Source organism: Rhinoderma darwinii, chromosome 7, assembly GCF_050947455.1.
Source record: "Rhinoderma darwinii isolate aRhiDar2 chromosome 7, aRhiDar2.hap1, whole genome shotgun sequence".
In the NCBI taxonomy this organism is placed as follows: domain Eukaryota; kingdom Metazoa; phylum Chordata; class Amphibia; order Anura; family Rhinodermatidae; genus Rhinoderma; species Rhinoderma darwinii.
Genome location: NC_134693.1, coordinates 98,994,692 through 100,022,787, shown reverse-complemented (window position 1 = coordinate 100,022,787; position 1,028,096 = coordinate 98,994,692). Strand labels below are relative to the sequence as shown.

Below are 1,028,096 nucleotides of genomic sequence, written 5' to 3'. Positions count from 1 at the left end.
TATACGTGTGTTTGTGTGTGTGTGTGTGTGTGTGTGTGTGTGTGTATATATATTGTGGCAGTGCAGCTACTGGACAGTGCAGAAACTGTAAGGTTTTAACCCCTTCACTCTTTGTCCACTTTTGACCTTCCTGACAGAGCTTCATTTTTCAAATCTGACATGTTTCACTTTATGTGCTAATAACTCCGGAATGCTTTCACCTATCCAAGCGATTCTGAATTTTTTTTCTTGTGACACATTGGCCTTTAAGTTACTGGCAAAATTTGCTCGATACATTCAGTATTTAATTGTGAAAAATGCCAAAATTTCGTGAAAAACAGCAAAAATTTGCATTTTTCTAAATTTAAATGTATCTGCTTGTAAGACAGGCAGTTATAACACACAAAATTGTTGCTAATTAACATCCCCCATATGTCTACTTTAGATTGCCATCGTTTTTTGAATATCATTTTATTTTTCTAGGACGTTACAAGGCTTAGAACTTTAGCTGCAATTTCTCACATTTTCAAGAAAATTTCAAAAGGCTATTTTTACGGGGGGCAGTTCAGATGTGAAGTGGCTTTGAGGGCTTTATATATTAGAAACTCAATATTTATTGCCCAGAGTCTGCAGTTTTTCTAAATATCACGCATGTGGCCCTAGTGTGGTAATGGACTGAAGCACCGGCCTCAGAAGTAAAGGAGTACCTAGTGAGTCTTGGGGCCTCCTTTTTATTAGAAAATATTTTAGGCACCATTTCAGGTTTGAAGGGCTCTTGCGGTGCCAAAACAGTGGAAACCCACCCAAAAGTGACCCAATTTAGGAAACTAGACCCCTCAAGGAAATTATCTACGTGTATAGTGAACATTTTGACACTACAGGTTTATTGCAGAAATTATTGGAAGTAGGCCGTGAAAATTAAAATCTACATTCTTTCAAAGAAAATGTAGGTTTAGCTAATTTTTTCTCATTTCCAAAAGGACTAAAGGAGAAAAAGCACAACCACATTTGTAAAGCAATTTCTCCCAATTAAAACAACATGCCACAAGTAGTCCTAAATGGCTGTTTGGACACACGGCAGGGCTTAGAACCCGCCATTTGGCTTTTGGATCTCAAATTTAGCAGGAATGGTTTGCGGAGGACATGTCGCCTTTGCAAAGCCCCCGAAGGGACAAAACAGTAGAAACCTCCCACAAGTGACCCTATTTTGCAAACTACACCCCTTGAGGAATTAATCTACGGTGTAGTGAGCATTTTGACCCCACAGGGGTTTTATAGATTTTATTAGGATTGGGCAGTGAAAATAAAAAAAATCCTTTTTCTTCAATAAGACGTAGGTTTAGCTAAAAAAATTTCATTTTCTCAATAAATAAAGGAAAAAAAGAACCATAACGTTTGTAAAGCAATTTCTCCTGAGTACGGCAATACCCGATATGAGGTCATAAACTGCTGTTTGGGCACACAGTAGGGCTCAGAAAGGAAGGAGCGCCATTTGGCTTTTGCAGTACAGATTTTGCTGGATTGTTTCTGGTTGCTATGTCGCATTTGCAAAGCCCCTGTGGGACCAAAACAGTGGAAACCCCTCACAAGTGACCCCATTTTGGAAACTACACCCTTCAAAGTATTCACCTAGGGGTGTAGCGAGCATTTTAACCCCGCAGGTGTTTTGCAGAAATTAGCGTGCACTCGATTCTGCACAGTGAAAATTTTATTTTTTCCATAGATATGCCAATATTTGGTGCCCAGCTTTTGCCACCATAACAAGACAGCTCTCTAATTATTATGGGTTTTAGAAACACCCTACATGTGGCCCTAATATTGTGCCTGGACTATCGACAGGGCTCAGGAGTGAGTGAGTACCATGCGAAATTGAGGCCTAATTTGGCAACTTACACAGTATTGGTTCACAATTGCAGAGGCTCCGATGTGAAATAATAAAAGAAACTCCTGAGAAGTGATCCCATTTTGGAAACTACACCCCTCAAGGCATTTATTACGGGATGTAGTGAGCATTTTCACTCCACAGGTCTTTTCCCTAAATGATTGCGCTGCTGATGGTGCAACGTAAAAATTTTAATTTTTCCCTAGATATGCCATTTCAGTGGGAAATATGTCGTGCCCAGCTTATGCCACTGGAGACACACACCCCAAAAATTGTTAAAAGGGTTCTCCCAGGTATGGCGATGTCATATATGTGGAAGTAAACAACTGTCTGGGCACGCTGAAGGGCTCAGAAGGGAAGGAGCGCCATTTAGCTTTTGGTGCGTGGATTTTGATTGGTAGTAGTTTTGTTTGGAGTTTTACTAGTGTTTCAGTTTATAATGTGGGGCATATGTAAGCTGGGCAGAGTACATCAGGGGCATAGTCAGGTGGTATAATAATGGGGTAAACAATAAAATGATCCATAGATGTGTATTACGCTGTGACACAATCCTTTCTGCACAGGCTGGTGTCGCACTGATAAATGGTGTCCTTACTTATCTCCCATTTGGTCCACACTCCGCACCTTTGCAGTTTGAGGAATTTTGCTGCGAAGTGTTGACCTGGTATAATACGGGCACCCTCTCTTCCAGCAGATATGCTTGGGCCCTCCCCTTCCTGTTTCCCTAATTTTAGTGCCTTGATAATTTGTCTCTTAAAACAGAAGAAATGTTCCCCTCGGGCCGGCACAACTTCATATTTTTCTTTCCTGACTTATTGGAGCCTTAACTTATTTTATTTTTTCATAGATGTAGTGGTATGAGCGCTGTTTTTTGCGGGACGAGGTAGTTATTATTGGTACTATTATGAGGTACATGCAACTATATTTGATCACTTGTTATCCTTTTTTTTGGGAGGCAAGGTAATAAAAATATAGCAATTCTGCCGTAGTTTTTTTTAGGTTTTTTTTATACAGCGTTCACCATGCGTTATAAATTACATGTTACCTTCATTCTGCGGGTCAGTACGGTTCTGGCGATACCTAATTTATAGAACTTTTTGCACAATAAAATTACTTTTGTAAAAATAATGTCACCAAGTTGTAAGAGCGATAACTTTTAAATTTTTAATAACTTTTTAATTTTTTCATCGATGGAACTGTCTTAAGGCTTGTTTTTTGCGAGATGAGTAATAGTTTTTATAGATACCATTTTTGGATACATGCGACTTTTTGATCACTTTTTATTAACATTTTTGTAAGACAAAGTGACAGAAAAAAGCAATTCTGGCATTATTTTGTAGGTTGTTTTTTACGGCGTTCCTTGCGAGGGACAACTAACATAATATTTTTATAGTTCAGGTCGTTACAGACGCGGCGATGCCAAATATGTATGTTTTTTTTATGTTTTTTACAATAATAAATTACTTTATAAGGGAAATAGGGCGATCGTGTTTTATGTTATTACTTGAAACTTTTATTTTATTTTTTACAACTTTTATTTTAACTTTTTTTTTTTTACTACCTATGTAGTGCAATCTATTAGAACTGTCAGTTATTCACTGACAGCAAGCCGATCAAGCTCCGGCTCCGGTCGGTGCCTAATCGGCTTCCGTAATGGCAGACAGGAGGCCATTGTTAGGCCTCCTGTTGCCATAGTAGCAGTCACCAGCTTTGCCAGGCTGCCGATTTGCTACAAACCACTTTGATGCAGCGATCGCATTGGATCGCTGCATCGATGGGGTTAATGGCAGGAATCAGAGCTAGCTCCGGTTCCTGCCGTTACAGTGGGATGTCCGCTGTAACATACAGCGGACACCCACTGCTGATGACGCCGGAGCAGCTTCTGAGCTGGAAGCTGAGCCGTCGCCATCTTGCTGATAGTACCGGAAGCCTTTTAGCCCCGCCGCCGAGAGGGGCATAGGAGGCTTCCATTGCTGGCAAAATGGGAGGTAAGTATTAGGCCTCCGATCGCCTTTGCAGCCACCGGCAACCCAGCGATCACGTTGCTGGCGTGCCGGTGGCTAAAAACTCCTGACATGCGGCATCTGAGGGGTTAATTGGCTGGATCGGATTCTAGCTTCGGTTCTGGCCGATACCTCAGGGTGCCAGCTGTAACATACAGGTGTCACCCGGCAGTGATGGTGCGGGCTCAGCTCCTGAGCCCGGACTATCACCGCGACGTAATGGTACTGCTCTTTACGGGAAGCCCTTCCCGATTGCGCAGTATATATACGGAGCATGTCGGGAAGGGGTTCAGCAACCAGTGAACATGTACAGCAAAGAGGGTTTTCGCTGTTGTTGCTTGGGTGTAAAACCCAGAATAGGGCCTGGTTTGCTGGAGTGTGAAGGAGAAGGGCGGCTTCCACTCCATACAGACAGTCCGTGTCTTGGGTTGTCTGATGAGCCTAGTTAGGCTTCACCTGAGATGGCTCTTTAATTCAGGTGTGTGCTGTTCACACAGGGCTCTCAGTCTGGGGAAGACAGGCATGCTAGCCTGTGAGAGTCACCACTGTGTAAGGCCTCATGCACACGAACATATTTTTTTCCTCCCGTAAATACTGGCGTAAATACTGGCGTAAATACGGGTCCTTTGTCACACGTATTCAACCCATATTTCACCAGTATTTACAGACCCGTGCCCATAAATACGGGTCCGTTGTAACCAGTATTCCACCTGTATTTATGGACCCGTTTTCTCTGCACTAAACGGCAGCCCCTTCTCTCTATCAGTGATGGATAGAGGGAAGGGGCAGCCCTTTCGGGCAGAGTTTCCGCAGCGATTGAATTAAAAGAAGTTCATACGTACCGTTGTCTTGGTGACGCGTCCCTCTTTTGACATCCAGTCCGACTTACCTAGGTAAGCTATGATTAAGGACCCCAGCAGTCTGAAACGCGTAAGCGTGGTCCCGGGATTTTTGTTTTATCCTTGGTTTTAAAAATGACCTAAATAAAATTGGAATTGTAATATTCGAGTGCTGGATCTGCCTTTACACCATTTTTTGCTTCAATTGTCTGCAGTCGACACAGGATTAGTTCAGGAGTATCTACAAGCACCCACAGCGTTTGGATTAATTACATATTCTCTGCATCAGTCAAGCATCATGAAAAACGCATTGGAAAACGCAACCATAGCGTGGTGGTTATGAGGTGAGCGAAACTTTTAGTAAAATATTTTTTATTGATGACGCGGCAGTCCATGTGACCGCTGCAGCCTGTGATTGGCCTGTGATTGGCTGCAGCGGTCACATTTGATGAAACGTCATCCCGGAAGGCCAGACTGGAGGAAGAAGCAGGGAGTTCTGGGTAAGTTAACTTTTAATACTATTAACTCCACCGTTAGTCACTGTCCCGGGTGCTGAAAGAGTTACTGCCGATCAGTTAACTCTTTCAGCACCCTGGACAGTGACTATCCCTTGACATCGCCTAGCAACGCTCCGTAATTACTGGTGCACACACAAAGCCACCCGTAATTACGGGAGCCCCATAGTCTTCTATGGGCCTGCCCGTGCCGTAATTACGGCCTGAAATAGGACATGTTCCATATTTTTCAACGGCCCGGGCACCTTACCGTAAGCAAACGGGAAGGTACCCAGGGCCAATAGAAGTCTATGTTTACGGTCTGTAATTACTGACATTTTTACGTTCGTGTGCATGGGGCCTAAGGTAAAGCTGTGAAAGTTTTGAGGTACTGGGCACAAGGCTCAGGGTCTCTTAGTGAGGGACACTTAATGTTTAGTTAGAGGCTGGACGGCCTAGGGTTTACTTTGTATGGTTTTTGTTGTAACACTGCTTGCTGTGTTGAAGACAATAAAGCTAGTTGCGGCTGGTTTAAACCTTTTTTCAATGAGTTGGAGTGAACTTTCTATGTGTGACCACCATCTCAACCCTGGAGATGTTGATCAAGTGAGCTAAGGTTTCACAATATATATGAGTGTGTGTGTGATATATATATATAATATATATATATATATATATATATATATATATATACATGTGTGTGTGTGTGTGTGTGTGTGTGTGTACTTATGTGTGTGTGTGTACTTATGTGTGTGTGTGTTTATATATCTGTATGTGTGTGTGTGTGTGTGTGTGTGTGTGTGTGTGTGTGTGTGTGTGTGTGTGTGTGTGTGTATACATATATATATAATATTTAAAAAGCAGCCAGGGCGTTTTTATAACAAGGAAAATGTTTCCCTGTTCAAGGGCTTTATGTAAAACCTGTAAAAAGTGCCATACTTTTGGAGTAGGGAGAGTTGGGTAGGTTCCCACTCCATTTAGCCACTCCGGGTGTTTCAGATGATTGTGGCTAAATAACTGCAAAGCCTGAGATGTGCTTTAAAAAGGCAGAGAGTTCACATGCTGATCTCTCTCTCTGCTCCTCTGACAAAAACTGCTATGAGCAGTGACGTAGCTATAGTGGTCGCAGCGGTCGTAGTTGCAACCGGGCCCCAAAGCCAGGGGGCCCACACCCCCCCCCGCACCACATCAATAAAAAGTTACTATAGTAACTCGGGCCGCGGGCCCCTGTTACTATAGTAACTGACAGTACTTACCTTCCTGGTTCCGGGAATCACATCAGAGGTCCTGACGTCACAGCGATGTGCGCAGCGCATGACGTCACAACGTGATGGATGGAGTTAGGACAGAACTTCCGCCGCGGCTGAAGAGGAGGGTAAGATTAATATCCCTGTCTGCTGTCAGCTGTTTTGAAGGGGCCACAGCACTCGTACGAGAGCTGCTTCCCCTTCATTCCAGTCACTTCATTCCGGTCACACTGTGAATCCGTGTCGGCGATTCACATTGTGAGCGAGTTAGGGAAATGAAGAGGAAGCAGCTCTCGTACGAGTGCTGCGGCCCCTTCAAAACAGCTGATTGGCGGCTCCCGGGTGACAGACCCCGACACATAAGCTATTGATGGCCTATACTGAGGATAGGCCATCAATTTAGGGACTGGACAAGTCCTTTAAGCCTACGATGTAGCAGTCTTAGAAGGCCCATAAGACAGGATCACAGATTGTTTCATGCTGTCTGCCGGGCCCTGTATCTAAGCCAATCACATGGTAGGCTTAGATACATGGCCCATGTGTGATCCTGTCTGATGGGCCCTGTAGTACTGTATGAGATTACTGTCTGCTGGACCCTGTATCTAAGCCTACCTTGTGGTAGGCTTAGATACAGGGTCCCACAGATAGTATCACACATGGTGTAAAGGATCTGCCAGACACAGCTTCTGTGTCGAAGCCCGTGGGTAATCAGTCTGCACCTGCTCCTAAGTCTGAGAGAGTGACAAGATCTTCTAACAGTCAGGCTGGGAGGCTGAGGAGTGGGAGAGCCTATCACAGCCTGGCCAGACAGAGCTAGCTCCTGCCCTCTGTCTATTTATACCTGCATTTCCTGCTCCTCCTTTGCCTGTGATTATTTTCTGTTTCCTGGCTCTGCTGCGCCTGCTATTATTATTGAACTTGCTTCATTTTTGACCCTGGCTTTACTGACTTCGCTCCTGCTCTGCGATTTGTACCTCGTGCACTCCTGGTTAGGGGTAGGATATTTAATCTCTCTTGTCCCGAACGTGAAGCCATGAGAGAGTATATCCAGGAATGCCTGGCCAAGGGTTACATTCGCCCCTCTACTTCTCCGGTAGGTCCTGGCTTCTTCTTCGTAGGGAAGAAGGATGGTGGTCTTAGGCCGTGCATTGACTAAGGTCACTGTAAGGAACCAGTATCCCCTTCCTTTGATTCCTGATCTCTTCAATCAGGTTCAGGGGGCCCAATGGTTCTCTAAGTTTGATCTACGGGGGGCTTATAACCTTATCCGCATCAAAGAGGGGGATGAGTGGAAGACTGCGTTTAACACGCCCGAAGGTCATTTAGAATACCTCGTCATGCCCTTTGGGTTGTGTAATGCTCCCGCGGTCTTCGAGAATAAAAGAGATTTTAAGAGACTACCTGGGGGTATTTCTTGTAGTGTACCTTGATGACATACTTGTGTTTTCCAAGGACTGGTCCTCCCACATTGAGAATGTCAGGAAGGTGCTCCAGGCCCTTTGGGAAAACAAACTGTTTGCTAAAACCGAAAAATGTGTGTTTGGGGTGCAGGAGATACCATTTTTGGGTCAAATCCTCACTCCTCATGAATTCCGCATGGACCCTGCCAAGGTTCAGGCTGTGGCTGAATGGGTCCAACCTGCCTCCCTGAAGGCGTTACAGTGCTTCCTAACTTCTCGGTCATCGCTAAGCATCTTACGGATCTTACTCGCAAAGTGCTGATCTCCTCCACTGGCCTCCAGAGGCAGTCCAGGCTTTTGAGGTCCTTAAGAAGTGCTTTATCTCGGCCCCAGTGCTGATTCAGCCTAACCAAATGGAGCCATTTATCATGGAGGTTGACGCCTCCGAGGTGGGAGTGGGTGCTGTCTTGTCCCAGGGTACCAGGTCCCTCACCCATCTCCGTCCCTGTGCCTACTTCCCCAGGAAGTTCTCGCCCACAGAGAGTAACTATGACGTTAGCAACCACGAACTCTTAGCCATTAAATGGGCATTTGAAGAGTGGCGCCACTTCCTGGAGGGGGCTAGGCACCAGGTAACGGTCCTTACCGACCACAAGAATCTGGTTTTCTTAGAATCTGCCCGGAGGCTAAACCCGAGACAAGCTCGATGGGCGTTATTTTTTACTAGATTCAACTTTTTGGTCACCTATACGACTGGGTCTAAAAATATTAAGGCTGATGCACTGTCGCGTAGCTTCATGGCCAGTCCTCCTTCGGAGGAAGATCCTGCATGTGTTTTGCCTCCAGGTATAATCATTTCCTCTGTTGATTCTTACTTAGTCTCCGAAATTGCAGCTGATCAAGGATCAGCTCCCGGGAACCTTCCTGAGAACAAGCTGTTTGTTCCCCTGCAATTCCGGCTAAGGGTACTCAGAGAAAATCATGACTCTGCACTATCTGGCCATCCAGGCATCCTGGGTACCAAGCATCTCATTGCCAGAAACTATTGGTGGCCTGGGTTGCTTAAAGACGTTAAGGCCTATGTGAAATTTGTGCTAGGTCCAAGACTCCCAGGTCCCGACCAGCGGGCTTACTATGTTCTTTGCCCATTCCCCAGAGACCTTGGACCCATATCTCCATGGATTTTATCACCGATCTGCCTCCATCTCAAGGCAAGTCGGTGGTGTGGGTTGCAGTAGACCGCTTCAGTAAGATGTGCCACTTTGTGCCCCTTAAGAAACTACCCAATGCTAAGACGTTAGCTACCTTGTTTGTCAAACACATCCTGCGTCTCCATGGGGTTCCTGTCAATATAGTTTCTGACAGAGGGGTACAATTTGTTTCATTGTTTTGGAGAGCTTTCTGTAAAAAGTTGGAGATTGATCTGTCCTTCTACTCGGCCTTCCATCCTGAAACTAATGGCCAAACCAAGAGAACTAATCAGTCTCTAGAACAGGGGTCTCAAGCACGCGGCCCGCGGGCCGCATGCGGCCCCTGGGGCTGTCATCTGCTGCCCGCGGGATACAGAGCCGCTAGTATCGGCTCTGCTCCGAGACTCTGGAATTCCCTGACATCGCTGTCCACATATGAACAGCAATGTCTGGGGCTTCCCCAGAGCCGGAGTCCCGGGCAGAGCGCTAGTACAGGCTCTGCTCCGGGACTCTGTGGAATTCCATGACATCGCTGCCCATATATGGACAGTGTGTCAGGGTCTTGCCCAGAGCGGAGCAGAGCGCTGGTGTCGGCTATTCTCCTGGACTCTGTGGAATTCCCTGATATCGCTGTCCACATATGAACAGCGATGTCTGTGGCTTCCCCAGAGCCGGAGTCCCGGGCAGAGCGCTAGTACAGGCTCTGCTCCGGGACTCTGTGGAATTCCCTGACATCGCTGCCCATATATGGACAGTGTGTCAGGGTCTTGCCCAGAGCGGAGCTGAGCGCTGGTGTCGGCTCTGCTCCTGGACTCTGTGGAATTCCCTGATATCGCTGTCCACATATGAACAGCGATGTCTGTGGCTTCCCCAGAGCCGGAGTCCCGGGCAGAGCGCTAGTACAGGTTTTGCTCCGGGACTCTGTGGTATTCCCTGACATCGCTGCCCATATATGGACAGTGTGTCAGGGTCTTGCCCAGAGCAGAGCAGAGCGCTGGTGTCGGCTCTGCTCCTGGACTCTGTGGAATTCCCTGACATCGCTGTCCACATGTGAACAGCAATGTCTGGGGCTTCCTCAGAGCGGAGTCCCGGGGAGAGCGCTAGTATAGGCTCTGCTCCGGGATGCTGCGGAATTCCCTGACATATCTGCCCATATATGGACAGTGTGTCAGGGTCTTCCCCAGAGCGGAGTCCCGGGCAGAGCGCTAGTATCGGCTCTGCTCCGGGACTCTGTGGAATTCCCTGACATCGCTGCCCATATATGGACAGTATGTCAGGGTCTTGCCCAGAGCGGAGCAGAGCGCTGGTGTCGGCTCTGCTCCTGGACTCTGTGGAATTCCCTGACATCGCTGTCCACATATGAACAGCGATGTCTGGGGCTTCCCCAGGGCCGGAGTCCTGAGCAGAGCGCTAGTATAGGCTCTGCTCCGGGACGCTGCGGAATTCCCTGACATATCTGCCCATATATGGACAGTGTGTCAGGGTCTTCCCCAGAGCGGAGTCCCGGGCAGAGCGCTAGTATCAGCTCTGCTCCAGGACTCTGTGGAATTCCCTGACATCACTGCCCATATATGGACAGTGTGTCAGGGTCTTCCCCAGAGCGGAGTCCCGGGCAGAGTGCTATTATCGGCTTTGCTCCGGGACTCTGTGGAATTTCCTGACATCGCTGCCCATATATGGACAATGTGACAGGGTCTTCCCCAGAGCGGAGTCCCGGACAGAGCGCTATTATCGGCTCTGCTCCGGGACTCTGGGGAAGCCCCTGACATCACTGTGGCAGCATCTGCAGAGGGCACTGTGGCAGCATCTGCGGAGGGCACTGTGGCAGCATCTACGGAGGGCACTGTGGCAACATCTACAGAGGGCACTGTGGCAGCATCTACAGAGGGCACTGTGGCAGCATCTACAGAGGGCACTGTGGCAGAATCTACAGAGGGCACTGTGGCAGAATCTACAGAGGGCACTGTGGCAGCATCTACAGAGGGCACTGTGGCAGCATCTACAGAGGGCACTGTGGCAGAATGTACAGAGGGCACTGTGGCAGCATCTACAGAGGGCACTCTGGCAGAATGTACAGAGGGCACTGTGGCAGCCTCTACAGAGGGCACTGTGGCAGCCTCTACAGAGGGCACTGCGGCAGCCTCCACAGAGGGCAATGCGGCAGCATCCACAGAGGGCACTGCGGCAGCATCCACAGAGGGCACTGCGGCAGCATCCACAGAGGGCACTGCGGCACTATCTAAAAAGGGGCTGCCCAATCTTGACATGAACCGCCGGACTGCATATAGCGACACTTAAACTGGAAAGCTGGATTGTTGAAATAAGCACGTGGAGAAATATCTGAAATTTTAAACCTAGCGCTATTATTATAGTAATGTAGTATTATTATTATTATAGTAATATAGTGTTATAGTCGTTCAAATAACTAATTGATTAACAATAAATTTGTATTGTATCAAATTTGAAAGTAATGCGGCCCGTCAACTTCCAATTTTTTCTATATGCGGCTTACTTACCCGGCCGAGTTTGAGACCCCTGCTCTAGAACAATTTTTAAGGTGTTTTATCTCTGACTGTCAATATGATTGGGTCTCCATCATTCCCCTCGCCGAATTTTCCCTTAATAACCGGGTCAGTAACTCATCAGGGGTCTCCCCCTTTTTCTGTAATTTTGGGTTTAATCCATGGTTCTCCTCCGTTTCACCTGGTAGTTCAAACAATCCCGAGGTAGATGTCGTTCATCAGGAACTGTGCACAGTCTGGGCCCAGGTTCAGAAGAACCTTGAGGCGTCCCAGAGCATACAATAGACTCAGGCAGATAGAAGACGTTCTGCTAACCCCTTGTTTGTGGTTGGGGATCTGTTGTGGCTATCTTCTAAAAATTTGCGCCTTAAAGTCCCGTCCAAAAAATTTGCTCCCCGATATATAGGGCCGTACAAGGTGATTGAAGTCCTTAAACCTGTCTCGTTCCAACTGGAGTTACCCCTGTCTTTTCGAGTACACGACGTGTTTCATGCCTCCCTCCTTAAACGCTGCTCCCCGTCCTTGGCTCCCTCGAGGAAACCTCCGGTCCCTGTTCTCACCCCTGAAGGGGTAGAATTCGAGGTGGCCAAGATTGTGGACAGCAGGATGGTTCAAGGCTCCCTCCAGTACCTGGTCCATTGGAGAGGATACGGGCCTGAGGAGAGGACTTGGGTACCCGCCCGGGATGTTCACGCTGGGGTATTGCTCAGGAGGTTCCATATTCGCTTCCCCAATAAGCCAGGTCCACCTAGAAAGGGTCCAGTGGCCCCTCTTAAAAGGGGGGGTACTGTAAAGGAACTGCCAGACACAGCTTTTGTGTCGACGCCCGTGGTTAATCAGTCTGCACCTGCTCCTAAGTCTGAGAGAGTGACACGAGCTGAGGAGTGGGAGAGCCTATCACAGCCTGGCCAGACGGAGGTAGCTCCCGTCCTCTGTCTATTTTTACCTGCATTTCCTGCTCCTCCTTTGCCTGTGATTCTTTTCTGTTTCCTGGCTCTGCTGCTCCTGCTATTATTATTGACTTTGCTTCATTTTTGACCCTGGCTTTACTGACTACGCTCCTGCTCTGCGATTTGTACCTCGTGCACTCCTGCTTTGACTCGGCTCATTCACTACTCTTGTTGCTCACTGTGTTGCCGTGGGCAACTGCCCCATTTCCCTTAGCTTCTGTGTACCCTTGTCTGTTTGTCTGTCGTGCACTTATTGAGCGTGGGGACCGTCGCCCAGTTGTACGCTGTCGCCTAGGACGGGCCGTTGCAAGTAGGCAGGGACTGAGAGGCAGGTAGATTAGGGCTCACCTGTCTGTCTCCCTACCCCGTCATTACACATGGGCCCTGAATCTAAGCCTAACACATGTGTTACTAATCGTTTTGTGTGTGTTTTCTTACAGGTTCGGTCGTTGGACTACGCTGGATTCCAGGACTACTTAGATGACAGCTTTTTTTATTATCAATAAAATGGTTAATAAGGGTCATGTGTTTTTTTTATTTCAATAAAAGATTTTTTCTATGTCTTTGTGTTTTTTTCTAAACTTTATTACTACCGCCTTACTAATGGCCGCCGGCTGATTGACAGCATTCATTGTTAAGGCGGGGCTTAGTGTTAGCCGGTGCAGAGGCTAACACTAACCCCCTTTATTACCCCGGTACTCACTGCCACCAGGGGTGCTGGGAAGAGCCGGGTACGATCCAATACTTGACCATCTGTAGTGATGGTTGGGCAATGGGGCGGCCGCAGGCTGGTATTAATAGGCTGGGAAAGGCCAGAAACAGTGGCCCTTCCCACCCTGGTAATGCTAGGCTGCTGCTGCTTTATTGTATCTGACTGGTTATGAAAAATTGGGGGGACCCCACGTCATTTAAAAAAAATAAAATAAAAAATAATTGGAAAGAACGATGTGGCGTCCCCCCCAATTTTCATAACCAGCCATATGCAACACAGCAGCAGCAGGCAGCATTACCAGGGTGGGAAGGGCCACTGTTTTTGGCCTTCCCCAGCCTGATACTACCAGCCTGCGGCCACCCCGGTGCCTGACCGTCACTACAGATGGTTGGGTACTGGTTCGTACCTGGCACCCCTGGTGGCGGTGGGTACCGGGGTAATAATGGGGGTTAGTGTTAGCCTTTGCACCTGCTAACATTAAGCCCCGCCTTAGTAATGGAGTTTGTCAATCAGTCAGCGGCCATTACTAAGGCGGTAATAATAAAGTTTAAAAAAGTACAAGCACATAGAAAAAATATTTTATTGAAATAAAAAAACACAACCCCCATTAACCATTTTATTGAGAATAAAAAAACGCTGTCATTGAAGTCCTCAAGTAGTCCAACAACCGAACTTGTAAAAAAACACAAACACACAAAAATAATTAGTAACACATAAAAAAAGCAAAACTATTATTATACTTACCTTTCCTGGGTCCAGCGCTGTAACCGCAATGTCAGCGAGCTGGTCCCTCTATCTAATCCTATCATGTGTGATACTGTCTGCTGGGCCACTGTATCTAATCCTATCATGTGTGATACTGTCTGCTGAGCCAATGTATCTAATCCTATCAATAGTTTATAGGGTCGTAGTGCTATAGATATGCTATGCTGTCTCCTTAGGAGACCCAGCGATGCAGCTGAAAGCTGCGGAAAGTCGGCCATGAGAAGTATGTGGGGGGGAGGGGCCCAATAAGAACTTTTGCATCGGGGCCCATGAGCCTTTAGCAGGGGCGTAACTAGGAAAGACTGGGCCCCATAGCAAACTTTTGACTGGGGCCCCCCCTCTGCTGGGAATCACACAACCCCCCCCCCCTTGTAGATAGTGCCTCCCTATAGATTCCACCACACAGCGCGCCCCTATAGATAGCACCATACACAGCCCCCTGCAGATAACGCCATACAGCCCCCCTGTAGATAACGCCATACAGACCCCCTCTGTAGATAACGCCATACAGCCCCCCCTGTAGATAACGCCATACAGCCCCCCCTGTAGATAACGCCATACAGAACCCCTCTGTAGATAACGCCATATAGCCCCCCCCCCCCCCCAAAAAAAAACGGCCTATAGTTTGTCCTACAAAAGACATGCATCCCCTATCCACAGGACAGGGGATACATGTGTGATCGCTGGCAGCGATAAGGAGAACGGGGGACCGAAAGTCCCCCGAAGTTCTCCATGACTAACCTCGGACTTCCGGCGTCTGCGCAGTTCAATAAAAATGAAAGGAGCGCTAGTCACGCATGCGCACAAGCGCGACCGGCACTCCATTCATTTCTACGGAGCTGCCGACACAGACCCCGGAAGTCTGAGGTTTGTCATGGAGAACTTAGGGGGGACTTTTGGTCCCCTGTTCTCCTCATCCCTGCCAGCGATCACACATGTATCCCCTATCCTGTGGATAGGGGATACATGTCTTATGTAGGAACAACCCCTTCAGTGGCGTCGCGCTGTAGCAGCTATAGCGGCTGCTAGCGGAGCCTGCGGCCATGGGAGGGGGCCGTGCCGGCGGGTGGCACGGGCCCCCTCATGCTGCAGGCTCTGTAGAAGTCGCTACGGCTGCTATAGCGGTAGTTACGCCACTGCGTATAGGTTTGTACGGCGTAAAACTACAGCTCCCAGCATGGCCTGAACAATGGTAAGGATATGCTGGGAGATGCGGTTTCACAAAAAAAATCCTATCACCATCATCTCGCTGCAGATCATACAGTGACTACAATACTGATTAGAGGCAGAATAAACATTTACATTAAGTGACTCACCGGTGACGTCTCAGATTCTAGTTCTTTTCTTCTCCCTCCGGTTCAGACATCTATGATGGATTTCTCCCGGCCATGACCCATTTCTGCAGTTTTCCGTTCAGATGTCTTCAGCTTCTCACTTTTAAAACATTTCTGCTCCTATAAACAAAGTTAAAATTCTCAACACATCTAAATATAACTGTCACAAACACACAACATGCCCCCTGTAGATAGTGACCTACATAGAAGCCCCTATAGATAGTGCCCACATATGGACTCCAGAGCTGCAAGGCAATAGTGCTAACCACTGAGCCACCGTGCTGCCCTACATATAGCTTCCCCTATAGTTAGTGCTCCACGTATAGCCCACCTCTGTATATAGTGTCTCACATATAGCTCCCCCTGTAGACTGTGCACTACATATAGCCACCCTGTTGCTAGTGCCCCACAGGTAACCCACCCCTGTATATAGTGTCCCACATATAGACCCCCCTGTATATAGTGCCCCACAGGTAACCCACCCCTGTATATAGTGTCCCACATATAGACCCCCCTGTATATAGTGGCCCACATATAGACCCCCCTGTATATAGTGGCCCACATATAGACCCCCACCTGTATATAGTGGCCCACATATAGAGCCCCCTGTATATAATGGCCCACATATAGAGCCCCCTGTATATAGTGGCCCCCACCCCCACATATAGACCCCCCTGTATATAATGGCCCACATATAGAGCCCCCTGTATATAATGGCCCACACAACCACATATAGACCCCCCTGTAGCTACTACCCCACATATAGACCCCCCTGTAGCTACTGCCCCACATATAGACCCCCCTGTAGCTACTGCCCCACATATAGACCCCCTATATATAATAGCCCACATAAAGATGATCCCCCCCCCACTATAGATAATGCCATTCACATTTTTATGAGGGGAAAAAAAAAAACTTGACATACTCACATTCGCCGGTTCCCACGCTGTTCACTGGCGATGCAGACATGCTCTCTTCTGAGCATGTCTGCAGGAGCTGAACGAGCGTCCTCCAATGACGCCGATTGGCGGGGCAGAATGACTTGCCCCGCCAATCAGCACCTTCCAAGCATGGAAGCGGCGCGATGATGTCATCGCGCCGCTAGCCAATCAGTGTCATTGTAAGGCACTGGATGGTCAGGCACGGAACATGCCCGGCCATTCAGTGCTAATACATGTATTTGGCTGCCGCTAGCACTGGGGCCCCCTCCGGTGCTAGCGACACCTACAGGCATGAGAGGGCCTGTGTAAGGCTCGGCGTCGCGGGCCCCACAGTAGCGGCGCTACCGCTGTAGTAGCCATAACGGCTGCTAGCGGCGCCACCGGGCCCCCTCAAGCCCCGGGCCCCGTAGCAGCCGCTACTGCTGCTACCGCGGTAGTTACGCCACTGGCCTTTAGCTACGCCCCTGGCTATGAGTAAAACAACTAGTGTGTTTTGTTAGGGAATCTGAGCACTAGGCTCAGCTCTCTTGACCTCTTATGTGTAGTTAGTGGCCAGACGGCCTAGGATTTACTTTTGTACCTCTTTATGTTGTTTCTTTAACTGCCTGAAGAACAAATAAAAGTGGTTATGGCCAGTTGCACCTCATTTCCCTGGTCTGGACTGTGTTCTTGTTGTGCCTGAAGTGCCCGTCTAACCCAGGAGACGGCGAAAACATTCACACACTGTTTCTCCGACAATACACAATAATGAGCTTTTTTTCACTGTACTAATATTCTAAATTGGAGAGCAGTTCATACACATGACACTAGCTGTCACTGTGGTATACATTTGGGGATTGCTGAATCTCTAAACCTGTATTGTAAGCTAAGTCTGTGTGAAGCAAACTTTAACTCTCTCCATTGTTCTGTAGTATGTTATATCTTTGTTCGATAATTGTAGTTATTTTGTATTATGCTGCTACCCATTTTGTACCACATTGCACTGCACCGCAAAAGATGATAAAGAAATAGCACTGAAAAGCCACACCTTAAAAGATCAAACAATTTTGAGCCTGTCTTCACATAGGCAGTTTTTGATGCAGTTTTTTTTTATTATTCTAAGCCAGAAGAGGATCCAAAAGAAAGGAAAAAGTATCAAGGCAGGACTTATACTTCTCTCTTTTTTTTTTTTTTATACAAGTCCGTGCAGGTAAAAAAAACTTCATCAAAAACTGCATATGTCAATCTTGCCTTACGGTGTTCTCCTACCATTTTAGGTATGGTTATTTTTTGATTGGCGATCCTCAGAATGAAAGAACTGCCACCCTAGTTCAGTACTGCAGCTGCTCCGCAGATTCACTGCACAGAAATGCTGCAATCCATTTGATCTGCAGGGAACTCCAATACAACCTGATTCACTTAAATGAAGCTGTGTTGCAGGTCACTGCAAAAAAATTTGAAAAGTTCTTCTTTCCTTGGGATTGGCAGGGGTCCCAGAGGATATTCTAGTGACATGCAATGATATTACAAGAAAATAATATTCCTTTACTTCTTTACCAACAGCCCCAAGGAACTAAAAAAAAATCTAAATAATAGTCCAGACAAGGTCTTCCTCTGGCAGTAATTTTATATATATATATATTGTACCTGCATCTATAGCACGCAGGTACAAATACATGCATTAGTGCTGAATGGCCGTAACATGCCCGACCATTCAACGCCTTACAATGACGCTGATTGGCGGGGCAAAAAGCCCCGCCAATCAGCGACTTTCAACAACGCTAGCGTCGCGATGATGTCATTGCGCCGCTTCAGTGTTTTAAAGGCTCTGATTGACGGGGCACGTTATTCTGCACCGCCAATCAGCGCCTTTGAACGATGCGTCGTTCAGCTACAGCAGACCTACTCAGAAGAGAGCAGAACTGCATTGCCATTGGACGGGATCATGTGATTATGTAAAGTTTTATTTTTTTCTCTACTAAAACTGTGAGTGGCATTATCTACAGTGGGGGCTCTATCTACAGGGGGGGTCATCTATATGTGAGAATGTGGGCCTCTGTATACAGGGTGGTCGGGTCTATATGTGCGGATGTGGGCCACTATATACAGGGGGATCTATATGGGGATCTGGGCCACTATATACAGGGGGGTCTATATGGGGATGTGGGGCACTATGTACAGGGGGTATATATGTTTGGATGTGGGCCACTATATACAGGGGGGTCTATATGTGGGGCACTATATACAGGGGGGTCTATATGTGGGGATGTAGGATACTATCTACAGGGGGTCTATATATGGGGATGTGGGGCACTATATACAGGGGGAGCTATATGTGGGGATGTGGGGCACTATATACAGGGGGAGCTATATGTGGGACACTATATACAGGGGGAGCTATATGTCAGGTACTATCTACAGACACAGTGTATAGTACTATTATAATCAGGGACACAGAGTATAACGCTATTATATTTAGAAGTTTTGAGAATTTTAACTTTGTTTATAGTTGCAGAAATGTTTTAAAAGTGAGAAGCTGAAGACATCTGAGCCTAAAACTGCAGAAATGGGTCATGGCCGGGAGAAATCCATCATAGAGGTCTGGACCGGAGGGAGAAGAAAAGAACTAGAATCTGAGATGTCACCGGTGAGTCACTATGTAAATGTGTATTCTGCCTCTAATTAGTAATGTAGTCACTGTGTGATCTGCAGCGAGATGATGGGTGGTATGATTTTCTTTTGTTAAACCGCATCTCCCAGCATATCCTTACCATTGTTCGGTCCATGCTGGGAGCTGTAGTTTTACGCCGTACAAATCTATACAGCAGGGGTTGCACTAAATTGAGCTGTATTTGTTCTGGTGCTGCATATATGTACTGAGCTATGTTCTGGTGCTGTATGTAAGTATTGAGCTTTGTTCTGGTGCTGTATATATGTACTGATCTTGGTTCTGATGTTTTATATATGTACTGAGGTTTGTTCTAGTGCTGTATATATATGTACTGAGCTTGGTTCTGGTGTTGTATTTATGTATGAGCTTGGATCTAGTGCTGTGTATATATATGTATGAACTCTGTTCTGGTGCTGTCTATATGTCAGAGCTTGGTTCTAGTACTGTATTTATGTACAGAGTTTGGTTGTGGTACTGTGTATATATATATATATATATATATATAGTTACATAGTTAGTACGGCTGAAAAAAGACACATGTCCATCAAGTTCAACCAAGGGACGGGAAAAGGGAAAGGAAAAATTTCTACACATAGGAGCTAATACTTTTTTGTTCTAGGAAATTATCTAACCCTTTTTTAAAGCCATCTCCTGTCCCTGCTGTGAAAAGCTCCTGCGGTAGGCTATTGCATAGATTTACAGTTCTCACAGTAAAGAAGGCTTGTCGCCTCTGCAGGTTGAACCTTTTTTTCTCCAGACGGAGGGAGTGCCCTCTTGTTTATTGAGGGGGTTTTACATGGAACAGGATTTCACCATATTTTTTGTATGTGCCATTAATATATTTATATAAATTAATCATGTCCCCCCTTAGTCGTCTTTTTTCAAGGCTAAATAGGTTTAATTCTTTTAATCTTTCCTCATAACTTAGATTCTCCATGCCCCTTATTAGCTTCGTTGCTCTTCTTTGTATTTTTTCCAACTCCAGGGCATCCTTTCTATGAACTGGAGCCCAGAACTGAACTGCATATTCTAGATGAGGCCTCACTAATGCTTTGTAAAGTGGCAATATTACATCCCTGTCCAGCGAGTCTATGCCTCTTTTAATACACGACAATATCCTGCTGGCCTTTGAAACAGCTGATTGACATTGCATGCTGTTATTTAGTTTATGATTTACAAGTACACCCAGATCCTTCTCAACAAGTGAGTCCCCCAGTGTAGCTCCCCTAGGACATATGATGCATGCAGGTTGCTGGTACCCAGATGTATAACTTTACATTTATCTACATTAAACTTCATTTGCCAACTGGATGCCCAAACACTTAGTTTGTTTAAATCCGCTTGCAATTCATCTTGCATAGACTGAACTATATTACATAGCTTGGTGTCATCTGCAAAAATAGAAATAGTACTATTAATCCCATCCTCTATATCATTAATAAATAAGTTGAATAATAGTGGTCCCGGAACTGAACCCTGTGGTACACCACTTATTACTGGGGACCATTCAGAGTAGGAATCATTTACCACAACTTTCTGGATACGGTCCTTGAGCCAATTCTCAATCCAATTACAAACTATATTGTAATGGCAGGGGGTAGGGAGACGGACAAGTGAGCCCTAATCTACCCGCCACTCTGTCCCTGCCTACTTGCAACGACCCGCCCTAGGCGACGGGGTACAACTGGGCGGCGGTCCCTGCGCTCAGTAAGTGCACGACAAACACGACAAACATACAAGGAACACAAGCAAGGAAAAGGGGCCGTTGCCCACGGCAACACCGTGAGCAACCAGAGTAGTGAACGAGCCGAGTCAAGCCAGGAGTGTGCGAGGTACAAAACGAAAAGCAGAAGAGTAGTCGGTAAGCCAGGGTCTGTAAGGAGCAGGATCAAAAAATAGCAGGAGCTGTAGCTGGGCCAGGAAACCACAAGGAGGGAAACACAAGCAATAACAAGCACTGAGGGACAGGAAGTGCAGGCTTAAATAGACCGAGGGCGGGAGCTAGCTGAGTCTGGCCAGGTTACGATAGGCTCTCCCACTCCTAAGCCTGCCAGCCTGAATGGTGGAAGCAGGAGTCAGTCTCAGGGATGTATTCTCAGGTGCTGACTGATTAGTTCTGGGAGTTAACCCCGCTGTGCCTGGCAGATCCTTTACAGTACCCCCCCTTTTATGAGGGGCCACCGGACCCTTTCTAAGTGGACCTGGCTTACTGGGGAAACGCAGGTGGAACCTCCTGACCAATACCCCAGCGTGAACATCCCGGGCGGGTACCCCAGTCCTCTCCTCGGGCCCGTATCCTCTCCAATGGACCAGGTACTGGAGGGAGCCTTGGACCATCTTGCTGTCCACAATCCTGGCCACCTCGAATTCCACCCCCTCCGGGGTGAGGATGGGAACAGGAGGTCTCCTCGAGGGAGCCAAGGACGGGGAGCAGCGTTTGAGGAGGGAGGCATGAAACACGTCGTGTATCCGAAAAGACGGGGGTAACTCCAGCCGGAAGGAGACAGGATTGAGGACCTCAATGACCTTATACGGCCCATTAAACCGGGGAGCAAACTTCTTGGACGGAACCTTGAGACGCAAGATCCTAGACGACAACCACACCAGATCCCCGACCATAAACAAGGGGTTAGCAGAACGTTTTTTATCAGCCTGAGTTTTTTGTACGCTCTGGGACACCTCTAGGTTTTTCTGAACCTGGGCCCAGACTGTGCACAGTTCCCGATGAACGACCTCTACCTCAGGATTGTTGGAACTACCAGGTGAAACGGAGGAGAACCGTGGATTAAACCCAAAATTACAAAAAAAAGGAGAGACCCCTGACGAGTTACTGACCCGGTTATTAAGGGAAAATTCGGCGAGGGGAATGAAAGAGACCCAATCAAATTGACAGTCAGAGACAAAACACCTTAAGTATTGTTCTAGAGATTGATTAGTCCTCTCCGTTTGGCCATTGGTTTCAGGATGGAAGGCAGAGGAGAAGGACAGATCAATCCCCAACTTCATACAGAAGGCTCTCCAAAACAATGAAACAAATTGTACCCCTCTGTCAGAAACAATATTGACAGGGACCCCATGGAGACGCAGGATGTGTTTGACAAATAAGGTAGCCAACGTTTTGGCGTTGGGTAGTTTCTTGAGGGGCACAAAGTGGCACATCTTACTGAAGCGGTCCACCACCACCCACACCACCGACTTGCCTTGGGATGGAGGCAAATCGGTGATAAAATCCATGGAGATATGTGTCCAAGGTCTCTGGGGAATGGGCAACGAACGCAGTAAGCCTGCTGGTCGGGACCTGGGAGTCTTGGACCTAGCACAAACCTCACAAGCGGCGACGTAGGCCTTAACGTCTTTAGGCAACCCAGGCCACCAATAATTTCTGGTAATGAGGTGTTTGGTACCCAGGATGCCTGGATGGCCAGATAGTGCGGAGTCATGATTTTCCCTAAGTACCCTTAGCCGGAATTGCAGGGGAACAAACAGCTTGTTCTCAGGAAGGTTCCCGGGAGCTGCACCTTGATCAGCAGCAATTTCAGAGACTAAATCAGAATCGATCGAGGAAATGATTATACCTGGAGGCAAAATACAAGCAGGATCTTCCTCCGAAGGAGGGCTGGCCATGAAGCAACGCGACAGTGCATCAGCCTTAATATTTTTAGACCCAGCCCTATAGGTAACCAAAAAATTTAATCTGGTAAAAAATAACGCCCATCGAGCTTGTCTCGGGTTTAGCCTCCGGGCAGATTCTAGGAAAACCAGATTCTTGTGGTCGGTAAGGACCGTTACCTGGTGCCTAGCCCCCTCCAGGAAGTGGCGCCACTCTTCAAATGCCCATTTAATGGCTAAGAGTTCGCGGTTGCCAATATCATAGTTACTTTCAGTTGGCGAAAACTTCCTGGAGAAGTAGGCACAGGGGCGGAGATGGGTGAGGGAGCTGGTACCCTGGGACAAGACAGCCCCCACTCCCACCTCGGATGCGTCAACTTCCACGATAAATGGCTCCATTTGGTTGGGCTGAACCAGCACCGGGGCCGAGACAAAGCACTTCTTAAGGACCTCAAAAGCCTGGACAGCCTCAGGAGGCCAGTGGAGGAGATCAGCACCTTTGCGAGTGAGGTCCGTAAGGGGCTTAGCGATGACCGAGAAGTTAGCAATAAATCTCCTGTAATAATTAGCGAACCCCAAAAAACACTGTAACGCCTTCAGGGAGGCAGGTTGGACCCATTCCGCCACAGCCTGAACCTTGGCGGGGTCCATGCGGAATTCATGAGGAGTGAGGATTTGACCCAAAAATGGAATCTCCTGTACCCCAAACACACATTTTTCGGTTTTGGCAAACAGTTTATTTTCCCGAAGGACCTGGAGCACCTTCCTGACATGCTCCACGTGGGAGGACCAGTCCTTGGAAAACACCAGTATGTCATCAAGGTACACTACCAGAAAAATCCCCAGGTAATTTCTCAAAATCTCATTTATGAAATTCTGGAAGACCGCAGGGGCATTACACAACCCAAAGGGCATGACGAGGTATTCGAAATGGCCTTCGGGCGTGTTAAACGCAGTCTTCCACTCATCCCCCTCTTTGATGCGAATAAGGTTATACGCCCCCCGTAGATCCAATTTAGAAAACCATTGGGCCCCCTGAACCTGATTAAAGAGATCAGGAATCAAAGGAAGGGGATACTGGTTCCTTACCATGACCTTATTCAGGCCACGGTAGTCAATGCATGGCCTAAGACCACCATCCTTCTTCCCCACGAAGAAGAAGCCAGCACCTACCGGAGAAGAAGAGGGACGAATGTAACCCTTGGCCAGGGATTCCTGGATATACACTCTCATAGCTTCACGTTCGGGACAAGAAAGATTAAATATCCTACCCTTAGGAAGCTTAGCTCCTGGTACCAATTCGATAGCGCAATCGTATTCTCTATGAGGAGGTAACACTTCGGAGGCCTCCCTAGAGAAAACATCAGCGAAGTCCTGAACAAACTCGGGTAGCGTATTCGCCTCCTTAGGGGGAGAAATAGAATTAACAGAAAAACATGACGTACAACATTCATTACCCCATTTGGTTAGCTCCCCAGTATTCCAGTCAAACGTAGGATTATGCAACTGCAACCAGGGAAGACCTAGAACCAAATCGTACGATAATCCCTGCATCAACGGTACAGAGCATTGCTCCAAATGCATGGAGCCAACAAGGAGTTCAAAAACAGGGGTATGCTGTGTAAAATAACCATTAGCAAGAGGAGTGGCGTCGATACCCACTACCGGGACAGGTTTAGGCAAATCAATAAGAGGCATAGCAAGGGACATAGCAAATTCCACAGACATGATATTAGTAGAGGACCCTGAATCCACGAAGGCACTGCCGGTAGCAGACCTACCACCAAAAGAGACCTGAAAGGGAAGCAAGATCTTAGTACGTTTCATATTTACTGGAAATACCTGTGCTCCCAAGTGACCTCCCCGATGATCACTTAGACGCGGAAGTTCTCTGGCTGCAACCTTACGCTTAGGACAGTTGTTCACTTGATGCTTGTCGTCCCCACAGTAGAAGCAGAGACCATTCTTCCTGCGGAATTCTCTACGTTGTTGGGGGGACACGGAGGCCCCGAGTTGCATAGGTATCTCTGAATCTTTCGGGGAGGAACGAAGCAACGGAGCTTCGGGAGGCATCATGGGGGAGTCGGAGGAGAAAACACATAAACGTTCACGTTGTCGTTCCCTGAGACGTCGGTCAAGTCGTATCGCTAAAGCCATAACCTGGTCTAGGGAGTCGGAAGAGGGATAGCTAACTAGCAGGTCTTTCAGGGCATTCGACAGACCCAACCTAAACTGGCACCTTAAGGCAGGGTCATTCCACCGAGAAGCTACGCACCACTTCCGAAAGTCAGAGCAATACTCCTCAACAGGTCTCTTACCCTGACTTAAGGTCACCAGCTGACTCTCGGCAAAGGCATTCCTGTCAGTCTCGTCATAAATAAGTCCGAGAGCAGAAAAGAAACAATCAACGGAGGAAAGTTCAGGGGCGTCAGGAGCCAAGGAGAAGGCCCACTCTTGGGGCCCTTCCTGGAGCCGGGACATAATTATACCCACCCGCTGGCTCTCAGAACCTGAGGAATGAGGCTTTAAACGAAAGTAAAGCCTACAACTCTCCCGAAAGGAGAGAAAAGCCCTCCGGTCCCCTGAGAACCGGTCGGGCAACTTGAGGTGGGGTTCAAGAGGTGCGGTGAGGGGAACTACCAGGGTAGCATCAGGCTGGTTGACCCTCTGAGCCAGGGCCTGGACCTGTAGGGAGAGACCCTGCATTTGCTGAGCCAGGGTCTCACGGGGATCCATAGTGGTGTCAGGGACCAGGGGTAGACTAGGTATGGGCTTGTTATTATGTAATGGCAGGGGGTAGGAAGACGGACAAGTGAGCCCTAATCTACCCGCCACTCTGTCCCTGCCTACTTGCAACGACCCGCCCTAGGCGACGGGGTATAACTGGGCGGCGGTCCCTGCGCTCAGTAAGTGCACGACAAAAACGACAAACATACAAGGAACACAAGCAAGGAAAAGGGGCCGTTGCCCACGGCAACACCGTGAGCAACCAGAGTAGTGAACGAGCCGAGTCAAGCCAGGAGTGTGCGAGGTACAAAACGAAAAGCAGAAGAGTAGTCGGTAAGCCAGGGTCTGTAAGGAGCAGGATCAAAAAATAGCAGGAGCTGTAGCTGGGCCAGGAAACCACAAGGAGGGAAACACAAGCAATAACAAGCACCGAGGGACAGGAAGTGCAGGCTTAAATAGACCGAGGGCGGGAGCTAGCTGAGTCTGGCCAGGTTACGATAGGCTCTCCCACTCCTAAGCCTGCCAGCCTGAATGGTGGAAGCAGGAGTCAGTCTCAGGGATGTATTCTCAGGTGCTGACTGATTAGTTCTGGGAGTTAACCCCGCTGTGCCTGGCAGATCCTTTACATATATTTTCTAAACCTATAGTCCTTAATTTACCCATTGGACGTCTGTGAAGGACAGTGTCAAATGCCTTTGCAAAGTCCAAAAACACTATATCCACAGCGGCCCCTCTGTCTAGGCTTCTGCTCACCTCTTCATAAAAGAAGATCAGGTTAGTTTGACAACTTCTGTCCTTAGTAAAACCGTGCTGGCTGTCACTTATAATACTATTTTTTTACCACATAATTCTGTATATAGTCCCTCAATAGCCCCTCAAACATTTTCCCCACGATGGATGTTAAGCTTACTGGTCTATAATTACCAGGGGAAGACCTAGAGCCCTTTTTGAAAATAGGCATCACATTTGCCCTGCGCCAGTCCCTTGGCACTATACCAGTCACTAGAGAATCTCTGAATATTATGAAAAGGGGGACAGAAATAACTGAACTAAGCTCTTTAAGAATTCTAGGGTGTATCCCATCTGGTCCCGGGTCCTTGTGCACATTTATTTTATTTAATTTAGCTTGGAACATATCTACATTCATCCAATTCAGTATATCAACTGATATATTAACAGCACTGGCACCAGCTACATCAGCTGCTCTTTCTTCTGTTGTATATACAGAGCTGAAGAACCCATTTAGTAACTCATATATATATATATATATATATATATATATATATATATATATATATATATATATATATATATATATGAGCTTGGTTGTGGTACTGTATATATGTATAAGCTTGTTCCTGGAGCTGTAATTATATAAGGTATATCTATAATAACAAAATTGCAGGGCAGATGGAATTGTTCTCAATTCATTGTATATTTCATGGGAACCTGTCTGGTAGTTTTAACCCCTTGAACCGCCACCATGCGGTAATACATGACCTGACAATATTTCCCCTGTATCTTTTTTCTCAGATGCAGCAAAATCTTTAAAATCCACTTTTAAAACGGTGCACACTATATGCTAGTTACTCATTAAAGGGTCATAGGGTGGTGCCGCTATCCTGACTAGTCACATAGTCCTGCCTCCAAACCCAACTTTCCATGTTTGATTGACATCCCCTCTGTAATGGCAGGAAGGAGGTGAAGGGAAAGTGAGCCCTAATCTACCCACCGCCCTGTCCCTGCCTACTTGCAACGACCCGCCCTAGGCGACGAGGTACAACTGGGCGGCGGTCCCTACGCTGGCTAAGTGCACAGGAAGACAAACAGGGAACACGCAAGGGAAGGGGCAGTAGCCACGGAACGCCACGAGGAAACGGGGCGGCGAACGAACAGTCAGGACCAGGACGAAGTGAGTACACCCGAGCGGACACGGAGACAGAAGCAAGCCAGGGCAAGCAAAGCAGGTCAAGCAGAACTGCAGCAAGGCAGAAGCACGGCAGAAGCAGGCTGGAGCAAGCAGCAGTGGGGCCAGGAATCCAAAAGAATTACAAGCACTGAGGGAGAGCACAGGGCAGGTAATAAAGGGCAGGGGGCGGAGCTAACTCCGAGAGACCAGGCCGCGATAGGCTCTCCCACTCCTGAGCCTGCCACCCTGGTTGGTGGGAGAAGGTGTCAGTCGAACAGGTCTGGCCTCAGGTGTGGATTGATTAATCCCAGGAGTGTAGCTAGATGAAGTACCTGGCAGATCCCTAACAGTACTCCCCCTTTTATGAGGGGCCACCGGACCCTTACTAAGGGGACCCGGCTTAGTGGGGAAGAGGAGGTGGAACCTCCTGATCAATACCCCAGCGTGAACATCACGGGCAGGTACCCAAGTCCTCTCCTCCGGCCCGTATCCTCTCCAATGGACCAGGTACTGGAGGGAGCCCTGGACCATCCTACTGTCCATAATCTTGGCCACCTCGAATTCCACCCCCTCAGGGGTGAGAACGGGAACAGGAGGTATCCTCGAGGGGGACCAGGACGGGGAGCAGCGTTTAAGGAGGGAGGCATGGAAGACGTCATGTATGCGAAAGGATGGGGGGAGCTCCAGACGGAAGGATACAGGGTTGAGGACTTCAATGATCTTATAAGGTCCAATAAATCGGGGAGCAAACTTCCTGGACGGGACCTTAAGGCGCAAGTTCCTGGACGACAACCAGACCAAATCCCCGACGACAAACCGGGGGTTAGCAGAACGTCTACTATCCGCCTGAATCTTTTGTGCGCTCTGGGACGCCTCTAGGTTCTTCTGAACCTGGGCCCAGACAGTGCACAGTTCCCGATGAACCTCCTCTACCTCAGGATTATTGGAACAACCAGGGGAGACGGAGGAGAACCTAGGGTTAAACCCGAAATTACAGAAAAACGGGGAGACCCCTGACGAGTTACTGACCCGGTTATTCAGGGAAAATTCAGCAAGGGGAAGGAATGAGACCCAATCGAATTGACAGTCAGAGATGAAACACCTTAAATATTGTTCCAGGGATTGGTTGGTCCTTTCCGTTTGGCCATTGGTTTCGGGATGGAAGGCGGAGGAGAAGGACAGATCAATCTCCAACTTTTTACAAAAGGCTCTCCAAAATAAGGAAACAAATTGTACCCCTCTGTCAGAAACGATATTGACTGGGGCCCCATGGAGACGCAGGATGTGTTTCACAAACAAAGAAGCTAACGTCTTGGCGTTAGGTAGCTTCTTAAGGGGCACAAAGTGGCACATCTTGCTGAAGCGGTCGACTACCACCCACACCACCGACTTGCCCTGAGATGGAGGCAAATCGGTGATAAAATCCATGGAGATATGGGTCCAAGGTCTCTGGGGAATGGGCAAGGAACGTAGTAGGCCCGCAGGTCGGGACCTAGGGGTTTTGGACCTAGCGCAAACCTCACAAGCGGCGACGTAAGCCCTAACATCTTTAGGCAACCCAGGCCACCAATAGTTTCTGGTAATGAGGTGTTTGGTGCCCAAGATGCCAGGATGACCGGATAGAGCGGAGTCATGGTTTTCCCTGAGTACCCTCAGCCGGTATTGCAGGGGAACAAACAGTTTGTCCCCAGGGACGTTCCCGGGAGCTGCACCCTGATCAGCCGCGATATCAGAAGCTAAATCAGAATCCGTGGCAGAGACGATTATACCAGGGGGTAAAATACAAGCGGGATCCTTCTCGGAAGGAGGATTGGCCATGAAACTACGTGACAGAGCGTCAGCCTTAATATTCTTGGACCCAGCCCTATAGGTAACCAAGAAATTAAATCTGGTAAAGAATAGTGCCCACCGAGCTTGTCTAGGATTAAGCCTCCGGGCCGATTCTAGGAAAACCAGATTCTTGTGATCCGTAAGGACCGTTACCTGGTGTCTGGCCCCCTCCAGGAAGTGCCGCCACTCCTCAAAAGCCCATTTAATGGCTAGAAGTTCGCGGTTGCCAATATCATAGTTACTCTCCGTGGGCGAAAACTTCCTAGAGAAGTAAGCACAGGGGCGGAGATGGGTGAGGGAGCTGGTACCCTGGGACAGGACGGCCCCCACTCCCACCTCGGAAGCGTCAACCTCCACAATAAATGGCTCCTCTTGGTTGGGCTGAATCAGCACGGGGGCCGAGATAAAGCACTTCTTGAGAGTCTCAAAGGCCTGGACGGCCTCAGGGGGCCAATGGAGGACATCGGCACCCTTGCGGGTAAGGTCCGTAAGAGGCTTAGCGACGACCGAGAAGTTGGCAATAAATCTCCTGTAATAGTTGGCGAACCCTAAAAAACACTGTAACGCCTTAAGGGAGGCAGGTTGGACCCATTCCGCCACAGCTTGAACCTTGGCAGGGTCCATGCGGAATTCATGAGGAGTGAGGATTTGCCCTAAAAATGGTATCTCCTGTACCCCAAAGACACATTTTTCAGTCTTAGCAAACAGATTATTCTCCCGAAGGACCTGGAGCACCTTCCTGACATGCTCCACGTGGGAGGACCAGTCCTTGGAAAACACCAGTATGTCATCAAGGTACACAACAAGAAAATTACCCAGGTACTCTCTCAGGATTTCATTAATAAAATTCTGGAAGATAGCAGGGGCATTACACAACCCAAAGGGCATGACCAGGTATTCGAAATGACCCTCGGGTGTGTTGAACGCAGTTTTCCACTCATCCCCCTCTTTGATGCGGATAAGGTTATATGCCCCCCGTAGATCGAACTTAGAAAACCATTGGGCTCCCTGAACCTGATTAAAAAGATCCGGAATCAAAGGAAGTGGGTACTGGTTCCTTACGGTGACCTTATTCAGGTTACGATAATCAATGCACGGCCTAAGACCACCATCCTTCTTCCCCACGAAGAAGAAGCCAGCACCTACAGGAGAAGTCGAGGGGCGAATGAAACCCTTGGCCAGGCATTCTTGGATATACACCCTCATCGCTTCACGTTCAGGACATGAAAGATTAAATATCCTACCCTTAGGAAGCTTGGCACCAGGCACCAAATCGATAGCGCAATCGTAATCTCTATGGGGGGGCAACACCTCGGAGGCCTCCTTAGAAAACACATCGGCGAAGTCCTGAACAAACTCAGGAAGTGTGTTTACCTCCTCCCGGGGAGAAATAGAGTTAACAGAAAGACATGACATCAGACATTCATTACCCCATTTGGTGAGATCCCCAGTATTCCAATCAAATGTGGGATTATGCAACTGCAACCAGGGAAGGCCTAAAACCAGATCAGACGATAATCCCTGCATCACCAGTACAGAGCACTGCTCCAAATGCATGGAGCCAACCAGGAGTTCAAAAACAGGAGTATGCTGAGTAAAATAACCATTAGCAAGGGGTGTTGAGTCGATTCCTACTACAGGGATAGGATAAGGTAAATCAATACAAGGCATCTTTAGAGACATAGCAAATTCCACAGACATGATATTAGCAGATGAGCCAGAATCCACGAAAGCACTGCCCGTGGCAGACCGGCCAGCAAACGAGACCTGAAAGGGAAGCAAAATTTTATTGCGTTTCACATTAACGGGAAATACCTGTGCGCCCAAGTGACCTCCCCGATGATCACTTAGGCGCGGAAGTTTTCCGGCTTCTTATTCTTGCGCCTGGGACAGGTGTTCAGTAGATGCTTGTCGTCCCCACAGTAGAAGCAGAGACCATTCATTCTGCGAAACTCCCTACGTTGTCGAGGGGACATGGAGGCCCCGAGTTGCATAGGTACCTCCGAGTCCTCCGTGGAGGGGCGAGGAGACGGGACCTCGGGGGGAATCGCAGAAAAGTCAGAGGGGAGCACACTGAAGCGTTCTAGCTGACGTTCCCTGAGACGTCGGTCAAGTCGTACTGCTAGGGCCATAACCTGGTCAAGGGAGTCAGGCGAGGGGTAGCTAACCAGCAGATCCTTCAGGGCGTCAGATAATCCTAACCTAAACTGGCACCTTAGGGCCGGATCGTTCCACTGAGAAGCTACGCACCACTTCCTAAAATCAGAACAGTATTCCTCAACCGGTCTTCTACCCTGACGTAAGGTCACCAGCTGACTCTCGGCTAAAGCAGTCCTGTCAGTCTCGTCGTAAATGAGTCCGAGGGCAGAGAAAAAACGATCAACAGAGGAAAGTTCAGGGGCGTCAGGAGCCAAGGAGAAGGCCCACTCTTGGGGCCCTTCCTGGAGTCGGGATATGATGATACCCACCCGCTGGTTCTCGGAACCTGAGGAGTGGGGCTTTAGGCGGAAATACAGTCTGCAACTCTCCCGGAAGGAGAGAAACGTCTTACGGTCCCCTGAAAACCGGTCAGGTAACTTGAGGTCGGGTTCTAGAGGTGAGGTGAGGGGTACTACTAAAGCAGCGTCACCCTGATTGACCCTTTGGGCCAGGGCCTGGACCTGTAGGGAGAGGCCCTGCATCTGCTGGGTCAGGGTCTCAAGGGGGTCCATGATAGCGTCAGCGTAGGAGAAATGGTAGACTAGGTAAGGGCTTGTAATTATGTAATGGCAGGAAGGAGGTGAAGGGAAAGTGAGCCCTAATCTACCCACCGCCCTGTCCCTGCCTACTTGCAACGACCCGCCCTAGGCGACGAGGTACAACTGGGCGGCGGTCCCTACGCTGGCTAAGTGCACAGGAAGACAAACAGGGAACACGCAAGGGAAGGGGCAGTAGCCACGGAACGCCACGAGGAAACGGGGCGGCGAACGAACAGTCAGGACCAGGACGAAGTGAGTACACCCGAGCGGACACGGAGACAGAAGCAAGCCAGGGCAAGCAAAGCAGGTCAAGCAGAACTGCAGCAAGGCAGAAGCACGGCAGAAGCAGGCTGGAGCAAGCAGCAGTGGGGCCAGGAATCCAAAAGAATTACAAGCACTGAGGGAGAGCACAGGGCAGGTAATAAAGGGCAGGGGGCGGAGCTAACTCCGAGAGACCAGGCCGCGATAGGCTCTCCCACTCCTGAGCCTGCCACCCTGGTTGGTGGGAGAAGGTGTCAGTCGAACAGGTCTGGCCTCAGGTGTGGATTGATTAATCCCAGGAGTGTAGTTAGATGAAGTACCTGGCAGATCCCTAACACCCTCGCTGATACAACTTTCTCGGATGCGCCATTGCCTTGTCGCACTATAGACAAATGGGGGCTGCGTGGCACTATATACAAGGGGAGCTGTGTGGCACAGTACACATGGGGAGCTGTGTGGCACTATATACAAGGGGCCATGTGGCACTACTAAGGTGGGGCTGTGTGGCACTATTTACAAGGTGGAGAGCTGTGGCTCTATATACAGGGGGCTGTGTGTGGCGCAAACTACAGGGGTCTGTGTGTGGCACTATCTACTAAGGGGGGGCTGTGCAGCACTATATACAAGGGAGAGGGGCTGTGTGGCAATATATACAGTGGGAGCTGTATATCGCTATATACCAGGGGGGCTTTATGTTTATAGGTGGGGCTGTATAGTACTGTCTACAGGTGGGCTCTATGGCACTATCTATGAGGGGGGGCTGCTTGTGGCACCTGGGGGCCCCAGTCAAGTTTTTGTCTGCCTGCTATGCGGCCCAGTCTTTCCTAGTTATGCCCCTGGGCGGTATTTTGAACCAGGGACGGACCGGGGGGAGGGGGCATGCAATATTTTACTTACCTGATGTGTCGCATGATGTTGCCCATCTGTAAGAACCCTCCTCCTCCTCTCTGACGCTGCACGCAGCACGCGCCGCCAGAGAGGTGCAGGTCTGCAGAAGGAGCGGTCGACTGCTCTCTGCTCAAGAAGAGGAGTAACGAGATGCATGAGGTGAGCGGTGGCCTGTATTAAAGACTGAGCGCCACTTACAGCGCTCACGCTCCTGCCTTCACTACTTTAAAAGGTGTCGGTCGGCAGTAGCTGGGGGACCGGGACCCGGGAATATACTGCAAGGGAGGTCTGGGCATTTTACTGACAGCCAAGGGCTCTATGAGGGGGGAATAATCCACCCCATAGAGCCCTCACGTTACTATAATGGAAGGATAGGGAGATGCAGGGGAGGGACGATCTGAGTGTCTGACTTACTGCATAGGGCTCTATAGGGGGGGGAATTCTGCCCCCCCTTTAGAGCAGTCAGTCGGATGCTCAGACACCCCTAACCTTTCATTATAGTAACTAGTGAGGGCTCTATGGGGGGATTATTCCCCCCTATAGAGCCCTCTGCTGTCAGTTAAACGCCCAGACCCCCCTTGCAGAATACTCCCGGCCCCCGAGCGTCGACCGACCCCTTTTAAATTAGTAGGGGCAGGATCGAGCTCTTACCGATCAGATCTAAGTTCATAACTTAGATGTGATCGATAATAGGTGACCTAATGGATTCAGGTCTCAGCGCTAGATACAGCTGCTCTGTATACAGGATGCAAAGCAGCTGTATCTCAAAAAGTAAAAATAATTTTTAATAAAAAGTAATTAAAACTTGCACCAATCACATTGATAGATATATTCATATATGGTGCTGGTGGGTAGCAGGGTAATAATAGGGGTTAGTGATAGCCTTTTTATCGGCTAATGCTAAGCCCCAGCCTTAGTAATTGAACGCTGTCAATCAGACAGCAGCCCTAAGGCCATAATAAAGTATTACAAAAAACAGACATAAGAATTTTTTTTTTATTGAAATCAAAACTCCCCCATGCAACCCTCTTTCACAATCTTTTTTTTTAAAGTACATCATTGAAGTAGTCCTATGAATATACGACGTAGTCCATACGGTCCAGCGGAACCTACCAAAAAAAAGTTAGCAGTATAACATTTTTTTTTTTTTAAATTTGCCACAATAGAAACCCCTGCTCTGCTGTTTGCTCTTGTAGGCCACTGCCTGGTTTAGGCCTGATGCCTGCAAGAGATCGGGAGCACGCTGATGACGTCAACTGCCCGGCACGATGACGTCACTGCATCATGCCATCCACGCCGGGCCACTGAACTCAGTTAAAAATCATAAGTCAATTAGGTAATAAAAAGGGGGCGTGGAAGATGTGTTAAACCATTTTCAGTGATAATGCTGCGTTGCTGATCTATGATACTAAAGTAACACAGTAAGTAGAATTCTTTAAATCGTTTCTATACCTCAAACAGCACTTTAGCAAATTAACAACAAATGTTTTCCTATTTACAAAAATGTATATATTGCGTGTTTGTTGTGTAAAGCTAGTAATAAGAAAACTCGGATAGATTGGGGGGGGGGCGTCTTTTTATAGTTCGCCTAAGGCAGCAGAGGGGCTAGGTTCACCCCTGTCTCCCAACATCATAAGGTCAGGCTGCATCTAACAAAAATAATAAGCATGATAAATATGAGGTAGTAGTTAATATTTTGGCCAAAATACGTAAGCTCGCAACCAGTGTCAAGCGTCAGAATCTGGTTAAAACACGTACAACTACACCTGAAGAAAAGTGCATCCCTTCTCAAAGTCACCATTGTATATACATTATATGTCCATATTTAATGCAATCCTTCTAGTCCTACCCCTAGATGGGTTCAGGACTGTTTTATGTATTGTTTATTAGAGAAACATGTCATTATAGTCTTCAACAGCACAAGAGTCTACTAAAGGGAACATATAACTTTATTACTATTTATAATATTTTCCTTCCATATTTGTTCTCCATTTTTATTTCAATGTTTCCTGGTAGTTCCCTTGAGTTAACCTAGCAGTTTGTTTGATTTTGACTTGCTGTCTTGATTTATTTAAAATACATATATATATTATGTATGTGACTAGTGCTGATCCTTCTGTATGACACAATTGCTTTGCATCTAAAATCTCTCTTTGTCAGCAATACAAACTCAATTCTTTACAGTGACAGTGTTGGATGAAAGTAATTTGGAAGGAAAGGATGCATGCAGATCTCTAATGCTTAGCTTATTTATAAGCACGTTGTATAAAATTCATGTAAATGCTTGGTGGCCCGAAAGCAAATGTTTTCTCTTCATGCCGCAGAAAGGTAATTTACTATGTGCATACACAGCTAGGTTATAGGAAGGGCTAAAAAGGCAAATACCCCAAGACCACCTTTGCCTCAGGATCTCCCTCACCCCATGGGACAATTTACAAGAGGTCCTAACTATAAATCTTGCGCGTGCGCTTTACAGGCTGTACAACAGAACAGCCCATACACAGCACGTTACAAGTGACGTGTTGTATACCCGGAAGGGAATTGAAGATCAACACAGCAGCCAGAGAGTGACGACACCCGTCAAGTACCCCACGGCAGCATCTGGAAATGGGGCCAATTTGGAAAATGTAAGTATATTACAAATGTATTTACATGAATAAATTACAAACGTTAACACATAGTCATTTTATCTTGGAAAACCCCTTTAACGTTGTCACTTGGGCAGTGTATATTGGTATTATTAGCAAACACTACACCCTTCGCTAGAAATCAGCACATCCGTATAGATACTCTTCTCTGAGCTAGACACATGAATTGTAGAAATATCTCTCTTAGGCCTGATTCACACGAATGTGTTAAACGTCCGTGGGACGGCCGTTGAAACAGCGGCTGTCCCACGGACCTATGTAATTCAATGTGGCCGTTCACACAGCCGTTGTTTCAATGGACCGTGTGAAGGGTCCGTTCAAAAATAGGACATGTCCTATCTTTTCACGCATCACACATCCCTCCATAGATTCTCAACTATGGTGGATCCGTGACATCGCGTCCCACAGCGCTGAGCACGGATGCACCTCGGACGTGAAAAACTGCAGTTTTTCGCGTCCGAGATGCGCAGCGCTCGTGTGAATCAGGCCTTAAGACTGACCGCTTTTATGTTCACTGGCTGATACATTGTTAGCAAGACAACTGTGAGCAGGACTAGGTTTGAATAATTCTCAGACTTCAAATGTAAACAATATTTTTTGACAACAAGCAGAGTTAGGCTGTGTTCACATCTGCATCGTTGCTTCACTTTATAATAGAAGCAATGAAGCAGTGCCAGATGCAAAGTAGAGAAGAGACAACTGCATCATTCCAAATAGCTCCATAATATATGAGATCGATTTGGATAGGTGAAATAGTCAAATATATATTGATAAGTTGTTGCTCTGTATGACTCCCTGTCCTAATATAGGACAAGGAGATGTACATGGGTTGTCAACTTCTAAATTGCTAGAAAGTCTATGCATGGTGTATTGGACCATATACACATATTAAAATTATACCAGCATTAAAGACTGCGCCTAGTAGCGATAGTTTGTATAATACCACTAAGGCTTAATGTAATTTGTAATTCCCTTGCCCCTGAGGTATAACCCAACTGTAAAAATTAGATTAGTAGATCACATAACTGTACAAATTTTCGGTTTCACTGTACTGCAGACATGACTAGATCCCATTATAGAGATAGTAATATAAAAAGTCCTAGTTTTCTTTCTGCTGTATTGATGATGCAGCTGTCAGTTGACTCTAAACGCAATATGAAAAAGTTTTCGTTTTGTCCGTATTGTATTGCAGAAGTAATTGCTAGTTGACCCTAAATACAATATACACTTAAATAAGTTAAGATATCAAGATAGTTGGATAGTTCATAATTACGGATGACTCTCGGCTTCAATACTGACGCATGCGCCTAGGATTCAGTCTGTGTGTTGTTATTTTCCTCTTGGCGTCCAAGGTTGCTAATAGATCCTGAGGAAGGTGAAAGCTCAGCCGAAAACTACACACTTGCTCATGATCTCAAGGGAGCTGGGACCACAGTCACAAAGAAAACCATTGGTGACATATTACGCCGTAATGGATTAAAATCCTGCAGTGCCCGCAAGGTCCCCCTGCTCAAGAAGGCACATGTACAGGCCCGTTTGAAGTTTGCAAATGAACATCTGGATGATTCTGAGAGTGATTGGGAGAAGGTGCTGTGGTCAGATGAGACTAAAATCGAGCTCTTTGGCATTAACTCAACTTGCCGTGTTTGGAGGAAGAGAAATGCTGCCTATGACCCAAAGAACACCGTCCCCACTGTCAAGCATGGAGGTGTAAACATTATGTTTTGGGGGTGTTTCTCTGCTAAGGGCACAGGACTACTTCACCGCATTAATGGGAGAATGGATGGAGCCATGTACCGTCAAATCCTGAGTGACAACCTCCTTCCCTCCACCAGGACATTAAAAATGGCTCGTGGCTGGGTCTTCCAGCACGACAATGACCCGAAACATACAGCCAAGGCAACAAAGGAGTGGCTCAAAAAGAAGCACATTAAGGTCGTGGAGTGGCCTAGCCAGTCTCCAGACCTTAATCCCATCGAAAACTTATCGAGGGAGCTGAAGATCCGAGTTGCCAAGCGACAGCCTCGAAATCTTAATGATTTACAGATGATCTGCGAAGAGGAGTGGGCCAAAATTCCATCTAACATGTGTGCAAACCTCATCATCAACTACAAAAAATGTCTGACTGCTGTGATTGCCAACAAGGGTTTTGCCACCAAGTATTAAGTCTGGTTTGCCAAATGGATCAAATACTTATTTCTCTGTGCACAATGCAAATAAATATATATAATTTTGACAATGTGATTTTCTTTTTTTCTATATATAATCTATCTCTCACTGGTAAAATTAACCTAGCCTAAAAATTCTAGACTGTTCATGTCTTTGACAGTGGGCAAACCTACAAAATCAGCAAGGGATCAAATACTTATTTCCTTCTCTGTAACTACAGATCCAGAACCAAGCTCTGACATATATATACAGCACCAGAACAAAGCTCAGTACATATATACAGTACTACAACAAAGCTCAGTACATAAATACAGCCCCAGAACCAAACTCTAACATATATACAGTACCACAACCGAACTCAATACATAAATACAGTACCACAACCAAGATAAGTACATAAATACAGCACTAGAACCAAGCTAAGTACATATAGACAGCACCAGAACAAAGCTCAGTACATAAATACAGAACTAGAACCAAGCTATGACATATATACAGCACCAGAACCAACCTCAGTGCATAAATACAGCACTAGAACCAAACTCAGTACATATATGCAGCACCAGAACAACCTCAGTACATAAATACAGCACCAGAACAAACCTCAGTACATAAATACATCCCCAGAACCAAGCTCAGTACATATATACAGCACCAGAACAAACCTCAGTACATAAATATAGCACCAGAACCAACCTCAGTACATAAATACAGCACCAGAACCAACCTCAGTACATAAATACATCCCCAGAACCAAGCTCAGTACATATATAGAGCACCAGAACCAAACTCATTACATATATACACAGCACAAAAACCAATCTCATACGTATATACAGCATCAGAACAAAGATCAGTACATATATACAACACCAGAACAAATACAGCTCAATTTCGTGCAACCCCTGCCGTATAGGTTTGTATGGCGTAAAACTACAGCTCCCTGCATGGCCCGAACAATGGTGAGGATATGCTGGGAGATGCTGTTTCACAAAAAAAAATCATATCATAATCATCTCGCTGCAGATCATACAGTGACTACAGTGCTGATTAGAGACAGAATAAGCATTTACATTAAGTGACTCACTGGTGACGTCTCAGATTCTAGTTCTTTTCTTCTCCCACCGGTCCAGACATCTATGATGGATTTCTACTGGCCATGACCCATTTTTGCAGTTTTCAGCTCAGATGTCTTCAGCTTCTCACTTTTAAAACATTTCTGAACCTATAAACAAAGTTAAAATTCTCAACATCTCTTGCACCTCTAACTATAATAGCGCCATACACTGTGTCCCTGATTATAATAGTACCATACACTGTCACACACACACACACACACACACACACCCATACACACCGTGCCCCCATAGCCCCCTCTAGATAGTGACCCCCATAGAGCCCCTGTAGATAGTGACCTACATAGAAGTTCCTGTAGATAGTGTCCCACATACAGCCCCTGTAGATAGTGCTCACATATGCACACCAGAGCTGCAAGGCAATAGTGCTAACCACTGGGCCACTGTGCTGCTCTACATATAGCTTCCCCTATGGATAGTGCTCCATGTATAGCCCACCTCTGTAGACAGTGCCCTAGATATAGCCACCCTGTTGCTAGTGCCCCACAGGTAACCCACCCCATGTATATATAGTCCCACATATAGCCACCCCTATAGAAAGTGCCCTAAAAAATAGCTCCCCTATAGATAGTGCTCTACATAAAGCCCACCCCTGTATAGTGTCTCACATATAGCTCCCCCTGTATATAGTGACCCACATATAGACAACCCTGTAGATAGTGCCCCACATCCCCACATATAGACCCCCCTGTATATAGTGGCTCACATCCCCAAATATAGACCCCCCTGTAGGTTGTGCCCCACATCCCCACATACAGACCACCCCTGTAGCTAGTGCCCCACATCCCCACATATAGACCCCCCTGTAAATAGTGGCCCACATATAGACGACCCCCCTGTAGATAGAGCCCCCGCTATAGATAATGCCATTAACAGTTTTATGAGATAAAAAAATAAAAAAACGTTACATACTCACTTGATCCCGTTCCCACGCTGTTCGCTGGCAATGCAGACATGCTCTCTTCTGAGCGGGTCTGCAGGAGCTGAACGAGCGTCGCCCAATGACGCTGATTGGCGGGGCAGAATGACTTGTCCATTCAATCAGCGCCTTTCAGCGCTAATGCATGTATTTGGCTGTTGCTAGCACTGGGGCCCCCTCTGGTGCTAGCGATGCCTATAGGCATGAGAGGGCTTGTGTCGCCCGGCCCATACTTGTTGGAGGCTCGGCGGCGCGGGCCCCATAGTAGCAGCGCTACCGCTGTAGCAGCCATAACGGCTGCTAGCAGCGCCACCGAGCATATGGGGGCATGGGCCCCCTCAAGCCAGCGGGCCCCGTAGCAGCCCTCTGGCTGCTACCGTGGTAGTTACGCCACTGCTTATAAGAGCGCTGTGTTTGTCACTGTTATGATGGAGCTGGAGCTGTCATGGTTATTAGATCACTGTGCCTATCACTGTTATGACACTGTGGCTGGCTTTCTTGTGGAGGCAAATAAGGGCAGTGTATCTTTGACTGTTTTGAGGATCTATTCTAAGGGCACTGTCACTGTTATGGGGCACCGTGACTGGCTCTCTTGTGAATATGGAGGTGCTGTGGTTCTTATGATGGCATTGTGTTTTGCTGGAGCTGTCATGCTTATTAGATCACTTTGCTTGTCACTGTCAAGGGGTACTGTGTTTGCACTCTTATCGAGGCAAATATGAGCAGTGTGTCTCCCAATGTTATGACATCACGGTGATGGTCGCTGTTGTGATGGGCATTGTGGTTGGCTCCCTTATGGAGGCACTGTGGCTATTATTAGGGCAGAGTCTATAACTGTTATGAGGGTGCCCTGGCTGGAAATTTTATGGGTGCACTAAGCCTGTCACTATGGGTCCTTTATCTAGAAATGTTGGGAATGTGGTCAAAGTGTAATGACAAGGCTTATGCCTGAAAAATGTGTCATGTTTTATTTTTGATGCATCTACTTTTATCTTTCATATTAAAGCTTAAGGCCTTATTCACACGACAGTGAAAAACAGGCGTACGACGGCCGTTCTTTTAACGGCCATCACACGGCCGTTTTCAGAACAATGATGTTCTATGGGTGTCTGGGTTGCCAACTGTTCGTAAATTTACGGACAGTCCGCAAAAATGGGTGTTTTTTTCTTCCGTCCATAGCGTCCGGCAGAAAAAGCACCGTCCGGGGTTTTCGTCAGTCTCCTGGAGCTCTGCGCATGGGCCAAAATTCACACGCGCAGTGCAAAGGAATAGTAGGCCGCGGCCAGGCATATTTTTAGATTCTGTGGAATCTGAAAATATGCAGGCCGGCTGCTGGCAAGTGAGGTCGGTGCTGGGAGTGGACCAATCCGCCGACCCCATTCAAAGTGATCCTCCGTCGCTCTGCTTCGCTACATGACCACCTCCTTCTCCTGACGGTGAGTGGTGTCAGGCAGAGCAGAGAGTGGTAGCATTAGGCTACCACTCTCCGCTCTGTTTGCACTAAGTACAGGGGAAGGGGTGCTGTGTGTGCCTACAAGGGGGCTGCTGTGTGTGGCTACAAGGGGGGGTGCTGTGTGGCTATCTACAAGGTGGGCACTGTGAGTGGCTACAAAGGTGAGCAGTGTGGCTATCTACAAGGTGGGCGCTGTGTGTGGCTACAAGGGGGAGCAGTGTGGTTATCTACACGGGGGAGCTGTGTGGCTATCTACTTTGGGGGAACTGTGTGGCTATCTACATTGGGGGAGCTGTGTGGCTATCTACAAGGAGGAGCTGTGTGGCATTATATACAAGGGGGCTGTGTATGCCACTATATACAGGGGGCTGTGTGTGGCACTATATACAGGGGGGCTGTGTGTGGCGCTATATAGAGGGGGGGCTGTGTGTGGCGCTATATACAAGGGGGGTGCGGTGTGTGGCGTTATTTACAAGGGGGAGCTGTGTGGCTATCTACAAGAGGGACTGTGTGTGGTGTTATGTGCAGGGGGCACGGTTACTGATGAGGCACTTTTATTGTGTCGAGCACTGAGGGATCATTATTACCATCTGGGGCACTGTGGATTAGGAGTTTGTTTAAAGGATGGGGTATAGGTGGGAGGTGCTGGAAAAGCGAGAAACCAACATGTCTTGTGTTGTGTTGTCTGACGGCCCCCATAGAAGTCAATGGATCCGTTTTTAATGGCTGTCAATAAATGCAACAACCGTTAAAAATGGAACAGTGACATGGGTATTGGCAATGGACATACTAGTTCCCTTGCTGGCTATCGGCGGCACGATGACACTCACCGATGCAGCGCCAACCTATTTAGGTGTGGTCTCTCGTCTTCACGGGTTCTGTGAAGCCGACACGATGACATAATCGCGCCACGTTCGCAGATGGTGTGAAGACGAGAGACCACGCTTGAAGACGAGCTGCATTGGTGAGTGTTATAGCATCGCTGCAGAGCCTGTAAAGACGTTACCTGAAGAAGACAGCGCTGCATCGGTGAGTATATAGGGCATTCATGTTGGGCTGTGTGGCATCATCTACATCGGGGCTGTGTGGCATATACAGGGAGGCTGTGTGGCATATACAGGGAGGTGTGTAGCATATACAGGGAGGCTGTGTGGAATCATATACTGGGAGGTGTGTGGCATCATATTCAGGGAGGTTTGTGGCATCATATACAGGGAGGTGTGTGGCATCATATACAGGGAGGTGTGTGGCATCATATACAGGGAGGTGTGTGACATCATAGACAGGGAGGTGTGTGGCATCATAGACAGGGAGGTGTGTGGCATCATATGCAGAGAGGCTGTAAATAGTGTTTAGGTGAACATGTGACCTTCCTTTGGGTGTTTTCAGGGGGCTGGGACAAAAAAAGCCTGACCAATGAAATTCATCTTTTTTTTTTAACGTCCATGAAAAACTGATGCAAAACGGATGCCAAACGGCCATTAAAAACGGACAGACGGACTGGGAATGGATGAAAATTTAGAGACACACTGATGCAAAATGGCCACGAAAAACTGACAGTTGGTCAGTTTTTAATGGACATTTTTTTTCACTGTTGTGTGAATATAGCCTTAAGTAGATATGTAACCTAAATATGCGGCCTTGGGTAAGAACAGCATATTAATGGGACAGGTCCATTCTCCTATTAGCCAAAGCAGCACAAAAAATATTGTGCCGTTTGGCCTAATAGGAGCGATCAAAGAATTTACCGGACTCATAGTTATGAGTCCAGGGTATTAATGAGAACCCCCCTTCTCGGGAAATGCACATCAGCCAGCCGTCAATTTCTGCGAGGAGGACGGGGAGCATGTTGAGGTGAAAGATCTGCTTTAACATTAAATCGTAAATTAAAAATCAAGACATAAATAATGGTAAGAAAACTATGGAATTCTTATTTACCTGGGTCATGAACGTTTTTCTTTGCCTTATTCTACAAGATGCAAAAAATAAAAAAGAGTGAGAGGCCTCATAAGATTAAATCTGATAAAAAAGCAAACTAGGGTAGACAAGACAGGTTCGCTCACCTCATCTGAAGCCTTTTTTGGCATTCATCCCAAAGGTCCATAAATGAAGATAAGACGTCCTGCTTAGCGGCTCAAAATCAAAGTTGTCCACCGATATAGTCTCCGATAAACCCAATTTTGAGAAACGCAAAAAAAAAAAGGAGGACACTACTTAGGACGTTGTGCTCCACAACAGGCACAATATCTCTTGATAGTTTCCAGAAGTGATGAGTAATTAATTTCTCTTTCTCACACCTTACATTATTCTACAAGATGACTATTATCTTTCCACCATTCTCTACTTAGGCAGCGATCTGTGTGTCTGCTATATTGTTCTATCCTCCGAAAACTGATTTCTGCAGAAAATGTTTCCTACTTAGTGTAGAAGACGTTAGCAGCTGATTACAGTGTGCATCTAGTAGTAAAATGACATATTCAGGAGTCGTTATCTCAATGGTTTGCAACTTAACTGAAGAGGTGTGATAGTGATCATTTAAGACGCTCACCAAATTTGGCAATTTTACGCTGACACGCCTAAGATTTGAATTATGAGCTTAATTTTCTAGAACATTTTATATTAACAGAACTGTGTTCATTCAATAGGTTACATCTATGTGTGTGAGCATTTCTCGTATGTGTCTGACTAATTACAATTCTTTTTATGCATATTATTGCATACAGTATATATAGGAACACACATTTTGATCTGCACTTAGTAACTAATATACAGTATTCGACCTACCTAATTCATCCCACTGCCAATTCAAATCAGAATATTCCATGGCTATTAATCCAGGGCATGCTCACTAATATCACAAAAGAGACATTTTCTGTGGGGAAGGTAGCACATACCCTAGTGACTTCTATGGAGTCCCTTAGAAATGGAGATTGTAGCTTAGGTTCACAGTAATGTGTGGCTTTGCAGGGCTCGCTTACTGTACAGCCAACTCATTTATAGACAGGAGGATGGACTTTGGGTCGCATGACCTTTCTTTCGTCTAAGGGAAGCGGGGTTACTTAATGACTTCCTCGGAGGAAGTGGTGTCATGTGTGATTCAGCATTAGTAGAGGGTCCCATCTTGGTTTTTGATGGGGAGTCCTACTTTCTTGTATGTATTACCCTCTTTGTGAAATGTGTACTTTTCCTGTTTGTACATAGCTAAACAAATTTTATGTAATTAACAGTGAAGATTTTAGATGATTTTAAAAACCTTGGGCCACAATTCTAGCTAAAATGTCACCAAAAAATTACGTACATGCCGTGCTCCATATTTATTATGTGTTTTTAGCACTTTTTACACCTCACTTTACAGTTTTGAAAAGCATCTAAAAAAGGGACTTGGCTAGGAATAAAATGTGCCGGATTTATTACTGGCAGGTGCAAAATATTGGTGTAAAGTATGTCAGCCATGAGTTGGCAGGAGGCAGAGAAAAGTGTTTAATGTGTCTAGCAAAATGCTCAGAATTTATGGTACAGTGTGCACCACTGTTATTAATTTGGTGCAGTTTATCAAGACAGTATTAACAAATCGCCCCCAGTGTCTGACAAACATGTTCCAGTTAGAATATTATCTTTTTTGTCTTTGAACCAATAATTAATGCTCTTTAGTTTAACCAGGCTGCTGAGTTACAGAAAATTGCCCTTTGGAAGTGTCTCCTGACTGATTCTTAAAGGAGTTGAAAACAGTAGAATCATAAATGCAATAATGGGATGCAGAATGCTGTCAGCAGTTTAGCAGATGGAAAGCTTCAGATTTTGTTCCATATGAATACATTTCTTATAGCAGAGAATGCGAAGCTCCCAAACCTGTCAATCACAGCATAACTTCCCCTGAGCCGACACCTCAGCAGTGTGTGGGAGGAGTCTGAGGGTGTTTGCCTTTGTGGATTGTCCACGAGTTCCCTGGGGAAAAAAATGGAGACCTCCTGAGCTCCAGGAAGGGCAGACAAATGTTCTGCAAGGTTGAAGATCTGTTAATCAAGGTTAGCCAGTCACTGACTGCTCAGCCTAATGGAAAGCGTCTCCAGTGGTGAAGCTGGAGTGAGGAGTAGGTGGGTATATTTTATTTAAACTTGTTGGCTGGCACAATTTATGAAGGTACTCTCTGGCCAGCACTGTTTGTGTGGCACAGTTTAGGGGAATTTATGGAGGCACAAGTTGTTTTTTTATTGACACTATGCCATAAGGCTCAGAGCCCATTTTTCAAATCTGACATATTTCACTTTATGTGATAATAACGTCGGAATGCTTAAACCTATCCAAGCGATTCTGAGAATGTTTTCTCGTGACATATTGGGCTTCATGTTCGTGGTAAAATTTGGTCGATATATATTCAGTGTTTGTTGGTGAAAAATTGCAAAATTTAGAGTAAATGTTGAAAAAATAGAATTTTTCAGAATTTAAGTGCATCTGCTTGTAAAACAGACGGTTATACCACCCAAAATAGTTACTACTTCACATCCCCCATAGGTCTACTTTAGATTGGCATCGTTTTTTGAACATTCTTTTCTTTTTCTTGGACGTTACAAGGCTTAGAACATAAACAGCAATTTCTCATATTTTTAAGAAAATTTCAAAAGCCTTTTTTTTAAGGTACCTGTTCAGTTCTGAAGTGGCTTTGAGGGGCTTATATATTAGAAACCCTGATAAAACACCCCATTTTAAAAACTAGACCCCCTCAACGTATTCAAAACAGCATTTAGAAAGTTTTTTAACCCTTCAGGCATTTCACAAGAATTAAAGCAAAGTGGAGGTGACATTTGCAAATTTCATTTTTCTTGCTGAATTTAAATTTTATTAATTTTTTTTTCTGTAACACAGAAGGTTTTACCAGAGAAAAACTTCTAAATATGTATTGTCCAGATTCTGCAGTTTTTAGAAATGTCCCACATGTGGCTCTAGTGTTCTCGTGGACTAAAACACAAGCCCCAGAAGCAAAGAAGCACCTAGTACATTTTGAGGCCTCTTTTTTATTAGAATATATTTTAGGCAGCATGCCAGCTTTGAAGAGGTGTTGTTGAGGTATCAAAGCAATGGAAACCCACCAGAAGTGACCCATTTTGGAAACTACACCCCTCAAGGAATTCATTCATGGTTGTTGTTATCATTTTGACCGCACAGTTTTTTCACAGCACCTATTTGAATTGGGCTGTGAAATTAAAAAAATGATATTTTTTCCAATAAGATGTAATTTTTTATCAAAATTTCTTATTTTCACAGGGAACAAAATGCCCCATTTTGTTGCCCAATTTGTCCTTAGTGCGGCAATACCCCATTTATGGTGATAAACTGCCGTTTGGGCCCATGGGAGGGCTCAGAAGGAAAGGAGCGCTATGTATTTGTTGGATTCCAGATTTTGCTGGATTGGTTTTCAGGTGCCATGTCGCATTTGCAGAGACCCAGAGGTATCAAAGCAATGGAAACCCACCAGAAGTGACCCCATTTTGGAAACTACTCCCCTCAAGGAATTCATTCATGGTTGTTGTTATCATTTTTACCACACAGTTTTTTCACAGCACCTATTTGAATTGGGCTAAGAAATTAAATAAAATGATATTTTTTCCATTAAGATGTAATTTTTGATCCAAATTTTTTATTTTCACAGGGAACAAAATACCCCATTTTGTTGCCCAATTTGTCCTTAGTGCAGCAATACCCCATTTGTGGTGATAAACTGCCGTTTGGGCCCATGGGATGGCTCAGAATGAAAAGAGCGCTATGTGTTTGTTGGAGTCCAGATTTTGCTGGATTGGTTTTCGGGTGCCATGACGCATTTGCAGAGCCCCAGAGGTATCAGAGCAATGGAAACCCACTGGAAGTGACCCCATTTTGGAAATTACACCCCTCAAGGAATTAATTTATGGTTGTTGTTATCATTTTGACTGCACAGTTTTTTCACAGCACCTATTTGAATTGAGCTGTGAAATTAAAAAAATGATATTTTTTCCAATAAGATATAATTTTTTATCAAAATTTCTTATTTTCACAGGGAACAAAATACCCCATTTTGTTGCCCAATTTGTTCTTAGTGCGGCAATACCCCATTTGTGGTGATAAACTGCCGTTTGGGCCCATGGCAGGGCTCAGAAGGAAAGGACCACCATTTGGCCTACTGAAGCTTTTCTGGTGCTAAGTCATGTATGCAGAAGCCCCTGAGGTACCAGTACAGTTGAAACCCCCAAGAAGTGACCCCATTTTAAAAACTACACCCCTTAAAACATTCATCTAGAGGTGTAGTGAGCATTTTGACCCCACAGGTACTGTGTAAAAGATAATGCGCAGCAGATGGTGCAGTGTGAGATTTGCAATTTTATATATATATATATGCCATTTCAGTGTCCAATATATTGTGCCCAGCATGCGCCACCGGAGATATACACCTCTTAAATTGTAATGTGGGTTCTCCTGGGTACGGCAATACCCTACATGTGGCTGTTATCAGCTGCCTGGGCACACGGCAGGGCTTAGAAGGGAAGGACCACCATTTGGCCTACTGGAGCTTTTCTGGTGCTATCATGTATGCAGAAGCCCCTGAGATACCAGTACAGTTGAAACCCCTGAGAAGTGACCCCATTTAAAAAACTACACCCCTTAAGACATTCATCTAGAGGTGTAGTGAGCATTTTGACCCCACAGGTACTGTATAAAAGATAATGCGCAGCAGATGGTGCAGCGTGAGATTTGCAATTATATATATATATATATATATATATATATATATATATATATGCCATGTCAGTGTCCAATATATTGTGCCCAGCATGCGCCACCGGAGATATACACCCCTTAAATTGTAATGTGGGTTCTCCTGGGTATGGCAATACCCTACATGTGGCTGTTATCAGCTGCCTGGGCACATGGCAGGGCTTAGAAGGGAAGGACCACCATTTGGCCTACTGAAGCTTTTCTGGTGCTAAGTCATGTATGCAGAAGCCCCTGAGGTACCAGTACAGTTGAAACCCCTGAGAAGTGACCCCATTTTAAAAACTACACCCCTTAAAACATTCATCCAGAGGTGTAGTGAGCATTTTGACCCCACAGGTACTGTGTAAAAGATAATACGCAGCAGATGGTGCAGCGTGAGATTTGCAATTTTATATATATATATGCCATTTCAGTGTCCAATATATTGTGCCAAGCATGCGCCACCGGAGATATACACCCCTTAAATTGTAATGTGGGTTCTCCTGGGTACGGCAATACCCTACATGTGGCTGTTATCAGCTGCCTGGGCACACGGCAGGGCTTAGAAGGGAAGGACCACCATTTGGCCTACTGGAGCTTTTCTGGTGCTGTCATGTATGCAGAAGCCCCTGAGATACCAGTACAGTTGAAACCCCCGAGAAGTGACCCCATTTAAAAAACTACACCCCTTAAGACATTCATCTAGAGGTGTAGTGAGCATTTTGACCCCACAGGTACTGTGTAAAAGATAATGCGCAGCAGATTGTGCAGCGTGAGATTCGCAATTTTATATATATATATGCCATGTCAGTGTCCAATATATTGTGCCCAGCATGCGCCACCGGAGATATACACCCCTTAAATTGTAATGTGGGTTCTCCTGGGTATGGCAATACCCTACATGTGGCTGTTATCAGCTGCCTGTGCACATGGCAGGGCTTAGAAGGGAAGGACCACCATTTGGCCTACTGAAGCTTTTCTGGTGCTAAGTCATGTATGCAGAAGCCCCTGAGATACCAGTACAGTTGAAACCCCTGAGAAGTGACCCCATTTAAAAAACTACACCCCTTAAGACATTCATCTAGAGGTGTAGTGAGCATTTTGACCACACAGGTACTGTGTAAAAGATAATGCGCAGCAGATGGTGCAGCGTGAGATTTGCAATTTTATATATATATATATATATATATATATATATGCCAATTCAGTGTCCAATATATTGTGCCCAGCATGCGCCACCGGAGATATACACCCCTTAAATTGTAATGTGGGTTCTCCTGGGTACAGCAATACCCTACATGTGGCTGTTATCAGCTGCCTGGGCACATGGCAGGGCTCAGAAGGGAAAGATGAGGGGGATAAGCTGTGCAGAGTGCATCAGGGTAAATTAAAAATTAAGGGATGTATGATAAATTCTAAAACAATCTTTCATACAGAGCCCTGGTTTTTCGGGACACGTGTCACATTGGTATGTTGTGTCCTTCCTGATCCCCCTCTTATAGCAGACTTTGCACCTCTTTTGACTTTTTCCCTTCTTGCCAGTTTGGGGAACTTCTCCTGGAAAGTGTTGCCCTGGTACGATGCGTGTGGCCTCGCTTCCAGAAGTACTGGCTGCTCCCTCTTCTTGGTCCCTAAAGATTAGGTTCTTGATAACCACCTCTTGAAATTCCAGGAAAGTTCCCCTCCGGCCTGCACATCGACGTAGCACGTACGCATTGTACAATGCCATCTGTATGATGTGCACGGCCAGCTTCTTATACCACACCTTCGATTTCCGCATGGCATTGTAGGGCTTCAGGACTTGATCTGACAAGTCCACCCCTCCCATGTACCTATTGTAGTCCAGGATGCAGTCTGGTTTGGGGGTCTCTGTACTGGTACCTCGTACTGGTACAAGGGGGCTGGTGTGGCCATGTATTGTTGTCAATACAAGGACATCAATCTTGTTCTTGTACTTAACACACAATATGTTGCTGCTAGAATGTGCCCTGCTCTCACCCCTTCTGAGTGTTTGCCCAAGCAGTGTTTTAGGGAGGCCTCTCATATTTTTTCTAGCAGTGCCACATGCCACAGTATTTCTGGAAGCGAGGCACTTGAAGAGTGGGATGCTGGTATAAAAATTATCCAGGTAGGGGTGGTAACCCTGGTCCAGCAGTGGGTGCACCAAATCCCACACAATTTTTGCATTAATTCCCAGTAAGGGGGGGCATTCTGGGGGCTGAATACTGCTGTCCTTCCCTTCATATATCCTAATTTGTAGGTATACCCTGATGCACTCTTGCACAGCTTACACAGTTTCACGCCATACCTTGCCCTCTTACTCGGCAGGTACTGGCGGAATTGAAGCCTCCCTTTAAAATGTACCAGGGACTCATCAATAGAAATACACTTCTCGGGGGTGTATGCTTGGGCAAACCGGGCACTGAAATGGTCTAATAGGGGTCTCAGTTTGTACAAACGGTCAAAACTGGGGTCATCTCTGGGTGGGCACTGCTCATTATCCGTATAATGTAAGAAGCGAAGTATTGCCTCATAACGCATCCTGGACATGGCCATACGGTACATCGTGGTGTGGTATAAGATGTCCGTGCTCCAGTAGGTCCTAATGGACGGCTTTTTCAGAAGCCCCATATTCAACTGAAGTCCCCAGAACTTGCCCAACTCTGCTGCATCTACTGTGGGATTGGGCATAAAATGATGTGGGGTTCTTAGTAATATACTGTTGGGCATATAAATTAGTCTGGGAGACCATAAGATCTATAAAGTCATCAGTGAAGACGAACTTGAAAGTCCATCTCACTGAGCCCTGCCGTGTTAAATTTTATCCCTGAGCTGCCCGTGTACTCTGGAATTTGGGGTTCATAAATGTCTGGTGTGGGGGTCCAAATGGGGTCACTTCGCTCTGGGGTTTCAACTGCTGCGGGGTCATTTCGCTCGGGGGTTTCAGCTGTAGTGGTGATCCTGGGGCGTCTCCTAGGAGGTTCCTCTTCTTTATCACTGGATGAGGAGGTTGATAAGTAAAATAGAGTCTCACCATCCGACGACTCTGTGTCGGAGGCAAGAAATGAATATGCCTCTTCGGCACTAAATGTCCGTTGGGACATGATTGTTTGCTTCCCTAACTAGGAGCGATAGGCTGCTACCTAAACCAGCCAAAAAAATCGGTGTTTCTATAGAATGAGTGGGCTTCCCTGAGACTAAACCTAACTAGGGCGAGGGTTCCTAACACTAAACCTAACTAGATTTTATTTGAACTTCCCTGAGACTAAATCTAACTACGGCGACTTTTCCCTGACACTAAACTTAACTAGATTATTCCGAGCCTCCCTAACACTAAACCTAACTACGGTGACGGGTGACTGACTCTAAACCTATCTAGATTATTCTGAGCTTCCCTGATGCTAAACCTAACTACGGTGATGGATCCCTAACGCTATATCTAACTAACCCTAATGCTAAACTAACCAGTTAAATTGTCTAAATGAACTGGGGTTTTTTTTGTTGTTTTTTAAAAAATTTTTTTTTTTGTTTTATATATTTTATAAGAAAAAAAAACAAAAAAATAATCCCCAGGGACCAAGAAATTGGTCCTGAAGACTAAGAAGTGGTCAGTGATAGGAGATCACTGACCAAAAATGTGGGGGGAACACAAAAAAGAAGGGTACAGGAGTGGGTAGTGGATGGGAGAGGTGGGATACAGAAAAAAGTTGTTTTTTGAGTCTTTTTTTTACTTTTTATGACTTTCTCTCTCTCTCTCTCTTCTTCACACAACCGCTCTGAACGCCTCGCTATCACCAACAGAGGCGTTTAGGGTGGATGCAGCAGGAAGTGAAGTCAGAGAGAGGAAGTTTATACATCGATCGCCGCTATTGGACAGTTACTCACTGACTGTCCAATAGCAGCGATCGTGGAGGCGGGACCATCACGGCAGGTCCCGGCGTATTGAGCTGTGATAGCCTGCTGTCCGAAACAGCAGCTGTCACAGCTCGTGCGCGCGCCGACGGAAAATGGCGATGCATTTTCCCTGTGACGTACTATTCCGTCAAATAGTACGTCACTGAGCGTTAAGGGGTTAAAGTATTTAAGCACCAACCTAGTTTTGGCCTTCAGGACTGCACCAATTCTTAATTATTTTTTTTTTAACTGCACTAAGCAAAATACACTGCATAAATGTTCCCGTAATTTCCCTTTGAGACAACCCCTGTCCATATGACCTATTACGGCATACCCATGTCACAGAGAGAGGTCCCCCGCTTTGAACTCTTCTTCTATGAGCCAGAATGAAAAGCCGCTAACAGGACGAACCATCCATGTATAACATGGTCAGTCATTCTTTGAATATTACATTTTCCCTGTTGCGTCCTCTACAAGGCAAATCTGTAGCCGACAGCAAATTCCCTATCTTAAAAACAGCTCTTTGCCAGGGGTACGAAAATCAGTACCCGCAAGTATTCAATCTGAAAACAGCTAATCCAGGAGGCCCTATAGATTGCAGCCAATGATACAGCATGGACTACTGATGGGATATATGATGGGATAAATATAATGTTTTTGTCCCCCATCCCAGAATCTATGTACTGCTCAAACACTTTATGGTGGGATCCATAGTTAGATGATCCTAATCCTCCCTGAACAGATATCTGGACCTATAGTGAAAAGAGGAAGAGTGAAATATATTCTGTCTACCGTTCAGCTCCCTCCTGGTTCAAAGTCTGGAGAGAAGCCTCCTACAAATATGTTACTCAGTATTTTGTGTTTTTAATGCTTCACTAGAATGCCCATTTTGCATATTTGTCTCCCCTACATACATTTTATCCTCTTACTTGGATTTATAAGCTCCCATTTATAATTAAACTGTAAGACCCATTTTGTGCTTGACCTTCTTATGCACCTGATTCTCTTCACAGCGCACATGTCGTTCTCTGCGTTTTTTCCCTCCGCTTGATCTGTGGCTGAAATAAAACAATATATATGATATGAACCGTCTAGAAATCATCCTGACATTATTATATGATCATTTTAGCGTATCCCTAAGATGTCACATGTCTGCGCTTCTGCCTAATTATAATGCTAGGTAAATTGAAAGCCTTTGATGTTAATACAGTTTTTTTCCAGAATGAATAATATGTTAAACTAGTGCTATATGTTAAACTAGTGCTATACATCGTTCCAGTAATCAATACGGAGAGGGGGTGGTAGTGAAATAATACTCTACATTGACATCCATGCTCAGATCAAGCTTTGAGGCAGCACACAAACATCAGTATAACAAACCGTTAATTCCTATTACAATGATGTATACAGGACATAGAAGATTTCTCCAAACCTCTGCAGCAGCTAGTCTATACAAACCGGTATTACTGCACTGGCAGATTAATGACCCTCCCCCCTTCTCTCTGTATACACAGCATACACTTGCCTATTCTACATATGACATAATTAAGACAGTAACCCCCATCATTATGCAACCATTTTTTACCTTCTCTGCAAGTGACTGTCAACATTGTATAATTATAAAACATATCAAGCGGAATTAAATGCAATTTATAGAATACTGCAAAATATTTATATCTTCGAATATGGCGAAGTGGAGATTTTAAGATGTAGCAGGACTGATATTATACATTTTTGTTTTCTGTGATTTTAAATAAAACTGCAGGTGAATCAATTGCATTATTCAGAGTTTTCACTATGCTCATATGATGCAGCCCTATAGTGTTAGGTGATGAATTCAACTCTGCTACTTCTATAATACTACTATATGTCCATATAATATACACATTACTATTAGTAGTATAATATACGAGTATAGTCTTTTATAGTATTATTATAATATACTGGTATTAGTATGTTTATAGCAGCAACATATTCTGCAGTGCTGTGTGGAAAATGCACTCACATGGACCCCTGTCCCCACTGGGGCTCATAATCATATTTCCCCATCTGAAGTGGCTACACTCACACTCCAAGATCAATTTTATATGATGGCAGATAATACCTGGGTATGTTTTTGAAATGTAGGAGGAAGGCGGTGTACCAGGAACACAGGGAGAACATGCAAACTCCATGCATATATACATGTATTTCATTTGGAGGATCTAAATAAGTCAGCCTGGAAAAACAACAACTTTACAGCTCAGTCAATGTAGAACTTTTAGAGAAGTATTAATTATTCAAATACAATAAATGTCCTGTAGAAAGGTGACTCCCCTCCTCCTCTGCATGCTAATGGACCAGCGAGGAATCCGATTGACTCTTCTTTGTGAAGGGAAGCTTGCAATAGAATCCCCTTCCACTCATCTTTAAAGAGATATTGCACATGCAGAACAGGTGCCACTAGTGTAAGAAGTAGACTGTTGCAGAAGAAGAGCAGCTCGGGATGGAGTAAGTTATCCATTGTGCATGAGCCCTTCCAGAAGACATTACAACAGGCGTGCTATAAACAGATGTCTAATTTAACTTGCTGCCCAATCTCCATGTCCTGTGAGCATACAGAAACCAACAAGCAGACATTTACTCCAGACAAGCACATGCGATGATCCTTCGTGTTCCTGCTTGTATTCCTGAAAATGTAGCACTTCCCTGCAGACATCTGGTGTCACTGTTGTCTCTGGCTATTCATCTGTCCTTCTCCCTCTCTCATCCTCCGCTTTCTCATTCTCTCTGTCCTCCACACCAAATAAATCCTGAGATCGCATGTGAGAGGCAGAGGGAGAGATACCCAGGGAAGAAGCAACACATCTCACCTCTGTTTTATTTCCTCATTGGATATCGCGTATTGGTTTGGAGCAGAAATAAATTTCTACTTCGTTATTCTCCCACTGAAGAGCCTGGAAAGAAAACACTGAGAGATATCAGTGTGTGCAGATTAAGACATCTTAATTCCTTATTCCCAGGAGAACAATCTGTGTATCTAACCAAAAACAAAGAGAGAATGATCAAGGATGGGGTGTTTGGCTGCAATTGAAATGTCTGGCTGATATTCACCATCTACATAAAGCAAATATCACCCTCCAGGAGAAATTTACTGCAAGGATTCTTGTCCATGCAAAGGTAAGTAAGAGATTGTCCGTTTACCTGCCTTGTGTGGAAAGATCAAACTTTCATGTATTCACTTTTAGCATCACCTGAGGATTTGTGGTTGTGGAGTTGATGTTTTGGGATGTTAGTGAACCCCGAAGTATAACTCCCCTGCGTCACCACATTCAAGGGAAATATTCTGCGTACAAGATAGATTATAAATTGGGTTAAAAAAACACATATATCCATCCAGTTCAACCTTTCATATTTACAAAACCCAGTTAATATATCTCCCATATTTACTCATATGCTCCAGTTTACTCTGCATCTCCTAGGAGGGTTCTGTGACGACATAGGCTGTCCTTTTCTAGGAGACATAGAAGCTACAGTGGGCTTTCTACTCAATTGATCCACTTGACCTGCAATAGACACATGGTTCTGTTTTCATTGATATACAGTGGTAGATAATCTTCTTAGGATTCTGTTGCCTTTGATGTGGACAGCGTACGACACAGCTGGGCTTAGACTGGCTTTGATCAGTCGTAGATATAAATCAACCAAGAAGTCTTCTACCTTTGAACAATCTGTTTACTGGCAGTGATAACCTCACCCTTAGAGCACCTTGACAGGGGGGCATGTACACATCAGTTATCATCAGGGATACCGAGAATGTCAAAATATACATGAATATACTGGTTTGTCTTGATCATCAGTGGTGGACATGTTGCTGATAAGTTTAACTGTAGGAACAAATACAACGTAAGTGAAATAGAGCATAATCATCAGTCTTATCCTTGGATTAATAGCTATTTGTTCTCGGGAACAAGAAATGACCCTTTGAATAAAACATGAAATAGTTGATGCAGAAGAACAAGCTGCTCACTTATGTGTCACTTTTGTGGCTAAATGTAGTGGATTAAATGGGAACAGGTACTACAGGTTGAAAAGGAATCGAAGGGTTAAAGAACATGTTACATTATGAAAGAAGCCTCCTTAGGTCTGTTATAAGGGTAAATAATGCCTAAAAGAAATGTCTTTAAATGAGACCATAGTGCAAATTATATCACTGACTTTATCCTACTAATGAGACTTTAGGGACTAGTGGTGAAGATTAGGCGATAATGAGTTTGTAATGGGGAAATCTAAGGGTCAGCAGTACATTGCTGCTTAACTGCAATTTGCAATATCTTAATAACATTGGCATTGATAGAGTTAACAAAGAACAACTTAACCAAAGCTATAATAATAGAACCTGTAATGTGTTTCCTATTCTGGCTCTACTTGTGCTTCTCGTCAAATTCAGTTTCCTAGCTTTGTCTAGTATTTTGCTATTTGTTGCTCGCGCTGTACAACTCAAGGTCAAACAGAACACATTATCCGTATTCTAGAGAGTTGAGAATCTTACGGTGTCTTAGACTTGCAAACCATAGAATAAACTTGCATTATAAAGGGTTACCAGACAAGACGTTGCATTGTACAATTACCTGTAAAGATTGTATTGACCTATTTGGTGCTGCAGAGCTTCTGAGCAATAATGTAAGTTCACAGTATAAAAAAATAAAATTTGCCAATTTGTGGCAATTAAAAGCAACCAAGCGAGAGTCTAATGAGCACACTAGAGGTGCTTATTGGCTGCGGATATCTTCTTGTTCACCTTGCTCTGGCATCCATTAGATGGATAGAAAAAAAAACCAATATTAATAAATATTGTGATATGTTACGAATGCAATTGACATTCATAGAGGTCAAAAAGGCATTTCCAAATGCAGAAAGTGACTATATATATATATATATATATATATATACGTATATATATATATATATATATATATATATATATAGTGACTTCATACATTATCTATTGTATATTGGAAACTATAGGGTGTCAATAACAGAGAAGCTTTAGACACGACATATTTTAGAGAAAGAAGTCAAGTTGAATCATGTAACATTTTTCAACCACAAAGGTTTATGTGTTAAATAAAGTTATTGTGAGATGCCCTTATACACCATATAAGAAATAGATGACTGAATGAACTACAGTCTCAAATCCACGATCATACTCCTATAATTTGTTTTCCTAGCATTCAATATAGCCTTAATAATTAATCTTATTAAATGTGACAAGTTTGTGATGCCATATGAAGAGATGTCTCTCAGGTATCTCCTCCTCCTTTTCTCTTGTGTCTGTGTAACCAACAAATGTCTGTAGAAGCAGATGGTGGAAAATCATAGCAAAACAAAGAGAACCTGGATGTGCCTCTTCTGATGTCTACGTAATGGGGATTTATTGGTGATGACCTTTACATGAACACAAATTTAGGTTTAAAAAAAGAGATCATGAGATATTCAGATGTACAGGAGAATAAATAGACAATGTGTGGAAGGAAATCCTACAGATATTCAAAATTAGTAACCTAGGGAGAAGACTAGTGTGGATTGATGGATCCTAGAGGTGCAAACATACAGGTAAACTGGAATACACTCCTATATCCAAGTGTATAGTAAGATATACTAGTACAGCGTGATAACAATAATAATAGATAGATAGATAGACAGATACATTTATGAAAGGCAAATATCAATAGTTTATATAGATCAATACGTGAATATCAAGATTGGTATAATATCCTTCCTATTATGCTCCATAGGTTTTAAGTAAAGTTGTATAATTATTGACTTGAGTTTAGAGAAAAACAACTCAACCGCTAAAATAGCAACCACGTCAGTAAATACCTTCTCGCATTATTAACAACCCCATAATAAAACGTCTGATATATATATATATATATATATATATATATATATGAAACATGCTTTATACTTATGAAGTTGTTCAGCCATTGAGATGAATTACAACAATTGCACATTATATGGACCGCTAAAAATAAAGAAAGATCAATGGCCGCAATCTGGCAGGAACATACTTTGCAGAACATTTGACACCTTTTTGTCTCTCCAATGGGCTGTGAAGCTGTTAACATCTTATTAACACAGTGTTACACAATACACAAGCAATGAGTGCTTCATTAACAAGATATTATCAGTGTTCCAGCACGTTTATTTACAAAAATGGTGTGAATTTGGGAAGTGGACAGAGACGGAGGTAATAAAAAATAAATCGGTGTTCACAAAATAGCATTTATCTGAGGCACAAACTGCTGCCAGTTGTAACTTGGCTCTAGGGCCTGTGGCTAATATTCTACATTAAATGCTGAATGCAGGTTAAAAATAAATATATATTTTTGGCAAACAGAAATTCTAAGTGACATGTCCATCATCATGGCCCCTTTGTATATAGAGAAACATTCGATGGTCTAGAATACCCCAACTCAAACAGATTAACTCAAAGTACCCCAAAACTATGATCAAACAATGTGCGGCATTTATGAAAACACCACATAGGTCAGAGTGAGAGTACCCCTTTAATTACAACTTCTGGAAGCTCAATCTAGAAACAAAGTGTTCCCATTTATTGAATGTGTCACTATTTAGAGGGCATTTTTACTCTGAATTGCCCTGAAAAGTTATTCAACTTTCTAATTTATTTAGTCTTTCACAAGGGTTGGACACAGGCAACAGAGGGCCCCTGTGCAAGAACAGTCTATGGGCCCCTTGCTATCCAATAGCTTATAGCAAGTAGTTGCTTTTATTTTCTAGGCTTCTCTCTGTCTTTCACAATTTCCATGATCTGTTTGATGTCATTAAAAAAACATTCTTGTTTATATCTAGAACCTGAAAAGCCATAGAGACCTAGAACTTCTCACACCTTGTGCACTATAGTTGTATCCGGCTGTGTCCTCTTTGAGCTCTATGAGGGCTATTTATTAAGACTTGCATTTCATACGCCGGTCTTAATAGAGATCTTCACATTAGTGTGGTAATAGGTCCTAAAGTATATTACGTCATAGATTTTCATTATACAAGTGTAAACTTTATTACAACAAAACAAGGAACCCCCTTAAATATTGCACAACCTTTACCACTTAACTAAAGTAGGGGAGTCTCCTAGGACAACGACCCTGGGACTCATCTGGTCCTTTCAGATCAGTGAGAACAACGTATAATAATGGGCTGATGCATTCTGAGTAATAGCTATTACAGAATTCTATTCCTGCACCCAATATATAGAGTATGGAGGAATCAGAAAATGCTATATTTATACTTTTTACTTTAGTTTTGTTACTCAACAAATTCTTCTTTTAATGATTGCTAGATGAAAAGCTCCAGTCACAAGAACATCCCTCTTCCTTCAGTAAAGCTTCTTGTAACATTGCAATATTCTCTTTATTACTAAAATATTGGTAGAAATATCTTGTTCATGTGTTTGAGGTTTGCATTAGCCAATGTTTTTTCAGCAAGTGGGAGGAAAACTGTGGACAGAACAAAAAGAAAGTAGTTGAGCGACAAGGATGAAAGAGCAGAGAGCAGCCATTGGAAAAAAGATAACATCACTATCCATTTAATAACAAAGAGGGAGTTGTGACAACCTCAGTCATTTCATGAACAGAGGAGTGGTTGTCACAGCAGCCATTATGGTAATAGATGTGGGGGAATTCTTATGAATGCCTGATAGGAATGTGAACTTACAGGCACATCCATAAAGTGCATAGAGTGCAACGTTTCGGCAGATACAACTGCCTATGTCAAGCATGTCTATCCTTATTATTATCATCAATCTATCTATTCCCGTGGGTTTGAAATGGACTATTAAACCAGAATTCTTAAAGAAGAAATTAAGAACAAAGCAATCCACAACCATGCACACAATGCCACAAACACATAGGATAGATTACACAATGTTAGGACTATGTGTGTTCTCTAACATCACTGTCCCCAGTCAGAGGTTTGGGCTTGGAGATATGTCAAAATATAACTTTTTTTAGTCATGTGCAGTGAGAAGCCATTTTGACAGTTCACAGATGTAGGTGGAATGTAAAGACTGGGAAATGTGAGATGAGGGGAATTTAAAGTCCTGCCATTGACGAAAGGGAATGAGTGAGCTCAGCATCTCCAAAATTCACTTTACATTTAAGAGCAGGGAGTGCAAGGTAGGGGTGATGTAAGTTTAGGAAATTCATGATTATTTAATATAAATCAGTCTCTTTGCTATTTTAAATTCCAACCATGTAAATCTATAATTTAGAAGTAGTAAAGTGAACAGAAGCCTTTCCCTCTGGAGCAAAGACATGTCTGAACTTTTCATTTAAATTCACTTGTAATTTACTGTTTATCTCAGTATGTGATGGGGACTCAGAAAAATGTTTCTAGAAAAACTATTCAGAGAAGATGCATTCCTGGGAGCTTTTGCTACCTATTGCCTTTTGTCTTTTTATCAAAGTACGGTATATAACAGGCAAGCAATTGGTAAATAGTGTAAAAGTGTAAATGTACCAGTGTATTGCAAACTATGTACAATATCTATTGAACAAAAACAAAAGGCTATATCTACATTTGCATCCATTTGTTTGCTCCCATGCAGCTGAGCAGAAAAATACAGCAACTTAGCCAATCATTTTTATTAAAAACATCCTATGTGTTTTCATGGTCATAAACTGCAAACAAACCCTGTGTATTCAAATGCCAGAATCATCTTTCACATGTTCCCTATTTCTTCCTAGTGTACATTCCTTAAAGGGTAACTAAACTTTTAAAAAACTTTTGGCATGTCATAGCACTGAGACCCCCACCGATCGCTAAACCGAAGCTGCAGAAGTGCTCGAGTGATCACTGTGCCGCTTCATTTCTAGTTGGCCTTTCTCAGAAAGCCAGGCAAGCGCTGTACGGATTTGTAGACTTTTTATTGAGTCCATACACAACTCACTTGGCTTTCTGATGAAAGCCAATCAGAAACAACCGCATGGACCCCCACTGATCAAAACTTCTGACATGTTACTGTGATTTATGGAAGAGAGTATCACTGTAGTATCAGACTACACAGGGTTTATTTGTAGTTTGTAACCATAGAGACACATAGATTTGCTTAGGAACTGGAAACACAAAACAGTAAGATATATTCAAGACTATTTCTAAAGTTACTTCAATTGTTAGTTTAGTTTCAAATATTTTTTTGTAAGATGACATGAACAGAAGACAAATATCAAGCAATAATCCCTATGCGGTGGTGTATATATAACATGACAATAATGCAACATACGAAAAATGTGCAGTAGCCAATAAATCCCCAATAAACAATGATTTAGGATATGCAAAACCAGGATAAAGTGCACGTGGGGGGTGCCCAACGAAGGTAAATATGCAACAGGAAGAGTGAAAACGATAAAGTAAAAAATTCAATGGCCCCTATGTGGATGAGAACTATCTGGTGGAGTCCTGGAGTGTCCAAATTGGCACGCCAAGGTTCCCATGTAAGCATAAATGTTTCTACAGTGTCGGTTCTGGTAACATATATTTCTTCAAAATTCATCATGAAGGTAATCCAGAGAACGTCAAGAATGGTGCTATTCACTGTGCTACAAATGAATTCTAGCAGCCATACAAATATATTGGGACATTTTGTATATCTGGTTATTTAGGCCCGGTAATAAATCAGAGAAAATGTGGTACTGAAACCTCGGATTGTAAACTTGCAATCTGGTACTAAAATGTAAACACTATAGGACATAACTAGCAGATGTGGAGGTGGGAGCCAATCTTGAGACAGCCTATAAAACAAAATGGGTAGTTAATAGGATAGATATGATGCAGACGTTAAAAGACTAGGTGGATTTGGTGAAATATTTTGGTGGCTGATTCGGTACAACAGTGATGCTGTCTGGGGAGAATTATTGTTAGATGCAAATTCTCAATGGCGGATAAAGCCAAGATTGCTCTCCAATAAAGGTTAAATATAGTGGCTTTGTAGAGGATTTATGAGGCAAATCTGTTTAAAGACTGTAGGTGTGGGCAAAGAGCAACTGTTGACCTTGGTTATAAGAAATGATTTCATTTTCTATTTTAGACACTCTGGAGCAATATGAAGGTGCACATTACCTTTAAATGGTCACAAAATGTTAAACAAACTTTGCATAAATCAATATAAAATGAAATATAAGAAACTTTGTAATATATATTTTTAGGGACAGTGGAATCTTGTTTCCACTTATCAGACTCCTTTCCTTGCCCCTCTTCTAACTGTTCACTCTCTTTAAATTTACTGCTTTGTCCATCTCCTCAAGACGGACTATCAGCTCACTGAGTGATTAGGTTAGAGCTGTCCATAGAGGTTTATGTAGAGGGAAGGCAGGGGGAGGGAGCAGGAGAAGTGAGAGAGAGTCACGTTTCTAGTAAGTGCAATATCTCACCCCAGTGCTGGATTCTCAGCTACACTGCTCATTACTTCTGTATAATGCTGCTGCGTCTATATACTGTATATGATAGAGATAGTAGAGCAGGATTCTCATCTTCTATATGTGCAGTGTATAGAAGACATGATAGCAGTTAGGCTCCACCCACTAGCTCAGAGAATACTGAGAATTAGAGATAGAGCCTGCAGAGGGCAAAACTGCTAAAAATGACATATAAAAGCCATATAATGGCCAGAAATAGTGTTATGCTTCATGTACACAGATATGACAGCTTATTCTGAAAGTAACCTTAGAGGTTAGGTACACTTTAAATAGTACACTTAAAAATATTGTAGCAGTTTAGACCATTTTACCTTAAGAGGTGCCCCAATGCATTTTGTCTTTAATTCTTCAAGATGTCTTAAACGTGCTGCAAATTTGATGTGCCATGGGTTTCATAAATCTGTTTCATAGAAGTGTGGGTGCAGCTAATTGAATTAGTATAATAATTCTGTGTGCAGCTGGTTTGACATCATCCTAAATATACATTCAGATCTTGATTGACATTCCCCTAGTTGTTCTACATCACTAGCAGCCTACTCCAACTCTTGTGGCTGCACCGTTTCCTTGTACTACACTGGAATGCGCAGTGAAGTGATGAAGCCAGGCAGAGTACACCTTGCTGCCCGGTGCGTGCCCATGGAGTACAAGGCAATGGCGCATCCAAGAAAGTTGGAGGAGACTGGTAGTGATGTAAAACAGCCAGGGAGATGTCAATCAATCATGGAAAGGTGGGTTTGGAGGCAGGACTATGTGACTCTTCAGGATAGCGGCACCGCCCCATGACACTTTAATGAGTAGCATATAGCGTGCACCGTTTTAAAAGTGGATTTGATAGATTTTGCTGCATCTGAAAAAACCTACAGGGGAATGTTTGGAAATATTGTCAGGTCATGTATTAAAACATGGTGGCGGTTCGAGGATTTAAAACTATGTGACAGGTTCCCATTAAATAGATAATGAATTGCAACAATTCCATCTGCTTTGCAATTTTGTTATTATAAATATATTCTATATAATTACAGAACCAGAACCATACTCATACATATATACAGTACCAGAAGCAAGCTCAGTACATATATACAACTCCAGAATCAAGCTTCATACATAAATGCAACACGAGAACCAAGCTCAGTGCATAAATACAGCACCAGAACAAAGCTCAGTACATATATATATATATATACCACTAGAACTAAGCACATTACATAAATACAGCACCAGAACTAAGCTCAGTACATAAATACAGCACCAAAACAAAGCTCAATATATAAATACAGCACTAGAACAAGCTCATTACATAAATACAGTACCAGAACAAAGATCAGTACATAAATACAGCACCAGAACAAAGCTCAGTACATATATACAGCACCATGATAAATCTCGGTACATAAATACAGCACCAGAACAATGCTCAGTACAAAAATACAGCACCAGAACAAATGCAACTCAGTACAGAGATCAATCTGAACACAAAACACAATCGGGTATGTATATATGGCGAGAAAAAATATAAGTTTTTATTAGAAGTAATAACACCACATGAAAAAATTGAAAACATTTAAAATAGCATCAACATGCTATAAGAAATCTCTAAGGGGGTAGCCACCCTGATAAGTGGCGAACAATTCAAAACCCCCACAATACCACCTAATCCCCTAGATATGCAGTTTAAATATATGCACAATGTTGCATCAAACCAACATAATTACGTGATGTATGAAGAGGGGGGAAGGGGACTGAATGCCCCACGCTTATCGCCACAATGTGGCTTCCTCAGGGGTTATTTTTGTGAAGGAGTGTAACCTTACTTATATAGATCTTTAATAACAAACAGTAATTAGCATGATAATATGCACCTTTTGGCTCATTTTACCTCTCTCCGGTGGACACCATGTGGATCCCAGGTCGGCGTCCGCCTGGGCGCACTTAGATCAGTACAGAGATCATTTACAAACTTAGTGCAACCCCTGCCGTATAGGTTTTTACGGAACTCCCTAGGAAGTAAATGCAAGTTACGTAGACAGCATAGCACTGTCATTGTGTCTGAGCTACAAAGTCTGAATTAAAGTTTACTATAAACTGTCTCAAGAAACTTTCCACACATTTATTAAACAATTGGGACACCTTTGTGTTTTGGAAGGGGCATTACAGGGTTGGGGTGGAGATGTGACTAGTTAGTGTCAATAATGAAACATATCCATCAGTTTCTGTAGACAGAATTTTGTGGAGCACAGTTAAGGCTATGTTCACATCTGCTTTTGGTATTTTCGTTGCTTTTGCTTCATCATAAGAGCAGAGCAACAAAAATACCGGAAACAGCGGTTCCGTTGCACCACAGACACCACCAGCGACCGCTGGAACCCAATGACTTTAATGAGTTCTGTTGGCTTTCCATTGGGGTGTCCGTGGTTTTACCGGAACCATGCTGCGCTATTGCTTCCAGTAATTTCTGCCAGATCTGCGACGGAGGCCCCTAACGAAGCCTCCAATGCATATGTGAATGAGGCCTTAACAACTCAGGCCTGGTGCAGAGCTTGCAGGTTATTCCGAATACAAAATATTGGAATTTGTGACATTTTTAACAACAAGTAAATAAGGACCATTTTGCATAGTGCCAGAACATGTCCCTGCTACAATATTGGTAAATGTGCCCCATGTGTATTCAAATGTATACCTAAAACACCACATAATTTCTCTGGAAGCTTCAATTGGTAGAAAGGCCCTGGTATACACATGAGAGATGTGATTTCTGTATGCAAGTCCTAAATGTATGAAAAGCACAACATGATTCTGATAGTAATTGCTGCTTCAATTACTCCTATATATTGTGATAATTCATGCGTATATTCTCTGCAGAATAATGTAATAAACACAAAAAGCAATGTTGTAACTTGCAAATATAACACAAACCTGTGTGGACAATTCCAGACACCACTGCCATTATTAGTTCCTTGTATTTCCATCAACACACATTACATTTCTTTATCCTAACTATGGACTCTGAAAAAATTATTAAAAAACAGATGTGACAGCTCTCTGTTGTTAACCCTCATCGGTGTCAATAATAATTAACAGGGATAAACTACCAGCTGAGACTGAAAGAAAGAATAACATAACAGGCAGAAGTCAGCAACTGTGAATTGAAATTACCTAGGGGCGGAATTGGCATGATATATTAGGGGCAAGTATATGAGCGCTCTCGTTTAGCTACACTATCATTAAAATATTGGACATTTTATTTTCCATTCCTTTAGTCCATCTTTATAAGTCTCGTGGGGTATGCATAAAAAATATATAACAAGACATGTTTCACCTCAGTGTTCTCGTAGATTATTTTACATGGTTGATAATGTCAAAACTAGATAATTTCTAGGTCTGCAGTTGTCTAAGCTGAACTAGCACTCATAGCAAACTTAATAAAGCTGCAAGACTCAGGTTTTGTTTACATGTAGGAATTTTTCTCTAGAAATTCCTGCAAAAAAACCCTAAACTCTAAGCTTATTTGCCAAATTAAGATGATATCCTGTAGACCTTAATTCCAGCCTGTAATATTGATAATTTTTTATGTATTTATCCCATTATATTGGAGAGAAATCTTATTGCCTAGAGGTTTAGGCAGTGTTCACATCTCCGCCAGGGCATTCCATTGTTCTGCTCGGTCAAAAGAGCAGACCAAGAAAACGCTGGACGCAATGATTCCGTTACAACACGGACACCACTGGCGGCTGACAGAACCCATTGACTTTAATGGGTTTGGTCGGCTTTGCGTCGGTTTGTCCGTGGTATTACTGGAAACAATAGTGCAGCATGCTGCGATATTGTTTCCGGTTATTTCTGTGGGATCTGCGACAGAGGCCACTAACGGAGCCTCCAACACAAATGTGAACAGCCCCTTACTTATACTTTAATCTTTAACTAGATACACTTGCTCCCCGGCACTTCCTAAAACAGGGTCTAATTACCCAATGATATCCGATTTGTTTTGAAAATTTCATCTAGTATACTAAATTTTAAAATGTAATTTAATTTGGTCGAATTCTTAGTTCTGTTTTTAATGAGTACAGTATGTAAAGTTTTTCCTGACCGTTTCTGACAATAACCTTTATAAGGCCTTTGAGTAGTGCCTGCCTTGGTAAACAGTCATGTCATAAAATGGAGCAAGCACTAAGAGGTTTGGAGTATAACTTTCTACCAGTGAATCTTTAGACAAATAGGCATCTTTAGACAAATATTTTTTAAAGACAACCAGACTTTGACTCCAGGAGGAAACTGAGGAGGAATTCTTCTTTTCCTATCAGCATATTTTTTTTCATGCAATCCACTGCCTACAAGATCACAGACTTAGTTTGCTGCCAAACCTGAAGAAAGCTTCCCAAAGAATAATTGGCAGCAGGCACTTGAGATGTAGCCGATACACAGAGAGGAACACTTGGATGTTGGTTGTACACAATGGAGAATGGAGAAGAGGCAGTAGACTCACTCGTTTGATTATTAATGGCAGAAGATGTACCCAATTGTCATGTTGACCAGATACAAAATGACGAAGAAAATTCTCTAGCACTTGTTTAATGCTCTCAACCTGACTGTTAGATTGCGGGTGATAAGCAGAGGAAAAGTACAATTTCACATCCAAAAGTTTACACAGGGCTCTCCAGAATTTATACGTAAATTGTACACCCCGATCAGAAACGATATGGAGGGGTAGTCCGTGCAGACAAAAGATAATGCTGAACAAACAAATTCACCAGGAGAGGAGCTAAGGGAAGGCCAGACAGAGGGACGAAATGTGCCATTTTAGAAAAGCGATCCACCACTACCCAGACCGTGGTACATCCAGCAGAAGGAGGAAGGTCTGTAACAAAAATCCATGGCAATGTGTTGCCAGGGACCATCAGGAATAGGCAGAGGATGGAGCAGACCTGTAGGCTTGGAATGGGTAGACTTGTTATGGGTACAAGAAGAGACATAATCCACAACATCTTTAGGCAGCTTGGGCCACCAGTAGTGATGAGACATAAAGTCCCATGTCTTACGGACACCAGAGTGCTCAGCCAGCTTGGAATTATGTTCCCAGATGAGAATTTTTTTTCTGTCAGCAGGATGAACAAAAATTTTTCCGGGAAGAATGTCTCTAATCTGCAGGGGTTAACAGCAATAATCCTGGAAGGATCAATGATATGTTGAGGGTCTTACTCAAAGTCATCAGTTTCAAATGTCCGGGACAGGGCATTGGCCTTTACGTTTTTATCTGCAGGATGGAAGTGAACCAGGAACTGGAATCTGGCAAAAAACAGCGACAATCTGGCTTGACGAGGGTTTGGTAGTTGTGCAGACTGTAAGTAAGTGAGATTCTTTTGATCGCTATAGATGATGATAAGATGAATAGCCCCCGCTAGCAGGTGTCTCCACTCTTCTAAAGCCATTTTGATGGCCAGTAACTCACGGTCCCCAATGGAGTAGTTGCAGGAGAGAAAAGTTTATAGAAGAAGCTGCAGGCTACTGCCTTACCTTTGGAGTTTCTTTGAAACAGGATTGCTCCAGCACCAATGGAAAAAGCGTCAACCTCCAGCGAGAACTGCCAGAGGCTGAAGTGAAGGCGCTCTTGAGATTGATGAATGACGACTCTGCCTCAGGGGTCCAAACCTTAACGTTCACTCCCTTCTTGGTGAGGGCAGAGATTGGAGCAGTAAGAGATGAGAAGTTTGGGTAGAATTGCAGGTGGAAATTTGCGAACCCAAGAAATTTCTGTATGGCCCGGAGACTTTGTGGACGTGGCCACCCTAAGATGGAGTTCGCCTTCTCTGGATCCATCTTGAGTCCACGATCAGAGACAATAGAGCCCAGGAAGGGCAAGGACTTCTTTTCGAACACGCACTTCTCGAGTTTGGCGTATAGGCTATTCCCCCTTAACTGCGAAAGGACTTGGTGAAAATGCTTCCGGTGAGTCATCAGATCTGGAGTGTAAATCAGGATGTCGTCCAAATATACCACCACACAGACATACAGTAGTTCCCAGAAGATGTCATTGACAAATTCCTGAAAAACTGCTGGAGCGTTACACAGTCCAAAATGCATCACAAGTTATTTGTAGTGACCGTCTTGGGTGTTTAATGCGGTCTTCCATTCATCACCAACGGATACAGATCAGGTTATAAACCCCGCATAGATCCAGCTTCATGAAAATCTTGGCCCCACGAATTCTATCAAAGAGCTCGGAGATTAGCGGCAAGTGGTACTTGTTTTTGACCGTGATTTGGTTTAAACCACGGTAATCGATACATGGTTGGAGTGATCCATCCTTCTTTTCAACTAATCTCCCCGGATGGAGAAGTAGACTTTCTGATGAATCCCCTCTCGAGGTTCTCCTTGACATAAGCCGACACGGCCTGGGTTTCAGGTAAGGAGAGAGGATAAACCCATCTATGAGGGAGTAAAGCTTCAGGGAGCAATTCTATGGACAATCGTAGGGACGATGAGGAGGAAGGACCTCTGCCTCCTTCTTGCTAAAAACATCCGCGAAACAGGCATACTGTGTGGGCAGTCCAGAGAGCCTGAGGCAGGCAGCGGTGAAGACATCGGCATCCCCATTGGAGGACTACCTCAGAATTCCAGTCAAGGATAGGAGTGTGTTGGCGAAGCCATGACAGTCCCAGTAGGATGGGGTTAATGACCTTTAAGAGGACATACAAAACTATTTGTTCCAAGTGAAGAACTCCTACTTGTAGCCTCAGAGGTTTGATGATGAAAAGAATAAGGTCTGGCAGAGGTTGACCATTTACAGAAGTGACTGCCTGAGGTTTCCCCAGAGGAACTATAGCCAAGTGGAGATGGTCTACTAAGGCCTGTTGAATGAAATTTGCAGGCCCCTCACGTTCCCAGATAGGGTTCGCCCATGCCAGGGCTTTGCCAGAGAGGATAAAAGTAACCTTTGTCAAATCAGAGTGGAAAAGATGAGCGTGTAACTTAAAGTGGATCTGGCACTGGTTGATGAAACCTCTACAGGCTTTTGCATCCCCATCGTAATGAGGTGGTAGAGACAACGAAATTCCGGGCCCAGAACTGACAGGTGGGATAACAGGTGGTGGAGTAGTGGAAGCAGTCACAGAAGGAAGATCCAAACGAGTAATAATTGAGTTAACAGCCTGTAGAAGCTGATCATGTCGTGCGCGTCCGCTTGCATCAACTGGACCGCTGTCTTGGGTTGAGCAGTGGAATCCTTGGCTTGAGCAAACTGTAACAACTTGCAGGTATGTGGACCCACTGAGCCACTGCGCCGTAACGGAGCAGCTGCTGATCAACAGAGTCTGTGAGTGTCAGTAAAAATAAAGTACCTGGAAGGTCAGAAGTGGGTATATGCCAGACAGTTAGGCGGAAGCAGGCCTGTGCAGGATAATGAAGTTCAGTTAGGACACCGGACTGGAGTAGTGCAGTCCTCTTGGACACTGGACTTGTCTAGGACACCGGACTGGAGTAGTGCAGTCGTCTCAGATGCTGGACTTGACTAGGACACGGACTGGAGTAGTGCAGTCGTCTCGGATGCTGGACTTGGCTAGGACACCGGACTGGAGTAGTGCAGTCGTCTCGGACACTGGACTTGGCTAGGACACCGGACTCAGATGGTGAAGACGTCTCGCACACTCGGTTTGGCATGGGCACCGGACATAGATGGTGAAGTTGTCTCGGACACTCGACTTAGGCACTAGAACTAGACACCAATACTGGATACGGGAAACAGGATTCAGGATATGGGATGCAGCTAAGGAACCATTTGCAAGACAAACGTATTAAAGACACAACATTGCTCAGGCAAGGAAGGAGTGGGCAGAGTTCCTTTTGAAGTTCTGGAAGTGCTGGGATAGGCTAGGGAAGGTTTACCTGGTGCGCGCTGACCCTTTAAGAGTGGGGGCAAGGGCGCGCACGCACACTATGGGCATCAGCCGAAGAGGAGTGCAGTGTGTGCCGGTGCCTGAGGGAGGAGACGCTGGCAAATCTGCAGAGGTCTGCGGTCGCGGCTGCCGGTAAGTGGAAGATACAGGCGGTCAGCGACAGCGGCCATAACAGGTTCACAGATTTTAAAGAAGTCCTGACAGCTCTACTGACCTAAACAATTGTATACTCCACAAAATAACAATTCTGGGGCATCTTTTCTTAGAACTCTGCATTTTTCTATTCCTCTGATATTTTTCCTGTATATGTATGAATACATTGACAACTGGGTGTTATCATTCCTCCTGTATAGGGTGTGATCCTACACAGTCTGACACTGTCCAATCAGTGCTGACAGTATCTCACTATATATGGACACATTTTGTACATATAGAGCCATGTGCACGGAGGCCGTACTTTGAAGCCATAATCACCATATGGTGCTTACATACAGTGCCAAATTATGGAGATATTCCATAAAACCTTCATAAAACTGCATCAGATAACATATAGAACAATTGTTTTCTCTGAAATTGGAGCCATATGAAAGTATAGTGGAGGTAGAAGTCTATGGGTGCCGTATTATGGCACTGCATGGACCCTTATTGTGATAAACCCCACTCGCAGAACATTAAGCTTTATGTACCTGTAAAACTGTCCAAAGCTAATATTCCATCCTATACTAAATACCTAAAGCTGTCATTTCTGCTCATATCTTAAATTTTTCTATTACGACACTTTCTGCAACATAATTCAGCCTTATTATGTCTCCAGTGTGTGCATTAGTGTGCAGTGTCTCCAGTGTGTGTCATTATACATAGATTCCAAGGAGTCTCCCACAATATATCTTCGGCACATGTTTTCTGCCAATTCCCAGAAAAGGATGCATTTGCTGCCCACATCATAACAATTTGTTTATAATTTTGAAAAAAAGCTGATTTTGTATGCAAATAATCCAATTTGAACTTAAAAAATGGAAGACTGAGATGAGCTGTGATGAGTATTGTACTGTTAGACTGTTTTTCGAAAAGGACTGAAAGATTATTTTTAGGCTTTGACTGCGTGGGAAAAAGTTTAATAAAAGAATAGATGTTATATGAAACTAAATGTTTTGGCTAGAGTAAAAACCGGAGAGGCTACACTTGGAGATGCTTATGGACACATGGATGAGAACCAGCTTAGTTTGGTGCCATCCCTTTTGGCACCACAACATAAGAAAACATAGAATTTGGGAACTGGTATGATAAGAGTATGCCCAGTGGCTTAACAAAGATCCTAAGCCCCAATGCAAAATTTCTTACAGGGCCCCCCATCTACCATGTGCCATTTATAATAGTGGTGTCTTCTTTGGGTCCCTTAAGGCATCAATGTTACCTCTACACCCCTTATAGCTACGCCCCCATATGGGCTCTATCTCCATTATGTATGCCAATGATAGGTAATTTCATAACGTTTATTTGTGGTTTATGATACATTTTACAGATAATATTTGGTTCAGTAAAAGGAAGCTGCACTAACTAATGTAGGTAATAAGGTATAGTAATAAAGTAGAACAACATGTACAACAACCATGAACCAAACAACTGGTGTCATCTATTTGTTAGTGCCATATTTTATAGAGTTTAAAGTATTTAAAATAGTGTTTCCCTGCCATCTAGGAGATGACATGAAATCACATAGACATCACTTGTCAACATGGGTGTGCATATCATTATTTAAGCTGAGGCAGCTGTCGCTTGCAGAACCTTTACAGTGAGTTCAATATAGTATAGCATATTGAAACCATTGTTGCAAAAATAAAATGACACATTTATGATTTTCCTCTGAGTTATTCATAATTAATTTGTGTGCAGAACTTTTTTACAGTATCTGTATAAATTGTTGATTTTTTTCATGGGGCTTGGAAATGCAAAGGAACTGGTGGTGTGGTGTTTTGATGGCGTGCCAATAATTCATTACAAAAATCACATTTAGGCCTCATGCACACGACTATAGTGATGTGCACGGGCCGTGATTTGCGGCTCAGACGGCCGTGGAGTGTCACCCATGGCTGCCCGCAAATCACAGGCCGTGTACATTGCCGTGTGCATTCAGTTCAACGAGCCTGGACAGCAAAATGTGTCCGTAATAAGACATGTCCTATCTTTTTGCGGTCCAGGCTCCCGGGCAATGCACGGACCGTGGAAACCATGGTCGTGTGCATGGGCCCATTGAAATAAATGGGGCCGCAATTCCCCCGCAGATTTGCGGGTGCATTGCGGCTGCAAAAATACGTTCGCCTTAGGGTATGAACACACAGCGTAAACACTGCGGATTTTCCGCAATGGATTCATTGCGGAAAATAAGCGGTTTATTACAGTAGCAGCAGAGTGGGTGAAATTTCAACAAATCTCGTCCCACACTGCAGAAAATTGCAGCCGAATAAAACGCACATAAATTGACCTGCGGTGCGGTTTCCTCAACTTCAGCATGTCAATTAATGCTGCGGGCTCGCAGCTCTTCTGTTGCGGGTTTTCCCATTCAATTCAATAGGGTGCGTAAACCTGCAAAAAAGTGGTGTGTCTTGCGAAATCGCAAGTAAGAAAAAAAAAATTAAGTTATACTTAGGCTTATTTACACGAACGTGTGCGTTTTGCGCGCGTGTAAAACGCAGCGTTTTGCGCGCGTTGCATTTCCGTGTGTCATCAGTGTTTGGTGCGTGTCTGCGTTATTTTCGCGCATATGCCATCCTTATGTCACGCGGTTTTGACGTTTACAAAATGAAATGAAGGAGGTGGTTTTCTTTTTCCCATAATATCTTGAGCAACTGTTGCGCGAATCACGCACAGCACACGGATGAGTTTCACACGCGTATCATGGACGTAAAATACGCTTGTGTAAATAAGGACTTACCCAGAGTTCCCTGCTTTTCCAGTCAGGCCTCCCTGGATGACGCAGCAACCTATGTGACCGCTGCAGCCAATCACAGCCTGCAGCGGTCATATGGCCTGCAACGTCATCCAGAGATGCCAGAGCGGACGTCAGAGGAGGGACTGGGTAAGTATGTGGGATAATTTACGCAGCGGAATTTACGCCGGAGAAAACGTACCAAAATGTGGTGCGGGTTTTCAGACGGCATTCCCTGCAGTGTTCATGGCGGATACGTTGCGCAGCTTGACGCAGCATATCCGCCCTGAATACGCTGTGTGTGTTTGTACCCTAAAAGCAGGCAGATTCAACCTCCTGTCAAATGCAATGTCTGCTTAAGGGTATGTTCACACGACAGCGTCCGTAACGGCTGAAATTACGGGGATGTTTCCGCCTGAAATCATCCCCGTAATTTCAGCCGTAACGGCATGTGCAGGCGCTTGAACGCCGCGTCCATTACGGACGTAATTGGCGCTGCTATTCATTGGAGTCAATGAATAACAGCTCCAATTACGCCCAAAGAAGTGACAGGTCACTTCTTTGACGCGGGCGTCTATTTACGCGCCGTCATTTGACAGCGGCTCGTAAATATACGCCTCGTGTGAACAGACAAACGTCTGCCCATTGCTTTCAATGGGCAGATGTTTGTCAACGCTATTGAGGCGCTATTTTCGGACGTAATACGGGGCAAAAACGCCCGAATTAAGTCTGTAAGTAGTGCGTGTGAACATACCCTAAGGCTTCGTTCACACGCTATTGCTTCAGTCAAAAAAAAAAAAGAAACCTCATGGAAAGGGGCATTACTGAGCACAACTGATACTAAAGCAAAACACATTGAAATCAATGGGTAGTTTGACAGAAAAGTTTATTTAAGTTTTTCTGTTCCTCTGACGGAGCAGAAAACCGGAAATGTGTAATGCAGATGTGAACGAAGCCTAAGGCCTTGCCTTCACTGAGACTTATTTTAGCGCTATTGATTAATTTTAAATATCAAATGACAGCTGCGGTCCACAAGATGGCATACAACTCAATGGATTCCTTTGGACTACAGCTGTAGCTCCACAGTAAAAATCAATCAGTTGCGCTATGTAAAGTCTCAGTGTAGCCGACGCCTAAAGGGGTACCAGAAAACTGGCGCAGATCTCCCTTCACGTTAGCTTGAAAGGATACAGTATTTATGTGCTTTTATAAATAAAGGTATTAGAAAGTAGCACAAGACCTGCTCCCCTAGACTGGAACTAATGGGCAGGATTTTTATAGAATGGAATTTCCCATATTCCAGTTCCTGCAAAGGTCCCATGAATTCTCTTATTTTTTTTGTAGACAGATACAGTGAACATGACAGTGTGACTTCTTTAACCCCTTGAGGGCCGAATCAATTTGGTATTTTAATAACTGTTTTATTTTAAAAGAATACGTAGCTATTTCAGTTTTTTTTCTTTTCTTCTGCAGAATGCGTTGTAGATTTATGGTATCATTTTGGGATACAAGGATGTAGCCATCTTTATCTTGACTCTGATAACTTGCTGCAGCGTGATATCACACAACAAAAGCCATTAAAAAGTCATTGAAAAAGGATCTTTCCACTGTGTATTTAATGCATTAAAAGTCAAGAAAAAGACGGCTACATCTGTACATAAGTTAATGCACAATTTAAATGATTTTTTTTGTTATGGCAAAATCCATAAAAACAATTTTTATTATTATTATTTTTTTTACATCTTACACTATTTACCATAACAGATATGATAACTTTATTCTAATTTATTTTTTTATTTATTTTGAATTTTTTAAATGTAATTATTTGTTTAGTATTACTTTTTTGGTCCCACTAGGGGACTTCTATACGAAGCATTTTTTAAACTTTAATGTAAATATGTTTATATGGTTATTGCGCACTTAAAATGCACAGGCATCTGTTGGGGCATACCTAAGGCCAGTACAAAATACCGTCAGCCTTGTAAGCAATTTCGATGTCAGGTCTGGAGCGTTCAGTGGCACATGGCTTGTGCCGCTTTAGGGGTTTTCTCCAATCCCGACTTTTAGTACAGGACGATGTGCCCTCCCACAATCACTCGAATATACAGTAAATGTACTTCAGAATTAAAGGAATTAACTCCCGTTTATAAAGTACATGCGTATAAGTGTAAGGGGGGATTCACACGAGCGTGTATTCGGTCCGTGCGGGCCGCGTGGTTTTCACGCGCCACGCATCGACCAATACAAGTCTATGGGGCAGTACAGACAGTCCGTGCTTTTTGCGCAGCGTTTGTTCGCTGCGTACAAAACGCGACAGGTTCAATAACTCTGCGTATTTCGTGCATCACGCACCCATTGAAGTCAATGGGTGCGTGAAAACCACGCAGGTTGCACGGAAGCACTTCCGTGCGAACCGACTGAAACAGCGCACCAGCTGTCAAAAGGATGAATGTAAACAGAAAAGCACCACGTGCTTTTCTGTTTCCGAACATCCAAACGGAGTGTCTTTGAGATGAGCGAACACGGACAAGCGAACCAAACTTCAACGAGTTCGGCCGAACTCGTTTTGGCCGAACCTGGCAAAAAAATGTCCGGTACGCGACGTCAGGACATAGTCACTGTCCAGGGTGCTGAAAGAGTTAAACTGTTTCAGCACCATGGACAGTGACTACCGATCCCAATAAACATGAACCTGTAAAAAAACAAGACGTTCGAACTTACCGATAACTCCCGGCTTCTTCCTCCAGTCTGACCTCCCGGGATGACAATTCAGTCCAAGTGACAGCTGCAGCCAATCACAGGCCAAGCACTGGCTGCAGCGGTCACATGGACTGCCGCGTCATCCAGGGAGGTGGGGCCCGATGTCAAGAGAGGCGCGTCACCAAGGACGCGTCACCAAGGCAACGGCCGGGAGGGCAGATCTCGGTAAGTACAAACTTTTTCTTTTTTTTTAACAGGTTGCTGTATATTGTGTTCGGCATTCACTGTCGAGGGTGCTGAAAGAGTTACTGCCGATCAGTTAGCTCTTTCAGCACCTTGGACAGTGACGGCCGTCGACTAGCCTCATCTCTATGATGGCGGCTGCGCGAAAATTACGCAGCCGCGCATCATACACGGATGACACACGCAGCTGTCAAATGGTTTTTGCGCGCGCAAAACGCTGCGTTGTTTGCGCGCGCAAAAACGCAACGTCCGTCTGTATCTGCCCTAAAGTAAATGGTTATACCTTAGAACAACATTTCTGTTTTCATTTGAAAATGTACTGAATCTTTATAAGGGTTGCGGCACCTCCGTCCTGACACAGAGCTCCAAAATAATAAAATGCTGTCTGTCTGCTTCGGCCACTAGGGGAAGCCTACAGTATATGGATTTATATAGCTCCCATTGATCTCAATAAATCTTTTCGAGGGGCTGACTGTAATCTGAAAAAGGGGTTTACTTGATGAATAAAAAACCTTTAATGGAAGGTCCCCATTTTTGACTCTTCCCTCATAACAGCATAAGACAGCTCTATGGATTTACTATTGGCTAATTTTTATGCTCAGTTTTACTTGCAGTAATATGGCCTGCAGTAAGACTATCGATACAGAGGCAGTATTTTGCCCATTTACGTGGTTGGTATATTCCCAGCAGTTGTAATATTCTAGGAGAAGTAATAGAACAGTTTCCATCATAAATTGGCCAGTTATCGCCAGTAGTACTAATATGCTAATCAATATATTGGTCAGTAGAAAAGAGGCTAGTAACGTATCCATTAATAATTTTGCAAACCATGTTTTCAGCAGCAAGTACATGGCTATAAGTATGACATATTCAACAGTAAAATCAAACAGTACAAAACATATATGAAAACACGTATTTCCATAGTTTCCAGTACAAAATTAGATGTACAAGGTACACAGAATTGTATAGTAAAAAAAAAAAAAAACTGAATTTTTTTTTTTAAAGATTTTCAAACATGCTCATGTTCCCATGGGGTGGATTTGTTGAAAAACAATCAATAACGGAAATCCTTTTTGTGTTAATTTCACACTTTGCAATGGCAAGGGTGAAATATGCCACCTATCCCCAGCAGAAAACAGCATATAGGGTATTTTGAAAATCCCCAGCAGCTCCTAAAATATGTGCAGATTTTCTTTGCATAGTGTAAATGGGTTTTTGAACCCTATTTACTTGCATTGCACTGTAGTTTTCTGTAGATTTTTAATATAGATACGGCACTGAACATCTGCAGCAACCCTTCCCAATGTGAATATATCCTTATGCTCATCTGTCAGCAAGTACAGTACCATAGAGTACTGTAGACATAGTAAAAATATGCCTTGTAATAGACGATGCCCTTTTTATCACCAGCTGTAGGAGAGCTATTTTGCATGCTTTTCCCAGGAAGCATTGCCCTAAAGACCCCCCACCATTTGGTTTTCCGCAAGAAGAATTAGCACCTTCCAAGAATATGTACAGAAATAATAGTGACATGCTCTGGATTATGGATGTGATTGGCACTTTGTGAAACAGAGCTTTGTTATGCTACGCTATTTTAATATGGCACCAGTGGATATTTGGAAATGTACAGACAATGTGCGTCACAATTGACAGCATGCTTGCTGACATGAATGTGTAACACATCTGTATACGCAGTAATCTCCTCACAATTATTATATAATCCTGCGAAACACTAGTGTATTTTCTATAGTCCTGGGTATGTAACCCTATATATGTCATGTGTCCGTGTATAGGTACAACGAGCCTGGTTTAGATTACATAAGCCACAAAACACAAAATTATAAATGAATTATTTATTTATAGCAGAGTTGTGTTTGCTCACTACTAAACAGACACGAGAGACTGAAGTTAGAGACAATAGTTTCAATGACAGCTGCAGCTTTCAGCAGCAAATGAAATCTTTTGTGAAAAAATGTCTCCCATACAAAACACAAATTACTCTCTAATGTTATATGAATTATAAATAACAATTTGACTCCATTTTAAAGTGTCAGTTACTTTGTATTGTTGACTATTAACTATTAAATGTAAAATAGGCCCATCTAATTTGTATGGCAAGGAAGGCCACTAATAAATAGAGCAATGTTAGTGTATGTGTTTTTTTTTTTAGAATTAAAGTTATTGGGCAGATGTATTCAAATGTATGGCTTAAGCTGTGTTCACACAGAGGTTTTTTTGCAGGAGGAATCTTCCTCCTGCAAAAACTTCTCCAGAAGTTTTTTGCATAGTGGTTTGATAAAAACTCGTCAAAACACTCGTCGAGGTGTTTTTTTACCCTTTCGGACTGATTGAAATGGGGTTTTGGAGGCGGAAACCGCCTCAAGATGGGTCATGACGCTTCTTTTTATCGCGACGCGTTTTTTTTGCTCGCGGTAAAAAAACTCGTCCAAGTCCCATTGAAATCAATGAGAGGCATTTTTGGGCGGTTTTTGACGAGTTTTGCGGAGCGGTTTCCGCGCCAAAAAACTCATCAAAAAACTCTGTGTGAACAGGGCCTATAGTTTTTTGTGAAGGAAAAAAACCTCAACTCTATACCAGGAAAGCGATTGGAATGGAGGCCAGGGTGCTTGTTCTTCTAAACTTCCACTCCAGGGGTGTCATGGTGGCCAGGGTGCCTGTTCTTCTAAACTAACTTCCACTCCAGGGGTGTCATGGTGGCCAGGGTGCTTGTTCTTCTAAACTTCCACTCCAGGGGTGTCATGGTGGCCAGGGTGCCTGTTCTTCTAAACTTCCACTCCAGGGGTGTCATGGTGGCCAGGGTGCCTGTTCTTCTAAACTTCCACTCCAGGGGTGTCATGGTGGCCAGGGTGCCTGTTCTTCTAAACTTCCACTCCAGGGGTGTCATGGTGGCCAGGGTGCCTGTTTTTCTAAACTTCCACTCCAGGGGTGTCATGGTGGCCAGGGTGACTTTTTTCACTGCTATGGCATGACACAGTGCAGTTATATAACTAACCCAAGCCGCCTGTCAACGTACACGACCCCCTCTGAGGCCGTGCTATGAAATGTTTCTCATTTGTTTTAATTGACATGGGGCATAGACATGTGGACTATGGCTGCAGGGGAGGGCAGTGGGCACTGACATTCTAGTAATCATGGTGATCTTCAGGGTCATATGACCACGAAAATGATATGACACTAGACATATCTATGCCACTCCAGTGCCCTACTGTGTAGTGTTAAATGACAATAAGTAGTATTAATAACTACATCTAGGGCTCAGTGCAGAAGGACAAATTTTATTCTTTAAAAAAGAGACTTGAGAGTCCAGAGTCCAGTATATTAATAATTATTAAATCACTATTACTTATCAGTCATTTTCTCTGTCTTATTTTGCCCAGCTATTTTGAATATTGTAGTAAATGAAAGATCATTATTTTTTTTGTGAGTAGAAACTTCTCACTAACTGCGATTGTCTAAAACTTAACATTTATTTTTTCACATAGATAAGAACGTTTTAATTATTTTTTGTGCCCACACAAACATAAAAAGTTTAGAAGGGTTTTGCGGGTGGAGAAAGTGTATGAAAAAATCCCGCAATCAGAGTAGTTATCTCTGCAAATTCATTATGATTGGACCAAGTGTAGAAAAACATATGTAGAAAGTTAAAATATATTTAGTCAGTATATATTAGTACAGATAGAACAACCTAAACAAACCTCACACCAAACAAATGGCGTATATTGGGGTCCCTTATTGCAAGTAAACAACCTAAAAGCGAACCAAAAAGGTACATAACCCTTAAAGAAATAGTATACTAAATAATATACAAGAGTAAAAAAATCTTTATTAAATATAATCAACAGTAACATAATGTGGAATAAAAAGGATACACCATACACGGAGATATATACAACAAGGTCAGATGGAGCAGACCATCGACAAACAGAGTCAACCATCCAAGGATAACCAAACCACGCTCAAGTAGCCCACAGGAAAAAGAGTAAACCGTGGGCATAAAGTAATCAGACCCGCATACAATGCAGTGCTGCCTACCTAGTATACAAATTGACCAAAATAGACTAAGAAAGTCCTAAGGAGACATAAAGGCTCAAGTGGCCAAAAGGATAAGGCTGAAAATAGCTAGACACAATAGGAAGATCATACCAGGACTAGAGGCCAGCACATACCCTGGGACATGGTGAGGAGCGATATTGGAGATCAACAACGGATGGATGGGTGAACACCTCGACGCGCGTTTCGCCCTGTAGACCGGCTTCGTCAGGAGGCTACATTTAATAAAACTCTAAGGGTTTATATAGTAATGAAATGAAGTTAGACTCACCTGTGATGGATGCAAATCGGCGCTCGACACGCCCGCCGGGCGACGCACACATCACAGGACGTGCCGCGCGTCAGATGACTCGGCTCCGCATGATGACAACATCACCATGACAACGCCAGACGCTAAGCGGCACTCCCGGATGTGGGCCCCACCACGCACGCGCGATCGTGCGTCTGTACACACACCGCAGGAAAGGCAACAGAGATGGCAGAGACAAGGACAAGACTGAAAAGATGAAAATAACAGAGGTGGGAGCTACTATGAAGTCAAGAGAGGTAGGAAATTATTTACAAGAGCAATGATGAAGCAAACAAATATAAAATATAATATTATTACCGGCGGCACATATATTAAAATGCATGAACTGTGCAAAGCAGAGTGAAAAAAGTGCGATGAAAAAAATAAAGGTGAGAAAACAGAAAAAACGTGCACCGTAATTATTGATCAAACATTTAATGGTGATAAAATAAATATATAGTGAAGTAGCAAATATTTACACAAAAAGTAGGTGTACATATATACATAACTTATACAAAAAAGGATAAAGAAAAAATGTGAGACACTAAAAAAATATTTTTGTTAAATAAAATTAAGCAGGGCCACCGAAATAAGATATAAAAATTATGAATTTAATAATACTCATGAAAACTAATAGACCTCAAATAAAAGCAAAAGATAAATAATATATGAAGCTAAATAAATAGAATAGAGATATGATATTGTATAATACAATTTAGATATATAAGGCTCCAACATTACAATGCCCAACAAGTGAAAAAAAAATTATTAATCAAATAGTACAAATATACAATAAATACAATCACGAGCAGCAATATGAAGGTCTTAATACATCGGAAAACCTTGAATTCTAGACATCTTTATCTTCTCCACTCCTGGATTTAAATTGAGGCCATGTGTTGGAGGGTGTTGGAGCATGTTAACAAAATAAAGTGAGCTTCTAGTGTACTAGATTTGGATAAACTCCAGCCTATTGCTCGTCATTTTCGTGAGTTTCACTCCTGTAATCCCAAGGGTTTTGAGGTACGTGGAATTGATAGAATTTCCCTAGAATGTAGCCTTTATGTCTCCTTAGGACTTTCTTAGTCTATTTTGGTAAATTGGTATACTAGGTAGGCAGCACTGCATTGTATGCGGGTCTGATTACTTTATGCCCACGGTTTACTCTTTTTCCTGTGGGCTACTTGAGCGTGGTTTGGTTATCCTTGGATGGTTGACTCTGTTTGTCGATGGTCTGCTCCATCTGACCTTGTTGTATATATCTCCGTGTATGGTGTATCCTTTTTATTCCACATTATGTTACTGTTGATTATATTTAATAAAGATTTTTTACTCTAGTATATTATTTAGTATACTATTTCTTTAAGGGTTATGTCCCTTTTTGGTTCGCTTTTAGGTTGTTTAATTGTATATTAGTACAGATTTCTAAATCAAGGGGGCGTATTGAGAGGATCTATCCCTCGTGTTGTATCTCAGGTCTCTGATACACCCTCTCAACAAGCGCCCTTGATTCAGAGGCATTTTTACAGTGCAGCATTCGCAGCTGAACTATTAGAATAGGGAATTCCCCTGCCTGCCTATTGGCCTAATGACGTTGACCACGGGGTCTATAAGAGATGACGCTACTATGGGTGATGAAACATGAAGGGAAGCTAGTGGTGCATTATTTTTTTTATTTTTTTAAAGAAATTATGATGAGTAGGAGATCAGTATGGATAGAACAATATTTAGTTAAGAAATAGAGAGAAACATATCAGATATAGGCCCGGGCAAAAACTCCGCCCATTTCCCCTCCCTAGACTAATCTATCAACGTAGGACAGTGTTTAAAGGGTCATGTATGACATCAGAAATACAGTGCTAAAGTGTGTTTATTTTGTTTATATTAGCACGTATGGTTATATACCAAATAAAGTCTGCGGGTAAACACTGACTACATCTATACTGATATACGTATACTGACTAAATATATTTCAATTATACAGTTAGGTCCAGAATTATTTGAACAGTGACACAAGTTTTTGCATTTTAGCAGTTTACCAAAACATATTGAATTTACAGTTATATAATCAAAATGGGCTTAACCCCTTAGTGACCAGCCTATTTTAGGTCTTAATGACCAAGCTATTTTTTACATTTTTCCATCGTCTCATTAAGGGTATGCCCAGACGTGGCGGAGTTCTGCATACACTGTCCGCATCAATGGCGCACAGAATCTGCGTTGCAGATTCTGTTGCGGCTTTGCCTAAAATGGGCATTAAATTGATGCGGACTAGCCGTTGCGTATTGAGGTGAAAGTACTTCCCTTCTCTCTATCAGTGCAGGATAGAGAGAAGGGACAGCCCTTTCACTAGTAAAAGTAACAGAAATTCATACTTACCTGGCCGTTGTCTTGGTGATGCGTCCCTCTCTTGACATCCAGCCCGACCTCCCTGGATGACGCGGCAGTCCATGTGACCGCTGCAGCCTGTCATCCTGGGAGGCCGGACTGTAGGAAGAAGCAGGGAGTTCTCGGTAAGTAGGAACTTCTATTTTTTTTACAGGTTGATGTATATTTTGATCGTAAGTCACTGTCCAGGGTGCTGAAACAGTTACTGCCGATCGTTTAACTCTTTCAGCACCCTGGACAGTGACTATTTACTAGCAACGCTCCCGTAATTACGGGTGCACACACGTAGTCACCCGTAATTACGGGAGCCCCATTGACTTCCTCAATCTGGCTGTAGACCTAAGACATAGGTCCAGCCAGAATGAAGAAATGTCATGTTCGTAAAACCAATACGCTCCGCAGCACACATAACATCTGCGGACTTCATTGCAGAATTTTGACTCTCCATTGAAGTAAATGGAGAAATTCCGCAATGAGTCCGCAACAAGTCTGCTACACGTCCGCAACAGTCAGTGTATGCTGCGGACACCAAATTCCGCACCGCAGCCTATGCTCCGCTGCGGTATTGTCCGCAATGTGTAAACAAACTCAACTAAAAAGCTGTGGAAGGCAATGGAGAAACGTGTATGCTGCGGATTTCCGCTGCGGACTGTCCGCAGCGGAATTCCAGAGCAATTCCGCCACGTCTGGTCATGCCCTAAAAGAGCTATAACTTTTTTATTTTTGTGTCGACATAGCTGTATAAGGTCTTGTTTTTTGCGGGACAAGTTGTATTTTTTTAATAGCACCATTTTGGGGTACATAGAATTTATTGATTATCTTTTATTATTTTTTTTTTTTTATGGGAATAGAAAAAAAAACAGCAATTTCCCCACAAGTTTTTGCGTCCTAAATTGACGCCATTTCACGTGTGGTATAAATAACACAATAACTTTATTCAGCGGGTTGTTGCGATTGCAACTATACCAAATTGATATCGTTTTCTTATGTTTTACTATTCCACAGTAAAAGCATTTGTTTTTGTGTCTCCATATTTGAAGAGCCATAACTTTTTTATTTTTCCGCCGATGCAGCTGTATGAGGGCTTTTTTTTTTGCGTGACGGCTTTTGTACCATTTTGCAGTAAATGCAACTTTTTGATCACAATTTTTTTAAAGCAGGATTAACAAAAAACAGTAATTTTTGCATTGTTTTTTATTTTATTTTTTATGCCGTTTGCCAAGCGGCTTAAATAATGTAATAACTTTATAGTTGGGGTCGTTAAGGATGCGGCGATACGTGTAACTTTTAACTTTTTTTTTTTTTAATAATAATAATAATAAAGCAGTTTGTAAGGAGAAAATGTGGGTTTTTAATTTTTTTTTCACTTATTTGTTTATTGTAAACTTTTTTTAACTTTTTTACTAGTCCCATTATGGGACATCACTATGCGATCGTCCGATCGCTTTTATAATACACTGCAATACTTCTGTATTGCAGTGTATTACTGGCTGTCTGTTTAAAACAGGCAGTCATCTGCTAGGCCATACCTCTGTCATGGCCTAGCAGGCATTAACTAGAGGCAGACCTAGGGGCATTTATTAGGCCCCCGTCTGCCATAGAAAACATCGGTACCCTGCGATCACACAGTGGGTGCCGGTGGGCTGAGTGATTGATCTCCCTCCCTCTCTCCAAAACTATGTCTCGTTGGTCGGCGCTCGCTGCACCTGCTGATTATTGGCCGGTGTAAAAGGGCCTAAAGAGCTGGAGACCCCAAGAAAGAGATTTCCTTATATGATGTCCTAATAGGACAACCCCTTTAAGGGGTGTTCCAGAAGATATATTGTACAATATCATACAACTGTATTGTGAGTGAAATTACAAAGCATTTTTATAGAGACATTTCCAAAAAACAGAACACAATATTTATTGGATCTCAGGTTAGCAGATGAAATGCTTGAATGCTTGACCAAAGGAATTTCCCAGATATAGGAAAATTATATATTTACGTACAGCAGTTTTTGAAACATAAGTATTGCATTAGTTGAATCTTCTATTAACATGATATTAATTGGAAAATACAACCCTAAGGCTGGATTCACACGAGCACATTACGTCCGTAATGGATGGACGTATTTCGGCTGGAAGTCCCGGACCGAACACAATGCAGGGAGCCGGGCTCCTAGCATCATAGTTATGCACGATGCTAGGAGTCCCTGCCTCGTTGCCAGACAACTGTCCCGTACTGTAATAATGTTTTCAGTACGGGACCAGGGGCGTAGCTAGGAAAGACTGGGCCCCATAGCAAACTTTTGACTGGGGCCCCCCTCCCCTGGGTGTCACACAACCCCCCCTTGTAGATAGTGCCTTTTTTACAGCCCCCCCTGTAGATAACGCCATACAGTCCCCCCTGTAGATAACGCCATACAGCGCCCCCCCTGTAGATAACGCCATACAGCCCCCCCTGTAGATAACGCCATACAGCCCCCCCTGTAGACTGTATGGCGTTATCTACAGAGGGGGACTGTATGGTGTTATCTACAGAGGGGGACTGTGTGGCGTTATCTACAGGGGGGACTGTATGGCGTTATCTACAGGGGGACTGTATGGCGCTATCTACAGGGAGACTGTATGGTGTTATCTACAGAGGGGGCTGTATGGCGCTAACGCCATACAGCCCCCACTGTAGAGAACGCCATACAGCCCCCCCTGTAGGGAACGCCATACAGCCCCCCCTGTAGGGAACGCCATACAGCGCCCCCCTGTAGGGAACGCCATACAGCGCCCCCCCTGTAGGGAACGCCATACAGCGCCCCCCCTGCAGGGAATGCCATACAGCGCCCCCCCTGCAGGGAACGACAGACAGCGCCTCCGCCTGCAGGGAACGTCATACAGCGCCCCCCCTGTAGGGAACGCCATACAGCCCCCCCCCCAAAAAAAATGTGACCTATAGTGTGTCCTACAAATAAAATGCATCCCCTATCCACAGGATAGGGGATACATGTGTGATCGCTGGCATTGATAGGGAGAACGGGGGACTGAAAGTCCCCTGAAGTTCTCCATGACTAACCTCTGACTTCCGGTGTCTGTGTCGGCAGCTCAATAAAAATGAAAGGAGCGCTGGTCACGCATGCACACAAGTGCGACCGGCGCTCCATTCATTTCTACGGAGCTGCCGACACAGACCCCGGAAGTCCGAGGTTTGTGATGGAGAACTTCAGGGGATACATGTCTTTTGTTTAATGGCAGAGCGGGGAGATACCTCCCTGCTCTGCCATAGTGTTCAGTGGCGTCCCGCTGTAGCAGCCATAGCGGCTGTTAGCGGAGCCTGCGGCCATGGTGGGGGTCCGTGCCGGCGGGCGACACGGGCCCCCTCATGCCGCGGGCCCCGTAGCAGTCGCTACGGCTGCTACGGCGGTAGTTACGACACTGTACGGGACAGTAGTTCCATGGAGAGGCAGGGACTCCTAGGGTCGTACATAAGTATGATGCTAGGAGCCCGGCTCCCTGCAGTGTGTTCGGTCCGGGACTTGCGGCCAAAATACGTCCGTCCATTTCGGACGTAATGTGCTCGTGTGAATCCAGCCTAACTCTGAAAAAGCCATCTGACATTTCGGAGGTATGCTGAAGCCATCAATAACTCCATTGTTTGGAAATGTGACACATAAATGACCTAATGACCCACATTTATTAATGCTGCTTAATAGTTAGACAGCGTCAACTTAGACCAGGCAAGCACAAAATGAGGCATATTTATCACAGTGATGCACGCTGCATTATAATTTTGGTGCATTTTGCATGAACTCTTAGAGACTATTTTTTTCCTTATGCCACTTTTGATTTGGCGTATTTTGTGCTAGAATTTTATGCCATTTTTTTGGGAGCATTTTTGGATCACATTGGCGCATTTTAGGCCACACCCCTTTCATGAAGTCATGCCCGGTCCCCTTTTTGGAAAACATAAAACTGCCCAGCTGCACCAATTTAAGCCAAAAATGGACACATTTTTTAAACATCTTCTTGACAGTGGTAAATCTGCCCTAATGTATTTGGTTTCATACAATAGATCAGGGGTCAACAAACCTTTGGCACTCCAGCTGTTGTGAAACTACAACTCCCAGCATGCCCTTACAGCCATGTGCTTTATTTTCTAGCCAAATTCTGTCAGGGCATGCTGGTAATTCTAGTTTCACAACAGCTGGAGTGCCGAAGGATGGTGACCCCCTGCAATAGATGTTACTTCACGCAATTTATTTTGTTGTGCTCTCATGTGTACTCTATTCATAAATATTTAGAGGGTTTCTCTTATATTTAGCTATGTGATTATGTGCAGTTAAGTAGCAGGGAATGAACATGTTAAACTACAGCCCTGTGCCAGCCTTATCAGATGAATCTATTATTTAGGATATGACCAAAGGGGCAGTGTACAAAGTGCTCACAGAGCATTTCATCGTGACTTTTCTTGCGACGTTTGTACGTTTTAGTGCAATTTTTAAGGAGCTAAATGACTATATTTTTAAGGTATTTTAAACTATATTTCAAGAAGTCTTTTATTCTTTCAGTGAACTGTGCAGGTAAATAGTTGTACTTGCTTTACTCTGCAGATGTTTTTAGTATTTGCAGTTGTCCTCCTCATTATGGAAATCCCGCTGTAGGGTTACTACTCATCTATCAACCTAGTAGGACAGTTCCTACTGTCTTTGTATAAATGTACTAGAAATCTTGACCAAATCAAAGCCCAAGAGTAAAAGTGCCTGCAGGTAAATTTAACTCTACAGGAGAAAAACGGACGTGAAAAAATTATTGAACTATCAACCTAAACATTTAGTCGTTTCAGTGGAAGTGAAATTGTGGCTACATTATCAGAAATGTTCCTTTATTTTCAACTGTGTATTTTGGGATTTCCACTACATCATTACTGTTGGATGTACTAGTCTCTACGTGCCTTGAATGGTACAGGAATGGGCCTATATACTCTACCATTGACAATATTACCTATTGGCTCAAGAGACAGCCTAAGGGTATATTCACATGCGGCAGATCTGTTGCACAAATATATGCTACTGCCCCATTCATCTGAAAGAAGTTTGCAAAAATCCATGCAAATGCAACAGAAACAACTCTATTCAATGTATGGAATAGATTTTCAATCGCAAAAAATTCTGCAACAAGTCAGCGGCGTAGTCTCTGCAATGGTCCATTGTATGAGGTCAAGGGCACTCTGTGTGCTGCCTCCATATGGCATGTGATGGAGCACGGCAACTTTATGTGCCTACATATGAAATCAGAGGCATACAGATATACAGTGAAGCCCCATACACCTCATATGAGACACAGTAATCTTTTGTTAAATCTCATTTATCTTTTATAACATTTGTTTTTACCTTAATATTATGTATTGGCCCCTATGATGTATTCATTTAGCTTTCTAAAGCTCAACATACCTAAGGCAGTTATTTAAATTCAACTCTCTTCATTTTCTATGTGATTATGAGTGTCAGCTTTTAGAGAATACAGATGAGATTTAAAAAAAAAAACTAAAAGAGAGATCCATAGATAGACAAGTACTGCTTATCTGGTTCTCACAAAAATGATTTAAAGCGTACCTTCAATTATCAGATGCCTCTTTACATGCTTCTTATTGACAAAATACTGCAATCATACACAATAGCTTGTTAGACTTTTTTGCAGGATCCGGGGGATGGAATAGCTTTGTCTACTATGCTATACCATAGTTCAAAAAAAAGATACCATCTTGACGGAGGCCAAAGGGATACACTTTTGGCCTCCAGTAACCTAATAGAGCCCTGTGGACATGTTTAACATGTACGTTAGGAGCTTTCTCGACGTACACACTAAACGTAGGTCAAATACGTGATGTGAACAGAGCCTAAGGGACGAAAAGGTAAATTGAGGGGGAAAAGAGGGAGGCTGTCTTGATACACATTCATAGGTGTCTTTTGGAGGAGAGCCAATTCGGCTGAAAAAAATTTCCGCTAAATAATCTTAAAATATTATTCTTAATATAATGATCTAAAATATAGTTTACAGCATTGAAAGTATAGTGGATAACATGTTAATATGTGGTCAATATTAGCTTGTATATCCTGTTGTTTTAATGTCAGAACTTTCTATGGTGATTTACATTCTGAAAAGTATGTAAGCTGTTAGTGTTGTCTGTTGACGAGCTAGTAACTGGTTCCAACAGCAACTATCAGAATTGTGAATACAGCTCTGGACTAAATTAAATGCTTTAACAAATCAGTACTAAATAGGCAATTTGCAACTTTGCATAATCACATTTCTGATAATGAAAGTGAAAAACTGAAAGGCAAGTTAAAGTGTATGTTGACTAATGCCAGAAGTCTAGCAAGTAAAATGGGGGAGCTGGAGGCCTTGATACTGGAAGAAAATATAGATATAGTTGGTGTTGCTGAAACATGGCTACACTTCTCTCATGACTGGGCTGTAAATCTACAGGGTTTTACACTTTTTCGGAAAGACAGGACAAATAGGAAAGGTGGTTGTGTATGTCTATGTGAGAAGAGATATGAAGGCGAGTGTGAATGAGACATTAGAGGGTGAAGATTGTGAGGAGGTTGAAACCTTGTGGGTGGAACTAGAAAGAGAGGTAATCACTGAAAAAAATACTTTTGGTGTAATCTATAGACCCCGCAATATAACTGAGGAGATGGAAGTTCAGCTATATAAACAGATGGAGCGGGCTGCACAGGCTGGTATGGTACTGATAATATGAGTTCTTAATTACCGGGATATTAATTGGTGTCATGGTTCGACTTCAACTACAAAGGGGAGACATTTCCTCAACCTGTTGCATGAAAATGTTATGGGCCAGTTTGTGGAAGACCCGACTAGAGGTGAAGCTCTGTTGGATCTGGTCATTTCTAAGAATGCAGAGCTTGTTGGGAATGTCAATGTTCGTGAAAACCTCGGTAACAGTGATCACAATATAGTTATATTTTACCTATACTGTAAAAAACAAACACTGGCTGGGCGGGCAAAAACACTTAATTTTAATTATAGTGCAAAATGTATTCATAGGTAACAAGTATAAACGACTAAAATTAAACCCCACATGGCTTACACCTTCTGTAAAAAGGGCAATATATGACAAAATAGGCATTTGAAAAATACAAATCTGAGGGTACAGCTGTAGTCTTTTTAAATTATAAAGAGCTTAAATAAAATAAAATCTGTAAAAAGGTAATAAAATCAGCAAAAATACAAAGTGAAAGGCAGGTGGCCAAGGATAGTAAAACAAATCCCAAAAAATTATTCAAGTATATAAATGCAAAAAAGCCAAGGTCTGAACATGTAGGACCCCTAGATAATGGTAATGGGGAGTTGATCACAGGGGATCAAGAGAAGGCAGAGTTACTAAATTTGTTCTTTAGCTCTGTATATACAACAGAAGAAAGAGCAGCTGATGTAGCCGATGCCAGTGCTGTAAATATATCAGTTGATATACTGAATTGGATGAATGTAGATATGGTCCAAGCTAAATAAAATAAAATAAATGTGCACAAGGCCCCGGGACCAGATGGGTTACACCCTAGAATTCATAAAGAGCTTAGTTCAGTTATTTCTGTCCCCCTTTTCATAATATTCAGAGAATCTCTAGTGACTGGAATAGTACCAAGGGACTGACAAATGTGGTGCCTATTTTCAAAAAGGGCTCTAGGTCTTCCCTGGGTAATTATAGACCAGTAAGCTTAACATCCATCGTGGGGAAAATGTTTGAGGGGCTATTGAGGGACTATATACAGGATTATGTGACAAAAAAATTGTATTACAATTGACAGACAGCAGGTTTTACTAAGGACAGAAGTTGTCAAACTAACCTGATATGTTTTTATGAAGAGGGGAGCAGAAAACTAGACAGAGGGGCCGCTGTGGATATAGTGTTTTTGGACTTTGCAAAGGCATTTGACACTGTCCCTCATAGACATCTAATGCGTAAATTAAGGACTATAGGTTTAGAAAGTATCGTTTGTAATTGGATTGAGAATTGGCTCAAGGACCATATCCAGAGAGTTGTGGTAAATGATTCCTACACTGAATGGTCCCCGGTAATAAGTGGCGTACCCCAGGGTTCAGTGCTGGGACCACTATTATTCAACTTATTTATTAATGATATAGAGGATGGGATTAATAGCACTATTTCTATTTTTGCAGAGGACACCAAGCTATGTAATATAGTTCAGTCTATGGAAGATGTTTGTGAATTGCAAGCGGATTTAAACAAACTAAGTGTTTGAGCGTCCAGTTGGCAAATTAAGTTTAATGTAGATAAATGTAAAGTTATACATCTGGGTACCAACAACCTGCAGGCATCATAGGTCCTAGGGGGAGCTACACTGGGGGAGTCACTTGTTGAGAAGGATCTGGATGTACAGCAGCCCCAGTTACAGGGGAAATCAGCCCTCTCATAGTGACGATTGTCACTAATAGGGCTGTGTTGGGTCTAGTTAGACCCAGCAGCAGTCTGTCAGTAACGGCACCCGGCGATCATGTGACCAGTCACATGAACACCGGGAGGAATAGAGACAGCGGCGCGGCCGCTGACTCTATTTCTATACACAGCGTTCATTGAGCGCTGTGTACAAGTGATCAGAGAAGACAGAAGCAGCGAAAGCTGCTTCTATCTTCTCCTCAGGGTCCCCGGCAGTCACTGACAGCAGGAGACCCGACATTCAGCTGCCTGATCGCTTGGGCAGCAAGTTAAAACCTGAGCCGTAAAAAGTATATTACTCGGGTTCTAAGGACCTGGACCGCTGGCCGTAGAAACACAGCCAGCGGTCGGGAACCAGTTAAACCTATTTAGCCTTAAAAAAAGACAACTAAGGGGGGACATGATTCATTTATATAAATATATTAATGGCACATACAAAAAATATGGTGAAATCCTGTTCCATGTCAAACCCCCTCAAAAAACAAGGGGGCACTCCCTCCGTTTGGAGGAAAAAGGGTTCAACCTGCAGAGGTGACAAGCCTTCTTTACTGTGAGAACTGTGAATCTATGGAATAGCCTACGGCAGGAGCTGGTCACAGCAGGGACAGTAGATGGCTTTAAAAAAGGGTTAGATAATTTCCTAGAACAAAAAAATATTAGCTCCTATGTGCTCCTATTTTTAGCTTCCCTTTTCCCATTCCTTGGTTGAACTTGATGGACATGTGTCTTTTTTTAACCGTTCTATCTATCTTTCTATCTATCTATCTATCTATCTATCTATCTATCTCTCTCTCTCTCTCTCTCTCTCTCTCTCTCTCTCTCTCTCTCTCTCTCTCTCTCTCTCTCTCTCTATCTATCTATCTATCTATCTATCTATCTATCCATCCATCCATTTATACATCCATCCATCCATCCATACATGTAACCCATAAAGGGATATTGAAAGGTGAGCATGCACTTTCAGTGTTATATTTCTAACCTCTAATAAAATACAAGACTTATTTTGAATATGCCTAACCCCTTCAGGACACAGTCTGTTTTGGCCTTAAAGACTAAGCCGATTTTTTTCAAATCTGACATGTCACTTTATGTGGTAATAATTTTGTAATGCTTTTACCTATCCAAACAATTCTGAGATAGTTTTCTCGTGACATATTGTACTATGTTCATGAAAAAATTTGGTAGATAAATTCAATATTTGTGAAAAACACCAAAATTTTGAGAAAATGTGCAAAAATTTGCGCTTTTCTAAATTGTAATGTATCTGCTTGGAAAACAGATAGTAATACCACACAAAATAGTTAGTATTTCACATATCCCAAATGTCTACTTTATGTTGGCATTGTATTTTTTAACGTTCTATTCTTTTTCTAGGACGTTACAAGGCTTAGAACTTTAGTAGCAATTTCTCACATTTTCAAGAAAATTTCAAAAGGCTATTTTTTCAGGGACCAGTTCAGTTGTGAAGTGGCTTTGAGGGGTCCATACAATAGAAGCCCCCATAAATCACCCCATTTTAAAAACTGCACCCCTCAAAGTATTCCAAACAGCATTAAAAAAGTTTCTTAACCCTTTAGGCGTTTCACAAGAATGAAAGCAAGTAGAGGTGAAATTTCCAAATCTCATTTTTTTTTGCAGAAATTCATATTAAATCCTTTTTTTTTTCTGTAACACAGAGGGTTTTACTAGAGAAACGCAACTCAATATTTATTATTAGATACTGCAGTTTTTAGAAATATCCCACATGTGGCCCCAGTGTGCTAATGGACTGAAACACAGGCCTCAGAATCAAAGGAGCAACTAGAGGATTTTGGGGCCTTCTGTTTATTAGAATATATTTTAGGCACCATGTCAGGTTTGGAGAGGTCTTATGGCACCAAAACAGTGGAAAAACTTCCAAAGAGACACCATTTAGCAAACTACACCCCTCAAGAAATGTATCAAGGAGTATAGTGAGCATTTTGACCCCAAAAGTTTTTTGCTGAATTTAGTGGAATGAGGCCAGGAAAATGAAAATCTAAATTTTTTCCAATAAAAGATAGACATTTTTAATTTTTACAAGGCATAAAGGACAGAAAACACCCCAACATTTGAAAAGCAATTTCTCATGATTACGGCAATATATGTAGTAATAAACTGCTGATTGGACACACAGCAGGGCTCAGAAGGGAAGGGGTACAATTTGGCTTTTGGAGCTCAAGTTTTGCTGGAATGGTTTGCGGTGTCATATCACATTTGCAAAGCCCCATGTGGGACCAAATCAATGGAAACCCTCAAAAGTGGCCCCATTTGGGAAACTACACCCCTGAAGGAATTTATCTAGGGGTATAGCGGGCATTATGACCCCACAGGTTGTCTGCAGAATTTAGTGGAATTAGGCCATGAAATTGGAAAAGCTACATTTTCTCAGATAAAACGTGGACATTTTCAATTTTTACAAGGAATAAAGGAGGAAAAAGCACCATAACATTTGAAAAGCAATTTCTCCCGATTTATGGAAATACCACATAAGTTGACGTAAACTGCTGTTTGGACATACTGCTGGGCTTAAAATGCAAGGAGCACCATTCAGAGTTCAAATTTAGCTGGAATGGTTTTCTGGTGCCATATCACATGTCAAAACCACCTGCGGGGCCAAAACAGTAGAAGCCCCCAAAAGTGACCCCATTTGGGAAACTACACACTTTAAGAAATATATCTAGTGGTATATTGAGCACTTAGACCCAACAGGTCTTTTGCAGAATTTATTAGAATTAGGCTGTAAAAATTAATATAAATTTCTTTCCACTAAAAAGTTGCAGTTTTTCATTTTCACAAGGGTTAAAGGAGAAAAAGCCGCCCAACATTTCTAACGCAATTTCTCCCCAGTACATTAATACTCCACATGTGGTCATAAACTGCTATTTGGACACACAGCAAAGCTCAAAAGGGAGGGATCACAATTTGGTTTTTGGAGTGGAGATTTTACTAAATTAGTTTTCTGACACCATGTTGCATTGAGCTGTGCCAGTGCAGTGGAAAGCCCCGAAAAATTACCCCATTTTGGAAAATACATCATCCCTGAAAGAAATTTATCTAGAGGTGATGTGAGCATTTTGACCCCACAAGTGTTTTGCAGAAATTAGTGCACATTGGATGTTGCAGATTGAAAATTGCAATTTTTCCACTGATATGCCATTTCAGTGACTAATATGTTGTGCCCAGCGTGTACCAATGCAGACACACACACACACACACACACACACACACACACACACACACACACACCATAAATTGTTAAGTGGATTCTCCAGAGTACAGTAATTAATACCCCATACGTGGTCATAACTGCTGTTTGGGCACACAGCCAGGCTCAGAAGGACCACCATTTGTCTTTTGGAGCGTAGATTTTGCTTGGTAGTAGTTTTGTTTGGGGTTATACTGGTATTTCAACTTATAATGTGGGGGCATATGTAAGCTGTGCGGAGTACATCAGGGTATATGTAAGCTGGACAAAGTACATCAGGGTATATGTAAGCTGTGAGGAGTACATCAGGGTATATGTAAGCTGTGCGGAGTGCATCAGGATATATGTTAGCTGGGGGGAGAACATGAGTGTATATGTAAGCTGGGCGGAGTACATCAGGGTATATGTAAGCTGGGCGGAGTATATCAGGGTATATGTAAGCTGGGCGGAGTACATCAAGGTATTTGTAAGCTGGGCGGAGTACATCAGGGTATATGTAAACTGTGTGGAGTACATCAGGGTATATGTAAACTGTGTGGAGTACATCAGTGTATATGTAATCTGTGTGGAGTACATCAGGGTATATGTAAGCTGTGCGCAGTACATCAGGGTATATGTAAGCCTGGTGGAGTTCATCAGGGTATATGTAAGCTGGGAAGAGTACATCAGTGTATATGTAAGCAATGCGGAGTACATCAGGTTATATGTAAGCTGTGCGGAGTACATCAGGGTATATGTAAGCTAGACGGAGTACATCAAGGTATATGTAAGCTGTGCGGAGTACACCAGGGTACATGTAAGCTGGGAGTACATCAGGGTATATGTAAGCTGGGCGGAGTACATCAGGGTATATGTAAGCTGGGCAGAGTATATCAGGGTATATGTAATCTGTGTGGAGTATATCAGGGTATATGTCAGCTGTGCGGAGTACATCAGGGTATATGTAAGCTGTGTGGAGTACATCAGGGTATAGCTAAACTGGGTGGAGTACATCAGGGCATAATGGGATGATGTAATAATGGGGTGAATGAATAATAAAATCAAAAATTTGTAGATTGGTGTGGTACACTTTGAACCAATCCTTAATGCACAGGCCGTGTTTTTTGGGTAGTGTACAAAATATCTGCGCTCCAGTTTTGCCTAATCTTTGACTTCTTCACTAGCCCTATAAGCTATAAGCAGCACAAGGCCCTAAAGTTTCCTCTTCTCTGCTGCATTTACGCATCCACCTGTGGGGTCTAGCAAATGACGATGAGGGGTTTTTAGTGAAAAACTACTGGACCTAAAAAATTTGTCTGTGCCGTCATTTTGCATAAGTTTGCATCATTGCATTTTGGGAGTCATAAAGTGTTATTTTTCAGTTGACGGAGCTGTGTGTTTTTTGTGGAACAAGCTGTAATTTTTATTGGTTCAGTTTTGGGGTACATACTATTTATTCTATTTTTTGGGAGACGAGGAAACCAAAAAACAGCAATTCTAGCACTGTTTTGTTTCTTCTTTTTTACAGTGTTCACCGTGCACATGTTAACTTTATTCTGCGGGTCGATACGATTACAGCGACACCAAATTTGTATTGTTTTTTTTACGTTTTACTACTTTCCCACAATAAAAATACTTTTTTCTAAAAAAAATCATGTTTTACTGTCGCCATTTTCTGACAGCCATAACTTTTTTATTTTTCAGTTGATATCGCATTGTGATGGCTTGTTTTTTGCATGACAAACTGTTTTTGTGGGTACCATTTTGAAGTACTTGCGACTTTTTGATCACTTTTTATTAATTTTTTTTCTGAGACAAGGTGACCAAAAAAAAAAAATTGTCATTGTTTGTTATTATTACGTTTTTTTATGGTGTTCACTGTGCGGTAAAAATAATGTAATATTTTTATAGTTCAGGCCGTTCTGAACGCAGCGATACCTATTATGTATAGTTTTTTTTAATTTGTTTAATTTTTTTTCATTTATAAAGGACTTGATCAGGGAAACAGGGGGCTTATAGTTTTTATTACCTAAAACGTAAACATTTTTTTAAACTTTTTTTCACTTTTATTTTTTTACACTTACCTGGGGACTTGAAGATCTGTTCTTTTTATCCCCTGTACAATACACTGCACTACTTATGTAGTGCAGTGTATCGTAACTGTCATTTTACAAATGACAGTTAAGCCTATTAGGTCCTGCCTTGGGCAGGTCCTAATACGCTTCCGTACCTGGCCAACCAGGAAGCCGTTGCTAAATTTCCTGATTGCCATAGCAACGATCAGCGCTCGCGATCTCTCGCGCGGAAGGGCCGGGGGGCGGTGGGGTACTGAGGGAGCCCCCTTCCTCTGTCAACCACTTAAACGCGGCAGACGCCATTGACCGCCGCATTGAAGGGGTTAAACGGTGGCGATCGGCAGTAAGTGCCATCGGCGGTAACTGCCATCGCCGCCGTTGCAGCGAGATGTCAGCTGTATATTACAGCTGACACCCGCTGAAGATGAAGCGAGCACAGCTCTTGTGCCTGCTTCATCTTCATGACTGGTCTTGTACGTCGGATTGAGGTAAGTTACTTGTTATGCCGACGTACCAGACCGATCATTTTGCGGGAAGGGGCTAATTTAAGATAACAGATTCTAATAACTAACTTCTACTAAAGTTTATCAAGCGATTTCACTGCACTGCTTTTTGTCTTTAGAATATGTCTTCTATGGTCCATCACTAATATCAGAGAGTGTGAAAGACTCAAATGTAGCCAGACATTACAACCTTGTTAACTTACTGGTTTCCTGTATGATTTTGATCACTTCAGAAAAGTGCTACTTGGACTATATAGTTTGATGCAAAGGAACATAAATTTATGTCCTAGCGGGAGGATAGACGTATGGAACAAGCTCAGGAGCTGAGCCCTCTCCATATGCAGTGGGTGTCAGCTGAATATATATCAGCTGACACCCAGCTCCAACAGCCAAAATTGAAGATAGCTCCGATCTCGGCTGTGTAACCACTTTGATGCTGCGGTCAATAGCTAAGCCATTAGACATCCCCTTCCATCGTGCCCCACTGCTCCAACACGATTATTGGGTGCTGTTGTCATGGCAGCTGGGGTCCTAATGAAGGCTACAAGTCTCCCATCTTGGTCCCCCAGGGGCAGACCATTAAAAGTACCATACATTGCAATGCATAAGTATTGCAATGTATTGTACCAGTGATCAAGCGATTGCATGTTAATGTCCTCTAGTGGGACTAAGAGAAAAAAAAGGAAAAGTTATTTTAATTACATTTTTCACATACAAACTAGTAAATATTAAAAGTAAAAGAAAAACTTTTTCCATTTTTTAAATAAATAATGTAAAAACGAAAAAAATAAACATAAGTGGTATCGCTGCATCTGTAAATGTCACAAATATTAAAGTATAACGTTATTTCCCAGTGAAAGCCGTGGAAAAATTATTATTAAAAATGCAAGAATTTCTATTTTTTGGTCACCTTGCCTCCCGCAAAAAAATGAATAAAAATGTATGAAAATGTCAGATGTACCCCAAAATTGTACCAATAAAAACTACAGCTGGTCCCGCCATTATACGGCTGTGCTAACAATTTTTTTTTAAAAAATGTATGACTCTTGGAAGGCAGGGATTAGAAAATGAAAAAGAAAGACTCCCCTGGTCCTGAAAGGGTTAAGTCCTCATTAAATAGCCATCGTTTCACAATAAAATATTCTTTGCCCTCAGTTAGTAAATCAACATTCACTGCATAAAAATATTCCTCCATGTTATTTGTTATCTATTAGGATACATATCAACTCTAATCACTTATCACTTTCTTTTATTTAGGTGTTTCCTTATAGTATGGAAGAGTCGTTATCAGGTCCTTCCTCGCCTTCTACGGCTTGGCAACCAGCCACACAATCTCCGAGTTCTAGGATACAAAGGGGTGACACTGGTGACCTTGGAGTTACAGAACAACATTCATCATTTTCCCAGGATGCTCCTGTTGCAGAAGAAGGGGGCTCACAAACTGACTTGGATGTGCCATACCCAGATTTGGCACCTGTGGTATTCTTCTGCCTCAAACAGACCACCATACTGAGATATTGGTGCATCAAAGTGGTTTGTAATCCATATCCTCTTTGCAGTATTGAATTTGACAAACAATCTGATAAGTGGAGTGCCTCTGATATGAAGCTTTGGGTAAAGTTATTGGAGTTTAGGCTTTAGGGGATAATTTGAATGTTTTTGGAGCGTGTGAACCAATGTTATTACACTAAGTTAAGTGTCATTGTATATTGTGACTCTGATATGGTCTTAAATGAACTCTTAGCAGCTTTTTAATTTCTCTGTTAGTCATAAAGAAAACCAAAATCATTGCAAAAGTACTATAAAGCAAAAAATTGGTGAGTATAAGTGTATTCACGAGGCATTTTCAAGAAAATCACATTGAGCTTAAGGGTATGTTCACACGCACTAATTACGGACGTAATTCGGGCGTTTTTGCCCCGAATTACATCCGAAAAATGCGCCTCGATAGCGTTGACAAACATCTGCCCATTGAAAGCAATGGGCTGACGTTTGTCTGTTCACATGAGGCGTATATTTACGTGCCGCTGTCAAATGACGGCGCGTAAATAGACGCCCGCGTCAAAGAAGTGACCTGTCACTTCTTTGGGCGTAAGTGGAGCCGTTATTCATTGACTCCAATGAAAAGCAGCGCCAATTACGTCCGTAATGGACGCGGCGTTCAAGCGCCTGCGCATGCCGTTACGGCTGAAATTACGGGGATGTTTCCTCCTGAAAACATCCCCGTAATTTCAGCCGTTACGGACGCTGTTGTGTGAACATACCCTAAGTATCCTGTTGTAGTTTTTTTTTCAGTTACGTTAGAAACTGTTAACTAGCAGGTCTTCTCCTCTTGAGAGAGTTGCTCTTCGTCTTCTATGTATGCCTAATGTGTCTACATGTGTCTGAAACTTCACGTCATGGCGGAGCTGTAGCATTGAAAACTCCAGCTGAGATAAAATTCAAACTTTTTCCACTCAGCACTTCACTTGACTGATGTTAAAAGATTTATTAACAATTTCCAAGTTAGGATTGGATTGGTCTAATGTTCAAGATGATCCCCAGAGGTAGCTGTCACTATCTAATGACCGAGCTATATAAAGTAGAGTAATCTATTTTAAAAGGTCCAGGCTTTGTTGATAATTATAATATTAAAAGAGGACTTGTCACTAGGTCATATAAGTTGAACTGGTTTACTGACTTGAATAGCGCTGTCTTCCTGATTCCACTGCTGTTTTTTTTTTCCTAGACACCTCTGTTGAAGAGATATGTCTCACTGTTGTGTTGACTCCCGCTATGCTATTTTGCTGTAGTTAGCCATCAGGGTGTGAACTCATGATGCTTGATTGATCAGCATCAGAGGCAGGGAAGCTAGCTCTACCCCTTTGGCTAACTACAGCAAACCAGCATATATGGAGCCAACACAACAGTGGGCCATATCTCTGGTACGGGAAGTCTAGGAAAAATAGAAAAACAGCACTGGAATCAGGGAAACAGTGCTGTTCAAGTCAGTTAACTAGTTCAACTAATATGACTTTGTTACAGATCCTCTTTAAAATACTGTATCTGTGGAAGAAGACTATTAGCCTGTGCCTCCATGGTTCAGGCATAAGATCAGGTAGGAAGATATGTAGAAGGTGCCCAACTTTTAAGGAATATGACAAAGAAACTAAGCAACACCAGGCTGTACCTAAATGTTGCTATAATTACATTGTTAAACCTCCTTGCAGGGATTTGAGTAAAACTAGAGGATAAATGAAAAATACTCAGTTATTTGCGTAACTGGGTACCTTTAGTTGACGGTAGTTCAGTCTGTTATATGCAGTTAATAGCTTTTATCAGAGATTAGTACACTGGGACCAGTATACTATAACTGGAAAAGTAATCTGTTCAAATAGCTTTTGCATTGATTGATTTTTCTATAGATTTTATGCTTTGAGACTATTAATGATTGTAGTAGCAGTGGGAACATATTTTTTGGCAAGTGTTTTGTTCTGAATTGCAGTAAAATGTAATTGTATTGGATATGTTGTTTTTATTACAGCCATGATGTTTGTGCGTGCTTGAAAGGTGACTAGAAATTAATCAGGGGCGTAACTAGGAAAGACTACGCCCCATAGCAAACTTTTGACTGACCCCTCTCCTCGGTGTCACACACAACCTCCATTGTAGATAGTGCCCCCTGTAGATAGTGCCCTCCTGTAGATTGTGCCATACAGCCCTTCCTGTAGACAGTGCTATACAGCCCCCCTGTAGACAGTGTCACACCCCATTTTAAGTAGCGCCCCCACCTCCCCCTTGTAGACAGTGCCATACAGTCACCCCTGTAGATAGCGCCATACAGCCCCCCAGTAAATAGAGCCATATGGCCCCCCTGTAGTTAGCGCCATAAGGGCCCCCCGCTGTGAATAGCGCCATACACCCCCCTCTGTCGATACCACCATATGACCCCCTCTGTAGATAAAGCAATACAGCCCCTCCTGTAGTTAGCGCCATATAGCAACCCCAAAACAATTTTTTTTTTAAAACGTCATACTTAACTAGGCCCCGTTCCCGCGACTAACGGAGTGAATCAACGCCGACGGGATCCTCGCGTAGGCCGGCATGATAAAGTGACGTCATCAAGCCGGCCCGCACAGGATTCCCCACCATGTTCCTGATAGGCAGCAGGCCGAACGTTTTCTGTAGCCTAGTAAATGGCAGAGTAGAGAGATACCGCCCTGCTTTGCCATAATGTTCAATAGTATCTGCGTCCTAAGGACGCAGATACTATTGAATGTGACATCGCTATAGCTGTAGCAGCCATGGTGACCATACCTCCCAACTTTTGAATTCGGAAAAGAGGGACAATTTAAGCCACGCCCTAACCACGCCCAATATCCCGCATCAACACATCAAATCACGGCCAGGTCCTTCTGCAAATAACACGCGCAAATTCTCACTGTGGATGTTTAGACTGTCTGGATATCACAGATATTCTGGATCCGGTTATATCGTCTTTATGTTACTTTTCTTATCTTGGGTATAACATTTGCACATCACGACAGCAGCTGCAGGACAAAGCAAAAAGGCTGAGAACAATGAAAGTCAAGAGGGAGACCCTGTGGTGGATGACTTTTCAATTGGCAGGTAGCAGAGTTACATGATGGGGATTTTTTTTTTCCAGTTGTGTAACTCTGCTACCGGTCAATGGGAAAATCATCCACCAGAGCCCCCCTGTAAATCTTTCCACACACAGCCCGCCTGTGCATAGCGCCAGACACAGCCCCCTGTAGATAGCTCCACACACAGCCCCCTGTAGATAGCTCCACACACAGCCCCCCTGTAGATAGCTCCACACACAGCCCCCCTGTACATAGCACCAGATACAGCCCCCTGTAGATAGCTCCACACACAGCCCCCTATAGATAGCTCCACACACAGCCCCCCTGTAGATAGCGCCAGACACAGCCCCCCTGTAGATAGCGCCAGACACAGCCCCCCTGAATTGCAGTAAAATGTAATTGTATTGGATATGTTGTTTTTATTACAGCCATGATGTTTGTGCGTGCTTGAAAGGTGACTAGAAATTAATCAGGGGCGTAACTAGGAAAGACTACGCCCCATAGCAAACTTTTGACTGACCCCTCTCCTCGGTGTCACACACAACCTCCATTGTAGATAGTGCCCCCTGTAGATAGTGCCCTCCTGTAGATTGTGCCATACAGCCCTTCCTGTAGACAGTGCTATACAGCCCCCCTGTAGACAGTGTCACACCCCATTTTAAGTAGCGCCCCCACCTCCCCCTTGTAGACAGTGCCATACAGTCACCCCTGTAGATAGCGCCATACAGCCCCCCAGTAAATAGAGCCATATGGCCCCCCTGTAGTTAGCGCCATAAGGGCCCCCCGCTGTGAATAGCGCCATACACCCCCCTCTGTCGATACCACCATATGACCCCCTCTGTAGATAAAGCAATACAGCCCCTCCTGTAGTTAGCGCCATATAGCAACCCCAAAACAATTTTTTTTTTAAAACGTCATACTTAACTAGGCCCCGTTCCCGCGACTAACGGAGTGAATCAACGCCGACGGGATCCTCGCGTAGGCCGGCATGATAAAGTGACGTCATCAAGCCGGCCCGCACAGGATTCCCCACCATGTTCCTGATAGGCAGCAGGCCGAACGTTTTCTGTAGCCTAGTAAATGGCAGAGTAGAGAGATACCGCCCTGCTTTGCCATAATGTTCAATAGTATCTGCGTCCTAAGGACGCAGATACTATTGAATGTGACATCGCTATAGCTGTAGCAGCCATGGTGACCATACCTCCCAACTTTTGAATTCGGAAAAGAGGGACAATTTAAGCCACGCCCTAACCACGCCCAATATCCCGCATCAACACATCAAATCACGGCCAGGTCCTTCTGCAAATAACACGCGCAAATTCTCACTGTGGATGTTTAGACTGTCTGGATATCACAGATATTCTGGATCCGGTTATATCGTCTTTATGTTACTTTTCTTATCTTGGGTATAACATTTGCACATCACGACAGCAGCTGCAGGACAAAGCAAAAAGGCTGAGAACAATGAAAGTCAAGAGGGAGACCCTGTGGTGGATGACTTTTCAATTGGCAGGTAGCAGAGTTACATGATGGGGATTTTTTTTTTCCAGTTGTGTAACTCTGCTACCGGTCAATGGGAAAATCATCCACCAGAGCCCCCCTGTAAATCTTTCCACACACAGCCCGCCTGTGCATAGCGCCAGACACAGCCCCCTGTAGATAGCTCCACACACAGCCCCCTGTAGATAGCTCCACACACAGCCCCCCTGTAGATAGCTCCACACACAGCCCCCCTGTACATAGCACCAGATACAGCCCCCTGTAGATAGCTCCACACACAGCCCCCTATAGATAGCTCCACACACAGCCCCCCTGTAGATAGCGCCAGACACAGCCCCCCTGTAGATAGCGCCAGACACAGCCCCCCTGTAGCTAGTGCCAGACACAGCCCCCTGTAGATAGCGCCAGACACAGCCCCCCTGTACATAGCGCCACACACAGCCCCCTGTAGATAGCGCCAGATACAGCCCCCCTGTAGATAGCGCCAGACACAGCCCCCCTGTAGATAGTGCCAGACACAGCCCCCCTGTAGATAGTGCCAGATACAGCCCCCATGTAAATATCTCCACACACAGTCCCGCTGAAGTTGCCACATTGCCGCCAGAGCGGAGAGCGGTAGAGGTAGCCGGCCCTACTGCTGCCACTCTCCGCTCTGCTTTTGACGTCACTCATCATCAGGAGTCTTGCAGCGGCGTTCTTACTGGTGTAGATGCCGGCTCGGGAGTGAACCAGTCTAGTCACCTGACCGGTGAGGTCAGATGACAGGTCAGGTGACTGGACTGGTCCACTCCCTTGCCGGCATCGATCGCAGTGAGAACACCGCCGCAAGACTCCTGCCGTCTATTGATCGCTGCTGCAGTCAGCAGCGATCAGCTGTTTGGATGCAGCGACCAGCGGGACATTTTGCAGACCGCCGGGACGGCGGGACAGCGGTGAGAAACCGGGACTGTCCTGCCGGATCCAAGACGGTTGGGAGGTATGATGGTGACTGCTAGTGGAACGACCGGGCATGGCTGCTACAGCGGTAGTTACACCACTGTTAATGTAATGTTTATTTCATATTTATTCAGTTTTGCCTCTGTAGTCAGCTGTTTTTTTGCATCTGTTGCTTTGTTCTTGGTGCTTACTGGTGATCTGATGGTGGTTACTTTTGTCAATAACGTTTAAACCTCCAGAAACAATATGTTGTTTCCAGAGAAGGCCTGACAAGATTGTGACACACAATGCCATGCAAACTGTACAGGGCTTGGTTTGTGAGTCCACAAGCAATGGTATACTGTATCAGACCACTCATAGTACTTGAAGTAAACTTTGTCAATATATAGTATTTTCAAGGTACAAGATCACAACTTAAAGGGGTTATCCTACAAAGACAGCACATTTTTTAAAGGAAGAACAGTATGGTAATGAAGCAAATACTTCTGGCTAGGTATGTTCTTCAGTATACACTATAATAGTCCTGAGCTATATATATATATATATATATATATATATATATATATATATATATATATATTTATATATATATATATATATATATAATCTTGTAGCAACCATGTGTAGTCAACCCTGAACCACTCTTCCTTTATCATATGCAGAAGGGTTTTCTGTGACTGCTAGTGAAGTATTCATGACAAGATGATGCCCTTATGTAATCCTTGTTCATTATTCCAATGCAACCATATTCACGCTTAGTCTGGTATATATATGAGGTTTAATGATCCTAAAGCACGTTATTATCTCATAACCACTGTTATTGTCCTCTTTGTACATTGCGATATGTTTGACATTCCAAATTCACCATTCATCTTGTTTAGCACGTTGGCAAGAGCTGCATATATTTTAACTATGATGTATATACAATAGTAAAGATGGTCTCATTTAAAAAATAATGGTTTATATCTATTTATATAAGGTTTATAACCGGTAGCCGGCTGTGGACAAGTATGCTTGTCATGAGCAGCAAGTATGCTCAGGAGTGGGACTACAACTGTAATGCACAGCTGCAGCCCAGCTCTAATGGCGGAGATTGTAAGAACCTCTGATCTCTGCCGTTAACCCGTTGAATGCCGCGATCAACGCTAACCTTGGCATTCAAAGGGAAAGGGTGAGGGAGGACCCCCCTTTGATCGCAACACTGGGAATTCCTGTGATACAATCGTGGGACAAACCTTATATTGACAGGCAGCCCAGGGTCCATTGAAGTACCCCAGGTCTGTCTGACCCTATTTTGGGCTGTAAGGGCATACTAAGGTATTATGCCCTAACAACTGCCTGCGTACTATCAGTACACAGGCTAATTTACTGGCATATAGATATATGCCAGTACATTATAGTTAAAAAATAAAGATCAAAATTAAAAATCCTCTAATGGGATACAAAAAACTATAATGTATAAAAAATTGCATTTGTTACAATAAATAAACTTTATTGAACATCAGTGTCAAAACATAAAATATATTAAAATTATAACATATTTAGCATTGTTAAGTCCATAACAACCTGCACAATAAATTTACAGCATCATTTATGATCTGTGTATGACATAAAAACAAAAACTGCATCGGAATTACTTTTTTTCAGAAATTTTGCAAAAATAAAAAATTCTAGAAATAAGAAGCTAATGTATATGAAAAAAAAGTTATGTCTTTCTGCAAAGAAGACAAATAAAAAAAAAATTATGGTCCACAAGTCCAAAATTGGTCCGGTCCTTAAGAGGATATCATACAGTATAAAGTATCATATTATACTACACACTGATCAGCCATGATATTAAAACCATCTGTCTAATATTGTGTAGGCCCCCCCTCATACATCCAAAACAGCTCTGACCCATCGAGGAATGGACTTCACAAGACCTCTGAAGGTGTCCTGTTGTTTCTGGCACCGAGATGTTAGCAGCAGCTTCTGTAAGTTGCCAGGTGAGTCCTCCATGGGTTCCAGCACATCACACAGATGCTTCATCAGATTGAGACCATTACCAAACAATTTTTGCAGTGTGGCAAGGCCCATTATCTTGCTAAGCGAGGCCATTGCCAAAAGGGAAATGCCGTTGCTGTAAAGGGGTGTACTTGGTCTGCAACAATGTTTAGGTAGGTGGTACATTAAAGTAACCACAACGTGAATGTCAGGACCCAAGGTTTCACAGCAGAACATTGCCCACAGCATCACACTGCCTCCGCTGGCTTGCCTTCTTCCCATAGTGCATCCTGGTGCCACCCTTTCCCCTGGTTTTACGTCCCACACGCACCTGGACATCCACATGATGTAAAATAAAACGTGATTCATCAGACCCAGCCTCCTTCTTCCATTGCTTTATGGTCCAGTTCTGATGCTCATTTTCCTATTATAGTTGCTTATGGTGGTTGACAGGGGTCAGCATGAGTACTGTGACCGGTCTGTGGCTAAGAAGCCCATACGCAGCAAGCTGTGATGCACTGTGCGTTCTGACAATTTCGATCATAGCCAGCATTATAACTTTTACAGCAATTTGTGCTACAATAGCTGCTCTGTAGGATTAGACCAGATGCCTCTGCTCACCAGGCGCATCAATGAGCCTAAGGTGCCCATGACCCTGGCCCCACTTTACTGGCTTTTCTTCCTTGGACCCCTTTCGGTAGGTACAAACCCCTGCTGACCAGGACACACCACACAAGACCTGCTGCTTTGGAGATGCTCTCACCGAGTTATTAAGCCATCTCAATTTGGCCCTTGTTAAAGTCACTTTGAGCCTTGACGATTTTTCTTCTTCTTACACATCAACTTCAAGAACTGACAGTTAATTTCGAAAAATAAAATTTTATTGCTAACTATGACAAACACAGAATAAAACATCCGCAATTTACACATTGGAAAATGTAAAAGCACAAGCGGTCAGAATATATTGGAAAAGAAACACATTAGGCCAGCACTTGTGATACATTCACATTTGCCTATTTAGAAACCATACTGCAGTAGTAAAGAAACAATCCCTAAACCTGCTTGCTTGTGCTCTAATAACACGTCTTCCAGATAATAGCAATGCAAACAGGCTATTACACGGGTGTGAACTGTCCCCTAAGATTTTAGCTGCTCTACTCACAAACCACATAAACACCCGATAATTGCAAAGCGTTACAGCTAATAATGGCTCCAGCAGTTTTTGCCATCCTTCAGAGCAAACACTTTTCTTTCATCGTTGCCATAACAAACCAGACTGTAATGCCATAAGTCAAAACATGGTTGCCCGATACATTTTTTGTAAAACTTAAACACTCAAACCAGTTTTCTACTAAACTTTTAAAAAGTACATACGCTGTTGAACCTTCTTCACCCCATTACCACCCATGCTAATACACAAATGTTCCTGTCCCGTTTCTTAAAATCAATGATCATCTCCAAAGTACATTGTTCTAACCGCAGAATCTTAGACCAGTAAGATTTGCTGCCTAATATCCCCCCGCTTGACAAGATAATCAATGTTATTCGCTTTACATGTCAGTGGTTTTAATGTTATGACTGATCGATATAGCTCCTGGAGGTTGTGTCAGACGTGAACAAGTGATTACAGGAGTCTAATCTGGGGACTATTAACTATTTATGTAGATGAACGTCAGACCCATAAAGATGAATGCAGTCGTGGCTGAGCATGCGCACTACCATTTTCTATGGGGCTACCAGGAAGGGTACGGTAAGCCCGTTCTTCTGATCGATGGGATTCCCACCAGCAAGACACCCACTGAACAGATATTTATCACCTATCCTGTGGATAAGTGATAAATATTGATTATGGGAAAATCCCTTTAAGGCCTCTTACAACCTATGAATATAGTGCCATTTAAGGGTGCACCCATAAACTTAAAGTTTATGGGGCCCTACTGTACCTCCATATGAATCCAACAGAACACAAGTTTGGACGTGCTCCATCAAATGTTGTATTCCGGAACTATTCTTCCCTAGGAGCATTTCTTTTAGGTGAGAATAACCTTGTAGTACAGAGCTTCATGGAGCACCATGCACACAAAGTGTGTATGTATGGAGCCTAAGGGATTCTGTGGGCCTCGTTACAGCATACTGCAAACTGCTCTGAAATATAGATGATTGTTTTATGTGACAAAATCACATCTCAATATCAAACATAATATATAACATACTTAAGAACATAGAAGGCAGAAAAAGACCACGTGGTCCATCTAGTTTGTCGCTATATTTCCTTTTTATGCTTTTAGCTTAAAGGCTATGTACACCTTTGAAATCGTTGTTTTTTTTCTTTTTAATAAAAATAATTTTTACTTTTTGAGATACAGCTGCTTTGTATTATATATAAAGAGCAGCTGTATGTAGCACTGAAACCTCTATCCAACAGGTAAGCGTCACTGACGTGGTCAGTGTCAGTGGGTCAGACACGCAGGATCCACATGTAATCGATCACATGTAAGTTATGAACTTAGATGTGATCGGTAACAGCTCGATCCTACATGTCAGAGACATGCAGGACCTGACGTATACAGGTTTCACCGCTGGATACAGCTACACTCTATACAGGATACAAAGCAGCTGTATCTCAAAAAGTAATAATCATTTTTAATAAAAAAGTATTTAGAAAGTTGCACCAAACACACTGATAGACATTTTTATAAAAAAAACAAAACACGATTTCAAAGGTGTACATAGCTTTTAAAATAGATATATGTATATCCCAGGCATGTTTAAATTCACTTACTGTTGATTTTCAAACAACCTATGCTGGACTCATTTTGAAGCTTTCCAAAATCAGTATCCCTACATACTTCACTTCTGAAATCTTGGCTAACACAGAACTGCCACTATAACCCTCAGATAGAAGATTCTTTCTTCCCAAGTGCATTATTTTACATTTGGACACTTTAAACGATTTGGAGACCATTTTTTTCAGTAAAGCGAAATAATTTTCTATGTTACAGACACCTCCAGGAATGTCAAACCTATTACACACTTTTCTGTCATCGGCAACAAGCCATCGCCAAAACCTCCTCCTATGTCATTTAGAAACATATTAAAAAGAATAGGACCCAGGAAAAGTACCTTGTGGTTCACCACTTGAAACTAGTCTCTCTTCAGAATGCACACCATTACCAACAACACCAACAAGATACCTATATTTTAGCCAACTGCAGATCCACTGAACTATCCAGGGATTAAGTCCAATTTTCAATAACTTGAGCTGTTTATGAGAAACTGTACCAAAGGCTTTGCTGAAATCCAGATAAGCAATATCCACGGCACCACCTTTACCCAACGTGTACTTAATTTTGATTGGATGAATACCTAGTATAGGGGATATTGCAATAAAAACAACTTGTCAGAATGACTGGGACTATTCCAATAAGTAATACTAGCATTACAATCTTACTATGTCACCTGCTCTGGTCTCAAGAAATCAGAATGATGTGATGACATCATATGTGATGTCATTTCCATTTGGCATATCTGCTAAAGTGTTAGTTTCATGAAACCTAACAGCACTGTGGCTTGCTTTTATAAAAAAGAACCTTTGTTCTATCCGATTCAAAAGGATGCTTCATTCTTCCTCTGATTTTTATGATCAAAAGAGTGTCATCAAAGACTGCAACGTTTACACCTCCTGCTCAGGCATTGACTCAATATATTATATTTCCCTCAGGAAGAGGCGCTCACAATTATTTCTTCATCTTTTATTTTCCTTGGGGTTATGCAAATAGTCATGAAGAGGTTTTAAGTGCATATCCCAATCCAATTTTAAGGTGCTAGGTGCTCTGTATTTAGATAACACATTGTGGGAAAGGCTTAACAGTGTTGTCCAGGGTTAAAAAGAAGAGTCTGCATTTTATTTTCCAGAAACATTACCACCGTGTCCATGGGCTGCATCTGATGTTGCAGCTCATCCCTATTCAATTAATTGAGATTGTACAGTAATACCAGTCACAATCTATTGACAAGAGTTGCACTTTTTCTGAGGGAAAAAAATCTAACCCTTTAACCAAGTTTTCCACCTAAACTAAAAAGTTTGGAAGAAAAAACAATTCAAACAACCAGATTGCTGGTTACTAAGGACATGTTGTCTGACAACCCCATTTTAAAGGCTTTAGTTGCTAAAAAGTGTGTCCATAGCAACAAATCTGTCTGGAATGGATTGGCTGTTAGGCTGCAAGCTAGATTGATATTGACAGCATAAAAGGGGTACAGAGCTTGAATATCCATCTTTCCCATACTGTTTCTGATTTCAGCCAGCATTATTAATCAGGTCTTTCCAAATATAAATTTAGGTGGAAAACATTTTTTAAAAATATGTTTAAACATAATTTTACAATTTATTTATATATGGTATGCATTTGCAAAAAAAGTTAAGTAATTATCTGTCTTATTTTAATCCAGAGCTCTATTCACTATTCTGCAGGTTTTAGAACTGAAAATTCCCAACATTCCTTGCTGGCTCAATTTTTACTTACCCCAGTGACTTGCATGCTGGGATCTGTAGTCTTTACATCATTCAGTACAGTAATGTGGTTAAAATGCATAATGCATAATAGGAGCTCAGTTACGATGCTATGGGGAAAGTTAAATTGTCAATTTATCTTACGTAAACTTGGAGCATTTCGGCACAAAATTCCAGATGTAAATACCACAGCTTTTGTAAAAAAATAGAAACCTGACAGAATCCCGATCCATTAGAAGTCAACGAGATCCATCAGGATTCTTTGGGATCCATTTGAAAATGCATCCGTCATAGTTCATGGCTCCGTTAAGAACAGAAGCTACACCACTAATGTAAACAGAGCCTTACCTGTACACTTTTATACATTGTTTACAGAATGTATTTGTATATTCTATGTGTATATGATATATAAACCATATTATTAGATATCATTGAGACGTGATACCGTTGGAGGATTGACATGCGATTGCTTATGAGTCAAGCAAAACATGGTTTACTGCTCTGTAAGAGGTCGCACTGACACCATCTTTGAAATAGAATACTATAATGTGATGAAATCTAGAAGTATTTTAGCATAAGCCAGCAATGATTGACAACACAGGATAGTCATGAGTCTGACTATGATCATCACCTCACCATGCAGGGAAAAGATGATCATTTACAACGAGGGGAATGCCATCAACTTTGACTGCTGGTCCTCATCTATAAATTATATAATAACCATGGAGCAACTACCCATCTAGGCTTAACCCTTTCTTGTAATTATTTCAAGTATGGAGGGTTGGTGGGTTCAGGCTTTCTTGATTGTAGTGAATACATTATTTAACAAGAGACATTTACAAAGGTACAATGCATTATCACATTATTAAACGAATAACAAAGATCTGTTTGTTATTCATGTACACTTGAATCGAACGATCAATTCTAAAACAAATGTTCATACAACTTCCTTGCACATTTGTATTATCATATGATTTAGCAGTTCAATGTTTATTGGATGTATTTCACTTTTAAGATATTAGATTTTCTGTTTCAAATGAAAAACAAGTATGTGTGTGTGTGTGTGTGTGTGTGTGTGTGTGTGTATATATATATATATATATATATATATATGTGTGTGTGTGTATATGTATATATATATATGTGTATATATATATATATATATATATATATATGTATATATATATATAAATATATATGTGTGTGTGTATATATGTGTCTGTGTGTGTGTGCGTATGTATATGTGTATGTGCATACATATATATATATGTGTGTATATATAGAGATATATATGTGTGTGTATATATATACAGTGAAGGAAATAAGTATTTGATCCCTTGCTGATTTTGTAAGTTTGCCCACTGTCAAAGACATGAACAGTCTAGAATTTTTAGGCTAGGTTAATTTTACCAGTGAGAGGTAGATTATGTAAAAAAAAAAAAAAAAAATCACATTGTCAAAATTATATATATTTATTTGCATTGTGCACAGAGAAATAAGTATTTGATCCCTTTGGCAAACAAGACTTAATACTTGGTGGCAAAACCCTTGTTGGCAAGTACAGCAGTCAGACGTTTTTTGTAGTTGATGATGAGGTTTGCATACATGTTAGATGGAATTTTGGCCCACTCCTCTTTGCAGATCATCTGTAAATCATTAAGATTTCGAGGCTGTCGCTTGGCAACTCGGATCTTCAGCTCCCTCCATAAGTTTTCGATGGGATTAAGGTCTGGAGACTGGCTAGGCCACTCCATGACCTTAATGTGCTTCTTTTTGAGCCACTCCTTTGTTGCCTTGGCTGTATGTTTCGGGTAATTGTCGTGCTGGAAGACCCAGCCACGAGCCATTTTTAATGTCCTGGTGGAGGGAAGGAGGTTGTCACTCAGGATTTGACGGTACATGGCAACATCCATTCTCCCATTGATGCGGTGAAGTAGTCCTGTGCCCGTAGCAGAGAAACACCCCCAAAACATAATGTTTCCACCTCCATGCTTGACAGTGGGGACGGTGTTCTTTGGGTCATAGGCAGCATTTCTCTTCCTCCAAAAACGGCGAGTTGAGTTAATGCCAAAGAGCTCAATTTTAGTCTCATCTGACCACAGCACCTTCTCCCAATCACTCTCAGAATCATCCAGATGTTCATTTGCAAACTTCAGACGGGCCTGTACATGTGCCTTCTTGAGCAGGGGGACCTTGCGGGCACTGCAGGATTTTAATCCTTTACGGCGTAATGTGTTACCAATGGTTTTCTTGGTGACTGTGGTCCCAGCTGCCTTGAGATAATTAACAAGTTCCCCCCGTGTAGTTTTCGGCTGAGCTCTCACCTTCCTCAGGATCAAGGATACTCCACGAGGTGAGATTTTACATGGAGCCCCAGATCGATGTCGATTGACAGTCATTTTGTATGTCTTCCATTTTCTTACTATTGCACCAACAGTTGTCTCCTTCTCACTCAGCATCTTACTTATGGTTTTGTAGCCCATTCCAGCCTTGTGCAGGTCTATGATCTTGTTCCTGACATCCTTAGAAAGCTCTTTGGTCTTGCCCATGTTGTAGAGGTTAGAGTCAGACTGATTAATTGAGTCTGTGGACAGGAGTCTTTTATACAGGTGACCATGTAAGACAGCTGTCTTTAATGCAGGCACCAAGTTGATTTGGAGCGTGTAACTGGTCTGGAGGAGGCGGAACTCTTAATGGTTGGTAGGGGATCAAATACTTATTTCTCAGTGCACAATGCAAATAAATATATATAATTTTGACAATGTGATTTTCTTTTTTTTTTTTAATATAATCTATCTCTCACTGGCAAAATTAACCTAGCCTAAAAATTCTAGACTGTTCATGACTTTGACAGTGGGCAAACTTACAAAATCAGCAAGGGATCAAATACTTATTTCCTCCACTGTATAAATATGTGTGCGTGTAAATATATATATATGTGTGTGTGTGTGTGTGTGTGTGTGTGTGTGTGTGTATATATATATATATATATATATATATATATACACACACACACACACACACACAACAACTGTGTAGCGTTCTGTAATAATTGGCCACTTTGTCTGACATAATGCAGACATTTGTTAGGACTGTAAGTCCAAAATGGAGCCGGCTCCTATTTGTAACTCTCCTGAGATATTTGGATAGGATAGGCATTGTAGGCATTGTAGGTATACAAGGGAAGATGAGTCACCACAAAAATGGACTTCAGCGAGAAACAGTTTCCATGGAAACCAGTTTTCAGTAAAATGTGACAGGGCAAATATTTTGTAAATGCCAACTGTAACCCTTTCATTGCCAAAAGGGCAATAGCATATTGTGTATGATCACATAGTGTCAAGCATGCCACAAAAAACATACTTATATGTAAACATAAATGAGAGGAACGCAGTATCACACTCACAGCCGTATTAACAAGTCTAAAGTCATACAAAGACACCGCAGTATAAAAACTAACACTGCCAAGTAATGCTGTTTCGGTCACCCAATTAAATAGTCCTACTGACAAGTAACAATAGGCCCAGACATAGGCAGTCTGCTATTGTAATTGACACTGTTAATATAATAAAGCCGTATAGTTGTGAAGGGCATGCTTTTCAGGATAAAATTTCAGTGTACTGTTTTTACTAGTGCCTGGAATTTTTAATCAGAAGATTTACCTCTAGGACTTGACAGCTTTATTGGAACAGGGGTAGTGAGAAACTCAGTAGCAACTATTGATTTTCTAGTCCAAAACAAGAAAAGAGTGGGCTAATACTGGATGGAAGCCAGTGCTGTGTTAATAGCATGAATTCATATGTCTCAATCAAATGCATAGAAGATAGAGTTCTTGTGAAGGTCTGAAGGGTTCTACTTTTCTACTGTTTTGCTCGGACAAAGTTATATGCTGCTTGTTCTTACAGAATTTTCTTTTCATTCTCCTTGTGTTATTTATTATCGTATGCTAAAATTGTAAAGATATAGACATCGGCAGCCATACACTATCGTCCATTCTCATGCTAGTGACCATCAGTATATTGGTTTTATTGCTCTCAGACTATCTTGCAAAGTAATTTCAATGATGACAATTATGCATAAAAAAAATCCTTTACAGTCACACGTGGACAATTAAAATGGTTTGATAGTGCCAATCAGAGCCCATAAAATGCTGCACATTTCTTAGATATACAGTGCTGTGCGGTGAGCAGAAGAATGCCTACATAATGCCACAGAGTGCCCATATAAATAGTGTCTGACAGCATCCTGAGAAATAGTATAGCCTACTGTTTTCCTGACAAAATAAGTAATGCCCTACAGCAACCAGATAATTACTGTCACACATTACCCAGATAAATAGTGCCATACAGTGCCCATATAAACTGTTTCATACATGCCCCTTTACTGCCATACCGTGCCCCCACTAGTGCTATACAGTGTTCCCTTAGTGCCATACAGGTACCCATTTCTGCTATAAAGTGCTCCTCAGTACCAATTGTTATGCAGTGATCCTTTTAATATCACAAAGTGTCCAAAGGTGTCATTTCGAAACCTACCTATGGATGTAAAAGTACTCATCTCTGTTGACAATCAGGTAATCTATACAGTACATAAAGAAGAGATAAAAAGCTCACCCCAACCATAATTGTGATCGAGAGATTGGCATATACTGTTTATTAAGAATTGCACAAATTTTCCCTTTTTTGCCTAGGCTATAATATTTCCTAGCTATTTTTTTATGTCTCTAAAAAATTTTATTTTTTGCTCATTCTAGACTTTGTGTTCTTTTATAGTCAAACATAGTTTCAAAATATAGGAAAATTAGGTGTTAACCTCCAAATTAAAATATTAAGAATTCTCAAAAAGAATCTGGTGCGCTGATGACTTCTACTGAATTTGTTTTTATGCGACACTAAATCTCATATTAAATGATCAGAATCAATAGAATACGGAATTAGCTCTTGGAATGAGTAATGTAGTTTTTCTTTGAATTCAAGTTGGCTTCAACTGTGATAATTTGAAGGACAGCAATTATTTAAATTTTATTGGTATTCTGAAGATCACTTTATTTAGTTGACTTTCCCAGCTATCTGTTCAGTAATTATCAACTAACAATTGCAAAGGAGGATAAAGACTTTTTACTTCAGTACCTAGTTTCATGGTTGGAAATCTCTTTTGCCCCCTATATTTTCCTTTAAATCCAATTCCAGTTGAGCCCTAAAAGCTTATTCCCATCAACAAACTTTGGTTAAATTAATAGTATAAACAAATCTATAAACGTCTTCACATCACGTTTATGACCTATGTTTATCGTGTACATCGGGAAAGCTCCTGACGTACACGATAAGCATGTTCATAGGGCTCCATTTGTCTGACAGAGGCCAAAAGTATGTCCTTTAGGTCTCTTTTGGACTGGTATATATGTTAGTTTACCTTTTTTTCGAAAAATTGGAAGGAACTTGCAAAAAACATATACCTCGTGGGATACGCTTTTTTAACACGGAAACCTATGGGTGACAGATGCCAATGTTAGGCATCTGTCACAGGTATACTTTAAACGCATACTTTGGGAAGCTCTAGTGATGTAACTGTTCATTTATGGTGAGTTATATAGCTGGAGTTTTCTGCATAGACGCTCTGCTCAGAGACTCCAGCCCTGGAGAAGCTCCTGACTTCTCTGTCTAAATATGGACAGCGACATCAGGAGCTTCCCCAGGGCCAGAGTTCCTGGGCAAAATGATTATTGGTGCTTCTTCTGCCCGGAGACTTTGGCCCTGGGGAAGCTCCTATAGTCACTGTCCATATATGGACAATGACATCAGAAGGTTCCCCATGGGTGGGGCTCAGGCCCTGCGGAACCTCCTAAAGTAACCATATAGGGACAGTGACATCACGAGCATTCTAAGGGCTGGAGTCCTCAGGCAGAGTGATACTTAATGCTTCCACTACCTAGGGACTCCGTCCCTGAGGAAGCTGCTAGTCCCCAAGCAACATATCTCACTGTATGCCATATAGTGAGATACAATGCAATCTTCCTTCAAAGGTATGCATTGGGAGTTCTCCTGACATATACCTCTGACATAAGGCCAAACACATTTTGACCTAATCTACCTCTTTTTTCCCACTTCTTCAGGCTTCTCCCTTACACCCTAAACTGACTGCTCCCTCTGATTTTACTGCTAGATGGACTAACAACTTACTGAAGGGTTAGGTTGCAGCTGCGCATAGAATTATATGGAGAGGGAAGGTGGGAGGAGAGAGCAGGAATAGAGTGAGAGAGAAAAAGAGAAATACATAGATGCTGTGTCACCGTCTGGTTAGTGCTATATCTCACCCCAGTGCTGGATTCACAGCTACAATGCTCATTACTGCATTGTTATGTCATCCATGTTGCTTACATATGTGTGTTAAAAGAGACAGAATTATCCTCTGTTCTGTATGCAGTGTATAGAAAACATAATAGCAGTTGGACTCCACCAACTAGCACAGGCAAAACTAAAAATTAAAGATATAGTCGGGAAAGAGAGAAGAAGTGCCAAAATGTGCAGGATACAAGTCATATAATGGCTAGAAATAGTGTTATTCCTCCTGTACCCACGTAGACAGTTTCTTCTGAAAAGATACCTGAAAGGTTAGGTACTCTTTAAGAAGTGATGGCATACTAATCCATCCTCCGGCATCCATCCTTATCCCAAAAACAAAAAGCCACTTTGGTAGTTTGCCAAATAGCTCACTTTCAGTAAATAGCGCTGTGTGGCATATTTTTGTACAGCGGATGAAACCCACACTGTGCACGGAGAGATTTTTTTGATTCTGAGGTATTGGAGGAGTCCCGATAGCAGGGTAGTCATATCCTGACCAAACAGGAGTGGCATACTGTAGCGATGTTCCATCAGTTCTTCTGGTAGGAATAGCTATATAAATTATTCTTTGTGACATGAATAGAATTGTCAATGTGTGCTGAGATAAATGTGTTACAACATTTACTTAGTGTTTTACTAAGTAGCAGATAGTCTGTAGCAGACTTTTTGGGAGTTTGGACATATTGGAATATCAATGTACATATGTGATAATGTCCCCTACTATAAATTGTCGACATACTAGAAGTCATCGTGGAATGTTGTTGTTATATAGTACAGTATAAAAGAACAGGACGACAGTCCGGGTGCTTTTATCCAGGTGACGGAACTCTTGAGGTTTTGATCCTCAAGTGAACTTGCTTTCTTAGAAACCTAACTTAGACCTAACTTTTTTTTTCTCTTCAATGTATTTCACAGTAGTTTCAAAACATCAAAGAATATATTTTTACCTTAGACAAGCTTAACCTTTTAATTGATATATATAATAATATTCTTCCACTCATTTTCCCTACAAAATATTTTCTCCACCTTTTTAATGGTTACCTTACTTCTAACTTCCTCCCTTCTGACTTTAGTCCTCCACTCCCTCCAATCTCACTTTGGCTTCTGCTACCCTACTGTCTCTCCCCATCTCTGCTGACATTTCAGGCTCACTCTCTGCCTTAGAGGGAGGATAGAATATAATAGATCCAGCGGGAAGAGAAAAGAAAGACTATAAAGGGAACAGCTGATCTTTCCTCTGCACTGAGTTCAGGTTCATGCATTCTGTTTAGTCCATAAACACTGATACAATAGATACCTTTCAGAGGCATTATCACAATCCCCACGGGGGAGAGCATTGAGCGGGGGCCTTAGGCTTTCTTATACCTGAAATTCTCTTATTTTTATGGGAGAATTGTTTATAAACCAGGAGTAGAGCCATTTTGCTGGCCAACGGCATTTTTAACTGTTTAGGTGGCTTTTTTTTCTTAACAAACACAGAGTAAGCTCAGTAGTACGAAAATGTACAATACTAGAATACAATGTAATATGTGTAGAGTATACTAGAAAAGTACATAGTCTAGCTACCAGTTTATCCGGATAGCAAATATTGTGAATCATTACAATGCATATGTACAGTATAGTGTGCTGAGGAGCAACAACCAATCCTAAGCTATAGATAAATATATAGTATGTCTCACTGTATCTGCAGACATCATCTCTTCTTAATCTATCAAACCTGTACCATACTATAGAGTATGTGATTATTTGCAGTGCTACGTTAATGTTAGATGTGTGCTGTAACAGGCTGCTTTCTGCTCTGCAGAATTATATGCAACATTTAATTGAGCCACAATCATACAAAATCGAAGGCAATGCAATGAAATGGTCTAATTTTTGCATGACTCAAAAACAGGTCTATTCCTACCCTAATAGCGGTAGAAGCAATCAGACTTTGATATGTGTAATTATATGTATGACTTTCTAGAAATAGAGGGATTACTGATGAATCCTCTTTGGAGGCATGACTGCATGTTGTTACCGTGCACAAGGAATAATCTAGGTGAATGGAGGAATTTATTCCAACACGATTCTACATATTATAGATATTTAAGGGGTAATGTTTTATTGTAGCGCAAGTACTGACATTATGCATAAGAATTGATACAAACAGGGCTCATACGCTTCACTGATATGTTTAAGGGTGAATTATGGCATTGGCTTATAGAAAACTGGCCATGCTGCACATATTCAATTGATGACCTCCGACTGTTTAGACTAGCTCGGGTATCTGCTCTCAGGAGAACATCTGTGATCGAACCTAGCAGAACTTTGTTCCGCAGCTGATCAGATGTTAGGGCTGTAAATAAGAAATTCCCTGTCTGTATCATGGAATCCTGTATTGGGATAACTCGGATGTCCCCCAATGTCTCCCATAGGGGAAAACAAGGATCCTTTGTTTGCTGGGAAGATAAGCAGCAACAGAAGTATTTGGCAATCCATCAGGGTAAAATGTTTGAAGGTTTCCTAAGAGATGCTATCCTGGATTATCTCAATGAAAATAAATGTATAACACTATATAAGAATGAGTTTATAAGGGATCGGTCCTGTCAAACTAATCTGATAAGCTTCTATGAGGAAGTAGCTAAAAGAAAAGAAAAAAAAAAACGAAAACACAGAGCACGCACAGTGCATCAAACGGTAAAATGGAGAGGTAGACGAGAGTTTGATCAGTTCTGCTAACCTGATCAAGTTGTGCTAAGAGCACAACATCCAATAGTGCATATGTCCAAATGATGCTGCAGCCTGGGTTCCAGTCTGGATCGCGATCGTCCAGATGCAATAGCAGAAAATAAACGGATATCCCCCTGGCGCTACTAGGAGTTCTTTAAGGAGTTTTAAGGTTGTTCAACGAGTCAAAATGTCAAGGATCCTCCAAGTCTTATTTCAATATGTTTTATTTGTATAAGATACTACGCTTTTTGAGGCCAGACCGGCCTCTTCCTCAGGTAAAATACAAATGGTAAAAGGAGCCCCTTGCAAGGGGTTATATACATACAGAATTATAAAAGAAGTGGGAAAAACCTGCCAAAATGTCATGATGCCTTGTCATAAGGTTAATGCAATCACTAAGATTGTTCAAGTCTGTTGCAACATCGTAGGAAGTCAGACACTAAGGATTGTGTCATTTAAGGTAAAATCAAAATACAAGACAATCAAAGTTATGTGAATGGAACAGGCAGAATGTATGTCCACAAGAGGATTACAATATGTGTAAAAGCAAACCTATAAATGTAAAAAGGATAATAGATATGAGTAAGGTATTGGAGACCAAATGATAAAATAGTATGATCATAGTTAAAACATAGTAAAATAACTGCAGTAATCCTCATAGGTAAAGATATGCACAGTTTTAAACAAATGTGGACAACACATCAAACACTTGCAATACAGGATCCAAAGTCAAAAGTCGGCAAACGATCATAGTGATACTTTTCTCCTGCTGAGAAGAGACCTGAATGGTAGATGTTCGGGAAAAATACGGTGGCTCAGAGCAGTGAAGCTAGTTACTGCGTAAAACACATTGCTGAAATCAAGGTTAACAGACGTTCCTCCAAAGAGGACTATGGAGGTTGGGATGAGCGAGTGGGATAATGGGGTAATAAAAGTCAACTGGTTGCCATGATGAATGAAGCCCTCCAAATTTTTCAGAAGGGAAGTGTTTAAAATGTCTGGAATGGAGATGTGTTGGTGGTGATAATGGTTCATCGCCACCAACATAAAAGCTCAGAGAATATTCTAACAGGCAATTTTGGGTTCACTTCTAATGGTCTGTTACAAACTGATTTTTGGACTAAGTTGGCGCGCTGAGAGAAGGTGGAGCAGTGAAACACAACGTGGATCTGCTGAGTGGAACGGATAAATAGTGATAATAATCCAAGAAGGGTTAACAGGTAAAAGGTAAAAGGTGGTGGTTTGAATGGATAAATGAGTAGTAGCAAGGGGTGGCATCAGTGAAAGGGTCTGGTGCTTTGCAATAGCTGTGGTTTCAAATAATGGTTTCAGTTATGTGTTAAAGACAAATAAAGACAAATAAAGGCAGCAAAGGTTGAAACAGAGGGACTTGTTGCCAAAGAATATAGAAAAAACCCAAGAATATTTCTCAAATACATAAATAATAAGAAACTCAAAACTGAAAGTGTTGGCCCTCTAAAAAATAATCTGGGTATAATGGTGGAGGAGGATGAGGAAAAGTCCAATCTATTACACGCCTTATTCCCTACTGTATTTACACATGAAAATCCAATTTCAGACAACATGATTAAGGATAAAGTCAAATCTCCATTAAATGTCACCTGCTTAACCCAGCAAGAAGTGCGGCGCCACTTTAAAAACACTAAAATAGACAAATCACCGGGTCCAGATGGTACACACCCCCACATTCTGCAGCAATTAAGTACCTTGATAGACAGACCCCTATTTCAGATTTTTAAGGATTCTATCATGACTGGGTCTGTTCCACAGGACTGGCGCATAGCAAATGTGGTGCCAATATTTAAAAAGGGGTCAAAAGTGAGCCCGGAAACTACAGACCTGTAAGTTTAACTTCCATACAAATAAACTGTTAACGCAGCATCAGCATGGGTTTATGAGGGATCGGTCTTGTCAAACTAATCTGATCAGCTTCTATGATGAGGTAAGTTCTAGACTGGACCTCGGTAAGGCTGTGGATGTGGTGTATCTAGACTTTTCAAAGGCGTTTGATACTGTGCCGCATAAAAGGTTGGTACATAAAATGAAAATGCTGGGCTGGGGGAAAATATGTGTAATTGGGTCAACAACTGGGTCAGTGACAGAAAGCAGGGGGTTTTATTAATGGTACATCCTCAGATTGGGTCACTGTTACCAGTGGAGTTCCACAGGGGTCAGTATTGGGCCCTCTTCTTTTTAATATGTTTATAAATGAACTTGTAGAGGGTTTAAAGAGTATAATTTCAGTATTTCCAGATGAAACTAATACCTGTAAAGTAATCAACACAAAGGAGGATAATGTAATACTACAGAGGATTTTGGGGAAGCTGGAGGTTAGGGCAGAGAAATGGCAAATTAAGTTTAATGTGGATAAAAGTAAGGTTATGCACTTGGGCCGAGGAAACAGATTTTACAATTATGCATTAAATGGTAAAACACTGGGTAAAATTACCACTGAAAAAGATTTGGGGATATTGGTGGACAGTACATTTACCTTTAGCAACCAGTGACAGGCAGCTGCTGCCAAGGCAAATAAAAGCATGGGATGCATCAAAAGAGGCATACATGCTCGTGAGAAGAACAAAGTTTTGCCTCTATTCAAATCACTAGTCAGACCACATATGGAATATTGTGTACAATTTTTGGCACCTGTGTATAAGAAGGACATGGCTGAACTAGAACGGGTACAAAGAAGAGCGACCAAAGTAGTCAAGGGAATGGGTGGCTTGAAGTACCAAGAAAGGTTATCAAACTTGGGGCTATTCAGTTTAGAAAAAATACAGCTTAGGGGCGATCTAATTACAATGTACAAATATATAATTGGACAGTACAGAGATCTTTCTAATGATCTTTTTACACCTAGGCCTGTTACAAGGACAAGGGGGCATCCTTTACTTCTAGAGGAGAAAATGTTTCCCCACCGTCACAGATGGGGATTCTTTGCTGTGAGAGCAGTGCGACTATGGAACTCTGGCACAGCATGTTGTGGTGGTTGATTCTTTGAACAAGTTCAAGAAGGACCTTGATGCCTTTCTTGAAAAATATAATATTACAGGTTATGAGTACTAGATTCTGGAGGTGGGATGTTGATTTATTCTGATTTCCATATTTGGAGTCAGGGAGGAATTTTTACCCCAATGAGGCAATTGGTATCAACATCATGGGGGCTTTGCCTTCCTCTGGATTAACACTGTAGGATTATGGGTTGGACTTGATTGACCTTTGTCTTTTTTCAACCTTATCAACTATGTAACTATGTAATTTAAGATTATGGGATACATCAAAAGGGGCATAGATGCACATGACTAGACATAGTAGAGCTTGAGCGAGGGAAACAAAAAACTAAAGTAATAAATAAAATTTGTGAATTACAGTACCCAGAAAGATTATCAAAATTAGGGTTATTTTGGTTAGAAAAAAATACATCTAATGGGGGGGGCGTGACCTAATAACCATGTATAAATTTATTAAAGGTCAATACTGAGATCTGTCATCTATTTATACCCAGGACTGTAACTATAACAAGGGGGTATACTCTATACGTCTATTGGAAAGAAGGTTTCTACACAAACATAGAAGGGGATTCTTTACTGTGAGAGCAGTGACACGATGGAACTCCTGTTATGGTGAATTTAATAAAAGAGTTCAAAAGGGACCTGGATGTCTTTGTTGAGCGTAATAAAATAGCAAATTATGGTTACTAGATTATAATAGATGGGTCACTGAACCAGGGATTTATTCTGACTGCCATATTAAAGTCGGGACAGATTTTCTTTCCTACTAAAATTAGGTAAATTGGCTTTTGCCTCGTTGGGGTTTTGCATTTCTTTGGATCAACATTGCAGGATAATAAGCTGAACTGGATGGACTTATGTCCTTTTTCAGCCTTACAAATCATGTTACTCAAATCCTTGATTTTGATAACATTTCCTACCAGCTGAACAGAGCAGACATTTTAAAAATGTCAGGAAGAGAGATGTACGTAATAGGGTTAAAAGTTTGGATTTGATAATTTCATAGTATATCTGTATGGAGATAGGAGCAATGTCGATTTCAAAATCCCTAGCTTCACTTCACATAGCCATAGAGCTGAGAGACAAAATTCCGCCTGTAGCCATCACTGGGAATGTTTAGGAGATTACTGAGGACAGATTTGATATTGAGTTCAATGAGAGCTGCATAACTCTGTCTTTGGCATGCTCCCCCTAGTTACGGCTGCAGGCAGCCAGATTTTTATTTAGTGGCTGTTAAACTCTTAAGGACAGTTTTGGCCCAAAGGACACGGCGTTTTTTTTTTTGTTTTTCATCTCTGCAATTTCAAAAGCCATAATGTTTTTCTTTTTCCATCTACAAATCCATATGAGGGCTTATTTTTTTGTGGAATGATTTGTATTTTTTTAATGGCACAATTTTGGGGTACATATAATGATATAACTTTTATTTAAAAAAAAATCCTGGTGGGTAGAAAAAGAACAGCATTTCCGCCATTGTTTTTGAGGATATATTTTTGCAACATTCACCCTGTAGTATAAATTACATGTTAACTTTATTTTATGAGTCAGTATGATTACTACCATACCAAATTGATATATTTTTTTTATGTTTTACTACTTTTGCACAATAAAAACACTTTCAAAATAAATACATTTTTTAGTGTTTCTGCTGTCCAAGACCCATAGGGCTTGTTTTTTCATGGGAGAACTTGTAGATTTTATTGGTACCATTTTGGGGTACCTACGAATTCCTGGATTGCTTTTATTATATTATCATTTCCTTTATCACTTTTATTATTATATATTTTTTGAGAGACAGGATGGCAAAAAAACAGCAAATCCGGCATTGTTTTTCTTTTTTTTTACAGCATTCACCATGCGACATAAATAACATGATCATATTATCGCTCCGGCTGTTTACGAATGGGCCAATACCAAATATGTGTCGTTTTTTTTATACTTTTGTTATTTTTAATTATTTAAGGCATTTTGTACATGAAAAAAAGTGTTTTTTTACTTCCCTAAAAAATTAATTAATCCTTTTTTTTAGTCCCACCATGCAATAATTTCTTTGCTTCTATATACTGCAATACTTCTATATTGCAGTGCATTATTCCTGTCAGTGGAATAAGAGTACAAAGATGGCAGACCCAGGGACAATTAATAGGCCACCGGCTGTCATGGAAACCCACCTACACCCCGCGATTGCAGTGCTGATGGGCTGAGAGAGAGCCCTCTCCCTCTGTTTAATTGCTTAAATGCTGCAGTCGCTATTGATTAGCTAGCTTCGATCCATTTGTAGAAAGGGTATTAGTTGTGTGTTACAGGTGGCACCCACTGCAGATGGTACTGACTCAGCTCCTGAGCCCTTATCCTACATGTCCGATACTTCGCATTAAGGCCTAGCCACCAGGGCGGGAACGGATTAAAGGCAAATGTTTATTACGTAATGATAACTAATGTACACAGTCTTTTTATGGCCGCATTTTGTACCTAACAGGATACCCATGGAGGTGCATGGTTCCTAACTGGACCTCCATAGGCAATTGATTTCATCCAAACGCTTTTTTCTGTAAAATTTGAACTCCCACATACTTCATTGTAGTATGTTTGTTTCATGTTCATGAGGCCTAAATCAGTAGATTGCAATTTATAGAGACTGTCACCAGGTTTATGCTGCTCTATCTGAGAGCAGCCTAAGGTAGTGCCAGAGACCCTGATTCCAGTTGTGTGTCACGTTCAGTCGTTTTCATAAAATCCCTATTGATCTCCTGCAGGGCGAGCATTGAGTCTTCTCAATGACATGCTCGCGTTCAGAAGTTCTTGATATTCATAAGCTGAGGCTCCCCCACCCACTGATTGACAGCGTACTCTCTGTGCACATTATGGGTAGAAAGAGATGTCAATAAGCGGCAGGAGGTCGGGAGGAGCGCGGGCCCATTAATACGCTCATCTCGAGCTGCAGGAGATAAACAGAGACTGCATATTACAAAGTAAGTGACACACCGCTGGAATCAGGGTTTCCGACACTACTTTATGCTGCCCTCAAATACGGCAGCATAAGAATCTGGAGACCCTATAAGCAGTTCCATATTTAGGTAGGTATACTAAAAGTTTCCTTGAGTACAATTCAGTTCTGTTCCCCTATTTACACCTAAAAAGTGGACTGAAAGAATTATGTGTGGGAGACATTTTTGGTTTTAATGAATAAAAAATACATATTGTCTGCTTATAATCTTTTGCATCTGAGTAATAGTCACTTTGTCTGAACTGGTTGTGAACATTCCTATGCTAGCTGTACCTGTTTAAAACCCAAAATCAGGTCTCCCCTTCCCCCCTCCTATCACTTTTTGCTTCTGCTTTCTTCCCTTTGTATGTTACACCCAGAACTACTAAATATTTAATCACTAGTTTACATATTTATAAAGTGTCTTTATTGTAAATTGAACGTCTTAGTTATATTCCCAAAGGCTAGAAAGTCATTGTTTAACCCTGAAGAATCCAGCATGCATGCTTACATAAGCATTTGATATGGTTGATTTTAATGGCAATTGAAGCTATATGGTGGATGCATTCCTATAGGATTCATTCTATAATTTCTTCATAGATCTGTAATAAACAGACTTGTTTATTGTGTCCTAAATGCTCTTGTCTTTGTCTCTTGTCTACTTTCCAAGAACCTTAGAGTTGCAGAAGTAGATATCATTTAAAGGCATACATTCAGTAGAACTGTTATATGGGGTATGCTGGCAGAGGTGTAGCTAGGCTTTTCTTCCCCTTATGCACATACTCATTATAATGCTCTAGCCATGTATCTACATATGGTGTCAGTGGCTAGTTTGCACCCCTCCAGCAACCAACACCTGGGGCACATGCCACGCCTGCTTTCACCAAGGACTATATCCCTGTAAGGAGGTTGTCCTCTATGGAAAGCTTTTTTTTCCATATGCAGGAGTGATTCTAGCCTTCTGACGACCTCCCCTACCCAAAGTGGAAGAAGTAACTCCAGGGAAAGACTTTATTTGGCAAACTATTTCAACCACAACCCCCCCCCCTCCCACACACACACGCACACCCTTGCAGTTGGAGAAACATACTAAGGGAATTTTTCACCCCTGCTATTAGGGTCCATGGCAAGTAACAAAGGGGAGTGTGAAGCCCCTCTAGTAGTTATAGTAGAAAGCCACATGCTGAAGAGAACTTATGGTCATGCATAAAATTTACAACCATTAATGTCAATCCACATAAAAATGTACTTAACCACTCAGACGTCCTCTAAATCCAAGGCACTGCTGAGCCCATACTCATACGGGAAAGCTCCGAACTAGATGCAGCAGGTGAAAAGAATGTAGGTGTCAGCAATCTCCGCAAGGTGGGACCAGTAGTCCTCCCTCCATCTGCATTCAGCGGTAAGGTGGATTTAACCTATTCCAGGCCAATAAAGTGTGATAGTGTAATATTGCAACACACTTTTAAGAAATTAAAAGGTGATTTGTACTCACAATAGGTACAATAAAAACACGCATCAATAAAATCTCATGCACAGCATGCCAAAGTAGTAGCCGACCCTGGGTTTCCCCCTATTTCGGCTTCTTATGGGGCATACTAGGCGTGTCTCCCCAATATCTTAAAAAGTCGAATTCCATTGAACATTCCTTAGAATATTCATTTAAAAAAAACATCAAGAATGAGAACCCTTTCTACATATGTAAAAAACATACAACAGTTTATAATATTGCTAAAAATGTTGCTAATAAGTGCCCCATGCAAAATAAACAGACACATTGCAGCACACTCGTTCGTCCTCAGCCGTGGTAAGCAGAGAGTAACTAATGTAATGAATACACAAGTAAATAAATAAGAATGTAAAGTATATGGACAACAAACACTTTCTTTTTCCTCCTCCTATTAGTCCCATCTATCAGTGCATATAGGAATATACAGCAAGAGAATCCTTGTTAAAAAATTACCTCTGAACTTCTTTCCTATGGGAGTTTTGACAAAGTAGCTTTAGCAATCAAAATGGAGGTAGAGTTTTAAGTTTCAGGTATTATATTAAACCTGGGAAGGTTTTTAAAAAAAAAAAAATGACAAACCATATACAAGCAAGAGACCATAAAGAGAACCTCGCTTTTTTCTTCCCATTAATATCAAGTAATACTGCAGTCGAACAGTGTATTCAGCAACTGATTCCCTGGTGATTTCAGCTGGCCATGGGACTCCCAAAATCATCAGTTATATTTGGGTGGACCGCCACAATAGCTGGGGTTCGCCAATCTGGTTTTCTTCTATGCAGATCTCTCATTTTGCATTTTATCACATTAGAGATGTCGAATCTCTGTCAGTGTCTTCTTTGGCCTTGTACTTAGATTAATTACCGGTTGTTTTTCCGGTCAGTTCCAAGAGCCTAAGGGATCAATTCTACTAATAACATTACATCAGGGATTTACGATTTATGCAAATTTGAAATATTTTTTTAATAGGGTTCAAAAGGCAGAGCTTCCTGTTAAGTGCTAACACTGTCTTTTTAACATTTGCATAAACTACAGAGCACAGTGCTATAATATATACATGGAGTTTGACACAACCAAATTCACTATATATATATATATATATATAATATATATATAAGTATCTGGCCACCATTTTTGTGTGCTTTCCTTATGGCAAACAATCTTCAGTTGCGGTTTAATTTGTGTAACGTGTCAGGTCAGTCCATTGCATAATTTAAAGTTTTTGTAAGCATCTTCCAAAATACAGTATATTCATTTTGTGAATGTAACCCATGTCTGGTAAGTTTTATGTGAAAACGTCTAGCAATATTTTTTATAAATGTGATCCTGTTTAAAATGATATTGTTTAGTAAGGATTCATGTTATTTGTTGGATACAATAAATATCTGAGTAGTCCTCCACCTCAACCTGTGCCCTTCCATAAATTGAAAAAAACACAAAATTATTTATTTTGCTTTTACACAATGCTTTCTAACTTTGTTTAATCAGTCACCAGACTCCCTTGCTTGCTTCCCTTGAGCCCTGTCACCTGTCCTTTCCGTAGCCTGTCACTTGTCTGTTCCTTTCATCCTCTATCTATGTCATGTGTCACAGGGCCACAGCTTAGCACAATGCTCCTGTATTGCTGCCATCTGTTCAGCCGGCGCATCTTTCTGCCTGTTATTTTTTTCCCTAGTTATTGTTTTCCAGAGATTAAGGCACAATGTTCATTTACCCAGCAAATTTGTTTCAGTAGCTATTCTGTAGAGAGCTGGACATTTTAAGTGGAATGTCATGTTGCCACAATGTTCAATGAGATGCATTGCTGCGTCAATTCGAATAGATAACTTTAAGTTCTATTTATTATAAATTAAAATATTGAGAGAGAAAAATAAAGTACAACTCATTTTCTTATGTAAATCACTACATGCACTTATGTAAAACACTACAATCTTGCTAAAATTTCTAAAAATCTTCTGTCCAATTGTAAAAAAATACAATTTAACCGTTATTTAGATTATCCATTGCTACCATTTTTGGCTAATGACCTCGACTACTGCTCCCACAGGGGCTTTCACACAGCTCTGCCAAGTTCCCGAATGGAAAATGTACCTAGTAATGCATTAAGGCAGTGGTAATGTATCAATGCATATAGTAAATAGGCACATTTGCCATTTGGGGGTCGGGCAAAGCTTGGTAACAGCCCCTGTGGGAACTGTCCAAAAGCCAACCAGTGAAAAAGTAGATATAACTAATACATGAGTGTATCTTAGAATTTCTATTCCACTTTTACTGCAAATTTTGAGCCTAGTGAATTGTTTCTTCAACCTTCCAAGAAATGGGATTATTAAAAAGGTTTTTGTATGTTACATACTTAGCTACCTAGTTACAAAGGGATGAAAAAAGACACCAGTCTATCAAGTTCAACCTTCCTCAATCAATTAAATGTCATTCATTGCTAGATTATTTATAACCCCCAATGTGCGTTGCTAGGGTCTTAAAAGATTAGGGGCACAAGCCCCGAGACGTATATTTACCCCCCCCCCCAAGAAAAAAATTCACTTTTACATACATATCGGAGATAGCATATCTACAGGTCCTTCTCAATTAATTAGAATATCATCAAAAACTTAATTTATTTCAGTAATTCTATTGTCAAACTCATATATTATATAGATTCATTACACACAGAGTGATCTATTTCCTGTATTTTTTTCTTTTAATGTTGAAGATTATGGCTAACAGTTAATGAAAACCCCAAATTTAGTCTCTCAGAAAATTTCGAATATTATATAAGCCCAATTTCAAAAATGATTTTTAAAACCAAAATGTATGCCTACTGAAAAGTATATACAGTATATGCACTCAATACTTGGTCGGGGCTCCTTTTGCATGAATTACTGCATCAATGCGGCGTGGCATGGAGGCGATCAGCCTGTAACACTGCTGAGGTGTTATGGATGCCCAGGTTGCTTTGATAGCGACCTTCAGCTCGCCTGCATTGTTGGGTCTGGTGTTTCTCATCTTCCTCTTGACAATACCCTATAGATTCTCTATGGGGTTTAGGTCAGGTGAGTTTGCTGGCCAATCAAACACAGTGATACTGTGGTTATTAAACCAGGTATTGGTACTTTTGGCAGTGTGGACAGGTGCCAAGTCCTGCTGCAAAATGAAATCAGCATCTCCATAAAGCTTTTTAGCAGAGGGAAGCATGAAGTGCTCGAAAATTTCCTGGTAGACTGCTGTGTTGACTCTGGACTTGATATAACACAGTGAACCAACACCAACAGATGACATGGCTCCCCAAACCATCTCTGACTGTGGAAACTTCACACTGGATGACAAGCAACTTGGATTGATGCCTCTCCACTCTTCCTCCAGACTCTGGGACCTTGATTTCCAAATGAAATGTAAAATTTACTTTAATTTGGACCACTGTCCTTTTTCTCCTTAGCCCAGGTAAGACGCTTCTGACGTTGTCTCAAGGAATGCGACAGTTGTAGCCCATGTCCTGGATACCTCTGTGTGCTATGTTGCATCTGGCTAGTTATAAAAAATGTGGGGACCGGTCGTTTTTTTCTATTTAAAAAAAATAAAAATGACGTGGGGTCCCCCCATTTTTCATAAACAGCCAGATACAACACAGCAGCAGCCTAGGATTACCAGGGTGGGAAGGGCCACTGTTTTTGGGCTTTCCCAGCTTAATAATACCAGCTTGCATCCGCCCAAGTACCCGGCCATCACTACAGATGGTTGGGTACTGGGTCGTACCCGTCTTTTCCCGGTATCCCTGGTGGTGGTGGGTAACACCATCCAGCATCGTGACATCATGCGCAGCGCGCCACATCGTGACGTCATGACACGAGAAGACATCAGGTCTTCTGCTGTGCTAAAGAAGGAGGGTAAGTATAGTGTTATCACTATAGTAACAGGGGCACGTGTATCTTATAACACAGGCCCCAGTTACTATAGTAAATTTTTATAGATGCGGTGCAAGGGGCCGCGGCCCGGTTGCAACTGTGACTGCTGCGACCCCTTTAGCTACACCACTGAATGTGGCAATCGCCCGGATATTCGGGGCACCGGGCCAAAGATCTGGGGCTTGGGTCCCAGAGGCCCGGTGCTAGCGACGCCCCTGCCTCAATGTAATTCCACATTAGATAAACATCTAGTCATTTTTTAAATGCTGACAAAGTATCTGCCATTACTACCTTTGGCAATGTTAATTCTCCAAGATACTGTATGAATCAGCCCCATACTGATTGATACTGACCTTGTTCTATGCATAAGTGCATGCATACTGTATACTTTATGTATTCATTCCAAGATATAGCACTCAGATTGAGACTGATTCACTGTTGGATTCATTATAGGGCTTAAATGTGCTGTAGTCAAGAGGTGTTGAGCACACGTCCATCACTTATAAGATGAATGATGAGCTGGCTGACATTGATTTCTATTGTGTTCCTTCTCTGTCTTGGTATCAAAGTACACTTATGACAACAGGGCTGGAAATTCTTTTGAAAACCATTTGAGAAATATTTGGTTTACGGATTAATTGTATGTGGATTACACATTTCTTTACCAACATCAGTCTTATAGGTAATACCTACTGACCACCTGTTATAAAGTATCAGTTTGAGAGTGGCTATAACACTGGTTTTAATTGCTATGTTTTTTCAATATCCTATAAGCCCTGATGTTTCTAACACTCTAAGTAGTCTGCACAAGGAATTTTGGATGGCTGGACTGCCAAGCTAGAGGTATAGCCAGGCTATCCTTCACGAGGTGCCGGGTAACCCCGCTCTAACTTTACCCCTGTGTCATAGGGGTCATACACAGTGCACTCTGCCTTAATCAGGAGATAGCCCGCATAATCTTAACTTGTTACTGGCGCCTGTTTGAAGCCACTTATAGAGGTTTCTGCCCGGTATCTAGTGCTTTATCCTAGCTGCTGACTTTAGATTTAATGCCCTTTTACACCGGCCAATGATCAGGCAAACGAGCATTCATATAAACGCTCTTTCCTGATCATTGCCCTGTGTAAATAGGGCAACAATCAGCCAATGAACGAGCGTGCTCTTTCAACGGCTAATTGTAACTTTTATTTAACAAAAATATTATCTTTGTCGGAAGCACATCTCCCTGTATAAACAAGGAGATGTGCTGCCAACATCATGGAAATTAATGGGGACGAGTGATCGTAGTAAGATCGCTCGTCCCCATACATAACAACTTGTGAAAGGAGCAAACGAGCACCGATCAACGAGCTGTCTCATTAGTCTGGGCTTGTTTTTATGGCCAATATTGGCTGGTGTAAAAGAACCCTTGGACTTTGATCGGTCTGACACTGATTTCTTGTGTGCCCACCTTGGTATTATGTTTAGTATTTCTGCTTCTGTATTATCCACCTCAACCTGTCTGACCATGATACCTTTCTCTGATTCTGCTTGACCCTAAATGACTGTATAGACCTTGTCTAGATAACTATGAGTTTTTCTTTTGCCACCACAAACCACTTGATCCACTGAGTTTTTGTCCCAACTACATATATCCAGAGTACTAAGCCCCGGACAACCACCTCACACTGAAGTCTTGAGTCCAGGTTAGTACCAATATATATACAAAAACTGCTACCAGCAGACATTAATAACTAAATAAATGGATAAACTTTATTGCGCTTATATTCAAGCAAATAGACTAACTACACTTATAGGTTAAAATTAGTAACATCTCCTCCGTTTGAAAGGTATCAATAGGCAGTGCACATAGGACCATGTGTGTATTGTAGTCAGTGTTGCTCGGCGGCTGCAGACCGGCGAGTCAAACAGACAACGTAGGCAGAGACCAACGGAGGTACATATTAAATTAAAATTGTGAGTGTCAGAGCCCCCCCCGACATGTTTCTCTGTGCTAGACAGCGTCCTCAGGGGTTCAGGGGCTTATTGATAGCGCGCCAAAAACACACTGCTGTATTATGCTGCCCGGAAGGAACAGCTGGCAATCAGGTTGACCAATCCTGTCCCGTCACTGGGGCCAAGCCTCCCTTCAGGCGTGATCGACATTCCGGCGGACCAATCAATGGGTCACACCAGAAGCCAATCAGAAAGCATACCGGCACAGTCCAGTGGTATATGGAGGAGAGGGATAGAAACTCCCATCTCCTCTGACGGACGTAAGAGGCAGCCAATAGAGGAGGGATCATGACGAGGCATTGATATGTATCCGCCCCTTGTGTGTGATCACACACAGAAGTCCCTTGGTTGGCCATATAGTAAATGTATAATACAACAGTATTTTGAAAGATGTGCAACAGTATTCCAAAGGACCAGTATAAGCCGATAATTAGGTGCAATTAGACCGGCACCGTCAGATGATGCATATAGGAGAGGGATAATACCTCCCATCTCCCGCAACGAACATCAAAAGTAGCCAATAAGAGAGAGACCAGGGCGAGGCATCAACGTGTATTCGCCCACTGTGTATGTAAGGCTCATTGAGTCTCTCCTATGGCCAGATCTAGATAGATGAATATGTGTAACGGCACTCTGAGGGACAGGTAGGCAGATGATTATGGTACAAGCCAGTGGTTAAGCATTAGTGCAATACATCAACGTAAGGCGCGCTAATATTTATGACACTTTAAAAACAAGGTAGCCAGAACTACTAAATTACTATGTATGTAGAAATATGTGGAAATATGTAAATCAAGGTAAGTATTCAGTCGGGAACATACGTACTACACTACAGCGCGGCCCAAAAGAATTAGTGCATAAATCAATAGACCCAACCAAAAGACACATACACATCTGTGTACACGTTTATTTTGGTTTTCATTTCAATTTAAATTCGCAAGAGATGCCTTCATTAAATGAAAGCTGCAAAGTTAAAACCCTCATTGAGACCAGCAGGACTCAAGGTATTGAGGCGATAGATCCATCTGGCCTCCTCCTGCAACAGTTTACGGTCAAGATTGCCCGAACGAGAGCCCATCTTGACCAGAGATATACCCCAGAATTTCAGCACCCGGGTATCACCACCATGAAGGGCTCGAACATGTCTCGATAGTGGTGTGTCCTCTTTTCCATTAATGGAGAAGCAATGTCGGGAAATTCTCCTGAGTTCTTGTATCGTCTTCCATACATACAATTTAGGGCAAGGGCATTGTGCTACATATACTAAACCAATACTCTGGTAGTTCATAAATTGTTTGATCCGATATGTCCTGCCGTCCGAAACATTGCAAAAGCTTTTAGTGACGGGCATATAGGGGCAGAATGAACATCTCCCACATGGATGTGAGCCCGTAATTGTTGTTCTGAGCCAACATGTAGAGGTAGGTGACGACTTCGAATAGTGGCTATGGACGAGGTATTCACGTAGATTCTTCCCTCTTCTATACGTTATACTGGGAATGGGAGAGATCCGATCACATAGGTCGGGATCCGCCCGTAGAATGGGCCAGTATTTCTCCAAAATCTTCCTAACCTGGGAGGAGCATGCATCGTAAGTACCGATGCATCTGATAACGGGGGTAGACCCTGTGGGGCCGATATTTCTGGTGGTCATACGTGTGGACTCACAGAGAAGATCTTGCCTTTTTGTCGCCCTGGCCCTGGCATAGGCCCTATGTAGATGTAACATTAGGAAGGCCTCATGCACAAGACCATGCTTTTGAGTCACCTTTTTGGGGATAAATTGCGGACCTATTAATTTCTATAGTCCCATTCACACGACCGTGGTTTTCACGGTTCAGTGTGGGGGCTGCAAATTTGGACCGCAATAACAAGTCAGGACAAGTCATTTTACGGTTCAGATTTGCGGCTACACAAACTGGAAACATCAGTTTTTTGTTTTTTTGCAGATCCGAGGGCACACGTAAATAATACAGTTATTCATAAATAGGAAGAAGGGGAAAAGGCTGGCACTGTTGAACCACAATCGCTAGTGTAATCGGAGTATAACAAATGGTTTTCGTATCTTTGCTGATTATAGCAGCTGAGTTGCCCCGGAGGTGCTCATCGACCAGTATAGCACAATGTGACCTGAATGAGACATAATAGAAAATGTTGAGACACTCACCGGATTGTCAACAAAACTTCTTTATTGCAAGATCTCGGTCAAGATGTGGAATTAGCCTACGGCCGTTTCACGTGCGTACACGCTTCCTCAAGGCCCTGGCGTCACTTCCTTTACCTGCCTTTTTATCCACATGTCAATACAAACTATTATGCAACAAAATACTAAAGGCTAATTCCACATCTTGACCGAGATCTTGGAATAAAGAAGTTTTGTTGACAATCTGGTGAGTGCCTCGACATTTTCTATTTTGTCTAAATAATACAGTGGTGAGAGCAGTATTTTCATTATAAGAGCAATTACCACTTTTTTCTTTATGATAGCGTACATGTGAACTAAATCATAGGTTCTCAACCTGTGGTATGTGTACCCAAGGTGATCCATTTCAAGGCTCCAATGGGTACTTTCACTGGCCTCATGTTGTACTTTTAAGTGCTTTAGCACAGTGTATGACAATAGCCTTGGGGGTATTTATATGTAATTTATTTCATTATGGTGTTCTTGCCCTAGGAACGTTGGAAAAACCTGCACTAAACAATGCTAGGGGTTGCCTCTGTGCATTTTATTAAAACTATTACTGTAAAGGTTAGATTGGAGCCGTGATTTTTTTTCCCTGCTGCCAATAGGCCCAAGAAAGACCTACTCTACTTGTTATGTGTATATTTTCATCCAATCCCATTATAAATACATAACCCTGCTCATCATGTGATTAGATTGGGACCTCTAACTGCTTGAGACTCTGCAAGCATTATTTCCATTGACAGCAGGAAAACAATTTGGCGCTATGATCTTTCTTTATAGGGGTATTCAAGACATTTACAATTATCACCTTTCTATGGGATAGGTGACAAATGTTAGATCAGTGAGGATCCACAACTCCATACAACTCCTCCTCAATGCAAATGCTCTAGCAATTGTTATGAGTCCTGGCGGTCTGACCGCCACAAATTTAAAATGTATCACCTATCCTATGGACAGTTAACGGCTTGAATACTGTTTTAGGTGCAATATAATAAAGAAAAATAATTCTAACATTCCTTTAAATACATGTACATTATGGGGGAAATGTATTGACCTTTCAATGCTGGTTTTCTGGCGTAGAAAAGTCTAAAAAGGCACCAAAGTCGCAAGTTGAGGCAAAATTGTGACTTTTGTGCAGTTTATGCCACTTACGGCATAGAAATGGGCTCGGCAAATGAACTATAATGTACATCAGAAACTTGTGAAAATGATAGTGGAAATCTACGCCAGCTCCTAACTGGCGTGGATTTCACTCTGTGGCGTACCAAGGTAAAGAAATGTGCCAGGCTCGGGACCCTCCACAACCCAATCAGACGAAGACCGGCCAATAGAAAAAAAACAAATGCACTTAACCTAACTGCTCTGCTTCTTACCCCTGGATCTCACGGCAGACCGTGACGTATACAAGATACTGATGCTGAGTAGTTGAGTGCTACATCGCATATAAGGCACTGACACTGCTTTGCGTTAGGACCTTGTATGCTCCACGGTCTGCTGTGAGAGCCTGAGGGGGCAGGGGCAGGATCAAAGGAGTGAGGTGAGTACATATTTAAATAATTTTATTGTCCGATCAGGGGAGGCAAAGAGGAATGGGACATGGTTAGCCGAATTATGTGACACATTTTTTAAGAAGCGTTCATCTATTAATTAATGTGTTGCATCTTACTTCAGCGAGCTGTTTATTAGGACTGACGTATGAAACGCCAGTCTTCATAATTTCCCCTCTATGTTTATTTATAAGGTTAAAAGAGGTGACAAGGTCTCTTTAAATTACAGGATTCTTCCAATTTAATTTTAATAATGTTTTTATGTTGTTGTAAGTTAATAATTGGCACCTTTGTTATGCTATCAGGCTATAAGTTTTGTCTCACAAACTTAAATGTATGATCTAAATTTCTTGGTGACAAGTATTCACAATAACTGACAAATGTGTTTTATTTCAAAATCAATGAGTCATATAAACCTTGTGTAGAAAGTGTCATACCTCTCAGCATTACAGAAAGAAAGTAAGAAACACAACTAGGATTAAACTGAAGCCTGCTTTTGGTCTCCGCCGGGCTGGTATACAATGATATATCTTTATTTTGGAGTTTGGAATAACGTAGTAGACTACACTATTCCATCATGAAGGATCCCACAAAAAAAGGATGTTTTTTTTTTAACATGGGAGCCTATGTATGACGGATGCCACTGTATGCCATCCGTGAGAGGTATATGTTAAACATATGCCTCAGGGAGCTTTCCCAGGACTCAAATATGTCTCAAAAATTCTCCAAGTTTGGCTCATAGCAATGGTTCACAGAGGGTTTCTAAGACTATGTATGCTTTACCAAACCAAGACTGAACTAAATGTTTTATTCTGATTGTTCTACATCGATAAATTACCGTAGTCTTCGTTCCAGGATGTGATATGGCAAGTTGCTCTGCAGGATCCCCATACTGATCTGTTGTTCTGTTTTAGCTGAACCGGTGGACTTTCCCTAGATCATATTTTATGATCTATGTGACTATGACTAGGTTTTGACTTGGCCTAGACTAAATATACAGTGATGGAGATATATTAAGACTGGTGCAAAGCAAAAGTTGAGTAGCTGCCCATGGCAACCAATCAGGTTGCTGTTTTCATTTTCCAAGGGGCCTCTGTAGAGATCAGAACTGGAATCTGATTGGTTGGCATGGGCTACTACTCCACTTTTTCTTTGCACCAGTTTTGATATATCCCCTTAAGTATGTTTATTTTAGTCACTTTTACTATATTATGCACCATAGTACATGTGCGAGCAAGGTTTTCGTTTTATTTTTCATGGAAAGCAATAAAACAATTACAGATGTGTTCATCCTTACCACTCCTCTTATCTTAATATATCCTGAGATGTGGTGCGAGATGACCAGCTTTGAAAAAAAAAAAAAAACATGCACTCTCACAAAATGTCTATGCTATATTTGTTACCACCCAGTGCTTGTGATGTGAGTTAGTCTTTCAAGGGTTTTGCCAGCATGTCGTGATATTGTATTGAATTGGTTTTATGAGAAACTGAACTACTCAACCAAATTCAAGCAAAGATAAGGGTGGACACATCTGTACATCAATAAATACTACGTTACAAATATTTCTTAAATATATGGTATTGTAGAAATGTACTAATATTAAGCAACTCAATATATTCTAGCAAATATACAGTGTGCCTAAATTTACATCACTCCTTTGTAGGGTATTTACCTCATTGTTGAGATGACTGTTATTGTAATATTAAGATTTTGTGTTTGGGCTGTTCTTGTGAGACTTTGTGAAGTCACTATAGACATTAGTCCCAATATCTGAAAATTTAATTTGCTGAACTTGGGTATGTAAATGCCATAGGCACTATACAGAGGCAGAGCTCCATATTATCATTACATTTAACGAAATGCTATGATAAATATTTTTAAGGATTTTAGCTATTCCTTCTCTATAAATAAAGTAGAATAAAATTCCTGACAATTACTAATTAAAAGCAGAACATACAGAAAAAGAGGTATGCTTGTCTGTGGTCAAAAAGTACTAAGAAACCAGGTTGGGCCATGACTTGAAGATATGAGGACAGAATATTTTTTGGAATAAAAAGGAGAAGTCAAAAAATTCTAGATACTCTTATACAAATATTAAAACCTTCGCCAACAGATCAGAGGTCATACCAAAATCTATTTATTTTACTGCACCATACAAAACAATAATAACAGAACAGTAATAACTGCAGATTTCTTGACATATTTTTGCAATTCTCTTCACTGTGGATTATTCCTGCACAGCACAAATAATTTTACTCTGCCTTCTTCTCTAGGGAGAATATGCAGCTTCTGTTGCTCACGTATAAAACTGAAGTGTGGGATTACAGTTGTCAGTCTGTGAAACTGACAATATTTTACAATGTATAACAGGAGATATGTCCATTTTTCTAGCAAGGCCTGTCACATCAGTGGCACAGTGTTCTTTCCTCGGCATAATACATATGTGTTTTTTTCACACTTTCCTAAATTTTCGGCTTTTGTGCTTCTTCCCCAAATAACATCTATAAATGATACATTTGCAGATGTCATACCCCAGATGAACTATTATAAACCTCATTCTCAATATAAAACTGCCAAACACATCATGTTTCAGGGCAGTGACAAGAAGTCTATTTATTTATCTTCTTTTCATAATTGGATGTAGGTTTTCAAAAGCAAAATTTGCACAATGTAAGACAGCTATGTTTTTTTATAGAGCCACTCACTTAGTGGAAATCAAGATACATTGAAGAAAATTCGGAAGCAATCAGTTACTAAAAGATAAGAAAAAATACATTTATCATCCATAATACACAAAATGTCTACATTAACAAACCACATTTATTTTTTTATTTTTTTATTATTTCAAATGATTTGAAGAAAATGCAAATAACGTCTTCGTGGGAGCGTGGCCGGATGCCTAACTGAGCGGACGCACATCCTTGTAACTCTGTGGCCTGTGCTCTAAAAATAACATCTCACAGCAGAAATAAAACTGCCAATTTCGGCATCTCTACTTAGTCCAAGGTGCCTGGACGTTCCCACACCAGTCAATGCTGCCGGTGGAGAATTGAACGTGTGAGGTAGGGAGAAACTGGCCCAGTCAAACGTACGGTATTCTTCGCGGTGAATGAGCAAGATGATGGTGGCTCTCCCTCTCACAGCACAGCTACCATAGAGGAAAGAAAGGAACAGAGGTCTGCATCTGACCACACATTTCCCCTATATCTGGGCCCATGCTCACCAGTCTCGGACCATGATGAAAAGATCAGGCAGCATGCTTCGGGACAGATTACTCCATGTGCTAAGGTACACATGTCTAACAAAATGGACGCCAGCCCGTTCCTTCTCACATAACACCATTAGGTCTTTACTGGCTGATTTGTCCACATCACCACTGCTCTAGATTCCCTACAAATAGAAATGTTACAAATTAGAGACAAAACTTCTCATCTTGAAGAGAAAGTGGAGGAGTTTACAGATGCACATAACCTCCTTGTTTATCCACATAATGCAACTGAAGTTGACATCACGGTTATTAACTTGCTTGGAACTCGCAGACCTGGAAGACAGGTCTAGGAGGCATAACCTTAGGTTAAGAGGAGTCCCAGAAACTATCAATTCTGATCAATTAAAGGAGTTCGTAACAGACTTTGTGGTACTACTCCCTAAGGCTGAACAGAAAGGTCTACTGATTGACAGGGCATGTAGAATATCTAAGCCTAAGTTGTACCAACTACAGCACCAAGAGATGTAATAGCCAGGATCCACTACTTGCATCTGAAAGAAGCAATCGCCAAAGCTGCAATCTCTGCAAAAAAAAAATTGATAGTTTTCAGAACATTATGGTATTTACAGATCTCTCAGCAGTAACTTTAAAGATAAGAAGAGAATTCACTCCAGCTATCAAAATCCTCAGAGAGCAATCATTCTTTACAAGTGGAGATACCCAGTCAAGCTATTAAAAACTAGAAACGGGGTCTCTCATACTCTATCGTCACCAAAGGACGCTTTGAACCTAATCCAAAAATGACCAGTTCTTACAACAGATAAAGATGCTGCATCGCCACTGAAGAAAACTAAACCGCTACACTACAATGGGAGTGGACAACCGTTGGATCCTCAATGAAGTAACTATAAACATTGATGTTTATGTGTGGTTAGAATTTGAAATATACCAATATAGCATATGTTTTTCTAGTAGCTGTTTATTTCCATGTTTTAGTAAAATACAGGCAATGGGAGCTTCTAGGTATACTATTTTTTCTTTATCTGTTCATCTCTCACTTTTCGGGATTGTTCTAAACCTTGCAGTTGGTTCACATATAACTGGACTTGCTGCCTCATGTTTTCCTCACAGACTGAGCGCGCTCCACACTTAGCGTGTGATACTGTGTAATACAGCCGACACCTCACTGCAATGGGCGGAATCAAAGATAATTTTGATTCCGCCCGTTTAACCCCTTAAATACCGCAGTCAATCGTGGCCACGGCATTTAAATTGTTAGAATCAGGGGCTTGCCCCTTCCGACATGCCAATGGCCCCCCACGATGTGATTGGTTGCCGATGGTTGTCATGGCAGCCTGGGGGGCCTAATAAATGCCCCCAGGTCTGCCATCAATCCACTTATTTGCCTCTATCAGGGATTCAAAAGAGAATGTCAGTATAGCGATATACTGCAATACATTAATATTGCAGTATATAACGATTGCTAGTTCAAGTCCCCTAGGGGGACTAATAAAAGATGTAAGAAACTGTTAACGTTTTTTTTAATGTTCCAAAAGAAATAAAATATCAAAAGTTAAAAAAAGCAGCCTTTTCCCTTTTTTCCCCTAAAGCAAGTTAAAAAAAAAACAAAAAAAAAACGTCAACATAACTTGTATCGCCGCATCCATATAAGTCCGAACTATCACAATATAGCGTTGTTTAACCCGCTCGGTGAACGCTATAAAAAATATATAAAACCCGCAAATTTCTGTTTTTTTAGCTCTCCAAAAAATGGAATAAATAGTGATCAAAAAGTCGCATATACCCCAAAATGGTATGAGTAAAAACCACAGCTTGCCCCGCAAAAAATAAGCCCTCACATCGCTCAATTAATGGAGAAATTAAAAAGTGATGGCTCTCAGAATATGGCAACACAAAACAATTTTTTTTAGCAAATTGTTGTTTTTTTTCTAAAAGTGGTAAAACATAAAAAAAATTATCAATTTGGTATTGCCATAATCGTATAAACTTGTCAAATAAGGTGAACATTTAGTTTTTAGCTACTGATGGATGCCGTAAAAACAAACCCCCACACACAAAAAATGGTGTAATCGCTGTTTTTTCCCAATTCACCCCAGAAATAATTTTCCAGTACATTACGTGGTACAATAAATGGTGGCATAAAAAAAATACTAATTGTACCGCATAAAACAAGCCCTCAATGGCTATGTCGACGAAAAAATAAAAAGTTATGGCTTTTGGAAGGAAAAAACGAAAATGAATATTGGCCGTGTCCTTGAGGCTGGGTTCACACGACCTATTTTCAGACGTAAACGAGGCGTATTATGCCTCGTTTTACATCTGAAAATAGGGCTACAATACGTCAGCAAACATCTGCCCATTCATTTGAATGGGTTTGCCGACGTACTGTGCAGACGACCTGTCATTTACGCGTCGTCGTTTGACAGCTGTCAAACGACGACGCGTAAAAATACAGCCTCGTCAAAAGAAGTGCAGGTCACTTCTTTGGACGTTTTTGGAGCTGTTTTCTCAGACTCCAATGAAAACAGCTAAAAAAACGGACGTAAAAAACGCCACGAAAACGGCGCGAAAAACGCGAGTTGCACAAAAAATGTCTGAATATCAGGGGCTGTTTTCCCTTGAAAACAGCTCTGTATTTTCAGACGTTTTTGGTCACTACGTGTGCACATACCCTAAGGGGTTAAACATCACGCACAATGATTTACTGTTATTTTTCATGCTCTGTTACGTGTTTTATCTAGTTCTTATGGGTAAAACAAGGTATATTAATGTATGATTTAAAGGCATATAGCCTATAATATCAAAGGATACTTACTATTACATAGCTACTCATTTACAATATGGTAATTATGTTAAGCCGCGGGTGCTGGGCAGAAGGTGCTCTGGTTCTGGTTCTACTGGCGGTCCCTGTCGGCAGTATACTTACAGTGGCTCCGCCCCACTCCAGAGCTCGTCCACCATCTGCACTGTAATATTCTATAGTGTGAGTGCACCCAGCTCTTTCTGTTTCTTAAAGGGCCAGCGCATGCGCTCAACTATGTTCCTTAGCCAACCCCTATATCTTCCTGCTCTGCCTATTCCCCTCTGCCTGAACAATAAAGGTTCCCTCAAAGATGTACCATATCCTGTATTTTGCCAGTTCACTTTGTATTGATCCCGGCTTGTCCAAGACCTCTGAATCCATGATGCCTGTTCTGACCTGTTGACTGTTTTCCAGCGTTGAACGAACTCCGCCAGTTCTGGCCTCGGCCCATACCTGACCTTTCACTTTCCTGACCCTTGGTGCTTCGCACCAGTACATCTTGGCCTTTGGCCAGCCGTGACCTACACCGGGACCACTCCGAGAGGTAGTGACCTGGTAGTCCCTCTGCGGTGAAGTCCAGATTCCTGTATAAGGGAAAAAGGGTGATGACCAGAAGGACTACTTAGATAACACCCAAAGTCAATGTTATACAGTGGGATCACTATCCGCCGCCCGTTACATGGTTGGGTATTCCCAACCTAGACATTTATGGCATATCTACATGATATGACATAAATGTCTGAAAGAGGTCCGAGCTCTTGAATCCACACCTATATCGAGAATGAGGGTCATCCCACCCCTATTTCATCTAGTGAGGTGGCCGTTGACTGCAGATACCAGACGGGGACTAGTAGATAGGGGGCCATACTTGCACTTGGCTCTCTCTTTTCTACTCTATGGGAGTTACAGAAACAGCTGAGCAGGTAGCTGCCTCACCAGGTGAACTGGGGGTTGTGTGACCTCCGTACTTGATATAGGTGCAGGTCCCAGAGCAGGGAAATGTATCTATCAGACATTTATGACAAATCCTGTGGCTATGCCATAAATATTAGAAGATTTTAGAACATGGCACGCGGAGCTGTTAAGTGCCTTTTGCGCGCGCAAAATGCCGCATTTTTGTGCGCGCAAAACACACACACGTTCGTGTAAATCCGGCCTAAAGCATATATAAGATGTATTTTTCTTCAACTAGTGTGTATAAATATAAAGCTAGAATGATATAAACGTAATCTCTTACCTCTAAAATTACTTCTTTGGAAAAACAACATAAAGATAAACCCATTCAACTAATTTACAACCAGCTTAATGATCTTAGAAAGCCAATATATCAACTATGTCAGCATAAAATAGAAACATAATATGAGAAGAGTGGAAGAAAAATTATATTGGTAGGGTAATTGATCAAGTGCTTTATTAGCCAGTAGATTCAAAACTAAAACAGAAAAACAAAAAAATCTAATTGATCTACATTGCCTCAATGTCAAAATTCAAAACCCTAAAGAAATTGTAAACACCTTTGTTGATTATTATGCTTCACTGTATAATCTACACAGCGACAAGGATTCTCCGCAACCTATGCCTGAAGTAATTATTATTATTTTTTTTAAATAAATTGGCTCGATAGTTTAATACTATAGAGCAAGTATTTTCGATCAACTTCAATATTTATGGATTAATGACACTACCAGATATTGGGTCTCAATGGACTTGCATTTAGTTAAAGCATCTTATATCCCTTTATATATTCTACCACTATTCTTGACAAAAGGGAGATTAAAACGTCCTGTAAAATCAAAGCTGTTTTTGAGCTGTGGAAACTACTAACCACAAAAAAAACAACAATTATCAATTATTTACTTTCAGACATTCCTCTTCAAATCTTTGAAATAGGTATCACGAATGTAGAGCTATCTTCCTGGGAATCATTAGGGATAAAGAATGTTAATGATTTGTTTGACAATTCTAGTCTGCTACCCAATGTGTTTCTAAGACATAAATAATATTATACTGAGTAATCATTTATTTAAATACTTTCAAATCAGATATGCCGTTTCTAAATGAAAGGTTCCATTAAGTGCTCCAACTACCCAATTATTTAACTTACTGTATTAAAAAATAACTGTCTAAAAATTAAAGGTTTTTCTTCCAGCTATCTAATATTATTCGATCCTTAGCACATGGCCGGGTCCATTATTTGCTATAAGCCTGGACTGCAGAACACGGCCGTAATAAAACTTGCCCGTTCTTTCTGGGGTCTGGGCTCCTGGGCCATGCACGGACCGTGGAAACCACGGTCGTGTGCCTGGCCCCATAGGAATGAATGGGGCCCCAATTTTCCCGAGGATTTTCAGGGGAATTGCGGCCGCAAAAGCACGTTCATGTGCATGGGGCCTAAAAAGACAGGCAATCCCTGCTGTCACTCCTATATGCAGCACAAACTTGTTTTGGTTTTTTCTCTTTGCAACCACAGAAACGTAATCCTGCAAAATGTAAGGACATATTTTATTTTGCAACTTCCAGGAAGGCTATAATGCTAAAAAAAAATTGTATTGAGAATATTAGAGATGGAGATGAGGGAAATTTAGTCTCTGGACTGGAGTGCCAGATTAAAGTGGGTGGGAAGGGTCACACTGGCAGCATCGGGTTGGTACAGAAATGCTACAATAAGGAAGCTAAACTTAAATATTAAAGTATATGGCCCATTTTATTCTCATACAGATCATGGAAAAGAATAGGCCCTAAATGTTTAAGAAATTCCCCATCTGGAGAATTTCTATAGTAGTAAGCTCATGTTTAAAGGGGTTTGCCCATCGGGGTCATTTATGGCATATCCACAGGATATGCCATAAATGTCAGAAAGATGTGGGTCCCACCTCTGGGACCCACACCTATCTCTAGAACGGGGCCCCTTAAACCCCCTTATACCTTTCTCGTTTCCCACTGCCACTTCCTAATTTCCGACCATGTAATTAGAAAACAGCTTAGCTTGCTGATTACATGGTCGGAAATAACAAAGTTGCAGCGGGAACCAAGAAAGGTAGAACAGGGTTTAGGAGGCCCCGTCCTAGAGATATGTGCGGGTCCCAGAGGTGGGACTCACATCTATCTAACTTTTATGGCATTCCCTGTGGATATATATATATATATATATATATATATATATAAAAAAGCACGAGCAAAAAATTAATTCGTTGTTTTTATTTTTAGCAAAGTATATCTCATTCATAAGAAAAAAATGGTGTCAGAATCCACTCTAGATCCGATATATGTAAAAAAGTGATACCAACCAATCTGCATTAGTTCAATAGAGGATCCAGTTGTTTTTTTTTTTTTTATCTCTCTGTTCCGGGACTAGCAGCAGAGACTACACATGGAGGGTTGGTGGGCAACTCACAACGCCCGCGGTGATGTTTCAGGGATACGCCCTGTTTCTCAAGCATGCGTGATCTATTGTGATCTTTCTGATCTATACCCTCCTCAACGCTTTTGATAGTTTTTATTCTCACTTTGTACATTTAATAATAACAAATGTTAATACTCACATTTTTTGTAGCAGTAATCTGCATCACACTAAAACTATTTAAGCTAATGTCGGGTGTAACCACGCATGCTTGAGAAATGTGGCGTATCCCCCGAAACATCGCACTGGGCGTTGTGAGACGCCAACAAACCCTCCACGTAGTCTCTGCTGCTGGTCCCGTAACAGAGAGACAGAAAAAATCAACCAGATCCTCTAATGGACTATGGCACATTGGGTGATATCAATTTTTTTTATATATATTTGATCAAGAGTGTATTCTAGTCACAAAATTTAACCCAGCACACACACATAGAGAGAGAGAAGGAGAATTATTTTGATGCAATGATTTTTTTATTTGTCGTATTTTCATTAATTCATGTATATATGGATCATAGATATATAGGCGACTAAAATCCGAGACGTTTTAACCTATTCCAGGCCTTTGTCACTGTTGCTGTGGTACACTGAGCATCTGGCAGATGCCTTATATTCCTACAAGCTCACCCTTCTCTGTGCACAGCGACAGTGACAAAGGCCTGGGATAGGCCGAAACATCTCGGATTTTAGTCATCTATATACCTTTGATCCATATATATAGGAATTAATGAAAATACGGCAAATATAAAATCATTGCATCAAAATAATTCTCCTTCTCGCTCTGTGTATGCTGGGTTAAATTTTGTGACTATATTACGGGAATCTTCCCGAACCCCATAGCACCACGTCACAGATCCAGGAGCGCTGCCCATCTGTTCTACTACAAGAGTGTATTCTGCCACTATTCTTTCTTATCAATGAAATATACTTTGCTAAAAAGAAAAACGAATGATTAATTTTTTGCTCGTGCCTTTCTATATATACTATGTTTATTATAGACATTGGACGTGTTATATAGCATATACTGTGGATATGCCATAAATGTCCATGATGGGCAAACCCCTTGTCCCTATATTGTATATGTGGTATAATTTTTTTTTTATTTTTTTTATAAGGAATAAGTCTCCAGGGAATTGAAAAAAGATGCATGTATTCATCATCTTTCCACATGTCCCTGCAGTAAGTCAAGTCACATAATATATAGATTTTGTTCTGAGAGTTGTGTTATCACTTCATCTTGGTCAGCAGTTCATATGTATAAGGGTATGTTCACACGTGCACGTCCGTTACGGCTGAAATTACACAGCTGTTTTCAGGCGAAAACAGCTCCTGAATTCCAGACGTAATGGCATGTGCAGGCGTTTTTCGCAGCGTCCATTACGGACGTAATTGGAGCTGTTTTTCTATGGAGTCAATGGAAAACGGCTCCAATTACGTCCCAAGAAGTGACATGCACTTCTTTGACGCGGGCATCTTTTTTACGCGCTGTCTTTTGACAGCGGCACGTAAAAAAATTACTGTCTGCACTGTACATCGTAAAACCCATTCAAATGAATGGGCAGATGTTTGCCAACACTTTCAAGCAGTATTTTTAAGGCAGGCTACTGGGTTTTCTGGCTATTTAAACTTAGGCGCTGGGATGTACAGCCCAGGCACCATTTTGTCTGACTGTTGCTCTGTAACCAAGTGATGACGCACGAGCTTGAAAAAGGCTCAGAGACTAAATGTTGCTGGTGTTTGTACTATGGGACAATAAAAAGATTTGCTTTTTTAGAATGCTAACATCACCGCTTCTTCTTCCTGTGAGTACTTGAGTGGGCTCAATTGGCCCATAAAGACAGTCTCTTGCATTCTTATATCCTCATTTAAAGTGGTGGCGTTCCTATCCCTATTTTTACAATACAGATGCACTCACCCACGTGATGTGGTGGGCTTAGTGCATTAAAGTGAGTGAGAAGGTGAGAGGCTGCTCGGGAGCACTGATCATTGTGCCTGTATGGCAGAGGTCCTAAAAAGCGACCGATGGGAGAGGTAGAGACCTTCCCATTGTCAAGAGTGTCCGATCGTGTGAGCAGCAGGTGGGAGCAGGAAGTAGCGGCCCACCTTCAGCTAGTGGTAAGAGCAGCCATTTTGTGGCCTACGAGGCCTCACCAGCCCAGCAAGAATTAAAAGCTATTTTGTGGATTACTTGTCCCTAATTGCCAGACTAGCTTCTGTATCAAGGAGCGGTGTTGGCTACATAATATATATAAAGCCAGCCATCTTGACCTGCCTGAAAGACACCTAATTATTTTACCTTAAAATACTGGGTAGACTTGTATGTTCCTGTGGCCGTGTGTACCATTGATACTGAACTAAAGTTGAAGTTTGAAAACAACTCCTATCTTTATCCTATTTTTCTCCACAACATCCCTGCAAAGTTATCCACCATCTTGCCCGGTGTGTGTGTGTGTGTGTGTGTGTGTGTGTGCGTGCATGTGTGTGTGTGTGTGTGTGTGTGCGCGGTATTATAGCATGTTTGCTCTCTGACTTTGAACAGAAATATATTCGTAGATTAAACACAAATAACGCTTCAATCATGATGAAGTAAAGTGGTTAAAGATACTGAAAGGTAAAGACTGCAGCAGTGATCCTGAAAATATATTCCTGGAAATTCTCAGCTACTGGATCTACATGGCTCCACAACTGACTAAAGAAGCTTTTGTTTAACAAACGTAGCAGTGAATAGTGGATTGTCCTAGTCTTTGTGGAGTCACCACCTTTCAGCACTTGGGACAGCGCACCTGGAGGAGCAGATATAACACTTAACCCATAAGGATTAGCTTTTGTCAGTCTTGCTGGTTGTCATGGAGGCATGATAAAAACCCACTGTTACAGGATGAATACAAGAAGATTAGGACTGAAATTTTGGGGCACTGTAGAGCAGAAAACGTAAAATAAGACAAATAATGAGTACTAAGTAGAAAATGAGAACAACAGTAGCAAAAGAGAGAACATATTTAAGCGTTATTTAAAGAAAATATTCAAATTGTGCCAGAATTGTAAAAAATAGGGATAAACTACACGAAGCTGAGAAAGCTATTTCACATATTCTGTAGAAAAAAAAACCTAATAGATTCAAACATACTGTAAGGTTTAGCACTATTGCTAAGCACAAACCAATTTGTATTGTCCAGAGAAGCCTTCAGGTGTCTTCAGAAAACAATAAGATAGGAATGTTCGAGATGTGATTGACAGGTTTGTACTACACTGAATGACAACCTGAGATACACATCGGTTAATCAGCTGTAGCCTATGGTTTATATGGGAATAATGATCTACATCAACAGTCAGTAGCTGTATGCCCTTTTGGAGTGATTGTCAAACCAACCCTCAGGGAACCTAAGACGAATGAAACTTGGATGGCTTTGTAGATGCAATAGTAGTTACAGAGAAAAATATCTCATATAGATTTACTTCGTTCATTCCAAAACTGCTATGTTTATCTTGAGCCTACTAAGAATTTACTTCGAATGACATGTATTGGTAATGTAACCTGTAATGTAATGCCACTTCACATATCAACACATATAAGTGCATCCATAGTATATATTAACTTGTAATTTGAACTGTAAACTAATTTTTATTTGCATCTATACGCAATTTAATATATATCATTGAATTAGTCTTCTGATAAATTGTTTAAAATTCTATTTAGTCTTTTGTTAGTTATATCTGTTTCTGAGAAAACTGGGTAACAATTAATATGGCTGCCAGTAGAGCACCCACAGAAGTTGCCAGATGTCTCTGAGCAGCAAATCTGCCTAGTTAAGCATTAATAGGAAGCAGGGGATGTAACATCGCACCTCTAGACTCTGTAGTCTAGACAAGCTTGTTGACAGCTCCTATGGACTCCATAATGGCGGCCATATGAGTTGCTCCCTAGACATAAGTTAAATAGAAATGGAACTTGACTGAAAAGGACATTTCAAGGGCTTGTATTTACTGGTAATTTTTTGGGAAATATGAACTCTTATGTATTTTCTGCTTGCTCCTTCTTCTTTTTGACATATGGTTTTCATCACCATGGATGGTCAGGCTGAGACGGACCGACACAATATAAGGACCCCAACCTGTTTTTTACAGAAGTTTTTAATAAAAGTTTATATACTTTCTATTTGCAGTTATTATTGAAAGAGCAGTCATAGTGACTGGCAGGATCTTGGCTGTTTTAAGATGCATTTCCTTTTTACATCTTTTGTGTCATTATGATTTGAGTACAAAAGTAATTATGACTTTTTAGATGATGATGACCCTGTTTAGTGATTGAATGGACTAAGATGTTGCTTTGTTTTTCAGTCTGGATTTTGTAGCTAAACACTGAGTATTACTCATGCAAATTCATGTGTACATAAATAAGTGCGCAATTGCTGCACAATTTTCCTGCGTGACTCTATCATGGGTTAGCACTTCTCCACAAGAGGCTGTTTATATCCTGCCGAAAATTAATGTCTGTGTGTATCCAGTCTAATTTTCTATGATTTTCATATGGAGCCATGAGATAGGAGTAATATAGAGAGTAATGTAGACAGGTGTTAATGACACACATGCTTATTCCAAATACATTTACATCTGTGTTTATACATATTTTGGTGCATAGAAATAAATATGAGTAAATACAGAAATATGATAGTCATGTACTACAAGTAAATAAACCGTGTGTAATCACTTACTAATCCTTTCTGAGACATTACTAATCCACGTCTGTTGTTCTTAGTGCTTAAAACTGTTTAAGTCTTTATAGTTAACTTGGTAAATATTGATCAAATATATAATGCTACTAAAAATACCCAGCGCCGTATAAAGTGTTGGTCTGTTTGTTTGTGTGTTCATTGGATTTGTCCGAAGGGTACCCAGGTGGCCAATCCATGCTGTTGCTTTTTCGTTTACTGGGAAATCGCTAGTAGCCCTATATACCCCGGAAGTTAAAGTTTATTTCTTTTTTTAACCTCCTAAATACCTAACAGCTTAACTGGCAGGAGATGGAATCATAATACTCTATGGCAGAGCCAGTTAATAAACAACATTGGCAGTTTTATTGCCAGGTGAATAGACATAAAGATTTTTACCTGATCCAACTCTGGAGCAAGCAAAGTACAATTGTTCATGTGAGAAACATGCTGAACAACATTATGTACTCTATCAGCTTGCTTTTTGGCCTGGGTTTGGGCAGGAGTTTTCACACTTCTGAGAGCTATCTGTCTGATCTGTTGCTGAAAAAGTCAGGTCCGAGTTTGCTGAGGAGTTTCATCAGCTCAAGCAGCAGTATGATGCATTTGATCAGCTTGCAGTCGGTCAAGAGTTTACTGAGGAGTCTCTGCAGCTCGTGGTGCCGCTTTCTTCCTGGCCACTTTCTGCCAATTGAGGGAGTTCTCTTTGGCGTCATATTGCAAATTGAAGGTAACTGTTAGTTGACTTCAAATTTGCTAAGTTTAGATCCTGAATGTATAATGGCTGGCTTAGAAGCCAAGTGCAATACACTTTAGAAATGTGAAAACAAAATCTCCTATCTAGTGTGGCTATAAGCCTCCACTGGACATGATTTTATTTTTCATGACTTCTTAGTGGGTCCAAATGATACCACTGAAGTCAGGAAGATCAACTGGCAGTTGCTCCTGCCCCCTTCAAGAGATATGCCTGAAAACTTTAATATGTGCCCAAAAAAGCATAAGGTGTAATGAGATTTATCTAATCTGGTGTATAAGAAAAATGAGGTAATTGCCCATAGCAACCAACCAGATTCCAGCTCTCATTTTTTTAAGGCCCCTTTGAAAATGAAAGTCGGAATCTGATTGGTTGCTATGGACTGCTCCACTGTACCTTCCCATCTAGGATTATGTAATAAAGTGCATTTCCTGCTACTGCCCGATAAAAACATGTTTCTGCTTTTATAGATTTGCATCGTGATCCTGTGATAATGGTTGATGACAGAGAACAACAGTAAGGTTGGGACCTTTAAGAAAACCTTCCCGGACACTCAATGTAATTATGTGCCAAAATTTAGGGTCAAATGTTTCAAGCGTTTGGATGTCTATAGAGGACAGACAAAAATACATTCGCTTCTATAGTATACATTAGGCTTCTTGATACTTTGAACTTTATTCTGTGGGTCATCTTCTGTATATAAAAACAGAAATAAATAGTTTTCTCCTTAGAGACTGGGACATTTTAAGAGGATGTCTCATCTCAGCAACCACCTTCCATATGCTTGGGACCGCCTCTATGTGCCAGAGCGGAGAGCTGTTAACAAGCAGCAGCTCTCAATTTGGCAAGCCCAGTCCACCCACGTATTACATGGATGGCCATTATTTTGAATGGTCACATGTAATACTACACTTCCCCTTAAGAAGCCACTGCAAGGAAAATGCGAAGCTGATAGCAACATCCCCCTGTAAAATCTTTGCTGGTGGACTCGGGAGCAGGGGTTTCAATAGTAGCATTTATATTAAAAGGGTTGTCTATGATAAGACAACCCTATTAATACTATTATTTGTAATATGGACAGTCTTAAAGGGAGATTAAAACTAGAAATGTATGAAACTTACCTACAGCATTTGTCAGTTTCATAAAGTGCCTAAAGCAAAATGTCTTGTAGAAATTTGCCAGAGAAAAACAGGTGTCCTTTTTATCTTAATCCTGTCCATTTCAGATAGAGGCCAATTGAGGAATGGCTCCTGGATGAAGGGGACGTGGCTTTGCCTGCCTGGTAGTCAGAGCTGTGGGGGAGGGTTGTTGTTGAAGCAAATTGCCAGAGATTGGTCTAATCATAACTCTGTGTGAAAAACCAGTGGGAAATGAGGGTTAACAAGGATGCATCCTACAACATACATAGGCATATTTTTTTGTTTTTATATATATTTTTTCTCCCCATTGTGATGGGGAATGAGAATAGAAATGGAATAGAAAAGAAATAAAGAAAATGAATTATTCTGTTCAGCAAAGAAAATTAGTTTTTTATCCCATATTCCCAGCACCCCATACTTATTTAGTTCCTGTGTAAGGGTTAAATACATACATTTACGCAGATTTACTGCCATAGCAAGTGATGGCATATTGCTAACTAATGCCATCACTTACTGATCGCCACTGGGACTCCTATCAATTCCTAGAATGAAGAATGCACATCATCACAAAATGCCAGCAATGTTAAAACCTAGATTTTCAAACACAGACATTGGGAGGTTATTGTGCATATAATAGCCTGAAACTATATTATAGACAGCAAAACATCAATGACATGGAACAAAAAAAATAAAAAATAATATAGTAGCTGTTTCCAATTTATTAGGTTTGCACATTATATGTCTACCAAAGTAACAAGAAATAAGTGGCTTGTTCTAATTGTAAGACCTAATTTTCGTTTTTGTTAATCACATTATGATTGACCTGCCATTAGTATACAATTTGCTTAGTTGTTGCTCATTGGTCAGGGAATGCACAACCCTTTACTGGCCGATTACTTTGCGTAGTTATAGGTTTGTTGCAATTTTTATCTTTTTCAATGGAACCCTTTAAGGGGAATTCAACAATTTTTCTGCTCCAGTTTTCTGGCATTGAAAATTGCTATTGAGTCAAAAGTCAATTTTTTTTTGTTATTTACACCTCTTTCTGTATTTTTCTAGAAAGTGGGTGTAGCGTAGCAGAAAGGGGCGCATTTACTATAGCTTATACCAGAAACCAGCGTAAATTACAGTGGATATCTATGACCGCTTCTGGCTGGCGTAGATGTTACACAGTTGCGCACGGACAGCCAAAAAAGCAACATATTTATTAAAAAGTGTGTGCCTCTTAAAACATTTGTGGCATCTTGCACCAGTTGTTTCCTATTAAGACTGGTGTGTGAATCTGTCTTAATAAATTTCCTCCATTGTCTTTTACTACTGGTAATGGTGTCTTTTTGTTTTAAGATCATTCCGTACTGTTCTTCTTTAGTTGAGATTTATGTTAATTAAAGCAGAATGTGTAGATTTCTGGGCATGAATTGTCTGCAACAATATATTATTGAGAAAATGCATCTTTTTGTTATGCTATGTAATTTAAGTTGCTGCAAAACATGGCACATTCATCGAGCAGAATCCACAGTGGCATTGTGATACATAAATAGCAGTTTCCCCCATAGTCTTCACATAACATTTATATACAGATTATGTTAAATAAAGTGAAACAGATGGAGCAATGTTGCAGGTGCTGTTCAACATTTGGATGATCTTTCCTTTGCGGCGAACAACATTTAAATCAATATCGCTTCTTTCAAAAGAATTTCGCTAAAGCCTTATCTTGTAGTTCAGGAGAGCAGGGTACATGTTCCTATCTGATTGTAAGACATAATGTTTGGAAGCAGAAGATGGGTATTATCGTTGAGAAAAATGTTTTCTACAGGAAAAAACGGCTTTATAAGCGATGAATACTAGAAGTTTTTTTTTAAAATGGAATGCTTCTCTTATTGCTTACCTGCCTATGTAATTGACATTTTTATCTTTAAAAAAAAAAATGTTGGCATAGCACCTATCTCCTTCAAAGAGTATCTGCCATAGGCTGTTTTCTATATTTCATTTGCTTGTTTATAGGGCATTAAAAGTTCAGTACAAAGCAAAAATGTGGGTTCCTATAGTGCCCTATTCTCCAAGGAGTGACATGGGTTTCAATATTTCTTTCTAGCGGGCAGGCAGACATACAGGGAAGCAACTGCCCAAGATCAAACATCACTGTTAAGTGATTGGCCAAATGAATTGAGCCAAAACAGGAAATCTGGTTCTGGACAGACATTTAGTGCTTGTTATAGTTTGATCCCAGACAATCACTTTCCTGCCATTCTCTGCAACAGAAGCAGCTGCCAATCTGTTAAAGATCAATATATCGAACACATATTAATCACTCCTGGTTGAATATAGCTCTTTTTAATGAAACAGAATTTAATCATTCAAATTTATGGTTTATCCAACAACATGCCATATATCATGATTGCAGTCATTTTCCTGTATGATTCCCTATTCTGCTCCAAATTACGTTCTGCTGTCTGCGTCTGTCAATCAAATGACATCACTTTCTGTCTCAGTGACCACAGTGTCTAGTCTACTTACAGACAATTATTCAAATAGTGACCTAGGGAAGAACAGGGCTGGGTGGCTCTATAATGTAAGCCCGGGTGGTGCAGGTAGGTTCGGAAAGATGGAATGACGGTACACAAAGTCTTTACACAGGCCGGTGTTGAACTAACACATGGCCACAGCAACAAAAATGTAATGCCTCTCAGCAGGGCTCAGTCTCTCAATATATGTGTAATTTGTGGTTCCGGTAGACAATAACTGTCTCACCACTTAGTAAGACAGAGTCTTGGGAACTCTTCTCTGATACAGGGGTATCCTCTCCTGATGTCAGGCTTTTTTCTAGGCTTCTAAGGAATGCTCGATCCACTGGTACGCGTGGAGGCTCCTGCACCTTCACCAGCCAATACACGAGGTACCCTTGCACACATGGACCCACAGAACTTAAGGCCCTCGCATTTACCACTCAGCACCAACACCAGCACCAGCAGTTCACAGCACGGCACCTTGTTCTCTATGCCCATTAGGCGGGAACTGCTGTCTTTTATCACCGCCCCATGCGTGAGGATGCAGCGTAGCCACGCAGGAATGCCCTTACCCTCTCGCTATCATGGCGCAGCAAATATACAAACTAAGATGCTGTGTTGGATGTTTTTCTCGCACCAAGCAACTTAAAGGCACAGGAGCCAGTAATCATTGCCTCAATCTGCCAACATAACATAAGATATACATATGTCGCACAAAGCCGATCTTCCTCTTGGATAAACACTCATGGGGAGGGAGAAGCCCTTTATCACATGGCATTTTTTTTAAATAGACAATGCAAAACAAAATACATTGTATGCCCGCTAGAATTGCCCGCTATGGATTGTAATCTGGCACAATGTTCAAATATAAATACTTGTGATGCTTTAAGGATGGGGTCACTCCATTCTTACGCCTCCCCCATGAAGGCAGAAGCAAGCTGGCTGCCATTCCTGAGCTAAGTTGGGAGGCCTTGTGCTTAAACTAGGATATGAAATACAGATAAGTAGAAAAAATACATTAAAGTGCAAAGAGCAAGGGTTCTTGTTAGGGTATGTGCACATGAGAACTGGCTTTTACGTCTGAAAAGACAGACTGTTTTTAGGAGAAAACAGCTGCGTCGTTTCAGACGTAAAAGCTCCTCCTCGCATTATGCGAGGCGTCTTTGACGCTCGTAAGTCTTGAGCTGCTCTTCATTGACTTCAATGAAGTACGGCTCAAATTACGTTGCAAAGAAGTGTCCTGCACTTCTTTGCCGAGGCAGTCATTTTACGCGTCGTCGTTTGACAGCTGTCAAACGACGACACGTAAATGACTGGTCGTCTGCACAGTACGTCGGCAAACCCATTCAAATGAATGGGCAGATGTTTGCCGACGTATTGTAGCCCTATTTTCAGACGTAAAACGAGGCATAATACGCCTTGTTTACGTCTGAAAATAGGTTGTGTGAACCCAGCCTTAGATTGGTTTGGGCAGTTTTTGTGGTAACATTAGGACTATTATAGATGGCCATAACATGACTGCATTTTATGGTCCGTATTATGGCCACAACACCAGGATATCAAACATTTCTTCACCACTGAACTTACATCACTGTAGAACCCTTTGGTGATCTTACTTCTGTTTAGTAGAAATGTGGAATAGAGTATGTGTGGGATTTGCAGCCATAATATGAACCCTTAAATGTGTCTGTTATATCCATCAAAAATGGACCTTAGGCTTTAAGTAATCAGTGACAGAAAATTAGTGATGGGGAAAATCTTAATATAACTGGTAAAAGTCTGGAGATATTAAATTTTCTCAGCACATTCCCTGCAAACCATACAATAGATACGATAGATTATAGCCTGAATGTTGGGTCAAGCCATGCAGTGATTACCTTTATATGACACCAATACTCAATGGGATTGATTATTTTTGTCTTTGTGGCTTTGAAACGTTGTAGTCCATAAATGGTCTAAAATATTGGTTCATTTTCTTTTTATTAAATAGTGTCATTATCAACAATTCCTCATGACATCCCTCAGTGGTGTAGCCCCTAGTTGTTTCCAGGGCACATGCATTAAGTGCAGATGGCAGCAGCGCTGTTCATATCAATGGGTAATAAGTTCAGCTCATTGGAGTTTGAGCCTAAGTGGAGATCTGGGATTTTCCTTAAAACCTTTTATTTTCCCCTTTTGAAGGGGTTAACGGTAAACTGTAGCATGCTGTAGGATCTCCGGCTTTCTTCTTAAGGTGCGGTCAGATCGCGATTTATTTGTACTTGATTTATTATAAATGGCATGGTTATGCCATAAAATAACCATAACCGCTGTATTTTGCAGAAAATACACAGTAATCGCGACAATAACCTGAAATAATAATTTGTCTGCACCATGTGAATAGACTAAGTAAAACTGCAGTGCATTCGAAAAATGGGAAGTCAGCTCACCCAAACTATTGCCTATGACGGCTAAAATGGAGGGTGCACGGAAGGTTTTGGTGGACTCATGCCATGAAAATGTGTAGCAGCTAAACAGTCCACATCAAAAACACATTTTTTATTTCATCCTTTAAAAACCTGGTCAGTATTTTTATGTAATGCTTACATGTTTCGAGCCATTCAGGCTCCTAATCATAGCAATGCTACATGGGTAATACAACACTTAAAAAAAAAAAGACCAATCCTTGTGACTGAATGTGGTCAAATGACATGTAACAACGGTTACAATGTGGAACAACAAACAAATGGACACATTGTGCGAAATTGTTTCAATATTGTTACATTAGGTCAATTTTGTCGTTTAGGCCAGAAGGGAATCTACTTCTTAGCTGGAAAATCCTGTATGCTGTAATAGGCATCGGTGCCAGTCCCTGCCTCTAGTATGTTTATTGACCCTTTCAATACCATAAAAAAACTACTGTGTTTATATTCCCATGAAAAGTGTTTTGCAACAGGTTGGAGCAGGCTGATCACCCCATAGAGTGCCCTAAAAGGATAGCGTCACAAGTCTATAGATAATATCTTGAATTGTTATTCAAAAAATGTAGAAATTCATCTTTGTGTGAATAAATGAGAAAAAAATACCTGCATATTTTTTATCAGAATAGGTCATTTGTTCTTGATCATGAATATAATTAAATAATATTCTATGTATAAGCAGGAAGAGTACACTTAAAGGAAATCCAGCAATGGCTTTTTATATAACATGTAATTGCCCTGCAGCAATGTTACTAGAGAGGGGGTTAAATACTGAGCAGGTCAAGTACTGTAGTTTTTCTATTCTATTGAGATCTGAACTTTCAGCTTGTGTTGTTATGCTGACAGGGGCTTTGAGTCAATACCAAGTATGAAATATTGAAGAGATGTGGAGGACTGTCACCGAGTTGAGTTTGCAATCCGGGAATACAGAGTTGTAGGGGGGAACCAAAATGTAAAAATTTAATAGAGGTGTTAGGAGATACAACATTTATCTGTTTCTCTTGGCTTTAGATTTATGGTCTTCAAAATGCTGGGATGACAATGGAGCAGCACAGGCGACCGAAAATAAAATTTTGAGAACTTACTGTTTTTTTCTACTTATATTTAGTATTATCTTTTTCTTTTAAATGAATCCGGTAAAGGGAGAGACTCACTGATAAAGCATTGCATACAGACAAGCATTATTGTGGGGTAAACAAGCTGTAGAAATTTGTGGGCATGGGGTAAATAGAAAAGATCTCATTTTGATTCTTACTGTTTTTAGCTCCTGTTGCTGGTTTACGTCACTACACATCTACATATCAGGGCAAAACAGCCTTTTTGAACGCTTGGTACTGCTATCAAATCCCATTAGAGACCACGAAGCCCTATGCATGTCCATGGGGAAGTTTACTGGCCAACTTGAACTAGGAAGCAAAAACATCACTCAGAACTTACCCTTGGCTGAGTCCGAAAGACCCATAGACATCGTCAACACACAGAAATCTGATTTCTACGGTCAGCTTCCAAAGGAAATTCTCTACCAGAATTTAAAAAATACTAATAAGTAGAATAATGATAGAAAGAATGAAAATATACTGATTTATACTTCATAATTTTTAAAAAAAAATTATATAATTTTCTAAATGTAACATTTCTGAGAAACTTACCTATTTTATTTTACACTGCTCTGGCATTAACAGTCCCAGGGATCGCCCACAGCGTCCTCCTGTCATCACTAAGTGAATGACTCCTTTATAAAATATGTCCTAGTCGAATATTGGGTCTATCAGTCCTATTCTAACAACCTAAAGAGATTCCTGTTTTGATGCAGCAATCCCCACAATTGGGCCAGTCTGACAGCATAAAATGTTATAATGTTTGATTAATTTTTAATTACCATGGCAGCAATTATCATCTGTAATCGTCAACTGAAAATTATTCCTTAAGGTCTTTTACACAAAGTGATAACCACTAGATGTGGTCTTAATGTATCAAATGACACACAAACTCATAGAGTGTAAACCAGGGGTCTCAAGCACGCGGCCCGCGGGACACAGAGCCGCTAGTATCGTCCCTGCTCCGAGACTTTGGAATTCCCTGACATCGCTGTCCACATATGAACAGCGATGTCTGGGGCTTCCCCAGAGCGGAGTCCCGTGCAGAGCGCTAGTACAGGCTCTGCTCCGGGACTCTGTGGAATTCCCTGACATCGCTGTCCATATATGGACAGTGTGTCAGGGTCTTCCCCAGAGCGGAGTAACGGGCAGAGCGCTAGTATCGGCTCTGCTCCGGGACTCTGCCGAATTCCCTGACATCGGTGTCGATGTTTGGACACACGATGTCTGGGGCTTCCCCAGAGCCGGAGTTCCATGCAGAGCGCTAGTACAGGCTCTGCTCCGGGACTCTGTGGAATTCCCTGACATCGCTGTCCATATATGGACAGTGTGTCAGGGTCTTCCCCAGAGCGGAGTCCTGGGCAGAGCACTAGTACAGGCTCTGCTCCGGGACCCTGTCGAATTCCCTGACATTGATGTCGATGTTTGGACACACGATGTCTGGGGCTTCCCCAGAGCGGAGTCCTGGGTAGAGCGCTAGTATCGGCTCTGCTCCGGGACTCTGTGGAATTCCCTGACATCGCTGTCCATATATGGACAGTGTGTCAGGGTCTTCCCCAGAGCGGAGTCCCAGGCAGAGCGCTAGTACAGGCTCTGCTCCGGGACTCTGGAATTCCCTGACATCGCTGTCCACATATGAACAGCGATGTCTGGGGCTTCCCCAGAGCCGGAGTCCCATGCAGAGCGCTAGTATCGGCTCTGCTCCAGGACTCTGTGGAATTCCCTGACATCGCTGTCCATATATGGACAGTGTGTCAGGGTCTTCCCCAGAGCGGAGTCCCAGGCAGAGCGCTAGTACAGGCTCTGCTCCGGGACTCTGGAATTCCCTGACATCGCTGTCCACATATGAACAGCGATGTCTTGGGCTTCCCCAGAGCCGGAGTCCCGTGCAGAGCGCTAGTATCGGCTCTGCTCCGGGACTCTGTGGAATTCCCTGACATCGCTGTCCATGTTTGGACACACGATGTCTGGGGCTTTCCCAGAGCCGGAGTCCCCGGCAGAGCGCTAGTATTGGCTCTGCTCTGGTACTCTGGAGAAGCCTCTGACATCGCTGTCCATACATCGACAATGATGTCAGTGGCTTTCCCAGAGCAGGAGTCCCAGTGATGTCAGGAGCACAGCTGGAGTCCCAGGAAGATACTACTAGTGCTCTGCCCGGGACTCCAGCTCTGGGGTTACCCCTGACATCAATGTCCATATATGGACAGTGATGTCAGGAGCAGAGCTGGAATCCCAGACAGATTGCTAGAAGCGGCTCTGCTCTGGGACTCCAGCTCTGGGCAAGCCCCTGACATCACTGTTGCAGCATCTGTGGAGGAGACTGTGGCAGCATCTGCAGAGGGCACTGTGGCAGTGTCTTCGAGGGCACTGTGGCAGCATCTTCGAGGGCACTGTGGCAGCATCTTCGAGGGCACTGTGGCAGTATCTACAGAGGGCACTGTGGCAGCATCTACAGAGGGCACTGTGGCAGCATCTACAGAGGAAACTGTGGCAGCATCTACAGAGGGAACTGTGGCAGCATCTACAGAGGGCACTGTGGCAGTATGTACAGAGGACACTGTGGCATTATTTAGGGGTGTGTTGCATTGTCTACAGAGAGCACTGTGGCAGCATCTACAGAGGACTCTGTGGCAGCATCTACAGAGGACTCGGTGGCAGCATCTACAGAGGACTTTGTGGCAGCATCTACGGAGGGCACTGCGGCAGCATCCACAGAGATCACTGCGGCAGCATCCACGGAGGGCACAGCTGCAGCATCCACAGAGGGCACAGCGGCAGCATCCACAGAGGGCACAGCGGCAGCATCCACAGAGGGCACTGCGGCAGCATCCACAGAGGGCACTGCGGCAGCATCCACCGAGGACACCGTGGCACTATCTAAAAAGGGGCTGCCCAATCTTGACATGTGTGTCTGCCAAACGCTGCCAACTGAGCAGCCGGACTGCATTTAGCGACATTTAAACTGGAAAACTGGATTGTTGAAATAAGCACGTGAAGAATTCTCTCAAATTTGAAACCTAGTGGTATTATTATAGTAATGTAGTGTTATAGTAGTTCAAATAACTAATTGATTAACAATAATTTTGTATTGTATCAAATTTGAAAGTAATGTGGCCCGTCAACTTCCCATTTTTTCTATATGCGGCCCACTTACCCGGCCGAGTTTGAGATCCCTGGCGTAAACCCACCCTTATTTGGACACCATTTTAGTGGATACTGCTTCTGTTGTCTGAAGGAAGATATTAACCATACTTCTAGTATCTTTTATACTTCTGGTATCTATGAAAAGATTTCTTCCTACTTGGTTATATTTGGCATATCACTGCAGTCATGCTGTCATAATGCTTACTCAAAACAGATGTTTGGTCATCCTCATAAAGGAAAAATAGATATATGAGGGTTTAGGGTGGGAATAAAATGCTGCCCCGGGAACAGTGGCAACTTAAAGGGATTGTATAAGAGTTGAAAAATATGACATTTTATTTTGCAAGAACAGCACCACTCTTGTCTATGGGCTGTATCTGGTATTACAGTTCAGCCCCATTCACCTGTAAGACTGTTTCTGGTAGAAAGCAGCATTGTTTTTCTAATATCACAAAACCCCTTTAACCCGTGGCTATAACTGTTGTCATATCAATTCTGAAAAAGCACAAACTATACTATGGGAATTATGTTTTCATTCTTTCTTATGTGGTTCCCAACTTTTTGGATTTGCTAAATTTGAATGATCTCTATAGAGATTACATGTGACACATTCATTATTACTTAACCGCTGCTGAGTTTCTAGAAAAAATGTCTGTCAAAGGGTCCAATGATGATTGACCGCACACCATGGCTAGAAATCACTTGTAGTTAAGATACTGAATATCTTATTAATGGTTGAAATTGTTAAAATAATGAAACAAAATCCCCAAAAATTCCAGTTGCCCAATTTTATAGGAACATTTTCAGTTAATTCCAAATCCTATATTACTAGTAAAGCAAAAAGATATTCCTATGTAATTTCATGAATATAGTGCCTTTATAGATGCCAGCTGCCAAGTTACTCTATGTAACCACTGCTAAATGATGTAGAGATGGATTGGGTTGATATTAAAAGGTCCATTTAAGAAAAAATTCTTAATACCTACAGGTTCATGACCAGTAGAGTCTATAAATTGGTTGGTGTTTGGGTAACCAAATTAACTGGCACTAATCTGCCCTGTAATTGTTGCCAAATTAAAAAGTGATCCATGTGTTTTTAGCAGAAGTCAGAGCTGTGGGAGGCTGTTTATCATTTAGGAAACCATATGAAATGTTCTTTCTTAACACACTTTACAGTCTTGTTCTCCTTGGCTCATAGAAAAACGTGTTAAACAAAAATAGTTGTTTTAACCCCTCATTGTTGTATCGGTTGTGTTATTGGTTATTCTATTTTTCTATGTTCTGTGGTATTTAGCCAGGCTGCCTGGAACTGAACGGGTTAAGGCAATAACTGATAATCTATTTAATTACATCTCGTCAACATGTAGGCAATTGTGAAAGTCTGTGAGGAATCAATAGCTGTGTTTGCTATGATTGATTACATTGCTGGGCCCTTTTGTTTTTAGAGTCATTATAGCAATAGGTGTGTTTGGACGCTAATTGATTAGTCCACAGAGTGAAATTTTCTGTGATTGATTATAGAAAGAGGTGTATTTTTAACTTTAGGCAAATGGCAAAATAATTACAGAAAGTGGACACAGACAACGCTGGGCTTTCAGAACAGATTGAAATAGATGTACAACACGCTTATACAGTTATAACCGTCATATGTAAAAGAAAAAAAAACAGTCAGAAAGATAGTAGACTGAAAATTATTGTTATATCTTCAGACATTGTTCTATTGTTTTTTTTTACCTTAAATGTGCTGGGTGTAGACTTTTGCTATGTTTTTTATGTATAGCTATATTAACTGGTACATACCTTGATTTCAACGTACAGACCGCATAGGTCACATCAAGTGGGGACGGGCAGAGCTGAATCAGCTTCTTTACGGATGTTGTTTCATCAAAGACTTTTTCTGGGCGACCCTGCGGACCACTATTTAAGGGAAAGGCAGTCCATGGGGCCACTGGGAAAAGGCTGAGCAGAACCAACAGCAGATGAAGAACCATGCCAATCGGACATTGATGGCATATCCTAGCAATGTGTCTATAAGAGACATAAGGTCTTCGATGTAACAACCCCTTTAAAGTGTAGCTAAACGTTTGACAAACTTCTGACATGTCACAGAGACATGTCAGAAGTTTGGATTTGTGGGGTCCAAGAACTGAGACCCCCACCAATCTCTAGAACGAAGCAGCTGAAATACTCGTGTGAGCCTCAGCTGCATCGTGTTGGTTTGTCTTTTTCCGGAAAGCCGATGTATCAGAGTACGGGCTGACTTTCTATTGAGTCCGTACACAGATACATTTATTTCCGGAAATAGCCGAACAGATACAAAGCGGCTAAGCGCTCACACAAGCGCTTCAGCTGCTTCGTTCTAGAGATTGGTAGGGGTCTCAGTGCTCGGACCCCCACCAATCAAAACTTCTGACATGTCACTATGACATGTCAGAAGTTTGTCAAACGTTTAGCTGCACTTTAAATATCGGCATGATAAAAAAGATTTTTACCTGTGCCAGTCCCGACTTCTGCACCTGTCGAAAGATTTGTATGCTGGTAATCTCAGCTGGGAAAGGTGTAACAAGAATGATGGGCTACATTCGGTCGCTGATAGGGACCCCCAATTTTTATCATGTATTCTGGGTAACTATATAGACATGCATGTCTATACATCATCCTTCTGGAACCACATTTTGCCATAATATGTATATTACAATTTTAGGGCTTTGTTAATCGTTACTCTATTTTCCTACGCATAGCTAGCTGTACATTGCAGCAATGTACCAAACACTAAGGCTGGGTTCACACGGCCTATTTTCAGACGTAAACGAGGCGTATTATGCCTCGTTTTACGTCTGAAAATAGGGCTACAATACGTCGGCAAACATCTGCCCATTCATTTGAATGGGTTTGCCGACGTACTGTGCAGACAACCTGTCATTTACGCGTCGTCGTTTGACAGCTGTCAAACGACGACGCGTAAAAATACAGCCTCGTCAAAAGAAGTGCAGGACACTTCTTTGGACGTTTTTGGAGCCATTTTCTCATAGACTCCAATGAAAACAGCTCCAAAAACGGACGTAAAAAAAACGCCGCGAAAAAAGCGAGTTGCTCAAAAAACTTCTGAAAATCAGGGGCTGTTTTCCCTTGAAAGCAGCTCCGTATTTTCAGACGTTTTTGGCTCAGCGTGTGAACATACCCTTAGGTTGTTAGTGGACATCATCGACTTATGATTATTTTCACCACCACCATCATCATCATCAAAATCATCATATACCATTTTTTACAGTGCAATTATTTACATTCTTAGAATTCAGAATAAGGACTGTCTTAAAGCCAGTGCTAAAAATGTGTTGCTTCTTACCTACTCCTTACCTAGTCCTTACCCAGCCCTGTGCACTTGTGCCTTGTCTTTCTGTATAAGTATCTCAATTTACTTGGCTTGTTTTACTAGGAGTGAAAAACCGAGGATGTTTAGGAAAGCTACTTTTCACAGAGCGAGAGTATAAACGGCAGAAATAATTTGCCACTGTGCCACTAAACTTAATGGCATTGTGTAACTGATGGGATTTGAGCATAATTTGTGAGCAAAGCAAAAAACACATGATTTTCGCAACTCAGTCATCAACCTCCTACAGCAAAATATAGAAGCCGTTCTGTCAACATAAATTTAATATAAAGCAGTGTTTGCTGCTGGTTTGGGATCAGTAAATCTGCAAAAGAAATCACCCCAACTCTTGTGTTCCTTGGAGATAAGCTGGTAATGCTGAGGCACAAGGAACACAAAGACGGGAAATGTTAGGAAATCTTTTAATACCAGCGCTGGATAAGAAAATATTTTTCCATCTCTTTTATTTATGGCTGGGTGCACTGCTGGCTTCTGATTTTCATTTTGATGAATTTCTGTGTGTGATTAAAGTTTGGCGGGATTGTAGCACAGTCATTAGTTTCCCTTTAACTTAACAGGCCTATCTAGATGATCTGTAGGCTCAGAAATACATTACACGAGTGGAAGGAACTAGCAAGTGATGCCATTTACTTCCATCATGTAGTTTATTTCCCTTTTCCTTAGAGTTAAAAAGTACAGCCACTCTAGTTTGTAGGTGCTTAACCTAAACGGGTTATGTGGGGACCGAAAAGTATTAGCAGTGTACGCACTGCAGTATGTGAATACACTCGCTAATATACATTCCGGTTTCCCGTCGCGCTAATTATGGGATTTTAATAGATTTTACAGCGCTGCCGGGGGACTGGAAGTCTAGTGGCACAGTCTAACTTCATGACAATACGACCCTTCGTCATGTGACCGGCCCCAATGTACTCTATGTAATCGATGTACTAATGCTACTGTCATTGCGTTACTAGCGCCGGAATGCCGACGTCCTCCCAACCTCTAGTAGGCCACAGGCCTTAAACAGCCTGTGGCCTACAAGGTCAAGCAGTGGGCCAATGAACCTCTGGTCTACCAGTGGGCCAGTCCTACGCTGTTTCTCGCTCTCGCAACCTGATGTAGCTGACCGTTCACTTACTTCCACGGATAAACAGGCGGTGGTAGCACTGAAGGCATGGGGCAATTGCCCAGTTTGCCCCCTGCATAACGCTGGCCTTGCATATATATACACCTATATATATACACATTAACATACACACATACATACACATGTGTATGTGTATATATATATATATATATATATATACACACACACATATACATAACTCACACAATGGCCACTTACCATGTTATTGTTTGGAAGATTCAGGAGAGGAGTAGTGTGGAGGCAGCGTAAGGCATGGGGAAATAAGGGGGATGGAAGGCAGACTACGGGGCTCTTTACAGTACCTTACATGTTGAACCTGTTCCTCACTAGCTCTGTGTACCTGCTGACGTTTATTAATACCGCCAGCAGTCTCGGTCCTGCACTAGTAGAGCGCTTTGGAGTTCCCCTCACAAACTCTTTAACTCTTGGCGCAGCAGAACTTTGGATTTTGGTGAAGGCCCCTATGTCTACCTTTATAATGCAGCCATGTCTTTAGTTAAAATTAGTATGTACCACCTTCTTCTTACTAAGCATCCTCTTCTTTTTTGCGGCAGTAAAGGGGATGCTTAGTGACAAAGTGGGGGCATCACCGGGTGGTGTATATCACCAATGCAGGTTGTTCATAAGCTGCCCAGCAACACCTCCACCTCTGCATCTTTACTAAGCAGCGGCCAGCCCCTTTTCTGTCCTCATAAACACAGAACCAGCCCAGAACGTGCCCCCCTTAGCTTTCTTGAAATGTGGCATGTCCTGGGTATGTTATTTCACAGTATGTTAATGCTGGCACTGTCCTCCTTCTCACTAATCTGATATTGCAGCTGAACTCCATTCAAGTGTATGAGACAGTCCCAAAAAAAAGGTACATGGAAAAGCGTTGCACGTTTGGTGGATAAAAAACCCAACCCTTTTTTCTAATCACATACAACCCCTTTAAATTATGGCATGTATGACACCTGCACCTGTTGGTGTAGTAGTGCCATATGAACAGGCCCATGAAGTCAGGATAAAGAGAGAGAAAGAAAGTGAACTGTGTGCAAATACCACATACCTCTTAGCTGATTGACCTGTAACAGTGTGGGAGTGACCACCACTCCATATTCTACAAGTGGTAATCAGTGATATTGTATTGATATTATATTTATTGTGCCTGAGTTTTGTGTATTTAAGTTATGTGCTGGGTCATTACATGCAATGTGCCTGCTGCTAATCTGCCTTTCTCCCCAGAATTTAGAGATGCTGGAAAGAGATACGCTGTTGCGTCACTTGTGTTCTTGTCTTTTATTGTCATTTGTATCTTATTGTACTTTGGTTCTTTTGACAGGCAATAGTGGCTACTGCTACTTTAATTTTAGTCGCCAGGAGAAACGGTCTGGACACCATTTTATTTAGAATGTGTTTGCTGAGCCATAGCAGTGATGAGGACATGACAAGATTAGGTATTCTGCGTGCCTCATGCTTGGGGTGGCGCAAAGCTGTTAAAATGTGGCTGTTCTACTTAACGGGTTTCAGTGCGTGGGCTACGGCCCTTATTGGGAGAAGACTTTCTTTGGTGCCTATGTTGCAATGTGTTGCAATGGTGCCGGAAGGCAAAAATGAGGGCCCTCAGAGTCAGAGTGGGTCTGGAGTATCGGCAGGTGACTGGCAGGGGCTGCCCTACATGTGTTGCTATGTCGGGTTAAAGTGACAGGAGCCTCCCCCTGACAGATAGCGTGTGATTGCCAGGTCGACATGCAGGGGCCTCCCTGCAAACAGATTTGTAAAGCCTGAACCAGAGGTCAACTGAGGACCTGTGTTTCAAGAGGACGTACCCCTGTATGATGAGGGTGGAGTGCCAAGACTCTGTCCTACAACTGAGTGGTGAGCAGCCATTATTGCCAGAACCAAGTCGTACCAAGTTGAACCGGAGTTAAACCAGAGACTGTGCTTCTCATTTTATCTAAGAAGTGTTGTGCTACTGGTTGTTTTGTGGCCGTGTGTGAGCGTAATGGCTTGTGGCCGTGTGTGAGTGCAATGGCAGCCTAGTAAAGTGATGTTCTTTTGCCATAAATCCTGGTTTCTGTTCCATTTTTCCATGACTAGCCCTGTGCATTGGCCTTACCCCACCTTGGCCTACATTACAGACCAAAAAGGATTAAATGGCCTTTTCTATAATCCCCACCCCTCTGGGGCAATCAGCCGAGAGTGTGAGAGTGCTTTGCATGCTTTCTTTTATCCCCTGCCCTTTATCGCTAGATAGGAGGCAGTCAGGCGGTGCCACCAGGCTGGAGTCCATATATCACTTCAAGTCTGTTTTATTGCAAACTATGTGTTTTTATATTATTTTATTTCAACCCTAAATTAAAGCAATAATTTATCTGCTAAAATTTTGACCCTAAATCTTGACTCTTTGCCTTTTCTCACTTATACAAGTTTTATAAACTGCTCTGGTAATGTTTGCTAAATTATACATGGTTTTAAATTAATTAATAGTAATACATGAGCCTCAGGGCTTTCCTTTAATTTTAAGACAGGGAAATGTATATGTGAGGACAGTGAATAGAGAATAGTTTAAGAAGAAAATGATAAACAATACATAGCTTTAAGTTTGTGTCACGTTTGATCTCCAGCATATTCCTATCTACATTTTCATTATGTTAATGCAATAACTCTGTAGTGATAAATTAATCAGAACCTGTCATACCATCTCTACAGTGCATTTCTGCCCAAATAATAAGACTTACACATGTCCACGAATGTTACTGTTCACTTAGAAGTAGTTTATGCATAGTCATTTTTTCTACCGCATCCTGGGGACAGGAAGTTATGATCACAACCGGGAAGTTCTGACCATTTTAAAGGTTATGTAGAACTGTCTTTGGTCACCCGGACACCTAATCTGCTGTTAAATATACTAAAACACTGCTCTCAGCCTGTTGTCTCTTCACTCCTGTCCTTTAATCTATGACCATGTGTATTTAACTCCAATAGACATGCCTAGTTGTCTTGTCTATTGGAAAAAAATACTAAAATACAATACAAAGAAATGCAATGATTATCAGTAAAAAAAAAATAGGCAATAAGATATACTGTGCCCCTTTGCAAAATGACTTCCACGTGACACTAAAATCAGTAGAAAACTTCATCTCAGGAACATTGTATTGCCTATTGTGTAGATTAGTGTTTGAGCATTGTGTATTATTGCACACAGATTTTATATTACTGATGAGTTTCTGAAAATTTACAAAGAACATGCATTTGGAAAAACGGGGGCTAAAGGCTTGTTCAAAGTGAGGAAAATGCTACTTTCCCCTAAAAACACATATTTAAAAGTTCATTATCAACATCTACTACTGATATTACACCACAACTTCACTCGAAAGGAGAAATACTGTGGCATGCAAGACCACATGTTCGAACTTCATGTTGTTTACAAGCAGTAGCATGATGCAATTTGCCTTGCTGTGAATGTGTGCGGTGCCCCCATTATTACCACAAACATGCCAGTCTTCTTTCTTTGTGCTTCTCTGCATGATAGGCGGTTGCTTTTGCCCACTTCCGTGCAGACATCCTGTCTGTGGCTACAGCATATGTCTGGCGAGACCGGAAGTTGTGTTTATCTAGTAGTGGTTCTCATGGGGGGCCAATGCTAGAAGAAGGAGTACATGTGTACATCTGCTATACATATGGCTGTTATTCTGCCGGAAATTAACTGCAACAAGACTCCATCATCAAAACTTAACATCGGATAGCTAGCATTGTCCAGCTGATACTTTGTTTGGAGGTTTTACATGGGGATTACATGTATTTACTATACAGTGGTATTAAACTATATAATGATATTATTTGAATACTATATAGATGTATTACTAAAGCACAGTATGTCAGTGCTATTTGAGCCTTGTATGGTTGAATTATAAGATTCAACAGTGTCCTTGATACAGCCCTGACAGTATATGTGGAGGTACCATCAGAGGGCAATGAGACCTGTGTAGTGGTATGGTACGTTTTTTCAAGGTTCTTTCGACACCTAAGGCCATTTTGTCTTTTGGCAATTTTGTCAGTGTGTAAATTTGATGAATTTCCGTTTTATCTAAAAAGAGTGGACCATATGCATGACAGATCAGACCTGTGCAGAAATTGTGACTATTTTATAACAAACTGGAGAGCTAAAGACATTTAGCTTGAACCTTGAAAATTTTTAAAGAAGATGTCACTCTATTACTGACATTTTTTTACATAGCTACAAAACTATGAAACATTATTGATAAATCTCCCCTTTTATGATTAATACTAAAAACAGAATTTCATCATGGCTTATTCACACAGCCTGATGCTTTAAATGTCAGGACCATCAAGATTATCCTCTGGTCGAGATTTTATCATTATCCAATAGCCATCCTTCTTGAACCATATGTGTATAATTTTTAAGTCAATGAAAATATTGTCTTTAACTTTTCATGATTATGGACATTGGAGCTTTGTTTGTCAGTACAAAATGTCACCTTTTGCAAATACACAGATGAATATCTTATTTCATATTGTACCAAATTCATACAAATTTTATGTTTTACCAAACTGAAATAAATATCTTTATACAAATACAATTAAAACTAGAAATACCTACCCAAAAATAATTAGTTAAAGTGGTTCTCCATGCTATACCATATATACACTACCGTTCAAAAGTTTAGGGTCACTTAGAAATTTCCTTATTTTTTAAAGAAAAGCACAGTTTTTTTCAATGAAGATAACATTAAATTAATCAGAAATACACTCTATACATTGATAATGTGCTAAATGACTATTCTAGCTGCAAATGTCTGGTTATTAATGCACTTTCTGCATAGGTGTATAGAGGTCCATTTCCAGCAACCATCACTCCAGTGTTCTAATGGCACATTGTGTTTGCTAACTGTGTTAGAAGGCTAATGGATGATTAGAAAACACTTGAAAACCCTTGTGCAATTATGTTAGCACCGCTGTAAACAGTTTTGCTGTTTAGAGGAGATATAAAACTGACCTTCCTTTGAGCTAGTTGAGAATCTGGAGCATTACATTTGTGGGTTCGATTAAACTCTCAAAATGGCTAGAAAAAGAGAGCTTTCATGTGAAACTCGACAGTCTATTCTTGTTCTTAGAAATGAAGGCTATTCCATGCGAGAAATTGCCAAGAAACTGAATATTTCCTACAACAGTGTGTACGACTCCCTTCAGAGGACAGCACACACAGAGTAGAAAGAGAAGTGGGAGGCCCCGCTGCACAACTGAGCAACAAGACAAGTACATTAGAGTCTCTAGTTTGAGAAATAGACGCCTCACAGGTCCTCAACTGGCAGCTTCATTAAATAGTACCCGCAGAACGCCAGTGTCAACGTCTACAGTAAAGAGGTGACTCCGGGATGCTGGTCTTCAGGGCAGAGTGGCAAAGAAAAAGCCATATCTGAGACTGGCTAATAAAAGGAAAAGATTAATATGGGCAAATGTACACAGGCAATGGACAGAGGAAGATTGGAAAAAAGTGTTATGGACAGACGAATCGAAGTTTGAGGTGTTTGGATCACACAGAAGAACATTTGTGAGACGCAGAACAACTGAAAAGATGCTGGAAGAGTGCCTGACGCCATCTGTCAAGCATGGTGGAGGTAATGTGATGGTCTGGGGATGCTTTGGTGCTGGTAAAGTGGGAGATTTGTACAAGGTAAAAGGGATTCTGAATAAGGAAGGCTATCACTCCATTTTGCTACGCCATGCCATACCCTGTGGACAGCGCTTGATTGGAGCCAATTTTATCCTACAACAGGACAATGACCCAAAGCACACCTCCAAATTATGCAAGAACTATTTAGGGAAGAAGCAGGCAGCTGGTATTCTATCTGTAATGGAGTGGCCAGTGCAGTCACCAGATCTCAAACCCATAGAGCTGTTGTGGGAGCAGCTTGACCGTATGGTACGCAAGAAGTGCCCATCAAGCCAATCCAACTTGTGGGAGGGGCTTCTGGAAGCATGGGGTGAAATTTCTCCTGATTACCTCAGCAAATTAACAGCTAGAATGCCAAAGGTCTGCAATGCTGTAATTGCTGCAAATGGAGCATTCTTTGACAAAAGCAAAGTTTGAAGGAGAAAAATCATTATTTCTAACCTTGTCAATATCTTGACTATATTTTCTAGTCATTTTGCAACTCATTTGATAAATATAAGTGTGAGTTTTCATGGAAAACACAAAATTGTCTGGGTGACCCAAAACTTTTGAACTGTAGTGTATATATTTTATTTAGCCCTCTTATTCTTGAAAAATAAAAGGGCTTTTCAATTTCATATGTAAAAAAATGTACTTCCCTCACTCCCTACAGTGCCCACTAACAATGTATTCATGCAGCGGTGCTCAGTTCAATGGGTGCTGTAGGGAGTGAATTTATTTACGAATATGAAATTGAAAAGCCCTCTTAATATTTAAGAACACACGGGACTCAATTCTCCTAAGAATAACATTGTCCAGAGGATCACTCTACCTCCGGTGGCATGCCTTTTTATATTGCATCTTAGCGCCATCTCTTCCCCCAGTAAGCGACGCACTCCACCGTTCACATGATGTAAAAGATAACGTGATTTATCAGAAAAGTAGACTCTTCCATTGCTCTATGGTCCAGTTCTACGCAGCCTTAAACCCAGCAAGCTGCGATGCACTGTGTGTTCTGACACCTTCCTATCATAGCCACAATTAACTTTTTCAACAATTTGTGTTACAGTAGCTTTTCTGGGCGATTGGACCAGACGAGTTTGCCTTCGCTGCCCACTTGCATCAATGAGCCTTGGGTGCCCATGACCAGGTAGTCCTTCCTTGTACTTTTGGTAGGTACTAACCACTGCATACCGGGAACAACCCACAAGACCTGCCATGTTGGAGATGCTCTGACCCAATCATGTAGCCATTACAATTTGGCCCTTGTCAAAGCTGCTCAAATTGTTCCCTTGCTGCTTAATATATCCCACCCCTTGATAGGTGACATTTTAACCAGATAATCCATGTTATTCACAGGCACCTGGCGGTGATTTTAATGCCATGGCTGAATACATGTAGAAATGGCGAGTTATTATGAAAATTCGGTGATGGTAAAAGCTCACTGAATAGTTCACATTGTAACATAATAAAAACCTCAAATTAAAAAGCATCAAATGAATACTTCAGAATAAATCCACTCATTAGTGTGATAAAAAGTCTAAATTCATAAAATATTAGTAGTTATTTAAAAATAGTGACTTTCTACAGCCTGTTGGATGGGTCAGGCTGCTGAATGGCCGTCATTATATTATTTCCATGGTACTTAACGTTATTAGGTACTTTTCCGTTTTGTTGGTTTATTGTTATGGTGTCCACATATGGGTCTCATCATAAATGATCTATTTCAGTAAGTGGTCCATCTATTCTTTTTTTTCTCGATAATTGCAAGATCCAGCGGTTTGTTGATATGTTTTTATGACAATCACATACAGGGTATCGTGTATGTTGACTTTTTGTCATAGCGACCTGCCTATGGAAGCAAACAAGGTTCAAGAGCAGTAATTAGAATTTGATTGTGCAGTGAAAGAAGCTGGGCTGGAACAATGAGAAGTATATGACACTGATTGGTCGCTGATTGGTCAGAGTCATACACTCCTCTGTACAACGCCCAGGTGGTAAAAAGTAAAAACACGCCCAGTTGGTCATTAAGAAAGTAATTAGCATAACTCTAAAATTGCTCATAACTTGCTCAAAAATTATTGTTTTTCAAAATAAAAAACACTGTTGTTATCTACGTTGCAGCACTGATCACATTATGTAGGAGATAGGGCACTTATAATCTGCTGACAGAGCCCCTTTAATGACGAGCAATTTTTTAGGTTTTTCCTTCGTCGCATTCAAAGAGCTATAACTTTTTCATTTTCCCATCGACATAGCTGTATAAGGACTTTTTTTTGCAGGAGAAGTTGGATTTTTATAATAGCACCATTTTGGGGTACAAATAATTTATTGATTAACTTTTTATTAACTTTTTTTAGTGGGGTACTGGAAAAAAACTGAAATGTTGCCATTTTCTTTGCGTCTTTATTTTACGCCGTTTACCGTGTGGTATATATAACATAATAACTTTATTCAGTGGGTCATTATGATTGCGGCGATACCAAATTTTTATAGTTTTTTTTATGTTTTCCTACTTTTACACAGTAAAAACACTTTCTTTCAAATATATTTGTTTTTGTGTCGCCATATCTTAAGAGCCATAACTTTTTTATCTTTTGACCCATGCAGCTGCATGAGGGTTTTTGTTTTTGCAGGACGACTTGTAGTTTTTATTGGTACCATTTTGGAGTAGATGCGACTGTTTGATCACTCTTTATAAAAAAAGTTTTTAAGGTAGAATGAACAGAAGACAGCAATTCTGGCGTTTTCTATTTTATTTTTATGGCGTTCACCGTGCGGGTTAGATAATATAACCGTTTTATAGTTGGGTTCGTTACGGGCGGGGTGATACCAAACATGAGTAACTTTTTACTTCTTTCATAATAAAGTATTTTGTAAGGGGAAACAATGGATTGTTCATTTTTTTTTAATTGGGACATTTTATTTATTTATTTATTTCAAACTTTATTTAACGTTTTTTTAGTCCCACTTTACTGTACTGTACGATCTTTTGATCACTCTTATAATACACTGCAATACTTCTGTATTGCAGTGTATTATTGCCTGTTAGTGTAAAACTGACAGGCACCTGTTAGGTCATGCCTCTGACATGGCCTAACAGGCAATCACTAAAGGCAGACCTAGGGGCTTTTGTTAGGCCCCCAGTCTGCCATAGAAACCATTGGCACTCGGGATGCCAGTGGGATGAGAGAGGGAGCTACCTCCCTCTAAAATCACTCCGATGCGGCGCTCTCTATTTATCACCACATCTGAGGGGTTAAAGAGGCTCTGTCACCAGATTTTCAAACCCCTATCTCGTATTGCAGCAGATCGGCGCTGCAATGTAGATAACAGTAAAGTTTTGTTTTTTTTCAAAAACTAGCATTTTTGGCCAAGTTATGACCATTTTTATATTTATGCAAATGAGCCTTTCTTAAGTACAACTGGCACTGTTTACAGCGGTGCTAACATAATTGCACAAGGGTTTTCAAGTGTTTTCTAATCATCCATTAGTCTTCTAACACAGTTAGCAAACACAATGTGCCATTAGAACACTGGAGTGATGGTTGCTGGAAATGGGCCTCTATGCACCTATGTAGATAGTGCATTAATAACCAGACATTTGCAGCTAGAATAGTCATTTAGCAAATTAACAATGTATAGAGTGTATTTCTGATTAATTTAATGTTATCATCATTGAAAAAAACTGTGCTTTTCTTTCAAAAATAAGGAAATTTCTAAGTGACCCTAAACTTTTGAACGGTAGTGTATATATATATATATATATATATATATATATATATACTGTGTATATATATACAGTGGATATGAAAAGTCTACACACACCTGTTAAAATGCCAGTTTTTGTCATTTTACAAAATCAGTACAAGATGAATCATTTCAGAACTTTTTCCACCTTTCATGTGACCCATAATCTGTACAATTCCATTGAAAAACAAACTGAAATCTTTTAGGGTGGAAAATTAAAAATAAAAAACAAAAATAATGTGATTGCATAAATATGCACAACCTTAAACTAATACTTTGTTGAATTACCCTTTGACTTTATGACAGTACTCATTCTTTTTGGGTAAAAGTCTATCTGCATGGCACATCTTGACTTGGCAATTGTTGGCCACTCTTCTTTGCAAAAGCGCTCCAAATCGGTTAGATTGCTAGGGCATCTCCTGTGTACAGCCCTCTTCATGTCATCCCACAGATTTTCAATGGGATTCAGGTCTGGGCTCTGGCTGGGCCATTCCAAAACTTTGATCTTCTTCAGGTGAAGCCATTTTTTGTTGATTTGGAGATATGCTTTGGGTCGTTGTGCCGAAAGGTGAAATTCCTCTTCATCTTCAGCTTTTTAGCAGAGGCCTGCAGGTTTTGTGCCAATATTGACTGATATTTGGAAATGTTCATAATTCCCTTCACCTTGAGTAAAGCCCCAGTTCCAGCTGAAGAAAAGCATCCCCAAAGCATAATGCTGCCTCCACCATGCTTCACTGTGGGTATCACAAAGTCAGGACCCACTATGCTTGCTGTCAGTGAGTTTCTGGCAGCTCTAATGCACTGCTGATCTATTGGACCACCTATTAACCCCTAAACTTCATGAAGACAAAAAATGAATATATTCAACAGGAGAAGGTATGCACGCTAAGGGTATGTGCACACGATGAGAGGCTTTTACATCTGAAAAGACAGACTGTTTTCAGGTGAAAACAGCTGCCTCGTTTCAGACGTAAATGCTCCTCCTCGCATTATGCGAGGCATCTGTGACGCTCGTAAATCTTGAGCTGCTCTTCATTGACTTCAATGAAGAACGGCTCAAATTACGTTGCAAAGAAGTGCCCTGCACTTCTTTGCCGAGGCAGTCAACTTACGCGTCGTCGTTTGACAGCTGTCAAACGACGACGCGTAAATGACAGGTCGTCTGCACAGTACGTCGGCAAACCCATTCAGATGAATGGGCAGATGTTTGCCGACGTATTTTAGCCCTATTTTCAGGCGTAAATCGAGGCATAATACGCCTCGTTTACGCCTGAAAATAGGTCGTGTGAACCCAGCCTTACCGGCAACTTAATGATTCCCTCCTGGATCCCATCAGATGGCACTCTCTGGGTCAGCCCTTTCTGACTTACCATTGTAAAGGATCTGCCAGGCACTACGTCTGTGGATACTCCCAGGGTTAATCAGTCGACACCTGAGGCCAGACCTCTTAGACTGACACCGGCTCCCACCAATCAGGGTGGCAGGCTTAGAATCTGCCCGGAGGCTTAATCCTAGACAAGCTCGATGGGCGCTATTCTTTACCAGATTTAACTTCTTGGTTACCTATAGGGCTGGGTCCAAAAATATTAAGGCTGATGCACTGTCACGTAGTTTCATGGCCAATCCTCCTTCTGAGGAGGATCCTGCTTGTATTTTACCCCCTGGTATAATCGTTTCTGCCACTGATTCTGATTTAGCCTCTGACATTGCGGCTGATCAAGGTTCAGCTCCCGGGAACCTCCCTGGGGACAAGCTGTTTGTCCCCCTGCAATACCGGCTAAGGGTACTCAGGGAAAACCATGACTCCGCACTATCTGGTCATCCTGGCATCTTGGGTACCAAACACCTCATTACCAGAAACTATTGGTGGCCTGGGTTGCCTAAAGACGTTAGGGCTTACGTCGCCGCTTGTGAGGTTTGTGCTAGGTCCAAGACCCCTAGGTCCCGACCTGCGGGCTTACTACGTTCTTTTCCCATTCCCCAGAGACCTTGGACCCATATCTCCATGGATTTTATCACCGATTTGCCTCCATCTCAGGGCAAGTCGGTGGTGTGGGTGGTAGTAGACCGCTTCAGCAAGATGTGCCACTTTGTGCCCCTTAAGAAACTACCTAACGCCAAGACGTTAGCTTCTTTGTTTGTTAAACACATTTTGCGTCTCCATGGGGCCCCAGTCAATATCGTTTCTGACAGAGGGGTACAATTTGTTTCCTTATTTTGGAGAGCTTTTTGTAAAAAGTTGGAGATTGATCTGTCCTTCTCCTCCGCCTTCCATCCCGAAACTAATGGCCAAACGGAAAGGACTAATCAATCCATGGAACAATATTTAAGGTGTTTCATCTCTGACTGTCAATTTGATTGGGTCTCATTCCTTCCCCTCGCCGAATTTTCCCTGAATAACCGGGTCAGTAACTCGTCAGGGGTCTCCCCGTTTTTCTGTAATTTCGGGTTTAATCCAAGGTTCTCCTCCGTTTCTCCTGGTTGTTCCAATAATCCTGAGGTAGAGGACGTTCATCGGGAACTGTGCACAGTCTGGGCCCAGGTTCAGAAGAACCTAGAGGCGTCCCAGAGCGTACAAAAGATTCAGGCTGATAGAAGACGTTCTGCTAACCCCCGGTTTGTCGTCGGGGATCTGGTGTGGTTGTCGTCTAGGAACTTGCGCCTTAAGGTCCCGTCCAGGAAGTTTGCTCCCCGATTTATTGGGCCTGATAAGGTCATTGAAGTCCTCAACCCTGTATCCTTCCGTCTGGAGCTGCCCCCATCCTTTCGCATACACGACGTCTTTCATGCCTCCCTCCTTAAACGCTGCTCCCGGTCCTGGTCCCCCTCGAGGAAACCTCCTGTTCCCGTTCTCACCCCTGAGGGGGTGGAATTCGAGGTGGCCAAGATTGTGGACAGTAGGATGATCCAGGGCTCCCTCCAGTACCTGGTCCATTGGAGAGGATACGGGCCGGAGGAGAGGACTTGGGTACCTGCTCGAGATGTTCACGCTGGGGTATTGGTCAGGAGGTTCCACCTTCTCTTCCCCACTAAACCGGGTCCTCTTAGTAAGGGTCCGGTGGCCCCTCATAAAAGGGGGAGTACTGTAAAGGATCTGCCAGGCACTACGTCTGTGGATACTCCCAGGGTTAATCAGTCGACACCTGAGGCCAGACCTCTTAGACTGACACCGGCTCCCACCAATCAGGGTGGCAGGCTCAGGAGTGGGAGAGCCTATCGCGGCCTGGTCAGTCGGAGTTAGCTCCGCCCCCTGTCCATTTATACCTGCCGTTTTCTCTTCCTCATTGCTTGTTATTCTTCTTGGATTCCTGGCCCCACTGCTGCCTTGCTCCAGCCTGCTTATCCTGCTTCGCTCTGCCCCTGGCTTGCTTCCTGCTCCGTGCTCTGCGTTCGTATACTCCACTACATCCTGATCCTGACTGGCTCGTTCACCACTCCGTTTCCTCATGGTGTACCGTAGGCTACTGCCCCTTCCCTTGCTTGTTCCCTGTTTGTATCCCCTTGCACTTAGTCAGCGTAGGGACCGCCGCCAAGTTGTACCCCGTCGCCTAGGGCGGGTCGTTGCAAGTAGGCAGGGACAGGGCGGTGGGTAGATTAGGGCTCACTTGTTCCCTTCACCTCCTTCCTGCCATAACAACCATGCTCTGTAATGGTCTTTATTGGCACTGTTTCATTTTATCCAGGGAAAATTGCAGGAAAGCCTTCGGCCTTGTTCAGACGATACATTTTTCCAGTAGAAAAATCTGTGTGTATTCTGCTGATATATTCTGCCAATATGACCCTTGGATTTTAGCGCGGTTTGGCAATTTACAACTGAGTTTTCTGCACAGGAATTATCCCCATTGAATGGGGTTAATCTGCTTGCGTCTTCTGGCACTTTTTACGGAAAATGCGTCAAGAAGTGACATCTCACTTCTTTTTTGTTTCAGCGAGGCAGTTTGCTATTCCGCCTGATTAAAATTCTGCCCTGTCTGAACAACGGAGCAGTTTCCTATTGATATAAATGGGAGCTTTGTCACTGACAGAACTTCTTCGGATTCTGATGCAGAAAAAACGCTTTGGTATCAGCGTGAGAATTCAGTCACGTGAACTGGACCTTAATGGGGTATTTGAGCTTCAGCAAATACATGTTTTTCCTTGCATAATGAAAGTTAAAAATTTTTACTAAATACTTTCTGTAACAATACTACTCCTCAATTAATTAGAATACCATCAAAAGTTAATATATTTCAGTAATTCAATTCAAAAAGTTGAACTCATATTATATAGATTCATTACACACAGTGTGATCTATTTCCAGCATTTTTTCTTTTAATGTTGAAGATCATGGTAACAATTAATTAAAACCCCAAATTTAGTCTCTCAGAAAATTAGAATCGTATATAAGTATCTAATACCGAAATGTTGGTCTAGTGAAAAGTATGTACAGTATATGCCCTCAATACTTGGTGGGGGCTCCTTTTTGCATGAATTACTGCATCAATGCAGAGTGGCATGGAGACTATCAGCCTGTGGCACTGCTGAGGTGTTATGGAAGCCCAGGTTGCTTTCAGCTCGTCTGCATTGTTGAGTCTGGTGTCTCATCTTCCTCTTGACAATACCCCATAGATTCTCTATGAGCTTTAGGTCAGACGAGTTTGCTGGCCAATCAAGCACAGTGATACTGTGGTTATTAAACCAGGTATTGGTAGTTTTGGCAGTGTGGGAAGGTGCCAACTCCTGCTGGAAAATGAAATCAGCATCTCCATAAAGCTTTTCAGCAGATGGAAGCCTGAAGTGCTCTAAAATCTCCTGGTAGACGGCTGCATTTACTCTGGATGTGATATAACACAGTGGACCAACACCAGCAGATGACATGGCCCCCAAACCATCTCTGACTGTGGAAACTTCACACTGGACCGCAAGCAACTTAGATTGAGTGCCTCTCCGCTCTTCCTCCAGACTCTGGGACCTGGATTTTCAAAAGAAATGCAAAATTTACTTTCATCTGAAAACAGGACTATGGACCACTGAGAAACAGACCAGTCCTTTTAACCCCTTAAGGACGCAGCCTAGTTTTGGCCTTAAGGCTCAGAGCCCATTTTTCAAATCTGACATATTTCACTTTATGTGGTAATAACGTCGGAATGCTTAAACCTACCCAAGCGATTCTGAGATTGTTTTCTCGTGACACATTGGGCTTCATGTTAGTGGTAAAATTTGGTCGATATATTCAGTGTTTATTGGTGAAAAATTGCAAAATGTAGAGAAAATTTTGAAAAAATTGCATTTTTCAGAATTTAACTGCATCTGCTTGTAAAACAGACGGTTATACCACCCAAAATAGTTACTAGTTCACATTTCCCATATGTCTACTTTAGATTGGCATCGTTTTTTGAACATTTTTTTATTTTTCTTGGACGTTACAAGGCTTAGAACATAAACAGCAATTTCTCATATTTTTAAGAAAATTTCAAAAGCCTTTTTTTTAAGGTACCTCTTGAGTTCTGAAGTGGCTTTGTGGGGCCTATGTATTAGAAACCCTGATAAAACACCCCATTTTAAAAACTAGACCCCTCAAAGTATTCAAAACAGCAGTTAGAAAGTTTTTTAACCCTTCAGGCATTTCACAGGAATTAAAGCAAAGTGGAGGTGAAATTTGCAAATTTCATTTTTCTTGCTGAATTTCAATTTTATTCATTTTTTTTTCTGTAACACAGAAGGTTTTACCAGAGAAACACTACTAAATATGTATTGTCCAGATTCTGCAGTTTTTAGAAATGTCCCACATGTGGCCCTACTGCGCTCGTGGACTAAAACACAAGCCCTAGAAGCAAAGAAGCACCTAGTGGATTTTGAGTCCTCTTTTTTATTAGAATATATTTTAGGCAGCATGCCAGGTTTGAAGAGGTGTTGAGGTGTCAAAACAGTAGGAATCCCCCAATAGTGACCCCATTTTGGAAACTACACCCCTCAAGGAATTCATTTAGGGTTGTTGTTACCATTTTGACTGCACAGTTTTTTCACAGCACGTATTTGAATTGGGCTCTGAAATGAAAAAAATTTCATTTTTTCCAATAAAATGTCATTTGTGATCAAAATTTCTTATTTTCACAAGGAACAAAATACCCCATTTTGTTGCCCAATTTGTCCTTAGTGTGGCAATACCCCATTTGTGGTGATAAACTGCCGTTTGGGCCCATGGGATGGCTCAGAAGGAAAGGAGCGCTATATGTTTGTTGGAGTCCAGATTTTGTTGGATTGGTTTTCGGGTGCCATGTCGCATTTGCAGAGCCTCAGAGGTATCAAAGCAATGGAAACCCACCAAAAGTGACCCCATTTTGGAAACTACACCCCTCAAGGAATTCATTTATGGTTGTTGTTAGCATTTTGACCACACAGTTTTTTCACAGCACCTATTTCAATTGGGCTGTGACATTAAAAAAATGACATTTTTTCCAATAAGATGTAATTTTTTACCAAAATTTCTTATTTTCACAGGGAACAAAATACTCAATTTTGTTGCCCAATTTCTCCTGAGTGCATCAATACCCCATTTGTGGCAATAAACTGCCGTTTGGGCCCATGGGAGGCCTCAGAAGGGAAGGAGCGCTGTGTGTTCTTTGGAGTACAGATTTTGCTGGTTTGGTTTTCGGGTGCCATGTCGCATTTGCAGAGCCCCAGAGGTATCAAAGCAATGGAAACCCACCAGACGTTACCCCATTTTGGAAACTACACCCCTCAAGGAATTCATTTATGGGTAATGTGACCATTTAGACTCCATAGTTTCTTCACAGAACTAATTTGAATTGGGCTGGGAATTAAAAAAATATATATTTTTTCCAATAATATGTCATTTTAGCTCAAAAATTCTTATTTTCACAAGAAATAAAATACTCCATTCTGTTGCCCAATTTGTCCTGAGTGCGGCAATACCCCATTTGTGGTGATAAACTGCCGTTTGGGCCCATGGGAGGGCTCAGAAGGAAAGGAGCCCTGTGTGTTCTTTGGAGTCCAGATTTTGCTGGATTGGTTTTCGGGTGCCATGTCGCATTTGCAGAGCCCCAGAGGTATCAAAGCAATAGAAACCAACCACAAATGACCCCATTTTGGAAACTACACCCCTCAAGGACTTCATTTATGGGTGTTGTGACCATTTTGACCCCATAGTTTTTTCACAGAACTTATTTGAATTGGGCTGGGAATGAAAACAAAATTATTTTTTTCAAATAATATGTAGTTTTGGCTGAAAATTTCTTATTTTCACAAGAAACAAAATACCCCATTCTGTTGCGCAATTTGTTCTGAGGGCCGCAATACCCCATTTGTTGTGATAAACTGCCATTTGGGCCCATGGGAGGGCTCAGAAGGAAAGGACCACCATTTGGCCTACTGGGGATTTTCTAGTGCGAAGTCATGTATGCAGAAGCCCCTGAGGTACCAGAACAGTTGAAACCCCCAAGAAGTGACCCCGTTTTAAAAACTACACCCTTAAGGCATTCATCTACATGTGTAGTGAGCATTTTGACCGGAGACCTACACCCCATAAACTGTAATGTGGGTTCTCCCGGATATGGCAATACCCTACATGTGGCTGTTATCAGCTGCCTGGACACACAGCAGGGCCCAGAGGGGAAAGACGAGGGGGGATAAGCTGTGTGGAGTGCATCAGGGTAAGTAAAATTGGGGTAAATTATAAACCAAGGGATGTATGATAAATTTTAAAACACTTTCATACAGAGCTCTGGTTATTCGGGACACGTGTCACATTGATATATTGTGTCCTCCCTTACCCCCTCTTATAGCAGACTTTGCACCTCTTTTGACTTTTTCCCTTCTTGCCAGTTTGGGGAACTTCTCCTGGAAAGTGTTGCCCTGGTACGATGCGTGTGGGCTCGCTTCCAGAAGTACTGGGTGCCCCCCCTTCTTGGTCCCTAAAGATTAGGTTCTTGATAATCACCTCTTGAAATTCCAGGAAAGTTCCCGTCTGGCCTGCACATCGACGTAGCATGTACGCATTGTACAATGCCATCTGTATGATGTGCCCGGCCAGCTTCTTATACCACACCGCATGGCGCTGTAGGGCTTCAGGGCTTGATCTTACAAGTCCATCCCTCCCATGTACCTATTGTAGTCCAGGATGCAGTCTGGTTTGGGGGTGGCCTTTCTTTCATATATCCTAAACCTGTAGGTATACCCTGATGCACTCTCACAGCTTATACATCTTCACGCCATACCTTGCCCTCTTACCCGGCAGGTACTGGCGGAATTGAACCCTCCCTTTAAAATGTACCAGGGACTCATCAATAGAAATACACTTCTCAGGGGTGTATGCTGGGGAAAACCGGGCACTGGAACGGTCTAATAGGGGTCTCCGTTTATACAAACGGTCAAAACTGGGGTCATCTCGGGGTGGGCACGGCTCATTATCAGTATAATGTAAGAAGCGAAGTATTGCCTCATTTATTTATTTTTTTAGGTTCCAGTTCAGTTCTGAAGTTGCTTTGAGGGGCCCATATATTAGAAACCCCTATCAAACACCCCATTTTAGAAACTAGACCCCTCAAAGTATCCACAACAGCATTTAGAAAGTTTATGAACCCTTTAGGTGTTTCACGGGAATTTAGAGCAAAGTAGAGGTGAAATTTACATTTTTTTTTTTTGTCAGAAAATCCTCTTTATACCATTTTTTTTATAACACAAAAGGATTTATCAGAGAAACGCAACTTAATACGTATTGCCCAGATTCTGCAGTTTTGAGAAATATCCCACATGTGGCCCTAGTGCGGTAATGGACTGAAGCACCGGCCTCCGAAGCAAAGGAGCACCCAGTGGATTTTGAGGCCTCTTTTTTATTAGGCACCATGTCCGGTTTGAAGAGGTCTTGTGGTGCCAAAACATTGGGAACCCCCCAAAAGTGACCCCAATTTGGAAACTAGACCCCTTGAGGAATCCATTGTAGTTTTCTTGGGGTGCATGCGGCTTTTTGATCAGTTTTTATTCTATGTTTAGGTGGCGTGGTGACTAAAAAACAGCAATTGTACGATTGTTTTTTTTTTCGTTTTTTTTTACAGCGTTCACCGTGCGCTAGAAAAGACATATTCACTTTATTCTGCGGGGCGATACGATTACGGCGATACCAGATGTTTATAGTTTTTTTTTATGTCTTATGGCGTTTGCACAATAAAATACGTTTTGTAAACAATCATTCACTTTTTGTGTTACCTTATTCTAAGAGCCATAACGTTTTTATTTTTCAATCAATGAAGCCGTGCGAGGACTTATTTTTTGCGTAACGAACTGTAGTTTCGATCAGTACCATTTTTCGGTACATGCGACTTTTTGATCTCTTTTTATTCCATTTTTTGGGAGGTGAAGTGACCAAACAATTGTGATTGTGGTTCGGTTTATTATTTATTTTTTTTACGGCGTTCACCGTGCGGGATAAATAATGAAATAATTTTGTAGTTCAGGCCGTTACGGACGCGGCGATACCAATTATGTATAGTTTATTTGTTTGTTTATATATTTTTATTAATAATAAAGGACTGATAAGGGAAAAGGGGGGATTTTTACTTTTAATACTTTTAAATCTTTTATTTTCTTATTTTTACACAACTTTTTTTAACTTTTTTTTTACTTTATTACTTTGTCCCACTAGGGGACATGAGGGCAGGAGGTCCTGATCGCTATTCTAATACACTGCACTACATGCGTAGTGCAGTGTATTAGAACTGTCAGCTACTCACTGACAGCAAGCATAGTGGGTCCTGACGTTGTCAGGACCCACTAGGCTTCCGTCTATGGCATCGCCGGACGCCATTGTTTGGTGTCCGGTTGCCATAGTCACCATCGCCGGCCGCTATCGCGTAGCAGGCCGGCGATGGCAGCTTAACCCCTAAAAAGCCGCGATCTCTATAGAACGCGGCTTTTAAGGGGTTAATCAGCGGGGACACAGCGATCGGTCCCCGCTGTAGGAGCTGTGACAGCTGCTGAACAAGACAGCAGCGTCACAGCTCCTGTATGTGTCGGGAGGACGGCCGAAACGGCCGTTACTCCCGAGACGTACTATTACGGCATGGAGCGCGAACGATACAGCTGCCATGACGTAATAGTACGTCAAGGAGCGGGAAGGGGTTAAAGACTTAGGAAACCTTTGCAGTGGTTTGATGTTGATTAGCTGGTTAGAGTGTGACACCATGAGTCTACAATCTTGAACTTTTACTCAATATTCCAATTTTCTGAGAGACTAAATTTTGGGTTTTCATTAACTGTTCGCCATAATCATCAACATTAAATGAAAAAAAAAAAGCTGGAAATAGATCACTCTGTGTGTAATTTTTTTTATTTAATATATGAGTTTCACTTTTTTAATTGAATTACTGAAATAGAATATCATCAAAAGTTAATTAAATTAATTGAGAAGGACTCGTATATCTCTGTTTGCTGACATTCAAGAGTAATTCCATCAAAATTCTGTCCATGGTCATGTGATGGACACACAGGTGCACAGCTCATTAGAAGATATAGCTCTGATCAGGGCCAGCCTTAGGATAGATGGCGCCCCGTGCAAAATGATCTTTCGGCGCCCAACCCCCATCATTAAAAAGAAAAATACCCCATAAAAAAATTATAATGCCCCTTTAGTGTATACAGTTTATACAGTATAATAATAATATAATATATTACAACCCCTTCAAGGACACAGTATTTTGTCCTCTAATTGTGCCCACAGTATTATGTCCCCTGTAGTACCCCTACATAGTATAATGTCCGCTTAGTGGCCCCCACACATTGTAGTGCCCCCCTGCAAATTTTGCCATACAGCCTCCCTGTAGACAGTGCCATAATCCCCCTCCTCCTCCTTGTAAATCGTGCCATACAGCCCTCAACTCCCCCTTGTAGACAGTGCCATACAGTTCCCTACATCCCCCTTGTAGACAGTGCCCCGAAACAAAAACAAAAATTGTACTCACTTAGGGCTGCTCCATGACGAGATCCTTGCGTAGGCCGGCGTGATCCTGTAGCCTAGTACAGAGTTTCCCAACCTTTTCGGACTCGAGGCAGCACTGGAAAAATAAAATTTCCTCAGCGCACCCCTACCAAAAAATGTTTTGAGAAAGACAGAAAACGGATAAAAACAAGCACTACACTCGTAGCGTGTGTTTTGTAAGGCAAAAAAAAATCTGCCTCAAAATTCCTTCAGGAATTTTGAAGCAGATTTTGTATTGACAGCGTTATTTTTTTTTTTTGCGTTTTTTCTTAAGCCGTTGAAGCTAATACAAAAGACGAAGGCAAAAAAGCTCCAAACGGGCGCCGCAGGTATTTTCTGCCTCCTATTAATTTCAATTGGAGGTCAGAGGCGGAAACCACTTGAAGACCATCAGCCCCCACTCACAGTAAAATGACCATCAGCCTCCCACTGACAGTAAAATGACCATCAGCCCACCACTCACAGATTCCCCCTGTAAGTAGCACCACACAGCCCATTGTAGGTAGTGCCACACAGCCCCTTGTAGGTAGCGCCACACAGCCCCCTTGTAGGTAGCGCCACATAGCCTCCTTGTAGGTAGCACCACACAGCCCCCTTGTAGATAGCGCCACGCAGCCCCTTTGTAGATAACACCACACAGCCCCCTTGTAGATAGCGCCACACAGCCCCCTTGTAGATAGCGCCACACAGCCCCCTTGTAGAGAGCGCCACACAGCCCCCAGTAGAGAGCGCCACACAACCCCCAGTAGATAGCACCACACAGCCCCCTGTAGAGAGCACCATACAGCCCCTGTATGGAGTGCCACACAGCCCACTGGTAGGTAGTGCCACACAGCCCCCTGGTAGGGAGTGCCACACAGCCATCTGGTAGGGAGTGCCACACAGCTCCCTGATAGGGAGTGCCACACAGCCCCCTTGGTAGGTAGTGCCACACAGCCCACCTGCCCTTGTTGGTAGTGCGACACAGCCCACCTCCCCTTGTTGGTAGTGCCACACAGCCCACGGCCCCCTAGTAGGTAGTGCCACACAGCCCACGGCCCCCTTGTAGGTAGTGCCACATAGCCCACAGTCCCCCTAGGAGATACTTGCCTGCTCTGATATAGTGCCGTCGCTACCATTGTAGCAGCCGCAGCCACTGCTAGCGGCACCACCGCCCTCATGCTCGATGTCGCTGCTAGCAACCGCTATGGCTGCTACAGCGTTAGCGACAGCACTGAGTGAAGAAGTGCCCGGGCGGAAAGGCGACTGCTGAGTCACCGGGCCCGGGCGTTTCTGAAACAAGCAGGGGAAGGGAGCCAGCGCAGCGCCCCCTTCCACCTGCTGGAGTGATGTGCCCTGTGCGATGACACAGGTCGCACTTCCCTAAGGCCGGACCTGGCTCTTATACACATACAGTACAGGCAACGAGCTGTGCACCTGTGTGTACATTGCATGACCAAGAAAAAATTTGATCCACTGGAAGTAAATAATGAAGTTTCTTTTTAAATGACAGCAAGTAGATATCTCAAAAACTGGGAATTGACAAAGAAAGTATATTGGAAAGTTGTATAATGTTTTGTTATACAAAGAATATATATATTTTTTACCTGAAAATGTAACACCCGAAATACATCTTCTATGACCATGAAGCTCAAGGTTTGTATCAGCAGCAGATATGGAACCTAAATGAAAATCAAAATTTTGTATTTGCATGATGCAATAAATTTGGCAATTGTGTTTTTTTTTAATTCTTTTTAATTGTAGATCATTTTTTTTAAATATGTTAAACATACAGATATTAGAATAATCTCTACTGAAGACACAGGCGAGGTATACTGTAGTCCTCTACATATGACAGTGAATCAAGGCAACTTCTCAGCCAGGAAGATATTTAATGTGATAACCGAGAATTTAAGCCAGCTGAAATCCGGAGTCCCAAGAATTTAGTAGTTTAATTCATAATAAGATATGCAGGTTGTATTTCCGTTTATAAATCTGTCTAGAATCACTACAAACTAAACCAAGTGCTTTACGAGTTGAATTCTTTCCCAGGGCACTGTGCTGCTACGGCTAGGACAGAGATTAATCAGATGTAAGTTGGGATGATCTACTTAGAGGGGTTCTTTACTAATTTAGAGTTCTCCAACACAGCTGATTAGTGGGTCTTCCTACGCCACATTCTGAATAGCATGATGACGCAGACATTCAGATCCACTCCCTGCGCTGTTGTAGGTGTACATGCATTGAACGGGATTTATAATTATCTACATTAGCCATGTGGCATAAAGACGCACTAGTAAACAAAAATATATATTGTTGAGCCATAACATTTAGAAAACAACAATATTTTTTCCTGTTTTAAGGTTTTCTTAAGGCGGGATTCACAACAGGACCGGGTCCCGCCCGAGCCCGAGTTTCGGCCAGTAAAATCGGCCATTTTGCCCGGCCGGTTTGCATAAAGTTTTGCATCCGTTCCGGGCCGGGCAGATCTGGACAGTGACATCAGCGGCAACTCCTGAAGGGGAATCCCCATGTGTTCGGGGATTCCGCTTCAGGAGTTTCCCCTGATGTCACTGCCCAGATATGGACAGAGACATCAAGCGCTCTGTCCAGGAGCGGAATCCCCGAACACACGGGGATTGCGCTCCTTCAGGGAGCAAAAGTGGGGCTAGCACATAGCAGAGCGGGGAGATACCTCCCTGCTCTGCTATAGTGGCGTCGCTACAGTAGTAGCAGCCACAGCAGCAGCAGCTGCTGCTGCTAGTGGCGCCATGGAAGGTGTCGCCTGGCCAGGGCGCTTTTAACAAGCAGGGGAAGGGAGCCAGCACAGCGCTCCCTCCACCTGCTGTACACCCCGGCCCTGCCACACAGTTTACAGCGTAGCCATTCGTCCGAATGGCATCAACTCCTCCTCCTCACATGCACTCTGCGTTGTGAGGAGGAGGAAATAGAGCGCAAGCCACGGAAAACCCGGCCATCACTCGGGACACATTCCGGTGATGGCCGTGTATTACCCGGCCCCATAGACTTCTATGGGAGTCGGGCGGCCGGGCACCCGGCCGAAAATAGAGCATGTCCTATTTTTTGACAGCCGGTTTTCCCGGCCGTCAAAAAATCGGTCGTGTGAATAGCCCCATTAGGGGTCTATTATTCCTAATGCAGCCGGGTGCCGGCCGATTTATGAACGGCCGGCACCCGGACGGGAAACCCTGTCGTGTGAATGAGGCCTTAAGGTTATGTGCACTTTTGCAACACAGTTTGTTAGAGTAATACATATATACCTACAATAAAAAATGGAGCAACAAAAAATGCTACAGTTCATATGCAAAACTATGTGTCTCCATGGTTACAGATTACAAACTTTAGTCTGATTATGCTGTCACGTTTTACTCCATTCCTTCTGCACTATCTACTTGCTAACCTTCTAAAAGTAGGAGATTAGACAGATGGAAGGGAGTAAAACAAATAATTGCTAAATTTTTCTTATTTTGCATTGAATTAGGCAATAAAAATATTTACATAGCCTATAAACAGGCTAAACGCAAAGTGATGTTACCGAGTTGCTACAGTACTGATCACTGTCTGAATATGGTCAGCTAGTAGAAGTACACAATATCATAAAAATACATTGAAAGACACTTTTGGAATTTTTCTTCTGATTATGTTGTCCTTAAATTTTGTAAAAAATAGAGTTGCTGAGGTGTTGGTAAGACATCTGAGAATGTATATACTGCTTTAGATGATTCTTAATAAATCTATGCCTTTGAAAACTACTAATTTGAAAATTAGGTCATCTAATGTATTTTATGTCTATATTCTATTTTGCCAAATCGAAATGTCTTTATTTAGCCCAGCTAAATACCTAAATGCCGTGGTGGATAGGCCCTAGGCAGTTCCCCAAACTTGGGCCCCCATTTTCCACCATCGCTCTGCAGTGCCTATAGTGAACACCACCTTTCTGTGCGAGCATTGACAAATGGGTGTTACAATTCCCTTTGTCAAAGGGTCTGTGTCCCTACATACTGACAGTTTCCAACCATCGCTGACAGTATCACACTGTATAGGGACAGATCATCTTGACAATGGGAAAGGTAACACCCATTTGTCTATTAGTCCTGAGCTACACAAAGACTTTATGCGGATTACAAGGATTTCCTATAACAGACATGTCAGCAGAGGTGACAGCTCCTCTATAAATACAGTGACTCACAAGTGGTGTCTTCTCTGATGGGAGTATTTCCCTTTTCTTTTCTTCTCCATCTGACACAGACCGTTAGGGTATGTTCACATCGCAAACTAAAAACATCCATAAAATATGGAGCTGTTTTCAAAGGAAATCAGCCTCTTATTTTCAGCCGTTTTTGAAACCACAATGTTTTTCGGGGCGGTTTTTGCGGCCATTTTTGGAGCTGTTTTTATATTGACACATTGAAAAATGGCTCCAAAAGTGGCTCAAGAAGTGACATGCACTTCTTTTTACAGGGCGTTTTTTTACTCGCCGTTTTTTTAAACGGCAGTGTAAAAAACTCCCCGTCGACACGAAATGCTGTTTTACCCATTAAAATCAATGGGCGGATATTTGGAGGTGTTCAGCGTCTATTTTTTCAGCCATTTTTCAGGGCGTTTACGGCCCAAAAAATGGCTGAAATAAGCCGTGTGAACATACCCTTATGACCACTGCCCCTTGCTTCTGCAGGCATTTCCAGCCTCAATATAAACACAAAAATTCAGACACCTAGGCCGAGGCCCATAGATTTAAAGGGTTATCCGGGCACTGACCAATTTTTCATACTAATGACCTCTCCACAGGATAGTTTATCAGTATATTATCGGTGCGGGTCCGACACTCGGACCCCGCACTGATCAACTGTTGTGACTGCCACTGGGCACAGGATGTTATGCAGCGTTCAGTGCCCGTAGTGCCAGAAGCAGATGGCTCCATATACTGCATTGCTGCTGTGCTGCAGAACTTCAATTCTGCTGCTATTCACTTGGATAGGTGCAGAGCTGCAGTATTACAGCACACCCACTATACTGCCTCTGGCATGGACATCTGGTGGCCGGAGGTCTCCAGAGCAGCTGATCAGTGCGGGGTCCAGATGTCAGAACAGCACTGATCATACACTGATGAACTATCCTGTGGCAAGCTTATCAGTATGAAAAAACAATCCATGCCTGGACAACCCCTTTTAATCAAACTAATAAATATGGACCCCAGACCAGATCCTAGAATACATACAGATCCCAGACCTTCTAAATTATTGCAGTCCCCAGACCCCCTAAACAAATACAGACCCCCAGACCAGACCCCTAAATACAGGCCCCAGAACAGACACCCTAGATATAGACCCCAGAACAGACACCCTAGATATAGACCCCCAGACCAGACACCCTAAATACAGGCCCCAGAACAGACACCCTAGATATAGACCCCTTAAAATTATCCATCTCCTTATACTTACATAGCACCTCACAGTCTTCTCTCTGGAGTCTTATTGCTGCCTAGGACCTGCCTAGGACCTGCTTGCAAATTTCACCCAAAAAATATGCTGCTTGGTCTTCTAGAGATTGTGACTTTCTTTTGATTTTGATTGTCAAGTTATTCATGTCAACAACAACGTAGCTGGAGTAGTGCCGCACCTGTTCACAATTACTTCAATGGAGTTAAGCTACATTTCCAGACACAAAACGGGCGCAGAGAGGTGGGGGTAGCAAGCACACATGCCCCAGGCACAGTGACATAGAGCTGGAAATCCTGCTCCACCCTCATCTGTCATCTGTACTGCAGAAAGCAGACAGCCAGAGCTTATTACTGTTATGCCCGCGGTCGCTGATCGCCGGCACATCCTACTTACTGGCAGCCGCAACCACAGGATACTCTCTTTATGCCGGTGTCTCCTTCCCATCAGATGGCTGCACACGCAGCTGCTTCTTCCCCACTGAATCCTGTAGGGTACATGCACTCGTTCCCGGCCTTAAAGGGCCAGCGCGCACCATGCAAATGTTCCCTAGCCAATCCCTATACATCCTGGTCCTTAAAAAGTGCTCTGCCCTTCCTCTCCTTGCCTGAGCATTGTTGTGTCTGCCCATGTTAGTTGAAAATGGTCCCTTAGTTGCATCCTGTATCCAGTGTTCATGTTTACTGCATCCCATATCCAATAATTGTTTGTTCCAGTGCATAAATCTAGTGTCGGAGTCGAGAGTGTCATCTGTGGCGAGTGTCACCATGGCGAGTGTCATCCATGGCGAGTGACATCTGTGGCAAGTGTCTGCTATGCCGCATGTTGCTAAGCCACGTGTCTAATACGCCTAGTGTCTGCTACGCCGAGTGTTTGCCAAACCATCTATCTAAGTACTCTTGTCCTAGAGACTGTTGTTGAATTTTGTTTGACCAGCTGCTACTCTGCTACGGCGGAGCGGACTAATGGGTCCACATACTCCACAGCCGTGACACTTACCAACTATTGTAACTTGATCCAGGTAGCTCTTTTAAGACAGACAGGGCAGGGAAGTGGAGGGAGTGCAGAGAGGATCATAGGCAGTAAGCTGGCTCTGTCCTCTACTCACTAGGCTCCCTCTCCATTGCTGTGATGTGACAGCTAACTGTAGAAGAAGTCAGTATGTGTAATGTGTGTAACTGATGTGACAGCTTACTGTAGAAGAAGTCAGTATGTGTAATGTGTGTAACTGCCCTCTGCTCACCAGGCTCCCTCTCCACTGCTGGGATATGACAGCTGACTGTAGAATAAGTCAGTATGTGTAGTGTGTAACTATGTGTGTAAGCCATCTGCTTATATGTGTATAATGTGTATGTATGTGTGTGTAATGTGTGTAACTACTGTATATCTGTGTGTTATGTACTGTAAGGGAATTAGGTAGCGGGACAGTCGTCTCCTGGGGTAGACGGCACTCGGTATCAAACACGCCAGTAAATTTCTTTTTTTTTTTTATCACATTTGTTTTTATTGAGTTTTTCAAGTCGAACATACAAGTAAGCAGGAACTAAGCTTACTTACACAACTTAACATAGTAAAAATAGAAATAAATTTACATAACTTAACATAACAAAGGTATCAGTACCATATCATAGCTTTGTGTACAATAAATCATTATGAACAATAAAACAGTATGTAAGGGAATACATCAGGGAGTCTCAATGGTATTTTTGCACAATAATATATGGTTTGTATGTGTGAATATCCATAAATCTAGTGTATCGCATTACAATACTGGCTGGAGGTCCAAACATCCCACATGTTGTCAAATGAGCTTTTTTTATTTAAGGAAGAGGCGATCATAGATTCAAACCAGCAGTTGTTGTTTATTCCCTGAATAATTTCTGACAAGGATGGGATTTTATTGGTTTTCCAGTATTTTGCTATTTTGAATCTAGTCACTATAATAGTGTGTAGGATAACTGCTCTGTGAGTGCGATCATACTTGTCGGCACCAATTGCCAACAAGCATAATGGGGCATCTAGGATAATTGGATAACCACATATATTTGACAGAAAACGACCCATTTTTCTCCACACTTCCAGGATATGTGGACACTTCCACCAGATGTGCAACATAGTGCCTGTATTGCTACATCTCCAACACTCTTTTGATTCTTCGTAAAATTTATGAAGTTTCTCCGGGGTGAGGTACCATCTATACAAGAGTTTTCTGGCTGTTTCAATATGGTTAGTACATCTGGAGATCGATGAGACAGCATAGAAGGCCGAGTTCCATTGATCTTCAGATATAGTGACCTCAAGATCATGTTCCCACTTTTGTTTGTATATATGCAAGTCATTTGGGAAGGAGTTTAGTAAAAATTTATAACATTGGGAGATATTACCTCTGGAGGATGAGTTATTTGCTAACCATTTGCTTAATTTGGATTCTGATGTTGGGAGAGGTTTGGGTATGGATGTCAGTGCATGCCTAATTTGTAGATATTTATAAAAGTAGTAAATTTCAGTCCGCACAGCAAAGATGTGGTACTACTGGCCTCAGCCAGTTATATTTACAGGTTGTACATGAATAAAAAAGAAAACAAATAAAAGAAAACTCTATGCCTGTCCGGCACTAACTATACAGTCAGGTATCCTAACTAACACAGTGCAGGCCTAATGCCTGGCACCATAAACCATGCAGACCATACAACCAGTGGCGTAACTACCGCCGTAGCAGCCGTAGGGGCCCGCGGCATGAGGGGGCCCGTGTCACCCGCCGGCACGGGCCCCCACCATGGCCGGAGGCTCCGCTAGCAGCTGCTATAGCTGCTACAGCGCGACGCCACTGAACACTACGTCAGAGCAGGGAGGTATCTCCCCGCTCTGCCATTAAACAAAAGACATGTATCCCCTATCCACAGGATAGGGGATACATGTGTGATCGGTGGCATTGATAGGGAGAACGGGGGACTGAAAGTTCCCTGAAGTTCTCCATCACAAACCTCGGACTTCCGGGGTCTGTGCCGGCAGCTCCGTAGAAATGAATGGAGCGCCGGTCGCGCTTGTGCGCATGTGTGACAAGCGCTCCTTTCATTTTTATTGAGCTGCGCAGATGCCGGAAGTCAGAGGTTAGTCATGGAGAACTTAGGGGTACTTTCGGTCCCCCGTTCTCCCTATCACTGCCAGCGATCACACATGTATCCCGGGGGGGGGCTGTATGGCGTTACCTACAGGGGGGGCTGTATGGCGTTACCTACAGGGAGGGCTGTATAGCGTTACCTACAGGGGAGGCTGTATGGCGTTATCTACAGGGGGGACTCTGTATGGCGTTATCTACAGGGGGGACTCTGTATGGTGTTATCTACAGGGGGGTTCTGTATGGCGTTATCTACAGGGGGGACTCTGTATGGCGTTATCTACAGGGGGGTTCTGTATGGCGTTACCTACAGGGGAGGCTGTATGGCGTTATCTACAGGGGGGACTCTGTATGGCGTTATCTACAGAGGGGACTCTGTATGGTGTTATCTACAGGGGGGGTTCTGTATGGCGTTATCTACAGGGGGGATGTATGGCTTTATCTACAGGGGGGACTCTGTATGGCGTTCTCTAGAGGGGGGGCTGTATGGCGTTCTCTACAGGGGGCTGTATGGCGTTATCTACAGGGGGCTGTATGGCGTTATCTTCAGGGGGGCTGCATGGCGTTATCTACAGAGGGGGCTGTATGGCGTTATCTACAGAGGGGGCTGTATGGCATTATCGACAGAGGGGGCTGTATGGCGTTATCTACAGGGGGCTGTATGGCGTTATCTACAGGAGGGGCTGTATGGCGTTATCTACAGGGGGGCTGTATGGCGTTATCTACAGGGGGGGCTGTATGGCGTTATCTACAAGGGGGGGTTGTGTGACACCCAGGGGAGGGGGGGCCCCAGTCAAAAGTTTGCTATGGGGCCCAGTCTTTCCTAGTTACGCCCCTGCATATAACATGTTATGAATGCAATCGGTTTGCTCTCACAAGCTCCTCTCCCAAGGCTGAGAGAGAGTGTGACTGAACTGCAGACTTTTTAAAGGGCTATCACACCTAACCCCTGATTAATAGCTAGACAGCCCAAGACCAGGACTGTGTGGATGGAGTGGGGACCCACCCATCTCTCCCCACTCCAACAACCAGGCGCTTTTCCAGGTTATAGATAAAACCTATTGCAGAGGGAAAACCACATTCTCTGCTGAATTTAGTTCCTGATTGTTTTCAGATAGCAGAAGACAGAAATCTTGGGGAAATATGGACCCCATCCACAACCTCTCCACATGGTCTGTCACAGTACATATAAATATGTGTGTATGTATTGTAAGGAAGTGACTGGTAAGGTGGTAGATGGTGTCTATATTCCACCAAAAGTTCTCTTCCATACACGGTGAGGGGCTTCAAGTATCATGCAAAGCAGGAGGAAAAGCACATTGGTAGTTTTTCTCCATGTTGTGTGAAAGGTATGGAACTTGGAGGTTTTGTAGTGTTCCTGGTGGGTTAAAGCCTCCATTATCAGTCCAGTACCTATTTTCCTCTGCATTGGCCTCATTAGTAAATGCAGCTGTACTGAGCCCTAGTTAAACTCGGGCTGCACTGTGTAAGGTCTCTCTGTGCGGACCAGTGTTACTGCTCACAAGCTGCGTATAAACTGTAGGTATAGGTTGATGCTATATTGTCTGTAAGACAGAGAGGGAACTTATACTGTTTAGTCGGTGCTTGGATAAGCGGAATAACAAAATGATCTTTTGTTTTACTTTGTGCAACCTATATATTTTTTGAAAGCACCTACGCTGCCAGTAAAAGCTGGAAAGGACCCGAAATTTGGACACTTAAAACCTGTCTGTGTCTTTGTAAAGTCTGACTTCGCTCTGGCCAGTAAGTTAGATCCCCACAAATGGTGTTTTGGATGCGGGCAGAATCCTCAAAGGGACCATTCAGTTATATGGCAAACACGGAGGAACTTATAAAGCAGCTAGTGTAGGCTAATGTCAGCCTTCAACAGGCTCATGCCGCACAGCAACAAGCTAATGCACTAGAGCGACAGGTGCATGATGAAGCATCTATGGACAGTGAAGTGAGGCACTTCTCCTGGATCGGAATCGGTGGGGATTCCACTTCAGAAGCCCCTGACGTCAATGTGTCCATATATGGAAAGTGAAGGCAAGGACTTCTCCTATAGCATAATCCCCAATTGCCGGCCACAGTGTTGCTGAAGCTATGGCTGGGGATTGGGGATTCTGCTCCTACAGGGAGCAACAAAATACCCTCCTCCTCCTCACATGCACTTCGCACTGTGAGGAGGAGAGAGAGCGAGCGATGGAAGACGCGGCCGTGACTCGGAACTCATTCAAATGATTGCCATGTATTACCCAACCCCATAGACTCTATTGGGGCCGGGAGAATGGCCGAAAATACGGCATGTCCCATTTTTTGACGGGCCATCCAAAAACTGGTTGTGTGAATAGCCCCATTTGGGGTCTATTGTTCCTACTGCGGCCGTGTGACGGAAGGCTCAATTTACACAGAGTTTTTTGGTGCTGATTTTGACGTGGAAATTGCTTCGGAATCAGCACCAATATACAGCCGAAATTGTTTCCCGGGCGACTGGGAGGCAGAAAAAGCACTTTATGCCCGCGTTCCCCAATGGCCTCAGGCGAAAAACACGGCGAAATAGTGCAGGCAGGTCAAAATCTGACTCAAAATTCCTTCAGGAATTTTGAGGCAGATTTTTTCTGCCTGAAAAATACTCCATGTACAGGTTGTCCGACCAAAGATTGCTATGTCCCATAGCCTACACCGCAAGTAATGAAAGTCAATGTGGTCGCGTTGTGATCTGCAAGTAACTGCGACACGACAGTTTGGATTTTTTGCAACTGTCATGTCGTGGCAACTTGCGCTTTGCGACATAACCACATTGACTTTTATTACATGCAATGTAGGCTACGGGACATAGCGATCTTTGGCTGGTCGACCTGTGTCATGTGTGGCCAAAGTCTCCGTGTAGCAGATAGACAAATTTATTTATAGAGTAAAATTTTATTGAAAAAAAAAAAGTGAGTGTGTTTTTTTTTTACATTACATTACTCTTCTCCCTCTCTGGCAGTCTGCCAGAGAGTGGAAAGATGCAACTGGTGATCACTGTGACAGGCTGTGACCAATCCTCGGTGATACAGCTGTCTAGACAGTTGTATGTAATGAGGGGGTAAGGAGACAGACAGGTGAGCCCTAATCTACCCGCAACTCAGTCCCTGCCTACTTGCACGACCCGTCCTAGGTGACGGCGTACAACTGGGCGACGGTCAATATGCTCAATACGTGCACGAGAGACAAACAGACAAGGGTACAAAGAAGCTACGGGAAATGGGGCAGTTGCCGACGGCAACACTGCGAGCAACAAGAGTAGTGAACGAGCCGAGTCAAACCAGGAGTGTACGAGGTACCAAACGCAGAGCAGGAGAGTAGTCAGTAAAGCCAGGGTCAATTTGAAGCAGAGGTAAGTAGTACAAACAGGAACAGCAGAGCCAGGAAACCAGACAGAATCACAGGCAAGGAAAAGCAGGAAATGAAGGTATAAATAGACAGAGGGCGGGAGCTAGCTCCGTCTGGCCAGGCTGTGATAGGTTCTCCCACTCCTCAGCCTACACGCCTGAGTGGTAGCAGATGGAGTCACTCTACCAGCCCTAGGAGCAGATGCAGACTGATTAACCACGGGCGTCGACACAGAAGCTGTGTCTGGCAGATCCTTTATATTGTATCATGGAGCTCCTTACCGTCGGCATGGATGTGATCGCTGTGACAAGCTGTCGCATCGTTCACATAGCTGAGCGCCTTACCGTCGGCGCACAAGCGCTGCTGGGAGGAGCAATGTGATCACGCTGGTGACCACGCTGAGTGGTCTCCGGGTAAAATCTCAATGAAATCAGCTGTCTCTGGACGGCTGTATCACAGAGCTCCTCACAGTTGGCACGTAAGCGCTGCTGTTCGGAGCAATATGATCATTGTTACAGGTTCTCACAATGATCACATGACCGGAGACCACGCTGAGTGGTCTCTGGTTAAAGTTTCATGATACAGCTGTCTAGAGACAGCTGTATCACAGAGCTAAAGGCCGCCGGGGAGCGGCAAACCTGCTAACTCTGCAGGACGTTCTGGAACGGCCATGCAGAGTTAATTGCGGACCGCCCGGACGTTTAAAAGATTTTTATTAAGTACAAAATACAACATCAAAATGTTTCGAAACCGAACTGGTCTCTTCCTCAGGTAGTGTACAAATCTGTCACGAATGGTCTGAGGACCCACTGGACTGTACCACCTCGGTGGTAAGGCAGCTGGCCAACAGGGAGCAGGTGAGAGTCTATAGTTCTATAGGTACCTGTGGCAGCTCAGACCGCAGCAGGGCAGGCTCGGCTGGGACTAGGCAGCAGGCGGACATCAGGCGAGGTGAAGCAGGTCAGAGGTGGATGCAGCACGGCACGATTTTGGCACAGCTCGGTGCTAGACCAGGACGGTATGGAATGTTAGGAACTGGAACAGGAACAGGGACTGGAACAGGGAACACACTAGGAGGCCATCACAAAGACAAACTAGGGAACACAACAACGCTCAGGCATCGAACTAGCGGGCTGGACCCCTCTTATAGTCCAGGGTATTCATGGGTCAAAGTTTGTCCACAATGTCCAGTGCGCACGCTGCCCCTTTAAGAGTGGGCACGAGCGTGCGCTCACACCCTACGGGATCCGGCTGAGGTGAGTGGACGCGAGCGCTGGCGCCTCCTGAGGAGGAGGCTGGGGCCAGCGTTTTACGACTCGTGGCTGCGGCTGTCAGGTGGGGAACGGAGCTGACAGCCCGCAGCCGCGGACATTGCAAAATTATCAGAGTATACGGGATACATGTTATATAACCGGGAATGGGGTCGGCTGGAATAACGATTATAGTTCATGTTGACGGGTGAACACATACAAAACAATGAACTAGAAAATATGTATACATTTACAACACATTTTGTAGTATCCCAAATGTTAAAAACGAAATTAATATATTATGATTTGATAAAATACAATCTATATTAACATAAAAAAATATTTGATATATATATATATATATATATATATATATATATATATATATATATATACACACGTAATTGTATGTCTGTTTATCTTAAATCTATAAACACATATATATAATTAAAACATATATATAATTAAAACAAGGATAAAATTTGAGGACAATTAGGATGATATAGCTGCAAATTTTTTACTTTCACTGCAAAGCGTCGCTAGTTGTCATAGTGATATAACGCTATGTTCCTGAAGGGGTTTTCTTCAAGTCCCATTTAAAATTATTATCACAATGGAATAAAACAATGATAGAAATAAAAATGAGGATAAAAATATACTTGCTGTATAGGTCATTATTTTGGTAGTTTAAATATTAATACTTGCCATAAATTATAAGTACAGATTTTTAACAACACTATGTGAAAAACACGATCTTCTAAAATATTAATTTTGTCAGTATAAGTTAGCCTTTGGTATAGGTTTTAGGCATATCAGAAAAATTACACCTTAGTGCAAATCATAGCAGAATAGAATTTTAATTATCATAATTTTTGTTTGTTGCGGGTTTTTTTCTCCTTATTCAATTATATTGATAACGAAATTTTATTTTTTGAACCAACAAATTTTTTCAAACTGGATTTATTTCTTAGATCAAATAATTGTCTCCATTATTTCATTTAATCCCTCAGGTATTAGCGGTTTTAGTTTGTATATCCAGTATATCTCTCGTTTGCAGAGTGAGCCGAACCGATCTGCTCGAAATTCATCAATTCGTTTGATTGGTATAATGGTGAAACAATCAAAATTATTGTTGTGTACATAAGTACAGTGTTTTGAAACACTGTGTAACGAAAATTTATTTTTACAGTTTGATCGGTGTTTGTTCACACGACAGAGTAGGGGTTGTATTGTTCTTCCCACATATTGGAGACCAGACTGACAATTGATTAAATAAATTACATATTTTGATTGACAATTCAATTTTGTCTCGATTTTATATTTATTTTCAGTTTGGTGTGATTGGAAGGAGTCAGTGTTAGTGATCATACAGCAACAAAGACACTTCGTTTTTCCACATTTGGAACTGCCCTTTTTATATGATTTTGAATTTACACAAATAGTTTGTTTAATAGTATTTTCCTTACTAGAAAAATTTACACGGCAAGGTGCTAAAATGTTTTTAATAGTTCTTGCTCTTTTGAAGGTCATTACCGACTTTAGTGGTAAACTGGTACTTAAATAAGGATCAATTTGCAGGACATGCCAGCGTTTGTTCATAATGTCTCTGATATTTTTGTGTGCAGAGTTGTATTTTGTAACAAAGTTGAAAGAAAACTTGTTGTTATGTTTTATTTCTGAAGAACTTTGTTCTTTAATTTTATTTGTGCTCTTGTTCTGGATTTTTTCCTTTGCATTATTGATTGGTAGACAATCCAATTGTTTCAAACCTCCAGTTCTTTTATAGGCATCTAATAAGAGTGCCTGTGGATAGTTTTTTCTCTCTAAAACGTTTATAGAGAATGCAGCTTTGTTTGTTAAAATCTGTATTTAATGTGCAATTTTTTCTTATTCTCTTGTATTGGCTATACGGTATATTTTTCAACCATTTCGAATAATGTCCGCTATTATAGTCTAAATAGCTGTTGCTATCCACATTTTTAGAGTGCGTTTGTGTGATAATTTCTTGTTCTGTCCGTACAATGGCGAGATCTAAAAAATTAATCTCACTTTTTTGAATATTAAAAGTAAAGTTTATTCCCCAGGTATTTTTATTTAATGATTGACAAAAGGATGTGGCAGTTGATACATCCCCTTCCCAGATAAAAAATAGATAGTCTATAAATCTTCTAAAAAGTACAACGTGGCTGATTGCCCATGGGTGCTGCCAAATGTATTGTTCTTCAAACATACCCATAAAAATGTTTGCGTAACTGGGTGCCACTCTGGTCCCCATTGCTGTACCCTTCACTTGGTGATAGATATTATGATCAAAGGTAAATACATTATTTTTTAAAATCAACTCTATGCTTTTGCATAGAAAATCAATTTGTACAGGTGGTAGGTCTAGATCTCTATCTAACATCAATTTTAAGTTTTTTAGGCCAATTTCATGTTCAATGTTACTGTACAATGAGCTCACATCTAAAGTAATAAATAATCAATTTTCTTTGACAGTTATTAGGTTTAGATCTTTGATCAATTGAGTCTTTTACATAGCTGGGAAGCTCCACTACATATTTTTGAAAAATTATATCTAGATAATGTGAGAGGTCGCATGTGGGCAATTGTATGCCCGATATAATAGGTCTACCTGGAGGATTTTTTAAATCTTTGTGTATCTTTGGTAGATGGTAAAAAAGGCATATTTATGTTTCTTGGAATAAGGTAATTTTTTTCATTTTTGTTCAGGATATGGTCAGAAAATGACTGATTTACCATCAATTTTAGTTTTTCTGTAATTGTTGGTAATGGATTGTGTGTTAAACTGATATAATAATTTGTATCTGATAAAATTTTGATTGCTTCAGAGTGATAAGCTATGATAGTTTGTACTATTGTCCCTCTACCTATATCTGCTGATCTAATAACGATTTTATCATTGGTTTTCAGGCTTTTTAAGGCTAGTTTTTCGTTATATGTAGATTGTTTTTTTTCCAGGGATTTTATAAGTTTCAAGACTTTCCAAGTCTCTGGAGACCAATTGGTGAAATGTATTGATAAAATTCCCTTGGTTTGCTATAAGGTAAAATTTTGATACAAGTTTTAAGTCTGTATGTCTAAAAGGATCTGTTCGATCCATTTCTAAACAGTGTCTTTATTTAAAAAAGTATCTTCGTTTATAGGGTAGGTCTTTTTAGCTGTGATCTGAAAGTATCTATGCAGTGTCAGTTTCCTCATAAATCTATGTAGATCTAAAAATAGATCAAATCCGTTAGTGCCAGTGGTGGGGCAAAAAGATAATCCTTTATTTAGGAGTGAAATCTCTGAGTTGTTTAAAATATGGTTGGATAGGTTAAAAATAGCTGTTTGCTGTACAGTGGTGGTTAGTTTTATTCTCTTTTTATTTTTGTCTCCCCTAGTTCCTCTGAACCGTTTTTCCTTTTCTTGGGGTGGAAAAAGTGGGTGATAGTTAATGTTTGGGGGTTTAGTGGATGAGTGACTCCTAAAAAAGGAGAGGATTGGGAGGTTGAGGGAAGGGTCTCCTCTAAACTAATAATTGGAAATGCTGAGGTCAAAAAGGGGACAGACATATTCAAAGCAGCTTTGGTGTGGTCGATAATGGTAGCTACAGGGGATAGAGAATCAGGTGGATAGTTGGTATCAGTCTGGAGGGATGTGGGGATCGTTGGTGTGCTAGGTGTTTGAAAGGTATTTGATGTATTGAAAACTTTTTTCATAGTGGAAGATGTATCTGGTGAATTATGAATAGTAAGGATAGACAACTCTAGTAAGTTGTCTCCTGGAGATACAACCTGTGATTCAGGAGGGACGAGAGTATTGGAGTTAGAATTAACTGGATTTCCACAGATTCTGCTATTTTCTGTTGGTTTAGTAGTATTGGTTTGTTTGATATCTTGTTTTATTTGATTGCATTTGCTGTTAAGAAACAATCTCCGGGATCTAATAATTTCCAATCTTTGATCCTGGAGTCTTTTACTGTTTCCCTGATAGAAGGGTTTTTTTTGTGTGTTATTTCGCTCAGAACGCATGTATAGAGGGGGATGTTTGTTCCACGATCTAATCTGGTTTGTTAGGTAATCTAGTCTATCCCTTGCAAGTTTTATTGGCCTTTTTCTCAATTAGTTCTTGTTCTAATTTGAATATTCTGCTGTTGATATTATGATTAATATAATGAAAATCCTAGTGTTTAGAGTATAATTGTAATTGCTCAATAATTATTTCAATTTTATTTGTGAGTGTGACACAAAATTTTCCTTTTAGATAGTAATCTAGTAATCATTCCTCTCGTGTACTCTTCTATGTAATCCTCCCAATCTAAGGAAAAAAAATCACATGATCTTTAAAAGTGGACAGAAAGGGCATTCTTAAACCTCAGTGAGATTTTCTCTTTCAAATAGATAGATAAAAACATTACATCAATATGGTGTTGCATTTCAATTTTACATAAATCTTCTAAATCATTAAATAAGTCAATCATTTTCTTCGAATCCTCACTGCTAAATGTTTGAATATCAGATTCTATTTGTGGTATATCAGAGAAAGTACTTGCAGTGAGTTGTTGGATAAGTCGATCCCTTGATTATTTTCGATGTTTAAAATGCTCCATTTTTCGTGGATTCAAAGGTTGGATGAGGAATAACACTATTACTGGCCATTATATGACATGTATATGATATTATTTAATTTTCAATTGTATCAAAGCTAGTGGGTGTATTATAACTCCTATCATGTCTTCTGTGCACTGCACACATAGTAGGGGAAAATCCTGCTCTCCTATCTCTATTTTTTACATATATAAAAGCTGCAGCAATATGGAGGAGATTATACAGCAGTAATAAGCAGTGTAGCTGAGAATCCATCACCGATATGACATAGAAAGATTACTGTCGTGTCTGTGTGTTTCTCTCTGCTCGTGCTACCTTCCCCTGCTCACCCCTCTATAGACTTACATGCAGCGTGTGTTGCTGAGTCACACTTTCTCTGTTCCCTCCTACTGCTCCCCCTCCCTGCTCCATAGACTGTTATAGGCAGGCAGTGATGAGACACACCCCACCTTTTGTAGTCCATCATTACTGTTGGATTTCACTTGTCAACAGGGGATGGGCAGCATATTACAGGTAGGGAGACACCTACATTCACACAGAATTTGCATGGATAAAACAATATTTTAACAGTAAGTAAATTGCAAAGTTGTATACTATTAGATAAGCATAAGTTGTTTTAAAAGTTAGTGTCCATTTAAAGCGGCTCTGAAGGTGGAGCTTCCCTTTAACTAAACTCCCTACTTTTATTATTGAATACCTCAAGATAATCCTCAGCCACGACGCTTTGTTAATTAATAAACTATTCCATTTGTAATGAATAACTCTAGAGAGCCTTGTTACACATGGGTAAAGTACAGTATTTTCAAATTGTTCATTTTAATTCATATTGCTTATACGATTTGCAGAAATGTTTATTAATTATTCTGTTTGATTATTTTACAAAATACAGCTTAAAATCATTTGATATTCTGCAAAGCTAGGAATTAACTATATATTCTCCATTGTTACAGGAGTAACAAATGTTTGGAATTTATTAACTTTTTTTACACCAGGAAGTGCCGTTTCCGCAGCTCACGTTAATTTTCTTTAAATGTGGTTGGAGCTTAGTGGAAGGGGACAGGTTCACTCGCGGGCCGACACATTTACGATACTTTTCTCCAAGAAGTGGGGTAAACTAGAGGGCAAATTTGCTCCAGCTCATAGCTGAAGTATATTTGACACTGATGTTGGACGACGGTCTGGCTTGCAATCAGCATTTCAAATTATCACAAAAGTGTTTGATGGGCTTGAGGTCAGGGCTGTGTGTGGGCTCGTCAAGTTCTTCTACACCAAACTCACCCAACCATGCATTTATGGACCTTGCTTTATGCACTGGGGCACAGTCATGCTGGAACAGAAAATGCTGTACCCCACTCTGTTCCCACAAAGTTGGAAGCAAACAATTGTCTAAATGTCTTGGTATGCTGAAGCCTTAAGATTTCCTTTCACTGGAACGAAGGGGCCTAGGCCAAAACCTGAAAAACAACCACATATTATCCCTCCTCCACCATACTTTACAGTTGGCACAATGCAGTCAGGCAGGTCACGTTTTCTGACTGAGTAGGAGGGCATGCTGAGTCAGCACATTTTCCAGCTCTTGCCTGCTTCTCCCTTCTTTAAGTTGTTTTTCATTGGATAGGTTGGTTTTGGCATGGCTAGAGCATAATGATGTTGGGGTAGTATTACAGCTGGGGGTATTGCTCTGTTTGGTAACATTTTTGTCTGGCGGAGCTGATGACTAGCCCCCTGTTTGTGGACACATCAAAAGTCTTGTGGTTTTGTAAACGTTTTTAGTTATCTTAAGTTTAAGTGAAATGCACTTTGTCACTATGTAATGTCTGATATTGTTTGTTTCATGTCCCCTCTAAATTCTAAAGTGCTGCGTAATATGTTGGCGCTATATAAATAAAGATTATTATTATTAAGTGTTAAAAGTTAAGCAGAGTATACCTTAAAATTTGATATATGAAAGCAATCTGCTAATTTTTCAATAAAAGCTGTGGCCGACCTTAGCATCACTCCATTCTAAAGGCGCTATTACACATGCCAATGATCGGGCAAACAAGCGTTCATATGAACGCACGTTCCTGATCATTGCCCTCTGTAATAAGGGCAACAATCAGCCGATAAATGAGCAAACACTCGTTCATTGGCTGATCTGTTCTTTTATGCAGAATTAAAAATCATAATCTTTGGCAGCACATCAGGAAGATGCACTGCCGACAAGATGGAAATGTATGGAGTCGAGCGATCGTAGTAACAAACGCTCATCCCTATACATTTACAATCATTGCTCCGTGTGATTTGAGCAAACCAATCAACAAGCTGTCTCGTTGATCGGCGCGCGTTTGCAAAGCCCATGTCGGCCATGTAATAGTACATTAAAGGCTATGTAAACCTTTGATATTAATTTTTTTTTCTAATAAGCTGGTCAGTCACTGTGTTTGGTGTAACTTTATAATTAGTCTTTATTAAAAATTAATTTTAGTTGTTTAGATACAGCTGCTCTATATTCTCTATACAGAGCAGCTGTATTTTGCGCTAAATCCTGTTCCCATCAGGTCTGCGGGACTGACGGGTTCAGTAACAGCAGGTCCTGAGTGATCCACCTGTAATGTAACATATAGATTACAGGTGGAATCTGCGTGTCAGAGACATACAGGACCCGCTGACACTGAACCAGTCAGGTCCGCGGGACTGACGGATTTAGGTAATAGCGAACGATACATGTATAGAGAATACAGAGCAGCTGTATCTCAAAAAGTAAAAATAATTTTTCATAAAGCCTATATTCACTGGAAACTTAAGGATGTCTGTTAGAAATAAAGGGGTTAAAACTCACTTTTAATTTTATGAGTCTATTTGCCAATATTGAGTCGGTAGGGGAAGTGTTTAGGGTCTGCAGTTAGCATTGCCTTATGTCTCTGAACACAGTGAGGGCTATTATACAGGCGGATTGCTAGCAATGCCCCTAGAAGCATTAATTCTTTACTAGAGATATCCCTAGAGCGGCTCACAGGTTGGCAAATTCTCATTAATAACACAGCCGGGACTATAGCTTTTTAAACAATACAATTAAAAGTGAATTTTAACCTCTTTATTTCTAACAGGTGTCGTTCAGTTTTCAGCGAATATATGCAATAATAGTGGACATTGAACCTAGGTATCAGTATATCAGTGAAGCCTCTAGGGCTAGACTTAATTGAATGTATCAGGTACAGGGAATTGTATCAATAACATAAAGATGAAGCCAAGTTTATCTTCACTCACACAGCGAAGTAATTGAAAAAGTCAAGTTAAAATTTCTTGCCACTGTATTTAATGCATTAAGAGTCAAGATAAAGATGGCCTCATCTGTATATTGTGTGGGTTAAATCCAGTCTTAGCAGCTGCACAGAAATGTGAAAATTGCTAGGACCTACAGAGGTCCAATTTTGGAACAGACTCCTTGCAGCGAATGAAATAACTTTTTGGACAGTTCAGTAGCATTTTATACAATGTAGCTGTAGTTTGAATTGATGACTTGTCACCTAAAACCCACAGCTGACAAGTAGATCATTTTCAAAGCTAATATTTCTAGTCAGCAGAAAAATAAATAAGAATATTACTATTACAAATTGGGGCAAGAAGTAGTGTGACATTTTCTTTTAGGATTAGTAAAAGAGGTCTAGACTAGATGATAATGTTTGCCTTCTGTACAGTATTGTATGAGACTTCAGGTATTCCCTTCACAATATAGAGGAACTTTGGATGGGGCCACACAGTGCTGTTTCTCTCATAAAATATATTAAAGTGTGTCCTAGATTTCTGGAACAACTTGCTGGAACTCATATATATATATATATATATATATATATATATACATACACACAGTATAGACTTTAATATTCTATTGTTTCTCTTTGTTATATTTTTATGCAGCATTTTGCGACAGTAATAACTTCATATTACCGGTAAAATTTAGAAAATTCTAAAGTCTTACAGTTATTGAGATTTTCGGTTGCATTTAAAGTGCTAACATATTCTACAGCATCACTTAAGCCAGTCTTTTCCCACAATGGGGCTCAAAATATAATTTTACTATCTCATACCGGAGCCAATTAACCTAATAGTAAGTTTTTGGAAGGAAACCAACAAAAGCACAAATACTCGCAAATGTTGCCCTTGATTGAATTTGAAACCAAAGCTGCAAGGACACAGTGCTAACCACAGAGCCACCATACTGATGGGACAATTTTTACATTTAAGTGTACCCAAAAGTTTAAAATTCTGATTTAAATGCAGTAATTCTCAATTCTCCCACCCAATCATACCCTGGAATGGGGTGCAGGATCTAAGATCTATGGTGCTATTGGCAAGGCCCTCATACTTTCCATTACTAAGAAAATAGTCTAGAACATAAAAGGAACATTGTCCCTGAAGAGCCACCTTATTATTTAAGGATTAAAAACCACTGGTGACTATCCAATTGCTTCCATATTAATGCTGCAGACACAAAAATATCTGCTAAGCAAAGCTATAGATTGATTGGTGTTAACTGTAGCCAAGCTTGAATGTTCAGGTTTTGGATCGAGTAAGCATTTATGAATAAAGATTGGACTCAAAATCTGTTAAATCTGCAAAACTTATTTTACCAGAAAGTCTGCCATGTATTATTGGTTTGGTCTTGACTCAGCTTAAAGGGTAACTAAACTTTAAAAAAAACTTTTGACAGGTCCTAGCACTGAGACCCCTACCTAATGCTAAAATTAAGTTGCAGAAGCGCTCAGGTGATCAATGTGCCGCTTAGTTTCTGATTTTTTCTCGGAAAGCCGAGCGAGCGGTGTACAGACTCAATAAAAATTATACGAGCCTGTACACTACTCGTTCGGCTTTCCGAGGGAAGCCGATCAGTTATGAAGTAGCACAGCGCTCAACGCTTCGTTTTAGTAATTATGGAGGTCTTCGTGCTCGGACCCCCCCCCCCCAGTTGAAATCTTCTGACATGTCACTATGACATGTTAAAAAAAAGTTTAGTTACCCTTTAATCTTAGTAGACCTTCTATTTTTACTTTGCGTTTGCAGATAGGTGTTCTGCCCCAAATTCTTCAGAAGTTTTGAGGTTGTGGTAATAAACATGTATATAATAGATACGGAAGTGCTTTACATGTCAGGTATGTCCCAGATATCTGTGTCCCCCCCCCCCCATTAACTGCAGGACTGTGACAAAAAGTATTCTGACTTTGTTTAATGCATTTTAGTTTTATTGATCCCACGTTTGTTTCTGTGTAAAACTTTCAAAGATCATCCTTGTCTGTTATATTGATGTACAATTTATGGAACCCATGAACGGAGTCCTAACGCAGATGTGAATGAAGCCTACATTGGTTTATTTACAGGGCTTATATCTGAGTAGTGATAACAGCATCTACATAATTAAACTAAGGCCCCATGCATGGAGCCTGTGCGACGGTACATGGGCTCCCTATAAGTCTTTATTATGATGTATTCTAGTCTAGAAGAGATGCTTTTAGTGTAGAATACATCTATAAGGCTAAGTTCACACTGAGTTTTTTTGCAGGCAGAATTTCTGCCTCAAAATTCCGTTTGGAAGTTTGAGGCAGAATTTCCTCTCCCTGCACGCCGATTTTCGTGGCATTTTTCACCCGCGGCCATTGACCGTCGTGGGCATAAAACGCAGCGAAATACGCTTTCTCTGCCTCCCATTGACGTCAATTGGAGGTCAGAGGCATAAACACCCGAAGATTAGGGCATGTCCCTTCTTTCTCCCGCGAGCAGTAAAGCCATTGAAATCAATGGGAAGCATTTTAGGGCTGTTTTTGACGAGTTTTGCGGCACGGTTTCCGCGTCAAAAAACTCGTCAAAAAAACTTTGTGTGAACATAGCCTTAACAGACTTTCTATGGATACCATATTATGGATCCGTGTAGCACTGATAGCTTAAATTACAGAAACATTTTCAAAAATATTTACTCTTTATAGCAACACTAAAAAAGGGACACTCGATTAAAACAAGATTGCAGACTTCCCCATGAGTGATTTATGCAAACAATGCCTAATAATAGACAGAATTAACAACATTCCCCAATAGCGGAGAAGGGCCACGTCATCAAAACTTTTGCCCCTGCATATATATGCATATAAATGGGTATCACATATTTTTTAATGTCTCAATTTGTTTGAAGAGACAGTTGGGGTAGCATCAGGAGAGACAACACGGTTTTAATACTGTAACATGGTAAGATGTATGTTAAAGAGGATTTATAAGCTCTCCTGACGTCTGTTTTTGTAAATAACTGTATTCTACATGAAATAACAATTCTGGAACATCTTTTCTTGGAACTCTACATTGTGCTGTCCCTCTGTTATTCTTCCAAGAAATTTATGAATAAAATGACAACTCGGTGTTACCATTTGGGGTTTGTCCCTACACAAACTGACAATGTCCAATCAGCACTGACAGAGTGTGACGAGTAGGGACACACCACTTAGATAAGAGAAATGGTAACACCCAGTTGTCAATATATTCATACATTTCTAGAAGGAATAACAGAATTCTAAGAAGATATGTTCCAGAATTGTTATTTCATGGGTAATACAAATATTGACTAAATCAGACAAGTAAAAGCAACAGGTCCTCTTTAAGAGAAATCAGTGTTTTGGAAGTTTTGGTTGAAAATTATGAAAAGGTTTGCACATAGTTTAGTCAGGTAACAATATGATAACGATACTGCAAACTCCATAGCAAAGTAATTCACCTGAAAACCAAGGGCTGACTCCGTGTCTACGTAAAAGTTTAATCTTGAAGTCCAAAATCTATTATGTCACAAATCGCCATATCCTGAGAGCCATAACTTTTTTTTTTTTTCTCCCACGGAGCAAAGTGAGGGCTTGGTTTTTGCGTGACAAACTGTCGTTTTTATTGGTACCATTTTGGGTTACTTGCGACTATTTGATCACTTTTTATTCCATTTTTTTGGAAACAACCTGACCAAAAAAGGAATTTCTGCCATTGTTTTTATTTTATTTTTTTACGGTGTTCACCATGCGGGATAAATATGATATTTTTATAGATCAGGCTGATATGAACGTGGCGCTACCTATTATGTAAAGTCTTTTATTTTTTTTTCCTAAATATAAAGGACTTTATCAAGGAAATAGGGCGCTTATTATTTTTATTAGATAAAACTTTCATTTTTATTTTTTTTACACTTACTAGGGGACTTGAAGATCTGATCTGCTAGTCCCTTGTATAATACACTGCACTACCTATGCAGTGCAGTGTATTGTATTGTCATTTTATAACAGACAGTCAGACTATTAGGTCCTGCCTTTGGCATCATAGACATCTGTGCTTGGTCAGTCTCTGAAGACTGACCAATCGCAGCAATCGTCATGCCATTGCTGTGCTATCACTATGTGATTTCACATAGGGACCGTTTATTCCTGTTCCGCAATAGTACGGCACAGGTCTGCTTCAATAAGCGGCGTGTGCCGTACTATTGTGGAGCTGGTCCGCAACAGGTTAATCAACTGATGTAAATACATAATTTTGTTTATTTCCATTTTCCAGTCTTAACTTTGCAAGACATTACTAGTATCACATGCAGTGCGTAGCTGGGTTTATCATGCAATAAGAGCACGCCGCAGATGAATCTTCCTGTCAGTACCAAATTTACCGAACCATCGCTGCACATGTTGTCATTACTTCAGGACCATATATACAGTACATGGCTATACTGGCTGTATCAACAACATGTGGTCTAAATATTGTGGTCTTATAAAGTGATGGCATGACAAACTTGGGCTTCCAGAGTTACTTTAACCTCTTAATGACCGGGCCTGTTTGGACCTTAATGACCAAGCCAGATTTGTCAAATCTGGTATGTCTGACTTTATCAGAGAATAACTCTGTGAAAGTTTTGAATATCCAAGTAATTCTGACATTGTTTTTTTGTCACATGTTGCACTTTATTTTAGTGGTAAAAGTAGACTGATACAATTTGCGGAAATTAATAAAAAAAAATTCTAAAAATTAAACATTTTTCCCACATAGTGTACAATTTTTTTAATTAAATATATATTTCCATCTCTTTACTCTACTTTGGCAGCACTTTTGAAAAAATAAAATACATTTTCAGCAATTTAGAGGATTTACAAATTGAATAATAATTTTATAAATTTTGAAGTACATTTTGTTTTCCTGCACCAAGCCGGGTTTTCAGAGGCTCATAGGTCTCAGAATGATGGAAACCCCCACAAATTACCCCATTCAGAAAACTAGACCCCTTAAGGTATTTATCTAGGGGTATAGTAAGTATTTTGACCCCACAGTTTTTTGCTAAATTTAATACATAGCAGGTGAAAAAAATAATAATTTCACTTTTTTTCTTTTTATCTTAAAAGTATCAGTTTGAAGACCGATTTCTTTGTAAAGCGAACATGAAAATGAAAAAACACACCACAAAATCTATCACCCTGTTTCTCCTGTTTTCAAAAATACCCACATTGTGGCCCTAATGCGTTGTTTGGACACACTGCAGGGCCCCAAAGGAAGTGAGCACCCGGAGGCTTTCAGGACTCATATTTTGCATGAAAATGTTTTAGGCCCCACTGTACATTTGGAGAAGCTTTGAGCTGCCAGAACGATAGAAACTCCCCAATACCCAATATGTGGTAATAAACTGCTGTTTGGACCCACAGCAGGGCTCAGAAGGGAAGGAGCGCCATTTGGATTTTTGATTTTGCTGGAATGGTTTTCGGTGCAATGTCGCATTTGCAATGCACTGGAGGGACCAAAACAGTGGAAACCCACCAAAAGTGACCCCATTTTGGAAAAACCTTCAAGGGATTTTTCTAGGGGTATAGTGAGCATTTAGACCCCACGGGTCTTTTGCAGAGTTTATTAGAATTAGGGCGCGAAAATTAATATAACATTTTTTTCCACTAAAATGTTGCATTTTCTCATTTTCACAAAGTATAAAGGAGGAAAAAAACAACCATTTTTTATAAAGCAATTTCTCCCGAGTACGGAAATACCCCACATGTGGTCATATGGTTTTTCATTAGAAATTAATTACCCCTTTCAGGACTGATCCCTTTTTTGCTTTCTTATTTTAGATTTTCACTCCCCGCCTTCCAAGAGCCATAACTTTTTTATTTTTCCATCAATAGAGTGGTGTGAGGGCTTATTTCTTGCGGGAGGAGCTGCAGTTTTTATTGGTACCATTTTTTGGTACATAAAAAGTTGTATTACATTTTTTTTTTAGAGCTAAGGTGACAATTATTAAATTTTTTTAAGGTTTTCACTGTGCGAATTAAATAATGGTACATTGTAATAGTTCGGACTTTTACAGACATAGCGATAACAATTTTGTTAAAAAAATGGGAAAAGGTGTTTTTTTTTTACTTTAAAAAAAGAATTCTTGCTACTAATAACTTTAATTCTTCTACACATATTATTAGTCCCCTTAGGGGACTTGATCCGGCGATCATTGGATCGCTGGTACAATACACTGCAATACTAGTGTATTGCAGTATATTGTTATTCTTACACGCTTCTGTAACAGAGCGATCGCTGTACTTGTCCGTTAGTCCCGGGTGTCAGCTGTAATACACAGCTGACACCCGCAGCGTATGGAGCCGGCTCAGCATGTGAGCCGGCTCCATACATCAACCCCCGCACCATGACGGGCAATTAAGTCATAGTGCGCAAAGGGGTTAGTGCACAGCGGATGCTTCAAAGTGAAAATTTCAATTTTCCACTGATATGCCATTTTAGTGCATAATATGTTGTGCCCAGTTTGTGCCACAGAAGACAAATACCTCATAAAACGTTAAGCGGGTTCTCTCGGGTATGACAATGCCATATATGTGGGCGCAAACTACTGCTTGAGCACGATGTAGACCTCAGAAGGGAGGGACGCCATTTTGCTTTTGGAGTGCGGATTTTGCTTGGTAGTTTTTCTGTTTGGGGTTTTGCTGGTATTTCAGTTTATAATGTGGGGGTATGTGTAATCTGTGCAGAGTACATCAGGGCATAATAAGAGGGTATAATCATGCGGTAAATAAATAATAATTCATAGATACGTGGCCGGTGTCGCACTGATAAATGGTGTCGGATGTTACCCGCTTTTGGAACACTCTGCACATTTTGTATCGCCATATTCAGAAAGCCAGAACTTTTTTATTTTTTCACCACCAGAGCCGTGTGAGGGCTTATTTGTTGCGGGACAATCTGTAGTTTTCATTGGTACCATTTTGGGGTACATGCGATATTTTTTTAATCACTTTTTATTCCATTTTTTTGCAATCCTGACCAAAAAACAGGAATTTTGACACAGTTTTTTAGGTGTTTTTTTTGCGGCGTTCACTGTGCACTATAAATGACATTTTTACTTTATTCTGTGAGTTGGTGCGATTACGGCGATACCATATGTATATAGGTTTTTTTCCTTTTAAATCACTTATTTATAAAAAAAAAAATTTTTGTGTCACCACCATTCTGAGAGCCATCATTTTTTTATTTTTTAGTCAAAAAAGCTGTGTAGTGGCTTGTTTTTTTGCGGGACGGATTGAAGTTTTTATTGGTACTATTTTTGATCACTCTTTATTCTTTATTTTGGGAGGTGTGGTGACCAAAATAATTGTGATTCTGTCGTAGTTTTTTATTGATTTTTTTTTTGGGGTGTTCATCGTGCAGGAAAAATAACATTATAGTTTTATAGTTGGGTTCGTTACGAACGCGGTGACACCAAATATGTGCACTTTTTTAACGTGTTCATTTTTTTCTATAATAAAGGTCTTATTATAGGAAAAAAAAGCATTTTGTGTTTATAGAACTTATAACTTTTATTTTTACACTTTTTTTGAAAACATATTTATTACTTTTTTTTACTTTTTTTACTTGTCCCACTAGGGGACATTTAGACTTGCAGCTTTGATCGCTGCTGGAGTACATTACACCACACACGTAGTGTAATGTACTCTAACTGTCATTCTGACGTAACTGTCACTCTGACAGGAAGCCGAGGAGGACCGGCCGGAAGCTGCTCCTCCGAGGCTTCCGTACATGGCAACCCGAAGGCTATTGTCTAGCCTCCGATTGCCACAACAAGCATCAGCAGGCCCCACAATCACTTCGTGGGGGCTGCCGATGTGCTTCAAACCACTTAAATGCGGCAACGGCAATCCGTCTCCGCACTTAAGGGGTTAATTGCCGAAAGCAGCGGCGATGGTCCGCTGACCGACAAGACTGATGTGACAGCTGTCTAGGACAGCTGTCAGCGTGGGCTTGTCACTCTGTGTTTACACAGAGCGACAGTTTGAAATACTGACGAAAATGAACGTCATGGTGTGCGATCTAGCAGCCGACCATGACGTTCATTTTCGTCATTGGTCGGGAAAGGGTTAATGTGCAAATTATATCTGAAGTAGTAAAGTGGATTTGTTGTCAGACTAATATTTATTAAATATGAAAATAACTGTTCTATTTAAAGAGGCTCTGTCACCACATTATAAGTGCCCTATCACCTACATAAGGAGATGGGCGCTATAATGTAGGTGACAGCAGTGCTTTTTATAAAAAAAAAACGATCTATTTTTACCACTTTATTAGCGATTTTAGATTTATGCTAATGAGTTGCTTATTGCCCAAGTGGGCATGTGTTTACTTTAGACCAAGTGGGCGTTGTACAGGAGAGTGTATGATGCTGACCAATCAGCCTCATGCACTCCTCTCCATTCATTTAGGCAGCACATAGGGATCCTTTTAGATCACTATGTGCTGTCTTATACTAACACATTAACGATACTGAAGTGTTTAAACAGTGAATAGACATTCCACGGGATGTCTATTCACAATCTCGGCACTTCGTTACTCTGTCTGTGGTAGTTACAGCAGAGGAAGCGTGATCTCGCGAGATCTCGCTGTAAATGACAGGTTACAACGAGATCACGCTTCCTCTGCTGTAACTACCATAGAAACAGTAACGAAGTGCAGAGATTTTGAATAGACATTCCGTGGAATGTCTATTCAACTGTCTAAACACTTCAGTATTGTTAATGTGTTAGTATAAGACAGCACATAAGGATCTAGCAGGATCCCTATGCGCTGAGTAAATGAATGGAGAGGAGTGCATGAGGCTGATTGGTCAGTGTCATACACTCCCCTGTACAACGCCCACTTGTTCTCAAGTAAAAATACGCCCAGTTGGGCATTAAGCAACTCATTAGCATAAATCTAAAATCGCTAATAAAGTGGTAAAAATAGATAGTTTTTTTTAAATAAAAAGCAATGCTGTCACCTACATTATAGCAAGATCTCCTTATGTAGGAGACAGGGCACTTATAATGTGGTGACAGATCCTCTTTAAGCTTGATCCGGATTACTTCAACCACCTTATGAACTCAATATTTTCCTATAGAAACACTAAGGAAAAATCTGAATTCTTTTGATTTGTTGCATGACTTTTTCACTCCAGAGGAAAAGATTGAGGTCGTAAGATAGTCATGGTCATTATGGCCATCACATGCACTCGTCTGTCCTTCCACAACATTTCTGATCTAGGCTGTCAAAAGCCTGTAACAACATTCCTTGGTTATGCTTGACTTATATATACCAGATACCTTGGTATAACAGATTACAGTACATCAACAGGTACATTTTGAATTTGACTCTCGAAAATAGTACAGATGAAGCAGACTGGGTTTGTGTTATCTGTGATTTTTGTCAAGGCAGTAAACCCACTAGGCTATCTTAACTCAGTAAGATATTATGCACAAAAGAAAGAGTTAAAAGACTTGTCCTCTGTGAAGCATTTTTTATTTTTTTTTAAAAAGAAGGGTTCCCTGGCGATAAACTATTAACAGGATGCCTTGCCAGCAATTATCTGTAAACTGTGAGGGAACCCAGCATCAAGTGTTTATTTCCCCTACAGCATCCCTGCTAGGGAAACTAAGCATTACATAATTCCTATTAAAATCAATAAACTGTCCATGTTATGCATGGATGTTCTTGGTCCTCTAAAGCAATATACGCTCTTTGTAGCTGTTCTTTAATCTGGTTAACAGATGAGGGTCCAGGATGGGGCCCCCTCTATTTACACAGAATTCCTTAATAATTTGAAATCCCTTTAATTGACAAATGTTGTTCTATCTGTAGCCATACCAGGGAAGAAAAAGATTAGATTATATTCTCATATTTTTATTTTTTTTATATTATTCATGAACCTTACAGTTGTGAATATTGTTTTGTGCCATAAAACGATAATTTCCACAATGTGTAGAAGACAGGTGCCCTTTAGTAGGTGTTGGGTTGTGGGTATTCTTGCCGTTGTAAATAGTCCTCACTCAGGATTTGACAAGCAACGCTCCTATTTATTTGTGCAAATACAAAACAAAAGTAAAATAACCACAAAAAGCAGGTACATTAGGGGTTAAATTGCAGCTACCTTCATATCAAGCAGCACCCCAATCCTCCACTCATATGCTCTGAACTAAATCTGTCCCACCCTCCTCTGGGTGCACTTAAATACACAATATTCTATTTCCCAGATTTCTACAGTCTTAAAGGGACACACACATTTGTGCATAAATGTCAAAAACATACATATTATACATAAACCATATATTATACATATCCCATACTGCCTGTCTCCTTTTAAAATGAAAAGGAGCTTACAATCTCCATACATATAATCAAATAATACAAAAGAAAGATACATATACTTTGTGTGGCTGCAGCTCTGCCTCACATGCCATTAATCAAGTGCCTCCTATATAAACCCAGCACACCCTCCATTCAGGTTTGGTCACATGTAGTTAAGGTGCAGGTAAAGCTGTGTGCTAGTGGGATATGCTGAATAATTTTGCTGGACAGAGACAAAGGGTTTGCTGGTCAGCAGGTAAAAAAGAGCAGAGAGAGATACAAAGACAAACAAATTCACTATTCACCCCTCAACAGCAACGCCTGAAAAAATGCCTCTAATACGCCTAAAAACATCTGCCCATTGCTTGCAATGGGAATTACGATGTTCTGTTCCCACGAGCCTTTATATTACGTATCGCTGTTAAAATACGGCGCATAAAATGATGGCTCGTCAAAAGAAGTGCAGGACGCTTCTTGGGACGTTTTTGGAGGTGTTTTTCAGTGACTCCATTGAGAAAAGCTCCAGAAACGGCAGCGAAAATCGCGAGTGGCTTAAAAAACTTCTGAAAATCAGGAGCTGTTTTCCCTTGAAAACAGCTCCGTATTGTCAGACGTTTTTAGTCTAGTGTGTGAACATACGCTTACCATTGAGTTCAAAGGTAATTATTTTGTTTCAGTTGTTCTCCATTTGTCTACATTAGCTTGGTTTTTCGTTGTTTTTTTTTTACCGAAGCAAGAGTGCAGTCTGCAGAACTTTTGTTTCAGTGAAAAAAAACGGAAACCTAGTGAACGGAGACAAACGGAAAGCAACTGAAACATAATAAACTGAAAAATAATTACCTCTAAGCTCAATGGTAATTCTAACGGAACCGTTGCTTTTCGTTTAACCTTTCGATCCACTCTTCCTCTGACGGCAGTCTGAAAGATGTCTAATGCTTTTATTTTGCCTATTAGGCCCCATGCACACGACCGTGCCCGCAATCACGGCCCGCGATTGCGGGCACGGCCGGTCGCTGACTGACAGCCGCATTTTCGGGCCGTGCTCTCATACAAAGTATGGGAGCACGGCCCGCAAAATGCGAAAAAACGGACATGTTCCATAATTCCCGGAACATTTCCACGGCACTGATACCCTTCCGTAGTGCTACGGAAAGGTGTCAGTGTTCAATGAAAGTGAATGGCTCCGTTTTTGCGGACCGCAATTTCGGTCCGCAAAAACTGAGGTTTTTTACGATCGTGTGCATGGGGCCTTAAAATGGACACAATCTCCTCTCTCTCTCTTTTCTCTCTTTCTCTAAATTTCTGCTCTTCTAAAGCTCTTCAGCACATAAAAGAAACTAGCAATTACTAGTGGTGTCGCACAAAAAAGATTAATTCAAACATCAAGAAGCAAATCGCATAGATGGCAAGCAATATTTGAAACACGCTTTTGTTGTGTCCTAAAATAATTGAACACTTGGCTTATATTTTCTTTTTGCTTTTAGATACCCACACATAGATGTATTAAACAGACAGCACACTTAAATCACATTTAATCCTGTGGTGGAGGGAATTCTGCAAAACTAATGCAGCCAAGATCTCTCTATAATTTAACTAAGAATAGATAAACTCGAAATAAACTCAACACCTCTTCCACTGGTGAATACATTTTCCATTTTCAAAACAATCTTTTATTTTGTACCTATTTGTGGTCGCTTCTTTACTTCTGAACCTACTTATTATTAGAGCGTTTCAAATCCCTTAGTTTGTCTTTCATGAGGCATGACCATTGCAGCTGTCGTATTTCAAGCCACCAAAATATAACAACTTGAAGCATATTTATAGTTTCTGTTAAAAACTTCTCGTAGAGACATGCTTCAGGGTATGGTAACAAAGGGCTATTTTAATGCTGAAATTGCAAGTCTTGCCATTTATTTATATTTGTTTTTGTTCAATTTGTAACCCCCATTTAAATTAATAGAAACCATTAAAATTTTGTAGCTTAAACCTCCTTGACCCCAATGCAAAATCTGTAATCGTGCCTCGCTTACCATGTGGCATTTACAATACTAGTGTTTTTTTATGTGTGTCAGACAGACCTTTGGGCCCCATCAGGCGCTAGGATCCAGGTGCCACTCTTTATTGGTATGCCCCTTTTGCATGGTGGCAATGCTCCCAGGGTGCATGTGGGTAGTTGCAAAGGTTATCGTAGCTTAGTGCTCAATTTACTTAAAAGGTGACAGCCTTCTTTATTTAATTTTTGACAACTTCATGGACAGACCAAATTTTTTACCATTTATTAAAATTATGGACAGAACAATTTAACAGGCAAATTCAAAATCATGATAATTGCCCCAACTACAAAAAAAAAAAGCACAGGAACTTTAGTTGGGAACAAATAGTTGGAGCCCTGTTATTTGCATTGTGTACTGACATATGTACAGCAAAGCAATAGGGGCTGAGGATGTGTTTTGTATACTCATATACCAGTTTGGTAGACAACGGGATGAATTGATAGTACCTTTGGAGCATGTACTCCTGCTCTGAGAAATGAAATACTGCAACCAACAAGAAAAAAGTTCTGGAACATATGAACAATCCCTTACAATATGCCCTATTAGGGCCTATGATTGATGAGATAGAGGGAGGCCCCACTCAAGTACCTTTTCTATCAGCCAGATAGGAGAGCTGCTACACAGACAATTTCACGTTCTGGAGACCTTGGCCCATACATTTGTTACATGTTCAACCATTCACTTGAGTAGGCACCATGTACTGCTATATTCCCTCTACAATTTCCCCTGCCTACATCTGATCTTCTAGGTGTTGTCTGAAGGTTTGCCTGCAGCACCTGTAGCGATCAGCTGATCCCCAGCGGGTCTGTATTTAGAAGAGAGGTGTCCTAATGATGAAAACAAACACTAGTCATAGGCCTTTTAAAGGGGTTTCAACATTCATGTTTTTATTTGTGTTCTCTATCATGCAGCCTGGTTTTGTGTGGTAGCCAGTCCCAAAATCTAAAAGTTTTACAGAGGGAGATGAGTGTGCTAATCTTGTTGGAGGCAGTGACTTGTCTGCTCATGATTATGTTATTTAGGATAGAGGTGCATGTGATCAGGACAATTTCAGAGTATAATGTGAAAACTAGAATGAGCACTGAGATTGCAGACCAATTATAGTAACAACCCATTGAACTGAGTCATTATGAGTGGATATGCTGTGACAAACAAGTCCTATGGGTAAACCTGGATGGAAAGATAGATACATGTTTATTTCTGTGGTGTAACAGCACTTTACTTCATATTGTAGACTTGTTTACTGAAGGGGTTCAAGATCTGAAATACATATTATTTCAGTTTGATCTACCATATCATCAATACAACTAACATTGTTTACCCTTTCACCTATGACAGCACCCCTGGAGAGACATCTCACTCGTTGGACAGGAAGCCTGATGATATAAAAAACGACACCACTCTCCACACACCTAGTCAGGTTTCCTGTGCTCCGAATGGGATTGTCCTGTGGATCAAGACACACTCTCCAGGATTGCAGACCCTCCAGCAGATACTCACCTGTGTTCCTGGAGGTATTCTAAAGGTGTAAGTCCCTAAGAGAGCAACCTTAAAGGAACAGTGTCATCACAAATTATTTTTTTATATGTTAAAGATGTTAGTGCTTTATTAAAAACGTTTATATTTATTTGTGTGTTTGTGTTTTACTTTTTCTTATTTTTACACTTTTTCTTCCCTATGGGGGCTGCCATTTTTTGTTCCATTTCTGTATGTGTCGATTAACGACACATACAGACATGGAATACGGCAGCCACAGTCCCATAGGGACTGCGAACAGCTCCCGTCCCATTCACTTGTGTGTACGGCGTCTGTGTGGGAACTGCGCATGCGCCGCTCCCACACAGTCCAATTTGAAATTGGCGCCGTCCGGCGCCATTTTCCTGTGGACCGGAAGTCGCGGCCGGACAGTAATATTACTACTTCCGGTCGCGGCTTCCGGACTTGTGCACTTGGACCAGCGGCAGCAGACGGAGCGGACGGGCCGGAGGGAGCCGCGGCGGCAGGAGCAGGTAAGAGATTTCAATGTATGTTCGTGTTTGTGTGTGTTTACTACTGTATGTAAACATACTACACTGTGTGTTTGCTCAAAAAATGGCGACACACAGTGTAGGAGGTTACACCGTTCAAACCCCTCGTTTATCCCGGCACTAGCCAGGATAAAGGAGGGGGGGATGCTGAGAGCTCACTAGAGCGAGGGCTTTTTACCCAATTTTGCAATGCTGCAATTTTGGGAATAGCTCCATCTAGTGACCAGAAATGGGTAATATTATAAATTAGAATTAATTTATAATATTTCCTGACTCGTGAAAAAAATGAAAAAAATTTGAACAATGTTTAATCACCCACACACTAAATGTTTAATTAAAAAAAAAACAACATGTTTTTCTGGCAACACATTCCCTTTAAGTCTGGGGCTGGTATCCCCCTCCTCTCCCCGTCACCGCTTCACTCTACAGAGGTGGTAAGCTTCTGCTGCTGGTGGGTTCTCCTCTGGGGGGAGAAGCTTCTCCTGAGGTCAGGCCTGGCTCCTGTTTACAGACAGGGTACCAGGACTCATGGTCTAGTGTTCGGCTGCTTCTGGCTCAATGCAGTGACCACTTCCGGCTCACTGCAGTGACCACTTCTGGTCGCAGCGCACGTCACTTCCGGCGGGGGTGATGCACATACGTCCCAGGAAGTGGTGTTCTGGCGGCCCAGTTGGGGAGGAGGGACTACAGCGCGTTATAGCCTGGGAGCCTCCCTCTGACGAAGATGGAGGGGGAAAAACAGCTGAGAACGTGGACCAACTTCTTAAAGCAGTCCGGGCCACTATGAATATTGATGACCCCAAGGAACCCCGGTCCATCCAGGACATTATGTTTGAGGGCCAGGGTCCTAGGAAACAGAGGACTTTTCCTATTCACAAAAATGTGGCCAGCCTCATTAGAAAGGGAATGGAAGAACCCTGACAAAGTTAGGCATTCCAAACATTTTGAAAAGAAAATATCCCTTGGAGGATGAATTTAGTAAGAACTTGGATAGTTTTCCCAGACTGGATGCACCAGTAGCTAAGATATCTAGGAAATCTCTTACCTTTTGAACATCTGGCTTCCCTCCCCGATCCAATGGATATGTAGGTGGACTATTACTTAAAGAGTGCAAAATTAAAAAGAGAAAAATATACAGGGACTATTGGAGGCACTGCTACACATGAGAGACAAGTAAAGTGTAGATAAAGGTAATTTAATGAAATATAGTCAGGCTACGCGTTTCAACGCTGGACCAGCGTCTTCCTCAGGCCTTACAAAAGTATAACAGAAAAACACACACTTAAATGCTGAAGTGTTTAAAAAAACAAACAAAATAGGGGTCAAAAGGCTGTGACATCATAGCATAATTAGCATAACAAAAAAATAAAAATAAACTTATTACTTAAAGAGGACCTGGGAAGCCTCTGCAGGGGCCTTTAAACTTGGTATCGCGGCCACATGTGTAGCCAGGTCATTTAAAATCTGGATAGCTCAACTGGAGCTTCATCTCTGAGACAAAACTCCTAGGGATCAGATACTGGCTTCCCTCCCTGTTTTGTCTAAAGTTGCAGACTTTTTGGCTGATGCCTCAGTGGACTCAGTCTGTCTGTCAGCTAGATCTGCAGCCCTATCCAAATCAGCCAGAACAGCTGTATGGTTGAAGACATGGAAGGGAGATGCAGGCTCAAAAGGGAAACTCTGTTCTATCACTTGTTCAGGAGACTGTTTATTTGGTCCTCCACTTGATGATCTCCTGGAAAAAGCATCTGACCGGAGGAAAGGGTTTCCTACTCAAAACAAACCAGACTCCTTTCGTCCCAGGGAGTTTAATATAAAACCCAATCCCAAGTACAGGAATTTAGATCCTCTAAATTCCCTAAGAAGAACAGGGGCTTCTTGTTTAGGCCTCAGAACGTTCCCAAGAATAAGGATCACCAACGATGATGCCAGAAAGAGTGGGGTCGGAGGTCCCTTATCCCTATTCTTCCAAGATTGGGAAAAGATCTCGTCAAACCAGTGGATTCTGGATATTATAAAGACAGGATACAAACTAGAATTCATGACCCACAACCCCAGACATATTTCTCCCCACAAAGAGATAGATCTGGGATGGAATATAAACAAGTAAAAGAAGTCGAATGTAACATCGTCCAACAGATGCATTTTTTTGGGAATCCTTTTAGACTCATCCAAACAAATGTCTTTTCTCCATCAGGGAAAGATCCAGCCTTTGATAGAGAGTGTCTCGGGCCACTTTTTGGATCACTTAACTTCTTTCAGAAGGGCTATGTCCATCCTGGGTCTTCTAACCTCCTGTATCCCGGCCATAATGTGGGCTGTGGGCGCAGTTCAGGTCCAGACCTCTACAGAAGGACATATTGGAGAAGTGGGACAAGAGCAAATTCTCCCTAGATCACTCCCTACACCTTTCCTCTGTAGCCAGACTCTCTCTCATGTGGTGGATGAAGATAGAAATTCTCAGAAAGGGTGTTTCATAGGAAATGTATCCAACCCTGAACATTGCAACAGATGCCAGTCCTTGGGGGTGGTTAGCCCATGGTGAATCCTTCTGCCTTCAGGGTCAGTCAAATCCTCAAACCTTCATAAAATCTTCCAACTGCAGGGAGCTGGAGGCAGTACTTCAGGCTATATAAGGCACCATTCCTATACTTTCAGGAAAGAGGGTAAAAATTATTTCAGACAACACGACTACAGTGGCATACATAAATCATCAGAGAAATACAAGATCAGGACTTCTGATGTATTTAGCAACAGAGATTTTTTTCCCTAGCCGAGCTGCATCTATTGTCCCTTTCAGCTGTCCATATAAGGGGAAGGGACAATCAGGTAGCAGACTTTTTGAGCAGATGACATTTGCTACAATCAGAATGGTCCCTAAACCAGGAAGTCTTCCGGATGATTGTGGCCAGGTGGGGGGATCCTTCCATAGATCTGTTCGCTACCAGGGAGAATAGGAAAGGGCCCAGATTCTTCTCCCTAGACCCCAGAGAATATCTGGTAGCAGTAGAAGCTCTCTCCCAGTGTTGAAGCCAGGAACAGGGTTATGCCCCCCCCCCCTTTGTCTACTTCCGAGAGTTTTAAAAAAAGATCAGGGAATACAGGGCCGTGGTAATCTTAATTGCTCCGTTTTGGCCAAAAACACCATGGTTCACATGGTTGAGGAAGCTGTCTTTAGTCCAACCATGGATTCTTCCAGACAGGCCAGATCTCCTGTCCCAGGGCCCAGTAGTTCATTACGACATCACCAGACTGCATCTTACAGTATGGAGACTGAGAGGATGATTCTCAGAAAAAGGGGTATTTCAGAATCTGTCATCTCTACTTTATTGGCAAGTAGAAAACAGGTTACCTCTAAAATATATTTAAGGGTCTGTAAAGCCTTTCTTACCTTTACAGAAATTGAGATAGGTCCATTAACAGATCTAGATATACCCCTGATATTAGACTTTCTCCAGGCAGGGCTCGACAAGAACCTCAAGCCTAATACATTAAAGGTACAGATTTCTGCCCTAAACTCCTTCTATGATTCCAGGTTAGCAGAACACCACTGGATTAGAAGGTTCCTGATTGCGGCCTCCAGGATAAGACCTCGAATAAAATCAGATTAAACTTAGTCCTTACTGCCATGATGGGTTCATCCTTTGAACCGTTAGACTCCTTGTTCATAAAATTTCTCACACTAAAGATGACCTTTTTACTAGCTGTTACTACTGCCCGGAGAGTAAGCGAAATTCAAGCCCTCTCGGCCTTCCCTCCTTACACTTTGGTTTTGGAGGATAGGATAATTATGAAGACCTTACCAGGTTTCTTGCCAAAGGTAATTTCCCCATTTCATCAAGACCAGGAAAGCATTCTTCCCTCCTTTTGTGACTCCCCAAAAAATCTAAAGGAGCAGGAGTTTAATTGTTTAGATGTGAGGAGGTGTTTCGTGACCTCTGGGTAGTGAACTAAGGACTGGAGGTCTTCAGAGAATCTCATTATTCAGTTCCAGGGTCCAAATAGAGGTTCGGCAGCTAGCAGACCGACAATAGCACGGTGGATTAAACAGGCAATACACTTAGCCTATGTGGGCCAGAAGATTAATCCCCCAGAATTCTTTTGAACTCATTCCACCAGAGCTGTATCTACTTATCTACTTCTTGGGCAGAAAGAGCCAACGCATCTCTAGACCAGGTTTGCAGGGCGGCTACATGGAGTTCACCCCATACCTTTATTAAACACTATAGGTTACAGTTGCATTCAGTCACTGACCTTGCTTTTGGTAGAAAAGTTCTACAAGGTGTCGTCCCACCCTAAAAACTGGGGTTCTATTTTACATCTCCAGGGGTGCTTTCATAGGTGAATGGGTAAAAGCTTGATTACTTACCGGTAATTGTTTTTTTCATCAACCTATGACAGCACACCCCTAGTTTCCCCCCTTCAGTAAACTTCCTTAGAATCTCTTGTATATAGCATGCATATGACTATAAATATATATTTATGGTGTGGGGTAGCTTTTCACTAATGTGGCGCAAAAAAAAAAAAGTGTGTGTGTATATATAGATAAAAGATAACTAATTCTCATCCTGAGTTCATTCTAAAGACTGGGTGTGTGGAGGGGTGTGTCCTTTTTTATTTCATCAGGCTTCCTGTCCAGCGAATGGGATGTCTCTCCAGGGGTGCTGTCATAGGTTCATGACAAACCAATTACCGGTAAGTAATCAATCTTTTCTTACATTTCCCTTCTGTTTCCTATATAACATTGATTTTATAAAAGACATACAGTGAAAACTCTTCAAAAGACCACCTCCTTGAGAAGACCACATCTTTATCTAGACCAGATTTTCATTGACAGATTTTCAGTTTCATCAATTACTTTGCATACTGGCCATCTTCTTTGATAGGACCTTCCATCTAGAAGACAATTTTTCAATGCAATTTTAAGTTGTCATCTCAAAAATGTTTCACTGTATAAATTTAATATACCAAACTTTCCCCAGTGCTTATAATACATTATAATCCTTCAGTGAGATATTGTGTGCCTTGGCTCTGTTCACATCAGTATCTTCTTTCTGTTAGTTGGGGTTGTGGTGCTTTTGGCTGTAAGAATATTGTAGTCTGAAGTTATTCATGCTGTTAAAGACCATCTGAACACAGACGGACACCGGGCAAACCACATTTTGATCTGTCAGTATTCATTGGGATTTATTTGAGAATGGATAATGGATCTGCCAAGAACAGAAGCCATGACGGTGGTGTGAATTGTGCTTAAAGAGGCTCTGTCACCAGATTTTGCAACCCCTATCTGCTTATTGCAGATAGGCGCTGCAATGTAGATTACAGTAACGTTTTTATTTTTAAAAAACGAGCATTTTTGGCCAAGTTATGACCATTTTTGTAGTTATGCAAATGAGGCTTGCAAAAGTCCAAGTGGGTGTGTTTAAAAGTAAAAGTCCAAGTGGACGTGTATTATGTGCGTACATCGGGGCGTTTTTAATACTTTTACTAGCTGGGCGTTCTGATGAGAAGTATCATCCACTTCTCTTCAGAACGCCCAGGTTCTGTCAGATCACGCTGTGACGTCACTCACAGGTCCTGCATCGTGTCAGACGAGCGAGGACACATCGGCACCAGAGGCTACAGTTGATTCTGCAGCAGCATCGGCGTTTGCAGGTAAGTAGCTACATCGACTTACCTGCTAACGCCGATGCTGCTGCAGAATCAACTGAAGCCTCTGGTGCCGATGTGTCCTCGCTCGTCTGACACGATGCAGGACCTGTGAGTGACGTCACAGCGGGATCTGGCAGAAGCTGGGCGTTCTGAAGAGAAGTGGATGATACTTCTCGTCAGAGCGCCCAGCTAGTAAAAGTATTAAAAACGCCCCGATGTACGCACATAATACACGCCCACTTGGACTTTTACTTTTAAACACACCCACTTGGACTTTTGCAAGCCTCATTTGCATAACTACAAAAATGGTCATAACTTGGCCAAAAATGCTCGTTTTAAAAAAAATAAAAACGTTACTGTAATCTACATTGCAGCGCCTATCTGCTGCAATAGCAGATAGGGGTTGCAAAATCTGGTGACAGAGCCTCTTTAAGTTGTTTCTAACTGTCATTGAAAGGCCACAAAAAATCAACTATTTTCATTCCTGAGAAATACACCTGTATGAAATAAACTCAGAGATTGGATTAAGGTATCATGAATATGAAATAGCTGTGAAAATTGCATGCTATTGAAGGGATTTGCTACATGCAATTCAACATTGCTTTTAAACTTCATTAATAAATTGTAAGGACCATTTTATCCCCCTACATTTTCTATCATAACCATCTATTAATATAATTTCCCTTTTAAATATTATCAGGTTGACAGTTGTTTGAGATAGTAGGGGGGTATTCATTAAATCTTCTTTGTCAAATATTCCTGCTAATAAATCACTTGGTATGACCAACATAAAATTAGTAAAGTGCTCGTGGTCAAGTTCCTGGAACTGATCGGAAATTACTGGCATGGTCCATTGTTTCTCATGGGTTTTAAATTCATGTCTTATAGAAAGTCCACAAGTGTTTCTTAAATAGAAAATATATTGATATCTTCTATTAACCATATAATCAGAGATTTCTTCATGCGGTATTTACCATTGCCATCTAAAAATCACACGTTTTATGAACGTTAGATGGATATTTCCTAATATATCAGGTACGGTATATCGGGTAAACCCCTTAGTTTGCGTGCTATATAATACATTGCTGCTGCTTCCTGTTTAACCCATATCACTAGCAATTTCCCCTACAAGGATTTGAAGTGCAAATGATTTGGGCCATTTTCTCTGTGGCTTATATTTGCAGAAACAGTGATTTGCTAAAATAACATTAACATTATACTCCATTGAACTGAAGTAGAGATAAGCATAGCTGAAAAGTAGTTAATCTATGAATATTTGAATGTTATATGAAGGCTAAGAACAGACATTATTTCACATTTTGGTAGCGGTATATTTAGTATTAGCGTAAGGAACAGACTAATATTCCTAAAAGTTAACTATATAAAGTGCTATAAAATGACACTTAGAAATATAAAGTACATGTACATATTATTCATATATGCCATAATAGAAATAAAATTAAGGTCAGTCAAAAGGAAATATGCTGCTTAGCATGGGTTTCCTATTCTGCATTGCACAATTCAGTAAAAAAAAAAGTGAAACCTCCAAAAAGGGTTTGAAAATATAGTACAAAGATTGTATGTTCACTGGAAATATTGAAAATTTTGGGTTTGCCCAACTGAACAATGCCTGTCCATATGCCCTATTAGGTAGGGAGCCTCTTCTACAAGCCAGAATGGGGAGCTGCTCTATAAGAATGGCTTCCCCTATAGCATTACATGGTTGGCCATTCATTTCTGCATGGCTAGATGTGGCTTTCCCTGGTGATAACAGCTGATCGCAAGGGGTTAGAGAAGCTAAATACACACCTATAAGCTGATTTCCGAAGTGGCTGCTATTTAAAAAGGGGTAATCTTCGTGAGACAACCCCTTTAAGTGTATCAGAGCTATAAGCCATAGTTAGTTGAACCTTCAAAGTAGATTTGTCAGCTTAATAAGCTGTCCTATGTAAAAACAGCATATTAAAGCTACAGGTCCGTACTTGTATACCATTTGGCTAAAATAAGCGCTGATCTGAACAAATACACCGTCCATGAGGCGAGATGAGCTTCTCGCCTCTGGCCTCGGCTTGCTCCGCCGCTGCAGTATAATTGTACCTGCGTCTATAGGATGCAGATACAATTACATGCATAAGCGCTGAATGGTAGGCCCCTTTTCATGCCCTGTCATTCAGTGCCTTTCAATGATGCAAGCGTCACAATGACGTCATCGAGCCGCTTGCGTCATTAAATAGCAGGGTAAGGCACCCTGCCAATCAGTGCCTTTCAAGGACGCAAGCGGTGGAATGATGTCATTGCATCGCTTGCGTTGTTGAAAGGAGCTGATTGGCAGGGCAGAATGACTTGCCCTGCCATTTAGCGCATTCTAACAATGCAATCAGCACAATGACATCATCACGCCGCATGCGTCGTTCAGCCCCAGGAGACCTGCTCAGAAGAGAGCACGCCTGTGTTGAAAGAGGACGGTGCGGGAACGGGTTCAGGTGAGTATTTTTTCTCTTAAAATTGTGAGTGGCATTATCTACAGGGGGCACTATCTACAGGGGGGCTATATGTGGGACACTATTGACAGGGGGGGCTATATGTGGGGCACTATCTACAGGTGCTATACGTGGGGCACTATCTACAGGGGGCTATTTTTGGGGCACTATCTACAGGAGCTACTATCTACAGGAGAAACTATGGGGTTACTATCTACAGGGGGATCTATTTAGGGCACTTTCTAGAGGTGGCTCTATATGGGGCACTATCTACAGTGGGCTCTATGGGGGCACTATGTACAGAAGGCCCTATGGGGTGGCCCTATCTACATAGGGCTCTATGGGGGCACTATCTACATGGGGCTCTATGGGGCACTGTGTATGTGGGGCACTGTCTACAGGGGGCTCTATGTAGGGCACTGTCTATAGGGGGCTCTATGTAGGGCACTGTCTACAGGGGGCTCTATGGGGGGGGCACTATATACAGGGAACTCTATGGGGGGCACTATCTACAGGGGGCACAGTGTGTGAGTGTGTGCGTGGAACACAGTGTATGGTGCTACTATAATTAGAGGTGCAGTGTATGGCGCTATTATATTTGGGGGCATAGTGTGTGGCACCATGCGATTTTTATCTTGGTTTATAGGTGCAGAAATGTTTGAAAAGTGAGAAGCTGAAGACATCTGAGCGGCAAACTGCAGAAATGGACTGTGGCTGGGAGAAGTCATCATAGAGGTCTGGACCGGATGGAGAAGAAAAGAGAAAAATAACAACTAGAAGACGGCACCTGTGAGTCAATTAATGTAAATGTTTATTCTGCTTCTAATTAGTACTGTAGTCACTGTATGATCTGCACCGACTTGATGGGTGGTATAATTTTTTTGTGTGAAACAGCGACTCCCAGCATATCCTTACCATTGTTTGGGCCATGTTGCGAGCTGTAGTTTTACACCGTACAAATCTATATGGCAGGTGTTGCACTAAATTGGGCTGTATTTGTGTACTGCGCTTTGTTCTGATGCTGTATATATGTACTGAGCTTCGTTCTGGTACTGCACATATGTATTATGCTTTGTTCTTGTGTTGTGTTTATGTACTGAGCTTGGTTCTAGTACTGTGTATGTGTGTGTGTGTATGTATATATATATATATATATATGTGTGTATGTATATATATATATATATATATATATATATATATATACACACCGTGTTCCAAATTATTATGCACATTGGATTTATGTGTCATAAACATTTAATTATTAGTTTTTCAATTAAACTCATGGATGGTATTGTGTCTAATGCTGGGTTCACATGACCTCTTTTCAGACGTAAACGAGGCGTATTATGCCTCGTTTTACGTCTGAAAATACGGCTCCAATACGTCGGCAAACATCTGCCCATTCATTTGAATGGGTTTGCCGAAGTACTGTGCAGATGACCTGTAATTTACGCGTCGTCGATTGACAGCTGTCAAACGACGACGCGTAAAAATACAGCCTCGTCAAAAGAAGTGCAGGACACTTCTTTCAGACGTAATTTGAGCCGTTCTTCATTGAACTCAATGAAGCACAGCTCAAAATTTACGGCTGTCAGAGAAGCCTCGCAAAATGCGAGGAGGAGCTTTTACGTCTGAAACGAGGCAGCTGTTTTCTCCTGAAAACAGTCTGTCTCTTCAGACGTAAAAGCCACTCATTGTGTGCACATACCCTAAGGGCTCTTTGGATCATTGTAATCAATCTCAGACACCTGTGATAATTAGTTTTCCAGGTGTGCCCAATCAAAGTAAAACTACTTAAGAAGGACATTCCACATTATTAAGCAGGCCACAGGTTTCAAGCAATATGGGAAAGAAAAAGGATCTCTCTGCTGCCGAAAAGCGTGAAATTGAATATTTCAAGAAAACGTAAGCGTGATCATCGTACTGTGAAAAGATTTGTGGCTGATTCAAAGCACAGATGGGTTCGTTCAGATAAAGGCATAATGAGGAAGGTTTCTGTCAGACAAATTAATAGGATTAGGAGAGCAGCTGCTAAAATGCCATTGCAAAACAGAAAACCGGTATTTGAAGCCGCTGGTGCCTCTGGAGTCCCGCCAACCTCAAGGTGTAGGATCCTCCAGAGGTTTGCAAGTGTGCATAAAGCTATTATTCGGCCACCCCTAAACAATGCTCACAAGCAGAAATGGTTGCAGTGGGTTCAGAAATACATGAAGACTAAATTTCAAACCGTGTTATTTACTGATGAGTGTCGTGCAACCCTGGATGGTCCAGATGGATGGAGTAGTGGATGGTTGGTGAATGGGCACCATGTCCCAACAAGGCAGCGATGTCAGCAAGGAGGTGGCGGAGTCATGTTTTGGGCTGGAATCATGGGGAGAGAGCTGGTAGGCCGCTTTAGTGTCCCTGATGGTGTAAAAATGACCTCTGCAAAGTACGTAGAATTTATGACTGACCACTTTCTTCCGCGGTACAAAAAGAAGAACCGTGCCTTTCGTAGCAAAATTATCTTCATGCATGACAATGCACCATCTCATGCTGCAAAGAATACCTCTGTGTCATTGGCTGCTATGGGCATAAAAGGAGAGAAACTCATGAAGTGGCCCCCATGTTCTCCTGACCTCAACCCTATTGAGAACCTTTGGAGCATCCTCAAGCAAAATATCTGAGGGTGGGAGGCAGTTCACATCAAAACAGAAGCTCTGGGAGGCTATTCTGACATCCTGCAAAGATATTCAAGCAGAAACTGTCCAAATACTCACAAATTCAATGGATGCAAGAATTGTGAAGGTGATATCAAAGAAGGCGTCCTATGTTAACATTTAACCTGGCCTGTTAAGTATTTTTTGATTGAAAAAGCTTTTGATTTCTGTAAATATGCAAATTCAACAAATGACCATTTTAGTTCTCTTTACAAACTTTAAAATGTTTTGATCTCTGTTGTGCATAATAATTTGAAACAGTGCAATTTGAGTTTTTTACTTCTAAAAAAAATCTGTTATCATTAGGAGATTTGTTCAATAAAATTTGCATTATACTCCAACGGTTGATGGCTTGAAGATTATACTGACTGTCATTTGCATCGACTATTTAGGAAAATCAGCTAAAAATAACATTTGCATAATAATTTGGAATGCGGTGTGTGTGTATATATATATGTGTGTGTGTGTATATATGAGTACTGATTTTTGTTCTGGTGCTGTATTTATGTAGTGAGCATGGTTCTGGTGCTGTATATGTGTAGTGAGCTCTGTTCTGGTGCTGTATATGTGTAGTGAGCTCTGTTCTGGTGCTGTATATATGTAGTGGGCTTAGTTCTAGTGCTGTATATATGTAGTGAGCTTGGTTCCGGTGCTGTATATATGTACTGAGCTTCGTTCCAGTGCTATATATATATATATTTACTGAGCTTGGTTCTGGTGTTTGTATTTATGTACTGAGCTTGGTTCTAGTGCTGTATTTATGTACTGAGCTTAGTTCTGCTGCTGTATATATGTACTGAGCTTGGTTCTTGTGCCGTATATATGTATAAGCTTGGTTCTGGAGCTGTATATATAGAGGATATATTTATAATAACAAAATTGCAGGGCAGATGAAATTGTTTTCAATTCATTGTATATTTAATGGACCTGCCAGGTAGTTCTGACCCCTTCATCCACCACCAGTCGTTAATACATGACCTGACAATATTTCAAAACATTCCCTTGTATGTTTTTTTCAGATGCAGCATAATTTATAAAATCAACTTTTAAAATGGTGCTCACTGTATGCTAATTACTCATTAAAGCTTCAGGGGGTGGTGCCATTTTCCTGAAGAGTCACATAGTCCTGCATCCAAACCCACCTTTCCAAGCTTGATTACATCCCCCTGGTTGTTATACATTACTACCAGTCATCCCCAACTTTCTCGGATGCGCCATTGCCTTGTATTAATTGGGCACGCACCTTGCAGCGAGGTGTACTCTGCCCGACTTTATTGCTGCACTGCGCATGCCAGGGGAGTACAAGGCAATGGCGCATCCGCAAGATTTGGAGGAGGCTGGCAGTGATGTAGAACAGACAGGGTGATGTCAATCAAGATCTGGCGGCACCATTTCAATTTTCGCCTAAAGGCAGCAGAAAAGCTAGAATTGGCCCTACCCCCACCTTCCACCACCCTTCAGGCTGCTGATTGACAGGCTGTTGTGTGAACACATATGCATACTGTAGCAGCCTGTCAGTCATCGCAGGGAGACTTATAACTGTATTCTTTCAGCGCTTCTATTAGCCAAATGGCACAACATTTTTTTTGTTAGTTCTAGTACTAGGAGTACAGACCTGTAGCTGTAATATGCTGTTCTTACATAGGGCAGAATATTAAGCTGACAGATCCACTTAAAAAAATTTGTGCATTCTTGATTTTTGTTTTCTTTAAGTAGCTAACTGATTTATAAAAGCAAAAAATAAATTATGTAAATAGGTGGCTGTTATGGCCTAGTGTTATAGGAAACCTGTCATGTTGAACATGCTGTCCTATCTCAAGGCAGCATGGTATAGAGCAGGAGGAGCCGAGCAGATTAATATACAGGGTGGGCCATTTATATGGATACACCTAAATAAAATGGGAATGGTTGGTGATATTGACTTCCTGTTTGTGGCACATTAGTATATGGGAGGGGGGAAACTTTTCAAGCTCGGTGTTGACCATGGTGGCCATTTTGAAGTCGGCCATTTTGTATCCAACTTTAGTTTTTTCAATGGGAAGAGGGTCATGTGACACATCAAACTTATCGAGAATTTCACAAGAAAAAGAATGGTGTGCTTGGTTTTAACGTTACTTTATTCTTTTATGAGTTATTTACAAGTTTCTGACCACTTATAAAATGTGTTCAAAGTGCTGCCCATTGTGTTGGATTGTCAATGCAACCCTCTTCTCCCACTCTTCACACACTGATAGCAACACCGCAGAAGAAATGCTAGCACAGGCTTCCAGTATCCGTAGTTTCAGTTGCTGCACATCTCGTATCTTCACAGCATAGACAATTGCCTTCAGATGACCCCAAAGATAAAAGTCTAAGGGGGTCAGATCGGGAGGCATTTCTTCTGCGGTGTTGCTATCAGTGTGTGAAGAGTGGGAGAAGAGGGTGAATATCTTCACTTATATAGTACACTAAAGAGCTAGCACCAACCAGGAACCAATAACATGCTACACAAACTTAAAGAATATTAAATGTAGAAATGTCATAAAAAAGTTCAAATAAAAAATCCTAAGTTCCGGAATGTCCTACCTTTCTTTGATTCTATCCTGTTTTTTTATATTGTAATCAAAACAGTAAACAATATCTAAATAATTCTATGTCCCAGGAGATAAGCCTTTTCGTCCTTCTCACAATTCTGTGTCGGGCTGTAACACAATTGCAATAGGAGACCAGAAACACTTAGACCCACCCCATTGGCTAACCCCCAACCTTTCACATATCTATAAAACTGAAATGGATTGGGGGAAAATCAGGATTTCTACAAGACTTTTTGATTCAGAAACAAACAGAAAATTCTGCAGTCTGGCAGACACTGTGCTAACGTTTTTATCCTGTTTACTTTTGTAATATATTTCTAGGTTCTAAAAATGCTAAAATTCTAGGTTCTAAAAATTAAAATGTGCTTGGCTGTGTGTCAGGTTTATTTCTCATTTCAGTTCACCTTAGGGCATCAATTCACCTTAGTTTACCTTAAAACAGTGATCTCAAACCTGTGGCTCTCCAGCTGTTGTAAAACCACAATTCCCAGCATGCTGTTGGAGTTATAATTTTGCATCAGCTGGAGAGTGGCAGGTTGGAGATCACTGTATCAGTGCACGAGACTAGAGCTAAATCGTCACTTGTGCCATGCAGTGCCTAAAGCAAGAGTGTTATAAGTCTTGAGTTGCATGATGTGATTTTAATAGGATTTGAGCCTCGCAACTTTTTTTCTCTCTATAGAAGTTGAGAATTTAAATTTATTCGAATAGAGTATATCTATTGAGTGACAGTGGCAACTGCCACCTCTTATGAATGACACATCACAGACACATTTTTCCACTCAATGAATTCCTACAAAGTGGCTTCACACAACTGCTCCTGCAAGATGAAGAAATACATCTATAAATCGTTGACCTATGCACCGTGCAGCACAGCAATATGACTAAATAGTTACTGAGGACTAATCAATCTGTAAACTCATCATACATCTTCTATGGTTCTACAATAATGATTAAAAAAAAGCCAGCGAAAAATTTGCGTATAACAGAAATGATACATAGCCTAGAAATCCATATCTTAACATGTTCAATGATCCTAAAAACAAGTGGGCTTGAAAATAAGCAAGACAACATTTTAAAATAGATTATGGAGATGTGCCTACACATCTGAGGCTGTACCTAGAAAGATGGATGGACCTGGACAAATAGAAAACAAATCACCATTTCTGCTTGGTCTCCACTCAGCTCCTGGGTACTGTCATTTCTTCTGCTCATGTTTCACTGATTCTTAGCAGATCCAACCTCCCCCCGGCTGCACCTCATGTGTTTATCATATTGCTAAATCAGATTTGAGATCGTAGGACATGTCCTCTCTTTGTTGCTTGCTGACTTGGTGTTATTGCTCCTGTCTTACTGGCTTTAATAGAAAAATGTGCATCCAGGACTGACCTCAAAAGCAGAAGAAATGTCCTCCTTTTTTTTATTTTTGTTTAGGCTAATCTCACCTAAAAATGATGGCCCCCCATCTGTGTACCTGTGATAGCAGATAGTTTCATCTGTACTGGCGATCAGTGGTCTACAACCAGTGGCTCTCTAGCTGTTGCAAACTACAACTCCCATGCATAACATGAGTTGTAGTTTTGCAACAGCTGGAAAACCCCACAAAGAAAATCCTGTTTTTTTACTATATTGTGTGACAAAAGTCTTTTTTAAGAGATTGGATTATTATGTTCTTGTAAATGTCTAATCAAAGAATATCTTCATTTTTGATGTTTTTCGACCAGTTTTTATTATTTGATAGCTGGTTGAAGCCTTTAGAATCAACCAAAGTAAACAACTGAACCAAATCAACCAAGAATCCCATATTTGAGCAGTCTGACTGAATCTTGACTTTCACGCGCTGTTTTTGGCTCAGATTTTTAGACACATCCAGAAGTGGATCCAAAAGGAAGGAAATCTATAAAGTCTGTGTGTGCTCCTGGCATAATAGCGTAGGTCAATGCGTGTGCTACTACAAAGAAGGAAATAATAATCGTTGTAAATTATCTAAAAGTGCAAAACAATCACAAACTAGTGATATATTGTTAATTGTTGGTGTAAGAAAATTGCAACATGTAAATAGTCCAGAAGTGTGGTGCAAACTGTGAACAGCAGCAGATGTCTGTAGGAAATATACCGAGATGTTCCAGCCAGACTTGGATTGCAGAAAAAGATGTCACAATAGGTACAATGTGTCAGACCCATCAATGAAAGAGAAGTAAAGCCTAATGTAATAGAAATATAAATAACTATTTGTTGGACAGTTACAATTCAATTCGTGTAATACCTAGAATTCATGCATTAGGCTGAACTGTGTGCACGGACAATGTATTGAGGAACACAGAGTCCTTTCAGATCCATACTATGGAGTCATATGCACTTCTTGTACTGCCGTATGGTGCCTTGACACAGCCCCACATTTTACATATATATACACTACCGTTCAAAAGTTTAGGGTCACTTAGAAATTTCCTTATTTTTGAAAGAAAAGCACAGTTTTTTTCAATGAAGATAACATTAAATTAATCAGAAATACACTCTATACATTGTTAATGTGCTAAATGACTATTCTAGCTGCAAACGTCTGGTTTTTAATGCAATATCTACATAGGTGTATAGAGGCCCATTTCCAGCAACCATTACTCCAGTGTTCTAATGGTACATTGTGTTTGCTAACTGTGTTAGAAGGCTAATGGATGATTAGAAAACACTTGAAAACCCTTGTGCAATTATGTTAGCACCGCTGTGAACAGTTTTGCTGTTTAGAGGAGCTATAAAACTGACCTTCCTTTGAGCTAGTTGAGAATCTGGAGCATTACATTTGTGGGTTCGATTAAACTGTCAAAATGGCTAGAAAAAGAGAGCTTTCATGTGAAACTCGACAGTCTATTCTTGTTCTTAGAAATGAAGGCTATTCCATGCGAGAAATTGCCAAGAAACTGAAGATTTCCTACAACGGTGTGTACTACTCCCTTCAGAGGACAGCACACACAGGCTCTAACCGGAGTAGAAAGAGAAGTGGGAGGCCCCGCTGCACAACTGAGCAACAAGACAAGTACATTAAAGTCTCTAGTTTGAGAAATAGACACCTCACAGGTCCTCAACTGGCAGCTTCATTAAATAGTACCCACAAAACGCCAGTGTCAATGTCTACAGTGAAGAGGCGACTCTGGGATGCTGGCCTTCAGGGCAGAGTGGCAAAGAAAAAGCCATATCTGAGACTGGCTAATAAAAGGAAAAGATTAATATGGGCAAATGTACACAGACATTGGACAGAGGGAGATTTGGAAAAAAGTGTTATGGACAGACGAATCGAAGTTTGAGGTTGAGTTGGATCACACAGAAGAATATTTGTGAGACGCAGAACAACTGAAAAGATGCTGGAAGAGTGCCTGACACCATCTGTCAAGCATGGTGGAGGTAATGTGATGGTCTGGGGTTGCTTTGGTGCTGGTAAAGTGGGAGATTTGTACAAGGTAAAAGGGATTTTGAATAAGGAAGGCTATCACTCCATTTTGCAATGCCATGCCATACCCTGTGGACAGCGCTTGATTGGAGCCAATTTCATCCTACAACAGGACAATGACCCAAAGCACACCTCCAAATTATGCAAGAACTATTTAGGGAAGAAGCAGGCAGCTGGAATAATATCTGTAATGGAGTGGCCAGCGCAGTCACCAGATCTCAACCCCATAGAGCTGTTGTGGGAGCAGCTTGACCGTATGGTATGCAAGAAGTGCCCATCAAGCCAATCAAACTTGTGGGAGGGGCTTCTGGAAGCATGGGGTGAAATTTCTCCCGATTACCTCAGCAAATTAACAGCTAGAATGCCAAAGGTCTGCAATGCTGTAATTGCTGCAAATGGAGCATTCTTTGACGAAAGCAAAGTTTGAAGGAGAAAATTATGATTTCAAATAAAAATCATTATATCTAACCTTGTCAATGTCTTGACTATATTTTCTAGTCATTTTGCAACTCATTTGATAAATATAAGTGTGAGTTTTCATGGAAAACACAAAATTGTCTGGGTGACCCCAAACTTTTGACCGGCAGAGTGTATATATATATATATATATATATATATATATATATATATATATATATATATATATATAATACATACATACTGCTAGGAGAGAATAATTTCACAATGTGGCATCTGATGGAACATGGCGTGATTTTCAACAGCAGTTCGCTATTGTATACTTGTTACACGGATCGCCCCATTTAAAAATGCCATTCACGGGCCACTGTGACTTGTGATTTTAGGACACAAGAAGGCCACTACAAACTCTAATTTCCTTTGATTTCTCTGCTTTGTATCTAAAATGTTTCTTGATACATTCTCATAAGATTGGCATATACACTCCTCAACATTGAAATTGCAACACCAAGAAGTGCAAGCCGTAAGGTTATGAAAATTGAGTAAGTAGCAGGTGTTGTCAAGATCTGCAATTTTCAAGCACCTCGCTCCAATCTGTGGCATGGGGGAGAGGCATAAAAGCCAGATTGAAAGCAAAGTTTTTTAGCCACATGAAACTTCAAAAATTGGATCAAGTAGTGTGGGATGATCGTGTGATTCTTTCTGTTTGTCAACGTGCCAGTTATTGCCGCTTGTCGCAAACTGAATGGGACAGAATCCCTGAACTGAGGGACCTTGGTTTATCACTCCGGCAGATCGCTACGCACCTAGGCTGAGATGTCAGCAGTGTTCAACGTTGCGTGTCCCGGAGCTTGGGAGAACAACAATGAGCGGGCATGACAGCAAGAGGTGCGTGGTGGCGAAGCTCTGCAAGGACGGATCGTCTGATTGGAACAATGGTGCATAGTGATCTATTCTGTACTGCAATTGAAATTGGACATCACATCCCAAGTCTAGGGCAGCAACTAGTGTCAACACAAACCATCAGAATGCGTTTGCATGACATTGGGCTACGAGCCAGACGTCCAGCTACAGGTGTTCAATTAACCACACACCACCGCTCCCAAAGGCTATCATGGTGCACAGCAGGACAGCAATGGAGGCTAAAATGGAGGTCTGTCCCGCTTTTGTCTCAAATGCAATGATAGCCGGATATTGGTCTAGAGACCACGGGGGCAACACCAGGGAGAGGCCTTCAAAAGGGAACGTCACACTTGTCCTATCCCGGGATTATGGTGTGAGGTGGCATAATGTACGGTAGCCGGACCCCTCTAGTCTTCATTTCAGGTACATTAACAGCTCGGCGTCACATTGATTTGGTCGTTAAACCAGTGTTACGGCCATTTATCCAAAGTGTCCCAGAAGCCGTTTTCCAACAGGACAACGCCAGGCTGCATGTTGCTTGTGCTACTGTGAGCAGCCTGCGTGGCCTAAACACGCTACCATGGCCAAGCAGTGTCTCATGACTTGTCTACCATCTGGGATGTCATTGGTCGGCAATTGGAAAGGGAGCTGCCAGCAGCCAATCTTGAATTTGCGTGTCCAAGTGCATTCAGCGTGGCATAACATTCCTCAGACAACCATTAATTAACCTCATTGATAGCACGCCAAGGTGTGTAAGTGCGTGCATTTACGTGCGTGGAGCTCATACTCTATTCTGAATAGATCCAGATGTTTGGAACATTTTCTTTCCATAGTTCTATCAATTGCACATCACTAACATGTCTATCGATCCTGTGATTTCCACTACTCAAATGTTTCCTTCTTCGTGTTGCAATTTCAATATTGAGGAGTGTATTATGGAACTGCTAGTTTTGCCCACACTGCCAAAAGTACCAATACCTGGTTTAATAACCACAGTATCACTGTGCTTGATTGGCCAGCAAACTAATCTGACCTAAACCCCATAGAGAATCTATGGGGTATTGTCAAGAGGAAGATGTGAGACACCAGACTCAACAATGCAGACAAGCTAAAGGCTGCTATCAAAGCAACCTGGGCTTCCATAACACCTCAGTGCTGATCGCCTCCATGCCACGCCACATTGATGCAGTAATTCATGCAAAAGGCACCCCCACCAAGTATTGAGTGCATATACTGTACATACTTTCACTAGGCCTACATTTCGGTTTTAAAAATAATTTTTTAAATTGGGCTTATATAATATTCACATTTTCTGAGACACTACATGTTGGGTTTTCATTAACTGTTACAATAATCATCAACTGTAGAAGAAAAAATGCTGGAAATAGATCACTCTGTGTGTAATGAATCTATATAATATATGAGTCTCACTTTTTGACTTGAATTACTGAAATAAACTAACTTTTTGATGATATTCTGATTCATTGAGAAGGACTAGTGTGTGTGTGTGTATATATGTATATATATATATATATATATATATATATATACACACACACACACACACACTGTATACATAGCACATACATAGAAGAGAGGGGCCCCACTTCAAAGATCACAATGAACCCCACAATATGGTGCCGGATTTTGCTAGCTTGGACAGAAGGTCCTAGTGATTATTTGTCCCTCTGTGCCCTTTTTCTTTTTATGACTTGGGCCAATTTGCCCCCTTGTTTGACAACAAAGCAGTTCGTGCATGTTTGCCTCAATGGTATGTTCTCTCTTTTATATATTCTTTATATATAAATTCTACGATCTGATATTGTGTGACTAGATAGATAGATAGATAGATAGATAGATAGATAGATAGATAGATAGATAGATAGATAGATAGATAGATAGATAGAGTTCTGTAAAAATATTACAGTAACTTAGTAAGGGTATGTTCACACTTAGTAGATTTGTTGCAAAAATATCTGTGACTGCTCCTACTTATCTGAAGAGGGCTTGCAGAAGTCAATGCACATGCAGCAGAAACAACCCTATTCAGATATATGGAACGGAATTTAAGTTACAGACATTTCTGCATTTAATTTGCCACATGGGAACATACTCTTAATATGTAACTGATTTTTACAAATAGTTGCCCTTTAATGGCTTCCACCAGGAGAACCTGTCATAACATGAGAAATCAGAACACAGGCTCGTGCTGTGACAGCAATGAATAATTCCTTAATACAAATGGAACGCATAGCAAGGGGGTGTCTGTCTTGTATATACTGTATAATGATGTGTTAACTTAGAGAAATCCTAACTCAACCCACTTTATGAATAACCTTATGTGTTAAGTCTTGATCAATACCTACTGAGTATGTCTGTCACTTAGCTTCAAAGGGATATCTCCAGTGTGCGCAAACATATCTTTCTCGTGGTCTAAAGCTAAATGGAAAATTACAGTTTTATACATATTAGCCTAGATTAGCTGCTGCTTTGCTGCTTGCTCACTGCAGGTAGCACACAAAGGCTAATAACTGAAAACACAGTGCCATGTTTTTTGGGAAAATGAAAAATATCAAACAACAATATACTGTGTATATATATATATATATATATATATATATATATACATATATATATATATATATATATATATATATATATATATATATATATGATATTAGAATCTTATATATAAATATATATATACATAATATATATATAAGATTCTAATATCCTTCATGTGCAACCAAATAAAAAATAAAAAACTCCCAAAGGCTGTACTGAAGAAATTGTCACTGCTATGAATTGGCAAATCAAACCCCCTGCTATGTAAAAATGTAAATATCTTTCTGTTCTTCTTGGTAAAATAAAATTATCACATCTTCACCTAATACATACACCGTAGCATGAAAACTGATGTCAATGTAGCAGAGCTGAGTGTCATTAACTATCTGGGGCTGTCTTTACTTGTGAATTGTGATAACTGTGTGAGTTGACATAGCATTGTGTGTTCAACTGTGTTAGTTCTAAGTAAATCCATAGACATCACAAAGTTTTACATTGAATAAATACAATAACCTCTTCGCAGCAGACGCAGAAACCGGTGAGCTGGAGGCTTTCTCCCTTCTCTATACTATTCAGTATTACGGCATTTCCTCCGTGCCCACTGTGTGGAATAAATATACTTTGCTTTCACATTGGAAGATTTCCCGTCTTGTCAACTTTCCCAATCGAAGACAAGAAGCATAAATGAATATTACCATATGATACGGGCTTCACCTTGTGAACTAGTAAATGCAAATTCCACCATTCCTTGTCTCGGAGCACACATATATTGCATGCAATTCGTTGACTTGTACAACAATATATATTTTTTCATGCTGGTTTTATTCAAAGATCTAAAGAATATTTTTATTATTGTTTTTCATTGTTTATCATATATCTGAAGGTATCTACCAATAAATTCACCTAAATTACACTATGTCTGTTTCCCATATGCCTCAACGCTCACGAGCAGAAATGGCAGCTATGGTTTTCGCTGATTCTAACCACTCGGAAGTGGTTCATTCCTCCTTGCACTATCAATTCAAGGAATTGGAAAAACTATCTATCAATGAAACCAGAGTGTGGTGGGATTTGACTACCTTACAAAATTATATCTCCAAGAAAATGATCCCTAGAGGTCTTAGACTCAGAAAAGTTCCAACTCATAATTATTCTGAAGAATTTTCGCTGGACTGGAACAACATTCTCACCGAATGCTCAATGAACTTGATGCGTTTAATTACTAAACATGAAGATATAAAATTATCACAATTGCATGAAGACATAAGCAAATTAAGGGATGAAATCAACTTATCCTCCAGTTCACCGGACTTTACTCTTTTACAAAAACGTACTAACGATCATCTGGAGCAATTAGAGAAATCTATTGCAGAGACCAAGAAAACGAAATTTCAGAGAGACAACCAGGACTATAGCAATAATCAAGTTTACACATGGCAAAAAGGCAATCACTACAAATATAAAACCAAATCTATTCTGAGAAACAAAAGATCCTCTCACAAACAACATTCCAACCAACACAGGGTTAGTTTCAGCTCAACCGAGCTTGAAACTACAGATGGAGCTGAAGAGGACTCAGATTCAGATCTGTCAAGAAATAGCCAAAGATCTAAATCCAAGTACAGTACTAAACGAGATCCACCAAAAAACGGGGGAAGAGGGGGGGCAGAAAACACAAACCCGGTCGATGCCATACTTCCGCGGAAATTGAGGAACCAGAGGTACTGAAAAATCTAGACGTGGTCAACCTTTCCTCTATGCCCCTGACCGAATTACAAATTAAAGTTCTCTCATTTGGACTCAACTTCGTGCCTAATCAGGATTTTGATTTATTCAATACCCTCTTGGACATTAACAAATTTGTCCGTAATCTCACTGTTAAAAGGCATTTCCTGACACCCGAAGAATTTCCTATGACCCCATCTACAAGAACATCCTTACAGCCATCACCGGATAATATCTACAGGACCTTACTGTTCCAGGAACAAACAACCCTGTTAAACTTGGAAGAGCTTGCTGGACAATATGATAGTTTATCCTCTCACACTATACCTAAATTTGTAACAAAAAACCCAGGATACTATCCCATACAATCCCGTACGGAATCGATGGATAAATTCCAGCAGATTATGGAAAGAGAGTTGTATAAAATCCGGGAATCCATCAAAACCCACAAACCAGTACATAATCTCACACTCCTGGAGAAACAAGCTTTGAAATCATTACGTGACAACTCTGACATAGTCATACGCATGGCCGACAAGGGAGGTAGCATCACTGTTATGGACAAGGACATTTATATCAGTCAAATCATGACGTTACTAGATGACACCGACACATATACCCGATTGTCCCGTAATCCTACTCTTGATTTTTGTAATGCCATACATGAAATATTGGATAAGGGTTTAAATCTAGGTTTAATGTCGAGTAAAGAACACAAGTATATGTTAATAGAATGTCCCGCAGTCCCTATCTTACATGCACTTCCGAAAACACATAAGGGAATTAATCCTCCTCCCATGCGACCCATTGTTTCAGGCATAGGATCTTTAACCGAGAGAACATCAGAATGGCTAGATACATTCCTACAACCACTTGTTACCAGAGTACCAGGGTATCTCAAGGATACTCAAGATGTTCTTGCAGCTTTCCACAACAAGATCTGGCACCACAATTTTTCGTGGCTCAGTTGTGATGTAGTTTCCTTATACACGAGCATTCCACACAATGTTGCCCTTGAAGCTCTGAATCACCACCTTTCGAAATACAGTGGCTATGACCAGGCCATGCAATCTTTTTTGGTAGAAATCACTCATTTTCTCATGACACACAATTATTTTAATTTTGCAGGAAAGTTTTATTTGCAAACAAGAGGAGTTTCTATGGGGGCAAAATTTTCTCCCTCCATAGCCAATCTCACCATGGCATGGTGGGAGGAACACTACATTTTCTCCCCCACTAACCCATGTGCCCACCTTATACACTGGTATGGCAGATACATTGATGATCTCTTGTTCATTTGGGAGGGAGATGTGTCTGCCATACCGCTGTTCTTGTCATTTTTGAACGGCAATTTTTCAAATTTAAAATTTACCCATAACTGTCATCCAACATCTACCAATTTTCTTGATTTGAAATTAACTTGCACCGTGGGGAGTTCCATTGATTTGTGTACTTATCACAAGCCTATATCAGGCAACACTATTTTACATGCAGCAAGCAGCCACCCCACACATACGATCTCTGCCATTCCCGTAGGTGAATTAACGCGTGCCAAACGCAACTGCAGTTCTCAAACAGGATACCTGAGGGAAGAATCTGCCATTTGCCAAAGACTCAAGATTAGGGGGTACAAAGAATGGACATTAACTAGAGCAAAAACTATTGTTAAACAAAAGACTAGAGAGTCTCTCATCTCCATTGACAATATTAACAAACACCCTGATTATTCTACAGTTAGAGATAGTACTCCCACTCTTGTACTTCAGTTTAGCAACCAGTTTGATACCATCAGAAAAATGGTGCTTAAATATATCCCTCTCCTTTGTGATGACTCCAAATTAGAGAAGGTACTCGAGAATGGATGCAAGGTAGTGTCCCGCAGGGCTCAAACTTTGGGTAACTTATTGTCTCCATCTCTTCTCACCACCAACAACCCCAAGCCCACATGGTTGACACACAAAGGGTTCTTTAAATGTGGTGCTACTCCCTGTAAAGTGTGTACCCTCTCCACAATTACTCAACATTTTTCTAACTCATCAGAAACTACCAGGTTTGCGATTAAATCTTATATTAATTGCAATAGCGACCATGTCGTCTACCTTATTGAATGCTCTATTTGCAATTTAAAGTACGTAGGCTGTACAACCAGAAAGTTTAAAACACGTATTCTAGAGCATCTCGGTTATATCAGAAATACAAATATTACTAATATATCAAATGCAGCTAGACATTTCATCAGTTGTCATAATAGAAACATCAGTTCATTTCGCACTTATGCTATTGAAAAAGTTAGGGGGACAATCAGAGGAGGCGACTTAAAACATCTTTTACTTACCAGAGAAGCTTTTTGGATTTTTAATCTAGAAACCCGTTTTCCGCATGGCTTAAATCTTAAAAAAGAACTTATGTTCCATTACTAAGATCAAGATCATATTTAACATGACTCCTTTCCATTTAAGGTGACATTATACATATTTATAAAAAATTCTTTTCCACCATATTTACTAAATATCCTTATTTATCTATCAGATGTCTAGGACTTTATAAAACATCAAAAATATGATACCCGAGCGAAAAATTGGTGAAACAATTATATCGATTGTCAGCACGAACTTTTAATCAACACATCAAATATGAGATTATAGTCACTCAAATTTTTCGTACTTAGTCATTTATCAAACTGTATAGGAACGTTTGCTTACCTGGGACGATTGGTTTTCAATAAATTATTGTCATACACCGAGTATCTCTCGGTTATCCTCCGACTACTCAAATATCAAATTATACCTACTATATACGCAACATCTTCCATTTTACCAATAACATAAATAATTTGATGTAATACATTATAGTAATGTCCGTATATTGGCATAATTTGTTTGTTTTTTATGTAAATTGTTCCTAGCATGATGCCTGGTACATTCTACAACGTTTACATTTACAAGTACTATGCGCAATTGTTTCCAGCAATGTGATTCTGTTCAAATGTGCCATTATCTTTCAAACCCCATTCACACTCTCTGCGTTAGTTACTACTCTTGCCACATTAGCTTTTTCTCCTCGAAACACAAATTGCCTCTTTTCTTTTTTGAATTACATCATGTTACTTTATTACATAGTGTATTAGTTTCTCTACTTCTTTTCCGATTACTCATTACATGACACAATGTTTAGCATGTATCGATGCAACACATTACAGTAATGTCCGTATATTGGCATAATCTGGTTGTTTTTTATGTAAACTGTTCCTAGCATGATGCCTGGCACATTCCACAACATTTACATTTACAAGTACTATGTGCAATTGTTTTCAGCAATGTGATTCTGTTCAAATTTGCTATTATCCTTCAAACCCTATTCACACTCTCTGCGTTAGCTACTACTCTTGCCATAATAGCTTTTTCTCCCTGAGACGCAAATTGCCTCTTTTTCTTTTTTGAATTACAGCATGTTACTTTATTACATAGTGTATTAGTTTTTCTACTTCTTTTCTAAATTACTCATTACATGACACAATGTTTAGCAATGCTTTCCAAATAAATTAATTGATTTATTTTCAATATTCTATTTACCTTCACCACATATATGTTTTTCTTCGATCTATTTTTAATCAATTGTTTTTAAACATACTTGTTTGTATTTGTTTTTGATATATTTGTTTGCTATATATGTAGGAGTACAGTTGAGATCGTGTGCGTCTTTTTTTTTTTTCCCCTCTATCTTGTCAATCATATATTCCAAACTTTTGGCTAAATAGCATATTTATAATGATAGAAGTATGCTTTCCCCTTGGTTTATAGATTAAACTTTTTTCATTTTCATGCAGGCTTCACTCACCTGTAGCCGTTTGTTAGTTTTTTTCTCATTAGTTTCTTTCAACCAATTGCCGACACCCACTGAACATTCCTAACACCTGACAATATCATATATAGACGGGGTAGAGTCACACGGTCTCAACTTCTTCTGCCATGATTAAGAACGCAGTGTGCGTTCGAAACGCGTAGGCTTTGGTACACTACCTGCTTACTCTTGCTCCGAGACCGCGTCTTGCATTCAAGATTTTACTATTTTTCCACAATAAACATGGGAATTGCCTTTCCCTTTTAATACCATCACTGGCGCTGGATCATTCTTCTCTTCTTTTCGTGCTACATACCGCGGGCCGTCGCGGGGATCCGAGCGACATCGCAGCAGACGCAGAAACCGGTGAGCTGGAGGCTTTCTCCCTTCTCTATACTCTTCTCTATTACATTTGTGTATTTTCTTCCAAGTGCATAAAACACAGGAAATTTCATATACTGTAGAGGAAAATGTGTCTCCCCTCCGGATACTTACAGCCACTTGCAGAAGACCTGATACTTACATAGTTACATAGTTACATAGTTAGTACGGCTGAAAAAAGACACATGTCTATCAAGTTCAACCAAGGGAAGGGAAAAGGGAAGGAAAAATTTCTACACATAGGAGCTAATATTTTTTTGTTCTAGGAAATTATCTAACCCTTTTTTAAAGCCATCTACTGTCCCTGCTGTGACCAGCTCCTGCGGTAGGCTATTCCATAGATTCACAGTTCTCACTGTAAAGAAGGCTTGTCGCCCCTGAAGCTTGAACCTTTTTTTCTCCAGACGGAGGGAGTGCCCCCTTGTTTTTTGAGGGGGTTTTACAAGGAACAGGATTTCACCATATTTTTTGTATGTGCCATTAATATATTTATATAAGTTAATCATGTCCCCCCTTAGTCGTCTTTTTTCAAGGCTAAATAGGTTTAATTCTTTAAATCTTTCCTCATAACTTAAATTCTCCATGCCCCTAATTAGCTTCGTTGCTCTTCTTTGTATTTTTTCCAACTCCAGGGCATCCTTTCTATGAACTGGAGCCCAGAACTGAACTGCATATTCTAGATGAGGCCTCACTAATGCTTTGTAAAGGGGCAATATTACATCCCTGTCCCGCGAGTCCATGCCTCTTTTAATACACGACAATATCCTGCTGGCCTTTGAAGCAGCTGATTGACACTGCATGCTGTTATTGAGTTTATGATTTACAAGTACACCCAGATCCTTCTCAACAAGTGAATCCGCCAGTGTAGCTCCCCCTAGGACATATGATGCATGCAGGTTGTTGGTACCCAGATGCATAACTTTACATTTATCTACATTAAACTTCATCTGCCAAGTGGACGCCCAAACACTTAGTTTGTTTAAATCTGCCTGCAATTCATGAACATCTTCCATAGACTGAACTGTATTACATAGCTTGGTGTCATCTGCAAAAATAGAAATAGTGCTATTAATCCCATCCTCTATATCATTAATAAATAAGTTGAATAATAGTGGTCCCAGCACTGAACCCTGGGGTACACCACTTATAACCGGTGACCATTCAGAGAAGGAATCATTGACCACAACTCTCTGGATACGGTCCTTGAGCCAATTCTCAATCCAAATACAAACTATATTTTCTAAACCTATAGTCCTTAATTTACCCATTAGGCGTCTATGGGGGACAGTGTCAAATGCCTTTGCAAAGTCCAAAAACACTAAATCCACAGCGGCCCCTCTGTCTAGGCTTCTGCTCACCTCTTCATAAAAACAGATTAGGTTAGTTTGACAACTTCTGTCCTTAGTAAAACCGTGCTGGCTGTCACTTATAATGCTATTTATTGTCACATAATCCTGTATATAGTCCCACAATAGCCCCTCAAACATTTTCCCCACGATGGATGTTAAGCTTACTGGTCTATAATTACCTGGGGAAGACCTAGAGCCCTTTTTGAAAATAGGCACCACATTTGCGCTGTGCCAGTCCCTTGGCACTATACCAGTCACTAGAGATTCTCTGAATATTATGAAAAGGGGGACAGAAATAACGGAACTAAGCTCTTTAAGAATTCTAGGGTGTAACCCATCTGGTCCCGGGGCCTTGTGCACATTTATTTTATTTTATTTAGCTTGGACCATCTCTATATTCATCCAATTCAGTATATCAACTGATATATTAACAGCACTGGCAGCGGCTACATCAGCTGCTCTTTCTTCAGTTGTATATACAGAGCTAAAGAACCCATTTAGTAACTCTGCCTTCTCTTGATCCCCTGTGATCAACTCCCCATTACCATTATCTAGGGGTCCTACATTTTCAGACCTTGGCTTTTTAGCATTTATATACTTGAAGAATTTTTGGGGATTTGTTTTACTATCCTTGGCCACCTGCCTTTCATTTTGTATTTTTGCTAATTTTATTACATTTTTACAGATTTTATTAAGCTCTTTATATTTTACAAAGGCTACAGCTGTACCCTCAGATTTGTATTTTTTAAATGCCCTTTTTTTGTCATGTATTGCCCCTTTCACAGAAGGTGTAAGCCATGTGGGGTTTAATTTGAGTCGTTTATACTTGTTACCTATAGGAATAAATTTTGCACTATAATAACTCAAAGTAGATTTGAAAATCTCCCATTTATCATTTGTTCCATTATTCGACATTGGTTCTTCCCAGTCCATATCCTGAATTGCAGCCCTCATCCTGGGGAAATTGGCTTTCTTAAAATTAAATGTTTTTGCCCTCCCAGCCTGCGTTTGTTTTTTACAGTATAGGTAAAATGTAACTATATTATGATCACTGTTACCGAGGTTTTCACGAACATTGACATTCCCAACAAGATCTGCATTATTAGAAATGACCAGATCCAACAGAGCTTCACCTCTAGTCGGGTCTTCCACAAACTGGCCCATAAAATTTTCCTGCAACAGGTTGAGGAAATGTCTCCCCTTTGCAGTTGAAGCTGAACCATGACACCAATTAATATCCCGGAAATTAAAATCTCCCATTATCACTACAGTACCCACCTGTGCAGCCCGCTCCATCTGTTTATATAGCTGAACATCCATCTCCTCAGTTATATTGGGGGGTCTATAGATTACACCAAATTAATTTTTTCAGTGTTTACCTCCCTTTGTAATTCCACCCACAAGGTTTCAACCTCCTCACAATCTTCACCCACTATTGTCTCTTTCACACTCGCCTTCATATCATTTCTCACATACAGACATACACCACCGCCTTTCCTATTTGTCCTGTTTGTCCGAAAAAGTGTAAAACCCTGTAGATTTACAGCCCAGTCATGTGAAGAGTCCAGCCATGTTTCAGCAACACCAACTATATCTATATTTTCTTCCAGTATCAAGGCATCCAGCTCCCCCATTTTGCTTGCTAGACTACTGGCATTTGTGAACATACACTTTGACTTGCCTGTCAGTTTTTCACTTTTATTATCAGAAATGTGATTTGACATTAATCGGGCCTTTTTATTTACACTGATGTTTTGTAACGAAAGGATCTCCTTATCTTGTTGTCTAGTCCTCTCCCCACATTCTGTTTCTCCCCCCACCAATATAGTCTGACCCCTCTCTAACCTGGCTACCCCTTTATTTTCTACATTGACCTCCCTCCTCAGCCCTAGTTTAAATACTCCGCCAAAACTCTTCATTTGGTTTCCTATCCATTGCTGCTAGCATCTTGGTGTGTGTTAAAAGAGTCCTGTGCAGGTTGGCACTGCCAGCAAAGAAGTATGAGGGCGCTAAGCAGTGGCGTAGCTATAGGGGTCAAAGCGGTCTGGGCCCCTAAGCCTGTGGGGCCTCCGTTGCCACACAGTGCACTAATACAAATTCTTTATGTGCTGTGATGCCGGCACTTCTTGGTTACGGGCAGGGCTCCTTTAGACGTCACAGTCACATGGTACGCTCAGTATACCATGTGACCGTGACGTCACATGAGGGGCGTTCCAGCCACTGTGGAAGAGCCGGTGCGGATGAGCATGGAAGACTGCATGTGAGCTGCAGAGGGGGCCCGTAATGTATGTGTGTTATATTGTGCTGTCTGTGTTTGCGGTGGAGAGAGGAGAGGGGGGCTTTAAATTACAGGCCCCCCGCTCCACCTCAAACAGAAACTGAACTATACAATATATTACAAACAGTGAGTCGCCCCCCCCCCATGGGGAGTTGTGTGAAGACCTCCGGGGGGTCGCGAGCCACTCACCCAGGTCCCGGTTCCAACTGTATTTGCGTCCTCAGGACGCAGATACAGTTGAATTTAATGCACGAGCAAGGAGCTGACGGCTCCTTCCTCCAGCATTCACTGTGCCGTAAGCCATTAGCGGCTTGGCGAAGACCGGCGCGATTTAGTGATGTCATCGTGCCTGTCTGCGCTGAGTCACTCATAACACAGGGCAAAGCAGGAGAAGGATCTCCTCCTCCACCCGTCGTTGGAACAGGGATAGGTAAGTAATTTTATTATTTTTCTATTATGCACATATGGGGGAATTAAACTGTAAAAACGGGGGGCTGATATGGTGGCAGCTATGAGGGACATTATACTGTATGGGGTCTGCTATGGGGGCATTATACTATATGGTGGGCGATATGGTGGCAGCTATGGGGGCATTATACTGTGTGGGGGCAGCTCAGGTGGGCATTATACTGTGTGGGGGGCAGCTATGATGGGCATTATACAGTATGGGACTGCTATGGGGGCATTATGCTGTATGGGCATTATACTGTATGGGGCTGCTATGGGGGCATTATACAGTATGGGGGCATTATACTGTGTGGGAGAACTATGAGGAGCATTATACTGTGTGGGGCAGCTATGGGGGCATTACACTGTGGGGGGCATTATAATATGCGGGGTCAGCTATGTGGGGCTTTATACTGTGTGGGGCTGCTATGGGGGGTATTATACTGTTTGGGTCTGCTATGGGGGCATTATACTGTATGGGGGCATTTATGAGGGGCATCATACTGTATTGGGCAGCAATGAGAGGTATTATACTGTATGGGGCTGCTAAGGGGGAATTATACTGAATGAGGCTTTTATGGGGAAATTAAACTTTATGGGGTCTGCTATGAGGGGCATTATACCATACGGGGTCTGCTATGCAGGCATAATACTGTGTGGGGCAGCTATGGGGGGCATTATACTGTGTGGGGGGCAGCTACGGGGAGCATTATACTGTGTAGGGGGCATCTATGGGGAGCATTATACTGTATGGGGGCAGCTATGAGGAGCATTATAGCTATGGGGAGCATTATACTGTGTGGGGCGGGCGGCAATGGGGGGCATTATACTGTGGGGGCTTTTGGGCAAGGCGGCTGGGCATAGGTGCGGCAGGGGTCTTGCGGTGTTGGGGAGGGGTAGGGGGGCCCAAGCTGAATTCTTGCACCAGGGTCCATGAGACTTTAGCTACGCCCCTGGCGCTAAGCTTACCTATTCAACCTACCAATGGTGCAATACTAGCCTCAGGGATTGCCTCTGCTATGAAAGGTCGATCAGGGTCATCAGTAGAAGTATAGCTTGAAGCTCCAGGAGCCCAATCCTAAATGTTTGCCAGGGTCTCCCAAAGATCACATGCCATTTATAGTATGGTTTTATATGGATGTAGCAGAAGAGCCATCAGGACCTCCCAGGTACCAGTAATGGGTTGCGACTCCAACCTCTGCACCCCTTCAGCTACACCCCTGCATCATTGTACAATCTTTGTATGTGAAATAAAAAATGTCTTAAAAAGATGAAACTGCCTAACACACTAGTTATGCCCACGGCAATATGTCAAATTCCTGGCTTTCTTTCCAAGAGCTAATTTTCCAACATGTATCCTATCTTTAGATTTTGCCATCTGGGATAACTTTACCAAAGGTCATGGTTAAATTACGTGTTAATGGGTGGTTACTCATGCAGCAATTATTGTTGTCCCTCAGACCTTAAACCGATCTCTTTCTGTATTACACAGAGAGAACAAGCTTGTCCTTGAAAGATTAAGGTTCCGTCATTCCCTTGTTCTACTCCTCTGATTGAGCAGAACAATGGAACACAGCAGCCTTACAAAATAGATGGGTTACAGTTACCTGTAGTGTATATAATCTATATCTAAAGATAGAGGCGTAGCTAGGTTCTCCTGCACCCGGGGCAAAGATTCAGATTGGTGCCCCCCCAACTTCTTTCCCAACATTTACTTCCCCCTCGCCGTGTTTGCTTTCTCTACCAATAAATGAGATGTAATTTATTTTCGCTTTTTTGTAATGTAACTGGAGCATAAAACCATTTGTACATTTTACAAGCAATATAGTTATATAAGGGAGTCACCATGACAATAAATTAAAAGAAAATCAATTAAAAACACACACACATTCCCCTTGTAGATAAACCCACACACAGACCCCTTGTAGATATCTCCACTCACAACCCCCCCTTGTAGATAGCACCTCACACAGCCCCCATATGGATAGCTCCAAACATAGCCCCCGTGTAGATAGCTCCACACACACAGCCCCCTTGTAGAAAGCTCCACACACACAGCCCCTTTGTAGATAGCTCCACACACATCCCCCCTTGCAGATAGCTCCTCACACAGCCCCCTTGCAGATAGCTCCTCACACAGCCCCATGTGGATATCTCCACACACAGCCCCCATGTGGATATCTCCATACACAGCCTCCCGTTGAAATCCATGGGAGGCATTTTCGTCAGTTTTTTTTTTTTTGTGCGTTTTCCGACGTGGTTTTTGCATCAAAAAACATGTCAAAGAACTCCTTGTGAACTGACCCTTACAGGGGAATGTATTCAACATATTTTTTAAAAGGGACTGGTTGTACAATGCCTCTTTAGCACCATCAATCACTATATGAGAGACAGACGTGCCAACTGATGTCGGCATACCATAACAGGTCCCTGCCTGGCACCTGCAGAATATATAAGGGGCAGTGTCCAACAGCGTATCTATGGATAGTAAAGGACCACCGATCCTAAAAAAAAATTCAGCTTTACTAGAAGTTATGTCGGTATTAAGAGGTCAGTGAAAAAACAGAAAAAAAACCATCTAGAGTCCATACTGTATTGATCATGAACAGCCTGATATCCTCAAAAAAAAAAAGCCAGATGCCCATATCACCAGTCATGAGAATAAATATAACTGCTAAATATGGCAGAACATGGTCATAATAACAGGCAAACACAAGCAAAAATATAAAAAACTTAGTTTATCAAGGGATATGATAATTAGTCAGATCTAAAGGTATTCATCTAGGGATGTAATGAGAATTTTTTAAGCAAACGGGGTTGGCAGAAATTTTTGAGGTTGTAGAGAATAACCATTGTTTTTTTTTTTCAGATTTATCAGTTTGTTACATTTTTTGCATTAGGTAACAATAGAGAAACATACGTCAGTTACGCTTTTTTCTGTAGTTTTATTCATCTAGGAGTATAATGAGAATTTGTAGTTTTGTTTAGTTATTTTGGGTTCCAGTTTGTAATATTGTAATGGGGCAATAAAGCAAGTGGTATAAGGATAAATTAATGAAATTAATAGGGGAAAAAGTGGCAGTGAATAGATGTGAAAGATTGAATAAATGAACAAAATTATTAATCTAAAAAGGAGTGAAAGGTTTTAAAGCAATCTTTAATATAAAGGACGGGTTTGGAGGGGCATGTTTCGCGTTGATAACGATAATCTTTACGGATTCCTCGTTTGTAGCACATGCATCTTTTTTTTGCGCCCGTATTTTTTTTGGTGTCGGAGGCACCTCTGAACGAAAATGTTGCCATCGTATTATCCTTGAGGCCTCACTGGCTGTTTCTGAAGTTTCTCATTCTTCCTCATTGCCTTGAAAAATGTATTTTCTGATTATGTTTTCTCACTGAGCACTTAATCTTTAGGGACATATTATTGTTACAACGTAACCATGAATAATGAATATTTGATACATTTAGCACATTAGCATAGCTGAATTATGATACAAATGTATCAGTCATATTTTGTACTAGTTCTTTCACACTTTACATTGACACTTTTTGAAGTAGTTAGGTAGACCAATAAGAACGGTTATACTACCATTTATATTGCTAATCTGAGTTATTTATTCTTAGTGCAGTTTTTTATTTCTTTATTTTTTAATTGTTTTTAAATATTTCTGTTACATAGTTACATGGTTTGTACGGTTGAAAAAAGACACATGTCCATCAAGTTCAATTAAGGGATGGGAAAGGGGAAGTAAAAAATTTCTACACATAGGAGCTAATATTTTTTTGTTCTAGGAAATTATCTAAGCCTTTTTTTAAAGCCATCTACTGTCCCTGCTGTGACCAGCTCCTGCGGTAGACTATTCCATAAATTCACTGTTCTCACAGTAAAGAAGGCTTGTCGCCTCTGCAGGTTGAACCTTTCTTTTTCCAGACGGAGGGAGTTCCCCCTTGTTTTTTGAGGGGGTTTTACATGGAACAGGATTTCACCATATTTTTTGTATGTGCCATTCATATATTTATATAAGTTAATCATGTCCCCCCTTAGTCGTCTTTTTCAAGGCTAAATAGGTTTAGTTCTTTTAATCTTTCCTCATAACTTCGATTCTCCATGATCCTCTTATTAGCTTCGTTGCTCTTCTTTGTATTTTGTCCAACTCCAGGGCATCCTTTCTATGAACTGGAGCCCAGAACTGGACTGCATATTCTAGATGAGGCCTCACTAATGATTTGTAAAGTGGTAATATTACATCCCTGTCCCGCGAGTCCATGCCTCTTTTAATACACGACAATATCTTGCTGGCCTTTGAAGCGGCTGATTGACATTGCATGCTGTTATTTCGTTTATGATTTACAAGTACACCCAGATCCTTCTCAACAAGTGACTCCCCCGGTGTAGCTCCCCCTAGTACATATGATGCATGCAGTTTGTTCGTACCCAGGTGCATAACTTTACATTTATCTACATTAAATTTCATCTGCCAAGTGGATGCCCAAACACTCAGTTTGTTTAAATCCGCTTGCAATTCACGAACATCTTCCATAGTCTGAACTATATTACATAGCTTGGTGTCATCTGCAAAAATAGAAATAGTGCTATTAATCCCATCCTATATATCATTAATAAATAAGTTGAATAATAGTGGTCCCAGCATGGAAACCTGTGGTACACCACTTATAACCGGTGACCATTTAGAGTAGGAATCATTGACCACAACTCTCTGAATACGGTCCTTGAGCCAATTCTCAATCCAATTACAAACTATACTTTCTAAACCTATAGTCCTTAATTTACCCATTAGACGTCTTAGACAGTGTCAAATGCCTTTGCAAAGTCCAAAAACACTATATCCACAGCGGCCCCTTGGTTTGACAGCTTCTGTCCTTAGTAAAACCGTGCTGGCTGCCACTTATAATACTATTTTTTGTCACATATTCCTGTATATAGTCCCTCAATAGCCCCTCAAACATTTTCCCCACAATGGATGTTAAGCTTACTGGTCTATAATTACCCGGCGAAGACCTAGAGCCCTTTTTGAAAATAGGCACCACATTTTCCCTGCGCCAGTCCCTTGGCACTATACCAGTCACGAAAGAATCTCTAAATATTATAAAGAGGGGGACAGAAATAACTGAACTAAGCTCCTTAAGAACTCTAGGGTGTAACCCATCTGGTCCCGGGGCCTTGTGTACGTTTATTTTATTTTATTTAATTTAGCTTGCACCATATCTACATTCATCCTATTCAGTATATCAACTGATATATTAACAGCACTGGCAGTGGCTACATCAGCTGCTCTTTCTTCTGTTGTATATACAGAGCGGAAGAACCCATTAAGTAACTCTGCCTTCTCTTGATCCCCTGTGACCAACTCCCCATTACCACTATCTAGGGGTCCTACATGTTCAGACCTTGGCTTTTTTGCATTTATATGCTTGAAGAATTTTCGGGATTTGTTTTACTATCCTTGGCCACCTGCCTTCCATTTTGTATTTTTGCTGATTTTATTACCTTTTTACAGATTTTATTAAGCTCTTTATATTTTACAAAGACTACAGCTGTACCCTCAGATTTGTATTTTTCAAATGCCCTTTTTTTGTCATGTATTGCCCTTTATACAGAAGGTGTAAGCCATGTGGGGTTTAATTTTAGTCGTTTATACTTGTTACCTATAGGAATACATTTTGCAGTATAATTTATTATTTTATATATATTTTTTTTCTATCAAAGCTTTTTGTATTTTAATATAATTTCTCTTCTCATATTAGATAATATTAGCCAAAGTGAGGACCGGTCACCGCACTTGTAAAGCATTTGCACTGGGCTATCCCTATATATGATACTTTCTTGATCCCATACATCAATGGTAAAGTAGTGTAGGTACAAATGGTATAGCACCTGTGCAATAGGAACACACTCTCAGTTAAGATACAAACTACTAGCCCTATGCGTTTCTTTACTACAACGTTTCTCTGTAGTAAATCATCAGGGGTCAGTGAATTAGATCTTCTAGCATTCTAGAAGTCTAAGTGTACAATGTACTAAGCATGAAGCCATGCATGGCGTGGATATAGATGCTAGCCTCCATCTGATTATGTTTTCCTGGTATTCCATAAAGGTGGTCGGAGTTGGGGGTCACTTGGGGGTGGGGACTGCAGGTTATTGTTATAGTGCAAAAATTTTATTATTGCATCAAACCTTCCCCTGAACATTGTATTGTGGTACATGGGTGTATGGTGCAACACAACTGTGGACCAATATGATCTCACTGAGGTTTTTTTTTGAAACCCATATTTAACAGCAACCCCCAGAATTTATGCATTTCCGCTGCATTAACAGGGTGCCACCAGTTTGGTTTGGCATAAAACGACTGTGGATTAGCTGCGATAAATCGCTCCGCATATAATTTTGTTTGTGTAACAATTAAATTAACAAACGCATTTGAAAAAAAAGTTAAAAAAAACGTAATCAAGACCCACTGTGTCAACGTGAATCCCTGATGTAGTATTCTGGAACTTGGGGGGGGGGGGTATAGTTAATGGGGGGGGCACAGAAATGTTCACTAGGATCAGGAAGGGATTGACTTCGTTGCTCTGAGGAATTTCCTCATCATTGATGGAAGATGAAAAAAGAACAAATCCGGATCCCTCACTAGCTGATTCAGTATCAGAGCAAAAATGACATTTTTTACATTTTTTTTTTTTATATATTTTTTTATTTTTATAAAACGTCCCTAACTATTTCTAGTCAGCTTTGCTCTGATACTGAATCAGCTAGTGCGGGATCCGAATTTGTTCTTTCCTCATCTTCCAGCGATGATGAGGAAATTCCTCGGAGTCATGGAGTGGGCCACCATCAAGCCCTTCCTGATCATAGTGAACATTTCTGGGTTCCCCCCATTAATTATACCCCCCAAGATTCAGAATTCACGTTGATACAGCCTATATAATTATACCTAACTAATCCCTAATAATCTAATCCTGTATGTTATCCCTAAATTCACTATCAGTAAAATCTCTCTCTCTTTCTCTCTCGCTCTCTTTCTATCTCGCTCTATCTATCTATCTATCTATCTATCTATCTATCTATCTATCTATCTATCTATCTATCTATCTATCTATCTATCTATCTATCTTATCTATCTATCTATCTATCTATCTATCTATCTATCTATCTATCTATCTATCTATCTATCTATCTATCTATCTATCTATCTATCTATCTATCTTATCTATCTATTTATCTATCTAGCTCTCAATTGCGGTCTCTCTCTCTTTATCTGTCTCTCTATCTATTTTGTCCCTCTCTCTCTATTATTTAATTTTTTTAGGAAAAAAAAGACGCTCCCACAATCTAATGGAAGCAGGGAAGGCAGATTTGGGGTACTGGGTAGCAGTGGAGGGGTTAATTGGGGTAAGTGGCAGGTGAATGCTGTGTACTGTTGCTGGGCACACTGTTACACGTGTGATCTCCTCACTTTCACTCACAGACTAAGGAGATCAGACGCTATAACACTGTTTACAGCCCATTTCTTGTTGTCATGAGCTGTGATTTGTCAGTCTGCTGTGACTGACCAATCATAGTGATCGCCGACAGTGGACTGCTGTGATTGGTCCCTTGTTGTGTTACTGTGCCGATTAACTGTCATAAACAGTTGATGGCACAGTTATGTTACCATGTCCTTTGAGTTATTTGCTAGGATGTACAGTTACGTCCCAGTGCCTTAAAGCACTACAATACAGGACGTACTGGTGCGTCCTGGTGTATTAAAGGGTTAAAAAGTACAAATGTGTTTATTACTCCACAACAAATCCCTTCCAAAATTGAAGAACAGGTGAATCAACTTGGGGTAACAGGTTTTGGCGGCTCTTTCATGTAAAGGAGTAATTGGACTGATCTTCTAAAATACAATGGTTACCTCAGACTATTTTCAGCAAAAAAATTAAATTAAAATAAATAATAAATGTGAAATAAAGATTATTAGTAAAAATTACAGTAAAAAAATAAATAAAACCATTTTTTTCCATAAAAAGTGGTTTTATTTAGTAAAAGTGTAAAAAATAAATAAAAGTACACATATATGGTATCGCCGCGACTGTAATGACTCCATTAATAAAGTTAATATGTAATTTAAACCGCAAGGTGAACACCGTAAAACAAAACGCAAAAAACAATGGCGAAATTGCAATTTTTTTCCATTGCCCCCCAAAAAAGCCATAATAAAAATGAATCAATAAGTACCATGCACCCCAAAACAGTACCAATCAAAACTACGTCTCGTCCCGCAGAAAACAAGCCCAAAAAATCACTACATTGATGGAAAAATAAAAAAGTTACGGCTCTTGGAAAGCGACGATGCAAAAACAAATAATTTTAGTTCAAAATGTTTTTATTGTGCAAAAGTCGTAAAACATAAAAAACCTCTGCATATGTGGTATCGCCGTAATCGTTCTGACCCATAGAATAAAGGTAACATGTTGTTTACGCCACACAGTGAACGGCGTCAATTTAAAAACGCATAGAACAATGGTGGAATTTCAGTTTTTTTGTATAATCCCCCTAAAAAAAGTTAATAAAAGTTAATAAAAAAATTATATGTACCCTAAAATGGTGCTATTAAAAAGTAAAACTAATCCCGCAAAAAACAAGTCCTCATACAGCTATGTAGACGAAAAAATAAAAAAGTTATAGCTCTTTGAATGCGACTAAATAAAATAGCTTGGTCATTAGGGCCTAACATGGGTTGGTCACTAAGGGGTTAAACTGTAAAATTCTTCTTCTTCTTCTTCTTCTTCTTCTTCTTCTTCTTCTTCTTATTATTATTATTATTATTATATTTACAGTTAGGTCCAGAATTATTTGGACAGTGATACAATCTTCATGATTTGGGCTCTGCATGCCACCACATTTGATTTGAAATGAGACAACTGGGATGCAATTGAAGTGTAGACTTTCAGGTTTAATTCAAGGGGTTGAACAAAACTATCCTGTGAAACGTTTAGGAATTGCAACCATTTTTCAACACAGCCTCCTCATTTCAGGGGCTCAAATGTAATTGGACAAATTAACATTACCATAAATAAAATGTTTGTTTGTTTTTTAATACTTTTGTAGAGAATCCTTTGTGGGTTTCCTCCTTTGTGATGCTTTGCCAGGCCTTTACTGCAGCTATCTTCAGTTGTTGCTTGTTTGTGGGTCTTTCTGCCTTAAGTTTTGTCTTAAGCAAGTGAAATGCATGCTCGATCGGGTTGAGATCTGGTGATCTGGTGATTAACTTGCAGAACATTCCACTTCTTTGCCTTAAAAAAACTGTGTTGCTTTCGCAGTATGTTTTGGGTCATTGTCCATCTGTACTGTGAAGTGATGTCCAATTAACCTTGCTGCATTTGGTTGAATCTGAGCAGAAAGTATATCCCTGAACACTTCAGAATTCATCCGGCTGCTTCTGTCTTCAGTCACATCATCAATAAACACAAGTGACCCAGTGCCTTTGGCAGCCATGCATGCCCATGCCATCACACTGCCTCCACCATGTTTTACAGAGGATGTGGTGGGCTTTGGATCATGAGCCGTTCCAACCCTTCTCCATACTTTCTTTCTCCCATCATTCTTGTACTGGTTGATCTTCGTTTCATCTGTCCAAAGAATGCTGTTCCAGAACTCGGCTGGCTTCTTTAGATGTTGTTTGGCAAAGTCTAATCTGGCCTTTCTATTTTTGAGGCTGATTAATAGTTTGCACCTTGTGGTGAACCCTCTTGCTCTTATGAAGTCTTCTCTTTATGGTAGACTTAGATAATGATACACCTACTTCCAGGAGAGTGTTCTTCACTAGGGTAGATGTTGTGAAGGGGTTTTTCTTCACCATGGAAAGTATTCTGTCATGATCCACCACTGTTGTCTTCCGTGGACATCCAGGCCTTTTGGAGTTCACAAGATCACCAGTGCGCTCCTTTTTTTTTTTTCAAGAATGTACCAAACTGTTGATTTGGGCACTCCTAACATTTGTGCTATCTCTCTGATGGATTTCTTCATTTTTTTCAGCCTAACGATGGTCTGTTTCACTTGCATTGAGAGCTCCTTTGACCTGATGTTGTGGGTTCACAGCAACAGCTTCCAAATTCAAATGCCACACCTGGAATCAACTCTAGACCTTTTACCTTCTTAATTGATGATGGATTAACGAGGGAATAGCCCATGCAGCCCATTAAATAGCTTTTGAGATAATTGTGCAATTACCTTTGGTCACTTGAAGAAGAGGCAGCTACATATTAAAGAACTGTAATTCCTAAACCCTTCCTCAAATTAGGACGTGAATACCCTCAAATTAAAGCTTAGAGTCTGCACTTTAAGCTCATATTGATTATATAACTGTATATGTAATATAGTTACATAGTTACATAGTTTGTACGGTTGAAAAAAGACACATGTCCATCAAGTTCAACCAAGGGATGGGAAAGGGGAAGTAAAAAATTTCTACACATAGCAGTTAATATTTTTTTGTTCTAGGAAATTATCTAAGCCTTTTTTAAAGCCATCTACTGTCCCTGCTGTGACCAGCTCCTGCGGTAGGCTATTCCATAGATTCACAGTTCTCACAGTAAAGAAGGCTTGTCGCCTCTGCAGGTTGAACCTTTTTTTCTCCAGACGGAGGGAGTGCCCCCTTGTTTTTTGAGGGGGTTTTACATTGAACAGGATTTCACCATATTTTTTGTATGCGCCATTCATATATTTATATAAGTTAATCATGTCCCCCCTTAGTCGTCTTTTCTCAAGGCTAAATAGGTTTAGTTCTTTTAATCTTTCCTCATAACTTAGATTCTCCATGCCCCTTATTAGCTTCGTTGCTCTTCTTTGTATTTTTTCCAACTCCAGGGCATCCTTTCTATGAACTGGAGCCCAGAACTGGACTGCATATTCTAGATGAGGCCTCACTAATGCTTTGTAAAGTGGTAGTATTACCTCCCTGTCCCGCGAGTCCATGCCTCTTTTGATACACGACAATATTTTGCTGGCCTTTGAAGCAGCTGATTGACACTGCATGCTGAAATTTAGTTTATGATTTACAAGTACACCCATACGTATGTATTCAATATGTTTTGGTAAACAGCTAACATGCCAAAACGTATGTCACTGTCAAAATACTTCTGGACCTAACTGCACCTATTATTTAAACGGTATACCTACTTATGCATCCCCTGTATATCCCAGTGGACTGGGAGCAAATTGGCCTTGACATTTTAAGAAATAAAATGTTGCTCTACATTACTTTAATAGAACTTCTTCACAATTGACACATGCTACACATATACTCGATGTGCCAGCATTGTGTATTTAGCTGGTATTACATTGCGTGTGACACAACACCTGCTGATTACAATAGATAGTTACAGTAACTTACAAGTGACAGTGATGTCACTGACTGCCGGCTGGAGTGGTGTAAAGTATGCCATCACTGGACTCTGGAACAGTGAAAATGTTTTCGCTGGAGTGATGAATCACGTTTTACTATCCCACAGTTTGATGGATAAATCTGGTTCTGGCGGATCCAAGACAACGCTATTTACCGGAATGAATAGCGCCTACTGTCAAATTTGGTGGAGGAGAGAGAATGGTTTGGGGATGTTCTTCAATGTTTTGTCTAGACCCCTTATTTCCAATGAGGGGTAATGTTAATGATACAGTAAACAAAGACATTTGAGACAATTGTATGCTTTCAACTTTGTGGCAACAGTTTGCAGAATGCCCTTTCCCGTTTCAGCATGGCTGTGCCCCTGTGCACAAAGTGAGGTACATAAAGAAATGGTTTTAGGAATTTGATTTGAAGGAACGCGAGTGGCTGCAGAGAGCCCCGACCTCAAAACTGTTGGAATAAATTTGAGTGAGGATTGCGAGCCAGGCCTTCTTTTCAAAAATAACTACCGGATCTCACAAGTGCTCTTTTGGCTAAATAAGCACAAATTCCCACAGACATTCCAAAATCTTGTAAAAAGCCTTCTGAGAAGAGTGGAGGTTATTATAGCCACAAAACGGGGCTCTACTCTCTATTAACTTGGACAATAAGACAAAAAAAATGCACTGGAATGAAGTATCAGAATCTTGAAAGACACATCTGGCTGTGGGTCCGCATCAATCCGGTAAGTTGATAATGTTAACTGAACTCCCAAAAAAGAGTAAGAGAGACCTGTGCCTGATAGTGTAGTACTTAGCGTATAGCGTATAGTATGCACGTTAACTTACAGAGTTGGCGTAAAGAGTCAGCTTATGATATTGGCAGATATCCCGGGTTCCTCATCGCCTTTTAAAGAGAACGTGTCACCTGCCGAAAAAACTGCAGCTTAAATCTCAGTTAGATTGCAAGCGCCTCAAAGATTCTGATTTTGGTGCCCGATATGCAACTGAGGCCTTTAACTGTCAAGTGGGCGGGTAACACCTGTCACTTGATAAGGGGTAAACCGCCCACTGTACAGTCAAAGGCTTCATTTACTTATCAGACACCAGAACTAACGGCCTCGAAATCTCAGGTACCGTGGGGGCTAGAAGACAAAGATAAACGGCAGAATCTGTGAGGCGCCTGCAAACAATATTAACACTCATGGTTTTGGAATGGCATATCCAACAAGCTCCAATAGGTGTGATGGTTAGGTGTCCACATCATTTTGGCCCAATAGCGTATCATTAATAGTAAATGGCCAAGGCCTGTATTGCACTACAGTGAAGTCCTAATAGGCATAAGAACGATTCTCTGGACTGACATCTCGCACTTTCAAACTGGTTTTACAATATTCTTATCGGATTCATGCTTACTGCAGCTTCGCTGGTAATGGATGTCATCATCTCTTGTCAGATCTCATTTCCGCTATTCAGTGTGTAGACTTGCCGATATACTGTTTATTTGTCACACAGCACTTCTTTGCAGTTTCTTTATTCCAAGGGCCATTTCTACTGGTGACATAGAACATGATATAAGCAGCGAGGACAACTTCTTCACCCTCACTAGTGACGTCATATCGAAAATGTTCATTCAGGCATTAATCCTGATGCACACGGATCTAAGGGTCTGGTGGTGTGATTATGACAACTACTCAGCTCTTCAAGGCTGATGCTGAGTGATTGTCTGAAGATTGTGTGCCATTTTGTGATGTTAGTAGTATTGGAAAATGTTTATTTTAAGGGTACGTCTGCACACAGCGTAAACACTGCAGATTTTTCGTTCCATACGTTTTCGCTATGAAAGTTGACATTGCTGCAGCTTGAGAATGTGTACCGCAGGTCTATTTTCAGACGTGTTTTTTCTGCGGGTTTTTCCCGCAGCATGTGGATGAGATTTTTATCAAATCTCATCCACTTTGCTGCTACTGCCATGTGCTGTGGAACTTCTACACAGAAAATCCGGACAGAAATTCTGCAGTATTTATGATGTGTGAGGATGTTGCACGTACTGACAATGCAGCATTAATTGGCAGCACATCACATAGAGTCAGTTACAGTGGCAGTGAAATGGCTCATGTCGGACCCATAGACTACTTAAGTGCCTCCATTGTACTCATGCGTTAATGCATTTCTATTATTTTTCCATCTCCTCATTGCTCCGCTTGTTGTTCCCTCATATTATATCCTCACTTTTCTCCTCGGTTTTATATTGTTATACTGTGCTGAAGTTCATTGTGAAGGACTCTATTCAGATTACAGCAGTATTGTCTCCACATCCAGCGACAGCGCTAAGATGGGAAAGAGGCCAGGGTTGTTTTTTTTTTTTTTTCTCCACTAATGAAATGGGTATAAGTGCTTCTGATGAGAAGGAAGGAGGGTGGTGGAGAGACAGAAACAAAAAAGGAGGAGAGAAATGTAAGACAAAATAACAAGGAAGGATTTATAAGAAGCACATATGTATTAAGGCTCCACATACCTGCAACAGTTAAACCTAAAGAAAGAGCTCCAGAATATGGACTCACGCTGTGAGGCTGCAGGATGGATGGTTTAATGGGAAAGCCGGTATTTCCATGAGGTTTTATACATCAAATGTATCAAAATCAGTGGAGTTTTAAAGAAATATTGCAAATACACCAATGCAGAAAATACAATATAAACACAAAAAAGGGACAGAACTGAAAGAAACTGACTAAAGAACATTATTTATTGCTAAAAATTGCCATTTATTGTCATCTTGACTGCTTAACATCAACCATTTGCTTATATGTAAAAATATATCTAAGATGAAAGCCCATAGTGCGAAAGCAAGGGGATGCAGAAGATGAAATCACAACAAGGCTCCTACTCCTGGGGAGCACATAAATACTACATAGTTGTGGAACAAAGACATATTTTGCTAATTGTATATTAATGTTATTAACCTGAATTAAGAGAATACCGAATGTTTATAGTGTAAATAGATTTTATTTAGTGATATATGGGGAAATGAGTAATCATTGGTAGGATGGCGATGTGATATGTGATGGTGTTTCTGAGAGTGAACATTTTCTCTTTCCATGCCTGCTGAGTAGATGGCTCCTTTTAGTGTATATATGTCAGAGCTGTGCTGTGTGCTTTAAAACATTTAAATACATTTACAGAGAGGGAAAGGCGAGCTGCAGGGATGAGACAGATATCTGTAATAGCATTTAAAAAAAGAAATAAATCTATATCTATCTATCTATCTATCTATCTATCTATCTATCTATCTATCTATCTATCTATCTATCTATCTATCTATCTATCTCATATCTATCTATCTATCTATCTATCTATCTATCTATCTATCTATCTATCTATCTATCTATCTATCTATCTATCTATCTATCTATCTATCTATCTATCTATCCATCTATCATCTACACACTATAGTGAATGTAGAGCAATATTTGTAATTTGCAAATTGATCAGTTGCAGCCAAATATCAGTGCATCGATTTGCCCATTTTCAGATATTAATTTTCAACTTCTTGCAAAGTCATTGGCAAATTGGTTTGCTTATGTGAGTAATGGCTACAGATATGCACATCAATCCACAAACTTCAAATTGCAAGTTTGCCAAATGGATATGCTCATCTCTAGCTGGGACATTTAGTTCTGTCTCTGCTGGCAAGCCAGAATTTGACTAACAGAATCTGGAGGCAGTCTGACGGTTTTAGAACAGCCAGGTGAAAGGCTATCCACTGTTTCATGCAAAGTGGTTTTTAGCTATCCAAGAATAAAGAGTAATCTGGCAATCATTCCAAAGTGAGAGAAGGAAAGAGAGGAATAAAGAGACAGAGGAGAATGTAGAGTATGTAGAAAATGAATGGAAGAAGAAGTATGAGGGGAATGCTGGAAAATCAGGTTAATTAAATGTATTGAGGGCAAAATTTGTTAAACTCTCTGTGTGTCTATGTGTGGGGCTGGTGATTTAAATAAAATGTACATAATCCACTATCTATTGCACTAATAATGTGTTCAAAGAGCATTGCGTTCTAAGAGCAGCCTCCTGCTATAGTATTATGTCTCATGGAGTTTATTTCTGGTGCTGCATCGTGTCTCCTTTTTAGAATTCTCCGCCCCATGGCGTCTTTTCATATTTTATAAGAATGAGTGTACCTAAAAGTGTTACTGTAGCGTAACATATTTTGTGCTCATAATTCTTAACGTTAATAATTCAGATTGCAGAAAACACAAACTCAGGATTTTTTAGGGGAAACTGTGCAGGAAAAAGCTTTGGAACCATGGACAGCGACCTTGCAGAGATCCAGTGGGAAGTAGGACAAGTTTTTGGATAAAATATTTTTCATCTTTCCTCATGTAGAGCTGTTAATCTGTTCATTGCCAGGCAGGCCCCTTAACATGACAAGGCGAGCTTTCATCACATAATTTGACCTGCTGATGTATTAGGTAGCATCCTGTGATTCTAATTAATCTGTATTATCCGTCGCTGTTAATCAGAGTATTTGGAATAGAGACTTTGGTGTAAGAGGGCTGAATGGCAAGTTACAAGCAAAAAATTGTTTAATCCTAGTCATATTCCCAGATTTCTATATTGAAAGACACCTGCTTATGTATAAAATATAAACCATAATACTTATTAATTGTGTATAATATAGATAGTGAGACGTAACACCTCATTTACGTGGCCAGAATGCGTCTGTCTTTTCCACACCACTACTACAGATACAAGTTCCGGCCCGAGCACTGGTCTAATAACAAAAAATTAACGTCATAATATGATTATATTATGGGGCTGCGTTATGGCCATCTGAATGAGATCTAAATATGATGATAGCCCAGCTGATTGGAACGATAATAATTTACAGTACGTGTCTATGGTTAGGAAGTGGTCAGTTCCAACTGATGGACAGCTATTCAATTAAATTATATTATGCAATACAATGTTTTTTTAAGATTGGGGGTTTAACACTTGTTCATTCTCCCATTGTTAAACATTGCAGTGGAAATGAGAGGCAAGATGACTTATCTCGTACATGCCTCCCTTCATTTGCTAGCATTGCGATGCACATACAACTAGACTGACCTGAGTATCTGCATGGTCGGTGTCACAATCTGGGGGTATGTGCACCCACTAGGCCGTAATGGATTAGCAGTAAAAATAACAGTCTATAAAGTCTATGCAAAGTCCTTAGCACAAGAGTACCTGTAAGAGTTCAGACAGTAGCAGAGGATTTGGATGGAACGTGATGTGGCAGGATGGTGCCAGACGTGGCGGATGATACCAGACGTGGTATATGACAGCAGGCGTGGCAGATGAAACCAGACGTGGCGAATGATACCAAATGTGGTCTATGACAGCAGACATAGCAGATGACACAATACAACTGCAACACTAGATAAGGCACAGGAACAAACACAGCACGGGATACAGGATGCAGGAAACAGGATACGGGAACACTGGGAACAGGATACAACTAAGGGACCATTTGCTAAGACTAACATGGGAATACAACAACAACAACAACAACCCTTTTTATAGCCCTTTTTATAGTCCAGGGTGATCTGGGGATAATTGGGTAATTTAATGCATGTGCCCACGCTGGTCCTTTAAGTCCAGGGACGAGCGCGCACCTTAGAGGAAACAACAGAGTTGTGCGGCCACGTGTGCTGGCGTCTCCTGGGAGGTAGAAACTGGCAAGAAGATAGAGGTCTGCGTCCACAGCCGTAAGGTAAGGAAAGGAGGCGGTCCGCGACTGCGGTCGTTACAGTTGGCCTCTATGATTTTGATTCCTTTCTTATGCATATGTTTTAACACCTTGGTCATATACAACATATTACATTGTTGTTGCCAAGGTCTTAAGGCAACACAACGTAACTGTACATTGTGTTACTGGTGCGGGCTCAGAAGCTGAGCCCGCACCATCGCCAGCGGGTGTCTGCTGTATCACCGCGTCCGTAACGACCCAAACTGTAAAACTATAATCGTATTTTTCCTGCACCGTGAACACCCCAAAAAAATATAAAAATAACTTTGCCAGAATCGCTATTTTTTGGTCACCACCCTTCACAAAATATAGAATAAAAAGTCACATGCACCCCAAAATAGTATCAATAAAAACTACAACCCGCCCCGCAATAAACAAACTCTTACACAGTTTTTTTGATGAAAAATAATAAAGTTATGGCTCTCATCATATCGTGACACAAAAAATAAAATATTTAAAAAAAACTGTGATTTTATTGTGCAAACTCGGCAAAACATAAAAAAAACTATATACATATAGTATCGCCGTAATCGTATTGACCCGCAGAATATAGTAAAATGTCATTTATAGCCCACGGTGAAAACTGTAAAAAAAAAACAATAACTTTTTTTTCACAATTGCTTGGTTTTGGACTCACCTTGCTTGACAAGAAATAGAATAAAAAGTGATCAAAAAGTCGCAAGTACCGATTGTACAGATTGTTCCGCAACAAATAAGCCCTCACACAGCTCCGGTGAAGAAAAAATAAAGGAGTTCTGGCTCTCAGAATATGGCGATGCAAAATGTGCAGAGAGTTCCAAAAGCGGATAAGATTGGGCACTATTTATCAGTGCGATACTGGCCACATATCTATGAATTATTATTTAATTACTGCATTATTATGCCATATTATTATACCCTGATGTACGCTACACAGCTTACATATGCCCCCACGTTATAAATTGAAATAAGAGCAAAACTCCAAACAGAAAAGCTGCCAAGCAAAATCTGTGCTCCAAAAGCCAAATGGCGCTCCCTTATTTCTGAGCCCCACAGCGTGCCCAAACAGCGGTTTACATCCACATATATGGCATCGCCATACCCGGAGAACCTGCTTAACATTTTATGAGGTATTTGTCTTGAATGGCACAACATATTGTGCACTAAAATGGCATATCAGTGGAAAATTGCAATTTTTACTCTGCAACATCCACTGTGCATTAATTTCTAATGAAAAGACACGTGGGGTAAAAATGCTCACTACACCCCTTAATATGATCGACGGGGTGTGGTTTCCAAGATAGGGTTCACTACTTGGGGGTTTGTTTTACTATTTGACCTCAGAGCCCTGCAATTCTGAGCCAATGCTGTGAAAATTCCAAAATAGTCCTCAAATTCGCATGGTGCTCTTCAATTCTGAGTCCTGTCATATGTCCAGGCGAATGATAAATGCCGTGAGGTGTGTAGTTTCTAAAAAGGGGTAACTTCTTGGGGGCTTCCACTGTACTCTGGTACCTCAGGGTTTTGCAAATACATGACGATCCAAAAATTTGGATCCGCATGCCAAATAGCGCTCCTGCTTTTCTGAGCCCTGCCGTGTGTCCAAACAGCAGTTTATTACCACATATGGGATGTTGCCGTAATCGAGAGAAATTGCTTTACAAATGTTGGGTGCATTTTCTCCCTCATCCCTTTTGGAAATTAAAAAATTCAACATTTTAATGTAAAAAATGTTAATGTTAATTCCACTAAATTCAGCAAAAAACCTGTGGGGTCTAAATGCTCACTATACCCCTCAATAAATTCTTTGACTGTTTTTGACCCTCAGGGGCTTTGCAAATGCGACATGACACCCAAAAACTATTCCAGAAAAACTTGAGCTTCAAAAGCCAAATGGCGCTCCTTCCCTCCTGAGCCCTGCCGTGTGACCAAACAGCCGTTTATTACCGCATATCGGGTATTGCCGTAATCGGGAGAAATTGCTTTTCAAATGTTGGACTGCAATTTCTCCTTTATTCCTTGTAAAAATTGAAAATTTCCAAGTTTTATCTGAAGAAATGCAATTTTAAATTTCACAACATAATTACACTAAATTCTAAATAAAATCAGTGGGGTCAAAATGCTCACTATACCTCTCAATAAATTCTTTCAGGGGTGTAGTTTCCCAAAAGGGGTCACTTTTGGGGGCTTTCCATTTATTTGGTCCTGCAGGAGCTTTGCAAGTGTGACATGGCGCCGGAAACCATTCCAGGAAAATTTGAGCTCCAAAAGCCAAATAACGCTCCTTCTCTTCTAAGCCTGGTTGTGGGTACAAAAGGGCAATTTAGGCCAAAAATCGGATATTGCCGTGCTCAGTAGAAATTGATTTACAAATATTGGGGTGCTTTTTCTCTTTTAGCCCTTGTGAAAATTAAAAAATCTAAGCTAAAATGACATTTTATGAGAAAAAAATTTGATTTTCATTTTCACGGCCTACATCCAATTAATTCTCAAAAAAAAATCTGCAGGGTCAAAATGCTCACTATAAACCTAGATAAATTACATAAGGGGTGTAGTTTCCAAAATGGGGTCACTTTTGGGGGGTTTCCACTGTTTTTGTCCCTCAGGGGCTTTGCAAATGCGAAATGGCACCAAAAAAACATTCCAGCAAAATTTGAGCTCCAGAAGCCAAATGGAGCTCCTTCCCTTCTGAGGGTTGCCATTTGCAAGGGCGGATTGATCATTGTAATTACCGGGAAGATTCCGGTGGGCCGCTGGGCTGCCGGGACACCCATCCCTCCTCCTCTGTGGTTACATTTATTTTAAGTATGTTTTCTCCGCAGCCGCCCGGCTACTGGCCAGTATGAGAGAATTAAGAGCGGCGGGGGGCCATGGCGCTGCAGCACACAGAACGTCCCGACGCTGCCGTCACCTTCAATACTTGTCTCCGCCTCCCCCTCTCTGAACAGCTGTTGGCATGCGGCGGTGGCGCCATCATCACTGTCTTCTGGATCCTGAGCTGAGCCGACTTACATTTAAGAAGAGTGGCCACCAGCCAGTCACAGCCCGGAAATTTTACTTGTGTGAGTGACAATTTGTGAGTGTGTCTGTGTTGTTTTGGCTGATATGATCTCTGTACTAGGGGCTGATAATAAGCCCCACCCCTAAGGCTACATACGTGACAAGTCACCATAGTACAGAAATCATGTCAGCCCACACAGAAATAATCAGCTCCTGGACTAGAGGCTGATTCACTGGCGTAGCTATAGGGGTTGCAGCGGTCGCAATTGCGACCGGGCCCCGAAGCCAGGGGGGCCCACGGCCCCCCGCACCACATCAATAAAAAGTTACTATAGTAACTCGGGCCGCGGGCCCCTGTTACTATAGTAACATACTTTACTTACCTTCCTGGTTCCGGATGGCAGCGGAGGTCCTGACGTCAGGCGCTGTGCGCAGCGCATGACGTCACAGCGCTATGCGCCGCGCACAGCATCGAGACGACAGAACTCCCGCCGCGGCCGAAGAGGAAGGTAAGGTTAGCCCTGACTGGCGGGGACCGACTCCCGGGACCCGCCAATCAGCTGTTTTGAAGGGGCCGCAGCACTCGTACGAGAGCTGCTCCCCTTCATTCCTGTCACTTCATTCCGGTCACACTGTGAATCCGTGTCGGCGAATCACAGTGTGAGCGAGTAGTGAAATGAAGGGGAAGCAGCTCTCGTACGAGTGCTGCGGCCCCTTCAAAACAGCTGATTTGCAGGTCCCGGGCGACACATCAGCTATTGATGGCCTATCCTGTGGATAGGCCATCAATGTTTAGGGACTGCACAACCCCTAAGCCTATGATGTAGCAGGCTTAGGGGGCCCATGAGACAGGATCACAGATTGTGTGATCCTGTCTGCTGGGCCCTGTATCTAAGCCAATCACATGGTAGGCTTAGATACATGGCCCATGCGTGATCCTGTCTGCTGGGCCCTGTATATAAGCCTACCACACTGTAGGTCTAGATACAGGGCCCCAGTACACAGTAATCTTATACTGTATAAGATTACTGTCTGCTGGACCCTGTATCTAAGCCTACGTTGTGGTAGGCTTAGATACAGGGTCCCACAGACAGTATCACACATGGGCCCTGTATCTAAGCCTAATACATGTGTTACTAATCATTTTTTGTGTGTTTTCTTACAGGTTCGGTCGTTGGACTACGGCGGATTCCAGGACTACTTCGATGACGGCTTATTTTTTATTATCAATAAAATGGTTAATGAGGGCTGTGTGGGTTTTTTTTTTATTTCAATAAAATATTTTTTCTATGTCTTTGTGTTTTTTTTTTAAACTATATTACTACCGCCTTAGTAATGGCCGCCGGCTGATTGACGACGTCCATTGCTAAGGCGGGGCTTAGTGTTAGCCGGTGCAGCGGCTAACACTAACACCCTTTATTACCCTGGTACCCACCACCACCAGGGGTGCTGGGAAGAGCCGGGTACGATCCAGTACCTGACCATCTGTAGTGATGGTCGGCTACCGGGGTGGCCGCAGGCTGGTATTATCAGGAGGGGAAAGGCCAAAAACAGTGGCCCTTCCTACCCTGGTGATGCTAGGCTGCTGCTGCTTTATTGTATCTGGCTGGTTATGAAAAATGGGGGGGACCCCACGTCATTTAAAAAAAAATAAAAAATTGGAAAGAATGATGTGGGGTCCCCCCCAATTTTCATAACCAGCCAGATGCAACACAGCAGCAGCAGGCAGCATTACCAGGGTGCAACGACCCTACGATTAGTGACACCTGCCCATGTGACCCCTCGCGAGGGGTCACATGGGCAGGTGTCACTAATCGTGAGGGTGCGGGGATTGGTCAGTTCATGTTTGCCGCTAGAATACGAGGGGTGGAGTTTAGCGCTTATAGTAACGTAGCGCCTGCAATGAAGTATGCCGTTGACATCGATACGCGCATCTTTGCCGTGACTTACAGCAGAATACCTGCTGTTCAAAGGATTCTATCGCTGGTGTGAAGGCCAGAGTTACCATTATACGGACCCCTGAGGATGAGTACCTGAAACGCGTAGGGTCGTTGCATTGTTTATGGAATGTTTGCATTGGGGATAGTCATATTGAGTTACACCCAGCACTAGGAGAACCGATTATTTCGGACACCTGTGCTTCATTTGGGGAGTGTACTATTGATGTGCCCTGGATATATGCTGGTTTCAGACAAAATATCTAAAAAAAACACCGAGTTAGATGTATTACAATGACTCAGTGTTTTCTGTTTAATACGTTTTTTAACAATCACGGTGGGGCTTATGTTTACAGTGGTGTGTTACCCCTGTTTTTAACTAGTTACTAAATAAAAGGTATTTTTTACTTTATTGTTACTTCAGTGAACCATATAATATAATTTACTCATATTGTGGGAGCACAATTTAATTTTCTATCTAACTAGACAGTGAAATTACAGGGTGGGATGGGCCACTGTTTTTGGCCTTCCCCAGCCTAATACTACCAGCCTGCGGCCACCCCCGGTGCCTGCCCGTCACTACAGATGGTCGGGTACTGGTTCGTACCCGGCTCTTCCCAGTACCCCTGGTGGCGGTGGGTACCAGGGTAATAATGAGGGTTAGTGTAGCCTCTGCACCGGCTAACATTAAGCCTCGCCTTAGTAATGGAGGTTGTCAATCAGCCAGCGGCCATTACTAAGGCGGTGATAATAAAGTTTAAAAAGATACAGAACATAGAAAAAATATTTTATTGAAATAAAAAAACACAACCCTCATTAACCATTTTATTGAGAATAAAAAAAAACGCCGTCATTGAAGTCCTCGAATCCGAAGTCCAACAACTGAACCTGTAAAAAAACACAAACACACAAAAATAATCAGTAACACATAAAGAAGCAAAATTATTATTCTTATCTGTCCTGGGTCCAGCGCTGGAGCCGCAATGTCAGCGAGCTGGGCCCTGTATCTAATCCAATCATGTATGATACTGTCTGCTGAGCTGTGTATCTAATCCAATCATGTGTGATACTGTCTGCTGAGCTGTGTATCTAATCCAATCATGTGTGATACTGTCTGCTGAACCACTGTATCTAATCCTATCATGTGTGGTACTGTCTGCTGAGCCACTGTATCTAATCCTATCGTGTGATACTGTCTGCTGAGCTGTGTATCTAATCCTATCATGTGTGATACTGTCTGCTCAGCCACTGTATCTAATCCTATCATGTGTGATACTGTCTGCTGGGCCACTGTATCTAATCCTATCATGTGTGATACTGCCTTCTGAGCCACTGTATCTAATCCTATCATGTGTGATACTGTCTGCTGAGCCCTATATCTAATCCTATCCTGTGTGATACTGTCTGCTGAGGCACTGTATCTAATCCTATCCATAGTTTATAGGGTTGTAGTGCTATAGATATGCTATGCTTATACACACACTTTTTTTTGGGCGGACACATATGTATTGGGGCTATTTCCCTGACATTTTAAGCCCTCAGGGTATGTTCACACGGCAGCGTCTGTTACGGCTGAAATTACGGTGCTGTTTTCAGGAGAAAACAGCACCGTAATTTCAGCCGTAATGGCATGTGCAGGCGTCTTTCGCTGCGTCCATTACGGACGTAATTGGAGCTGTTTTTCTATGGAGTCCATGGAAAACGGCTCCATTTACGTCTGAAGAAGTGACAGGCACTTCTTTGACGCGGGCGTCTTTTTTACGCGCCGCCTTTTGACAGCGGCGCGTAAAAAAAATGAACGTCGGCACAGAACATCGTAAGACCCATTCAAATGAATGGGCAGATGTTTGCCAACGCTTTTGAGCCGCATTTTCGGATGTAATTCAATGCTAAAACGCCCGAATCACGTCCGTAAATAGGGTGTGTGAACCCAGCCATAGTGACGCCCCCGGCTGCTACTGCTGCATTGTTGGGTCACTTAGGAGACCCAGCGATGCAGCTGAAAGCTGCGGACCGTCGGCCATGAGAAGTTTGCGGGGGGGGGCCCAGTAAGAATTCTTGCATCGGGGCCCATGAGCCTTTAGCTACGCCCCTGGGCTGATTACATATGTATGGACTGACATGATTTCTGTACCAGGGGCTGATATAAGTTATGGAGCCTAGGGGCTGATTATGGGCCCCTAATACAGAAATCATGTCAGCCCAGGATAGGGGATACATGTGTGACCGTTGGGACCCCCAGCGATGAGTAGAATGGGGGAACCAAAATTCCTCTTAAACGCTCGTTGAGAATGGAGCAGTGCTCCATTGATTTCTATGGGACAGCTAAGACCGCTGTCTCCGGCAGCTCTATAGAAATGTATGGAGCGCATGTCGGTAATGCATACCAGCGCTGCATTCTCATTGAGCACTTCACGGGAATTTCAGTCCTCTGTTATCCTTTTTGCTGGGTGTCCCAATGCTCGGACCCCCAGCTATCCCACATGTATTCCATGTTTGTTAAAATAGCCACCCCCTTCACCAAAAATTTGAAAAAAGTTAATCAATACGCCCCATTTACCCCAAAATGATACTAATCAATACTACATCCCATCCCGCAAATATCAAGCCTGCATATGGTTACATCGACAGAAAAAATAAAAAGTTATGGCTCCTTGAACACAACAATGCAAAAACAAATTATTTCATATTAAGTGTCTTTATTATGCAAAAGTAGCAGAACATGAAAAAACCTAAACATATTTGCTATCGCCGTAATCATATAGAACCATAGAATTGAGGTAACATGTTATTTGCTCCGCGCAGTAAACAGAGTTTATTTAAAATGCAAAAAATAATTGTGGAATTGCTGTCTTTTTTTCTCTATTCCACCCCCAGATGTTAATAAAAGTTAATCAATAAACTACATGCAAGTCAAAATAGTTACATTAAAATATATCTCGTCCTGCAAAAAACAAGCCCTCATAGAGCTATGTTGACAGAAATATAAAAACGTTCTGGCTCTTTAAATGTGACGAGGAAAAAATTGCTGGGTCGTTAAAGTGTCCCTCCAAAGTTATCCTTCCGCCCGTTCTGACATAGGGCATGGAGAGCCGTAACTGCACGATGGGCAATCCAGTTACCAAGACAACCATACGACGCCCCGCGAGTATCATGCACGGGTCCTATTTTAATTATTAGGATCTGTACACGATACTCACAGGGTGACATACGATTGCCTCGGCAACTGTGCCGCCCAGCGTGCAGTTACAGACTCTCCACGCTCTATGTCAGATCGGGTGGGAGAGTAACTTTGGAGTGGGGCTGGACAATTAATAAAAAAATGACCAAAACTGAAATGTTGCACAATTAATCGACGTCATCTTGGCTTTTTCAATTATTTTTATTTTTCCCAGGCTTTATACTGTGTGGAGGGCAGCTATAGGGGGCATTATTCTGTGTGGAAGGCAGCTATAGGGGGCATTATTCTGTGTGGAAGGCAGCTATAGGGGGCATTATTCTGTGTGGAGGGCAGCTATAAGGGGCATTATTCAGTGTGGAGGGAAGTTGTAGGGGGCATTATACTGTGTGGAGGGCAGCTATAGGAGCATCATAATGTGTATAGGTCAGTTATAGGGGAATTATACTGTGTGGGGGCAGCGATGGGGGCATTGTACTGTCTAGAGGGCAGTTATGGGGGCATTATACTATAAAGGGCAGTTATGGGGAGCATTACACTGTGTGGAGGGCAGCTACAGGGGCATTATACTGTGTTGGGGCAGCTATGGGGCATTATAATGTGTGGTGAGCACTATGGGGCAGTGTCAGGGGGTATGTAGTATACAGCAGGCTCGGGCGATAAATATAAATTCAATGGTGTAGCATGCAAATAAGGGGCGTGGTATGAAAAAAGGGGTGTGACTTAAATAGTTCATTAATCGTAATCGAGGTAACATGTTCAATTAATCGTGATTTTGATTAAAGTCATAATCGCCCAGCCCTACTTTGGAGGTACACTTCTAAGGCCAAAACAGGCTCTTTACTCAAGATTAAAAGGGCCTTAGGCTACAGCACTACATTTTTACAGTGCTCTAGTCTAAGTTCCCTAAGAGGATGCCTGTCAGCTTTACACCGCTGTCAAACGATGGCATCTTCAAGTCCCTAACCAAATGCCTTTTTTTATGGAAAAAAAATAACTACACATAATTGGTATTACCGTGTATGTGTTTGTTTTTTTCATCCTGCCTACCAAAAAACAGAAGAAAATCTGATCAAATCGATTATGACTGATTTTCGTCTCATATATTTCACAGTCACAGAGGCCACTGCAGAACGGTACTCCTAGATGGGACATGGTTATATTACGCCTCTGATTCGCAGGAAAGTTCCCAATAGTAAGGACAACTGAGGGGTGGAACTGTGGAGACATAATGAATATAAAAAATAACTTTGATTTCTTAAAAACAAGAGAGGTAGAGCAGGAATGAACCATTGTAGTAGGCAAGGACCACCTACTACAGTGGTGTGTTCGCACCTTGTCTTTGCCTCTCTCTGCCGTGCACTATACTGGCTGGCTACCAGCTACTAGCTCAGTAATGTCTCAGAGGACTCCCACCCATTTTAGGTAAATCATATCATTAAAGGGGTTTCCCCACAATCATCGATAATCACCTATCAACAGCATAGTTGATAATTTTCTGATCAATGGTGGACCACTGGGACCACCACCGATTGTGAGAACTGGGGTTAGCCCCACATGCTGCCAATTTGGACTCACCCACGACATGGGGCCACTTTTAAATTTTTTCTCAGGGCATCTAAGTTCCCAATCCGCCCCTGGCCAAGTGTTCAAACGTAAGTTATTGCTGTAATCGGGAGAAATTGCTTTATAAATGTTAGGGTGTTTTTTCTCCATTATTGCTTGTAAAAATTTTATTTTTTATTTGAAAAAATTTAGATTTTCATTTTTATGGCTTAATTCGAAGTTTAATTCTTTGGGGGTTGAAGTTTCCAAATTAGTGTATTTTTGAGGGTTTTTCCTATGTTTTGGCACCACAAGACCTTTTCAAACATAACATGGTGCCTAAAATATTTTCTAATAGAAAGGAGGCCAGAAAATCCACTAGGTGCTCTTTTGCTTCGGTGGCCGGTGCTTCAGTACATTACCACACTAGAGCCACATGTGGGATATTTCTAAAAACCTCAGAATCGGGGAAATAAATATTGAGTTGCGTTTCTCTGGTAAAACCTTCTGTGTTACAGGAAAAAATGTATTACAAATTAATTTCAGCAAAAATAATGAAATTAGTAAATTTCACCTCCACTTTGCTTTAATTCCTGTGAAACACTTACATGGTTAAGACACCTTCTGAATGCTGTTTTAAATATGTTGAGGGGTGCATTTTTTTTTACAGTGGGGTGATTTATGGGGACATTCTCATATATAAGGCCCTTAAAGCCACTTCAGAACTGAACTGGTCCCTGAAAAAATAGCCTTTTGAAATTTTCTTGGAAATGCGAGAAATTGCTGCTAAAGTTCTAAGCCTTGTAACGTCCTAGAAAAATAAAAGGTCGTTCAAAAAACGATGTCAATATAAAGTACACATATAGGAAATGTAAACTAGTAACTATTTTTGGTGATATTACTATCTGTCTTACAAGCAGATACATTTAAATTAAGAAAAATGCAAATTTTTTCAAAATTTCTCAATATGTTGTTTTTCACAAATATATTCAATTTATCGACCAGATTTTTTCACTAACATGAAGTACAATATGTCACGAGAAAACAATCTCAGAATCGCTTGAATAAGTAAAAGAATTCCAAAATTATTACCACGTAAATTGACACGTCAGATTTGAAAAAATAGGTCTGCGTCCACAAGTCCAAAACTCTGGTTAAAGACTAACATTCGAATACAGTGTATGTCTGATCATTGCAAAATGTTGATGTCTATGGCCACCGTAACACATTGGCTCCTATGTATCAAACCTGTCTAAGAGAAACAAATGGTCCTGTTGCCCATAGCCACCAGCATTTATTTTCCAGACTGGGATATGTTTAGTTGCTATGGGCAACATGTTAAATTTTTAATACCATTCACTTGACAGGCTAATAAATCTTCCTGTCTTCATCCATACCATTTCCATGGGACTGAAATACAAATGCAAAGAATGAATGTATTCAAACCAACTCCAACTGTGATGCAGCACACTATTCTTTGCTTCAAGCATTTCTATTTTTGATATGATATCCTGCATGCCAAATGAAAAGAATGTATGTTTGGGACTAGCATATGTGTAGAGCACATACACAATGATGCACATCTATGACACTTGAACAGCACAGAGACAGACCACACATAGTGTACAGCATGTGGCACCATTTCTTCTTTCCAGACATGATTTATTCAATCTATGTTAGTAACCATCAGGATTCCGTCTTTGGCTCTTTTCCTTTCCTTTCTGTGTTACTTGAAACTTGGCAAACATGTTAATTTGTTGGCTTACACTAACATTGCTGTGCCAGTGACATAGAAATGTACTTTTCCTCTTCTGACATCTGTAAGTGACAGCTCTACATTTTCCTATTTACTTTTTTCTAAACCTTAATATATGGTCGATATTACCTCTCCTACTCTCCTTTCTGCCAATATCCAGGGCTGCTTTTATTGTTATTACTGTATTAGAAGCAATATTGATTTGTGCTGGATGTTTTCATCTGTAGACTGAATTATACCATATTTTATGTCTTTTATATGTTAAAAAATGTGAACATTTAATAGTAATGTCTAAAAATATGATTTTAAATATTTAGCTCATATTTTGTGGCACAAAATGCATAAGTTCCTTTAACTATAATTTTGTGTTTCATCATATTGTATATTAGGTGAGTTGGTGCTCTGCCTTTTTATATTAGCAGATTTAGTAGTAGCTTTTAGTAGTGCATCACTTTCAATCTACCGTAATAGCCATAATACAATATATCTAAATACATTTCTGATTTACTACAATAAATTGCACTGCTGTTTTTATCTTCTTTCAGTGAGATCTGTTGAAACAAAGTGCCTTAATATGGACCCATAGGCACTCTTTGTGCTGCTTTATGTTGCCTCTATGAGGCACTGTATTTTCCCCAGACGCAATGAATCTAGAGGAGAATATTTCTGATGCTGCATGCCATCATTTTTATTCTCATAGATCCGCAGGGGAAAAAAACTCCATGTAATTCTATGCAAAATTGGAGGAACATATAGGTACAATAGATTTTTTTTTATGTGACATGGATCCCAAATATGGCAGTGTTTAAGATTCCTTAAAGTGAGTGTCCACCTTTTAACGCTATGTCGTTATAAAGATATTAAGAAATGAATCAACCTAGACCTTACAGCAATCAGAGCTCTGTCTTTCTGATACAGAACTCTAAATTCCCTGCATAGACATAGATTTTTTTTTCTAAATCTAACAAGAAGCAAAGACAATCAAACTTCTAAACAGGAGAAAATCATATACACAATATTACAACATGTCAAAGATCCGTGACAGTCCTGCATTTTGATCAACCTACTAAAAAAAACAACATCATTTTCATTTTATTTTATATAGATATGACAGCCGGGAATATAGATATTATTAGACAGCCAAGCATCCGCTCCAACATGCACAGGACACCCGTGCAGGGCTTAGACTAGGCTGCCGTGAAAAGGCAGCGGCCTAGCGTAAGGTCCCTTAGTGACCGCTGTGAAAAGGCGTATTGGGGGTCACTAAGGGGTTAAGGCCTAAAATAGGCTGGTCACTAAGGGGTTAAACTTGACTGTGCTCCAAAATATTTATGTGCAATAACGTTGTGCAGTGTTGTAATCTCAGCTATTTTTGCTCTAGATTTCTCCTGCCTCACAGGTTAATTTCCCTGTCACCCGCTCACCCACAGAGTTGTCAAGCAAAAAAGGGCTCCACTAGTAGTGTATTTTGGATAGAGGTTGAATAAACATTGGTTAAATCAAGGCTTTCTCTGTGTGGAATTATTAGCTCACTCTTTTATGTTCTGCTATAAAGTAAAAACCTTACTGAAGCATTTTAAGGAGATTTTTCCTTGAACGCTGCTGCTCACACCACCAATTGGAATAACTGTCATCAATAGATTATGGGGAATACAGAGCAGCCTCCACTAGGTGGAACATAGAAGCTCACTGCATACTGTTTAAACATTGAACTCAATAATAAACCAGTATGAGGTAAACTCTTAAGCTCCCCCTAGTGGTGCCTGCAGGCAGCCAGAATGTTGATTGTAGCACAGTATCAGAGAGGTAGAAGCAATGCTTCTGGTGAAGAATTCCTCCATAATACGGCATCCAATGAAGCATGACGGAGGATGTGCGGAGCCATAATATAATGTGTGCATGAAATACATTTGCTACAATTGTGTGTTAAAAATAATTGTCAGAACAATCAATTAGTTATGGATCATTAAATAGTTTCATTTATTTATGCGCTAGGGAACCCGTGTAAGGTGCAAGCGTTCAGTATGTAAACCTCTGTAGTTATATTTTGAAAAAACAAATGTAGCCTCAAAAACTTTTAGAATGTTCTTTATGTGTCTAGGTCTTGACTTATTGTTAAAAATTTTTATTACCTACATGAATCATCATATCTACCTAATGAATTATTGATAGCATTTTCCCTGTGTCTATTAGCCATTCAACAAATGGGAAGACTATAATGCATTGCTATGCATTTACATATTTCAATATTACCTTGACTAAATTGAGATAGAACACAGCACTGTCATAGTGCTAGAAATTTTCCAGTAACTTGAATGAGAAGTGTTTTTCCATTACTTAGATGATGTGCCTCAATAGTTCTCATTGTGGAGGAACTTGCACAAATTTACACACTGACAGATGCTTCAATATTTCTGTCATTAGTGAGACTGTACATTCCTGGAGCAGTACTGCAGAGTTATAGCATCGCTAATGGAAGTGTGCAAGGAAGATATATATACAGAGTATATACATATATATATATATATGTATACATATATATATATATATATATATATATATATATATATAAATATGTGTCTGTGTGTGTGTATATATACACTGCCGTTCAAAAGTTTGGGGTCACCCAGACAATTTTGTGTTTGTGTTGAAAACTCACACTTATATTTATCGAATGAGTTGCAAAATGACTAGAAAATATAGTCAAGACATTGACAAGGTTAGAAATAATGATTTTTATTTGAAATAATAATTTTCTCCTTCAAACTTTGCTTTCGTCAAAGAATGCTCCATTCGCAGCAATTACAGCATTGCAAGCTGCTCCCACAACAGCTCTATGCGGTTGAGATCTGGTGACTGCGCTGGCCACTCCATTACAGATAGAATACCAGCTGCCTGCTTCTTCCCTAAATAGTTCTTGCATAATTTCGAGGTGTGCTTTGGGTCATTGTCCTGTTGTAGGATGAAATTGGCTCTAATCAAGCGCTGTCCACAGGGTATGGCATGGCGTTGCAAAATAGAGTGATAGCCTTCCTTATTCAAAATCCCTTTTACAAATCTCCCACTTTACCAGCACCAAAGCAACCCCAGACCATCACATTACCTCCACCATGCTTGACAGATGGCGTCAGGCACTCTTCCAGCATCATTTCAGTTGTTCTGCGTCTCACAAATGTTCTTCTGTGTGATCCAAACACCTCAAACTTCGATTTGTCTGTCCATAACACTTTTTTCCAATCTTCCTCTGTCCAATGTCTGTGTGCTTTTGCACATATTAATCTTTTCCTTTTATTAGCCAGTCTCAGATATGGCTTTTTCTTTGCCACTCTGCCCTGAAGGCCAGCATCCCGGAGTCGCCTCTTCACTGTAGACGTTGACACTGGCGTTTTGCGGGTACTATTTAATGAAGCTGCCAGTTGAGGACCTGTGAGGCGTCTATTTCTCAAACTAGAGACTCTAATGTACTTGTCTTGTTGCTCAGTTGTGCAGCGGGGCCTCCCACTTCTCTTTCTACTCTGGTTAGAGTAGTACACACCGTTGTAGGAAATCTTCAGTTTATTGGCAATTTCTCGCATGGAATAGCCTTCATTTCTAAGAACAAGAATAGACTGTCGAGTTTCACATGAAAGCTCTCTTTTTCTAGGCATTTTGAGAGTTTAATCGAACCCACAAATGTAATGCTCCAGATTCTCAACTAGCTCAAAGGAAGGTCAGTTTTATAGCTCCTCTAAACAGCAAAATTGTTTACAGCGGTGCTAACATAATTGCACAAGGGTTTTCAAGTGTTTTCTAATCATCCGTTAGCCTTCTAACACAGTTAGCAAACACAATGTGCCATTAGAACACTGGAGTGATGGTTGCTGGAAATGGGCCTCTATACACCTATGTAGATATTACATTAAAAACTAGACGTTTGCAGCTAGAATAGTCATTTAGCACATTAACAATGTATAGAGTGTATTTCTGATTAATTTAATGTTATCTTCATTGAAAAAAACTGTGCTTTTCTTGCAAAAATAAGGAAATTCCTAAGTGACCCTAAACTTTTGAACGGTAATTGACAGATGTGCAAGATAAATGTAACACTGTAGAATTAAAAATTCTAGTGCATTTTATATTGTCACATGGGTGCATAGATTGCTACCATATTAGAGTGGATATAGTTTGCTTAAAAAGTGATTATGAATGCAACTAATCTTGAAAACATGCAAAAATTAACTTGTATGTAATAAAATATGTCTCTATATTCATTACTAACATACAACATTATATAACATTTGTGACACGGGCAAGCAAGAGGCATGAACTCTGAGGGTATGTTCTCACACACGGATACGCTGCAGATTTTCTGCAACAGAAAATCTGCAGCAGAATCTCTAGAAAAACGCTGGTAAATCTGTCACAGAAATCCGCACCAAATAGTGTGTTTTTTCTGCTCATATTGCTGTGGTTTTACCTGCGGATTTAGTGTTAAACATTGGTTATAGCAAAGTATATGTGCACCTGTGGATTTCAGAGGTTTTTTTACTGCGTTTCCGCTGTAAAAACCACAACAACATAAATCTGTTGCAGAATTTCTGCTCCCCATTGAAGTCTATGGGCCAAACACGGCGCATCTTAGCGCAGAACACGCAGCATAAATTGACATGCTGCGGAATTGAAAAACGCACCGCAGGACACTTTCTGCACGACTTTTGTGTATTTTTTTCTGCAGCGTAGGCATGAGATATTCTAAATCTCATTCACTTTGCTGCTACCGTAAATGCTGCAGAATTTCCACACAGAATTCTGTTGCGGAAATTCCACAGCCTTTACGCTACGTGGGAACCCAGGGAAAGGCTATGTTCACACCTTCAGGATTTGATGAGGACTTAGGTGAGAATCTCACGCCTAAATCCTCATCAAATGCAATGACCTTCCACATCCAACGTAAGTAAATGGGATTTTTGTAACCCCGTTCATATTCAGCAGAAACAATACACATGGAATAATGAACGCTATGCGGATTTAAAAAATTCACAACATGTTAATTATTTGCGTAGATTCAGCATGAACATTTTGCAGCAGAAATCAGAGTTTCAGCCTCTGGCATATCCGTCACGTGTGAATATAGCCTAAGAATCAGTTATGTTGTTTTATCCATTGTTGCATGATTATATGTGATGTGATGTCTTATGTGGTGTTTTGTGCGATTATACCCTGGACTCTGCTTAAATAGGCCATATTCTGTAGATATAAGATTTCTTATACAGTATGTAGTGGTCATGTTCTGAGACGTGATTAATTAGAAGATAGATAGATAGATAGATAGATAGATAGATAGATAGATAGATAGATAGATAGATAGATAGATAGATAGATAGATAGATAGATAGATAGATAGATAGATAGATAGATAGATAGATAGATAGATGATATATATGTGATAGATAGATAGATATGTGATAGACAGATAGATAGACAGATAGATAGATAGATAGATAGATAGATAGATAGATAGATAGATAGATAGATAGATAGATAGATAGATAGATAGATAGATAGATAGATAGATAGACAGAATTCGTCAGCTCTCCTGACATGTTCGTTTTAGTGATTATTTGTATTCCTCATAAAATCATGAATCTGAAGCATCTTTTCTTAGAACACTCCATTTTGTTGTTCCTCTGTTATTCCTCCTCGAAATGTATGAATAAATTGAAAATTGGGTGTTACTATTCCCCTTGTCATAGGGCATATTCCTCCACTGCCTAAGACTGCGAACGCTGATTGGACAGTGTCAGACTGTGTATGGACACACCTCCAATTAGTAACACTCGGTTGTCAATATCAATACCTATACCAGACTGTGAAGACTACTAGTATATCCAGAAAATGAAACACACATAGCACAAGTCATGTACCATGACAATATAAAATAAACTTTATTGAAATATACATAACACATTGGCCATCAAAATATAAAAACAATATAGCACACAGTTAAAAAGGAGAGTATGGAGGATATGCGTGAATAATCCAATATATATGCTACCATACTATAAACATCCTGTGATGTGGTAACAAATGCAGATATCTATAGAAAAGATAATCATATAGATCAAGTATTTGGACAACAGAAGCACATAAATATATTTAGTACCTGACAGAAGAGCACACGATTGTGCATGCATATAAAAGTATACAGCTAAAGCTCCAAGTTGCACCCAAAACAAAGACCATGCTTCATAAATAAAGGATATTGCACAAACCCATGGACTGCATGATAGGAAGCACGCAGGAACACTCCACACTGACCGCCCCCGACGCACGTTTCGCCGTCAGCTTTCTCAAGGGGTACTCAGTTGTCAATGTATTCATATTTTTTTTAGAAGGAATAACAGAGGAATGATACAAGTTCTAAGAAAGGGAGACCCGGAATTTTTATTTTATGAGCAATATAGGTATTTATTAAAACAGACATGTCAGGAAAGCTAACAAATCCTCTTTAATAGGGCATGGTCTCACGAGAGAGTAGACCACCTATTATAAGTATGCTGAATGCAGGGCATCTTTCCTTGCAGATTGCTACGGTTGCATTGAGCTATCGATACAGTATCATAATCTTTGTTGTTATCATGGTACACATGGGACATATCATCAATAAGATCTAATAGATTGTTTGAGAATTAACCCATAAGGAATAGACCATAGTGACTGGCTCCATAGTCAGCTCCAAATTGTGTGAGAACCTGGGCAAATTGGAGAATGCTCTGGTACTCTGGGTGGCCAGTCCGACCCTGTCTCAATACTATTGAGAAGCTGGAAATCCCAAGTAAAAAAATAAATAATAATAATGTTATATAAATCAAGTATAATATTGTTTGACCTTTTTCTGTAACCACAGGGCATTACAATTCAATGGAGCTTTTATAATGTTGGTATTAAGGGTAAATGTCTTCTCTGCTCTTCCTTTTCAGAACTGACCCTGCTTGGCATTGTATTCAATTTATTTATGAGATGTTATAAAATAAATTAATGAACCAGTTTCTGAGCAGCATTGATACGCATAATAAAGTTTCAAAACTCCCTAACATTATGAAGGCTTTCAGAATATTAACCCAGGCCGGAAAGCAAATGGGAACGATCTAATAGATATTGCAGGTAGGCAAAGAAATAATGGCGTTTAGAAAACTCAAATGTATTTCTCAAGGCCAATGATAAAATATATTTACTTTTAGACATTTTAAAACTGAGTTAAATTGTGCCTCACATCATTGATGTGTATTGGAGCATTTTAACAAATGGCTCATAAAACAATGCATGACTTAACACAAAGCGATTGCAATGGAAGTTCCAAATAAATCTAGAAATATTTTGTCAAAATCAAATGTAGATAGTGACTGCGTTCAGGTTCTTGAAATCTGTCCAAACAAAAGTCCATCTCTCACCAAACAAAATCTTATTTGTCATCCTTTGATGTGGAGATCTGATGGGCTCTCCAGGCCATGACAACTGAGAAGCAGGAATAGAAAGGTGTTGACACCTGCATGATATACTATCTAGGCATAATACATTATGGGTTATCATGATATCAGTGCATGCTCCATCATGCTCCATAGGAGCATGGCAGAAAAACCCAATATGACTTGAGGTAAGATTTGAAAAGGTGAGAGATAGACCACAGATGATATATCAAGTTTTATGCTTTTGCTCAGTGTTTTATCTTAGCGCTGCTTTCACTCACTTTGCACGATACGTTATAACTATTTACATTTTAAAGTGAAAATCCACCCAAAAGTGATCTTCTTAAACATCAAAAAGACATGTTAGAAGATCACATAAATGGAGTCTAGGAACTCAAATTTATAGAACCATGGAGCACTTAAAGGGGTTGTCCACAATCAGACAACTGATGACCTGTCCATAGGATAAGTCATCAGTATATGAACGGTACGGGTCACACACCGGGGCCCCGTATCCGATCAGCTGGTCCGGCTGCCTCCCGGAACACCGGATGTTTTGAACGTTATGCAGTAGTTGGAGCCGGAAGCAGATGGCTCCAACAACTGCATAGCGGCCGTTCTCAAGAACTGCAGATCTGCTCCTATTCTGGTGAATGGTGAATAGGTCAACAGTTGTCCGGTCTTGGACAACCCCTTTTAGCCACTTTGGCTCTGCTCAGATTTCTCTAACACAACATTATCTCCTGTTGAGTAAGAGATTTCCATTAATGAATTGGTTTTGGTGATTACCAGAGTGCCTGCAGCCCTTTCATACCGGAAATCGGTGGTGGCCCATTTTTGTGGGCTACACTAATGTAGCGCTTTAGCTATGTACTTTTGACATAGAATTATAATACAGAATTTTGGGCAGGATTTCACTTTTAAGCATTTATTTCTGCCTGATCTGTATTTTCAAAGCACCAAGATGGTGAGAATAAGGGTATGTTCACACGCACTGTTTTCTGACGTAAATCGGGCGTTTTACGCCTCGAATTACGCCTGAAAAAACGGTTCCATTACGCCTACAAACATCTGCTTTCAATGGGTTTTACGGTGTTCTGTTCCCACGAGACGTAATTTTACGCGTCGCTGTCAAAATAAGGCGCGTAAAAAGACGCCCATGAAAAAGAAGTGCATGTCACTTCTTGGGATATTTTTGTAGCCGTTTTTCATTGACTCCATTGAAAAACAGCTCCCATAAAGTCCGTAAAATACGGCGCAAAAAAACGCGAGTTGCTACAAAAACTTCTGAAAATCAGGAGCTGTTTTCGCCTGAAAACAGCTCCGTATTTTCAGACGTTTTTGGTCACTGCGTGTGATCATACCCTAAGAGTAAGGCAGCAGAAGCAATTGATTTGGATGTAGGAAAACGGATGGGTTTAGTTTAAACAAAGAACACTCCACCATTATTGTACTACAGATAATCTGTGCTTTCATGTCTTCTATACATTTTGGCTTTGTTGTCATCTGAATTGATAGCAGACAATTTTACAAAATGGCGGCCTTAGAGCTATATAGCCATATAGGGTTAAGGTAAATATGTTAATGGAAGCTCTCAATATGTCCAACTCAATGGCAGAGTATATATTAGTACAGTATTTTAAATAAGCTATAGGATTAGATTGCATAACGTTAGCATTGTAGTTTATTGATGGCTTTCCATGGTTTCTTTTCTTCTTGGTTTTATTGGCATGTACCCAGAAAGCTTTGTGACATTAATTGTCCTTTCAGGGGGTCCACCTGTCCTCATTAATATTGGTTTAATATATAAGCTATAGTTTTTAATCCATGTTTTGTTCATTCACCCTAACTGAAATTTGTGAAACAATTATATTATTGGGTGAGTTAAATTAAATTGAAGCAGCTGATTCCATTACTGAAAAGAATTGCATTACCCATATAGCTGTTCACAGGTCACCATAAGTGAATTAAGGGATCGGAGATAGATAAGAGCGAGGAAGACTTTCATTACTGAGTCAATTAATATCCCTTAGCTTCAGGTCAGAGTCTTTCTTAGATTAGCAGCAGGATTTCAAGGTCAAGATTCAGGTGCGTTTTTGGAAAGAAAAAACTATGCGTCATATTTATATAAAGTGCCACACACAGTTTAAGTAGATTTGGACTTGAAAATGGCACAAGCCGGTGCGTCATATTTATAAAGCATCCAACCACCATTTTTTAAAGGTCAGTTTATTAGAAAACTCAGAACATACTGTACATAATAATGTCAAAGCAAAGTTTAAAAAAAAAAAAAGAATGGATGCATCTTATATCATGAAAGAGTAAAACAATACAAGACCAATAATGAGAAACATCAGAAAAACGAAAAAAGAAAGCAAAACATCATTCACTCCAGACTCAAGGCCCTTTTACACGGGTCAATGATCGGGTGAACAAGCGTTTATATGAACGTTGGTTCCCGACCATTGCCCTGTGTAAACAGTGCAAAGATCAGCCAATGAAAGAGCAAATGCTAGTTCATCGGCTGATCGCATCTTTTATACGGTCAAAAAAATGTTCGCTAATGGGCAGCAGTTTTTCTGTGTAAACAGGGATATGTGCTGCCGACATGATGTAAATACATGGGGACGAACCGATCGCTTGTCCCCATACTAAACGATCATTGCTCAGTTTAAAGGGAGCAAACAAGTGCTGATTGACTTGCTGAATTGTCAATCAGCGCTCATTTTAAAAGTGGTAAACACGGGCGATATCTGCTCATGTAAAACCACCTTTAGTCTGTTTTGTTTTTATTTCCCAGAACCACAAGGCTTGGCAGTTTCTGTTACTTCCATAGTGCATATATTTGACCACAGCCCTATTCAAACTCCTTTCAGCTTGTGCGGATGGGGGGGATCGTGGTTCTAATATTTTCACCTATTCAGTGGATAGGTGATATATGTTTTTGCTGGAATACCCATTTAATGTTTCAGGATTATTAAACAAAGGGGTGAATAAAAAACTTCACATACATATTTACATATCAAGGGATACAGTTGTACTTCCTAATCTTGTCTCACAGATCAGAAGCCCTCAATAGTCCCTCATGCATGGTACAATGGTCTAACTTATTGTTGCATTGTCTAAAATAACACATGGTCGTCTCAGGAATGCCGTGCAGTATCAATTTTGTTTCTCTATACTATTTGAAGAATGCAGAATCATAAGCCTATCTAATACATTATCGATTTGCGACATGCTCAGTCAGGGGCGTAACTAGGAAAGACTGGGCTCCACAGCAAACTCCTGACTGGTCTTCCCCCCGGGTGCCACAAGTGCCCCCTGTAGAATGTGCCATACGGCCCCCTGTAGACAGTGCTATATAGCCCCGCCTATAGACAGTGTCACAACCCATTTGTAGATAGCACCATAGAGCCCCCCTGTAGATATTGCCATAAAGCCCCCACTGTATATGACGCTATACAGCTCCCACTGTATATAGTGCCACGCAGCCCCCCTCCTTTGTATATAGTGCCACACAGCCCCCCTTAGTAGAAAGTGCAGCACAGCCCCCCCTTAATAGATAGTGCCACACACAGACCCCTATAGATTGCACCACACTCAGACCCTTGTAAATAGTGCCATACAGTTCTCCCATGTGTATAGTGCCACACAGCTCCCCCTTGTGTATAGTGCCACACAGCTCCCCCTTGTGTATAGTGCCACACATTCCCCTTTGTGTATAGTGCCACAAAGCCCCCTTCCTTGTGTATAGTGCCACAATGCAATGGCGCATCCGAGAAAGTTATATCAGCCAGGGAGATATCACTCAAACATGGAAAGGTGGATTTGGAAGCAGGACTATGTGATTCTTCAGGATAGCGGCACCGCCCCATAACCCTCTAATGAGTAATTAGCATATAGTGTGCATCGTTTTAAAATTGGATTTTAAGGATTTTGCTGCATCTGAAAAAAACATACAAGGGAAAGTTTGGAAATATTGACAGGTCATGTATTACAGCATGGTGGCGGTTCAAGGGGTTAAAACTACCAAACAGGTTCCCATGAAATAAACAATGAATTGAGAACAATTCCATCTGCCCTGCAATTTTTTTATTATAAATATATCCTATATAATTACAGATCCAGAACCAAGCTCTGACATATATACAGTACCACAACCAAGCTCAGTACATAAATGCAGCACTAGAACCAAGCTCTGACATATATACAGCACCAGAACCAAGCTCAGTCATACATACAGTACCACAACCAAGATCAGTACATAAATACAGCACTAGAACCAAGCCCATACATATATACAGCACTACAACCAAGCCCATACATATATACAGCCCCAGAACCAACCTCAGTACATAAATACAGCACCAGAACCAACCTCAGTACACATATACATCCCCAGAACCAAACTCATTCCATATATACAGCACCAGAACCTGGATCAGTAAATATATACAACACCAGAACAAATACAGCTGAATTTAGTGCAACCCCTGGCGTATATGTTTGTACGGCGTAAAACTACAGCTCCCAGCATGGCCCGAACAATGATGAGGATATGCTGGGAGATGCTGTTTCACAAAATAAATCATATCCTAATCATACCACCATCATCTCGCTGCAGATCATACATTGACTACAGTGCTGATTAGAGGCAGAATAAACATTTACATTAAGTGACTCACCGGTGACGTCTCAGATTCTAGTTATTTTCTTCTCCCTCCGGTCCAGACATCTATGATAGATTTCTACCGGCCATGACCCATTTCTGCAGTTTTCCGCTCAGATATCTTCAGCTTCTCACTTTTAAAACATTTCTGCACCTGTAAACGAAGTTAAAATTCTCAACACCTCTAAATATAATAAAGCGCCATACACTGTGTCCCTGATTATAATAGTACCATACACTGTCACACACACACACACACACACACACACACACACACACACACACACACACACACACCCCGTGCCCCCTGTAGATAGTGCCCCCATAGCCCACTGTAGATAGTGACCCCCATAGAGCCTCTGTAGATAGTGTCCCACATACAGCCCTCTATAGATAGTGCCCACATATGGACTCCAGAACTGCAAGGCAATAGTGCTAACCACTGAGCAACCGTGCTGCCCTACATATAGCTTCCCTTATAGTGTTCCACGTATAGCCCACCTCTGTATATAGTCTCACATATAGCTCCCCTGTATATAGTGTCCCACATATTGCCCACCCCTGTAGACAGTGCCCTACATGTAGACACCCTGTAGTTAGTGTCCCACATATAGCCCACCCCTATAGAAAGTTCCCTAAAAAATAGCTGCCCTATAGATAGTGCTCTACATATAGCCCACCCCTGTATAGTGTCTCACATATAGCTCCCCCTGTATATAGTGCCCCACATATATACTCCCCTGTATATAGTGGCCCACATCCCCACATATAGACGCCCCCCTGTAGATAGTGGCCCACATCCCCACATATGGACCCCCATGTAGATAGTGGCCCACATATAGACCCCCCCCTGTATATAGTGGCCCACATCCCCACATATAGACCCCCCTGTAGATAGTGGCCCACATCCCCACATATAGACCCCCCTGTATATAGTGGCCCACATATAGACCACCCCTGTATATAGTGGCCCAAATATAGACCCCCCTGTATATGGTGGCCCACATATAGATCCCCCTGTAGATTGTGCCCCACATACAGACCACCCCTGTAGCTAGTGCCCCATATCCCCACATATAGACCCCCCTATATAGTGGCCCACATATAGACAACCCCCTTGTAGATAGAGTCCCCACTATAGATAATGCCACTCACAGTTTTATGAGGAAAAAAAAAACTTTACATGCTCACATGATCCAGTTCCCACGCTGTGGCAGGTCTGCTGGAGCTGAATGACGCGTCGTTCAATGACACTGAATGACTTGCCCCGTCAATCAGCGCTTTTCAAGCTCGGAAGCGGCACAGTGACGTCATCGCGCCGCTAGCCAATCAGCATCATTGTAAGATGCTGAAAGTTCGGGTCCCCCTCCGGTGCTAGCGACGCCTACGGGCATGAGAGGGCCTGTGTCGCCTGCCCATACTTGTTGGAGGCTCTGCGGCGCGAGCCCCATGGTAGCGGCGCTACCGCTGTAGCAGCCATAACGGCTGCTAGCTGCACCACCGGGCATATGGGGGGGGCGTGTCGGCTGGCGGCACGGGCCTCCTCAAGCCGCGGGCCCCGTAGCGGCCGCTATGGCTGCTACCGCGGTAGTTGCGCCACTGTGCTCAGTATGAGTGGAGCAAGACACGGTGGTTTTAACTACTCTTGCACTGTGTAAAAACTACAGCTATTACTGACCATCATTTCTTTTAGTTATATGGAAATGGCTGCTTGCTGTATTTTGACATTGCAATTAAAGAATACAGCATAATGAAATGCAAGCAAACTAGAGAGAAGAGAATAGAAATTTTATAGATGTGGCAATAATCCTTATTCATTGACATTGTTTTATGTTAAAGATTATGTCTTTAATGTATTTGTACTGGGGAATGGCAAAACACATCCTGATACTGATATAGACACTTCTTGTATTATTTATAGGTCCTGTACTTAAACAGTATTAGTACCGTATTGCATATAATTGTATATATTAGCCAGTGCACCTATTAGTGCAGATATCACAGTAAAACTACACAGGAACTTAAAGCAGTTGTCTTAGTAAAGCCGTTGATGGCAGATTGTTAGGATATGCCATCAATGTCTGATCGGTGGTGGTTCAACTGCTTAGACCGAAAAAAGTGGCATTAGTGCTATTAAAATGCATGCTTCTTCATTTTCTGTAGGTTTCCCTCTGCTTTTTTCGGAGGCTGCATGATTGCTCATTGACTGTAATGGGCTCATCAGACCTCCAAAAAGATCAGATGTAAGTTCTTTGGCCCTGATGCAAATAATGTAGAAAATCTGAATAATGTAGAAAATTATGTAACGGGAATAAAAAACACAGTGGTGTGTTATTGCACACAGTGATGTGACAGTATAAGTATAATTCGCCTAGTGATGTCACAAGACAGGGATAATATACATAATGATGTCACAGTGGAAGGCTAAGGAACACAGTACAGGGATAATAGCACAGCATCTTAATACAATGATAATGCACAAAGTGATGTCACAGAATAGGGACAATGTCAAAGAATTGGGGTAATATACATAGTGATGTCACAGCTAATAGCTAAGAACCACAGTGATGTTAAATCACAGGGAAAAGTACTGCAATGAAGTCATAGAACATTGGGAATAAACACAGTAATAAAGTGGAAAGATAATGCATACAGTAACATCACAGTAGTGCTCAGGTGGGGCTGCAACCTCTGCACACCCTTTAGTTACGCCCTTTGATGCATCCTCACCGATTAGACATTAATAGCGTATCCTAGTGATATGACATTAATGTTGTTACTGAGACAACCTCTTTAACTCGCTGAATTGCTGAGACCGAATATAGTTTAGTTCCAGCAGCTGAGAGAACTGCTTTGTACCCCCTAAGTGGAGGATACTGTACGTATCACATTATATAGTTTACTCTTTGATAGCTGCTGTCTGACGAATATTCTGCATGTCTTTTCTTCCTTCCTGTCCGATCCCACATAAACCAATCCAGGTATACTTGAAGGCTCCTCAAGAAACAGCTGTGTGTATAATAATATAACACATTAAAGAAGCACTAAACCTCAAGTAGAAATCTTATAAGGGCACGTTCAGACGTGGCAGTATTTTTCCGCTGCAAATAATGGTGCAGATTTGGGGCAATTTCGCAACAAATCTGCACCAACATTTGCATATTTGACAGGTAATTCAGACGTTGCAGATATCACAGCGGACTTGCCACAGATTTTAGTTTTTGCATTGCAAAGGCTGAAATCCGCAGTGAAATTCCGCTGCTTCTCATGAGCATGCTGCGGAGGGAACATTCTGCACCACAGCCTGATTTCCGCAGTTATTTGCTGCAACGTCTGAACTAACTTTCCTAAAAATTGATAGAAACAAATGTAAAAAACGGCTGCTGCAGAATTCCACTGCGGACTGTCCGCAGCGGAATTCAACAGCAATTCCGCCACGTCTGAACGTGCCCTAAAGGTGATTGTTATGAAAAGAAACATCTAATATCAATTACAAATGTGTCATTTTGGAGGCTTTCAGTACTGGAGATATTTGAAATAAAGTAGTGATGATGGGGCCAAACATTTTTGTGGACATTATTTTATTTATCAATCCAGACAATCTCATTATGATGTCCCCAGATTTTCAGGGAAACACTGAGTGTTTTACAGCATGTAACTCATCAAATATTATTTTAGGACTATAGGTTCCCAAAAGTGGTCTGAAAAATCTATTCTGTGACGTTAATACTGGATGATCTTCTAATATGTAAATGCAAAAAAAATACAATACTATGCATATCTTTGTGAAGGAATACAGCTACAGTATTGTTGTATTGTTCAACTAGTGTTCTATTGTAAACATTGTGATAAAAGTCACCATGTATAGCTGGCCAGGTTATAATCCAACACATCATCGCTGATCGTGGATTTACAGGTCATCTACAGTAGGTGTACCATTCTGTCCACATTATACTAAGCTCAAAATATAATATATAATGTTTGTATTATTTACTGAAGTTTGTAAAACAATTACAACGTAGGGCTTATTCACACGAATGGCATAATCGGTTGTGTGAATAATGTAAAATCAATTTACTTCTATGGGGCTATTCACACAGCCGTTTTTTTTTAAAGGACCATGTGAACTGCCCGTGAAAAAATAGGACCTATTTTGCCCTTTTTCACGGATCCCTCAATAGACAAGTCTTTGAGGAATCTGTGAAAACGAGATTCAATAAAAACGGCGATTTGACACACGTTCGTGTGAATAAGGCCTAATATATTTAACCAATTGTCATTAATGATAACATTACCCAAAAAAAGCTGGGTAATGCTAATACCAACTGCTAGGTTAATATATTCATTAGGCTCTGTTCACATAACGTCAGGGCCAGAGTGGGACTTAATATCAGCCCTGGCATTTTTAAGCACACAGGCCCACCGCAGGCCATAAACAGCCGCCAGTGTTGGGCTGGAGTACATGGGACCACCTTTAAGCTATACAAGGCATGGGGAGATTTATTAAAACAGGTGTAAATGAAAGAGGAATAGTCCTGATAGCTCCAACTCCAACGAATCCACTGCTCTTCCACAAGAATAATGAACATGCTCATTATTCTAGAGGATTTTTATTTGCGGAGCGGAAATAAATTCAAGCAGACTTATTTTCTGCTGCATAAAAAATAGCCAATTCACTTGTAATGGATGTAGAATGTTAGTGAATTTGAAAGGGATTTAGGTGTGGAATCAGGGACTTAGTCCTAATCAAATCATGGCCTACTACTATCATAAAAAGATACAATGATAAAATATCACCATACTGTAACTAAATAGTATGATTTATATTTTATATTCAGCCATATACACACACACTCACATGCTGGACACATGACGCAAAGATGCAAGCCAGAAGCTGGACACATGCTGCATTTGTGCCACTCACATCTAGGACACATGCGCACGCACATCACTCACACCTAGGATACATGCGCACACACACCACTCATACCTAGGACACATGCGCACGCACACCACTCACACCTAGGATATATCCTCCACTCTCGCCACTCACACCTAAGACATATGCAGCGCGTCGTCTACCCACACCAACGACTCATGTTGAACACGCACTACTCACACCTGGCACAGATACTGCACACACCACTCACATACTAGACACATACCACTCACACACTAGACACGTACCAGACACTAGACACATACCGCACGCATTACTGATTTGTACATGCAGACTAGGCAGATACTGATTCTCCTTTTCCTCTGCGGCGCCAGAGATGTGCGCTAATGAGCGAGGCATCAGTGCAGAAAACAAGTCTAGGGCTGATTAGCTGTTGCTCAGCCAACAAGCACTATACTTAATTTCTGCAGTGCTCCTTCCCATCACTGCAGAGTACACAGCAATAAATCTCGGAAAGATGTGGTTTTAAACACCAGAGGGCAGCAGTTATTGTTATGTTGGCGCTTGTGTTCACCACTGTACGCAGGGCCGATTCTAGCTTTTCTGCTGCCTGAGGCGAAATGGCGCCCCACAGATTTTGATTGACATCCCCCTGGCTGTTCTACATCACTAGCAGCCTCCTCCAACACTTGTGGATGCGCCGCTGCCTTGAATTGGCATGCGTGGTGCAGCCAGGCAGAGTACACCTCGCTGCACGGTGTGCGCCCAAAGTAGTACAAGGCAATGGCGCATCCGAGAAAGTTGGAGGACACTGGTAGTGATGTATAACAGCTAAAGGGATGTCAATCAAGCACGAAAAATTGGGTTTGAAGGCAGAACTTTGACTCTTCAGGATAGCGGCACCGCCCCATGACCCTTTAATGAGTAATTAGCATATAGTGTGCGCCGGTTTAAAAGTAGATTTTTTAGTAGATTTTTCTGCATCTGAAAACAGCCTTAGTACATAAATACAGTACCAGAACCAAGCTCAGTACATATATACAGCCCTAGTACCAAGCTCAGCACATAAATACAGCACCAGAACCAAGTTCAGTACATATATACAGCTCCAGAACATAGCTCTGTACATAAATACAGCACCAGCACAAATATAGCTCAATTTAGTGCAACCCCTGCCGTATAGGTTTGTACGGCGTAAAACTATAGCTCCCAGCATGGATCGAACAATGGTAAGGATATGCTGGGAGTTGCTGTTTCACAAAACAAATATCATACCACCCATTATCTCGCTGCAGATCATACAGTGACTACAGTATGGATTAGAGGCAGAATAAACCTTTACATTAAGTGACTCACAGGTGACCTCTCAGATTCTAGTTGTTCTTTTTCTCTTTTCTTCTCCATCCGGTCCAGACCTCTACGAAGACTTCTCCCGGCCACAGCCCATTTGTGCAGTTTGCAGCTCGGATGTCTTCAGCTTCTCACTATTCATAAATTTCTGCACCTATAACCGAAGATAAAATTTTCATGTGACACACACTATAAATGTGACACACACCCCAAAATATAATAGTTCCATATATTGCACCTCTAATGATAATAGCATCATACACTGTGTCCCCGATTATAATAGCCCCATACACTGTGTCCCTGATTATAATAGCACCATACACTGTGTCCCACACACACACACACACACACACACACACACACACACACACACACAGTGTTCCCCGTAGATAGTGCCCCCATAGAGCCCCCTGTAGATAGTGTCCCCCCATAGCTCCACCTTTAGATATAGCCCCCCCATAGATGGAGCCCTACATACAGCTCCCCCTGTAGATAGTGACCCACATTTAGCCTCCCCTGTAGATTGTGCCCCACATATAGCACACCCTTAATATAGTGCCCCACATATAGCCCCCCTGTAGATAGTGTCCCACATATAGCCTCCCCTGTATATAGTACCCCACATATAGCCCCCTGTAGATTGTACCCCACATTTAGCCTCCCCTGTAGATAGTGTCCCACATATAGCCTCCCCTGTCTATAGTGTCCCACATATAGCCTCCCATGTAGATAGTGTCCCACATATAGCCTCCCCTGTGGATAGTGCCCCGCATATAGCCCCCTGTATATGGTGTCCCACATATAGCTCACCGGATATGGTGTCCCACATATAGCTCCCCCTGTATATAGTGCCCCAAATATAGCCCCCCTTAGTGTCCCACATATAGCCTCCCCTGTAGACGTTGCTCCACATATAGCCTCCCCTGTAGATAAGGTCCCACATAAAGCCCCCCCCCTGTATGCTGTGCCCCACATATAGCTCCCCCTATATATGGTGCCCCACATATAGCCCCCCTTAGTGTCCCACATATATTCTCCCCTGTAGACTCTGCCCCACACATAGCTTCCCCTGTAGATAGTGTCCCACATATAGCTCCCCCTGTAGACAATGCCACTCACACTTTTAAGTGGAAAAAAAAACACTTTACATACTCACCTTGATCCCGTTCCCACGCTGTCCTGTGTCAATGCAGGCATGCCCTCTTCTGAACAGGATCAAGGTGAGTATGTAAAGTTGTTGTTTTTTACACTTAAAAGTGTGAGTGACATTATCTACAGGGGGAGCTATATGTGGGACACTATCTACAGGGGAGGCTATGTGTGGGGCAGAGTCTACAGGGGAGGCTATATGCAGGTCACTAAGGGAGGTCTATATGTGGGGCACTATATACAGGGGATCTATATGTGTGGCACAACCTACAGGGGGCTTTATGTGGGGCCTTATCTACAGAGGAGGCTATATGTGGGGCACTAAGGGGGGCTACATGTGGGCACTATATACAGGGGGATCTTTATGTGGGGCACATTCTATAGGGGAGGCTGTATGTGGGTCACTATCTACACTGGGGGCTATATGTGGGACACCATATACAGGGGGGCTATTTGTGGGACAACATATATAGGCTGCTATATGTGGGGCACTATCTACAGGGGAGCTATACGTGGGAAACTATCTACAGGTGAGGCTATATGTGAGGCACAATCTACCGGGGAAACAATATGTGGGACACCATCTACAGGGGGCTATATGTGGGGCACTATATACAGGGGAGGCTATATGTGAGACACTATCTACAGGGGGGGCTTTATACGGGGCACCATATACAGGGGGTGCTATATGTGGGGCACAGTCTACAGGGGAGACTATATGTGGGTCACTATCTACATATGTATGGTGCTATTATAATCGGGGACACAGTGTATGGTGCTATTATAATTAGTGGTGCAATGTATGGAACTATTATATTTAGGGAGGTGTGTCACATTTAGAGTGTGTGTCACCATGAGAATTTTATCTTCGTTTATAGGTGTAGAAATGTTTGAAAAGTGAGAAGCTGAAGACATCTGAGTGGCAAACTGCAGAAATAAGCCTTGGCCGGGAAAAGTCATCATAGAGGTCTGGACTGGATGGAGAAGAAAAGAGACAAAGAACAGCTAGAATCTGAGACGTCACCGGTGAGTCACTTAATGTAAATGTTTATTCTGCCTCTAATCCATACTGTAGTCACTGTATGATCTGCAGCGAGATTATGGGTGGTATGATATGTTTTTTTGTGAAACAGCAACTCCCATCATCATACCATTGTTTTACGCCATACAAAGCTATATGACAGGGGTTGCACTAAATTGAGCTATATTTGTGCTGGTTCTGTATTTATGTACTGAGCTTTGTTCTGGAGCTGCATATATGTACTGAGCTTTGTTCTGTTGTTGTTGTATATATATATACTGAGCTTGGTACTGTATTTATTTACTCTGGTGTTGTATATATGTGCTGAGCTTAGTTCTGGAGCTGTATATATGTACTGAGCTTGGTTCTGAAGCTGCATATATGTACTGAGCTTTGTTCTGGTGTTGTATTTATGTACTGAGCTTGGTTCTGGCACTGTATGTACTGTGCTCGGTTCAGGTGCTGTATATATCTACTGAGCTTGGTTCTGGTGTTGTTTATATGTGCTTAGCTTTGTTCTGGTGTTGTAATTATGTACTGAGCTAGGTTCTGGTACTGTATATATGTACTGAGCTTGGTTCTGGTACTGTGTTTATGTAATGAACTTTGTTCTGGAGCTGTATATATGTACTGCGCTTGGTACTGTATTTACATAATGAGCTTGGTTCTTGAGCTGTATATATGTAGTGAGCTTGGTTCTGGTGTTGTATATGTGTACTGAGCTCGGTTCTGGTGCTATATATATGTACAGAGCTTGGTACTGTATTTATGTAATGAGCTTGGTTCTGGAGCTGTATTTATGTACTAACCTTTGTTCTGGAGCTGTATATATGTACTGAGTTTGTTCTAGCGATGTATATACGTACTGAGCTTTGTTCTAGTGTTGCATATATGTACTGAGCTTTGTTCTGGTGCTGTATTTATGTACTGAGCTCTGTTCTGGTACTGTATATATTTACTGTGCTTGGTTCTGGTACTGTGTTTATGTAATGAGCTTTGTTCTGGTGTTGTAATTATGTACTGAGCTCGGTTCTGGTACTGTATATATGTACTGAGCTTTGTTCTGGTACTGTGCTTATGTAATGAGCTTTGTTCTGGAGCTGTATATATGTACTGCGCTTGGTACTGTATTTATATAATGAGCTTGGTTCTGGAGTTGTATATATGTAGTGAGCTCTGTTATGGTGCTGTATATATGTACAGAGCTTGGTACTGTATTTATGTAATGAGCTTGGTTCTGGAGCTGTATATATGTAGTGAGCTTGGTTCTGGTGTTCTATATGTGTACTGAGCTCAGTTCTGGGGCTGTATATATGTACAGAGCTTGGTATTGTATTTATGTAATGAGCTTGGTTCTGGAGCTGTATTTATATACTATCCTTTGTTCTGGAGCTGTATATATATACTGAGCTTGGTTCTGGTGTTGCATATATGTACTGAGCTTTGTTCTGGTACTGTATTTATGTAATGAGCTTGGTTTTGGTGCTGTATATATGTAGTGAGCTTTGTTCTGGTGTTGCATATATATACTGAGCTTGATTCTGGTACTGTATGTACTGAGCTTTGTTCTGGTGTTGCACATATGTACTGAGCTTGGTTCTGGTGTTGCATATATATAGAGCCGTATATGTCAGTGCTCGGTTCTGATGCTGTAATTATATCGAATATATTTATAATAACAAAATTACAGGGCAGTTGGAATTGTTTTCAATTCATTGTATGTTTAATGGGAAACTGCCTGGTAGTTTTAACCCCTTGAACCACCACCATGCGGTAATATATGACCTGACTATATTTCCAAACATTCCTCTGTATGTTGTTTTCAGATGCAGAAAAATCTATAAAATCAACTTTTAAACCGGCGCACACTATATGCTAATTACTCATTATAGGGTCATGGGGCGGTGCAGCTATCCTGAAGAATCAAAGTCCTGCCTCCAAACCCAATTTTCCATGCTTGAATGACATCCCTCTAGCTGTTATACATCACTACCAGTCTCCTCCAACTTTCTCGGATGCGCCATTGACTTGTTCTACTTGGGCACACACTGTGCAGCGAGGTGTATTCTGCCAGGCTGCACCACGCATGCCAGTACAAGGCAATGGTGCATCCGCAAGAGTTAGAGGAGGCTGCTAGTGATGTAAAACAGCGAGGGGGATGTCAATCAAAATCTAGGGGGCGCCATTTAAATTTTCGCCTCAGACAGCAGAAAAGCAAGAATTGGCTCTTCAGACAGTGGTGAACACAAGTGCCAACATTACAATAACTGCTGCCTCCTGGTGTTTAAAACCACATCTTTCCAAGATTTATTGCTGTGTACTCTGAAATGATGGGAAGGAGCACTGCAGAAATGAAGTACTGTGCATGTTGGCTGAGCCACAGCTAATCAGCTCTAAACTTGTTTTCTGCACTAATGCTTCGCTCATTAGCGCACATCTCTGGCGCCGCAGAGGAAAAGGAGAATCAGTACCAGCCCAGTCTGCATGTACAAATCAAACCAAACTCTGGTTGGCTGAGCATCGGCCCATCAGTGATGGGCTTTCTCTTTCTACTGCCCCCTAAGCACAAATATGCATTTGTGTGAGTTTTGTGTCTTCTTCTAATGTATTAGTGGCATTTGTGTGTGTGTGTGTGTGTGTTGTTTTCAGTGTGAGTGATATGTGTGGTATAGGTCTAGTGTGTAAGTGTTATGTGAGGTATGTGTTTAGCATTTGCGTGGTGTGTGCAGTATGTGTCCAGTGTAAGTAGTTCGTGCAGTATGTATCTAGTGTGTGAGTGGTATGTGTCTAGTATGTGAGTGGTGTGTGCAGCATCTGTGCCAGGTGTGAGTAGTGCATATCCAACATGTCTCCTTGGTGTGGGTAGACAACGTGCGGCATATGTCTTAGGTGTGAGTGGTGTGCGTGTGCATGTGTCCTAGGTGTGAGTGGTGCATGTGTGGCACATGTCCTGTGTGTGAGTGGGATATGTGTTTTAGGTGTAAGAGGTGTGCATGCGCATGTGTCCTTAGGTGTGCATGCGCATGTGTCCTAGGTGTGAGTGGTGTGCGAGCTCATGTGTCCAAGATGTGAGTGGTCTGCGTGCGCATGTGTTCTTGGTGTGAGTGGTGTGTGTGCGCATGTGTCCTAGGTGTGAGTGGTGTGCATGCGCATGTGTGCTAGGTGTGAGTGGCACGAATGCAGCATGTGTCCAGCTCTGGTTTGCATCTGTGCGTCATGTGTCCAGCATGTGAGTGTGTGTGTATATGGCTGAATATAAAATATAAATCATACTATTTAGTTACAGTATGGTAATATTTTAGCATTGTATAATGGTATAATATGCAATCTTTATATGTCAGTATTAGGCCATGATCATGCAATCAGGATATAATTAGGAGTAAGTCCCTGATTCCACACCTAAATCCCTTTCAAATTCACTAACATTCTACATCCATTACAAGTGAATGGGCTATTTTATATCCCATTCACATGCAGCGGAAAGAAGTGTGCTTGAATTTTTTTACGCTCCGCAAAAAAAAATCCTCTAGAATAATGAGCATGTTCATTATTCTTGTGGAAGAGCAGTGGATTAGTTGGAGTTGGAGCTATCAGAATAATAAATCTCCCCATGTCTTGTATAGCTGAATGGTGGTCCCATGTACTCCAGCCCAAAAGTGGTGGCTGTTTATGGCCTGCGTTGGGCCTGTGTGCTTAAAATTGCCAGGGCTGATTTTAAAGGGAAACTGTCACCAGCATTTCACCTATTGAACTTTACTTATCCCTCACTGGCCGCTGCTATCAAAAGTTCATTGCCGTTATCCCCGCTCCTAAACTCCTCCTCCAACTGTAAATAACGCCCTGCAAACATTTTGCGCCTTTTATCATAATTATCCGGTGTCCCTTTGTGCGCACACACCAGAAGAGGACATCAATGCACAAGCACGGGATATTGTGTGCTGGGGGAAGGGGAGGAGCTGTCAATCGAAAGTAAGGAGGCGGGGTAAACTCTGAAAGACTTGAGGAATGAAGATAGGACTCTTTTCAAACAAAAATTTGACTCTTTTCAAACGAAGATCTGACTCTTTTATGCTCATTAGCATACGGTGTGTGAACACTAAAAAACGGAATACTAAAGCTACAGCCGACTAAGAAGATAATTATAGGTTATATAGAAATGATTTTTCACCCACTACCACCTGGTATTACTAGTTTAATAGGTGAAATGCTGGTGACAGGTTCCCTTTAAGTTCCAGTCCTGCCCTGCTTTACACTGTGTAGTAACTTGAGAAAGGTTCTGTGGTGAACCGAAACGTCACTCACTTGAGGTGAATAAAACAACTGTTTTCACCTTTATTGAAGTCCTGGTGCTGTTTATTTTCCTATGGTTTAGTCTACATTGAAGTTGGGGAATTGATTCATCCTCTGGTAACTTGCACATGGCCTGATATTCGTTTTTGTTGGAGTGCTATGTTCATTAGTTTCTGGACTGTATATATAATGTATGTATATATGGGACACTTCCCTTTACAATAACCTAACTGCACTCCGAAATTTATAATACAGCCGCAGTTAATATTAATAAACCACTTTCCCCAAAGTCATACATTTGAAGGTGCAGGATGTTGAGATCTGGGGGCTGTTTGAAGGCTGCTTTAGCAGTGACATGGCAGGAATATAATGGTCACCAGTGATTTTTGTCCCTTAAATAACAAAGACGTGGTCTACAGGGTCAAATATTATATCAACCACAATTTTTTTTTTCTTTTATTGACCACAGTGCTCCTATGTGACAGACACAAGACCAGCTAAAGTAACTGTACAGTGTAAAGACTCCATCAAACAACCCCCATATCTCAGCTTCATTGTCCCACATGAAGTATATATTGGAGAGTGACATAGTGGAATTAATGTGGGTTTCTGACATAGACCTGACAGTACACTGTTTCTGGCTGCTAACGATTTATGGCTGACATCTGCTATTGGCTCTCTCTGCTCTCCACCACTTCTCTCAGTGTAAGAAAAACTAGCAGAAAAAGCTGTGTTAGTGGATGGAGAGATGACACAAGCTGTAGATAGGAAGGAGTGAACTCACGCAGATGTGCATTGGGGAATCACACAGGATGTTCTGTATGACGGTGTAGATAGGGAGTAGAGCACACACCACAGAATTCATAGGTGGGGCAGACTACCCACACAGACAGCCTCAATGTACATTGGGAGGAGAGCACACATAGCAGAATATGAGGGGGGGGACAACATGTTAGAGGGTGCATGGGTGGGGGGACCGCAGCCGCACGTGGCTAACTTATCAAGTCTGGTTTGCAACTAAATAGTCCACACCAGGAGAAATTGCAGGCCCCCTTTATACAGGTACAATAATGTCGCAGGCACAGTTGATTAAATGTTCAAACTTTACTGGAGATGAACTCTCTTTGAGAGGAAGAATTCTCGAACGTTACAAATGCAATAACACAGTCTCGTAATAAATGCAACTATATACTTTGGCTGATGGTGATTATGACAACCTAGTTATTACCAGCCCTTGACAGCTTGTGCTCCTCATGGCAATCCCGCACTTATGTCTATTCAGCGGCTCCCGTCCCGCTTGGCAATCCAGGTGTTTACAGCCCTTGACGGCTTCCACCCCGCCTGGCAATCCAGCACTTAGGCCTATTCAGCGGCTCCAACCCCGCTTGGCAATACAGCTGTTTACAGCCCTTAACGGCAGTTCGAGCAGTACTCCGCTGCTTATTCCCCGCTTAGCAATCCGAGTATTTACAGTCGTTGGCGGCTCCCACCCCACCTGGCATATCTAAGCACTGCACACACACACTTATCTGTGATCCGGGTGGCCATCTATTGCTGTCACTTACTTCACTCGTGTCCTCAGGAGAACAGTCCTTGGCTATCAAAAGGGGAGGACAAGTCTTTACTGCTCACCGCTCCATATGTTCCATAAACTGGCTTGAATCTCCATGTCATTACTCGGAGCTAGTTGTACAGCACCGCTCAGTACACAGGGTTTTCAGGTCCCTCACTCGAGCCCTTGCCACGTGTGTCTATTACAGCTCACTCGCTTACTCCATGGTGTCAGTGTTTGGGCCTCCTTGCTCACACACCATGAGCAGTCCCTCTCAGTCTTTCTCCAGGCACACTGCACGTCACTTCCTCCTTCCTCCTTTCTATCTCTTCCTGCCAGTATGGAGCCATCTAATGGCCAAAGTAAAATATTACAGCAGATATACATGCAAAACATACAAGGCAAAACAAATAGACAATGGAACAGACTTAATAAAAAGCATACACTCAGTTCTTTTTTACATAAGGGGAAGTACAGTATTTGACCTCCTTACATATTCCCCGGGTTTAATGAGTGCAGTCCCCTGCACTCACAGTTCTTGTCCACAAGGCATTCAGTCCTGCCACGGAGGCTGGGACAACCATCTCCCATCACTGTGTACCTGACTCCACTTCAGCGTCCCTCATGGGCTCCACCAACTGAGAAGCAATTGGTAAAGGCCGGGCATGACCTTCTCTGGGCTTTAGACAGAAGCCAAGACCAGAGCCCTGGAGTTGATGGCACTGCACCACCTTGCCACGCACAGGACCATCTTTCAGTCCTGACGTTGGTACCTGACAGGAAGGTCTTCTGCTGGCCCCCGCCAGACTGGGCTTGTCAAATTCTGGCTGTACTTGTAAAGGAAGTTCTGAGTGAGTCATCTGTTGACTGGACTTGCCGACTACTGCATAACTTTTGGCTCTCAAACTCTCTTTAGTGGCCACTTTCTTCGGCTTATTGGAACACAGACGTGGCTGTTTCTGGTGAGGGTAAAACCCGTTCACTGTAACTGGGGCCCTTCCTGGAACAGTAACTTCAATAGCAAAGTCACCCTTTTCTCCTTCTACTAGCACAAACTCTACCATCTCTCCCTCTACGAGACTGCCAGGGCACTTGGTCATAGCGTTTGCTTCAGAGCCGTTCGGTGGACAAATACATCTTTATCAGTGATGCTCCGGCTTATGAATCGATATCCACTGTGTGCGTTGAACCACTATACTGCCCCTTGCACATGGAGAACTTGCACCTCTCCCAATGCCTGACTGTCCTTTGAGATTGCCTGCAGACCAGTTCGTCCCATCAAGCAGTGCCTGGCAGGTGGCCTTGTAACTGTCACGGAGCCTTGAGCAAAAGTTTGTGCTGCTAGCCCCACATCAAGTTATTTTTGTTCAATGGGAGCAACATGTTTTCTGTGGCCTTTTAGAGACTGACACCTTCTGGCAAAATGTCCAAGCTGGCCACTCTTCTAGCCACTACGAGGGCTGACTGTTTCATCTCTGGGGTCATGGACACAACCGCCACTGCTTTTACTTGCCTCTTTTAGCTGGGCAATCTCTGCTGCAAGTTCCTCTAGCCAGCCCACAACATCTTCAGAAAATTTTAGGAACACTGTCACAGGGACTGTGGGTACACTCGTGGATGATGCAGAGGTTGACCCATGGAGACTCATCCTGCCGACTACGCCAAGTGTTAGAGGGTGCATGGGGTGGGACCGCAGCTGCACGTGGCTAACTTATCAAGTCTGGTTTGCTACTAAATAGTCCACACCAGGAGAAATTGCAGGCCCCCTTTATACAGGTACAATAATGTTGCAGGCACAGCTGATTAAATGTTCAAACTTTACTGGAGATGGACTCTCTTTGAGAGGAAGAATTCTTGAACGTTACAAATGCAATAACACAGTCTCTTAATAACTGCAACTATATACGTTGGCTGATGGTGATTATGACAACCTAGTTATTACCAGCCCTTGACAGCTTGTGCTCCTCATGGCAATCCAGCACTTTTGTCTATTCAGCGGCTCCTGCCCCGCTTGGCAATGCGGGTGTTTACAGCCCTTTATGGCTTCCGCTCTGCCTTGCAATCCAGCACTTAGGCCTATTCAGCGGCTCCCGCCCCGCTTGGCGATCCAGCTGTTTACAGCCCTTAACGGCTCCCGCCTCGTCTTGCATACAGTTCGAGCAGTACTCCGCTGCTTATTCTCCGCTTAGCAATCCGAGTATTTACAGTCCTTGGCGGCTCCCACCTCACTTGGCATATCTAGGCACTGCACACACACACTTATCTGTGATCCGGGTGGCCATCTATTGTGGTCACTTACTTCACTCGTGTCCTCAGGAGAACAGTCCTTGGCTATCAAAAGGGGAGGACAAGTCTTTACTGCTCAACGCTCCATATGTTCCATAAACTGGCTTGAATCTCCATGTCATTATTCGGAACTAGTTGTACAGCACCACTCAGTACTCAGGGATTTCAGGTCCCTCACTCAAGCCCTTGCCACATGTGTTTATTACAGCTCACCGCTTACTCCATGGTGTCAGTGTTTTGGCCTCCACGCTCACACATTCAGAGCAAGCCCCTCTCAGTCTTTCTCCAGTCATACTGCGCTCCACGTCACTTCCTCCTTTCTATCTCTTCCTGCCAGTATGAAGCCATCTAGTGGCCAAAGTAAATTATTACAGCAGATACACATGCAATACATATAAGGCAAAGCAAATAGACAATGGAACAGACTTTGTCCGCACAAGAGAGGATATAACTCATAGGCTGTATAAGAAGATGGAAGCAGTACAGGTTTGAAGCTACACGAGTACTTAAAGGAACAGTGTCATCACAAATTATTTTTTTATATGTTAAAGATGTTAGTGCTTTATTAAAAACGTTTATATTCATTTGTGTGTTTGTGTTTTACTTTTTCTTATTTTTACACTTTTTCTTCCCTATGGGGGCTGCCATTTTTTGTTCCATTTCTGTGTGTGTCGATTAACGACACATACAGACATGGAATACGGCAGCCACAGTCCCATAGGGACTGCGAACAACTCCCGTCCCATTGACTGCAGTGTACGGCGTCTGTGTGGGAACTGCGCATGCGCCGCTCCCACACAGTCCTATTCGAAATTGGCGCCGTCCGGCGCCATTTTCCTGTGGACCGGAAGTCGCGGCCGGACAGTAATATTACTACTTCCGGTCGCGGCTTCCGGATTTGTGCACTTGCACCAGCGGCAGCAAACAGAGCGGACGGGCCGGAGGGAGCCGCGGCGGCAGGAGCAGGTAAGAGATCTCAATGTATGTTCGTGTTTGTGTGTGTTTACCACTGTATGTTAACCTACTACACTGTGGGTTAGCTCAAAAAATGGCGACACACAGTGTAGGAGGTTACACCGTTCAAACCCCTCGTTTATCCCGGCACTAGCCAGGATAAAGGAGGGGGGAATGCTGAAAGCTCACTAGAGCGAGGGCTTTTAACCCAATGTTGCAATGCTCCATCTAGTGGCCAAAAATGGGTAGTATTATAAATTAGAAATAATTTATAATATTTCCAGACTCGTGCAAAAAAAATAAAAAAAATTTGAACAATGTTTAATCACCCACACACTAAATGTTTAATTTTTTTTAAAAAAACATGTTTTTCTGGCAACACATTCCCTTTAAGAGCTAGTGAAGGCAGATGCATTCTGGATTTACAGAACTCACACCCAGCATTACTGGGAGTAAAATGCAAACAGGAGAAAAGTCTAAAACTATATATAGGTTGCAAACTGCATAAAAGACGGGCTGAAAATGAATGAATGAAGGAACTAAAACTGCAGCCTGAAACTTTGGTCAACGTTTTTTGAACTTCAGATAACCACTAGCATATGTAAAAATCATTTCTTCATGTCGAAGTTGTCCATAGCTTTTTTTTTTTTAACTAAGAGTACCATCTTTGATCAATTTATACATCAATATATATTGTTAGAGGGTTTTGTGTTCGTGAATAGGTAATTTAACAGAATAGCGGATGAAACCAGAACAGTGTAAGTGGAAATGATTTGCTGTCCTTACTGGACTTATAAGATTGGACACATTGGAACATGGAGTCCGTGTGTCCCTGTGAAGCCTTCTGCCTAGGATTAGACTGTGTGCTTCATATCTGCTTTCATTCTGTTAAGGTTTATTAAAGCTGGGTTATAAATAATTGCACAGTACTATTTATTATGGTTACGCCCAGTTCTACTATCACAATAAAAGTGAAGTATGTAACTATACTGTATATTTACCCAAAGAATGTCAACTATGTCTTTCAGGGAAGCATTTACACAGTAATAATATCCCTGGAATTTTATGCAAATACTAAAATTATAGTGCTGGAACTGACATCAGAAACAACTGCGCTGTATTTAGGGTCCAATCATTTAAACAAATGTAGTAGCAGCAGAAGCAAATGCACTAGTACTCAGGAGCCTACTCAGACCCCAATATGCTACCAAAACTGTAGATTGTTTTATTTTTTTGTAACAGGGAATCACAAATGCTGTCTCAAGGTTTGTAGAGGCCTTTGCATAAAGTTTGATACAAAGCACTTTTTTTTAGGACTTAAGGCGTAATTATGGATGAAATTGTGGACCCTTTCATTTCTACTGGCCACAGACACCTTTCTTTATATTTACAGATATGTGTCCGTGCCGTAGATATGATCCGCAAAATATAGAACATGTCCTATTCTGGATGGCTACGGATGTGTATACGCAACCGTCGGATCCGTATTTGCAGACAGTAAAAACCCTTAGGTCCTATGCACACGAACGTGCTTTTGCGGCCGCAATTCCCCCGAAAATCCACAGGAGAATTGCGGCCCCATTCATTCCTATGGGGCCATTCATTGCCCAGGAGCCCGGACCGCAGAAAGAATGGGCATGTCTTATTACGGCCGTGTTCTGCGGTCCAGGCTCACAGGAAATAATGGACGCGGCCATGTGCACGGCCCACGATTTGCAGGCGGCACGCGGGTGACACTCCGCTGCCGGCCAACCCGAAAATCACGGCCGTGGACATGGCTACGGTTGTGTGCATGAGGCCATAGGGTCATGTGCATAAGGCCTAAACCTGGAAAGTCTCTTGATACAAGCCACCTAATTGAATTTGGATCTACTGTTCCTGGTAGGTTCTTCATTAATATCTTGGTAGGCTCTTCCTCATTTACTAAAATGGCAGATGTTTTGTTGTTGTTCTTATTGTTGCATTTTTAGCACCCAGATGCTGGACCAAGACTATCCTTTTTTCTTAGAAAGATCCCCCAACAATAAGCTGATCACAGGGTGGCCCAATACTTAGACCATTAGCAATCAGTGGTGATTTCTGGGAGAACTCAGCAAGCGTTCAATTCCCCTGCAGTGCCACCACAGTAGAAATTAAGCATTACACAGTGCCCTCAATCAATGGACCATAACACATTAAACACATTATATTCATAGATTTCTTAGTCATTCTGTATCTGTTTCTTGAAAGATGACAATCAATATGACCAGTTTTAGAGCTATTAGGGAATTCCAGATGACAAATCTATCTAGTTAAAGAGGCTCTGTCACCAGATTTTCAAACCCCTATCTCCTATTGCAGCAGATCGGCGCTGCAATGTAGATAACTGCAACGTCACGCTGTGACGTCACTCACTTCCTCCCACAGGAACTTCATCGGGTCGGATGAGCGAGGACACGCTGTGTGCACTGCCAGAAGCTGGGTGGTAACGAAGAGAAGTGGATGATGCTGATTCGTCAGCATCATACACTTCTATTCACAACGCCCAACTAGTAAAACAAGTAAAAACGCCCAGATGTACACACACAATACACGCCCAGTTGGACATAACTTTAAACACGCCCAGTTGTACATAAGAAAGGCTCATTTGCATAAATATAAAAATGGTTACTGTTATCTACATTGCAGCGCCGATCTGCTGCAATAGGAGATAGGGGTTTGAAAATCTGGTGACAGAGCCTCTTTAAGTAGTGATGCATCCTCTCAACTGTATGTGCCTTTAAGGTGAGCTAGATGACAACCCCTGTGGTGGTCATAGCGGTTATCACCCAGTTTTCCCGGAGAAAGAAAACGTAGAAATTAACTAATAAAATATGGGACTACATAAGGACAGTTTTAGCATGTAGATTTTCAGGTATTGCTTTTTTAAAGTTCTTTAAAGGCTATGTACACTTTAGAAGGATTGTTTTTTCTTTATTAAATCAATGTGTTTTTAAGCAATTTTGTAAGTAACTTTTATTGAATTTTAAGATACAGCTTCTATGTTTCCTGTATACATAGTGTAATGACGGGGGTGGGGAGACAGACAAGTGAGCCCTAATCTACCCGCCACTCAGTCCCTGCCTACTTGCAACGACCCGCCCTAGGCGACGGGGTACAACTGGGCGACGGTCCCTACGCTCAATAAGTGCACGACAGACAAACAGACAAGGGTACACAGAGCTAGGGGGAGAAAGGGGCAGTTGCCCACGGCAACACCGTGAGGAACAAGAGAAGTGAACAAGCCGAGTAAAACCAGGAGAGTACGAGGTGCCAAACGCAGAGCAGAAGAGTACTAAACAAGCCGAGTCAAACCAGGAGTGTACGAGGTACCAAACGCAGAGCAGGAGAGTAGTCAGCAATCCGGGGTCAATATGAAGCAAGGACAATGGTACAAGAAGCTGCAGCAGGGCCAGGAAACCAAACGAGAAGAATCACAAGCAAAGGAGGAACAGGAAAGGCAGGTATAAATAGACAGAGGGCGGGAGCTAGCTCCGTCTGGCCAGGCTGTGATAAGTTCTCCAACTCCTAAGCCTGCCACCCTGAATGGTGGAAGATGGAGTCAGTCTCACAGACATAGAATCAGGTGCAGACTGATTATCTATGGGCGTTAACCCCGAAGCTGTGCCTGGCAGATCCTTTACACATAGAAGCTGTATTGTTCTCTTTCAGCCATTTCCGTCAGTTCGGCTTCAGTTTGTGTCAGTCAGAGCTCCATTCAGACGGAACAGAGCCCTCACGCAGATGTGAACATAGCCTAAGTTCACAGCTCAGATGTGATTCTTATTAGGTGGCTCCTGTGTGTCAGAGTCATGCAGGACACGGTTTCAATCAAGCCATCAGTTCAGCAAAACTAACGGAGTCGACTGAGAGAAAATGATACAGCCTGAATGTATACAGGATACATAGAAGCTGTATCTTAAAAATAAATTTTAACCCCTTCCCGACCAGCCCACGTAGATTAATGGGCTGCAGCGCTGGTCCTTTTGCCTGCAGCCCGTTAATCTACGTGTGCTCCTAATAAATTGAATATGTCACTTATAGTGAATGGTGAACGCCATAAAAAAATAGCATAAAATACAATAGAAGTTTTGATGGCCTGATTCCTCTAAATTCAGCAAAAAACCCGTGGGATCAAAATGCTCACTTTCCTAAATGGGGTCACTTTTGCGGGGTTTCTACTGTTTTGGTACCTCAGGGGCTTTGCAAATTCGACATAGCACGCGAAAATCTTTCCAAATGACGCTCCTTCCTTTCCGAGCCCTGCTGTGTGTCCAAACAGCCGTTTATTACCACATATGGGGTATTGCTGTAATCAGGAGAAATTGCTTTTTCTTCTTTATGCCTATTAAAAATTTATAATTTCTAAGTTTTATCTGAAAAAATGTAGATTTTCATTTTCACGGTCTAATTCCACGACGTTCAGCAAAAAACCTGTGGGCTGTAGTTTGCCAAATTGTGTCTTTCTGGTGGTGTTTCCACTGCTTTTGGCCCCACAAGACCTCTTCAAGCCTGACATCGTGCCTAAAATATATTCTAATAAAAAGGAGACCCCAAAATCCACTAGGTGTTCCTTTGCTTTGGAGGCCGATGCTTCAGTCCATTACCACACGAGGGCCACATGTGGAATATTTCTAAAAACTGCAGAATCTGGGCAATAAATATTGAGTAGCATTTCTCTGGTAAAACCTTCAGTGTTACAGAAAAAAATGGATTAAAATGGATTTTCCTAAAAAATTATTTAAAAAAATTATTAATTTTACCTCCACTTTGCTTTAATTCCTGTGGAAAAGGTTAATAAACTTTCTAAATGATGTTTTTAAAGTGGTGACTTATGGGGGATTCTAATATATAAGGCCCTTAAAGCCACGTCAGAACTGAACCGGTCCACGACACAATAGGTTTTGGAAATTTTCTTGAAAATGTGAGAAATTGCTGCTAATGTTTTAAGCCTTGTAACATCCCGTAAAAATAAAAGGATGTTAAAAAATGATGCCAACATAAAGTAGACATATGGGAAATGTTAACTAGTAACTATTTTGTGTGGTATTATTATCCGTTTTACAGGCAGATACATTTAAATTTAGAAAAATGCTAAGTTTTGCAAATTTTCTCTAAATTTTGGTGTTTTCACGAGTAAATACTGATTTTATCGACCAAATTTTTCCACTAACTTAAAGTACAATATGTCACGCGAAAACAAACTCAGAATCGCTTGGATAGGTAAAGGCGTTCCCAAGTTATTACCACATAAAGTAACACGTCAGATTTGAAAAATTGGCTGTGTTCTGAAGGGGTTAATAAAAGTCAACTACAAAATTGCTTAAAAACACATAACATTGATTTAATAATAATAATTTAAAAAAATTCTTTCAAAGGTGCACATTTTAGATGCCTTTAAGACCGAGGTTTTCCAGCATTTTCTCTAATCTCTGGAAAAAAACAAATACAGAGCCTATTGGGACTTTATTGGTGGACTGCAAACAAAATGGAGTTTTGACTACTCTTCAAGCTTTCACTCTCCTTGGCTCATTTCCTATCACAACTAACTGACAGGCTTCTAATTGTCTAACCTAGATGGCAGTATCCTGCTTCCTCTTTTCTGCCTAAATCCTGAAACCTCCGTGATAAGTGAATTGTGCCAGCACAGCTGTTTTCCACACTGAGCTATTTCAACATAACATAAAATGCATTAGGCGAAGATAAAACCGATTCTCATCGTCTTTTATGAGGGTTAATTTTATATAAAACACAACTAGAATCTACTTGATGGACAACATACTTTGGCCGTTTACACCCAGCACAGCCTATAAAATTTAACATTTGGCTTGAGACCCTAATATAACTGCTCTATGAATTATACTTCTGTTATACCATTTCTGGTGTGCTTCTTTTTATAAAGGAGTAATATTTCTGTGATAAACTACTTGCTCACATATAGACACTTTTATCCATCAATGTGCCCTAGTTGGATCAGTATACGTCAAGTGGCAAAACCATCAGTGGTGGATCATCATAAAACCTCACATAGTTCTAAAAATTAATGGAAAAACTATGCAGCGCTGCTAGCGACCACTGCTGGCACGGCCCCCTCACGCATTGTGGCATCGCTAGCATTGTAGGGGGCCCTGGTGCTAGGGACAACAACACTCATTTGTATCTACATCCTGAGGACGCAGATCCAAATGAATACTATAGGCTGCAGGCCTAACGTGGCCTGCAGCCTGTAGTATTCAACCTATAAGGCGCTGGGAAGATTCCCTGCACAGGCGTGATGATGTCACTGCATCCGTCCGATGCGGGAATGGGCAAGGTAAGTACAATATATTTTTTTTTTTGCTGGGCGGGGGCTGTGTGGCAATATACAGGGCGGATTGCTGTGTAGCACTATATACAAGGGGGGGCTGTGTGGCACTATATACAAGGGAGGGTGCTTTGTGCCACTATATATAAGGGGGCTCTGTGACATTATATACAGGGGGGCTTTGGGCCACTATATACAAGGGGGCTGTGTGGCACTATATACAAGGGGGGCAGTTTGACACTATATACAAGGGGGGCTGTGTGGCATTATATACAAGGGGAACTGTGTGGCACTATATACAAGGGGATATATGGCAAGGGGACGTGTCTCTGCTGCGGACTGTGCAAGAGCTGGAGAGAGGAGAGCGCACATGTGCGTGCACACGCTCTCACTCTTCAGCTGTTGGCAGACAAGGACAGGACTGTGATCTCTCGCAAAAAATCACAGTCTTGTCGTTGTCTGCCGACAGCTAAAGAGTGAGAACGTGCGCGGTCTCCTCTCTCCAGCTCTTACCCAATCTGCAGCGGTGACACACCCCCTTGTCATTACACGCCGCCTTACGAGTTCGGCAGACAAGTACAAGACTGTGTGATCTCTCGCGAGAGATCAGTCTTGTCCTTGTCTGCCGGGAGCTGAAGAGTGAGAGCGTGCGCGCGCCTACACTCTCCTCGCTCCAGCTCTTGCTGTGATACTGTCTGTAGCTGATTGGACAGTGTCACAACCATGTTATATACTCCCTTGCCATTACACGCCCCATTGACAGTTCAGGGGGTTATTTAAATATCAGGAGCCAAATATAACAGCACCGATATCTAAATAACGGAGGAGGGTAGAATTTTTTTTTTAAGTGCCCCAGGGTTTGTGCTCAGCTGCACATGTATAGGCAGGTGAAAGGTTCTCTTTAAGAACTTAACAGAAGAGGACAACTTAAAGAAACACACAAGAACAAAAATGATATACTGTGGTTTACATTGTGCAGGACCTGAAGGAGCTGTGCGTAATGGACGAACGTATTTCGGCCGGAAGTCCCGGACCGAACTCAGTGCAGGGAGCCGGGCTCCTAGCATCATAGTTATGTACGATGCTAGAAGTCCCCGCCTCGCTGCAGGACAACTGTCCCGTACTGTAATCATGTTTTCAGTACGGGACAGTAGTTCCACGGAGAGGCAGGGACTCCTAGCATCGTACATAACTATGATGCTAGGAGCCCGGCTCCCTGCACTGAGTTCGGTCCGGGACTTCCGGCCAAAATACGTCCGTCCATTACGGACGTTAATGTGGTCGTGTGAACCCAGCCTTACTATAGTAAAACAGTTCTGTCGCCGGCCACTATATTAGAAATTCTATATTCTATAATAATGACTGCATGCTCCGATAGTTCCATCACATTGTTATTATCAGATGTGTGGTTGGCAGAGCCTCTGAGTAATTTGTACACTGGAAATTGTGAGAACCATAATTCTTAGACCTGTGCACATTCTATAATTGTGTGATAATGTGGTTTCTAGCAAATCATGGGTTAAAAAAGGCGTATATCAGCTTTTGACATGCAGAGATGGGCTGGTTAGAGAGGAAAAGTTGGATGTAAATGGAGAGAGATAATCCCTATTTCTCTAAACCCGCTGAGGATTAAGAGTCGGTTAACAGCAGCTTTTATAAAATGAAAACCTTTTACTGGAGTGGAATAGAAATGCAGTGTTGGCTTTAGACATTCTCTTCTCCTGATGATGTCAGACAGGGTCATCCGATCCCAAATATTTCTACTCTTCTCTCTAGATTTTACATTTTTGGAGAATGCTCTGAATTAAGAGAAAGGTACATATTTGAATTACTGACTATTATATATAAAAAAAAAAACGTATTTCAGAATGAGTTATAATGCATCAGTAGTAAGTAATGAGCCATAAAATATCCCAAACTCTGCTTATCACTTTATTTCTAGGATAAAGGCCCCGAGCACTTTTCTGGTTTTGATGTTTTCAGCTGGTGAAAGTGCAAAAGTTTCCCAAAGGAAATGTGTTAAAAATTAAAACTTTAACAGTAAAATATTTTCTATGATGTAATTAATTCGTTTTGCAAAATTATATGAAATAAGTAATCTGCAAGTGTAGTTTTTTTTTAAAGATGAGGCAGCTCCCCATGGGCAGGTCAGGCTCTCTGTGTCTAGAGTTGGGGTTTCAGAATGAGCCCCCCACCCCTGTTCCTGATGTTCAGAATGACAGCTGCCAGAGGAACAATTACTCATTTAATGGCTCCATCACCCACCTGTCATATATATACCACCACCCAACGCTTGCTTTCTGCAATGATCATTAAAAGCCTGTCGCACAGTAAAAGTCTATTCTTGTGTGACAAGCACTATTTTCTCTCCAATGCTCTAAAGGGAATCACTCATCATATCCCAGCATGTACAGCATTATCAGCATCCATTTGCTTGCCAAAAAACATTAAAGACAGATAATATTTTTTTATTTCTTTTTAAAAGATCCATAAGTTGCACCCCATTTAAAATGGTGTACTAGGCAGCCACCTACCCCTTGCCCCAGATTGGGCAGCTTCTTCAAAATCGCTATACAGTAGACAGAAAGTAAAGACGGTGTAAAACCTCTGCCACAAGGAGATGCTGTTATTTTTAGCCCAGGTGGCAGCATCAACGATGACTAACAATCTCGGTTGTCTTCGGCAGCCAACTGCAGCTTGACTTCCAACCATATTGTGTGACACTATATTCAAACTTCAATGAGGAAAATTGTGGCATAGAGAACAGCATTTATCCATATTATCAGATAAATTAACTGCTTTTGTAAGAAAATAGACATCATAACAATTGCTGAAAACCTGGCACAAACTTGTGTATATTTAGCCTTAAAGGGGATGTACATTCTTACGTAAATAAAGACTAATCACTGTGTAATGAAAAATTATGCAAAATTCTCAACTATTTTCAAGATCTTTGATTACTTTTATGCAGTATACATTAACCCCTTTAGGACACAGCCTGTTTTGGCCTTGTGGACACAGATGATTTTTTCAAATCTGACATGTGTCACTTTATGTGGTAATAACTCCGGAACGCTTTTACCTATCCAAGCGATTCTGAGATTGTTTTCTCGTGACATATTATACTTTATGTTAGTGAAAAAATGTGGTTGATAAATTCAATATTTATTTGTGAAAAACTTCAAATTTTAGCAAAAATTTGCAAAAATTTGCATTTTTCTAAATTTAAATGTATTTGCTTGTGAAACAGATAGTAATACCACATAAAATAGTTACTAGCTAACATCCCCCATATGTCTACTTTGTGTTTGCATCATTTTTTTTCACGTACTTTTATTTTTCTAGGACGTTACGAGGCTTAGAACTTTAGCAGCAATTTCTCATATTTTCAATAAAATTTCAAAAGGCTATTTTTTCAGGGACCAGTTCAGTTCTGAAGTGGCTTTGAGGGCCTTATATATTAGAAAGTCCCCATAAATCACCCCATTTTGAAAACTGTACCCCTCAAGGTATTCAAAACCACATTGAGAAAATATTTTAACCCTTTAGTCGTTTCACAGGAATTAAGGCAAAGTAGAGGTGAAATTTACGAAATTCATTTGTAATAAAAAAAAATCTGTAACACAGAAGGTTTTACCAGAGAAACGCAACTCAATATTTATTGTAATACAAGGGGGAGGAAACCTCCAGCTCACCAGCTCGCCTCCTGACAGTCCTGCTTCGCCCGGATCTCCGCAAAGGTCCACGGTAGGCAATGGTACAAAAAGGAAGGATTTGATCCAGCGCTGCAGTGATGTGCTTTAAAAAGGAACTTATTCCCAATTTTATTGGTATCAAAAAACTTGTTTAAAATTTCGATAACAGGCTTGGCGTCAAGGCAGTATTAGGTAGGTGTAATGGGCCTACGCGTTTCGAGCACGGCTGGTGCTCTTAGTCATGGCATTCATTCACTTGCTGGGACACGAGAGTATGGGTTTATATAGTTGGTTTTAGATAGGTGGAGCTGAAAAGCCTTACCAGGTGGTTAATCAAGGTCACCCTATGTGTGTGTTCTGGTGGTTAGATACAGCAGTTAACCCTTCCAGGTATATAAATAAACACTATGCAAAGACCCTAGGGTCATTACAATACTCATGTATTTATTATCTATTTTTCAATTTTTAATTCTTTTTGGGATTTTGTATGATGTTTATACATGTGAATCCCTGTTTTGAGTAATTTATTAACCCACGGCTTGTTGCAGTGTAGAACATAGAAATATTTATTGCCCAGATTCTGCAGATTTTAGAAATATCCAACATGTGGCCCTAGTGCGGTAATGGACTGAAATACCGGCCTCAGCAGCAAAGGAGCACCTAGTGGATTTTGGGGCCTCCTTTTTTTAGGAAGATATTTTAGGCACCATGTCAGGTTTGAGGAGGTCTTGTGGTACCTAAACAGTCGAAACCCCCCCAAAGTGACCCCATTTTGGAAACTACACCCCTCAAGGCATTTTTCTAGGGGTATAGTTAGCATATTGACCCCACAGTTTTTTTGCAGAATTTAGTGGAATTAGTCTGTGAAGATGAAAATCACCTATTTTTCTGTGGAAACATAGAATTTTTTCATTTTTACAAGGAATAAAGGAGAAAAAGCACCCCAAAATTTGTAAAGCAATTTCTCCCGATTACGGCAATACCCCATATGTGGTCGTAAACTGATGTTTGGACCCACAGCAAGGCTCAGAAGGGAGGGAGCGCCTTTTGGATTTTGGAGCGCAGATTTTGCTGGATTGGTTTTCAGTGCCATGTCGGGTTTGCAACGCCCCGGAGGGACCAAAACAGTGGAAACCCCCAAAAGTGACCCCATTTTGGAATCTACACCCCTCAAGGAATTTTTCTAGGGGTATAGTGAGCATTTTGGCCCCTCAGGATCTTTTTTAGAGCTAAGGTGACCAAAAAACAGCGATTTTGGCGCTTTAAATTCTTTATTTATTACAGCGTTCACCGTGCGCAATAAATTACGTTTTAATTTATTCTGCCGGTCGGTACGATTATGGCGATACCATATGTGTATAGATTTTTTTACGTTTTGCAGCGTTTGCACAATAAAATTAAGTTTCTATAAAATAATTTATTTTCTGGGACACGCTATTTTGAGCCGTAACGTTTTTATTTTTTCGGCAAAAAAGCTGTGGGAGGTCTTGTTTTTTGCGGGACGGGTTGTAGTTTTTATTGGTACCATTTTGGGGTAAATGCGACTTTTTGATCACTTTTTATTCTCTATCTTGGGAGGGGTGGTGACCAAAAAATAGCGACGCTGACAGTTTTCCGTTTATTTTGTTTGCGGCGTTCACCGTGCGGAAAAATTAACATTATAGTTTCATAGATTGGGTCGTTACGAACGCGGCGATACCAAATATGTGTACTTTTTTTTAACGTTTTCATTTTTTCCCTATAATAAATGACTTATTATAGGAAAACAAAACCTTTTATTTTTACACTTTTATAAAACATTTTTATTAACTTTTTTTTACTTTTTACACTTTATATTTTTGTTTATTAACTTTTTTTTTTACTTTTTACACTTGACCTGCAGCTCTGATCGCTGCTAGAATACATTACACTACCTAGGTAGTGTAATGTATTCCAACTGTCAGTGTGACGTCACAGTCACTCTGACAGTTGGTCTACGAGGATCAGCAGAAGCTGATCCTCATAGCCTGACATACATGGCAGACTTGGGGGCCGTTGTCTGGCCCCCGGGTGCCATCACAAGCATCAGAAGCCCCCATGATTGCATGGGGGCTGCTGATGCGCTACAAACCCGCTACATGCGGAGATCGCAATCGAGCCCCGCATGTAACGGGTTAATTGCCAAAATCAGCGGCGATGAGCCGCTGATCGGCAACACTGGAGAGTGTCAGCTGTCGGGGACAGCTGATCTCCAAGTTCCCGATGCACACTGTCGCCGACAGTGTGCATCGGTAACGGCACAGTGACTTTCTGTCACTCTGACAGGAAGCCTATCAGGACCAGCCGAAGGTTGGTCCTGATGGGCTTCCATCCATGGCAGACCCGGAAGCCATTGTTTGGCTTCCGTTTGCCATACTAACTATCGGCAGACCCCGCGATTTCGGACGGGGGTCTGCCGATATGTTAGAAACCCCTAAAATTCGGCGATTGCACCCGATCGACGAATTTAAGGGGTTAATGCGCGGAAATCAGCGGCAAAGGACCGCTGGCCGGCAAGAGGGGAGTGTCAGCTGTCGGCGACAGCTGACCTCCCGATTCCCGGTGCACACTGTCGCCGACAGTGTGCACCGGGATTAACTCAGTAAGGGCATGACCACACATGGCGGATTTCCTCCGCAACTGTCCGCATCAATGCCGCACAGAATCTGCGTTGCAGATTCTGCTGCGGATCTGCACAAAATGTGCAGTAAATTGATGCGGACTAGCTGCTGCGGACTGCGGGAAAAGTGCTTCCCTTCTCCCTATTCAGTGCAGGATAGAGAGAAGGGACAGCACTTTCCCTTGTGAAAGTCAAAGAAATTCATACTTACCGCCCGTTGTCTTGGTGACGCGTCCCTCTTTCGGCATCCAGCCCGACCTCCCTGGATGACGCGCCAGTCCATGTGACCGCTGCAGCCTGTGCTTGGCCTGTGATTGGCTGCAGCCGTCACTTAGACTGAAACGTCATCCTGGGAGGCCGGACTGGAGACAGAAGCAGGGAGTTCTCGGTAAGTATGAACTTATATTTTTTGACAGGTTGCTGTATATTGGGATCGGTAGTCACTGTCCCGGGTGCAGAAACAGTTACTGCCGATCGCTTAACTCTTTCAGCACCCTGGACAGTGACTATTTACAGACGTCTCCTAGCAACGCTCCCGTCATTACGGGAGCCCCATTGACTTCCTCAGTCTGGCTGTAGACCTAGAAATACATAGGTCCAGCCAGAATGAAGAAATGTCATGGCAAAAAAGCAAGACGTATCCGCAGCACACATAACATGTGCATGACAGCTGCGGACTTCATTGCGGAACTTAGAATCTCCATTGAAGTCAATGGAGAAATTCCGCCATGAGTCCGCCACTGCTCCGCAACAGACAGAGCATGCTGCGGACACCAAATTCCGCTCCGCAGCCTATGCTCCGCAGCGGAATGTTACGCATCGTCTAAACGAACACTTCTAAATAGAAGTGGAAGTCAATGCAGAAACGGCTCCGCTGCGGATTAACGCTGCGGAGTGTCCGCAGCGGAATTTAAGTGAAATTCCGCCACGTGTGAACCCAGCCTAACTGTACGTCCTCGTGCGGGAAGTAACCTCCCGCAACGACGGACAGTTACGTCCTGGTGCGGATAGGGGTTAAAGAGCTTGACCTATACAAAATGCAATAACCAGAAAAGGTCCTCTTTTTGCTGATATTATGATCGAAGATTGAGTCACAATGTGATGTAATTTGACAATGCTCCAAATGAAAGAATTTACCACCCTGTGCGGTTTTTCCATCCCCCCTCCTCCATTCACTGTGTGAAGAAGTGACAACCCTTACAGGTCTCTCTATCACTGGGAGCGTTTGTCCCTCTTTAGACCCAAACAATTTCAACACTCTGCACTGATTCTTAAAATGTTGATAAATACCAAAACCTAAGATGGCATTGATTGACTGCTGTGAAGCTATTTTCTGCCTTCTTAGCTGTCAGAACAGTGGAAATTTAGCTTTTAGTCAAGTACTATTGTCTTGTTACTACATTACCTAAAAACACAGTATGTTCAAATAGGTTATCGGGCACCACTAGGACGTCTCAGATCACTCACATATTCAACTTGGGGCAGAATTTACAGTGATCTGAGGAAAGTAAAGAGGTAAGGAGGACTGGCGAGACTTAAATCAAGACTTTCTCTATTTAGGGTATGTACACCCTGCAAACCATGTATTTTATTGCTCCAATGCATCTAAAATAAATGTAAAAATATATCAACTTTGCAAATATTCTTGAACCTCCAACCGTTTTGTGTCTACAGCTACTATGCGGACTTACATGGTTACAGACAATGCTGCACTTTTATCCCCTTCCATATGCCCCTTAGTTATTGTTTACGTACTCATTGTAAAGGATCTGCCAGGCACTGCTTCAGGGTTAACTCCCAGAATTAATCAGTCAACACCTGAGTGTACATCCCTGAGACAGACACCAGCTTCCTCCACTCAGGCTGGCAGGCTTAGGAGTGGGAGAGCCTATCGCAACCTGGCCAGACTCAGCTAGCTCCCGCCCTCGGTCTATTTAAGCCTGCTCTTCCTGTCCATCTGTGCTTGTGAATTCTTTCCTTGAGGTTTCCTGGCCCAGCTACAGCTCCTGCTACTTTTTGATCCTGCTCCATACAGACCCCGGCTTACCGACTACTCTTCTGCTTTTCGCTTTGTACCTCGCACTCTCCTGGCTTGACTCGGCTCGTTCACTACTCTGTTGCTCACGGTGTTTCCGCGAGCAACTGCCCATTTCCCTTGCTTGTATTCCCTTGTTTGTTTGTCGTGTTTGTCATGCACTTACTGAGCGCAGGGACCGCCGCCCAGTTGTACCCCGTCGTCTAGGGCGGGTCGTTGCAAGTAGGCAGGGACAGAGTGGCGGGTAGATTAGGGCTCACTTGTCCGTTTCCCTACCCCCCCCCACCATTACAAATTCACAAGCCCTATACCTAGTCTACCCTGGTCCCTGACACCATTATGGAACCCCGTGAAACCCTGGCTCAGCAAATGCAGGGTCTCTCCCTACAGGTCCAGGCCCTGGCTCAGAGGGTCAACCAGCCTGATGCTACCTTGGTAGTTCCCCTCACCGCACCCCTTGAACCCCACCTCAAGTTGCCCGACCGGTTCTCAGGTGACCGGAGGGCTTTTCTCTCCTTTCGGGAGAGTTGTAAGCTTTACTTTCGCTTAAAGCCTCACTCCTCAGGTTCTGAGAGCCAGCGGGTGGGTATAATTATGTCCCGGCTCCAGGAAGGGCCCCAAGAGTGGGCCTTCTCCTTGGCTCCTGGCGCCCCTGAACTTTCCTCCGTTGATTGTTTCTTTTCTGCCCTCGGACTTATTTATGACGAGACTGACAGAACTGCCTTTGCCGAGAGTCAGCTGGTGACCTTACGTCAGGGTAAGAGACCTGTTGAGGAGTATTGCTCTGACTTTCGGAAGTGGTGCGTAGCTTCTCGGTGGAATGACCCTGCCTTAAGGTGCCAGTTTAGGTTGGGTCTGTCGAACGCCCTGAAAGACCTGCTAGTTAGTTATCCCTCTTCTGACTCCTTAGACCAGGTTATGGCTTTAGTGGTACGACTTGACCGACGTCTCAGGGAACGACAACGTGAACGTTTATGTGTTTTTTCCTCCGACTCCCCCATGATGCCTCCCGAAGTCCCGTTGCTTCGTTTCTCCCCTAAAGACTCAGAAATACCTATGCAACTCGGGGCCTCCGTGTCCCCTCAACAACGTAGAGAATTCCGCAGGAAGAATGGTCTCTGCTTCTACTGTGGGGATGTCAAGCATCAAGTAAACAACTGTCCCAAGCGTAAGAATGATGCCAGAGAGCTCCCGCGTCTAAGTGATCATCGGGGAGGTCACTTGGGCGCACAGGTATTTCCCGTAAATATGAAACGTACTAAGATATTGCTTCCCTTTCAGGTCTCTTTTGGTGGTAGGTCTGCTACCGGCAGTGCCTTCGTGGATTCAGGGTCCTCTACTAATATCATGTCTGTGGAATTTGCTATGTCTCTCGCTATGCCTCTGATTGATTTGCCTAAACCTGTTCCGGTAGTGGGTATCGACTCCACTCCTCTTGCTAATGGTTATTTTACACAGCATACCCCTGTTTTTGAACTCCTTGTTGGCTCCATGCATTTGGAGCAATGCTCTGTACTATTGATGCAGGGATTATCGTACGATTTGGTTCTAGGTCTTCCCTGGTTGCAGTTGCATAATCCTACGTTTGACTGGAATACTGGGGAGCTAACCAAATGGGGTAATGAATGTTGTACGTCATGTTTTTCTGTTAATTCTATTTCTCCCCCTAAGGAGGTGAATACGCTACCCGAGTTTGTTCAGGACTTCGCTGATGTTTTCTCTAAAGAGGCCTCCGAAGTATTACCGCCTCATAGAGAATACGATTGCGCTATCGAATTGGTACCAGGAGCTAAGCTTCCTAAGGGTAGGATATTTAACCTTTCTTGTCCCGAACGTGAAGCCATGAGGGAGTATATCCAGGAATCCCTGGCCAAGGGTTACATTCGTCCCTCTTCTTCTCCGGTAGGTGCTGGCTTCTTCTTCGTAGGGAAGAAGGATGGGGGTCTTAGGCCATGCATTGACTACCGTGGCCTGAATAAGGTCACGGTAAGGAACCAGTATCCCCTTCCTTTGATTCCTGATCTCTTTAATCAGGTTCAGGGGGCCCAATGGTTCTCTAAATTGGATCTACGGGGGGCGTATAACCTTATTCGCATCAAAGAGGGGGATGAGTGGAAGACTGCGTTTAACACGCCCGAAGGCCATTTCGAATACCTCGTCATGCCCTTTGGGTTGTGCAATGCCCCTGCGGTCTTCCAGAACTTCATAAATGAGATTTTGAGAAATTACCTGGGGATATTTCTTGTAGTGTACCTTGATGACATATTGGTGTTTTCCAGGGACTGGTCCTCCCACATAGAGCATGTCAGGAAAGTGCTCCAGGTCCTTCGAGAAAACAAACTGTTTGCCAAAATCGAAAAATGTGTATTTGGGGTACAGGAGATACCATTTTTAGGTCAAATCCTCACTCCTCATGAATTCCGCATGGACCCTGCCAAGGTTCAGGCTGTGGCTGAATGGGTCCAACCTGCCTCCCTGAAAGCGCTACAGTGTTTTTTGGGGTTCGCTAACTATTACAGGAGATTTATTGCTAACTTCTCGGTCGTCGCTAAGCCTCTTACGGACCTCACTCGCAAGGGTGCTGATGTCCTCCATTGGCCCCCTGAGGCCGTCCAGGCTTTTGAGACCCTCAAGAAGTGCTTTATCTCGGCCCCCGTGCTGGTTCAGCCCAACCAAAGGGAGCCATTTATTGTGGAGGTTGACGCGTCCGAGGTGGGAGTGGGGGCCGTCTTGTCCCAGGGTACCAGCTCCCTCACCCATCTCCGCCCCTGTGCTTACTTTTCTAGGAAGTTTTCGCCCACGGAGTGTAACTATGATATTGGCAACCGCGAACTTTTAGCCATTAAATGGGCATTTGAAGAGTGGCGCCACTTCCTGGAGGGGGCTAGGCACCAGGTAACGGTCCTTACCGACCACAAGAATCTGGTTTTCCTAGAATCTGCCCGGAGGCTAAACCCGAGACAAGCTCGATGGGCGTTGTTTTTTACCAGATTCAATTTTTTGGTTACCTATAGGGCCGGGTCTAAAAATATTAAGGCGGATGCACTGTCGCGTAGCTTCATGGCCAGCCCTCCTTCGGAGGAAGATCCTGTTTGTATTTTGCCTCCAGGTATAGTCATTTCCTCTATCGAGTCCGATTTAGTCTCTGAAATTGCTGCTGATCAAGGTTCAGCTCCTGGGAACCTTCCTGAGAACAAGCTGTTTGTTCCCCTGCAATTCCGGCTAAGGGTACTTAGGGAAAATCACGACTCTGCACTATCTGGCCATCCAGGCATCCTGGGTACCAAACACCTCATTACCAGAAATTATTGGTGGCCTGGTTTGCCTAAAGACGTTAAGGCCTACGTCGCCGCCTGTGAGGTTTGTGCCAGGTCCAAGACTCCCAGGTCCCGACCAGCGGGCTTACTGCGTTCGTTGCCCATTCCCCAGAGACCTTGGACACATATCTCCATGGATTTTATCACCGATTTGCCTCCATCCCAAGGCAAGTCGGTGGTGTGGGTGGTGGTAGACCGCTTCAGTAAAATGTGCCACTTTGTGCCCCTCAAGAAACTACCCAACGCCAAGACGTTGGCTACCTTGTTTATCAAACACATCCTGCGTCTCCATGGGGTCCCCGTCAATATTGTTTCTGACAGAGGGGTACAATTTGTTTCATTGTTTTGGAGAGCCTTCTGTAATAAGTTGGGGATTGATCTGTCCTTCTCCTCTGCCTTCCATCCTGAAACCAATGGCCAAACGGAGAGGACTAATCAGTCTCTAGAACAATACTTAAGATGTTTTGTCTCTGACTGTCAATTTGATTGGGTTTCTTTCATTCCCCTCGCCGAATTTTCCCTTAATAACCGGGTCAGTAACTCGTCAGGGGTCTCTCCCTTTTTCTGTAATTTTGGGTTTAATCCACGGTTCTCCTCCGTTTCACCTGGTTGTTCCAACAATCCCGAGGTGGAGGTCGTTCATCGGGATCTGTGCACAGTCTGGGCCCAGGTTCAGAAGAACCTAGAGGCGTCCCAGAGCATACAGAAGGCTCAGGCCGATAGAAGACGTTCTGCTAACCCCCTGTTTGTGGTCGGGGATCTGGTGTGGTTGTCATCCAGGAACTTGCGTCTCAAGGTTCCGTCCAAAAAGTTTGCTCCCCGGTTTATTGGGCCGTATAAGGTCATTGAGGTCCTCAGTCCTGTCTCTTTCCGGCTGGAGTTACCCCCGTCTTTTCGTATACACAACGTGTTTCATGCCTCCCTCCTGAAACGCTGCTCCCCGTCCTTGGCCCCCTCGAGGAAACCTCCTGTTCCCGTCCTCACCCCTGAGGGGGTGGAATTTGAGGTGGCCAGGATCGTGGACAGCAAGATGGTCCAAGGCTCCCTCCAGTACCTGGTCCATTGGAGAGGATACGGGCCCGAGGAGAGGACTTGGGTACCCGCCCGGGATGTTCACGCTGGGGTATTGGTCAGGAGGTTCCACCTGCGTTTCCCCAGTAAGCCAGGTCCACTTAGAAAGGGTCCGGTGGCCCCTCATAAAAGGGGGGGTACTGTAAAGGATCTGCCAGGCACTGCTTCAGGGTTAACTCCCAGAATTAATCAGTCAACACCTGAGTGTACATCCCTGAGACAGACACCAGCTTCCTCCACTCAGGCTGGCAGGCTTAGGAGTGGGAGAGCCTATCGCAACCTGGCCAGACTCAGCTAGCTCCCGCCCTCGGTCTATTTAAGCCTGCTCTTCCTGTCCATCTGTGCTTGTGAATTCTTTCCTTGAGGTTTCCTGGCCCAGCTACAGCTCCTGCTACTTTTTGATCCTGCTCCATACAGACCCCGGCTTACCGACTACTCTTCTGCTTTTCGCTTTGTACCTCGCACTCTCCTGGCTTGACTCGGCTCGTTCACTACTCTGTTGCTCACGGTGTTTCCGCGAGCAACTGCCCATTTCCCTTGCTTGTATTCCCTTGTTTGTTTGTCGTGTTTGTCATGCACTTACTGAGCGCAGGGACCGCCGCCCAGTTGTACCCCGTCGTCTAGGGCGGGTCGTTGCAAGTAGGCAGGGACAGAGTGGCGGGTAGATTAGGGCTCACTTGTCCGTTTCCCTACCCCCCCCCACCATTACACTCATTGTATATAACAGCCTTTAACTCCTTCCCGACATCCGCCGTATATTTATATATATATATATATATATATATATATATATATATATACAGCGCTGTCGGGCAGGGTTTCCTGCAAAGCGCAGTACCATTACGTCGCTAAGCTCCAGAGCCCGCACTATCACCACCGGATGCCAGCTGTACATTACAGATGATACTGATGTAATGGCCTGGACCGGAGCTAGCCTAATACTGGCCTCCAGGTCTGCCAGCAACAGAAGCCTGCTATGCCCCGCTCGAAGGCGGGGCCTAAAAGACTTTGTTACAATGGCAAGATGGCGCCGGCTTAGCTTCCGGCTCAGAAGCTGAGCCGGCATCATCAACAGTGGGTGTCCGCTGTATGTTACAGCGGACTCCTCGCTGTAATGACAGGAACTGGAGCTAGCTCCGATCCCTGCCATTAACCCCTTAGATGCAGCGATGAAAAGCGATCGCTGCATCTTAGTGGTTTGTAGCAAATCGGCAGCCTTGCTATGTGATGGCAGGGCTGCCGACTGCTTCTATGGCACTATGCTACTATGGCAACAGGTGGCCTAACAATGGCCTCCTGGGCTGCCATTACGGAAGCCGATTAGGTCCCACCCGGAGGCCGAGCCTGATCGGCTTGCTGTCAGTGAACAACTGACAGTTCTAGTACATTACACTAAATAGGTGCAATGTATTAGAACAACAATCAAACAGTTGGACCGTCAAGTCCCCTAGTGGGACTAAAAAAAGTGTAAAAAAAAAAAAAGGTAAAAAATAAAATACAAGTTTCAAGTAATAAAAGAAAACAATAGAGACTTTTCCCTTATTAAGTCATTTACTATTGAAAAAAAATAGTAAACCATAAATATTAGGTATCGCCGAGTTCGTAACGACCTGAACTATAAACATATTGTTATTTATCCCATGCAGTGAATGCCGTAAAAAAAAACAAACTAAAAAATACTACAATAATTGCTGTTTTTTGGTAACTTTGTCTTCCAAAAATTGAAATGAAAAGTGATCAAAAAGTCGCATGTATCCAAAAATGGTGCCTATAAAAACTATAGCTCGTCTTTTACAAAATAAGCCCTCAAATAGCTCCGTCTACGAAAAAATTAAAACGTTATGGCTTTTACAACATGAAGACAGAAAAAATACATTCCTCTTACAAAAGTAATTTTATTGTGCAAAATGTTGTAAAACATAAAAAAGTGCTAGAAATTTGGTATTGCCGTAATCATACTGCCCCGCAGAATACAGTTAACATGTATTTACGACGCATGATGAACGCTATATAAAAAAAAAACTAAAAAAAGGATAACATAATTGCTGTTTTTTGGTCAACTTGCCTCCCAAAAAAGGATAAAAAGTGATCAAAAATTTGCATGTACCCCAAAATATTACCAATAATAACTACAAATCGTCCCGCAAAAAAAACAGCCCTTATACCACTATGTCTATAAAAAAATAAAATAAGTTAAGGCTCCAATAAGTCAGGAAAGAAAAATATTCAGTTGTGCAGGCCCGAGGGGAACATTTCTTCTGTTTCAAGAGGCAATTTATCAAGGCACTAAAATTAGGGAACAAGGAAGGGGAGGACTCAAACATATCTGCTGGAAGCGAGGGCCTCTGTATTATACCAGGACAACACTTTCCCAGCAAAATTCCCCAAACTGCAAAGGTTGCCGAGTGTGGACCAAAAGAGGGATAAGAAGGGACAGTATTTATCAGTGGCCAGTGGAGAAAGGATTGCATCACAGCGTAACACACATCTATGAATTATTTTACCCCATTATTATACCACCTGACTATGCCCTGATGTAATCTGCCCAGCTTACATATGCCCCCATATTATAAACTAAAATACCAGTAAAACTCCAAACAAAACTACTACCAAGCAAATCCACGCTCCAAAAGCCAAATGGCGCTCCCTCCCTTCTGAACCCTACCGCGTGCCCAAACAGCAGTTTACTTTCACATATATGGCATCTCTAAACCAGGGAGAAACCTTTTAACAATTTTTGGGGTGTGTGTCTCCAGTGGCACAAGCTGAGCAAGAAATTTTTTCTGCTGAAATGGCATATTTGGGAAAAATTGCTATTTTTACTTTGCACCATCCGTAGTGCAATCATATATGGAAAAGACCTGTGGGGTGAAAATGCCCAATACACCCCTTAATAAATGCCTTGAGGGGTGTAGTTTCAAAAATGGGGTCACTTCTCAGGTTTCTTTTATTATTTCACATCAGAGCCTCTGCAATTGTGAAACAATACCTTGTAAGTCGCCAAATTAGGCCTCAATTTCGCATGGTACTCTTTCACTCCTGAGCCCTGTTGATCATCCAGGCAAAAGATTAGGGCCACATGTAGGGTGTTTCTAAAATTGGGAACACAGCATAATATTTAGAGAGTTGTCTTTTCATGGTGGCACAAACTGGGCACCACATATTGGCATACCCATGGAAAAATTCCCATTTTCACTCTGCAACATCGAGTGCACACTAATTTCTGGAAAACACCTGCGGGGTTAACATGCTCACTACACCCCTAGGTGAATACGTTGAGGGGTGTAGTTTTTAAAATGGCGTCACCTTGGGGGGTTTCCACTGTTTTGGTCCCACAAGGGCCTTTGCAAATGTGACATAGTGCCCAGAAACCAATCCAGCAAATTCTGCACTCCAAATGCCAAATGGCGCTCCTTACCTTCTGAGCCCTACTGTGTTCCCAAACAGCAGTTTATGACCACAAATGGGATATTGCCGTACTTGGGAGACATTGCTTTAGAAATATTGGGGCGCTTTTTTCTCCTTTTATTTGTTGAGAAAATGAAAAATTTGAAGCTTAATCTATGTCTTATTGGAAAAAATTATTCTTTTTTTTCACTGCCCAATTCTAATAAAATCTATGAATTACCTGTGGGGTCAACATGCTCATTACACCCCTAGATTAATTCCTCAGGGAGTGCAGTTTCTTTAATGGATTCACTTTTGGGTAGTTTCTACTGTACTGGTACCCCAGTGGCTTTGCAAATGCGACATGGTGCCGAAAAATCAATCCAGCAAAATCTGCGCACCAAAAGCCAAATGGCGCTCCTTCACTTCTAAGCATTACCGTGTGCCCAAACAGCCGTTTATGACCACATATGTGGTATTTATATACTCTGGAGAAGTTGCTTTACAATTGTTGGGGGTGCTTTTTCTTCTTTATTCCTTGTGGAAATTGATTTTTTTCTAGCTAAAACTTCATCTTATTGGAAAAATGTAAAATAATTTATTTACATGTCCAAATTCTAATGAAATCTATGAAACACCTGTGGGTTCAAAATACTCACTACACCCCTAGATGAATTCCTTGTGAGTGTAGTTTCCAAAATGGTGTCTTTTTTGGTGTGTTTCCTTTGTTTTGGCATCACGAGACTTCTTCAAAACCGACGTGGTGCCTAAAATATAATCTAATAAAAAGAAGGACCTAAAATCCACTAGGTGGTCCTTTGCTTCTAAGGCCAATGTTTCAGTCCATTAGCACACTAGGGCCACATATGGGATATTTTTTTTTAAAAATACAGAATCTGGGAAATAAATATTGAGTTGCGTTTCTCTTGTAAAACCTTCTGTGTTACAGAAAAAAATGAATTAAAAATGAATTTCTGCAAAAAAAATTTAATTTGTAAATTTCACCTCTACTTGCTTTAATTCTTGTGAAACGCCTAAAGGATTAAACTTTCTAAATGCGGTTTTTAATACTTTAAGGGGTGCAGTTTTTAAATTGGGATGATTTTTGGGGGATTTGTAATATATAGGGCCCTCAAAACCACTTCAGAACTGAACTGGTCCATAAAAAAATAGCCTTTTTAAATTTTCTTGAAAATGTGAGAAATTGCTAAACTAGTGACAGATCCTCTTTAACCTTATTTCTGTAAATATAAAACCAGGTGGAGAACACTTCACTATACTAATTCTGCATTGCTTGCACCTATAGATGGCGAACATATGAGTGGTTTTGGGTCCCCCAACCAGGACAAGTGCTCAGCATTTGTTTTCATAGTAACACATCTGGCTTTACACTGTATACAGTTGTGCTTTACTTCACTCCTATACATAGTAGTTCCTGGGAAATTAAAACTCAATTTCCGGAAATCAAATGGGACTGTGTCAATTAGATGCTGATCCGGCGTACCACATAACCTATTACTGTGAAAAATATGATTACATAGCTATTTAAAAACAAAAGGATTGAGAAAGCCGTCAAACTCGACTGTCACAGGTAAAGATCAAAGATGAACAGTTGTTTTATTTATCTGACTGACAGTTCATGCAATTATCCAAGTAGATTGGATCTTCCCTGATCATTAAATATATCTTGGCTCAGAAGAGAAAGAATCGTAACGTCACACCTCGAGTAATTATTCTAGAGGCTGGATATGTGTGTACTCCGATGCACTTCAAGGTAAATAATCTCAGGGAAGGAGTTTGCCTGGGATTTAACTGATAGCAGAAGAACAGAAGATGTTCAGCAGAAATCATTGATGTGTGTTCTCTGACATGGAGTATACAGCAATTCTATCTAATCTAATAAGTAATGGACTTCTATAGACTTGTCATCTGGTCATTTACCAATTTCCCTCTGGAAGACCAACAGTTGGACATCTCTTGTCTATGAAATTACACATCACTATTACTTTTGTAAATATTTGATGATTTTTTAATACTATAAATCTATTCTGGTTTTACCATTAGGCTGGATTCACACGAGGTCATTACGTCCGTAATTGGCGGACGTATTTCGGCCGCAAGTCCCGGACCGAACACAGTGCAGGGAGCCGGGCTCCTAGCATCATACTTATGTACGATGCTAGGAGTCCCTGCCTCGCTGCCGGACAACTGTCCCATACAGAAAACATGATTACAGTACGGGACAGTTGTCCGGCAGCGAGGCAGGGACTCCTAGCATCGTACATAAGTATGATGCTAGGAGCCCGGCTCCCTGCACTGTGTTCGGTCCGGGACTTGCGGCCGAAATACGTCCGTCAATTACGGACATAATGACCTCGTGTGAATCCAGCCTTAGCATAGGTTATCAATATGTGATCAGTGGAGGTCCCACCCCCAGGATCCCTACTGATAAGCAGAATGTAGGGCAGCAGTACATACTGGAGCATTATGGCCCTTCATTGCAGTACCTGACACAGTGATGTTCATGTGCGTGTATCTGGCACTGCAGCTTTGCCCATTCAAGTAAACGGGAAAGAGCTGCAGTAACAGACACAGAATGCCGTATCAGTACTGCGCTACTCAAAAGAGTGCCTCTGCCCCTTTGTTCTGCTTATCAGTGGAGGTCCTGGGGGTGGATAGGTCCACTACCAATCACACATTGATGGATTATCCTAAGGAATGGCCATCATTGCAAAATGCTGGAAAACCCCTTTAACATATTTTAACGTTTTCCATAGGACTGCAGGTAATCTTGCTTATTTCAGATCAATGAGTTATACATTTACACAAAGAAATAACAACGTCATTTCAGTCAGTATATATTATGTTACTATGATTCTCTGAGAACTATGTGCTCCATCCAGCAGGTGCCATATTTCTAAGGTCAGTGCTCACGTGTCATCCAAACAGCAATCCAATCCTTTGTCACTTCACAATAACCTCACCAGACGTTATTTCAAGATCTAAGAATAAAAGGAGCAATTCACCATGGTCTTACATAAATACGTTTCTTATTTATTAAAATGTCTTAAAATTGGTTATATGTTCCCAAAACATCTGGCATTCTACATGGCAAAGACGTTGTGAAGGACTATCTAAATATTGGTCATTTGGAAGAAAATTAAAATACATCATGTAGTGATTCAGTGACTCATTTATAAAAAGAACCTTCATTTTGGTGCAGCCATTCACTGGTATCACTGTACAATTCAGGAACAAGCCGCCACTGCATTGTGGTCTCTGTTATAAACGCCAACCATGACACAGGTGTGAACATGTGTAACAGCTGGAAGTTTACTACAATTATATCTAGTCTAGACTTCAGACTGATACCTAGTACGTACAGAATTACACTGCATACAATTGTATCAAACACTCAGTTGTCAGATGTATTATGTCTTTCTATTCAGCGCTCTCTATCTTTCCATCCATGTGTATACATAGACATATTTAGACTGCCTCTCATCTCATTTTCTCAAAAATATCCATAACTTTTCATTAGAAGATCATGTAGATGTAGATCATGTTTGTAGCTGATTTCTGGGAAACGATGGTTAATGATATTAATGCTCTGGCAGAACTGATGCACTGTGTGTTATCTACTGCGGGGCCAGAAAACTCAGAACACAGGGATTTTTTTCTTAGGTGTTCATGAATCCATTTGTCGTGTTCTGCCGTGCACTTGACATAACACAATGTACCTTCTCCCAGAGTGTTCCTTTAATAGGCCTATAACAAGGCAGACTATGGAAACTGTTAATCAGTGTATTTTTGGAGAATTAGAATGCAAAAAGTAAATAAAAATTTTTTTTTCATGATAGTTTCAATATTGGCAAAAGACATTACACTATATAATTTATTTGGTAGTAAATAGCAAAGTAATGTGTACTTAGTAATGTCTTGTACACTTTCATGAATCTGATCAGGCTGGAATATGGAGGTGAATGGGCCTCAAAGCAAGAACAATATTGACTCACTGAGTGCTGGTTCTTGCCACGTTGGTAACAGGGTTGTTCACCCTCTCACCCATTGCTTATTAGAGAGAAGGGACTTGTGGCCCTTGAGCTGCTTCTCCATTATCTTATTTGCTCCTGTTCTCCACTAAGAGCCCTACACAAGTTTACACAAGCCATATGGAAGGGGGGTGGCGTAACCCGATATTGGCATCCCTCTCCATAAACCCCATTGCAGAAGTAAATACTGTATATCATTACCTCTTGATATTCCTATTTACTACACATTACCTTTTAGAGCACCAATATTCATGTGGTTTATATGATGTGCCATCAAACTAAACTAGAATGCACATAAATTATTAAAAAGAGAAAAATACCATGCTGCTTTTTTTATATGCATTTTGAGCATTATAGCTAGTAGAATTGTACCCAATGCAGAAAAGGTGCCCTACATGGCAGCACCTGCTTGGAGACTGTGACTGGCAATGTGAATCCATTTTATTTGGCAGTGATCCATGACAAAACACGGCAACACAATATGCCCCAGATGACAGTATGTACCAGTTATACTATAAGCTTGGCACATCCTGCAATTTTATGACCTTGACAAGGGAGCTCCAGGAGATGCGGCTTCTGTATATTATGTGATAAATATGGGCATGTCTGTTCTTAATGTATTTCAGAATATAAAATAATACATTACCTGTGTGAAATGAAGTTTACTGTAAATATGTCGAATAGGGGCCAAATTTTAAGTGTGGCTCAGTGCCAGTAGTAGTTTCAAACTTTCCTACTATTTCTGCTTTGAATGATAGAATGGTTAACACACGTATTTTCCTTACACATCAATATTTAAGCCATAATTAGATTAGTGTTTTGAAGATGTGTCTAATACTTAATACCTTTCACACAAACATTGTAAACAGGGAATAGAGGAATAAGTACATATTACATTGGTATAGCATTTGCCCTTTTAAAGGAAATGTGATATTACATCTTTTGTAATTTGTGTAAAAAAGAAATAATAATTAGTTGCAAATTACAAAATACATTAACCTATGTTGTAAGCAAAAGTATAAGCAAAAAAACCTAAAAAGTAATAGTTTAAATCTATTTTTCTACCAGTTGGAGATTGTAGCCTTTAGATTTAACCTTTACATATTTTTTATTATTAGAAATCTAACAAGACAAGAAAAAATAATTGATATGCAGATATATATAAATACATACAGGTATAAAACAAAAGTAAGAACAGAAAAAAAAAGTTCTACTTTTATACTCAACTATCAGATAAAGAATAATGATAATAATAATAAAAAACAAACAAACAAAAAACATAGATAGAAAGATACCATATGTGAAAAGGGACTTGACTTCTAAGGAGACCACCTGTATTGTGTCTTACTCAATGAATGAATATTATCAGTCATGATAAAATCATATTGCATATGGGTGTGGCTGCTGCCAAGCGAAGGAGAACAGGCATCATGGTTGGTTGTGTATCACCACAAACAAGAAGACAGCCCAGTATAATGTTAACTTATTACAACAACAACAAAAACTAAAATTTGCCATCAAGCACATTATTATAACCTAGGTTCCAAATAAAACATGTCCTCAGAAAATAAACCTGCCCTCAAATAGCAAAGGTAGAGGAAGGAATACTATATCTGACTTTTTAGGTGTGGTCTCAGGGCTGCTATTTGGAATATGTGGGCCCCATATAGTCAAACGGTTAGGACTTCTTGGCCTTCTTCATTCCTCCCATCCTCCATCAAATAGGGGAGGAGATTTTTGTAATATGTGGGCCCTTTTGGTGGGAAACTTAAGGGTCATAATTTTATCTCTATATATAATATACAGTATTTATGAAACGGAGCATTGAATAGTGTGCACAGGAGAGTGTAGGCCCATTTTTTATACTCTTTTTTTCTGGGCCCCTGGCAGCAGTACCACCCATGGTGTCTTGATGACAGCTCTATTTGCTCTTATGTTGGACACAGATATGGTTGTGCCCAGATGAAATTCATGATAAGCATTTATTTGTACCTAGGAGCTTCTAAATATATACAGAATAATTGCCCATTTGTGCACTAGATAAACAGATCATGTGATTAACTTTTCTAAATAAAGAGCAGATAACTTTGTTTATCATTTGCAAAATTATTCTACTGGAGTGTATTCATCAGACCCGTACAGTTCCCAGAGGAGATATAAATTCAGAGCATAACCCACAGCTGTTTATGATGGTTACAGATTTTTGACTTATGCTTCACTCCATACATTGCACCTTTTCCACTTTTGACATGCATCCATTTTACATCCATATACATCACAAACAGGAAAAATGAAGATATTGTACAAATATTGCTCATAATTTGCCACTTTAAGAATAGTAGTACAACATAACGTAATCGCTTGTAGTTGCGCTATAAAAGTCAGCTCATGATATAAACTGACTTTGTTGTGCCGTTCTGCAGAGGATAATGGTGTGTGCAGCATAACAGCATAATCGAATTTTCCAATTTCCTTAGGCAGTTACAGAGGAGTTCTCATCAACATATAAATAGCACTCGTCTCTTGCTTCCTAAAGTTTTCCTTTGTACTTTATTTAACAAAAGCATCTACAGATAACAGCAATTTAAGGACAAACTTGTTCACAGTAATTATATATGTGTATGAATCCACCGATCGGGTGGCAGATCATGTCCCTGAAATGTCAAATATGACTACCAGTTTTTGACATTGATATCTCTAATTAAAGGGGTTATCCAGTTTGGATAAACCTCCTACAGAACTCTGGTCCCCTTGTGGCTAAAATATATATATATGGGGTCTTACCGGAGCCAGATCACGGTTGGTGGAAGTCTTTGGGTAAAAACTTTGTGAGGTACCACTCCCCAGTAGCAACATCATTGTGCAAGGGTTAAAGTATGGGCTGAGCCTGCTCCATACGCTGCGGGTGTCAGCTGTGTATTAAAGCTGACACCTCGCACTAACTGCCAGGAACAGAGAGAACACTGATCCTCACTCTTTAACCACTTAGATGCCATGGTCAATAGCGACCGTGGCCCCCAGGTCTGCCATCTTTCAGCTCCTGAAATCGGCATCCCTAGGGGGATTATTAAATTTTTTTAAAAATAAATGACGTTTTTAGTAGTGTGCAAAAAATAAAAATAAATATTAAAAGTTCAAAAATACCCCTTTTTCTAATTTTTACTCTGAAGCAAAGTAAAAAATTAAAAAAACAACAAAATTGGTATTGCTGTGTTCGTAAAAGATCAAACCATTACAATCTAACATTATTTACCTTGTACAATGAATGCTGTAAAAAAAAAAAAATGTAAACGCCAAAATCATAATTTTCTGGTCACCTTAGCTCGAAAAAAAAAAAAGTCATAAAAAGTGATCAAAAATCATATGTACCAAAAAAGTGTACCAATAAAAACTAAAGCGCTTCCTGCAAAAAATAAGCTCTCACACCGCTCAAACAATAAAAAAAAATTAAAAAGTTATGGTTCTCAGAACATGGCGACTGAAAAAATACATTATTTTTTACAAAAAAAATGATTTTATCGTGCAAAATGTGTAAAACATTAAAAAAACTATATAAATAACGGAATCCTTACGTAACAGAAACAAACGAAAACCATTTGCAATGGAAGCATTACCATTGAAACCTATGGTTTCCATTTGGCTTTCCGTTCATGGTTTCCTCTGACGGAAAGGTCTAACGGAACCCATGAACGGAAGCCCAACACTGATGTGAACAGGCCCAGACATGTCATTTATGGCTCTCAAAATATGCCGACAAAAATCTTTTTTGTTAACAAACAGTTTTTTCTTTGTAAAAGTAGTAAAACATTAAAAAATATATATACATTTGGTATCGCTGTAATTGTTTCGACCAACAGAATAAAATTACATTGTCATTTTTACCACATGACGAAAGCCGGGAAAAACGAAACCCAACAAAAAAATTGAGAAATCACAGTTTTTTACAATTCCAGATTTTTTTTCAGTTTTCCAAAAATGAAAAAATGAAAAATGGCTTCGACCTCAAGGGGTTAAGGAGTATCTGTCAGGTCTCCTATGCTACATTTTAGATGGCAGCATAGGATAGAGGGGGAGATGTTGAGCTTGGGAAATATAGTTTTGTATGGCATATCCAGAATAGATAAAATCTTTAAGCTAGCCTGAAACTCTCTTGTATATGAAGATAAAAACAGTACTGTTGCTGCCATGTTAACAATAGGCATAACTTTGCCATTTTATTTGGAATTATACAAATTTCTCATTTAGTCCATGTTTACTCATTTTGTATGCCATTTTCCATTTATAGTGATCATTATGTTTTTTTCATGAGCAAATGCCGTTCTGCTAAATTAAACATGCAGCTGTAGTCTGAAAATGACTAAACTCCTGCACACGAAAATAAAATAACAGCCCTAGAATATTACATGCACTAGTTCATACTCCTGTTTTTAACAGTATTGATCTGTCAATGATGGACATATTTACTAACACATGTCTACTCCAAGTTGTTAGGTCTACAGTGTAATAGAAGATATACAACCCTACTACTATAATTGAATTAAATTACATTTCCGTCTGCGCTCTATTATTGTCTGTGTGGAGCTACAGAATGTTAGCGCTAATAATTGCTTTCCTTATGGAAACCAATACCTAATGCATCCTTAGCCATGGAGAAACTACTGCATTGCTCATAGCCAGGCTGTACAGTTCTACTCTTCTGACTGTATGCTTTTTCTCAAAATCATAAGCCAAAATTGCTCATTAAAACATTATTTTCTTTGCCTAAGTCGGTCAAAGGCAGGCCAAGAAGGTTACATTTGTCTGGGGATTGAAAATAGGGCTCTTTTCTTTTGCCGAAACAGCGCCACTCTTGTAAGTGGGCAGAATTTGGTATTGAATCTCATCCCCATTCACTTGAATAGGGTTGAGCGGCAATACCAGACACAGTTGATTTACAAAAATGGAACTGTTTTTTGAAAAAAAAACTTTGTACAACCCCTTTAAAGTAAGGGTCCTCTTACACGGCTTGTTTGCTCCTTTCACAAGGAGCTATGTATGGGGACAAGCGTTCATCCCTACCATCGCTCGTCCTCATACTTTTCTATCATGACGGCAGGACGTCTACATGTTTACACAAGAAGATGGGCTGCAGACAACGATAATATTTGCTGTAAACACTCATTTGCCCAATAATTGGCCCGTGTAAAATGTCTCCACAAAGTAACAGCCCCATAGTTCTGCTTCCTGGACACCTGTCTATTTGTGCCTTTTTATTTGACATGGTGAGTTACAGAAAAGTCACCTTCAGTCAGTCACTACAGGTTTTGTTAGATACAGTATGGCCAATAATAAAAGTATGCCCTATATTGGATTTCAGCAGATAAAAGAGCAACTTTTATTTTCTGCCTGCGGAAGAATTAAGGGCAGCAAACAACAAAGGGACGGATGGAGAGACCATGTGTGTTTGTGAACATGTGCCCAGGGGATGCGCTCTGTGTACATGATTAGACATTGTATTGCCCAAAGGATTGAGATAAGAAAACAAGGAATACTGCCTTGGAGGTAGAAGGCTTTTAATGTAATTTATTAAACAAATCCATGTGGCAATTCTGTTCTATGAAGATGCTTGCAGAAACAATTTAATTAGACGTCTCTATATAATGTACCATAAAAATGATAAACTTTGATCTTGCAAGTGAAGCTATAGTGAATGAAACCTTGGTATTGCTTATGTTACAAATGTTCAGTAATTGAGGTAACCATATGATATATGAGAGATAGATAGATAGATAGATAGATAGATAGATAGATAGATAGATAGATAGATAGATAGATGGATGGATGGATGGATGGATGGATGGATGGATGGATGGATGGATGGATGGATGGATGGCTGGATGGATGGATGGATGGCTGGATGGATAGATAGATAGATAGATAGATAGATAGATAGATAGATAGATAGATAGATAGATAGATAGATAGATAGATAGATAGATAGATAGATAGATAGATAGATAGATACAGAGGTCGCCTTGTCGTGGCAGGTGGGCTAACACTTTTTGATCAAAATGTGCACTAAGAACCTCCCTATTTGTAAGTAGATTTAGCTTTAGTGCATATTTATTTATATTTAGTGGTTTAGGTGGCATTAGTGTCGCAGGGTGCTGTCGCCATTTTTTGTCTGATAGATAGATAGATAGATAGATAGATAGATAGATAGATAGATAGATAGATAGATAGATAGATAGATAGATAGATAGATAGATAGATAGATAGATAGATAGATATTAGATAGATAGATAGATAGATAGATAGATAGATAGATAGATAGATAGATAGATAGATAGATAGATAAATATTAGATAGATAGATAGATAGATAGATAGATAGATAGATAGATAGATAGATAGATAGATAGATAGATAGATAGGATAGATAGATAGATAGATATGAGATAGATAGATAGATAGATAGATAGATAGATAGATAGATAGATAGATAGATAGATAGATAGATGATAGATAGATAGATAGATAGATAGATAGATAGATAGATAGATAGATAGATAGATAGATAGATAGATAGATGATAGATAGATAGATAGATAGATAGATAGATAGATAGATAGATAGATAGATATGAGATAGATGGATAGATAGATAGATAGATAGATAGATAGATAGATAGATAGATAGATAGATAGATAGATAGATAGATAGATAGATAGATAGAGAGATGGATAGATAGATAGATAGATAGATAGATAGATAGATAGATAGATAGATAGATAGATAGATATGAGATAGATAGATAGATAGATATGAGATAGATAGATAGATAGATAGATAGATAGATAGATAGATAGATAGATAGATAGATATTAGATAGATAGATAGATATTAGATAGATAGATAGATAGATAGATAGATAGATAGATAGATAGATAGATAGATAGATAGATAGATATGAGATAGATAGATAGATAGATATGAGATAGATAGATAGATAGATAGATAGATAGATAGATAGATAGATAGATAGATAGATAGATAGATAGATGGATGGATGGATGGATGGATGGATAGATAGATAGATAGATATGAGATAGATAGATAGATATGAGATAGATAGATAGATAGATATTTTAAATGTAGCTTATTTCACATTTCTACTACACGTGCTGCAGTGATCGAACTTGTGTTTTAAAATGGCGACGTGTAGACGATTGTTGTATTGCTGAAAATGTATTCACATACTTATAATGATTTTTCACACCCTATTTGTGATTTTAAACTTTCCCCAGGAACTCTGGTTATAGTAAAAATGACTATACATTAGTGATTTCGAACGGCCGAAACATCTTTAAAAGTTGTTGTTTTGGACAACAACTCCATAAGTTAAAACAATGAATTGCTGATTTAACTCTGCCTTGATCTGTGACTTGTTCTGGGATTCTGGTAATGGGATGTAGATCAGTCGTTTGGCATTATGACTTTCCAAGAACTGACAACGATTCAAAAAAGTCGAACACTTTTCCACAGATATCTGTCTTCGGACAGCGTCTGTCATGTTCATTCGTGTTAAAAAAAGATGGCAACAGTCGGCAGAAAATGGCCTTTTTGGCTGTCTAAAATGTCTAGTGTATGGCCAGCTTAAAGGAAATAAGACAGAAAAAACAGTAAAATATAAAATAAAAACCAATCAAAATAAAAACAAAAATGTAATTGACCAATAATTATCCCTGATCCAAAATAAACAGCAATAGTTACATTTCTACACTTTTATATAGATGTGAAGACAATAATACAAGTATATTGATAATACCAGTATTAGGTCATGTCTATTTTGCTGTCTTATTCGTTTCCACTGGGTACAGGATGAAGTTAAAAACAAAGACAAATAGAATGAATTACATGATATTGGTCTTTTAGAAAACATGTTTAGAGCTGCACAGACAAAGAAAATCCCTGTACTGTATGTCGTTTTCTTGGAACTTTAAGTCCTTTTAAACACGAGCTGCAGACAATGTAAGGTGGAGTTCATACCACATTTGTCTTTTGTTGTTGGCGTATACACCCACATGCCCATAGACTGTAATGGGCAAACATATGCCAAAAGGTTGCCCTTTTAGCATACTTTTGGCTGTGAAACATCAGGATCCAGCAGCAAAAACTGTATTGAACAACATAGTCAACTGCACTTTTCAAATACAGCTGCATTAAAAAAATATATATATACCACACGGCATCAATTTTTCCAATGGCGGTTAATAAAAGATGTATGCGACTCTATAAGCATACAGTTGCATAGGTCTATCCAGTACATAGAGGAAGATTTCAACACTGAACGTGGTGTGAATTTAGCCTTAGAGGTATAAGTTTCAGATACACTAACGGTTGTACGTTGGTGGCACAATAGAGTTGGCTGCGTTGTATATGTATAGACAATTTTTATGTTTTTTCATCACTGCAGGAGTTTGGCAGTAACTAGCTCTTCATCCCTCCATAGATATATCAAGCATCTTCGGCTGAGCCAAACACTCATGCTATTGAGGGCATTAGGGCACATCACTGGTGCCAACCAATCTTAGGCTATGTTCACATATGTTTTTTTGGCCTACGTAAAGCTCCCAATGTATATGTTTAATGTAGACTGTGACGCAGTGAATATTGTTAAGAATCCATCCCCCCTGGGCTTAAATGGTATCCGTTTAACGGATGTGTCATGTACTCTCATGACGCTTTTCATAATGTTTCTGTTAACTGGATACTAATTACAGCCATTGTTAGACATCCATTTTAAGGCATTCATCATAAAGGGTTATTGAAAAGCTCATGGAGTATCCGTCTAATAGACGCCTGTGATGGATGCTAAATATAGTGAAATCCGTCACCCATCGGCTACCATGTTAAAAAAAATAAGTATACGTTTTAAGGTTTACATTTTTTTACTGGAATAATCTGCAGGATGGAATAGCGTCGTTTATGACGCTATTCCATAACTTTTTTCCCACTTTACTGATGTATTCCGGCCAGATGAATGTCAAAAGGGCACTTTTGGCCCCCACCTGACAATAGAGCCCTATGAACAAGTGTAGCGGGTACAACAGCAGCTTTCCCAATGTATACATTGAATATTAACAAATAACGTTATGTGAACAGGGCCTAATGAATATATTAACCTAGATATTGGTATTAGCATTACCCAGCTAATGTTATCATTAATGACAATTGGTTAAATATATTAGGCCTTATTCATACAAACGTGTGTCAAATCGACAGTTTTTCACAGCTAATTTGCACCCGTGCGGGACTCATTTTCACAGATCCCTCATAGACTTGAGTCTATTGAGGGATCCATGAAAAAGGGCAAAAATAGGACATGTCCTATATTTTCCCAGGCTGTTCACACGGTCTGTTAATAAAAACGGCCGTGTGAATAGTCCCATAGAAATACATTGATTTTAATGCAGCTGTGTGACAGTTGTGACAGTTGTTAAACATAATGTTTGTGTGAATAAGGCCTTAATCAATAATGCTGTCAAATAGATTCATGCCCACATAGTCTATAACTGTCTCCAATATCAATGACTGCTTTAGATTTGTGTAAAGAAAATTCCAGTGACCCTCCACATTATCCTCGGGGTACGTGTTCTGTGAGGGCAGCCCCAAAAAACAGAGGAACAAAAAAACGACACTCACGTGGTCATTGCAAAATCTCAGTAATTTATTTTAGCATAGACACAAATCACAGTGTAACGCGTTTCGGCTCTAGATGAGCCTTTCTGCACATTGTGATCTATACCTTTGTTAAAATAAATTACTTGAGATTTCACAATTACCATGTGAGTGCCGGTCTTTTGTTCTGCTGCTTTAGGTTTGTGACTTAGGATTCTGACATCTTCTTACTTGTAATACTATTTAAACAGAATATTTCAGAAGGGTAAAGGTCACTGTAGTGGCAGCAATCTCTGTAGATACCAAGGGACCAAAGGGACTAGTTGAGACTCAAGGGTGCCGTACAGACTATACTTTCCTTGTTATTATTAAGTTATAAGACAATTTCGAAAGGCAAGTAGCATATGTGATACGAGTACATAAAATACAGTCACAGTACAACATCTTTATTTCTGACCCTTCAATAAAATGCTCCAGAATTCTCCACACTTTCTGTGCCACTGGAACTGGGTTTTATCCATGAACACATGATTGTCAAAGCCAATTGGTTGACATATCAACATTGCATCCAGCAATTGGCTACTACAGTCAGGTGTCCATGGTTGAAGATGCGCTTGGGGTCTCTGATACTAGCACGGGGGGATAAATCCAAATATAAATGGCAAATGGTATATTATACGTTATTTTTACCATTTATGAAGTGTTTGTCCCCTATTTCAATAATGAAAATGAGTAAATATCACCGCTACTTAAATTATTTGTAGGTGAATTCTACAAATGATCAAAAAGACTTAGAAAAAAAATAACAAACTTAAAGAATTCCAGTGAATATATCTTATACTTGCATTCAAATTTTTTTTTCGTCTCATAGCCCCGGTATATTTAGCACAACGGTCTCATTTGAGCAAGGCATGTCTAAGCAGGTACACTATGTATAACACGTGCCCTCGTGAGGCTTCTTTTACTTCCCTTAGGCCTTATTAACAGGCAGACATGAGAATGGACCACAAGACTATCCCAGGTGGATGGACCTTTATGACTGAAAACTGTTTATTGATCCTTATGTAGAAAGCTAGCAGCATCTGTCTATTTAGAAGGAGATTACAAAGAAGAGCCGAATATGCGTGACCCCTGAATGGTGACGTTTAATAGGGGTCATAGGTCATGCCTTAGCGCTTTTCATGCACATATCTGGTCATTGCTCCATCATTTCATCTTTGGTTGTGCGATGTGCAATACATTTAATACATTGCTTAACATGGATAGACAAATGAATTCTTGTTGCTGCGTCTCCTCGCTTACAACAATGGGTATAATGGTATTCTGATTAAATTATGTGTGAATAAAGGCTGTGAGGATAACCACTTCACCATTTAGAAGGATGGATAGTATTGTCATTTGGATCTCTTCAAATATAATTCATGTCTCTTAAAGGAAAAGTGTCGCTAGAAAAAAATTTTTTTTTTTTTTTAGTTAAACAATTAGTGTATAGGTGATTAAACAGTGTTCTAATTTTTTTCATTTTTTTCACGAGCCAGGAAATATTATAAATTAGATTCTAATTTATAATATTTCCCAGCGCTGGTCACTAGATGGAGCAATTCCCAAAATTGCAGCATTGCATGTGGTAAAGCAACCACATTGCTTTATGCTGCAAAATTTGAGAAAACTCACTCGCTCTAGTGAGCTCTCAGAATCCCCCCTCCTTTATCCTGGCTAGTGCCGGGAGAAACGAGGGGATTGAACGGTCAAACCTCCTACACTGTGTGTTGCCATTTTTTGAGCTAACACACAGTGTAGTAGGTTTACATACAGTAGTAAACACACAGTAAAACACGAACATACATAGAAATAACTTACCTGCTCCTGCCGCCGCCGCTCCCTCCGGTCCGTCCGTTCCGTCTGCTACCGCCCCTCCAAGTGCACAAGTCCGGAAGCCGCGACCGGAAGTAGTAATCTTACTGTCCGGCCGCGACTTCCGGTCCACAGGAAAATGGCGCCGGATGTCGCACAGTTCAACTTGGACTGTGTGGGAGCGGCGCATGCGCCGTTCCCACACAGACGGCGTACAGCATAGTGGATGGAACGGGCCCCGTTCGCATTCACTATGGGACTGTATGTGCCGTACTCCATGTCTGTATGTGTCGTTAATCGACACATACAGAAATGGAAAAAAAAATGGCAGCCCCCATAGGGAAGAAAAAGTGAAAAAATAAAAAAAAGTAAAACACAAACACTCAAATAAATAAATAAATGTTTAATAACACACTAAAGTCAAATTGATCTAAAAAAATTTTTTTTCGTGACACTGGTCCTTTAATATCAATGGTTAGTGACTCATCAGGAAGATGATGATGGCATTTGATTTGTATTTATATGCTGTTCATAGTCCACCATAAAATAATTGTAACTTTGCCTCCGCATTGCTCCTCCTGATTACAACCAGACAGGTCAATACTCATAGAGATGCTGGGTGGCTCTGCATTATTGCCTGTAACAAGGTGATATAACCTTCAATTGTGTTTGCACTAAAGCCGCTCCCAAAGACACCAGCGCTGATGAGAACAATTAGGTGCCCATCTGCGTCCTTGGTAAATTCAAAATAAGGAGTTATCTTTATATGTCCTTGTCATATAAGAAACCTAGTACAGCACATTGATTCTGAAATAAATTGAAGCCCCCATTTATTATTGCTGACTGTTTACATTATGTAAAAGTAGATGTCATCACTATGGAAGGCTGCATTATATTCCTAAATAATTGGTTACTTGTGCGTGTAGAGATGACATGTTTGTGGAGGTCTATAGGATCTAAGCAGCTATACACCTATATACAGTGTATATATTTAGACACTGCATGCTTCTTCGCCAGTGCATCTACCACATTCTTAGGAATCCATTTGTTTTTCTTCTATCTATCTATCTATCTATCTATCTATCTATCTATCTATCTATCTATCTATCTATCTATCTATCTATCTATCTATCTATCTATCTATCTATCTATCTATCATATGAATATAAGAGGTGACTAATTTGTATTTAATTTTGATTTGTAATGGAAACAGAAGATGAGGAAGGAATAGAGAGAAGGGAGCAAAGGTTGGATTAAGCTTCTGCCCGTTGAACAGAATAATTGCAACCTGCAGAGAAATCTCCACATGGGGCTTGCAGAAACTTCCTTCATGCAGAATAAGGGCTGCGTGTCTTTCAATGTAGGGTATTATTCATCTCATCCTAGGTTCTAATGCTCCTTAGTTCCCTGTGGATAAAGTATAGGTGCAGCACAGGATTGGGTGATCCAATCTGCGATATGTAAATGCTAATTGAGATTTCTACAGATAAGACAGATTATGACTGATGCTACATGATAATGACATATTGTATATTTCATAGATAAACTGCTACATTCATATCTATGCTTTGGAATTATTAATGTACTGATGTGAGATATTGCAAGATGTTGCATCAAAGGGATTTTCCAGCTTCAGAAAAAATGATGGTATAAAAATAACAAAAATACCCATATACACTATTTAAATCCCCTGACGCTCCAGAACTGACTGCTCCATAGCCCTTTGCTTGTCTCTGTTTACATTACTGCAGTAATGATGTGCCTTTCCGACATGTGACCTCTGCGGCTAGTGACATTGATTGAAGAAGCCACGTGTTGGTACGGCGCGTCATTGCTGCAGCAATGTGAACACAGACCAGCGGGGGACCTTGGGAACGTTGGTGTCGGAGCAACGGGGCATTTAAAAGATGTCTATGAGTATATTTGTTATTTTGTACCATAAGTAGCTGCTATAAGATTCTTTTGTAGAGTTTTAAAAACCTTTAAAACCTTAGACTGTGCAATGGTTGTAGCAGAACGTCTGGACATGTTATGCCTGAGTATTTCAATAATTGACTGATCTAATAAGACAATGGCCCTGCATGTATTATGATTTGTTCTTATTTGAAATCAATGACAAAATCTATTTTTGCCCATGTCAATAAAATTTTACTTTCCTATTTCCGCCCCTACAGATTTGTAACTTGAAGCTCCTGGGTCCCAATTGAAAATCTGAAACAATAATGCTGCAGAATATACCACGCGGAAATTTTTTCTGCTTGTAGGAATTAAATGTGGTGATGATAAAACCTACAATTATTCCTGATATCTCATAGACTGTAATACTATACTTCTGCAGCAGATATTTTATACTTCAAATATTCCAAATATTTAAGAAAGATTTCCGCAAAAACCAAGTTATATTTTACGTGGATGCTGTTGAGGACTAGTTCACCTGAGCTGTGACCCAAGTTTACCCAGATTACGCAGATGCAGCAGAGCTCATATAGTGCTAATTTAAACTAGTAGATTAGAATGAGTAGAGTAAGCAAGCAACAGTTACCCTTACTGACTTCCCTCCTCCACATGAGCCTTCTTGGCACTGCCCATTTACGTGGAGAGCAATTACTTATTTGTAACTTAACTTTCAAACTGCAATTTTTGCTTATTGTTAAATTTTATCAAATTATATTAATCAAAATTTCAGCTTTAGGCAAAAAATTGTAATGTTTAGTAGTAGTTTTGGCAACCTTCTCCTGAGGGCTTATTCAGACGAATGAGTGCAAACTCGGACGTAAAAAACGGGTAATTTTTCACATCTGAGTTTCACCCGTGTGGGACCCGTTTTCACGGATCCCCTAGACTTTAGTCTATCGAGGGATCTTTGAAAATGGAAAAAAATAGATTGAAAATAGCTCCATTGTAGTTTTTAAGGATACGTGGCAACAGTTATGCGGTGCCCGCTGGTGCATTTTTGTCAATGGAAGAAAATAGGACATGTTCCATTTTTCAACAGACCCTTCACGTGGTCCGTTAAAACAATGGCCATGTGAACGGCCCCATTGAAATACGTGTCTGTGAGATGGCTGTAGTTTTAACAGCCATCACATGGACGTATTCTACAGTCATGTGAATAAGCCCTCATTATCAGTGTATATGCATATTTTTAATGGATGCGGGTCCTCAAGAGGCCCCCAGAGTGCTAGCTGTGGCTTTCAGCTCTAGCTAACAGGGCTCCTCATCTTTCAAATTTAACATGTGCCAATAAGGTGAATAAGAAGGGAATCTATGGCTGACAACCTCTGTTATATAAAGTTTTAGTCTTCTTCTAATTTCGTTTTTTTTTAATCTATTGATTGATTGCTATATATCAAATACTTTTTCTATTATAAAATGTTGTAGCATGTTATGTAAATGGTAATAGGTGTAGTCACGTGGAAATATTTACTAACTAAGCAACTGTGTCATGAAATCTAGGTCAGAGTGGGGCAACTACAATTGTTTGTGAACCAGAAGTGCAAAATAATGCATCTGGGTCACAAAGCTCCAAAGCAGACTATAGGATTGATAGATCTACAATGTTTATCATTAAAGAGATATAGATCAAATAGCAGTAAAATATGGACATAGGATGGTTAGAACACATCCATCTTACTCGTTCTGTATTTTGTCACGTATCCTCTTTTTCCACATTATAGAATTGATTAGCGTTTTGTTTTATTTTGCTGTTCCCACTAGATAGTGATGTAACAAATGGTTTGTTTTCTCTGTATGATGTAATTAGGACCATGTTTTGCTCTTGTCGGTTTAAATTTAGCTTTAGTGTACATCGAATGCATTTAGTCTAATGTATATACAAGTCATAATTTTTTCATGAATACATTCAATCAATCAATCAATCAATCATTTAAATACAACAAATCAATAAAAATCCTAACACCTATAAAAACACACAAGCAGTGGTTCTGCTATAGGGGTTTCAACGGTCGTAACTGTGACGGGCCCCCTAGCCTGGGGGGCCCGCGCTGGTCCCGCTTCCAACTAAATTTGCGTCTGCAGGACACACATTCAGTTGGGTTCAATGCTGGAGCCTCACTCCATCATTCACTGTGCCACGAGCGCCGAGTCACTCACAGCACAGTCAGAGGAGGAGAAGGATCTCCTCCACCCGTCGTGGGAACGGGGATAGTTAAGTAATTATCTTATTATTTTTCTATTAGGTACATACATATGGGGGCATTATACTGGGTATGGGAGGGGGGCTCATATGGTAGCTGCTGTGGGGGCATTATATTGTATGGAAGGCATTATGGGGCATTATGCTATACTGTATGGGGTAGCTATGGGGAATTATACTGTATGGGAGCAGCTATGGGGGCATTATACTGTATGGGGGAATTTGTATGGGCATTATACTCTATGGTGCATTATACTGTATAGGGCAGCTATCCGGCTATCGGGCATTATACTGTATCGGGGCATCTGTGTGGGCATTATACTGTACATTGGCAGCTATAGAGGCATTATACTGTAGCAGGGCAGCTATGGGGGCATTATGCTGCATGGTGGCAGCTATGGGGCATTATACTGTATGGGGGAATTTGTGTGGGCATTATACTGTATGGGGGCATTATACTGTATGGGGCAGCTATCGGGCTATCGGGCATTATACTGTATGGGGCATCTGTGTGGGCATTATACTATATATTGGCAGCTATGGAGGCATTATACTATAGCAGGGTAGCTATGGGGGCATTATGCTGCATGGTGGCAGCTATGGGGCATTATACTGTATGGGGGAATTTGTGTGGGCTTTATACTGTATGGGGGCATCTGTGTTGGCTTTATACTGTTTGGGTGCAGCTATGGGGGCATTATACTGTGTGGGGGCAGCTATTTGGCATTATACTGTGTGGGGGGCAGCTATATGGGTATTATACTGTGTGGGGGCATCTGTGTTGGGTTTATACTGTATGGGTGCAGCTATGGGGGCATTATACTGTGTGGGGGCAGCTATTTGGTATTATACTGTGTGGGGGCAGCTATATGGGTATTATACTGTGTGAGGGCATCTGTGTTGGCTTTATACTGTATGGGTGCAGCTATGGGGGCATTATACTGTGTGGGGGCAGCTATTTGGCATTATACTGTGTGGGGGGCAGCTATATGGGTATTATACTGTGTGGGGGCATCTGTGTTGGGTTTATACTGTATGGGTGCAGCTATGGGGGCATTATACTGTGTGGGGGCAGCTATTTGGTATTATACTGTGTGGGGGGCAGCTATATGGGTATTATACTGTGGGTGGGGTTATATGCGGGCATTTTACTGTGGGGTGCATTATACTGCATGGGCTGAACCGGGTGTGTATAAGCGGGGATTGGGCGGGATAAGAGGTGAGTTTTACCAGGGAAAACATTTGCTGTGCCACACTATGAGCACCACATCAGTTGTCCCTTTTTAAAGTTGGGAGGTATGAGACTGTGTAGATAGGGTGGAGAGCACACACGGCAGAATATGCAAGGGAAGGGGGAGAGATCACACATGCAGGCAGCATTAGTTCTGTGTTAGCACAGGAGAGAAAATTACTCATAGACTGTATTAGAAGATGAAAGCAGTTCAAGAAATAAGCTGTGCTGATACATGAGAGCTAGTGAAGGCCGCAGCTTCCTGGAGTCACAGACCACACATGCAGCATATATTACTGGGAGGGAGATGCCAATATGAGAAAAGTCTTAAACTAGGAGCTGGTTGTCAACTAAATATCAGGGTGTCTGAAAATGAATTTAGATATTTTCTTCAGTTAAACAATGTCAATTAGTATGTATATATCTGAAAGCAACAGACACAGAGTGTGGGAGATTTACCAAAACAGATACAAAGGAAAAGTGGAAAACTTGCCTACAGCAACCAGATTTTAGCTTTTATATTTTTGTCCATACCTGTGTGTGGCTAAAAAAACAACTAGGACAGATCCTGCACCAAAACTGCATGTGTGATCCTGGCCTTATCCTGATCTTGGCCTTATGGAGTTGAAATGCAGCATAGTGGTGACAGCACAGAAGAGAATTTGAGAATCTGTGAATTAGAAGCATATAATAGAAAGATGTTAATGATCAAATAGTCCTTCATGTCAAATGTTTTGAAGCCAGTTGTGAAGATAACAGGATACATAATCCCCAGTGTTTTATTGTCAATTGTCTTGTTGCTGCTCTCATTTACAGCATGGCCAGTGATACAGTTTAAGCAGCTTATAATTCCAGAGAGCAGTGCCAGCACTCCTGCAGTGCCCAGTGTGTGCCAGCCTGGATGATAACCAATCCAAAAGCAAAGGAACATTTCACTGAAGATACTGCAAAGTAACCAGGGAACGTTCTAGCTAATGGAAATTGAAATGCAAATGTTTCCAAAGAGTGAGGAAAGACCTGATAAATCAGGACTGACAGGGAACACCGAGAAACTCATCAGGGTCTATTTACACAATCAGAAACTATAGCATCTACCACAGGAGAATACATGTACTCCCAAAACTAAACAGAATTTGCTCATCTAATCCGTTTGACCCTTTCAGAGACTTTCCTCTCTGGGAAATCTTTTTACAGAGGTAATATATTTGCCCAAATAAGTGTAAACATGATGAAGTTCTAGCTCTGATGTGCCCTGTGCCGACTTGCTACTCCCTGGTTGTTTTAACCATCTGAGATGCCATCTGCTCACAGCCCTGGGCTGGTTAAAACAAAAAATGAACCGTGAATGATCTCTGGCTCTTTTCCTTGTCTGGTCACAAGGTGATGATCTGTGATATTTCTGGCATAACTCATGGGTACCCAGTGCTAAAGAATAAGATACTCTTTGATTTTGGCTGGCTATGGCAGACTGTGTTTGATAGATCAGTAGAGAACATTAGCAGTGTATATTGCATTTGATCCTATAAAGTCAGCTCTGCCAGTTCAACATTTTAGCATTTTATTTAAAGGCGATGTCCATTTTTGCAATCATTTTTTCTTTTATTTAATGCAACTGAAATAAAAAATGAAGTAACTTTGCAAATAGTCTCCATTAAAAATATCCTTCCATTTTGTGTCTACAACTACAATGCAGACCTATGTATTTCCATGGTAACAGACAATGAACAGACCCAGTATTGTCTGATCCTCCAGTTATACTTTCTTAGGCTTCGTTCACATCTGCGTTGGGGTCCCGTTCTGACATTCTGTCGGAGGTTTCCATCAGAACGGGACCCTGAACAGACACAAACTGACACGAACGGAAACCAGAGGTTTCCGTTTCCATCACCATTGGTTTCAATTGTGAAGGATCTGGTGCCCATGGTTTCCGCTTGTGTCTGTTGTGCACCGGACCTGTCGTTCCGGTGTACAACAGACGGAACGTCAGAACGGTACCCCAACGCAGATGTGAACGAAGCCTTACATCTGTCCCCTACTTCTTGGTAACATACTTTTGGTAGATTAGCAGATGGAAGGAGTATGACTGCAGGATCCGACTACACAGGGCCTGTTTGTATGTTTGTTTGTGTCATTTGTTTTCTATTATCATGGAAACATATAGATCTGCATAGGAGACAAAAAAATGATAAACTAAAGATGCATTTGTAGTCATATTAAATAGACAGCAATGACCATTCCAAAAATATGCCTGATAAAAGATAATGTTTTAAAACAATAAATGGACCTCTCGGTTATTAAGTTGTAAAACTGTAAAACATGCATACATCAGCTGAGCTATGAATACCTCGTGGTAGGAAAAAATTATGTTAATAGTACACTGATTTCATACCGAGTTTATGCCAGTCAATGTCATATCTGCAGGGATAGCTGAGCTGAGTTTGTCAATGTAGCAGAATTTAAGGGTAACTATCACTACAAATATAAAAGAAAATCACAATTGTTCCTCAAGCAGCTGTAAATGTGTATTCGATACAGAGAAGACAGAAATGTTGGGTTTTACGTGCACATTTTCCTCCACTCTTTTTGAAAATGCACATTTTCTCTCTCCAATTTTGCTAAGTTCACAGACTCTTCCTAGTGTGATGTCAGGGCTGTGCTGTGTGCTTTCAGCCATGGGAGCCTATGGGTGACATAGGTATATGTTTAACATACAATGCATTCGGAAAGCCTTCAGACCCTTTAAAATTTTGAGGCCTTGTGCAAAAATAAAAATAAAATAAAAGTTTTTCCTCATCATTCTGCACTTAATAGCCCATAATGACAAAGTAAAACCAGAATGTTAGTAATCTTTGCCAGTTTATTGAAAAAAGGAAAAACTAAAATATTGTATTGACGTAAGTATTCAGACCCTTTACTCAATACTTAGTTGAAGCACTTTTGGCAGTGATAACAGCTGCCAGTCTTTTTTTGTATGATGCCACAAGGTTTGCACAATTGGATTTGGGGATTTTCTGCCATTTCTCTCTGCAGATCCTCTCAAGGTCTGTCAGGTTGGATGGGGACCGTCGGTGGACAGCCATTTTCAGGTTTCTCTAGAAAAGTTTGATTGGGTTCACAGAGTTATCCCTAGGCCACTCCTGCGTTGTCTTGGCTGTGTGCTTAGGGTCATTGTGTTGTTAGAAGGTGAATCATTAGCCCAGTCTGAGGTTTAAAGCACTCTGGATCAGGTTTTCATTAAGAATGTGTCTGTATTTTGCTACAGTCATCTTTCCCACAACTCTGACCAGTCTCCTTGTCCCAGCATTGAAAAACACCCCCACAGCATGATGCTGCCACCACCATGCTTCACTGTAGGGATGGTACTGGGCAAGTGATGAGCAGTGCCTGGTGTCCTCCAGATATTATTTTTAGAATTGAGGCCAAAAACATTCAATCTTGGTTTCATAAGACCACAGAATCTTGTTTCTCAGTCTGAGAGTCCTTTAGATGCTTTTTTGCAAACTCCAGGCAGGTTTTATGTGTCTTTTACTGAGGAAACGCTTCTTTCTGGCCACTCTGAAATAAAAGCCCAGATTGGTGGAGTGCTGCATGTAATCTGCCATGGACCATCGTGCTTACCTGCTCCCCGACGGCCACGGCCATGGACAAGTGAGTGCCGTGGGCATCTCCCTCCTGAGAGACGCCGGCACTCACTTCCGCACCATAGAGTGCGCACGCCCGGTCTTAAAGGGCCAGTGCACACACATGAGTAAAATCTGTAATTAGCCCATGATCACCCTGGACTATAAAAGGGCTCTGCCCTTTCATTCATTGCCTGAGCGTTGTTGTGTTTACCCGTGTTAGTCCTGCAAATGGTCCCTTAGTGTTATCCTTTTCCCAGTGTTCCTCTGTCCTGCTGCCTGTATCCCGTGCCACCTTTTGTTCCTGTGCCTTAGAAAGTTGGAGTCATTTTGTGCCCCCGGTTACCCCTGCTGTGTTACACCATGCCTGGTGTCTGCTGCCAAGGTTCCCTCTGTACCAAGCCTCCATTACTGTCTGAACGACTACAGATACCCTTGTGCTTGGACTATATCTATACATTGACTTGGTACACCGTTTGGCCAGCTGCTATCCCGCTACGTCAGTATGGCCCAGTGGGTCCACATACCCACAGATCATGACAGTCTGCTCAGGCCATCTACCCCGCTGGTCAACCCAAGACCTTGACGAGATTACAAGCAATGCAGGCGGATATGCTAGTCTGCCAATTACGACAGGACCAACTCCTCCAGGCGGTGAACGCCATTACACATCGGCTGGATGCGCAAGCTTCAGTTATCACGCCACCCGTTCCTGTTGTTATGGCTGTTTCCCCTGCTACACCTCCTTTCAATACCAGTGCTGAATCCCGATTCTCTCTGCCACTACCTCCTTGCTACGACGGAGACGCGAGTACCTGCAGTGGATTTCTGAACCAGTGCCAGATCCACTTCAGACTACATGCTAGAGCATTTCCTAGTGATGGCACAAGGATCACATTTATAGTATTGTACCCTAGCATGGGCGAAACCTATCTGGGAACGTCAGGGACCGGGGACCCGTGACTCCCAGTGTTTCCTACAGACTTTTTGCACGGTCTTTGATGAACCTGGATGAGTCCCTTCAGCAGCTGCATCACTTCTGATCCTTTGCCAGGAGGACAGCTCTGTGGGCGAGTATGCCATTCAGTTCCACACCCTGGTGGCAGAGCTGTCCTGGAACAACGAGGCCTTGGTGGTATTCTGACAGGGACTGTCTTCTAAAATTAAAGACAAGCTTGCCGGTCATGATTTGCCAACTATCCTGGATGACCTCATTCTTCTAGCCACCCGAATTGACATGAGGATCTGGGAGCGATCCCAAGAGGTTCGTTGGGAGAGAAGATTCCCTAGGCTGGCTCCTACCTTCCAGCAATCCCTGCTGCCCTCACCAGTTGTTCCACCAGAGGAGCCTATGCAGGTGGACCAGCGCAAACTATTTGCCCAGGAGAAACACTGCAGATACACTTTGGGACTTTGTCTGTATGGCAGCCTGGGAGGCCATGTTGTGTATTTGTGCCCTCAGGAGCCAAAAAAACTCCAGTGCCTCGAATTGGTTGGAGAGACAAGCTTAAGTGGAACAGCGCTAGATAGAAAGTTCTCCTCAATACTGTCCATTCCCGTGACCATAGTGTCTGGTGAAAAGACGCATCAGGTCTCTGCCTATCTGGTCTCTGGGTCCGCAGCAAACTTCATCTTAAAAGACCTAGTGGATCTTCTCCAGTTGCCCACAGTTCCTCTGGAAACGTCTTTGGCTGTTGACTCGGTGAATGGACTGCATGAGCCCGACCCAATCGTATCTGAAACAAAGCCTCTGTAGTTCCAATTTGGAGTCCTTCATTCTGAGCTAATTAAGTTTCTCATTTTGCCTAAAGTCGTCAATCCTGTCCTACTGGGTCTGCCAGTCCTGAACTGGAATTCCAGAGAGGTTCTCCAATGGGGCTCCAAATATCGCAGCCACTGTCTGTTACAGATCCATCCTGCCAAGCCTCCTCTGCCTCAGTCATTGGCAGGATTACGTCCTCATTTCTCTCAGATTGCAGATGTCTTCAGCAAGAAGCAAGCTGAGATGCTTCCTCCACACTGGTCTTATGACTGCCCCATTGAACTGGTTCCAAACGTGTCCCCTCCCTGTAGACGAGTATACCGTCTCTCCTTGCCAGAGACTCAGTCTATGTCGGCCTATATCAAGGAGAATTTGGAGAGGGGTTTCATACAAAAACCCTCCTCCCCGGCTAGGGCCGGGTTCTTCTTTGTCAAGAAAAAAGACGGATCTCTTCAGCCTTGCATTGACTACCATGGTCATACGAGGAGCCAGGATTTTTTCTAAATTAGACTTGCGTGCGGCTTACAATTTGATCCGAATCTGCCAAGGTGACGAGTGGAAGACTGCGTTTAACACTCGAGACGGGCACTACAAATACTTAGTGATGCCCTGTGTAACGCAACCGCGGTCTTCCAGGAATTCATCAATGATAACTTTCGAGATCTTCTCTATGTCTGTGTTGTGGTCTATCTCGATGATATGCTGATTTTCTCTCCAGATCCGACAACTCATCGGAGGCATGTTCTTCAAGTTCTGCGGCGTTTAAGGGAGAATCGTCTGTATGCCAAGATGGAGAAGTGCGTCTTTGAAAAAAACTCTCTGCTCTTCCTGGGCTACATCATCTCGGATGAAGGTCTCAAGATGGATCCTGATAAAGTAAAGTCCGTCCCGGAATGGCCATGTCCTCAGGGCCTGCAGTCCATACAGCGTTTTTTGGGATTTGCAAACTTCTACCGGCAGTTTATCCCAAACTTTTCATCATTGACGGCTCCCATCTCTACCCTTACCAAGAAGGGTGTGAACTCCAGAGACAGAATCTGCATTTAATAGCCTCAAAAATGCCGTTACCTCAGCCTCAATCCTCCTTCATCCTGACATCTCTCGACAATCCTCATTGGAGGTGACACTTCCTCCGTTGGTGCAGGCGCACTTCTGTTCCAGAGAGACATCAAAGGAAAGGCAATAGTATGTGGCTATTTTTCAAGACTTTTCCTCCACAGAGCGCAATTAATCTATTGGAGATCGGGAGTTACTGGCCATTAAATTGGCTCTGGAGGAGTGGAAACATCTGCTAGAGGGCGCAGCCCACCCATCCTGATATACACCGACCACAAGAACCTTACATCTCTCCAGTCGGCTCAACGGCTGAATCCCCGTCAAGCCAGGTGGTCGCTGTTCTTCACCCAGTTCCAATTTGTGCTCCACTACCGTCCCGCTGACAAAAATTTGAGGGCCAATACCCTGTCTAGGTCATTTGAAACAGAGGACACTGTGGAGTCCCCTCAATGTATCATAGACCCGTCCTGCCTTATTTCTGCTAACCCTCTGCAAGTTAGAGACATCCCTCCGGGGAGGATGTTTGTGCGGTTGGCAGACAGGAGGAGAATCCTTCGCTGGGGACACAGCTCCAAACTTGCCGGACACGCGGGGGTTCGTAAGACGCAAGATCTGATTGCTCATCATTTCTGGTGGCCCATGCTGCGTTCTCGAAGATGGCACATTTTATCCTGTTGACCGGCCTACGTTCTGCTCCTCAACTGGTGAAGTATCGTGTCTGATTGGGGGGTTCAGTTCACCTCGAAATTCTGGAGAGCCCTCTGTAAACTCCTAGACGTGAAGTTGGACTTTTCTTCAGCCTACTATTGCTAGTCCAATGGCCAAGTCGAGAGGATTAACCAAATCATGGGGAATTATCTTTGCCACTTCATATTCACGTGGCATGATGACTTGGTACAGCTTCTTCCTTGGGCCGAGTTCTCATACAACAAACACACAAGTGAGTCCACTGCTTCTACACCTTTCTACATTGTGTACGGTCAACATCCACGAATCCCTCTTCCTGTTCTGGCTAGTTCCCAGGTACCTGCAGCTGAATCTGCATTTGGAGACTTTCTATAGGTCTGACAGCAAACCCGGTCTTCTATTCTGCAGGCAGTCGATCGCATGAAGCGAAAGGCGGATACTAGGAGAAGAGAGCCGCCTCAGTATCTGCCAGGTTCCAAAATCCAGCTATCCTCTAGGAATATCCGTCTAAAGGTGTCTTCCTACATGTTTGCTCCCAGGTTCCTTGGCCCCTTTGAGATAATACAACAAATAAACCCTGTCTCCTATAAGATTCGGCTGCCTCCTACCCTCAGAATCCCCAACTCCTTTCATATGCCCCTCCTGAAGCCTGTGGTCCTGAATCAGTGTATTAAAACTTGTGGTCCCGCAGTGGCCCCCAGCAGTTCATTTGACATGATCGAGGTTAAGGAGATCCTGTACTTCAAAAAAGTAGGAGGAATAACTTTTTATTTAGTGGATTGGAAGGGGTTTGGTCCAGAGAAGAGGCCCTGGGAGCCAGAAGAGAACCTCAATGCTTCTACCCTCATTAAGAAGTTCCTCTCTCGGGGGCGTGGCCAGGCACGGATGTGAGCGGTCGCACTGAACCTTAGCTCCGTGTGCTGAACCCTGTATTTCATCCTGTGGAGAAAGTATTTCAGCCAAAATTCCTTACCTGTTGAGAAAGAAGGGTAGGAAACGCACTCGGCACAATATGGGACCCTCCAAGACTTCGGGAGCGGTGGAAAAACTGAAAGAGTTCGCCAGGAACTCGGGACAAGATGGCGCCCGGGGGGAGCAGTCCTCGTCGGCACATGATCAGGAGAGACGGCCTGCTGCACTCGCTGAGGCAGGGGAAGCGGTGCCCCCCGAGTTAACGCTGAAGCAGGTGACGGAGACGCTCCTGGCGGCGATTCTGGAGACACGTACCTCGGTAACAACGAAAGTGGAGGAGGTGAAGGTGGATGTCGGTCTGATGCGGCAGGACCTCCATAATCTGAGGGACCGGGTAACTCAGGTTGAGACAAGGGTTTCGGACCTGGAAGATGTAACGGCAGCAGTACCGCGCACGCTGAGGGACCTGTCGGGAAAAGTGGAGCTGTGGCGCCAAAAAGCAGATGATCTCGAGAATCGACTGAGAAGAAATAATCTGAGGATAATAGGCCTCCCTGAAAGGTCGGAGGGACCCAGACCAGATGAATTTGTGGAGAAGTGGCTGAAAGACCTATTCCCGGATACAGTATTTTCAATGGCCTTTGCAGTGGAAAGGGCGCACAGAGTGCCAGCGAAACCACCACCACCCGGGGTGAATCCCAGACCATTGCTGGCGAGATTGCTAAATTGCAAGGACCGAGATATGGTGCTGCAGGCGGCGAGGCGCAAAGGAGAGATCAGAGTGGAAAACACGACGGTGTCCATTTTCCCGGATTTTTCCCCAGAGCTACAACGACAGAGGGCCTCGTACATGCACGTCAAGAGATGACTTCGGGAGCGTCAGATCCCATATTCTATGGCGTACCCTGCGCGACTGAGAGTTGTGGATGGAGAGAGATCCGTGTTTTTCACTACCCCTGAGGCGGCAGATGAGTGGCTCACCAGACATGGACGATCTCCTCGACGCTGACTTGAGGACCATGTTTTATATGAAGGGGACAGTGAGTTTACATGATTGCAATATGTATTTTATGAGGGGTCCCTATGCAGTGGATGTTTGATCTCGCACACACATGGGTTATATACATGGAAGTGTTCTTGATGTACTGAGTATATGTGTGTACTAAACCTTGAAGAAGATAAGGGGAGAGGGGCAGATATATTGAGGCGGCATAGGAGTAAAATTTTATAGTTTAAATAACTGGATTAATTACCCTCACGTTTATCTAAGATATAAGGAAGGAAACATGGAATCTTATATGGCTGAAATACAGCTTAACAAAGGGTGAAGCCATTGAAAAGGTACTATTGCTTATCTTGATTCCTCTGTGTTACTAACCTAAGCAGTGGAAACTTCCCCCGTTTTTATGCACTTTGCATTTTTTATGCCTTGTAGGCTTAAGCAGCTCCTGATGAGCTTAATTGTTCAAAGTTATTGGTTTAAGGTTCAATACGGTTTTGCATGCCTGCTACATGATGACATGGGAACAGGGTCCCATTGTCACTGCTCGCTGATGGTGGGGGGATGGTGCCTTCACATAGAGATATGGTATAGAGAGGAATATGGCGACACTTAAATTTATGTCCTGGAATGTGAGGGGAATGGGAACGCCGGGTAAGAGAAATGTGATCTTTTCTGTACTACGGAGGCACATGCCTCATATTATATGCCTTCAGGAAACGAATCTTACGGCAGATAAGGTGCATATGCTGAGTAAATCTTGGATTCAATGGGGGCGGCATGCTACTAGATCCTCAGCATCACGGGGAGTATCACTGCTAGTACATAGGAATTTACGCTGGGAGGCGTTACATACAAGAATAGATACTGATGGTAGATATGTGCTGGTTCATGCTAATGTAAACTCTGTCCCTTATGTCATAATTGGTATCTACAACCCGCCACAGGGCTCAATGAGTATACTCAGAGAGGCCATCACATTCGCATCCACTTATCAGGAGGCGCGAGTTATACTAATGGGGGACCTGAACCTCACCATAGACCCTCTGTTGGATCGCTTTACTGTTAGGTCGGGTCCCCGGGACCCCATGAGTCCCACTCCGCTAGCATCTATGATAGAGGAGATAGGATGGTTGGATCTATGGAGAGTGAGCCACCCGGGAATAAGGGAATACACGTGCCATACTCCTCAGTTTAACGCTCTGTCTCGCATTAACTACGTGTTGGGATCTCCCACCATTTTCTCAAGCATGGCTTCTATAGAGCACTTGCCCAGAGGGGTGTCGGATCATAGCCCGATTCTTTTACAGTTACATCAACGGGCGGAGGGAAGGAGGGGAGCTCTTAAGATACACCCATTTTGGTTGCAATTGTTTACGGGAAGTGACAGAATACCTGACCAACTAGATGTCTTTTTAGGAGTGCATTCACAAGAACAAAATAGTGCACTGGTGTGGGATACATTAAAGGCGTATCTGAGAGGGTGCTTGAGATCCTCTATTTCCTATGTTAAACGCTCCTCAGCCAGACAAGAAATGGATTTAGCACAACAATGCAGGGGTTTAGAGGATACTTTCGTACGGGACCCATCCCAGGTTAACAGAGAAGCGTGGCTGGCAGCGGGCAGACAGTACTTGCTTCTAGTCAAGGAAAAGGCAGCAAGAAGGATATTCTTCTCTAAACAATCCTTTTTTGAGCACGGTAATCAGTCGAGTAAGCTGCTTGCACAATTAGCGAAACAGAATACCATGTCCCCTCCAGTGCTACGTATATCCCAACCAAACCAGGGTACGGCTACTACGCCATTAGACATACTGAATAGATTTGCAGATTTTTATGGGGAGCTCTACACTTCGCAGGCACAGTATTCGATGGAGGAATTTAACTCCTATTTAGATGGGGCAAACTTCCCAGGGTTGTCAGAGGAGAATAGAATAAAGTTAGAGGCCCCTTTCTCGGTACAGGAGATTGAAGAATGCTTAGCCTCCATGACAAAAGGGAAGGCGTCAGGTCCGGATGGTCTCCCTCTAGAGGTGTATATTAAATATGCAGATACTCTAAATCCCCAGTTATTAACTGTATTTGAGGACGCCTTTCAGAAGGGTGAATTACCAGTCTCGATGAAAGATGCCACTATAGTTGTCATTTTGAAACCAGGAAAAAATTCAGAGGAATGTGAGTCGTACCGCCCGATATCCCTACTCAATGTGGATTATAAAATCCTAACCAAACTTTTAGCTAATAGACTTAGTGGCGCTATCACAGATATTATTCATCCGGACCAATCCGGTTTTATCCCAGGCAAATCAACATCGGATAATATCCGCAGAGCTCAGGTGGTGACCCAGATAGGGTGGTGGGAGCAGCAGGACTGGGCATTGGCCTCGTTGGACGCGGCTAAGGCCTTTGATTCAGTAGAGTGGCCTTATTTGTTTGAGGTCCTTCGCAGATTTGGTTTCGGCGAGAGATTCCTTAAATGGATTAAAATCCTATAGAAAGATCCGAAAGCATCGGTGTTGGTCAATGGGATATTGTCTCCCTCCTTTTGTCTCCATAGAGGCACGAGGCAGGGATGCCCCCTGTCCCCTCTTCTGTTTGCAGTGGCCATTGAGCCCCTGGCTATCCACATCCGTCTAGATGCGGCTTTTCAGGGTATCCGTATAGGACCACGGGAGGATCGGATCGGTCTTTATGCCGATGACATGATTTTGTATATGGCTAATCCAAACGCCTCCTTACCAAGAGCAATGACAATACTGGAAGAGTTTGGACGGTTCTCAGGCCTATATATCAATTGGAGTAAGTCATTCCTTATGCCCCTTAGACCCGATAACTGTGGGTGGGATACGGAATTCCAGGGCCTGCAGGTGGTTTCCTGTTTTAAATACTTAGGGGTCCATATAGTTAGGGATAGTGGCGCTTCATATGATCTAAATATATATCCCCTGTTGACATATCTGAGAGATAAATTTGCTGTCTGGAAGGCGCTCCCTATATCGACAGCAGGAAGAATAAATTTAATTAAGATGATAGTGCTGCCCAAAATGTTATATCTCCTAGAACATGCGGACACCCTGATCCCTAAACGATTTTTCAATCTGGTAAGCTCCTTATTTTCCTCCTTTGTATGGGGGGAGAGTCGACCCAAGCTTAAACTTAGCACGCTCCAATGGCCCAAGGAACAGGCGGGGGCCGCTCTACCTGATGTGTTCTTGTATTACTTGGCAGGCCAATTAAGATATATTAAGGCATGGGTGGCTGAGGAACCAATGCCTAATGCAGAACTCCACTTGACCCACTTTCTTAGGATCCCCTCTTTGTGGCCCATACTTGAGCCACATGGATATAGCCCTAGGCATTCCTTGCCAATAATTAAACTAGCCAGGCAGGTCTGGTCACATGTTAAGAAAGTTCTGGAATGGGAGGACATAGTTGCAGAGCTGCCACTTTGGTCTCATCAGGGTCTGTCTCATTTTAGGGGGATGCAGGATTCTGATTTTTGGATTGAAGTAGGTATAACGCAGGTGCAAAACCTGATAGATGACGAGGGGCATATGATATCAGCCAGAGAGATACAGGATACATTCCGGGTTCCTGAGAGAGATGCATTCCGTTGTGTACAGATTAGGCATGCTTTACAATCCCAGTTCAGGGAAGATCAGAGATCCATTTCTTCACTTCCACTCATTGGTATTCTGAGAACACAGGGACCAAGGGGGATGGTATCTGCCCTTTATACTTACCTTCTGTCGCAGAGGGTCGCTCACGCTGAGATGTCGGTTGAGGTTGGATGGAGGGGTCTTATTCCCACACTATCCAGTGAGGACTGGGGGGAGGCCATGGGATCACATCTCTTGGTCTCGCCTGCAGCGAACAATAAATTGACGCAATTGTACATCATACACAGATGTTATATTACCCCTATCAGATTATATCGGATGGGAAGGGCACCCAGCACACGATGCCCTAGATGCTCTCAAGATCAGGCTGGCTTTGATCACATGATGTGGTTATGCCCAGTCATAGCCAACTTCTGGAAAGAAGTGACGCAAATACTGTCCTCAATTATGACTAACCCGATTCCATGTGAACCAGGTCTCTGCTTATTGGGGCTATTGGGAGAGAGGACCCGGACACACTATGAGGGTATCTTCCTGCGAGAAGCCCTGTTCTTAGCAAGAAAAGCGATAGCCATCCGATGGATGGGGGACACTTTTCCGGATACATCACAATGGAAAAGCCTGGTCAATGCTATTCTCCCATATGAAAATATAGTATATAAACATAGAGGATGTCAATATAAATTCTTGAAAATCTGGGGAGAGTGGTGCTCCTCACCTCTTGCATCTTTCAGCGTGGGCGACCTTAGAGAATCCTTACCACTTCAAGTAGGAGGGATCTGAGATCTACTTGACCAGGTATTTAATACCCTAGGTGTGAGAATGGAGCTTGGATCTGGTAAATAACTGCGACCTGTATGTCTGCGGAATCACAAATAAGTGGGACACTGACCTGCCTGCGTGCAGTGAATATTTGGAGTCTCCTGTGACTCGCCTTCATGTATAAAAGTAAATTGCAAACTCTTGTTTCTAATGTGTATTCATGGTATGCAGGAACGTTAATGTTAATGTCACTATTTTGTTTCCATTTGCTGATGATTTTTGTATGTACTTTTACAATAAACCGAGTTAAAAAAAAAAAGAAGTTCCTCTCTCGCTTTGGTCCCTAGAAGAGGGGGCGTAAGAGGGGGATACTGTAATGTCCACAGCCATGGACCATCAAGCTTTCCTGCGCCCTGACGGCTGCAGCCATGGACAATTGAGTGCCGGGCGGCATCTCCCTCCTAAAAGACGCCGGCACTCTCTTCTGCATCGCTGCACTGTTCCCATAGGGTGCGTACACGCGCTCGCTCCCAGCCTTAAAGGGCCAGTGCACACACTTGAGTAAAATCTGTAGTTTCACCCAGGACTGTAAAAAGGGCTCTGCCCTTTCATTCATTGCCTGAGCTTTGTTGTGTTTACCTGTGTTAGTCTGCAATCGGTCCCTTAGTGTTATCCTGTTCCCAGTGTTCCCCTGTCCTGCTACCTTTATCCTGTATCCCGGGCTACCTTTGTTTCTGTGCCTTAGAAAGTTGTAGTGTTGTGCCCCCGGTCACGACTGCTTTATTACACCACGCCTGGTGTCTGCTTTTATGGTCCCATCTGTGCCGAGCCTCCATTACTGTTTGAACAACTACAGGTACACTTGTGCTTGGATTCAGGGGCGTAGCTAAAGGCTCATGGGCCCGGGTGCAAGAATTCAGCTTGGGCCCCACTACCCCTCCCCAGCACCACCATCATCATCAGACCCCTGCGCGCTCCTATGCCCAGACGCCTTGCCCAACAGCCCCCATAGTATAATGCCCCCACACAGTTAATGCTCCCATAGCTGCCCCCACACAGTATAATGCCCCATAACGTATACTGCCCCCCCATAATAGCCCCATACCGTATAATGCTCCCCATATCAGCCCCCCCATACAGTATAATGCCCCCCCCGCAATATCAGCCCCCCCATACAGTATAATGCTCCCATATGTGCATAATTACTTACCTATCCCCGTTCCCACGTCGAGTGGAGGATCCTTCGCCTCCTCCGGTGTGTACTATGAGTGACTCGGCGCAGGAAGGCGCGATGATGTCGCTACATCCCGCCTGCCTGCGTCGAGCCGCTCACGGCACAGGGAATGCTGGATCAAGGAGATGCCAGGGGGACGCGACCCACAGTGTAGGGATGTCACAATACCAAAATTTGGACTTCGATACCGATACTTCGTTTACTTTGCCAACAGTAATAAAAATGTAAAAAAAGTTCTTCCATTTTATGATGTGAGGCACGAGGTGTGATGATGAATTTTGAATGTGCCTCACATTAATAGTAATGAACCCCATCATGTTTCTCAGTCATAATGGGTTAATGTGTGAGGTACATGATGGGGTTAACTACTATTAATGTGAGGCACATGGAGGTTAAATTCATCATCGCACCTCGTGCCCCACAATTAGGCCCCATGCACACGACCGTAAATAACCTCCATTCACTTTCATTGAGCGCGGACACATTTCCGTAGCGCTACGGATGGGTGTCCGTGCCGTAGAAATGTTCCGAAAATTATGGAACATGTCCGTCCTTTTGCATTTTGCGGGCCGTTCTCCCATACTTTGTATGGGAGCACAGCCCGAAAATGCGGGTGGCAGTCGGCGGCCGGCCGTGCCCGCAATCGCGGGCCGTGATTGCGGGCACGGTCGTGTGAATGGGGCCTAAGTGATAGAAAGCAATTTTTATTTTTTTACAGAGTACACATCATAAATGATGCAAAAAAATTGTTGTGCAGGTTATTACGGCCGCGCCAATACCGATTATGTGTATGTTTTATGTATTGAGACTTATTTTAATGTTTATTATAAAAAAGGTGAATGTGTAATTTTTTTATTTAACATTACTTTGTTTTTATTTTATTTTTAAACTTCAATGTACTGGCCTATAGCTATATGCCAGTACATTAGCCTGTGTACGTATAGTACACAGGCAGTTGTTAAGACATACCTCAGTATGCCCTAACAGGAAATATAGTAGGACAGCCCTGGGGTCCTTCAACAGACCCTGGGCTGTCTGCCCATATATGGTATGTCCCTTAATCGCGTCACAGGAATTCCCCGTGACGCGATCCAGGGGCATCCCCCCTTCTCATTTTCCCCTGAATGCTGCAGTCAGCTTTGATCAGAGCATTCAGGAGAATAGCGGCGGAGATGAGAGGTTTCTCTGATCTCCGCCGTTATAGAGCAGGGCTGCGGCTGTGTAATACAGCCATTGCCCCGCTCCTGATATAAGTGCGTGCGCGGTCAGCATGAGGAGATGCGGCCGGCGCTGCACTAATGAGCGGCGGTTCAGGCCCTGGGGACAGAACATGGGGGTGTTTTGTAGCGCGCTCACCATGTTCTGTCTTCAGTGCCGACGCTCATTAGTGCAGCGCCGGCCGCATCACATCATCCTGACGGCGCGCACATGTCAGGACTCAGGAGCGGGGCAGTGACTGTATTACACAGCCGCAGCCCCGCTCTCATACACTCGTGTACTATACTGTATTGTGCAGTTTGCGGTGGAGGAGGGGGGGCTGTGATTTAACGCTCCCCCCCTCTCCACCGCATACAACACAATACATTACAAGGCATCACACACATTACATTACATTACATTACAATACATAACGTTACAACACAATACATTACATTACACTGCAGCTTACCTGGAGTCCTCAGCACCGACTCTTCTGCTCTGTCTGGAAGCCGTGTCACGTGACAACACGGTCACATGGTACACTAAGTGTACCATGTGACCGTAACCCGGAAGTGCCGGCTTCACGGCACAGAAGATTTAGTTAGAAAACATGCTATATGGCAACGGGGGCCCGTGGGCCCCCCAGGCTTATGGGCCCGGTCGCAACTGCGACCGTTGCGACCCCTATAGCTACGCCACTGCTTGGATTATATCTATACTTTGACTTTGTACAGTGTTTGGCCAGCTGCTATCCCGCTACGGTGGTATGGCCCAGTGGGTCCACATACCCACAGACGGTGACACTGCAGTGATGATTGACCTTCTGGAAGTTTCTCCCATCTGCACACAGGATCTTTTGATCTCAGCCAGAGTGACCATTCTCGCCCGATTACTTAGTTTGGTGGGTCGGCCAGCTCTAGGAAGATTCCTGGTTGTTCCAAACTTCCTCCATTTAAAAATTATGGAGGCCACTGTGCTCTTGGAAACTTTCAGTGCAGCAGAATTTTTTTTTTACACTTTGCAAGATCTGTGCCTCAACACAATCCTGTCTCTGAGCTCTACAGGCATTTCTTTCCTCCTCATGGCTTTGTATTTGCTCTTACATGTTGTAATGACGGGGGGTAGGGAAACGGACAAGTGAGCCCTAGTCTACCCGCCACTCTGTCCCTGCCTACTTGCAACGACCCGCCCTAGGCGACGGGGTACAACTGGGCGGCGGTCCCTGCGCTCAGTAAGTGCACGACAAACACGACAAACATACAAGGGAATACAAGCAAGGGAAAGGGGCAGTTGCCCACGGCAACACCGTGAGCAACCAGAGTGGTGAACGAGACGAGTCAAGCCAGGAGTGTGCGAGGTACCAAACGAAGAGCAGAAGAGTAGTCAGTAAGCCAGGGTCTGTATGGAGCAGGATCAAAATAGAAGGAGCTGTAGCTGGGCCTGGAAACCACACGAACATAATCACAAGCACGGAGGGACAGGAAGGGCAGGCTTAAATAGACCAAGGGCGGGAGCTAGCTGAGTCTGGCCAGGTTGCGATAGGCTCTTCCACTCCTAAGCCTGCCAGCCTGAGTGGTGGAAGCTGGAGTCAGTCTCAGGGATGTAGATTCAGGTGCTGACTGATTAATTATGGGAGTTAACCCCCGAAGCTGTGCCTGGCAGATCCTTTACACATGTATTGTCAGCTGTGAGACCTTATATAGACAGGGGTGTGTTTTTCCAAATTATGTCCAATCAAATGAATTTACAACAGATGGATGCCAATGAAGGTGTAGAAACATTTCAAAGATGATCTAGAGAAATGGCAGGCCCCCAGAGCTAAATTTCAAGTGTCATAGCAAAGGGTCTGAATACTTATGTCCATGTGAAATTTGAGTTTCTAATTTGTAATAAATTGGCAAAAATTTCTAAAATTCTCTTTTAACTTTGTCATTATGGAGTATTGAGTGCAGAATTATGGGGAAAATGTTTCATTTTTATTTTTATTTTAGCACAAGGCCTCAAAATAACAAAATGTGAAAAAAGTAAAAGGGTCCCAAGACTTTCTGAATAAACTGTATACATCTTGGGCTTTTCAATAGCCTTTCATGGTGTATATGCTAAACATTTGCCATTATATTCTGTAGGCAATGGATACATTAAACAGAAGCCTAATAGTGGAATCCGTCATTCTCATGAACCCAGTTCGCGACATATCGATTTAACGGATACCTTTAAAGTCTATTGTCATGGATGCCACTGTTAGACTAAAATCTCCCGGGGTATACATTATTCGTAGGGTATGATGGATGCCTACGTTTGTTAAAAGTATAGGAATAGATTAAAACCCTTACAAACAGTTAACATCATGGTAAATTAATCAAATATCAGAGCATATTTTTTTTTAACATAATGATGTTTGAAGTTTTAAAGGGAATGTGTTGCTAGAATTTATTTTTTTCAGTTAAACAATTAGGCCTCATGCACACGACCGTAGCCATGTGCACGGCCGTGATTTTCGGGTCGGCCGGCTGTGGACTGTCAGCCGCAGGCAGCCCGCAAATCGCGGGACATGCACATGGCCGCCACCATTGTTTTCAATGAACCCGGACCGCAGAACAGGGCCGTAATAAGACATGCCCGTTCTTTCTTCGGTCCGGGCTCCCGGGCCGTGTAAGGACCGCAAAAACTACGGTCGTGTGCATGGCCCCATAGAAAAGAATGGGGCCGCAATTCTCCCATGGATTTTCGGGGGAATTGCGGCCGAAAAAACACGGTCGTGTGCATGGGGCCTTAGTATTTGAGTGATTACACATTGTTTTAATTTTTTTTATTTTTTCACAAGTCAGGAAATATTATAAATTAGATTCTAATTTATAACATTTCCATGTGCTGGTCACTAGAGGGAGCAGTTCCCAAAATTGCAGCATGGTCACTGTGGTAAAGTAACCTCATTGATTTATGCTTCAAATTGGGGTTTACACACTCTCCTCTAGTGTCCTCACACTATCCCCCTCCCTTCTTCTGGCTAGTGCCAGGAGAAGAAGGGGTTTGAAGGTCTTCAAACCTCCTACACTGTTTGCCGCCATTTTCTGAGCGACTGCACAGTGTAGGAGGATTAGATACAGGGCTCAGCAGGCAGTATCACACGAACATACACAAACATAAAACACACATCACATACATGGACATAAATTACCTGCTCCTGCCGCCTCCGCTGGTCTACGCTCCTTGCGCCTTCGCTTCCTTGAACATATGGCCGGAAGCCGAGGTCCGAAAGTCGTCATCTTACTGTCTGGCAGCGGCTTCCGATCCACATGAAAATGGAGCCGGATTTCGCTCTACGAACGAGCTTCGTTTTGGTCTGTGTGAGAGCGGCGCATGCGCCGTTCCCACACAAACGGCGTATGCTTCTGAGAATGGAACGGCTCCCATTCACATTCTCTATGGGGTTGTATGTGCCGTATTCCATCTCTGTATGTGTCGTTAATCGACACATACAGAGATGGAAAAGAAAATGTCAGCCCCCATAGAGAAGTAATAGCAAGAACACAGTAAAAAGTTTAAAGTCACAACACTAATAAATACAATTTTTGTTTATATTTTATTAAAAGCAATATAATAATTAAAAAAAATCATGACACCTTCCCTTTAAGACTCTGCTGATTCATTGCTTAATATATTTTTTATAGTGGTTGGTGTTCTCTCTTTCTGATCTAGAGCTTCAAATCCTTTGTACAGTCATATCGTTAGAAAGGTTGTCCGCTGTTTTTCTTTATTACTTTATGCATAGAACAGTAAATCATACAGTTTTCTAATATACATGTATGTAAAATTCTGTTCTTATATTGTCTTATATTAGTCTAGTTGCCTCTGTCTGAAAAAAAATAAAAAATAACATAAGCCACAGATTAGTTCATAGTAATGCATCCATAGGTTAACTGAATTCACTAAAGATGGTGCCAGTCATGTGACCCACCACCCACACACCATGTGACTCCTGGCATTCAGGTAACACTGTCCAGGTAGTCTGAATGGCCACCGGTTATAAGTGGTGTACCCCAGGGTTCAGTGCTGGGACCACTATTATTCAACTTATTTATTAATGATATAGAGGATGGGATTAATAGCACTATTTCTATTTTTGCAGAGGGCACCAAGATATGTTGTATAGTTCAGTCTATGGAAGATGTTCATAAATGACAAGCTGATTTGGACACACTAAGGCCCCATGCACACAAACGTGTTTTTGCGTCCGCAATTCCCCCGAAAATCCACGGGAGAATTGCGGACCCATTCATTTCTATGGGTCCATACACACTATCCGTGTTTTCACGGGTCCCCGCATGTCCGCAAATCCGTGCCGCACAAACTCAGGACATGTCTTATTACGGCCCGCAAATTCGATGCGGACATGCCCATAGAAGTCAATGCGCCCGTGGAAAATGCGGGTACACCTCCGTGTGTCAACCGCAGTTTGCGGATTTGCGGAAGTGTTGCTAGGCGACGACCGGGAATGAGTTCTGTCGTCATCCTGTTTTACCTAGGCTTTTTTATTTTATCCGCAGTTTGCGGATTACATACGGATGAACTGCGGATTACATACGGATGAACTGCGGAGGACTTTTCACGGAACACGGTCCTGGAATTTGCGGACCAGAAAAACACTACGGTCATGTGCATGAGGCCTAAGTGTTTGGGCATCCACTTGGCAAATTAAGTTTAATCTAGATAAATGTAAAGTTATGCATCTGGGTACCAACAATCTGCATGCATCGTATGTCCTAGAAGGAGCTACACTGGGAGAGTCACTTGTTGAGAAGGATCTGGTTGTACTTGTAAATCATAAACGAAATAACAGCATGCAATGTCAATCAGCTGTTTCAAAGGCCAGAAAGATATTGTCGTGTATTAAAAGAGGCATGGACAGGGATATAATATTACCACTTTACAAAGCATTAGTGTGGCCTCATCTAGAATATGCATAGTGATCCTGTGTTCACTCCTGAGAAGCCAATATAAATACCAGAGACTTATGATAGATCCTCTGTCCATTGATGAGTAGCCAATAGAAATATCAGAGACTTATTACTGTAATCCTCTATTCACTCTTGAGAAGCCAATAGAAATACCAGAGACTTATCAGAGTGATCCTCTGTTCATTGCTTAGCAGCCAATATAAATACCTGAGCGTTATCATGATGTACAGGAAAAGACCAGAGCCTCTGCAGTAGCATGACAGTATAGCTAAGGAGACTCCTTCTTCCCTTATTAAGCTTATTAAAGGGGTTTTTCAGAATCTTTAAACTACTTTCTATTTCACAACACTTCCAAAAATAATCTAATTTGTAATATACTTACGTTTGGATTTCCTTCTCTAACACCCAATTCCAGCGCCGGTAATGTGATGCGTCTCCAGTCTTGAAATCTTTACTTCCGGCGCTGCCGTACATATCCTTTTTCCGGCCGGCTCAATGTATGGTGATGTCACTGTATACTGAGGGAAGGGGTAGACCGGATCTTCTTCCACCGACGTATCTGAGCATCCGTAGTTTCTACACTAACAGTGCTTACTACTGTATGCCCACTCCTGCGCTATCACAGCACCTGCAGTTAATTTTCTAGCAAGGTCAACGATGTCAACAAAGTGAAGGTTGTAAACAGACGTTTACAGCACAGGAAGAAAAGGATAACTAACAAAAGGTATTTTGGGGGGTTGATTTATGGCTAAAAAAGCATCCGACTATTAATAAAAATGTTTTTTAACCTGTTAATGACCGCCAATATGCCTTTTCACGGCGGCCACTAATGGGCTTTATTTTGATGCATACGCCTTTTCACGGCGCTGCATCAGAATAAATAAACAAACAGAGCAGGGAACCGTTATATCTCCCTGTTCCCAGCTACCGGAGGTAGCTGAGGGCTGGGGGCATACCTGCTCTAACGGGTGAGATCAATATCAGTATCGATCTCATATATTTAACCCCTCAGATGCGGCGCTCAATAGCGATCACCGCATCTGAGTGGTTTTGGAGAGAGGAAGGGAGCTCCCTCTCTCATCGCACCGGCACCCGGCAATAATATCGCCGGATGACGTGTCTTCTATGGCAGCCAGGGGCCTGATAAAGGCCCCCAAGTCTTCCTGTAGTGAATGCCTGCTAGGTCATGCCAGAGGCATGGCCTAGTAGATGCCTGTCCGTTTTAAACGGACAGGCAGTAATACACTGCAATACAGAAGTATTGCAGTGTATTATAAAAGCAATCGGATGATCGCATAGTAAAGTCCCCTATTGGGACTAGTAAAAAAGTAAAAAAAAAGTTTAATAAAGTTAATTAAAAAAAGTGTTTGTTTTTTTTTAAAACCTACTTTTCCCCTTACAAAATGCTTTATTATTAAAAAAACTAAATAAAGTAAAATAGATACACATATTTAGTATCGCCGCGTCCATAACAACCCCAAATATAAAGCTATTACATTATTTAACCCGCTCAGTGAATGCCGTAAAAAATTAAATAAAAAACAATGCAAAAATTGCTGTTTTCTGTGAATCCTGCCATAAAAAAATTTGATAAAAAGTGATCAAAAAGTCGCATCTACTCCAAAATGGTACAATAAAAACTACAAGTAGTCCTGCAAAAAAAAAAGCCCTCATACAGCTGGATCAGCGGAAAAATAAAAACGTTATGGCTCTTCAAATATGGAGACACAAAAACAAATAATTTTGAAAAAAAAAAGTGTTTTTACTGTGTAAAACATAAAAAAATCGATACCAAAAATTTGGTAAGGTTGCAATTGTAACAACCCGCTGAATAAAGTTATTGTGTTATTTATACCACACGGTAAACGTCGTAGATTTAGGATGCAAAAAAGAGTGGCAAAATATCAGGTTTTTTTCTATTCCCCCCAAAAAAAAGTTAATAAAATGTAATCAATAAATTATATGTACCCCAAAATGGTACTATTAAAAAATACAACTTGTCCCTGAAAAAACAAGACCTTATACAGCTATGTTGATGCAAAAATAAAAAAGTTATAGCTCTTGGAATGCGACTATGGAAAAACTTAAAAAATAGCTTGGTCGTTAAGGTTCAAAATAGGCTGGTCATTAAGAGGTTAAACCTCAGAAAATCCCTTTAAGATAGTAAAGCTCTGCATCCTGAGATCAGACATTAACCCTACACATGCCTGCAGCCTTTATTGTTGTTTTTTCTTTATTCAATACATTTTTCTTTCTTTTTTTTTGCGTTTTCAAAGAAAATAAGAGAAGCAACAAGGACCAAAAGGTCCACAAATCTCATAACATATAGAGATCACAACAAACCTTTCCAGAAATGCAAAAAACAAGGTAAAAAACAAAACAAAAGAAAAAGCATTACCTCTGGACATGAAGAGCACATAGCAAAAGTTTAATCTCATTCACAAAAAATATTTAGACTGAATCTAAGCATTCCAGGAATTCAAAGTACGATAATGCATTTTGACATCAGACAATAAAGACATTTCATGATGACATTGACTATTAACCCTGCAGATGATTTCAGAAAGCGAAGGAGAAATAGGAGACTTCCATGATTGTGTGATAGCCATTATAATAGCAATAGGTATGTGGTGTATAGTTACTCTCTTATTGGAGATATATAATCTAGCACAATATCTAAAATTGCTAAAGCAGGATTCTTGGGAATATCTGAAATTTCTGAAATCAAGTTGAATACCTCTGTCCATAAGGAGGTTATGGTACGGCAAGACCACCACATATGTAATGGGGTGCCGGTAAGCCCACAACCCCTCCAACATGTTCTGCATGACCCGTCTGTCTAGAAGGAGTTAAGTACCATCGCAGGTGAATCTTCATCATTAATTCTTTATGGTTCACACATTTAGAATGTTTAGATGGCCACTTAGATGCCTTAAGCCATTGCTCAACCGAAAAGGAAGCTCCCAACTCTCCCTCCCATTTTGCCATATACACTGCTTTACCCTGACCACCAACATTTAGCATGAGATCATAACTACATATGAGACCTTTCGCATGACTTTGCCAATTAAGTAGAAATTTATGATATGTACTGAGAGTGATCGGTGACGACGGATATTTTAGATTCTGAAGTAGATGTCTCATCTGCAAATATTGAAAGAAAAGGCCAGAGGAAATGTTATAAGAACATGTTAGGTTCTCGAATTATTGAATTTTAGCATCTTCGAAAAAATCAGAGATCCCGTGTAGTCCCGCATTAAGCCATGGTTTAGTTGAAATATGTGTAATAAAAATTTCAATGATTTGAATTGGAATTTGGTTTAGGGGAATGTAAATCCAGTTGTGTTTACAGACATACATTTTCCATACCTTTAAGGAATCACACATCGACCGCAGAGGCATAAGGGGTTTCGCAGCGCCAAGATATCCAGCTGCTAAAAAATGGTTCATTAAAAACGTAGGAAAGACAGCATTTTCTATTTGGGATCATAAATTGGAAGCCTGGGAGTTCCAACATGAGTGCATCTGATCTATAATAGCTGCAACATTATAGGCTTTTAAATTCGGGGCCCCGATTCCTCCGTATTTAACCCTGCACTATAAAAGGTGTTTAGCTACTCTCGCTCCTTTATTGTTCCATATAAATTTTAGGAGCAAAGTTTGAAGTTGTGATAATAGTGAGGCGTAGATTAGATACGGTATTGTTCTACAATAATATAGGTATTTAGGCAGTAATAACGTTCCTAACTAAATTGATTCTAGCCATCCAAGATAACTGGAATTTATCTAGCCTGTTACAATCTCGTTTCAGGGTAGAGATGAATTCCAGGTAATTTGTGGTCATAACTTGCGAAGTATGAGGGGTTATCAATATTCCCAGATAAGGCAGACCCTTAGCCAACCAAGTAAAATTTAAGCTGGAAAGGATAGATTTTAATACGTAAGGAACATTAATAGGCATTATCAGGGATTTAGACACATTCAATTTGTAATGTGACATTTCAGAAAATTTTGCTATAATATTAGTAATTTCCGTCAAGGAAGACATTGGAGAAGTACAAATAAGAACCACATAATCTGCATAGAGGACTATTTTATGTTCCTTCCCTCCTACAGTAATTCCAGAAATTCTATGGGACATTCTCATCATCTCTGCAAACGGTTCCATTCAGAGGTAAAAAAATTAGGGGAGAACGGACACCCTTAGAGTGTTCCATTACTGATTGAGAAAGGTTTAGACAAAAACCCAGAGGTATACACTACAGCCGAGGGATTCAAGTAAAGGGAAAGAACTGCATGTTTTATAAAGGAGTGAAAACCAAATTAATCTTGGACTGTTTCTAAAAAGTGCCAATTGACCCTGTCAAATGCTTTTTCGGTATCTAAGGATAGTACAATGGTTGGTTACAAAGAATAGTTTGCTATTAGTTTGCTATTAATAGTTTGGCTCAAGGCAAGTAATCTCCTAGTTTCATCTCTGGCCTGGTGCCCCTTTACAAAACCTACTTGATCCCGGGATAACAAGGAGGACAAACAATCATTAATTCTCAACGCCAAGAATTTAGAAAAGATCTTTATATCACTATTTAGTAAGGAAATGGGAGAGTTAGATGTTTGCCTGGTTTTGGGAAGAGTCACTGTGATTGCCTGAAACATTTCCTGCGGAGGAGCCTGTTTGGTTATTATGCCATTAAATGTATTCTTCATGTAATGGAGAAGGACCTCTGCAAACAATTTATGATATTCGTTGGGGAGTCCATCCGGACCCAGAGATTTATTCTGCATTAGGCCCTTGATGAGCTGTCGTAATTCTAACTCTGTTATAGGGTCATTAAGACTATTTAATTGGGAATACGATAATTGTGGAAGATCAATCCCAGACAAGGATTCCGTAATTAATCTTGGCGAGATATTTGGCAAAAAGGGGTCCTCTTTCAAATTATATAATCGGTTATAATAGTCAGCAAAAGAGTCTACAATCATTTGAGGATCATATACTTTATGTCTGTTTGGAGATGACAAATATGGGATTTTAGATTTTGCAATGTGTTGTTTAATTCCTTTCACCAGAAGCTTACCAGGTCTATTCCCTTGTGCGTAAAAATTCAATTTAAGACGTTTTAAACATTTTGCATATTGGAATAAATTAAAAGGTTAAAGTTTGTCCCTCAAATCTTTAAGCTTTTCTTTTAAAACGTTGGTAGGATTCGCTTCCATCAAAGACTCATTAATACAAATTTCTGATAAGATCAAGTCCATTTATTTAGTTTTCTCCCTCTTTGCTCCAGCAGCAAGTTGGATAAAACGACCCCTTACATAAGTTTTATGGGTACACCATAGTAGTTCCGGGGAGGAGGAGGGTGAGTTTATATCAAAGAATTCTCTTAGCACTACATTTATAGAAGCCTGATTGATAGATAGAAATTTAATACCCATCAGTATCAATAAGGGATTAACTCAAAATTGTTAGAGATCTCTTTTGGACAGAGGCAATAGCCTTTATTGTTTTAATTCATTATATTTCATTGGTTTAGAAGTGGGTGCATACTGTGGATGTTACACATTATATATATTTACTACTCTGGTGCCCATGTTACCTATCTGCAGAGGAATTAAGAAGGAACTATATTATCTGCTACCAGAGGGAGAAGGGGATTGATTCTGTTCAAAGCCCTTACCCCAGAAGCACAGATCAGCAGCAGCACCAAGGAGGACTTAGGGAAGCAAAAATAGATAAGAAAGGTCTTTTTATTTTCTAGAAACACTACAATTTACTTAAAGTCAGCTATTACCAGCATTTCTGAACTTTTGGTATGCAAATTATTCCTGGGATGAACCCTTTAACGCTATGTCTATTCAATGATTTGGAGCTCTGAAACAGCCTCTAAAAATAGATATTAAAAAATGAATCAGCATAGAATTTTAATTTTTTTTTAGATAAAATGGTACTCAAGGGTAAACATTCACTTTCAGAAAAGTTTAAGCGTCAGTATGTAATGGTATGAAGTATTGTACACCTTCCTAAGATATTATTTAATTATGACACACCCAGTACATTAATATAGACAAAACTAGAAATTGTATCATCATAAATAAAATAATCAAATCTTGGACAACAGGTAGCTATTCTTTGTATGTGATTTTACTAAACGGAGGTTGGCAATGTACAATTTTAAATTTCTAATCTGTAGTGATGGCAAAGACTATAATAGACTGATGTAAAAGTCAAGTGTCCTACTTAGTGGTTAATGCATGGTCTTTCAGGGACACAGTTTAGTGTGTGGAGCTATCCGTGGTGCTGAAAAATTCACACTGCATACTGTGTTTTCTGTCCCACTGAGGACCAGCAAAGTGTGATGGAGCAGAAACATGCTGTGATCACAATAGTAAAAATGAGATTACTGAAAGCTGACTATTTATTGGTAGCTATTTGCTGCAATTCAAATGCTTCAGCTTTTCATCTTCTCACATGTTTATTTAATTGCAAGTCATTTAGTGACAACATCTGAGATAACAGTACACTGTAATAACATGCCAGAGGCGAATGTGCTTTCCAGTCTCACTTTAAATAAGAAAAGTTTGTGTATTGTACAAACGGCATAATGTAGATACTGTATAGAGATGAATGTTAAGTGTCTTAATGTAGCACGGCTATGTTATTATTTTCCGATCACCCTGTATTTCAAGGTTAGATTTTGTTTTTGCCTCATTTACAATACTATATTGAGAAATTGCATAACTATCAATTTCTTTATATATACTATACGTATATAGTATTAAAATTGTCCCTTTTAAAAGTGGGAGGGGTATAATAATAAACTAGGGAAATGCTGTGTATGTCACAAAATATCTATAGGACTAGATATAGGTAAAATGTAACTTTCATAGGAAAGACCTGGTTCTGAGTTACTGTGCCGAGATAAAAATAATAAACTAGACTGCATGGTTCACTTATAGTAAAGCACTCTCTTTACTTAAATTCAACTATGGTCTTGGTACTTTGTTGGCCCAAGGATTTTAGTATGTTGCTTGTCCAGTAGTTTATTTTCTTAATAGCGTGTAGGAAATGAGTCAGAGCTGATAGTTTCTGGTATTATAGGACAGTCATTAAAAAGGATAAAAACCATACAGACAAAGAGAAAAAAAATCATATTCACAATGCTAGCTGAGATCAAGTCACACACTTAAAAGGGCTTTCACAGTATCATAAATTATCACCTATCCACAGGATACTGGGACCCACACCAGTGCACAACAGATCCTCCTCACTGCACCCCCAACAGGGAGGAGAATGTAAAATGGAGCGGTCGTCGAGCTTACGCCTGCCGCACCATTCAATGTCAATGACAATGATGGAAAAAGCTGAGCACTGTACTTGGCTGTTTTCGGCATTACCATAGACTTTGGATGGAACGGCAGCGTGCATACTCAACCGCCGCTTTATTCAATGTCCGCGGTGAGGAGGAACGGTGGGGTCCCAGTAATAAGAAAATGATCAGCAATTCTGTGGATAGGGGATAATTTGTGATTTTGGGAAAACAACTTAAAGGGGGCACAAACTTATGTGCAGTCATAAAACTTGCCATAGCCGATAACGGTAGAAGTGGTACAGAGGGGCTAAACAGGTACCATAATCGGTCAAAACCAATGGTCAAACATTAGTATTGCAAACACAGTAAAATCAGGATAAAGAGCTTGGTACAGGGTATATACCACTATATCTGGCAACTAGTTGTCACGGCTTTGGGAAATGTGGACCCACTGGGCCACTCTGCCGTAACGGAGTAGCAGCTGGTCAAGCAAAATGTCAATGACAGTCACTAGGGTGCGAGTACCTGGATAGCTGACTTGTGCTGGATAATCAGAAGCTGACTTGTGCTGGACTATCGGAAGCTGGCTGGTGCCAGAGTATCGGAAGCTGGCCGGTGCCGGACTATCAGAAGCTGGCTTGTGCCGGACTATCGGAAGTTGGCTTGTGATGGATAATCGGACCTGTCTCAGATACAGGACATGAAAACTGTAGTCATCACGAATACTGGACTTGGCATGGACACTGGACACGGATACTGAAGTCGTCACGGACACTGAATTTGGCACAACACAGGACACAGATACTGAAGTAGTCACAGACACTGGACTTGACATGGACACCGGACACGGATACTGAAGTCATCACAGACACTGCACTTGACACGGACACCGGACACTGTCCTTGACACCAAACACGGCTACTGAATACAGGATACAGGATAACACTAGGGAACCTTTGCAGACTAACACAGGGTTAGACACAACATTGCTCAGGCAATAAGGAAGGGAGTAGAGTTACTTTAAAAGTCCAGGGTGTGCTGGGATTGGTTAGGAGCAATATTCCTGGTGCACGTGCTGGCCCTTTAGGAACGGAGACGAGCACGCCCGTGCACCCTATGCGCACAGGGCGGTAGAGTGAACAGAGCATGCCGGAATCCCAGAGCATGAAGATGCCGGCGCATAGGACAAGGAGGCTGGCGGCCGTTGGGATGAGTGAGCCCCACGGCTGCCAGAGCTACACTAGTTAAGAAACGTGCTGGGTGAGCTGGAAAAAAGAGTCTGCAAGGGCGCTGCTGCACACGGATGAGACCGAAGTGACAACTTCGGAATGATGATGATAAATCAATGATAGAATGATGATAATTGAATAAATTTATTGGTATTATGACTACGCGTTTCAATGCCGTACCGGCATCTTCATCAGGTCATGAAAGAGAGCACAAAAATCACTGTTTAAATAGAATCTTAAAGTTCGAAAAAACCCGCCAATGTGAACGAGGGCAGGGCGTTCTAATGACGTCAGAGTTCAAAGGTTAAAACATGACAGATGAACAACACATAATAAACATAATCAAAATGATAAAAAAAGAAAGATAAAATCCATATACTGGGAAACGATATAAGAACAATGAAACTAGTGGCACAGAATGAATCGCAAGGAATGCAGAACTAAATGAGGGGCTGTCCGTGAAATAAACGGATAAAAATAGGTGCTGGTGTAAATGCAAGATATAAAACAATTATAAACAGTATAAGAATATAATAAAATATGTAAAATATATAAATGGTCAGCATATTGGCACAATAATCAGGAATGTCAGAGAGACAAATAAAAATTTATCCTTATAAACTCTAAAGAACGGAGTCGGCAAAAGCCGGTAAAACATAAATAACGGCTCAACGAATTTAGAAGAAAGAGATGTCATATGTATAAATTTAGAATGCAAAAACATAAATGTGAGCATTACTGAGAGAATAAGAGTAACAATAATGTATATGAATAATGTATATGAAATTGGTGAACAAATGAATCTGGTATGGTATAATGATACGCTATAAAGCCGATATTCAAGTCGGCAGCCGGTAAATGGTAATAAGTAAAGAACGAAATAATAAAGATGAAAAATGATGAAGAGACAAGAGGCTAAATGATGAAATGTACAATTGTAAAGGACGGTAAGTGGTAATTAACAGTATGTACTATTAATACTAATGGTGGCCAAGGACATATGTCATGAATATATTCCAAAGAAAACATGAATGTGCCTATAACGGAAAAAACACTGATGATGCGAGAGAAACTTAAAATAAGCAAAGTTGAAGATAAAACACTAATGATACATAACACAAAATACAAAATTGCACAAATATATTAAACCAACAATACGGGTCAGAAAACAGTATAGCCATGATATAATATAATGTAATGTCATATAATGAACTGAAACATAAATCAATAAATGAAAAGAATAAGAATATACTGTATTAGTAATTGAGACATTTATTAATCCAAAGTGGACTCAGAGACATCATTGAAGCCATCAGGTTGGAGAGTTTTCATTTTAAAAATCCAGTAGTTTTCACGTTGTTTAAGTTTGCTGAATCGATTAGTGATATTGAGCGGAATTTGTTCTATAGGTGTAATGAGCAAACTACTAAACTGACTATTATGTGTAGTGGAGAAGTGTCGAGAGACACTATGTTTTAAAAAACCAGTATTTATGTTGAATCTATGGTTGTTGATCCTGGTCCGCAAGCATTGCGTAGTACGGCCAATGTATTGGAGATGACACGGACATTCCAACAAATATATAACGAAAGAGCTTCCACAGTTCAGAAAGCTATTGATCTTAAAAGATTCTTTAGTCGTTGTGGATGTGTAAGTGGAGGCCTTGTGAGTGATATTGGTGCAGCACATACATCGCTGTCGGCCACATTTGTAAGAGCCTAAAATTCTAGGAAGCAAAATGGAAACAGGTACCATGGGATTTTTCAGTTTGCTAGGTGCTAAAATATTTTTAAGAGATTTTGATCGTCGATAGGTAATGGTGGGTCTATCCGGTAATTCAGTTTTTAAAAAAGGATCATTTCTCAAAATGTGCCAATGTTTATCAAAGACCTCTCGGATTTTTTTGTTTCCACTATTAAAAGTTGTAATAAAATTATTGCTAAATTTCTGTTTATTATCAATTGCTCTATCTTGCTTAATGCACGAAACTTGTGATAATAGAGAAGCTTTCTGACGTGCCCCTTTGATCAAGTGCAATTTTGTATTTTGTGTTATGTATCATTAGTGTTTTATCTTCAACTTTGCTTATTTTAAGTTTCTCTCGCATCATCAGTGTTTTTTCCGTTATAGGCACATTCATGTTTTCTTTGGAATATATTCATGACATATGTCCTTGGCCACCATTAGTATTAATAGTACATACTGTTAATTACCACTTACCGTCCTTTACAATTGTACATTTCATCATTTAGCCTCTTGTCTCTTCATCATTTTTCATCTTTATTATTTCGTTCTTTACTTATTACCATTTACCGGCTGCCGACTTGAATATCGGCTTTATAGCGTATCATTATACCATACCAGATTCATTTGTTCACCAATTTCATATACATTATTCATATACATTATTGTTACTCTTATTCTCTCAGTAATGCTCACATTTATGTTTTTGCATTCTAAATTTATACATATGACATCTCTTTCTTCTAAATTCGTTGAGCCGTTATTTATGTTTTACCGGCTTTTGCCGACTCCGTTCTTTAGAGTGTATAAGGATAAATTTTTATTTGTCTCTCTGACATTCCTGATTATTGTGCCAATATGCTGACCATTTATATATTTTACATATTTTATTATATTCTTATACTGTTTATAATTGTTTTATATCTTGCATTTACACCAGCACCTATTTTTATCCGTTTATTTCACGGACAGCCCCTCATTTAGTTCTGCATTCCTTGCAATTCATTCTGTGCCACTAGTTTCATTGTTCTTATATCGTTTCCCAGTATATGGATTTTATCTTTCTTTTTTTATCATTTTGATTATGTTTATTATGTGTTGTTCATCTGTCATGTTTTAACCTTTGAACTCTGACGTCATTAGAACGCCCTGCCCTCGTTCACATTGGCGGGTTTTTTCGAACTTTAAGATTCTATTTAAACAGTGATTTTTGTGCTCTCTTTCATGACCTGATGAAGATGCCGGTACGGCATTGAAACGCGTAGTCATAATACCAATAAATTTATTCAATTATCATCATTCTATCATTGATTTATCATCATCATTCCGAAGTTGTCACTTCGGTCTCATCCGTGTGCAGCAGCGCCCTTGCAGACTCTTTTTTCCAGCTCACCCAGCATAGCATCTGCGGTCGTTCATCTTGAATCACCGGCCTCGAGTCCCGGCAGCAGCAGCACCTTTCTCTCCATCGCTTATTTTTCATTGCTTCAAGGTAAGCATCACTCTTCTCAATTATCCATTCTTACTTGGGTAACCTGCACCATGTGGCGCTGTGTTTCGTTTTCTCTCACTAGTTAAGAAACGAAATGCATTAAAATTGTGTGACTTCTAGTGTGACTGGCAAAGGGACTGTGTGTAGTATGCATGTACTGTTCTGCGTCCCAGCCAGACTCGCCACGGAAGCCAAGTGGCAGTGGCTGCTGGGACAAAAAAATGTCACTTGAGCATTGCAAAGAAAGTAAAACCATATATTTGTTGCTGTGAAGCAGCAGCACTAAAGGATATCTATATTATCCTTAATAGTGTACCTACTCATTTCGTGATATACAACTTCAGATGTCGGGGAGTTGCTAGTTATGCACTTCCCAGAATTATCTTTTTAGTGGATACTACTGTTTCTTATATTCCTTCCATCTCAAGTTTGGATGGTATAATTGTAACTGAAAATATTCCTCAATATTGGTTAAGTAGCAAAAAAATAATATACTAGTATACATGGAATCGAACTCTGTAAACTTTCTCGGTCATATTTCAGAAGCAGGTGGGTTCAAGTTATATCCCATTTATATTCTGTAATGACATTTCCCTAACAAGAGCATATTTTTTCAATTAACTGCTTTGAGAAATCTGTCATATGTTGGATACATGTTATTTAATACAATATTATTTGGCAATGCATTCATGCTCGTACAGTAAGCTAGAGTGAATTTGGGTCAAACAAGGCTAATGCTGTATTGAGGTGTTATGTATTTAAAGAGGCAAGAAGCCCTGGCAAGATTTAAGAGAGTCTGACAGATTTCACACAATGGAGATGGGATAGATACCAACTACAGAAGCCTTGCTTGCCCTTCTGATCACAGCATTCACATTAAATCTTCATAAGCAAGCTATAGTACATGAGCCTTGAGGAGAAGACCCCGAAGATTTGCAATTAGCACATTACGCTATCCTCAGTGCAATAAAATTCCACTATAGGTCCGTTAAAAATGTCGGCAGTTCCTGATTGTTAAAGCAACTACGTACCATGTACAATTTATGTTGGTATCTATGTGGCAGTGGGGCCTTTGGGACCCCTAAGTCAACAGGGCCTAGGTGCAACTGCTACTTCTGCACCCCTATAGCTATGCCGCTGTCTACAAGAGAAATTATCTGGTTGTAGTCAGACCCAGGAGACATCTTCACTATACTTAATCAGGGACTGTGCTACATACTGGAAGAGACTAGTGAAATATTCACAGTGCCCAATGTTATTAGAATGAATTAAGGCCCTACAGTGAGTCTGCCCATATTGAAGAAATTAACTTAAAAGGGGTATTCCAGGCTTATGTAAAACACAGAAAAGTACCAACTGTATATGTGTGTGAATGGTCACTAGCTGATGCTACCATAGCTCAAATGTAGTTATTTTTCATTTTCATTATGTTTCCCAGCTCTGTGCAGCACTGTTGTTTTAATTCTACTAGGAATTGCTGTGGACAGAATTCCGAATTAACTCCTTAATGACCGCCCACCGTCTTTTGACGGAAGGCGGTGCAGGTGCTTAGTCTACAGCGACGTCTTTTGGCGTCGCTGTAGAAGAGGCTGATAGGCGCTCGTGTGAGCACTCATCCTCTAAGCAGGAGCTGTAACTAACAGCTCCTGATCTCATAGCAGCCTGCTGAATACAGCTGGGGTCGGAAAACATTGTTTAACCCTTTGATCGCCGCGGTCCGTGACCACGGCAGGATTAAAGGTAACTCCCCGCTTTGATCTCATCATCAGAAACCCGGTGACGTGATCAAACACCGGAGAATCCCTCTGCAGTAAGCCTTGGGGACCTACAAAGGACCACAGGGCTGTCTGTTTAGTAAGCCTGCTGTTCAAGCACACTATTTTCTGCCCTAACAGCAGCCTGTGTCAAAGTGACACAGGGTAATGTATTAGCATACAAGAGTATGCTAATACATTACAAGTAAGAAATAAAGTTATAAATAAAGTTATCCCTTAATGGAATTTAAAAAAAATAAATAAGAATAATAAAAAAGTCCCAAAAAAAGTCATTCATTTACATAAAATACATTTTATTGCCCCTACACTAAATAAAAACAAAAAACCTACACGTATTAGGTATCTAAACGACCATAATAATCTGAAGAACTAATATAACAGGTTATTTAGCGTGAAACGTGAACGGGATAAAAAATAAACAAGAAAAACTATGCCGAGAATCACTTTTTCTTATATTCATGCCGTAAAAATAATTTTTTTCTACCTCCAAACTATTACAAAAAATAATACAATTTCTCCCGCATAAAACAAGGCCTCATACGGCCACGTCAATGAAAAAATAAAAAAGTTATGGCTGCTGAAATGCAGAGAGGTAAAAACTGAAAAATGTAGCTGGTCATTAAGACCTTTTCAGGCCCGGTCATTAACCCCTTCCCGACATTTGACATATGGCTACGTCATAGCCAGGTAGGGGAAGTATGGAACGGGCTCATGGAGTGAACCCGATCCATATGATGCAGTGTTACAGCCGACACTTCACAGTAATGAGCAGGATCGCGCTCGAGCGTGATCCCGCTCCTTTCTCTCGTAAAATGGGCCTTATAGAGGCATTTCAGCTACAGACAGTACATTAGTAAGTGATAAGTCTTACTGCAGTTACATTATTTGCACATCATTTTTAAAGAATGGCAAACTTTAAATGAAGGGAAAAGGTTGTTTAAAAATGCTAATCCTATTACAAAAGGAAAGAAAAAGATGTCAGGTTCAAAAGGACTGTACATAGATGTTTTAGTTTTGGTTGTAAAAATAAAAGTGTGGATGTGCCCATGTTTATAAGTGTCTGCATCAATTCCCAATAATTATATTAAAAAATAAATAAATACAGTAAAGTAAAGCAGCTTTGACATTGATGGTTTAGTGTCTTTTAAAACAAGAGAAAACATAAAGGGGGGAAGGATATAGCAGAAAGCAAGGAGGATCCCTACTCATGATGGTTGGTTTATACCATCACATACCGTATCCAGAGTTTTTTTTTATCTGGAGTCCCCTTGTTGGAGAGTATGGTGGCACGAAACATGGCTATGTGTTCATTGACTGCATGTTTGCTTATCAAATAGGAAAAGGGAATGTGGCCAATTTGAGCTGGGCACCCTCCCTTCTCTTGTGCCCTATAGCAGTTGCATGATGTGTATGCTGTTTTATTAAATGGATGTCTTACCACTAGTAAAAAGATGTAATACAAAATCATTTGCAGGTTGTATGCAGTGGCGTGGCTATAGGAGTCGTAGCGGTCGCAGTTGCTACCGGGCCCCTAAGCCTAGGGGGGCCACGGGCCCCGCTGAAATACAGCATGCTTCCTAAATAAATCTTCTGTGCCGTGAAGCCGGCACTTCCTGGTTACGGTCACATGGTACACTTAGTGTACCATGTGACCATGTTGTTACGTGATACGTCTTCCAGACAGTGCACTGGAAGAGTCGGTGCGGAGGACTCCAGGTAAGCTGCAGTCTGTAATATAATGTATTGTGTTGTGTTGTAATGTATTGTAATGTAATGTATTGTGTTGTGATGCCTTGTAATGTATTGTGTTGTATTGTGCTGTTTGCAGTGGAGAGTGGGGGCCCGTTAAATTACAGCCCCCCCTCCTCTCCACCGCAAACTGTACAATACAACACAATACAGTATAGTAACACATGACTGTATGAGAGCGGGGCTGCGGCTGTGTAATACAGTCACTGCCCCTCTCCTGAGTCCTGACATGTGCGCTCCGTCTTGATGATTCGATGCGGCCGGCGCTGCACTAATGATCTGCGGCACTGAAGACAGAACATGGCGGGTGCACTACAAAACACCCCCATGTTCTGTTTTCAGTGCCTAAACCGTCGCTCATTAGTGCAGCGCCGTCCGCATCACCTCATGCTGACCGCGCGCACACTTCCTGTCAGGAGCGGGACAATGGTTGTATTACACAGCCGCAGCCCCGCTCTATAACGGCGGAGATCAGGGAAACCTCTCATCTCCGCCGCTATTCTCCTGAATGCTGCGATCAAAGCGGACTGCAGCATTCAGGGGAAAATTAGAAGGGGGGATGCCCCTGGATCGCATCACAGGAGTCCCTGTGACGCGATTGAAGGACGTACCATATATGGGCAGACAGTCCGGGGTCCATTGAAGGACCCCAGGGCTGTCTTACCATATTTCCTGTTGCTAGGGCATACTTAGGTATGTCCTAACAACTGCCTGTGTACTATCAGTACACAGGCTAATGTACTGGCATATAGATATATGCCAGTACATTAAAGTTTAAAAATACGGTAAAAACAAAGTAATGTTAAATAGAAAAAAATACACATACACCTTTTTTACAATAAACATTAAAATAAGTCTCAATACATAAAATATACACATAATCGGTATTGGCGCGGCCGTAATAACCTGCACGACAATTTTTTTGCATCAATCATGATGTGTACGCTGTAAAAAAATAAAATAAAAACTGCTTTCTATCACTTATTGTGGGGTACGAGGTGCGATGATGAATTTAACCTCCATGTGCCTCACATTAATAGTAATTAACCCCATCATGTACCTCACAAATTAACCCATTATGACTTAGAAACATGATGGGGTTAATTACTATTAATGTGAGGCACATTTAAAATTCATCACACCTCGTGCCTTACATTAGAAAACGAAAGAATTTTAGTTTTTTTATTACTGTTGGCAAAGTATTGTTTTGGTATCGAAACCGCAATACTAAACGAAGTATCGGTATCGAAGTCCAAATTTTGGTATCGTGACATACCTACACCGTGGGTCGCGTCCATCTGGGGGTTCGTGTGAAGACCTGCGGGGGGTCGCGAATCACTCACCGAGGTCCCGGTTCCATTCAATCCTGGAGCAAGGAGCTGACATCTCCTTGATACAGCATTCACTGTGCCCTGAGCAGCTCGACGCAGGCAGGCGGGATGTAGCGACATCATCGCGCTTGCCTGCGCTGAGTCACTCATAGCACACACCGGAGGAGGCGAAGGAACCTCCACCCGACGTGGGAACAGGGATAGGTAAGTAATTATACTATTTTTCTATTATGCACATATGGGGGCATTATACTGTATGGGGGCTGATATTGCTTGGGGGGCATTATACTGCATGGGGGCTGATATGGCAAGGGGGCTGATAAGATGGGGGGCATTATACTGCATGGGGGCTGATATGGGGGAATTATACTGTATGGGGAGCTGATATGGGGAGCATTATACGGTATGGGGCTGTTATGGGGGCATTATACGCTATGGGGCATTATACTGTGTGGGGGCAGCTATGGGAGCATTATACTGTGTGGGGGCATTATACTATGGGGGCTGTTGGGCAAGGCGTCTGGGCATAGGCGCGCTCAGGGGTCTGATGATGATGGTGGTGTTGGGGAGTGGTAGGGGGGCCCAAGCTGAATTCTTGCACCCGGGCCCATGAGCCTTTAGCTACGCCCCTGGTTGTATGTAACCAATAGTTGCAGTAAGATTTGATTGAAGATCTTGCATTGCAGACCCTGTCTTTCAATTTGCAAGCAAATGTTTTCAACAAGGGTTTTCCACCTATAGAAGTGACAACAGACAGTCGGGTAGTGGGGGTTTGCTCAACGGCTGACATTGATTTCTAGGATGAAGTGGTCACAGAAGGCCATGGCTCCTTCAGACTTATTTTCTACACAGACTTATTTTCACCAACCTCGTCCAGGTGCTGTGCAGGTGCTGAGATTTAGCTCTATTCACTTGAATGAGAGGTAAGTAATGCTGTGCTAAGCAAAGTACATCATTGGTGGACGTCAGACCCCCACTATCCAGAAAGTAATGGCGTACTATAGAGATATGCCATCACTTCCTAGGATGGGAAAAATCTCTTTATCATACTACTGTACATAAAATATAATGGGCTGGGTCCGTGGCATAGGGAGGGAAGGAGGCTACTCAATAGCATGGTAAATATGTGCTGTGATGTCACTGTTTGGTATATAATGAGGGGTACTTATGTTATTTGGTGTTGTGAGCTCTTCACAATGCTTGAATTTACAGGTGGGCTTACTTCACTAAAGCATCCAAAAATATTTTCTTGCAATAAATATGTTGGTTTTCATTAGATTTGTTTTCCCTATAACTGAAAATGGCAAATGACATATAAAATATTTAATCTTTAACTTAGATCTTTAATTTCATGATGTTAATTTCATACATTTAAAAATGAATAGAAACCACAACTGTCAACTCTGCTGCGGATTTGTTGTTGAATATCATAACACTCTTTGCAATGCAGATTTGTTGCAGATTTACGGTGAAAAAGTTTGCAACGCATGGAATCTATAAGACAACGCCCCATACCTGTCATAAATATATGAACATTTTTGGCCAAAGTGAGAGGTGTAATGTTTTAAAGGATACAACACTACAACTGGCCAGCTGCTCCATCATATAGTCACTGTCAGTATTTGGGAAAAAGGGCTCAATCCTTATTTTCTGATCTGTACAAATTATTGTTGCACATAGAGTGACGTGTTATCCCCAATATGGTAAAAGGGAGGCCGTAGAAATGTCCTGATCTTTGCGCATGGCCCGCAAATGCGGGTGGCTGTCCAGGGCCATCAGCGGCCAGCCATGCCCGTAATCATGCACCATGATTACGGGCACGTTTGTGTGCATGGGGCCTTAAACTGTCGAAACAGAGGCCTCTGATATTATTCAACCCTTTCAGGACGAAGCCATTTTTTGTGTTTTTGTGTTTTTGTCTTTCACTCCTCGCTTTCCAAGAGCCATAATTTTTACATTTTTACACCAATGGAGCGGTGTGAGGGCTTATTTTTTTGTGGGAGGAGTTGAACTTTCTATTGGCACTATTTAAAGTATCATATAATGTACTGGGAAACTGAAAACCAATTCTTTGTGGGGTGGAATTGGAGAAAACTGTGATTTCTCCATTGTTTTTTAGGTTTAGTTTTTACGCCTTTCATCCTGCGGTAAAATCAACTTAACTTTATTCTTTGGCTCAATATGATTACGGCGATACCTAATTTATATAGTTTTTTTTAATATATTTTACTCCTCCGGTGGGCCCAGGCAGCGAACTGCTTTTATCCGGCTTCGGAGCAGAGAGACATTGTCTCACTGCCCGCTGCTTACTCGTGTAGGCAGAGCCGGCGTTAGGGCCCCCTGCCGACTATAGCAGCCATGATATGTGCCGGGCAGCACAGCCCCCCTCATGCCCGGTGGCGTCGCTAGCACCAGAGGGGGCCCTGGTGCTAGCGACTGCCACATTCTCTTGTATCTGCGCCTTCAGGACGCAGATACAATTGAATAGTATAGGCTGCAGGCCATGTTAGGTCTGCAGCCTATAAGACGCTGGGACGGAGTCCATGTGCAGGACGGCGTGATGACGTCATTGCATCACGCTGGCCTACGCCATCTGATACGGTGGAGCACACTGTCGTAGTGGGAACGGGGCTATGTAAATACAATTTTTATGGGGGGGGGCTGGTTTGTGGTGCTATATACAAGGGGGTGTGTGGCACTATCTACTTGGGGGGCTGTGTGGTGCTATATACAAGGGGGGTATGGCACTATCTACTAGGGGAGACTATGTGGCTCTATATACAAAGGGGGTGTGGCAATATCTACTGGGGGGCTGTGTGGCACTATCTAGTATGGGGGGCTGTGTGGCACTATGTACTAGGGGGGCTGTGTGGCACTATCTACTGGGGGGCTGTGTGGCGCTATCTACTAGGGGGCTATGTGGCACTATACAGGGGGTAGGGCTGTGTGGCACTATCTACTAGGGGGGTGTGGCACTGTACGAGGGGACTGTGTGGCACTATCTACTAGAGGGGGGCTGGGTGTGGCACTATCTACAGGATGCTGTGTGTGGCATTATTATCATTGTGGGGCCTAAAGGGGGTACTATTATACTGTGTGGCACCGAGGGGGCATTATTTCCATCTGGGGCACTATAAATAGGGAGGTTTTTGTAGTGGGTGGGGAGGTGCTAGTAAAGCGAGAAGCCAAAGATCTTTGTATTTCAAATTCTACAGAGGTGATTCGTAGTCGGGAGAAGGTGTCAGGGCAATCTGGGCTGGATGAAGAAAAGAAAAAGTTAACGACTCCAATCTGAAAAGACGTCACTGGTAAGTCACTAGATTTCACTCTATTGTATTAAAGGAGTATTCCCATCTTAGACATTTATGGCACATCCACAGGAAATGCCAAAAATGGCTGATAGATGTAGGTCCCAGCTGTGGGACCGGTACCTATATCTAGAACTGACCACAGAATCCAGGCAGAGACCAGTGGAGAGATGGTCACGCGTGCACGGGTCTCGCTGAGCTTCGCTGTTTTCGTAAGCTCCATAGAACTGATTGGTGGTTATGGAAACAGCATAGCATGCATGCTACGCTGCTTTCGTAACTGCTATTTACTACTATGGGAGTTACGGAAACAGCGTAGCTCAGCGGGCTGTGTTGTTTTCATAACTCCCGACCATAAAGTCAGGAAGCGGCCACGAGTCAGTGATAGCAGACAAAAGTAGAACGGGGTTTAGGAGCCCCCGTTCCAGAGATAGGTGCGCGTTCCAGAAGTGGGACCCGCATCTATCTTACATTTCTGACACATTCTGTGGATATGCCATAAATGGCCCTCGTTGGAAATTCCCTTTAAGAGTGGTCACATTATTTCTATATAGTTGACAGGTGGGCACCAAGACTTATTTTCTCTGGTGGACCCAAGGTACTCCTATCCGACACTGCCTTCAGAGGTCTTCTAGAGTCGATGCATCAAAGTTGACCTACACAGTGTTAGTCAGGTGGTTTTAATGTTATGGCTGATAAGTTTATGTACCACAAAATTTTATATTTAAAACTCCACATACAGCTACGTTGACGAAAAAATGTAAAAGTTCTTGTGTTTTCAGAATATGGAGATTTTCGGAATCACTGCATTCTTAATGCCCAAAATAGCGGCTTCCTTAAAGGGTTAAATTGTCTTCTTAGATGTATGTATAATGCAATAAGATAACATAAATGTTAAGAATAAACTATTTACTCTCTTTATAAGACCGTTTTCCCACTGCGTTTGCAACGTCCATCAGAGGTATATGCCGGGAGAATTTCCCGACATATTCCTCCAAAAGCTGCCTCTGGCAAACATCCATAGGCACTTATGCTAAAAAAAAAGTATACCGCCCTATATAAGTTTTTTTACTGTATGTCTTTGTATGGTATAGCGCAGTCAACTGCACTATTACTTACGTTGAACAAAAAGTATGCCCACGAATACCAGCCCAATCAAGACTAAAATGGACACTATTTTGCCATCCATCGGGGGAAAGAGGTCCTATGTATACGTTTGATGTATGCCCTGTGGAAACAGCTTTGATATACTGAATATAGTGAATCACTGACTATATTTACGTTTTAATTTATCTCACTTACATTTTACATTTCCAGTGGCAGAAAAATAAAAGAACATTTTTTTTATATAGCAAACAAAAGAAAAATATGCATTTTGGACCCAAAATATGCAGTGAGTCATAAAATAAATATTGCTGCCAGGAAAAATACAGTCATGGGTAAAAAAATTTAATATGGAAATGTGGATTCATTTAATAGCTTAGTGTATTAACCAGTGTACGATCGTTAATGTTCCCGACTGTATACAGTATAGTAGATTTAATTATAATTAAGTTATGAAGAGACTGAAATGCAGGAATGGATCAGGGATGTGAAAAAGTGGAGGAAAAGGCAGAGCGGAGACATATGAAAGGTAGTGGTTACAAACAGCATGCCTTACATTCCCTCTTGTGGAGAAGCAGCTGTGACTGATCTGAACATTGAGGTCAATGGTAGGAGATCCAGGAAATATAGAACCTTGAAATGACGGTGTGTTTGATTACCCAGTATGACACAAAAATGTATCTGCGAGCAGGGATACAATAATGTGATTTTTTTTCCCCAAAGCTTTCCATCTGCAGCTAGACTTGCAAACAGCCAGAACTTTTTGGGCTTTGACTATTGGAATTTAGTGTCAACCAGACATTGTCAAGTATCAAACAATGACATTCAAAGGACTAATCGATGCCACTCCTTCTTGAGCAGTATACTTGAAATATCCCATGAAGATCCTATCCCTTCATCTGTAATCAGTTGTTAAAAGTAAAAGTTTAAATGGGTTTGTTCAGGATTAGAAAAACATTGCTGCTTTCTTCCAAAAACAGTGGCACATCTGTCCATTGGTTGTGTCTGCTATTGCTGCTCAACTAGTTAATGGGTCTGATCTATAACACCACACACAACCTGTGGAGATTTGTGGTGCTGTTTTTGGACAACCGCAGCCATATTTTTCAAATATAAGTAAATTGGGATACGGAATCCACTGCTGATACACACAGTCCACTCCATGTTCAGTGACAGAAAAACATATGACTTACAGTATGTAATCAATACAACATGTTACATGATTGTAATTATTTTCCTGTGCAATGACACCTACTACGCAAATTATGTTTTTACTTCTGTATCTGTCAATCAAATTACATCACTTCCGGTGAGTCGCCACAGAGTCAAGTCTACTAACAAGCCTAACTGTTGAGGTCACTGACAGTAATTTACATAGAGGCCTAGAAGAGAACACAGCAGGAAGTCTCCCCCATAAAGCCAGGAACATTTAAGGCTTCCAGACATGGGATAAATTGGGAGGATACATGCTTGAACAAGGTGATGGAATGTAGTTCAGAAGAAAAAAATGTGGCAATGTGCATAGAATTGGGATTTTTGTTATATTAATAAAGGGGATTATTTGTGGGGAAATGAGGCTTTATGTTGCTTATCATTTTCTCACTAAAGTTAAAAGAAAATTATTGAGTCATTTATGACATCATGATATTATATTATCTTGGTTTACTCTATGGGTAACAGATACTGGATAACTACCACTAGAAACAACCAATATAGTGCACAAAGAGTTAATCCCCTACACACCGTAAGTTTCAATGTTCACTGCTGACTGTTATTCTTCCTTTTCAATCATGAACCCGGTAGATCGTCTTTCTACCAAAATAGGAGTGTTTGAAACTATGTTACAGTGAATAGCATTGTTGGAAGACAGACACATGTTTTTATGATAGTCATAGGATGATAAGTGAACAATGCTTCATCTATGGCTGCAACATTTTAGGTTCTGTTTAATAACCTGATCTGTCAATCACGATGAGCAGGGCGAGAGAGCCGAGAGGAGTCATCCATTGGAAACATTTGGCCGCGCGCTGGCGAATTATGCAGCGGTTACTTATCTTAGGGCTCAATGTCCCTGTCTTTAATTCATGCTGTCCTCAGAAAGGACAACATGAACGTAGTGACAGGTTCTCTTTAACTCAGCCACAATGATGACACTCAAGAAAACAGATGTAGAAAGCAGGAGAAAGCACTGGGTAATCTTTGCTTAGGTCTTTAAACCGGCCAAAGATTCTACATTAATCATTGCTTTGTAAAGATGATCAAACTTTTGTTCCACTGAGTCAACTGCTTAGGAATGAGTAATAAGCAGAGCTTATTGTTGCCTTTTTTTGAATAAATTTCATATTCTTTCATATTTCTTTGTTGGAATCAGGGGGAATTGGCATCCGTCCTATAATGCAGTCTTCTTAAAAAGTAGAAACTAGAGAACACTCTCACAGCATTAGAAGTAGTGTATTCAATATTAAACACATGATACATCTTGGCTTTGTCAGTGCTTTGTTAGGTTGACAGAATGACAGAAATACTTAACTGTAATATATACCTTCAACAACATTTTAGATGAATATAAACCTAAAATTAAAAAAACGCAACCAACAATTATTGGCTTAATTTTTTTTTACACAAGACTGTCATATTAGTGTTCAGCTAAATTCACTAACTCCTCTGTCTGATTACCTTTCATCAAGTGTCTAACTATATAAAATGTTTGTGTTTTTAGAATTTAGTGATTTACATCCATATGCACATGGGACAAGAAAATACATTTTACAATTATATATTAAATAGTAAAACATTGGCTAAAATTAACACCAAAACGGAATTGGGTTATTAATGACATTGGACAATAAACTTGGACAACCAAGGCCAGGCAGCTGCTGCAAAGGCAAATAAAACCATAAAAGGGGGCCATCAACTACATTTAGAGGGAAATCAGCATAGATGGGGTTTCTTAAAAGCAGTAAGACTATGGAACTCTCCGCCAGTGGAAGTTGTTATAGGATGACGGTCCTGAAAATCATAACATTATAAATTATTGATTCAGGGACTTATTCTGGGGATGGAATTGTTTTCCATTCAGATGAGTACAAATGGCTTCTTTCTTATAGAGGTTGTTTTGCTTTCCTCTGGATCAGCACTACAGGATAACAGATTGAACTAGATTGACTTATGTATATGTATTCAGAATGCTATTAAGAATGTGATTCAATGTTTTTCTACCATAATGACAATTCCTAATTAGTTTGATTTTTATTGAAAACATTGTTAATAAAATTGGTCATAGAATTATTATTTCATAAACAGAGCAACCGTCCATTCTTTAGTATATATAGGTGATACTTAACTGTTATTTTGTTTCCTTAGTTCTTACTGCTTGGCTGCTTTTCTGCTCAGATTAGATCTCATCTGTAATCTGTGTCAACAGTTTAGCTACTGTGCTAACAGGGAGTCTGATGTAGTCTATAATCCACCTCCTGTCTCATCATTGGTCCAGGCTGCTGCTCCCTCCCCAATGCAGCTCTGCCTCTCCAGATTAGCTTTTGTGTATGAACACAAGTCTATCCCAAGCTCACCAGGCAATCAGTGCAAAGAGTGGGGATTTCCAGTATGACAAGGGTAGAATAAAGCAAATACTACTAAACCACCAGTAAAGAAGAGATGAACATTGGGTAATTTTTATTTTATTTTATAGCATACGGAGGCTAGACTAATGAGTCTTAGTAAGAGGGTTCCTGGAGAGTTGCTTTAAATTGCCCGGATACCTATGAGGTGAAAAGGTAGTTCATATCTGTGTTAATTTAGTTCTTTATTGGCAGAGATCTGCTGAAAATAAAATGGCATGTTAAAAACACTGTGGAAAATATTAGCAGCCAGGGCAAAGACTTAAAAGGCCCCCAATTATTTACTTTTTATATTTTAAAGCAGAAACATTACATGTAAGCGAGCAACACAGCAAAATAAATTCAGTCTGAACCAATTAACTTTGTAATTGCATAAGCTCTGACACTATGAGAGGCTATCATTAGCTAAAACTGATATTTGTTAACAGCATAATATCATAGTCTAAAAATCTAAAATTTGTGTAAGAAAAGTTGAATTTTAATAATTACATTGATTAAAAATTATACATTTAAAAGTCTGTATAGATAACAACATATTATAACCTATATAAATATATTTCCTACTAGTTCATTATACTCAAGATACCACAATATTCACATATTAAACCAAAAAAGGAAATCTTGAAATCATACAATTATATTCGTCAAAATACAATTTTATTAAACAATTTTTACAATTTATTATACATTAGTACAAAGTACAAAAAATAACCCCCCTCCCAAGTATATAATATAGACATTTAAAAATATATTAAAAGAAAGCCAGGTGATTCCTGATATAATATCGTAGGTCATAAGTCGTAATGAATCCTCACAAAATATATCTACACCCCTCAGGTAGAGTTCAAATTAAATACCATGTGTGTTACTATGTACACACGATCAATCAGAGCAATGCTATGTGTGTTACTGTGTACATAAAATACCAAACACGATCAATTAGAGCAATGCTATATAACTGTCAAAATGTATGATCATTGAAAATAGTGTGACCATTCTAGTAATCCTATTTCAAAGCAGTGTAGGAGAAAGGATAACAGTACAATTAGTAACACACACTGGTAGAAAGTTACTGGTGGTGATAGATCAGCATACCTGAGGACATGATGAGAGTATGGTAAGGCACCTGGACACCGAGCACCTCATAACAACATACAGAATTAGAGGAGCAGAGAATTTTTAATATGCATACAACACTAAAAATAACAAAGTTTTGTATTTAGACTATATAAAAGGTCACTACTCATGTCATAATTATAAATTGGTGAATACTTATTCCATCAGCAGGTGCATAGAGTGTAATCATAAGGCCCCATAGCAGAACTTAATGTAGGCCCCACTTTCTACTAAGAGCTTCAACAAATGTACTACACCTTCATTAAAGTTAATGTCCACGACTACATATTTAGGTCAAAAATTGTGTGCTAATTTATTTTATAAAATATCTTTAATGATTCATATTAGACAGTAAGCCTATGAGCATACATGGATGCCAGTGTAGTCGGAACTTGGATGATGTCTGAAATCGGTGAATCAGAATATCACAGCATAGCGGAATGTATCAGGGACTGTAAAGCAGTGTAGCACAGCGTAGGTGAAGGTTTGCAGCTGTCAGGAATGACTGGGACATTACTGAGTTGGAGCAGGCTAACCTAAGGTGCAGAGTCTAAGGAATTCCCCGTTATTTACCCTTAACACCCTCAAGTCGGTATAGGCTTTGCTGGTATGATTCCTAGTTCACGGTCCCCAGGATAGGGCACAATAGACGGTTAGGCCACCGATGCTGGGTGTGAAATGTTTTGTGCTCAGACAGATCTAGGTTCAGCAACAGGTGGACAACATCCAGTCCAGGGTCAGGCCAGAGCTCGATAAGCTATGTCAAAACGAAAGTCGAGTCAAACACAAGAAAACAGAGAACAGGAAAATATGTCAGGAAACCACCAAGGCTGGGATTCAAATTTTTAACAACAGGTTCTCTGTTTTGCTGACAAAAACATACGCGCTGGTGGGGAAGGGGGGGTCGTGGTGTTTGGTTGTATATCACGCCATGGAAAATTATGCTAATAATCAAATAAAACAATTACAATATTCCAAATACACCCTATATTAAAGTGGACTCAATAAAGAAATTCAATGTCCAGAATGTTTAACTGGATTGCCACACTATGTATATAATTACATAAGCGTGCATACCTATCTACCCACACTCATTGTATTAAACTCACCCATAACATATAGACCTACATGTGCACATTCAATATCCTAAACAAGCTCAGCCCATTTAGGGTATGTTCACACGCCCTATTTACGGACGTAATTCGGGCATTTTAACCTCGTAAAAAAGACGCCCGCATCAAAGAAGTGCCTGTCACTTCTTGAGATGTAATTGGAGCCGTTTTCCATTGACACCATGGAAAAACAGCTCCAATTACATCCGTAATGGACGCAGCGAAAAGCGCCTGCACTTGCCATTACGTCTGAAATTGCGGAGCTGTTTTCTCCTGAAAACAGCTGCGTGATTTCAGCCATTACGGACGTGTACGTGTGAACATACCCTTAGGTAGGCTATGCACTGTGAGAAAGGTGGAGAGCCCTCTGTAGATAGTGCCCCAAGAGAGGCCCCGGTAGATAGTCTCCCCCCCGTAGAGTTCCATGTAGATAGTGGCCCCTATAGTGGCCCCTGTTTATAGCGCCCCCTGTAGGCTATAGGCTGTAAATAGGGCCCCCTGTAGATAGGGCCCCCCATAGTCCCCTGTAGATAGTGCCCCCTGTAGCATCCTCTGCAGCTAGTGCCCCCTGTAGCGTCCCCTGTATATAGGGCCCCATGTATAGTCCCCTGTAGCTAGGGTCCCCTGTAGCAAGGACTCCTTATATAATCCCCTGTAGATAGGGACCCCAACACTGCCCACTGTAAGAAAAAAAAATAATGTTATTCTTACCTGTCCCTGTTCCCACGCTATCCTCCAGTGACAATTGAGTGCACGGGACCGGTTCCAGATTCCCGCTTCCCCCTGTTTTGTGACTCGTCTGTAATTTTAACAACCGGTTCAGGAGAACCCGGGCGAACCGGCCGGATCCCACCCCTGCTGATAACCAAGCACTGCAACAATGCAGCAGTTCCCCTTTAAAATCCAAGAGGAGTGATGTCATGAGTCTCTCAGAGTCCCAATCTTGCGGCTGCAGCTGCGCAGCACAAGCAGAGGAGAGTCGTGTCGTTACCATGGCAACGGGACACCACGGCTATTCTGTTTGTGCTGCATAACTCCAGATGCAATATAGGGATCATAAGCGGTGCAGAGAGCCATAGATCCCACCGCTGATAATATCCGTTTTGAGGAATCTGTTGATTAGTGATATCATTATGGCTGCAAACAGCCTCGACTACAGCTAACTGTATATGGATTTATGCAGTTAGTATTAAACTCAATAGAAGCTGTACAAATGTGTATGCATTAAACTTCTAGTGGTGGCTGCAGGTAGCAACTAGGACAGTGTCACAACAAACAGGGGAACCAGTACAGTGTGGGCACTCTCCCGCCATGGCCCCATAACAGTCATGTGCCTTCATGGAATGTAAGCCACTAATAATCAGCTATCAGTAATTGGTAGTATAAGTAATATTGATCCACGGTCACATTATCATTTCAGTTAACATACCACCAACCTGATTAAAATCCTGCTATTACATTTTTAGGACCAATCTAAAAGTCATATTTATGAGCATGTGGTGAACAAATATCCTGTATAAGCTATATTCTTACTAAAACGTCATGCTTTTGTTATAAACTGGACTAATTCACTGCAGGGTAAATTGAAGGCAAAACAATGAAATGAATGGATGGGATAAAATGAAGCAAATATTGTGTTTAGATTTCTGTATTGTCATTATTTTCAATGGTATGACATAAAAATGAATTGCTATGATAGCCTCTTAATTTTCCTTAACAATCCACCTTTCACGTGGTTCGAGTGTTTGAGCATGATGGTAATTCTCCTGAACTGTGTGACTTTGGGAATGTTCCAGCCCTGTGAAGATGTTGACTGTTCCTCTGATCGGTGCCAAATCCTTCAAGTAAGTTCTTATCATTTTAAAACTTAAAATGCACATATTGAATTGTCAAGAGTCAATCTTGAACTGCACATCATCTAGAGCAGAGTTTTCCAAACGTTTGTAGCCACATTTAGAAGTAAAATGTTTCACCATACTCAAATTACTGAGACTTTTATTACCAAATTCACTACCAATTACTCCTAAATAGAAAGTGTCAATCATATTGTGCTTGTCTAGTCTTAAAGTGCAGGTTATATCAGTGGTATTGAACTTAGGCTGCTAATATGGTTCTAATGCTGTGGCCATGTTCAATGCGGTCAATAGACCGTGGCATTTAAAGAGAAACTATCACTAGTTTATTAATTCCCTATCTCCTAACTAATCTTATAGGCACTGCCAAGCTGATAACTACAGTGTGATTTCTTTTTCAAAAACGTTTATTATTTGCAAAGTTTTGACAATTTTTCTAAATATGCAAATTTGGCTATAATAGCCAAATAGGAGGTGACTCTTTCTTTTCACTCTGGGTGGTGTCGTGTTTTCTATATGACGCTGTCCGATCCCCTTCCCTGCCCAGCAACACCGCGTAATCTTATAGTATACAGATTCCATTCCCGACTGGGTATTCAAATGGTGATACCTCTGGTTGTGTCACAGCTAGAACTGCGATCCTGGTGTCATATGAAAGATTAGAATCTCCTCTTTAGTATGACACCAATTCTAGGTGGTCATTTTTCTAGGTGGTCCACAGCTGGAGATATGGCTGTTTTAAGTGATCCCCTTCCCTGTAGCTTTAGTTTCACACTGTGTGATGCAGCTTGATGCTGATAGGACAGGTCAGGGGTTGTGATGCAGCTCCACCTCAGGAGAATCGCTGCGGTTACCTCCCACTTATTAAGTATAGGCTCATTTGCATATTTAGAAAAAAAGCTCATAACTTTTAAAATAATAGACATTTTGGGACACAAATTTCACTAGCATTATCAGTCTGACAGCACCTATTAGATTAGCTAGGAGATAGGGCATTACTAAACTAGTGACAGCTTCTTTAAATATGATGTTCTGTATCGTATTGTTCTGAAACCTCCATATAATATTAACCCCTTAATACCGAAAGTATTTTAAACCTTAATGACCGAGTTTTATGTTTTTCCATTGTCGCATTCAAAAAGCTATAACTTTTTTATTTTTCCATCGACATAGCTGTATAAGGACTTTGTTTTTGCGGGACAAGTTGTATTTTTTAATAGCATCATTTTGGGGTACATATAATTTATTGATAAACTGTTTACCATTTGGTATAAATAACATAATAACCTTATTCTGCGGGTCCTTATGATTGCGGCGATACCAAATTCATATAGGTTTTTTTTATGTTTTACTACCTTTACACTGCAAAAACACATTTTTTTCAAAAATCGCCATATTTTAAGAGCCATAACTTTTTTATTTTTCCACCGATGCAGCTGTATGAGGGCTTTTGTTTTTGCAGGATGACTTGAAGTTTTTATTGGTACCATTTTGGAGTACATGCGACTTTCTGATCACTTTTTATCAAATTCTTTTGAAGTTAGAATGAACAGAAAGCAATTCTGGCATTGTTTTTTTATTTTACTTTTTACGGCGTTCCCTGTGCGGGTTAAATAATGTAATACTTTTATAGTTGGGGTCGTTACGGACGTGGCGATACCAAATATGAATAACTTTTTACTTTTTTTTTTTTATAATAAAGTGTTTTGTAAGGGGAGCAAGTGGGTTTTTAATTTATTTTTACTTGGAACTTTTATTTCTTTCAAACCTTATCTTACTTTTTTTTAACTTTTTTTAGTCTCACTAGTGGACTTTACTGTGCGATGTTTTGATCGCTTTTATAATACACTGCAATACTTCTGTGTTGCAGTGTATTATTGCCTGTCAGTGTAAAACTGACAGGCATCTGATAGGCCATGCCCCTGGCCTAACATCACAAAATGCAGACCTGTTAGGCCCCAGGCTGCCATAGAAACCATTGGCACCCTGCAATGCACGAGGGGTGCCAGTGGGGTGAGAGAGGGAGCCCCCACCCTCTAAAAACACTCAGATGCGGCGGTCACTATTGAGTGCCGCGTCTGAGGGATTAAATAGTCTGCTAATAGTCTCCGATCGTTGCCCTGAACCCCGAGGCAGTTAGCAACAGACCGGGCTTCAGGAGCACTCCACCCAATGCAGGAAAACTGTTTCTGAAGTGCCGATGTGAAAAGGCGGCACTTCAAAAGAACTACCCTGAACGGCCGTTGCACAAAGACTATACGCCGGTCGTTAAGGGGTTAATATGCATAAATGATGTTTTATACATTTCTTTGACTGCACAGGGGTTCTAAATTTCAAGCAGACTCAGACAGTCCCTACTAGGGTTTCTCTATGTATTGTCCACTACAGTTACTTACAGATGTAGCCATCTTTATCTTGACTTTTAACGCATTAAATACACAGTGGAAAGAAACTTTAACTTGACTTTTTCAATTACTTTTTAATGGCTTTTGTTGTGGGATATCACGCTGCAGCAAGTTATCAGAGTCAAGATAAATTTGGCTGCATCTGTATGGCTGCTTTTAAGGGCAACACAAGGAATCCACAATACTGACAGCGTAGTCAGCGGTGGAATACCAAGTGTGTACCATATGTTGCCTACTTTTGTTATTGTTTTGATGTTTTAAATTGATCACATGATTCATTGTTTATTAAAGTTAATCATATGATAAATGGACAGTAATATTTCATGATTGAATCCTAACCATTTTCTTCTCACATTTACATCAGGTATTTGATGACTTCATCTTTATCTTCTTTGCAATGGAGATGGTAGTTAAGATGGTGGCCTTAGGAATTTTTGGGAAGAAGTGTTACCTTGGAGACACATGGAATAGATTGGATTTCTTCATTGTAATGGCGGGGTAGGTAAATACTTTAGCACCTCAAATTGAATCTATTGTGAAGATATGTTCCTCCTTAAGGAAAAATTATTAAGGCATGATCGTTGTGAAGATGACTTCTAAAACACAGCGAATCGCGCAACATACATAAAAGAACGAATGCAGAACTTCCTTGAGCAAATATAAACTCATAAGTAGGAAAGCGAAAAAGTCTTCATCATAACAAATTGCACAGATGTGTCCACTGTTGATTTTTCTATAATTGTGTTAAGTCAGACAATTTGTCATGATACTAATTCAATACAATCTCACGCCATCCAGTAGAAAAAATTATGCGTTAAGAGTATATGTTTTTTTAACATGGGAATCTATGGGCGATGGATAGCATTCATCATAGGCATCCATCAAAGCCATCCAGTTTAAAAGCGTATATGTTAAGCATAGACTTTATTTAAAATGGGAGTTTATAGACGATCAATGGCCGACGAATACCTCTGATGGATGACATCTGTCGGCTATCTGTTGCCAATAGACTACCATGTTAAAAAAACGGTTTTATTAACATAGGGCGACGGGTGGCTGACAGGTGGTATCCACAAGGAAAATAGAAAGTTTTTCTCCAGCTCACCAATCTTGGCGTTTTGATCCCAGATTGCGCACGGATCCTCGAGATGGCATTCGGTTAAATCCTGATGCAAAGGATAACAATTTTTGATCCAGCGCTGAGTTTAAAAGGAAAAATCTTCCACTTTATTGAAAAAACGTTTAAAACTTACACAAGCACAGAGGGGTGGATGCACAGAGCCTACGCGTTTCAACCTATTCACTCAGTCTTAATCATGGCATGTCATACAACCTTACTGTTCCACCCTTGTATGCGCAATCGCAGGTAGGGGGACTCCCATTACCACCTTTTGCCCAATCCCTGTTTACATAGGGTGGAGATAGCTCAAGGGAAATCCAGTCAAATAACCATATGTTGCCAAAACAAAAGGTATTTAAATATACACCTAAGTTTGTATAGGACATGTTATACCCATTCCAATGTTTTACACATAACTTGAAATAGGTGGCCTAAAAGGATGTATAGTATCAGGTAAATATTTATAATGAATAAAATATTCTTGAAATATGTGTTTTTGTAGGGCTCTGTTCACATGGAGCTTTCTGCCTGCAGAATCAAAAATCAATCAACTCAGTTTTTTTTGGGGGGATAGTTATGCACCACAGGTGTCCTTCAACTCCTTTTTTTGTGCGTATTTTGCAGCGTGTTAAAAACGCGGCAAAAAAAACTAACAAAATAACCTCAGTGTGAACAGTGCCTAATTTGGTCAATATTAAATAGATATCATTATTACCGATATAGTTTTGCTGGAATTTTTAGGCCAGAGACTGGATTGGTCAGCACATACGAATGCATTAGGTCTACAGAAATTTTGTTTAAAAATTTTAATAAAATAATGAATAAAGTTTAATGTTGAACATGAGATATTAGATTTTACATTTTAAAGTTACCAACAATAATTTTGTTTTAGCAAATTAAGAGAAGCAAGCGATCTAGATCTCCATTCAGTAATGTCAAAACAAACATTATGATGTGAAGAGAAAAAGGGAATCTATGTCAATATCAGTAATGAAACTTTTTTCTCAAATTCAAGCCCTTTGGAACCTTTGTATTTAAATTATATATCCAAAAGGCCTCCCTATCCAAAAGGGTGTGTTTTTGTTTTCTCCCTCTAAGGCCTCATTTACACGAACGTGATATACGTCCGTGAGACTCGCGTGCTTTTCACGCGGGTCGCACGGACCTATACAAGTCTATGGGGGCATGCAGACGGTCCGTGAGTTTTGCTCAGTGTGAGTGCGCTGAAAAAAACTCACGACATGTTCTATAATTCTGCGTTTTTCGCGCATCACGCACCCATTGAAGTCAATGGGTGCGTGAAAACCACGAAGGTCGCACGGAAGCACTTCCGTGCGAACTGCGTGATTCGCGCAAGAGCTGTCAAACTGAATGTAAACAGAAAAGCACCACGTGCTTTTCTGTTTACAAACATCCGAATGGAGTGTCTTAGACATGAGCGAACCGAACTTTACCGGGTTCGGCTGAACTCGTTTTGACCGAACCCGGCAGGAGACAGTCACTGTGCAGGGTGCTGAAAGAGTTAAACTGGTTCAGCACCCTGGACGGTGACTTCCGATTCCAATATACGTGAACGTGTAAAAAAAAAAAAGTTCTGACTTACCGATAACTCCCGGCTTCTTCCTCCAGTCTGACCTCCCGGGATGACAATTCAGTCCAAGTGACAGCTGCAGCCAATCACAAGCCAAGCACAGGCTGCAGCGGTCACATGGACTGCCGCGTTATCCAGGGAGGTGGGGCCAGATGTCAAGAGAGGCGCGTCACCAAGGACGCGTCACCAAGGACGCGTCACCAAGGCAACGGCCGGGAAGTTCTCGGTAAGTACGAACCTCTTTTTTTTTAAACAGGTTACTCGATATGGTGATCGGAATGCACTGTCAAGGGTGCTGAAAGAGTTACTGCCGATCAGTTAACTCTTTCAGCACCATGGACAGTGACTGACGTCGACTAGCCTCATCTCTATGATGGTGGCTGTGCGAAAATCACGCAGCCGCGCATCATACACGGATGACACACGGAGCTGTCAAGTGCCTTTTGCGCACGCAAAACGCTGCATTTTTTTGCGCGCGCAAAACGCACACGCTCGTGTAAATGAGGCCTAACTGTGGTTTTGATTTTTTTCTATTGCATATGTGCAGAAAGTTTTGGCAGATCCGTTATGGCAAAAATTGAAATGTTTTGTTGCATTGGAAATACTAGATCGGGTCGGATTTCTGATGTATCCCAAATGCTCCAGAATCAGAGTTTTGAACTTACGGGTAGTGCATCCTATATACATGAGTTTACATTCTTTGCATTCAATGACATATACTACCAGTTCACTATTACAATTAATGTACTCTTTTACGGGAAAAATTCTCTCTCCACTGGAATTCTGAATTTTTTTAGGCCTGAGGCCTCATTTACACGAACGTGTTAAACGTCCGTGGGACGGCCGTTGAAACAGCGGCCATCCCATGGACCTATGTAATTCAATGTGGCCGTTCACACAGCCGTTGTTTCAACGGACCGTGTGAAGGGTCCGTGCGAAAATATGTCCGTTCTTTTCGCGCATCACGCATCCCTCCATAGACTCTCAACTATGGGGGATGCGTGACATCGCATCCCGCAGCGCTGAGCACGGATGCACCTCGGACGTGAAAAACGGCAGTTTTTTACCCGAGATGCGCAGCGGTCGTGTAAATAAGGCCTTATTCACACGAACGTGTCAGTTTCACGCACGTAAAAAACGCAGTGGTTTTTTTGCGTTGCAGTTCCGTATGACATCCTTGTGTCTGCGTTTTTTATGTGCGTATGTCATCTGTATGTCACGCGTTTTTTTACATCAGCAAAATAAACTGAAAGAGGTGTTTTTCTTTTTCTCATCATTTCTTTAGCAATTGGTGCGTGAATCACTCACAGCACACGTATGGCGTCTGTGCGCTGTCCGTGATTTTCACGCACCCATTGACTTCAATGGGTGCGCGATGCTCAAAAAACGTACAAGTATAGGACATGCAGTGTTTCACGCAGCGTGAAAAACTGAATGTCTGAATGGCCCCATTGAATTGCATAGGTTCGTGTGACGTCCGTTGTTGTAACATGCATAACACGGATGTGAAATACGCTCGTGTGAATAAGGCCTAACTAGGATGAACATAAGCGCATACTTTTCAGGGATGTGAACCGCGCCTGAAGAAACCATGTTGTTGTAGCCATGTAGGTTTGCTTCTTTCTGATGAATATAAAGATGGAGATAAAGTATTTCCCGGTGTGGGGGCTCTTCTAGACACAATCCTATATCCCTGTTCAAGTATGCCATCCAATTCTATATCCTCTCTCAGAATGGGGAGACATTTGTGTACAATATTTTTGATTTTGGTGAAATGGTTGTTATACTGTAAAACAAGAGTGGGAATATGTTTTTTAGTGGTCATGTTATGCTTTTTTGTGTCAAATAGTAATTGATGTCATGTTTTTGTGCTCACAACAGATTTGGCTCTATTTAGGGTCCATTTCTTGTAACCCCTTCTATCCAATCTTTGAAAAATTTGTTGTTGTTCATAGGAAAAATGTTCCGCATTAGTACAGATTCTTTCGCTCGTATTAATTCCCCTACTGGTATTGACGTAATTGTGAGTTTTGGATGGCTACTGGACGCATGTAATATTGTGTTACCTGTAATTTTTTTACGATATGTACTGCTATTGATTAATTTGCCCGCTTTAGATTCCAGTTTTAAATCCAAAAACGAAATGGATTCTTTATTGAAAGAAGAATGTGTCAATTTTAAATGACAGTCGTTAGTGTTGATGTATTCCATGAACATTGGTATGGCAGACATATCTCCCTCCCAGATGAATAGGAGATCATCAATATATCTGCCATACCAATGCGCATGCTCTCTAAATGGATTATCTGGGCGAAAAACTCATAAATTCCTCCCACCAAGCCATGACCGAATTGGCCACAGACGGAGAGAACTTTGCTCCCATAGAAATACATGTGAGTTGTAAGTAATACCTGCTATTAAATTGAAAATAATTATGGGTGATTAGAAATTGCAAAACATCAATAATGGAACCACATAGATCATGACTGTAATTACTATATTTCAATAAATGGTGATTTATGGCCGTAAGGGCTATTTCATGTGGTATGCTTGTATATAAGTACACCACATCGCAACTCATCCATGTGAAATTCTTGGTATCCGCCAATGCATCTGTTGGAGGCATCAATTTTTTTTACATGTATGATTCACATCTCGCGCCGTACAGCTCGGGTTATGTCAGATTTAGAGAGCAAGTAAGGGAGGATACATCTGTACTTGATTTCTCCTGCTCTGGACATTACATCACAAGTAAGTGGACAGAGGAAGGAAAAATAAGTATTTATATATATATATATATATATATATACAGTGAAGGAAATAAGTATTTGATCCCTTGCTGATTTTGTAAGTTTGCCCACTGTCAAAGACATGAACAGTCTAGAATTTTTTAGGCTAGGTTAATTTTACCAGTGAGAGATAGATTATATAAAAAAAATAAAAGAAAATCACATTGTCAAAATTATATATATTTATTTGCATTGTGCACAGAGAAATAAGTATTTGATCCCTTTGGCAAACAATACTTAATACTTGGTGGCAAAAACCTTGTTGGCAAGCACAGCAGTCAGACGTTTTTTTGTAGTTAATGATGAGGTTTGCACACATGCTAGATGGAATTTTGGCCCACTCCTCTTTGCAGATCATCTGTAAATCATTAAGATTTCGAGGCTGTCGCTTGGCAACTCGGATTTTCAGCTCCCTCCATAAGTTTTCGATGGGATTAAGGTCTGGAGACTGGCTAGGCCACACCATGACCTTAATGTGCTTCTTTTTGAGCCACTCCTTTGTTGACTTGTCTGTATGTTTCGGGTCATTGTCGTGCTGGAAGACCCAGCCACGAGCCATTTTTAATGTCCTGATGGAGGGAAGGAGGTTGTCACTCAGGATTTGACGGTACATGGCTCCATCCATTCTCCCATTGATGCGGTGAAGTAGTCCTGTGCCCTTAGCAGAGAAACACCCCCAAAACATAATGTTTCCACCTCCATGCTTGACAGTGGGGACGGTGTTATTTGGGTCATAGGCAGCATTTCTCTTCCTCCAAACACGGCGAGTAGAGTTAATGCCAAAGAGCTCAATTTTAGTCTCATCTGACCACAGCACCTTCTCCCAATCACTCTCAGAATCATCCAGATGTTAATTTGCTAACTTCAGACGGGCCTGTACATGTGTCTTCTTGAGCAGGGGGACCTTGCGGGCACTGCAGGATTTTAATCCATTACGGCGTAATGTGTTACCAATGGTTTTCTTGGTGACTGTGGTCCCAGCTACCTTGAGATCATTAACAAGTTCCCCCCGTGTAGTTTTCAGCTGAGCTCTCACCTTCCTCAGGATCAAGGATACCCCACGAGGTGAGATTTTGCATGGAGCCCCAGATCGATGTCGGTTGACAGTCATTTTGTATGTCTTCCATTTTCTTACTATTGCACCAACAGTTGCCTCCTTCTCACCCAGCGTCTTACTTATGGTTTTGTAGCCCATTCCAGCCTTGTGCAGGTCTATGATCTTGTCCCTGACATCCTTAGAAAGCTCTTTGGTCTTGCCCATGTTGTAGAGGTTAGAGTCAGACTGATTAATTGAGTCTGTGGACAGGAGTCTTTTATACAGGTGACCATGTAAGACAGCTGTCTTTAATGCAGGCACCAAGTTGATTTGGAGCGTGTAACTGGTCTGGAGGAGGCTGAACTCTTAATGGTTGGTAGGGGATCAAATACTTATTTCTCTGTGCACAATGCAAATAAATATATATAATTTTGACTATGTGATTTTCTTTATTTTTTTTTATATAATCTATCTCTCACTGGTAAAATTAACCTAGCCTAAAAATTCTAGACTTTTCATGACTTTGACAGTGGGCAAACTTACAAAATCAGCAAGGGATCAAATACTTATTTCCTCCACTGTATATATATATATATATATATATATATGTATATATATATATATATATATACAGTCCAGATACAGATGAACACAGCACTCCAACATACCTATATATCAGGCAATGTGCTCGTTATCAGGGGATTAATCAATTCCACAACTTGAGATAGAAAGCAACCATAGAACGAAGTAACGGCACCAGGACTCCAGGATAGATGAAACAGGGTGGATTTATTCACCTCAAGTGAGCAACGTTTCGGTTCAACAAAGAACCTTTCTCAAGCTATCACATACTACACACAGTGTCAAGTATAAATAGGAAGTACATACAGTAATTCACAGAAAGCCTATTAGGTGTACAGTTTACATAAAATACATATATAAATATGATACCCAACCTATCTCAAAGGCTCGTATTTAAAGTGCACACATTTCTTTATGAATTCATATAAAGAATAAATTATGCATCGTAGTAAAGTGTATAAAAATTGTGAACAGTGGTGAAACTAGCAGTTAAGCTGATTTGGAGAGATGCAGAGGCCAATTAAAAGTTTATATATATGCAAAACTTACAGTTAGTAGTATCAAATCGGTATCCGACTTCACCAGCATGTAGCTTCCGCGCATATCTACTGCGCATGCTCAATGATGGCGTCCAAACCGGAAGTTTAATCCAGTGGAACGCATAGAGCAAAGAGATCACTATTGCGCATGCGCAAAGATGGAGCTTGCGTTCCAGTCATTCTGCGCATGCATCAACATTGACGATAGTGTCAATAGAGAGTATGTATAATGAAAAAGGAATTACTGGAAGTAGAGACAGTCTGTAAATATAGATTCATGCACAGTACAGCATCCATATGGATGCACCAAAAAGGCATGAATCAAAAAAAGTAAAAAAAGGGGGAGGGGAGCAGACGACCAACAATAATGTGACCCCAGCTGAAGACCTATCATACATCAAAGCATGATATATCCTAATAAATTGTCCATGTGACTGTAGTCACCATTCAGACATAATGAGCTCCTCTCACACTTAACAGGGATAATATCATCCCAAACAGGGATATGAAATATATCCAAACCCAAAATATCAAGGGAAGGACCCATATTACAAGTATAGTCAACATGCGTTTTTATTTAGAAATAGGGAGCTCACTTTATTTATATGGAACATAGTGCAAAACGTGAGGGGGGGTGGGGTACTCTACAGTATAGTTCACTACAGCTTCATTATCCAAAGTGTAAATACATACAAAACACTACATCGCTATATTCTGGGAGAAAACATTTTTTTTTGAAGAGCCAATGTATATTTTTCTGTTCGAGATATTACAATCCCAGAGAATAGGCATCTGCTGTTTCCAGCAGCTCTCATATTGCTTCACATAGAGCTATGTGTCTGAAAAATGTAGAAAAGAAGAAAGATTAATACACAGTATTCATAAACACAAATACAGTAGAATCCATTAAAAATATGTACAGGAGAAGTCCAAATTAGACTCTAATTTGTACATATACACAAGGCAAACTATACTTTCGAGTAAGCCCACCGATAATAAACCTCAGGTATCATGGCAAATTCCCCCCCCCCCCTCTCTAAATATGTGGGCCACAAGGGTACTCAATATTTAGCCACTTGGGAGACATGGTTTCCAACCTATAAATCCACTCCAACTTCTTTCTTTTAAGGGCCAGACCTCTATCACCACCACGTCTCTTTTGAGTTACTGAATCTATGATTCTAAATTTTAATTGTGACACACCATGTTTTTCTTCATAGAAGTGGTAAATCCTGTCTCTTTGTGTTAATATTGGATTTATCATTTCTCATCCTGAAACGTACTTCTGTTGTGGTCTCACCCACAACTCAACATATAAATAACAAATGATAATTGACATGTGAAGAAACCCTTGATATTCATTAATCTACCAGATTGTGGATGACTAAAGGAGCTGCCTTTAATCATATTATTACAGATGTTACATCCTAGGCATGGGTAATATCCATGTTTCGGAGGGGCCAAAAAAGTTTGTCGCTTTCGTTTTGACCCAATATCAGCCTTGACCATACTATTTGTGATTGTTTTACCCCTTCTATAGGCCATCATAGGTTTCTCCTGGAATTCAACTATTTACGGAAAAGCTCTACTTAGTACATTCCAGTCTTTCCTCAGAATGTCTCCAATTTGTGAACTTATTATAGAGAAGGTAGAAACAAAAGGTAAGCGAATCTTCCTTTCTTTAGTTAGCTTCCCACTCAAGAGGTCCTGTCTGTCCAACAACTCAACCCTTCGTCTATTCTCTCTAAAATGTTATTGGGATAACCCCTATCAAAAAATGTTTTGCACATTTGATCAAGCCATGAGGATAGTTTGTCTTCTTGACTCACTACCCTCTTGACCCTGATCAACTGGCTCTAGGGCAATGATTTTAACATTGTCCTCGGATCTCCACTGGTATAGTGTAAAAGATTATTTCTGTCTGTTCTTTTGAAAAAAGATCAGAAATTTAATTATTACCAGATATTGAGATCCGTGTATCAAGAAATTCAATAGCTACAGTAGAATAGGACATAGTAAATTTAATTGTAGGATTCAAACCATTCAGAAATGTTACAAAGTCTTTTAGTTGACTTATTGAGCCGGTCCACGTGGTATGCGTTCACATCTGAGACCCAATCTGATACCTGAGGTTTATTATTGGTGGGTTTACTCGAAGGTATAATTTGCCTTGTGTAAATGTACAATTTAGAGTCTAATTTGGACTTCTTCTTGTGTACATATTTTTAATGGATTCTACTGTATTTGTGTTTATGAATACTGTATATTAACCCCTTCCCGCTTTGGCCACTTTTGTCCTTCCTGACAGAGCCTCATTTTTCAAATCTGACATGTTTCACTTTATGTGGTAATAACGTCGGAATGCTTTAACCTATCCAAGCGATTCTGAGACTGTTTTCTCGTGACACATTGGACTTTATGTTACTGGCAAAATTTGCTCGATATGTTCAGTATTTAGTTGTGAAAAACACCAAAATGTAGCGAAAAATTGCAAAAATGTGCATTTTTCTCAATTTAAATGTATCTGCTTATAAAACAGTCAGTTATACCACACAAAATTGTTGCTAATTAACATCCCCCATATGTCTACTTTAGATTGGCATCATTTTTTGAACATCCTTTTATTTTTCTAGGACGTTACACGGCTTAGAACTTTAGAGGCAATTTCTCACATTTTCAAGAAAATGTCAAAAGTATATTTTTACAGGGGCCAGTTCAGTTGTGAAGTGGTTTTGAGGGCCTTATATATTAGAAACCCCCAAAAAGTCACCCCATTTTAAAAACTTCACCCCTCAAAGTATTCAAAACAGCATTTAGAACATTTAACCCTTTAGACGTTTCACAGGAATTAAAGCAAAGTAGAGGTGAAATGTACAAATTTCATTTTTTTTTGCAGAAATTCATTTTTAATCTATTTTTTTTGTAACACAGAAGGTTTTACCAGATAAATGCAACTAAATATTTATTGCCCATATTCTGCAGTTTTAGGAAATATCCCACATGTGACCCTAGTGTGCTTATGGACTGAAGCACAGGCCTCAGGAGCAAAGGAGCACCTAGTGGATTTTGGGGCCTCCTTTTTATTAGAAAATATTTTAGGCACCATGTCAAGTTTGCTGGGCTTTTGCGGTGCCAAAACAGTGGAAACCCCCCACAAGTGGCACTATTTTGGAAACTACACCCCTTGAGGAAATTATCTAGGGGTTTAGTGAGAATTTTGACCCCACAGTTTTTTTGCAGAAATTATTGGAAGTAGGCCATGAAAATGAAAATTGACATTTTTTTCAAAGAAAATGTAGGTTTAGCTAATTTTTTCTCATTTCCACGAGGACTAAAGAAGTAAAAGCTCCTTAACAATTGTAAAGCAATTTCTTCTGAGTAAAACAATACCCCACATGTGGTCATAAACGGCTGTTTGGACACACGGCAGGGCTTAGAAGGGAAAGAGCGCCATTTGGCTTTTGGAGCTCATATTTAGCAGGAATAGTTTGTGGAGGCCATGTCGCATTTGCAAAGCTCCTGGGGTGCCAAAACAGTGGAAACCCGCACAAGTGACCCCATTTTGGATACTACACCCCTTGAGGAAATTATCTAGGTGTATAGTGAGCATTTTTACCCCTCAGGTTTTTTGCAGAAATTATTGGAAGTAGGCTGTGAACTTGAAAATCTAAATTTTTTCAAAGAAAATGTAGGTTTAGCTTATTTTTTCTCATTTCCACGAGGACTAAAGGAGAAAAATCTCCACAAAATTTGTAAAACAATTTCTCCCGAGAAAAACAGTAACCCACATGTGGTCATAAACGCTGTTTGGACACACGACAGAGCTCAGAAGGGAAAGAGCGCCATTTGGCTTTTGGAGCTCAAATTTAGCAGGAATAGTTTGCAGAGACCATGTCACATTTGCAAAGCCCCTGAGGGGCCAAAACAGTGGAAACCACCCACAAGTGACCACATTTTGGAAACTACACCCCTTGAGGAAATTATCTAGGGGTATAGTGAGCATTTTGATCCCACAGATTTTTTGCAGAAATTTTTGGAACTAGGCAGTGAAAATGAAAATCTACATTTTTTCAAAGAAAAGGTAGGTTTAGCTAATTTTTTCTCATTTCCACGAGGACTAAAGGAGAAAAAGCTCCACAACATTTGTAAAGCAATTTCTCCTGAGTAAAACAGTACCCTACAAGTGGTCATAAACGGCTGTTTGGACACACGGCAGGGCTCAGAAGCTCCATTTGACTTTTGGAACTAGGATGTAGCTGAATATGTGTGTGGACGCAATGTTGCTTTGAAGGGGTTAATGAAGCATGAAATAACTAATTTATGCATGTATGGTACACTTTGAAGCAATCCTTGATACACAGGCCTGGTTTTTCGGGGCAGGTTTCACAGTGGTAAATAGTGTATTTTCTTATTCCCCTTTTGGAACACACTGCACCTTTTTTGTGTCGTTCCCTTCTTTGCCATTTGGGGCACTTCATTGGGGAAATGTTGCCCTGGTACAATACGTGGACCATCGCTACCATCAGATGTGCTTGGGCCCTCCCCTGCCTGGTTCCCAAATAGAAGTGCCTTGATCACCACCTCTTGAAAGTTAAGGAATGTCCCTGTCCGGCCTGCACACCGTGATAGTATGTAGGCATTATACAATGCCATCTGTATAATGTGCACGGCCAGCTTTTTGTACTATGTCTTTGTTTTCCGTAGGGCAATGGCTTCTGGGTCACTGTGGTGGTACCTCATTCAGGGACAGGTGTGCTGCCGCTGCCATCAATTGTGGTCAATATAAGGACATCCCTCTTGTCCTTACATTTGATGAACAGCATGTTCTCGCTGCATAGTTCCCTGCTCTCACCCCTTCTGAGGCTTTGGCTAAGCAGTGTTTTAGGGAGGCCTCTCTGATTTTTGCGCACAGTACCGCATGCTACATTACTTCTGGCAGAAAGCCACCTAAATAGTGGGATGCTGGTATAGAAGTTATCTACATAAAGGTGATAACCCTTGTCCAGCAATGGGTATATTAAATCCCACACTATTTTCCCACTAACTCACAGGACAAGGGGGGGGGGGGGGGGCATTTTTGGGCTTCAATAATACAGTCCTTCCCTTCGTAAACCCTAAACCTGTGTGTATACCCAGATGTACTCTCACACAGTTTGTACAATTTAATTCCATACCTTGACCTCTTATTGGGCAGGTATTGGCAGAATTTAAGCCTCCCCTTAAAATGAACAAGGGACTCATCTATGGAAATATATTTATTGTGGGTGTACACTTGTGAAAATTTGGTGCAGAAATGATCAATTTGTGGCCTGATTTTAAATAGACGGTCAAATGTGGTGTCGTCCTGGGGCGGGCACTGTGCATTATCATTATAATGCAAGAATTTTAAAATCGCTTCAAAGCGAGTCCGGGACACGGCCATTTGGTAAATTGGGGTGTTGTACAAAATATCCGCACTCCAGTAATGCTGTAATGACCAGGGGGTAGGGAAACGGACAAGTGAGCCCTAATCTACCCGCCACTCTGTCCCTGCCTACTTGCAACGACCCGCCCTAGGCGACGGGGTACAACTGGGCGGCGGTCCCTGCACTCAGTAAGTGCACGACAAACACGACAAACATACAAGGGAATACAAGCAAGGGAAAGGGGCAGTTGCCCACGGCAACACCGTGAGCAACCAGAGTGGTGAACGAGCCGAGTCAAGCCAGGAGTGTGCGAGGTACCAAACGAAGAGCAGAAGAGTAGTCAGTAAGTAATAATAGCAAGGAAAGAGGGGAATGGGAGGAAACCTCCAGCTCACCAGCTTCACACTCCTGTGTCTGATATCGCCCGGATCAGCCGCGACGGCCCACGGCAGGAAACTGTAGCAAAAAGAAGGAATGATCCAGCGATGTGTGATAAAGGTGGATCATTCCTTCTTTTTGCTACAGTAGTCAGTAAGCCAGGGTCTGTATGGAGCAGGAACAAAATATAAGGAGCTGTAGCTGGGCCAGGAAACCACACGAAAAAGAATAACAAGCAAGGAGGAACAGGAAATGCAGGTATAAATAGACAGAGGGCGGGAGCTAGCTGAGTCTGGCCAGGCTGCGATAGGCTCTCCCACTCCTAAGCCTGCCAGCCTGAGTGGTGGAAGCTGGAGTCAGTCTCAGGGATGTAGATTCAGGTGCTGACTGATTAATTAAGGGAGTTAACCCCGAAGCTGTGCCTGGCAGATCCTTTACAGTACCCCCCCTTTTATGAGGGGCCACCGGACCCTTTCTAAGTGGACCTGGCTTACTGGGGAAACGCAGGTGGAACCTCCTGACCAATACCCCAGCGTGAACATCCCGGGCGGGTACCCAAGTCCTCTCCTCGGGCCCGTAACCTCTCCAATGGACCAGGTACTGGAGGGAGCCTTGGACCATCTTGCTGTCCACAATCCTGGCCACCTCGAATTCCACCCCCTCAGGGGTGAGGACGGGAACAGGAGGTCTCCTCGAGGGAGCCAAGGATGGGGAGCAGCGTTTAAGGAGGGAGGCATGAAACACGTCGTGTATACGAAAAGACGGGGGTAACTCCAGCCGGAAGGAGACAGGATTGAGGACCTCAATGACCTTATACGGCCCAATAAACCGGGGAGCAAACTTCTTGGACGGAACCTTGAGACGCAAGTTCCTAGACGACAACCACACCAGATCCCCGACCATAAACAGGGGGTTAGCAGAACGTTTTCTATCAGCCTGAGTTTTTTGTACGCTCTGGGACGCCTCTAGGTTCTTCTGAACCTGGGCCCAGACTGTGCACAGTTCCCGATGAACGACCTCTACCTCGGGATTGTTGGAACTACCAGGTGAAACGGAGGAGAACCGTGGATTAAACCCAAAATTACAGAAAAAGGGAGAGACCCCTGACGAGTTACTGACCCGGTTATTAAGGGAAAATTCGGCGAGGGGAATGAATGAGACCCAATCATATTGACAGTCAGAGACAAAACACCTTAAGTATTGTTCTAGAGATTGATTAGTCCTCTCCGTTTGACCATTGGTTTCAGGATGAAAGGCAGAGGAGAAGGACAGATCAATCCCCAACTTCATACAGAAGGCTCTCCAAAACAATGAAACAAATTGTACCCCTCTGTCCGAAACAATATTGACAGGGACCCCATGGAGACGCAGGATGTGTTTGACAAACAAGGTAGCCAACGTCTTGGCGTTGGGTAGTTTCTTGAGGGGCACAAAGTGGCACATCTTACTGAAGCAGTCTACCACCACCCACACCACCGACTTGCCTTGGGATGGAGGCAAATCGGTGATAAAATCCATGGAGATATGTGTCCAAGGTCTCTGGGGAATGGGCAACGAACGCAGTAAGCCCGCTGGTCGGGACCTGGGAGTCTTGGACCTAGCACAAACCTCACAAGCGGCGACGTAGGCCTTAACGTCTTTAGGCAACCCAGGCCACCAATAATTTCTGGTAATGAGGTGTTTGGTACCCAGGATGCCTGGATGACCAGATAGTGCGGAGTCATGATTTTCCCTAAGTACCCTTAGCCAGAATTGCAGGGGAACAAACAGCTTGTTCTCAGGAAGGTTCCCGGGAGCTGAACCTTGAGCAGCAGCAATTTCAGAGACTAAATCAGAATCGATCGAGGAAATGATTATACCTGGAGGCAAAATACAAGCAGGATCTTCCTCCGAAGGAGGGCTGGCCATGAAGCTACGCGACAGTGCATCAGCCTTAATATTTTTAGACCCAGCCCTATAGGTAACCAAAAAATTGAATCTGGTAAAAAATAACGCCCATCGAGCTTGTCTCAGGTTTAGCCTCCGGGCAGATTCTAGGAAAACCAGATTCTTGTGGTCGGTAAGGACCGTTACCTGGTGACTAGCCCCCTCCAGGAAGTGGCGCCACTCTTCAAATGCCCATTTAATGGCTAAGAGTTCGCGGTTGCCAATATCATAGTTACTCTCAGTTGGCGAAAACTTCCTGGAGAAGTAGGCACAGGGGCGGAGATGGGTGAGGGACCTGGTACAAGACAGCCCCCACTCCCACCTCAGATGCGTCAACTTCCACGATAAATGGCTCCATTTGGTTGGGCTGAACCAGCACCGGGGCCGAGATAAAGCACTTCTTAAGGACCTCAAAAGCCTGGACAGCCTCAGGAGGCCAGTGGAGGAGAGCAGCACCTTTGCGAGTGAGGTCCGTAAGAGGCTTAGCGATGACCGAGAAGTTAGCAATAAATCTCCTGTAATAATTAGAGAAACCCCAAAAAACACTGTAACGCCTTCAGGGAGGCAGGTTGGACCCATTCCGCCACAGCCTGAACCTTGGCGGGGTCCATGCGGAATTCATGAGGAGTGAGGATTTGACCCAAAAATGGTATCTCCTGTACTCCAAACACACATTTTTCGGTTTTGGCAAACAGTTTGTTTTCCCGAAGGACCTGGAGCACCTTCCTGACATGCTCAATGTGGGAGGACCAGTCCTTGGAAAACACCAGTATGTCATCAAGGTACACTACAAGAAATATCCCCAGGTAATTTCTCAAAATCTCATTTATGAAATTCTGGAAGACCGCAGGGGCATTACACAACCCAAAGGGCATGACGAGGTATTCGAAATGGCCTTCGGGCGTGTTAAACGCAGTCTTCCACTCATCCCCCTCTTTGATGCGAATAAGGTTATACGCCCCCCGTAGATCCAATTTAGAGAACCATTGGGCCCCCTGAACCTGATTAAAGAGATCAGGAATCAAAGGAAGGGGATACTGGTTCCTTACCGTGACCTTATTCAGGCTACGGTAGTCAATGCATGGCCTAAGACCACCATCCTTCTTCCCCACGAAGAAGAAGCCAGCACCTACCGGAGAAGAAGAGGGACGAATGTAACCCTTGGCCAGGGATTCCTGGATATACTCTCTCATGGCTTCACGTTCGGGACAAGAAAGATTAAATATCCTACCCTTAGGAAGCTTAGCTCCTGGTACCAATTCGATAGCGCAATCGTATTCTCTATGAGGAGGTAACACTTCGGAGGCCTCCCTAGAGAAAACATCAGCGAAGTCCTGAACAAACTCGGGTAGCGTATTCGCCTCCTCAGGGGGAGAAATAGAATTAACAGAAAAACATGACGTACAACATTCATTACCCCATTTGGTTAGCTCCCCAGTATTCCAGTCAAACGTGGGATTATGCAACTGCAACCAGGGAAGGCCTAGAACCAAATCGTACGATAATCCCTGCATCAACAGTACAGAGCATTGCTCCAAATGCATGGAGCCAACAAGGAGTTCAAAAACAGGGGTATGCTGTGTAAAATAACCATTAACAAGAGGAGTGGAGTCGATACCCACTACCGGGACAAGTTTAGGCAAATTAATCAGAGGCATAGCAAGAGACATAGCAAATTCCACAGACATAATATTAGTAGAGGACCCTGAATCCACGAAGGCACTGCCGGTAGCAGACCTACCACCAAAAGAGACCTGAAAGGGAAGCAAGATCTTAGTACGTTTCCTATTTACTGGAAATACCTGTGCGCCCAAGTGACCTCCCCGATGATCACTTAGGCGCGGAAGTTCTCTGGCTGCATTCTTACGCTTAGGACAGTTGTTCACTTGATGCTTGTCATCCCCACAGTAGAAGCAGAGACCATTCTTCCTGCGGAATTCTCTACGTTGTTGGGGGGACACGGAGGCCCCGAGTTGCATAGGTATCTCTGAGTCTTTCCTGGAGGAACGAAGCAACGGAACTTCGGGAGGCATCATGGGGGAGTCGGAGGAGAAAACACATAAACGTTCATGTTGTCGTTCCCTGAGACGTCGGTCAAGTTGTACCGCTAAAGCCATAGCCTGGTCTAGGGAGTCAGAAGAGGGATAGCTAACTAGCAGGTCTTTCAGGGCATTCGACAGACCCAACCTAAACTGGCACCTTAAGGCAGGGTCATTCCACCGAGAAGCTACGCACCACTTCCTAAAGTCAGAGCAATACTCCTCAACAGGTCTCTTACCCTGACGTAAGGTCACCAGCTGACTCTCGGCAAAGGCAGTCCTGTCAGTCTCGTCATAAATAAGTCCGAGAGCAGAAAAGAAACAATCAACGGAGGAAAGTTCAGGGGCGTCAGGAGCCAAGGAGAAGGCCCACTCTTGGGGCCCTTCCTGGAGCCGGGACATAATTATACCCACCCGCTGGCTCTCAGAACCTGAGGAATGAGGCTTTAAACTAAAGTAAAGCCTACAACTCTCCCGAAAGGAGAGAAAAGCCCTCCGGTCCCCTGAGAACCGGTCGGGCAACTTGAGGTGGGGTTCAAGAGGTGCGGTGAGGGGAACTACCAAGGTAGCATCAGGCTGGTTGACCCTCTGAGCCAGGGCCTGGACCTGTAGGGAGAGACCCTGCATTTGCTGAGCCAGGGTCTCACGGGGGTCCATAGTGGTGTCAGGGACCAGGGTAGACTAGGTATGGGCTTGTTATTATGTAATGACCGGGGGGTAGGGAAACGGACAAGTGAGCCCTAATCTACCCGCCACTCTGTCCCTGCCTACTTGCAACGACCCGCCCTAGGCGACGGGGTACAACTGGGCGGCGGTCCCTGCACTCAGTAAGTGCACGACAAACACGACAAACATACAAGGGAATACAAGCAAGGGAAAGGGGCAGTTGCCCACGGCAACACCGTGAGCAACCAGAGTGGTGAACGAGCCGAGTCAAGCCAGGAGTGTGCGAGGTACCAAACGAAAAGCAGAAGAGTAGTCAGTAAGCCAGGGTCTATATGGAGCAGGAACAAAATATAAGGAGCTGTAGCTGGGCCAGGAAACCACACGAAAAAGAATAACAAGCAAGGAGGAACAGGAAATGCAGGTATAAATAGACAGAGGGCGGGAGCTAGCTGAGTCTGGCCAGGCTGCAATAGGCTCTCCCACTCCTAAGCCTGCCAGCCTGAGTGGTGGAAGCTGGAGTCAGTCTCAGGGATGTAGATTCAGGTGCTGACTGATTAATTAAGGGAGTTAACCCCGAAGCTGTGCCTGGCAGATCCTTTACAAATGCCTAACCTCTGGCTTCCTCACTAGTCCCATATGCAGCACAAGGCCCCAAAATGTCATCATCTCCGCTGCATCTACTGGGGTCCACCTAACAAAAGATGAAGTGGGGTTTTGGGTTAAAAATTGTTGGGCGTACAGATTTGTCTGGGCCACCATTAAATTAACAAACTCCTCAGAGAAAAAAACCTTGAAAAAGTCAATTTCTGTGAGGCCTTCAGTCTCAAACTGAATTCCTGAGCTGCCTACAAAATCAGGAATTTGAGGCTCATAATTTTCGGGGAGTGGAGTCCACATGGGATCAATCATTGGGGTTGCCTCAGCTGCTCTCCTGGATCACCTTTGGGGGGGGTTCCTCAACACTGGAGGAGGAGGAAGAGGAGGAAACTAAAAGGAGTGGGGCATATTCTTCGTCTCTCTCGCTGGCCGAATCAGTGTCAGAGGCAATGATGGTGTATGCCTCCTCGACTGAATACATCCTTCTGGACGATTGAGACATTTTGATTTATTACGGGGGTTGTGTGGTGTTTTTACACGTGTAATCAACTTTTATTTTTACACAGGGGGTGTGTGTGTGTGTAGTGTTTTTACACTTGTATAGTGAACACAAATTAGAAGATAAGATTTTTTTTTTTTTAAAAAAGAGAAGAGAAGAAAAGGAAAAAAAAAAAAGAATAGAATTTACTGTACGATCGTCAGTTAGAAAAAACAACTGAACGTCCGTCAGTAACTGACGCTATCTATTACTAAAAAAAACCTGTAGTCGAACTAATGTGCTACAGTAAAACTAGGCTCTAAAAATTTACTGGACGAACGTCAGTAAAAAAACAACTGAACGTCTGTCAGTAACTGACGCTATCTATTACTAAAAAAACTGTAGTCTAACTGAACTACGGTAAATTTCTACAAAAAAAAAGTTGCTAGATATATCTATCTAGATCTAAAACTAAATGAACGTTTCTAACGCTGGCGTATGCTACCATAACTCTCTACCTACTAGCTACACCTAACTACTATTATATTTTAAATTTTAGGTGAAAAAAAGACCTAAAAAAACCTGCGTCAACAAATTACCACAGATGCTGATAACTAATCAGCAGTCTGTGGCCGCAGGGTGCACACAGGTAGATGGTGCAAATTTATAATTGGAAAAAAATGACAAAAAAAAATAATTCCTGGACCAAAAGTTGAGCACAAATGCCGATCAGTGATGGCGGTCACTAACTAGCACTTTGTGGCCGCAGGGCGCACACAGGGAGATGGTGCAAATTAAAAAAAAAATCCTGCGCCAAAAATTGAGCACAGATGCTGATCAGTGATGGTGGTCACTGATCAGCGCTCAGTGGGCACAGGACTCGAACAGGGAGGGGGTGGGGTGGGAAAGGGGGGGATAGATTGGGACAGGGAGGGGGTGGATTGGGACAGGGACAAGGACAGGCCCAAGGACAGGGAAAGGGCCAAAAAAATCTGTCTGATCACAAAAAAAGAAGACTGATGATCAGACAGAAGTAGCAAGATAGGGCACTTTTTATACAAAGTAGCGCAGATCACAATACAAATCCCAGCAAAGCCACAGCAGACAGTCTCTCAACCGCTCTGCACGCTGCCTCAAACTGGAATGGTGGCGTGCAGAGCCGTCTCGATGTTCAAAACACCCCCGGTGATCTGATTGGTCGGTCATTACAGACCGACCAATCAGAGCGCTCCTATAAATGGCATCACTGCCTCCTCCCTAGGTGACGTTGGTGGCGATGTGTTGTCTTAGACAGCACCAATCGCCACTGTTTAACAAAAATGCCTGCTATTGGCCTTTCAGTATTAACTGACCAATAGCAGCGATCGCCGATGCGGAGGGGGCCGAAACGGCACCCATGGCTAGTAGTAGAGATGGTCTGCTGTCAGGGTGCAATTAGCACCGATGACCGTTTCCCGTTGCGCAGTACCTATACGGCGCTTAGCGGGAAGCACCTCCCGACAGCGCTGTATATATATGGCAGATGTCGGGAAGGGGTTAATCTTTTTTTGTTTCTACATTTTTCAGACACATAGCTCTACGTGAAGCAATATGAGAGCTGTTGGAAAGCAGCAGAGGCCTATTCTCTGGGATTGTAATATCTCGAACAGAAAAATATTGGCTCTTCAAAAAAAAAAATGTTCTCCCAGAATATTGTGATGTAGTGTTTTGTATGTATTTACACTTTGGATTATAAAGCTGTAGCAAATGAAGCTGTAGAGTACCCCCCCCCGTTTTGTACTATGTTCCATATAAATAAAGTGAGCTCCCTATTTCTAAATAAAACCGCATGTTGACTATACTTGTAATATGCGTCCTTCCCTTGATATTTGGGTTTGGGTATATTTGATATCCCTGGTTGGGATGATATTATCCCTGTTAAGGCCTGATTCAGACGAACGTGGCGTTTTTGCGCACACAAAACACGCAGTGTTTTGCCTGCGCAAAAGCCACTTGACAGCTCCGTGTGGCAGCAGCATATGATGCGCGGCTGCGTGGTTTTCGCGCAGCCGCCATTATTATGACACGCCATTTGGATGTTTGTAAACAGAAAAGCACGTGGTGCTTTTCTGTTTACATTCATCCTTTTGACAGCTGTTGCGCGAAACAGCCAGTTCGCACGGAAGTGCTTCCGTGTGGCATGCGTGGTTTTCACGCACCCATTGACTTCAATGGGTGCGTGATGAGCGAAAAACGCCGAGATATTGAACATGTTGCGCTTTTTACGCAGCGGGCAAACGCTGCGCAAAAAGCACGGACTGTCTGTACTGCTCCATATACTTCTATTGGTCCATGCGAGCCGCGTGAAAACCACGCGGCCTGCACGGACAATTCACGTTCGTGTGAATCCGCCCTAAGTGTGAGAGCTCATTATGTCTGAATGGTGACTATAGTCACATGGACAATTTATTAGGATATAGGTCTTCAGCTGGGGTCACATTATTGTTGGTCGTCTGCTCCACCCTCCCTTTTTTTACTTTTTTTGATTCATGCCTTTTTGGTGCATCCATATGGATGCTGTACTGTGCATGAATCTATATTTACAGACTGTCTCTACTTACAGTAATCCCTTTTTCATTATACATACTCTCTATTGACACTACCGTCGCTGTTGACGCATGCGCAGAATGACTGGAACGCAAGCTCCGTCTTTGTGCATACGCAATAGTGATCTCCTTGCTCTATGCATTCCACTGGATTAAACTTCCGGTTTGGACGCCATCTTTGAGCATGCGCAGTAGATACGCGCGGACGCTACATGCTGGTGAGGTCGGATACCGATGTAAGTTTTGCATATATATAAACTTTTAATTGGCCTCTTCATCTAACCAAATCAGCTTAACTGCTAGTTTCACCACTGTTCACAATTTTTATACACTTTCCTCCCATGCATAATTTATTCTATATATGAATTCATAAAGAAATGTGTGCACTTTAAATACCAGCCTTTGAGATAGGTTGGGTATCATATTTATATATGTATTTTATGTAAACTGTACACCTAATAGGCTTTCTGTGAATTACTGTATGTACTTCCTATTTATACTTGACACTGTGTGTAGTATGTGATAGCTTGAGAAAGGTTCTTTGTTGAACCGAAACGTCGCTCACTTGAGGTGAATAAATCCACCGTTTCATCTATCCTGAAGTCCTGGTGCCGTTACTTCATTCTATGGTTGCTATATATATCTATATATATCTATATATACCAAAAATAAATTCAGCAGCACTCCAATGTGAACAAAAATAAAGTGATTTATTCAATCAAATGCAGAGATGCGACGTTTCTGTCCAGCCTTAGGACCTTTCTCAAGCATAGTGATACCATTAACATAGGTGATATGTAAAGGGAAGGTGTCATAATTTTTTTTTTTATCATATTGCTTTTAAAATGATAATAACATAAATTTTATTTATTTACATTCTCGTGTTCTACTTTTTACTTTATTCTTATTTTTACTTCTCTATGGGGGCTGCCATTTTTTTTTCATCTCTGTATGTGTCGATTAACGACACATACAGATATGGAATACTGCACATACAACCCAATAGAGAATGCGAACAGGAGCCGTTCCATCTGCAGCGTACGGCGTCTGTGTGGGAACGGCGCATGCCCCGCTCCCACACAGATCAAAACGAAGCTCATTCGCAGAGCGAAATCTGGCGCCATTTTCATGTGGACCAGAAGCCGCTGCCGAAGAGTAAGATGACGACTTCCGGCCGCGGCTTCCGGCCATATGTTCAAGGAAGCGAAGGTGCAAGGAATAGGAGCGGAGGCGGCAGCGGCGACAGGAGCAGGTAATTTATGTTCGTGTATGTGATGTGTGTATTATGTTCGTGTATGTTCATGTTTTACTCTCTGCTGAGCACTGTATCTAATCCTCCTACACTGTGCAGTCGCTCAGAAAATGGCGGCACACTGTGTAGGAGGTTTGAAGATTCAAACCTCTCCTTCTCCTGGCACTAGCCAGGAGAAGGGAGGGGGGATTGTGCGAGGACACTAGAGAGAGTGTGTCTACCCCAAATTTGCAGCATAAAGCAATGAGGTTGCTTTACCACATTGACCATGCTGCAATTTGGGAAACTGCTTCCTCTAGTGGCCAGAACATGGAAATTTTATAAATTAGAATCTAATTTATAATATTTCCTGACTTGTGAAAAAATTAAAAAAATTAAAACAATGTGTAATCACTTAAATAATAATTGTTTAACTAAATGAGTAATCATTAGTGTCTGTAATTACGGCCCGCTGACGGCCACCGTTTTCGGGCCCTGCTCCCATACAAAGTATGGGAGCGCGGCCCGTAAAATATGAAAAATACGACATGCTCCATAATTCCCGGCACAGTTCTATGGCACGGACACCCATCCGTAGCAATACGGAAAGGTGTCCGCAGCCAATAGAACTGAATGGGGCCGTAAAACCGCGGACCGTGTTACGGTCCGCGGTTTTACAATTGTGTGCATGGGGTCTTATACCAAACCGAGCATATTTCACATCATCCACAACAACTTCATCATGAGCCTTACTCATATCATAACGCTATCATGACAGACTTCATAAAGTTACACGCAGAGACCCCTAGAAAATTTTATGATTCACTGTTGATGTCACTTTAAAAAAAAATGGAAAAACAAAATAAAGGTGCCTACTGCTTAATCCTAGTTAGAGAAAAGAAGGAAGGTTAATGTTTTTTCCACCTTCTCAAAAAGTTAATGTTTAGCCCTGGTCATGAATTTAATTCTATACCATTCCCACCTCTATGTTGACCTATTATCTATTTTCTTCAATGTTTGCGGCTTGTCTTCTTTTTCGTTTTTTTGCACAGCTATTATTAACCCCTTTAATGACCAGATATATCCGTAACGGACGGGTGCTTTTTCCCGCATCGTGACGGATATATCCGTCATTTGGACCTTGTGCCCAGTCTACTTACAAAATTGTGGCGGAAGTGCAGCTGTAATACAAGATAACTTTGATCCCAGCAGTTTAACCCCTTAGATGTCGTGGTCATTAGCAGCTGCAGCATTTAAGGTTTTTGACAGAGAGATAGGGCACCCTCTGTCAGCCCATCAGTTACCATGGTGACCGGGAGCCTAACAAAGGCTCCCAGGAATGCCATTGGTATCTGTCAGAGGCATGGCCTAATAGGTTGCCTGTTAGTGTAACATTGGCAGACAATAATGCTTTAGAATACTCTACTTCCAAAGCATTATATAAGTGTTCAAAGCATCACTGCTTCAAGTCCCTAGAGGGACATTAAAAAAAAAAAAACTATGCTTGAGAAAATTTTATAAAAATAGATAAACCCCTTTTCTAATAATGTAACTTTTTAAAAATGGTTCACCGTAACAAAAAAACAACATATTAGTTACATGATTTAAAAGTACGACAAAGTAAAAAAATATATATGTAAAGGATCTGCCAGACACAGCTTCTGTGTCGACGCCCGTGGTTAATCAGTCTGCATCTGCTCCTAGGTCTGATAGAGTGACTCGATCTACTACCACTCACTGCTGGTAGGCTGAGGAGTGGGAGAACCTATCACAGCCTGGCCAGACGGAGCTAGCTCCCGCCCTCGGTCTATTTATACCTTAATTTCCTGCTCTTCCTTTGCCTGTGATTCTGTCTAGTTTCCTGGCTGTGCTGTTCCTGCTAGTACTATTGACCTCTGCTTCAAATTGACCCTGGCTTTACGGACTACTCTCCTGCTCTGCATTTGGTACCTCGTACACTGCTGGTTTGACTCGGCTCGTTCACTACTCTTGTTGCTCACGGTGTTGCCGTGGCCAACTGCCCCATTTCCCTTAGCTTCTGTGTACCCTTGTCTGTTTATCTGTCGTTCACTTATTGAGCATAGGGACCGTCGCCTAGGACGGGCCGTGCAAGTAGGCAGGGACTGAGTGGCGGGTAGATTAGGGCTCCCCTGTCTGTCTCCCTACCCCAACATTACAATATACTTATTTGCCATTTCCGCATTCATACCAACCCGTAGAACAAACTCCACACACAAAAAAAATGGCAAAATTGCTGTTTATTGCTATTTTTTTGCATTCCCTTCCAAAAATTTAAAATTAGAACTCTTATACAGTTACATGGATGGAAAAATAAAAGAGTTATGGCTCTTTGAATGTGAAGATGACAAAAAGAAAACAAAATGCTTTGATCATTAAGGGCCAAACAGGTCAGTTCATTAAGGGGTTAATAACTGTATTGTTTAATTGGATTCTGAGCAGGGGCATAACATTATAGATCCAGGCACCCATGACAGGCCCCAACACCCTAAGTTTTTCCAAAATCTAGCTCCTACCTCATCTATAACTCAGACCAGTAGCGTAACCACCGCGGTAGCAGCTGTAGCGGCTTCTACGGGGCCCGTGGCTTGAGGGGGCCCGTGCCACCAGCCAACAAGCCCCCCCCATATGCCCGGTGGCACCACTAGCAGCCGTTATGACTGATACAGCGGTGGTGCCGCTACTACGGGGCCTGTGCCGAGCATCCAACATGTATGGGCCGGGCTTGAAAGGCACTGTCATCGCGCCGCTTCCGTGCTTGAAAGGCACTGATTGACAGGGCAAGTAATTCTGCCCTGCCAATCAGCGCCTTTGAACGACACATTGTTCAGCTCCAGCAGACCTGCTCAGAAGAGAGCAGGTCTGCATTTGCAGTATCCCAGAACTGGGAGTAAGGAGTGATGATCAGCCGACACTTGTCACGGTGATGGGCTGGCGGGTGTACCTACCCCTAAACGGTGGCCACTTCTGGTGCAGGGTAAGGAGGTCAAAGGGAAATAGAACTTGGATAGATTTGTTGTGACGCCAGTTATATATATGTAACCTGGGAATGAGCTCCTGTGTGGATGCAGGGCTGTGGTGATAACCCAGGGCCGAATATAACAAAGTCCACAGATATGGAGAGGTGCAAGGGTGCATGCACTGAAGCTGATATCTTCCCTCCCCAGTAAATGAATCCAGAGAAACAGGGGGGTAACTTAGAAAATCCAACTTACTTTACTTAGATCAACTTGCAGTGAAAGTATTGTACAGGCAGGCTGGATGTAGCATGGGATACAGGCAGGCTCATTAGATTCCCTTCTTCTTTGCTCAGATTAGTGTTCAGCCAACAGGTCTTTGCTTCTCTAGAAGTTCAGCTGTAACTCTTTGTCTCTGTACACAGGGTTCTTTAGGAATTAAATACATCACCCACCCAGCCCGATCCCACGTCTCATGTCCTCCTCACGTCCACGTAGTCCAGAATCGGGCTGGGCACACCCCCAGGCCCCCCACCCCACCTATCTACTGCCCATCTTACCTATACATTCACACAAACCCATGCATACACCTATACACCATATAATATATATATATATATATATATATATATATATATATATATTTTTTTTCAAGAAAACATATATGTCTATTTTCCTGAAGAGGCCTCTATATAAAAATGGCAACGTCCAATCTCCGTCAGGAGTACTTTTCACATTGGGAGATGGGTGAACAGCTGAGAACCCATTACATCTTCTGTGCTTGGTCCCTGGGTGCAGTCCAGGGCACATAGACCATATATCAGTAATGCACCAGGCTGTTTTTGTAGTAACAAACACAAATAAAGGACAAGGCTCTCAGAAGGCCATGGAGTCTCTTATCACATACGGGCAAAATGTTCCATTCTGGTATCGAGTGGGCAACTGTCCTCTGGTGGCTCGCTCGGATCTCCGAAGAACAAAGTTTTCCTCACCTCCTGTTACAAGAGGCTCCTCTTCCGACCTTGGCGCAGGCTCCTCTAGCTGGCAAGCCAGTGGAGTAACAAGAAACTGTAGCCGCTTGTGAGATCAAGGGTTGAGAAATAAGCGGACTTCATCACTGTCAGGGCTTCTTCAATTCTGGAAAGAGGATAGGCATGCTTGTGAGTGATGTGATTGAGCTTTCTAATGCTCCCATCTTTCTTTCTGACAAGAACAATTGTTGCGGCCCAAGGACTGTGACTGTCCTTAATTACGTTGGTGTCTTTCATTTCTTGCAACATTTTCTTGATTGGTTGGTACATGGATGGTGGAATAGGCCTGTACTTCTCCTTGATTGGAGGAAGGGATCCCGTTGGAATGAAGTGTTCTATCATGCTTACTCTTCCAAAGTCTAGAAGGAATTGCTAAATATTTGTTGATATTCTTGGGCAACTCTCAGAGCTACTTCTTTTTGGCTGATGGGAATATCTTCTGTCCCTATATCAAGTTCTTGCCACTACTCTTTCTTGGTGTCTGCGTTAGGGTGGACTTCAAGTTGGAGAATTGCAAAAGCTTTTGTGGAAGGAAATTTTGATAGCAGAGTCTGCTCAACCTGGCGACAACAGTGTACATAGGTAGGGTCACAGCATAGTCACTACAGTTCAGTAGTCACACTGGGACACTGCCATGGGTCACAGTAGCTATGCTTCTTGCTGCAACAACAACAACAACTGTATCTTCCTTAAATGGATTAGGCTCCACAAGGACGTCGTAGTCTTGACCCTGAAGTCCCATCTTTGCTTTGCACCATATCATCATTTCTGTACGGGGTTGCAGGATCACAGGTCTGTCATTAATAATCCTGGCTGGGCCTATCTCCCCTCTTGAGTTGGTGAGTCTCTGGTGACCCACTAACAAGCGTAGCGTTTTCTGGATAGGTAGTTTCTGGGCGGGTGGCGCTGCTTTGAGGGCATAGTTCATGACGTCTATGGCTTCCTGAAAAAAATTCTGTAGAATGTTCATTCCCAGAACTACAGGAGGGAAATCATGTTCTTTCACATCTATTACAATGATACCTTGCCGGGGTAATTCAGTTTTGCCTACTTTAACAATAGCCTCCCAGAGACCTACATGTGGGACGGGTTGACCATTACTGGCAATAATGTTCAGCTTGGAGGAAGGACGGTTGATCAACTGATCAGATTTCTAATAGCGTTCAAACTGGGGCAGCTGTATGGTGTTAATTTGCGATCCGGTATCAAGTAAAGCAGCTAACGGGATGCCATCTATGGTGATGGGGATGATGGGGCGATGTCCAACATATTTCAGGCCCCAGTTGGACTGATCTGAACCTATGCATTCTTTTCCTGAGGGTTGGTCCTTGGCCCCAGGAAATTCCTGTTTAACGGAGGGCATGCTCTCTCAACATGACCACCTCTGTTGCATATCCTGCAGATTGGTAGACCTAGAGAATCAAATTGATCGATGGGTCTCCTACCTGATCTGTAGTAGTTGTCGTCCCATTGGTGTTAGGATGGGATATCTCTGACAAACCAAGGATGATCGTCTTGTTTTGGCTGCTGCTTCAACTCCTTGAGTTCTTTGCACAGGAAAGCAAGGCCTTTGGTAAGCTCTGCAACTTGACCACGAATCTCTTCTGTAGATTCTTGCAGCTTCTGTAGCTGGGCACACTGAGCAACAACGGGTTTAGCACAAGCAATTGCAAGATTTTCAGGGGCACTCATGCCTTTATACACATCTCCTAGGCTTCTATACCGATCAGCATGTCCAGTGTGGACTGACACGGGTCTGGGTGGCTCAGTACTTGGATGGCAGTTTCTCTAAAATCTAGGAAGGTACTATCAGGATGTTGTAAAGAGAGCATTCCTAACTGTAACTTGGTACTTTCAGATATAACACCCTCAATAAATTGTTCTCTCAAGGTTTTATCAGCACTATTAGCTTCAGTGGGATCAGCTTGTCTAAGGGCATGCAAAGCTTCTTGTAGACTAAGGGCAAAGTTTCTCAAAGATTCATGAGGCTGTTGTTTTCTCCCAAAGAACCGCATTTAAAGTTCTGATAGAGTTCTGGTATTAAATATGGCATTTAATCTTTCAAGTATTTGCTCAACAGTTTTCTTTTCCCTCTGAGGCCAGGACTTGACTTCTCTTAGAGCTGCACCCCCTAACTGACCCATTAGTATCTCCACCTTTTGTTCCAGGGGGACTGAACATAGACAGTATTTTCTCTTTAAAGTCCCTTAACCCCTACCCGCACAAGTAAGTAACTGTACGTCGTTGCAGGAGGTTACTTCCCGCACGAGGACGTACAGTTACTGAGTTTTTTCCGGTGCACACTGTCGGCGACAGTGTGCACCGGGAACCGGGAGGTCTGCTGTCGCCGATGGCTGACACTCCACTCTTGCCGGCCAGCGGTCCTTTGCCGCTGAATTTGGCGAATTAACCCCTTAAATTCGGCGATCGGTTGCAATCGCCGAATTTTAGGGGTTTCTAGCATATCGGCAGACCCCGGTCCGAAATTGCAGGGTTTGCCAATAGTTAGCATGGCAAACAATGGCTTCCGTGTCTGCCATGGACGGAAGCCCATCAGGAACAACCTTCGGCTGGTCCTGATAGGCTTCCTGTCAGAGTGACAGGAAGTCACTGTGTCGTTCCCGATGCAAACTGTCGGCGACAAGGTGTGCATCGGGAACTCGGAGATCAGCTGTCCCCGACAGCTGACACTCCAGTGTTGCTGATCAGCGGCTCATCGCGGCCGATTTTGGCAATTAACCCGATTGCGATCACCACATTTAGGGGGTTTGTAGCACATCAGCAGCCCCCATACAATTGTGGGGGCTGCTGATGCTTGTGATGGCATCCGGAGGCCAGGCAACGGCCTCCGGGTCTGCCATATATGGAAGCCTATGAGGACCAGCCTCTGGCTGGTCCTCGTAGACTTACTGTCAGAGTGACTGTGACGTGACACTGACAGTTGGAATACATTACACTACCTAGGTAGTGTAATGTATTTTAGCAGCGATCAGAGCTGCAAGTAAAAAAAATAAAGTGTGAAAAGTAAAAAAAATTAATAAAAATGTTTTATAAAAGTGTAAAAATACGTTTTTGTTTTCCTATAATAAGTCATTTATTATAGGAAAAATATTATAACGTTAAAAAAAGTACACATATTTGGTATTACCGTGTTCACAACGACCCAAACTATGAAACTATAATTTTATTTTTTCCGCACGGTGAACACCGCAAACAAAATAAACGGAAAACTATGTCAGCATCGCTATTTTTTGGTAACCGCCCCTCCCAAGATATAGAATAAAAAGTAACCAAAAAGTCACATTTACCCCAAAATAGTACCAATAAAAACTACAACCCGTCCCGCAAAAAACAAGACCTCCCACAGCTTTTTTGACGAAAAAATGAAAACGTTTTGGCTCAGAATAGGGTGTCTTAGAAAATAAATTATTTTATAGAAACTTAATTGTATTGTGTAAACGCTGCAAAACTTAACCCTTTCAAGACCGAGCTCATTTTGGCCTTTAGGACTCAGCCCCATTTTTTCAAATCTGACATGTGTTACTTTATGTGGTAATAACTCCGGAATGCTTTTGCCTATCCAAGCGATTCTGAGATTGTTTTCTCGTGACATATTGTACTTTATATTAGTGGAAAAATTTGGTCAATAAATTCATTGCTTATTTGTGAAAAACACCAAAATGTAGAGAAAATGTGCAAAAATTATGATTTTTCTCATTTTAAATGTATCTACTAGATACAGATGTATCTGCTAGAAACAGATAGTAATACCACACAAAATAGTTACTATTTCACATATTCCATATGTCTACTTTATATTTGCATAGTTTTTTGAACATTATTTTATTTTTCTAGGACGTTACAAGGCTTAGTACTTTAACAGCAATTTCTCACATTTTCAAGAAAATTTCAAAAGGCGATTTTTACAGGGACCAGTTCAGTTCTAAAGCGGCTTTGAGGGCCTTATGTACTAGATAGACCACATAAATCACCCCATATTAAAAACTGTACCCCTCAAAGTATTCAAAACAGTATTCAGAAAGTTTCTTAACCCTTTAGGCGTTTCACAGGAATTAAAGCAATGTAGAGGGGAAATTGACAAATTTTATTTTTTTTGCTGCAATTCATTTGTAATACATTTTTTTCTGTAACACAGAAGATTTTACCAGAGAAACGCAACACAATATTTATTGCCCAGATTCTGCAGTTTTTAGAAATATCCCACATGTGGCCTTAGTGTGAAAATGGACTGAAATACCGGCCTCAGAAGCAAAGGAGCACCTAGTGGATTTTGTGGCCTCCTTTTTTTAGAATATATTTTAGGCACCATGTCGGGTTTAAAGAGGTCTTGTGGTGCCAAAACAGTGGAAATCCCCCAAAAGTGACACGGTTTTGGAAACTGCACCCCTCAAGGAATTTTTCTAGGGGTATAGTTTGCATCTTGACCCCACAGGTCTTCTGCTATATTTATTGGAGTTTGCGTGTGAAAGTGAAAATCTACTTTTTTTCTGAAAAAATATAAAAAAAAAGATATTTGCAAGCAATAAAGAATAAAAAGCACCCCAAAACTTGTAAAGCTACTTCTCCCGATTACAGCAATACCCCATATGTGGTACTAAACTGCTGTTTGGACCCACGGCAGAGCTCAGAAGGGAGGGAGCGCCATTTGGATTTTGAAGCGCAGATTTTGCTGGATTGGTTTTCAGTGCCATGTCGCGTTTGCAACGCCCTGGAGGGAGCAAAACGGTGGAAACCCCCCAAAAGTAACCCCATTTTGTAGACTACACCCCTCAAGGAATGTTTCTAGGGGTATAGTTAGCATTTTGACCCCACAGTTGTTTTGCTGAATTTAGTGGAATTAGGCCATGAAAATGAAAATCTACTTTTTTCTGAAAAAACATAGAAATGTTTAATTTTTACAATGAATAAAGGAGAAAAATCACCCCAAAATTTGTAAAGCAATTTGTCCTGATTACAGCAATACACCATATGTGGTAATAAATTGCTGTTTGGACCCACGGCAAGACTCAAAAGGGAAGGAACAATATTTGGCTGTTGGAGCTCAAATTTAGCTGGAATGGTTTTCGGGTGTCATGTCGCATTTGCAAAGCCCCTGAGGTACCAAAACAGTGGAAACCTCCCAAAAGTCCCTTTAGGGGACTGGAACGAGCGATCATTAGGTCGCTGATACAATACACTGCAGTACTAATGTATTGCAGTATAATATTATTTTTACAGGCTCCTGTAACAGCGCGATCGCTGTTCCTGTCCATTAGTCCCGGGTGTCAGCTGTAATACACAGCGGACACCTGCAGAATATAACCCCCCGCACCACGGCATGCTATTAAGTCGTGGTGCGCGAAGGCGTTAATGCGCAGCGGATGGTGCAAAGTGAAAATTAAAATTTTCCACTGATATGCCATTTTAACGCACAATATGTTGTGCCCAGTTTGTGCCACTGAAGACAAATACCTCATACAATGTTGAGCGGGTTCTCCCGGATATAAAATATCATATATGTGGACGTAAGCTGGTGTTTGGGCACGCTGTGGGGCTCAGAAGGGAGGGAGCACCATTTGGCTTTTGGAGCGCAGATTTTGCTTGGTAACTGTTCTGCTTGGGGTTTTGCTGGTATTTCAGTTTATAATGTGGGGGTATGTGTAAACTGGACAGAGTACATCAGTACATAATAAGAGGGTATAATAATTCGGTAAATAAATAATAATCCGCAGATATGTGGCCAATGTCGCACTTATAAATGGCGCCCGATCTTATCAGCTTTTGGACACTGCACAATTTCTGTCGCTATATTCTGAGAGCCAGAACTTTTTTTCTTTTTTCTTCACCGGAGCCGTGCGAGGACTTATTTGTTGCGGGACAATCTGTAGTTTTCATTGGTACCATTTTAGGGTACATGTGATTTTTTTATCACTTTTTATTAGATTTTTTTGGCAAGCAAAGTGACAAAAAAACAAATTCTGACAATGTTTTTTGTCTTTTTTTTTTTTTACACTTTTCACCGTGCGCTATAAATGACATTTTACTTTATTCTGCGGGTCGATGCGATTACGGCGATACCAGATGTATATAGGTTTTTTATGTTTTGTGGCATTTGCGCAAATAAAATCACTTTTCAATAAAATTATTTATTTTTTGTGTCACCATATTCTTAGAGCCATAACTTTTTTATTTTTCAGTCGAAAAAGCTGTGTAAGGGCTTGTTTTTTGCAGGACGGGTTGTCGTTTTTATTGGTACTATTTTAGGGTACATGCGACTTTTTGATCACTTTTTATTCTATATTTTTGGAGGGTTGATGACCAAAAAAATAGTGATTCTGACATTGTTTTTTAATTATTTTTTTTGCGCTGTTCACCGTGCGGAAAAAATAATACTATAGTTTTATAGTTTGGGTCGTTACGAACGCGGTGATACCAAATATGTGTACTTTTTTTAACATTTTCATTGACGCTGAGAGTCACACTGACAGGAAGCTTATGAGGACCGGCCTCCGGCTGGTTCTCATAGGCTGCTGTGCACGGCAGACCCGGGGGCCATTGTATGGCCTCCGGTTCTGCCTTATAACCGACTGCAGCACACGCAATCGGTCCCCGGGAAAGTTTGTTGTAGCAACAAACTTTCCAGTTTGTTGTAGTAACAAACTTTCCAGTTCGTTGCTACAACAAGCTTTCCCTGCGATCACATGATCGGGACCTGAACCAATTAGGTCCCGGTCATGTCTCCGGGACCAGAGGCAGGGGTTAACAGCGCGATCCGGGTGTCAGCGCTACTCTGAGACACCCGGATTGCGCTTTTAACACCCACCGTGAATTCACGTCGGTACTGCCCAGAGCCCAGCAAATGCCGACGTGAATATACAGTGGGCGGTCGGGAAGCGGTTAAAAAAAACAATACCAATATGGTATCGCCGTAATCGTACTGACACGCACCTTAGCTCTAAAAAAGATCCTGTGGGGTTAAAATGCTCCCTATACCCCTAGAAAAATTCCTTGAGGGGTGTAGTTTCCAAAATAGGGTCACTTTTGTGGGGTTTCCACTGTTTTGGTTGTTTGTGGTACTGTATATATGTCAGAGCTTGATTCTGGATCTGTAATTATATGGGATATATTTATAATAACAAAATTGCAGGGCAGATGGAATTGTAATCAATTGATTGTGTATTTCATGGGAACCTGTCTGGTAGTTTTAACCCCTTGAACCGCCATCTTGCGGTAATACATGACCTGACAATATTTCCCTTGTGTGTTTTTTTCAGATGAAGCTAAATCTTTAAAATCCACTTTTAAAATGGCGTACACTATATGCTAATTACTCATTAAAGGGTCATGGAATGGTGCTGCTATCCTGAAGAGTCCCACAGTCCTGCCTCCAAACCCACCTTTCCATGTTTGAGTGACATCTCCCTGGCAGATACAACTTTCTCGGATGCGCCATTGCCTTGTGGCACTATACACAAGGGGGGGGGGGCTGTGTGTCACTATACACAAGGGGGAGCTGGGTGGCACTATACACATGGGGGAACTGTATGACACTATTTACAAGGGGGAGGGCTGTGGCTCTATCTACAGGGGGCTGACTGTGGTGCAATCTACAGGGGTCTGTGTGTGGCGCTATCTACTAAGGGGGGCTGTGCTGAACTATCTACTAAGGGGGGCTGTGTGGCACTATATACAAGGGAGGGGGGCTGTGTGGCACTATATATACAGTGGAAGCTGTATAGCGCTATATGCAGTGGGGGCTTTATGGCGATATCTACAGGGAGGCTGTAGACAAGGGGGAGGTGGGTTATGCTATCTACAAATGGGGTGTGACACTGTCTATAGGCGGGGCTATATAGCACTGTCTACAGGGGGCCTGTATGGCACATTCTACAGGTGGCACTATTTATAAGGGGGGCTGCTTGTGGCACCCTGGGGGGGACCCGGGTCAAGAGTTTGCTATGGGGCCCAGTCTTTCTTAGTTATGCCCCTGACTCAGACTGCTGCTTCGTCCCTCCTGTCATGGTTTATACTGCGGCTCGACCGCTTTAGATTTGCTTTCTATACACATCCAAGCTCCCCCCAAACTCACCAAGATGCCAGTATATAGAGAACCAATTTCCATTACAGCACGGTAAAAAATATTATAAACTACAAGCAACTAAACCACCAGTGAGAAAAGATCAAAAGCAAATCTTTAAATTTATTCTATTTTTCATTTATTCTCCAAAATGCAAATCACTCTGATTCACTGCAAATCCAAGTCTGGCTAATCAATTCTACAATCTCTATAGATGAGAAAAATGTTAAAAACCTGCCCCCATTGATTCTCCAAAATGTGCCTTACTGCAATTTTCTGTAAATCTGGAACCCGATTAATTTAATTTTTACCATCTCGAATTATAAGATAACTTTTACACATACACTTCTTTGATCGCTTATACAGCCCCGTGTATGAAATAGATGCAGCGGCAGCGTTACTGCGTCTATTGCTCCCAGTGATCATGTGACTGGTCACATGATCGCCGGGATGCCATTAGTGACAGGCTGCTGCTGAGTCTAACTAGACCCAGTACAGCCCTATTAGTGACAATAGTTACTATAAGTGGGCTGATTTCCCCTGTAATTGGGGCTGCTTTTCAGCTCCAGTTACAGTGGAAAAACATGGTGTAACAGAAAAATAAATGAATAAAGTCCACCAAAGGTCTTTTCTGACCTTTGAGGGACAGAGCATAATAATAAAAAATTAAAAGTAAAATAAAGTAAAAATAAACGAAATAATAATTACACATAAAATACCCACCCAAAACCCAAAAAATGTTCTCCACACCAATCATTGTCGTAACGCTAGCCCTGACCCAATTACCCTAAAATAGACATCTAATATATAAAAAAGCATATTTTTTTCACTATTATTTTCAAACTAAGCCTGAAAATTCTAAAATAGCAAAAAAGATGTGTATAAAAATGATTAAAAAAAAGAAACCTGCATTGTCTACAAAAAAATATTGCAAAAATCACGTCACTAGCCGAACAAATAAAAAAGTTATAGCTGTTTAACTAACGCGTGCTAAAAATGGCTAAACGGTGTCTGGTCCTGAAGACTCAAAATTGTCCGGTCCTGAACCGGTTAAATACTCATAGGTAGATGGGAAAAGGCTAGCACTGTTGAATACAAGACACAGAAGTACACATGTATGGAGTTTCTTATCTCTGCAATTCCACCTAATAGCAGACTCCGCTAAAAACATTTGCCCACGGGATGCTCAGCGACCAGGACAGCACAAGAGCTTATAAATATTTTCAATAGTAAAGTAAACGGCGTGGCACTCACCAGCTTATGCAAACAATTTCTTAATTCAGTGATCGTGGCCAGTAAGATGTCAAAAAAGCCTACGGCCGTTTCGCGTAGGCTTTTTCCACATCTTATTGACCATGATCGCTGAATAAAGAAATTGTTTGCATAAGACGGTGAGTGCCACAATGTTTGTTCTACTATTGAAGACATTTTTAAATACCCTGTGAGGGAATTATAGGTTGGTAGAGTAGAGGAAAATAGCTACAAAGAGTGTCTTTGTCTCTCTCTCTCTAAAAGAAAAGGCACAGACGTGCATTACACAGAGGACCGGCCTTTGTGGTGTGCGACCTATGCCATCGCACAGGGCGCATCACTCCAGCAGGTGGTAGGGGGCACTGCGCTGGCTCTCTTCCCCTGCTTGTGTTTCTGAAGCGCCCGGGCCCACCGACTCTGCAGCTGCCTTTCCACGCGTGCGCTCTCGTCAGTGGCGTAACTACCACTGTAGCAGCCATAGTGACTGCTAGATGCACCACTGGGCATGAGCGTGCCCATGACACCCAACGGGACAGGCCCCCCCCATGCCCGGTGGTGCCGCTAGCAGCCACTATGACTGCTAAAGTCGTATCGACGCTAAATCCAATGTTATCTGCATCCTTAGGACGCAGATACTATTGAACACTATGGCAGAGCAGGGAGGTATCTCCTTGCTCTGCCATTTACTAAGCTAGAGGCCGTTCGGCCTGCAGCCTATAAGGCGCAGGGAGGGGATCCCTGCGCAGGCCTGCGTGGTGATGTCACTAGATCACGCCAGCCTACAAAAGGATCCCGTTGATGTTGTGGAGCAGCTCCATTTGTTGCGGGAACAGGGCCTAGGTGAGTATAATTTTTGTGTTTTATTTGCTTGGGGGGCAATGTCTACAAGGAGGAGATGGGGGCTGTATGGCACTGTCTACAAGGGAGAGGTGGGGGACTTTATGGCATTATCTACAAGTGGGGTTGGGTATGTGTATGGCATGGTCTACAAGGGGGAGGTGGGGGTCTGTATGGCACTATCTACAAGGGGGAGGTGGGGGTACTGTCTACAAGGGGGAGGTGGGGGGCACTGTCTGGCACTATGTACAAGGGGAGGTGGGTTTCAGTATGGCAGTATCTACAGGGGGAAGTAGGGGGCTGTATGGCACTATCTACAGGGGGCAGTGTGGCAGTGTGACAGAATCTACAGGGGGCTGTATGGCACAATCTACAGGGGGCACTATCTACAAGGAGGGGCTGTGTGTGGCACCGAGGGGAGGGGAACATTATACTGTGGTGGGGACACTAAGGGGGCATTATACTGTGTGGGGGCCACTAAGGTGACATTTTACTGTGTAGGGGCACTACATGTGGCATTATAATGTGTGAGCACAAAGGGACAAAATACTGTGTCCTTAAATATTATTGTACTTTATGGGACAACTATGGGGGCATTATACTGTATGGGGGCACGAAAGGGGCATTATACTGTGTAAGGGCAATATACTGTGTTGTGGAACTTAGGGGACATACTGTGTAGGGGGGACTAAAGGGGGCATTATACTGTGGGGGGCACTAAAAAGGGCATTATACTGTGGGGGACGTTACACTTTTTTTTAGGCATTATTTTTATGAAGTGGTGGGGCACCGAAAGAAAATTTTGCACGGGGCACCATCTATCTTAAGGCCTGCCACGATTACACGACATCCCATGGAATTCAATGGACACTGTGTAATACTACATTCAATTAATTTCCTTTTGCAGAGGAACTGAACACTTTCTGCCGACACAGTATCCCCACAGATTTCAGGTTGATCACTGGGGGTCTCAGCAGTGGATCTTATAATAATTCAGTTCGTTATTTCTGTGCAATAAAGAAACAGTTTCATGTCAAATACAGCTCAGGTGTATCTGTACATCTATCTCACTTTCTACCATTTTAAAGCACAGAATTTTACTGAATTTGTACTCATTTGTAGAAACAATACACCATAACAGTAATTAGAAGAAACATATTCAGAAAATATAATGGTCTGAGCAGATAGATCTGATCATCATGAACAACCATTCTCATGACATTTTCATAGTGATTTTCACTAGAATTCTTCTTCATTTTTATTTGAATCATACTGAAAAATTGATGTGTGTAAATTCACCCTGCTCTAATTCTTATTAGATTTTATTTTGCTTTTAGTGCCTAGGATGTAAAAGAAATGCTGCATGTTCAACCCCTGTTTCCCAGTGGCCCACAGCTGCCAATATCAGTAATTTTCATTCTGCCTTTAGTACGGTTTAATTTTATTATATGATCATTGGCCCATATACTGTATGTATCTCATGAGCCAAATTGGCACATTAACTGGACATACATAGTGCAAGCTTCATCTAGGGAAAACTGAGCAATGTGAAATGACTACTTAGAAAACAACAATTTGTTTTACAAAATTTAATATGTCCTAGTAATGGAATCTTGATGTAAAGGTGAGATGACAAGTTATTCTGCAATTAGAAAAAAACAGAAGGTGACAGTATCTTAACAGCCTCGTCTAAGCACAATACAATAGGTAGGGTGCATCTCAGCAAACATATATGCAAAAACGGAAAGTAGGAGAAGAGGAAAAGTCTGGGAAAAATTGGGTCTCAGCTCCTGGGTAAAAATATATGACATTTTAGCAAAAATATTATGTTAAAATATGAGTAAATGGCATCATTGGTGATCCTGCATCACATCAGAGATACGTCACATACCCGGCCGGGTAGAGGTACAGCAGTCACAACGAATATAAAATAACAAAGACACTAAAGAAATAGTGCATAATAAATAATGCATAAAGTAATGACAGATACAATACATATATGTACATCAATAAGTGCTATGCACATTCAGTAAATCAAATACAAGCAGATGAATGAAGCCAGGCGCCTGACTGGTGAATCAGGTGTGCACAACCATTCCTGAACCGCATGGAGCAGGAGAAAACAATAAGTGAATCACCACAAACAATTCACTGCCTAGATGAAAAAGCAAGATTGCTGGCTGAAGGACTGGCCACAATTGTGCAGCAGGACACAAAATCAAGGCCAAATTGAGCAATATGAGGTTTGTAGGTAAATTCCTGGTTTAGCAAAATCAGGCCTCGATGGATATGTCCAGCAGATAACGGACCAAGCAGGCCACCATACACAAATGGTAATAGGTGTATAATTGCTGGGCTAAATTGGGGTGGGATGTTGCACCACCAGACACTGATATAAACCAGGAAGGAAGAGTAAGAAAACCCAGATACTCATGTGCCATTAATGTGTGTGGTCCAGGACACGCTGTTGTAGGTCACGTGCATCAGGACATCGAGGGACTTGGATGTGTCCTAGTCCGATCATAGTAGCATCCTTTCAAAGTTGGGGGCAAGCAAGCCAAGGCAGCACTGGGACACTGAGGTGCAGGTGTGCAGCCAGTCAAGCGGGATCCCGCCGTGTGACGTCAAGATGTAAGCCACATGCGCTAATACATTTAGTCACCATGTGACTTGTTCAGAGCGTGCATAGCTAGGTTAGAATAGAGTACTTATTTAAATGTGGGTGCAGTCAGTACAAGACAGGCTTCGCCACTAAATCATTTAACCCTTATATAGGCAAATTGTCAAAAAATACAACATCACGCTTTTTCTCAGTCCTGGGTCAGGTACCGGGTTCCAGGAGAAAGAGATAGGTAAGAAAGCAAAAAAAATCTGTGAAAAAGAAATTAGAAAATGAATGAGTGATAGTAGTAGCATCCTTTCATAGTAGCATCCTTTCAAAGTTGGGGGCAAGCAAGCCAAGGCAGCACTGGGACACTGAGGTGCAGGTGTGCAGCCAGTCAAGCGGGATCCCGCCGTGTGACGTCAAGATGTAAGCCACATGCGCTAATACATTTAGTCACCATGTGACTTGTTCAGAGCGTGCATAGCTAGGTTAGAATAGAGTACTTATTTAAATGTGGGTGCAGTCAGTACAAGACAGGCTTCGCCACTAAATCATTTAACCCTTATATAGGCAAATTGTCAAAAAATACAACATCACGCTTTTTCTCAGTCCTGGGTCAGGTACCGGGTTCCAGGAGAAAGAGATAGGTAAGAAAGCAAAAAAAATCTGTGAAAAAGAAATTAGAAAATGAATGAGTGATAAATAGATAGATAGCAGACAGAAAGAATAAGTTGGACCACGCACTGGGAGCCAGTCGCGCTGGCCAAGTTTCGGGACATAGGCCACACCTAATGAAACATGTTAAGATTTAGCTCATTGTTCGGTCCAGAAGGATAGGGAGATTTCAAAGTATTTATCCACATGCTTTCCTTTTGAAGCAGCAATCGATTGTGATTACCCCCTCTACTATCCTTGGAAAGTTAACATATAGCCATAAACGAAAGGCCCTTGGGTGACTGCCTATGAAATTTCTTAAAATGCATGGCGAGGGGGCTTCTCTCATCCTGATTCCTAATGTCACGGATATGCTCAGAGATGCGTAATTGCAGTTCCCTTATGGTTTTCCCTACAATAAATTTATTGCAGGGACAAAAAATATAATAAATCACCATAGAGGAATGGCAATTTAAAAAGTTACGTACAGAAAATGTCTTCATAGCAGTAGAGTAAGGAAAATACATTAAATTTCTTGACGGATTTGCATTCAGAACATGTACCGCCTCTAATCTTTTCTTTAAGTTGATGTGTGGGCCAGGTCTTTGTTTCTATTCTCCCAAATTCAGATTTAACTAGTAGATCATGTAAATTTGGGGCACATCTAGAAGTCATACTTGGGAAGTCACCTATCCTATTTTTCCGCAAAGGGTCAAGTGTGGCCAATTAAACCCCTCTTATTGTCTCCAAAATGGGAGGTGAGCCTGATTTTGTTTTGAGTATCAGAGGGTTCACTTATAGATCTTTTTTAAAGTACAGTTTTCTGATTGGTATGCAGGGCTTTATTATACGCCCGCTTAAATAGGATCTGTCACTAGTTAAGTAATGCCCTATCTCCTAGCTAATCTAATAGGTACTGTCAGACTGATAATGCTAGTGAAAATTCTGTCCCAAAAAGTTTATTATTTTAAAAGTTATGAGCTTTTATCTAAATATGCAAATGCAGCTATACTAGACAAGTGGGTGTCAACACCAGCGACTCTCCTGAGGTGGAGCTCCTCACAGCCTCTGACGCTGTCCTATCAGCATGAAGCTGCATCACACAGTGTAAGAGACTGAGGCTGGAGGGAAGGGGGATCACTTCAAATAGCCATATCTCCGGCTGTGGACCACCTAGAATTCTGGTAGCATATGAAAGATGAGATTCTAATCTTTAATATGGCACCAGGATATAGCTGTGAAACAACCGGAAATATCACCAGTTGAAAACACAGTCGGGAATATAAGCTGTATACTGTATGATCACACTGTGTTGCTGGGCTGGCAAAAGGTGAACTTCATGACTCGACAGCAGCATACAGAAAACATTACACCACCCAGAGTGAAAAGAAAGAGTTACCTCCCATTTGGCAAGTATAGCCAAATTAGCATATTTAGAAATATGCACATAACTGCAAATAATAAACGTCTATGAAAACAATTACACTGTAGTTATCAGCATCACAGTGCCTATTAGATTAGTTAGGAGATAGGGCATTAATAAACTAGTGACAGATCCTCTTTAATACACCTACAACAGTGTAAAGTTGTTCAAGCGTACCTCTCAAAACCATAAATATATTCTCAATGTAAGGGAGCCAACATGAGGCAAATATCTGGAACAATTCACAAAAATAGATAGCCACCAATTCCCAGTATCCCAGGTGGAGGCAATGATAGATGCTCCACAAGATGCTCCTAAAGCCGTGCCCTCCACCTGCAGATAGAATTTGTCATCAAAAGAAAAACAAGTGTGGGTTAATAGAACTTTGAGCATGTCAACAATTCATTTTGATGAGTAAAGTCAGAAACGTACATATCTAGAGAGGTGGTCACAGCTCTTTATCCAATCCGTTGAAGGATGGAGGTATAGAGGGACTTATGTCCATTACAACAAGCAGTCAGTTGGTGGGATAACATATAAATTGGATAAAACATCTCCTGTATCGAGTACAAATGAAGGCAACGAGTACATCAAAGTCTTGAGTGGGACCATCTGCTCCAGAAATAATGGGACAGCCAGGTGGTGACTGTTTATCCTTGTGAACCCTGGGCAAAACTTAGATTGTTGTCATCCTAAGCTCCTTGAGTTTAAAGTAGTAAAATTCATCTTTACTAATCAGGCCGAAGGCAAATTGTAGTTATTGGTTTAATTTACGTATGATATCTGATACACTGTAGTAGATACATATATAAATTGTATCTTTCATTACTTTATGCATTATTTATTATGCTCTTTCATGTACTATATATTTAGTGTCTACGTTATTTTATATTCATTGTGACTTCTGTATCTCTACAAAATATGTGACGTTTCGCTGATGTGATGAGGATGACCTATGATGCCATGTACTCATATTTTAATACAATATTTTTCTATAAAATGTCATATTTTTACCGACAAGTCGAGCGCCAATCTTTTCCAGCCCTTTCCCTTTCTCCTACTTTTCTTATTTTGCAAATAATTAAAAGCAAGGCTTCATGCACTACATTTATTTTTTCCTCTATGCACCTTTGTTTCAAATTTAATGCAGGCTGAAGTACAGTATGGGCCCATAACAGACTATGGGCACCGTATTACAGGTCCAAGCAACGCGGATCTGTAATTCGGTGCCCGTTGTCTGCTATGAGCCCATACTGTACTTCAACATGCCTCCAATTGTATACATAGGCATACAGAGAAAAAAAATAGGGCATGCCCCATCACATGCCATATTACGCAGGTATTCTCTCCAAGCAGCACTGCACCATATGGCTGCACATAAGTCCCTAATATAGACTTTATGTCGAACTATAGCATAACTTTTGACTGACACCAGTTACAATATGTAAATTCAAGCATCTTTTTACTACTTGTGGAAATATCCACTTGTTATCTAAAAATCTCCAGAAAGCTGCTGTTGATGGATCTTTTATTGTATCCCTATTTAGTACAACCTGTTAATGATTTCCAGATAGCAACAGTTTTACTTCAACATAGTTTATATTAAAACGTGATATATATATATATATATATATATATATATATATATATATATATATATATATATATATATATATATATCAAAGGTTAACCAATGCTTTAAATATACTGCCAAGGGGTCTACATGTTATTCTTTAGCAAAAAGTCAAAGGAAACATAATATTCTTTTTTCTCAATAGAACTCAACCAGTGGAGATTATGAAGTATTTTTTATGCAAATTCAAACAGCAGTTTTGCCATATACAGATATGTCCATCCTTACCTGTGCTTGAATTTTGTTAAGGACTCCAATTTCTCATAAAAATCAATTCAATACAATATCGCGATATGCTAGTAAAACCATTGACAGACTGCAATTCACATCACAACTACTAGGTGGCCACACAAACACATATAACATAGACATCGTGACAGAGTAACATGAAATCATGTTTTTTTTTTTACAGCTGGCCATCTTGCGCCACACATTTTAAGATATGTTGAGATACGAGGAAAAGTAAGGAAGGACGCATCTGTATGTCATACTAACCAATGTATGCTCCTTGTGCACATAGGATGCTGTAGCTCACTCCTTGTCATTGTCAACTATGATAGGGCTGGAGTACATAAAGGGTTATTATATTCTACAGTATCGCTTGAACGATATTTTTTTTATCCAATTCACATAAGCCGCTGTGAATCGAGCAGGATACAAAGACTTTGCTCTATCTGTGTCTCTCTGCTCTAGTCCTCCGTATCTCTTGCCTCACCTGCATAATTTCTTTCTGTTAAGACAGCATTTCATACCAAGAGAAGAATATGCACAAAGAAGCAATGATTGTGATAAACAGAAATTTCCAGATGTGAGTAAAAGGAGTACAGAGAAAAATAAATCACAGTATGAGCAAACATATCACATGTGAGCTACCAATCATATGCCCAGATATATACTGGTAGCCTTTTACAGACATGGCATTGCATAGAAAACACTATATAAAGCAGCATTTATTAATATATGAAGTCAATACAAGTAAACTGTTTGTATTGTTGACTGATTTATACGGTTAAGGGCCCCTAATCCACCACCCAATGTTCTGATCTTTGCACAGGCATCACAATTAAACATGATCAAACAAGGGAGTAAGGATCCGAGCTTAGGGACTATCCTTCACGCCTACAAGAGATGGCAACGACTGGAATAACAAATGTAAAAGGGGTTGCCTATTAGCAGCCCCTCTATGAGTTACAACAGAGAACCACTAAGAGAGTGGCTCCCACTCAAGTGTGCTGTAAATGGCTGATAGGTGCAGGACCCACATATGGGACTCTCACCTTCCAGGAGAATGGCGGTCTCTATTGAAATCTGTTGGAGTTATGCAAAGAGATGATCATTGAATCTGGTTGCCTAAACCATATTTAGAGAGGTGCTTATTTTTTTATATGGCACTGATCATTTTGTTAAATTGAATTTTTATTGATTTTACAAAAACATACAATAAAAGGTTTTGTATTCAATTACTTCTATATAAACCATCTGCAAATTACATAAAAAGAAAGAAAAAAGGAAGAAAGCAAAAAAGCAAAAAAATAAATAAAATGAGAAACAGAAATAAAAAGAGAGAAATACCTGTGTACATATATGGAGATAGGAGTCAAACATCATTTTCAATTCACTAAGCAGAAAGCTATTGGTACATTTATTTAAAAGACAATTAGAATCTTCATGAAGCCAGCCGTCCAGTCATATTATATATTATCACTAAGTTACAGGGTAGCAAAAAGGGACTACATGGGAATAGTAGCCTGATATAGGGACCACGGCAGCCAAAATGCTGTGTGTTACCGACCTCCAGGGTATCTGGCAGAGTACAACTGTTCCATCTTACAGGAATGAGTCACTTCATTAATCACTTCCCGTTTTGAGGGGGTAATAGGCAGTTTCCAATGCCGGGCGATGATTAATCTCGTGGCAAGAATAATATGGCCAACAACCACTACCAGATTCCTTGGGATATATTCCATTCCCAGAAAACACAAAGACAAGGATGGCTCCGGAGGAATCACATGGGAGGTGACCATATGTATCAACATAAAAATGGAATCCCATAGCGGTTTAATTACCGGGCATGACCACCACATATGAAAATAAATCCCCTTAAGCCCACATTGCCTCCAACAAGACTCCGGATAAGATTTATCCAGTTGAGCTAGACTAACAGGAGTGAAGTACCAACAAAGGAACAGTTTCTGTGCCATCTCCCAGTGATTAATACCGTGTGAAACCCTCCTTACCCAAGAAAGAGCATGCTTCCAATCAGGCAAAGAGAATTGGACTTCAAAATCTCTTTCCCAAATAAGCATATGGGAAGATTTATCTAAGAAAGAGGTTCAAAAAAAGAATTATAGAATGTAGATAATCCCCCAGCACTCCTAGATGACAATAAAAAAAAACAAAAGCAACCTTAGGAAAAGTAAGAGCAGCAATATCTACAGACCGCAGAGCATGTCTGATCCTAAGAAATTTGTAAAAATCTTTAGCTGGAAAACTAAATTTGTTCTTGAGCACTTCAAATGTAGCCAGCTTCCCATCCTTATACAGATCCCCAATTTTCCGAACACCCAAAGTTTCCCTGTGTAGTCTAACTGTGTAATAAGTGTAATACCGTAATGGAAGGACCAATATCGACACAACCCCCGGAGAATCAGATGACCATACAGAGTCGAGATAGGACCATGCGCGAACTGCCGCTTTTATGCCAGCTACTTGAGGCAGCGGGCAACTCGGGGAAACCGTTTGGCGATGCAAGAGGGAAATCAAAGGAGCCCCTAATAGCGCCGCCTCTATAGAGGCCCAACACTTCTGTGGGTTATACACCGATGAGATACCAACAGAGAAGGACACAAATACAGAGTAATGTTCAATGTAAGGCAACGTTGCTGAACTATATAGAATCTACTGTATTAAGTCCTAGAATAACCAAGATAACCTTGGTGCATCGATCAAAAATTGACATAAGATGAATCCAAGAAAATATGATCGACTCAAGCACATGAAATTTATGGAAAAAGATACAAAATTTTATTGACATGAAAACATAACAAGATAAAATTGGAACAGGGAATGAGTCACTCAATAAAAAGACATCAAATCGATCACGCACCGAATGTAAATATCAAGTGATTATGTGAGCACTAAACATGTGGTTAAAACAGCAAGGATGATGTAAGTATATATGCAGATCTACGTCTAATGGAGCCGAGGTAAGTTATGACAAGAGGGACAGTTCAATGAGATCCAACAAAAATGTATGTATGTACTAGCCCGCCTATGTGAGGGCATACAACAACAGTTACATGTACATACAAATACGCAAATGCAGTGATTGTCTGAGTAAATCTGAAGGGCTAACAAGAACCCTAATGTGAATGCTGGAGGATCAACAATGAAAAGTCAGGTGTACAATGCACATGGGCTCACAAAAGATGACAGAGGAATGACATAAAAACCTCAATGACAGCTGTCTAACAAGGAGAGTTTGTAAAACATACCGGTGGACATGGAAGAAGCGTGAAAGAGATGTCTGTACCCGAAACGCGCGTCGGGTACAGACATCTCTTTCACGCTTCTTCCATGTCCACCGGTATGTTTTACAAACTCTCCTTGTTAGACAGCTGTCATTGAGCTTTTTATGTCATTCCTCTGTCATCTTTTGTGAGCCCATGTGCATTGTACACCTGACTTTTCATTGTTGATCCTCCAGCATTCACATTAGGGTTCTTGTTAGCCCTTCAGATTTACTCAGACAATCAGTGCATTTGCGTATTTGTATGTACATGTAACTGTTGTTGTATGCCCTCACATAGGCGGGCTAGTACATACATACATTTTTGTTGGATCTCATTGAACTGTCCCTCTTGTCATAACTTACCTCGGCTCCATTAGACGTAGATCTGCATATATACTTACATCATCCTTGCTGTTTTAACCACATGTTTAGTGCTCACATAATCACTTGATATTTACATTCGGTGCGTGATCGATTTGATGTCTTTTTATTGAGTGACTCATTCCCTGTTCCAATTTTATCTTGTTATGTTTTCATGTCAATAAAATTTTGTATCTTTTTCCATAAATTTCATGTGCTTGAGTCGATCATATTTTCTTGGATTCAACTTCTGTGGGTTAGAAGACCTCCAAAATTTAAGTTGATCCAACACATTATTTTTTAACATCAGGAGCGCCCATGCCCCCCAGATCAGTTGGTTTTGATAGAGTTGAAAAATTTATTCGAGCGCACAACCCGTTCCAGATATATTTATTCAGTATAAATTGTAATTTATTAAGAAAAGACACCGGGACAGGGATTGGTAAAGTCCTAAACAGATATAAAACACGCGGAAGGATCATCATTTTAAGTACTGCTATACGACCAGCCCAGGAGATAAAAGGTTTACGGAAGCCAGACAATATCTTAAGGATTGAAGACAATAGAGGGGTGTAATTAGGTGCAAATGTAGCGGAACTAGGGCTAGCCAGGGATATGCCCAAATATGGGATACTGAAAAGGGAAAGAAGCTGCTATAGAGGACTTAGTAATAGCATCTAATCCAATATAAAGAAGTAGGGATTTTGACCTATTAATCTTATGAAGCCCGCCCGAAGGCATTTAAGAGATCCAGGACACATGGTAAAGTGACAACCGGATTTGTCACTGTCAGGATCACATCGTTGGCATAGAGGCCAATCCTATGTTCCTACTGACCCACCTTGATTCCCCAAATCCCAGTAGAGGTTCTAACTCGTTCCGCCAGGGGTTCCATGATGAGTGCAAAGATAAGAGGGGACAGGGGGCACCCCTGTCTAGTCCCATTAGTAATACGAAAGGGTCCCGAGAGACGTCCAGATATAAACACCCTCGTGGAGGGAGACGAATATAAAGCCAACACGGCAGATTTATTGAACACTGTGAAGCCAAATTTAGTCAAAGTTGCCTTCAAGAAATCCCAATGAATGCGGTCAAATTCCTTCTCCGCGTCCAAGTCTAGAAGCAGAGAAGGGGTCCGAGCGAGTTCAGCAGCTCTAATAAGATTTAAAAATTGTCTCTTGCCATCCGGAGCCTGTCTATGAGAAACAAAACCCACCTGGTCAGCATGAATCAGGTCAGGCAAAAATGCAACCAGACGGGCATCCAAGATCTTAGCATATGGCTTGGCGTCTGTGTTCAGCAAGGAAATCGACTGGAAATTTGCAGAGATAGTCGGCTCCTTGTCAGATTTAGGCAAAGTAATTATGAGAGCTTCCAGCATTTCCGAAAGGAAGGAACCCTTATCCATCGCCAAATTGAACACAGACGTCAAGTGCGGGGCCAATATCGGGGCATATTTCCTATAGTACCCATTGGAGAACCCATCTGGACCAGGGGATTTAAAGGCCTTTAAGGACACAATGGCATACATAACCTCTTCCACAGAGATGGGAAATGAAAGGGAGGCAGCCTGATCTTTGGACAGATGGGGAAGGGAGACTGTATCTAGAAATGCAGAAATGTTGGCTTCTTTCAGTATATAAGTATCCTGATCCTGCTGAAGGTTATGGAGAGAGTCATAGTAAGATGTAAACTGATCCACAATCTTTTGAGGATGTGAAATTTTTTCACCTTGCGAGTTTAATAAAAAGCTAATTTTTTGTTTAGATCTAGTAGCTTTTAGTTGTTTAGCCAATAAAGCTCCCGACCGGTTGTCATGGGCATAGAAATTCATTTGGGTCTTTTTAAACGCATAAGGATACATAAATCAGAGTGAAGTATAGGCAATTCCGAAGTTAACCGAGGAGAAGGGGACATTTTATTTTGAGTCTCTAACATCCGAATTTTACAAATTAAAGAATTAAATTCTTTATCCCGTTTCCGTTTAGCTAAGGCACTCGCTTTAAGGAGCACACCTCTCATAACGGCTTTATGTGCATTCCAGACCATAAAATCGTCTGAATTGATATCAAAGTATTGTTCCAGTTCCGTTTTTACACGTGTTGATGGTCTGGGTGCGACAAAATATATTCGTTTAACCTCCACACATAAGTAGGCGAGTACGAAACGGTTTCATTAATAGAGAGTGTTGGTGCATGATCCGACCAGGTTATCGTACCGATCTCGGTCCCCACTACAGCTCGCAGACCCTGATACTCCAGGAAGAACATGTCAATCCTGGAATATGAGGAATGCACATGTGAAAAAAAAAAATGTACATCTGATCTTTGATGACATATGCCTGTCTATGAGAAACAAAACCCACCTGGTCAGCATGAATCAGGTCAGGCAAAAATGCAACCAGACGGGCGTCCAAGATCTTAGCATATGGCTTGGCGTCTGTGTTCAGCAAGGAAATCGACTGGAAATTTGCAGAGATAGTCGGCTCCTTGCCAGATTTAGGCAAAGTAATTATGAGAGCTTCCAGCATTTCCGAAAGGAAGGAACCCTTATCCATCGCCAAATTGAACACAGACGTCAAGTGCGGGGCCAATATCGGGGCATATTTCCTATAGTACCCATTGGAGAACCCATCTGGACCAGGGGATTTAAAGGCCTTTAAGGACACAATGGCATACATAACCTCTTCCACAGAGATGGGAAATGAAAGGGAGGCAGCCTGATCTTTGGACAGATGGGGAAGGGAGACTGTATCTAGAAATGCAGAAATGTTGGCTTCTTTCAGTATATAAGTATCCTGATCCTGCTGAAGGTTATGGAGAGAGTCATAGTAAGATGTAAACTGATCCACAATCTTTTGAGGATGTGAAATTTTTTCACCTTGCGAGTTTAATAAAAAGCTAATTTTTTGTTTAGATCTAGTAGCTTTTAGTTGTTTAGCCAATAAAGCTCCCGACCGGTTGTCATGGGCATAGAAATTCATTTGGGTCTTTTTAAACGCATAAGGATACATAAATCAGAGTGAAGTATAGGCAATTCCGAAGTTAACCGAGGAGAAGGGGACATTTTATTTTGAGTCTCTAACATCCGAATTTTACAAATTAAAGAATTAAATTCTTTATCCCGTTTCCGTTTAGCTAAGGCACTCGCTTTAAGGAGCACACCTCTCATAACGGCTTTATGTGCATTCCAGACCATAAAATCGTCTGAATTGATATCAAAGTATTGTTCCAGTTCCGTTTTTACACGTGTTGATGGTCTGGGTGCGACAAAATATATTCGTTTAACCTCCACACATAAGTAGGCGAGTACGAAACGGTTTCATTAATAGAGAGTGTTGGTGCATGATCCGACCAGGTTATCGTACCGATCTCGGTCCCCACTACAGCTCGCAGACCCTGATACTCCAGGAAGAACATGTCAATCCTGGAATATGAGGAATGCACATGTGAAAAAAAAAAAAAATGTACATCTGATCTGTGATGACACCTCCAGACATCATACAATACCCGATCCCTTGACAAAAAAACTATAGCAGATGGAGATCTATGTGACTTTTCCAAAGTATCCAATGAAGGATCAATAACAGAGTTAAAATTCCCTCCCATGACCAGAATACCGCATCTGACAGTATCCATCTTTTCAAGAAGAGATGAAAAGAACCTTCGCTGGCCAGTATGTGGAAAATACATATTCACTAGGGTATAAGAAACTTTGTTAATTTCACAAACAACAATAATAAATCTCCCCAAAGGGTCAGATATGATAGTATGCAAAGAAGGTCGCCGAGTCCCCAAATGCCATCAAAAGCCCACGTTTTTTCTTTGTACCATCAGAAGCAAAAAAAAAGATTGGGGAATTTAATATGCATACATTTAGGGTGTTTAACTTGAATGAAATGAGTTTCCTGAGCAAAAATGACATCACAATGGGATGTAGTGGCTTCCTTCCAGAACATACTGTCACAGAGCGGGTAGTGGACCCACTAGGCCGTACCGCCGTAGCGGGAAGGCAGCTGGCAAAACAACAGGAAACCCAAGTAATACAATATCCCGCACAAGGGTACCTGGATAGTCCAGACAGGTGCCGCAGGTTGCGCCAGACGTGGTGGATTCCTCCGTACGTGGCAGATGACACAGGACGTGGCGGATTCCTCTGGATGTGGCAGATGACACAGGACATGGCAGATGACACAGGACGTGGTGGATTCCTCTGGATGTGGCAGATGACACAGGACGTGGCACGACTCAATACTAAAGGCACAGCACGGGAAACAGGAACAGGTAACAAGGCACGGGTAACAACTGGAACAGAAAACACTAAGGGACCATTTGCAAGACACACTGGGAAAACTAACAACGCTCAGGCAAGGATCAGAAGGCCTGGGGCCTTCTTATAGACCAGGAAATCATGGCAGTTGATGATGATGATGACGATTCCCTTTGTGAGCGCGCTGGCCCTTTTTGGCCGGGCATGAGCGTGCTCGTGCACCCTATGGGACACAGCAGACTGGAGCGGAAGTGAGCGCTGGCGTCTCCTAGGAAGGAGATGGGGGCCAGCGCTCACGGATCCATGGCTGCGGGCGTTGGGAGGTGAGTAAACTCGACAGCCCGCGGCCATGGACGCTACTCATATTATGTTTAATTGGGCTGTTCAGGCCCTTCACATTAAGAGATATTATGGTAATTGGCATGATTTACAACAGAAATGCCCAAGCACCAACACGGCTGCAACCGCCCCCCAAACATTGCCATAGAGAAACCAATTGCCTTTGTATGATATACAAAAAATATATGTTGTAGTCAAGTACAATACAAAAGAAAAAAATAACATTACAACAAGAAAAGAAAAAAAATAATTATCACCAGGCAAAAGCACACTACCGGTGAGAAGTGGGGGGATAGGACAATATCCAGAGCTCAGAAACGGGCTTAATGAAAAATAATAATAACTGGACTAGGACACCTCCCAAGTAAAACTAAATCAGGAGTGGTGGCCATTTCTGCTCACGACAGTCCAGTCTTCTTGCATACGGGCCGGAGACCTTAGACGTTGAGAAGGGAATGATAAATCGACCGGAATGTTCCATTTCTTTAAAAGATTTATACTCTCCTCTACAGACAAGACCGTATGAGGGACCCCATTCTTAGGGATGAAAAGCTTCGTAGGAAAACCCCACTTATACTTAATATTTGCAGCACGAAGAGAGGAATTAACCGGGTAAAAGCCACGTCTTTTCTGTAAGGTGGCAGCTGAAAAATCTGGAAATATGGATAGCTCAGCATACGGAGCTGGAAAAACACCCCTCTTTCGGCATTCCGCCATCAATTTCTCCTTAACCCAATAGAAATGTAAACGAACTCGAACATCTCGGGGTGCAGACTCAGGAGCAGACCTCGCCTTAGGAATTCTATGCACCCTACCAATAGTGAAGTCCAGCGTAGAGCAGGACGGTAGTAATATCTGGAAGATTTGCAAAAAATACTTAGCAAGGTCAGGCTGCAAAACCTCCTCTGGGACACCCCGAACTTTAAGATTGTTCCGTCTTGATCTGTCCTCCAGATCTGTGACGTTATCCCGCAGCCTATTCACCTCCGCCTCAAGCGCAGAGTGAGCATCAACAAGCTCATTATGTGCAATAGAGAAATGGACCATTTTCTGTTCAAGATGCTCTGTACGAGAGCCAAGACCATCAATATTTGCTTGTAATTGATGAACGACAGAGTTAAAATCTTTAGCAATATCCTTACGTAAGGAGAGTAGCATAACTTTCAGGGTATCAGCAGTCAAAGGCCCTTCCGGACTTTCATAGGCACATAATCCTGATGGCGTCTCCGGTTCTGCAGGCATTCCAGCTGATTTCAGGCGGGCGTCCTTTTTGCGAACCATGCCTTCCCCGCATAGGGATTCTATATGCGAAATCCAGGCGTCTCGCTTATACAGGTCCAGGGGGCTCCTGTCAGACGGGCCGGAGATACAGCGTGGTTGTGGACATCCGGCTGCTGGGCGGCGCTAGGACCCGCTTCGTGTGCCGCGGCCGGTGATAGAGATGCAGCTTCCTGGAACAACTGGTCTGCGACGTCTTGCTCCAGACCCGGATTCGGATCAAAGAACTCGGTCAGCTTCCGAGGGACTGCCGTTTTGAGTCTCTTCTTCACCATCTCCTTGAGGTAAATATCGGGGTAAGTATTTACTCACAATAGAGCACAAAATTTTTCCGGTCCGGTATCCTGGTTTGAGCCGCTTTAGCCATAATACCTGTAGGAGCTCACTACAACGTGGCCATCTTGACCATCCACCGAGCTCCGCCCCCAGCACTGTTCATTTTATGTAATATGTTTGTATAATTATACATTTAAAATGTCCATGTTTATTAAAGTTTACTACCTTCAGTTCCAGTAGTCTTTGCTGTATTGATACATGATGTAGGTCTGCTTTTCTCTTCTCTTTATATTGTATGCAGGGTCAGAATTTGGACATTCTCTATATACAGTTGACGTTAAAAGACTTTTCTTGGTTATGTACCATCAATCTGATCTTGACTAGTGAATAGTGTTTTGCTATCTTCTTTTCGGGTATTCAAGCTACTAAATAGCATGTCCATGATTCCTGTGATTGTTATCAAACCATCTTGTTGCTGGACATCCATTATCTCTCCGGAGCATAATTTTTTAAAATACTAAATGAACTTCTCATAAGCATCCAAAACAACATGGCCTCATACTGGTGTGAGGTTTGTGTTGAGTAGTCAAAGTGTGAAATAATGAGTAGAAAATATGCTGAAAACAAATGTCTCTAAAAAATATTGTGCATGGATCTATTTCTTTTTTTTATGCCACTGTAAAAAGAAATTTGCACTGCAGTCCTCAGCTCTAGCAAAGCACAGTGACATTAAAGCATTAAAGCGGAGACAATTCAGACTACCTCAGTTTTTCTTTCCATAGTATTCCTAACTCCAGACAACAAGAGCAACACCAAGCAAATATAATCTTATAAGTGAAACATTCTACAAAATAAAGATGATCCTTGCTCTTTAATCTTGTGTAGCTTTTTGGCACACAGGAGTCATGGAGAGGTCTCTTCATAATTTATTGAATCTAGAGACTTCTGCAGTCCTTAAAGTCCAGCACCAGAATACTTTATTGGCTGCTGCAAGCTGTTACATCCAACTGAGAGCAGAAAACGTATGCTGTCTTGTACCCAATACAGATATATACACATTAATAAATAACAATGAAGTGAAAACAGCAGGAGGCAAAACTAGGGAAAATCCTGTCGAAAGTGACAGCGGAAGCTGAAACAATGCAGTTGTTGCATGAGATATAGCAAATCAGAGTTATTATTCCTCCAAGTGACAACTATGTAGACAAGTCAATGGGATCAAAACACACAGATGCTAATTCTCAGAAGGAGTAATACAAGAGATTAGGCTAATGATGGCGCAAAACTGGCCTACAGCTAAAAGGACAGCAATTTGCCAGTACAGCTTCATATATTTGGATTTCGAAACATTTCAGCTTTAGCTTTTTATAGACTTCGGGAACCATTTTCTCGCTTGAGGCACCTGCAAAGAGTACATTCAGAGAAACAAGTATAAATTAGCATAATGAAGTATTGAACTAGGAGGGCTAAGCTGTTTTATAGAGTGTTGAGCGTAGATTTATCTGCACAGCATGTTACAGAGGAAAAATTCTCCTGGTGATCAGAGAGTTAAATATACTGGTTACCCCAACAAAACCATACAAACCTTCAAGTCTCCGTTCTTTGCCGCATAGTGTATCAGCTGGAGGATTATTTAGGATTAATTAACTGCAACCTTTATTTTCTGATCATTCCATCTGTTTTTTTTTACAAAGAACGATTGACTACCTGTCTACTTGATTATTTTGGGTCAACAGTGCACCAGGATCAGAATCAGATTGTTAGGCTATTTCTTTTTTTTTTTTTCATAATTTGGATTTTTATTGTAAAGTTTACAAACACACAGGAACAAGAATAAAGTGCGTGAATACTTTCGTAATCGATCAGAACAGAACATATCAAATCAAAACATATCCTATCATATAGATAGAAGCAAACGCTTATGTACATCAATATCCTTGTTACTCCGGGGCGGTTGTCACCTGCATTTAGAAAAATATACAGTCAGGCACATGGCATATGAGGTAGAGAATGCCTCTCTATATTTGGAAGGCACATATACCCTGACTTGACACATATTATGAAAAGTGACCCCCCCCCCCCGAACAGGTACGATGAGAAAAGATTGAGACAAATCAAAAGAAGACAAAAAGAAAGGGAAGAGAAGACGGACAAAAGAAGAGCAAGGGAAAGAAGATGAGGAATCTTAATGAGTGCTGGGAGCAGAGACATTACCACAAGAGGAATATTGTAACGCCTCCATTTCTGATTAAGCCCAATCAGGACCTAGCTATATAGACCACCATATGGAATACTCTAGCTCAACCAGTCTGCGAAATGAGGACCAGATTTGAAGGAAGACCATGCGTTCCACAGAGAAAGAACCGCGTCATAGCTGCCTCTGTCTTCTGCAAGAAGAGACTCCATTCTACACAGTAGGTCCATTTCCACAACCCATTCACCAATCGTAGGCACCGCAGAAGTCTTCCAGTGTCTAGGAATTACTGTCCGTGCTGCTGTCAGGAAATGTCTGAGTAGGCCCTTTTTTATGCCTGACAGAGGACCCGGAATCAAGGATAACAGAGCCATCTGAGGAGTGGGTATGATAGGAGCACACTCCATCAATGCATAGATGTCGAACACCGCTTTCCAAAAAGTCTGCAACACTGGGCATGACCACCAAATGTGCAACATCGTGCCAGTCTCGTTGCTACATCGCCAACAGACATCTGATACTTCTGGGTACATTTTATGTAGAATCTGTGGGCAACGGTACCATCTGGTCAGTATTTTAAAAAAAAATTCCTGAGCGTGGCAAGCCATTGGCATTTTATGGGTCAGGAGGAAAACCCTGTCCCACTCAAGCAGAGATATGGAGAAGCCTAGATCCTCTTCCCATGCGCCAACATATGCAGGGGCTGATTGACAGAAGTCTCCAATAGGATGGCATACATCTTGGAGATCACACGAGTAGGTGGCTCTTGTAAGAGCAACAACGATTCAAAGGACGTGGTCACTGAGATGCAGATACCATCCGGCAGGGCCGAGTGTAAAAAGGTAGACAATTGTGCATATTCCAGCCATGAAAGAGTCCTCTCCGGGCAGGTCTCTCTCAACATATGTAGCGGAGGGAGGCGACTCCCATCCGACATCACCTGACACAGCCTAGTATCCTCTAAAGCGGTCCAACTCAAAAATGTAGCTTTGTGAACAGCTGGTGGAAACTCAGAGTTATCAAACAGAGGGCTAAGAAGTCCTGGTCTATGGGAAAGCCCCTTTCGAACCATCAATCTGTCCCAGAGAGTGAGAAAATGATGGGTGAGCATAGGAAGGGTCGAGAATGCTGGTCGATGATCCGGCAGAATCCACGGCAGCGATCTCAGAGAGAGCGCCACCATGGACCTCTCAATCCCCACCCATTGTTTATTGGTGTCATTATGAAACCAATCTATCGCTCTAGAAAGCACTAGAGCTTGGTGGTACAACCCCAAATCTGGGAGTCCCGCTCCCCCTTTCATTTTAGGGCGAGACAGTGAGCTCATACTGATGCGAGGCCTCAGAGTGCCCCAGACGAACTTACGAAACGCTGCCTCCAATGTCTTAAAATACGCCCTAGGAACCATAACCGGGATTGCCTGAAATAGATACAAGAACCTAGGGAGGATATCCATTTTGATGGCATTAATACGTCCAAACCATGACAATTGTGCTCTGTCATAGGATTGGAGATCCTTCAGCGTACGTTGCATTAAGTGAGGATAATTAAGGGAGTACAGATCCGTTAAAGTGCCAGAAATCTGAACCCCCAGGTATTTGATAGATGTCGCTTGCCATTTGAAAGAGAAGGATGATCTTAGAAGATCAACCGACTCCTGTGGAAGCGATACATTTAGTGCTTCCGTCTTTGTGTAATTGACCTTGAAATTACTGACCCTTCCGAACCCTTCAAATTCTCGAATAAGCACCGGGAAGGAAATAACAGGATTAGTAATGAATAATAAGAGGTCGTCTGCATATAACGCCAGCTTATGGTATTCACTACCTACCCGTATCCCAGAAATATCTGGAGATGTACGGATCGCCACTGCCAGATGTTCCATTGTGATCACATATAGCAATGGGGACAGCGGGCACCCCTGTCTGGTTCCGTTAGCAATCTGTAGAGCTGCGGAGTACATGCCATTGGCCCTGACTCTAGCCGTGGGTTTCTGATATAGAGAAAAGATCCTTTCTATCATTACCGGGCCAATTCCCATTTGTTGTAAGGCCGATCTCAAGAAAACCCAGTGGACTCGGTCGAAAGCTTTTTCTGCATCAACTGAGATCAGACAAGTGGGTATGGACTTTTTCTTCGCGTGGGACATCAGGAGAAGAGTTTTATTGGTATTTTCCCTCGCTTCTCTCCGAAGGACAAACCCCGCTTGATCAGTATGGATGATTCTCGGGAGCAGAGGTGCCAATCTATTTGCAATTGCCTTAGAATAGTGCTTAACATCAACATTTATAAGCGAAATCGGGCGGTAATTGGCACAAATAGAATGGTCTTTCCCTGGTTTAGGAATAACCGTAATGGTAGCTTCTAACGTTTGCAGCGTGAAGGGCATTGATGACGTGACCGAATTGAATACCCTAGTCATAAAAGGAAGGAGCTGCGGAAGAAAAGCCTTGTAGAAGGACGTCGGGAAACCATCCGGGCCCAGACTTTTACCCGACGGAGCGGACTTGATAACGCCCTGGATTTCTACGTCAGAAAAATCAGCGCTCAACTCCTCGGTCTCAGCCCTTTCCAGCTCTGGCAGTGCTGTTTTAGCCACATACTGGTCAATTTTCGTTTGCAGAGCAGCAGAGGACATATCTTGTAAAGGTCCCCTGAGATTATACAAGGAGTGGTAATACTCCCGAAAGGTTTGCACTATCTCTTCTGGCTTATGTTTAATGTCACCCGAGCATGACTTAATCGTTGGGGACCCGTGGCTTGAGTGCTCTGGCTAGTGCTCTGCCACACTTATTAGAGTGTTGGTAAAAGAAACCCCTAGCACGGTCTCTGAAAGAGGCCTGAGCCTGATCCAGCAACTCTCTCAAGGAATTCCTAGCCTCTGAACATGTCTATCCTGCTGTACATGTCATGGACCGCAGAATAGAAGGTATAATCCCTTGTTTGAGGGTTAAGTATCCTCCAAACGTCCACCAGCTGCATTGCAAAAAGTTTAGCCTTAAGAGCAGATAGCTGTGTTGCTGCTACCGAGGACCTGCCCGAAGACGAGTCCATAACTCGGTCTAGGACAAAGTTAAAGTCACCAGCAGTGATCAAGAGGCCCTCTGTGAAGTTGGCAAGTTCTGTCAAGTAGCTCCTGCAAGTGCGCACCTGATCATGATTAGGGAGGTACAGATTAGCCACTGTGAACATTTTCCCACAGATCTGAAGTTTCACAAACAAAAAGCGCCCATGAGCATCAGATCGGGTTTCTACAACAGACACAGGCAGAGATCTATGTATCGCAATACTCACTCCTCTTGACTTAGCTTCCGGGTTGGTACTATGGAACCACTGTGTATAGTACCTATGAGTCAAAGTAGGCACATGTTCACTCCTAAAATGCGTCTCCTGTAGAAACAAAATCTGGACACGCTGCTTGTGCATATTATACAAAATCTGAGAGCGTTTCTGCGGCGTGTTGAATCCACGCACATTTAGCGAGCAGCAATTGAGAGACTCCATCAGGAATGAGGACTGCGACAAGTGGGGAAGGGAATGGGATGGAGAGGGAGAAAAGAAGAGCAAACAATTAACAAAGAAAGACAGAAAACAATTATGACACTATGGAAAACACCACAGACGGTGTTCCAGCCCCAAAACCACTAAGTTGAGGGGAAAGAGGTATATGTAAAGTGTTCAATGCGTAGCAGAACACTACCTACGTACGGAGTTGACTGAACTATGGAAGAAGGATGATCCCAACCAACTTCCGTTAACCCGATATCATTGATATAAACAACCGCCATATTAAAAGAAAACAGAGAAACTGTGGCGGGACAACGATATGTTTAGCCCTTAAAGGGCACCTGTAAAAGAACCACACAAATGCATGACATCATCACGTTCAAGGGAAGGAACCAGAACATAAAGCAATACAATATATACTATAATATAATATATCGGGCCCCGCTAGAAAGGTGGAGGGAACAGCTATGAATAGACATTCCCCAGAAAGCATCAGAGGGATTAAGAAATTCGAGGCTTATGAGCCATTACAACCCGGGCTTCTCCCACCTACTGTTTCATCTTAGGGCCTGGCTACCAATAAGAGCAAGTTATGCTCGCGCCCCAGCTATACCTTCCTGCTCCCTCTCAGGGCCTGTAAAACCATACTGTAACATGACAAGTAACATTTTTGTAACTCAAAATCTGGGGAAAAGTAGGAAAGCAGCAACATAATAAATCCCATGTTTAGGACAGGACCATGTCCGCACATTACCCCTAGCCTCAAAAAACAGCATCACGTTCAAGGAAGTACTGCGAGGCTATGGGAGCAGCTAATGTCACATCATGGTTCCAACCGATTTGATTCCGGGACCATCGGCGCCTGAAGTCGTCTACGACGAGGCGGAGCTGAGTAATTTTCCACCCTGGAGTTACGCCGTGGTGGGCGCTGTGGTAATGGCGGGAAGAGCGGCCAATCAGAAATAACAATAGCAGGCAAGTCCAGAGCCGCTGTGAACTCGGGGATGTCATCTGGGGAGTACACCGAGTAGGTAGCCGAACCTCGTCGAACTTGCAATTGAAACGGGTATCCCCATGAATACGGAATATCTTTCTCCCGAAGTACCATTAGTAGCGGCCTCAAGGCTCTCCACTTTGCCAGCGTAGAGCGGGAAAGATCTGCCAGCAATTGCACCGGAGCACCGTCAAAGTCCAAAACACCCTCGTTATGCGCTTGACGCATAATGGACTCTTTAATTTGGAAGAAATGTATCCTGCACACTACATCACGTGGTCTCGCCAGATCTGTGCTTTTCGGACCCAGGGTACGATGCGCTCTATCTATTTCCAAACGGGAGTCAACCGGTTTTTCCAATAGCGTGTTAAAAATCCCAATCAGTGTAGGAATGAGATCTTGGGGTCCTGTAGCTTCAGGGATACCTCTAACTCTGATGTTATTCCTTCTATTTAGATTTTCAGCGTCATCAGCCATATCAAATAATAATTGAATGTGGGCAGAATGCTGATCTAATAAACTTTGTTGGGAAACCTGTTGCTGTTGGAGTGTCTGCGTGGTTACTTCAATGACCGCCACAGCAGTATTACTATGGTAAATGTCCCCTTTCAGAGAACGTATCTCTGTTTTACACACCGCTTCAAGGCGGGAGATATATCCCTCCATGTCTGTTTTAGTGGGAATGGCCGCCATCTGTGACGTGAGTGCCTGCATATCGGGACCCCGCTCAGTGCCCTGTGATGGGACCGTGGAAGACTCACCCCGGACCAGGAGAGCTGGAAAGTCCTGTGTCAGCTCCGAGGACGACCTCGCTCCTGAAGGCGCTGCAGATGCGGCCGCACCCCGACCCGCCATGTTGGTTTGCTGAGGCGAGGAAGCAGGCGACCCAGGTTCTGTAAAGTAGTGAGGAATGCCGCTTCTCATTCTCCCTTGATCTCTTCTTGCCGGTGTGGTAGCTTTACCGCGTGTTCCCCTTCGCATTAGTGCGGTGTAAGGTGTTGTCAGACGCTGGAAGTCAGTCGGGACGCCGGAGCTCTCACACCACACGTCTTACCAGCGCCATGTCCTGGCCACGCCTCGTTAGGCTATTTCTTTATTCTATCTGTCTGACGTACTAAGTTCGACAGATTTAAACCAATGCCTCTGTTTTCTGAATTCTCAGCATTAGGCCGGGATCCGTTCTCAATGTGGATTATATTTCAAAATATCCTTTCCTAACAGTTAGTCCCTATATGACTTTAACTCCTAGGCGCACCACGACACAACTGTACATCCATGTGGCCAGTGTCTTAGCGCACGGGTACATACAGTTACTGCGCAGTTCCCGGTGCACACTGTCGGCGACAGTGTACACCGGGAATCGGGAGGACAGCTGTCCCTGACAGCTGACACTCCACTGTATGCCGATCCGCGGCTTATTTCCGCTGATTTCAGCAATTAACCCCTTAATTGCGGTGATCGATTGCAATCACCGCATTTTAAGGGTTTCTAGTACATCGGCAGACCTCACAATGAAAGCGTGAGGTTTGCAGATGGCTAGCATGGCGACCGGAGGACAAGTAATGGCCTCCGTGTCTGCCATGTACGGACCAGCCTCCTGTTAGACTTCCTGTCAGAGTGACAGGACGTTACTGCCGTTCGCGATGCACACTGTCGATGACAGTGTCGGTGACCGTGTGCATCGGGAACTGGGAGGTCAGCTGTCCCTGACAGCTGACACTCCACTGTTGCCAATCAGTGGCTCATTGCCGCTGATTTTGCCAATTAATTTGTTAAATGCGGAACTCGATTAAGATCTCCTCATGTAGGGGTTTTATAGCACATCAGCAGCCCCCATGCAATTATGGGGGCTGCTGATGCTTGTGATGGCACCCGGGGGCCAGACAACGGCCTCCGGGTATGCCATGTATGCAAGCCTATGAGGACCAGCCTCATAGGCTGTGACGTCACACTGACAGTTTGAATACGTTACACTACCTAGGTAGCGTAATGTATTCTAGCATTGATCAGAGCTGCAGGTAAAAAAAAGAAAGTGTAAAAAGTAAAGAAAAAAGTAAAAAAAGTTAATAAAAATGTTTTACAAAAGTGTAAAAATAAAATATTTTTTTTCCCTATAATAAGTCTCTTATTATAGGAAAAAAATGAAACCGTTAAAAAACACATACACATATTTGGTATCACCACGTTCGTAACGACCCAATCTATAAAACTATAATGTTATTTTTACCGCACGGTGAACGCTGCAAAAAAAACACACTAAAAACATGCCAGAATCACTATTTTTTGGTCACCACCCCTCCCAAAATATAGAATAAAAAGTGATCAAAAAGTTGAATGTTCCCGAAAATAGTACCATTAAAAACTACAACCGGTCCCGCAAAAACAAGACCTCCCAAAGCCTTTTTGACTGAAAAATAAAAAAGTTACGGCTCTCAGAATATGGTGACACAAAATAAATAATTTTATAAAGAAGTGATTTTATTGTGCAAACGCTGCAAAACATAAAAAAACTATATACATATGGTATCACCGTAATCGTACCGACCCGCAGAATAAAGTAAAATTGTCATTTATAGCGTATTATGAACGCCGTAAGAAATAAAGAATTTAAAACGCCAAAATCACTGTATTTTTGGTCACCAAAGTTCTAAATAAAATGTAATAAAAAGTGATCAAAAAGTTGTATGTAACAAAAAATGGTATCAATAAAAACGACAGCTCATCCTGACAAAAATAAGCCCTCACACTGCTCAATTCATGGAAAAATAAAAAAGTTATGGCGTTTGGAAGGCGTGGAGTGAAAAACTAAAATGGAAAAGCAAAAAAGGATCTGTCCTGCAAAAGTTAATTAATTTCTATTAAAAAAATAAATTATTACCACATGTGGGGTATTGACATACTCGGGAGAGATTGCGTTACAAATTTAGGGCGACTTTTTCTACTTTATCCCTTGTGAAAATGAAAAAATGCAACATTTTAGCGGACAAAAATGTTTATATTCATTTTCACGGCCTAATTCTACTAAATTCTGCAAAAAAAACCTGTGTGGTATAAATGCTTACTAAACCCCTAGAAAAATTCCTTGAGGGGTCTAGTTTCCAAAATGGGGTCACTTTTGGTGTGTTTCCACTGTTTTGTTCCCTCCAGGGCGTTTCAATCGCGACATGGCGCTAAAAACCAATCCAGCAAAATCTGCGCTCCAAAATGCAAATGGCACTCCTTCCCTTCTGAGCCCTGCTGTGGGTCCAAACAGCAGTTTATTACCACATATCGGGTATTTCCGTAATCGGGAGAAGATGCTTTACAAATGTTGGGGTGCATTTTCTTCTTTATTCCTTGTAAATATTACAAATTTCTATGTTTTTTCAGAAAAAAAGTAGATTTTCATTTTCACAGACTAACTCCAATAAATATAGCAAAATACCTGTGGGGTCAAAGTGCTAACTATACCCCTAGATAAATTCCTTGAGGGATTTTTCACTGTTTTGGTACCACAAGACCTCTTCAAACCCGACATGGTGCCTAAAATATAATCTAAAAATAAGCAGGCCACAAAATCTTGTAGGTGCTCCTTTGCTTCTGAGGCCAGTGTTTTGGTCCATTAGGGCACTAGGGCCACATGTGGGATATTCCTAAAAACTGCAGGACCTGGGCAATAAATATTGAGTTGCGTTTCTCTGTTAAAACCTTCTGTGTTACACAATTTTTTTTATTACAAATGAATTTCGGCAAAAAAAAAAATGTGCAATGTTAAATACTTTTGTGTCAAAAAAGACAAAAGTATAGAAGGTATGATACCTTTATTGGCTAACCATAAAAGTTCTATATGCAAGATTTCAGAGCACAGAGGCTCCTTCTTGAGGCAGTTTACAAATGAATGACTTAGAAAAAAAGCACAACACTTAGATGTTACACAAAGACAATTAGTACATGAGGTGATACATCATCAAGACAAGCCTAGGCAATAAAACTAACTAAGGAAGAGAGCGGGTCTCAAAATACCAGAAGGAAAGCAAAATCCACATAACCATTTGGATATACCATCCTCTGTTGTAAAACTCTCTCAGTATGAACCAAGCAAAATGGAAATGAATGTTCTATCTAAAGGATTTACATTTTGTCCCGCTAAACCACTTGACAGAGCCCAGCTTTGCAGTGACGTGGAGGAATACTTCCAAAGATTGCGGCTGAGAGAATTATTTTCTGACAAAACAGATATGATATCACAAGCTGGGATGGGAAAAGAAACATCAAGAAAGAAGAAGACGACAAACTGGACCCCTCAACCTGGATACAATCCAACTCTGGATTACTACATAGATTGCTTCAGAAAAAAAGTGAAATCTGAGATCTTGGACCAACAGCACAAAGTAACACACAATCTGAACATGGAGGAAAGGAATGCCCCAAAATCACTAAAATCCAACAAAGACATCATCATCATCAAACCTGCTGATAAAGGAGGCGCTGTAGTAATTCTGAATACATCTGACTACATCCAGGAGGGACATAGACAACTCTCAGACAAAAAATACTACACCCTGCTTAATGAAGACCCCACCAAACAATACACAGACAAACTTGTCCATATTATCAAAAGGTTCAATGCTGTGTCAGACAGTTTACTGGACCTTATACCAGACAATCCCAGAATGGAAACATTCTACATGTTACCTAAAATACATAAAGAAGGAAATCCAGGGAGATCAATCATTTCAGGTGTTGGGACTTTAACTGAGAGTATTTCTGGCTGGGTGGAAGATCTTCTAAAGCCCTTGGTGAGGTGCACACCCAGTTATCTCCAGGACACCACAGACGTCCTCTGCAAACTCTCAGCCCTTGGTCCACTACCAGAGGGAACAATATTGGCAAGTATGGATGTGGAGTCTCTGTATTCCAACATCCCCCATGAGGATGGCATAGCCGCATGCCAACACTTTCTTCAAAAGAACAATGTAACGACAGAGCCAGCCCTACAACTCATCAGGTTCGTACTCCATCACAATTATTTTTTATTTGACAAAGACATATATCTCCAGTGTATGGGAAGTGCTATGGGTAGCAGAATGTCACCACAATATGCTAACCTGTTCATGTCCAAACTAGAGGAGGAGTTTTTATCAACCTGCACAACTAAACCTCTAGCATATTTCCGGTACATTGATGACCTGTTGATAATCTGGACAGGCTCTAAACATGAACTGCTTTCTTTCCATAAAAACTTCAACAAGTTCCATCCTACCATCAAACTCACTCTCAACTACTCAACATCTCAAATACATTTCCTGCACATGACCATATACATGAGAAACAATACCATACAAACCACAATCTACCATAAACCTACAGGCCGTCCAGCATATCAGAGATGGAACAGCTTTCATCTGAGACACATAAAGAAATCCATCATCTACAGCCGGGCTCTGCGGTACATACGGATCTGTTCAGACAGTGAAGAATAACAACTGCTATCACTGAGGAATACATTCTTACAACAGGGGTACCATCCACGGATTATAGATGATCAGATCTATAGAGCAACAAAAACTCCAAGGAGCAATCTCCTGGAGTACAAAAAGAAGGAATACAACACAAGGGTGCCCCTAGTGGTCATATACAACCCACAAATGAACATCTTGAGGAAAATTGCTGCTGATCTCCAACCTATATTTAACAAAGACAATAAACTGAAGGAAATATTCCTGGATTTACCTCTCCTTGCATACAAACAGCCACCAAACCTAAGGAATCTCCTGGTCAGAAGTCCCTCTCTTCACCATCAGAGACTGGCACCTTTCCTTGCAACATTAGAAAAGGCAAGACCTGTACCAATGTCTTGTCATCAGACACCATCCACATACCAAACACGCAGCAGGACTATAAAATCACTGGCACATTCTCCTGTACATCCTCCAATGTATTGTACATGATCCTGTGTGTCTGTAAAGGAATCTACATTGGTGAAACCATACAAAAACTACAAACCAGGATGAATCTTCACAGACATACAATAAAACAGGCGGTGGATACACCCGTGGGAAAACACTTCTCTAGACCTGATCACAGTTTGGCAGATTTAAAGGTCCTAATTCTGAAGTGTCATTTTAAAAACAACAGGGAGAGAAAAATTTGGGAATTCAAGCTGATGATAAAATTCCAGTCATTAACACAAGGCCTCAATCTAACACCTGGATTTATGAGCCACTACATGGACACACGTCACATCCCCCATCAGACTGACTCCAGATGCCTTAACTCCTAAGTCATCACCCCTATAACCTCAGTTTTATTGCCCCGGCTTAACTTGATGATGTATCACCTCATGTACTAATTGTCTTTGTGTAACATCTAAATGTTGTGCTTTTTTCTGTCATTCACTTGTAAACTACATGAAGAAGGAGCCTGTGTGTTCTGAAATCTTGCATATAGAACTTTTATGGTTAGCCAATAAAGGTATCATACCTTCTATACACTTGTCTTTATTGACACAAAAGTATTTAACATTGCATCTTGTTTCTGGCTAACACGGTACTACACTATTTTTTATTGTACTTGGCAAAAAAAAAAAAGACATTTGTAAATTTCCCCTCTACTTTGCTTTATTTCCTGTGAAACGCCTAAAGGGTTAAGAAACTTTCTGAATGCTGTTTTGAATACTTTGAGGGGTGCAGTTTTTAAAATAGGGTGATTTATTGGGGGATTCTAATATATAAGGCCCTCAAAACCACTTCAGAACTGAACTGTCCCCTGTAAAAATAGCCTTTTGTCATTTTCTTGAAAATGTGAGAAATTGCGGCTAAAGTTCTAAGAAAAATAAACGGATGTTCAAAAAATGGTGCAAATATAAAGTACACATATGGGAAATGGTAACGAGTGACTATTTTGTGTGGTATTACGATCTGTTTTACAAGCAGATACATTTACATTTAGAAAAATGCCCATTTTTGCAAATTTTCTCTACATTTTAGTGTTTTTCACAAATAAATATTGAATTTATTGACCACATTTTTCCACTATCATAAAGTACAATATGTCACGAGAAAACAATCTCAGAATCGCTTCGATAGGTAAAAGCATTCCCAAGTTATCACCACATAAAGTGACACATGTCAGATTTGAAAAAATCGGCTGTGCCACAAGGCCAAAACAGGCTGCGTCCTAATGGGGTTAATAATTTTGACAAACCAAATGGTCTTCATTCCTGCTTGCCAAAGGACAACATACGCCTTGGAGTTTATGTATCGATCATGCTTTATCTAACGATCAAGAAATAATGCTGTTGAGTTTAGACTTAGAGAAAGCTTTTGATTCTGTGAAATGGAATTTTTTTGCATTGGTTTTAGAATGGACTAGTATTTAGTGCTCCAATCTCTCTCCTCAGGCCAGAGTTAAGTTCCAGGGTTAATTATCCAGCAAATTTTTTATAGAATATGGAACATGACAGGGATGTGCCTCGTCCCCTCTCCTATTTGCCATCGCCATGAAGCCTTTAGTCTTTGCAATCCGTTGAAATGTAGATATCTCGGATATAATCTGGGATCAGTTTCTTTCAAGCTTAATATGTAAGGGGTGACATTCTTTAATTCCTTAGAAGTCCTCCGATCTCTTTCTCAAATCTGTGCCAGTTTTTAACTCATGTTGAGACGTATTCATGACTTCAAAATAACTCTGCCAAGTCCGAAGCTATGGGCCTAAATATGTCCCCGGATCTGATAAGTTTGATTTTCCAGAACATTTGCTTTAAATGGGAACAGGTCAATGTGTCATATCTAGAAGTCACCATTCCTCAAAACCCTGCCTTCCTTTACTTTTGCAATTTCCATAAATTGTTCTCAGGTATCAGAAAAAATTTATATATTTATATATCTATTAAGATCTTTACCAATTCCTGTCCCTAGACGTGCCCTTATGTGGTCCCCTCATCTGGGCACATACTTGGTTAGTAGTAAAGTAGTTGCGCACTCCTCTGGTATTCTTATAAACATAACCTTAATCTAATGTCCAACCCCTCCTCTTCGCAAAACGTTTTCAATAATCCGGATTTCTCCTGGGTCAAACACCTGCTGTCTTTCAATGGTGGCTAGGTCAACCCCTTACTGCCATCTTCCACCTCGCCCGAAATGGTAGTTAAATATTTTAAAGAATTGAGAAATTAATTTAACATCCCTTTAACCCCTTAGTGACCAATAATACGCGTTTTCACGTTCGTCACTAAGGGGCCTTAGGCTAGGCTGACGCCTTTTTGACGTTCGCCTAGTCTAAGTCCTGCACGGGTCTCCCGTGCAGGCTGGAGCCGGGGCTTAGATGTCTGATGACATCTGAGCTCCTGCTCCAACGGCCGCGATCGAAGTTTACTTCGATCGAGGAAGTTTAACCCGTTAAATGCCGCCGTCAATAGCAACCACAGCATTTAACTTTGTTTACAGAGGGAGTGCGCTCCATCTGTCACCCATCGGCGGCCCGCGAATGCAATCGCGGGTCTCCGATGGGTTGTCATGGCAGCCGGGGGCTTGATAAAAGCCCTCAGGTCTGCCCTGGACATATATATATGTTAGGACGCGCCGGAGGCACGTCCTAACAGATTGCCTGTCAGATTTACACTGACAGGCAATAATTCTCTGGTATACGAAGTATACCAAAGCATTATAGCAGCGATCTGAAGATCGCACCGTAAAGTCCCCTAGTGGGACTAATAAAATAAATAATCAAAGTGAAATAAAGATTACAGTAAAAAAAAAAAAAAAAACATTTTTTCCATAAAAACTGGTTTTATTTAGTAAAAGTGTAAAAAATAAAAATAAAAGTACACATATATGGTATCGCCGCGACCGTAATGACTCCATTAACAAAGTTAATATGTAATTTCAACCGCAAGGTGAACACCGTAAAAAAAAACACAAAAAACAATGGCGAAATTGCAATTTTTTTCCATTGCCCCCCAAAAAAGTCATAATAAAAATGAATCAATAAGTCCCATGCACCCCAAAACAGTACCAATCAAAACTACGTTTCGTCCCGCAGAAAACAAGCCGAAAAAATCACTACATTGATGGAAAAATAAAAAAGTTACGGCTCTTGAATTGCAACGATGCAAAAACAAATAATTTTAGTTCAAAAGTGTTTTTATTGTGCAAAAGTCGTAAAACATATGTGGTATCGCCGTAATCGTACCGACCCATGGAATAAAGGTAACATGTTATTTACGCCGCACAGTGAACGGCGTCAATTTAAAAACGCATAGAACAATGGTGGAATTTCAGGTTTTTTTTATAATCCCCCCAAAAAAGTTAATAAAAGTTAATAAAAAAATTATATGTACCCTAAAATGGTGCTATTTAAAAGTACAACTAATCCCGCAAAAAACAAGTCCTTATACAGCTTTGTAGATGAAAAAATAAAAAAGTTATAGCTCTTTGAATGCGACTATAGAAAAACGAATAAAATAGCTTGGTCATTAGGGCCTAAAATGGGCTGGTCACTAAGGGTTTAAGGGAGCATTCAGGATATACACAAATACATCACTTCATTTAAACATTCTTTAAAATCAGACCTGTGACGCTCAGTTCCACATTTAAATATTTGCAGACTGACCCCTAAAAGTAAAGGGATGATTACTCAACTCTATTCTCAATTTAGGAACCTGAGCTCTACAGAATCCCCCTCCTATGTAGCGGCATGGGAAAAGGAAATTGGCCCTATCCCTGATGACTTTATTTAGCATGGATATGGGATAATGTTTACATCTGCTTCCACTCATATAACATTAAGAAAACATTTTACAAACTCTTAACTAGATGGTACATAACTCCTGTCCGACTGGCAAAAATGTTTCCTTCTCAATCTTACCTATGATTTTGCAGCTGCAGAGAGGTGAACTCATTATGTCACATTTGTTGGGCTGGCCCAGTAGCTAAAATTTATTGGAAATGTGGGCGAAGATGGATCTGGGCTTAAATGAATCTCCATGTTAGCGTGTCCTCTTGGACGGTATGACTTTACGCCCTGAATTTGAATGTTTCTTAAAAACAACATAGTCTACCAATCCTAGGCAATGGGGTATATCTGGCCTCTCGGGACACAGACGCACAATATGGTCTCCAAGGCCGCAATACAAACAAAGTCCAGAAGTGCGTCTACGTTGTTTCTCCTGGATAGACAATTTGACATGGTTCATCTGCATAGGATCCTCTGGTGGGATGTTTGAGGAGGATAGTAAGGATTGCTGGAAAGTAGAATCCAGCCTAGGAAGTTCTCTCTCCCGGAGAACCTCTTGGGAACGCTACCGGATCCTCATGTCAACCCGGGTGGCGAGTAAGACAAGATCGTCCAGGGTAGATAGCAGATCGTGAGCGGCCAGCTCGTCCTTAATTCCTGAAGACAGTCCCTGCCAGAATGTGACCACCAAAGCCTCATTGTTTCAGGTTAACACAGCAGCCAGGATACGGAACTGAATGGACATACTCGCCCACGGAGAGGTCTCCCTGGTGTAGGATCAGCAGAGATGCAGCAGCCAAAGAAACTCTCCCAGGTTCCTCAAAGATCGAGCGGAAGGTCCGTAAGAAACACTGCAAGTCACGGGTCTCTGGTCCCCGATGTTCCCACCGAGGAAATGCCCATGCCAGGGCTTTGCCAGTAAGGAGAGAGATGATGAAGGCGATCCGGACGTCAACCGAAGAGAAGGACCTGGCATGTAGTCTGAAGTGGATCTGGCACTGATTCAAAAATCCCCTGCAGGTCCTCGGGTCTACGTCATAGCGTGGAAGTAGCGGCAAGAAGCACAGGGGGTCGGCACTGGTACAGACAGGAAGTGTAGCAGGAGGAACAGCAGGAATAGGTGTGGTGACGACTGTGGTTGGCGCAAGCAGCCGATGGGCACTGGGGTTCACCGACAGGAGGAGTTGGTCTTGCCGTGACTCAAGGTCACGTGTCGTCAAGGTCTCAGGTTGACCAGCGGGGTCCATGACCTGAGCGTTCTGTCACGGTTTGAGAGTATGTGGACCCACTAGGCAGCACCGCCGTAGCAGAGAAGCAGCTGGCCAAACAACAGGGTACCCCAGCAAGGCAAAGTCCCGCACAAGGGTACCTGGATAGTCAAGACAGTGGCCGCATCTCTGGCACGGATGGAGGTGGGTGCAGCAGGTAACGCCAGACGTGGCGCATGAAAGCAGGTGCCACAGGTTGCGCCAGATGTGGTGAATCCCTCTTTACGTGGCAGATGACACAGGATGTGGCGGATGACACATGACGTGGCAAACAACAGCAGGTGCAGTAGACACGACTCCAACTAGTAGGCAAAGGAACAAGAACACAGCACGGGATACAGGAACAGGTAACAGGGCACGGGTAACAACTGGAATGGGAAACACTAAGGGACCATTTGGAAGACAGACTTGGTATATACTAACAACGCTCAGGCAAGGATCAGAAGGGCTGGGGCCTTATTATAGACCAGGAAATAATGTGAGTTGATAATTATAATTTCCTTCATGTGGGCGCGCTGGCAGGGGCGTAGCTAAAGGCTCATGGGCCCCGATGCAAAAGTCCTTCATGGACCCCCCACCCCCCAATTCTCTTCATGGCTGACGGCCCACAGATTTCAGCTCAATCGCTGGGTCTCAGGGGCGTAGTTAAGGGCTTAAAACATCAGGGGCAATAGCCTCAATATATATTCCCCCCACAAAAAATGTATGTGTGTGTGTATATATATATAGATATATATATACACAAATATATAATTCTATATCGGAGACAGCATTTCTGTAGCACTATGACCCTGTAGCTATCGATAGGATTAGATACAGTGGCTCAGCAGACAGTATCACACATGATAGGATTAGATACAATGACTCAGCAGACAGTATCACACATGATAGGGTTAGATACAGCAGCTCAGCAGACACTATCACACATGATAGGATTAGATACAGCAGCTCAGCAGACCGTATCACACATGATAGGATTAGCTACAGTGGCTCAGCAGACAGTATCACACATGATAGGATTAGATACATCAGCTCAGCAGACAGTATCACACAAGATAGGATTAGATATCGGTTGTTGGACTACATCGGATTCGAGGACTACTTCGATGACGGCAGTTTTTTACTCTGAATAAAATGGTTAAAGAGGCTCTGTCACCAGATTATCAAATCCCTATCTCCTATTGCATGCGCTGCAATGTAGATAACAGTAACGTTTTTGTTTTTTTTAAACGATCATTTTTGGCCAAGTTATGAGCAATTTTATATTTATGCAAATGAGCCTTTCTAATGGACAACTGGGCGCGTTTTCTCTTATTTCCAACTGGGCGTGTATTGTGTTTTTAACTGGGCGTGTTTACTTGTTTTACTAGCTGGGCGTTGTGAGTAGAAGTGTATGATGCTGACGAATCAGTGACCAATCAGCATCATGCACTCCTCTCCATTCATTTACAAAGCAGCATCACGTTCTTACTAGAACGATGTGCAGCCACATACACAAGTGTCCTGATAATGAATACACATGACCTCCAGCCTGGACGTCATGTGTATTCAGAATCCTGACACTTCTGAATCTTTTCTGTGAGATTCCAGCAAGCCACGCGTAATCTCGCGAGATTACGAGGTAAACGAGATTTCGTTTCCCTTGCTGGAAATCTCACAGAAAAGATTCAGAAGTGTCAGGATTCTGAATACACGACGTCCAGGCTGGAGGTCATGTGTATTCATTATCAGGACACTTGTATATGTGGCTGCACATCGTTCTAGTAAGAACACTATGTGCTGTGTAAATGAATGGAGAAGAGTGCATGATGCTGATTGGTCACTGATTTGTCAGCATCATACACTTCTACTCACAACGCCCAGCTAGTAAAACAAGTAAACACGCCCAGTTGCTAAAAACACAATACATGCCCAGTTGGAAATAAGAGAAAACACGCCCAGTTGTCCATTAGAAAGGCTTCATTTGCATATAAATATAAAATTGCTCATAACTTGGCCAAAAATGGTCGTTTTTAAAAAAACAAACAAAAAAAAACTTTACTGTTATCTACATTGCAGCGCCGATCACATGCAATAGGAGATAGAGATTTGATAATCTGGTGACAGAGCCTCTTTAACAAGGGTTTCAATAAAATAATTTTTCTGTCTTTGTATTTTTTTAAACTTTATCACCGCCTAAGGCCTCATGCACACGACCGTAAAAGCTCCCGTTATTACGGGTCGTAATTACGACCCGTAATAACGGGCCCATAGACTTATATTGGCCACGGGTACCTTCCCGTTTTCTTACGGGACGGTGCCCGTGCCATTGAAAAAGATAGAACATGTCCTATTTCAGGCCGTAATAACGGCACGGGCAGCCCATAGAAGTCTATGGAGCTCCCGTAATGACGGGTGGCTACATGTGTGCACCCGTCATTACGGCAGTGTTGCTAGGCGACGTCAGTAAATAGTCACTGTCCAGGGTGCTGAAAGAGTTAACTGATCGGCAGTAACTGTTTCAGCACCCTGGACAGTGAATTCCGATCACAATATAGAGCAACCTGTAAAAAAAAAAAAGACGTTCATACTTACCGAGAACTTCCTGCTTCCTCCAGTCCGGTCTCCCGGCCGTTGCCTTGGTGACGCGTCCCTCTCGACATCCGGCCCGACATCCCTGGATGACGTTTCAGCCCATGTGACCGCTGCAGCCAATCACAGGCCAATCACATGCTGCAGCGGTCATATGGACTGCCGCGTTATCCAGGGATGTCGGGCTGGATGTCAAGAGAGGGACGCGTCACCGAGACAACGGCCGGTAAGTATGAATTTCTTTTAGAAAAAATGTTTGGGAGGGTTCCTCCAGCTCACCTTATCACATCAATGGACTTGCGCACGGGTCCTCGTGTCGGCACACGTATGGAGTAGAAGGAAGATAAAGAAAATGGATCCAGCGCTGAGTCCTCTGAAGTCTTTTTGTTAAAAGGAAACTATTTCCAAGTTTTATTGTAGAATTATCAAAAAATTAAAAACAATAGCATGATAGGAAAATATTCTCAGATAGAATGAGGATTTATGGCAGTGTAAGCGGTGCCTACGCGTTTCTGACGCTTGCAGCGTCCTTAGTCATGGCTTTTACAAAATCGCTTAGTCAGTCTAGGATTTTATAGCCAGTCTATTTTTAGCAATGGTTAATTGCGGGTCAAAGTAGGGAACTCCCTGGTATACCTTGGAACGCAAATCACTTCCTGACAGGAAGGAATGGAATAAAGCTAAACATGAAAAAAACGATAAATTACTTATCGAGTGTTTTCCATATTATTCCACAATTACAACAAGAATTTATGAAAGATTAGCTGTTTGTAAGGTATGACTATATGTACTGGTTTTTATGAAAAGATATATAGTGTACTTTCCTTGCGGGGTTTTCCTACGAGAGATTTTTTATTTTTTAACTATAAACAAACTGACTGAGAATATGTTGGTATGAGAATAAAGAGTAAAAAGGTTAAAAGATGTTAATCAAAATTGAAGGAGACTTATTTGAAGACTGAAAAATATTAATCAGATTGATTATTAAAAAACGTAATTAGAATTAATTAGTATGTGAGAAATCTATGTGATATGATTCGTTATGTCACAAAGAGTAAGTATTAAATAAGTTTGGTTGGGCATATTATTGTATGTAGAGAGATTCGTTATGTTTCGTAATTATAACGGCTATCTCATTGGCCGGAGAAATACAATGCTCCGCTTTGACTCAAACTAGCTAGTGTACTTGAAACGTAAATCTGATGATTTTATTTGGATTATTGTAAAAAGTCAAGGTGTTTTTGTCATTGGTCCTAAGAGAATGGGACATTTGAACTAGATGATGTATTTATTGCCGATATGAATAAATATCTTGGGAATGGGAACACGGATTATCACCAAAAAGATTAACATTTTGTATACATAAATGGAGTCTCAAATTAATATTATATGTAGATTATTGAGTGTGTGGTGAAACCACTACGTCATAGGTCCATTTAATATGTTAAATTAATAGGGAGGAGGGCTGTCAGATACCTCAAAACATTATCACGTTTCACGAAAAGAAGCTAAAATGACATGATGTATGTGTGACCGGCATCAGGCCACCCAGAAATATGTCTTAGTCCCCTAAATCAACAGGACCAAAACCATGTCCTTCAAAGAGAAAAACCCAGGGACAGCTCTCTAAGACAACTCTCGCAATATAAGTATAGATTAATTTTGTATTATATTGAGCAAAGAAAGATATACTGTACTGATTATTTATTGAAATTATATCGGCTGTCTCTTTGTCCGAAGAAATACAAGATTCTGCCATGACTAAAACTAATTGGTCGAGGTATTTTTATCAATAGCCCTAAAAGAATTGGGTATTTGATCTAAGTGATGTATGTATTTACGGTGTGAGTAAATATCTTAGGAATGAAAACGTGTATTGTCACTAGTGATATTAAAAATACTACGTACATAAATGGGGTCTCATATTGATATTCTTTATAGATTATTATATATATCGATGTTAATTTGTCCGTGGTAAAACCACTACGTAATAGGTCCAATTTAATTTTATTGTATTAGTGGGGGGGGGAAGATTTATCAGAATATCCCAGATCATTGTCACTCTACACAGAGAGAAGCTAAAGTGACATCACACGTATGTAACCCGCTACTAGGCCAATCGGAAATATGTCATGTTCCCCTGAATCAACAAGTCCATGTCAGAGTTCCTCCCAGAAAAACCCGGGGATGGCTATCGGGAACCAATCGCGCGATGTAAATATAAATAATTTTTTAATATTTGGGCGAAGGGAAATATACTATACTGGTTATTAATTTTGTATGAAGGGAGCTTGATATTGGAGAATATTTATACTTTGTTGAAAATATAAACTAGAGGTTTAAATATAAAGTTTGAAGTTTATAGTGAAGTTCCCGTTTGTTACTACTTGTTTAATTACTGATTGGTGGATAATTATTTCGTCAGTATGTATTTGTAGCAAAAATTTGCAAAGACTAATATCTTTTATTTTAAAAGAGAAAGTTGTTGACTTACTATAATTTGGGTCAGAAAATAAGTGTTTTTGGATTGGTCAATAGTGAAACATCAAATCTCTCCTTAGATTAAGACCATTAGGTGTCCGCGTTTGTAACCTGTATATCCAGAAGGCCTCTCTAGTATGTGTCTTGTATTTAATGTCCCCTCCTCTTTTAGGTGTGTGAATTTTCTCAATACCATAACATATAAAGTAGTTAATTGATCTGTTATGATGTTCCACAAAATGCTTCGCTGCATTCGATATATTTAATATATTTGGGTTGCGGATATAGCCTAAATGTTCGAGTATTCTAGTTTTAAGTTTTCGATTGGTACATCCAATGTATTTAAGATTGCATTGTGTGCATTCTACGATGTAGATGACTGATTCCGAATTGCAATTTATATAATTTTTGATGGTGAAAGTGTTAGAGTTTGTGGAGTTCCTAAATACTTTGGTCGGAAATGCATACTGACAAACTTTGCAAATTTTTTGACCACATTTATAAAACCCTTTTTGTTCAAGCCACGTGGACCTGGGTGAGTTGGAACTGAAAAATGAAGGGGATAAAGAACTGCTGAGGGAGGGGGCTTTGCGTGCCACCACTCTGTAACCCTCTCTTAGAATATCTGCCAGTATCTCATCCTCCATTAACATAGGGAGACGTTTAGTAACTATCTTCTTAATGTCATTGAATTGGTTACTTTGGCCCAGGACCAGGGTCGGTTTGTTTGGTTCTGGAATGGAATATGCTTGTTTGTGTGATAGAAGAACTTCTCTAGTTTTTTTGGAGGTAATGTTGGTTGCTCTCTCAAGTGACCACTGTGGGTAACCTCTTCTATGCAATCTACTGATGATTTGTTGCTGTTCCAATTTGAATTGGGTGTCAGAACTGCAATTGCGTTTTGCTCTATGAAATTCTCCTACTGGAATGGAAGTGATGGTTGATTTAGCGTGATTACTGTGAGCATGTAAGATTGTATTACCCGCTGTGGGTTTCCTAAAAGTTTTGGATTGTATTGGTGCATGATTGATGCCTGTTAATTTTAGGTCTAGAAAAGTTATGGGCTATTGATAAAAATACCTCGACCAATTAGTTTTAGTCATGGCAGAATCTTGTATTTCTTCGGACAAAGAGACAGCCGATATAATTTCAATAAATAATCAGTACAGTATATCTTTCTTTGCTCAATATAATACAAAATTAATCTATACTTATATTGCGAGAGTTGTCTTAGAGAGCTGTCCCTGGGTTTTTCTCTTTGAAGGACATGGTTTTGGTCCTGTTGATTTAGGGGACTAAGACATATTTCTGGGTGGCCTGATGCCGGTCACACATACATCATGTCATTTTAGCTTCTTTTCGTGAAACGTGATAATGTTTTGAGGTATCTGACAGCCCTCCTCCCTATTAATTTAACATATTAAATGGACCTATGACGTAGTGGTTTCACCACACACTCAATAATCTACATATAATATTAATTTGAGACTCCATTTATGTATACAAAATGTTAATCTTTTTGGTGATAATCCGTGTTCCCATTCCCAAGATATTTATTCATATCGGCAATAAATACATCATCTAGTTCAAATGTCCCATTCTCTTAGGACCAATGACAAAAACACCTTGACTTTTTACAATAATCCAAATAAAATCATCAGATTTACGTTTCAAGTACACTAGCTAGTTTGAGTCAAAGCGGAGCATTGTATTTCTCCGGCCAATGAGATAGCCGTTATAATTACGAAACATAACGAATCTCTCTACATACAATAATATGCCCAACCAAACTTATTTAATACTTACTCTTTGTGACATAACGAATCATATCACATAGATTTCTCACATACTAATTAATTCTAATTACGTTTTTTAATAATCAATCTGATTAATATTTTTCAGTCTTCAAATAAGTCTCCTTCAATTTTGATTAACATCTTTTAACCTTTTTACTCTTTATTCTCATACCAACATATTCTCAGTCAGTTTGTTTATAGTTAAAAAATAAAAAATCTCTCGTAGGAAAACCCCGCAAGGAAAGTACACTATATATCTTTTCATAAAAACCAGTACATATAGTCATACCTTACAAACAGCTAATCTTTCATAAATTCTTGTTGTAATTGTGGAATAATATGGAAAACACTCGATAAGTAATTTATCGTTTTTTTCATGTTTAGCTTTATTCCATTCCTTCCTGTCAGGAAGTGATTTGCGTTCCAAGGTATACCAGGGAGTTCCCTACTTTGACCCGCAATTAACCATTGCTAAAAATAGACTGGCTATAAAATCCTAGACTGACTAAGCGATTTTGTAAAAGCCATGACTAAGGACGCTGCAAGCGTCAGAAACGCGTAGGCACCGCTTACACTGCCATAAATCCTCATTCTATCTGAGAATATTTTCCTATCATGCTATTGTTTTTAATTTTTTGATAATTCTACAATAAAACTTGGAAATAGTTTCCTATGAATTTCTTTTACTTTTACCTCGGAAAGGGCTGCCCCTTCTCTCTATCCTGCACTGATAGAGAGAAGGGGCTGCCGATTAGTGCAGTGCAATTTTGCATCGAAAACGTGCCCGTAAATATGGGTGGAATACTGGTGACATCGGACCCGTATTTATGGGCACGGGTCCGTAAATACTGGTGCAAAACGGGTCGAATACGTGTGACACCGGACCCGTATTTACGCCAGTATTTACGGGAGGGAAAAAATACGTTCGTGTGCATGAGGCCTTAGTAATGGCCGCTGGCTGATTGACAACCTCCATTACTAAGGCGGGGCTTAATGTTTGCCTGTGAAAAGGTCAACACTAACCCCAATTATTACCCCGGTATCCTTCGTCAACTGGCTTCAGGGCCCAGTCTCAATTGCGACCGCTGCCACCTCAATAGCTATGCCACTGCCCAAATCGTAATATCACAAGAAGAAGAAAAGAAGAAAACACAGGTATGATGCGCGCTACAGGAGGAAGCCAGTAGTTTGTGGATTCATTTAAATAATTACTTTGTTAAATACTAAGGCCTAGTTCACACAGAGTTTTTTGCAGGCAAAAAAATCTGCCTCAAAATTCCTTCAGGAATTTTGAGGCAGATCTTGACTTGCCGGCAGAACACTTGCCGTATTTTCTGGCCGCAGCCATTGAGCGCTGCAGGCAAAAACCGCCACGGAAAACACTTTCTCTGACTCCCATTGAGGTCAATAGGAGGTCAGAGACTATGACGCCTGAAGAAAGGACACAACACTTTTTTTCCGCCCGCGGGGAAAAAAAAACACCTTTGCCCCCCATTGAAATCAATGGGAGGCGACTTTGAACGTTTTTTGGCCCAATTTCCAAGGCAGTTTCCGTGTCAAAAACAGCGCCAAAAGACTGTGAACTTCCCCTAAGCATTAAAGCACCGAACCGTAATCATGTAATTGATAGAGGCACCACTTGATAGTTATTAATCAAGTAATCATTTAAAGAACTTCTGGCTCCATCCTGCAGTGCTCATCATACCTATGTTTTCTTGCTACTTGTGATATTAGGATGTACCGTGTTCACAGTGCGGTCAAATAGCATTTTTTGCAACGGTTTTCACAAAATCGCAGCATATGATGTGATTTGACAGCACTGTGTCAATTAAGGCCGGATTCAGACAAGCGTGTGCGTTTTGCGAGCGCAAAAAACGCAGCGCTTTGTGCGCGCAAAAGGCACTTAACAGCTCGGTGTGTCAGCGTCGTATGATGCGTGGCGGCGTTCTTTTCGCGCAGCCGCCATCATGATAACACTCTGTTTGGATGTTTGTAAACAGAAAAGCATGTGGTGCTTTTCTGTTTACATTCATAGTTTGACAGCTGTTGCGCGAATCACGCGCGTCCCACGGAAGTGCTTCCGTGTGGTGCGCGTGATTTTCACGCACCCATTGAACGGACATGTGAGTTTTTCGCAGCGGACTCACGCTGCGTAAAAATCAGGCACCTGTCTGCACGGCCCCATAGACTAATATAGGTACGTGCGACGCGCATGAAAATCACGCGTGTTGCATGGACGTATATCCCGTTCGTCTGAATAAGCCCTAAGCCTAATGTTTTTATGCATCTTGTACTACTTTTAAGCAATCTTCGAATTTGTGATATGAATGGTGTGGTTTGCTGCAAGTTTCATAATCGCGGTAAAACCGCGCCATTTTTGCCGTGATTACGAAAATCGCGGCAAAACGCAGGGTGAGTGAAAAAACGTAACCAACCCTACAGGAGTTGGGGTCAGGAGAGACAAGTAAATAAGAGATAATGGGGGATGCAGGGAGAGAGGGGGTTAAGGAAGCGCTCACCAGGACCTGAGAGGTGGACGTGCCTTCTCTTCTGCCGACTCTGCTGCTATACTGTAGTAGAAGGACCTGATCAGTGGGCGTGGCTTCTGTTCCTCAAAGGCGAATCAGGTCACATGGGCATGACGTCATTAAAGGTCCTTTAGCAAACGGCATCTGTCCAACTTTAATGCTGCTTATGCAGCGTTTTTACATAAGTAACCTCACGAAAATGTGGTGGGGGGGCCATGGGCCCCCCAGGCTTCGGGGCCCGGTCGCAATTGCGACCGCTGCGACCCCTATAGCTACGCCACTGCGCGCTGGACCTTTAAGAGCGGGCACGAGCGTGCGCGCGCACCCTATCGGACACAGTGGAAGTGAGTGCTGGTGTCTCCTAGGAAGGAGATGGGGACCAGCACTCTCAGATCCATGGCTGTGGGCGTCAGGAGGTGAGTAGACCCGACGGCCCTCGGCCATGGACGCTACATTGACACTGACTGACTCCTATGTCTTTTTAAAAATCTTTCTTTTAAATTATTGTAAATATAACTATTTTCTACTCCATACTATAAAAACACCCTCATTGACATTAATCCACTATCTGCAGCAGCATTTCCTGGTTGTGCTGTTTATAGTGACTGTGACTCATACGACTATCATCTGCTGAGTCATCATTGACTCAAACCAATGCCCCTTATCATTGACTGTGGTAGAGGGAGGGCTGCCTGCAAGGCATTTTAGGAAGCCCACTGAGGCTGCCCGAGGCCATGTGGTCCTCCTTCTCTTACTTCTTGTCTTGCTCTGATTTGTAAAATGGTGACCGCCATGTCGAGTGATTCGTGTGGGACGAATCCCAAAAGGTTCAGATTCACTCAAATGCGAAACTTTTGTGAAATTCTTAATAAATGTGGTTTGTGTAGAATCAATTCCCTCAATTCTAATTAGCACAATACTCAGAAACCTATGGTGAATTATATTTTCACTCACTAACTAGGAGGCCACTCCAGCAAAGTGTCTGCTTCACCCTTTACTAAAACTCTTACAAAGCAAAGTCTGTACACACTCCAGTAAACATATTTATATGATTTTTATGTTTTAATAGAAGTAATTGGTATATATGGTTTGTTGATTTAAGTTACCCATTTTTCTCCCTAAATGTTTGTAGTAAAGGAGATGTTCTAGAAGCATTTCTTCTAGGGGAAAATACAGTGCCACATGGAGGCATGATACAGTGCCTAATGGTCTGTAATACGTGACTTTGCTGTGTGCATGGAACTTAAGACGATCAGACAGACAGTTATTCAAGTCATCTGTTGATACATTTTTCAAGATCAACTATCATTTCCAATAGAGCACAGGTAAATGCACAGTTTTGCAATAGGATATGTTTCCAGCCATGAAGAGCATGTCCATCTTTAACTGCTTTCTAAACTCTGCGGCACATACACGTCATATAATCACTTAGGAATAATAGGTGATTTAAGCCCAAAAAATTATAGATTTTTTTTGTCCCCTTCTGAAGCACCAACGTCAAACTCAGAAGGGGTTGCCTCCTAATTGACCTCGTGGACCTTGTTATGGTAGGAAATGTTATTGTGTCATGATGATGAGAGACTAGTGATTTTTTTAAACAATTATCTACGATCACTAGTCATGTTTTAGTTCTTGGTGGGCGATGGCAAAGAAGAGATCAAATTGGTTCCAATTATGGTGCCGGCTTATGTCAACCTAATGGAAGGTCCTGTTTTTTGTTTCCTCCTCCGTGCCCATGACACCTGGGTGTATATCACACCTCCTTTCTTGCTAACAATGCAGCTTCTCTGGACAATGTACAAGTTCTCACCACCCAAAAGCAAAAAGAGATAGAAGGTTTTGCCTTTGCTCTCCAATGGCCCCATAGCAGCTGCATGGTCTGTGTCATGTAGAGTATGTCCATGGCAGGGAAATCTTGGAAATTCACACAAACATATTAAGAATCCATCAATATGAACTACATTCTGTTTTTCATAGGTGGAGCCTTATGCAGTTACAACCTCCTCTACATTGTTAATGCATGTAATGTGTTTCTTTATGCACTTGGATGTACTGATTCATTATGTGGTGTAGTTCCAATCTTTCTTAATGGGTGTCATTGCAGGTTCAAAACAATGCACATAAACATAATCATCAGATCATGGTATCACGTTCATAGCGTATGAAAATACATTAATGAAATGTAACAAGTGCGCCATTTAATTGCACCCCTATGTACAAGCCTTAAAAATTGTAGGCCTTTGTTACATTTTCACCAAATGCACTAAAATATATTACTAATGTAGATAAGATTTCTGATTCATTTTCAGCTTCTGCAGTTTCCCCATCATTATATAACACAGCTTAAATATATGAGATTTCCAAGCCACATTTTTATCATGGGTGAATGCTTTCAAGTTGGCGCATTAACTCCTTTGATGCCAGGAGTCAACAACTCTCCCAGAGCTCAGTAGTTATTTCAGCACTGTGAAGTAAGCTTATACACACTCATGTGGAATAGCATTAAAATGTGAAAGGCAGAGTGAACACATAGCTCCAGACATGTTCATATGTATTTAAGCGGTAAGGGACATGAAACATTTTAACAGCTGCTACCATGCAAACCGAAACGCAGTTGAACAAAGATGTCTGTGGTATAGGGAAGCTCCTTTCCTCTTTCCACCCCACGCATTTCAACGGTTCTCATTTTTTGTCACTAAAAATATTTGGTTGCTATGGAAACATCTCTGCCAGCATCATCACCTAGTACCAGCGAGCAGAGAAAGAATCCGAAGTCTGAATTAATTAATGATTTTATATATATATATATATATATATATATATATATATCTACATATATATATATATATATATATATATATACATATAAATAAATATATATACTGTGTGTGTATATATATATATATATATATATATATGTATGTGTATATATATATATATATATATATGTACATATATATATATATATATATATATATATATATATATGTGTGTGTGTGTGTGTATATAAACACATTGCCTCCACATTGCCTTCTCACTCATTAGAGAGTCTGAGAACATGGATATTGGTTTGGAACGTACTTAATGCCTCAGCAATTCCTTATAATGCTGGGCTGAAACCATAGCTATAAGAAGGTGTGTAACCACTTGTACTACTACAACATATGCCATGCTGGTTGTGCTGGTCTGAAAAATGTCAAGGGTTATGATGTAACAAGGATGAGGTCAGCGCATATAATGGTGTCAAATATATTTAAAGGATTGCATCAAATTGACCTTTTTGTAACAGTGTCACTCTAATTGGTGCCTTGCAATAACTGAGCGAGTATATACAATTTGCTAATGATTTTTAGCATCATTAGAGGATGTCCTTAGATTTATTTGTCATGGAAATGTTGAGTTTCCATTTAGGATCAATATCTTCTTAATGATGTTGCTGCTTAACAAAAAGTCAACAGTTACAGATGTAAAGTTGCCGAAGCCTTTGTAATAGATTATGTATAACAAAAGGATTTTCTTTGTTTTATGTAAATAAACCTATAGTGAATTTCACCTATTGCACAATTTCACCACTTAAATCTGAACAAACAGTTGAGTAAGACTCAGTTCACATATTCATCGTGGTTTCCGTGTATAACTGAAACGCAGTGCCAGATCCATCGTACATCGGATACCTTATAATGTTATTATGAGGCACCATTCGCAGTGAACGTTAGAGCTATATGTCAGGAGGATTACAGTGGCATATGTCACTTATAGGCTTCAATGTTAAAAAAATGTCTACCATACAGTATATGTTTTGTTTACTGGATGCCTCTTTAGTTAACTACAGTATTCCATACAGTTTAAAAAAAATGTATACCTCCCTGACGGATGCCAAAAGAAAATTATTTTTTGCATCTTCCAGGTGAATGGGGGTCTACGGATACGTTCGGTGTATATGCCAGGAGCTTTCCCAGTGAATATGACGAACGTGCATTGCGAATGCAGTGCGAATAGATCCGTACTGCCGTATTTCCCCACAGATACTGTATAGCTGATTGTTGGAGGTTCCAACAGAGGGACAATTTATGATCAGCTTAATGTCAAGGTACCCTTCTAACCAATAGGGATTGTCCAAAGTTGACAATGTGAACCAAATGTGTCCTTTATAACCTAGACATTTAATCTAGGCGTTTCATAGATTTCAGATTTAACTACTCACGTATGAGTGTTGTGAGACAGTGACAGACAAAGTCATTGAAGGAAGATATTTTCCCCCTAGAATCCTGTCATATATTTCTAAGGCTCCAGGGAATGTTTTAGTGCGTAGGTGGAGAGCTCAGACTTTCCAAGGTTAACTTTCAGAAAAGCTGGAAAAGGGCCTGAAATTTAATTGGGGAAGCGTATAGTGGGTACTCCAATTCCTTGTTCATCTCAGGAATTAGGTCTAGGCTGCTACTAAATTATCTGCTCCTACAACCTGTATTAAAAAAGTGCATTGTCAGTATTCAGTGTCTGTGTCAGATCTTTGCTGATACTATACTAGTATGTATTCAAGAAGACAGAATTATGGTCCTCTTAGATGGCCTGACATGGGGCGTGTAAATAAGCACCGATCAACGAGACAGCTTGTTGATCGGTGCTCGTTTACTCCTTTCATAAGAAGCTATGTTTGGGAACAAGCGATCGTTACTACAATCGCACGTCCTAATACATATTTATCATATAGGCAGCACATCTCCCTGTTTACACAGGGAGATGTGTTGCCGACAACGATAATATTTTTTGCTGCATAAACTATACAATCAGCCGATAAAACAGCGTTTGCCCGATAATTGGCCCATATAAAAGGGCCTTTACTGACTAGTTAGAGCAGGGGTAGGCAACCTTTTATGTATGGCGTGCCGATATATAAAAAAAAAAAAAAATCAAAGATGAAGTACTCCGTGTGCCATGCAAACATGAAAGTCATATGAGACAAAACTATTCCCACGTATGTGACATAAATCAATTAATCAGTTAGTTAAACTTACGTTTCAATGTGACACTTTTCCCTGACTTTCTTCGCAAAGATGATTAATCTGTGGCACATACAAGGCTACTCAACACCACCTTTGGGGGGTGCATGTAGGAGAGACCGCAGCTGCCGAACACCAGCTTAAGGGCACTGCACACAGGAGAGAGAGAGCGACTACTGAACACCAGCTTGGGGGGGGGGGCACAAAGGAGAGACCGTGGCTACTGAGCACCAGCTTTGGGGCACGCATAGGAGAGACCGTGGCTACTGAGCACCAGCTTGGGGGGGCACATAGGAGAGACCGTGGCTACTGAGCACCAGCTTGGGGGTGGGGTGCACATAAGAGAGACTACGGCAACTGAACACCAGTTTTCGGGGGTGCCCACAGGAGTGAAAGTTGCCAACTCTTGCTAACTCTTCTTTTCAGAGTAGTTACGGAACTCCTTGTGGCACTGGTCACCAAGAGAGAGAGCAGTGCTGCATTGTGTGCTTGCCAGGTGTTCAGAAGTGACAAAGACAGTGAAGCACTGCTCTCTTTCCTGGTGACCAGTGCCGCCAAGTGCATAATGAAGGGCCGCTCCCTTTCCCTGTGTTCAGTGCCGCCAAGCACACAGCAGCATTGCACACTGGGAGTGGGAAGTGTGCCAGAAAACCATGTTCTGCGTGCTGACTGCGGTAACAGAGCCATAGGTTGCGGACTCCTGAGTTAAAGCAACATCACTTTGTGTCCAGAGCCATTGAGAGAGGTCCTCCGGTATAGTTAGGACCATTGTTTTGTGTAGTTAGAGCTCAGCCGGGCAGGATTTAATTTTGTGTAGCCCAATCTTTTTCTTTTTTTTTGTACGTTAAATAAACACAGGTAATTTCTGTTTTGTGGACTGTATATGTTGTGTGAATGTCACTATCTGTTCTGAGCCTTATGTGCCTACTTCTCTTGGTGCTAATCACCCACAGGGGACGTTGTGTTCCCCCACTGGAGATTTTCTATTAAAGTCCACCAAAGAAATATAAGTTGACAATTGTGGTCCTTTAGTGTAGTAAGAACTTACATTTTCAAGAATGTTGCATCAAAAAGGTAATGTATCAAAAGGACAGACCTTTTTTAAAGTAGGGTAACTGTTCAATGCCTGATGTAGTAGGTAAAATTGGGCATATTAAATAGCTTCATTGGTGCCAAACTATGACCAAAACATGTGAACCCCACCCCCTCAACCCCTCTGCAATGCCTTAAACAAGACTTCAGGAAAGTTAGCCATGTGACCCTGAATGATAAATGGTGTCTACAGGTCATAGACCGGAAGGTAGTAACTCTTTTCCAGCCCTCTGACGGGCTCTTTGAGGGGCTGTTAAATGGGCTCTTTAGTGGCATGTCCTGTGATAGGTTAGCTTTAATGGATATTGCTCTGCTACAATTTTCAAAAAAAGAAACCTTACAAGTTCCTCCAAGTTCACCTTTCATACAAATATATTCATCTCAGTCAAGAACTGTATAATTAAATTCTGCCGTTCCAAGTACTTTATCCAGTGGATGCCTGACAGCTATTGACCTATGAAATAAATGGAATAAAGTAGCTTATGATAAGAAAGGATTAGCTGGATATTTATAATAAATTACTATTATTGTAAAAGGGATTGTATAAGATTACAGAAAAAGGATCTTCTGCTTTTTATTTATTTAGAAATAGTGCCACTCTGGTCTATGGACTGTTTCAAGTATTGCAGCTCCAATACAGAAATGCCATTTGAAGACTCAAGGCACCACAACTTCTTAGTGTAAATCTACAGCCCTCCATCGAACACCCATGTTATTCTTATGGGTGATCAACATGAGTAGGAGGGAGAGTGAATATCATAAGTTGGCTTTACGGCGGGTTAGTCCCCTGCATGCAAGTGGTAAGCCTAGATTTTGTACATTATTCATATCTAGTAAAAAACAAACAAACGTATATATCACTATGTCAAATAAACTTATATTTACCTCAATTTGAAGGCATAATATCTTTACACACATAAACCAAAGCCGAGCTGGTAATTTGTACTGTATGTACATTTAGAATCATATCATACTGTCAGAAAACATTACATGTAAAGTGTGTTTTGTTTGTATGGAAATGTATTTACTTTTTTTCCTAATATCAAAAAATATGATGAATTATCAATGCCAAGAATGTCATTTTGGAATTATCCAGAGCAGATCTGACCCACTAAAAGCTTAAAGGGGAATGGGGCTCAAAAGTAGAAATCAATTACTGTACCTTTTAAATGTGTTGTTGGCATCAGGTTTTCATCAGAAATGTAATTTTTATGAAACAAATAAAAAAGGTGACTTCTCAGGCTAAGGATTTAATTTGAATAGCTAAAAACTGCTATTAATTCCCTATGTGTTCTTATAGTCATCATAACGCCATAGTCAAGTTGTTATATCTTTATGGTATAAAACGGACCTCCATGCCTTGTCCCTAATTATTATATTCATTAGCAGCCTCTTATTTGTGTACGTTATAAGGCTGTGGTGAGATGTGAAGTAAGTGGCTTTGACGTGAACTGCTGAGTTAGACCCTCCAGTTGTCAGATTAGATTCTGCATGCATTGCCGTTAGAACAATACTAATTATTTTGAGCTTAGGACACGTTGTGTTTTGGATTTCTAAGAATTGCTTCTTTGCAAGGATCTGAAAATAACTGTATAAAAAGAAAATGATTGTCCTGGTTATAATTATATTTCTGTAGTGATGTCAATGTTGTTATTCTTATCCATTCTACCCTTGAAAAGAAAGATTTAATTTCTCTACTAGTTAAGGAGGAATTGCTGACCTTTTCCTGGAGATTGGTGGCATCCTGTGTCAGGAGTACGACAACTAGAAATTGCCGGCTCCTTCACTCTGTGGGCCAAGTATAAAAAAGGAGTTTATCTATCATAATGGACATGGACTGATATCAGGTGGGAAAGATGGGCACTGTAGATGAATTGTGCCATCCGGTTGGTTCTTTCTTTGAGTATCGGGGGAACCAGACTGGGTACAAGTGGAACCAAATTAAAAATAATAGTGTTTCATCAGCTGTCAGATATCTCAATGGAAATCTACCGCTTCTGGAACCCTGGTAATCTAGTTTGAAACCCAAGAGGGAGCAAAAAGTATATGTCGATTAGTACCATACTGTAGTTAGTATGTTGACAAAAGACACAAGTCCATTAAGTTCAACCTATTATCCTTCAGTGTTGATCAAGAGGTAGGCAAAAAAAAAACCTCCCATGAGGTAGTTGCCAAATGCTTCATATTATGGCCGGGTAATACATTTATTTTAACTCCAAACAAAGGACGTACATATCATAGAGGCAGACCATACAGAGGTAATGGGGCTTCTGAAGAGAGGGGACCCAGACCAGGTTGGCTGCATCCATTATTTGAATGGATGATGAACCTGTGCAGTGTTCTCTTCACAGATCTTAAAAGGCCTATCTGAAGATGTATATGTGATGGTCTGTCCTCAGGATAGGCCATTTATATCTGATTGGTGGGGGTCCAACTCTCGGCACCCCCACCAATCATCTTTTTGAAGGACCCACGGTAATCTGGAAAGCTCTGCTTCACTTTTAATGCATACACAGCTTTGCACTGCACAACACAGTCACGTTCATAGTGGCTGTGCACAATATTACAGTTTTCTCCCATTTATGTGAATGGAGGAAGCTGTAATATTGTGCACAGCCACTACGAATGTGACAATGCGTAGTTCTCGTAGTGTAGGCAATAAATGGGAAGCAGTGCTCGCAGGTGCGTCATGGCCCCTTGAAACAGCTGATCGGCAGGGGTGCTGAGAGTCGGATCCCAACGATCCGATACTGATGGCCTATCCTGGGGTAGACCATCAATTTTATGTCACCGGATAACGCCTTGAAATGTTATCAAACATGTGTAAAGAAGTAACCCAAGGATTATGTAAAGTACGTAGATAAAGGCAAACAAGCACCAAGTCTTCATATCCCAGGTGGTTAAGGGTCTGGTAGTGTTAACCAGCAACAGATGGAAGGGGTCATTTTAATCTTTACTCTAGGGCACCCTTACCTCTATGTACACCTCTGTCCTGAATCAACGACCCATAGTTAACATTTTTATGTAGTCGAAAGAAGAGGTCCTAGCAACTCAGAAAACCCAATATAGTAGGGTTGTCATGTATGGCAAGACAAAAGCGGACTAAAAATGACTTTCAAGCAAAGGTTTACTACATTTTCTTGTACATGAATCCCCAACACCTGCAACTACACCGCATTCCAAATTATTATGCAAATGTTATTTTTCGCTGATTTTCCTAAATAGTCGATGCAAATGACAGTCAGTATAATCTTCAAGCCATCAACCGTTGGAGTATAATGCAAATTTTATTGAACAAATCTCCTAATGATAACAGATTTTTTTTTAGAAGTAAAAATCTCAAAATGCACTGTTTCAAATTATTATGCACAACAGAGATCAAAACATTTTAAAGGTTGTAAAGAGAACTAAAATGGTAATTTGTTGAATTTGCAGTATCAGGAGGTCATATTTACAGAAATCAAAAGCTCTTTCAATAAAAAAAAAACTTAACTGGCCAAGTTACATGTTAACATAGGAGCCCTTCTTTGATATCACCTTCACAATTCTTGCATCCATTGAATTTGTGAGTATTTGGACAGTTTCTGCTTGAATATTTTTGCAGGATGTCAGAATAGCCTCCCAGAGCTTCTGTTTTGATGTGAACTGCCTCCCACCCTCATAGATATTTTTCTTGAGGATGCTCCAAACGTTCTCAATAGGGTTGAGGTCAGGGGAACATGGGGGCCACACCATGAGTTGCTCTCCTTTTATGCCCATAGCAGCCAATGACACAGAAGTATTCTTTGCAGCATGAGATGGTGCATTGTCATGCATGAAGATAATTTTGCTACGGAAGGCTCGGTTCTTTTTGTACCACGGAAGAAAGTGGTCAGTCATAAACTCTACGTACTTTGCAGTGGTCATTTTCACACCGTCAGGGACCCTAAAGGGGCCTACCAGCTCTCTCCCCATGATTCCAGCCAAAAACATGACTCCGCCACCTCCTTGCTTACGTCACAGCCTTGTTGGGACATGGTGGCCATTCACCAACCATCCACTACTCCATCCATCTGGACCATCCAGGGTTGCACGCCACTCATCAGTAAACAACACTGTTTGAAAATTAGTCTTCATGCATTTCTGAACCCACTGCAACCGTTTCTGCTTGTGAGCATTGTTTAGGGGTGGGCGAATAACAGCTTTATGCACACTTGCAAACCTCTGGAGGATCCTACACCTTGAGGTTCGCGGGACTCCAGAGACATCAGCGGCTTCAAATACCTGCTTGCTGCTTTGCAATGGCATTTTAGCAGCTGCTCTCCTAATCCTATTAATTTGTCTGGCAGAAACCTTCCTCATTATGCCTTTATCTGAACGAACCCGTCTGTGCTCTGAATTAGTCACAAATCTTTTCACAGTACGATGATCACGCTTAAGTTTTCTTGAAATATCCAATGTTTTCATACCTTGTCCAAGGTATTGTACTATTTCACGCTTTTCGGCAGCAGCAGAGAGATCCTTTTTCTTTCCCATATTGCTTGAAACCTGTGGCCTGCTTAATAATGTGGAACGTCCTTCATAAGTAGTTTTCCTTTGATTGGGCACACCTGGCAAACAAATTATCACAGGTGTCCGAGATTGATTACAATGATCCAAAGAGACCTAAGACACAATACCATCTATGAGTTTAATTGAAAAAACTAATATTTAAATGTTTATGACACTTAAATCCAATGTGCATAATAATTTGGAACACGGTGTAGATAGGACCACTGTTTGATGGAGTGGCTGCTGTAAGGTCAATGTTTTAAACTCACAGAAAGGAGTATCATATTTTCATCTGATTAAATTACATTGTTTTAGTCTAAATCAGGGGTCTCAAACTCGGCCGTGTAAGTGGCCCACATATAGAAAAAATGGGAAGTTGGCGGGCCGCATTACTTTCTAATTTGATACAATACAAAATGATTGTTAATCAATTAGTTATTCGAACTACTATAAACCTATATTACTATAATAATAATACTACATTGCTATAATAATACTGCTAGGTTTAAAATTTGAGATATTTCTCCACACGCTTATTTCAACAATCCAGTTTCCCAGTTTAAGTGTCGCTAAATGCAGTCCAGCGGCTCAGTTAGCAGTGTTTGGCAGACACACATGTCAAGATTGGGCAGCCTCTTTTTAGATAGTGCTGCCACAGTGCCCTCTGTGAATGCTGCCACAGTGCCCTCTGTAGATGCTGTCACAGTGCCCTCTGTAGATGCTGCAACAGTGCCCTCTGTAGATGCTGCCACAGTGCCCTCTGTAGATGCTGCCACAGAGTCATCTGTAGATGCTGCCACAGTGCCCTCTGTAGATAATGCCACAGTGCGCTCTGTAGATAATGCCACAGTGCCCTCTGTAGATAATGCCACAGTGCCCTCTGTAGATAATGCCACAGTGCCCTCTGTAGATAATGCCATAGTGCCCTCTGTACGTAATGCCACAGTGTCTCTGTAGATAATGCCATAGTGCCCTCTGTAGATAATTCCACAGTGCGCTCTGTAGATAATGCAACACACCCCTAGATAATGCCACAGTGTCCTCTGTACACACTGACACAGTGCCGTCTGTAGATGCTGCCACAGTGCCCTCTGTAGATGCTGTATGGGAAAAAAGTGGTTTTATTTTAGTTTTTACTGTAATCTTTTTTTTTTTTTTTTATCAACTTTATTTAACTGTTTTTTTATTTTTTTATTAGTCCCAATAGGGGACTTTACTATGCGATCTTCTGATCGCTAATATATAATGCTTTGGTGTACTCAGTATACCAAAGAATTATTGCTTGTCAATGTAAAACTGACAGCCTGATAGGCATACAGCCAGGGCAGGCCTGGGGGCCCTTGTTAGGCCCCCGGCTACCATGGCAATCCATCGGCGGTCGGCGATTGTATTCGCGAGCTGCTGATCGGTGACAGAGGGAACTCCCTTCCTCTGTCAAACAACTTAAATGTCGCGGTTGCTATTGACCGCGGCATTTAAGGTGTTAAACTACCCGGATTTTTGGTTTCTCCAAGCCTAGCTGTTGCAGCGGGAGCTCGGCTGTCAGTCACAGCCGGGCTCCCGCGGCGATCGTGTGGGCATAGCTTCTGTGCCCGCACAATCTCGTACATGCATGGCGAAATGCGCTAACGATTGGATTCTATGCCGTGCATGTACGTGATTCTGCGGCAAGGAGTTAAATGCAGTTCAGAAGTGCCAATCAAGGAGTCCGGAACAAACATGCTGCTTATTGACACCTTAGAATGGAGGTTCCTAACTTTATTACTTTGGGGAACCCCTGAATAATGTTAAAACTTCTAGGAAACAGCTACTCCCTTTCCTATCTCAAATAAGCTTGGTGTAGGGGCAGTTAAAGGCTATTTTCACCTTTTTTGTTTTTATTGCTTTTTTAAAAAATATAATAGCGCCATACACTTCACCTCTAATTATAATAGCACCATACACCATGTCCCACACACACACTGTGCCCCCTGTAGATAGTGCCTGCCATAGAGTTCCCTGTAGATAGTACCCCCATATAGCCCACCCCTGTATATAGTGTCCCACAAATAACTCCCCCTATAGTGCTCTACAGATAGCCCACCCCTGTATATAGCCCCCTGTAGATATAGCCAATACCTGTATATAGTGCTCCACGTATAGCCCAACCCTGTATATAGCCCCCTGTAGATATAGCCCACCCCTGTATATAGTGCTCCACAGATAGCACACCCCTGTATATAGCCCCCATGTAGATATAGACCATCCCTGTATATAGCCCCCCTGTAGATATAGCCTACCCCTGTATATAGTGCTCTACAGATAGCCCACCCCTGTATATAGCCCCCTGTAGATATAGCCCAGCCCTGTATATAGTGCTCCACATACAGCCCAACCCTGTATATAGCCCCCTGTAGATATAGCCCACCCCTGTATATAGTGCTCCACAGATAGCCCACCCCTGTATATAGCCCCCATGTAGATATAGACCATCCCTGTATATAGCCCCCCTGTAGATATAGCCTACCCCTGTATATAGTGCTACACAGATAGCCCAACCCTGTATGTAGCCCCCCTGTAGATATAGCCCACCCCTGTATATAGTGCTCTACATATAGTCCACCCCTGTATATAGTGTTTCACAGATAGCCCACCCCTGTATATAGCCCCCCTGTACATATAGTCCACCCCTGTATATAGTGCTCCACTATATAGTCCACCCCTGTATATAGTGCTCCACAGATAGCCCACCCCTGTATATACTATATACAGGGGTGGGCTATCTGTGGAGCACTATATACAGGGGTGGTGTAAAGGATCTGCCAGGCACAGCTTCGGGGTTAACTCCCTTAATTAATCAGTCTGCACCTGAATCTACATCCCTGAGACTGACTCCAGCTTCCACCACTCAGGCTGGCAGGCTTAGGAGTGGGAGAGCCTATCGCAACCTGGCCAGACTCAGCTAGCTCCCGCCCTCGGTCTATTTAAGCCTGCCTTTCCTGTTCCTCCAGTGCTTGTGATTCTTTTTCGTGTGGTTTCCTGGCCCAGCTACAGCTCCTTTTTTGTTCCTGCTCCATACAGACCCTGGCTTACTGACTACTCTTCTGCTCTTCGTTTGGTACCTCGCACACTCCTGGCTTGACTCGGCTCGTTCACCACTCTGGTTGCTCACGGTGTTGCCGTGGGCAACTGCCCCTTTCCCTTGCTTGTATTCCCTTGTATGTTTGTCGTGTACTTACTGAGTGCAGGGACCGCCCCCCAGTTGTACCCCGTCGCCTAGGGCGGGTCGTTGCAAGTAGGCAGGGACAGAGTGGCGGGTAGATTAGGGCTCACTTGTCCGTTTCCCTACCCCCCGGTCATTACATAATCACAAGCCCTGGAGGAACAGGAAAGGCAGGCTTAAATAGACCGAGGGCGGGAGCTAGCTGAGTCTGGCCAGGTTGCGATAGGCTCTCCCACTCCTAAGCCTGCCAGCCTTAGTGGTGGAAGCTGGAGTCAGTCTCAGGGATGTAGATTCAGGTACAGACTGATTAATTAAGGGAGTTAACCCCGAAGCTGTGCCTGGCAGATCCTTTACAGGTGGACTATATGTACAGGGTGGCTATATATAGGGGTGGGCTTTCTGTGGAGCACTATAGGGGGAGCTATTTGTGGGATACTATATACAGGCGTGGGTTATATCTACAGGGGGACTATATACAGGGGTGGGCTATATCTACAGGGGGACTATATACAGGGGTGGGCTATATCTACAGGGGGACTATATCTACAGGGGGACTATATCTACAGGGGTGGGCTATATCTACAGGGGTGGGCTATATCTACAGGGGGGCTATATACAGGGGTGGGCTATATCTACAGGGGGTCTATATACTATATACCCCTGTATATGGTGCTCCATAGATAGCCCATCCCAGTATATAGCCCCCCCTGTAGATAGACACCCCCCCCCGTAGATAAAGTCCCCCCGTAGATAAAGCCCCTCCCGTGTAGACAAAGTCCCCCCTCCGTAGATAAAGCCCCCCCCCGTGTAGACAAAGTCCCCCCCGTAGATAAAGTCCCCCCGTAGATAAAGTCCCCCAAAGTAGATAAAGCCCCCTTCCCGTGTAGACAAAGTCCCCCCGTAGATAAAGTCCTCCCTGTAGATACAGCCATGCACTTTTATTACAATTAAAAAAATATTCAAACTCACCTTAATCCCGCTCCCACGCCGTCCGGCAGCCATGGAGACCTGCTCTCTTCCACGCAGGTCTCCTGTGGTTGAACGCAGCATCTATGAAAGGCGCTGAATGGCTGGGCAGGATGACTTTCCCTGTCAATCAGCACCTTTCATCAGCGAAAGCTTCACTGGTACAAAAGGTACCAGTCGCTTCACTCGTGGAAAGGCGCTGAATGGCCGGGCATGGAATGTGCCCAGTCATTCATTGCTTCTAATTGTACCTGTGTCCTTGCGACACAGGTACAATTATAGTGCAGGTGGCGCTGGTGCCCCCTCTAAGTTGCACCCGGGGCACATGCTCCGCCTGCCCCCCCCTCTAGCTACGCCCCTGCACCTGTTAACATCTAAGTTATGAGTTTAGATGTGATCGGTAAAAGCTCAATCCTTCGTGTCAGAGACATGCAGGACCCACTGACTCTGAACCCATCAGTGCCGCTGACCTGACGGATACAGGTTTCAGTGCTAGATATAGCTGCTCTGTATACAGGATACAAAGCAGCTGTGTTTCAAAAATAAAAATTAATTTTTAATGAAAAGTATGTAGAAAGTTGTACCAAACACATTGACACTGATATTTTGTTTTAAAAAATAAATAAATATTTCAGAGGTGTACATAGCCTTTAAGCTTTTCCCGCTGCGGCCACTTTTGACCTTCCTGAACAGAGCCTTATTTTCCAAATCTGACATATCTCACTTTATGTGATAATAACTTTGGAATGCTTTTACCTAACCAAGCGATTCTGAGATTTTCTCGTGACATATTGAACCTTATGTTACTGGTAAAATTTGGTCGATACATTCAGTACTAATTGTGAAAAACACAGTACAGTGGAAACTCCCAAAAAGTGACTCCATTTAGGGAACTACACCCCATTGAGGAATTAATCTAGGGTAGTAGTGAGCATTTTGATCCCACAGGTGTTTCATAGTTTTTATTAGAATTGGGCAGTGAAAATAAAAAAACTATTTTTTTCAATAAGATGTAGCTTTAGCTCTAAATTTTCTATATAAATAAAGGAAAAAAAGAACCCAAACATTTCTAAAGCAAATACCTCATATGTGGTCATAAACTGCTGTTTGGGCACACGGCAGGGCTACGAATGGAAGGAGCGCCATTTGACTTTTGAAGTACTGATTTTGCTGGATTGGTTTCTGGGCGCCATGTTGCATTTGCTAAGCCCCTGTGGGACCAAAACAGTGGAAACCCCCCAGAAGTGAACTCAATTGGGAAACTACACACCTCAAGGTATTCACCTAGGAGTGTAGTGAGCATGTTAACCCTGCATGTGTTTTCCAGAAATTAGTGTACACTCGATGTTGCAGAGTGAAAATGGGAATTTTACCATAGATATGCCAATATGAGGTGCGCAGCTTGTGCCACCATGACCAGACAGCTCTCTAATTATTATGCTGTGTTTCCCGGTTTTAGAAACACCATACATGTGCCCATAATCGTTTGCTTGGACAGGGCTTAGGAGTGGTAGAGTACCATGCAAAATTGAGGCCTAATTTGGTGACTTACAAAGTATTGGTTCTCTGATGTGAAATAATAAAATAAATCCCTGAGAAGTGACACCATTTTGGAAAATACACCCCTGAAGGCACTTATTAAGGGGTCCAGACCAAAAAGCGAACAAAGATGCCATGACGCATAAGTATTGTATCAAAATTTAAAATATATTTTTATTAAACACATTAAAATAGAACATATAAAAAGGTCCACAGACACACTAACAGAAAGACAACCATCATATGAACTCCTGCTAAGAAGTGATACATACTATATATATATATATATATATATATATATATATATATGTGGGTCAGAGGGTAAAGTACGGCATATACAAACAGACCAAAGTACGAACAAGGCCCAATGCAAAATATTGTGTAAATACCTGTACAACACTAGTCTGTATGAAAAGAAAAGTGATGAAGAAAATATCACCGTACTGAACCATAAACTGCTGGAGTGATGGACGTCCAAACCGACGTGCGTTTTGGCGCACTTGCCTTAGTCTGGGGGTCACCTGTTACAGCAGGGTGTCAGGTGTAACAAACAGCTGACACCCACCACTGATGACTCCATCTTGCCGTCGACCACGGAAGTCTTTTAGGCTTCCATAGCCGACAGACCCGAAGTCCAGTATTAGGCCTCCGGTTGCCATTGCAGCCATCAGCACCACAGCGATCGCATTGCTGGGGTGCCAGTGGCTAAAAACCCCTCAGATGCTGCTATCTCTTTTGAACGCAGCATCTGAGGGGGTTAATTGGCCGGATTGGAGACTAGTACCTTAAGATGGCTCACAAAGTGCGAGGGATATATGTAGCAAGCAGTCGTATTAATGCATCTGGTAAGTTTCATCTTCTAGGCCAGCTTTGACTGCTACTTGAGCACTATATGTATTTTTTAAGTAGTCTTTATAAGTGTGAATGGCCAGCAGGGGCGATGATCAATGCATCGTCCAGTGTTTGTTTTCAGCGTAGTAATAATAATAATAATAATAATCTTTATTTATATAGCGCCACATATTCTGCAGCACTTTACAATTCAGAAGGAATGTACAAAACTAAATCAGACATTGCAGAGTAACAAACTAGTTACCAATTTAAACAAGAGGAGTGAGGACCCTGTTCGCAAGAGCTTACAATCTGTGAGGAAATAGGGGTGGCACAACAGGTAAAAGTGCTTGTTTATTACAAGGTCCTGCCATCTTTTATAAACATAGGGCAGTAGACATAAAGCTGTATGAGCCAGTCACTCAGACAGTATCTGTGTATGCACAGTTATAAATTGCCTTAGGGTGCAAGTGGTGTGTTAGATACTGTTAACTGAAAAGGTCATCAATTTAGGAATAATGGTCAGTAAAGGACAGGAGTCATTCTATTGAATGCTGTTAGCTTGCCTAAAAAGATGTGCTTTTTGGGCACACTTAAACTGTGGATGTTAGGAATTAATCTGATTGTCTGGGGTAGCACATTCCATAGGACTGGTGCAGCACAAGAAAAGTCTTGGAGAAGGGAGTGGGAGGTTCAGAATATGGAGGATGTTAATCTAACATCATTGGCAGAACGTAGGGCATGGATAGCGTGGTAGATAGAAATGAGGGAGGAGATGTATGGAGGTGCAGCACTGTGGAGGGCTTTGTGGGTGAGAGTAAAAAATTTAAATTGCATTCTAAAGTAAATGGCAATCATTGAAGTGACTGGCACAGGCAGGGCTGGCCTTAGGATAGATGGTGCTCTGTGCAAAATTATCTTTCATTGCCCCACCCCATAAAAAAAAATGCCTCATGGAAAAGTATAATACACCCCCCCCACACACAATGTAATGCCCTATATAGTGCCCCACACAGTATAATGTCCCTTTATTGCCCCTCATACAGTATAATAATAATATTTAATAATATAATGTGTTATAACACCTTGAAGGACACAGTATTTGCTCCTCTAATTGTGCCCTCAAAGTATATTGCCCCCCTGTAGTGCCCCATCACAGAATAATGTCCGCTTAGTGGCCTCCACACAGTATAATGCTCCCCTCCCCTGGCTGCCACACACAGCCCCCTTGTAGATAGTGCCCCCCTGTAGATTGTGCCATACAGCCTCTCTGTAGACAGTGCCATACATCCCCCCACCTCACCCATGTAAACATTGCCATACAGGTCCCCACCTCCCCCTTGTATACAGTGCCCTCAAACAAAAAAAATTGTACTCATCTAGGGCCCGTTTCCACATCGAACTAAACTGCTCCACGACGCGATCCTTTCATAGGCCGGCATGATCCTGTAGCCTAGTACAGAGTTTCCCAGCCTTTTCGGATTCGAGGCACCCCTGGAAAAACAAAAGTTTCCTCAGGGGACCCCTACCAAAAATTGTTTCCAGAAAGACAAAAAACAGCTAAAAACGAGTACTACACTCTTAGGCCCCATGCACACGACAATATTTTTCATCAGTAATTACGGACAGTAATTACGAACCCATTCATTTCTATTGGCCACGGACACCTTTCAGTATTTTTACTGATGGGTGTCCGTACTGAAAAAATTATAGAACCTGTCCTATTCTTGTCAGTAATTACGGCAAGGACTGTCCCATAGAAGCCTATGGGCGCTTTCTAAAATACTGACGGCTACTGATGTGCATCACAGTAAAATAACTATAAGCCCCCCACTCACAGTAAAATGACCATCAGTCTGCCACTTAAAGTGAAATTACCATCAGCCCCCACTCACAGTAAAATGACAATCAGCCCGCCACTTACAAGAAAAATGACCATCAGCCCGACACTTACAGTAAAATGACCATCAGCCTGACAATTACAATAAAATGACCATCAGCCCCCCACTCACAGTAAAATGACCATCAGCATGCCACTCTCACTAAAATGACCATCAGACCGCCACTCACAGATTGCCCCTTGTAGGTAGTCGCATACAGCCCCTTGTAGGTAATGCCACACAGCCCCCTTGTAGGTAGTGCCACACAGCCCCCTTGTAGGTAGTGCCACACAGCCCCCTTGTAGGTAATGCCAGATACCCCTTTGTAGGTGGTGGGTGCCACACAGCCCCTTTGTAGATTTCACCCCCCCCCCTTCCTGTAGATAGCACCACTGTAGCTCCCTGAAGCAGCGGAATACCCGTGGTCAAGAATTCTGCTCCTGGACGGAGAGCTTGATGTCTCTCTCCATATATGGACACAGTGACATCAGGGGCAAATCCTGAAGCGGAATTCCCGTCCACAGCGTTGCCGACACTGTGACTGGGGATTCCACTCCAGCAGAAGCCCTTGACGTCACTGTCTATAAATGAACAGAGACGTCATGGGCTTCTCCTGGAGTGGAATCCCTGGTCACAGCGTCAGCAACGCACTGTGACCGGGGATTCCACTCCAGGAGAAGCCCCTGAAGTCTCTGTCCATTTATGGACAGTGACCTCAAGGGTTTCTCCTGAAGTTGAACCCCTGGTCACAGTGCGTTGCTGACGGTGTCATCCATGGATTCCACTCCAGGAGAAGCCCCTGACGTCTCTGTTCATTTATGGACGGGGATTCCACTTCAGGATTTGCTCCTGATGTCACTGTCCTTATATGAACAGAGACATCAAGCGCTCTGTCCAGGAGCGGAATCCCCAGCCACGTGGGGATTCCGCTCCTTCAGGGAGCTACAGTGGTGCTAGTAGATAGAAGAGCTTGGAGTTAACTCCTTGCTTTGCTATAGTATTCAATAGTATCTGCGTCCTAAGGATTCAGATACTATCGAATGTGCCGTTGCTACCGCCCTCATGCCCGATGTTGTTGCTGCTATACAGAGGTAGCGACGCCACTGAGAGAAGAAGCACCAAGGCGGAAAGGCAGCTGCTGAGTCGCCGGGCCCGGGCGCTACTGAAACAAGCAGGGGAAAGGAGCCAGCACAGCGCCCCATTCCACCTGCTGGAGTGATGCACTCTGTGCAGTGGCACAGGTCGCACACCCCTAAGGCCGGCCCTGGGCACAGGGTAGAGGCATTTGTCAGAAAGATGAGCCTGGCTGCTGTATTCAGGACAGGTTGGAGAGAGGAACGTTTAGTGAGAGGAATACTGATTCATAATGAGTTACAGCAGTCATGACGAAAGTGAATCAAAGCGACAATAGGAGTTTTTGCAGTTCCCACAGTAAGAACAAGGTGGATTCTAGAGATGTTTTTGAAGTGAAGATGACATGAACGTGCGCACCCTGAGATGGAGACATCAGTTTTAGATAGGTTAGTAGATGGTGGAAACACAAGGAGCTCAGTTTTTGAAAGATTTAGATTCAGATAGGGAGAGGACATGATGTTATGGACAGCGGACAGACAATCACTGGTGTTTTGTTTTGGAGCAGGAGTGATGTCACAGGAAGAGTTATATAATTGGGTTTCATTAGTGTATGGATGGTGCTGGAAGCCAAATCTGGGGATAGTTTGTTTAACTGGCCATTATTTAAACTATTTCAACATGTAAATACAGTATTTTTATTGTATACACTGCATACACTGCAATACCCATTACATAGGCTTTAACAGTATGCAGAAATGCAGAGAATGATTAAATTCCTATATTATTCGTTAAAATTTTCCATTATGTACATAATTAAGGCATTTACATGTTCATTTCACCTTGCAGGCAGCCATGAGCATAAGGGCTCATTCAGATGAGCGTAATACTCGTCCGTGTGCAGTGCATTATCACTCACAGCACTCGGAGCCATTCAATTCAATGGGGCCATTTACACATTCGCTGTTTTTCACGCAGTTTGTGTACGTTGCATGAAACTTACTGCATGTCCTATATTGGAGCGTTTTCATCTAGTCATCCATTGAAGTCTATGAGTGCGTGAAAACCACGGACAGCAGTGCTGTCCGTGTTTCACGCATTGTATACATTGAAGAGCAGAGACATATATATATTTTTTAAATTAAGTGCTTGTACGGACGTGAAAAATGCATGCCACACGCAAAGCACACTGATGCCAATACACAACGCACATGGACAAGAAATTTAGGAAAAACGCTGTGTTTTTTACGCGTGCAAATCTGACACGCTCGTCTGAATTTAGCCAAAATAACATACGAGTGCAGTAAGCGCCATAGAGTGTAGAGCCCACAATATTAGCAAACAATGGAAGGGAACCAGATAGGGGTCATGTCCCTCGTTTGTTCTACAAGGGGGTGGAATTGGGGTGATCAGATTTTGGGACCTTTTTTACCAGATTGGGGAGATGATGTGGCAGCAAGAACCAACTTCAGGTAAAGGGATCTGTTTGGAATTTAGTTATGAAGACCCTTATCATCTGTGTATGCCCCTGCAAAAACTACTGTTTTGCAATTCAAGTTATGGGCTCAATCCTTTACTTTGTTCCTCTTTTCTTCAGAATAATTCTGTGGAAATCTAGATAGATACATACTCTGAGACAAATTAAAATTAAAACTACATGCACAAAATAATATTGTACCCTGTTATTTTTATTCCATAAGTTTGCTCCCTTCGTATGGTTAATGTTGCTGCTCAATTATCCCTTTCTACAGGATGGATGCTTACAGATATAAGATAAAAATAACTCTCTGCGGGAGTTAAATGCAAGTGCACATGTATTTCTGCTTAAGCACAGCACCCACACGATACAGTCTGATGACTAATTTTAATGGATTTTCTTTGTCTAGTAAAGAGTTAAATTGAACTGACTACAAGATGTATTGTAAGCAACAGGGACCCTATTAACCTACTTCAGTGATAAGAACAATAGCTCTAGACTATGTCTCTCTCACTAATAAGTGGTAGGACTGGACACTTTATAATTTATGGACATTATCAAATTCATGTTGTACTCCAGAGTTCAAATGTGGAAAATAAAGATTTGGTTTTCGGTTTTTCTTTTTTTTTTTTTTTTTAAACAAATTTTATCTATTTTTGGGCTGTTAGAATCTCGACAAGAAAATCTGTATTTCAGTACTCTGCACCTGACCAATTCAGATGTTGAGAGATAATATGTTCACATTAGCCCTGTCCACTTCACTCAGTCCAGCCATAATTGGAAGTTACGGAAGATTTTCCAGAAAGCAGGAAAGATTTACGAAAAGGAAATAAGCAGGCGGCATGAATGATGATGATCCAAGATTACTCTCGGAAAAAGATCTCATTTTATCTTATCTCCTTCTGTTATCTTTTATTGGATTGACTTCTAATTTCTATCGAGCTGCACTGCTAAATAAATGTGTATGTCTGCAATTCATCAGAAAATGTACACGGTGCAACTTCCCAGCAGAAGATTTCTAGATGACATATAGATGTATTTATTAATGTAAAGAAATGCCAGTGATGGTGATGAGCTAGGAAGCAGCATAGCTAAATAATATCCACAAGGGAGAGAAGAAAAGCTGGACTGCACATCCACTTTGCTATCTATTGCAGCTCAAAATGTACGAACATAAGGTTCTTAGTTTACATTTTGATCAAATTGTATAAGCCCACGTGCCACTTCACGGTGACCTCATTTAAGTGGGCCCCTAATGTATCAAGTGCACAATAGAACAATTATAGCAAGTGGATGTGCAGTCCAGGTTTTCGTCTCTAACTTTTGGATAACTAAATAATATGACTATAATATGACTATACACACTTACTGCATAGGGTATCTGCAGGGGTGGGATTCACATTTTTAACAACAAATTCCCTGTTTTTTGGACAAAGACATACGCGCCGCAGGGGGGGGGGGTGTTGGAGTTTTGCGGTGTATCGCGCCATTGAAAATTAATAATAAAATAAAACAATTACGATATTCCAAATACCCCCTACATTATAGTGGACTCTAAATAAAGAAATTCCCTGTCCAGAATGTTTTAGTATGGATCTCCACACTATGTACGTAATAACATAAGCGCACATACCTAGCCACGCATTATATTAAACTCACCAATTACGTATAGACCTATATGCGCGCATTCAATATTCTAAGCCTGCTCAGCCCATTTAGTTAGGCTGTGCACATGAGAAGGGTGGAGGACAGTGCGGTGTGCACAGTAAGCCACGACAGATCAGGCAGCTAATGCAGATAAAGTGCCAGGACCAAGCTTTGTTCTGATGCTGTATATATGTACTGAGCGTTGTTCTGGTGCTGTATATATGTACTGATTAGACAGAAAGGTCTCACGGTACACAGAAATGTCAGGGTGGGAATGAAATAGTCAATAAAGTGTTTCTTTTGTTTTCATTATGTCTATACCTAGATTTGGATATTTTCCCTAAAACTTGATATTTCTGTTTGGCTTCCATGAATACATATCTGCGTTACCAACATCGACTCATGGATGAGTCAGAAAAGAACTAGGCGATGAATTGATTGTATTCCCTCACTTTTTAACGTTTTTACTATGTAATTTATATATTTCTATTTCTATTTATGTGTTGGTGGATACATGTAATTCATATTAGTGGCTATAATTTATTATTGTGATGACCATTTCATATTTTTCATAACTTTTTCACTATTATATTAATATTTATCTGTATATTTATTCATTTCTTATTTTTTCTTTTTTCTTTAACACTTTTTGTGACTCTTTTTTCTTTTGGCACCGTAATTTCTTGCGTACTGTGTATCACCCTAACTCACGTTTGAAGCATTATTTATTGGGTATATGGATTACTCCGTTCTGAGGAATCTTGGGAGATATCATTTCACCTGTAAACTAGAGGTATTGGTGGACGAACACTCAGCCACGAGACCTGTAGTCCTGGACTGCTGGCCCTATTTGGGGAGTTTCCTATATAGCTCTCTGGTGTATAATGAATAACATACATATATATTTGAAAGGAACATTGATGCAGCTATATTCGCCCAAAATATATTTTTGCCTTTTCAATTTGGCATATATCTGTATGCCCTGCAAACCTTCATTTATATCTGGACAAAACTATCTAACAGCTTTATACATCTACATATAGGAATGTGCATTCTTTTTGTCTTAGACTTCAAATCTCATGGATCTCTGTACCTTGTAGCTTTTTTATGTAAATGATTATGTTATATGTTTTATAACTCCTTTTTCTAAAAATTTAATATTTACAAATATTGGTACTAATCACTTAACCCAGAGTGTGCTGGTTTTGTCCAAATTCTTTTTTGTTTTGTTTTTGTCATATATTTCAATTTTGGACGGCACCGTGCATTTTTTTTGTGTGCATTTTTTGGGTTTAATAGGATAACCCTTTTTTCTTTAAAATAAACATTTACATTTAGTGGCGGTCCCTGTAGATAGGGCCCCATGTGGCATTCCCTGTAGATGGGGCCCTATCTACAGGGAATGCCACATGGGGCCCTATCTACAGGGAATGCCACATAGGGCCCTATCTACAGGGAACGCCACAGGGGGCCCTATCTACAGGGAACGCCACATGGGGCTCTATGTGGCGTTACTCTGTAGATAGGGCCTCCTGTGGCATTCCCTGTAAATAATAATGGCCCCTATATAGTCTCCTGTAGTTAGTGTTCCCTATATAGTCCCATGTAGTTAGTGTTCCCTATATAGTCCCATGTAGTTAGTTTTCACTATATAGTCCCATGTAGTTAGTGTTCCCTATATAGTCCCATGTAGTTAGTGTTCCCTATATAGCCCTCTGTAGTTACTGTCCCCTATATAGTCCCCTGTAGTTACTGTTCTCTATATAGTCCCCTTAGTTACTGTTCCATATAGTCCCTTGTAGTTACTGTCCTCTATATAGTCCCTTGTAATTACTGTTCCCTATAGTCCCCTGTAGTTACTGTCACCTATATAGTCCCCTGTAATTACTGTTCCCTATAGTCCCCTGTAGTTACTGTCCCCTGTAGTTACTGTTCCATATATATAGTCCCCTGTAGTTTATGTTTCCTATATAGTCCCCGGTAACTAGTCCCCTATATAGTCCCCTGTAGTCACTGTTCCCTATATAGTCCCCTGTAGTTAGTTCCCTACAGACCCCTGTAGTTAGTTCCCTATATAGTCTTCTGTAGTTCTTGTTCCCTGTATAGTCCCCTATGTAGTGCCCTATAGTGCCCACAGTAGAAGAATAAAAACACATTTTCTTAAATGTCCCGTTCCCGCTCCGTCCTCCAGCAACGTCAGTCCTCCTCCATCGGATCGATGCAGCCGCGCGATGATGTCATCGTCGTTGCACTGACTGCATCATCACTAAAGCGCCAAATGGCGAGGCTTAATGTGCCTCGCCAGGGCAGCGCTAGTCAACTCAATTGTATCTGTGTCCTAAGGACGTAGATACAATTGAGTGCAGGGGACCGACTCCGGCTTCCCGCTTCACCCGGTTCTGAGAACCGGCTGTCATTTTTGCAACCGGTTCGGGAGAACCGGGGCGAACCGGCCAGATCCCACCCCTGGGTATATGCCAACAAAATGCATTTGAGCATACTCAGGCACAGGCAGTGCTGTGAAGAAATAACCCCTACCCCACAGGGTATCCTGTATTATTGTAATATGCAAATTGAACTTGAGTAAACACATGACACTGACTATGAAATATTACTGTATTAGTTATTCAATATCCATCCATGTAAAACAGTATTTGCCCCATTAAGCTGGTGCTACAATAAGTATAACAACCAAAAACAATTATTCTTTTACATTGCTGTTGATCCCCTTCTTTCTAGATATGCTAATCATATGAAGTCCAGCCACCAAATCTTTACTGGGTTTAAGTTAGGAACCACCCCAAAATTTAAGTTTCTCCTCAGTCAGTTTAGTTGTAGACACAATGCGCAAGACAATAAGACGTCAGTTAAAGGACAGTAGACTTTAGATTTTCCTAAAGAATTACCGTTCATTTTCTTCACTAATAGCAATTCACCCAATTCACAAAGCGTCCTAACAATCACATCATCTCTATAAAATTTGACTGTTGAGACGTGTATTAGGGCACACGCAAACTCAAAAACGTCTGAAAATACGGAGCTGTTTTCAAGGGAAATCATGTTTTTTAAGCCACTTGCGTTTTTCCCAGCATTCTTTACAGACTTTTTGGAGCTGTTTTTCTATAGAATCAATGAAAAATGGCTCCAAAAACGTCTCAAGAAGTGACATGCACTTCCTTTTCCTGGGCATTTTTTTTACGCGGCGGTTTTTCAAAATAGCTGTGTAAAAGAAAACGCCCTGTCGGAACAGAACGCTGTGTTTCCCATTGAAATCAATGGGCAGATGTTTGAGCCGTTCTGCTTCCGATTTTTCAGCCATTTTTTGCCCATTTACAGCCTGTAAAACGGCCGAAAATAAGCCGTGTGAACATACGCTTACTCTTTTAATTAATCCATAGAACATTATCCAAAATGACCAGCTGTTTTTCTTTTACAAACGTGAGACAAGCTTTGCTTCTATTTCTGGATATCAGGAGTTCTGTATTGCTACTCTACAATGAAACCATTTTTTGCTCAGTCTCTTTCCTTTTGCGAAGTCATGAACAATAACCTTTGCTAGAGGCTAAAGAGGATTGCATTTCTTAAGAAGTTCTTCTGGGATATTTTGTAACTTCTTGAATGGATTGTTGCTGCACACTTGTAGAAATTTGTCAAGCAGACTGAAACTAGAAAGATTCACCACTGCTCCAAGTATTTAATACGTGAAGTCCCAGAGAATTGAAAATGGCTTCACAACACTTTTCAGAAATGTTTGCTGAAATTCCACGCAGGCTGCCAGTATGGATATTCTTAAATTAGGTTGAGGGACTATGGAAAAGAGTCCATATACAGTACCAGTAAAAAGTTTGGACACACCTGGCTGAATTTTGGTTTCTCTTGATTCAGAGACATTTTGATCTAAAGGCTTACGACAAATGCTTGTAATATTTTTTTTTCATTTTTTTTTTGCACAAATACAAGTATTGTAGTTGATACCGATGTATAAATAAATTGTAAGTTTTGTAAGGAAAATGTTAAAACATTTTCAGTGGAAATTTACCCATTTCATTTTGTACTTCAGTGACATTTAAAGATGGAAAATGTTGAACCTCAATTATTCAGTCATCATTTATAACGCATACATAATATGTGCGCACGTGCCTTTTAAAGTTAATTTGTGTAATGTCTTTCCTTGTTCAAGACTAATGCCAATTCGCAGCGTGAACAAGGTAGGTGGGTCGTAAATAGCCGTATTTGTAGTCCACTATATGGCTAGAAAAACTCAACTAACCAAAGAAAAAAGACAAGCCATCATTATTATAAAAAATGCAGGTCAGTCAATAAAGAAAATTGCAAGAGCTTTGAAAATGTAGTGGCAAAAAAGATTCTTATGAGGATCACCACAGGAAAGGCAGACCAAGAGTTACCTCTACTGCACAGGACGAGTATATTCGAATAACCAGCCTCAGAAAATGTACGTTAAAAGCCCCTCAGATTGGAATCAAATTGAATGCTTCAATGAGTTCAAGCAGCAGACAAATCTCAACATAAACTGTTCAGAGGAATTCAACGTGAATTAGGCCTCAATGGTAGAACTGCTGTTATAAAACCACTACTAAGGGAGACAGATAAGAGTAAGATCCCTGCTTGTGCCAAGGAACACAGACATTAGACAAGTGGAAATCTGTCCTTCGGTCTGATAAATCCAAATTTTAGATTTTTAGCTCTTCTGGATGTGTAGCTAGTCTCTTATGATTTCTGGATGTGTGGTTCCCACTGTGAAATATCGGGGTGGGGAAGGTGTGGGGGTGCTTTGCTGGTGACACTGTTGGCAATTTCTACAGAATCGAAGGCTCACTTAACCTGCATGGTAACAGGTTACGCTATTGATTCCGTCGTTAAAACGGAAACCTGACGGAATGGTGACGAACGGAAACCATTAGCAATGTTTCCGTCACCATTGACATCAATGGTGACGGAAACGGAAGCTGTGGTTTCAGTTTGACTTTCCGTTGCGGGGTTCACGCGACGGAAACCTCCGGTGGAACCCCGGAACGGAAAGCCAAAGCTGATGTGAACAGGCCCTAATATAGTATTACATCTTATTTGACAAAAATAATCAAATATCATTCAAATACAAATATGTAATAATATGGGATATCCAAAAGGATATATCATTTCTCTACTTTAACCCCTTAATGACCTGGCCATTTTGCGCATTAATGACCAAGGATTATTTTTTGTTTTCTCATGGTTGCATTCCAAGAGTCGTAACTTTTTTTTAATTCCATCTACGTAGCCGTATAAGAGCTTGTTCTTTGTGGGATGAGTTGTATTTTTCAATTGCACCATTTTTGGATGCATATAATATATTGATTACATTTTCTTAACTTTATTTTAGGAGAGAATTGAAAATAAGCAACTATTTCAGCATTGATTTTTACGTTATAAATTTACGCTATTGACAGCGGCATCTACTGGGTTAAACTGACGGATTCGGAGCGCTTTTCGATTCCGGCAGTTGCAGCAGGAGCCAGGCTGTGTATAATAGCCATGCTCCTGCCGCTGATCGTGCGGGTACACTGGCAGTACCCACGCGATCAGAGGACGGATATATCTGTCCTTATGCTGGAACCAGCTCCTGCATAGGGCGGATATATCCGTCCTTCATTGTAAAGGGGCTAATCAACATTAACAGGTTATTCCCATCTTATAAAGTGACGGCATATCACTGGGATTTGCCATCATTTTATGACCTTTGGGATCCCCACCAATCCTGGGAATGAAGGGACTACAGCGCTGATTTAGAGTTTCATCCCCTTCTAACTTTTCTGCACATCGGCGCCTCAAAGGGCACCCGGCTGTGCAGGAGACCACAGCAAGTAACATTCACTTGAATCGAGGCCTGCTACAGCTCCCTGCAAAGTGGGTAGCTGGGGTGCCACTATGCAAGGAAAAACAGTGAAGGAGCCGCAGCACTAAAGCAGCACTAAGACAGTGCCAAAGCATTGTTGCGGTCCCTTCATTCTCAGGATGGGTGGATGTCTTAGATCATATAATTGATCTAAGAAACTAGCAATATGCCTCCATTTTATAAGATTAGAATAACCCTTTAATTGGATTGAGGGAAATTCCCAATCAACGCAGGTAGCCCCCACAATCTCCATGGTCAGCCGTCTAAAAAGCTACTGCTTATACTATTGAGCCACTTTTCTTGCATGAAATTTCGATGGGGATTCCCAACTAAAACGTCACCTTTATATCTAGGTTACCTCTGTTGCTACCTCTGATCCTAGACATTTAATCACTTAGATGTCACTGTCTATAGCAGCGCCGGCATCTAAGAAGCTTGATAAAGGGTGGGCTTCCTCTGTCAGCCCATCGGCACCCCACAATGCAATTTCAGTTTGCCAATAAGTTACCATGGCAGGCGGGGGCCTAACAAAGTCCACCAGGTCCGCCATAGGTATCTTTCTATTAGGCCTAATAAATTGACTAATAGATTGCCTGTCAGTTATATACTGACAGATAAAAATGCTTTGCTTGACTGTGGATAGGTGATTATTTATGATTCTGGGAAAACCCCTTTAGGTATTTCAAAGCGTTATATAAGCAGTGAAATGCACTGCTAAAAAACTAAAAAAAAACTAAACTTCATAAAAATATAAATATTTTATTTTTTTAAAATAGTAAACAAAAAATATATATGTATTGTATCACCAAAATAGTGGTGAGGTGTCCATGAATGAGCATGTACAAGGATCTTTGTTCCACAGAGGAAGACTTTGGGCCTTCTATGCAACCCAGCCCTGGTTGATCCCATCTTCTTTGTTATTGGGTGGCGGAATGTGGGAATGTGGGGAATTAGCTCACAGGTCATGAAAATGATGTAGAGGCAGAACCAGACACTAGAACCTTCTGTCTTAGGTGGCAAACCCAGCTCTATTTTGATCTTTGCTATTTTATGTAAGCCATTGACTATGTAGTATACGTAAACATTTTATGTTTCCTTTGAAAGTCAGTAGTCTGTTTTGGGCGCAAAAGATGAATTGATTTGAGATTTAATGCTTTTTAAAACTTACATCCTTATCTGAAATGCACTATAATTTAGTTTTTCTGGGTTATGACAATAAATAATTAGGAGTCAGATTGGTCTAATTGTATTTGTTATTCCTCCACAGGTTGTCCGGTGTGGTATAGGTCATTGAGACTGAATAAACAGCAAAATATGTTGTATATACTGTATGTAATAGAGGCCTTGATGAGGTACTAAGGGCATTACTGGTTTCCACTGTTTTCTGAGTCACAGCTCATAAAATACCTGATTTCCCACTGTGATTGTGATGGTATAGCAAGATCTAGAGTTACTATTTATAAGGTATCTCCAGCTAAAATACATAATTTATATAGTACATGTTATCAGTGGTTTATCTTTATTTATATCAGGTGTCCATGTGAGTCTTATACCTTATTATACAGAAAAAGCTGTTCCATTTATTATTGATAAATCCCATCCTTTTTTGCATGAAAATTAAAGGGGTTTTCAAGAACTTTGATATTGATGGCCTATCCAAGGGCCCACATAAACCTGGAGCCGGCCCTGGGCACCGCCATCTGTACAGGCAAGCCACTCTGCCTGCCCATTGTTTGTCTTGCAATTCATTTTTAGTGTTCACCATACGCTATAAATGAAATGTTAACTTCGGTTTGCAAGCTGTTGAAAATACGGTAATACCAAATACATTTTTATTGTTTTACTCATTTTGCACAGCAAGTTTTTTCAAGAACCATAATTTTTTTGCAAAAAGAGTTGCAGTTTTCATTGGTTCCATTATTGGGTACATAATGATGTTTTTTTGCTTTTCTTTTTGGGAGACAAGATGACCAAGACAATGGCAATTCTGCCATTTTTTTTTTATTTTTTTTTTGTTACGGAGTTAACAATGCAGGATAAATAATGATTTAATTCTATAGGGTGGGTCACAACGGATGTTTACATTTGTTTACATTTTTTCCATAATAGAGCATTTTGTGTGGGGGTAAAAAGGTTTTTCTTTTTGCTTTGGATTTTTTGTTTATTCTTCTATAAACTTTATTTTTAAAAAAAATTTAAACTTCGTTTCCTAGTCCCTCTATGGGACTTGACCATGCAGTTCCTTGATCACTTCTATAATGCATTGCAATACTCCTGTATTACAATGTATTATGCATTCAGACTCTAGTACATGGCAGACCTTATAGTCATTGTTTGCATTGTTAGACTCCTGGGTGCTATATCAACCCAACGTCACCCCACAATCATGTCACGGATTCCCATGGGCTTACAGAGGAAGCCAACGGCATCTAAGGGGTGAAACAGCTAAGTTTGGAGTTATTTCCGATCCTGGACATTAGAGTGGGGTATCGGCTGTATAATTTATCTATGACAGTGCAGGGCGGGAATAGGCTAAACACATGGCGACCCAGTTGCTTATATTCTATGCTGTTCAGTGGATCTGTCAGTTATACTCCCTATGTAAGGGCAGCATATTACAGCTATAGATCCTAGCAGAAAAATTGGACATAGATAACCTCAAAACCACAAAAAAGGCCATACTTACTAAGTGGGTGGGTGAAACCCCGTTCCCAGCAGGATGCAGACAGGTCAAAAAATGCTGCAGAAGGAGGGTGCATTAAATAGTGATAGCCACTCCCACTAGTCTTGGGGGGAGTGGCGAATTAAGTGTTCACAAGTGTGTGATAAATGAATGTCAGTGTTAGTGTAGTGCTAGGGTGTGAATTGTATGGTAAAAAAGAAAAGTGTATGTATGGAAGTGTCAGAACTGTGTGATAATGTAATAGGAAATAAATGTGTGATGAATGGGGGTCAGTGCTGTGAATAGTACATGGGGTGTCAGTACTAAGTGTAATACGTGGAGAGACAATGTGCTGGTCGTCAGGCACAGCATATCTTGCCGAATCACAGCCTATTTGTGACGCCGCTACTGTTAGCTAAGGCAGGCTGCTCTGCATGCCAAACCAAACGCCAGCACATCATGCCCTCCCAGCATATAAGACCTGGCTGCGTCCTGAAAAAAAGTATACATAGTAAACATATCCAAGAAACATGGGGTAATAGTTGTTATTTTGGCCAAAATACGCAAAGCTCGCAACCCAACGTCAAGGGTCCCCAGTGCCTTGTGAGTCCCTAACTAGAACTTTTCGTTCCTAATTTAAAAACACCAGCTATAGATCCTAGTAGTTAAAACAGCACAAAAATGTTTTTCAGTCCCGAAAAACGGATCCTGTGGACCAGAGTTTGAGGTGTATTAAGTGCTTGGTTACATATCCTTGGTGCTTATGGACAGATCCTATGTCTACAGCATTAACATTCTGTACAAATGGGTATAAACAATTCCTTCTCGAAGCAGCGGTCATAGAGATCAGTACTCCTAGACCACGTTTTAGCACACAGTATATTAACAATTTAGATCAATACATATTCTCTGTTACATTTATAGAAAATCACAGAACCCCATGTAAGAACGAATATATTACTGTTCTGTAGACGACAACAGAAACCTCAATTTCCTTATGTTACCCTGCCTAGTGCTCACTAAGAAACATTGATAATATACATACATAAAATGGATTATTCTAAAACCGACAGGAACAATAGGAACAATATTCCCCTGGCTGAATTCACTAGAAAATATAGTTGTGCAGTCTATGTTGTTGTTTTCTGTCTAATAAAAGAAGATAGCATATAGTGATTTTGTACTGAGGCAAGAAGGGGGGTGTAAATTCTCTAGAGTAGCTGCTAGGTTGCTGGAAGCTGTGTCAGAGGGCTTCTGCCTGCTGGAGCCGCTCTCGTCCAGATGTAATGAGCTGTCTGCTTAGGTCAGTTATCAGCGCTACCTGCTTCTGCCTGACTTCCCAGGTATGCTTCACTATAGCGTAGGAACATACAGTCAGCTTGAAGAATATAACAAGACACTTGGAACATCATGGGCGGTAATTGCAGACTAAGTTCCTCTCTAGCCCTTGAGGATACCCTACATGTGATAAAGAAGTCAGAGATTTATCAAGCAGCTTGTGAGAGGTGTCACAGGCATTTTAAAAATGCATTACCATCCTTTATAAAGGTGAAAAGAAACATAGAGCTTTCTGTCGGAGTGTGCGTAGGGAATTCATATTAACGTAGCATTTCCCGCATATAGAACACTGTACACATAGTAATGTCTTCACTTATTTATGAAACTCTTTCTTTCAATGTAATTCAATTCAATTCTCATTTAAAATAATGCACATATGGCTTGTTCCACCTGGCTTTATTATAAATGTATTAACAATGTAAATACTTGGAGCAGATCTAATACCCAAACTTCATAAAATGCACAATTTAAAAGTTTGGTCCCACTGCTGACTACCACTGCAGGTGACTGTATGGAATAAATAGGATTGATACATTGCCTTCTATTCAATTTCCTAAAGTCTATAAGGATAAGCCAAATGTACATATACTGTAAATGCCCCACACTGTGTGCAAAGCAATTTGCACTCTGTTACTTAACCTTGCCAATGGCATAAACCCCCATTGATCAGCTGCTATTTCCAGGGAACGTGGTGGCAGCCAGTCTCACATGGAAAACATACAAAGGATTAGCGACCATCTAATACATACATGGTTGTACTGAGCCCTTCAAGCGTAGGCAGTCTTTATAGCGACTCTCCACTGTAACTAATGGAAGGGGCAAACCCAAGTAGGGGTATCCTCTCTAATATGTCCATATGTCAAAACAGTGCAAATGGACAGGCATTGTCCTAGTGGGTCAGCCCCATTACAGCTATAGTCCCTTTATTCCTGAAAGCAGGACGTTAGATTAGTCCCTGGAGTAGTCTTCTGTCAAAATTACACAATAAATAAACCACAATCTGATGTAAGATCAGGCGGAGATCAGGCAGAGCTAATAGCAAATGAGAATGTTTAGGGGATGATAAAGTCCTCCAGCTGCCAGTGCAAGGAGAATGGTTGGCACAGTGTTTCTCTACTAGAAAGCTTACACAACTGTTATGTGCCTGCCACTTTTGTAGAAGACCATTAAAGTCTATCTCTACCGCCTCTGGGCCTCGCTTGGTACTGCTAACTTATCACGTCTTCTTCTATCTATAGATCATGAAAATTTATGCAAAATCTGGTGAACTAGAGGCACAGAGACACAAATGATGGAGATTGCCAAAGGGGCAATATAGTCTGCATGTACATGAGTGCTCTCAAAGTAGACTCTGTTTAGTGTTTTATTTGTCATGAACATCCATAGTTCCCAAATATAATTGCCATTAAATATAATTATTGGTATTGACTGGAACTTACTCCAATTTAATATGTATAATGAATTGTGTCCATCAATAGAAAAGAAGATATGTGTGATAAAATAGTGATCATAGAGGTATATGTTTTTCTGTCAGTAAAAAACTGACCCATTCACTTCCATTGAACGCGGACACCTTTCTGTATCGCTACGGATGGGTGTCCATGCCGTAGAAATGTTCAGAAAATTATGGAACATGTCCGTTGTTTTGCATTTTGCGGGCCATGCTCCCATACTTTGTATGGGAGCATGGCCCGAAAATGCGGGTGGCAGTCGGCAGCCGGCCGTGCCCGCAATCGCGGGCCGTGACTACGGGCACGGCCATGTGCATGGGGCCTAAATCTAGGGCCTCTGTCAGCAGACAGGTAGACAGGCTCACTCTGACCCTGACTGCACACATACAGTAAGCCTGTGAAACACAGAAGTAGCTAGATGGTGGCTAGTGGGGCATGTGTCCCAGGTGCTGAATGCCAATTAGCCTCTCTGCATTGACCAGGATATTAAGATACAGGCCTACAGCAGCAAACTGAATCTTATGTTTGGGTGAATGAAGGTCTAGTTATGACTTGAAAAACACTTAGGCTGGGTTCCCACGGGTCGGATACGCTGAATAAAGGTACACAGCGTATCTGACCTAGAACCCGCAAGGAATTCCACCTGAAGAACTGCACCATATTGTGGTGAAGTTTCTCAGGCGGAATCTCCGTTGTGGAAACCAGTGCTTGAAAATAAAAATGAAAAAAGCAAATACTTATCCTTGCCATTGTCATACTTCCCTCTGTTCCCCTTGCAGCCCAGCCTTCTGAAATGACGCTGCAGCCCATGTGACCGCTGCATCCTGGGATTGGCTGCAGCAATTACATGGGATGGAATATCATCCTAGGAGGCCGGGCTGCACTCAGAACAGAGGACTATACTGTGGAATTTCCACATTGAATTCGGTTGCGGAAATTCCGCTACGTTTATGCTACATGGGAACTTGAATTCAGCTTGACATTAACCAGACTGTGCCGAGAGGCTTATTTGATCTATACATCAACCATTATGCTTATTATACTGTTTGTGCATTTTGTATTAATCCCAATTAATTAAATGTTAAGCCTTGGTATTTGTATTCTGTAGATGTTTTCTTGTAACTTTCTAATGCAGCAAGGCTTTGAGAAGCTTGCACTGTCCTTGAATAAAAACTACCATTAGTCATTACCCCCTTTCACCTTCACAATGGCTGTCATGCCCTCTTTTATCACATAAACGGACACAGTACCGTATTATAGAAGTGAAAGAGTACAGATAAAAATAGCAGTATGTTAAATGAAAAACATTAAAAGAATCAAAAGCAACACTGTACCTAAGTGAGATAACCAATCATATTGCCACTTTCTTAAGCTTTTCCCTAAAGACTCCTTGGTTTTCCTGGAAAAACTTAAAATCCTGATTTAAATACATTGAAATCTAGCAGCGACATGTGATTGAAAGCCGTTAGAACAACAGCATTCAATTATAGCTGCATTCTCCTTGTTTGGAAACTGCTCTGACCATGGCAGCGGTTTACAGCCTGACTGTAGGTTCTCCCTTTGTATATTTGTCCCTTGAAATGTGAGCAGGTTTTGCCTGATGCTGCAAATGGCAGGTTGCCCCTTATACAAAAAGAACATTCATGTTTAAATTTACAGCTATTTAACCATTCCTATTGTGATGCATTGAATGCCCAGCACAAGCCATTCTTCAACATCTGATTAACTGGCACCACCTGCTATTGTGGCTTTTGGACTTATTCTGTGGTCACATCTTTCTAATTCATATGCTCCTTCATTTCCTATTTTAGGAAATCTTGCACTTTGTCATAAAATGCAATACATTAAAAACTATGTATACCTTTGAAATTGTTTTTTTTTAATATATTAAAAATGTATATCAGTGTGATTTATGCAACTTTCAAAATAGTTTTTATCAAAAATTATTTGTACTTTGAGATACAGCTGCTTTGTATACTGTATACAGAGCAGAAGTATCTAATGCTGAAACCTTTATCTGTCGGGACTAACTGGTTCAGTGACAGCGGGTCCTGCATGTCTCTGACACGCAGGATCTAGCTGCTATCGATCACATCTAAGTTAATAACGTAGATGTGATCGATGACAGGTGGATCCTGCTGATGGGTTCAGTGTAAAACGAGTGATACAGCTGTTCTGTATAGAGAATATAGAACAGCTGTATCTCCAAAAGTAAAACGATATTTTAATAAAGACTAATTACAAAGTTACACTAAACACACCGACTAATCTATTTATTAAACATACAGGATCCGCTTTCAGAGAGCCCGTCAATGTTAGCGCATGGATTCAGATCTAAGTGCACGATACAGCTGCTCTGTTTACAGGATACAAAGCAGCTTTATCTAAAAAATTACAAATAATTTTTAATACAAAAGTTCTTCGAAAGTTGCACCAATCACACTGATACGCGCATGCACATATATATATATATATATATATATATATATATATATAAATACATATATATATATATATATATATATATATATATATATATATACACACACTACCGTTCAAAAGTTTGGGGTCACCCAGACAATTTTGTGTTTTCCATGAAAACTCACACTTATATTTATCAAATGAGTTGCAAAATGACTAGAAAATATAGTCAAGACATTGACAAGGTTAGAAATAATGATTTTTATTTCAAATAATAATTTTCTCCTTCAAACTTTGCTTTCGTCAAAGAATGCTCCATTTGCAGCAATTACAGCATTGCAGACCTTTGGCATTCTAGCTGAGGTAATCAGGAGAAATTTCACCCCATGCTTCCAGAAGCCCCTCCCACCAGTTGGATTGGCTTTATGGGCACTTCTTGCGTACCATACGGTCAAGCTGCTCCCACAACAGCTCTATGGGGTTGAGATCTGGTGACTGCGCTGGCCACTCCATTACAGATAGAATACCAGCTGCCTGCTTCTTCCCTAAATAGTTCTAGCAAAATTTGGAGGTGTGCTTTGGGTCATTGTCCTGTTGTAGGATAAAATTGGCTCCAATCAAGCGCTGTCCAAAGGGTATGGCATGGCGTTGCAAAATGAAGTGATAGCCTTATTCAAAATCCCTTTTACCTTGTACAAATCTCCCACTTTACCAGCACCAAAGCAACCCCAGACCATCAGATTACCTCCACCATGCTTGACAGATGGCGTCAGGCACTCTTGCAGCATCTTTTCAGTTGCTCTGCGTCTCACAAATGTTCTTCTGTGTGATCCAAACACCTCAAACTTCGATTCGTCTGTCCATAACACTTTTTTCCAGTGTTCCTCTGTCCAATGTATGTGTGCTTTTGCCCATATTAATCTTTTCCTTTTATTAGCCAGTCTCAGATATGGCTTTTTCTTTGCCACTCTGCCCTGAAGGCCAGCATCCCGGAGTCGTCTCTTCACTGTAGACGTTGACACTGGCATTTTGCGGGTACTATTTAATGAAGCTGCCAGTTGAGGACCTGTGAGGCGTCTATTTCTCAAACTAGAGACTCTAATGTACTTGTCTTGTTGCTCAGTTGTGCAGCGGGGCCTCCCACTTCTCTTTCTACTCTGGTTAGAGCCTGTGTGTGCTGTCCTCTGAAGGGAGTAGTACACACCAATGTAGGAAATCTTCAGTTTCTTGGCAATTTCTCGCATGGAATAGCCTTCATTTCTAAGAACAAGAATAGACTGTCGAGTTTCACATGAAAGCTCTCTTTTTCTAGCCATTTTGAGAGTTTAATCGAACCCACAAATGTAATGCTCCAGATTCTCAACTAGCTCAAAGGAAGATCAGTTTTATAGCTCCTCTAAATAGCAAAACTGTTTACAGCGGTGCTAACATAATTGCACAAGGGTTTTCAAGTGTTTTCTAATCATCCATTAGCCTTCTAACACAGTTAGCAAACACAATGTACCATTAGAACACTGGAGTGATGGTTGCTGGAAATGGGCCTCTATACACCTATGTAGATATTGCATTAAAAACCAGACGTGTGCAGCTGGAATAGTCATTTAGCACATTAACAATGTATAGAGTGTATTTCTGATTAATTTAATGTTATCTTCATTGAAAAAAACTGTGCTTTTCTTGCAAAAATAAGGAAATTTCTGAGTGACCCTAAACTTTTGAACGGTAGTATATATATATATATATATATATATATATATATATATACATATATATATACATATACATATATATATATATATATATATATATATAGTTTTAAAGGTGCATATAGCCTTTAGGGCAGTATTTAACATATTTGATAAGAAAAAATTTGCAGGAGACAATGTGGGAAGTCTGCTTATCTATATTGATGTACTTTTCACTAATGAAGTGAAGCCGTAGAGAATTTGCTTACTGATACCTATACCTGCAGCTGTATTTTCATATTTTCCTCCGATCTCATGTAATACTTTTTTGTCAGACACATACAATGTCTTCTGAAATATGCATACTCAGATTTTCTATTTTGACAGAAATATTTTTTTATGACATATAGCTACTGAGGTACATACTGTACTCTGTAATATATTGACTTCTATACCAACTAAGATATTTAATAGTTATAAGATTTGCAGTGTTTTTAAATGCTACCTGTTATTTAAATTACTTCCATGATTTCTTGCCCGGGTTTTACATCAGTTTAATATTGATGGCCTATCCATAGGATAGGCCATCATTATCAGATTGGTGGGGATCCGACTCCCCCATGATCAGCTGATTTGAGAGGCTGTGGTGCTTTGGCAAGTGCTGTGTCCCCTTAATTTTTTACAAATGTGATTCAGTTTATTTGGTAGTGGTTGTGCCTGGTATTGCAGCTCAGTCCTTTTTACTTGAATGGGACTGAACAGCTGTGAGCTGCAATACCAGGTACAGCCACTGCCAAATGTATGGAGCTATTTCTAGTAAACAATGAAGGGAAAAGATGCTCGCCATAGCCTCTACAATCAATCAGCTGATCGGTGGAGGTGCCGGGAGTTGGACCCCACTGATCTGATATTGATGGCCCATCCTAAAGATAGGTAATCAATATTAAAATCCCAGAAAATCCCTGGATCAGAAAACAATACAATCCTAATGGTGAGTTGGATGAGTTATATACCAAATTTTACTGAGAAAGGGAATATATATATATATATCGTTTTTTTAATATATATAATAATCCATGTGTACCTTAATAGTTTTGCCTTCATCGTGTTCTTCAAAGGCTGAGAGCAACAGCCCACGTGATAGCAAAGTGACCAACGTGTCTGCGTTTAGGTTTCTGTTGCCACCATATTGCTGAGATGTTCTCTATTAGAAACATTGCTTCTACAAGAGAATAGCTCCATGATACGCCATCCAATGAAACATGCCATTATTTTATTTTTATTTCAGATTCATATGGATCTGATCCAGAGATGAATAATGCTGCTGATAGACTCAACCCTAAAATTAAACTTTCTTTAAATGGTCACTGCACTTTGAGAGAACTATTTTTATTTTGATAGCCCATCTGGTGTATAGCATGTTTGGAATTAACATTCATTCAACAAATAACTATTCCACTTCTAAAACGCATCGAAATAATTTTGTAGACTCTATATTAAGTTTATGCAAAAGGTTCGAAGGTTACAAAGCATGTTTTTTTTGTTTTTTTTAAAAAGAAGCATAATGGAAAATAGAGGAAATAAGGAAAATCTTTGGTACATGAGTTAAACCATACAGTTTGGTAACTACATATACATAATGTATAAAGGTATGACTAATAGAGACTAATGATTGATGATCTTTTGGTAGTGAACCATAGACATTAAAAAATAAATTCAACAGATTGAAAAAGGATTTTACACAGCAATGAAAGTTAGCAGTTACAGTCTGTAGTGTATAGTCCATTGTGGTCGATCATATCCCGTAGCATAGAACCTCCACCTGCACATTGTTCCAACTATAAAAAGAGTGTTCGTTAGTGAGGTCATTAGGGATTGAGAAATGCAGCAATTTGAAGGTCTGCTCACACAATTATTATACATTGTCAATCTAAAAATAAAAACATTATATTGAACTTTTCATGGGCCGTTATGAAGCACCTTGAAGTAGTTGCTAGTTAGAGAGCTAAAATCTCAGGCAGAGTGGAGAACACCGATTTTGGTTCCTTTTTTTCATACCAGCCATTTTTCTTCAAACCCAAGATTCTTCTGGGAGAAACAAGTTAGACCATTCACATTATTAGGATAATTATATAATTTGTTTTCTTTGTTTACTATATGATTTACTGTTACTATAGCCCCTTTTGTCATGTTAGGAAAAAGTTACAACTAATTATGGTAAAATGTGCACTTTGAAAATACCATATTTATCTATATGTATGTTTTCTATGCATTGCAGGATGGTGGAGTACTCCTTGGATCTCCAGAATATAAATTTATCCGCTATTCGTACTGTGCGTGTCCTCAGACCTCTGAAGGCCATCAACAGAGTACCCAGTAAGTGTCCTTTTCTGTACTAGGTATGGTATCCTGTGCCTCTTTGGTGGCTACTTAAATACAGTTCTCAACATATTGTAGCATTTTACTTTGTTGGGGCATGCTGGGAATTGTAGCTTAACAACTGGAAAGTCATGTATTTCCTTAGTCTGTTCTTCCTAGATTTCTCTGACCGTTTCATTGTTTCTTGTTGTGGGTAAGAGGTTGGTGGAATATGGGGATGTGTTATCTGTGTGTGGGACCCCCTTTAGCTGTATGTCTGCATACTTACAAAGTATTCTTTAGCATAACATTGAAGCTTGTTTTAATAGATACCTTGTGTAATTCTTTGACAGTCATTTAAGCTTTGTGTATTAACTAGGCTGTTCAGACCTGGAGCTAAGGGAATCCACTACATGTTCCGCCCCCTCTATCTGTATTATTGTACTGTCTGTCTGTCCATACTGTACTTCTTCTCTCAGGGCCAATTCCGCCTTTAGCTCTCCATCTCATCGCCTGTCTTTCTCCGGCCAATCAGCGGCTTGCCTTTGTTACTAAGCCCCGCCCATTCCATGCGTCCTCGTCCAATTGTGTCACGTAAGTGCTTGATTCTTTTTTGTACCTTAATGTTTCTCTTGGCTGGTTGTTTTCACTGCTTCAAAACATTGTGCCTTCCATTTTCTTTCAGTTCTTTTTTTAATTTAAGAATTTTACAAAGCCTAAAGAATGTATAAAACAAAATTGAGACAATATAATTAGAAGTCATTAACAATTACAAACGAAACAATACATTTAAAATGCTATATAAATCAATGTTAGTGCACCATAGTCATATATCCACAAGAACAGTAAAGTCATTATAATGTTAAACCACAAATATCTGATGAGTTGTCATGTACAGAGACCACTAAATAGATTCATGTTAGATCATCAAAGCCAAATATTCTTATTGGTAGGGTTAAAGAACACATGGCAATCATTAGACAGGTCTTGAACAGGTCCAAATAGGTCTGTTACTTTTGTTATTGGTCATAAAAGTGGGCTAAGACCTATTTAGGGATTTAGTGCAATGAAGCTACTTTAGTAGATAGGTTGCTCTGTATTTTAGTGGCTACAAGTTCTGGTGTTTAAATGAGGAATTGAATAAGGGAATATATTTTATTTGCCTACTCAGTAGGTACATTTACATGTGGTTGTACATCAATAATATCCCTGAATTTGGCTAAAGTATTAGGGCAGAAGATATGTAAAGCCTATGTGCACCTTTAACTTCATTTTTTTTTTTTTAATACAACAATGTTTTAGGTGATTTTAAGTAGCAAAATTGTTTTTTTTTTTATTTTGTTTTTTCTTACTTTTTGAGATACAGCTTCTATGTATCCTCTACACATAGAAGCTGTATGCTGCCGTCAAAGCCAATTCTGTCAGGTCAGCTGCACTGATGGCTCCGGTGAAAGCTGTTCCTGTATGTCTCTGAAACTCAGAATCCAGCTAGCAACGATTACATCTAGGTTCATGAACTTAGATATCATTATTATTAGCTTGATCCTGCGTGTTAGAGACCATGTTCAGTCGAGTCGTCAGTCCAGTTGACCTGATGGAATTGGCTTTGATGGCAAAATACAGCTTTTATTTGTATCTCAAAAAGTAAATAAATTTTTCAATAAAAAACAATTTATATGTTGTTTAAAATCACCTAAAATATTTTTTTATATAAAAAATTAAGTCTTTGAAAATTAGACAATGATCAAAATTCTTTAGAAAGTTGCAGAAGTGAAGGAACAGTTTTTGGAGATTGGCTACAATTACCAACTGATCATTGTTGAAGGCGGCCGTGTTATGGGTAAAATTACCTACCTTCAGGTCTGTTAGGAATGACTCTTGCTGAAGAAGTTGTGTTAGTCTCCATTGTAACAATAATGAAGTGGAGCTAGTGGGCACCCTTTCCTTGTACGATTATGTGGAAAGGTTGAGAAGGGAACCATTGGCTTGTATTGTTATAGTAAGTGCCTTCCATTTTCATGACATTTACTTACTAAGAACTATTTTTTTATACAGTTTTACAGATTTAGCGTGTGGGATATTAAACTGCTTTGCAACTGTTGGTGTGGAAAAGTATTTCTGATAATGTTCAAGCAGCCAGCCGCTGGATTGTCAAATGTTTTCCATTTCTGATTTAGTCGGGTCAGGATAAAAAGTTAACTTTACTTGTAAAGTTACCAGATCACTTGCATTGCTATAGAGGCTTTTATATCCTGCACTGAATAGTTACAAGCATAATGCAGTCTATTACAGAGATACTCTCATCACGGTAAGGATGGAACTCCAGTCACTACAGAATGATCAGCACACAATGGAGCTCTAATGAGACCTGCACATGTCTCCAGGCACATTACATCTTATGTGACACGGACGGAAACTGTTAACCTGAGAGAATGATTGTTTAGGCCCTTGAGTGAATAAAAAATTAGAGACAAAGCCTTATCCCAAGAGATTAGAAACTCTTCAGCTGCCAGTAGAAAGGTTTTGGCACGGCATGAGCAGAATTTAATCTACAATTTTGTCTAGTTTTGTTTCTATTCCATTTAAATGAAGTCTACTGATCTTCTCTGAAACTGCTCGGCTTTACTTGTTTTTAAGATGCAATGCTAGGCTACCCAGAAACAAAAACATGATAGATCTTATTTGAAGGGGTTGTCCCAATATGACATCCCCTGTCCACATCCTCCACTCGAGACCCTCCTCTATGAGCCAGCAACAGCTCTCCCTCTGGTGAACTCAAGGGCTATTCATCTGACCGACCGCCATATAATACTATATTTCCAGTCCACTGGATGCTGCGAGGTAAAGGTCTGATTGTCCACTGCTTCCACTGGAAAAATCAGTATCTCGCGGCAGTAGCAGCTTCCATATTATAGGGGTTGTCTTTAGTGAGGACATCCCTATAAAATCAATGGGATCCGTTAGGATCTATTATGCTTCCATTATGTTATTGTAATGGTATGGGGTGGGGAGACGACAGGTGAGCCCTAATCTACCCGCAACTCAGTCCCTGCCTACTTGAACGGCCCGTCCTAAATGACGGCGTACAACTGGGCGACATTCCCTATGCTCAGCAAGTGCAAAGACAGACAACACAAGACAAGGGCACACAGAAGCAAAGGGGAGTAAGGGCAGTTGCCCATGGAAAACCGTGAGCAACAGGCAGTGGTGAACGAGCGAAATCAAACCTTGAGAGTACGTAGTAGCAAAACAGAGCAGGAGAATAGTCAGGCAATCCAGGGTCAAAAAGTAACAGCGGTCAATGGTAAATAGCAGGAATAGCAGAGCCAGGAAAACAAGAGAATCACAGGCAAGGAACATGATGCAAGTGAGGGTATAAATAGACCAAGGGCGGGAGCTAGAGCCGTCAGGCCAGGCTGTGATAGGTTCTCCCTCTCCTCAGCCTGCAAGCCTGAGTGGTAACAGATTGCGTCACTCTAGCAGACCTTCGAGCTGATGAAGGGTGATTAACCCCGGGTGTCGACACAGAACCTGTGTCAGGCTAACCCTTTACAGTACCCCCCTTTTATGAGGGGCCACTGAACCCTTCCTAGGTGGGCCTGGCTTGTTGGGGAACCGAAGTTGGAACTTCCTGAGCAATATACTGGCGTGAACATCCCGGGCGGGTACCCAAGTCCTCACCTCAGGCCCGTATCCTCTCCAATGGACCAGGTACTGGAGGGAGCCTTGGATCATCCTGCTGTCCACAATCTTGGCTACATCGAATTCTACCCCATCAGGAGTGAGAACAGGGACCAGAGGTTGCCTCTGTGTAGCCAAGGACGGGGAGCAGCATTTCAAGAGGGAGGCATGGAACACGTTGTGTATCTGAAAAGACGGGGGTAACTCCAGCCGGAAGGAGACAGAGTTAAGGACCTCAATGATCTTGTATGGCCCTATATACCGGGGAGCAAATTGTTTGGACGGATTTTAAGGCGCAAATTTTTAGAAGACAGCCACACCAGATCCCCGACCACAAATAGAGGGTTAGTTGAACATCTTTTATCTGCCTGAGTCTTTTGAATGCTCTGGGACGCCTCAAGGTTCTTCTGAATCTGGGCCCAGACTGTGCACAGTTCCCGATGAACGACATCTACCTCGAGATTGTTGGAACTACCAGTTGAAATGGAGGAGAACCGTGGATTAAACCCAAAATTGCAGAAGAAGGGGGAGACAAACAAGGTAGCTAACGTCTTGGCATTGGGTATTTTCTTGAGGGGTACAAAGTGGCACATCTTACTGAAGCGGTCTACTACAACCCACACCACCGACTTGCCTTGGGATGGAGGCAGATAGGTGATAAAATCCATGGAGATATGGGTCCAGGGTCTCTGAGGAATGAGCAAAGAACATAGTAAGTCCACAGGTCGGGAGCTAGGAGTCTTGGACCTAGCAAAAATTTCACAAGCGGCGACGTAGGCCTTAACGTCTTTAAGCAACCCAGGCCACCAATAGGTTCTGGAAATGAAGTGCTTGGTACCCAGGATGCCTGGATGGCCAGATAGTGTGGAGTCATGATTCTCCCTGAGCAACCTTAGCCGGAATTGCAGGGGAACAAACAGCTTGTTCTCAGGAAGATTCTCGGGAGCAGAACCTTGATCAGCCGCAATTTCGGAGGCTAAGTCTGAATCCACAGAGGATATGATTATACCTGGGGACAAAATACAAGCGGGATCTTCCTCAGGAGGAGGGCTGGCCAAGAAGCTATGCGACAGAGCATCAGCTTTGATATTTTTTGACCCAGCCCTATAGGTAACCACAAAGTTGACTCGTAAAAAACAATGCCCATCGAGCTTGTCTCGGGTTTAGCCTCCGGGCATATTCTAGGAACACCAGATTCTTGTGGTCAGTAAGAACCGTTACCTGGTGCCTAGCCCCCTCCAGGAAGTGGCACCACTCTTCAAATGCCCATTTAATGGCTAAGAGTTTGCGGTTGCCAACGTCATAGTTTCTCTCAGTGGAGGAGAACTTCCTCGAGAAGTAGGCACAGGGACGGAGATGGGTGAGAGACCTAGTACCCTGGAACAAGACAGCACACACTCCCACCTCGGAAGCGTCAACCTCCACGATGAATGGCTCCATTTGGTTAGGCTGAATCAGCACTGGGGCAGAGACAAAGCACCTCTTAAGGATCTCAAAAGCCTGAACCGCCTCCGGAGGCCAGAGGAGGAGATCAGCACCTTTACGAGTGAGGTCCGTAAGAGGCTTAGCGATGACCGAGAAGTTAGCAATAAATCTCCTGTAATGATTAGCAAACCCCAGGAAGCACTGTAAGGCCTTCAGGGAGGCAGGGCGGACCCATTCTGCCACATCCTGAACCTTGGCGGGGTCTATGCGGAATTCGTTAGGAGTGAGGATCTGACCCATAAATTGTATCTCCTGCACCCCAAACACACATTTTTCATTTTTTTGCAAAGAGTTTGTTTTTCCGAAGGGCCTGGAGCACCTTCCTGACATGCTCAATGTGGGAGGACCAGTCCTTGGAAAACACAAGTATATCATCAAGATGCACTACAAGAAATACCCCCAGATAGTCTCTTAAAATCTCATTTATGAAATTCTGAACGATAGTGGGAGCATAACACAACCCAAAGGGCATGACCTTCGGGTGTATTAAACACAGTCTTCCACTCATCCCCCTCTCTGATCCGGATAAGGTTATAAGCCCCCCGAAGATCGAACTTAGAGAACCTTTGGGCCCCCTGAACCTGATTGAAGAGATCAGGAATCAAAGGAAGGGGATATTGGTTCCTTACAGTGATTTTATTTAAACTTCGGTAATCGATGCACGGCCTAAGACTACCATCCTTCTTCCCCACGAAGAAGAAGCCAGCACCTACCGGAGAAGTAGAGGGGCGAATGTAACCCTTGGCCAGGCTTCCCTGGATATATTCTCTCATGGCTTCACGTTCAGGACAAGGAAGATTAAATATCCTACCTTTAGGGAACTTAGCTCCTGGTACCAAGTCGATAGCGCAATCGTACTCTCTTTGAGGAGGTAACTCTTAAGAGGCTTTTTTAGAAAAGACATCCGCGAAGTCCTGAATAAACTCAGGTAGAGTGATCACCTCCTCAGCGAGAGAAACCAAGTTAATAGAAAAACATGACGTCATACATTCATTACCCCATTTAGTAAGGTCACCAGTATTCCAGTTAAAAGTGGGATTATGCGTCTGTAACCAAGGGAGGCCTAAAATCAAATCGGACGATAACCCCTGCATCACTAACACAGAACACTGCTCCAAATGAATGGAGCCAACAATGAGTTCAAAAACAGGGGTATGCTGCATAAAATAACCTTTAGCAAGCGGAGTGGAGTCAATGCCCACTACTGGGACAGGTTTAGGCAAATCAATTATTGGTATAGCTAGAGACATAGCAAATTCCACAGACATAATATTAGCAGCAGACCCTGAATCCACGAAGGCACTGCCGGTGGTAGACCTTCCATCAAAATAGACCCAAAAGGGAAGCAAGATTTTATTAGGTTTCATGTTAACGGGAAATACCTGTGCGCCCAAGCGACCTCCCCGATGGTCATTTAGAAGCGGAAGGTCTTCCGGCTGATTATTCTTGCGCCTGGGACAGGAGTTCAATTGGTGCTTGTCATCCCCACAGTAGAAGCAGAGACCATTCTTCCTGCGGAAATCTCTACGTTGTTGGGGAGACACGGAGACGAGTTGCATCTGTTCATCCGAGTTCTCCGTGGAAGAACGAAGCCGCGGAACCTCTGGCGCCATCATAGGGGAGCCAGAGGTGAAGGCACCAGAACGTTCAAGTCATTGTTCCCTCAGACATCGGTCAAGACGTACCGCTAAAGCCATAGCCTGATCTGGAGAGTCAGAGGTGGGATAGCTAACTAACTGGTCTTTAAGGGTTTTCGACAGACCCAATCTAAACTGGCACCTTAAGGCAGGGTCATTCCACCGAGAAGCTACACACCACTTCCTAAAGTCAGAACAGTACTCCTCAACGGGTCTCTTAACCTGACGTAAGGTCACCAGCTTACTCTCGGCAAAGGCAGTCTTGTCAGTCTCGTCATAGATGAGCCCGAGAGCAGAAAAAAAAAGGTCAACAGAAGAAAGTTCAGGGGCGTCAGGAGCCAAGGAGAAGGCCCATTCCTGGGGGCCGTCCTGGAGCCGGGACCTAATTATACCCACTCGCTGACTCTCAGAACCTGAGGAGTGGGGTCTTAATCGGAAATAGAGTCTACAACTCTCCCGAAAAGAGAAAAAATTCCTCACGTCCCCTGAGAACCGGTCAGGCAACTTGAGGTGTGGTTCAAGAGGTGAGGTGAAGGGTACTACCTGGGTAGCATCACGCTGGTTGAACCTCTGAGCCAGGACTTGGACCTGTAGGGAGAGACCCTGCATTTGCTGAGCCAGGGCCTCAAGGGGATCCATAGTAGAGTCAGGGACCAGGGTACGAAAAGGTATGGGGCCTGTGATTATGTAATGGTACAGGGTGGCGAGACGACAGGTGAGCCCTAATCTACCCGCAACTCAGTCCCTGCCTTCTTGCACGGCCCGTCCTAAATGACAGCGTACAACTGGGCGATGGTCCCTACGCTCAGTAAGTGCAAAGACAGACAACACAAGACAAGGGCACACAGAAGCAAATGGGAGTAAGGACAGTTGCCCACGGAAAACCGTGAGGAACAGGCAGTGGTGAACGAGCCAAATCAAACCAGTAGAGTACATAGTAGCAAAACAGAGCAGGAGAATAGTCAGGCAAGCCAGGGTCAAAAAGTAACAGCGGTCAATGGTAAATAGCAGAGCCAGGAAAACAAGAGAATCACAGGCAAGGAACATGCTGCAAATGAGGGTATAAATAGACCAAGGGCGGGAGCTAGAGCCGTCGGCCAGGCTGTGATAGGTTCTCCATCTCCTCAGCCTGCAAGCCTAAGTGGTAACAGATCGCGTCACTCTAGCAGACCTTGGAGCAGATGAAGGCTGATTAACCCCGGGCGTCGACACAGAACCTGTGTCAGGCAAACCCTTTACAGTTATGTCACTTATTATTCATTCTGTTAAAAACAGAGCCTTAGAAACGTAAAACAGGCACCTGGCTCGGGAGTGAGGATCAGATAACAGCCACTTGACACTACTGTATGCATATTATACCAGCACAATACCATTTCTCCTATGAATTTTTCATTATATATATATTGTGACAACTTAGCTCACAGGATCGCCATCTCAAGGGTGAGATTGTTGGTACACATAGAAAGTTCACTGCAACACGTTGAATAAGGGTTTAAACCAGCTGCAGCTAGCTTTATTGTCTTCAACACAGCAAGCAGTGTTACAACAAAACCACACAAAGTAAATCCTAGGCCGTCCAGACTCTAACTAAATATTAAGTGTCCCTCACTAAGAGACCCTGAGCCTTGTGCCCAGTACCTCAAAACCTTCACAGCTTTAACTTACACAGTGGTGACTCTCACAGGCTAGCATGCCTGTCTTCCCAAGACTGTGTGAATAGCACACACCTGAATTAAAGAGCCATCTCAGGTGAATCCTAACTAGGCTCATCAGACAGCAGACACAGACTCATGCCTCACAACTTTCAACTATCACAAAGAGGGACAATTTTTTTATTTTAAGCCATGCCTCTAATCCCACCCAATCCCCGCCCATACACACCCGATTCAACTCACGCAGTATCATGCTCCCATAGTGCCTCCCACACAGTATAATACCAAATAGCTGCCCCTACACAGTTTAATGCCGACTAGCTGCCACCATACAGTATAATGCCCACACATATTCTCCGATACAGTATAATGCCCATACAGATTCCCCCATGCAGTATAATGCTCAAACAAATTTCCCCATACAGCATAACGGCCCCATAGCTTCCTCCATACAGCATAACGCCCCCATAGCTTCCCCCATACAGCATAATGCCCCCATAGCTTCCCCCATACAGCATAACGCCCCCATAGCTGCCCCCATACAGTATAATGCCCCATTAGCTGGCCATAGTTCCAATTCCCCTGTAGATAGTGACACAGTGCCCATGTAGGTAGTGCCACAGTATATTGCCCTCTTGCTGCCACCATACAGTATAATGCCCCCATACAGTATAATGCCCACATAGATTATCCCATGCTGTATAATGCCCACAAAGATGCCCCCATGCAGTATAATGCCCAAACAAATTCCCCCATACAACATAATGCCCCATAGCTGCCCCATGCAGCTTAATGCCCCCATAGCTGCCCCATACAGTAAAATGCCCATACAGATGCCCCCATACAGTATAATGCCCCCATAGCTGTCCCTTACAGTATAATGCCCCATAACTGCCCCATACAGTATAAAGCCCCATAGCTGCCCCCATACAACTTAAAGCCCCCCTACAGCATAATGCCTCAATATCCTCCCCATACAGTATAATGACCCCATAGCTGCTCCATACAGTATAATGCCCCCCTAGCTTCCCTTACACAGTATAATACCCCCAAAGCTGCCCCTAGGGCCAGTGCCCATATATAAAGTGCCAGTGCCCTCTGGATAGTGCCACAGTGCCCATTTAGATAGTGCCCCTATATAGTGCCACAGTTCCCATGTTGATAGTGCCACCCCCCTGTAGATAGTGCTACCCCCACCCGGTAGACAGCGCCATTGAGACTCCCTCTAGAAGCGGAATCCCCAGTCAGAGCATATGCCGGGGATTCCGCTCCTAGAGGGAAGCCCTGATGTTACTGTCCATATATGGACAGTGACGTCAGTGGATACTCCTTGACGTCAATCTCCAGATCATCGACAACGGGGATTCTGCTGAAGGAGTAGCCACTAATTCTGAAGCACCCTGCTTTAGAATTAGTTCAGAGCGGAGGGAGCTCCTCCGCTCGCCGAAGACTCCCCAGCATCGTTGCCAACCTCCACTTGAGAAATTTCTAGACAACTGAGCTAAAAATCACGGACAGAACAAAAGTTTTACGAACACATTACAAAATCAAGAGTAAGGCCCCGTGCACACGACCGTAGATTTCGTCCGTAATTACGGACCCATTCATTTCTGTGGCCGTAGAAACCCTCCGTAAAAAAATAGGACATTTTTTTATTTTATGGGCCATGGTCCTATACTTTATAATGGGAACACAGTCCGCAAATGCGGATGACTGTCCGCAGCCGGCCGCGGCCGGCCGTGCCCGCAATGACAGATTGTAATTATAGGCACGGTCGTGTGCACGGTGCCTCAGTGATAATAAAGAGCATAACTAACACCTTTTATAAGTGATCACACGAGTGGGATAGTTAAAAGAAGAGTCCCGGCTCAACTGAAGTTGAATTAAAAACCGATTAAAGTAAGGCTTCTGTCACACTAGCGTTTCTATACGTTTACCTCTCTTCCATCAGAAGAAGAGAGGATCAATACATTAAACAAAAAAGCAACGGTTCCGTTAGAATTACCATTGCTTTCAATGGTAATTCTTTTGTATCAGTTACTTTCCGTTTTGTCTTCGTTCGCTAGATATCAGTTTTTTTTAAACGGAAACAAAAGTGCAGTCTGCAGAACTTTTATTTCCGTTCAAAAGAACGGAAACCTAGCGAACGGAGACAAACGAAAAGCAACTGATACAAAAGAATTACCATTACATTCAATGGTAATTCTAATGGAATCGTTGCTTTCTGTGTAACGTATTGATCCTCTCTTCCTCTGACGGAAGAGAGACTTAGCCTAATACGATTAAGATATTAATAATTTAAAAAAAAAAAAACAAAAAAACCCTGCTGGGCTTTGAACCAGCGACCTTCCACATGTAAGGCAGACAAGCTGACCACTACACTATAGAAACTGTCATATCTATTGCATGCAAAACAGTAGTAATTGAGGGCCCAGTCAATAACGACAGGCACTATCTTCGTCTATCCTGCCGGCAACATCTGTCTGCTGCGTGTGGGTGGTGACTGGTCAGAGACTCACAGTCAGACTGGCTGCTGCTGCTGCCGCATGCAGTGTGCACTGGGAGTGACTGTGAGACTCACCAGTCACAGCCCCGCTTGTAGCTTTCCCACGATAGTTAAGCACAGGGAAGCTACAAGCGCAGCTGTGACGAGTGAGTCGGACACCCAATCCACCCGCACCCCGCTGCCTGGTCTCTGGACATGAGGTCAGGACCAGGTGACTGACACGTTACTGGTCCCGGCACCGACCCAATGACGGTCTGTGTGTCTCTGACTGAGGTCACCCCAGTCAGAGACAGTTGGCAACCCTGCTCCCCGGACACAACGCTACTTTAAGCACTGTGCTCGGGGAAGCCATTGACAGTATTGTCCATATATGGACAGTGACGTCAGTGGCTAATCCTTCAGCGGAATCCCCGTTGGCCGGGGATTCCGCTCATAAATGGACAGTACCGTCAAGGGCTTCCCCGAGCACAGCGCTTAAAGTAGCACTGTGCCCGGGCAGCCCTCGGCGAGCGGAGGAGCTGCCTCTGCTCCTCCGCTATGAACTAATTCTGAAGCAGGGAGCTGATGGTTCCCTGCCTCAGAATTAGTTTGACAGCGGGACATACCCCCGGCCACCCGGGACAGCGGGATACCGCCCGTAATCCGGGACTGTCCCGCTGAATGGAGTGGAAGCCGCCCTTCTCCTTCACACTCCAGCAAACAGGCCCTATTCCGGGTTTTACACCCAAGCAACAGCAGAGAAAATTCTCTCTGCTGTACATGTTCCCTGGTTGCTTAAAACCTGACAATGTCTGCATGGTCGAGTAGCTGCACTGCTACATATCCCCCCCCCCCCTCTTTGATAAAAGCCGTAGGACTTATTACTTTGGAACCTCCCTCCAGGGTCAAAGCTCCTACGTTGGGACATAATTACACTTAGGGTTTGTTCATACCCAGTGGTTTCAGAGATAATTCGGGCCGTTTACGCCTCCAAACATCTGCCCATTGCTTGCAATGGGATTTACAGTGTTCTGTTCCCACGAGGCTTAATTTTACGTGTCGCTGTCAAAATACGGCGCGTAAAAAGACGCTCGCGAAAAAGAAGTGCAGGACACTTCTTGGGACGTTTTTGGAGGTGTTTTTCATTGACTTCATTGAAAAACAGCTCCAATAATAGCCGTAAAATACGCCGCGAAAAACGCGAGTTGTTACAAAAATTTCTGAAAATCAGGAGCTGTTTTCGCTTGAAAACAGCTCTGGTTTTTCAGTCGTATTTTGCTAAGCGTGGATACATACCCTTAGAGTCACCCCTACGGTAACAGACATTTGATAATCACCCCTTGGTTCAGACACTGGCTTATAGTGTTCAGTAACACTCATCTCATGAGTTGTGGTATACACCGTACCATCTACCAAACCACTTTCAGACGCTATACTCCCCTCCATCTTGGAGTTGTGTGTCTCAGCATTTAAATGCTCCGACTGTCTGTCCAGAGACAATTTTTCACCGCACTGACTAGACATCTCCTGGTTAATTCTATCAAACACGGTAGTGGTTATCTCTGCAGCAGTGTTAGAGTCCTCATCCTGTTTAGTGGTATAGCACTGCTTGTTGCCCTTAGCAACCTGTCTGGTGTCACATGCAACTTCCATGGCTAAAGCACACACTGTATCAGTATCCATTGAACAAACCTGGAAGACCACCTCTAAGGCTCCCCTCATCTCCTGGGAAAGTGTGAGCGTTACATGGGTCTCAACGTCTACATGAGAAAAACCTGCAGGGGGCAGAACTTCTAAGGTTGAAGCAGTAACCCTTCCCACACTATACATGGCAGTAGTGTCCTCATTGGTACCATTCACAGCCCCAACCTCTGCTCAGGCTGTGTGACATACTCATTGGTTAAAGGTATGTTAGGCACATACATTATGTGCGTAATTTTTAGCAGGCATTTCATGAATCACATTTTTATCATTTGACCTCATTACTACTGGTGCATTTTCCCTTTTTGACAGTAGAGCAGCACACCCTGCAGAGGACTTTTCCCTGTAATAGCTACAATTCTTATCGGAGATATTGCCTTTCTCCCACAACTGCCAAAAATCAGGAAAGTCCCTTATCAGCACAAACTCCTCACCAAGTCCCTCACATTTTATAAGTCTGTGCTCCGCAGTCCCAAACTCAGTTTCAAAGTCAATCAGAATGGTCTCTCCCAACTCAGGATCCTTCTTCACGTACAGCAAAATGTCCGAATGAACCCTCGAGACCTCTTGGCGAAGATCCAGACTGACCAGTAGTGGAATCCCACCAACCAACACTTCACGTGTTTTCCCATGCGCTTTCTCTGGCCTCCTGACCAGAGAACAATCAGAAGCTTGATGGCACCTCCAACAGTGCTCCTTCTGCTGAACAACAGCTGCCACATGCTGTGGAGGTTGGTTGTTCCTAGCAACCACATCTGGGCAATTCAGCACACTTGGCTTTTTAACAGCTGCCCAACATTGCTTGGGAACACATTTTCCATTCACATAATAATCCGCTCGTAAACATTCCTACCATGAGTCCGGGTGGTTACCCTTAGCAATGGTACTCAAAGTTTGTATCACAGGTATGCATCCTCCGTGCTCTTCTCTGCAAGCTGTCTGTAACACCTCAGGAGTACCCGGCATCAATGCGGCTGGCATTAAAAAGCATCACTTGGCCTGGAAGGCTGTGTATCCCTGGACAGCACTTTCTTGGGTTTGCTCTGGGCAACAGTCTTAGAGGAGGCCTGTTGGACAGTCCCAGGTAGTTGAAATGCTGCCAGTTGCTGCATGAGCAGGTTATTGGTTTGATGTAGGGCCCGCATGGCATCAGTATGAGCCTGATGTTGCTGCACATTGGTCTGTACCAGCTGCTGGATTAACTCTTCCACTGAAAACTCCATGAGAACCTGAAAAACAGTCTCTTCCAGAGATAAGTCTCCTTAATTGGACTGCTGAACCTTTAAATTTCACTGCACACTTCTTGTGCCATTTTATGCCTGCAGCATACCTCCACCATATATGACAACTTGGGGTAAGTTACCTCACAGGATCGCCATCTCCAAGGTATCACATGTGACACTCTTGACATTCTCAACTCCGGCCTCCAGCGGTGCACTTGAGCTGATCTCTTCTGTCTCGGCTGCTATTTCTTTACCAGCCCATTCACACGCTGCCTTTACATGTTCAGACTGTGTGAACTGTTCATGTGTTACAGACATGTTAAGTGCAAAATTGGATATTTCCTTAGTGTCATCACATACCTGCTGTGTGTCATTTTCTACAAATATTACTACAGGAAACACATTTTTATCATCAGACACAGTTACTATAGCTGCATGGCCCCCATTAGAATTAGCAGTAGCATACTCTGAAGAAGGCTTCTCCCAGGAACAGCCACCATGGTTATTTAGGATACTGTCTTTCTCCTATACCTGCCAAAAATTAGGAAAGTCTCTGCCAAGCACAAATTCCACACCAAGTTCCTTACATTTCATAAGTCTGTGCTGCACAGTCCAAAAATCGGTTTCAAAAGTAAGAAAAACAGTCTCACCACTCTCAGGATTCTTCTTAACAAATAACAAAATGTCCGGATGCACCCTCGACACTGCCTGGGTAGGATCAAAATCAACAAGTAGTGGGACTCCATCCACCACCAACTCCAAGGTCTTGATCTGCCATTCCTCTGGCATCTTGACCAAAGGACAACTAAGTGCACATTTCTCCGCTTGATGGCACTTCCCGCACAGCTCCTTCGGCTGAGCAACAGCCACCTGCTGTTGAACTTTGTTGACATCCGACCATGCAGCAATTTTCTCTCAGACATCTCCAGCCTGGCTCCGATTGGTTGTCCTTAGCAATGGCACTCACAGCTTGTATCTTTGGCATCCAAGCTCTTTGCTCTTGCTTGCAAACCTTTTACAAAATCTTAGGGGTCACCGACATCAAGGCACCTTGTGTTGTGGAGCATCCACCTTGTGCAGAGGTCCGTTTATCCAGTGACATATGCTGTTGCGCCCACACAGACTCTCGCTCTGCTTCAAACTGGACACTTTGGGTATGACCATTTTGTTTAGCAAGGTCTCCCTGCCGCTGTATCTGCCACATTTGTTTGACAAATTCCTCCATAAGACCCATTGCAACGGTCTCCGAACTTTCATAACTCAGCATAAACAGCCTCTCTCTTCAAAATTCCAGCTTCTGGCCTTAAATTCCAGGTGCCGTTTTTGTGACCAAAGCAATTCTCCACCATATGTGGTAGTCCAGGATCTCCTTGACCTCAAAGACATAAGAAGAACCGCTGGGAGCAATTGCAGAGCCACGAGATTTACTGTACCAGTCGAGGACCACAGGCTTCAGTAGGGACACATGAAGGAATTGTGAATCTTGAGCAAAGGAGGTAGACGTAGCTTGTATGACACAGGGTTGATCTGTGGCAGGACTTCAAATGGACCAAGAAATCTGGGAGCGAATTTGTAGGAGGGAATATTCAGATGAATATTTTTTTAGAAGATAACAAGACTTTAACTCCAGGAAGAAACTGAGGAGGAAGCCTTCTCTTCCTATCGACATACTTCATGCGATTCACTGCCTGCATGATCGGAGACTTGATTTGCTGCCAGACCTGAACAAAACTTGCAAAAGAAGAATTAGCTGCAGGCACTTGAGTTGTAGCCCGTACAGGAAGAGGGACACGTGGATGTTGGCTGTAAACAGTAAGAAATGGAGATGTGGTAGTAGACTCACTCGTGTGATTATTGTAAGAGATTTAGGCCCATGGAAGAAGATGCACCCAGTTGTCGTGTTGAAGAGATACAAAATTAAGATAATTTTCAAGCACTTGATTAATCCTTTCAACTTGACCGTTGGATTGTGGGTGATATGCAGAAGAAAAGTCAAATTTCACATATAAAGCTTACACAGGGCCCTCCAGAACTTGAATTGTACACCCCGATCAGACAAGACATGGAGGGGCAACACGTGCAGACAAAAAATATGTTGAACAAATAAATTTGCCAGACGAACAAAATGTGACATCTTGGAGAAACGATCCACCACGACCCAGACAGTGGTACATCCTGCAGGAGGAGGTAGATCTGTAATAAAATCCATGGCAATATGTTGCCAGGTACCAGCAGGAACAGGTAGAGGTTGGAGTAGACCCGCAGGCTTGGAATGAGTAGCTTTGTTTTGGGCACAGTTGCTACACGAAGAGACATAGTCTACAATATCGTTGGGCAGCGTGGCCCACCAGTAGTGATGAGAAATAAAATCCAGAGTCTTACGAATACCAGAATGCCCTGCTAACTTAGAATTATGACCCCAGATAAGATTTTTCTTCCTGTCAGTAAGACCAACAAAAATGTTCCCACAAGGAATGTTTTTAATCTACAGAGGGTTAACAGGAATAATCCCAGAAGGGTCAATGATATGCTGAGGATCCTCTTCAGAGTCATCTGTCTCAAAAGACCGAGACAGTGAATCGGCCTTTGTATTCTTATCAGCAGGATGGAAATGGAGTAGGAATTGGAATCTGGCAAAGAATAGCGACCATTTGGCTTGATGAGGTTTAAGGCACTGTGCAGACTGTAAATAAGTGAGGTTCTTGTGATCAGTGTAGATGAAAATAGGGTGAACAGCCCCCTCTAGCAAATGCCTCCACTCTTCTAAGGCCAATTTGACGGCAAGTAACTAATGATCCTCAATGGAGTAGTTTCGTTCTACAGCAGAGAAGAATTTTGAGAAGAAGTCACAGGAAACCCCCTAACCCTTGGAGTTTCCTTGAAAGATATGTGCTCCAGCACTAATGGATGAAGCGTCAACCTCTAACGAGAATTGCCGATAAACATCAGGATGGTGAAGAACGGAGGCAGTAGTGAAGGCTCTCTTGAGGTTGGTGAATGCCGACTCTGCCTCAGAGGTACAGACTTTAGCGTTCACTCCCTTCTTTGTGAGAGCAGAGATAGGAGCGATAAGTGAAGAGAAGTTAGGGATGAACTGGCGAAAGAAATGTGCGAAGCCAAGAAATCTTTGTATGGCACGGAAACCTTGAGGACGTGGCCACTCTAAGACGGACTTCACTTTCTCCGGATCCATCTGGAGTCCAAGATCATAAACTATATAGCCCAGAAAGGGCAAGGATTTCCTTTCAAATACGCACCTTTCAAGTTTGGCGTATAGGTTATTCCCCCTTAACTGCTACAGGACTTGACAGACATGCTTCCGGTAAGTCGTCAGATCTGGTGAGATAATTTAAGTTATCATTCAGATATACCACCACACAGAGATAAAGTAAATCCCGGAAAATGTTGTTCACGAATTCCTGGAACTCAGCGTTACACAATCCAAAGGGCATCAGAAGATATTCGTAGTGACTGTCTCTGGTGTTGAATGTGTTTTTCCACTCATCACCTTTGGCGATATGGATCAAGTTATAAGCCCCGCGTAGATCCAGCTTTGAGAATATCTTGGCCCCACATGTTCTGTCGAAGAGCTCTGAGATCAGCGGTAAGGGGTACTTGTTCTTGACAGTAATTTGTTTTAAACCATGATAGTCGATACAATGTCAGAGAGATACATCTTTTTTTTCCACAAAGAAGAATCCGGCTCCGGATGGAGAAGTAGACTTCCTGATGAATCCCCTCTCGAGGTTCTCCTTGACGTATGCCGACATGGCTTGGGTTTCAGGCAAGGAGAGCTTATCCACAAGGAGGTGAAGCATAGGGGAGCAATTAAATCGGACAATCGTAAGGACGATGGGGAGGCAGGACTGTGGGGGCAGACCAGAGAGTGACTGAGGTACCAGGGACTGGATAGGACGAACCTGAGGCAGGCAGCAGGATAGACATCGGGACCCCCACTGGAGAACCTCCCTGGAATTCCAGTCGAGGACAGGAGCGTATTGACAAAGCCATGGTAGACCCAGCAGGCTAGGGTTAATAGCTTTAGGCAGAACATAAAAGGCTATTAGTTCTGAATGTAGGACACCCACTTACAACTTCAAAGGTTCTGTGATGGACAGAATTGTGTCTGGCAGAGGTTGACCATTCACTGTAGCAGCTGCTAGAGGTTACTCCACAGGAGTTGTGGGCAAGTGGACACTGTCTACTAAGGCCTGATGGACAAAATTTTCAGCCGCTCCAGAATCCAGATAAGCAGAAACTGAGTGTGATTCTTCACCAGAGGACATTGTCACAGGGATCGATAATTTGGGAGAGAAGTTTGCAGAAGGCGTCGATCCACCTAGGGTAGTCTTTCCTATCAACCCTAGATGCTGGAGTTTCCTGGCTTCTGGGGACATTGATGCACCCTTCTGGCCACAGTACAAGCAGAGGTTAGCAGAGCGTCTGCACTGCTGCTCCTGTTCAGACAGTGTGATTCTGTCAACCTGCACTGGCTCTTCAAGGGCGACAACCGGAAAGGGTAGCATGGTCTCTGAAACTTATGTGCCAGTCTGCAGGACCTTCTTTCATGAAGCACCTCCTGAGCGTGCTCTTGGAACCTCTTGTTGATATGTATAGTCAAAAGGATTAGAGCATCTAAGGGAGATCACGACATGCCAGTTCATCTTTAATTTTACACCCTAATCCCTGCCAGAAGATTGCCACCGAGGCCTCATTGTTCCAGGAGAGTTTGGCTGATGAGGTGCGGTATTGTATGGCATACTCCCTTACCGTCAACTCTCATTGACGGAAGGGAAGAATCGGCAGAAGACGTACGGCCTGGTTCTTCAAATACGAAAGTCTCTAGGAACCGCTGCAAGTTGTAAGACTCTGGCCCCTCAAGTCCCTAGATAGGGTTTACCCATTCCAGAGAGTAAGGAGACAATGAAAGCAACTTTGGTCAGATCAGAAGGAAAAAGATGTGCATGCAGCTGGAAGTGGATCTTGCACCGATTGAGGAAGCCTCGACAGGCTCTTGCATCTTCATCGTAACGAAGTGGAAGTGGCAATGAAATTCCAGCCCCAGAACCAACTGGAGTGATGGCGGGTAGTGGGGTAGGTGGAGCAGCAACTGGAGCAGGATCCAAGCTTGTGGCAATAGGGTTGACCACTTGCAGAAGCTGATCCTGGCATGCTCGGAGATCTCACATGTCCGCTTGCATTACTTGGATTGACCAGCGGGATCCATGGCCTAAGCAAACTGTCATGGCTGTGGGCAATGTGGACCCACTGGGCCACTCCACCATAACAGAGTAGCAGCTGGTCAAATGAATGTCAATAACAGTCACTAGGATGAGAGTATCTGGATAGCTGGCTTGTGCTGGATAATCAAAAGCTGACTTGTGTTGGACTATCAGATGCTGGCTTGTGTAGGACGATGAAACTTGTCTCGGGCACCGGACACAGATACTGAAATCGTCACGGACACTGGACTTGACACGGACACGGATACTGAAGTCGTCACGGACACTGGACCTGACACGGACACCAGACAGGGATACTGAAGTCGTCACGGATATAGGACTTGACACGGACACTGGACACAGATACTAAAGTCGTCACAGACACTGGACTTTACACGGACACCGGACATGTATACTGAACTTGTCACGGACACTGGACTTGACACAGAAATCGGACACTGGACTTGACACCGAACACAGATACTGGATACTGGGTACAGGATACTAGATAACACTAGGGAACCTTTGAAGATTAACACAAGGTTAGACACAATATTGCTCAGGTAATGATGAAGTGGGCAGAGTTCTTCTTAAAGTCCCAGGTGTGCAGGGATAGGCCAGGGGTGATGTTTCTGGTGCACGCGTTGGTCCTTTAAGTCTGGGGACAAGCGCGCACTCACCCTACGGGCATTGGCCAGAGGAGAGAGCAGTGTGCGCCGGTGTCTCTGGGGAAGGAGAAGCCAGCAGGTACTCAAAATCCTGCGGTCGCGGCCGCCGGTAAGTGGAGAATGCCGGCGGTCAGCGTCCGCAGTCATCACAGTTCCATAGTCATAAGAACTTAGCAGGATTAATAACTCAATTGTTTTGTTAGTCAAGCTAACAATGAGTTCTTCTCTCAATCCGCTAGTTAACTAATAACATCATATATGTGACCAAATAGTGATGCCACACCATGCCCAAAAATCAACATTATACAATTCTTAGATAATACAGCCATTCAGCTTCCTAATAATAGTGCCATACAGAACAATATGGCCAAACAGTGCCAAGAAACATTGCCATATAGTCCAAATGATACCGCCATCCATTGCTCATATAACAATGCATACCAATGCCTATAGGATAATCTAGCCTGGAACACAATTATATAATCTCCATAACATTGCTGAAATAATGCTGCCATACATCGACCAAATATGCAACAAATAATTCCATATAATCAGTGGCGGATTAACTAGACCATAGGCCCTGGGCTGTCCCCGAAACATGGGCACCCCTTCTCCACCCCCGCCATGCTGTGCTGTGTCTATAGTCAAACGCACCCTTCGGCGTGAGTATTGACAAATGTGTGTTATGATTCCCCTACTCAAAGGGCTGTGTCTCTACATACTGACAGTCTCCAACCACCGCTGACAGTTTCATACTGTGCAGGGACACATCCTACTGACAATGGGAATGACAATTTGTTCATTAGTCCTGGACTACACAAAGACTTTTTGTGGAATAGTGCCACAACCCCCTGTAGATAGTGACACACACCTCCTAAAGATAATTCCACACATCCCTGTAGATAATGTCACACATTTCCCTGTAGATAGTGCCACACACTCTGCTATAGATAGCACCACACACCCCCTGTAGATAGCACTACACCCCCCCTGTAGATAGCACCATACAGCACCTTGTAGATAGTGCCACACCTCCTGTAGATAGTGCCATACACACCACAGTAGATAGCGCCACAAAGCACCATGTAGATAGTGCCATACTTAACTGTGCCCATTTCCGCGCCGTACTCTCCTCCAGTGCTGCAGATCTGGTCTCTTCTGACTGGGCCTCATCCAGCGAAATGACAATGACGTCATCACGCCACCTGCATCTCAAAAAAGGGCTGAATAATGAAGATGGCAACCGATGGTTCGTTTGCCTCGCAGGAGCTGTCAATTGTATCCGCGTCTAAAATTGCGGCTACAATTGAGTCCTGTTGTGGCTTTATACTTTGGGTGACCATGGGCCCCCATGGTAGCCTCGGCCCCTGGGCAGCCACCCTAAATGGTCCTATGGGGATCATATAATACGCAAAATAACACTGTCAGATACTGCTATATAATACTGTTGTTTCCAAATAACAGCGCACAGATTATATACTAGCCTTACTTATGCAAGTTGTAACGTTCTGGCTTACTACACAACCAGACCACAGGAGGGTTGGAGAGTAAACCACTGCATACTGGGAACGGAAATAACGTTACTTTTTTTTATTAACAAATAACATCATAACATTAAGTAGTACAGGATTAAATAATTCAGCCGAGTCAAGAATTTGGTAAAACATAAACAGGAGCAGCATATCAACAGCGACCAAGCATGTAACATCACCGAGGTTAGCTAGAGCCGATTCTTGCTTTTTTGCTGCCCGAGGTGAAAATTGAAATGGAACCCCTCAGATTTTGATTGACATCGCCCTGTCTGTTCTACATCACTACCAGCCTCCTCTAACTCTTGTGGATATACACCATACACTGTGTCACACACACACACACACACACACACACACACACACACACACGCACACACACACACACACACACACACACACACACACACGCGCACACATTCAGTGCCCCCTGTATAGTGCCCCCTATAGAGCCCCCTGTAGATAGTGCCTCCATAGAGCCTCCTGTAGACAGTACCCCACATAGAGCCACCTGTAGACAGTGACCCACACAGAGCACCCTGTAGTCAGTGCCCCACATAGAGCCCCCTGTAGACTGTGCACCACATAGAGCCCCCTGTAGACAGTGCCCCACATACATAGTGCCCCTATAAAGCCTCCTGTAGATACTGCCCCACATAGTGCGCCCTGTAGACAGTGCCCAATAGAGCCCCTATAGATAGTGCCCCCGATAGAACCCCTGTAGACAGTGAACTTATAGAGCCCTTTGTAGACAGTGCCCCCAATAGAGCCCTCTGTAGAAAGTGGCTTCTATACAGCCCCCTGGAGATAGTGCCCTACATAGATCCACCTGTAGATAGTGTCCCCTATAGATCCCCCTGTAGTTAGTGGCCCCTGTAGGTAGTGCCCCACATACAGCCCCCTGTAGATAGTGCCCCACATACAGCCCCCTGTAGATAGTGCCCCACATATAACCCCTATAGATAGTGCCCCACATATAGCCCCCTATAGATAGTGCCCGACACATAACCCCCTGTAGATAGTGGACCCTGTATATAGTGCCCCACATACAGCCCCCTGTAGATAGTGCCCCACATATAGCCCCCTGTAGATAGTGCCCCACATTCAACCCCCTGTAGATTGTGCCCCACATATAACCCCCTGTAGATAGTGCCCCACATATAGCCCCCTGTAAATAGGGCCCCACATTTAAGCCACTGCAGATAGTGCCCCAGATATAGCCCCCTGCAGATAGTGCCCCACATATAGCCCCCTATAGATAGTACCCGACACATAACCCCCTGTAGATAGTGGACCCTGTATATAGTGCCCCACATACAGCCCCCTGTAGATAGTGCCCCACATATAGCCCCCTGTAGATAGTGCCCCACATTCAACCCCCTGTAGATTGTGCCCCACATATAACCCCCTGTAGATAGTGCCCCACATATAGCCCCCTGTAAATAGGGCCCCACATTTAAGCCCCTGCAGATAGTGCCCCAGATATAGGCCCCTGCAGATACTGCCCCACATATAGCCCCCTATAGATAGTGCCCGACACATAACCCCCTGTAGATAGTGGACCCTGTATATAGTGCCCCACATACAGCCCCCTGTAGATAGTGCCCCACATATAGCCCCCTGTAGATAGTGCCCCACATTCAACCCCCTGTAGATTGTGCCCCACATATAACCCCCTGTAGATAGTGCCCCACATATAGCCCCCTGTAAATAGGGTCCCACATTTAAGCCCCTGCAGATAGTGCCCCAGATATAGGCCCCTGCAGATAGTGCCCCACATATAGCGACCTGTAGATAGAGTCCCCCTGCAGATAGAGCCACTCACACTTTTAACTAAAAAAACAAAAACTTTACATACTCAACTGATCCTGTTCCCGCGCCATACTCTAACAATTCTGGTCTTCTCCTTTTTGAGCAGGTCTGCTGGGGCTGAACGACACAAGCTGCGTAATGATGTAATCACACAGCTTGTGTCATTAAAAGACACTGAATGGCAGGGTGCCTTGCCCTGCCATTCAACTACACAAGATCACAATGACATCATTGTGCCGCTCTCGTCATTGAAAGGCGCTGAATGGCAGGTCACGGAACGTCTTAAAGACGCAGATTCAATTATAGTGCAGGACGAAGTGGCGGTGGCTGCTTTCAGTGGCGCCCCTGCCCCCCATGGAAGCAGTAGGCCACCGCATGAGGCTAGAAGATCATCTCGCCTCATGGATGTTGCGGCCCTGTGCTTGGTGAGGCAGTGCTAGTTCATTACACAAGCATAGCATTTTGATGAGTGAGAGGAATCCAGTGGGTTCTGGATGAAGTTGATACCATTCTGCTATTCTTCTTGACAAAAGAGAAGTTTGAGGGCAGAAACCTTTCGGTTCCAGGTTTTCTCTGCTGCCTACATGTGCCTGTTCCACACACACCTAATACCCTAAAGTTCTGCATCTGAACAGTTGGCAGTCTAAAAAAATATGCTCATTCTTGTGGCTAGGGAAATGGGGCTGGTGCTAGACCCATCAAGCACCCACTGGATGTTCCCTTGATCCCACATGCTTGTTGCTTGTTGACCGTCACTTTTTACACTTTGCATAACCTTTTTGGATACATTTTTTATTTTATACATAAATGCCTATGAAAGGTTTGATATCTAGGACTACAATTTGTATCGAGCCTTTAAATGATCTCTGGCAAGTATAAAAGAGTGAATTGATTTGACAAGAGTAAAATTTGTTACGAATTTCCCAAAGGCTTCCGATTTTAGCGAATCTGAAACTTTTGGGATTCGTCCCACGCAAATTTCTCAAAATGGTGGCCTCCATTTTTCTGACTCAATAAATGACAGTCATGAGTCATAGCTACTATAAACGGCCCTACCAGGAAATGCTGCTTCTTCATGGGGATACATATGTTAGGAAACACCTGTTCCGTTAAGATCACCATGACTACTGTTCTAGCTTCTGGGCGGTTCTGGTTTTACTTTGAGCCTATCTCCTTTCACTATCCTTCTGCCTATCAGGTGTAGGGTTAGTATTTATACCTGGCTTCCTCCACATGTCTTTTGCTTGTAATTTTCCTGTCTGCATGTGTTTTGATCAATCTACTTACCTACACCCTTTACCTCTGTCTTCTGGACTTCTTGGAAATTTACCTCCGCGTGTATTTGGATAACCCTTTGTTTACCAATTTTGATTATCTGCTCCTGGCTTGTTCTGACCTCTGCTTTACCTGATATCTACTTGCTTACCGTTTTGGAATGTCTGTTTACCCTCTGGCTGTCTGGTTCCGTTCAAGTTTGCCTGCATTGCACCTCTTATCCAACACTGAACTCTGCTAAGACCACCTGGGTTCTATGCAGCAAAAACCATCCTGCCTTTCGGTCGGCTCTGGCGAAAACTTTGGGGTAGCCTTAGACTTTGTCGATCAGAGTTGTGACGGATTTGAGGTTGCGGAATTATTTGCACGCTTTCTCCCGGCAGTCTCCAGCAGCCTTTGGGCAATTGCTCAACTTGCAATTCTATAACAACAAATAGGAGAGCGAGGATGAAAGACAGAGAGTGAGAGATAGTAAAAATACAGAATACAGATAGATAGTGGATCAGTGTCAGTGAGTGTGTTTCGCAGTGTAGAGAAGAGCATATAGAGATTTACAATAATTTGATAGGGAGATTGATTTCTAGATAAAGACAATTGTCACTTGCCTGTGTCTGCGTGTTAGTTAAGCAGGCACAGGCAGATATTGCTTTGAGCGAGTGCTGCTGTAGCTATACAATTTTTACATTATTTGTAAAATCACCAATATTCATCACATCATTCACAAATGTTCTTCAATAATATTAGTTAAGTTATACACTAGGGCACTTTTGATTCGCAAAAAAAAGTATTTGAACCTAATCTAATCTGACGTCTGGAAATTTGCTCATGTCTATTGGCAAGAGTAGGAAGCATTGTCCTCTATATTTGCAATATGCCTCCTCTGTAAAATAAATGAAACAATTAATCTTATGATAAGCATTGTTTTGTTTTTCTTCAATTAGAACCAGGCAGTTTTTTTCTGAAATATGTCATAACCTTTTTTTGACACATTATCTTTATGAGACATGAAACATGCAGATTGTCTTCTCATCAAATCCCATTATAAAAGCTGCATAAATTACTTATCCTATATTGGTTATATCGATCCATGGGGTTGATTTACTCTTCCACCTATTTTCACTGTTCTGTGCTGTCATATGTAAAGGTTACATTTGCAGTAAAAGAGCTTGATCAACACTGTTCCGGACACAGGATGTAAAATCCTAGTTCCAGTAATGTAATCAATTGCTCTGCAAACGTCTATGCTGTGTTTGAACTTTCTATATATAGGACATAAGACGATGAACATCAGGAATCTTAATTGGACTTTGCATAGCATAATGGACTGTATTAACACAGCATTGCGCACAGCTAAAAATGTATCAGACAACGTGAGGTAGATGATATAAATTTATATTAATCAACAGAAAGAAAGGGAGCTGTTTTGGTATTAGATGTTAAAGCATAAGCTAGTGCAGTCCATTGATAATATTCTGACTTGTGCAAGCTTTGAAAGTCCTCACCCACAACAGTTTCATTTGCAATTTCCAGTATTACTTTGTAAATGTGTTTCAGAAATATCTCCAGAGAAAAAAGATGGATAGCTCAGGCTTCTGCCTACCTGGAATTTTGTACAACCTTTGAATATTCATTGGCTTCCAGCAATGTGTTACAGTCTCTATAGCTGTTTTTTTATGTGGACATGACCTTTGCTTGACATAAATCATTTAAACATTCTGACACACCAGGGAGGTCTGTGTTTTATTCTATGTTCTGTGTATACTTAGTAGGTCTTCTATTGACTATTGCTTCTGAAATATCAGAGCATTAAGATGAGAAAAATGTGCCATCCATCTGGTTTTCCTCTATAATCTTTAGTGATTGACACAAAGAATTGCAGCAGTGCTTGAACATTGTTTCAAACCATAGTCTACCTCCATTGACATCATAGAGACATAGAAATGTTAAATCTAGCATGTAAGATCTTACTACAAAATGAACACGAAACTTCCAGAGGCAGAGATTATAAATACACCAAGAAACCGATTGTTGAGGGCTTATCATTTAATTTAAAGGCTATGTAAACCTTTGAAGCCTTTTTTTTTTTTTACTAAAAAATGTATTATTGTGATTAATGCAACTTTGTAGTTGGTTTTAATTTTTTGTTTTAAAAAAAGCAACATTTGAGATAGAGCTTCTATGCATCCTGGATACATGGAAGCTGTATCTTGTGCTGAAACCAAAATCCATAAGGTCATCGGGACTGGCAGCATTGCACTGAATTTTTTTATTATTCATTTGCTTCTTAAATACAAAATTAAGCATCTTGTTACATTGTATTCATTAAAAATGTCCTACCATTTTTCTGTTGTAGAGTCTGTGCAGCTTCTTCACCTAGCTGGTTCTCCTGCTGTGTAGGCTGCACTACCCTTCTCTTCTCTCAGTGTTAGGTCTTATGCAGTAGACTGTGCAGTATTTACGGACAGTGCTCACAGTAATAAGTATAGGAGCATGGTCAGTAAATGTGAAAAATAGGATATGTCCTATTTTTTGTGGGTAATTTCTACGGTCCAGCACACGCCAGAAAATATATGGGAACGTGCCTGTGGCCGATATAAATGGGTCAGTATTTTATCCTCCATTACGGATCCTTAATTGCAGATAAAAATTACGGTCGTGTGCATGAGGCCTTAGAGGTAGCAGTGTGGAGGGGAAGAAGATTGTACACAGCAGATCATAGTGTGGAGAGCAGAGAAAGCATCTTCAGGGAGGGCAGATCACACAAGCTGTACTGAATCAGAGTGGAGATAGGGAGTAAAGCACACAGGAGGAGGGATGAATCACATAGGCTGTCTATCTGTGTAAAGAGAGAGTAGAGCATCCAAGACAGGCTGTATGGTGGAGGGGGAATCACATACTCCTTAGCATCAGTCTCTGTCAGCACAAGATAAAAAATATCCCTCATGGGCTGTAGAAGAGGGAGCAGAACAGGAATGAAGCTGTGCTGATACATAAGAGCTAGCGCAGGTAGTAGCATCCTGAACACACATAACTCATATCCACCATGTATTACTGGGAGGGAAACACCCACAGGAGAAAAGTCTAAAACTAAGAGCAGGTTGCAAACTGTTTATCAAAGGGTCTGAAAATTAACGAAGTAATTAAAATTGAAGCATTAAAGTTAGTGCAACATTTTTTTTATCTCAATGTAACCACTAATATATGTAAAAATATCAAATCATGTCAAATCAAAAGACTGAAAGCAATCGATAAACGCAGTGCTCTGTTATTTTTTCTTATATATTTTAATTTAAAACAGTACGACAGTAAAAGAGAAACAAAAACTAGTTTAAAAAAACATATCCTTTTAAAACTTTACTTTTATTCAAATTATTAAAATACTGTAATATATATTAGCCACTGTGAGTAGTATATCGTATGCATACGGAGATTATACAAACGGCAGCCTACCAACAAGGCTAATCATAACCATGAATCACTCACCACTACCACGTAGAGATCATTAGTCCCAAATAGCGAGTCCAGAAGACTTAGTATTCTTGCTGTAGTATTTTCGATATCACTACCACGTGGCTGAATTTACAAATGGTGAATCCGGGCGACTGGGTATGCATACTGTTGGGAGTTTTTGATCCTTTAGATGTTTTTAAGTATATGGGATATAAATAATCTCTTCCTAGCAATATCACCCTACACTGTCCCTCATAGAGCTACTGCACAAAAATCGGCGACCCTATACATTTGTGCCCTATTTCACATCAAGCATGAACCTAATTAAATATCCTAGCAGAATGTGGACCTCCCACAAACACTTGCACCTATAACAGCTGAGGTGAGGCCACTTGACCCCACCCCAGCAATGTGTGTGGTTGTTTCTCTCCCCTGGATTACAATGTTGCTCCCATCCTATAAAGTGATGGCATATCAGTAGGATGTTCCATCACCCTGTGGTTGGTGAGGGTCCAACCGTTGGACCCTCACTAATCTTGAGAATAAATGGGCTACTGCACTAAATTAGCACTGTGTCCCCTTTTAATTTTCTTGCACATCAGTGCTCCCTTCACTTGAAGGGGTTCATGCTGCAGTTCAGTGCACAGTGGGTAGCCGGGAGCGCTGATCTGTGAAGGGGACGATGTGCTAAATCCCATCATTCTCTGGATCAATGGCGGCCCAGAATATGCACTACCACCAGCCATAAACTAATGGCATATCTTAGCGATATTCCATCCCTTTAAGTGCCTTATATAGCCTCATTTGAATCATTTTAGATTGGCTGCTCTACACTTGCCAATTCAAACCCGATTGGCTGAGAACAAGTACTCAACAGGAGATAATGAAACATTTATTTTATTAAAACTGCTTATGATTTCACACAAGTAGCTTCCAATATGTTGTAAGATCCCTTTATTTCAAGCTACTTAAATCATGCACTAACTCAAAGATCAAGTAAACTTGTATTTTCACATAATGATAAAATATTTTAAGCATGTTTTATTTTAATGCTTAACCCCTTAATGACCAGCCTATTTTAAACCTTAATGACCAAGCCATTTTTTAAGTTTTTCCATCGTCGCATTCCAAGAGCTATAACCTTTTTATTTTTGCGTCGACATAGCTGTATAAGGTCTTGTTTTTTGCGGGACAAGTTGTATTTTTTAATAGCACCATTTTGGGGGACATATTATTTATTGATTAACTTTTATTAACTTTTATTTGGGGGGAAATAGAAAAAAACCTGAAATTTCGCCACACTTTTTCGCGTCTTAAATCTACGCTGTTTACTGTGTGATATAAATAACACAATAACTTTATTCAGTGGGTTGTTACGATGGCAACGATACCAAATTTGTATAGTTTTTGTATGTTTTACTACTTTTACACAGTAAAAACGCTTTTTTTTCAAAATTATTTGTTTTTGTGTCTCCATATTTGAAGAGCTGTAACGTTTTTATTTTTTCGCCGATGCGGTTGTATGAGGGCTTTTTTTTTGTGGGAAGACTTGTAGATTTTATTGGTACCATTTTGGAGTAGATGCGACTTTTCGATCACTTTTTATCACATTTTTTTAAAGTCAGTATTCAGAGAAAACAGCAATTTTTCCATTGTTTTTTATTACATTTTTTACGGCGTTCACCGTGTGTGTTAAATAATGTAATAGATTTATAGTCGGGGTCGTTACGGACGCGGAGATTCCAAATATGTGTAACTTTTTAACTTTATTTTGTTTTTTTAATAGTAAAGCATTTTGTAAGGGGGAAAGCTGGGTTTTTCATTTTTTTTCACCCTTTTTTTTAAATTAACTTTATTAAACTTTTTTTACACTTTTTTACTAGTCCCACTAGGGGACTATAATATGCGATTCTGTGATCGCATTTACAATACACTGCAATACTTTTGTTTAACACGGACAGGCATCTGCTAGGTCATGCCTGCGGCATGATCTAGCAGGCATTCACTCCAGGCAGACCTGGGGGCCTTTATTAGACCCCCGGCTGCCATTGGAGACACAGACACTCGGCGATCATATCGCCGGGTGTCGGTGGGAGAGAGAGGGAGCTCCCTCCCTCTCTCCAAAACCACTCAGATGCGGTGCACCCTATTGTGCACCGCATCTGAGGGGTTAAACGGGTGAGATCGATACTAATATCGATCTCAGCCGGCAGAGCAGGGACGCTCCCAGCCCTCAGCTGCCTCTGGCAGCTGAGAGCAGGGAGATTTGACAGCTCCCTGCTCTGTTTACTTATTCCGATGCCGCGACGTAAAAAGTCTATGGCATCGGAATAAGGCCCGTTAGTGACCGACGTAGAAACACGATGTGTCGGTCACTAACGGGTTAACAGAATAAGTTGACAGTATATATCAAAGATGGCTACAATGTGACTTTAGGGACATGCAGCTTGGAGGTCTGTTTTATGTGATTTAGGGGTAACTTAGGGGTAATTCTATGTGGTGGGCTCAATGGTATGGGCAAATCTGTGTTGTTGTTATTGCTGTGCTGAGACTATTTGGCTTACACTTCTTCATGAGCAAAACAGTGGGATAGCACTACTGTGCAGGTGTCATAAAAGGTACTTTAAAAGGTAAAAGGGCTGGGGCATATATTTAAAAAAATTTGTTGTGGCATGTGTCCTTAAGCATCTATGATTGACACTACTAAATGGCACCTAGCCATTGCTTTGGCTCCCACAAGGTAGTTATCCAGTCACCTCTGGTATACAACGATCAGTCATAACATTAAAACCACCTGCTTAACCTTGTGCCGCCAAAACAGCTCTGACCCATCGAGGCAGGGACTCCACAAGACTTCTAAAGGTGTCCTCTGATATCTGGCACCAAGACATTAGCAGAAGATCCTTTAAGCCCTATAAGTTGCGAGTTGGGTCTTGTTTTTCCAGCACGTACCACAGATGATTGGTTGGATTGAGATCTGTGGAATTTGGAGGCCAGATCACCTTGGACTCTGTGTCTTATTCCTCATATTATTCCTGAACAAGTTTTGCAGTGTGGCAGGGCGCAATATCCTTCTGAAGGAGGCCACTGCCATTAGGTATTACCATTGCCATGAAGGGGTGTACTTGGTCTGCAACAATGTTTAGGTAGGTGGTATATGTCAAAGTAACATCCACATAAAATTGTATTGGTTACCAAGTAACTGATAGATACAAGTTCAATTACATATATCCCCTGCTGGGTCAAAAAATAGGAATTACTAATGGCAGGGAAAACCTCTCTTAAAATGTAACTTTTATTAAAATCTAAATAAAATGTGAAAAAAACGTGGGAAAAAAACAAAAACACCCCGATGTTGGTGTTCTGTTGAATACTGTTAAGTAAATCAGGACGTACTAAAGACTCAAAAAATAAGTAAATAGTTGAAACAAGTATGCCCTATCATTCAGTTAACTCTCAGGCAGAATGGTATTTATCCTCCTAAGTGTCCGCCCTATGGATGTTAGGCTATTGGAGACTCACTCACACCTGTATAAGCACTGTCCCTGATAGTAACCAACCAAAGGCTATTCAGGCGCTCTGAAAAGAGCGACCCCAGGTTGATTTGAGTCTGAGTCCTGTATTCTATATATCCCAATAATCTAGCTTCAACGTGTTTCGCCAGTAATTTTAGCTGGCTCATCAGGAAGCAAACTGATATAATGACGGGATGCATTCAAGATTGGCAGTGGCCACGATCTTTCAGTGTTTCCGTTGTTAAATACCCTAACTCAGGCCCACACATGACTCACACACTTCTCCGTGTCCAATCAGCAGCAGCAGGGCGGGCAAGGCTTGTGCCCTGACGTGGCTCAGCTGCCTTGGACAGGGGCGGGGTTATAGTGGTGACGTAATGTCGCTATGGAAACCAGACAGTGAGTTCCCTGGCTTAGAAACAATACAAGCTGGCTGTCAGATCAAAGAACGGAGGTGTAATAGTATTCAGTGCTAGAGTAAGGTCGTATTAATATAACTACAAATGGTTTGGCATAAAAGGGATAGGAAACAAAGTATTGCAGATATAAAAAAATATATATTTATTTTATTTATTGAGCACAAATAGTCTGGGGCTAGACAGTGGCATATCACTGATGGATTGTCCACAGTACACAAACTCCACCCTCTGCTCCAGTTAAAGTTCACGAACATATGTTAACCTTTAGGGTCAATGCACATGATGCTTACCACGCGCGGTTTCGGCAAATTCGCAGCGCAACACAGCACCAGCACAATCAACGAGACCCCAGGAAATCCCATATAGATGCCACAGTATTTTTCAGGGCTGAAATTTACCTGTGGTGATCACTTCCGCTCCGGTCCGCTGTGTCCCGTAGGGTGCACACGCACGAAAGGCCCTGCCCCTTGCTCATTGCCTGAGCGTTGTTAGTATTCCCATGTCAGTCTTGCAAATGGTCTCTTAGTGTTATCCTGTTCCCGTTGTTTCCTGTGCCCTGCTACCTATATCCTGTATCCCGTGCTGTGTCCTTGTTTCTGAGGCTGGGTTCACACGACCACATTAACGTCCGTAATGAAAGGACGTATTTCGGGCGGAAGTCCCGGACCGAACTCAGTGCAGAGAGCCCGGGCTCCTAGCATCATAGTTATGTACGATGCTAGGAGTCCCTGCCTCTCTGCAGGACAACTGTCCCATACTGTAATCATGTTTTCTGTACGGGACAGTAGTTCCACGGAGAGGCAGGGACTCCTAGCATCGTACATAACTATGATGCTAGGAGCCCGGCTCCCTGCACTGAATTCGGTCCGGGACTTCCGCCCGAAATACGTCCGTCCATTACGGACGTTAATGTGGTCGTGTGAACCCAGCCTCAGCCTGTTAGTGTTGGAGTCGTGTCCTACTGCACCTGCTGCCTTCTGCCATGTCCAGTATCATCAGCCACATCCAGTGTCATCAGCCACGTCCAGTGTCATCTACCACATCCAGTGTCATCCGCCACGTCTGGCGCAACCTGCTGCACCCACCTCCATCCATGCTAAAGCCTCGGCCACTGTCTGGACTATTTAGGTACCATAGTGCGGGACTTTGTAATTGATTGGGTGCTCTGTTGCTTTGCCAGCTGCCTCCCCACTATGGCGGTGCGGCCTAGTGGGTCCACATACCCACAGACAGTGACAGTATGCTCAGGCCATGGAGCCCGCTGGTTGACCCGAGACCTTGACGACACAAGCCATGCTGGCCGAGATGCAATACCTTCAGTCACGGCAAGACCAACTCCTCCTGTCAGTAAACGCCATTGCACATCGGTTGTTTGCTTAAGCCACCTATTCCTGCTGTTCCTCCTGCTACACCTCCTGTCTGTACCAGTGCCGATCCCCTATGCTTCCTGCCACTACCTCCTCGCTATGACGGAGACACGAGGGCCTGCAGGGGATTTCTGAATCAGTGCCAGATCCACCTCAGACTACATGCCAGGGCCTTCTCTTCTGATGACACCAGGATCGCCTTCATAATCTCTCCCCTTACTGGCAAAGCCCTGGCATGGGCAAATCCATAGACCCGTAACTTGCAGTGCTTTTTACAGACTTTTCTTTCGATATTTGAGGAACCGGGGAGTGTTTCTTCTGTTGCTGCATCCCTGCTGACCCTACACCAGGGAGACCTCTCCGTGAGCGAGTATTCCATTCAGTTTTGTACACTGGCTTCTGAACTAATGTGGAACAATGAGGCCTTGGTGGCCAAATTCTGGCAGGGGCTGTCTTCTGGGATTAAAGCTGAGCGGGCCGCTTGCAATCTGCCACCTACCCTGGACTATCTCATTCTACTAGCCACCTGGGTTGACATGAGAATCCAGGAGCATACCCAAGAGATTCTCCAGGAGAGAGGATTTCCTAGGCTGGCTTCTACTTTCCAGCAATCCCTACTGTCCTCTTCAGTCATCCCACCAGAGGAGCCTATGCAGATGGACCGGGCCAAATTGTATACCCAGGAGAGACGACGCAGATGCACTTCAGGACTTTGTCTGTATTGCGGCCTCGGAGGCCATGTTGTGCGTTTGTGTCCCCAGAGGCCAGAGAGACCCCAGTGCCTAGGATTGGTTGGAGAGACAACCATAGACGGAACAGTACCGTATAAAAAATGTAATTCCAAGCTGACCATCCCTGTGGCGAGACGACACACTGGGTATCTCCCTATCTGGACTCCGGGTCCGCAGCACACTTCATCCAAAAGGATCTAGTGCATCATCTCCAGTTGCCCACAGTTCCCCTGGAGACATCTTTGGCTATTGCCTCGGTGAATGGACTGCCTCTGCCCAATCCGATTGTATCTAAGACCAAGCTGCTGAGGCTCCAAGTTGGAGCTCTTCATTCGGAAATTCATTCTTGTTTTGCCCAAAGCCATCAATCCTGTTCTGCTGGGCCTTCCTTGGCTCTGACTACATTCCCCAGTCCCGGACTGGAATTCAGGAGAGGTTCTCCAATGGGGCTCCAAAAGTCTCGGTCACTTTCTTTAGGTAGTGGTGGACCGGTTCTCGAAAATGGCACATTTTATCCTGCTGACCGGCCTACGTTCTGCTCCCCGACTGGCGAGTCTCTTCATTCAGCACATCTTCCGCTTGCATGGCTTCACATCGTGTCCGATCGGGGGTTCAATTTACCTCAAAATTCTGGAGAGCCCTCTGTAAACTCCTGGATGTGAGATTGGACTTTTCCTCAGCCTATTACCCCCAGTCTGAAGGGCAAGTCGAGAGGATTAACCAGATCATGGAAAGTTATCTCCGCCACTTCATCTCCTTGCAGCATGATAACTAGGTACAGCTTCTTCCATGGGCCAAGTTCTTGTATAACAACCACACAAGTGAGTCCACCAATTCCACACCATTCTACATTGTGTACAGTCAACATTCTAGAGTCCCTTTTCCTGTGTCGGCTACATCTCAGGTACCCGCTGCTGACTCTGCATTTGGGGACTTTCTGCAAATCTGGCAACAGACCTGGTCCTCTATTTTGCTAGCAGTCGATCGCATGAAGCGAAAAGTGGATATAAAAAGAAGAGAGCCGCCTCAGTATCTTCCAGGTACCAAAGTAGAGCTGTCCTCACGGAACATTCCTTTAAAGGTGCCTTCATACATGTTTGCTCCCAGGTTCCTAGTACCTTTTGAGGTATTACAACAGATAAACCCTGTCTCCTATAAGCATCGGCTGCCTCCTACCCTCAGAATCCCCAACTCCTTTCATGTGTCCCTCCTGAAACCAGTGGTCCTGAACCACTACAGTAAGACTGCCAGTCCCACAGTTGCTCCTAGCGGTTCATCTAAAGTGTTTAAGGTGACGGAGATCTTGGACTGCAAAAGGGTAGGAGGAAGTACTTTCTATTTGGTCGACTGGAGAGGGTTTGGTCCTGAGGAGAGGTCCTGGTAGCCGGAGGAGAACCTCAGGTTTCCCTGCCCTCATTAAAATGTTCCTCTCTCGCTCTGGCCCAAAAAAGAGGGGGCGTAAGAGCCTGGATACTGTAACGTCCATGGCCGCATACCGCCGGGATTACTTACCCCCGACGGCCGCAGCCATGCATCTGAGAGCGCTGTCTCTTCCGCTCCAGGCTGCTGTGTCATGTAGGGTGCCCATGCACGCTCGTGCTGGCTTTAAAGGGCCAGCGCGCGCACATGGGAATCATCATCAATTAGCCCATAATTCCCCTGGACTATAAGAAGGGCCCTGCCCCTTTGCTCACTGCCTGAGCGTTGTTAGAATTCCCATGTCAGTCTTGTAAATGGTTCCTTAGTGTTATCCTGCTCCCATTGTTTCCCGTGCCCTGCTACCTGTATCCTGTGTTGTGTCCATGTTCCTGAGCCTGTTAGTGTTGGAGTCGTGTCCTACTTCATCTGCTGCCTTCTGTCACGTCCAGTGTTATCAACCACGTCCAGTGTCATCAGCCACGTCCAGTGTCATCAGCCACGCCCAGTGTCATCCACCACGTCTGGCTCAATCTGCTGCACCACCTCCATCCGTGCTAAAGCCTCGGCGACTGTCTGGACTATTGTACCCTAGTGCGGGACATCGTATTTGATTGGGTGCTCTGTTGCTTGGCCAGCTGCCTCTCCGCTACAGCGGTACGGCCTAGTAGGTCTACATACCCACAGACCGTGACAGCTTCTTTCTGCAGAATTCTCTTACCCAAATTTCGACCTCTCGCTGATGGTCTAATTTGCTAAATTCCTGAAATTTGAGGATCATTGCATTCCCCTTATGACATTCCCACACATGACGTAACACCGGGGTGTCGTCTTTTCTCCTGATGTCTGCTACATGGTCCCTAATTCTTCTCCTGAATTCCCTACTTGTCTTTCCAATATATTGTAGCTAACATCCGCATGTAATCAAGTACGCAATACCCTTCATTTTGCAGTTGATATATGACCTGTTATCAAAAGTCTCACCAATCAGTGAACTCTTAAAGTTTTTATTACATAAAATTGAGTCACAGGCTCTACAGGAGCCGCATCTAAAAGTTCCTTTAAATTCACTATTTAACCAAGTGGTAGGTTTGACCTGTGGATTAAGGTGGCTATGTACCAAACGATCCATTATATTACGTCCCCTCCTATTTGTAATCAGAAGAGATTTCCCTACAAGACCATCTACATCGGGATCAGCTCTTAGTATACCCCAGTATCGTTGTATGATTTTCCTGATCTCCCTATTTGCTGAGTCATAGGTCCCTATGACCCGGATACATTCATCATCGGGTTTCTTTGAATTGGGATTAAGTAGTTCATTTCTATTAAATCCAAGGGCATTTTGGTACGCCATCTTCAAAATCCCATGAGGATATCCCCTCCGCTTGAAACTATCTCTAAGTTCCCGTGCGGAGGTCTTATAGTCGGAAATAGTGGAGCAGTTTCGATGTACCCTGAGGTATTGACCCTTGGGTATACACTACCGTGCAAAAGATTGTGGTCACCCAGACAATCTTGTGTTTTCCATGAAAACTCACACTTATATTTATCAAATGAGTTGCAAAATGACTAGAAAATATAGTCAAGAAATTGACAAGGTTAGAAATAATGATTTTTATTTCAAATAATAATTTTATTTTTCAAACTTTGCTTTCGTCAAAGAATGCTCCATTTGCCGCAATTACAGCATTGCAGACGTTTGGCATTCTAGCTGTTAATTTGCTGAGGTAATCTGGAGAAATTTCACCCCATGCTTCCAGGAGGGCCCCACAATTTGGATTGGCTTCATGGGCACTTCTTGCGTACCATACGGTCAAGCTGCTCCCACAACAGCTCTATGGGGTTGAGATCTGGTGACTGCGCTGGCCACTCCATTACAGATAGAATACCAGCTGCCTGCTTCTTCCCTAAATAGTTCTTGCATAATTTGGAGGTGTGCTTTGGGTCATTGTTCTGTTGTAGGATGAAATTGGCTCCAATCAAGCGCTGTCCACAGGGTATGGCATGGCATTGCAAAATGGAGTGATAGCCTTCCTTATTCAAAATCCCTTTTACATTGTACAAATCTCCCACTTTACCAGCACCCCAGACCATCACATTTCCTCCAATCTTTCTACTCTGGTTAGAGCCTGTGTGTGCTGTCCTCTGAAGGGAGTAGTACACACCGTTGTAGGAAATCTTCAGTTTCTTGGCAATTTCTCGCATAGAATAGCCTTCGTTTCTAAGAACAAGAATAGACTGTCGAGTTTCACATGAAAGCTCTCTTTTTCTAGCCATTTTGAGAGTTTAATCAAACCCACATATGTAATGCTCCAGATTCTCAACTAGCTCAAAGGAAGGTCAGTTTTATAGCTCCTCTAAACAGCAAAACTGTTTACAGCTGTGCTAACATAATTGCACAAGGGTTTTCAAGTGTTTTCTAATCATCCATTAGCCTTCTAACACAGTTAGCAAACGTAATGTACCATTAGAACACTGGAGTGATGGTTGCTGGAAATGGGCCTCTATACACCTATGTAGATATTGCATTAAAAACCAGACGCTTGCAGCTAGAATAGTCACTTAGCAAATTAACAATGTATAGAGTGTATTTCTGATTAATTTAATGTTAGCTTCATTGAAAAAAACTGTGCTTTTCTTTCAAAAATAAGGAAATTTCTAAGTGACCCTAAACTTTTGAACGGTAGTGTACCTCGTATCAGAGCCATCGGATTCCAACTTTCCCACCGTAACAGACTGTTGGTCGCTGTATTTTTGCGGTATACATTTGTTTGGATAGCTCCTGTATCAGTCTTAGAAATACTCATATCCAGGAATGTTATACGATTTTCGTGGATTTCTGACGTGAAAAAAAGCCCCATCTCGTTAACATTGAGAATGCCCATATACTCATCAAATTCCCCCTTTGTTCCTTTCCAGAGGATCAGAACATCTTCATTGAATCTGATCCGCAGGAGGATACAAGATGTCAATTTTTCCATCATTTCATTGATGAAAATCTTCTGATCAAACAAGAAGAAGTTGTGCTCCAAAACAAACTTCAGTAAGTTGATCATAAACTCATTATGGGCCCGATATTGTGTTCCTCTCCCATTCAGAAAATATTCAACGGCTCTACACCCCTGATCATGGGAGATGGAGCTATACAATGCCTCAACATCCAGTAAAGCCAATAGTACATCTGACTCACATCATATATCCTCAAGTTTCCTCAGACCGTCCATAGTTTCCCTCACATACAATGGGAATGAAACTACAAACGGTCTAAGATTTTCCACTAGCTCAGGGGAGTGGTGATGGGGAGTTCTTGTGCTCCTACTTATGCCAATTTGTACCTGGGCTGGTGAGAAAAAGAAGTTGTCTTTAGTGAAATGATGGAAAAAATTACATTTTGTATCCTACTGTGGATCAGATTCATTGATGATGTTCTGATCTTATGGACAGGAACAAAGGGAGAATTTGATTAGTTTATGGGCATTCTCAATGTCAATAAGATGGGGCTTTTCCTCACGTCCGAAATCCATGAAAATCTTATAAAATTCCTGGATATGAGTATCTCTAAGACTGATACAGGAGCTATCCACACAAATGTATACCGCAAAAATACAGCGACCAACAGTCTGTTACTGTGGGAAAGTTGGCATCCGATGCCTCTGAGACGAGGTATACCCAAGGGTCAATACCTCAGGGCTCGTCGAAACTGCTCCACTATTTCCGAATATAAGACCTCCGCACGGGAACTCCTCATGGGATTTTGAAGATGGAGTACCAAAATGCGCTTGGATGTAATAGAAATGAACTACTTAATCCCAAATCAAAGAAATCCGATGATGAATGTATCCGGGTCATAGGGAACTATGACTCGGCAATTAGGGAGATCAGGGAAATCCTACAACGATACTGGGGTATAATAAGAGCTGATTCTGATGTAGGTGGTCTTGTAGGTTTATTTTAAGAGGGGCTTTCCCTGCCATTAGTTAATCCTATTTTTTGACCCAGCAGGGGATATATGTAATTGAACTTATATCTATCAGTTACTTGGTAACCAATACAATTTTGTGTACACTTTAAGTGAGCAAGTATGTCTAGCTTCCCAGCAGGTGTGCCAGATCTGGACAGGTGGAGCACAGTAGCCAGAGATGTGTTCTCCGAAAAGGAGTACGCGCAACCCTTGGCAACAACGAATATGAAAATGGCATTTAAAGAACTGACGAAGGTCTATAAAAATTACATTATCACATGGTGGGAGATACAATCCTTGGAAAACTATGGATCACACTAACACTTGCAGAAAGGGCTAGAATTCTAAGCCTCATGAAAAATGGGAAAAAGAGGCTACTGCTAGCTCCCTCAGATTCATGCATATTCTGTTGAAGGAATAAAAAGCCTCTTGGGAAATTAAATCCAAAAAACTTAATGACCTGAGGGAACAAATATCAAAACTAAAACATGATGTTCAATTTGAGAAGAAAGAAGCCATCTTGCAGGGTGTTATTGAGAGTTTCCATCAATCCATTAGTGATAGAGCACATCAGCAATTTAAAAGGGATCTACAGTAGTTTAAGGAGAACAGAGCCTATTCATTTTTGACAAAAAATAATACAAGAGAGGCGGAATATGATATTTCCTCCTCGGAGACTGATCTTTCTGATACAGACAGAGATTATCCACTAGAATCCTGAATGAAACTAAAACTGATATCCTCAAGAAGGGCCTTTCATTTATACCCACAGAAAAATTTGACCCCTTTGTATGGATCAAAGATGATTCTCTTTTCATTAGAAAACTCCAGTGACACAAGTTCTTTGTCGCACTGGATAAACGCACTTACCTTGAATACAACCTAGAGGCCAGTGATTTATCTGCAGTTCAGTCCCTAGCGGAATTTATGGAGACTAATGAAAGGGTTAGATCTTTAGGGCCATTCACAACACTCAAATCAAAAAGTGCACGTATGACACCACAGGCTGATAATCCCAATTTAGAGATCTTCTCGAAGCTGGTCATCCAAGATCTAGAAAAATTAGATAAGGAGCACAGTGGATTTAGTAATCTGACTAGAACAGAAAAGGAGGCACTTAAGAATCTGGAGCATGATAAAACCATAAATATAAAACCCTCAGACAAAGGGGGAAAAGTGGTGATCTTGGACTCTGATAAATATGGGTCTTTTTGTCTGGAACTGTTGTCTGATGAAACTTTCTATAGAAAAATAGAAAATAATCCCACCTGTGTCTTCCAATGAGAGCTAAATGAGCTCCTACTAAGAGCATTGTCCTTCAAAATAATCAGTAAAGACAAATATGATTTCCTATATCCTACATCGCTGATTTTAGCAACCTTTTATCACTTCCGAAGATACACAAGGGTCTGGACCCTTTAAAAGGGAGATCAATTGTGTCAGGGATGGACATCATCAATCAGAATTTGGGGATCTATGTTGACACTATATTACGTCCCTTTGTTGAGTCTTTACATCATACATCAGAGACACATCTGGTTTATTACTAAAGCTGGAAGGGATTGAAATGAACAATACTATGCTTTTGGGTACAATTGACATAGAGGCTCTTCATTGCTCAATTCACCATCATCTTGATTTGAAAATGACCAAGTTCTTTCTTGACACCAGAGAAGTTCATCTATGACCACACAATGAATTCAATCTTACCAAAAATGTCTTTGTTTTTGATGGCCGCTACTACCACCAGCTCAGGAGTACTGCTATGGGCAGCCCATGTGCGCCTACATATGCCAATTTACTCCTGGGCTGGTGGGAAGCCACTGTAATTTTTTCGGAGGATCTCAGTCATTGGCAGGAGAATATCTGCCTCTGGCTGAGATTCATTGATGACATTTTCATTCTGTGGAAGGACACAAAGGAGACATTCATAGAGTTTGTTAACTGTATCAACTGTAATCATGTTGGGTTGACATTCACTCCTGTAATAGAGGAACATTCTCTGGCATTTTTGTACGTCTTAATTGAGTGTGACCATAATGGCTTTATCAAAACAGAGGTGTCTCGCAAGGCAACTGCAACAGACAGCCTCCTGAGATAGGAGACCGCTCATCCTTATTCCCTCAAAAAGAGAATTCCTAGAGGGCAATACTTCCGTCTCAGGAGAAACTGTACAAAAACGTCAACATTTATAAAACAGGCTCGCGATCTTCGCACACGTTTTTGGAACCAATGTGTAGCCATCAGAAAGAGAGGAAGACCCTATTGACCTCTAAAGTTAATACTGATGAAGTTAAACAATTTAGAGTCATAGGTGAATATGATGAGGCACACACTGAGGTGAGAAAGATTTTAGGGAAATATTGGGGGATCCTTTTACAGGATAATGACCTCGGGAAGGTCCTGACCTCACGACCACAGATTACTTTCCAGAAGGGGAAAAATCTAAAAGATAGACTAGTCAATAGTCAGTTCATTACTAAAAACATAACGGTCTCACACGAAGATCCTTGGGCATGTTTAAATGTGGTACGTGTGTCGCAAGTGACCAAATCCAACCCACCCAATCTTTCTCTAGCTCATCTACTGGGGAGCAGTTTGAAATTAAGGACTTCATAAATTGTAAAACTAAAGGAGTGGTGTATCTTGCCAAATGTGGGTGCCCCCTGGACTACGTAGGGAAAATGAAACGTGAGTTTCGCCATTGAATTAGGGACCACTTGAATGATATAATTAATAAAAGAGATACATCAGTATCAAGACATGTACATTTGATGCATAAGGAAGATCTCAAATCAATGAGTTTCATTGGTATTCAATCTGTTCCCCAACACTGTAGGGGAGGTGACTGGAACAGATTGAAAGTCGGTGGATACATAGAATTAAATCAGTTAACTCGGCTGGGTTGGACGAAAATTTAAGTTTTGGTTGCTTTATTTGAACATGAACGTTTGATTTATTGTCTCTTCTCACTAATAATTGAGTCTGCTTATGGTGTGATATGATCATGTGTTGATAACTACAGTAGTGCCTCAAACTGGCATATTGGGTTAAACCTGGGGCTGACGACTGGGGCAGATTATGGTGCCAGTTTATTGTGCACAATACATCAGTAAATGCTATCTTTCTGCCCCAGATTATTTGTGCCCAACTAACTGGAAATACATTCAGAATCTTAGTCCTGTGTATATGACTACAGTTGGCTCTGACCCAATGAAAATCTGCATCAAAACCGCAGGTATCGCACGTAATTCCACAGCTAATTCCGCACCTAATGGGCGCACGTTTGATGAGTTTTTTGGTGCGTTTTCATGCTGCAAATTTTGGTGCGATTTTCCTTTGCACTGGGCAGGTAGAATTCGCAGGCGGAGATGCAAGATAAATTGACATGCTGCAGATTCTAAAACACGCACCACAGGTAACTTTCAGCACCGAAAAATATTGCAGCATCTATATGGGATTTCCTGGGATCTCGTTGACTGTGCTGGTGCTGTGTTGCAATGCGGATTTGCCGAAACCGCGCGTGGTACACATCGTGTGCATTGACCCTAAAGGTTAACATATGTTCGTGAACTTTGACTGGAGCAGAGGGAGGCGTTTGTGTACTGTGGACGATTCATCAGTGATATGCCACTGTCTAGCCCCAGACTATTTACGCTCAATAAATAAAATATATATATTTTTTTATATCTGCAATACTTTGTTTCCTATCCCTTTTATGCCAAACCATTTGTAGTTATATTAATACGACCTTACTCTAGCACTGAATGCTATTACACCTCCGTTCTTTGATCTGACAGCCAGCTTGTTTTGTTTCTAAGCCAGGGAACTCGCTGTCTGGTGCCCGCCGTCCAATGCAGCTGAGCCACGTCAGGGCACAAGCCTCGCCCGCCCTGCTGCTGCTGATTGAACACGAAGGGGAGATGTGTGAGTCATGTGTGGGTGTGATTTAGGCTATGTAACAGTGGAAACGCTGAGAGATCGTGGCCACTGCCAATCTTGAATGCATCCCGTCATATCAGTTTGCTTCCTGATGAGCCAGCTAAAATAACTGGCGAAACATGTTGAAGCTAGATTATATGGATATAAGGAATACTGGCAGGGATGTAGCTGAAGGCTCATGGGCCCTGGTGCAAGAATTCAACTTGGATCCTCTACCCTTCCCCAACACCACCAGACCCCCGCACACGCCTATGCCCAGCTTCCTTGCCCGACAGACCCCATGAATGCCCCCACAGTATAGTGAAGGCTCCAGCATTCAACACAACTGAATGTGCGTCCTGTGGATGCAGATTCAGTTAGAAGCCTGGACCAGCGCGGTCAGCGTTGTGTGGCAACGGGGGCCCTAAGGGCCCCCCAGGCTTAGGGGCCTGGTCGCAGTTGCGACCGTTGCGACTCCTACAGATATGCCACTAAATACAGGACTCAGACTCAAATCAACCAGGAGTCACAATTTTCAGAGTGCCTGAATAGCCTTTGGTTGGTCACTATCAGGGACAGTGCTTATACAGGTGTGAGTGAGTCTCCAATAGCCTAACATCCATAGGCCAGACACTTAGAAGGATAAATACCATTCTGCCTGAGAGCTAACTGAATGATAGGGCATACTTGTTTCAAAGATTTAGTATCAAGTATTGCAATACTTATTTTTTGAGTCTTTGGTACGTTCTGATTTACCTAACAGTATTCAACAGAACACCAACATCTATGTGTTTTTGTTTTTTTCACGTTTTTTTCACATTTTATTTAGAATTTAATAAAAGTTACATTTTAAGAGGGGCTTTCCCTGCCATTAGTAAATCCTAACATCCACTTAAATGCCAGGACCGAAGGTTTTCATGTGCATCCTGGGCTATCTCTTGTTAAGGTAAGCATAACACAAGAACCCGTACACGCCCACATAAATGTAAAAGAACACAAGATTCATCAAACCAGGACACCTTTGTCCATTACTCCATTGTCCAGACATGCCAATTGTAGGTGCTTTTTGCTGTGGGAAGGGTTAAGCATGGGCACCCTGACTGATCTGCGGCTACTCAGTTCGAAACGCAGCAAGATATAATGCATGGTGTGTTCTGACACCTTTTATTCATAGTCAGCATTAACTTTTTCAGCAACTTTGTGCTACAGTATCTTTTGCGTGATCGGACCAGATGGGCTAGCCTTCGCTTCCCAAGCGCATCAATGAGCCTTGGGTGCCCATAACCCTGTTACTATTTAACCGATTCTCGTTTCTTGGACCACTTTTGGTAGTTACTAACCACTGCATACCAGTGATTAGCAACACCACGAGACCTGACGTTTCGGAGATGTTCTGACACATAATTTGGTCTTTGTCAGAGTTGCTCAGGTCCTTACCCATGATCCTTATTCTCTTACCCATCTTTCCTGCCTCCAAAACGTCAAAGAACTCACTGTTCACTTGCTACCTCATATATTCCACCCCTTGACAGGCACAATTGTAACTAGATAATCAATGTTATTAATTTCACATGTCAGTGGTTTTAATGTTATGGCTGACCGATGTATATGATAAAAGACTTTCTCTAAGTACAATAGCTAATTGTTTTGTTTTTTTACAAACATTACTGAAATGTATTTGATGCATACACAGTGACAAAATCAACTCATGACTATGAAAAAAATACAAGGGGTCTTTATCAGAAATCTTTAGTTTTGTGGCTTAGCGCTCATTTAAATTTGGAACATCAAGTTATACCTACAGATTTATAGCTTTTTTTCTCTTGTCTATTATCTGATTACATTTCCTTCTCACACCCACTGGTTTCCTGTATTACTCGGGCACCTCGCTCCTGATAATTCACTACGAAATATGCTTACTCTGTTAGTTCATGGCCTTTCAGGTGTTTCCCGCACTATCTGCTCTCACAACATATGTTCATATCTTTTATCCTTTAATTAAATAATTTTAGCTATAATTAAACCTAAACAGCAATGTCTTACGCTTTGAAGGAATTTGTTAGCTCAACCCTAACCATGTGAAGTGAATTTTCGATCCTGTCTTATATATTTAATTAGCAGAATGTAAAGTTATCATCTGGAGTTTGATTGCTTACTTGTGGTTTCTTGCTAACATAAATAACCCCTCTTGACTAGTTGATTCTGTAGATTAGTCACTAGAATTTGTCGCCCTGAAGAATATTATATTTTTTAATATAGTGCATCCATCTTGTATATTGATAGCTTTCTTCAACTAATGCTTTGTATGGCTTACATTTTATTTTTTTTCTACGTACCATAAAAAGATATACAGTCTTTTGCTACTTATTTAGGCCCCATGCACACGACCGTAGTTTTTCCCTCCCGTAAATACTGGCCGTAAATAAAGGTCCTTTGTCACACGTTTTTAACCCGTATTTACGGACCCGTGCCCGTAAATACGGGTCCATTGTCACCCGTATTCCACCCATATTTACGGACCCGTAAAAAAAGGGCGCTGGAAATTATGTCACATGATGCCATTTTCTCTGCTTCTCTTTATTCAAAAATTTAAATCCCCTGACGTCGCCTAGCAACGCTGCCGTAATTACGGGTGCACACACGTAGCCACCTGTAATTACACCAGTCCTACACAAGTGCTCTGCAGACCATATAACTTAACCCCTTAGTGACCAGCCCATTTTAGGCCCTAATGACCAAGCTAATTTATTCGTTTTTCTATAGTCGCATTCAAAGAGCTATAACCTTTTTATTTTTTCGTCTACATAGCTGTATGAGGACTTGTTTTTTGCGGGATTAGTTGTGCTTTTTAATAGCACCATTTTTGGGTACCTATAATTTTTATATTAACTTTTATTAACCTTTTTGGGGGGGATTATAAAAAAAAACTGAAATTCCGCCATTGTTCTATGCGTTTTTAAATTGACGCCGTTCACTGTGCGACGTAAATAACATGTTAACTTTATTCTATGGGTCGGTACGATTACGGCGATACCACATATGTAGAGGTTTTTTTATGTTTTACGACTTTTGCACAATAAAAACACTTTTGAACTAAAATTATTTGCTTTTGCATCGTCGCTTTCCAAGAGCCGTAATTTTTTTATTTTTCCATCAATGTAGTGAGTTTTTGGGCTTGTTTTCTGCGGGACAAGACGTAGTTTTGAATGGTACTGTTTTGGGGTGCATGGAACTTATTGATTCATTTTTATTATGACTTTTTTGGGGGGCAATGGAAAAAAATTGCAATTTCTCCATGGTTTTTTGCGTTTTTTTTTTACGGTGTTCACTTTGCGGTTTAAATTACATATTAACTTTATTAATGGAGTCATTACGGTCGCGGCGATACCACATATGTGTACTTTTTTTTTTTTTTACACTTTTACTAAATAAAACCACTTTTTATGGAATAAAATGGTTTTATTTATTTTTTTACTGTACTTTTTATTAATAATCTTTATTTTACTTTGATGACTTATTTTATTATTCCCACTAGGGGACTTTACTGTGCGATATTCCGATCGCTGCTATAATGCTTTGGTATACTTTGTATACCAGAGCGTTATTGCCTGTCAGTGTAAATCTGACAGGCAATCTGTTAGGACGTGCCTCCGGCGCGTCCTAACAGGCATATGTCCAGGGCAGACCTGGAGGCTTTTATCAAGCCCCCGGCTGCCATGACACCCCATCGGAGACCCGCGATTGCATTCGCGGGCCGTCGATGGGTGACAGAGGGAGCTCACTCCCTTTGTAAACAAAGTTAAATGCCGCGGTCGCTATTGACGGCGGCATTTAACGGGTTAAACGGCCGCGATCTAAGTAAACTTCGATCGCGGGCGTTGGAGCAGGAGCTCAGCTGTCATCAGACAGCAGAGCCCCGGCTCCTGCCTGCACGGGAGACCCGTGCAGGACTTAGACTAGGCTGACGTGAAAAGGCGTCAGCCTAGCCTAAAGCCCATTAGTGACCGACGTAAAAAGGCGTATTAGTGGTCACTAAGGGGTTAAAGGAGTTTTCCCATCTTAAACATTTATGGCATATCCACAGGAAATGCCAAAAATGTCTGATTGATGCGGGTCCCAGCTCTGGGACCCACACCTATATCTAGAACTGGCCGCAGAATCCAGGCAGAGATCAGTGGAAGGGGGTCACACGTGCACGCAGCTCTCTCCATTCTGTTCAATGGGAGTTACGGAAATAGCCAAGCAAGAGCTGCTCGGCTGTTTCCATAACAACCATACAACAAAATAGAGAGAGCTGCGTGCACGCGTGGCCCTCTCTCCACTGGTAGATAGTGCCACACACAGCCCCCTCTGTTAGATAGTGTTACACAAAACCCCCTCTGGTAGATAGTGCCACACAAAGCCCCCTCTGGTAGATAGTGCCACACAGCCCCCTCTTTAACATAGTGCCACACAGCCCCCCTCTTGCAGATAGTGCCACACAGCCGCACTCTTGTACATAGTGCCACACAGTATCCAATGTAGATAGAGCCACCCAGCCCCTCCCCCACTGTAGGTAGTGCCACACAGTCCCCAACTGTAGATAGTTCCACACAGCCCCCCTGTAGAAAGTGCCACACAGCCCCCCTGTAGTCAGTGCCGCTCAGTCCCCCCTTTTACATAGTTCCACACAGCCCCGCTTGTACATAGTGCTGCACAGCACCCCACTGTATATAGTGCCACACAGCCCCCCACTGTAGACAGTGACACACAGCCCCCTCTGGTAGATAGTGCCACACAGCCCCTTCTTGTAGATAGTGCCACACAGCACCCCCTCTTGTAGATAGTGACACACAGGGCCCCACTGTAGATAGTGCCACACAGTATCCACTGTAGATAGTGCCACACAGCCCCAACTATAGATAGTGCCACACAGCCCCCCTGTAGACAGTGCCACACAGCTCCCCCTGTAGAGAGTGCCACTCAGTTCCCCCTTGTACATAGTACCACACAGCGCCCCTTGTACATAGTGCTACACAGCCCCCCACTGTATGTAGTGAAACACAGCCCCTTCTGTAGACAATGCCACACTGCCCCACTTGTACATAGTGCTACACTGCCCCCCAGTAGACAGTGCGACTCAGCCCCCCTTATACATAGTGCTATACAGCCCCCCACTGTATATAGTGCCACACAGCCCCGCAGTCCGACGCTGTTTGTCTATCAACTCATCAGTAATTGTAAGCCATAAAATTAATCAGCTCGGGCAGTTGCTTTAAGGTAAGAGAGGGCCACTGTACCTACTGGGCGGGCCACTGTGCAGCTGCACAGGTTGCGCCATTGGTATGTCCACCCCTGAGATCAGCCTCCCAGATCATCCTTCCAGGCCTACATTAGTCCTGTCCTTACACATGTGCTGAACCGAGGATATTCTACATGTGTATGGACAATTATAACCATACAGTGGTATCCATATATTGGTTAGAAGGGTAAATCAGATGAGACATAGACAGAAAACTGAGCAGCTAAAACTGACAATAGCCCCTACCTTACTTTTACTGAACTATTGATGTAGATGTCACATGGTGCAGCCTAGGACATTATCCTCTCCAGACTTGGCTGCATTGTTCATAACTGTCTGTAAAGTGCACCTGCAGTTTTAAATGTGTGACTGTATGTTCACATGGCTTCTGTATGAAGCAGAAAAATACGAGACTGTTTACAAAAGAAAGCAGACTCTGAAAACTCAGCAGCATAAAAATGTGCCTCATATGAACAACACAGTGTATTTCCCATTGAAATCAATGGTAAACTGTTTGCAAGTGTATTTTGGAGTGTAATACAAGCGTTTTACGCTTCAAAATATGCCTGAAAATAAGCCGTGTGAACATACTCTTTTGTCAACTAGATTATTAGCATTCTACATTTTTTTCCGACTCAAAATTAGCACAGCAAATCAAATAAAGTGTGTTCCGAAAGTTTTCACACCTAACCACTTTCTCTACATTTTGATGCCTTATTCTAAAATGGATAATATTCATTTTATTTTTCTTATCAATCTACACACAAAACCCCATAATGAAGTGAAATCAGGTTTGTCGAAATTTGTGCACATTTAATAAACATAAAAAACTCAAATATCACATTTACATATGTATTCAGAACCTTTTCTATGACACTCAGAATTGAGTTCAGGTGCATCTTGTTTCCATTGCACTGTACTTAACCTGGTGCAGGTCTCAATTATTGACCTTTGTCCACAAACAAATGTAATTTCCAAGGGTTTCAATATTAGTACTCTGTACTTGTATTGTTGAAAATACAACTTGATAAATTAATATTCATGAGAAAAACATAAGAGGGAATTTATTAACCTTTCTACGCTAATTTTCTGGCATAGAAAAGTTGCAAAAGAGCCAAAGGTTGCAATTTGCGCCGCCCTCACAACTTTTGTGGAAAGGGACATGGCTTTGCAAAAGGGACAGGGCCACAATGACTTGGTAAATGTATTATAATTTACACCTGAAAGCTGTACCTCGTACCTTGCCCCTTAGAACAGGTTACCCCCCCCCCCCAACCCTCCCGTCGGACAATTAAATGAATAAAAAAATGTAAACAAAAACTAAATGAATAAATACATGCTCACCTCACCGCTCTTCTTCTCCCCTCCGCGGAGCTCAGCTCATACAACATACTGACACCGGGCAGTGTCAGGACATTGTATGTCATGCAGAACCGATGACGTTCTGCTTCATATTTAAGACCCTGATGCTATTAGGTGTGAAGACCTTGAATGCGCCGTGCTGGAATGGTGAGGGGAGAGGAGGAGTAGTGGGGTATGCGTTTTTATTTTATTTTATGACTGATGGATGGCACATGGCAGGCCAAAAGATGCGACACATTTATTAACAGGCGCTAGCCTCTTAAAAAATATGTTGCATTGTACGCCAACTTTCTTTCTATTAAGACTGGCGTATTAAATGCCAGTCTTAATACATTCCCTACTCTATTACCATATAGAATGAGCAATGGCATTCTATATTGTAATATTCATAAAAATAGTACTATCCACTATTTCAGCTATCATCAGTATAATAGTGAGTATTCATGAGAATTATGGCACCTACCATTATGTTAAGGGTATTTGCATCCTCGTTTTAGTTTGTAGGGCCCCTTTACATGGTAGTGTAAACCATCCTAGAAATTTCCTGGATACTAGAGTAAAATATCTGTGTTATCAATTACTCCTCACGTTTACATAATGAAGCACATTTTCTGTTTTGGTTAGGTCTAAAATTGGATTTTAGAATATTACATTATATTTTATTAATGTGAGATTTCAACCTATAAAAGATAATAGGTTAAACGTTGTGCTGCAATATTTTCTGATTTATTTTATTAGGATAACATTTTGTTTGGCAGATTTTGCGTAAGCAATGAGGTGGCTCTGTAGTGTAAGGCAATATACACTGATAATTATTTGTACCTCATTTTAACCTTGTTAGAAAAAATTTACATTAAAACTGATACCATGACAAAGTAGAACATTTATGAGTCAAACTGTTATAACCAAACCTAAAGAAAATGTTGTCTACACTGTACAGCTGAATGACAGTGGCTTCTTTTAGCAGGATAATGCGCTCTGCCACACTTCAAAAATTGTTCAAGAATTGTTTGAGGAACATGACAAAGAGTTCAAGGTTTTGAATTGGCCTCTAAATTCCCCAGATCTCAATCTGAACGAACATCTGTGGAATGTGCCGGAAAAACAAGTTTGATCCATGGGAAACCCACCTCACAACTTACAGGACTTATAGGATCTGCTGCTAACATCTTGGTGCCAGATACCACAGGACACTTTGTGGAGTCTGGTCCTCATCGGGTCAGAGTAGTTTTGGTGGCACAAGAGGTGGGAACACAATATTAGGCAGGTGGATTAAATGTTATAGCTGAATGGTGCACAGTATGTACACCATATGGACAAAACTATTGGGACATCTACATATTACACCTACAGGAGCTTTTATCACAACCCATTCTAAATCCATAGGAATTAAAATGGAGTTGGTCCCCCCTTTGCAGTTAAAACAGCTTCCACTCTTCTGGGAAAACTTTCTACAATCTCTGTTTTAGTTCATCCCAAAGATGTTCGATGATGTTGAGGTAAGGGCTCTGTGCGGACCAGTCAAGTTCTTCCTCACCAAACTCACTAAACCATGCTTTTATGGACCTTGCTTTGTGCACAGTCATGCTGGAACAAAAAAGGGTCTTTCCTATACTGTTCCCAGAAACTTGGAAGCATATAATTGTCCAAAATGTCTTGATATGCAGAAGCTTTAAGATGTCCCTCCACTTGAACTAAGTGGCCCAGACCAACCCTTAAAAACAACCACATAGCATTATCCCTCCTCCACCAAACTTTACAGTTGGCACAATGCAGTCAGGCAGGTAAAGTTCTCCTGCATTTGCCAAACCCAGACTCGACAATCAGACTGCCAGATAGAGAAGTGTGATTCATCACTCCACAGTACATGTTTCCATCCAACGCTTGGCATGGTGCTTGGTGATGCAAGACTTGCATGCAGCTGCTCAGCCATGGAAATCCATGCCATGATGCTCCCAGCGCACAGTTTTTGTGCAGGTGTTAATGCTAAGGGCAGTTTGGAACTCTGCAGTTATTTATTTTTTGGGTTTAGTTTTGACGACATCCACTATGCACTCAAAACGACATGTTAACCTTATTCTGCGGGTCAATACAATTAGGGCGATACCAAACTTCTATAGATTTTTTTTATGTTTTCTACTTTTTACAACGAAAAAACGAATTGTTAAAAATTATATTGGTTTTGTGTCACCACATTTTAGAAATCGTAACTTCTTTTTTTTTGTTGATATAGTTGTATAAGAGCCTGTTTTTTTGACGGACGAGTTGTAGTTTTTCACGGCACCATTTATTGTATCATATAATGTACTGAAAAACTGGGAAAAAAATATTTCTGGGGAGAAATAGGAAAAAATAACGATTCCTCGATTGTTTTTTCAGTTTTGTTTTTACGGCATCCACCTTGTGGTAAAAATAACATGTTAACGAGATATAGTCTTTTTGGTACCATTTTGGGGAACATAAGACTTTTTGATCACTTATTTAATTTTTTTGTGGGAGATGAGGTGACTAGTCCTTCTTAATGAATTATAATATCATCAAAAAGTTAATTTATTTCAGTAAATAAATTCAAAAAGTGAAACTCATATATTATATAGATTCATTACGGTCAGAGTGATCTATTTCCATCATTTTTTTTCTTTAATTTTTAACGTTAATGATTATGGCTAACAGTTAATGAAAACCCAAAATTTAGTCTCTCAGAAAATTAGAATATTTAATAAGCCTAATTTAAAAAACGATTTTTAATACTGAAATGTTGGCCTACTGAAAAGTATGTACAGTATTTGCACTTTTGCATGTATTACTGCATCAATGCGGCGTGGCATGGAGACTATCAGCCTGCGGCACTGCTGAGGTGTTATGGAAGCCCAGGTTGCTTTGATAGTGGCCTTCAGCTCGTCTGCATTGTTGGGTCTGGTGTCTCATTTTCCTCTTGACAATACCCGATAGATTCTCTATGGGGTTTAGGTCAGGTGAGTTTGCTGGCCAATCAAGTACAGTGATACTGTGGTTATTAAACCAGGTATCAAGTCCTGCTGGAAAATGAAATCATCTTCTCCATAAAGGTTGTCAGCAGGGGGAAGCATGAAGTGCTCTAGAATTTCCTGGTAGACTGCTGCATTAACTCTGAACTTGATATAACACAGTGGACCAACACCAGCAGATGACGTGGCTCCCCAAACCATCACTGACTGTGGAAACTTCACACTGGACCCCAAGCAACTTGGATTGAGTGCCTCTCCACTCTTCCTCCAGACTCTCGGACCTTGATTTCCAAATGAAATGCAAAATTTTCTTTCATCTGAAAACAGGACTTTGGACCACTGAGCAACACACCAGTCATTTTTCTCCTTAGCCCAGGTAAGACGCTTCTGGCATTGTCTCAAGAAATGCGACAGTTGTAGCCCATGTCCTGGATACCTTTGTCTTTGGTGGCTCTTGAAGCACGGACTCTTGAAGCACTGACTCCAGCTGCAGTCCACTCCTTGTGAATTTTCACCAGATTCTTGAATGGCCTTTTCTTGACAATCCTTTAAATGCTGTAGTTATCCCTGTTGCTTGTGCACCTTTTTCTACCATGCTTTTTCCTTCCTCACAACTTTCCATTAATATGATTGGATAAAGCACTCTGTGAACAGCCAGTTTCTTTAGCAATGTTCTTTTGTAGATTACCCTCCTTGTGGAAGGTGTCAATGACTGTCTTCTGTGAGCAGCCTTCCCCATGATTGTGTAGCCTACTGAAGCAGACTGTTGGACCATTTAAATGCTTAGGAAACCTTTGCAGGCATTTGGTGTTGATTAGCTGATTCGAGTGTGACACCATTAGTCTACAATCTTGAACTTTTACCCAATAATCTAATTTTCTGAGAGACTAAATGTTGGGTTTTCATTAAGGGTATGTTCACACGCAGTGAATAAAAACGTCTGAAAATACAGAGCTGTTTTCAGGCGAAAACAGCTCCTGATTTTCAGACGTTTTTGTAGCAACTCGCGTTTGTCACGGCTTATTTTACGGCCGTTTTTGGAGCTGTTTTTCAATGGAGTCAATAAAAAACGCCTCCAAAAACGTCCCAAGAAGTGTCCGGCACTTCTTTTGACGAGACGTCATTTTACGCGCCGTATTTTAACAGCGACGCGCAAAATTAAGGCTCGTGGCAACAGAACACCGTAAAACCCATTGCAAGCAGTGGGCAGATGTTTGCAGGCGTAATGGAGCCATTTTTCCAGCCGTAATTCGAGGCGTAAAACGCCCGGATTACGTCGTAAGCCACTGCATGTGAACATACCCTAACTGTCGGCCATAATCATCAACATTGAAAGCAAACAATGCTGGAAATAGATCACTCTGTGTGTAATGAATCTATATAATATATGAGCTTCACTTTTTGATTATAATTACTGAAGTAAATTAACTTTTTGATGATATTCTAATTTATTGAGAAGGACCAGTATATATATATATATATATATATATATATATATATATATACATATATATATTTATTTATTATTATAATTTTTTATTATTTTTATTTGTTTATTTATTTATTTTTAAATAATTTATTAATGTTAAATTGTTCAAACATTTACGGATGTGGTGAAACCAGTTTTTTTTTAACATTAATCGGAGTACAAAGATGGCAGACCTGGGGGTCTTCATTACCACCAGACTGCCATGACCACCATCTGCACCCCGCAATCGCTCCTGTTTTTAATGGCTTAAATGCCACAGTCGAAATTAAGGTGTTAAATGAGTGGGATCCCAAGCATTCTTTTACATTTTATCATCGTCACATTTCAAGAGTTATAACTTTTTCATTCTTCCGTCGATGTAGCTGTATGAGTACTTACTTTTTGCGGAACAAACTGTATTTTGTAATGACACAATTTTTACATAAATATTATATTTTTTGGGGAGCATTGAAAAACTATTTCGCCGTTGTTCTTTTGTGTTTTAAATGTACGTCGCTTACTGTGTGGCATAAATAATGTGTGAACTTAATAGATGTGTGTGTTTTTTTAAGCTGTGTTAAAAAAATATGTAAAACCATTCTTTGACAAAAAATTAAGGATGTGGTGACCACATTGAATGAAAAAAAAACTTGGGATTTGTCTCCCAGATATACTTCAGTATGTTATTTCATCAGATAAACAAGTCAATCTTACAAGCACATACCTTCTGCCAAGTCAATGTTGAAAATGATAACATGTTCATAGTTTTTATCTATAAGAATGAACATGAAGAACACAATCTTCATAATATTTAGCTAAGAGTTATACATTCGCTATCATTATATGAATGTTAGAAAACTACAAAATGGTTCATTGGCTTTTAGGACAATTTTCTTATTGTTGGTGTATGCATCTGCTGTGAAGAACCTGGCTTTTAGCTCCAGTGGGGCAAGAACATATAAAGAGATGTGTAATTTGTTTAGTGCTAAATTCAGGATAATAATTGTTTTTGGATAACACCCTCTAACACTATTGACTAGGCAATACTACACTCATTCAGGTATCAAGATTAAGCTCTTAATACATTTAGATCCTTCACTAGGATGTACAAGTAACTCCGACAAACTCTGATATTCTTCTGTAAACACTGGTGGGTGCTCATCAAAGCATTATTCCCTCCTAGTTTTTGATCTAAGTGTTTGCTGGAAATCCCTGAGGGGAAGATCAGAGAGAACCATTTCAAAGGTTTTGTACTTCCTCTAAACTTGTTACCATTAGAAAAAGAGGCCAAGTTTACTATTCCGAAAATAAACAGGAAAAAAAAGGATAAACCTGACACAGCTTGGGACGCTGCAGGAGGTTTGTCAACATGAGTGAATACTATTGCTGTCAGACGCTAATGAAAAGGGCTTGTGGCAATGGCAATGCAAGGAACTGACTGATAGGATATCTTTATAATTCTTGTCAGAATCCCTCAACTGATGCTCTTTATGTTCCTTCCTTTGGTCAATTATAAGCACTAAAGAAAACACTTTAAACACACATCAATACATAGCTTTTCTGTCATATCTCCCTTTTGTCCATGTTATACACTATCATGCATGTGACATTATGGGCTTTATAGAAGTGAATATGCTGGCTCTTTATTTGTTAAAGAAGGTTAGGATTGTGCCTATAGGTGGTTGAAGATGTCACGAACAGTATCTTCTATGTCAGATCCATCTATTGGTTTTAAGGAAGTAATAATAGAGTACAGTTAAAATGTCAAGAACAGTCATAAACAATATACTTTAAGTATCTTCAAAAATAGTGCAAGCAAATTCTTAATTCCGTTTAGTCATTATTCTGTACAATTATATTGAGTTAATTAAAGCTTTCACTATTAAACTAATCATTATTGGTGGTGAAAAACCAACACAGCAGGACCTATAAAACTCTATGATTAACCTATGAAAGACAACAGGCCATGGGACCTCCAAAGGAACCAACAAGACTATATAGAAAACTTACCACATCCCTTATACATCCAAAATAACAATGTACACAGACAATATACCCAAGTGGATCATGTATAAACATATATAAATATAATACATCACTACAGAAAAAAGACAATTTAAAAATACCTATTAAAAACATAGATGGACAATGTCAAGTGCAGGTTCCGGCGTTTGAGCAATAAATTTTTTCGCAACTGCGCTATTGTTTCAGCCAAAAAAACTGAAACCTTATGGAACGGAGACAAATGGAAACCATTTGCAATGGAAGCATTACAATTGCAATTAATGGTAATGCAAATGGAAGATATGGTTTCCATTTGCCTTTCCGTTCATGGGAAAGGCAAATGGAAAGGTCTAGCAGAACCCATGAACGGAAGGGTGATGCTGATGTAAGCAGGCCCTAAGAAGTAACACCAACATGAGCTACTTTTCAAAATACTACCCATTAGGCTAAACAATGTTAAAGAGTCACAGTGATTTTGAGTTATCAACCCCAACACTATAAAAATCTGCTATAACTTGGAAGGTGTACACAAGATCTATGCACCTCTCAATAAGACATGGCCTCCTTAATATACAAGAGTATAAAAAGAAGACGAGACTGTTTGGATTTCAATTGCTGAGGGTCGTCTGAAAAAAGTTTTCCCTTGTCAAGAGTGCCCTCCCCTGTCAAAATGTTTTAGATTGTGATCGGAACTTAAAACATTCTCTTAGTATGGAGAGTGCCCCATACTGATGTTGACAAGGAGTTTATATTGGTTCCCAAAGCAAATTTGACAAAAGGCAACACCATATGATACTGTATTTTACTAGACATGAAATTATAAAAACAAATCCTGGTAGGTGACTTTATTGAGTTTTTAGGATGTTATTTCAGGATAAGTTTTCTCTTTTGGTTTGTTGAACATGATTCAATTCCCCAGAGTGAAAGTTTATGGAATTGCTATACTAGCAATTCCCCAAAGGCAGCTGGATACTGTCTGGAACAAGCATACTAGTAAATCAGCTACCTCAATTCCGTCACCACTTTGGTCAGCAGAGTCTAAGGCTACTCTATGGTCTTCACCAGAGCCTGCCGCAAGGCATGTTGGATTTGGTCGCATAGAACCCAGGTTGCTTTTACTGAATAATGTGTTGGACAGGAGGTGGACAGGACTTGCAGGCAATACTGCAATGGATAACCAGAAAGCCGGAGGGGTGATCAACAAGCAGAGTTCAAACCAGGAGAGACTAAAAGTCCAAATCCCAAAGCAGAAGAATACCAGGAGTTGCAGAGGTCGAAACCAGCTGTGAGTAGAATATCCAAATCAGTGAGCAGAGGGGTAAATCCAAAGACAAAGGTGAAGTCAAGTTCAAAGAGTTCAAGTAGTCAAGGTGATTCAGGTTGTAACCAGGAGCTTGATCAGACACATGCATTCACAAGAAAATCACAAGCAACAATGAAAAAACTGAACAGACTCAAATACTCCACCCTTAAATAATAATGGCTCTGCATCTCAAACCAGGGCCACCCAGAAACTTGGCTAGTAAACATAGCAAACATAGCAAAGTAATTTATGTTACAGCCTGGTCAACATTGACCAATGTTAATAATTAGAGATGAGCGAACAGATTTGGCACAAATCAAACTTAGTCCAAAATTCCAGACGCACTGAAATTTGAAACTTTTATGGTTCGCTGTGCACGAATCGTCAAAAAGCCGAGCGCCGGCTGACATTTTGCAGATTATAGATAAAAAGGGGGGAGACGAAGAGGGGGAAAAAAATACCACCTTTTCTGGTCTCCCATAGCTATGCATTCCTGCTGTCAGATGAGATGACGTAGCTGTCCCATGTGATCGCTGCAACCAAAAACAGGCTGCAGCGGTCACATTGGATAAAACTACGTTATAATGCAGCTGTTCCATTGGACTGCTGCATCCAATCACAGGCTGCAACGGTCGCATGATACAGCTACGGCATGACGTAGTTTTATCCCATGTCACCACTGCAGCCTGTGATTGGATGCAGCGATCACATGGGACAGCTACGTCATCTCACAAGTCGGCAGGGACACACTGCTACGAGAGACCAGGGGAGGTGGTAAGTATGTATTTTTATATTGTAGAATCACAAGTGCCCCGGTTGCCGTGTTTGACTCTCTGATGTCTTCTAGGACTGCATCCCACTTGGATACAGTCTTAGAAAACATCAGAGAGTCCATTGTGATGCGCTGCAAATTTATTCGGACCAAAACTAATTTCAAGAAATTTGTTTTCATTGGGATGGAAAGTAGATAACCAATTCAAAAAAATATTGTACTGACCCCTTCATCACTATAGCTGTAGTGTATAAAGGTGGTAATAAAGACCATGTTATGTGGAATAGCAATGTTTTATTTAACTGTAATGGAAAAAATGTTTTCACTCTCAAATACCTTGCCCTTCTTGCTAAACACCCCTTATGTTAAACTCAGATAATCATCCTTCTTGATAGTGATAAATTATCGAATTAAAATTTTTAATGTGCAAACCCAGCCTTAATAATTCCAATGTACTAGATAAAATTAACCAAACTTTGGGTGCTACAATACCATTAAGAAATGTAAGAATGAGTGCAACATCATTTAACTTTCCTGCTCGAAGGAGTACCACAAAATTATGATTGGTGCCTAAACTTTGGGGAAACATATTGCCTGCTACATACTCCCCTAGGTGGCACTAACATTAACGACAGGCAAGTGATCTTTGTAAATTAGCTGTGGTGGCCCTTAAAAGACTAGATATATGTTTATATCAGTACAGTTAGTAATTCAAAATAACTAGATTACATTATATAATTTATAGACTTAGTAGCAGGTAAGCACTGCCTAAAAGGTAGTATTTGACTACATTATAATTTGAGAACCCAACTGGATAACCACTTTAGATGAAATTAAATGATATCTAAGGGAGTTAGATAACACACAATAATATTCTAAGGCATATGAATCAATAAGTATAGGTCACACCCGTATTTAATTGTAATGCATTTTCAAATCAAACATTTTCATGCTGACATTTTTCCAGTTTATTCTTGCCCTTTGTTTTCTAGCCCTTTATATTCATTATGTTTAACTAGTATTTTATGGATTGTTGCACATAGAATAAGCATTTATTTTTCAAAATGTCAAGAACTGATGTATATAATATTTGTGATAACCAGATTCAGCACTTTAGGTGTTTATGTATTTTATAATGCATACAAATAGAGATGTTGGAAAAGATTTAACAGGTTTGAGACTTAAAGTAAATCAAGAGACTCTTCAGAGAATGAGATAATTTTTGAAGATTTGCTCATTTATGCTTACAATTTTAATTTTACTTAGTAATGAACAGTTTTTATATTTCTTTAAAAAAAAAGTATAAAAAAATCCCATAAGTACTGTTACACTAAAGATGTGCTGGAGGACGACAGCAACTCCAAATAGCCTCACAGTATAGCCATGGTATAAAGGCACTTCACATTGACCTACAACAGGAGAAGATTAAACCAGGTTCCACTTCAGTTCTCTAAGAATAGAAAGACTAGAGTGGGCAAAGGTTCACCAAAACTGGGTGTTTGAAGATCGAAAAACATTGCATGGTCTGAAGATTTACTGCACGATGCAGATGTTTAAGCCAGAATTTGATATAAACCACATGAATCCATGGAATGGACTTGCCTTATTTTGCCAGTTCAGGCCAATTGTCATGGTATAATGGTGTGGGGAATGTTTGGCATGATGTTCATGAAAGGAATGTTTGTTCTTGACCCATTTTCTTCTTCTCACTGGTGATTAAGTACTTTATATCATTCTGCCCTTGCTGTAATGGAAATGAGCTTTCAATACAATGACTTCACGGTGAGCTTGTGCTGGACTTGTGTTTATAAACAGCAGCCAATCAGAAGAGGCAGAGCTGCAGTGGGGAGGGAAAGAGCAGCAGCCTAAACCAATGATGAGAGAGGAGGTGGATTTCAGATTACTTTAGACTCCTTGTAGACTATGAACAGTAGCTAAGATGTATTCACAAGTTACAGCAAGCACTGAGACAAAAAAATATCAAGTGAAATAATGTACTGTATAAGTACTGACATATAATGTTTAAGGCCACAACCAGGGCAGGCCTTAGGTTCCTTGATGCCCTGTGAAGTACCTTCTATTTAATCTCCCCTTTTGGTTAACCATTTAGTGTTGAAACAATAGAATCATACAGTGCAAAAACACCATAGTAGTAAGGTGGTCAAGTAATACTTCTCAATCTATAAACTAGGGAAGCTCCATGTGTCCAGGCCATCTGGGCCAGTAGTGCCCCCTTCAGTAGTGACAGGTGATGACATTGGCTTTAACTGTCACACACATATAAAATAAAGAGTTTCCACTTTTTTCACAAATATCTATTTTCTTTGGTTGCACATTGTCATGGCTATGGGTTAAGTGGACCCACTGTGCCGCTCCACCATAGCGGAGTATCAGCTGAACAAACAAAATGTCAATCACAGTCACTAGGGAAAAAGTACCCGGGTTTCAACCGTACTAACTATGTAATCAAAAGCAGACTGGTCCCGGACTAATGGAAGCTAGCTTGTTCCGGACTATCGGAACTTGTCTCGGATACTCGACTTGAACACAGAAGTCGTCTTGGACAATGGATTTTTAACACAGAAGTCAACTCGGATAATGGACTCGAACACAGAAGTCGTCTCGGACAGCTAAGGAACCATTTGCATGACAAATACTGGGAAAACACAACATTGTGCTGGCAAAGGGGAAGTGGGCAGGGTTCCTTTTAAAGTCCCCGGTATGCTGGGATTGGCTCGGAGTGAATTTCTTGTTGCCTATAGGCAACAGCGGGAGGAGAGAGCAGTGTGTGCCGGCGTCTCAGTGGGAGGAGATGCCGGCCAGGATCCAGAGGCTTGCGATCGCGGCTGCTGGTAGGTGGGATACATGCTTGCACTAAATAAAGTGTACCATAATTGGTCACTATGGTTAATTCTAGCAACTTGCCAGCTTATTTATTCCTCAAAAACAGCAGCAACAGTCACATTACACTGAATATAATGTACTATTATTAGGTTTCAAATATGAACGAGTCCAATAGTAGAAGCTATCTTCTTTGATAGCACTAGCCTCTGGAGTACTGCTGCTTTTTCCTTCTTTGATCTATCTTGATAGTTCGTCTTTATTTCTCCTGATTATGTTTCTTTTCCTGATAAGCCATGATTTCACTATCTGTGTTTTTGTCTCACTTATGTTTCCCAAACCTTTCCTCTACTCTTGTTCCTTCCTGGCTATCATTCTTGTCTTGTCTTTCTTTTTTCTGTCCATCTCTATCAGTTTCAATTTAATCCTTCAGTCTCTGCTGATTTGCTTGTTATCTCAGAAGAAAAGGATTTGCTCTGGCAGCCAAGAGTTTAGCAGGAAGACTGACTGCAGGATAACAGGAGAGCCATGCAGACAGACTCATGATTCAGGGTTATATGGCAAAGCCGCTACATTTCTGAACTTCTGATCTTTTATAAAACATATTGACCATTCCTGAACAGGAGTACAGGGATGTATTTTATGTAAATGAGGCTTGTCATATATACAGTATTGCAGTAATGCTTGATAAAAAATAATCCTGACATTGGCCTTTCTGAAATGTTATCAAATATGGAGGGGCAGGCAAAGTTTTGAAACAATAATATATTATAGAATAGAAATTGCTGCAGTATAGGTTGTAGATTTTGACTACTAGGGTTCATCACCGCACCATTTTTGCTTGATAGATAGTTTAGTATAAAATATATTAGAAATAGTTAAGTAATTTCACTAAAAGTAAAGCACTGTATTGAGATTGTTAAAGGATCAACAATGAAGATGGTCTTAGGGGTAAGGGTAAAGCATATCTCTAATAAAAAAAAAAAAATTTTGATTGTACTCCTAAATCCTTGTAGTAATTTTGTGTATTACCGTCTTCAGTTTCTGACACATCTTTGAGGATTTGGTTTTTAACCCCTTAAGGACGCAGCCTTGTTTTGGCCTTAAGGCTCAGAGCCCATTTTTCAAATCTGACATATTTCACTTTATGTGGTAATAACGTCGGAATGCTTAAACCTATCCCAGCGATTCTGAGATTGTTTTCTCGTGACACATTGGGCTTTATGCTAGTGGTAAAATTTGGACAATATATTGAGTGTTTATTGGTGAAAAATTGCAAAATGTATAAAAAATAGAATTTTTCAGAATTGAAATGCATCTGCTTTTAAAACAGACAGTTATACCACCCAAAATAGTTACTAGTTCACATTTCCCATATGTCTACTTTAGATTGGCATAGTTTTTTGAACATTCTTTTATTTTTCTTGGACGTTACAAGGCTTAGAACATAAACAGCAATTTCTCATATTTTTAAGAAAATTTCAAAAGCCTTTTTTTAAGGTACCTGTTCAGTTTCGAAGTGGCTTTGAGGGGCCTATGTATTAGAAACCCCCATAAAGCACCCCATTTTTAAAACTAGACCCCTCAAAGTATTCAAAACAGCATTTAGAAAGTTTATTTAACCCTTCAGGCATTTCACAGAAATTAAAGCAAAGTAGAGGTGAAATTTGCAAATTTAATTTTTCTTGCTGAATTTCAATTGTATTACATTTTTTTTCTGTAACACAGAAGGTTTTACCAGAGAAACACTACTAAATATGTATTGTCCAGATTCTGCAGTTTTTAGAAATGTCCCACATGTGTCTCTAGTGCGCTCGTGGACTAAAACACAAGCCCCAGAATCAAAGAAGCACCTAGTACATTTTGAGGCCTCTTTTTTATTAGAATATATTTTAGGCAGCATGCCAGGTTTGAAGAGGTGTTGAGGTGCCAAAGCAGTAGAAATCCCACAAAAGTGACCCCATTTCAGAAACTACACCCCTCTAGGAATTAATTTATGGTTGTTGTTACCATTTTGACCCCACAGTTTTTACACAGCACGTATTTGAATTGGGCTGTGAAATTAAAAAAATGACATTTTTTCAAATAAGATGTCATTTTTGATAAAAATTTCTTATTTTCACAGGGAACAAAATACCACATTTTGTTGCCCAATTTGTCCTGAGTGCAGCAATACCCCATTTGTGGCGATAAACTGCCGTTTGGGCCCATGGGTGGCCTCAGAAGTGAAGGATCACTGTGTGTTCTTTGGAGTGCAGATTTAGCTGGATTGGTTTTCGGGTACCATGTCGCATTTGCAGAGCCCCAGAGGTATCAAAGCAATGGAAACACACCAGAAGTGACCCCATTCTTGAAACTACACCCCTCAAGGAATTCATTTATGGTTGTTGTTACCATTTTTACCGCACAGTTTTTTCACAGCACCTATTTGAATTGGGCTGTGAAATTAAAAAAATATTTTTTTTTTTCCAATAAGATGTCATTTTTTATCAAAATTTCTTATTTTCACAGGGAACAAAATACCCCATTTTGTTGCCCAATTTCTCCTGAGTGCAGCAATACCCCATTTGTGGCGATAAACGGTCGTTTAAGCCCATTGGAGGCCTCAGAAGGGAAGGAGCGCTGTGTGTTCTTTGGAGTGCAGATTTTGCTGGATTGGTTTTCGGGTGCCATGTCGCATTTGCAAAGCCCCAGAGATATCAAAGCAATGGAAACCCACCAGAAGTGACCCCATTTTGGAAACTACACCCCTCAAGGAATTCATTTATTGGTGTTGTGACCATTTTGATCCCATAGTTTTTTCACATAACTTATTTGAATTGGGCTGGGAATTCAAACAAAATAATTTTTTTTCAATAATATGTCGTTTTAGCTCAAAATTTCTTATTTTTACAAGAAATAAAATATTCCATTTTGTTGCCCAATTTGTCCTGAGTGCGGCAATGCCCAATTTGTGGTGATAAACTGATGTTTGGGCCCATGGGAGGGCTCAGAAGGAAAGGACCACCATTTGGCCTACTGGGGATTTTCTGGTGCTAAGTCATGTATGCAGAAGCCCCTGAGGTACCGGTACAGTTGAAACCCCCAAGAAGTGACCCCAATTTAAAAACTACACCCCTTAAGGCATTCATCTAGAGGTGTAGTGAGCATTTTTACCGGAGACATACACCCCATAAACTGTAATGTGGGTTCTCACGGGTATGGAAATACCCTCAATGTGGCTGTTATCAGATGCCTGGGCACACGGCAGGGCTAAGAAGGGAAAGATGAGGGGGATAAGATGTGCGGAGTGCATCAGGGTAAGTAAAACTGGGGTAGATTAAAAATCAAGGGACGTATGATACATTTTGAAGCACTCTTTCATACGGAGCCTTCGTTTTTCGGGACACATGTCACATTGATATATTGTGTCCTCCCTTATCCCCCTCTTATAGCAGACTTTGTACCTCTTTTGACTTTTTCCTTTCTTGCCAGCTTGGGGAACTTCTTCTGGAAAGTGTTGCCCTGGTACGATGTGTGTGGCCCCACTTCCAGAAGTACTGGGTGCCCCCCCTTCTTGGTCCCTAAAAATTTGTTTCTTGAAAACCAGCTCTTGAAATTCCAGGAAAGTTCCCATCTGGCCTGTACATCGACGTAGCACGTACACATTGTACAATGCCATCTGTATGATGTGCACGGCCAGCTTCTTATACCACACCGCATGGCGCTGTAGGGCTTCAGGGCTTGATCTGACAAGTCCACCCCTCCCATGTACCTATTGTAGTCTAGTCTGGTTTGGGGGTGTCTGTACTGGTATATGGGTACTGGTGTGGCCATGTATTGTTGTCAATACAAGGACATCTCTCTTGTCTTGTACTTGACACACAATATGTTGCTGCTAGATTGTGCCCTGCTCTCAACCCTTCTGAGTGTTTGCCCAAGCAGAGTCTTAGAGAGGCCTCTCAGATTTCTTCTAGCAGTGCCGCATGACTTCTGGAAGCGAGGCAATTGAAGAGTGGGAAGCTGGTATAAAAATTATCCAGGTAGAGTTGGTAACCCTGGTCCAGCAGTGGGTGCACCAAATCCCACACAATTTCTGCATTAACTCCCAGTAAGGGGGTGCATTCTGGGGGCTGAGCACTGGTGTTCTTCCCTTCATATATCCTAAATTTGTAGGTATACCCTGATGCACTCTCGCACAGCTTATAGATCTTCACGCCATTTCTTGCCCTCTTACTCGGCAGGTACTGGCGGAATTGAAGCCTCCCTTTAAAATGTACCAAGGACTCATCAATAGAAATACACGTCTCGGTGGTGTATGCTTGGGAAAACCGGGCACTGCAACGGTCTAATAGGGGTCTCCGTTTATACAAACGGTCAAAACTGGGGTCATCTTGGAGTAGGCAATGCTCATTAGGAGAAGCGAAAGTATTGCCTCATTTTTATTTATTTTTTAGGTTCCAGTTCAGTTCTGAAGTTGCTTTGAGGGGTCTATATATTAGACACCCCCATCAAACACCCCATTTTAGAAACTAGACCCCTCAAAGTATTCACAACAGCATTTAGAAAGTTTATGAACTCTTTAGGTGTTTCACAGGAATTTAGAGCAAAGTAGAGGTGAAATTTACATATTTATTTTTGTCAGAAAATCCTTTTTATACCATTTATTTCTAAAACACAAAAGGTTTTACCAGAGAAACGCAACTCAATACTTATTGCCCAGATTCTGCAGTTTAGAGAAATATCCCACATCTGGCCCTAGTGCGGTAATGGACTGAAGCACCGGCCTCCGAATCAAAGGCGCACCTAGTGGATTTTGAGGCCTCTTTTTTATTAGGCACCATGTCCGGTTTGAAGAGGTCTTGTGGTGCCAAAACAGTGGAAACCCCCCAAAGTGACCCTATTTTGGAAACTAGACACCTTAAGGAATCCATTGTAGTTTTTTTGGGGTGCATGCGGCTTTTTGTTCAGTTTTTATTCTATTTTTAGGTGGCGTGGTGACTAAAAAACAGCAATTCTACTATTGTTTTTTTATTCTATTTTTTTTACAGCGTTCACCGTGCGCTATAAATGACATATTCACTTTAATCTGCGGGGCGATACGATTACGGCGATACCATATGTTTATAGTTTTTTTATGTCTTATGGCGTTTGCACAATAAAATACGTTTTGTAAAAAATGATTCACTTTTTGTGTTACCTTATTCTAAGAGCCAGAACTTTTTTATTTTTCCATCAATAAAGCTGTGCGCGGGCTTATTTTTTGCATAACGAACTGTAGTTTCAATCATTACCATTTTTAGGTACATGCGACTTTTTGATCTCTTTTTATTCCATTTTTTGGGAGGTGAAGTGACCAAACAATTGTGATTCTGGTACGGTTTACTATTATTTTCTTTTACAGCGTTCAGCGTGCTGGATAAATAACAAAATAATTTTGTAGTCCAGGCCGTTACGGACGCGGCGATACCAATTATGTATAGTTTATTTGTTTATCTATTTTTATTAATAATAAAGGACTGATAGGGGAAAAAGGGGGATTTTTACTTTTATTACTTTTAAAACTTTTATTTTCTTATTTTTACACATCTTTTTTTTAACTTTTTTTAAACTTTATTACTTTGTCCCACTAGGGGACTTGAGGGCAGGAGGCCATGATCGCTATTCTAATACACTGCACTACATGCGTAGTGCAGTGTATCAGAGCTGTCAGCTACTCACTGACAGCAAGCATAGTGGGTCCTGACTTTGTCAGGACCCACTAGGCTTCCGTCGATGGCATAGCCGGACGCCATTGTTTGGTGTCCGGTAGCCATAGTAACCATCGCCGGCCGCTATCGTGTAGCAGGCCGGTGATGGTAGCTTAACCCCTAAAAAGCAGCGATCTCTATTGAACGCGGCTTTTAAGGGGTTAATCAGCGGGGACACAGCGATCGGTCCCTGCTGAAGGAGCTGCGGCAGCTGCTCTACGAGACAGCAGCTGTCACAGCTCCTGTATGTGTCGGGAGGACGGCCGAAATGGCCGTTACTCCCGAGACGTACTATTAGGTCATGGAGCGCGAACCATTCAGCTACCATGACCTAATAGTACGTCCAGGAGCGGGAAGGGGTTAAGAAGTTAAAAGGGGCATTAAGATGCAGACAACGGCATAGCTAATGACTCGACGATATAAGTTTATTTACTGACTGGCTGTGTTGCAGGATTATGCAGGGACAGAAAAATTTACATTCCGGGAACAGTCCTGGGACATTGTTTTAGGACCCTTATTCTAAATAAATATTAAACATATTCAATTTGTTTTATATGCCCAATGCAATGTTTATTATTAATAATTATAATAATATTAATAATACTAATCACAGTCAGCTAATAATGCAGCCTATATGCAGCCTGGTGTACTTGAAAAAGGGGAGACATGGGATCCCTGAATGTTTTTGGTCACATCACTAGAAATGCCTTATGAACACACATAGCCTGATTTCTCTGCTTAATCTGTTATGCTAATGAACATTTGAAAAGTGGTTGTCCCATCAGAACAACCTCTTGTATTAATGTAGGACCCCTATCGACAAGCTGATCATCATGGGTCAGCAGCTATATCCCTTGACAATCAGCTTTTATTGACAGGGAAAGCTGCAGAGGAAATGCAGTGTTGCATGGCCCCTATTCAAATAAATGAACAACCAGGTAGTACTATAACTATTAAAAAACAACCAAGCCCCTTTAGGACACAGCCTGTTTTGGCCTTGTGGACACAGATGATTTTTTCAAATCTGACATGTGTCACTTTATGTGGTAAAAACTCCGGAACGCTTTTACCTATCCAAGCGATTCTGAGATTGTTTTCTCGTGACATATTGTACTTTATGTTAGTGAAAAAATTTGGTCGATAAATTCAATATTTATTTGTGAAAAACTTCAAATTTTAGCAAAAATTTGCAAAAATTAGCATTATTCTAAATTTAAATGTATTTGCTTGTGAAACATATAGTAATACCACACAAAATAGTTACTAGCTAACATCCCCCATATGTCTACTTTATGTTTGCATCATTTTTTTTCACGTACTTTTATTTTTCTAGGACGTTACGAGGCTTAGAACTTTAGCAGCAATTTCTCATATTTTCAATAAAATTTCAAAAGGCTATTTTTTCAGGGACCAGTTCAGTTCTGAAGTGGCTTTGAGGGCCTTATATATTAGAAAGTCCCCATAAATCACCCCATTTTGAAAACTGTACCCCTCAAAGTATTCAAAACCATATTCAGAAAGTATTTTAACACTTTAGGCGTTTCACAGGAATTAAGGCAAAGTAGAGGTGAAATTTACAAATTTCATTTTTTTTGACGAAATTCATTTGTAATAAAAAAAATCTGTACCACAGAAAGTTTTACCAGAGAAACGCAACTCAATATTTATTGCCCAGATTCTGCAGATTTTAGAAATATCCAACATGTGGCCCTAGTGTCCTAATGGACTGAAACACAGGCCTCAGAAGCAAAGGAGCACCCAGTGGATTTTGGGGCCTCCTTTTTTTAGGAATATATTTTAGGCACCATGTCTGGTTTGAGGAGGACTTGTGGTACCTAAACAGTCGAAACCCCCAAAAAGTTACCCCATTTTGGAAACTACACCCCTCAAGGCATGTTTCTAGGGGTATAGTTAGCATTTTGACCCCACAGTTTTTTTGCAGAATTTATTGGAATTAGTCTGTGAAGAAGAAAAGCACCTATTTTTCTGTGGAAACATAGAATTTTTTCATTTTTACAAGGAATAAAGGAGAAAAAGCTGCCCAACATTTGTAAAGCAATTTCTCCCGATTACGGCAATACCCCATATGTGGTCGTAAACTGATGTTTGGACCCACAGCAAGGCTCAGGAGGGAGGGAGCGCCTTTTGGATTTTGGAGCGCAGATTTTGCTGGATTGGTTTTCAGTGCCATGTCGGGTTTGCAACGCCCCGGAGGGACCAAAACAGTGGAAACCCCCCAAAAGTCACCCTATTTTGGAATCTACACCCCTCAAGGAATTTTTCTAGGGGTATAGTGAGCATTTTGGCCCCTCAGGATCTTTTTAGAGCTAAGGTGACTAAAAAACAGCAATTTTGGCGCTTTAAATTCTTTATTTATTACAGCGTTCACCGTGCGCAATAAATTACGTTTTAATTTATTCTGCCGGTCAGTACGATTACGCCGATACCATATGTGTATAGTTTTTTTTTACGTTTTGCTGCGTTTGCACAATAAAATGAAGTTTCTATAAAATAATTTATTTTCTGAGACACCCTATTCTGAGCCGTAACTTTTTTATTTTTTCGTCAAAAAAGCTGTGGGAGGTCTTGTTTTTTGCGAGACGGGTTGTAGTTTTTATCTGTACCATTTTGGGGTAAATGCGACTTTTTGATCACTTTTTATTCTATATCTTCGGAGGGGTGGTGACCAAAAAATAGCGATGCTGACAGTTTTCCGTTTATTTTGTTTGCTGCGTTCACCGTGCGGAAAAATTTACATTATAGTTTCATCGTTTGGGCCGTTACGAACTCGGCGATACCAAATATGTGTACTTTTTTTTTAACGTTTTCATTTTTTCCCTATAATAAATGACTTATTATAGGAAAACAAAACCTTTTATTTTTACACTTTTATAAAACATTTTTATTAACTTTTTTTAACTTTTTACACTTTATATTTTTGTTTATTTACTTTTTTTTAACTTTTTACACTTTCTTTTTTTTTACCTGCAGCTCTGATCGCTGCTAGAATACATTACACTACCTAGGTAGTGTAACGTATTCCAACTGTCAGTGTGATGTCACAGTCACTCTGACAGTTGGTCTACGAGGATCAGCAGAGGCTGATCCTCATAGGCTGACATACATGGCAGACCTGGGGGCCGTTGTCTGGCCCCCGGGTGCCATCACAAGCATCAGAAGCCCCCACGATTGCATGGGGGCTGCTGATGCGCTACAAACCCGCTACATGCGGAGATCGCAATCGAGCCCCACATGTAATGGGTTAATTGCCAAAATCAGCGGCGATGATACGCTGATCGGCAACACTGGAGAGTGTCAGCTGTCGGGGACAGCTGATCTCGAAGTTCCTGATGCACACTGTCGCCGACAGTGTGCATCGGTAATAACTCAGTAACTATACGTCCTCGTGCGGGAAGTGACCTCCCGCAACGACGGACAGTTACATCCTGGTGCGGGTAGGGGTTAAACACATGCATTGCTTTTTTTTTTTGGACATTATGCCGCACTAATACCTATGCTGCAACTACTACTAATTCTACTACTACTACTACTACTACTACTACTACTACTACTACTACTACTACTACTACTACTACTACTACTACTACTACTACTACTTTGGCAGACCATACAGCTGTTATGGGGCCCTTCAAAGAGAGGATGTGCGGCCCAGATTGGCCTCATTGCCTTTGCTAATGGTTGGTAAGAACCTGGGCAAGACTCCAATCTTCAGAGAAACTGCTCTGTTAGCAATCAAGGAAGTGGGGTATTGGCACAGGTGGCATGTAAAGGGTGTGGAGGGAAAAACAAATGCAACACTTTTTTTTAACAGCATGACCAACACGATAATGGGGGTCCATTTTGATCTTTGCAATGGGGTACCCTCTCTTCTATGTACACCAATGCTGCTAGTACTTTTACTATTATAGCTTGTGCTACTGTCACTAGAAATTGTTATTACTACTTACAGCAGTAGTATCAATATAAAAGTAAGGATAATAATTAACAATAATAATTTTGTATCACAGTAAAAAAAAAAAAGTATAAACTAATTTATATATTTCCAGGTTGAATTTGACATAAAGCTATGCATTATGAGCGCAGAAAAGCTTATTAAAAGATTTAATCCACATTAAATTGTATATTTAAAAAGTGAGTGGGTAGAACTGTGGCTCCAAACCAGCTATTATATCATTAATTTCTTGTTACATATACAGCTTTATTGAACATATGCTGGGAACCAAATTCTGCTTAAACAGATCATCTAGCACTATGTATGGAAAGTGTGGAATGTACATAAAATATATCAGCTTCTGTTTTCATTCTGTAATAAATGTATTTGCCTTTGTAAATTTAAAGCATACAGTTGGTTCAGCTTTTCCCAGATACAGCGACGCTGTTGTCCAATTGTCACATTCATTATTATAAAAATCTACATATACACTAATAAAAGGTAGTATAAGAAATGTAGGTGCAAACCATCAATCTGTGCACTTTTGGTTTGTAAAAGTGCCAGGAAATCTTTGTGAACTTCGAAAACTTGTTTTAACGGAGCTGTCTGCTTTCAGCAATCCCTTTTTGTTATATAAATATGCTTGTTACAGGGAGTCCCGCTGTTTAACCCCCCCCACCCCCCGCAGGGAGCTACACTGGAGGAGTCACTTGTTGAGAAGGGTCTGGGTGTACTTGTAAATCATAAAATAAATAACAGCATGCAATGTCAATCAGCTGCTTCAAAGGCCAGCAAGATATTGTCGTGTATTAAAAAAGGCATGGACTCGCGGGACAGGGATATAATATTACCACTTTACAAAGCATTAGTGAGGCCTCATCTAGAATATGCAGTTCAGTTCTGGGCTCCAGTTCATAGAAAGGATTCCCTGGAGTTGGAAAAAATACAAAGAAGAGCAACAAAGCTAATAAGGGACATGGAGAATCGAAGTTATGAGGAAAGATTAAAATAATTAAACCTATTTAGCCTTGAAAAAATACGTCTAAGGGGGGACATGATTAACTTATATAAATATATGAATGGCACATACAAAAAATATGGTGAAATCCTGTTCCATGTAAAACCCCCTCAAAAAACAAGGGGGCACTCCCTCCGTCTGGAAAAAGAAAGGTTCAACCTGCAGAGGCGACAAGCCTTCTTTACTGTGAGAACTGTGAATCTATGGAATAGCCTACCGCAGGAGCTGGTCACAGCAGGGACAGTAGATGGCTTTAAAAAAGGGTTAGATAATTTCCTAGAACAAAAAAGTATTAGCTCCTATGTGTAGAAATTTTTACCTTCCCTTTTCCCGTCCCTTGGTTGACCTTAATGGACATATGTATTTTTTCAGCCGTAATAACTATGTAACTATGTAAATTAGTAAACAGATGTAATCTGTGGTGAACCTTGCATCTAATGTTCATTTCCCCAGCAGCTCCACCACAGCAGAAGTGTAACATTACACAGTTCACATTGAAATCACTGCAATGTCATGTAGTCAGAGACATAACTCCTGGGATCCAGTGAAAAATCTGTAATAGGACTCCCCACCTACCATGTCCCATTTAGGCTGGGTTCACACGACCTATTTCCAGACGTAAACGAGGCGTATTATGCCTCGTTTTACGTCTGAAAATAGGGCTACAATACGTCGGCAAACATCTGCCCATTCATTTGAATGGGTTTGCCGACGTATTGTGCAGACGACCTGTAATTTACGCGTCGTCGTTTGACAGCTGTCAAACGACGACGCGTAAATTGACTGCCTCGGCAAAGAAGTGCAGGGCACTTCTTTGCAACGTAATTTGAGCTGTTCTTCATTGAACTCAATGAAGAGCAGCTCAAGATATACGAGCGTCACAGACGCCTCGTATATTACGAGGAGGAGCATTTACGGCTGAAACGACGCAGCTGTTTTCTTCTGAAAACATGCTGTAATTTCAGCCGTAAATGACAGCTAGCGTGTGAACATACCCTAAAAGTAACTTTTACATGGGCCAATTATCGAGCGAACGAGCGTTAACAGAACGCTCGTTCCCAATCATTGCCCTGTGTAAATAGGGCAAAGATCAGGCAATGAATGAGCAAACGCTCGTTCATCGGCTAATTGTATTGCATATGCAGCCTAAAATATTATCGCTGCCGACAGCACATCTCCCTGTGTAAACAGAGAGACGTGCTGCCCACATGATAGAAATGTAGGGGGACAGGCGATCGGCCACTGGATTTCTTCTATTTAGCAGTGCAGGTATTGGAGCTCCATGTAAGGACATATGGATCTCCTACCCTTAGTAAAGGCAAAATACTTTAGGGTATGCACAATTAAAAACGCATAAATAAAAACGGCTGAAAATCACCCAACTGTTTTCAAGGGAAAACAGCCTCAAATTTTCAACCGTTTTTGAAGCAGAAAACATTTTTGAGGCTCTTTTTAAGTCGTTTTAGGAGCTGTTTTTCAATTGACCCTATGAAAAACAGTTACAAAAACGTCTGCAGAAGTGACATGCTCCTTTTTTTACGCGCCGTTTTTTTGAAACAGCAGCGTAAAAAAATGCCCCGTCTGAACCAAACGCCGGTATTTCCATTGATTTTAATAGGAAGCTGTTTGTCAGCATTTTCACTAGCGTTTTTCAAGGTGTATTTCGAGGTGTTTATGCCCCGAAATACGGCTGAGAACGCTGCGTGTGAACATACCCTAAGGCCGGTTTTCCACGGGTCGGATACTCTGCGTAAAAACCACGCAGCGTGTCCGATCTCGAACATCGTGGTGCGGTTTTTCAAATGGAATTGCCGCTGCGGAAGAAAGCGCTCATACTTATAGTCTCCGTTTTCTCTGCGCGTAGTCTGACCTCCTTCGATGACGTTGCAGGCCAGGTGACGCTGCAGCCTGTGGCCGGACTTCAGGAAGAAGGAGGGCATTCTGGGTAAGTATGATTTTTTTTCCGGAGTTGAGATTACGCTGCAAAATTCGCAACACTTGGCTTTCTGTTGCTGGTTTTGCATCCCCATTGACCTCAATGGGGAAAACCCGCAACAGAAAATCAACCAAAACGCAGCATAAATTGACATTTTTCTGCAGCATGGGCATGAGATTTTCTAAATCTCATCCACTTTTCTGCTACTATAAATTCTGCGGAATTTACTCACACAATTCCGTTGCGGAAATTCCACAGCGTTTACGCTATGTGGGAACCCGGCTTTAGTCTTGTTAAACTTTCCAGAAGTGTCTGGACAGCAATTAAACCCTTAACCCCTTCCAGCTCAGCCTCAGTACTGTTACGTTGGGGGTGAGCGCATCGTTCGCACTCAGCTCACTAATAGTACTGACCTGATTTAACACAGCGGCATTTTTCCCCGGCGCATGTTTCCGACGGCAGGCTATTACAGCTCAGTGTGCAGGGACTGATCGCGGTGGACCCACTATGTTTGCTGTCATTGAGTAACTGACAGCTCTAATACACTGCACTACGCATTAGAGTTGTGATCAGGACGTCCTGCCTTCAAGTCCCCTAGTGGGACAAAAAAAAAAATTGTTGTATAAAAGTTTAGAAGTAATAAAAGTAAAAATCCCCCTTTTTCCCATATCAGTCCTTTATTATTAAAAATATAAATAAATATACTTAACATAATTGGTATTGCCGCATCTGTAACGGCCTGAACTACAATAATATTTCATTATTTATTCTGCGCGGTGAACTCCATAAAAGAAAATAATAATAAACCGTACCAGAATCATAATTTTTTGGTCACTTCACCTCCCAAAAAATGGAATAAAAAGAGATCAAAAAGTCGCATGTACCCAAAAATGGTACTTTTCGAAACTACACTTCCTCACACAGTACAAGTCCTAACACGGCTTTCTTTATGGAAAAATAAAAGTTATGGCTCTTAGAATATGGCAACACAAAAAGTAAATGATTTTTTATAAAAAGTATTTTATTTTGCAAACGCCATGAGACATAAAAAAAACAATAAACATATGGTATTGCCGTAAGCGTATCGCCATGCAGAATAAAGTAAATATGTCATTCATAGCGCAAGGTGAACGCTGTAAAAAAAAAAGGAATAAAAAACAATAGTAGAATTGCTGTTTTTTTTAGTCACAACACCTCTTAAAATGTGGAATGCACCCCATGAAAACTACAATGGTTTCCTCAAGGGGTCTAGTTTCCAAAATGGGGTCACTTTTAAGGGGTTTCCCCTGTACTGGTACCTCAGAAGCTCTGCAAATGTGACATGGTGCCCAGTAACCAATTCAGCAAAATCTACATGCCAAATAGCGCTCCTGCCATTCTGAGTCCTGCCGTTTGTCCAACCAGTAGTTAATGACCACATATGGGGTATTGCCGTAATCGGGAGAAATTGCTTTTCAAATGTTGGGGTGCTTTGTCTCCTTTATTCCTTGTAAAAATTAAAAATGTGTACCTTTTGTCGGAAAAAAATATGTGATTTTCAATTGCACAGCCTAATTCCACAAAATGCACCAAAATATCTGTGCGTTCTAAATGCTCATTATACCCCTCGATAAATTCCTTGAGGGTGTAGTTTGCCAAATGGGGTAACTTTTGGGGGGTATCCACAGTTTTGGCACCACAAAACCTCTGTAAACCTGACATGATGCCTAAAACATTTTCTAATAGAAAGGAGGCCTGAAAATCCACTAGGTGCTCCTTTGCTTCTGAGGCCCATGCTTCAGTCCATTACCACACTAGGGCCACATGTGGGATATTTCTAAAAACTGCAGAATCTGGGCAATAAAAATGTATTACCAATGAATTTTGTAAAAAAAAATGAAAATTGAATAAAATGGATTTTCTGCCAAAAATAAATAAATTGTACATTTCACCTCTACTTTGCTTCAAATTCCTGTAAAACGCCTAAAGGGTTAAGAAACTTTCTGAATGCTGTTTTGAATACTTTGAGGGGACTAGTTTTTAGAATGGGGTGTTTTATGGTGGTTTCTAATATATAAGGCGCCAAAGCCACTTCAGTACTGAACTGCTACATAAAAAAAGGCTTTTGAAATTTTATTCAAAATATGAGAAATTGTTGTGAAAGTTCTAAGCCTTCTAACGTCCTAAAAAAATAAAATAATGTTCAAAAAACAATGCCAACATAAAGTAGACATATGGGAAATTTAAACTAGTAACTATTTTGTGTGGTATTACTATCTGTCTTACAAGCAGAAACTTTTGAATTCAAATTTTCTCTATATTTTGCTATTCTTCACAAATAAACTCTGACTATATCAACCAAATTTTACCACTATCATAAAGTCCAATGTGTCACGAGAAAACAATCTCAGAATCGATTAGATAGGTAAAAGCATTTTTACCACATTAAGTGACACGTCAGATCTGAAAAATGGACACTGAGCCTTAAGGTCCAAACTAGGCCGTGTCATTAAGGGGTTAATCACCATGCTTGCTTGGACCTTAATAACCAAGCAAAATTTTCCAAAACTCAAATGTCTGATTTTATCAGAGAATAAGGGTATGCTCACAGGCAGTTTTATTTTATTATTTTCAGCTAACACTGACCCTACATAACCTTACACCACATACAAGCTAATCTGATACTATCCCTAACTAGTTAATTTACTAGTCACTAACTAACTTTAAAAAAATATATATATATATATTTTTTATATTTTTTTACAAGAATAACAAAAAAATAACACCGAAAAATCTACCAAAGGGGTTTCACACACACAGTTTGGCTCACTGGACGGATCCAGTGCTGTCTGTCTCTAGGCAGTGACAGAGGGCCCTGATGGGGCTCTAAAGTGGCACACCAGGGTGTTGATGTAGCACAGGGGGGTGCTAATGTAGCACAGGGTGGTCCTGATTTGGCACAGAGGGGTCTTGATGGGGCACAGGAGGGTCCTGATGGGGCACAGGAGAACACTGATGGGGCACAGAGATGGGCTGATCAGCCCAGGAGGGTACTGATCGGGCACTTGGGGGGGTATTTTTATAACTTTTTATAGAATTTTATAGAATTTCTCTTCAGTCACTGACTGTGATTGGTCTGTCTGCACTGCCAGAACAATCACAGCAATCACCGACAGGGGACCACTGTGATTTGTCCCCTGTCGGCTTGCTGGGTTGCTATACTGTCAGGGACAGCAGTTTGCATTGAACGGTCACCGCGTCTCACGGCGCGGTGACAGTTTATCTGCATCACGTACTAACCAGCCGCATTTCCCCACATACATGTCTGTGAAAATGCGGGAGGGGTTGAAGGGAATCTGTCACCAGTGTTATGCTGCCTATCTGAGGGCAGCATAAAGTATTGTCAGAGATCCCGATTCCAACGTTGTATTACTCACTTTTCAGCGTTCAGTCGTTTTTCTAAAAATCTCTTTTTCTCCAGCAGATTGTGTTCATGATCTGTTCTAACCCCACCCACTGGCAGATGATTGACAGGTTTCTCCCCATGTCAATAAGCAGCGAGTGGGCAGGACTAGCCGCAGCTCATGAATATCGAGGACTCCTGACTGCAAGCACATCATTGAGAGGACTCCTTGCTCAGCCCACGCTTCAGTAGATTAACAGGGATAGTAGGAAAACAACTGAACATTACAAAGTAAAAGTTATACACTGCTGAAATCAGAGCCTCTTGCACCACTCTATGCTGCCCTCAGATAGGGCAGCATAAACATAGTGACAGATTATCTTTAAGGAAACTGGTTGGGGGAGGCCCCTTGGCAAGTGCTCCCCCCCTATAGCTGGCTCTGACTGCAGTTGTCACCTCTGGTGTTGTGAGTCTAGGGTAATACACATTTTGGTTTGGTCACTGATTGGTCAGCATCATACACTTCTCTTCACAACGCCCAGTTGGTAAAAAGTAAAAACACGCCCAGTTGTCTATTAAGAAACTAATAAGCAGAAATCTAAAATTGTTTATAACTTCGTAAAAAATGATAGTTTTTCAAAATAAAAACCACTGTTGTTATCTACATTACAGCTCCGATCCGATTATGTAGGATATATAGCCTCTTTAACCTCTTCCCGCGCTGCGCCGCAATAGTACGTCCTGCAGCGGGGTTAGTTCCCGCATCCAGACGTACTATTGCGGAGTAGTTCCCGGCGCACACTGTCCCAACGGACAGTGTCCGGGAACCGGGAGGTCAGCTGTCCCTGACAGCTGACACTCCAGCCTTGCCGGTCAGCGGACCATCGCCGCTGATTTTGGCAATTAACCCCATAAATGCGGCGACGGATTGCCGTCGCCGCATTTAAGGGGTTTGAAGCACATCGGCAGCCCCCACGAAGTGATCGTGGGGGCTACCGATGCTTGTCACGGCAATCGGAGGTCAGACAATGACCTCCGGGTTGCCATGTACGGAAGCCTCGGAGGAGCAGCCTTCACCGGTCCCCCGAGGCTTCCTGTCAGTGTGACTGTCACGTCACAATGACAGTTAGAACACATTACACTATGTGTGTAGTGTAATGTACTCTAGCAGCGATCAAAGCTGCAAGTCTCAATGTCCCCTAGTGGGACAAGTAAAAAAAAGAATAAAAATGTTTTAAAAAAAGTGTAAAAATAAAAGTTATAAGTGATATAAACAAACACTGCATTTTTTTCCTATAATAAGAATTTCATTATAGGAAAAAAATGAACACGTTAAAAAAAGTACACATATTTGGTATCCCCGCGTTCGTAACGACCCCAACTATAAAACTATAATGTTTTTTTTCCCGCACGATAAACACCCCAAAAAAAATCAATAAAAAACGACACCAGAATCGCTATTTTTTGGTTACCACCCCTCACAAAATAGAGAATAAAAAGTGATCAAAAAGTCGCATGTACCCGAAAATAATACCGATAAAAACACAGCTTTTTTGACTGAAAAATAAAAAAGTTACGGCTTTCAGAATACGGTGACACAGAAAATAAATAATTTTATAAAAAAGTGAAACGCTGCAAAACATAAAAAACCTATATACATATGGTATCGCCGTAATCGTACCGACCCGCAGAATAACATATAATGGTCATTTATAGTGCACGGAGAACGCCGTAAAAAAATAAACTAAAAAAACATTTTTTAGAATTGCTTGTTTTTTGTTACCCGGCTTGCAAAACAATGTAATAAAAAGTGATCAAAAAAATCGCATGTACCCCAAAATGGTACCAATGAAAAGTATAGATTGTCCCGCAACAAATAAGCCCTCACGCAGCTCCGGTGAAAAAATAAAGAAGTTCTGGCTCCCAGGAATATGGCGATGCAAAATGTGCAGTGTTTTCTAAAAGCGGGTAACATCCGACACCATTTATCAGTGTGACACCGGCCACACATCTATGAATTATTATTTATTTACCCCATTATTATACCCTCTTATTATGCCCTGATGTTCTCCGCACAGATTACATATGCCCCCACAGTATAAACTGAAATACCAGCAAAACCCCAAACAGAAAAACTACCAAGCAAAATCTGCGCTCCAAAGGCAAAATGGCGTCCCTCCCTTCTGAGCCCTGCAGCGTGCCCAAACAGCTGTTTGCGTCCACATATATGGCATCGCCATACCCGGGAGAACCCGCTTAAAGCTTTATGAGGTATTTGTCTTCAGTGGCACAAACTGGGCACGACATATGCACTAAAATGGCATATCAGTGGAAAATTGCAATATTCACACCATCCGCTGTGCATTAACCCCTTTGAGCACTATGACTTAATAGCACGTCATGGTGCGGGGGTTGATGCATGGAGCGGGCTCACGTGCTGAGCCCGCTCCATACACTGCGGGTGTCGGCTGTGTATTACAGCTGACACCCGGGACTAACGGACAGGAACAGCGATCGCGCTGTTACAGGAGTTTGTAAATATAACAATATACTGCAATACATTAGTATCGCAGCATATTGTACCCGCGATCCAATGATCGCTGGTACAAGTCCCCTAAGGGGACTAATAAAATGTGTAGAAGAATTAAAGTTATTAGTAGTGAGAAAGAAAAAAAAGTTACAAAAAAAAACCTTTTCCCATTTTTCTTCAAAAGTAATGTAAAAAAATAAACAGATTTGATATCGCTACGTCCGTAAAAGGCCGAACTATTACAATATACCATTATTTAACTCGCACGGTGAACACCGTAAAAAACGTAAATAATTGAAACCATCAAAATCGCTGTAGTTTTCGTTTTTACCGCACGGCGAAAGCTGTAAAAACGAAAACCCCAAAAAATGGAATTAGATTTTCTTCCTATATTTTCCTATTTTTTTTTCAGTTTCCCAGTACTTTTTATGGCACTTTAAATGGTGTCAATAGAAACTACAATTCCTCCCGCAAGAAATAAGCTCTCACATCACTCTACTGATGGAAAAAGAAAAAAGTTATGGCTCTTGGAAGGCGGGTAGTGAAAAATGAAAATAAGAAAGCAAAAAATGGATCAGTCCTGAAAGGGTTAATTCATTTCTAATGAAAAAAATGTATGACCCCATGTGGGGTATTTCCGTACCAGGGAGAAATAGCTTTACGAAAATTGGTTGTTTATTTCTCCTTTATCCCTTGTGAAAATGAGAAAATTCAACATTTTAGTGGAATAAAATTGTGATATTAATTCTCTCCGCCTAATTCTAATAAATTCTGCAAAAGACCCGTGGAGTCTAAATGCTGACTATACCCCTAGAAAAATTCCTTGAGGGGTGTTTCCAAAATGGGGAAACTTGGGGGGCTTCCACTGTTTTGGTCCCTCCAGGGTGTTGCAAAGCCGGCATGGCACCGAAAAACAATCCATCAAAATCCGTGCTCCAAAATCCAAATGGCGCTACTTCCCTTCTGAGCGCTGCCATGGGTCCAATCAGCAGTTTATTACCACATATGGGGTATTGCCGCAATCAGGAGAAAATGCTTTACAAATGTTGTGGTTCTTTTTTCCTTTATTCCTTGTAAAAATTTAACATTTCTATGCTTTTTCAGAAAAAAAGTTGATTTTCATTTTCACTGCCTAATTCCACTAAATTCTGCAAAAAACCTGTGTGGTCAAAATGCTAACTATACCCCTAGATAAATTCCTTGAGAGGTGTAGTTTCCAAAATGGGGTCACTTTTGGGGGGTTCCCCCTGTTTTGGTCTCTCCAGGGCGTTGCAAACGCGACATGGCACTGAAAACCAATCCAGCAAAATCCGTGCTCCAAAATCTGGGTCTAATCTGGGTCTAATCAGCAGTTTATTACCACGTATGGGATATTGCTGTAATCAGGAGACATTGCTTTACAAATGTTGGGGTGATTTTCTTCATTATTCCTCGTAAATATTCCGATTTTCATTTTTACAGACTAATTCCAATATATTTACCCCTCTACATCTGAGAGTGAAACAACAGACTCTGAAAGAGTGGGCCCTTTCTTTGGGACTGGTGGTGGTAGACAGAAATATAGGGGAGGTGCCAGAGGTAGGAATAGAGGCCGGGCTAGAGCTTCTTCCAACAGTGGCAGTAATAATTTTTTATCCAACAATCCCCCCATTTCCCGCTACATGCTGAGGGTACAAAAGGATTAAGAAAGGGAAGAGGAACGGATAAATTACAAATTATTAATTTATCTGAATACAATCTGAGTGCATCTGAGATCATGCTTTTAGAGAAGGGGCTTTCATTTGTCCCCACAGTGAAGTTTGATTCATTTACCTGGATCAAGGATTTAAATTTATTTGCTCGTAAATTAAAATGGATTAAGTTTTTCAAACATCACAACCGTAAAAAATTTATGGAAATGGGTTTAGAGGTATCTGATTTGGAAGGCCTAGAAGCCTTGGAAGGGTTGCTTGAGGAAGCAAGTAGAGCCCCAGGACTAGGCCCTTTTACCAATCTAAAAACTAAAAGTAGGAAGTTGCCACCACTGGGATATTTTACAAATGTGGATTTGTTTGTTGACATGGTGGGAGATGAGATTAAGGCTTTGAGTCAGGATATGAGGGGCATTGACAACAATCTGTCTTGGTCTGAACGAGTAGCTCTTACCACTTTAGAAAAAAGACAAAATATCGTTTTAAAAGCATCCGATAAGGGTGGGAACATCGTGGTCATGAGCAGAGAAGACTATAAGAGAATGTGTGAGGACATTTTACTCAATCCTGACTGTTATACCATTTTAAAAGTTAATCCCACAGCACTGTTCAAAAAGGAGCTTTTGGGTATTTTGCGCGATGCAAAGAGCAGGTCTCTGATCAGTGCCAGTGAATTTGACTTTTTGTTTCCACAATTTCCCATCATGGCATGTTTTTATAGCCTGCCCAAAATCCACAAAGGGTATCCTCCCTTACGTGGCAGACCTATTGTGTCAGGCATCAACAATCTAACCCAGAATGTGAGCACATACATAGACCAAGTGTTGCGTCCGTTTGTATTGGGCCTTACATTATATGTACGTGATACGATGGATGTTTTAAAACAAATTGAGGGTATCACACTGGAACATAATACATTTTTGGCCAGCCTGGACGTAGAGGCTTTGTATTCTTCTATTCCACATAGACTTGGTTGTGAAGCAGTGGAATATTTCTTAAAATCTAGAGGCACTCAATATGTGGCTCATAACCAGCTTGTTTTGCAATTGCTACATTTTGTGTTAGAAAGAAATGTATTTATCTTTGAAGACTGCATTTTTCACCAGCAACGTGGTACAGCAATGGGGAGTCCGACTGCTCCCACCTATGCAAATTTATTTCTTGGTTGGTGGGAAGAGACAGTAGTATTTGGGGAGAGATTTGCTAAGTGGACTTCATCAATAGGGATCTGGATTAGATATATTGATGACGTGTTGCTGTTTTGGAATTCAACAGTGGAGGAATTCAATACCTTTGTGGCAGCCCTCAATGTAAACGATCTAGGGCTAAGGTTTACGTGTGAAATCAGTGATCAGGAATTATCTTTCTTAGATCTTAAGATCATCAAAACTAAGGAAGGCACAATACGTACTAAAGTACATCGTAAGGAAACAGCATCCAACAGCTTCCTTCAATGGAATAGTTGCCACCCTTATCCCCTCAAACGAGGGATCCCGAGAGGCCAGTTCATGAGAGTACGCCGGAACTGTAGCTCGATGGATGATTTTGAGATACAGGCGCAGGACCTTACAAATAGATTGAGGGAGAGAGGCTTCCCTAAGGGGGTAATCAGAAAGGCCTATGAGGGAGCGAGGGATGCAGACAGGCAGAGTCTTCTTGTCCCTAGACAACGTAAAGAGGAAAGAGTCACGAGACTCATAGGTACTTATGACTCCAAACAATCTGAAATTATGCAAATTTTAAAAAGGTACTGGCGTATCCTAAGTGCTGATATGGACTTGGCGGATCAGATCACACAATGGCCCTCAGTAACGTTCCGTAGAGGTAAAAACATTAGGGACAGGGTGATGCAGAGTTGCTTTGACCCCATTACACAAAAAGGAACTTGGCTGGACAGGCAGGTACCGGGCACACATAGATGTGGCAGTTGCAAAGCTTGTGATTATATCCAGAGTGGGAAAAAATTCAAAAGTGTTACCACAAAGGTGGAGTATGATATCCGAGACTTTGTGAATTGTAAGACAGCAGGAGTGGTCTACTTAATAACATGTCCATGCCCCCTGAATTATGTGGGTAAAACGGTGCGGCAGTATCGGCGCCGGATTAGAGAACATGTTGGTGATGTTGTTAACTCAAGAGATACTCCTATATCCAAACATGTACATGATAAACATCAGGACAGAGCAGAATGTTTAAAATTTCAGGCAATTGAACTAATACGTCCTCCTAAGCGGGGAGGGGATTGGGACAAACTTATTCTGCGTAAAGAAGCCCAATGGATTTATAGATTGGAATGTGTACAGCCTGAAGGGCTAAACGAGCAGACAAATTATGCCTGTTTTATCTAAATATGCATCCTTATCGGTTGTATATCATGAGGGTTTTCTAGGCAGATATATGGCCACTGTGCCAAGTCCTTGTACAGCAGCTTGCATTATGCCATTTAATGCTAAGAGGCATGGTTCTTCAGTTCAGTAAGTGATTCAAAATTCCAAAGCGTGGTAGACATTGTATCGCTCAATCATTCAGATAATATGTATTTACAGGGATGGTGCTTTATCTATGGTAGTCCAGTTGCGGTTTTGAGCTGATCCGCAATATCTATCCAAACTTATTATTATCGTTATACTCCATCCTCGATTACAATGAGCTCCTGTGCGGCAATGAGGGGTTCCTACAGCCTCCACTGCGCCTGCGCGTTCGTTCTGATGTTGTCGATGTTGCTTCCGGGTATGTCAGATGACAGCCGGGAGTCACATGGTCAGGCGTCACGAATCTGGTGGGTGAGTGTGATTGGCTGGTTCGGAGTGCGCCGCCGAGGCTTGGGGGAGGAGTTATGTGTTTTAGTAACTCAGAGTCCCGTAGTGAAGCATGCCGCTGATATCTATGCGAGCATGCTTCCGTGGTGTACAGCAGAATATCTGCTGTTGAAGTAATATCGCTGGCATTCTGGCCAGAGTGACCAAGCTACAGACCCCTGATGATAAGTATAGAAACGCGTAGGGTTGGTTTCAAGTGAGGAATTTTAGCGTAGGGGACAGTGGCATTGTTGTGTACCTGAGCATTAGGAGTTTTTGGTGCGGTTATCGCGGGCTCCGGTGTGTTCGAGGGTCTAAACCACTGTTACACCAATGTTTAAACGCTGATTCCAGATTGGTATCTTTGTAGTACACCCAGTCATAAAGGGTTCACAACTGAATCAGGACTTGGAGGAATTGTTTAATACGTTTTTAATACACACGGTGGGGCTTTTCACAGTGGTGATTGTACCCCTGTTTTTAGAGAGTTATGAAATAAACTTATATATTTTACTCATATATCACTTCAGTGAATTTACAATTTTTTCATATTTGTGGGAGCGCAAATCATATGTATCGTTCAATACAGTGAATTAACACATATGGGATATTGCTGTATTCAGGAGACATTGCTTTACAAATGTTGGGGTGATTTTCTTCATTATTCCTCGTAAATATTACAAATTTCTATGTTTTTTCAGAAAAAAAGTAGATTTTCATTTTTACAGACTAATTCCAATATATTTAGCGAAAAACCTGTGTGGTCAAAATGCTAACTATACCCCTAGATAAATTCCTTGATAGGTGTAGTTTCCAAAATGGGGTCACTTTTGGAGGGTTTCCCCTGTTTTGGTCCCTCCAGGGGGTTGCAAACGCGACATGGAACCGAAAACCAATCCAGCAAAATCCGTGCTCCAAAATCCAAATGGCGCTCCTTCCCTTCTGAGCCTTGCTGTGGGTCCAATCAGCAGTTTATTACCACATATGGGATATTGCCGTAATCGGGAGACATTGCTTTACATATGTTGGGGTGCATTTTCTATATTATCTCTTGTAAATATTAAAAATTTCTATGTTTCTTCAGAAAAAAGTAGATTTTCATTTTTACAGACTAATTCTGATAAATTTAGCGAAAAACCTGTGCGGTCAAAATGCTAACTATACACCTAGATAAATTCCTTGAGGGGTGTAGTTTCCAAAATGGGGTAACTTTTGGGGTGTTTCCACTGTTTTGGCACCACAAGAACTCTTAAAACCTGAAAAGCTGCCTAAAATATATTCTAAAAAAAAGGAGGCCCAAAATCCACTAGGTGCTCCTTTGCTTCTGAGGCCGGTGCTTCAGTCCATTATCACACTAAGGCCACATGTGGGATATTTCTAAAAACTGCAGAATCTGGGCAATAAAATATTGAGTTGCATTTCTCTGGTAAAACCTTCTGTGTTACAAAAAAAAATGTATTAGAAATGAATTTCGGCAAAAAAAAATTAATTTGTAAATTTCACCTCTACTTTGCTTTAATTCCTGTGAAACGCCTAAAGGGTTAAAACACTTTGTGAATGCTGACTCGAATACCTTGAGGGGTGCAGTTTTCAAAATGGGGTGACTTCTGGCGATTTTCTAATATATAAGGCCCTCAAAGCCACCTCAGAACTGAACTGGTCCCTGAAAAAATAGCCTTTTGAAATTTTCTTGAAAATATGAGAAATTGCTGCTAAAGTTCTAAGCCTTGTAACGTCCTACAAAAATAAAAGGATGTTCAAAAAACGATGCAAACATAAAGTAGACATATGGGAAATGTAACTAGTAACTATTTTGTGTGGTATTACTATCTGTTTTACAAGCAGATACGTTTAAATTTAGAAAAATGCTAATTTTTGCAATTTTTTTCTAAATTGTGGTGTTTTTCAGAAATAAATACCAAAATTATCGGCAAAATTTTTTCACTTACATAAAGTACAACATGTCACGAGAAAACAATCTCAGAATCGCTTGGATAGGTAAAAGCATTCCAACGTTATTACCACATAAATTAACACATGTCAGATTTGAAAAAATTGGCTGGGTCCTGAAGGCCAAAACAGGCTGAGTCTTGAAGGGGTTAAATTACTATTCTAGAGGCAGTAATCACATTTTCTGTTACTTAATTCTGACCTTGATTAGACAGAATTCCTTCCCATGCATGAGGCGTATTATGCCTCGATTTACGCCTGAAAATACGGCTACAATACGTCGGCAAACATCTGCCTATTCATTTGAATGGGTTTGCCGACGTACTGTGCCGACGACCAGTAATTTACGCGTCGTCGTTTGACAGCTGTCAAACGACGAGGCGTAAAATGACTGCCTCGTCAAAGAAGTGCAGGACACTTCTTTGAAACGTAATTTGAGCCGTTCTTCATTGAATTCAATGAAGAACAGCTCAAATGTTCGGCCGTCAAAGATGCCTCGCATAATGCGAAGAGTAGCTTTTACGTCTGAAACAACGCAGATGTTTTCTCCTGAAAAAAGTCTGTAATTTCAGACGTAAAAGCCAGCTAGCTTGTGCACATACCCTAACTTCTTGGAATGACTAGCCCTCTTTCTGTCAGACTCACACTGAATGACAGAAACTTCACAGACCTCGAGTAAGTTCTTAAAAAGTCTTTATGTGATAATACTGATGATTTAGGCAATGAGATGACGATTTGCCAGCACTCCATGATTGTTATTCATGAATGCCAATTAATCTTCTTCTGCTCCCTGTATTTTAAGTTGTAACTGTGCAATAAGAAAAGTCAACTGGTACTGCTGCAAGTCCTAGAGGATATAGTGCAGGTTGTGCTACCTATTAATACATTGTAATTGTATACTGGGATGCAGGAAAAGAGAGAGTCTCCAAGGGCGCTGCTGCACTGAATATGAGGTTTCAATACATGAACTGAATAAAATCACGTAAGAGTAAGAGTAATAAAAGGTTAATTTATTGATAATAAGGCTACGCGTTTTAATGCCGCACCGGCATCTTCATCAGGCCATGAAAAAGTATAAAAACTTCACTGCTTAAATAACCATACTATGAGGAAAAAAACCTGCCAATGTGACCAGGGTCAAAGAACTTCAATGACGTCATAGGTCAAAGTTTAAACTTAGAATATCGATGTTAGTAAAAACAATAAGCGGTTATACATGTGAGGGCAAGAAAAAACAGTGACTAACAATGCTAAGAAACAAAAACATAAGATATTAGTAAAAAATGACATAATAGTGTAATAAAACTCACTTACAATTGTAGCGCGGCATGCTAAACATCCAAAAGGATGTTAAAATCAAGAACATCCATTTGGATGCCAGAGTAACATCCAATGGGATGCTAAGAGATCCATGCATCCATTTGGATGCATAAATTAAATATAAGACATCCGTTTGGATGCCAAAGTAACATCCATTTGGATGTTAAAACCAAACCATCCATTCACCATCCATCAGCCGACATGCCGCCGAATAGATTTACCTGATTGCGTTAGTGGTGACCCTGTGTGAACCACGTCCTATAAGGTTTTTCTTTCACACTGGCTGCCGCTGAATTCCTTTTTAAAGCAAGTTTCATTTGCATATCGCTTTTGTGACATCAAGGACCGTTATCTTTGGAGGATCCTGCTACTAACATGACTGATTTCATCAATGACAGGAGACATTTCCGTGAACAATGGATTCTACAATCACTGGGTATTCTTGATACCACAGACCCAGTCGAAACAGTGAGTAATCTCTACACTCCTGAACTCACTAAAGTTATGACTGACCTTTTCTTGGCATTAGAAGATTGCCTTAAAAATGAAGCAAAACAGAATATTGACTTCCTGTATTTACAATCGTATATTTCTGAAAAAATCACCGCAAGGGGGTTGAGAATTTTGCTTAATAATCCGTATCCCACAGATTCATGTTTCAATACACTTCTTCCCATTGGTCCAAAAAATATAGACCAAAAGAAAGCTAGATATAGAGGAAGAAGAGGAGGTCGCAAGCGTAACAAAACGACCCCTTTCAACAAATCTAAAGAAATATCGGACCAACCAGTAACGACCAAATTGTTTAATTTATCTTCACAAAGTTTAATATACATGAGATTAGTCTGCTCAGTAAGGGTCTCTCTTTTTGTCCTGTTACACCTCCTAATACTTTTGACCTTTTCATGGACCTAAACAGGTTTGTCCGCAAGCTAACCCTAACCAGGCATTTTTCTCTCTCTAAAATAGTCCCAACTCTCCCAGCATTAGCCCTTATCCCAGAGCCAACCACACTAAATTTATCCTCTGCATTAATTGCCACGGATTTAAAGCCCAAATCGTGTTTTTACCCTTTGCATCATCAAGGTTCCTTTTTGGAAACTTTCTCCACCCTATTAGGGAAAGAATTCAGATCCTTGTAGAGACCCATTAATAAACCGGACAACCTTACCTATCAGGAGAGAAACTCCCTCAAACTACTAGCAAAGGATGATACTATCGTGATACGTTCTGCCAGCAAAGGCGGAGGAATTGTAATCATGGATAGGGACAAATATCTGGGAGAGACATTTAGGATCCTTGGTGACAGCAACTTTTATCTCAAATTAGCAGAAAATCCTCTACCTGCACATACACTCAAATATGTCAATCTCATTGATACAGCATTTCAAGAGGGTTTGATCTCCAAAAAAGAAAAGGGCTTTCTTAATGTACCTTTTCCAAATATGCCATTCATGTATCACCTTCCTAAGGTGCACAAATCGATTACAAATCCTCCTGGACGCCCAATAATCTCTGGAATTGGGTCCTTGACCAGCAAACTTTCACATTTTATTGATCTTCACCTTCAACCTTTAGTGGTTAGCCTACCCTCATACCTAAAAGATTCGACACAAGTGATAAGGGAGCTTCACGCAATTAATATTACCAATTCAATGTACCCCATTAATTTTTTAACTGCAGATGTAACAGCACTATATAGCAATATTCCCCATTCTAAAGGTCTTGAGGTTATTGAGTCTGCACTATCTACTAAAACCCGTATGCCCGACAGTCAAATTAAATTTTTAACAAAATGTGTTGATTTTATTCTTAACCATAATTCTTTTAGTTTTGATAACAAATACTTTAACCAAATCAAAGGATGTGCTATGGGTTCGAGGTTTGCGCCCTCTTATTCCAATCTCTATATGGGATCCTTTGAAGATCTGTATATCTATTGTGATCACCCTTTTAAAAATAATATTTTATTTTACAAACGTTATATTGACGACCTTCTCTTTATTTGGAAGGGTAATGAGGCAGAGGCTGCGTCCTTTATTGAATTTTTAAATCAGAATATTTTAGGATTATCTTTTACCCATACTTTCTCTGCTACGTCCATTGACTTTTTAGATTTGACCATCACTTTTGACACTACTACCAATAGGTTCGCAACAAAGACACACTTTAAATCTGTGGATGTTAACAGTTATATTAATTTTAACAGTGCCCACTATCCTCCATGGATAATAAAATGTCCCCTTCGGACAGTTCAGAAGGATCAGAAAAAACTGCACTACTGATATGGACTTCAACGAAGAATGTAATTTATTAGAAAAGAGATTTAAAGAAAAAAATGTCCCTTCGAATCTTATTAAAGGAGCACACTCTAAGGCTGCCCAATTATCTCAAGTATCCTGCATTGAGCAAAAAGTTGATAAAAAGAGAGCCGTAGTTTTAGTAACAATTTTATTACTTCATATAACAGTGGAAACAAAAACATTAGGGAGATTTTGGACAAGCACTGGCATATCCTGAAGAGTGACCCCTATTTAAAAGCAGAATTACCAGACAGACCAATTATTACTTCCAGACGTTCCAAGTCCCTGAAAAATATTCTAGCACCCAGCAGATTAAGGACCCCTGTGATTCCTTGTTCTACCATGCTCCCTAAGACAATTGGTTCCTATAAATGTGGTCGACATCGTTGCATGTGTTGCAATGATATGGCTCACAAAACAACCACTTATATATCAACAGTAACCAAGGAATCTTTTACTATTAAGAGCTTCCTTAATTGTGGAAGCTCCTATGTAATCTATATGTTGGAATGTCCCTGCCACTTGGTCGCACAACGCAATGCCTACGCACTAGGATTAATAACCATAGATTCAATATCAATGCAGACTTTATGAAGCACAGTGTTTCCCGTCACTTTGCCTACGTACATAACAGCCTTTTTAGCGAAATACTTATTACACCCATAGAACAGATCCCATTTAATATTGCTAACAGATTTGGCAGGCTGAAACAGTGTGAAAATTACTGGATATTTAAGCTTAAAACCCTGCAACCAGACGGTCTGAACGATATATCGGAATCAACCCTGGAATGAAAATCATATGAATATTACGTTTCCATTGAAAAACCGACACCCTGAAGTCCTGTTCTCCTTTTCCTCTCAGGGTTAATTCCATATGAATTTTAAGTGGTCTGCCCACCCTATCATTTACCATCTCTCAATAATTTATAGCATTCAGCGAGCCCTTTTTTTCGTTTTCCCCATAACATCAATTTTCAGTTTTTCCGTCCATTGAATTAATATCAATTCACTATTACACTTCTTATACATTATTATATCTTCTCTAATGAAATCCTACTGTAATAATATTTTCTATATGTATAACCCTGTACAGTTCATTTTTTATATACATATCCTTTTTACATAATTTTAATAATGTATTATCATATTCCATTATATTCTATGTTTAGCCTCTACACGGTTTGTTATTATTACACACTATATTTTCTCTGCTGTTGTTTTATCTTATAAACACCTAATTTTATGTGTAATTACTCCCCTTGCGGCTTTTTTATGTGACCTGTTGTGTTCTGCTATTCCAAAAGAATGTATAATATGTTTGGCTAGGCATTCAGTTGTTGCTCTCACTTTTAGCATCCAAATGGATGTCTTTTATGCATCCAAATGGATGTTTTGGTTTTAGCATCCAAATGGATGTTACTTTGGCATCCAAACGGATGTCTTATATTTAATTTATGCATCCAAATGGATGCATGGATCTCTTAGCATCCCATTGGATGTTACTCTGGCATCCAAATGGATGTTCTTGATTTTAACATCCTTTTGGATGTTTAGCATGCCGCGCTACAATTGTAAGTGAGTTTTATGAAACTATTATGTCATTTTTTACTAATATCTTATGTTTTTGTTTCTTAGCATTGTTAGTCACTGTTTTTTCTTGCCCTCACATGTATAACCGCTTATTGTTTTTACTAACATCGATATTCTAAGTTTAAACTTTGACCTATGACGTCATTGAAGTTCTTTGACCCCGGTCACATTGGCGGGTTTTTTTTCTCATAGTATGGTTATTTAAGCAGAGAAGTTTTTATACTTTTTCATGGCCTGATGAAGATGCCGGTGCGGCATTGAAACACGTAACCTTATTATCAATTAAATTAACCTTTTATTACTCTCACGTGATTTTATTCAGTTCAGCGCCCTTGGAGACTCTCTTTTCCTGCATCCCAGTATACTATTTGTGGTCTTCCCTTGGATCACCGGCGTCCTGGCAGCAGCAGCACATATATTTCTAATTGCCCATTATTACCCTTTACCAGGTTAGTAGTATTCTTTATCATCTTATCACTTACTACCTGGGTAACCTGCACTATGTGGCGCCGTGTTTTTTTATTCCTCTATACCTACATTGTAATTGGATATTATATAGTAACAATTTTAAAGTCGGACACCGACCGATCACATATTGATGGCATATCCTGAGGATAGGCCATACATTTTTTGCGACTGAACAACACCTTAAATTAATTTATATGTCCTAAATGTATTTTTAACTTGTGCTTAGAGTGAATATTTAATGGTGGTTTTAATGTTAAATAACACAAACATTATTAGCTATCCTGTCAACCACGTTGTTATTAAAGGTAAGGCCATCCGTTAAATACAGTATAGAAATATTTAGTCGATAATGGAGATATAAATTAAGATTGTAGATGATAAAGGACTCACAGAATCCTAATCAGTTCTTAGATCCACCCCCTCTCCCTATCTGAGTTAATTACCAGTTTCTAAAATCCTAATTAGTAAATTAGAAAATGCCCGACATTAAACAGACAAGAGCTTTTCATATGATAGCAACACTAAACATTATCCTTCTGTTGGATCGTGAGAGAACAGAGTTTGAGCTCTAAAGCAGAATCAAAAATTATTAAGCGCATTTCTGTGCAGAGAAATTTGCCAGTTTAATGACATTTGGAAATGCAGCCATCTGTTTACCAACAAAACCAGATATGAATGGAGTATATTATTGTTACAATTCCAAGACTGCAGGGAAAGCAAGGACAACATGTTATCACTTTATTTCTAAATTTCACGAATAGTTAAGGCTAAAACAGAGGCGTTGCTAAATTCTTATAAGATCAGGGGCACAAGCCCCAAGACATGTGAATTGCTCTCCCCTAAAAAAAAAAAATAATAAAAAATAAACATATATATTTATAGTGCATTCCAAATAAATAATAAAACGTATACTTACCTAGCCCCGATCCCACAACGAACAGAGATACACAGCAGGCCTAGTCAGCCACATTAGGTTTCAGCCTATGAGACGGGACACTTTGTGTGGGCTGGGGCAATATGGTGATGTCATTGTGCCGCCCTGCACAGGGATCCTGTCCCAGCATCTCAAAGGCTGCAAGCCTAACATTCTGAAGAAGCTGCAGGTCAATGAAATGCGTGACGAGGTGTCATTCAAGATGTTCAAAGGTAATGTCTTTCACGGCTGCAGTTACACAAGCCATTGTTTCCATTCTTTATCGTGCGCACAGTGGGCTTTTGGCTCAATTATCTTACGGTGGTTTGTAACAAGACTGTATGCCACAAATATCATCCAGATAGTTTACAACAATAACAGTCTCATTTAAGTTTGGATATACACAGGGTAGGCCTTAGGGGTGTGCAGGTAGAAGGGGGCAGTGCGCTGGCTACCTTCCCCTGCTTGTGTTTCAGAAGCACCCGGGCATGGTGACTTAGGAACTGCCTTTCCGCCCGGGCGCTTCGTCTCTCAGTGGAGTCGCTACCCATAGCGGCTGCTAGCGGCGACGCGCGAAGTACATGTGAGGAGGAGATTTTTTGCAGCCCCCATGTAGATAGCGCCCCCACCTCCGTAGTTGGCACCGCCAAGCCCCCTTACTGTACGTAGCGTCACTGTAGCTCCCTGAAGGAGTGGAGTCCCCCTGTGACCGTGGATTCCGCTCCTGGACAGAGCGCTTGATTTCTCTGTCCATAAATGGACAGAGACGTCAGAGGCTTCTCCTGGAGTGGAATCCCTGGTCACAGCGTCGGCAATGCTGTGGACAGGGATTGCGTTTCAGGAGTTTCCCCTGATGTCACTGTCCATATATGGACAGAGACATCAAATGCTTCGTCCGGGAGCGGAATCCCTAGCCACAGGGGGATTCCGCTCCTTCAGGGAGCTACAGTGGCATTATCTACAGGAAGGGGTGGTGCTACCTACAAGGGGGCTGTGTGCCACTATCTACAAGGGGGCTGTGTGGCACTACCTACAAGGGGCTGTGTGGCACTACCTACAAGGGATCTTTGTGCCACTATCTACAAGGGGCATGTGTGGCACTACCTACAAGGAGGCTGTGTGGCACTACCTACAAGGGGGCTGTGTGGCCCTACCTAAAAGTGGGCTGTGTGGCATTACCTACAAGGGGGCTGTGTGACACTACCTACAAGGGTGCTGTGTGGCACTACCTACAAGGGGGCTGTGTGGCACTACCTACAAGGGACTGTGTGGCACTACCTACAAGGGGCTGTGTGGCAGTATCTACAGGGGGCATCTGTGAGTGGTGGGCTGATGGTCATTATACTGTGTGGAGGCCACGAAGCGGACATTATACTGTGTAGGGGCACTACAGGGCACAATATACTGTGTGTGGAACTTAGGGGGCGTTATAGTGTGTGTGCACAATTATAGAACAAAATACTGTGTCCTTTAAGGGGTTATAATATGTTATATTATTGAATTATTTTATTATACTGTATGGGGGGGCACTAAAGGGGCATTATACTGTGTGTGGGGCACTAAAGGGGCATTATAATGTGTGGGGCACTATATAGGGCATTATACTGTGGGGGGGCATTATAGCTTTTTACTGGCCATTTTTTGATGATGGGCGCCGAAAGATAATTTTGCACTGGCGTCATCTATCATAAGGCAGCTTTGGATATACATCCAGGGTTAGCTTATCATCTGAAGGTCTTATCACATGGCACGACAAGGGCCGTGTAAACGAGTGTCGATCAACGAGACAGCTTGTTGATCAGCGCTCCTTTGCCCCTTTCACAAGGAGCTATTATCAGTAATATATTGGAACGAGCGCTCATTACTCCAATCGCTCGTCCCCATACATTTCTATCATGTTGGCTGTGCATCTCCCTGTTTACACAGGGAGATGTGTTGCCGACAATGCTAATATTCTAGCCTGTGTAAACTATACAATCAGCCGATGAACGAGTGTTTCAGTGCAATTATCGGGAACAAGCATTTTGTGGATGCTCGTTTGCCCGATAATTGGCCGGTGTAAAAGGGCCCTTACTCTGTTGTAATTGGTTCTTGATATACCATCATATTCCCCATTTGTATTTTAGACACAATAGTAATTTGTAATGGTGTGATGCTAATTGTGTTATTAGTGAGTATGGCTTTTGGATTTATCTTTATTATTTGTATTTAAGGACACCTGCTGATTATTTTCAAAGGCTGTAGTCTAAGACATGTTATAACTGGTATTGTCTGGATCGTCTTCCCATGTATCATATTTTTGGATTGTTTCATTTCTTGTCTGGTTTCTGAATCTTTGAGCTATTTTGTCATCTGACCCCATCAGAATGTCTCCATGAATATTTTACATCTTTATATTTGTTGAGGTTGAGTACATTTTTCTTAAATAAACACAATTTTGTATATTGGTATACATAGTGTCTAGTGGGTATTCCACTTTTTGATTTAAAGTGAAGCCCTAATGTGGCCTGCACCCTAGTGAATTGTGGAACAGGGAGCTGACAGCTCCCTGCTCCACCATAGTATTCAATTGTATTTAATTCTATTCATAGTATTCAATTGTATCTGCGTCCTGAGGATGCAGATACAATTGATAGTGGCAGTTGCCTGGGGCTCCGGCTCAAAGATCGGGGGTTTATGCCCTGGATACCGAGGGCTAGCAACAAAGCTGTACAACACGTTTTTAACATCGCATGTTGGATTACCCCCGTGGCCCCTCTCTATAGAAGTCAAATGTATGAATATTATTATGTTGTGCTACTAGTACTACACTGTATAGCAGTAATATATTCTACAGTGGTGCATAGACCTTACACTTAGGTCTCATTCACTCTGCTAAATTACGGATTTGTGTTGTTCGGCCCAGTCATTTTGCACCCATAGGAATTTTTTAGCCCATACTGTACCTCCATATGTCTCTGCTTTCATGCGAGGCACACAGAGGTTATTTTTCATGGATTCATGCAGAATCTGTGACAAAAAAGGCAAGTTCCATCACATGTTGTTTTACAGAGAAATTGTCATATGGTGTTGCCCAAAGGCACCATATGGCAGCAAAAGCAGTGCCTATGGATTTGTATTTTATAAACTATAGGGACTTAGAATGACTCTGTACAAGGTTCGTATACAGAAATTTGCCAAACACATGAGGCATTACTTTGGCCCATATTCCCAATGGAGCTCATAATCAAATTTCTTTATCCAAATACCCACCTCTAAGACCTCTGACATAATTAAAAACAGGTGTATGTGTAAAGGATCTGCCAGACACAGCTTCTGTGTCAACGCCCATAGGTAATCAGTCTGCACCTGCTTCTATGTCTATGAGACTGACTCCATCTTCCACCACTCAGGATGGCAGGCTTAGGAGTGGGCGAGCCTATCACAGCCTGGCCAGATGGAGCTAGCTCCCGCCCTCTGTCTATTTATACCTGCCTTTCCTGTTCCTCCTTTGCTTGTGATTCTTCTCTGCTGGTTTCCTGGCCCTGCTGCAGCTTCTTGAACTACTACCCTCTGCTTGTTATTGACCTTGGCTTTTCTGACCACTCTTCTGCTCAGCGTTTTTGTACCTCGCTCATCTCCTGGTTTGACTCGGCTCGTTCACCTCGCTTGTTGCTCACGGTGTTCCCGTGGGCAACTTCCCCATTTCCCCGGCTTCTTTGTACCCTTGTCTGTTTGTCTGTCGTGCACCTATTGAGTGTAGGGACCGTCGCCCAGTTGTACCCCGTCGCCTAGGGCGGGTCGTTGCAAGTAGGCAGGGACGGAGTGGCGGGTAGATTAGGGCTCACCTGTCTGTGTCCCTACCCCGACATTACAGTATGTTTAATTAGCTTGAAGATAAATATAAGGAGAACCTGAAAGCCCTAACTAGCTGAATGTAATTACTACTGCCGTCCATAATTACTACTGTCATCCCTGTCTGCCACCTGACCTTACACTTTAGGGGGGTTTCCACTGTTTTGGCACAACAAGACCTCTTCAAACCTGACATGGTGCCTAAAATATATTCTAAAATAAGGTGGCTCCGAAATCCACTAGGTGCTCCTTTGCTTCTGGGGCTGGTGCTTCAGTCCATTAGTACACTAGGGCCACATGTGGGATATTTCTAAAAATGCTGTTTTGAATGCTTTGAGGGGTCTAGTTTCTAGAAAAGTGTGATTTATGGGGACTTTCTAATATATAAGGCCTAAGGCCCTCAAAGTCACTTCAGAACTGAATTGGTCTCTAAAAAAATAGCCTTTTGAAATTTTCTTGAAAATGTGAGAAATTGCTGCTAAAGTTCTAAGCCTTGTAACGTCCTAGAAAAATAAAAGGACTTTTAAAAAATGATGCAAACATAAAGTAGACATATGGGAAATGTTAAAGAGGCTCTGTCACCATATTTTGCAACCCCTATCTGCTATTGCAGCAGATAGGCGCTGCAATGTAGATTACAGTAACGTTTTTATTTTTAAAAAACGAGCATTTTTGGCCAAGTTATGACCATTTTTGTATTTATGCAAATGAGGCTTGCAAAAGTACAACTGGGCGTGTTTACAGTAAAAGTACAACTGGGCATGTATTATGTGTGTACATCGGGGCGTTTTTACTTCTTTTACTAGCTGGGCGTTAGGAATGGGAGTGTATGATGCTGACAAATCAGCATCATCCACTTCTGTTCGTTAACACCCAGCTTCTGGCAGTGCAGACACACAGCGTGTTCTCGAGAGATCACGCTGTGACGTCACTCACTTCCTGCCCCAGGTCCTGCATCGTGTCGGCCACATCGGCACCAGAGGCTACAGTTGATTCTGCAGCAGCATCAGCGTTTGCAGGTAAGTAGCTACATCGACTTACCTGCAAATGCCGATGCTGCTGCAGAATCAACTGTAGCCTCTGGTGCCGATGTGTCCTCGCTCGTCCGACACGATGCAGGACCTGGGGCAGGAAGTGAGTGACGACACAGCGTGATCTCTCGAGAACACGCTGTGTCTGTTCACCTTCAGAAGCTGGGCATTCTGAAGAGAAGTGGATGATACTTCGCGTCAGAACGCCCAGCTAGTAAAAGAAGTAAACACGCCCCGATGTACGCACATAATAAACGCCCAGTTGGACTTTTACTTTAAACACGCCCAGTTGTACTTTAGCAAGCCTCATTTGCATAAATACAAAAATGGTCATAACTTGGCCAAAAATGTTAGTTTTTTAAAAATAAAAACGTTACTCTTTTCTACATTGCAGCGCCGATCTACTGCAATAGCAGATAGGGGTTACAAAATCTGGTGACAGAGCCTCTTTAACTAGTAACTAGTTTGTGTGGCATTACTATCTGGCTTACAAGCAAATACATTTAAATTTAGAAAAATGCAAATTTTTGCTAATTTTCTCTGAATTCTGCATTTTTTCACAACTAAACACTGAATATATCGACCAAATTTTACCACTAGCATAAAGTATATTATATCACGAGAAACCAATCTCAGAATCACTTGGATACATAAAAGCATTCCAGAGTTATTACCACATAAAATGACACATGTCAAATTTGAAAAATTGGCTGTGTCCTTACAGGCTGTCTCCTTAAGGGGTTAAAAATAATCTAGAGACAGTGAATACAAGGATAGTGAAGCAATTGTTCATCATTATTCAACCATTAGTGCTCTTCACTTAGGATGTTTCCTCTATGTGGCCCCAACACATGTATGTGTGTGTATGTAGAGGGGGAAGTTACATGACTGACGCCATCTGTAGTCATATACAGTTAGCCTGTGGATGAATTACAGAGGACTACTCTGTGGGCTATACCATTCTACCATGACAGGGGCGTCATGCACTATAAGAAAGGTATGTGAGCAGAATTTTTAATCATGTATATTAGAAAACTGTATGATTTCCTATTCTACAAATAAAAAATAAAAAAAACTAGACAACCCCTTCAAGCTCTTCATAGAAAAAAGCCAATGAAGGTGCACCAATAATTTGTGTCTGTACTGTGGAGATAAAACACATTTTTTAAGTGATTGTCCGGTGAGACCAGGAAGCTCCAATACATTGGGCAAGTAGGAGGGGCTGACCTAGGCATAGACTCAAAAAATGACTGTGCCAGTTAATTTGTCCACCTCTGGAGTTCGCTTTACAGTTCAAGCATTTCTGGATTTTGGCACCACAGGTAAAAAAAAAATTCTGTCAATCTCTAGTTACCAGGTATTGGATGCCTCTGTTAGGCTGGGTTCACACAACCTATTTTCAGACGTAAACGAGGCGTATTATGCCTCCTTTTACGTCTGAAAATAGGGCTCCAATACGTCGGCAAACATCTGCCCATTCATTTGAATGGGTTTGCCGGTGTACTGTGCCGACGACCTGTCATTTACGCGTCGTCGTTTGACAGCTGTCAAACGACGACGCGTAAAATGACTGCCTCGTCAAAGAAGTGCAGGACACTTCTTTGGACGTAATTTGAGCCGTTCTTCATTGAATTCAATGAAGAACAGCTCAAGATTACGGGCGTCAAAGACGCCTCACAAAATGCGAGGAGGAGCATTTACGTTTGAAACGACGCAGCTGTTTTCTCCTGAAAACAGTCTGTGTTTTCAGACGTAAAAGCCAGTTCTCGTGTGCACATACCCTTACAGTTGAACAAGCCTCTTTCCATTGCTTTTGTGGATGGAGAATTATTGCCAGAAATCATCTGCCTGGTTACCAAGTCCATCTCCATGCATGTTGGAGAACTCCATCATGAGCAAATTTCTTTCTATGTACTGAGAAATTCCCTCAGTCCTCTTCTCCTGGTCCTTCCCTGGATATGGAAACACTCACAAGTTTTTGATTAGACTTCTGGTCAACATAACTAGATGTGTCTGACATCCGTCCCCCCAGGTCTCAGCTTGTGGAACAAATTCTGGATGGTTTGCCAAAACCTTAGACCAGTTTTTCTGATATGTTCTGTAAACACCAAGACCTTATATTTGCACAATTGAATTGAAATCCAATTCCACGCCTTCTAGGGATAGAGTATATCCATTGTCCATTCCTGAGACTGAAGCTCTGTAACTTTACATCAAGGAAAACCTGGAGAGGGGGTTTATTCACAAATCTTTGTCCCTGCAGTAGCTGACTTCTTCTTCGTTCAGAAAATACAAGGTACTTTTAATTCTAGAGATGGACACTGTGTATTTGGTCATGCCTTTTGGTCATTATATTTGCGAGATCTCCTATACATTTGAGTTGTGGTGTACTTTAATGATATTCTTGTTTTATCCCAAAATATCAGCACTCTTCACAAACCAGTGTGTATTGTCTTGCAGTGTCTCAAGAACTATCTTTATGCCAAACTGGAGAAGTGTATTTTTTAAAGATTCAGTTAGCCTTTCCTATATCATATAATTTCTGACCAAGGACTTCAAATCGACCCAGCAAAATAATTTACAGTACTCAAGTGGCCTCATCCCCAAGAACCAAAGCCATATAGCGATTTTTAGGATTTGCCAATTACTATGGGCATTTCATGCTACATTTTTCTACTCTGGTGGCTCACATCTCTGCTCTTATTAAAAAGGGTTTTTAACTGTCCTTATCCTCGTCCTCAGTTCTCCATAGGCTGGATCCCACAACATTTTTATTCTGAAAGTGGATGCTTCATCAGTAGGAGTAGGTGAAGTTCTCTCTTAGAAAGGAGATGAAGGTAAAATCCATTCCTGTGTTTTTTTTTCCCCAAAGCCTTCTTCCCAGCCGAAAAGAATTATGGCATTGTTGCCATGAACTTTTGGCCATCTAGTTGGCCCTCAAAGAATAAACACATTTGTTAGAAGGAGCTCATCATCCCGTCACAATTTACACCGACCATAAAAATTTGCTGTACCTTCAGACGATACATTATTTGAATCCTCGTCAGTTTTCTTGGGATTTGTTCTTCTCTCATTTAAATGTTTTCCTTCATTACCAACCAGCAGACAAAAACGTCAAGGCAGATGCCTTATTTTGCTCCTTTGATTCAGAAGATCCAGATCCAGAACCCCAATACATCACCGACCCAATTTATATTTTGACGGTGGCTCCAGCTGAAGTTCTCAACATTCTTCCTGGAAATCTTTTGTTTCACCTAACCAAAGAAAACAAATTCTTCATTGGAGTAATTATTTTAAGTTCTCTGGACATCCTGGAATATGGATTTAGTCTCTCATCACTACTGGTGGCCTTCCCTGCCTTGGGACATTTAGAATTAGGCAGTTGCTTGTTCAACTTGTGCTCAAAATAAAGTTTCACATCAAATGCCAGCAGACTTGTTTTTTCTTTTAACTATTCCTGACTCTCTTTTATGTTACATAGTTACATAGTTTGTACGGTTGAAAAAAGACACATGTCCATCAAGTTCAACCAAGGGATGGGAAAGGGGAAGTAGGATTGGAAAGGGGAATATAAAAAATTTCTACACAAAGGAGCTAATATTTTTTTGTTCTAGGAAATTATCTAAGCCTTTTTTAAAGCCATCTACTGTCCCTGCTGTGACCAGCTCCTGCGGTAGGCTATTCCATAAATTCACCGTCATGTCCCCCCTTAGTCGTCTTTTCTCAAGGCTAAATAGGTTTAGTTCTTTTAATCTTTCCTCATAACTTAGATTCTCCATGCCTCTTATTAGCTTCGTTGCTCTTCTTTGTATTTTTTCCAACTCCAGGGCATCCTTTCTATGAACTGGAGCCCAGAACTGAACTGCATATTCTAGATGAGGCCTCACTAATGCTTTGTAAAGTGGTAATATTACATCCCGGTCCCGCGAGTCCATTCCTCTTTTGATACACGACAATATTTTGCTGGCCTTTGAAGCAGCTGATTGACACTGCATGCTGTTATTTAGTTTATGATTTACAATTACACCCAGATCCTTCTCATCAAGTGACTCCCCCAGTGTAGCTCCCCCTAGGACATATGATGCATGCAGGTTGTTCGTACCCAGGTGCATAACTTTACATTTATCTACATTAAACTTAATTTGCCAAGTGGACGCCCAAACACTTAGTTTCTTTAAATCTGCCTGCAATTCACAAACATCTTCCATAGTCTGAACTATATTGCATAGCTTGGTGTCATCTGCAAAAATATAAATAGTGCTATTAATCCCATCCTCTATATCATTAATAAATAAGTTGAATAATAGTGGTCCCAGCACTGAACCCTGGGGTACACCACTTATAACTGGGGACCATTCAGAGTAGGAATCATTGACCACAACTCTCTGGATACGGTCCTTGAGCCAATTCTCAATCCAATTACATACTATACTTTCTAATCCTATAGTCCTTAATTTACCCATTAGATGTCTATGGGGGACAGTGTCAAATGCCTTTGCAAAGTCCAAAAACACTATATCCACAGCGGCCCCTCTGTCAAGGCTTCTGCTTACCTCTTCATAAAAACAAATCAGGTTGGTTTGACAGCTTCTGTCCTTTGTAAAACCGTGCTGGCTGTCACTTATAATACTATTTATTGTCACATAATTCTGTATATAGTCCCTCAATAGCCCCTCAAACATTTTCCCCACAATTGATGTTACTATGGACTTTATTGCAGATTTACTAAGTTCCTCTGGCTGTACCATGATCTGAAATGAAGTTGACAGTTTCTATAAAATTGCACACTTCCTTCTATCACCTTGGCTTTCTACTTCTACTTGTCTGGCTACTCTCTTCATTGAACACATTTTTCGCCTGCATGGACTTCGTAAGCATATCGTGTCCGACAAAGGTGTAAAATCTACTTCTAGGTTCTGGAGAGCTCTCTGCCAGTTACTTGAGGTTTTACTTAGACTTTTAATTTAATATAACACCTACTAAGACGATTGGGCCAATATATGCAAAATATAGCAAAAATACTTTGAACTGTGTAACTAGAACTATTAACACCTATAGAATAATCACACATAAACTATCATTCACACACACACACACACACACACACACACACACACACACACATATATATATATCTTTATTAGAAAACCATTTAATAGAAAAAACCCTGGAAGAAGCTACGTGGAAAAACACGTGTTGGGGTTGGATCCCCTCATAGCTCTGGTCTGTATACCTCCTTACTACTGGACTGGGTTTCTGTTAATGCCTTATAAATTCTGGATGATTCTTCATCCATATTCAGCCTGCGATATAGTTACCAGACTCTCTTTTTGCACTATTTGCACTTTATTATATGAGGCTTTAGACCCAACTTATGTAGGGATCCACTTTTTTATGGGTAAATGTGACCGCTATGTATTGTTTACACTTTGCCTACCACCCTCAATCTAATGGTCAAGGGGAACATATCAACCATGTTCTGGAGATTTTTTTTTAGAAACTTTGTGACTCCTCTTCAAGATGACTGGTGGACTGGTCTCCTTCCTTCTGCAGAGTTTGTCTATGCAGCCATAGTGGAAAATCCACTCCTCCTTTCTTTCTGGTGTATGGACAGCATCCAAAAATTAATCTAATAGATTCTACCCTCTCTGAGGTTCCAGCAGCCAACATCTTGCATGCAAACTTCCTGTCAGGGACGTAACTAGGAAACACTGGGCCCCATAGCTAACTTTTTACTGCCCACTTCCCTCTCCTGGGTGCCACACACAGTCTCTTCTTGTAGATAGTGTCCCCTGTAGATTGTGCCATACAGCCCCCCTGTAGATTCTGCCATACAGCCCAAGTAGATAGTGCCTTACAGCCCCCACCTCCCACTTGTAGATAGTGCCATACAGCCCCCCCCTCCAACTTGTAGACAGTGCCATACAGCTCCCCAACACCCCTTGTAGATAGTGCCATACAGCCCCCCACCTCCCCTTGTAGACAGTGCCCCTGACCTCCCCCTTGTAGATAGTGCCATAGAGCCCCCCACCTCCCCCTTGTAGACAGTGCCATACAGCCCCCCACCTCCCCCATGTAGATAGTGCCACCACGTCCCCCTTGTAGACAGAGCCATGCAGCCCCCCTCCTCTCCCTTGTAGACAGTGCTATACAGTCCCCATCTCCCCCTTCTAGATAGTGCCATACAGCCTCCTTCCCGTGACGAACAGAGCTACTTCACAACACCGACGGGATCATTGTGTAGGCAGGATGGGTTCCAGTGATGTCATCATGCCGGCCTGCGCAGGGATCCTGTCCCTGCACCTGATAGGTCTGTAGCCTAGTAAAAGGCAGAGCAGGGAGTTACTTCCCTGCTCTGCCATATTGTACAATAGTATCTGTGTCCTAAGGATGCAGATACTATTGAATGTAGCATCTCTACAACTGTAACATTCATAGAGGCTGCTCGCGGTGCCACCAGGCATGGGGGGGGGCCGTGCCGCCTCATGCCGTGGGCCTCGTAGCTCCTTCCTGACAAAAGCATTAATTAAAGCCCTGACTCCTGTCTTGAGAGAACTGGCAGATATAAAAGCTGATAGCAAACATATTGCCCACCGTGTAGAAGCTCTTGAAACTGCACATGCTACTCATCTCCACCACACAGCTGAATACTGTTTATCTTATGTTAGAGGATCAAGAAAACAGGAGCAGACAAAAAAAATATGAGGATAAGGAGACTGCCTGAATAAGTGACGGCAGAGGCGCTCCGCTCGGTGGCTTGTCAAATCTATGCCACACTACTGGGCCAGCCTAGAGCAGACCAAGTGGTCGTCAAAAGAATACACAGAGCCCTTCATCCTAAGCCGAGAGGCTCCGATCCACCAAGAGATGCCCTATGTGGCCTATTGAGCTTTGTGAACGTGCTGAGATTCTGCAGAAAGATAGAAGCTGTAACTTTACCAAGATGTCTTAGCTATTACTCTCTCAAAAAGGAGGATCCTTAAGCCATTAACGGACTCACTCCGCAACAAGTGAGTTCCTTTCAGGTGGTTATACCTATCTGGCTGGTTGGTCACTAAAGATTGCCGTACGGTTATGGTCAGACACCCTGATGACCTCACTATTCTCTGCCTCAACTTGGACATTCCTCCAGGTTGACATCTCATCTTGACTTCCGATCACCTGTGACACCGGTGCCCGACTTGCCTTCTTCGTCTCAGTAGACGTTCCGAGCGGATCTCCCAAGAACAAGAAGTCCTAACCCTTCAACCACCTGAACTTATACTTTCTATTTATTTTATTTTTTTCTTGATGACACATACGTCCTCATTAATGTCGGGGCGTGAGCGTCTGACCCCTTACAAGATGAGGTGAATGTATGTTCTGTTTAAAATGCACAAATTCTAAGGTCATGTTTTCATCATGTTACCTTTCCTTGTTGGACTAATTGTTTTGCAAAAATTTATGAAGATAGAATTCGGTTGTCTGATATGGAAAGGTTCCTTGTTGGACTAATTGGTTTACAAAGATTTATGAAGATAGAATTCGGTTGTCTGATAGGGAAAGGTCCTAGTCTATACTCTAGTTTATCTACTTGTTGCCCAATCCCACTTAACTTATGGTAATTATAGCTCTCTAGAGAACACGGAGCGTGGCTATGATCCCTTGGCCTGTTTTGGTAACTTTAAACCCCTTCCTCACAATCTGCTTGGCTAGGCCATCGACAAGTTCCTAAGTCGATGTCCCTGTCACATAACCCTCTGACAGATGTAGTACTCCTTCCTAGGAGCCTACAATCTTCAGTTATGAGAATAAGTTCGCTGTTACATGCTCATGTGTTGAAGTTGAATGTAGAGACTGGTCTCCAATGTTGTTATGTGTTAACTCTGATTATTTGTAATGGGTACCCTTAAAATGTGTTCCTTCAATGTAAGGGGTTTCAATACCTCTCAAAAACATATCCAAGTCTTTACTTTATTGACAAAATCCAAGGTGGACGTCGTCTTTCTTCAAGAAACGCAAATTTGTCTTAACCACATACCATCCCTCTCGCACACTATGTATCACAATTGGTATCATATTACTTACTCCACAGCCTCGAGATGTACTAGTATAGCCTCTTAGGACTAAGTCCCCTTTAAATTTGTGACAATGCAACAAGACCCAGAGGGTTGTTTTCAGTTTCTCAAATGGACTAGAGAACCAGTTGTTTACTGTTGTTAATTTATACGCCCCTAATATTAGACCCTTATCTTGGCTTATTGTGGTTCTAGACAAAGTATCTCTCTTCACTGAGGGAATGCTGATATTAGGTGGGGACTTTAACACCTTATTAGATCCCGCCTTGGATGCTTCTAACAATGTCAACAATGGTTAACCCTTTCCCACCTGCCTGCATATTACCTGCATTTCCCATTGATAACCCATTACCTGATTATCCCCTGGTAACCCTTTATCCTCCACATTCTTCGTTAACCCTTAGTGTACAGGGGCAGTTATATTTTGGAGGGAGCTGGGAGAAATAGTGAGTGTGTATGTATTGTAACGCAATGTATATATGTATGTTTAGGTTAGTGGGTGGTGGCATAGATTAGGATTGTGATACCTTGTTTATACCGTACCACGTGTAGTGTCAGTGTATTCAATACATATTAAGTTATGTGTATTGGGATACACTGATACTATACAGTAGTTATTTGCGGTGAACTGTGTTTGGTGTATTTTATCTAAGTGTGATTACTGTGTGTATTAATAAATATTACCTTTATTTACTTACAATCATATTCCCTTACTTAGTAGCAAAAGCAATTTGATTGACGTTAGTATAAGAAAAAGGTAGGGGGACTAGGCATAACCCTAGTGACCCTGATTATAAAGGAGGTAGTAAGAGAGGGCGACACTAGCCAGTTAACCCCGCTATTACCACGTGCCCTTTTTCAGAAACCACTAGTTTTTTTAGGCACAGTTGCCGAAAAGGTTTTTGATCAGGTAAATTGGGAGTTGATGCGTGCTACCCTTACTATGATAGGTTTCCCATCAAGTTACATCGCGACAGTATTTTCCCTGTATTCCACGCCTACAGCTCCGATTAGGGTTAATGGTACTCTCCCTGATCGGTTTAGCATTAAAAATTACACCAGGCAGGGATGCCCCCTATCCCCTGCACTTTTCATTCTGATCATGGAAACACTTCTTCAGAAGATAAGACAGTCCCCAGATAGACAAGGTTTGACAGTCGGTAATGATACTCATACTATTACAGCATTTGCGGATGATCTAGTGATCCTGATCACTAACCTATCAACAGAAGTCCCTGCCATCCTTCAATTATTTGGTAAATTTAACAAAGCTTCTAATTTTGCAACCCACAGTCACTGGATAGGTTGATAGCGTGCCCAAGATGTGGCTTACCGAAATCAAAGTTGTTTCACGGCATGTGGACCTGTCCATATATAAAACATACTGGAAAGATGTCATACTATTAATGAAAGATACATGGGATATAACATTAGATAATAGCCCGCTGCCTTTATTATTTAATTCACTACCAGAATCCTACCCTGGCCCTTTGGCATTACATGCCTTGTTATTGGTAGCCAAGAGATGTGTACTTACACATTGGCTTACATCACAAACACCAACCATTCATGAAGTTTTGGTACAAATGCAGAGATATATTCTGATGGATAGATTGGAAACGGAGAGGGTGGCAGAAACACAAACTGCACAAATGTACAATTCTTTCAGAAATGGAACATTTTCAAACACTTTCAAACTAGTGATATTGTAGAATTGATGACATCTTTTGGGCAAACTTCATGGTATCAGAAGGAAAATTTGGCAGATACATTGGGAAGGTTGAAACAATGAAATTGGGGAAGGTGTGTCTTCAAATTATAATCTGAAACTATTCTTTTTGTTCTGATATATATGATCTTTATATGTGCCTGAGATCCATTTGCATTGGGGGGTGGGGGAGAACATTGGGTATGGCTGAGTGGTATTCTTGGGGTAAATATATACATACTGTGAGACAGTGACAGGTAAAGTCATTGAGGGAAGGTATATTTCCCCTAGAATCCTGTCATATGTATCCTAGGCTCCAGGGAATGAGTAGTTCTTGCAATAGAAAGCTCTAGTTTTCCAATCTCGGCTTAAGGAAAAGCCGGAAAAAAGGGCCTGGAGTTGGATTGGAGAAGAGCAGGGCGGGTTCCCCAATCCCTAGTCCATCTCTGTTTGTAGGACAAGGCTGCTGCTCAATTAGCTGCACCTGTAGCCTGTGTATAAAAAGGTGCAGACAAAGTGTGTGGGAGTCTCACCCCTGACACAGACTGGAGACTACTAAGGCTGGAGTAGCCTGTATGCTATGTGAGTAAAGACCTGTGTTACTTTGTGTCCAGTGCCTGGTAGGAAGGCACTTGGTATAGTTAGATAATATCTTGTTTAGTTAGTGCTCAGACGAGCAGGATTTATTTTGTATTTTGCCTTGTTGTACAAGAGGCTGTTTCTTTGACAAGAATAAAAACACAGGCAAAGCCCTGTTATGACTTTTAATGCACGGTGTCCCTGTCTCTGGCTACAAAGAAACCGCTGTATCAACCTCTCCTGATGCTAAACCCTCACAATACATACCATTGTTATTTTTATTTTCTCTTTGGTAATGCATTGTATAAACCTTTGAAATGAGACCCTAATGTGGGGTGTATTTGTATATTATGTCTAGTCAAAGGGAATATATTGTACATATATATTGTTTGTCTGAGTATTTTTGAAACTCAAATAAATTTATGAAAATCAGAAATTTTAAATGTTATTAATTAGTCATTAGAATACTTAAGCCGATCACTGCCTTCATGTGGCCTTGTAAATCTGTAAAAATGGTAAGAGTACAGATACCAGCTAACCCTTACTTATTTAACTTTCTAAATTGCAACTTTGTAAAGCTTGCAACTTCATCCAGAATGGGAGAAAATTCAAATGTGTCACCACCGGAATCGAGTATGATATACGAGATATTGTGAACTGTAAAACAGCAGGAGTGGTATATCTCATTACATGTTCATGCCCACTTAATTATGTGGGTAAAACTATTCGACAATTTCGGCGTCGAATTAGGGAACATGTAGGTGTGTGACAAATATGAGAGACACTCCCATATCCAAGCATGTACATGCTAAACTCCATGGCAGAGCAGAATGCCTGATATTTCAGGCGATTGAACTGGTGCGACCTCCAAGACGTGGAGGAGACTGGGACAATCTAATCCTCAGGAAAGAGGCCCAGTGGATTTACAGACTGGCATGTACACAGCCAGAGGGTCTAAATGAACAGACAAATTATACCTGTTTTATCTGATTCTAGAGAGTTCCATTAGAGGCAGTTAAGCAAGCTTTGCTTCTATGATGTTTAGAGTCATCTAAGCTTATTTTCAGATGTTGATACAATTGTCCCTTTATTTATTATTTTATTTCAAATACCATTCTTGCTCATGTACTAGAATACTATTCTTGCTCATCTATACCATTGTGTGAACAGAGTGTCTATTAGACGTAAGGCTGCCAGATTGCTCTGTTGAGTTGGACAGCAATCTTAATTCCCATACAAATATCGTCAGCTCTGTCCCCTAGATGGGAGGGCTCTGGGCAGTAATGAGATGCACTCCTCGGCCTCTCTATGCGCCTGCGCAGTCGGCGCGTTGTTGGTGCTGGCCTTCCGGGTGCGTCAGCTGACGCGCCGGGAGTCACATGACCACACGTCACGGATGACGTGGGCGACAGTGATTGGTCATCTTCGAGGCTTTGCGTCAGCCCAGGGGGAGGAGTATTAATTATATTAACTCTGAGTCATTAGTGAAGCGTGCCGCTGACATCCATGTGAGCACGCTTCCGTATTGTGTAACAGAATATCTGTTACAGTTCTCTATCCCTGGCGCTTTAGCTAGACTGATGACAAACATAGACCCCTGATGAATTAGTATACAGAAACACGTAGGGTCAGATGAGAAGGGATTATAGCGTAGGTGACAGCGGTATCGTTGGGTAACCCCAGCACTGGGGAATTTAGGAGCGGTAATGGCAGGCTCCGGTGTTTTGCAGGTTCCCATCCACTGATACACCAATGTTAAACGCTGATCCAATATATATCTATTTAACGCAATCAAAGGAGGGTTCACAAATGAACCAGGGATTGTAGTATACATTTAATACGTTTTTAAACAAACACGGTGGGGCTTTTTTCACAGTGGTGATTGTACCCCTGTTATTAGAGTTATTTAATAAAAATAAAAATTTTTACTCATTAATCACTTCAGTGAATTCTAATCTACCAATACTTTGTGGGATCACAAGTTTAATATTACAGTAAACAGTGAATGCTTTATAAATTGATACTTGGGAATGTACTTTTGCGACCCTGCGTGGTCTGCCTTTGATTCTATTTTGATTATGCTTTATATTGGGTATTGTTCCTTTTTGTCTTAACTGTATATATTTCTGAAAAAAATAAATAAAAATACATATGAAAAAAAAAAAGATCCTTGACACCAAGAGGTCCAGATGAAAACTCTTCTTCCTGATTCATTGGAAGAACTTTGGTCCTGAAGAAAGATCATGGGAACCTGAGGAGCATATTGATGCTCCCTCATAAATCTAAAAAGTGTAAAAAGAAGGGGGAGTAAGGAGGGGGGTACTGTTATGACTGGTACTGCATGCTCCCGCTGCCGTGTACCAGTTTGTGGAGTCTTCTAGCTCCCGGACGGCGCTGTGTTTTTTCTCCAATCCACGCTGTTGGCTTCCTTCACTGCTGCCGCTTTATTTCAAATCTGCTGTTGGCCACTGACTCTATCCTTCTTAAAGGACTGTGGTGCTCCAAATTCATCCAGCTTTCCTGCGTACTTAATGTACCCTCCCCATTGGTCTTTGCCTGAGCAATTAATGCTGTTATTGTACCTTGACTGTCTACGTTGGCAGTTGCGAACAAGGTCTACTCTTGGAGTACTGACCAGGGGATTCTAGCAGGCCAAGTCCATATCTCCGTATGGAGGTTAGAGTGTGAACACCTAACTATCCCTTAGACTCCCCTCCCCAGTTTAGCCCCATGCAACACAGCAAGTCCACACCCCCCTCTGTGGGCCCCGGTTGACCAGTATGTGTTGTCCTTTTAACTGCTTTAAAGGAATTTAGTAAATCTGACTACTTGGACAGAAAACAATGACAAGTACAAAAAAGTAGTTGTGGGTATTTCTCAATGCAACTCATCAAATTACAGCTTTGCTATAAGCAGTAATCCAAGCTAGAGATTCTTGGGTCATCTGTAGTCAATATGAATGAATTTTCTTTAACCCCTCCCCGCGACAACCTTTTTTCATTTTCGTTTTTTTCCTCCCTACCTTCTTATTTTTTTATTAAATCATTTATTTCAATAAGATAGAACACAAGTATCAATATAAAGGTCACAGGGATACATATTCTCCGATCCTTGACCTTAATTAGAATACATTGAACCCTCCCTTCCCTTTTTGAGCGCACTGGATAGAGAAGAAAAAAAAACATATTGTGGATTCAGTCTAAAGAATTTTATATGTCTTGCTTATGAAATAAACACTTCAGTTTTTCCCAGGGTTTCCTATAAACTCCTTCCCTCTGATAAATATGTAGCCATTCTAATGTAGTAAAAAACGTTAACAGATTTAAGAACTTATTATAGGCTGGTTTGTGGGGTTTTAACCAAGCATTCAATGCAACTCATCAAATTACAGCTTTGCTATAAGCAGTAATCCAAGCTAGAGATCCTTGATTCAGTATAAGTGTTATTCTTTAACCCCTCCTCGCCACAACCTTTTTTCGGCTTTTCATTTTCATTTTTTTCCTCCCTACCTTTTTATTTTTCTGTTAATATAGCCATATGAGGGCTTGTTTTTTGTGGTACAAGTTTTAATTTTTCATGGCATCATTTACTATACCATTTACTATACTATGCGCGCTTTATCTTCAGCGGCTGTCAGCTGTTATACACAGCTGACATCCCGCTGCAATGGCGGTTACCGCCGATCGCTGCCATTTAACCCCTTCAATGCGGCTGTCAATGACGTCCGCCACATTGAAGTGGGGGTTAAATAATGTTATGTTGTAATAGTTAGACGAGCGGAATCAGAGACAGCTACAATTCTGCCCATTACTTTAAAGTATCGGCTGTAACATAAAGCAGACACCCGCATAGTGTGGAGTGGGCTCAGCTTCAAACTTCCCCTTACCGGCTATGACGTTACTGTATGTCATGTGTCGGCAAGGGGTTAATGAATCTTTTTGATCATATGCTGGTTACAGATGGCAGAATTCCATAAACATGTGACCATAAAATATAGCATCTTCTTTTTCTGCCTTTACATGTTTTTTTATTTCTACTTACAGATACGGGCAGTTATGACATACCTTTGTTGTAAAATGTATCAATGTATTTAGAAATCTTAAAAAATAACCTGACCACAACACGTGACAGTGCCCTAGTTCCACATATTAATAAACTTCTTGAATAAAAGTACCAGCAAAACTTCCTTTAAAAGCACGTTTTACATTTTAGAGCCCACACCTAATAGCTCCTAGTTGAATAGAATTGGAAATAAATCAGTCACTTAAAATTTGTTAACGATAAAGAACAAACATTTGTATCCATTATTAAAGTTTGCTGTATTTGATCTTACTCGTTGCCTTTATTTGTTTTTCTATTTTCTTAGTACAGCATACATTTTATGGTTATTTCACAATCTTTAGAAAATATTACATAATATGCATAAACTAATTAAAACGGATCAAGTAAAAAGAATCTATAATGACCTACTACTATTTGTGTATTAAACATATATCATATTTTTTACGTTTTATTCTTTCTTATTCTTCATGTTACTATCTATATTAATAATAAATTATGAAATATTCCTGTTTTCATACTGTCCACTGTACCTTCACAATAGGCAGGGTCAGGAGTCATCTCATCATCATCACAGAGCAGGATTTCAGTGAAGGGTAACACCTCTATTATATAGCTGGTCAGACTACAAAGGACTACATCATTGACAATCGGAAGATGGGGACTGCACAGCTCCTCCTCCCTCCTCCCCCTCCCTGCACAGTGACCTCTGTACATAGCATGCTGACAACACCCTACCTTATGTCAATAGTCTTTTTTCTGACTTTTTCTCATGTCCAGATGGCTGCTGTAAAGCAAATCTCTGCAGTTGTTGTTACAACAGCTGAGGCAAGTTGGCTGCCCCATAATCATGTAAAGAAAATAGAATATAAATTAATCTGAACATAAAAACAGATTACAAAATATTGTGTACATTTTAGTATACAGTTTTAATTCGTAAGAAAATAAGGTAATACATTCCCTTTACCCATTACAGCATTGTTCATTTTCCAATTCTCACTTTATATAATGAAAATCTATATATTATTATAACGGAAGTATATATAATGAATCTTTTGATGTCTACAGCGTCTTAGATGCAATAGGAGTAGATCGTTAATGGGATTTTCCGGATTCAGCAAATGAATGTTATTCTTTGTATAATGAAAAGTTGTGAAATTATTTCATTTGCTTTCTGTATTATTTCCTAATGTTTTTCAAAATCTTTGCTTGCTCTCTTTCAATATGAACTTCCTTTGTGTACTTCCAGTGCATAAAAATCTGTCCTGATCATGTGATTAACACATACTGCAGCTGTACAGTTTATTATAAGACACAGATCTGGGAACTGTACAGCAATTGTAATCAGTCCTGTACCTGTGTGTTCTTAACGTGACCAGCATAGCCGCTAGGAGTAAAGAATGAACGGTCCTATTGAATGACCGCCAAGCAGAAAACTTGAAAACCATGAAGAATTGATACAGAAAGTATATTGGAAAATTGTATACATTTTCATTATGCTAATATTTACATTTATTTTCTGAAAATGTCCGCTGTGATATCCGCAATGTCTGAATTACCTTGACCAGGTTATTTAGATACAGGGTTAGGGTTGTGCACTGAACTTTTGCCCCGGGTGAAGGAAAGTCTAGCTACGGCTCTGCATATACTACAATAATAACTGCTGCATGTTGAATGTGGTACCAATTTTACCATCTGTCTGTTGTGATTTAGTCATTGCTTCTCATATGCACTTTTACTATTATGTTGTATGCATGGATTGAAACATTTGACTACTGATATAATCAACCCATCAGTTTCTGATGGAGTAACTACATTTGTTTCTGCAGAATATTCTATCATCTAGGGTTATTCTTAGAGTTTTCTTCTGTCTCATTTACCCCTTCCTCATGTCCTCAAACCATTCCTTATCCATGACCATCTTTTATTCTCCTTCATGTCATCCTTACCCCATGCTGTCCTTGTTTTGGCCTTTGTCATACTATTTTTACATATTACTTCACTTTCCTACTTTTTCTTCCATTTCTGCTGTTTTTTCCTTTTTCTCCTATGCAGGTATGAGGATTCTGGTAAACTTGCTGCTGGACACGTTACCTATGCTGGGGAATGTCCTCCTTCTGTGTTTTTTTGTCTTCTTCATATTTGGAATTATTGGGGTGCAGCTTTGGGCAGGACTGCTTCGTAATCGATGCTTCTTAGAACAGAACTTTACTATGTAAGTCCATATGTACATGATTTTCTCTATGAAGAAATGTGTGTGCTGTTTTTATGTGCGACTGTTTGTACTGAAATTATGTATTTCTTCAACAATATCTTCAATACACAATTTAGCCATTTGCCCCATTTCACAGTAAGTACACTTTCACACAAGGATACTTTGAAAGTATTTTGTATCCGTATATTAACGCCAAAAAAATGGGAGTGGATCCAAAACACAGAAGAGGTGCCAATCTTTCCATTATACTTTGTCTCTGTTTATGTTCTGATTTTGACTTAAAAATACTTATGCAAAATACTGCTCATAATAAGCCTGTGCGAAAGTGGCCTAAGGATGCCGTAAAGCTGGAAAGATTGCAAAGAAGGACATAAATATTAACAAGGATTAAGGAGAACCTCAGTTATAAGGAAAGATTAACAGAGTTAAATTATTCAGCCTTGTAATAAGGTGCTTAGGAGTGAGCATGACCAACTTGTACAAATATATGAATTCCTTATTCAAAAAAATATGTGTAAAAGCTGTTTTAGGAGGGTTGTATAAGGTTAGAGACAAATGTCTGCTGTTTATACCAGAAACAGAGCCACTCTTGTCCATGGTATGTGTCTGGTATTTTAGCTCAGGTCCATTCACTTGAATAGGACAGAGCTGCAGTACCAAATACAGTCCATGGAGAAGAGTAGCATTGTCTGTGCAAAAATAAGCAGACTTTTCTGTAATCTTATGCAGCTCCTTTAAGATCATATTTTCCTAAAAAGACACAGGAACATGCACTGTGGTAAGCATTGTGAAACTTTGGGATCAGGGCCGCCATCAGGAATTTCGGGGCCCCATACAGCCAAGATGTCTGGGCCCTCCTCCATTACCAGGAGTGGACAACGGAAAGTGTGGCGCTCATGTTTGTACATTATATGCGTTAACCGATTTTGGTGCTGACGGCAATTACAGTGAACGAAACCAGGGAGCAGGCAGTTTTGTTCAAAACGTATCCCACTGTATGGCATATAGTGGCATATATGTAAGGCTACCTACATAAGAGCATGTTCGGTCAGTGATATACGGACCGTATGTCGGCCACATTTCCCGAACCGAACACACTGCAGGGAGCCGGGCTCCTAGCATCATAGTTATGTACGATGCCGGGAGTCCCTGCCTCGCTGTGGGAAAACTGTACCATACTGTAATCACATTTTCAGTATGGGACAGTAGTATTTGGTGCAACTTTGCAATTACATTTTATTAAAATAATTTTTACTTTTTAAGATCCAGCTGCTTTGTGTACTGTTTACAGAGCAGCTGTATCATTCACTAATTGATACTTATTTGTTGCCGGTATTCCCCATTGAATTCAATGGGAAGGTAAAACCCGCAACACATAGCAGTTGTTGCGCTTTTTGATGCGGGTTCGCAGCAATTCTGCTGTAAAAACCGCAACTCCAAAAAAAATAATCTTATACTTACCCAGGAGTCTGTGTTTTTTCCTTCAGGCCGACCTCCTGGGATGACGCTTCAACTCATGTGATGGCCGCTGAAACTAATAACAGGCCCAATCACAGGCTGCAGCGGTCTCCTGGGATGAAACGTCATCCCAGGAGGTCGGCCTGCTGGCAGGCCGGCTAAATGCTACAGTTTCCACAGCGGACATTCTGGGAAAAAACTGCACCACAGTTTGGTGTGGATTTTCACCCAGAATTGCCTGCAGCGCACAGGGCAGATACGCTGCTGGATTTTCATCCCCATGTGAACTCAGCCTAACAGTTAAGTTCCCGCTCCCTCAAAAAAAATAATGAATACCTTCCCCTATACATAGCATTCACAGCCAAGTCCCACCCTCCCCCACAAAAACGTTTTACACAAATCCCTGCCCCTCATAAAGCATTTACAGCTAGGTTCCCCCCTCCCCCACAAAAATATTTTACACAAATCCCCTCCCCCACATGTGGCATTTACAGCTAAGTCCCCCCTCCCCCACACATAACGTTACAGTTTCTTACCTGCCCTGAGCAAAACCTTCATCAGTTGCCTGTTAGAAGTTGCAGGCAGGAGGGGAGGAGAGCGGTGTGTCACTGCTCCTCTCCGGCTCTTCTTCCTCCGTCCTCCCTCCCCTGGTTAGAAGGAGCTGTCTGGTGGGTGGCTCCCTCCACACGGAGCTTCTGTTCCTGCTCATGCAGCTTCTTCCTCTCAGGGCCCCAGCGTAAGTTACTTCACAGAAAGGCCTGCTGCATTGCAGGGTCCGTTCCTTTCTCGTTTTATTATTACTATTACTGTTCTCCCTCTCCTGATAGCCTGCCAGGAAAGAGAGAAGTTACAGCTGGACTGCGGGGGCCCACGAGGGGGGTGCCGCTAGTCCGGTGGGCCCCTTTTTTTTTTTAGCCATGTGGCCGGGTCCCTAATGGCAGTACCACTAGTACTGTCCTGATGGTGGCCCTGTTTGGGATAGTATACATTATTGAGTTTAGGGGTAAGGAAGTATATGTTTTTAGGCAAATTGGACAATGCCTTATAAGGCCTCATGCACACGACCAAAATGTATCTGCATTTTTGTGGATAAATTGCAGACCTATTCATTTCTATGGCCTCATGTACACAACTGTGGTTTTCTCGGATCCGTTCTGGGGCCACAAATCGGGACCGGAAAAACTCAGGACAAGTCATTTTACGGTCCGGATTTGTGGGTTCACTAATACCGGTGAATTGTTGTGGATCCGTGAATCCTGATGACACACGGATGCACAACAAAGGCTTTTTGCTGTCCAATGCAAAACCACTCTGGTCGTGTGCATTAAGTTACAAGGATCAACTAGTATTGATTTTTCACTTCTTGTGATTAAACAAATTGCTAAATTGAAATTTAACTAATGTCAAATAATGGTTTAAATGATAAAAGGGAGATCTTAAAATTCAGTTTGAATACTTCATCTGCAAAATGTATTCCTATAGGTAACAAGTATAAACGACTAAAACTAAACCCCACATGGCTTACACCTTCTGTAAAAAGGGCAATATATGATACAATAAGGGCATTTGAAAAATATAAATCGGAGGGTACAGCTTTAGCCTTTGTAAATTACAAATAGCTTAAAAAAAGTCAGCAAAAATACAAAATGAAAGGCAGATGGCCAAGAATAGCAAATCCCCAAAAATTCTTCAAGTATATAAATGCAAAAAAGCCAAGGTCTGAACATGTAGGACCCCTAAATAGTGGTAATGGGGAGTTGGTCACAGGAGATCAAGAAAAGGCAGAGTTACTAAATGGGTTCTTTAGCTCTGTATATACAACAGAAGGAAGAGCAGCTGATGTAGCCGGTGCCAGTGCTGTTAATACATCAATTACTATACTGAATTGACTGAATGTAGATATGGTAGATAAGTTAAATAAAATAAATGTGCACAAGGCTCCATGACCAGATGGTTTACACCCAAGAGTTCTTAAAGAACTTAGTTTAGTTATTTCTGTCCCACTCTGTCTAATATACAGAGATTCTCTAGTGACTGGTATGGTGCCAAGGGACTGGCGCAGGGAAAATGTGGTGCCTATTTTCAAAAAGGGCTCTAGGCCTTTCCCAGATAATTATAGACCAGTAAGCTTAACATCCATCGTTTGGGACTTGTTTGGGACTTGAAAAATGTTGAGGGACTATATACAGGAGTATGTGACAAAAAAATAGTATAATAAGTGACAGCCAACACGGATTTACTAAAGACAGAAGTTGTCAAACCAACCTGATTTGTTTTTATGAAGAAGTGAGAAGCCTAGACAGAGGAGCCGCTGTGGATATAGTGTTTTTGGACTTTGCAAAGGCATTTGACACTGTCTCTCATAGATGTGTAATGGGTAAATTAAGGTCTATAGGTTTAGAAAGTATAGTTTGTAATTGGATTGAAAATTGGCTCAAGGACCGTATCCAGGGAGTTGTGGTCAATGATTCCTACTCTGAATGGTCCTCGGTTATAAGTGGTGTACCCCGGGGTTCTGTGCTGGGACCAATATTATTCAACTTATTTATTCATGATATAGAGGGTGGGATTAATAGCACTATTTCTATTTTTTGCATATCACACCAAGCTATGTGTAATGTCTATGGCCACGGCCCATCGTTCTGACTTACTCCTCGACGGTCGCGGCCATGGACATGTGAGTTCCCTGCAGCGTCATCCCTCTGTGAGGCGCCGGCACTCACTTCCTGATATTGAGACTGTTCCTGGAGTGTGCGCGCGCCCGCGTGTGCATGGTCTTAAAGGGCCAGTGCGCGCATAATTGCAGGAAGCCTGCATCAAGCCCAGAATGCTACTGCCCTCTTGTTATTTGCCTGAGCATTGTTCGTTACCCAAAGTTTGTCTTGCAAATGGTCTCCTAGTGTCTTCCAGTTCCCAAGTGTATCCTGTATCCCGTGCTTTCCTGGTCAAGTGCCGTGCTGAAGCTGTTGTCGTATTCTGCTACTCCACCCCTGACGTCTACCTGTTGCCTGGTCCCAGCTGAGCCTGCCTTGCTACTGTCCGAGTTGCCACAGGTACCCTTTCTGGACTATAGACTCTATACTATACCTGTTTGGCCAGCTGCCATCCCGCTACGAGTTACGGCCCAGTGGGTCCACACCCTGCATCGTGACAGTACGCTCAGGACATGGGCCCCGCTGGTCAATTCAAAGGCATGTCACCCTCCCAAGCCATGCAGGGAGACCTGCAGGATCTCCGAACAAGACAGGATCAACTTCTTGTGGCAGTGGACTCCATTGCATAGCAGCTATGGATGCTAGCTGCTTCCCTTCCGGCTCCTATGCAAGCTCCTTCATTTGACCCTCCTGCTACACCTCCTGGCAGTTCCGGTTCGGATCCTCTGTTCTCGCTGTCATTACCTTCTCGGTTCCATGGAGACGCAAGTACGTGCATAGGGTTCCTGAACCATTGCCATATCCATTTTATCCTGCACGCCCAAGCATTTCCGTTGGACGGAGCCAAGATCGCCTTCAACGTGTCTCTACTTGCCGGCAAGGCCCTGGCATGGATGAACCCAATCTGGGAACGTCAGGGACCCGAGACCCAAGACTTCCAAGGGTTCGTGCGGTTATTCGGTACTGTTTTCGAGAAGCCAGGACGAGTCTAGTCAGCAGCCACTGCAATCTTTAACCTTCGCCAGGGGGACATCTCCGTGGGCGAATACACCATCCAGTTCCGGACCCTGGCAAGAGAGCTGTCCTGGAACAATGGGGCCTTGGTAGCATCCCTCTGGCATGGCCTATCACCCGAGATCAAGGACGAACTTGCTGCTTGAGATCTACCACCTGCCTTGGACAACCTGATTCTACTTGCCAATCGAGTGGACATAAGACTCAAAGAAAGATCTTAAGAGGTTCGACAAGAGAGACGACTGCCTAGACTGGTGCCCAACTTCCAGCAACCCCTCTTGCCATCCCCTACTGCTTTTCCCAAGGTTCCGAGGCAGGTGGATCAGCTAAAATTTTCCGTTCAAGAGAAACAGTGCAGGCGCACCTCTGGACTCTGTTCATGTTGGCTCATGCAGCCAATTTCATCTGCCAAGACCTTGTGGATCTTCTTCAGTTGCCCACTGTCCTGCTGGAAAGGCCTTGATCGTTGCCTCGGTAGATGGACTGCCTTTGCCTGACCCAGTTTTGTCTGTGACCAAGCCCTTAAGACTTCAAGTGGGAGCTCTTCACTCTGAGCTCATCTCCCTGTTTGTCCTGCCCAAGGCCGTCAACCCCGTGCTGCTGGGTTTGCCTTGAATCCGTTTGCACGCCTCAGTCCTGGATTGGAACTCTGGAGAGGTTCTCCAGTGGGGTCCCAAGTGTCTCGACCGCTGTCTGGGTCATATCCATCCACCACAGTCTTCCCCGCATCAATCATTGGCAGGGTTGCCTTCTTGTTACTCTATGTTTTCTGATGTCTTCGATAAGAAGGAAGCAGAGACCTTGCTGCCACATCGAGCATATGATTGTCCGTTCGACCTGGTTACTGATTCGTCTCCTCCTCGCGGTAGAGTGTACCCTCTTTCCTTGCCTGAAACCCAGTCCATGTCTGCCTACATTAAGGAGAATCTGGAGAGGGGCTTCATTCGTAAATCCTCATCCCTGGCTGGAGCTGGGTTTTTCTTTGTCAAGAAGAAAGATGGATCCCTCCGACCCTGCATTGACTACTGAGGTCTTAACCAGATCACAGTGAAGAACAGGTACCCATTGCCTTTGATTTCAGAAATGTTTGATCGCATACGGGGGGCAACATTTTTTTCTAATCTGGACCTGCAGGGCGCTTACAATCTGATCCGGATTCATCAAGGTGACGAGTGGAAGACCGCATTTAATACACATGATGGGCGCTATGAATACCTAGTTATGCCCGTCGGCCTATGTAATGCCCCCGCGGTGTTTCAGGAATTTGTCATTGACATTTTTCGTGATCTCCTCTATGTCTGTGTTGTGGTGTATCTCTATGACATTTTGATTTTTTTTCCCCAGATCCGGTAACTCATCAGAGTCATGTCCGCCAGCTGTTGCTTCGTCTATGGGAGAGTCATCTTTATGCCAAGCTGGAGAAGTGCCTGTTTGAAAAAAGTTTCTTCCCTTCCTGGGCTATATCATCTCCGATCAGGGTCTCAAGATGGACCCTGAGAAGCAAAAGGCTGTCCTTGGGTGGCCATGCCCAACGCTTCCTGGGATTTGCCAACTTCTACCAGCTGTTCATTCCCAACTTCTCGTCTTTGACAGCTCCCATCTCTACCCTCACTAAAAAAGGGCATGAATGCCAAGGTGTGGACTCCGGAGGCAGAAGCCGCATTTGAATCCTTAAAAAAAGCCTTCACGTCAGCCTCTATTCTTCAACCCCCTCATGTGTCTCTACAGGTTTGATTAGAGGTGGACGCTTCCTCTGTTGGTGCTGGTGCACTGTTGTTCCAGAAAGGTTCGAAAGGCAAGACTGTGGTATGTGGCTACTATTCTAAGCTGTTTTCTTCCGCAGAGCGCAACTATTCGATTGGGGATCAGAAGTTACTGGCCATTAAGCTGGCTCTGCAGGAGTGGAGACACCTACTGGAAGGCGCAGCCCTTCCTATCCTGATCTTCACGGATCACAAGAACCTGACCTATCTACAGACGGCTCAGCGGTTGAATCCTCGTCAAGCCAGGTGGTCGTTGTTCTTTGCTCGGTTCTGGTTCGAACTCCACTACGTCCCGCTGACAAGAATGTGAGGGCCGATGCCTTGTCTAGGTCATTTGAAACAGAGGATACTGTGGAGTCCCCACAGAATATAATCAATCCTTCCTGCATCTTCTCTGTGAACCCTCTGCAAGTTAGAGATATTCCTCTGGGAAGGACTTTTGTACGTCTGGCAGACAGAGGAAGAATCCTCCACTGGGGTCACAGTTCCAAACTGGCAGGTCACGCGGGTGCTTGTAAGACCCAAGATCTAATCGTCCATCAGTTCTGGTGGGCCACGCTGCCCAAAGACGTCATGGACTTTGTCTCCTCATGTACGGTATGCGCAGCAAATAAAGTTGCCCGCTCCAGACCGGCTGGTCTGCTCCAGCCGCTGCCTGTGCCCGTTGCTCCTTGGCAGCATTTGCAATGGACTTTGTCACGGATCTCCCTCTCTCTGCAGGTTGCAGTGTGATCTGGGTGGTGGGGGATCGATTTTGTAAAATGGGTCATTTTGCTCCCTTGACTGGTCTGCCTTCTGCTGCGCGATTGGCCGACCTCTTCATTCAACACATCTTCCGTCTGCACGGCTTGCCTCTGCATATTGTCTCGGATCGAGGGGTCCAGTTCACCTCGAAGTTTTGGAGAGCACTCTGCGGTCTCCTCAGTGTAAAGTTGGACTTTTCTTCGCCCTATCATCCCCAATCCAATGGGCAATTCGAGAGGGTTAACCAGATTATGGAGAACTATATGCGTCACTTTGTTTCCAGACGGCATGATGACTGGGTGCAGATGCTCCCGTGCGCAGAGTTCTCCTATAATAACCACACTAGTGAGTCCACCACCTCCAGTCCGTTCTTCATCGTCTAAGGCCAACACAGTCAAATACCTCTTCCTGTCTCTACTATGTCCCAGGTACCTGCAGCTGACTCTACCTTCAGGGACTTTCTGCAGATATGGCAACAGACCTGATCTTCTATCCTGCTGGCGGTGGACCGCATGAAGAGAAAGGCAGGTACTAGAAAACGGGATCCTCCTCAGTTTCTTCCAGGTACTAAGGTCTGGTTGTCTTCAAAGAATATCCGGCTGAGGGTGCCGTCCTACAAATTTGCTCCTAGGTTCCTCGGACCCTTCGAGATCCTGCTACAAATTAACCCGGTGTCTTTCAAGCTGCGGCTGCCTCCTAGCCTCAAGATCCCTAACTCCTTCCTTGCTGAAGCCCGTGGTCCTGAATTGCTACTCCAGGACTTCTAGTTACGCAGTGGCCCCTGGCGGATCGTCAGGGACTTTCGAAATAAGGTAAATTCTGGCAACGAAGAAGGTAGGAGGAAGGACATTTTATTTGGTGGATTGGAGGGGATTCGGTCCAGAAGAGAGGGCTTGGTCGCCAGAGGAGAACATTGATGCCCCTGTCCTCGTGAGAAAGTTTCTTTCCCGCTCTGGTCCCAAGAAGAGGGGGCGTAAGAGGGGGGATACTGTAACGTCTATGGCCACGGCCCGTAGTTCTGACTTATCCCTCGACCGCCGCGGACATGGACATGTGAGTTCCCTGCTGCGTTGTTACTCTGTGAGGTGCCGGCACTCACTTCCTGGTATCGAGACTGTCTCTGAAGGGCGCGCGCGCCCGTGCGTGCACGGTCTTAAAGAGCCAGTGCGCACATAATTGCAGGAAGCCTGCATCAAGCCCAGAATGCTACTGGACTATAAAAAGGGCTCTGCCCTCTTGTTATTTGCCTGAGCATTGTTCGTTACCCAAAGTTTGTCTTGCAAATGGTCTCCTAGTGTCTTTCAGTACCCAAGTGTATCCTTTATCCTGTATCCTGTATCCCGTGCTGTCCTGGTCAAGTGCCGTGCTGAAGCTGTTGTCGTGTTCTGCTACTTCACACCTGACGTCTACGTGCTGCCTAGTTCCAGCTGAGCCTGCCTTGCTACTGTCCAAGTTGCCACAGGTACCCTTTCTGGGCTATACTATACTTGTTTGGACAGCTGCCATCGCGCTACGCAGTACGGTCCAGTGGGTCAACATCCCGCATCGTGACACTATGTAGTATTGTTCAGTCTATGGAAGATGTTCATAAATTGCAAGCTGATTTGGACACACTGAGTGTTTGGCCATCCACTTGGCAAATAAGGTTTAATGTGGATAAATGTAAAGTTATGCATCTTGGTACCAACAATCTGCATGCATCATATGTCCTAGTGGGAGCTAAACTGGGAGAGTCATTAGTTGAGGTGTATCTGGGTGTACTTGTAGATCATAGACTAAATAACAGCATGCAATGTCAATTAGCTGCTTCAAGGGCCAGCAAGATATTGTCGTGTATTAGAAGAGGCATGGACTCGCGGGACAGGGATATAGTATTACCACTTTACAAAGCATTAGTGTGGCCTCATCTAGAATATGCAGTTCAGTTCTGGGCTCCAGTTCATAGAAAAGATGCCCTGGAGTTAGAAAAAATACAAAGAAGAGCAACGAAACTAATATGGGGCAAGAATAATCTAAGTTATGTGGAAAGATTAAAATAATTAAACCTATTTAGCCTTGAAAAGAGACGAGTAAAATATAGTGAAATATAGTGAAAACCTGTTCCATGTAAAAGTCCCCAAAAAAACAAAGGGGCACTCGCTCCGTCTGCAGAAAAAAAGGTTCAATCTCCAGAGGCAACAAGCCTTCTTTACTGTGAATCTGTGGAATAGACTACCACAGGAGCTGATGGACATGTCTCTTTTTTTAACTGTACTATGTAACTATGTAACTTGATGAGATTTTTTATAACCGCAGTATGCCTCATATAATGCATGAAAATGTAGGAAGTGGTGCACTTAAAAACACATGAATATGTAGACTAAATATTTAATTTTCTGCTTGTGTAGTTTGGATATAGAGTTTAACATTATTTAAAATTCTCTAATATATTAGTAAAGATTTAAAACCTAGATATAAGATAACATAAACTTAAATAATGAACAGTACATGCATAGTGCATGGCTGTTTGTGCATAGCTGATCATGCATACAGTAATTTATTTCTAGGAAGAATTAGTGCCATTATCAGTAATGGATAAAATCTGGGTCTATACTCGTCTTCATATCAGTGTGTGATGTACAGCTAGCTGATTATAAAAGCTATTAAAAAATCAGTGTTCATTATCTGCGCTAAAGGATAAATGTATTAATTGATAGTAACACACAGTCTAGTCTAAACTAAGTTCACGTTACAGGGACAGGAAAAGAACCGGTACTTTGTCAAAAATGAAATATTTCATTTGATTACACATTTTAAGAGTTGTAAGCAACAATCCTATGGCCATGTTGAAAACTAAAAACTAAAAGGAATTATTTTTCTAATCCTTGATAAACCTTTTTAAGTTTAGGCCGTATGTCGACTGTAATCACGTTTTCAGTACGGGACAGTTGTCCCACAGTGAGGTAGTGACACCTAGCGTCATAGATAACTATGATGCTAGGAGCCCGGCTCCCTGACGTGTGTTCAGTCCGGGAAATGCGGCCAACATATGGACCGTATATCACGGACGGAAGATGCTCGTGTGTGGGGCTCCTTATTCTGAGATGAAAAATAAATAATTCTGAGATCAAAAGTAAGAATTTTGAGATTAAAAAAGTCACAACTCTGTTTATTTAATATCACGTCAAAGAATTCTTAGATAAAAAGTCTGAATTCTGAGTTCAGAATTTACTAAGTTGAAAATTTTGACTTTTCATCTCAGAATTGTGCTTTACATAACCCCAGGACTCAAAAAATTCAAACAAATTTGACCATTCATTTTGATAATTACCCAGTTTAACCCCTTCCCGACATTTGCCGTATGGGTACGCCATGGAAAGCATTGACTTCCCGCATTCTGCCGTACCCATACGCCGAATGTTTGGGACCGGCTCAGAAGCTGAGCCGTTGCCATCATCACCGGATCTTAGCTGTATCTTACAGCTGACATCCGGCTGTAACGGCGGGGACCGAAATTAGCTTCGATCCCCGCCATTAACGCGAACGCTCAAACGCGATCGCTGCATTTAAGGTGTTTGCAGCTCATCGGAACCCCATCGGCTTCCGTAGCCGCCGGCAAGATGGCGCCAGTTCAGGAGCTGATCCGGCGTCATCAGCGGTGGAAGTCAGCTGTATGTTACAGCTGACATCCACCTGTAATGGCAGGAACCGGAGCTAGCTCCGATCCCTGCCATTAACCCCTTCGATGCAGCAATCGAAAGCGATTGCTGCATCGTAGCGGTTACTAGCAGATCGCCGGCCCTGACAGGCAATCGGGACTGGCGACTGCTGCTATGGCAACAGGAGACACAATGGTCTCCTGCTCTGCCATTACGGAAGCCGATTAGGCTCCGCCGGGAGGCGAAGCCTAATCGGCTTGCTGTCCGTGAATAACTGACAGATCTAATACATTGCACTACGTAGGTAACTCTTAAAAACTGCAAAGGCGCGGAGTGTGGATCAAAAGGGGGATAATAAAGGACGCCATATATCAGTGCGACACCGGCCTGTGCAGAAAGGATTGAGCACAGCGTAACACACATCTATGGATCATTTTATTGTTTTTTTACCCCATTATTATCCCACCTGACTATGCCTCTTATATACTCCGCCCGGCTTACATGTACCGCCACATTATAAACGTAAACACCACCAATACTCAAACAAATCTACTACCAAGCAAAATCCGCTCTCCAAAAGCGAAATGGTGTTTCCTCCCATCTGAACCCTACAGCGTCCCCAAACAGCAGTTTCCTTACACATATATGGCACCGTCATACCCGGGGGAACCCTTTTACCAATTTTTGGGGTGTGTGTCTCCAGTGGCATAAGCTGGGCACGACATATTTGCCACTGAAATGACATATCTAGGGAAAAATATCCATTTTTAATTTGCACCATCCGCAGTGCATTCATTTATGGAAAAGACCTGTGGGGTGAAATGCTCACTACACCCCTTAACAAATGCACTGAGGGGTGTAGTTTCCAAATGGGGTCACTTCTCAGGGGTTTCTTTTTATTATTTCCCATCTGAGCCTCTACAGTTGTGAACCAATACTTTGTAAATCGCCAAATTAGGCCTCAATTTGACATGGTACTCTTTCACTCCTGAGCCTGGTCGAATGTCCAGGCAAAAGATAAGTGCCCCATGTAGGGTGTTTCTAAAACCAGGAAACCCAGCATAATAATTAGAGAGCTGTCTTGTTATGGTGGCCCAAGCTAGGCACCACATATTGTCCACATATCTGTGGAAAAAAATCCCATTTTCACTCTGCAACATCGAGTTCACACTAATTTCTACAAAAAAACCTGCAGGGATAAAATGCTTACTACACCACTAGGTAAATGCATTGAGGGGTGTAGTTTCCAAAATTGGGTCACTTCTGGGGGGTTTCCACTGTTTTGGGCCCACAGGCGCCCAGAAACCAATCCAGCAACATCTGCACTCCAAATGGCGGTCCTTCACTTCTGAGCCCTGCCGTGTGCCCAAACAGCAGTTTATGACCACATATGGGGTATTGCCGTACTCGGGAGAAATTGCTTTACAAATGTTGGGTTCTTTTTTTTCCTTTATTTGTTGCGAAAATGAAAAAATTTGCGCTAAAGCTATGTCTTATTGAAGAAAAAGGATTGTTTTTATTTTCACTGCCCAATTCTAATAAATTCTATGAAACATCTGTGGGGTCAAAATGCTCACTACACCCCTAGATGAATTCCTCAAGAGGTGTAGTTTCCTAAATGGTGTCACTTTTTGGGAGTTTTCATTGTTTTTTCCCCTCAGGGGATTTGTAAATATGACATGGCCTCCGCAAACCATTCCTGCTCAATGTGATCTCCAAAAGCCAAATAGCGCTCTTTCCCTTCTAAGCCACGCCGTGTCTCCAAACAGCCGTTTATTACCACAGGTGGGGCATTGTTTTACTCGGGAGAAATTTCTTTACAAATTTTGTGGTGCTTTTTCTCCTTCAGTCCTTTTGGAAATGAGAAAAAATAAGCTAAACCTACATTTTCTTTGAAAAAATGTAGATTTTTATTTTCAGGGCCTACTTCCAATAATTTCTGCAAAAAAACTATGGGGTCAAATCGCTCACTATACCCATAGATAATTTCCTCAATGGGTGTAGTCTCCAAAATGGGGTCACTTGTGGGGGGTATCCACTGTTTTGTCTCCTCAGGGGCTTCTTAAATGTGACCTGGCCTCCGCAAACCATTCCTGCTAAATGTGATCTCCAAAAGCCAAATGGCACTCCATCCCTTCTAAGCCCTGCCGTGTGTCCAAACAGCCGTTTATTACCACATGTCGGGTATTGTTTTACTCGGGAGAAATTGCTTTACAAATTTTACGGTGCTTTTTCTCCTTCAGTTCAAATTAGCTAAATCTACATTTTCTTTGAAAAAATTTAGATTTTAATTTTCACTGCCTACTTCCAATAATTTCTGTAAAAAACCTGTGTGGTAAAAATTCTCACTGTACCCCTAGATAATTTCCTTGAGGTGTGTAGTTTCCCAGATGGGGTAACTTTTGGGGGATTTTGACTGTTTTGGCACCGCAAGAGCCCTTCAAACCTGACATGGTGCCTAAAATTTATTTAAACAAAAATATGGCCCCAAAATCCACTAGGTGTTCCTTTGCTTATGAGGCCGGTGCTTCAGTCCAGTAGCACGCTACAGCCACATGTGGGATATTTCCTAAAACTGCAGAAACTGGGCAACAAATATTGAGTTGCATTTCTTTGGTAAAACCTTCTGTGTTATAAAAAAAATTGTATTAAAAATTTATTTCTGCAAAACAATATGAAATTTGTAAATTTCACCTCTACATTGCTTTAATTCCTGTGAAATGTGTAAAGGGTTAAAACATTTTCTAAATGCGGTTTTGAATACTTTGAGGGGTGAAGTTTTTAAAATGGGGTGACTTTTTGGGGGTTTCTAATATATAAGGCCCTCAAAGCCACTTCAGAACTGAACTGGCCCCTGTAAAAATGGCCTTTTGAAATTTTCTTGAAAATGTGAGAAATTGCTGCTAAAGTTCTAAGCCCCCTGAGGAAGCACTCATGGCGAAACGCGCGTCAGGGTTTATGCGGAGGAGCGGACACCGCTAATCATCTTTTTCTGCTATCTATGGGTAAGGCTGCTGTTATATACATTACTTCTATATGCACTGTCACTTTATCTTACTCTCTCTCCCTTTGCTGACTAACATTGAATATATTTGCAAAGTATACATACTGGAGTTGGGAGCATTTCCCATTGGGAGGGTAGATTTATATTTATTTAAATAGATTATTTTTTACAACCAGCAATACCCATTTAACAGAGTTAGCTACAATTACTATTAGCTCCGCTGTTCTTACTAGAGTCTTGTCTTTGTATATTTTAACATTGTCTGTAATATCTGTTTAATAAAAAGCTAAAAGTTTTATATATTAATTGGCTTCTAATGCTCATTTTGTGTTCTCTTGTGTATGGACTATTTCATGGAGCTGCCTATATGAGATGGGGGGATGTTTATGGTATAAACGGTGCCCAGCCCCAATTACAAATGTGTGTGGAGTCTATATATTGATTCTAAAGTTCTAAGCCTTGTGATGTTATAGAAAAATAAAAGGATGTTCAAAAAACAATGCCAATCTAAAGTAGACACATGAGGGATGTTAATTAGCAACAATTTTGTGTGTTATAACTGCCTGTCTTACAAGCAGATACATTTAAATTGAGAAAAATGCTAATTTTTGCAATTTTTCGCTAAATTTTGGTGTTTTTCACAATTAAATACTGAACATATCGAGCAAATTTTGCCAGTAACTTAAAGTCCAATGTGTCACGAGAAAACAATCTCATAATCGCTTGGATAGGTGAAAGCATTCCAGAGTTATTACCACATAAAGTGACACATGTCAGATTTGAAAAATGAGGCTCGGTCAGGAAGGTCAAAAGTGGCTAAAGAGGGAAGGGGTTAAATTTCATAAAGTTTTGTTTATTGTTGATGAAAAAAAGGTTGTACGTACTATACATTAAAATGATTAGGATTTGACAAATTACCGGCTATTCCTATTGTGCTGAATTACTAGTACTGTACGATCGAGTTGGCATTTGTAATAGGTCGTAGTACATGCAATAGTTCTAATGATGTAAATGTCCACCTTATGTTTGTAAGGGTTTGGTATCAGGTATTAATCGGTGGTTTGTAAAAATGTAAACATGTACAGTAAATAGGTCTTTCAGCATTGGCAAATAGACTTAGACTGGTCTTCTGATTAATGTCTACCTTATGCTCGCAACAGTTTTTGGAGTCAGGCATTAATCGGTGGTTTGTAAAACTGTAAATAGGACTTAAGGCAAAGGCTAATAGACTGGTCTTTAGATATTCGTAGGTTGTGGGATATCTTTGCCGGCTAGATAAAATGTGCATTCTTAGGTCACGTTCAGACATGGCAGATTTTCTGCGGAATTCCGCCGCGGACCTTTTTCCTTTCGTTTAGGTAGCTTCCTAGGTAACTTAGTCCAGACATTGCTGAAAATACCAATGTCTGACTATCAAACACTGTGCTAACCAGGCATGTCATGACACAGCTAATTTTTTATTTTATTTTTCCTCCCTGTATTTCAAGAGCCATAATTTTTTTATTCCTCTGTCAACATAGCCATAAGGGCATGTTCAGATGTGATGGAATTGCTGATGAAATCTGCAGCAGACATTTATTCCATTGTTTTCTATACCTTTTTAGGTAACTTAGTTCAGATGTTGCGGAAAATAACAGTGCGGAATTTAGGCTGCGGTGCAGAATTTTCATTCCGCAGCATGCATGGCTGCCAGCGGAGAAGCAGCAGGTTTTCACTACGGATTTCAGCCTTTGCAATGCAAAGGCTGAAATCTGCGGCATGTCCGCTGTGATATCCGCAACGTCTGAATTACCTGTCAAATATGTTGCTACAGAGTCGTTGCGTAATTGGCGCGAATTTGCAGCACCATTTTTAGCGGAAAAATGTTGCCACGTCTGAACACTCCCATAGAGGGCATGTTATCTGTGGAAGAAGTTGTAGTTTCTTAATGGTATTATTTAATGTACTATATTATGTAGTGAGAAACGTTTAAACATTATTTTGTAGGGTGGAATTTGAAAAAACAAAAATGTTTTTATTTTTATGTTTTACTACTTTTATAAAATAAAAACAATTTGTTAAAAAAAAGTTTGTTTTGTGTCTACGTATTTTGAGAGACAACTTTTTTTTATCTGTCGAAGGAGTGTTGTGAGGGATTGTTATTTGCAGGGTGAGCTGTAGTGTTTATTTATACAATTTTTACATTTAAAAAAAAAAAAAAAATAAGCAATTCTGAATGTGGATTTTTGGTTTCCTGCGGCGTTTACTCTTCAGGTTAATTAATGTGATCATTTATTAGTTTGGGCTTTTACAAATGCAGCAAGGGGTTACTAGTCTATTGTACGCCTGAAGAACCCCTTTTATGGCCATACCTTAGTAAGGTACATAAACATTTTGGTAGAGGTGCAATTTAAAACTTCTGTGTCCTAATACAAAAGTCTTCTTATGTGGCAGAGGGGCCTTTGTTCCCCTCAGGCACTAAAGCTCTGATGCGATTACAACCTCTATAGCCCCTATAGCTACGCTCCAACAATGCAGACGACTAATATTCTCTCACTAAATATGCTGCATATACTGTAAATTATTTCAAAACTTCAATGTGTCTACTTTTTCTTTTTGCATATTACTGTTATGTTGTCGTGTTATCCATTTGAATAGTATTTAGGTATTCTCTGTTGTTCATCTTATTCATCTTACTTCCAATTTTTGTCTTTCAGACAAGGTGATATCACATTGCCACCATATTACCAGCCTGAAGAAGATGATGAAATGCCATTTATCTGTTCATTATCTGGTGACAATGGAATCATGGGATGCCATGAGATCCCACCACTTAGAGATCGGGGTCATCAATGTTGCTTGGACAAAGAGGACTATTATTACTACAATTCCATCCGACAGGAGTTTAATGTCAGCGGCATGTGTGTCAATTGGAATCAATACTACAATGTCTGTCGCACCAGCAACACCAATCCACATAAGGGCGCCATTAATTTTGATAACATTGGTTATGCTTGGATTGTCATATTCCAGGTGGAGTTTTGTAACTGACAATTTAATGTAACTATAATAAAATGATTTCCTATAAATAAAGTGTATAAACAACTACGACTAGGTCATCATACAATAGTTTCGACGTTGTTAAAAAAAAAGTTGTATGCTTAAATTCTTGTTCTCTGTCTTATAGGTCATTACATTAGAGGGCTGGGTAGAGATCATGTATTACGTCATGGATGCACACTCTTTCTACAACTTTATCTATTTCATTCTCCTGATTATAGTAAGTAATAAATACTTTATAAAACTAAATTTTTCCTTGTGAAATTAGTAAGAAAAAATTTGAAAAATGGAAAAGAAAAATTTGTAAGCTTGTATCACTAAAGTGGTACAGTGGGTTTTTTGTGGACTCTCTCTAGACCAAATAGCTGGATTAAAAAGAGGTTGAATGTGAAGGTCATATGTATTTTATTAACATAAAAAAAAATATTGAGCTTCTAAAATGTAGCGGCATCACTAAGCAAATTATGTCATTATGTGTCAATGTTGATATCACTTAACTAGATAGCTAAGTAACAAACGGTGCCAGTGGTGCTGAAAGCAATCCGCTTCAAATGGGAGTATGTCTAAGGACCATGCTATCTATATGTGGAATGGGCTGACTCAGCTGCTGGCACCCTAAATATTTTCCTGAATGTTCCGTCAAAGTCACCTTAAGTTGTATTTGGGTCTTTGGGTTATGAGATCACAGTGGGCTCTCGGTCTACACTAACCTTGGATCGATAAGTGTGAATCACATTCACCCCAGGAGTCATAGGCCCACAAAATTCAGGAGGCTCAAGTATCTGCCAGGTTTTTTCTGGTGCTAAGGCTGGCCCTATGCTTCATCTATCCCTTGAAGTTCAATACTTTATTTAACATAGATAAATTGGGTAAACATGATGCATCTGTGACTACTTAAAGAGGCTCTGTCACCAGATTTTGCAACCCTTATCTGCTATTGCAGCAGATAGGCGCTGCAATGTAGATTACAGTAACGTTTTTATTTTTTAAAAACGAGCATTTTTGGCCAAGTTATGACCATTTTTGTAGTTATGCAAATGAGGCTTGCAAAAATCCAAGTGGGTGTGTTTAAAAGTAAAAGTCCAAGTGGGCGTGTATTAGGTGCGTACATCGGGGCGTTTTTAATACTTTAACTAGCTGGGCGCTCTGAAGAGAAGTAACATCCTCTTCTCTTCAGAACGCCCAGCTTCTGACAGTGCAGATCTGTGACGTCACTCACAGGTCCTGCATCGTGACGGCCACATCGGCACCAGAGGCTACAGTTGATTCTGCAGCAGCATCAGCGTTTGCAGGTAAGATCGACTTACCTGCAAACGCTGATGCTGCTGCAGAATCAACTGTAGCCTCTGGTGCCGATGTGGCCGTCACGATGCAGGACCTGTGAGTGACGTCACAGATCTGCACTGTCAGAAGCTGGGCGTTCTGAAGAGAAGAGGATGTTACTTCTCTTCAGAGCGCCCAGCTAGTGAAAGTATTAAAAACGCCCCGATGTACGCACCTAATACACGCCCACTTGGACTTTTACTTTTAAACACACCCACTTGGACTTTTGCAAGCCTCATTTGCATAATTACAAAAATGGTCATAACTTGGCCAAAAATGCTTGTTTTTTAAAAATAAAAACGTTACTGTAATCTACATTGCAGCGCCTATCTGCTGCAATAGCAGATAGGGGTTGCAAAATCTGGTGACAGAGCCTCTTTAATGTACATTGCTTTTATGTATTTAATATTGAAGAGATGAAAACACTACAGAGAACTGAATGCAATATAGATCCTTTAAGTGGTGTATAAACTGCATGCCTCAACTAGCGACCAGACTTGGACTGTAAATAGCAGCAGCTATGCTATAATATCCAGCTGAGAAAATGAAATCTCTCCAAATTCACCCAAAAGGCTGTAAATGTTGTTTACTGATTCACATAAAAGATTCTTTCACATGGTACATTTTAAAACAAAAGAAATCTAAACATAGCAGTGGGTATAATGAGGAGCTTTTCCTGACCTACTGTGTTTTACTCGTGCTGTGTGTTTCTGCAGAGGCGAACATCACTATCTTGTAACTGTTTTAGTTACCTGCTATTTAGCTTCCTAACAGTTTGACTCCGCAGAGGCACCAAGCGGACCCAGACTAATGAGACCAAGAGAGGTCAAACAGCTGACACTCAGCAGAATAGCGTGGCATGTGGTTACATTGTACAAAACACTGAAATGGAGCTATAGCTGAGGTATATTGAGGTGGATGATTCTTGTCTTATAACAGAGTAAGCTTACAAATATGTTACTGCATATTGTGACAGTAACCAGTTCTCAGCTGCTGCATACAATCCTTGTAAATACAATGTAGTGCAATGGCAGATCAAAAAAGTGAAAAGTAAGGCCTTATTCACACGAACGTGTTATACGTCCGTGCTACGCGCGTGATTTTCACGCACGTCGCACAGAGCTATGTTAGTGAATGGGGCCGTTCAGACTGTCAGTGAATTTCACGCAGCGTATGTGCGCTGTGTGAAACTCATGACATGTCCTAAATTTGCCCGTGTTTCGCGCTGCACGCACCCATTGAAGTGAATGGGTGCGTGCAAATCGCGCTCGGCACACGGAAGCACTTCCGGGTGCCGCGCGTGATTCGCGCAACAGTAGTACAAACAATGAATGAAAACAGAAAACATAAAACCAGAGTGTCATCATGATGCCGGCTGCTGATGCCGGCATATGCTGATGCCACACGGACCTTTTGCGCGCATAAAACGCAGCGTTTTTTTGCACGCGTGTGAATAAGGCCTAACACAAAAATAAAATAACAAGTCTGATGGCTTTTTAAATTTTGTATTACTTATTTTAATGCTGCAACAGTCTGTGTCCTTTACTATTAGGGTATGTTCACACGCAAACTAAAAAACATTTGAAAGTACAGAGCTGTTTTCAAGGGAAAACAGCTCCTAATTTTCAGTTGTTTTTTTAAGCCACTCGCGATTTTCGCTGCGTTCATTGGCTGATTTGCTCTTTCATGCAGAATTAAAAGTCATTGTTGTCGGCAACACATCTCCCTGTGTAATCAGGGAGATGCACTGCCGACATGATGAAAACATATAGGGACGAGCGATCGTAGAAATGAGCGCTCGTCCATATACGTATCCAATCATTGCTCCGTGTGATAGTAGCAAACGAGCGCCGATCTCGTTGATCGGTGCTCGTTTACACGGCCCATGTCGGGCACTGTAATTGTACCTCTGCCTACAGTTACATATTACAGAGACGAAATGACTCTGTGTGCCATCGTACAGTGCTTTTATATGACATCATATTCTCTCCTAAAAGGAATTCTTCTAAGTGAGATTACCTCTGTAATATGGTATATAATGGATCATGCTGTGTTATTTTTTTTCACACATTTAGAAGAGAATACATCTGTAAATATGGTATGCAATGCAGTAGGGCACAATTGGCTTTCTCATGGATTCTCACAGAATATGGGAGAGAAAAAAACCTTCTGGGTGCCTCCATATAAAACCGGGGACACATATGGGTACAGTATGGACCAGTAGCAATCTATGGTTGCCATAAAAAGGCCATGTGCATTAACCCGAAATAAAATTTTGTTCAGTGGGCACAGTATACAGTTATATCGTGTCAAGATTCATGTAAATATCTCAGCAATGATAAAGATAAATGCATACAGGAATAGACAAAGGTTTTCCATGATTCAACCATGATTCAACAATTAGACCTAAATTTCAGCAATTTGCTGTAACTATTATCATTGTTTCTGAAAGAAAAGCAATTAATCTATCCCTTCCAAGGAGTTGGACGTTTTCTTTAAATCCAGGCAAATGTATTATGCGTGTTGTACACTAAGGTTCCAGTGGACTATTGTAATCCTGTTTTTCTCTTTTCTGCAGGTTGGATCGTTTTTCATGATCAATTTGTGCCTGGTTGTTATAGCCACTCAGTTTTCAGAGACCAAGCAAAGAGAACACCAGCTGATGCAGGAGCAGAGGGCTTTGTATTTATCCTCTAGCACAGTCGCTAGTTACGCCGAGCCTGGGGACTGTTACGAGGAAATCTTTCAATATGTCTGCCACATTCTTCGAAAGGCCAAGCGTCGTACAGTTGGTCTTTACACCAGCCTTCAAAGCCGAAGACAGAGTAGAATTGAGCTAAACAATGCCAAGCTGGGTATCAATGGAAAAGAACAGCACCAGTTGTGTAAGAATCTCATGGGAAAAGCAGGAGACGTTGATACACTCTTCTTGGATGCATCTTTGCAATTGAAGGAAATGCATAATTTCAAACATACAGGTTTAACAAAGTCTAGTTTTAATTTGTATAATAGAGTTGAGTTTATTATGTAGCACAACTCAATGCGATATTACAGTTTTCCATGATTTTCCTTAGCACTTGAAACACTGTAATTATAAGTTCAGCTCTGCTTCATCTATATGTGGAAAAATATGAATAGATAGCCAAAATGATTTAAAGCAGTCCTGTGACCTGATGTATATAACTTCACTTAGGCCCACCTTAGGTGACCGTAATACAGCTGCAAGAACTGTACCCTGCAGTATACTACTGAAATAAACTTAGATCACCCTAGAATCCAATTTTTCTATCAATAGTAATTTATGTATCAATAATAATTTTTAAATCCTATTTAAAGGCCTCAAAGAATATTTAGACACGAGCACACGATCATCCATAGAAAATACATCATTGTAACAAACCATTCATTATCAAAACGTTGTGGAAGATTTATTATTGTTGGTAGGCCATCTGAGAAGTGTGCCAATATTTCTCCTCCCTGCACAATGCACCAGATTCATCTATAGGGTGCACACACTGTGAATAAATCTGGTGTCAACTAAAAACAATGGGATACAGTTGCATTTTGTCACTGATCATAAATTAGTCTCGCTCTGTATGACTGAAGCCCCACCAACTTTTTCCAACACATTCAACAGTAAGATTCAGTGTTCAGTCTTTGAAAAATTCTCTAATAGGAAGGTTACACATCTGACATTACCTTGTTACATTTTCATGTAACCAATGGAGGTGTAATGATGATTGTATTTATTTAAAAAAATTAGACAAATTATAATACAGTGATTCTTGAAGTTACAATATTAATTTGTTCTGGAATGACCATTGTAAGTCAAAAATATTGTAAATTGAGACCATAAGTATATGAAAAGTAATCAGTTCTGCAGTCTCCAAAAATTCTTCCTAAAATAAGAAAAAATTAATATTAAAGATAAATAAGCAGATAACTAATCCAGATAAAGCGACTCCTCACATATACAAGTCAGAAATTGCTGCTAGAAGCTATAAATCACTGTCTATGATAAGGACAGGAGCTTCTTCAGAGTCCAGTACAGTGTACCAAAAAAAAAAAAATGGGGACACCCTTCACCTGGTCTCCAAAGGAGCAGCTCATCTTGGCACAGGTAAAGAGCAGTACAGGACATGTAATCAGTGGCGGCTTTAGTAGACCATAGGCCCTGGGCTGTTCCACAAACTTGGGCCCCCCATCCCCACCGCCGCTCTGCCGTGTCTATAGTGAACACCACCTTTTTGTGCGAGCATTGACAAATGGTTGTTATGATTCCCCTTGTCAAAGGTCTGTGTCCCTACATACTGACAGTCTTAACCATCGCTGACAGCATCACACTGTTCAGGGACACTTCCTCTTGACAATGGGAATGATATCACACAATTGTCTATTAGTTCAGGGTACACAAAGATATGAAGAATACAAGGATTTCCTACAACAGACATGTCTGGAGAGGGGACAAATTCCCTATAGATCCAGTGACTCACAAGTGATGTCTTCTCTGATGGGAGTCGTTTTCTTTTCTTCTCCTTCTGACACAGACCGTTATGGTGGCTTTTCCTGGTGAGACATCTTTGCCCATCACTTCTGCATCCATTTCCAGCCTCTATAGAAACTTATTAGAAACTTTATTACAAATTTAGACACCAAGGCCCAGAACCATACATGAAAGGGGTTGTCGGGGCATGGACCGTTTTTTATAATGATGACCTATCGATGTGCCTGGACAACCCCTTTTACTCAGACTAATAAATTTGGACCCCAGACTAGATCATAGAATGCATACAGACCCATACCTTCTAAACTATTGCAGTCCCCAGAAGGGACCCCCTAAACAAATACAGAGCCCAGTACAAGTACCCTAAATAAATACAGACCTCAGACCAAACACTAATATTGACCCCAGACCTGACTCCCTTAATACAGACCCCAGACCAGACCCCCTAAACTAATACAGACCCCTAAATAACGACCCCTAAACTAATACAGACCCTAGACCAGACCCCTAAATACAGACCCCCTAAATACAGTCCCACAGGCCTCAAACTAATACAGACCCCCTAAATACAGACCCCAGACCTGACCCCCTACACTAATAATGACCCCAGACCAGACCCATAAATACAGACCCCTAAATAAAGACCCATAAGCTAATACAGACCCTAGAACAGGCACCCCCAAATAGACCCCATGAACTAATACAGACCCCAGACCAGACCCACTAAATACAGACCCCAAACGTCAAACTAATACAAATCCCCTAAATACCGACCCCAGACCCCTTAAACTAACACAGACCCCTAAATATATAGACCCTAAACCCCTTAAACTGATACAGACCTCAGACCCCCTAAATACAGACCTCAGACCCCCTAAATACAGACCCCAGACCCCTTAAACTAATACAGACACCAAACCTCCTAAATACAGAACAGACCCCCAAAATACAGTCCCAAAACCAGGCCTCCTAAATACAGACCCCACACCAAACCCCCTAAATACAGACCCCTTAAACAAATCCATCCCCTTATACTTACATAGCAGCTCACCTCAGCCTACTCTGTGGAATTTTTCTGCTGCTCATGTGACCAGCAGGTCTCTAAACAGTAGTAAGAACTTCAGAGATGAGGTCATGTGACTTTTGCAGTACATATACGCGGCAAAAACGCGACAAAACTACATTGTACCTCGGTCCCCGGATGGCCGCCCAAAATTCCCTATGATGATTCGTCATTCCATGTAATACCGTACTGTACTGTAGAGAGGCGCTACTAGACAGCCAATCAGTACATGCACTTCATTTATACAGAGATTTCTCCAGTGAAATGCCCATGCTGATTGGCTGAATCTTCCAGCAAATCACACGTGTCGCAGACCGTCAATGTCCGTGGCATTGTATGTTGTTTGCGGTTTCACGTTTCAATGGCGCAGGTTACAATATTGTATTTTAAAAATATTGTAACCAGAGGCCATTCTATCTTGAGGGGCCACTGTACACATCAATAGAAAATCAGGTGTGTACCAATTGTACAGAACCTAATCTTAAAGAAAATCATGGCACTCTCCAATAACATAGCAACGAAGGTGACATTTTATTAACATCAAGTAAATTCCATGTACTCAGAGGTAAAGTAGGTTATTTATCAACAGTAGTGGGATTTACAGTAGTGGCAATGTTTCACACTTGTTCACAGTGTCCCAAGTGAAATAAGAGGATGAAATTATAAAGCGTTGTAGCACCTGACATACTGTACATCTATAAGGCACTCGTCAAGGAAAGATTGTGAGTGCACTTATTATTTATTTCCCGCTGCTTATATAGGGCCAAAATATTCCACAGCGATCCCCACATCCAGGGTTGGGATGAGGGAAAGGGGAGAGTAATATTGTGGGTGGGGAGGCACAATTTATAGATTGTTTTTAAAAAAAAACAAATAAATAAATAGGAATGCTAGGGATTGGTGGGGAAAGGTGCGCCAGGGGACAATTATATTATTGATTGTACATCCAACAGCTGTCATTCTGATCTTCAGTGACTGAGAGTGGGCATTAAAACAGCTTTTTACCTTCTCTTCTCACATAAATTCATGTCCATAATGGGCTCACAATTTGATTTTCCTATCTAAAACACACACACACACACTAGTGGGAGGAAACCAGAATATTTAACCCCTTCCCGACATTTGACGTACATGTACGTCATGGAAAGTACTGACTTCCCGCATCTTGCCGTACATGTACGTCAAACGTTTGGCACCGGCTCAGAAGCTGAGCCGGTCCCATCATCACCGGATCTCAGCTGTATCTTACAGCTGACATCCGACTGTAACGGCGGGGACCGAAATTAGCTTCGATCCCCGCCATTAACCCCTTAAGTGCAGCGCTCAAACGCGATCGCTGCACTTAAGGTGTTTGCAGCTCATCGGAACCCCAGTAATGAAATTGCCGGGGTTCCGGTGGCTGCAATGGCAACCGGAGGCCTAATACTGGCCTCCCGGTCTGCCTAGCACCGGAGCCGGTCAAGATCCGCCCGGCGGCGGAGCCTGATCGGCTTCCGTAGCTGCCGGCAAGATGGCGCCGGGTCAGGAGCTGATCCGGCGTCATCAGCGGTGGAAGTCAGCTGTACTGTACAGCTGACATCCACCTGTAACGGCAGGAACCGGAGCTAGCTCCGATCCCTGCCATTAACCCCTTCGATGCAGCAATCGAAAGCGATTGCTGCATCGTAGCGGTTACAAGCAGATCGCCAGCCCTGACAGGCAATCGGGACTGGCGACTGCTGTTATGGCAACAGGAGACACAATGGTCTCCTGCTCTGCCATTACGGAAGCCGATTTAGGCCCCGCCGGGAGGCGAAGCCTAAACGGCTTGCTGTCAGTGAATGACTGACAGATCTAATACATTGCACTACATAGGTAGTGCAATGTATTAGAAAAAAAAAAATCTGACCGTTGGACCTTCAAGTCCCCTAGTGGGACTTGAGAAAAAGTGTAAAAAAAGTATAAAAAAGTGTAAAAAAAAGTGCAAAAAATTAATCAAATAACACACAATCCCCCTTTTACTCTTATCAAGTCCTTTATTATTGAAAAATAATAATAAACCATATGTATTTGGTATCGCCACGACCGTAACGACCGGAGGTATCAAAATATTATATTATTTATTGCACGCGGTGAACAGCGTAAAAAAAACCCGTAAAAAACGTTACCAGAGTTTCTGTTTTTTAGTCACTTTGCCCTACAAATATTACAATAAAAAGTGATCAAAAAGTCGCACGTATCCAAAAATGGTACCTATAAAAACTATAGCTCGTCCCGCAAAAAACAAGCCCTCATACAACTCCGTCGACAAAAAAATTAAAACGTTATGGTTCTCACAACTTGGCGACAGAAAAAATACATTCTTTTTACAAAAGTAATTTTATTGTGCAAAAAGTTGTAAAACATAAAAAAGTTCTATAAATGAGGTATCGCCGGAATCGTACTGACCCGCAGAATAAAGGTAACATGTAGTTTATAATGCGTGGTGAACTCTGTATAAAAAAAAACCAAAAAAAGCTGTGCCAGAATTGCGTTTTTTGGTTTACCTGGCATCCCAAAAAATAGGATAAAAGGTGATCAAAAAGTCACATGTACCCCAAAATGGTACCAATAATAACTACAGCTCGTCCCGCAACAAACCAGCCCTCATACCGCTACGTCTATGAAAAATAAAATTAGTTATGGCTCCAATAAGTCAGGAAATAAATAAATATGCAGTTGTGCCCGAGGAGAACATTTCTTCTGTTTCAAGAGGCGATTTATCAAGGACCTAAAATTGGGGAACCAGGAAGGGAGGGCCCAATCATATCCGATGGAAGCGACGGTGCCCGTATTATACCAGGATAATACTTTCCCAGCAAAATTCCCCAAACTACAAAGGCGCGGAGTGTGGACCAAAAGGGGGATAAGAAATGACACCATTTATCAGTGCGACACCGGCCTGTGCAGAAAGGATTGCTTCACAGCGTAACACACATCTATGGATTATTTTTATTTTTTTATACCACCTGACTATGCCCCTTATATACTCCGCCCCGCTTACATGTACCCCCACATTATAAAACACCAGCAATACTCAAACAAATATAGTACCAAGCAAAATCCGCTCTCCAAAAGCCAAATGGTGCTCCCTCGGCCCTGAACCCTACAGCGTGCCCAAACAGCAGTTTCCTTCAACATATATGGCACCGTCATACCCGTGAGAACCCTTTTAACAATTTTTGTGGTGTGTGTCTCCAGCGTCATAAGCTGGGCATGACATATTTGCCACTGAATGGCATATCTAGGGAAAAATATAAATTTTTAATTTGCACCATCCGCAGCGCATTCATTTATGGAAAAGACCTGTGGGGTGAAAATGCTCACTACACCCCTTAATAAATGCCTTGAGGGGTGCAGTTCCATAATGGGGTCACTTATCAGGGGTTTCTTTTTATTATTTCACATCTGAGCCTCTGCAGTTGTGAACCAATACTTTGTAAATCGCCAAATTAGGCCTCCACTCCGCATGGTACTCTTCACTTCTGAGCCCTGTCATATGTCCAGACAAAAGATTAGGGCCACATGTAGGGTGTTTCTAAAACCGGGAAACACCGCATAATAATTAGAGAGCTGTCTTGTTATGGTGGCACAAGCCGGGCACCACATATTGGCATATCTATGGAAAAAAATCCCATTTTCACTCTGCAACATTGAGCGCACACTAATTTCTACAAAACACCTGCAGGGTTAAAATGCTTACTACACCCCTTGGTAAATGCATTGAGGGGTGTAGTTTACAAAATGGGGTCACTTCTGGGGGGTTTCCACTGTTTTGGGCCCACAGGTGCCCAGAAACCAATCCAGCAACATCTGCACTCCAAATGGCGGTCCTTCCCTTCTGAGCCCTGCCGTTTGCCCAAACAGCAGTTTATGACCACATATGGGGTATTGCCGTACTCGGGAGAAATAGCTTTACAAATGTTGGGTTCTTTTTTTCCTTTATTTGTTGAGAAAATGAAAAAATTTGCGCTAAAGCTACGTCTTATTGAAGAAAAAGGACTGTTTTTATTTTCACTGCCTAATTCTAATAAATTCTATGAAACATCTGTGGGGTCAAAATGCTCACTACACCCCTAGATGCATTCTTCAAGAGGTGTAGTTTCCTAAATGGAGTCCCTTTTTGGGCGTTTTCATTGTTTTGTCCCCTCAGGGGCTTTGCAAATGTGACCTGGCCTCCGCAAATCATTCCTGCTAAATGTGATCTCAAAAAGTCAAATAGTGCTCTTTCCCTTCTAAGCCCTGCCGTGTGTCCAAACAGCCGTTTATTACCACATGTGGGGTATTGTTTTACTCGGGAGAAATTGCTTTACAAATTTTGTGGTGCTTTTTCTCCTTTAGTCCTTCTGGAAATGAGAAAAAATTAGCTAAACCTACATTTTCTTTGAAAAAATGTAGATTATTATTTTCAGGGCCTACTTCCAATAATTTCTGCAAAAAAACTGTGGTGTCAAATCGCTCACCATACCCCTAGATAATTTCCTCAATGGGTGTTGTTTCCAAAATGGGGTCACTTGTGGGGGGTTTCCACTGTTTTGTCCCCTCAGGGGCTTTGTAAATGTAACATGGCCTCCGCAAACCATTCCTGCTAAATTTGAGTTCCAAAAGCCAAATGGCGCTCTTTCCCTTCTCAGCCTCGCCGTGTGTCCAAACAGCCGTTTATTACCACATGTGGGGTACTGTTTTACTCGGGAGAAATTTCTTTACAAATTTTATGGTGATTTTTCTCCTTTAGTCCTTGTGGAAATGAAAAAAAATTAGCTAAACCTACATTTTATTTGAAAAAATGTAGATTTTCATTTTCACAGCCTACTTGCAAAAATTTCTGCAAAAAACCTGTGGGGTCAAAATGCTCACTATACCCCTAGATAATTTCCTCAAGGGGTATAGTTTCCAAAATGGGGTCACTTGTTTGGGGTTTTCACTGTTTTGTCCCCTCAGGGGCTTTGTAAATGTGACATGGCCTCCGCAAACCATTCCTGCTAAATGTGAACTCCAAAAGCCAAATGGCGCTCTTTCCCTTCTCAGCCACGCCGTGTCTCCAAACAACCGTTTATTACCACATGTGAGGTATTGTTTTACTCGGGAGAAATTGCTTTACAAATTTTGCGGTGCTTTTTCTCCTTTAGTCCTTGTGGAAATGAGAAAAAAAATCGCTAAACCTACATTTTCTTTGAAGAAATGTTGATTTTAATTTTCACGGCCTACTTCCAATAATTTCTGTAAAAAACCTGTGCGGTGAAAATGCTCACTACACCCCTAGATAATTTCCTTGAGGTGTCTAGTTTCCCAGATGGGGTCACTTTTGGGGGATTTTGACTGTTTTGGCACCGCAAGAGCCCTTCAAACCTGACATGGTGCCTAAAATATATTCTAACAAAAATAAGGCCCCAAAATCCACTAGGTGCTCCTTTGCTTCTGAGGCCGGTGTTTCAGTCCAGTAGCACGCTACGGCCACATGTGGGATATTTCCTAAAACTGCAAAAACTGGGCAACAAATATTGAGTTGCATTTCTCTGGTAAAACCTTCTGTGTTATAAAAAAAATTGTATTAAAAATGTATTTCTGCAGAAAAATATGAAATTTGTAAATTTCACCTCTACTTTGCTTTAATTCCTGTGAAATGTTTAAAGGGTTAAGACATTTTCTAAATGCTGTTTTGAATACTTTGAGGGGTGAAGTTTTTAAAATGGGGGTGACTTTTTTGGGGTTTCTAATATATAAGGCCCTCAAAACCACTTCACAACTGAACTGGCCCCTGTAAAAATAGCCTTTTGAAATTTTCTTGAAAATGTGAGAAATTGCTGCTAAAGTTCTAAGCCTTGTGAGGTCATAGAAAAATAAAAGGATGTTCAAAAAACGATGCCAATCTAAAGTAGACATATGGGGGATGTTAATTAGCAACAATTTTGTGTATTATAACTGCCTGTCTTACAAGCAGATACATTTAAATTGAGAAAAATGCTAATTTTTGCAATTTTTCGCTAAATTTTGGTGTTTTTCACAATTAAATACTGAACATATCGAGCAAATTTTGCCAGTAACATAAAGTCCAATGTGTCACGAGAAAACAATCTCAGAATCGCTTGGATAGGTGAAAGCATTCCGGAGTTATTACCACATAAAGTGACACATGTCAGATTTGAAAAATGAGGCTCTGTCAGGAAGGTCAAAAGTGGCTAAAGAGGGAAGGGGTTAAGGGTGAACATACAAACTACATGCAGATGTTGTTCTTACTCGTTTCTGAATTTAAGAGCCCAATGCTGAAAAGCAACAGTACTAACTACTGAGACACCATGCTGCACTTGTACCTACTAAGGGCATGACCACACGTGGCGGATTTCCTCCGCAACTGTCCGCATCAATGCCGCACAGAATCTGCGTTGCAGATTCTGCTGCGGATCTGCACAAAATGTGCAGTAAATTGATGCGGACTAGCTGCTGCGGACTGCGGGAAAAGTGCTTCCCTTCTCCCTATTCAGTGCAGGATAGAGAGAAGGGACAGCACTTTCCCTAGTGAAAGTAAACGAATTTCATACTTACCGGCCGTTGTCTTGGTGACGCGTCCCTCTTTCGGCATCCAGCCCGACCTCCCTGGATGACGCGCCAGTCCATGTGACCGCTGCAGCCTGTGCTTGGCCTGTGATTGGCTGCAGCCGTCACTTAGACTGAAACGTCATCCTGGGAGGCCGGACTGGAGACAGAAGCAGGGAGTTCTCGGTAAGTATGAACTTATATTTTTTGACAGGTTGCTGTATATTGGGATCGGTAGTCACTGTCCAGGGTGCAGAAACAGTTACTGCCGATCGCTTAACTCTTTCAGCACCCTGGACAGTGACTATTTACAGACGTCTCCTAGCAACGCTCCCGTCATTACTGGAGCCCCATTGACTTCCTCAGTCTGGCTGTAGACCTAGAAATACATAGGTCCAGCCAGAATGAAGAAATGTCATGGCAAAAAAGCAAGACGTATCCGCAGCACACATAACATGTGCATGACAGCTGCGGACTTCATTGCGGAATTTAGAATCTCCATTGAAGTCAATGGAGAAATTCCGCCATGAGTCCGCCACTGCTCCGCAACAGACAGAGCATGCTGCGGACACCAAATTCCGCTCCGCAGCCTATGCTCCGCAGCGGAATGTTACGCATCGTCTAAACGAACACTTCTAAATAGAAGTGGAAGTCAATGCAGAAACGGCTCCGCTGCGGATTAACGCTGCGGAGTGTCCGCAGCGGAATTTAAGTGAAATTCCGCCACGTGTGAACCCAGCCTAAACGGCCCCTCAATCTTCACATGGGGCGGTTGAAAGATTCTCCATAAGCACATGTGGGGTTTCTTAACGCTCCTTACTGGCCAAGAGGACTCATGTCACGGCTCCTTCCACCTGCTCAGACTTATTCAGAAATAAATGAGTCTTAACTTAGAGGCTCACTTACAGAGTAGTTGCTATAGAACATATAATATAATTGCATGTTTTGAATGATACAAAATGCCACTAAATAAGGATATAGTTCAGTGCACGTTCCCTAGTCAAGTTCAACATTATCATGTGTCAACTATAATCTGAATATTGAGAGATAAAATATGATAATTATAAAAAGGCATCAAACTTAAATAACAGCAAGGGCAGTACTGAGAAGGAAAAGTTCAGTTCATTCTGTTGATGGCCACAATACCGTAAGATACTTTCAATTATAGATCATTTTATTATATCCAATTATCATATGCCTCAATGTATTACATTTCAAATTTAGACAATTGCAAATAGGAACTTTTAAATATATTGCAAATCCTGACAAAAAACCTTCTCAGAATTCATATTTCTAGTAACTGAAAAAAGAAAAAGAGAATACTCATGTAATGCTATGCTTTGTTTTCAATTGTATAAATAACACAAATTCACTCAAAATAATGTGATATGTCATAGATACATGCAGAGCGGCCTCTCTACTCATAGACGTTGGAAATCTGACACAACATTCGAAGCCAAGAGTCATTCAAATCAATGGCAGTTTGCTTAGAATATTCCATCATATTTAAATTTATATGTAGCACCAAATGGGTTTGAGCTCTCTAATTCTAGTCACCTGAGATCACAGACTTTACTGATATAATTTCTTGCATCTTTCCATCAGATAGAATGTCAGATAGACAGATGGATAGGTTAATATTTTTTTTGGCTTCTCTTCCCTTCTATGTCGAAGCATCCTCTGCTATAGTCTGGGTTCCCACATAGTGTAAGCGCTACAGATTTTCCGCAACATAATTCTGTGCGGAAATTATGCAGCATTTACAGTAACCTCAAAGTGAATGAGATTTAGTAAATCTCATTGACACGCTGCAAAAAAAATCTGCAGAGAAAACGTTTATAACTTGATCTACGGTGCAGAATTTAAATCTGCAGTATGTCAATTTATGCTGCGTTTTTGTTGCTCTTCTGGTACAAGTTTTACCCATTGAATTCAATGAGGATGTAAAACCCGCAACAATTAGCCAAGTGTTGCAAGTTTTCAGGCGGAAACACTGCCACTCCGCCGCATAAATCAATTTTCTATTAAATATAGATATATATAAATATATATATGTATATATATATACATACAAAAACCATAGGACAAAATAACGGCACCAGGACTTCCAGATAGATGAAAAAAGGGTGGATTTATTCACCTCCAGCGAGCAGCGACATATATATATATATATATATATATATATACTTACCCCCGACTAATGTTATAGCCACTGTACTGAGTGAAGCCCGGCCTCCTAAGATTACGTTTTATCCCATGTGACTGCTGCAGCCAACCACAGGCTGCTGTGGTCACATTGGATGCAGCATCATCCCAGGAGGCTGGACTGCATGGACAACAAAGGAACGCCCGGGGTAAGTATAGACTTTTTTTTCCAAATGCTGGCTACCGCAGCGCAGATTCCGCCGGAGAAACGACACCACAATTTGGTGAGGTTTTTCAGGCAATATTCACTCCAGTTTCTAGGTCGGATACGCTGCATACATTTACACATCATATTTAACCCGTGGGAACCCCAGCAATAACATGTTAAACTGAATGCCTAAGCCAGTGATAAATGGCAACCACCATGACATTATTTGTGGGGACAACAGTACTGATCCGCTCTGTAAGGCTACAGTATTGATTCCGTCAAAACTATGGAACCCTTGCACAACTGGGACAAACGGGAACCGTTGGCACCGGATCCGTCAACATTGAAATCATTGGTGACGCAAACGGAAAGCTTTGGTTTCCGTTTGTTAAAGTCAGGGTCCCGTTCTGACCTGAAGCTCCGACGGAACGTCAGAACGGGACGCTGACACAGATGTGGACGAAGTTTAACTAAACACTGGGTATTGGTGTATCAGTTATTGCTATCAGTTGATGGTTTTTTTTATGAATGTTTTTTTTTAATGAACAATCTAACAGTATGTAACTGACTGTTTTGTATTTCCTTTTTTTTCTTAGGGGTATGTCAAAAGCACAGTCAGCTGGATTATACTCCTCATGCCATTGTACAGCCCATTGCAATGACACTAACATCTGACCTTTCAAACTGCCCTCAATGTACCAAAGGTAAATGGGATGATGGACGAAAACTCTCTGCTGCAGACAGCAACAAGTCCAGCCAAGAAGGGACACAGGGAGAGATTAGTGAGAAGGAAAGTGGTGGCAGCATGACTGAGCTTGACAAAGAGGCAGAGGAAGATGGCGATGAAGGCATTTGTGAAAGACTCTGTGTAGAAATCCGTGTGAAGCTCCGAGGCATAGTGGACAGCAAATATTTTAACCGTGGAATCATGATAGCCATTCTGGTGAACACAATCAGTATGGGCATTGAGCACCACGAGCAGGTGAGTCATAGTCATTTACTTGCTTGTTTGCTTTAGTAAAGTTAATTGCAATTTAATGATGTGTTGTATAGGGCCGGGGACTTAAAAGCTGACGTACAGGAGAGTCGAAGGACGAGAAGACTGGAAAAACATATAACAGGCTTGACAAGCCACTGATGGCTAGATTAAGGATAAAATACAAAGCAGTTTAGTGTATCTGTTATGTGACTCATGGTGGACCTCATAGGGGGTTGTTTTAGTTTGTGAGTTTAATCTATCATGTCTGTACCAAAATGTTCGCTGGCTTTTTAGATTATTGCTAGCTACAGTTCCCTAGGTTTTGCTAAACTACTAGTAATTTCCTGCATAGTGGGAGTTGCAATACAGAGAGCTGCGGGATGCCTTTAGAATGTTTTGGAGAATAAAGACTGACACAAAATATTATTCACTAAAGAGATTTATTTTCTTCATCGTAAAAATGTGAAATAAAACAAAATGTGTGTAACCATTACATTTATATTGTAGATCATCATTGTATGAGTCACCATTTGTTGTATGTAGATAGCTTCTCTTGTATGATTTCCCTGCTTTTTTGCCTGACTTTGTCAGAAACCGGGTTATGAATGGACCCAGGAGGTCTAGTATCTTAAATCTGGGTTATAAATCTGTTGCAGGCCATATTTCACAGACAAATACATTCATATTTTATTATTTCTGAATGTGAACTGTTGTAACTGCTGACCAGAGAAACTATAGCGGTAGCCAGGACAATTATGTTCTGGCGATATGCGTGGGGCTGGGATTTCTTGGTGTGTGCACCTCTGCTGGACGTACACTGATTTCACACCTACATTTTGGCTGGGTATGTGCTTCATTGTATTGGATGGCATATTGTGGTATTGACTATTCGTATTGATGTGGAGTATGCATATGTATAATTTATAATCTGTATAATCCAGCAGGTGTATTTTGTTTGGGGCAGATACACACCTTATGGTGAATCTTATTATCGATTGCTGTATGTATTTTTGTATAGAATGTTTTTATTTGTTTTCTGATTTCAATAAAATGTTGCTATTTTTTGTATTGGCTGGATGTGCATTTCCATTATTTTTGCCCTACCTTTTTGATAGTATTTGGTTTTATCATATAGGGCAAAAGGTTTTTCACTCTGTACGTTTTTAGTGTGCTTGCCCACTTTTGTTGCTGCTAGGTCAATTCCAGTGTCACTGTTGCCTGAGGAAGAAAATGAAATCATTCCCCTAATATTGGAAGTGTGGAAGAGGAATGGGTACATGTGATCAGCATAGGAGAAATATGTCTGTGTGGCCTGAGTATTCTATTACTGAGATCTTGATGGGACTGCACATAGCTTAGTGAAGGGACAGACAAAATATCTGCCAAATTTCTACATCTTCCTTTCTTAGCAGTCAGTGAAGAGCAGTTGTCACATTTCCTCACTTATTTTGCACTGATCCTGAGTTACAGCCTATACATTAAACCAAAATTACATTCGGAATTCTGCAGGCACAGTGCTGAAATCTCATAACAGTCCGTGCTTGTTCATTATTCTAAAAAGTTGAACCATAAATAGGAAGAAGGGAAAAAGGCTGGCACTGTTGAACCAGAATCGCCGGAATAACTGGAGTGTAACAATGGCTTTCGTATCCTTGCTGATTATAGCAGCTGAGTTGCCCCGGAGGTGCTCATCGACCAGTACAGCACAAGAAAACTTGAATGAGACAAAAGTAGAAAATGTTGAGGCACTCACCGGATTATCAACAAAACGTCTTTATTCCAAGATCTCGGTCAGGATGTGGAATTAGCCTACGGCCGTTTCACGTGCGTACACGCTTCCTCAAGGCCCTTGAGGAAGCGTGTACGCAGGTGAAACGGCCGTAGGCTAATTCCACATCCTGACCGAGATTTTGGAATAAAGAAGTTTTGTTGATAATCCGGTGAGTGCCTCGACATTTTCTACTTTTGTCTCATTCTAAAAAGTTACATTTACCCCACGCACTGTACATTTATAAGATGTGGGAAAACGTATGATGTGAAGTATAGGAGCTTAGCTGTTTGGGGTATGTCTGACGGTTTCCAGTATTAACCAGAAGAAATGAGAATGCAAATATGGATTATAATACAGACTGTAGGATTAGTACAAGTAATGCAATGTACTCAAGAATATAACATTAAGGCTACTAGGATTTGTAACCACAAGAGCGTCTATTGACTAAAAATACATGAGAATGTTAATAACCAAAATAGCTATTTGTTCTATTTTTAAAGAATATGAAAAGAAAGATTAAATATCTCTTTCCTCTACTATTTTATGAAGGTCTTGTATTAAGGGAACACTGAAAATGCACAAATTATCTATCTATCTATCTATCTATCTATCTATCTATCTATCTATCTATCTATCTATCTATCTATCTATCTATCTATCTATCTATCTAGATAGATAGATAGATATGTCCCAGCAATTCCTCCCTTATTAAGCTTTCCTTTGATACTATTCTGTCTCATATCGTTACTAATACTCAGAAATATATATAGAATTATTTTAAATGTGTCCTAGGAAATCAGCCATTTCCCCCTTCTGCTCCGCCTCCTCCTCCTCACAATCCTGTGTCTGGCTGTATGAAAACTTGCTGCAGAATCAATCTCCCCTCTGTCCTGTCTGCAGTAGGACACAAGAATAGTTAAACCCGCCCCCTTTGTTAAGCCCCACCTACCAACTGTTCACCAGCTAAAAAATGACAAAGATCAGCAGGATAATAATCCCTGTGTTTTCTGCAGGATTTTTGCAAAACTGATTGTTTCAGGAACATGTGGAGGATCCTGCAAACTGACAAACACTGGGGGCAAGTTTATCTACTGTTTACTGTTATCATTCAATTCCAGGTTTAGTGTTCCTTTAAGGAGAAGACTAAATTAGTCAAAATAAGATGCCATATCAGAACATTCAGGGATGGGAGTAACCTGACTAGGTTTGTTTTTTTTTTGTTTTGTTTTTTTTGCTACAATAGGATCCGTCCCTGCAAAGAGTAAATGGTTCATTAAATACGGTTCATTACAATGACTGCACCGTGATTTTTGTTTTTCAACTGCCACAAGCAAATGAGGGGCTTCTGGAAATAATACACGCCTGATTGGCTAGACACCTAGAATGAAAAATATTTTTTCCTTATGAATAAATCATTATCAGAGGAAACACAAGTATTTAGCACTATAGTTCATAGCAAGACAAGTTTAATTATTCTGTACAATAGCAGTGGGTGCTCCACCCCTGAATACCATTTTTTATTTAAATAGGTTCAAATTTTGTGTTGATTAGTTTTCTATATATATCTTTATCATGGCCAGACATTTGTTTTCCTGATATAGAGCTCCAAATTCCCTGCATAGACACAAGTTTAAAACATATTATGTTGGAAACATGCAGTCTATGCTAGAGGGAGCTTTAAAGAGACTCTGTCACCACATTATAAGTGCCCTATCTCCTAGATAAGGAGATCGGTGCTGTAATGTAGGTGACAGTAATGCTTTTTATTTAAAAAAAACGATCTATTTTCACAACATTAGGAGCGATTTTGGTTTATGTTAATGAGTTGCTTAATGCCCAAGTGGGCGTATTTTTACTTTCGACCAAGTGGGCGTTGTACAGAGGAGTGTATGACGTTGACCAATCGGCATCATGCACTCCTCTCCATTCATTTAGACAGCAGAATCGCGTTCTTACTAGAACATGATCTGCAGCCACATACACAGCCATTCTGCTTGATTAACGTTAATCCAGTGTCCTGATAATGAATACACATGACCATCCAGCCTGGACGTCATGTGTATTCAGAATCCTGATACTTCTGAATCTTTTCTGTGAGATTTACAGCAAGGGAAACAAAATCTCGTTTACCTCCGTAATCTCGCGAGATTTCGTATCCGTTGCTGGAATCTCACAGAAAAGATTCAGAAGTATCAGGATTCTGAATACACATGACGTCCAGGCTGGATGGTCATGTGTATTCATTATCAGGACACTGGATTAACGTTAATCAAGCAGAATCGCTGTGTATGTGGCTGCAGATCATGTTCTAGTAAGAACGCGATTCTGCTGTCTAAATGAATGGAGAGGAGTGCATGATGCCGATTGGTCAACGTCATACACTCCTCTGTACAACGCCCACTTGGTCGAAAGTAAAAATACGCCCACTTGGGCATTAAGCAACTCATTAGCATAAACCAAAATCGCTCCTAACGTTGTGAAAATAGATCGTTTTTTAAAATAAAAAGCATTACGGTCACCTACATTACAGCACCGATCTCCTTATGTAGGAGATAGGGCACTTATAATGTGGTGACAGAGCCTCTTTAAACTACTGAAGGGTAGAGATCCACTTGAATGATGATACCGCCCCAATTGCAGCCTGTCTTCCTGTTCCTAAATGTAGTTTGGTGTGAACTCACGCGTTTACATGACTGTGCTGGCATGTGTGTGCATTGAAGTCAAGTGTATTCGCACCATATGGACAGTTTACAGAAAGCTTTTCTTCATACTACAATTTGACTCTTTATTACTATAATGTTAGATACATTTTATAGATGTCATTAACTTCTATTGAATTAATCACAACTAGGATGGATTATAAGAGGTTCTTGTTTTTGCTAGTTTATCCTAAGCAGGGTTGCTGGTGTGAATTAATTTGTGACAGATATTTTCTTTTTTTCTTTTTTAAATGTATAACATGCAGACTTTGGCTTTTGTCGTAGGTTTTGCCACGGATTTCATCCCATGCATTGCAAATGGTGAAATCCGCTACAGAATTGACATATTGCTTGGATTCAATCTGGACTTTTCCCACTACATGTGGATGGGGTTTTAAAAACTACATCCACATGCATTGTACAGTAAATATTGCAGATTTTCAGTGCGGAATCTGCAAGAAATCCGCGACGCGTGAACTCAGCCTTTCGGTCGCTGGTGCACAATGTGAATGTGGTAATTGCCATGCATTTCGCATTAGTTTTACCACAATTTACTGCAGTTTTGCGATGCAGTTTGTGACTGAGTGGCTTGTACAGGTGAAGCACATTGAAACAAAGTGCTGAAACCAACATTGCCAAACCACAGCTCGGCCTCATCGTATATGTGAGCACTTTCCATAAGCATTCGGGACACTACAGGACAGTCATATGGTTTCAGAAATTAGTTATATTGCTGGCCGCATGTCTACTCTGATATTTCTGTTGTAAAACCTGGAACAGTTGAGGAATAACATGTTAAGAGCGAGTTCTTCACAGCAATATACAAGATTTATACAGGATTTATTATAAGTAGAAAATACTTCTTGGTATCTACATTTCGATATCTAAATAGGATCCATGTTGGTTAACCACTTCCAGCTGCAGCCATTTTTCGGATTCACATTTGTTTTTTCCTCCACACGTCCCAAAAGCCATAACTTTTTTATTTTTCCATCGATATTGCCGTATGAGGGATTGTTTATTGCAGGAGGAGTTGTAGATTTTTACGGCACCATTTATTGTATCGTATAATGTAGCGGGAAACTGGAAAAAAATTATTTGTGGGAAGGAATATGAAAAAAAACAGCATTGCCTCAATATTTTGGGGGATTTGGTTTTTACAGCATCCATGGCTTGTTAACTTTATTCTGTGGGTAAATACGATTAGGCGATACCAAATTTATATAGTTTTTTTTAGGTTTTACTACTTTTACAAGGAAAAAACTGATTGTTAAAAATAAAATTTTTGTTTTGTTGCCATATTCGGAGAGCCATTGTTTTATTTCTCCATTGATTGAGCAATATGAGGGCTTATTTTTATATATTGTAATAGTTCTGACTTTTATGGACACGGCGATACCAGTTATGTTAATTTTTTATTTTTTTTACATTGTGGTTGGGTAAAAATGGAATTAACTTTTCATATATTTTTTTTTCATATATTAAAAAACTTTAACTGTTTTTACTAGTCGCCCTAGGGGACTTGAACCAGTGATCATTGGATATACTAATGTATTGCAGTATATCATTATACTGACAGTCTCCTATGAAGCCCTGCCGGAAGCAGGGCTTCACTGAAGTACAAAGACGGCAGACCTGGGGGCCTTCATCAGGCCCCCAGGCTGCCATGTCAATCATTGGCACCATGCGATTGTGTTGCTGGGGAACTATTGCAATGTAACAAATGACCACTCTTCTGTTTCTAACTACTTAAATGCCCCGGTTGCTATTGACCGCGGCATCTACGGCGTTAAACGTTCGCGATAATGCTCAAGTGGGATCCCGCTCATTACACTGAAGTGTCAGCTGTAAGATAGAGCCTACATGCTCATCCTATGGAGCGGCTCAGCCTTTGAGCCCGCCACATACTCCCCCACCCGACGTGTGCCGTATATATATATATATATATATATAAACGGCGGATGTTGAAAAGGGGTTAAATAGGACCTGTCATCTCTCCTGACATGTCTGTTTTAATAAATACTTGAACCCCCCATGAAATAACAATGCTCGGGCATCTTTTCTTAGAACTCTGCATTGTGCCCATCCTCTGTAATTCCTCCCAAAAATTCAAGAATAAATTAAGAACTGGGTGTTATCATTCCCCTTTTCATAGAGGCATGCCCCTTCACAGTCTCAGTCTGTCAGCGCTGATTGGATAGTGTCAGACTGTGTAGGGACACACCCCCAACTGGTAACACCAAGTTGTCAATTTATTCATGCATTTATAAAGGGAATCACAGAAGAACGGCACAACGCAATGTTCTAAAAAAACAAGTTCCAGAATTGTTATTTTATGGGGAATACAATTATTTAGCAAAACAGACATGTCAGGAGAGGTGACAGATCGAGTTAAAACTCTTTGCGCACCACAACATAACTGTACGTCTTGGAGAGGACTAACTTTAACTGCATGTGGAGCAGTGTAAAAAAAAATGAGGAAAAAAACTAATTCCATCTTTGTTTTTTCCAACACCCCCTCCCAAAAAGAAGAGTTATTTAATAATTTATATGTTCCACAAAATGGTTCCATTAAAAAATATCTCCAACAAAATATAAGCTCACATATGGCAGCATTGGCTGAAAAATTAAAAATGTATAGCTCTTGCTGTTATTGTGCAAAAGTAGCAAAACAACAAAAAACTATACATAGTAGGTATCGCCACAATCGTACCGACCTAGACCTATATAATAAAAGTAACGTGTTATTAGAAGCAGCCCGGAAGGGGTGGTGTGGCTTAGCGCGAGGCGGAGAAGACAATTCTCAGAGCTCCTGGGCGTCCATTTGTAATTCCAAGGAATCTAGTGGCTAGATTGCACAAAAGTGCTCAAAGACGCTGATCCAAGATAATTTTAACACCTCAATTTAAGTTTTCCTCCCATCTCTGTGATTGCAGGCTAGCGCCGTGTGTGCAGCCGCAGCCTAAATTTTTGGGCGTTTCTGACTGCAGAGAGAGAAACCTCAACGCGACTGTTGCCAAAGCCACTGTGGTTTTAACAGACTGTCATTCCTACCTCCGGGCGGAAACTATAGCCTATCATCAGGGAGGCTGTTATACCGTCCTAGGCAGCCTTCTCCATCCTGCTCCCCCCGGCAGACCCTGGTCCCAGGACGCCTTCCCTTCACCGCAAAAACAGTTCTATGTAAGTGTGTGCAACACTTGAATTTTATAGTTACTGTGTCACAGGAGAGACCTGCAATTATTTGGTAGGGCATCCTTACATGTGAACTGTGCCCTGATTTGAAGAAGTGATTGGAGGACAGTATAAGTCAGTCAGACCTCTATTTTACATACCTATTTTATCTCTTTCATGAGATTGGCACCACTCCAGATTTGACTCAACCGCCATTTTGTAATTAACGTTGTACTGGCACCAGGACTCAATTAAGACACTCAGGGGGCCCCAGTACAGGTTCTACACTACTAGATTCGGACATTTAATGGGCTGCTGACCCAATTGTTTTGACTGATTATTGCCACATATATCAGCTTCTGTAGCTTCGAACAATTTACTGCACACTTAGTAGTTTAATCTCAACTATATACTCCTTTGAACATCTTTCATATTACTCCTTCCCTACCTCCTCACAGGGCACTGCCCTCATATTTAAGGTGTGACGCACTTTGTGCTCAAACAATCACACTGTGGCACTTTTCACTCCTCTCCTCATGCTCTGAATATAGAGTGATTATGCCATAAGCTATGTAAAGTATCCACGTCACTAGTGGTGCTAAAATAAAGAAAATATATTCACAAACTATTCTCCTCGATAGCATGGTGAAAATAGGTCCAAAAAACTCAGGGTAAGGCACATGTACCCAACCACAACCTACGCTAGCAGAAATTGACAAATTTCTGAAAAAACAAAGAGGAAAGCCTTCTCAGCCTAAATTATCCTCACCAACATGCGATTTCCCTAAATGGGGTTATTTGGGATCTGAACAACATTGTGACATCAAACATAATACTGAGGAAAGAGAACTTCCAGTCTCTATATCTTTTATGAAACATATATTATGTAAAGCACTTGAAACAATAGAAAATGACAACAGATATCAAACAAGAAGTATTACAAGTAGGGCATCGAGTAGAAGCTCTTGAAAAAACCCAAGCAGTTATAATAGATGCCTCATCTGATATTACCAAATGTACTCCATCCTTGAAAACTGGGATAGCATTATACAAAATAGCAAATGTTCTGACTCTATAAAGTATGAAAATCAACAACTTTTAATTTACCAAGATTTGGCACCGTCAACTCTTTACAGTAGACTCCTAAGCCTTTCACAAATGCCTTGAGACAAAGACAGTTACAATTCCGGTGGCTCTTCCCCTTCGGGCTTTCCATCTCTGCCAATGGAAGAAGATTTACGGCCAGAACTTCGTCAGACATAAAAAGCCTCTGTTCGGAATTAAACATTTAGATGGATGAATATTCTGATCTAGAATCAGTTCACAGTGCATCCAATCTTCAAACCATTCCCAAGCCATAGCAGAGGGAAACAGCTCACACTCTGAAAGTAAAAAAGAACAAGACACCATCTATTCAAGACCCTTCTCCCTACAACATCATCTGATCCACCCTTGATCAAAAGAGAATTTCAAAGTAACCTGATCTGCTGTCTTTGACCTCAGACGACATACACAGATGTATCCTTTTTCTTCTAGAATTGTGTGCTTCTGTAGACCATATATATTTGTTCTCTTTTATACAGGTGGACTGCACCACACTACATACCAAGTTTATGGACCTGACACCTCCCTTCTGATGCATCACTGTTATAATGAGGGACTACATATAATTTAGATATAATGTTGCTAAAAAGTTTGCAAGGTCACTCCTTATGGAAGTGCAATGATTTGTACTAATAGTTTACACGTGTATTAATTAAGATATCTTTAAATATTGGTTTTATTGCACATTTACTTCCAGTGTTCAAATGTTATTGTTAACGTTTGAAATTTCTCTAGTGGCTAACCACACCATTTGACTTCCAAATAGAACATACATGATAATAATGGTGATCTTAAACACCGTCACTAAATGCATTACTATATTATTGTTCTTTTTTATGCCGCCCTTCCATTTTCCATTGCTCATCCTTCTCATCATCCCAATACTGTATATTCCCCATTCAGTTGAGGTATAGCTACACAATCCCTTTGCTCCTAGAAATTGTAATGACTAATCATTTACCAACTTGGATTATAGTTTCATACAATGTCAGGCGCATGAACTCCCCTGTAAAAAGATCACAAATACTTGATTACCTCATAAAAGCTAAAGCAGATATAGTGTTGGTTCAAGAAACTCACTTAATGGTAAACACATGCCAAAACTTTCACCGTTCTCACTAACAAAATGGTTCCACTCACATACGCCAAATAAAAATTATAGTGGAGTCACTATAGCACTTGCCAAACATGTACCTTTCATTTTTCAGGAGACACTATCAGATAGTGAAGGAAGATGTTTTTATTAAAGGTCTCTGGCTGACTCATTAGTAACGATAGGAAACATATATGTACCCAATACAAATCAGGCTTTTTGGATCCCTTCTATTCTAGATAAAGCTAGGTCATTCATTAGGGGTGTATTATTTCTTGGAGGTGACTGTAATATATCTTTAGACCCATACTTAGATTTCTCTACCAAAACATCCTCTTTATCAAATAGAGCATTATCCTGCATTAAAAAGTCTCCTCATTCTCTTTCTTTGGTGGACACTTGGCGTCATATGCATCCATCTACAATTGACTTTACACATTTTTCCTCTCTGCATAACTCCTATCATAGATTTGAGTATATTTTTTTCCCTAGTCAGCGCTTCCATATATTATAGATGCGCAAATTCTTACATCATTCCCCCTTACTGCTTCAAACCCCTATAGCCTGTTATGGAATCACCCATTGAGCAATTCCCAGGGTGGAAGTTTATGGAATTGCTAGGTGAGCGATTCCCCAAAGGCTACTGGAGACTGTCAGGAATGAGCATGCAAATAAATCTGCAACCCCAAATCCATCACAACTCTGATCAACAGAATCTAGGGCTACTCTATGGTTTTCGCCAGAGCCCACAAAGGACAGGTTGGACTTTGCAGCATAGAACCCAGGTTGTTTTAACAGAGTTTGGTGTTGGATACGAGGTGCAATGCAGACAACACCAGAGCAGATAACAAGTCAGCCGGAGGGTAAACAGAAAGTCCAAATAACAAAGCTATTGGATAGCAGGGATTGCAGAGGTCAAAACTGTCCGAGAGCAGAAAGTCCAAATCAGTAAGCAGAGGTTAATCCAGAGACAAGCTGAGGTCCAGTTCTAAAAAGTGCAAATAGTCAAAGGTACAGGGTATAGTCAGTAGCTTGATCAAACACATAGAAACAAGGAAAATCCCAAGCAAAGGAATCAGAACCAACCCAGATTTAAATACTTCACCCTTCAATCTGATAGGAAGAAAGACAGGGAAGTGGAATAGGCTCAACAACTAAAATCAGAACCGCCCAGAAGCTAGACTAGTAGTCATGATAATCTTAACGTGATGGACATTTCCTAACATAGTCAATAGGCCTCCACAAGCCAAACAATGGACACTTAATGAAAGCCTATTCAATTCGGACCATATAAAAAAAAGAGTTACTAAAGTCCTCTCCTCCTACTTCCAGATCAATACCTCTGATCATTGCTTTATACCCATGATCTGGGAAGCCCATAAGGCGGTAATCAGAGGAGAACAGCTCTCTATTGGCTCATACCAAATCTCTACATTATATTTGGAGATATCCAAACTTGAACAAACAAACAAGAATGAAAATCCAGACATCCTATCTCTTCTTAATACTAAAAGACATCCTAAATACACAATAAGCTAAAATTTTCATGAATTAGAAAAATCTAATTTTTTGACATGGAAACAAAGTATCCAAACTTGTGATCTCATTAATTAAGAAGAGGAAAGCTAGATCCTTTCTCCACTTTTTAAAACTGTCCAATGGTTCAAAAACCAGCGAAATTAAAGCAATATCAGAAGCATTTTTGGAATATTACTCCTCTCTTTACCAAATAAGTTCACAAGAATCCGCTACTGAAAAAGAGAAAAGGAAGCAAGACATTAATTCATTTAGATCGACTCTGAAACTTCCTCAGCTGTCCCTAACACAACAAACTGCTATAAAAGGTTTCTTTACGGAATTGGAACTCCAGTCGGTCCTGTCGAAGAGCCCCTCTGGAAAAAGTCTGGGTCCAGACAACCTACCTATGCAGTATTATAAAGTGTTTCGTTCAGAGATACAACCCCACTTATTCAATCTGTGTAACACTATACTAGACGGTTCTCAGTTTCCTAAACAGTCACTTGAGGCCCATATAACACTTATTCATAAAGAGGGCAAAGACCCAAAGAAGTGCAGCAACTATCGGCCTATATCCCTTTTAAATACGGATCTTATCATTTTTGAAAAACTCATGGCACTACGTCTAAGTCGTCTCTTACCAACCTTAATTGCACCAGAACAAGTTGGATTTGTACAGGGGAGAGAGGGGAAAGATAATTCTCTACATCTTTTGCAGTAGATGCAACTTGCTAGGGTGAAGAATTAACCTCTGTTATTGTTGGGCACCAATGTGGAGAAGGCCTTTGACAATGTCGACTGGATATTTCTCAAAGAAACACTAGTTCGATTTAATTTACTTAGACCGTTTATTCTAGCTATTCTGCAAATGTATACTCAACAGACTGCAAGACTTCGAATTAATGGCATATTATTCCCTCACTTTCAAATACAAAATGGTACAAGACAGGGATGTCCTCTTCCACCACTTCTTTTTGCCCTTGTGATGGAGACCCTCATTCAGAGGATTTGGCAACGTCCCAACATCAGAGGCTAACAGCACATTCGGTACAACACAAAACAGCAGCGTTTGCAGATGACTTGCTCATAATTATGTCAGATCCTAATACAGAAATTCCAGCTGTACTATAAATATTTAACAGATTTAGTTCCATGTCCAGCTTCAAGATTAATATAGACAAATCAGAAGCTCTAGGGATAAAAATGTCTAACTCTATGATTCATCTACTTGAAACTCAATTCCCCTTCAAATGGATCTCCAAACGTATAACATATTTGGGTATAAAACTATGTAAGTACTGGCCAGATCATTTTGCTCTCAACTTCCCTTCTAAATTTTGCTAAATCTGTAATAGTTTCCTGGATGGCTATATTTATTTCCTGGATCGGTAGGAAAAATCTGGTTAAAGGCTTAATCATTCCCAAATTTTATTAGTTATTTCAAATGCTTCTAATTACAGTACCACACTTTTTTTTTTTTGCGAGACTCCGCTCATTGCTCTACCAATATATTTGGTATAATAGACACCCTAAGATTAGTGCAACTACACTATGTCTTACCAAATATATGGGTGGTATAGGAGCTCCCAATCTTCAGCTTTATTATCACACAGCTTGTATTTCTCGTACAGTTGACTGGTTTCGTAAACCTGAAAATAAACTATGGATTGCTGTTGAGGATTGCCAGTCCCCTTAAGAGCAATCTTGCTTGCCCACCCAGATATCTTAAATAACATAATTTTCAAAAATGACCTCACCAAAACTGTCCTTTAGGCTGGGTTCACACGTGGCGGAATTTCACTTAAATTCCGCTGCGGACACTCCGCAGCGTTAATCCGCAGCGGAGCCGTTTGTCCATTGACTTACACTTTAATTTAGCAGTGTTCGTTTAGACGAGGCGTAAAATTCCGCTGCGGAGCATAGGCTGCGGAGCGGAATTTGGTGTCCGCAGCATGCTCTGTCTGTTGCGGAGCAGTGGCGGACTCATGGCGGAATTTCTCCATTGACTTCAATGGAGATTCTAATTTCCGCAATGAAGTCCGCAGCTGTCATGCACATGTTATGTGTGCTGCGGATCCGTCTTGCTTTTTTAACTTGACATTTCTTCATTCTGGCTGGACCTATGTATTTCTAGGTCTACAGCCAGACTGAGGAAGTCAATGGGGCTCCCGTAATGACGGGAGCGTTGCTAGGAGACGTCAGTAAATAGTCACTGTCCAGGGTGCTGAAAGAGTTAAGCGATCGGCAGTAACTGTTTCTGCACCCTGGACAGTGACTACCGATCCCAATATACATCTATCTGTAAAAAAAAATGAAGTTCATACTTACCGAGAACTCCCTGCTTCTGTCTCCAGTCCGGCCTCCCAGGATGACGTTTCAGTCTAAGTGACGGCTGCAGCCAATCACAGGCTAATAACAGGCTGCAGCGGTCACATGGACTGCCGCGTCATCCAGGGAGGTCGGGCTGGATGCCGAAGGAGGGACGCGTCACCAAGACAACGGGCGGTAAGTATGAATTTCTTTGACTTTCACAAGGGAAAGTGCTGTCCCTTCTCTCTATCCTGCACTGATAGGGAGAAGGGAAGTACTTTTACCGCAGTCCGCAGCAGCTAGTCCGCATCAATTTACTGCACATTTTGTGCAGATCCGCAGCAGAATCTGCAACGCAGATTCTGTGCGGCATTGATGCGGACAGTTGCGGAGGAAATCCGCCACATGTGGTCATGCCCTAATACTTTCTTTCCCTTTATGGTCCCCACCTGGTATGGACTTCAAAAACTGGATATAAAAACCTGAACAAAAACCTGCATGTGTGAATACTCCCTAATGGTGCAGTCATACATGACATTTTTTGCAGAAATTTCTGTCACCGAAAATCAGTTCAATTTGTCTGAATGGGGTTATTTCTGCAGCAAGTGCATGGACTTCTGCAAGCTCCATTCAGATGAATAGAAGTGATAATTAGTCTCAGAAATTTCTGCAACAAAATCTGCTGCGTGTGAATCCATGCTAGTAACAGGTTACTGTTCTGACTTGTGTTTGCTGATAGATTGACGGGAAAGCCACGGGAAATTAGATTTACCTGAATATTCCCTGGTTTATTATTGCACCATGTATCCTGTAAACTGAGAAATTCTAATATTAGATGTATATTAGAAAATTGCTATTCATGCGATTCCCTATTATAAATGTGTTGGTGATGAAGCTGCATTTTAACCCCTTTTATTTGTCCGACTTATTACAAATACGTTTAAATGGCTAAAAATGTAAGTTATTTTACATGCATCTTCTCCTAAATATGTTGCCTCCTCACAAAAAATGAAAAACGAAAAAATCTTAGTGTCACTCCGAAGTTACTTTCCTGCCCAATCTGACATGCGCAGTGGCGGATTAAGTAGACCATAGGCCTTGGGCTGTTACCCATAGTTGGGCCCCCCTTCTCCACCGCCGCCCTGTAACTATTGTTAACACTTCCTTTTTGTCCAGACATTAACAAATGGGTGTTACTACTCCCCTTGTCAAAAGGCTGTGTCCCCACATACTGACAGTCTCCAACCATCGCTGACAGTATCGCACCTTGTAGGGACACATTCTCCTGACAAGGGGAATAGTAACACTTATTTGTCTATCAGTCCTGGACTGCACAAAGACTTTGTGAAATACAAGGATTTCCTATAATAAACATGTCAGTAGAGATGACAGATTGTCTATAAATCTAGTGACTCACAGGTGACGACGTAGTTTTTTTCCTCTTCTCCATCCAGTCCAGACTTCATGACGACTTTTCCCGGCCATGACCAATTTCTGCAGAATTTGCCACTCAGATTTCTTTGGCTCCTCACTTTTCCAACATTTCCACACCTATAAACAAAGATAATATTATCATGGTGCCACACACTGTGCCCCTAAATATAATAGCACCAAACACTGCGCCCCTGAATAAAATAGTACAAACACTGTGCCCCTAAATATTATAGCACCATAGACTGCGCCCCTGAATATAATTGTGTCAAACACTGTAGATAGCACCACACACAGTCCCCTGTAAATAGCGCTATACAGTCCTCTCCCTCTGTAAATAGCGTCACATAGCCCTCCCCCTCTTATATAGTGCTACACAGCAATCCCCCTTAGATATAGTGATAAACAGCGCTCCCTTCTATATAGTGCTATACAACAATCCCCCCTTGTATATTGTGCTACTCAGCGTCTCCCCCCTTGGACCTGCAGCTCTTGTAATTGCTCAGTATAATGTCCCCCGTAGCTGCCCCCACAGTATAAAGCCCTTCATAGCTGCGACACAGTATAATGCCCCCATAGCTGCGACACAGTATAATATCTCCATAGCTGCTACACGGTATATTGCCTCCATAGCTGTGACAGTATAATATCCCCATAGCTGCGACACAGTATAATGCCTCCATAGCTGCGACACAGTATAATGCCCCCATAGCTGCAACACAGTATAATGCCCCTTTAGCTGCAACACAGTATAATGCCCCCATAGCTGCGACACAGTATATGCCTACATAGCTGCGACACAGTATAATGCCTCCATAGCTGCGACACAGTATAATGCCCCATAGCTGTGACACAGTATAATGCCTCCATAGATGTGACACAGTAAAATGCCCCCATAGCTGACACAGTATAATGCCCCATAGATGCGACACAGTATAATGCCCCCATAGATGTGACACAGTATAATGCCCCATAGATGCGACACAGTATAATGCCTCCATACATGTGACATAGTATAATGCCCCATAGCTGACACAGTATAATGCCCCATAGCTGACACAGTATAATGCCCCCATAGCTGCAACACAGTATAATACCCCATAGCTGACACAGTATAATGCCCCATAGCTGACACAGTATAATACCCCATAGCTGACACAGTATAATGCCCCATAGCTGACACAGTATAATGCCCCATAGCTGACACAGTATAATGCCCCCATAGCTGCAACACAGTATAATACCCCATAGCTGACACAGTATAATGCCCCATAGCTGACACAGTATAATGCCCCATAGCTGACACAGTATAATGCCCCATAGCTGACACAGTATAATGCCCCATAGCTGACACAGTATAATGCCCCATAGCTGACACAGTATAATGCCCCATAGCTGACACAGTATAATGCCCCATAGATGCGACACAGTATAATGCCCCCATAGATGTGACACAGTATAATGCCCCATAGCTGACACAGTATAATGCCCCATAGATGCGACACAGTATAATGCCTCCATAGATGTGACACAGTATAATGCCCCATAGCTGACACAGTATAATGCCCTATAGCTGACACAGTATAATGCCCCCATAGCTGCAACACAGTATTAGGGTATATGTTCACACGGCCAAATTTCAGACGTATACGAGGCGTATTATGCCTCGTTTTACGTCTGAAAATACGGCTCCAATACGTCGGCAAACATCTGCCCATTCATTTGAATGGGTTTGCCGACGTACTGTGCAGACGACCTGTTATTTACGCGTCGTCGTTTGACAGCTGTCAAACGACGACGCGTAAAAATACAGCCTCGTCAAAAGAAGTGCAGGACACTTCTTTCAGACGTTTTTGGAGCTGTTTCTCATAGACTCCAATGAAAACGGCTCCAAAAACAGACGTAAAAAACGGCGCGAAAACGGCGCGAAAAACGCCGCGAAAAATGCGAGTTGGTAAAAAAACGTCTGAAAAGCAGGGTCTGTTTTCCCTTGAAAACAGCTCTGGATTTTCAGACGTTTTTGTTGACTACGTGTGAACATACCCTAATACCCCATAGCTGACACAGTATAATGCCCCATAGCTGACACAGTATAAGGGTATGTTCACACGGCCAAATTTCAGACGTATACGAGGCGTATTTTGCCTCGTTTTACGTCTGAAAATAGGGCTACAATACGTCGGCAAACATCTGCCCATTCAATTGAATGGGTTTGCCGACGTACTGTGCAGACGACCTGTTATTTACGCGTCGTCGTTTGACAGCTGTCAACCGACGACGCGTAAAAATACAGCCTCGTCAAAAGAAGTGCAGGACACTTGTTTGGACGTTTTTGGAGCTGTTTTCTCATAGACTCCAATGAAAACAGCTCCAAAAACGGACGTAAAAAACGCCGCGAAAACGGCGTGAAAACGCCGCGAAAAATGCGAGTTGGTAAAAAAACGTCTGAAAAGCAGGGTCTGTTTTCCCTTGAAAACAGCTCTGGATTTTCAGACGTTTTTGTTGACTACGTGTGAACATACCCTAATACCCCATAGCTGACACAGTATAATGCCCCATAGCTGACACAGTATAATGCCCCATAGCTGACACAGTATAATGCCCCCATAGCTGCAACACAGTATAATACTCCATAGCTGACACAGTATAATGCCCCATAGCTGACACAGTATAATGCCCCATAGCTGACACAGTATAATGCCCCATAGCTGACACAGTATAATGCCCCATAGCTGACACAGTATAATGCCCCATAGCTGACACAGTATAATACCCCATAGCTGCGACACAGTATAATACCCCATAGCTGACACAGTATAATGCCCCATAGCTGACACAGTATAATGCCCCATAGCTGACACAGTATAATGCCACATAGCTGACACAGTATAATGCCCCCATAGCTGCAACACAGTATAATACCCCATAGCTGACACAGTATAATACCCCATAGCTGACACAGTATAATGCCCCATAGCGGACACAGTATAATGCCCCATAGCTGACACAGTATAATGCCCCATAGCTGACACAGTATAATGCCCCATAGCTGACACAGTATAATGCCCCATAGCTGACACAGTATAAGGGTATGTTCACACGGCGGGGGTCCGTAACGGCTGAAATTACGGGGATGTTTCAGCCTGAAAACATCCCCGTAATTTCAGCCGTACCGGCATGTGCAGGCGCTTGAACGCCGCGTCAATTACGCCCGTAATTAGCGCTGCTATTCATTGGAGTCAATGAATAGCGGCTCCAATTACGGCCAAAGAAGTGACAGGTCACTTCTTCTACGCGGGCGTCAATTTACGCGCCGTCATTTGACAGCGGCGCGTAAATATATGCCTCGTGTGAACAGACAAACGTCTGCCCATTGCTTTCAATGGGCAGATGTTTGTCAGCGCTATTGAGGCGCTATTTTCGGGCGTAATTCGGGGCAAAAACGCCCGATTTACGTCCGTAAATAGGCCGTGTGAACATACCCTAATACCCCATAGCTGCGACACAGTATAATACCCCATAGCTGCGACACAGTATAATGCCCCATAGCTTACACAGTATAATGCCCCATAGCTGACACAGTATAATGCCCCATAGCTGACACAGTATAATGCCCCATAGCTGACACAGTATAATGCCCCATAGCTGACACAGTATAATGCCCCATAGCTGACACAGTATAATGCCTCCATATGTATGTACCTAATAAAAAAGAAAACATAATGACTTACCTATCCCGGTTCCCACGACGGTGGGGGATGCTTCTCCTCCTCTGCACCCTGCTGTGAGTGACTCCGTGCAGACAGGCGCGATGACGTCACTACATCGCGCCTGCCTGCACCGAGCCGCTCACGGCAGAGTGAATGCTGGGGCGAGGCTCCAGCATTCAAACCAACTGAATCTGCGTCCTGCGGACGCAGATTCAGTTGGAAGCGGGCAGCGCTGCATAGTTTTTTAAGTTTGTGTGGGGTTCGGGCCGCGATGGGCCCCCTGGCAGCCTCGGGCCCCGGGCGACCGCCCGATCCGCCCATATTATAATCCGCCATTGGACATGCGGAGAGACGTAACTGCAGTAAGGGCACATTCAGACGTGACAGAATTGCTGTGGAATTCCGCTGTGGACAGTCCGCAGTGGAATTCTCCAGCGGCCGTTTTTTACATTTGTTTCAATACATTTTTAAGCAAGTTAGTTCAGACGTTGCGGAAAACTCAGCTGCGAACCATAGATTGCGGTGCGGAATTTTCAGTCCGCTGCATGCACTGTCTGTTGCGGAGAAGAAGCGGAATTTCACTGCGTATTTCAGCCATTGCAATGCAAAAACTGAAATCTGTGGTAAGTCCGCTGTGTTTTCTGCAACGTCTGAATTACCTGTCAAATATGCAAATGTTGGTGCAGATTCGTTGCGTAATTACCCCAAATCTGCACCAAAATTTGCAGCGGAAAAATTCTGCCACGACTGAACGTGCCCTAAAGGTGGTACACTTGCAAAGGCAACCGAGTGACAACCTGAGAGTATCGTGCACGGGTCCTAATTTAATTAATAGGACTTGTGCACAATACTCATTGGGCATCATACGGTTGCCTCGACAAGTGAAAATTTTAAATTACAAATTAAAAGTTAAATTAGACAAACTAGAAATTTGAATTTGAGCCTCAATGCTTTCAGGGTTGCCATTTGTAATGAAGCCATGACTGGTGGACTTTAATAGGGTTTGTTGGGGTTTATTTTTGTATTCTTATGTCAGAGCAGTCATCTAATATTAGATGCCATTCATCAAAATCTTAGCTTTCTGACAAAAATATCTAAGGCTAGGCTCCCATGAAGCGTAAACCCTGCAGAATTTCCACGACGAAATTCTGCGCGGAAATTGCGCAGCATTTACAGTAGCAGCAGAGCAGATGAGATTTAGAAAATCCCATGCCCATGCTGTGGAAAAAACGTTAATAAATTGACCTACGGTGCAGAATTTAATTTCGCAGCATGTCAATTTATGCTGCGCTTTTGTTGATTTTCCGCTGCAGGTTTTTCCCCTTGAATTCAATGGGGATGCAACAGAAAGCCAAGTGTTGCGACTTTTGTGGCGCATTCGCAGCAATTACGCCGCAAAATTCTAAACTACGAAAAAAAAAAATCATACTTACCCAGAATGCCTTCCTTCTTCCTACAGTCCGACCTACTGGGATGATGTTGCATCCCATGTGACCACTGCAGCCAATCACAGGCTGCAGCATCACACGGCCTGCAACTTCAATCAGGGGGCCGGAGCGGACGTCAGAGGAGGGAGGGGGTAAGCATGAACGGCTTTCTTTCACCGCGGATATTCAGTTCGAAAAACCGCACCAAAATGTGGTGCGATTTTTCGGACGGAATGTACTGCAGGTTCCAGGTTGGACACGCTGCTTGATTTTTATGCAGCATATCCGCCACCGTGGGACCCGGCCTACAAAACACAATTTTGAGACATTGATAACAATACAATTTTAGACTGCAGATTTCAAGTTACACACAAATATAATATAATGGTGCTTTTCCGTTCACTTTTCCAAGAGAACAATACCACTAGTGGATATTTTACACATAGTTTGTACGGTTGAAAAAAGACACATGTCCATCAAGTTCAACCAAGGGATGGGAAAGGGGAAGTAAAAAAATTCTACACATAGGAGCTAATATTTTTTTGTTCTAGGAAATTATCTAAGCCTTTTTTTAAAGCCATCTACTGTCCCTGCTGTGACGGCTCCTGCGGTGACTATTCCATAAATTCACCATTCTCACAGTAAAGAAGGCTTGTCGCCTCTGCAGGTTGAACCTTTTTTTTCTCCAGATGGAGGGAGTGCCCCCTTGTTTTTTGAGGGGGTTTTACATGGAACAGGATTTCACCATATTTTTTGTATGTGCCATTCATATCTTTATATAAGTTAATCATGTCCCCCCTTAGTCGTCTCTTTTCAAGGCTAAATAGGTTTAGTTCTTTTAATCTTTCCTCATAACTTAGATTCTCCATGCCCCTTATTAGCTTCGTTGCTCTTCTTTGTATTTTTTACAACTCCAGGGCATCCTTTCTATGAACTGGAGCCCAGAACTGAACTAAATATTCTAGATGAGGCCTCACTAATGCTTTGTAAAGTGGTAATATTACATCCCTGTCCCACGAGTCCATGCCTCTGTTAATACACGACAATATCTTGCTGGCCTTTGAAGCAGCTGATTGACATTGCATGCTGTTATTTAGTTTATGATTCACAAGTACACCCAGACCCTTCTCAACAAGGGACTCCCCCAGTGTAGCAATTTCCCGATGTATCTTCACCATGTTCTAGTATTCGTGTAAAAACTCAGCTTAAGGCTTTATTCAGACGAACGGGAAAAACGTCCGTGCAACGCGCGTGATTTGCACGCGCGTTGCACGGACCTATATTTGTCTATGGGGCCGTACTCACATGTCCGTGATTTTTCCTCAGCGTGAGTCCGCTGAAAAAAAGTCACGACATGTCCGTTCTTTCTGCGTTTTTCGCGCATCACGCACCCATTGAAGTCAATGGGTGCGTGAAAACCACGCATGCCGCACGGAAGCACTTCCGTGCGAACTGCGTGATTCGCGCAAGAGCTGTCAAAAGGATGAATGAAAACAGAAAAGCACCACGTGCTTTTCTGTTTACAAACATCCAAACGGAGTGTCTTTGAGATGAGCGAACCCGGACAACCGAACCGAACTTCACCGGGTTCGGCCAAACTCGTTTTGACCGAACCTGGCAAAAAAATATCCGGTACGCGACGTCAGGAGATAGTCACTGTCCAGGGTGCTGAAAGAGTTAAACTGTTTCAGCACCCTGGACAGTGACTTCCGATCCCAATATACATGAACGTGTAAAAAAAAAAGAAGTTCTGACTTACCGAGAACTCCCGGTTTCTTCCTCCAGTCTGACCTCCCGGGATGACAAATCAGTCCAAGTGACAGCTCCAGCCAATCACAGGCCAAGCACAGGCTGCAGCGGTCACATGGACTGCCGCGTCATCCAGGGAGGTGGGGCCAGATGTCAAGAGAGGCGCGTCACCAAGGACGCGTCACCAAGGCAGCGGCCGGGAAGGAAGTTCTCGGTAAGTACGAACGTCTTTTTTTTTTTTTAACAGGTTACTCGATATGGTGATCGGAATTCACTGTCGAGGGTGCTGAAAGAGTTACTGCCGATCAGTTAACTCTTTCAGCACCCTGGATAGTGACTGACGTCGACTAGCCTCATCTCTATGATGGCGGCTGCGCGAAAATCATGCAGCCGCGCATCATACACGGATGACACACAGAGCTGTCAAGTGGTTTTTGCTCGTGCAAAACGCCACGTTTTTCCGTCCACAAAAACGCCACGTTCGTGTGAATCCAGCCTAAAGAATGCTAAAGTAACATGTATGTGCTTTCCACAGCCTGAGTTTTTGTTTTTTAACACATTTTTGTGAGTGAAAGTATGTTCACACGGAAAGTATGTGGAAGAGGTCCTCCAGCTCACCTGACACTTGATGTGTGTGTCGTAGTCATCGCACGGGCTCTCGTGTCGGCACACGTTGGGTGTAGGCAGGCAAAGGCAAAGGGCTGAGTCCAGCGATAAGAGGATAAAATGGAAACTAATTCCAAGTTTACTAGATTTTCAATTTAAAAGGTCCAATAGTTTGGAGTCCTGGTGTGCAAATAGGAGGATGTGACGGTCCAGTCTTGGGGCCTACGCGTTTCAGACGTTGAGCACGTCCTTAATCATGGCTGTTCACACGCTTAATAAAAAATGTCTGAAAATACGGAGCTGTCTTCAAGGTAAAACTGCTCTGATTTTAGAAAAAAAATTTAAGCAACTCGCGTTTTTCACGGCCGTTTTTGGAGCTGATTTTCTATAGTCAATTACAAACGGCTCCAAAAACGGCTCAAGAAGTGACATTCACTTCTTTTTCGCGGCTGTTTTTTTACACGGCCTTTTTCCAAAACGGCCGCGTAAAAAAAACGGCCCGTCGGAACAGACGTTTGAGCAGATGTTTGGAGGCATTCTGCTTCCGATTTTTCAGCCGTTTTTCGACTGTATACGGCCAAAAAATCAGCCGAAAATAAGCCATGTGAACATACCCTAAGCCTTTGGCTAACTCTGAGATCTATTTTAAATTTGTGTAGTTTTATAAAAAAAAAAACACAGTTTAATGCAAAGTTGCGTGAAGGTGGCTGTAAGCACAAAACCTTGGTTAATATAGCTGTAGTCCTGTGGTAAGGAAATTAGTTATTTGGGGAGATTAGCCACTGTTTGTGAAGGGTATAATTTATGTTTTAATTATGTTAGTGTTTTATCTAATTGTGTTGGTGAAAACAGATTTTGTGTTCTTAAAATAAACGTATGAACTAGCTGATATTATATACAATAAACGTATGTACTAGCTGGTATTATATACAATAAACGTATGTACTAGCTGGTATTATATACAATAAACGTATGTACTAGCTGGTATTATATACAATAAACGTATGTACTAGCTGGCATTATATACAATAAACGTATGTACTAGCTGGTATTATATACAATAAACGTATGTACTAGCTGGTATTATGTACAATAAACGTATGTACTAGCTGGTATTATGTACAATAAACGTATGTACTAGCTGGTATTATATACAATAAACGTATGTTCTAGCTGGTATTATGTACAATAAACGTATGTACTAGCTGGTATTATATACAATAAACGTATGTACTAGCTGGTATTATATACAATAAACGTATGTACTAGCTGGTATTATATACAATAAACGTATGTACTAGCTGGTATTATATACAATAAACGTATGTACTAGCTGGTATTATATACAATAAACGTATGTTCTAGCTGGTATTATGTACAATAAACGTATGTACTAGCTGGTATTATATACAATAAACGTATGTACTAGCTGGTATTATATACAATAAACGTATGTTCTAGCTGGTATTATATACAATAAACGTATGAACTAGCTGGTATTATGTACAATAAACGTATGTACTAGCTGGTATTATATACAATAAACGTATGTACTAGCTGGTATTATATACAATAAACGTATGAACTAGCTGGTATTATGTACAATAAACGTATGTACTAGCTGGTATTATATACAATAAACATATGTACTAGCTGGTATTATATACAATAAACGTATGTACTAGCTGGTATTATATACAATAAACGTATGTACTAGCTGGTATTATGTACAATAAACGTATGTACTAGCTAGTATTATATACAATAAACGTATGTACTAGCTGGTATTATATACAATAAGCGTATGTACTAGCTGGTATTATATACAATAAACGTATGTACTAGCTGATATTATATACAATGAACGTATGTACTAGCTGGTATTATATACAATGAACGTATGTACTAGCTGGTATTTTATACAATAAACGTATGTACTAGCTGGTATTATATACAATAAACGTATGTACTAGCTGGTATTATATACAATAAACGTATGTACTAGCTGGTATTATATACAATAAGCGTATGTACTAGCTGGTATTATATACAATAAACGTATGTACTAGCTGATATTATATACAATGAACGTATGTACTAGCTGGTATTATATACAATGAACGTATGTACTAGCTGGTATTTTATACAATAAACGTATGTACTAGCTGGTATTATATACAATAAACGTATGTACTAGCTGGTATTATATACAATGAACGTATGTACTAGCTGGTATTATATACAATAAACGTATGTACTAGCTGGTATTATATACAATAAACGTATGTTCTAGCTGGTATTATATACAATAAACGTATGTACTAGCTGGTATTATATACAATAAACGTATGTACTAGCTGGTATTATATACAATGAACGTATGTACTAGCTGGTATTATATACAATAATCGTATGTACTAGCTGGTATTATGTACAATAAACGTATGTACTAGCTGGTATTATATACAATAAACGTATGTACTAGCTGGTATTATGTACAATAAACGTATGTACTAGCTGATATTATATACAATGAACGTATGTACTAGCTGGTATTATATACAATAAACGTATGTACTAGCTAGTATTATATACAATAAACGTATGTACTAGCTGGTATTATATACAATAAACGTATGTTCTAGCTGGTATTATATACAATAAACGTATGTACTAGCTGGTATTATATACAATAAACGTATGTACTAGCTGGTATTATATACAATAAACGTATGTACTAGCTGGTATTATATACAACAAACGTATGTACTAGCTGGTATTATATACAATAAACGTATGTACTAGCTGGTATTATATACAACAAACGTATGAACTAGCTGGTATTATGTACAATAAACGTATGTACTAGCTGGTATTATATACAATAAACGTATGTACTAGCTGGTATTATATACAATAAACGTATGTACTAGCTGGTATTATATACAATAAACGTATGAACTAGCTGGTATTATGTACAATAAACGTATGTACTAGCTGGTATTATATACAATAAACGTATGAACTAGCTGGTATTATGTACAATAAACGTATGTACTAGCTGGTATTATATACAATAAACGTATGTACTAGCTGGTATTATATACAATAAACGTATGTACTAGCTGGTATTATATACAATAAACGTATGTACTAGCTGGTATTATGTACAATAAACGTATGTACTAGCTGGTATTATGTACAATAAACGTATGAACTAGCTGGTATTATGTACAATAAACGTATGTACTAGCTGGTATTATGTACAATAAACGTATGTACTAGCTGGTATTATATACAATAAACGTATGAACTAGCTGGTATTATGTACAATAAACGTATGTACTAGCTGGTATTATATACAATAAACGTATGTACTAGCTGGTATTATGTACAATAAACGTATGTACTAGCTGGTATTATATACAATAAACGTATGTACTAGCTGGTATTATATACAATAAACGTATGTACTAGCTGGTATTATATACAATAAACGTATGTACTAGCTGGTATTATGTACAATAAACGTATGTACTAGCTGGTATTATGTACAATAAACGTATGTACTAGCTGGTATTATGTACAATAAGCGTATGTACTAGCTGGTATTATATACAATAAACGTATGTACTAGCTGGTATTATATACAATAAACGTATGTAGTAGCTGGTATTATATACAATAAACGTATGTACTAGCTGGTATTATGTACAATAAACGTATGTACTAGCTGGTATTATATACAATAAACGTATGTACTAGCTGGTATTATATACAATAAACGTATGTAGTAGCTGGTATTATATACAATAAACGTATGTACTAGCTGGTATTATGTACAATAAACGTATGTACTAGCTGGTATTATATACAATAAACGTATGTACTAGCTGGTATTATATACAATAAACGTATGTAGTAGCTGGTATTATATACAATAAACGTATGTACTAGCTTGTATTATATACAATAAACGTATGTACTAGCTGGTATTATGTACAATAAACGTATGTACTAGCTGGTATTATGTACAATAAACGTATGTACTAGCTGGTATTATATACAATAAACGTATGTACTAGCTGGTATTATGTACAATAAACGTATGTACTAGCTGGTATTATGTACAATAAACGTATGTACTAGCTGGTATTATGTACAATAAACGTATGTACTAGCTGGTATTATATACAATAAACGTATGTACTAGCTGGTATTATGTACAATAAACGTATGTACTAGCTGGTATTATGTACAATAAACGTATGTACTAGCTGGTATTATATACAATAATCGTATGTACTAGCTGGTATTATATACAATAAACGTATGTACTAGCTGGTATTATATACAATAAACGTATGTACTAGCTGGTATTTTATACAATAAACGTATGTACTAGCTGGTATTATATACAATAAACGTATGTACTAGCTGGTATTATATACAATAAACGTATGTACTAGCTGGTATTATATACAATAAACGTATGTACTAGCTGGTATTATGTACAATAATCGTATGTACTAGCTGGTATTATATACAATAAACGTATGTACTAGCTGGTATTATATACAATAAACGTATGTACTAGCTGGTATTATATACAATAAACGTATGTACTAGCTGGTATTATGTACAATAAATGTATGTACTTTGTATACTTATTTTCCACAATTTTATTTTTGAAACTTTGGACTGGCAATCGGTTTCAAAGAAATCTAACAGCACTCTTGCGACCACTAAGTGACATTGATGGGAAATCAATCGTTTTTTTTCCTCTCTTCCAATACTAATACCCACAGAGCCCCAGCGGCCCCCAAACGCATCCCTAGCTGCTTATCAACAGGCACACTGGGACTTTGTGCTCCTAGCACAACCCCACAAGGTGAGCATAACCGCTTACCCCGTGACCCCCTCTGTATGAAACAACATGAGATTATGCACTACAGAGCACTAAAAAGCAAGTTCAAAGAGTCACTAAACCTAAGTAAGGCACATAGATATTCCCAGAGTATAAATATAGGTGTGGGAACTAAGTAGATTACTGTAGAGCACAGCAAGTAAAATTACTAACCAATGTGGTTCCTACGATCCAGTAGCTTTCCAAGTGAGTAGGGGTTTCTCCTCACTTGGAAAGCTACTGGATCGTAGGAACCACATGGGTTAGTAATTTTACTTGCTGTGCTCTACAGTAATCTACTTAGTTCCCACACCTATATTTATACTCTGGGAATATCTATGTGCCTTACTTAGGTTTAGTGACTCTTTGAACTTGCTTTTTAGTGCTCTGTATACTAGCAAGCATGACTGCTGTTATTGATAAATGTCTAGTTTATACTTTGCTTCTTACCAACGTTACTATAAGCCTGGTTGTGCCGGTTATGCGATCTACTTAGATACCGTATTCTGGCCGCCTGCCTTTGCTTTATTCATTGTCACTTAACTTTTGTCTCTGCAACAGTTCACACTATATCCTCTGTTGGAGTTTTCTTCCTTTTACTGTGCTATATAGAAGTGGTTCCTCCTTGTTCTCCTACGTTATTTGGAGATATACAGTTGCCTGATTTGTAGTCTACTTTTTAATCTATATGTAACCTGTATTGTCAAATAAAATTTATTTTTCTATGTCTTTGGCAAATTATATTCTAATAGTGCATGACTCCTTATTCTCTGTGTTTTCTAATGTATTTTGGAGTTTCTATTCTGACATTAGGGAGGTCTAAATCCGCACTCGCTGGTGACCTAACCATTATAATAATTTTTCCTGTTGAGACATATGTTTATATTTATATACCCCTTGTAGGCACTATTCAAGTCCATACTTTTATATTTGGTATATTACATATTCCAGATTGTGATACCTGATATAGACACAGATTTAAAGTTATTTTTATTTTATTTCATTGTGACCTGCAAAAGGAAACCATGTGTGTAGTTAATGTTCACACGGCCTATTTGCAGACGTAATTCGGGCGTTTTACGCCTCGAATTACACCTGAAAAGACGGCTCCATTACGCCTGCAAACATCTGCCCATTGCTTGCAATGGGTTTTACGATGTTCTGTTCAGACGAGGTGTAATTTTACGCGTCGCTGTCAAAAGACTGCGCGTAAAAAGACACCCGCATCAAAGAAGTGCATGTCACTTCTTGGGTCATTTTTGGAGCCGTTTTTCATTGACTCCATTGAAAAACAGCTCCAATATCGTCCGTAAAAGACGCTGCGAAAAACGCGTGCACTTGCAAAAACGTCTGAAATTCAGGTGCTGTTTTGGCCTGAAAACAGCTCCGTAATTTCAGACGTATTTTGCTACTGCGTGTGAACATACCCATAAGAAGAAATGGACAGTGTAAGGCTTTGTTCACACAAGCTGGCTTTGATGCAGTTTGTTTTTGGTTTTTTTTAAGCCAAGTTCAGAAATTAATCCTTTAGGCTGGGTTCACACGACCTATTTTCAGGCGTAAATGAGGCGTATTATGCCTCGATTTACGCCTGAAAATAGGGCTACAATACGTCGGCAAACATCTGCCCATTCATTTGAATGGGTTTGCCGACGTACTGTGCAGACGACCTGTCATTTACGCGTCGTCGTTTGACAGCTGTCAAACGACGACGCGTAAATTGACTGCCTCGGCAAAGAAGTGCAGGGCACTTCTTTGCAACGTAATTTGAGCCGTTCTTCATTGAACTCAATGAAGAGCAGCTCAAGATTTACGAGCGTCTCAGACGCCTCGCATAATGCGAGGAGGAGCATTTACGTGTGAAACGAGGCAGCTGTTTTCTCTTGAAAACAGTCTGTAATTTCAGCCGTAAAAGCCTCTCACCGTGTGCACATACCCTAAGGGTATGTGCACACGATAGCAGGCATTTACGTGTGAAAAGACAGACTGTTTTCAAGAGAAAACAGCTGACTCGTTTCACACGTAAATGCTCCTCCTCGTATTATGCGAGGCGTCTGTGACGCTCGTAAATCTTGAGCTGCTCTTCATTGAGTTCAATGAAGAACGGCTCAAATTACGTTGCAAAGAAGTGTCCTGCACTTCTTTGCCGAGGCAGTCAATTTACACGTCGTCGTTTGACAGCTGTCAAACGACGACGCGTAAATAACAGGTCGTCTGCACAGTACGTCGGCAAACCCATTCAAATGAATGGGCAGATGTTTGCCGACGTATTGTAGCCCTATTTTCAGACGTAAAACGAGGCATTATACGCCTCGTTTACGTCTGAAAATAGGTCGTGTGAACCCAGCCTGAGGGAGAAGTATAAAGGAAGAGATCACTTTATTTGTCCACAAGTAGAAAACAAACATTTATTCTGCTACCGTTAAGAAGAGTTCAGACAACCTGGAGTAGCTTCCAACCTTCTTCTGTAACTTACCTCTGTGTTACTTTTCTGACTTTTTTCTGCAGTCTGATCATTATTTATTTGCCTGTTACACATCCTGTGTGTGCCGACTCCCTCTGCTGCTCTGTGCCAGGCTTTCCTCTTATCTCCACCTCTCCGCTTGTCTCTGCCACAACACATTCTATCTCTGTGGGATTGCTGTGACAGGTGATTAATAGCCTATTAGGACCAAATTATCAGAAGAATGTTAGTCTGGGAAGAATTGACAGAAAAAGTGACAGGAGCAGTGGTAAAACCAACACCTATCCATTCCAGAAAAACAAATGCCACATTTCTAAAATAATAGTCATTGAAGCAGCTGAAAGGTATTTAATGATTTAGGAAACTGGCAATTATAACGGACAGTAAGGAGCTACGATAACAAGTGTCATATGGCTTTTTGCATATTAAAAAGAGTGTGAGGTGTTTGGCATGGCCTGATCCTCTCTTCATGACCTTCCTCTGTTATCACATGGATAGGTAAATCGGGGAGATAAAAGTTGAGGAATCATGAACGCTGCTGACTTCAGAGATCAGAGGTGGATAATGCAGACGCCATTCTAGTGTTGAATGCATTGCCACAATTAGGCCCTCTTTACACATAGATTTTTTTCTGGCATTTTAAATTACATGAAAAATTGCATTTAAAAACACCAGCGTATCATGAAATGGGTGATTTTAATTAGTTTATTGCTGGTTCCTGCCATTCCCAGATATATGCAGGCTTAGTCCCAGTTCTGGGTGTATGTGCAGCGTAGGTTCCCATCTCAGAGGTCGCCTTGTCGTGGCAGGTGGGTTCACACAATTTGATCAAAATGTGACCTAAGAACCGCACTATTGTAAGTAGATTTAGTAGTAATGTATATTTATTTATATTTTGTGGCTTATGTGGCATTAGTGGTCGCAGTGTGCTGTTGCCATTTTTTGTGTGATAGATAGATAGATAGATAGATAGATAGATAGATAGATAGATAGATAGATAGATAGATAGATAGATAGATAGATAGATAGATACTTTTGAACAAACTGTATGATTATTGAATAATCAAAGTTTACTGTTCTCTACCCCCTTTTTACTGGCTTTATCTGAAAAGCCCTTTAATTAAGGCATAAATGGATTTGCATAATCTCTTAAAGATTCATTCTGTATGAATAACCTACGCGTTTTTTTTATTATTTAGTATCAAAGAGATCTAATCCAGCTACAGGAAGTGACAATTCTCACCTCCATTTAGCATCTGGTTCAGTTTTCAATGATACTGTCATTAGCTCAGTGCAATTCCATGCTTCCCAGCTCACTCTCATTTCTTATCATTGCATGTTATTCAGCTATAATTACACACAACACAATATATCAACCCCCAAGCCAGGGTTAGTGCGGATATAGAAGTTTAGGCTGAAAAAACATAATTCTGTATATTACAGACAGGAAACCTGAATAGTTCTTCAATATGTCAAATTATTATAATTCAAATGTAATTCATTTCATCCGTATTGTGGAACTTGATATAAAAGTATATTCAGAGTTCCGATAGCAAATTTCAGTATTTAATGATTCATTTCAAAGAATGTCTCAGTCTGAAAATATATCAATCCGTAGATAAGGGCCATAATATTGGAAATTGTATAAGAATTATTTTTATACTTGGACCATTGTTAAGATTTAAAGGAACATGTCAGATCCTATTTGCCTAACAGACTAGTTCCAGCGTTTGGTAGGTCCTGTAAAACTATGTGCCCACATACCTTTTGTTTGCTTTCTATTACATTGTTTGTCTAGACAAACAACTTTATTACAGATGCAAATGACACTGCAAGTGCCACTCAGGCAGTCGGTTTCCCCACAAGTGCTCCTGTTCTCGTTATTTTAGCCTTCTCAACTTCGCCTCCTTGCTCAGGATTGACGTCGGCATGGTATGGTCACGTCACCCTCATCCTCACTGAAGTCAATCCAGAGCAAGATGGCGGAGTTGAGCGGCTAAAATGGCAAGAACAGGAGCACTTGCGGGAAAACTGACCACCCGAGTTGCACTTGCAAAGTCATATGCATATGGCAATATGGACAAACAAGGTAATAAAGGAATTAAAAGGTATGTGCGCACATAGTTTCACAAGACCTACCAAACGCTGGGACCAGTTTGGTAGGTAAAAAGGAGCAGACAGGTTCAATTTAACAACTTTTGACTATACCTCTTTGAGGAGACCACCCTTAACTTTAGACTAGGTTTTCTGTGACATGTTTTCAGTTCTTATTCTATGTATGCAGGCCCACCCTTATTCTGTATTGAGAGGACCACCTCACTAATGTATAATTTTACTATTTTGTTCTGGGTGGTCGTCTTAAAGAGCCTTCACTATATTTCACAATAGTTACAGTGAGATATTTATTTTATTCAAACAGTTAATTAAACAAATTGGCTTTTGTACTGTAAAGCCAGTGACAGTACTCCTTAAAGTATAATATACAAACATAATCTGAGCCAATACTGTTAATAACCACACAACTAAATTTATTACATTGACATATGTTCCGGATCTGTTTTCAAACAGATACCGGTGATTCCCAATGGAAAATATTAATTTTAATCGTGTCCATTAAAGGTTCTGTCAGGGTTCCAAAATTTTTAAGAATAGTGCTGCAGACTGCGCTCTTCTTGCCATCAAAAATACCAGATAGGAAGAAAGCTCTGAATGTGAACAGTCTAAGTTCTTCCATAATATTCTAATAATCTTTGAACAACTTCTAATTTGACTTTGATTAACAAAAAGAATTGCTACTTTTTAAGGTACAACTTCTATGTAACCTGTTTATATAGAAGCTGTATCGTTCTGTCTGAGTGGCGTCGGTCAGTTCACACCTAAGTTCTGACACGCACGATCATCTAATAACGATCACATCTAAGATCATACCTTAGATGTGTTTGGTATTAGCTGGATCCTGTGTTTCAGAGACACGCAGAACCAGCTTTCAGCCGAGCCGTCAGTTCAGCTGAACTAAAGGAATTAGCTTTGACAGAACGATACAGCTTTTATATATACAGGATACATAGCAGCTGTATCTTAAAAAGGTAAACATTTTTCTAAATAAAAGTCAATTTAAAAGTTCTTCAAAAACAAAGCATTGATTTATTTAACAAAACACAGCCTTTAATCACTCTAAAGGATAATTAGCAAGTGACCTTCGTTTATGATCCTGGTAATCTGACACAATCATGCAATTCCTTAAACGGTTATTCCCAACGTAAACACTTATGGCACATCTTGACTTGGCAATTGCTGCCCATTCTTCATTTCAAAAGCTCTCCAAATCTGTCAAATTGTGAGGGCATCTCCTGTGTACAGCCCTCTTCAGGTCACCCCACAGATTTTCAATGGGATTCAGGTCTGGGCTCTGGCTGGGCCATTCCAAAACTTTGATCTTCTTCTGGTGTAGCCATTCTTTTGTTGATTTGGAGGTATGCTTTGGGTCATCGTTGTACTGAAATGTGAACTGTTCATAATTCCCTCCAACTTGACTAAAGCCACAGTTCCAGCTGCAGAAAAGCAGCCCCAAAGCATAATGCTGCCTCCACCATGCTATAAGATGCAATTGACTATGACAGCCCTATACTCACTTTTCCGGTTTGGTGACTGGGTTTCATTTCCATGTATTGCACGATAATTCTACTTCCATTCTGTTTCTAAGAAGCTTGGCATAGGGACAGGTTAGGCATTCTATAATTCTTGTCTAGCTCTATATTCTGGCTAAGATGTGTATACATCTTTGAGCTAGTTAGAATCTGTTTGCCATCTGCTATAAAAGTAACAAGTCTTGCTGCTGCTGCTGTGATTTGGGGAATCCCTAAACAGGTTTCGAGGAACACCAGGATTCCACATGAACACCTGGTTAGGAAAATATGGTGTAGGTATTGTTGGGCTTGGGTTCCTCGGGCCCACTAGAGGATATGACTCTGAGGGTCTGTCCTGCATCTTCACAGAACATGTGCACATCCAGTTTCAAAGTAATCTTTGTTGTCATAGCACACGCAGGATATATCTACAAATATACTAAAGTAAAGATTATTTAGTAGGTACTAATGTCTGCTTATGAAACTATGAAATGATACTATAGCTTAACACTATATCATAACTACTACTTAAAGACATGTGATCATAGGTCCTGACGTACTATAGAATGTATAGTTAGTTATTCTCTTGCTTTCCGTAGATGTACTTTCCTTCCCTTATGGAAGCTCTTAGATGAAGTTGTTTACAGATTTTAGTCATAAATGTGTTTGAGAAAGATGCTTACAAGCTTAAGTATCATCAAGTTTCACTGAGGGAGAATGAGAGAGAAAATTAATTTGGAAACCAAGGAGATTAATTTAATTTGTTCAGGGTTGTTAAACCGCAATGCTAATTAGGAAAGAAATTTTTTTTTTTTTTAATTTTGTTAACGAGAATAAGGGTACTTATAAAAGACAGAAGACTGCTAAATAAATATGAAGGTGAAATATTGTAATGGAACAATGATAATTCTAATGGGTTATTAGAGAAATTAGAGACTGACTTATCATGAACTGATCAATGCTCTTGTTACACGTCTTATGATTCTAACAATGCAAAAATGATCTTCTTGTCAAACATACTTTGGCAAGATAATTTGACCATTTTTTATAAAGATGAGCATTTTTTGCTATTTCTGGAATGTATTACTTACTAGAATAAAAATTAAAACTAAAAATTACGGATAAATATGTTGAAATTATCCTTAAAGGGGTTGTCCGAGATTTTTTTTTTAAGTACAGTTAGAAATACATTACACATATTAAAAATTGCGCAATCTTGCTTCTGTTCTCCGCTCTGGCTGCTTCTTCCTTCTGGTCACTTGAGCTCTGATGTCACCTTTTCAGCCGCCTCCACTGTCGTGTCGTATCCCGATCACATGGTCTCGCACCAGCGAGACCTCGGATGGTACACGACACGTCACTTGTCACGTGGTGTAGATCGGCTTCTTCTGCTTCACATGCAGTAACGCACATGCGCTGTCACTGCTGTTCTCGCAGTCCCTGCTGTTCTCGAGATAACAGCAGGGGCCGCGCATGCGCGTTACAACAGAACAAGCCGATACACACCACGTCACAAGTGACGTGTCGTGTACCCGGCAAGAATTCAAGATCAACAAAGCAGCAGAGCCGGAGCAGAGAGAGACGTCAACAATCAAGTTCCCGACGGCAGGATCTGGAAACGGGTCCACTTTGGAAAACGTAAGTATATTACAAATGTATTTATTTTTTTAACTTAAATGATTTAATGGTGTTATTAAAAAGATTCTGTTATCTCGGACAACCCCTTTAAATTCAGTGTCAATCTACAGTGCTTACAGTATATTAGAAACCATCATACATTTCTGGAGGAAAGAATTACTAGGAATAAGGCAACATATTTAAACAAGGGAGACCTACCAGAAGCAATGTATAAATGTATTGGGTCATACCTAACTTAAAGTGGATCTCTCACCTTAAAGAGATAGGTTAAGGGCAGGATAGGACTAGGATATGGATAAATTAAGAGCAGCATGTTACAGGGATAAATCAATTTCCATATTATCCAGGGGCATGGAGAATCTAAGTTATGAGGAAAGATTAAAATAATTAAACCTATTTAGCCTTGAAAAAAGACGACTAAGGGGGCACATGATTAACTTATATAAATATATTAATGGTAATTTGAGAAGTTTGAGGAAAAAACAGATTTTCCCTGGCGCTGCTAACTGGTAAAACCCTTCTTGAGTAATGGGGATTTAAAACAAGAAAATGTAATATCAGATATTGTTTTAATAACTACGCGTTTCAAGGCCGCACCGGCCTCTTCATCAGGTAATAATAATAATAATAATAATCTTTATTTATATAGCGCCAACATATTACGCAGCACTTTACAATTTAGAGGGAACATAAAACAAACAATATCAGACATTACATAGTGACAAAGTTCATTTACAATTCAAACCTGGGGAGTGAGGACCCTGCTCGCAAGAGCTTACAATCTATGAGGACATAAGGGAGACACAAAGTGTAACAGTGTTTGTTCTGTACAATAGTCCGGCCATTTTTATACACATGCGGTGGTAACATAAAGCTGCATGAGCCGGTCACCAGCCAGTATCCGTGTATGACGGACATGAAGAGAAGGAGTGTGAGGGAATCTTATTCTGATGACTAATCTAGAAGGAGGGCCATGGAAAGGAGTCAGATTAGGGAATGTTATAGGCCTGTCTAAATAGATGTGTTTTCAGGGCACGTTTAAAACTGTGGATATTGGGAATTAATCTGATTGTCTGGGGTAGCACATTCCAGAGGACGGGTGCAGCACGAGAGAAATCCTGGAGACGGTAGTGGGAGGTTCGGATTATGGAGGATTTTAATCTAAGGTCGTTGGCAGAACGTAGAGCCCGAGTAGGGTGGTAGACAGAGATGAGGGAGGAGATGTAAGGAGGTGCAGCACTGTGGAGAGCTTTGTGGGTGAGAGTAATAAGTTTGAATTTTATTCGGAAGGGGATGGGCAACCAGTGCAGTGACTGGCACAGATTAGAGGCGTTGGTGTAGCGGTTGGTCATAAAGATGAGCCTGGCTGCTGCATTGAGGATAGATTGGAGAGGGGAGAGTTTAGTGAGCCACTGGGCCCTTTGGATCCGGATCGGAACCCAGGCTGCAGCAATATTTTAAAACACGCTTTCAAGGATGTTGTGCTCCTAGCACAACCAACCAGGTCAGCAGAACTGATCACCTATCTGTGGCTTTGTGTTGTTTTTTCTCCTCTGTTGTTTAATAAATATATGAATGGCACATACAAAAATTATGGTGAAATCCTGTTCTATGTAAAACCACCTCAAAAAACAAGGGGGCACTCCGTTTGTCTGGAGAAATAAAGGTTCAACCTGCGGAGGCGACAAGCCTTCTTTACTGTGAGAATTGTGAATCTATGGAATAGTCACCGCAGGAGCCGTCACAGCAGGGACAGTAGATGGATTTAAAAAAGGGTTAGATAATTTCCTAGAACAAAAAAGTATTAGCTCCTATGTGTAGAAATGTTTACCTTCCCTTTTACCGTCCCTTGGTTGAACTGATGGACATGTGTCTTTTTTCAACCGTACTAACTATGTAACTATGTAACCAAAATCACACAAAAAAATATTCTGCTGCTTGGCTAATAGGAGCGATCAAAGAATACTGCAGACTCAGAATCCGGTGTTCTCATGAGGAGAATGCTCCTTCCACCTCTACTCACTAGGGAAGACTGCCGTTACCTGGGGAAGCATATTGATTAGACAGATCTGCTTTAACCCGTTAGTGACCGCCCATAAGTTTTTTTTACGGCGGCCACTAACCGGCTTTATTCTGACACAACTGCCTTTTACGACATTGCATTAGTATAAAGTAGCGCCACCAGGAGAAGGAATAGCTACCTGCTCTTAGCTACCGGAGGTAGCTGAGATCTTGGAACACTGACTGGTGACAGTTGTTTGCGGTCACCAAACCAGCGATCAACAAATACCGGCGACTGTTGTTACAATGAATTAAGAGGTGAATACAAATTTTTTATCTCCTCCCACTATGAATGTTTGGCAAGAGAAGATAAAAAACTTAGTTTAAGGTCTCCGCTGCCACGATGGTGCACCCTCCCCCCCCCCCCCCGCGTACAAAACAGGAAGGTGCACGCGTTCACTGTTACTAAGGCTTACGGCGCCGGGAGGAGAAATAGCTCAATGCTGTCAGCTACAGGAGGTAAATGAGGGCTTGGAGCAGTGACTGGGGACCGTTGTTTGCAGTCCCCAGACTGGCGATCGCCGGTATTCAACGAATACCCACGATCGCTGTTACATTCCCTACTGCAGTGAATATGACTTTTTTTCATCTCCTCTCATCATTAATGTTTAGTGAGAGGAGATAAAAAAAACTAGTCGTTAGGCCCCCATATCAAAACTAAAATAACAATATATATTTTTATTATTCGTTACATTCTTTTAAAACAACAAGGTTTATGTTATAAAAGCACTCAGGTCATTTCGGTCATTAAGATTGAGAGGTCCTAGTGCCCCTCTCTGTAGGATAACCTCAGCCTCTTTTTGTAAAAGGGTTCTATGCCTATCTCCTCCAGACAATAGCGGCTTAATGTGAACTATGCCCACAAACCGCATACATCGTGCATTGCCTGCATGTTTTTCCTTCATATGTTGTATTAACCTAGGGCATCCTTCACCTGTGATTAGTGACCTTATATGTTCACAAAATCTTATGTACATCCATCGTATAGTTTTTCCTATGTAAAATCTGCCCCAATTACAGATTACTGCATATACCACATACTGCGTTTTGCAAGTTATCAGGACATTTATTTCAAACGCACAGTCCCCTAATTAAAAGTTCCTAGTGCGTATTATGGAACTGCAAAAATTGCATTGTCCACACTTATAATTGCCTTTCGGTCCTAATGCTGATAACCAGTTCTCATTTGCTTTCTCTTTTTGGGAAAAATGACCCTTAATGAAAATGTCTTTTAAATGCCTACATCTACGAAAATATATTATTGGTTGTCTAATTGCGACCTCCATTAATAATGGGTCATTTTTAACCAAATGCCAATTTTTTCTAATGCTACCATGAATTACATCACTCATAAGACTGTGGCCAAAGGATAAAATGAACCGTTTAATGTCTTTTGTATTACATTTTTCCTCTTTTTGTTGTGCTGTAATAAGGATATTTGTTTATTTTGACTTGCCTTATTCAATGCTTCCCCTACCAAATCTGACGGATATCCCCTTGATTCCAATCTTTTTCTCAACTCATCTGCCTGTTCATAATATGTTACATCACTGCTGTTAATTCTTCTTAAACGTAAAAACTGAGCATATGGTAAAGATTGGGTCACATGCCTCGGATGATAGCTATCATACCGTAAAAGTGTATTAGTAGCAGTAGGTTTGCGGTATCCTCTGGTCTGAACCATGCTCTCTTCTGTGGTCACAAATAAATCTAGAAATTCAATTTCCTGGTTGCCAAACTTATATGTAAAGCTCATATTCACATTATTTTCATTAAGATTTTGTACAAATTCTTCCTGCGTACCAGACCACACTATAAAAATTTTGTCTATATAACGTAGGTATAGTTGCAAATACCTAGCATTGGGATTAGATAGGTTATAGATCATGTTTTCTTCCAGATCCGCTAGAAATAAATTAGCAAAAGTTGGAGCCACTAGAGTTCGTATGGCCGTTCCTGATTTTTGATGATACCATGTGTCATCAAACTGAAAAGAATTATGACTCAACACATATTGCTGCAGTGCTTCACAAATGAATTCAATAAACATAGGATCACCTTTTGTATATTGTAATTGACATCTAACTGCCTGTACACCGGCATCCTGTGGGATGCGGGTCTGTAGGCTCTCGACGTCAATACTAGCTAATTTAAAGCCTTGCTGCCTACCAAATCCGATCAAAATTGTCAGGAAGTCCTGGGTATCTTGTAAATATGAGGGAATATTCCTTAATAGTGGGCGCATCACCCAATCCAAGTATGGTGAAAGTGGCTCAGTAACTGACCCAATTCCTGCTACGATTGGGCGTCCTGGGGGGAATTCAATCGATTTGTGTACTTTCGGAATGAAATACCAATAAGGTTTTTTAGGGAACAGTGTATATTTAAAAGACATTTTGATTAAGGGTAGTTTTTCCCAAAAAGAGAAAGCAAATGAGAACTGGTTGTCAGCATTAGGACCGAAAGGCAATCATAAGTGTGGACAATGCAATTTTTTCAATTCCATAATACGCACTAGGAACCTTCAATTAGGGGGCTGTGCGTTTGGAATAAATTAACTGATAACTTTCAAAACTCAGTATGTGGTATATGCAGTAATCTGTAATTGTGGCAGATTCTACATAGGAAAAACTATACGATCGATGTACATAAGATTTTGTGAACATATAAGGTCACTAATCACAGGTGAAGGATGCCCTAGGTTAATACAACATATGCAGGAAAAACATGCAGGCAATGCACGATGTATGCGGTTTGTGGGCATAGTTCACATTAAGCCGCTATTGTCTGGAGGAGATAGGCATAGAACCCTTTTACAAAAAGAGGCTGAGATTATCCTACAGACAGGAACACTAGGACCTCTCGGTCTTAATGACCGAAATGACCTGAGAGCTTTTATAACATAAACCTTGTTGTTTTAAAAGAATGTAACGAATAATAAAAATATATATCGGCATTTTAGTTTTGATATAATTATGGTGTATCACCCAGTATTATATATTGTGTATTTTCCTGTTTTTTCTATTAATATTATTAATTGTTACGAAACAATTGACGCTGATTTTTGTATAAAAAGAGCAGGAAAAGGAAGTGACGCCAGGGCCTTGAAAAAGCGTGTATGCACGCGTAACGGCCGTAGGCTAATTCTACATCCTGACAAAGATCCAGAATAAAACAATTTGTTGCATAACCGGTGAGTGCCTCGATACTTTCTATCTGTTGATATCAAGTTGCTTTGTGCTGTACTTATCGATGAGCACCTCCGGGGCAATTTGACTGCTGTGATCCATTAGAAAAGGCCATTGAAATACTCCATTTGAACATTTATTGGTTCAACAGTGCCAGCCCCTTCCTTCTTCTTTCTAACCTCTATGTATGTTTAGGTAAGTGGGTGGCGGTATAGATTAGGATTGTAAAGAGGCTCTGTCACCACATTATAAGTGCCCTATCTCCTACATAAGGAGATGAATACAAAAAATGCCTGCCGGCAACATAAGCCCTATTTTCCAACCACAAGAAGCTTAAAATAACAACATTTTATTATGCCATTGTACCAAAAAGACAGACTACATAGAAATTAAAAGAATCAAGTCCATAGCTGATGAGGATCAGCATAGTGCATTATATGGAGACTCTATTGTGGGGATACAGAGAGTCAGCGGCTGCAGGACGCTGCAGTCAGGTCCACAGATATATTTTCAGAGGTCAGCAGGAACATGTATTAAAATTTCAAAGAGAGCCCCCCCCGACATGTTTCGCTACAGATGTAGCGTCTTCAGGGGTATCGGGGCTAATGACGGCGCGCTGCGGATTCTCCATGCCTAAATACAAACTTGATTGGCCACACATGTCCCATCGTTATGGCCTAAGCCAATCAGGAACAGGATGGAGGACCGAGCCTCCACCTTTTTGATAGACAGTTACTGCCGCCAATGGTAGGCACAACAAGAACCACCAATGAGCTATCGCATATAGACGCATGCGCAGTAGAATAAACGTAGAAGACAGAAGCAGCGCATTACAGTCAGGAGAAAACAAACTTCGACGCATGCGCAGAGATCAGTAGAGCTGTGCGCGACTGCTGGATATCGGTGAGAGCCAGCGTACCTCTCACCAGCACAGCAATATGCGAGACCAGTGCCAGAAGGACACAGGTGACCATCAATATCGTAAGGGGACAGAAATTGCCAGCGTATGAATCTAGTGCACAACGGGGGCAATAAACCCTTAACGCAAATAAACGCATATAGCAGCCAGGGTAGGCAATGAGACAGTTGTGGGAATCGGATTTGGTTGACATTTCGTGTTTGATCTGTTTTTAGAACAAGGACCAAAGGAATTCAAAACTGTTCTCCAGTTGGAGAAGGAAATTGGGGATATTCAGGGATTTAACACTCTAAGCAAATTTAATAACTTCGAGATTCAATTACAAAAAAATATTGAAAAGCTACAAGCCGAGATAAAAGAGAGGAAGCATCGGAAGTACGTTAGAGATCGTAGAGATTTTGATACTGGTCAGGCATATTCTTATAAAGCACAGTCACACTTTGCCCCAAAACGTGTACAAGTCTTCACAGATTTCTCTGATTCTGAGATATCTGGTACCGACGATTCTGTGCATTCTCCCAGCTCTACATTGGGCACTAAACGCAAAATTAAAAACAATAGATTTAATTCTTCTAAAAGAAGTACTGTACAGACCAGATCAAAAACGAAATGTCAACCAAATCCGATTACCACTATTACCTCCAATTCCTCCTCACTATCAGCCTTCTCTGTACCAGCAGTTTCTGCTACCCCAATTATACCACCAACCCCTCGAACCACTGGTATCGGTTCCAGTCAAAACTCTATAATTAGCAAATGCCCTATGGGTGCCACCAACAATGTAAGTGGACCCCTCAATACGTTTCCTTTTTTAGGAACTACCAACCCTCGGTGGAACCTGGGCTAATGGCAGAACAACTAACCCCCTCTGTCCCAACCAGAAGTGATGAAATGCAGGTGTATAACATATCCTCCGTTCACCTAAATGACTCCCAGTTGACACTATTACGTAGAGGTTTATCCTTTACTCCTACTCCTTTGTTCGACTAATTTGTCTGGACAAAGCATGTGAACCTATTTGCTAGAAAGGTGGCCCTACATAAGTATTTTAAAAACAATACAATAGGTATGGGGCATATTAATAGGGCTGAAATGAACACACTCAGAGATCTTGAAACTCTCCTGTATGAAAACGAAGTTGGGCCTATTGCAGCTGTTGGTCCTTTTTCCTCGCTGCGTCCTAAGTCAAAGCTCACTCCTCCATTCTCACAATACGCCCACATTGAGGTTTTCGTCAAGTTGGTATGTGCAGATCTCAAAAGAATTAAATTGGATAGAACCAGAGCACTTGCCAATCTCAGTGAACTTGAAAGAGTAGCACTAGATGAACTCTGCCACAATGATTTGATAACCATTAAACCCTCTGATAAAGGGGGCAACATTGTGGTTATGAACTCGGATGATTATGTCCCTATGGCTCATAGGCTGTTGGATGATACCACCACCTATACCATTCTTGAAAAGAACTCCACTGATTTGTTTCTTAAGGAACTATACGAACTACTGGATGAAGCTAAGACACTGAGTATGATCACCAGCGAGGAATTTAAACGGATTTTCAATCCTTTCCCTACGCTGGCGACCTTCTATGCCCTGCCCAAGATCCATAAGACATCCCACCCAGTTCCAGGTAGGCCTATTGTGTCTGGCAATGATAGCCTTACTCAGGGTATCAGTATGTATTTTGACGAGATCCTTTCACCTTTTGTGACCTCTCTACCGTCATTTCTGAAGGATACTAGGGACACCATCAACAGGATCCAGGAGATTCATGTTACTTCTTCCACACTTATTGCTAGTATTGATGTGGAATCTCTTTATACCCACATTCAACATAAATTTGGCCTCACTGCAGTTGCACACTTTTTGAGCACTAAGGGTACCCAATTCCATGCACATAATAAATTTATACTGTCACTACTCGAATTTGTTTTGACACACAACTATTTGTTATTTGACCAGAAATTTTATCAGTAGATAAAAGGAACGGCCATGGGCACTTTATGTGCACCAACATACGCAAATTTATTTTTGGGATGGTGGGAAGACACTATAATTTTTACAGATAAGCTAGCTTCTTACACTTGTCATATTCTTTTCTGGGGGAGATATATCGACGATATTCTCCTCCTGTGGGACGGTGATCTTACTTTATTTTATGACTTCATGGACACGCTTAATAATAATCAGGTGGGCATGAAATTCACTCACGTTATACATAAACAAGAGATTACTTTCCTGGATCTTAAAATCTCCCTGGACCCTGCTGGTGGTGTCCATACTGACATCTCACGAAAATTAACATCTACCAATAGTCTATTACACTGGGAAAGCTACCATCCTCCCTCTCTAAAGAAGGGTATTCCTATAGGGCAATACCTTCGGGCCAAAAGGAACTGCTCTGATGAGCGGTCCTTTCAATTGGAGTGTGATGGACTTTTCTCCAAATTTGTGGCACGGGGATACCCTAAGAAATGGCTACATAAAGCATATGCTAGGGCAAGGGCCACAGACAGAAAGGAACTGCTATGTGAACGGAAATACTTGGTTGCTCAACAATCCATGACCACCACTAAACCAGTGGGATCAACCAACATCAGATGTATCGGCACTTTTGATACTGGCTCTCAACAAGTTTGTGATATTTTACATCGACATTGGCCAATACTTTTAGCCGACCCTGACCTTCAGGATGTTGTTCCTCCTACTCCCAGTATAACTTATCGTAGAGTTAGGAACCTGCGCGACTATCTGGTGCATAGCCATCACTCTAGATCTACTACTGTACCGAAATGCTGCTGAAATCATCGCCTATTGGCTCCCATCCATGTGGCCAATGCTCTTTCTGTTATCTAATGCCTACCATTAGACAATTTACTAATCCACTTGATGGGAGATGTTATCAAGTTAGACAATTCATCAACTGCCAGAGTAAGGGTGTAATCTACATAGCTAAATGTCCGTGCCCTAAGCTGTATGTGGGCAAAACTATACAGGAACTAAGGAGGAGAATTTCAAAACATTTGAGTACCATAACCCATAAAGATGATACACCATTGTCTAGACATATCCATCTTGCACATGGCGGGGAGGTTCGCTCACTGCAATTCTGGGGTATCACCCAGATTAAACTTGGCCCTAGAGCAGGTAGTTTGGATCGCAGACTGCTACAGGAGGAGGCATGCTGGATCCATCGTTTGGGGTCTTTAAGTCCGGGTGGTCTTAATGAGGGGTTTACTTTTGCTGCGTTTCTTTGATCCCCTTTGAACATAATCCTTTTATTTTAATTTAGTACATACCTACCTTTCTAAGCATCTCTGTTTTGACCATTCCTGACTATTTTTGAGCTGGCTGGTCTGTATTTATGTGCATTTATTTTACACACATTACCTCATAAGATGCTTCTGTATTAAAACAGTATAGATCATGATTTATTTACGTTGTTATCCCTTTTTACCTTACATCTCAATACCTTATCTATTATTATTTATTGATTCAGACTATATTCCTGATGGCTTGCACTATGATTTCTTCCTGTGATTGATTGTGATAACTGTCACATTGCCTACCCTGGCTGCTATATGCGTTTATTTGCGGTAAGGGTTTATTGCCCCCGTCGTGCAATAGATTCATACGCTGGCAGTTTGTCCCCTTACGATATTGATGGTCACCTGTGTCCTTCTGGCACTGGTCTCGCATATTGCTGTACTGGTGAGAGGTACGCTGGCTCTCACCGATATCCAGCAGTCGCGCACGGCTCTACTGATCAATGCGCATGCGTCGAAGTTCGTTTTCTCCTGACTGTAATGCGCTGCTTCTATCTTCGCTGTTTATCCTACTGCGCATGCGTCCATATGCGATAGCTCATTGGTGGTTCTCGTTGTGCCTATCATTGGCGGCAGTAACTGTCTATCATAAAGGTGGAGGCTCGGTCCTCCATCCTGTTCCTGATTGGCTTAGGCCATAACGATGGGACATGTGTGGCCAATCAAGTTTGTATTTAGGCATGGAGAATCCGCAGCGCGCCGTCATTAGCCCCGATACCCCTGAAAACGCTACATCTGTAGCGAAACATGTCGGGGGGGCTCTCTTTGAAATTTTAATACATGTTCCTGCTGACCTCTGAAAATATATCTGTGGATATGAGTGCAGCGTCCTGCAGCCGCTGACACTCTGTATCCCCACAATAGAGTCTCCATATAATGCACTATGCTGATCCTCATCAGCTATGGACTTGATTCTTTAAATTTCTATGTAGTCTGTCTTTTTGGTACAATGGCATAATAACATTTTGTTATTTTAAGCTTCTTGTGGTTGGAAAATAGGGCTTATATTGGCGGCAGGCATTTTTTGTATTGATTCCTAACGCGCCCACCAACCACTGCGGTCCATTTCTTTAGTGTTTGTACATAAGGAGATGGGCGCTATAATGTAGGTGACAGCAGGGCTTTTTATTTAAAAAAAACTATCTATTTTGACCACTTTATTAGCATTTTTAGATTTATGCTAATGAGTTGCTTAATGCCCAAGTGGGCGTATTTTTACTTTAGACCAAGTGGGCGTTGTACAGGGGAGTGTATGACGCTGACCAATCAGCATCATGCACTCCTCTCCATTCATATACACAGCGCATAGGGATCCTGTTAGATCCTTATGTGCTGTCTTATACTTACACATTAACAATACTGAAGTGTTTAGACAGTTTCTATGGTAGTTACAGCCGAGGAAGCGTGATCTCGTTGTAACCTCTCATTTACCGCGTCCTCTGCTGTAACTACCACAGACAGAGTAATGAAGTGCAGAGATTGTGAATAGACATACCGTGGAATGTCTATTCACTTTATAAACACTTCAGTATCGTTAATGTGTAAGTATAAGACAGCACATAAGGATCTAACAGGATCCCTATGCGCTGTGTAAATACAATGGAGAGGAGTGCATGATGCTGATTGGTCAGCGTCATACACTCCCCTGTACAACGCTCACTTGGTCTAAAGTGAAAATACGCCCACTTGGGCATTAAGCAACTCATTAGCATAAATCTAAAATCGCTAATAAAGTGGTAAAAATGGATTGTTTTTTTTAAATGAAAAGCATTACTGTCATTTACATAATAGCGCCGATCTCCTTATCTAGGAGATAGGGCACTTATAATGTGGTGACAGAGCCTCTTAATACCGTGTTTTTACTGTACTGTGATTAGTTACTGTATTTTATATATGAGAGTGATTACTGTATCTTAATAATTATTACCTTTATTTGCTATGCAGTTGTATACGCTTACTTAGTAGCAAAGCAAGTAGACTAACGTTAATACAAGAAAAAGGTAGGGGAACGAGGCATAACCCTATAAAGGAGGTAGTAAAAGTGGGTGATACGTGTGAGTGAACCCCAATATTACCCCACCCCCTTCTACGAAAAAATAGAGCTGGCTTCTCTCAACAACTGGTGTCCAGAAGTATAACAAGGGGTGCTTCCCTCTCATTTGCCAGTGATGAGTTACTTGCTGTCGAGTGGAGTGACAAAAAGGAGGTTTACATGCTAACCACCATGCCTGAGGACACCACAGTGGCAGTGAGAGAGAGGGGAGCTACCTCAGATAAGAGGAAACAGGTCTGAGTAGTGAACTACAATAACTTCATGGGCAGGGTCGATCTAGCTGACCAGGTCAAATGTAAAACTAGGACCTGGTATAAAAAGGTAGCGATTCACCTCATCCAAATGACTACTTATAAGGCTATGTGTTGTACAAGACACAAGGAACGCTCAGTTTCCTACAGTACCAGGAAAAAATTATAGAGCACCACATCTTTGACTCCACCGCACCTGGAGAATCCTTTGAGTCAGAGGATGTCAAAAGGCTCATTGAGCGCCACTTCCTTCACCCCGTCCCTGCCATGGAGAATAAACAATACCCCTAAAAGAGATGCTGCGTGTGCAGTAAACCTGGAAGTAGGGGGGATACTCATGTTCGCTTTACAAAGAAATCTGTCTTTAAAATGACACATTTGTGAAAAAAGTGGATTTTTTTTTTCAACTGCTTTGCATGAATTCTTACAAAAAAAAATTCAAAATACTTACAACACCCCTTAATAAATATCTTAAGCGATGTAATTTTCAAAATGGGGTCATTTGTGGTTTTTTCCATCATTCTGACACCTATGAGCTCTGAAAACCTGGCTTGGTGCAGGAAAACAAAATGTACTTCAAAATTTATAAAATTATTATTAAGTTTGTAAGTCTTCTAAATTGCTCAAAATGTATTTTTGTTTTTTCAAAACTGCTACCAAAATAGAGTAAAGAGAAGGAAATATATATTTAATTAAAAAAAATGTACAGTATGTACATATGTGACATATTGCAGTTCAAAATAGAGAAACATTTTCATTTTTACATAATGTCATACATTTAACATGTGACTAAAAAAACAATGTCAGAATTACTTAAATATGTAAAACTATTGGAGAGTTATTCTCTGATAAAATCAGACATACTAGATTTGACAAATCTGGTTTAGTCAGACGTGGTTTAGTCAGTCATATCCACGAGATATGCCATAAATGCTAAAAAATGCTAAAAGATGCCTAAAAGTCACCACCAGGACATACAGTTAGGTCCAGAATTATTTGGACAGTGACACAAGTTTTGGCATTTTAGCAGTTTACCAAAACTTATTGCATATACAGTTATATAATCAATATGGGCTTAAAGTGCAGACTCTCCGCTTTAATTTGAGGGTATTCACATCCTAATTTGAGGAAGGGTTTAGGAATTACAGCTCTTTAATATGTAACTGCATCTTTTTCAAGGGACCAAAGGTAATTGGACAATTATCTCAAAAGAGATTTAATGAGCTGCATGGGCTGTTCCCTAGTTAACTCATCATCAAATAAGCAGGTAAAAGGTCTGGAGTTAATTCAATGTGTGGCGTTTGCATTTGGAAGCTGTTTCTGTGAACCCACAACATAAGGTCAAAGGAGCTCTCAATACAAGTTAAACAGTCCATCGTTAGGCTTAAAAAAGTGAAGAAATCCATCAGAGAGAGAGCACAAATGTTAGGATTGGGCAAATCAACAGGTACATTCTTGAAAAAAAAGGGCGCAGTGGTGATCTCGTGAACTCCAAAAGGCCTGGACGTCCACAGAAGTCAACAGTGGTGGATGATAAGAAGACTTCATGAGAGCAAATACAAGGGGTTCACCACAAGGTGCAAACCTTTAATCAGCCTCAAAAATAGAAAGGCCAGATTAGACTTTGCCAAACAACATGTAAAGAAGCCAGCCCAGTTCTGGAACAGCGTTCTTTGGACAGATGAAACTAAGATCAACCTGTACCGGAATGATATGAGGAAGAAAGTATGGAGAAGGCTTGGAACGGCTCATGATCCAAAGCACACCACATCCTGTGTAAAACATGGTGGAGGCAGTGTGATGGCATGGGCATGCATGGCTGCCAAAGGCACTGGGTCACTAGTGTTTATTGATGATGTGACTGAAGACAGAAGCAGCCGGATGAATTCTGAAGTGTTCAGCAATTTACTTTCTGCTCAGATTCAACCAAATGCAGCAAGGTTGATTGGACGTCGCTTCACAGTACAGGTGGACAAAGACCCAAAACATACTGCGAAAGCAACCCAGGAGTTTTTTTTTTACGGTAAAGAAGTGGAATATTCTGGAATCGCCAAGTCAATCATCAGATCTCAACCCGATCGAGCTGCATTTCACTTGCTTAAGACAAAACTTAAGGCAGAAAGACCCACAAACAAGCAACAACTGAAGACAGCTGCAGTAAAGGCCTGGCAAAGCATCACAAAGGAGGAAACCCAGTGTTTGGTGATGTCCATGGGTTCCAGACTTCAGGCAATCATTGCCTGCAAAGGATTCTCTACAAAGTATTAAAAAAAAAAACATGTTATTTATGTTAATTTGTCCTATTACTTTTGAGCCCCTAAAATTAGGAGGCTGTGTAGAAATATGGTTGCAATTCCTAAATTTCAATTGCATCTCAGTTGTTTCATTTAAATTCCACTGTGGTGGCATGCAGAGCCCAAATCATGAAGATTGTGTCCAAATAATTCTGAACCTAACTGTATGTGCGGCTTTTTCCATTCTGTTCAATGGTAGATATAGAAACAGCCAAGCAAGCAGCCAGAGCTGAGACCCGCATCTATCACACATTTATGGCATATCCCGGGGATAATTGGGAAGAAATTAATATTTACATTGCGAATAACCCAATGTACAACAAAAATATGAAAAGTTCTTTAAAATGTTCACTCATATACTAAGATGATAACTTAATTTGCAGGCCAAACGCCTAAGGCTGCACTACTACCAGGCTTCAATGACATTTGCCCTTCTGAATTCTGGTAGATATAGTGTTGTCATTGAGAACTTGGGTGTATCTAAATCATCACCCACATCAGTGTTCATAGATATACATACTAATTTAACTCTTTCCAACCCAGTTAAGGGTATAGATATTTATGGTGATGGTATATTACAAGGCACAAGATACATTATCCCTTATAATGCACACCTAAGCTGCTGCAGAATCTCTTTTTGATGTGGCAGCTGAAGAATATTGTCAGGCCCTAATTGAATAACTTGAATGGCACACTTATTTAGAAAGGAGGTATGCAGATGTCAAGGTTTGTATAGCAGTATCAGTCACAGTGCCATTAAGCATCGCAGCCATAATGCCCAGGGCCACCATCAGAATTATCTGGGCCCCATAAGGACAAGTTATCAGAATCTCTGAATGTCATATAATGTCCATTAATCTCCATCTTGTGCCCTATTGCGTACGTTTGGTATTTTGTGGGCACCTGAGCAAGGCTGATAAACGTCTTCATAAGCATGGTGACCCTCTGATTTATAATATGATCTTTAGGCAACTTCTTAAGCCCATATCATTTATTTAGTGAGTCCATGGGGGATGGGAACAGAGTACTAATTGCGGCTTATTCATTTACTGTACAATTAGGTGAAATCAAGGACCCTTTTGCTTAATAAGTGAAACTTCATATCTTCCATACAGTGACTGATGGTTAGTTGATGAATGGCAACTTACAGGATAGCTTGGACCCTGTGTTTTCTTGGGCCCATGACAGCAGTATCACCTGTACTGCCATGATGGCATCCCTGATAATGCCAACCAAAAGTGACATCCTCAAGGCTCCCAAACAATACCAGCCACAGCCTCTGTAACAGTGCCAGCCACAGAGCCCCCATAACAATGCCAGCAACAAATGTTACCATACATGCCATCCATAAATGCCATATAATATCAATCACAGAGTGCCGGCAAACTGTACAAGCCACAAATTAAGAATCCCCAATGACATGAAATATATGTACAGTAAATAATGGCAACTCTGTAGAAATGTAGAGCCGTTATGTTTATTTTTCTAATAAACCTATTCACCTGGTCAAGGTCTGGATTCCAGCCTACTTGTAAATTTCTGAAAGTGGATCATAGTTAATAGTAACTTGCTAAATTCTAAAATGACAAAGTCTCGCACTGAAGCCAAAGAAGGTACAAAAAGCAGCTCTACTGCACAGTGTATGCATCTATTGTCAATCTTCATGAATACACTGTGAAAGCAGACCTTTGAATTCTTGTCAAATATTTTCGTTTTGACACCTTATAGGGCACGGGAAAATATTTAAGACTTTTTGTTACCTTGGTCTATGAAATAAAATGTTCCAAGAAGAAAAAATGGAGACAACACACCAATAACTCACCAATGTCTATACTCCAGTCATACAGTGGATTGTTATTTGAACTTGAACTCTTGTGCTGTCTCTATTTTTTCTTTGTAGAATTTACGTTGGAGTGGGTGAGACGGAACAAGCCAACCAGGTGATGTGCTGAGAAATTGCCAGTGACCCTGGGTTCTTAATATCATTTTTAGAAGTGTGCAGAAAAGTTTCTACTTATCTTTAAATTAATGTAAAAAGAAAGCGTAAGAAAAAAAATATAAACATGAAGCAAACAAGCTTCTTCTCCATGTTAAGTAGAGACATATTCTTCTATATATACAATTACATGCACTACAAGTGTCAGCACTGTTCACAGCTTGTCTTCTTTGTAAAGTCAAGGTGTAAATGTGAATAATATCAGCTATTAAGTAGTTCTGCAATCAGGAATACAAGAATGTGATGTTGTAAGGTTATTGTATACATAAAACAACTGTGAACAACTGTAATATTAGGATGTAGGATTATACATTAAAGGGGTTTTTAATTTCTAAAGAAATCTTCCAGTATCATAGGGGTTCTGTGAGCAGTGGCCCCCAACAGTGCACAAAAAATAATTTAAGGCCTAATGCACATTGCCACATTATTGATCTTTGTTGTAAGGATACGTAATAGGATGCCAATAGCCAGCTACAGGCCCATGCTGTTCCTCCAGGTTACACAGCTTTTTTTTGCATGGATTTATGCAGAATCAGCAGTAAAATAATAAATTATTGCGTGCTCCAATGCTTGTCACGTTGCTTCTTGAAGAGAATACATCGGCACACATAGGCAACTTATGCAACAGCACACGGAGTGCCTATAAAACTCTGATATGGATCTGTAATATCTCCATGTGCCGCCGTACTGGGTCCGTGCTCACAGTTTTGTTGATTTCAAGATCACACCAATACAGAGGTACACTCTAATGCATCAAAGTCCCTCCAGGCTCGTCTGAGATTTTCATGACTCATGAGCCATAGATTTCAGAGTCACTGTGTTACCTCAGGCACTTGCAACTCCATTATTTCTAATGTGAATAGTAGCTAAGTTGTGTTTCTATTGTCAGCAGTCCTTGCAATCAGCAACACCCATGTCCCTGTTATTCCAATCACATTACTTTTCACCGGAGTACTACGCAAGGATTTTCAATTGGATACATATTATATGTAGCTGTAAGTCCACATTTTAGCATCAGAGGTATTTGGTACATCCCAAGGTAAAGCAGATGTAGTTAAAAAATGTGCAGTGTTATGTAGAGTTTTTGAAGTCAGGACATTGAGACGCTAATGCCATTGTCTCATGAAGACAACCCCTGACCTATTTGGGCATTTGAACATCATAGAGAGACCCCCCATCTCTGAGTCAGAAGATAGATGCGCTCTAAGAGGCAGACTTGAGAATCTGAGTAGCCAAAGTGTGATATTATATTTCCCTTGCAGTGCCCCCCGGCAAAATCAGCTGTTAGCCGAGCGGCTCTATTGTGAGACAACCCCTTAAAAGTGTATACACATATAATGGCTGAAAATGTCATAAATCCTTTGACAGGGCAATAGCTTTTGTGAGCACTTGATGGGGTGCAGAATTTTATCTATGCCTGTTTCCACATGGAGCGTTTAGGTGCTTTTTCACCTGCTTTTTTTATGGGTATTTTTCCAAGATGTTTGCTATTATTTTATAGAAAATATGAATATCTCTACTCACTTATGCCAAAAACCTGGTGTAAACGCCATAATAAATGTAGGCCTAAGTGGTTTGGTGTCAGTGATTTAAAATATTGCAGCATGCTCGAGGTATGGCTTTTTTTTAAATGTTTTTCTCCATAGGCTTTTCAATAGAACTTTAAAAATCATCTGGAAAAATGCTTGTACAAAATGCCACAAAAGAAAAAAATACCACTAAAAAAATGCCACACATTCAAAAAAACATCTTTAATAACACTTCAAACAGCATGCGTTTTAAAATGCAGAACAAATACCCTGTTACGGAGTCCTAAATTAGGAACATCCATTGCGTAGTAAATGTTACGTTTGTTGAAGGCATTAAAGTTTACATTGCTATGGTATATACAGGCTTAAATAAAGGCTATGTGTATTTTAAAAAAAACAACAAAAAAAACGAATAAAGAGGTTGTCTACATAGGTTGAAAAAAGTGGCAGCGGTAATAGGAAAGCGCCACACCATCAATATGCCAGGATGCCGTCAATATGCCATCAATATGCTAGGAAAGCGCCATGTCATCAATATGCCAGGATGCTGTCATTATGCCATTAAAATGATAGGAAAGCGCCATGCCATCATATGACATTAATGTTTGATCGTCCTGTCCGCAGTGCCTCCTACTGATTAGTAGAAAAAAGTGGCAGTGCTGCTAGGAAAGTGCCATGACACTTTGTCTTCTTTTGGCTATGCTAGGCTTTTTCCATGGGCTGCATGGTTGGCCATTTGATATAATGGTTCAACCTAGATATGAACTGGCACTGTGCTTTCTTACCTCTTGAGCCAGTTTGCTATAATAATCGATGAGGTCACCGTTTGGATACTGATGGTATATCCTAGCAATATGCCATCAATATTTGTGCTGAGACAAACCCTTTATCAGAGCTTTTACAAATGTGTTATACAGCCATAGTGATTTGAATAACTATCTCACACTTAGGCCTTATTCTGACGAGCGTATTTCACATCCGTGTGCTGCCCGTTTTTTACATCGACCTATGTAACTCAATGGGACTATTCAGACATGCGCTGTTTTTCACACAACGTGTGTCCGTTGCGTGAAACTTACTGCATGTGCTATAATGGTGCGTTTTTGTGAACCACGCAGCTTATTGAAGTCAATGGGTGCATTAAAAGAACAGACGGCACATGGACATCATTCGTGTGCTGTCCGTGATTCACGCAACAGTTGCTAAAGAAATGATGAGGAAAAAAAACACCCCCTTCATTTTTTTTTTTGCTGACGTAAAAAACGCGTAACCAACGGATGACATATGCGCTGCAACGCAAGAAGAACGCTGCACTTTTCACGCGCGCAAGATGGACACGTTCGTGTGAATAAGGCCTAAAGATGTTAAGTATGTAAGTAATCAAATAATGCCCTGTGCAGGGGCAGTCTCAAGGATCAGTGCCCAATGCAGGTGGTAACTTGGTCAGAAGCAAACCCAATATTCCTATGATACATGTGTCCCAATGCTGCCAACTGTTTAATGGTTTAATTTATTGTTTTATAATCTGAAAGCAAAATTAAATAGACACTACGGGGGATTTCTCAAAACTGGTGCAAGGAAAAAGTGGAGCAGTTGCCCATAGCAACCAATCAAAGTCTACCTTTCTTTCCCAGTGACCCTTTGGAAAATGACAGGTGGAATTTGATTGGTTGCTATGGGCAGTTACTCCACTGTTTCCCGTTTCACGAGTTTTGATAAATTTGCTTGTGTCTTTGGAGTATAGCTATTACTATTATCACTAAAGAGAGTACTACTACTACTACTACTACTACTACTACAACTGATGTTAACATAGCAGATATTACTAACAGGACTAATATGTTTGTCTCTTCTAACAGCCAGAGGAGCTCACCAATATCCTGGAGATCAGCAACATTGTCTTCACCAGCATGTTTGCTTTGGAAATGATGCTGAAACTTTCTGCATTTGGTCTATTTGACTATCTGCGAAACCCATATAACATCTTCGATGGCATCATAGTCATTATCAGGTATTGCACAAATTATGTTACATTGGTTTCCCAGTTTCAGGAATAACTTCCCTAATGTGTTAATATGTGTCATTTTAGTAGACAGGTAATCATCTACAGTATTAATGTAATCAGTAAAGGCGTTACCTGCTCCCGATAGACTTGGACGTGCTGTTCAATTAGTTTCCATGATTATCACAGATTCATTATTAGTCTTTAATATAAGAAAATGCTGCCTCCACTGTGTATAGATAGCACAAATGAGTGTTTGTACACCAGTGTCGTGTGGGCTTTGGGCAATGGGAATAATTAACGAATCACAGGACATTTTTCATTGCCGCCTTCCAAGAGCCATAACTTATTTCATTTTTCAATCAATAGAGCGGTGTGAAGTACCATATATTGTACTGGGAAACTGACAAAAATAATCTGTGTGGGGTGGAATTGGAAAAAACTGTGATTCCTCCATTGTTTTTTGGGTTTAGTTTTTACTGTATTTCGTTTTTTTCTTATTTAAAATGCTTTATTTTCTCAAAAAGAACATATTTATGAATTTCATAGAAAAAGAAAAAAATAGAGCAGGGAAACATGGCCGTATTTAAATATTATTTCATAGGGCAGGCCCTAGCAAAGCACACCAGACTGCAAGATCCGGTCTAATTAAATTAATATTCTATTTTTTTTGTCCTTGATTTCCCCTTTATATTGAAACTGCTTAGTCTGTAAAGAATAAAGCGGAGTGGGATTGAGAAAGAGGGGAAAGGAGTAATAGTAAAAAAAAAAATAAGTATCAGTCCGAAAATGCTTTATTCCCGTATGAAATATTTTTTTTCTATTTTCTATGTGAATGTATAGCAAACTCGTTCCATGTCAAATAGGCAATACTCAGATGACCACTCTTCAATCATGAATGAGTCAGCAAGACATAAAACAAACAAAATATAAAAATGTTTAAAAAAAAGGGGGGGAGGTGCTATGAAGAAAGAATTGAAATATTATTTTATTCCAATAAATTACTCTGTAGGGCATCACCTTAAGATAATTTTGCCCATTTATATTTAGGGCCTTTTTACACCGGCCAATTATCGGGCAAAGGAGCGTTCACAGAATGCTCATTCCCGATAATTCTCCTGTATAAACAAGCCAACGATCAGCTAATTGTATAGTTTTAACCCGTTAGTGACCAGCCCATAGTGTTTCTACGTCGGTCACTAACGGGCCTTATTCCGATGCCATAGACTTTTTACGTCGCGGCATCGGAATAAGTAAACAGAGCTGTCAAATCTCCCTGCTCTCAGCTGCCAGAGGCAGCTGAGGGCTGGGGGCGTCCCTGCTCGACCGGGTGAGATCGATATAAGTATCGATCTCACCCGTTTAACCCCTCAGATGCGGTGCTGAATAGCGTGCACCGCATCTGAGTGGTTTTGGAGGGAGGAAGGGAGCTCCCTCTCATCCAACTGACAAACGGCGACAAGATCGCCGAGTGTCTGTTTCTCCGATGGCAGCCTGGGGCCTAATAAAGGCCCCCAGGTCTGCCTGTGGTAAATGCCTACTAGGTCATGCCGGAGGCATGACCTAGCAGATGCCTGTCCGTTTTACACGGACAGGCATAATACACTGCAATACAGAAGTATTGCAGTGTATTATAAATGCGATCGGAGGATCGCATAGTGAAGTCCCCTAGTGGGACTTGTAAAAAAGTTAAACAAAAAAAGTTTAATAAAAAGTGAAAAAAAAAAAGTGAAAAAAAAAAAAATGAAAAACTCACTTTTCCCCCTTACAAACTGCTTTATTATTAACAAACAAAATAAAGTTAAAAAGTTACACATATTTGGTATCGCCGCATCCGTAACGACCCCAACTATAAACGAATTACATCATTTAACCTGCACGGTGAACGTCGTAAAAAATAAAATAAAAAAAATGCAAAAATTGCTGTTTTCTTTGAATCCAGCCTTAAAAAAAATGTGATAAAAAGTGATCAGAAAGTCGCATCTACTCCAAAATGGTACCGATAAAAACTACAAGTCGTCCCGCAAAAAAAATCCCTCCTACAAATTGCATCGGCGAAAAAATAAAAACGTTACGGTTCTTCAAATATGGAGACACAAAAACAAATAATTTTGAAAAAAAAGTGTTTTCACTGTGTAAAAGTAGTAAAACATACAAAAACGATACAAATTTGGTATCGTTGCAATCGCAACAACCCGCTGAATAAAGTTATTGTGTTATTTATACCACACAGTAAACGGTGTAAATTTAGGACACAAAAAAGTGTGGCGAAATTGCTGTTTTTTTTTCTATTCCCCCCAAAAAAAAGTTAATAAAATTTAATCAATAAATTCTATGTACCCCAAAATGGTGCTATTAAAAATTACAATTTGTCCCACAAAAAACAAGACCTTATACATCTATGTCGACGCAAAAATAAAAAAGTGTATAGCACTTTGAATGAGACGATGGAAAAACGTAAAAAATGGCTTGGTCATTAAGGTCTAAAATAGGCTGGTCATTAAGCCCACAATATTATTGTTGTTGGCAGCACATCTTCCTGTCTAAACAGGGAGACGCGCTGCTGACATGATAGCATTGTATGGGGACGAGCGATTGTAGCAACGAGCTGTCTCGTTCATAGGCGCAAGTTTACATGGCCCACGTTGGGCCGTGTAAGACCACCTTTATTGTCTCCTCCCCTTCCACCGCTCATTAATTCCCCCTCCCCCAGCACCACATTAATTTAATTGAGTGGTCTCAATTTGTTTAACTAGTGTGCTCTGGGTGGCCTGCCCTTCACAATTTTCTTAAAACATATCCTTACCTTTCCCCATTTTGGTGGCTGTGGGATAAAAAAAAAACCAACTTTTCCCTTTTTTTTTTCCTTAAACATTTTGAGATAATAATACTAATAAGAGAGCCTCAGGCAGTACATAACCGCATAAGCTCTTACTTAACACTATTTAGGTTATGCCAAAAAGTGAGTCCATAGTCCCCATTGCGGTTTAGGTCTTAAATTATTTTTTTTATTGTAGTTTATGACAAGCTCGTATCGCATGATATTATCCACTACATTTTTCCATCTAATCTCAGTTTGTGCTGTATTTCTTTGCCAACGTTAAACATGCGCCAAAAAAGATTTTTTAAATAATGGATAGTCTAATCGAGTCCTTTACTGTACTGCTCATATCTGCAAGTACTCCACAAGGAAAATAATTATATGGGAGAAATGTATATATTTCTTCTACAATTTAAAATATATTTTTCCTGTAGTCCTTTACTTCTACACAGAACCACCACTCATGGTCTAGATCAACACCTTCTTGCCCGCACCTGCTACACCTGGTTGAATTTCTTCTCCCCATTTTAAAAAAGGTTTGTCGCATTGTAACGACAACTTCAATTTATTCTGTGGGTTAATACGATTACAGCGATACCAAATTGACCTAAGTTTGTTTTACTACTTTTATAAAGAAAAAACTATTCCCCCCAAAAAAATTGTCGCCATTTACTGAGAGCCATAACTTTTTTATTTTTCCATTGATTATGGGGTGTGAGCGCTTGTTCACGCAGTGAGCTCTAGTTTTTATTGGTACCATTTTTTTACAGCCTTTACCCTGCAGATAAAATAACGTAATATGGTTATAGTTTGAACTTTTACGGTTGGTGCAATTCCAGTTATGCTGCTTTTTTTCATTCTAAGGGTATGTGCACACGACCTCTTTTCAAACGTAATGGAGGCGTTTTACGCCTCGAATTACGCCTGAAAAAACACCCCTAATACACCTACAAACATCTGCCCATTGCTCTCAATGGGAATTACGATGTTCTGTTCCCACGAGCCTTTATTATACGCTTTGCTGTCAAAAAACGGAGCGTAAAAAGACGCTCCCTTAAAAAGAAGTAGCATGTCACTTCTTGAGGCGTTTTTTGGAGCTGATTTTCCATTGAACACTATGAAAAACGCCTCAAAAAACTTCTGAAAAGAAGCTCCAAATTTCATTCTCGGCTTCAAAAACGCCTGAAAATCAGAGGCTGTTTTCTCTGAAATCAGCTCCGTATTTTTCAGACGTTTTTTGTTAAGCGTGTGAACATACCCTTACATTACTTTAGAGGTAAAATGGGAAAAAGTTTTTTTTTTAACTTTTAATATTTTTTGTACATTACTAAAACCTTTATTTAACTATTTAACATTTTTTATTAGTCCCTCTAGGGATTGTATTGCAGTATATTGTGATTTTTACCAGCTCCTATTATGCCCTTCATCTGACTTAATATGAACAGAGAGATGGCAGACTGGCTGCCATGAAAATCATTAGCACTCCACGATTGCGTTGTGTGGGGGAACTTTGGGCTGGCGGAGATCGACTGCCTCCTCTTTATAATGACTTAGATGCCAGGGGCGCTATTGATTGGGGGCATCGAAGTAGTTAAAAGGCCAGAATGAGAGTTATCTCTGTTCCTGACCGTTAGTGCGATGTGTCAGCTGTAATTTAGAACAAACATTTAGAAAGACCCTATCAGGCAAAATGGACATTTATAATATCTAATTGCCAAAAGGCAAAAATAGCCCTATTTCCAAACTACCCGTTATGTACCAATACTTTATTAAACTGCAACCTTTATTCAGTAACAATAACACACCACTCAGTAGTTAAAAATGTCAATGTAAACTGGCAGAACAGTGAATTGCAGTCACTAAATGTCTGACTAGTTGTCACGTTGGGTTCGTGGACCCACTGGGCCATACCGCCTTGGCGGTATGGCAGCTGGCGAACAGGGCGCAGGTTACAGTCTATTGTTCATACAGGGTACCTGTGGCAGCTCGGACAGTAGCAAGGCAGGCTCGGCTGGGACTAGGCAGCAGGTAGACGTCAGTCATGGTGAAGCAGGACAGGCGTGGAATACAGCACAGCTCGACTTTGGCTCAGCACGGCACTTGACCAGGATAGCACGGGATACAGGTAACAGGATACAGGAACAGGGAACACTGGGAACTTGGAAACACTAGGAGACCATTTGCATAGACAAACTAGGGTACGTCAACAACGCTCAGGCATGGGGGGAAGGGGCTAGTCCCTTCTTATAGTCCAGGGTGCTATGGTCTAATTAACACAAAAGTTCGTTAATTAGCCCATCGGGACCCGGCCGAGGTGAGCGGAAGTGAGCGCTGGCATCTCCTGAGGAGGAGACTAGGGCCAGTGCTCGCAGATCCATGGCTGTGGGCGTCAGGAGGTGAGTGAGCCCGACGGACCGCGGCCATGACACTAGTCCTGCGCTTTCAGTTTACAGCAAATGCTTTACTGTCTAAATCAGTGGCTGCAGTCCACTTTAACTGGTGATAGACTCTTTATAACTGCCAGAAAATTACATTGTATTAAAACTTGGTAAGCCCTCCGACATGTTTCCCATGATATGTAGCGTCTTCAGGGGTTTAGGGGCTAATGGTGGCGATCATCAAACTTCCCCTATTTATAGACTTCTGTTGATGTTATCGGGGAGAGTCACTGGATTAGGCCAATCAGAGTCATTCCAGAGGGTCAAGCCCCTATCCAGATATATGGAATTAAACATCGTCCAATCAGAAGCGTCTATATTGATCTAATAGGATGATAAATACGGCACATGCGCATTAGACTTAAACTATCAAGAAATTAACAAGCACTGGATTTGCTTGACTGCGCATGTTGATGGACTTGGAATTTAACAAGTCCACTTAACTGCGCATGCCCGGACACTTAAAGCTCCCAATTCAGAAACTTAAATGCACCGTACAAGAACTTAGCTGTCAGTTCTTGCACATAGGTTTCATTACACATATTCCCATAGTTAGGGATCAATAATGTTGTTTATAACAACAATGATAGTCTATTAGTGAATTATAATTTACTTATACTCGGGAATAGTCTTGCACCTACCGTCCCAGCTAAAGGGAGAGATAAACTAAAATAAATATAATCATAATTGTAAGCGTTACATTATCATTATTGATGTAATAAGGTTTACTCAAATATGTGAAATAACACAAATTGCTTACAATTCTCACAATGCTCACAATTCTACACTTGTCATAAAACTAGAAAACGGTCTGTCACAGGATTATAGCTCCCCAATGGGTACGTATGAAGACTTGGACAAAAAGGCATTTCGATAAATGACTGTACAAACTGGTCATGACCGAATGAGGCAATTCCCCTCTGAGACTTAAAATAATATTTTAGTGAAAAAGGAGACGATAGGATATCTGCGTGGTGAATGGCAGGATGACTAACTACCTTCTAGGACAAGCAAAGATTGGTGTCTCAAAGGAAGACCACAAATGTGAAGCCTACATTTAGGCCAGTAGGGCTCAAACTACTGAGCAAATGAATCCAACTGGCTTTTTCCTCTAATAATTTATGGTCCAAATTTCCCCCTCTGGGGCCCAATTTCAATTGGGTAATACCCCAGAATTGGGGTATCCTAGTGTTTCCATCATGTACTGATCTAATATGCCTCGACAGAGGTGTTTCTTCTCTATCATTTATCGAGCTAATCTGCTTAGAGATCAGCCTCCTTAACTGTTGGACCGTTTTGCCAACGTGCAATTTCGGGCATGGGCATTTCACCACATATATCACTTCACTATTCTGACAATTAATAAATTGTCTGATCTCATAGGACCTACCAAAGGTGGGATTGCAAAACTTTTTTGTTGTCGGCATAAGGGTATGTTCACACGGCTTATTTTCGGACATTTTTCGGGCCATAAACGGACGAAAACTTGGAAGCATAAAAAAACGCCCACGAAAAAGAAGTGCATGTCACTCCTTGAGACGTTTTTGGAGCCGTAAATATGATGAAAATACATTCCTAACTTTTCTTTAGGAAGTTCTTTAGGCCATTGCGATCACCTCTCACTTTTCCATTTGCTGATATAGTGTTATCTATTTGCCCTCACTTGTTTGCTTTAACATGTTTTAGCTTTCATGTATTCTGTTATCTTTCTTGTTGCAATCATTTTCTATCACTGCCTTTATCATTTTCCTTATACCATTCCCCGTGTTTAGATGTTTTCACACAAAGAACAAAACCCTTCAAACCTAGAAGGAGCCATGTTGAAGAACAGAATTTTCAGTTCTCAAAAATATATGAATAGGAATGATTAGGTCTTTTTGTCTTTATAATAATAATTTACAATTCATATTCCTCAACATTATTAATATCTACAGCATGTTTAATCGTCCATTGCTAAAATAACTTTCTTTGTTCGCTCACTGGTTTCGAAATCACTGTAATTACTGAGTTAGTATATCATCCAAGCAGAATTTAAGAGAGTTAAAAGTTGTGGAATGTATATTGATTTCTTTTCTAGTCTAATCATCACATTTCTGCTAATTGCTCCTAATAACTGCGTGTATCTTTTCTCTAGTGTCTGGGAGATTATAGGGCAGAATGACGGTGGGCTGTCAGTTTTGAGAACTTTTCGTCTCCTGCGGGTTCTGAAACTTGTGCGCTTTATGCCTGCCCTGAGGAGGCAGCTGGTGGTCCTAATGAAGACGATGGACAATGTGGCTACGTTCTGCATGCTACTCATGCTTTTCATCTTCATTTTCAGGTGAGAAATCGTCAGATTTAAATTGAGGGTATGTGCACACGCTAGCTGTCATTTACGTGTGAAAAGACAGACTGTTTTCAGGAGAAAACAGCTGCCTCGTTTCACACGTAAATGCTCCTCCTCGCATTTTGCGAGCCGTCTGAGACGCTCATAAATCTTGAGCTGTGCTTCATTGAGTTCAATGAAGAACAGCTCAAATTACGTGGCAAAGAAGTGTCCTGCACTTCTTTGCCGAGGCAGTCCATTTACGCGTCGTCGTTTGACAGCTGTCAAACGACGACGCGTAAATTACAGGTCGTCTGCACAGTACGTCGGCAAACCCATTCAAATGAATGGGCAGATGTTTGCCGACGTATTGGAGCCCTATTTTCAGACGTAAAACGAGGCATAATACGCCTCGATTACGTCTGAAAATAGGTCGTGTGAACCCAGCCTGACTATTAATCAGATGACTTGTCAAATACAGTACCAATCCTGTCATTTACTGTATATTAAGATCTCTAATCTCCATGTGGCAGCATTGCAAGAATGCAAGAAATGGCATAAATATTAACTACCTGATAAAATATTGTTATTGGAAGTAATTCCTTTAGAGCTGGGGCATTTTGAAAATTCACGGTACTAGCCCTGCAGATCCCTCTCCGAGTTCAGACTGCATTTGCCTACAGTCCATTGGCAGTACAGAGATTGCCACAAGTGGCTGCTTGTATTCTGCTGACAGATCTGCAAGAAATATATGAGAAATATAAAAAATTTAAGCAGCCCAAGTTATTATCAAAATTCTAGTGGCTTAATGAAGTTTCTGAAAGTAACCTTATGTTATGGAACTGTTCATTTACGATTCCCTTAAAAAAATCTTCTAAAGGGGTTTTCTCATATTTTAAATTGATGGCCTATCCTTAGTATATGCCATCATTGTGCGATCCGTGGCGGTCTTACTCCAGGGATTAGCAGATCCGACACAGTTACGCACTTTAAAGTATACCTCCAAATAGCAGAGGTTACGAGGTGTAGTTATGGTGTTATAAAACGAAAATATTTCCTATAAAACTCACCGAATATACGTAAATCTTAGATTCCTTTGTTTCAATAGAACAGAAAAGACTGGACACAGCTTATAGGCACCAAAAATAGCAAGCAATGCATCAAGAAATATGATAACATTACTTTTTTTCCATGCAGTATTCTGGGGATGCATATTTTTGGATGTAAATTTAGTCTTAGAACAGACTCCGGAGACACTGTACCTGACCGGAAAAACTTTGACTCTTTACTCTGGGCCATTGTTACAGTCTTCCAGGTTTGTTTCTTGAATTATTCATGAATTGCATTGTTTTTATTTGTATTTTGCCATTGTACAATATCTACTGTATGCTGTAAATCTGATCTGTTCACATTCATGATTCAAGTGATTAAGAAATGTAACCTAGTGGATAGAAAACAAATGTATGTTATAGTAAATAGAGGTTTTTAAACTGGAGATATGTCAGATAAAATACTGAGAATAGTGGCACATATTTGGACTTTTGATTCTACCTATTACTGAGAACGTAGTGGAAAAATGGATATTGTAAATAATAAAATCTAACTTTTATTAGATGTGCATTAAAAGAATAAGTGGCCTTCTAAGTGACCAATCATGTGGTCACCTTGGATAAGCAACAGAGGTCTACCCAGGTAGGTACACAGTAGTATTGAAAATTCAGCCAGGAGTACCAGAAGTCCCAGAGGAACATGTAGAACTGTTGCAATGTGCTGAATAGTCAATGGCAGTCAATAACAACACACTTAAATACTCGCACTACAGCTAAAGTGAGGTCACCAAGAGTGAAGGAAGGGGAAATAGTAATGAATTTGTGTCCAGTATTCCCCTGATATATTCTATCCCTCCCTGTCCTACTGCCCAGTCCGATGCCGACTGTGTTACATGAATTCACAAGCGAGCACTCCTGCATTCAGTCAGTAACAGCACAGGGGGCACATTAAGTCAGTTACAGCACAGGGGGCACATAGTGCGATTGATCATTCATGTAAAGGTAATAGTGGCACGGTAAGGGGCACATCTTGATATATTCTGTGCATTCAATGCTACAACTACCAAGTACGTGACCTAAGCGGATCCAATCTTACTATTGCCCAGTTAAATGAGGATTGTGTGTAACACACAGGGTATGTTCTCACGGCAAACGCAAAATGGTCGTAAAATACGGAGCTGTTTTGTAAGGGAAAGCAGCCTGTTTTTCAGCCGTTTTTTATGCGTCAAGCATTCTTTGATGCGTTTTTAAGGCCGTGTATGGAGCTGTTTTTCTATTGAGACAAAAAAACGGCTCCAAAAATGGCTCAAGAAGTGACATGCACTTCTTTTTTACAAGCCGTTTTTGTAAACGCCATTTTTACAAACGGCCGTGTAAAAAAAGCCCCATGGGAAATGAAACAACGTTTTTCCCATTGAAATCAATCCATATTTTTAGCCGTTTTTCGGGATGTTTACGGCCCAAAAACGGCTGAAAATAAGCCGTGTGAACATACCCTAACTAGTCTGTGAGCAACTCTACGTCCGCTACTGACAGCACAGGTTGTACGTAGTGCGACTGATGATTCATATGTAGGCAACTGAAGCAAAATGAAGGGCATAACTTGATATGTTGTGTGCACCCAATGCCACAGTTAGGGTATGTGCACAGGACCTATTTTCAGACATAATTCGGGCGTTTTACGCCTCGAATTACGCCTGAAAAGACGGCTCCAATATCTCTGCAAATATCTGCCCATTGCTTGCAAGGGGTTTTACGATGTTCTGTTCAGACGAGGTGTAATTTTACGCGTCGCTGTCAAAAGACGGCGCGTAAAATTACGCCCGCGTCAAAGAAGTGCAGGACATTTCTTGGGACGTTTTTAGAGACGTTTTTCATTGACTCCAATGAAAAACAGCTAAATTACGTCCGTAAAAGACGCCGCAAAAAACGCGAGTACATGTAAAAACTTCTGAAATTCAGAAGCTGTTTTCGCCTGAAAACAGCTCCGTAATTTCAGACTTATTTTGCGTTTGCGTGTGAACATACCCTTATAGAGCACGTGAACCCAGAATATCTAATCTCAACGCGTTTCCCTCTTTCGTTAGAGAGGTTTCATCAGGAGAACAAGGTATTGTGATCCTTCAAGCAGTTAAAACTGCTGCACTAAAGCCCTGATGGTGGACTAAAGCGCAAATTATATGAAGCCGTGGCGTGAACTCTAACACTATAAAGGCTTAGCCACGCCCCCTCCACCGCTGTCACAGCCCATGTGACCGGATCTTTGATTGGCCCGGCTCATAGGGGGAATATAACTGGATAACGCAAACGGGAGATGGGTGTGCCAGTCGGTATGGCAACTGACCGCTGCCCCGCAAAAGAATACTAACCCAGAGGTTTAGGAAAATCTGATGTATAAGTGAATAGAGAAGTGAACAATTGTATTATTACTAAGGGAGCGGACAGGTAGACCCTGACATTGTCTATTTGTCTGCAGAGCCTCTCACATTGCCTGTGTCTGCAGAGCATCTTACATTGCATTGCCTGTGTCTGCAGAGCATCTCACTGCTGCACTGCCTACCTGTCTACAAAGCATCTCACTTTGCATTGCCTGTTTACAGAGCACATCATTTTGCATTAACTGTGTCCGCAGAGCATCTCACATTGCATTGCCTGTGTCTGCAGAGCATCTCATATTGCACTGCCTGCCTTTCTGCAGAGCAACTCACTTTTCACTTTATTTTTCTAAGAGAGCCAGAGTGGAAGTGTAAAGATATATATCATGACCCTCAAAGAAACCCAGCGTGACAACCCTTGACGGGTATCAGTATACACAAGCTAAATAACTCATACACGTGTCGGTAAAGGGAAAACCACATCCCATCCGTACATAGGGGAATTGAACTAAACATAACCCGAGGAAAATAAGGGTAAGCCTTCCTATTCAATAAATGGAGCATAAGGGATGGAATAATTTAATCTGGTGGGTTTCACACATTTTAATCCGAAGGTCCACTGTGATTCTTTGCGTAGAAAATAATTATCAAGGTCCCCACATCTTGGTGAGGGACGCACCTTTTAGATCTCTTGAAAACACAAGCACCCAGGATACCCACCATGACAATGCCACACGTGTTTGTCCAGAGGACGATCATCCTCCCTCTGGATGTTGCCAATGTGATCCAATATCCGTTGTCGAAGCCGGCGAATGGTTTTGCCAACGTAATACAGGGGACAGGGACCAATGGCAAGGTATACCACTCCCTGAGTTTTGAAATTATTGAAATTGCGGTTGTCATATTCCGTCCCAGTAGTGATACTTCTGAACGTTCTGCCTGTGCATATATAGTCATACACTTTGCACGAGCCGCAACAATATGTGCCCTTGATGTTAGAGCAGCTGAGCCATGTATTGATCTCGTTACTAGGGGATAGATGGCTTCTGACGAGCCGATATCTTAGGTTGCTGCCTCTTCTATAGGTGATAGTAGGTCTTGTTGACACGTCTTTCATATCAGGATCTAGCCTAAGGATACTCCAATATGATTGAAAAACCTCCATGACTTTCTTCGAAGCACAGTCAAAGGTGCCTATCATACGGAGATGGCCAATGCTGGTGTCCCAGCGACGAGGCACCAGCAAATCTGTCCTATCAGCTGTGACAGCATGATCACAAGGCTCCCCTAACAATATTTCTGGGGTATCCCCACCGATAGAAACTATCCTCTAGCTCGTCACCCCCGTGGTCGAAGTCTGACAGCGAGGAACAGTTTCTGCGGACACAGAGAAATTGTCCTTTTGGGTTGCCATGTTTAAGAGGTATTAGATGGTGACTCTCCCATGTGAACAAGCTATTACTGGCAGGGGACTTCCAATAGAGACTAGAAGATAATCTACAGAGTGAAAAGTGAAAAAAGTTTTACCAAAAGTTTTGCTCACCTCATAACCTTCATACTAAGTTGCGTTTTTCCAATGCGTTTTTGTGAAGCTTGTGTAATGGCAGGAAGGAGGTGAAGGGAAAGTGAGCCCTAATCTACCCACCGCCCTGTCCCTGCCTACTTGCAACGACCCGCCCTAGGCGACGAGGTACAACTGGGCGGCGGTCCCTACGCTGGCTAAGTGCACAGGAAGACAAACAGGGAACACGCAAGGGAAGGGGCAGTAGCCACGGAACGCCACGAGGAAACGGGGCGGCGAACGAACAGTCAGGACCAGGACGAAGTGAGTACACCCGAGCGGGCACGGAGACAGAAGCAAGCCAGGGCAAGCAAAGCAGGTCAAGCAGAACTGCAGCAAGGCAGAAGCACGGCAGAAGCAGGCTGGAGCAAGCAGCAGTGGGGCCAGGAATCCAAAAGAATTACAAGCACTGAGGGAGAGCACAGGGCAGGTAATAAAGGGCAGGGGGCGGAGCTAACTCCGAGAGACCAGGCCGCGATAGGCTCTCCCACTCCTGAGCCTGCCACCCTGGTTGGTGGGAGATGGTGTCCGTCGAACAGGTCTGGCCTCAGGTGTGGATTGATTAATCCCAGGAGTATAGCTAGATGAAGTACCTGGCAGATCCCTAACAGCTTGATTAATACCAATGTAGGCATAAAAAGAAATCCAAGAAGCTGTAGGTGCTCGTAGATCCTGCTGAGCTTAATCCTGTGTCGACAGCAGGCTATAGTAACAAAAATGGTGTGTAGGAAAGGCAGATCCAGCACTCAAATGATAAAAAATTCGATTTTTATTTAGGTCATTTTAAAAAAAGGGATAAAACAACAATCCCGGGACCACACTTACGCGTTTCAGACCACTAGGGTCCTTAATCATAGCTATTTTTGTAGAAGATAATCTACCCTGACCAACTATGGAGATGGATAGGTCTAGGAAGGAAATCTGTTGTTCGTTGATCTCAGACGTGAAAGTGAGCCCGATGTTGTTGGTATTAAGGCTAGCCACAACATTTTCGAAATGTGACTTAGTACCAGTCAAAAATATCAGGATGTTGTCGACGTATCTCAGCCAGAGTGCTACCGACGACGTCCAGATGGTCATCTCCTCTGAGAACACCATTCTGTCTTCTCACCAGCCCAGGAGCAAGTTAGCACACGATGGGGCAGCTGGACTCCCCACCGCTGTGCCCCTGAGCTGTTGATAGAAGTGCCCCTCAAAAAGGAAGTCCCTCTGTAGTACGAAGTCAAGAAGACTGATGACAAAGTTATTGTGACACTGTAGGTGAATGCCCCTACTGCCTAGAAAATAACTCACAGCTTCCCGACCTTTATCATGTGGGATGGAACTATAAAGGGTCTTTACATCTAGGCTGGCCAATAATGTACCTGGGTGAAGATGCAGGTCCTCAATATGCCTAAGTACATCCATGGTGTCCCTGACACAGAAGGGTAGAGCCAGGACAAAGGGACGAAGAATAACGTTGAGGTACGTGCTCACTCTGATACCCTTTTGTACCTTTGGTAAACAGTAGAAGGTGGCCCTTTGGGAGCCCGAGGGTCTCAGGAACATCAACTCCTTGTCACTGATGAGTTTGTCAGTGTGTGCCTAAAGGAGAATGTTCTCCAGTTTGTGAGTGAAAAGACTGTGGGGTCTGATTCAAGAATCCTATAACAATCTGTGTGGGACAGTATCTGCAGACACATCCTACTATATTGGGGTGTATCAAGGATCATGATATTGCCCCCTTTGTCAGATGGCTTGATGATAATAGTATAGTCTTTCTCAAGTTCCAACAGGGATTTTATGGGCACTGGTAGGATTTTTAAATCTCAGATCACCTTTTAGCAATTTCGAAAGACCCTCCACCAAATTTTTTCAAAGATGTCGAACACTGACAGTGTCTTAGTTCTCTTGCCACACAAATTGGTGAAAGGACCTGATCCCAGCTCACTCTGATCCATTTGCCACAGATCTTCCAACATACAAAGATCAGGGAGGTCTGACTCACTGATACCATATTCACACCATTTGTTTTTGTCACAGATCTTAAAAAATTGAGCCCACCTTAGCTTTCTTGTAAATAAAGCCGTATCTTTAACCCAGGTGAACAGGTCGAAGCGGGCCGTAGGGACAAAGGATAACCCTTTTCACAATATTTCAATGTCACATCTGGAAAGTGTCTTGCTCGAGAGGTTAATGACCTGAAAATCATTATGACTAGAGGAAGTAGGAATAGAATTGGCAGCAAGGGGACAGTCAATAGGCGGAACACCAGCATTGGTCATGGATTGGTGGGTTCCCTCCGTTCACGTAATAAATATTGAGTTATGGGGGGACCCAGAGATAAAAAATGATGTTGGTCAGTATTAGAGGAAGCATTCACTAGTCCTCCTCTCCCTGTCCCACCAGATTAAATTATTCCTTCTCTTATGCTCCATTTATTGAATAGGAAGGCTTACCCTTATTTTCCTCGGGTTATGTTTAGTTCAATTCCCCTATGTACGGGTGGGATGGGGTTTTCCCTTTACCGACACGTGCATGAGTTATTTAGCTTGTGTATACTGATACCCGTCAAGGGTTGTCACGCCATGATATATATCTTTAGACATCGACTCAGGCTCTATCTGACTCTCTTGGAAAAATAAAGTGATAAAGACAAATGAGTTGCTCTGCAGACAGGCAGACTGTGCAATGTGAGATGCTTTGCAGACACAGGCAATGCAATGTGAGATGCTCTGCAGACACAGGCAATGCAATGTGAGATGCTCTGCAGACACAGGCAATGCAATGTGAGATGCTCTGCAGACACAGGCAATGCAATGTGAGATGCTCTGTAAACTCAGGCAATTCAATGTGAGATGCTCTGTAAACTCAGGCAATTCAATGTGAGATGCTCTGTAGACAGGTAAACATTGCAAAGTGGGATGCTCTGCATACACAGATAATGCTGAATTAGATGCTCTGTAAACTCAGGCAATTCAAAGTGAGATTCTCTGTAGACAGGTAGACAGTGCAGTGTGAGATGCTCTGCGGACATAGGCATTGCAATGTGGGATGCTCTGCAGAAAAGTAAACAATGTAATTTGAGGTGTTCCACAGATATGTAAACAATGCAATGTGAGATGCTCTGCAGACAGGTTAACACTGCAACATTAAATGCTCTGCAGGCAAGAAGACAATACAAAATGAAATCCTCTGCAGACACAGGCAATGCAATGTAAGATGCTCTGCACACACAGACAATGTGAGAGGTTCTGCAGACAAATAGACAATGTCAGGGTCTACCTGTCCACTCCCTTAGTAATAATACAATTGTTCACTTCTCTATTCACTTATACATCAGATTTTCCTAAACTTCTGGGTTAGTATTCTTTTGCTGGGCAGTGTTCAGTTGCCATACCGACTGGCACACCCGCAGTCCGTTCGCGCAATCCAGTTACATGCCCTCTATGACCCGGGCCAATCAAAGACCCGGTTACATGGGCTGTGACAGCGGTGGAGGGGGCGTGGCTAAGCCTTTATAGTGTTAGAGTTCACGCCGCGGCTTCATATAATTTGCGCTTTAATCCACCATCAGGGCTTTAGCGCAGCGGTTTTAACTGCTTGTAGGATCACAATACCTTGTTCTCCTGATGAAACCTCTCTAATAACGAAAGAGGGAAACGCGTTGAGATTAGATATTCTGGGTTCACGAGCTCTATAAGGGTATGTTCACACGAGGGCGTCCGTTACGGCTGAAATTACGGGGATGCCGCGTCCACTATGGCCGTAATTAGCGCTGCTATTCATTGGAGTCAATGAATAACGGCTCCAATTACGGCCAAAGAAGTGACAGGTCACTTCTTTGACGCGGGCGTCTATTTACGCGCCGTCATTTGACAGCGGCGCATAAATTTACGCCTCGTGTGAACAGACAAACGTCTGCCCATTGCTTTCAATGGGCAGATGTTTGTCAGCGCTATTGAGGCGCTATTTTCATACGTAATTCGGGGCAAAAACGCCCGAATTACGTCCGTAAATAGGCCGTGTGAACATACCCTAACTGTGGCATTGGGTGCACACAACATATCAAGTTGTTCCCTCCATTTTGCTTCAGTTGCCTTCATATGAATGATCAGTCGCACTAAGTACAACCTGTGCTGTCAGTAGCTGACGTAGAGTTGCTCACAGACTAGTTAGGGTATGTTCACACGGCAGCGTCCGTAACGGCTGAAATTATGGGGATGTTTTCAGGAGAAAACATCCCCGTAATTTCAGCCGTAACGGCATGTGCAAGCGCTTGAACGCCGCGTCCATTACGGACGTAATTGGCGCTGCTTTTCATTGGAGTCAATGAATAACGGCTCCAATTACGCCCCAAGAAGTGACAGGTCACTTCTTTGACGCGGGCGTCTATTTACGAGCCGTCTTTTTACAGCGGCGCGTAAATATACGCCTCGTGTGAACAGACAAACGTCAGCCCATTGCTTTCAATGGGCAGATGTTTGTCAACGCTATCGAGGCTATGGGACGTAATTTGGGGGTTAATACGGCCGAATTACGTCAGTAAATAGGCCGTGTGAACATACCCTTAGGGCATGTTCACACAGCCGTTTTTTGGGCCGTAAACATCCTGAAAAACGGCTAAAAATATGGAGGCTGAATGCCTCCAAACATCTGGCCATTGATTTCAATGGGAAAAACTGTGTTTCGTTCCCATGGGGCGTTTTTTTACGCGGCCATTTGTAAAAATGGTGCGTAAAAAAACGGCCCGTAAAAAAGAAGTGCATGTCACTTCTTGAGCCGTTTTTGGAGCCGTTTTTTTGTCTCAATAGAAAAACAGCTCCAAACACGGCCTTAAAAAACGCATAAAAAAACGCTTGATGTATAAAAAACGGCTGAAAAACAGGCTGCTTTCCCTTACAAAACAGCGCCGTATTTTACGACCATTTTGCGTTTGCCGTGAGAACATACCCTGTGTGTTACACACAATCCTCATTTAACTGGGCAATAGTAAGATTGGATCCGCTTAGGTCACGTGCTTGGTAGTTGTAGCATTGAATGCACAGAATATATAAAGTTGTGCCCCTTACCGTGCCACTATTACCTATAGGCCGGATTTACACGAGCATGTGCGTTCTGCACACGCAAAAAATGCGGCGTTTTGCGTGCGCAAAAGGCACTTAACAGCTCCGTGTGTCAGCCCCGTATGATGCGCGGCTGCGCGCTTTTAGCGCAGCCGCCATCATTATGACACTCCGTTTGGATGTTTGTAAACAGAAAAGCACGTGGTGCTTTTCTATTCTCATTCATAGTTTTACAGCTGTTATGCGAATCACGCTCGTCCCACGGAAGTGCTTCCGTGTGGTGCGCATGATTTTCACGCACCCATTGACTTCAATGGGTGCGTGATGTGCGAAATACGCACAAAACGGACATGTCGTGAGTTTTTCGCAGCGGACTCACGATGCATAAAAATCACGCAACTGTCTGCACGGCCCCATAGACTAATATAGGTCCGTGCGACGCGCGTGAAAATCACGCACATTGCACGGACTTATATCCCGTTCATCTGAATAAGCCCTTAGGGCGGATTTACACGAACGTGATATACATCCGTGCAACGCGCGGGATTTTCACGCGCCTCGCACGGACCTATGTTCGTCTATGGGGCCGTGCAGACAGTCCGTGATTTTTGCGCAACGTGAGTCCGTTGCGTAAAACTCACGACATGTCCTATATTTCTGCATTGTTCGCGCATCACGCACTCATTGAAGTCAATGGGTGCGTGAAAATCACGCGCACCACACGGAAGCACTTCCGTGGGACGAGCGTGATTCGCGCAACAGCAGTCAAAAGTATGTTTGCAAACAGAAAAGCACCACGTGCTTTTCTGTTTACAAACATCCAAACGGAGTGTCATAATAATGGCGGCTGCGTGAAAAACACGCAGCCGTGCATCCTATGTGATGACACACAGAGCTGTTAAGTGCCTTTTGCGCACGCAAAACGCCGCGTTTTTTGCGTGCTCAAAACGCACACGCTCGTGTAAATCCCCCCTTACATGAATGATCAATCGCACTATGTGCCCCCTGTGCTGTTACTGACTGAATGTGCCCCCTGTGCTGTTACTGACTGAATGCAGGAGTGCTCGCAGGTGAATTCATGTAACACAGTCGGCATCGGACTGGGCAGTAGGACAGGGAGGGATAGAATATATCAGGGGAATACTGGACACAAATTCATTACTATTTCCCCTTCCTTCACTCTTGGTGACCTCACTTTAGCTGTAGTGCGCGTATTTATGTGTGTTGTTATTGACTGCCATTGACTATTCAGCACATTGCAACAGTTCTACATGTTCCTCTGGGACTTCTGGTACTCCTGGCTGAATTTTCAATACTACTGTGTACCTACCTGGGTAGACCTCTGTTGCTTATCCAAGTTGAACACGATTGGTCACTTAGAAGGCCACTTATTCTTTTAATGCACATCTAATAAAAGTTTAATTTTATTATTATTATTTTTTTTTTTAGTGTATGAATACTGGAGCCTGAGGCCTTATTTAGACGAACGTGTAATACGTCCGTGCAACGCGCCTCGCACGGACCTATGTTAGTCTATGGGGCCGTGCAGACTGTCCTTGAGTTTCACTCAGCGTGTGTCCGCTGCGTAAAACTCACGACATGTCCTATATTTGTGCGTTGTTCGCGCATCACGCACCCATTGAAGTCAATGGGTATGTGAAAACCACGCGCAGCACACGGAAGCACTTCCGTGGGACCCGCGTGATTCACACAACAGCAGTAAAAAGTATGAATGAAAACAGAAAAGCACCACGTGCTTTTCTGTTTACAAACATGCAAACAGAGTGTCATAATGATGGCGGCTGCGCGAAAACCACGCAGCCACGCATCATATGGTGATGACACACGGAGCTGTTAAATACCTTTTGCGCGTGCAAAACGCCGCATTTTTAGCGCGCACAAAACGCACATGCTCGTGTAAATCCGGCCTGAGAGAAATTGCATGGTTTGACTGATACCAAGCTGCTTTTTCTGTCTTTAGGCCCTATTCACACAGTTTTTTTTACACCGTTTTTGCTGCGGAAAACGCGGCAAAAAACTTCTAAATTGTCTCTCATTGATTTAAATGAGGTGGAGGCCTATTTTTTCACCCTATCGGAATATTAAAAATATATAAAAGGTTTATGCCAATTTTCTGGCGTAAACCACTTGTAAAGTTTGGCGCACTCCATAGTTGCTGTAAAATTTGTGGCTATTTCACCTCAAAAACCCCATTGAAATGGGAGACGGGAAAAAATGCCGCGAACGGCCACGGTGGTTTTTTACGTGTTTTGTGACACGTTTTATGGCAAAAACCGGTCGCGGTTTTTTACTTTACCTGTTAAAGAAAGGGGTAAAAAAAAATCTCCAAAAAAGCGGCAAACTTTGCGACAAAAAAAACAAGCAAAAAACACCTGTGGTGCAAAACCACTTCAAAAATACCGGACTTGATTTTTCCAGGCAGAATTTTCCGTCTGCAAAAAACTCTGTGTGAACAGGGCCTTAGTGTCAGCTACTCTACTTTGATCAGAACAATTGAATCCTGTTTGACAGTCGGGTAGCCTACAACCCAACATCTTCAGTATGAACTGGGTTGTCAGGCAGCACATCCTTAGCAACCAGTCTGTATTAGATTGCTCATGTCTTCAGCACCTGTCATTACAAAAGTCCCACCAACTCCTTAGGCAGATGACATAGAGCAGCAAGAAATGTTGTGTCTAACCTGCATATTTTCCTCCCCTCTGCATTATTTCTGGAAATTATCTTTTTTTTCCACAATAACCGTGCCAAGTAGATGCTTCCTGAAGTGGAGCTGGGCATCAGCTGTGCGGTGCGGTCCACCTGCCACTTCCCTTCCCGCTCACAGCAAGGCTCATACACAGGTTGTCAGAAAAACTGCAGCCATACCCCTCCTATCACTCCCTTTTCTCATTCCTGTGTGTTCAGTCAGGAAGTGTTTTAACATTGAGGGTATGTTCACACGGAGTGTTTTCAGCCGTTTTTCGGGCCGAAAATGTCCCCAAAAACGGCTAAAAAATCGGAAGCAGAACGCCTCCAAACATCTGCCCATTGATTTCAATGGGAAAAACAACGTTCTGTTCAGACGGGCCATTTTTTTACGCGGTCGTTTTTCAAAATGACCGCGAAAAAGAAGTGCATGTCACTTTTTGAGATGTTTTTCATGGACTCTATAGAAAAACAGCTCCAAAAACAGCCGTAAAAAACGCTGTGAAATCGCGGGTGAAAACAGTTCCGTATTTTCAGATGTTTTTAAATTTGTGTGTGCACATACCCTTACAGAGAGTCTGTATCCAATGTAGGACAAATGTATGGCAAGTTATGGTTCAATCTTTTTTATTAAAATTTTTCAGATATAACAAGTATGACATTAAGCATATTGATTTCTCATACAGAATACTCAACTCGTCATACATAACATACAACAAGATATAGCAAAAAAGCATTGAGAAACATATAAAATAAACACACGTACATACAGATATTCCACAAAGTTGACAGTTAAGTGTATCGTATAGCATATAATTACGTTGATTGTGAATACACCTTCAACATTACAATCCCAAAATACTTTTAACAACCTCGCTTTCTTCCGTCCCAAGTCCCCCTCAGTAATCCAGACTGCCTGAAACATTTGAGGGTGTTATGGATTACAGTTTGAGTTATTTCTCCATGCGTCCCATGTGCCCGAAAAGGATTGAGGATTGGGTGATCCATACGCCACTATCTTTTCATATAAGTATGTATTGTTAATTACTGAAATCACTTCCTCGATAGTGGGAGTAGATGTTGATTTCCAATACCTGGACAGAACAATTTTAGCTATGATCAATATCTTGCATACCAGAGCTCTGAATCTCAGGGGAATAACATGAAGCTCTAGAAATAACAAAGCTAACTGAGGCGATCCAACAATAGTTTTCTTGATAATGCCAGAAATTAGACCAAAAATTGATTGCCAGTACCCCAATATGTAAGGGCATGTCCACAGAATATGAAGTAGAGTACCCCTGTGACCACAACCCCTCCAACACCCATAAGAAGATTTTGGATACATTTTACTTAACCGGTCTGGAGTATAGTACCATCTCAATATAGTTTTCATCGCAGATTCATAATGTGAACTACAGCTTAGGGATTTATTAATCCATCTAAAAGCTTTGGACCACTCTCCGTTCTGAGAGGTTCTGTCCCCCAATAAGAGAATATATAGACTTTAAGCCCTTTTTTCGCTGTGAGAACACCTGAAAGATAAATGTATTACCACAAATCTCCTCCTGACGTCGAGCTGCCAAGAAATGTGTAATCTGGATATATTTATATCTATCCGCCTCAGTGAGATCATATATAGCAGACAATCTGTCAAAAGGCAAAATTTGGGAATCTCCACAGAGTTTAGAGATGTCAGAGATACCCTTTTGAGTCCATGGAGTCATATTCAAATTGGGGATCACCATTGCCAATAATTCCGTGGGATAAGTGTTTATATCTAAAACGGTATTTGGAAGAGAAAGGTCGTGAAATTGTGAGCAGAGATGGATTGAGGCTTTAGTCAATGGAGAAACGCATGAAGAAATAGGTATCTTCCAATATGAAGCCAACAGCAACAGTTTTAAGTTAAACGGCTGTGCTCCGTAGTTTTCAATCTGTACCCAATGTTTATGGGTGTCCATTTGCCACCATGAAACCAACGGAGATACTAGAGAAGCCATATAATAGTGGTATATGTCTGGTACTCCAACCCCCCCCTGCTTTCCTATCTTTAGTTAAAAATGCATATGAAGTCCTAGGTTTACGCCCCGCCCAGATGAATTTTGAAATTATCTTCTGTATAGATGCAAAAAATGACCTAGGGACTAAAATAGGGAGAGTGCGGAATAAGTATAGGAGCTTAGGGAGTAACATCATTTTAAAAGCTGCTATCCGTCCTATCCATGAAATCTCAAATTTGGTAATTCTCTGAGTCTCAAGTTGAATAACATTTATCATTGGCATATAATTGCTTTTATAAAGACATTTGTGAGATGAAGTCAAAACTACCCCTAGATAATCTATGCAATCTGATTGCCAATCAAAAGAGAACCGGCTTTTCAAGAAATAAAGCGAGTGCCTAGGAATATTCATGGGGAGAACCTGTGACTTGGAGGTATTCAATTTGTAGTGGGAAATGTACCCAAATTTCGTGATAATTTCTACCGCTTCCTCAAGAGATTCCTCTGGATCTGATAGCGTGAGGATCACATCATCTGCATATAATGAGATGGTATATTCACGATCTCCTATCTTTACCCCTTTAACAAAAGGAGCTTCCCGCAATGCCTGTGTCAACGGTTCTATCGAGAGAACAAATATCAGGGGAGACAAAGGGCATCCCTGCCTAGTCCCATTAGAAATGGAAAATGCGTCTGAGAGAGCCCCATTCGTAAAAACCTTGGCTGAGGGTGCAGAGTACAGTGCCGTAATGGCTGTCAATATGTTACCACTAAAGCCCATATGTTTAAGGACCGAAAACGCGTACATCCAATTAATGCGATCGAATGCTTTTTCAGCATCCAGTGATACCAACACCGAAGGTATGCCCCTAGACTTCAAATAGTGTAAAATGTTTAGGATACGCCTTGTATTGTCCGGGGCTTGTCTATTTTTAACAAATCCAACCTGATCAGGGCTCACCAGATCAGGTATCAGAGGAGCCAAACGAACAGCCAATAATTTAGCATAAATTTTCAGATCCGAATTAAGTAGTGATATAGGCCTAAAATTTTGTGGAACATCTGGGGTCTTCCCTGGTTTGGGCAAGGTTACTATTAAAGCTTCCTGGTTTTCCCTCGGGAATGAACCTGATGCCATAGCCTTATCAAAAAACCCCTTGAAGGTGTGGGGCAAGAATAGATTGGAATGTTTTGTAGTAATCATTTGCCAGGCCGTCTGGCCCCGGAGATTTATGTGCAGGAAGGGAAGCAATAATCCTATGTATTTCATCCGTTGTTACGGGAGAATTTAACGTCTCCAGTTGGTCTTCAGTTAATTTGCTAAGGTGTAATTTGGACAAGAACTGTTGAATATCTGCTTCTAGAATTGGGAGGGAAAAAGGGTCTGAGCGCAAATCATAAAGCATACTATAATAGTCCTTAAATCTATTGGCATTGTCATTAGGGCTATATAATTTTCCAGTGTCCGCTTTATTTTTCAGGTAAGGAATTCTATTTTTAGTATGTTGCACTTTAATGCGGGAAGCTAAAAGTTTAGTTGACTTATCGTTCTGGGAATAGTATTTGGCCTTCACTTTTTTAAAATTATGTTGATAGCGAAATAAGAGAGAGGTACGGAGTTGCTGCCTAAGATTCGCAAGGTCAGCTATTTGTGCTGATGTTTGTTGAGCTTTATTAATTATCTCTAGTTGTTTGATACCTTCAAGAAGCTTAGAAATCTGTTCATTCCTTCATTTTTTGTCCCTATGCCCCAGCTTAATAAACGTTCCCCTAATGAAAGCTTTATGCGCATTCCACAAAATGTATGGGTCAGTTACAGAATCAACATTCGCCCCAAAATATTCCGTTAAATCCGTCTCGAAAATAGGTTGATATTTCGAGTGATTCAAAATGTATGAATTGCTTCTCCATACATATGTCTGTTTGGAATTATATGTCTCCTCCACCGACAATGTAATGGCGGCATGGTCCGACCACGTAATAGTTTCAATCGTGGATTCCTTAGAAACTAACAAACTTTCTTTGTCTACCAAAAACATGTCTATTCTTGAATATGTTTTGTGTGCTGCTGAGAAATACGAATAGTCTCGCTCCGTGGTATGATGTGTTCTCCAAACATCATGCAACTCCCTCTGCCACAGTACTCTGCCTAGGGACCGTGCATTTCCTCTGGCAGAAGAAGTTGCATCCACTGCAGAGTCTGATACAGTGTTAAAATCTCCACAGATGATAAGCCTCCCCTGTTTGACCTTATTCACTCGTCTCAACAGTTTATGAACAAATCTAATTTGGCCTTTGTTTGGAACATATAAAGACGCTATTGTGTATACCACACTATTGATGGAGCAGACCAATATGACAAATCTACCCAAGGGGTCGGCGACCTCAGTAATAAGTTGAAAAGAATCCCTCATGGCAATAAGCACCCCTCTAGATTTAGAATGATAATGTGCTTGAAAAACAAATCGGAAATTTGGATGTTTCATCCTAAATGCATTCTTCTGGACAAGATGCGTCTCTTGAGCACATATAACATCACACGATAAACTTTTAGCCTCAGACCATAAAGTTGCCTTTTTTTGTGGGCTGTTCAGCCCTTTTACATTTAAGGTAAGGATTTTAAGTACCATTATATAATACAGCGAGATTGATATATTGTAAAGATTCGCCTATCAACAGACGAGCTGCCACATAGCAGTGTGCCATCAGCATACCTGGACGTAGTATCATACCTTGTGGAAAAACAGACATACAATAAAACAGCATAACCATGGATAATCATGAATTTGTGAATAATACCCCTGTGGGCAGAAGAACAAAAAGGTCTAGCATAATAGCTAACCACAAGACTTCGGGTGTAGAGAATATTGTCCCTGAGTACCGAGTCTGCATGAAGTAGCCACCCGATTCACCTGAGATCACGGTTAGGAACCTCAATTCTTGTCCCGTCTCCGCAGTTTAACGGACTGCCATCCATCCGATATAGGTCTCGGAGCTTGTTGCTGTGAGAAAGATGCAGTCATAACTTGCAAGTCCCATTTGCGCAATAAGGCCACACCTTCTTCCAGATTTCTAACAGTATGGATCTCGTTGTTTCTGGATATAATCAGCCGCACTGGAAATCCCCATTTGTATACAATCTTGTTTTCTCTCAAGACTGAAGTAACCGGATTCAATTGTCGATGAAGCTGAAGCGTTGCTGCTGATAGATCCGTGAATAACAACAGCTTCCGATAGGGCTCTGTTAGGTTTCCCATCTTTCTTGTCGCCGCCATTAAATTCTCTTTGGTCTGGTAAAAATGTATCCGAGCCAATACATCTCTAGGGACTGACTCCTCCAGATTTCTAGGACGAGGAACTCTATGAGCTCTGTCTCTCAGCATATCAGATGGCAAGCACGTGGGAAGCATAATTTTCATATATTTCTGTATAAACTGCTCCAGCTCTTGGGGGGCTACGCTCTCAGGTATACCCCTAAATTTGATGTTATTTCTCCTCGATCTATCCTCCAGATCTGCCACTTTGGAGCGGAGAAACTGCACCTCTGTATCCAGTTGGTAGTGGGCATCAATTAAATCATTGTGTGAGCGTGCAAAATCTCCCATTTTAGACTCTACAACATGAACCCTCTGATCCACTTCCTGCACAGCCACATGGAGAGGGTTAATCAAATGGCCAATGTCCGTTTGTAAGGAGCGTCTCAACGCTTGTAACATGTGTTTCATGTTCGAATCAGTAAGTGCCATGCCACATGTAGGAATGCCTTCAAACATATCTGAAGTCTCCAGGACCCCCAACCCCTGAAGATCATCTTGGCTTACCTCAGTTATGAGGACAGACAGAGGTTGCAGCTGCTGTATGTGTATCCTCGGGCTTGTGGGGGATGGCGACGCCGGTGCAGAGGAGGAGATCTCCCTGGAATGGCGTCTCAGTGGAAGGTCTGTGTCGGCATCCCTCACATCCTCTCCCTCTTGGCTCCGATCAGCTGAGAGAGACAGCACCGGAGGGCGAGGAGGTGCTGAAGTGCTGCGTCTTGGCAGCGCTGATGTAGCACGTGTGTCCCGAAGTCCGAGCGGGTGCTCAGACAACAAGGAGCCCGCACATGAGCCTGCGTCCGCGCCATCTTGGCTCCTCTCGGAAGCTGGAGAAAAGAAGAAATCCATCAGCTTCTCCGGTTTAGACGGCAGCTTCTTCTTCTTTGGCATGTCGTCACCTGCTTCCCACTAAAGTACCGCGTCTTTCGAGGTGTGTAGCTGTATATTTCGTCGCTTTAAAGGATCTCAGGCTCGGAGCTAAGTTCTCATGCAGCCATCTCGGTCAACAGCCAGGCCACGCCCAATGTATGGCAAGTTAGAGCTTTTCAACATCGATAGTCGATATATATTCAGTGGGTTTAGTGGGGTTTATGTCTGCTTTTGAGACAACCCTTTTGAAAAATTATTTAAAAAGAAAAATGTGGAAGAACTCCTTTAAGATGTGTGGTCAATTAGGCGATACAATATGCAGAATTCGGTCTAAGTTACATATTAACATATGTATAATATTTCAGTGCAATATTTGTATTCATACCTGGATCCTTGTGTGGGCTGAGATCCCAGAAGAGAGTTCTTGAAAACACCTGGGATATAGGTCTGATTTGGCTTCATTTCTGAATGCATATTGCTGAATAATGAAAGTAGTACATACTGGGCAAACTACATTTATAGGAAATGGATTGAAAAGTAATGAGAACATTGTTTTCAATTCACAAACCTATCTCTTTTAGCTTTTAACTTAACATGTATTTTCACTTACTTTTAAAAATTTCTTGTGGAGATGAAGACTTACCTCAAGATCCATATGTCCTAATACTGATGTACCCACAAGTGGTTTACAAGTATGTGATTGCAGTTTAGCTTTCCCCCTTTTCTCCTTTATGGCGCATGTAGTTTAAAGAATGGGGAACAGCTTCTGACCACAGGATAGGTCATCAGTATATGATTGGTACGTGTCCGACACACGGACCTGCACCGATTCGGCACTCTGGCTGCCTTCAGGCGCCAGACGATGGCTCCACAAGTGAATAGGAGCAGAGCTGCAGTTCTGCCGAACGGCCGCTATGCAGTGGTCGGAGCCAACTACTGCATCCCGTTCCAAACATCCAGTGCACGGAGGCAGCCGGAGTTGCAGATCAGTGCGGGGTCCAGATGTTGGACACGCACCGATCATATACTGATTACCTATCTGGTGTATCAGTTTTCAGAAATTGGACAACCCCTTTAACTTGGAGCTCATGGGCCCCAATTCAAAATCTGTAATGGCACATGGCAACTACCATGTGATGTTTCTAATACTAGTGTCTTCTAATGTGGCACAGGTGCCTTTAGGCCCCCTCCGGCACCAGGGCCTGGATGCGACTGTTTTTGCCTCTGTGCAATAAATATCCAAGAAAATACCATCACCATGTAATTTATCTCTTTTTGGTTCCCCAGAATTATTTCCCAAGGGTAGGGCGCTGTGAATAAATGACACTCTTTTTTTTTTTTTTTTTTCGGAGTTTTAAAACTAATGTTAAAATAGTCATGCGTTTCAATTGCTTTTTTAACATGAGTTTTCGGTGCCATTTTTTATTTAGTGTAATCTTGTACAATCGAAGCCTATAGAGAAAAACTACACAAACAAATTTCATACCTAGAGCAGGCTGCAATTTGCTAATAATGCCACTAATCCCCCAAAAAGCACTATAAAAGCACCAAAAAACAAAACACTTTCTAGACCTGTATGTAGAATTTTATTATATTTCACTATAGACTTTAAAATAACATTTAGTCCTCAGTGTTCAGGGGCAAAACAAAAATAATGCAGTGAAAAATACCAATGAAAAGGCCGCAAAATAACGTGTGAAAAACTAGCTAAAGGGACATTTACCAAAAGTTGTAAAAGAGAAAAGTAGAGTATTTGCCTATAGTATTAGATTCCAGCTCCTTTTCATAGGTCTTTTGGAAAAGGAAGTAGCAACCTGATGGGTTACTATGGACAACTGCTACAATTTTCCTTTGCGCCTGCTTTCATAAACCTCCCCCACCGTTTCCTTGGAACATATCAAATCCTTCCTGATAACTTTTTACATCTTTCTTGAAAAATACAATATCACAAGTTAAATATACAAGAGTCCTGAGAAGGGTCGTTGATCCAGGAATTCAGTCAAATTGACATATTTGAAGTTGTGAAGTAATTTCTCGCTCTAATATTGACAACTATCTCATAGATAAATATACACTTTCTTACTGTCTTTAGTAACTGCAATGCTACAATGCATATCAAATATTTAAGTGGGTTGTATGAGATTAGAAAAACATGACTTATTTCTCCTACAAACAGTACCATTCTTGTCTATGAGCTGAGGTTGGGCTGTAATACCAGACAAAGCCCATGGACAGTCTAAGGGCCTGTTCTCATCAGCGTACACATACAACGTCTTCAATGTCAGATTTTAGTCTGTGATTCATTCAAAGAATATAACCTGTTGTAGTAGTAGCCTGTAGGTGGCTGACATAAGGCAACCAGAATTTATAATAGGCATGCAATTTAAAAACATATATTTAAGGATATACATACACAAAACATGGACCACGTCTACTTATCGTATAACTTAATATGTTAGTTAAAATAATAAAATTATCAATAATAATACAATTAAATCTGGCATACTTGAGAATACCAACATGCTGAAGTATTCAGACCTAACGGAAATTTGGACATCCATAGACATAGACATATACATCGCAAAAACACACACATTATCTATCTATCTATCTATCTATCTATCTATCTATCTATCTATCTATCTATCTATCTATCTATCTATCTATCTATCTATCTATCTAGGGGCGTAGCCAAATGTTCATGGGCCTGGGTGCAAGAATTCAGCTTGGGCCCCCCAACACCACCATCATCATCAGACCCCTGCGCGCGCCTATGCCCAGACACCTTGCCCAACAGCCCCCATAGTATAATGCCCCCACACAGTATAATGCCCCATAATGTATAATGCCCCCCATAACAGCCCCATACCGTATAATGCTCCCCATACAGTATAATGCCCCCCATCTTATCAGTCCCCATACAGTATAATGTCCCAATATGTGCATAATAGAAAAATAGCATAATTACTTACCAATCCCCGTTCCCACGTCGGGTTGAGGATCCTTCGCCTCCTCCGGTGTGTACTATGAGTGACTCGGCGCAGACACGCGCGATGATGTCGCTACATCCCGCCTGCCTGCGTCGGGCCGCTCAGGGCACAGGGAATGCTGGATCAAGGCGATGTCAGCTCCTTGCTCCAGGATTGAATGGAACCGGGACCTCGGTGAGTGACTCGCGACCCCCCGGAGGTCTTCATACAAACCCCCCACGGGGACGCGACCCACAGTGTAGGGATGTCACGATACCAAAATTTGGACTTCGATACCGATACTTCGTTTACTCTGTGAACAGTAATAAAAAAAAAGTTCTTTCGTTTTCTAATGTGAGGCGCGAGGTGTGATGCTGAATTTTGAATGTGCCTCACATTAATAGTAATTAACCCCATCATTTTTCTCAGTCATGGGTTAATGTGTGAGGTACATGATGGGGTTAATTACTATTAGGCCGGGTTTACACAAGTGTGTGCGTTTTGCGCACGCAAAAATTGCTGCATTTTGCCTGCGCAAAAGGTACTTAACAGCTCCGTGTGTCATCACCAGGGCCGCCATCAGGGGGGGACTGGGGGTACTGCAGTGAGGGGCCCGGGCATAAATTTTAAAAAAAGGGGCCCGCACTCTGCCGCTGGAATTAATATACTCACGGCAGTGTGACTCTTACGATTTCATTTCGGTGAAAGGAACAGGTCCCATCACGAAGGAGGGGCCCGTTCATTACATCAGAATAAAATCGTAAGGGCCCGCTGGAGAGTGACATGTGCCTGCCCCTCCTCCTCCGCAACAGTGTGACAGCGTGTGGGGAGGAGACAAGGGGTGGAGTTATGAGCTCAGCCTCGGAGGATACGTCCAGCAGCAGCAGCAGTCGTCGTCTTCTTCTTCAGACACAGTGAGTACTAACTTATGTCTGTGTCCGGCTGCTGCTGCCCGGAGCCTGCTGAGAAAATCTCCTCCTGCCCCCATAGAAAGTAAATATCTTACCCACCTCTGTATTATGTTAACACCGCAGCATAGGATTGTATCAGCTCTATGGCTCTTATCTCCCGTCCTGTGTAACATGTGGCAATAAACCTGTCTTCTCCCTCTGTTTACACAGGACAGGAGAAAAGAGCCGTCGTGGAGCTGAATGATACAATCCTATGCTGCAGTGTGAACCAATACAGACGTGCTTTCTATGGGGAGGGGGTAGAGTTAGATGATAATGGGGGCAGGGAGATGATAATGGGGGCAGGGAAATGATAATGGGGGCAGGGAGATGATAATGGGGCAGGGAGATAATGGGGGCAGGGAGATGATAATGGGGGCAGGGAGATGATAATGGGGGCAGGGAGATGATAATGGGGGCAGGGAGATGATAATGGGGGCAGGGAGATGATAATGGGGGCAGGGAAATGATAATGGGGGCAGGGAGATGATAATGGGGGCAGGGAGATGATAATGGGGGCAGGGAGATGATAATGGGGGCAGGGAGATGATAATGGGGCAGGGAGATGATAATGGGGGCAGGGAGATGATAATGGGGGCAGGGAGATGATAATGGGGCAGGGAGATGATAATGGGGGCAGGGAGATGATAATGGGGGCAGGGAGATGATAATGGAGGCAGGGAGATGATAATGGGGGCAGGGAGATGATAATGGGGCAGTGAGATGATAATGGGGCAGTGAGATGGCATTGGGTAGGGAGGGAAATGATGCTAGAGTGGGAAGGAGATAATAATGGAGGGCGGATGGCACTTGAGTAGGGATGCACGATGCATCAAAACTTCGATACGATTTAGATACCGTGCACCCCCAAACGGTTCAATACCGTTATTTCATGTATTTCGATACTAAGCTGTGCGGCCGCACAGCTCAATATTGTAATACATGAATGTATGAGAGCGGAGCTGCGGCTGTGTAACACAGTCACGGCCCTGCTCCGGAGTCCAGACATGTGCGCGCCGCCAGGATTATGTGATGCGGCCAGCGCTGCACTAATGAGCGGCGGCACTGAAAACAGAACATGGCGGGCGCACTACAAAACACCCCCACATGTTCTGTCTTCAGTGCCAGAACCGCCGCTCATTAGTGCAGCGCCGCCCGCATCACCTCGTGCTGACCGCGTGCGGGGCGGGGCAATGGTTGTATTACACAGCCGCAGTCCCACTCTATAAAGGCAGAGATCAAAGAAACCTCTCATCTCTGTCGCTATTCCCCTGAATGCTGCGATCAAAGCTGACTGCAGCATTCAGGGGAAAATAAGAAGGGGGGATGCCCCTTGGATCACGTCACAGGAATCCCTGTGACGCGATTGAGGGACATACCATATATGGGCAGACAGCCCAATGTCCAATGAAGGACCCCAGGGCTGTCTTACCATATTTCCTGTTAGGGCATACTCAGGTCTGTCCTAACAACTGCCTGTGTACTATGCGTATATAGATATATACCAGTACATTAAAGTTTCAAAAAGAAAGTAAAAACATAAAGTAATGTTAAATTTAAAAAAAATACACATACACCTTTTTTACAAAACACATTAAAATAAGTCTCAATACATAAAATATACACATTCATTATTGGCGCGGCTGTAATAACCTGCACAACAATTTTTTTGCATCATTTATGATGTGTACGTTGTAAAAAATAAAATAAAAACTTCTTTCACTTATTAATGTGAGGCACGAGGTATTATGAATTTTGAACCTCCATGTGCCTCACATTAATAGTAATTAACCCCATCATGTACCTTACACATTAACCCTTTATAATTGAGGAACATGATGGGGTTAATTACTATTAATGTGAGGCACATGGAGGTTAAATTTACCATCACACCTCGCGCCTCACATAAGAAATGGAAGAACTGTTTTTTTTTTTTATTACTGTTGGCAAAGTATCGCTTTGTTATCGAAATCGCAATACTACACAAAGCATCGGTACCGAAGTCCAAATTCTGGTATCGTGACATCCCTCCACTGGAGGAGGCATTATACAATGGGGGGGGGGGTAATAATTGGGTGAAAAGTGATGATATCTGAAGGGAGGGGAGAAATTATACATGGGGAGGGGTAGGGGAAGGAGAGAGTATACCTGGGTAGGGGGAGAAAGCTTATACCGGAGGCATAGTTAGCAACAGTCCTGAATTTGCAGGGACTGTCCTGAATCTAAAGAGGCAGTCCCGGCAAATTACTGTCCCAGACGTGTCTCAGCCACTGCCATATTCAATTGTATCTGCGTCCACAGGATGCAGATACAATTGAATACTATGGCAGAGCAGGAAAGTATCAGCTTCCTGCTCTGCCATTCACCCATCCAGGAGCGAAATCCCCGGCCAGAGAGTTGCCGACACTCTGGTCGGGGATTCCTCTCCTAGAGGTAGCCCCTGAGGTCACTGTCCATATATGGACAGTGAGGTCAGGGTCTCCTCCTGGACTGGAATCCCCTGTAGAGAGTGCCACACACTCCCCTGTAGTCAGCGCCGAACATACCCCCTGTAGATAGCGCCACACACACACTCCCCTGTAGATAGTGTCACACACTGCCCCCTGTAGATAGCACCACACAATCCCATGTAGATAGCGCCACACAATCCCATGTAGATAGCGCCACACCCACCCTGTAGATAGCGCCACAAACCCCCCCTGTAGATAGCGCCTCACCCACCCCTGCAGATAGCGCCACACACAGCCCCCTGTAGATAGCGCTACACACAGATAACGTGTGTGAAGAGAATGCAAAAGCATCATCCAGACATGCCCGTGGCGGTGGGAGATCTTAGGGACTACATTTTGGTGAGTGACTCTGCTGTGTATAGGGCTTCAGTGCAATGATTTTTGTTTATATTGCCCTCCTACACCCTGACAGATTCTACATACACACACACACACACACACACACTCACTTTCCCTTTTTGCCCCCCACAGAGCCGCTGTCTCTTGTCTCTTCCTTGTCACTCCACAGAGCCCCTGTGAGGTTGCGTCTCCCCCCTGGCTACCACTGCTACCTTCAGTTCTCCCAGCCCTGGCACTTAGTTTCTCCCCTTTGCCCTCCGACACCCACCTCCTGTCTCTGCCCTGCTCCTCCAAAGAGTTTTCTTTTTAATGTGCCCTACCTCCCGCCCCTTTACATTTCACCCCCCCTCCTAATAACGAGGGGGGCGGGGGCCCAGACTCATTGGCAGTATGGGGCCCAGAAATTCCTGATGGCAGCCCTGGTCATCACCATATGGTGCGCGGCTGCGTGATTTTCGCGCAGCCGCCATCATTATGACACTCTGTTTGGATGTTTGTAAACAGAAAAGCACGTGGTGCTTTTCTGTTTTCATTCATCCTTTACAGTGCTTCTGTGTGACATGCGTGGTTTTCACGCACCAATTGACTTCAATCGGTGCGTGATGCGCGAACAGCACACAAATATAGGACATGTCGTGCGTTTCACGCAGTGGACATACGCTGCGTGAAAATCACGCACCTGTCTGCACGGCCCCACAGACTAATATAGGTCCCTGCGACGCGCGTGAAAATCACGCGCGTCGCACCGACGTATAACACGCTCGTGTAAATGAGCCCTGAATGTGAGGCACATGGAGGTTAAATTTATCATCGCACTTCGTGCCCCACAATAAGTGATAGAAAGCAGTGTTTATTTTATTTTTTTACAGCGCACACATCATAAATGATGCAAACAAAATGTTGTGCAGGTTATTACGGCCACACCAATACTGATTATGTGTATGTTTTATGTATTGAGACTTATTTTAATGTTTATTGTAAAAAAGGTGAATGTGTATTTTTTTTATTTAACATTACTTTGTTTTTACTTTATTTTTAAACTTTAATGTACTGGCATATGTCTGATATATGCCAGTACATTAGCCTGTGTACTGATAGTACACAGACAGTTGTTAGGACATACCTAAGTATGCCCTAACAACAGGAAATATGGTAAGACAGCCCTGGGGTCCTTCAATGGACCCTGGGCTGTCTGCCCATATATGGTATGGCCCTCGATCGCGTCACAGGAATTCCCTGTGACACGATCCAGGGGCATCCCCCCTTCTCATTTTCTCCTGAATGCTGCAGTCCACTGTGATTGCAGCATCAGGGGAATAGCGCCAGAGATGAGAGGTTTCTCTGATCTCCACCGTTATAGAGCGGGGCTGCGGATGTGTAATACAGCCACTGCCCCGCTCCTGACAGGAAGTGTGCGCGCGGTCAGCATGAGGTGATGCGGCGGTTCAGGCACTGAGGATAGAACATGGGGGTGTTTTGTAGTGCGCCCGCCATGTTCTGTCTTCAATGTCGCAGATCATTAGTGCAGCGCCGGTCGCATCGCATCATCCTGACGGCGCGCACATGTCAGAACTCAGGAGCGGGGCAATGGCTGTATTACACAGCCGCAGCCCTGCTCTCATACACTCGTGTACTATACTGTATTGTGTTGGATTGTGCAGTTTGCGGTGGAGAGAGGAGGGGGGGCTGTGATTTAACGCCCCCCCCCTCTCCACCGCAAACAGCACAATACAACACAATACATTACAAGACATTACATTACATCACAATACATTACATTCCAGACTGCAGCTTACCTGGAGTCCTCCGCACCGACTCTTCCATTCCAGTCTGGAAGCCGTGTCACATGACAACACGGTCACATGGTACACTAAGTATACCATGTGACCGTAACCAGGAAGTGCCGGCTTGGCACAGAAGATTTCTTTAGGAAGCGTGCTGTATGGCAACGGGGGCCCGTGGGCCCCCCAGGCTTAGGGGCCCGGTCGCAAGTGCCACCGCTGCGACCCCTATAGCTACGCCACTGTATCTATCTATCTATCATGTAAAAAGGGCAGCGATCAGCAGATGAACGAGCAAATGCTCGATCATCTGCTGGTTGTATCGTTTTAAAAAACGAAAAGATTATTGTTGTCGGCAGCACATCTGTTGCTCCCGACATGATAATGTATGGGGACGAGCAATCGGAGCAATCCATAGCTCCGGGTGACAGGAGCAAGCGAGCGCCGATCAACGATGTCTCATTGATCGGTGCTCCCTGCACCGGCCGAGTGTCGGCCGGTGTAAAAGGGCCATTATCTTATCACCACTAGCATCCCCTTTTCCACTGTGTAGTTCCTGGAGTGTCTGAAAGCCCAATGTCTGATGCAGAATGGGAATATTTCCAAGCCATTGGGTACCCCATTAAAACGATTTCACTGTCATAAATAATAATAATCATACTGTACAGAGATTGTCATAGGGCCAATTTCATAGTAAGCCAATTTTAACTTGTAAGTAAGTCTTTTTTACTCATCTAGCTATTTTCCGGTGTCTGTGATTCTATATCTGTCAGAGAATGTATTTTTATACTGCACCATTTATGAGAAATAGCAATGAATGCATGAAATTCTGTGCTTATTAATATATGCCTGAGAGGATTTGACGTCTACATAAAATCAGGGAGATGTATGGAAGCAGGGGGTGGTTAACAGCCCATGGTAGAGAATATTGTGTTAATGTGAAACCATGAGTGCAATAAAGTTGATACTTGAATTAAAGGAGCTTTGTGTTAGGTGATATATCCCGCAGATGAGATGCGATGAGTAACACTGGCAAAATGTAATACGTATCAAGAAGATAGTTCATTCTTCAGCCAGGCAGAATTGTGCTAAGAGATAGGGTAAAGGAGAGCACTCCAGGACAGAAGATTTACTGCATATGATTGAGATCACAAATCTTTACCTTTTACTGTACAGATAGAAACTGTTGTATACAAATTTCGAAAGACTAGAAGATCTTTCTCTTATGTTTATGGCAAAAGGAATGGATGGAGTATATTTTATACTTTCCTAATAAAGCTGGTTTTATCGTTTCCAAACGGAATTTTGAGGCAGATTTTCTGCCTGCAAAAAACTCTGTGCGAACCCAGACTTAACTTGCTACTTTTTTCAAGTTTTTTGTTTCATTTATTTTGATATTTGTCCTACCTATTGTGCTCCATGTAAATGAAGTTACAGGGGGGAATTTACCCAATTATTTTGCTACAGCAGTTGAATTACTAGTATCGTCTAGATTGTACATGCATTCTGTGTGTACAGTTTAGATTCATTAAATCTGCAATAATGCACATTTTAAATAAATTACATTTTAGTTGGCAGATTTTAACAGCTGTTTTCTCATATAGAAAAATAAACACGTTGCCATTTTCAGGACAAAAAAGCTACAACATGTCCTGGTCTCAAACAATAATTTTTGACATGTGGTAAGGTAGCCAAATAGGAGAAGGCAAATTATGCAAATGTATATAATGAACAGTAGTTGTTTTCTGCAATAGTACTAAATAAGTTGATTATGGTTCAAAAATATCTAAATTATTTGAACAGTTTTCAGAACTTAGTGTAACTTTTAAGAATTAATAGCTTCCTTCCACAGCCATTTAAAAATAAATATTTTCACTTTTTTCTTTCCACCTTTCAAAAGCTGTAACTTTTTATTTTTTTCTGTTAATATAGCTGTATGCGGGTGTTTTTCTGCGAGATGAGTTGTAGTTTTTCACTGCACCATTTATTGTACCATATAATGTACTGGAAAAAAATCCCTTTGTGGGGGGTGGGGTGTGACTCCTTCCTTGTTTATTGGGTTTCATTTTAACAGCGATGACCGTGGTGTAAGAATGACATATTAAAGGGTTTTCCCATCAGTGACATTTATGACATATCCACATGTCCCTCCTCTGGGACCCACACCTATCTCTTCAACAGGGCCCCCTAAACCCTGTTCTACCTCTCTGTGTTGTGGCTGAATCGTGTGATTTCCAACCATGAATTACAGAGTAGCTCGCATGCTGCTCTGCTTCTGTAATTGCTATTCACTACTATGGGAGTTACGAAAACACTGTAGCTCAGCGAGCTACTCTGTTTTCCTAACTCCCGACCATATATTAGGGGCCCCCTTTCTAGAGATAGGTGTGGGTCCCAGAGGTGGGACCAGCATCTATCTGACATTTGTGACATATCCTGTGGATATGTCATAAATGTCTCTGATGGGAAAACCCCTTTAATTTTATTCTGTGGGTCAATATTATTATGGCAATATGAAATTTATAGTTATTTTTATGTTTTACTACTTTTGCAAGAAAAAATCTAAAAATTAGTTTTGTGTTGTCATATTCTGAGAGCCAAAAGTTTTTTATTCTTCCATTGATTGAGTGGAGTAAAGGCTTGTTTTTTGCGTGGCAATCTGTTGTTTTTTATTGGTACCAGTTCAGGGTACACAGTAGGTGACCAAAATTCAGAGATTCTAGCTTTTACCCTTTATTATTTTTTTTAGCGTTCTCCTAGGGGACTTGAACAAGCGATCACTTGCACTTCCCCTGGCAGGGCTTAATAGGAGCACAAAGATGGCAGACATGGGGCCCTTTATTATGCCCCAGGCTGCCATGACAACCATCAGCTCCCTGCGATCCCTTTGCGGTAGGGCAAATGGGGAGTTGGAGTCGGCCGCCCCCATTGTTTTAATGACTTAGATGCCGCTGTCGCTATTGACCTCGGCATCTAAAGGGTAAAGAAGCGGCATCCCGCTTGTTGCAGTGAAGTGTTGGCTTTAACATACATCCTACACTCTCCACTTATTAAAAGGGCTCAGACTTTGTGCCTGCTCCATACTTTCCTTGCTGGCCTCATATATATACGGCGGATGTAGGGAAGGGGTTAAAGGGGCTGTCTGAGATTACACAAAGGGCCTGTTTTTTCCCCAGAAACAGCACCAGTCTTGTGTAAAGGTTGTATCTGGTATTGCATTCAAGAGAATAAAGCTGAGCTGCAAACAACCCCTTTAACCAGTTCCTCACCGCCCAAGGAGTATAAACATCCGGGCGGTCCACATTTAACTCTGCAAGGACATTCCAGAACGACCGATTTAACTGGTTTTCCGCTACTCAGAGGCATTTAGCTCTGTGATACCACTGTCCTAGATAGCTGTATCACAGAGCTTCAACCGGAGACCACTTAGTGTGGTCTCCGGTCATGTGATTGTTGTGACAACCTGTTTTCCTATCTCCCGACCATATAGTCAGGAAGTGGCCGGGAGACAGCGGGAGCAGAAAAAGCTAGAACGTGGTTTAGGGGGCCCCTGTTCAAAAAAACCACACCACATTGCCCTAAGGGTGTATTCACAGTGTGCTGTTTTGGCGTGGTTTTTGCAAAATCGCAGTAAAAATGCATGCGTTTTTCGATACATTTTTCGGCTGCACAAGAAAAAACATGGCAAAGCTGCACTGTTTGAATACACCCTAAATAATGTAAAAAACAGACACGCACTTCTATTTTTTTTCTAATAAAGATCTTTTTTCAATACATATATCCATCTGTTTGTCTGTCTATCTGCTACACGGCGACTTTGGCCGTGACACAGGTGGCATGGTCAAAGATCACTATGTCCTGTAGCCTACATTGCAAGTAATAGAAGTCAATGTGACTGTGTAGTAACGCGCAAGTTGCCACGACATGACAGTTGCAAGAAATCCAAACTGACGTGTTGCAGTTACTTGCAGGACACAACGCGACCACATTGACTTTCATTATTTGCGGTGTAGGCTATGGGACATAGTGATCTTTGGCATTTGGTGTTATACGTCCCTGCGACGTGATTTTCACGCGCATTGCACGGACATATATAAGTCTATGGGGCCGTGCAGACATTCCGTGATTTTTGCGCAACGTGTGTCCATTGTGTAAAACTCACGACATGTCCTATATTTGTGCGTTGTTCGCACATCACGCACCCATTGAAGTCAATGGGTGCGTGAAAATCACGCGCACCACATGGAAGCACTTCCGTGGGACGAGTGTGATTCGCGTAACAGCTGTCAAACTATGAATGTAAACAGAAAAGAACCACGTGCTCTTCTGTTTACAAACATCCGAACGGAGTGTCATAATGATGGCGGCTGCTCGAAAATCACGCAGCCGCGCATGATACGGGGCTGACACACGGAGCTGTTAAGTGCCTTTTGCGCACGCAAAACACTGCGTTTTTTGCGTGCGCAAAACGCACACGCTCGTGTAAACTCGGTCTTAGGGCGATTTTACATGTGGCAGATTTACGCAGGTACAGTCTGCGGCAGATTACAGTACAAGGCAAGTATATGAGATTTTACAAATCTCATTCACATGCTGCAGATATTGTACATTGCAGATTTTCAAATCTTTGATATGTTGTTATATTAATTACCTTGGGGGGTCTAATTCCATAAAAGAGTCATTTTGGAGGTGTTAAAGGGTTTTTCTGGTCCCGAAAAATATCTGATCGGTGGGGGCCTGACTCCCGGCAGCCCCGGCGGTCAGTTGTTTTGAAGAGGCCACTGCACTTGTACAAGCATTGCTTCCCCTTCATTTCCATTACTGCTCACACTGTGAATCGAGGACACACTTCTCCTTTCCCATCCCTTGGTTGAACTTGATGGACATGTGTCTTTTTTCAACCGTACAAACTATGTAACTTGTAGCGGCGGTTCACGGTATTACAGCTTTCTGCCATTCAAGTGTATACTGTAATACTGTCAGCCGCTTCTACATATGTGTCCGCGATTCACAGTTTGAGCAGTAAAGGAAAAGGGGAAGCAGCGCTCGTACGACCACTGCGGCCCTTCAAGACAACTGATTGACGGGGGGGGCCGAGAGTTGGACCCCGACCAAAGAACAAAAAATTGATGGCCTATACTGAGGATAGGCCATCAATTTTTTGGGACTGGACAACCCCTTTAACGGTGTTATGGCACTTCACAACATCTATAATGGTCGTACGGTGTCCGCAAACCAGCTTTGGAAAATTGTTCTCTAAAAGCCTGATTGCACACCATTCATTGTAAGCTTCGCCTTGCGCCCAGCGTGTAAGAAATGTGTATATATTTGGTATCGCTAAGTCGGCAGAAGTTGCCAAATATGTATTCAGGTGTGTTTACCCAGTGGCATGCACCAGATCTCAAAAAACATCACCTAATAGCACATAATCACATTTTTTTTCCATTTTTCCTTCAACATTTTAAAAAAGTTAAATATATCTAATATATCCAATATGTTCTGAGAAAAACAAAACCAAGTACATATAGAATAATAGAACAACAATTTGCTTTGGATTGGTTGTGGTCCGAGCACTGAGACTCCCACCAATCGCTAGAACGAAGCAGCTGAAGCGCTCGCTTTGTGTCTGTTCGGCTTTTTCCGGAAATAAATGTATCATTGTACGAACTCAATAGAAAGTCTATGAGCCCGTACTCTGATACATCAGCTTTCCTGAAAAAGCCGAAAGGACACGAAGCGGCTGAGCGCTTACACAAGCGCTTGCGCTGCAGCTGCTTCGTTCAAGCGATTGGTGGGGGTCTCAGTGCTCGGACTCCCACCAATCCAAACTTCTGACATGTCACTATGACATGTCAGAAGTTTGTCAAACGTTTAGCTACACTTTAATATTTCGGCTTCTTGGGGATTTAAACATGGAAAGGGGGACATCGCTTGTTTAATTATTGTATACCTTTTCCATCCCACTGTGCAGCCATAGTCCAAGAAGTACGTTTTTGAGGACAGTGTGTTACAAAGTTCGATCATATGTTTAATGTCCATGCTTCTGTTTTCTTGGAGAATCCCTTTAAGGAGCATTGCATGGATTTATATTAGAAGGTTTTTGCTTTATATTATAACTAACATTTTACATGTTTTTAATAGCCTTCTGCTTTTGTTCATTACATAATTGCACTTAAACAATTTGTTGTAGGTACAGTATTAAAAACTGTAAGAAATTGTGTTCTCTCAACTTATATATGTATGCAAAAAGTCAGAAAACCAACTGTATTCACACACACACGCACACGCACACGCACACGCGCACACTCTGTACAACAGAGACTTCCCTAAAGAGTGAATAGCTAAAGAAAGAAAGTAAATTATGAAGTTTGACTGAGTGCCTATTGTAGATTTATATGGTTTCACAGTTTATATGTACTGTTTTTATGTATTTCAAAATTATTGAGAAACTTAACAAATACTCTATGTTACTTGCTTGTACCTGTCCTGAAGTACAGAATTTCTTCTAGCCCATTCTCATTCAGAACTGTTGGGTACTCAGCTCAGATTTTCTAGCATCCCTTGCTGGTTCGGTATCTGGATAGAGTTGTTAACCCCTTCGCGCTCAGGTCAGTACTATTACGTCGCGCTAAGTACATCGTTCACGCTCAGGTCAGTAATAGTACTGACCTGAGTAAACACGGCGCCATCTTTCCCCGGCAGTAATAGTACTGACCTGAGTAAACACGGCGCCATCTTTCCCCGGCTCCGACAGCAGGCTATCACAGCTTAGTGTGCAGGGACCGATCGCGGTGGTCCCCGCCGATTAACCCCTTAGAAGCCGCGTTCAATAGCGATCGCGGCTTCTTAGGGGTTAAGCTGCCATCGCCGGCCTGCTACACGATAGCGGGCCGCGATGGCTACTATGGCAACCAGAATCCTAACAATGGACTCTGGCTACGCCATCGACGGAAGCCTAGTGGGTCCCGACAAAGTCAGGACCCACTATGCTTGCTGTCAGCGAACAGCTGACAGCTCTAATACACTGCACTACGTATGTAGTGCAGTGTATTAGAATAGCGATCAGAGCCTCCTGCCCTCATGTCCCCTAGTGGGACAAAGTAAAAAAAGTGTGAAAAAGTAAAAAAAAGTTGTGTAAAAATAAGAAAATAAAAGATTTAAAAGTAATAAAAGTAAAAATCCCCCTTTTTCCCTTATCAGTCCTTTATTATTAATAAAAATATATAAATAAACAAATAAACTATACATAATTGGTATCGCCGCGTCCGTAACGGCCTGAACTACAAAACGATGTCGTTATTTATCCCGCTCGGTGAACGCCGTAAAAGAAAATAATAATAAACCGTACCACAATCACAATTGTTTGGTCACTTCATCTCCCAAAAAATGGAATAAAAAGAGATCAAAAAGTCGCATGTACCTAAAAATGGTACTGATCGAAACTACAGTTCGTTATGCAAAAAATAAGTCCTCGCACGGCTTTATTGATGGAAAAATAAAACCGTTATGGCTCTTAGAATAAGGTAACACAAAAAGTGAATGATTGTTTACAAAACGTATTTTATTGTGCAAACGCCATAAGACATAAAAAAAAACTATAAACATCTGGTATCGCCGTAATCGAATCGCCCCGCAGAATAAAGTGAATATGTCATTTATAGCGCATGGTGCACACTGTAAAAAAAATAGAATAAAAAACAATAGTAAAATTGCTGCTTTTTAGTCACCACGCCACCTAAAATTAGAATAAAAACTGATCAAAAAGCCGCATGCACCCCAAGAAAACTACAATTGATTCCTCAAGGTCTCTAGTTTCCAAAAAGGGGTCACTTTTGGGGGGTTTCCACTGATTTAGCACCACAAGACCTCTTCAAACCGGGCATGGTGCCTAATAAATTAAATTAAATTAAATTAATTAAATGTCACCTCTACTTTGCTCTAAATTCCTGTGAAACACCTAAAGGGTTAATAAACTTTCTAAATGCTGTTGTGAATACTTTGAGGGGTCTAGTTTCTGAAATGGGGTGTTTGATAAGGGTGTCTAATATATGGGCCCCTCAAAGCAACTTCAGAACTGAGCTGGAAATTAAAAAATAAAATATAAATGAGGCAATACTTCGCTTCTTACATTATACTCATAATAAGCCGCGCCCACCCCGAGATGACCCCAGTTTTGACCGTTTGTATAAACGGAGACCCCTATTAGACCGTTTCAGTGCCCGGTTTTCCCAGCATTCACCCCCGAGAAGTGTATTTCTATAGATGAATCCCTGGTACATTTTAAAGGGAGGCTTCAATTCCGCCAGTACCTGCCGGGTAGGAGGGCAAGGTATGGCGTGAAGATGTATAAGCTGTGCGAGAGTGCATCAGGGTATACCTACAGATTTAGGATATATAAAGGGAAGGACACCAGTATTCAGCCCCCAGAATGCCCCCCCTTACTGGGAGTTAATACAAAAATTGTGTGGGATATGGTGCACCCACTGCTGGACCAGGGTTACCACCTCTACCTGGATAATTTTTATACCAGCGTCCCACTCTTCAACTGCCTCGCTTCCAGAAGGCATGCGGCACTGCTAGAAGAAACCTGAGAGGCCTCCCTAAGACTCTGCAGGGCAAAGCTCAGAAGGGGTGAGAGCAGGGCACAATCTAGCAGCAACATATTGTGTGTCAAGTACAAGACCAGGGAGATGCCACACCAGTACCCATGTACCTGTACGAGGTACCAGTACAGAGACCCCCAAACCAGACTGCATCCTGGACTACAATAGGTACATGGGACGGGTGGACTTGTCAGATCAAGTCCTGAAGCCTTACAGTACTTCTGGAAGCGGGGCCACAGGCATCGTACCAGGGCAACACTTTTTAGGAGAAGTTCCCCAAACTGGCAAGAAGGGAAAAAGTCAAAAGAGGTGCAGAGTCTGCTATAAGAGGGGGATAAGGAAGGACACAATATATCAATGTGACACGTGTCCCGAAAAACCAGAGCTCTGTATGAAAGAGTGTTTTAAAATTTAGCATCCATCCCTTTATTTTTAATTTACCCCAGTTTTATTCGCTCTGATCCACTTCGCACAGCTTACCCCTCCTCATCTTTCCCCTCTGAGCCCTGCTGTGTGCCCAGGCAGCTGATAACAGCCACATGTAGGGTATTGCTGTACCCAGGAGAACCAACATTACAGTTTATGAGGTGTATATCTCCGGTGGCGCATGCTGGGCACAATATTTCGGACACTGAATTGGCATATATGTATAGAAAATTGCAAATTTCACTCTGCACCAACTGCTGCACATTATCTTTTACACAATACCTGTGGGGTCAAAATGCTCACTACACCTCTAGATGAATGCCTTAAGGGGTGTAGATTTTAAAACAGGGTCACTTCTCGGGGGTTTCAACTGTATTGGTACCTTAGGGGCTTCTGCGTACAAGACTTAGCACCAGAAAAGCTCCAGTAGGCCAAATGGTGGTCCTTTCCTTCTGAGCCCTGCCGTGTGCCCAGGCAGCTAATAACAACCACATGTAGGGTATTGCCGTAACCGGAAGAGCCCACATTACAGTTTATGGGGTGTATGTCTTCGGTGGCACATGCTGGGCACAATATATCGGACACTGACATGGCATATATATAGAAAATTGCAAATCTCACTCTGCACCATCTGCTGCGCATTATCTTTTACACAATACCTGTGGGGTTAAAATGCTCACTACACCTCTAGATGAATTCCTTAAGGGGTGTCGTTTTTAAAACGGGGTCACTTCTCGGGGGTTTCAACTGTACTGATACCTCAGGGGCTTCTGCACACATGACTTAGCACCAGAAAATTCCCAGTAGGCCACATGGTGGTCCTTTCCTTCTGAGCCCTCCCATGGGCCCAAACGGCAGTTTATCACCACAAATAGGGTATTGCCACACTCAGGACAAATTGGGCAACAAAATGCGGTATTTTATTCCTTGTGAAAATAAGAAATTTTGAGCCAAAACTACCTCTTATTGGAAAAAATATATTTTTTTTTAATTCACAGCCCAATTCAAATAAATTCTGTGAAAAAACTGTGGGTCTAAATGGTCACAACACCCATAAATAAATTCTTTGAGGGGTGTAGTTTCCAAAATGGGGTGACTTCTGGTGGGTTTCCATTGCTTTGATACCTCTGGGGCTCTGCAAATGCAACATGGCACCCGAAAACCAATCCAGCAAAATCTGGGCTCCAAAGAACACATAGCGCTCCTTTCCTTCTGAGGCCTCCCATGGGCCCAAACGGCAGTTTATCACCACAAATGGGATATTGCCGAACTCAGGACAAATTGGGCAACAAATTGGGGTATTTTATTCCTTGTGAAAATAAGAAATTTTGAGCCAAAACTACCTCTTATTGGAAAATATTAAATTTTTTTGAATTCACAGCCCAATTCAAATAAATTCTGTGAAAAAACTGTGGAGTCTAAATGGTCACAACACCCATAAATGAATTCCTTGAGGGGTGTAGTTTCCAAAATGGGGTCACTTCTGGTGGGTTTCCATTGCTTTGATACCTCTGGGGCTCTGCAAATGCAACATGGCACCCGAAAACCAATCCAGCAAAATCTGGGCTCCAAAGAACACATAGCGCTCCTTTCCTTCTAATACCTCCCATGGGCCCAAACGGCAGTTTATCACCACAAATGGGGTATTGCCGCACTCAGGAAAAATTGGGCAACAAAATGGGGCATTTTGTTCCCTGTGAAAATAAGAAATTCTGATCAAAAATGACATCTTATTGGAAAAATTGGCATTCTTTTAATTTCACAGCCCAATTCAAATACGCGCTGTGAAAAAACTACGGGGTCAAAATGGTAACAATAACCATAAATTAATTCCTTGAGGGGTGCAGTTTCCAAAATGGGGTCAGTTTTGTGGGATTCCTACTGTTTTGGCACCTCAACACCTCTCCAAACCTGGCATGCTGCCTAAAATATATGCTAATAAAAAAGAAGCACCAAAATGCACTAGGTGCTTTTTTGCTTCTGGGGCTTGTGTTTTAGTCCACGAGCGCACTAGAGCCACATGTGGGACATTTCTAAAAACTGCAGAATCTGGACAATACATATTTAGTAGTATTTCTCTGGTAAAACCTTCTTTGTTACAGAAAAAAAATAGAATAAAATTGAAATTCAGCAAGAAAAATGAAATTTGCAAATTTCACCTCCACTTTGCTTTAATTCCTGTGAAATGCCTGAAGGGTTAAAAAACTTTCTAAATGCTATTTTGAATACTTTGCGGGGTCTAGTTTTTAAAATGGGGTGTTTTATGGGGGTTTCTAATACATAGGCCCCTCAAAGCCTCTTCAGAACTGAACAGGTACCTTAAAAAAAAAGGCTTTTGAAATGTTCTTAAAAATATGAGAAATTGCTGTTCATGTTCTAAGCCTTGTAACGTCCAAGAAAAATAAAATAATGCTCTAAAAACTATGCAGATCTAAAGTAGACATATGGGAAATGTGAACTAGTAACTATTTTGGCTGGTATAACCATTTGTTTTACAAGCACATGCATTTAAATTCGGAAAAATGCTATTTTTTCAAATTTTTCTCTACATTTTGCAATTTTTCACAAATAAACACTGAATATATCGACCAAATTTTACCACTAACATAAAGCCCAATGTCTCACGAGAAAACAGTCTCAGAATCGCTTGGATAGGTTTAAGCATTCCGACGTTATTACCACATAAAGTGAAATATGTCAGATTTGAAAAATGGGCTCTGAGCCTTAAGGCCAAAACTAGGCTGCGTCCTTAAGGGGTTAAGCATGTACCTGTTGACATATGGTTAGCTAATTGTAGCAATAGCTTGCAGAAATGTGACTAAAGATTTGGACTAATACATACTAATACATACTGTAACACAGGAACAGTACAGGACAAGTAAAGCCAAATATTTACCAAGTTATTCAAACCATCAAAATATAAATAAGTTAATGGTGTAGTCTCATTAGGGCATATATATGTCCTGAGAGGTGTCCCACTTGGGCTAATAGCCACCCTTCACTAGAAGCTCTGCACTCTGGCTGAACCATCCTGTATACCATATGTATTATGTGGTCAGCTATTCATTGCAATGGCTGGCATGTAATACTACATTTCCCCTGCATCGACTGATGCAGAGAAAGTGTATGACCTGCCACATATTCAGTTGTTATCCAATAGACTGTACAAGCATTGATAAGTATGATGCATGAAAGGTCCCTGGATCTTTGAAAACTTTGTAGATTGATTAGTACTTAATATAGTAATCTTTAGAACATCCTTCATTTTAGCATAAACACGTAGCCATAGTAGAACATGAAATCTTTAAGTCAGAAAAGAATGGGATTGTAGGGTCAATGAGTACCAATGAGCATTAAAAATCGATTCCTTACAGGTTCTTCGTTCCTATGGGTTTAAAAGAAGATTGTTATTCTTGAATATATTCAATTCTGCTTTTGTGAATAAAATAGCTCAATACTACTTTGTCACAATTAGGCTCCATTCATATTATGCTTAGGCAATACACTTGAGTTATATGTGGTATTTCATGCTGATAGAAGCTTTTGGGTAGGGCCGCACGTAGCGGCCCTGAAACGATCGCAACGCGGCTAACTACCGCGCCGGCACCATGTTCGGTACGGCTATCAAAAAGCCTGTTAGTGGCCGCATGTTAACGCGGGTAAACCATCCCTTTATCTGCAAAATTGTGCGGCCATGAACTATTGCACCCTTTATGGCCGCACAATTTTGCAAATTACAACAACTTACCCCCTATTCATTCTCTATGGCAGCGCCGGAAAAAGCCGAACACTGCACTCGGCTATCTCCGGCGCTCTCATAGAGTATGAATAGAGCGCCAGTGCGCATGTGCATGTCACCGGAATACCTCTTAACGAGGTATTTGTCAGCCGCTCCTACATAGTGCCAACGCGGTTGTTGGGCGCATTGCGACCGTAGGGGCCGTTCCCTTTCAGGAAAAAAAAGTGCAGGCCCCTCCCCAGTAAGGCCGGATTCCAACATAGTGTAAATGCTGCGGAATTTACGCAACAAAATTATGTGCAGAAATTTTGCAGCATTTACAGTAGCAGCAAAGTGAATGAGTTTTAGAAAATTGAATTCTCATGCTGTGGAAAAAAACCGCAGCAAAAACATTAATAAATTGACATGCGGTGTGGATTTTAAATTGTCAATGTCAATTAATGCTGTGTTTTCATTGCTTTTCTGGTACGGGTTTCTCCATTGAATTCAATGAGATGTAAAACCTGCAACAAATAGTCAAGAGTATAGATTTTTGCGGCGGAAACGCTGCGACTCTGCGGCAAAAATAGCAAGCTTTTTTGGTTTAAAATGAATAAAAAAGCTTATACTCACCACTCGGGCATTGTCATAGCAACACTTTCTTCTGTTCTTCTTCCAGGCAGGCCTCATGGGATTAAACCAATAAGTGATAGCTTAAAAAGTAAATAGATAGCAAGACAAATACTGTCTATAGCCAAGTGGCAATTATCCTTCACGTTTTATGCATCAAATACAATATTAAACCTATAAAGAAAAGTGAATGCAATAATGGCAATATAAAAAATATAAATCTTTATTGTCTACAAGTTAAAAAGACATGAGTCCAAACAACCTAAAATGCGAACAACGACATTCTCAAAAATAGTACATTACAGTAAATCCCCATAGAGCTCATAAATGAGCGAAAAGTATATAGTGTATATGACAAGAGCAAATAAATATATCAAAAAGAAGCTAAAAATTGCTAATATACAATAATATAAACACAGACTCAATAAATAAAGTTCAACTTCAACTTCTGAAGTATAGAGAGACAGAGACAAAAATGTGCAAACAATAATACAGACCCATGGAAAGCTAATGCAAGAGAATGGCGTCCAACTTGACGCGCGTTTCAGCAAGATACTGCCTTTGACCGGGGAGACCATGTGACTGCTGCAGCCAATCACAGGCTACACAGCGGTCACAAGGCCTGAAGTGTCATCCCATGAGGCACGGACAATGGAGGGACGCGTCACCATGACTACGGCCTACGGTTTCTATTAACTTTTTTTCAAGCACCTGAATTCCGCCTGAACAACAATGTGTTGTGGTTTTTCGAACGGAATGTGCTGCGGGTTCTAGGTTGGATATGCCGCATAGTTTTACGCAGTGTATCCCACCCATGGAAACCCGGCCGTACAGTGTGATATAAGGCTGGCTAACTTCAGATTGACATAAACAAATTGTTAACAGATTCTACTAATATCGGAAAGACTCAGTCTTATATGTATGGGGGCCACACAACTGTCCCCCTGATGTCTGTTGGTGGCCACCTGGAAATCCAGTTTTCTTTATGGCAATAACAATGCACGCTTGACCACCAGTGCAGGAAAATCAAGCATCAAGTTCCATGCAAGGAGAACAGAGCTATGGCCCTAAGTAATGAATTGGTAAAAGCTGCCTAATGAAATCTTCTGCCACATGTGATATCATTTATATTGTTGCAGAGGACTTATTTTCAATCTCGCGTGTTTTGCTGCTTTGAATATCTGGGAACTCTCTCTTGGAGCTCCCTAGGTGGTAAAGACCCCTAGCCAATTCCACTTTTGCCCTAATAGCATTTATTTGTGAAGGTCTAAAACGTTAAATAAACTGTATTCTCTTTCCACTTTCCTCAAGATCTTGACCCAGGAAGACTGGAACGTGGTGCTGTATAATGGAATGGCCAGTACATCACCTTGGGCTGCTCTTTACTTCGTGGCCCTAATGACATTTGGGAATTATGTACTCTTCAATCTACTGGTTGCTATTCTGGTTGAAGGATTCCAAGCAGAGGTAAAATATTATTTTATTTGAATCTTATACATTGTTTAAGCCTATAAGTGGTGGTGGAGGATGGAACGTTTTAAAATATACAGTATGTCTAACATTCCTTAAAGAATATCAAATTTGCTGAGAAATGCTTATGTCTTTGAAGCATATGGAGAGAAAATATATTTTGACAGAATGTAAGAACTTCCTGAACTAGCTAGTCTATTTGTAATGAGTTTTGACAGGAAAACTGCCAATAGATCTGTAAACAGCTAGCATTACAATTTTAAGGACCACTCGCTATGTTTCCTAAAATAAGACATTTATATATATATTATGCTAATACAAAGCAGTATAACTTTTGTTTCATACATAATAAAGTGAAATTTATTTATTCATCATTTTAACATGCGTGTTCTCTGCCACTGGTCTATCTCATAGGACTCTGCTCAGATTGCTATTATGATACTGACTGCAAGGTCAGACTTCTCAAGATACAGCAATGACGTTAACAGGGAGATCAGATGTTTAGGTATTGTTGCAAACAGAATAGCAAAACTAGCTTATTTTATAGGTATGCATTGTAGTTAGCAGTCTTTATGTAAACCTATTAGTACATGGCAGGCTCAAGTATCTAAGACATTGTTTAGAACAGAAAGAGCTGAACAATCCAATATCAAGATACAGAAGGAAAAACACATTTTTTTCATTTTCTTCTGCATATTCTTCCCTTCTCCACTTTTACTTGCTCTGTACTCTTCTTTTTTTTCTGATTGAAGTATATATATATATATATATATATATATATATATATATTAATATATCTATCTGACACATACAGTACTCTGCAAAAGTTTAAGGCAGTTGTGGAAAAATGCTGCAAAGTAAGTATGCTTTCAAATGTAGAAGTATTAATAGTTGTTTTTTTTAAATCAATTAACAAAATGCAAAGTGAATGAGCAGAAGATAAATCTAAATCAAATAAATACTTGGTGCGACCACTATTTGCCTTTAAAACAGCATCAATTCTTCTTGGTACACTTGCACAGTCATGGATTTTGTAGGAGGTGTATGATTGACAAATTATACCAAACAGGTGATAATGATCATCATTTTTATATGTAGGTTGAAACACGGTCATTAACTGTAACAGAACAGCTTTGCAGGAGGCTAAAAGTTGGGTCAGGGTCAGCCAAACTCTGCTACAAAGTTGAGGTTGTGGTAGACCGTATCATGTCACAGATCAACCATAGCAAGACTGAGCACAGCAACAAGACACAAGGTAGTTATACTACATCAGCAAGGTCTCTCCCAGGCACAGATTTCAAAGCAGACTGTCATTTCAAGATTTGCTGTTCAAGCTCTTTTGAAGAAGCACAAATAAACGGGCAACGTTGAGGACAGTAGGCACAGTGGTCGGGCAAGGAAACTTAGTGCAGCATATCAAAGAAACATCATGCTTACTTACCTTCAAAATCGGAAGACGTCCAACAGTGCTATCAGCTCAGAACTGGCAGAAACCAATGGGAACCAGGTACACCCATCTACTGTTTAGAGAAGTCTGGCCAGAAGTGGTCTTCATGGAAGAATTGTGGCCAAAAAGCCATAGATTTGACATGGAAACAAGGCCAAGCGACTCTATTATGCAAGAAAACATAGGAACAGAAAAATGCAAAAAAATGGCAGCAGGTGCTCTGGACTCATGAGTGAACATTTTAAATATTTGGCTGTAACAGAAGGCAGTTTGTTCTACCCGAAAGGCTGGAGAGCGGTACAATAATGAGTGTCTGCAGGCAACAGTGATACATTGTGGAGGTTCCTTGCATGTTTGTGGCTGCATTTCAGCAAATGGAGTTGGGGATTTGGTCAGGATTAATGGTGCCCTCAATACTGAGAAATACAGGCGGATACTTATCCATCATGCAATACCATCAGGTAGGCGTCTGATTGGCTACAAACTTATTCTGCAGCAGGACAACGACCCAAAACATACAACCAATGTCATTAAGAACTCTCTTCAGCGTAAAGAAGAACAAGGAGCTCTGGAAGTGATAATATGTCCGAACAGAGTCCTGATCTCAATATCATCGAGTCTATCCGGGATTACATGAAGAGACAGAAGGACTTGAGGAAGCCTAGATCCACAGAAGATCTATGGTTCGTTCTCCAGATGTTTGGAATAACCTCCCTGCCGAGTCCCTTCAAAATCTGTGTGCAACTGTACAAAGAAGAATTGATGCTGTTTTGAAGGCAAATAATGGTCACACCAAATATTGGTTTGATTTAGATTTATCTTCTGTTTATTCGCTTTGTTAATTGATAAAAAAAACAAACTATTAACACTTCTATTTTTGAAAGCATTCTTACTTTGCAGCATTTTTCCACAACTGCCTAAAACTTTTGCACCGTACTGTGTGTATATATATATATATATATATATATATATATATATATATATATATTTATATTTATGGGATTTGGTGACAAATGGCGTAATTATTAATTTAACCCATTTCACTTGTGTCCAGGTTGTTCCAGGGATATAAGTCAAGCTTGATGGCACAGCTGCATACACGAATATTAATGTGCATTAGGAGGATTTAATGTTTAAATAGCCAGCAATTACAAGCCTCTAATTATAATTAGTCTCAACCATATGTTATGTGGGAATAGCTCACTCCCTTTTCCCACCAGCGTTTTTAGCAAATCTTGATCACAATTACTTAAGTAGAAAATATTAAAATGACCTTATTGGTATGCGTAACACAATAATTTTCTGTTGTGTGACTAGGACGTCTTTCATTCATACAGGGCTTGATATTTAAGGGTGATCACCACTTGACTGTACCCAGTCCCTATCTCTTCCTGACTTTGTCCCTACATGTATTAAGGGGGTTTTACACTGGACGATTATCGCGCAGACGAGCATTCATATAACGCATCTTTCTTGCTCTCAGCATTACATGAACAGCCTATTTTTGTAAATGAGCACTCTGTTATTCTTAGTTTCCCCTGAAGTGGTGTTGCAGAGAGATTGACAACTAGCTTTGAGATTCCCCCACAGATTGCATTTGATTGCTCGGAGTCCAGCAGTGCAACTCGATGATCTGCGTATCATCTATCAAAAAGGCATCGTGCAAAGTCCAATTCCTTCACAAAACCCCCCTCTCTATGCACATTACCATCTTTTTCTATTAACTTGTATTCCATCTTCTAATTCAAACACAAGTCCTTCCCATGATGCCAAGGACTAGGAGCCCATAGCTGCTTCTAGCTTTAAGGGTAATGCCTCTGTGCCCTACGCTTTCCCTGGCCCTTATTTGAAATATTGTCCGTGACTATGATGCTTAGGTCTGTTAGGAGACTAGACTCTGGTGTCACTGAGACGGAAAGTGATGTCATTTGATTGACAGATGCAGCCAGGAGGATATAATTTGGTGCTGAAGGGGGCATCATACAGGATAATTCTTCATGGCATGCTATATCTGTTACTAAGTCACGTGGTTTGGTTTTGTTCACTTTTAAACATTACGCATAACAACTTTGTAAATATACTGCATTATTTATTGGAATCTGAGTTACAACTTGTGTTATATTTAAAAGCTGCATTCATGATTCTATTGGAATCAGTCGACAATTTATTAGCATGAGCTCCTATAATGCAATGATCTTTGCTGCATTGAATTCTGAGAAGGTCAGATATCTAGATCATATTACTGTACAATGTATATGTATATGATAACGATCTCCAACATAAGATGCACACATACAGCAGTAAGGAGTTAGGAAACCGATAAGATGAATCCTAACAGCCTACACCCATGGACTGGTATGGGCATCTCCCTTGGATACAAGATAATGGGGGAGCTTTTTTAATACTAGACCACCGTGCAAAATTTGTGACAGTCCAGTGCAGTGTGTGCTATATTGTTCAACAGGGCACATCCCCCATTAAGGGTGTGTTCACATCAATATTAGGTTCCCTTGATGGGTTCTGTCAGACCTTTCAGTCAGGGGAACCCATCAACGGAAAAGCAAACGGAAACCATAGCTTTCCGTTTGCATTACCATTGATTTCAATGGTAATGATTCCATTGTTAATGGTTTCCGTTTGTCTCCGTTCCATAAGGTTTCCGTTATTTTTACAGACTCAATAGCGCAGTCAACTACACTATTGTTTCCGCCAAAAAAAAACGTAAATCTTACTGAACGGAGACAAACAGAAACTATTAACAACAGAAGCATTACCATTGAACTCAATGGTAATGCAAATGGAAAGCTATGGTTTCCGTTTATCTTTCCATTGATGGGTTCCCCTGACAGGTCTGAGGGAACCCATCAAGGGAACCTAACACTGATGTGAACACACCCTAAAGAATATGGTGTGCCTGTTCCCTGATGATTAGAAAGTGGGAATAAAGTTCAATAAATGAGTTGCACAGAGTGAAAAGCCATTCCGATTTGGCATTTAATATACTGTCAGTATATTTTGTTTATTGCTGTCTATTAGAAGTTTATTTACTGGATCCTGAGCAACTCTTTTAATAGTTCAGCAGAGAATTCTAAGATTTTATCTCAGAAATCTACAGAATGTGAATGCGGCTTTGGGCTATAATACAGGCTGTAACCAAGGATCACTACGTAATAGGAAATACTTTTAATTTCAAAGTTGCACAACTTATTATGCAGATGATATTTGTATACAAGCAGCTAAATGGTGTTCAAAGGTCAACCTATAACAAAAAGTAATAGCCAAGGGTGTACATACCATAGAGGCCCTCCATGCAGATGCTATAGATTCTAGATTGGTCTTATTTCCATTTTTATGGGTGGTGAGAACCTGTACAAGATGCTGCAATGTTAGCATATAAATAAGTGAAAAATGCACTCAAGTCGTTGGTGGTCAGGAGTGTAGGGGTATCAAACAGTATCTGAAAGGGGGCCTACATTTGAACTTTGTTAAGATCCCCATCCTTTATGTATGTCACTGGTAATGTAGTAATATGAAGATTCTATCTGTAGAGAACATTGTTTTAAAATAAAAAGTCTATCCTATATGACTGCTAAACATAATTGATGACTACAGAACATAATTCACGAATTGATGATTAAATGGGGGCGTTATATTGTTAAGCAATAAACCAAAATTAAGTATATAGTATACAGTATATATACAGTATATATAGTATAAATTTATAATGAATATTTAGTAACAGTTTTTTCTTACAGGGTGATGCCAATCGGTCATATTCTGATGAAGAAAGGAGCTCTTCAAACATGGAAGACTGTGACAAATATCGTGAAATTCAGGCTGGTTCAGGTAAAAAGAAGTCCTTTTTAACAATTACCTTATGTAATGCCGAGATCTTTAATGTCGTCTAACATAAGCATATAGACAAACCAAGGCACCAGGTCTCTCTGCTTAATATGACATTATTAATGCATCACAGAAGACTAAATGTATATGGCAACATTTTGCCCTCAAAGTGCCTTTGTTAAATCTTTCATGGCTCAATGTAGGCCTGTCAAGGCTAAAACTGGTAAGGTAAACTCTTATGAGTATGAATTTTGCGCGTGAAATAGCTGCCCTCTTTATATACAGTTTTAAAATTGTACATTAGGCAGCCATCATAAATATCGGGTTTCATAATGTTGAACATAGTAGTACATGTAAATCTTAGTAGATGAGCATGTTAGGCTTATAATTTGTATGTTTAGATCCAAAGCTTTGCAATGTTCCAATGACTCCAAATGGACACCTTGAAAACAACCCTATAACAAGCCAGCAGATCACTGGAGGAGTGATGAACACATCCAGGAATTCTCTACAGAGGGATCAAATGCTTGTAGCTATGGACTGCAGAAAAAGCAGCGTGATGTCACTGGGGCGAATGACCTATGACCAGAGATCTCAGGTGAGTGGACATCCAATGTATTTCCATAAAGCGATCTCCAGTAACTTCCCTGGTCACCAATGGGAAAACTTTGTCTTCTTTGATAGTGTGTGGATAAGTGATTTTTATGACCAGGCTTTCTTCTTCAGATAGTCACTAATACTTCCTATGCAATACTTTTCTTTGCAGATTTACATTTCAAGTTATTGTGTGTTACCACATCGGAAACACTTCGTGTTGAAAACTAACCCCTTTTTTTCCAGCAGTTTTTTTCTAACACTGTCGGAAAAAAGGAATGGGGATTTATAGTCACATGCAGTGCAACTTATTTACTTACATACACCATTAATTATCATAAAAAAAGGCATACCTTAATGTATATATTTTTTTTCTTGGGGTGTCCTGTCTTAAAAAGTTTAAAGGGAGACACTTTTGGCTTATGTATGCCTTAGGGCCTGTTCACATCACCGTTCATTTCCGTTCCGGGGTTCCGTTGGAGGATTCCGTCGGGTGAACCCCGCAACGGAAAGTGAAAGTGAAAGCACAGCTTCCGTTTCAGTCCCCATCAATGGTGACGGAAACATCGCTAATGGTTTCCGTTCGTCACCATTCCGGCTGGTTTCCGGTTTCCCGACTGAATAAATAGCGTAGTCGACTCCGCTATTGAATCCGTCGGAAAACCGGAAACCTGCCGGAATGGTGACGAACGGAAACCATTAGCGATGTTTCCATCACCATTGAGATCAATGGTGACTGAAACGGAAGCTGTGCTGTCACTTTCACTTTCCGTTGCGGGGTTCACCCGACGGAATCCTCCGACGGAACCCCGAAACGGAAATGAACGGTGATGTGAACAGGCCCTTAGCAATATTCACATTTAACAAAGGACAACTAGAGCTACAGTTTCTACAATATGTTTACAGCCATAAGTATCTTCAGTGACATTTATATAAACATTTACAACAAGTTTAGCAAGTATTTTGCAGAATCCAGTCCATTAAATGTTTACACTGTACATGAATTATCGAATCCTAGTGAAAGATTAAAGATCATTATTGGTATTATGGTTTGCAGGCAGCAACTCGCCCACCTCATTGGAACAGAACCGGTGAATGGGGAAGCCGTAGATCCAGCTGGAACAGTTTAGGCCGTCGCCCCAGTATAAAACCAAGACCATGCACAGCTGAACACGAATCCTTACTTTCTCGGGGTGAGGACCATAGAGACAGAATGCATTCCAGAAGAGCATCCAGCCTAAAACACAGGAGGGCTATGTCACTAGACAACAAGGACTCTCCAGATATCCCAGATCACCCTGGACTGCACACTAACCACAAGGCACCCAGCAAAGTAACCTGTTCATCTGGAGAATATCATGACATGTCTGGAAAAGCTTCTCAGATCATGAAAGATGTTTTCCCCAAGATGAACAATCGCAAAGACAAGGAAGAGGAAGAAGAAGAGATTGATTATGTAAGTAATGGGATCAGTGCATGTCAATCAAACAATCAAACTTCTATTTTCCCACTTCACATTTATTTATTTATTATAGTGTCCATATCAAACAAAGAATAGTTTATCTATAGGGGTTGCAGCAAAAGCAGTCACAACCAAGCTCCAAAATGCTGAGGGCTCATAGAACCCACCTAGGTACAATGAGTATAGGGGACAGAGTTTAGGTAAGTACTTGTTATGGTGCCATTTTGTTTCGGTCTTTTAAATTTCCTTATTAATGGCATGTCCTGAATGTCTGAACTTCAACAAACAACTTCTAACTAACCAATAACAACCAAAAGACACTTTAATTATCTCAGATAAACAAACAGGTGGCAAAAAACTATACCAGATGGTGCATGTAACTTCTAGCAAGATACTCAAAAAGCACTTTACAGTATAAAACTACACATGTTCTATAATTTTCCATTTGTCATTATAGAGCTATTGTGTCTAAATGTTTTCTGGCTTTTTTTGCATTTGAAAGAGAAAAAAAAATAATTGTGCTTGGTGGACAATATTAGGAGCACCCTGCATGTGTTTGGGCACCCTGCATGTGTTTGGGCACCCTGCAGCGGGTCAGTTTCCAGATGGGCAAATGCTTGCATTTAAAGCAGGTATCCTTCTAGGCCCACTTTCTGAGGTTCATGTGTCTTAGTATATGTGTGCAGTAGTCACTTAATCATCTTCTTATGTGCTTACAGTTCATACACTCTATCAATTCTGTAATGGAAATCAGCACTCCATGCAATGACTTACTGGTGAGCTTTGTGCACAGCATCCAATCTGTATAAGCAAAGCTGCTGTCACACCTGGGGGGTATGTGCACCCAATAGGCCGCTCTGCCGTAGTGGAGTAGCAGCTGGTCAAACAACAGTCAATAACAGTCTCTAGGGTAAGAGTACCTGGGAAGATGATCTGGCAGATACTTGGAGAAGCAGGTACGTGGTGTAGCAGACACATGGCACAGATGATTCTTGGCGTGGTGGATGACAATGGACGTGGCGGATGACACCAGACGTGGCGGATGACACCGGATGTGGCAGTTGACACGGAACGTGGCAGATGGAACAACACGATTCCAACTCTAGATACAGCTCAGGAACAAACACAGTTATGGGATATAGGAAACAGGATACGGGAACACTGGGAGCAGGATACAACTAAGGAACCATTTGCTAGACTAATATGGGAATACATCAACAACGCTCAGGCAAGGAGTGGAAGGGCAGAGCCCTTTATATAGTCCAGGATGTAAGGGGATAGGTTAGGGAACACTTAGTTGGAGTGTGTGCTGGCCCTTTAAGACCGGAGACGAGCGTGCGCACCCTAAAGGCAGGAGAAGTAGAGTGCAGTAGCTGCATTATTTTAATATCACAAACTGACATCCTTTTTGCTTTCTCATCCATTTCAATATATTGTGCACAGAGAATAGGCTTGGTTGCCCATTAATCATAAATTGTAGGTTCATTGCTCATTGCAAAATCATTAAATCTATTATGCCTTGTTCAACAGGTTTGTCTGCTTTGTAACACCCCTTTTTATTAGGCCCCAGGTACATGGCTTAATTTTGAAGTACGGACCGTAATTGCGGATCAAAGTACGGACCCATTCATTTCTATTGCCTATGGACACCTTCCCGTATATTTACGGGAAGGAGTCCGGGCCATAGAAATGACCCGCAAAAAATAGGACATGTCCTATTTTCTGATTTTACGGACTGTGCTCCCATAATTTATAATAGGAGCATGGCCTGCAAATGCGAGTGACTGTCCACGGCTGTCTGCAGCCGGCCTTGCCCGTAATTGCCAGCCGTGAATACAGGCACGGACGTGTGCACATGGTCTTAGAAGGGACTTCCAATAATAAGCCTATCTAGTGGTCAGATGTAATCTGTGGAGGAACCCAGCAGCAAGCGGTCAATTTGCTTGCAGCACCATTGCAGGAGATATAAATCATTAGACAGTTTAAATTAAAATCAATGGGTTTTCTGTTTAATGCACAGACAAGCCAGGTCATTCAGAGCAGCAATCAGTCTATGTATCTGCTCTTTACATCAGGGAAAATTTATTTAACCCCTTAATGATGAGCCTATTTTAGACCTTAAAGGGATCCTGTCATCAACATCTTACCTGTTAAACTCACCTGACCCCTCAATGGCCGCAGCTGTCCAGAGTTCATTCCTGTTCTCTTCTTTCCTGAAGTCCTCCTCTGTCGGTAAATATAGTCGTTTAAACTTTTCCCGCCTTTTATGGTAATTATTTTTCCCTCTGGAATGCAGCTTCTTAACCACGCCCACTGCCACCATCTGTCCGGCCCTGACTGGCTAAGGAGCTGTCAATCAAAAAGAAGGAGGTGGAGTCCACTCTGAGATGCTGGAGGAATGAAAACCTGACTCTTTTCAGATGAATATTTGACTCTTTTCTGCTCATTTGCATACGGCATGGGACCACTGAAAAACGGAATACTAAAGTTACAGAGCTTACTTAGAACATATTTATAGCTTAGATGACAATGATTTTTCACCCACTTTCACCAGGTATTGCTGGCTTTATAGCTAAAATGCTGGTGACAGGTTCCCTTTAAAGACCAAGCCATTTTTTATGTTTTTCCATCGTCTCATTCAAAGAGCTATAACTTTTTTATTTTTGCGTTGACATAGCTGTATAAGGTCTTGTTTTTTGCTGGACAAGTTGTAATTGTATTTTATTTTTTTGTAAAATAAAATTTTATTGAATTTTTACAGAGAGGCAAAATGCAAATTAATATACGCAGAAGCACCTAAGTACATACAATATGAGTAATTGTTAAAATTCACAATAAGAAGACTTGTATGTACAATGCGTTATCTCAATATTAAACAGAACATATCATACAAACAGAACAAAAAGGAAGTATGAGCATCCTGGCGTATGTTCACACCACTTGCACCAACGTCAAGGGGGAGGGGGTAGAGAAGGAGAGGATAGAAAAGGAGGGAAAAGAAAGAAGGAGGGAGGGCTCCAAGAACATCAGGCCTAGTGGGGAAGTTTAGGAAGTAGTCCCAAACTAGAATAACAATCTCTATTAAAGTCTCTGAAACTCAGCTCCCCCTTCCTACTGCGCTCAGATAGTATAAAATACATAGGAATTAATTTAACTCCCTCACCTGAACACTGGTATCAATGCAATTACACACCTTTACTCTCCGAGATTACAGCCACTATCCTGTCTTGGCATATCCCATATATTTCATGGATTGGTAGAACCAACTTACTTAAAATGATTATTCTCGGGGCGTGGCTTAGCAGCGCATGTGAGTGGAGGCATAAACCGGAGCTCCCGCTGCCGATATCCTGCAGAATCATCCTAAGACTCGCTTCTCCTACCGGAGACATACCTGAGAAGAGAGGGGAAACTGTTGTGATCAGGGAGACGTAATTCTGGACGCATCGGAGGCTGTGATGACCCGGTCCAGGAGATCCAAGACGGCAGAGGACGGTGAGCTGGGGGCGCAAGATGGCGCTGACATGTGCTCCTATGCAGTGAGCAGGGATGTGAGAAGGGCGGCGGCATCGCGGCTGGAACGCTTTGCCAGGAAAACCCCTGTGAAAAGTGATAAGAGGGAGAGGATGGCGGATGGAGGGAAGGAGCAGGCTGGCCGTTCCGGATCCAGATTTGAACCGCTGCGAGCGCAAATGGAGGCAGAGGAGGAAGAGAATGGGGAGATTGTTGCAGATGACTCAGGAGGAGGATTGGATCGAGACGTACAGACCCTGGACAAACCGGGCCCAACGCTGGCAGATGTATTTTCGGCGGTAAGCCTGAGCAATAGCACGCTAGCTAAACTTACCTGCCAGGTGGGGGGAATTAAGGAAGATTTGTCCATAATACGGCATGATCTTCAAAAAGTGTCGGAACGCACGACAGCGGTGGAGGGTCGGGTCAGCGAATTAGAAGACAGTATACTGCCTATGAGGAGAGACGTGAATGCTGTGGCGGTGGATGTTTCGTATCTTTTAGCAAAAACCGATGACCTGGAGAACCGCTTGCGTCGAAACAATGTCAGGATGGTGGGCATCCCTGAAAAAGTTGAGGGGTCCAATCCAGATGCTTTCTTCGAAAAATGGCTATTGGAGGTTTTTGGCAAGGAATCGCTAACCCCATTGTTTGCGGTGGAAAGAGCCCATAGAGTGCCCACACGACCGGGCCCACCTGGGAGGCCACCGAGACCGGTGCTAGTGAAATTGCTTCATTATAAGGACAGAGATCTGATTCTTCGGCAGGCCCGAGAAAGGCAAGATATAAGAGTGAACGGGGTGAAAGTGTCGTTCTACCCGGATTTCTCTGCGGAGATACAGAAACGGAGGATGCAATTCCTGGACATTAAAAGACGACTGAGGAATCTTCGAGTTCAGTACTCCATGTTGTATCCGGCTAAGCTCAGAGTGGCGGCATTAGGATCCGTACAGTTCTTTGAAAATCCGAAGGATGCGTTACGGTGGCTGGATAGTCACGAGGCTCGCCTACGACATGATCCGGAGGAAGCGGCGGCGTGATCAACAAATGGATGGATGAAGTCGGGACTCTGCTATTGTGGAAGGAAGATGACTTGCGCAAGAATATAAGGCATTATTTTCTGCATTTATATGTTGATTTTTATTAAGATGATATCTATATCTCATTGTTGGCGGGAGGAGAGGAAAGATGCTGTCAGTTTAAAGGCAGAATTGAATATAGGAGTCATAAAAATGCTACTTGTTTATTGAGGAGAAGGTGGCGGGAGGTTCTTGGTTTTGGAGGTTAAATTGTAGAAACAGATGGATTTCTACAATGTGAAAGGGAAGCTGTATGGTCATAGTGGTGAAGTTTTTTTCACCAGCCCGGGCCCTCTGAGGAGGGTATGTTTATGGAAAGTTGAGTGGGAGGGGGTGGTGGGAGGGGGGATGTTTGGGAGGGAAAGGGAGTTTGAAACGCAGTACGCTCTGATTGTCATTGTTATTGTCACTGGGAGTAATGGAAATAGCCACTGTCAAATGCAAAACAGATTTAGATGGGGGGTAGGGTAAATCTTCTGTCCTGGAATGTGAGAGGTATGGGAGAGGTAACAAAAAGGCGAGCTATCTTCGAATACCTGAAAGGACAGTCTGCTGGAGTGATGGGTTTGCAGGAAACTCATCTTACTACTGACACGGTGCAGCAAGCGCATAGGGTTTGGATCCGACATAGTTTCCATTCCTTTCATTCTACATACTCAAGGGGGGTTAGCCTCCTGGTTCATAGGGATGTGCCTTTTAGCTGTATAGATTCCTTTAAAGATAGGGCAGGTAGATATGTTGGGGTGCACTGTAAATTGTTTAACTGGGAATGTATAATTGTGGTGTTATATGTGCCTCCCCCATACTCTGTGGGTCCGATGAGAGAGGTGCTGGAGAAACTGGCTGGGTGGCCTATGTTACCGACTATATTGATGGGAGATTTCAACAACATAATGAACAAAGGGTGGGATAAATTTCCAAAAGGGGGAGGGGTGGGGGATACTGGCCTGACGAGATTCGGAAAGTACATGATGGAGGCTGGGTTTACAGATATTTGGCGGGCAAAATGGCCCTCTGCTACGCAATATTCGTGTGTATCATCTACATATGGATCATTATCACGAATAGACCTAATGTTTAATAATGGAATGGGGATGGAATGTGTGGAAGGGGTGGAATACTTGTCACGAGCACTGTCTGATCACTCCCCAATGTTACTTAAGCTCCGAACAAGCTCAGAGATGGGGGGGTTGAGAATGCACTGGAGGTTGAACCCGTTCTGGATACGGTTAGTGGAAGAGGAGATAATAAATATGAGTCTGCGAGAATACTTTGAGTTTAATAAAGGTACGGTTCCTATGGATATTTTATGGGATGCTATGAAGGCGATTATAAGGGGAGTGTATATACGGGAGATCTCGCTCATTAAAACTAAGTCGCGACAAATGGGTCAACATTTGACAGACAGGGTCACAGTAACAGAGGAGAGGCACGTTACTAATAACACTGCGGAAACACTAGCCCAATGGAAGGTTGCTCAGAAATTCCTTAGGGAACATCAGCTGGAGCAAGCGGCTAATAAAAGACTATTTTTACAACAAAAATACTATGAGGAGGGTGAAATGGCGGGCAGACTGTTAGCAAATATGGCACGGCCGATGCGGGAAAGTGCGTTCATTCATCAGTTGCAGACAGTGCACGGGACTCTGGTTGGAGAAACAGGGGATATATTAGAGGTGTTAACATCGTTCTACATGGAACTGTATCGTACTAAGGTGGACTACTCGGAGGATCTGCTGTCAGAATATCTGGCAGAAATGACATGGGTCACCCTGGGGGAGGAGGAGAGAGAGGGATTGGAAGAGCCAATTACGCTAGAAGAAATACAGGAAGCGTTAAGTTCTATGGCAAACGAAAAGGCTCCAGGGATAGATGGTATACCAACTGAATTGTATAAAACATATGGGGAGACGGTTCTGCCGGAGTTATTGGAAGTGTTCCAGGATAGTTTCACCAGGGGGCGTTTACCGCAGACAATGTACGAAGCTGTTATAGTCGTAATCCCCAAGGAAGGGAAAGATCGGAAACAACCTGACTCATACAGACCGATATCTCTATTAACCACGGACATTAAAATTTTAGCGAAAGTACTTGCTAATAGGCTGTCGCGAGTAGTGACTAAAATTGTGGGGATGGATCAGTCGGGATTCATGCCATCACGCTCTACAGCAGTTAATCTACGTAGACTTTTCCTGAATCTGCAGACAGATGCTCCGGATGCTCGGTGTAGAGCAGTGCTGTCTTTAGATGCCGCCAAGGCGTTTGATAGTGTGGAGTGGGGGTATCTGTGGGCTGTCCTGGAACGGATGGGCTTTGGAAAGAAATTTACAAAATGGGTACAATTATTATATAAGGAGCCGGTAGCTAGGATAAGAGCAAATGGAAGGATGTCAGATTCCTTCAGACTGGAGAGGGGGACGCGACAGGGATGCCCACTTTCGCCACTACTATTTGCGTTGGCAATTGAACCCCTAGCCAATATGGTAAGACAGCATCCAGGGATAGAAGGGTTTCGTTGTGGGGAGCTGGAGGAACGCATAGCACTATATGCAGACGATATCTTGATGTTCTTGGGGGAAATAAATTACTCACTGCCAGTGATAATGAATGTATTGGAGCGCTTTGGTAGATTCTCAGGACTAAAAATTAATTGGAATAAGTCGGTGTTGTTGCCACTCCAGCCAATAGATACGCCGTTGGTGATTGGAGGAATTGAGGTACCGTGTGTACAGAAATTTAAGTACCTGGGAATCATGATATCGGCGAGGGTGCAGGACTTTATTGAACTAAATGTGATACCATTGTTGAGCAAACTCACGGATAAGACCAAAATATGGCTCGGGCTACCATTGTCAGCATTAGGTCGAGCAAATCTCATCAAAATGATTCTGATGCCCCAGATTCTTTATGTGGTGCATAATACCCCAGTGTGGTTGCCTAAATACTGGTTCAGGAGAATCCATAACTTGTTTAGGGACTTGGTGTGGAAAAGGGGGATCCCCAGGATAAAACTGGACAAGCTACAACTACCAGTAGAACAGGGAGGGTTAGCCATTCCGAATGCATGGATATATTATCTAGCGGCCCAATTACAACACCTTAAGGGCTGGAAGAATAGGGAGGAGTGGGATTCTAGTGGGAAACTGGTGTATTATTTGGGTCAGAGAACGGATGTATTAGAGGCCATGGAATCCCATAAATTAAAGAGAGAGGCAAGAGGGAAGCCGACTTTACTATTAATACATAGAGTTTGGTGGGAAAGTAAGAAATTATTGGGGGTTACAGGATGCTCCAATTATATGCCTTTATGGGACAATCCATACCTATGGGAATTTAATATGCTGGAAGGATTTCAAGACTGGGAACAAGTAGGGATTAGATATGTATACCAGCTGTATGAAGGAGGTGTTTTTAAACCCTTTGCTCGAATACAGGAGGAGTTTGGACTCCCACATCGGCTGTTCTACCAATATCTTCAATTAAGGCATGCGGCGCAGGCTCAAGAGAGACTGGTGGATTTGAGCTGTTCCACCATGGGAGGGATAGAGCAGGTACTAGGGGCAAAAGACACTAAAGGGATTATCTCGGTGCTATATAATACGCTACTCTCTAGTTTTCTGGGAGACCCGTTGGTGGAGATCAGACGTAAATGGGAAGAGGATGTAGGGCCTATAGGGGATGAAGACTGGGAAGAGGTACTGGGATCATCTAAAAAACTCTCTATTAGTGTAACGCACAGGAGGTCACAACTTTTTCTATTACACAGGGTGTATAGGACGCCTAAGGTGCTATGGCAAATGCGCATTAGATCAACTAAGGAATGTCCCAGGTGCATGTTTGATGGGGCGGACATAAAGCATATGTTTTGGAGCTGCCCGCTGCTAGAAGGATATTGGAAGGAAGTTAAAAGTATGGTGTCTAACGTATATGGGAGAGATTTCCCAATAGAACCTAAAATATTCTTACTGGGTTGTATTGGGGAGGAAGGAGGGGATGGAGTGGAGCTACTGTCTATTAAAAAGATTTTGTATCATGCTAGGAAACTAATCGCAAAATATTGGCTGCAGGCGGATCCCCCGGAAGTAGCTGAACTGGTTGGATATGTTAATCACACGGTATCACTGGAACATCGGATATATCTGAAAAGAGGGACAATTCAGAAATACGAGAAACAATGGGGTAAATGGGTGCACGCCTATGGCAATGCGGATCACTAGATGAGATTTGGAGGGGGGCTGACACACATGCATGTTTAAGGTCTGATGGAATATTGGTTTACTATGGAGGAGACACGGAGGAGGAGTGATGGAAAAATCAGGAAAGAGAAGGGGTACTGCAAGGGAGGGGGGTAGTTTAGTTGGGGGGAGAAATAGGTTACGGTGTAAACAAAGATGTTGTATACATGCCATAAAGCACTTGAAGAAATTTTGCAATATTTAGGTGAGGTTATGTTATTCTTATTTGTTTTCTGTAAAGTACTGTAAAAAATGTACAGGCTGTATAACAGATGTTGTATTATCAATAAAAACTTGTTTGATTAAAAAAATAAAATGATTATTCTCCCCAAACTCCTTTATCTATTCCAAACTCTCCCGATTCCCCGCCCTAGAGCCTTTTTTGCTGCCATTAGACAACAGTTTTCTAAATACATTTGGAATAATACTAAACCTAGAATAGCATTTCACACTCTTATCCGTCCTAAACGCTAAGGGGGGCTAGGGCTCCGGATATTGAATCCTATTACCACTCCGTACAATTAGCCAGGATAACTGAGTGGTTTGATAATACCTCAATTAGACTTGGGGTTCCCATGGAGGAGGCCACCATAGGCATGTCCCTTACCTCCCTTCTGTGGCTTAACAATCCCAACGCAGCCCTTTTTTTGTCTCGCAACTCTCTTACCTCTGCTTCATATCAAACATGGAGGAAAGGTGAGGGGATGCAAGCTCTGCACCAAATTCCGTCTCCCCTGATGACGGTTCGTGACCTTGTGCAGTCACAGACAAGTTGTAATTTTTAATAACACCATTTTGCGGTATGTTATTGATTAACTTTTATTAACTTTTTATTAACTTTTTGTTGGGGGGGGGGGGGGAATAGAAAAAAAACTGCAGTTTTGCCACACTTTTTTGCGTTCTAAATTTACGTTGTGTACCGTGTGGTATAAATAACACGATAACGTTGTTGCAATTGCAGCAATACCAAATTTATATAGATTTTGTATGTTTTACTACTTTTATACAGTGAAAACACTTTTTTCACATTTACTTGATTTTGTGTCTCCATATTTGAAGAGCCATAACTTTTTTATTTTTTCGCCGATGCAGTTGTATGAGGGCTTTTTTTTGTGGAACGACTTGTAGTTTTTATTGGTACCATTGTGGAGTAGATGCGACTTTTTATCACATTTTTTTACGGCTGGATGCAAAGAAAACCGCAATTTTTGCATGGTTTTTTATTTTATTTTTTACGACATTCACCGTGCGGATTAAATGATCTAATACTTTTATAGTTGGGGTCGTTACGGACCCGGTGATACCAAATATGTGTAACTTTTTTTACTTTATTTTGTTTTTTAATAATAAAGAAGTTTGTAAGGAGAAAAAGTGGGTTTTTCATTTTTTTTTTCACACTACAGGCAGACCTGGGGGCCTTTATTAGGCCCCCGGCTGCCATCGGAGACACAGACACTTGGCGATCTTATCGCTCTGTGTCAGTGGGATGAGAGGGAGCTCCCTCCCTCTCTCCAAAACCACTCAAATGCGGCGCTCGCTATTGAGTGCCGCATCTGAGTGGGTTAAACGGGTGAGATCGATACTAATATCGATCTCACCTGTTCAAGCAGAGATGCCCCCAGCCCTCAGCTACCTCTGGTAGCTGAGAGCAGGGAGATTTAACGGCTCCCTGATCTATTTGTTTATTCCGATGCAGCGCCGTAAAAAGGCTATGGTCACTAACAGGTTAAAAAATGTGATAAGAACTTAGCTGAATTTAAGTTGCTTATAAGTTATGTTTTAATGCTTCTTTGATTTAGAAAACCCATTGCTGTATGTACAGCTTATACAGCTTGTCCATGTGATGTCACTGTTGAGCGGTCACATGATATAATAACATGGTGCAGCCCTTTCATCTAAGTTGTGCATCCCAGAAATGTTTCATTTAAATTTCAAAACCAGAGAGCTACCTACAGCTGTTACTGGGCTCGCTGACCGGAGTGTTATTGTAACTTTTTCCTCTTCAAAGTGGCCATCTTAACTGGAACACCAGTGCCTACTTTGTTGGTACTCTATGTGGGCATATACACATTCAGAGTCTCTTTCGCTTGCACATATGTCCGTATTACCTGCTACAAACGTGTTACTTATGTGATGTAGTCAACATTAGGGATGTCACGATACCAGAATTTGGACTTCGATACCGACACTTCGTTTAGTATTGCGATTTCGATACCAATTCGATACTTTGCCAACAGTAATGAAAAAAAAAAGTTCTTCTATTTTCTGATGTGAGGCGCGTGGTGTGATGATAAATTTAACCTCCATTTGTCTCACATTAATAGTAATTAACCCCATCATGTTTCTCAGTCATAATGGGTTAATGTGTGAGGTACATGATGGGATTAATTACTATTAATGTAAGGCACATGGAGGTTAAATTCATCACACCTCGTGCCTTACATTAATAAGTGAAAAGTTTTTTTTTTTGTTTTTTTACAGCGTACACATCATAAATGACGCAAACAAATTGTTGTGCAGGTTATTACTGCCGCGCAAATACGAATATGTATGTTTTATGTATTGAGACTTATTTTAATGTTTATTGTAAAAAAAAAAGGCGTATGTATATATTTTTTTATTTAATATTACTTTATGGTTTTACTTTATATTTAAACTTTAATGTACTGGCGTATATCTATATTACAGTACATTAGCCTGTGTACGGATAGTACACAGGCAGTTGTTAGGACATACCTAAGTATGCCCTAACAACAGGAAATATGGTAAGACAGCACTGGGGTATTTCAATAGACCCTGGGCTGTCTGCCCATATATGGTGTGGCCCTCGATCGCATCACAGGAATTCCCTGTGACGCGATCCAGGGGCATCCCCCCTTCTCACTTCCCCATGAATGCTGCAGTCCGCTGTGATCGCAGCATTCAGGGGAATATCGGCGAAGATGAGGTTTCTCTGATCTCCGCCGTCATAGAGCGGGGCTGCGGCTGTGTAATACAGCCATTGCCCCGTTCCTGACAGTAAGTGCTCGCGCGGTCAGCATGAGGTGATGCGGCTGGCGCTAAACTAATGAGCGGCGGCACAGGCACTGAAGACAGAACATGGGGGTGTTTTGCAATGCGGCCGCCATGTTCTGTCTTCAGTACCGGCAATCATTAGTGCAGCGCCGGCAGCATTACCACATCCTGACGACGCACACTTTTCAGGACTCAGGAGCGCGGCAATGACTGTATTACACAGCTGCAGCCGCGCCCTCATTCATTCATGTCTTACTATACTGAGCTGTGCGGCGGCACAGCTTAGTATCGAAATACATGAAACAACGGTATCGAACCGTTTGGGGATGCACAGTATCATAACAGTATCGAAGTTTTGATGCATCGTGCATCCCTAGTCAGCATGACATTTATATAATTATGTTCTTCTTCACTCCTGATGAGGATACAAAACTTAATGCATCCTGAAAGCAATATATGTAATTTGTTTTATGAATGCGTTATATGGTACAATAACATTGGAACGCATGACAAGAGATAATTAATAATGTGATTACTTAGACGGCTAGCCCACAAAGACTAAGCACTTAGACCTGTATTCATGTCACAGACAGGGTTACTTATTGAATAAGACATGATCATAAACGTGACCATATCTAGCTTGGTATTACTCTTCTAGGGATCTTTGCCAAGTATGTACATGAAATGGGCTAATGACAGAAGAAAGTAATAGTGTTTTTTATTTTGTAGAGTAAACACTGTGACATACTCAGAGAGTTTACCAAAAGAAAATGACACATTGCTAAATGGTGGCAGCAGATGACAGCTCCAATTACATGTTAACAAGTGACTTGTGTATGCTTTGTGAAAATAAAAAAAAGGAGTAGTACAGTATTTCATCATGAGATATTATTACTTTTCCCTACAGAGTTTATGTTTCCGAATCAGAAAAATGATGGAAGTGTATCGGCCAGATTGGTGTGAATTACGGGAAGACTGGTCCATACTCCTTTTCTCACCTCAAAACAGGTAATGTATCGAGGCCTTTTTGTTGCATGCTTCTAAGGAGAGAAAATATGTTTGTTATGGTCAAGCCCACTGCCTCTTGAAAGGTACAAATTCTCCTTGTGGAGATCCAGTTAGTAGGGGGCCTATAGGGCATTGCTCTCTGAGAAAAAGTATGCAAAATAGCTCTACTCAATAAGGTACAAATTTGTCTCTCTAATGCCACCTATAGGTGGCTACCCTGTAGGTTAATATCCAACTCTTTAAAAAGTTACAAAATATGACTTGCGTTATCAGGCATACCCATCTGTAGACAGTGGAGCTGTTGCTCCTAATCAGCACAGAGCAGGCTACTGGTTGATTTGATAAGGTATAGACCACCTATTTGGTAACCACCTATAGTTGGCACAAGAGTTTTTTGGCAGAGCAAGATATGCTTTCCTGATTTCAATGGGAGGCAGAGGCGTTTGTTTTTTCCCAGGCGGCTTTTAGCCGCTCACAGGAAAAAAAAGCAGCATATCCTTTCTTGCCGTGGTTCCGCCTCTGACCTCCCATTGAAATCAATAGGAGGCAGAAATAACCTGTTGCGCTCATTCCCAAGCATTTTTTCCTGTTTTTTTGTGACTTTTTTGCCCGCGGTCATCATTGGCCACAAGCGTAAAACCCTGCTGAGAACCATGGCAAAAAAAGCGCAGGCAGGTAAAAAAACTAAGTGTGAACTAGGCGTAATAAGCAGGTTTTTTTTAGCTTCTTTTTTAATTATTGCCAACGAGATTGAGCCACAGAAACAAAGGGAATCTCTGTGGTCCCCTTGCAAGACACCCTACTGCACTAGAAACTTTTCTGGGGTGCTTCAAATTATCATTGGTGGCAGACATGGATAGGCCTATGACTTTCCGCTCTGCCCTGCCATATCTACGCGACATCTTGCTCTATCGGTAATGACCTCTACACTATGGAGACATCCAGACACACAGATTTGAGGACCTGCCAAATCTACCTCACTGAATGTTCTGCTGAACTTGCCCCAGAATCTATTACCAGCGTCATCACAACAGGAGACAGCTTCACTCCGCCATCAAGCCATGTCTTCTGAAGTAAAAGGCTCTGCAAAGTAACGGCATACTGCAGCCTGAACACTTTCCTCCCCGATGGCGGCACAGACCGCTCAGTGCTCTCCTACTGCACTGCAGGCAAGTGAGCCATTTCAACTTATGGGTCCAAGGTCTCTGGGGAATGGGCAAGGAACGTAGTAGGCCTGCAGGTCGGGACCTAGGGGTTTTGGACCTAGCGCAAACCTCACAAGCGGCGACGTAAGCCCTAACATCTTTAGGCAACCCAGGCCACCAATAGTTTCTGGTAATGAGGTGTTTGGTGCCCAAGATGCCAGGATGACCGGATAGAGCGGAGTCATGGTTTTCCCTGAGTACCCTCAGCCGGTATTGCAGGGGAACAAACAGTTTGTCCCCAGGGACGTTCCCGGGAGCTGCACCCTGATCAGCCGCGATATCAGAAGCTAAATCAGAATCCGTGGCAGAGACGATTATACCAGGGGGTAAAATACAAGCGGGATCCTTCTCGGAAGGAGGATTGGCCATGAAACTACGTGACAGAGCGTCAGCCTTAATATTCTTGGACCCAGCCCTATAGGTAACCAAGAAATTAAATCTGGTAAAGAATAGTGCCCACCGAGCTTGTCTAGGATTAAGCCTCCGGGCCGATTCTAGGAAAACCAGATTCTTGTGATCCGTAAGGACCGTTACCTGGTGTCTGGCCCCCTCCAGGAAGTGCCGCCACTCCTCAAAAGCCCATTTAATGGCTAGAAGTTCGCGGTTGCCAATATCATAGTTACTCTCCGTGGGCGAAAACTTCCTAGAGAAGTAAGCACAGGGGCGGAGATGGGTGAGGGAGCTGGTACCCTGGGACAGGACGGCCCCCACTCCCACCTCGGAAGCGTCAACCTCCACAATAAATGGCTCCTCTTGGTTGGGCTGAATCAGCACGGGGGCCGAGATAAAGCACTTCTTGAGAGTCTCAAAGGCCTGGACGGCCTCAGGGGGCCAATGGAGGACATCGGCACCCTTGCGGGTAAGGTCCGTAAGAGGCTTAGCGACGACCGAGAAGTTGGCAATAAATCTCCTGTAATACTTGGCGAACCCTAAAAAACACTGTAACGCCTTAAGGGAGGCAGGTTGGACCCATTCCGCCACAGCTTGAACCTTGGCAGGGTCCATGCGGAATTCATGAGGAGTGAGGATTTGCCCTAAAAATGGTATCTCCTGTACCCCAAAGACACATTTTTCAGTCTTAGCAAACAGATTATTCTCCCGAAGGACCTGGAGCACCTTCCTGACATGCTCCACGTGGGAGGACCAGTCCTTGGAAAACACCAGTATGTCATCAAGGTACACAACAAGAAAATTACCCAGGTACTCTCTCAGGATTTCATTAATAAAATTCTGGAAGACAGCAGGGGCATTACACAACCCAAAGGGCATGACCAGGTATTCGAAATGACCCTCGGGTGTGTTGAACGCAGTTTTCCACTCATCCCCCTCTTTGATGCGGATAAGGTTATATGCCCCCCGTAGATCGAACTTAGAAAACCATTGGGCTCCCTGAACCTGATTAAAAAGATCCGGAATCAAAGGAAGTGGGTACTGGTTCCTTACGGTGACCTTATTCAGGTTACGATAATCAATGCACGGCCTAAGACCACCATCCTTCTTCCCCACGAAGAAGAAGCCAGCACCTACAGGAGAAGTCGAGGGGCGAATGAAACCCTTGGCCAGGCATTCTTGGATATACACCCTCATCGCTTCACGTTCAGGACATGAAAGATTAAATATCCTACCCTTAGGAAGCTTGGCACCAGGCACCAAATCGATAGCGCAATCGTAATCTCTATGGGGGGGCAACACCTCGGAGGCCTCCTTAGAAAACACATCGGCGAAGTCCTGAACAAACTCAGGAAGTGTGTTTACCTCCTCCCGGGGAGAAATAGAGTTAACAGAAAGACATGACATCAGACATTCATTACCCCATTTGGTGAGATCCCCAGTATTCCAATCAAATGTGGGATTATGCAACTGCAACCAGGGAAGGCCTAAAACCAGATCAGACGATAATCCCTGCATCACCAGTACAGAGCACTGCTCCAAATGCATGGAGCCAACCAGGAGTTCAAAAACAGGAGTATGCTGAGTAAAATAACCATTAGCAAGGGGTGTTGAGTCGATTCCTACTACAGGGATAGGATAAGGTAAATCAATACAAGGCATCTTTAGAGACATAGCAAATTCCACAGACATGATATTAGCAGATGAGCCAGAATCCACGAAAGCACTGCCCGTGGCAGACCGGCCAGCAAACGAGACCTGAAAGGGAAGCAAAATTTTATTGCGTTTCACATTAACGGGAAATACCTGTGCGCCCAAGTGACCTCCCCGATGATCACTTAGGCGCGGAAGTTTTCCGGCTTCTTATTCTTGCGCCTGGGACAGGTGTTCAGTAGATGCTTGTCGTCCCCACAGTAGAAGCAGAGACCATTCATTCTGCGAAACTCCCTACGTTGTCGAGGGGACATGGAGGCCCCGAGTTGCATAGGTACCTCCGAGTCCTCCGTGGAGGGGCGAGGAGACGGGACCTCGGGGGGAATCGCAGAAAAGTCAGAGGGGAGCACACTGAAGCGTTCTAGCTGACGTTCCCTGAGACGTCGGTCAAGTCGTACTGCTAGGGCCATAACCTGGTCAAGGGAGTCAGGCGAGGGGTAGCTAACCAGCAGATCCTTCAGGGCGTCAGATAATCCTAACCTAAACTGGCACCTTAGGGCCGGATCGTTCCACTGAGAAGCTACGCACCACTTCCTAAAATCAGAACAGTATTCCTCAACCGGTCTTCTACCCTGACGTAAGATCACCAGCTGACTCTCGGCTAAAGCAGTCCTGTCAGTCTCGTCGTAAATGAGTCCGAGGGCAGAGAAAAAACGATCAACAGAGGAAAGTTCAGGGGCGTCAGGAGCCAAGGAGAAGGCCCACTCTTGGGGCCCTTCCTGGAGTCGGGATATGATGATACCCACCCGCTGGTTCTCGGAACCTGAGGAGTGGGGCTTTAGGCGGAAATACAGTCTGCAACTCTCCCGGAAGGAGAGAAACGTCTTACGGTCCCCTGAAAACCGGTCAGGTAACTTGAGGTCGGGTTCTAGAGGTGAGGTGAGGGGTACTACTAAAGCAGCGTCACCCTGATTGACCCTTTGGGCCAGGGCCTGGACCTGTAGGGAGAGGCCCTGCATCTGCTGGGTCAGGGTCTCAAGGGGGTCCATGATAGCGTCAGCGTAGGAGAAATGGTAGACTAGGTAAGGGCTTGTAATTATGTAATGGCAGGAAGGAGGTGAAGGGAAAGTGAGCCCTAATCTACCCACCGCCCTGTCCCTGCCTACTTGCAACGACCCGCCCTAGGCGACGAGGTACAACTGGGCGGCAGTCCCTACGCTGGCTAAGTGCACAGGAAGACAAACAGGGAACACGCAAGGGAAGGGGCAGTAGCCACGGAACGCCACGAGGAAACGGGGCGGCGAACGAACAGTCAGGACCAGGACGAAGTGAGTACACCCGAGCGGACACGGAGACAGAAGCAAGCCAGGGCAAGCAAAGCAGGTCAAGCAGAACTGCAGCAAGGCAGAAGCACGGCAGAAGCAGGCTGGAGCAAGCAGCAGTGGGGCCAGGAATCCAAAAGAATTACAAGCACTGAGGGAGAGCACAGGGCAGGTAATAAAGGGCAGGGGGCGGAGCTAACTCCGAGAGACCAGGCCGCGATAGGCTCTCCCACTCCTGAGCCTGCCACCCTGGTTGGTGGGAGAAGGTGTCAGTCGAACAGGTCTGGCCTCAGGTGTGGATTGATTAATCCCAGGAGTGTAGCTAGATGAAGTACCTGGCAGATCCCTAACAGCTTATCAATAAAAACAGATTGTAAATTAAATATTTTAGTTACATTCATGATGGTGACTTTTGCATTTTAAGTGGGTAGGACAAGATCTGTCATAGGTAAAACCCTTTGGTATAATACATAATGCTGAACATAGTCTAACAGTCTCTCTATGGTGCTCTTTGAATCTTTGTGTCATGCACCCCTCCACTCTACAGTCCTGCACTAGGCATAAATCAGTATAAAAGCTTTGCCTGGAGTGTACCCACCTTACAGATGTTTGGGGGGAAGGGTTCTGGGCTATTCATTCATGCCATATATTATATGAAATATTTAGTTTTTGGCTGGCTTATCTATTAGCACCCAGCAGTCAGACCCCACATGACCATCTGTTTTAGAATGACCTGAGACTGAGCTGTTAAAACCAAAAAGCCCCTTTAGCCACATGCGGTAAATTATGAATTTATATATTTTATTTGACGGACTAAAACTTTTTTTTTTACTTAAAACAAAACTCAGCATGCAATTTACTGAAACAGAAATTGTATAATTAAAGCTCTTTTACACGGGCCAATGATTGGGCGGACAAGCGTTCATACGGACACTAACTCCCGATCATTTCATTGCCCTGTATAAAAAGAGCAGCGATCAGTTAGCATATGGTCGTTCATCGACTTATCACTTCTTTTATGAGGCCAAAAAATGGTCGCCAGTCGGCAGCACATTTTCCTGTGTAAATGGAGCTAACAAGCACTGATTGACATGGTGCATCGTCGACCAGCTCTCGTTTATCAGCCAGGAAATCTGTGATTAAGTGATACAAAATGTAATATGTAATAATTCCATATAAAATTACTCAAATTCAAAATATGAGTACATGGGAATAAGTCTCTTTGTTTTGGAACCAAATTGCCATAATATATAAACGCTATAACTCTTGCCTTTATGCAGTGTTACAGAAAATAGATCAGTGCAGTAATTTATGTTTTTAGATTACATTTCTGGACTCCTATGGTTATTGATATGTATTACGTCTCTCTAAAGCATTTTGAGGTTCTGTTTGATTAAACTCAGGAGCTGTTTTCTTTCGTCCGTTTGCTGAAAGCACTCATGGAACATCATGCTTTTTCCCTGCTCCACTCCTTCTAGTTCACTAACTACCATGAAACTATAAGATGAGGTTCAAGCACTGCAGAAATAACTGTGCTCGGAGTTAAGCGAGAAATTTACAAGCTTGAGAGGTTTTTCCAGGACCTTGGACAGCAGCTTCAAGGATGTTGTGGCACAGAAATCACTGTATGTTACAATGAGATCATTCATTATAGCACTCGCAAGCCAAAATATGCAATTTAGCTTTCTGGCATTAAGTTTTAATTACTGGAGTATTGCACGACATAAGCTTGAATATAATCCAACAACCACTGAATCCTCAATCTGGTCTGACAGACACAAATGATACAAGTGCTTATCTGTTTTCATTTAGGCCACAATGATTATTATTTGATATGCAGTGTTAACGGAAGGAATGGTTTTGTGGAGTGGCATTTCTAGGCAACTTCTCTGGTTTATTCTGTGATTGCCTCTGTCTCCGTTCCATGCAGGTTTCGCATCATGTGTCAGACAATAATTGCACACAAGTTATTCGACTATGTGGTCCTCGCGTTTATTTTTCTCAACTGCATCACCATTGCTCTGGAGAGGCCTCAGATTGAGCACAAGAGTACGGTGAGAATCATTTTTATCATTCTGGAGGCTGTATTCCAGCTCTTCTTGTAGTGACTGTAGTAATACAGCTTTTTTTTTTTTTAATCCTGTTTACCTTTGCTTCTCAAGACGTCATTGACTTGCAACCCATTATCTGTTGGCGGGTATAACATATTAGAGGTTGTGGTTACAGCTCGACAGAAAATAGTTGCATTTGTTCGTATAACTTTGCAGCTGATATGTATATAAAGATTCAAACCTCATGACATAAACTTTTGTACCTGTCTCCATTATTATAACTTATTTCCCTATCTACTGCAGGAGAGGCTCTTTCTCAGTATATCAAACTACATATTTACTGCTATCTTTGTAGCTGAGATGACATTGAAGGTATGTCTATATAATAAAATCCGAGTCAGTCACATATTTATTCATATTTGCCCTCTCTTTATGGAAATGTAGTGCTGCTTATCTTTTTTTTTTCCAGTATAATCTATCTCTCGGCTTTTCATTGTTTTCTTCAGGTGGTTTCTCTAGGACTATATTTTGGGGACCAGGCATACCTCCGCAGTAGCTGGAATATCCTAGATGGGTTCCTTGTCTTTGTGTCATTAATTGATATTGTGGTTTCTGTGGCATCTGCTGGTGGAGCAAAAATTCTTGGAGTTTTGAGAGTTCTACGACTTCTACGGACATTACGACCTCTAAGGTGAATTTACATCATATCCAGGTTTTCAGTGTTGATATGAGACTTTCTGGAGGTGCTGATCTTTACCTGTTACAAGAAGCAATGTTATGGTGACAGGTAGGGAGTTCAGGATATATATTTTGTATGTAGTCTAACAGACATGGAAAGAACCATGAGGGCACATGACCAGGACATGGAAAGTGAACTCATCAGTCAATAATCACTTACCTTCCCTATCCAGCTAACATCATCGGAGACCTGTTAGAAACTGCATTGGTTTTTATAATGGCAGTTTTTGCTGTCAGTGTTCCAGTCTTACAGAGTCAAAAGGGGTCGACAGGGGAGAAAATTAAGATTACCTTAAATTTATAAATAATTTGGTTTGCTCTGCAATTTAGGAAAAGTGGCCATAGTTCTGGCATTAGATTTAATAGATAGTGTTAAAAATTAAATTTTTAGAGTTCTGACGTCAGACCTACAATGTGCTAAAATCAGGCACCAGCTACAGGGGGAGGTGGTTGCTTCTTTACTCATGGATCATCCATACAGACAACCCTGAATGTACACTATATGGACAAAAGTATGTGGACACCCCTCCTAATTATTGAGCTCAGGTGTTTCAGCCACACCCATTAGAAACAGGTGGATAAAATCAAGCACACAGCCATGCAATATTCATAGACAAACATTTGTAGTAGTAGTAGTATGTGTCCTACTGAAATGCTCATTGACTAATCATAACACTCTCAACCTTTGCCACAATTCAGTTTGTGATTTCTCATTTGCTCATTCTGCCCCGGTCAACTCTAAGTCTTATTATTGTGAACTGGAAACATCTAGGAGTAACAACAGTTTAGTCACCAGTCAAATGAAGTGAGTGGTAAAGCACATGGAGCTTAAAAATCACCAATACTTAGTTGTATAAATTACTACAGAGTTCTGAACTGCCTTTGAAAGTGACATTAGCACAAGAACTGTGCATCAGGAGCTTTATGAAAAGGAGGATATCGAGTGGCCTGCACAGAGCCCAGAACTTAACCCCATCGAACACCATTGGGATGAATTGCAATGCCAATTGCAAGCCAGACCTTCTCGACTAACATCAGTGCCTGACCACACAAATGCTTTTTTGGACGTATTGGCACAAATTCCCACAGACACACCACAAAATCTCGTAGAAAGCCTTCATAGAAGAGTGGAGGTTGTTATAGCTGCAAAAGGGTTCCTAAATCTTTATTTATATTGTGGTTTTGAAATGAGAAGTCCAACAAGCTCATATCAGTGCGACTGTCAGGTCTCTACATACTTTTGGCCATATAGTGTAGCTCTCAGAGTTAAAAAAAAAAAAACACCTTATATTTTGCATCAAGGATATTGATATATCATGATATACAAAATATTATATTATTATTCTAAAATATATGAATGATGGTAACTAATCTCTGTTTTTTTATTTTTTATTTTTAAATTAGAGTTATCAGCCGAGCTCCAGGACTGAAACTGGTCGTAGAAACATTAATATCTTCTCTAAAACCAATTGGAAATATTGTCCTGATCTGTTGTGCCTTCTTCATCATATTTGGGATCCTTGGGGTACAGGTACAATCCTCTGACATATTATATGAGCATCACCCTGTAAACATTTGTTGATTTACCTCTATATTTTCTTGCAGAGAACTGTATTGTTGATAAAATGTCAGCACTTTGATTGGTTTAAGTGTTGAATGCTTTGTTCTATTCTCACATTTTGCCTAACAAATTTCAGAATAGCCATGCCAACGAGGCTCAGTGCAGCTTAATTACGAGTGCGTGACTGACTCCCAACTTTGGGATATAAGGCATCTCCCTTAAAAACATATATTTTTTTTATTTAAATAACTTTTTATTAGCAATTTTTCAAAAAAATACAAAATAACACCATAATTATACCTCTGCCAACCCTTCCCCCCTATCCCTAGCCCACCTCCTCCCTCCCTGAACCCTTAATATCCACCTATAAAATACAATTCCAATAAATCCAGCATATCTGGACTACCTCATCTGGTGAATCACAGAGAATAAAGAAAGTACAAAAATAAACATGTGCATTAAGGTCTTCCAAAACAGTTGTTAAAAAAAGCATTGGAATTCTACCTATACTACAATATATAGCTCTCTCATCATAGACATAACAATAGGAAGAGCCAATCGCTAGTTCAATCCCATCACTCCTATAATCTTAATAAGCTTGATATCCTTTAGTCTTCAAGAATCTTAAATGTATCTTTCTTTTAAATATCCTGTTGAACAAAATTTAACAATCCATTCTCTTTAAATTTAATCTCTTAATAAAAACCAGTCAGAATTAATCAGGTCATGGGATCCCCAGCCATCAGTGCTTCCTTACAGAGTCATCGAAAAACCTAGGAAACACTTCCCAGTGTAAACATAAGCTGTCCAAAAAAATTACAAATAATTAAATAACTACTCCTCCCACTCTACCACATTCACTATATACCAAGTCTAGGGGTACCAAATGTAAAAAAAATTATGTTTTCATTTAACTTTACACCACTATATATACTCAAATTTGAGAACTGAATTAACATATATTTCCCCATCTACAATATTAGGAGCTTCAACTCCTATCCACTTGATCATTATTACTTTCCTAGAAAAATACAGCGGCTTCATTATAGCCTGTTTTATAGGTTCCTTTAAATGTAATCCCTCCAGATTACCAAGTATACACGCCATAGCATTTTCCTGCACGGTTACTTTATAGATGATCCGATCCAACACCATTCCCCAATATTGTTTCATATTCCCACATTCCAATAACATATGTAAAAGATTCCCTATAGCTATTTGATATTTTGGACATTCAGGATCCCCATTCTTTTTTAAATATTGGCACTCTATGAGAGGAGTAATAGGCTCAATATAATATATGTAGTTGAGTCACTCTATATGCAAGACTCTTTGACAAGTGGGGGATGGCTTTTGTTATTCTCACCCATTGTTCCAACGGAAGATCACCCACGTCTCTTCCCAATCTAGCTCTTACTTCTATTGGCAGTTCCTGTCTTCTTCCTTTGATCATAATTCCATATATTCTGGAAATTAGCCCTTTCATCTTAGCTTGTTTAGCAATAAAGTGGACTTTGGGCAAAAAAATCAGCAATAATACAAAATGAAAGGCAGTTGGCCCAAGATCGCAAAACAAATCCCAAAAAATTATTCAAGTATATAATTGCAAAAAAGCCAAGTTCCGGATATGTAGGTCCCCTAAATTGTGGTAATGGGGAATTGGTCACAGGGGATCAAGAGAAGGCAGAGTTACTAAATGGGTTCTTTAGCTCTGCATATATAACAGAAGAAAGAGCAGCTGATGTAGCTGGTGCCAGTGCTGTTAATACATCGATTAATATTGTTAATTGGCTGAATGTAGATATAGTCCAAGCTAAGTTAAATAAAATAAATGTGCACAAGGCCCTGGGACCAGATGGGTTACACCCTAGTGTTCTTAAAGAACTTAGTTCAGTTTTTTTCTGTCCCTCCTCTTCATAATATTCAGAGATTCTCTAGTGACTGGTGTAGTGCCAAAGGACTGGCGCAGGGCAAATGTGGTTCTTATTTTCAAAAAGGGCTCTAGTTCTTCCCTGGGTAATTATAGACCAGTAAGCTTGACATCCAACGTAGGAACAATGTTTAAAGGTCTATTGAGGGACTATATACAGCAGTATGTGACAAAAAAATTGTATTATAAGTGACAGCCAGCATGGTTTTACTAAGGACAGAAGTGGTCAAACCAACCTGATTTGTTTTTATGAAGAGGTGAGCAGAAGCCTAGACAGAGAGGCCACTGAGGATATAGTGTTTTTGGACTTTGCAAAGGCATTTGACACTGTCCCTCATAGACGTCTAATGGGTAAATTAAGGACTCTAGGTTTAGAAAGTATAGTTTGTAATTGGATTGAAAATTGGCTCAAGGACCATATCCAGAGAGTTGTGGTTAATGATTCCTACTCTGAATGGTCCCCGGTTATAAGTGGTGTATCCCAGGGTTTTGCGCTGGGACCACTATTATTCAACTTATTTATTAATGATATAGAGGATGGGAATAATAGCACTATTTCTATTTTGCAGATGACACCAAGCTATGTAATATAGTTCAGTCTATGGAAGATGTTCGTAATTTGCAAGCTGATTTGGACACACTAAGTGTTTGGGCGTCCACTTTGCAAATTAGGTTTAATGTAGATAAATGTATAGATATGCATCTGGTTACCAACAATCTGCATGCATCATATGTCTTAGAAGGAGCTACACTGGGGGAGTCACTTGTTGCGAAGGATCTGGGTGTACTTGTAGATCATAGACTAAATAACAGCATGCAATGTCAAACAGCTGCTTCTAAGGCCAGCAAGATATTGTTGTGTATTAAAAGAGGCATGGACTTGCGGTACAGGGATATAACATTACCACTTTACTAAGCATTAGTGAGGCCTTATCTAGAATATGCAGTTCAGTTCTGGGCTCCAGTTCATAGAAAGGATGCCCTGGAGTTGGAAAAAATACAAAGAAGAGCAACTAAATTAATAAGGGGCATGGAGAATCTAAGTTATGACAAAAGATTAAAATAATTAAACCTATTTAGCCTTTAAAAGAGACGACTAAGGAGGGACATGATTAACTTATAGAAAAATATATGAATGGCCCATAAAAAAATATAGTGAAAATCTGTTCCATGTAAAACACCCACAAAAGACAAGGAGGCACTCCCTCCATCTGGAGAAAATAAGGTTCAATCTTCAGAGACGAGAAGCCTTCTTTACTGTGAGAACTGTGAATCTGTGCAATAGTCACCGCAGGAGCTGGTCACAGGGAAAACAGTAGATGGCTTTAAAAAAGGCTTAGATCATTTCCTAGATCAAAAAAATATCAGCTCCTATGTCAATGTGTAGAATTTTTGTTTCATCCCTTCTCTTCACATCTCTTGGTTGAAAATGATGGAATTTTTCAACCGTACTGATTATGTAACTATGTAAGATCGTACAGTTGCAAGAGCTGATCTAATCTGCAAGTATCCAAAAAACTCTTTGGAGATAGACCATAATCTATACTCAATTCTTGATATGTACAAATATTATTTCTCCTATACAGTTGTGATAATTTATAAATACCTTTATTTACCCAAAATGAATATTGTAAGTCAAAAAATGTGTTACCCAATAATTTCTTCCCCCATATTGGGGCATTATTCCATAACCCATTATTACCCACTTCCTCCTTTAGAACCCTCGATACTTTGTGAGCCATTGTAGCTGTGGGGAACTCAGCTCGCACTAGGTCAGCCAATATGCCTGTTTTCAATAGCTCTTCAAAAAAGGGAGCTTCCTCCCAATAAGCTCTGTATAAACTATGTTTTCTCTTCTCTCACGTATAATTTTTTACTTGCCTCTGTAAATGGCTCAATTTTATTCTCGGTTGTCTTCTTCTCCAAACTATATCCCTAAATAGGCTTTCTATAATTCTAAATATTTGATCAGGCAGCCAAATTGGACAATTAGGCCCCATGCACACGACCGTAAAAAACCTCAGTTTTTGCGGACCGCAATTGCGGTCCGCAAAAACGGAGCCATTCACTTTCATTGAACACTGACACCTTTCCGTAGCACTACGGAAGGGTGTCAGTGCCGTGGAAATGTTCCGGGAATTATGGAACATGTCCGTTCCATTTTGCGGGCCGTGCTCCCATACTTTGTATGCGACTGTCAGTCAGCGGCCGGCCGTGCACGCAATCGCGGGCTGTGATTGCGGGCGCGGTCGTGTGCATGGGGCCTTTTGTCATGACATACAAAATAGTGGGCATCAGTACCATTTTAATAAGGGATACTCTCCTCGACATATTCATCCCTAGTTTAGACCATATCTTTATCTTAGTTCTCATTTTTTGTATAAGTGGATTAATATTATATACGCTATAGCCAAACAAATCCCTGGTAATATTTATACCAAGATACTTAAAAGATTCTTTCTCCTGGACTATCTGTATCCCATTATCAGGGGGTATAAACCCTAGATCCAAGGGCAACATCGTCGATATCCCCCAATTAATTTGCAACCCTAAGGCTTTCCTTAAAAACATATTACTAAAATATCTTGCCTAACTGTATTTTGCCATTTAGTTGTAAATGTACAAATGTCTTCTTGTTTTCCTTAGCTTTTTAAGGGTAAATTTTTCTACTGCCTTGGTGTAGATGTTCGAAACGTCACCAACAGGTCAGATTGTGAAGCTGCCAATTATAAGTGGGTGCATCACAAGTACAACTTTGATAACCTGGGACAGGTAATACCTAAAGCAACATGATAAGAACATCATTGTGACTTATTGTCACTTGAAGATTGTGTACTCTATCAATAATTGAACTATCTTGTTTAATTTTAGGCCTTAATGTCACTGTTTGTTTTGGCATCAAAAGACGGATGGGTTAATATCATGTATAATGGACTAGATGCAGTCTCTGTGGACCAACAGGTATAAAATCTCAACTCTGTCATAAATTCAATTGCTACTCAGGTATTCAGACATTTCTCAGATAAAGGAATGCAATATCAGTAATATCTGCATACCAGAAACCACTTCTATATTTTATTTTGGGGGAGGGTGGTAAGCATTACATTTTATTGAGCACATGTATATGCCGATATCTTATTAAAATTTTGGACCAACCTGTATGATAGCTGAATAGAATAAAAACTAAAATGTGATACCGAACATGGTAATAGATATAAATCTGCTGTTTGCTCAATCACTTTTATACTGTTTTGATTGAATGTTACTGTAGTAACCAATATTTGGGTTGACTCTGTGCCCAAGGTTTAGATCTTCCCAGGCTGCCACCAAGCTGAAAATTCTTCAATTCATTCACCGTCATTTTCAGTGCATGTATGAGTTAAACTGTGCATTGATCTGATAGGTCAAACTAAATCTTTTTCAACAGGCTAACATGACAGTTAAAGTTACGATACAAAGTGACCTAAGAATATCTATCACAAATTACCCCTTTGTGCACCCTCTTAGATACAGTTGACAAAGGGGCACTATGTTTGCTTCAGTGGGTGAGTTCTATGTCTGATGGAAAAGTTACTGTACATGTGTTTGAAGAAACACTTCCTACCAGTAGTTATTAATGGAGATGACTTTTCCTTCACGGCCGAATTCACTGAACAGAATTTGTTTAACATGGAAAAGTGCCTCAGTTCTCAGCAGAGCTGTAGAAAGATTGAATGTCATGTATCAAAACTGTTTAAGAAAAAAATGTGACCTTATTGACAATATCAACTAGAGTTTCACTTTTACGGTACAGTTTAGCCAATAACTGTAAGGGCATGCTTGAAGGTCTAGTTTCACAACAGCTGGAGAGCCACATGCTGTAGGCCACATGAGCAACAAGACCAAACATTAGTCTTGATATTATTGTCATAATCATTTCACAGAATAAAGTATTATTTTTCAAAGTGCAGCCTATAAATTCCCTTCAAACTAACTACCTCAGTAGAACAGTTTTATGATGACCTTGTCACTTAACCCATATTCCCCACAATTAATTATTAGCAATTCATTATAAACCAATAACACAACTAAGGACATTTGCTATCTTAATTTGTGTCTATGAACAGGAGAGAGTTATGTAGTTACTTAGGTTGACTTAAGTTCACTGAAATGATTTATAACTCTCATGACCATTAGTCATTACAAAAAAATCTACATATATTTTAAGCTATATTCTTGGCTTTGCCACTACTACCTCTTGTGATGTAGCATTCCAAAATTTGACTACTTTTACTGTAAAATATCCTTTCTTTTAAAGTCGTGTTTAGAACTATTTGGACAGTGACACCATTTTCATCATTAAAGGTCCTGGGCCGTGCAAACAAGCGCCAATCAACGAGACGACTCGTTCACCGGCGCTCGTTTGCTCCTTTCACAAAAAGGTAGTATGGGGATTAGCGCTCGTTACTCCGATCCCTCGTCCCCATACATTATTATTAATTTTAGGACGCTAAAATGATACGATCAACAGATGAACGGGCAGTTATCGGCAACGAACGTTCTATGAACGAGTGTTTGCCTGATAATTGGCCCTTGTAAAAGGGCCTTTAGCCTTTGTACATCCCCACAATGGATTTAAAACAAAGTAATAAAGATGTGATTGAAGTATAGACTTTCAGCTTTAATTCAAGGGGTTTAGCAAAAATATTGCATTAACAGTTTAGGAATTACAGCCATTGTATAGGTAGTCCCTGTCTTTTCAGGGGTTCATAAGTAATTGAACAATTGACTGATAAGCGGTTTTAAAGCCAGGTGTGGTCGGTTCCCACGACATTATGTCATGACAATTTAAGGAGAGAAAAGGCCTGGAGTTGATTCCAATATAAATTAGCTAGCAAGCTGTTCATAGGAATTCTCAATATGCGATCCAAAGAGGTGTCGATGCAAGAAAAGGAGACCATCATTAAGCTGAGAAATAAAATTAACTAAAGAGATTAGCAGAAACTGAATTAGTGGCCAAATAAACTATTTTCTAGTCTCAAAACGCAGAATTCTTTCCTTGGTATAGAAAAAAACCGTTTACAAAATTTATCCAAGTCACTCACAACATGGAGAAGACAGACGTATCATTGTCGGTCCACAATCAAGAGACATATTCATGTATTTAAACACAGAGGGTTGATCTCAAGATGCAAACCACTGGTAACACTCAAGAATAGAAAGGTCAGATTAGACTTTATTAGAAAACATTAAAAAAAAAAAAAGCGGCCCAGTTTTGGAACAAGATTCTTTGGACAGATGAAACCAAGATTAACTTGTACCAGAATGATGGGAAGGGAACATTATTGAGGAGGAAAGGAAGGGTCCATGATCTGAAGCGTACCACATCATCTGTCACACATGGTGGAGGTAGTGCTATGTCATGGGCATGTATGGCTGCCAATAGAAGTGGATCACTAATTTTTATTAATGATGTGACTGCAGATATAAGTAGTACAGTATAATAACAAGATCACATCTGAGGTGTTTCTCCTAGCCAATTAAGCTAAATGTTTCCAGCTTTTCATTATAAAAGAGACCTCACATTCCTTTTTATTAATTTAGTTGCCCACCTTAGAACCCTCTCCAGCTCTCCTATATCCTTTTTACAGTGTGGAGCCAAAACTGCACCCCATATTCAAGATGAGGCCCTACCAGTGATTTATAGAGGGGTAATAGTATGTTTGGATCACAGGTTTTTATCTTTCTTTTTCTGCATCTTAAAATTGTATATGCTTTTACAGCTGCTGCTTGGCATTAAGTGCTGCTGCTTAGCTTACTGATAACCAGTGTAACCAAGTGCTCCTCTTGCTCTGTTATTCAAAGTGGAGTTTCTTTTAATATATGCGCAGCCATATTATTATTGCGGCCTAGGTGCAATACATTACATTTACCAGCATTCAATTTAATCTGCTATTTATCTGCTTATCAAGGTCTTTTATATTTTTGAGTATTAAGTGGTCTACATAGTTTTGTTTTATCAGTAAAACCGGACACTTTACTTTATATAACACTCACATAGTCATTATAAAAAAAGAATGTAAAGTATCTGGACCCAATGCAGAACCTTGTGGTGCTTTAACTGCTAACATTTTCTCATAGAGGGGTATATACAATTTACAGCTGCTCTTACACATAGATTATGCTGCTAAGCTGTAGAATTGCATTCACAAATCACTGGTTGCTGATTAAAAAAAATAAAAAAAAAATAAGATCAATAAGAATAACAAAGTGGCTTAAAACAGTCCTTAATAGTTTGTTTTTCTTCTTTTTCAGCCAGTTACCAACAACAACCCTTGGATGCTGCTCTATTTCATCTCCTTTCTGCTCATTGTTAGTTTCTTTGTATTAAACATGTTTGTGGGTGTAGTAGTAGAGAATTTCCACAAGTGCCGACAGCATCAAGAAGCGGAAGAGGCTCGAAGACGAGAAGAGAAGCGACTGAGACGGCTGGAAAAAAAACGAAGGAGTAAGAAAAAGCCTAAGTGTTCGGTCGGTTCGTAGGCACTATAACTTCTTCCTATCTTCTTCCTCCTTCCTTCAGTGCCACTATTAGTGTTCATGATCAACCATGCACATTTAACTTTCAGTTTGTAGACCCTATTAACCTGTTAAAGGAAGATAATAGATATATAATGGCCATGTTTAGATAAAGACTTGTTAGAGGGTCTATCTATCAAGGAAAATAAAATAATTTCTCCATTCAGTTTCTACATTCCCAACTTAAAGTCACTCGTTATCTGGTCATAAAGAGAGAGCCATTTTGTGGGTGTAAAATAAAAAATAAAGCTATTATCACATCATTAGTTTGTGACATCACCAAAGATAACACCATCTGGTCCCTAGTGAATTTATATGCTAATTTACTATAAAGCCTGTTTAGTTTACAAATAGGCTCAATCCGCTGTATAAGCTATGGGTGCAATATAAATTATAGCTATTTAAACTATCACTAATGTAATATTGATTATTTTTATGATTAAAAAATGATTTATAAAGTCAGGGGATAATATTGTGTAGTCCCCAGGCTAGTTTGATATATAGACCCACTATAGTTATCATCTATAGCAGGCTAACGCTACCTGTCATCAGTTACTCATGAATAAAAAAAATCCTAGCATACTCAGACTGAGTCTTTAACAGACTCTTTACTGTAAATTTGAAACTGTGGCTATACAAGAACTGCATAGCCATGTATAAAGTAGTTTAAGTAGAAACCCAAGTGTTATATAATAGCTTCCTGAAGAGTTTAAATGTGATGTATGTCCATGAAAAGGAACATAAACCATCTAATAGAAGAAAAAGGGGGAGTGAAGAAAGATAGACAAGGGAAGAAGGAGGTGGCTTGTAATCATATGCAAAAACAACCTAATAATTTGCATATTTTTCTGTTGTATTTTGACCACCCTTTACACTTAACCACTTCCTTTCTGGAGGAATTTGCAACCATCTGCAAACTTTCTCTGGCAGTGAATGGGGTTACTATCCAAGATCATTGTCATGTTCATGTGTTTTTTTTTCTCACAGTACTTAATATTATTTATGCACTTTTGTGTTTGCAAATGCTTTCCTGTTACTCTAAATCAGGAGTTGAAAGACGCTTTTAGCCCCTCAGGGTCTCAAGGTGACTTTCCTCACAGGTAAAGAAGAAGAGCTGAACTTTACAAACATTGACTGGAATGTATGAGCTCTTTTTGATCATTCCTATCATTTTATTCTAAGGCTGCTTCAATTTCTGACTATAATTTTATTGTTTTAAATCTCATTTTTAACTCAACTTTTTAACTCAAATTTGCTGTTTTTAGTGACCCGATTTGAGCTTCCATTTGTTTCCTAAATTAAGAGGAAAAAAGTGCACCTTACATATTAAAGGCTATAGCCCTGAAACACTAGATGGTGCTATGCTAAGTTTATAAATGTAATTTCTTGTCACAGAAAAAAAAAATTCAACCCCTTCCCGACCCATGACAAATATTTACGTCATGGGAACTATACAGGTCCTGCAAAATTACGACGGGTGTCGGCTGTATTATACAGAAGACACCTTGTTTTAATAACCAGGATTGGAGATAACTCCACTCTTGACTGATTAACCCATTCGATGTCACAGTCAATGCTGATGATCGCAGAATTTAAGTGGTTAGACAGAGAGAGGGGACAATGGCCCCTATGTCTGCCTTCTTAGCACATTGGTTAGGGTCTGCTAGATGCAGAGTCTAATAGGATATACTGCAATACTGAAATAGCAGCTATCAAGCAGTTGCATAATCTAGTCTACTAGTGAGTTTAAAAAGAATGTAAAAAAAAATCTGAAATAAAATGTTTAAAAATATTGATAAAAAGAAAGAAGAGAAAAAGAACACAAAAAACGTCTTCACAATAAAAACAGTTTTGTTATGTAAAAAAAAAATATAAAGACTTACACATAATTGGTATCGTTGTGTATGAAAAAAATGTGAACTCAATCTATATAAACCGCACGGTGAACGCCGTAAAAAATTTTTATTAATCTATTGCAGAATTTCTATTTTTTTTATACATTATGCCTCCCATAAAATTAAATAAAAAGCGATTCAAATGTTATGTACCCGAAAATGGTACCAGTGAAACCGTCAATTCATACCGCATCTGATAAAAAATTGTAAAATCTATGGTTCTTAGAGTATGGTGACACAAAAAACGGTGTTTTAATTGTGCAAAAGTAGTACAATATAAAAAAAACAATATAAATGTCAACGTAAAAAAATAAAAATGTAATGGATCCTGGAATGCAGCAACACAAAAACAATTACAATGAATGTGGTGTTATTGAGCAAGAATAGTAAAATCTAAAAAACGATATCTAAATTTGGTATTGCCGTAATTGTACTGACCCGCAGATTGGCGGGTCCTGAAAGCTAAAACAAACCAAGACCTTAATGAATGTCAATACAAAACATGTTTAGAATTAGGTACCTTTTTAACTAAACATAATATTATTCGGGGGATAACCCCTTCAATAACAGCCAAGGAGTAGCATTTTAAAATAAAAGGATGAAACATACAAAAAACAAAATAATGGGTGCTTTAACCTGAAATTTTAGTCTTTTTAACTCTTCAGAGCATAATGAGAGTGCCAGAGTATCTCAGTAGATGTATAATATCATTGCATGACAGGCATGAGTCTAAACTTTCTCAGAGCATAAAAGGAAATGCATTGATTTCAAATGATCAGCAATAAGTTTAGCCGTACTGTCTGGTGGACCACCCTGTGATCCTTTATGCTGATGTCTTTCCTTTGTATCTTATGCTGTATTTTCTGCTTAATACATCATCTGCTGTAAGTGCTGGCCATACACACCTAGACTTCATGTCCAAAAGTATGTGGGTGCCCATTTTAATAAGTACAACTGGTCATTTCAGACACTCCAATTGCTACAGCCATGCAATCTCTTTAGATAAACATTTGTGGTAGAGTTGGTCATGCTGAAGTGTTCAGTGTCTTTTAAGTGAGCTCCGTTATAGGAATAGTTGGCCACAAAGACAGTTACAAGGCACGTGTAACTGCACAAGGCACGTGTCTGCAATTCCAATACCTGTGGATAGGTGATAATTGCAGATTCAGGGACAACTTCTTAAATGGAAACGGAGTCTGGTGAAGTCTCATCCCTTTTCCAGCCTAACAGTTCCTCTGTCTACAACAGGAAGTCCATGAAACAATGACTTGCCAAGTTTGATGTGAAGGAACTTCCCTCGTCTACATGGAACCCTGATTTCAATCTCATAAAAAAGGATCATTTGGAATGCAACTGTGAGCCAGGCTATATAGCCCAACATCTGTGCCCAAGCTCTCTAATATTCTTCTGGTGAAACGGATTAAAAATACCCACAGCCATGTTACAAAATATAGTGGAAGCTATTATAGACATTTTTTGAGACCAACTCAATATTCATTCCCATGGCTTTGGAATAACATGTTTAGAGAGCTCATATGAAAGTGATATTTAGGTTTCCATATGCTTTTGGTAATGAAGTAGACCATGGTCCTGCTCCTTTAAAAAACTGTATATTATCCAATTATGCCATGCTTTGTTAGGTCTATAAAACATGTCTCTTTCTGCTTGCCTTTATACAGAAGCCCAACGTCTGCCATATTATGCCACCTACTGCCCTGCACGACTCTTAATTCACTCGGTCTGTACAAGCCATTACTTGGATATTTTCATAACAATTATCATTTGCCTTAATGTTGTCACAATGTCATTGGAGCACTACAGTCAACCAAAAGTGAGTTAAATTCTACTTTTGTCTTTCTACCACATGCAATTCTTACAAAGTTAAAAATAAATAAATATATTAAATATATATTAAACTATATATACAAAAATTATATGTATATATAATGTAACTTATTAAGAACATTTTGTAGTTTACTTGTTTGTAGGGTACACTGATGAGGTATGATGGTGTCATATACGGGGGAGCGCAGCAGCAAGTGTTCAATTTCCCTACAGTGCCATCACAGGAAAAATTCATGAGCACATAGTGCTCATTGAAATCAATAGGCTGTCCGTGTAATGCATGGATGTGCCGGGTCCTCCAGAGCAAGAGACACTCTTAGAAGCCACTCTCAGCTCTGGCTATTAGATGAGGGTCCAGAAAGTGGAAATTCACTTAAATAACTAATAGGGTATATGAAAATGGGTTTTCTCAACCATACAATTTTAAATAATCCCAGCACATTTACAAGTTATATACTTAGGGGATGGGGGGGGGGGGTATTCACTAAGCAAAATGTGGCAGAATGCTTGCACAAATTGTGGTAGTAAAGTGGCATACTTGGCTTGTGTCCTATTTATTATGTGTTATAGACACTTTTTGCACCTTCCTTGACCAATAAAAAGCATCTACAAAGGGGCATGCCTAATAGGAGTTGAAAAAAGCATCATATTTATTACTGCCATTTTTTTGGCGCAGAGATGCATAGGGAAGATTTAAGTGTCTAATATGTCTAGCAAGATGCGCCAAATTTATCATACAAGGTGCACCACTGTGATAAATGTGTCACATTTTCTACCTGTTTGGTCTCTTTTTATCCTGTCTAAATTTTGTAATATTACTTCAGGGGCAGGTCTGACTGTAACATTTTTACAATGAGACAAATAGTTTATTATGATGCTACTCTGAAATATTTTTTTTTCTTATGCAGTCACTAGAAATTGCCCTAAAGTACTGCAACTACATGTTTACTACAGTATTTGTACTTGAAGCTGTGCTGAAGTTGGTGGCCTTTGGATTTAGAAGATTTTTCAAGGACAGGTAAATGAGCAGTAAGAAATATTTGTTCAAGGTTGTACAATACACTGCATAAATGAGTACACCCTCTATGAAAAGAAATTCAGCAATTTCTCTTTGCAAATAAGATGTTAAAAGAGAATATTTGGTTTTTCTGTCTAATGAAATGTAATTCTGGTTTATCAGTTACCAATGAAACATGTCAATGATAAACAAGAAAATATGATTTTCTTATCAAAATATTAAAAGTCATGTTGCAAAAATGAGTATACCTTCATAAAAGTAAGAAAATACAACCTATTAAAAAAAATTCTGGTGCATGTTAAAGGAAGCCTGTCTCTCAGGGCAGCATAAAATGTTTTAAAAAAATGTCACCTCTGATTGGTAGAGAAAGCAAACATGGCAAGGGGGAAGGAGATGTCAAGAAAGAAGATGGGAGGGCGCCAAACTGAATCTCTGCCCTGGGTGCAGGAGAACCTAGTTATGCCTCTGGCCCACTGTATATATATATATATATATACGATTGTGGGTTTAAGCTTGCTGACCGAGGTATTGGGCAGCTGAATCTCAGGTGCCCAGCAGCCAGAGACTACCAGGGATCCTGGAGAGAAGACAGAAGCAGTTTTTATCTTCTCTGTACTCATGTACACAGCGCTCAATGCGCATTGTGTATAGAATATTGGTCCCGCTTGTTATGGGACATGGGACTGGTCATGGGACTGTTCTCATGATCACTAGGATGACAGTAGTAACTAGACACAGCACAGCCCTAAAAATGACAAGAATCACTTTAACAGGGCTAATAACCCCTGTAAGGCCACGTTCACACGTGGCAGATTTTTTCCGCTGCAAATGTTGGTGCAGATTCGGGACAATTACGCAATGAATCTGCACCAACATTTGCATATTTGACAGGTAATTCAGACGTTGCAGAAATCACAGCGGGCTTGCCACAGATTTCAGTTTTTGCATTGCATTGAAATTCCGCTGCTTCTCCACAACATAATGTGCAAATTCTGCACCGCAGCCTAATTTCTGCAGAGTTATTTTCTGCAACGTCTGAACTAAGTTTCCTAAAAATGTATAGAAACAAATGTAAAAAACGGCTGTTGCAGAATTCCACTGCAGACTGTCAGCAGCGGAATTCAACAGCAATTCCGCCACATCTGAACGTGGCCTAACTGTGGCTGCTGTGCAGGGTAAACTATAGTGTAAATAAAACAAAATAAAATACCCCCTTAAATGAAAAAAAATTCCACCTGCTAAACATTGTCGTAACGCTAGCCCTGACCTAGTTACCCTAAAATAGACATGTAATACATCAAAATTTACTGATCACAAATACAAACTCTGGTTTAGACTAATACTATATTATTACCAGAATAAAATTAGCTAAAAAAGTAAAAAAGCATATTTTTTTCAGACTATCATGCTAAAAATGCTAAAAAAAAGAAAAAAATGATGTACAAAAAACAAAAGAAAACTGCAATAGCCCCTGAAAAAAAATCGCACAAATCACGTAGCTAGCCCAACAAATAATGCATGCTAAAAATAGCTAAACAGTGCAGGGTCCTGAGTCAGTTTTAAAAAGATGGTCTTATGAAAATTTTAGGACGACACCATAAGCTTTCAGCTCATTCTGATGAAGGTTTGCAGAGAAAAGTGCAGGAGATTCACCGAGCAAGTGCTTCAGAGTTGACAACATCTGTGGCAAGCTAAATTGGAACGACTCTTTCATCGCAAACAGTAAGACCCATCTTGCTTAAAAGTGGAATGCATGATTCTAGTCCACACAGGAAACCACTGATAAAGCCAAAGCACAAGAAAGCCCATTTAGCTTTATCCAAGGCTCATATTGTTAAAGACTTTTGGGAATCCATACTCTGATCTGATGAGACCAAAGTAATTATTTTTTGATCTGATGGCATCTTAAATGTATGGCATCACAAGAAGGAGGAGTATGTCGAGAAGTGCATGGTCCCCAGAGTGAAGTGCGGCAGTGGTAAGGAAATATATATGAGGATGTATAATTGTTAAAGCTATAGCGGAATTGTTCTTCATCAATGGCATTATTAATTCCCAGATATAATACATAATCTTGAAAGAGGAGATGCTACCCACTCTACACACCATGGGCCTTCGAGCATTTTTTCAGCATGAACCCATTTTTTCAGTAATGACTCCAAACATTCCTCCGAGCCCACTGCGGTCTTCTAAAGAAAAAACAAAGTAAAAATGCTGCAGTTGCCAAGTGTGTCACCCCACTTCACCTTTACCTGTGGGGAATTTTGAAGAGATTTGTTAAGCAGCACTCCTTATTAAAGAGGTTATCTGACGGAAATAAAAATGTATATTTCTCTATTCTGAAATGAATAAACTTTGTAATATACTTTCTTTTCCGAACCTGCACGGATCGCAGGTTTTCAGTCCCCGTTGCGTGGACCCGGATGTTCGGAGCGACCAGCTAAGCCAGCCCCCTCCTCCATCATGACTGATTCAGAGGGCCCGACAAGGAGGCTGGCTTAGCTGATGGATTGAGCCAGGCATCTAGTCCCTTCATCCAAATCATCAACACCCAAAGAGGCGGGGGGAGCTTCTGCCCCTCTGAGCCTGTGTCACCATAAGAACGGGCAATCCGAACTTCCGGGTCCACGCGACAAAGACTGAAAGCCTGTGATCCGTGCAGGTTAAAAGAAAATATATTACAAAGTTTATTCGTTTCACAAAAGAAAAAATAATAAATCATTTTTATTTTTTTCGGACAATACCTTTAACTCCTTAACGATCACCCACCATCTTTTGACGGCAGGGGGTGCAGGTGCTTCATCTACAGCAATGTCTTTTGGTGTCGCTGTAGGAGAGGCTGATGAGCGCTCATTACCTTAGCAGGAGCTGTAACTTACAGCTCCTGATCTTAGATCAGCCTGCTAAATACAGTTGGGGTCGGAAAACATTCTGACCCCAGCTGTTTAACCCTTTGATCACCACGGTCCGTGACTGTGGCATGATCAAAGGGAACTCCCCTCTTTGATCGCGGAAACCCGGTGACATGATCAAAGACCGGGGAATCCCCTAGAAAGTAGGACCGGGGACCTGTCTGTTCAGTTTGCCTGCTGTTAGGGCACACTATGTGCTGCCCTAACAGCAGCCTGTGTCAAAGTGACATAGTATATTGTATAAGCATACAAGAGTCAAGGAAAAGATAAAGTTGTAAGCAAAGTTCTCTCTTAATGGGATTAAATAAAAAAGTAACAACAACAAAAAGTCATTATTTTGCAAAAAATATATTTTATTACCCCTACATTACATTAAAACCAAAAACTTACACATATTAGGTATCTACACGACCGTAATGACCTGAAGAATGAATTTAACATGTTATTTAGCATGAAACGTGAACAGAATAAAAAATAAACAAGAAAAACTATGCAGAGAATCGCTTTTTCCTATATTCACGACGTAAAAATATTATTTTTCTACCCCCACACAGTGAAAAAAAAAAATACTATTTCTCCCACATAAAACAAGGCCTCATACAGCCACATCAATGAAAAAAAAAAGTTATGGCTGCTGAAGAGCAGAGAGGCCAAAAACAGAAAAATTTAGCTGGTCATTAAGGCTTTTTCAGGCCCAGTCATTAAGGGGTTAAACATCAATTTACTCAAGAAGGTCACCCTTCAGGAATGGAACAGGATAGAGGTGACTATATGTTCTGAACTTGTACACTCCATGCCAAGATGGGTAAGCGCATACAAAGGACATACAAAGTACTAGTATGTGACTTATTTGTTGCATTCAATCTATGTTTAGATGGGGTGCACTCATTTATGAGGTGTACTGAACATACTGACATGTTATAAGGTTGTCTGAGGGGACAATGAGTGCCTTTACATGCTAGTAAATGACTGAAGATGAATAAATGTGTTAGGGTGATAATAAATAAAGGTACACAAATGCTACATAAAGAAAAAAAATTAAACACACACAATTTAAAAATATATGCTGTAAATTTCCAATATTCTGCCACATTTCAGACTGCTAGTAAACCTGATTATCAGAAATGCCAGACCATTAATATTAAACAAATACACATCCTTTCAGCAACCACACTTGTCCTCTGCCGTGGGTAGGGAGTCAGATTCCGTGGCAGGAGCCAGTAGGCTTTAACGGCAGATGGTAGATTCTGGAGGCTGCATTCTGTAATCATCCTATGGTCCTCAAGTAGATGTGGAACGATGCGGCACAATTCTCAATGTAATTAATGCTAATTGGGCCACCAGTATACTACTGGCATCAATGTGTTGAAATTGACATGATCACGCCAACCTTCCCTTAGTGACCCTAGCCCTGGTGGGCTGCATCATCACGTCGGTGTCGGCACTTACATGCTATATGCCCATCCCATGCCGGATTATTAGGATTTCCAGACAACTGGGTGGTGTATTAATTTAATTTACTGTACATAAATCATAGCAATGATTGTAGATAACATACCATCTAAGAACATTTTCAAAGAACAGTAGCTCTTCACCAGTATTTTTATTTAGGCAGTCATGAAACACAATGCCTACCATGTACATTAGCATTAAATAGCTTAAAAGTCAATGAAGAACAAAGCCCAGGGATGCAACTGTTTTCTTTACTTTAAAACCTGCTTAGGCTCAGAAAGGGTGAAATGGTTTCAGTTACCAAGGAAAGATCCTAAGTCTTAAAAACTAAGAAGAAGAAGCTGAGGGACTTGTGCTGTTTCTTCATGTGCCGAACTATCTAGTAATCACCCTGGTTTTTCCGATTCGATGTCCTCCAGGCTCCCTTGTGCAGTTTACAGTGTTTAATCAGCTGTAAGGTTTGCAACAATAGTTTTCCTTTTTTTCGGAACTGGGATTTTCTTACAGTTTATTGTGCGCTCATAATATGCTACACAAGCCTTCTATATACGTGCAATATTGAGAACATGTCCATTGAACGCAGTAAAGACTGATCAGAACAGAAGGCCAGGGCAAAAAAGAGCTGAGACAAAATATATTTTATAGACATATCTAGAAATTAAGAGGAAATGGTTAAATCTAGGGGCCTGTTGCACTTTTAATACATAACAACCAATCAGGTTCCTGGTTTTTTTTGTTTTTTTTCAAAAGGGCTTCTGAAAAATGTGACCTGCACTATCTTTCCTTTTTTTAATACATTTGATAAAGTGCAAAAAAGCACTTTGGGGGAAAATGGATCAAACGTTAAATTTTCTCTATTAACACTGGCCTCAGCTTGACCCCAAAAATGGACTAAGGACAGTGCCCTCAAACAGTGTGAGCAGAGTGAACCCATAAACATTGCCAGTAGATTGCCCCTTATAAACAATATTGAAAGCAGAATCTCCCCTTAAAACAGTGAAAGCAAAGTTGCTTCCCATAAACAGTTCCAGAAGAGTGCTGTCATAAATAGTAGCAGCAGACTGCCCGAAGCAAAGTGCCCCCAATAAACAATACTCCTAGCATCAGGCCTCCCTTCACACAACCATAGAATTCAAGAAAATTCTAGCTGCCTTCAGCCGCAACTGCATATTTATAGAGGTAAAACTGAAGTCAGTGTCAGCAATATAGTCAGCTAGTTCGTGTAGTGGCAGCTGCCAGTAGCATTTTGCAGGAGTTTTGCCTGTGTGAGAGTTATACATACAAAATGCAAATTCACTAAGAAAATAGCTGCACTTAAGGCCTGGTGCACGCAAATTAAATTTTTAGACAAATTTACGGATCCGTAATTGCGAATAAAATGCTGAGCCATAAATTTTTATCGGACACGGACACCTTCCCATATATTTACGGGTATGCGTCCGGGCTGTAGAAATGACCCGCAAAAAATAGGACATATCCTATTTTTTGCATTTACGGACCGCTCTCCTATACTTACTACTGTGAGCGCGGTCCACAAATGTTGGGGACATTCCGCAGCCCGTCCGTGCAGTATTTACTGACTGTAAATACTGCACAGTTGTGTGTATGAGGCCTAACCATTTAAGAGATATGTAAAAGTTTAAAGTTGTAAGAATAACATCCGCCATCACGTAGAAACAGTGTGTAGATAACATCATGAGATATTCCAGATGTATTTGTAGCTAAGAAGAAAAGCCTTACCATAAGTAAAAGTGACGTATGCATTTTACATTTCTCATTATCTGATTTGTTGATGTGTATTAATTGAAAGTGTGAAGGTATAAATAAATGCTCAGTTTGCAGTCTCGCAGACTTCTTGGAAACCAACTTGTGTGGAGTCCAGTTTTCTTCCATTCAGCAGTAACTTTGATGGTCTTGGACAACTTTTGATATTGAGAAAATAACTCAGAGTGGTCAATGATGATTACTCTGAGGGTATGCTCACTCGACCTATTTTCAGCCGTTTTTCGGGCCGTAAACGCCCCAAAATATGGCTAGAAATGCGTGGGCTGAACGCCTACAAACATCTGCCCATTGATTTCAATGGGAAAAACGGCGTTCCGTTTTACACGGCCATTTTTAAAAACGGCCGCTTAAAAAACCATCTCGTAAAAAAAAGTGCATGTCACTTCTTGAGCCGTTTTTGGAGCCGTTTTTCATTGACTCAATATAAAAACAACTCCAAAAACGGCCGTAAAAAATTATGCAAAAAACCGCTCTGTATTTTCAGCCGTTTTTTGTTACGCGTGTGAACATAGCCTTAAACTATTTATTAATTTGTTAAACTATTTATTTAAACTATTTATTAATTTATGTATTTGAACATACCCTAACACCTGCTCTGCTAGAAGTCTGGGAGATCTACCCTAACAATGTGGGAGAGTAGAGAAGTATGCCTTATCTAGTAGACAATTATGCCTTCTATAGTTATTGGTTTTCGAGAACTTTCCCATTTGTGTTCAAAAAATGCACATGCGGGGCTGTGAGAATCCAGCAGATAACAAGCTATTTTATGATGGTCTCTGGACAGACAACCATCTACTGTAATAGCAAATGACAGATTTACAGTGTGATAAAGGAGAATTTAAAATCTCAACAGCCCTGCATGAATTTCATGCAAATGTGAAACTACATTTTAATTTGCAGCATATTTTTGTCTCAGTATTCATTATTGGCAACTATATAGAGTGATATTCACAAGGGGAAAGAAGATGACTTAGACAGCACATCTGCTTTGCTATACTTGATCTATTGCGGCTCAGCAAAATTTAAAAATGTACGAACAGGGGCTTCTTAGTTTACATTTTTATCAAACTGTATAAGCCCCATTGCCACTTCACGGCAACCTCTTTTGTGGGTCCCTCCTCTATCAAGTGCAGTATCGTATGGCAACACAGTATCTTTAGAGGGAGCATGAGACTGGTATCTATAAACTTTTTGTGGTTTTGTGTGGTGGTCTTTGTTGCTGTATCTGTATCTGTGGGAGGCCGTCACCCAGTGCCAATGTTTCTTAGACTGGCGGCATGGGTGCTAGTCTCCTGGGTTGCTCCCTCTGCAGGTGCTGTGTTGCAGTGGCACTGGTTGCCATGCAATACTGCCAGTGTCTTAGCTGGTGGGGGAGCAGGGGGAGTGGTGGTCCCTGTCCCCCAGCAGTGGCATATCGCATCCTCAGGACGCAGATACAGTTGAATCCAAGACTGAAGGAGGGAGCTGATGGCTCCTTGTTCCAGCATTCACATGTAATGCCGGTTGTGAGCAGTTCGACGCAGACAGGCGCAATGTAGTGACGTCATCGCGCCTGTATGCGCAGAGCAACACACTGCACAGACCAGTGGAGCAGAGGGATCTCCTCCATTCGTCGTGGGAATGGGGATAGGTGAGTATTTATTTTATTATTTTTTGTATTCGGCACTATGGAGGGGCATTACACTGGGTAAGGGGATTCACTATTGGGCAATAAACTGTGTGGGGGCAGCTATGGGCATTATTCTGTGTGGGAGGCAGCTTTAAGGGGATAATACTGTGTGTGAGGAGTGAATTTAGGGGCATTATACTGTGTGGGGAGGCACTATAGGGACAATATACTGTTTTAGGGCATTTATAAGGGCATTGTACTGCGGAGGGGCAGCTATAGGGGCATTATCCTGTGTGGGGGCAGCAATGAGGGCATTATACTGTGTGGGGGCCAATAAGGGGTCATTATACTGTGTAAGGGGCCCCACTGGGTTGGGGCCCACTCAGATGTGTCCGTCCCCCCTGTGCTAGACCCCTATCTACGCTTCTGAATACTGCACTTGATAGAGTAGGGACTTAAAGGAGGTCGCCCTGAAGTGACACATGGGTTTATACAGTTTGATTAAAATGTAAACTAAGAACCTTATGTTCGTACATTTTTACATTTTGCTGAGCTGCAATAAATCATGTAGAGCAAAGTGGATGTGTGGTCCAGGTTTTCTTCTCTCCTCATGTGAATATATATAGTGTGATATGTTTGCAATTATTAAATTAGTAATCTATTGTGTCTATAAATCATAGGTACCGTAGGTACAAATATACTCTATCGTATAATATACATTTTTGTACTATATATACACACACAGATCTCATGCTAGTTATCAGTGGCATTGCAAGACTCAGAAAACACCAAAGGGAAAACTTTGGAGCACTGGTTGATGGCTTGAGTGGGGGCGGGAGGATAGGTCATCTTGCTGGAGGATATTTTGAAGCACTGCAAGAAACATGCGTCGCATTTTAGCCGCACACCTTTAATAATTTGCTCATAAATAAGTATATCACACATCTTGTTATTATTTAAAATGAGTGATTAACTTTCTTTTTAGAATAGAAACATTTTGGCTGGTACCTAGTGGACAAAAAAACAATAAAGCCTACATGTTCTCAGCCTAAGTTTAGGTTTGAAATTGTAATATTAAAATGTATATAATATGCCCCCCTCCGCTAAAAATGAAATAACCATTTTCCATGCTGCTATCTATATAAAAAAAAAATATCCAGTAATATTGCAATTTTTACACTGGCCAGTGAGCGGCACAATAGACTGACACTTCCTGTTTTGTAGAGATCGCTTTACAACTTTTGCTGTTCCCACTGGCACAGTGTCAGTAATCACCTCCTTATCACAGGCAGGATTACAATGTAAGGTAACACCTCTGTTAAGGGCCTTTTACACCTGTCGGTATTCGGCCGGAGCAGTGAGCGCCGATCAACGAGACATCGTTGATCGGCGCTCATTTTCTCCTGTCACACGGAGCTATGTATGGGGACGAGCGATCGTTACTCCGATCGCTCATCCCCATACGTTATTATCATGTCTGAAGCGTCACAAGGAGATGTGCTGCCAACAACGATAATATTTAACTTTTTTAAAACGATACGATCAGCAGATGATCGAGCGTTTGCTCGTTCATCTGCTGATCGCTGCCCTGTTTACACAGGGCAATTATTGGGAACGAGTTTCTATGAACGCTTGTCTGCCCGATAATCGCCCAATTTAAAAGGGCCTTTATAGTGCTGGAAACAGATAACCAATGACAACAGGTGATGGACACAACTCATCTCCTCCCTCTCCCTGCACAATAAACTCTGTTTATGTCGCAGAGCATGCTCCCTACACTCTGCCATAGAAGTCAATGAGTCGTTTTCTGACTGAGGCTTCTTATGTCCCTATGGCTGCTGTAAAGCAAATCTCTAAAACTGCTGTTCACAGTTCAGAGCAGCAGCTTAGGCAAGATGGCTACCCCCACAATCATGTACAGAAAATAGAATTAAAAACATATATAATTTCAATATATAGTTTTAACTAGTAAGAAAACATATACAAGTAGGTGATATATGACTCCTGACACTGTATTTTACATTATTAAATTAGATGATTTCACGTGGCTATTAAAAAAAGAACAAGAAGAGAAAGAAACAAGCATCTTGTAAAACAGATTATTTAATTAGATAGAGGATGGTGGAAATATACTTATAGGAGGGTACGTATCCTTTATCTCACCACAAACAGCTTTTTCAGCCCTTCTGAGATCAGAGCAGATAAGACATGTATAGGGGTTTGATTTGCAGAAAAACAAGCTTTTAAACCCCTTAGTGCACCTTGACGTAACTGTACGTCGAGGTGAGCAGTAAGTTCACGCACCTTGACGTGCAGTTACGTCTGTGCTTTGACAGTTAACCGCCGCGCGGCGCTACACCGCAGCGGCGGTTAACTGTGCAGGGTGTCTGCCTTGCATTCCCCATTGCCGATCAGCGGCCCATCGCCGCTGATTTCGGCAGTTAACCCCTTCAATTTTGAACGCCACAATTAAGGTGTTTAGCGCCAAGCGGCAGCCCCCACGTGAAATCACGGGGGCTGGCGATGGTACCCATGGCAACCGGACGCCGGACAATGGCTTCCGGGCTACCATGTACAGAGGCCTATGAGAACCAGCCGGAGGGTGGTCGTCGTAGGCTTCCTGTCAGTGTGACTGTGACGGCACACTGACAGTTGGAATGCATTACACTACGTGTGTAGTGTAATGTATTCCAGCAGCGATCAGAGCTGCAAGTCTAAGTGTCCCCTAGTGGGACAAGTGAAAAAAGTAAAAAAAAGAATAAAAATGTTTTTAAAAAAGTGTAAAAAATCAAAGTTATAAGCGATATAAACAAGAACTGCTTTTTTTTCCTATAATAAGTCTTTTATTATAGGAAAAAAAAGAACATTTAAAAAAAAGTACACATATTTGGTATCACCGCGTTCGTAACTACCCCAACTATAAAACTATAATATTATTATTTTTCCCGCACGGTGAACACCACAAAAAAATAAACGAAAAACAATGCCAGAATCACTATTTTTTGGTCACCACCCCTCCCAAAATATGCAATAAAAAGTGATCAAATGGTATTGCCGTAATCGTACCGACCCGCAGAATAAACTATAATGGTCATTTATAGCCCAGGGTAAACGCCGTCAAAAATAAATAAAAATCATTGTCAGAATTTATGGTTTTTGGTCACCTGGCTTGCCGAAAAATGGCATAAAAAGTGATCAACAAAATCGCATGTAACCCAAAATGGTACCAATGAAAATTACAGATTGTCCCGCAACAAATAAGCCCTCACGCAGCTCCGGTGTTGAAAAAATAAAAAAAGTTCCGGCTCCCAGATTATGGCGATGCAAAATGTACAGAGCGTTCCAAAAGCGGATAGGATCGGGTGCAAATTATAAGTGCGACACTAGCCACATATCTGTGGATTATTATTTATTTACCCCATTATTATACCCTCTTATTATGCCCTGATGTACTCTGCCCAGCCTACATGTGCCCCCACATTATAAACTGAAATACCAGCAAAACGCCAGAGCTACTACCAAGCAAAATCTGCGCTCCAAAAGCCAAATGGCGTCCCTCCCTTCTGAGCCCTGCAGCGTGCCCAAACAGCCGTTTACGTCCACTGATATGGCATCGCCATACCCGGGAGAACCCGGTTAATATTTTATGTGGTATTTGTGGCACAAACTGGGCACAACATATAGTGCACTAAAATGGCACATCAGTGGAAAATTTTAATTTTCACTCTGCACCATCCGCTGCGCATTAAACCCTTTGCGCACCATGGCTTAATAGCATGTCGTGGTGTGGGATATATGGAGTGTCTCACGCGCTGAGCCCGCGCCATACGCTGCGAGTGTCAGCTATGTGTTACAGCTGATACCCGGGACTAACGGACAGAAACAGCGATCACGCTGTTACAGGAGCTTGTAAAAATCACAATATACTGCAATACATTAGTATTGCAGTGTATTCTACCAGTGATCTAACGATTGCTGGTTCAAGTCTCCTATGGGGACTAATAAAATATGTAAAATCAAAAGTAAATAGTTATTATTAGTGGAAAAAATGTAATCAATATTTAAAGTCCAAAAAGAAACCCTTTTCACATTTTTTCTCTAAAGTAATGTAAAAAAAAAAAAAATACACAAAATTGGTATCGCTGCGTCCGTAAAAGTCCAAGCTATTACAATATACCATTATTTAACTTACACGGTGAAGGCCGTGAAAAATAAAGAATTTTAAACTGCAAAATCTCAGTTTTTTTGGTCACCTTGGCTCTACCAAAAAATGTAATAAAAAGTGCTCAAAAAGTCTTATGTACCAAAAAATGGTACCAATAAAAACTACAGCTCGTAAATAAAAATAAGCCCTCACACCACTCTATTGACGGAAAAATAAAAAAGGTGTGGCTCTCGGAAAGCGGGGAGCAAAAACGAACAATAAAAAAGCAAAACATGGATCAGTTCGGAAAGGGTTAATTACTTTCTAATGAAAAAACATTTATGACCACATGTGGGGTATAGCCGTACTCGGGAGAAATTGCTTTACAAATGTTGGGGTGCATTTTCTCCTTTATCCTTTGTGAAATTGAAAAAATTCAACATTTTATTGGAAATAATGTTGATATTAATTTTCACAGCCTAATTCTAATAAATTCTGCAAAAGACGTGTGGGGCCTAAATGCTCACTATACCCCTAGATAGATTCCTTAAGTGGTGTAGTTTCCCAAATGGGGTTTCCTTTGGGGGGCTTTCACTGTTTCGGTCTCTCAGTGGCTTTGCAAATTCGACATGACACCCAAAAACTATTCCAGCTAAATTTGGGCTCCAAAAGCCAAATAGCGCTCCTTCCCTTCTAAGCCCTGGTGTGGGTCCAAACAGCAGTTTATTACCACATGTGGGGTATTTACGTAATCAGGAGAACTTGTTTTACAAATGTTGGGGTGCTTTTTCTCCTTACAGAAAAGTTCTTACAGAAAAAAAAGTAGATTTTTACCTTTACAGACTAATTCCAATGAATTCAGCAAAACAACTGTGGGATCAAAATGCTAACTTTACCACTAGAAAAATTCCTTGAGGGGTGTAGTTTCCAAAATGGGGTCACTATTGGGGGGTTTCCACAGTTTTCATCCCTCCAGTGCATTGCAAACGCGACACGGCACTGAAAACTATTCCAGCAAAATCAGAAATCCAAAATTCAAATGGTGCTCCTTCTCTTCTGAGGCCTGCTGTGGGTCCAAACAGCAGTTTATTACCACATATGGGGTATTGCTATAATCGGAAGAAATTGCTTTACATATGTTGGGGTGTTTTTTCTACTTTATTCCTTGTAAAAATTTTACATTTCTAAGTTTTTTCACAAAAAAAGAGATTTTCATCTTCATATACTAATTCAAATAAATTTAGCAAAAAAACTGTGGGTTCAAAATGCTAACAATAGCCATAGATAAATTCCTTGAGGGGTATAGTTTCCAAAATGGGGACACTTTTGGGGGGTCTTTACTGTTTTGGTACCACAAGACCTATTCAAACCGGACATGGTGCCTAAAATATATTCTAAAAAAAGGAGGCCCCAAAATCCACCAGGTGCTTCTTTGCTTCTGAGGCCTGGGTTTCAGTCCATTACCGCACTAGGACCACATGTGGGATATTTCTAAAAACTGCATAATCTGGGCAATAAATATTGAGTTGCATTTCTTGGGTAAAACCTTCAGTGGTACAGAAAAAATGTATTACAAATGAATTTTCGAAGAAAAAAAATGAAATTAGTAAATTTCACCTCTACTTTGCTTTAAGGGCATGACCACACATGGCGGAATTCCTCCGCAACTGTCCGCATCAATGCCGCACCTAATCCGGGTTGCGGATTACGGCTGCGGATCTGCACAAAATGTGCAGAAAATTGATGCGGACTAGCTGCTGCGGACTGCGGGAAAAGTGCTTCCCTTCTCCCTATCAGTGCAGGATAGAGAGAAGGGACAGCACTTTCCCTAGTGAAAGTAAAAGAAATTCATACTTACCGCCCGTTGTCTTTATGACGCGTCCCTCCTTCGGCATCCAGCCCGACCTCCCTGGATGACGCGCCAGTCCATGTGACCGCTGCAGCCTGTGCTTGGCCTGTGATTGGCTGCAGCCGTCACTTACACTGAAACGTCATCCTGGGAGGCCGGACTGGAGACAGAAACAGGGAGTTCTCGGTAAGTATGAACTTATATGTTTTTTTACAGATACATGTATATTGAGATCGGTAGTCACTGTCCCGGGTGCAGAAACAGTTACTGCCGATCGCTTAACTCTTTCAGCACCCTGGACAGTGACTATTTACTGACGTCTCCTAGCAACGCTCCCGTCATTACGGGAGCCCCATTGACTTCCTCAGTCTGGCTGTAGACCTAGAAATACATAGGTCCAGCCAGAATGAAGAAATGTCAAGTAAAAAAAGCAAGACGCATCCGCAGCACACATGACATGTGCATGACAGCTGCGGACTTCATTGCGGAACTTTGAATCTCCATTGAAGTCAATGGAGAAATTCCGCCATGAGTCCGCCACTGCTCCGCAACAGACAGAGCATGCTGCGGACACCAAATTCCGCTCCGCAGCCTATGCTCCGCAGCGGAATTGTACGCATCGTGTAAACGAACACTGCTAAATTAAAGTGAAAGTCAATGTAGAAACGGCTCCGCTGCGGATTAACGCTGCGGAGTGTCCGCAGCGGAATTTAAGTGCAATTCCGCCATGTGTGAACCCGCCCTAATTCCTGTGAAACGCCTAAAGGGTTAAAACACTTTATGAATGCTGTTTTGAATACTTTGATGGGTGCAGTTTTCAAAATGAGGTGACTTCTGGGGACTTTCTAATATATAGGCCCCTCAAAGCCACTTCAGAACTGAACTGGTCCCTGAAAAAATAGCCTTTTGAAATTTTCTTGAAAATGCGAGAAATTGCGGCTACAGTTCTAAGCCTTGTAACGTCCTAGAAAAATAAAAGCACGTTAAAAAAAGATGCAAACATAAAGTAGACATATAGGAAATGTTAACTAGTAAATATTTTGTGTGGTATTACTATCTGTTTTACAAGCAGATATATTACAATTTAGAAAAATGCAGATTTTTGCAAATTTTCTCTACATTTTGGTGTTTTTGACAAATAAATATTGAATTTAACGACAAATTTTTTTCAGTATCATAAAGTACAACATGTCACGAGAAAACAATCTCAGAATCGCTTGGATAGGCAAAAGCATTCCGGAGTTATTACCACATAAAGTGACACATGTCAGATTTGCAAAAATCGGCTGTGTCCACAAGGCCAAAACAGGCTTAGACACTAAGGGGTTAATATAACTCCATTTTTCAGTTCTTTCATTGAAACTAATTTTATATTTCCATTTATTTACCTTATTGTGTTACATTAATAAAATTATATTGGACACTAGAATGTCTTTGACTTCTTTATGAATCAATATTTGACATCGCACTGAACTTTATATGTTTTGTATTGAAGCAATCTACTGAACTGTGTCGAAGGTTACAAACCTCCGTTGAAGTGCATTAGTGCATTTCATGTTTACTGCTCTTATTGGCACTTTTCTACGTGGAAGATGATGGCTGTGTGACCTCTAGAGGTTTTCCTTTCACATTTTTATTTTTTATAACTATCAAACTGAAATAATTGGTAATATTATCTTTGTTACTACAAGCTCAGACTTCTGAAGCGAAAACTTTGTTCACAACTCAGATATTCACTTCCTAAAGCCTTTTTGATGTATCTTTCATTTAGATTATTTTTTATTTTCATAAGGGGTTTCCCGACACTAGTAGTGTAGTCTAGTAGTAGTAGTGGTACTGTAGTATGTGTAGTATATAAACAGTTAACAATTACTTAATCTAAGATATATCCCCTATACTGGGTGCAATTGGAGCTTTGCTGAACCAAACCCCTAGAGGGCATTCTCTAAACTCACTCTTCTCAAAGCCCATCTATATTGGCCCTTACTGTTTCAATACATAGAAGTTCATGTCAACGTACAAGAAACTAGAGAGGACGGACCCTGGTGACCTAATTTCATTGTAACATTAAAGGGGTTTTCACCTCAGAAAAACTCTTTCCATAAGCCCTAACGTCATAGAAGGCTGTTCCCTGCCAGTACCCCTCTGTTTGCCAGAGCTGAGAGGCGCTGGAAAGATATTATCTGGCCCTAGAGGGCACAGTGTGACCATGTAGTAAAAATAAAAAAAAACCTTATCTTTTAAGATAGGATTGTACTAATGAAACATAACCCAGAGCCCAATAGTCAGCCTGTTACTAAGAAAGGGAAGACATATTTTCATCTGAAACCGATTCACATGAAGCAACTCTAGAAGCAATGGCCCAGTGTTACTAGTGAACCAAAATCTGCCCTAACTTTTGACGTATCATTTTCGAGCTAAAACCACTTAAAGGTTTTTCTTTTGGGTTTTTAGCAAATTAATATTATTTTTTGTATAGTTAAAAGTTATATAATTTTTCAGCATACTTTCTATGTTATTCCTCACAGTTTTAAAGATCTTTTCTTGTTGTCAGTAGGAATATTCATTGTTTACTTTCAGTGGATAAAAATCTGTCCATGGTCATGTGATGCACACACAGATACATGATTCATTGCAGTTACAGTATGTGTATCAGAGCTGTCTCAATGCAAGTGTCTATCATTCAATAACAATTGTGGTAGTTATTTTGTAGGCTTAACTAATATAGTACATCTAAATGTAGGGGAATACATTATATCCCTGAGCCATGAGGGATTGTGTCATGAATCATAAAGTAAAATATAACACTAGTATAGTGATAATAGAGGTTTCAGATTGTTGGCAAATTATACTTCGGTTATGTTCACTTATGTTGCATACACTGCAGAAATAATGCAGCGTATTCGACCCAGAAACCGCAGGGAATTCCGTACGAAAGACTGTACCAAATTCTGGTGAAGATTTTTAGCCGGAATTGCCATTGTGGAAGGCAGAGCAGAAAAAAAACCCAAATTAATACTTACCTCACAGGCGCTGCCATAGCTGCGCGCCCCTGCTCCCCACCTCTGGTCTCCGTGCAGCCCGACCTCCTGTGATTTGCTGCAGCCCATGTGAAAGCTACAACCTGTGATTTGCTGCAGTAGTCACATTGAATGAAATGTCATACCAGGAGGCCAACAGCACGAAGAACAGCCAGGGGAACAAGGAGCATTATGTAATCGCCAGGGAAGTAAATATGGACTTTTTTTAATTAAATTTAAATAGAAAACATTATTTTATTTTTTTTTCAGATTTGCAATTCCACCGCAAAAGTCGTAACATTTCCTATTTCTTGCAGCTTTCACCTCTCCAATGAACTTAATGGGGAAAATCCGCAAAATAAAAGTGCAACGATTCGGATAAAAAATCTACACCGCAGGTCAATTTATCTGCATTTTTCCAGCAGATTTTTTTTCCGCAGTGTGTGGATGAGATTTGTTTAAATCGTATGCACTTTGCTGCTACTGTAATACGCTGCGGATTTTCCGCAATGAAATCCGTTGCAGAAAATCTGCAGCTAATCCATCCCATGTGCTATTTGCTTTTGACCATTATAGAAGATGTAGTTTATTAAGATTTTTTCACACATTCTTCCCAGGTCATAAGCAAAATTATGTCACTTCTTTCACTGAAATTACTTGCAAAAGCTAGCTGGGCGTTTTTCATGATCAGGTTATCTTGTCTGCATATTTTATTCATGCTATTAGGCTTTTATTGGCTTTATTGACAGTTCATAGTGATTGCCATTGCTAACTAACTGGAACTCAGGATTGTGAAAGCCAATATTAAAAGTACTGTAATTAAGTTGGAATCAACTGTTCTCCTCATCAGCAGGGCGTACATGGGGTAGCAGAAGAGATTACTTTGCAGACTCCTTTAATGATGGCCCAATCCCAGTGAATATTGTAATTATCTTAGGTGTATGTGCGGGAAATGCTGCTGAGTGAAGTGCCCCAGGCTTGTTTGATTAACTCGGCATGTTATGTATAAGGCTTGTCGAGGAGTTGTCATGACTGCTGTGCTTCATACGCCATCAGGACAATCTGTGACATGATATTATACATGTGCACTGTACCTGGCCAGAGATCATCTAGCTAATTAAAAGACAATGCAATGTCCAATACAGAGGTGGGAATATATAACTGCCTTTGTCAAAAACTCTATTTCTTCAATGTACACAGTGCACCATAATGTAGTTTTTACGTTGAGGGAAAAGGTTGGTTTGGTTCATTTGATTTTTATCCAATTATTAAATAGTGTCAAATTCTTCAAGGCATTTTCTAAATTCTATTACAAACTTTTTATTTTTCCAAAGGAATCAATTCAATACAAGGAGTTTAACCTCTTCCCGCGCTGCGCCGCAATAGTACGTCCTGCAGAGGGGTTAGTTCCCGCATCAGGACGTACTATTGCGGAGTAGTTCCCGGCGCACACTGTCCTAACGGACAGTGTCCGGGAACCGGGAGGTCAGCTGTCCCTGACAGCTGACACTCCAGCCTTGCCGGTCAGCGGACCATCGCTGCTGATTTCGGCAATTAACCCCATAAATGCGGCGACGGATTGCCGTCGCCGCATTTAAGTGGTTTGAAGCACATCGGCAGCCCCCACGAAGTGATCGTGGGGGCTACCGATGCTTGTCGTGGCAATCGGAGGTCAGATAATGACCTCCGGGTTGCCATGTACGGAAGCCTCGGAGGAGCAGCCTCCGGCCGGTCCTCCGATGCTTCCTGTCAGTGTGACAGTTACGTCACAATGACAGTTGGAGTACATTACACTACGTGTGTAGTGTAATGTACTCCAGCAGCGATCAAAGCTGCAAGTCTAAGTGTCCCCTAGTGGGACAAGTGAAAAAAGTAAAAAAAAGAATAAAAATGTTTTCAAAAAAAGTGTAAAAATAAAAGTTATAAGTTATATAAACAAACACTTCATTTTTTTCCTATAATAAGTCTTTCATTATAGGAAAAAAATGAACACGTTAAAAAAAGTACACATATCTGGTATCACCGCGTTCGTAACGACCCCAGCTATAAAACTATAATGTTATTTTTCCCGCACAGTGAACACCGTGAAAAAAATCAATAAAAAACTACACCAGAATCGCTATTTTTTGGTCACCACCCCTCACAAAATAGAGAATAAAAAGTGATCAAAAAGTTGCATGTACCCGAAAATAATACCGATAAAAACTACAACCCGTCCCGCAAAAAACAAGCCCTTACACCGCTTTTTTGACTGAAAAAAAAGTTACGGCTCTCAGAATATGGTGACACAGAAAATAAATTATTTTATAAAAAAGTCATATAAACCTATATACATATGGTATCGCCGTAATCGTACCAACCCGCAGAATAAAATATAATGGTCATTTATAGTGCACGGTGAACGCCGCAAAAAATAAACTAAAAAACATTGTCAGAATTGCTTGTTTTTGGTCACCCGGCTTGCAAAAAAATGTAATAAAAAGTGATCAAAAAAATCACATGTACCCCAAAATGGTACCAATGAAAAGTACAGATTGTCCCGCAACAAATAAGCCTTCACACAGCTCCGGTGGTGAAAAAATAAAGAAGTTCTGGCTCCCAGGAATATGGCGATGCAAAATGTGCAGAGCGTTCTAAAAGCGGGTAACATCCGACACCATTTTCAGTGCGACACCGGCCACACATCTATGAATTATTATTTATTTATCGCATTATTATACCCTCTTATTATGCCCTGATGTTCTCCGCACAGATTACATATGCCCAGTGGCGGATTAAGTAGACCATGGGCCCTGGGCTGTTACCCAAACTTGGGCCCCCCTTCCTCACCGCCGCCCTGCCGTAACTATTTTTGACACTACTTTTTTGGGCAAGCATTAACAGTGTTACGATTTCCCTTGTCACAGGGCTGTGTCCCTACATACTGACAGGATCACACTGTGCAGGGACACAACCTCCTGACAAGGGGAATTGTCTATCAGTCCTGGACTGCAGAAATACTTTTTGTGAAATACAAGGATTTCCTATAATAAACATGTCAGGAGAGGTGACAGATTCTCTATAAATCTAGTGACTCACAGGTGACGACGTCTCAGATTCTAGTAGTTTTTTTCCTCTTTTCTTCTCCATCCGGTCCAGCGCTCATGACGACTTCTCCCGGCCATGACTCATTTCTGCAGAATTTGCCACTCAGACGTCTCCTCACTTTTCCAACATTTCCACACCTATAAACGAAAATAAAGTTATCATGGTGCCACATACTGTGCCCCTAAATATAATAGCACCAAACACTGCGTGCCTGAATATAATAATACCACACACTGTAAAACACCACATACACACAGCCCCCTGTACATAGTGCCACACACAGCCCTGTAGATATTACACACCCCCATAGATATCGTCATACACAGCCCCCTCTATATATCACACATCCTCCCCGTAGAGAGCGTTACACACAGCCCCATATAGATAGTGCCATACAGCCCCCTGTAGAGAGCGCCACACAACCCTCCCCCTCTTGTAAATAGCACCAAAAAGCCCCCCCTATAAAGAGCGCCACACACATACCACTGTGGATAGCACTACACAGCCCCCCCTTGTATATATTGCCACACAGCGCTCCCCTTGTATATAGTGCCACACAGCGCTCCCCCTTGTATATAGTGGCACACAGCGCTCCCCCTTGTATATAGTGGCACACAGCGCTCCCCCTTGTATATAGTGCCACACAGCGCTCCCCCTTGTATATAGTGGCACACAGCGCTCCCCCTTGTATATAGTGGCACACAGCGCTCCCCCTTGTATATAGTGCCACACAGCGCTCCCCCTTGTATATAGTGCCTCACAGCGCTCCCCCTTGTATATAGTGCCACAAGGTTATGTACACATTTAAAAACTTAATATCATAATTTTATATATATATATATATATATATATATATATATATTACCCAATTACCCTAATATAGACATGTAATATATAACAATTTACGGTAAACAATGACGATTACAAATAAAAGGTCTATTTTAGGGTAAAACTATGTTATTACCAAAAAAAATAGCTGAAACGTAAAAAAGCTTTTTTGTTTACTATTATTTTCAAACTTTATGAATAAAAATTGTAAAATAGCAAAAAAGGTGTGTATAAAAACGATAAAAAACGAAACCTGCATTGTCTACGGAAAAAACGTCGCAAAAATCACGTCGTTTTTATTTCTTTTTTATAAAAATGTGTGTTTGGTGCAACTTTGTAATTACGTTTTATTAAAAAATATTTTCACTTTTTGAGATACAGCTGCTTTGTATCCTGTATCCGTCAGGTCAGCAGGACTGACAGGATCAGTGACACGCAGGATCCACCTCAAATCTATCACATCTAAGATTATAATTTAGCGCAGGGCCCGTTTCACTGATCCCGTCAGTCCTGCTGACCTGACGGATACAGGATACAAAGTAGCTGTTTCTCAAAAAGTGAAAATATTTTTTAAGAAAACGTAATTACAAAGTTGCAGCAAACACACATTTTTATAAAAAATAAATAAAAACGACGTGATTTTTGCGACGTTTTTTCCGTAGATAATGCAGGTTTCTTTTTTTTAATCGTTTTTATACGCACCTTTTTGCTATTTTAGAATTTTTATTCATAAAGTTTGAAAATAATAATAAAAAAATAAGCTTTTTTACGTTTCAGCTATTTTTTTTGGTAATAACATAGTTTTACCCTAAAATAGACCTTTTATTTGTAATCGTCATTGTTTTCCGTAAATCTTTTATATATTACATGTCTATATTAGGGTAATTGGGTCAGCGCTAGCGTTACAACAATGATTGGCGGGGGGGGACGACGGTTTTTATTGGGGTGGGTATTTTATGTGTATTTATTATTTCATTTTTTTTTGCACTTTACTTTCCTATTTTTTTATTACTGTGGTCTGTTCCTCAAAGGTCAAAAAAGACCTTTGGGGAACTTTATATATTTTTTTTCTTTCTTTTACACCATGTTTTTCCCCTGTAACTGGAGCTGCACAGCAGCCCCAGTTACAGGGGAAATCAGCCCTCTCATAGTGACGATTGTCACTAATAGGGCTGTGCTGGGTCTTGTTAGACCCAGCAGCAGTCTGCCACTAACGGCACCCGGCGATCATGTGACCAGTCACATGATCACCGGGAGGAATAGAGACAGCGCCGCTGCTGCTGCTGTCTCTATTCCTATACACAGCGTTCATTGAACGCTGTGTAAGAAGACATCGGAGAAGACAGAAGCAGCGAAAGCTGCTTCTGTCTTCTCCTCAGGGTCCCCGGCAGTCACTGACAGCCGGAGACCCGACATTCAGCTGCCCGATCGCGCGGGCAGCAAATTAAAACCCGAGCCGTAGAAAGTCTATGGCTCGGGTTTTAAGGACCCGTCCCTGACCGCTGGCCGTAAAAATACAGCCAGCGGTCGGGAACCAGTTGGGCAGGAGGATAAGCCTGCTGTACTGACCTGAGCGCCGGTGACCGACCGCCCGGCTCTTGTCTTGCAGATTCGGAGTAACAGAACAGCCGTCCGTCGCTGTTCTGTTACTCAATGGCGGCGGCCCGCACTTGTCAGGGAGGCGTGTCCTACCCCTTTCCCGGCCAATTCCCTGCTCCTCCCCTCCTCATCTTCGTTAGTTAGCAGCGCTAGCGCGCTGAATAGGTGCCTTTGCAAGATGATGTGCGGTTCGGGCTGCCATGGGCCCCCTGGGAGCCTCGGGCCCCGGGCGGCCGCCCGAATCGCCCATATGATAATCCGCCACTGCATATGCCCCCACATTATAAACTGAAATACCAGCGAAACCCAAAACAGAAAAACTACCAAGCAAAATCTGCGCTCCAAAGGCAAAATGGCGTCCCTCCCTTCTGAGCCCTGCAGCGTGCCCAAACAGCAGTTTGCGCCCACATATATTGCATTCCCATACCCGGGAGAACCCGCTTAACGTTTTATGAGGTATTTGTCTTCAGTGGCACAAACTGGGCACAACATATTATGCACTAAAATGGCACATCAGTGCAAAATTTTAATATTCACACCATCCGCTGTGCATTAACCCCTTTGAGCACTATGACTTAATAGCACGTCATGGTGCGGGGGTGATGTATGGAGCGGGCTCACGTGCTGAGCATGCTCCATACGCTGCGGGCGTCGGCTGTGTATTAGAGCTGACACCCAGGACTAAGGGACAGGAACAGCAATCGTGTGGTTACAGAAGCCTGTAAAAATAACAATATACTGCAATACATTAGTATCGCAGCATATTGTACCCGCGATCCAATGATCGCTGGTACAAGTCCCCTAAGGGGACTAATAAAATGTGTAGAAGAATTCAAGTTATTAGTAGTGAGAAAGAAAAAAAAGTTACAAAAAAAACCTTTTCCCATTTTTCTTCAAAAGTAATGTAAAAAAATTAACCGAATTGATATCGCTACGTCCGTAAAAGGCCGAACTATTACAATATGCCATTATTTAACTCGCACGGTGAACACCGTAAAAAACTTAAATAATTTAAACCACCAAAATCGCTGTAGTTTTCGTTTTTACTGCACGACGAAAGCTGTAAAAACTAAAACCCCAAAAAATGGAATCAGATTTTTTTCCTATATTACTATATTTTCCTATTTTTTTTCAGTTTCCCAGTACTTTTTATGGCACTTTAAATGGTATCAATAGAAACTACAATTCCTCCCGCAATAAATAAGCCGTCACATCACTCTACTGACGGAAAAAGAAAAAAGTTATGGCTCTTGGAAGGCGGGTAGTGAAAAACGAAAATAAGAAAGCAAAAAATGGATCTGTCCTGAAAGGGTTAATTCATTTCTAATGAAAAAAAATGTATGACCCCATGTGGGGTATTTCCGTACTCGGGAGAAATTGTTATATAAAAATTGGTTGTTTTTTTCTCCTTTATCCCCTGTGAAAATGAGAAAATACAACATTTTAGTGGAAAAAAATTTTGATATTAATTTTCTCCGCCTAATTCTAATAAATTCTGCAAAAGACCCGTGGAGTCTATATTCTCACTATACCCCTAGAAAAATTCCTTGAGGGGTGTTTCCAAAATGGGGTAACTTGGGGGGCTTCCACTGTTTTGGTCTCTCCAGGGCGTTGCAAAGGCGGCATGGCACCGAAAAACAATCCATTAAAATCCGTGCTCCAAAATCCAAATGGTGCTACTTCCCTTCTGAGCGCTGCCATGGGTCCAATCAGCAGTTTATTACCACATATGGTGTATTGCCGTAATCAGGAGAAAATGCTTTACAAATGTTGTGGTTCTTTTTTCCTTTATTCCTTGTAAAAATTTAAAATTTCTATGCTTTTTCAGAAAAAAAGTTGATTTTAATTTTCACTGCCTAATTCCACTAAATTCTGCAAAAAACCTGTGTCGTCAAATTGCTAACTATACCCCTAGATAAATTCCTTGAGAGGTGTCGTTTCCAAAATGGGGTCACTTTTGGGGGGTTTCCCCTGTTTTGGTCTCTCCAGGGCGTTGCAAACGCGACATGGCACCGAAAACCAATCCAGCAAAATCCGTGCTCCAAAATCCAAATAGCACTCCTTCCCTTCTGAGCCCTGGTGTGGGTCCAATCAGCAGTTTGTTACCACATATGGGATATTGCTGTAATCATGAGACATTGCTTTACAAATGTTGGGGTGATTTTCTTCATTATTCCTCGTAAATATTAAAAATTTATATGTTTTTTCAGAAAAAAAGTAGATTTTACAGACTAATTCCAATATATTTAGTGAAAAACCTGTGTGGTCAAAATGCTAACTATACCCCTAGAAAAATTCCTTGATAGGTGTAGTTTCCAAAATGGGGTCACTTTTGGAGGGTTTCCCCTGTTTTGGTCCCTCCAGGGGGTTGCAAACGCGACATGGAACCGAAAACCAATCCACCAAAATCCGTGCTCCAAAATCCAAATGGCGCTCCTTCCCTTCTGAGCCTTGCTGTGGGTCTAATCAGCAGTTTATTACCACATATGGGATATTACCGTAATCGGGAGACATTGCTTTACATATGTTGGGGTGCATTTTCTTTATTATTTCTTGTAAATATTAAAAATTTCTATGTTTTTTCAGAAAAAAGTAGATTTTCATTTTTACAGACTAATTCTAATAAATTTAGCGAAAAACCTGTGCGGTCAAAATGCTAACTATACACCTAGATAAATTCCTTGAGGGGTGTAGTTTCCAAAATGGGGTAACTTTTGGGGTGTTTCCACTGTTTTGGCACCACAAGACCTCTTCAAACCTGACAAGGTGCCTAAAATATATTCTAAAAAAAAGGAGGCCCAAAATCCACTAGGTGCTCCTTTGCTTCTGAGGCCGGTGCTTCTGTCCATTATCACACTAGGGCCACATGTGTGATATTTCTAAAAACTGCAGAATCTGGGCAATAAATATTGAGTTGCATTTCTCTGGTAAAACCTTCTGTGTTACAAAAAAAAAATGTATTAGAAATTAATTTCTGCAAAAAAAAAATAAATTGTAAATTTCACCTCTACTTTGCTTTAATTCCTGTGAAACGCCTAAAGGGTTAAAACACTTTGTGAATGCTGATTCGAATACCTTGAGGGGTGCAGTTTTCAAAATGGGGTGACTTCTCGGGATTTTCTAATATATATGGCCCTCAAAGCCACCTCAGACTGAACAGGTCCCTGAAAAAATAGCCTTTTGAAATTTTCTTTAAAATATGAGAAATTGCTGCTAAAGTTCTAAGCCTTGTAACGTCCTAGAAAAATAAAAGGACGTTCAAAAAACGTTGCCAAACTAAAGTAGACATATGGTAAATGTTAACTAGTAACTATTTTGTGTGGTATTACTATCTGTTTTACAAGCAGATACGTTTAAATTTAGAAAAATGCTAATTTTTGCAAATTTTTTCTAAATTGTGGTGTTTCTCAGAAATAAATACCCAAATTATCGACAAAATTTTTTCACTATCATAAAGTACAACATGTCACGAGAAAACAATCTCAGAATCGCTTGGATAGGTAAAAGCATTCCAACGTTATTACCACATAAAGTAACACATGTCAGATTTGAAAAAATCGGCTGGGTCCTGAAGGCCAAAACAGGCTGGGTCCTGAAGGGGTTAAAGTGTACCTTCAGACAAAAAATAAAACTTGATTGTGTTAGTGAAAATATGCAGTAAATGTATGCGTCTTTCACTTGTAACCTCAGCCCTTTGTTCTCTATAGACTTCTCTATTCTGGGGTATGACATATCTGAATAATAGCCATCATTGCCATCCATAGTAGCTCTCATGACAGATTTTTCTGTCACCTGGACACCCAAAAAATCCTTCCCCATTTTTCTCTGTTAGGTCCCACTTGATTGAAACTAGTATGTGTTTACTCTATTTCTTGTTTACTTGTTAAAGACAGAGAAGATAGGCATTTAAGCATATTAGATATATGCTATATGGACAAAAATATTGGGACAAACCTCATTAAATTTAGGTGTTTTATTCAGCTCCATTGCCACAGAAGTAAAACTCCTAGCCATGCAGTCTGCCTTTACAAACATTTTTGAAAGAATGGGTCGTTCTAAAGGGCCCAGTGAATTCCAACATGGTATTGTAATAGGATGTCACTTTTGCAACAAGTCAGTTCGTGAAATTTCTTCCCTCCTTGATATTCCACGATCAATTGTGAGCAGTATTATTGCAAAGTGGAAGCGTCTAGGAACTGCAGCAACGCAGCCACGAAGTGACAGACCATGTAAAGTTACAGAGCGCGGTCGCTTTGTGCTAAGGCGTATAGTGCATAAAAGTGGCCAACATTATGCTGACTCAATAACTGCAGAGTTCCAAACCTCCTCTGGCATTAACATCCGCACAAAACCTGTGTGCCGGAAGCTTCATGGCATGGTTTTCCATGACCGAGCAACTGCATGCAAGTCTTATATCACCAAACGCAATGCCAAGCGTCGGGCAGACTGATAGATGAGTCTGGGTTTCGTGAATGCCAGGAGAACGTTACCTGCCTGACTGCATTGTGCCAACTGGTGGAGATGGGATGATGCTTTGTGGTTGTTTTTTCGTGGTTGGCCTAGGCCCCTTAGTTCCAGTAAAGTAAAATATTAATGCTTTAGCATACCAAGACATTTTGAAAAATTGTATGCTTCCCACTTGTGGGAACAGTTTGGGGAAGGCATAGTTGGGTGAGTTTGGTGTGAGAAGTTGACTAGTCCGAACAGAACCCTGACCTCAACGCCCTCGAGCACATTTATAATGAAATAGAACAGTGATTGTGAGCCACTCCCTCTCGGCCAACATCAATGTCTGACCTCACATGTGATCTTTTGGATGACTGGGAAAAAATTCCCACAGACACACTAATATTTTGTAGAAGATTTTAGAAGACACGCTCTGAAATCTTGTAGAACAGCTTCCACTCCCAGAAGAGTGGAAGCTGTTTTATTTCAAAACTGTTTTTATTGAAAAAACTCATAAAACATATCACACAATATGTCCATATCGGCAGTACACGTATAGTGCTAACCATATGCATGAATACAGCCATAATATCAGTAGACCTAGACAATAGGTGTAACATGTAATCGAGAACATTAAGAGGTCTGAAATTCAATAGGATATTATATCCTTATAAATTACCAGTAAATTATAACGAGAAACCCATTCTAGGAGTGCATTGAGTGTGTTGTTAAGAGTTGGTATTTTCCGAGATTTGGCGATTTATATAGTCAACCCAGGGAGACCACATTTGTAAATATTTTTGTCTGGTCATTAATTCCCAATGAGCCAGTTCCTCCATTTGCCATAATTCAGAAACCTTGGTCACCCAATGAGTTATCTGGGGTGGTTTTGTAGCTCTCCACAACAATGGTATGAGCAGGTTAGCGGATGAGAATAACAAGATGGGAAGGCAATGTCTCTTAGGAGTTAGATCCGGGGTTGGTTTCTATAGCAGTATTAGTTCAGGTGTTAGATGGATGTTCGTAGAACATATTTGGTTAATTCTCCTTTCTATCTGTTGCCAGAAGGTCTTAATGAGTAGGTAATCCCACCAGATATGCAAAAACGAGCCTGGTGAACCATTGCATCTCCAGCATAGATCAGATATGTTTTTGACCATAGCATGTAGTAGGACTGGGGTCTTATACCAACGTGTTAATCATTTTTTATGTATTTTCCTGCATTCAAGTGCATCTTGAGAAACTATGAGCATTTGCCAAAATGAATCGGATTTCAAGATCTCTCAGCTTAATACCCAATTATATCTCCCACTACTCTATATAGGATGGGGTAGGTACATAGAGATAATATATTTATAAGAGCTAGACAATAGTTTAGCGGGCATGTCAGACTTTGATAATACAGTTTCAATCCATATTTGTGGTGTAGTGGTAGTTGCCATAGAGGGTAATAAGGCGTTACAGGCTGTAATAAAATTATGTTTGAAAAGAAAGTCACGGTGTCTAATGTTAAGTTTGTCAAAAGCTATAGATGCGTCTTTTTGAGGGTTGTCTAACAAAAGAAAGGCTGTTTTGATAGTGTGTGTGATATCCCAAGGGTCAGGTTGTATTTTTTCATGTTGGTATAAATAACAAGGTAAGAGATGAAGTGGCATATGGGCAGAGGCACGGTTGAGTAGGTCTAGTTTAGCAGACAAATATTATGTACACCAATATTGTGCCCTTAAACAGAATGCTAGATAATTGAATGAGAGACAAGCTTCTATGAAGGTTCCACAATGCACATCTTTCCCTGTTGGACACCAGTGTATGTTAAAGCTCCATATATAGTGTGGAGTGTAAATACTGGTGCAATAAAATCCATCTACTTAGATGATTTGCTTTATAGTATGCGTAGATATCGAACAATCCCAAACCTCCCATCTTAGGGAAATTAATCAACTGTATTATAATGGAATCGCTAGTTGAGCAATTCCCTAGAGTGCAAGTTATGAAATTGCTCTGTGAGCGATTCCCCAACGGCAGCTGAAGACTGTCTGGATAAAGCATTCAGGTAATCCGCTACCTCAAGTCCATCACTACTCTGATCAGCAGAGTCTAAGGCTACTCTATGGTCTTCACCAGAGCCCTACCACAAGGCAGGTTGGATTTGGTTAAATAGAACCCAGGTTGCATTAACAGAATACAGTTTTGGACAGGAGGTGCAATGCAGGCAATACCAGAATGGAAACCAGACAGACAGAGGGTAAACAGCAAACAGAGCACACAACCAGAAGAGACTTTAAGTCCAAATCAGAAAGCAGAAGAACACCGGGATTTGCAGAGGTCAAAACCAGCCGAGAGCAGAATGTCCAAATCAGTGAGCAAAAGGGTTAAGACAAAGCTGAGGTCCAGTTCCAATAATCCAAATAGTCAGGTGATACAGGGTGTAGCCAGGAGCTTGATCAGCAACTTGCATACACAAAGAAATTCACAAGCAACAATGAAAGAACTGACCAGACTTAAATACTCCACCCTAGAATCTGATAGGAAGAAGACAGAGAAATGAGATTGGCTCTGTAACTTAAACCAGAGCCACTCAGAAGCTAGGCTAGTGGTCATGACAATCCTAAAAAGACGGACATTTCCTAACATGTATATGTTAATGTCGAAGGTCTCTTCCTGTTGCATAGAAAAATGGTGAACAATTTACGAATAGTTAAGAAGATGATTTTGGTAACCATATCAGAAGGGCCTGTAATAAATATAGTATTTTGGGAACTATGAAGGCTTTTAGAAAGTTTTTCCTCCCTATCCATGACATAAAGGAGACTTTTAGGGAATATAGTTGTTTTCTTATAGAGTCCACCATGATAATATAATTGAGCTTATAAAGGAGTGAAGGGTTTTTAGATACCAGTATGGCTAGATATTTAATAGAGGTAGAGGGCCATTTGTATGTGGAGTTTTGTTTTATATCCAAGAGGAATAGTGGCGGGACTGAAATGTTGAGGATTTCCGACATTTGATTTTTTTAAATTAATTAAAAAATTTGATAAAAGGCCAAATTCAGTGAATGCTTGGGTGAAATATTGGAGGGAGGTAGAGGGGTTGGTTACAAGTAATAACAGATGTGCGAATTGTCCTATTGTTAGACCAGTTATGTTGTCATCTTGTCGGATCCTCTGTATAAGGGTTTCCATCACCATCACAAAAAGCGAAGGCGATAGGGGACATCCTTGTCGCGTGCCATTTGAAATTATAAAGGGTTCCGAGAGTATGCCATTCACCCTGATCTTAGCTCTTGGCTTATTATATAGTGTCAGAATGACTTATATGGATTCATTAGGGATACCAAATTTTGACAGGGTAGCAGTCGTATAAGGCCAGCTGACTCTATCGAAGGCCTTCTCGGCATTAGTGCCGAGAGGGATCATTGGTATGTTAGAGGAACGTGCGTATTGTATCAACAAATACAGTTTGTTCTGGTCCAATGATCTCAGGTAGCAATTAACCCTGTCTAAAGCTTTTGCCCACCACTTCAGATCCGTATCCAACAATGAAATAGGCATATAACTGCTGCAAAGTTTATGATCCTTTCCGTCTTTAGGCAAAACAGATATAATCTTCTAAAGCTTGTGGAGTCAAAGAAGACATGTTTTACAGTGAGTTGCATAAGGACGTGAAGTGGGGTAGCAAAATAGTATTATACCTTTTATAGTATTGCATCGAGTAGCCATCTGGGCCTGGGCTTTTGTGGGATAGAATTGTGTTAAGAACTTTATGAAGTTTTTCTTCTGTAAAGGGTTTAGTTAGGAATAATTTATCTTATGCTAAAATTTGGGTCATATTTAGCTTATCCAGGAAGCTTCCAGTTTCCTTTTCCAAATTAACTGGGATAGTGGGTTTATTAGAATTGTCTTGAAGGTTGTAGAGGTCATGAGAAAAGTTTTTGTAACTGTTGCTATGTCCCTGGTCTCCCTAGTAAGGGTACCAGTTGATTTTTTTAAGTAACGCCGCCATCATTTTATTTCCTCTTTCTCCGTGCATGTAGCGTTTATATTTGTAAGGTGAAATGTTTTAGCAGTTCTAATGTTAAGATATTTTTGACCTCTTCTCTAAGGCCCTGTTCACACAGAGTTTTTTGCAGGCAGAAAATTCTGCCTGGAAAATCAGCTTCAGTTGCTTTTAAGTGGTTTTGTACCACATGCATTTTTTGCCACGTTTTTTTGCCTCGTTTATTGAGGCATTTTTTTACCTCTTTCTTCAAAAGGCAAAGGAAAAAACCCTGAGCCGTTTTTGCCATAAAACGCGTCAAAAAACGCAGCGGCCGTTCGCGGAAAACGCGGCAGAAGAACTCTGTGTGAACAGGGCCTAAGTCCAACTAGTTCTTCTTGAACTTGAGTCTCAAGTCTAGAAATCTTACAGAAAAAGGAGTTGGGTTGAGTTCCCGCCTGATGACCACTTTATGTGTTTCCCATAAAATGGCACAAGAGATTTCCAATGAGGAGTTGTGAGGTAAATAACGCTGAATGTGTTCTTGTATGATAGGTAAGTTTTTAGGATCACTAAGTATAGTGTTGTTCAGTCTCCATTGCATTTCCCCTTTTGGAATGTTCTCTAGCTTCAGGGAGACAAATACTGGAGCGTGATCAGGGAGTAGTATATTCCCTATACCTGCCGATGTGCAGGAGAAAAACATGAAAAATCTCTGACTGTGGGATAGAGAAGTCTCCATGTGTCTGTTATATGAAGATTAGCAAGTTCTATAGGAAATGTGAGGATTTCGTGGAATATTGAGATCACCTCCCACAACTAACGCCCCTTCAGCAAACACTTTGAAATAGTCTACGGTCTGAACAATCCACTGTACTTGGTTGCAATTAGTTGCATGTAAATTGGCTATTGAAAACAGAATGTTTCCAATAGTGGCTTTGATAAAAAGGTAACGGCCTTCTGGGTCTTTCTTTTCAGAAAGGAGTCTAAAGGGGATATTTTTGTTGATTAATATACTTAGGCTTTGTACAGAATCCTTTTAATAAATCCTCTGAACACAGGAGCTGGTTGATAGTCCTCTCCCACATCAGAATGCTCCCCTCCACTTTCTGGTTTTAATTGCTTGTCTCGTGCTTGTTCGCTAGCGAGGTCCGGTGCCATTTGACCCCTTCCCGACATTTGACGTATCTATACGCCAAAGTCGGGTAGGGGAAGTATGGAGCCGGCTCACGGAGAGAACCCGCTTCATACAATGCCGGTGTCGGCTGTTCGTTACAGCCGACACCTCAGAGTAACTAGCGGCATCGCGCTCGAGCACGATCCCGCTCGTTTAACTCATTAAATGCCGCGGTCAACAGCAGCATTTAAATCATTAGAAAGAGGGGGGCAACCCCCTCTAATATCTCATCGCGCCCCCCGCAACGCAATTGCGGGGGGGGGGGGGCGATGGTTGCTACGGCTGCCTGGGGGCCTAATGAAGGCCGCCAGGTCCGCCATCTCCGTGCACCTATTAAGCCCTGCCTCCGGCAGGGCTTAATAGTTACCTGTCAGAGTCACGATATACTGCAATACATTAGTATTGCATTATATCGTGCAAGCGATCTAACGATCGCTGGTTAAAGTCCCCTAGGGGGGCTAATAAAAAAAAGTAAAAATGAGTTAAATGGTTTTTTTTTGTGTAAAAAAAAAAATTAAAATTAAAAGCTCAAAAAACCCCCCTTTTCCCATTTTCCCCCTAGAGCATAGTAAAAAAATTAATGAATAAACATAATTGGTATCGCCGTGTCCGTAAAAGTCTGAAATATTACAATATATCATTATTTAACCCGCACGGTGAACGCCGTAAAAAAAAAAAAATTGTAAACGCCAGAATCTCTATTTTTTGGTAACCTAATCTCCCACAAAAAATTAAATAACAAGTGATCAAACCGTCGCATGTACACCAAAATGGTATTATTAAAAACTACAGCTTAGCCCGCAAAAAATAAGCCCTCATACCACTTGACAGAAAAATAAAAAAGTTGTGGCTCTCGGAATTTGGCGACACAAAATAAATTCTCTTTTTTACACTTAGGTTTTTACTTGTAAAAGTAGTAAAATATAGAAAAAACTTTATATATTTGGTATTGCCATAGTCGTATTGACCCAGAGAATAAAGTTAACATGTTGTTTTAATTGCACAGAGAATTTTGTAAAAACGGCACGCAAAAAACCATGGAGGAATCGCAGTTTTTTTTCATTTTCTACCCCACAAATATTTTTTTTCCTGTTTCCTAGTACATTATATGGCAAAATAAATGGTGCTCCAAAAACTACAACTCGTCCCGCAAAAATCAAGCCCTCATAGGACTATATTGACGGAAAAATAAAGAAGTTATGGCTTCTGGAAGGTGGGGAGGAAAAAACGAAAATGAAAATCTGAAAAAAGGGCTGCGGCGGGAAGGGGTTACGTTTCCTGGCTGGAGACGCTGCAAGTTTCCTGTGCAGAAATTTCTCCATATCCGCCTGTGCTTTCCTAGATTTAGGGATACCGATCTGCTCCCTGGGTCAGTCCTTCATGGTCTTAACAATTTTTATCGCCTGTGAGCTGTTTTTGCCAGGGTTCTGACCAGGTATTGTGAGGAGCTCTGTTCTTAAGCTGCCATCACGCTGCTCGGCTGTGCTTCACCGCCGTGGAATCTATATTAGCTGCAAATGGGGGATCAACTCCATATTAATGCCTATGGCTTTAGAATGGGACGTCAAAAGCTCATGTAAATGTAATGTATACAGTAAGTGTTCCAATACTGTATAGTGTATATTTACACTGCACTTCAGGCACCTATTCAATGGATATGTTTGTACATATAAAAAGGAAACAAACACTTTCTATAACTTCCTCATGAGTTTCTATTAAGTACATGCCATGTGGACACTTTTAGCATAGGTTTACATCAGAAAGATGTCCATTTTGCTCCACTTAAAGGCTGTGCACTTTTGGAAGAATTTTTTTAATCTATTTTTTTAATTAAATTAATGTGTTTTGTGTTAAGCAATTTTTAAATTGACTTATTTTTATTTTTTACTTTTTACGATAAAGCCTCTATGTATCCTGTATACAAAGAAGCTGTATCTTTCTCTCAGCTGATTCCGTCGGTTCAGCTGAATTGACGGTTCCGCTGTGAGCGGGTCCTGAATGTCTCTGACATACAGGATCCACCTAATATTGATCACATCTGAGTTCATAACTGAAACGTGTCATAAATGTGTTTTTATTTTGTGTAGGTGGAACCAGTTAGATCTGGCCATTGTGCTCTTATCTGTAATGGGAATCACTTTGGAAGAAATTGAAATCAACGCTGCTTTACCCATTAATCCCACCATTATTCGCATCATGAGAGTTCTACGCATTACTAGAGGTAAGAAAACAAAATATGAGATGGATAGAAATAAAGTTCAGATTAACACTAAATAATAACTTGTTTTTCTTAATATCGTAATTTTTACTCTAGCCTAATAGCTTTAATGACAATGTTATAAAAGGCTCCCTGGAGGCAACGTACAATTAGCCAATAAAACTGTAAGACGATCAGATTCTGTGTTGTATCTTTTGAAACTTACTTACTGTTACGTTCTGTTCTCAATTCTCTCCATCTTAAAGTGTTAAAGCTGCTGAAAATGGCAACAGGGATGAGGGCGCTACTGGACACTGTCGTACAAGCTCTGCCGCAGGTAATGAAAGGCCTGACCTTTGTACCTCGGATACTGTATCATTAACATCTTTTGTGTTCCGTGAAACTAAAGTTCACAACGTGATGAATTATGCACTGGGGATTTATTATATATATATATATAATAAATCCCCAGTGCATAATTCATCACGTATATATATATATATATATATATATATATATATATATATATATATATATATATATATATATATATAAAAATTTATGTCACTTTTTGCATCACTTATAATTTTTTTATAATTTATTTACTTTCATTGTTTATATAGCACAACATAATATGCAGAGCTGTAAATATATTTTGTTATCACTCACACCAGTCCCTGTCCTAAATGAACTCACAATCTAATTTTCTATTTCTCACACAAACTGGGGCCAATGTACTTATCAATATTCGGGCCTGTTCACATCACCGTTCATTTCCGTTCCGGGGTTCCATCGGGTGAACCCCGCAACGGAAAGTGAAACTGACAGCACAGCTTCCGTTTCAGTCACCATTGATCTCAATGGTGACGGAAACATCACTAATGCTTTCCGTTCGTCACCATTCCGGCTGGTTTCCGGTTTTCCGACGGAATCAATAGCGTAGTCGACTGCGTTATTGATTCCGTCGGAAAACCGGAAACCAGACGGAATGGTGACGAACGGAAAGCATTAGCGATGTTTCCGTCACCATTGAGATCAATGGTGACTGAAACAGAAGCTGTGCTGTCAGTTTCACTTTCCGTTGCGGGGTTCACCCGACGGAACCCTCCGACGGAACCCCAGAACGGAAGCCAAACGGTGATGTGAACAGGCCCTTAGTTGGAGTGTGGTAGAAAACCAGAGAACCTGGAGAAAACGCATGCAAACACAGGGAGAACATGCAAATGCCATGCAGTTGTTGTCCTTGGACAAATTCAAAGCTAGCACCCCTGTGCTACAAAGCAACAGTGCTATCCACTGAGCCACCATGATGTCCTTAAAAGTTATTTTGGTGAATTTTTGTGAATTTCCTTTTTTCGTGTGTGTTATGGCTTGCTGCGTTTATGTCGCTTACCTGGGAAAGAGATGGCACCAGGCTACACTATGAGAGGAAGGCAAGCCAGTTTGATGTTTTGGACAATGTTCCGCTGGGAAACCTTGGGTCCTGCCCTTTATGGGCATGTGACTTTGACAAGTACCACCTACTTAAACATTATTGCAGACCAAGTACACCCCTTCATGGCACCGGTATTCCCTAATAGCAGTGGCCTCCTTTAACAGAGAAATATGTCCTGACACACTGCAAAAATTGTTCAGGAATGGTTTCAGGAACATAACAAAGAGTTTAAGGTGTTGACGGGCACGAACTTCCTGAGATCGCAATCCACTTGAGCATCTGTGTGATGTGCTGGAAAAACAAGTAAGCCCCACCTCACAACTTGATCTGCCGCTAATGTCTTGGTGCCAGATACCACAGAACACAAGCGGTCTTGCAGAGTCCCTCACGCCTCGATGGGTCAGAGCAGTTTGGCGGTTATAATGTTATGGCTGAACTGTGTGTGTGTGTGTGTGTGTGTGTGTGTGTGTATATATATATATACACACTACCGTTCAAAAGTTTAGGGTCACTTCGAAATTTCCTTATTTTTGCAAGAAAAGCACAGTTTTTTTCAATGAAGATAACATTAAATTAATCAGAAATACACTCTATACATTGTTAATGTGCTAAATGACTATTCTAGCTGCAAATGTCTGGTTTTTAATGCAATATCTACATAGGTGTATCGAGGCCCATTTCCAGCAACCATCACTCCAGTGTTCTAATGGTACATTGTGTTTGCTAACTGTGTTAGAAGGCTAATGGATGATTAGAAAACACTTGAAACCCCTTGTGCAATTATGTTAGCACCGCTGTAAACAGTTTTGCTGTTTAGAGGAGCTATAAAACTGACCTTCCTTTGAGCTAGTTGAGAATCTGGAGCATTACATTTGTGGGTTCGATTAAACTCTCAAAATGGCTAGAAAAATAGAGCTTTCATGTGAAGAGAAGTGGGAGGCCCCGCTGCACAACTGAGCAACAAGACAAGTACATTAGAGTCTCTAGTTTGAGAAATAGACGCCTCACAGGTCCTCAACTGGCAGCTTCATTAAATAGTACCCGAAAAACGCCAGTGTCAACGTCTACTGTGAAGAGGCTGGCCTTCAGGGCAGAATGGCAAAGAAAAAGCCATATCTGAGACTGGCTAATAAAAGGAAAATATTAATATGGGCAAAAGCACACAGACATTGGACAGAGGAAGATTGGAAAAAAGTGTTATGGACAGACGAATCGAAGTTTGAGGTGTTTCGATCACACAGAAGAACATTTGTGAGACGCAGAACAACTGAAAAGATGCTTGAAGAGTGCCTGACGCCATCTGTCAAGCATGGTGGAGGTAATGTGATGGTCTGGGGTTGCTTTGGTGCTGGTAAAGTGGGAGATTTGTACAAGGTAAAAGGGATTTTGAATAAGGAAGGCTATCACTCCATTTTGCAACGCCATGCCATACCCTGTGGACAGCGCTTGATTGGAGCCAATTTCATCCTACATCAGGACAATGACCCAAAGCACACCTCCAAATTATGCAAGAATTTATTTAGGGAAAAAGCAGGCAGCTGGTATTCTATCTGTAATGGAGTGGCCAGCGCAGTCACCAGATCTCAACCCCATAAAGCTGTTGTGGGAGCAGCTTGACCGTATGGTTCGCAAGAAGTGCCCATCAAGCCAATCCAACTTGTGGGAGGGGCTTCTGGAAGCATGAGGTGAAATGTCTCCCGATTACCTCAGCAAATTAACAGCTAGAATGCCAAAGGTCTGCAATGCTGTAATTGCTGTAAATGGATCATTCTTTGACTAAAGCAAAGTTTGAAGGAGAAAATTATCATTTCAAATAAAAATCATTATTTCTAACCTTATATACCTGCATGTATTGCTGTGTCCCTATGCTTGAAAAAGGTCCTATAACAGGACGGAAACGTTGCAGCTGTTGACTGAATAAATCACATACTTTTTGGAACCATTGGAGTGCTGTGGGATTTCTTTTGTTTATATTTTATAATTTATAATCCACTAACACGGAGTGCTGTGGGATTTTCTTCCATAACTATCTATCTATCTATCTATCTATCTATCTATCTATCTATCTATCTATCTATCTATCTATCTATCTATCTATCTATCTATCTATCTATCCTGTATATATATTTATAATAAAAAATATATATGCTAATAAACACAAAGATACAGCATCATCCTGCGGGTGCTAAGGCATATGCAAAATTTTATATTTGTACTTTTTTTAAATGACATCTATGTTTACTATACTAAATATGGGGTTCCTAGCAAACATTTTGATTACAACATGCCAAGTCTCACCACTCACTTGAGCCTAGGCCTACAAACTGTATTCAGGGTAGGTGGGAACCAGATTTATTCTACACTTTATTAAAAATCTGCCTTGGATAGATTGGTGGAGTACAAGACCAAGATGGAAGCAGTCACCACCCTTAAAAGTATAATGCAAAAGACAAAGTTAAGCTTCATTCACATATCCGCTCGGGCTCTTTTCTGACGCTCCATCTGAGGTTTCCGTCAGAATAGAGTCATGACTGACGCAAACGGAACCATAGGTTTCCATTTCCATCACCATTGATTTCAATTGTGACGGATCCGGTCCCAATGGTTTCTGATTGTCTCAGTTGTGCAAGGGTTCCGTTGTTTTGACGGAATCAATAGCGTAGTTAACTACGCTATTGATTCTGTCAAAACGATGAACCCTTGCACAACTGAGACAAACGGAAACCATTGGCACTGGATCGGTCCCCATTGAAATCAATGGTGATGGAAACGAAAACCTCCTGCACCATGACGTGAACTTATGTCAAGGTGCGTTAAGGGGTTAAATAACAGATTCAAACCAACAACAAAACTGTGGACACAAAATGAGTGAATAAATATCTCACAATTTCTAACATCACAGAGGGTTTTCCCCTCTAAAACCTATATAGATCTTCTTTCAGCTGAGAGGTCCATACAATTGTATTCAACCTTGGAAACCTGGACTCTCAACATGATACATTTTACCTACACTAACACATTGTACCAAACTATCTAACAGCAGATTGTATTCATACGCTAGATCTAAAATAAAGAATGCTGGAGTAAAATGTGATTAATTTATTAAAAGGTGCACGCACAGGATAGGTGATAAAAGTATGATCGGTAGGGGCCCCACACCAATCACTAGTATGGGGGTCCCGACTCCCGCTCTTCCTCACTTCACGATTGCAGTAAGGAGGATTTTTAATGGAGAAGCAGTCGCGCTTGTACACTTCCGCTCCATTCAATGTCTGTGGGGCCGACAGAGACAGCCAAGTGATACTGTTTCCGTTAGCCCCATAAACATTAGCGCATAGAACATCTCTGGCTCACCGTGTGCCAAAAAGGGAAATAAACATCATCTAAGAGTAGGCCTAGATTACAGCTATAATTTAAAGTGTAGCTAAACGTTTGGCAAACTTCTGACATGTCATAGTGACATGTCAGAAGTTTGGATTGGTGGGGGTCCGAGCACTGAGACCCCCACCAATCTCTCAGGCGCTTCGAGTCTGTTTGGCTTTTTCCAGAAAGCTGATGTATCAGAGTACGGTCTCATAGACATTTTATTGAGTCCGTACACGATACATTTATTTCCAGAAAAAGCCGAACAAACACGAAGCGGCTGAGCGCTCACACGAGAGCTTCAGCTGCTACGTTCTAGCGATTGGTGGAGGTCTCAGTGCTCGGACCCCCACCAATCCAAACTTCTGACATGTCACTATGACATGTCAGAAGTTTGCCAAACGTTTAGCTACACTTTAATCTTGAGGCGTAAATTATAGGGTATTTGTCCAGCTGCTGGTGGCCCAGCCTACTTACGCTATGCCCTGCCTACTTTTAAAATAAAAATTGGCGAATGAAGCATAAAATGGCATAAAGTGGCTAATCATTGCACAAATATGGGGTTTGCAATAATGTGTAACTTTTTAACGCTATAATATTAGTGTTTAGAGATTGATAAATTTACCCCTAAGTATATCATTAAAAATTTTTCCACATATTGCCAGAAAACAGTTAACCTTGTCACATATAGGTCAATCCAATAGCTGCACATTGACGAAAAATATAAAATCTTCAAAGTTAACATATGCATTGGCACTTTAGTTATAAAAGCATCAATCAGGCTACAGAAAATCTTTAACATAGTGTTACTAAAGCTAACGTATACCCCTGGAGGAACATGAGTTATGTATCCTAATGTATAAGTAGAATATATAGGATTACTGCAGTATGTGTCACATTGGATTTTTCTGTATGGATTATGTAGTTTGACTTTTCCTGCGAGCAAGTGAAACTTGGTGATATTATTAAAAATCTACCATATAAAATAATATTGTATGGACCATGTAAAATAATAGTAAAGGAGAGCAGCCTGTGAGTGCCAGATTTGCCTTTGCTTTGCTGCTGCGGATGGACACTGCTGCTGAGCAACCATGTCATTGCTCTTTATATATGTATTTGTGTGATTTAGAAGACATTCATTTATTTTCTTTTTTTTTTCCAATTATAGAATTTTTAGGTGAGTTATGTTAAGATAGATAGACCACTGGGATAATAAAGATAGTGAAATCATAGTGTGGGTATAAGAAAAACAACAATGTCACAATACAAGCATAATAAAGACAGTGATGTCACAGTATATATGAGTAATGGTGTGAAAGCACAGGAATAATAATTACAATGCCATAATAGTACAAGGATGATGCAGGAATAAGAACACTGTACGATATAAACGTCATAGTAAAAGTTTATTGTACATAGTGATGTCATAGTAAGGAAAAAATGCGCACAGTGATGTCACACAAGACGTAATGTTTTCAATCAATAGAGAAGCGATAGAATCCACTATGAGTTGTCCTTTATTGTGCACAAATCAAGCTAGAGAAAGACCCATCTTCTGTAAGGTTAGGAAGATTGCTGTACTGCATGCAGATTTGGTCACGATACACCACGACTTAGGATCCTCTTACACAGCCCGACATGGGCCGTGAAAGCTAGCGCCGATCAATGAGACATCTCGTTGATCGGTGCTCGTTTTCTCCTTTCACAAGGAGCTACGTATGGGGACGAGCGCTCGTTACTGCAATCACTCGTCCCCATACATTTCTACAATGTCAGCAGCACATCTCCCTGTTTACATAGGGAGATGTGCGGCCGACAACAACAATATTTTCTGCAGCATATACGATACAAGCAGCCAATGAACGAACGTTTGCTCGTTCATCAGCTGATCTTTTCTCCGTGTTCACAGGGCACTAATCGGGAAAGAGCGTTCTGTGAACACTCGTTTGCCTGATATTTGCCTGTGTAAAAGGGCCCTTATCATGGATGCTGTCACTTTAATTTTCATTGAAAATATTTTGTATTGTTGATTTGGAGACCATCCCTTCTTTGTGAAGTTGCATTGTGTGGATTTTTATAGTCATTGCTGTCTCACCTTTATATCACTTATATCATAGCACAGGGATAAAAAACACATCAGTTATAATAAAGGTATGCAGTACAAAACAGTGATGGCACAACACAGGTGCAATAAACAAATGGATAAAAGTAAGCGATATTATACATAGTTTTTTCTCAATACAGGGACAATAAACTAGGACAGGATGTAACAATACAAAGATAATAAACCTGGCCGGCTTACAAGCCAGTGTGGCCAATAAGCCCCCTCAAGCCATAGGGCTCAGGTGTAACTGCAGCTTCTGCATCCCCTATAGTCTATGACCCTATATAGATAAATAGACAGAATGACAGACAGAGAGACAAAGATAGATAGCCAGACAGATACAGTTAGGTCCAGAATTATTTGGACAGTGACACAATCTTCATGATTTGGGCTCTGCTGCCACCACATTGGATTTGAAATGAAACAACTGGGATGCAATTAACATGTGGACTTTCTGGTTTAATTCAAGGGGTTGAACAAAAATATCCTGTGAAATTTAGGAATTGCAACCATTTTTCTACACAGCCGCCTCATTTCAGGGGCTCAAAAGTAATTGGACAAATTAACATTACCATAAATAAAATGTTTTTTTTTAATACTTTGTAGAGAATCCTTTGCAGGCAATGACTGCCTGAAGTCTGGAACCCATGGACATCACCACACGCTGGGTTTCCTCCTTTGTGATGTTTGCCAGGCCTTTACTGCAGCTGTCCTCAGTTGTTGCTTGTTTGTGGGTCTTTCTGCCTTAGTTTTGTCTTAAGCAAGTGAAATGAGGCTCGATCGGGTGGAGATCTGCTGATTGACTTGGCCATTGCAGAATATTCCACTTCTTTGCCCTAAAAAACTCCTGGTTTTGGTTTCGCAGGATGTTTTGGGTCATTGTCCATCTGTACTGTGAAGCGACGTCCAATCAACCTTGCTGCATTTGTTTGAATCTGAGCAGAAAGTATATCCCTGAATACTTCAGAATTCATCCGGCTGCTTCTGTCTTCAGTTACATCATCAATAAACACTAGTCACACAGTGCCTTTGGCAGCCATGCATGCCCATGCCATCACACTGCCTCCACCATGTTTTACAGAGGATGTGGTGTGCTTCGGATCATGAGCCGTTCCAGAACTGGGTTGGCTTCTTTACATGTCGTTTGGCAAAGTCTAATCTGGACTTTCTATTTTTGAGGCTGATTAATGATTTGCACCTTGTGGTAAACCCTCTGTATTTTCTCTCATGAAGTCTTCTCTTTGTGGTAAACTTAGATACTGAAACACCTACTTTGAGGAGAGTGTTCTTCACTTGGGTAGATGCTGTCTGTGAAGGGGTTTTTCTTCACCATGGAAAGGATTCTGCAATCATCCACCACTGTTGTCTTCTGTGGACGTCCAGGCCTTTTGGAGTTCACGAGATCACCAGTGCGCTCTTTTTTTTTTTTTTTTTAAGGATGTTCTAAACTGTTGGTTTGGCCACTCCTAACTTTTGTGCTGTCTCTCTGATGGATTTCTTCACTTTTTTTCAGCCTAACAATGGTCTGGTTCACTTGCATTGAGAGCTCCTTTGACCTCATGTTGTGGGTTCACAGCAACTGCAAAAGCCACACCTAGAATCAACTCCAGACCTTTTACCTACTTAATTGATGATGGAATAGCCCATGCAGCCAATTAAATCGCTTTTGAGATAATTGTCCAAATACCTTTGGTCCCATGAATAAGAGGCAGCTACATATTAAAGAGCTGTAATTCCTGAACCCGTCCTCACATTAGGATGTGAATACCCTCAAATTAAAGCTGAGAGTCTGCACTTTAAGCCCATATTGATTATATAACTGTATATTCAATATGTTTTGGCAAACAGCTAAAATGCCAAAACATGTGTCACTGTCCAAATAATTCTGTCCCTAACTGTAGATGGATTTATCTATTCAGTGGCATTCCTGACATAGATGAAGCATACCACCCAACTTTCAAGTATCACATAGAGAGACAACCAATGTGGTGCGCATAGCGTGCCATGGCAAAAAGCTTTGCTTTTGCCACGCCTCTAATCCCAGCCAATCCCCGCCCATACACACCCGGTTTAGCCCACACAGTATCATGCTCCAATAGTGCCTCTCACACATTATAATGCCAAATAGCTGCTCCCATACAGTATAATGCCCCCATAGCTGCCACCATACAGTATAATGCCCCCATAGATGCACCCATACAGTTTAAAGCCAATACAGATGCCCCCATACAGTATAATGTCCACACAGATACTCCCATGCAGTATAATGCCCAAACAAATTCCCCCATACAGCATAATGCCCCATAGCTGCGCCTATGCATCATAATGCCCCCCATAGCTGCCCAATATAGTATAATGCCCCATAGCTGCCCCATACAGTTTAATGCCCCCAAAGCTGCCCCCATACAATGTAATGACCCCATAGCTGCACCATACAGTATAATGCCCCTAGCCGCCCTTATAAAGTATAATGCCCCCAAAGCTGCCCCCAGTGCCCACATATAAACTGCCAGTGCCTTTGTAGATAGTGCCACGGTGCCCATGTAGATAGTGCCCATGTAGATAGTGCCCCTATATAGTGCCACAGTGTCCATGTTGATAATTCCACACACCCCTTGAAGATAGTGCCAACCCCCTGTAGATAGCGCTACCCCCCATAGAGCCATTGGGACTCCCTCTAGGATATATATATATATATATATATATATATATGGACAGTGACGTCAGTAGCTATTCATTCAGTGGAATCCCGGTTGCCGACTCTGGCTTGGAATTCCGCTCCAGGAGGACCCCTGACGTCAATGTCCATATATGGACCATGACCTCAGGGGTTTTCTCTAGGAGCAGAATCCCTGGCCAGATCATCGGCAATGGGGATTCCACTCAATCAGTAGCCACTGATGTCACTGTCCATATATGAACAGTGATGTCAAGGGCTTCCCCAAGCACACCGCTTAAAGTACCCTCGGAGTCCTCGGTGAGCGGAGGAGCTCCCTCTTCTTCTCCGCTCTGAAGTAGTTTTAAAGCAGGGAGCTGATCGTTCCCTGCTTCAGCATTAACTTCAACTGTATCTGTGTCCTATGGACGCAGATACAGTTCACAGCGGGACATACCCCGGCCGCCCGGGATAGCAAGACACTGCCCGGAATCCGGGACTGTCCCGCTATATCCAGGACAGTTGGGATGTATGGATGAACTCTTTTAGAGGCACAGTTTTTTTTAATCAGAAATTAGCTATTCATAGAGGTGAGATTCAGTGTCAAAGCTGCATTTTGCTATTTTAGTATCTGCAGCACTAGCACTGTTGGACTACACAGTGCTATGTAAAGCTACTAATCGTCATAGCCATGGCATAAACAAGCATTAGAAGGGTGCCTCTGTTTTTTTGTACTGTAAACCTCTAGACATATCTGTATATATTTTCAGAGCTAATATAAAACTACACAGTATTATTTAGGCGGTGCTCTGTCCTTTTACTGCTGTACATTTTGTATTGATTTCACTAACTGTACTGACTAGAATTCTTTGTAAGTCATTTTGCTTTCCTGCTATCTTCTTTGTCTTCCCTTTCTGTACTTCAGCTATGTCATCATACCAGAGCTGCCACCTAATAGATCAATATTACTCTTCATCTTCTATTGAGTGTTTTCAATCAACCATACTCTTACCCCTAAGGGAACAGGGCTCCCCACACCAGCATAATTGACAATGGAAACTCCAGATGCATTTCATTTTAAAGAGTTGGGGATGACAGAAAGTGTAATGAGATTTATGACAGTCTCCTGATGAATGAGTTAGCCCCTAGCGAGCCTTAGTCCTGTGAATCTTAGGCAGGTGATCATTAAGGAGAGAACAAGAAAAAGACAACAACGATATTGATTTCAAATCAGATCACAGCTCCAACATCAGTCCAGCTGATTTTTACTTCATATTCTTGCTCATGCATTACATAAATCTCCTGAGGCCTTCAGTGCACACACTGGTGTATTTTACCAATTTATAGACCTATCTCGACTCTTTTCCCTCATGTCGCATTTACCATTTCTTATCTTATAGTCACTTATCGGTACTGAAGCTGTATGGTTGGCGTCTCTATTCCCGGCATCATCAAAGTCTATGGCAGCTGATTTTTTGCCTGTCTGATTGTGATTTCAAGATACTCCTCAATATTGAAACATGTGATGAGTCTGATTATTATCTGCGAACACACAAACTATGACAGCTTTATCCTTTTCCAGCCATGTTAAAGTTCCTGCCAACAGTGCAATCTATCAATCTGTATTCACCATTGAACTGTTGATACTGACATTACTGTTATTTAAGGTAAAAATAAAAATGTCCTTAGGGGTAGTTCACACTGAGCTTTCTGGCGCTGTATCAGCACCAAAAACCGTCCCAAATCACCCCCCATTGATTAAAGCTTTTGGCCACTCGTGGAAAAAAAGCGGCATGCTCTTTCTTCGAGCAGTTTCTGCCTCTGACCTCCCTTTGAAATCGCTCGTGTGGATAGGTCATCAGTTGTCCAGTACTGGACAACCCCTTTAAAGTCCTGCAAAGACATTCCACGAACCATCCCACAACTCACACTCCAAATGCACGGGGAGGAGGTGTAAATAAAGAGAAAACACATAACGTAAAAAGAAAAAAATAACAATTTTATTTAATTAAACCTGACTTTTTCCCAGGTCCATATGCAAGATCCAAGGATTACATTTATGATAGAACTTTTCAGTTCTTGAATTGAACCTCAAAATTTGTGACTGCAAGAATAGCACTGCAAAGCTTTACTATGAACCAAGGTTTCCAATTTTTATGGGCCCTTAGTAATCCCAGAAAAGCTCACCACAAGCAGAATGAAGGCCACGTGGTGCACCAGAAGTCACCATCATCAGTCTCCTTTTAGATACAGTTAGGTCCAGAATTATTTGGACAGTGACACAATCTTCATGATTTGGGTTCTGCATGCCACCACATTGGATTTGAAATTAAACAACTGATATGCAATTGAAGTGTAGACTTTCAAGTTTAATTCAATGGGTTGAACAAAAATATCCTGTGAAACGTTTAGGAATTGCAACCATTTTTCTACACAGCCTCCTCATTTCAGGGGCTCATAAGTAATTGGACAAATTAACATTACCATAAATAAAATGGTTTTTTTTAAATACTTTGTAGAGAATCCTTTGCATGCAATGACTGCCTGAAGTCTGGAACCCATGGACATCACCAAACGCTGGGTTTCCTCCTTTGTGATGCTTTGCCAGGCCTTTACTGCAGCTGTCTTCAGTTGTTGCTTGTTTGCGGGTCTTTCTGCCTTAAATTTTGTCTTAAGCAATTGAAATGCAGCTTGATCGGGTGGAGATCTGCTGATTGACTTGGCCAATGCAGAATATTCCACTTCTTTGCCTTAAAAAACTCCTGGGTTGCTCTCACAGTATGTTTTGGGTCATTGTCCATCTGTACTGTCCAATCAACCTTGCTGCATTTGGTTGAATCTGAGCAGAAAGTATATCCCTGAACACTTCAGAATTAATCCGGCTGCTTCTGTCTTCAGTCACATCATCAATAAACACTAGTGACCCAGTGCCTTTGGCAGCCATGCATGCCCATGCCATCACACTGCCTCCACCATGTTTTACAGAGGATGTGGTGTGCTTCGGATCATGAGCCGTTCCAAGCCTTCTCCATACTTTCTTCCTCATATCATTCTGGTACAGGTTGATCTTAGTTTCATCTGACCAAAGAATGCTATTCTAGAACTGGGCTGGCTTCTTTAGATGTTGTTTGGCAAAGTCTAGTATGGCCTTTCTATTTTTGAGGCTGGTTAATGGTTTGCACCTTGTGGTTTACCCCCTGTACTTGCTCTCATGAAGTCTTCTCTTTATGGTAGACATAGATACTCATACACCTACTTCGAGAAGAGTGTTCTTCACTTGGATAGATGTTGTGAAGGGGTTTTTCTTCACCATGGAAAGGATTCTGCTATCATCCACCACTGTTGTCTTCCCTGGACGTCCAGGCCTTTTGGAGTTAATGAGATCACCAGTGCGCTCTTTTTTTCAAGAATGTACCAAACTGTTCATTTGGCCACTCCTAATATTTGTGCTATCTCACTGATTGATTTCTTCATGTTTTTTCAGCCTAACGATGGTCTGTTTCACTTTCATTGAGAGCTCCTGTCACCTCATGTTGTAGGTTCACAGCAACAGCTTCCAAATGCAAATGCCACACCTGGAATCAACTCCAGACCTTTCACCTGCTTAATTGATGGATTATTGAGGGAATAGCCCATGCAGCCCATTAAATAGCTTTTGAGATAATTGTCCAAATACATTTGGTCCATTGAAAAAGAGGCAGCTACATATTAAAGAGCTGTCATTCCTAAACCTTTCCTCAAATGAGAATGTGAATACCCTCAAGTTAAAGTTGAGAGTCTGCACTTTAAGCCTATATTGATTATGTATCTGTATATTCAATATGTTTTGGTAAACCGCTAAAATGCCAAAACTTATGTCATAGTCCAAATAATTCTGGACCTAACTGTATGTTTACAAATGCTATACCTAAAAATACTGGACTTGCTTTATTGCTATGATTGCTGTACTTTGATATAATTTTATGTCTTCTTATGATTGTTTATTGTTTGTTTTTGTTTTCTTTGTTTCAGGTGGGAAACCTGGGTCTACTCTTCATGCTTCTCTTTTTTATCTATGCAGCTCTGGGAGTGGAGCTGTTTGGCAAACTTAGTGAGTAAAGTATACAAGTTTTCCTCCCAAGCATATACCATAAATTATGTAACTCAAGAGTAATATGCACACCTTACTGTTTCTAACAGTATGCAATGATGATCACCCATGTGAAGGAATGAGTCGACACGCCACTTTTGAAAACTTTGGGATGGCTTTCTTGACTCTTTTCCAAGTTTCTACAGGAGATAACTGGAATGGAATAATGAAGGTAACAAATCACTGTGTAGGTCTTGTTGAGGTCTTCATAGATTTTCGGCAGAAACAGCATCTCAAGCTTTTATGAGAGACACTTTTGTAGGGTCCTGAACAGGATTCTAAGTAAATTTACTCACAGTACTTGAGAACGCTGTTCATTTTCTTTCCCTAGCAGTTTACATTCTGGGAAAATTTTGAAGATGCATAATATTAAATCAGTGAAAATGGCAAAATGAAAATAGTTACAAACCTGGCAGAAAAATATTTGAAACTGTTGGCAACAATGAATTTTATATATTTGTGATAATTAATTTCGGGAAGCTCAGCTATTCCTTCTGATCTGCCAACAGGATACGCTACGTGATTGCACCAATGATGACCGCAGCTGCTTGAGCAACCTACAATTCATCTCTCCTCTGTACTTTGTAAGCTTTGTGCTCACAGCTCAGTTTGTTCTAATAAATGTGGTGGTTGCTGTATTAATGAAGCACCTGGATGACAGCAATAAAGAAGCACAGGAGGACGCGGAGCTGGATGCTGAAATTGAAATGGAATTGGCTCATGGCCTTTGTTCTCAGACATCACCTGTTTCTGCTCTTGATAATGGAGGACGTGGAGGTAGACCAGCTACAGAGGGACATCGTAACTTGAGATGCTTCTCCCCAGCTCAGGTAAATAGTGAAGCATTAAATATTATAAGACTAGATTTACATGTTGTGGATTGGGTCCTGATTACCAGTGTAAATAGAGCAACGTAAATTCAGACTGGAGAAACCACATTGTATGTAAATGGTATTTTAAAAATCCCATTCACATACAATCTGCTTGGATGTGCTTGGATGTGCTTCCGATACCAGTACCAGTGGCTACTAGTTTCCATAATAGCCTGAAGAGTCAATAGTGTTTTATGTTGCAGTAGAACTAATGCTCTATTCACATCACAACTATGAGCTACCTCAGAAGTATATATGTTGTTAGCAAAAGATGGTATCCTGTGATTAACCCATAGGTTTTCATGGGCAAAAAATGTAGCACAACTGTATCTTCATTTTTTTTTTTAGCTTTTTCATTACATTATATTGCAGGACTGAATGGTTCTACTGTAGTTTACCATGTGTTAAAATTAATTCATTTTAGACTCCATACTGATCTATGGGCTTCCTTTTCTGTAAGAACTAAGTAACGTAATTTAATCTTTTAATCTTTTTTTTTTTTTTTTACACATTTTTTTTTAAATATTCCCAACTGTGGCGCTATAGGCCTGTTCCTATAGAGTCAACAGTAAAACGTCAAGTCTTTTGCTTAGATAGGCAGCATACTACGCAGTGACACAGTATTCTTTTATCTTCCATGGACCAGAGAAGAAGTGGGGGAGCAGGGCTGTAGTTCACAATAACACCTGATTGTTTGTTAGTGTTTAGAAATAACATGAGTATTATGAAGAGCAGTTAATCACTGTCTTCTTCCAATGCATCTGATGTCAGGAGGTGCAGCTACAAATAAACAACACTATAAATATGTAGTCCCCTATCTGAGGTGTATTGACTGAATTGTTTCAAAAGTATATTGAAAATTAGGTCTTAAATACAAAGATTGGTACAAGTAATTAATCTCCCTAGCAACCCTATTAATAATTAATGAGAAAGCTTTTAATGGCAAGTCCTATTACCCTAATGGATCTTGACATCTATAGGTTACTATATACCGAATTCACAGAAAATAATAAAAAGTAATGTATGCTTTAACCCCTTATTGACCGCCGATAAGCCTTTTCACGGCGGTCATTAGTGGGCTTTATTCTGATGCAATAGCCTTTTCACGGCGCTGCATCAGAATAAATAAACAGACCGGGGAGCCGTTAAATCTCCCTGCTCTCAGCTACGAGAGGTAGCTGAGGGCTGGAGCATCTCTGCTCGAACAGGTGAGATTGATATTAGTATCGATCTCACCTGTTTAACTTCTCAGATGCGGCGCTCAATAGCGAGCGCCGCATCTGAGTGGTTTTGGAGAGAGGGAGCTCCCTCTCATCCCACTGATTCCCGGCGAGTGTCTGTGTCTCGCCAAGTGTCTGTGTTTCCGATGGCAGCCAGGGCCTAATAAAGGCCCCCAGGTCTGCCTGTAGTGAATGCCTGCCAGAGGCATGGCATAGCAGATGCCTGTCCTTTTTAAACGGACAGTCAGTAATACAAAAGTATTGCAGTGTATTATAAATGCGATTGGAGGATCGCATATTAAAGTTCCCTAGTGTGACTAGTAAAAAAGTAAAACAAAAGTTTAATAAAGTTAATAAAAAAGTGAAAAAAAAAAAATTAAAAACCCACTTTTTACGCTTACAAAATGCTTTACTATTCAAAAGAAAGCAAAAAAGTTGCACATTTTTGGTATCGCCGCGTCCGTATTGACCCTGACTATAAAGCTATTACATTATTTAACCCGCAGGGTGAACGCCGTAAGAAATAATATAAAAAAACAATGGAAAATTGCTGTTTTCTGTGAATCCTGACTTTAAAAAAATGTGATAAAAAGTGATCAAAAGGTCGCATCTACTCCAAAATGGTGCTATTAAAAAATACAACTTGTGCCGCAAAAAACAAGACCTTATGCAGCTATGTCAACGCAAAAATAAAAAAGTTAGAGCTCTTCGAATGTGACTATGGAAAATCTATAAAAATTGCTTGGTTATTAGGGCCCAGAATGCAAGCAGGGGGAAGGGGTTAAAACTGTTGATGGTACTAATCATGATTCATGGCTGTGACTTCAGTTCTACTCCTGATTTGTCCTTTCTTCCTGTTGTTTACTTCTGGTTCCTTGTAAGGCTGGATTCACACGAGCATGTTTGGTCCGTAAAGGACGGAACGTATTTCGGCCACAAGTCCCAGACCGAACACACTGCAGGGAGCCTGGCTCCTAGCATCATAGTTATGTACGACACTAGGAGTCCCTGCCGAGCTGCGGGACTACTGTCCCGTACTGTAATAATGTTTTCAGTACGGGACAGTAGTTCCACAGAGAGGCAGTTAGCGTCGTACATAACTATGATGCTAGGAGCCCAGCTCCCTGCAGTGTGTTCGGTCCAGGACTTGCGGCCAAAATACGTTCCGTCCTTTACGGACCGAACATGCTCGTGTGAATCCAGCCTTACTGTTCTTGTGTTCCCTGATACCATAAACCCTAATGATGGTTCTTTGTCTGATTTGCCTCCTGGTTTTAATCTCTTGCACTTTCATCTGTTCTGATTCTGGATCCCTCCTGGTTCTGCTTTTGCTCTGAACTCTAGTTACCAATTAGTTCTTATAAAGTTTGATTCAGTTCCTAGTTTGGCTGCTGGCTTTGTCTCTTATTATACAATTAGGTCCAGAATTATTTGGACAGTGACACAAGTTTTGGCATTTTAGCTGTTTACCAAAACATTAAATATACAGTTATTTAATGAATATGGGCTTAAAGTGCAGACTCTCAGCTTTAATTTGAGGGTATTCACATCCTAATTTGAGGAAGGGTTTAGGAATTACAGCTCTTTAATATGTAGCTGCCTTTTTTTCAAGGTCCAAAGGTAATTGGACAATTATCTCAAAAACTATTTAATGAGCAGCATGGGCTAACTCCAAAAGGCCTGGACGTCCACGGAAGACGACAGTTGTGGATGATCGCAGAATCCTTTCCGTGCTACTTTACACAAGTGAAGAACACTCTCCTGGAAGTAGGTGTATCAGTATCTAAGTCTACCATAAAGAGAAGACTTCATGAGAGCAAATACAGAGGGTTCACCACAAGGTGCAAACCATTAATCAGCCTCAAAAATAGAAAGGCCAGATTAGTCTTTGCCAAACAACATCTAAAGAAGCCAGCCGAGTTCTGGAACAGCGTTCTTTGGACAGATGAAACTAAGATCAAACTGTACCAGAATGATGGGAGGAAGAAAGTATGGAGAAGGCTTGTAACGGCTCATGATCCAAAGCACACCACATACTCTGTAAAACGTGGTGGAGGCAGTGTGATGGCATGGGCGTGCATGGCTGCCAAAGGCACTGGGTCACTAGTGTTTATTGATGATGTGACTGAAGACAGAAGCAGCCGGATTAATTCTGAAGTGTTGAGGGATATACTTTCTGCTCAGATTCAACCAAATGCAGAAGGTTGATTTGACGTCACTTCACAGTACAGATGGACATTGATCCAAAACATACTGTGAGAGCAACCCAGGAGTTTTTTAAGCCAAAGAAGTGGAATATTCTGCAATGGCCAAGTCAATCAGCAGATCTCTACCCGATCAAGCTGCATTTCACTTGCTTAAGACAAAATTTAAGGCAGAAAGACCCGCAAGCAAGCAACAACTGAAGACAGCTGCAGTAAAGGCCTGGCAAAGCATCACAAAGGAAGAAACCCAGCGTTTGGTGATGTCCATGGGTTCCAGACTTCAGGCAGTCATTGCCTGCAAAGGATTCTCTACAAAGTACTAAAAAACAACATTTTATGTATGGTAATGTTAATTTGTCCAATTACTTTTGAGCCCCTGAAATGAGGAGGTTGTGTAGAAATATGGTTGCAATTCCTAAACGTTTCATAGGATATTTTTGTTCAACCCCTTGAATTAAACCTGAAAGTCTACACTTCAATTGCATCTCAGTTGGTTCATTTAAAATCCAATGTGATGGCATGCAGACCCCAAATCATGAAGATTGTGTCACTGTCCAAATAATTCTGGACCTAACTGTATACTCTGCATTACAGAAATGCTACTTTTGATAACTTAGTAAAAACATAAATCATTTTATTGATTAAAAAATGATATTCATTAAATTTGTTTTCTTTTATTCTTCTTTGTTACTATCCTGAAGTATTCCAGTTTTTCACACTGACGATTAAAGCAGTCACAATAGGCTGACACTTCCTGTTTTCTGCAGCTCACTTGTCAGTTTTGCTGTGTAGACTGGAAAAGAATGAGTAGAGTCATGTTATTATTAGAGGGTGTGTGAGTTATTGACAGCTCTATTGTTCTGCTGGTGGACAGGATAGCAACACTATACAAGTCAAAAATAAAGAAAAAGCAACACTGTATATATCGAGAGGATGAAATCCACAGGGCTTGCATCTCCCTGTCACTTTTGGTTTTATTGGAGAGGGCTGTACTCCATCACTTCCTGAACACTGCAATAATCTATGACATTTCTCTGTCGCTCGTCTCCTATTTATTTCAGCTGCCATAAAGAACACACACTCTGCTGTACTGTCTATACAGTCAAAACAAGAAGGAAGTGTGTGCCTCCAATATAGAAATATTACAATATTTCTCTTCTACATACTTGCATTCTTTTAATGAAATTAAAATCAAATACACATGTGTCCTTCCTTAATTTATCTCTAATCCAGACATATCCCGAGATGTAAAAAAAAACATGTTAAAAAATACACACACTTCTGACAGATGCCATCCATTAGCCATTCGTTGCACATAGATACTCATGTTTAAAAAAAAGTATGCATTTAAAGGCTATAAATACCTTTGAATGTTTTTTGTTATTGCATTGTACTGATTTTGGGGTAGAAATAATTTCCCCAATAAGGTCTTTATTAAAAAAAAAATAGCATTTTCCTTGGGCAGTCTGCCTGTATTCACTTATATTGCAGGCTGCTTTGTCCCGTTCCCAGTCAAATACATCAGTTTAGTGCACTGACGGCTCGATCTTCAGTCTGTCTCCTCTCCTGAGTGCTCATTAACGCTCATTTTAGCTGAATTATGATCAAGTTGATCATAATGCAGCTAAAATGACCGTTTATGAGCATTTATCAATTTTGTAAGAGATGATTTAACCCCTTCATGACCACCCCACGTAGATTAACGGGCTGCAGCACTGGTCCTTGTGCCTGAAGCCCGTTAATCTACGTGTGCTCCTAACAGAGCACACAGTCGGTCCCCGCAGCCCGGCATCTCCCAGTACGGGCTGCTACTAGCAGCCAAGGTACTGGGGGAAAACATTGGGTCAGATCACAGCGGTGATCCAAACCGATTAACACCTTAAATGCGGCAGTCAATAGCGACCGCCGCATTTAAGTTGTTATAGCAACATCGGCACCCCGCTATGCAATTGCGGGGGCCGATTGTTGCGGGGGTCGATTGCTATGGCAACCAGAAGCATACCAAAGGCTTCCAGTCTGCCATCTATGGAAGGCGATTAGGTCCTGCCAGAGACAGGACCTAATATGCCTCCTGTCAGTGTGAAACTGACAGGTATAATACCCTGCAATTCATAAGTATTGCAGTGTATTATAATAACGATCCAGCAATTGGATCTTCAAGTCCCTAGTGGGACTAAAAAAAAAAAAGTTAAAAAAAGTTAAATAAAAATGTACAAAAGTAAAATGTAAAAATATTTCAATTTAAAAATCGCCCTTTTTCCCTTATAAAGTCCTTTATTATTAGATAAAAAATAAAATAAACTATGCATAATTGGTATCGCCGCGTCCGTAACGGCCTGAACTATAAAAATATTATGTCATTATGTCCCGCACGGTCATCGCCATAAAAATAAAAAAACTATACCGGAATCGCTATTTTTAGTCAATTCAGCTCCCAAATAATTGCATAAATGTCACAAAGGGTCTTTTGACCCACTGGGCCATACCACCCAACAGGGCGCAGGTGAAAGTCTATAGTTCGTATAGGTACCTGTGGCAGCTCAGACAGCAGCAGGGCAGGCTCGGCTGGGACTAGGCAGCAGGCAGGTGTCAGGCTAGGTGAAGCAGGTCAGACGTGGATACAGCACGACACGACTTTGGCACAGCACAGTGCTCGACCAGGTAGGTAGGGAATGCTAGGAACAGGTAACACACTAGGAGGCCATCACATAGACAGACTAGGAATACACAACAAAGCTCAGGCGTGGGAGGATGGGGCTGGGACCTTCTTATAGCCCAGGGTGCTCTGAAGCAATCAGCTCAACTACCAACATGCGTGCGCTCTGGCTTATCAAGTCTGGACTGAGCTCGTGAGCGCACCCTGGTGGTCACTGTGGAGCAGGACAGCCGTATGTGCAGACATCTCTTGAGAGAAGGGCGTCGACTGGATGGAAGGAGTTTGTGGTCAGCGACCACGGACGTCACAATAAATAGGGATCGAAAAGTCACATGTACCTATAAAAACTACAGTTTGTTCCGCAAAAAACAAGCCATCACACAGCTTTCCTGATAGAAAAATAAAAAAGTTGTGGCACTTAGAATATGGCAACACAAAAACAAAATAATTTTTTTTAAAACCGTGATTTTATCGTGCAAACACCATAAAACATAAAAAAACTATATACATATGGTAATTTATAGCGCACGGTGAACGCCGTAAAAAAAAAAAGAATAAAAAACAATAGAAGTTTTGACGGCCTAATTACACTAAAGTCAGCAAAAAACCTATGTGGTCAAAATGGTCCTTCCCTTCTGAGCCCCGCTGTGTGTCCACACAGCCATTTATTACCACATATGGGGTATTGCCGTAATCAGGAGAAATTGCTTTACAAATTTTTGGGTGCTTTTTCTTCTTTATTCCTTGTAAAAATTGATAATTTCTACGTTTTATTGGAAAAAAAATTAGATTTTCATTTTTACGGACTAATTCCACTAAATTCAGCAAAAAACCTGTGGGGTTAAAATGCTCACTATACCCCTTTATGAATTCCTTGAGGGGTGTAGTTTGCCAAATGGTGTTTTTTTGTTGGTGTTTTCACTGTTTTGGCACCACAAGACCTCTTCAAAACTGACATGATGCCTATAGTATATTCTAATAAAGTGGAGGCCCCAAAATCCTCTTGGTTCTCCTTTGCTTCTGAGGCTAGTGCTTCAGTCCATTAGCACACTAGGGCCACATGTGGGATATTTCTAAAAACTGCAGAATCTGGGCAATAAATATTGAGTTGCATTTCTCTGGTAAAACCTTTTGTGTTACAGAAAAAAATGGATTAAAATGGATTTTCCGACAAAAAAAAAGAAATTTGTAAATTTCCCCTCTACTTTGCTTTCATTCATGTGAAACACCTAAAGGGTTAAGAAACTTTCTAAATGCTGTATTGAATACTTTGAGGGGTGTAGTTTTTACAATTAGGTGACTTATGGGGGTTTATAATATACAAGGCCCTCAAAGCCACTTCAGAACTGAACTGGTATCTATAAAAATAGGTTTTGGAAATTTTCTTGAAAACGTGAGAAATTGATGCTAAATTTCTAAGCCTTGTAACGTCCTAGAAAAGAAAAGGATGTTCAAAAAACGATGCCAACATAATGTAGACATATGGGAAATGTTAATTAGTAACTATTGTGTGTGGTATTACTATCTGTCTTACAAGAAGATACAGTTAAATTTAGAAAAATGCAAATTTTTGCAAATTTTCTCTAAAGCTTGGTGATTTTCGCAAACAAATACTGAATTTATTGATAAAATTTTTCCACTAACATACAGTACAATATGTCACGAGAAAACAGTCTCAGAATCGCTTGGATAGGTCAAAGCATTCCCAAGTTATTACCACATAAAGTGACACATGTCAGATTTGAAAAAAACACAAGGTCAAAACAGGTAAAGGTGGTCTTTGCCAGGCTTACATGGGCAGAATATCATCTTTTGTAATCCTAGATGAATATTTTTTTATTTCTTATTTTAGACAAAATTATTTTTGGGGGACACAAAGGGTTTTGTTATTATTTATTTAAAACCAGAGCTGATACATTTTTATGTTAGTGAAAAATGGTCAGAATTATTTTTCTTAGTGTTTTATTATGTTCTGTTGTAGTTTGTTCAATTAATAATATGTACCCCAAAATAGATCCTCTAACTCCCACGTGCGTAGTGATGCCAAATATGTGTGCATTGTGTAACCTTTGACATTTTTATACAGTTGCCCCAAGAACAAAGACCCCAGTTTAGTTTTTAATGTGTCTTCCCCTTAGGCCTCATGCACACGACCGTGTTCGGTCCGTGATATACGGACCGCATGTCGGCCGCCTTTCCCAGACCAAACACAGTTCAGGGAGCCAGGCTCCTAGCATCATAGTTATGTACATGTATATCACGGACCAATCACGGTCGTGTGCATGAGGCTTTAGCTTTAGACAACAATCATCATATAACTTTTCTTAGTGAAGTCTGATTTTATTTATTTTACAATTCCCTTTATTACTTTGTTATTTATTTGAACGCGGTAAAAACAACAATGAAGGAATCACTGTTTTTTTCCCATTCCATCCTACAAATATTTTTTTTTATCAGTTTCCCAATACGTTATATGGTACATTAAATTATGCCATTAACCAATTCAGATTTTTGTGTGCTGGGCTAGCAACATTATTCTTAAAAAATGTTTTCGTTACTAATGCAGTTTCTTTTCTTATGATTTTTTTTGAGCATTTTTAGGGTTGTAGTTTGAAAAGAATTGTAACAAATGTTTTATTTTTTTTACATTTTAGCAATTTATTTCTGGTAATAATATAGTGTTACCCAAAAATAGACTTTTTATTTGTGACCGTCATTGTATATTATACATTTTTAAATATATTTATTACATGTCTATATTAAGCTAATTGCGTAAGGGATAGCATTGGGACAACGATTGGCGGGGGGTAGCTTTTAGGGCATATTCTATGTGCAATTTTAATTTAATTAATTAATTTATTTAATTTTTTTAACTTTTATGTTTTCATTATTATGGCCTGTCCCTTATAGGTCAAAAAAGACCTTTCGGGAAATGTATTATTTAATTTAAAAAAAAATTATACTATACTTTTCTAATGTAATTGGCGCTGCACAGAAGTCCTAGTTACAGGGGAAATTAGCCGTGTTATAGCGAATATTGTCACTATTTGGGCATTGCAGGGTCTAATTCGACCTAGTATCAGCCTGCTGCTACTGAAATCCCTGCAATCATGTGACCAGTCACATGACTTCTGGGAACGATAGTCATCTCTATTCTACACACAGCGCTCATTGAGCGCTGTGTACATGAGTACTGAGAAGTCAGAAACTGTGAAAACCACTTCTTTCATCTCTTCAGGGTCCCTGACAGTTTTTGACTGCCAGACATCCGACGCTCAGCTGCCCAATCGCCCAGGCAAGAAGCTTTATCCTGTGCCGTATATATACAGTGTGCGGTCCTCAACTGGTTAAAAAAAAACACTTCATCCCGCAAAAAAACTGCGCTCATGTGACTTTTTAAAGTCCCCAAAAAAATGTATTTAGTTTTAGCGCTGCAGCTTCTATGTATCCATTATACACTACCGTTCAAAAGTTTAGGGTCACTTAGAAATTTCCTTATTTTTGAAAGAAAAGCACAGTTTTTTTCAATGAAGATAACATTAAATTAATCAGAAATGCACTCTATACATTGTTAATGTGCTAAATGACTATTCTAGCTACAAACGTCTGGTTTTTAATGCAATATCTACATAGGTGTATAGAGGCCCATTTCCAGCAACCATCACTCCAGTGTTCTAATGGTACATTGTGTTTGCTAACTGTGTTAGAAGGCTAATGGATGATTAGAAAACACTTGAAAACCCTTGTGCAATTATGTTAGCACCGCTGTAAACAGTTTTGCTGTTTAGAGGAGCTATAAAACTGACCTTCCTTTGAGCTAGTTGAGAATCTGGAGCAATACATTTGTGGGTTCGATTAAACTCTCAAAATGGCTAGAAAAAGAGAGCTTTCATGTGAAACTCGACAGTCTATTCCTGTTCTTAGAAATGAAGGCTATTCCATGCGAGCAATTGCCAAGAAACTGAAGATTTCCTACAACAGTGTGTACTACTCCCTTCAGAGGACAGCACAAACAGGCTCTAACCAGAGTAGAAAGAGAAGTGGGAGGCCCCGCTGCACAACTGAGCAACAAGACAAGTACATTAGAGTCTCTAGTTTGAGAAATAGACGCCTCACAGGTCCTCAACTGGCAGCTTCATTAAATAGTACCCGCAAAAGGCCAGTGTCAACGTCTACAGTGAAGAGGCGACTCCGGGATGCTGGCCTTCAGGGCAGAGTGGCAAAGAAAAAGCCATATCTGAGACTGGCTAATAAAAGGAAAAGATTAATATGGACAAAAGCACACAGACATTGGACAGAGGAAGATTGGAAAAAAGTGTTATGGACAGACGAATCGAAGTTTGAGGTGTTTGGATCACACAGAAGAACATTTGTGAGACGCAGAACAACTGAAAAGATGCTTGAAGAGTGCCTGACGCCATCTGTCAAGCATGGTGGAGGTAATGTGATGGTCTGGGGTTGCTTTGGTGCTGGTAAAGTGGGAGATTTCTACAAGGTAAAAGGGATTTTGAATAAGGAAGGCTATCACTCCATTTTGCAACGCCATGCCATACCCTGTGGACAGCGCTTGATTGGAACCAATTTCGTCCTACAACAGGACAATGACCCAAAGCACACCTCCAAATTATGCAAGAACTATTTAGGGAAGAAGCAGGCAGCTGGTATTCTATCTGTAATGGAGTGGCCAGCGCAGTCACCAGATCTCAACCCCATAGAGCTGTTGTGGGAGCAGCTTGACCGTATGGTAAGCTAAAAGTGCCCATCAAGCCAATCCAACTTGTGGGAGGGCCTTCTGGAAGCATGGGGTGAACTTTCTCCCGATTACCTCAGCAAATTAACAGCTAGAATGCCAAAGGTCTGCAATGCTGTAATTGCTGCAAATGGAGCATTCTTTGACGAAAGCAAAGTTTGAAGGAGAAAATTATTATTTCAAATAAAAATCATTATTTCTAACCTTGTCAATGTCTTGACTATATTTTCTAGTCATTTTGCAACTCATATGATAAATATAAGTGTGAGTTTTCATGGAAAACACAAAATTGTCTGGGTGACCCCAAACTTTTGAACGGTAGTGTACATAGAAGCTGTATAACGCCACTGCAACCTGTCGGTTTAGTCTGACAAAGACTCCTGTGTGCTTCTAATACACAATATAACCCTAAGTGTATGCGTAAACACTGTGGATTTTCCGCAACAAATTTAATTGTGGAAAATTCGCTGCGTAATACAGTAGCTGCAGAGGGGATGAGATTTGAACAAAACTCATACATATACTGTGTAAAAAATACTTAGAAACTATTTATAAATTGACCTGTAATGTGTTTTTTTAATCCGCAAGTATGTCAATTTATGCTTTGGATTCGCTGCTTTTTTTGTGGGTTTCCCCATTGAATTCAATGGGGAGATAAAAGCTGCAACAAATAGCAAATGTTGCTATTTTTGTAGCGGAAAAGCTGCGATTCGACTGCAACAAAAAAAATCGCAACTCTGAAAAATAAAAAAATAAATAAAAATAAATAAATAATTATATATATATATATATATACTTACCCAGATCTCTATGCTTCTCCATACAGGCCGGCCTGCTGGGATGACGTTTCATCCCATTTCACTTCTGCAGCCAATCACAGGCTGCAGCAGTCATATGGGATGAAATGTCATCCCAGGAAACCGGGCTGCAGGATATTAGAGAGACGCATCGCCATGACTACGGGTAAGTATAAGCCTTTTTTTTAACCTGCTGTTTTCCACAGCGGACAATCCACCTGAAAATTTGCACCACAATTTTGTGTATTTTTTCGGCCTGAATACCCTGCGGGCTCCACGGCAGATACGCTGTGTACCATATCCACCCTGTGTGAACATAGACTAATACCGGTCAAATCTAAGTTTATCAAAGGATTCAAAGGTTTACTTAGTCTTTAAATATGCAATAACAGATGTTTTTATGTAATTTTATTTTTATTTAGACACCTTTTATAGAGCTATATTTTCATAGTTTTAGATGTCTTTCTTCATACGTTATGATATGAGTATCAGATATTGAAAATATTACAAACTATGATCTTTAACTTTACTAGGAGAACTTGTGGCTGGACAGCGTTTCATTGATAATCAAGGATTCATTTGAAGGAGAATTGATGATTATTGATAACCTCTCTGGATCCGTTTTCCATCACTACTCCTCACCAGCAGTGTGTGAAAAGTGCAACCACGATAAGCAGGAGGTAAAACTTGTCCTTTGTTACTTTCCTAATTTATTTTTTGAAAAATTGTGTTTTCATGCCAGTCTATAAGAATTTTCTTGCTTAGAATCGGGTGATAAGACACACGGTATATAGTACAGCTCTGTAACATCATATACAGTGAAAAATATATATGTGAGTATGGTTTCACTTTTGAATACCAATGTACAGTTTATTGCAATTACATTGCTTTACTTATCATTCAGTGAACCTGAATAACAGCATGTGCTATATCTCAGAGCTGCATTCACAATTCTGCACGCTCAATAGATAAAATTATCAAGCTTTCCCTTCTGCATTAGTGTCTGCACAGAATTTTCCCTCATGATTTGCATGCTGGGAAGTGTAGTCTTTACACTATGCACTGTACAGAAGAAAAATGAACACCCTCCCCCCCAATTGCACGATATGAGATCAGCTAAGCTTTTAGGGGATACATCTAATAACAAGCTTTTTACTATTTTCAGTAAAAAAGAGAACTCTGAATACAGCTCTGCATTATATTGCAGGCTGTAACTCAGCATCAGTACAAGATAAATCATGCAATATATTTATATTGTTAGACACATTTATCTATGTAGATTAATCATACATATAAATTGTAATAATTTTCAAAGGTGAACAAGCAGTATTAAAGTGTTAGTCTCATTATGACAAGCCATTTTTAGAATGACGTCAGCATGGAGATAAATGTTCGCTTCAAGTTTGGCTTAATTTAAGCCGCTGCACGGGAAATGGGGTATTTTATGCCAGCCATTCTACTGAATAGCTGATTATGTAATTCAAGGACAGGCTGGGTCAGCCATGGCTGCTCTTTGCTAGCGGCTCTCCGCTAAGGCTAATAGAAGAGGGTTCCATGGAGGGGACTTCTCCTCTATGGCATCCATATGTAGGGCATAAAAAAGGGGTGGACATTAAATGGGTTAGACAATCCCTATATTAAAGGTATGCTATAAAAATAAACATTTTGACGCAGTATATCAAACAGTAGCTTTAGATAGGTCCAATTGGTTAAATAAACCTACAATTAATGAGAGCACAATAACCAGTTAAAATTTGAGTTAAAATGTATTCCAACATAATTAATTTATAATATAGGTAAAATAAGATCAATAATGTGTAATAGAAATGTAATCTATAAATATAAAGGACACTAAAAATTGCACCAAAGCTAACTAAGAAAATGAATAGGCAACTAGCCTAAATACAAAGGCTCTAACACAGGCCAAACACAGAAGAATGAGAGAGATTTATTAAAGCTAGTATAAAGGAAATGTGGAGTAGTTGCTCATTTCAACCAATCATATTTCAACTCTCATTTTTCAGAGCCCCTTTGGAAAATGAAAGTAGCATCCTGATTGGCTGCCATGGCCAATTGCCCTACTTTTTATTTTTAAACACTTTGATAAATCTTCCCCATTCCGTCTTTCGACACCTTAACATGCGCCAATTGAAAAAAAAAATCACATTTCCAGTCACTGGGAATGTCACCCCACATTACAATTGGTACTAGATGGAGACAAAGTGGAATAATGCAAAGAAATATAGAATTCAAACCTTTCTAACATTGTATGATCCCACAGCACTTCAAGCAAAAAGGTGTAGTTTTATTTAGTCAACACATGCTTGAAAAAGGTCCTATAGTAGGACGGAAACGTTGCAGCTTTGTGTTGACTGAATAAAACTACACCTTTTTGCTTCATTAGAGTGCTGTGAAATTTCTTCTATTTATATCTCAAAATCCTCGGATCGGGATTACCTGCTTGCACCCATTACCATTTTGGAATTTGACGCTGGGTGCTGCTTATATATATATGTATAAAATTGTATTTTTTTTATTTATTTATTTTTTCACATCTTCCTTTATTTATGAATTATTGTAGGCTGGGCATAAAATGATCTGAGGCAATTATGCTCATAGCACAATATGTGAGATCCCATGCAACCAAGTTGGAAATTAGGAAGGGGAAAAGAGGCATTTGCCCAGTTACCTAAACCACCTAGCACTTGCCACCTCTCAGTTCCCTCCAGTTTTTAAGTGTACAGTACCTCTAACAGAAGTGGTGGTTATGCTGCATTTACTAATATACCATGAGCTGAAACTTTTCCCTTTCTTTAGAACTATAAGGGCACATTCAGACATGGCAGAAATTTTCCGCTGCGGATTGTGCCGCAAACGTGCAGCAATTACGCCACGAATCTGCAACAAAATTTGCATATGTAACAGTTTGTCCAGACGGCGGGATTTTACAGCGGACTTGCTGCAGATTTTAGCCTTTGAATTGCAAATGCCGAAATGCGCAACGAAAATTCGCTGCTGTTCCGCAACAGACTGTGTATGCTGTGGAATGTAAATTCCACACCGCAAGCTATATTGCGCACAGTTGTTTTCCGCAATATCTGCACTAACTTAACTAAAAAGCTATAGAAACCAAAGGACAAATTGTCTGCTGCAGATTTTCATTGTGGCCTGTCCGCAGTGGAAATTCGCAGCAACTCTGCCTCACCTGAACATGCCCTAATGCTCCCTGAAATCCTGTGGCCAAACATTACTGTTTATTCTCAAAGTGCCATAAAAAGTTGAGAATAAATATCTGCCAGACACTTCTGGCTCCAATTACCTTGAGGAGTAAAAAAAATGATTGGACATATTGAAATATCATATGCCCAATTCTTGTTCCTCCCAACAGCAAACATCAGTGCATACTCAGGCTGTTCCATATAAGATTGCCCAGCTTAAAGGGGTTTTTCGGTCCTAAGAAATTGATGGCTTATCCTCAGGAAAGGCAATCAAAATCTCATCGGTTGCAGTCTGACTCCCGGCACCGCCGCCAGTCAGCTGTTTCAAAGGGCCGCAATGCTCATACAAGCGCTGCTTCCCCTTCATTTCCTTTACTGCTCACACTGTGAATCGCCGACACACTCATAGATGCTGTTCACAGTATTATAGCCTTCTCCCACGGCCCCTTCAAAACAGCTGATTGGAGTCGGACCACGACCGATAAGATATTGATGGCCTATCTTGTGGGTGGGCCATCAATTTCTTAGGATGGGAAAACCCTTTTAAGTTAGCCGTACATTATTTATGACAGTTATTGCAGCGGTGGCACCAATCAAATTTTATTCTCAGCGGGCTCCACCAAACTTGACCCAGCCCTGATGCAACCACTAAAATGTTGCGGTTGACAGCACTTTTTGGAAAATTATTTTTTGCACTGCTAGGCTCTTGCGGCAGCACAGAAAATATACAAAGGGCCATCTTATCCTATATTAACTCTAAGATGTACAGTACCAGTGCAGACCGAGAACGTCTTGTCTTCTTTTCCACTATGTCCATTTCCACTCTGCTTATCATCTGTGGACAGCAGATAGTGGAAAATAGTGTATGTAATGAATAAAGGCCATTGTTTTCCTTCTCATGAGAAAAAAGCGATATAGCCCGTTGCAGTTTCTTGTTCCAGACTGCAGAGTTTTAGAACAGCCTTGTACCACATCTTTGGAGATATGTTTATTTCCTGTCTTCCTATGGGCTTTAGTTTTAGTAAATCTAATGCTTTACATAGATTTTAGTAGCCAATTATGGATAATATGATCCACTGCAATTTGTATATGTAAGATAATGTAAGTCTTTACACAACTCTTTCAGAATTTGTTTCAGACAGGTGGCATTCTGGATATTTCTGTGCATCACAATTAGAAGAATCAGAAATACCAAGGAAAAAATACTCAGTAAAAGTTTATATATCTGATTCTAGACATTGCATGCAAAGATACTAGGCTTTTTCTTCTGAGGCGTAACAGAGCAAGGTCATACCCATACTTGCCTGAATTGACATTTTTATGGCAAGTGACTTAAAGATGCTATATTCTTTATTACTCTGCCCAGATTTTCACATTTTCTGCCGAAATCCTATCTCTTATCAGCTCATGGATCATTTACATATATTTCACTGCAGCTCAGCACAGTCTTCTCATCTCCATTTATAGGTTGTGTTTACCACCATCATATATGCTAAAACACAGTAACAGTAAAACCTTGAGAGAAGATTTTTTTGAGGATATTTATTTAACTGAAGCCCTGAAACTTATATTTTCTTAACTTTATTGCAGTATTGACAATGCTCCATTTAGCCATGGGAGTGTTCTGCTTTTAACCTGGAGACAATAAGCTCTAGTCACAGGTCTACATAGAAAGGAGAGAAAGGGCCACAGAACAATGATACATATAACCTCCCCCCTATTATTTTGCTAGGTTTTGACACCCAGGACAGAAGTGCCTGATGTTAGTTATATCTTCCATGCCATTTCCATAACACTTGGGCTGCTTCTTCACCCCTTGTTGACTAAAAATGCAGTTCCTCTAAAGAGGGTAGTCCTGTACGGGTTTCCTCCACCCAATAGAATAGATGATTGGACCAACCATAGTCTGCCTCTGTGGTATGTATGTCCTTCGATGCCCCAGGAGTAACATTCTAAATAGCCCACAGCCTTCCAGGCTATTATCTGAACTTGTTCCTGGCTAAAGGGAGCTTGTTCTAATATCATCATGATGTATAATATGCAATAATATGCAATTCCCAAATATCATTTATAGCACCCAGAATGTTGGTACTTGGTTTTAAATAAATTATAGAACAGCATGGATGGGAAACATATACTGACTGTGATATGTTCAATAATTACAATTGCCTCATAGATAACTATATGGTTTTAGTTTGTTAAAATTACGTAATAGAGACCCCTACACGTACCATTTTAAAAAAAAGGAAAATGGATCTTAAGACATAAGAAAAACAGTTTGAAAGTAATGTTTTATGCGTTTACTCTCCTCTGTTATTTAATCCAATATTCCCTTAAAACAGGGCTATAAAATATGAATATAAACCAGTTCTTAGCTGTCCAAACTAAGTCTTTCCATGTACGCAAATCCTTAAAAATCTATATCCCTGCTCTGCAGAGCTTACAATCTACAGTAATGCACAAAACAATGGAAATGGTTTACTAAATTCCTTCACATCTAGATAAATCATCTTGCACACTACAGGAGATTGAAGCATGAAATATTTTAAGGTCGGGTTTCTGTAAACAAGTGTCATTTAGGCTGCTCAATTTTTGACAAGTAAATGGAGACAGATATTCACCCAGGGATCATTGATCTGTGTCAAAATACTCCATTGTAGTATATAATGGAGTCTCAGCAAACTTGCTGACAGTAGAGATGCGTGCTCTAGTTTTCCAAACTTCATCATTCATTTGTAAACTGTAGGTCATGTCCTATCTTTTGTGGCGGCTTTCTATGGCCCGAATCGTTCTTTAAAACGATACGACCATCAGATGATCGAGCGTTTACACAGGGCAATTATCAGCAACGAGCGTTCTATGAACGCTTGTCTGCCCGATAATCGCCCAGTGTAAAACCCCCTTAACACTACATGTCCCTACGCGTTTCTACACCCAGTTTATATTAAGAGTGCTTCCTCTGGGGTCACAAACGATTCTTAGATTAGATATCACCGGACAGTACTATCGTGTACTATATGTCATAACTCGGTTTACACATGTCACAGTAGAAAATAATTGCAGAACAGTACTGAGAAGTACTGTATCGTGTCTCCCGGCGTGCAAACGACACTGGTATTTGGCTGCACGCGCGCCGAGAACGCAGAGTCTAAAAAGGATTAGTTCCGCCCATGTATCGGCGTCATCAGAGCCAGCAGGGACTAAGCATATTTAGACTCGGCGTTCTCCCGGCGCACATGCAGCCAGCAATTATTTTCTACTGTGACATGTATAAACCGGGTTATGCCATATAGTATACGATAGTACTGTCCGGTGATAGCTAATCTAAGAATTGTCTGTGACCCCTGAGGACGCACCCTTTATACAAATTGGGTGTACAAACACGTAGGGACACGTAGTGTTAGACAGTTAAACAATTCAGTGGCAATTTATTCAGCTAGATCTTTTGTTAATTAGAGCAGGGTTGGTCCTATCAGATGGAAATTGAGCCTTCACTCTCTCCTTTCCCGGTGCTCAAATCAGTCTGATATCAATTGCTTGTGCCTGATAACAGTTATATTGGCATACCAATCCATTTTATATGAAACTAAATAAAGTTTATTTTAATCGTTCTTTCAGGCAGTGATATTTAACATATGACTTTAAAGAGAACCTATCACCTGCCCATACATGTGCAGCTGTGTGCTGCACAAACCCTGTCTTACTTTAAAAAAAAATCCTATCTTCTGCCGTTATTTAGATATCGGTGCCGTTATATTTTGTGCCCGATATGTAAATAACCACCTTAACTGTCAATGGGGCATGTAACATCACTGTGACACTGTCCAATCAGCTGCAAACAGTGTCACATTCTGCTTGTGCTGCGTAATCTCTCTCGCGAGATCACACAGTCTTTTCTTCACTGTCTGACAAGAGCTGGAGAGAGGAGAGCGTGTGCACGCGCGCACACAACTCCGCCGCCATGGAACAGAAGAGGAGAAGAAGAATGTGAATTCTTCTGTTCCGTGGCGTCGGGAGTATCGCCAGTAGCGGCTCCGGAGCTGTGCACGTGCGCACATTCAAACTTCAGCTCTCGGCAGACAAGGATGACAAGACTGTGATCTCGCGAGAGATCATACAGTCTTGTCGTCCTTGTCTGCTGAAATACGCATACGCGCACAGCTCCAACGTCGCTGCTGACAATACTCCCGCCGCCACGGAACGGAAGAGGAAGAATTCATATTCTTCTTCTCTTCTGTTCCGTGTCGGAGCTGTGCATGCGTGTATGCGCGCTCACGCTCTCCTCCTCTTTTCAGACAGTGAAGGAAAGACTTGTGATCTAGCGAGATAGATCACACAGCACAAGTAGGCTGTGACACTGTCAGTAGCTGATTGGACAGTGTCACAGCGATAGTAACACGCCCCCATGCCATTTACATGCCCCACTGACCGTTCAGGGGGTTATTTACACATCAGGCGCCAAAAATAACGGCACCGATATCTAAATAACGGTGGAGGAGAGGAAAAAATTAGACAGGGTTTGTGCAGTACTGCCTATTACATGCTGCACATATATGGGCAGGTAAAAGGTTCTCTTTAAGTCGCCATGTAGACCAAGCCCAGGGGCGCATTAGATGAAAGTTGCTGGGACCGGCTAACTATCTAATGTGTATGAAGGTGTCAATACCCCCCACCGTCAGGGAATTTAACATGCCCGATATTTGTTCCCGCTGGAGATAAGCAACTGCATTCCTCTCTCCCCATTGAAAACACACGCACGCATGTGTATGTGGGAGTCAGGAGGAAAAGCTCTCGCCAACAGCTATTGTAAGTATATGGCCAGCTTTAATGCTAGGTAGTAGGTCTCATCAAAAAGAAAGTTGACTTATAAATTATAATTGTTATAATCCCAAATTTATAATTTAATGTAGAATGTGTAACCTGACCCTAATACTACTAACCCTAACACAGGAATATGTGTAACACCATTTGGACTATAACCCCTTAGTGACCACCAATACGCCTTTTTACGTGATTCACTAATGGGCTTTAGGCTAGGCTGACGCCTTTTCACGTCAGCCTAGTCTAAGTCCTGCACGGGTCTCCCGTGCAGGCAGGAGCCGGGGCTCTGCTGTCTGATGACAGCTGAGCTCCTGCTCCAACGCCCGCGATCGAAGTTTACTTCGATCGCGGCCGTTTAACCCGTTAAATGCCGCCGTCAATAGCGACCGCGGCATTTAACTTTGTTTACAGAGGGAGTGCGCTCCCTCTGTCACCCATCGGCGGCCCGCGAATGAAATCGCGGGTCTCCGATGGGGTGTCATGGCAGCCGGGGGCCTGATAAAAGCCCCCAGGTCTGCCCTGGACATATTCCTGTTAGGACGCGCCGGCGGCACGTCCTAACAGATTGCCTGTCAGATTTACACTGACAGGCAATAATGCTCTGGTATACGAAGTATACCAAAGCATTATAGCAGCGATCGGAACATCGCACAGTAAAGTCCCCTAGTGGGACTAATAAAATCAGTCATCAAAGTGAAATAAATATTATTAATAAAAAGTACAGTAAAAAAATAAATCCATTTTTTTTCCCTAAAAAGTGGTTTTATTTAGTAAAAGTGTAAAAAAAGTGTAAAAAAAAAAAGTACACATATGTGGTATGGCCGCGACCGTAATGACTCCATTAATAAAGTTAATAGGTAATTTAAACCGCAAAGTGAACACCGTAAAAACGCAAAAAACCATGGCAAAATTGCCATTTTTTTCAATTGCCCCCCAAAAAAGTCATAATAAAAATGAATCAATAAGTCCCATGCACCCCAAAACAGTACCAATCAAAAGTACGTCTCGTCCCGCAAAAAACAAGCCCAAAAAATCACTACATTGATGGAAAAATAAAAAAATTACGGCTCTTGGAAAGCGACGAGGCAAAAACAAATAATTTTAGTTCAAAAGTGTTTTTATTGTGCAAAAGTCGTAAAACATAAAAAAAACTCTACATATGTGGTATCGCCGTAATCGTACCGACCCATAGAATAAAGGTAACATGTTATTTACGTTGCATAGTGAACGGCGTCAATTTAAAAACGCATAGAACAATGGCGGAATTTCAGGTTTTTTTTATAATCCCCCCCAAAAAGGTTAATAAAAGTTAATATAAAAATTATATGTACCCAAAAATGGTGCCATTAAAAAGCACAACTAATCCCGCAAAAAACAAGTCCTCATACAGCTATGTAGACGAAAAAATAAAAACTTTATAGCTCTTTGAATTCGACTATAGAAAAACGAATAAAATAGCTTGGTCATTAGGGCCTAAAATGGGCTGGTCACTAAGGGGATAAGCATTTATAAAGACAAAACAAAAGGTAGTAATGTCAATGAGCATAACTATACCACAAAAAGTCCCATCAAAAACTGCTGAAACCACAAGTAAACTTTAGAGCCTAGCTACTGAATTTTTATGAATTTTCAAGGTGTTTTTACCTAGAGAATTATTATTATTATTATTATTATTATTACTATATACTGCTCTTACTATAGTCTGGACTACTAGACTGGACTGGACTATAGGCTTGACTTCTTCTCCAGGATGTTTACATTGAATTTAGAGTACAGGGATTGGGGCTCTGGCTTCTTGTAGAAAGTATACACAGCATTACCTGGAACCTGTATGCATGGATTTAGTAGATAGCCCTGGCTACTATATTGGCATTGTCTTATTACGCTTGTTCCAAAGGTGTTAAATTGTAATTAGCCCCATTTAGCCCTGTCGTCTTGAAATGTAATACCACTGTTTGATTAATGATGTCCATTGAAAAAACACCATAGCAATGTGGAAAGTGTTGGTATATTTGCCAATTAGTATTAATTAGTTTCGTTCTTAGTTCTAAACATGCTAAAACACTGTACTCTCTTAGAGATAAACAGTCCTGCTGGAACTAGAATGGGATTATCTACAAAAAAAAACCACTGCTGGCTTCCATGCATTGCTTATGGTTATATTGACTGTGCACCGCAGGATTAGCATATGGGATTAACATGAAATACCTGCTCTCCCGTAGACAAAACAGTCAGGGGTGATTTAGCTCAAGCTTCTGGAAGTTTAATTCTCTAATCAGAGATTGTATGCTAAACAGGACTCAACAAGTAAATGTATGAACGGGGCAAATCACAAATTCATATCACTAATAATGGTTTTGCTTAGGTGCAGCTGGCAGAAATGGAGGCCTTTTCTTTAACCTCTGACAAGTCCTCTTCAGTATTGACTGATGATCTCAGTTCAGAAGAACAAGGTGTCACAAGTCAGTTAAAGGAGATGAAGGTAAAAGGATATTTTGTATGTAAATGAAATTTTAAGCAGAGGAGATTTTCATTATTTCCCTAATTCATGTAGAATATCTCGGTTGAGTCCATCAACATCATCTAGATCACAGCTCATTGTATGTGTTCATGTAATGGATTCATGACAATTCCTAATCTTGAATGATGCTTCACAACAGATGGAACATTATTGTATAAGTGCAAAGTTTTCAACACTATTTTAAAAAAAAATGTAAATATATATTTCATATTGTTTTATGACAACCTTGCGTTTTATGTTTTGTTTTTGTTCCATTTATCTAACTATTCACCTTTCCTGACATTAAACCATGGATAATCATGTATCAATGTCTCGCATAGGCTTAGGTTTAATGGAAAAATGCTCTTATGAGTTACATGTACAGAATAATGCAATACCTAACTAGAAAATGTTGAATGAAAAACAAGTAAAAGGTATATGAAGATATTCCAAAGGTCAGCTGGCTGCACTACAAGGATTATACAGTATGACCATTCCACAAACTTGAACTTTTTCTTTCTGAGAGTCCTAATGAAGTACCATGAAAGGGAATGTATCATGTACTTTAATTTTAGCTTCATGTATTAGGTGTAAGTATGGAGAAGAGTAGTAATGTGTTTATTATCTTTTTTTAAATGTAGGTTTTTATTTTTTATTAACTTCCCTGGGAGTGGCCATATTGGAGACACGCTGCTGGCTTCCTGCATTGTCTGTATAGCCAGTATAGCAGGGCATGTGTGATTTCTGGCAGCTGGAAAGAAGGAAATTAATTGTCAGAAAAATGTCTATCTATCTATCTATCTATCTATCTATCTATCTATCTATCTATCTATCTATCTATCTATCTATCTATCTATCTATCTATCTATCTATCTATCTTGTGATTATTATTTTATCTGTAAGATGCAAATTCAATGACTGTGTGCACAATACTGGTGTTTGCAAATGCAGGTATTGTTTCCTTTACATGTACCTTAGAATAAAATATTCTATAAGCAAAAAGAGGCAACTGATCACAGGGTTATAGATGTTGCAGTTATAGCTGTATAAATAGTACGTCATGTGAAGTAATAGCCAAGTGTGTTGCCCTTTCACATAACTGCTTACTAATGTTGAGATTTTAAGGAAGGGCAAATGGGGCAATTACTTTGGGGCCCCCACCACCAAGAAATTTAAGGGAGCCTCCACCATCCCGCTGAGAAATGCTTACCTAATTTTTAGTTCAGGGGCATCTACCTACATTAATTAGTCTCTGCTGATGTTGCTTTGAATTCTACAATAGACAAAATTTTTCGGAAAACAACTATACTGTAAACATTTTTTATGGAAAAGAGCAACTGTGCATCTAATTTGTCTGTCTGAGAAAAAAATCTGTATGTGGGGAATACTTTGCAATTCTAGCAATACAAACTGGTTGAAAAAATTTCCAATCTCTGACTCTATCCTTATACTCATAGAAAGATAGATGTCACGTTGGGTATGTGGATCCACTGGGCCGTACCGCCTTAACGGTATGGCAGCTGGCCAACAGGACACAGGTCAAAGTCTATTGTTCGCATTGGTGTACCTGTGGTAGCTTCAGACAGTAGCGAGGCAGGCTCAGAAGGGACAGCAGGCGGACACCAAGCATGGTGTAACAGGACAGTCATGGTACACAGCACAGCACGACTCCAACTCAATACGGCACTTGACCAGGATAGCACGGGATACAGGTTACAGGTAGCAGGAACGGGAAACACTGGGAACTGGAAGACACTAGGAGACCATTTTCAGAAACAAACTAGGGTAACTACAAAAAAACGCTCAGGCAATGCAGGGAGGGGCAGAGCCCTTCTTATAGTCCAGCGTGATCTGCGAGTAATCAGCTCAATTTCACACATGTGTGCGCTCTGGCTCCTTAAGGCTGGACTGAGCTCGCGAGCGCTCCCTAGTGGTGGCTGCAGAACAGGACGGCCTTATGTGCAGACATCTATGGAGAGAAGGGCGTCGACAGAATGGGAGGAGTTCAGGGTCAGCGACCACGGAAAGTTACAATAGAAAGCATCAGACTGCTCTAAACTGGTGGCAAAGTGTGGGTCTGAGAAATGGAAATGACTCAAAGATCATTGGTACAGTCTCACTGAGACAATCCACCATTTATGGCCAGCTCCAGAATTTCCTGTTTAACCATTAATGTTTATTTGCGGTTTTTTTCGGCAATACGAGGCTCATTGAGGGCCATATCAACAATATACAATGGAGTTGCAAACTGCATTTCTCTCATATAACCAGTTGATAGTACCTAACCACAGGCCTTTACATGGGAAGTGCAATAAAGTAAGTATGTATGTCCTGGTGGCTCCTTTTTGGAATGGATAACTTGGTTCCATTTTAGTTTATCAGGAGAAGGTAGATCAGTGATTCCCAATTGGTGACACGCTGAATGCGCTGCCCAATTTTAAACAATAGTAGAGTTACTCTGTTTTCTCCTCAGTTATGTGGACACTGTGGTTTCTTTTCCATTTTCAAATGCTGTGCTATGTATAGATTTATTTATATTTTTATGTATATGTATCTGTGTATAGGGTTTGATGGTGTCAAGAGACCCCACAAAATATATCAGGCTACCCACCATTAAAAAATTATGGGACCCTACTATAATCTATGTGTATTTTTGGCCTTAGTTTGTTATTTTCTACTAATATATGCTTACTTGAGGGGGAGACGGAAGCTTTCTCAAGATACTTTGTAATAGTTATGTTGACTGGTTAATTTTTTTTATTTGTTTTTTGATTCCTGAGTCGTCATTTGTGTATTTGGCTACAGCTGTAATCTAAAGCTCTAAATCTGTCATTCTCTGCATAACAGACTGCAAACAATGTAAGGTTAACACAGTTCATAATTATGGCAAAGGTCAGACATACCTGAAGGTCATGAGTCATTCACATTTCCAGAAAAACAATCCTGCACATGTTATTATAAAAAAAAAATATAGATTTTTTTTTTTTGCTTTTCCAAGGAAATATTGCATTAGGGTACAGGTCCTGCAGAGTCTTTGTTGGTGCATGATTTAATTTCAATTCTTAGAAATGTTAAATCATTTACCTTGGGGGATATTTATTGATAAAAATTTACCAGCTCAATACATCATACAAGTGATGATGGTAAATGTGCTACATACATTTGATTTAATCTGTAATTACATCATAATTAGCGGCACATTTTAGTGCTTAAATCTACTTGTACTGATCAGTCTAGTTAATCTTGGATCACTTTAAATAATATCCTTAATCAGTAAACTCTGTGGAAATGTGTTATAATTTGACATGAAATAGCATTATCTTATAATTAAATTTGCATCAGTCTTATTCTTGAATACCGAGTGATCTGGGAATTAGTATTCAGCCAACTGCATTGTTATTAGCTTTAATTGTTGAATACAACTAAGAATAAACCCCTATCAGAGATCAGAAACTTATTTTTTTCCTGTTTGATTTAAAGGGAATGTGTTGTCAGCAAAACATGTTTTTTTTTTTTTAGTTAAACAATTAGTTTGTAGGTGATTAAACATTGTTCTCATTTTTTTTATTTTTTTCACGAGTCAGGAAATATTATAAATTGGATTCAATTTATAATATTTCCCAGCACTGGTCACTAGATGGAGCAATTCCCAAAATTGCAGCATTGCATGTGGTAAAGCAACCACTTTGCTTTATGCTGCAAAATTGGGAAAAAATCCCTCGCTCTAGTGAGCTCTCAGAATCCCCCCCTCCTTTATCCTGGCTAGTGCCGGGAGAAACGAGGGGTTTGAACGGTCTAACCTCCTACACTCTGTGTCACCATTTTTTGAGCTAACACACAGTGTAGAAGGTTTACATACACTAGTAAAACACACTGAAACACGAACATACATAGAAATCACTTACCTGCTCCAGTCGTGATGTGTCCATGTGCACAAGTCCGGAAGCCGCGACCGGAAGTAGTAATCTTACTGCCCGGCCGCGACTTCCGGTCCACAGGAAAATGTCGCCGGACGGCGCGCATTTCAAATCGGACTGTGTGGGAGCGGCGCATGCCATAGTGGATGGAACGGGCCCCGTTCGCAGTCCCTATGGGACTGGAGCTGCCGTATTCCATGTCTGTATGTGTCGTTAATCGACACATACAGAAATGGAAAAAAAAATGGCAGCCCCCATAGGGAAGAAAAAGTGTAAAAATAGAAAAAAGTAACACACAAACACACAAATAAATATAAACGTTTTTAATAAAACCCTAACATAAAACTGATATAAAAAAAAATAATTTGGTGACACTGTTCCTTTAAGTTTCAACTGAAAATAGCAATCTAGACTTTTTATATAACACATTTAAAACACACTAGGAGTCACTTATAAAGCAGCTGAACAATGCAAATTTACTGAGCTGAACCATTTATAGTTGTTGCACTTAAGTCTTAAATATAACACTAACCATAGAAAGAAAAATCTTAAGGGTGTTGCCCAGGAGTAAGTGAATGAGGCTGAACTTCAATACCAAACATAGCCCATGTGGCGTTTCAGGGGAAAAAAAGCAGACCCATTTCCTAATCCTGGACAACCTTTATAATCTCCTCCTTTCCATTTATCCCACTGGAAAAAATAGAGATACATGTCCCTCAACCAATACCACACAAAAGTGCACCAGCCTCCTTTCACGATAAACACTATCACTACTACAGAACACTATGGGTGGAATTTATTAAGACTGCCTTTTAATATGCCTGTCTTAATAGAAATAAAAATTTGAGTAAACGGCAACACAATTATTAAGAGACGAAGCAGCGTCAATTGTGGCTCAACGACCGGGGCCATGTGCCATGCATTCCCCCATTAGGCATAAAATAAAAAACACATACTCACCACAGTACTCTCTACTGTTCTCATCTCTCCTCCGGGTCCTTCATCACTCCAGCGCCACTCATATAAGGTCCTGACACCAAACCGAGTCAAGGCCAGATATGCAACATCAGAATGTTGTATGTGATGCACTACTAATGACGTTGCGTCAACAGTGGTGCATCACATAAAACATTCTGATGCTGCCTGGTGTTATTACATTGTATGAGCAGCACTGAAGTGATGAAAGAGCCAGAGAAGAGAAATGGAGAGGTGAGTATAATTTCTTTATTTTTTTTATTTTATTTTCTGGTACAATGGAGGGCGGGGAAATAGTCTAATCGGGGAGGGACAATGTAGAAGACAATCACGGGCCTCTACCTTGCTACGTCCCTTAGAGTGAAATCTACACAGCTAGGAGCTGGTGTAGATTTCCGCAATAATTTAAGCCAGTTTTTTTTAATAATAAATTTGTTTGGCCATGATGGCCTTACCCCCTTCCCACAAAAGTGGCAAGGGTGGCAGAAAAGTCCAAATGTTTTTGGCCCTTTAGCAACTTTTCTATGCCAGAAAACTGCCGTAGAAATGTTGATAAATTATCCTCTATGACTACTAACCCTGGCTGCAGTCAGTTTCCCTGTCCTTCCTCCTCTTTTCGACACATGCCTTCAGCTCATCAAATCCTTACTTCTGCTGATTCATAATAAGGGAAACAGAAGTTTGAGACACATCCACAATATATTTGTAATGGATCAGGAGCAGTCAGTTCTGTTTTTCGTAGCTATTGCTGTACTGTAGATTGTGCAGAGGAGACCGAGAAATAATTTGTATAGAAATTAAATCATTAGAAGAAGTTAGCGCCTGCTGCAGGAGAAATGTAATATTAAATAACAGCCCAAGTTCTCCACAGCGAGAGCTACTTCTTGTTAGTAGCTTTCTGCACTGGCTAGTAGAGGGGGGGGGAGACAATCGGGGGTACACCCCCTCAAAGATGTCCATATGCTCTAATAGGGCATATGCAAAGGGGGTGGTCGTAATCCTGATGGGACAACTTTTTTTTTAGCATTTAACAACTAGCTAAAATTGTTATATATTTTTGGTAGAACTTATTTTTAAAGATAACCTGTCACCTATTGTGTGTTTTTGTTTTTTATTTATAAGTGAATTCATTAATGGCCTATAATTCATTTTTACGTTGGTTCCACCATTTCAAGTATATTAATGCTGGCAAACTGCACAAAAGCATCACATGTCCGCCCTAGTATCTTCTCTAGTGCACTCCCAGTCAGTACAGACAAGGAAATAACAATTTATAGATAACATCTCATATTTAAATGGTAACTAAACATTCAACAAACTTCTGACATGTCATAGTGACATGTCAGAAGTTTTGATCGGTGGGGGTTCGAGCACGGAGATCCTCACCAATAGCTAAAATGAATCAGCAGAAGCGCTCGTGTGAGCGCTGAGCTGCTTTGTTTCTGTTCGCCTTTTCTCGGAAAGCCGATGTAGCGGTGTACAGGCCCATAAACTATCTATTGCAGCAGCTCTCTCTTCCATGGGATCTAACACTCTTCCAACTGTCCGACGACTGGCATGTATCATGCACATGTTCTATTAATTAGAATAGGAAGCGTGCACGATACCTGCCAGGAGCCCTACGCTTTCTTCAGCAACTGCCCTGCCCGGTGTGCAGCAGCGTCTTTCAAAATTTGTCAGATCGAGCGGAGGAGAGAGGTGCTGCACAACCCTTTTTAATGACTTGTAGGAATGTTAAAGGGGCTGAAAGGGCTGCAGTCCACGTCTATTGTGTCTTAGACACCCACTTTTCCATGCAAGCATACAAAGGTTTATCTTTTATATTTTAAATTATTTTAATTATAAACTTTCTTAAAAGTATTAAAGAAAAAGAGACAGGTCCTGTATAAATTATATTTAAGAAACAAATCTAAATAAAATCAGGGCAGAACTTAATGATCATAAACTCAAGCGAGAAACCCTTAGGCTGGGTTCACACGACCTATTTTCAGACGTAAACGAGGCGTATTATGCCTCGTTTTACGTCTGAAAATAGGGCTACAATACGTCGGCAAACATCTGCCCATTCATTTGAATGGGTTTGCCGACCTACTGTGCAGACAACCTGTTATTTATGCGTCGTCGTTTGACAGCTGTCAAACGACGACGCGTAAAAATACAGCCTCGTCAAAAGAAGTGCAGGACACTTCTTTGGACGTTTTTGGAGCTGTTTTCTCATAGACTCCAATGAAAACAGCTCCAAAAACGGACGTAAAAAACGCAGCGAAAACGGCGCGAAAAACGCAGCAAAAAATGCGAGTTGGTCAAAAAACGTCTGAAAAGCAGGGTCTGTTTTCCCTTGAAAACAGCTCTGGATTTTCAGACGTTTATGGTCACTACGTGTGCACATACCCTAAGATGTTACATTCAATAGCTCTAGCATTGGCGATGGCATACATTTTATCTCTTCCCCTCTGGCAGTGAAAAGATTAACCACGCATGTGACTTACCATGTTGCCTGTATTCACTAAGACTTAAACTGCTTAAGGTCTAAACCATAAACTGCTTACATTGCTTTGTCCTTATTTCCCTAAAGTCAGGCGATTCCCCGATGTTTGTTCCAGTGAACTAGATATTTGTCACAGAATAAATGGTGGTTCCTATAGTGTAAGCTGTTGAGATGGTTTTTGGAGGTTATGACATTTTCAGTTTTGACATGTGTCTTATTACTGCTGTGAAAATTCAGCTTACTAATAAGAGCGCACGGTTTTCTAACAGATGTAGCCACATGTCAACCACAGCATTTTCCAAAACTGGGTCACGAGACTGGATCACACTGACTGCTTTACAAGACACAACACCTGTTTTAATTGTGCTTTACTTGTACTAGTATGCAAAATGAAATATAAAATATAAAACCCTAAATATTGCAGAATGTTTCAGTTGAACTAAATAAAAAGATGTAATCGACCTTGCAAAACTCGAGGCAGAAAAAAAGGTTACCAGTGAACCTGCCAAAAGACCCTTGACAAATATGTATCTCCCCTCTCTATCTGACAGAGTATCTTGTAGAATGAGAGGCACATGTTTAGCCAAAGCTACGGCGACTCCACATGATTTTTTATTCGGAGAATGTGAGAGAAACCATTGACTATAATATGAAGCGTGGAAATTAGGAGACTTATTGATCCTAAAATGGGATTCCTGAATTAGTACAATGTCCGCTTTAATTTTTTAAGGTAGGTAAGTACCAGTGTTCTCTTTACGAGTGAATTAAGACCGCTGACATTATAGGAAACTATATTCCAGGATGAAAGATTACTAGCCATTACCGTATTGTGAAAAGAGAAAATTTTGCGTCTGTACCTCTCTTGAGGGGAATAGTTGTATGTAAAAAATAAGGGTTGATGTAGGGTGTAAGGGAGAAAAAAACAGTATAAAATATAGAAAGCATAAAGAAATACGAGTTTCAAATCAGTCTTATACATTTAGTGTGTAACAGCTAACATGGTGGAATACCAGAGAAAATTCAATAGGTGAGAAAAATAACAACACAAAATTAATACAAGAAGCTTATTTTCTAATTGAACAGATATTGAAGAAGGATTAGCAGAGAGTCCAAATATCAAATCATATTCAAAGGGTTTATTGGAGCTACGTGTCTATATGTCGACTCCAGTACTTTGAGAGTGGACCTGAAACAAACTCTCGAAAAGAGTATGATATAGTAGTATAGTGATTGGTACCATATCTTACATCTCAAGTTAAATTACCTGTGAGAGTTGAACTTAAGCACCATAATGAAAACATCTCTTTTTAACCAGCATGTAACTTCTCCCAACTCAGTTTATGATCTATGAGATCTCCATTGGGTTCAGAAAAAAAAAGGAAGAAACATCTAAATATAAAGAGGGGTTATTACATGAAACCTAAAGTGTTTGACCATAACAAAGTCATTAGTATAATAGAAAGATGACTGCGGGAATACTATCTTCCTATCTGTATAAGACTCAAAAATACTCCTTAGACCTAAAGTAGGCAAGACGCCTAACTCCAATAATAATTAAGCAAAAAAATATTATCATTAGGTGAGTTATATAATAAAGTGCTACTTAGTAAATGTTTATATACTTTCGTAACATATGGATAGTTAAAAGAGAACAATTCTATGAGGGGACAGTATCATAACAGACCAAAATTTAGTCCAAACAGATTTCACACAGAAAGGAGGACCACTCGTGTAAATAAAAACATGTCAAAATACAATATAGAAAACCTATATAAGTACAAGAGAAAATAAAGTGTTAATAATATCTCCTTTCTTTCACGAGAATAACTATAGTTACCAAACAAGTTCTTTCCAGGTTCATGAAGGATTAGACATCGTTGAGGCAAGAGGGGTCCTGTTGAAACGACGTTTCATTCTTTGACTTTTCAGAGTATGTACCATTTCCCATTGAGATGGTTGAGGAATGTGCCGAAGGTGGGAAGCACTGTGGATTGATTCTAAATCAGGATACAACTCTAGAGAGATGTCAAGATGAGAGCATATGATCCGAATGTCTGTCGAAGTTTTGGCTGTTAAGCATCGTCCATTTGTAGAAAAGGAAAGGCCAAGTGTAAAAAGCCAACAAAATTGGATGTGCTTCTGTCTTAATATAGATTTGAAAAGTTTACCCTTATAGAGAGTGGACGGTGCCAAATCTTGGAGGATGCAGAATTGAGCATTGTCGTATTGAATTTGTAGAGTCTACTTCTCTGCATGATGCGGTCTTTGATCCTATAGTCTAGAATTCATCAGATTATATCACTTGGAGTATCTGAAGGAGATGAGTGATCTATGAAAAGAGACGACTAAGGGGGGACATGATTAACTTATATAAATATATTAATGGCACATACAAAAAATATGGTGAAATCCTATTCCATGTAAAATCCCCTCAAAAAACAAGGGGGCACTCCCTCCATCTGAAGAAAAAAAGGTTCAATCTGCAGAGACGACAAGCCTCCTTTACTGTGAGAACTGTGAATATGTGGAATAGTCTACTGCAGGAGTTGGTCACAGTAGCTACTGTAGATGGCTTTAAAAAAGGCTTAGATTATTTCCTAGAACAAAAAAATATTAGCTCCTCCATTTTTTGCCTCCCTTTTCCCGTCCCTTGGTTGAACTTGATGGACATGTGTCTTTTTTCAACCGTACTATTTAACTATGAACCCGCTCTATGACTAGATGCGGGAAATCCTCTGGGTCTAGGACTTTATGTAAAACCTCCGTTAAGGCTTTAGGAAGTACCTCATTGGCAAATGATTCCGGACGACCTTTAATCCGAATATTATTCCTCCTATCACGGTTTTCCTGGTTTTCAAGGACGGAGTACATTTTGTTGATATGCTCTTCTTAGGTTTGAAGGCAAGTGGTGATTTCAGTTAAAGAGTGTATAATGATCGATTGATTTTTTTCAAGGACCTCAACTCTGTTGTGAGAGTTCTTGCTTGATATCTGACAGATCATGTGCAATTGGCTCTAGCGCCTTAGCTAGTATTCGTTCATGGATGATCTGGATATTGGAAGTTCTCTTTCGTCTGTGTTGTGCTCCTCTTCGGTATGGTGGTCTGACTCTGAGTCACCGCATTTAGGTACATCACTTAGTGGTGAGGAGGCTTTAGGTTGTGCTTGGCTCTCCCCCTGTCTCCTTAGAAATGTATCCATATTTGCGACTAGAACCGAGGGCCTGTTTTTAATTCTTTAGGCCAATTTTCGCCATAATAATGGTGCGGATATATAGCAGAAATATTTTCTCCGATATGACACCACTCCTGTGGGGGTCTTACATACTGATACGGATAGTGTACATACAAAGCTTGGGGAGAGGTTTAGAGTTGCTGTAGCACTATTAGATTGTGCCTAAAAAATTTTGAGCAAAGCCCTTTGGGTAGTGAAGGTCAGGCCGGAGACCTAAAATATTTGCCGAGTTGAAGAATACAATGATAGTCGACAGTGGATGGTCTAACAAAAAAAAAAATGGGTCAATGGCCCTTTAAATGTCCAAACGCACGTAAAATAGAAAAACCTTCTATTTTGGTGAGACTCAGACCAATATATTTCTGCATAGCTACCAAGTACAACTTATATGGAGTAGTATTCTATTTTTGACATTTTAGCTGTTACTCCTGTACTCACGCAGTCTGGATGACAGAGAGGTTATGGCAGATGTAGCATTCCCACTCAGGACTGCTTGTAATAGGTCTGGTGTTGGGGAGCTGCAGTCTGTTGATGCCTGGAACAGATCTCCTTTTCTAGCAACAGATTTATAGGTGGTATGTTGTGTCTGTGACGGCCCTAACTTCCGGTTCGGGCGGCCCTTTAAATTTAGGTCCGGGCTTTGCATACGGTACTAGGCCGCAATTATGAAGGAGTCGAAATGACAACATTTTTGAGCCAAGACATGTTGCGTGGGTTCCAGGGGGTACAAACCAAGGTCTGCTGATGTTTTAGGGCAATAGGGACCTTGGATGGCAATTGATAATTAAGTTCAAGACTAGTAGCTCTGAGCTTCACAGGAACTTTTTAAGAGGCTGTTAAAAATGTCCCATTTAGTTTGTGTATTTTTATTTTTTTATGATATTGTCCCAGTTTATGTCCTTAACCCCTTCCCTCTTTGGCCACTTTTGACCTTCCTGATAGAGCCTCATTTTTAAAATCTGACATGTTTCACTTTATGTGGTAATAACTCCGGAATGCTTTTACCTATCCAAGCGATTCTGAGACTGTTTTCTCGTGTCTCATTGGACTTTATGTTACTGGCAAAATTTGCCCGATACATTCAGTATTTGATTGTGAAAAATGCCAAAATTTAGCGAAAAATTGCAAAAATTAGCATTTTTCTCAATTTAAATGTATCTGCTTGTAAGACAGGCAGTTATACCACACAAAAATGTTGCTAATTAACATCACCCATATGTCTACTTTAGTTTAGCATTGTTTTTTGAACATCATTTTATTTTTCTAGGACGTTACAAGGCTTAGAACTTTAGCAGCAATTTATCACATTTTCAATAAAATTTCAAAATGCTATTTTTACAGGTGTCAGTTCAGTTGTGAAGTGGATTTCAGGTCCTTATACCGTGTTTCCCCGAAAGTAAGACAGTGTCTTACTTTCTTTTTATCCCCAAAAGCCCCACTATGTCTTACTTTCGGGGTATGTCTTATATTAGAAAAAAATTGTCGAATTTTTTGCACTTTACTTTATTATTTTTTTATTACTATGGTCTGTCCCTCAAAGGTCAAAAAAGACCTTTGGGGAACTTTATATATATTTTTTTCTTTCTTTTACACCATCTTTTCCCCTGTAACTGGAGCTGCACAGCAGCCCCAGTTACAGGGGAAATCAGCCCTCTCATAGTGACGATTGTCACTAATAGGGCTGTGCTGGGTCTTGTTAGACACAGCAGCAGCCTGCCACTAACGGGACCCGGCGATCATGTGACCTGTCACATGATCATCGGGAGGAATAGAGACAGCGCCGCTGCTGCTGTCTCTATTCCTATACACAGCGTTCATTGAACGCTGTGTAAAAACACATCGGAGAAGACAGAAGCAGCTAAAGCTGCTTCTATCTTCTCCTCCGGGTCCCCGGCAGTCACTGACAGCCGGAGACCCGACATTCAGCTGCCCGATCGCGCGGGCAGCAAGTTAAAACCCGAGCCGTAAAAAGTCTATGGCTCGGGTTTTAAGGAGGAGGCGGCATTGACAAGTGCTGGGGGTGACGTATGGAGAGGGGGGCGGCGCGGAAGTGGGCAGGAGGCGGCAATACCCCGTGTTTCCCCGAAAGTAAGACATATGTCTTACTTTCGGGGTACGGCTTATATTAGCCGACCCCCCTGAAACCCCCGATACGTCTTACAATCGGGGGTGTCTTACTATCGGGGAAACACGGTATATTAGAAACCCCCAATAAGTCACCTAATTTTAAAAACTTCACCCCTCTAAGTATTCAAAACAGAATTTAGAAAGTTTCTTAACCCTTTAGACATTGCACAGGAATTAAGGCAAAGTAGAGGTGAAATTTACAAAGTTCATTATTGTTTTCCAGAAGTTCATTTTGAATCCATTTTTTTTTGTACCACAGAAGGTTTTACCAGAGAAATGCAACTCAATATTTATTGCCCAGGTTCTGCAGTTTTAGGAAATATCCCACATATGGCCCTAGTGTGCTACTGGACTGAAGCCCCGGCCTCCGAAGCAAAAGTAGCACCTAGTGGATTTTGGGCCTCCTTTTTATTAGAATATATTTTAGGCACCATGTCAGCTTTGAAGAGGTCTTGTGGAACTAAAACAGTGGAAACCCCCCAACAAGTGACCCTATTTTGGAAACTATACCCCTTGAGGAAATTATCTAGGGGTATAGTGAGCATTTTGACCCCACAGGTTTTCTGCAGAAATTTTTGGAAGTAGGCTGTGAAAATGAAAATCTACATTTTTTTCAAATAAAATGTAGGTTTCGCTATTTTTTTTTCCATTTCCACAAGGACTAAAGGAGAAAAAGCACCATAAAATTTGTAAAGCAATTTCTCCCGAGTAAAACAATATCCCACATGTGGTAATAATCGGCTGTTTGGACACACGGCGAGGCTGATAATGGAAAGAGCGCCATTTGGCTTTTGGAACTCAAATTTAGCAGGAATGGTTTGCGGTGGCCATGTCACATTTGCAAAGCCCCTGAGGGGACAAAACAGTGGAAACCCCCAACAAGTGACCCCACTTTGGAAACTACACCCCATGAGGAAATTATCTAGGGGTACAGTGAGCAGTTTGACCCCACAGGTGTTTTACAGAACTTATTGGAAGTAGGCCGTAAAAATGAAAATCTACATTTTTTCAAAGAAAATGTAGGTTTAGGTATTTTTTCTACAAGGACTAAAGGACAAAAAGCACCGCAACATTTGTAAAGCAATTTCTCCCGAGTAAAACAATACCCCACATGTGGTCATAAAACATCTGTTTGGACACACGGTATGGCTCAGAATGGAAGGAGCACCATTTGGATTTTGGAATGGTTTCTGGGCGCCATGTCACATTTGCTGGGCCCCTGTAGTACTAGTACAGTGGAAACACCCCAAAAGTGACTCCATTTGGGAGACTGCACCCCCTGAGGAATCATCTATGGGTATAGTGAAAATATTGATCCCAAAGGTTTTTTGCTGAATTAATTAGAATTAAGCCATGAAAATGAAAAATATTTTTTTTTTCCAACAAGATGTCGTTTTAGATCAAAGTAGAAAAAGCACCCCAACATTTGTAAAGAAATTTCTCCCGAGTATGGTAACACCCCAAATGTGGTTATAATCAGCTGTTTACATATATGAGAGCATTCAGAATAAAAGGAGCGGTATTTATCTTTTGGAGCGTAGATTTTGCTGGAATGGTTTGCTGAGAGCATGTTGCATTTGCAAAACCACTGATGTACCAAGCAAAAGTGACCACTGTAATGATGGGGGTAGGGAAACGGACAAGTGAGCCCTAATCTACCTGCCACTCTGTCCCTGCCTACTTGCAACGACCCGCCCTAGGCGACGGGGTACAACTGGGCGGCGGTCCCTACGCTCAGTAAGTGCACGAGACAAACAGCCAAGGGTACACAAAGCTAAGGGAAATGGGGCAGTTGCCCACGGCAACACCGTGAGCAACAAGAGTGGTGAAAGAGCCGAGTCAAACCAGGAGTGCACGAGGTACCAAACGCAGAGCAGGAGAGTAGTCAGTAAGCCAGGGTCAGTATGGAGCAGGATCAAATAGTTAGTAGCTGTAGCTGGGCCAGGGAACCACACGAGAAGAATCACAAGCAAAGGAGGAACAGGAAAGGCAGGTATAAATAGACAGAGGGCGGGAGCTAGCGCCGTCTGGCCAGGCTGCGATAGGCTCTCCCACTCCTAAGCCTGCCATCCTGAGTGGTGGAAGATGGAGTCAGTCTCAGAGACATAGACTCAGGTGCAGACTGATTACCTATGGGCGTATACACAGAAGTTGTGCCTGGCAGATCCTTTACAACCCCGTTTTAGAAATTACACCCCTAAAGGCATTTATCAAGGGGTATAGTGAGAATTTAGACTCCACAGGTGTTTTTCAGAAATGAATACGCAGTGGATGGTGCAAAGTGAAAATTGCAATTTTTCCACTGATCTGCCTATTCACCGCACAATATGTTGTGCCCCTAGAGAATCTTACCCCATAAATTGTTAAGCGGGTTCTCCTGGGTATGGTAATGCCTTACTTGTGGCCATAAATTGCTATTTGGGCACACTGTAGGGCTAAGAAGGGAAAGACCGCCATTTTGAGCATCGATTTTGCTTGGTAGTTTTTCTGTTTGGGGTTTTGCTGGTATTTCAGTTTATACTGTGAGGGCATATGTAATCTGTGCGGAGTACATCAGGGCATAATAAGAGGGTATAATAATGGGGTAAATAATACCATTATCCATAGAAGTGTGTTACGATGTGAAGCGATCCGTTATGCACAGGCCGGTGTCACACTGATAAACGGTTTTCTTTCTTATCCCCCTTTTGTAACGCTCTGCACCTTTTGGGGACTTTTTCTCCTTCGTAGTTTGGGAAATATTGCTGGGAAAGTTTTGTGCTGGTATAATACGGGCACCCTCGCTTCCAGTGGATGTGCTATGTCCCTTCCCTTTCCTAGTTCCTAAATACTAGGGCCCTGAAACTGAAGGAATGTTCGCCTCCGGCCTGTGCATTGAGATGTTTTTCATCACAGCATTACTAGTGCCATAACTTTTTTATTTTTTTGTTGATGGAGCTGTGTGCGGGCTTGTTATTTGCGAGATGGGCTGTAGATTTTATTCGTACCATTTTAGAACACATATGACTTTTTGATCACTTTTTATTTCATTTTTTGATAAAGGAAATTACCAAAAACAAGCAATTCTGGAATAGTTTTTTATTGTTTTTTTTTTACGGCATCCACAGTGCGCCCTAAATTACATTTTAGCTTTATTCTGCGGGTCGATACGATTACGGTGATACCAAATTTATATAGTTTTTTTTATGTATTGCAGCTTTTGCACAATAAAATCACTTTTTTTATAAAATCATTTGTTTTCTGTGTCGCCATATAAGACCCATAACTTTTTTATTTTTGCGTGCACAAAGCGGTGTCAGGGATTATTTTTTGCGGGACGGATTGTCGTTTTTCATGATACTATTTTGGAGTAAATGTGACTTTTTGATCACTTTTTATAGCATTTTTGGAAGGAGATGTGACCTAAAAACAAAGATACTGGCGTTGTTTTTCAAGTTTGTTTTTTTTTACCGCGTTCACCGTGCGGGATAAATTACATAATAGTTTTGTAGTTTGGGTCGTTACGGACGCAGCGATACCAATTATGTATAGTTTTTTTAATTTGTACGGTTTTTCCCATAATAAAAGACTTACTATGGGAAATAAGTCAGTTTAGCTTTATTTTTATTTGAAACTTGTGTGTTTTTATTGTTTTACCACATATTTATTAACTTTTTTAACTTTTTTGACTTGTCCCACTAGGGGACTTGAGGGCCTGATGCCCCGATTGCTACTCTAATACACTGCACTACATACGTAGTGCAGTGTATTAGCGCTGTCAGTTATTCACTGACAGCAAGCCTAGGAGGACGCGCCGCAGGCAGGTCCTCATCGGCTCCCATACAAGGCAGACTCAGATGCCATTTTCTGGCGTCCAATTGCCACAGCAACCCAGCGATTGCGTCACTGGGTTGCCGGTCGGGTTAAAACCTATCAGATGCTGCGCAATATTGAGTGCAGCATCTGAGGGGTTAATCAGCCGGATCAGAGAATAGCTCCGGTCCTAGCAGTTACAGGAGGGTGCCAGCTGTATAATACAGCTGTCACCCCGCGATGATGGGGCCGGCTCTGCTTCTGAGCCCGCACCATCACTGCGACGTAACTGTACTGCGCTTTGCGGGAACACCTTCCCGGCAGCACCATATATATACGGCGGATGTCGGGAAGGGGTTAAAGAGGCTCTGTCACCACATTATAAGTGCCATATCTCCTACATAATCTGATTGGCTCTGTAATATAGATAAATAGAGTGAATAGACATTGCCTCCAGCTATGACGCGATGTCTATTCACACTCCCGACACTTCGGTAAAGTTTGTGTGGGACTCAATCACTGCACAGCGTGATCTCGCGAGATCACGCTGTGAATGACAGCACAGAGTGCTCTCGCTGTGCTGTGTGAGTAAGTCCCACACAAATTTTACCGAAGTGTCGGGAGTGTGAATAGACATCGCGTCCTGGCTGGAGGTGATGTTTATTCACTGCCAAGTAACATCAGTAAAGTTAATGTGGGTGTATGTGACAGCACAGCATATCTCGCGAGATCACGCTGTGCTGAGTACAAATGGACATGAATGGAGAGAAGTGTATGACGCTGATTTGTCAGCGTCATAGACTCCTCTTTACAATGCCCAATTGGTCAAAAGTAAAAAAACGCCCAGTTGGGCATTAAGAAAGTAATTAGCATAAATCTAAAATTGCTCATGACTTGCTCAAAAATTATATTTTTTCACAATAATAACCACTGTTGTTATCTACATTACAGCGCCGATCAGATTATGTAGGAGATAGGGCACTTATAATGTGGTGACAGAGCCTCTTTAAGGTCATCTCTTAGCCCATGAAAATTGGCCTTTCTGAGGTATAGGATTTTTGTAGGTACTCTACCAAACAACTTATTAACCCTTTAACCCCTTCCCGCCGCAGCCCTTTTTCAGATTTTCATTTTCGTTTTTTCTTCCCCACCTTCCAAAAGCCATAACTGCTTTATTTTTCCGTCGATATAGTCCTATGAGGGCTTAATTTTTGCGGGACGAGTTGTAGTTTTTCGTAGCATCATTTATTTTGCCATATAATGTACTAGGAAACGGGAAAACAATTATTTGTGGGGTAGAAAATGAAAAAATAAACAGCGATTCCTCCATGGTTTTTTGCACGCCGTTTTTACGGAATTCACTGTGCAATTAAAACAACATGTGAACTTTATTCTGTGGGTCAATACGATTACGGCGATACCAAATATATATAGTTTTTTCTATATTTTACTACTTTTACATGTAAAAACCTAAGTGTAAAAAAGAAAATTTATTTTGTGTCGCCAAAGTCCGAGAGCCATATCTTTTTTATTTTTCCGTCGATTAAGTGGTATGAAGGCTTATTTTTTTGCGGGATAAGCTGTAGTTTTTAATAATACCATTTTGGTAACGTCTTGAACACTTTTTATTTCATTTTTTGTGGGAGATTAAGTGACCAAAAAATAGAGATTCAGGCGTTTACAATTTTTTTTTTTACGGCGTTCACCGTGCGAGTTAAATAATGATATATTGTAACAGTTCAGACTTTTACGGACGTGGCGATAGTAATTATGTTTATTTATATTTTTTTTTACTATGCTCTAGGGGGAAGATGGGAAAAGTGGGGTTTTTTGAACTTTTAATTTTTGTAATTATTTTTTACATAAAAAAAAAACTTTAACTCATTTTTACTTTTTTTATGAGTCCACCTAGGGGACTTGAACCAGCGATTGTTAGATCGCTTGCACGATATACTGCAATACTAATGTATTGCAGTATATCGTGATTGTGACAGGCATCTATAAAGCCCTAATCTGCACACTGGAAATATGGCTGGGCCTAGAATGGAGGAAGCACCCTTTGGCTTTCAGGTCGCAAATTAATAATTGCCAAGGCCCCATTTCATGCATGCAATGGCATTGAGCTGTAATAATGACAGAAACCTCTAAGAGGTGACCGCACTTTGAAAATTATACTCCTTGATATTTATCTTGGGTTGTAGTGCAAATGTTGATGGTAAAGTTTCTTTGGCAAAAAGTAATGGAAATTATTGTGCTTGTTGCTATGTCCTGCTAACAAAGCAGTTGTCCCGCTATTGTATTAGTCCGCAGCAATTATTAACGGTCTGTGTTTGGACAGATCATGCATGTTTACAGGATGCAATAAGACTTACAGAGCTATATCATTTTTATTTTTTTTTCAAAAGGGATTGGTCGTACAACATCTCTTTAGCCCCATCAATCCACATATGAGAGATAAATGTTGCCAAGTGACATGATGCAACATAACAGGTTTCTGCCTGGCAAGGTCGGAACCGAAATGTGCACAAAACAACCAATCACCAGCAAAATAAAGCCCATAGTATATTGACAAGTAACAGGTTTCTTATTAGAAATTCACGAAATAAAAGAAAAACATCATGCCACAATTCTAGCTTGATCCAGGCGCAACTTTATTTTGCAGACACTTTGAGGTGTTATGCCAAAGAAAAATAATTATGAATTAAAAAAAACTCAAGATATTCATCTAGGGGTATAATGAGAATTTTAATTTTAGCGTGGCCAATATAATGGGAAATGGGGTGAAAAGGATCAGAAAATAAAATAATGGAAATGTCTGAAGACACATAACAGAAGTGCAAAAAAATCTTTAAAAAAATATTTGAAATCTAGTGAGGAATGATATATTCGGAAACGCTCGTGTATGCACAGCCCTGGTTTGTCTGGGCAGGACTCACATTGGTAGCCGGTGTCTTTTCTAATTCCCTTTTTAAAACACACATGGCACCTCTTTTGGGGACGTGTCTTTTTTGCGGTTGGGAGGACTTGGGTAGGGAAATGCTGTCCCGGAATCACCCTGCTGGCCTTACTTGAAGTTGTAGCCCTGGCCTCCCCACTCTGGTTTCCAAAAATTTGTTTTGTTATGACTTTTTCCTGGAAGTTCAGGTAAGGTCCGTTGTTGCCTGCCTTCCGAAAAATAATAAAAGACTTATAAAGTGCCATTTGCACCAGATGTATTGCCAAATTCTTATACCAGATCCTTGACTTCCTTACTGCGCTATAGGGCTGCAGCATTTGGTCGGCAAGGTCCACCCCTCCCATGTTCTTATTATATTTCTGTATGCAGAGGGGTTTAGAAATGGTGGCATCTCTCCCACGCACAGGAACTGGGTGGCTTTCATCTGCATGGATTGATGTTAACATAAAGACATCTTTTTTGTTGTTATATAACAACCGTAGAAAGTATTGCGCACATCAATGGGGGTAATTTTGCAGGTAAAATCTTTAATCTTTCATACCAGGGTGCAACGTTTGGGTCCTGGCACGGATCTTTCTGAGGCACTTCTATATACTGGTAGGACAGCGTGACGGTGCAAAGAATAGCGGTATGTCGCTTGTGAGGGTGGTATTTAACAACCATTATGTTTTCCTTACAAAGGGTTTTCTTTTCACCACGTTTTAATTTTAAACTTTTCCGGGTCTTTGGAAGGCCTTTTTTGGTCCGTCTAATTGTGCCACATGCTACAGTTTTTTTGGCCAATAGACATTGGAACAAGGGCACACTTGTATAAAAATTATCTATATACAAGCGACGACCCTTGTCGAACTGCAGGTGAATTAGGTCCCAAACACTTCTGCCACTTAAATGAAGCATGGGTGGGCATTCTGGGGGGTTGATCTGGGTGTCCTTTCCCTCGTATACCCTAAAACGATGGGTAATACCAGTGCTGCTTTCACAAATTTTATATACATTCATGCCATATTTGGCCCTCTTGGTGGGTATATACTGCCAAAAATTTAGCCTCCCTTTGAATAAAACCAGGGATTCATCCACCATTTTTATCAGGGGTATATGCCTCTGCAAATTTAAAATTGAAATGCTCTATAAGAGGCCTAATTTTAAATAGCCGATCATGGCTGGGGTCATTTGCTGGGGGGCATTGTGCATTGTCACTGTAGTGTATAAACCTCATTATGGCCTCAAAACGCTTGCGCTTCATCACTGCACGATACAGCGGTGTATCATACAGGACATCCGTCGACCAGTATGATCTTATAGTCCTCTTTTTTACAAGTATTATTGTATGATTTGTATGTATGTATAGCATGACTACGAAATGTGTAATGACAAACTATAAACGACGTACCTTATTAACGCTAATTAACACCCAATCTCTAACGCTACCTATAACTCTCAACAATTTTAGTTTTTTTAGTTTTTTTTATACAAGACCCTAAAACGCACCTAATTAGCCCTACACCTATGTAACGCAAATTAACACCCAATCACTAACGCTACCTATAACACTAAACAATTATTAAAACATTTTTTAAATTTTTCTTTTATATGTAACAAAAATGAAATAAAAGTATGCTAAGTAACGCCCTACACCTGGCGCTACCTAAATTATAAATTATAATTTTTTTTTAATTTTTTTTATAAAACAAAAAGAAAAAAAAAATTAACGGGTGGATAAGGGGAATGGTGTGGTGACAGGGACACTGGGGAGGCAGTATAGGGGTTACATTTCTCTGCTTTTTTAACTGATGACAGAAGGATCAAGCAGCGCAGCTCTGATTTCCTCAACACCACTGACAGGACTGTGGAGATCAGAGCCGAACACCGGCTTTTCCTCCTACCTTACTACGTTTAGTACTATGGTTGGTCAGTAACTGACCAATCGTGAGGCCGGGACCGTCGTGATTGGTCCCTCGACGCCTAACAGGACTGATCAGCTGTCTGGGACAGCTGTCAGCACGGGCTTGTCACTCTGTGTTTACAACTGTGTGACAGTTTGAAATACTGACGAAAATGAACGTCCTAGTGCGGGAACAAGCACCCGACCATGACGTTCATTTTCATCATAGATCGGAAAAGGGTTAAAGGATACATGAAAACGTATTATGCTGTGGTCACTATTACCTAGCTGATTCCCAACCTATACTTTTGATATCCTGTCTGGCCTATTGGTTAAAATTAGGTCTAGAAGTGCCCCCCCCCCTCTTGTATACATTAGTTATTTTCATTTAGTGGCCGACAGCAACTTCAGAGATCGGTAATTGAATCTTATACAGATTCTAGCAGTAGTGCGCATGCTCAGCCCATTCTGAAACACACAGACTGTGTTACAGATGCAGCCGCAATAGAGAAGGCAGGGGGCACCACTGTGAAATTCCTCATAATGTGCGCCCCGGATCAAGACGCAGGCCAGCATCTGCGCATGCTTGTCCATCAGTATAAGGCACAGAAGATGGACATGTCCATAGGAAACGAAGTATAAGCAAGGCTGCTGCCATAGTAAAGAGGTAGGACAGTATCTCTGAACGATGCATAATTTATAGACAGAGTACTTTGCTAACTGTTATAACTTTATGTGCTGTAAGTTTAACTACATTTATCTTCATGAAAAAACACTTTAAGTGTGTTCATCCCAGCATCATGGCCTTGGATACGTGCGATCGGCGCAGTCGGACAGGGCGCCAGCCGCCACACTGCAAGAGGCGCGCCAGAGGGTGCGCGTGCCCCGTGCCGTGGCCACTACTTGGGGCGCCAGCAGGTCAGGTGCCACCCACTAACTGCACCGATCTCAATACTGACTGCCCCATGCCGCAGCCACCGCTCACTCTTCCTATACTGGGTCCTGAATGAAGAGACAAGCGTGATGACATCATTCAGGATGCAAGACAGGGAGGAGATATTTTTTTTAAAATAAACAGGTCGGTCAGTGTGTTCGGTGTAACTTTTTATTTTGTTTTTATTAAAAATGAGTTTTACTTTTTTAGATACAGCTGCTCTGTAATCTCTATACAGAGCATCTGTATTTTTCGCTATGACCTGAATCCGTCAGTCCCACAGACCTGACAGGTTCAGTGTCAATGGGTCCTGCGTGTCTCTGACAACCTGTAATCTATCCCATCTAAGTTATTAACTTAGATGTGATAGATAACAGGTGGATCCTGTCTGACGAGAACAGGATTTATCGCTAAATAGAGAATACAGAGCAGCTGTATCTTATATTTTTAATAAAGGCCATTTAAAAAGTTACACCAAATACACTGATCCACCTGTTTATTAAAAAAAAATGCCCATCAAAGGTTTACATAGACTTTAACCCTTTCCTGCAAATGGGCGTGACTGTACGTCCAGATTGTAAATGCTTTACCGCAATCGGGCGTACAGTGACGCCCTGGCTTTAAACTATCACCACGTTAAGTGACACGGTGACAGAATCCTGACCGCAACTGTTACTGACATTTGCCGGGCAGGACTCACTGGCTCGGGACCAATCGGAATGGTCCCATGTCGTCAAGTGCTGTGATTGGCCAGTCAGTATTGAGTGGCCAATCACAGCACAGGTGGCAGGATTCACAGGCAGCACCAGCTGTGACAAGATCTGTTGTGTGTGAGAGATGTCAGAGTCGGTCGTTGTTGAAGTGAAGTGAACATAAGAGAAGTGGAGAACATATAAAACCCTCAGATCTGCCCAATTTCTGCCCACTGACCAGTGATCACCACATTTGATGCCAACTGGTCATCTGATTCATCCACCCAAAGTGCCCTTCTGTGACCTGTGCCCATCCATCAACTATCACATCACCTTTCGCAGTACCCGCTCGCCATCTCCCTGCTGTGTCCCTAGATTGCCCACTGCCCGAGTTCCATGTTAGGTAGCAATGACACCTCTCATTTAGAATTTCCCTGGTAGGTAGGGTATCCTCACTTATCAAATACAGCAGGGTCGCTGGTTGCCAGTCCGTTCTCGTTGCTCACTTGGGAGCAGCGGGGTTTCTTTTTGTGTTAAAATTAAATAAATTTAAAAAAAAGTAAAAAAAAGTTTTCAAAAATTTGCGTGGTTACTTTTGGTTTTGGTTTTAGTTTGTAATTGTAAAATCCCCCAATATGGCCAGAAGGGTTTCACAGCTGAGGAAGCATATGATATGCTCTACTCCGGTACGGAGAGCACAAGCGAAGGTGAAGAGCAGTTCGTGCTCCCATCTTCGTCCGTACCCACCGACGAGTCTGCCCCCCCCCCGTCAGTGCAGAAGAGCCATAGGTCCTACTCTGCCCGAGCTGACATGGGTAGCTACGGGCAATTATAACCCCCAGGTGCCTGAATTTACAGCCTCCCCAGGCATTCAAGTTGATACTACAGGGTTCAGCCCCATGGATTATTTAAAAAATAATAATTCTGGCACCCTATTGCATTTAATGGCCCAGCAGACCAACATATATGCAGGTCATTTTATATCCCAGAACCCTGACTCGTTTTACACGAGGGGCCAAAATTGGACCTCCACAAATCAGTGGAAGCCATATTAGTGACAATAATCACTATAAGGCCGGATTCACACGAGCGTGTGTGTTTTGCATGTGCAAAAAACGCTGCATTTTGCGTGTTCAAAAAACGCTGCGTTTTGCGTGTGCAAAAAACGCTGCGTTTTGCGCGTGCAAAAGGTCCATAAAAGCTCTGTGTGTCAGCAGCATATGATGCGTGGTTTTCGCGCAGCCGCCATCATTATAACACTGATTTTATGTTTGTAAACAGAAAAGCACGTGGTGCTTTTTTTTAACTACTGTAGAGCGCATCACGCGAAAAACGGGCAAATATAGGACATGACGTGCATTTCACGCAGTGGACATACGCTGCGTGAAAATCTCGGACAGTCTGAACGGCCCCATTGACTAACATAGGTCCGTGCGACGCGCGTGATTTTTACGCGCGTAGCACGGACGTATTATACGTTCATCTGAATAAGCCCTTAGAGGTATGATTTCCCCTGTAACTGGGACTGCTGTGCAGCCCCAGTTACAGTGGAAAAACATGGTGTAAAAGAAGAAAGAAAGAAAAAATTAAGTCTCCCCAAGATCTTTTCAAGTCTTTGACCATAGTAATAAAAAAATAAAAGTAAAGTGCAAAATAAATTAATAATAATACACTTAAAATAGCCACCCCTAAAAAACTTTCCCCCCAATCATTGTCATAATGCTAGCCCTGAGCCAAATACCCTAAAATAGACATGTAATATATTACAATTTACGGTAGACTATGACGATCACAAATAAAAGGTCTATTTTAGGGTAAAACTATGTTATTACAAGAGAAAAATAGCTAAAATGTAAAAAAGCTTATTTTTTTAGTATTATTTTCAAACATTAAGCCTAAAAATTCTGAAATAGCGAAAAGGTGTGTATAAAAATAATAAAAAAAGAAACCTGCATTGTCTACGGAAAAAACATTGCAAAAATCACGTCGCTAGCCCAACAAATAAAAAAGTTATAGCTGTTTAACTAACGCGTGCCAAAAAGGGCTAAACTGTGTCTGGTCCTGAAGGAAATAGACCGGTCCTGAACTGGTTAAAAGTTCTCTCATCCAGGTCCACATTGGTGTGCGGAACTATCTGCAAAAATCAGAAAGGCCTCCCCAAATCTTTGCTGGGTTAGACACTGAAATTAGGAGAGAGCAAAGCGGTCTGCAGTGACGATCTGCTGCTCCTGAAATATAAGGATAAAAGGGACATCCTTATACTGACCAGCATTCATGACCGCAGCTGCAACTTTGTCCCTGTACACTGATCCAAATCGCAAGTCCCCAAACCATTTTGGGTACAGGAGTACAACAAATATATGGGTGGCGTTGACCTGTCTGTTCAGGTCATAAAACCATACGGCGCCATGCGCAAGACAAAGGTGTGGTATAAAAAGCTTACACTGATTGCTTTATACAACATCTTTGTCCTCTGCAGATATGCTGGCAGTAGGGATACGTTCCTGCAATTTCAGGAAAAAGTCATCAACGCCCTGATATTTGCTGACCAGGAAGAGGAGGACAGTTCAACTGGTCCTTCCGACAGCAGGATAATTTCCGACCGGCCAGCACTTCCCCCCACAGAAATTCCCCGCACTGAAAAAAAAAAACAGAAACCAGAAGTCCCCCAAAAAATTACATGTGTGCACCAAGGCATTCGGATGGACACCACATACCATGTGAGACGTGTCCCACAAAGCCCGGCCTGTGCATGAAACAATGTTTCAAAATATATCACACCTCCTTGTATTTTTAATTTTATTTATTCTTTGTCCACTTATTCTGTCTCCCTTATTGGCCATGACATTTTTTTTTATTTTTTTTTACTGACAAGCCCGAGGGAGTGTCTATCTCTTCCAGATTGCAAAACTGTCTGAGAAGAATAAATCCATCTTTTTCTGCTGAGGCCTTTGATTTAGTTTTTGGGCTGGATTTTATGAAATGGTGGGTAGGTTGGTAGTGGGACCTGCCATTCCCTCTCCCTCCATTGTGGGTTTTCCATGTAGTCCTCAGTTACTGCACAAATTAAAAATTCTTACTATACCCCTAGATGAATACCTAGAGGGCTGTCACTTCACAAATATTTTTTATTTTTTTTATTTTGCTGTACCCCTAGATGAATACTTTGAAGGGTGTTAATTTACAATCAAAAATTTCTCACTATACCTCTAGATTCTTTTAGGGGTTTAGTTTCCAAAAATGGGTCATTTTTCTGGGGTTTCTAATATTTTCACACCCCAGAGCCTCTGTTTTCATGACACTGGGCAGTAAATACCACCGAAGTAGGCCTCAAATGTTGCATGGTGCTCTTTAAGATCTGAGCCCTGTTATATACTCTAACAGCCGCTTATGAGCACATGTGGAGTATTGTTGTACTCAGGAGAAACTGCTCTACAAATGTTGGTGTGCTTTTTCTCCTTTAGTTCTTGTGGAAATGAAAAAAGTTAGCTAAACCTACATTTTATTGAGTAAAATTTAGATTTTCATTTTCAAGGCCTGCTTCCAATCATTTCTGTAGGGTCAAAATGCTCACTATACCCCTAAATAATTTCCTTGACGGATGTAGTTTTCCAAATAGGGTCACTTGTGGGGGCTTCCACTGTTTTGTCCCCTCAGTGGCTTTGCAAATGCGACATGGCGCCGCAAACTATTCCAGCTAAATTTGAGCTCCAAAAGTCAAATGGTGCTACTTCCCTTTTGAGCCCTGCCGTGTGTCCAAACAGCAGTTTATTACTACATATGGGGTATTTTTGTACTCAGGAGAGACTGCTCAACAAATTTTGGGGTGCTTTTTCTCCTTTAGTTCTTGTGGAAATTAAAAAAAAAATAGCTAAACCTACATTTTATTGAAAAATAAGGAGATTTTTTTTTTTCACGGCCTACATTCCAATAATTTCTGCAAAAAACCTGTAGAGTCAAAATGCTCACTATACCGCTAAATAATTTCCTTGTGGGGTGTAGTTTCCAAAATGGGGTCACTTGTCGGGGGTTTGCACTGTTTTGCCCTCTCGGGGTCTTTACAAATGCGGCAATTCTCTCCGCAAAACCGTTCCTGCTAAATTTGAGCTCCAAAAGCCAGGTCTGTCCACACAGCCCTTTACTACCACATATGGGGTATTGTTGTACTCAGGAGAAATTGCTTTACAAATGTTGGGGTGCTTTTTCTCTTTTAGTCCTTGTGGAAATTAAAAAACGTTGTTTTATTGGAAAAAAAAATTAATTTTTCGTTTTTACGGCCCAATTCTAATAAAATCTATGATACACATGTGGGATCAATATGCTCACTACATACCTAGATGAATTTCTTGAGGGGTGTAGTCTCCAAAATGGGGTCACATGATGTTTCCTTTGTTTTAGTACCACAAGACTTCTTCAAAACTGACATGGTGCCTAAAATATAATCTAACAAAAAGAAGGTGCTATTATGTAAGGCCCGAAAATCCACTAGGTGCTACTTTGCTTCTGAGGCGTTTCAGTCCATTATCACAGGGCCACATATGGGATATTTATAAAAACTGCAGAATCTGGGCAATACATATTGAGATGCGTTTCTCTAGTAAAACGTGCTGTTATTATAGAAAAAAAGTGATTAAAAATGAATTTCTGCAAAAATAAATAATTTGTAAATTTCTTTAATTAAAGGGTATGTGCACACACAAACTCAATAACGTCTGGAAATACGGAACAGCTCCTGGTTTTCAGACGTTTTTTAAGCAAACTCGCTTTTTTTTCGGCCGTTTTTGGAGCAGTTTTTCTATAGAGACAATGAAAAACGGTTCCAAAAACGGCTCAAGAAGTGACATGCACTCCTTTTTCGCAGCCGTTTTTTTATGCGGCCGTTTTTCAAAACAGCCGCGTAAAAAACCGGCCCGTCGGAACAGAACGCCGTTTTTCCCGTTGAAATCAATGGGCAGATATTTGGAGGCGTTCTGCTTCCGATTTTTCGGACGTTTTTCGATCATTTACGGACCGAAAAATGGCCAAAAATAAACCGTGTGAACATACCCTAATTCTTGTGAATGCCTAAACGTTTAAGAAACTTTATAAATGCTGTTTTAAATACTTTGAGGGGTGCAGTTTTTTAAATGGGGTGATTTTTGGGGGTTTGTTTTGTATGGGCCCATCAAATGCTCTTCAGATCTGAACTGATTCCTGTAAAAATAGTCTTTTGAAATTTTCTTGAAAATGGTGAGAAATTGGTGCTAGATTTCTAAGCCTTGTAACGTTTTAGAAAAATAAAAGGATGTTCAAAAAACGACGCCAATATAAAGTAGACATATGGGAAATGTTAATTAGCAAATATTTTGTGTGGTATAACTATCTGTATTACAAGCAGATACATTGAAATGTATAAAAATCCTCATTTTTGCAATTTTTCGCAAAATTTTGGTGTTTTTCACAATTAAATACTGAACGTATCAACCAAATTTTACCACTAACATAATATCCAATGTCTCACGAGAAAAATTGCTTGGCTAGGTAAAAGCATTCCAAAGTTATTACCAGATAAAGGGACACATGTCAGATTTTAAAAAATTTGCCTTGTCATTTTGTCCAAAAGTGGCTGTGGTGTTACATAGGACTGCAGGTAACATCTACTGCATTATCTGTACTTAGAGATGTATTACTGTGTGTTATCTGTGGTGTTACATAGGACTGCAGTATATATGGGTTTGTATGTGTAAATGTGCCTGTGTGTGTATATGTATTTACCTGTATATTCACATTTATGTATTTTTATATGTCCCATTAGATGTGTGTGTGTGTGTGTGTGTGTGTGTGTGTGTGTGTGTGTATATATATTTGCTTGCTTGACTAAATATGTGCCTTTATGTATGTACAGTATATATGTTCCATTATGTGCGTGTCTATATTTGTGGTCAATTTTTGGTTAGCGGAAGTCAGCAATAGAGAGTCCCGCACAGGGCGCCATCCAGCCTAAGGCCGGCCCTGCCCAGCAGAAGTGTGTTCCTTGTAGAAATGGAAAGGGATAGAAAATATTTGCACATATGGATATATATAAGATTAAATCTACAGATGTACACCAATTCAATTTAGACCAATGAATGAATACTGAATTAATTTATTTCAATAATCTACAGTGAAACCTCCCCAGAAGACAACCCCATTAAGAAAACCCCTATTCAAACTAATATTTTCTGTGACCGAATTTCCTACCATTATAGTCTATGGAACCTGCCCCTTAAAAGCAGACCACCTCATATCCGACCAAAAGCCAATTGTTTTTAGTGCATTTTTCAGTGAGAACCCCACAGAAAAGTCCACAAATTGGAGTTATGTATGCTGTAAATCAACTAGACACTGCTCCGCGCCATGCCGCGTCACCGGTCTGGAGAGAGCAGAAGGATGAGACTTCCTTGGCATATCAGGGATAAATTCTCTATTTGCTGCATATGTCCTTGCTTTTCCCCACCTGTAAACCAATATTTAAATATTTTTACTTTGCTTGGGTATTGCAAATTAAAATATAATTTAACTTTTATTTATAGAAGAAATTAATATTATGTATTAGTGAAAGTTTTCTCTATAGGGTCAAAAAAATTACCTTTTAGTCATATAATAGGGTGGATTCACACTTATCAGATTTGTTACAAAAAAGTTTGAATGGTGTTGTTTCTGCATCAAGCACATGGGTTGGCAACAAAATCTGCCGTGAGTGAATGCACCGTTAGGCCTCTTTCAGATCAGCGCATTTGCAAATATCCGTAATACAGACATATTATGGATGATATTGCATCAGTATTACATCACTATTACAGCTCCGTATTACTGATGGGTTGACTTCTAGGGAGATAATTAGCAACCCTTTTGAAAAACGGATGCATTACGGATGACATACAGATGACAAAAGGAGCAAAAACGGATGCATAGACTTCAATGGACATTTTGTATTGGCAATACAAATTAGAGTAGTGCATGCTGTATTTATAATACACATGTATTTTATAAGCCCATGTGAATAGCCTCATTGATTAATATTAGCTGCATATTACGGTCTGCAAAAAACTGAATATGAATGTAAAATATTCTTGTCTGAAAGAGTTTTCATGTAGATCCATGGATCCATCACCATGAGGGACAAATTTAGAAACATACTTAAAGGCAGGAAGGGTCAGTAAAAGCTAATGTCCGAGAAGAAGAAGTGCAGTTCTAGTTGATAATGGACTCAGAATTCAGGAACGGCATTTGCCCAGTATCAGAGGGCAGGACCAAAATAAGAGCAACAAAACGATTCAGGCAGACACGGTGGACTGGGACCAGAAAAACAACTGTTTGCTGCAGGTCGAAGCAGCGAGATATTGTGTGATCAGCTTATCATCAGAAAACACTTCTAACAAAAAGGGATTGTCTGAAGTGGAAAATTCCTAAAATGTAAAATCCACAACTGATCCAGCAAACAACAGGGCCTCATACAGCTACGCCAATAATCTCTGGTTTCTAGTCACATGAAAGCAGATTTGGGAATATTGCTTATATCAAGGCTTATTCATCATTCCTGATAGAACAGTGACCTGTTCCATCGCTTGTCATTTTTCTGTTTCCAATAGTCCTCTCATCATCCCTGGTGCTCATCATCTGCTATTCATTTTGGAGGGTTCAGTAGAGTTGACTGCTAAGACTGCTTGCATCAATGCTGCTTCATAATAGGATGCATGATACTGTCCCAGTAAAAGAGAAAAAGCCCTGGGATTTGTTTTAAAATATTAGTACTTGGTGTATCATACAAGTAAAACTATAAAGGTAAAAAAAAACAAAAAATGACAGGATTTGATCCCCCCCCCCTTTTTTCCCCCCCTAGAGTGGATATAATGTGACCTTGTCTTGTTTAACTAATGACTTTATTATGGTCCCTGAAATTAAGGTGACAGTTTAAACAAAGCTGAATTCTTACTTTTGTATTTACTTAACAGGAAGGCCAAGACAGCCCAGATTCTTTGGGGATTGGAGTATTTGGGGAAAGCCTGTTCCCCCTTGCTAGTATTCCTGGCTCCCCTATACCTGATCGCTATCTGTGTGAAATTGACAAAGTCTCATTAACTCCAGCAGAGTCATGGGACAACTGGCTGAAAGAAGACAGCAACCCAGGTGAGGGGTGTTTCTTTTAGAAAGAATATACTTTTTAAATGCACTGGTTTCTAAAGCATTTTTATATTTTAAAAAAAACATGACTGCTCGTTTTCAGGCAAATTGTAGAACTAACGCTTCTTGTGGAGTAGCACTGACCTTTACATAACAATGTTTCTCTACAAACGTAATGTTCCAGCATTTTGTCCACCAAACATACAAAACACGGATTTCATCCTTTCAGGCCTTTTCTCTCCGAGTCTAAATGAATACACTGAAGTCACCGCAGCACAATGTTTTATTTCCAGAATAAATTGGGTTATTTGTAATAGTTTATTTTCCTTGCAATCTGCAGAAAGTCTACATTGAGACTACAAACAGAAGCAGAAAATCTTTTATGTTACAAATACAAAGAGCTCTGGTGGTCAACATTCAGGCTAGGGTCATAGTCTGCATATTCTGCAGCAGAGCCTCTGGGCTTTATATGAGAGAATTGAAGTCGTAGGGAAATATGAATTAGCCATTGTCATGATTTTAGTCAATAATATAAAAAAATACAAGACGTGACGCGACAAGCATTATATATTATTATACCATTTATATATTCTAATTGACATCATTATAAAAACATATTTTTTTTAATAATCTAACCTTATGGTCAGCTTTAACCATCCATTTAATTGGACACTATCTTTTTAAACAGCTTATGCTAATCTAATGGTATTCCTGACATATATCAACTTTGTAATTTACTTACAGTTAAAATTCAGTTGTTTTATCCATGCAAATTCTGTGTGAGGTTACTGTCACTAAGTGTCTCCCTTCCTGTCATCTGCTGTAGACCCCCTGTAGTCAAGCAAAGTCAATCCCTAGTTACAGAGCAGAGGAGACAGACTGCAGGAAGTGGTGTTGTGTTTCATCCCTGCCTGTTAATAGAAATCTATGCAGAGGGGACGGGGGAGTAGAAGGAGGGAGCGAGAGAAAAGAAAGACACAAACACGCTGCCTATACAAGTCTATGGAGAGGGGAGCAGGACCAGAGTGAGAAAGTGCAACATGTAGAAATGAAAAATGGTTGGCACTGCCTTAGCCTGCAATGTCACAGACTATGCTTCAGCTCGCTGGGACCTGTGGTTCGACAGCCTTTTTTTTGCGGTTCTCAGTGCGTGTTGTAGTTAGTTTCAGCAAATGACAACATGTAGAAAAGAAGACAGCACGGCACTCACCATTTGCAAAAGGTTTCTCTTTATTCCAAGATTGAGGCAGGCAACACGGGATTCAAAAGACAACAGAGCTGACTGCTTCACGTCCTTCAGACGCTTTATCAAGGCATATCTCACCCCAGTGCTAGATTCTCAGCTACACTGCTCATTACTGCTGTAAAATCTTCTCCATGCTGCTGCAGCTTATATATATATATATATATATATATATGTGATAGATGGAGATAGGTGACACGCAATATTCTCCTCTTCTATGTGTGCTGTGTATAGAAGACAAGATAGCCGTTAGGCTCCACCCACTAGCTCAGAGACAACTGAGAATTAGAGATAGAGTCCGCAGAGTGGAAAACTGCTAAATAATGCAGAATACAAGTCATATATGTCACGATGGGTGTGTGGACCCACTGTGCCGTGCCGCCATAGCGGGATAGCAGCTGGCCAGACAGGATACCAAGGCAAAGTCAATAGTTCGAATAAGGGTACCTGTGGCAATACAGACAGTAGCGATGGCAGGCTCGGATGGGACCAAGGCAGCAGGCAGACACCATGCGCCGTGAAATACAGCAGGCATAGTATACGACACAACACGACTCCAACTCTCAACGGCACAGGAACAAGGTAGCAGGAACGGGAACACTGGGAACTGGAAAACACTAAGGGACCATTTGCAAAGACTAACACGGGTAAACACAACAACGCTCAGGCAATGAAGGAAGAAGCAGGGCCCTTCTTATAGTCCAGAGTGATCATGGGAGCAATCAGTCAATCTAAAACATGTGTGTGCTCTGGCCCATTAAGCCGGGAATGAGCTCAAGCACGCACCCTAGTGGTCACTGCAGGACATGACGGCCGCATGTGCTGTCATCTCTGGGGAGGAAGACGTCTGCAGGATGATAGGAGTCTGCGGTCTGTGACCGCGGACGTTACAAAATAATGGCCAGAAATAGTGTTATTTCCTTCATGTACACATATAACAGCTTATTCTGAAAAGTTATGTACGCTTTAAAGCAGCATAAGTGATTCTTAAAAGTTGTAATAAATTTAGGCACAACATGCCTATTGCATAAGGCCTTTTCTATTAACTTGACTGGATCTATAGCCGCATAACATATTTAAAACCACAAGGGAAACCAGAAATAAGTTAATTTTTAGTGTCAGTTATCTTTTACCTGCTGACCCTACCAAATAATACTGCCATACAATGCTTAAATAATACTGCTAAACAGAGTGCAAGTAATATGTCCTAATAATATTCTTATACTGTTCCCACATAAAAGTGCCAAACAGGGCCCAAGTGATTATATTTTTTTAAATAGTGCTGTTATATACAGACCAATTAATAGTGTTATATGGTGACTATACAATAGTCCAATATAGTGCCTACATAGAGAGACATATCATTTAAATAGTACCATAGAGACCATATCATAATGTCAGCCACAGTGGCATTACTATTCCATTCATAATGCCAATATAGCAGTAGTTGCAAGCCTGGGGCTCTCAGCCATGGTGCCCATACCAAGTAGTGCCCATATAATAATCAGAAGGGTATAAGAATCAAAAGAAGTAGACTTTTACCCAGTATACATTTGTGAAATAGGACATGGTGCTATATCTAATGGGTTGAAAAATTCTGTTTTTTGAAGCATTATTTTATTATTTGCTATGGGATATTTGTATTTTTGGCAAAGGAAAGGAAGAATTTACTCACACTATTTTTCTTTTCGGTAGTCCAAGCAACAACATAGAAATAATAGGATTAATCTCACACTACACCTTAGGACCGGTAGCAAGAACATTAATTACAATTCTTAACCCCCTTCCCCACTAATATCATAATAAAGAAATCCCAAAGTGAACCCTGTGCTGATGCTTGGACTACAAAAAAAATTGGCTTTCTTAACCGTAATTTAGCTGAAGTCATTTTGGATGCCTTAAAATTTGTCTTGACAATGAATAAAGATATATTTTCTGACTTCCAGAAAGATCCGACACTCTCCAAGCAGATTTTGACATCATTTCAGTAGTGAAGCATTCTGTCCCTGGGAGACTCCCCACTGAAGAAATATGGAAAATAAATTTGTTGATTGATGTTTTTCAATAAAGACGATCTGTCACTAGTTTAGTAATGCCCAATCTCCTTACTATTCTAATAGGCACTCTCACGCTGATAATTCCATTAAGTAAGTCCCTGGATGAAAATTGATGCGATGTGTTGGACGAGCTGCGACCAGAAGTGTAAACACAGTGTGATCTCGCGATTGAAGCCTGGATCACGCTGTGTAGGGAAGGAGAGAAGCTGTATGATGCTGATTGGACAGTGTCATACAGTCAGCACAAACACTGCCCACAGAAAGAGAGCAGTGATACCGCCCCTTTGGTTAGTATAGCCTCATTTGCATATTTAGAAAAAAGCTCATGACTTTTAAAATAATAAACGTTTTGGGACACCGTTTTCACTGGAATTATCATCTTGCCAGCACCTATTAGATTAGCTAGGAGATAGGGCATCACTGAACTAGTGACAGATCCTCTTTAAAGCGGCTTTAGGACAAAAGTATGGCAAGGTTCTGAAAAACACCTATCCGCAATAGGAAGGTACTGACAATGAAAAACTGGTATCCATACATTAAAAAAGCTCAAATGCCATCTTCCCTATTAAATGGCCCCCACATATAAAGCCATAGGAATTGTGCCCTTATAGCCTGACAAATGTAGATAAATCTGGCTGCTCTCATCTATGTAATTGATCTAAGAGACTTAGACATTTGCTTGTATGCAGTATATTTACAGTATAAGTTTTTTTTCTTGTTTTTTTTTTAAAGGGAAGTAAAAGGAATAGATAAATTTGTGACTGGTTTCAGATTAAACCCATTTATATATGTATAGACATAGGCATATACGCTATATGGCCAAAAATATGTAGACACCTGACCATCACACCTACATGAGCTTGTTGGATATACATTTTTGTTTTTGAAAATGTCTGGGGCTGTTTTTTCAGAGTTTTGACTAGGACCCTTAATTCCAGTGAAGGGTAATATTAAAGGGGTTGTCCGATGAAAAGAAAAACTATTTATTATTTTGCTTTTGTTAAATAAAGAAACTTTCTAATATAATTCCATTATTCCTCTTCCACCAAATTTTACAGCAGGCATTTTGCATTCCGAAAGGTAGCATTGTCCTGTCATCCACAAAACCCAGATTGATCCATCAGACTGCCAAATAGTGAAATATAATACAGAACATGTTTACAGTGCACCAGAGTCCAGTAGCGGTGTGCTTTACACCACTACAGCTGACGCTTGGCATTATGCATAGTGATTTTAGGCTTGTTTGCAGCTGCTCGACCATGGAAACTCATTTCATGAAGCTTCCGACGCACAGTTCTTGTGCTGATGTTTTTTTTTTCAGCGGCAGTTTGAAACTCTGTAGTGAGCGATACAGCAGAGGATAGGCAATTTTTATGTGCCACGCGCTTCAGTACTCGGTTGCCCTGTTCTGTGAGTTTGCGAGATGAACCGAATCATGACTGAGCTGATTTTACTCCTAGACGCTTCCACTTCATAATAATAGCACTTTCGGTTGACCGGGGCAGATTTATCAAATTAGACATTTCACTAACTTACTTGTGCAAAGTTGTCACCCTCTAACTGCGTCACAATTAAAGTCACTGAGCACAATTAATGTCACTGAGCTCTTCAGTACGACCCACACTATTATCAATGTTTTTCTATGGGGATAGCATGGCTATGTGCTTGGTTTTATGCATATGTTTATAATGGATGTGGCTAAAACACCTGAACTCAATAATAAGGATAAGTGTCCACAGGGCCGCCCTTAGGTGAGCGACCCGTGGGGCTGCACAGGGTGCATTACTCCACCCCGGTGCAGAGGGGAGCCATTGCTACAAATAGAAAGGCTGTCAGGCACCGTGACATAGCATCATCTGTTCTGCCCGTACAATGAAACAGTTTTACCCAGGTCAGCAACATATCCTCTCTAGATGATACAGGAAACAGAGGGAGATGATCAAGGCGGGATTAGATTAAACTGGGGGAAGATAATATCAGATAGGAAGGAGATGATACCAGAGGGAAATAATACTGGAGGGAGATGACACTGAAAGGGAAAGGGAGAAATAATACCTGTGTGGAGTGATACCTGAAAGTCGAGAAAGGAGAAATTATAACAGGGGATTGGGGAAGAGATGATACATGGGGTAGAGGAGGAAGATTATTCCTTGAGTTAGGGGAAATGTTGAGGAAGGAGTAAGATGATACCTAGGGGAAATATATAATATTTGGGGACAGGAGAAGGGGATAACTTTGGTGGGGGAGGGGCGGTGATACATAGAGGTAGAAGGGAGAGTTGATACCTATGAGCAGATTAGACCTGAGTAGATGATACCTGAGGGAACGAGTGAGAGATGACACCTGGGTACCTCGGACAGAGAAGGGTGAGGTGATATCTTGGAAATAAGGGGATGATACCTCTGGGATGATCTGATCCTGTGCAAGAGAAAGAAGAGGTGATATTAAGGGGAGAGACTATCTGTAGATAATCTTGAAGAAGTAGAGAACTAACTGTAGATGACCATCAGGGGTGAGAGACTATTTTCAATTGGTAGGTTAGCATGAAGAAGGGGACAGAGGTAAAGGAAAGTGCAGAATCAGACTATTCAGGGTTTGTCTGTAGTCTGTTACCATAAATATGCATAGGTCTGTATATAAGTTGAAGATAAAAAGCTATAGAGAATAGGTAAGCTATTTGCAAAGTTGCTTAATTTTTCATTTAAGTTGCATTGGAACAAAAAATATAGATATATTTTCGAAGGTAGACATATTCTATATATTTTTTTCTTTCTATGTCGGTTGTGCAGGGGGTGAGGAGTGCCAAAATAATCCTTCACAGGGCGCCATCCAACCAAAGGCCAGCCATGGGTGTCCTCATACTGTACTTTTGGCCATACAGTGTATGCTGAGAGAATATAGAGGAATGTGTCCAGTAGGAGCTATAACAACATAGACAAATAAAGTAATGGTTGTTTATCAGTATTTTGAATTGCTGCCTTTGTCTATTGTGATATTTGTTGGTGGGACTGATTGGTCAAGGTCCCTGTGGCTTGCACCCTGTGGCTTGCACTATAGACAGTGACAGATGTGTTGCAGATTTTATAAAATGAGTAATGGCAACATGAGTGTTGTTTAGACCTTCTTGATAATGCATTTTCAAAAAGCAAATGGATAAATTAAAAGACACGGCTATCCCAATGTATATTTCATATTTTATTTTATTTTGAAATGTCTGACTGCCATTTTAATCCTCAATGTTATGCCATCATTTGAAGCATTGTCATAGAAATGAAGATCTATTTCTTTTACTAATATGAATTAAAAATATGACCATGATTTATTTTTTTTCACTTGTAGGCTGAGAATTGGACTTGTCATAGCAGGGATAGTAACCATGTTTTTCCACTTTATATTTTCTTTTTTCTCTTTCAGTTTCTTCTCAGCCTTGTCCAACAGACTCATTGATTCCCCTTTTACCAGTCCCGGCAGAGTTCTTCCATCCATCTATACCTACCACAGATACTGATCTAGAAGATCCTGCACTCAAGAGAAGTCTCCCTAAACTCTCTCCTCCAGAGTCTTGGGCAACACTCCGTTCACCTGATGTCAACTGCTCACTTCTTAGGCAGGTACGTTTTATTCTAAAAGGAAGAAATGTGCACAAATGATTGTACATTGTTATGTCAGTAAGTTGATGATATTCCTGTTATCTTAGACAACAGAAAGCAATTCGTCCATGGAAAGTGGCAGCCCAACCTCTGAAGATAGCCTACAGACAACTCTTGAGGATAGTCTAAATCTAAGTGACTCTCCCCAATGCACCTTGGACCACCCTGACCTCCGTGTAGCTCCTACATCACATCGTACCACCCTTCCTATTTCTTCACTTTCTATGGTACAGAGGAGAAGCAACCGGCCTAGCTTTGCACTTCAGAAGGTTCGCAGGCATCAACGGAGCCATAGCAGTGGTGGTAGCACTAGTCCTGGTTGTACTCTTCATGACTCTATGGACCCTTCTGATGAAGAAGGGGCTGGAGGAAGCTTAAGAGGAACTAGTGAGCCCTCAGAGACTTTTAGTAGTTTATCTCTCACATCCCTCTTTTCACCACCACCCTCCTTAACACCACCTGGTGGTGTAATGAAAAAATGCAGCAGCGTAAATAGTTTATCTGTGGCTTCCTCTAGGGTAAGAGGAGCAAAGCAATTTTACGCAGTCGATCCACAGGGCTTCCTTTCAATGCCATCATGGGTGATGGACTTTTACCAAACTTCTGCTCCCTCAGAGAACCAAGAGAGTCGTAGTAGTTCCGCAAAATTACCAGCTGCGGAAAGAGGGATCCCTACCAGTAGTGTCTCAGGAAATGTGGATTTTGGCAATAATAGTCGAAGAAACAGATGAGATTTTTTTTCTTGTTTGTGTGTTTTGTTTTTTGGGTGGGTAGCAGGTAAGTTTCCTGAAGGATGATTTCCTAACTCTGTTATGGGGGAAATAGCCTTATGGTTCCCAGATGAGGAGGAAATGCTACATTACCTCACTGTGTGAGCCAGCCAAGCAATGCAACTGGAGAGATGAGAGGTAAAGTTGGCTGAGCTCTCAGGCTCTGAAGTGGAGGAACCGCTGTACTGTAACCAGCCTCTCGGGCTATCACATATAGTATATAATACATATATATTATTTTATTTATATATATATATATTTTATTTTTACTCTTGCTTGGGACTTCTTAAAAGTTTGTATTATAAAAGGTATCTTTATGTGGCAATACAAATATATGGTGGAGGAGAGTTAATGATCTTGATTTTGGTTAAACATTGATGTTCTTTTTGTGAATCCCATGCATACAACAATCACATTGATTTAACTACTTTCGAAAGGAAATACGTTTAGGGAAATCCCATGTATCGATCAATCTCTTTGTAATGAAATTGTTGACAATCTCTTGCAAATTCATATTCATAACCTAAATCATGATATTTTTACTATGTCCTGGAGAAGTGAGGAACAAGGATACGTAGCTGCTAAGTACTAATGTGCTCCATAGTGCAGGATTAAAGCATACATTTTTTTTCAAAATAGGATGCAAATACTGATACCAAAGGAAACCATGAGTCAATATCCAACAAATTACTAAAAAACTACACCCTTACAATGCAATGATGTATTTACCTTGTGGTATTATGTGGTCACATAGTTACATAGTTACATAGTTAGTACGGCTGAAAAAAGACACATGTCCATCAAGTTCAACCAAGGGACGGGAAAAGGGAAGGAAAAATTTCTACACATAGGAGCTAATATTTTTTTGTTCTAGGAAATTATCTAACCCTTTTTTAAAGCCATCTACTGTCCCTGCTGTGACCAGCTCCTGTGGTAGGCTATTCCATAGATTCACAGTTCTCACGGTAAAGAAGGCTTGTCGCCTCTGCAGCTTGAACCTTTTTTTCTCCAGACAGAGGGAGTGCCCCCTTGTTTTTTGAGGGGGCACTCAAAAAGTCCAGTTTTATTCACATTTGTACAATCAGATACTGTATGTAACTGTTATTGCCAGTGGCAGATTAAATAGCCAATAGGCCGTGGGCTTTTACCCAAATTTGGGCCCCCCTTCTCCACCGCCGCCCTACCGCGCCATAACTATTGTTAACACTACCTTTTTGTGCAAGCATTAACAAATGTGTTACGATACCCCTTGTCAAAGGGCTGTGTGCATGCATACTGACAGTATCACACTGTGCAGAGACACATCCTCCTGACAAGGGGAATGGTAACACCCATTTGTCTATCAGTCCTGGACTGCACAAAGACTTCAGTGAAATACAAAGATTTCCTAAAAGAAACATGTCAGGGGAGGTGACAGATTCTCTATAAATCCAGTGACTCGCAGGTGACGACTTCTCAGATTCGAGTAGGTTTTTTCCTCTTCTCCATCTGGTCCAGACTTCATGACTACTTCTCCCGGATATGACCCATTTCTGCAGAATTTGCCACTCACTGTGCCCCTAAATTTAATAGCACTATACATTGTGCCTCTGAATAAAATAGTACCAAACACTGTGCCCCTTAATATAATTGTGTCACACACTGTAAAGTAAAGCAGCACATACACACAGCCCCTGCAGATAGCATCACACACACCCCTTTAGATAGCGCCACACCCCCGTAGATAGTGCCACACAGCCACCCTTGTATATAGTACCACACAGCCCCCCTTGTATGTAGTGCCACACAGCCCTCCCCTTGTATATAGTGCCACACAGCCCTCCCCTTGTATATAGTGCCACACAGCCCTCCCCATGTGTATAGTGCCACACAGCCACCCTCCCTTGTATATAGCGCTACACAGCTCCCCCTTGATATTGCTACAAAGCAATCCCCCCATAGCCACCCTCCCCAAAAAATATATTGCATTTACCTGGAACCGTTCCCACAATGGATAGAGCGCTGCTCAGCCTCCGGGGGCGGGACACTTGCGCAGACCAGTGTGATGCAATTACGTCACAAAGCCGGCCTGCGAAAGAAGCTTTCCCAGTGCCTTATACAAGTGAATGTGGCTGTCGCTAACACCAGGGCCCCTTCCGGTGCAAGCAACATCACTGGGCATGAGGGGCCCGTGCCGTGCGGCCCATAAATGTTATGGACCGGGCAGCGTGGGCCCCCTCATGCCCCAGGCCCTGTATCAGCAGGGGCCCTTAAGAGGATGGGGCCCTGGGCAATTGCCCAGTTTCCCCACCTAACACCGGCCCTGTTGGGCCCTCTGGAGCCTTGGGCCCCGGGTGGCCGCCCGAACCGTCCTTATGGTGATCCGCCACTGGATATTGCTTAGTGTCTCAAAACAGTAGAGGAGTCCAAAAACTACAGTACACCTGCGACAGATCGATCTACTGTAGCTAGATATGGATTTTACTTCATGAAATTAATTTGAATATCAGGGCCAGGACAAGGCATTTTGGTGCCAAAGGTAGATTAGCCAGATTGCGTCCCCTCTCTTCCAGCTGTCATAAAATTAATTTAAAACGGTAGTGACTCAGTCATTGGTAGTGAAGGGTTAATGTAAGCATCCCTGGTGGTCTATAAAGGTGGAAACTACAGTGCATTAGCTGATCTATTGCACGACGGATACTACTGCCGCCTAATGGACACCATTGACTTACAATGGCATCCTTCGGGTTCTGTTATGGACTACATTATCTTGATGGGAATAATAACGCTGCATGTCAATTATCTGATGTCCAGTGTTTTACTCACTCATTGGTCCACAACTTGGCTGGCAGGGATCCTGCCATATGGATGGCCAGGACCAGGCAATATATACAATCAAGGAAAGGCCTACACTCACAAGCACACACATATATAGCACACACACACACACACACACACACACACACACACACACACACACACACACACACACACACACACACACACACACACACACACACACACACACACACACACACACTCACAAACCATACTTGCTTTCTTGTGAGTGGTTACATCAGGGAGATTCTGAGAAGCATTGTGATACGTAATGCATATCATTTTTTAACATATGCCCACCATTTACATAGGCCAGGCCTCCACAAACACAAGTAATTCATATGACTCCTTTATTAGCCCCTAAATTTAATACAGACCCAATACCAAGCCCCAGAATAAATACAGATGCCAGACCCCATAACAATTACAGACCCCCATAAAAATACAGACTCGTAAGCCCCCAAAAATACAGACCCCAGACAAAATCCAACAATAAACACAGACTCAATCCAGACCCTAATATAAACACTCGGAACCTCGACTAGACCCCAAGGTTAAACTCAAACGATAGACCACAGAACCAGATTCCAGAACAAACACAGACCTCAGAGCAGAACGTAGAATAATCACAGACACAAGACCACACCCCAAATTAATATAGACCACAAAGTAAATACAGACACCCTAAATAAATACGAATCCCAGACCAGACCCATTAAACAAATACAGATCCTAGACAAGACTCACTATATATAACCTTAGACCAGACCCCCTAAATAAACACAAATCCCAGAACAGACCCATGAATATATAAAGATACCAGACCAGACCCACTAAATAACTACAGAAACCTTAGATAAAGTCAGACCCCTATATAAATACAGACACCAGACCCCTAAATAAATACAGACCCCAGACCAGACACCCAAAAAAAACTACACACCTGAGACCAGAACACTTAAATAAATATAAATTCTAGACCAGACCCCCTAAATAAAAAAAAACCACCTAAATAAATACAGACCCCAGACTCCCTAAACAAATACACACATCAGACCCCAAAGTCAATTTAGACCGCCCCAGATCAGAACCCCTAAATAACTACAAACCCCAGACTACTAATAATTATATACCACAGATGTAACCACTAAATAAATACAAACCCCAGACCAGACTTCTAAAGTCAAAATAGGGCATATGAAGTGATGACTGCTACCACATTTACAACATTCTCATCTACTAATGGTTTATTTAAAGGGGTTGTCAGGAAAAAACGTTAATGACCTCTGCTTAAGAGAGGCCACCAATTTGTGATCAGTGGGGTTTTAATGAGCAGAACAAAGTGGCTAGTCCATATTTGCATATTTGTCTGATACTACAGTTCAACCCCTTTTCCCGCTGACAGGGCTGAGCTGTAGTACCATGGACAGCTGCTTGTGCAGATGTGCTGACGTGCCTGGATATACATTGAAGGGGCGATCCTAAGGATAAACCATTATTGTGTTTTCCGTGGAAACCCAATTTAAAATACATATGGTGAAAGCAGTTGCATCATTCAAAAACTGTAAGTAAGGGTTTAGACATAAAGACGTTTTAGCAAACGTTCTTATTGTAATTATGCACATTCTATCTGAGGTATGAAGACGCTTCACAAAAGTGGAAAGTGGGAACAATATTGGATGCTAACATTTTGTGCTGCAGATATGCAAATATTTCATTATAAAATTACCAGAGCAGGTTTTACTAACTCCACTTTTATAAGCACAAACGTACAAATCTTGACAACACCTTAAAAATAACATAGGTACTTACTCTCATTACAGAATACAATTATTCTGAGATATGAACCAATATTCCCAAAAATGCATCCTATCAATTAACTAGAATCAAGTGCACTACTATATGACCATAGTCTCAGCAGTTATGTATTCTCAGACAATTTAGTTCAATTCACAGTATGGTAGCCTTTACTCGATGTAGGCATAAATATAGAAACATTTAATACCATGGTGCATATAACAAAACAGTTTTTAAAGCTGGTAATATTACACCAATGTGCAGTCTCGTACTAGATAGGTTTTACAAAGCAAAGATTTGATTGGATGCTGTTAGATATGGCATAGTTGTCCTTGGCACCATGGTGTATGCCGCCATGGGCATTTGAGTGGTAAAAATATCATGAAAAGTTAAATAACATTTCATATAAAATAAAAATAATAAAATTTGATTGACATTTTTAATAGGATGTCCTATTGTCACTAAAGCTGGATATTGGTATAACAGGAGCTAGGACAATGTGAATAGTGCTCTGACCAAGGCGAAATTCTTTAAAAATCTACTTGCATTACAATATATTTAGATAAATCGCTATTTAGAGGAACGTTTCACTAAAGCACATGTTATAAACGGATGTTCCTGCAGTTGTGTTTTAATGGATGATGAATCCTCATTTCAGATTTTTATCACTTTGAAAGATGGCATCCATATACCTAGTCTGTAAACTCTCTGATCCATTACTCAGCGGTTCTTTAATAAAGGGCTTTGAACAACTTGGTTTTCAGATGGTAAATAACTTTCAGCTAACCTTCTCCTCCTTTTCGACCCACCACACTGTGGAACGCCAGTTCCCTGCAGATCCAGATAAAAGCAGCAGCAACCAGGAAACATAAACAGCCCTTTAAACCTTTGTTTAAAAAGGAACTTTAATGACACGTTTACTATGTCTAAAATGAAGGAGCAATTTCACCTAAACATTTCTCTTGTGATTTCTGGATTGCAGCGTCCATTAGCTTTTCTAATTTTTCCCATTGACAGACTACTGTGTTTCCACCATCAGATGAAATCTACCATTTCACAATAAATACAAATTGTTTTTCTATGAGTTATTTTTGGTCTTTGTTGGAAAAAATAAACATTTATTTTACAGAATATTTCACATATATCTATGTATAGTGTACTGAATGTAGTAGATACAGTGTTTTGATGTTTACAGAATGACTGGAACTTTCTATAATATTTCAGGAAAGTGTAACAAAGCAGGGTGATGAAAGACATGTACAGAGTCGTAATTCAGCACCCATAGAAATCCTGAACAAATACTGTACCTTCGTATTTCTCTGGTTTCATACTGAAAAGGGTTATGTTTTGTTTTTGTTTTTTTAAAATCACAGATTAATACGGAATAAATGAGTGGAAAAAATGTGCCATTTTCCATCAGATGCCTTATTACAAAGGTATCCAACTCTAAAAGCATTTATTTTAGGGGACAGTGCTTCCATAATAAGATGCCTTATGGAGGCACCATTACAGTGGCACATGCAATGTCAATGGCTTCATAATTGTTTGAGTCTGTGTGCTGCCGAGCAAGAATTCTGTTTGCAAGGCTCTATCATGGACAGGAGGACTTGAAAGGAATACAGTATGTACTGAGGAACTTCAAAAATACCATAGTCTGATATATTCTATTTTAAAGTAACATATTTACAGTAGAAAAAAACATACAATTGATTTTACAACTAACTAATTAAAATACATTGGTTTGCATTTTAACATTTCTTCAGATCTGGCTAGAGCAGTGACATACCATAATGACCTTCAGTAACAGAAGAGCAGTATAGCTTCAATTAAATCCAGGAAAATTACTTTTTTGGCTCATAATAAGTCAAATGTCTCACAATGCCAAAGTTTAGCATTCTGCCGTTAAGGACCTATTCACATCAGCGTCGGCTTTCATTCGAGGGTTCCATTTGACCTTTTCGTAGGAGTAACCGATGAGCGGAAAGCCAAACGTAAACCATAGCTTCCGTTTGCATTACCATTGATTTCAATGGTAATGCTTCTGTTGCAATTGGTTTTCCATTTGTTTCCGTTCTGTTTCTTCACTGAAATAATAGCGTAGTCTAAATCTTACGGTACGGAAACAAACAGAAACCCATTGCAACGGAAGCATTACCATTGAAATCAAAAGTAATGCAAATGGAAGCAATGGTTTCCGTTTGGCTGGCTTTACATTCATCAGTTCCTCTGACAGAGAGGTACAACAGAACCCATGAACGGAAGCCCGACGCTGATGTGAACACACCCTTTGATGCAACTATTTTCACATTTTTTGCTCCATCACTGTTACTCGCCCATTTGCCATTTTGCTGTCAGATGCATCTGCATTTGATTCATAAGAATTCTCAAAATTTGTCAGAGTTCACTCAGTTTTACCTTCTTTAAAAACTCAGTATTTAATTTTTCATAATTTCGCATATTGTACACACAATATTAGCAAACATTGGTAGATTTAAATTTAAAGAGAACCTTTCACCTCCCCATACATGTGCAGCTGAGTGCAGAATGTAATGGGGAGGGCTGAACAAACCATGGGGCACTTGACATTTTTTTTAAATGCAGAACCATTCAGTTCAATGAAATTACATTTTCAACTTGTTTTCAGAGACTGAACGCGGCCCCAGATTAAGATGGATGAAGATACAACAAGCTGGATCTTCGTCCAGCTCCAGATTTCAGTTGAGTAGCCCTCATGATGGGCCAATAAAGCAAAAAACGGAATCTGAATATCTGGCCCTATCTTAAGGTGCATAGCTATAATGGGGACAGAAGTAGTAATCGTGCGGTGATCTGATGCATGAGGGAGCCTAAAGGCCCCTTTATCACAAGAGAAGACATTAGTATTATTAATCCCACATGGTAGGTGGGGAGTCCTGTAACAAATATTGTATTGAGGCCCAGGAACTTCAAGTTACACCTCTCATTTCTAATTTAAGTCCTACTTCAGTTAAAGAAGCAATGATGATAATTTAGCTGTCATGTAATGTTTAATTTCTCCTGCACCATCACTGCAATAGCTGAACAATCTGATCAAAATGGGAGGCTATGTGTTATGTTAAGAGGTTTAACTCCTTGGCGCTGCCAGTCATTGTAAGTTATTTTATTTAAATTTTTTACTTCCAGGATTCCAAAAGCCATAACTTTTTTTTACATTTTTAAGCGATATAGCTATAAGAAGGCCTGTTTTTGCAGGAAGAGTTGTAGTTTTTAATGATTACTTAATGTATAATATAATTTATTTGGAAACTTGAAAGACATTTCTTTGTCGGGTGGAAATTGATTTTATTATTTTATTTTATTTTTTAAATTTTTACATTGTTTTACGTGCGGTAAAAACCACATGCTAACTTTATTCTGCAGGTAAATACGATTATGGTGATACCAAATTAATATATTTTTTTCTGTTTTAATGCTATTACAAAGAAAAAACTATTTGCTAAAAAACGACGTTTGTTGTGTTGTCATTTTAAAAGCCATAACTTTTTTTTATTTTTCCATCGATTGAGCTATGTGAGGACTTGCTTTTTGCAGAACAAGCTGTAGTTTTTATTGGTGCCACATGGTAGGCTTAGATACATGGTCATGTATGATAATGTCTGATGGGCCCTGTGTCTAAGCCTACCACATAGTAGGCTTAGAAACAAGGCCCCAGCAAACAGTAATCTTATACTGTATAAGATTATTGTCTGCTGGGGCCCTGTATCTAAGCCTACCATCTGGTATTTTTAGATATAGGGCCCATCAGACAGGATCACACATGGTAGGTTTAGATACATGGCTCATGTGTGATCCTCTCTGATGGGCCCGGTATCTATGCCTACTACATAGTAGGCTTAGATACAGTGCCCCAGCAGACAATAATCTTATACATTATAAGATTACTGTCTGCTGGGGCCCTGTATCTACGCCTACTATGTGGTAGGCTTAAACACAGGGCCCATCAGACATTATCATACATGGCCATGTATCTAAGCCTACCATGTGGCACCAATAAAAACTACAGCTTGTTCTGCAAAAAGCAAGTCCTCACATAGCTCAATCGATGGAAAAAGAAAAAAAAGTTATGGCTTTTAAAATGACAACACAACAAATGTCTTTTTTTAGCAAATAGTTTTTTCTTTGTAATAGCATCAAAACAGAAAAAAATATATTAATTTGGTATCACCATAATCGTATTTACCTGCAGAATAAAGTTAGCATGTGGTTTTTACCGCACGTAACAATACCTTATAGAATACCTTATATATGGTCTAACAGAGTGTTACTAATGGTTTGTTTTTTTGTGTGTTTGTGTTTTCTTACAGGTTCTGATGTTGGATTATGTCAGATTTGAGGACTACTTCAATGACGGCTTTTTTTATTCTCAATGAAATGGTTAATGAGGATTATGTGGGGATTTTTCATTTCAATAAAATATTTTTTTCTATGACTGTATTTTTTTAAATTATTATTTTTTTTTAATTTTTTTTATTACTACTGCCATAGTAATGGCCGCTGGCTAATTGCCAGCGTCCATTACTAAGGCAGGGGTTAATGTTAGCCAGTGAAAAGGCTAACATTAACCCCTATTATTACCCTGATACCTACCGCCACCAGGGGTGCAGGGAAGAGCCCGGTACGATGCAGTAACCGACCATCTGTAGCGATGGTTGAGCACTAGGGTGGCCACAGGCTGGTACCATTAGACTGGGAAAGCCCAAAAACAGTGGACCTTCCCATCCTGGTAATGCTAGCCTGCTGCTGATCTGTTGTATCTTGCTGGTTCTAAAAACTGGGGGGGCCCCAAGTCTTTTTTTTTTTTTTTTTAATAAATAATTGAAAAAAGCGACTTGGTGTCCCCCCATTTTTCATAACTAGCCAGATACAACATAGCAGCAGGCTAGCATTACCAGGGTGGGAATGGCCACTGTTTTTGGGCTTTCCCAGCCTAACAATACCAGCCTGTAGCCACCCCAGTAGCCATCCATCACTACAGATGTTCGGATACTGGATCGTAACCAGCTCTTCCCGACAGCCCTGGTGACGATGGGTACCAGGGTAGTAATGGTGGTTAGTGTTAGCCATTTCACTGGCTAACATTTTGCCCTGCCTTAGTAATGGATGCTGTTAATCAGCCAGTGGCCATTACTAAGGCGGTAGTAATAAAGTTTAAAAAAATACAAGGACAAAGAAAAAATATTGTATTGCAATAAATAACACCCACATAACACTAGTTAACCATTTTATAGAGAATAAAAAAAGATTTCATCAAAGTAGTCCTCGAATCCGATGTATTCCAACAACCAAACCTATAAAAAAAACACAAACACAAAAAAATTATTAACACATAAAAAAAGCAAAGCAATTATTATCTTACCATTCCTGGGTCCAGCACTGGAGCCACAATGTCAGCGAACTGTGCCCTATATCTAAGCCTATCATGTGTGATACTGTCTGCTGAGCCACTGTATCTAATCCTATCCATAGCTATAGGGTCATAGTGTTACAAATATGCTGTTATATATATATATATATATATATATATATATATGAGGTAGCATATCTGTCAGCCGGGGGTATGCTACTTCTTGAGCGGAATCCCCGTTGCCGACTCTGCCCGGGGATTCCAGTCCTGGAGGAGCCCCTAAAGTCAATGTCCATATAAGTGACGTCAAGGGCTTCCCCGAGCACAGTGCTTAAAGTAGCACTGTTCCCGGGGAGTCCTTGGCGAGCGTAGGAGCTCCCTCTGCTCTTCCGCTCTGAACTATTTCTGAAGCAGGAAACTGATGGTTCCCTGCTTCAGAATTGGGTTCAACTGTATCTGCGTCCTGAGGACACAGATACAGTTGACAGCAGGACATAACCCTGGCCGCCCAGGACATCGGGACACCGCCTGGAATCTGGGACTGTCCCGCTGAATCTGGGACAAGTATAGTGTAGACTAGAAACATTGAGAGAAATAGTTTACAATATTAGGTTAGATTTACACGATTGTGTCCGTTTTGTGCACTTAAGAAATGCAGCATTTTTCTTGCACTGCAGTTCCGTGTGGCATCAGTGTACAGTGTGCGTCTGCATTTTTTACGCGCGTATGTCATTTGTATGTCATGCGATTTTTACGTCAGTAAAAAACAAACTGAAGGAGGTGTTTTTTTTCCCCTCATCATTTCTCTAGTAACTGGTGCGTGAAAATGTCCGTGTGCTGTCTGTTGTTTTCACACACCCATTGACTTCAATGGGCTGCGTGGTGCACAAAAACACACAAAAATAGGACCTGCAGTAAGTTTCACACAGCGAACACACTGCGTGAAGAACAACGCATGTCTGAATACCCCCATTGATTTACATAGGTCCGTGTGATGGCCGTTGCTTTATTTCATATGGATCAGGGCTTAGGAATAGAAAGGTAGATAGAAGAGGTGAGGGAATAAGTATTCACTATATGCATTCTAGAGGGAGGCAGCATAAGAACTAAGGAGGAAACTTAGTGGAGGATTTTTTTCAGTTGTGTTTGGAACATTAGATAGAAGCAGAAGTCATATCGAAGGGAGATGCAGATGCAAAACAATAGAGTATCTCTGGAAATGAGAATAATATACGAGTGTGGAGAGGGGCAATAGCAGAAAAACAGTTGCATATGGGATGCTATAGCTAAGCTTTTCCCAGTACACACACACACACACACACACACACACACACACACATATCTATAACTTAACTAAATTTTCCGATCCTACCACATAAAATGTAACAGAACTTGTACACATAAATAGCACCACTATATTATACCCCACAATAAATTGAGACCCTTGAATTAGACATTAACGTATATCCAGACCCCAGACCAAACACATAAATAAATTGGACCCCAGCCCAGACCACTAAATAAATTCAGACTCCAGACCGCTTAATTAACCCCTACCTGTCGCAGACATTTTAGTTTTTCAGTTTTCAATTTATTCTACTTGCCTTCCAAAACAGAAACATTAGACATTTCAGAGAAATACCAGAAACTAAGCAGCTCAGCACTCACCCGAGTGCTTCTGCCGCTTCGTTTTAGCGATCGATGGGGATATCAGTGCTCTGACCCCCACCAATCAAAACTTCTGACGTGTACAAACTCATAGACTTTCTAATGAGCCCATACACCTCTCACTCGGCTTTCCATGGAAAGCCAATCAGAAACGGAGCGGTTCAACGGTCACCCGAGTACTTCTGCCGCTTCGATTTAGCGATCGGTGGGTCTCTCAGTGTTTGGACCCCCATTGATCAAAACTTCTGACATGTCACTATGTTTAATGTGTAGAGGTTCAGATAGCACCAGCTTGGAGGGGGGGGGGGTGCACAGATAGGGGCCCAACCCAATTCTGATTAAGAAAAAATTATCCGGCACACCAATTGGAGTTGGAATTTTTTATTATTATTATTTATCTTAATGCCAATGGCGGAGTGCAACGTTTAATGACGCTTAATGACCTATTTCAGGCACTAGGAATAATATTTTTTTGAGAAGAACAATCAAAGTAAATATATATATATATATATAACAAAAGGGCCGCAGCGGAGAAGCAGCTGGCCAAACAGGTCAATAACGGTCTCACGGATATGAGAACCTGGGTAGATGATCAGGCAGATACTCAGAGTAGCAGACACATGGTGAAGCAGACACTTGGCTCAGATGATGCTTGGCGTAGCAGATGACACTAGATGTGGTTGATTATGAGCGTGGGGCATTTCAGGGGTAATTACCTAATATATATATATTATATGTTTAGATACCCTTCAAGAAGTTTCTAAATATTTACACAAAGCCTGCAGTGGAAAGAAGAACTACATGCTGGAGGATGAGGAAGATGTGAGGAAGGGTGAGGAAGATGTCACTAAAACTTCTGACATAAAAAAAAAAGAAAAAAGGAGATTTTTTAAAGCAGCACTAGTCCCGAGTATGGTGCGGTGCACGCTGTCAAGCCAGGCAAACCCACTCCAGCACGATGTATATCCAAAGAAGTAGTAGGACAACAGCACACGTCTTCAAATCATCAAAGTGGTTTTATTGTCAAGACATCCACAAGCGACAAGCAACGTTTCGACCCATAGTGAGTGAAGGGTCTTTGTCAAGCCTAACATTATGTCTAAAAACATCGTTATAAATGGGTGAATGCAAATGATCACATGGCCCATTCCAACCAGTGAACATCGTGAATCTGGTCTCCCAGGTGAAGCATACATTAGTCTTAATGACATACATCAAATAGTTATATAATCTTCAAAAACGTGAAAAACTACAATGTGTAATACATCTTTAATACATCATCATCAATAATATGTCAATCATTGTTATTACAATAGAAAAGTGAAGGAGGAAAGTTCACCACACTCCAGGTTCCAGCTACGATCACAGAGCTCCACTGTGCATGCTCAGCAATCAATCATCTCTGCTGTGCAAAAAATAAAGACCAGCGTTCGATCAAAAATGGTAATCAAAGTATGTATAAATGTAAGACATCCTCAGTCATAACAGGAATCCATCATACTGCAGCTCCATATCTGTATGTTTTGAGGCAAAATTAATTCAATAATTAAAAACGTCTTCACTCTGTATAAGTCACATGTGAACAGGGCAGACGGAGGGAGAAGGGATCAGGTTCATATTACTTCATGATATCAATCACTAGAAGTTAAATATAAGACATCCTCAGTCATAAACAAGAATCCATCATACTGCAACTCCAAATCTGTATATTTATGAGGCAAAATTAATTCGATAATTAAAAACGCCTTCACTCTGTTTAAGTCACATGTGAACAGGGCAGACGGAGGGAAAAGGGATCAGGTTCATATTGCTACATGATATCAATCCCTAGGAGTTAATGTCATCAAATACTGTTTAGTGTTAAACCGCCTACATAAATCGGATCACCGAAGTGATTCAAAAACTTTCTAGGGAATGCTTGTAACTTCTGTCCGACAAATCATGTTGGACAATCATACCGCACAAAACACGAGATTTATATAATGATGATAAAAACGCCTTCATTCCGTGATGTAAAGTCACATGTGAACAGGGCAGACGGAAGGAAAAGGGATCAGGTTCATATTACTACATGATATCAATCACTAAAAGTTAGTGTCATCAAATACTCTTAAGTGTTAATTAGCCTACATAAATCGAATCACTCAAAGTGATTAAAAGACTTTCTAGGGAATGCTCGTAATATCTGTCCAACAAATCATGTCGGACACCTATACCGCACAGAACACGAGATTTATATAATGATGATAGAGCATCAACCATAGCCCACCCAATCAAAAAATCACTATACTCAAAAACATTGCATAAAAAATACAGATGGATGCCAACATGAAAGGAACCGCTATAATCTTCGTTCTGATCATAAATCCGCTGGCGTGTGGTGAATAAACCTCCATCACGAACATGATCAAATCTGTAAGAAATATTCCAAAAAATATCAAGACCCTCAGGAATACAAGACGATGCAAAAAATAGATGCTACACAATGTGTCAGAAATCACCCATCAAGTGTACAATATTAAAATTAAAAAAATGTTAAAAACAGCAATGGGATTTCAGAGTCCAGGAATTATCTTGTATTCTAGATTCAAACCTTTGGGGTATAGGGAATCTAACTCAAAGATCCAACGTAATTCTTTCTTTTTCAATAGCTTCTGTCTATCCCCTCCCCTCCTGAGTATCGGGACACAATCTATTACCCTAAATCTCAATTGATTTAACTGATGATTCTTTTCAACAAAATGCCTTGGTAATGGAAGTTCCATCATTTTCTTTCTGATTGTACTTTTATGCTTATTAATTCTCAATTTAATAGGCATAGTTGTCTCTCCTATGTAAATCAATGAACAAGGACATGTAATCATATATACAACGAAATCTGAATTGCATGTAAATCTGTGTCTAATATTAAAGACCCTCCCCGTATGTGGATGCTGAAAACTTCTGACATGTCACTATGTTGTTATTATTATTATTAAAAACAATTCTTCCAGATTTTGCTATAGTTATAGTAGCTAACAGTATGAAAAGTAAAGGTGACCTTCATCAAAATCATTTAAGCAAAAAACAAAACTGTACTACAGATAAATAGATTCAAGGTCATATGTCTGTGCAATGGAAGCAAAATGTTACCTGCAGACAGAACAGACAATGTCAAAGGTAAGGATGGACTGTGATCATTACTAATACATTTACCATTATTGCTCACTATTGGGCTGAGTTCACATGGGGTGGATACGCTGCGTAAAAGCACGCAGCGTATCCGCCCTGTGCACCGCAGGGAATTCTCTCTGAAAAACCGCACCAAACTGTGGTGTAACTTTTTGCCCAGAATCTCAGCTGCGGAAAATGGCAGCACTTAACCAGCCTGGCAGACACATGGGATGTAGCGTCATCCCAGGAGGCCAGTCCTCTGACATCATCCAGGCCGGCCCCCTGGGATGACATTTCCTGTGATTGGCCGCAGCGGTCACATGGGAGGAAATGTTACCCCAGGAGGCCGGCCTGGAGGAAGAAACACAGACTCCTGGGTAAGCATAAGATTTTATTTTTTTTCTGAGCTGTTGCTATTTGTTGCTGGTTTTACCTCCCAATTGCATTCAATGGGAAAAACCTGCAACAAATAAAGAGCGTTTACGCAAATATAATTGACATACTGCGGAATCAAATTCCTCACCACAAGTCAATTTCTGAACATTTTTTCCGGTCAGTATTTACACAGAGTGTGGATGAGATTTGTTTTATCTCATCCACTTTGCTTCTACTGTATTTGATGCGGATTTTACGCAACTAATTCTATTGCGGAAAATGTGCGCTATTTATGCAAAATTTGAACTGACCCTTGTAGTGACCACCTAAATCTATATGTATACATGCATTATAGAATTCTAAAGTAAATTGCTGTGACACTTGCTACTGCATCCTGCAGTATTATTATTATTAATAATATTATTTATATATAGGTGCTATTAATTACAGGGCGCTGTACGTGGAAGTGGCATGTGCCATGATGGAGACTGGAGATAAAAAACAAAGATAGAATTCCAATGTAAGAATATGGCAAACTTTTTTTATGGCCATGTGGCAAGACAACCCCTGTAAATAAATGCATTTTTGACAAAAGGGGAAGAAAACGGAGCACGGATTTATACAACTAGTATTAGTTCAAAAGACCTGTTTACACCGTGTTCCAAATTATTATGCACATTGGATTTAAGTGTCATAAACATTTAATTATTCGTTTTTCAATTAAACTACACATGGTATTATGTCTTAGGGCTCTTTGGATCATTGTAATCAATCTCAGACACCTGTGATAATTAGTTTGCCAGGTGTGCCCAATCAAAGGAAAACTACTTAAGAAGGACGTTCCACATTATTAAGCAGGCCACAGGTTTCAAGCAATATGGGAAAGAAAAAGGATCCCTCTGCTGCCGAAAAGCGTGAAATAGTGTAATACCTTGGACAAGGTATGAAAACATTGGATATTTCAAGAAAACGTAAGCGTGATCATCGTACTGTGAAAAGATTTGTGGCTGATTCAGAGCACAGACGGGTACGTTCAGATAAAGGCATAATGAGGAAGGTTTCTGCCAGACAAATTAATAGGAATAGGAGAGCAGCGGCTAAAATGCCATTGCAAAGCAGCAAACAGGTATTTGAAGCCGCTGGTGCCTCTGGAGTCCCGCGAACCTCAAGGTGTAGGATCCTCCAGAGGTTTGCAAGTGTGCATAAAGCTGTTATTCGGCCACCCCTAAACAATGCTCACAAGCAGAAACGGTTGCAGTGGGCTCAGAAATGCATGAAGACTAATTTTCAAACCGTGTTGTTTACTGATTAGTGCCGTGCAACCCTGGATGGTCCAGATGGATGGAGTAGTGGATGGTTGGTGAATGGCCACCATGTCCCAACAAGGCTGCGACGTCAGCAAGGAGGTGGCGGAGTCATGTTTTGGGCTGGAATCATGGGGAGAGAGCTGGTAGGCCCCTTTAGGGTCCCTGACGGTGTGAAAATGACCTCTGCAAAGTACGTAGAGTTTATGACTGACCACTTTCTTCCGTGGTACAAAAAGAAGAACCGTGCCTTCCGTAGCAAAATTATCTTCATGCATGACAATGCACCATCTCATGCTGCAAAGAATACCTCTGTGTCATTGGCTGCTATGGGCATAAAAGGAGAGAAACTCATGGTGTGGCCCACATGTTCTCCTGACCTCAACCCTATTGAGAACCTTTGGAGCATCCTCAAGCAAAATATCTATGAGGGTGGGAGGCAGTTCACATTAAAACAGAAGCTCTGGGAGGCTATTCTGACATCCTGCAAAGATATTCAAGCAGAAACTGTCCAAATACTCACAAATTCAATGGATGCAAGAATTGTGAAGGTGATATCAAAGAAGGGGTCCTATGTTAACATGTAACTTGGCCTGTTAAGTTTTTTTTTTTATTGAAAGAGCTTTTGATTTCTGTAAATATGACCTCCTGATGCTGCAAATTCAACAAATTAACATTTTAGTTCTCTTTACAACCTATAAAATGTTTTGAGCTCTGTTGTGCATAATAATTTGAAACAGTGCATTTTGAGTTTTTTTACTTATAAAAAAAAAATCTGTTATCATTAGGAGATTTGTTCAATAAGATTCGCATTATGCTCCAATGGTTGATGACTTGAAGATTATACTGACTGTCATTTGCATCGACTATTTAGGAAAATCAGCGAAAAATAACATTTGCATAATAATTTGGAACGCGGTGTAAATCCATCTTCAAATTGCTCCCCCTAGTGGCTGACTTGTTTTGCAGAATGTATGCATTTACCATATCTTGCATGTAAAGAAACCATTTATTTTTGTAAAACAGTGCTAACGTGACCTTAGCCTTACTCTATTATAGCATTCAAGAAAAATCCATTAGAAAAATTCTTAATAGAAATTAACAAGTAAAAATACTAATGTTTTTTCGAGCTGCCCTAAAGCCACTATTTACTTCAAATGAACTTATAAACCCTAGAGAGATATGATTGCTCCTTAGCATTCAGTATGATTTGTGTTCCATAATAATGTTGTTTTTTTTTCTTCCAATTAATGTCAATGCAGGTGCGTTTGTCTGAATTGTAGTAAAATATGCATCTGAAGTTAAAGATTTAAGTGGCAAAACACTGAACTGTCTTGGGAAAACTGGGTCACAAGTGAAATCACAGCAGTAAATTAATTAATAAGAAAATACAGCTAGATTCTAATTATTTGAACAGAACATAGTTATTTGGAAATACACCCTCTTTCAAATCTGTGGTTTTACATATCACAACGTAATTAACAATTATCTAGTCCTCACCCAATCTTAAAATTAAATATCTCTAATCTAGTATGACAAATAACTTGTAACAGATTTCACATTGTCATTATTCAACAAAAAAAATAAGCCAACGTGAAGAAGCAATATGTGAAATGGTAAGTGGGCCATTAGTCGATCATATGGATGGTACAGCTCAGAGAAGTAGTCTAAAGCTGCATTTTCAAAGCTGAAGGGTATGTGGACCAACTAGGCCGGTCCGCCGCAGCGGAGAAGCAGCTGGCCAATCAACAGTCAATAACAGTCTCACGGATATGAGTACCTGGTTAGATGATCAGGCAGATACTCAGAGTAGCAGACACTTGGCTCACATGATGCTTGGCGTAGCAGATGACACAAGATGTGGTAGATTATGAGCGTGGGGCATTTCAGGGGAAATTACCTAATAGTTTATTATTTTATAGCATTCCCTGCCCTAGTAAATAATTTTAACAGTCCCATATAACCACTTTAAAATACTTCAAGATATAAAAGATAAAGGGTTTGAAATTGCCCCCATAGTTGAATATTATCTACTGTCGGAATTTGGCGCAATAAATGCATGTCATTGTCATGCAACTTGGATGTATTCTTTTTTTTACTCCGTTTTGAATTAAATGTTGCAGGACAAGAATAAAAATAGCCTTTATAAATATGATACACGTCAGTTGAACCCTTTTTCTAATGCACATAGTGCACATTATGCCACTTTTGTTGTGCGTTTTATTTGATAAAAGTGCGCTGCTGTTCATCCAATATGGCCCCAAAAATGTTCTGAGCCAAAAGCTTTCTGCAAGAAAGAGTGGAAGATAATCCTGAATACAATTGGGTAGATTTACTTAGACTGGCATTTTATTCGGCAGTCTAAAGCCAAAACACGTTGGAGTGAGATGCGCCAAATTTATCAAGAGGTGCTGATAGAAGAATTTATGTTCTTATCAAAGAGATTCAAGGAGTCATCTGAATAGAGATGTGTGTCTTTTATTATTATTGATAAGGAGACAGTATGGCAAAATGTCTGTCTCTATCCTGAATGACAGAGTTTTTATACATATTCTGAGATATGTCTGGACTAGTTCTTTTTGCTTCATATATCACAATTGACATCTAAAAAAACAACGAATTGGAAATTATAATCTCCTTTTTAGGAATTCAGCTACTCCCTCCACATATATCATATCAGTTATCTTAACAATAAAACATATTAGACATTTTGTTAGTCAACGCTTTTACAGATAAGCTTGCATACACATTTTTAGTCTTTATTAGATAAAATAATCATAAATTTAAAACTTTCCTAACATTCCCCCCCATTGTAAATTTATCCAGGAATGTTCCGTGACACATACAAAACAGATTTTCTTCTTTAAGTTTTTTCATACATCAAAATCGTGTCATGGAATGTTTCCAAGTCATCGTATACGTACTTACTTTGAATCTCTTGGTACATTGTTTTAGTAATTGAAGTGTCAATGAGTCTCTGAATTAGTCCCCTTATGCAAGAAATGTAACAACACGCACGAGTTATGGCTGCCACTGTTGCTAAGGAAATCAATAGACTGGATATGTGGTTACTCCATTTTCCAAACCATCCTTCAAGCCAATTAGTAAAGATGTCATTTATTCCACAGTTTTCCCGCAAGCTCTTCGGACAGGGAATTGAGTCCTTCCAATGCCTTGGTAATACTACCATCAGGAGCTGTATTATTTCGGAATAAAATTACAACAGAAGATACAAACATTTTGCAGACACTCCCTTTTTCTTCTAGTAACATATCCAGGGCCATTCTATTTTGCCATGTCATTAACCCTTTCCCGCCGCAGCCATTTTTCAGATTTTCACTTTTGTTTTTTCCTCCCCACCTTCCAAAAGCCAGAACTCTTTTATTTTTCCATCAACATTGCCGTATGAGGGCTTGTTTTTTGCAGGATGAGTTGTAGATTTTCACAGCACATTTTTGTACCATATAATGTAATGGAAAACGAGAAAAAATATATATGTGGGGTGGAATAGGAAAAATAGGAATAGGAAAAAACTGTGATTCCTCAACCTTTTGGGTGGTTTTGTTTCTACGGCATTCACCATACGGTAAAAACAGCATGTTAACTTTATTCTGTGGGTCAATACGATTACAGCGATACCAAATTTATATAGTTTTCTTTATGTTTTACTACTTTTACAAGGAAAAAACTCATTGTTAAAAATAAAATTTGAGTTTTGTCGCCACATTCTGAGAGCCATAACGTTTTTATTTTTCTGTCTATTTAGCTGTGTGAGGGCTTATTTTTTGCGGGATAAGCTGCAGTTTATATTGGTACCATTTTGGGGTACGTGAAAGTTTTTGATCACTTTTTATTTCATTTTTTGTGGGAGAAGAAGGAACCAAAAAACAGCAATTCTGATGTTTTTAATTTTTTACGGTGTTCACCATGCGGACTAAATAATGATATATTGTAATATTTAAAACTTTTACGGATGCGTCGATACCAGTTATTTTAGCTTTTTAATTTCTTTACATTGTGCTTGAGTGAAAATGGGAAAAGGTTTTTTTTTTTAGCTTTTAATTTTTTTATTTTTTTTTATTTGTTCAAAACTTTATTTTACTGTTTTTCACTTTTTTTACTTGTCCCCCTAGGGGACTTTAACCAGACATCGCTTGCACGATATACTGCAATACTAATGTATTGCAGTATATCGCGATTCTGACAGTCTCCTATGAAGCTCTGCCGGAGGCAGGGCTTCATAGGAGCACAAAGATGGCGGACCTGGGAGACTTAGTCAGACCCCCAGGCAGCCGTGCCAACCAACGGCTCCCCCCGATCTCGCCGCGGGGGGGCCGTTGGGACGTTACATGTGGTCGCCCCCTGTTTTTAGTAATTTAAATGCCGCGATCGCAATTGAAAGCTGCATTTAACGGGTAAAAGAAGCGGGATCTTGCTCGTTACTCGGAAGTGTCAGCTGTAACACACAGCCGACATACTCGCTCTATGGAGCGTTCTCAGCCCGTGAGCCCGCTCCATATTCCCCAACGCGGCGTGCGCCGTATATATACGGCGGATGTTGGGAAAGGGTTAAAGATATAGGTCCCAACTGATCTGCAATGCCCTTTATTGCAACTCTGTATAATTAACAACTCTCTGTTGATTGTTATAAATATAATTAATCCAATCAATTTGATTTCGGGCCTTAAACTAATTTGGTACCCGTGGTGGTACACCTATTTCATCTATGTATATTCTATGTTCTAAGGAACCTTCAGGGATAGACTATTTTCTTATTCTCTAAAATTCAGGGGCTGAAAACAAGTGGAATGGCATCAGAAGCTGAACCAGAGTACAGCTTCCCTGCCACTTGGCCTTCCTATCTCCACACAGCCATCAGAGATCAGTCCTTGCCCTTGTCTGGTTGGTAAACCAATTAGAGGAGTAATTACCATTATCGGTACCAATATCTATGGTGGTTTCACAAAACTCTTCAGTGATTTTCCCTACTTTCTTACATTGCCCATTCCTCAGAAAGCAGATGTGGTTGCCTGGGTAAGCAACTACTAAGGGAGGGATTTAATCTCTCCCCACAGGTGGGTACAATAAAGAGAGTGTTTTACATAATTTATCACCTGGATTATATGATGCATTATATAAAGATAACACACATTGCAGACCTTGTGGGTTCTCCTTACTAATGTATTGCAGTATATCGTGATTCTGACAGGGCTTATATAATAGAAGCACAAAGATGGCAGACCTTCATTAGGCCCCCAGGCAGCAATAGCAACCATTGCCACCCCGCGATTGCATTGCAGGGGGCGTGATGAGCTGTTAAAGGTGGTCTCCCCCATCTTTAAATGCTGCGGTCGCTATTGACCATGGCATTTAACGAGTTAACCTAGCGGGATCGCTCTCGAGCGCGATCCCGCTCGTTACTCTGAAGTCTCGGCTGCAACATACAGCCAACACCGGCCTGTTCCATACTTCCCTTACCCGACTTTGGCGAATGTATACGTCAAATGTCGGGAAAGGGTTAACCAAGTTAAATAAAAAAAATTCTGAGTAGTTAGTAAAGCCATATGCCATGAACACTTTAGATATGATTTCTACCATCCCCCCTGTTGAGACATGGCTTGTCCCATGGCTCAATATGACTGCATATCTGAATAAAATACTGGGTAGGATGTATTTGTTCTTACAAGATCCATCTATAAATAGTATGAGATCACTATTTGGTAGTGAAGTAGCTTTAAGATCTGATCTTGGTAACATTCTTTCTGCTATGGAGGATAGGCAATCATGTTGTTCACCATGATCAGCAATAGGCATCAAGGTCGAAGAATTTAAAGTGGTACATCTTTCTATCATAAATAACACTAATGTAACGGAAGCTCTTATAGCTTCTGTGGCGGCTACAACTGATTGAACACGGGGAGGTAAGGCTCTAGCTACTGGGTCAAGTTTTGATGAGTAGTAAGCCAGAGGTCTATCATTTCTTCCATACTCCTGTGTTAGAGAAATAAAAGGAAAAAACACGGCGCCACATAGTGTGAGTAAGCCCAGAAATGACAGTAGTTGAGATACAAATGAATGCTCACCACAGGACCGTAGAACAATCGCGTTGAAATCACTGGTAGGGGTGAGTGCTGCTGCCGAAATCCCAACCGGTAAGGCCCACTGGTCACCGCAATGAAGATTATTAATAGCTCAGGAAAAACGGGAATAAGTGCGGCGCTGCTACTCAATGAAAGTCTGATAATATAAGATGATGAAGTTTATTAAACAATTCAGGCTACGCGTTTCAATGCCGCACCGGCATCTTCCTCAGGCCATGTAAATTACAGTACAGACAACAATGTTTTAAATAAACCACGCGGTAAAAAATAACCGCCAATGTGATCAGGGTCAAAGTGCATCAATGACGTAATCACTAGAAAAAATCAAAAGTTAAAAAATTATTAAAAGAACAATAACGATACAGAGATTAAAAAGACATGTGTGTATAAATACCTAAATAGCAACATTCATTAAAATGGGTATAACAGCAAGGGGAAAGGTCTTATCGTTTAAACATCCATTTGTATGCTAACCAGAAGGTGAGGCATAAGAACGATCTCGAACATCCATTAGGATGTGCAAACATAGTTCTGAACATCCAAAAGGATGTTCAAGATTAGAGATGAGCGAACCGGGACAACCGAATCCGAACTTCACCGTGTTCGGCCGAACCCGTTTTGACCGAACCCGGTCAAAAATATTATACAAATCGGCAGCCACTTATCTCTATCAATCACTGATAGAGAAAAGAGGCTGCTGATTAAAAATAAAATAAAAAGCATTTCACACGTACCCGGTCGTTGTCTTGGTGACGAGTCCCTCTTCTTCCTCCAGTCCGAGCTTCTTTTCTGACACGGCAGCCTGTGATTGTCTGCAGAGGCCTCTGCAGCCTGTCATTGGCTGCAGAGGCCTCTGCAGCCTCTGATTGGCTGCAGCTGTCACATGGGCTGTATCGTCATCCAAGAAGGTCGGGCCGGATGTCGAGATGGACGCGTCACCAAAGCAACGGCCAGGAGACCGGACTGGAGGAAGCAGAAAGTTCTCGGTAAGTATGAACGTCTTTTACAGGTTACTCTATATTGTGATTGGTAGTCACTGTCCAGGGTGCTGAAACAGTTACTGCCGATAAGTTAACTCTTTCAGCACCCTGGACAGTGACTATTTACTGACGTCGCCTAGCAACGCTGTCGTAATGACGGGTGCACACATGTAGCCACCCATCATTACGGGTAATATATTTTATAATGGGAGCACGGCTCGGAAAAATGACCGGCTGCCCGTGGCCGGCCGTGCTCATCTCCTTAAATACTCTGTGCTGCCTTAAACTCTGTGGACCGGTCAGGATCCTGTTTCTTTTAAATGCTGCTGGGGAACCCGCTCGATCCACTATATAAGGCTGCGCTACAGTGCAGCATTTAAAAGAAACAGGATCCTGACCTGTCCATAGTTTAAGGCAGCACAGAGTATTTCAGGAGATGAGCGTACAGATTCAGTGCTGCTGTGAACTCTGCTCTTACCATTACGTAGCTCAGTTGTACCTCTCCTCCACTCCTGTCCTCAATAACACCTTCACATGATTGGCAAGTCACCACGTAATGGTAAGAGCAGAGTTCACAGCAGCACAGAGTATTTCAGGAGATGAGCGTGCGGATCTTGTGCGGGGTGGTGACTTGCCAATCATGTGAAGGTGTTATTGAGGACAGGAGTGGAGGAGAGGTAACAGACTGAGCTACGTAATGGTAATAGCAGAGTTCACAGCAGCACAAAATCTGCACGCTCCTCTCCTGAAATACTCTGTGCTGCTGTGAACTCTGCTCTTACGTAGCTCAGTCTGTTACCTCTCCTCCACTCCTGTCCTCAATAACACCTTCACATGATTGGCAAGTCACCACCCTGCACAAGATCCGCACGCTCATCTCCTGAAATACTCTGTGCTGCTGTGAACTGTGTGTGTGTAGATGTTTGTGTGTGTGTGTGTTTTTGTATATGTGTGTTTGTGTATATGTGTGTATATGGGTGTGTGTTTGTGTGTTTATGTGTGTGTGTTTGTGTATATATGGGTGTGTTTGTGTATATGTGTTTGTGTATATGTTTGTGTGTGTGTTTGTGTGTATATGTGTGTGTTTGTGTATATATGGGTCTGTTTGTGTACATGTGTGTGTTTGTGTATATGTGTGTGTTTGTGTATATGTGTGTGTTTGGGTATGTGTGTTTTTGTTTGTATATGTGTTTGTGTATACAGTGAAGGAAATAAGTATTTGATCCCTTGCTGATTTTGTAAGTTTGCCCACTGTCAAAGACATGAACAGTCTAGAATTTTTAGGCTAGGTTAATTTTACCAGTGAGAGATAGATTATATAAAAAAAAATAAAAAAAAACACATAGTCAAAATTATATATATTTATTTGCATTGTGCACAGAGAAATAAGTATTTGATCCCTTTGGCAAACAAGACTTAATACTTGGTGGCAAAACCCTTGTTGGCAAGCACAGCAGTCAGACGTTTTTTGTAGTTGATGATGAGGTTTGCACACATGTTAGATGGCATTTTGGCCCACTCCTCTTTGCAGATCATCTGTAAATCATTAAGATTTCGAGGCTGTCGCTTGGCAACTCGGATCTTCAGCTCCCTCCATAAGTTTTCGATGGGATTAAGGTCTGGAGACTGGCTAGGCCACTCCATGACCTTAATGTGTTTCTTTTTGAGCCACTCCTTTGTTGCCTTGGCTGTATGTTTCGGGTCATTGTCGTGCTGGAAGACCCAGCCACGAGCCATTTTTAATGTCCTGGTGGAGGGAAGGAGGTTGTCACTCAGGATTTGACGGTACATGGCTCCATCCATTCTCCCATTGATGCGGTGAAGTAGTCCTGTGCCCTTAGCAGAGAAACAACCCCAAAACATGTTTCCACCTCCATGCTTGACAGTGGGGACGGTGTTCTTTGGGTCATAGGCAGCATTTCTCTTCCACCAAACACGGCAAGTTGAGTTAATGCCAAAGAGCTAAATTTTAGTCTCATCTGACCACAGCACCTTCTCCCAATCACTCTCAGAATCATCCAGATGTTAATTTGCAAACTTCAGATGGGCCTGTACATGTGCCTTCTTGAGCAGGGGAACCTTGCGGGCACTGCAGGATTTTAATCCATTACAGCGTAATGTGTTACCAATGGTTTTCTTGGTGACTGTGGTCTCAGCTGCCTTGAGATCATTAACAAGTTCCCCCCGTGTAGTTTTCGGCTGAGCTCTCACCTTCCTCAGGATCAAGGATACCCGACGAGGTGAGATTTTGCATGGAGCCCCAGATCGATGTCGATTGACAGTCATTTTGTATGTCTTCCATTTTCTTACTATTGCACCAACAGTTGTCTCCTTTTCACCCAGCGTCTTACTTATGGTTTTGTAGCCCATTCCAGCCTTGTGCAGGTCTATGATCTTGTCCCTGACATCCTTAGAAAGCTCTTTGGTCTTGCCCATGTTGTACAGGTTAGAGTCAGACTGATTAATTGAGTCTGTGGACAGGAGTCTTTTATACAGGTGACTAGGAATGTCACGATACCAGAATTTGGACTTCGATACCGATACTTCGTTTAGTATTGCGATTTCGATACCAATTTCGATACTTTGCCAACAGTAATAATAAAAAAAAAATTTCTTCCGTTTTCTGATGTGAGGCACGACGTGTGATGAATTTTTAATGCGCCTCACATTAATAGTAATTAACCCCATCATGTTTCTCAGTCATAATGGGTTAATGTGTGAGGTACATGATGGGGTTAATTACTATTAATGTGAGGAACATGGAGGTTAAATTCATCGCACCTCACATTAATAAGTGATAGAAAGCAGTGGTTATTTCATTTTTTTACAGCGCACACATCATAAATTATGCAAAAAAATAGTTGTGCGCGCCATTACTGAATGTGTATATTTTATGTATTGAGACTTATTTTAATGTTTATTGTTAAAAAAGGTGTATGTGTATTTTTTTAAACTTTAACAATTCTTTGTTTTTAAACTTTAATGTACTGACATATATCAGATATGTGCCAGTACATTAGCCTGTGGACGGATAGCACACAGGCTGTTGTTAGGACATACCTCAGTATGCCCTAACAACAAGAAATATGGTAAGACAGCCCTGGGGTCCGTCAATAGACCCTGGGCTGTCTGCCCATATATGGTATGGCCCTCGATCGCGTCACAGGAATTCCCTGTGACACGATCCAGGGGCATCCCCCCTTCTCATTTTCTCCTGAATGCTGCAGTCCGCTGTGATCGCAGCATTCAGGGGAATAACGGCGGAGATGAGAGGTTTCCCTGATCTCCGCCGTTATAGAGCGGGGCTGCAGCTGTGTAATACAGCCATTGCCCCGCTCCTGACAGGAAGTGCGCGCGCGGTCAGCATGAGGTGATGAGGCCGGCGCTGCACTAATGAGCGGCGGCGCAGGCACTGAAGACAGAACATGTGGGTGTTCTGTAGTGCGCCCGCCATGTTCTGTCTTCAGTGCCGCCGCTCATTAGTGCAGCGGCGGCCGCATCGCATCATCCTGACCCCGCGGCACTTGTTATCAGGACTCCGGAGCGGAGCAATGGCTGTATCACACAACTGCAGCTTCGCTCTCATACATTCATGTATTACTATACTGAGCTGTGCGGCTGCGCAGCGAAGTATCGAAATACAGGAAATAGCGGTATCGAACCGTTTAGGGATGCAGAGTATCAAAACAGTATCGAAGTTTCGATGCATCGTGCATCCCTACAGGTGACCATTTAAGACAGCTGTCTTTAATGCAGGCACCAAGTTGATTTGGAGCGTGTAACTGGTCTGGAGGAGGCTGAACTCTTAATGGTTGGTAGGGGATCAAATACTTATTTCTCTGTGCACAATGCAAATAAATATATATAATTTTGACAATGTGATTTCCTTTTTTTTTTTTTTTATATATATAATCTATCTCTCATTGGTAAAATTAACCTAGCCTAAAAATTCTAGACTGTTCATGACTTTGACAGTGGGCAAACTTACAAAATCAGCAGGGGATCAAATACTTATTTCCTTCACTGTATGTGTTAGTTCGTGTATATGTGTGTGTATATGTGTGTTTGTCTCTTTGTGTGTGTGTGTGTGTGTGTGTGTGTGTGTGTGTGTGTTTGTGTATATCTTGTTGTGTTTGTGTATAACTGTGTATATGTGTTTGTGTATATGTGTGTGTTCGTGTATATGTGTGTGTTTGGATATGTGTGTTTTTGTTTGTATATGTGTGAGTTTGTGTATATGTGTGTGTGTTTGTCTGTTTATGTGTGTGTGTGTGTGTATGTGTGTGTATATCTTGTTGTATTTGTGTATATATGTGTGTGTTTGTGTATGGTTGTTTGTGTGTGCGTGTATATATGTGTGTAGGTGAGTAGAAGTATTGTTATTGTTCACATTGATAACAGTTTTTTTATGTTGTTGCAGATTTTGATGTACCTATTGGACTACGTCTTCGATTCGTTGGACTACTGCGTAGATCTACGTTTTTTCAAATTTTAATAAAATGATTAACGAGGGTTTTGTTGGGGATTTCTTATTTCAATAAAAAAGAATTGTCTTTGTGTTTTTTTTTTAAACTTTATTAGTGCCTAGATAATGGCAGTTGGCTGATTGAGAGCGTCCATTATTAAGGCGGTACTTAGTGTTAGCCGGTGCAGAGGCTAGCACTAACCACCCATTATTACCCCGGTACCCACCACCACCAGGGGTGCCGGGAAGAGCTTGGTACGATCCAGTACCCGACCATCTGTTGTGATGGTCGGGCACTGGGGCGGCCGTAGGCTGGTATTATGAGGCTGGGAAGGGCCAAAAACAGTGGACCTTCCCACCCTTGTAATGCTAGGCTGCTGCTGCTGTGTTGTATCGGGCTGGTTATAAAAATTGGGGGGACCCCCACGTCGTTTTGTTTTTTTTTAATTTAACAAATTCAACAATAGACGGGTCCCCCACATTTTTAATAACCAGCCATATACAAGGCCGCAGCAGTCTGGCATTACATGGGTGGGAAGGGCCATTGGTTTTGTCCTTTCCCAGGCTAATAACACTGTGTTGTATGTGGCTGGTTATGATAAATTGGGTGGAGCCCATGTTTTTTAAAAATAAAAATAAAATAATTTAAAAAAATGACGTGGGGCCCCCCCACTTTTGTATCCAGCCAGATACAACGCAGCAGCAGCCTAGCATTACAAGGGTGGGAAGGTCCACTGTTTTTGGCCCTTCCCAGCCTCATAATACCAGCCTGCGGCCGCCCCAGAGCCCGGCCATCACAACAGATGGTCGGGTACTGGATCGTACCTGGCTCTTCCCGGCACCCCTGGTGGTGGTGGGTACCGGGGTAATAATGGTGGTTAGTGTTGGCCTCGCCTTAGTAATGGATGTTGTCACTCAGACAGCGGCCATTACTAAAGTGGTAGTAATAAAATTTCAAAAGAAAAAGACAAAGATATAGATAAAATATTTTATTGAAATAAAGCACTCCCAACACAAACCTCATTAACCATTTTATTGTAGAAAAAAAAACCGTCATCTAAGTAGTCCTCGAAACCGACGTAGTACACACAACAAAACTTTAAAAAAATAAATAAAAAAAGAGTGAAATAAAACATGTCGTAGGCTTAGATTCAGTTTAATGTGTGATACTGACTGTTATACCATGTATAGAAGCCTGCCGCGAAGTTGACTTAGATACAGGGCGCCAGCAGACAGTATCATACATGGCCATACAGACATATATACAAACAAACATACATGCAAACATACATACATATATACAAACATACATACATACATATATAAAAGCATGCACATATATACATGCAAATATACATACATGCAAACATACACACATATATACATACATGCAAACTATCATACATACATACATACACACACACACATGAAAACATACATACATACAAACAAACATGCAAAGATACATACATACATATATACAAGCATGCACAAATATACATGCAAAAACAAAAACATGCAAACATACATACATGCACATATATACATACATGCCAACATACATACATGCCAACATACATACATGCACACATACATACAAACATGCACATATATAAATACATGCCAACATACATGCAAACATACATGCACATATATACATACATGACAACATACATACATACATGCAAACATACATACATGCAATCATACATACAAACATACATACATGCAAACATACATACATGCAAATATATACATGTAAATATACATACAAACATGCACATATATACATACATGCCAACATACATGCAAACATACATGCACATATATACATACATACATACATACATAACATACATGCCCAAAAAAATTAATAATACGTTCATATTTACTTTCCTCCTGTCCGGCCTCCAGCGATGACGTTTCATCCATGTCGCCGCTGCAGCCTGTGATTGGCTGCAGAGGCGGTCACGTGGGATGAAACGTCATCCCTGGAGGCCGGCCTTCTGACGTCATCCTGACGTTCGTGACCGCCACTACAGCCTGTGATTGACTGCAGCGGCGACATGGATGAAACGTCATCGCTGGAGGCCGGACAGGAGGAAAGTAAGTATGAACGTATTATTATTATTTTTTTATTACATTAAAATTGTATTTTCCGCGCGCCGAGCATGTACTGTCAAGGTTGCTGAAAGAGTTAGTGCAGCCCATTAACTCTATCAGCACCCTAGACAGTACTATGCTCGGTACACGGAAATTACAGGTTCGGTCCAAACTAGTTCGGTCCGAATCGAACTTTTTAGTGAAATTCGGCGAACTAGCCGAACCGAACTTTTGATAAGTTCGCTCATCTCTATTCAAGATACCAAACATCCTTTTGGATCATCACAGAAGAGGGTAAAGCACAGGCAGTGACTTTAACATCCATTTGGATGCTATATTATAAGACATCCAAAAGTATCCAATTGGATGCTAAACTCTGAAGACATCCATTTGGATGCCCAGCACAGTTCTGAAGCAAAAAGGGGGTCAAAAACATTCAAATGCAGAATGACAAAGCAGTGAGAGGCACTTAAGTCTCTGGGCATCATATTGGCCAGGGGGCACAAAAAATTTTATATATAAAATACATCTAGAAGATAAGCCAATCAGCAGAACATTAAATTAAGAGCATTCTAAAAAATAATAAAGGATAGTATATATACCTAAAAATGCTTTAAAATTATGTGTATATACAGAAGGTATAGCTATCATGCATTAATCAAGGGATGTTTCGGAGATGTCATTCAAACCGTTTTGATGCAAGGTCATAAGTTTAAAGATCCAAAAGTTTTCTCTCTGTTTGAGTTTTTGAAACCGGTTAGGGATGTCACTAGATATTTGCTCTATGGTGGTAATAGTGATTTTATTGAATTGGCAATTGTGAGATGAGGCACAGTGTCTCGAAACACTATGCTTTAGGAAACCTTTAACCCCTTCCCGCGATTGGGCTTAACTGTATGTCCAAATTCCAAGTGATTTCGCGCACTCGGGCGTACAGTTACGCCCGGCAGATAAAGCGAGCACAGGAGCTGTGCGCGCTTTATCTTCAGCGGCTGTCAGCTGTTATACACAGCTGACATGCCGCTGCAATGGCTGCGATGGCTGTTACCGCCGATCACAGCCATTTAACCCCTTCAATGCGGCTGTCAATGACGTCCGCCGCAATGAAGTGGTTTACAGAGGGAGGGAGCTCCCTCTGTACCCCCCCGGGCCTCCCCGCGATGGATCGCGGGTGGCGATTGTTGCTATGGCAACCAGGAAGCCGTTACTAAGCTTCCTGGCTGCCAAGGTACGGTAGCCTATTAGGTCCTGCCCGAGGCAGGACCTAATCGGCTAACTGTCAAATGAAAAATGACAGTTACGATGCACTGCACTACATAAGTAGTGCAGTGAATCGTAGCGGGGATCAGAAGAACAGATCTTCATGTCCCCAGGTCTGTGTAAAAGAAAAAGTGAAAAATGTAAAAAAAAATGTGAAAGAAAAATAAATAAATAAATTAATAAATAAATATAAAAACAACACTTGCCCTGTTTCCCTGATGAACTCCTTTATTATTAGAAAAAACATGAAAATATGAAAAAAAAACTATACATAATAGGTATCGCCACGTTCAGAACGGCCTGATCTATAAAAATATCACATTATTTTAATAAAAAACAATGACAGTGTTTTATTTTTTGGTCATCTTGTCTCAAATTTTTTTTAATAAAAAGTGATCAAAAAGTTGCAAATAACGCAAAATGGTATCAATAGAAACGACAATTCGTCACGCATAAAACAAGCCGTCCTGCAGCGATATCAACTAAAAAATAAAAAAGTTATGGCTGTCAGAAAATGGCGACACTAAAACATGATTTTTTTTAGAAAAGAGTATTTTTGTTGTACGGTGAACACTGTAAAAAAAAACAAAAAATAAACGTGCTGGAATGGCTGTTTTTTGGTTTCCTCATCTCCCAAAAAATGGAATAAATAGTGATAAAAAAATCTCATGTACCCCAAAATGGAACCAATAAAAATTACAGCTTGTTCCACAAAAAATGCGCCCTCACACACGCCCTAACGGAAAAATAACACGTTATGACTCTCAAAACGCAATGATGAAAAATGGTTCTAAATGACGGCCCAGACTCATTTTTAGGTCTAGTAGAATTTCACTAAACACCTCACATCATCATTTGCTGGACCCCCCAGATGGACCCCGTAGACGCAGCGGTGATGAGGAAGCTTAAGGGCCTTGTGCGGCTTATAGGGCTGGTGAAGAAGTAAAAGATTAGGCAATAACTGAGCGCAGATATTTTGTATAATACCCAATAAACCCGGCCTGTGCATAAAGGATTGGTTCAAAGCGTACCGCACCAATCCATGGATTATTCATTCACCCCATTATTACATCATCCTATTATGACCTGATGCACTCCGCCCAGCTTATATATACCCTGATGTACTCCGCCCAGTTTACATATGCCCTGATGTACTCCGCACAGATTACATATACCCTGATGTACTCCGCCGAGTTTACATATATCCTGATGTACTCCTCACAGATTACATATACCCTGATGTACTCAGCCCAGTTTACATATATCCTGATGTTCTCCGCACAGATTACACATATCCTGATGTACTCCGCCCAGCTTACATATACCCTGATGTACTCCGCCCAGTTTACATATACCCTGATATACTCCGCCCAGCTTACATATACCCTGATGTACTCTGCCCAGCTTACATATGCCCCCACATTATAAGATAAAATACCACTAAAACACCAGGCAATATCTGCGCTTCAAAAGCCAAATGGTGGTCCAACTGAGCCTGGCCGTGTATACAAACGGCAATTTATGACCACATATGGGGTATTACTGTATTCTGGAGAACCCGCTTAACAATTTATGGGATGTGTGTCTACGGTGGTACAAGCTGGGCACAACACATTGGGCACTGAAATGGCATATCTGTGGAAAACAGCAATTTTCAATCTGCAACATCTATTGTTTACTCATTTTTGCAAAACACTTGTGCGGTCAAAATGCTCACTACACCGCTAGATAAATTCTTTGAGGGATCTAGTTTCCAAAACGGGGTAATTTATCGGGGGTACCACTGTACTCGTACTATAGCTCAATGCAACATGGTGTCAAAAAACGAATCTTGTAAAATCTCCACTCCAAATACTAAATGGCGCTCCTTCCCTTTAGAGCCTTGCTGTGTGTCCAAATAGCAGTTTATGACCACGTGTGGGGTATTTCCGTATACAGGAGAAGTTGCTTTACTAGTGTTGTTTTTTATTTTTTTATTTATTTGTTGAGAAAATGAACAATTTTCAGCTAAAACTACGTCTTATTGAAGAAAAAGGATTTTTTTTATTTTCACTGCCCAATTCTAATAAAATCTAAGAAACACCTGTGGGGTCAAAATGCTCACTACACCCCTAGATGAATTCCTCAATGGGTGTAGTTTGCCAAATGGAGTCACTTTTTTTGCACTGTACTGGTACCTTAGGAGCTTTACAAATGCGACATGGTGCCGAGAAATCAAACCAGCAAAATCTGTACTCCAAAAGCTAAATGGCGTGCCTTCCATTCTGAGTCCTGCCGCTTCCCCAAACAGCAGTTTATGACCACATGTTGTGTATTTCCGTACTCTGGAGAAGTTGCTTTATAAATGTTGGGGTGCTTTTCATCATTTATTTGTTGAAAAAAAATAATTTTTGAGGTAAAGCTTCATCTTATTGGAAAATAATGTAATTTTTAATTTTCACTGCCCAATTCTAATGAAATCTATGAAACACCTGTGGGGTCAAAATTCTCACTGCACCCCTAGATTAATTCCTCAAGGGGTGTAGTTTCCTAAATGGAGTCACTTTTGGGGGGTTTCCGCTGTACTGGTACCTTAGGAGCTTTACAAATGCGACATGGTGCAGAAAAACCAATCCAGCAAAATCAGCGCTCCAAAAGCTAAATGGCGTGCCTTCCCTTCCGAGTCCTGCCGCTTGCCCAAACAGCAGTTTATGACCATATGTTTGGTATATCTGTACTCTGGAGAAGTTGCCTTACAAATATTGGGGTGCTTTTTCTCATTTATTTGTTGAAAAAAATGAAACATTTTGCGTTAAAGCTACATCTTATTGGAAAATAATGTAATTTTTCATTTTCACTGCCCAATTCTAATGAAATCTATGAAACACCTGTGGGGTCAAAATGCTTACTACACCCCTAGATGAATTCCTCAAGCGGTGTAGTTTCCAAAATGGGGTCTTTTTTGGGGTGTTTTTGTTATTTTTGCACCACAAGACCTCTTCTAACCTGACATGGTGCCTGAAATATAATTTAAGAAAAGGAAGGCCCAAAAATCCTCTAGGTGCTCCTTTGTTCTGGGGCTTTTGTTTCAGGCCCGTAGCACAATAGGGCCACATGTGGGATATTTCTAAAAACTTCAGAATCAGGGCAATAAATATTCAGTTGTGTTTCTCTGGTAAAAACCTTCAGTATTACAGGAAAAATTGATTAAAATGGAATTTCTGCAAAAAAAAAAAATGAAATTTGCAAATTTCCCTCCACTTTGTTTTAATTCCTGTGAAACGCATAAAGGGTTAAGAAACTTTCTAAATGCTGTTTTGAATACTTTAAGGGGTGCAGTTTTTAAAATGGGGTGATTCGTGGGGTTCCTAATATATAAGGCCCTCAAAGCCACTTCAGAACTGAACTAATCCCTAAAAAAATAGGCTTTTGAAATTTTCTTGAAAATTTGAGAAATTGCTGCTAAACTTATAAGCCTTGTAACGTCCTAGAAAAATAAAAGTATGTTCAAAAAATGATGCTAATCTAAAGTAGACATATGGGAAATGTTAGCTAGTAACTATTTTGTGTGGTATAACCATCTGTCTTACAAGCAGATACATTTGAATTTAGAAAATGCAAATTTTTTGAACATTTTCTCTAAATTTTGGTGTTTTTCACACAAAAATATTGAATATATCGACCAAATTTTTTCACTAACTTAAAGTACAATATGTCACGAGAAAACAATCTCAGAATCGCTTGGATAGGTAAAAGCATTCCCAAGTTATTACCACATATAGTAACACACGTCAGATTTAAAAAATGAGGCTGTGTCATTTGGTCCAAAAGTGGCTGGGTCCTGAAGGGGTTAAGGACATTGTGCCTGTGTTTATTAATTCTGCTGCGCAGACACTGGATTGTCCTACCAATGTATTGCAGCCGGCATGAACATTCCAGTAGATAGATGACAAACATGCTCCCACAATTAAGGAAAGCCCTAATAGGGAATGTTTCAGTAGTTACATTAGAACAAAAGACATCTTTTCGGTGTGAAATATTGTTACAACATAAACAGCGAACCTGGCCGCATTTAAAAGAACCATTTAATACTGGGAGCATTTTTGGAGTAAAAGACTTGGAATTATGAATTCGGCTAGGGGCAAGAATATTTTTCAGATTTGCTGATTGCCTAAAAGTGATACCTGGTTTATCTGGCAAGGAATCTTTAAGAAATGGGTCATTTTTCAAAATATGCCAGTGTTTGGACAAAATTGATCTCACAAATTTATGACCACTATTGTAAGATGTGATAAAATTATTTGTTTGTTTATTCATATTTTTATTTTTATTTTATTTTTTGCAATCTGTACTAACCTCGAGCGTTTTGGCTGGATTAATGCAAAATTTCTGAGTTAATTTGGCAGCTTTAGAGCGTGCCCCCTTAATTAGTTGCAGTGGAAAATTCTTTTCTTTAAATCTATCTTCAAGGACATCACATTCTTTGAGGAAGTTATGATCAGAGGAGCAATTCTTCCTCACCCTCCTGAACTGCCATTTTTAATCCACGGTGGGTAATGGGCGCTTATAAAATCAATATAACTATTGACATCCACACTTTTAAAATGTGTTCTAGTATTGAAATTATTATTGGTTTTATCATAGCCAATAGTTAGATCCAGAAAATCGATACAACTAGTAGAAAAAGTATAAGTAAAAGTTATACCAAAATCATTTAGATTAAGCGCTTCCATAAAAATAGCGGTTTCTTCTTCCTTTCCATTCTATACTATAAACAGGTCATCAATAAAACGTCTGTATAATAAAATTGTGTCTTTAAAATTATGATCATTAAAAATATGTTTGTCCTCAAATTCTCCCATATATAAATTGGCATATGCTGGGGCAAATCGTGTGCCCTTCGCGCAGCCCCTTATCTGGTTATAAAAATGTTTGCCAAAACTAAAAACATTATGTTTAAGAATATATTCCACACAGCTGGTTAAAAAATGGACTTGTACAGTCGGAATGTTAGGATCTTAAGCTAAAACAGATTCTATCACCTCAAGGCCTCTTTCATGTGGAATATTGCCATAAAGTGCTGTGACATCCACTGTTAGGAAGCATACCGTGGGCAATTGTGGGTCAATGACTAGATCTTGCAAATTTTTGATGAGCTGAGTGGAGTCCCTTAGGTAGGATGCTAGTTGAAGCACAAATGGTTGGAGGTGTAGATCTATATAGTGGGACAGGTTACTAGTAAGAGACCCAATACCCGAGATGATGGGACGGCCAGGTGGATGGGTCACAGACTTATGGATCCTAGGCAGATGGTATATAAAAGGCATACAGGGGCATGGTACATTAAGAAAATTATTTTCTTTTTTGGTCAAAAGACCATCAGAGAAAGCCGTGTCAATAAGATTTTTATACTCACATATAAAGTCGGGAAGTGGGTTATCCGATAATTTCAAGTAAAAAGAGCCATCTGATAAAATCCTAGTGGTTTCATTTAAATAATCACATTTGTCCTGAATGACAATACCCCCTCCTTTATCCGCACAGCGGATAACAATGTCCTCATTATCGCGTAGAGACTTAATCGCTTTTCTCTCATTCATAGATAAATTATCAAGCATAAACTCGGGTTTGTCTAGTGCACGAAATTCATTTCCAACCAATGTGGAGAAAGTTTCCAAAAAAGAGCCTTGGTGATCTAGGGGATAAAATTTTTATTTTGGGTGGACATCCACGCTTACTGCCATATGAGCGGACTCACCCTCAGAGAGTGCATTTTTTAAAAAGGGTGCTGACAAGTAATCGGACATGGAGAAGTGTCTGGATAAAGTTAACTTTCTAATAAACCTATTTAAGTCCATAAATAATTCAAATGTATCAGGAGGGGACACTGGAAAGAAGGAGAGCCCTTTGCCCAGTAAGCTAATTTCATATTCATTTAACTTATGAGAGGACAAATTAAAAAGTTTTACTGTATGTTCCTTTGTTTTTTCGGCTGCACCTGCAGTGATGGCATATTTGCGGTTCCTGCCACCTCTCTTTCCTCTATATCTCTGTCAGGTTCTAATTTTCTTTTTGTAGACATTTTTTGCATTTTTGGAAAAAAACTGGTTATCGTTTGGATTTTGGGACTCGTAATATATGGTATCAAGCAATCTTTGCTCTTTAGTAGAGATGAGCGAACTTATGAAAAGTTCGGTTCGGCTGGTTCGCCGAATTTCATGAAAAAGTTCGATTCGGACCGAACTAGTTCTGACCGAACCTGTAATTCAAGAAAGCCCCTAAAAATCGTGTATAACACTGTTTAAAAGCCCTAGAAGCCCTGTATAACACTCTTAGGTCACCCATGAGTGTATCCAAGTACTTTTGAGCTGTCTTTAAGGCAAAGTTAGTGTCAAAATTACGTTAACATGTATGGCTATAGGAAAACGGATGGGACACGGTGATAACTAACAGAAACCACTGCACTTGTGCATGTTGTATGCTTAATGCATTGTTAAAAAAGGTACAAAAATTAACCATTTTTGGCGGCAGATGCCTGCCAGGGTTCATACATATAAGGTGGTAAAAGAAGAAGCAATGGCTTTTGACAAGCCCTCCAAAAATGTACCCTTTTTATTGGCAGATGCCTGCCGGGGTTCATCCATACAGATAGATGGATGTAAAAGCAACAAGCAATGGCTTTTCACAAGCCCTCCAAAAATTTACCCTTTTTATTGGCAGATGCCTGCCGGGGTTCATCCATACAGATACATGGATGTAAAAGCAACAAGCAATGGCTTTTCACAAGCCCTCCAAAAATTTACCCTTTTTATTGGCAGATGCCTGCCGGGGTTCATCCATACATGACTGTAATGTAAAAGCAACAAGCAATGGCTTTTGACAAGCCCTCCAAAAATTTACCCTTTTTATTGGCAGATGCCTGCCGGGGTTCATCCATACATGGATGTAAAAGCAACAAGCAATGGCTTTTGACAAGCCCTCCAGGCCTTCTTGTAGCAGACGGCAGTGGAGGTGCATTGGTGGTAGTAGAGGTAGCCAACGCACAGCAAGGGTGGTGGTAGTAGTAGTAGTAGCAGCACATTAAAAGACACTGGACAGTCACAGGACAAAGCCCTGTGGTGGGGCAGGCCTGCTTGTAGCAGACGGCAGTGGAGGTGTATTGGTGGTAGTAGAGGTAGCCAACGCACAGCAAGGGTGGTGGTAGTAGTAGCAGCACATTAAAAGACACTGGACAGTCACAGGACAAAGCCCTGTGGTGGGGCAGGCCTGCTTGTAGCAGACGGCAGTGGAGGTGTATTGGTGGTAGTAGAGGTAGCCAACGGACAGCAAGGGTGGTGGTAGTAGTAGTAGCAGCACATTAAAAGAGACTGGACAGTCACAGGACAAAGCCCTGTGGTGGGGCAGGCCTGCTTTAAGCAGACGGCACTGGGGGTGGATTGGTGGTAGTAGAGGTAGCCAACGGACAGCAAGGTTGGTGGTAGTAGTAGTAGCAGCACATTAAAAGAGACTGGACAGTCACAGGACAAAGCTCTGTGGTGGGGCAGGCCTGCTTGTAGCAGACGGCAGTGGAGGTGTATTGGTGGTAGTAGAGGTAGCCAACGGACAGCAAGGGTGGTGGTAGTAGTAGTAGTAGCAGCACATTAAAAGAGACTGGACAGTCACAGGACAAAGCCCTGTGGTGGGGTAGGCCTGCTTGTAGCAGACGGCAGTGGAGGTGTATTGGTGGTAGTAGAGGTAGCCAACGGACAGCAAGGGTGGTGGTAGTAGTAGTAGCAGCACATTAAAAGACACTGGACAGTCACAGGACAAAGCCCTGTGGTGGGGCAGGCCTGCTTTAAGCAGACGGCACTGGGGGTGGATTGGTGGTAGTGGAGGTAGCCAACGGACAGCACGGGTGGTGGTAGTAGTAGTAGTAGTAGCAGCACATTAAAAGAGACTGGATAGTCACAGGACAAAGCCCTGTGGTGGGGCAGGCCTGCTTGTAGCAGACGGCACTGGGGGTGGATTGGTGGTAGTAGAGGTAGCCAACGGACAGCACGGGTGGTGGTAGTAGTAGTAGTAGCAGCACATTAAAACAGACTGGACAGTCACAGGACAATTCCCTGTGGTGGGGCAGGCCTGCTTGTAGGAGACGGCACTGGGGGTGGATTGGTGGTAGTAGAGGTAGCCAACGGACAGCACGGGTGGTGGTAGTAGTAGTAGTAGTAGCAGCACATTAAAAGACACTGGACAGTCACAGGACAAAGCCCTGTGGTGGGGCTGGCCTCGGGCCTGCTTGTAGCAGACGGCAGTGGAGGTGTATTGGTGGTAGTAGAGGTAGCCAACGGACAGCACGGGTGGTGGTAGTAGTAGTAGTAGCAGCAGCACATTAAAAGACACTGGACAGTAACAGGACAAAGCCCTGTGGTGGGGCTGGCCTCAAGCCTGCTTGTAGCAGACGGCAGTGGAGGTGTATTGGTGGTAGTAGAGGAAGCCAACGGACAGCAAGGGTGGTGGTAGTAGTAGTAGCAGCACATTAAAAGACACTGGACAGTCACAGGACAAAGCCCTGTGGTGGGGCAGGCCTGCTTGTAGCAGACGGCACTGGGGGTGGATTGGTGGTAGTAGAGGTAGCCAACGGACAGCACGGGTGGTGGTAGTAGTAGTAGTAGTAGTAGCAGCACATTAAAAGACACTGGACAGTCACAAGACAAAGCCCTCTGGTGGGGCTGGCCTCAGGCCTGCTTGTAGCAGGCGGCAGTGGAGGTGTATTGGTGGTAGTAGAGGTAGCCAACAGACAGCACGGGTGGTGGTAGTAGTAGTAGTAGTAGCAGCACATTAAAACAGACTGGACAGTTACAGACAAAGCCCTGTGGTGGGGCAGGCCTGCTTGTAGCAGACGGCACTGGGGGTGGATTGGTGATAGTAGTAGCAGCACCAACAGCGGCACATTAAAAAAAGAGTGGACAGGACAGAATCCCGTAGTAGCAGGCGGCAGTAGCAGCAACAATGTCAGATCTAATCAGTGGCATCAGGCACAGGGGTTTTAAAATCCTCACCGATCCACGCTTGATTCATTTTCAGAAACGTGAGACTTTCCAAGCGGTTGGCGGACAATCTTGTTCGCTTAGGGGTGACGAAGCCCCCTGCCGCGCTGAATACCCTCTCTGACGCTACACTGGAGGGTGGACAAGACAGTACACTCATGGCAAACTGGGCCAGTTCTTGCCAATGATCCAATCTGCTGACCCAGTAGTCCATGGGGTCTGGGATCAGGATTTCTGACGGTGAAAGGGCACAGTCCAGGTACGACTGAACCTGGTTGTTTAGGTGCTGGTGATGGTGAACATCCCTTTGGTGACTACGATGTGTGTCAGGTCGGGGTATTGGATGTAAAAATGTTGTAATCATATTTTCCAAACTGAATTGGCTGCTGCTGCTGCTGCCGCTGCCGCCTATTACAGAGGTAGCTCTGCCAGAGGCGGTGGAACGATGAGACAGTGGGGAGCGGAGAGTGGCCCCCCGGTCAGACATGCTTGCAGCAGGTGTTTGCCGTTTGAAAGCCGTGACAAGCTGGCTGCATAGCTTCTCTCGATAATAAGCCAATTTTGCTTCCCTCTCGGAAGGCGCAAAAAACTCCCCCATTCTGGCTTTATACCGAGGGTCTAAAAGTGTGGCTATCCAGTACTCATCTCTTTGCTTCATGCTAACAATATGACAGTCAGCGCGCAAGTAACGAAGCATACAGCTCGCCATCCTGGCCAGCGTTTCAGAGGGCCCGGTTGGTTCCATCTCCGCCCCATACTGCCATGGTTGTCCATCATCAAGGTCGTCGTCAGACTCGTCATCATCATCACTGTCATGTTGTGCGGCTGCTTTGTCCCCTATCCCTTCCTGTGATTCCATCTCCAAATCCAGCTCCTCTTCAGGTCCTGTTTCCTCATCCTCATCCTCCTCCTCCTCCTCAACATCCATAGCCAGATGTGATCCTTCCTCCATCCTTTGCTGAATCATCGCTGTGAGCGTTTGCTCCAGAATGAATATCAGCGGCATAACATCGTTCATTCCGCTAGCGTCACGGCTCACAAATCGTGTGGCCTCTTCAAAGGGCCTCAAAACGCGACATGCATCTCTAACCAGCTGCCAGTGCCTGAGCTCGAAATTACACTGGCTCCAAACGCTGCCCGTCTGCTGCATCAGGAAATCATTCACGGCTTTCCGCTGTTCGTACAGACGGTCCAACATGTGCAGGGTCGAATTCCAGCGTGTTGGAACATCGCAAATCAGGCTGTGTTCTGGGAGATTGTTTTGACGCTGCAAGTCCAGGAGGGTGTGCTTAAATGCATACGAACGTCTAAAGCGAACGCAAACCCTCCTGGACATGGCCAGCACACCCTTCAAACCAACATATGACTTTAAGAAGCGTGTTATGACCAGATTGATCACATGTGCCATTCAAGAAGCGTGTGTCAGGTGAACTAGACGCAGTGCAGCCACAACGTTCTTCCCGTTATCAGAGACAACATTGCCCAGTGTGAGTTTCAAAGGAGACAGCCAGCGTGCGATTTCCTCTTTGATGCACAGCAGCAGCTCCTGCCCTGTGTGGCTTTTCTCGCCTAGGCTCAGCAGGTGTAAGACAGCGTTGTGGCGCTTCTCCTTGCGCCTATGAAAAGAGGAGGGAGGAGAAGTGGAAGATACGCTGTGTTCTGTCGGGGATGGGAAGACCTCCATTGAGGAGGGTAAGGAGGAGGAGTAAGAGGAGGAGGATGGTAGGCGCCTGGTGTCCGGAGTTGAACCAGAAAGATACAAGCGTGGAGGTGGTAATGCCTGGCATTGCTGCGGTGGTGCATCGGACTGCAAAATATTGACCCAGTGGGCCGTGAAAGACATGTACTGTCCCTGCCCATAGTTGCTGCTCCACGTGTCGACGGTGGCATGTACCCTGCTGTACACGGATAATTGCAAGGACTGGCCCACCTTTTCCTCCACGTGTTTGTGCAAGGCAGGGACAGCTGTTTTGGAGAAGTAATGGCGGCTAGGTATTCGCCACCTAGGCTGAGCGCACGCCATCAATTGCTTGAAGCCGGCGGAGTCGACCAGGTGGTACGGCAGCGACTGCACCACCAACAACTTAGCCAGGTGTGAATTAAGCCGCACGACAAGTGGATGACTGGGTATATATTGTTGCTTATTGGACAACGATTCCATAATGGATAACTGACGGGACGTAGGAGGAGCACTAGATGACAGTGATGATGATGACAACGAGATGGTGGATAAGGCCTGGCTACTACTTAGATGACAGGGACTTGGAGCAGCAGCAGCGGCAGAGGGGTCTTCATTAGATGTACATGATGGTGGGGCATGTCGATTGTCCCACATGGCCTTGTGATGCCGCTCCATGTGTTTACGTAGAGCGGTAGTTCCTACATTGCTGCCCTGCCCATGCCTTACTTTCTGCTTGCAGATACGGCACTGTGCCATGTTTTCGTCCTCCGGGAAGGTACAGAAAAATTGCCACACGGCAGAGTACCGTAAAGAGGTAGTACCACGTCCATCACCACCACCACCCGAGCTTGCCCCTTGTCTGGCAGGCTTTTTTCGGGAGCCTACACCAGTAGCAGCAGTGTCGCCGTCACCGGCTCCTGAGCTGACCCTACCGCTGCAACGTTTTGCAGATTTACTTCTGCCCCTACCTCGACTTGGCTGTTTATCACTGCCAGTGCCGCCACTACTACCCTCCTCCTCTGACGCCGTCATCACCTCGTCACCTGGTTCCCACGTCCTGTCTAAAATAACATCATCATCATAGCCCTCCTCATCATCCCCGCCACTTCTGTCACTGTGTTTTGAATGTGATGTGACATCATGGCGGACTCCATGCCCCCCCTCATTACTGCATCTGCCACCACGGCTACCACCAACACCCCCACTACCACAGCTATGTGTCTCGGACACCGCTACCACCTCCACTGCCGCAACACACTTCGTTGGCTGACTCGCGGAAAACAAATCATCATCACTATGTTGTTCAGTAGTATCTTCCTTCGCACCCGAGGAGATGTCTCTTAGGACTCTCAGGAAAGGTTTGTTTCCCGCTAGGAAGGGGGAGTGAAGACATAGATGATGGAATGGAAACGCTAGATATACCCATATTACTACTGTCACTGTGCCAAGGAACTGTAGAGGATCTGGAATCCAACGACGAAACCTGGCTTGAAGCCAGATCATCAGAGTCTTCCTGCTGAGATGACCGCGAGCCAGCCAACCAGTCCACAATGGCCGTATTGTCTAAAGTAACCCGCCCACTGGAGGAGATGGACAAGTCTGGCTTGCTAATACTGCTACTACTACCAGCAGGACAATGGCTGCTGCTACTAGTAGAACTGGGCATATGTCTTGTGCCACAAATGCTGGTACTGGGTCTGGCACCAACAGATCCAACATTTGGACTGGAAGAGGACATGGCATGGGTGTTTTTTCCTCTACCCCGTCCTTTCACAACCTTTTTTTTTACCAGACATTTTACTGCTGGAGTGCAGCAAGTTGAATCAAAACACCTTCCCCTACTAGAGGAATGAGGCCCTTATAAAATATTATTTGGACTGGCTGAAAATTAGTGACTGTGAATAGGTGGCAGTCAGTGTATGCTGTGACTTGTATAATAGCACCAAAGGCACCGGCTGTACTTAATTAGCACGTTGAATTAAACCCTTTGACAGAAATGAGGCCCTTTTAAATTGTTATTCGGACTGGATGAAAATCAGTGACTCATAAGGTGCCAGTCAGTCGGGGAATGCTGGGCGTTGTAGTACTACAAAGGCTGCCTGTATTGCAAGTTGGATGTTAACCCATGCAACGGGGTTGAGCCCCTTCTAAAAGCTTATTCACACACTGGCTTGGCAAATGGCAAGGAATGAGAATTTCTATCAGCCACTGTGCACTCAGGGAATGCTGGCAGTTGTAGTACTACAAAGGCTGCCTGTACTGCAAGTTGGATGTTAACCCATGCAACGGGGTTGAGCCCCTTCTAAAAGCTTATTCACACACTGGCTTGGCAAATGGCAATGAATGAGAATTTCTATCAGCCACTGTGCACTCAGGGAATGCTGGGCGTTGTAGTACTACAAAGGCTGCCTGTATTGCAAGTTGGATGTTAACCCATGCAATGGGGATGAGCCCCTTCTAAAAGCTTATTCACACACTGGCTTGGCAAATGGCAATGAATGAGAATTTCTATCAGCCACTGTGCACTCAGGGAATGCTGGCAGTTGTAGTACTACAAAGGCTTCCTGTATTGCAAGTTGGATGTTAACCCATGCAATCGATTGCTGGATTCCTGGCTTTTAGATTCCTAAAGCTTTCCCTTACTGCACAGAGATGCTATCCCTACAGCTCCTGTCTCTAAAATGGCAGCTGAGCTCCGTGCATAGACTTTTATTGAAGGCTTGAGCCCGCCCCTATGCTGCCTCCCGATTGGCTGGGAGAGCCGTTTGCAAAGCATTATGGGGTAGCCTGATGTCAGGTGATATTTTGAAATCCTCCATTTTAGATCTAACATGTGGCAGGCGCCAAAATGTAGCCAAGTTCGGTCAAAACGGGTTCGGCCGAACGCGTTGAAGTTCGGATTCGCTGCGAACCGAACTTTTCACGATGTTCGGACCGAAACCGGGTTCGGTTGTCCCAGTTCGCTCATCTCTACTCTTTAGTGTTGGAGTTATCGGGGGCATGGTTAATTGTGACGGAAGACCTAAAAAATAAATTGTGGAAATAGTGTTGTCCATGGATATAGAGTGTTGATCCGAAGATTGTTCTGTCAGTGTGGGAATTTTTACTATCTGATGACTCCGCATTATGTACCGAAAAATCAAACTGTTCAGTAGAATTGTCAAACTGTTCAATAGAATTAGGAGTGCTGTGTACAGATAGTTGCATTAGTGATGATGCACTACCTTGCTTTTGGGAGTCGGTGGAATCATTAAAATGAGGAGATAACGGATAGCCAGGTAATGAATCACCTGGTAATAAATTCATGCGTAGTAATTCCATGTCGAGATCTGCTGATTTGAAAGCATTAACAGGTATACTAGAAAGTTGATGGCTGGGAAAAATGGTTGCTGAATCAGAACTGGTTAAAAGTGAACAGGGGGAGGGGAAGAATTTATTATCATTATTATTGGTAGTACGGATAGAAACCCGACTACAACGTATATTCGCAGGAATTGCCACATCCAAAATACATGGAGGGTTTTTGACATCTGTGTTCAAGTTTTCATTGGTTTTATATTTAGGATTATTTCTAAAAGATCTCACAAATGTAGGGGACGAATATTGTTAGAAAATGTAGCTTTTTTTTAGGAACGTTTTATTGGTTTATGAGTGTTTCAACGTAATACTTGGTGGAGGGGAGTGTTGATTAAACTTGACTCTCCAATCACCAAGTTGATTGGAAGAGTAGTCACTACGATCCCTTTTTAATTTATTGGCTTTTTTCAACACAAGTTCATTCTCATACGTGGTTAATCTGTTACTGGTGGAAGTCTCTAACTTATGGAAATCAAGATGTTCTGAAAAAAACAGGAGTTGCTCGTTCAGTGCATTAATCTCTAGTATGAGCGACTCGCTAATTGTACATCTCTTGGTTCTAAGCAACTCTAAAACACCTTTATTACATTGCCCAATATAATGGTACCAGTCAGTATTAAACACAATGTTAGCAGGATAAGGATTATTGAATAAAATTCTAAGACCCCTAGGGGATGTTCGAGATCGTTCTTATGTCTCACCTTCCGGTTAGCATACAAATGGATGTTTAAACGATAAGACCTTTCCCCTTGCTGTTATACCCATTTTAATGAATGTTGCTAGTTAGGTATTTATACGCACATGTCTTTTTAATCTCTGTATCGTTATTGTTCTTTTAATGATTTTTTAACTTTTGATTTTTTCTAGTGATTACATCATTGATGCACTTTGACCCTGATCACATTAGCGGTTCTTTTTTACCGCGTGGTTTATTTAAAACATTGGTGTCTGTACTGTAATTTACATGGCCTGAGGAAGATGCCGGTGCGGCATTGAAACGCGTAGCCTGAATTGTTTAATAAACTTCATCATCTTATATTATCCGACTTTCATTGAGTAGCACTTATTCACGTTTTTTCTGAGCTATTAATTATACTCCTGTGTTAGCACTGAAGTCATGTATTCATTTTTACAATCTACAGTTTGAATAAAGGGTTTTGAATAATCAGGTAGTCCAAGCACTGAAAATGCTACAAGAACCTGTTTTATCTGAAAAAATGCCTCCTCAGCTTCAGGAGTCCATTTAATGGAATCCTGGGCTGCAAGGAGTTCCTCATAAATCAAAGACATCAATGGTCCCGTAATAGCAGCATAATCGGCTATCCAACTTCTGCAGAAGTTGGTCATACCCAAAAAGGACATAATTTGTCTTTTTGTCAGCGGTTTCAGTGCTTGGAGTATTGCTGACTTTCTTCCTTCATCTAGATGTTTACCTTCTTGGGTAATATGGTGTATGGAATGCCTGTGTGATGCAGAGGCTAGTAAGTATCTGCCCAAGTACTTCTCCTGTGAAGTGGGTTCCTCTCACTCTCAATTACTTCAGGGACCCCATATCGGCATACTACTTCACTGAATATTTTCCTAGCAGTGTTTTTTTTTTAGCTCTGGCTTTGGTTACTAGCTACCTCAGGCCAGTTTGAAAACACGTCCGCGCATACGATGACATATTCATATACACCTTCCTTGGGTGGCTGTATGTAGTCCACCTGCAGTCGCTGGAAGGGGTAATTAGGGCGAGGTATGTGCTTACTGGGTGTTTTTGTCATTTTAGCGGGGTTGTGTCTGGCGCATGTCAGGCAACCCTCTACATGTTGAGCAGCTGAGTTCTGAAATCCAGGGGCAAACCAGTGTTGTATTGGTTTGCCTGCTAAAGTCAGAAAGCCTCTTGCTCACTATATTGTGTCATAATGGTGTGCGACTCCAAAGGTGTTCCTTGTGTATGTATAGATGTTCACCCTTTTACCTGTGCCCATCTTACATGCTTCTGCGAGTGCCATGAGTTCTGCCTTTTGGGCAGAGCTGCTGGAGGGCGGTGACTTTTTCACTGTCTTACCTTCCTGGACTACTGCATACCCGGTGGTGAAATGTCCTGTCTGCTCATTCCAGTATCTGGATCCGTCTACAAAATACTGAACATCATTGTTAGTCAAAGGTACATCAGTGACACCTGGTAACCCTCGGGTTTCAAGTTGTATTAAACTGACAATCAGGCTCATGTTCCATATCAAACAAGACATTGTCATTTGCAAGTTCGTACATTAAGGGTCTGGCATTCCCCCCTTTGCATAATTACATAGTTGCAAAGTTTGTACAGTTGAAAAAAGACACATTTCCATCAAGTTCAACCAAGGCATGGGAAAGGGGAAGTAAAAAATTTATACACATAGGAGCTAATATTTTTTTGGTTCTAAGAAATTATCTAAGCCTTTTTTAATGCCATCTACTGTCCCTGCTGTGACCAGCTCCTGCGGTAGACTATTTCATAAATTCACTGTTCTCACAGTAAAGAAGGCTTGCTGCGCAGGTTGAACCTTTCTTTTTTTTTTTTGAGGGGGTTTTACATGGAACAGGATTTCACCATATTTTTTGTATGTGCCATTCATATATTTATATAAGTTAATTCCCCCTTAGTCGTCTTTTTTTTATGGCTAAATAGGTTTAGTTCATTTAATCTTTCCTCATAACTTAGATTCTCCATGCCCCTTATTAGCTTTGTTGCTCTTCTTTGTATTTTTTCCAACTTCAGGGCATCTTTTCTATGAGCTGGAGCCCAGAACTGGACTGCATATTCTAGATGAGGCCTCACTAATTCTTTGCAAAGTGGTAATATTACATCCCTGTCCCGTGAGTCCATGCCTCTGTTAATACACGACAATATCTTGCTGGCCTTAGAAACAGCTGATTGACATTGCATGCTGTTATTTAGTTTATGATTTAAAAGTACACCCAGATCCTTCTCAACAAGTGACTCCCCCAGTGTAACTCCCACTAGGATATATGATGCATGCAGGTTGTTCGTATCCTGGTGCATAACTTTACATTTATCTACATTAAACTTAATTTGCCAAGTGGACGCCCAAACACTAAGGGTATGTGCACACGGTAGCAGGCTTTTACGTCTGAAATGACAGACTGTTTTCAGGAGAAAACAGCTGCCTCGTTTCAGACGTAATTGCTCCTCCTCGCATTTTGCGAGGCTTCTCTGACAGCCGTAAATTTTGAGCTGTGCTTCATTGAGTTCAATGAAGAACGGCTCAAATTACGTCTGAAATAAGTGTCCTGCACTTCTTTTGACGAGGCTGTATTTTTACGTGTCGTCGTTTGACAGCTGTCAAACGACGACGTGTAAATGACAGGTTGTCTGCACAGTACGTCGGCAAACCCATTCAAATGAATGGGCAGATGTTTGCCGACGTATTGTAGCCTTATTTTCAGACGTAAAACGAGGCATAATACGCCTCGTTTACGTCTGAAAATAGGTCGTGTGAACCCAGCCTTAGTGTGTTCAAATCAGCTTGCAATTCACGAACCTCTTCCATAGTCTGAACTATATTACATAGCTTGGTGATAGAGATGAGCGAACCGGGACAACCGAACCCGGTTTCGGTCCGAACATCACGAAAAGTTCGGTTCGCAGCGAATCCGAACTTCACCGGGTTCGGCCGAACACGTTTTGACCGAACCCGGGCGGGCAGAAAAAACATTACAAAAATATTATACTAATCGGCAACCACTTGTCTCTATCAATCACTGATAGAGAAAAGAGGCTGCTGATTAAAAATAAAATAAAAAGCATTTCATACGTACCCGGTCGTTGTCTTGGTGACGAGTCCCTCTTCTTCCTCCAGTCCGACCTTCTTTCCTGACGCGGCAGCCTGTGATTGGCTGCAGAGGCCGCGGCAGCCTGTGATTGGCTGCAGAGGCCGTGGCAGCCTGTGATTGGCTGCAGAGGCCGCTGCAGCCTGTGATTGGCTGCAGCGGCCGCGGCAGCCTGTGATTGGTTGCAGCGGCCGCGGCAGCCTGTGATTGGCTGCAGCGGCAGCCTGTGACTGGCTGCAGCGGCTGCGACAGCCTGTGATTGGCTGCAGCGGCGACATGGATGAAACGTCATCGCTGGAGGCCGGACAGCAGGAATGTAAGTATGAACGTATTTTTTTTTTTTTTTTATTGCATTAAAAATTTTTTTTCCGCGCGCCGAGCATGGTACTGTCAAGGTTGGTGAAAGAGTTAGTGCAGCCCATTAACTCTTTCAGCACCCTGAACAGTACCATGCTCGGCGCACGGAAATTACAGGTTCGGTCAGAACTAGTTCGGTCCGAATCGAACTTTTTCGTGAAATTCGGCGAACCAGCCGAACCGAACTTTTCATAAGTTAGCTCATCTCTACTTGGTGTCATCTGCAAAAATAGAAATAGTGCTATTAATCCCATCCTCTATATCATTAATAAATAAGTTGAATAATAGTGGTCCCAGCACTGAACCCTGTGGTACACCACTTATAATCGGGGACCATTCAGAGTAGGAATCTGTTACCACAAATCCCTGGATACGGTCCTTGAGCCAATTCTCAATCCAATTACAAACTATACTTTCTAAACCTATAGTCCTTAATTTATCCATTAGACGTCTATAAGGGACAGCGTCAAATCCCTTTGCAAAGTCCAAAAACACTACATCCACAGCGGACCCTCTGTCTAGGCTTCTGCTCACCTCTTTATAAAAACAAATCAGGTTGGTTTGACAGCTTCTGTCCTTAGTAAAACCGTGCTGGCTGTCACTTATAATACTATTTTTTGTCACATAATCTTGTATATAGTCCCTCAATAGCCCCTCAAACATTTTCCCCGCAATGGATGTTAAGCTTACTGGTCTATAATTACCCGGGGAAGACCTAGAGCCCTTTGTGAAAATAGGCACCACATTTGCCCTCCGCCAGTCCCTTGGCACTATACCAGTCAGGGGCACAGAAATAACTGAACTAAGCTCTTTAAGAACTCTAGGGTGTAACCCATCTGGTCCCGGGGCCTTGTGCACGTTTATTTTATTTTATTTAGCTTGCACCACATCTACATTCATCCAATTCAGTATATCAACTGATATAGTAACAGCACTGGCACCAGCTACATCAGCTGCTCTTTCTTCTGTTGTATATACAGAGCTGAAGAACCCATTTAGTAACTCTGCCTTGTCTTGATCCCCTGTGACCAACTCCCCATTTCCACTATCTAGGGGTCCAACATATTCAGACCTTGCCTTTTTTACATTTATATACTTGAAGATTTTTTGGGGATTTGTTTTACTATCCTTGGCCACCTGCCTTTCATTTTGTATTTTTGCTGATTTTATTACCTTTTTACAGATTTTATTTAGCTCTTTATATTTTACAAAGGCTACAGCTAGACCCTCAGATTTGTATTTTTCAAATGCCCTATTTTTGTTATGTATTGCCCTTTTTACAGAAGGTGTAAGCCATGTGGGGTTTAATTTTAGTCGTTTATACTTGTTACCTATAGGAATAAATTTTGCACTATAATTACCCAAAGTAGATTTGAAAATCTCCCATTTATCATTTGTACTATTATTTGACATTAGTTCTTCCCAGTCTATATCCTGAATTGCAGTCCTCAACCTGGGGAAATTGGCCTTCTTAAAATTAAGTGTTTTTACCCTCCCAGCCTGTGTTTGTTTTTTGCAGTATATGTAAAATATAACTATATTATGATCACTGTTACCGAGGTTTTCACGAACATTGACGTTCCTAAGAAGCTCTGCATTATTAGAAATGACCAGATTCAACAGAGCTTCACCTCTAATCGGGTCTTCCACAAACTGGCCCATAAAATTTTCCTGCAACAGGTTGAGGAAATGTCTCCCTTTTGCAGTTGAAGCCGAACCATGACACCAATTAATATCCCGGTAATTAAAATCTCCCATTATCACTACTGTACCCACCTGTGCAGCCCGCTCCATCTGTTTATATAGCTAATCATGTCTCCTCGGTTATATTGCGGGGTCTATAGATTACACCAAAAGTATTTTTTCAGTGTTTACCTCCCTTTGTAATTCCACCCACAAGGTTTCAACCTCCTCACAGTCTTCACCCATTATTGTCTCTTTCACACACGCATTTATATCAGGGTAAGTGACAGGTAAGCTGCATTACTAAACCAAACAAACTAGCACACATTCAATTTATAAGATTCAATATTTTACCAGTTTACAAACAAACATGTCCACTACCGCACTCATCATTATAGCTGCTCTTGGTTTCCAATCCTACCGCCCATTTAGGCCTTGGGAAAAATCAGTCCACATCAGTCCCTTTCTCCTTCCCTCGCCCATGTACAGCTCCCATGCACCATTCACTTTCCTCAGTCACCTTAACCCATCTCATCCCACTGCTCAACATAAAAATCGCTCACATAAATCACAGAACCATCTGCAGTCTCTCTCCATTCTCCTGCTACTAGCTGCAGGGGACATCTCTCCCAACCCTCCCTTTTCTTCTGCCAAGCTCAACCACTTACCTGCCACACATAGAAACCCTACAAATCTTCTTATCATTCCTTGTATGTCTTCTCCTGTCTCTTTTAACTGTGCTCTCTGGAATTCTCGGTCCGTGTGCAACAAACTTATCTTCATTCATTACTTATTCCTTTCTAACTCTCTCAACCTTCTGGCTCTTACGGAAACATGGCTACAACTTTTTGACACTGCTTCCCCTGCTGCTCTATCTTATGGTGGTCTCCATTTCTCTCATGCCCCCAGACCTGAGAACAGGCAGGGTGGAGGAGTAGGTATACTTCCTTCCCCACACTGCACTTTTCAGGTCATTCCCCCTGTCCCCTCGTTCACATTTCCCTCTTTTGAAGTCCACACCCTCAGACTCTTTCACCCTTTTTCCCTCTGAGTGGCAGTTGTCTACCAACCCCCAGGCTCACCCCGCCAATTCCTGGATCATTTTGCTGCATGGCTTCCACAATTTATATCCTTGAAACACCCACTATCATCATGGGTGACTTCAACATCCCCATTGACAACCCAATCCCCCATCTGCTTCCCAGTTACTATCTTTAACCTCCTCCCTAGGTCTGTCACAACTTAGTAACTCTCCTACACATGAAGACGGGCATTCGTTTGACCTGGTCTTCTTCCGTCTCTGCTCAGTTTCTGACTTTATTAACTCTCCACTCCCACTCTCTGACCACAACCTTCTCTTCTTTAATTTTAAATACTCTCTGCCTCCTCAGGTCATGCCTACCTGTCAGACATACAGAAATCTACTTGCCATTAACACTCAGCAACTCATAGACAGTCTACAGTCCTCATTGTCCCCTATCTCTTCCCTCTCCTGTCCCAATCTGGCTGCCAAACTTTACAATAACACTCACAAAAATGCATTGGATGAAGCAGCCCCCCCCCCTACACTCCAAACCAGGCCACTTATTTTAAAGTTAAAATTGACGACATTCAGCATGATATTATCTCCCCGTCCCCTAGTAACATCGGTCCCCTTCTCTCCCGCACTCCCTCTTCTTCACTTTCAGCATTTGACCCAATAACAGAAGAAGTCTCCAGGCTCCTCTCTTCTTCTCATCCTACTACCTGCCCTAGTGATCCTATCCCCTCAAACCTCCTCCAGTCCCTCTCCCAGCTGTCACTAGTCACCTGACTAAAATATTTAAACTCTCTCTTTCCTCTGGTATCTTTCCCTCCTTTTTTAAACATGCCATTATAAACCCATTACTGAAAAAAACAAGTCTTGACCCATCCAGCGCTGCTAACTACTGACCAGTCTCTAATCTCCCCTTCATCTCTAAACTCCTGGAACGCTTGGTCTACTCTCGCCAAATCCATTCTAGACCCCTTACAATCTGGTTTCCGCACTCTACACTCCACAGAAACTGCCCTTACTAAAGTCTCAAATGATCTCTTGGCGGCTAAATCGGACAGTAAATACTCTCTCCTGATTCTTCTGGATCTCTATGCAGCCTTTGACACTGTAGACCACAACTGCTACTTAACATGCTCCACACTATTGGCCTCAAGGACGCTGCTCTCTCTTAGTTTTCCTCCTATCTCTCTGACCGCTCGTTCAGTGTGTCATTTCTACTTCTTCTCCTTATCCACATGCTATCGGGGTTCATCAGGGATCAGTCCTACGTCCACTCCTCTTTTCTCTCTACACAGCCCCTATTGGACAAACCATCAGCAGATTTGGCTTCCAGTACCATCTCTACGCTGATGACACCCAATTATATGCCTCTTCCCATGACATCACCTCTGCTCTAATACAAAACACCAGTGATTGTCTGTCCGCTGTCTCTAACATCATGTCCTCTCTCTATCTGAAACTGAATCTATCTAAAACGGAGCTCCTTGTGCTCCCACCATCTACTAACCTACCTAGACCTGATGTCTCCATCTCAGTGTGTGGCACTATTATAACTCCTAAGCATCACGCCCGCTGTCCTGGGGTTATTTTTGACTCCGATCTTTCCTTTACTCCTCACATTCAATCACTTTCACGCTCCTGTCATTTTCACCTCAAAAACATCTCCAGGAAACAGCCAAAACTCTCATTGTTGCTCTGATTCACTCTCGTCTTGACTACTGTAACTCATTACTAATCTGTCTTCCCCTCACTAAACTCTCCCCTCTCCAATCTATCCTCAATGCAGCAGCCAGGCTCATCTTTATGACCAACCGCTACACCAACGCCTCTACTCTGTGCCAGGCACTACACTGGTTGCCCATCCCCGTCAGAATAAAATTCAAACTTATTACTCTCACCCGCAAAGCTCTCCAGAGTGCTGCACCTCCTTACATCTCCTCCCTCATCTCTGTCTACCACTTTACTCAGGCTCTACGTTCTGCCAACGACCTTTGATTAAAATCCTCCATAATCCGAACCTCCCACTCCAATATGTTTCTCGTGCTGCACCAGTCCTCTGGAATGTGCTACCCCAGACAATCAGATTAATTCCCAATATCCACAGTTTTAAACGTGCCCTGAAAACGCATCTTTTTAGACAGGCCTATAACATTCCCTAATCTGACTCCTTTCCATGGCCCCCCTTTTAGATTAGTCATCAGAATAAGATTCCCTCACACTCCTTTTCTTCATGTCTGACATACATGGATACTGGCTGATGAACGGCTCATGCAGCTTTATGTGTACCACCACATGTGTATAAAAGACGGCTGGACCATTGTACAGAACAAACACTGTTACACTTTGTGTGTCCCTTATTTCTCATAGATTGTAAACTCTTGCGAGCAGGGTCCTCACTCCTCTGGTTTGAATTGTAAATTAACTTTGTCACTATGCAATGTCTGATATTGTTTGTTTCATGTTCCCCCTAAATTGTAAAGTGCTGCGTAATATGTTGGTGCTATATAAATAAAGATTATTATATCACTTCTCACATACAGACATACTCCACCGCCTTTCCTATTTGTCCTGTCGTTCCGAAACAGTGTAAAACATTGTAGATTTACAGCCCATTCATGTGAAGAGTCTAACCATGTTTGAACAACACCAACTATATCTATATTTTCTTACAGTACCAAGGTCTCCAGCTCCCCATTTTGCTTGCATTCTGGCATTTGTGAACATACACTTTAACTTGCCTTTAAATGTTTCCCTTTCAGTATCAGAAATGTGATTATTTGACATTATTTGGGCATTTTTATTTTCATTGCTGTTTTGTAACAAAAGGATCTCCTTATCTTGTTGCCTAGTGCTCTCACCACAGTCTGTTTCTCCCCCCCACCAATATAGTCTGACCCCTCTCTAACCTAGCTACCCATTTATTTTCTACATTGACCTCCCTCCTCAGCCCTAGTTTAAATACTTCGCCACCCCAGCTAGAATTCTTTCCCCCAGCACAACGGACCCCCTTCCATTTAGGTGCAAATCATCTAAAGAATACAGTTTGTACCCCAATGAAAAGTCAGCACAGTGCTCTAGGAACCCAAAACCTTCTCCTCTACACCAAGACTTAGGCCAAGCATTTAACTCCCTGAGCTCCTTCTGTCTTTCCTGTGATGCGCATGGCACAGGCAGTATTCCTGAGAATACAACCTTGGAGGTCCTTCCCTTCAGCTTGTAGCCCAGTTCTTTAAAATTATTCTTAAGGCTCCTCCACCTACCATTTATTCTGTCGGTGGTACCCACATGGACCACGACAGCTGGATCATCACCAGCCCCTCCCAGCAATTTGTCCACCCGTTCCACCACATGCCGAACCCTGGCACCAGGGAGACAGCAAACCATTCAGTTAAGGCAGTCTTGGCGACAAATTATTCTATCCGTCTTCCTGATTATAGAATCCTCTACAACTATCAATTGTCTTGTCTTACCTGCATTACCATCCCGCCGACTACTAGCTGGGCTGTTCTCACGGCTGTTAGGGAGATCAGTATCTACTAGGGCTGCCATTTCTGAGACCGACACCCTCGCATCATCACCCAACTTGGCAATTTTGCTTGGAATATCAGAAACAGGATTGGCCTTCCTTTCCTTGGACCCCTTTCTACTGCCCCTAACTACATTAACCCAGCTACTTGCCTGATCCTGCTCACCCATGTCTTCACCCTCCAGTTCTACCCCATGAAGTGCGTGCTCCGCTCAAGATTGTCTATCGCCCTCAGTCTTGCATTCTGCTCTTCCAGATCTCTAATGCAAGCTTCCAGGTGACCAACATGCTCACATCTGCCACAGAGGTATTCACCCTGGAACTCCGGCTCCAGTCGTGCATACATATGGCAAACTGTGCACTGAAGAAAACCTCCAATCTTGCTGTCCATTATCCCAGTTACAAAAAACTGTGAACAATTGTTAAAGTAAAAGAAGAGTACTTACAGGGGCTTTAACGACTCTTTTTAACTACGGTTTTATAACTCCACTTATATCACAAGCCACTTAATTCAGCTAACTCAGAACAGAGCTAGCTCAGACTGACTTCTGCAGGCTAATTTATATCACATGAGAGCAATTAACCCCTCCCCCTAGTCAGCTGCTCAGCCGGAAGAAAGCTGCAAAGAAAAAAAGATTTTTAAATTATCAGTTTTTGCTAGTTTCTATTTCCAAGCACATAATTCAGTTCCGTTATCTTGCACAGATTCACACACAGAACACAGCAACACAATACGGTTTTATAACTCCACTTATATCACAAGCCACTTAATTAAGCTAGCTCAGAACAGAGCTAGCTCAGCCTGACTTCTGCAGGAAACATCTAGATGAAGGAAGAAATCTAGATGAAAGGTAAACATCTAGATGAAGGAAGAAAGTCAGTAATACTCCAAGCACCGAAACCTCTGACAAAAAGACAAATGATGTCCCTTTTTGGGTATGACCAACTTCTGCAGAAGTTGGATCACCATTTAGGCTGCTATTACGGGTACATTGATGTCTTTGATTTATGAGGAGGCATGTTTTTTTCAGACAAAACAGGTTCTTGTGGGATCTTCAGTGCTTGGACTACCGGATTATAAAAAAAACAACAACTTTATTCAAACTGTAGATTGTAAAAATAGATAATTGACTTCAGTGCTAATACAGGAGTATGGAAGAAAGGATAGACCTGTAGCTTACTTCTCATCAAAACTATAAGAGCTTCTGTTAGATTAGTGTTATTTATGGTAGAAAGATGTACCACTTTAAATTATTCGACCTTGATGTCTACTGCAGAGGATGGTGAACCACATAATTGCCTATCCTCCATGGCAGAAAGAATGTTACTAAGATCAGATCTTAAAGATACTCCACTACTAGATAGTGATTTCATACTGTTTGTAGATGGATCTTGTAAGAACAAATACATCCTACCCAGCAACTTATTCAGATATGCAGTTATATTGAGCCATGGGACAAGCCATAAACAAACAGATAGGTGTGCAAGGGCACAGAAAATCCCAATTTCCCAGCTGCTATAGAATTTTTGCATTCATTAAAATATAACTTTTATTGTTTCATTTAGAAACAAAATGCAGCAGAGGAAGTGAATAATTGTACAAAATTTAATTAAAATGTTCAGAGTCGGTTAGCCTGACATTTGAGATCATGTATTTGTTGTGATCTCATGAATAGAGTGTGGCAGGCATAGTCAGCAACTGCAGACTGCTTGAGAAGCCTCTAGAGTCACACGGTGGTAGAGTGCAATGACTGAACCGTCAAAGATTATTAAAAAGGCGCTAGCCCCCCCATGTTTCACTGCTTCAGCAGCGTCCTCAGGCGATAATTTCAGGGCTATTACTCGCTTGTGCGATTTTCTCTTCCTAATATAGTGGGGAGACACACCTTCTCGGGTGTGTCATCCCCATGGAGCGGCCAATAGAATTTGTGGAGAGAGACAAGCCTTCGCTATGTTTGACTGACACAGAGACCATCCTATACAGTGAGGAGGCCGTTGTTCCAATCGAATGGCGTTCTTGGCGCATGCGCACCATAGTTAAGTCAGATAATAGAATTTAGAGATCTCAAAAGGAACCGCTGTCATCACCGAGAAAAAAGTAACCGGGGCTGAACGATGCGCTGTATGTACAGGCGCATTATGTATTGCCGGCTGGTTCTTGATTGTCCTCCTTACGGTAGGAGTACTTTATTAGGGAATAGCCAATTCCATAGATATGTATATCTATATATACAGATGATGATACCGTTGTTAGGATCAAAATATCAGTTTCGGCGCATGCGCGCCTTAGTCAAATCGGGTCATAGAATTGTGATGTTTAGGAGGACCACTGTCGTCATCAAAGACGCCGCGATAGGAAAAAATGCGCTGTGTGTACAGACGCACTGCATATTATCAGCTACGTTTGAATTAACCTATGTATAATATGACTACCGTATTTGAAAATAGTTACGTCTAGATATATATATTAGGATGATGATATAATGTGGCCATTGTTAGGATTAAATATCAGTTTCGGAGCATGCGTGCCATAGTTAAATCGGGTGTTAGAATTGCTATATTTGGGAGGACCGCTGTCATCGTCAATAAATGCCACAATAAGACAATACGCTGTGTGTACAGACGCACTGCATATTGTCAGCTACGTTTGGGTTTACATACGTATAGTGTAACTACTGTTTTTGAAAGTCTATTACGTCTGGATTTACCTACGTATAGTGAGACTACTTTATTTGGAAGTAGCCGGTTGTGTAAATATGTTCATTTATCTGGGGATGATGATGTCGGTTGGAGATGCCAGGAAAAGTATCCCAGACATGATGACATATGTAAAAGGAAGGGAAAAGATGATATTAGTTTCAAATTGTACGAGAGCAGTAGATTATAAACCTAATGTTAGGTCTGCTTAGAAAGGTGTACTAATATATTTATATATTTATATATATTTTTTTTATTATATTTTTTCGATGTTTTTTAGAAGATTGTATCACATAGTAATAGAGTAGTAAGTAATAATTAGTAACCAACAGTACCAGTGACTTTGGGAATATTCGATTAGTGAGTAGATAGGGGGAAACTATAAGAAGGCAGCAAAGGTGAAGCCTTCGTTTAGACCATTGGGGCTGAGAGAACTGAGTCTATGTATCCAGCGTGCTTCTTCTTGTAATAATTTTTTGTCTAAATTACCGGCCCTAGGACCTAATTTGACTTGTGTAATGCCCCAAAAATGAAGGGAATTAGCATTTCCATGATGGAAGGATCTGATATGCCTAGAAAGTGGTGTGTCTTCTCGTGTATTGATGGTACTAACATGCTTAGAGATTCTTCTTCTTAGCTGTTGAACGGTCTTTCCAATATAGAGTTTTGGACATGGACATATGGCGGCGTATATGACACCGCTACTCTGGCAGTTGATAAATTGGCTGATAGCGTATTGTTTGCCGTCCACCGGGTTGTTGAAGATCTTAATTTTTGACATATACGGACAGAAAGTATATCTGCCACATGGATATGAACCTATAGTGGGTGGCGGGAGCCATGTATTACGAGGAGTAGATGTTGTGGTGTAATGGCTGTGCGTGAGATATTCCCGAAGGTTCTTGCTGCGTCGAGAAGGCAGAGTTACTAAATGGGTTCTTTAGCTCTGTATATACAACAGAAGAAAGAGCAGCTGATGTAGCCGCTGCCAGTGCTGTTAATATATCAGTTGATATACTGAATTGGATGAATGTAGAGATGGTCCAAGCTAAATTAAATAAAATAAATGTGCACAAGGCTCCGGGACCAGATGGGTTACACCCTAGAATTCTTAAAGAGCTTAGTTCAGTTATTTCTGTCCCCCTTTTCATAATATTCAGAGAATCTCTAGTGACAGGTATAGTGCCAAGGGACTGGCGCAGGGCAAATGTGGTGCCTATTTTCAAAAAGGGCTCTAGGTCTTCCCCGGGTAATTATAGACCAGTAAGCTTAACATCCATCGTGGGGAAAATGTTTGAGGGGCTATTGAGGGACTATATACAGGATTATGTGACAATAAATAGCATTATAAGTGACAGCCAGCACGGTTTTACTAAGGACAGAAGTTGTCAAACTAACCTAATCTGTTTTTATGAAGAGGTGAGCAGAAGTCTAGACAGAGGGGCCGCTGTGGATTTAGTGTTTTTGGACTTTGCAAAGGCATTTGACACTGTCCCCCATAGACGCCTAATGGGTAAATTAAGGACTATAGGTTTAGAAAATATAGTTTGTAATTGGATTGAGAATTGGCTCAAGGACCGTATCCAGAGGGTTGTGGTCAATGATTCCTTCTCTGAATGGTCCCCGGTTATAAGTGGTGTACCCCAGGGTTCAGTGCTGGGACCACTATTATTCAACTTATTTATTAATGATATAGAGGAAGGGATTAATAGCACTATTTCTATTTTTGCAGATGACACCAAGCTATGTAATATAGTTCAGACTATGGAAGATGTTCATGAATTACAGGCAGATTTAAACAAACTGTTTGGGCGTCCACTTGGCAAATGAAGTTTAATGTAGATAAATGTAAAGTTATGCATCTTGGTACCAACAACCTGCATGCATCATATGTCCTAGGGGGCGCTACACTGGCGGATTCACTTGTTGAGAAGGATCTGGGTGTACTTGTAAATCATAAACTCAATAACAGCATGCAGTGTCAATCAGCTGCTTCAAAGGCCAGCAGGATATTGTCGTGTATTAAAAGAGGCATGGACTCGCGGGACAGGGATGTAATAATGCCACTTTACAAAGCATTAGTGAGGCCTCATCTAGAATATGCAGTTCAGTTCTGGGCTCCAGTTCATAGAAAGGATGCCCTGGAGTTGGAAAAAATACAAAGAAGAGCAACGAAGCTAATAAGGGGCATGGAGAATTTAAGTTATGAGGAAAGATTGAAAGAATTAAACCTATTTAGCCTTGAAAAAAGACGACTAAGGGGGGACATGATTAACTTATATAAATATATTAATGGCACATACAAAAAATATAGTGAAATCCTGTTCCTTGTAAAACCCCCTCAAAAAACAAGGGGGCACTCCCTCCGTCTGGAGAAAAAAAGGTTCAAGCTGCAGAGGCGACAAGGCTTCTTTACAGTGAGAACTGTGAATTTATGGAATAGCCTACCGCAGGAGCTGGTCACAGCAGGGACAGTAGATGGCTTTAAAAAAGGGTTAGATAATTTCCTAGAACAAAAAAATATTAGCTCCTATGTGTAGAAATTTTTCCTTCCCTTTTCCCTTCCCTTGGTTGAACTTGATGGACATGTGTCTTTTTTCAGCCGTACTAACTATGTAACTATGTAACTATGATATGTGATACTTGGACTATCAGAAATGACCTCAGCTAAATTAGGGTCTGCTTGTAAGATGGACCAATGTTTACGCAGTATATTAGATATTAGAGGAGAGCAGGTGTCAAAATTGCCAATACATCTGATAGTGGAGGGGTGTTTATCTCTATTTATGACTAGTTGTTTATTTCCGTATAGGAGTTCGTCTCTCGAGACAGCCCTCGCTCTGGCATATGCCCTGTGTAGGGTTTTTTTTGGGGGTATCCTCGTGCTGTAAATTTTTGAAAAAGAGTATTGCATTCTTGTTGGAAAGTTTGTTCGTCAGAGCAATTTCTCCTGGCTCTAAGGTATTGCCCTATTGGTATCCCTTTTTTAAGGGCTGGTGGGTGAAAGCTCCCCCAGTGAAGGAAGCTGTTTGTGGCTGTTGCCTTGTGGTAGATGTTAGCGTGGACATTCCCACCAGAATCCAAAGAGATCTGAAGGTCAAGAAAATTTATTTGGTTAGTGTGTATTTGGTGAGTGAAATGCATCCCAATGCTGTTATTGTTGAGGATATCCATAAAGTCAAGAAAAAGTGTCTTGTCACCATCCCAAAAAACTAGTATATTATCTATATACCTGCCCCAAAACGAAATGTGACTAGTGAAAAAAAGTAAGTCCTCATTGAAAATTAATGTGTCTTCCCACCACCCCAAAAATAAATTGGCGTATGTGGGTGCGCAGACTGTGCCCATAGCTGTGCCTTTAAGTTGATGGTAGAATTTGCCATCAAAGAGAAAATAGTTGTGTGTGAGAAGAAAATGAAGAAGTGAAATTGTGAAATTATTGTGTGCGTGGAACTGTGTACCTTTTGTGTTCAGAAAGTGCTGAACTGCTTTTAAACCAAGCTCATGTTTAATGTTGGTGTAGAGGGACTCTACATTTATAGTGGCTATTAGTGTTGTAGTGGACACATTGATCTCTTGGATTCTGGTGAGGGTGTCTTTGGTATCCTTAAGGAAGGATGGTAAGGCTCTGACGAATGGAGACATCGACATACATGCTTATTCCTTGAGTCAAATTGTCGTTACCCGATACAATGGGTCTACCGGGAACGGGCCTAGTGTTCTTATGGATCTTTGGTACTGCGTAGAAAGTAGATAGAGTAGATGTGGCATTAAACAGAAATTTATATTCATCCTGAGTGATTAGTTCTTTAGATTTAGCCTCGTTGAGAAGGAGGCCAAGTTCCGAAAGAAAAGATTCCGTGGGGTTCTTCTCTAGAATAGTGTAGGTTGTTGTGTCATCCAGCAACCTGTGAACCATGGAAGTGTAGTCATCTCTGTTTAAGATGACAATATTGCCACCTTTATCAGATGATTTCAGTACGATCTCGTTATTCTTACAGAGTGCTTCTAAGGCAGTCTGTTCCATTTGACACAAGTTATTCCTAATTCCATATTTTTGTGTTTTGAGTTTACTGAGTTCTGCACTGACTAGCTTGATGAAAATATTGATATGTGCAAACTGCGAGAAGGGCGGAGCCATGCGTGATCTAGGTTGCAGTGATGACAAAGGGCCAGTGGCTGTGTTAACTCTATATTCGTTTTCATTAGCTAGATCCTCTAGAGCATGCAAAGTTCTAAGTTCAGTGTGGTCAAGCTGGTGAGTGTTGATATTGGTCTTAAAATATTTATGTAGGGCTAATTTTCTTGCAAAGAGATGGATGTCTTTTGTCCAAGTGAACTCATCAAATGCGAAAGTAGGGGTATATGATAGACCCTTGCATAAGAGTGTTTTCTGATGTGAGCTCAGCTGGACGGACGACAGATTGCAAATTTGCAGGTTGTCAGAGGTTTGATTTCCTACTTTAGTCATTTTGTCTGGTTCCAAGGTGTCTGGTGTATTCCTAAAAAAGGAAACGCATTTGGAGGACCTATTAGGAAAGAGCCTGAGTTTGCTGCAGTAGTAGTATTTTTCCCTATCCCATCTATATTTGTCCCCATTGGGGATGGAGTTGTTGGTATATTCGGTGTTGATGGCATATTTGTCGTCTTGGATGAGGATGAAGAGCGTGTAAAGGAAGATACTGAGAAGGGCATAGAGCTGATCGTTTGTTGTCCACTGTAGCCAGAGCATGTTGTATTGGTTTTATTGTCTCAACAGGGGGGATGGTAGAAATCATATCTAAAGTGTTCACGGCATATGGCTTTACTAACTACTCTAAAAATGTTGTTTAACTTGTTTAACATGCACCAAACATAATCCACAGTAATGTAAGACCAAAGAGAGGACAGTTCCCAAATTCACAATACCCATTCCAACACATTTGTATAGATTTCATTGAATTAAACAAGTTGTTTTTAGCTTCCTAAGATATTAGGTATATGTATAAGGGTGTTACTTTGAATCTCAGAGTAAGTAAGAAAAAATTTGGTTTGAGACACTTGTCAGATAAAACATGATATTTGTGAATATTTCTGTGGGTACGAGCTGTTACAGGTAATCAGCTCAGATCAAGGTACAAATCCTGCTGAAAAGTGTCACACCAAGTGCAAATAAAATGTGCCCAGTAAGTACATATTTCTATGTGCCCTGTCCAGAGGGACAGAGAAGTTTTTCTTATATAAAGGTTGTTTGTTTGTTTGTTTGTTTGTTTGTTTTGATTTGATGTACAGGAGATTGGTGATAGTATTATTTTATTTGTTGAGACCCTACTGTCTGAGGTTTATAATTATAATGTATGTAAATATGCCACGGTACTGTGAATAACAACTTGGGGTGTTTTACGTGGAGTTATGAGGTGAAGTCACTGGTTGTTGTCACTCATAAGTAAGAAGTACATGGCAGCAATGAGAGCCCTGAGGTTATGTTACCTGGGTGTCTTTAGGTTTGAGATAGATGCTGCCCACGACCTGTTATATCTGCAGCGGTAAAAGTCCGATTAGGACAGTAAGTGACAGTGCGACACAATTATTACCAATATGTACCGTGGCAGGACAAGTTTGGATTATTACCAATATTAGTAGGTTTAGCAGGAAAGATTGCTCATAGTATAGAGAAAGTGCCCGACAGATTGGACACTGTTACGGATTATGTGTTTGATGTTTTGAATGCTGCCCAATGGGGCATTTGCCAAGTAGTTGGCCCAGCTTGTTACCACTGTATAGACCCTTTTGGCAATATGCAGGACAAGTATGACAGTAGAGCAAGCTAAGAAAATAAAATCCGTAATGGGAATAAACCCTCTTTTAAAGAGGCTCTGTCACCAGATTTTGCAACCCCTATCTGCTATTGCAGCAGATAGGCGCTGCAATGTAGATTACAGTAACGTTTTTATTTTTAAAAAACGAGCATTTTTAATGCTCGACGAGCAGTCGATGTAGCTTCAGCCATGATTAAGGACGCTTGAAGCGTCAGAAACGCGTAGGCTTTCTACAATCATCATCAACCATTTCTTCCCTACACCACCAGGATAGCACGCCGTGCTCTTCACCCCTGTTTTTAGTAGCCAAAACTTTCTTGGCACATTAAACTTGGAAAAAGCTTTTCCATTTTATTCAATCGTCTGTGCTGGATCCAAACTTCCCTTTTTTCCAGTCGATGTAGCTACTTACCTGCAAACGCTGATGCTGCTGCAGAATCAACTGTAGCCTCTGGTGCCGGTGTCCTCGCTCGTCTGACACGATGCAGGACCTGTGAGTGACGTCACAGCGTGATCTCTCGAGAACACGCTGTGTCTGCACTGCCATAAGCTGGGCGTTCTGATGAGAAGTGGATGATACTTCTCATCAGAGCGCCCAGCTAGTAAAAGTATTAAAAACGCCCCGATGTATGCACCTAATACACGCCCACTTGGACTTTTACTTTTAAACACACCCACTTGGACTTTTGCAAGCCTCATTTGCATAACTACAAAAATGGTCATAACTTGGCCAAAAATGCTAGTTTTTTTAAAAATAAAAACGTTACTGTAATCTACATTGCAGCGCCTATCTGCTGCAATAGCAGATAGTGGTTGCAAAATCTGGTGACAGAGCCTCTTTAAGTACCTGGCTTGGGTAAAAAATGTCCTCAAATAAACAAAAGGTGGGAAATGTGAAAGTGATAATGTTTAAATGAATTCATTTTGTGCAGCAGCCATCTTGTCTGGAGATCCCTTCTTGTTCTTATGTAGTGAATAAGAAAAACATTGTTCCTTTAAGACAAGTATATTAATGCTGATTTCGTATGTTATTAAAGTTAATTATCTTTGACGTTGGTTCTCATGCGAAACTCAAAGGGAAGAATTATTGCTTAGTGATTATTGTTGATGTATTTACCAAATGGGTAGAACATTTGTAATACCACAGTTAAAACCATTCCAAGTAAGGACATATACAACGACTCAGAAACACCCCATGATGAAAGGATTAATTTAAAACTTAAGAAGAGAACCTGTCCTGTGTAATGTCCGTGGCTGCGGGCTGTCAGCTCCGTGCCCCCCTGACAGCCGCAGCCACGAGTCGGCAAGCGCTGGCCCCAGCCTCCTCCTTGGGAGTCACCAGCACTCGCGTCCACTTACCTCAGTCGGATCCCGTAGTGTGCGCGCGCACGCTCTTGCCCACTCTTAAAGGGGCAGCGCGCGCACCAGACCTTCTTGATGAACTTTGACCTGTGAGTACCCTGGACTATAAGTGAGGTCCAGCCCCCAAGTTCTATGCCTGAGCGTTGTAGTGTTCCCTAGTTTGTCTATGTGATGGCCTCCTAGTGTGTTTCCTGTTCCTGTACCTGTCCCAGTTCTTGTTCCTGTACCTGTTCCCGTTCCTGTTCCTTGCATTTCCATACCATCCTGGTCGAGCACTGTGCTGTGCAGAAGTCGTGTCGTGCTGTATTCCACGTCTGACCTGCTTCACCTCGCCTGACGTCTACCTGCTGCCTAGTCCAAGCCGAGCCTGCCCTGCTGCTGTCTGAGCTGCGACAGGTACCTATACGAACTATAGACTTTCACCTGCTCCCTGTTGGCCAGCTGCCTTACCGCGAAGGCGGTACGGCCCAGTGGGTCCACAGACCCTTCGTGACATCCTGGATATCTCACAGAACATTTCTTGATAAATTTATAACAGGGGGAATGTTAGGAAAGTTTTATTCTAAATGTATATTTACTTCATGTTATGGATATTAAATGTGCATTAAGCTATGCAAGCTTCCCAGAAAATGTTTTAGCTGACAAAGTGTTAAATATGCTGTACTTTTAACTGATTAAGTGTGTAAGGCGGTTGAACTTCTGAATAAGGATTGCAATCTCCAGAGGAAGTCCAACTGTGGACTAATCTCATTCTGAGGTGTAAAACATTTCATATGACAGGAAAGCCACAAACAGTTTTCAGTTAGTCTGAATTGCAATACGCCTTGATATGTGTATATAAACCTGTGCTTATGTGATGAAGGCTAGACAACTGCTGATCTGCCACTTGTCTCTTTGCCACAAGAATAAAAGAAGCGCCTTCTCGACTTATTCAGATGAATCCTTGAATTTTTATTGAAAAGAATGGAAAATTCTCATAACACAAACCCCCCCCCTGTAATCCACCCCCGACACCAAGACTCCATACTTGATCCCCGACATACCCGACATAAAAAAAGATGAAAAGCCTAAAGAAGGTAACAAACAGTCACCAGGCTGCACAGGCGCTGTGATCCCGCCAGCCAGAAAATCTTGACCACCCTGCGACTCCGTCACTTCACCCTCTACAATATCTTCTAGAATGTATCACTGATGCCCGTACGGATGGTGCTGAAATGGCATACACCCGCCCTGGAAAGCCGTTGAAGGGGAACTGGTACCTGGACTGCCGACAAACAAAATTGTCCCACCAGGAAAAAAGGAACCAGCACCTCGCTGCTCGCCAACTGCCATCGCCACCACCAATCGCATCCTCCTTCCTCCTTCCGGTTCATCCACATCCTATATACCAGCCAGCCATCTGGCCAGCTGATGTCTGCCATGATGAGACGCTGAAGAGGGAGTCTTGCCACTGCCGGGCACCTCTGTGGCCTAGGATTCCTCTCAGGCTTGGGCCTTTGTGAAGAAGTAGCCTCCCCAGAAGCCCGGCCTGGAGTGTCCCTGGAGGGACAACTTCTGGACTGAGCCGAACTGGGGGGCGCGAACGCCGTGTGCGGCGTGGAGCGCCGTTTGGTAAGGCTGCAGCATGCCTGGCAGTTCACTAGGCCGCTGGGAACAGAGAGGGCCGCAAGTGATGCGTCCGGCACACTTACATCGATTTGGGCGGCGGGTGTGGAGGATGGTCTTCCTCTTACAGCCTATTAGGCAGCAGTATGGCCTCTTCTTACTGTGCCCACATAGAGCTAAATAGTTTCCACTTAGCACCAGTGTCCATACCTTATCCTTATAGTTATACAGTGCCCAAATAGTGCCATATTATTCTACCATAGAGCCACACAGTGCCCACATAGCGCCATACTGTTCCCATATTAAGCCAAATGGAGCCCACATGCCAAATAATGCCACATTTTCACACAGGGCCTAAATAGTGCCTTGCCAAACAGAGCCTACAGAGTGCTAAACTTTGCCAACATGAATAGAGCATCTAGTTACAATTTAGCACCCACAGTCCCCAATGATTGCCCATATTTGGTGGATATTTTTCACTGTGGATTTCACTGCAAATGTGCATCAAATCCGCAGCAAAATTCACATGTGTAACACATGAGGCGAATTCACTGCAAATTTATCCCTACACATTTCAAATCCACAGCATACCCTCAATTCTTCACTGATTTTTTTTTTCCACTACATGTAGATGTACATTTGCTGTACTGTAAATTGCTGCGTATTTTCAGTGCAGAATCACTTTTAAACAGTACCTGAGAGTGATGAACAGATTTCTGGCTTTCTGGGTTGACTTACATGCCTAGTATTTTAAGGAGGTTTTCTTCTATTTTGGAAGACTACTGAACAATTCAGTAGACCTGTCAAGCATTATCACTTTTTCCATGCTGCAGACACAAATAGAACAAACTAGAATCGGAAAAGCCTCCGTAAGGCCTTCAGCTTGCATCCGCTCTGCATTCTGTTTCTCTGCTCACGAGGACATACCATAGCCTCTGTTGGGCCACACTTTTGTAGAGAGGCTGGGCCACACGTCTATAAATGCAGTTTATGTTGACAATCGAGCAATGTGACAACCGACCATTGATTTAAGCAGTCTTAAACACAATAGTCACTGGAGGTTCAGCAAACTACAACTCCCAACAAATACATAATATATATACCCTTCTAATGCAATCATAAAGTTATTGGGGCAATACAAGTTCTTTGTCAAAGAGGTTGTCTTGGTACACTGACCATCATGCAACACGTTGCCCATGTGGCTTATGCCTCAAGCGAGAGACAAAGAATAGCCTATGTAAATGCATTGCAAAAATGTAAAAAGTTGAAAATGTTACATACAGAAATGTAGTTAAATACACAGAATAGGCATTATTCCAAGGCAAGCAGGATATAAACAAACCTCATCTTTTAAGCCTGTTCTTGCAGAATGGTGACAGCTGCTAAGAGCAAAGAAGCTTAGTTTTGCACTCTGCTTTTACGTTGTCTTATTAAATAAACCTATTTTGTTACTCATTCTCTTTCCTTTTTACAATTTTCTGCCTGTCTGAGACAAGTGCATGTCACCTTACCTAAGGGCTTATCACCACACTGAACCAGATCTCTGCCCAGTGCAGGGCACTCTGAAAGACTAAACATGTCTGCAAACTCGAAGGTTTACTAACGTACTGCATTAGAAATGTGCTTCAAACATTGCATCTGACAATATTGTACTGTGTGAGTTAGCGTTTACACTGTTTTATATTCCCACAAGCTTCTAACCTGTGGATTAACATTTCCTCACATTCGTTTGTGTACACAGCGGATCGTTCCTATTTGTACTAGGCATTTAGTTACCAGCAGTGACTGATGAGATTGCACCACTAAATATTTCTTAAAATGGTTTGTCAGCGAAATGGGGTATGCAAAGATTTTAAAGTGCTGCGGAACAGCTACAGAGATTTTCTATGATTCTCTGCCCCTATGTTCCTGTCCCCCGCTGCTCAGAGCTAAAATAAAGCCTGCATGCCCCAGGAAAGACGTAGTCATGGAAACTAAAACCTTCTGTCATCTCTCTGGGATTTTCTTCTCGTTTTCCTTCCTTCCTTCTTTTTTAATTATTTACAAGATTTCACTGAAAGGTATAAGGATAGGAGGAAAGGCATTGAAAGAAATGGAAATATTGATGGAGAGTTAAGAGTGATAAATAGACCTGTAAATGAGTGATGCAAATAAGGAGGGTGTAAAAGAGAATGAAGGCTATCTCTGTTAGAGAAGAGAAGTCCAAACACAGCCCAGTCCGTACACTGAAAAATAATCAGAGTAGTCAGAGTCAAAACCAACTCAGAGTACTCTGAACAGTCAGTACACAGAAAAAAAAATTGTCGAGTCACTAAAATACTTAACAGCGTTTGCAGCAGCAGAACCAGGTTGAATTTACAATTACTGACACAGGAGACCTGGAGGAGGCACCTTACAGCTGATTGGCATGGCATCTCATAACTCTGACAGAACGATCAGCTGATCGGCTGCCCAGCCAGGAAGATAGAGCAAGATGGCCGTGCGTACTGCGCATGCGTGTCTCACATACTTGTCAGTGTGGTCAGAACAAACCATCCAGCCCCAACTGATAAGAAAAGAGGATGGCGCAGGATCATAGCCAGGAGAAATTGTGACAGAGTAACGTCCACGGTCGCTGACCGTCGTTCCTACTCACCCCTCAATGGCCGCAGCCATGGACTTGTGAGTGCTGGCCGGCATTTCCTCCACTTTTCCAAGTTTTATTAGATCATTTTAAAACAGGATCAGTAGCATCATCCTACTGATCCTGTTTTAAAATGATCTAATAAAACTTGGAAAAAGTTTCCTTTTAACCCACATCAGCGCTGGATCCAATCCTTCTTCTCTGCTGCAAAATATGGTTAGTTAGCCATAATCACCTTGAACTATAAAAAGGCTCATTCATTCCTTGCCTGAGCGTTGTTGTAGTTTTCTCATGTTTGTATTGCAAATAGTCCCTTGGTGTTATCCTACTCCCAGTGTCCCGTGCCCTGCTACCTGTATCCCTTGCTGTGTTTTTTTGCTGAGCCTGTTTAGTATTGGAGTCATGTTGTGCCGCCTGCGGTTATACGTCCCGTCTGGTGTCATCTGCCACTCCTGGTAACTTGTATAGACTTTGCATAAACTATGACTTGGCCAGCTGGCTCTCCGCTATGGCAGAGCAGCCTAGTGGGTCCATATACCCTCAGATTGTGACAGACAGTACCTCACCTTTTTACGAGGGGCCTTTAGACACCCAAATGGAATTTTTTAATAAGCTGATCAGCATTTATGGATTTTGCCGATATTCGGGACATTTCCTCAGGTCCATAACCACGCCAATGTACCAAGTATTGTAAGGAATTTCTCACAAAACAAGAAATAACAATTTCCTGTGCTACAAGGTCTAAACTACCCCTTTACTGGAGGAGGAGCATCAGAAACCGTAAGTATTGGAGAATGGTATTGCTTTAAGAAGGATTTGCAGAAGACATTCAAAATCCTAAATCAGGTGGTAATTCTGAAATTATTTTGTAAGGACCATGAATTTGGGACCCAACTTGGCTGACAGAACCTTTAATTTAATGTTCTTGGTGGACAACCAGACCTTGTCCCCCCACAATGAAAGTTGGCCCACATGAGATTTTAGTATGCCCAGCGTTTTTGTACTATTTCCAACAACGTTAACGTTAAGGACCTCAGACCACACCCCAGATAATGGTCTGGTATATGTTTCGGTCTCGCTGTAGGAAAATAAACAAAAATGCGCTTAGAAACCATGTTTACAACAAATGATGAGACTTTGATCGATTCTTGGTGACGATTATTGAGGGCAAACTCTAACAAAGGGAGATATGACACCCAGCCGGACTGATGGTTAGCAATATAGCAATGAAGATCTCGGGGTGATATGCAGACAAAAAAATACAACAGAATTTATAATTTGCCGCAAAACGCCCTCCATGACTTGAAAATAAAATGTGTACCCTGGTCTGACATGAAACTGGTAGGAACATGCACATTAACCACATTCTGAATAAAGAATTTGGCCAGGGTTTGGTAGTTGGGAAGCTAAGGTAGAAGCCCAAAATGGCACTGTTTGCTGAACCTGACAACTACCACCCAAATCGTAGTTCTACCTTCCGAGAAAGGGTGATGAGTTATAAAGTCCATGGATACATGACTTTATAAAGAGGCAGAAGTCCACTAGCGGGACGAGTGCGGGGCACCTTGGCCTCGAGTGCAGACGTCACTGGCAAGGACATAGGCTTTAATATCACAAGCAAGAGGTGGCCACCAATAGTTACCAGACAGAATCCAGCTGGTACCAGAGATTCCCAGATGTCTCATTTGGATGGAATCCTGTATCTCCAGGTGTAAACCTAACCTAACCTGGAAAGGAACATATCATTTTTCTACTGACTGCAACACATGTACTAGATTATGTACTCCCAAAATCTCTCCAGCAAGAAATAGAAATACTAGACATAACAATATCTATTTGGGAAAAATGTTCTCTGGTTTCACTGTCTCAGGTTACAAAAACTGTGTGAAAGTGTATCTGCTTTAACATTCTTGGTACCTGGCCTGAAAGTAATGATGAAATGTATTCAGGTAAAAAAAAAAATTCAGTCTTTTGGCCGATTTCAAGTAAGTAAGACTTTTATGGTCAGCCATGACCGTAAATTGGTGACTAGCTCTTTCTAGAAAATGACACCACTCATCCCAGGCACACTCAACAGTTAGTAACGCTCAGTCACCGTTATCGTAATCTCTCTCAGTTGGATAAAACTTTTGCAAAAAGAAGGCACATGGATGAAGCACTGAATTAACTAAGAAGTCCTGAGAAAGCACAGCTCCAACTATTACCTCAGAAGCAAAGTGTCTCCGAAGATCAGGCTAGACTAAGCGTATGTGCACACACAAACTCAAAAACATCTAAAAATACGGAGCTGTTTTCAGGGGAAAAGAGCTCCTGATTTTCAGACGGTTTTTAAGCCACCCGCGATTTTTTATGGCCGTTTTTTTAGCTCTTTTTCTATAGAGTCTATGGAAAAACGGCTCAAATCACGGCTCAACAAGTGACATGCACTTCTTTTTCGCGGCCGTTTTTTTACGCGCCCGTTTTGAAAAACGCCCACGAAAAAAACGGCCCTTGTCGGAACAGAACACTGTTTTTCCCATTTAAATCAATGGGCAGATGTTTGTAGGCGTTCTGCTTCTGATTTTTCAGTCATTTTTCGGGAACTTTACGGCCCGAAAAATGTCTGAAAACACTCCGTGTGAACATACCCTAGCACCGGTGCGGAGGAAAATGCTAGTTGGAGGGTCTTAAAGGACTTTAAGAGTTTTAAGTTGGGACCACTTAATAACAGCTTGGACCTTGGAGGGTTAATACAAAAAACCTGGGCAAACAAGATGTAAGCCGGGAAATTAACTTCCTGAATGTCAAATAAACATTTCTGAAGTTCAACATTAAAATGGTTTTCTCTAAACTTTTCCAAAACAGTACGCACATGTTCAATGTAAGATGAAATATCAGTGGAGAAAATCAGAATGGTGTCCAAGTAAACAACTACAAACAGGCCAACAATATCATGAAAAATTGAATGATCACATTTTTGGAAGACAGCAGGAGCGTTGCTAAGGCCTAAAGGCAGAACTAACTACTCATAATGGCCTTCAGTAGTGTTAAATGCTGTTTTCCACTCATCCCCTGATGTGAATCAGATTATAAGCACCCCTAAGAGCTAGTTTAGTAAACCACTGAGCATACAAAATCTGGTTATACAGACGTGGGATGAGGTAAAGAGGGTACTGATTTTTAAAAGTAATTTTATTAGCTCACGATAGTCTATACAAGGACGTAGTCTTTATAATCCAACAATCAGCTAAAGTACTAAATACCATAGGAAACAATTATGACTTATCTCTGAAAAAATATTACAATTAAAGCATAACTTTTATTTGTATCATTTGTTTAAAAGTAAACATGACTCAATGATCACAGTGAATAATAACAACCAATTTGTTTCTTGGTTGCAGGCATAGAGGTCAGAAAAAACCATGGTTACTCACTGTTTGATGCATACTTGTGTATGGTAAACACTTAACATCATACCGCATAGTGAATCAATGGGCTTGATAGCAGTATTCCCATATAGCGATAGACAGCTGTATTTTAGGTGGATGAGACCAGGTAAGCAAAACTCTGCATCAATGCCTGAAGGTTTAGAGGGAGAGGCAAAATAAACCTAAAATTTGTCACTCATACGGTGACCCTTAAGGCCCTGTTCACACCATATCGGAAACCGTGTCAGAAAACGCGCCAAAAAATGGCCGAAAATGCCTCCCATTGATTTCAATGGGAGGCGGAGGTGTTTTTTCCCCCGCAAGCGGAAAAAACCGTCTCGCGGGAAAAAGAAGCGACGTGCTCTATCTTCGGGCGTCTTCGTCCCTGACCTCTCATTGACATCAAAGGGAGGCAGAAAAAGAGCATTTCGCAGCATTTTTTCACGCAGTGCTTAATGGCCGCGGATGAAAAACGACGCAAAAAGCGAAGCAAAAATCGAAGCAAAAATCGCGTCAAACGGAGTCCAGGCAGATCAAAATCTGCCTAAAAATTCCAAACAAATTTTGAGGCAGAATTTTCTGTCTGCAAAAAACACAGTGTGAACAGGGCCTAACTCTCCCTTAGCTGAGTTAGCGATGACCCTGCACATTGACTCTAATGAACCCTAAAATTAATCCTAAAGTCTTCGTCCAGACACGTTTCAGAGAGCCTGTTCAGTGGGTCTCAACAGCTGGGTTCAAATCTAAGAATAAAATCGAATATACAGCATGCAAAGCAGCAGTGAAGGGACTAGACTGGGTGTTCTCTCAAGAGCGGTGCCAGCCAGATATAGTTCTCCATCTTTCTTTTCCACAAAATAATCTCGCCCCCACAGGAGAAGGGGAAGGTCTAATGTGTCCCTTACGTAGGTTATAAAATCCTCCGTGGATTTCCTTTCAGTTCCAGAGAGGTCAATAGGACAATTATATAGCCTGTGAGGAGGAAGCTTTTCATGCTCAATTTCAGAAACCAAATAAATAAAATCACTTAAAATACTCCGGCAACCTCATAGGACATAGGAAGATGGTTTGCATGGGTAATACCAGACAAGTGTGATGACATTTCGGGTTCCACTTCGCTATATCTCCCTGCTGCCAATCAATGAATGGCTTGTGGATACAAAGCCATGGCATACCTAGAATACACCTGCAAGCAAAGATTCTAAAACCAAAAATTATATAGATTCAAAATGCAAAGACACCTGTTGGATGGAGAAGTATACACATTTAGGAGAGAGACGAGTATAAATAGTAGTATGCTGTTACCCTGATGGGCCTAGATAGCTCTCTCAGGTGTAAAACCAACACTTTGACGACACTGGAGTCAATAAAATTAGGTGTGGCACCACATTTAATGAATGCTTTTACCCAAGCAGATTTTTTGTGATAGGATAAAAGTGCAGGTAGGATTAACATGTCTGTCAAGTCCTGTTGCGACTAAGGGAGAATCTGTATGCCAAGCTGGAGAAGTGCATTTTTGAAAAAAATTTCCTGCCCTTTCTGGGCTACATCATCTCGGACCAAGGCCTCAAGATGGATCCTGAGAAAGTGGAGTCCGTTCTGGAATGGCCATGTACTCAGGGCTTGCGGTCCATACAGAGTTTTCTGGGATTTGCTAACTTCTACCGGCAGTTTATCCCAAATTTCTTGTCACTGACGGCTCCCATCTCTACCCTTACCAAGAAAGGTATGAACGCCAAGGTGTGGACTGCAGAGGCAGAATCAACATTTAATAGCCTAAAGAGTGCCTTCACTTCAGCCTCGATCCTTCATCATCCTGATGTGTCTCAGCAGTTCTCGTTGGAGGTGGACGTTTCCTCTGTTGGTGCAGGTGCACTTCTGTTCCAGAGAAGCTTCAAAGGAAAGGCAGTAGTGTGTGGCTATTACTCTAGACTTTTCTCTACCGCAGAGTGCAATTACTCTATTGGGAATCGGGAGTTACTGGCCATCAAGTTGGCACTGAAGGAGTGGAGACCTCTGCTAGAGGGCGCAGTTCATTTTGATATACACTGACCACAAGAATTTGACCTATCTCTGATCGACTCAACAGCTAAACCACCATCAAGCCAGGTGGTCGATGTTCTTCACCCGTTTCCAGTTTGTGCTCCACTACCGTCTCGCTGACGAAAATGTGAGGGCCGATGCCCTGTCCAGGACGTTTGAAACAGAAGACACTGTGGAGACCCCTCAATGTATCATAGCCCCATCCTGCATTGTTTCTGTTAGTCCTCTGCAAGTTAGGGACAACCCTCCCGGGAGGACTTGTTTGTCAGGCAGGCCAGAGGAGAATACTTTGCTAGGGTCACAGCTCCAAACTGGCTGGGCACATTGGTGTTCGTAAGACTCGAGACCCGATAGCTCATCATTTCTGGTGGGCCAAGATGCCCAAAGATATTGTGGACTATGTTTCTTCCTTCACTCTCTGTGCTTCTTATAAGGTTGCTCACTCCAAGCCTGCCGGCGTGCTTCAACCTCTGCTGGTGCCCAACGCTCCCTGGCAGCATATTGCAATGGACTTTATCACAGATTTTTCTCCCTCAGTAGGATGCAATACTGTCTGGGTGGTGGTGGACCGGTTCTCGAAGATGTCACATCTTATTCCGCTGACCGGCCTACCTTCTGCTCCTCGCTGGCACATCTTCTGCTTGCATGGCTTGCCCCTTCATATAGTGTCTGATCAAGGGGTTCAGTTCACCTCAAAATTCTGGAAAGCCCTCCGTAAACTCCTGGATGGGAAGTTGAACTTTTCCTCAGCCTACCTTCCCCATTCCAATGGTCAAGTCAAGAGGATTAACCAAATCATGGAGAATTATCTTTGTCACTTCATCTCCATGAAGCATGATGACTGGTGTGAAGGATGATTTATTTGCTTATATTCTCTGTATGAAATTACATTGGGAATTATCAAGCAGGATGCCGAATTACTAAGATATGTAATATGTGAAAGTGATGATAATGTTTAAATGATTTCGTTTCGTGCAGCAGCCATCTTGTCTGGAGTTCCCATCTTGGTTTTATTATAGTGAATAGGAAAGTCATTGTTCCTTTAATACAAGTAATGTTGATTTGGTATGTTTTATCTTTGACCTTGGTTCCCATGTGAAGTTGGACAGGCAGGGAGATGGGGGGATGGCAAGTATGCGTGAAGGAAGGTCTCCCCCATCTCCACGAGAATATTCTGTCCAAGAGAGAGATAAGACACTTGTAAACATAATGTGTGAAGAATTATAATGATGTATCTGGGATGTATTTTATTGTATGCTTTTTACTGAATAACAAATATTGTTACATTGTCTCTGATTGGTTAACCTCAAGCCTACACCCCTTCTGAATTTCAGTTTAACAGTTTGAGTTTGGTAATAAATCCTTCAGAGGAGCATTTTGAACATTTCAGCGTGTCTGTGTGTTTTCTTCTCCTCTCTCGATATATATCGGTGAAATATCCTAATTAGGATACTGACTAATGGAGTCTGGCCTTGAGAGTCTTTTGGGACTCGTATAAATTTCAGTCTAATATATTTTGAGCGATGGATTTCCACGACACTGGGTACAGCCTCTTCTATGGGCCGAGTTCTTGTATAACAACCACACAAGTGAGTCCACTATTTACACAGAATTCTATATTGTCTATGGCCAACATCCACGAATCCCTCTTCCTGTGCTACATCTCACGTACCCGCAGCTGACTCTGCATTTGGGGACTTTCTACAAATCTGGCAGCAGACCAGGTCCTCTATTCTGTTGGCAGTCGTTCGTTTGAAGCGAAAAGCGGATACACGAAGAAGAGAGCCGCGTAAATTTCTTTCTGGTACCAAAGTCTGGCTGTGCTCTAGGAATATTTGCTTGAAGCTGCCCTCATAAAAATTTGCTCCCAGGTTCCTCGGACCTTTTGAGATCCTGCAACAGATAAACCCTGTCTCCTATAAGCTTCGGCTGCCTCCTACCCTCAGAATCCCTAACTCCTTTCATGTGTCTGTCCTGAAACATGTGGTTCTGAACCACTACAGTAAAACTCCTAGCCCTGCAGTTGCTCCCAGCAGTTCTTCTGATGTGTTCGAAGTAAAGGAGATCCGGGACTACAAGAGAGTAGGAGGAAGGACTTTTTATTTAGTGGACAAGAGAGGGTTTGGTCCTGAGGAGAAGTCCAGGGAGCCAGAAGAAATCCTTAAGGCCTCTACCCTCATTAAGAAATTCCTCTCACGCTCTGGACCCAAGAAGAGGGGGTGTAAGGGTGGTACTGTAATGGCCGCGGTCGCAGACCGTCGTACTCACTCACCCGTCAATGGCCGCAAATGTAGATCTCTGTGCCATGGCCAGCACCTCCTAGGAGATGCCAGCACTCGCAACATTTCTCTAGGGTGCACACGCGCGCTTGGTCCCGGCCTTAAAGGGTATATGAAAATAATTAATTCATAATCCCAGATCATCCTGGACTATAAAAATGGCCCTGCCCTTGCTTGAACGTTGTTGTGTATTCCCATGTTAGTCTTAGCAAAGAGTCCCTTAGTCGTATCTTGTTCCCAGTGTTCCCGTGCCCTACTACCTTTATCCTGAATCTCGTGCTGTGTTTGTTCCTTATTTGAGCCTTAGTTAGTGTTGGAGTCGTGTTGTGCCACCTGTCACGCCTGCTGTCATACACTATGTCTGGTGTCATCTGCTACGCCTGATGTCATATGCCACGTGTGGCGTCATCTACCTTCAAGTTCTATCTGTGCCTAAGCCTCTGCTACTGTCTGGACTATTTCAGGTTCTCTTGTGCTAGGACTTTCTATAGCCTGTTGTTTGGCCAGCTGCTCTTCCGCTATGGAGGTGCGGCCTAGTGAGTCCACATACCCATGGAGCTTTAGTAGTGCCAACCTGGATTGGTTCCTCTAAAACCTGGGAAGTTTACTCATTGCTGAGAAGAAGTGAAGGGGTGGAGGATTCAAGTCTGCATTCCCTCAGGGTTCCTCGGTCCCTCATTCCAATTTGATGGCCAAGGAGATAGAAGATTCCACTGCGTCTTACTGAGTATAGTGTACCCACATGTCCTTGAGGGTGTCAGATAGTCAAATACAAAATTGAGAATATGCTTGGTTATTCCAAAGAGAGTTTACTGCTCAGCGTCAAAATTTGGCACATAGGTTGTCTACCTAGTGAAATGTTTTGGAGGGTGACTCTCTAATAGTCTTGTGATAGTTGGGTGTGCAAGTGATACTGGTGATTTCTATATCCCAAAGAAATCTGAATCAACTAGGAAAAATTAGAACAATGGCCTCGGCACTCAAGCATCATGAAAAAACTTAATATGTATTAATAAAAAGTAGATAAAAGCAAGCAGACCAATAAGTACTTATGATATATTACAATAGTTCAATAGTACAATAGCACCCTAATGTGATCCTACTAAGCAGATCTCTCTGCCCTTCGAGAAGCACATCGAGGATAAAAGCATTTATTTTTACCCTATGGAAAAGTACTTCTTGGCCATAAAACTGAGGCCACGCTAAATTTTTGTGTGTTTTTGCAAAGAGTATTCCCCATTTTGAATTTGAATAGTCAGGGAAGCTTTCTTTAAATTACTGCTGGTTTCTTGGGGAGGATAGGAGGCTTCATAGATACTCTCTTATATATACTTTATTAGGACATGTGAACATCCTAGAGTTTGCACCCCACTCGGCACTCCTCTCTATGAGCCAGTGTGGAGAGAAGCTAACAAAAAGCTGTGCTCAACTTAAAATGCTGTGATTAAGAGCTACGGTCAGCTCGAAATCAGGATTATGTTTTTAGCTTAACTACTGTGTGTTTCTTATCATTTTAAATAAAAGTTTGAAGATTTTACTCTGTGTGCTCGAAAAACTTCATGTTATATGGTCTCCCTGGAATGCCAGCCTTGTTGTCCATGCACCAGACTCTGAACATCATGCAACATAAGATTGGTGAGCGGATCTGACTTATTTCTCTGTAAAGTGCCTCTTGCTCTGTTAGAACCGGCCTGTCCATGCATTCCATGGTCAACCATTCATTCAGCTTCCCCGGCAATAACATGAACAAACCAAAAAATGGTCTCTGCTTTCACAAGCAATAAACGACCATATAGACTTATTAGTCAAATGATTAATTGTTCTTTTATTAACCCATAGACATGGACGAATACCCCCAACCCATACAAATATACACTACTGTTCAAAAGTTTGGGGGCACCCAGACAATTTTGTGTTTTCCATGAAAACTCACACTTATATTTATAAAATGAGTTGCAAAATGACTAGAAAATATAGTCAAGACATTGACAAGGTTAGAAATAATTATTTTTATTTGAAATACTAATTTTCTCCTTCAAACTTTGCTTTCGTCAAAGAATGCTCCATTTGCAGCAATTACAGCATTGCAGACCTTTGGCATTCTAGCTGTTAATTTGCTTAGGTAAATCGGGAGAAATTTCACCCCATGCTTCCAGAAGCCCCTCCCACAAGTTGGATTGGCTTGATGGGCACTTCTTGCGTACCATATGGTCAAGCTGCTCCCACAACAGCTCTATGGGTTTGAGATCTAGTGACTGCGCTGGCCACTCCATTACAGATAGAATACCAGCTGCCTGCTTCTTCCCTAAATAGTTCTTGCATAATTTGGAGGTGTGCTTCGGGTCATTGTCCCTTTATAGGATGAAATTGGCTCCAATCAAGCGCTGTCCACAGGGTACGGCATGGCGTTGCAAAATGGAGTGATAGCCTTCCTTATTCAAAATCCCTTTTACCTTGTACAAATCTCCCACTTTACCAGCACCAAAGCAACCCCAGACCATCACATTACCTCCACCATGCTTGACAGATGGTGTCAGGCATTCTTCCAGCATCTTTTCAGTTGTTCTGCGTCTCACAAATGTTCTTCTGTGTGATCCAAACACCTCAAACTTCGATTCGTCTGTCCATAATACTTTTTTCCAATCTTCCTCTGTCCAATGTCTGTGTGCTTTTGCCCATATTAATATTTTCCTTTTATTAGCCAGTCTCAGATATGGCTTTTTCTTTGCCACTCTGCCCTGAAGGCCAGAATCCCGGAGTCGCCTCTTCACTGTAGACGTTGACACTGGCGTTTTTCGGGTACTATTTAATGAAGCTGCCAGTTGAGGACCTGTGAGGCATCTATTTCTCAAACTAGAGACTCTAATGTACTTGACTTGTTGCTCAGTTGTGTAGCGGGGCCTCCCACTTCTCTTTCTACTCTGGTTAGAGCCTGTTTGTGCTGTCCTCTGAAGGGAGTAGTACACACCGTTGTAGGAAATCGTCAGTTTCTTGGCAATTTCTCGCATGGAATAGCCTTCATTTGTAAGAACTAGAATAGACTGTCGAGTTTCACATGAAAGCTCTCTTTTTCTAGTCATTTTGAGAGTTTAATCGTACCTACAAATGTAATGCTCAACTAGCTCAAAGGAAGGTCAGTTTTATAGCTCCTCTAAACAGCAAACTGTTTACAGCAGTGCTAACATAATTGCACAAGGGTTTTCAAGTGTTTTCTAATCATCCATTAGCCTTCTAACACAGTTAGCAAACACAATGTACCATTAGAACACTGGAGTGATGGTTGCTGGAAATGGGCCTCTATACACCTATGTAGATATTGCATTAAAAACCAGACGTTTGCAGCTAGAATAGTCATTTAGCAAGAGTGTATTTTGGATTAATTTAATGTTATCTTCATTGAAAAAAAACTGCTTTTCTTTCAAAAATAAGGAAATTTCTAAGTGACCCTAAACTTTTGAACGGCAGTGTATATATAAAAGTTGAAAACATAATTAAAACATAGGCTCTAGTGAGACCACCACATTACCCAGCCACAAAGGTATACAATAATAGTATATATCGGCAATGGCTTCCATAGAAACAGGGCAAAGTGTCTAGATCAAAAACCCAATCCAACTAGATAGCAACATATGTAGATAAAGTCAAATACTTCTAGCTGGCATGATGGAAGCTGGAAAAATCAGAAAACTCAGTAGAGGATACACCTCGACGCGTGTTTCGCACCCTTCGTCAGGAGTTGATTAGTGTTTACAAAGTTTAAATAGTACCCCACAATGGCAGTATCCAATGGCGCATAGCATATCTGGAGTTCGATCAACGCACGCCATGCGCGTAATAGACATCAGATGCAGCTGAGAGTCAAGACCCACATCTGCATCTCCGCTGACAACTTCCGGTGTGATGCGGGACCTGTCCCGTCATGCGAATGCGCACTCAACCACCAATGTGAACTCGATCAGACATACGTAAAACAAGTAATAACAGTATTTACTCATACATATGTTTTAGATTCACATATATAAGTAAGTCAAAAAGGAGTCTTCCAGCAACCATCTCCGAGGACACATAAATGCATTCTGAAAAAACATATTATTATCATACTGAAAGGACTGCAATCATCCCAGCACGGTAAAATACCCAAAATGAAACATTGTATCGGTGACAGAACATTATTGAACCAGGGGGATGTGTGAGGAAGCATTCGTGGCGAAACGTGCGTTAGAGTTCATGTGGAGGAGCGGACACTGCTAATCAACTTTTCTGCTGTCTATGGGTAAGGCTGCTGTCATTTACATTCCTTTTTTTATGCACTGTCACTATATCCTACCCTTTCTTTGTTTACCAATACTGAACATTCTTGTAAAGCATATTTACTGGGGTTGGGAGGACTTCCCATTATGAGGGTAGGTTTAGGCGGGATTCACACGACCGGGTCGTTCCCGAGCCCGAGTGTCGGCCGGTAAAATCGGCCATTTTGCCCGGCCGGTTTGCATAAAGTTATGCATCCGTGCCGGGCCGGGCAGATCCGGACAGTGACATCAGCGGCAGCTCCTGAAGGGGAATCCCCATGTGTTCGGGGATTCCGCTTCAGGAGTTTCCCCTGATGTCACTGCCCAGATATGGACAGAGACATCAAGCGCTCTGTCCAGGAGCGGAATCCCCGAAAACACGGGGATTCCGCTCCTTTAAGGAGCTAAAGTGCGGCTAGCACATAGCAGAGCGGGGAGATACCTCCCTGCTCTGCTATAGTGGCGTCGCTGCAGTAGTAGCAGCCGCAGCAGCAGCTGCTAGCGGCGCCATCGAAGGTGTCGCCGGGCCAGGGTGCTTTTAACAAGCAGGGGAAGGGAGCCAGCGCAGCGCTCCCTTCCACCTGCTGTACACCCCGGCCCTGCAACACAGTGTACAGCGATGACATTCGTCAGAATGGCATCAACTCCTCCTCCTCACATGCACTCTGCGCTGTGAGGAGGAGGAGATAGAGCGCAAGAGCCGGAAAACCCGGCCGTCACTCGGAACACATTCCGGTGATGGCCGTGTAATACCCGGCCCCATAGACTTCTATGGGAGCCGGGCGGCCGGGTGCCCGGGCAAAGATAGAGCATGTCCTATTTTTTGACGGCCGGATTTCCCGGCCGTCAAAAAATCGGTCGTGTGAATAGCCCCATTAGGGGTCTATCATTCCTAATGCAGCCGGGTGCCGGCCGATTTATGAACGGCCGGCACCCGGCCGGGAAACCCTGCCGTGTGAATGAGGCCTTATACTTATTTAAATATATTATTATATACAACCTGTAATACCCATATAACGGAGTCTGCAACAAATACTATCAGCTCCGCTGTTCTTACTAGAGTCTTGTCTTTGTATATTTTAACACTGTTTGTAATATGTGTTTAATAAAAATTTAAAAGTTTTATATATTAATTGGCCTCTAATGCTCTGTTTGTGTTCTCTTGTGTATGGATTATTTCATGGAGCTGCCTATATGAGATGGGGGGATGTTTTTGGTATAAACGGTGCCCAGCCCTTATTACAAGTGTGTTTGGAGTCTATATATTGATTCTATACAATATATAGTGTATATATGAAAGTATACATTGATTATAACAATATTAAAAATAAATATAAATGTAGGGGGTGGGAGACCACACTAGGGAGAACACCACCCGTGCCACCCACGAGTGGTGCACATCCATCATGCAGACCCCACCAGGGAGTGAAAAATTAAGTAAAATAATATTATCACCGCCGAGGGACAGCAGGGGCACTCAGGAGGACGGCCTCAAGCCTATTCCCATGCAACTAGAATGGCGATACAAGTCCCAGCAGGTCCACCAAAGACCACAGATGCCCCACAGGAGCGATCACCCATCATGTTATTACAACACCAGAAAGACAAAAATTACCCATAGTAGAATACCAAATATGAAACAGTGTCTCAGTAGAAAAAAAATCCTTTAGTCCAGTGTACGTGTATAAATCAGAATAATAATAAATAATTACATAGCTATACAGCATGTAATGTATATGTAGAAATATATACATTATTTATAACGATTTTAATAACAAATAAAGGGGGGTGGGAGACCACACGAAGGAGAACAGCACCCGTGCTCAGCACGAATGGTGCACATCCACCGTGCAGACCCCACCAAGGAATGAAAAATAAAATAATGGAAAACAAAAAGATGATCACCATTAAGGGGCAACAGTGGCACAAACGAGGGCTGCAGCAAGCCTATCACCATGCTAACATACAAGCCCTGGCAATAACAGCTGATCACCAGGGGTTCGTAAAAAGCTGTAACCGTGGCGCTGGGATGATCACCAGGCTGACTTCAAACCGAAAAGAGGTTTTCATATGGTGAGGCAACGCCTTTAAATATTTAATTTCAAAAAAAATATTTACAATGTACATATTCATGAGCAAATTTCTGATGTTCACAAGAATATAAAACAAATGCGAGACTTCTAAAAAAAAAAAACAACAACAACAATCTGTCTTTTTTTAAATAGTTTTGCTTTGAGAAAGAATGAATCTATTTAAAGGTCTGTCTGTGAACACAGTTGAAACCTGTATATTTTATATGATTAGAAGCTTACAAGAAAGAGGAATTGCAGTGTGCAGGAGCGGAGTTAACTATTTGTAAGGCATTTGATCACACACTTTATTTTTTCTACATTATTTTTCACAACCTTTTCTGCGGATTATGATGTTTTTTTATATTTACAAAAATATTGCCGGTGAAATGTGAATGCACGGTGTTAATGTATTAATCTATATATGTATGACTTTGCAGAGGAGATATATCACAGCCTGTCTGTTACTGTATCCATATTTCTGTGTGGGCTTCTGTCAATGTGTGTAGGTGTAGGTAAGTGTCAAATTTTGTTTTGGTAAAGGAAATCATTTTAATTAGCCATACGAATGACTGCTCTGAGAAGATACCTTTCTACCATTGCCTACAAAAATGCTAAAAGTCGCATAACTCCTCAAAACACACAAACTTAAAGGGATACACCACTTTTTGGATATAAGGTTAAACTGAAGGAGTAGTTCATATTGACATTATAGACGGGGGGCCCCCTGCCTGGGCCCCCTTCTATTAGCCACAGATAATAGCAGTTCCTGCAGTCCCAGAACAACCATGTATTTCATAGTCACCCATTCATTTGAATAGCACTGTGTTATATTACATTTCCTATTGTCCAACCTTAACTTTGCTGGCTGCTTCATTTAGCGAAGAGATTATAAAGTTGGCATAAGCCATTTAAGGTAAACAATGCCTCCTGTATTAAATGGTTGAACTAGCAAATCTTTTTGGATAGTTTAACCATTTAATACTAAAGGCATTTTTTAACTTAACCCCTGTCAATATATGTGATAATAACTTGGGACTGCTTTTACCTATCCAAGCGATTCTGAGATTTTCTCGTGACATATTGCACTTTATGTTAGTAAAAAAAATTTGCTCGATAAATTCAATATTTATGTGTGAAAAACACCAAAATTTAGCGAAAATTTGCAAAAATTAGCATTTTTCTAAAATTTAAATGTATCTGCTTGTAAGACAGCAATACCACACAAAATAGTAACCATTTCATATATCACATTATGTTTGCATAATTTTCTGAACATTCTTTTATTTTTCCAGGACAATAGGTTTAGAACTTTAGCAGCAATTTCTCATATTTTCAAGAACATTTCAAAAGGCTATTTTTTCAGGGACCAGTTCAGTTCTGAAGTGGCTTTGAGGGCCTTATATATTAGAAAGTCCCCATAAATCACCCCATTTTGAAAACAGAACCCCTCAAAGTATCCAAAACAGAATTCAGAAAGTATTTTAACCCTTTACAAATGTCATTTTTTTTTTTTTTTGCCAAAATTCATTTGTAATACAGTTCTTTCTGTAGCACAGAAGGTTTTACCCGATAAATGCAACTCAAAATTTAATTCCCAGCTTCTGCAGTTTTTAGAAGTATCCCAGATGTGGCCTAAGGGTATGTTCACACGGTTAACAAAATCTGGCTGAAAATACGGAACTGTTTTCAAAGGAAAACAGCTCCTGATTTTCAGAAGTCCTAAAACGGCTCAAAAAGTGACATGCACTTCTTTTTACGTGGCGTCTTTATACGCGCTGTTTTTTGAAAATGCGGCATAAAAAAATGCCCCATCGGAACAGAACGCCGTATTTCCCATTGAAATCAATGGGCATACAGTGAAGGAAATAAGTATTTGATCCCTTGCTGATTTTGTAAGTTTGCCCACTGTCAAAGACATGAACAGTCTAGAATTTTTAGGCTAGGTTAATTTTACCAGTGAGAGATAGATTATATAAAAAAAAAACAGAAAATCACATTGTCAAAATTATATATATTTATTTGCATTGTGCACAGAGAAATAAGTATTTGATCCCTTTGGCAAACAAGACTTAATACTTGGTGGCAAAACCCTTGTTGGCAAGCACAGCAGTCAGACGTTTTTTGTAGTTGATGATGAGGTTTGCACACATGTTAGATGGAATTTTGGCCCACTCCTCTTTGCAGATCATCTGTAAATCATTAAGATTTCGAGGCTGTCGCTTGGCAACTCGGATCTTCAGCTCCCTCCATAAGTTTTCGATGGGATTAAGGTCTGGAGACTGGCTAGGCCACTCCATGACCTTAATGTGCTTCTTTTTGAGCCACTCCTTTGTTGCCTTGGCTGCATGTTTCGGGTCATTGTCGTGCTGGAAGACCCAGCCACGAGCCATTTTTAATGTCCTGGTGGAGGGAAGGAGGTTGTCACTCAGGATTTGACGGTACATGGCTCCATCCATTCTCCCATTGATGCGGTGAAGTAGTCCTGTGCCCTTAGCAGAGAAACACCCCCAAAACATAATGTTTCCACCTCCATGCTTGACAGTGGGGACGGTGTTCTTTGGGTCATAGGCAGCATTTCTTTTCCTCCAAACACGACGAGTTGAGTTAATGCCAAAGAGCTCAATTTTAGTCTCATCTGACCACAGCACCTTCTCCCAATCACTCTCAGAATCATCCAGATGTTCATTTGCAAACTTCAGACGGGCCTGTACATGTGCCTTCTTGAGCAGGGGGACTTTGCGGGACCTGCAGGATTTTAATCCATTACGGCGTAATGTGTTACCAATGGTTTTCTTGGTGACTGTGGTCCCAGCTGCCTTGAGATCATTAACAAGTTCCCCCCGTGTAGTTTTCGGCTGAGCTCACCTTCCTCAGGATCAAGGATACCCCACGAGGTGAGATTTTGCATGGAGCCCCAGATCGATGTCAATTGACAGTCATTTTGTATGTCTTCCATTTTCTTTGGTCTTGCCCATGTTGTAGAGGTTAGAGTCAGACTGATTAATTGAGTCTGTTATACAGGTGACAATTTAAGACAGTTGTCTTTAATGCAGGCACCAAGTTGATTTGGAGCGTGTAACTGGTCTGGAGGAGGCTGAACTCTTAATAGTTGGTAGGGGATCAAATACTTATTTCTCTGTGCACAATGCAAATAAATATATATAATTTTGACTATATGATTTTCTTTTTTTTTTTTTTTTTATATAATCTATCTCTCACTGGTAAAATTAACCTAGCCTAAAAATTCTAGACTGTTCATGACTTTGACAGTGGGCAAACTTACAAAATCAGCAAGGGATCAAATACTTATTTCCTTCACTGTATGTTTGTAGGCGTTCTGCTTTTGATTTTTCAGCCATTTTTCGGGACGTTTATGGCCAGAAAAATGGCTGAAAATAGCCCATGTGGAGATACCCTAAGGTATTCACACGAGCGTGTCCGTTTTGCGCGCACAAAAAACACTGCGTTTTGCATGCGCAAAAGGTCCGTGTGGCATCAGCATATGGTGTGTGGCTGCGTGATTTTCGCGCAGCCGGCATCATTATGACACTCTGTTTTTATGTTTACAAACAAAAAAGCACAAGGTGCTTTTCTGTTTTCATTCATTCTTTTTACTACTGTTGCGCGAATCACGCGCGGCACCCGGAAGTGCTTCCCGTGTGCCGTGCGCGATTTGCACGCACCCATTGTCTTCAATGGGTGCTTGCTGCGCGAAACACGGGCAAGTATAGGACATGTCGTGAGTTTTACGCAGCGCACATACGCTGCGTGAAAATCACTGACAGTCTGAATGGCTCCATTCACTTACATAGGTCTGTGTGTTCGTGTGAATAAGGCCTTAGTGTGCTACTGGACTGATACACAGGCCACAGAAGCAAAGGAGCACCTAGAGGCTTTTGGGGCCTCCTTTTTTCTATAATATATTTTAGGCAACATGTCAGGTTTGTAGAGGTCTTGTGGTGCCAAAACTCCCAAAAAAAAAAAAAACAACCAAAAGTAACCCCAGTTTGGAAACTACACCCCTCAAGGAATTTATCTAGGGGCAGTTAACATTTTGACCCCACAGTTTTTTTTGCTAAATGTATTTGAATTAGTCTGTGAAGATGAAAATCGACTTTTTTTCTGAAAAAACTTAGAAATGTTTAATTTTTACAAGGAATAAAGGAGAAAAAATACACCAACATTTGTAAAGCAATTTCTCCCGATTACGGCAATACCACATATGTGATAATAAACTGCTGTTTGGACAATGTCATTTACAGCGTGATCTCGCGAGATTACGCTTGCTGTGCTGTAAGTCCCACACAAACGTTACCAAAGTGTCGGGATTGTGAATAGACATCGCGTCCTGGCTGGAAGCGATGTCTATTCACTGTCAAGTCACTTCAGTAACGTTAATGTGTGAGTAAGTGACTGCACATCATGATCTTGCAAGATACAGTGGAGGAAATAAGTATTTGATCCCTTGCTGATTTTGTAAGTTTGCCCACTGTCAAAGTCATGAACAGTCTAGAATTTTTAGGCTAGGTTAATTTTACCAGTGAGAGATAGATTATATAAAAAAAAAAAAAGAAAATCACATTGTCAAAATTATATATATTTATTTGCATTGTGCACATAGAAATAAGTATTTGATCCCCTACCAACCATTAAGAGTTCAGCCTCCTCCAGACCAGTTACACGCTCCAAATCAACTTGGTGCCTGCATTAAAGACAGCTGTCTTACATGGTCAACTGTATAAAAGACTCCTGTCCACAGACTCAATGAATCAGTCTGACTCTAACCTCTACAACATGGGCAATTCCAAAGAGCTTTCTAAGGATGTCAGGGACAAGATCAGAGACCTGCACAAGGCTGGAATGTGCTACAAAACCATAAGTAAGATGCTGGGTGAGAAGGAGACAACTGTTGGTACAATAGTAAGAAAATGGAAGACATGCAAAATGACTGTCAAACGACATCGATCTGGGGCTCCATGCAAAATCTCACCTCGTGGGGTATCCTTGATCCTGAGGAAGGTGAGAGTTCAGCCGAAAACTACACGGGGGGAACTTGTTAATGATCTCAAGGCAGCTGGGACCACAGGCACCAAGAAAACCATTGGTAACACATTACGCCGTAATGGATTAAAATCCTGCAGTGCCAGCAAGTTCCCCCTGCTCAAGAAGGCACATGTACAGGCCCGTCTGAAGTTTGCAAATGAACATCTGGATGATTCTGAGAGTGATTGGGAGAAGGTGCTGTGGTCAGATGAGACTAAAATTGAGCTCTTTGGCATTAACTCAACTCGCCATTTTTGGAGGAAGATAAATGCTGCCTATGATCCAAAGAACACCGTCCCCACTGTCAAGCATGGAGGTGGAAACATTATGTTTTGGGGGTGTTTCTCTGCTAAGGGCACAGGACTACTTCACCGCATCAATGGGACAATGGATGGAGCCATGTACCCTCAAATCCTGAGTGACAACCTCCTTCCCTCCACTAGGACATTAAAAATGGCTTGTGGCTGGGTCTTCCAGCACGACAATTACCCGAAACATACAGCCAAGGCAACAAAGGAGTGGCTCAAAAAGAAGCACATTAAGGTCATGGAGTGGCCTAGCCAGTCTCCAGACCTTAATCCCATCGAAAACTTATGGAGGGAGCTGAAGATCCGAGTTGCCAAGCGACAGCCTCGAAATCTTAATGATTTACAGATGATCTGCAAAGAGGAGTGGGCCAAAATTCCATCTAACATGTGTGCAAACCTCATCATCAACTACTAAAAATGTCTGACTGCTGTGCTTGCCAACAAGGGTTTTACCACCAAGTATTAAGTCTTGTTTGCCAAAGGGATCAAATACTTATTTCTCTGTGCACAATGCAAATAAATATATATAATTTTGACAATGTGATTTATTTTTATTTTTTTTTATATAATCTATCTCTCACTGGTAAAATTAACCTAGCCTAAAAATTCTAGACTGTTCATGTCTTTGACAGTGGGCAAACTTACAAAATCAGCAAGGGATCAAATACTTATTTCCTTCACTGTAACTATGTGCTGAATAAATGAATGGAGAGAAGTGTATGACGCTGATTGGTCAGCATCATACACTTCTCTCCACAACGCCCACTTGGTCAAAAAGTAAAAACACGCCCAGTTGTCTATTAAGAAATTCATTAGCATAAATCTAAAATAGGTCATAACTCCATCAAAATTGATAGTTTTTCTAAATAAAAAACACTGCTATAATCTACATTACAGCGCCAATCACATTATGTAGAAGATAGGCCACTTATAATGTGGTGACAGAGCCTCTTTAAGTATATGAACATTCTGTGTTTCATTATCTTACATGCTGTCTGTGAGACTGTAGGGAAGCTAAATATCTCCATAAACATTAGCCGCATTTAGACATCACAGCAGGTCGCATTTCAATTTACAGGCTATTGTATCCATCAATCATTACAACAAACCAAATATATTTTTACTTATGTGGTACAAAGTGGAACAAAGTCTTTTAGAAGATAATTAACTTGTCAAAGAATCAGAATTTAATAAACGTCAATTTATTTTGCTGATTTGCTTTCTTTGTCATATAATTCAATTTTATTAGTAATATTCTAAAGTGACAATTCTGTTAATGATGGATCATAAAGTAAGTACCAGTGAATGAGAATAACTGAGTAATGCACATGGCCATATTACAGCTCTGTACAAGTTTTGAGTTGTTTGAAGCCATAATACAGCAAGTCAGCAACCATAGAAGTCTATAGGCCCATACAGACTATTGGCATACCAAGTTTTTTTCCTCACAGATTCATACAAAATCTAAGATAAACTAAATGTTCCATCAGATGTCGTTTAATTGAGATATTTTCCCATAGATGCATTTTTTTTAAATTTAACTATACGGGATATTGTGATAGTTGATTCATTGAGCAAGTTAAAGGAGGGTCTTGATGCCTTTCTTGAGGGTCTTGAGCACCCTAGCTCCACTTCAGCTTCGCGAGCCACTGCACTCGGATCTTGTGTACGACAGCGCCCAGAGCTGAAAGGGCATGTGCAGACCTCGCAGAATTGCTGTGGAATTCCGTTGCGTACATTCCGCAGTGGAAATCCGCAGCAGACTTTTTTCCATTACTTTCTATGACTTTTTAGGTAACTTAGTTGAGATGTTGCGGAAAAAGCCATTGCTGAAAGTTGGCTGCAGTGCAGAATTTTCATTCCGCAGTATGCATGGCCGCCAGCGGATAAGCAGATTATTTTCACTGCGGATTTCAGCCTTTGCAATGCAAAGGCTGAAATCTGTAGCAAATCCACTATGATATCTGAAATGCCTGAATTACCTGTCAAATATGCAAATTTTGCTGCAGATTTATTGCAGAATTGCCGCGAATTTGTGGCAAAATCTGCAGCGGGAAAATTCTGCCACGTCTGAACATGCCCAAAAGGACCCAGGAGCAAGGAAGGTACGTATATGAGGGAGGTTGGTATATGGTCTGGGGTCTGAATATAGAGTTCTGGTCTGGAGTCGGATTTTATTCAGGTATCTGGTTTGGGGTCTGCAATTAATTATGTGGTCTGGCGTCTGATTTTATTTAGGCGTCTGGTCTGGGGTCTGATTTAATTTTCTTTACTCTGGTCTGAACTTTAAGTTCAGGTCTGGAGTCTGCAATTAATTAACCCTTTCCTGTTGCAGCCAGTTTTTTCCTACCCGCTTTTCAAGAGACATTGCTTCATTATATTTCCGTTGACATAATCGTATAAGGGCTTTTTTTTTTTTGCGAGACGAGTTGTACTTTTTGATGCCACCATTTATTGCAACATATAAGGTGCTTAAAAACTTTTACAAATTATTTTGTGGGGTGGAATGGAAAAAAAAACAGCAATTCTTTTTTTTTTCCTCCTGTGTTTTTTCGATTTTGTTTTTACAGCATTCACCAAGCAGTAAAAATTACACGTTTACTGTATTTTGCAGGTAAATAAAATTACCTCAATACCAAATTTATATTTTTATTTATGTTTTACTATTTACACAAAATAAACATTTTAAAAAAATAAATGTTTTGTGTCGCCATATTCTGAGAACCAAAACTTTTCCATTTTTCCGTCTATTAAGTTGTGTGAGGGCATGTTTTTTGTCAGTTTTTATTGGTTCCCCTTTGGGGTAGATATGACTAATTCAAAACTTTTTATTCCATTTTTATGGGTGGCGAAGGGACCAAGCAACAGCATTTGTTTTTATTTTTTGTTTGCTTTACGGCGTTCACCGTGCAGAATAAATAACATTAAATTGTAATAGATTAAATCGTTATGGACGTGGCCATACCAATTATTTTTTATGGTTAAGATTATGTTATGAAAAAAATTAAAAAGGTTTTTTCTCAACTTAAAATTTTTTTTTATACATATATTCTTAAATACTTTATTAAACTCCTTTTTTATTTTACTTTAGTCCCACTAGGTAAATGGAACATGCAATTCTTAGAGCGCCTGCACAATACAGTGCAATACTTGTTGGTATTACACATGGAGGCTCTCATAGGCATGAATAGAGAGACTGACTTCCTGCGGACACAGCAGACGCTGCAAGTTTCAGTTAGTCGAAGCAGGAGTCATGTGACCGAATCGCAGCCCGGAACGAATGCTGTAAATACGAAATAAAGTCATAGATGTAATGCCCACAGTTGTTGACCGATGGCAGTTCCCACTTACCAGCAGACGCGACCGCAAGACTCTGAAACCTGGTCGGCGTCTCCTTTCTCAGAGATGCCGATGCACACTGCTCCCTCCTCCTGTTGATGCCCGTAGGATGCGTGCACGCTCTCGTCCCCAGTCTTAACCCCTTCCCTCTTTAGCCACTTTTGACCTTCCTGACAGAGCCTCATTTTTCAAATCTGACATGTGTCACTTTATGTGGTAATAACTCCGGAATGCTTTCACCTATCCAAGCGATTCTGAGATTGTTTTCTCGTGACACATTGGACTTTATGTTACTGGCAAAATTTGCTCGATATGTTCAGTATTTAATTGTGAAAAACACCAAAATTTAGCGAAAAATTGCAAAAATTAGCATTTTTCTCAATTTAAATGTATCTGCTTGTAAGACAGGCAGTTATAATACACAAAATTGTTGCTAATTAACATCCCCCATATGTCTACTTTAGATTGGCATCGTTTTTTGAACATCCTTTTATTTTTCTATGACCTCACAAGGCTTAGAACTTTAGCAGCAATTTCTCACATTTTCAAGAAAATTTCAAAAGGCTATTTTTACAGGGGCCAGTTCAGTTGTGAAGTGGTTTTGAGGGCCTTATATATTAGAAACCCCAAAAAAGTCACCCCATTTTAAAAACTTCACCCCTCAAAGTATTCAAAACAGCATTTAGAAAATGTCTTAACCCTTTAAACATTTCACAGGAATTAAAGCAAAGTAGAGGTGAAATTTACAAATTTCATATTTTTCTGCAGAAATACATTTTTAATACAATTTTTTTTATAACACAGAAGGTTTTACCAGAGAAATGCAACTCAATATTTGTTGCCCAGTTTTTGCAGTTTTAGGAAATATCCCACATGTGGCCGTAGCGTGCTACTGGACTGAAACACCGGCCTCAGAAGCAAAGGAGCACCTAGTGGATTTTGGGGCCTTATTTTTGTTAGAATATATTTTAGACACCATGTCAGGTTTGAAGGGCTCTTGCGGTGCCAAAACAGTCAAAATCCCCCAAAAGTGACCCCATCTGGGAAACTAGACACCTCAAGGAAATTATCTAGGGGTGTAGTGAGCATTTTCACCGCACAGGTTTTTTACAGAAATTATTGGAAGTAGGCCGTGAAAATTAAAATCAACATTTCTTCAAAGAAAATGTAGGTTTAGCGATTTTTTTTCTCATTTCCACAAGGACTAAAGGAGAAAAAGCACCGCAAAATTTGTAAAGCAATTTCTCCCGAGTAAAACAATACCTCACATGTGGTAATAAACGGTTGTTTGGAGACACGGCGTGGCTGAGAAGGGAAAGAGCGCCATTTGGCTTTTGGAGTTCACATTTAGCAGGAATGGTTTGCGGAGGCCATGTCACATTTACAAAGCCCCTGAGGGGACAAAACAGTGAAAACCGCAAACAAGTGACCCCATTTTGGAAACTATACCCCTTGAGGAAATTATCTAGGGGTATAGTGAGCATTTTGACCCCACAGGTTTTGTGCAGAAATTTTTGCAAGTAGGCTGTGAAAATGAAAATCTATATTTTTTCAAATAAAATGTAGGTTTAGCTAATTTTTTTTCATTTCCACAAGGACTAAAGGAGAAAAATCACCATAAAATTTGTAAAGAAATTTCTCCCGAGTAAAACAGTACCCCACATGTGGTAATAAACGGCTGTTTGGACACACGGCGAGGCTGAGAAGGGAAAGAGCGCCATTTGGCTTTTGGAACTCAAATTTAGCAGGAATGGTTTGCGGAGGCCATGTTACATTTACAAAGCCCCTGAGGGGACAAAACAGTGGAAACCCCCCACAAGTGACCCCATTTTGGAAACAACACCCATTGAGGAAATTATCTAGGGGTATAGTGAGCGATTTGACACCACAGTTTTTTTGCAGAAATTATTGGAAGTAGGCCCTGAAAATAATAATCTACATTTTTTCAAAGAAAATGTAGGTTTAGCTAATTTTTTCTCATTTCCAGAAGGACTAAAGGAGAAA

At 41.5% G+C, this 1,028,096-nt stretch overlaps 1 protein-coding gene and 1 long non-coding RNA gene across 3 annotated transcripts; one reads left to right on the top strand and one right to left on the bottom strand.

Annotated features, from left to right (window-relative positions):
* Positions 1–53,200: 53,200 nt before the first annotated feature.
* LOC142658047 (uncharacterized) lies at positions 53,201–55,762 on the bottom strand. Its single transcript, XR_012850025.1, has 3 exons — positions 55,245–55,762; positions 54,999–55,140; positions 53,201–54,751 (listed from the first exon to the last, which is right to left on the bottom strand). It is a non-coding gene; the product is annotated as an uncharacterized LOC142658047 (long non-coding RNA).
* On the top strand, positions 54,276–939,032 carry CACNA1I (calcium voltage-gated channel subunit alpha1 I). Of its 2 annotated transcripts, none has more exons than XM_075833728.1 (37): positions 54,276–54,974; positions 98,289–98,575; positions 404,177–404,288; positions 407,067–407,200; positions 528,200–528,297; positions 642,356–642,515; positions 659,487–659,802; positions 659,957–660,049; positions 663,731–664,037; positions 676,221–676,606; positions 731,306–731,457; positions 738,842–739,027; positions 740,210–740,327; positions 781,173–781,328; positions 786,534–786,624; positions 787,023–787,219; positions 788,273–788,671; positions 801,427–801,527; positions 808,028–808,151; positions 808,452–808,520; positions 808,655–808,839; positions 810,291–810,417; positions 815,024–815,149; positions 815,249–815,338; positions 818,672–818,864; positions 822,510–822,661; positions 823,584–823,693; positions 857,664–857,797; positions 858,040–858,110; positions 871,343–871,421; positions 871,511–871,632; positions 871,970–872,290; positions 884,493–884,639; positions 894,364–894,480; positions 925,469–925,643; positions 932,352–932,548; positions 932,635–939,032. In XM_075833728.1, the coding sequence occupies exons 2-37, from the start codon at positions 98,304–98,306 to the stop codon at positions 933,316–933,318; spliced, it is 6,501 nt and encodes a 2,166-aa protein (XP_075689843.1). In that variant the 5' UTR covers positions 54,276–54,974; positions 98,289–98,303; the 3' UTR covers positions 933,319–939,032. The 2 variants fall into 2 exon arrangements, with proteins under 2 accessions (XP_075689843.1, XP_075689842.1); XM_075833727.1 differs by having other exon boundaries at positions 663,731–664,130.
* The last annotated feature ends 89,064 nt before the right edge of the window (positions 939,033–1,028,096 follow it).

What these genes read in the sequence shown, in the direction of transcription:
- CACNA1I (XM_075833727.1), top strand. Translation starts at nt 98,304, where the DNA reads ATGGAAGAGTCGTTATCAGGTCCTTCCTCGCCTTCTACGGCTTGGCAA. An exon ending in GCATTGAGCACCACGAGCAG is followed by an intron (nt 676,607 to 731,305) that starts GTGAGTCATAGT and finishes CTCTTCTAACAG; the next exon opens with CCAGAGGAGCTCACCAATAT. An exon ending in CTTTTCATCTTCATTTTCAG is followed by an intron (nt 739,028 to 740,209) that starts GTGAGAAATCGT and finishes TTTTCCATGCAG; the next exon opens with TATTCTGGGGATGCATATTT.